The 1,074,490-nt window shown below is 42.7% G+C and overlaps 12 protein-coding genes, 1 long non-coding RNA gene, 1 other non-coding gene and 2 pseudogenes across 33 annotated transcripts; 8 read left to right on the top strand and 8 right to left on the bottom strand.

Moving 5' to 3' along the window:
- The first annotated feature begins 5,018 nt into the window (after positions 1–5,018).
- LOC132376674 (cytochrome c oxidase subunit 5B, mitochondrial) lies at positions 5,019–6,841 on the top strand. The gene is made up of 4 exons (XM_059942464.1): positions 5,019–5,163; positions 5,730–5,803; positions 5,972–6,071; positions 6,644–6,841. The coding sequence occupies exons 1-4, from the start codon at positions 5,061–5,063 to the stop codon at positions 6,754–6,756; spliced, it is 390 nt and encodes a 129-aa protein (XP_059798447.1). The 5' UTR covers positions 5,019–5,060; the 3' UTR covers positions 6,757–6,841.
- Positions 6,842–15,181: 8,340 nt separating this feature from the next.
- ACTR1B (actin related protein 1B) lies at positions 15,182–23,807 on the bottom strand. 3 transcript variants are annotated; one of them, XM_059942533.1, is made up of 11 exons: positions 23,653–23,807; positions 21,715–21,779; positions 20,429–20,504; positions 19,259–19,384; positions 18,801–18,925; positions 18,342–18,558; positions 18,129–18,221; positions 17,861–18,035; positions 16,713–16,774; positions 16,431–16,471; positions 15,182–16,236 (listed from the first exon to the last, which is right to left on the bottom strand). In XM_059942533.1, the coding sequence occupies exons 1-11, from the start codon at positions 23,698–23,700 to the stop codon at positions 16,134–16,136; spliced, it is 1,131 nt and encodes a 376-aa protein (XP_059798516.1). In that variant the 5' UTR covers positions 23,701–23,807; the 3' UTR covers positions 15,182–16,133. The 3 variants fall into 3 exon arrangements, 2 of the variants coding, with proteins under 2 accessions (XP_059798516.1, XP_059798517.1); XM_059942534.1 differs by lacking the exon at positions 19,259–19,384; XR_009506408.1 differs by lacking the exons at positions 15,182–16,236; positions 16,431–16,471 and adding an exon at positions 17,458–17,531.
- Positions 23,808–31,299: 7,492 nt separating this feature from the next.
- On the top strand, positions 31,300–57,574 carry C13H2orf92 (chromosome 13 C2orf92 homolog). Its single transcript, XM_059943478.1, is given in 9 exon segments — positions 31,300–31,309; positions 31,905–31,988; positions 33,804–33,962; positions 36,521–36,535; positions 38,286–38,354; positions 53,540–53,619; positions 53,622–53,655; positions 55,606–55,756; positions 57,442–57,574. Coding segments are annotated over 9 exon segments (735 nt in total).
- Positions 57,575–77,283: 19,709 nt separating this feature from the next.
- LOC132376695 (tyrosine-protein kinase ZAP-70) lies at positions 77,284–98,140 on the top strand. Of its 2 annotated transcripts, none has more exons than XM_059942495.1 (12): positions 77,284–77,691; positions 78,497–78,657; positions 91,088–91,226; positions 91,326–91,407; positions 91,486–91,532; positions 91,780–91,831; positions 92,923–93,106; positions 93,626–93,832; positions 95,712–95,904; positions 95,996–96,136; positions 96,238–96,350; positions 97,648–98,140. In XM_059942495.1, the coding sequence occupies exons 1-12, from the start codon at positions 77,290–77,292 to the stop codon at positions 97,769–97,771; spliced, it is 1,845 nt and encodes a 614-aa protein (XP_059798478.1). In that variant the 5' UTR covers positions 77,284–77,289; the 3' UTR covers positions 97,772–98,140. The 2 variants fall into 2 exon arrangements, with proteins under 2 accessions (XP_059798478.1, XP_059798479.1); XM_059942496.1 differs by having other exon boundaries at positions 77,290–77,691; positions 91,780–91,835; positions 92,891–93,106.
- Positions 98,141–135,278: 37,138 nt separating this feature from the next.
- Positions 135,279–135,689, bottom strand: LOC132376857 (ATP synthase F(0) complex subunit C1, mitochondrial-like). The gene has a single exon (XM_059942747.1). It carries the CDS (start codon positions 135,687–135,689, stop codon positions 135,279–135,281), a length of 411 nt encoding a protein of 136 aa, XP_059798730.1.
- Positions 135,690–146,506: 10,817 nt separating this feature from the next.
- On the bottom strand, positions 146,507–423,479 carry TMEM131 (transmembrane protein 131). Of its 7 annotated transcripts, none has more exons than XM_059943536.1 (46): positions 423,358–423,479; positions 392,206–392,337; positions 377,399–377,586; positions 375,855–376,008; positions 375,546–375,754; positions 284,028–284,089; positions 272,716–272,756; positions 262,548–262,616; positions 243,328–243,451; positions 224,334–224,450; positions 221,770–221,892; positions 219,193–219,273; positions 215,365–215,515; positions 215,210–215,266; positions 214,216–214,277; positions 205,772–205,880; positions 202,646–202,754; positions 201,815–201,968; positions 201,553–201,723; positions 200,384–200,494; positions 200,159–200,293; positions 197,553–197,657; positions 196,163–196,249; positions 192,489–192,641; positions 192,311–192,386; positions 192,036–192,153; positions 190,043–190,181; positions 189,227–189,336; positions 188,707–188,773; positions 181,837–181,988; positions 181,291–181,433; positions 179,838–180,024; positions 178,602–178,787; positions 177,638–177,796; positions 176,673–177,250; positions 165,593–165,730; positions 162,831–163,006; positions 160,293–160,420; positions 154,969–155,093; positions 154,614–154,763; positions 151,937–152,102; positions 150,963–151,084; positions 150,764–150,860; positions 149,808–149,905; positions 148,935–149,095; positions 146,507–147,580 (listed from the first exon to the last, which is right to left on the bottom strand). In XM_059943536.1, the coding sequence occupies exons 5-46, from the start codon at positions 375,628–375,630 to the stop codon at positions 147,296–147,298; spliced, it is 5,667 nt and encodes a 1,888-aa protein (XP_059799519.1). In that variant the 5' UTR covers positions 375,631–375,754; positions 375,855–376,008; positions 377,399–377,586; positions 392,206–392,337; positions 423,358–423,479; the 3' UTR covers positions 146,507–147,295. The 7 variants fall into 7 exon arrangements, with proteins under 7 accessions (XP_059799519.1, XP_059799517.1, XP_059799520.1 ...); XM_059943534.1 differs by having other exon boundaries at positions 392,206–392,329; XM_059943537.1 differs by lacking the exon at positions 423,358–423,479 and adding an exon at positions 395,311–395,391 and having other exon boundaries at positions 392,206–392,329.
- A 7,749-nt stretch (positions 423,480–431,228) lies between these two features.
- Positions 431,229–641,933, top strand: VWA3B (von Willebrand factor A domain containing 3B). The gene is made up of 27 exons (XM_059942767.1): positions 431,229–431,388; positions 435,967–436,194; positions 446,891–446,985; positions 455,501–455,751; positions 457,490–457,649; positions 465,062–465,231; positions 477,005–477,120; positions 511,226–511,351; positions 526,932–527,122; positions 534,261–534,415; positions 539,393–539,531; positions 540,603–540,734; positions 545,880–545,978; positions 552,755–552,937; positions 561,998–562,125; positions 565,020–565,162; positions 571,248–571,364; positions 572,782–572,869; positions 572,949–573,105; positions 590,455–590,573; positions 595,677–595,727; positions 605,893–606,097; positions 621,538–621,649; positions 628,701–628,825; positions 630,016–630,153; positions 632,408–632,508; positions 640,823–641,933. The coding sequence occupies exons 2-27, from the start codon at positions 435,999–436,001 to the stop codon at positions 641,172–641,174; spliced, it is 3,849 nt and encodes a 1,282-aa protein (XP_059798750.1). The 5' UTR covers positions 431,229–431,388; positions 435,967–435,998; the 3' UTR covers positions 641,175–641,933.
- On the bottom strand, positions 449,849–451,994 carry LOC132376654 (polyadenylate-binding protein 4-like; annotated as a pseudogene).
- LOC132376876 (protein mago nashi homolog 2-like) lies at positions 486,952–487,399 on the bottom strand (annotated as a pseudogene).
- On the bottom strand, positions 488,368–488,497 carry LOC132347176 (small nucleolar RNA SNORA71). The gene has a single exon (XR_009497129.1). It is a non-coding gene; the product is annotated as a small nucleolar RNA SNORA71 (small nucleolar RNA).
- Positions 641,934–690,432: 48,499 nt separating the features above from the next.
- Positions 690,433–717,384, top strand: CNGA3 (cyclic nucleotide gated channel subunit alpha 3). Its single transcript, XM_059942688.1, is given in 9 exon segments — positions 690,433–690,536; positions 697,766–697,879; positions 700,136–700,315; positions 703,870–703,922; positions 710,397–710,460; positions 711,766–711,873; positions 712,667–712,773; positions 715,995–717,347; positions 717,350–717,384. Coding segments are annotated over 9 exon segments (2,118 nt in total).
- A 36,907-nt stretch (positions 717,385–754,291) lies between these two features.
- Positions 754,292–880,021, top strand: INPP4A (inositol polyphosphate-4-phosphatase type I A). 6 transcript variants are annotated; one of them, XM_059943397.1, is made up of 27 exons: positions 810,530–810,546; positions 816,342–816,394; positions 817,629–817,663; positions 823,705–823,775; positions 824,700–824,908; positions 825,498–825,542; positions 832,330–832,448; positions 834,473–834,589; positions 834,864–834,943; positions 837,107–837,218; positions 837,969–838,059; positions 838,513–838,660; positions 841,525–841,655; positions 843,503–843,607; positions 844,110–844,218; positions 848,471–848,654; positions 849,888–850,106; positions 850,905–851,148; positions 854,668–854,700; positions 858,958–859,130; positions 859,959–860,082; positions 860,813–860,939; positions 861,232–861,372; positions 863,579–863,676; positions 865,999–866,111; positions 868,152–868,306; positions 877,059–880,021. In XM_059943397.1, exons 5-27 carry the CDS (start codon positions 824,803–824,805, stop codon positions 877,189–877,191), a joined length of 2,907 nt encoding a protein of 968 aa, XP_059799380.1. In that variant the 5' UTR covers positions 810,530–810,546; positions 816,342–816,394; positions 817,629–817,663; positions 823,705–823,775; positions 824,700–824,802; the 3' UTR covers positions 877,192–880,021. The 6 variants fall into 6 exon arrangements, with proteins under 6 accessions (XP_059799379.1, XP_059799383.1, XP_059799384.1 ...); XM_059943396.1 differs by lacking the exons at positions 810,530–810,546; positions 816,342–816,394; positions 817,629–817,663 and adding an exon at positions 754,292–754,530; XM_059943400.1 differs by lacking the exons at positions 810,530–810,546; positions 816,342–816,394; positions 817,629–817,663 and adding an exon at positions 754,292–754,530 and having other exon boundaries at positions 850,905–851,043; positions 877,059–880,020.
- LOC132377236 (cytochrome c oxidase assembly factor 5) lies at positions 873,058–907,637 on the bottom strand. 3 transcript variants are annotated; one of them, XR_009506586.1, is made up of 5 exons: positions 907,438–907,637; positions 901,186–901,269; positions 898,493–898,680; positions 876,403–876,575; positions 873,058–874,912 (listed from the first exon to the last, which is right to left on the bottom strand). XR_009506586.1 is itself a non-coding variant. In XM_059943403.1 (3 exons), exons 1-3 carry the CDS (start codon positions 907,534–907,536, stop codon positions 898,639–898,641), a joined length of 225 nt encoding a protein of 74 aa, XP_059799386.1. In that variant the 5' UTR covers positions 907,537–907,637; the 3' UTR covers positions 898,155–898,638. The 3 variants fall into 3 exon arrangements, 1 of the variants encoding a protein (XP_059799386.1); XR_009506587.1 differs by lacking the exons at positions 873,058–874,912; positions 876,403–876,575 and adding an exon at positions 897,309–897,555; XM_059943403.1 differs by lacking the exons at positions 873,058–874,912; positions 876,403–876,575 and having other exon boundaries at positions 898,155–898,680.
- Positions 880,086–897,611, top strand: LOC132377237 (uncharacterized). Its single transcript, XR_009506588.1, has 4 exons — positions 880,086–880,670; positions 881,473–881,746; positions 883,662–883,821; positions 897,372–897,611. It is a non-coding gene; the product is annotated as an uncharacterized LOC132377237 (long non-coding RNA).
- Positions 907,638–907,692: 55 nt separating the features above from the next.
- UNC50 (unc-50 inner nuclear membrane RNA binding protein) lies at positions 907,693–916,490 on the top strand. The gene is made up of 6 exons (XM_059943402.1): positions 907,693–907,859; positions 908,930–909,213; positions 909,975–910,095; positions 913,921–914,060; positions 914,149–914,250; positions 916,146–916,490. Exons 2-6 carry the CDS (start codon positions 908,934–908,936, stop codon positions 916,280–916,282), a joined length of 780 nt encoding a protein of 259 aa, XP_059799385.1. The 5' UTR covers positions 907,693–907,859; positions 908,930–908,933; the 3' UTR covers positions 916,283–916,490.
- Positions 916,491–922,748: 6,258 nt separating this feature from the next.
- MGAT4A (alpha-1,3-mannosyl-glycoprotein 4-beta-N-acetylglucosaminyltransferase A) lies at positions 922,749–1,057,865 on the bottom strand. Of its 4 annotated transcripts, none has more exons than XM_059942681.1 (16): positions 1,057,723–1,057,865; positions 1,030,446–1,030,774; positions 984,811–984,978; positions 982,544–982,684; positions 967,610–967,743; positions 948,658–948,704; positions 947,761–947,874; positions 945,938–946,013; positions 938,582–938,696; positions 937,328–937,458; positions 933,832–933,939; positions 933,527–933,720; positions 931,616–931,694; positions 930,875–930,941; positions 923,252–923,364; positions 922,749–923,122 (listed from the first exon to the last, which is right to left on the bottom strand). In XM_059942681.1, the coding sequence occupies exons 2-16, from the start codon at positions 1,030,537–1,030,539 to the stop codon at positions 923,096–923,098; spliced, it is 1,608 nt and encodes a 535-aa protein (XP_059798664.1). In that variant the 5' UTR covers positions 1,030,540–1,030,774; positions 1,057,723–1,057,865; the 3' UTR covers positions 922,749–923,095. The 4 variants fall into 4 exon arrangements, with proteins under 4 accessions (XP_059798664.1, XP_059798663.1, XP_059798662.1 ...); XM_059942680.1 differs by lacking the exon at positions 1,057,723–1,057,865 and adding an exon at positions 1,034,967–1,035,042; XM_059942679.1 differs by lacking the exon at positions 1,057,723–1,057,865 and adding an exon at positions 1,034,913–1,035,013.
- Between the last annotated feature and the right edge of the window lie 16,625 nt (positions 1,057,866–1,074,490).

The raw sequence follows: 1,074,490 nt of genomic DNA, 5'->3' as shown, positions 1-1,074,490 counted from the left end.
GTGTCACATGATCCTCAGCCCCCGCTAGGGGGCGCCGGGGCTCCGAGCTGTCCCTGAATGCTGCCGGGTGGGGCCAGGCCTCACGCGGCAACTGTCTCCCTCACCCCTTGTTATAATTAAAAACTGGTCCTACATCTGCTTTTGTAAGAGGTGGGGCCTCTGTGATCCAGTCAGAGCTGCTCTTTCTGGCAACAGAAATGCAGATTAAGTCCTTTTTTTGACCCCATTCCTTCCAGCTGGTGTGAACTTGGCCCAAGTGAAGAACAACCTCCCCCCTTCCAATTTCTAGTGATAGATTCAAGGCAGCAGCCACATTTGATTCACTCTTGAATAGTGACCAGCCTTGGCCCATGGAAAGGAATTGATGTAACTTCCCTAACATTGAGTCTCTGCAAATCAATTAAACAATCTCCCAAAATAATATGAATAGCCAATTTTAAAAATGTTTATTTCATTTCTGAATAGATAATACATTCACACAGTTAAAACAAGACCCCCAAATGGTATAAGAGGCCTGCAGGGAACAGTCTCGCTCCACCCCATCCTCAGGGGCCCAGTTCCCTCCCCCACCCAACATGGACACAGAGGTAACTACTTGTACTGGTTTCCTGTGTATCCTTCCAGAGTTCCTTTAGGTAAATATGAGCAACTATGAATGTACTGAATAGACAGTTTTTAAAAAAATACTCATTAATGATTTAAATTTTTTTTATTGAAGTATAGTTGCTGTACAATATTTTATAAGTTACAGGTGTACAATATAGTGATTCACAATTTTTAAAGGTTATACTCCATTTATAGTTATTATAAAATATTGGCTGTAGTCCCCATGTTGTACAATAGATCCTTACATGTTATTATATAAAAACATAATAGTTTGTACCTCTTAATTCCCTCCCCCTATCTTGCCCCTCCCTCCTTCCCCCACCCCACTGGTAAGCACTAGTTTGTTCTCTATATCTGTGAGTTTGCTTCTTTTTTGTTATATTCACTAGTTTGTTGTATTTTTTTAGATTCCACATGTAAGTGATATCATACAGTCTGTCTGACTTGTTTCACTTAGCATAATGCCCTCCAAGTCCATCCATGTTGCTGCAAGTGGCAAAATTTCCTTCTTTTTTATGGCTGAGTCATATTCTGTTGTATGTATGTGTGTGTGTACCTATCTATCTATCTATCTATATATATATATCACATCTTCTCTATCCATTCATCTGTTGATGGACACTTAGGCTGCTTCCATATTTTGGCAATTATAAATAATGCTGCTATGAACATTGCGGTGCATGTATCTTTTCAAATTAGTGTTTTTGTTTTTTTCTGATATATACCCAGGAGTGGAATTGCTGGGTCATATGGTAGTTTTGAATAGATAGTTTTTAAGTCAGCATTAACTGAGCGCTTACAATGTGTTAGGCATGGTTCTGAGCACTTTGTGTTAACTCGTTTAGTTCTCAAAACAGCTCCAGAGGTAGGTGGTATGCCCATTTTAAAGAAATGAAACTGAGGCCAGCAGTTCACAGCCGAGGAAATGCAAATAATCAATAAACTTATAAAATGAAGTTCAGCTGCCTTAGAGTTCAGGGAACTTAAATACAAACTCCAACAGCATCTCATTTTCCATCCATCAGTGGGCAGACTTGGCAAAAGGTGGGTAACACTCACATGTGGGGGTGGGAACCGGCACTCACGTGCCCTGCTGGTGGGAGAATGAACTGCTTCAAACTTTTGGGAAAACAGTCTGGCAGAATTTTTTTTTTTTTTTAATGACAATGTAGATTTTTAAATTATTAATATTTTGCCGTATTTTCTTCAGAGCTTCCTTTAAAAAAAAAAAAAGCTTTACAGACACTATCAAAACTCTCTTGACTCTTGGGGACTTCCCTGGCAGTCCAGTGGTTAAGACTCCACCCTTCCATTGCAGGGGGCGCACCACATACCACACGGTGTGGCCACGAAGAAAAAAACAGCTCTCTTGACCCGGTTGGAAGGCTCATAGATTTGTTCTTATCCTATACAGAAATTTTTGCACTAATTTTTATATTATATATTGCAATAAGATTTTTTTTTGTTTTTTTGGGCAGAATTTATTGTTATATTTGATGTACGCATCCTTTGACCCTATTCCTCATAAATGAAGACTCCAGAATATAAGGCTATATGTACTGCAGATGTGCATTGCAGCATTGAGAGGCAAAAAACTAGAAACCATCTGAATATTCATCAAGAGGAAAATGGTTGGGTAAATTCATAGGTAGTACTTTCATAGTAGGGAATATTATGCAGCAATTACATAAAACGAGTCAGATCTCTATGTATCGATTTGTGATGCCCACAACATATTTTTTAAGTGAAAAAAGAAATTTACTCATGATTTGTATGATAGTGATATATTTTTCTATTTTCTATTCATTTACATTTCTGTATATTTTTAAGAAACATCACAATATGTGTATTTGTTTGAATATGACTGTAGGAGAATGGAGTAGTGATCCTCAATCAGGGGCAATTTTGCCCTCCAGGGGACATACGGTAATGGCTGAAGACATTTTTGGTTGTCACCACTGGGGAGTGCTAATGGCACAGATGCTGAACATCCTGCAATGCACACAGGAAAGCACCTCCCCCGCCAACACCCTGCAAGTAATCTTCCAGTCCAAAATGTCAATAGCACTAAACTTGAGAAACCCCGGCATAGAAAAAAGGAAAAAAAAGGATAAACATGAAACTGTCAACAATCAACTTTTTCCTTAAACATACATGTTGTTTGACTTATTACAATGAGTGTTTATTTTGACCACTATAGGAATTATCCTATAAAAGTAAAAAATAATACTCAGTAAAAGTTTATTGTTTTGGCAAAGACGATGGAGTAGGAAGGAGTGGGAGGCCGTTCCCCAAGCCAATCTGTTTCTCAAGGAGACATCTGAGGGCAGGGGTGTAAGCGGAGGGTGGTGAGAGCTCGAGGAAGCCAGGGACGGGACCTGTGGGGCTGCCCTGGAGGCTGGCCCCGACACTGGAGCTCACCAGCTTGGACTGAATAATCCTAGGGCTTTTGTGAGCTGAACAAAGACCTGCAAAAAACATCCTATGATTAGGCAAGCCTACTGTGAGAGGGAGAAACAAGCCTCAACTCTATTTCCATTTTATAGCCTGGAATAAACCATCTTATGGTCAGGCAGGAGGGAACCATAACACATCAGAATTTCTCCCTGGTCCGCTGAGAGTTGGGTTAGCAGGTGTTTCTTGGCAAACAGTGCTCAATTATGATGGGAAAATTAAACAGCATTCTCTGATGCAGTCCTCATCAGTCTTTAACATGCTAGTGTCTTCATCTCCAAAAGGGTGGTTATCAAATGCAGATCTTGACCAAGTCCTTTTTACTGAGAGCATATCCGGAGACCAGGAGTCCATGCGATATACTTTGGGAAATACTAATCTAGTCTAATCATAGTTTTACTGATGAGGAAATGGTGGCCAAAACAAAAAGTGACTTGCTAAGTTGGCTGGTGGGGTTCCAGCCCAGAACACCTATTTTCCAGACCAATGCTTTTTTTCCCCCCAGCATTAAACATCTAACCATAGGTACAAATCAACTATAGATTCTTGGGGAACATTCCTAGGACTTAAGGGAACCTTCTTCCAATTTAATTTGGAAGGGGTGTAGTGGAGGTAAGGAAGAAGGGAGTAACAGCGGAAGCCATTCAAAGCAAAACACACCTTTAAAGAGGATCAAGACATCTTTGGCCTTAGAGATGATTTTTTTTTTTCTTGATGGAGGGGCACCCACGAAGACCAGCTGTGCTCATGTGAAAAAATGCTCCACCAGGTCCTTTTGAAAATATAACCCCCACGGGACAGGTGGGAACACCTGGGACTTCAACCCTCCCCAATTTACCTCAAATTGACCTCATTGGGCCAGGAGAAGCCCTACAAAACTGATTCTGTATATTCTCTCCAAAAAATAAATTTACTAAAATTTACTTGATCCTATTATATGCCGGGCCTCTGCAAGGTACTGAGAATTCAAAGGTGAATAGAGCATAATTCCTGCACTGAAGGGGTTTTCTATCCGGTAGGGAAACCGATACTGCATGCAGCCAGACTGTGACAGGGCTATACTGACAATGGGAACTAGGGCCTAGGAGCCCATGGCAGGCAGTGTTTACAAAGCCCACCCTAAGAAATTTGCACATCTTAGCTTGTGGGCAATGGGGGAGCTACGGAAGATGTTTTCAGTTTTAAACGCAGAACTCCGGTCCCAGTACGTTCTGGGACTCCATTTTCCATTATCAACTCCGCTTCCTGCTTCCCCGCCCTTAACCTCTTCTGAGTTAACAGCCTCCCAGTAGCCACCCCTTTACCCCACATCACCAAGGTCTTTGGTCCTGGGAGGGGCCCACAATCTGGCCCTACCTTCCTCCCCCTGCCCAGCCTCGCCTCAGGCCTGGACCTCATCACCTCATGTGACAGGAAACTGATGCTAGGACTGCGGGCCCAAGTTCTCGTAAGCTGGGCCACAAGTTTGCAGTGGCTCACACACTGCAAGGAGAACAGCATGCATCACAATTAACACAGTGGCCTTTGGGAGTCCACTCGTAAATCTGGACAGTTTGGTGTGCAGCAAGTATCCTGACAGGCACTGGCTTCACGTCTTCCATCAGCTGCCTCCACGCTGCCTGAGCACAACTATCATGCAAGAAGCACAGGCACTCCAGTGTGGTTGACCCATTCCACGAACGAGGACCCTGAGGCCCACAGACGCAAAACGAGTTGCACCGAATCCCAGCGTCAGTAAACGGCAGGGCCGCCAGAAGCCTACAGTTGAGACCCTGACCGCCTCCACGCCCGCCCGGCTGCACGGCGGACGCAGTGAAGCAGAACTACGCATGCGCAGCCTTTCCCGCGGCCCCGCCCCCCGGCAGCGTCAGGTGAGTGGGGCGGGCTCCAGGCCGGAAGGAAGTGGAAGGTGGACACGGAGGGGAAAGAAGCCCTCCCCCGGAAGTCCCTTCTGCCTCCGGAGCCTGCTCCCGGAAGTGCTGGTGTTTGTAGTTGGCGTGATGGCTTCAAGGTTACTCCGCGGAGCTGGAGCCCTGGCCGCGCAGGCCCTGAGGGCCCGCGGTCCCAGTGGATTCTCCGTGGTGCGCTCTATGGCGTCTGGAGGTACTTGGCCTGCCGGGAGCGCCGGGAACCCGCGCCGTTGCCCTCCCGGGGTGGTGTTAAGGCAGCAAGGAGCGGGGGGTTGAGGCCGTTCAGCTCCTCCGGGCCCCAGTGACTGCCCCAACGGACCCGAGAACCTCAGACTCCGCGGGCGTCTCCCCGTTGTTCTCGGCCGCCGCTGCTACTGACCACCATACTGACCCCTTTGCGAAAAAATCCTAAACGGAGACGCCGGGTGACCTTGGTGGGCAGGGGTTGCATCCGGGACGTGGAGGGGCTAAGCCGCCCTTGAGGCCCGCGCCCGCCTCAAGGCCGATGCACTCCACTAGGACTCTGGTTGATCTGGTTTTAGAAAAAATGTGCCGAAGAATGGGCTTCCATGGTCGAAGAAAGAAAGGATCACCCCGTGTACCACTTTTGGGTATCGTGACTCTGGTCCTTAGGGGACAGTGGGTATGGGTAGCCTCTAGGAGCCTGTGGACCCACTAAAAGTATGCAGAGATGCCCGTATGTGCATTTTCCTTCTTGATCATTTCAGGCGACATCGTAATTCACGTATTTTCCTTTAGGCGGTGTTCCTACTGATGATGAGCAGGCCACTGGGCTGGAGAGGGAGGTCATGCTGGCTGCACGCAAGGGACTGGTGAGGAGAACCTTGTGTCTTCTCGGGAGCTCATGGCCTTGGGTGGAGTCAGAGCGGCCTCCTCTCTGGGAGCTTTCCAACCAGGAAACCTGGCTTGTGGGAACAGTACTGCTAGCCCCTAGAGGGTAGGGGTCATTTGGCATAATGGACCCTTCATTTGTTTTTCAGGACCCGTACAATATGCTCGCCCCAAAGGCAGCCTCAGGTACCAAGGAAGACCCTAATTTAGTCCCCTCCATCACCAATAAGCGGATAGTGGGCTGCATCTGTAAGTACCTCACCACTAGTTTCTTATCCATTTGTTTAATATTTGTTTAATATACAGGATGTCTATCAGCTGCTTCACATCTGTTGTTGTGTGTGAGTGTAGGTGTATAAAGAAGATGTGTGTGTAAATAAGTTGTTCTAAGGGTCTTGGCCATCAGGCCTCTCTGCCCGAGTAGGTCATCCTTAACCGTAAAGAGGCCTGGAACATCAGTAATACTGGCTCATTGGAGAGGCAGCATGAAGGAGTATTCATCTAGAAAATATTTATTGTACTTTCTCTTTGCCACACACCATGTTAGGCACTAGGGGTACATACCAGGATGGACCCAGCTTTGGGGTTCTACGTAGGCAGGGAACTGTGAGAACCTATGGTGACTCTGATAAGAGATCAGCTTACTCACAGGTAAACTTGGCCTCAGTTTCTTCATCTGAAAAAATGGGGAGAGAGCTTGAACTGATCTCTTAAGATGGCAGCCATAACTCTGTGTCTCAGAGGTGTCTGAGGAAAAGAGGTTAACGTTGAAAGTCCCCTCTTCTAGGCTGGATGGCCTTCAGCCACCTTTTTTATTTCAGGTGAAGAAGACAACAGTGCTATCATCTGGTTCTGGCTGCACAAAGGCGAGGCCCAGCGATGCCCTAGCTGTGGAACCCATTACAAGCTGGTGCCCCACCAGCTGGCCCACTGATCCCCTGCACTAACTCACTCAAAATGTGATGTAAAGTTTCTTCTTTCAATAAAGACTAGCCATTACATTGGCTCCTCCTCCCATAGTTGGCTGGTCTGATTTCTTTCCTGTTGTTTTTTCGGAAGGAATGGATGATTATGTCGGGAATAGCTATCTGTTAATACTAGCTTGCCATCCACTTGCTTTTGTACACCGAGATTGCCAGTTCCCTAATGCAGTGATAGCTACCACCTGGCATGGGGAAAATGGGCTGTGGAGTCAGATTGACTGGACTTGTAATACTGGCTCCATCATCTAGCTTTGTCACTGGGGGCCTGCTCTCTGAGGGTGGGTTACATCTTAAATATAAATAAATAAATAAATAAATACCTTGTGAGGTGTTAGGAATAATATATATAAAAAGAGCCTGGCAGATAGTAAGTCCTCACATTATTGTAAAGACAGAGTGGCCTTGTGGGGAGAGTTTTGGCTTTGAAGTCTTAAGGGAACCAGGTTCAAAGCATAGTTCATGGGGATGCCATCAGCAAAATCTAGAATATGGGACAGTTCAGAAACCAGCAGCCAGTTTCTTCAAATAAATTGCAAGGAGAAAAAAAACAGGTATGAGTACTTATCAAGTGAAACATGAGGAAGATACCAACCAAGAGCAGTGCGTGGACCTTGTTTGGATCTTGATTTGAAAAAATCAACTGTAAAGAAAAAAATCAAATAGGGATATTTGGTATTTAGGGACTTAACTAAATTTTAGACATGTTAAAGGAATTAGTTTTTTTTTTTTTATGCTTTAGCGATATATACTGAGGTACTTAGGGGTGAAATATGTCTGAGATTAGCTTTAAAACAGTGAGAAGAAGGAAGAGAGTAATTTGGGGTATGACTGATCCATTGTAGCCAGGTACAAGAGGGGTTGTCGTTTTTCTACTTTTGTGTATGTTTGAACTTTATCATAATAATAAACCAAAAAAAAAAAGTTGAGAGAAACAGAAGCTTGATTCAGTCCCTTTATACCTGTGACACCTTGGACAATTAATTTCTCAAAAGCTATTTTATCTGTAAAATGGAAATAGTACATATTTTGTTTTGGGATTTGCCATAGAGGTGGCTTTGGTTACTATTGCCACAAATTGATCCAAACTAGATCTGTAAGTTGAATTGATGATGGGAGAGAAAAGCTCTTTCCTTCATCTTTTTTTTTTTAATTTAAAATTATTTATTTATTTACTTTTGGCTGCATTGGGTCTTCATTAACGGCTCATGGGCTTTCTCTAGTTGTGGCGAGCGGGGCCTACTCTTCGTTGCGGTGCGCGGGCTTCTCACTACAGTGACATCTCTTGTGGAACATGGGCTCTAGGCGCGCAGGCTCAGTAGTTGTGGCTCGCGGTCTCTAGAGCGCAGGCTCAGCAGTGGCGCACGGGCTTAGTTGCCCCGCGGCACGTGGGATCTTCCTGGACCAGGGCTCGAACCTGTGTCCGCTGCATTGGCAGGCGGATTTTCAACCACTGTGCCACCAGGGAAGCCTCTTTCCTTCATCTTGCCTTACCTCCTCTTAAAGGTACAAAGCTACTGCTTCCTTTCCTGGCTGTCACTCATCTCACTTCCAGGAAATGTTCAACCATTTATCTGCCATTCAGGGCCATTCTTTGGGAAGGGGACACCTAAATAGCCACCTACCACTCCCACCTTAAATGCTGTTATAAAGAAGAGTTTCCCAGTCAGGAAGACTGCTTTAGTGCTACCCTCAAGCCCTCTTGTCTGGCCCACCTCCTGCATCCTCTTTCCTTTTTCACCATCTCCCTTTCCAGTCAAAACTCTACTTAGAGTGGACTTTCGACTCCTCACATCATTATTTATTCTGTCTGCTTCCTCCCTCATCTCCAAGCCCACCTTGCATCTTTATTATTTTTTAACTTTTAAAATTGAAATATATTACAATATTATGTTTCAGTTGTACTACATTATGAAATGATCACCATGATAAGTCTAGTAACCATCTGTCCCCATACAAAGTTATTAAACTATTATTGACCATATTCTTTATGCTGTATATTACATCCGCATGGCTTATTTATTTTACAACTGGAGGTTTGTACCTCTTAATTCCCTTCACCTATTTTGCTTCTACCCCCCTCCCCTGTTCTCTGTATCTATGAGTCTATTTTCATTTTGTTTTTTAGATTCCACATGTAAGTGAGATCATACAGTTTTTGTCTTTCTCTGTTTGACTTATTTCACTGAGCATAATACCCTCTGGGTCCACCCATGTTGTCACAAATGGCAATATTTCATTCTTTTTTATGGTGGAGTAATATTCCATTGCATATATGTATATATTCATTCATCTATTGCTGGACACTTAGGTTGCTTCTATATCTTAGCTATTATAAATGATGCTGAAATGAACATTGGTATGCATATATCTTTTTGAATTAGTTTTTTTCTTTGGGTAAATACCCAGAAGTGAAATTGCTGGATCATATAGCAGTTCTATTTTTAATTTTATGAGAAAATTCCATACTGTTTTCCATAGTGGCTGCACCAATATGCATTCTCACCAATAGTGCACAAGGGTTTCCTTTTCTCCACATCCTTGCCAAATTAGTTATTTGTTGCCTTTTTGCTGATAGGTGTGAGATGTTATCTCATTGTGGTTTTGATTTGCACTTCCCTGATGATTAGTGATGTTGAGCATCTTTTCATGAGTCTGTTGGCCATCTATACGTGTTTGGGAAAATATTCAGGTCCTCTGCCCATTTTTTAATTAAGTTGTTTGTTTTTTTGATGTTGAGTTGTATGAGTTCTTCATATATTTTGGATATTAACCCTTATTGGATATATTATTTGTAAATATCTTCTCCCATTCAGTAGGCAGACTTTTTGTTTTTTTGATACAAATCTGTTTCATTGACCTATGTGTCTGTTTTTGTGCCAGTACCATACTGTATTGATTGCTGTAGCTTTGAAGTATAGATTAAAATCAGGGAGCATGATACCTCCATCTTTGTTCTTCTTTCTCAAGATTGCTTTGGCTATCAGGGTCTTTTGTGGTTCCATACAAACTCTGGAATTATTTCTTCTAGTTCTGTGAAAAATGCCACTGGTATTTTGATAGGGATTGCATTGAATCTGTAGATTGCCTTAGATACCCCCTTGCTTCTTTTCTCTTTTAAAAATTTTAACCAGTTTTCCCCTAAGAAAGAAAAATCCCCATATATTTCCAGACTGTGGTGGCAGAATAATGGTCCTCCAGAGATGTCCCATGTCCTAATCCCAGAACCTGTGAATATGTTAGGTCAAACAGTAAAAGGTTATTAAGATTGCAGACAGAATTAAGGTTGCTAATCAGCTGACCTTAAAATAGGGAGAGTAGCCTGGATTATCCAGGTAGGCCCAATAATCACAAGGGCGGCAGAAGAATGAGAGTCAGGGGGATGTGACTGTGGAAGAATGGTCAGAGAGATGCAGTGTTACTGGTTTAAAGATGGAAAAAGGGGATCACAGGCCAAGGAATGCAATTAACCTCTAGAAGCTGGGAAAAGGAAATGATTCTCCCCCAGTCTCCAGAAAGAAACACAGCCCTGCTGCCACATTGATTTCAGATTTCAGTGCGGTGAGACCCATGTCAGACTTCTATAGAACTGTAATGCTTTAATGGCATCAATAGATCAGTAAATTCAAGTCCTGTCTCCTGGGTTAGTGGGTCTCAAATTTCGCTGCACATTAGAATCACCTGGGTATATTTTTGTTCCCCATACCCGGCTCACACCCAGACCACTGAAGCAGAGTCTCTGGGGGTGAGACCCAGGCATTATTACTTTAAAGTTCCCCAGGTGCTTTCAACATGCCGCCAAGGCAGAGAACCTCTATGTCAGGCTAACCACAAAAGCACAAAAGCATGAAGAGCGTCTGTTGGTAACTGGGAGCCCTAGGGGCAAAGAGGAAATGTAACACCCTTCACTAGGAGCACCAAACCTTTGCTTGTGGGTAGAAATGGGCTCCATCTAGCCATTTAGCAGCTTAGAAATTGGATCCTGTCTCTCCTCACTAGGCAAGAATACAGGTATCTCTCTAATGGTATTTATTAAACAAGCTGAAAGTACAAAGATCTTTTTTTCTGGAACCACTTGAGTAAGTTGCTATCTGATGCCCCATCACAGGTTAGTGTGCACTTCTTACAAAGACATTCTCTCCTATACCTGCAATATGACTATCAAAATCAGGAAATTACAACTTGTACATTTCTACCATTTACTCCTCAGACCCTATTCAAGTTTTGCTAAATGTTCCAATAACGTCCTTTATAGCAAAGAATCCAGTTCCTGTTACCTTTAGTTGTTATGTCCGTTTAGCCTTCTCCATTCTGGAACAGTTCTTCAGCCTTTCCTTGATTCCTGTGACATTGACACCTTTGAAAATTACAACAAGAACTTAGGTTTGTCTGATGTTTCCTTATGATTGGATTCAGGTTACGCATCTTGGGCAGGAGTAACACAGAGGTGATGCTGGACGCTTCTCAGTGGGCACATGACGTCTATTTGTCCCATTGCTGATGAGGTGTTCACTTTGGTCACTTGATTAAAGTAACGTCTGCCAGGTTTCTTCACTGTATAGTTGCCCCTTAATTATTATTATTTTAAATTTTAGTTTTTTGGCTGTGCCATGCGACTTGCAGGATCTTAGTTCCCTGACCAGGGATTGAACCCTCGCCCTCAGCAGTGAAAGCGCAGAGTCCTAACTACTGGACCACCAGGGAATTCCCACCTCTTAATTTTTAAAATAATTTATTTATTTATTTTTGTCTGCGTTGGGTCTTCGTTGCTGTGCGCGGGCTTCTCTTGGGAGCACGGGCTCTAGGCGTGAGGGCTCAGTAGCTATGGCACATGGGCTTAGTTGCTTTGCGGCGTGTGGGATCTTCCTGGACCAGGGCTCGAGCCCGTGTCTCCTGCATTGGCAGGCGGATTCTTAACCACTGCACCACCAGGGAAGTCCCCACCACCCCTTAATTATTAATAAGTATCTTACAGGGCAATACTTTGAGATGTCAATGCCCTGTTCCTCATCGAACTTTCAACTTATTAATTTATATCAGTATAGACTTATGCTTTCACGTTGTATTCAGTGAATTATAATTCATAACTGTCATTATTTTTTGATGTTTTATTTGTTCCAAATTTGACCAGTGGAAGCTTCTTCAAGCAGGCTCCTGTGGCCTTTTGACATGTCCCTATCATTCTTGTATCACTTCTTTTATTCTCTGGCACAAAATGTTGCAGGCTGTTAAACCCGTGAGGTAGGTGCTATTATTATCATCCCCATATTAGAGATGCGGAAACCTAGGAACAGCTCCAGATTACACAGCTAGTTAGTTGTGGTGGCAGGATTGTGAATCCAGACCATTTAGCTCAAGCCTGAGCTTTCCCCCTCTTTTTATTTTGAAATAATTTTAGACCTACAGAAAAGTTGCAAAAATAGTACAGAGTTCCTGTTTACCTTTCACCAGTTTCTGCTAACATTAACCTATGACATTAACACATAGTACAGTGACTGAAACCAGGAAATTCACATTGATACAGTACTATTAACTGATTTTGCTGGCTTTTTCAGTAAGGTCCTTTTCTGATCAGAATCTCATGTTGCATTTCATTGTCATACCTCCTTGGTCTCCTCAAACCTGTGACAGTTCCTCAGTCTTTGTCTTTATAATCTGTCACTTTTGAACAAGATAGCTGGTCCACTGATTTATAGAATGCCCTCAGTTTGGGTTTGCCTGCTGTTTGCTCCTGGTTAGGTGGAGGTTATCCAAGAATACACAGGTAACATTGCGGTCTCTTAATGCATCACGTCAAGATAGTGACTTATTACCGGGGATGTAAACTTCGATCATTTGGTTAAGGTGATATCTACTAGGCTTCTCCACTGTAAGGTTACTATTTTTCCTTTTTTAATTAGTAAGTACCTCATGGGGAGATACTTTGAGACAGCGCAAATGTCCTTATTTTTTGCTTACAAGTCTTTGCATCCATTTTTGCCTGCAGCAATGATAACTGTGATGTTTGCCTAACAGTGATTTTCTTTTTCTGTTATTCCTTCTACATTCATTAATTGGAATTCTACAAGTAAGAACTGTCCCTTCTCCCCCATGATTGATCTCAGACTGAACTCATGACTATTTTATTCTATGACTTATAATCCAGTACAAATCTGACCACTGGGTGCTCCTGCAGGTTGTTTCCCGAGTCCTTTAGCCAGGCCCTCTTCTTTTTTGAGCACTTTCTTCCTATACAGTACCACAAGATATTCTAGGCTCATTTTATACTTTCTCTGCCCCAGGTCTGCAATTTCTCCAAGGACCTCTGGTTCCTTTTATTTTTTTTAATTTTTTTATTTTTTTATTTCTTTTGGTTCCTTTTATTGAAGAATGGTATTTAGAAACCAAGATCTGAATACTATATGTGCTGATTGCCACTGGGGTGTCATTGTCTCTAGGCCCTCTGAGCAGACAGGGCTAAGAAATATACACACATATATTCTAACCCATTTACTTCAGTATCTTTCTGTATGTATAATAAAAGCCATGAGTTCATACTACCTCCAATCCCCATCCAACACCACAGGGTTCATTCCAGCCTTACCACCTTCTCATCTGTAGCTTTTCTCCAACAGTGAGAAACCCAGCAGGGCCAGAGCTCTGTAACCACACCATCCCTGTAGGACAGGGAGTAGGGAGAGTGTTGCTCAGCCTTAAAGGATGGGATTTTGACAGACATTAGGGAAAGTCATTCCCAGCAGAGAGAAGACCATGACTAGAGGCTGGCAGGCAAATCAGGGCATGATGCCGCCTAAGTCTAAAACAGGGAAGGAACAAGACTCCAAAGGGCCAGAATTAAACGCAACAATGCATAGCTCATGAGGGTGATTTCACCAGCAATTTTGCATCTATTCAGTTTTATTTCACCAAGCAGTGGAGAACCGCCTGACATTTTGGATTAGGAAGTGGCAGAACCAAGGCTATCTGGGCTTTAGATCCAAGGGCAAATGGATTGGGTGGGGAGGATGGAGCCGTGGTCATGAGCTAGGGTGGTGGTGGTGGCTACCGTGGAAAAGAAACCAGGTGGGAAAGTCGCTACAGAACCAACAGAACCTGGCAACTGACAGAATGTGGGGAAGGTAAGAGGGAGAAGGCAAAGTGACAAGGCTCTAAGCCTGTGTGGTTGGGAGAAAGTGGTACCATAAACAGAACCCCAAACAAAGGTTTCTCTGTAAATTCTGTTTCCCCCTTGGGGACAGGCACGCTGTGACCACAAAGCCTCACAAAATGTTCTCTGAAGACAGGCCTGACTCAGTGACCTCTCCCCTCCTGCCTGATCTCTTGAGTTCTGGGCCCTCCCTCAGCCCCACCAAGTCCATTGCCTTCGACACACAGCTTTGATAACCATGCGCCCCTGACTGACTGCCCATCACTCAAGACACAGCTAAAAACTCTCAAGGGCCCCTACACGCTGGCCCAAACTTACCCCTCTGGTTTACCTCACATTATAGCCAGAGACCACTCACGCTGCCCTGCGCCTTGGCCTCACTTGGGTCCATGTCCTTTTTTTCTAGCCCCACCGGTCCCAGGCGTCTCCTTGAACTCTTACCTCTCCCAGGAACACCCCCTCTTTACCTGGCTAACCCCTCCTGCACCCGTGCAAGTCCTCCTGCCCCACCTGCTGGCTTAGATGGCCCTCCTCTTGGCCCCCCAGCTCTGTACTGAAATGCCCTGTTTATCTTTCTCCCCTGATCTGTATGTTTTTAGGGGCAAAGATATATCTTGTTTACCACTGGCTCCAAACACAAGGCACCTCCTGGACATACTGTAGGTGTTCTTGATGTAAGTACCTGATGAAGGAAGGAGAGGGTAGACACTGAACTCACTTCTCACTGCTCCCTCTCCCTCCACTGCCCTTCCTCTCCTTGCTGCTCAGCTTATTCTCTCAGAGCCCAGCTCATCGATACAGCCTTCTACATCTCTCCCATCACCCCCCTTCCTGACTTGTCTGAACTTGGATCCTGTATCAGTGTTGGTCTATTGGCCTCAGCTACATCTGAGCCGGGCAGCAGAGGTGCTCAAACAGAACAGGTGAGGGCGTGGATACACCAAGCCCCAGCCCTGCCTGCCACAAGGCCCCATCCAAGAATAAAGGGGAGGAAGGCAGCCTGCTCTCTGCTTCTCCTGGCAGACTGCAGCAAGCGTGTAAAGAGGCTGGGGAATTCCGCCACCAGGTTGAGAGCCCAGCCTCCTGGGGCCTCCCGTGCCACGTTGCCCCGCCAACCACTGAAATCTCAGGCTTCTGAGCTAGAGCAAGTGCCCTGCTGCTTTGGTCCTCAGGGATGGAGGAGCAAACAACAGCGCAAAGAACCACAAGAAAACAGAGCCACACACTGGGCCTTGTCCATAAGTACTACTATAATGATTTACAAAAAATTTTTTTTCAGGCAACTGTGTTAAATTATTGTACACTTGTGGGAGAGGGAGATGGGGGTCCTGGCCACAAGGTAAATGAAGACCTCTTTTGTGGGAGGGGTGGGAGGAGGAAGTGTGCCCTCCTCACCCCCACTAGGTCTGAATTGTGATTAAGTGGCTTCCCTTCAACAAATGAAGACCATTAACCCTTCCTGTCCCAGGTACTGGCGTAAAGGACAGGGAGCAGCAAGTCAATGAAGTGCTTTGAAGGGGAGAACGCAACACACTGCGGCCGCCCAAACCCAGTGCATCCTCTGCTCTGGCTCCAAAGGCTCGGACCCTGGTCCAGACCCCTTATGGGGGACGGAAGACTGACAAGAAGTCAGTCTGCACCAAGGCACCCATCCGGAAAGATGGGAGAACAGAGTGTGAAAGGGTCAGGGATGCCTAGGTGTGGCCCTCTGGGCTACTCTGTCGGGTCAGGAGGAGGAGGTGGCATGAGAAGCAGTGACACATCGGCGGGGAGCTGCTGGCTGCCCCCTCCTCCACCCCACTCCCCAAGGCTAGTTACACAGGCATCCAGGCACTCTGGCCCTGTCGGAGAAAATGGGGGTATTTGGGTGTCTGGCCTTGGAGCTCGGGGCAGCAGAGAGCCATGGGCCTAATTGGTTCTGCCAAGGGGGACACCCAGAACCGCCCAAAGCTGGGCCCCTCAATTCCTATCTTCCAGCTCAAGCCTCCCGTCCATGCAGCTAACGTTACTGTGTGTGCGTGTGTGTGAGGAGGGCTGCAGGGAGGCATTGTTGCATCGCTGGCCCGGGGTTCAGGGCATGCAGGGGGCCCTGAGGCCTAGTACGTGAACCGGACCAGAAAGGGTTAAGGGCTCTGGCTCCTCTTTCCTCCCATCTTCCCAACGCTACACCTTCCTCCTTGGGCACTAGAAGGTTTTACGATGAATAGCCCGGGAGCCATCCTCTTCATATTCCTTTTTGGATACCCACATCTTCTTAAAAGTGTCCAGCGAGGCCAGGATGGAGCCACTGTGAGGAGGGAGGGAGAGCAGTCTTGTGGACCTGAGGGCTGAGCCAACCGCCCTCCCTGGGCGCCCAGAGCTCCACTTCCCTTACCTGGGAGGGAAATCCACCCACCTCCACCTGGCCTGGGCCAACCCGGGGAGAAGTGTCCAGGGCACAATGGTCTCCTCCCAGAGCACCCCCCGTGAGCCCCGCCTCACCCGATCCACGTGGAGTACAGCCGTTCCTGAGGGGCCGAGATCTAGAGGGAGCAAGCGGCAACGTGACTGTCCCACCCCCCCGCAGAAGCCCCTGTCCCAGCCTCGGTGGGGGGGGGCCCTTTCTCCCAGTGCCCGAGGCCAGGCAGCAAGTGCCTCAGCTGGGAGCAGGGCTGGGCTGGGCCTGGAAGGCAGAGGGCACCTGAAGGTGGTTCTTGCTCTTTCCTCCCCGGGTCAAGGTTGCCCAGCACCCCCATGCCCCATGGGGACTCCCCATAACCTCACCTTGATTTTGACGTCTTTGGGGGCAAGCTTCTTTACTTCACTTAGTAATCGGTCGCCAAAGCCTGTGAACAGAAGGCTGGCTGAACTGGGGGTCCACATCCGACCCTTTACCACTAGCTCCCCCGCATCCAACCTCTGGTGCCCCAGCCCCAGCTGCTGCCACGCTTGTTTTAGTCATTCTTGCCAGGATTAAGGGTAAGGGCAAGCCACCCCAAAGGCATAAAAGATCCAGCAGCATGCCTACAGGTGGGCCCAGCTTCCTTCCTCAGGAAGGCAGCATGAGAAAGAGCCCCAAGTCACTCAGCTCTGCCTGACCCCTACGCTCTCCCTCCCCCGATGCTCTGGAGCCAAAACCACCAGAAGCGAAGTCGAAGGCGAACGACGCGTCAGGAGAACACGCCTGCCACTTCTACCCAGCAGATGGGCAAACGTCACACACAGTGTCGGGACGGCGCCGGGGGACTCTCGTCCATAACTGATGGGGGCGAAAGTGGCACAGCCTCTCAGGAGGGAAACTCTGGTGATATCTACCAGGTAACAAATGCACATACGCACCCTCTTACTCAGCAATTCTAGTCCTAGGATTTTTCTTTTAGGTATATTCTCATCACGTGAAGTAATAGCGTATGAGATCACCCATTGGAGCATCTTCGTGATCAGAAAGAATTTCATCATCCCCAAGGCCATCTGCAGGTTAATGGTTAAATGGCACATCCATCCCATACGGTCAGATAAGAGAACTTACATTCTAGGAAAGATCTTCTGGATGTGGTGCAAAGTCAAAAATACATGGCGTGGAGCTTCAGAGTACGCTAAGGTCTGTGTAAAAAGGGAGTGCTTATTCACGCACAGGTGTTACCTGAGAAACTAACAACTCCTGTGGGGAGGGAACTGGGTGACCAGGACAATAGGAGAAGGCAGACTGCATCTAATACATTTTAGACCTCGTTAAACTTATCACCTATTTACAAAGTAAACAAAATTTAATTTTAAATCTTTCTCTTAAAAAAACAAAAAAAAAAAACCTGAGCACCCAAAAAACCAACAGAAAATGGGCCATCTCCCAGGCTTCTAGGAAGTGGGATGCAGTCTGAGGGTCCAGCTGCCCTTGGCCTCCAAGTCATACTACCACCTCCCAACTGTGGTACCTTTGAAAAGTGTGGAGCCACCGGAGAGCACGATGTTGGCGAACAGCGTCCGGCGAAGGTCCATGTCAGACTTGTGGATGGCGAAGGCCAGCACCTCGTGGAGCCCCTCACTCTCATCCCCTATCAGGTCTGGCTGGAACAGCAGCTCGGGGGCCCGGAACCGCGCTGGCCCCACCTTGGGAACACAAGATTGAGGCAGACAGGCCTCCTCCTCCTCCAGGTCCCGGCATCACTCCTGCCCCCGCCCGGGGCCGGCCTGGCAACTTACGTCCAGGGTGCTGCCGTCTGGCAAGGTGTACTGCACCTTCTCTGTCTCCAGAGCCTCATCCTTCTGCGGGCTGATGGACAGGTAGCAGGCCCGCTGCAGTGGGCGGGGACACAGCCCTCAGGAGGCGGCAACCGGGACACCCGCACCCAGAGCTCAGCCTTACGCCGGGTCCGACCACCCCCGCCCCGTTCCCCACCTCCTGCCCTGCGTCACCTCTTTGATGGTCCGGACAACCTCAAACTCAGCCGAGGTGTGAAAGTCAACCCCCTCCTTGCGCAGCTGCAGCCGGAGGTAGCGGGAGACGTCGCGGCCGGCAATGTCCACCCGCATGATGGAGTGTGGCATGGCAAAGCCCTCGTAGATGGGGACGGCGTGAGTGACCCCATCCCCTGAGTCCAGAACGACTCCCGTCGTGCGTCCTGTTGCATACCTGTCACCAGGTCAGCATCCCTTCACCTCAGCCACTGAGGCATTGGGACCTCCTCACCCCTGGAAGGGACCCCGGGACATGTGCATCATCTGGTCTGAAAAAGGGACCCGCGGGACTCCCTAAAGGGACGGTCATCAGGGGGCTGTTTCTACAGGGAAGTCGGACGCCTGGTCATCCCGAGCAGGAGGCTGCCCCCAGGGAGGACGGAGATGGAGGGGACGCAGGGCTTAGGGAGCACTCACAGGCTAAGCACGGCCTGCATGGAGATGAACAGGGCTGGCACGTTGAAGGTCTCGAAGAACACCTCTGCCGCCTTCTCCCGGTTCTTACACGGGTTGAGCGGAGCTTCCGTGAGAAGAACAGGATGCTGCAAGAGACGGCAGAGTTGCCGGCAGGTGCAAAGACCGCGTGCCGGCGCTGCCATGATCCTTCCAGAGAGCCACCCGCCCCTGTGAGCACATGAAGCTGCGGCCTGCCATCCCTCCCGACGGCACAAGCCCATCATCTGCCAGTAGTTTTACTCTTCCAAAGATCCAGCGCTCCCTGGAAAATTCTGCTCAGCAGCCACCGACTGGGCGGACCCAGGCCCACGCAACACAGAGGCGGCAGGCCCTGACAAAGCCGGAGGAAAGGTGGGAGCCTGGCTGGGACGCTGCGGGCAGGGAGAACCGGGCCCCGGCGGGAGGGGCCGCTGCCCCACCTCCTCGGAGAAGGTCTGCAGCTGGTCCTTGGAGTAGACGTACTGCCAGACGCGCTCCATGCCGTTCCAGTCCCGCACCACGCCGTGCTCCATGGGGTAGCGGATGGCCAGCAGCCCCCGGTGCTCCTGCGGAGGGGCGAGGCGGGCCGTGGCACCAGACGTTCACCCGGCCACTGCTCCCCGCCCGCCCGGGAGCTGCCCCTTCATCTGCTCGCTGGGTGTCCCCATGCCCCGTGACGGGTCCTGAACCCAGCGCACGTTCATCTGTCCAACTGCTTCTTGGGCTCTCAGAGCCCAGCCAGTCTCCAAGGCCAGGACCAGAGAGGGTGGCAGCGTGCTCCCTGCCACCCTCAGTCCCCACCCTCCCTCCACAGCCCTTCGTCCTCTACACTCACTGCCAGCACAGCCTGACCTCCATCCCCACCACTTCAGTGCCAGGAGCCTCCACGTAGGCCGGCCGATCCTACTTGGTCCCCTCCTGCGGTCACGTGCTGCCACCGCTCCTCCCGGGCACAGCTGGATGCCGTGAGCTACCTCTCCTCCCAGCTCTTCAGCCAGTGCTCGCGCCTCTCGCACGGACCTGCCCTTCAACTTCCCCCCAAACGTGCCCCTTCCTGCCCGGCGCCCCTCGGCCTCTCGCCCACAGCCGCGGCTCCTCCTGACCCCATCTCCTGAGAGCCCCATTATCCGCACCCGACACCGCAGACACCCCAGGTGCCTAACTGCGCTTGCCTGTTATCCCTGCCACCCTCACCCCCATTCACTCCTCCTCCCAAGGGCCTCATCTGGCCGTGCAGCCTCTAGGTGTCTCCCCGGCTGGAGCACAAGAGCGGGCCCTCTCACTCAGGTCATCAAGTCCAAGTGATTCAGACTTTTAAGTCACTTTTTGACCAGTTCTTTCCTTTGTAGTTTCTAAAAGACAGGGCATGAAGTGGTCTAACTGTGCTGCCCTATACGGGAACCATGGCCCCATCGCACAGAGCAAAGGGACCATGGTGCAGTACTGCTGGGCTGGAGCCTGGATCCTGGAGCCAGGAGGGCACCCAGCAGATGGCCTCAGAGAACAGACTCCCAGGGCCCTCTCTGGCGGTACAGCTCTGACCACCAGTCAAGGCTCCTGGGACAATGAGGACCCCAAACCCAGAAAAAGGCAGGCTCCACAGGTATTACCTCTGCTTTTGGTCCGATGAAGAGGTCCCCTTCCAGGGCTCCAGCCATCACCCGCACGTGTTTGGGGCGCCCGACACTGCGAAGACAGGAGAGGTCAGGGAGGTGGGCAGGGGGCACAGCTGAGCCCCGTCCAGGAAGACCAAAGTCCAACTCCAGTGGTCAAGAGGGTAACTGTACTCAAAGCATCAGGAGGTGGCCACGGGGTAAAGGTCAGAACCCAGGCCTACGGGTCACGGGACTACAGAGCAGGCCTTGGCAGGACAGAAGACTCAGGGTCAGAAGACGAGGTGTTACTTCCATTTCCCACCAGCCCTCCCAGAGATGGCTGAGAGCTCTGTAATGTCAGCCCTGGCAGAGGGTCAGCTTCTGTAGCTACGATGACTCAGCCCACGCTCTTGATTTCAGGAGGGCAGACCAAGGCGGGGTGGCCCCAGGAAACTGGGCTGTGGCTCCCTCGTACACCCCTCTCTCACTCAGTCAGTCCTGCCCCTGCCCACTGCCAGGGCTTCCAGAACAGAGATGCAATTCTTGGCAGAGTGGATGGGCTACCATTACAAAATCTGACCCAAGTTCCCTGCACATCAAGAGGAACCTTTAATTATGTTCAACGTGAGTTCAGAAAGGAAAGCTGAGGCCCCACTGGATGCTCTAGGCTGGCTCTGTCTTGATATAGCCAGCCACCTCAGGGGCCTTAGGACTCCCCCACCCCGGCGTAGGCCACTAAACCCTAAAACCTCCAGGATTTGAGACGAGACACGGCCGAGGGAAAACTTCCCGATGGGCTACAGTGGCCGGAGGAGCACTGCAGGCTTTCTCCAGGTTTCACCACCCTCTTACCTCTGCCACCACTGGCACCATTCAGGCAAAGACCCTCCTTGACTGAACAAAATATTTTCTAGAGTCTGAAAATAGATGGGCCCTGAAGAAAACATTTCCCAGGAGGAAGGGGTGGCAGTAACTCCCCACTTTTCCCTCTGAGCCTAGGTCTCTCTCCTGGAGATTCTTTTATTCTTGCTGCTGCTACCACACCCTGTCCCGAGGGGAATGCTGGTGGTTTCTCCTCCTTCCTGGCTAAAGGAGGGACCAAAATCAGCCTCCAAAGAGGAGGGGGAAGCCCAGAGCACATGTCTTCTCCTTCCAGCGCCCTTAAGAGCAACAGCTTCACAAATCTGGAGTTTTCCCTACAGGTGGGGACAAGAGTTGGCCTCCAAGAGAGCTGTGACACAGGACCCACGTTCTCCGAGGAAGCAAACCGAAAGGTTAGGGATACTGCCTGAGCAACTTACTAGTTTGGGAAACAGTATTTGGGAATCTGGTCTCCTGCAAAGCCAGCCTTGATCACCCCCGAACCCTGCAAAGAAAAACAATGTTTAGCTCCCAACCTTCACCTCCAGATGAAGGCAGTGCCCTGCCATGGAGAGGGCTGCTGCCCCCACCATGGCAGCCCGGGGTGGCAGCCTGAGATCCTGCCAAGAGGGCAAGGCCATTTACAAGTACACCAGTGGTTCAAAACCGGGAGCGATTTTGCATCCCCTCCCCCAAATTTGACAATGTCTGGAGACTGGGGAGCGGGGGCTGCCACTGGCTTCTAGGTAGAGGCCAGGGATGCTGTTATACATCTTAAAAGGCACAGGACAGCCCCACATAACCAAGAATTATCCAGGCCAAAATGTCACTAGTGTGGAGATGGAGGAACCATGAAGTACATCCTCGTCTGCACACTCCAAGGTCAGCTCCAGGCAGAAGGACTCAATAGCAGCACAAGCTACTCCCAAAACCCAGCTAGAAGCAACCCGTAAGCTTTTTTCAACACTCCCTGGCCCCCTCCCCTCAGCAACCATGGGCCACACACAGGACCCGCTGGGGAAGATCACTGGGTTCACTGGGACAACTGGCACCTCTCCTCAAGTGGCTTCTCCAGAGACTACAGGAGGACAGCTTGGTCTTGCCACTGCTCCAGAATGGAAGCTGGACTTAGAATATCTTAAAGGGAACCTGGCATCTAGAAACCTCCCACTTACTGCAGGAATGAGCATCTCAACCCCTCTTCCCATAGATCTCCATCACAACCCTTGGGGTCTGCAGAGCAGAAATAAACATCCCCAAGTTACAGAGGAGGGGCTGGAAGCCCAGAGGGACCAAACAGGTTGCCCTCTAAACTCATTAACTTGTTGATTAGCCCGCCAAGTAAGGAACTGGCCTGATCTTTCCTGTAGCCTGATGGAGAGCATCCTCCAAGCCCAGCTCTAGCCTTATTAAACATCCCCTGCTGTGACTCAGGGCACTTACATGGGTACTCCAAAAAACACAGCCGTTCAGGGATTACAGGGAGACAGATCCCAGAAAGAGAAGTGAGTCATTATCAAAAACTCCAAGGCCCACACACCACAGGCAGATACCCAGCTAGGGGCAGATCCACAGATCCCTGCCCTTCATTTTCTTCCCGTGGACCAGAAAACATGCTGAGCCCCAGTGCTGAAGGACAAACCACAATGAAGCCAGGCAACTTTCCTCTGAGGTTTGCAAACAATGTTCCCAAACTGCTATGGGTCCTGGGAAGACTAGTCCTGAATTCTCTCCACTGCCCTGCCGGCTGTGGAACTTCTGCTTGGCTCGGGGAGCACTTCAGGAGAGGGTCAAAGTAGCCAAGTGGCCAGCCAGGTGGTGGCGGCTATGTGGTTGGCAGAGCTTAACTTGCATTTTCCCCAGTCCCAGGAAAAGAGCGCAGTAGGGCCTGCCCACTCTGGTAGTGCTGCCTGGGGGTGCAGTACTTGGGAAGAGCTGTTGTAGAGGTCCCCAGGCCAACCCTCTCCAAAAGATGGGGCCAGCAGTGTGCAAGAGGGCAGCCAGAGCCACAGCCTGAGAAGAGGTAAAGGGGTTGGGGTCGAAACCTCCCCAGTAACCCCACTCTCAACTGAGAAAAGTCCGGGGTGCATCGGCCGGGCCGCCCGACTGTCACCCCACCTCTCCGGATGCTGACCAAGGGCCGCCAGAACGATGGGACCCCCTTCTTCTCCGGACCTCCCCGCCCGGCTCAGGGAGGGCTCGGGCTGGGGTTCCGCCGCGCCAGCGGGGGGCTGGCCCCGTGGCCCCAACTATAGGGTCAGGTGGGGACGGCCGGCAGGGGTGGCGGGCGGGCAGTGAGCTAGAGGGACCAGCCGAGTCTGTCGGGGGTCCCCGCGTGCACTGCCGCGTGCTCCCTCCCCCCGGCTGCCGAGCCTCACGTTGTCGATGACCACGGGCTGGTTGGCGATGATGTCGTAGGACTCCATGGCCGGGCAGGGACGGCCCTGCCCAGCAGGCGGGCTGCAGGAGTGACCAACAGCGACCTGGCACGCTGACCGGGACGGCGGCTACTCCTGACGCGGTGCCGCGCCCCTCCCACCCCAAGCGCGCAGCCTACGCGAGCCCGGCGGAGTTTTCTGGGGGCGGGCCCCGCGGCCAATCACCGCTCCCACCTGGGCAGATTGACGGCGGGCTCCCGGGTCCCGCGGCGGGCAAAGGGGCGGGGCCGCCGGATCTTGGCCAGCCAATGGAGACGGCCGGGAGGAACCGCTGGGGAGCTTCCAAGGTAGGCTGCACCGCGTGGGGGATGACGTCATTGCTCCGCTCTTAAGGAGGACGCGGTCGGAGAGCGGTGGGCTGCGAGTTCGCCTGTCCAGGGAGATTGCTTTCCCGAGCTTCAGCACTTCCGACCACGCTTCTTCGTGAGCTCGCCGTCCCCGAGGAGACCGGCGGTGGATATTTCACCCAAAGCATTTCTTTACTGAGCCCTGAGGAGGATCCTTTTCCTTGTAAAAATTACAGTTTCATGGTAACGGTAGCTGGAGTGAATGGAACACCTGCTATGTGCTTGCGGAACACTCCTACCCACTTTACATAGATTACTATATTACACCCTTGCAATAACTGTATCAGGTATTATTATTCCCATTTTACAGATTTGGGAACCGAGGAGGCTCACGCGTGTGTAACTTGCCCAAGGTTTTCCAGCTGGCAGCAGCCTGGGATTAGCTTGCGGTCAGCCTCCAGCCGCGTTGGGGTCAACTGCTGCAACAGGGCAAGAAGATACCGAGTCCTGAATTCATTGACCAAACTGAGCCATAGTTATTTGCCGCTCTGTATAACTTTCCCACTAGACTGTGAGATTAAATTCGGTAAAATTGAAGCACGACATCATACAGAAGAGTGTAGAAATCATAAGTGTACATTTCAATGAATTATTAACATGTGGACACCCTCGTATAACCATCACTGAGTTTAAGAATCAGAGCATGACCAGCTCCCTGGAAGCCTCCCACCCCTCTCGTTCCCTGCCCTATTCCTCCTCCGAGGTGACCACTATCCTGCATTCTACTGGTCACCACAGGTTAGTTTTGACTATTTTGGAATTTTATGCAAATAGAATCATAGGTATGTGTTCATTTGTATTTGGTGTCTATGCATTCATAAAATGGGTCAACGTGCAATTGTTTAAGATAATGAAGGAGTTCTATATAATCTGATATGAAATACATCAGGACATATGGCTAAGTCAAAGCAAAGAAAGCCAGTCACAGTGTCCAGAATGTTCTATGTGTGAATGGCTCTGAAGAGTGTATGAGGCACCTTCAAGACTCTTTAATATGGGAAAGGGGCCACCGTAAATGCGGGGAAATGAAGGGCAAATTCTTTTTACAATGTAAACTTTTAAATTTTGTTGTTTTTAACTTGTTCTGTGTCTCTATTTCTGCTTTGCAAATAAGATAATCTATACCATTTTTCTAGATTCCACATATATGTGTTAATATACGATATTTGTTTTTCTTTCTGACTTACTTCACTCTGTATGACACTCTCTAGGTCCATCCACATCTCTACAAATGACCCAATTTTGTTCCTTTTAATGGCTGAATAATATTCCATTCTATATATGTACCACATCTTCTTTATCCATTCCTCTGTTGATGGACACTTAACGTTGCTTCCATGTCCTGGCTATTGTAAATAGTGCTGCTATGAGCATTGGGGTGCATGTGTCTTTTTGAATTATGCTTTTCTCTGGGTATATGCCCAGTAGTGGGATTGCTGGGTCATATGTATATCCACTCTTTTTTAGATTCTTTTTCTTAACCCATTTTTAAGTGTACAGTTCAGTGGTATTAAATACATTCATAATGTTGTGTAACCATTACCACCATCCATCTCCAGAAGTTTTTTCACCTTATAAAACTGAAACTCTATACTCATTAAACAGTAACTCCCCATTCCCCATGTGACAGAATTTCCTTCCTTTTTACAGCTGAATTATATCCCATTGTATGTATATACCACCTTTTGCTTATCTATTCATCTATTGATGAATTCTTGGGTTGCTTCCACATTTTAGCTATTGTAAATAACACTGCTGTGAACATTGATGTATAAAAACCTCTTTGAGACTCTGCTTTCAATTCTCTGGGATATATAACCAGATATGGGATTGCTGGATCATATTATAATTCTATTTTTGATTGTTTGAAGAACATCCATACTGTTTTCCATAGTGGATGCATCATTTTTCATTCCCAACAAGAGTGCACAAGGGTTCCAGTTTCTCCACAGCCTCACCACACTGGTTAGTTTCTGTTTTTGTTTCTGTTTTGGATTGTAGCCATCCTAATTGGTATGAGGTGGTAGCTCATCATAGGTTTGATTTGCATTTCTCTAATGATTCATGATGTTGCGTATCTTTTCATTTGCTTATTGGCTATTTGTATATCTTCTTTGGGTAAATGTCTATTCAAGTCCTTTACCCATTTTTAAATTTTTTTAATTTTTGGCTGTGTTGGGTCTTCGTTGCTGTGCGCGGGCTTTCTCTAGTTGCGGCGAGCAGAGGCTGCTCTTTATTGCAGTGCGTGGGCTTCTCATTGCTGTGGTTTCTCTTGTTGAGGAGCACGGGCTCTAGGTGCACGGGCTTCAGTAGTTGTGGCACGTGGGCTTCAGTAGTTGTGGCTCGTGGGCTCTAGAGCGCAGGCTCAGTAGTTGTGGCGCACGGGCTTAGTTGCTCCGTGGCATGTGGGATCTTCCTGGACCAGGGCTCGAACCTGTGTCCCCTGCGTTGGCAGGCGGATTCTCAACCACTGCGCCACCAGGGAAGTCCCCTTTACCCATTTTTTTTTTTTTTTTTTTACCCATTTTTGAATTGGGTTTTTGGGTGAGTTTTAGGAGTTCTCTATATTTTGGATATTAATCCCTTATCAAATATGTGGTTTGGAAATATTTTCTATGGGTTGCCTTTTTTACTCTGTTAATAATGTCTTTTGATACACAAAAGTTAAAAATTTTCATGAAATCTAATTTCCCTATTTTTTTCTTTTGTTGCCTGTGCCTTTGGTGTCATATCTGAGATATCATCACCAAATTCAATGTCCTGAAGCTTTGCCCTATGTTTTATTCTAAGAGTTTTGTAGTTTTAGCTCTTATATTTAAGTCTTTGACCCATTTGAGTTAATTTTTGTATATGAGGTTAGGTAAGAGTCCAATTTCATTCTTTTGCATGTGGATGTCCAGTTTTCCCAGCACCATTTGTTGAAAGGATTTACCTTTCCCTGCTGAAAGGTTTCCACATCCTTGCCAAAAATCACTTGACCATATATGTGGGGGCTTATTTCCGGGCTGTCTATTCTATTCCATTGGTCTATATGTCTGCCTTTATGATATATTCCTTTTTTTTTTTTTTGGCTGCACTGGGCAGCTTGTGGGATCTTTGTTCCTCAACCAGGGATGGAACCTGTGCCCCCTGCGGTGGAAGTGCTGAGTCCTAACCATTGGACCGCCAGGGATTTCCCGATATATTACTTTAAAAAAAAAAAAAGTATTTATTTATTTATTTTTGGCTGTGTTGGGTCTTCATTGCTGTGTGCGGGCTTTCTCTAGTTGCAGTGAGCAGGGATTATTCTTCGTTGCGGTGCGCGGGCTTCTCATTCTCATGGCTTCTCTTGTTGCGGAGCATGGGCTCTAGGCGCGCGGGCTTCAGTAGTTGTGGCATGTGGGCTCAGTAGTTGTGGCTTGTGGGCTCTAGAGCTCAGGCTCAGTAGTTGTGGCGCACGGGCTTAGTTGCTCCATGGCATGTGAGATCTTCCTGGGCCAGGGCTCGAACCTGTGTCCCTTGCATTGGCAGGCAGATTCTTAACCACTGCACCAGCAGGGAAGCCCCTGATAAAGCGTATAAATACTCTTTATCAAATTGAGAATATTCCCTTTGTTTTCTAGTTAATGGGAGTTTTATCCTGAATGGATGTTTGATTTTGTCAAATGCTTTTTCTGATCATCTGTTGTGATGAGCATATGATTTTTGTATTAACATGATGAATTACACTGATTTATTTTTGAATGTTCAATCAGTTTTACATTCCTGGAATAAATCATTTAGTTATGATATCTTATCCTTTAAAAAAATATTGTTGGATTCAATTTGTTAAAAGTTTAAGAATTCTTACATCTATGTTTATGAAAGATACTGGCCTATACTTTTCTTTTCCTGTAATATCTTTGTCTGGCTTGTTATCAGGATAATGCTGGTCTCATGGAATGAATTGGGAAGTACTCTCTCAATATCAGTTTTTCAGAAGAGTTTGTGTAGAATTGATGATGTTTCTTCCTTATTGATAGAGTTAACAAGTGAAGTCATCTGAGCTTTGAGTTTTCGTTGTGGGAAGGTTTTTAATCCAAAAATTCAATTCCTTTAATATGGAGCTTATTTCTTTTTAAAAGAAAAGCAATTTATTTTTTATAGAGCTATTCAGGTTATTTATTTCTTCTTTAGTAAGCTCTGTTAGTTTGTGTCAAGGAATCTGTCCATTTTATCTAATTTGTTGAACCTATTGGAAAAAAGTTGTTAATAATATACACTTATTTTCCTTTTAATCTGTGCTATTCTAGTAATGTCTGTGTTCTCATTCCTGATATTGTTAATATGTGTCCTCTGTCCTTTTTTCCTGACCAGTCTGGCTAGAGGTTTATATATTTTATTGATTTTCTCAAAGAACTAACTTTTGATTTCATTGATTTTTTTCAGTGGTTTTTACATTTTTAAAAGGTTGTAAAAACAACAACAAACAAAGAAAAATATGTGACAGAGACATACATAGCCTGCAAAGCCTAAAATATTTTCTATCTGACTCTTTACAAAAAAAGTTTATTGATTCCCCCTCCATACTTGGATGACTGTGTAAATATAGATATTGTTGACCTAAAACAAGTAGACTGTCAGTTATTTCTCCAGGAAAAAAAAAAAAAAGGTTTATTTGGGGTCTGCAGAGAATTGCAATTTGGGATCTGCAACCATTGTGTGCTACGTGCAAGTCCCCACATAGCAAGAGAGGGAGAACTCTTTTATAGAGGGGAAAAGGAAGTTGGGGGAGGCTATAGTAAACAAAGACTCCATGGCTTTTCATTGGCTGAGCCCTTGCCAGGAATGAAGAGGAGTGTTTCTTCTTCCTGTTGGGCTCTAGGAGTAGGAGCTCCCCCTTCTGGTCTCTCAACGTTATTTAATTGAGATTTCTGTTCATTAACTTTTTACAATGTTTTCCTGTCATACCTCAACAAATCTGCCTGGAAATAAGAGAATCACGGTAGAGAAAGTCTGGTGATCACTTAAAGGCACTTGGTAGGTTACATAAGAGCCCTATGGTATACTCAGGTTGCAAAGCATCCCATATTCTCTTCCTCTGGTGATGTGAGCAGATAGAAGGGAAAGGAGGGGTAAGTGGGAGAGGAGGTGGTGAAGATTTTGGTAAGGGGACTCATTGCGATTCAACAGTGGCCTCTTATTTCAGCAGCAGTGAAATGAGGATGGTGCTGGTTGGTTTCTGTTGGGGTGGTAGAGGTGGGCAAGCTGGCCAGGTTTTGGGATGTGTGTGAAAATTGACCTGAGAGGATTTGCTTGTGGACTGGATGTGTGGTGAGAGAGAAAGACAGGAGTCTGTTATGTAGTCTGGATTTTGGCCTGAACAAGTAGAAGGGTTTATTTGTTGCTGAGATGGGGGGAAAGTAGAGGAGTGGGCAGTGGGGATCAAAAGACGGGTGCTTGTACATCTTGAGTTTGAAGTTAGCTTAACTGCCATTGCTTTGGTTTTATTATCCCTCAGCATTGTGTGAAATCTCCTTGGTAACAGGCCCCCAAAGAACTCCTGTGTTCACAGGAACTCCTGCTTTACCTCCCCGGATTACTCTAGGGATTCCTTGCTCAGGAGAAGGGAAGAACTTTAACATTTTCCCCAACTTTACACCTTTCTGAAAATCCAGAGCTCCACGGTCAGGTAGCACACACGCACATTTTAACTTTTCATAATAAAAATTTTCAAACATATACAAAAGGAGAGAGATTAGTATAATGAACCTCTGTGTGTTAATCAGGCCAATCATGTTTAATCTACCCTCTCATATATACACACACTATATTTTAAATAACAGTTTGATATATTAGTCACATAACATAAAATACACCCTTTAAAAGTGTATATTCACAGCGTTGTGAACCACCACTATCTAATTTTAGAACATTTTCATCACCCCCAAAAGTAATGTCACACTCACTTCCTGTCACTCCCCATCCACCTTTTCCCACAGCCCCTGGCAACCACTAACCTACTGTCTGTTCTATGGATTTGTCTATTCTGGACGTTTCATCTATGGTATCACACACTCTATGGTCTTTTGTGACAGGTTTCTTTCATTTAACACGTTTTCAGGGTTCATCCACGTTGTAGCATGCCTCAGGAATTCATTCCTTTTTATGGCTGAATGATATTCCATTGTGTGGATTTACCACATTTTGTTAATTCATTTATCAGTTGATGGACATTTAGGTTGTTTCCACCTTTTGGCTATCTGAATAATGCTGTTATGAACATCTTATGAACATAGCTTTTCCAAGTGAACATTAGATTTCCATGCTCTACTTTTAGCATCTTACTGCATTTGGAGGCACTTTCGCTATTTACTAAACTAATTGGTTGACCACATTCTGGGACATTCTCTCAATGTAAAGAAATTGGGTCTGTGGAGAAAAGCTACAGTACTATTTTCCAAAAATTAAGCAGACCAATATCACAAAACAGTGTCATGTGTCATGAAGGACAGTAGGTACATTATGCAGTCAGTCAGGGGTGACATCAAGAAAAGGGGAGACAGTAACTCCTCTTGTCAGGGCACTTTAAAACCAAAGGGTTTTTGTGAACAAGTATTTTACTGCATGGGCTTACATACACTTCCACTGTATTGATTCTTAATGATTCACTAACATCTCAGCAAGAGAGAACTTGTTTCTTTCATTTACCAAAAAAGCCATCATATCCATGCACCATTAACCACCTAATTAGCAATTTCCTGTAGAATTGAAACCTGCCATGTGCACAGATTACTCAATGTCTATGCAGACTGAGGAAACTAGTGTTGTCCTGGTTTTGAGTTAAAAGTTCAGATCCTTGGAGACACTTAATGAATACTCTGTGGAACTCAGAATAGGTGGGTGCTGTGGCCTGAAACACCTTCTTTAAGGGACAAGTTTCTCCTCCCTGATGGGTTTGCCCACTCCCCAGGGGCCAGAGAAAAGGCCTGGCCTTGACCTTGAATTAGGAAAATGTGTCACAGACATCATGACCTCCAAAAAGAAAAGCCTGATAATATAGCTCAAAATCTCCACAGGTCGCTACAATCTTTTAGCACAATTGATTCATATCCTTGATGTAGCCGCATGAAGGTCAGCAGAAGTCTTAACATCCATCCATGCCATCCTAGGGGAGATTGCTAATCCGGTTCGTCTGTGTTTGCACCTTCATTTTTTTTCATTTCATTCCTCAATGACAACATCAGGAATTCCTTGTGCTTATCAAACCAGTCATGTCGGGATGACCTCAGGTCCCCGAGCCCCTCCCAAATATAGACCCACAGTGGGGATTAGTGCAGAGTATGCAGGAGTATTTTTCCCTCCCCTCCCAAATGAGAAAGCATCCCATTTCCAGAATGGTCAGTCACTGCTCGTTGGCCTCATTGCCTGTGGAGAGGAGAGTTTTTGTTGAAAAGCCCCTGAGCTGTGTGTCCATCTGTCTCTGTTCCTTCCCCAGCTGAGCGCTGAGCATGACCTTGCTTGGAACCAGCGCTGTTTACTGTCATTCATCATAGATAATAGCACTGAGATAGGATGAGGGGAGAGCACTTTCAGTCTCCGTGTCACATCAGCGAATTCTGTCCCCCCCTCCTCACAGACCTCCTGTGGTCGGCATCTTTCCCTTCAGTTTCAGATGAGAAAACCAAATCCCACAGAACTTCACTGCCCAAGATCACGCAGTGTTCAAATGTTGTACCGGAACCCAAGTCCAGTGCTCTTTCCCCTAGAGCTGGCCAACTGCAGGATGCTCCTCTCAAATACCATGCATGAGTGTATCGATTTAAAAAGAATTACATGCAGATCCAGTGAAAGATTGGCTCACAGCTAAGGTTTACTTTCCCATAGGTTATCCTCAACAAAAGAGCTTGAGAGATGCCGACTTTGCATTGAGTTCAAATAAGCGAGAAGAACATTTGGTTAAACTATTTGGTAAGTAATCTCCTCACGTGAAACTGTCAGGCTGTATGAAGAGTCTTGTGCGTGTCCGTGGTGGTCTCCCAGATAACCTGTTCCTGCTGCTCTGATGGGAAGGAAAGTGCTTTGCTTTGAGGCTAGAACGGGTTCTCTAAGTGTCAGAGTCTCAAGAAATTAAGAAAAACATAGAAGATAAACAGTTGGAAAGGATTCTGCTCCTTAAGCAGGGGTCCATGTAGCAGCAGCAGGGCCACCGTCTGGGATCTATTGGAAAAGCAGTGTCAGATCCCAGCTCAGACCAGCTGCACCACATCTGCCTAGATGAGGTCCCCAGTCGATTTCTGCATGTGGTAGAGATGGTGAGGCCCTGAGGCTGAGATAGACCTTCTCCCAGGTCCTCAGCCCTAACTGAGCAAGAGAATCCCCTGGGAGATTGTTAAAAAGAGACACGTGGTCAGATTTCCTGGCATGGGAAATCTACCTTTGCATCAGTAGTTTTTAAAGCTCTCCAGGTGATTCTAGGCTGGGACTCATTGATCTATTCCAAGCCTCCCAGGTAAATTTGAGAAAAACCAAGGCCTAGATGGAAGATGGTTGGGTAGGAAGCTCCAGGAATACGTCTCTTCACCGAAGCTATAACTGAGCTGGCAAGATCTATCTTAAGCAACTATTTTGGAACAAGAGATGAACATGTGCATAGTCCAGGAAGGAACTTGATGAAGAGATTGGTAAATTTTAGTGAATTTCAGTGTTCCACGTAGATCCTACCATTCTCCATCCCCCAGCCCCATGGCAGGTAGCCAAGTGTTTCGCAGCCCACATTCTCAGTGTGGCTTTCTGGTGCCACAATCTGGGTGTGGGTTGATCACTGCCTTTGATCACTGAGGGCTGGCACTGAGGCTGGCCATTGTTTCACTATCATGACCTAAAGAGCTTCCAAGAAATTCTGTCAAGGAGATTAAAAAGACAGTATTTTTTGTTTTTCTCCTTTTGAAATATAGACACTTACGGAAACCTTTGTCAGGTCACCGAGTAACTGCAGACATAACAAACTGGAAATTCAGCACCCATACACAGTAAGGAATATACACTTTGCCAAAATAGTTTGGAGAAGTCACAAGTGCATGGTTCCAGCCCTCAACAAGCCAAAACTGGCCATCCCTGAGGAGCGGGAGAATTAGATTTCCAAAGTTACCCAAATAGAATGTGTAGCTCTCAACAAAAAAAATTATGAAACATACAAAGAAACAGGACAGTATGGCCCATTCACAGGAAAAAAAAAAAAGAAATAGAACCCATCCCTGAGGAAGCCTAGGAACTGGAATTATTCATCAAAGATATTAAATCAACTGTCTTTAATATATTTAATCAGTAAAGGAAATGATGGACAAAGAAGGAAATAAGGAAAACAATGTTTGAACAAAGTAGAAATATCAATAAAGAAATAGAAGTTAGAAAAATGAGCCAAAGAGAAATTCTGAAGTTGAAAAGTACAGTAAGTGAAATGAAAAACTCACTGGAGGGATGTGACAGCAGATTTTTTTTTTTTTTTTTTTTAAGAAACTGACATTGCATTCTTTTTTTTTTTTTTTTAATTTTTTTTGGCTGTGTTGGGTCTTCGTTTCTGTGTGAGGGCCCTCTCCAGTTGCAGCAAGCGGGGGCCACTCTTCATCGCGGTGCGTGGGCCTCTCACTATCACGGCCTCTCTTGTTGCGGAGCACAGGCTCCAGACGCGCAGGCTCAGTAGTTGTGGCTCATGGGCCTAGTTGCTCCGCGGCATGTGGGATCTTCCCAGACCAGGGCTCGAACCCATGTCCTCTGCATTGGCAGGCAGATTCTCCACCACTGCGCCACCAGGGAAGCCCCGTGACAGCAGATTTGAACAGGCAGAATTAAGGATCCCTAACTTTGACCTGGGACACTTGAAATTATCCAGCCTGAGGAGCAGAAAGAAAAAAAATGAAATGAATAAACAGAGCATGAGGGCCTGTGAGACACCATCAAGAGTACCAACGTATACATTTTAGAAGTCCCAGAAGGAGAAGCGAGCAAATGACAGAGAACATATTTGAGGAAATAATGCTCCAAAACTTCCCAAATCTGACGATTATACACATCCAAGAAGCTCTACAAACTCCAGGCAAGGTAAATGGAAGAGACCGACACTAAAGCATATTATAGTCAAATTGTTGAAATCAAAAGACAAAGAGACTCTTGTCAGCATGAAAGAGAGAAACGACATTATGTACAAGGGATCCTCAATAAGATTAATGGCCAATTTCAACACAAAAATCATGGAAGCCAGAAGCAGTGATATGACATATTTAAAGTCCTGAAAGAAAAGTACTGTCAACCAAGAATTCTACATCTGACAGAACTATTCTTTGATCATGGAGGAGAAATTAAGACATTTCCAGATAAACATAAGTTAAGAGATATGCCCCGTTAGAAATACTAAAGGGAACACTTCAGACTGAAATGAAACAATACTAGACAGTAACTCAAAGCCATAAGGAAAAAAATAAAGAGTAGCTATATTATTTTCCAGCAAAATAGATTTCAAATAAAAAAGTTTACAAAAGACAAGGACATTATATATTGATAAGGGTTCAACACAGAAAGAAGACATAACAACTATAAACACATATCACACAGCAACAGAACCCCCAAATATATGAACCAATAATGGACAGAATTGAATGGAGAAATAATTCTACAGTAATAGTTGGAGACTTCAGTAACCCTCTCTCAATAACACATAGGGCTAGAAAGATAATAAGGAAATAGAAGACTTGAACAACAGTATAAACCAATTAGACCTAACAAACATATACAGAACACGCCACCCAACAACAGCAGAAAATACATTCTTATCAAGTGCACATAGAACGTTCTCCATATGTTGGCCACAAAACAACTCTGAATAAATTGAAAAAGATATAAATCATATAAAGTATCTTTCCTGATCACAATGGAATGAAACCAGAAGTTTACAACAGAGGGAAAACTAGAAAATACACAAATATATGGAAATAAGGCAACAGACTCTTAAATAACCAATAAGAAATTAGAAATTACCTTGAGAGGAATGAAAATCAAATACGACATACCAAAACTTATGCAGCAAAACAATGCTAAGAGGGAAATTTATAACTATAAATGCATACATTAAAAATAAGAAAGATCTCAAATAAATAACCTATCTGTATACTTTGAGAAATAAGAAAAACAATAGCAAACTAAATTCAAAGCTAGCAGAATGAAGAAGATAATAAAGAATAGAATGGAAATACATGAAGCAGAGAATAGAAAAAAAATAGAGAAAATCAATGAAACCAAAGATTGGTTCCTTAAAAAGATAACAAAATTAACAAATCTTTAGCTAGATTGAATGAGAAAAAAAGAGAGAAGACTCAATTATTAGTTAAGAATTGTGAGGACATTACTACAATCACAGAAATAAAAAAGATTATAAGAGAATACTATGAACAGTCGTATGCCAAAAAATTGGATAACTTAGAAGAAATGAGCACATTCCTAGAAACACACAAACTACCAAAACTGATTCAGAAGAAATAGAAAATTGGAATAGACTTGTAATAAACAAAGAGACTGAATCAGTAATCAAAACCTCCTAACAAGGAAGAGCCCAGATTCAAGTTGCTTCACTGGTGAATGCTACCAGGCATTTAAATGAGCTAACACTAATGCTTCTCTAACTCTTCCAAAAAATTGAAGAGGAGAAAACACTTCCTAACGAGTTCGAAGAGGCCAGTATACCCTGATACCAAAGCCAGACAAAGACGCTTTAAGAAAACTACAGAGCAATATCACTTGTACATATAAATGCAAAATTCCCCAACAAAATGCTAGAAAACCGAATCCAACATCGTATTAAAAGGATTATACACCAGACCAAGTGGGATTTATTCCTGGAATGCAAGCATCGTTCAACATAGGAAAATCAATCAATGCAAAAGACTACATTAACAGAATGAAATACAAAACCACATGATCATCTCAACTGATGCAGAAAAAGCATTTCAGGAATTCTGGGTTTGCCCTTCTTCCATGTATGCTGTTAAAGAGGCTTCAATAAATCGGTACTAACTGTCTGGCTGATTGATTGGTGGTCAGTGACCATGACTGAATGAATGAATGGATGCAGATAGCTCTTGCAGTCCGACTATCCACGCTTTCAGGAATTCCCATCTAGGAATGAGAACACTTTTCTCTTCTTGGCAGGTGCCCTGTGTCTCTGAATCCAGCCCCACATGTGTGGAAGGGGAGTGGGTGCATCTGAAGATGGGTGGCTGGTGCAGGGTTTAGAAGGATCCCATCGCCCCCATAGGCCTACTGACCCACCCCGTGCCAGGCCAGTGGGCCAATGCCAGGCATTGGTGGGCCACTGATAAACTTGCCAAGTTCTCCCTGAGCAACAGTTCAGGAACTTGTAGGTCGATGCATCCATCAAGGAAGGGGATGTGAGAACTCATCATCTTGAATGAGTGAAGTAATGGTTAAACCTTTTGTGTCCTTATTGTCAGCATTTATTCCATCAGGTGAGTAGACCACCCACCAATATACCAACAACCTTTGAAAAAAGACTCAGAATATACATAAAATGAATGGAATTTGTGATGATTATTTTCTGTTGCTTTTCAAAGTAAACCTAGAAGGACAAATGAAACTGCTGTCCCCAGGGAATAGTAGAAGACTGAAAACTTTAAAAGGGAAGGAGAAATTAATATAGTTCCAAAAGCGTAATCATGAAAAATTAGGAACAGTTTATAAACAAAGAGCTTTCTGACTAAAACTCTGTTTTGCTTTATTTTTACCCTCTGGCCTTCACCTATATTTATGGGCCATCCTGGGGAAAGTCTCAGAGATGGGTCAGAATGACAGCACGAATAAGAAGGAAAATTATGACACTACATATCATGAGATTTGGGACAAAGTTTCTAGCTATATATCTTTAGTGGGCAATGTTTACTGCCCCGGACATCTAGTGGAATCAAAATTTTTCAGAAATGATTTATGTTATTAGAATTTCCCTTCCCAAGAGAAGGAATTTTAGAGTGTAATTTCACATATTCGTTGAGTTTGTATTATTTATTCACTGTATTTATAGACTGCTTTACAGGGAAAAATATCAGATCTCCACTGCTGGTGTTAATATGCCTTTATTTACTTCACTTGAGATGAAATTCTAGGAGAAACAAGAAGCACAGCAGGCAAATCAGTTACAAAGAGAGACACAAAAGAAAGCAAGTATATGTCTTTAAAACTCTTTAAGTGCACATTTTTCTATAGACCTATGTACTGTATTATAGGTACTAAGCTATCATTTTACCGTTCTTTAAAACAGCTACTTGTGCAGCAAAGACAAATAGAGATATAAAGGAAAGAATTGTCTGAAACCCTCTCTATAACCTCCAAGATGAAAGTGTAACTATCCTTCTATTTTGGGGAAATCCCTCAACTTCATGTGTCCGGCAGGTTCTTACTCTCTGGAGGCTGTTCAGAGAACAGGGACTGGATTGCAAATGATGTTTCCCGTTCCTTACACCGGGAGCCCTGAGTGGTGTCATAACTCTCCGCCAAACACGCTTTATAGTTCCACGTGCATGACCTGGTTTGAGGCTAATCTCAGCCCTGGGTGAGAGCTGGTGCAGTCTTTAGTACCTCATTCCACGGATAAGACCAAGGACAAAAAAAATCACTTGCCCTAGGCCCAGCCGTAGAAATAACAAAAGTGATGAACACACTGTTCCCTTTAAAGCAGCTTCATATCATTATTATGTTTTAAGTAACACTTTTGAGAATTAAGGCAGGTATTCGATCGCAGGTCCTAAGGATAGAATTGGGAATCAGAAATTGCCAGCAGTGCACATTAGTGCCTGGGTAGCAGAGGAGTGAGAACTTGTTGGAATATTGCATACAGATGTGAATTCCAATTCCTGAGGTTCCTTTCCCACAGCCTGGGCTCCAGCCTCTGCAACCAGCTGGTGCTTCTCTCTACAATGACATATAAACTTTCAAACACACATTTCCAAGTACAAGTTGAATTCTATGTTAGCATTCATTTCAACACTGGATTGGGAGTTTGGGATTAGCAGATGCAAACTAGTGTATATAGGATGGATAAACAACAAGGTTCTACTGTATAGCACAGGGAACTATATTCAATATCCTGTGATAAACCATAACGGAAAAGAATATGAAAAAGAATTTAAACACACTGAAGATATGGGCCCAAGGGTGTACTGATAAAAATTTTTCAATTTTTTTTCATGTGTTTTATCATCACAGGAGCCAATGTTGATGGGAATTCTGAATCAGAATTTTTCCTTGGCAGCATGGACAGAATTTCCAATAATGGTAAATGCAAATGGATAAAATTGGAGTTAGGGGTCGATAAGTGATACCTCTTCTTCCTCTTGCCTGAGTTCAGAACCAAATGTGAGACTAAGCTGAGGGTCCAGCAGATGGAGCCCAGACCATTCTCTCCAGAAATACTTGGCTGGTTAATGTGGGTGCTTCACCTGGAGCTAGGAAGAGCGCTCCAGTCACTGGTAAGGTTTAGGATACCCTTGCCTTCTCCAAACCCCCTCCGTGAGAGAGTTTGCTTTTGTGAAATTCACAGCATAGAGAAGCAGATCAAAACGTTTGCTCTCTGCAGAGAGATAGAGACAGAGAGACAGAGGCAAGGAGAAAGGAGCCTGTAACAGGCACCTGAATCCCTCTCCCAAACTGAACAGTGAAGTCTCTCCCCAACCCCTGGGGGACGGGGCTAGTGAGGGGCTGAGCACTTTCTGGAAGTGGTACCCCAGAGGCGCTCTCTCCATCAAAGCAAAGGCTCATCTCAGATCCGATTATGATGGAAGCAGATGGGCTCTGAAGAGGAACTAGTTCCTCAGGATGAGGAACTAGAATCCCATGCAGCCTTTCTTCCCTAGACAGATTTAAAAATTTAAAAAGAAAAATAGGGAACTCCCTGGCCGTCCCGTGGTTAGGACTCAGTGCTTTCACTGCAGGGGGCACGAGTTTGATCCCTGGTCGGGAAACTAAGATCCTGAAAGCCATGCGGTGTGGCCAAAAAACAAACAAAAACAAAAAAGGCCAAATATGTCACTGTCTGAGTTGGTGAATATGTGGTCTTTGCTGGGTGCAGGAATAGGAACTAGGTCAGTGGTTCCCAAGCCCAACTGTGCATCAGCCACGGGGAAGAGGATGTGGAATGGAAAGAGCTTATTAAAAATCCTTATTCTCAGAACCCACCAAGAATCTCTAGAAACGGAGTCCAGGTTCTGCACATCTTTGCATATTCTCTGAGTGACTTGGATACAGTCGGCCAGATACCAGCCCCTGGTGTTTGGAACCACTGGCTTAGATGGTTTTCGGAGATCAGTTTACCACAGAAGTCTCTTTAAAATGAATACTTCTAATGTCCCTGAATTTACACTACACGTTTCCTTCTGTAAATTGCATGATAATCATAAATTAAATGCAGTTGGGCATCTCTTTGGTGCCTGGGTCTCCGCTGGGAGAAGTGAGAGGGTGCTTTTGTGCTGAGGACCGCACATGGGCTAGAATGGCTTCACCAGCACAGTTCACAGCGTCCCATTTTTCTGTGACATGGCTACCCAGCTGTCCCAACACCAGGTATTAAAAAGCCCATCTTTGCTCCAGTGACCCAAGAAGCCCCCTTTATCATATACTAAATTCCCATAAGTACTGGGTCTATTCCTGGGCTTTCTAGCCTAAACACTGGTCTGTTGGTCTCTGAACACGACAGTACTACACTGTTTTATTTATTTGTATCTTTTTTTAGACAATTTTTTAAAATTAATTAATTTATTTATTGTTTATGGCTGTGTTGGGTCTTCGTTTCTGTGCGAGGGCTTTCTCTAGTGGCAAGCGGGGGCCACTCTTCATCGCGGTGCGCGGGCCTCTCACTGTTGCGGCCTCTCTTGTTGCGGAGCACAGGCTCCAGACGCGCAGGCTCAGTAGTTGTGGCTCACGGGCCCAGTTGCTCCGCGGCATGTGGGATCTTCCCAGACCAGGGCACGAACCCGTGTCCCCTGCATTGGCAGGCGGACTCTCAACCACTGCGCCACCAGGGAAGCCCTACACTGTTTTAATTACAGAGGCTGAGACAGTATGCTTTCATGTCTTGCGGGACTAGTCCCCTTTTGGCAGTTTTTGTTTTTTCAGTGTTTTCCTGGTTATTTTTGCATGTTTGTTTTCCCCATGAACTTTAGTATTAACTTGTCTAACTTGATTAGAAGCCTGTTTGTGTTTTTATTGGCACTGCTTTCAATTTATAATGCAATTTCACTTTGGGGAAATGGATAGTAAGTCAAACCTACCTAGAAAAGGGGAGGTCTTTCCAATTTCTTTAAGTTTACTTTGAGCTCTTTCAGTGTGTGTTAAAGTTTTTCTCATGTAGATTTTGCACATATCTTAAGTTTATTCCTAAGTAATTTAATCTTCTGTGTCATTGTAAAGGGGGGTTTCCCTACCATTATATCCTCTACCTAATTAGTGTTTTGGTATAGAAAGGCAATTGACTTCTGTATATTAATTTTATATTCGACCACCTCATGCAATTCTAGGTTATGCCATTATATCATCAGAAAATAGAAAGAGTTTTACTTCACCAGTTATTGTGCTGCTGATTTCTTTATCATGTCTAATCGTCTATGCTAATACCTCTAGGACAATCTTGAGTACTAGTGGAGACGCAGTGGGCATCCTGCCTTGTTCCTGCTCTTAGAGGAAATGCCTTTAGTGTTTCCTGATTTAGATGCTGGTTATAGAACTAAGATGACTAAGGTACATACATATACACACACATAAATGCATACATACATACATATATATATATGTGTACATATATTCACATTGAGAATGTATCTGTCAATTTCTCTTTGCTTGCATTTAAAAAAAATTTATTTAATTAATTTATTTATTTTTGGCTGCATTGGGTGTTCGTTGCTGCGCGTGGCCTTTCTCTAGTTGCAGAGAGCGGGGGCTACTCTTTGTTGTGGTGCACGGGCTTCTCATCGCGGTAGTTTCTCTTGTTGCGGAGCACGGGCTCTAGGTGCGCAGGCATTAGTAGTTGTGGCACGTGGGCTCAGTAGTTGTGGCTCACGGGCTCTAGAGCGCAGGCTCAGTAGTTGTGGTGCATGGGCTTAGCTGCTCCGTGGCATGTGGGATCTTCTCGGACCAGGGCTCAAACCCGTGTCCCCTGCACTGGCAGGCGGATTCTTAACCACCGTGCCACCAGGGAAACCCTGATTGTGTGTTTTTAAAAACAGGTATGGGTGTTGAATTTTGTCAGGATCTTTGTAACTATTCATATGATTTAATTTTTCCCTTAGGGCTACTAGTATTGTATATGATATTAATGGGTTTCCTAATATTGAACAAACCTTGCATTCCTAGAATAAATCCCACTTGATCATAGGGAGATTTGGTGTGTCCCGTCACTACTCAGGAATCTTGGGCCTGGTTCCACCTTCTGTCCTGCTTCAGTGTATCCTGGGAAGTGGGGTTCCTTTAGCCACCAAGGAAGCAGTGGGCTGCAAGTCCTTGTGTGGAAATGCAGACCAAGTCACAATTTAGAACTTTTAAATATTGATACATATGATGGGTGTGTCTCCATCTGTACTCTTGCGCTAGTCCCTGCAAATGCGAGGTGTGGCCTGTCCAGGAGTGCACATTATAGTGCTAGGACACCCTGAATAATAAACACAATTGTTCGTTGTTTAAACGTAATTAAATGATCTACTTGGGGGACACACAGCTTACTCTCTAGCTTGGTCTTTTGATTTGTAAAACAATTCCTTCTGTTAATTGCTTTCAAATAAGGAACTGCCATTTTCCTTCATAGGAACCAGGACAAAATGTTTGTTCTTTTAACATCAGAATTAATTTATAACCTCCATCTTTTCTTTGCATACATTATTTTCTACTTAATGCCTTATTGTATTTAGGACTGTCTATATCCCCCTTTAAATTTACTGGTAATCATCCTTCTAGTACATATGCTGAAATGACCATAAGACAAATCATAACAATAACTGTTGCATTCACTAGACTGTCTTTCCCCAGGGCTGAGGAGTTAGGGTCTGATTTAAGGTAGGAGCTTAATAAGATTTGCTAAATGAATAAATGTGTGAATGAATGAGTGAATGGTACATTCTGAAAAAATAATAATCACTGTTATTATGATAAAATTAATGTACACTGAGCACTTGCTATGTACCAAAGGAGTTTTTCAACTACATTATTTAATGCCCACAGCAGTCCTATGTGTGTAGCATCATTATTAGTATGCCCCCATTTTCCATATGTAGATACTGAAGTTAAGTAACTTGCCGGAAGTCAAGCAGCTAGTAGGAGACAGTGCCGCTGTTTGAATGCAGGATGCCTGTAAGACACACCAGTTACACTTGCATAATTTGTATCCCTTTTAAGGACACCTGGAAGAACTTGTAGGCAGAAAGAGTTTCACAGACACCACATTGAACAATAATTTGCAGCTGCTTATGACTAGTCCTTAGATTTTCTCACTAGACCAGATGCCCAGTGTACCCAGGGCAAGACCTCCTTCTGTCTTCTGCTGAGTGGGTTCCACCTGTGCTGCTGATGTGCTCGAAACGTTGCCAGTGGAGAACAGGGAGGGTAGCATTTTCCTTTCAAGTAGTTGCCGTATGAAAGAACTGTCAAATACAGATGCTGCCAGTGAGCACTTCCTGTCCCCCTCCCCACCCCGGTTATGACACTGGAGGGGGCCTGGAGTCCCTGGTACCCCACTGAGCTTGGTCCCCTGGAAAAAGTGTACCATTCCCTCTCAGACTCTGTGGCATGCCCGAACTGGCCATGTTGGTAGATTTCTCTAGGACTTTTGCATGTTCCCCAAAATGACATCACCTTCTCGAAAAGTGTCCTTCGGTCATCAGCCTTATTGCTTTTTCTCCCTTCTCGGAGCTTGACTCGATGCTTGACCACTTTCTGAGCACAAAATGGATTTATTTTCCTCTGTCTTCCCAGATCCCCAAGGTATGCAGTGATCGATCTAAATTTGGCTTGAAGCCAATTCCATATTTTCTTTGTTAAAGGATCACATTACAAATTGATCATCACACTTATCTTGATAATCCATGATGTTGGGTTTCTAGGAGCCTCAAAATTAGAAGAAATATGTAGACTAGAAATCCTCCCTTGGGACTATACTGTGAGGTTGACTCATTTGATCTTACTGTTTTTGTAGGTCAAAAATGATCAAAGATCTCCAATTTCATGTGGCTAAACTTAATATCTTGGAAGTCCTTCAGGGATCTCTGCTTAATGGTACAGGTTGCATACCCAGGTCCAGGCTTCCTGCAGAGTGTAGATGCCTCTGTAAGGGTATCACTTCTCTCCATCCACAATTCTTGCACCAGAGCAGAGGTAGCTGATTAAAATCCTCATGTTCACATGGACACAAGTGAACGTTTCCTTTTTGTTCAACTGTCTTCCTTGGAATTTCATTCCTACTGTGGTTTTAAAATATCTCCACAAATTCTTTGATGCCCCTCCCTTTGAAAGATGGAGCTTCACCCCTGTCCCCTTGACTGTGGGCTGGACTTGGTGATTTGCTTCTAATGAATAGAATATGGCAGAAGTGATGATGTGCCACTTCATAGATTAGGTCGTAAAAGACCTTATGGTTTCCGGCTGGCTGTCTCTTCGATTAATTGCTCATTCAGAGGAAAGTCAGCTGCCATGTGAGGACACTCCAGCAGTCCTAAGGGGTGGCCCCTGTGATGGGGAACTGAGCCCTCCTGCCTAAGCCAATGAGGAGGTGAGGCCTTCTGCCAACAGCTTGTTAGTCATCTAGGATGCAGACCCTCCAGTGCCTTTCAGCCTTCAAACTACTGCAATCTTGGCCAAACAGACAGGCCTAGCTGGTGGTTCTGGCTCAGAGTCTCTCATGAGGTCGCAGTCAAGATTCTTTAAGATTCCTTCTCTTACTCAAGACCAGCTGTTGCTCTCCTTCCCTGTGGTAGGCACTGTGCCAGGAACTGGAGAGCTAAATGGGGCATTCTTGTCTTCCAAGAGCTCACAGCTAGTAAGAGAGTCAGTCTCATTAATAATCATTGGACATAAACATGCTAAAATTGAAAGTATGTTAAAAGTGCTTTAGGTTATACTTGCATGGAGCTTTGGGAGATTAAAAGAGAGGCAGGTCTGCTTGATAAGGTGTTTTGAGTAGGTGAACAAAGAAGAGGCATGAGGAGGCCCTGCATACAGTGGTGAAGGTGACACCCCACAAGAAAAGGAGGCCGACCAGGCCCCTCTTCAGAGGCCAGGAGCTGCTCTGAGGCTACTCTGTGGGGACCAGGAAATCCCAGACCACCCTGTCTGCACCTCTTCCTTAGCAGTAGTGACCTTTCAAAAAACCAGAATTAATGGTAAGGAGGAAGAGGGCCGGCTAGGAAGAGGGGTGAGGAAATTATCCTTTTTAGAAGTGAAGTGTCTTGGAAAAAGTGTGCCCAGGTCTGCGGAGAGTTCAAGGTCATAATGATCATAGCTCCACTGAAGGCAATCTAGTCCTCAGTTAACAGCGTAGCAATAAAGTGCTGTTAACATATAACCAAAGGTGCATTTCAATGCTAGAGTCTCCTGAGAGCAAAACAAACAAACAACACCCAAAGAAATTATGAAGATGTAAAACTTCAACTTCTCCTTGAGCACAAAGCGAAAATTTCTTGGTTCTGGGCTCATTTAAGATGATTTTACCAGGCCCAAGGTGTTACTGATTGACAGCTTGGATTGAGTCCACATCATGGAAATGCATGGGGGATTTGCTCCTTGTAATTGCTCTTGTAATGGACTGCTACTTTCTCATAGTTAGTGGCTTTCTAAAGTTGAAATAAAGTTTGGAAATTGACTGTATTTGGCAAAACTTGGTAATTGTGCTTATTTTTTTCCCACAGAAAATAATCCAACAAATGACCAAAATCACAACCCACCACATGTGAAAAACATCTTCCAAACTCTCCAAAGATCTTTAGGTAAATGAGAACTTATGACCATATTGATGATAAGTATGTATAGTGACTCCTGATTCTAGTTTTTGTTTTTGTGCTACAGAGACAAGGAATGTAAAAATTTGGGTTCAAGTGGCAAGTCTATCTTTTTTAAAACACTCTATGAAAGAGCAAGGCAAACACAACCCCTTAGTAGATTAACTCTATGTTATCCAGAGTTTTCTGTCTGTGTTTGTTAATCCCTTGACCCTGATTTGACAAGCTGGCACTTCCAAAGTCAAGTAATTATGAGTCATTTTAAGCTGAGAGTTTTCTCTCTTTTTCTAAGCCAAATTGAATAAAAAATAAATTTATTTCTTTCTCCAGAAATGTGAGGCTGTTATCACATACTTCCCAGACAGATTCACCAAACTCACCCCAAAGCTGCAGAATTAGCTGCAGTTTTTCAACCCTGTCTGTTTCTACTAAGCCATTCTGTGGTCCCTCTACCAATAAATGAATATTTCAGGGTATTTAATCTTCTGTATTGCCCTTGCAATTCAAGAAACATTCTTTTTAAAATTGAAGTATAATTGACTTAAAATATTATATTAGTTTCAGGTGTACAACATAGTGGTTCAATATTTTTATACATTACAAAATGATCACCATAGTAAGTTTAGTTACTATCTGTCGCCATACAAAGTTATTACAATATTATTGACTATATTCCCTATGCAGTACATTACATACCCGTGACATATTTATTTTATAACTGGAAGTTTGTTCCTCTTAATCTCCCTCATCTATTTCACTCATCTTCCCACGCCTCCTCCCCTCAGGCAACCACCAATTTGTTCTCTGTATTTATGAGTCTGTTTCTGTTTAGTTATGTTTCTTCATTTGCTTCATTTTTTAGATTCCACATGTAAGTAAAATCATACAATATTTGTCTTTCTCTGTGTGACTTATTTCACTTAGCATAATACTCTCTAGGTCCATCCATGTTACCACAAATGGCAAGATTTCATTCTTTTTTATGGCTAAGACTCCATTGTGTGTGTGTGTGTGTGTGTGTGTGTATAAAATATATATGTGACATCTTCTTTATCCATTCCTCTATTTTGTTCTTGTTTTTGATTTTGGCCGCACCTCACAGCATGTGGGATCTTAGTTCTCCGACCAGGGACCAAACCTGCACCTCCTGCACTGGAAGCGCAGAGTCTTAATCACTGGACCACCAGGGAAGTCCCATTCCTCTATTGATGGACACTTCTGTTGCTTCCATATCTTGGCTATTGTAAATAATGCTGCAGTGAACATAGGGGTGCATATATCTTTTCAAATTAGTGTTGCTGTTTTCTTTGGAAAACTATCCAGAAGTGGAATTGCTGTATCATATGATAGTTCCATTTTAAATTTTTTGAGGAACCTCCATACTGTTTCCATAGTGGCTGCACCAATTTACATTTCCACCAACAGTGTTCAAGGGTTCCCTTTTCTCCATATCCCTGCCAACAGTTGTTATCTCTTGTCTTTTTGGTAATAGCCATTCTGACAGATGTGAGGTGATATCTCATCATGGTTTTGATTTTCATTTCCCTGATATTTAGTGCTGTTGAGGATCCTTTCTTGTGTCTGTTGGCCATTTGCCTGTCCTCTTTGGAAAAAATGCTTATCCAGGTCTTCTGCTTATTTTAAAATCAGGTTGTTTGTTTGATATTGAGGTGTATATGTTCTTTGTATATTTTGGATATTAACCCCTTATCAGATATGTTGTTTGCAAATGTCTTCTCCCATTCAGTAAGTGGCTTTTTCATTTTGTGGATAGTTTCCTTTGCTGTGCAAAAGCTTTTCAGTTTGATTAGGTCTCATTTGTTTGCTTTTGCTTTTGTTTCCCTTGCCTGAGGAGGCATATAGCTGAGACTGGTGTCAAAGAGCTAACTGCCTATTTTTTCTTCTAGGAGTTTTATGGTTTTAGGTCTTATAGTTAAGTCTTTAATCTGTTTTGAGTTTATTTTTGTTCATGGAGTGAGAAAGTAGTCCAGTTTGATTCTTTTGCATGTGTCACTGTCCAGTTTTTCCAACACAATTTATTAAAGAGGCTGTCTTGGGCTTCCCTGGTGGCGCAGTGGTTAAGAATCCTCCTGCCAATGCAGGGGACATGGGTTTGAGCCCTGGTCTGGGAAGATCCCACATGCCGTGGAGCAACTAAGCCCATGCACGACAACTACTGAGCCTGCACTCTAGAGCCCGCGAACCACAACTACTGAGCCTGCGTGCCACAACTACTGAAGCCCGCGCTCCTAGAGCCCATGCTCCGCAACAAGAGAAGCCAGCGCAAGGAGAAGCCCCTGCACTGCAATGAAGAGTAGCCCCCGCTCACCACAACTAGAGAAAGCCTGTGCACAGCAATGAAGACCCAAAGCAGCCAAAAATAAATAAAATAAATAAATTTATTTTTAAAAAAAGAGGCTGTCTTTTCTCCATTGCATATTTTTGTCTCCTTTGTCATAGATTGACCATAAGTGCATGGGTTTATTTAGGGGTTCTCTGTTCTGTTCCATTTGTCTTTGTGTCTGTTTTTATGCCAGTACTGTAGCTTTGTAGTATAGTTTGAAATGAGGGAGCATGATACTCCAGCTTTGTTCTTCTTTCTCAAGATTGTTTTCGCTGTTCAGGGTCTTTTGTGTTTTCATACAAATTTTATTTTATTTTTTCCTCATTTCATTGATTGATTGAAGTATTGTTGATTTACAATATTGTATTAGATTCAGGTGTACAGCAAAGTGATTCAGTTATATATATATATACTTTTTTTTTTCCTGGTTCTTTTACATTATAGGTTATTACAAGGTATTGAATATAGTTCCCTGTACTATACAGTAAATCCTTGTTGTTTATCTATTTTATATATAGTGGTGTGTATCTATTAATCCCATACTCCTAATTTATCCCTCCTCCACGTTTTTCCCCTTTGGTAACCATAAGTTTGTTTTCTATGTCCATGAGTCTGTTTCTGCTTTGTAAATAAGCTCATTTGTATTGTTTTTTCGATTCCGCATCTAAGTGATATAATGTAATATTTGTCTTTCTCTGTCTGGCTTCATTCATTATGATCATCTCTAGGTCCATCTGTTTGCTGCAAATGGCAATACTTCATTCTTTTTTTCCATACAAATTTTAGAATTATTTGTTCTAGTTCTGTGAAAAATGCCATTGGTATTTTGATAGGGATTGCAGTGAATCTGTAGACTGCATGGTATATCTTTCCATTTGTTTATGTTGTCTTCAATTTCTTTCATCAAAGTCTTGTAGTTGTCCAAGTATAGCCTTTTACCTCCTTGGTAAGATTTGTTTCTAGGTATTTTATTCTTTTTAAAGCATTTGTAAATGGGATTGTTTTCTTAATTCACTTTCTGATAGTTCTTTGTTACTGTACAAAATGCAACGGATTTCTCTATATTAATTTTGTATTGTGCAACTTTATTGAATTCATTTATTAGTTTTAATAGTTTTGGGTGTGTGTGTGTAGGATTTTCTTTATATAGTATCATGTCATCTGCAAACAGTGATAGTTTTACTTCTTCCTTTCCAATTTGAATTCCTCTTATTTCTTTTTCTTGTCTGATTTCTCTGGCTAGGACTTCCAATACTGTGTTGAATAAAAATGGACAGAGTAGGCATCCTTGTCTTGTTCCTGATCTTAGAGGAAATTCTTTCAGCTTTTCACCATTGAGTATGATGTTAACTGTGGGCTTGTCATGTATGGCCTTTATTATGTTGAGGTATGTTCCCTCTACACCCACTTTGTTGAGATGTTGAATTTTGTCAAAAGGTATTTCTGGGCTTCCCTGGTGGCGCAGTGGTTGAGAGTCTGCCTGCCAATGCAGAGCACACGGGTTCAAGCCCCGGTCCGGGAAGATCCCACATGCCGCGGAGCAACTGGGCCCGTGAGCCACAATTGCTGAGCCTGCGCGTCTGGAGCCTGTGCTCCGCAACAAGAGAGGCTGCCATAGTGAGAGGCCTGCGCGCTGTGATGAAGAGTGGCCCCCACTTGCCGCAACTGGAGAAGGCCCTCGCGCAGAAACGAAGACCCAACACAGCCATAAATAAATTAAATAAAAAAATAAAAATAAAAAAAAAAAGGTATTTCTGCATCTATTGAGATGATCATATGGTATTTATTCTTCAATTTGTTAATGTGCTGTATCACATTGATTGATTTATGCAGATATTGAACCATTGTTGTATCTCTGGAACAAATCCCACTTGATCATGGTGTATGATCCATTTAATATATTGTTGTATTCAGTTTGCTAATTTTGTTGAGCATTTTCGCATCTATGTTCATCACTGATATTGGCCTATAAATTTCCTTTTCTGTGGTGTCTCTATCTGGTTTTCATATCAGGGTGATGCTGGCATCATAGATGGGTTCAGAAGCATTCCTTCCTCTGCAATTTTTTGGAAAAATTTGAGAAGGGTAGGATTAGCTCTTCTTGAAATATTTGGTCAGATTCACCTGTGAAGCCATCTGGTCCTGAACTTTTGCTTGTTGGGAGGTTTTTTTTTTTTTTTAAATTACTGATTCAATTTTATTACTGGTAACTGGTCTGTTCAGATTTTCTTTTTCTTCCTGATTCAGTCTTGGGAGATTATATGTTTCTAGGAATTTATCAATTTCTTCTGGTTGTCCATTTTATTGGCATATAATTATTCATAGTAATCTCTCATAATCCTTTGTGTTTCTGTGGTGTCAAGTGTAACTTCTAATTCGTTTCTGATTTTATTTATTTGGACCCTCTCTTTTTCTCTTGATGAGTCTGGCTAACGGTTTATCGATTTTGTTTTCAAAGAACGAGCTCAATTTCATTAATCTTTTTTTATTGCTTTTTAAGTCTCTATTTCATTTACTTCTGTTCTGATCTTTATTATTTCTTTTATTCTACTAACTTTGGGTACTTTTTGTTGTTTTTCTAATTCCTTTAGGTGTAAGGTTAGATTGTTTATTTGAGATTTTTCTTGTTTCCTGAGGTAGGCTAATGTTGCTATAAACTTCCCTCTTAGAACTGCTTTTGCTGCGTCCCATTGATTTTGGATCAGTGTGTTTCCATTTTCATTTGTCTCTGGGTATTTTTTGATTTCCTCTTTAATTTCTTCAGTGACTTATTTGTTGTTTACATGCATGTTGGGTGTATTTTTGGCAATTTTTATGTTTATGTTTTTGGCAGTTTTTTTCTTGTAGTTGATTTTTCCTATCATTATGGTCAGAAAAGATGTTTGATATGATTTCAATCTTCTTAAATTTATTGTAACATATATTATGTAATATATATATATGATTTTTTTTGGCCATGCTGTGTGGCTTGTGGGATCTTAGTTCCCCGACCAGGGATCAAACCCGTGCCCCCTGCAGTGGAAACGCTGAGTCCTAACCACTGGACCACCAGGGAATTCCCTATATATGATTATTTTAAGTTGATGGTCTCTTAAGTTCAAATGCATTCTAATAATCCTGCATTTCCACTCCTGCACCCCCACCATATTTAATGTTGTTGACATCATATTTTATATCTTTTTGTTTTGTGTATCCCTCAACTACTTATTGTGGAGGTAGATGATTTTACTACTTTTGTCTTTAGGTCCACTACCTTACTGTATATTTGCTTTTACCAATGAGCTTTTTCCTTTTGTAATTTTCATATTTCCAGTTGTGGTCTTTTTTTTTTCCACTTAGAGATGTCCTTTTAAATTTTCCTGTAAAGCTGGTTCAGTGGTAACTCTTTTAGCTTTTGCATGTCTGTAAAACTCTTTATCTCTCCCTCAAATCTGAATGATAGCTTTGCGGGGTAGAGTATTCATGGTTGTAGGTTTTTTGCTTTCACCACTTTGAATATATCATGCCCACTCCCTTCTGGTCTGCAAAGTTTCTGCTGAAATGTCAGCTGATAGCCTTATGGGAGTTTCCTTGTACATAGCAAGTTGCTTTTCCCTTGCTGCTTTTAGGATCCTCTCTTGATCTTTATTATTTTTTTCTTTTTCTTTTTCTTTAAATTTTTATTGGAGTATAGTCTTTTTAAAAAATATTTATTTATTTATTTAATTTTATTTTTGGCTGCATTGGATCTTAGTTGCAGCATGCGGGATCTTCCATTGTGGCATGTGGGCTCCTCGCTGCACCAGGTGGGCTTCTCTCTAGTCGCAGTGTGCAGGCTCCAGAGCGTGCAGGCTCCAGAGTGCACGGGCTCAGTAGTTGCGGCGCACGGGCTCTCTAGTTGTGGCCCATGTGCTCAGTAGTTATGGCGCACGGGCTTAGCTGCCCCGTGGCATGTGGGATCTTAGTTCCCCGACCAGGGATCGAACCCGCGTCCCCTGCATTGGGAGGCAGATTCTTAACCACTGGACCACCAGGGAAGTCCCTGGAGTATAGTCTTTATCTTTAATTTTTGTCATTTTAATTATGTCTCGGTGTAGACCTTTTTTGGGTTCATCTTGTTTGGGACTCTGTGCTTTCTGTACCTGGATGTCTGTTTCCTTTCCCAGGTTAGCGAAGTTTCAGCTATTATTTCTTCAAATAAGTTCTCTGCCCCTTTATTTCACTCTTCTCTTTCTGGGACCTCTGCAATGTGAATGTTAGTATGCCTGATGTTGTCCCAGAGGTCTCTTAAACTATCCTCATTTTTAAAAATTCTTTTTCCTTTTTTATGTTCAGCTTGGGTGATTTCCACTCCTCTGTCTTCCAGTTTGTGGATCCATTCCTGTGTATCACCTAATTTACTGTTGATTCCTTCTAGTGTATTTTTTATTTCAGTTATTGCATTCTTCAGCTCTGTTTGGTTCTTCTTTATATTTTTAAGCTCTTTGTTAAACTTCTCATTGTATTCCTCCATTTTTCTCCTGAGTTTGTTGAGCATCTTTAGGATCATTACCTTGAACTCTTTATGAGGTAGATTGCTTATCTATACTTCAGTTAGTTCTTCTTTGGGGGTTTTGTCTTATTCCTTCATTTGAAACATACTTATTTGTCTCCACGTTTTACCTAATTCTCTGTGTTTATTTCTAAGTATTAAGTAGGTCAGTTATGTTTCCCCATCTTAGAGACTTTGTGGCCTTGTGTATGAGACTTCCCGTGGGGCCCAGCAGCACACTCCCCTCTGGTCACTTGAGCTATGTGCTCAGGGGGGCTCTTTTGTTGTGGCAGGGCTGGCTACTGTGGATGTGCTGGTAGGTGAAGTTGGCCCCTGACTTGGTTGGCTGCCAGGCCCTGCCTTGTGCCTGCTGGTGTTGGGGGGCTGGGGCCTGGTGTGGCTGGCTGCACAGCCCCGGGGGGGGGCGGTCCTGGGACTGCTGCCAGCCCGTTGGTGGGCAGGCAGGCCCCCGGCGCTAACAGACTAGAGGGAGGGCTCCAAAATGGTGCTTGCCAGCCCCAGAGTCCTTGTGGTAGAACAAGATCCCCCAAATGGCTGCTGCCAGCATCTATGTTCCCAGTTGCCTCCTTCCTCTCTGGGAGCCTCCCCAAGATCAGCAAGTGGGTCTGACCAGTGTCCTTTCAAATTATTGCCTCTGTGCTGGGGCTCGGAGTGTGTGAGATTTTGCATGTGTCCTTTAAGCACAGAGTCTGTTTCCTACAGCCCTTTAGCTCTTCCGTCGGCAAAGCCTGCTGGCCTTCAAAGCCAGGCATCCTGGTGGCTCGTCCTCCCAGTGCAGGAGCCCGGGGCTGGGGATCCCGATGTGGGGTTTGGACCCCTTGCTCCCTGGGGAGAACCTCTACAGTTATGATTATCCTCCTGTTTGTGGCTCACCTCACCTCGCCTGGGGCGTGGTACTGACTATACCCTGTCTCACTGTGGTTCCTTCTTTATAGCTTTAGTTGTGGGAAGTCTTTTCTACTAGTCTTCAGGTCGTTCTCATAGACAGTTGTTCTGGACACAGTTGTGACTTTGATGTGCCCCTGGGAGGAGATGAGCTCAGGGTCTTCCCACTCTGCCATCTTGGCCACATACCTCCAGAAACATTTTTTTTATAGTATTTTGTGGTTTCTGAATTGTTTTCACGAACATTATGCTATCAGTGAGGTAGGTCTTATTACTTCTATTTTATACTAGTTGAGACTGGGGTCGGAGAGGCTCAGCAACTATGTGAGAGGTTCTGGCTGGGCCCTGCAAGGGTGCTCCCCGCTCAGCAGCACCAGGCACCACCCAGGGAAAGTGACAAATGCACGTTCTCAGCCCCCACACCCTAGACTTCCTGAATCAGAAACTCTGGTGTGGAGCCCAGCGATCTGTGTTTTAACAAGGCCTCCTGGTGATTCTGAAGCACACTCCAAGGTGAGAACCACGGCCTCAGTCTACCCAGGAATTTGTTAGGTTAAAAAAATAAACGAAAACAAAACACTGATGTCCGTTTGGACCTTTCTCCAAAATCCTAACTCCTCACTTTGACTCTAGAGGCAGTTACTTTCATCATGAAAACAGAACTAATCACAGCTGCTGGGTGTTTTTAGATGAACCCATTTGGTCTTTTGTCTTTTGTCTTTTGTAGGTCACATTGCAGAGGAGAAGAGGGATAAAGAATCCTCTCTCTTCGACAGGGATGTAAGTGATGAGCAGTTAACAACCGTAAAAATAAAGGAACACTTCAAGAAGCAATCAGTCCAGGTAATAATCTATAGAGTGTGAGCTAAATAAGGTACCTACCTATGGATGACTTCAGAATGCAACTGTTTGCCTTTCATGGTGTTTTAATGGACTAGATGTCAGCACACCTTTAATTTACCCACGAAAGCATATGATCTACAGTTAAAATTATGCATTAAACTAACTCTAGGAATTTGCCATCCACCCTTTCAAAAAGATGCTGCTTTGATGTTGTTTCTACAAGCCAGGGTCATCCATAACGTGGGCACCATCATCACAGTCCTTGACGTTACTGAGCACTGATGCTTTCTAACAAACAGGAGGGATTAAATGCCAAAGGGTAACCTAGTCCTTGATCTTCATCCTTAGATTACTTGAGGCTGGGCCCATTCAGAGTGAGTAGAAACTTGCCATCATGGCAACGTGCTGGTACCAAGCCCAGGACACTCCCTCCATGTAGCTACCCACTATCAGAATTATACCTGGTTGTCACTTCCTAACTCTAAGAAATTAAATGCTGAATTATTGCAACAGAGCCCTTAAAGTTGCTTGATGCCGCTGCCTCTTGACATAGCATCGATGAAGGTGGGAAGTTGGACGTGCCTCAGTTTTCTCCCCATAACCCAAGAAGGCCGTTGGCCAGCATGTCGCGCCTGCATCACTAGGCTCCCCTCAGCAGCTCTCCACATCTGATTCCTATCATTGTACCTCTGTGCCCCATTTCCCTGATTCCTTTGTCTTTTTTGGGTCACATTACAAATGGGGTAACCGAAGCTCTGAGTCCCCAGTGTCAGCTGAGGACTCTTTCCTGAGATCTAGCTAAGATTGCCTTGTACAGTATTCCCAAGCCCACGTGTAGTGACATTCCAAATCTACCCTCAAGGTTTCTACAAGTCCCTAAAGGGCTGAAAAAGCTTGGGATCATCTTGGCATCATGTTTGCCTTATGTCTTGAAATTCCCCCAAACCTACACACCCGAGGCAGATAATGTATGTGGCAGAATTACCTGGAGCTGGGGGTGGAGGAGGAGGGATGAGGGGCAGCAGAGAAGAGGTTGTATCACTGCCCTGTGAAAGCTTCAGACTGAATACTTGACTCCATTTTTTTTTTTTTTATTGAAGTATAGTTGATTTACAATATTGTGTTAGTTTCTGGTATACAGTAAAGTGATTCAGAATATATACACACACACACACACACACACATATATATATACGTATGTATTCTTTTTCAGATTCTTTTTCATTATGGTTTATTACAGGATATTGAATATAGTTCCCTGTGCTATACAGTAGGACCTTGTTGTTTATCTGTTTTATATACGGTAGTTTGTATCTGCTAATCCCAAACTCCTGATTTTTCCCTTCCCCCCCTTCCCCTTTGGTAATCATAAATGTGTTTTCTATGTGAGTCTGTTTCTGTTTTGTAAACAAGTTCATTTGCATCGTTTTTTTAGATTCCACATATGAGCGATATCATATGATATTTGTCTTTGTCTGACTTACTTCACTTAGTATGACAATCTCTAGGTCCATCTGTGTTGCTGCAGATGGCATTATTTCACTCTTTTTTATGGCTGTTGACTCCATTTTTCTTTTTTTAAATTTATTTATGGCTGTGTTGGGTGATTCCATTTTTCTTAAAAGCCGTTGCAGCGGGACTTTTCACCTCCTGTAGTGGCCCTGTCTCCTCCCTCCATCTTCACTCTCCTCTATTCCTCTCCTCACCTCCTCCAAACTGGTTGCTTTGCTGTTTGCCAGCTCATACCCTCAGCATCTCACCTCCACCATCAAAGGTTGTGAATGTCTTTTCCTAAACACAGCCAGTTTATTCCCCAAGAGGACTTGTGGAACCAGCAGCTGAGATGCTAAGGTTTTCATTCGGGCTCCAAGCAGAACCAACCAGTTGTCCCTACAGAGGCGTACGGGGTCGTCGCTCTCTGTTTACTCGGCCGTGCGTCTTCTCATTTAGATGTTCCAAGCAGGAGTATGCCACGCGCGCAGCTTCTGCACTTTCTGCAGAGGGACATCAGCATCGCCGCTGTCTCGGTGGCAGGAATCTTCACGGCCACGGTGTTGCTGCTGCTGGCGTTGGTCACGGACATCAGGAAGAAACAGCCTTTGTGAGTGGCTCTTAGCGCCCGCCTGCCTTCCAAGAACTCACAGGTTTTTGTACCAACGTTGCCCCAGAATTTCCTCTGACCCTGGGTTTAGGAGGACAGCGGGGACCTCTGAGCCTGGTTGTGCGTCAGCGTCAGCTGACGTGCTTCCTAGACGTGCAGATCACCCAGGCCATTGGGTTCTCAGACACTGCCTTGTGGTTCTGATGCGCAGCTGGGTTTGGGGTTTCCTGGTTTGGGCCATCCTTGCCTCTGAAGGCCTCCGCAGGTGAGGCCACACCTCTTCCCATACTGAGGGCCACTGAAAGAGGAGATGGTACAGTCTCTGGCTGAAAGATTGGAAAACAGGAATATGGATGTAGAAAAGAAAGGCAAAGCATAGCTCCAAGTGTGTGGGGAGGGAAGAGGCTGTGGAGGGGAGGAGAGGCTGACGTTCAGCCCGTTCACACCGCTGCAGCTGCGCTGATGGTTAGAATATTGAAAGGTGCCTCTGTTGGTTGGTAAACAGCCCCTTCCCAGGACCTCCCCAGACTTCCCAGTCTTCCCTGTGACCCAGCAAGTGAAGGGTTAATGGCTGGTGCGGAGGGGCGGAGGGGTGCGGTGAGAGGGCCTCCAGGGCTCTGCTCCAACAGTGGCCACTTTGAACAGTCAATGTATGTCTGTACCAGTTGTAAGTCCTTCAACTCTCCCCCTGGTGAGAGGGCTCAAACACAGTGGCTCTAACCAGGAGCCGGCACTGGAAAGCAAAGGGTTTACAAGATTACGCATTTGCAGTAATTGCACCTCGAAATTATGTGCCTTGGTCTGCATCCCTTGGGACCCACATTCCTGATGACGGGGAAAAGCAGCTCTCCAAGGCCCCTCACGTCCTGCCCAGCGCTGTGTTGGGTCCTCGGCCTGTCCACAGAGAAAGGAGGAGGCCGTGGTGTGTGACGAGGGGTGAAGTGTCCACCCCCCATCCCGTTCCCGCCGAACTCTGCAGTATTTAAATTTCCCCACGAGAGTTGCATTGCTTTCCCTAAAAGTGTCCTTGAAAATGCCAGGCTCCCAGGACGGGTAACCCATTCCGGCCAGCCACCATCGCCTCCCACCCAGCTGCCTCCTCTGAGAGAGCAGTGGGTCTCCTGAAGCAAAAGGGGAACCCTGAATATGGCAGAAGTTAGAGAAGATTTAAAGACCTCTTGGAAATAAGTTTGACCCGCTTCACAGTTCTGACTGGGGCTTATCCATTGGATTCACCATTTCCCTTCCGTGTCTCTCAGAGGTATCAAAAGAAGTGGTGAAGGGGAGTTCCCTGGCCGTCCAGTGGTTAGGACTCCGCGCTCTCACTGCGGAGGGCCCGGGTTCGATCCCTGGTCAGGGAACTAAGATCCTGCAAGCTGCGTGGTGCAGCGGGGCGGGGTGAGGGGGCGGAAGAAGTGGTGAAGATTGGCTCCATCCCACAGAGACGAATCAAAGCTGTGGAGAGCCTGCGTTAGTTATGAGAACGTGGCGGGAAAGGATTTTCCCAGAGACTCTGTGTTGCCCCAAGGCAAAATGAATTTCACACACGACAAGCCTTCGTGACGGGAAGTACATAGAGTCCTCACCCCTCAGAAACATCAGCCTCTATTTCCTCCCAAGGAGTAGCCGGTAGGAATTGCTACGCATTTAGTTGTGCAGTACAGTGCCTGTGTGTTTTGTTTTAGATCTCCTCCAGCAAACATGGCGTACAATATTTTTATAATGAATGGAAAGACTTGGTGGCAAAAGTCTCAAGAAAAGAAGACCAGAAAACATGCAGGAAAACAGGAACAGGTGAAGTTACATGCCAGTGTCTAAGCCAGGTGATGGGGCCAGCCAACCAGCACCCAAAGCCGTGATGCGAGGCGATTCTCCATCCAGACTCGGTGGAGAGGCAGTTGGATTTCTGGCTGTGAGGTGCACCCTGCAAAATGTTTACCTCTTCCTCTCAACTTTGAATGGACCAAGAAAATTTTGGCCACAGAATGCTCATAATGGTAATGGCTTTAATGACTAGTACAGGAGACTTAGCACATTTCCCCAAAGACTGACCCGACACACAATGGATTCGTTTATTAAAGCAGTGCTTCGTTTTCTCAGCCATTCATTGAACAGATATGAATTGAACACCCAATATACAGACAATATCAAAATACATGAGGCAACCAAAGGTACTCGCATCAGCAGGCATGGCCCTCGCAGGTTTCTGAGGACATGGCAGACAGCTGGCTGAGGCCCTTTGGTAGTCGGTTTATGCCTCTCTGTCCCCATGGCTAAAGGCGCCAAGGGTCTGAGGGCTGGGGTCCAGAGGAGAAAGGGGAGAAGGGGGTGACTCATGTTGGTGTTGCAGGCCCAAGAGAGCAGCCACTGCAGCTCAGGCAGCTCTCGCCCCTACATTGGAAGGCAGGGTCCAGAGAGAAGGACGCTGCCCCGCCCCCCGCCCCCCGGGAGGGAGGGTCCTGAGGCTGGGGGAGGATGTGTACCGCCACACGTGCGGCCACCGCGGCCCCTCAGGTCCACGTGCTCCAGCTCTGATTCATGCCTTCTCGCCTCGACCTGAAGAGGATGCGCACTCCCTTGTGGTGCCAGTCAGGGGATGCAGAAGGGGCAGTGGGGGAGCCCAGCCACGAGCACGCTGGCGGGGGGGTCTCAGCTGCACTAGGAAGGGCGAGGACGGGAGCGAGATCTGAGGTCAGAGATTCAAAGAAGGGGTGTGGCCTAAGCAAAGGGTCCGAATCAAGGGGTGGGGGGACCTGGCCCAAGACACCCGTGAGGGGCATGGCCTGAGGGCCCAAGCGAGGGCTTGACTTGAAGGGGTTCGGGGTGAAGCGTGTTAGCCGGGGAGGGAATGGGGCTCTAGGGAGGAGGTGGCCTCGCGAGGGCCGAGGGCACACCGTGCTGGACCTGCCAACAAAGGGTAGACTGGAGCGCACATGGAGAACCCAGGAGGGGTGCGTCAGGGAGGGCATGGTCCCGGGACCAGAGGCGTAGCCGGGACGTTAGGGCCTGGCTGGTGTTCACCCCTCCCTGAGGGAGAACGTCCTCTAGCGCGGGGATATCGTTGGCTGCTCTTGCTCTTGTTGTAGGAAACATCTACAGTTTCCCCAGGGGTAGACCTTGTGCAGGCCAAGAGGCCCGCCCAGGCTCGTACTCCCCCTGGCTGGAGAGGACCCAGGCCTCCTGCTAGCTGCCAGCCTCCACACTCCTTTCCTGGGTCTCAACAAGTCTCTTGGGTCACCTTCCCAGCTTCAGCCTGGGACCCATCCTCCACCTTAATAAGCTGCACTTACTGAGACCCTGTTATGTGTGTAAACTCTCGATCCATATTTTTTTATTGAAGTATAGTTAATTTACAATGTTGTGTTAATTTCTGCTGTATAGCAAAGTGATTCAGTTATACATATATATATTCTTTTTTAATATTCTTTTCCATTATGGTTTATCATAGGATATTGAATATAGTTCTCTGTGCTCTACAGTAGAACCTTGTTGTTTAGCTTACATCTGCTAACCCCAGCCTCCCATTGCATCCCTCCCCCAACCCCCTCCCCTTTGGCAACCACCAGACTGTTCTCTATGTCCGTAATTCTGTTTCTGTTTCATGGATATGTTCATTTGTGTCATATTTTAGATTCCACATATAAGTGATATCATATGGTATTTGTCTTTCTCTTTCTGACTTACTTCACTTAGTATGATAATCTCTAGGTCCATCCATGTTGCTGCAAATGGCATTATTTTGTTCTTTTTTATGGCTCAGTAGTATTCCATTGTATATATGTACCACATCTTCTTTATCCATTCATCTGTCGATGGACATTTAGGTTGTTTCCATGTCTTGGCTATTGTGAATAGTGCTGCTATGAACATAGGGGTGCATGTATCATTTTGAATTATAGTTTTGTCTGGTTATATGCCCAGGAGTGGGATTACTAGATCATATGGTAATTCTATTTTTAGTTTTCTGAGGAACCTCCATACTGTTTTCCACAGTGGCTGCACCAACTTACATTCCCACCAACAGTGTAGGGGGGTTCCCTTTACTCCACATCCATTCCAGCATTTGTTATTTGTAGACTTTTTCATGATGGCCATTCTGACTGGTATGAGGTGGTACCTCATTGTAGTTTTGATTTTCATTTCTCTAATAATCAGCAATGTTGAGCATCTTTTCATGTGCCTATTGGCCACCTGTATTTCTTCTTTGGAGAAATGTCTATTTAGGTCTTCTGCCTTTTTTTTGATTGGGTTGTTTGTTTTTTTTGTTGTTGAGTTGTATGAGCTGCTTATATATTTTGGAAATTAAGACCTTGTCGGTCACATTGTTTGCAAATATTTTCTCCCATTCTGTAGGTTGTCTTTTCATTGTGTTTATGGTTTCCTTTGCTGTGCAAAAACTTGTAAATTTGATTAGGTCCTATTTGTTTATTTTGTTTTTATTTCTATTGCTTTTGGAGACTGACCTAAGAAAACATTGGTAAGATTTACGTCAGAGAATGTTTTGCCTGTGATCTCTTCTAGGAGTTTTATGGTGTCATGTCTTATATTTAAGTCTTTAGGCCATTCTGAGTTTATTTCTGTGTATGGTGAGAGGGTGTGTTCTAACTTCATTGATTTACATGAGGCTTTCCGACTTTCCCAGCACCACTTCCTGAAGAGACTCTCTTTTTCCCATTGTATATTCTTACCTCCTTTGTCAAGATTAATTGACTGTAGATGTGTGGGTTTATTTCTGGGTTCTCTATTCTGTTTCATTGATCCATATGTCTGTTTTTGTGACAATATCATGCTGTTTTGATTATGGTAGCTTTGTAGTATTGTCTGAAGTCTGGGAGTGTTATGTCTTCTGCTTTGTGCTTTTTCTTCATGATTGCTTTGGCAATTCTGGGTCTTTTATGGTTCCATATGAATTTTAGGATTATTTGTTCTAGTTCTGTGAAAAATGTCATGGGTAATTTGGTAGGTATCACATTAAATCTGTAGATTGCTTTGGGTAGTATGACCATTTTAATGATATTAATTATTCCAATCCAAGAGCATGGGATATCTTTCCATTTCTTTGAGTCACCTTTAGTTTCCTTTATTAATGTTTTATAGTTCTCAGCATGTGAGTCTTTCACCTTCTTGGTCAGGTTTATTCCTAATTATTTTATTTTCGGGATTGTGATTTGAAAAGTTATTTTTTTTTACATTCCCTTTCTGATATTTCATTGTTGATGTAAAGAAATGCAACTGATTTCTGTATGTTAATCTTGTATCCTGCTACCTTGCTCAATTTGTTTATCAGTTCTAATAGTTTTTGTGTGGAGTCTTTAGGGTTTTCTATATATAGTATCATATCATCTGCATATAATGACAATTTTACCTCTTCCTTTCCAATTTGGATACCTTTTATTTCTTTTTCTTGTCTGATTGCTGCGGCTAGGACTTCCAATACTATGTTGAATAGAAGAGGTGAGAGTGGGCATCCTTGTCTTGATCCAGATTTTAGCAGGAAGGCTTTCAGCTTTTCACCATTTAGTATTATATTGGCTGTGGGTTTGTCATAAATAGCTTTTATCATATTGAGATATGTTCCTTCTATACCCACTTGGTAAGTGTTTTTATCATGAATGGATGTTGAATTTTGTCAGATGCTTTTTCTGCATCTTTTGAGATGATCATTTGGTTTTTGTCTTTTCTTTTGTTGATGTGGTGTATCACATTGATTGATTTGCGTATGTTGAACCATCCTTGTGAACCAGGGATGAATCCCACTTGGTCGTGGTATATGCTCTTTTTTATGTGTTTTTGGATTCAGTTTGCTAATATTTTACTGAGAATTTTTGTATCTATAGTCATCAAATATATTGGCCTGTAATTTTCTTTTTCGGTGGTGTCTTGGTCTGGTTTTGGTATCAGGGTGATGGTGGCCTCATAGAATGTCTTTGGGAGTGGTCCCTCCTCTTCAATTTTTAGGAAGAGTTTGAGAAGGATCAGTATAAGTTCTTTGTATGTTTGGTAGAATTCGCCTGTGAAGCCATCTGGTCCTGGACTTTTGTTTGTAGGGAGTTATTTATTTATTTATTTATTTTTTAAATTTATTTTTGGCTGTGTTGGGTCTTCTTTTCTGTGCAAGGGCTTTCTCCAGTTGCGGCGAGCGGGGGCCACTCTTCATCGCGGTGCGTGGGCCTCTAACTGTCGCGGCCTCTCCCATTGCGGAGCACAGGCTCCAGACGCGCAGGCTCAATAGTTGTGGCTCACGGGCCTAGCCGCTCCGCGGCATGTGGGATCTTCCCGGATCGGGGCACGAACCCGTGTCCCCTGCATTGGCAGGCGGATTCCTAACCACTGCACCACCAGGGAAGCCCCTGTAGGGAGTTTTAAAATTACAGATTCTATTTCACTTCTAGTGATCGGCCTGTTCAAATTATCTATTTCTTCTTGATTCAGTTTTGGTGGGCTGTATGTTTCTAGAAACTTGTCCATTTCTTCTAGGTTGTGAAATTTGCTGGCATATTGTTGTTCATAGTATTCTCTTACGGTTTTTTTGTATTTCTGCGGTATCAGTTGTTATGTCTCCTTTTTCATTTCTTATTTTGTTTATTTGAGGTTTCTCTCTTTTCTTCTTGGTGAGCCTGGCCAGAGGTTTGTCAATCTTGTTTATCTTTTAAGCATGATAATCCTCATCTTATTTAGAGAAAAGGAAGGCCCAGACAGATAAGGTCACTAGCTAGAGATCACATAGCTAAGGGGACAGCTTGGCCTCTAGTCCAGATCCAGGGTCTGTGCTGTAACCATTGTAGCCCAGCCCCTGTCATCTCCTGAGTCTCCAGAAGGACCCTTGGGACCTGCTGAGGAGGAATGAATAGGAAGGATCTGGTCTCCTTTTTTGGGAGGGAGAGTGGGTGAAGCAGCCCCAGGGGGACAGAGGTGGTTCTGGAAAAGCAGGCCTGGTGGCTGGCTCAGATCAAGAGCACCATCTCTAGTTTTCCCAGCTCTGTGGTTTTCCTTGTTTGCCCTACAAAACTGGGGAAGCCCCCAAAGCTTTTAGCCACGGGGAATTGGGGGAGGGGTCAAGACCAGGTTGAGTCTGAGTGGGACACTCTCGGCACCTCTCTCTCCCCATTATAAAATCAGCCCACTTTCTTCTTGTCTGAATCCTATTGGGGCTGGCCCAGGTCCTGGCCTGGAGGACGGACCAGCCCCAGGGAGTCGTTGTGACCCTTTAGGTCCAGGTTAATACCTCTGGATAAACTCCACTGGCTTCGGCTATGGGAGAACTCCTTAGACCCTCTAAGCTACATCCCAGTCTAATTCCAAAGGACTTCCCTTTGGGAACTGAGATCCTCTGTCCTCTTAAAAAAAAAAAAAAAGATTAAAAAAGAAAAAGCCACCCCACATGTAATCCTCCCTTTGAATCTAATCCTTCCAAGCTTTGAGAACTTGGAGTTTGATCAATGGCTGTAAGAGGGGACCCTTCCATAGACAGCCCCTGAGAGAAACCTGCTTATGGTTGTACGCCTGTCCTCATTCGATCCTCATCCCATCCTCATCCAGACCTCTCAGGACCCCAGACCTGAGAGGCAGCCCACCCTCCCACTGGCCTCCTACCCCTACCTCAGCTTCCATTTGAGAAACAAGTTGGGGTCATGTGCCTCTAGCCTCCACCAGCGGCCTCCCCAGCCCCGCGGGCCCACTGGGAGCCTGCCCTGAGCGGTCTCTCCCTCTTTCTCTATCAAAGAGGTGTCTTCCTTTGTGTTCCCAGTTTGCTCAGGGCTTCCACCTCCAGCTCAGTGGTTGGTCCAGCCAGCCTGGCCCTGGCGTGGTGAAGGGTGGCCACCACACAGCACAGGAGATTTCAGGGCTGAGCCTTGTGGGGGCTCTGGGCTCCCTTTGAGCCAGCAGACCTCAGGCTCTGCCATTTACTAGCTGTGAAATCTCAAGCTTCAGTTTCCTCTTGGCCTCAGTTTCTGTATCTGTAAAACGGGGCTAACCTGCTTCATGCAGCTGTTGTGAGCATTAAATGCACCTTAGCTGGGGTCAACACACAGGAGTGCTCAATATAAATGAATAAATAAATCTTAGCTGTTATGATTGTTCTGTAAAACTGTGGCTTTTTACCTGTCCAGCATCCTTCCAGCCGTAGCCTCCAACTTCCCTTTGGGTTCTTCTCCCCGGTCTCAGTGTGGTGTGGATGGGCTTTGTGACTGGGTCCTAAGCCACTCTCACATCAATCCACTGATTTCAGGGACTTGGTAAGGGATGGACATGTGATCCACTCAGCCAATGAGCTGTGATGGGGCTTTTGCTGGGAATACTGAGAAATAGATGTTTCCTCCTGAGTGGGATTTGAAGCTGAGTTGTTATCTTGGACCCCGGGGAGAAAAGTTATCTGAGCATAAAGTCAACAGATAGAGGAGGTAACACCCCTGAGGCCATCATTTGAGCCTTGAGTAAGTTGTTCCTGAAGCCCATACCTGAGCTTTTCATCCATTATGCTATATTTGTTAAACTCCATTATGTGCCAACTGCCACTCTAGTTGCTGGGCGTGCAGCCAGGAACAAGACAGTCCCCACCTCACAGAGGTCCAGTCTTGCCTCAGGGCCTTTGCACCTGCTGGTCCCTCTGCTTGAAATGCTGTTCCCCCAATATCTCCATGGCTCCCTCCTGCACCTCCTTCAAGTCTCGACTCACAGGTTATCCCCTCAGTGAGGCCTGCCCTGACCCCTCTGTTCAAATTCACACACCTATGAACCTCTTCTACCCTTTCCTGATTTATTTTACTCTTTAGCACTTGGAGCCACCTGATATACTCTATAGAATACTTGACTATTTTGTTACTTCTCTGTCTCCCCCACTAGAATGTCAGCTCCACAAGAGAAGGGATTTTCATCTGTGTTGTTGACAGCAGCTGCATAGCGCCTAGAACAGAGTGTGGCGTAGGGTAGGTACTCAGTGTTGAATGAATAGGGAGCCCCCGAAGGCCTATCTGAAGAGATGACATTGTCATTGCGGTTTGGATGTTTAAGAAGAGCGGTCCATTTGATGACCCTCAGAGGAGGGCACAGCATATGGCTGCTATAGCAAATTGATTCTCTTCTGACTTAAGCCAGGTTGGATTAATTTTCTTTTTTTGTGTGTGGGGGGGTGTCACTTTCAACCCTTAGAATCCTAAATTGCTCTTGGAAGGATGCTGTACTCAAGAGCTACCCCTGGAGGGCGCAAGGAAATCCTGTTCCTGCCCTTGGACATGCAGTCAGTAGCACACTATCGAAACTGGGGAAATGGAGAGATGATGGTGGTGATGATGATGATGATGATGATGGCGATAATGGAGCATCTGCTTTAATGCTCATGAGGTGGGTACCAGTATCATCCTCATTTCCTGAATGAGGAAACTAAGGCACAGAGAGGTCAAGTAACTTGCTCAAGGTCCCTCAGCTCTAAGTGGAAGAACCAGACAAGAACAGCAAGGAGATAAATGTCACGTTGTCTGACCACCCAGAGGAAAGGCAGGTGCTGCACGGTTGAAGATACCCAGGTGGGAGGGAGTTCAGTAGGGGCCCTGGGGGCATCACTGTGCTGTGATGTGAGTCTTCTCTGGCAGCCTGAAACCTCCACCCCAGGGCCCACCTGCCGGGTGTTACCCCTGCAGTGGCCTGGCGTCTTTTTAGCTGCGGAACCAAATCTGGCCGGCTCAAGGGCAGGTGAAACCAGCACAGAGTCCCGCCCCACCCAGTCTGAGGAGGGGGAAGGCTTCCTGGAGGAAGCTGCATTTACTCAGAGACCTGGAGGAGGAGGAAGAGTCAAATGGAGGAGAAGAGGTGGGGAAAGAGAGTTCAGGCGGGGACCAGCTGGGCAAGGGCCCGGGGGTGTGAGTGTGAGTGATAGAATTCTTCCGAGGCTCTTTGCGTGTCTAGAGTGAATATTTATCCAGACCCACGCTGGGCAAACGCACCACAGCTTTCCCAGCCCACAGTTCCATCCGCTGTCTTTCATCTGCACATTCAAAAGACACATCCACCACCCTCCACTTTGGCAAAACACATGGCGTTATCTGCAGGCCAATCTCAGAACTGTCTGAGCACCCAGCTGGCCTGGGCCCCTCAGGACGTGGTCTCTGGGATGGAAGTGGGTTAGAGGGTTGCTGAGCCAGTGCCTTGCAGAGTCTGGGAGCCCCTTTCTCAGGCCTGAAGACCCCAGAGACAGCAAGCCCCAAATGCTGCTGCCCCTCGGGCACCCCACAGGCAGCCTGCTCAGCTTTCAGCTCTCTGGGAGGCCGGCCCCACAGGGAGCTATTTTGCAATCAAGCTTTCCTCCTCCCATGTCCACCATGGCCTGGGCTATGGGGCCAGACTGCCCTGCTCCCATCATGCCTGGCCACTTGGAGTCGGTTGTTTAGCCTCTCTGGGCTTCACTTACCTTATCTGGAAAATGGATTCATTGGGTTAAATTGTAAACCACTTACAACATTGTGTGGCCCATAGTAAGTGCTCAGTAAGTGCTGCTATTATAATTGGAGATTATGTGGTTCTGATGCTGTGATTTCTCTCCTCTTCAGTTTGCTGGGGCGTTCTTCTCTCCTTACCCCAGGAAAGGAGCATCCAGTATGGAAACAAAGATTTGTTTCTGCATCCTGAATTTCACGATGTCTGTGGGGAAAGGGAAGTCTTCTAACAAAAACAGTTTTGGGAGAAATCTATGTAGGGGGAAAGTACCCAGCCTGGAGCTTAGAAAGAAGATTTCCTGAGTAGGAGGGGAGATTTAGGGAACTGGGGGGTAGTAGAGGCTGGGGGAGAGGGTCCCAGGAAAGGAGCCCTGGGGTAAAGCATGAAGGAAACGCCAGGCCAGTTGGGGAGCTGAACCCACTTCCCCCAGGGCGCAGGTGTAAGAGAAGAAAGATTTTTGGGGTCTCAACAGTGGGCCTAGGACAGCACATGTAGGTCCCCAAGGCCCCACGGGTGACGAGCCACTGAAGAGGTACCCACGTGTCCAAGAGGGCAAGGAAATATGGGTGAGAGAGCCCCCAAAGCCTCGGGGCGCCGGGGATAGATGGGGCAGAGTGGATGCCAGGACAGGCCCGGCCTTGCAGCCCGGCAGCTCCGTGGGCCGCCGAGGGAGCAGATGTGAGATGTGGTCAAGTGGTCAGAGGGTGGGTGAGTGTGAGGAGGAGAAGAGGCTGAAGAAGAGGCTGTGAGCAGCGCAGGAGGTGGTCAGGTGCAGTGCAGTGTGTACTGCAGCCAGGTGCAGTGCATGGGGCCGGGCTGGGACCGGGTGCCCGCTGGGGGACACACCATCTCCGTGTCTTGACGACACAACCGATCCTTCTTAGAAGCTGTCCCTGACGCCCTCAGGCTGCGTCGGGCTCCTCTGTGTATACACAGTGTCCAGGCTTCTGCCTTCCCAGCCCTGGTCTCCCTGGTGACCCGGCTGCCCCTCGTCTAGACTGTGAGCCATCTGAGGGCAGGGACAGGGCTGTCGTTGTTGACCTGATGTCTGGCACACAGGAGGTGCTCTGACCTTTGCGGTGTGGACCTACTTAGGAGGTTTCTCGTCTCTCCGGCTTTAACCTGTCTGTGGAATAAATAAATCACTCATATGAGCGATTCAGCCAGGGACAGGCCCCGGGTCCATGCCCCCTTGGGAAGGGAAAGTGGGGGCATTCCAGTTTCCAATGAGTCCTGGGGATCCCCCTCCCACTGCCACTACCCCACCCCCATTCTGGCACACAGCTCCCCTCCCTCACCCTCTCCAGGTTTGGGGGATGCTGTTGGGATCATCATTCTAGCGTAACCCCTGCCTGCAGCTCGCCTCATTCCCCCACTGCTGGGCAGGCTCTGCTTGGCCCCGGAAGTGCCCTCTGCCCCCCTGGAGCACGTGGCCTGCGATTTTCCTTGAACACAGCACTTTGTGACTTTGACGTAAACTTCAAACACAGCCCCCTTTCCTGTCTTCTCATCAAGGAAATAGGCTGAGTTTCAGAGAAAGGCGCTTCCAAGAGCACATCAGGCCTTCCGGGCCAGTCCCTGCCCGGCTTGGCCGCTGTGCTCCGCTGGCGTGTCCAGGTGAGTGGCTGGCCTCCGGCCTTCTGCCTCTTTCTTGCCAGCACGGCCACCGCAGGGGCTTCCGGGGCAGCCGGCAGAGGGTGACTCAGATTCCCCACCCCCTCCCCCCACAGTGAGAAACCGTGGTGGGGTATGACCTCCTTACCCCTTGCCAGGGTGTATGAGTGGGTGGTTAGCCGGTGGTGGCTTCAGGCTGGGGGCTCGGGCTGCAGAGAAGCCCAAGTTAGTTTCTCAGACCCCAGTTCTTCATCTAGAATCAGCTGTCTGTCGGCTTTGGGACCAGAGACCTTGCAGGCGGCCTGTGCCTCCACATCCATCAGCACATCCCCAGGTAAGTCATCCCGGATGGAGCAGCACCCAGCCGCCATCTCCAGGGGTGGCCTGGGTCTGGTGAAGGAGGACAGAGTCAGGAGGACACTGGGGTACCAGAAGGGCTGTAGGACCATGGTGGGTGCCGTCCAGCTGGGAAAGGAAGCAGACACGACCTGTGGCCACCCTGAGGGAAGGAGGTCTCCCTCCAGAGGGCCAGCCGAGTGGTAGTGGACGCCTATATCCAGGGGCCACAGAGGTGCTTGCTCAGTCCCTAGCCTCCTGCAGGGCCCCATCAGTGCAGCAACCTTGACTTCAGGAAGCAGAGAAAACTCCAGAGAAAGCAAACGTGTGCTCTGTCCCCCAGGCCCGTGAATATGAGGGTGGTTCAACAGGGCTGTGAACTTGAACATCAAAATGCTGGATGATTCCCATGAGGGGACGCAGGACAGGCTCCAGCCATTTGTAGGGGAGCTCAGGTTAAAGGGGAAACAGAGATGTGAAGAAGGAAACAGCTCGAATCCTGCTCAACCGCTGTGTGTCCTTGGCAAGTTGCTTGGCCTCTCTGAACTTCACTTTGCCCATCTGTTAAATGCAGATGCAAATATTGGCAACTAGTGGGTGCTTGGCTCCTGACTGTTGGGTGAGAGGTTGGGAAAGGTGTCCCAGGCAGGAAAGGGTCTTGGCAGGAAGGAACAGGGGTTCATGTGGTGAACGGCTCAAGATGAGCTTTGTTACTCTTGTCTTAGCCAGGGCAGCAAGCACACAGTAGGTGCTTAATAAAGCTTTGCTGAGAGATTAGCGTCGGGGACTCCTGTGATGGAAGGTCCTTGGGTGTCACCTGTGAGGGCTCTTCCCCTGCCAGTGCAGAGCTGCTTTTTCCTGTTGTCGCCTGTCCTCCAGCCTCGCCACACAGCCCTGGCAGGGACGCTGGGCAGGCAGGCGGCCCAGCTGGATGGTGTTTCGTGTACACTCTGGAGCCAGGAGGCCGGTTTGAGGCCTGGCTCTGCCACCTACTGTGTGTGCCGTGTGACCTTGGGCAATTTCCTCCTTCTCTGTGTCTTCAGGTGCTGAATCCACAAATCCTCTACACACAGCATTCTCTCGAGGATTAGGCGAGTGGATTTCTCTAGAGTGCCTGGCACACAGTAGTTGCTGTGTAAGCATATTGCTGAAGTCCTAATTACGATCACCAGCTCTGGGCGGCCTCGTAGCTCCTGGAGACTCTCCTGGGGGCTGCAGCAACCAGACCTCTCCATGCTGGCTGCTCCCCGCCCCACCCCAAGGCATAGCGTTAGGGAAGTGCTTCTTAACTGGAGCCAGTTTTGCCTCCCCCATGCCTGCTGGGGACATTCAGTGCCATCTGGGGACATTTTTGGTTGTGACTCAGGGGGTGTTACTGGCCTCTAGTGAGACAGGGGCCAGGGATGCTGCTGAACACCCTGCAATGCACGGACAGCACCGCGCGGTCCCCACTGTCAGGCTCTGTCCTCCTGACGCGTCCCACCTTTTCTGTCCCCTAAGTCTTTCCCCATCTCCTTTGACACAGAGCCTGGCACCCAGAGAGGGACAGCTCCTTGCAGAGGTTACACAACCCTTAGAACGCCAGCAGCAGAGGTTGGAGTCGCTGGGGAGTGGTGGCAGTGGGGACTGATCTCGTGGCATTATTCAGTCATTTGGTCAACAGACAGAGTCTGTTTGAGGCCTGAGGATCTGCTTCCAACCCCCGACAGGCCAGCACTCTTTGCCCTGACAGTTGAAGGCAGCTCAAAGTGCTGCGACACCTGGGCCAGGCAGGCGTGGGAGCCCCTGGGGACCCAGGTCAGAGCCGTGGATTCCATTCTCCTAATGGCCACGCACTAGAGTGGCTAGTGCTGGCTGCTGGTCAGAGAGACCTGAGTTCAAATCCTGACTGCCACTCACAGGCTACGTGATTCTGAACATGACATTAGCCTCTCTGAGCCTCAGTGTCTTTAGCTGAGGAATGGGGATGACAGTTCCCACTTGATGGAGTTGCGGTGAGGATTAGATTAAATGCATAATGCTCAGAAGAGGTGTCGTAAAGTCTTCGGTACAGAGGCTATCGTTATTGTTGCCCGCTTGACAAATATTTGTCGGGAGGAAGCGGGGGCTATCATGAAAACAAGACAGGCGTAGGCTCTGCCTTGGGGAGCTCATGCTGGTCAGAGACGGTGGAGCAAACAGACAGTGATCGTACGTGGCCACCAGGGCTGTGATGCGGGAGGACGGGGCCCTGGGAGAACAGAGGAGGTGCCTGACTCAGCTGGGAAGGGAGGGGGGAAATCATGGAACACTTCTGGGTGGAAGGGACAGCTGATGGGGGCCTGACGCATGTGGCCTGGAGAAGGCTGTGGGCGCTGTTCCAGGCAGAGGGAACAGCCTGTGCGAAATCTCCTCCAATTGGTCCGACTGGTCCTCTCCTCTCCCACCATTGGTTAGTGGAGGAAGCTGCTAGGTCCTCCATTCACTCTTCTCTCCTAGGGAGGCCCCCACAGCCCCTCATCCCTCATCAGGCTGCCAAATTCCAAGGACCCGCAGAGGGGTCTCCACCCACCACAGCGGGCTGCATACCTTTCCAGGTACCCAGTATCAGTAGCCTCTGCCCACCACGAACATTTATGGGGCACTTACGATGTGCCTGGCTGGTATAGGCAGGGGAACGAGACCATATCCACTCTCACCATGCTTACATTCTAGCAGGGGACAAAGATCCTGTGGCAGCAAGTTGATAGTACATCACATTTTCAGTGGTGAAGAGCAGTAACGCTGGGTCAGGGATAGAGAGAGAAGGGGAGGCTATTTTAGAGAGGGAGGTCAGGGAAGGCCTCTTGGAGGAGGAGGTGACATCTACACAGAGACCCGAATGAAGTGAGGGATGTTGGGGGAAGAGTGTTCAGGCAAAAGAAACAGCCAGTGCAAAGGCCCTGAGGTTGGACAAGGCCTGATTTGTTCCAGTGCTCTGAACAAGTAACATAAGGAGGCCCGTGTGGCTGGTGGGGAGTAAGTGAAGGCAAGGAGGTGATGGGGCAGATTGGGCAAGGCCGCTGTAAGAACCTGGGCTTTAAAAACCCTGAGTGATGTGGGAGTCCTGGAAGGCTGTGAGCAGAGAAGGACGGGCTAGGACAAGGGCGGGCCAGACCCCATGCTCAGTGCTTGGTGAGCCTTATCTTACGGAATCCCCACAGCCCTGCAGCGCTGGGCACCTTCACAGCTGGGCGCCGTGTTCCAGGTGGGTCTGGCGAGCATGACTCCCTGCCCAGGACCACACTGCTACTACCCAGTAGATCCGTGATTCCATGATCAGATCTGATGCCCTGGTGTCAGGAAAAAGATAAGGAGCCTGTTGCCATCCATGGCACAGTGCTAACTGCTGTCTTTGTGACTTGGAACGTAACCAAGATGGCATTTTGTTAGCTGACAAATGTCTGTGCTGCCTCTGTTGGTGGCCTGCGGACTGGGGAGCAGGAAGGGTGGCTTTAGGGGGGACTTGGGGTCTTGAGAGGAGACATGGGCAGTGAGGGGCTGCACCCCATTCCTTGGGTGGGGACACTTGATGTCTGGCTGTGGGTGGCACATGGGGCCTCCAGACCTGCCAAGTCCAGTTGGATCGTCTCATTCTGTCGGCAGCCTGACTGCGTCAGTCTTCCCTCTGGTGTCTCATGGTAGACATTTAACCGGGGCTTTGGATGCTCAGAGTCTGTTCTGTGGAACAGCAGCGCTTCCAGGCCCTGCTACTTAGGTGTGGGGACTAAACAAAGCTAAAAAGGGTCCTTTCCTGGCAGGTCTTCTCAGAGCCTTTAATATGCAAATATGCTTTCCACAGCTTTTGTAAACGTAGTTGATCTCTTGACCCGTTTTTCCTTCAAAGTATGTTTGGGGCATCCTGTGTGTCTGGAACAGGTATAATTTAACCCTGCCTGTCCCCAGAAAGGATGCTTGAAAGGTGGAATTTCAGGCAGATCCCTCTAGCCAAGGATCAAACTTTCCTCCCCTTTCCCCGGGGCCTGGGCTGTGAGAACGAGGCTGGGGTCCCGTGGTCTCTCTGTGGAGCTGCAAACCATGGGAAGGCCAAATGAGCATCTCTGAACTCACGAGGACCTCGCAAGCTCAAGGGGAGGATGGAGAGGGTCAGCCCAGGCAGGAGTGGGGTGGGTAAGTCTCATGGTGGGCACGTCTCTGGGGAAAGCCGTGCAGTCTGCAGGGACGTGTCTCAGGACAGAAACAGCTGATCCTCCAGGAGGCTGCAGACCGGCCAGGCTCCTCTGAAAGCTGTTGTTATTACTGTTGTCGTTGTTATTGGCAAAGGGACAGGGAAGTGGGGATAAAGCTGAGAATGCACGGGGAAGGCTTCTGCCTCTGGGACACCTTGGACTCAGGTCCGAGATGGCCAGTCATGGCTTCTGGCCCTGGACTGGGTCTCAAGGGCCAGCCTCTCCCCACTCCCGCTTCTGCACTAACCTGCCTCCGGCTACCCAGGCTGCACCTGTGGCCACCACAGGGCGGAGCTTCTCAAACTGTGTTGTCGACAGTTTCCTGCCACAGCTTCCTGCCCTGGAGACCAGCTTCACTACCCCCACCCCTCCCCGTGGTCCCTGGACAAACCCTCACTTCGCTGCCTTGTCTTAGGTCCTGATACCCTGTGGGGAGCAGGGCCCTGAGTCTGCCAGGCAGGGCTGGCGGCACTGGGGGAGCGGAGAGAAGTGGGGAGGGTATACCCAGTGGAGCACACTGCATGGATTAAAGCGTGGACGTGAATTTGAAGGAAGGCAGATAGTGCAGCCTGGCTGGAGCAGAGGGAGGGCTGAGGAATTTTGTTCGATTCAGTGATGTAGGCAGGAGGGAGCCACAGTAGGTTCTTGAGCAAGGGAGACCTTGGGGAAGAATCGCCTAAAAGCAACTTGCAGATCCTGGAGCTTCAGCTCATGTGGGAAACAGACTGTGGGGTTCATCTGACCACAGTCACCGTGTGAGTTAGATCTGGATCTCAGGTTTTATTAATAGACACAGCAGGTGGAGATCAAAGGAGGTGATGGCAGCACAAACCGACCTCAGGGGAGAGATCTGGATGAGACAAGTGGGAGTGGCACCATGGGTAGCCACAGACAGGATGGCCCAAGTAGGGGACAGGGGTTGGAGAAGGAGAGACAGCAGGAACCGTCAGAGAGGAAGGCGGCAAGCCAGGGGGTTGGCGAAGGACCCAAGAGTTGGGGGGGGGTCACAGTGTCCGTCATGCAGGGGACCCAGCCTGGAAGAGGGCACGAAGTGCTTGCCTGGTGCCCATCAAGTGGTGATATCGTGCTCCCTGCAGCTGGAGAGCAGCCTGGTGGAGGTGAGGGGAGCAGACTGTGAGGCTGGCTGAGACAGAGGGAATCAAGGAAGTGAGGCAGGAGTGTAGACAGCTCTCTCTTTCCTATTTCAGTTAATATTTGTAGTGCCTGGTGTGTCTATACCTTCCAGCTCCCTTTCTCCCCTTTTAATTAAAAAAAAAATTAAGGTATCATTTACATACAGTAAAATTCACCCCTTTTAGTGAAAAATTCTGTGAGATTTGACACATGCATACAGCTGAGAAACTGCGATCTCAGTCAAGGTAGAGGCTATTGCCCTGAATTCCCTCATACCCCTTTGCAGTCCATCCATATCCCGTCACCCCTGCTCCCCACTGGGCCTGCCGCCTCCGGCAGCCACTGCATGGCCTGCAGTTTTTTGTTTTGTTTTATTTTGTTTTTATTCCTTTTATTTTATTTATTTATTTATGTATACAGCAGGTTCTTATTAGTTATCAATTTTATACACATCAGTGTATACATGTCAATCCCAATCGCCCAATTCAGCACACCACCATCCCCACCCCCCTGCAGCTTTCCCCCCTTGATGTCCATGCGTTCGTTCTCTACATCTGTGTCTCTATTTCTGCCCTGCAAACCGGTTCATCTGTACCATTTTTCTAGATTCCACATATATGTGTTAATATACGATATTTGTTTTTCTCTTTCTGACTTAATTCACTCTGTATGACAGTCTCTAGGTCCATCCACGTCTCTACAAATGACCCAATTTCGTTCCTTTTTATGGCTGAGTAATATTCCATTGCATATATGTACCACATCTTTATGCATTCGTCTGTCGATGGGCATTTAGGTTGCTTCCATGACCTGGCTATTGTAAATAGTGCTGCAATGAACATTGGGGTGCATGTGTCTTTTTGAATTATGGTTTTCTCTGGGTATATGCCCAGTAGTGGGATTGCTGGGTCATATGGTAGTTCTGTTTTTCGTTTTTTTAAGGAACCTCCATACTGTTCTCCATAGTGGCTGTATCAATTTACATTCCCACCAACGGTGCAAGAGGGTTCCCTTTTCTCCACGCCCTGTTCTACAGTTTTGAATGGAATCATATGGTTTGTAGCCTTCTGAGTCTGGCCCCTTTCACTTAACCTGATGCCTTTGAGATTCATTCATGTGTGTATCAGCATTTCCTTCCATTTCAGGCTGAGTAGTGTCCCACTGCAGGGATATACCACACTTTATCTGTTCATCTGTTGGGAAACATTTGAGTTGTTCCTACATTTTGGCAGTCGTGAATAGAGCTGCTATAAACATTCCTGTGCAGGTGTTTGTGTGAACGTAAGTTTCCACTTCTCTAGGATGAGTACCTAGGAGCCCTTCTGACTCTTTTAAAACACTCTTCTGGGATGGTGACCTGCATCTCCAGGTCCCCGATTAATTACCTGCCTGTAACTATCGGGACATCCAAGACCCCCACAGCCCTGGCTCTCCCAACCCCAGCGTCAGACGCTATCTGGTTAGAACGCAGATTCCGGCCCCTCCTCCAGCTGCACTGATTCAGACCTCACCTGATTCCCGCTCTAGTATCTTCCTCTTGGCCCCAGTGTCCATCCTTGCATGTTCCTGAACGCCCAGGGAAAGGCAGCCTTTCTCAATCCACAAAAGCTTGCTTTGCACCCCCTGCTTACAATTGCTTAAGTAAGAAGGGTACCCAAGGACCCTTCCTTGAATGCAAAACTATGCCTGGGTGGCCTTAAGTGGGCCCATCCCAGTAGAGAAACGACCAGAAACTGTTAAGGGGAAATAATTTTTTTCAACAGTATCTAAAAACGTACAAATATACAGAAAATGGAACAATTAGTTGTACAAATTATCCACCCCCTAGATCCTACAATGGACATTTTGCTATATTTGCTTTTTCACATACAGTTAATCCTCATTGTTATTGGTTTCCATATCTGCCAGTTCGCCTACTTGCTAAAATTTATGTGTAACCCCCAAAACCAATGCTCGCTGCGCTTTCACGGTCATTGGAGGGCGTGTGCAGAGTGGTATGAAATTTGAGTCAGCCGACATGCTGGTTCTGCGAGGTTGAGCAAGGCGATGCTTTTCCTTCTCGGTTCAGCTCATACTGTAAATAAGTCTCTTTCTCACAGTCTATTTAGTGCCACATTTTTGTGCTTTTCGTCGGTGATTTCACTGTTTAAATGGCCCCCAAGGACAGTGCTGAGGTGCTGTCTAGTGTTCCTAAGTGCAAGAAGGCTGGGCCGTGCCTCACAGAAAAAGTATGTGTTGGGTAAGCTTATAGTTATAGGGCTGCTGGCCAAGAGCTCAATGTTAATGAATCAACAATATAATTATGTAAGTTGTCTTTAAACAGAAGTACATAAAACAAGGTTATGTACTGATCGGTTGATGAAAATATCGTGACCAGAGGCTTCAAGGAACCTAACACTGGATTTCTTCTAGAAACAATGGCTCAGTACTTCCTAATTCAATACTTTATAGAAATACTGCGAATAGCAAGACTCAACTATATCAATCTGCTTATCCATCCATCCATCAACGTTATTTTTTGGATGCCTTTCAAAGTAAATTACAGTCATCACTACCCATCACACCTAGATATTTCTGCACGCAGATCATTGACCAGGGTTCCATATTTTATGGTTCTTTTTTTACTGAGGGGCCCAAATACAATAAAATGAACAATTCAAGTTGGTACTTTCTCTGAATTTATTTTTTCATTTTCACATTAATTTAATTTTACATTCTCTGAATTTTGAGCAATTCAGACACCTGTGTAACACAACACTTTTCCAGATATTGGATATTACCATCACCCTAGAAAGTTGAAGGTGGATAATTTCAGGTTAGATATCTGCCTCACCAGATGTCTATTTATCTAAATGTCCTTAATTCCTCCTCCCCATATAGGTTCATACTTTCCAATCACACACCTCATTTTGTTTAATGACTCTATCGCAGTTCACATTGGAGTTAAATCCTAATGCATTTAACCAATCCCCTATTAATGGATATTCAGATTAGTTTATGCTTTCTAGACACTCGTTCATGAAGGCAGAGGGGGCAGGGCTAAGGGGAATATCTAAGGTTGCTGGGAAAGCGTCAGAGGAAAGAGTCGGGAAGGCTAATGGAGTCAAGGTCCTTTGATGAGCAAAGTTGTTCCAGCTTCCGGGCCCTGGCACTTGCTGTTCCTTCTGCCAGATGTGCTCTCCTCCATGCTTTTGGAGAAGTGGGCTCCTCCTTATCCTTCGGATCTCAGCTCAAATGCTACCTCCCCAAAGAATGTGACCATCCCAGCTACAGTGGCTTCTTCCCTCTTGATCTCACTCTATTTATTTCCTTTAGAACACTGACTTCAATCTGTAATTATTTTTGTCTCTCCTTGTTTATTGCATCCCCTCTCCCTCAGACTGCTATCTTCAGGAGGGGCAGGGACCATGTCTCTTATTCACCCATATCTCTAGCCTGAAACACAGTAAGAATTCAACACGTGTTTGGGAGGTGGATGAATGGTTCCAGGTGCTGTTGTGTGGTGGCGAGTGGGGCGCTCCGTACTAGGTTTGAAAAGTCAAAGGCTGGTTTGAGACTCCCCAGTCTGAGTCCCGCAGGCTTGGCCTCCTTTCCAAGTTGACTCCGGCACAAATCAGGCTCTGCACGATCGGCACATTCAGCTGTGCCGCACGGATGCCCTTTAATGCGGGCTCTCTCCTACTATCTCTGGGTACGATGGACGGGTTCAGGAAGGGAAACCGAGGCTCTGACGTGCCCCCAATCCCGCTCTGAACCCACAGAGTCTGAAGAGGCGCAGGGGCCCGCACCCTGCTCAGGGCAGCGGCGGCGATGCCGGACCCCGCGGCGCACCTGCCCTTCTTCTACGGCAGCATCTCGCGCGCCGAGGCCGAGGAGCACCTGAAGCTGGCGGGCATGGCCGACGGGCTCTTCCTGCTGCGCCAGTGCCTGCGCTCTCTGGGCGGCTATGTGCTCTCGCTCGTGCACGACGTGCGCTTCCACCACTTCCCCATCGAGCGCCAGCTCAACGGCACCTACGCTATTGCGGGCGGAAAAGCGCACTGCGGCCCCGCTGAGCTCTGCGAGTTCTATTCGCGCGACCCAGACGGGCTGCCCTGCAACCTGCGCAAGCCGTGCAACCGGCCGTCGGGGTTCGAGCCGCAGCCCGGGGTCTTCGACAGCCTACGCGATGCCATGGTGCGCGACTACGTGCGCCAGACTTGGAAACTAGAGGTGAGAGCGCGGGGCCGAAGGGGCGGGCCCTGGGAGGGCGGGGCCGGAGGGGACCAGGTTTTGGGAGGGGGCGGGTCTTGGGTGGGCGGGTCTGGAGGGAGGGCCTTGGGGACTGGGCCGGAGGGGCGGGCCTTGGGAAGGCGGGGCCTGGAAGGGCGGGCCCTTGGGGCCGAGGGAGCAATGGAACTGGGGGAGAGGTGGTCTTCGCGGTCTTCGCTAGCCTGTATTATGCTGTGCTGCGCCCGTTTTAGATGCTGGAGGGTTGGGGCCTGACTGGGGGCGGGCCTAGGAGGAGGCCTCGGAAACAGGGGCCTGAGCGATGCTATAGTGCTTGTCCGAGGCAGATGGCAAAGTGGAGGTCGGGGTAGGTGGAGGTCACGCTGAGTCCAGAGGAGGCGAGGCTTGGGCTGGGAGAGGGGCCTGAGAGGATGGTGGGGGCGGTGCTCTGGGGTAGGTTGGCTGGCAGGGGCGGTGGGTTGTGGTCTTCGACAGCATGCAGTGCACCACGGGGCGCGATTACCAGTGTCAGATCTTCAAGCTGGAGATGAGCTTGGGGCCGGCTAGAAGGCGGGGCCTGGGCCGTGGCCCTGGATGGGCGGGGCCTGGATGGCTTGGGGCGGGACCATGGAGATGAGGGGGCGTGGCTGTCCTTAACAGCCTAAATGACTCACCCCCTAGGTGCGCCTGGGTGGGTGGGGTGTCTCATGTGGAAGAGGCAATTGGGAGGGTCCAGGAGATGGAAGAGGTGTCCTGTGGCCGCCTACTTGGAGACACAAGTCTTCTCCACCCTCCCTTTCTTCCCTAGGGCGAGGCCCTGGAGCAGGCCATCATCAGCCAGGCCCCTCAGGTGGAGAAGCTCATTGCCACGACGGCTCACGAGCGGATGCCCTGGTACCACAGCAGCCTGACGCGCGAGGAGGCGGAGCGCAAACTCTACTCAGGCTCACAGACGGACGGCAAGTTCCTGTATGTGGGGCTTGGAGCCTGGGGCTTTGGGGCGGTGAGGCTGGGGCAGACCTCAGTGTGCAGGTGGGCGGTGAGGGGTGTGCCTGCGCTCGCAAGTGCGAGTGGGTAGTGCTTTTCTGAGTGTGAGCAGGGACGTGATATGCGAAAGGGGCAGCAGTGGTGAGGACTTCAGAGTTGGGCGGTTTGGGTTGGAATCCAGCGTCTGCTACTTACCAGCTGGGAACGCTGGGCAGGTATCGGAGCTGCCTACTTGGATTTCCTCTCCTGCATTCACCAAATATTTGTTGAACAGCTACCACATGCACTGTTCCGGGCATTGAGGACGTGGCAGTGCACAGGACAGACACAAATCCCCGTCCTTGTGGAGCAGGTAGACAAAGAAGGATGAATCGCTAAAACATAGAGTATGTCAGACGGTGGCAAGTGCTGTATGTGGAGCTGGGGAGGGGGGCTCCAAGTTGAGCTTAGGTGGCCAGAAAAGGCCTCTCCGATCGGGTGGCTTCTGCGTAAAGAACCGAAGGCGGTGAGAAGTGGGCTGTGAGCTCTCTGGGAGAAGGTGTTCCTGGCAAGAACACAGACCAGGAGGAGGTTCTTGGCATGTTCCAGAAGCAGCAAGGAGGCCAGTGTGCTTGGAGCTTAGTTAGTGAGGACTGGAGTGGGAGGGGGAGAAGGCAGGGAGGTGACTTTGGCTTTGACCCTGAGTGAGGTAGGAGCCCTGGGAGAGCATTGAAGCAACTCCCTCTAACTGCACTGTGGATGAAGGTAGTACCTACCCAAGGGTCTCTTATGAGATCGCAGGAATTAATAAGTGTAAAGCAATAGTATAGTATCTGGCATATACTAAACATGCACTAAGTGTTATCTTAAGTGGGTGAATGTGCGTATCTCTGCCTGAGCATGAGCCACAGCTGAACCATGTGGCTGTTTGTGAGTTTGTTATTATGAAAGAGTCTATCTAAAGCCCCCTGCTGGGGCTGCTGCTTTCTGGTCTGGACATGGGTTCATTGTATAGCAGATGTTATCCAGATGTCAGCTGAGGCCACTCAGGCCTTGAGATTTGGAAAAACTTGGTGCCTGTCTCTTTCCTGTGACTTCAGGAAGTCTAGCATCCTCCCCTTGAGATGTTAATTCTCAAGGGTCTCCCTTCTCATGGTTGCTTCTTGGCCTGAGATCCTGCCTGGCTGAATCCTTGCTCTCACCCACCTCCCCGCCGGGCTGTTCCCTCTCCTGGGGCCATCCCACTTGGAGGAACTGACCCCTTTCCCTTGATTTCCCCCACCCATGTGAGGTTTGAGCATGTGTACCAGATTACCTGCAGGTCTCCCACAAGATGCAGGTCCCTCTACAAGACTCTACTGTCAGCTGATAAAATAATTTTTTTTTCACCCTGCCTAACAGATTTAGGCTGTAAATTTAGGCTGTAATTTCATGTTACAGATAATACTCAGCTGCAAGGACGGCTTGTGAACAACTTAAGATAGGTCTGTTTTCTCTAAGAGGGAAACTCAACTTTGCATTTGTATCAGTTAGCTTTTGCTGTGTAACAAGCTGTCCCACGACTTACTGACTCAAAACAGTAGTTTATTACTTCTCATGATTCTGTGAGTCAGCTGAGTAGTCCTGGTTTAGGTCAGCTGGGCCGGGACTGAATACGTTGGGATGACCGTGGCTCTGGCTATTGGCTCAGTGTCACCTGGGCGATAGGGATGAGTAGGCTGCAGTGCTGTCATCATCGAGCAGGTTAGCCTGGACTTGTTCACATGGTGGTGGTTGCAGGGTTCCCAAGAACAGTCAGAGAAGGCAAGTTACAATACACAAGCACTTTTCAAGCCTCTGCTTCTGTAATGTTACTGATGTCCTCTTGGCCAAAGCAAGCCACTTGGCCCAGACCAGAGTCACTGTGGGGAAGGGACTACCCAAGGGAGAGGAATTGAGGCAGGCAGTTTTGCAAACAGTCTATCAGAGGAGTAGAACAAGGAGGCCATAATGAGGGTGATGGACATCTCAAACGTGGGCATTTGGGGCATCTTTCCTTTTGGACTATGATCTTGAAGGCAGAGCCTGCATCTGGTCCTTCTAGAGGGCTCCACCTTCTAGTACCTAGTGATGGCTGGTACTTGTCCAGATGTTTGTTACCTGCTTCATCAGAATGCTGCATGCTCCCCCTCTCAAGCGTGATGCTTACTAAAACCTTCTCGACCATTGGTCACACATCTCCCCACGTTCACATCTCACTTGCTCTTGCACACGTAACCTCAGGTACCTGAGTGTCCAGGGGCTCTCTCTAAGCCAGACACAACGAAGGGGGGTTCTCCAACTTTCCTGTTGGTGCAGCCAATTCTTTCTCCTTGTAGCTGCTTTCTCCTTTGTAACATGTAATTTCATTTTTCTTTCTTTTTACAATCTAGGTTCCGTTCTCTGGTTTCATCTCATGTCCCCAGTTCAGCCTTTCATCACCTCACAGTCTTTGCCTCTCTTTTGTCTTGGTTTTTCTTTCTTTTTCTTTCCTCCCCACCCCTCCCTTCCCCCATCTCTCCTTCCTACCTCACACAAACACACGTACTCATAGAGATAATGATTCCACCATTCCAATGGTTTAAAACTTTCTCCCAGATTCCCTAAGGCCCCCGACAGTATCAAAAGATTCTCGGGGGAGGGGGTGGAAGAAGTGAGTAGAGGGTGGAGCAGGGGGGGATTCTGAGCCCCATCCCAGCTCAGCTTTTTTTTAAAAAAAAATTAATTAATTAATTAATTAATTTTTGACTGTGTTGGGTCTTCATTGCTGCGTGCGGGCTTTCTCTAGTTGTGGCGAGCAGGGGCTACTCTTCCTTGTGGTGCGCGGGCTTCTCATTGTGGTGGCTTCTCTGGTTGTGGAGCACGGGCTCTAGGTGCGTGGGCTTCGGTAGTTGTGGCACGCGGGCTCTATAGCGCAGGCTCAGTAGTTGTGGAGCATGGGCTTAGTTGCTCTGCGGCATGTGGGATCTTTCTGGACCAGGGCTCGAACCCATGTCCCCTGCATTGGCAGGAGGATTCTTTTTTTTTTAAATTTATTTATTTATTTATTTATGGCTGTGTTGGGTCTTTGTTTCTGTGCGTGGGCTTTCTCCAGTTTGGGCGAGCGGGGGCCACTCTTCATCGCGGTGCGCGGGCCTCTCACTGTCGTGGCCTCTCTTGTTGCGGAGCACAGGCTCCAGACGCGCAGGCTCAGTAGTCGAGGCTCACGGGCCTAGTTGCTCCGCGGCATGTGGGATCGTCCCAGACCAGGGCTCGAACCCGTGTCCCCTGCATTGGCAGGCAGATTCTCAACCACTGCGCCACCAGGGAAGCCCCGGCAGGAGGATTCTTAATCACTGCGCCGCCAGGGAAGTCCCCCAGCTCAGCTTTGACGTGTTTCATATCTTAAGTGTCTATGGAAGATGTTGCTTGACAAAGAATTCCACTGCCCAAAGGAAAAGTTTGCAAACTTTCTCCGGTAACACAGCAGAGTTTATAAAAGGCTTGGAGTTAACCAGTCTGTTGGGATAAGAGGAATCTCTGGAGAGCCAGGGCCAGCGGCTATAGGTGCTTTGGATATCGAGGTGGCTTGAAGTCTCAGAGGTGGGTAGGACCAGCATTGGCCACAGGAGGCTGAGGCTGAGGGAGCTAGGATCTGGGTACAGTATAGAGACTGGGGCTGATGCTGGGGTTCAGAAGCAGTTGGAGCAGTGACATTATGAGGGACAGTGGCTCATGCAGGGAAATTTCAAGAGACCAGAAGCCACCACCATGAACCAGACTCCTGGGAAATTAGGCAGGGCATGCTTCTGACAGAAGCACAGTAGATTTTTCTGGTGGTTCCTGTTGTCAGTAACTGCTTTCTCAGTATGTGGGTAGTTAGGGGCTGAAGGTCAAAGCTGTAGGCGCAGAACCTCTCATGGGGCAGGGGTGAAGGAACATCCCTGATGCATCATGATGCCTGGGACAAGCCCAGGACTGGTCTGGTGCTGTGGTAAGGGTGCGGGTGTGATAGAAAGACACACCACTGTGGCCTGGAATGCTTACCAGTGACCACTGTTCAGAGCTGCTGATGAATGGATGGAATTATACCTAATGATGTTTGCTGTCAAAGCTCGCTTCCTTTCTGCATAACTGCAGCATCTGTGGGACTGGTTGATTCAACTCGGAAAGACACTTGAACCCTGGAGAGGGCCTTCAAGAACATATTGTTAATTGTTTCTTAATGGATCACTGACCCCTTTGGGAATTTTAGTGAAGCTGAACCCTTCTCACAATCCCCAAAACATATTTACCCCAAAGATTATGCCTACAGTTATATGAGATCATGGTTGATCCTGAACCTCATCTTTGGAGCCCTGAAGTCTGGGTTAGTTCTGTTTTTTCATTTTACATGTGAGGAAACTGGGGCACACGGAGAAGAAACAACTTGCTGTGGCTGGGCTGGGTGTCAGTCCCATGTAGCAATTAATTGGAGAGTCAGAAATGGATTTGCATCCTGGCTCTACCCCTAATCAACTGTGCAGTTTAGGCAAAAGATGTAGTGTTCTTGAGCCTCAGCTTCCTCCTCTGCAAAATGTGGATAATAATAGGACAAGGTAGGTATCTTGTGGAGAATGCTGTGAAGATTAAATGACAAATATGTGAAGAATTTAGAACCAGTATCTTAATAAATGGTAGCTCTTATTTTTTTCACTGTTATCAGGTTCTATATATTATTTTTAAATTGGACGGAATTCCCTGGCAGTCCAGTGGTTAGGACTCCATGCTTCCATTGCAGGGGGCACAGGTTTGGTCCCCGGTTGGGGAATTAAGATCCCGCAAGTCTCATGGCATAGCCAAAAAAAAAAAAAAAAAGTGGAGATACAAGTTGATTTCTTAGCCTGTACCTCTAGTTTAAGTTCAGGCTTGAACTGCAAGGATGAAGAACTGCCACCACCTGGTGGTTTTTTTGGTAAATAAAGTAGAATTTGTGACATTGAAATATATATGGTGACCACACCAGTATAGTAGTCTTTGCCTACGTGGGATTGGTGGCTGCTCTTTTGTGAACTCACATGTCTCTTTCCAAAGACAGTGTATCAGTTAGCCTTTGCTGTGTAACAAACCACACTAAACTGTTGTAGCTTAAAATAACATTCATTTATTCACCCTTGATTCAATGGGGTGGCTATTTGGGCTTAGTTCAGCTGGGTGGTTATTCAGCTGGTTTCTTTTGAGCTCACTTGTGTGGCCACAGTCAGCTGAAGGATTGACTGGGCCTTGATGGTCTGGGATGGCCTCACTCACATGTCTGGCAGAGGGCAGCCTGGGATGCTTTGGTTCTCCTTCATATGGCTTCTCCAACAGGCTAGTGTGGACTCATTTCCATGGTCATTGCAGGGCTGCCAGGAGAAGCAAGAAAGGGCAGGCAAGCCCCAGTGTCAACCACTTTTCCAGCCTCTCCTTGTGTCCTGTTTGCTAATGTCTTATTGACCAAAGCAAGTCACATGGTCAATCCCTGATTCAGGAGATACAGAACTAGATTCCACTTATTGATAGGAAGAAAGGTCTAATATTGTGCTGTTTTTTTTCAATATTCCATACACGTTTGCTGGTGAGTGGCTGAGCATTGAGTTTTTTTATTTTTTGTTTTTTTTAATTTTTGAATTTTATTTTATTTATTTTTTATACAGCAGGTTCTTATTAGTTATCTATTTTATACATATTAGTGTATACATGTCAATCCCAATCTCCCAGTTCATCCCACCCCCGCCCCCCACCACCACTTTCCCCCCTTGGTGTCCATACGTTTGTTCTCTACATCTGTGTCTCTATTTCTGCCCTGCAAACCGGTTCATCTGTACCATTTTTCTAGGTTCCACGTATATGTGTTAATATACGATATTTATTTTTTTCTTTCTGACTTACTTCACTCTGTATGACAGTCTCTAGGTCCATCCACGTCTCTATAAATGACCCAAGTTCGTTCTTTTTTATGGCTGAGTAATATTCCACTGTATATATGTACCACATCTTCTTCATGCATTCGTCTGTCGATGGGCATTTAGGTTGCTTCCATGACCTGGCTATTGTAAATAGTGCTGCAATGAACGTTGGGGTGCATGTGTCTTTTTGAATTATGGTTTTCTCTGGGTATATGCCCAGTAGTGGGATTGCTGGGTCATATGGTAATTCTATTTTTAGTTTTTTAAGGAACCTCCATACTGTTTACCATAGTGGCTGTATCAGTTTATATTCCCACCAACAGTGCAAGAGGGTTCCCTTTTCTCCACACCCTCTCCAGCATTTGTCGTTTGTAGCTTTTCTGATGATGCCCATTCTAACTGGTGTAAGGTGTTACCTCATTGTAGTTTTGATTTGCATTTCTCTAATGATTAATGATGTTGAGCAGCTTTTCATGTGCTTCTTTGCCATCTGTATGTCTTCTTTGGAGAAATGGCTATTTGGGTCTTCTGCCCATTTTTGGATTGGGTTGTTTGTTTTTTAAATATTGAGTTGCATGAGTTGTTTATATACATTGGAGATTAATCCTTTGTCCATTGATTCGTTTGCAAATATTTTCTCCCATTCTGAGGGTTGCCTTTTCATCTTGTTTGTAGTTTCCTTTGCTTTGCAAAAGCTTTTAAGTTTCATTAGGTCCCATTTGTTTATTTTTGTTTTTATTTCTATTACTCGAGGAGGTGGATCAAAAAAAATCTTGCTGTGATTTATGTCAAAGAGTGTTCTTCCTATGTTTTCCTCTAAGAGTTTTATAGTGTCCGGTCTTACATTTAGGTCTCTAATCCATTTTGAGTTTATTTTTGTGTATGGTGTTAGGGAGTGTTCTAATTTCATTCTTTCACATGTAGCTGTCCAGTTTTCCCAGCACCACTTATTGAAGAGACTGTCTTTTTGCCATTGTATATCCTTGCCTCCTTTGTCATAGATTAGTTGACCATAGGTGCATGGGTTTATCTTTGGGCTTTCTATCCTGTTCCATTGATCTGTATTTCTGGTTTTGTGCCAGTACCATATTGTCTTGATTACTGTAGCTTTGTAGTATAGTTGGAAGTCAGGGAGTCTGATTCCTCCAGCTCCATTTTTTCCCCTCAAGGCTGCTTTGGCTATTCGGGGTCTTTTGTGTCTCCATACAAATTTTAAGATTTTTTGTTCTAGTTCTGTAAAAAATGCCACTGGTAATTTGATAGGGATTGCATTGAATCTGTAGATTGTTTTAGGTAGTATAGTCAATTTCAGAATATTGATTCTTCCAATCCAAGAACATGGTATATCTCTCCATCTGTTTGTGTCATCTTTGATTTCTTTCATCAGTGTCTTATAGTTTTCTGAGTACAGGTCTTTTACCTCCTTAGGTAGGTTTATTCCTAGGTATTTTATTCTTTTTGTTGCAATGGTGAATGGGATTGTTTCCTTAATTTCTCTTTCTGATCTTTCATTGTTAGTGTATAGGAATGCAAGAGATTCCTGTGCATTAATTTTGCATCCTGCAACCTTACCAAATTCATTGTTTAGCTCTAGTAGTTTCCTGGTGGCATCTTTAGGATTATCTATGTATAGTACCATGTCATCTGCAAACAGTGACAGTTTTACTTCTTCTTTTCCAATTTGTATTCCTTTTATTTCTTTTTCTTCTCTGATTACTGTGGCTAGGAATTCCAAAACTATGTTGAATAATAGTGATGAGAGTGGACATCCTTGCCTTGTTCCTGATCTTAGAGGAAATGCTTTCAGTTTTTCACCACTGAGAATGATGTTTGCTGTGGGTTTGTCGTATATGGCCTTTATTATTTTGAGGTAGGTTCCCTCTGTGCCCACTTTCTGGAGAGTTTTTGTCATAAATGGGTGTTGAATTTTGTCAAAAGCTTTTTCTGCATCTATTGAGATGATCATATGGTTTTTATTCTTCAATTTGTTAATATGGTGTATCACATTTGATTGATTTGCGTGTATTGAAGAATCCTTATATTCCTGGGATAAATCCCACTTGATCATGGTATATGATTCTTTTAATGTGTTGTTGCATTCTGTTTGCTAGTATTTTGTTCAGGATTTTTGCATCTGTATTCATCAGTGATATTGGTCTTTAATTTTCTTTTTTTGTAGTATCCTTGTCTGGTTTTGGTATCAGGGTGATGGTGGCCTCATAGAATGAGTCTGGGAGTGTTCCTTCCTCTGCAATTTTTTGGAAGAGTTTGAGAAGGATAGGGGTTAGCTCTTCTCTAAATGTTTGATAGAATTCACCTGTGAAGCCATCTGGTCTTTGATTTTTGTTTGTTGGAAGATTTTTAATCACAGTTTGAATTTCATTACTTGATTGGTCTGTTCATATTTTCTATTTCTTCCTGCTTCAGTCTTGGAAGGCTATACCTTTCTAAGAATTTGTCCATTTCTCCCAGGTTGTCCATTTTATTGGCATAGAGTTGCTTGTAGTAGTCTCTTAGGATGCTTTGTATTTCTGCGGTGTCTGTTGTAACTTCTCCTTTTTTGTTTCTAATTTTATTGATGTGAGTCCTCTCCCTCTTTTTCTTGATGAGTCTGGCTAAAGGTTTATCAATTTTGTTTATCTTCTCAAAGAACCATCTTTTAGTTTTATTGATCTTTGCTATTGTTTTCTTTGTTTCTATTTCATTTATTTCTGCTCTGGTCTTTATGATTTCTTTCCTTCTGCTAACTTTGGGTTTTGTTTGTTCTTCTTTCTCTAGTTCCTTTAGGTGTAAGGTTAGATTGTTTATTTGAGATTGTTCTTGTTTCTTGAGGTAGGCTTCTATTGCTATAAACTTCCCTCTTAGAATTGCTTTTGCTGCATCCCATAGGTTTTGGATCATCGTGTTTTCATTGTAATTTGTGTCTAGGTATTTTTTGATTTCCTCTTTGATTTCTTCAGTGATCTCTTGGTTATTTAGTAACGTATTGTTTAGCCTCCATGTGTTTGTGTTTTTTATGTTTTTTTCCCTGTAATTGATTTCTAATCTCATAGCATTGTGGTCAGAAAAGATGCTTGATGTGATTTCAATTTTCTTAAATTTACCGAGGCTTGATTTGTGAACCAAGATGTGATCTATCCTGGAGAATGTTCCGTGTGCACTTGAGAAGAAAGTGTAATCTGCTGTTTTTGGATGGAATGTCCTATAAATATCAATTAAATCTATCTGGTCTATTGTGTCATTTTAGCTTGTGTTTCCTTATTTATTTTCATTTTGGATCATCTGTCCATTGGTGTAAGTGAGGTGTTAAAGTACCCCACTATTATTGTGTTACTGTCGATTTCCTCTTTTATAGCTGTTAGCAGTTGCCTTATGTATTGAGGTGCTCCTATGTTGGGTGCATATGTATTTATAATTGTTATGTCTTCTTCCTGGATTGATCCCTTGATCATTATGTAGTGTCCTTCCTTGTCTCTTGTAACATTCTTTATTTTAAAGTCTATTTTATTTCATATGAGTATAGCTACTCCAGCTTTCTTTTGATTTCCATTTGCATGGAATATCTTTTTCCATCCCCTCACTTTCAGTCTGTATGTGTTCCTGGGTCTGAAGTGGGTCACTTGTAGACAGCATATATATGGGTCTTGTTTTTTGTATCCATTCAGCGAGCCTGTGTGTTTTGGTTGGAGCATTTAATCCATTCACGTTTCAGGTAATTATTGATATGTATGTTCCTGTTACCATTTTCTTAATTGTTATGGGTTTGTTTTTGTAGGTCCTTTTCTTCTCTTGTGTTTCCCACTTAGAGAAGTTCCTTTAGCATTTGTTGTGGAGCTGGTTTAGTGGTGCTGAATTCTCTTAGCTTTTGCTTGTCTGTAAAGCTTTTGATTTCTCCGTCGAATCTGAACGAGATCCTTGCCGGGTAGAGTAATCTTGGTTGTAGGTTCTTGCCTTTCATCACTTTAAATATATTGTGCCACTCCCTTCTGGCTTGTAGAGTTTCTGCTGAGAAATCAGCTGTTAACCTTATGGGAGTTCCCTTGTATGTTATTTGTCATTTTTCCCTTGTTGCTTTCAATAATTTTTCTTTGTCTTTAATTTTTGTCAGTTTGATTGCTATGTGTCTCGGCATGTTTCTCCTTGGGTTTATCCTGCCTGGGACTCTCTGTGCTTCCTGGACTTGGGTGGCTATTTCCTTTCCCATGTTAGGGAAGTTTTCAACTATAATCTCTTCAACTATTTTCTTGGGTCCTTTCTCTCTCTCTTCTCCTTGTGGGATCCCTATAATGCAAATGTTGTTGCATTTAATGTTGTCCCAGAGGTCTCTTAGGCTATCTTTATTTCTTTTCATTCTTTTTTCTTTATTCTGTTTCTTGGTAGTGAATTCCACCATTCTGTCTTCCAGGTCACTTATCCGTTCTTCTGCCTCAGTTATTCTGCTATTGATTCCTTCTAGTGTATTTTTCATTTCAGTTATTGTATTGTTCATCTCTGTTTGTTTGTTCTTTAATTCTTCTAGGTCTTTGTTAAACATTTCTTGCATCTTCTCCATCTTTGCCTCCATTCTTTTTCTGAGGTTCTGGATCATCTTCACTATCATTATTCTGAATTTTTTTTCTGGAAGGTTGCCTATCTCCACTTCATTTAGTTGTTTTTTGGGGTTTTATCTTGTTCCTTCATCTGGTACAAAGTCCTCTGCCTTTTCATTTTCCTTATCTTTCTGTGAATGTGGTTTTCTTTCCACAGGCTGCAGAATTGTAGTTCTTCTTGCTTCTGCTGTCTGCGCTCTGGGCATTGAGTTTTTGTTGTCAGTTCAAAACTTAAGGTTTTGACCTTACAAAGTATTTTCACTTCTCAAAAGAAGAGAACTAGTAGTTAGAGACAATCACCTCCAGGCCAGCCCACCAGTCTAGTTATGGAAGCTCCTTCCTTTCTGTGGGACATTTGCATTTCTTAGTTTGTTGTGGGATTCTCTTCCTTGCCTTTGGTGCTCCCCCATTGCTCCCCACCCTGTTTCCTATCTCCACGTTTCCAGGTAGGCTGCCCTGGTCACTATGTCAGCCTTCACTGCATTGTTCTTTGGGGAACTTGCTGTCCGGGAAAGGATGGGATATTCACAGCCACCCCTCCATCCCTCACTCATGTTTTGCCATGGAGATTTAAGGGACATTTCTCCGTCTCTTTGGCCTAAGGAAGGGTTGCAAGGTGGGCTCATGTCTGTCTTGTTCACCACTGTACTCCTGCCCTTAGAATAGTGCCTGGCATGTAGTCAACACTTAGTAAACATTTGTCCAGTGAATTAATATCCATGGGCAGGGCCTAAGCCCTGAGAGTTTACACTCTGATGGTGCCCAACTGTGGGTCATCCCATGGCTATTTCCTGCTGTGCGCTCCCAGCCAGCTCTTGTGTAACTTAGTTCAATCCCCTAGATTATTGGTCTGTTGTCTACAGTGTCCACAGAGCCTGAGACCACCTCCAGAAACAGCTGCCCCTTCCTCCTGCATTAGAAATCTACACTTAACCCTGGAATAGAAACTTGTGCCAGGAACTCAAGACAAAACTATTTTGTGGGAGATGCTGACTAGTTTTACAATGGGATGGGAGGGTGCAGGTGGCCCTAAATTGGTCCCTGTGTGTGTTTGTGTGTGTGTGTGTTTGTGTGTGCATGTGTGTATGTGGTTGGACAGGTTCTTACTGCATGAAGGCACCATCTTTTAGGGGCTTAATTCTGATTGATAGACATGGAAGATTTATTTGTTTTGGCAAATTTCCAGAAGAGGACAATCAAGGGTTTCATTCTTTTAAAGGTCATCTGTTATGATAACTGGTGGGTCTCTTGTGATGGCAAGGTGACTTGTTCTGATGTGTACAAAGGTGCCCTGTGATCTAGCCATGGACTTGGCACTTACCTTTATTGCTCTATGTATAGAAACAGCTTTGTCTCCCCAAGAGAATGGTCTTAAGTCTGTGTGTCCCCCGTGAGTGGCTCTGTGTCCACCATAGATGAAAAAATATCCCTCCATGAATCACCAAGTGTCTCCCCGCCCCACACCTGTGGCCAAGTTCCAGCCATGGGTGGCCTGGTATTCAGCCATGGAGGACCAGGTGTCCCCCAGTGTATGGCCAAGTGTCCCCCCCGAATGGCCAAGTGTGCAGCTGTGCGTGGCTGAGTATCAGGCCATGCAAGGCTGAATGTCCACCGTGGGTGGCCCAGTATTCCCCTGTGGATGGCCACATGCCTGCCCTTGGACGACTGTGAACATGGCCATTCTCCTCTCTGCTCACCCCGGCGCCCCCTCCACCAGCCCCACGCACGGCATGTTACCAGTAGGTCTGGAGGTTGAGTGGGGCCTGACCTCAGCTCCCGCAGCCCCTGCCACTTCTCCATGAGTCTGTGGGGTGCGAGCCCATAGGGTGTGTGTGTGGGAACTGGGGCCTAGTAGGAGGGCACCACGGGGGAGGGGGCCCAGGTGGTTGTAGGGGTGACACCCCCTCCTTCCCCTGCCAGGCTGAGACCCCGGAAGGAGCAGGGCACCTATGCGCTGTCTCTGATCTATGGGAAGACTGTGTACCACTACCTCATCAGCCAGGACAAGGCGGGCAAATACTGCATTCCCGAGGGGACCAAGTTTGACACGCTCTGGCAGGTAGGCCGCCCACACACCCTGCTGTGGGCAGAGGCTGCGGCGGGGTGCTCAGGCTCCTGGGGGGGAGGGGAGCCCCGGCCCTGACGCTCCTCCCTGCAGCTGGTGGAGTACCTGAAGCTGAAGGCCGACGGGCTCATCTACTGCCTGAAGGAGGCCTGTCCCAACAGCAGCGCCAGCTCAGGTGAGCGGGGCAGCGGGGGGCAGGGGTGAGCGGGAGACCCCGGCCCCCACCCCCTCACTGTCCCTTCTGCTCCCCCAGAGGCCGCTGCTCCCACACTCCCCGCCCACCCATCCACATTCACCCAGGTGAGTCAGCAGCACCGTAGACTTGGGGCCTTGGGGATGGAGCTGGGTGGGCAATGGGTCCTGTTCCCAGGGTGGGGCTCCGGGCGGGAGATGGGGGGAGAGTGGGGCTGCCGTGAAACAGAAGAGGGTACCCCCAGCACCATCTCTGGGAGTCCACAGAGGATGTGGGTCTCATGAGAGGGGCTGGGTGCCCCCAGCTCTGGCCCTGCTGACCCTTGCTGACCCTTGCTGACCCCATGACCTTTAGCCTCAGAGACGGATCGACACGCTCAACTCAGATGGATACACCCCCGAACCAGGTGAGTCAGCAGAGATGGAGGTGTGTAGGGGTTCGTGTCAGACCAAGAGCAGGGTCCTGGCTGGGCCCTGGGGTGTGTCAGGGGAGGGACGTGTGCCAGGCCTGACCTGCGGCGGTGGGCCTGGTTGCCCTGTGCATGCGCTGTGCCTGCAGGTGTCCACGTGGGCACATGCATCATGCCCGCCTGTGAGCACGTGCCCGGGGGCATGCTGACGTGCCGGGGAGTAGACCTGGCCGAGCCTGGGCCACCCCGGGTACAGACACATCTGTTAAGCACCTACTACCTGCCAGTCGTGCTCCAAGCTCACTGAGTGTATGAGCTTTGCTGAATCCTCCCGACAAGCCACATGAGGCAGTCATGGTAATCATTCTCATTTTACAGAAGAGAAAGGAGGGCCAGGAACTGTCACGTCCCGCAGCTAGGCAGTGGTGGAGCTGGGGTTTGAACCCAAGGAGACAGGCTCCAGAGCCCAGGTCCCTAAAACGCCCTGCCGCAGATGCTCGTGTGTTTCATGTGTGGATGTAAGCCTGTGCATGTGTGTGCAGAGAACATACACAGTTGCCTGTGCACAGAGAGGCTCATCTGGAGCCCTTGTACACATGGCTGCGTGGTGCATACGTAGACATGGGCAGGCGTGACATGGTGCATACGTGTCAGTGCACGCACACGCATAGGTGTGCACACTCCAGCTGGCACTACATTGGTTACTTGTGCAGACACGCCTTTGGACCCCCATCACACACCGAGACATGGGTGAGAGTGTACATGGGTGTTATGCGTGAACACGCAGGGGCACACGTGTGTGCACACTCTAGCCATTGCACACATGGTTACATGTGCACATTAGAGTCCTCTTGGACGTGGCTTCCCAGCTCACCCACAGATGGGACCAGGAGCACACACAAATGCACACACGCGCATGAACACACACGTGTGCCCGTGTGCCCGTGCATGCTCTGGATGGTGCACCCTGTGCCTTGCAGCGCACGTGCCTGGTGGGCACCGAGGCTGCCCTGCCCTGCTCAGCCCCCCTCCCTCTCCCCGCTCCTGACTTGGGAGCACGCGCCTGTGTGTGTGTCCCGCATGCCTAGTGTCCTCAGAGAAGCCGCGATCGATGCCCATGGACACCAGCGTGTACGAGAGCCCCTACAGCGACCCCGAGGAGCTCAAAAACAAGAAGCTCTTCCTGAAGCGCGAGAACCTCCTCATGGCTGACATAGAACTTGGCTGCGGCAACTTCGGCTCCGTTCGCCAGGGCGTCTACCGCATGCGCAAGTAGGCTGCCCAGCCTTGGTTGGGGAACCACTGTGGGAGGGGCAGAGGGGACGTTGCCTCCTAAGGCCTTGGGGGTTGGAACCAGGATGTGACTTCAGGTTGCCTGGGAAACAGACTCCGGGACAGGAAATTGCCTGCTAGGCGGGGTTACCTGGGGGAGCCCAGGGCAGCACCCGAGAGGGAGTGAGAGGAGCAGGTCTGGGGCCGAGAGAAGTTGGGCTGAGCTGCAGATGCAGCAGAGTCCCCCTTGTCCGCTCCATCGGCTGGTCATTGGATACAGGCTGGTCACTTGGTACAGGCTGCCCCTGGGGAGGGTGACACTTTGAGCCGGTTCTTTTCAGCGAGGGCCAGTTCCTGGGCGGGGCTTGGCTGTGAGCTGTGAGCTGCAGGGAGGACCGGACGGCAAACCACAGCATCTACTACACAAGTCCAGGGAGAGGAGAGGCAGGTCGGGTGGGGATGAGGGGGCCGGGTCAGGCCCGTGCCAGCTCACGCGTGTCCCTCCGTGCGTCACGGCAGGAAGCAGATCGACGTGGCCATCAAGGTGTTGAAACAGAACACGGAGAAGGCGGACAAGGACGAGATGATGCGGGAGGCGCAGATCATGCACCAGCTGGACAACCCTTACATCGTGCGGCTCATCGGCGTCTGCCAGGCCGAGGACCTCATGCTGGTGATGGAGATGGCGGGCAGCGGGCCGCTGCACAAGTTCCTGCTTGGGAAGAAGTGAGCCTCTGGGCCGGCCAGGTGTTTGGGGCTGGGGGCAGGGGGGAATGATCCTGTCCACCCACGGGTGTGTTCCACACTCATTTCCTGCGTTTATAGACACACAGCTGCTGCCCACACTCACGCCCATGACAGATCTGACCCCAGGTTTGACTTTCAGCTCTGCCACTAACTGGTGTGACCCCAGCTGGGTTTCTTAATTCACCTGTGCCTCAAGTTTCCTCATTTGTACCATGGTGATGCACAGTATTTACATCCAGGGGCTCTTGTGAGGGCCAAATAAGTTGCTGTCTATCAATAGAAAGTGCTCAGAACGGTGCCTGGCGTTGCTTATAGGAGCTTTGTAAGTATTAGCTCTGTCACAACTGCCACCTCTGTTCTCTCGGCCAATTTGTGACGCACGGGAAGTTGCCGATGGTTGATGGTCTTTGACCTAAAGCAGGGTTGGAAAACTGCAGCCAGGCTTGTTTTGTACAGCCTGGTTTCACATTTTTAAAGGTCTATGAAAAAAACAAAGAGGACTATGTGGCAGAGACCATATGTGTCCTGCAAAGGCTGAAATAGTTACTCTCAGGCCCTATAGAGAAAAAATTGGCCCATCTCTAATCCAAAGAAATTGCAGTTTCATTTGTGTTCCCTCGTGCCTCAAACTCTTACCCTCACGACACGATATTTTACACTTGCAGAGGCACATGACCTTGAACCCGAGCTCTTGCTGGAGTGCGTGCCTTCACCGGTCCCAGCTCATGTACTCAGTTATCCCACGGGTGTTTATTGGGCAATTTCTCTGTGACAGGGACCATTACCAGCACTTGGGATTATCAGCGAACAAAGAGACAAAGTTCTCTGCCCTGTATTTTGGTTGGGAAAGAGAGGCTTTAAATAATCATTATAATACCGTAAAGTATAGAGTATGTTGGAAGGTAAGTACTATGGAAAGGGGGTTGGGAATGTCAGGGTAGGAGGTGAGAAGTGAGAAGGTGAGGCAGCCACGTGCAGCTCTGGGGGAAGAGTGGTCCAGACAGGGCACAGCCGGTGCAAAGGTCCTGAGGTGCCTGGTGTGGTAGAGGAACTGTGAGTAGGGCCCCGAGGCTGAAGCAGAGTGAGTGCAGGGGAGGGGGGAGCTGACGTGGGCAGGGAGGTGATGGGGCAGATGGTGCAGGGCCTTGTGGGCCGTGGGGAGGACTTGGACATTTACCTTGAGTGAGGTGGGAGCCCTGGATGCTGTGAGCCAAGGAGGGGCAGGACCTGACTCCAGTGTGGGAAGGACAGACGGTGCCGGGTGAGGGCAGAGATGGCTGTTCTGGTCCAGGCTGGCAATGATGACGGCTGGGTCAGGGTGGCAGAAGCAGACGTGGAGAGAAGTAGGGGGATTCTGGAGGGATTTTGAAGTCAGGGCTGCCAGGGTTTGCTGACGGATTGGATATTGGGTGTGAGAAAGAGGAGCTGAGGGCAAGGCCAGTGCTTCTGAGTAAATGAAAAGATGGAGAAAGAGGAGTGTGTGTGTGTGTGTGTGTGTGTGTGTGTGCGCGCGCGCGCACGCGTGCGTGTGTTTGTACAATCAGGAACTTGGCTTTGTCTTTATTATCTTTGAGATGCCCGTGAGACTCCCTGAGGGCACACAGAGGATGCAGGTAAATGTGTTAAGTCTGGGAATCCCAGTATATGGATGAAATTTAAGGCCTCGAACCTGGATGAGGGCAGAGGTTTGTGCCTGTTTTGCTCACGCCATGTCCCCCCGCCCCATGCCTGGCACACAGCAGGTGCCCAATAAGCATCTGTTGAACAGAGGCTCAGCTGGGTCAGAGAAGTGGGCTTTGCCCCCTTGGGGACTGGGGCTGTCCCCTCCCAGCTGCCCCTGCCTTCCCCTGCACCCCAGGGAGGAGATCCCCGTCAGCAACGTGGCGGAACTGATGCACCAGGTGTCCATGGGGATGAAGTACCTGGAGGAGAAGAACTTTGTGCACCGTGACCTGGCGGCCCGCAATGTCCTTCTGGTCAACCGGCACTACGCCAAGATCAGCGACTTTGGTCTCTCCAAGGCACTGGGTGCTGACGACAGCTACTACACTGTGAGCCCCTGGCCCTGGGGTGCCCAGGTGGAGGAGGCGGTGGTGTGGAGGGTCCCCGAGCCCTGTCCCGGCAGCATCTCCCACCCACCAGGCTCGCTCGGCGGGGAAGTGGCCGCTCAAGTGGTACGCGCCTGAGTGCATCAACTTCCGCAAGTTCTCCAGCCGCAGTGACGTCTGGGGCTACGGGGTCACCATGTGGGAAGCCTTCTCCTATGGCCAGAAGCCCTACAAGGCAAGTGTGGGCAGAGGCGGGCGGACAGCTGGGTGGGAAGAGGGGCCAGGGGGGAAGGGGCCCTGGTTACTCACATGTGTACTTGGCTCTGGCTTGAGCAGAAGATGAAGGGCCCCGAGGTCATGGCCTTCATCAAGCAGGGCAAGCGGATGGAGTGCCCACCAGATTGTCCACCTGAAATGTACAAACTCATGAGCGACTGCTGGACCTACAAGTGAGTGCCAGCGGGCAGGAGGGTACCTGGCTGAACTGACACCCAGGCCTGGGGCAGGAATTCGTGGTGCCCAGTAGTCCAACTAACTCATCCCACCCAAAGACTCACCCAATTCATGGCCTTTCCAACCCTCGGTACCTTTATTCCCCCTGCATCTACGCTCAACTCTCCAACAGACTGACCTTACAGTGCTCCAGTGGTCCAGCACCCCAGCACCCTACCTGCGGACACCCACTGTTCCAGCATCTAAAACCTCAGTCTCCCACCAGCCAATACTCAAATGATCCTGCAACACTCAGACAAGTCAGTACTGTGACCCAAACTATGATACCAATACTCAGGGCATGGGATAATACTCCATTATATAATTCCTGTTTCCGATCAGCCAACATTCAACACCTAATTACCCATTCAGGCCAACACCAAAGCACCCAGATACTCAATGCCCTCCCATCTCTGTCTGCTTGAAGCCTGGTGCTTGAACACGCCAACTCCTAACACCATCAATACCTCCCCTTCCCATCACACAACAGGCAACATGCACCCAAACAAGCTATTACCCTACACTAATCCTGCAATGCACGGGCATTCCAATATTTGAAACCTTTCCTGCCCTAGCATCCATTATTCCACTGGCCAACACCTTTCACACTGACACCCAAACACCCAAGCACTCCAATAAATACACACCCTACTTATGATAAATGAATAAGAAATGATCAGCCCATCCCTTCTCCACCATGTATTAACTCAACCTCTATCAAGAAACAATACACCAACACCCCAACACCCAAAGAGGCTAGCACCTAACACCCCAACGCAATACATGGATATTCCACACACATACCAGTAATACCCTGACTCTCCACTAGCTGAACCCATCCTCCATACGCCAATGTTCCTCTCCTTCGCGGGCAGCGTACTTGCATCCGTGTGAGCCCGCGCCCAGCACCCAAATAGCCTGGCCAAATACACACGCTCAGTACATCAGCATTCAACATCCCAGCTCCCCGTGGTCAACAGTTGTCACCCCTACACTCAGGGAGCTCCCTTCCCTAAGTCTTCGCCAGTCAACACTCAGTATATGGTTCCCCTCCATCCTGGATGTCAGCTCAACTAGGCGATACGGCAACCCCGGAATTGCAGTCCTCTCACACCCAGGAGACCCCTCCATTACCCGATACCCGTCCCCCACCCCAGGCCCACTGCTTTCTGAGCCCCATGCATGTCCACCCACCAGCTGAAGTTGGGTTCTGGGGGTGTGGTCAGCAGTCTGGATCTCCCCGACCCCTCACAGGTGGGAGGACCGCCCAGACTTCCTGACCGTGGAGCAGCGCATGCGCACCTACTACTACAGCTTGGCAAGCAAGGCCGAGGACCCTGCCGCGTGCGGAAAGGGGGCCGAGGCTGCGTGTGTCTGAGCTCCAGCCTGCCAGCCCCTATGCCCCAGCTTGTCCTCCTGTGTCCTCAGCTCCCTCCCAGGACCTCCAGTCTGGCTGAGCCCAGCTCAGTTTCTCTCCCCACCACCAGCTGGGCTGTGATAAGGCGGACAGCTCAGGCCTCCGGCCCACACTGGTCTAGTATTCCCTGCCCGGTCACCTGGCCCCTCTGGCTGGGGTAGGAGGCCGAGACCCAGGCAAGGTGGTCCTGGGCTGGAATCTACTGGGAGGCCTTGAGCTGAGGGGGCGTTGCTTACAGCAAGGACCCTCCTTCCTCTGGGCCCAGAAGGGCGGACTTCCGGAGTCCTCAGGTGGCAAGACCCCAATCATTGGAATAAACTCAGCTTCTCTCTCGTCTGAGATCCCTCATCTTTCTGGGGTGAGGGCGGGGGGACCAGGAAAGGGGCTGGGTCATCGGAAGGGGTCCATGAGAAGTGCCTGATGGTGCAACGCACGGGCATTCCAATACTTGATACAGCTTTTCTCGTGTGGTCCTGGGGGGGGCTGGCTTTCCCGCCCTTGTGCCCTGGGGACATCTTTACCAGCGTGAGGGGCTGCAGCAGGTGAGCGTGGGGACTTAGGGGCCGCGTGCCTGCTGGCCACTCAGCTCCCCGAGCCTCACGGACGGCGTGAGACAGGTGCTGCCCGTGTCCGCGGCGTGTTAGCATCAGCTGGAGAGAGTTTAACACACGCTGATCCCGCCCCAGCCCGTGCATTTTAAGGTCTCTTCAGGTGATTCTATCATTCTGCCCCTTCTCAGCTGCCTCCCCTTCCTCCCTGGGCCCAGACAGTCACAGCTGGGAATCCTTATCACGTGAAGCCCCGAGGGCCGGCTCAGTCCCGCTCAGGAGAAGACCCGGCTCCAAGCGCGCGCTGCCTCAGTGTCCCCACATGAAGAGCTGGGGTGTTGGAGCACAGAACCCGACAGGTCGGGTGAAGTGGAGCCAGGCCCCTGCATTTCTTTTCCGGACTTGCTCCCCCTTGCTCGGCTGCAGTTGGCCCCTGTGCCCTGCAACGCCTCCTCCTCCTCTTGGCCTGGCCCCGAAGGGCCACGGGCTCCAGGGCGGCCATGCTCCCCACTCGGCGCCAGGCAGAGGCAAGGAGATTTTCTGCGGCTTCTGAGAAGGTAGATTTTCTTTCTTTTTGTTTGTGGAGCTCTAGAAAGCCTGGGGCTGTTTTGTGGCACTGTGGGGTGGGGTGTGGGGACTGGGGCTTGAGGCCCAGGCTGGTGACGCCCGAGAGGAGACCCCAGAACCTTGGTGATGTGAGTGCGTTGTCGAAACCAGGAAATTGACATTGGGGTTATTAACTTAGGTACAGACCTTGCTCTGATTTTACCGCTTACGGAGGTTTAATATTTCATGTGTAAGCTTCATGTTAGCGTATTCTTTAATGAACTTTGTATTCTACCTGGAAAGTAGTTCGGAGAGCCCCCAGTTACAGAGTCAACTCCAGACGCCCGAAGACTCTCAGCTATGTGTTTGTTTGGAGACTAAATCTGTAATGGTTTGGAATTGTTTGAGGGTCTCCAAGCCCTGCCAGACGATATCTTCCTGCATTTAGATTCGAAACAGACGAGCAGAGCACAGCGATTGTAAAGATTAAGATACAAACTCAGTTCCTTCCATTTTGTCATTCTCTGCGGCCACTTGAAGATTTTGTGTTTAAAATGTAAAACAGTGAAGTTTGCAAGCCATGCGATATATTTTTAGTTGGTAAATGCACATATTAGTTCATAAGCTAACTGTGTTACTGACTTTGAATAGCACCATTAAAATGCAAAAATTGTTTTTTAACTAATTGTTTTAAAACTAATGAAGAAATCAAGAAAAATTACATCAATGGTACAATTTCGTGGCTTCTGAAGTTGTACTGTTTGCAGATATTTCAGTTTTATTAAATCCACGTGTTAGTTACTGGATAATTATTTACGTTGTTACATAAAGTATTATGTCAGAAGGGAAATACATTTTCGCTGTCTGCATTTCTTTTGTGGTCATCATTATTATTTGTTTCATGTTATGATTATTGCTGAAGATGACATTTTATGGGGAGGAGGTGTTAAAAGTGATCCGTTCTGGTGGTCAAATACATTGAGAACGCTCGGTGCTCGCAATAAATGACTGTTGAATAAACCAATGAAAGAGGGTGCAGTTACACATAGTTACCACCAGGTGGCGGTGTTCCCCAAGCCAAGATCGCTCAGCTGCTCAAACCCGGCTCTCGCCTCCTGCCCCACTTTGGCCATCTTCCGCCTGGAACAGGACCCCAGGCTCTTCCCTGGTCTCACAGGCCCCTAGTCCCGTCCCCTGCAATCTGTTCACTCCAGAACCGCTTGAAGGGTCTTTTCTACTAGCAGCTCTGACCAATTCCCTCCATCCTCTTCCAGGGTTCCCTAAACATATTCATGCTGACTCTCACCTCTGGGCTTTTGCATCTACTGTTCCCTCTGCCTGGAATTATTTTCATCCCCATTTTACTCATGTCCACAAGGAAAACTTATCTTTAAAGTGTGAGTAAGTTACTGGGGGAAGTTTCTTAATCTCTCTGTGCCTCAGTTTCTTTGGGTGGTTTGGCCAGAAAGAGAAGGTAAATCCAGGTCAAGGAGTTAGAAAACCTGCAGGGAAGTGTCTTGGGATGTAAAGAGAGAAAGGCCTCCCCTACCTCCTGCCCTCCAGGGGTAGGGGGCTCTGGCTTTGGCCAACCCAAGCCTCCTTGATGGGTCCCTAGTGGCTGGACCAGAGGGTCTTCTGCTCTCCACGCCCTCCCTGGTGGGGCTGTTTGCACTCTGCTGACCCCCTGAGCCAGCCTCTGGTCCCTGGGAAGACACCAGGTGTGTGTGTCGGGGGGTCAGTTCCGGCTGGGAAGCTACGAGCTGCAGGTGGGTCCTGGTGTCACCTTTATGGAAGTGCTGGTGACTCCCTCCCACACTGAGGAGCTTGGAGGCCGCATGAGGCTCACGGGACTCATTGCGACACAGCCGGGAGGGAAGCACTGTGTGCAGGTAGGGACCTGGCTGAGCCCACTGGCCTTCAGGGGGCTGCGGGGGTCCTTGGGGTGGCGTCCAGCACTACTTCCCCCCGCCCATTTCAGCCTCTCTTCCCGGCTCTGTCCTCCCCACTCTGTCTCCCTCTCCGCCCCATCTCTATTTCTCTGTGATAGTCTTAAGTCCCTTAAGAAGAAAGAGCCTTCTCCCCTCTGCCTCTTTTTTTTTTTTTTTTTTTTTTTTTTTTTAAAGAATTTTTTTTTAAGGCATTGTTTACTTTGTTTATTTATTTATTTTTGGCTGTGTTGGGTCTTCGTTTCTCTGCGAGGGCTTTCTCTAGTTGTGGCAAGCGGGGGCCACTCTTCATCGCGGTGCGCGGGCCTCTCACCATCGCGGCCCCTCCCGTTGCGGGGCACAGGCTCCAGACGCGCAGGCTCAGTAATTGTGGCTCACGGGCCTAGTTGCTCCGTGGCATGTGGGATCTTCCCAGACCAGGGCTCGAACCCGTGTGCCCTGCATTGGCAAGCAGATTCTCAACCACTGCGCCACCAGGGAAGCCCCTCCTCTGCCTCTTTTTGTGTGTCTCTCTGTCTCCTTGTCTCTGCCCCTATCTCTCTATCCACTGTTGTCTCTGTTGCCCCTTTTGACCCCATCCTTGGGCTTCTCAACCCTGAGGGTCCCTCCCCTCTCCTCCTCCCTGGGTTCTGCTGCTTCTGACACCAGTGCCCCGAGAGGGAGAAGGAGGCTGCTGCCCAGGGAAGGGGCAGGGGACAGGCCAGGGCCCGGTGCCCAGCACAGCTGCCCCGTGGAGCATCAGCCCCCAGTGCTGAGCTCCATTTTGGAAGGGTCTTTCTCACAACCGTCTGGTCCTCATGGCCACCTACTCCCCGCGGGCCACCTCTTCCCTTCTTGCCCTTTCTCATCACCGGGCTCTGACCTCCTTCCTGTTTCCTTGTTTCTTCTGTGGGTGTCACCGCCCTCCCCCCCCCCCCACCCCTCGCCAGTCCTCTGGCCCATGGTCCGGCTGCCTACATGCTGCAGCTGCTGGTGTTGGCTATTGTTCACCAGCCACGGCCTTCTTGATGCTAATGGAGTGCCAATCCTAGGCCACGTGCACCTCCGCAAAGGCTCTGTTATCTTTGGTCCTTATATGACCATTGGCTGGGCAGGGGGTGCGCGCGGGGACTCGGAAGACAGCGCTTCGGGGGCCAGGGAGTGTCCAGCCACTGTGCGGCTCTAGGGGTAGGTGTTCTTGGGCTTGGCGGTAGCGGTGGGCAAGGCTTGTTACCGGGGAGTCCGGCTTTGCCGTGGGGGTCTGACTGTCGTGGGTAAGCAGTTGTTGTAAAGATCCGGGGTAGCTGCGCTGGTACAAGGCTCTGGCTGCTGGGCCTGTGTGGGGTGTTCCATGCCCTGGTGCCATGTGTTGTTCCTGAGCTGGGCTGTTGGGAGGTCAGTGGTTGTCCTTGGCTTGGGGAGTCTGGCTGCTGGGGTGCCTTGTTCCCCGCAGTTGACAGCTGAGGTCTGGGACGGCTGCTGGGGAGTTCCAGCTGCTGACTTAGTGGTGAGTATGTGTTGCAGGTGGTCAGTGCTGACAGACCTCGGGCAGTTGTCTGCTGGCGTCTGGGTGTCGTGTGGGGCGTGTCTTGGGGGTGTAGTTAGTGGAGATCGGCTCCCCTCATCTTTCCTTCTTCCTGTGTTTTTTGTTCTCTGTCCACATCTCTCTGTTTCCATCTTGCTCTCTCCATCTGCACTTCTCACTTCCACTCACATGTGTTGAGCACTTACTGTATGTGTGTATCAGTTGTAGCAGGTTTCTGGGGGCTCTGGGCCCTGCTCACAGGGGAAGAGGTGGGACCCCCTCCCCTGAAGACTGGCCCTGGGGCTGGAATCGTTGGTTCAAGTGGGGCAAAAGGGCTGGATGCTGTGTCAGAGGCCCCTTGATCAGGCTCCTTCCCTTGAGCTGTAAGGCCGAGTCTGAGGGGGCTCGGACAGGCCTCGGATATGTGAGGTCAGGGGTGTCTCAGCCACAGACTTTGGGCAGGCGCAGGGACTTTCCCCTAGGGACAGAAGAGTTGTGGGCATCAGGAGAGAAAACAGCCATGCTGAAACCTGGTGGGGAGAGTGTTCCAGGCGGCGGGAGGAGCTCGTGCAAAGGCCCTGAGGCACAACGAGGAGGCCAGTGCAGCTGGGCAGGGTGAGCAAGGGTCAGGCGGGAGGGGTGGGGGCAGAGTGTGCAGGGTTTTGGCTTCAGTCCAAGTGAGGTGTGAACCTCTGGGGCTGGGCACACACAAGGCTCTGAGCACAGACTAGCCCAGGCTCCCCCTGCGTGATGCCTACTGTCATGGTGGATGTAGTGTTGGTTGAGCCCAGGTGGGACTCATTCTAAGGCTTTCATGTACCAGGAGCCTTCTCAGAGTGAGAGTCACGGCCCCCGAGGGCTTCTGAGGAATGGACTGGGCTACCCAAAGCTGTGGGAACAGCCCCTGTGGCCCCCCCCCCCACCCCAATCTCCCCTGGGCAGCCTTCCGAGCAAGAGGAGGGAATACAAGGCACAAAGGAGTATCTTGGGGCAGAGGGCACTGGACAAAGGCCTGGAAGGAGGACTGGCCTTGGCCTAGGCTCCCTGGGTGTGAGGGACAGGGGCTGAGGGAAGCAGTTTCTGACATCTCCTTGCATAACTTCCTGTGATGAGCAGCTCATTACCTACCAAGGCAGCCCAGGCTGGTTCGTGAACTAGAATTCTTAGAATGTTCTTTCAAATGCTGACCACAACCTGGACCTCCACCCCTCTTTCCATGGTCCTGAGGCCACCCAGAACTCACCTCTGTCTCCACATATTTCACTCCTCCAATATTTATCATGTGCCTATTCTGGAGATGTGTGTCATGGGTACACAGACCCCGAGTAATTGCTGCGGTGATGGTGGAAGGCTATGGGGCCCTGGTGGTCCAGAAGTGGCTCCTGACCTAGCTGAGAGGGGGTCAATCTGGTGGTCTTCCTGTCGGAAGTAACGTCTAAGCTGAGTCCCCTGTAGGATGAGTGAGATTTGGCCATGGAAGAGGTGAGGAAAGAGTGTTCCAGGCACAAGCAGCAGCATATGGAGGGGAGAGAACATCCTTTTGGAAACCAAAAGAGGTTTTGAGTGGCTGGAACACTGTGTTTGTGGGGTGCTGCTGAGGCCAGCAAAGGGATAACAGGAACCCTGGAGCAGTGACCCTGTGGGAGACAAGTGGCCTTTTCTTTTGTATTTCCTGGTTGCTCTACAAGGAAGCAACTTATTCCCCCACCCTCCCATGGCTACAGCCTTCCTAGCATGGCTTTTATAACTTTTTCCTCTTCTTTAAAATTGAAGTGTAGTTGATGCACAATATTATATAAGTTACAGGTGTACAATATAGTGATTCACAATTTTTAAAGGTTATACTACATTTATAAAATATTGGCTATATTCCCTGTGTTGTACAATATATCCTTGTAGCTTTTTTTTTTGAATTTTTGAATTTTATTTATTTTTTTATACAGCAGGTTCTTATTAGTCGTCAATTTTATACACATCAATGTATACATGTCAATCCCAATCTCCCAATTCATCACATTCCCCCACCCCCCTGCCAATTTCCCCCCTTGGTGTCCATACGTTTGTTCTCTACATATGTGTCTCTATTTCTGCCCTGCAAACTGGTTCATCTGTACCATTTTTCTAGGTTCCACATATATGCGTTAATATACGATATATTTGTTTTTCTCTTTCTGACTTACTTCACTCTGTATGACAGCCTCTAGATCCATCCACGTCTCAACAAATGACCCAATTTCTTTCCTTTTTATGACTGAGTAATATTCCATTGTATATATGTACCACATCTTCTTTATCCATTCATCTGTCAATGGGCATTTAGGTTGCTTCCATGACCTGGCTATTGTAAATAGTGCTGCAATGAACATTGGAGTGCATGTGTCTTTTTTGAATTATGGTTTTCTCTGGGTATATGCCCAGCAGTGGGATTGCTGGGTCATATGGTAATTCTATTTTTAATTTTTTAAGGAACCTCCATACTGTTCTCCATAGTGGCTCTATCAATTTACATTCCCACCAACAGTGCAAGAGGGTTCCCTTTTCTCCACACCCTCTCTAGCATTTGTTGTTTGTAGATTTTCTGATGATGCCCATTCTAACTGGTGTGAGGTGATACCTCATTGTAGTTTTCATTTGCATTTCTCTAATAATTAGTGATGTTGAGCAGCTTTTCATGTGCTTCTTGGCCATCCGTGTATCTTCTTTGGAGAAATGTCTATTTAGGTCTTCTGCCCATTTTTGGATTGGGTTGTTTGTTTTTTTAATATTGAGCTGCATGAGCTGTTTGTATATTTTGGAGATTAATCCTTTGTCCGTTGATTCGTTAGCAAATATTTTCTCCCATTTTGAAGGTTATCTTTTCGTCTTGTTTATGGTTTCCTTTGCTGTGCAAAAGCTTTGAAGTTTCATTAGGTCCCATTTGTTTATTTTTGTTTTAATTTCCGTTACTCTAGCAGGTGGATCAAAAAAATCTTGCTGTGATTTATGTCAAAGAGTGTTCTTCCTATGTTTTCCTCTAAGAGTTTTATAGTGTCCGATTTTACATTTAGGTCTCTAATCCATATTGAGTTTATTTTTGTGTATGGTGTTAGGGAGTGTTCTAATTTCATTCTTTTACATGTAGCTGTCCAGTTTTCCCAGCACCACTTATTGAAGAGGTTGTCTTTTCGCCATTGTATATCCTTGCCTCCTTTGTCATAGATTAGTTGACCATAGGTGCGTGGGTTTATCTCTGGGCTTTCTATCCTGTTCCATTGATCTATATTTCTGTTTTTGTGCCAGTACCATATTGTTTTGATTACTGTAGCTTTGTAGTATAGTCTTAAGTCAGGGAGTCTAATTCTTCCAGCTCTGTTTTTTTCCCTCAAGACTGCTTTGGCTATTCGGGGTCTTTTGTGTCTCCATACAAATATTAAGATTTTTTGTTCTAGTTCCATAAAAAATGCCATTGGTAATTTGATAAGGATTGCATTGAATCTGTAGATTGCTTTGGGTAGTATAGTCATTTTCACAGTATTGAGACTTCCAATCCAAGAATATGGTATATCTCTCCATCTGTTGGTATCATCATTAATTTCTTTCATCAGTGTCTTATAGTTTTCTGCATACAGGTCTTTTGTCTCCCTAGGTAGATTTATTCCTAGGTATTTTATTCTTTTTGTTGCCATGGTAAATGAGAGTGTTTCCTTCATTTCTCTTTCAGAGTTTTCATCATTAGTGTGTAGGAATGCAAGAGTTTTCTGTGCATTAATTTTGTGTCCTGCAACTTTACCAAATTCATTGATTAGCTCTAGTAGTTTTCTGGTGGCATCTTTAGGATTTTCTACATATAGTATCCTGTCATCTGCAAACAGTGACAGTTTTACTTCTTCTTTTCCAATTTGTATTCCTTTTATTTCTTTTTCTTTTCTGATTGCCATGGCTAGGCCTTCCAAAACTATGTTGAATGAGAGTGGCGAGAGTGGACATCCTTGTCTTGTTCCTGATCTTAGTGGAAATGCTTTCAGTTTTTCACCATTGAGAATGATGTTTGCTGTGGGTTTGTTGTATAAGGCCTTTATTATGTTGAGGTAGGTTCCCTCTATGCCCACTTTCTGGAGAGTTTTTATCATAAATGGTGTTGAATTTTGTCAAAAGCTTTTTCTGCATCTATTGAGATGATCATATGGTTTTTATTCTTCAATTTGTTAATATGGTGTATCACATTGATTGATTTGCATATATTGAAGAATCCTTGCATCTCTGGGATAAATCCCACTTGATCATGGTGTATGATCCTTTTAATGTGTTGTTGGATTCTGTTTGCTAGTATTTTGTTGAGGATTTTTGCATCTATATTCATCAGGGATATTGGACTGTAATTTTCTTTTCTTGTAGTATCTTTGTCTGATTTTGGTATCAGGGTGATGGTGGCCTCATAGAATGAGTCTGGGAGTGTTCCTTCCTCTGCAATTTTTTGGAAGAGTTTGAGAAGGATAGGGGTTAGCTCTTCTCTAAACGTTTTGATAGAATTCACCTGTGAAGCCATCTAGTCCTGGACTTTTGTTTGTTGGAAGATTTTTAATCACAGTTTCAATTTCATTACTTGTGATTGGTCTCTTCATATTTTCTATTTCTTCCTGGTTCAGTCTTGGAAGGTTACACCTTTCTAAGAATTTGTCCATTTCTTCCAGGTTGTCCATTTTATTGGCATAGAGTTGCTTGTAGTAGTCTCTTAGGATGCTTTGTATTTCTGTGGTGTCCGTTGTAACTTCTCCTTTTTCATTTCTAATTTTATTGATTTGAGTCCTCTCCCTCTTTTTCTTGATGAATCTGACTAATGGTTTAGCAATTTTGTTTATCTTCTCAAAGAACCAGCTTTTAGCTTTATTGATCTTTGCTATTGTTTTCTTTGTTTCTATTTCATTTATTTCTGCTCTGGTCTTTATGATTTCTTTCCTTCTGCTAACTTTGGGTTTTGTTTGTTCTTCTTGCTCTAGTTCCTTTAGGTGTAAGGTTAGATTGTTTATTTGAGATTTTTCTTGTTTCTTGAGGTAGGCTTGTATTGCTATAAGCTTCCCTCTTAGAATTGCTTTTGCTGCATCCCATAGGTTTTGGATCATCGTGTTTTCATTGTAATTTGTGTCTAGGTATTTTTTGATTTCCTCTTTGATTTCTTCAGTGATCTCTTGGTTATTTAGTAACGTATTGTTTAGCCTCCATGTGTTTGTGTTTTTTATGTTTTTTTCCCTGTAATTGATTTCTAATCTCATAGCATTGTGGTCAGAAAAGATGCTTGATATGATTTCAATTTTCTTAAATTTACTGAGGCTTGAATTGTGACCCAAGATGTGATTTATCCTGGAGAATGTTCCATGTGCACTTGAGAAGAAAGTGTAATCTGCTGTTTTTGGATGGAATGTCCTATAAATATCAATTAAATCTATCTGGTCTGTTGTGTCATTTAAAGCTTGTGTTTCCTTATTTATTTTCATTTTGGATCATCTGTCCATTGGTGTAAGTGAGGTGTTAAAGTCCCCCACTATTATTGTGTTACTGTCGATTTCCTCTTTTATAGCTGTTAGCAGTTGCCTTATATATTGAAGTGCTCCTATGTTGGGTGCATATATATTTATAATTGTTATATCTTCTTCTTGGATTGATCCCTTGATCATTATGTAGTGTCTTTCCTTGTCTCTTGTAACGTTCTTTATTTTAAAGTCTATTTTATCTGATATGAGTACTGCTACTCCAGCTTTCTTTTGATTTCCATCTGCATGGAATATCTTTTTCCATCCCCTCACTTTCAGTCTGTATGTGTCCCTAGGTCTGAAGTGGGTCTCTTGTAGACAGCATATATATGGGTCTTGTTTCTGTATCCATTCAGCAAGCCTGTGTCTTTTGGTTGGAGCATTTAATCCATTCACATTTAAGGTAATTATCGATATGTATGTTCCTATGACCATTTTCTTAATTGTGTTGGGTTTGTTTTTGTAGGTCCTTTTTTTCTCTTGTGTTTTCCACTTAGAGAAGTTCCTTTAGCCTTTGTTGTAGAGCTGGTTTGGTGGTGCTGAATTCTCTTAGCTTTTGCTTGTCTGTAAAGCTTTTGATTTCTCCGTAGAATCTGAATGAGATCCTTGCTGGGTAGGGTAATCTTGGTTGTAGGTTCTTCCCTTTCATCACTTTCAGTATATCATGCCCCTCCCTTCTGGCTTGTAGAGTTTCTGCTGAGAAATCAGCTGTTAACCTTATGGGAGTTCCCTTGTATGTTATTTGTCATTTTTCCCTTGTTGCTTTCAATAATTTTTCTTTGTCTTTAATTTTTGCCAATTTGAGTACTATGTGTCTCACCCTGTTTCTCCTTAGATTTATCCTGCATGGGACTCTCTGTGCTTCCTGGACTTGGGTGGCTATTTCCTTTCCCATGTTAGGGAAGTTTTCAACTATAATCTCTTCAAATATTTTCTCGTGTCCTTTCTCTCTCTCTTCTCCTTCTGGGACCCCTATAATGCGAATGTTGTTGCATTTAATGTTGTGCCAGAGGTCTCTTAGGCTGTCTTCATTTCTTTTCATTCTTTTTTCTTTATTCTGTTTCTTGGCAGTGAATTCCACCATTCTGTCTTCCAGGTCACTTATCCGTTCTTCTGCCTCAGATATTCTGCTATTGATTCCTTCTAGTGTAGTTTTCTTTTCAGTTATTGTATTGTTCATCTCTATTTGTTCTTTAATTCTTCTAGGTCTTTGTTAAACATTTCTTGCATCTTCTCAATCTCTGCCTCCATTCTTTTTCTGAAGTCCTGGATCATCTTCACTATCATTATTCTGAATTCTTTTTCTGGAAAGTTGCCTATCTCCACTTCATTTAGTTGTTTTTCTAGGGTTTTATCTTGTTCCTTCATCTGGTACATAGCCCTCTGCCTTTTCAGCTTGTCTATCTTTCTGTGAAGGTGGTTTTTGTTTCACTGGCTGCAGAATTGTAGTTCTTCTTGCTTTTGCTGTCTGCTCTCTGGTGGATGAGGCTATCTAAGAGGCTTGTGCAAGTTTCCTGATGGGAGGGACTGGTGGTGGGTAGAGCTGGCTGTTGCTCTGGTGGGCAGAGCTCAGTAAAACTTTAATCCGCTTGACTGCTGATCAGTGGGGCTGGGTTCCCTCCCTGTTGGTTGTTTGGCCTGAGGAATCCCAACACTGGAGCCTACCCGGGCTGTTTGGTGGGGCTAATGGCGGGCTCTGGGAGGGCTCACGCCAAGGAGTACTTCCCAGAACTTCTGCTGCCGGTGTCCTTGTCCTCACAGTGAGCCACAGCCACCCCCCGCCTCTTCAGGAGACCCTCCAACACTAGCAGGTAGGTCTGGTTCAGTCTCCTATTGGGTCACTGCTCCTTCCCCTGGTTCCCAATGTGCACACTACTTTGTGTGTGCCCTCCAAGAGTGGAGTCTCTGTTTCCCACAGTCCTGTCAGAGTCCTGCAATCAAATCCCGCTAGCCTTCAAAGTCTGTTTCTCTAGGAATTCCTCCTCCCATTGCCAGACCCCCAGGTTGGGAAGCCTGACGTGGGGCTCAGAACCTTCACTCCAGTGGGTGGACTTCTGTGGTATAAGTGTTCTCCAGTTTGTGAGTCACCCACCCAGCAGTTATGGGATTTGATTTTATTGCGATTGCACCCCTCCTACCATCTCATTGTGGCTTCTCCTTTGTCTTTGGATGTGGGGTATCTTTTTTGGTGAGTTCCAGTGTCTTCCTGCCAGTGATTGTTCAGCAGTTAGTTGTGATGCCAGTGCTCTCGCAAGAGGGAGTCTGTAGCTTATTTTATACATAGTATTTGTACCTCTTACTCCCCTCCCCCATCCTGCCCCTCCCCCCTCCCCTCTCCCCACTGGTAACCACTAGCTTGTTCTCTATATCTGTGAGTCAGCTTCTTTTTTGTTATATTTGCTAGTTTGTTGTATTTTTTAGATTCCACATATAAGTGATATTGTACAGTATTTGTCTTTCTCTGTCTGACAGTTCACTTAGCATAATGCCTGCCAAGTCCATCCATGTTGCTACAAATGGCAAGATTTCATTCTATTTTTCTATGACTTAATGGTATTCCATTGTGTGGGTATATATATATATATCGTCTTCTTTATCCATTCATCTGTTGAGGGATACTTAGGTTGATTCCATTCCATATCTTGGTAATTATAAATAATGCTGCTATGAACATTGGGGTACATTATCTTTTTGAAATGGTGTTTTTGTTTTTGTTTTTCAGATATATACCCAGGAGTGGAATTGCTGGGTCATATGGTAGTTCTATTTTTAGTTTTCTGAGAAACCTCCGTACTGTTCTCCATAGTGATTGCACCAATTTACATTTCATCAACCGTGTACGTGTACGAGAGTTTCCTTTCTCCACATCTTCGCCAATGTTTGTTATTTGTGTTCTTTTGATGACAGCCATTCTGACATGTGCGAGGTGATATCTCATTGTGGTTTCGATTTGCATTTCCCTGATGATTAGCGATGTTGAGCATCTTTTCATGTGCCCGTTGGCCATCTGCATTTCCTCTTTAGAAAAATATCTATTCAGCTCTTCTGCCCATTTTAAAATCAGGTTTTTTTTGATGTTGAGTTGTTTGAGCTATTTATATATGTTGGATATTAATCCCTTATTGGTCATAGGGTTTGCAAATATTGTCTTCCATTCAGTAGTTTGTCTTTTCTTTTTGTCAGTGCTTTCCTTTGCTGTGCAAAAGCTTTTAAGCAAAGCGATAGTGAGAACCTTAGAGCAGTGACCCTCGTGGGACACAAGTGGCCTTCTGTATTTCTAATTGCTCTTCCAGGAAGCAACTTATCCCCTTCCCCCCCACCCCCTGCCCCCCGCCCACTTCCCCACCCCTTGTTCTTCCCATGGCTGCATCCTTCCCAGCATGGGTTTTATAATTTAAAAAAATCTTTTCCAACTTCAGGTGGGGAAGATTATGTCTTATTCTGTAAATGAAGACAAATTAACATTTCTCTTGTAAGTGGCATGGTCAGACAATGTTTTCAGATATACCTGTGAGTATCATGAGGCCTCATACCCACCAGAAAATGCGCATCATCTCAGGAGCGAAAGAAAAGCTCTGTGCTCTGGCCATGTGGGTGGGGAAGTGATGTGGCAGTCTCCCTGCTCTCTTTTGATTCATATTTTTTTCTTCTCCTTTTATGTCCCTTTGCAGTTTTAAATTTCTCTCTTCTATGTTGGAGGCTGGGGTCTCTGTTGGTGCCTGTAGCTTTGTCCTTAGTATCTGGGTTGTCTTTGAGCTCAAAGGACAGGGCTGTGAAGCCCCAGGAGGTGTTCCATGTGAGAAAACTCTGATGTGCTGAATGTCTTATACATCCCCATTTAATTTTCAAAACATCTGTCTATGGTGGGGACCTTTATACCCACTTAACAGATGAGGAAACTGAAGCTCAGGGAGGTTAAGACACAAACCCAGCATCCAATGACAAATATGGAAGAGGCAATTCTTTTATTTTTTAATTTTTTTATTATAGTATAGTTGATTTACAATGTTGTATTAATTTCTGCTGTACAGCAAATTGACTCAGATACATACATATATACATATTCATTTTTATATTCTTTTCCATTATAGTTTATCATAGGATATTGAATACAGTTCCCCATGCTATACAGTAGGACCTTGTTGTCCATCCATTCTATATGTAATAGTTTGCATTTACCAACCCCAAACTCTCAGTCCATCCCCCTGCACCCCGCCTCCCCTTTGGCAACCACAAGTGTATTCTCTATGTCTGTGAGTCTGTTTCTTCTTCGTAGATGGGTTCATTTGTGTCATATTTTAGATTCCACATATAAATGATATCATGTGGTATTTGTCTTTTGAAGAGGCAATTCTATTGGTTGCTTTCCTAGGCTTTACTTAACCAACTCCTCTTCAGAGATTAAGATTCTGTTTAATTTAATTCAAGTTCCAGAGGAGAGGGCTGCTAACTCTCCACCTCAAAGAGAAACCTATTGTCTCACCCCGCCCAGTCAAGGAATAGAAGCCCTGTCTCTCAACTAGAAAGGGGCTATGGAGTTCAGTCCTTACATCAGCCTTCCACTTCAGGGAGAGGTAAGAGAAACAAGAAAGAGAGAGGAAAACAGAACATCCATTCTCCTCAGATAACCTAACTCCTGAGTCCAGCCTTGGTTCTAGTTCCGTATCTACCACCAAAATCTGATGTGACCTCGTTAAATTCCTTCCCAGCTCTGGGTCCGTTTCCCCATCTATTGAGTTTTTACTCTATCAATTATACTCTTTATATCTAACTCCAAGCTCTTTTATATCTGCCTGTTTCTGTTTCACAGTCTCCTGTTCTTGTTTTATGTCAGTTTTTCCTTCCATTATCTCTTTGAGTGATTTAAATGTATTTGATGTTAAGCCCTTTTTAGATTGTTCTTTTTCTCTGTTTCCTCAGATGTAAATTCTTCTAGTTGGGGAGTTTTGGGGAACTCCATGAAGTGGTTGTGAATCCATCATCACTTCTGGGTATTTCTCCCATGTGCACCTGGGCAGGGCTATATAAGAGCATGTGTTCTTGACCTCATATATTAGGTGCTCCTGCGCTGGTCCCAGCCTCCCATGGGTGGGTGGGGGCCTCAACCCTTGACATTGGGCACCTCTGCTATGGTTTCTTGTTCACGTTAGTGTTTTCCTGTCATTTCTAAGTGTTTGGAGTGGAATGGGTAGTTTTCGGTGTGTACCTGGTTGGCTATTTTGAATGAAAGTCCAATTGTATCATCTGTAAACATTTCACAGATGAGGAAATGGAAGCTCAGAGAGGTAGCCTGACTTGCTCAAGTACACACAGCTAGAAAGGAGAATTATAATCTGGTTAAACCCTCTCCACTCCTCTGCGTCTGGCAGCCTGGGTACTAATCTCAGCTCTGATTCATTGCTGGCTGTGTGTTCTTTAGACACTTTTTTTCCTCTGTGGGCTGAAGAGACTGACCTCTACCCTTCAGCATGCAGAACAAACTCAAAACTGTGTCCTTGGCAGAAGTGAAAAAAACTGACAAGGTTTAACCTGGTATATTAGAAAAGGTGTGAGTTCTGGAGTCTGGTTTTATGACCTCAGGTAGGTCACTTAGCCTCTTGGAGTGTCAGTTTTCTCATCTATAAAATGGGGATAATAATCACACTTACCTCTCTGGGTGGTGATGAGTGTGAAGTGAGAAAATGCATGAGTTTGGCACATAGTAGGTGCTTAATAAATATTCCTTCCTTCCTTCCATGGAGGAAAGCAGACTGGGGTAGGGGAGTGGAGGACTGGGACAGCTAATCCATCAAATCCCTCAGGGTTTTGGGAGCCAGAGGGCAGAGAGGTTCTCCAAAGACAGAACAGAAAATATCAGGGAAGGTCCAGGGAAGGCAGATTTTAGCTCCATTTTAGGAAAATGATGAGAGCTTACCCAATCTGGAAGGAGTTGATTTTAGAGGAAATGAGTTTCCCATCACTCAAGGTGGCCAGAGAGTCCAGAAATAAACCCATACATCTATGGCCAATTGATTTTTTTAAATTGAAGTATGGTTGATTTACAATTTTGTGTTAGTTTCAGATGTATAGCAAAGTGATTTGTTTATATATGTGTGTGTGTGTGTGTATATATATTTCTCTTCTTTTTATTCTTTCCCATTATAGGTTATTACAAGATATTGAATAGAGTTCCTTGTGCTATATAGTAAATCCTTGTTTTTTGTCTATTTTATATATGGTAGTATCTGTTAATTCCATACTCCTAATTTTCCCTCCCTCCTTCCACTTTGGTAACCATAAGTTTGTTTTCTATGTCTGTGAGTCTGTTTCTGTTTTGTAAATAAGTTCATTTGTACTATTTTTTAGATTCCACATAGAAGTGATATCATATAATATTTGTCTTTGTATGATTTACTTCACTTAGTATGATAATCTCTAGGTCCATCCATGTTGCTGCAAATGGCATTATTTCACTCTTTTTCATGGCCGAGTAGTACTCGTGTGTGTGTGTGTGTGTGTGTGTGTGTGTGTGTGTGTGTGTATACACACCACATCTTCTTTTTTTTTTTTATATATACTTTTAAAATTTATTTATTTATTTTATTTATGGCTGTGTTGGGTCTTCGCCTCTGCGCGAGGGGTTTCTCCAGTTGCGGCAAGTGGGGGTCACTCCTCATCGCGGTGCGCAGGCCCCCCATCACCATGGCCTCTCTTGTTGCGGAGCACAGGCTCCAGACGTGCAGGCTCAGCAACTGTGGCTCACGGGCCCAGCCGCTCCGCGGCATGTGGGATCCTCCCAGACCAGGGCTCGAACCCCCGTCCCCTGCATTGGCAGGCAGACTCCCAACCACCGCGCCACCTGGGAAGCCCCCGCACCACATCTTCTTTATCCATTCATCTGTTGATGGACAATTAGGTTGCTTCCACGTCTTGGCTATTGTAAATCATGCTGCTAGGAACGTTGGGGTGCATGTATCTTTTCGAATTCAAGTTTTTGTCTTTTCTGGATATATGCCCAGGAGTGGGATTGCTGGATCATATGGTAACTCCAGTTTTAGTTCTCTAAGGAACTCCATACTGTTTTCCATAGTGGCTGCACCAATTTACATTCCCACCAACAGTGTAGGGGGGTTCTCTTTTCTTCACACCCCCTCCAGCATTTATTATTTGTAGGTTTTTTGATGATGGCCATCCTGATTGGTGTGAGGTGATACCTCATTGTAGTTTTGATTTGCATTTCTCTAATAATTAGTGATGTTGAGCATCTTTTCATGTGCCTGTTGGCCATCTGTATGTCTTATTTGGAGAAATGTCTGTCTTCTGCCCATTTTTTGACTGGGTTGTTTGTGTTTTTGATATTGAGTTGTATGGTATGTTTGTGTATTTTGGAAATTAAGCCCTTGTCGATTGCCTCATTGGCAAATATTTTCTTCCAGTCTCTAGGTTGTCTTTTCATTTTGTTTATGGTTTTCTTTGCTGTGCAAAAGCTTATGAGTTTGATTCAGGTGTCATTTATTTTTGCCTTTATTTCTTTTGCCTTGGTAGACTAACCTAAGAAAATATTGCTATGATCTATGTTAGAGAATATTTTGCCTATAATCTCTTCTAGGAGTTTTATGGTGTCCCACCTTATATTTAAGTCTTTAAGCCATTTTGAGTTTATTTTTGTGTATGGTGTGAGGGAGTGTTCTAATTTCATTGATTTTTATGTCCAACTTTCCCAATACCACTTGCTGAAGAGACTGTCTTTTCTATATTGTATATTCTTGCCTCCTTTGTTGAAGATTAATTGACTATAGGTGTGTGGGTTTATTTCTAGGCTCTCTATTCTGTCCCATTGATCTATATGTCTGGTTTTTGTGCCAATACCACAGTGCTTTGATTACTGTAGCTTTGTGGTATCGTCTGTATGGACAATTGATTTTTGAAAAGTGTGCTAAGTGCATTTATTGGGAGAAAGAATAGTCTCTTCAACAAATGGTGCTGGGACAACTGGATAAACACATGCAAAAGAGTGAAGTCAGATCTCTACTTCACACCATATACAAAAATTAACTGAAAATGGGCCAAATACCTAAATATAAGAGTTAAATCATAAAATTCTTAAGAGAAAACATAGGGATAAATCTCCATGACCTTGGATTTGGTAGTGGAATCTTAGATATGATGCTAAAATTATAAGAACAAAAGAAAAATAGATAAACTGGTCTTCATCAAAATCAAGAACTTTTGTGCATCAAAGGACATTATCGTGAAAGTGAAAAAACAACCCACAGAATGGAAAAAAATATTTACAAATCATGTATCTGATAAGGATTTAAAATCCAGAATATACAAAGAACATCTACAATTTGACAACAAAAAGACAATTAACCCACTTAAAAACTGGACAAAGGACTTGAATAGACTTTTCTCCAAAGAAGATATAAAACTAGCCACTCCAAAGAAGACATAAAAGTAGCCAGTAAATACATGAAAAGATGCTCAACATCATTAGTCATTAGGGAGATGTAAATCAGAACCACAATGAGATACCATTTTATATCTACTAAAATGGCTAGAATAAAAACATTTAAAAGTGAAAAACCAGAAAATAACAAGTGTTGGTGAGAATGTAGAAAAATTGGAACCCTCATATATTACTGGCGGGAATGTAAAATGGTGCAGGACTATGAAAAATTATTTGGTGGTTCCTCACAAAGCTAAACATAGAATTACCAAATGATCCATAAATTCCACTTCTGGGTATATACCGTAAAGAATTGAAAGCAGGGACTCAAGCAGATACTTGTACAGTAATGTTCATAGCAGTATTATTCACAATAGCCGAAAGGTAGAAACAACCCAAATGTCTATCAACAGATGAATGGATAAACAATATGTAGTGTATACATATCATGGACTACTTCTTAGCCATAAAAAAGAATGAAGTCTTGATATATACTACTACATGGATAAAGCATTATGCTAAGTGAAATAAGCCAGACACAAGAGAACAAATATTGTTTGATTCCACTTATGTGAAATATCTAGAATGGGCAAATTGAGAGAGATAGAAAGTAGATTAGATATCACCAGGGGTTGAGGGGAGTGGGGAACAGAAACTCTATGTAAGTCCAATGAGGATCAAGATAAAGCAGAATGTTTCCTGCTTGGAGTACTTCTAATGACGTCTATCCTTGCCACAGTTGTGTTTATGAGACCTGTGTTGTTAGGTTTCAGTTTGAGCAAAGAAGTGAACAGAACATTCAGAGGAGGTTAAGGGCATGAGGGTATTGTTGATGATGGACCAAAATGGAAGTGCCCTGGTAGCTGGAGCGAGGCAAAGTATGGGGTCAGATTAAGTCAGTGGCTTCCACATTTATTTTTACAATGACTTACACTATGAAATACAGTTTTCAGCATGACCCAGTAAACACATATTTTATAAAAAGGTCAGTAGTAAATTAGGGGGACTGAAAAGGGTATTGAAGAATCAGAAGTTAGTGGCTTCTAGGAGATTCCTAAAAATCCTCAGTTTAAGATTTCCATAAGGAATGGATATCCAATAGCCAGGAAAAAGTGATGTATATTATTGATCTGGGAAATATGAATCTAAGGATCAATACTTTCAAATCGAAGTGTTGTGGTAGTTGTTAACAGTACCAGAGATCATGTGGAGGTGGGTGATTTTTAAATGTAGTTTATATCTGTTGAGATAAAGCTGGGGGTAGTATCTGAGTTCCTTGTAGTAACTAATCATATCTGTTTATAATAAGGCAGGATCTAAGATTGTGGGTGAAATTTCCAAACCCTATTACTAATTAATAAGGAAAAGGGGAGAAAGCAATACTAAGGAAATAATACTTTATTATGTTGATGATGGAACTTAAACTCAATACTGTCATGTCACAGAGGTAATTTGCTGTGTTGGTAACAGTATTTGTAATTAACAACTAAAAACTCAGCCCACTTGGAAAGTTTAAAGCAGGTTTTATGTGATCAAAAAGAGGCTCATTTTGTTGTTGCTGTTTTTTAATATGTCATAGCTATTTCTTCTTCCTTTCCCTAACTTATTTACATTTGCTTTTCTTATTGTTTGGAATTCCCTGTGGTAAGGAGGTAAGTGGGATGCACTCAGAATACAAGGTGTGAATAATCTGATCTTTCTTCACCCCGGCCAAGGGCTGGTCTGCTGAACGGCAGGTGTATTATTGTCTATGAAGCAGAAATATCAGGATCTTTTAAAATTAATGATTATACTGGATTGACCCCTTTGTGTCCATAGCACTCTGGGTTGTATGTATCACACAGAAGGTGTTCTGGGGTCTTATGGGTCTTAGTTTTGATTTCTCCCCAAAATAATAAGTGGACTTCATTAAAATTAGAAAACTTCTGCTCTGTGAAAGCCAATGTCAAGAGAATGAGAAGACAAGCCACAGGCTGGGAGAGATTATGTGTAAAAGACACATCTGATAAAGGCCTGTTATCTTAATTATACAAAGAGTTTTTAAAACTCAACAATAAGGAAACAAACAACTGGATTAAAAAATGAGGCAAAGACCTTAACATACTTTATCAAAGAAGATACACAAATGGTATATATAGCATATGAAAATATGCTCCACATCATATATCATCGGGAAAAAATGCAAATTAAAACAACAATGAGGGGCTTCCTTGGTGGTCCAGTGGTCCGTGCTTCCACTGCAGGGGGTGTGGGTTTGATCCCTGGTTGTGGAACCGAGATCCTGCATGCCACACAGCATGGTCAAAAAGTAAATAAAAGTTTGAAAAAACAAAAAATTAAAATAAATTAAAAACAACAATGTGATACCACTACACACCTATCAGAATGACCAAAATCTGGAACACTGACAACACTAAATGCTGGTGAAGATGTGGAGCAATAGGAACGCTCATTCATTGCTGGTGGGAATGCAAAATGGTACAATCACTTGGGAAGACAGTTTGGTGGTTTTGTACAAGACTAAACATACTCTTACCATACCATCCAGCAGTCACACTCCTTGGTATTTACCCATAAGAGTTGAAAACTTATGTCCATACAAAAACCTGCACATGGATGTTGATAGCAGCTTTATTCATAATTGCCAAAACTTGGAAGCAACCAATATGTCCTTCAGTAGGTGAATGGATAAACTGTGGTACATCCAGACATTGGAATATTATTCAGTGCTAAAAAGGGAACTATCAAGACATGAAAAGACATGGAGGAGCCTTGGGAATTCCCTGGCAGTCCAGTGGTTAGGACTCAGTGCTTTCACTGCTGAGGGTTCGGGTTCAATCCCTGATCTGGCAACTAAGATCCTGCAAGCTGTGCGGCATGGCCAAAAAAAAAAAAAAAAAAAAAAGCCATAGAGGAGGCTTAAATGCATATTATTAAGTGAAAGAAACCAACCTAAAATGGCTACATACTGTATGATTCCAACATCTGGAAAAGGCAATACTATGGAGAGAGTTAAGAATTTTACCCAGGGGGTAGGGGATGGGGAGGGATGAATAGGTGGAGCACAGAAGATTTTTAGGGCAGTGAAAATATTCTTTGGTATTATAATGATGAATACATGTCATTATACATTTGTCCAAACTCATAGAATGTACAACACCAAGAGTAAACCCTAATGTAAACTATGGACTTTGAGAGATTATGACGTCTCGATGCAAGTTTTAATTAATTAATTAATTAAGGTTATTTATTTATTTATTTAGGCTGTATTAGGTCTTTGCTCCTGCGCGCGGGCTTTCTCTAGTTGTGGCGGGCAGGGGCTACTCTTTGTTGTGATGCACGGGCTTCTCATTGTCGTGGCTTCTCTTGTTGCAGAGCACGGGCTCTAGGCGCACAGGCTTCAGTAGTTGTGGCACGTGGGCTCAGTAGTTGTGGCCCACGGGCTTAGTTGCTCCACTGCATGTGGGATCTTCCTGGACCAGGGCTTGAACCCCTGTCACCTGCATTGGCAGGCGGAATCTTAACCACTGCACCACCAGGGAAGCCCTCAATGCAAGTTTATAAATTGTAACAAATGTACTACTCTGGTGGGGGATGTTGATAATGGGGGAGACTATGCATGTGTGGGCAGGGGTTATACAGATAATCTCTATACCTTCCCCTTAATTTTTTTGTAAATCTAAAATTGCCCTAAAAATAAAATCTTAATAAACAAACAAACAAACCATAGAGGCAACATCAAACTTAATGGTGAGAAACTGGATGCTTTCCCCCTAAGATGGGGAACAAGGCAAGGAAGTCCTCTCACATCTTTCATATTCCTCTTATACTGGAAGTCCTAGTTAGTGTAACAAGACAAAGAAAGGAAATTTTAAAATATACAGATTTTGTTTCTTCACAGACGACATGATTCCCTATGCAGAAAATCCCAAAGAATCAACCAAAAAAACCACCCCCCATCCCCAACTCCTGGAACTAATAAGAAGGTATAGCAAAGTTGCAGGATACAAGATTAATATACAAAAGTAAATTGATTTCCTATATACCAGCAATAAACACTTGGAATTTGAAATTAAGAAACAATATCACTTATAATAGCACACAAAATTTAAAATGTAATAAAATATGTATAATATCTATATGAGGAAAACTACAAAACTCTGATAGAATAAATCAAAGAAGATCTAAATAAATAGATATTCCTTGTTCATTGGAAGATGCAATATTGTTAAGATGCCATATGTCTGTCAATTTATCTATATATTCAACACAATCCCAATCAAAACCCCAATAAGCTATTTTGTAGCTATGATTCTAAAGTCTATGTGGAGGGCTTCCCTGGCGGTGCAGCGGTTATGAATCCACCTGCCAATGCAGGGGACACAGGTTCAAGCCCTGGTCTGGGAAGGTCCCACATGCCACCGAGCAACTAAGCCATGAGCCACAACTAGTGAGCCCACGCGCTGCATATACTGAAGCCCGCGTGCTTTAGAGCCCATGCTCTGCAACAAGAGAAGCTACCACAATGAGAAGCCCACACACTGCAACGAGGACCCAACACAGCCAAAAATAATAAATAAATAAAAATAAATAAATTAAAAAGAATAAAATAAAGTCTATATGGAAAGGCAAAAGACCTAGAGTAATCAAAATAATACTGAATAAAAATAACAAAGTTGGAGGACTCACAATACCCAGTTTTTTTTTGGTTTTTGTGTTTTTTTATACATTTATTTATTTATATTTATTTTTGGCTGTGTTGGGTCTCTGTTTCTGTGCGAGGGCTTTCTCCAGTTGCGGTGAGCGGGGGCCACTCTTCATCGTGGTGCGCGGGCCTCTCACCGTCGTGGCCTCTCCCGTTGCGGAGCACAGGCTCCAGACGCGCAGGCTCAATAGTTGTGGCTCACGGGCTTAGTCGCTCCGCGGCATGTGGGATCTTCCCAGACCAGAGCTCAAGCCCGTGTCGCCTGCATTGGCAGGCAGATTCCCAACCACTGCGCCACCAGGGAAGCCCACAATACCCAGTTTTAAGACTAACTAGAAAGCTATAATAATTAAGACGGCATGGTGTTAAAAGAACAGGTGCATAAATTAATGGAACAGAATTGAGAGCTGAGAAGTAGATACACACAAATACAGGCAAATGATCTTTCACAAAGAAGCAAAGACTGACAATTCCATGGTGGGTAATGATGGTCTTTTTTTTTTCCTTCCAGTATTATTGAGAAATATTTGACATATAGCACTATATAAGTTTAAGAGGTACACCATAATGAATTGACTTACATACATCATGATATGATTATCACAATTAATTTGTTGAACATCCATCATCTCATAGATATAAAATTAAAGAAATAGAAAAAAAATTTTTTTCCTGTGACGAGAACTCTTAGGATTTACTCTTTTAATAACTTTCATAGATAACATACAGCAGTGTTAATTATATTTATTATGTTTTACATTACATCTGTAGTACTTATTATCTTGTAACCGGAAGTTTGTACCTTTTGACTGCTTTCATCCAATTTCCCTCCCCACCCCAACCTCTGGTAACTGTAAATCTGATCTCTTTTGCTATGAGTTTGTTTTTGAAGTATAATTAACCTATGTTATTACAATATAGTGTTTCAATATTTCTGTGCATTTCAAAATGATCACCATGATAAGTCTAGTTACCATTTGATACCATACTAAGATATTACATAGTTATTGCCTATTTCTTCTTTTGTTCTCTTCACCTGTGATTTGATGAGTCTTTAGTGTTATGTTTGGATTCCTTTCTCTTTTCTGTGTGTGTATCTATTATAGATTTTTGGTTTGAGGTTTATATATAGCAATCTACATATATATGGGGTTATTTTAAGTTGATGATCTCTAAGTTCAAAAGCATTTTAACAACACTGCATTTTTACTCCCCCCCTCCTGTTTACTAATTTTGACATCACATTTTACATCTTATTGTTTTGTTTATCCCTTAACTACTTGTTGTGGATATAGATGATTTTACCACTTTTGTCTTTTAACCTTCCTACTAGCATTCTGTGTGGTTGATTTACTACCTTTATTGTATATTTGTCTTTGCCAATGAGATTTTTTTCTTTCATAATTTTCATATTTCTTGTTGTGGCCTTTCCTTTTTCATTTAGAGAAGTTCCTTAACATTTCTTTTAAAGCTGGCTTGGTGGTGCTGAACTCTTTTAGCTTTAGCTTGTCTGTAAAACTTTTGATCTCTCCATCATATCAGAATGAAAACCTTGCCAGGCAGAGTATTCTTGGTTGTAGGTTTTTCTCTTTCATCACTTTAAACCCTGCCACTCTCTTCTGGCCTGCAGGGTTTCTGCTGAAAAGTCAGCTGGTAGCCTTATGGGAGTTCCCTTGTATGGAGCTTGTTGCCTTTCCCTTGCTGATGTTAATATTCACCCTTTATTTTAAATTTTTACCATTTCAATTACTCTGTTTCTTGGTCCTCTTTGGGTTCATCCTGTTTGGGACTCTCTGTGCTTCCTGGACCTGGATGTCTGTTTACTTTCCCAGGTTAGGGATGTTTGCAGCTATGATATCTTCAAATATATTCCCTGCCTTTCTCTCTTTCTTCTCCTTCTGGGACCCCTGTAATGCAAATGTTAGCATGCTTGATGTTGTCACGGAGGTCTCTTACACTGTCCTCATTTCTTTTTTTTTTAAATTAAATTTAATTTTTTTTATACAGCAGGTTCTTATTATCTATTTTATACACTTTGGCATATATATCTCAATCCCAATCTCCCAATTCATTTCTTTTTATTCTTATTTCTTTTTTCGGTTCAGCAGCAATGATTGCCACTACTCTTATCTTCCAGCTCACTGATCTGTTCCTTTGTATCATCTCATCCACTGTTGATTCCTTCTAGAGAATCTTTCATTTCCGTTACTTATTCTTTTTTTAAAAAAATTAATTAATTTATTTATTTATGGCTGTGTTGGGTCTCTGTTTCTGTGCGAGGGCTTTCTCCAGTTGTGGTGAGCGGGGGCCACTCTTCATCGCGGTGCACGGGCCTCTCACTATCGTGGCCTCTCCCGTTGCGCAGCACAGGCTCCAGACGCGCACGCTCAGTAGTTGTGGCTCACGGGCTTAGTCGCTCCGCGGCATGTGGGATCTTCCCATACCAGGGCTCAAACCCATGTCCCCTGCATTGGCAGGCAGATTCTCAACCACTGCACCACCAGGGAAGCCCCCCATTATTTATTCTTTATCTCTGTTTGGCTCTTCTTTATATTTTCTAACTCTTTATTAAAAACTTCTGACTTCTCACTCTGTTCATCCAAACTTCTCTCAAGTTCTTGAACATTTTTATGATTATTACCTTGAACTCTGTATTGGATAGATTGCCTATTTCCACTTCACTTAGTTCTTCTGGGGTTTTATCTTGTTCCTTTATTTGGAACATGTTTCTCTGTCACCTCATTTTGCCTAGGTTGCTGTTTTTATTTTTATGTATCTGGTAGGTTGGTTACATTTTCCAGCCTTGGAGAAGTGGGCTTTTATGGGAGACATCCTATACCTCCCAGTGGTGCTTGCACCTCTCTTCAGTAGAGCTATATGCTCTAGGGGTGTGCCCTATGGGGGCTGCATGTGTCCTTCTCTTGTGGCCGGCCGACAACTGTGGGTGGTCTGGTAGGCATGGGCAGCCCCCAGTCTGATTGGTTGCCAGGCCCTGCCTTGTGTGGAGGCCTCTGGTGGGCAGGGCTGGGTCACACGGTGGCTGGTTGTGAAGCTTGAGGTGTCCAGGGGCTAGTGCCGGCCCAGTGGTGGGCAGAGCCAGGTTCTGGGGTGGGTGGTTGCAGGGCCAGGTGTCCCGGATCTAGTGTCCACCTGCTGGTGAGTGGGCCAGTTCCTGACATGGCTGGCTGTGGCGTCAGATGTGTCCCAAAGCTGGTGTTGGCCCACTGGTGAGTGGGACTGAATCCTGGGGTGGCTAGTTGAGGGGGTCCATGGTGTCTCAGAGCTGGTGTCAGCTTGCTGGTAGACAGTACTTGGTCCTGGGGTCTCTGGCTGTAGAGACCCAATTTCGTTCCTTTTTATGGCTGAGTAATATTCCATTGTATATATGTACCACATCTTCTTTATCCATTCATCTATTATTGGACATTTAGGTTGTTTCCATGTCCTGGCTATTGTAAGTAGCACTGCAGTGAACATTGGGGTACATGTGTCCTTCTGAATTATGGTTTTCTCTGGGTGTATGCCCAGTAGTGGGATTGCTGGGTCATATGGTAGTTCTATTTTTAGTTTTTTGAGGAACCTCCATACTGTGCTCTGTAGTGGCTGCACCAATTTACATTCCCACCAACAGTTCAAGAGGGTTCCCTTTTCTCCACACCCTCTCCAGCATTTATTGTTTGTACATTTTTTGATGCTGGCCATTCTGACTGGTGTGAGGTGATACCTCATTGTAGTTTTGATTTGCATTTCTCTAATGATTAGTGATGTTGAGTATCTTTTCATGTGCCTCTTGCCCATCTGTATGTCTTCTTTGGTGAAATGTTTATTTAGGTCTTCTGCCCATTTTTTAATTGGGTTGTTTGTTTTTTTTGATATTGAGCTCCATGAGCTGTTGGTATATTTTGGAGATTAATCCTTTGTCAGTTGCTTCATTTGCAAATATTTTCTCCCATTCCAAGTGTTGTCTTTTCATCTTGTTTATGGTTTCCTTTGCTGTGCAAAAGCTTTTAAGTTTCATTAGGTCCCATTTGTTTATTTTTGTTTTTATTTTCATTACTCTAGGAGGTGGGTCCAAAAAGATCTTGCTGTGATTTATGTCAAAGAGTATTTTTCGGGGCTTCCCTGGTGGCGCAGTGGTTGAGAGTCTGCCTGCCAATGCAGGGGACACGGGTTCGAGCCCTGGTCTGGGAAGATCCCACATGGCACGGAGCAACTGGGCCCGTGAGCCACAATTACTGAGCCTGCGCGTCTGGAGCCTGTGCTCCGCAACAAGAGAGGCCGCGATGGTGAGAGGCCCGCGCACCGCGATGAAGAGTGGTCCCCACTTGCCGCAACTAGAGAAAGCCCTCGCACAGAAACGAAGACCCAACACAGCCATAAATAAATAAATAAATAAATAAAAGAACGTGAATTTCTAAAAAAAAAAAAAAAAAAGAGTATTTTTCCTATGTTTTCCTCTAAGAGTTTTATAGTGTCCGGTCTTACATTTAGGTCTTTGATCCATTTTGAGTTTATTTTTGTGTATGGTGTTAGGTAGTGTTCTAATTTCATTCTTTTACATGTAGCTGTTCAGTTTTCCCAGCACCACTTATTGAAGAGGCTGTCTTTTCTCCATTGTATGTTCTTGCCTCATTTGTCATAAATTAGGTGCCCATATGTGCGTGGGTTTATCTCTGGGCATTCTATCCTGTACCATTGATCTATATTTCTGTTTTTGTGCTAGTGCCATACTGTCTTGATTACTGTAGCTTTGTAGTATAGTTTCAAGTCAGGGAGCCTGATTCCTCCAGCTCCGTTTTTCTTTCTCAAGGTTGGTTTGGCTATTCGGGGTCTTTAGTGTTTCCATACAAATTGTGAAATTTTTTGTTCTAGTCCTGTGAAAAATGCCATTGGTAGTTTGATAGGGATTGCATTGACTCTGTAGATTGCTTTGGGTAGTATAGTCATTTTCACAATGTTGATTCTTCCAATCCAAGAACATGGTATATTTCTCCATCTGTTTATGTCATCTTTGATTTCTTTCATCAGTGTTTTGTAGTTTTCTGGGTACAGGTCTTTTGCCTCCTTAGGTAGGTTTATTCCTAGGTATTTTATTCCTTTTGCAATGGCAAATGGGATTGTTTCCTTAATTTCTCTTTCTGATTTTTTGTTGTTAGTGTATAGGAATGCCAGAGATTTCTGTGCATTAATTTCATATCGTGCAACTTTACCAAATTCATTGGTTCTAGTAGTTTTCTAGTGGCAGCTTTAGTATTTTCTATCTATAGTATTATGTCATCTGCAAACAGTGACAGTTTTACTTCTTCTTTTCCAATTTGTATTCCTTTTATTTCTTTTTCTTTTCTGATTGCTGTAGCTAGGACTTCCAAAACTATGTTGAATCATAGTGGCACGAATGAACGTCCTTGTCTTGTTCCTGATCTTAGTGGAAATGCTTTCAGTTTTTCACCATTGAGAATGATGTCTGCTATGGGTTTGTCATATATGGCCTTTATTATGTTGAGGTAGGTTCCCTCTATACCCACTTTCTGGAGAGTTTTTATGATAAATGGGTGTTCAATTTTGTCAAAAGCTTTTTCTGCATCTATTGAGATGATCATATGGTTTTTATTCTTCAATTTGTTAATATGGTGTATCACATTGATTGATTTGTGTATATTGAAGAATCCTTGCATTCCTGGGATAAATCCCACTTGATCATGGTGTATGATCCTTTTAATGTGCTGTTGCATTCTGTTTGCTAGTATTTTATTCAGGATTTTTGCATCTATGTTCATCAGTGATATTGGTCTATAAATTTCTTTTTTTGTGAAAAAGATGTCTGGTTTTGGTATCAGGGTGATCATGGCTTCATAGAATTAATTTGGGAGTGTTTCTCCCTCCACAATTTTTTGGAAGAGTTTGAGAAGGATCAGTGTTAGCTCTTCTCTAAGTGTTTGATAGAATTCGCCTGTGAAGCCATCTGGTCCTGGACTTTTGTTTGTTGGAAGATTTTTAATTACAGTTTCAATTTCATTACTTGTGGTGGGTCTGTTTATACTTTCTAATTCTTCCTGGTTCAGTCTTGGAAAATTGTACCTCATTTCTTTTTAGAATTCTTTTATTTTTGTTTTATTTTACATTTTGGCAGTTTCAATGTGCATTTTATAAAACATTGGCTATTTTATAAAACATTCCACATGTTGTGTAATATATCCTTGTAGCTTATTTTATACATTATAGTTTGTACCTCTTAATCCCCTACGCCTATATTGCCCATCCTCCCTTCCCTTTCCCCAGTGGTAACCACTAGGTTCTTCTCTGTATCTGTGAATCTGCTTCTTTTTTTGTTATATTCACTGGTTTGTTGTATTTTTTAGATTCCACATATAAGTGATCATACATTATTTGTCTTTCTTTTTCTGACATATTTCACTTAGCGTAATACCCTCCATGGCTATCTCTGTTGCTGCAAATGGCAAAATTTCATTCTATTTATGGCTTAGTGGTATTCCATTATATATATATATATCTCACATCTTTAAAAAAGAACCTAGACACATCTTACACCTTTCACAAAAATTAAGTCAAAATAGATCATAGACTTAAATGTAAGACACAAAACTATAAAACTTCTAGAGGGAAACATAGGAGAAAATCTAGATAACTTTGCATTTGATAAGGAGTTAAATTTTTTTATCATGGTAAAATGTAAATAACATAAGAATTATCATTTAAGCCATTTTTAAGTGTTCAGTTCTGTGCCATTCAGCACATTCATATTGTTCTGTAACTATCACTACCACCCATCTCCAGAACTTTTTCATCTTCCCAAACTGAAACTCTGTACCCAAATAAACACTAACTCTCCATTACTCCCTACCCCCAGCCCCTGTCATCATTATTCTACTTTGTCTCTATGAATTTGTCTGTTATGGATATTTCATATAATTGGAATAATATAATATCTTTTCTTCTGGCTTATTTCACTTAGCATTCTATCTTCAGGCTTTATCCATGTTGTAGCATATGTCAGAAGTTCCTTCCTTTTTAAGGCTGAATAATATTCCTTTGCATGTACAAACCACATTTTGCTTATCCATTCATCTGTTGATGGGCACTTAGATTGCTTCTACCTTCTGGTTGTTGTGATTAATGCTGCAGTGAACATGGGTGCAAAGGTATCTGTCTGAGTCTCTGCTTTCAGTTCTTTTGGCTGTATACCCAGAGTGGAGTGGTTGGATCATATGCTGATTTTATGTTTAGTTTTTGAGGAACCACCAAATTGTTTTCCACAGCAGCCATACCACTTTACATCCCACTAGCAACGCACAAGGTCCCAATTTCTCCACATCCTTACTAACACTTGCTATTTACCTTTTCTTTTCTTTTCCTTTATTTTTGTTTATCACAGCCATCCTAGTGGATGCGAAGTTGTATCTCCTTGTGGTTTTGATTTGCATTTCCCTAATGACTAAGATGTTAAGTATCTTCTTATGTGCTTATTGGTCATTTGCATATCTTCTTCAGAGAAATGTTTATTGAAATATCTTGCCCATTTTAAAATCAGTTTTTTTTGTGTGTTTGTCTGTGTTGTTGTTCCTGAGTTGTGGTAGTTTTTTGTATAATCTAGATATTAATCCCTTGTCAGATATATGATTTGGAAATATATTCTTCTCCTCCATGGATTGCCTTTCATTCTGTTATTAGTGTCCTTTGATGTACAAAGGGTTTTAATTTTTTTAAAAAGATTTATTATTTATTTATTTAATTTATTTTTGGCTGTGTTGGGTCTTAGTTGCGGCATGCGGGCTCTTCGTTGTGGTGCACGGGCTTCTCTCTAGTTGTGGTGTGTGGGTTTTCTCTTCTCTAGTTGTGGCATGCAGGCTCCAGGGTGCATGGGCTCTGTAGTTTGTGGCACGCAGGCTCTCTAGTTGAGGCGCATGAGCTCAGTAGTTGTGGCCCGTGGGCTTGGTTGCTCTGCGGCATGTGGGATCTTAGTTCCCTGACCAGGGATTTAACCAGTGTCCCCTGCATTGTAAGGTGCATTCTTTACCACTGGACCACTAGGGAAGTCCCCAAAGGGTTTTAATTTTGATGAAGTCCATTTATCTTTTCTTTTATTGCCTTTACTTTTAGTATCATATTCCAAATATTATTACAAAATCCAGTGTCCTGAAGCTTTTCCTCTTGGTTTTCTTCTAAGAGTTTTATAGTTTAATCTCTTATTTTAGGTTTTTGATCCATTTTGAATAATTTTTGTATAGGTGTAAGATAAGGGCCCAACTTTATCTTTTTTTTCTTTTACTTTTTTTAAAAAATAGATCTTTATTGGAGTATAATTGCTTCACAATACTGTGTTAGTTTCTGTTGCACAACAAAGCAAATCAGCCATATGCATGCACATGTCACCATATCCCCTCTTGAGCCTCCCTCCCATCCTCCCTATCCCCCCTATCCCACCCCTGTAGGTCATCGCAAAGCACCGAGCCGATCTCCCTGTGCTACACTGCTGCTTCCCACCATTCAACTATTTTACATTCAGTAGTGTATATATGTCGATGCTACTCTCACTTCACCGCAGCTTCGCCCTCCCACCCCACGTTCTCAAGTCCATTCTCTATGTCTACCTCTGTATTCCTGCCCTGCAACTAGGTACATCAGTACCTTTTTTTTTTTTTTTAGATTCCATATATATGTGTTAGCATATGGTATTTGTTTTTCTCTTTCTGTATGACAGACTCTAGGTCCATCCATCTCGCTACAAATAACTCAATTTCGTTTCTTTTTATGGCTGAGTAATATTCCATTGTATATATGTGCCAATCTTCTTTATCCATTCATCTGTCGATGGACGTTTACGTTGGTTCCATGTCCTGGCTACTGTAAATAGTGCTGCAATGAACACTGGGGTACATGTCTCTTTTTGAATGAAGGTTTTCTCAGGGTATATGCCCAGTAGTGGGATTGCTGGGTCATATGGTAGTTCTATTTTTAGTTTTTTAAGGAACCTCCATACTGTTCTCCATAGTGGCTGTATCAATTTACATTCCCACCAGCAGTGCAAGAGGGTTCCCTTTTCACCACACCCTTTCCAGCATTTATTGTTTCTAGATTTTTTGATAATGGCCATTCTGACTGGTGTGAGGTGATACCTCATTGTAGTTTTGATTTGCATTTCTCTAACAATTAGTGATGTTGAGCATCTTTCCATGTGCCTCTTGGCCATCTGTATGTCTTCCTTGGTAAAATGTCTATTTAGGTCTTCTGCCCATTTTTTAACTGGATTTTCTTTTTTGATATTGAGCTCCATGAGCAGTTTGTATATTTTGGAGATTAATCCTTTGTCTGTTGTTTCATTTGCAAATATTTTCTCCCATTCTGAGGGTTGTCTTGTTTATGGTTTCCTTTGCTGTGCAAAAGCTTTTAAGTTTAATTATGTCCCGTTTGTCTATTTCTGTTTTTATTTCTGTTACTCTAGGAGGTGGCTCAAAAAAGATCTTGCTGTGGTTTGTGTCAAAGTTAGGTGTTAAGTCTTCTCTAAATGTTTGATAGAATTTGCCTGTGAAGTCTTCTGGTCCTGGACTTTTGTTTGTTGGAAGATTTTTAATCACAGTTTCAATTTCAGTGCTTGTGACTGGTCTCTTTATATTTTCTATTTCTTCCTGGTTTAGTCTCAGAAGGTTGTGCTTTTCTAAGAATTTGTCCGTTTCTTCCAGGTTGTCCATTTTATTGGCATAGAGTTGCTTGTAATAATCTCTCATGATCCTTTGTATTTCTGCAGTGTCAATTGTTACTTCTTTTTCATTTCTAATTCTGTTGATTTGAGTCTTCTTTTTTTCTTGATAAGTCTGGCCAATGGTTTATCAATTTTGTTTATCTTCTCAAAGAACCAGCTTTTAGTTTTATTGATCTTTGCTATTATTTTCTTCATTTCTATTTCATTTATTTCTGCTCCAAACTTTATGATTTCTTTCCTTCTACTGACTTTGGGTTTTGTTTGTTCTCCTTTGTCAAGTTGTTTTAAGTGTAGAGTTCGATTCTTTATTTGAGATTTTTCTTTTTTCTTGAGGTGAGATTGAATTGCTAAAAAATTCCCTCTTAGAACTGCTTTTGCTGCATCCCATAGGTTCTGGAACATTGTGTTTTTGTTGTCATTTGTCTCTAGGTATTTTTTAATTTCTTCTTTGATTTCTACAGTATTCTCTTGGTTATTTAGTAGTGCACTGTTTAGCCTCCATATATTTGTGTTTTTTACAGTTTTTTTCCTGTAATTGATTTCTAATCTCATAGCATTGTGAACAGAAAAGATGCTTGATACGACTTTAATCTTCTTTAATTTTTTGAGGCTTGATTTGTGACCCAAGATGTGATCTATCCTGGAGCATGTTTCATACGCACTCAAGAAGAAAGTGTATTCTGCCACTTTTGGGTGGAATATTCTATAAATATCAATTACATCTATCTGGTCTATTGTGTCATTTAAATCTTGTGTTTCCTTATTTATTTTCTGTTTGGATGATCTGTCCACTGGTGTATGTGGGGTGTTAAAATCCCCTACTATTAATGTGTTACTGTTGATTTCTCTTTTCATGGTTGTTAGCATTTGCCTCATGTATTGAGGTGCTCCTATGTTGGGTGCAAAAACATTTATAATTGTTATATCTTCTTCTTGGATTGATCCCTTGATCATTATGTAGTGTCCCTCCTTATCTTTTGTAACAGTCTTTATTTTAAAGTCTATTTTATCTGATATGAGTATTGCTACTCCAGCTTTCTTTTGATTTCCATTTGCACAGAATATCTTTTTCTGTCCATTCACTTTCAGTCTGTATGTGTCCCTAGGTCTGAAGTGGGTCTCTTGTAGGCAGCATATATATGGGTCTTGTTTTTGTATCCATTCAGCCAATCTGTGTCTTTTGGTTGGGGCATTTAATCCATTTACATTCAAGGTTATTATCAATATGTATGTTCCTATTACGATTTTCTTAATTGTTTTGGGTCTGTTTTTGTGGGTCTTTTTCTTCTCTTGTGTTTCCTGCTTAGAGAAGTTTCTGTAGCATTTGTTGTAAAGCTGGTTTGGTGGTGCTGAATTCTCTTAGCTTTTCCTTGTCTGAAAAGCTTTTGACTTCCATCGAATCTGAATGAGATCCTTGCTGGGTAGAGTAATCTTGGTTGTAGGTTTTTCTCTTTCATCACTTTAAATATATCCTTCCACTCCCTTCTGGCCTGCCGAGTTTCCACTGAAAAATCAGCTGATAACCTTATGGGGATTCCTTTGTGTGTTATTTTTTGTTTTTCCCTTGCTGCCTTAATATTTTTTCTTGGAATTTAATTTTTGTTAGTTTGAGGAATATGTGTCTTGGTGTGTTTTTCCTAGGGTTTATCCTGTATGGGACTCTCTGTGCTTCCTGGACTTGGGTGCCTATTTCCTTTCGCATGTTAGGGAAGTTTTCCACTATAATCTTTTCAAATATTTCTCAGACCCTTTCTTTTTCTCTTCTTCTTCTGGGACCCCTATAATTCAAATGTTCGTGCATTTAATGTTGTCCCAGAGGTCTCTGAGACTGTCCTCAATTCATTCTTTTTTCTGTATTCTGTTCCTCAGCAGTTATTTCCACCCTTTTAGCTTCCAGCTCACTTATTCATTCTTCTGCCTCAGTTATTCTGTTATTTATTCCTTCTAGTGTATTTTTCATTTCAGTTATTGTGTTGTTCATCTCTGTTTGTTCTTTAGTTCTTCTAGATCTTTGTTAAACATTTCTTGTATTTTCTCAATTCGTGCCTCCATTCTATTTCTGAGATTCTGGATCATCTTCACTATCATTACTCTGAATTCTTTTTCAGGTAGATTGCATATTTCCTCTTCATTTATTTCGTCTTGTAGGTGTTTGCCTTGCTCCTTCATCTGTGACATACTGTTTTGCTGTCTCTCTCTCTCTTTTTTTTTATGAGTGGGATTGTGTTCCTGTCTTACTGGTTGTTTGGCCTGAGGCTTCCAACACTGCAGTTTGTAGGCTATTGATTAGAGCTGGGTCTTGGTACTGAGATGCGGAACTCCGTGTGACCTCACTCTGATGAATATTCACTGGGGTCTGAGGTTCTCTGTTAGTCCAGTGGTTTGGACTTGGAGCTCCCACTGCAGGAGCTTTGGCCCGACCCTGGGCTCAAGAGCCAAGATCCCACAAGCTGTGTGTGGGGGGGGCAGAAATAAAAAACAAAAAACAATAAAGTAAAAAATAAAATTAGACTAGAAAAATAACAGATATGTTAGAAAGAATATAAAAATAAAAATATAGATGAATCAACAACTGGAAACTACATCAGTACCACAATAATAAAAGAAGACGAGGAGGGAAGAGAAAAAATAAAAAGGGAGAAAAGACCTTGGCTGTGGAGGGTGGAGCCTAAGCAGGGCGAGGTTTGGGCAGTGGGCGGGGCCAATACTCAGGACCCCCAGCACTGTAAAAGGTGGGTGGGGCTTAGGCTCAAGGAACAGAAGGGCCCCAGGCGTGCCCCCCACCCCTGGTCTCAGAGGGCAGGGGACCTCACCTGGGAGCCCAGCAGGCTTCCTTGGCTTGAGTGGGTGGGGCTAACGCCCTCCTCTCCTCTCCTGCTCCTCCTGGAGGGCCCCTCCCACCTGCCTCTCCTTATATCCTGGGCCTCCCTCCTATGTCCCCAAGAACCCACGCAGCCTGGAGGGGGGTTTGGAGGGCAGGGGATTGGCCTGGGAGCTCAGCAGGCTCCCCAGGTCCAAGTGGGCAGGGCAAATGCCCTCCGCTCCTGTCCTGCTCCTCCTGGAGGGCCCCTTCCACCTGCCTCTCCTGATCTCCCCGGCCTCAGGGGCACCGATCCTGTCTGGCCTCCACTTCTCCTTCCCCCTCAGTCCCCCTATGTCCTACCGGTTCACTTTGGGGTTCCTCCCATCTCCTTGGGCGTCAGAGTCCCCCACCAGTGGCCAGTAGGTGCCCTAGTTGTGGGGAGACGCTAACTCTGTGTCTTCCCACACCGTCATCTTCCCAACTTTATTCTTTTATATGTGGACATCCAGTTTTCCCAACACCACTTCTTGAAAAGACTGTCATTTCCCCATTGAATGGTCTTGGCACCTCTGTCAAAAATTATTTAACAATATGCATGAGGGTGTATTTCTGGGCTCTCTATTCCTTTCCATTTGTCTATATGTCTGTCTTTATGCCAGTACCACAGTGTTTTGATTATGGTAACTTTGTAATATGTTTGGAAATCAGGCCTCCAACTTTGTTATTTTTTTCAAGATTATTTTGGCTATTCAAGGTCCTGTGAGATTCCATATGAATTTTAGGATGGCATTTCTAATTCTGTAAAAAATGTCCTTGGGATTTAGACAGTGATTGTATTGAATCTGTAGGTTGCTTTGGGTGCTGCTGACATCTTAACAATATTGTCTTCCAACCCATGAACATGGGATGTGTTTTATTTATATACATCTTTAATTCCTTTCAGTAATGTTTTATCATTTTCATTGTACAAGTCTTCACCTCTTTGGTTAATTCCTAAGTATTTTATTCTTTTTGATGCTATTGTAAATGGAATTGTGTTTGTTATTTCCTCTTTGGATCATTCATTGTTAGTGTTTAGAAATGCAACTGATTTTTGTGTATTGACTTTGTATCCTGCTACTTTGCTGAATTCATTATTCAGTTCTAACAGGTTTTTGGTAGAATCTTTAGGATTTTATGCATATAAGATCATATTATTTGCAAACAGAGATAATTTTCTTTCTTTCTTTCCAGTTTAGATGCCTTTTATTTTTTTCTTTGCCTAATTTCTCTGGCTAGAGCTTCTTGTACTTGGTTGAATAGAAGTGGTGAAAGTGGGCATACTTGTCTTGCTCCTCATCTTAAAGGAAATGCTTTCAGTTTTCACCATTGAGTATGACATTTGCTGTGGGTTTTCCAGATATGGCTTGTACTATGTTAAGGTAGTTTCCTTTGAAAGTCTTTGTCTAGTAACTGATGCATGTGTTTCTTCAGAAATGGCTTCTGGAGATTTATTTTCTTTCTTTAAATGAGTATTTCCTCGTTTCTTTGTATGCCTTGTGATCATTGAAAATTTGGCATTTGAAAAAATAGTTGCATCTCCAATATTTGTACACCAATATGGAAGACCTTTGCTAATTTATGGGCCCTTGAGTTTTTTTTTTGTTTTTTGTTTTTTGAGTTTAGAGAAACATTGTTTTTAATGGTAAAGCTTAGCACACTCCAGCACCAGGCATGGCCTGGAGTCCAAGCAGCAGGAGTGGGTAGGTGACCTCCATGGAGCCTCACATGGCAAAATTGATGAGGAAGGCGACCATCAGATAGAAGAGCCACGTAGCCTCAGATAGGGCAAAGCCCAGAATGGCATAGGAGAAGAGCTGCTGCTTCAGAGAGGGGTTCTTGGCATAGCCAATTATCAAGCTGCCAAACACTGTTCCAATACCGGCCCCTGAACCAAGCACACCAACTGTGGTGGCCCCAGCACCAATAAACTTGGCTGCTGTGTCAGTGTCCTGGGAGACCACACTGGTCTGGAACTCCCGCCTGGCCACCTGAAGTGGGACACTGCTGTAGGAAAGCTGTTCAGATGGGATCTCTGGCCTCCTCAGGAAGGAGGCAGACCCAGGCCTGATCAGGCCCCTGGTACAAGAGTGGATCAGACCAGGAGGAATGAGTAGTGCCCTGGTGGTCTGCATTTTTTCAGTCTCCCGGCTTTAGCTCTAGGACTCTGGGCCCTTGAGTTTTGTGGTCATCCCTGGGTAGAGGCTGAAGATATTATCAGATGTTTTCTATGCATGTATTCTGCCTGGGCTTGTGTGTGTGCTTTTTAAAAATTTCTTCTATATACACAGCTGATTTCAAATGTCTTAATTTCCCAAAGAGCCTCACTCCAACTTATTCTCAGAGCCTTAGATGCTCTATTTATTTCTCTATTATCATTGAGAAATATTATTACTTGTAATGTCTTTCCCCCAAGGATCTGTATGTATGCAGTTCCTCTGCAGTTTTCACATATCATGGCACCCACTACTGTCTTCTGTGGCCTCTGCCAGTCTGAAATCCAAATTATGCCACCATTCCCTTTTTGAGCTCCAAGTCAGGTGAGATAGAAGCCAGTCTCTGTGTCAGTCTACAGATCAAAATGTTGCAAACAGGTTATCCTCTGCGCCTTCTGTCCTGAGGAATGGAACTGGGGATCAGTCCACTTCATTCTGATGACACTGTGCTATACTGGGTGGGATAAGGGTGAGTAAAAATGCTGTGAAATTTCCTACCATTCTGAATGTGATTTTTTTCTTGATGGGGCATTTGCTTGGTTGCTGTAGATCTTTGACCGGTTTCCAGAGCTCCTGTAAAGTTATTTGAGTCCGTCTGTAGTGTTTTGTTTAATGTTCCCCCTCAGGAAAAATGGCCGGAGTTTCACAGTCCACCATCACTCCTGGTGAAGAGTTTTTAGATACAACCCGAAAAGCAGTCCATGGAAGAAAAAATTGATAAGTCAGACCTTCTTAAAATTAAAAGCTTCTCCTCTGAGAAAGACACTGTTAAGAAAATTGAGAGACAAGCACAGCTCAGGAGAAGATACTTATAAAACACATATCTGATAAAGGACAGGTATCCAAATTATACAAAGGATTCTTAACAATAAGAAAACAAACAACCCAGTTTAAAAGTGGGCAAAATATCTGCTCCGACACCTCACCAAAGAATATGTCAAATAATCACAAGAAAAGATGTTCAGTATCATTTCTCATTAAGGAATTGCAAATTAAAACAGCATTGAGATACTGCTAACAACTATTAGAATAGATAAAAGCCATAAAACTGACAATATCAATTGCTGGCAAGGGTGCAGAATAGAAGGAACTCTTGTTCACTGCTGTGGGAATACAAAATGGTACAGACAATTTGGAAGGCAATTTGGCCATTTCTCACCATGCAACCCAGCAAGTTGTGCTCCTAGGTATTTACCCAAGTGACTTGAAAATCTATGTCCACAAAAATCTGTATATGAAGGTTTATAGCAGCTTTATTCATAATCAACCCAAACTGGAAGCAATCAAGGTGTCCTTCAATAGGTGAAAGTATAAACAAACTTTGGTCTATCCATACAATGGAATATCACTCAGAAATAAAAAGAAATGAGCTATCAGGCCATGAAAAGACATAGTTTAATCCTAAGTGCATGTTCCTAACCAAAAGAAACCAGTGTGAAAAGGCTACATACTGTATTATTTGCATCATAGGACATCCTGGAAAAGACAAAACTATAGTTAAAAGATCAGTGGTTTGCAGGTGTTTGGGGGGAAGGTGGGAGGGTTGAATAAATGAAGCACAGAAGGTTTTTTTAGGGTGGTGAAATATTCTCTATGATACTGTAATTGTGGATATGTGACACTATGCATTTGTCAGAACCTATAGAACTTTCCAGCACAAAGAATGAAGCTTACTGAAATAGATAGCTAGTGGGAAGCAGCTGCATAGCACAGGGAGATCAGCTTGGTGCTTTGTGACCACCTAGAGGGGTGGATAGGGAGGGTGGGAGGGAGACGCAAGAGGGATACGTATAGCTGATTCACTTTGTTATACAGCAGCAACTAACACAACAGTGTAAAGCAATTATACTTCAATAAAGATGTTAAAAAAAAATTAGGAGAAAAAAAAAAAAGAACCTTACTGTACAAAAATTAAAAAAAAATCATTTAGGAAGATCCCAGGATGGAATGAAGAATATGACAAAACAATCTAGCTTTATTACAAATGTATGAAACAACCTCATTGAAGGGGATAGGGGAAAAGTTGCTGACCTAAATAACTTTGGAAATGAGTGTAGTCTGTAAGACCAAAAGCAAAAGAAACTGCACATCAGCACTCTACTCTAGTTGATAAAGTTGTTTCCCATATGAGTTCAGGTTAACAATTCTGATACTGTATACTGGAATTGAATAATTTAGTAAATGGATAGCAGATGGTGGGGTCCAGTTTTCTCATTGTTGGAGTGGGAGTTTACACATACACAAAGGGAGGAAGCTAGGATGTTCCATATCATAATTAGAGACATTAGTATGATTCATGTTTAGCTTAACATAGATAGATAGTTAAATATAGAAATAATTATAGATATGTATGTATACATAAGTTAGTATGCACATGTATATTTCCTTGCCTTGTCAGCTGAGAGGGCCTAGAAGCAATGATCCTCTGGTAGCAACAAGCATACCTCGCACTCAGATCTTGGTTTCCAATACCATTCTCCAATAAAAGGAACTGGGGTCCTTGGAGAAATCACTGATTAGGGCAGAAAATATATAAGATCAGACTGGAGACTATCGTAGTGCCAGAAAATAAGGAAGTGCTCAGATGACCCCTGCCAAAAAAACCCACGCTGATGGTAGTGTGCAACAGGGCACAGAACCAATGGAAAGAGTTCCCAGTGGCCAAAGCTGAAACATTTTTGCACAATAAAATAAAGTAATACTGGATTATAACCCAAAGCATAAAATAAAGTTCCATGAGTATATACTGATACAAATAAATAATTGACTAAATAAATAAGTAAATGAATGAATAAATAAATAAATGGAAGAGAAGAGACAGAACTCCCAGGCAGAAGAATTCCAAATAATTTATGTAGATATTCCATCATCAAGGAGGTAGGGCACAACTCCCACTTCTTAAGTCTGAGCTGTAGATAGTGACTTCATTCCAAAGACTACAGCATGAAAACGAGGAATAAAAGAGTACAGATGGTTCCTGACATACAACAGCTTGACTTAACGATTTGTCTACTTTATGATGGTGCAAAAATGATACATATTCAGTAGAAACTGTACTTTGAATTTTGATTTTTTTCCTGGCTGGCAATATTTGGTACAATACTCCTTCATGATGCTGGGCAGTGGCAGCGAGCATCAGCTCCCAGTCAGCTGTGTGATCACAAAGGTAAACAACAGACACACTTAGAATCATTCTGTATCCAGACAACTACCCTGGTTTTCATTTTCAGTACAGTATTCAATAAATTACATATCTCATTCAACACTTTATTGTAAAATAGGCTTCGTGTTAGGTGATTTTGCCCAACTGTATGCTAATGTAAGTGTTCTGAGTGTGTTTAACATAGGTTAGGCTAAGCTATGATGTTTGGTAGGTGAGGTGTATCAAATGTATTTTCGACATGATATTTTCAACTTATGATCTGTTTATCAGGATGTTAGCCCATCATAAGTCGAGGAAGATCTGTAACTTTTATAGTGGAGAACCTGACAGACACTGCCTCAACCAGGATGAGGGTCAAGATCAACAGTGATAAGTGATGTTAATAGTATATACTCTTCATATAATGTAATGAAAATGGCAGTATACCTCTGTAGTGTTCCTCCCAAGAACACATAACCCCAGTCTAATCATGAGAAAAACATCAGAAGAATCCAAATTGAGGGCCATTCTATAAAATGCCTGACCAGTATTCACAAAATCGTCAAGGTCATAAAAAACAAGGAAAGTCAGGGAACGTGTCACAGCCAAGAGAAACCTAAGGACACATGACGACTACATGTAGTATGGAATCCTGGATGGCATCCTGGAACAGAAAAAGGACACTGGGTAAAATCTAAGGAAATAAGAATGAAATATGGACTTTAGTTAATAATAATAATGTCTCAATATTGGTTCCTTAATTATAATTACCATACTAATGTAAGATATAAATGATGTAAGATATAAATACTGGGGTGTATGGCAACTCTTAGTACTATCTTTGCGGTATCTGGAACAGGCACCATTTACTTATAATTTTTTTGGCCTCACCTCATTTGTTTTTCCCCAGCCTCCTCTGAGATAGGATGGTTCTGTATTCATGTTGGGAAACCAAGGTGAAGAGAGTAGTGAGTGTGCCAAAGGTTCACTGCAGAGCTGGGATTGAAATCCAGTCCAGACCAACTCCACAGTCCCTGTACCCATTGTTTATTCCACTTCTCAATGCCCTTCAGCCAAAGACCACCAGGAGCATACTTGTAGTTGTACAATTTGAGCATATGCTTTGTTGATGAGGTAGAATACACACCATTGTGAACCTTGTTGTATTCCAGCAGTAGTGTGTGAAAAAGAACCTATTACAGGATTTGACCTCTGATTAGGTCATTGGAGGGTATGTCTATGATTTGGAGGTTTGCTGCAGATTCAGTGCTGCTAGAATGTTGTCAAATTAGGAATGAAAGTGGGGACCTTACTACCAACCTTACAGAAATAAGAAGGAATGTAAGAATACTATGAATATCTGTATGTCAACAAATTAGATAACCTAGATGAAATGGATAAATTCATAGAAACACATAAACTACCAAATTGACTCAAGAAGACATAGACATTCTGAATAGACTTCTAAGAAGTAAAGAGATTGAGTCAGTAATAAGACTTCCAACAAAGAAAAGCCCTGGTCCAACTAGCTTCACTGATGATTCTACTAAATATTCAAAGAAAAACTAACACATTCTTTTTTAAAAATTAATTTATTTTTATTGGAGTATAGTTGCTTTACAATGCTGTGTTAGTTTCTACTGTACAGCAAAGTGAATCAGCTATACGTATACATATATCCCTTCTTTTTTGGATTTCCTTCCTATTTAGGTCACCACAGAGCATTGAATAGAGTTCCCTGTGCTATACAGTAGGTTCTCATTAGTAATCTATTTTATACATAGTATCAGTAGTGTATATATGTCAATCCCCATCTCCCAATTCATCCCGCCCCCCATTTGTTCTCTATGTCTGTGTCTCTATTTCAGCTTTGCAAATAGGATCATCTATAACATATTTTTAGATTCCACATATATGCGTTAGTATATGATATTTGTTTTTCTCTTTCTGACTTACTTCACTCTGTATGACAGTCTCTAGGTCCACCCACATCTCTACAAATGACCCAATTTTGTTCCTTTTAATGGCTGAGTAATATTCCATTGTATATATGTACCACATCTCCTTTATCCATTCCTCTGTTGATGGACATTTAGGTTGCTTCAATGTCCTGGCTATTGTAAATAGTGCTACAGTGAACATTGGGGTGCATGTGTCTGTTTTTTTTTAATTTAAAAAAGTTTTAATTTTTTAATTTAAAAAAAGTATTTATTTATTTTTGGCTGTGTTGGGTCTTCGTTGCTGTGTGCGGGCTTTCTCTAGTTGAGGCAAGTGGGGGCTACTCTTCGTTGTGGTGCATGGGCTTCTCATTGCGGTGGCTTCTCTTGTTGCGGAGCACAGGATGTAGGTGCGTGGGCTTCAGTAGTTGTGGCACGCGGGCTCCGTAGTTGTGGCTCACGGGCTCTAGTGTGCAGGCTCAGTAGTTGTGGAGCACGGGCTTAGTTGCTCCATGGCATGTGGGATTTTCCCAGACCAGGGCTCGAACCCATGTCCCCTGCATTGGCAGGTGGATTCTTAACCACTGTGCCACCAGGGAATTCCCGTGCATGTGTCTTTTTTTTTTTTTTTAAATTTTTATTTATTTATTTTTGGCTGTGTTGGGTCTTCGTTTCTGTGCGAGGGCTTTCTCTAGTTGCGGCAAGCGGGGGCCACTCTTCATTGCGGTGCGCGGGCCTCTCACTATTGCGGCCTCTCTTGTTGCGGAGCACAGGCTCCAGACGCGCAGGCTCAATAGTTGTGGCTCATGGACCTAGTTGCTCCGCGGCATGTGGGATCTTCCCAGACCAGGGCTCAAACCCGTGTCCCCTGCATTGGCAGGCAGATTCTCAACCACTGCGCCACCAGGGAAGCCCCATGTGTCTTTTTGAATGAAGGTTTTCTCAGGGTATATGCCCAGCAGTGGGATTGCTGGGTCATATGGTAGTTCTATTTTTAATTTTTAAAGGAACCTCCATACTGTTCTCCATAGTGGCTGTATCAATTTACATTCCCACCAACAGTGCAAGAGGGTTCCCTTTTCTCCACACCCTCTGCAGCATTTATTGTTTGTAGATTTTTTTGATGATGGCCATTCTGACTGGTGTCAGGTGATACCTCACTGTAGTTTTGATTTACATTTCTCTAATAATTAGTGATGTTGAGCATCTTTTCGTGCCTCTTGGCCATCTGTATGTCTTCTTTGGAGAAATGTCTCTTTAGGTCTTCTGGCCATTTTATGATTGGGGTGTTTTTTTGATATTGAGCTGCATGAACTGTTCGTCTATTTTGGAGATTAATCCTGTCAGTTGCTTCGTTTGCAAATATTTTCTCCCATTCTGAGGGTTGTCTTTTTGTCTTGTTTATGGTTTCCTTTGCTGTGCAAAAGCTTTTAGGTTTAATTAGCTCTCATTTGTTAAAAACTAACACATTCTTTTAAAACTCTTTCAAAAAAGAGGAAAGAATACTTCTTAACTCATTCTTTGAGACCACTATTACCCTGAAACCAAAGCCAAAGACATCACAAGAAAAGAAAACTGTAGACCAATATCCCTTATTAATATAGGTGCAAAAATCCTCAAAAACAAAAAAATAGCAAACCAATCCAGCAGTATATTAAAAGGATTATACATCATGACCAAGTGAGACATATTCCAGGGATTCAAGGTTGATTCAACATACAAAATCTATCAGTGTGATACACCACATCAACAGAATAAAGAAAGAAATCCACATGATCATCTTAATAGATGAAAAGCATTTGACAAAAATCTAGCACCTTTCATGATAGAAACATTCAACAAACTATGAGTAGGAAGGAACTTCCTCTGTCTGACAAAGAGCATCTATGAAAAATCCACAGTTCACATCATACCTAATGGTTTAAGACTGAAATCTGGGACTTCCCTGGTGGTCCAGTGGGTAAGACTCCACACTCCCAATACAGGGGGCCCGGGTTTGATCCCGCCCCCTGCATGCCACAATGAAGATCCCACGTGCAGCAACTAAGACCCGGCGCGGCCTAAATAAATAAATAAATACTGAAAACTTTCCTCCTAATATCAGTATCAAGTCAATGATGTATACTCTTGTTACTTTCATTCTACATTGGACAGGACTTACTAGCCAGATAAATTAGGCAGGAAAAAGAAATGAAAGTTTCCGAATTGGAAACACACACACACACACACACACACACACACACACATACACACACCTTTGAGAGATAATAAACCAGTTCAGCAAACTTGCAGGATACAGATTAACACAAAAAACTTTGTTGTATTTCTACACAATGACAATGAACAAGCCAAAAAGGAAATTAAGAAAATATTGGGTTGGTCAAAAGGTTTGTTTGGTTTTTTCCGTAAGATGCCTCTAGTAGCACTTAGTTGTCTTTAACTTCATTTGAAACAATTTTGTTAGATTGTATGTGACAGCTGTCATATCAATGTGCATTTAAAACAAGACTTATCAAAGTTGGTGAATTTTTGTGTAGCTATTTTAATATTGAAGATGGAAGAAAAACAACATTTTCAGCATATTATGCGTTATTATTTCAAGAAAGGTAAAAATGCAACTGAAACACAAAAAAAGATTTGTGCAGTGTATGGAGAAGGTGCTGTGACTGATTGAATGTGTCAAGAGTGGTTTGTGAAGTTTTGTGCTGGAGATTTCTCGCTGGATGATGCTCCACAGTCGGGTAGACCAGTTGAAGTTGATAGCGATCACATCGAGACATTAATTGAGAACAATCAACATTATACCACGCGGGAGGTAGCCAGCATACTCAAAATATCCAAATCAAGCAGTGAAAATCATTTGCACCAGCTTGGTTATGTTAATCGCTTTGATGTTTGGGTTGACATAAGTTAAGTGAAAAAAACCTTCTTGACCGTATTTCTACATGTGATTCTCTACTTAAATGTAATGAAAATATTCTGTTTTTGAAACAAATTGTGACGGGTGATGAAAAGTGGATGCTGTACAATAATGTGGAATGGAAGAGATCATGGGGCAAGTGAAATGAACCACCACCAACCACACCAAAGGCCGGTCTTCAACCAAAGAAAGTGATGTTGTGTATATGGTGAGGTTGGAAGGGAGTCCTCTATTATGAACTCCTTCTGGAAAACCACCACTCCCATTAGACCAACTGAAAGCAGCACTCGATGAAAAGTGTCCAGAATTAGTCAACAGAAAATGCATAATCTTCCATCAGGAAAACGCAAGACCACATGTTTCTTTGATGACCAGGCAAAAACTGTTGCAGCTTGTCTGGGAAGTTCTGATTCTTCCACCATATTCACCAGACATTGCACCTTTGTATTTCCATCTATTTCGGTCTTTACAGAATTCTCTTAATGGAAAAAATTTCAGTTCCCTGGAAGACTGTAAAAGGCACCTGGAACAGTTCTTTGCTCAAAAAGATAAAAAGTTTTGGGAAGATGGAATTATGAAGTTGCCTGAAAAATGGCAGAAGGTAGTAGAACAAAAGGGTGAATATGTCGTTCAATAAAGTTCTTGGTGAAATGAAAAATGTGTCTTTTATTTTTACTTAAAAACTGAAGGCACTTTTTGGCCCACCCAAAATTATCCTGTGCGTATAACCCAAATGTGTCTGCAATTACTGTACCCAGTATAACTATCTGTGTTAATTATGACTTACAACAGTAATCAACTTGTCCTTTTTTCTTTAGACATGAGACTTCTAGACAGAAGTATAAAAACTGTCAAATATCTTATGAGTACTTATATTACTTTAAAATTTTGAGATGGCAAAAATATATTATCATCCAAAATCATTTGCATATTTTGTTACTCAACTGCCATTTTAAGAAATAAGGGTAAATTAAAATTCTTTTTGTATCAGTTTTTTCTTTTCAAAAACTGTAACAAATATTTAAAGATTAATTTAGGTCTAAGGTTTTAAAGTTAACAATCTGGACATTAAAATTTTGTTAACATATTGTCTTCATGAATTGTAGTAATGTAATATAAATACTATTTATAAAGGTATAAAAATTTATAATATATTTATATTTTTATATACGTTGTATTTAAATAAAATAATGGATATCTTTTAAAGCTATATATATAGCTTTAAAATTCAACCTTGGCCTAGTACAAAGCAAACGATTGTGCTAACCAGTTTTTCACTGAAAATTGTTAGGCTGAATCCCGTCAAAGCTTCAGGTTTGGTTGGTGAGTATGGTGCCTCTCAAATACCTGCCCTAAGAGTTATCTGGAAAACCCAGGTAACAGCAGAAACCTGTTTGTATGTTTTCCCTTTTCCAGGTGTTTGGTGTTTCTCAAGCCTGCAGATGAGGGTCCCGTGATGAGGGATGAAAGTAGGAAGGCGTTTGGGAGTTTCAGGTGATTCTTCCAAAGGGGCAAGTTTAGGATCCCTGAGATACTCCGACTGAGGTAAAGTCTGCCAACAAAATCTTTTCTTTTGTAAATGAGGGTTTATATGAAGCTCAGCTGTTCAGTGGCTTTGTAACACCTTATGAACTACTTTGGTGTACAAAGAGAATCCCAAGCCTTAAGTATGTCTCGATTTTGCAACTGCGCACAGGAGCCCCTGCTAGTGAGACTGTACAAGGCCCAGGTCTGCCATGAGGCCGACGTGCCGGAGCTCTGAGCGGACAGGAAGCTGGTGTCCCGAGTCCCAGGCAGAGCATAGGCTGGGAAAGCGATGGGGCTGGTTCTGCTGAGCTTCGCTGCAAAGCAGAGAAAAGGTCAGACTTAAAATCTCTCTGTACGATGCTTCAACTAAACCACTCTGAGCTGGACGGGTGGATTTCTTCATCGTCTAATTGACCTCAAACAGAACATTTATGTTTGGCGTCTCTGGTTACCCAGCAAAGACTGGCTTTATAGATTGGAAAAAGGAGGATGAGTAAAGGCAGCTGGAGCAGGCAACACTTTCTGAGAGATTAGACCAAACTGCCCATGGAACTTGCCTGTATCTGTATGGTCTCTACAGGCACCACTTGGAGGAGCTGTGGGGGTTTTGAAATTGGAGAAGGGTCAACATGCTTAAGATGTGTTAACTTTTTTCTATCAAGGGCCTTTTTTTTTTTTTTTTATAAATTTATTTATTTATTTTTGGCTGCGTTGGGTCTTTGTTGCTGTGCATGGGCTTTCTCTAGTGGCGAGCAGGGGCTACTCTTTGTTGCGGGGCGTGGGGTTCTCATTGCGGTGGCTTCTCTTGTTGTGGAGCACAGGCTCTAGGCACGCAGGCTTCAGCAGTTGTGGCTCACGGGCTCTAGAGCGCAGGCTCAGTAGTTGTGGCACGCGGGCTCAGTAGTTGTGGCACACGGGCTTAGTTGCTCCGCGGCATGTGGGATCTTCCCAGACCAGGGCTCGAACCCGTGTCCCCTGCATTGGCAGGTGGATTCTGAACCACTGTGCCACCAGGTAAGTCCCTATCAAGGGCCTTTAGGGAATACTACGGAAATAATCAGAATTTAATTAGACCACAGTGCTTCTAGCCATGGTAAGTCCAACTCCACAGGATAAGGCAATGACAGAATGGCTTACTTTGGTGTGAGAGAATCTAAATACATGCATCTTGTGTGTCAAAAAAAAAAAAAAAAAAGACACAACAATTCAAGGCTTTTGAAAAAAGCATCATTTATTTCAAAGTACAACACAAAGTTGTATTTTTAAGAAATACACATTCAATCTTGTATCTCAAGACTTGGCTATGTGCATTTCAGTTTATCTTTAAAATAAATTCAGGTATACAAATGTTACATACCTCAAGTACAAACAGCACAGAAAATGCATATGGTCTCAACCGAATGTTTTTACATTCATTCACTGTTCTTAAAGTTGACTTACATTTCTGTAATCTGCTTTTAAACCGAGACAGCCTTATTTTAAAAAAATACTCTATTTTTCAGCACAAAGTCCTCATACATTTTTAAAATTAGACCTTGGCGCATAATATTTTGAAATTATTAAAAACCAAAGTTGGTAATTTAATAAAATTGTCACATGCCAGGACTTCTGAATCAACTCAAGTTATTTCCTTAGCTGTAATGTCAAATTTGTGTTCATACAGATAAATAAAGAATGGAAGAAGACAAGTGGTGGAAACTTGATAACAGTTAAGGTTTTCAGATGTACAGGTCTTGTTAGAGTTTGTGGCTGAGTCCAGACTTTTCTCTAAAAGCACAACAGCAAATCTCATATTATCATAATTGCAAGAAAGATCTGAAAGAAGCGAGTGGTACAAGCCTGCCCTGCTTGAGTCTGTTTTGCAAAGATGAGGAGGGTGGGGAGTGGGAAGCTCCTGCGGTAAGAAAGAGCCTTAAAAAGATGTCTCGAAAATGGGCGTATCATGATCTAGACGAGGGGCCCCCACTTTTTTCTTTTTCTTTTCTTTTTTTGCCTAATTTCAATTCTCATGAGGGAAGTGCGAATTAGACCAGGGGTCGGAGCTCCTCCTTCCGATGGTGGGGCTCCATATCCGCCACGGGTTGTAGGTCTGGCCCAGGTCGTCGGCGGGGCTGGCGGCGGAGGGTGTGTGAGGAGCGGAGGGGCTTTCGGGGCCCACGAGGCCGATGCTTGGCAGCGCGTTGGCAGGGCTGGTGAAGGGGAGGGTGCTGTGCAGGCTGCTGGACCAGATGGAGCTGCTGAACGGAGTGGAGGACCACAGGCTGCTGGTGCTGCCAAGGATCGGCTGACGAAACAAAACACACAACGGGGAGCGTCAGGCTCGAGGGAGGCAGGCAGGGGGTAAAGCGGCGACGGTTACGCTAAAAATGGGCTAGACCGCACGGTTCTTTCATTTTAGTTATTTTAAAACAAATGTTTTATACACACAGCCACCTCAGAGTCTAAGCAGACGGTCCTGATGTTTTAAAGAAGGGGCAGCAAACCGCAGCCGGGGGGCCGCGTCCAGCCGCCTGCTTCTGTGGCTGAAGTTGGGGGGGACGCGGCCTCAGCGGCGTGTTTACGAGCTGCCCCTGACACCTTTGCACCCAGGGCGGAGCTGGACAGGCTCCACCAGAAATAATGGCCTGCAAAGTCTCGAACAGTTACCGACCCTGTTTCTTTTTTTTTTTTTTTTAACATCTTTATTGGAGTAGAATTGCTTTACAATGGTGTGTTAGTTGCTGCTGTATAACAAAGTGAATCAGCTATATGTATACATGTATTCCCCTATCCCCATATCTCTTCCCTCTTGCGTCTCCCTCCCACCCTCCCTATCCCACCCCTCTAGGGGGGGTCACAAAGCACCGAGCTGATCTCCCTGTGCTATGCGGCTGCTTCCCACTAGCCATCCATTTTACAGTTGGTAGTGTACATATGTCAACGTTACTCTCTCACTTCGTCCCAGCTTCCCCCTACCCCTCCCCGTGACTGACCCTGTTTTAAAGAATGGTTAAGATGACTGTAAAACTGAGGACAGAATGATTACAAGTGAAGACAAACTTTGGAATCTATGAAGCTAAAATATCTACCATTAAACCGTGCACATCTAATTTAGTTTTCCTGAGGATGAAGAAGTAATCACAGTGGGGTCATATTTGTCTGTCACGATTTTGTAAAAGCCGAAACCAGTAATCATTTTCCTTGGTAAGAACACTTTTTTGGAGCATGATATTTGCAGAACAATTTAGCTGAGAAGCAAACAGATGCACTCTAGAAAAGCTCAAGCCGAGACACGGGTGCTTCTCGGGATCAGGCATATGCCGAGCTCTGGCACCGTCTGACTCTGGAGGTGGTGGGACCTGAGACGGGCCACCAGCCACCCCGCGGTCTAATTCAGTCGGGAGAGGCTGAAGTGAGAGGATTCAGACGTCACCCCCCAGCTGCTCAGCTGTTCCTCCCGTAACTAACTTCTTGACCATCACGGCTCTGAAGAGTGATGGTCACTTTGGCAGAAATGGAGACACAGCAGCAGAGATGGTGAAAGCGCTAAGCCATGCCTTCCGAGCTGCTGTCTGTCATTTGTATCTGTCAGCACCACCCACGGGACAGCGACAGCAGTGATGACGTGTGAGCGGGCGGGGCGCAAGCCCAGGACTCACTGTGGCCGCGTGGGTCGGGGAACCGGAACTGGCTGGCCAGGAAGGGCTGGGCTCGGTCGCTGGAGAGTCCCAGAGGTACGAGGGGCCACTGCTCAGCTCGCTCCAGCTCCTCTGTGAGGCCTGATTGCACGATCGTGATAACCCAAGCTTGCTGAAAACTTCTGGAAGTGAGGAAGCAAAGGCAAGTCCGTGCTGGATCTGGCCGTGCTCCCCCGGGCAGGTGGGGTGTCCCCTCAGGGGTCCGCATCCCCCCGCTGCTCACCTGGAGCCATCCCACCCCTTCCATCAGCTCCCACCACATTCGGGGAAAACGGGGTGCGGGGGGGTGTTCTCCAGACCCCAGCACGCGGTCTGAATACCTCACCCACACCTATCACTGGACGGTCAAGTGCAAACATGACGATCACAGCTTATGTGAAATTCACACAGTTGCCCCTAATTCTGGACAGCAAGAAAAATAAAGAGCCCTAGCATGGCCAGGAGTCACATCTCAGACGCAGAATCCTTTCTTGCAGCTCTTAAGTCAGTTCTGCGGAACACGAGCCAGCTGGGACCTGCAGAGCATCGAGCAGACCACCGCACCTTCGGGCTGGGGTGCCAAGCGGACAGGGGACCCTTCTGAGGGCCTCTCGCTGGGCCTCCTCGCACCTGGGCGGCTGTGCCAGACCCCATCCAGGAGAGCACGGACAGACCCACTTCCCTGAAGTCGGCCCATCTGCTGCCGCCTGACTGCACTGATACAGGGAAAGGCATCCTTTAAAAATGTCCACTAAATGACCATCGTACTTTCCTCCACACGTGAAAGTGGACCTTATCCTCCCTCCGTCCTTGTCCACAGGCTCATTAGTCATGGGTCTAGTGTTAAACACTCACCACCAGTTAGGTTAAAAGAGTTTCCAAAGGCCGAGAACGAATTGAGGGGTGTGAAGTCAGGGCTGCTGGGGTTGCTGACGGGACTCCACAAACCCGAGCTGAACGTTATAAGAGGAAAATGCAACACACAAAAATGTGATGGTTAGTGGAGACAGATCCATCACGCACGGCTTCACACACAGCAGGCGCTGCTTCAGCTGGGGGCTCACGCATTACAGGCAGAAGTGGGGACTGGAGACACCTTCCATAACACAGAGGAGGAAGGCACGGAGGACTTCAGAGCCCAGGCTACCCTGTCGCGAGCTGACGGCCTGGCTCAGAGCAAGTGTCATGCAGAGAAAAGAGGCCTTTCTTCCTTGTTTCCCTTTCGGTAATGGAAGATTTATTAAAAAATGATTTCAAATCTAGGATTTCCTTTTAGTGTCAAGCAGGTAAAACTGGGACTCTACTTACTGACAGTTCTAATCTTATTGTCATTGTTATTTATCTGGGAAAATGAACCGAGGCAGTCGCTGCATGCCACCAGGCCACTGTGGTTGCTCTGGGTCAAAGAAGTGGCCTGTCCAATAATTTACAATAAACTGCCTAGAATTTGTTCTGTGTCCTTCCTCTCGAGTGCATTTTTGTTCTTCTATTTATTTCTAATGATCGGATCACATCCTTTTCACAACAACCATGATAACGGAGAAGAATCAGAAGAGACTCAGAAGGTGGAATGCACGTCTGCCTCCCTCCGCTGGGGCGGGACACGTCGCGGCCCCTCCTCCCGTCAGGGAGCCAGGTGGGAGCACGCACTCGGGGCTCTGCCCCACCCAACAGAGAGGCTCCTGACCGCCTCCGACAAACACCTGCTTGTCACCTAGGGGCAAACGCCTCGAAGCACACATACGATAGAAGATGCTAAACTGGCCTGGGAAACCCTCCTGCCTTCCCCTGGTAAGAAGGGCCAAACGTACCTGTCTGAGCCATCGCTGTCAACGGGAGTGTGTGGCACGCCAAGGCTGCTGGAAAAGTCTGCTTTGCTTGAAGAAACCTTAGCAAAGCCGTTCCCACCTGTAACAATGGGCTCCGAATCAATCAAAGCAGCCAGGCCGCAGGTGCCTCCACCAGGCCCGAGGCCCAGCGGCGCCCGGTCTCCCAGTGCCAAGCACTCACCTGGGCTCTTGTCGTACCCGGCCGTGACTGCAGCAAAAGTGGGGTTGCCATTCTTGCCCGGGAGCGAGGCTGCTTTCGTCAGTTTGTGTTTGCTTCCATTTGACTGCTTTGTTTTAGAGTCGCTTGAGGGAAGAAGCAAGGAGAGAAAAGCTCAGTCCTCGTGGGCACTGTCCCCCGCGGAGGCCCCCGGGCACGTGTCCCAGGGCCTGCGAGGCGGCCGGACCCGGGGTTGGTGACGGGAGCCGGGGACAGCCCCGGGCAGCCCACAGGGCCTGGCCAGGCCTCAGGAAATGCTCTGCGGCCTGAGGCTGTGTAGCCTGGGGGGGCCGGGGAGAAGGAATGTGGGGAAAGGTAAAATTCCAGGTGCAGGAGAGAGGCAGGGGCCAGGAAAGGAGGCAGCCCCGTCCCGGAGGGAATGCCGGGCAGCGGGACGGAGCGGAGCGTGCGGGCGGGTGAGCAGCCCCCGTGCGAGGGCCCCGGCGGCCAGTGCCCACCAGGCCCGGGGCCTCCCGCCTCTTCCCACACGGGCAGGGTGGCCGTGGGTCAGGCTGGGCGCCGCTGCGTGTGCGGGAACAGGCGGCCCCTGCCCGGGTGTCATCACCATCGGGGTCACTGTCGCTGCCGGGCAGGAGCCCTCCCTGCTCGGCTCCTACCTCCTCCAGGTCCCGCCCTTTCGCTGCTACGCTCACCCGCCTCAGGTCAGAGGGAACGACCCGCAGACCCACTGCCTTGCCCACAGCGCAGCTGCTGTGGGTCTTCGGTCCACGCTGAGTATGCTCCTGGCTCCTGGCCCAGAGCGTGACCCTGGTGCCCCTCGGGCACGGGTGACGGGTGGGAAGGTGGCGCCGCGGGGAGGGCGCTGAGCCGGCCGAGGGAAGAGGCGAGAAGGGACGGCCGTCTGCGGCCACCGAGGATTCCCACCCACGGGGAGCAGCACCGGGTCAGCGCGGCACAGGCGGGGGCCGCGGGCCTACCTGCCGGGGCTGCCGTTGACGATGCTGCTGTAGCTGCCCCGGGGCGTGAACGGGCAGGGCGCGGCGGGCGGCGACGGGGAGCTGGGCGGCGGGGAGGTCTGGCGTTGTTTTAGGAAGACGTCTGCGTTGAGGGTTTGCAGAGAGAGTTTATAAAGACTGTCGGTAGCTGGAAGTTAAAAACAAAGGGTCTCAGTGTGATACTTGGATTTTTACCCTTCAGTTTCGGTTACTTCTGGCGTTCTAGCTGGTTCTATGCAGGACTCAAGTGCTTCTAACAAGAAAAACCTACAGCTGTCATACGTGTTCTGATTAAAGAAAAAAAAGGCAAGTCGTGTCTCTCTCTGCATTCTGGGCCTTTCCCGGAATCACCGGTGTGACCCACCTCCCGGCTGGCTGCGTTCTGCAGGCCCTGCGGAGGGCGCGGTCCTCTCCCTCCCACACCTCAGGCTGGGAGGAGGCCTCTCTATGCCCCTCAGGGACGGGCAGGTGGAGTCTCTGCCGGGACCTGAAAGCGTCTGCGCTTCCACACACGTCCGAACTGCGCAGGTGCGGGGCCCAGGAGAACACCCCCAGCTCCTCCAGGATGACCCCCGCACTCCGTGGGCCCGCCTGGTGCGGGGCCGCTCCCGGTCCCTGTTTCACAAGGATAGGAACTCCTACTATATTCCTGCTGCCCTTTAAGGTACAGCTGTTTTAAAAATTTAAAACAGAAAAGCTCTCAGTGTCACAAAATAATACTGATTCTGCCCTCACCGAACGGAAACATACAACTTGTATCAGAAAAAGGTACCACCTCGCGCATCTATGGTGCACACCTGGGTGCTGCTCCAGCTACTGTGATGCGAAGTGTGAGGAAGGGGCCCGGCCTCTGGGGCCCCCGGTCTGCACGGCTGCCCACTCGCCCGTTACCCTGGCCAACACCCGGCCCGTCGTCGCCCTCGTTTCTCCTCCCTGCCCAGCAGGCTTTGCCCGGCTTGGGGCCTATTCCCCGGCCCCCTCCTGGCGGGCCTTTCGAGCCTTTACAGTGAGGATGGTCTGCTCTGCTCCTCCTCCGTGGGAGGGCCTGTCCCCCTCACTTCCAGAACCCAAGCTGGCTCTGCATGGTGGTTCCCCTGCCCCGACCATTCCCTCCAGCACCGGGTGCTTCTCCCAACAGCCTGGGGGCTGGGGCCTGAGTGAGGCTACGAGTTCCCACGCTGTGTCAAGGCCCCGGCCCGGCACCACCAAACAAAGCACCCTTCTCTTCGAAGGCGGAGTTGTCCCATCTCCGGTGCCACCGTGCACCCGCCCCGGTGACTCTCCCTGCCCCTCCCCCATGGTCCTGGCACCTATCCACCGACCCGTCTCCACCCGCCCTGCTCTCACCCTTGCTTACATGGAGAACCCCTTCTTCACCTGCTCTGGGGTTTGCTGACCTGATGCCCACACCTTCTTCCCTGCAGGATACCCCTCGGGCTTGTGTTGGTGATGATGCCGGCAGGGCTTGCGTTTACTTCACTGGGCCCCAGGCAACCCCATGAAACCGGCTCCCTGGGCACATGGTATTTATTCCCTACACTGGAACGCAGCTTTCTCTGTGCAGGAACCACCCCAATCCCAGGGTATAAGCTGAGGACCAATGTCCAGCTGAAACCTCAGAGGGGACCTAAGGACTCGAAAGCATCAGCCTGGACACCGGGACGACCCAGAGACTCGTTCAACACTTCTTGAATGACCAGGGATTTTGGATTATATCTCTCATCTCAGGCAAAAATACAGTACTATAAGGCACCAGAAAGTTTCACAGCAATTATGGGGCTGCAGGTTTTAACCCAGGGAGCATCTCTTTCCAGTATGTATTTACAAAGGTGCGTGCTTACCGCACACCTCACTCGCGTTTCCGAGTTCCTCGCCCTCATTCAACTCACCACCCCCTCTTCTCTAAGCCTCCTTCACCTCAAACCTGGTGCTCAACCCTCATTTTCCCTTTGGCACAAATGGGTCAAACGGAGGCCGTTCTGACACCTCAGTGAGTGTAGACAAATCAGCCCTAAGGGACTGACCCCCCAAGCCCTGCCACCAGGCCCTCACTGTGCTGGTCTCTGTCGTCTTCTGTTCCAGGTCCTAAATTTCTAGAGGGCGAGGACCTCCACCCTCTTCTAGGAGATGGTGCTACTTTCACAATTTCCTGCAGGCCTGACCGGAGGAACGAGGTCAAGAGGCTAGTGAGAGAACTAACATAGGTTTATGGAAAAGATGTGGGTAAACTGGGAATAAACTGCATTTTTACAAAAAACAGTTAACACTGTAAATGTATGAGAAACTAGTCAGGTAAAGGGCTGCTGAGTTAACGCTTTCAGGAGGTAGTACTTCTTTGGATGATTCACCGCTCTACGCAGATCTTTCCATTCCCTACACTCGGCACTGGGGTGCTGGCTTACTAGCCCTCTGAATCGTCTGCTGATTTCTCTGGTATAAATACTCCCACCACGGCCGATTAAGCTACAACAGTTTAACGACCAGCAGACTATTTAACAGCAGCTTTTGCTGGCTGCTACGAGCCGGCTCCGGCAGACTAGACACTGGGTCTCCTTCTAAAGCAATACGTGCCCCGGCCATCCCCCGCACAGTTCTCCGGCCCAGAGTTGGGTGGGCTGTGGGTGCGGAGAGCCTGTGGTCTCCAGGTCACCATACTTACAGCTGCCGGGCTTGTGAACGGGCACGGAATCCCACTCTGGCGGTGGAGAGTCTTTTTCACCTTCTGAGCTACTGGTGTTGCCTAGTTCTTGACTATTTGGGAGGAATTTTGCTAGGGCAGGTGGCCTGTTATCCACTAACTTGTTTGTACCTGTACAGAATTCAGAAAAGAAGGCTGTTATGGAGGATAATTCCTTTCTTTCGGGCCAATTTCAAAGAACCCATTCTCTTCTAATGAGAATGAGAACCCAACCGTAGCCGTCCTATGACTGGTAACTACTGACTGATCACTGCCAACTCACAACTACTAACACAACGAATCGTTAGGGCATCTGTATGATGAAAAATGAAAATACCTTTTGTTTTCTGGGAATTTCGCGGTTTGGATCCACCTGTCAATGTAGTTGGAAGAGGAATCTTGGTTGGGAGATTTCGACGTTGTTTACTTTCCAAAGGGGCGGTATATGGTAGCTCTAAAGAACTGAAAGACAATCACAGGTGGAACATTCAAACGCAGCCCTTTGTTTCAGAGTAGAGAGGAGAAGTCACTGACCCCTCTACAATTTCAACACCTTCTTTTACTCATTTGGCCTCCTGAGGCATTATCAACCCACAGTCCTGAGGGCTGGCCGCGTTCCAAGCACCTCCAGTACTGTTCAGGAGACGCGCACTTGCAGATTTATCCTCTGCTGTTCTGAGTGCGGACAAGGAACTGAGGCCCGTTGTTTAATAGTATGTAATGGGTGGGAACCCCTGCATCAGATGAGGTGTGGGAAGCCGCTGGCACAGACTAGCCGTTTAGCAGCTACTAAGTGCAGTCATCCTGCTCGTGAGTGAGTCTCACCCGGCAGCTAGACTGCCTGTGGGACTCCGGAATATGGAGATTCTGAAGGGTCTCAGACTTAGAAATGCCAAAGGTTCTGCTACTCAAAACCTTGAACGCATTTTTCTCACGGGCACTGTGTACTGACCAGGGCTAAGTTCCTGGGGGACCTACCCCAAGAGCCCATGGCAGAATAGCAGGACCGCTTTATTTGCCTAAGGTGGAGGTGGAGTGGGGGAGATGAATATTCTTCTTTATTCTTGAACTCAGGGTTCATCTTAGGCGAAAACTTAAATATTATTTTTATTAATCTATTTAGAGTATATTTCTTCTAAAATATTTAGAGGTAAGCTTAACATAATAAACATATATAAACAGGACAATGAATTGGCTCTGACCTTCCTGTCAGCAAGGCAAAATGGGCGGCACCTCGGCTATTTTGAGTTTCCACAGCCTGATGAAGAAAACATTAAAATTTGCCGAGAGAAGCAGTCTCTAGGAGAAATGAACTGGGGAGATGGCCCACATAAAGTAGCCTGGTGAACAATGGAAACACATGGACCCTAAACACCTTTTTTACAAAGCTGCTTCTGTGCTGCCCACCAAGATCAAGTCGCAGGCTTGGGAGGCCTCTGACAGGAGCTGGGCTGACACAGACCAGGAAAAGGACGTCTTCCCGGGGAACGGTGGGACACAGCGGACAGAACCCAGCGGCCCCTGACGAGAATTCTTCCAAAAATCATCACGCATCTCCACTGGGCTCCTGGTGATGGCTGCAAAGCTGTCAGTTTAAGGCTGAGCCAATAGCTTGCTTTTCATCGAAAATCTTACAAAGTTTACCGGTCGACACAGATGTTCTAAATGGGTACGTGTCTGGCATTCTCCACTGTAGCGCACGTCCTGCCCCAGCCCTCGGGCGTGTGATTCCCACACGCCGCTCTGCCCCCAGCCCCACCCTTCAGGTTCCTCCTCCTTCCGCTGCCCCTCCGAGTTCGCACTCCCTGGGGGGCGGCCAATTCCTGCTGGGCTCGGGGCCAGGCACAGACCACGCTGGTCCACACCAGAGTGCAAAGGTCAGAACGGGTCAGGCTTTCCAGATCCAATGGCACCACCAGCACCGCCCCCGCCACCCCCCCGCCCCAGCAAAAAAGGTAAGCAGATGACAGAACAGTACGTGAAGCATGACTTCATAAACAGATAAATTTTAACAGAGGCTCTTTACAAACATTTTATAAGGTAGGCGGTCAAAGGTCATTTTCATTCTTTTGTTTCTTTATATTTCACAATTTTTCTATAATAAAGTGTTAGTATATTTGGAATTAGTGTAAGAGCTAGCCAAAAATTCGAAGGGTTCGGTTAACCCACATAAGTAGAATTTTAGGTGGGATAACAAACTGACATGAAAAAATCTGTTTACGGGCGAGACTATTAATGCTACAGTTTTATACATCGTCTGCCCTTCTACTTCTGACTGACAGGGTTATTTAAAAATGCCACCTTTTAAAAAACAAAGGCTCCCCTGACAGAGACACCCAGTGGTGGTGGTGGAGCTGGGTGGGTGTGAACTGTTTGTAAGCAAGTCGTCTATAAGTGTGGGGCTGGCGACTGTCTACACAAAGCTTCACTCTGCAACACCGTGGAGTTAGTTGGTTTTTAAGAAAAAAGGTGCCAGACAACTACTTTACTTCTGCTGACTCATACTTTCCTAAGTTAAACCAAATGATCTCTACCAAGAAGTCTTTTTTAAGGCTTCTGAATAAAATGGTTAAGGGCCAAATTAATTTAGGTGATTCCTTGGAAAAGAGAAGAACAGAAAGCTCGCTGGGACGCTAACACACGCTCATGAGTTTCCTGCTGATCGCGTCATACTCGGTCCACGCCCCCACCTGGGGAAGAGGGGAGGCAGAGAGGGCAAGGTGAGGGCCTTCCCAGTGCTGAGGGCCTGGAGGCCGGAGCGTGCACTGGGGCACCCACGGCCCCGAGCCGAGTGCGCTGTTCAAGCAGACTCTGACAGAGGGTACAATCATTCTATAACACACTTTGCTTATTTTAGATTATTACATTTAAGTTACGTAAACATACGTTGATAAACAGAAAACAAAAGAATCAATGGAGAGCTGGTATCCTAAACCAGGGAGCCCTGCGCCTTTCCTGGTCTCCTGAAGTCCTTTTAGTGTCCGACATCTCTCATTCCCTGGCATCTCTGACCTAAAATACAGTCTTCTGGAGGTCTACAGACCCACTTCTACAGCGTATAAGCTGGAAAGAAAGGGGAGACCAGATCTCTGCCCTTGTAACGCTCTGCTCCACACTCCTAGTGGTTTTTCTGAAGTCAACTCTTGGGAGTTAGGTAGGATGGGGCTACAGAGGCAAAGACTACGTCAGAGCCATTCCTCTTATTACCACTTACTTACTTATAGGAAAATGAATTCTCCAGCATTTAAAGATTTGGGTCTTCTGGCCTGGAGGTGATATAATATAATGTTCCAACAATACTGATAATATTTAAAGACTAATTTTTGATAAAGCAAATGTGAGCTAAACCCACAGATTTTACTATTAGAACATCAGCTTTTTGGCCAACTGATATATAAATGCTTTTTCCCCACCAGATAAATCTTCCAAAAGAAAGTCATAATATATGCCTTATTAATATCTCTTTTTTAAAAATGTGCATCTATTTCCTTCAGATACGTGGAATCACATATAACACGCTGAGAGCACTTCTTAGGTGACAGGAACGTCAGGTGTCACTGGGGCAGGACCAGCACAGGACAGCACAGGGGATTTACTGTCACAACCGAGTGGAGACAGCAAACGGCTCTATTCAGAGGCCATCTTTCTGGTTATTAAAAAAAGGTCTTGAACTCTGAATTTGACTGATGTACTAAAAGATTCTGACTCAATACTTTTATCCCTGAATCCAGAAAAACACAAAACAAGATCAGTGAGTTTAAAGAGGTTAGATACAGGAGATGAGAAGACCAGGGTTGATATAGATTTCTCCAGTTACAAAAGACAATTTAGAGCACGTTGCTTAAACTGTCTTCTGGTAATGATTTCTCTGTTAACTACACATCAAAAGGACATGAGTTAACTACTCTAACTGCCTCCTGACGGGGGCTGGAGAGCGGGCAGCTCTGGCTTTGGGTTTACCAGTAAACTCAACATCCCTGCGAAGTCAGGGGCATCAAGTGGAGTCGTTTACAAACTTTCAAAGTCAAATCTGCTAATGGCCAACTTATTTCATAAAAAAATCAATATGACAGAAATCAGTGGAAGAGGGATGAGAGTTAGGATTAACATGTACGTACGATCTGTCTTAGAAATACTGACCTCAGGCATCAAGGAGAATAAACAGTGCAGATTTGGTGACAGCCACCTATGAAATGGTTTCACTAAGATAATTCTTAGAAGCTGGGTTTTAAAATTTACGATCATAAGAATGATAGCATGACTGTCCATTCTCACAAAATCTCAGCATATGTAGAAACTAGGGTTTTTCCTAATTTGGATTTTTTAGCCTCATTTACTTTAAAACATCTGATCAGTCAACTAAGCCTGAAAAAGGTCTAGAAGAATAATCCCTAGCCACTAGACGAGGGTTAATTCCTGTCCTGGGGTGCCAGAACATTAGCACCAAAGTACCTCAGGCTGATTCCTCTCAGGGGAGACTCAAGTGTATCAGCCATTACTCCACTTGACATTGCTTCTAACTGGGTCAGATCGTTCTCAACGAATCGTGGGGTTAGGTCACTTAAACTGACATTTTGCACAAAAGGGTAACTTTTAGGCATAAATACTCTGTTACTAATCACTGCCACATCCTGTGTTATTTCGTAAGTTCAGGGACAAGGTTAAATTTTACTGCAGTAATCACTAATTTCTTATTAGCTTCTGGTTCTACAGAACAGACGGCCCCTGTCGGGTTGAACTGTATAATCTAGGGACAGAGTCTAGCTTATTGATGTTTTTGCAGAGCTCAAGTTTTATTCCTAGAATCAGAGTAAGAACAGACCCGCACAGCTAAGGGCAATTCTAATGATAAATGTCTTCCTTTATCAATTTATACCTAATTCCCTCAACTTCCTGGGTCGATGCCCACTTACCACACAAGAAGGCAAATACTGGCTTCCACGCAGATGGCCACTTTACATGGTGAGCTAGAAAGGGCATTATTAACCACACTGAAACTAGGATTAGTTTACTAGACAGACCCAAAGTTTAGTGAAAGTACGACGTAAACTTGGTAACGAATAACCCAATAGTTCAACTCAGTCACTGACCTGGGGCAACATTCTGCAGGTCGCCCTCCCTGTGAGGCCCAACAGGACCTGCCCCACGGGAACTGGACGGGAGCTACGTCATGGCAGAATTGTCTGGTAGTCACATCTGCCCTGAGCACTGTTTTTTTTTAAGGTTAAGAATAAGTTCTCCCAAGTTTTACAGCCCAGAATTCTAGATCCCAATGGCAGCTCTGGGTTAGTGAGCAGACTCAGAGCTCTAGCTGAGAGAAGTTAGGCTCGTACCTGCGGCTAAACCACCAAGGCCATCTTTGTGCAGAAGTGAAACGGCTCTCTGCCTGGAAACAGATCACCAACCTACATTTTCCTCCTCCATTTTCACAAGTAGCTTTAACTCTGCCTTTTACACTTCTGACGTCGGAAGCATGTGGCTGTCCCTCACCAGAGACAGTGAACACTGGGCATTAGAAAAATCCCCAGAGGAACGTCATGAGGTATGCAGCTTCTGTTGCAAAAACCCCCCTAAAAACCAACCAAGCAAACGAAAACATTACCTGGTTCTCACCAGTAACTTCTTTTACGTACCTCATTTCTCTGAACTCATTTTTCTTACCTGGGTTTCACATCTGTTGGGATTTCTTTCTTAACATTTAAGAGTTTTTTGCTTTTCTGTTTCACTTGAGACATTTCATTCTCATGTTTTTCAGGCATGGCTTGTTTTCCCTTTTGCTTTTCTGTATCCTGTAAAAAAAAAAAATTGACGCAACTGCTGAGAAGGATTAACAAAAATGCCTGATATAGTCCTGTCTGAAGGCAGAGACACAAAACCAAACACGTAGTAGATACACACATCACATGTATAAAAATGATAAGCTCCTTTCTTCAAATCTCCCTTTATTGTGGGTCTGTCAATTTTTCAGTCTTTGATTTACTATAAATTATGTTTTGGTGAGTGTGAGTTAGAACGAATGTCACTTTAACTTATACTCATATCCTGACTGGGGTGGGTGCTGACAGTGGTAGCAACAGACGGGTAGCTTCTTGTTTTTAAGCACTGGGGAGCAAAACCTTGCCTTTTGGTACAAGAAAAGTTAAGTCAGGACTACAGTACAGAGTTACACACGACTGGCGACGCGGCCTGAGAAGGGCACAGCCCAGCTGCATCTCAGAGCAGTGCTGCCCCTGGGTCCTCGACCAGGTGAGCACGGAGACCGTACCGTGCGTTTCAGAGTAAGGTGATGCTGCCGCAACACCCAGGCATGAGCCCAGGGGGCTGGTCTCTAAACAGGACAGGTATCGTTCAGGCACCGGTGACCCCGCCCGGGAGCCGCCTGTGGAGCGGGCGTGCACAGCTCACGCGCAGAAGGACCACACACAGCACAGATGGGAAATGAAGAAAACAGAAACCTGGTTCTGTGTTCAGGGTGCACAGGGCCAATCGGGGGAAGACATACCCGGCCGAAGGGCAGAGCTGTGGGTATGGGGGGAGCTCCCAACACAGGGCAGATGAGCGTCCACCCGACAGCATCCGGCTGCACGGTTCCGGCAGCCTGGATTTTAACAGGTCACACAGACCGATCTATCTAACTGCAGAGAAAGAGTAAAACAGCCTCCCGCCCATACACCTCTTGAGACTATTCTGAGTCATGCAGTATTTCCGGAACACCCGACGGGTCAAGAACTCTGTAGACCGTGAGCCCCTGCAGGACAAGAACCTGGTTCTTTTGTCCATGGCTGCTTCTCAAGCACCCAGCACTCAGGTACTCAACATGTACCTGCTGAACGCATGGGTAGAATAGGGTTGGAGAAGGCATTCATCCAAGAGAAAATGACCTCCCAAGATTGAAATCCAGTTGGGAAGAAAATGCACAAAACTGGCAAACAGATCAGTCACAAAGAGACAAGAGCACACGAGCTCTACGCAAGAGTGCTGAGGGGGAGGCCTACAGACTGCTCAGCCGGGAGAAGGGTAACAGGCACGGAGGCCGCCAGTCCTGAGCTGTGTCTGTAAGGAAGCAAATGACAGGGCAGGAGATGGGACAACCAGGAGAAAACCAACAGCAGAGAAGGGAGAATGATGCCAGTGGGTGCACAGAGGGGGTCCGCTGAGGAGTGGTTAGGAAAATGCCAGAAAGGCAGAAAGGAAGTGGGGCAAAGTTGTGGAGCAAGTCTGTGCTGAGAACGCTTTCCAAACGCTTATTCATATCAGAGACGGCTGGGACCCCACTCGGGGATCAGTAGCTGGCATTCTGCTCTTCTGCAGTCATCTGTCACAGAGGAGATACGGGACACAACGCCAGCCCCAACCCTGACATTTGGCCCAGAGCACCCGCCACACGTCAGGGATGCACAGGGGAGGGCAGCTGGCCAGAAAGTGTCACGTGGACATTTTATTTGAAAAATTAATATATGTGGATGACACTGCTGGATATCTTTAAGAAATGATTTCTTAAGCCACTAGATTACGACTGAAAAAGAATTCTGCTCTACAATATTAAAGGCTCTATTTGGATCATCTTAAATTTGAAATACAGTTATCTAAAAATAGAAATGCCGAAACAGAAGTACGCCCTCACTTTTCTGCATGCATACCACTTATAACTCACGCTCCCTGACACAGTCACAAGAGTAACATTACCCTCCATTTATCTCATGGCCACGGTGTCTGGACATTTTGCAGTGTTAGCCCTGATGCTCGTGACCCCCCACCCCCGGGAGCGGAGGATGAGGAGGCGGCCTCCCGGCGTGCCGAGGTCACAGCCCCTGCGCCACCTGCTACCGGGGCCCACTGCAGCAGCGGTGATACGGCAGGACACGGCCACTATAATCCATCCAGGTGACAGAATTCCTCCTCATCCTCTCTGGATACTTAAAATCTGAAACAATTGGCATGAGCCAGAGTCGTTCCTATTCCAGATGGTCCCTAACTTTCCAGCTGTGTTTCCAATCTCTAACTATTTCACCTTATTAGCAGGCTTCCTAATTTGTTCCCCGGGGAAGTGAAGACATTCAGGCCCAGCGCAGTGGCGCTTCTGCAGGGGTGACTACCTGGGCGCGCCTGTGCACTCCCGAGCACTGGCCCTCGGGCGTGTGCGCGTGTTGAGCGCAGCGCGTTCACGGTGTGTGACCCCTGCCCTGCGGGCTGTCCTACCTCCCTGGGGAGCGGGTCTGTGTCTGGGCTGGAGGTCTCTGTGGTGGTGGAGGAGCTGTCGTCTTCGGCCAAGGAGTCCTTCAGCTCGTCCTCCTGGGGCTTCCCCTTTCCCTTCTTCTCCTTTTCCTCGTGCTTTTTAGGTGGTTTTACCTTGCGCTGAAGAGGCTTTCCTTTCCCTGGGGATGACAATCAATGTAAAACGACACTTGACTTTTAAACAGCTTGGAAAACAAAGCTATTAAAACTTTTTGAAGAGACTGAACTCTGATTAATAACTGTTTCTTTCTCTACTCCAGTTCTTCTCTAAAGCTTTCGAAATCACGTTTGACTTTTCGATTAGAATATTTAAAAAAATCAACTTTTTTGAGGCGTGAGTTATATACAATAAGATACACCCATTTTAAGTGTACAGTTCCATGAGCTTTGGCAAACCCACTAGTTGTGACAAATCTGTACGCCTCTCAGAAGACAGCTGACCCTTGAACTACAGGGGGTTAATCGGTGTATAACTTAGAGTTGGCTCCTCTGTACCCGCAGGTTCAACCAACCATGGACTGTGTAGTACTGCAGTCTCTACTGCTGAAAAAAAAAAAATCCATGTATAAGTGGACCCATGCAGGTCAAACCCTTGTTGTTCAAGGGTCACCTGTACTTTTTTATATCCCGGAGGTGATGTAGCTTTGAAAAGTCACAGATGTGAAAACCAGAGATCCTTTCAAATCTCTCTGGAGATGGGAGCCTGACGGTGACACGGGTTGAGCTGCATGTATGTCACCTGCACGGTGCTGAGAACCCCAGTAACTGGGTCCAAATCCCTAACTAGCGGCGTGACCTTGGCCTCTCATCTGCAGACTGGGGGAGACGACCTCACAGTGTTGTGATGAGGAATTACATGAAGCCCTTAGGACAGTGCCAGGTATATAAGTACCAGCTAATGTTACAGATGGACAGAGGGTAAAACAGAGCTACGAAAAGCCTATTATTTTATTTTAATTTTTTCAACCGTAGCATTTTATATTTTTTATTATTATTATTTTTTTTGGCCACGTGGCATGTGGGACCTTAGCTCCCCTACCAGGGATCGAACCTGCGTCCCCTGCATTGGAAGCACAGAGTCTTAACCACTAGACCGCCAGGGAAGTCCTATTATTTTAAAAGATGTGGATGTTCCCAAGACAGATGAGAAAACAACCCTTGACGCATCTGAGCGCCTGCCGTTTCCCAGGCACTGCTGTGTGTCCTGGGAACACAGCCGTGAACACCAGTAACATAACGCCGAGAGCCCTCTCGGCTGTGGCAGAAGGGAAGGAGCCTGTCCTGCTCTGGCCCTGCGAGCCCTCGGATTTCTCAGAGTCTGAGTGTCTAGCGGTTCATGCTGAAAGCACTTCAAATTTTCCCGCATGGCCGACATTAAACCCCCATGCAATGCATTTCTCACCTGAAATTATACCTTTTTATCATGCTCAGGTTCACTGGATGAGAGGCATTATCTGTATAAATAATCTGTATTCACAATAACCTGAAACCTCCTTAATAAATAGAAAAGATCTGGAAGTTATTTTTTAAAAAAAACTGGACTCAAATTTTGAAGCCATAGATGTACAAATAAAGGAGAAAAGGAAACAGCAAACCAGTAGTTAGTTAAAAAATCTTATTTCATGAAAGAGTAGTTTACACTTTTACCTCCAAATCCCCATCTTTTACTGACTTCTTAATATGCTGCCCGTGGCCGTCTGTCCCCAGCACCTTATAGAATGTGATTTTGACAACAGCCCAACTGTCAGTGTGGGTGACCTCTAGCACCTCTCATTCTACAAGACCTCTCGGTTCCACTGGACTCTTTGGATTATCCCCCTCCCTGTCCCTGCTGGACCCCAACATCATCACCCTCTTCTGGTACTGTGATTCTTCTGACACCTGGCTTCATCTTTGCTGGTGTTCCCTGGAAATCTGCCCTTGGAACTTCTTCCCTTTCCTTTCATATTTTCCTTTGGGGCTGAACTTTAATTAATTTGACATAAGCAATTCAAACCTAAAATGTCCCAAACTGAGTTAAACATCCTAGAAACATCTTTTGGGTTCTCAGTCTAAAATAATGGTTCTTGCACTTTAGAACAACCTAGGAAGCTCTTAACGAACACTGCTCAGGGCTCCACCCCGCGAGATTCGGATTAAGCGGTTCTCGGTGGGACCTGGACGCGGGTATACTTTTAACAAGCGACTCTGGTGGACCCACTGTGCAGCCAGCCTGAGGATCCCTGCTCTACAGTATCTGCATCAGTCCAACCAGCCAGGCTAGTGGCTACCTCACTGTCATGTATGATGTCTTCTGCTGCTTCTATTCCCAAGTTCAAAAGTTGGTGGGAGAGGAGACAGTGCTCCTTCCCCAGAGAAAGGACTAATGATCTGAGTGGATCAGACGGAGGACAGGCCCACGTGTACCCGTAAGCAGTCCCTGCTCCCTGCGAGGCTGCACGCTCGGGGGTGGCGTCTGTCTCCCTCTTGCCACTGGCAAGCTTGTTCCCACGGGTCTCTTCCTCAGGGCCCCCAGTTCTTAAAGTGTTTTCCCAGACCAGCAGAATCAGCATCACCTGGGAACCTGCTGGAAATGCAAATTCTCAGGCCCCTCTCTAGGTGTACGGAACCAAACCCTGGGGGTGGACCCGGCAATCGGCGTCAACAAGCCCTCTTGGGGACTGGAATGTTGGGCTGATCTGAGAATCCTTGGCTTGGGCTGTAAATTCCACACAGATTTATGAGACCTGAGCTGGGCACTGCAGGCACAGGATCGGCTGCCTTGTTTCCGGTTTCTCGTGACCTCTGCGTGTGTATATCCCGTGGGAGTCTCAGGAGGAAAGGTACCCGAAGTACAGAGTTGAATTTGGGCAATTCCGAGCCACCTGGATGAAATGATCCAAACAGCCCAATTTCACCATCAAGTAGTCACTCAAATGGATTCTACCTCTAAAACCTCTAATTCCTTTCTTACCTAACTCCCACTGCCACTTCCTCAGCTCAGGACTTGACCTGGGCCTGGCCTACTGTAACGGCCCCATCTTCCTGTTGTGTCTCCTTATACCTTCCACCCTGCCAACAGCATTACTTTCCTTTTGAAACACTTCTTAAATACAAAAACTTGATTCTGTCTGTTTTCTATAGGATAAGGTTCAAACTCCTTTACAGTCTGGACCCATCTATCTCTCCAGGTCTGCTCTAGCCTTGTCCCGAGCCCTTCCTTAGCCCCTGGCCCATCGTGGAACATTCAGTTTCCAGAGGCCAAGCTACCAGTTCACACCCCCGTGCTGTTGCTGGGCACAGAAGAAAGAGTAGGAACCTGGGAAGTAGGAATAGGAATTCGGAGGGAGACTGCCCTCTCAAAGATAAATTAACTCAATACATAGTGGAGGAGACTGGAGGTCTCCTAGCCTTATGGGAACCATGACTTAACTGATGCATGATCAGTAATAGTAAATTAACCCATCCAAGTAAAGACGGTGCAAGCTGAAGGGAGAAGCAGCTTAGTAAACTCAGAGTATGTTTTCAGCAGTGACCAAAGGAGAAATATACCCAACATGAACGACAGGTTCCTCAGGCTTCACACCACTGCCTGGATAAACTGTCCCCGAGGCCACTCACCCTACGTCTACCCCCTCCCACCATCGCCGAGCAGACTCCTGGCTGAGGATGCTCGCTGACCTACTGCAGTCAACACTCACCCCTAGGCTCTGTTCGTTGTGCAGTCTTAGCACCTGAAGGGCAGAGATTAGGCCGCACTGGGCTCTCCATCCTCAGTGCCTTACAAGGCTCAGCACGCAGCAAGTGCTCAGCCAGTGTCTGCTGAGCCGCAGAAGTGAGTTTTGTGCCTTTCTGAACAGTGAAATACACCAACAGCGTGACCTGCTCTGAGACTTGCTGCCCCAAGTCCAGAAGCTTCTCCATCTCAATCCTTCATGACAACTTACCCAGGTTTCAATCCAGAATCACGCTTCACTCCATTTACATAACATTCTTGAAGTGACAAAATTATAAGACGGGAGAAATGATTAAACCTCCTCCAGGGTGTAGGCTGGGGGGAAGGGGGGAGTGGGAGGGAAGCGGGTGTGGCTAGAAAAGGGCCCATAAGGCATCCCTGTGTCTTGACTGCATCAACATCAGTATCCTGGTTGTGATGCTGTACTGCAGTTTTGCAACACGTTATTGGGGGAAATTGGGTAAAAGGTACAAGGGATCTCTCTGCATTATTATTTGCAACTGCGTGTGAATCTATAATTACCTCAAAAGTAAAAAAAAAAAAAAAGTGTATGTCTCACTGAAATTTAGAAGCAAAAAGTCCCCAAGAGGTCACATGTGACCAAGTCACGGCATGTTCATGGCGTGGGTACTAATCCTTGCCAAGTACATTAATCCTTCAGAACGCATCAAATGTTGTTCTAAAAAGCTAAACACATTTTTTTCTTTTGCAAATAATAGGTCCATTTGGCTTGCAAGCCACCCTTCCAAACTCTATTCCAACTTTTTTCTCAACATGCCAAGGACTGGATCTCTCATTCTAACCTCTTGTCCGTCTGTGAAAAATGGGAGATTTACAAATGTCTACCTCACAACTGACCACTGGTCTGCCCTATTCCACTCACTAAAACAAACAAAAGGAGCAGAGTTCACGGAAGTGGATAATGGTCTTCCGTCCAGTTCTTATAACACAAGACACTCTAGGCATTATTACCTTCAATGACAGGCTGCATAAATTACAAACCCCCTGTTCTTAGACACTTAGTTTCCAATTTTCACTATTATAAAACATGAGGTATGTAAGATCATCTCCTGATGTTAAATTTCCAGATATGAGCTTACTGGTTTTCAAAGGACGCGCGTGCATTATTTTATTTTTATGGCTTTTGACATACTTTAGAAAACTGGCTGCCTTCTGCAATCCATGAATACACAAACTTCTTTTTAACATAGCTACCACTGAAAAATTTTTTTCTGTATATAATCTATGGCTCCTAGGCTACTGATACTTCTAGAGATACGTAATTTGAATGCCCAAATTAAAGAAAGTGAGGAAAGTCATTTGACAGATTAAATTCTAATCATCAACAATGAACTAGAAATTAGAAGATAAGCCTGCTAAGGACATGACAATGACCATGAGAGGCTGGCCAGTGCTCTTATGTGACAAGCTCTCTTGCCCTGGTCTTCACGTCCTGACTCCAGGGGGTAAGAAGAGGCCTGGTGTCCCTGTGCATCCTTCCCCCCAAGAAGGGTTGGCCATGGCTGGCTGGCAAAGTAAACCCAGGGTGCCTTCCGAAGCCCTAACCATCTATCTCAAGCTGCCATCCCCAAACACACAAGCTCTGTTAAGAAGTTTCAGACCTGGAAGGGAAGCAGGAAGTCTCACTTGGACTCTCTGCATAAGCTTCTTCTCCACCTAAGTTCCATCGTGGGCAGGAAGGTGGTGGAGAGGTTATGGATGCCTAACTGGTGACTGTGAGAAGTGGTACTTTTTTGCTCCTTGTGTGTGTGCTTCTGGGGGAGGAGGCCTGAGAGAAAACAAGAGGTGCAAGTTAGAAAGTGGGCCCCCAAACCCACCTCACACTGCTGACAGGTGACAGGCATTCACCCAGACTCAATGGGCGAGTATGAAACCCTCCCACCCAACTCGGACAGGGGCTACTTTCTGCAGCTACTGTATCTCGGCGAGATGACAGGGTCAGCTCTCCTCAAAATGAGGTATCCGGTTGGTGGATGCTCTTAAAAATGGTCAGAATGAAATAGTTTCTTCATTACTTTAAGGCCTAATTAAGTATATATTTCCTAACAGTTGAGTGCATTCAAAACTCTTTATTGACACAAACCATTTGTCCCCACCTGCAGGACCCCTGGGGGCTAACCTCAGTGGGTACAAGAACATGAGGCAGGCTGCTAAGTATTTGCGACCGAGCACCACCTGCTGCTGATGGGTCCGGCATCTTCACCTAACAGTGATGCTCTGACCCTTACGAGATAATCCAACCACAAGTGACTGCATATACACCCACGGGCCCCACAGATGCTGTGCGTGTGGGCGAGGCTGAGCGTAGATCTAGGAGGCACGATGCGGTGGGGAGTTAAGATTCAACGTTACACGGCCAATATAAAGCATCTGTGTGAAGAACATTCCCGTTCTCTCTGCAACAAAGACACAACGCCCAGTCTATCACCCAGTGTCCTCAGATTCCTCAGCAGGACTTCAATGCCAGCAAAGTCTGTTTCTTCAGATGAACTCTCCTGCCTCCTTTTCCTGCAGGAGAACTATATAACGATGCTTTCCTTTGGCCTTAGCCGCCAGGAAATTTGCAGCTCAATTTAACACTGAATGGTAACAACGAACTTTATTCTAGGTTTTTGTTGAGATAGCACCATAATTAAAAACAAACAGATAAAACATAGAAAACTACTTTCCGTCTTTGATTCACTGTTTTATATGTGCTTTAATCCTTTAAACCACCACTAATCATTTTAAAAGTAGGCAAAATATGAATTATCAATTTAAAAAATATGTCCTTGGACTTCCCTGGTGGCGCAGTGGTTAAGAATCCGCCTGCCAACGCAGGGGACACGGGTTCGAGCCCTGGTCTGGGAAGATCCCACAGGCCGTGGAGCAACTAAGCCCACGTGCCACAACTACTGAGCCTGCGAGCCACAACTACTGAAGCCTGCGCACCTAGAGCCTGTGCTCCGCAACAAGAGAAGCCACCGCAATGAGAAGCCCGCGCACTGCAACGAAGAGTAGCCCCCGCTCACCGCAACTAGAGAAAGCCCGCGCGCAGCAATGAAGACCCAATGCAGCCAAAAATAAGTAATAAATAAAATAAATAAATTAAAATAAATAAATAAATAAATAAAAAATATGTCCTACTCATTTACTTTTTTGTCTTCACTAAGAAGCGAATAAAGGAATTTGTAATCACTAGTTTGGGGCAAGTTGCTTTGGTTGTCTCTCTCCAACTTTAAATTGTTTCACTTAATGCCCACCCAAAAGAATTACTTCAGGACAATTTCAATTACTAGCAAATGGTTTCTCTGAACGTGTGCAGTGCCCGGCAGCTGTGGACCTAAGCCAGGCAATGACAGTTACACCTGACTGAAGGTTCAGAAGAATCTCTAGAGGATCATCCATTCTGACAGGAATCTGTCTTTCTCTTCATCTTTTGCCTGTTTAAAAGGTCTAAGTGAGGCCAATAAACAGTACAGACCAACATATGATTTATTTGGGTCGGTACTGGTCATGTAAGTTTATTTCTCCCTACTTGTTCTGAAATGATACCTCAATATGAGTATGATAACCTAAAACATACCAAAAGGTGCACATGAAGGAAACTCTTCAGGAGTTCTTTAAGCTAAAGTAAATATTGTTTTCAAAAATCAGTAGCAATTACCATCTTATTTTGTCATATTAAGCTCTGTGCTTAGATAGTGAAGATACTGGTTTTTAGCCCACTAGAAGGTAGAAAAGAATTTTTATTAAGTGAAAAAATTTTACATCTATCCCAGGAAAGGAATTACCTATGAATTTGCGGGCAGACCCATATTCTCCTTTGTTCTAGTTTTCCTTGTATCCTTAGAAGGCTGTACATACTTTCTGAAGCACTAAGCAGAACCAACAAGGTACACGGGACTGAGACAAAAAGGCTGCACAAGCAAAACCTTATGCGGCACAGAGTTCAATTATTTAGGGTTTTCATAAAAGTATTATGTTCGATTAGATTTTGGATTTCTTTATTCTAGAAATAAAATATCATGGATATTCTAGAGCAAACTTAATACAACTCAATGCTGGGAAAGGATAGCTTCTGTCTTCCCATTTAGGCATTTCTCTCCACTATCTTTAAGGGCAACTCCCAGCTGCCCAAAAACCCACTAGATGGACATTACGTGAAATTCCTAAAAATCTTATATGTTCTGGTATAATGTTGTAAGTCATAATTCTAGTTATTACTTTAAAATGTGTATCTTAGAAATAACTAAATTTCCTTGTCAATTGCATTATTATGAACTTTCATCAAATCTTTAACCGTGGTCATTTTTAAGTCTTTTGTCATTTACAGACAGTTCTGGGTGTACTCTGATGCTTTTGCAAATATGTTCCTATAAAAGGGTTTCATCTTCAAGGAATTCATGGAAAAGACTCTGACAAGTACAGGTTTCTGGTAACTGACTATACTGCTGAACTGAATGAATAAGCATTTTCAGAACTCTAATGGAAAACTGATGAATTCATAAAAGTGTTAACAAAAGATCAAGATGAAAAAAAAATTAATTACATGGGACTGAGTGAACTGATGAGGATGATTATAATTTTTGTGACTTTCTGTTTGAATAAAACAAAAAACCGACTAGATGGGCCCAGCCCCAAACCACCCCCCAGAGACATTCACTGGTTACATTCCCCTAGTGAATGGGGCTGTAATGGCTCAACACAGGTTATCCCAATCTCCTGCGGATGCTGTTCAATAGGGAATCTGATTCGGCAGTCTGGGTTGGGGCCCAAGATTCGACATTTCTAAAAGCTCTCAAGTTATGTCACTATTGCTGACCCCTGGACGTCAACTCTGGGCAGCAAGGCCTCAAAACACTTACCCAATACCCTGTCTTCCAGGGCGGGGCGGGGAGGGCTCCTCTATGTGGGGGCGGCCTCCGCACTTCCTGTCCCGGTGGCAAGCTGACCCCACAGGGCCTGCTTCCCTAGAGCCGACGCTAGCCCTTCTCTCTGCTCACTCTCATCCAGCGTCTCTGCCTCTGTTGGGCCAATCAGGTTACCTTCACGCCAAGTGCTAACTACCTTGGCCTGTGGGGCTGTACACAGTAATAGAGGAGGGAGCAGAAAGCTTGTCAGCCAAGCCCCGGGCTCCACCAGTACTTAGCAGATGCCCTGCTTTGCAGTGAGGAGTGTTCACAGTGGATTTTAGTTTCAGCTCTAAATCCAGTCTGCCTGTTCCCTCGGCGGGCGGCCCGGAGGCAGGGGGGGTGACCCATCAGATCTGCACCCCTAGGACCCTGTATACACACTCTGCCCAGCCTCGACAGTGGGGCCTGCACACCCCCCAGTGTTCACTGAGGAGCCCGGCAGTGACTCACGGACATCCTGGACTCTCAAGCTCCCGTCATCCAGGCCCAGGCCTGGTATAGGTCGGGATGACAATCTCTTATCAGTCACTCTGAAATCCCAAAAGCTTCCAAAGCGTTTTCTCCCCAACTCATTCAGAAACAAAACCTCTTTTGGTGGCACAACTGAACTGAACTGACGTGAAGCTACTTTTACGGTCTCATGAATCACGTGGCACATCATCGTATACCTTTCTGAAAACCTGAATTCCAACAAAGGTGGCTCTCGAGTGTTGTATAAAGGATGGTGGACCTCTAGGTCTGTGGCCTCGCTGGTGCTAACGGGCCTTACTTCTGTTACACCCCCATACCTCACTTCCAGGCTGCACCTGAGGGCCTGTTACTGCCCAGAACTGCTTTTTCTCCCAAACCCTAAACCCTCACGCCTCCTTTTCACACCTTGGTCTCCTCTCATTCCCTTGCTTCCATCATCCCTGTAACTTGACCTGTTGGAGCCTCGGCCCTTGACTTGTCCATTCTCCCTGTCGGTGAGGCTCCCTCTGTGTTAAGGTCCTGCCAATTCCGCACAGCGTGGCACGCCCATTGTTCTCCTGCCAACGCCCCACGACGTTCTCAGCCCTGGGTCTCTCTGCTGTCCCTGCCCTGCAGGGCGCCAACCACCCCGTGTTCACCCTTCACCCGTGGGCTGCACAGTCAGTGGAGAAGAACGGCACAAGCGTGAGGGAGGCCACAGTGACCTTCAGCTGGGTCCCCGATGTTGCCCGAGGGATTGCTCTGCAAATCCAATTCCCATGTCCTATGGACTCCCAAAATCTCAGCTATTTGAGGTCTGATTATTCCAGACTTCCTCTACGTTCTGTTTCTACCCTACCGCTTCCCCTTCGGCCTCAGAAGCTACCAATCCCTCTGCATCCACACGCCTGTGGAACACGTGCCCTTGTATACTCTGCGGAGCTGGGTCCCACCGGGTCCCACCCACCCACCTCCTTGGGCATTGGGTAGCACCAATTATCTACTCAAATGCTGCTCCTCCTCGTGGAGGAGGTGGTGTCGTGCAGCTGCGAGCTGAGGGTTAGGGTCGGGCCTGGGCTTGGCTCCTGGGTCTGCCTGACGTAACCCTTCTTAGACTGGGCTTCCCCCCTGCAAACAGGGTCGGCACAACGCCAATCACCCAGGTGCCCGAGGCACTTGCGGTCGTGTCTGGAACGTCAGGAAGCACTGACAACACCGCTGCTCTCAGCTCTACCCCCCTTTCTGTCCTTGGCCCACAGATATTTTCAAGCAACATGTTCCCCTATTTTCTTTCTTCATTAAAAATACTACTGCAAGATATACACATCCTTTTTTTTTTTTTTTTTTGGTTAAAAATCAAAGAACATGGAAACTACAGATTAAAGAGTAACCTCCACCCCTCACTCACTGGCCCCTCACACGCACACCAAGAAGCAGCCACTGGTAACGGTCTGGCGTGCCAGGTGCTCTCCAAGCCACAGTTACCTGGCTTCTAGGCTCACTTCACAGAGACTATTCCTGCCAAGGTCCTCCAGGCTCTGTGGAGCTCGGTTCTACCTCTGCTCTGGCCTTGCTGGGACATGCCAACCGCATCTGCTACCTGCTTCCTGTCACACTGTCTGCTGGCCTTGTCCTCGGGACTCTGTCCTGCTTATCTCAGAGAGCTTAAGCTCTCTGCTTATCCCATTCCTCACCCTCAAGACCGAGTTCCAAGCAGACATTCCCGTTGGGATGTGCCACAGCCAACTGCAACCCAGCAGCCTAGTGATGGCAGCGCCATTTCCTGCCCTAAAAATCACAGCAGTGCCTACCCCCTACCATGTAAGTAGAAGCTATTCTCTCCACTTCAAAGGTAACAAACGGAGGCTCAGAGAAGTAATTTCCTCCAAATCACACAGTAAGTGGCAGAGCCAGGATTTGATCTGGGTCTGCCTGAAGGTAGAGCCTGGCCTTGTGAGCCCACACCACTCGGCTTCTCCCCACCTGAGATAAAGCTGCCCCTCAGACCGCCAACGGCAGAATCCACTGTTTTCTGCAGTGAATGCAGACACTGAAAATGGCTGCACCAGGCTCAGTGCGTTCTCAGGTTTTAACCCTCAAGCCAGTCCCCAGGACTCGCGTGTCACAGGAGGAGAAGCCACAGAAGTACAGCCGTAGGGGCCCTGCTCAGGCAGCCATGAACAGAGGGCATTTCTGGGCCCCGTCTCCCGGGAGGAAAAGTGACCGCTGGGACGGCTAGAGAAGTGACTGGAGGGCCTGCAAGCCATGTACCCAGAGAGCGCAAGAGCAGGGAGACCCCGTTCACATGAAGAAGGGTCCTTCTGAACAGTCTCCAAAGCCCAGACGTCACTGAAACTCATTACAAGGAAGATTTCTTTGAGTTACTGGGGAGGGCAGGGGAGAGAACAGGGTGCTTCTGAAAAGAAAAGGTTCATATTTAATGTAAACACGAGACTATTTTAGCAGGGGCGCTGGGGTAAGCTTTAGAGAGATGATAAAGGCTCCACCCGCCTAAGAGCCTATGGTTTTATGATCTATCACTATTTTGCAGCCCCAAGATCAACGCCCAACTTTTAAAGTTGTTTTAAAAGACTGAGTTTCTACATGTATATTATACTTCAATAAAACCACTTATTGAAGAAGAAGAAAAAAAAAACTAAGATCTGGCTCTTTCCTTCTTTCCACACAGCAGCAGTGGGAAGGCTACCAAGTGGGGTGGCCGCTCAAGTGAAGCTGGTAATCACTGCTTCCTTGTGAGCTCAAGAATCACTAATAATGTGGTACCCACGCTCCATCATTACACAGCTTTTTAGTAGGTCGACTCTCGGACCACTGTGAACAATAAAAAACATTTTTAAATTTTAAACTTTATGTTCTAGATGAATGGCCCTGAAAAGAAAAACGGGCCTATGGTGGTGTTAGAGGACTATCTTAGACACAAGCGACAAGGCGCTCACCTTGACTGCCAGAGCCTTTCTTTGTGGTAAGAAAGGATAATATATGTTTATTTTATTCATGCTCTCGATCGGAGAAAAACACATTATGTAGCTTGATCTAATTTAAAAAAGGAACTTTAAGCATTCATTTAATATTACTATAAAAATTACCCTAAAATATGTAAGCTCTATTAATGAGATAACAACAAATAAAGATTTCTATGGAAGAAGTTAAATATTATTCAAGACTTTCTACTGTTTTACAAATCCAAATGCAAGTAATTCTAAGAAGACCATATAGAACTAGTCTTCATATCACTGGAACTAAGAAATTCTCTAAAAGAAAACTCCTGGATTCTGGGGCGTCAGGTTTCTTCTGGCCTCTCAGGGCTGCCAGGTTCCCTATTCCCTGTGCAAACCAAAGGCAAAAACTCCTTGGTACCTCAGTGAGGGAGGGACTTAAATAGGCTTAGAGTAATGTATTAGCATGGCTGCCACAGGAGAGAGAAGAAGATGCAAAAAAGTTCAGGCTGTAAAGGGAATCAACTGAAATATCGCCAGAGGCCATTCACTATTTTTCACATTTTGATTCTGGAAGTTACAAATTAGCCTGCCTATGTATGTGTGGTGCGTAGACTTCTAAGAAGGGAGCCCCACGTTATGCTCTCGTGGAACTCTCTCTCCCGGAGTGTGGCTGGACCACACTTCTAATGAGAACACTGCAGAAGTGATGGGGGGTCACTTCCAAGAGTAGGTCACAGAAGACCATGACTTCTGTCCTGCCAGCTTGTTCTCTCTCTTGCCTTCCTACTTGCTTGCTCTGGTAAAGCCAACAACGGCTTTGAGCTGCTCTATGCAGAGGTGGCTGGCCACAGTCAGGAAGGAACCCAGACCCTCAGTCCACCAGGCCGTGAAGAAATGAATCCTGCCATCAACCACCTGAGTGAACTTGGAAGCAGGTCCACGTTCAGCTGAACCTTACGAAGGTTTCAGCCCTGGCCAACACCCTGACTGCCGTCTTGTGAGATCCAGAGAAGCCGGCTAAGCTGCACCCAGATGCCTGACCCCCAGAAACTGTGAGATAGTAAATGGTGGGGTTTTAAGCCACTAGGTTGTGGGGTAACTGTTACCGAGAAACGGATAACTAATACAGCATGAAGAACTCTAAAGCAGGGGTCAGCAAACTTTTTCTGGAAAGGGCTAGACAGTAAATATTTTCTGGTTTGTGGACCTTACAGCCTCTGTTGCAGCTGCTCAGCTCTGCTACTGCTGCAGCACAAAAGCAGCCATGGACCGTGCGTAAACGAATGAGCACGGCTGGGTCCCGATAAAACTTTATTTACAAAAACAGGTGATGACTTGGCCCACGGGTTGTAGTTTGCCAATCCCTGCTCTAAAGCACAGGTTGTGCAGAAGTCCTATTTTTGAGTTAAAAGGCAGATGATCTCCGTTCTGTTAAAATTATTTTAACAATTAAAAAAAAAACGCTCAACCTACCACAGTAACGCAGTAATCACACGCAGTTGAAAAGGAAAACAGTAGATGTCCAATAAATTTCTGAATTTGGCAAGTAATCTAAGAAATACAAATATCTTTTATGACAAATGGATACCTCTATTTGCATCTTGATATGGAAAAGCTGAAGTCCAAGAGCAGAGATGAACTTGAGCCAGAAGAACACCTACTGAATTAGTTATTCATCACAACTACGATCACAGTAGCCCCTTAAACACGCGCTGGCTCTCCCCTCACATGTCACGCTTTCCTGGCCGTGAGAACCCATGATTACCTTTGCTTTTCGACAGTGGTGAAGGCGGCTGCTCTGCAAACACTTCCAGGGGTGGGGAGTCGTGGTGGTCGAAGTCTTTGTCCATGGCTTCGATGAGACTGGTGATGTCTGAGTCCTCCGAGCTGTGCCGTGTGCTGCTGGGGTGCTCTGGGTGGGAGGGGTGCGCGAGGGGTGTGGGGGACAGCCTCTCGGGCTGCGGCTCCTGGTGCTGAGGCACTGGCGGTGGCGGTGGCGAGTGCTGCTCCAGCGGGCTGTGGGCATGGTGCTGGCTGCCGTGCTGGCTCTGTTTTGCCCCCTTGGACTTCCTGCCTGCTGTGTGACCCTGGGCCACGGCATGTGGATCTAAGACCAGGGCACCGGCTTTGCTCGCCGACTGGGCGTTAGTCCTGCTCGAGGTACTTGCGCTGCTTTTGGCTCTGACGTTTTCCACGTCAGCTGAGTTTCTACTGCTGTGACTGCTGTGTGCGTGCACGGGTGGGCCACACTGCTTATGACTCCCGGCACTGGGCCGGGACGCCGAGCTGCCTGTTCCACAGAACCCCCTACTGTGACTGGGGTCGCAGCTGAGTGTGTTCAAGCTGAAAAAGGACCAACTGCAGATCAGTAATAGCAACCTACAAGATCTAAGATTAAAAAAATTACTTCAACAGCATAGCCATCATAAATATGAACTACCCGAAGGAAAAAACAGCAAGAAATAGGGTACTTTCCACAACTGGACTGGGTCTGTTCTAACTGACAATTTAGGAATTGAGGTATTGATACAACTGAGAATATTTTTACCCTTATCAATATAATAAAAACATGGCATTCGCTATGAGTTCTTAGTAACAGAGCACTATATGCAGGGTATTAAAGATTTTTCCCCCTGAGCAAAGATGAAAAGAAGAAACTTATTTTTTCTTTCAATTACATCGGCCAAATCTATATATATTGGAGAATTTATTTCCGGCAGGTGAACATACTTTCCTTCAGATGAAATACCAACGATTCTCCTGAGATCAAATGGTCTTCCGACATCAAAGGGCGGGTTCGAGGCCTCAAAGGATAGTCGCCTTCGAAATGGCTCCCAAATTCCTTGAGCTTCTAAATAGGCTGTTCCAATTACCAAAAGAAACAGTGCACTGCAGGGGTACAGAAGTTGGAGAATCGGGGTTCATTTGTGAGTGCAAGAGTAACAAAATGTGACATTAAAGGCAAGTTTCTTGGTAAAGTACAGTATGATATAAAAAACAAAATGCCTGTGACATGACAAAAAAGCATTATGGATGAAAGTTTGCATACTGACTTTTCTAGAATGCCAACGTACACAGAGGCTCGTATGGAGGAAATTATTTGTATCAGAACAGACACTGCAGGGTAGCTTTTCTTTTACCAAGAAGCAGCAGCTCTTATCTTTTCTTTTAGTTCTAACTCTCTAGGCCAACTCTTTTCCCTTAAAGGATGTGCAGGGTAACTATGTAAGTTAATTCAGAGGCGAGTATATCTCATTCTTAAAGAAACATAAAGAAATATGCTGAAAAAAAGATGAGGATGTTGAGGGTTTAAAAAATACTTCTCATCAGTTTTATGTTGCTTAGGTATGACTCCAGAAGAATAAACTATTATGTTGAGTACAGTACAAATGCCCAAATCGAGTAACTACCTGGTAAACTATGCGTGTTTTTTTCCTTTAAGAAATTAACCTGTACTTAATTTGTATAACGAATTTCAAAGGTAGAAAAGACTCTGGTTTATCATATACGCCACCCAAGAAGGGTTCAGTTCTGACTGCTCCCACTGGTGTATGTAGGCTTGACGAGAGAGGTCTGCCTGCTTTGTTCGTTGGTGAATCCCCGGCACTCAGAACAGTGACTGGCACGTAGTGGGCCCATGATAAACAGTGTCAAGTGATGCCTAAATACTAATCTCGAAAGAAGACACAAGTACCTCATTATTCCTGAGATGATGATGTACAGAGCCAGCTCCCAGTTGGGCCTGGGCAGGGCTTCTGCACAGGTTGCTAACATATGGTAAGGAAGGGATGCATTCAATACAAATACGAATTCAGAGCCACTGGTTGTTATAAACTTCAGTTCACGAATAACTCTAGAAGCTGTGAAATCAGGAGTAAACCTAAAACGGAATGATGGCAGTGAGACTAAAGTTTTTAAAAATATACCGCAAACAGTTTAAATATAATGCCTTTGAAACAGAACACAGAATTTTAGAGTTTGATACTTTTATTCAACTTTCTCATTTTAAGATGGACAAAGTATTGTCCTATGAGGTGAATAACCAAAACAACTATATTCTGTGGATAATTGGAGAAGTTACATAAAAAGAGAACAATAATCAGCTTCCCATGATTATTAATTAGGAAAGTAGTCTCTGAGCTTCTTTCCCTTCCCTCCTCCTTCCTCCTTTATTTAATCCACACTCTTCTCCTACGATGCATTCCCAATGCCTTTTTTTTGTGTGTGTAGAGAACCACCCTAGCCCTACTGATGTTCATCTCCTGCAGCACTGCTTTCTGCCCTAATTATATTATTTTTATTTTGTTAACTGTATGCTCCGCAAGCACACGATCTGCACGTTGAGGAAAGGTGTCTTATTCCTCACTGTACCTTCAGGTGCCAAGTGTCATGCCTTACATGGAGTAATGTAGTTACTTATAAAGTAAGTGTCCATTGAAGGTCATGAAATTATCGTTCCATTAAGGGGACAGAAGTTACATTTTATTATATCAACTTTATAACATTACAAGTTATCAATTGTTAAAATATGCGGCAACTATTGCCGATGTAGGCATTAAAACTGTCTTCTGACCAAAATATCACACATTTGTATACACTGCACAACACGGAAAAACTGCATGTGTGTAACACAGGTGTCTGCTCTGCTGCTGAGACTGAATTTATAGTCAGTTTCCTACACAATCTTGAAAATAATTTTGAAACTGGTTTCTAAGACTATCTGATCCACTTTGGAGTTTCACAATTTTGAAAACAAAGATATGAAGAAATAACCAAAGATTAAGTGAAAAAAAAAATCAAATGAATATATTTGTGGATAAAGACCTTTTTTTGTGAGTATGAAAACAATTTTAGCATAACGTTTGAACAACTCCAGTATAAAAAGTTAATGAGAAGTTAGTGATTCATTATCTTATGAGAAAATACTTACAAAATGATTATGTCTTTAGAGGCATTGGCACTTAGTACAAATTCTTGACAATTGACAACTTTAAAGCCATATCCCTCGCATGAGTACCCACTGACTTCAATGGTTTCTATGTGAATTTGAAGTTGTCCTGTATTCTCTACTTTAAATGTTCTTTTCAATGTGAAATTTGGTTCTCTTAGTTTCAAACCTAAAGGAAAAAAATGAGGAGTGAGTATAAATCTTGCTATCCTGTGCTCCAGGTCCAAGCAATGATAATACATTCTTCATGAATGTATCCCAGAGATTATGAATGAGCTCCTCAGGGCAAAGAGATCAGCCGTTACCCAGATTTCGTCAGGAAGTACTCTACCTTGTTAAGTCATTTTAGATGGCAGAAGTTTAATTTTGCAGTAATACCCCTACATACAAACGAGTTTAGTTCCAAGAGTGCGTTCCTAAGTCCAATTTGTTCGTAAGTCCAACGAAGTTAACCTAGGTACCTAACCAACACAATTGGCTATATAGTACCGTACTGTAATAGGTTTATAATACGTTTCACACAAATAATACATAAAAAACAAACAAATACAAGAAATAAAACATTTTTAATCTTACAGTACAGTTCCTTGGAAAGTACAGTAGTACAGTAAACAGCTGGCATACAGGGGCTGCCTGCAGTACTCGCTACATCACCGCTGCTTTTACGGTTGCTTCTGGACATCCTGGGCTTAAAATAAAGGTACTGTACTACTGTACTCTATACAGTACTGTAAAGTACACAAAAGTACAATCACTTGTAGAGGATGCACACACGTGACAATGTGCGTCAGACACGTGAACTAACTTACGTGATGGGACATGCAAACCCATGTTTGCATCTTTGAAAGTCTGCAACTTGAAGGTTCATATGTAGGGGACTTACTGTGCTTTATTTTTCACATTCAGAGTAAATCATCTAAGGCATGCAATGAATACTGACACTTCAAATTTTTTAAGATCCAAACCAAACAACTCTGAAAGCAAGTCAGGGTGTTTTCTTAAAATCTTAAGCATCGGGCTTCCCTGGTGGCGCAGTGGTTGAGAGTCTGCCTGCCAATGCAGGGGACACGGGTTCGAGCCCTGGTCTGGGAAGATCCCACATGCCGTGGAGCAACTGGGCCCGTGAGCCACAATTACTGAGCCTGCGCGTCTGGAGCCTGTGCTCCGCAACGAGAGAGGCCGCGATAGTGAGAGGCCCGCGCACCGTGATGAAGAGTGGCCCCCGCTTGCCGCAACTAGAGAAAGCCCTCGCGCAGAAACGAAGACCCAACACAGCCATAAATAAATAAATAAATAAATAAATAAAAAAATCTTAAGTATCCATCACTAATATACACATGTGCACATGTAGAAATACTGTTCTTGTTTTTGGAATTATTTACTGTTGACAACAAACGCTGAAATTTGTGCCCTTGGATATGATAGGAATACTCACTGTCTGTACAGTCTTTTAATAATGCTTCTGTGATTTTAAAGCGCAAGGAGCTCCCTGGACCTGGAAGCTTGCCTGCCACCCTCAAGTTCTCAGTTGTTCCTTGTCCTTGGACCATCACAGCATCCATCACAGTCAGGTTATTTCTATGTAAGAACAAGAACCACAGATTTTCCTCCCATTAAATTTGCACAATCTTTTGATCTATAACTTTTACTGTTACTTTATAAACCATGTAAAAATTAATACACTAAATTTAATGGTGAAACATTTGCACTTGAAAAATTTTTAAACGTTTACATGAAAAGGAGCAAGAGCTTTTCACTTTGAAGAGTCACACGTGGTACAGGAAGACAGTATTCAGGTCTTTTAGCTAAAAATATAATCACAAAGGTATCTTTCATGAGGCGTGGTATGTGTGTGTATTCTGGGCAAAATGAATACCCTATTTCATAAATAAATTAATGCAAATATTAATACTGAAACGAATCAAGAAAGGACTCTATGTAAGTACTAAAAGTCAACCCACACTTAAATCACAGAACGTACCTGATTATGATTAGGGAAGAAACAGTTCTATTGTGAACTGGAGTAAACTTTACTTTGACAGATTTCTTTTCTCCAGGTTTTAAAATTAGGTTTAAAATTAAATGTCGGGAGAGGCCTTCTGTAAATCCTGTTGAACTCTGCAGTGGATGAGCCTTGAATCATTGGGTAAACAAACAGGAGTCATTAGTATATTCTCTGGAAAAATTTTTTTCCCTTTACCCCATCCACAGCCCAGTATTAGTTCCTCAAATTGATCAACTATATAAACAGTTCTATCCCTGATGACTTAGAGGCTGGATGGTTGGCAAGCAGAGCTGGGCAACCAATGGCGACACGTTATGTTCCGCATTAAGTCCCAGAAAGGGCTTTGTTCCCCAGGTCACCAAAGTCTTCATGTTTGTACTAAGCACTTGTTTTTGTGTACACATCTTTTTATTTTTAACTTTAAAAGTTTTGAAACATGACACAAAAACAGAAAAGGACACAAACCTAAGAGATGAGTAGCTCAGTGTTTTGGCACAAAGCAAACAGCTGTGTACTGAACACGCAGCACCCGGAAGTCCTACCGGTGCTGTCCCCCCCTTTCAGTCACTGTTTTTCTGCCCCTCCCCTCAGACAGACTACCAGCTGGAGGATCTTAAGGTTGCACCATTTTATTTGTAAAAATATTTCCAATTCATATCAATCTATCTTTGAATTTTATTTTGAAAGCTAAGCCCATAATTACTGTTTCATAAACACTTGATGATTTAAAGTTCAATAGCTTAGTTTAATAATCAAAATATGACTTCCCGACAGTTATAGATAAAATTAAAAAACATTTTTTTTTTATTTTTTAAAAAATCATAGTTCACATATAAGGTTACACTGTTCTGATTTCAAGTAACATTAACCTTAAACTTTTTGGGGGGAAGGGTTGGTAATACTTGGGTATAAATGTCCATAGCTCTACATGGCTCTGCTAACTTGTGAAAGGAGAGTGCATTTTGCATGATTTTTCTACTATATACAGATCCATCTACTTCAACAGCATGATTCTACAAACATAACTTCATAGTCAATAGACTTTGTGAAGCACACTACTTTTTAATTCTCACTTCTGAGGCAAATATTTTTTCCTACATCGAAAATTCTTCTCTGTCCATGTCTACTAGGACAACAATGTTTCGATTGCTCCAAAATGGTTGGTAAATAGGTTCCCTTTTAAATGAACTATTCTGAGTAATTGATGAACACGTTATACATTATACATATATTTGCCAAAACAACTAATTTAAACTCTGATGACTTGGAAAATACTTTAGGATGTTGTAATGCCTCTGGGATATCACTAAGGCCCTCAATAATTCTCAATAATTGTTGTAGTGGTGGTTCTTAAAGAGGGATTCATGGACCCCTGGGGATCTCAGAGGTCTTTTCAGGTGTCAAAACTATTTTCAGAACACCGACAGACGTTCTTTGCCTTTTTCACCGTGTTGACCTTTGCACTGATGGTCAGCAAAAGCAATGGTGGGTAAAACTGCTGACCCTTTATCTAGAAGCAAGGCAGTGGCATCAAACTTCCCTAGTAGCCACTGTCTTCCTCACTGCCATGCACTTGCAGTTAAAAAAAAAAAACCAAAAAAACTGTTACTGATTAAACAGTAATAAATATTAATCTTATTAAATCTCAACCCTTGAGCACGTGCCTTCTTTTGTTTTTGGACCGCTGTGTTTTCACTGTCATTTGTCTCTAGGTATTTTTTGATTTCCTCTTTGATTTCTTCAGTGATCTCTTGGTTATTTAGTAACATGTTGTTTAGCCTCCATGTGTTTGTGTTTTTTACATTTTTTTCCCTGTAATTTATTTCTAATCTCATAGCGTTGTGGTCAGAAAAGATGCTTGATATGATTTCAATTTTCTTAAATTTACCGAGACTTGATTTGTGACCCAAGATGTGATCTATCCTGGAGAATGTCCCGTGCACACTTAGGAAGAAAGTGTAATCTGCTGTTTTCAGATGGAATGTCCTATAAATATCAATTAAATCTATCTGGTCTATTGTGTCATTTAAAGCTTGTGTTTCCTTATTCATTTTCTGTCTGGATGATTCGTCCATTGGTGTAAGTGAGGTGTTAAAGTCCCCTACTATTATTGTGTTACTGTCGATTTCCTCTTTTATAGCTGTTAGCAGTTGCCTTATGTATTGAGGTGCTCCTATGTTGGGTGCATATATGTTCATAATTGTTATATCTTCTTCTTGGATTGATCCCTTGATCATTATGTAGTGCCCTTCCTTGTCTCTTGTAACATTCTTTATTTTAAAGTCTATTTTATCTGATATGAGTATTGGTACTCCAGCTTTCTTATGATTTCCATTTGCATGGAATATCTTTTTCCATCCCCTCACTTTCAGTCTGTATGTGTCCCTAGGTCTGAAGTGGGTCTCTTGTAGACAGCATATATATGGGTCTTGTTTTTGTATTCATTCAGTGAGCCTGTGTCTTTTGGGTGGAGCATTTAATCCATTCACATTTAAGGTGATTATCAATATGTATGTTCCTATTACCATTTTCTTAATTGTGTTGGGTTTGTTTTTGTAGGTCCTTTTCTTCTCTTGTGTTTCCCACTTAGAGAAGTTCCTTTAGCCTTTGTTGTAGAGCTGGTTTGGTGGTGCTGAATTCTCTTAGCTTTTGCTTGTCTGTAAAGCTTTTGATTTCTCTGTCAAATCTGAATGAGATCCTTGACGGATATAGAGTAATCTTGGTTGTAGGTTCTTCCCTTTCATCACTTTAAATATATTGTGCCACTCCCTTCTGGCTTGTAGAGTTTCTGCTGAGAAATCAGCTGTTAACCTTATGGGAGTCCCTTGTATGTTATTTGTTGTTTTTCCCTTGTTGCTTTTAATAATTTTTCTTTGACTTTAATTTTTGTCAGTTTGATTACTATGTGTCTCGACGTGTTTCTCCTTGGGTTTATCCTGTATGGGACTCTCTGCGCTTCCTGGACTTGGGTGGCTATTTCCTTTCCCATGTTAGGGAAGTTTTCGACTATCATCTCTTCAAATATTTTCTCTGGTCCTTTCTGTCTCTCTTCTCCTCTGGGACGCCTATAATATGAATGTTGGTGTGTTTAATATTGTCCCAGAGGTCTCTCAGGCTGTCTTCATTTCTTTTCATTCTTTTTTCTTTATTCTGTTCTGTGGCAGTGAAATCCACCATTCTATCTTCCAGGTCACTTATCCGTTCTTCTGCCTCAGTTATTCTGCTACTGATTCCTTCAGTGTATTTTTCATTTCAATTATTGTATTGTTCATCTCTGTTTGTTTGTTCTTTAATTCTTCTAGGTGTGTGTTCTTTAATTCTTCTAGGTCTTTGTTAAACATTTCTTGCATCTTCTCGATCTTTGCCTCCATTCTTTTTCCAAGGTCCTGGATCATCTTCACTACCATTATTCTGAATTCTTTTTCTGGAAGGTTGCCTATCTCCACTTCATTTAGTTGTTTTTCTGGGGTTTTATCTTGTTCCTTCATCTGGTACATAGTCTTCTGCCTTTTCATTTTGCCTATCTTTCTGTGAATGTGGTCTTCATTCCACAGGCTGCAGGACTGTAGTTCTTCTTGTTTCTGCTGTCTGCTCTCCGGCAGGTGAGGCTGTTTACTGAGCACATGCCTTTTCAATACCATGTGATAAACTGGAGTACGCACGCAACACCCCTTGCAGCATGCTGGACCATGCTGTCTGGGAGAGCTATCGTTTCAGATGCCAACTGAACTAGTTCCTGCCTCCGCAACACCATTTATATTTGAAAGAACGATTGACAGTCCATATATGGTTATTCAGACTGGAGTAGTTAGTAGACATTTTTACGAAAATGAAGTGCATCTGTTCCTTTAAGGGAAACAACTGAAGCATTTGTTGCCAATGGTAAAATTTGAGTGTTTGAGCGAAATTTAGAATTTTGGCCCTGTGAGCTTTAGAGCCAATAGTTAAAGAACTCCCTGATGAGATTAGTGGTTGTAAGAATGAATATGATTTTCTGGATACTGCAGAGTGAATTGTGTCAACATTTGGAAGCTCTTCATATCTTAGTGAAGCAATATTTTCCAAATGACTGATGCATGGTGTTATGATAACTAAAAAGGCAATTAAGACACTCCTTTTTGCAACTACATGAATGTGTCAGGTCAGGTCAGATATTTATCATATACTTCATCGAAAACAATGTATCATAAGAGACCAAATGCAGAAGCAGACAGGAGAATCTATCTGTATATTAAGTCAGAGAGCCATTGAAGAGCTCTGTAAAAATGTAAAACAATCTACTCTTCTTACAAAATGGTTCTTAAAAAAATATATATCTATTTTTTCATTTTTATATTATCTATGTCAAATAGAATGGGCTTATTATTTTAAATGAATTAAATCAATATTTTAATGATCTCTCAGTTTTAATTTCTACTATGGTAAATATTGATAGATGCAAACCACATAAACAAACAATCTCTTTGGAGTCCTTAATAATTTTTAAAAATTGAGATAAAGTAGAAATTCTTAATTATTTTTCAGACTGTAAAGGAATCCTGAGACCAAATATTCTGAGATCCACAGTTTTATAGCACTGTAGAGAACTGTGATAGAATTTATCCTAAGCTCACCCTAAGACCTCCTTCCAGCATTTCTTATTTAGAATAAATTCCTGAGGTCTAGAGTATTCTTATTCATCTTCCTATCTCTCACAGTACCTACATCTTGTAGGTACCACTAAAGATTTGGTAAGATAAAAAAAGGTAAATACTAGGTCATTTACTTCTTATGAGTATTTCCTCTCTTATAAAAGCAGAGTAAAAGGAATTTCTGGTTACTGAGCTTTCTAGATATTTGGAGTCTAGATAACCTTGAACTTATTATGTTGGCACTTTATGGATGGAAAAAGCAAAGTAAAAAAGATTCCAAGAGAAGGGCATGGACTAGAATATAAGACTGTCTAAATTTCAGTCTAGTATTCTACCTATTACTCAGCAGAAAAGAAAAATACAACATTGAAAATTACTTTCTCTTTTTTTAAAAATTACTTTCTTATTTAAGATTTACTTAAAAATAGACAATAGACAATACAAATTCCATAAAGGTTTGGCTAATTTATGCCTTATACATTAAAACACAAAGCTATGGGAAAGGACACAAATCCTTCAAGAACTACAAAACATCAAGTTGGACAGGTTAATTAGTGATTCCTAACCAGTAATGACCATGTGTCACGAAAGTATGGGCAAGGGTTCTGGACTCTGAGAGAACTAGATTTGAATTTGGCCCTGCCAGTTATGACAGGTAGGAACTTGGGCAAGTTACTTCCTCTCTCTGAGCTTTGTTTTTCCACCACCAACAGAACAAGGGAAATACTTATTCTTAGGGTGGTTAGTAATAGCTCAGCCTGGCTATTGTAATGATTACATGAAATTATAAATGTGAATGCAACTGGCATAATGCTGACACATAGTAGGTGCTCATGAAATACTGAAAACCTTCGTATTGCCTTTCCTTCCCACCTGGTGAGCCACAGATTGACTCATCCAGTCAACATTCATTGAGGGCTTCCTATGTCCCAAGCAACCCATCTAAGGGCTTCCATGTTGGTCTGTTTAACCTTTTCAAAAACTTTTTTATATACAAATTATTAACTTCACTTACAAGTGAAGAAGTTGAAGTTTGGAAAGGTTTATTTACTTGGTCGAGGTGACCAAGCTAGTAGGTACAAAGCCATGGTTATTCTAGGAGCCAACCTTCCTCATTCCAAATGGGAAGCAGCAAAGCCACAGCATGGCAGGAAGGCATCCCGTGGCTACTTGACAGACTGGGACCGTGCTCAGGAAAAGAGCTCACAGCAAGGAGAGGAAGGAGCTGGCTGTTTACTGTTTTCATTCAAAGTAATTCAGATGATGGAGGATTAACTAGATTCCTACTCTCATTCACTCAACACCATTCGTATTATAAATGTGGGAAGGAAACCATATAAATAGAAGACAAGCTCTCAAGGAGTTTATACCCAGAACTGGGAAACAAGGTACCTACCATACGTCAAAAAGAAAACAAAAAACACAGTTAACGTGCTTGCAGACGAAGATTCAGGGAGAGCCAGAGAGCCGAATCAGTGCAGGCTCCACAGCCAGCAGGGCTGGTGTGAACAGGCTGTTTAAGGCTGGAGGAGAGTGGCTGGGCAGGAGGAAGGGCGTTGAGGCCAAGAGACTTGGGCCAGTTTGCAGGTGGCTTTAGTTCCAAGTGCTAATTTCCTGACTGACACAGATCCTACACATTAAGTTCTTATATAATCATGAGTGGTTAGTGGCTGCTCAGCCCAGCCCGTATGATAGAGAATATTTGGTCCTAGAACAAACCAGTTTACGTATACATTTATTAGTTTAAAAATACTTGTTGAGTTAAAACTATGCTCTCTACTGCGCTAAGTATGAATACAGCTAGCCGTGGGTCTGGCCTTCATGGAGCTTACAATTTTATTAGAAAGTATCCAAAATAAAAATTTAAATGACCAAGCTCAATATTTTGAGGCTTAATAAAAAAAAAATTATCTATCAGTATATACCTTATCTACATATTCTTAGAGGTTCTGGCAGCCATTATTATGAACCTTCATGAGCTTAATGTTTAATGCCCACAAACAGGACCTTCTATTAAGGGTGTCTCTCATGGCAATCTAAATCCCACCCATTCTTCTGGGGCTTTTTGCCTCTAAAATAATTACTAGACCGTTCTGACTTCTTCAGTAACTTGCCCTTCAGCCAATTTAAGGATGGTCAATATTTTTCTTTCACAATTGCATTGATCATATTGTAGAATTACTTCTTTGGAATAGTATGAAGTTTGAATACTTACACTGTTTCTGAAGACTTGGAATTCTAGTGTTCTTAAATCTATCTTTGCCACCTTACTTAAGTTAAACCTGAAATAAAAAAACCATACACATATTTCTTTGTAAACAGCATCATAATTAAAGGGGTTATAAATACTAAGGTTGTGCTTATCTTTTGGCAGATTTTGAGATCAATGTTATCAGATTAACAGCCTTCAAAAAATAGCTACAATTTACAGTTAATATTTTGTTCACTTTTTAAAACTAAAATATTTGAAAGGCTCCACCACTTGCTTCCTCTTTATAAGATTTTAGGAAGGCGTTCTATATTATTTTTTTCTTGTCTTAAACTGGAAGCTTTTCTAGATGCTTAATATAATATCCCTCTCTCTCCCCAGAACCTTCTCTCAACTTAAATTACAGATGCAGAATTTCTCTAAGCCCAATCTATTACTGTATGAGCTGAAATAAAGTTTTAAATGTGTAAAATAATAATTCACTGCTAATATGAAAACATTTTGATAATCTACCAGCAATGCCTACCTTGATATTAACTTATCTACAAAGACGGAAGGGTTGGAATATAAGGCCAGAGGAATAAACTGAATGTAGATAGGAGCATCTGCAGGATTTTCTAACGTAATCTCTTCTTCCTTAAACAAAGTAAAGACACAGTAAGTGAAAGATTGCCACCGTTAAAAGAGCCAGGACATGCAGCCAACCTAAGTGTCCATCGACAGATAAATGGATAAAGAAGATGTGGCACGTATATACAATGGAATATTACTCAGCCATAAAAAGAAACGAAATTGAGTTATTTGTAGTGAGGTGGATGGACCTAGAGTCCGTCATACAGAGTGAAGTAAGTCAGAAAGAGAAAAACAAATACCGTATGCTAACACATATATATGGAATCTAAAAAAAAAGAAATGGTTCTGATGAACCTAAGGGCAGGACAGGAATAAAGACGCAGATGTAGAGAATGGACTTGAGGACACAGGGAGGGTGGGGGGGTGGAGGGTAAGCTGGGACGAAGTGAGAGAGTGGCATGGACATATATACACTACCAAATGTAAAATAGATAGCTAGTGGGAAGCAGCCGCATAGCACAGGGAGATCAGGTCAGTGCTTTGTGACCACCTAGAGGGGTGGGATAGGGAGGGTGGGAGGGAGACGCAAGAGGGAGGGGATATGGGGATACATGTATACGTATAGCTGATTCTCTTTGTTATAAAGCAGAAACTAACACAACATTGGAAAGTAATTATACTACAATAAAGATGTTAAAAAAAAAAAAGAGCAGATACTTCATAACCCTATTACAGATTTCCCAGAACTGATGTCACACTGAATACTTACTGAAGAGCAGTTTGTATTAGTAAGGGGAAACCTCATGTGACGGGGTGAGCTGAGGACGGATGGCCAGGAGAGCTCGGCAGTGATTTTTGACAGTATGTTTTTTTGAAGGTCTGTATTTACTTCAAATATAGCGCTCAATCTAGAAAAACAATTTGTAAGTCACTGTAACAAAATGAAATATTTGAGTTTTCTGAATACAGGAAATTCTATTAGGCTTGTGTACTTGAGAAATTTTACTTGCTCTAATATTTAATTATGCTTTTCATAGAGACATGTATGAAGATGTCTCTATTTTGGCACAAAGAGCTGCCAAAGTATCACTGATCACCTGTACAGTATTGTTTACGTACTGAATACGAAAGGGAAAAGGCAGGGATATTCAGATAACATGATGTTATGGGGATCCTAAAGGATCTTGCATGTTTAGTGGAAAGATCCAGACACCAACAGCAGGCAAATATTTTCAGTAGAACTAATAAGAAGGCAGTGCACTGCTTGGCATATGGCTTTTTCCCCACTTGAGATAAAAAACAAAACAAAATCCTGATATACAATGAAGACATCAGTTGAAGAGGTAACACATATGAGGATTCTGTCCAGATATATATAGTTAAGAGCAATTTTCAGGGCCTCATTTGACTATTTCCCTACTTATGAGTATTTATAAGCCAGCTGTTAAGAACTCAGAGCACATTCCCTAAGGAAACAATATTATAAATGGGGCTAAGGTGCCTGGGCACAAACACTGAAGCCTGTTTTATCCTATAAGACTACTGAATTATGACACCCTAATATTGGTGAGAGTACCGGTTTTGTACGACGAGTAACAAATTCTCTGTAACATGCACGCTGAGAAAGTAAGACAAAGGCAGGGGCAGGGAAAATGCCACATTCACTGTGCAACTGGAACACAGTGGCACAGGGCAGGCAGGGAGCCTGGGTCTTTAGGAGTGAAACACTAGGCTCACAGAGAGGAAAGCAGGGGTTTCAGGGGGTGGGGCGTGAAGAGGTTCCTTGGCAGATGAACCTAGGGCAGCACTGCAAGTTATTTATTCATAATTGGATGCTAAACTGTGGAGGCGACCTATACCTTACAATGTCTGCTATGGAACTGTAGAGAACCAAGGAGTGTTTGAATTAGTGTTCTCTTAGTGAGTTCATTAGAAGTAGTCTCTGTACTAATTTTAACCATTTTAAAGTTAAAATTTAACTCTCTTTTGCCTTAAGAGAACTTTTCACAGCAGATAGTTCAGATAAATAGAAACCTGCAGATTTAATCATTCATGGCTTGAAAATCTTAACAGTACTACAAATTGGAAGATCCTGATGATACTGACAAATACATTTCAAATCAGCCAATGGAGAACAGTTTTCATCAGTTTGCTAGTCAAATTCTCTTCTGAAGTACACAGAAAGATCAAATTTCTATACTGCCACAGAAGTGTGTCTTTGCTTTTGAATCCAGATGCGGTACTGATTTGCCGCTGGGACATTTTCTACCTGCCACAGACATAAGGTTGAGCCCATGTAAACGGGCCAGGCACCCCTAACAACTCAGCTCTGGAAAGGGAGAAAGCAGTTCTTTTCAGGAGGAGCAGAGACACTCCTCCTCCTGTGAGGTTAAACCCAGAAAGTGTTTTCCTAGCCTTTAACAGAGGTCAGTGGTAGGTAGAAACTTTCTTTCTTATGCAAATGGATGTGTCTAAGGTAAACAATGAAGTTATCCTACACAAGGACAACTTCATCGAGTTTCTTTGACTTTAAGGAAGCATCTAGAGCACTGGAAAAAAGACAAAAATGGTAGTGTGCATACTTCTGAGAAATATACAATTACAATGGCAATTCAAGATGCCTCATTATAATTTCCTGAAGATTAGGCATATTTTCTTACCTACAGAGAAATAAAATAACCTAATATAAGAATAACTTTAGAAAGTCATGTTTCATACTGGTAAAGAGAGCTCAAATACTTAAATGAAGCAAACCCACTTACTTATGACCGGAATTTTCCTTTATTCCCATCCATCCTTTGAACAGGCTTTGATGCAAATCCCAGTCAGCGTCCCAAGCATCTTCCTGCATGGCTATACCAGGCTGTACTTTGGGTTCAGCTAAACCAAGGAGACAAATGGTATGACGTAGTCAGCCCTTTAACTGATTTCTATAGCATCAAGAGATAGGGATGGGCTTTAAAAGTGGCCGCCTTTTATTAAAGAGTATTCTGGGGAGGGAGTGAAGGGCATGAAAGAGAATGGCAAGATAACTTACATTTGGACAGAAAAGGCAAGCCAACATAGCAATGATCCCCACACTGCAGTCCAGGATCAAAATAAATGTTTGCAATCTATAAAGAGGCACAGGAGAACCATGAATCCCAAATCCACAGAAGGTCACAATAACAAAGGACTAATGGATGGGGATTTTTGCAAATATAACATTTTCAAACCTTTGATTTTTTCCCTGGCTCCAAATCTTCCTTATTGCCCCGTAATCGTTTGTAGTAAAATCGTACATCTTCTGACAAAGATCGTATTTGTTGGATCTTTACCTTCTGTGAGAAGGAATTCATAATATTTAAACTCTGATGAACTATTTTCCCCTGAAGGAAGAAAACAGACAAACTCATCTGTAAATGGTAGATTTTCTTCAGAACACACACTTTAGAGCTGACAGACATATTTCTAGGAAACCAAAGTTCAAAGGACATTTAGAATTTTCAAAAGTTGATAAACTTTAAATTTGTAACCAGAGCCCCTCCTCCAAATATATGTATTTTGTTGTTTTTATGGCCTATTACAGATAAATTAGCAGGAAAAATCTCTGCAATTTCGTAAAAATGAATTAAAGTAAAAATGTTCACATACTAACAAAGGTACAGAGCTAGCTTTGAATAAAGGAAGCAGTCACTGTCAGTTTGTTAAGAAAGGTTTGATTATACCAAGGCCAGGTTGCCTTAAAAGTATCCAAATTCAGGATGAAATAACTGAACTCTAAAATCCAAAGCTATTTTCTTTATAAAAGAAAAATACTATTTGTGCCAAAGAGAAATTAGATGTTTTTAAAAAACACACGTTATCAAGCATCATATTAAAACAGCACACAGATTAAATCATTAAATTACCAATGATTGCTCTTATCAGCTGCATGCTTCTCCCTATGACAGGGTACCCGATTTTAAATAAAAAATTACATGATTCAAATAATCATCAATAAGAATCATATTATAATATTTTACTTTCTTTTGTCTGAATACAGAACCAGAATCCTATAACCTGATTCCTAGTCATTTGAAGAAGTCTCTAAAATGACCAGACCTGCTGGTCTAATATTTGGTATTGAAAGACAAAGAAGTCGGGACTTCCCTGGTGGTCCAGCAGTTAGGACTCCCGCTCCCGGTGCAGGGAGCCTGGGTTTGATCCCTGATCAGGGAACTAGATCCCACATTCCACAACTAAAAGATCCTGCGTGCTGCAACTAAGACCTGGCACAGCTGAATAAATAAATAAAGGTTAAAAAAAAAAAAAAAGACAAAGAAGTTAAGAAAATGAACAGTAAAAGGAGTTGAATGACGGTGCAGTTAAGACTAATACTCATCATTTACAGTCTAACCAGAGTAGAAAGATGTTAGAGGGTGGGGACGCTGCTGTGAGGATAAGAACATAAGAGAAGAAAGCAGAAGCCTATGCTGAGTCCTAGCTTGGCCTCCAACCAGCTGTGTCTTCCCGGCAGTTACCTGGTCTTCATGCACCTGTAATAACTACTACTCTTGTGCCCACGTCTTGTCTCTCAGGGGTATGGTGGGGATCAAAAGAGGGAACAGATACAGAAGTTCATTTTACAATGGTATTCAAATACGAAGTATTAAACTGTGAGTTATTTGAAATGTTCATTCTTAAGTACCAAGTTTTCATCACTTGGCTCTAGTAGTCTCCATCTGATAAGAGATTTTACAGAATTTCATGACTGTTATGGGCTGAATGTCTGTGTGCTCCCCCACACTCACATGTTGAAATCCTAACCCCCAGTGTGATGGTATCAGGAGGCAGGGCCTTCGGGAGGTGATCAGGTCATGAGGGTGGAGCCCTCATGAACGGGATTAGTGCCCTTAAAAGAGACACAAGAGCTTGCCCTCCCTGTCTGCTCTTTTGGTTGTGCGAGGATACAATGAGAAGATGCCCATCGGCAAACCGAGGAAGTAGGCCCTCACCAGACACCAGATCTGCTGGTGCCTTGATCTTGGACTTCCCAGCCTCCAGAACCATGAGAAATAAACGTCTGTTGTTTAAGCCACCCAATCTATGGTAATTTGTTACAGCAGCCCAATTAAGACCAATTATCAAGTTAATTTGTAATTCCAAGCAAATATCTGATCCTATAAGCCATCTGAAGATACCTGAAGGCTTAATCTGAAGTACTGCAAAACCAACACCTTGTTTTTATAGATGCCTTCTCATTTACTCTGTCCATGAGCCTTTCACTTAGTCATCTACTGAATTATTCCCTTCCAGGATTTACGCAGGGATCAAGGAGATCATGGATTGAAAAGGCAATTGAAGGTTCTTTTGGATAAATAATGAAGTCAAGAGTTCTGTATAGTCAGTACAAAGTGGAATGATAAGAAGACAAAGATTTAATTAAGACCCAAACTTAGGTGTGCTGAACCTATTAATTCAAATTTATATTTGAAGCTAATTTATATTTAAGAGGCTAAATTTTGAATTTAGGTATTATCGTATATAGCGTTAAGATTTTGCAATGTACTGTTTCTCTTAACCTGTCAGGTCTCCTACCACAGCTGAGAGACACTTCCATCTGCTCCAAGGCGTCCTGAATCGACTACACTATCTTCCTGCAAAAGGTGGCCTCCTGGTTTCCCCGTTTCTTTCCTCCCTGTTCTCCAGGCTCAAACTCTATGTCACATTCTTGAGTCCTCTATCTACCTACCTACCCATACCTGTTTCCATTAGTATGACCTCCTCAAGATATTCAAGTACAGTTCAAACGGTTTATCTGAAATGTCTCTTGCCTATGTTCTCTTTTTCATCATTTTGCTCCTTCATCCACCCATTACCTACTAGATACCTGCTACTTGGGTATAAGATCCCTCATCTCTTTCCCACCGGATCTCAGAGTCTTGTTGGGGAGACCAACACATAAGGCAACATTTACAGCACAATGTGAGGCTTGCTGCAAGAGAAGTAATCTCAAATTGTTTCAGAAGAACACATGAAATAACTAGTACTGTCTAGTGAAGAAATCTTCAGAGAGGAGAGGACAATGGAATTGGATCTTGAAAGACATGTAGGAGTTCTTGAAGGTAGGAGAGGAGGAAGGGCAGCCAAGGCAGATGAGCAGCAAAGGCGTGGAGGTATGAAAGAGATTTACTGCCTCTGCCAACGCCTTAAGCTCAAACCTCCCTTTGACGTTTTCCTTGTGGACCGTGGCCAGAGTCTCTGGGTTGGCTTCCAGGCACACTATTGCTACTCCCAGACGTGTCCTACATTTACTTCTGCCAGAGAGCCAGTCTTGAAAGCTTAACTCTGACGACGTCCAGCCTCTGCTCAAAAACTTTAGATTTTCATGGACTTAAGTGCATTGCATTTTTTTCATGCTATCACTCCAAGGTACCATTCCATCTCTCTCTTGAAACTTCCCTGCATTCTTGTAAAACTGGACAACTCACCACTGCCTAAAGCCATCTCAGACTTTGCTGCCTGTGTCTCTATTCAGGTTGTTCCCTGGGCCCTGAATGTTATTCTTGCTACCCCTTGTCTATCCCTGCCAGAAGAAATTCCAAGCCAATTCACACGGCACCTTCATCAATTAGATATGTATTTTCTTCATAGCATGTTATTTTTCACCTCTTAGGGCAATTTCTACATCCTGCTCTACGTCTATGAATCATGGACCCATTTCTCATTCTAGATTGAAAACTTTTTGAGAGAAGGGACTATTTCTTATTCTTCTTTATGTCTCCTAAAGAAGCTGGTACAATGTCTTACCTTAAAATAAGTGATTAATAAAGAGTAACTGACTTTATTGTTGAATTCTAGGAACATAGAGGTAAAGGCAAAGAGAAAAAAAATTAGCAAGAAGAAGGCTACAAATTAACTGTCTTACTGGAAAAGAAGGTGGAAGAACCATATGCTTTGGGAAGCAAGTCAGAGAACCCACTGCGATCACAGCTTTCACGGGAATTGTTAGGATCTGTGGAGGGAAGAAGCAAACCACAGAGAAATGAGTGTTTAAGTCTGCGATTGACACTGACAGTTGTTGCAGGGGGACAGTTATTTTGGGGGATTAAAAGAACCAATCTTGGGATGTATATTAGCATTAACCAACTGATAAGCAAAATTAAAATCACCCATGGATACTGTTTAATCTATCCATGTACTTCATAAAATGCACTGAAATACAATACATTTCCATGTACTTCTCAGGGATTCGATGAAAACATGGTAAACAAGACCAAACAATGGGGAAGGAATGAAGAACAGATTTTTCATAATATAGGTTATTTTGTAGATTATTAATTTAAAAAGTAAAGTTCAATTATTCTCCTAAAACAATGAATGAAAAATCCAGCATTTTCTAAAGTTACATAGCTCTCTACTTTTTGTACTCAGCAATAAATTAACATCAACCTAATTTGAAAAAATGAGTTGAACGTTCCAGATTTTGAATCTCAACTCGTACTCTTATTTGCAATTCACAAAGATACTGATACTTTGTTAAGATATGAAATGTACTTATTCCCATCAAAAGTGATAAATGTGGATTCCTTATTTTTGGAGGCAATTAATTTGACATACTCCCAACATATCATTTATTATTAAATGACCAATTCTGTTTATTCTGAATTAGTTTTCTTTCATGCGGGGGTTGTATGTACTGAACAGATAGGAGAACAAGGGTAGCAAGTTGCTGACTTCAGCAAAGAGCTCTGAAATAATAAATCAAAATATTTAGGTGTGGCAGAAATATGTCTCTTCAAAGTCTCATTGAATGCAACATGTCAAACCCCACAAAAAGCCTTTAAAAAGTTCACTGATTTTCACTTGGTTCCTTGACTTAGAATGACATGTAAATATGATTGTGAGAACTCAAATTAAGATGTGATTTCCTGATTGTATCTTCCTTTTTGGAAATGTTACACAGGAGGATATTTATGACCTCAGAAAAGAGAGAGACCTATCTCAGGAATTTCAGTCAGGGTCTGTGCAATGCTACAACTATTTGTAAGCAGGCTTCTAACAGCAATTCTAAATGTGCCAAATGCATTTTTCTGAAGTTGTTTTTAGTCAAAAGATTTGGGTTTTATCAGAAAACTATGAGCTAATGAACACCAATATTCTGTAAATTATTCTCAAAAGCTCAGTTTTTAAGGCATGAAAGTGGTAAACTGTAACTTTCTGAGTAAACTTAGTTCTCTGTTTCTATAAAAACAATAAAAGACTGAATTATTCAGAAAGACCCCATTGACATGAATCCCTGTAAATAAAGTCCTTACCTCATAGTCTGTTGTAATCTGTATGGCCCCATCATGAATCCCTTCCAGTTTTTTTGCAGTAAGTTTGACTCTGAACACTGCAAAATATCCTGAAGCTAATATTACCTGTATGTAGGAGAAATGATATAATTCATCAGCCTTGCTGGCTGAAGTTTTCTGTTAAAATGGAAAAGAAAGCTACAGTGATAAACTGACTTCAAAATCCTAACCTGTACCAGTGTAACACTGAATTACCATATCATCACATACAAATATCTCAAAATAATGCCCATCTCTGGATGTTTACCTACTATACTTATTCCATGGGCCACTGAGAAAACTAGTTCCCTGAGGAACAGCTGACTTCTCAGCTGCAAAGCTGGGGAGGGGTGTGGTCCTCACACCCCAACCGTGTACGTGCAGGGTCAAAGTGGGTGAGGGCTGCAGCAGAGGGACACAGCCTTCCACTAACCCTTTGGCCGCATTAGGGCACAAGTATTAATACAAAGTTGGTTATGCTTCAAGTTCTGAATTTAACTCTGTCATGTTTTAATAACCATGTCTTCAGATCCACTGAGATTGGATCATATGGAAACATCAAGAATCATGGAAAGAAGGAAAAGTTAAGCAATAAAAATGTGAAAGAAAGGAGAATGTGGATCTTGTTTTCTCAAGCTATTTGCTGATGTTTCTGGCACTTAACCTTTTCAATCATGATACTTCCAAAAAACATGAAATTCAATTTGTGAAGTTGTACTTTAGTTTGTAGTAGTTACATTTTACCTAGAGTTCACATTTACCTCAAAATAACAAATGTTGATATGCCAAACATACTCACTTTCCCCCTTTTATAAGCATTTCTGTGTTGGTTTTGTGCAATTTTAACGTTTTCATCATGATTCTAACCAGCCAAATAAGAGCATGTGTCTGAAGAGCACAGAGAGCTGTTAGCAATGTGTGTTTCATAAGGAACAGGATGCTTATTTAGTTCACAGGTTTGGCTTTTTGGAAAACAGGTGGAAAGCAGTTGAAAGTTTAGGCATTACAAACTTAAAAAAACACATATTGTGGAGTTGCTATTTTGAAGCTGGCAACTCACTACAACTTCCTGTTTTAAGTAAGCGTTCATAACAGTGATCTCATCTTTCTGTCCCTTGTTTTTGTGTTTATACAGTTTTATATAAAACCTAATTCTAAAACCCTAAAGTTTCAAGCAGGCTTCATGTTACTGAGTGGACCTCTCAAATTTAAGTAGTAAGTGTTAACACATGTTATTTAGTACGAGGAAATGATCCAGAGTCCTAAAATTATTAATTTATAATGTCTTATAAAAAACAGTATAATTCAACCATCTCAGATTAGATATACGTACAATTTTACTGTAACTTCATTGTTGAAATGAACACATTAATGGCTGGTCTCATTATTATCCTTTTTCAGCATTCTATTTGTATTAAAAATAAAACCTCGGCTGAGGTGACAAATATTACTTCTCATGGGCATATTCTTTTTTGTTTTAAAAGGAGGCTTTATTTATGAATCAAATTTAAAACATTATAAATTATTAAAATGCAAACACCCATATATTGACCACAATATCTGATTATGTAGCTTGAATGCCACACAACTGCAATTAGAATACACATTATTTAGTACTATTTCCCACGTTTTCAGAAATCCTTTTCCAAATTTCTACATACAATTGTATTGGCAGCTTTTTATTTGCTTTAATATTCAATCATAAAATCATGACTTTATGCATTTGGCTGTTTCCAGTTATTTGGAATTATTAATAATGCTATCACAAACATCTGCATTCTCACAGTTTTTGGCTCTTTAAATTACTTCCATGGGAAAAATTCCCAGGAGTGGTATATATTGCCAGATTGTCCTCCAAAAAACCTATTTTGGGAGATGTTTAAATGTTTAAGCCAATTCTTATGACCTACGGCATTCCATGGAAGCATATTTGTCAGTAACCTCTGTGCATAAGGACATTTGCTTTTCCTTTTGTAAAACTGCCACAAGAAGTTCTATGCTAACCTACAGATGACGTATGTTCTGCTCCTTTGAAGTCGTACAAGGTGATCCTACTAATTCTGTTCTGAGTAGGTATAAACTCCAAGTTCTCTTTTCAGTAGTGATCAGGGCTTAGACTGCTATATTCATTTACTCTTGTTTCATGCTCTTTTATGACCAACTGTACATAAGATAGAGTAAAAGTATATAGGGAGATTCACACAGAGATCCACCAAACGATGTTTGCCTCACTGATACTCTCTTCTAATCAGTACAGAGAATTGACCAGAAATATTACTGTATAATTAAAAACACCTTCTATCAATGTGCAGGGCTATCTCTTCTGCCTAGTGAATTCAGTGAACACAGGGTTAGTTTACTACCCATGGGAATTTCTCCTGTAAGGACACTTGTGTTACAACTTAACTCCTTTGAGTCTCAAGTGCTCTCTCACCATGAAAGGAGGGGGTTTAAGTAGACTACCTATAAGGTCCTTTCAACATCAAATAGCCAGTGTTATTGCAACTCTCATAAAACTATTATGATGACTAGTCTTCTATTTGAGGTTTACATCTAAGTTTAAGGAAACAATAAAAAAGTTAACTTACTGATGACTGGTCTGATAAAGAGGATTTTTCTAACTCTGGAAGGCTTGAGATTATTGTAGTTCTATTGCCTCTTTCAGTAGCTACGAGTTCTATTGATAAGCCATCTCCAATGATATGCCAACTTTTTATAGCCAACTTAAAAAAGAGAAAGATATGAAAGTGATTATTGCGGCACTAGCATAAAATCTTTAAATGTGAGTTAGAATAAAAACAATTTTTTTTTACCTCAATTGGGTTGCTGTTTATAATTGCAAATAAAATATTACTTGCTTCTGTAGCACTCAGTATACCAAAATCTATGAAACGTTCTTCTATTTTGGGGGGTAATACAAAGTACTGGAAAGATATAAAAGAACTAGATTAAATGTAAAGTCACACTTAAGAGAATGTTATCAAGAAAAATAACTATATTAAGATATACTAAGGTTCCTATATTTTATGTAAATATACGCATACATAATATATAATTAAGAACTTTGCACAATGGAAATATTTTGATTACTCGGAAATGAAAACAATCATGGCCTCTACTGAATTGCTAGTTCTTCTCTGAAGGCACATAAAAGCAGCAGGAAACTAAAGTGCTAGGTGAGGTTAAGTGGAGCCCTGGAGAATTAGGCAAAAACTCCTCAGTCTCAGCAAACATCACACATTCATGAAAGCAGCTACACACCAGTAATCATTTAAGCAAAAGAAATGCAGAAGGAGTGGTATAATAGTGACGGTCCCTTCAGCTCTAAAATTCTTATTGATGCTAGCTTTTTGGAGAACTACATTTCTGTTTTCACTTTCTTTTTTTCTTTTATATCTTTCCTATCAGTTTTCTTTCTTATCTAAACTTCTTTCATTGATAATTGTAAGCACAGCTTTGTTTGGATTTTTTTCCCTGGCTTATTTTCTGTACTAGAAAGACCTTTATTTCCTTTCCTGCCATATTTAGGTGACTATTCCAGCTGTGTCTTTCCCACCTATTCCCTCTTTCTTATCTGGTTCTCTTCTTCATTCTTGCACTTCCTGGTTTTGGTCATCTCTTCCCTACATAGTTTCCTTTTCACCCGCCCTATAGTATTTCTTCCCTGCTTATTATCTTTCTTCCACTTAGCTTGTTTTTAGCTTCCCCATGACTATGACAGTTTAAAAGCAAAACCAAGAGAAAGTGGAATGTGGAAAAGATCTAAATAGAGGCGTAACTAGAGGAGTCAACTGCATCATGAGGAGACATGGCTGCTAGGAGGGTGACAATCTTGTAAGTACTGACGAGGGAGGAATTAGGACAACTTGTAAAGCACAGAAACAGCAAAATTTAAGTGTGTGCAACACGACTGCCTGACAGTAGCTGAAAACACAAAAGACGTATAGGGAGTTTAAATTTTAAAGGTAGATAGCATACTTACATCTAAAAAACCTGTGTATACCCGCACAGGTAAATGAAACTTAGAGGCATTGGTAATAAGTAAAATATTGTTATCTATGTGCATGGATGATGTGGATGGCATAAAAAACAGAGTAAAGATGTATCCTGATCCATGTGGAAGAATTAAGACTGGTTTGCTGAAGTTGTGAACCTAGGAAATGATGGGAGAGAAAAAACAATGTGTCAGCATCATTTGCTTGGCAGATCAGTAAAATTAAAAGTATGAGGGTTCCCAGACATACTTTAAACATTGTTTTGGCTTCTTCTGGTAGCAGCACATCATGAATGAGGATCGCAAAACTGAAAGTGTTAGTAAGGTAAACTGGCCTTTCCACAGGGTCAGCAGGAGTGTCCCGGATGTGAAACAGTGTTGCAGAGTGATCAAATCCCAAATAACTATTTGAAAAAAACAAAAACAAAATAAATTATTTCTATTTCCACGTGTTAATTTAAAATCCAAGTTCTTTCACTGTGAGTAATAATTTACGTTCAGCATTAGGACTGTTATTAGAGAATTAAGACTATAAACATTTTAGTGGTTGACCACATGGAGTCCCTGCCATGCTGGACATTAAACTATTATTGGTTAAAGTATAATTAGAAAATGAACTACATATATTATTGCCCATTTATAAAAAGCTGTAATTCTAGAACAGTGTTTTAACGAGTCTATAAAGGAATATAAATGATTTTGTTTCAAGTGACAATATACTTTAATAACAAGCCATAGCCACTTGCATGTTACAAAAAGAATTACAGAAAGGAAATGGTTCAAATGATTTCAAAATCACAGATTCATTTTTCTATTGTATTATGGACTCATTAAGCCTTCATTTAAGCCCAAATCATATCAGCCCATTTACCTCTTTCTTCTAAAAAAGTAAAAAAAAATAAACAAAACACAGGAGATTTTTCTCCTTTATAGTTGAAGTTGTTCTTCTCAACACAAATTCCATGGAGTTTATGTGAATTTGGCTACTACTTTTGTTAAGATCAATGAATTTACTGATTAATAAAAAGTTAATTTACTGATTAATAAAAAGTTATAAAGTTTATTTTAAAGAAAAACTCACCCATCTAAAACCTCTGCTTGATATGGTATTTCAAGTTTAGAATAACTCTTTTCCTTTGCTTTAACAGTTATTTTCCCAGAAAACTGAGATGGTTTTTTTGCCTTTGATGCTGAAAGGAAGCATAAAACATAATCTGTCACCTTTTGCTACCAAAGAGTTTACACAGAGGAGGACGAGAGTGACTTTGCATGTGGACTGACAAAATCTTAAGAAGCTGAGCTTTCAGACTGGCACAAAGAATACTTTTACAGCATTTTAATTGAAATATCACATTTTTCATACAAAAATGGAAAGATATTTTAATTTTCCTGTAATGGGATAAACAGGTAAGGAATTAGCAAGTGAACACAATTCAGGAGGAAAAGTGCTATATCTGAGCTACCTCTCTACAGCCATAAGCTTTGGCTTTACCTTTAGCAGGGTTTCTCAGCCTTGGCACTACGAACATTTCAGGCCAGGTACACTCGCTGTTGGGTGGCACGGTGGCTGTCCCTGTGCACTGCGGGATGTTGGGTGGCGCACAGGACGGCCTCGTGCTAGACATCAGCTGTGACAACCAGAAGTGTCTGTAGACATGGCCAAACATCCCCTGGGAGGCAAAACTGCCCAGCCCCCCAAACTGAGAACTGCTAGTTTACAGCTGGATTAAGAAATAACATTCCTTGTGTGGCCAGAGTCTTGCTATAAATACCAATAAAGTAGCCTGGTGCAAAAAATGTCAAGAGTTATGAGCTCTGACTTTTTATATTAGCCAACCCTAGCCTATAGTGTAAGAGGAGGCATATACCCTCCCTGCCATCATATTGTCCTCACAGATGAAGTAAAACCTTTAAGTTTTGTAGCACTTCTGAATAATTCCATCTGGAATTACGGAAAAGAGTCAGTTGGATCCAATCTGTGTACCCATTAGATATTGTTTTCAAAGCAAATAATGTATCTTTATCCCCTTTAAGTACTTCAGGAACACTTCCACTTATGACAAGAATTTATATGTAAGTTCTGCAAATGTTTGTTATCCAACTTTAGCACAAAAAAAGCACAACAAACAAAATGGTATGACATCTAGTATGTGGCTATGTACAGACGGTGCAAATTCAGATTTTTGAAACTCCCATTAAACCTCATTTCTTTCTGCTTACTGTAGAGCCGTTTCTGGATGCTTTAAATTTTTTTTTTTTTTTTTGCTATTTATTCTGACATAAGGCTGATAACAAGGGCCATAATTTAGGCATTTCATAGTATCTTATCAAGTTATATTTTAGCAATGAAGTGGTCAAAACCTCAAGAAAATTCAGTTAAAAATCATAAAGAATCACGACTTGATGAGACATGCTTGCTTGGTAAGTGAACACTGTGGAGTTAATATTCATGGCACATTCTGAAATTTTTAATTTTCATTTTTAAATTAATTAATTAATTATTTTTTTTGGCCATGCCTCTCGGCTTGCAGGATCTTAGTTCCCCTAACAGGGATTGAACCCAGGCCAGTGGACTGCCTGGGAATTCCCCTGAAAATCTTAAAAGTTAAGTAAAACAAGCATTTCTTGATTGATTTTCACAGCAATCTCAAGGGTAATACCATTTGTATTGGAATCCGGGGTAGTGATGGGAGAGGTGGGAGGTGAAAGGTGGAGGGATTTTCCCATGATAATAAAAACCACTTTTAAGAAATGTAGCACCTGCTTTAAAAGATGCTTTCCCTTGTCTTTGTGTTAAATTTTACATCATTTCTTTAAGAAACACTTATTTTGGAGTCTGTGATCTCAGAACCACCATTCCTGACTTTCATTTATCTCAGCGGAAACAGTCACTGTATTGTCAATACAGGAGCTGGAAAAGAAGAATGGGGGAAGTACACAGCACAGCTGCCCCAGTGTATACCCCCCACTCCTTGGATTTATCAGAAGGGTAGGTCCTACATGTTGTTCTTGGGGTCAGAAATTATTACTGGTCGCTCTCTTTCTCCGTAAGGGAAGACAATGTACCTGCTGATACTGACACTGATACTGGTGGTCATGGCTGGTATCTTAGCAACATAGAAGACAATTTATCACACATTTGGAAACATCTGTGCTATCAAGCCTTCTACAATACCGATTATTTCCTGACAGCTGGACTGTGGAAGTATGCCATGTATTTAATCTTAGCTTCTTCGGGAGTTTTCTCTGAGCTCATAGGATGAACACTGTGCTGGCAGCCAACTGTGCAGTTGCTCCAGACTCTCCCCAGACTCTCCACGTGCATGGAGTGAGCACAGATGCTCTCACAAACACTGCGCCACACTCAGCAGGTCACTCAGTGACCGAATATTCTCTTCTGATGAGGAGCTTAGCTGTAAAATGTGGACCATGAGCAAAGATGGCTTTATCATGAGGCCAAAGCTTAAGCTTCAGGGCTCCTCACTTGCCCGTGTAACCCTAACCCTTATGAGAAAAGTCCCACTTGGAGTTCCAGCTTTCATTAAATTTAAATTACATATACAGCTAGACAGCCATTACATCACTACTCAAAAAATTTTATGACAGCAAATTCAGTAAATGTTCTAGTAAAGTGGGCAAAACTGAATAAAAATATGCTATTAAAATATGTTAAAGTCTGGGTTAATATTTCAAATGTCAAAATACACAGTATACATGTTTGAAATAATTGTTATCTAATTTGACAATTGTATCATGAAGGCAGTTATTTTAGTTTAGGTAGGACAGTCTGCCTTGTTAATAAAAGCCAATATATGGAAATGTTACAGAAAATACTTTATTTCTGCTCTTAAATTCAAACATGCTTCTGAAATTCAAATATATATTCACTTAATTACAAAAATTAATGACTTCACAATTAAGGCAAAGCATAATAGGTATATATGTGAAAGAGCCCAGATAACAAAAATTTAATTCCAATCCTAATGTATTTGCTAATATTAATTTAGGTTTATGAAGTTACAATATTTTCTTTCGTGAAACAATCAAATAAGAGTTGGTGATGATTTACAAGAAAAACGAACCTAACCAGTACTATAAAATCTGACTGTAAAATGGTCTGGGTTTCTATATTAAGATGTCAACATAGATGCCTTCTAATTTATCAAAATAAGAGCACTCTATCAGAGAGAAAAAGTTGAATACTTACCATCAAAGCTGATGCTTGCAACCTTGGTATATTTACTTTCTGAAGCTTTTAATGTAATTGGTTTAAAGTGTACCGTTATAGCGTCATTTTGTGGTGTAGGTCGAATGCTCTGCAAAGAGAAAAATTTACATAGCATTATTTTCGTCTAGTGGTTCAGTTTATAGTGAAAAGTAAAGCAGAATCAAAACTTGAAAAGTTTAACTTTATGCGGTCCCTTTAAATAGAGTAGGCTAAGCTGATAAAACCTCAAATTAACTTCATTAGACTATTTTTATGAAATAAAATGATGACCAGAAGAAAAATGTATGATAAAGTGACTGTAAAAAGTACAATGGGTATGAATACACAAAATAGAAGAAAAGGTATTTATTTTCTAAATGAATGCCTAATTTATATATAAGAGAAGGGGACATGAGGACTTGTGATAGGGGCTGCACTCCCAGCTGTGGGGTGAGCGGTGAGGCAGCTGGCAGGGATGCGCAACCTGGAAGAGGTCAGAACGCTTTCAACTTAACAAACTGAGAGCTTTCTATTCCAACAACTAAACCTAAAACAACAACAACAAAACAGTAAAAGCTTGCACTTCTTGAGCAAGCTTAAAAAATAAATACTATTTAAGTGCAGTTACTTTTTTAATATGATAATCTGCACTGACACAAAGCATTTTTCATGGGAAGGGCCCTTAAAGATATCAACTTCCTTCCCTGTTTTGCAGATGAAGGACACCTTGCAATATTGAGTGATGTTTCAATAGCTTGGCATCCAGAGACAGAACTGGAAACCAGCTGTCCTGACTTGGTCCAGGGCCCTTCACCTGGCATCCTACTGCCCAAACATATACTAATGAAAATTGGGGTACTGAACACAAGTCTTGATCAAAAATCTTCTTTTAGAATGCAATTTGAATATTCCTTTGATTTCAGAACACTTCTGGGATTTCTGTTGAATTTTCAGGGGCTTTATAAACTTGTCAAAGCCAGATGTTTCCAGTAGAAAGGAACACTCATCAGGCAATCCCGCTAACATGGGCACAGTCAAATCCCCGTGAGCCACTAGGTTCTTCGCCCAGCTCCCCACCCACCTTTTCTGCTCATTTATAAAGGTGGAATCTGCCTATAGAGAATGAAGGACAGTCCTTTGAAGGCACAAGAAGCACCTCAGAAGAGTGTGAGGAAAAGCAGTCTCTTGCACTGTGTTTCAATCATAGGAAACAAAGTTGGTTACATACAGAGTGATGACAGACACTGCTATTTAGTCCCAGTCAGCAGGGCACCTCCCTTCCCACTGCCGTTAGTCCTCAGCTGTTAGGGTGTCTTTACTGGACCTGGGAGGATGGCCCTGCAGTTTCCTGTGCTGGAGATCTTAATTGCCTTAGCTCTTGGCCTCAGGCTCTCCCAGCATTTTAACTCTTTTTCTTTCTTTTTCTTCTTTGAGAACTCCTCATTTGCTTTTGAATCTCTAATGGAGCTGGGAGTTGACTGGCTCATATCAATATATTTACTATCAATAAGCTTGCTGTTATTAGCAATCATTTAAAGTATGAATCTCTTCATTCCTTGAAGGGTATGTATGTATGTATATATACGTGTGTGTGTGCGCGTATTTTTAACAGTAAAACAAAGCAGTTTGACTGTAAGATAAACTACAAACTGGACAAAAGGTTCATTTGGTTTCATCACACTACACTAAAAACTTCTTCCGAAGGAAAGGAAAGCAGTAGAGAAGTACATGTGAGACCCAGAGTGATGAGTTTACAACAGAAGGATACTAACTATTTAACCAGCAGTGTGAGTCTGAGTAAGCTGCCCATTTACTCTGGGCCTTATTTCTGCTGCCCATTTACTCTGGGCCTTATTTCTCCCACCCGTAAAATCCTAGGGGTTGGATTAGATTTTTTTCTAAGTTTCCACCGATCTGAAAAATTTTGTGATTCTATTAATTTTGCTGTTTTTTTGGTGGGGGGCTGCACCACACAGCACGTGGGATCTTAGTTCCTTAACCAGGAACCCAGATTGAACCTGGGCCCCCTGCAGTGGAAGTGCAGCATCTTAACCACTGGGCCACCAGGGAAGTCCCTAATTATGCTGTGTTTTTTTTTTTGAATTAGCCACATTTATCCTGAGGTCAGGATTTGTTAGAGAGATGACCTTATAAAGCCTTACAGTTTACAGAGGACACATACGGTTCCTAATTCTTTCACTTGCTCTACTGATTATGATACAGCAGCAATGGAACCTTGACCATTTTCAAACACACTTAAAGAATGTAAGTGGTGGTTCATCAGTAACAAGCACAACCCCATGCCAGAAACAGCTAAGCAATGGTATCTATTACCATATAGTCACAGTAAGTAGTAAGAACTAAGAATAAATATTTGATGAAAAAAATGTTTTTCTCACATAAAACACACTTTAAGATTTTTCTTACCAGAGGAAAACTTTACAGTCAGTATTATTACCTTAAAACATGTCACATTAACAGTAAAATAATAGTCAACTGACTCATGTTTTATACAAATGGTCTAAATTAAATTGTTCACTGGTTACCATTAAAAGAAAAAAAAATCCCCCAATCAGTTAAAACCTGTTTTCCAAGGAAACAAAAACGAAGCGAGACAAAACAAGCAAAACACTTAAATAGTTGGCTCATTCTGATGGTTTTAAATGAAAAATAATAAATAATCATTAACTTGTAATAAGCATATTTATACTAACAATATATTTTAGTACCAGTCACTAACTGTTGCTTACTTAAAGATAATCAAGAAGTGGAAAAAACAGGGCAAGATTCCCAGGAAAGGCAGTTTGCATAGGCTCGAAGTATACTGGGTTGGCCAAAAAGTTTGTTCCGTAACAGCGGAAAAGCCCGAACGAACTTTTTGGCCAACCTAATAGTTCCAGCCTTTCTCACGACATTCACACCCAGCTAATGCTCAGTAACTCTCAAGTGAAACTCAAGGCTCAGGACATTCTGAAACTACTCAACTACTTTGAGCAAGCAAGAAAAATAACCTTTCAGTATATAGCAATTGTATTTTTAACAGTAGGTGCACAAATGAGCTAAGGTTCATGTCAAGTTGACATTGGTAAAATTAAGTACAGCTGTGATTCTTATTCATTAATTAGCAAGGAAACTTCACACAAAGGTGCCTTAAGACATCTCAAGCAAACTTATTCCATCATTTATATAGCATTAATGTTTTGTAAATATTGAGGAAAACCATATTCTCAAAGTTGCATTATAGACAATGTCAGGAAGGCTTGGACCTGGGCATCTTGTCCATTGACAGGCGAGGAACTTATAATTGGAGCTGCTTGCTTTAGTGGTCTTATATCCTCTTTTTTTTTTTTTTAGCACCTTTAATTAATTATTTATTTATTTATTTATTTTGGCTGTGTTGGGTCTTCGTTTCTGTGCGAGGGCTTCCTCTAGTTGCGGCAAGTGGGGGCCACTCTTCATCGCGGTGCGCGGGCCTCTCACTGTCGCGGCCTCTCTTGTTGCGGAGCACAGGCTCCAGACACGCAGGCTCAGTAATTGTGGCTCACGGGCCCAGCCGCTCCGTGGCACGTGGGATCTTCCCAGATGAGGGCTCGAACCCGCGTCCCCTGCATTAGCAGGCAGACTCTTAACCACTGCGCCACCTGGGAAGCCCAGTGGTCTTATATCTTGAAAGATGAAGAGACTCTGAATTCCCTGAAGGGGAATTTTAAAAAACCCTCTGGCTTTTAGCATTGTTGAGCTCATCCTAAAATTCTATATATTTGTGAAATGGAGGGAGGGAGGGACCCTTAAAAAATGCACCAGTCTCTAGGTCTGGCATATTATAGAGAAAAATACAGGAAAAACCTTGGAAAGCTCTCTTAAAACTCAGTTTCCATGGTAGATGGGCTCATCCCCTGGCTGATAAGGCGAGGAGTCCAAGCTACCATCATTTCTCAAGTGGACCATGCAACAGATTTTTAACCTTCTTCAGTTCATTCTCCACAAGCAGCTACACTGACTTTTTACAACGCATAAATCAAATGACATCACTCTCTTGCTTACAATTCTGTAATTTCCCATTGCACTTATAATAAAATCTAAACCCCTCCCAGGGCCTCAGGGAGGCCTGCTTGACTCTCCAGGCTTCATCTTTTCCATTCAAACCACCCCCAACCCTGTTTCCCTTGACATCAAAGCCATTCCTTTGCACTTGCTGATCCCTTTGATGGGAACACTTGGCCACCAGCTTTTCTTATGGGTGCCTACCTCTCACTCTTGAGTTATTACTACAAACGTCAGCTCTTCAGAGACAACTCTATCTAAACCAACTCCCTCCCCGACTTACATGCCATTCTGTTTATTTCTCAATTTACAATTATGCTACATACCTGTTTGTCTGTCTCCCAGCTAAAAAATGAGCTCAGTAAGGACAAAGACCTTGGTTGTCTGATTCCCTTCTGTATTCTCAGTACTTAGCACAGAAGCCAGCATATAGTTGATGCTTATTAAATATTTACTGAATGAGTGAATGAAGGAATGAGTGAGGAAATTAGATAAAACTACCAAAACACTGGCAGAGTATAGGCTTCGGATGTTAGAAAAAAATACATACATAGGTAGATACAAATGTAGATCTAAACACATATACGTAAATCAGTAGGTTAATAGGAATATTGAATATAAAATGATATATTCATAAAGACTTGATTAATAAGTATCATTATCTTCCTAATATACTTTCATGTAACTTGCACATTTTACAGTCGAATTAAGTCACTTAAAAATAAAAAGGTCTGGGCTTCCCTGGTGGCGCAGTGGTTGAGAATCTGCCTGCCAATGCAGGGGACACGGGTTTGGGCCCTGGTCTGGGAGGATCCCACATGCCGCGGAGCAACTAGGCCCGTGAGCCACAACTACTGAACCTGCGTGTCTGGAGCCTGTGCTCCTAACAAGAGAGGACGCGATAGTGACAGGCCCGCGCACCGCAATGAAGAGTGGCCCCCGCTCGCCGCAACTAGAGAAAGCCCTCGCACAGAAACGAAGACCCAACACAGCCAAAAATAAATTAATTAATAAAAACAAACAAACAAACAAACAAATAAATAAAAAGATCTGACTCATTTTCCCTATTTGGAAAACAAGGACCTGTGTACAAGAGAGCTGTATCAAACAAGGTAATCCGTGTAAAGAACCTAGATATGTCTAACCCATGGTAAGAACAAAAATGTTCACTTACAATGTATCCTAAAACTCCTTAATAAAAGAGAAGAGGAGGAACATGGGCCTATTTATATTTAATTACCTATCATAAATGAATTACATTTTTTCATTCACATTCTTAGAATTGCTAATTTCATTTTTCTAGAAAATGTTTATTGAAAAAGACATTTGTTTGAGTCCATTTATTGTATGTAAAAAGTTAGACCAGAATGCCTGGGCTAAGTAAAGGCACTTTCCCATCAAGTCTCTAAGCCCTCACATGTGGAGAAGTGACTTCAAGGCCTGAAGTCTGCCCAACAAGCATGAGAGTTCCTCCTCTGTACAAGGCATCCCACAGACTGAAGAAACCAGTAAGAGACAAACAGCATGCAGAACACGTAAAAAGTAAAAATTATCCGACATCTCAAACTGAGGCAATGGCAAGTGATCCACCAATAGGCAGAGTCTGCCCTACAGGCAAATGTGCTACTGAATCCCAGGACGTGCGGCCAGACGGTGTGCTTCAGGAGTTCTCCTTCGTGGAGGTTAGTGCCCTGAGCATGTGGGCAGGAAAGGGCTAGGAAGGGAGTTGTATGCACATCATCACGTATGCGGTAACTGTGCTTCATGCTGCCAACTGGGCTCAAGAAGAAATCCAGGACCAAGAAGTTCAAAGAACATAAGTAGGTTGTAGCCAAAGCAACCTGGACAAATCTAGCAGAAGGAATCACGCTCCATTACAGAGGAAAGTCTGATATACTAAACTAGAAAATTTGAACAAAATGAATCACAATTCTGAGTACAAAGTGAGGTTTTAAAATGTTGTAAAAGAGCAGTGATTCTTAGGCCTTTGCGTTTCACTGGTAAAATCTAAAATGTGTGTGTGTGTGTGTGTGTGTGTGTGTGTGAGGAAGTCTAACAGAGGTTTTCTAACTTTTTATTTTGCAAATGTGAGGATGTTGGTGGCAGGGAAGGAGAAATTCCTACTATCTACTACCTTTATTCATAAAACAAAGGGTATTTTAGTATCAAACCAAAAAAAAAAAAAAAAAAGAGGAAATTAACAAAACCAAAAGTTGGTCCTTTGAAAGGGTCAACTGAATTGACAAGCCTTTAGCTAGACTGACCAAAAATTTGTTTTTAATATAGAGAAGACTCTAATTGCTAAAATCAACAATTAAAGTATTATAAGGGAACACTGTGAACAATGGTACGCCAACAAATTAGATAATTTGGATGAAATGAAAAAATTCCTAGGAAGACATAAGTTACTGAAACTGGTTCAAGAAGAAAAAGAAAATCTGAACAGGCCTGTAGCAAGTAAAGAGATTGAATTAATAATTTTAAAACTTCCCACAAAGAAAAATCCAGGCCCAGATGACTTTATTGGTGAATTCTACCAAACATTTAAAGAAGAATTAACACCAATCTTTCAAAAACTCTCCCCAAAAACAGAAGAGGAAAGAACACTTCCCCACTTATTCTATTAAAAAAACAAAAACAAAAACAACCCTCCCCCAACTATCTACTACCTTTAATAATAAAACAACAAACATTTTAATGTCAAAGAAACAACGACATTATCTCAGAACAGTCCTTATCCAGAAAGGGTGTTTACAACTTTATGTTAATTATGTTAACACACTCATATTTTTATAAATATTTATATTGCTCTTATTTTGCTCATTTTTCTATGGACTTGTGAAAATTTCAATACAGATTAAAGAGCCAAAAACAATCACTAACCCCTCAATATAGCAGTAACAGTCAGCATTATGTGTTTTTTTTTTTTTTTTTTAAGAAAAATATAGTATCAGGGTGGCTAGGTCAAAGGAGCTGTTCCTTGTCATCTGTGGAAGGGTCCCAGGCCCTTGAAGACTTCACTGAGGAGCAGGGGCATGAACCCCAGCAGACTCAGGCACCTTCAGGGCAGGTCCCTCTCAGTTGGCCTAACACTGGAGTGCTAGGAACCTCAGGTTGGGGTAGTTTCAGCTCCACTGCAGATTGGGGGAAGTTCTTTACCATAGGGGTCCCCAACCCCTGGGCCGGTAGCAGTCTGCGGCCTGTTAGGAACCCGGCCGCACAGCAGGAGGTGAGCGGTGGGCAAGCGAAGCTTCATCTGCCACTCCCCATTGCTCCCCATCGCCCGCATTACTGCCTGAACCATCCTGCACCATCCCCCCACACCCACCCTGGTCCGTGGAAAAACTGTCTTCCACGAAACCGGTCCCTGGTGCCAAAAAGTTTGGGGACCGCTGCTTTACCAGACTCCATTCCCCTAACCCACCCCCAATTCTCCTACCTAGCAGGAAGAAATACTAGGTCATATGGCAGGACACTGCTTAGACTATGACTCTACTAGTGAGCAAGGTCTACCCAGATTTTGCTTTAGCTCACAACCTCACCTCCTGGTGAGGTTCCCAACTTACAAAGAGAATAAGGGAAGAGGAAAGCAGTATATTTTTATTATAACCTGTGCTGATGTCAGAAAACCTAAATTCAGAGAACTCTGATAAAATGAAATAGATCAGATGGGCTTTGAGACTTAACAGACCGTTGCCCATCCCTGCCCAAACCCAGAGTTTACCACCAACTGGTGGAATAGAGACGAAAGAGAAGACAGTATACAAACCCCAAGTGATGGGAGAGATGGTCATCCCAGGTAACCACATTTTAATGCACAGTGACCTTGCTCACCATCTCATGACACTCCAATTCCACTACGAGGCATCAAAGTCACCTGTTCTGCGAGTATGTGTGACGGGGAGAGAGGACCCTAGTTTACAGTGTGCTGTCAAGGTAACTACGGCCGCTGCGGGTTAGAAGGGGTACCAGAGACAAATGTTAACAGCACTCAACCACTACCTACCATATTTCTTTACTTCCTTATTTCTCTTTCCAACTCATCTGAATCTTTTCTTCTCTCTTTTTACTTAATCGTACCTTAAGTCTAACAACCCGTTTTTCTTTGCACATGGCACGTAGATCCTAGGATTTATCAGACTCTACAGGCCTAAACAGGAACCTCATGAACTCTGGTTCACACTTAGCTTGGAGAAGATTGTCCACATGCCCTTCTCATCCTGAAAATCTGGTGATTAGAGAGGCAGAACAGGTTTCTTGTATGACACTTTGAACCAAAGTGTCACCAGGTCACCACAAAACAGAATTCCTTTAGAGCAAGAGTTTAATCATTTTAAACTTTGTCATAAGTTTAAAAACAAAGAATATATAAATTAGGAAAAAAAAAAGTAAAAACTTACTGTTATTGGTACATCTTTTGTTCCTGAATTTAATAAATGAAGATTTAAAACTTTTGGTAGATCTGTTAAAATTGAGGAAAAGAAAATATTTCTTAAAATGGTATGCTTTATAGCAAGTTAGAATCTTTCTCTTCTCAGATATCAGACGGAATATATTTTAGAATGTGAACTAGAATAACAATCACACTTATAAAAAGAATGTGACAATCACATTCCTAGACAGGAATTGCCTTACTCTTAAGGACAGTGAGTACTATAGGAAGTGACCCCTCCTAAACAATCAGACCAAACAACAAAACAAAACTTTTCAGTGAAATTGACGTTATCACTAATCTTTTAGTTTTCCTGCAAAGCATAATGAAGCAATTCAGTAAAGTACAATATAAAATTATTATATTAAAACCAAATCTAATTTTCAAAAATGGGTCTTCAATCCTAAACAACTAAAGTTTAAATTACATATGGCCCACAGGAATCCCATATTACAGGTACTCTTACTTTTCTCTTAATAAATCCTTTTTTGGTTATTTTCAATTTTAGAATTTGAATTCTTTCTCTGACCACTGGGGACCAATTTCTAACATTATGTTATTATAATGCAATTGAATAATCCATATCTAAACAAAAATCCAGAAGTAAATCTTTTTACTTCCTTTATTTTACTATTAAAAGAAAAGATTCAGCATAACTAAATAGGTGAGAAACTGGATTAAGAAACTAAGAAACTACTTGATGCCTCAATCTTCCATTTAGAAGACTTAAGTTATCCATGACATTGCTTTCCCATCTTGTAAGCAGTGGTATTCCTCAGAGGAATGGGGTATAAATCACTAAGGGCTCTGAGTTCCCAAAAGTAGATTTCTACAAGATCATGTAACCCACTGAGAAATAACTTTCAAAGCTGAATTAATTACAAAGGAGTTAAAGTAGAGCCATCAGCAATGAATACAGGGATTTTTTAAAAGACCTATAAAGACACTGTCTCTTTTTTTACCTTGTGTTCGCAGTGTACCAAAATCTAACATTTCAGTTGAGGAATAAATTCCAGGAGCTTGGAAAAAAGAAAAGAAAACAATTATATTTCACTTCGCCAGAGTAGGATGTACTGAAACTAAAACAAACTTGCAGCTCCTTTAGTCATCCACTCACCTGTGGTAACTTCCACCTCAACTGGAAGAATGATAAACTCCGTGCTGTCTGAAGCATTAGTCTTTATTCTTATGAAAGCTGTGTGATTATCTGCTTCTCTAGACGAAAAACTGGCTCTCATCACTCCCTTGGTTTCATAAGGAGGAATTTCCTGACAAGTTAACAGACCATAATGTAGCAAAACCACCATAGTTTACTGAATAAGATGACATCACCTGAAAGATGCATTATTATTTTATATACTTACTAAGAAAAAAACATATTGCCAATTAAACAAATATATTCATTCCACTGATTATAACACACAGTCCAATTTTGGAGAATGTTAAATGATAAAAACACACATATCTTAAAACTAATGAAGTATGGTATGTAAAACTGAGCAAAATGAAAGAAATAAAGTCATATGAAAACAAATTGTCAGCAGCAAAATCATCATTAAGAGGTAGAGTTAATCTATAAAAATCAATTATTCTTTGATGTATTGCTGGTGCTTGGGTATATAATTCAGTCCTGAAATTCTCTAAACAACAGAAACATCACCATCAAATGGAAACTGCTTTTCCAGAAGTTTACAGGATTCTCTTTTTTTTTTTTTAACAGATCTTTACTGAGTGGAGTGTAACTGCTTCACAATACTGTGTTAGTTTCTGTTGTACAACAAAGTGAATCAGCCATATGCATACATATATCCCCATATCTCCTCCCTCTTGAGCCTCCCTCCCACCCTCCCTATCCTACCTCTCTAGGTCACTGCAAAAAGGATTCTCCCTTTTCTTTTAAATTTATTTTTTATTTTTTTAAACCAAATTCTTTTAATTGATGGACTTCCTGATACATCTCTGTAATACTTTTTTCCCTACACTTTTTAGCAGCATACTCATTAACTGTCTCTTCATATGACAATAGTTTCAGAATATACTTTTTTTTTACCTAAATGTTTTATTTATTTATTTATTTTAACATCTTTATTGGAGTATAATTGCTTTACAATGGGGTGTTAGTTTCTGCTTTATAACAAAGTGAATCAGCTATACATGTACATATATCCCCATATCTCCTCCCTCTTGCATCTCCCTCCCACCCTCCCTATCCCACCCCTCTAGGTGGTCACAAAGCACCGAGCTGATCTCCCTGTGCTATGCGGCTGCTTCCCACTAGCTATCTATTTTACATTTGGTAGTGTATATATGTCCATGCCACTCTCTCACTTCGTCCCAGCTTACCCTTTCCCCTCCCCGTATCCTCAAGTCCATTCTCTATGTCTGCGTCTTTATTCCTGTCCTGCCCCTAGGTTCTTCAGAACCTTTTTTTTTTTTAGATTCCATATATATGTGTTAGCATATGGTATTTGTTTTTCTCCTTCTGACTTACTTCACTCTGTCTGACAGACTCTAGGTCCACCCACCTCACTACAAATAACTCAATTTCGTTTCTTTTTATGGCTGAGTAATATTCCATTGTATATATGTGCCACATCCTCTTTATCCATTCATGTGTTGATGGACACTTAGGCTGCTTCCATGTCCTGGCTATTGTAAATAGAGCTGCAATGAACATTGTGGTACATGACTCTTTTTGAATTATGGTTTTCTCAGGGTATATGCCCAGGAGTGGGATTGCTGGGTCCGTATGGTAGTTCTAGTTTTAGTTTTTTAAGGAACCTCCATGCTGTTCTCCATAGTGGCTGTATCAATTTACATTCCCACCAACAGTGCAAGAGGGTTCCCTTTTCTCCACACCCTCTCCAGCATTTATTGTTTGTAGATTTTTTGATGATGGCCATTCTGACTGGTGTGAGGTGATACCTCATTGTAGTTTTGATTTGCATTGCTCTAATGATAAGTGATGTTGAGCATCCTTTCATGTGTTTGTTGGCAATCTGTATATCTTCTTTGGAGAAATGTCTATTTAGGTCTTCTGCCCATTTAGGATTCTCTTTAAATGATAACCAAGAGAGCGTAGACTCTGCTCTCCTTTCAGTTAAAACCTAACAAAACAAAGCTTCCCAAGCAAATCCACAGTTCACCAACCGCGTTCAGTAAGGCTCTGAGCATGTAAGATAGCATAACTTTTTAGGCTCGTAAAAAGAGAACACTTACATATACACTAGAAGGAAGACTCATTGGAAAAAAAAATTTTTTTTGAGGTATAATTCTTTTCCTGGTTTTTGAATAATCTGGCTCCCTTGGGACCACCAGAGTTTTTCTGCACACACCTTTTGCCCTATTTTAGGAAATCCTCGTGGTTTAGAATTTACTGGTCTTCACTTGCCTCTACTCTCTTAACTTTTTAGTCTCAAAGTAGGAAAGAGGTGACTGGAACCCTCCTGGGGCCACTAGAGATAGACCATCCACTTCCCCATCTTTAGGAGCTGGGGTTTTCTCATGTACACTGAAATGGGCTGGGGGTGAGGTCAAGGCCAATTGACTTTTTCTCACTCTAGATTTGTAGGAATAAGTCACTATATCTTTTCTCGTAGCTGCTAGGAGTATTGAAACAATCTGCCGTGTCTGCTACCATTCATTACAGTTCTTAACTAATTAGAAATCTGAATTTTTTTATGTTTATTTATTAGAATCCAGTTATATTTCATAGTAAATTCTCAGTTCTTCTATCTAGAATTATAAAACAAATTTAATTGCTTATAGTTAATTCTATGAAGCACTGTTTTATACACTATTTCTCCCAAAAGCTTTTCAAACAATATCATAATTTCAAGGTATATCATTTTTGTGAAAGGATATAAAAAGACCATCCACTACATATTTCTACCTGCTAGAGTGTTCTACATCTTAGAAGTTAACCTAGTCACTGACAAATTGGCTTCTAAATGTTCAAGTCAATATCTTAAAAATGTCCCCTCCACGTCCCTTCCCTGGCTGAGACTGGTCAGATGACAGAATCTAGAGGCTGTGTGTGTTTAACAGAGCAATTAACAAAGAAACTTTGATGTTCAGAACCTATTCATAGTGGTCAGGTCCATGTGTCTTCAATTACGAATGAGCAGCGATTTTAGTGACCTCGGTACAAGAACTGCATTTTCTATGACTTTCCCTTCTTTGATTAAAGCTGGGTAGGCAACATTAAAAAAAATAAAAACAACCCTCCTATGGCAGGAACCTTTGTAAATAAGGTAGTTACTATGTATTCATTAATCTGTTAATATTTGCTAGTATTCTCCAAGAAAAAGTGGTTCTCTAACCATGGACACAGTATACTGTCAAATGTTAAATAGCATTAAATGTGGCTATAGACCGCCTAAAAATTTAAAGTTTCTAAGTTATCACGAGGGCCTGACTATGTTCCCTCTGCAAATGGCATCTCCTCCATCAATAGTAAGTCTGCATGTTCAATGCTTTACCTTAAAAAATGTAGCAGGTCCTTCCCATGGCTTCTTCTTTTTTTTTTTTTCTTCAATATTAGTGTAAAGCATATTATAAATGATTAGATTCAGAGACAACTTTACCAATATTATTCTGAGAAAGAATAGTTAAAACCTCTTTCTTTCCACACAGTGGCTTAAAGCTTACACCAATTTTTGTTCACTGCTCTTTCCAAAAATTACTATTCTATTTCTGTCTCTCCAGTTTTCAAGTATATTTGATATAAATTTATTTTATTTATTTTTTAAAATTAATTTTTACTGGAGTACAGTTGCTTTACAATGTTGTGTTAGTTTGATATAACTTTAATATTAAGACAATAATTACGGAAAAGTCACCCGTATTTCTTCGGGTGATGAGGAGTTAAGTATTTTCTGGTGTATTTAAGAGAGTAACTGGTCTCATGTGAGCTCACAAGAGAGAAGAACACGTCAGCACTCACCCACAGTTTCCTGGTGCCTCCCTGCTGACCTGTCGGAAGCTCGAGGTGAAGATCTCCTCCGCTAGAGTACATTTCTACAACCTGTGACAAAGGAGCACATGATGGTTAAGTCAAAATCATGTTTTCGATGGAAGTGATTTGCTGTTATACAGAAACGTTTGACACCCTAATTGTTCATCAGAAAAAATTTAAAGACGTTTACAGATATAAATGTGGGATAAGTGTGGTGTCACATCACCAGAGGCAGTGCTCATATGGGTAAGCAATGGTGGTATATTTAATTAAAACAAGGTAACTTTGAAATACTGAACTCGGAAATGGTGTAGCTGTTTCAGAGACTGGATTTTAGGAAATCCAACTGTAGGATATTTATTTCTATTTTTTCCTAAGGAAACAGTTTATGGAAAGTATCATATTTTAGAAATACAAAATTTGCAGTTCTTATAGTAACACAAATGCTTCTTTATTCACACATTTATAACAAGATCTAGCAGCAGATCTAATAACTACTGTAATTGTGACATAGTGAAGAGCATATCATTCTTCAGCATATGCAACAATATCAGTGCAGTATGAAAATATCTGAAGTCTTCTGTAGCAAAATCACAGCTACTATTAATATATCTCTGTGGCTTGTACCTACACCCATGATTTATTCTTTTAAATATTATTTATTTATTTGGCCATGCCAGGTCTTAGTTGCGGCAGGCGGGGTCTTCATCGCTGCGTGCGGGATCTTTGTTGCGGCATGCGGGGATCTAGTTCCCTGATGAGGAATCGAACCCGGGCCCCCTGCATTGGGAGTGCGGAGTCTTAACCACTGGACCACCAGAGAAGTCCCAACCCATTCATGTACAATAAACTATACATTTTTTTAAAAATTATTTATTTATTTATCTATCTATCTATCTATCTATCTTTGGCTGCATTGGGTCTTCGTTGCTGTGCACAGGCTTTCTCTAGTTGCAGCGAGTGGGGGCTACTCTTCGTTGCGGTGCGTGGGCTTCTCATTGCGGTGGCTTCTCTTGTTGCAGAGTACGGGCTCTAGGTGCGCGGGTTTCAGTAGTTGCAGCACGTGGGCTCCGCAGTTGTGGCTCACGGGCTCTAGAGCACAGGCTCAGTAGTTGTGGCGCACGGGCTTAGTTGCTCCGCAGCATGTGGGATCTTCCCGGACCAGGGCTCAAACCCGTGTCCCCTGCATTGGCAGGCAGGTTCTTAACCACTGCGCCACTAGGGAAGCCCTAAACTACACATTTTTAAAGTGTACAACTTGATGAATTCTGACATGTATACAGGCATGAAGCTACCACTACAATTACGATATTAAATAAATCCTTTACCTCCCAGAGTTTCCTCATGACCTTTGCAATCCACCTGTCGCCCTCTGCCCTCTCCCATCCCCAGGCAGCCACTGAGCTGCTCTTGGCCACTCTAGATTAGTCTGTAGTGTCTAGAGTTTTATATAAATGGAATCATACAGTATGTACTCTTGTGTCTGGCTGCTTTTATTCAGTGTAATTATCTTGAGATCTACCATGTTGTTTTATGTACTAATAGTTCATTTCTTTTTGATTTTATGGATATGCCACAATTTTTGATCCATTTACTTGTTGATGGACATTTGGGGTGTTTCCAGTTTTTGGTCACTACAGATGTTTGGGCACAACGCTGTTATGAACACCATGTTGTATAAGTCTTTGGGTTTTCATGTGCTTTCCTTTCTCTTGGGTAAATACCAAGGAATAGAAGGGTTACATGGCAGGAGACTTTTCTTTAAAGGCAGGTAACCCTATCTCTTAAAAATAAAGAATATATTTAATTAAATGCAAATTTGGGGTGAAGTATGAGAATGGGTAGAAAACCTTTACTTGTTTTATCACAAAAGTCCTCCAGGAGTACACAACGCAGACAACAAAACTAGAAGCTACAGTGGCAGCAACTGTCACACGGCTGGAAGTCACTGGGGGCATGGGGTGGGGATTTTAATTTTAGGAAATATTTGAAGGAGCGACGCCAGTCACGCCCAGTGTCTTAGAGACAAGGCACAAGTGAGGAGGGATTTCAAATGTGAAAATAATTACTACTAAAACACTGGGTAAGATATGGAGTTGGATTTTTTAAAATAAAAAAATAAGTTGGCTTTTAATCAATGGTTCTATATTACCCTTTCCTTGGATTTTAATTTCCAGGCTGCCATCACCAAAAACTTATTATTATTAGAAATAAATACGAATAGTGGTTTTAAAAATTTATACTGGGCCAGAAGGACCTGAAGGCAAGAAAAGCAGTGGCCTTGTATAGATGAAAACTCTTCTTAAATTACATGTAGAGGTGCTTAAAACTAACACCAGAGGAACCACAGTCATTTTAAAAATGGTTCCAAAAATTCGATAATTGTACTGATATAACCCCAAATTCAGACTACAAGCTGCAATAAAAGAATCTCTCTCTTTAGTACTATTATTCAGTACCACATTATTTTAAATAGTCTTGAAAACTATAACAAACTGAGATTTCACATTAAGCATTAATTTCCACTAAAGTTAAACACATTCAAAATCACCACCATAAACTCACCTGTAACGGCTCACTGTGAGGATTGTGTATGTTTATTATAGGTGAGAAACTGCTATTCACAGGGACTCTGGCCCCAAGGAATGGCCTCAGTCGGTATGGATTTGGAACTCCAATACCAAATACCTGATTCCAAGGAGGAAAAAAGATGCAATTTTAGTTGCTTTTATAGTTTTATAACATTTTTATAGTTATAACTGATTGCTCTAGGGAAAACTGGTGAGGTCAACTTATGGAAAAAATCTTAACTCCCTTTAAAAGGAACACACGTAGTTTCTATACTTGTTTGGCTACCTATTTGATATACATCAAATTCTTGATATACATCAAGAATATATATATATTCTTTTATATATATATATATAAATGCACATATATATACATTTGGAATGATTTCTATATTAGAAATGAAAATGATAGTAGTCCTTCACGAAGTCATGGGATAGACAAAAGGAGGAAACAGGGAATTAAAAGATTTCCCTGTTCCAACCATCAGAAGATGGATGTAGGGCCCAGACAATCTCTTAAATACCAAGCACAGTCCCAGGTCATTCCTCCATAGGAATGTGGGTTGACCAAACAGGGTGAGCCAGTCATTCAAATGACAAATATTTATTAAGTGCCTATGATGTGCTAGGTACAACCACAGGCACTGCTGAACAATTCAACAGTGAACGAGACAGATAATGTGCCTGCTCTTATGAAACTCACATCCTAGTATTAGGGACAGCCTAGATAACAATAAAAAGGTTTAGAAAAATGGGTAATGTGATACAGAGTAACTGGTTGGAGTGAGGGTGGGAATATTCTTTAAGAGAGGGTGGACGGGGAGATGACGTGAACTGACGTCACCTGATAGATGAGAACAAGCCAACAGTGAAGTGTATTCCGCAAGGGCAAGTACACAGGCAAAGGGCAGGAGGCAGGAAAGGGTGTGGCTTGTTTGAAGACAAAGAATAAGATGAGAACCATGGTCAAATGGGATGAGGTGGGAGAGCTACACGGGAGTCAGATCCTTAGAGCCTTGTTGGCCTTGGTCAGAAGCTTTCACTTTGCTCTGAGAGCAATGGGAAAACATAAGGATTTACGTGAGGAGCTGACTGGATCTGATTTATGCTCAGAGAAGATCACTCTGGCTACAGAGGGAACAATGCACTGTAGGAGGGGCTGTGGAGGAGAGGAAGGGCAGTCAGGAGGCTCCTGTGTCGTCATCCAGGGAGAGGTGGGGACGGCCTGGGAGACAGCAGTGGGGGTGAAGAGGAGAGAGGTAGACAGACTCGAGACTCGAGGTACATTTAGGAGAAAGACGTGGTGAAAGACTAGAGGCGAAGAGGTGAAGACACCTGGCACTGAGGCTCACCTTGAGAACAACCTGATCATGACCCTCAGGTCACCCGTGGGCCACAAACACCTAGGTCAGTTGGGGGCACCACTGTAGGGCACAGGTCTTCATATTCTCATGGTGGTCTTTTCATCTACTCAACAAGTATATGCCAAGTGCTCTGTACAGCATGTCACAGTTACTCATCTATACTGGCTTCAAAAGTATATACTGCCTATCAAACGACCAATAAGGACTTGTTCACCATAAATAAGCATCGATTCTTGACTAAAATGGAATGTTTACTCTGACACTAATTTCCAAAATACATGAAGTGTCCTGAGTAGTGGAGAAGAAATGTTCAAAAACAAAAGCATATAAACTGTAAAGTTAAGACACTAGCCAAGTAAGAATTTAAACAATTGAGTTCCATGGGCAGTATAGCTCAGTGGTTAAGAGGATGGTCTTTGTAGTTATAAAGACATGGGTTTGAATCCCTGCTCAATAACTTGAGCATAATTATTTAACCTTTCTAAACTTCACCTTCCTCATCTAAAAAAGTGAGAATAACAGTATCTGTAATGCAGGCAGAAGTGCATGTAAAGTGTGTAGCACAGTGTCAAATAAGTAATTATTCTTAGTAATCTTGATATATAAAAACCTTGATTCACAAAACATTCACTTTCTTTAATAACCCAAACAATGATTGCACATAGAAAAGAGTTTATCAAAAATTTTAAACAATATAATTACCAAAGATTTGATCCTGAAACTATTATCACTTTGTAAGCGTGCAAAAAGTAAAAAAAAAAAAAAAAAAAATCTAGTCACTGTGAAAATATTTTTAACTGTTCTTTTGCCAACCAATCTTACAGTAACACTTTAGCTGTAGCTTTAAGAGCATTTGTTCACAGTGTGATTTGAACAGGGATATTCACAAACACAGTTGTAAGTATAAAAATGCTCAGTATTATATAACAACCTAAATGGGAAAAGAATTTGAAAGAGAATAGATACACGTATATGTATAACTGCGCCACTTTGCTGTGCACCTGAAACTATTACAACACTGTTAATCAACTATACTTTAATATAAAATTAAAAGTTAAAAAAAAATTCTCTGAATCTAAACTCCTACATTTTCCCTTATCCCCTGAATTTTTGAAGAGTTCCCAAAAGGTTGTCACATGACAGGTTGAAGATGATAACTGTATTTTATAAATAAAGTTTTCATTCTGATTCTTACCTGGTAAGTGAATACCCCATGATTAGATGTATTAATAAATAAAGTATTTTCTACATTTCCTACTACTCTTGCAAGAAAAACTACATCAAATGATGTATTTCCTCCTGGAAGAATTTTCTGAAAAAGAAAAGCAATAAATAAAGTTAAATTATAACCAAAAAATCAGATCATGGTGACCACAATTAGATAGCTAAAGTTCTCGGGACTTCCCTGGTGGTCCAGTGGTTAAGAATCCTCCTGCCAATGCAGGGGACGCGGGTTCAATCCCTGGTCGGGGAACTAAGATCCCACATGCTGCGGGGCAACTAAGCCCGTGCACCGCAACTACTGGGCCTGTGTGCTCTAGAGCCTGCGTGCCACAACTAGAGAGAAGCCCACGTGCTGCAACAAAGAGCCTGTGTGCCTCAACGAAAGATCCCGCGTGCTGCAACTAAGACCCGACACAGCCAAAAAAAAAAAAAAAAAAAAAAAAAGATAGCTAAAGTCCTCTAAAACATCTTAGAATCATTTGCATAAACTAGCCTTTTCCTCCTAAAGGTTTAAGTTTTAAATTAGCCAAACTATTTTGCAATGGGAAAAAAAAGATGACTTCATATTGGATGTCACATATCTTTGTCAATCATGATTCTAAAACCCTGTACAACAGATGGTTCCCTTGGATTCTGTTCATTCAACAATAACTAGGCTGGAATGAAGTACCTAATTACAGGCTCTTCCAACATCAGATGATCAAGGAGGAGCTGAGCTGAAGCCGAGCTTCTTATACAGATGTTCTACTCTACTACTGAGCAGCCACTTGTACTATTCGAATAAACAAATAAGCCCAGCCTCAATCCCTTGACCTCTGTCGTACATTCACACAAGGAACAAAATGTGCCAGCAACTTACATTAAAAAAGAAGGGAGCGGTGATAATACATGCAGGAACTCCTTCCTGTTACCTTGTGCAGAGACTGAGAATGTCACGGTGGTTAGCAAATTAAAATTTTATTACAACAAAACAATAGGGTTGCTTCATGAAGTTTGAGAGACTGCAAATGCAGTTCTGCCTGCAATGAAGCCTTAAAGTGCATTTTAATATGTAAAGTCATTAACTTCTCTCATTCTGCCTCTGCGGCTAGAACTCTAAAATGCTCCCCAAATTATAGCTTAAAATATATGGCACTGAGATGTCTGTCTTCACCTTTGGATGTAGAAAACTAGGAATTTCTCCTGCATTATCAAAAACAGAAAGAATAATCTGCAAAATCGTAACTTTTCTTGAACGCATCACAGTTTGTGTATCAACTAGCCCCAAATTTAAGGAAAGACAAGCACCTTCGAGAAGAGGTGGAATGTGAGTACCAGCTCACCCACGACAGAGAATGGGAAGAAGATGAGGCTAACGTACAAGACGGTAAAATGAATTCGGCTAAAATTTTTACACACTGCTAAATGCCCGGTGTGGGCTACAGAACTCTGGTGCATAGAATCCCGAGAAGCTATAAATGCTAGATGGGGGTCACACGTGAGCCAAAAAATCAGTAACAGGGTACTGGTAAACAACACACTTCTAAATAACCCACTGGTCAAATAAGTAGTCACAAAGGAAATTATAAAATATTCTGAATCAATTGGAAATGAAAACACAACATATCAAAATTTAAAGCAATACTCTTTTTTTAATAGATCTTTATTGGAGTATAATTGCTTCACAATACTGTGTTAGTTTCTGTTGTACAACAAAGTGAATCAGCCATATGCATACATATATCCCCATATCTCCTCCGTCTTGAGCCTCCCCCCACCCTCCCTATCCCACCTCTCTAGGTCATCGCAAAGCATGGAGCTGATCTCCCTGTGCTATGCTGCTGTAAAGCAATACTTGGAAGGAAAATTACAGTATTACACGCTTATCTTGAAAAGAAATGTCTCAAATCAATAATCTATGTTTCCACCTTGAGAAACTAGAAAAAGAGTAAATTAAACCCAAAATAAGGAAAAGGAAGAATATTAGACAAGAGCTTAAAATAATGAAATAGAAAATGGAAAAACAGTGAAAAATCAGTAAAACCAAAACGGTCCATAAAACTGATAAAACCCTACACAGAATGACCAAGATTAAAAAGGAGGAAGATGAAAATATAAGAAACTGAAATGTGGACATCATAATACAACCTTTACACATACAAAGGATGATAAAGGAATATTACAAACAACTCTATGCCCATAAATTTAATAACTAGAAGAAATAGACACACTCTTTGAAAAACAATCTGCTAAAGCTCATTTGAAACAAAATTGCCAGAACAGTCTTAACAACCATTAAAAAAAATTTAATTGGTAGTTAAAAAACCTTCCCACAAGGAAAAGCCCAAGCCCAGATGGTTTCACTGGTAGAGTTCTATACCAACCATTAAATAACACCTATCTATATAAACTTCCAGCATACAGAAGAGAACACTTCCCACTTCATTTTATGAGTCTAGTATTACCTTTATACCAAGACCAGACAACGACTTGACAAGAAAACTACAAGCCAACATCCCTCATGAATGTAGACATGCAATCATTTACAAAGTATTGGCAAACTGAATCCAGACAACATATAAAAAAGATAACACATCATGATCAAGTGGTTTTTATCATGACAATGAAATTCTAGCTCAACATTCAAAAATCAAACCAATGTAATTGATATTATCAACATACTAAAGAAGAAAAATCCTTTCAGTAGGTGCATAAAATAATTTGACAAAATTCAGCATCCATTCATAATTAAAAATCTCAGTAAACTAGGTCAATAGAAGAGAACTTCCTCAACCATATAAAGAGCATCTACAAAAGACCCAGAGATACCAGATTTAATGATGAATGACTGAATGCTACCCTTCCCCTACCCCCAATGTGGAACAAGGCAAGGATGTCCTCTCTCATGATGGCTAGTCAACATTGTATTGGAAGTACTTGCCAGTATGAGACAAGAAAAATAAATAGAAAGCACATACATTAGAAAGGAAGAAAGGTCTATTTTTATTCACAGACAACATGGCTGCCTATATAAAAAAATCCCAAAAATAACCTTCAAAAATGCCCATAAGAGATAATGAGTTTAATGAAGTTGCAGGAATCAAGGTCAATATATAATAATCAATTGTATTTCCCTATCTTAGCAATAAACACTGGAATTCTAATTTTTAAAAAAGTATCATTTACAATAACACACACACACAAAAATATAAATCTAATAATGTGCAAGTTCTGTGACCGGAAAATGACAAAGCATTGCTTAAAGTAATAAAAGAAGACTTAAAAAAATGGAGAGATGTACTGTGTTCATGGATCAGAAGATAATATTGTTCAGATGTTAATTCTCCCCCAATTGATTTATGTATCCTGCGTAACTGCAATAAAAGTTCCAGCCTAAGGAGAACCTAAATGCAACTAAATACAATGTGAAATAAGATCCTAGAACAGAAAAAGTACATTGATAGAGAACTGTTAAAATTCATGTAAGTTTTTAGTTAACAGTACTTTACCAATGTTAATTTCCTGGTTTTGATAATTATACTATGATTATACAATATAAGAAGTTAGCATTAGGGGAAACTGGGTGAGGAATACAAGATTATCTGTACTTATTTATATGTTTAAGATTAATTCAAAAAAATGTTAAAAAAAATCTTAGCAAGGGGTTTTAAAAAAGAAATTGACAAGCTGATTCTAAAATTCAGATGGCAAGAAAAGGGAATAAGAAGAGCAAAACCATTTTAAAAAAGGAAAACGAAGCTGAAGGGTTCACACTGCAATTCCAGGAACTACTAAACAGCTACTGTAATCAAGGCAGTGTGGTATTGGTGAAAGGGTTGACATATTAGATATCTATTAGATACATATTAGAACGTAATGGGAAGTCCAAAAAAACAGACCCACATATTCAATGTCAATTGACTTTGACAAAATGCAGCGGTATTTCAATGAGAAAGGATAGTCTTTTTAACCAACAGTACAGTAACGACTGTATATCCATATGCAAAACAAAACAAAATAACTCTTGATCTATATCTCACGCCATAAACAAACATTAACTCAAAAAGGATCGCAGACCTAAATGTAAAATCTGAAATTATTAAACTTCTGGAATAGAAATTGGAGAAAATCTTTGTGACTTCAGTTTAGGCAAATAGTTCTTAGCTACAAGTCTAAAAGCATAACCCATAAAAGAAAAATTTGATAAGCTGTACTTCGTGGAAATTAAAAACTTCTGTTCTTTGAAAGATTTTATAAAGAAGATGAAAAGACGTGCTACAGACTAGAAGAAAAGATCTGCAAATCACATATGTGATAAGGAACCTTGTTGTACTCCTTGGAATTATTTAGTGAAGTTTTAAAGGAAATAAGTTGATTTGCAGCATTACATTTAGTAGTTATGTGCTTCTTTGAGAATGCCAGATGTGGCTGTCTTCAGTCTATTACATGGACAAACATACATTAGTACAAAGATTTCTTTGAAAACAGATTTCAGTATTTGTTGAAAGCTGTGAAAAGCATTATATCCTGGGAGAAAAAAGAGCCTGGATATGAGAGTACAGGTTCTCTTTGATAGTTCCCAATATCCAATCAACTCTTTATAACTTAAAGACTGGAATACTTTAAGAAGATGCTGAGACACAGAGAACAAATCTTTTCTTTTCTTTTCTTTAATAACAGGGAAAATCTACTTCCAAATGACAATTAACAATGTAACAAAAGAGTGATGAAACAGAACAATAAACTCAGGCTCAGGAATGTAATCTTCCCATAAGAATTCATCAGATTTGCTACAATTCATCATTTTGTTCCCTCTGGTACAACAAACTTCCTAAATAAAATAAATTTAGTTTGATTAAAAAAAAAAAGAAAACAGTAGGAAAAAGTAACGAAGATGACGACACAAGGCGTGCTAACTTTAGTTTTAAATTATCTGCAGCAAAGTCTCACGTATTTGTACCATAGATCAGAGTCCCTGGCCTTTTGCTCCCCTGGTGATCTCATCCGGGTCCATGGATTCACATCTTTACTTCTATTTTGAGTCTAGTCCTTTCCCTCATACACCAGACTTCAATTGCCTACTTGGCACCCCCAGCTGGACGTCTAGGAGACATGCCAAATCTAACACGTCCAAAACTGAACTACTGACCACACTCCCGAAACCTACTCCACCCTCAGCCTTTTCCATCTCAGCTGATGGCAACTCCGTCCTCCTAGCTGCTCAGGACAAAAACTCTGGAGTCCATCTTGACTATTCCTTCTCTTAATCCCACCTCAGAAAATCCTATTCCTATCTTGAAAATATATCCCAAATGCAGCTTTCTTCACTTCTTCACTCTGCTCAGAGTAATGCTGCCCTGAAGTCCTGCAACAGCCAAGGTAACTAGTGTCCCCGATTCTCCCCTTACCCTTCTTCAGTCTATTTCTGATAAACAGTGATCCTTATAAAACATAAGCTATCATTCATTCCTCTGCTCAAAATCTGTGATGGCCTCCCATTTCAATCAGGATAAGAGCCCAAATCCTTATCACAGCTTCTAAGACCCTTCACAGTCTGTCCCTTCCCACCCCCTTTACTTCTCCTCTCACCCTTGCTCACTCTGGTCTAGCTACACTGTCCCCTTTGCACACCAGTCATGTTTCCACACTGGAGACCTTACTGCTTGAACCCTCTGTCTGGAATGTTCTTCTTCCATATATTCCATTTCCCTCCCTATAGTCTTCTCCCTTACCTCCGTCAAGTCTGTTCAAATGTCACCCTCTGAATGAAGCCTACTCTGACCATCCTATTTAAAACTGGAGGAGTGACGTCAGCATCATGGTGGTGTAAGACATTCCTCCTTTTTGTCCTCCTTTTAAAACAACGGGTTAGATATCCATCTACAAACAGAAGTGCCTCTGTGGGACTTGTGGAATCCAGCTCCATATGCCTGAGGATCTGGGAGCTGTCTTGCCCACCTGTGCATCTGGAAACAGGCGGACAGACTTCTGTACAGGCCGCAGGACAAATGAACCTGCCCCAACCCCTCTCACTGCAGCTGGGAAAAAACCTGGAGAGTGCTGACCTGGGCAGACAGTGATGGACAAAGATAATTTGCATAAGTCTACCTTTCCCAAGGAGATATTCCAGCATGCCATTGGAAGGGAAAAAAAAAAAGAGTTTGGTTGCAGTGGAGATAGTAAGAGGAATTTTCCCAGGGCCAACTCCCCCACCCATGCTAAGGCAACACTGCATGGGATGGTGACCTCTCCTGGGCGGGGATGAGGGGGTGGGGGGAGGAGAGCAGTGAGTGAGTGCCCAACTCCTCCGGCTGTGCAGGACGTGGCTGGGAATCCTGTTTCTCTCCACTAGCACCCAGAGTACTGAGGTGGGACTTCCATAACTGGGGGAGGTAGGAGATCAGGAAAGAGGCAGATAAAAATATCAAAGGGCATTAAAGGTAGGCAGTTCCTGCTGACTGTGCTCAGGACTTCAGCAGGAAGTTCATCCAGGAGTCTCTGGAGTATCTCACTGGAGGATCTCCCCACTAGGTCTGCAGGCCCTCCCCCACTGCCCCAAGAGATAAATCCACACCTCCCCCAACTCTGCAGACGGCTCCTTGTGTGCACTCCCAAGTGAACAAGAGCAAGTCTGGTACATGGACTGCTATCAGAAAAACATACCAGGACGCATGGGCAAGGGAGAAAGCACAAACTTGAGCTATAGCACCACCACCTTCTGAAAAACCGTAGACATATAACAGCACCAATGAACAGTACACCCCATTTGAAGGCAACTAGTAAAGATTTAAGGAGGTGACTGCTACTTCAAATGTAAAAGCAGCGACACAAAATTGTAAGAAATGTGAAAAATCAAAGAAACATGTCATCACTAAAAGAACAGTAATTCAACAAGTGAGCTCAAAGTTACAGAATTTTGTGGTCTAGGTGATAAAAGATTCAAAATAGCTGTTTTGAAGAAACTCAACAAGCTACAAGAAAACTCAGAAAGATAATCCAACAAAATCTCAAAAACATACATGATCAGGCTTCCATGGTGGCGCAGTGGTTAAGAATCCGCCTGCCAATGCAGGGGACATGGGTTCGAGCCCTGGTCTGGGAAGATCCCACATGCCGTGGAGCAACTAAGCCTGTGCACCACAACTACTGAGCCTGTGCTCTAGAGCCCATGAGCCACAACTACTGAGCCCACGTGCCACAACTACTGAAGCCTGCGTGTCTAGAGCCCATGCTCCGCAACGAGAGAAGCCACCGCAATGAGAAGCCGCGCACGGCAATGAAGAGTAGCCCCTGCTCGCCGCAACTAGAGAAAGCCCACAAGCAGCAACGAAGACCCAATGCAGCCAAAAACAAATAAATAAAATAAGTAAATTTAAAAAAATACATGATCAAAATGAGATATTTACCAAAGAAAAAGAAATCACAAAAAAGAACCAAACAGAAATTCTGGAGCTAAAGATTTTAATGAATGAAATGAAAAATGCAATGGAGAGCATTTGCAGTAGGTTAGATAAAATGGAAAATAGAATAAGTGAGCTAGAGGGCAGGAATTTTGAAATAACATAGCACAGAACAAAGAAAAAAAGAATGAAAGAGAGTGAAGAAAGCCTATGTGATCTATGGAGTTCCATCAAAAAATATTAGAATAATCAGAGCTCCAGAAGGAGAAGAGAGGGGAAAGGGGGCAGAAAATTTATTTAAAGAAATAATAGCTGAGCACTTCCCAAACCTGGGGAGAGACTTAGACATCCAAGTTCACGAAGCTAACAGATTACCCTATTATCTAAATGCAGAAAGCCTTTCTCCAAGACGTATTATAATGAACGTGTCAAAAATCAAAGATAAAGAGAGAATCCTAAAAGCAGTCAGGGAAAAAAAGATTGTAACCTACAAAGAAAACACATGAGGCAATCAGCAATTTCTCAGCAGAGACCCTACTGGCAAGAAGACAGTGGAATGACAAATCAAAGTGTTGAAAAAAACCTGCCAGCCAAAAATACTCTATTCAGCAAAGTTATACTTCAGATATGAAGGAGAAATACTTTTCCAGACAAACAAAAACTGAGGGATTTCATCACCCCTACACCTGCCTTGCAAGAAATGCTGAAAAGAGTTCTTCAAGCTGAAATCAAAAGATGCTAATCAGCAACATGAAAACATACAAAAGTATACAACACTCTAGTAAAGGTAAATGTACAATCAGACACAGAAAACTTAATTCTGTAATAGGATGGTGTGTTAACCACTTAACTACAGTATAAGGTTTAAGGAGAAGATTATTAAAAATAATTACAGTGACTATAATTTGTTAATGAATACACAATATAAAAAGAGGTAAATAATGACACCAAAACACATTAAAGGGAGGGAGTAAAAGGGTAAAACTTTTGCATGACATCAAAATTAAGTTGCTATCAATGTAAAATGGACCGTTTTATCTAAAGATATTTTATGTAAGCCTCATGGTACCAAAAAGCAAAAACCTAGAGTAGATTCACAGAAGGTAAAGAAAGGGGAAACAGAATATAACACCGTGGAAAATCACCAATTTACAAAGGCAGGCAGAAACAGAGGGGAAAGGAAACAATGGAAATATAAAACAAACAGAAAGCCATTAATGAGATGGCACTGGGAAGTCCTTACATATCAATAATTACTCTAATGTAAATGGATTGAATTCACCAATCAAAGGCATAGAGAGGCTGGATGGATAAGAAAAACAAGACCCAACTATATGTTGCCTCCAAGACTCACTTCAGATTTAAGGAAACACATAGGCTCAAAGTGAAGGGATAGAAAAAGAAATTCAGGACTTCCCTGCTGGCACAGTGGTTAAGAATCCGCCTGCCAATGCAGGGGACACGGGTTTGAGCCCTGGTCCAGGAAGATCCCACATGCCGCGGAGCAACTAAGCCCGTGTGCCACAACTACTGAGCCTGCACTCTAGAGCTCGCGAGCCACAACTACTGAGCCCGCGTGCCACAACTATTGAAGCCCACATGCCTAGAGCCCATGCTCTGCAACAAGAGAAGCCACCGCAATGAGGAGCCCGTGCATGGCAACAAAGAGCAGCCCCTGCTCGCCAAAACTAGAGAAAGCCCGTGCACAGCAATGAAGACCCAACACAGCCAAATAAATAATTAAGAAAAAAAAGAAATTCAATGCAAGTGGAAACCAAAGGAAAATGGGGTTAGCTATACTTATATTAGACAAAATAGACTTTAAGTAAAAAATGGTAACAAGAGACAAAAAGGTCATTATATAATAATAAAGGGGTCAATTCATCAAGAAGATGTAATAATTATAAATATATATGCACTAACATTGGAGAACCTAAATATATTAACAAATATCAACAGGTTTGAAGGGAGAAATAGACAAGAATACAATAATAGTAGGGGACTTTGATATCCCACTTTCAGCAATGGATAGATCATCCAGACAGAACATCAACAAGGAAACACTGGACTTGAACCATACATTAGACCAAATGGACCTAACAGACATTTATAGGTCATTCCATCCTACAGCAGCAAATACATATTCTTCTCAAGTGCACATAGAGAAGAATAAGTTTGAAATCATATCAAGTATTTTTCTCAGACCACAGTGGTATTAAACTAGAAATCAACAAGAAGAAAGCTGGAAAATCTACAATTATGTGGCAATTAAACAACATTCTCTTGAACAACCAATGGGTCAAAGAAGAAATCAAAAGAGAAATAAAAAATAACATTGAACAAATGAAAATGGAAACAAAACATACCAAAATCTACGGAATGATGCAAAAGCAATTCTGAAAAGGATAAACTTAGTTTATAGTAATAAATGCATATTTTAAGAAAACAGAAGGATCTCAAATAAACATTCTAACTTCACACCTCAAAGAACTAGAAAAAGAACAAATTAAGCCCAAAGTTTGCAGGACAGAAATAATGAAGATCAAAATGGAAATAAAATGTAACAGAGGCCAGAAAAACAATAGAAAAAAAAAATCAACAAAACTAAGAACCGGTTTTTCAAAAAGATAAACAAAATTGACAGATCAAGAGCCATACTAACCAAGAAAAAAGAAGACTCAAATAAATAAAATCAGAAATGAAAGAGAAGACATACTACAGAAATACACAGGATCATAAGATACCAGTATGAGCAATTCTATGCCAACAAGCTGGATAACCTAGAAGAAATGGATTAATTCCTAGAAACACACAACATACCAAGACTGAATCAGGAAGAAATAGAAAATCTCAATAGATCAATAATGAGTAAGGAGATTGACTCAGTAATCAAAAACCTCCCAAAACAGAAAACTCCAGGACCAGATGGCTTCACTTATGAATTCTATCAAATACTTAAGGAAGAATTAATGTCAATCTTTCTCAAACTCTTCCAAAAAGTAAGAGAAGGGAACACTTCCAAACTCATTTTATGAGGTCAGCATTACCTTGATACCAAAGCCAGACAAGGACACTACAAGAAAACTATAAACAATATCCCTGATGAATACAGATGCAAAAGTTCTCAAAAACTATTAGCAAAGTGAATTCAGCAACACAATAAAAAAGGATTTGACAAAATACAGCATCTTTTCATGATAAAAACCCTCAACTGATTGGGTATAGATGGAGCACACCTCAACATAATAAAGACCATATACAAACACACAAAGCTAACATCACACTCAATGATAAAAATTTGAAAGCTTTCCTTTAAAATCAGAAACAAGACAAGGGTGCCCACTCTCACCACTCTTATTCAACATAGTACTGGAAGGTCTAAGTTAAAGCAAATAAGGCAAGACAAAGAAATAAAAGGCATCAGAAGTGGAAAGGAAAAGTTGTCATTATTTGCAGGTGATATGACCTTATATATAGAAAATCCTGAAGACTTAACCAAAAAACTGTTGGAACTAATCAAAAAATTCTGTAAAGTTATAGGATATAAAATCAACACACAGAAACCAGTTGTGTTGCTATACACTAACAATGAAACACCTGAAAAATTAAAAAAAAACGATTCTACTCACAATAGCATCAAAAACAATAAAATACTTAGTAATAAATTTATCCAAAGAGGTGAAAGATCCTGTATAATTAAAACTGTTAAGACCCTGATAAAAGAAATTGAAAAAGACAAATGGAAAGATATCCTTTATTCATGGCTCAGAAGAATTATATTTTTAAAATATCCATACTAAGCAAACCCATCTACAGATTCAATGCAATCAATGCAAAATCCCAATGGCATTTTTAACAGAGATAAAAACAAACCTAAAATGTGTATAGAAACACAAAACAATCATAAGAACAACAAAACTGGAGGCAGCAAACGTCCTGCTTTCGAACCATACTATAAAGCTACAGAAATTAAAACGGTATGGTCCTGGCACAAAAATAAAACATGTAGACCAGTGGAACAAATAGACAGTCTAGAAATAAACCTCTGCATATATGGTTATCTAATATTTGACATGGGAGCCAAGAACACTCAATAAGGAAAGGCTGTCCTGCTATATCACTGCTACTGCTATATCACATTTGTTCAATTCCCATTAACATGTATGGATATCAGAAATAGAACAAAAAATGTCCAGGTCTCTACATATAATTAAAAAATAATCATTAATATTCATTAATGACTTTCAACCTATGAGAAGAGATTGTTTACTATATTAAGCATACTAAAATAAATGGGTAAAAACATTTTCATTTTAGCCACAGGTTGAAACAAAGTTTATCCTAATTAATCTTCAGTTTACCTGAAAAGGTAATCAAACAAAAGTCTCTACAGAATCAAGGAAAAAATACTTTTTGTTTGCTCACCAATGTCTATAAGGCACCCATTTCCACAATTCTATGGTAATTAAAATTGGACTATTACAGAGTATTAAAAAAAATCTGTATTTTTTGTCACAAGCCATACATTACATATTTTATGGCCAATATGCAGTATAGCCATGAAGATGAATAGGCCTAAACTGCAGTCTTAATATTATGTAATTTTAATTATAATTAGACAATTATAGTCAACAGATAATTATAAACCACAATTATTAGGAGTTATATATAGAAAAACAAATTGTCACACAACCACATTCCTTTTATTACCCTTGTTCTTGATTTCCAGGTGATCTTAAAATCACAACCTTAGTAAGGGGTATTATTTGTATGTGCGTATGTGTTAAAATACAGTTATGTAACACTTGGCCTTTTAAATAATAACTATTCTATTTTGTATTTCCTACTGGTTAGTTAACGTAGAGATGATACTGGTTAATAATCAAAAACTTAAGTGACTTACAGAAAATGTTTTACTCTCAAAGAAATATGATCTGACCAGGAATTCTAAAGATGACAAGGCAATTAGAGTTAGGATAAACATACAGAAAGGTTTTGCTCTCTTGGACATGAGAAACTCTTTTCATTTTTCCCCAAAGGCTCTTATGATAGGCATAAAATTAAGTGGAGGGGAAATAAGGTTATTTCTTCTCCCAAGAGTTAATTCCATCTCTCCTCTCCACTTCTTGAGCTTCTGGAGTCAGTATCTTACTGTAGGGAATAAAAATGAAAAGCAAGAAGAAGAATAAGAAAAAAAAAAAAAACTTAAGGTAGCATAAATTTTGGCTATCTCTTTTAAAGCTAAATCTAGAGTACCTAAATGTAGATTTTGATAAGTATAGATTATTTTACTGTTTAATTCTATCTCCTGATAGTGGGAAACACAGACTGGCTTTTAAGTTGTTCTTCGACTATATACACATTGAGATTATCTTTTAAAAAAATTTTTAACACCTTTATTGGAGTATAATTGCTTTACAATGGGGTGTTAGTTTCTGCTTTATAACAAACTGCATCAGCTATACATGTACATATACCCCATATCTCCTCCCTCTTGCGTCTCCCTCCCACCCTCCCTATCCCACTCCTCTAAGTGGTCACAAAGCACCGAGCTGATCTCCCTGTGCTATGTGGCTGCTTCCCACTAGCTATCTATTTTACATTTGGTAGTATATATACGTCCATGCCACTCTCTCACTTCGTCCCAGCTTACCCTTCCCCCTTCCCGTGTCCTCAAGTCCATTCTCTACGTCTGCGTCTTTATTCCTGTCCTGCCCCTAGGTTCTTCAGAACCATTTTTTTTTTTAGATTCCATATATATGTGTTAGCATATGGTATTTGTTTTTCTCTTTCTGACTTACTTCACTCTGTCTGACAGACTCTAGGTTCACCCACCTCACTACAAATAACTCAATTTCGTTTCTTTTTATGGCTGAGTAATATTCCATTGTATATACGTGCCACATCTTCTTTATCCATTCATGTGTCGATGGACACTTAGGCTGCTTCCATGTCCTGGCTATTGTAAATAGAGCTGCAATGAACATTGTGGTACATGATTCTTTTTGAATTATGGTTTTCTCAGGGTATAGGCCCAGTAGTGGGATTGCTGGGTCCGTATGGTAGTTCGATTTTTAGTTTTCTGAAAAACCTCCATACTGTTCTCCATAGTGGCTGTATCAATTTACATTCCCACCAACAGTGCAAGAGGGTTCCCTTTTCTCCACACCCTCTTCAGCATTTATTGTTTGTAGATTTTTTGATGATGGCCATTCTGACTGGTGTGAGGTGATACCTCATTGTAGTTTTGATTTGCATTTCTCTAATGATTAGTGATGTTGAGCATCCTTTCATGTGTTCATTGGCAATCTATATATCTTCTTTGGAGAAATGTCTATTTAGGTCTTCTGCCCATTTTTGGATTGGGCTGTTTGATTTTTCGATACTGAGCTGCATGAGCTGCTTATATATTCTGGAGATTAATCCTTTGTCAGTTGCTTCGTTTGCAAATATTTTCTCCCATTCTGAGGGTTGTCTTTTCATCTTGCTTATGGTTTCCTTTGCTGTGCAAAAGCTTTTAAGCTTCATTAGGTCCCATTTGTTTATTTTTGGTTTTATTTCCATTTCTCTAGGAGGGGGTCAAAAAGGATCTTGCTGTGATTATGTCATGGAGTGTTCTGCCTATGTTTTCCTCTAAGAGTTTTATGGTGTCTGGCCTTACATCTTTAATCCATTTTGAGTTTATTTTAGTGTATGGTGTTAGGGAGTGTTCTAATTTTACATGTAGCTGTCCAGTTTTCCCAGCACCACTTATTGAAGAGACTGTCTTTCCTCCATTGTATACCCTTGCCTCCTTTATCAAAAATAAGGTGACCATACGTGTGTGGGTTTATCTCTGGGCTTTCTATCCTGTTCCATTGATCTATATTTCTGCTTTTGTGCCAGTACCATACTGTCTTCATTACTGTAGCTTTGTAGTACAGTCTGAAGTCAGGGAGCCTGATTCCTCCAGCTCTGTTTTTCTTTCTCAAGATTGCTTTGGCTATTCGGGGTCTTTTGTATTTCCATAAAAATTGTGAATTTTTTTGTTCTAGTTCTGTGAAAAATGCCATTGGTAGTTTGATACAGATTGCACTGAATCTGTAGATTGCTTTGGGTAGTAGAGTCATTTTCATAATGTTGATTCTTCCAATCCAAGAACATGGTATATCTCTCCATCTGTTTGTATCACCTTTGATTTCTTTCATCAGTGTCTTATAGTTTTCTGCATACAGGTCTTTTGTCTCCTTAGGTAGGTTTATTCCTAGTTATTTTATTCTTTTTGTGGCCATGGTAAATGGGAGTGTTTCCTTCATTTCTATTTCAGATTTTTCATCATTAGTGTATAGGAATGCCAGAGATTTCTGTGCATTAATTTTGTATCCTTCTACTTTATCAAATTCATTGATTAGCTCTAGTAGTTTTCTGGTAGCATCTTTAGGATTCTCTATGTATACTATCATGTCATCTGCAAACAGTGGCAGTTTTACTTCTTTCCCAATTTGGATTCCTTTTATTTCTTTTTCTTCTCTGATTGCTGTGGCTAAAACTTCCAACACTATGTTGAATAATAGTGGTGAGAGTGGGCAACCTTGTCTTGTTCCTGATCTTAGTGGAAATGGTTTCAGTTTTTCACCACTGAGAACGACGTTGGCTGTGGGTTTGTCATATATGGCCTTTATGTTGAGGAAAGTTCCCTCTATGCCTACTTTCTGGAGGGTTTTCATCATAAACGGGTGTTGAATTTTGTCGAAAGCTTTTTCTGCATCTATTGAGATGATCATATGGTTTTTCTCTTTCAATTTGTTAATATGGTTTATCACATTGATTGATTTGCATATACTGAAGAATCCCTGCATTCCTGGGGTAAACCCCACTTGATCACGGTGTATAATCCTTTTAACGTGTTGTTGGATTCTGTTTACCTGTATTTTGTTGTGGATTTTTTCATCTATGTTCATCAGTGATACTGGACTGTAGTTTTCTTTTTTCTGTGACATCTTTGCCTGGTTTTGGTATCAGGGTGATGGTGGCCTCACAGAATGAGTCTGGGAGTGTTCCTCCTTCTGCTATATTTTGGAAGAGCTTGAGAAGAATAGGTGTTAGCTCTTCTCTAAATGTTTGATAGAATTCGCCTGTGAAGCCATCTGGTCCTTGGCTTTTGTTTGTTGGACGATTTTTAATCACAGTTTCAATTTCAGTGCTTGTGATTGGTCTGTCTGTATCTTCTATTTCTTCCTGGTTCAGTCTCGGAAGGTTGTGCATTTCTAAGAATTTGTCCATTTCTTCCAGGTTGTCCATTTTATTCGCATACAGTTGCTTGTAGTAATCTCTCACGATCCTTTGTATTTCTGCAGTGTCAGTTGTTACTTCTCCTTTTTCATTTTAATTCTATTGATTTGAGTCTTCTCCCTTTTTTTCTTGATGAGTCTTGCTAATGGTTTATCAATTTTGTTTATCTTCTCAAAGAACCATCTGTTAGTTTTATTGATCTTTGCTATTGTTTCTTCATTTCTTTTTATTTCTTATCTGATCTTTATGATTTCTTTCCTTCTGCTAACTTTGGGGTGTTTTTGTTCTTCTTTCTCTAATTGCTTTAGGTGTAGGGTTAGGTTGTTTATTTGAGATGTTCCTTGTTTCTTGAGGTAGGATTGTATTGCTCTAAACTTCCCTCTTAGAACTGTTTTTGCTGCATCCCATAGGTTTTGGGCCTTTGTGTTTTCATTGTCATTTGTTTCTAGGTATTTTTTGATTTCCTCTTTGATTTCTTCAGCGATCTCTTGGTTATTTAGTAATGTATTGTTTAGCCTCCATGTGTTTGTATTTTTTACAGATTTTTTCCTGTAATTGATATCTAGTCTCACAGCGTTGTGGTCAGAAAAGATACTTTATACGATTTCAATTTTCTTAAATTTACTGAGGCTTGATTTGTGACCTAAGATATGATCTATACTGGAGAATGTTCCATGAGCACTTGAGAAGAAAGTGTATTCTGTTGTTTTGGGATGGAATGTCCTATAAATATCAATTAAGTCCATCTTGTTTAATGTATCATTTAAAGCTTGTGTTTCCTTATTTTCATTTTGGATGATCTGTCCATTGGTGAAAGTACAGTGTTAAAGTCCCCTACTATGATTGTGTTACTGTCGATTTCCCCTTTTATGGCTCTTAACATTTGCCTTATGTATCGAGGTGCTCCTATGTTGGATGCATAAGTATTTACAACTGTTATATCTTCTTCTTAGATTGATCCCTTGATCGAGATTATCTTTTGAATTATTTTTCAGAAAGACTTCCCTTTGCATAAGATTAATTTGTAGAAATAAGTCCCTGGGAAAGCCTAGGTCAGAAATGTCAAATTGGTGGCCTTTAACTAGCTTTCTTTGGTCCACACTATCTGTCTTTCTAAAGTCAAATTTCATTTTTAATTTGTAAAATCAGTAGATATTATCTTATAAAAATTCCTATTTCTGACTCTTCTTGGAAAATCAGAAGAACTGTGCATGAGCTTACATTCCCACGTGGCCACCACTGGCTGGAGCCGAGTGGGGGCTAGTGCCTTTGGATGGGACATGTGCTCTTCCAGGTCACCTCTCATTCCACTTGGTCTGCATCGTCTACCTGGCTAGCCCCTGTAAGAATCTATTTGTAACTCTGCTATTTATTTGGTCTGCTTTGTATTGTGATAGGAACATGAAAAAAGTGAAAACCCTGGCCTCTATCAAGGGTGAAGCTTGATGTTTAGAAACAACAAAACACTGCTTGAATTAGCAAAGTAAGTTAACAAGGTAAAAATAAAATCTGTAGTGTAGTTGTGAACTACTTTTAAACTGTTTCCATTGCACTTCACTATTTTGCCTTTTAACCCAACATGTCTCTACACTTTGGCAATGCCTGAAAGCTGGATGACTCCACTTACACCTAAGTGTGTCTCCATACACAGACTGTAACGTATATGACCCACCCTGTAGCTTAATAAGATACAAATCCCTGGGGAGGCCAACAGCACACCTAGACCCTCACCTTGGCTCTTGTCCCTAACTGCATGACCACAGGCAAAGCCCTCTGGGGTTCAGCTCTTCATTCATATAATGAGGGTACTGGACTAGGTCTCTCTTAGCACTGGGATTTGATTGTTTGAGACCATCAGCACATTTATAAAAATTGTGGAAATATCTTTTAGGTAAAACAAATAATAACTCAAGGGAAACTTGTTTTAGAAAATATTTTAGAAAAGGGATGCTTTCCAAGAGTACAACAAGAAAATTAAAACTTTATCATCAAAATATGCTGACTTATCCATTCCTTGTTTACAAAATAGTTTTAAAATTTTAAAAAGCCAAAATTATATGCCATTATTTACCCTAGAAGTTGCTACTTAATGACAACGTACGATGAAGCCAGGACTTTAGAAAGGAGAAATGTAAAAATCGAAATAATTGATATAAATTTATATGCTAAAAATTAGTTATTTAGTCATATCTCTTTAAAGGAGTCAGTGAAAACCCTCGGAAGAGGAAATCAGGCTCCATTCACTTACTTCCCTCTGACATTTGCTATTTAGCTAATTATTTTGGAAGCCTATATATTAAAGCTTAATGCATTCTCTCAAATCCAAAATTTATTAAGATCTTTTTTTTTGCCAGATAAAAGTTTTTTCTATAGTAACAAGTTTGCATACTATCTACAAAAATGATTATAAGTAAAATTTTAGAGGACACCTGTGTAGGAAGAACCCTAAACAGGCCCTCAAATTTCCTGCCCTAATTTCTGTGACTGTGAATATGAAGGATACCACACCTGTGATCTGCACTACTTGATAAAAGGGATTTTGCAGATGTAATGAGATTATTAGTCAGCTGACTCTGAGTTAATCAAAAAGGAGACTACCCAGGTGATGCTGACCCAATGACATGATTAAAGCAGAGTTTTCTCCACTGGTGGTAGGAGAGGAGGTCAGATTTCTGAAGCATGAGGGAGATGTGACGCACCAGTGCTGGCTTGAAGATGGTGACAAGGATTGTGGGTACCTCAGGGAACTGAGAGAGGTCTCTGGCCGACAGCCAGCAATGAAACGGGGACCTCAGTTCTACAACCACAAGGAACTGAATTCTGCCGACAACTTGAATGAGTCTGGGAGTGGATTTCCCCTGAGTCTCCAGTCAAGGACTCAACCCAGCTGACATCTTAGTTACAGCCTTAAGATACTCAGAGCAAAGGACCCATTGGACTTGTGACTTACAGAACCATGTGTTAATAAGTGGGTGTTTGTGGTGATTTATTACACAGCAATAGAAAACTAACACAACGCTGAGGAATTACCTATTATTAGGAAGGACAAGAAAACCAACTGAATATATGAATGCTACACTTTTCAAAGTGCTTAAGTTTCAAAGTTGATTTGTTAGGCTGTTTCATGTTGAGAAAAACAATGTGTGTTGAAGAGTAGAAGTGATAATTCTCAGGAAATGGGGCAAACTAAAGTCCAGAATAAATGTAAAACATTCAAACCAGATTTTAATTATAGCAAAGTAAAATTATACACTAAAAAACCTAGACATTTCAATTTCAAACTCAAGAGAAATCAAATACAGCAGAGATGCTTACCCTATTTTGAAAAAATGATGCATGAAAATGTGATGTTGTAGCAGATATTGATACTAAAGTAATAGTTTCTTCAGAACTAGGATTATGTAAGTAAACTTTTTCCATTTTTGGCATTCCAACTGGTCTGTAAAAACAAAAAGAAAACTGTTACAAATATTCAAAGACAATTTCTAGTTTTAGAGGTAACCTCTAGTTGTTAAAAAATTAAACATCAAAATTATATAGACAAATACATACCCAAACGTATGAAATTATATATTAAATTAGTTTATATCTAAAATTACACATAAAATGCATGCATTAGCTATTCAGCAAATAAAACTATTGAGTGCCAACTGTATGTCACACACTGAGCCAGGTACTGGGATGTAAGGAGGCAAGTCTCCAACCAGATAAAGCTTACATCTAGTGAGGAAGCAGGCAGGGAACAAAACGGTCAGATCCCTTTATTACTTTCTGTAATACCACCTACCGCCTGCTTCTCTACTAATTCTGAATCTTATCCTCCTCTCCCCAAATTCCACTGATAGATGCTCTTCAATTTAGAAGAAGTTTAGTGGCAACGTTCTGTGAGCAGATCTGCCTTATGAGTTAGGGGCTGTTGTTATACGCATTTTATAGATAAGGACACCGAGGCACAAAAAGCTTAATTAACTTGCCTAAAGTCATACTTGGAACCTCACTCTGAATCCAGGCCATCTGGCTCTAGTTCCTGCTCTAACCCTCTCAAAGGAACAGTATAAAGCACACACTCGAGGTCTGATATCCACAGATTCATTTTAATGTTCCCCATGGCATCCACATTGTAGTTTGTCTTAAAAGTGAAACCTCCTCAGTACGTAGTCCATTAAGTATACGTTGCTAATCATATTTGCACAGGCTTCCTAGCTTGACAGCTTAAGAGAATTCTGCATATAAATTACGTTTTTTCAGAGTTCTCTCTAGTTATTTAATTGGCGCCTTATTTCCTCAACGAGATTATCAGTACCTTAAGGACGAAGTTTACGTTGTATGCGCACTGTGTATTCCTCGTATTGTCTAGCACAGAACCAGGCACCTGGTGACAGCGTGCACAGGGCAGCTTGCCCGCCCCTGCCCCCCGCCCATGACCTCAGTGGTTACAATCTAGTGAGGAAGCAGGCAGGGAACAAAACGGTCAGATCCCTTTCTTTCTTTCTGTAATACCACCTGCTGTTACGAAGTGGTTATCAGCCCCCCTAATCTGGAATCAATCAGCCTACACACGTGATTCCCTATGTTTCCACCTGAGTCAGGCTGGTTCCATGTGCATGACCCCCACGCCTTTACCAATGTCTTTGCTCTGTGTTTTCTTCCCTATCCTCTATGTGAATCCAAACCCTCATGTTCTAATTCAATTACAACTTCTGTCACAAGGTCCTCTTCTTGTACAATCATTTTGGCCTATGTTTTCTGAAATTTTATTTCATCTGTATAAACCTCAAATTCTAAGTAGTTGAAGATGCAGCGCCAGAATTACATTTTATATGTGGTTCAACTGTCCACCATGCTTTTGTCCTTCAGGAATTTTTGCCCCTGCCTTTTCCTCAGTTCAGTTTATCACTTGTAACTTATGATGTTGGAAAACTGATAAAACAGTGAACAGCTGATAATTTTCACTAGTTTAAAAAAAACAAAACAAAACAGGGGCTTTGGGTTCCTTTTAAAATGGTGAATTGGTTAGTGTATGTTACTGGTTCTCCCTGACACCCCCGAACAGCTGCATATACAAACAACAATGCTGGAAAACTTTAGAAGTTAATCCCTGATTCCAAGGATTAACCAAAAACAGGAAGAAACCCTTGGGGGAACAGAAGGCTGCCTGAACTGGCAGGTGGGGAAAAATGAGGGACACAGAGCAGCCCAGGCCGACAACGAGAAGCCAGGAGTAACTCTCCTCTTCTCCAGTCCCTTCCCTGCTTGCCTTGGTACAATCAAAGCCTCCCCCTTCAACCCAGATGGCAGAAAGGCTCACTGGGGTAAGAAGCTGATGATCAGCTACACTTGAGCACACCCGCCTCTACACTCCTCTCTCTGGTCCTCCAAAGCCCTAGAGTTGCTAGATTACAATTTAGGAAGATACCTCTTCCAGACACTTCTGCCTAAGCACTGTCAGATAGAGTGGTGGGAACATAGGACAACCAATAGTTTTTATGTGAATGTGTGTATGTAACTGGACCTCTCCACCTTGGGGATCATCTCCCTTCTTAAATTCACAAGAGACAAAGAGCAAGGCTTGGTCTTCTGCTCTTCCTCAATATGCATTATAAGACAGCAACTCAGAAGTTTACACATCAAAATAACATGATCTGTGAGGAGTAGTACAATCAAGTTGAAAACATATACAGTGTTGTGATAGACCACAATGTTGTTCCCAATTTGCTGACCGAACTGGTGAGAGGCTTATATCTCTCCACTTCATTAACATTAGGCCAATGAAATGTGAGTAAAAGTGACATATATCATTAAGTTTTAAGAGTCTTCTTGTACTCTGTTTCTTCTGCCAAGTAAATGGCATTTCACAGATAGGAGCGCTCTTCCAGTCTAGATCCCACTGGGTCGTTTGTGATCACAGCATAACCTAGTAAAGGCTGAATAATGCATACCTAAAGCTGCAAAAGTTAAACCAAGAATTAAAAATAAGCATAATGGAATATGCTTAAGGAGAAATGGCAAGATACTAGTAAAATGAAGAAAGCCTATAGAAAACAAGAGAAAATATCAGCAGAAAACATAATGTATAACGATAACGGATGGGATAGGTAGATAAAAATCTATTTGTGAGTTGGAAGATCAGATTGACAATTTAGTTCCAAATTCAGTAAGAAAGAATATATATTTAGAATATTTTAAAAGATAGAGCTATAAAAATCAAAAGAAAAACAGATATGTAGAACATAACTAGAAGTGGTAATATTTGGAAAATGGAGTGTAGGAATACTTGAAGAATATGGACAAAAACAATGGGCAAAACCCAAAATTTTAAAAAAAGATGAAATAATTCTTGATTGAAAGGGTTTGTGAAATGTCAACAAGGAGAGATAAGGAAACCCTGTCTTAATAAGCACACAGCAAAATTTAAGGAGTTGCAAGAGTTTTTTATACATTATGGATATAAGCCTCTTAGGAGATATTTGCAAATATTTTCTCCCATTCTGTGGCTATCTTTTCACTTTTTTGATGGTATCATTTGCAGCACAAAAGTTTTTAATTTTTATGTAATCCAATGTGTATATTTTATCTTTTGTCACTTGTGCTTCTGGAGCCATATCTAAGAAAATATTGTACAAACCACTGCATAATGGAGATACATTACAATGTTTTCCTCTAAGGTTTTATAGTTTAGCTTTGTTACATTTACATTTAGCTCTATGATACACTTTGAATTAATTTTTGTGTATGGTGTCAGGTAGGGGATCCAACTTAATTCTTTTGCCAGTTGTCTTAGCACCATTTGTTGCAAACATTATTCTTTCTTCATTTAATTGTCCTGGCACCCTTGTCAAAATCAATTTACAATAAATATAAAGTTCTATTTCTGGAATCTAAATTCTTTCCCATTTATCTATATGGCAGTAATTACAGGGTCTTGACTACTAAAGCTCTTTAGAAGGTTTCTGACATTGGGAGCTGTTAGTCTTCCAACATTGGTCTCCTTTTAAAAAATTTGTTTGGCTATTCTGGATCCTTCTTATTTCCATGTGAATTTTAATACCAGCTTGCCAATTTCTGTAAAAAAGTCAGCTGTGGTTTTGATGGGGATTGTGTTGAATCCACAGATCAATTTAGGGAGTATTGCCATTCTCATTTGTGTCTTCTGATTTATGAATATGGGATGGTTTCTATTTACTTAGCTCTTTAATTTCTTTTGACAATGGTTTGGCATTTTTAGTATACAGCACTACTTTTTAAAAATTTGCATATAAGTATTTTATTATTTTTGATGCCACTGTAAATGGAATTGTCTTCTTAATTTTCATTGTCTATTGCTAGTGTATAGAACAAATATTTTTGTATATTGATCTAATATCTTGTAACCTTGCTGAACTCACTTATTAGTTCTATTTTTTTAAAAAAGTGGATTGCTTACGATGTCCTATGTACAAGAGTATAACATCTGAAAATAGAGATGGTTTAATTCTTCCTTTCCAAACGCCATTATCAAAAGTGGGGTACTGGGGAGGGTGGGAGGGAGGGAGATGCAAGAGGGAAGAGATATGGGAACATATTGTATGTGTATAACTGATTCACTTTGTTATAAAGCAGAAGCTAACACAACATTGTAAGGCAATTATACTTCAATAAAGATGTTTAAAAAAAAAAAAAAAGTGGGGTACTTAAATCTCCAACTATTACTATTGAACTGTCTGTTTTTTCCCTTTAGTTCTGTTAGTGTTGCTTCCTATATTTTGGGTTTCTGTGGTTAGTTGTGTCTTGCTCTTTTAATGTGACAATCTTGGTCTCTTAATTGGTGTGTTTAGACTATTTATATTAAATGTAATTATTTTTATGGTTAAAGTCTACAATCTTGCTAGTTATTTTCTATTTGTTCTATCTCTTCTTTGTTCAGAACCCTTTTATATGCAGAATTTTCTAGTCCTGGCCCAATTAAACTAGAAATCAATAACAAACAGATAAACAGATTCTCTATAAATATGTAAACAAACCAACATGTGTAAACAACTCATGGATCAAAGATGAAATCTGAATAAAAATTAAGAACTATCTGGAGCTGAATCAAAATGAAGAGATTAACTCATTAAAAACTTGTGGAATACAGTTCCAGTTGTGCTTAAACGAAAATTCATAAATCTAAATGTACATATTTGAAAAGAAGACAGCCTGAAAATTAATGAGCTAAGCATCCATGTCATTAGAAAAAGAATAGCAAATTAAAATAAGAAAGTACAAGGAAAGAAATAATACAAATAAGAGTGGAAATCAATGAAGTAAAACATAAAATAGAGATGATTTATGAAGTCAAAAATTCCCATTTTGGCAGGGGGGACTAATAAATTGTTAACTACTTGGCAAGATGAATAAAGAAAAAAGAGGAGGCATAAAATATCAATACCAGCAGTGATGAAGAAGACGTCACTACAGATGCTACAAACAGTAAAACAATCATAAAATTATATTAACTTTATGATAGTAAATTTGAAAATCCTGAAGTTGCCGTACTCCTAGAAAAACAGAGCTTGCCAAAACGACAAATTTAAGAAAAAAATATGTAAGCATTACAGAAAATAAAACTACTGAAGAAATTAAATCTGCAATTTAAAACTTCCCCACAAAGAAAACTCCAGTCCATAAGGACTTGACTGGCAAAGTCTACCAAATATTTAAAGGGACTATTCTACCAAACACTTTGGGGAAAAGAGAGATGCTGATACAAAATGGGGAAAGATGAGAAAGAACTCTGTGAGGCTGGATTTGAATTGGGAAAATATGAATTGGACTTATCAGTATGGGCCATGATTTATGCATGTATACATATCCATATATACATACATAATGCATATGTATATATACATGTATATATTCCTCCAGAGATCGGTCCACATGAGCACAGAAGCAATGACATATAGGGGCAATGAGCGCATTCAGTGCCCAGATCTGGGTTTCTAAATGTCATTTCCCACTGAAGAAACCAGGACTTCTTTAGTTTTGGCTAATTCCAGATCTTGGACAAAGAAAACATAAGGAAGCCTAGAACGTTTGTTGTATCAGAAAGCAAAGAAGTGTTCAAAGATAATAGGGCATATCAAAAAAAGAAAAAGGAATCAGCTTAAAGAGGCTCCCACTGGCAAAATCTGTAAAATTTGGAGCAAAAAGAACAGTGAAAGTAAAGGGTTATAACACACTGATTAAAAAACAAAACCCATGAGTCTATAGCAGAGATCAACAACCTTTTTCTGTAATGGGCCAGACGGTAAATATTTCAGGCTTTACAGAACATGCAATCTCTGTCACAACTACCCAGTCTGCCACTGTTGTGCAAAAAGCAGCCATAGACAAACATAAATGAATGGGTATGGTTATGTTCCAGTAAAACTTTATATATAAAAACAGGTGTCAAGGGCCATAATTTGCTAACCCTTGGTCTATAGTGATGATCAAAGAAAAGAGGGGAATACTTCTTTACAGAAGAATCTTGATTCCTAAATGAAAAAAAACAATGATAGAATTTGAAGGGGAAAAAAGGAATCACCATTTTGCAACTATCGATGTAATGGCTGATTCAGGTAAGAGTCTATGGGTACTGATGAGGTAAACTATTAGATGAAAGATTGATGGAGAACAGGATAGCAACCCTACAGATTATTTATTAATTACAAAGAGGAAAAGCCATCTTTACAATTTACAGGATCTGGCAGATAGTACACCGATGAGTGCTCAAACTCAGCATCAACAATAATTAGAAATATGGACATTACATTACCCTGATATAAGGTAATACAACATTATCTATGTAATGTTCTTGACAAAAATGTTTAGCCTGAAATCTAATCATTAGGATATAATCAGGCAAATCCAGTTTGTGGGCTATTCTATAAGTCAACTGACCTGGACTACAAAAATTTCAATCTTATGAATAAAAAAAAAGAAAAAAGGTAGGAAACTGTTCTAGATTAAAGACACCTACCAACCAAATGCAATGTGTCATCCTTAATTTAAACCTGGTTAGAGGATGGGAGACTATATTGCTTTTGGCAATTAGGGAAATTTGAATGTAAACTATATATTAGATAATGTTACTGTATCAATATTAGATTCTTTGGGTGTGATAATGGAATTGTGCTTACGTAGGAGCAGTCCCTTAGGATTCACACACGGAAGAACTTAGGGGTGAAATATGATGTATACATTTACTTCCAGGAAAAAAAGTGGAGTTTGTGGGTGTGTAGAAAGAAAAACAGACAGAAAGAAAAGGTTAACTCTTGGTGAATCTGGATAAAGGTTATGTAGGTGTTCACCATATTATTCTTCCAACTTCTCTGTACTTTTAAATTTTTCAGAAGTTGGGGAAAACATTAAGACTTTCTGTTCAACAAAACACCGGATGGGAAAATTTAACGGACACATGACAAACTGGGAAAAGATATTTGCAATGTCTAAATATCTTTTTAGACTTTAAGGTTATTTTTAGACTATAAGAGGAATTTCTAATTACTAAGAACCCCAAAAGAAAAATGGTCAAAGGATATGAACAGGCAATTTATAGGAAGAGGAAACTCAAAAGGCCAATAAGCATATAGAGATGGATATATGAACTTACTAGTGATCAGAGAAATGCAAAATTAACAAGGCATCATGTTATCCCTATTTAACTAGCAAAATTAGAAAGTTGGCTAACGTTAAGTGCGAATACAGGGGACATGGCAATACAGGAATGCTAGTGGACTGCTCGGAGGAGTACAGAGAGGAAAGGCCATTCACAAGAGCAATCAGGCCATACCTAGATACGTGAAGTGTACTCACACTCTGTAACCTATGCATTCCACTCTGGGCTTATATTCCAAAGAAATTCTCATGACGGTCCGTAAGTCACCCTGTAAGAGGATTTCACTGCAGGGCTGTCTGTGGTGGTAAGGCAGGAGAGGCAATATGTGTAGCCATCAAAGGCGGAGTTAACTGTATAGCAAGTACTCACTATTTTACTCCTGTGGTTAGAAATAAGAGAGCAGAGAAATAATCTAACAAAAACAGAGCTTTAAAAAGGTAAGAAATATGGGGCTTCCCTGGTGGCGCAGTGGTTGGGAATCTGCCTGCCAGTGCAGGGGACACGGGTTCGAGCCCTGGTCTGGGAAGATCCCACATGCCGCGGAGCAACTAGGCCCGTGAGCCACAATTACTGAGCCTGCACGTCTGGAGCCTGTGCTCCGCAACAAGAGAGGCCGCGATAATGAGAGGCCTGCGCACCGCGATGAAGAGTGGCCCCCACTTGCCGCAACTAGAGGAAGCCCTCGCACAGAAACGAAGACCCAACACAGCCATAAATAAATAAATAAACCCAAAGTTTAAAAAAAAAAAAAAAAAAAGTAAGAAATAGAATGAGCTATGCAGCCACTATGGAAAATAGTATGGAAGTTCCTCAAAAAATTAAAAACAGAACTACCTTATGATCCAGCAACCCCCTCTTTTTCCCATATCTGAAGGAAATGAAAACAGGGTATCGAAGAGATACATGGCACTCTCAGGTTTACCGCAGCATTGTTCACAATGGTCAAGATATGGAAACAACTTAAGTGTCCATCGATGGATGAATGCATAAGGAAGCTGTGGTGTATATATACACGATGGAACATTATTCAGCCATGAGAAAAAAGGAAACCCTGCCATTTGTAACAACACGGATGGACTTCAGGGCATTATGCTAAGTGAAGTAAGTCAGAGAAAGACAAATCTGTATGATATCACTTATATGTGGAATCTAAAAAAGCCGAACTCATAGAAACAAAGACTAGAATGGTATTTACCAGGGACTAGGGGTTGGGGGTAAAGGAGAGATGCTGGTCCAAGAGTACATATTTCCAGTTAGAAGATGAATAAGTTCTGGGGATCTAATGTACAGCGTAGTGATTATAGTTAATAATGCTGTACTATACGCTTGAAAGTTGCTAAGATCTTAAATGTTCTCACCACAAAAAAGAAATGGTAATTATGTGATGTGATGCAGGTGTTAGCTAATGCCATGGTGGTAATCATTCTGCAGTGTAAGTCAAATCAATGTGCTATATACCTTAAACTTACAATGTTATATATCAGTTATATCTCAAAGTTGGAAAAAAAACCAGAATGAGCTATATCACAATATTATTTATATGTTAAAATATAATTACATACGTTAAAATTACGTAAGAATAATTTCTAACTGGGTGGCAGATACAAAACTATACATATGTCTTATTCATTTCTGTCTGTATATTATATTTCATAAAAAAGAAAAAAGGTGAAAATAATGTGGTAAAGTAATGAAAATACTCTGGAAAGTAACACTGCCCTATAATTGTTAAGCATCATCATATAAAAGTGAAATAAAGCATTCAGAGTCTTTTATTTTTCCTTTTGCTTTAGAGTGACCACATCAGTCAAGATGGCTTTGCTATGTGAGTTGTTTACTTGAGGTCAATGAATCAAAAGGTATTTGCCGAGGACCTACATTTGAGCCACCACTGTAACAATGCTACCTTATCTTTACAGGTGATTCTTATATAACCATCAATGCTGAATCCTGTTTAGTCAGACAGTAAGCCCCATATGTTGTGATATGATCCCTCAATAATTCAATTTGAAAAGTACTTTAACAAATTTTATCTAAATAGAATATTAGAGAATTTAGGGTGGAAGTGTTATAATTAAACATTATGATAAATAAACTCAAAGCTCATTTTATTGTCCAAGCAGAAGTTTTAGTCTGTTTCCTTAGAGGTTTGTCTAACTTCCTTATTAGGACTTCTTCTTTTGGGGGTAAAACCCTCAAAGTCTAAAGTTGGGCAGAATTACATGCACTCAACCTGACTTTTAACACAGTCACATTATTTCATTTGATTCTCATATTCTGTATCACCTAAATCAACATCAAATGTAACTCAGCACCACTTTATTCATTTCTTCTGCAGCTTCATCTACAGTTGAATCTTGAGTTGTTTTAAACATTCTGTCTTTTCTAGAATGGGATAACAATACCTTCTTTCCATACTACCCAAAAAAGTCACGTTCATATGCATAAGGTCCACAAACTATATAAATAAGAACTCTTCACTGTCTTTTGTAAACATTTAACACATTTTTAAGGTTTTGAAAATGGGTTGTGCTGCTTTTTATCTTACACACCATCTGAGAATTTCTTTATAATGCTGACATGAAGTTTTGTTGTTGCTGAGGTTCAATGTCTTCTGGTACCTCTAAGGCTTAAACCAAGACATATTCCCCTTCTGAGAGCTCATCACTGCAGATGCCACCAGCTCTTACCAGAAGCGGGAAGGCTGTAGAGAAGATGAACTCCCTTAAAGTCTCTCAGCTGAGAGCAGGTGATTCTGTGGCATTAGCGGTCACTAAGAGGCTGTACCCACAGACTGCCCTTGAGAGGCAGGATCCCACAGACGAGTCTCCTGCTTTGCAGGGAAGCAAAAACCTGGTCCAAAACTGCTCCGTGGCTTACAGCCTGTCCATCACGAGGTTCAAAATCTTTCTGTGGCTTACAGTTCAGCCATGAGGAAAAAACCCAAAGGTGAGCCAAGGCTTGGGCCCTGAGGAAGGGACAGAGGGGCATCCAGAGGCAGGTCTGCAGCAACGCATTTAGGGTTAGGAGGCAGGAGGCTGCGTGCCCTCAGGAGCCCCCAGTGCGTGGACTTCCTCTTGCTCAGGTAGAGACTTTCTCAGGAGCTAGACCTCTTAACCAACAGGCTCATTCATCTCAGGCAGGGTCACGGGATCATAAAGTAATTAGGGAAGTAGGTACAGATCCAGCTGGCACTTCAAACTGCGGCCATGATGCTGCAGGAAGAAGCTTTACAGAGACAATATGGAAGGTAAAACTCTTCTTCCTCAAGCTTTATACACATATAAGTAGAATAACAGTACACAGAAATAAAAATGTCCTCCTTCCACCCGGTAAGTTCACCAATTATGTGCTTTTTTCAACAAACATGCTCTTTTACAATTCAAATGTCCCACAGGCTACCGGGCAACCAGTGTTTCTTCTCCCTATGAATTTGTTCTTAATGTTTTTCCTCCAGTGACCCCAGTGCAATCAATCTCCATTTAGATAAAGAAGACAGGGTATAAGACAGACAGGTACTCTGGGGGATCCTTGAAGAAGACAAGACTGAAGATGGCCTGCTACAGGAGAGGGCTCTGGGGTAAGGAAACAAGCCTGGAGGTTCTAGGAGCCTGGAAGCAGGGGCGGATCAGAAAGCTTGGTTTGCAATGCTGGTGAGGCTGGCCTTACCCTTTCTTCTAGGGATCAAAGAGGAAAGGCGCTAAGCCACACCCTCCAGAAATGAACCCTTGGAGAAGGGTCATCTACTTACGTTGCTGAGAGAAGTCTGGAGTAACAAGAACTGAGGGAAGGCGTCAGCAGGCTATTCCAGTCACTCATGCACACACAGAGCAGGCTTCCTGCAGTTCCAAGTGGTCCACACCATGGAAGCAGAGGGAGGTCTCCTTGGATGGACCAGCTCACAGACCTCATACAAACAGCTCCCCCTGCCTCTCCCTCTCCTCAGTTCCCTTGACAAAGTGGAAGTCTGAGGAGAGAAGTCACACTGAACCATGGAAAACTATGCTCAGGTACTAATACAAATTTACTTGTAAATAAATAAGCAGTGCATCAGTTTTCTATGCTGCCTAACAAAGTACCACAAACCGAGAGGGTTAAAGCAATGCCCATGTATCATCTCTCAGTTCTGTACGGTAGAAGTCCAGGCACAGCATGACTGGTGTATCTGCTCAGGGTCTCACACATCACGACTCAAAGTCCCCTTCTAAGCTCATGCAGGTTGCTGGCAACGTTTAGGTTGCTCTCGGTCTCTTGCCATATGGCCCCTGCCCTTTCCAAAACCAACACAAAGAAACTCCCTTGCATCAAATACCTCTCATGCTTCAAATCTCCAACATTTCTGTCTCTGATTGCCACAGCCAGATGTAGAGGGCTCGTGTGATTAGGTCAGGTGCCCAGATTACCTCCCTATCTTAAAGGTCAACTGATTTGGGACCTTAATTACATTTTCAAAATTCTTTGAAAATTCTACAGCAACATCTAGATTAGTGTTTGATTGAATACAATTGGGAGAAGGTGTATGTGCACCTTAGGGGCCAGGAATCTGGGGGCCATTTTAGAATCCTGCCTGTCATAAGCACCATGTGTGACTGCTTGGCTAGACAGGTAAGCTTTAAAAATAAGACAAAGATTTTCAAATGCCTGCTAGTGCTGGTCCAGTTTGTTTCCATTATCAGCTGCTCCAAAGACAGAAGGAGGGCCAAGGGGGTTAGTGTGAATTATTTATAGATAGACCAAGCTGAGATATACAGCTGTTCTCTGTGCTGTCAAGAGCAGAGCTTCTGACTAACTGTCCATATTTTACAAGAGTCTGAGGCTCAAAAGAATTAGGAAGAAGCACTCATGAATTAGAGACTAGCTTGGAAAGAAGGTGCAATTTTGTGGTCAATGGCAATTTTTCTAGCCACAGAAAGATGACAATGCAGTGCCATGAAACAGCTGAAGAAATGGCTGAGTAGCTGCCCTCAGGCAAACTTTGTGAATGACAGTGACACAGCAGTCTATTAAACACAACCTCTGGCAGGAATTTGGGCCAAATCAATATGCAGTACTTTGACCACTCGATTACCACAAAATCTGACCATCGTCTCAAACACATTTTAGACTGAAGGCTGAGCTGGAGTGTTGGTTGAACAGTTAGAAATTGGAAAGCTAAAAAGCACCAAACATCCCTTTAGAAAAGAGGGCCTACTTGATTTTCTTGGAATACCAAAAAGTGATTAGGGAGAAATGCCTCTCAAGAACTGAACTTGACAATAAACACCTCCATTTTTAGCAAGTTTATTCAATTTCCACTTTTTAAGAGCCATTAAATCTCTGTTTTAAACTTTTAGATTTGAAATCAAGATTTTCTGCACTTAATAATTATATAAACCAAAGAACTCAGTAAAACAAGTTCCCACCCAAAGAATCTTTTAAATCAGCAATAAATGTTTGAAAAAAGGAGTTGTTATGGAAACAGAAAAATATTTAACAGCACTGGCATAAATAACTGCAGGGGGTGAGTAAAGCAGGGGGTGGGGGGAAGGTGGTGGTCAGGCCCAAGATTGCTCCAGGCTGACTGCTACAGAGAGAGAGGGGGGAAGTGGGGAAAGAAAAGAAGGGCGGAGGGAGAGGGAGGGAGAGGGAAGGGGCAAAAGAGTAGAATCAAAGAATAAATTTAAACAAAATGGATGTAAACAAAGAAAGCCTATTTTTCAAGAAAGTTAATTTGATCAAACGTCAAAGACATTCTACAGGGCAGTAGGGACGGCCAGGGTAGTGAGAGGAGTCAGGCCACGGCGGTTTAGAAAGCAGCCACGGAGCTAGAGCTGCATCCTTGCTAAAGGACAGGAAACCGTCTTGGAGACCCTGGTTGGCAACTGAATGCAACCTGGAGTGATAAATTTCATCCGACTCAAAAGTTCTTACATTTACTGGTGTTTTAAAATTAAGAATGGCTTCTGGTTTAGCAAAAATGACCACAAGCAGTAGAAGTAGTTCACAGAAAACATAAGGCAAAACTTCAGTGCATAAGTCAAGGTACAGTGAGCAATGATTTCTGATTACTTACAATTTCTGGAAAAAAATATTACGAAGTGTTCTGTTAAGGCTACTTCTCAAGTCGTAAAATTACTGCTAGACATATGAAGCTAATGAAACGTTTACAGCATGGGCATTAATTAAATCAGTCCATTGCTGGATCAAGAAGAAAAGGTATAGCAAATGTTTAATGAAGTGCTGCAAAAACACGTGAAAATGCAAAACGAATTTTACTGTAGCAGAAGAAATCAGCAGGTAATCTTGCTGGACTTAAAGACAATGTACGGCACGTGTTAAGTGTGAAATAAGTGCCAGATATGTAAAGATAAATAGTGTGTATTTATCTTGATAGTCGGGTCTAGTAGGGAAGCAGACGTCAAAAGAAACAATTAGAGCAATAACCAGCACTGACAGAAGTTAGTAGAGGATGTCATGTGTGATGAAGAACCCAATTCCAGTTTTGATGTCTCATTGCTGACAGATTTCAAGCCCCACAATGTCCCTTCACCTTATGCCCCACATCTGGGCAAGCCCACAGGAAAGCCTGCACACTCTCTCTCCGATCTACTAAGAAGTTCAGACCATGCAAGCCTACCCAGCCTCACCCCCTAAGCGTAAGAGCCAAGCCACAGTTTCCTTTCTCTGCTCTCTCAAGCCATTTTTCAGACCTTGGGAGCCCTCCCTGCTCTCCCCAGAAAGGTTCATTATGTGAGGATATTAAATCTTTTCAGCCCTTCTTGGTGTGTGAATCAGCCTTGACATCTAAATCAAATTTTGGGTGTGGATCCATCCCAGCTCTGTGGAGTGAACACCACACCATGGAAGCAGAGAGGAAGGCAGTTTCTACCTCTGTCAGGCAGGCTGGGGAAGGCGTGCTTTACAGAGGACTGAAGGTCATCGGGGGTTCAACGGGCCAGGGAGGTTGTAACGGGCTTCAACTGGAGTTACTGCCCACTGCATGACTTTTCTTTCTCTGGGTGAAACCCTGATAATTACGGAGACACCCCCTGGGAGACACGTCCACCACCAAACACCATCCTTATCCGAGTGGTGAGGTAGCCGCCTCACCTAAGCCAGGGTGATGACTGTACTACTCTGAGATTTTTCCAACTAAAGTAAAAGAAGCTATTATTCCCCGAGGGAGGGAGGCTAGAGAACGTGGGTCTGAAGAACAGTCAGTAGATTTGCTCTCATCATGGTAGGGAAAAGATACGGGCAGTGGGAGAGAAGAAGCCAACAGCAAGTGGGGCAGAGATAAGAGATGGGGGGGAAGAAAGGCCTAGTGGTGCTGGATAACGTGCATCCTGTCGTTCCCAGGTCCCACTGCAACTCTGAACTTTCTGCAAATATATTACAGTCCTTGGAATTCCTCCTAGTAGATCCTTATTTTTGCTCAACTCCTTTCAGTTAGATTTCTATCACTTAGAACCAAACAACGACAGCACTGACCAAAACAGAGGGATTACGGCACTCCGTAATTACTGTTAATTTTCTTACAATACCAATAATGGTACTGTACTTATGCAGAATGTAGGAATGAAATGTCATCATGTCTGCTACAAATGATTAAAAAAATCAACAAAAATGTGAATATGGCAAAATTTTTAATGATTGAATTTAGTTTAAGAATATATTCACTATCTGTTCCATTTTTCTGTATGACTGCATGAAACCTTCCATGAAAAATTCTTTTTGGAGAGGAGCCTCTTAAAGTATGTATAACATGCCTGGAGCTTTCAAAGAGAGTTTGGCCATCATCTGAGCTAAGAGACTCCCAACAACAGCTGGATCTGAGATTGCCCTGCTTCCTTGGGATCCTCCCCAAGTACCTGCCCGTGGACATCAATATTCAGGTCCTGCCCTTGAGGCTCCAGCCTTTCAGCACTGATTATAAGAACAAAAAGTTTAAAACAATAAATGAATTTTTAAAATATATCCATACAATTTGCTGTTCTTTGATACCATAAAATAATGTAACAGAAAATTCTATGGAATAAAAAAAATGCACAGTATATATGTTTAGAAAGCAGGTTAGGGACTTCCCTGGTGGTGAGTGGTTAAGAATCCACCTGCCAGGAATAAAGACGCAAACGCAGAGAATGGACTTGAGGACATGGGGAGGGGGAAGGGTAAGTTGGGACGAAGTGAGAGAGTGGCATGGACATATATACACTACCAAAGGTAAAACAGATAGCTAGTGGGAAGCAGCCGCATAGCACAGGGAGATCAGCTCGGTGCTTTGTGACCACCTAGAGGGGTGGGATGGGGAGGGTGGGAGGGAGAGGCAAAAGGGGGGGATATGGGGATATATGTATATGTATAGCTGATTCACTTTGTTATACAGCAGAAACTAACACAACACTGTAAAGCAATTATACTCCAATAAAGATGTTAAAAAAAAAGAATCTACCTGCCAATGCAGGGGACATGGGTTCAATCCCTGGTCCGGGAAGATCCCACATGTCTCGGAGCAACTAAGCCCATGCACCACAGCTACTGAGCCTGTTCTCTAGAGCCCGCCAGCTACAACTACTGAGCCTGCATACAACAACTACTGAGTCCATGTGCCACAACTACAGAAGCCTGCGTGCCTAGAGCCTGTGCTCCGTAACAAGAGAAGCCACTGCAATGAGAAGCCCGCGCACCACAACAAAGAGTAGGCCCCGCTCGCCACAACTAGAGAAAGCCCGTGTGCAGCAACGAAGACCCAATGCAGCCAATAATAAATAAATAAATAAATTTTTTAAAAAAGAAAGGTTATAAAACAGTTTATGTTCAGAAAATACTGTTATATTTTTGTAACTCAATAAATAAATACAGATACACGGAAAAAGGACTTGAAGGATAGAAGTTCAATGTTTATGTTTCTGGGTGGTTGGATTACTCGTAAATTTTTACTTCTTTCTCTTGATACGCATTTTCTAAGTTTACTACAGTGAACATGTACTGCTAGCATATTGGGCAAAACCCCAGTAAATTTTGTAGTGGTGATTTAATAATCTGTGGCCTAGAACAGGAATCTTCACTAGCGCTTAAGGATCCAGATATGGACTTTGATGGGGATGGCTATAAAACCCTTGAACCTATATGCAAAATGTTATTTGTATGTGCAACTGTGTGTGTGTGTGTGTGTGTGTGTGTGTGTGTGTGTGTGCATTTGGGGAAAGGAAGGAAGAGGTTCTGATAGCTTTCATCTGTTTTTAAAGAAAACCATGATCCAAAAAAGGTTAAAACTACCAGTCCAGAATTTTGCTTGCCCTTATCTCAATTTCTCCTATTTGGGGGGTGGGGCATTATGTAAAGCGTTGAGGGACAGATAATTTGGAACAGGAATTACCAATTTCGATTCAGATATTTTGCACACCTGAAAATTTCTTTATCACAAGGGATGCATGAAATTTTCAAAACTCCCTTAAAAAAAAATGAGGTGAAAAACGTTGGATATAACTTTTGAAACAATCTCTCTAAAATGGTTACTGCTAAGCTTTTCAAAGTAAGAATACTCACTACGTTAGACTTAAAGTTTTGCTACTGTACCCTGATCTCCTCTGTCCCCAGGCTCATGGTGTCATCATAAACATGGCCCATGCCATAGTCCTAGACTGGAGTTCATCAGAGAGACAGAACTCATCATTATTTTAAAAATAATGAACTTTCTTGCTGAAGATCAAAATGCATGCCATGTTTCTTTAAATATCTTGCATATGACCGAAGGAGACTATGGGTGATATATTACTGTGACTGGATTAAGAACTCTATGTTATTGCCATCTCAACATCGTATGTAAACCTTTTTATAGGACAGAAACAATAGTGATGTATTTCCTATCTAAACATTATGGTCTTTAAACCTAACACCCACAAGTCAATTTTACTATTTATATAACGACTACTTGCAAATACTGATTCCATCTATAGGTACAAAAGGAAGCACACAAACTTCTCTCTGCAGCCCCACCCCAAAAATCCATGATCTCTGTAAACACCTGAAAAGATGGAGTTGTTATCAGATAGCTCTTCTTATGCTGACTACTCTACCATGGTTTTGTACAAGTATAACTGATATATTTGATTATTCTAGGTTTGAGATTGTAAAGAAATTATTACAGAATTAATTAAAGAATGTTAAAGAATGCAAGGCTGCCTACTGTGGTACACGTAAGAACTAAATGAAAACTTGACATTAACATCTTAGTGTAGAAGAACAGTTTCAGGTACCTGGTTTCAAATCAAAAGATTAATACACTTCCAAATTTAAAAATACCCTGAAATATTTAAACAGAAATTATTTAAACTTAATGCCTTCACTAGTAGAAAACGGTTAACTACAACTTTGACAACATTAAAAAAATTACAGTTTTCATTTATTGAATCAGAATAGACCTGCATACAGCTCCCCCTACCAACTTCCCTTTTAAATTCTTTTCTTCTAGTAAATGCTGGAGAGGGTGTGGAGAAAAGGAAACCCTCCTACACTGTTGGTGGGAATGTAAATTGGTACAGCCACTATGGAGGTTCCTTAAAAAACTAAAAATAGAGCTAACATATGATCCAGCAATCCCACTCCTGGGCATATATCCAGAGAAAACCATAATTCGAAAAGATACATGCACCCCAATGTTCACTGCAGCACTATTTACAATAGCCAGGACATGGAAGCAACCTAAATATCCATCGACAGAGGTATGGATAAAGAAGATGTGGTACATATATATGATGGAATATTACTCAGCCATAAAAAAGAATGAAATAATGCCATTTGCAGCAACATGGATGGATCTAGAGATTGTCATACTGAGTGAAGTCAGACAAAGACAAATATCATATGATATTGCTTATATGTGGGATCTAAAAAAATGGTACAAATGAACTTATTCATAAAACAGAAACAGAGTCACAGATGTAGAAAACAAACTTATGATCACCGGGGGGGGGGGGGGGGCGTGTAAAGGAGTGGGAGGGATACATTGGAAGATTGGGATTGACATATATACACTACTATATATAAAATAGATAACTAATAAGGACCTACTGTATAGCACAGGGAACTCTACTCAATATTTTGTAAAGACCTATATGGGAAAAGAGTCTAAAAAAGAGTGGATATATGTATATGCATAACTGATTCACTTTGCTATACACCTGAAACTAACACAACATTGTAAATCAACTTTACTCCAATAAAAATTATATAAAAAAAAAGGACAAACAAAAAAAAAATTTAAAAAAACTTCTTTTCTTCTGCTAACTTACCAGAGTGGCATTACTCTAGCAGTTATATCATTTAAGATGTTCTCTTTACCTACCTGCTAAATTGGGTTGGAACCAAATACGGGTGAAGACTTGTCTTCCCCTCAGTGTATCTGAGATGTGCAAAACCTGAGACCCAGAGGCAGAAGGTAAGCAGAACTATGGTTTGAGGAAGTACTCTGTGGTTGGACCTTGTCTTCCTGTAGGATCTGCTTTTGTTTGGCCTCCTGGGTTGGTGATAATATTATTTATTTGATGATGTATAAAAGTTTGTACTTTAAAAGCATATACGTCAAACAAATTAATAAATTCTTCTACATCCACAAGGAAAAATGTTAAATAATAAAAATGGAAATGAAGTGCTAATCAGAAAGGTAACCCTAAGTTTAATGCTGCTTCTGAAGATAAGATCCTCTGAACCAGAGACTCCAAAATGTGGATATTTTTCAAACTTCAAAATTTAATATTATATGTTAGATTCATAATAGATACTTAGTTCCCATTTTCAAATTGTATTCAACATCATTTACTTTCCTGATGACTAAAACATGTAACTTTCTCATACAAGATAACACAGGCAAAAGGCAAGACAAATGCATGCATAAAATATATATAATATTGCTATGGTCTGAAAATTTTAAACTTACTGTTCATGGAAATCCAGCATTGGTGGCTCAAATCGTATAGGTCTGCAATTACCCCGGTACAGAGATATACTGTAAGTAAAAAGAAAACAGCCTAAGAAGCAATTCTTCAACATATGTGTTTCCCCAAACCAAAGTCAGACACTTGAGTTTTGTCATGATAAAGTTTCTTTAAGAAAAGTGGAGTCTTATATTAGAGATATGCGTTACTTTTTTATTAGAGGAAATCAATAAACGTTTGTTTTAAAAAATGGGGGAAAAAAGGAGTGTTTTTCCTATTCAAAGGTATGCAAAAACAGAAACTGCTCAAATAGACTGTTGAAATTTATTTGGTTGATATAATTGATAACAATATACCTTAATATGTTCATTTGGATTTTTTTTTTTTGCCACACCACGCGGCTTAAGGGATCTCATTTCCTCAACCAGGGATTTAACCTGGGGCACTGCAGTGAAAGCACCAAGCCCTAACCACTGGACTGCCAGGGAACTGTCTCATTTGGATTTTTAATACATGTACAGTGAACAATAAATAATTACTTGTTCTTGGAAGGCAATCTATAGAGACAAAAACTCATGATCCCATTGTAACTAGAGTGTCAAAGAACTAAACAAAAGTCAATTTGGGGATAGAAATTTCTAAGAACTGAAATATCTTTTTAATCTGAGAGTTTGGAACATACTGATCTATGATGTCTTGGCCTAAATATTTGAGTATCATTTCTAACTATTCCCCTTGATACTAGAACCTCTCACTAAAACAGATTCCTGAATAAGCAAACCTCCTAGACATCACCACGACCTAACATTGATGCAAAGTATAAATAACCTTGGAGAGGAGGTCCACATACCTAAAGTCATCTGTTTACATACTGAGAGAGGGAGAAAGTCATTCAGACACTAAAGTTTCTAAACAGTAGATTATCTTTCTGTTGTATTTTAAGAAATGATGTAAGAGCAAAACCCATTTTGTGAGACTACTTTATTTCCATCACCTCTGCAATTCAAAAGAGCACAAGCTTCACATGATATAGTAATTTCATTCAGGAAATACAGGAAATACAACAGAAATAGACAAGGACATACAGAAAATGTAGAAGATCTAGATTTAAGCCAATTCAATAAAGATTAAATAGTCTGAGCAGTGGAATAATTGAGCTTAAAAAAATAAGGTTTAAAAGTGTTTTTAGCCTTACCAATTAAGAGTATTACTCTGTGCTGCTTGACAATCCTTCTACATATGTTGAACATTAAAGATGACAAACACGAGAAGGAAAAGACCAAATGTAAGATTATACTTTACTAAAGCACAAAACTAAAGACACTGGGACAATGAAGGCACAATTCCTCACAAGACAGTTGCCACATGTAGCCAGAGGTACAGAATCTACTCCCTCTTGATTTCTGCCCTTCTTAGACATACTATAACGAGGATACTCTTCAGTTCCTTTAAAACAATAGATACTGATCAGTTCATCAATTTTAACAGTGTGAAACTCAAACTTACATAAAATCTCCATCCAATCAAGAAAAAAGAAAGTGTAATGCATAAAGTAAATGTGTCTAAGTCAGTAATTCACATATATATAAACAATGACTGTGTTAGATGCTAGAGATACAAAGGAGATTAAGATACAGTTTTTTTTCTCTCACAGAACTGAGAGTCTAACCCCCAAATTTCAAGTGGAAATGTTTAAAGTGGCCAAGCAAGGGAAAAAGTGCAGTGCACACCCCATTCACTCAACGCAAATACACTGAACGTCAGGGGCTGTCTAGTGGCTGGGGCCACGAGAACAAAGAGCCTGTTCTCACGGCACTAACGTGCCAATGGGGAAAACAAAAGTAGAACACATCACGTGATGACGTCCAACATATAAAGACAAATCAAACACAGCAGGAACAGAGAAGGTCTCTCTGAGGAGGGACACTGGGGCTGAGACCTGACTGGTAGTGATCTGGAGGAAGAAAGCAGGAATGTCCTTGGCATGATGAGGAACCAGGAGGCTGAAGTGGCCAGAGTGCAGGAAGGAGGGGGAGGAGACCGGAGCTGAGATCAGAGCGGTACAGAGGCCAGGTCTCCTTGCATAAGTCTGGATTTTATTCTAAGGGTAACAATAAGCCTCTACAGTGTTTTGAGCAACGAAGTAACATGATCTAACACATTTAAAAGGTCAAATCTGGCTGCTGTATGAAGAAGAGACTGCATGAGCCCAAGAGTGAATCAGGAAAGCCCTGCAGTTGTCCAGAGAGGAGGGGACAGCCACTGTGGCCCAGGATGACTGCAAGGGACGGTGGTGAGAAGTGGCTCTTTTCTGAATATTTTTGGAAGCTAGAGACATCATGCTGATGGAGTGTAAGAGAAAGAAGAGAGGCATCAAGATGACTTAACTCTAAGACTTTGGCCTGAGAAACTAGATACGTAGTCATGACATGGAAGAGTGGGTTGGAAGTGGGGAAGGGTAGTTGGGTAGGGATTCAAGAGTATTGTTTTAGACATTTAAACTTGAGATGTCTTATCTAGATGGAGATGTCAAGTAGGCAGATAGATATACATGGTGATTGCTTTATATTAAAAAGTTACTGATTTGGGGGTACTGATCTTAAACCCAGGCATTTTGGTGAGTTAATTCTAACAGTCTGTCTATAGATTCGCTTAGATCTTCCCCTGCCATTATATGTGCTGCTAAAATGATCACTATCTTGGACTGTCTCTGTAGACAGATCACTTGCAAGTAACAACAATTCTGTTTCTTCCTTTTAAATCCTTAGACCTCATTTTCCTTTTTCATGCCTTATGTGGGCTAAGACCTCCCGTAAAATGTTCCAAAGAAGTGGTGTCCAGCAATTGTTATCGTGACATTTACAGGATGCTCACAGAATATGAGATAGAGGGGACAATACATAACAGATAATTCCCTCATAAATAAATGCATATTTTCAAAACAACAGCAGATCTATATCTAAGGACCAATTTAATATTTGAGTGGGTATAACACAAATTGTCACAGGTATAATCTTATTTTAACAAAACCAAAAATTCAATAACATAGCTATCACATACCTACAGCTGACTGAAATGGCTGCTACTGTTTATTTAGAATGGCCATGACACTGTTTAGTGCTTTATTAACAGAAAGCAAATGTCTACAAATCCATAATGTTGAAAAATAAACTGGGGAAGAAGCAATATGAAAAATGGTGCCCTTTGTCAATTTCAAAGAAACAGAATCTTAGACATTATAAAAGTAATACATGATTTTATGCTTTCAGCAGTGATTGTATTTTTTCTGAAACTTTCAATACAATATTTTATTTTCACTAAAACATTAACTGTTTATTTGGGGAGAAGGAGATGAATAAGGACTATTCTGACTTCAAGCGAGGGAACAACTGGAGAGATACATGAAATCTGTGTTGCTTGGTGAACTGTTAGGTCGAAATTAAGCACACAAGACCTTCCCAAATGAAGCATACAAGACATTCTTGGAGCTTTGGGAATTTGTTTAAACTGTGAAATTTAAAATATTTTCCTAGGGGCAATTACTACCTAAACAAAAGGTTCTCTTGGGGCTTCCCTGGTGGCGCAGTGGTTGAGAATCTGCCTGCTAATGCAGGGGACACGGGTTCGAGCCCTGGTCTGGGAAGATTCCACATGCCACGGAGCAGCTGGGCCCGTGGGCCACAACTGCTGAGCCTGCGCGTCTGGAGCCTGTGCCCCACAACGGGAGGGGCCGCGATAGTGAAAGGCCCGCGCACCGCGATGAAGAGCGGTCCCCGCACCGTGATGAAGAGTGGCCCCCACTTGCCGCAACTAGAGAAAGCCCTCGCACGAACCGAGGACCCAGCACAGCCAAAAATAAATAAATAAATAAAAATAAAAGTAGCTATAAAATTAAAAAAAAAAAAAAAAAAAGGTTCTCTTTGGGCCAATATTTCATAACGAATGATTTGTGGTCTACCTACATCTTAATCACCTAGGATGCTTGTAGAAATGCAGATTCCAGGGCCCCGCGCCTCTCGAATCTGATTCCTTGCATCTACTATGGAGCCCAGAAACTGGCACTTTTATGTACACTCTCACATTTGGGAACTACTCTTTTGTAGTTTGATCCACAGTAAGCGTTGCAAGCAGAAATAAGAGGGGAATAAAAGCACTTTAACAAGTAAAACTTTTTAAAAAGTCACCAACAGTTTAAAATGGTCCCCAATATGACTTTTATTAGAGACAGCTATATAGTGACTTAAGAGAAAAGATACAGATTACTCCTATATCAATATTTTTCAACAAATACATTTTAGCTTACATTTTCATTTCCCTAAGGACTAATGATGTTGAACAACTTTTCATTTGTTTATTGTTCAATCAGATATCTTCTTTTGCAAAGTGTCTGTTCAAAGTATTTTAACTGGCATGTCTGTCTTAATTTTGAGTTGTAAGAGTTCTTTATATATTCTAGATACATGTCCTTTGTCAAATGTATCTGTACTGTGAACATTTTCTCCCTGTCCCTCCTTTTCCTATTATCAATGATGTCTTTTGGGGAGTGACATCATCAAGATGGTGACATAGGTCATTCTTGACTTCAGTCCCCCTCACAAGAAGACCAACCAACAACTACCCATAGATGAGATATCATTGTGAAAATCCAAAAACACAGGGGTGAGGCTCAAGAACATCCTTGGACCACAGAGAGCAGGAAAAAAGAAGAAAAAAAAAACCAAACTGTATTAGAAAGGTAAGAGAAATGGCTATACTCTGGTCATATCGCCTCTCCACCAGGCTGGTGCAGCGCTGCACTGAGAGGGCCCCCTAGCGCCTACAGTTTCTCAGATGGGAAAGAGAGCCCACGGTGGACATCTAGCTCCCCCAGTGTTGTGGGGAGATAAGTGGACATCTAGAGTTATGAGCCCCAAAGAACCCCACACAGGTTGAACTTGAAAAGGCCTACAATGAGACACATTATGATTAAACTGTCAAAAGTCAAAGACAAAGAGAGAATTCTGAAAGCAGCAAAAGTGACACATCACATACAAGGAACACCCCACTCCCCACTCCATAAGACTACATTAGTTCCCCCTCATCTGTGGTTTCACTTTCTGTAGTTTCAGTTACATGCGGTCAACCATGGTCTGAAAATATTAAATGAAAAATTCCTGAAATAAAAAATAGATAAGTTTTAAACTGCACACCCTTCTGAGTAGCATGATGAAACTTCATGCTGTCCTGCTCTGCCCTGCCCGAGACATGAATCATCCCTTTGTCCACTGTACCCTTGCTGTATATGTGACCCACTGTCAGTACAGGAAAAAACAGAGTATATATAGTGTTTGGTACTATCTGCAGTAATAGTGTAGTGTTTGGAATGTATGCCCCGCAGATAAAGAGGAGGTACTGTACAGGTGGATTGCTCAACAGAAATTTTGTAGGCAAAGAGAGAGTGGGATGACATTCAAACTATTGAAAGAAAATAACTGTCAAACAACAATACTATACCCAGCAAAGCTGTCATTCAGAAATCAAGGAGAGATAAAGACTTCACTGAACAAACAAAAGGTGAGAGGGTTCATCATAGCCACTTCCGACTTACAAGAAATACTAAAGGGTGTTCTTTAAGCAGAAATAAAAGGATGCTAATTGACATCAAAAAAACATATGAATGTATGTGTAAAACTCACCGGTAATAGTAAATATACAGTCAAACTCAGATTCTCTAATACTGTGATGATGGTACATAATTCACTTACCACTCTAGTTTAAAAGTTAAAAAACAAACATATTAAAAATAAATTACAATAATTTGCTATTGAATGGACAATAAAAAAAATATGTGTAAATTTTAACACAATGAATTAAAATGTGAGGGGAAGGACTTCCCTGGCAGTTCAGTGGTTAAGACTCTGTGCTCCCAATGCAGGAAGCATGGGTTTGATCCCTGGTCGGGGAACTAAGATCCCGCATGCTCCATGGTGCAGCCAAAAAATAATGTAAAATTTAAAAAATAATAAACAAAATACATAAAATGTGAGGGTGAGAAGTAAAATCTTGGACCAAGAATTTCTTTACTTGTTAAAGTGAAAGTCATTAATGGACCAATTGACAAAATTAAAATAAGGTCTGTAGATTAAGTAGTATATGTAGGTATTAATTTCCTGATTTTACTGTGGCTTGTAAAATAATGTCTATATTTATAAGAATTATACACTTAAGTTTTTAGGGGTAAAATAAAAGAGCATCATGTCTACAACTGATTCTCAAAAAATTCAGAAAAATAATTACATATACATATATACCTATATATAGAAAGATAGGGAAGAGAGAGAAGAACGAAAGAAGAGGTGGAGAGGGAGATTATGAATGATCAAGCAGATGTGGTAAAATGTTAAATGGGGAATCAATCTAGGTTAAGATATACATGGGATATATATGGGAATTCTTTGTACTCTTTTTGCATCTATCCTCTAAAGTTATTTCAAAACAAATGATAAAAAAATTAAATATAAATTGAAAAATATAGTACATTTCTTGTAGACAATATATGCTTAGATATTTCCTTAATATAGTCTGACAACTGGTGTTGAAACCATTCACAGTTATTATAATATTTGATATGGTTGGGTTTAAGTCTACCATCAAAATTACTAGTCTTCAAGATTTATGCAAAGTAGTACTGTTTTTTGCATATATGTCACTTCATGTGTGGCTAAAAGCTCCAGAGCTAGAAAATAAATCTAAGTATAAACCCAAAAGGAATCTTAAAAAACAACTTAAGAACATTCCCTTTAACTTTTTCACAAAATTTATAACAGATATTAGACAAACTGCAATTGTGAGCAGACTTTATCTGCCATTAAGGTATTAGCAAGTTCTGGCTCTAACTATAATCTTCTAGATGCTTATGGTTAACTGTAGGCAACCAAAATGGTTGTACTTAATAAAAAGCAAACTATACAGTCAATTAAAGAACCTCAACCACCTTAATTTGAAAAGTACTCCGTAGCCCAGTACTTTTGGCTTATATCCTAGAGATACCAGGAAACTTAAAGATCAGAAGACTCTGGTTCTTCTTGTGGACACTGTGTATACATATACACACACAGATACACACATGTATCCTTCTTACCTAACTGTATCCACCAACATTTCCAGCTCTTATAACAACATAATATAATAACAACAACACTGCTCCCAATATCAAACCTTTGCACTAGCTGTTCCTCTGTCTGAAATGCTCTGCCCTAAGACTTTCACCAGGTAAGCTGAATCATCATTTCAGAGAGGCCTTTGTTATGGTCAAATCTAAAGAAGCAATGGAGTCTAGTCTATCTCAGACCTTTCTCTAGCTGATATTTTGTTCATTTATTTGGTGGCTTATTGTCTGTTTTCCCCATTAGCACACAGGTTTTACCAGGGCAGGAGTCTTGACTATCTGGCCCAGCCAGCACCGTGGTAGTTTTAAAATATGTTTACAAATTCTCTGATCTGCCTCTCTTCAAGAGGTGGGGGCTTAATTCTGCTCTCCTTGGGGGTAACTTCCTATGAATAAAATATGATGGAAGTGACTGTGTGACTCAATTACAAAAGACACTGTGGCTTCCTCCTTGTGCTCTCTCTTGGATCTCCCGCTCTAGGGTCTCCAGCTGCTGTGACACGGGAACATTCAAGCAGCCCTATGGAGAGTTCCACATGGCAAAGAACTAAGGTCTCCTGCCAACAGCCAGTAAGGAACTGAGGCCTTCTGCTAATGGTATGCGAGTGAGCCATCTTGGAGAGGACCCACCGGGCCCAGGCCTTCAGATGACTGCAGCTTCGGCTGATGCCTTGGCTGAAATCTCACGAGAGACCCTGAGCCACAACTACTTAGCAGAGTTGTTCCCAAATTTCTCACTCACAGAAACAGAAAAATAATAAATGTCTGCTGTTTTAAGCTTCTAGGTTTGGAGGTAATTTATTACACAGCAATAGATAACAAACACAATGACTGAATCACTAATTCTTAGAACAATGCCTGGTGTATGTAAAGATTCCAGTAAATATTTGCTGAATGACTGAACAAATAAATTAACAAACACCCACAACTTATACAACATTTAAATGTTTGCAAACTACTGTTACCCAAATAAGTCTCTCATTTGGTCCTTACAGCAACCTTATATAATGCATAACCTTATATCACATATAAGATACATCAGGCCGAGAAATGATCTTCCCCAGCATGCAAATGAAAGTCATGCTCAGAGCAGTTAAATAGTTTTTCTCCAGGCTACACATCTGGTGAACACAGAACTCAGGTCTCTTTAATTCCTAATCTCCCACCATAGGGCTCCACAACCCTAGGAAAAGACATTTATAAAAGGTGGCCTCAGGTCCCAAAATATTAAATCATTACTGGTACTCATTATAACATTTTGGTGTTCAACTAAAATAAACACTAATGGAACACTATGTGCACATTATCCACCATTATATTATGTAGCTGGCATCTTTTTAAACAAAATATTATCATGTAATTGATAACTGTATTAAAACAAATTAGAAAGGGTGAACCAGAAGGTAGGAGAGAAATATAAAAAAGAGTATCTTGGAAAATTCTTTCATAGTTTTACTTCCCATGATCCTGAGCTCGTGAAAGCAGCAACTCTTCTCTTTGCAGAATGTCTGGAAGCCCTTGGGGCTGAAGCAGATAGTAACAGTTGTGGTGGAGAGGGACTGAATGGTCGCCAGAGACTAGCTTCACCACCATTAGCTACAGAATCATTTTGTAACTAAGCTTTTCATGATATAAATTTCCCTGGAGCAGGTTACGTTTCACTTACAGAATGAGAGTTTTCACTCAGGAGATCATGTCTAGGCAACACAAGAAAGGATGGGGCTGAATGTCTCGGCTTACTAGAAAGGTCACAGGGCAGCAAATGGACTATACACAACTGGGGAGCACAAGAAATCAGAAATCGGTGCAGAAATGACCACAGGAGCTCAAAAGCCACAAAGTGTCCATCTCAGCAATCTCTAATGCTCAGCAGAAACGGGGGTCCCCCCGAGGAGAGGCTGGCAGAGGCAGCCAGTAGTGGAGACCAGGAGCTGCAGTCAGAGGCTAACTTCACCTCAGCTGTGCCTTAGGCCTTGTGGACTGTTTTGATGATGAAAGTGAGACACCATGTGAGGCACACCCATGTGTCTCAGGTACCTGATCCCCTACAGCTAAGCCCTGAGGCTTCTATCATTGGATTATAATATACTCTTTCAGAGAGCAGATTGCCTTTGTCATTTCATCAACACATATGCTTTATAACCTCATCAGAAGCTGTGTCTCTACTGTCCTTCAAGACGTCTCAAGGCAGGGAGGGAGTGTATCCATAGCCCCAGCACAGAGCAGACTGTGCAGACTCTCACCTCTCTTCCCCACCATGGAAGCTCCATCACCACTACTTTCCTTCATGCGCCTCCACTGGCTCCCCTATGCCTCTTTCACAGCATTTCCCCTCATTCTTAACTAACTCTATATTGCTCTTCTGGCTAAGGAGAGAAAATACAGCGAACACTGAAGGATTCCATATTTGATATAAGAATATCAAAGGGAATGCAACACGGGGCTGGTGATCAGAAGGTAATGAATTCTACCTGAAACCCAGCCAGTCTAACCTTGTTAGCACATCCCTTGGTTCTAAGAATCTGAGTCCTCATGTGTCAAACAAGGGGGGTCAACAAGACAACCAGTTAGGGTCTCCTGTAATTAGAATCATCTCTCCTTATACGGTAACTTCCTCTGCCAGGGGCCTGCAGGTAGACCCTTGATGACAACTGAGGGCAGCACTGCTCAGCCCATAAAAAGCGGGGAGGACCATGGGAGAGGTCACTGGGAGCTATAAAGCCGAAACTCTTCCAAAGCAAGGGGAGTTTCAGCTACAAGTAAACCCCACTGCATGTGATGCGGAAGGAATGCTACACAGTGCACGACATGCAAATTCAGATTTAAACTTGGTCTTCCATACACAATACTTGAAATACATGATATAATGTGATTTACTATTTGTTTTCCCTCCTCACCAAAAAAAGTATGGGGAAAATGGAGAGCAGGAATCCCCGAGAAAGACCTGAAAGTATGTCAGTATCTTACTAAATACATAAAATTTTATATATTAAAAAATATATATATACCTATTACTGCCTTACCTTTTCTGTTGGTATGAACTGAGTCCAAGTGTTGTCTCAGTCTGTGAAGGAAGAAAACAATGGTGAAAACACGGAAACCAAATCTTTATACTACAGACATACAGAATATCCAACATATTTTATTACAGTTTCAACTTTGACCTTATACTTACTTTCAGGTTAAACCTGATCCCTAAATCATATGAAATGACTTGTCATACCATATAATTCAAATGAGAGAATAATTTGGATTAAATTTTAAACACACATGGAAGTAATGCAAAGTAATAGAACTGATTTTTAGAAGCTTGCCAAACCAATACATCCTACGAGAAGAGTCCTCTTTCCCATTACTTTGTGAGGCTACACGTGTCTCTCACTGTTCACTCCTTCCCAACTGTGTGCAGGTGCTGGTCTACTGTGGTTCCTGCCACCACGGAGCTTGAGGTATGGGGCGGGGTAGGGGGAGGGGGAGTCAGTTATTTTAAAACTAAATAAATATGTTTATACATTGAATAAAGGACTTTGGAAAAATTGGAAAGATGCTATGAAAGAGAATAAATAGGTGACATGCTTAAATATGTCATGAGGGAAGCCCTGTCTGAAGAGATAACATGTATACTGAAACCTAAAGGATAAAGAAGAGCTGTGTTTGGAGGTGGGATTGTGTGGTGGTGGAGAAAACAGCACGTGCAAAGGTCCTAGCACAGGAAAGAGCCTGGATGCTCAAGAAACAGACGGCAGGTCTATTTGGCTGGAGTTTAGAGAGAAGCGGGAGAGAAGCAGAAGTGAGGCTGGAGGTGAGGCAGCGCCCTGTTACGTTGTGCCCTGGTAAGAAGCCATGCTAAGAAGTCTGGATTGTGCTGTACTCTAAATGCAGTACAAGGGGACTGAAGTTGCAGGAGAGAAACAGACACAGACATGGTCTAGACGATTTAAGTGTTAAAGACATTACTTTGGCTGTAGTGCAGGATATGGATTAGAAGATCCAGCAATCACACTTCTAGGTTTATACCCCAAAGAACTGAATGCAGAGAGCAGGGACTCAACAGTTATTTAGATATCCATGTTCACAGCAGCATTATTCACAATCGCAAAGCATGGAAGCTACGCAAGCACCTAATGATGAATAAATGAAGAAACAAAATGTGGTGTATACATACAAAAGAATATAATTCAGCCTTGAAAAGGAAGGAAATTCTGACATATGCTACAACACGGATGAACCTTGAAAACTAAGTCTACACTTAGACTAAATGAAACAAGCCAGTCACAAAAGGACAAAAACTATATGATTCCATTTACATGAGGTACTTAGAGTTGACAAATTCATAGAGACAGACAGTAGAATGCTGGTTGCCAGGGGCTGCAGTAGGGGGAATGGGGAATTGTTTAATGGGCACACAGTTTCAGTTTGGGATGAAAATAAAAGGTCTGGAGCCAGATGGTGGTGATGCAGAAACAAATGCGAATGTACTTAATGCCACTGAAATGTACACTTAAAAATGGTTAAAATTGTAATTTTATGTTATGCATATTTTACTACAATATAAAAAAAAGCTATAGCAATCAAGACAGTGTGGCACCAGTATAAAGACAGACAAAACAGATCAATAGAACTGGAGAAAACTCAGAAATGAACTCACACGTTTATAGTCAACTTGATTTTCAACAAAGGCATCAATGTAATTCAGTAGAGAAACATGTATCTTTTCAACAAATGGTGCTGGAACAACTGGACAAAGCTTGGGGGAAAATGAACCCTTACCCTTATATCACACCATGCACTCAAATTAATTTTAGATAAATCATAGTTCTAAGCATAAAAACTAAAATTATAAAGCTTCAACAAAAAAAACAGACTATATTTGCAACATTCAAACGACAAAGATTTCATGAACGGGACAAAAAAAACACTAGTCATAAAAGAAAAAACTGATGGATTGGACTTCATCAAATTTTTAAAAATACGCTCACCAAAAGATATTGCTATGAAAATGAAAAGGCAAACCACATACTGAGAGAAAATATTTGCAAATCACCTATTTGATGAAGGACTTGTATCTTGAACATGTGAAGAACTTATTAATCTGAATAATAAGGAAACCACCCAATTTTTAAAAATGAGCAATTCTACAAATGTCAGTTAAGCACATGAGAAGATGCTCAGCACCAGTTATCAAGGGAAAGCAAATTTAAACTTCAACGATACACTACAACCTACAATCACGTCCAAAATGGAAAAGACTGACCATACTAAGGGTTGGCAAAGATGTGTAGTAACTGGAAATGGAAAAGACTGACCATACTAAGGGTTGGCAAGGATGTGTAGTAACTGGAACTTTCATACACTGCTGGTGGGAGTGTAAAACAGAATCACCATTTTAGAAGAACTTTGGCAATTTCTTACAAGTTAAACTTAAAACACCCACCATATGACCACTCTGAGATATTTGCCCAAGGGAAACAAAAGCATAAGTCCATACAAAGACTTATACATGAATGTTTATGGCAGCTTTATTTGTAATAGGTCAGTACTGGAACAACCCAAATTTCCATCAACAGATGAAGTGACACATGAATTGTGGTATGGGATAGAACAGTAGAATACTACTCAGCAATAAAAAAAGAGTAAACTCAAAGACTAGGAACCTTTTTCTCTATTAAATATTTCTTTATTATTTCAGAAAAAATATTTTTAAAAGAACAGAAAATAACATTTGAATGGGGAAAAAGGAATAAACTACTGATAGATGCAACAACATTGATAACTCTTAAAATAATCATGCTGAGTCAAATTCCCAAAAAGTACATTCTATATGATTCCATTTATATAAAATGATTTAAAGTATAAACTGATGGTGTCAGAAAGCAAATCAGTGGTTGCCTAGAGATGGAGAGTGAGGGTAGAGGGATTACCAAGGGTCACAAGTAAACTTCTGGGGGCCATGGATACATATATTTATTATCTTGATTGCAGTAATGCTTTCACAGGTGTATAATATGTCGAACTTTTCAAATCGTACACTTTAAACATGCACAGTTTACTGTGTGTCACTTTTACTTCAATAAAAAGTACAACCTAAGAATTCTAGGACATGCCAAACTGTGGTCCCCATCTGGAGCTGACAGAAAGGAGACTCAGGAAGTGTAGCACCCATGTATACTTTCTGGAGGGGAAAAAAATATCTTCATGAAGACAATCTGGCCAAGATGATTACTCACGAAGAATTGCAAATGAGGAAGCTGTCTTGTGAAAGATAAGCAGATACAGTAAAGGAACTGTGGAAATAAGGTTAGAAAAGCAGAAAGTAAATGTTGTTTTTGAAGTATAAGCCACAAAATAGAAAAGTCATTTAACTATAATAAGAATAAAAATCTCAGCACAACCCTAAATATTGAGAGAAAAGGAAAGATCACAATAGACACTATTTTGTTTCTGAAGTAATTTGAGAAATGAAGGTTTAAACATATCTTAAATATGTATCTGAAACTTAAGCCCCGAAATTGAGGGACAACAAAAAGGAAAGCATAAAAATTAGATGGAATAGATTAAACACATACATAGCATGATTAAATGAGATAAACTCGTCTATTAAGAAAGACAAAAGGATCATGTCGAAAAAACAAAGCCCAACTATAGACTGTAAATACCTAACACAAAATGATGCAAAAATGTTGAAAGCCAAAGAATGAGCAAAAATAAACAAGGTAAACGCCTCCTCCCACCCCACCCCCCAGAAAAGAAGAGAAAAATCAAGCAAAAAAAAGGGTTACATTAGTAACAATGAAAAGATTTGCTATTTATGTAAGTATTTTTATAACTGAACAGCAAAAAGAAAAAAATAAAGAAACTGGGGAAAAGAATACTGTGATTGAAATATAAGCAAAGAACAGGAGGCAAATCACTTAAAGAAAAATAAATGGCCAGTAATCATATGAAAAAAGATGGTCAGCTCACCAAGCTATGAAGCAATCCCTAGAAGAGACTGAGATTTCCTATTTCACCATCTGATTAGTGGAAACCTTTGAACTTTATGCTCAGAGATAAGGGTCTGTCAGGAGTACTCAGGGCCCTAGAAAATGCCTGTGCCATGTATTTCTGTATCTTCTATCAAATATAAGACATACCTACAATATTTCAAAGTAAACTACACTGAATCACAGATACTTAAAGTTGGTAACGCTTGACATATTGCAAATGATCTTTTCACTATGCATCTACAAAGATAAGCACAATTCCCACCCACAATTCAGACTCCATTCTTCTGTTGCATTTAAGGGCTCCAGTCTCAGCCTAGCTCACCGCGAGGCTCCACATTCCAGACCAGTCTGAGCACAGTCTCTCTCAGAGAGCACCCCAAAGGGATATAAAGGAGGAAAATGAACTATTCTTCCACTCAAATGGAAAAGACTCTGCAAAAATAAGTCTGTGGTATATTCTCAAACAGTATTAAATTCTCTTATCACAAAAATAATATATAAGTTTATCCCTATAACCTAGTGGTTCCAATTGGGGGCAATTTTGTCCTCCAGGGCATTTGGCAATGTCTAGAGACATTTTTGATGGTTGCAACTGAAAGGGCTACTGGCATCTAGAGGGTAGAGGCCAGGGATGCTGCTGAACACCCTACAACACATAAAACGGTCTTCTTTCCTCATCTCCCAGCAAGGAATTACCTGGTCCAAAATATAAATATTGCCAAGACTGAAAACCCTACTGTAACCTGAAGTTTATAAAGACATATCAATAATTTAATTTTCATTTGTAATAACATCTCCTTACATTATAATTCAAAGTGCATAACTGCCACACCTGTCTCTATCTCTAGTGGTCCTTGCAGTTCTTAATACACTGGAGACACTCAAATTATATTTACCAGTCCAGGATCAAACAGTATGAGTCAGAATTCAAATCTTGTGCTCTTATCTGTAATTATTACACACTTATTACGACATATCCCTTTTTTTTTTTTTTTTTTTTTGGCTTTGTGGCTTGCGGGATCTTAGTTCCCCAACCAGGGATTGAACCCATGCCCTCAGGAGTGAAAGTGTGGAGCCCTAACCACTGAACCACCAGGGAATTCCCGACATACCCTTGATAAGACTGTATATGCCTAAAACTGACTTCTTTTAGCTTACACAAGCTGAAGTTGGCCACTCATTTCCTTTTATGTATATTTTACATTATTTTCTTAGTGGTTACCCTGGAGATTATAATTTATATCTTAAATCTACAGCAAACTTGTTTGAATTCCTACCAGCTCAGCTTCAACAGTATACTTAATTCTGTCATTTTGCTATTTGTTTTCTATATGCCTTATACTGTTTTCATCCCTCATTTCCTGTAGTCCTGTCATCTTTTGGTTTAGTTGATTTTTTGGTAGTGAAATGTTTAAATTCATTTTGTGTATTTCCTATATTATTTTCTTTGTGGTTACCATGGGGATTAATCTAACATCCTAAAGTTATAACACTCTAATTTGAATTTTTATCAGATTTAACTCAATCACACTCAATGTGTACTTCTTTACAGCTCCATCCCTACTTCTTTTGGTTGTTAATGTCACAGAACTTCTTTTTGTATCCAAAAACAAAATAATAGTTCTTTTAAGTACATTAGTCTTTAAATTATATAGAAAACAAAATGTGGAGTTACAAACCAAAGTGACAATAATCCTTGCTTTTAGACTTTTTTTTTTTTAATGTATTAGTCTCAAATCTTGTAGAAAACAAAAAGTGGAGTTTCCAACCATTGTTACAATAATACCAACTTTTAAACTGCCCATGTACTTACTTTTACTGTGATCTTTATTTCTTCATATGGCTTTACATTGTTGTCTAGTGTTCTCTCATTTTTACCTGCAGGACTCCCTTCAGCATTTCTTGCAAGGCAGGTCTAATGGTAATGAGCTTCCTCAGCTTTTGTTTATGTGGGAATGTCTTAATTTCTCCCTCACTTTTGAAGAACAGTTTCGCCAGTTATAGGATTCTTGGTTGATAGTTTTTTCCTTCTAATACTTCGAATATATGGGTCCACTGCTTTCTGGTCTCCAAAGTTTGTGATGAGAAATCTCTTAATAACTTATCAAGGATCCTTTTTATGTGACGAGTCCCGTTGCTCTTGTTGCTTTCAAGATTTTCTGTGCCTTTTTAAGGTCTGATTTAACATGTCCCAGTATGAGTCTCTGAGTTCATCTTACTTGGAGTTCACTGAGCTTCTTGGATGCTTATATTCATGTCTTTCATTAATTTGTGACATTTTCAGCCATTATTTCTTCAAGTATTCTCTCTGTCTCTTTCTCTTTTTACCTTTCAGGACTCCCACAATGCATATGTTGGTTCACTTGATGGTCTTAGGCTCTACTGACTTTTCTTTAATCTTTCTGTTCCTCAGCATCGAGAATTTTTCACTTCAGTTATTGTACTTTCAGCTCAATTTTCTTTTTAATTTCTTTTTTCCCCAGCTTCACTGAGGTATAGTTGGAAAATAAAAATTGTTTATATTTAAGGTGTACAATGTGATGTTTTGATATACATATACATTGTGAAATGATCACCTCATATACTCTTTTTTTTTGGTGAGAGCAATTAACTACTATCTTAGCAAATTTCAAGTATACAATACAGTATTATAACTACAGTCATGTTGTACACTAAATCTCTAGAAGTTATTCATCTTGCAAAACTGAAATATTGTACAAAAACTGAAATGAAAAATTCACTAGAACGATTCAAAGGCAGATTTGAGCAGGCAAAAGAAAGAATCATCAAACTTGAAGATAAGACAGTGGAAATTCTCGATTCTGAGGAAAAGATGAAAGATTAAAGAAAAGTCAGTACTCTTCTTATCAGCAAAATCTGACTGCTCTCAGTTTGTGCCTTTCTAGGGGTACTTCTGCTTCTTTGATGGATTCTGAATTTCTCTTCAAAGTATTTTGGTACCAATATTTACTTTTATGTCAGTGTTTCTGTATAAGAATGAGAGCTAGGGCTGCCTACTCGGCCATCTTGATGATGTCACCCTCTTGGTTTTCTTTTTAGGTTTTCTATCTTTTTATTGATATTTCCATTTTATTCATACGTTGTTTTCTTGATGTTCTTCACATCTTCCTTTAGTTCTCTGAGCATCCTTAAGATGACTGTTTTAAAGTAGATCTACTTCAAATTTGTATAGTAGATCTGCCATCAGGTCTTTTTCAGATAGTTTCTGTTGATTAATTTTTTCATTTGAATGAGCCATACTTTGTTTCTTTTTGTACACTGTGATTTTTTGTTTAAAACTGGATATTTGAATTTAATAATGTAGTAACTCTGGGTGTCAGATTCTCCTCCTTTTCCAGAGTTTGCTATCTGTTTGCTTCTGTTTATTGTTTTTGGTTTTATGATGTAGGCTATGTCTGTGCCAAAGATAAGCCTGAGGTGTAAACTTAAGGCCTTCTCAGGTGTTTTATGAACCTGGGCCTTTCCCTGAACATTCAAAGTGATTTTCTAATTTCCCCCATATATGCAGTGGCTTTTGAAGGTTGTCAGCCCTTTAAATCTTCTGGTTCACTTCAGGGTGAGGAACTTTTAACAATGGGGGAGTTGCAACAACAATGGCCCCCTGCCTCTCTGTCTAAAACTCTGCGATCAAAAGCAGCAATCAGGGCATGGATCCCCAATATTTGGAGGACAGAATCCTTTTTTGCCCACAGGCTTCTGCAAGCTGTGTGCAAGCTGTTTGATGAACATGCACAGCTGCTTGCCACAGGGCCAGGGGTTGAGGGTGGGTAACTGCTTCTAGGCTAAGAGCTGAAATGGACCATATTTTACTTTAATTTACCTCAAGACTTCCACTTGAAGCTATAAGCCTTCAAAAGACTCCAGAGTCCCAAAATTGTTATACTATTTTTGTTATTGGTGTGAGGTCAAAGTTTTATTTCTCCCATATAGATATTCACTTGTCCTAGCACCCTTTATTGACTGTTCCCCAATATTTTCTTTCCCCAATATTCTTCAGCGACACTTTATTCATAAATCAAGTATCCATACATGTGTGAGTCTGGCTAGACTCTGTTGCCTTTTCTGATCTATAGAAGTGGTATAATTCATACGGCTCAACATAAACGAAGAAATGCAGTTGTTTTTTATGTATCAACTGTTATCCTGCAAACTTGCTAAATTGCTTATTGAATATAGTAACTTATCTGTAGATGCTTTGGATGACCGCCATAAACTATCATAATCTGAGGTGCATAATATTTTTTTCTTCCTTTCCAATCCTTTTAGTTTTTAATTCTTTTTCTTGTCTTTATTTATTTTTAAATTTTATTTATTTATTTATTTATGGCTGCGTTGGGTCTTTGTTGCTGTATGCGGGCTCCCTCCAGCTGCGGTGAGCCGGGGCCATTCTTTGTTGCGATGCACGGGCTTATCATCGTGGTGGCTTCTCTTGTTGCAGAGCACAGGCTCTAGGTGCGCGAGTTTCAGTAGTTGTTCTTGTCTTACTTTATTCGCTACAACTAGCATGATGTTGAATATAAGTGGTATTTAGTGGGCATCTTTGTTTGATCCATTCTTCATCTCAGAGATAAAACTTTCAGCATTTCACTGTTAAGTATGTTGTTTACCATAGTTTTTTCCACACCCCTCTTCCTTAATAGATATCCTTTATTATATGTGTCAGCTGGGGTTCTCGGCAAGATCCTGAGGCAGAATCCTCAGTGTCTGCTCACCTTAAGAACTGACTCAGCTTCCTACATTCTATATACCAAATCTTAGTAGCCTTGCCAAGCAGGAATTACAATGGTCAAAACACCAACTAAAGAAAACATGGGCTAAGAGGATTGCTACAATTTCTAATCATATCCTAACATTACTAGTGATAATGCATGGAATGCACTGGAAAGAAATGCACATGCATCATACTGTGGAAAGAGCTCTGGAACCAAGAAGCTGGGTACTTACTGGATGCTGGATTCTCGCTCTAGTAACTGAATATTCTATGAGCCTCATTTTCCTTTTCTTTAAAAATAAAATAGGAAATCAAGTCCAAACTTTCTAGCAAATTTTTAATGTTTTTACAGTTTTTACTGACTTATCATCAATTAATTTTTAGGACTTAAAAAATCACCATGAGCCAAGCCACATGAATGTAACATAAATTCCACAATCTGGGAACGAATGCTCTCAAGCAAAATTCTAATTTTAAATAATGTAAAATAAGGCTGTTGCTTTGACTCTCTCCCTGCTTTAGCTTTAATTTAATTTGGAGAAACCCGATATATATTCTGCCACAGAAATGCTACATGAACATACTTCTAGTCACAAGAAACTAGGAGCTGTTTAAGAAATAGCTGAACTTATTGGCAAATTATCGCCAGAAAGAATGACATTATGTCAAAATCAAAACAGTTGTTCCTATGAAACGTTCTTCAACATTAAAATGAATGATTTTTATAAATTTCTATTCAGAGGGGTCTTATGTTCTGTTACTTGCAGATATATAATCCACTATATATAGCATCTCAACATTAGGCATTCTGCAGGAGGCTTAGTGAGGTCTCACTGTGGCTGAGGTAACCAGTGATAATACCTGCCCTTAACACTCCAGTCTAAAATTACCTTAGCTATAGAACTCTGAGGCTTCCCCCAAGCTCTGGTCCAAGCATTTCAGCAGATCCAAAGAGGATGAGCAAATGACACCCCAGCTGACGAGCTCTTCCACACCCAAGTCCTTTTAGACGTGAATTGACAGCCTCCCCCAGCAAAAACGCATGTCAAGCTTCAGAATTTTCAAAATGGATTATCAACTTGCAACTTGTTTCTGAAGGACATAATAAATCCTTTTTCAAACAGTAAAGGACAACTACACTCAGAGAACTGTTTAGAAATTCAGTCCTGAGTTGCCTGCTCTCTAGATCCTGCAAATCACCAAATGGGAGATGTTTAAAACAGTCATTTCTATAGGTTCTCCAAGTTCTCATCTTGCAACAGATTAAAGAACTAGAACAAGAGACTAAGATCATTTTCTAGCAAGGTGGCTTTACAAAACTAGAGATCATTATGTATCTTCAGCTGTTATTCACTTTTAAAATATAAAAAGCCGTACAAAGACTTTCTGCAAGTACCATGCAGCCACTGCCTGCTGCGTTTCTCAACATCTCTTATGTAAAAGTAGAATAATAAGTTTATTTAAAAATTTAGAAACAGGGAAAAAGTTTTCATCCGAAACATTTATTTGCTTCATTGTCAGAGAAAAAGAACCTTACAACCCATCACTTTTTTCCTTGCTTACTTTGTTTGGCTTAGTGTCTGAAATCTAAATTTATGCTAAAACACAAAGAGAAATCTTATTCCAAGTCCCTAGCAGAATTATTTCTCTATTGCCTTGATCTAACTTTAATTTTCACTTTCCTGCCTTTATTATAAGCTACAGGAGAACTATTTAAGTCATGTATTTAGTTATAAGTAAGTAAACAAATACATCATAGGCAGCATCATGTAACAAAGAGACTAACAATCACACCTGGAGTGAGAAGACCAGAATTCTAATACCCGTGCCATTACTGCAAAGTCATGGGATCTTGGGCAACTTTCTTAATCTAAACCTTGGTTTCCCCTGAATATAACATGAATAAAAAAATTATCAGCCATGCTATCAAATAACATGGTATTTAAAAACACATGTTATTATTACAAAGGTGGTGAGTACTGTAAGACAAGCATAGAATATGAAAAAAGTTTGGAAGGAGAAAATCAGCCACAAAAATCAGGGTTGGTTAAGATGGCTTTTACTGTCTCTTTCAGCTCTGAAATTCTAGAACTGATTTTTAGCTGGGAAGACTAAAATAGGCTTCACGGTGATAAGTGAGCTACGTCTGAAAGGCAGAATTGGATTTCTATCAGATTACACTTTCTAATTTTATGTATAACATATATAAAGGCATGGCTTAGAATGGCTAGTGGAAGGATGATATAGATGTAAATCTGGAGAACTTATATCCTCTGGAGAAGTTCTCTTCCAGATAAATATTTTGAGGTCCAACATCCAAATTCAGTTGTTTCACTCACTGGCTCCACACTAATAGAGCTTACCACCAATTCCACTGCTCCTGATCTGATTCTCCCCACCTAACCTCCCAACATCCACAAGAAATATTTTATTTAAACGGTAATCCATACAGCTAAGGAGGTTTTTATTATTACCAATGACTCTACTGCCTTGTCTGCATATGAAGCTCATAAAATATATTTCATATGAACCAGTTACGTTTTAAAAGAAAAATAATAATCAGATGTTATTCAAGGCTTGACACTGAGATAATTCTTCAAGTTTAAAATAAAATTACCTGTAGAAGCCCTCCATCATCAAAACGCAGTACTTCTATTATGCTCTCTGACTGAATAAATGCTGTGAAGGAAACAAAACATATTATCACTTAACGGGAACATAAATTTCATTTAAATAAAATCTTTTAAAGTTAATTACTACAACTTAATATTTTGAAAATATACTGCTTGATGGTGATGGTTGAAGAGAAAAATCTGACTAATACTTCAGGATTTTAGTAACTATGAAACCAAAACAATACAACCCAATTAGAAAGTATTTTTAACAACCAACAGGCTATGTAAAGCCACTCACAAAATATTTACTCCTGCTATACTGCCAGAAAGCACAAAACAGTAAAATTCAACTAGATGCAGCTGATTATTTTCACTGATAGATTAACTGAAAATAACATAAGCACATAGGAAACATCACTAGAGGATTTTATTTCCCCCCAAAATGGTAAGCTGAAGTTCTATATCATTTGCTCATTTGTAGTGATGACAGGACCTGGGATCAATGGTCAAAACTGACTTGGCAGGGGAGTGGGCAAGGAGAATGGCAAAAGGAGATTATTCCATTCCAAGAAACTGAGTACAATGCAAAGACAGGGTATTTAAAAAGCTAACGTACGATTACCATACAATCCAGCAATTGTGCTCCTAAATATTTACCCAACTGATTTGGAAATTTATGTCCACACAAAAATCTGCAAGCAATTCCTTACAGCAGCTTTTTTTTCATAATCATCAAAAACTGGACACAATCAAGATGTCCTTCAATAGCTGAATAAAGAGACAAATGTAGATTAACCATACAATGGAATATTAGTGATAAAAAGTAAAAGAAAGGGCTACATGCTCTATGATTTCAAGTATATGCCATTCTGGAAAAGGCAATACTATAGTATAGAGATGGTAAAAAGATCAGTGGTTGCTAGGGGTTTGGAGAGAGAAAGGAAGGGTGGAATAAGTAAAGCATAGGGAATTTTTCAAAGCAGTGAAACTCTTCTGTATGATACTGTAATAGTAGATGCAATTAACACTATGCATTTGTCAAAAACAGAACTTCACAGCACAAAGTGTGAACCTACTGTATGCAATTAAAAAAACATCATTTAGGAGATCAGGAATCCCAGGATAGACTATAGAATATGACAAAACAATTTAACTACATAGCAAAGGTATGAAACCATCTCCCTGAAGTAGGGTGGAGTGGGGAAAGGTGCTGACCTAAGTAATCTGGAAATGAGTGGAATCTGTAAGACTAAAGGCAACAGAAACTGTACATAAGCACCATCTCTAGTTAATAAAGTTATTTTCCACAGGGGTTTGGGTTAACTATCCTGACGCTGCTATACATGTACACTGGAATTGAACAATATATGGATGGTGGATGGTGAGAGATTTCTCACTGTCGGAATAAGAGTTTACACAAAAGCAAGGGAAGGAGGCTAGAACAATCTATGTGGTAATGGATTAGAGTTGGCAACATCAGTACAAACTCATGTTGAGCTTAATACAGATACAGATGGTTGCATATAGAAATATTTACAGATGTGCATATACACAGGTTAGTATACACACATGTATTACAACCCAGTAGCAAAAAGCACATCTAGCACCTAGATCTTGGGTTCTACTACCATTCTCCAATAAAAGGAACTGGGGCTTCTTGGAGAAATGGCTGAATCTAGGACTGGGGCAGGAAATACACAAGATGAAATGGGAGCAACTTGTGCCAGAAAGTGCTTAAAAAAAAAAAAAAAAGCCTTACATTGATGGGAATATGTCAAACAGATGTAAGAGTTAACAGTAAGTGTTCCCAAATGGCCAAAGCTGGAACAACTTGAGCAATAAAATAAGTAAAGCAGCACTGGATTAAAACCCAAAGTATAAAATAAATATCTATGAGTCCATACTGGTATAAATAAATGAATGAATGAATAAATAAACAATGGGGGAGAAGAGACAAAACTTTCAGGCAGAAGAATTCTAAACAATATATAGAAACTCTTCTACTTAGAAGGTGGAACATAACTCCCCATTCCTTAAGCATGGGATGCATACAGTGACTCCTAAAGAAAACAGTATGGAAAAGAGGAAAAAAGGAGTAACTTTACAATGGAGAAACCTGACAAACGTTACCTCAGTCAGATGATCAAGGTCAATATCCACAGGGAAAAGTCACATGGACAGTTCCCTTGATATGTCATAACAAAAATGGCACTTTATCTCTGTGGTCTTCCTCCCCAAATCACATAACTCCAGGCTCATCATGAGAAAAACATCAGACAAATCCCAACTGAGGGACATTCTACAAGACACCTGACCAGTACACTCCTGAAAACTGTCAAGGTCATCAAGAACCAGAAAAGTTTGAGAAACTGTCACAGACCAGAGGAGCCTAAGGAGACATGACTACTAAATGTAATATGCTATTTTGGATGGGATTCTTAAAAAGAAAAAGGAAATCAGGTAAAAACTAAGGAAACCTGAATAAAATATGAACTCTACTTAATAATAATGTACTAATACTGGTTCATTAATTGCAAAAAAAAGTACCATATTAATGTGAGATGTTAATAATCAGGCAAACTGGGAGGGGGGTATATGGGAACTCTGTACTATATTTAGAATTTTTATATAAATCTGAAACTGTTCTAAAATGAAAAGCTTATTTTTTAAAACCCATGAAACAATGGTGCTTCACTTGGCTTAACATGACCCTCACTGGCTCCTCTTTGTTGGTCTTTGGGTAGTCCATGAAGAAGCCTACTGTCTAATCCCATGTACCTGGCTTTTTCAGTATGACCAAAGCTGAAAGTCACGCAGATGAGATGCCAGCTAATCAGATCACTTCACCTACTAGGATGGTGTCTTTCCTGCCTGCTGAGCATCGATTTCCTCTTATTCTCTTAATCACACCCTGATTTTATTTTGGGAAAGCCCTGTCCTCCATTTCTTGGGTTTCTCTTCAACCACAGCTCCAACTTGCTCTACCCTGCTCATTCCCCACCAGTTCTTCGTATATAGAGAACATTCAGTAACACTGAGTGCGTGAATGAAATCCCACCTTTCTGCTCAGGTATAAGTACTGGTATTTGCACACATTGATACAAACGAACTCTTTCTGGTTACCTCTAGTCTTAGCTTGTAGCTGCATTTCAAAAGTGAGATCAGAGCTAATGGCTCCAACGGAATTACTGACATAGAGTACATGTGGAGTGCACAAAAATGTCTCCAAATAAAGTGATAAACCATTAAGAAAAAAGGACTGTGAATGTAAAAGGCTCCGCCCAGCTCACCCATCCCATTTCTCATCCCCTCCCCCACCCTTTTAACATAAAGTGAAATTTTAGATGATCCAGAAAACCTTTTTGTTATACTCCTGTTGAATACAGATTTACTGATGTAAGAACACAATGAACAAGAATTAACTGAATAGTCAGATGCTCACAATGTACAGACAAAAAGTCTAGCTCCCAGATAGACGCTTTCCATCTAGTTAGCAGAGAAAACAGACCAAAAAAAGTAATAGAAATGTGCTATATTTGGTGCCTGCTATTAGAGTTATGATATAATGACCAACACGTAAGTTCCCATCATCAAGCTAGATCAGACCTTTATCTAACTGATGAGAACTTTACTAAAGAAAGAAAAGCAGTAATATAATTTGGGTGTATTGTATTTTTAATTAGGAGCTTTAAAAAAAACAAAAACATGAATTACCTTAGTTGAAAAAAATTAAGAGCGGCAGCTATTTTATAAAGTCCTGAAAGGGAAATATTGTGTTATACGTCAACAGCTTTCCTTAAAACATGTAGAAATGAATAGGATTCAACTCTGGCATAAAACAAATTAGAGTATTTTGCTTTAAATGATCAATCATAGTAACTTCAAATTATATGCCTAGAAAAACAGAATATGTACTTATTCATTTAATGTGTTAACAGTTATTAAGCTATACATTACAAAAAGTAACCAAAGCAAGTCAAGTTCACACATCTCCATATCTCTAGATTTGAAACCACAACTGACAGCTACTTCCTCTCCCAAGAATTTTTGTCCCTTATTTTACACTCTAAAGGAATCCCAAACTGTCTCAATGTTCCCCAGTTAAAGCAGCAATCTGATGTATGACAAATAAGAATACCATCTAATAATTATCAATCACTGTGTTATTAAACTTCAAACTAATCCTATGACATAGACTTTATGGATTCCATTTGAAGATAAGCAGGCACAGCGAGGTTAGGCTCGAAGTCACTCAGCAAGAAAGTGGCTAGAGAGGGGCCATAAATTTCAGCAATGGGACCCCAGAACCTGTGCTTCTAAACCCATCACTATTTACTTTCAAAGTAAAGTGACACCAATGTTCACAACCAACAGTACCTTCAAGCAACCTAATTTTAAAAATCAGCCATGTATTTCCAATAACAAGGGAGGAAAGGAGGACATATAAACACAAGAGGTTTTAGTTCTGGCTTTTATGATTCTATTGGCATTTACTCTGTGAAGCTGGGCTCGGTAAGACCTACTTTAAGCTCCTCATATTCACCCACATCACTATGATGTCTGAGAGGAGCAAAGACATTTATTTTCAGCGGAAAAATCTCAGTGTGTCAGTTATTTATCACTTACTTTCAAAACAGAAGATCAGAAATTGAGTTTACTTCCCTATCTCATTTAGTAAAGAATGACATTTATAAGACAAAAATATCTTCACTTTAAGGGCAAATCTTTCTCTACTATAATTAGGGTTTTATATATATTTTTTCTTTTAGGTAGAGATTCTTTTTTCTGAACACTGCAAATGATGACTAGATACAATGCTTGTTTTCAGACATCTTTTATAATAATTCATGAAAACAATGAATGTTGTAAATAGCTAGTAGGAATACAAGTCATTTGGGTGTGTGTATGGGGGCGTGGGGGTGTGCACCGGGCATCAGGATCCTAGGCTGTGACCATCAGGTCTTTACTTTCTGGCCTTCACAGTCTCCTCACATGAGGGGAGGAGGCTGGACTAGTGAAATCCATGATTTTTTTAAAAACCAAGAGGAGAAGAAAGGGGCACACAGGCAGGACTTGAAAGGACTCCCAAATCCTGCGTCAAAGAGCCACCCTGCCTGGAACGCTCTTCTCATGCTTGGTGTCTCCCCCTTCAGGTCTCAGCCTCAACAGTACCCTCAGAGGGGCCCCCCAGTGACTGCTCCAAGCCACGCCCTGTCCCCTCTATCCATGCCCTATTTTAACTCTTATCACAACCTGTAAATCGTTTCTGGTTTGCTTGTCATCTAGCACAGAGTCTGGAAAATGGAAGAAAAGAAATATTGGTTAAAATAATGGCATTACTATCTCAGAATTAATTATTGTTAATGATATTAATGCCTCTTTTATAGTTACACTTGTTCAGGATTTTATTTCAACAAAAGGCTCAGTAACAAATATTTTTAAACATTCTGGACTAGGTTTGTATGGGTCCCTTCTATCCATAAAGATACTTTATGACTGGAACCTTGTTTCTTTCCTCATTAATTTTCTTATCTGAAGGAAGTAATGTACACCTACTTTGTTATCTTCTTCCCACATTAAAAGTGCAAAGGAGGGGCTTCCCTGGTGGCGCAGTGGTTGAGAATCTGCCTGCCAACGCAGGGGACACAGGTTCGAGCCCTGGTCTGGGAAGATCCCACATGCCGCGGAGCAACTAAGCCCATGCGCCACAACTACTGAGCCTGCGCATCTGGAGCCTGTGCTCTGCAACGAGAGGCCTCGACAGTGAGAGGCCCGCGCACGGCAATGAAGAGTGGCCCCCGCTCGCCACAACTGGAGAAAGCCCTCACACAGAAACAAAGAACCAACACAGCCAAAAATAAATAAATTAATAAATAAATTAATTTTAAAAAAAAAAGTGCAAAGGAATTCATAAGTCAAATTCCAATTTTATCAAGACCACTCAGTATTACCAACTTCCTAAAGAAAGGCTGTGTCCATGTTGTTTACTAAAACTCAAAATATAGTTTTACGCAACTCAGATGTGTTGGACATACACCACACATCTAAAATGGTGAGTCACAAATGTTTTTCAAAATTAATGTTATAGCTTATGATAAAATACCATAATTTTTATTTTATCCTAAAGTGCTTAATTTATATAAAAAGATCAGCAAACTTGTTACAAAATGAATGGCTGAGAACCACCAATTACTCTAAACAAGCAACAGAAAATCACTAATACACTGAAGCTCACCCTACTGTGCTCCCTCATCCCTAGCACAAGCAAAGGTCAGTGGGAGCACCAGAGGCACCACACAAAACAAGCAGACCAAGGACTTCCCTGAAGGTCCAGTGGTCAAGTCTCTGCACTTACACTGCAGGGGGTGTGGGTTCAATCCCTGGTCGGGGAACTAAGATCCCGCATGCCACGCAATGTGGCCAAAACAAACAAACAAACAAAACAAGCAGACCAAAATACCACCACCAGGGCTCTGAAAATTAAGCTGGTTATTGGAACCACAGCCCACAACAGGATCTGTATGATAAACTGTCTATCAACAGATGAATGGAGCAATAAAATGTGGTGTATAAATACAGCAGAATATTATTCAGCCATAAAAAGGAATGAAGTTCTGACACATGCTGCAACACGCATGGACCTTGAAAACATTATGTTGAGTGAAATAAGTCAGACAATAAAGGAATAATATTGTGATTCCACTTACATGAAATGTCTAGAATAGGCAAATTCAGTGAGTCAGAAAGTAGGTTAGAGGTTACAAGGCACTAGAGCAAGGGGGAGTGGGACTTACTGCTTAATGATTACTGAGACTCTGGGGTGATGAAAAAGTTTTGGAAATAGATGATGATGGTGGCACATCATTGTGAATGTAATTAATGCTACTCAATTGTACATTTTAAAACAGTTATAATGGTAAATTTTATGTTACATATATATGCTACTAAACTTTCTTTCCAAAAGAAAAATCACACAGACTATTTAAAAAACTACAGAATATATCTCATTAACTTGGACCCCAAAAAAATGTGCAAAAAAATTTTAATATATTGAATCCAGCAATGTATAAAAAATTACACACCATGACCAAATGGGATTTATTCAAGTTGTGCAAGACTGGTTCAAAATTTAAATATCAATCAATATAATTCACCACTATCAACAGGCTGAAGAAGAGAAATTACTTGGTCATATAAACTGAATCAGAAAAAGTATTTAAGAAAAGCCAACACCTAGTCATGATAAAAACTCTCACAAAATAGGAGAAAAGAAGAGGAAACTAAACCCAAAGCAAGTAGAAAAACGGAAATAATATGTTAGAGTGGACACCAATAAAATTGAGAATAACAAAAAAACAGAGAAATCAGTGAAACAAAAACTTGGTTCTTTGAAAAGATTAACAAAAATGACAAATCTTTAGTCAGGCTGACCAAGAAAACACCCATAAATGAAACAGGGAACATTACTATTGACTTAGAAATAAAAAGGACCTACCAAACTTACAGAAATAAAGGAATTATAAGAGAATAACTAGGAACAATTGTACACCAACAAATTAGATGAATGGATAAATACCTAGAAAAATACAAATAACTGAAATTAACTCAAGAATAAATCTGAATGGACCTATAACAAGAGACTGAAACAGTAATCAAAAATCTTCCTACAAAGAAAAGCCTAGGGACAGATGGTTTCACTGGTGAATTCTACCAAATGTTTAAAGAAGAATTAACACCAATGCTTCACAAACTTTTCCAAAATAAAACAGAGGAGAAAACACTTCCCAACTTATTCTGTGAGGCTTATTCTATGATACCAGAATCAGATAAAGTTATCACAAGAAAGGAACCTGCAGCTCAATATCCCTTATGCATATGGATATCAAATCCTCAACAAAATAAGAAATACACATCCAGCAACATATAAAGAGGCTTATACACCATGACCAAGTGTAAGACTAATATACTTTTTATACTACAAAGTTTCAATGAAACAAATGAAAGAAGATCTAAAGAAATGGAAAGACATAGGTTGGAATACTTAACAATGTAAAGATCGTAATACTCCCCAAATTGATCTTAGATTCAACGCAATCATTATCAAAATCCCACCTTGTTTTTTTCCAAATTGATGTTAAAACACTTAAGAAAATGCGAGAAACCAATAATAGCCAAAACAATCTTGACAAAGAAGAACACAGTAGGGGACTCACACTTCCTGATTTCAAAATTTATTACAAAGCTACACTAATCAAGACAGCGTGGTACTAGGAATAAAGATAAATGTGTAGATCAATAGGACAGAATTGAGAATCCAGAAAGAAACCCTCACATTTATGATCAATTCTTTTATGGAAGAAAGAAGAAAGGATAGTCTTTTCAACAAGTAGTGTTGGGCAACTGGATATCTGCATGCAAAAGAATGAAGCTGGACCCTAACTCACACTGTATGTAAAAATTAACTCAAAAATGGAGCAAAGACCTTGGTGTAAAAGCTAAAGCTATAAAACTCTTAGAAGATAACATGGGTAAATCTTTATAACCTTGGATTAGGTAATGTTTCTAAGCTAGGAGAGCTAAGCAAGCAAAGAAAAACACAGAAATTGGACTTCATCAGAATTAAAATTCCTGTGCTTCAAAGGGCACTATCAAGAAAGTGAAAAGATGACCCAGAGAATAGAAGATTTTTGCAAATTATTTATCTGTTAAGAGTTAGGTACAGAAAATATATAGAACTCATCCCCCCAAAAGACAAATATTCCAATTTAAAAAATGGACAAGGGATCTGAATAAACATTTCTCTAAAAGAAGAGAATACAAATAACCAATAAACACATGAAATGATGCTCAAAATCAGTCCTCAGGGAAATACAAATTGAAACCAAAACAAGATACCACTTCACACATACTAGGATGGCAATAATCAAAATGACAGATAATAATGAGTATTGGTGAGGATGTGGAGAAACTGGAAAGCCATAAGTTGCTGGTGGGAGTAAAAAATGGAGTAGTCACTTTGGAAAACAGTTTGGCAGTTATTCAAAAAGGTTACCATAGACATAGCAATTCTACTCACATATATAAACAAGAGAACTGAAAACCTGAGTACAAAAACTTCTACATAAATGTCATAGCAGCTCTATTCATAACAGCCAAAAAGTAGAAACAACCCAAGTGTCCACTGACTGATGAATGATAAACAAAATGTGATGAATCCATATGATGGAATATTTCTCAGCCACAAAAAAAGAATGAATTACTGATACATGCTACAACACGGATGAACCTTGAAAACATAATGCTAAGTGAACTAAGCCAGATACTAAAGACTCATATTTTAAGATTCTATTTATATGAAATGTCCAGATTGGAAAATCACAGAAATAAAAGTAGATTAACAGTTGCTAGGGGCTGGGAGGAAATGGGATGTGACTCTAATGTGTATGAGGTTTCTTTTGGGGGTGTTGAAAATATTTTGAAATTAGATTGTGAACATACTAAAATGTGAACATACTAAAAGAACCACTCAACTGCACACTTTAAAAGGGTGAATTTGTGATATGGGAATTATATCTCAGTATTTTAAAATTCAACAACAAAAAGATTTTGCATGATTTTGTGTTCTATTCCCTAAATTTTTTCTTAAAAGGTTGCCTGTATGGCATGTTAAATACTGTGGAGCCATGGGACAAAATGTGATACCTACTCCAGAAGAGCTTTAAGCTTCACAGTTCTTTCACGTATAGAAATTCATTCTTTAGTGTGCACATGTGTGTGGGAGGAGAGAATACAGAGCAATTGCTAAAGCAAATGGGGTAAACTGTCATCAACAGGTGAAGCTGGGTGAAAGTATGTGTATGTGTTTTTTTGTTTTGTTTTGTTTTTTTAAAAATTTATTTATTTATTTTTGGCTGTGTTGGGTCTTAGTTTCTGTGCAAGGGCTTCCTCTAGTTGCGGTAAGCGGGGGCCACTCTTCATCGCAGTACGCAGGCCTCTCACTATCGCAGCCTCTCTTGTTGCGGAGCACAGGCTCCAGACGCACAGGCTCAGCAGTTGTGGCTCACGGGCCTAGTTGCTCCACGGCATGTGGGATCTTCCCAGACCAGGGCTCGAACCCATGTCCCCTGCATTAGCAGGCAGATTCTCAACCACTGCACCACCAGGGAAGCCCTGTGTTTTTTATTTTGTTTTGATTCTTAGAAATTTCCTGAAAGTTTGAAAATATTCCAAATAAAAAGTTCACAAAAAATAAAATCATTTACACAAGACTTACAAAAATTTGAATGTTTAAACACACTCAACCTTTAAAAAGACCACATACTGAGCTATAGTAAATCTCCTTACCTAATTATGCCAAGTTGGAAATACTGGTTGTAGAGGTGTTTAGTATCCCAACAGCTGTCACAGATTAACTGTGACAAAAATGATAAACCGCAGAAGTGTCTATGACTACAGTGGTATTATAGCCATCTTAAAACTGTCAGTTAAAATGATATGCCAATTCAATTATTGTGCAGGGCTTTTACCTTGTACGTCCAATATGCAATCATATATTATGAGATGTATAGTCTACATATGTAATATCTGCACTGCATATATGTATATAATACATAACATCATATTCTAAATATTAGGTGAGAATCATCCATATCTTATTAATGTAGTTTTTATCCCACATGCTCAAAGAAGTGGCCAATATAAGCAATTAGAAAATGAACAGCAAATTAAACCTAAAATAAAAGAAATGTAAATTGACAACATAGCAGAAAGTAGGGAAAAATCAAAGAAGTCAAAAGCTTTTTGTTTGAGAAGACGAATAAAGTTGATAAATCTCTAGCCAGACCTGTCAGTAAAGTGAAGTCACATATTAGAAATAAGAAATGAGAGACTGGACATGACTACACTTCCTATAGACATAAGTCCGGTAAAGGAATATCATTAAAAAGTCTGTCAATATAGTCAACAATTCAGATTATGATATGGATAAATTCCTTCAAAGGCTCAAAATGCCAAATATCAGTTTAAAAAACAAAGTTAACTTGAATAGCCCTATATATATTAAAGAAGTGATTTTATAGTTAAAAGTCTTACAAAGAAAACTGTAGGCCCACCCCCCATAGATTGATGAATTTTCCCAAATATTTAAGGAAGAAAAAAATACCAATTCAACACAAACTCTCTCAGAACAGAGAAGAGGAAAAACTTCCCAACTCATTTTATGAAGCCAGCATTACTCTGATACCAAAAACAAAGGCATTAAAAGAAAAAAAAAACTACAGACCAACATTCTTCATTATAATAGATGCAGAAATTCTCATTAAAATTTCAGCTAATATAACCCATTAATGTATAAAAAGGATAAATACATCATCATCATATAGGGTTTATCCAAAAAATGCAATATTTGTTTAACATTCAAAAAAAAAGGAACCCAACCTATAAAACTAAAAACACAAACAAAAAAATCCCCACCAAACATTAAAAACAACAACAACAAATAATAATAATCTCAAAAGATGCAGGAAAAGCATTTGACAAAACTCATCATCCCCCCATGACAAAAAGATCTTGGCAAAGTAAGAACGAAAGGAACTTCCTTAAGTTTTCAAAAGCCATTTACAAAAGACACAGCTTAACATCATACTAAATGGTGAAGGACAAAATACTTTCCCTCTAAGATCGGAACAAAGTAAGGGATATTCCCTCTTAAAACTATTCAACATCATATCTGAAGTCTTAGCCGATGCAAGAAGGCAAGAAAAAGAGGTAAAAGCATACAGATTGGAAAAGAGAAAATAAAACTGTCTTTACACACAGATATCATCAACTTCAATTTAGAAAATCCTAAGGAATCTACAAAAATTCTAGCAGAATAAGCAAGATTAGCAAAGTGGCAGCATGCAAGGGCAATATAAAAAATCAAATGTATTTCTAATATTGGCAAGGAACAAATGGAAACAAAAATTAAAAACCATTTACAATAGCATCAAAACATATGATATCCTAAGGGATATATCTGACAAAACACGACTGGGAGAAATTAAAGAACACCTAAATAAACAGGAAGATATACCGTGTTTGTGAATCAAAAGACTCAGTATTGTTAAGAGAGCAATTCTCCTCAAACCGATCTAGACATTCAATGCAATTCTAATCAAAATCTCAGTAGGCTTTTTTGTAGGAATTTACAAGATGATTCTAAAACGTATATGAAAAGCAAAGGACCCAAAATAGTAAAAATAATTTTAAAAAACATAAACACTGGAAAACCTAACACTGCCTGATTTTAAGACTTAAAGCCGCAGTAATCAAGTCAGCATAATACTGACACAAAAACAATATATAATGGAATAGAATAGATACTCCAGATATAGACTCCCACATATATGGCCAATAGATTATGATGAAGGTACCAAGGCAATTCAATCAGGGGAAAAATGATCTTTTCAATATGTAATGCTGGTACAACTGGTCAGTCATATGGGAAAGGAGAGAAAAAAACAAAAAAGAACCTAGATGCCTCAGCACTTACAAAAATCAACTTGAAATTACTGACATAACTTAATGTAAGAGCTAAAACTCCTAGACATCAACATAGGAGAAGATTAGTGACCCTGGGTTTGGCAAAGATTTCTTACATAGGATACAAAAAAGAAAAAAAGAAAAAATGAACTATTAAAAAAAAAAGGTAAATTGAGTTTGATTAAAATTTTTGAAAACTTTTACTCTTTAAAAGATGCTGGTACAGAAGTAAAAACACAGGGAAGCCCCCCCCCCAAAAAAAAAGTGATAAAGAGGACTTGGAATTTCATAAAGGAAACAAGAATAAAGAAAATGATAAAAAATAGGGGTAAACATAATAGACTATTCTTCTTCCTCATGAGTTTCTTAAATCATAATTGATGGTTGAAACAAAATTATAATGACATCAGTTGAGCACAATGTATGGAGAAGAAATACTTCAGGAAATTATATTTTTAAAAGTGGTAAGGGCCATGGAATCTCAATGAAATCAAGGTTTTAACACTGTAGTCAAAGCTGTAAAACACTGATATCAGGAGGCTATGTTAAGTTACATATATACTGTAATGTATAAAGCAACCACTTAAGAAATACACAAAGCAATATAAACTAAACAATATGGATCCTAAAAAATGTTGAAGTAACTCACAGAAAGATAAGAAAAATGAGATACAGAAACAAGAAAAAGAAGAAACAAACAGAAAACAAATAATATAATGGAAGAATTAAGCTCTAACATAACAATAATCACTTTCAATGTAAATGGTTTAAACACATCAATTAAAAGGCAGAAACTGCCAGAATGATTAAAATGATTATCCAACCATATACTTCAAACACAACATAAATAGATTTTGTATTATTAAAGGGTTAGAAAAAGATTTATCATGCTAACTTTTTTTTTTTAAGGTAGAGCTATGTATTAGATATAGTAGACTTCAGAGCAGGGACAGAGTATCATTTTATCATTAGATAAAAGAATCAGCTTACCAAAAAGAAATACTGTTCCCAAATGTGTATGTACCAAACAACATAGTTGCAAAATAATGAAACAAAAACTGGTAAAGCTAAAAGGAAAAGTAAACAAATCCCATATTTGGGGACTTCAACACTCCACTGTCAGCAACTGGTAAAACTAAAAGAAACATAAGATATAAAAGAATACACATCTAAGCAAAATAGTGGGTTACCCAAGAAGTTCATTTGGGTTTTTCCATAACATGTTATAAAAAACACAAACGAACTTTTCGTTCAACCCAATATCTGAAAACCTGAACACCATCAACCAATAGGATCTAACTGACATTTACAGAACACTCCACCTACATCAACACAATACATATTCCTTTTAAGCTACCTTGGACAATTCCTCAAGATAGACTACATCCTGGGTCATAAAAGAAACCTCAACAACAACTTTAAAAACACGGAAATCAGACTACATTCTCTAATCACAATGGAATCAGATTAGGAATCAGTAACAGAAACACAAAATAAAAACATCTAAACACTTCTTTATTAAACAATACACCTCTAAACAAATCATGGGCCAAGAAAGAATGGAATTTTTAAAACACATAGAAATGAATAAAAATAAAAATGTATACGTCAAAAACAGTTCTAAGAGGAAATTTTTATGGCACTGAAATGCTCACATTAGAAAAGAGGAAAAGGTCTCAAATTAATAATCTGTGTTCCCACCTCAAGAAACTAGAAAAAGTAGAACAAATAAACCCAAAACAAATAAAAGGAAGGAAATAATAAAAATAAGAGCAGAAATCAATGAAATTGAAAATAGGTAAATAACAGAAAAATGAATTAAACAAAAGTCAAGCGAAAAGCAACAAAACTGACAAGCCTCTAGGCAAGACGGAAACAAAGAGAAGACACAAGTCATCAACACCAGGAATGAAGAAGCAGGGGATGGCACTGTAATTGCTGCAGCCACTAAAAGATTAGTAAGAGGATACTATGAACTTTATGCTCATAAATTCAACAACTTAGAAAAAAATGGACCAACTTCTCAAAACCCACATGCTACCAAAACTCAACCAAGATGAACTAGAAGGCCCGCATTCACCTACAGCCACTAAAGACACTGAATTTGGCAACAGATTCCCCAGAAAAAGAAATCCTCAGGCACAGATGGCTTTACTGGAGAATTTTATCAAACACTGAAAGAAGAGTGAGCATCAGTTTTACATGATTCATTCCAAAAAGACAGAAGCGGGAATACTTCCCAACTCATTTTATAAGGCTAGTATTACCCTGATATCAAAGCCAGACAAAAATACGGACAATTTTTTTTTTTTAACCACAGGCCAGTATCCCTCATTAATTTAGACAGAAAAACTCTCAAATACTAGCAATCTGAGTCTAGCAATACGTAAAAATAACTATATACCATGACTGAATGGGATTTATTTCACCTATGCAAGACATTTGAAAATCAAGCAATGGAATCCACCATACCAAGAGATAAATAAGAAAATCACATGATCAAAACAATTGATGCAGGAAAAGCATGTGACAAAATCCAACACCCATTCATGATACAAATTCTCAGCAAACTAGGAACAGAATGGGACTTCCTCCACTTGATAAAGAGCATCCGCAAAAATCTATGACTAACTTCAGTACTTAATGGTGAAAGAATGAATGGTTTCCCCCTAAGACTGGGGAAAAGGTGAGGATATTGCTTTCACAAATCTTTTTCAGCACAGTACTAGAAATCATAGCTACTGCAATAAGAAGAATCAGTAAAACACATACAGATTAGGAAGGAAGAATAAAATTGTCCCTATTTGCAGATGACACGATGGTTTATGTACAAAACCCAAAAGAATCTACAAAAAAAAAAAAGAAAAAGAAAAACCACCAAATTCCCAGAATAAATGAGTTCAGCCTGGTAGCAGGATATAAGATCAACACACAAAAATCAATTACATTTGAAGAACCTCTTCCCTTCTCTAGGGCAATTTATAGCTTGGCAATACCTAGAGATACCAAACTAGGGGGAAGGGACCACGAGCCAGGTGAGGGCAAGAGCGGAACCCGGCTCTGCCATAGGAGCAAGTCCATTCTCTGGCTCCACAGGTGAAAGGCTTTCAAAATGCAAAGAAGTACTTCCCTTTCTCACTCACTGACCTTGTTTAACGGGCTCTGAAATGAAAACTCCTAGCAGTTTGTGTAAACTTCATCAATATCTGCAAATCAGAACACTCCTAATTGGGCTCTTTATTTTACTAAGACGACTATCATGGCATCTCAGGTAAGAAAATAAATAGCTATCTCAATTCCCCAAACCCACTTTGAACTAGAGTTTCATTAACATTGGTTTGCAAAGGTAACTGCAGCAAGAATTCCATTAACAGTAACACATTTTTTCAAGTTTTAATTAAATCTCTCCTATTTATGTAATGTTTAAAATTAATCCTCACTCTAAGTATAGGGGAAAAGACGATAACCTTAATATAAACTAGTCCTTTTAATGACAAATACTTGTGTATTCTCCAAAATTGTAAGTTTATATAAATACATAACTTCCATTTTCTAAAATCTTCCTTAAATCTTATTTTAGAATAGTTTCATAGTTGGAGAACGGAGATAATAGGTGTTAATTTAAAATCAATTTTAAGTATTTGATGAAGAAAAAAAGGAAGGAGGAGGGGAGGAGACGAAAAAGAAGAATCGATTACCTCGCAAATATTGTTTTCCAATAAATATTTGTCATAAGACGATTATTTTAATACCCACCTAATAGAGATGTTTATTCCAAAAATACTCCTAGCACACTCTCTAGATTCCAGTGACTTAAAACTGCATGTTTTTAATAGTTGTATCCAATAGCTGCATGTAGAAACAAATACACATATTTTAGAAGAAATTAGTAAGTAGAAGAGGAATCCGGATTAGCTGTCCCTGCTGCACACTCTGATACTATCAATATTTTAGCCAATTTCTCTTCCTGTCTATCGCACATCCTATCCAGCAATCACTCTCTCTCAGTGGTCAGAATCCCAGACAATATGGTGTTAGATGTCTGTATCCCAAAGTTCCCTGAGGGAGACTGCTGGCTAACGTAAGACTAGGGTTTTACATGCATGTTGTGATTAACTTTAGAATTAACAGTATTTCTATTTGCCAATATTAAGATGACTCTACTTACACACCAGGTGCAGATATACTCTAGTTTTTGCAGGACTAAGATCTTTATTCTCTCTCCTATTCTTATGTTCTCCCCAAACTCTGGGAGTGGGGCTGAAGACCACTGCCTGGTCCTACTGGGTTGACATATCATACCCTTCTGTTGCAGAGAGTGGATATCATCTCTTTGCCCTGAATGAACAGGTCAACTGTCCTTTCCCTCTCTCTATCCCATTTCTCAGATACTTTTAAATCTAGAATCTTTATGTCTTATGCTACTGAGATTTAACTCATCCCCTGGTTGTATGGTATTTTTAAAAAAGTATTTGCTGTATGCAGAACTGCTTTCATCTATTTTGTTTAGTGTTTTGCTTCCTTATTCTTTGCTTTAAAAAAGCCCCACTTTTGTTAAATTTTTCTTCACATTTTTGCTCTGAGATCTCATTGCCATCATTTTCTTTTTTCCTTTTTCAATGGATTCATCTATTTACTGCTTTTATGTTCTTTTTGCCATCTATTTCAGGCTACAGGATCAGAGCAGAAACTCAATTGGATTGGGGCACTGAGGAGAAAAGTGTATTTTATGGCAAGAGTGGGAATTAGAGATTTTAGAAACTAGAAGTTTATTAAGTTCACACTTGGCCAAGGTTTTCTATAGACCACAGAAAGAATTCGTGAAAGAGATACCAAGAAAATCCTCCATGTTGGTGGAAAGCTGGATTTTTAAACTGGACACCCACAGTGTTAAAAAGAATCTAGAGCTGAGAGAAGGAAAAAAGAAAATGAATACACATGGAGTCAAGTCTCTGGGGCAAAGAGTAAGAGCCCCATAATTTAACTACAATACTTACAATTTCCAAAGAAAAGGAAATAAAGAGCTAGCAGTATTCAGTGTGGCTTTACAAAAGCTTTTCTTAAACTTATGGCTAAGAAAATACTGGAAATGAAAAGGAGGACAGTGACTCAAAAAGTAATACTGAGTCAGGCTGTTGAAGTTGGCAAAGAAAATATTACTTAGGTGAATCTATCTCAAGGGTAAAATAAAAAGTAGTTTGAGCTAATGTTAGCCATAGGTCTTAGAAAACAAATTATATATTTTTTCAAAGACAGTACTCTATCACACAAGGAATATACCATGGTAAAACAAATTTGCTAATAAAGCAAGAGAAACATTAAATTTTATATTAATTCCCTTTAAGATCAGAGGGAGGATTTCTATTTAACTGAACATATAGAGAATTATAATTCAACTACTTCAAGTTACGTGAAAAAAGTGTATCCAGAGAGATTAATTCACTTACCAAAAGCCACAGAGATAGTTAAGGTGGGGTGAGGTGGGGGAGGGGAAATATTCTGTGTTTTCAACAAGCTAAAGTGTTTTAATAACATTTTATGGGAGAGAAGCATGGAAGACATTCAAGACCTCTACTTCAAAATTTGATTCTGGAATGGTCCTTAATATTCTGATAGAGGGCAGGAAAGACACAGATAGGTCTGATTCATTCTATGACACTCCTGGGAAGGCTTTTTGCAGAATGGATTATATGGGTTTGCTTCAAAAATACATATGCATCCCGGTCCACTTGTTCCTAATTCACCTAATACTAAATTAAGCGTCAGAAATTGGTAGGCTCTTGAAGGAAAGAAGTTCATTTATTAGGTACTGAACCAAAAGGAAAGATAAGAAGGACACGAGGTTCTCTATCTCTAGCCCCAGCCTAAATGGTGTCATGAACCTGGGTGTGCTTCCCTTTTGGGTACTTAAGACTTCTGTCAGGGGTGACAGTGGCCTGAGTGACTGATCTCTTGGTCTGTGAGCATGTTTCCACTCCAGGTAGTTGCAGCCTACTGTGGATGCAATGATAACGACATCTCCTGGACCATGGTTGTCCTTTATGTGTCCCTATGTTTTCTATCTTAAGCAAGGAAAGAGGAACAAGTTTGGATATCAGGAAGTCAACGGGACATAAATAATAAACATTTTTGAGAAAACTGGGACACAGAAATGTTAAGTAACTTCTCCGACATCAAACAGCTTCACTTTTCACATCTCAACCCCTCAAGACTTGACAACCTTAACAGAAATTTAAGATATATTCAAAATAACTGTGACTATTTCAAGGACTCCAATCTACTCCTACTCTAGTAGGCTCAAGGAATTAACTTGAAGGATTTATGTAAGAATAGCTTAAATAACATTTATTAATATAATTGTCTCATCATCACCAAGGGAAATGCATGAAATGAGAACAGGGCTATTCTGCCAGCCACTCCCCTTAATGAGGTTACTGAGTTTTAGCTGTAGGTTTTTAGAACTCTTAGAAATTCTCATTATGAAACAATATGAATGGTTTAAAGATAATAAAGCCACGAGTATACCCACCATCCAGCTTCAGAAATTAAATATTAAAAATTCACTTTTGCCATCACTCATTTGCTCGCCCCCATCTGATATTCCTTCCTACCCGCACCACCAAGGTAACCACTATCCTCTATTTTGTGTTTACCATTACCTTGCTATTCTTTATAGTTTTAACACATATATATGTATCTCTAAAAAATATCATTTTAAGTTTTTCCTGTTTTTGAAGCTTTTATAAATAGCATCATGCCGTAATATTTATTTCTCCAACTCACAGTCTTTATTTTAAGGGTACGTTTTGAGATTTATCCATGCAGCTGAAGTTTATTCACTATAATATACATTATATTCAAATATATGAATTTATCACTGTTTTTACCCACTCTTCTGCCGGGAAACATATGCATTGTTTTTGATTATGTGCTGTTACATACAGTACTGCTATGATCATTCTCATACACGTCTTTTGTTCTGCGTGTGCATGAGTTTCTCTTGGGTATACACCGAGGTAAAAAATGGATCCGGATTTTGTAGGTCTGAAGTTTTTACAATATAGGGACCTTATTTTAAAGAAAAGTCCCAAATTAGGAATGGAAGTGTATATTTACTTGGAATGAGAAAAGAAATCACAAATTTTAATGATAAAATTTTAATAATTGTTCTTAATTTGGTGGGTATCAATGATGTATCTTTGAGTTTTTAATGTGGATCTTTCTGATTACGAAGAAATCTGTGAATAATATATGTTTATTGGCTGTTCATGTTTCCTTTCCTGTGAAATGCTTTGTCACAAATCTTCTGTTCATATTTTATTTATTTTTGGTCTTGTGATTCATTGAAGTTAGCGATACCTACCGCAGATACTTTCTCTCAGCTTGTGGCTTGTGTTTTCATTCTTTCCTGTTTTCTTTTCATGAAGAGAAATGCTTAATCTTAGTGTAGTCCGATCCTGTCGTTCTTTTATTTTATATTCTCTATATTTATAAAATTAATAAAATTTAACCTTTAATTTTTGACTCCTTAATCTACCTAAAATTAATTTTTGTGTATGCTTTGAGACAGAACTTACTTCCATTTTTTTCCTACACTGGTGCCCAGGCATCCCAGCACAGTGACTGAGAGAGCCTGTTCCTTCCCCCACAATCTGCAGTGCTACCTCCGTCTACATCACTTTCTCATATATCCACGTGTCTGTTTCTGAAAATCTCCATTCTGGTCTACAGGCAAACCATCCGGGATGCGCCTGAATGGAGATTTCTTATCTGAAATCTCCATTCTGTTCCTCTGGCCTGTTTGTATCCCTGCATCCACAGTATACCGTCTTAATTATGTTAACTTTGTAATAGATCTTGATATCTGAAAGAGCGTTCCCCACTCCTCCTCCTCCACTGCTTCTTCCCTCTTCTACGCCCCCAAATTCTTGACTCTTCATCTTTAGCATGCTCAGATATAATTTAGAATCCCCTTATAAATTTCCAGCAAAAAAGTCTGTCAGTATTATTGATGACATTTATTGCATTTTTTACTTATATGGGGGAAAACGGGCATCATTATGACTTTGATTCTGTCAAAGGCACTGCACATTTTTTCCCCAGATTTAAGTACCAGTTTTTAATTTAACTTGCTGAGGTAAATTCTACCATTTGAAAACTTACATTTCCGCATAAAAACGAAATTTACTTTTGTAGTAATCCTGCTAAACTACCAAATTAATAACGATAATTTACATATTATTTAGGTCTTCTCTGGAGACAAACATAGTCAATGAATAATGACTTTTAGTTTTCCCAACATCTATCATTTCCAGTTTTTTCCACGTAAATACCCTTATTATTTTCACTTTAAGAAAAATGCTTTTAAATATATTACCAGTAAGAAAACTGTTTACTGTAGAGTTTTTGACAAAGTCCTTTATTAGGGGAAGGAAGTTCTTGTCTATTTCTGGTTTACTTTTTAATTTATTTATTATTTATTTTTGGCTGTGTTGGGTCTTCGTTTCTGTGCGAGGGCTTCCTCTAGTTGCGGCAAGCGGGGGTCACTCTTCATTGCGGTGCGCGGGCCTCTTCACTATCGCGGCCTCTCTCGTTGCGGAGCACAGGCTCCAGACGCGCAGGCTCAGTAGTTGTGGCTTATGGGCCCAGTTGCTCCGCGGCATGTGGGATCTTCCCAGACCAGGGCACGAACCCGCGTCTCCTGCATTGGCAGGCGGATTTTCAACCACTGCGCCACCAGGGAAGCCCTCTGGTTTACTTTTTAAATCATGGATGGATGCTGAATTTTGTCTAGATTTTTGTTTGTTTGTTTGCATCTACTGAGAGGGCAATTTTCTCTTAATTTGTTAATGTGGTGATATATTAATATGTTCTTTAATACTGAATTTAGCCTTGTACTTTTGATATAAATTAACTCTAATATAAGATACTTTTTAAAAATAAATTGCTGGATTTGATTTGATATTCTATTAATATTTTGCATCCCTACTATTGACTAAGATTGGACTATAATTTTCCTTTTGAGCTATACTTGCTGGCTTTGGCATCAAGGTTACTGCAGTATCAAATAAAATGTATTGAGTCTGTGTTCTTTTTTTGTTTAACAAAACTTTTCACATCATTCCCTTATGAAGAGCTTGTCTTATGTCCTGTATATGAAATCTCTGCTTACTCCAAAGTTATTAAGACAGTTTCCTATGTTTTCATCTAAAAGCTTTTCTTGTTACTTTTAACATTTAAATAGGTAATCCATCTGGAACTGATTTTTATGCATGGTGTTAGGTTGGGGGTCAAGATTCATTTTTTTTCCATGTGGATATTGATTTAATGCACTATTTTTACTATTATTTTAGTGATTACTTTATAGAATAGCCATCCTTTACTTACTACAATCTAATACACATTATTACATTTACCACTTTCTCAATAATACTCAAAGTTAGGAACTCTTAAAGCCATTTAATCCCATGCGACCATTAGCATAATTCTGGCAATTCCTTTTAATTATTCAAATGTTTTAAATCTACATTATTATCATTAGTTTTGTATAATATCCATTTATTTTTACCCACAAACTTTTGCTGTTCTTCATTGTTTCTTGCATTTCTGTTTTTATCTGGCTTCGTTTTCCTCCAGCCTGGAAAAACGTCTTAAAACATTTGTTGTGTACGAGTTGGCTATTCACAAATTATCTGAGCTTTAGCTTGTGTGAAAATGTCTTTAATTTCATCTTAATTTTTGAAGGATATTTTCACTGAACACAGAACTGTAGGCTGATAATATGTGTTTTTCCCCAGGACTTGAGAAACTTCATTCCATTATCTTCTAATTTGCATTGGTTTTCATGACAAATGAGTGACAGTTCTTTTCTTTGTTAGCCTAAATAAAATGTGCTTATTTTCTCTGACTGCTTTTAGGATTTCTATTTATCATTTGTTTTCACCAATTTCAATATGATTTGTTGCGATGCAATTTTCCTTGTGTTTATCTTGCTTAGGGTCATTAAACTACTTTAATCTGCGGATTTATAATTTTGATCAAATTAGGAAATATTCTGACCATTAATTTTTAAAATATTTCTTCTCATTCTAACCACCTTTTCTTTTTTCTAGGGTTCCACTTTTACATATGCTAGACTGCGTAACATTGTTCCACAGGCATCCAAAACTCAGAGTTTCCCCTGCTTTTACTGTTTGCTTCTGTATTGATCGTTTTATTGCTATGTCCTTACATACACTGTTCTTTCTCGGTATCTCATCTGTTATTTAGCCTATCAATTTTTATTTCAAAGACTGTGCTTTCAGCTTCACAATGTTCATTTGTCTTTTATCTTCTGTTTCTCCCTCTATGTTTATATTTACCTTTAAACAGTTGAATTTATAATAGCATTTTTGAAATCTTTATTAATTTTATCAACTATTATTTCTGGGGATTTTTTTTTCCTATTGATTGCTCTTTACCTGATTACGTGTCAAAATTTCCTGCTTCTATCTAGTTTTCTTTTTAAATTGGATACAGGACACTGTGAATATCACATTGTCAAATGTCTGAATATTGTTGTCTTCCTTTAAAGTGTGTTGAACTTGATTTTGGCATACAGATTAATTTCCCTCAATCAATTTATTCATTTTGAAGGTTATCTTTATCTATAACCAAAGGCCTGACTGTCTATTTTAAAATTTTACTGGAACCCCCAAAACAAGCAAACAAAAAACATTTCTACATACTAACAATGATCACGTGGAAACTAAAATTAAAAACACCATTTACAATCAATCCAAAAGAATACAATACATAGGTATATACTTAAGAAGATATGTATATGATCTGTATACTAAAAATTACAAAATGCTAATTAAAAAAAACCTAAATAAATGAACTTATATACTGTATTTGTGGGTCAGAGTACTCAACATTGTAAAAATATCAATTCTCCCAAAATTAATATACAGATTTAATGCAATTTCTATCAATATCTCAGCAAGAGATATTTTATAGACATAGATAAGCTTATTATATAATTTACATAGAAGGCACACTCCCTAAAATAGTTAAAAGAATCCTGAGAAATAATAAAGTGTAAGAAATTACTCTACCCAATATTAAGTCTTCCTATATAGCTAGAACCCTCAAAGCAACGTGATACTGGTAGAGGAATATATACATAGAGATAAAAGGGACAGAACGGAACCAGACCCAAACAAATATGCCCAACTGATTCTGACAAAGGTGCAGAAAGCAATTCATGGGAAGAAGGAGAGCCTTTTCAACAAAGAGCAACTGGACACTCATAAGCAAAAAAAATGCCAAATATTCTAGTATCTTAGAACCACTTCATTCTTGCTTGTGCTGAGTAGAAATGTGAAACAGTTACAATGTCCCATCAGATAATTTGGTGATTATATAGATGACACTGTTTAAATTCCATTCTTTGTTTTAACTCATGTGGTACTGATCTCCTATACCTTGATCAAACAATTTACAGGTTCAATTTAAAATTGCAAGTTTCGTTCAAGGAACTCTTACAAGTAACAGTTAAGCTGTATTCCATAAGTGGTAAACAAAAAAAACGCTTAAAAGCTGGAAAATTTTCTCGGGTATAGAAGTAATTGGGGGTGAAAACAGATAAGTGATGTCAAATTGAGAATTATAATTAGAAGTAAAGAGTTAGAGAATATTTCTCTCCTTTCTTCAGTAAGTAGTAAAAACTAGATTTCTTTTTTACTATTAAACATGACTTTTGTAAATGTATGGTTCAATAATTTTATTCACTATTAGTCTTTAATAGCTTATTTCCCAACTCTGATTTAAATTTTAAGTTTAAAAAATTAGCCAACAGCATTCATTTTAAAATGAAATTGGATATGTAAATAAATGTGAAACTTTTTACAAGGAGTAAAAATTAAAAGACACCAATTTGGCAGGTTCCAAACCAAAAAAAAAAAAAAAAAAAAAAAAATCCTATTGTACCCAAGTATTAAATGTTTTACTTAAATATAAATTTTAGCATTACTATGAATTTTTATTTCTTATTTTTATATTTGTTCATATATGTTTTACTTTTGATTACATGAATATAAATATGTCATTATACATATCTTTTCCTCTCTAGAAACCAAGCACAAATCTTAATTTACTTCTACTCTGCCCTGGTTTGCTTCAAAGCTCTAGGGATACCATTTTTGGTGTTAACTACTGGCTATAAACAGAAGACTAACTCATAGGATGGGGAGGGGCAAGGTTACTTTATGATCTCATTGTGGGGTGAGTCAATTACAGACCTGAACTTAAAAAAAAAGAAACAAGTTAACCTTCAAAATTAGGGGAAAAATGTGTTGAAGTTGTTAAAACTTGTATTCCAGAAGAACATACATTTTCTGTTTTGAAAATGTACTGGAAAGTTTCCTCCCTGTTCGCAAGGCCACCAAGTATGTTGACAAACAAATGAGGAAGGAAATTTCAAAACTGGGCCTCCAAAATACAATTAGCTAATGCCACAGTAGGTACTCTGACAATTTATTAAAAAAAGAGAGAGAGAACTTTTAAATGGAAGCTACTACACACAGGCACCATGCTGGGGATAGGGCTAGATACTGCCCTGTCCTCAAGGAGCTCATAGACTAAGAGGGGACACAAGTAAACCAAGAACTAGGGGCACCAAATTCAGCCACAAGGGTTTGCAGATGTCTCCAAATAGTGGTTTCATGTGAAGAACAAGTGAGAGTCAGACAGGTGATCAAGGAGGTTAAGGTAGGGCCTTCCTACCGGAGAGCACCACAGGGCAAAGGCACTGGAGGTGTAAGAAATTATGGTACTCTCAGAAAATAACAGTCATTTTCATAGGCCTGGAATTTAGGGAGCATCAGAAGGAACCAGAGAAGAGCCTGGAAAGGGAAGCCCTAGAAGTTGTGTGCTGTTCTTCCCATTTGTCTAGTAATTGCCTAAGGTCACACAGCAAGTAAATGGCAAGGTCAAGATGAGAGCTCAGTTCTTCCTGTGTGCAAAGTTCAAGTCCAGGCTGCCTCTCAACAATCTTCCATACTTAGAAGGAGTCTCTCAATAAGACCGGCTTCTTCCACAGTGAACTAGTACAATAACTAACCTTTAAACTAATGACTGAAACAGAAATTCTCAACGTGGCATCCTTGGATCTCTGCACCAAGTTATCTCAATACTCAGTAAAATGGAGATTCTGGGCCTACTTCTAAAGAAGCACATTCTCTGGGATTTTGCATTTTATAGTAATACACAGATGCTTTACAGGATGGTGACTGAAATGTCTGTTCAAATGAGCCAGGTGATGACCAGCTTTGAGCAGAGTATGAAGAAAGGAAAAGGCTCAGTTCCAACTTCAGACATAAAGGATTTGAGATAACAATGAAATATGCACATGAAAATGCTGTTGCAAGCAGTCCGAAAACAGTATTTGAACTTGCGGAAAGAGGTCACAACCAGAGACACCCACAATGATATGAAAACTGAGGCTGTAAGATGTAAAAAGCCACCAAGGAAGAAATGAACCGAAGCCTACAGTTTAATACACAGCAGAACGTCCCTCAGGCAGCAGAGGCATTATTGACAGTAACAGTGTCTGAGAAGAGGAACAGAAGAGCACAGCACGTATCGTGGAAGCCCCGAGAGAAGAGGGTTCAACAGTGTCAAAGGCTGTCACGTAGAGAGCATGGGGGAAAGAGGAGGCAAAGACTTTAAGCCACCAGATTTGGCCAACTGGAAGCCACTGCTAAGTCCTGAGACAGGTTTCTCAGTGGCAAAGCAGAAGCCAGGCCGTAAAGTGGCTGCCTCAGAGGGTCAAGAGAAGAGTGGAAGGGCTAGCCTTGAAGAAACATGTAGGTAAAGAGACACAAAGGGAGGTTAGGAGAAGGGAGAGGTTAACAGGAGGAGCTGATGCTGGAGGGTCTGTCTTCAATGAGCTAAGACTCAAGGTCAACGTGCAGGTGGGCTGCAGAGCCAACTGCTCTAGGCTCCTGGTGAAGGCTGAGGCCTTCCTTCTCAAACAGGAAAACATGTTTTGCCATATTTTTTTTTTACTTAGAAAATTTTAACCTCCAGAAAAACTGAAAGAATAATATTTTGTAAGATTTGTTTTAGCACATTCTCCCTCCTCCTCTCCATCTCTGTATACATTGATTTTCCCCCAAAACCATTTAAAAGTAGGCTACAGATATCACAACATTTCCCAGTAAATATTTCAACATGTATCCTCTAAGAATAAGGACATTCTTCAACGTAAGCACAATTCTATTATCACACACAAATAGTTTGATATTGATACATAATATTTTAAAATATGTAGTCTGCATTTATGTTTCCTCAATTATCCACCCAAAAGTGTCTTTTTTTTTGCAGTCCAGAATCCAGTCAAGGATCATGCATTACAATTGGCTGTAATGTTTCTTTAGTCTCCTTTAAATTAGAAGTCTCCTCAAATTTTTTTGTCTTTCATGACATATTTCTGAAGAATAAAGAATAGTCCTACAGAATGTCTCACAATCTTGATTTGCTTTACTGTTTCCTTATAATTAGATTCATATAAAACGTTTTTGGCAAGAATAATGCATAGATGACATCGTATATCCCATCATCAGGCAGATATGCCAGTCTGTCTGACATTACTGGTGATGCTAAATTGGATCACTTAGTGAATGTAGACTCCACCAGCTCTTCCCATAATAAAGATGTCTTTCTCCCTTGGTAATTAATAAGTAATCCATAGGGAGAACACTGAGATAGTGTGCATCTACCCAACAACCTTTCACCAGTGATTTTAGCATCCACTGATGATTCTTGCCTGAATCAATTATTACACTGGTGGTTGTAAAATGATGCTTTGCTAATTCAACCATTCCTTATAACTTTACTACATGTCATTCTTTGGTAATGCCATTTTCAATTCCTTCCACACTTTTCATTTTTGAATATCACTACGGGTTCATGGATTTTTCCCCCAATAATTGATTACTGTTATTATTCCTTTTTTGATGCTCAAAATGTTCCAAATTTGGCCAATTAGTGTCCCTTCAAGCCAGCTCTTGTGTCCTTCTGATATGTTCCCATTAGTCCTTGAGTAGTTCTTTGCTCTGTGTCAAAGTAAAATGTTTCAGCAGGATCACCTTGTAGTTTTCCTGTCTGAGCTCTGGATGGTTTCCCAAAACAGCATGAAAGATTTAAGACCAATTCTATACAAATATTTCAACATATAGGAGAAAATACCTCCCAATTTATTTTATGAGGCCAACATTATCCTGGCACCAGAAACAGACAAAAAATACTGTAAGAAAACTAAAATCCATATCCCCTAACAATGTTTTACTAAATTGAGTCCAGCAATATATAAAAAAATGAATAACATATAATGACCAAACGAGGTTAATACCAAGAATGCAAGGTTGGTTTAACCTTTTTTAAAAAATGTATTACACTGTACTAACATAATAAGAAAAAAAAAAAAAGAAAGAAAAGGAAAAACTATATAACCATCTCAACAGATAAGGAAAAAGCATTTGGCAAAGTTCACCAATTCATGATGAAAACTGTGAGTAAACTAAGAATAGAAAGGAACTTCTTCAACCTGACTATGAACATCTGTGAAAAACCTACAACTAATATCATACTTAATGGTGAAAGGCTAAATGCTTTCCCCCTAAAACAGAGAACAAGGCAAGGATGTCCATTCTTGCCACTTTTATTCTCTCTCTATACACACACACACACACCGAATATTAAAGAACTTGCAAAAGTTAATAAGACAAACAACTCAAAAAGATTTGACTAGAAACATTAACAAAAGAGATATATAAATAGCCTAGAACCACAGGAAAAGGTGTCCCATATCATTAGCCATTAGTCAAAAGAAAATTAAAACCATAATGAAATACCACCACACATCCACTAAAATGACTGAGGACACCAAGTAGGCAAGGACGTACAGCAAGAACAACCGGAACTCACATTTGGCTGGTGATGGTGTGGCAGTTTCTTATAAAGGTAAACGTAATCGTACAATATACTCATCAATCCCACTCCTAGGTTTTTATTTACAAGAAACGAAAATATTTGTTCATAAAAAAGACTTTTACTTGAATGTTCACAAAAGCTTTAATTACAATAAACCAAAACTTGAAATGTCCAACAGGTGAATAAACTGTACTATATCCATGTAATGGATCACTACTCAGCAATAAAGAGAGACAAACTGCCATAGAGGCCACGTGAATGAATCTCAAAAGCATTATGCAAACGGAAACAAGTCAAGCACAAAAGACTGCACACAGTATGAGTCCATTTATTTTAAAGTCTAGAAAAGGCAAAACTATAGTGACAGAAAGCAGATCAGTGGTTGCCTGGAGCCAGGATATGAAGATGGCACTGACTGCAAAGAGGCACAAGGGAACTTTTTGAGATGATGAAAATGTCCTATATTATGACTGTGTATGTCTGTGAAACTAATTAAGTGTACACTTTTATAACTGGTGAATTTTATTGTATGCAAATTATACTTCAATACAGCTGTTAAACATAAAAAAAGGAAAGCTGGCACAAGTTCAATAAAGTTCACTCACCTTACAGGGCTGTTTTAGGTACATATTACTACAGCTATATATGCTCTAAATAAATACCCCTAGGGCATGCAGCTTCACCTAGTATCTGTCTTTTCTTAATCTCCTCTGTGTTAAGGGGAGAGAAAAGGAGTTGTGAGGCTTCTCAATGGCGTTTTTTTTTTTTTAAGGTCCTAGGAAGTAGTCAGCTTTAAAAAGTTTTAAGATTGCTAGAACAATATGATTTTCACTTCGATAACTGTTTGTACTACATCATGTATTACAAAGCTTTTCTTCTAAGCAAATGTACTGTGGTAAATTTCTATTAAAAGTGCAAGATATTAAAGCAAAGAAAACTACAAACAAGATGAAAAGACAACCCGCAGAATGGGAGAAAATATTTGCAAACGAATCAATGGACAAAGGATTAATCTCCAAAATATATAAACAGCTCATGCAGCTCAATATTAAAAAAAACAAACAACCCAATCAAAAAATGGGCAGAAGACCTAAATGGACATTTATCCAAAGAAGAGATACAGATGGCCAAGAAGCACATGAAAAGCTGCTCAACATCACTAATTATTAGAGAATTGCAAATCAAAACTACAGTGAGCTATCACCTCACACCAGTCAGAATGGGCATCATCAGAAAATCTATAAACAACAAATGCTGGAGAGGGTGTGGAGAAAAGGCAACGCTCTTGCACTGTTGGTGGGAACATAAATTGATACAGCCACTATGGAGAACAGTATGGAGGTTCCTTAAAAAACTAAAAATACGGCTTCCCTGGTGGCACAGTGGTTGAGAATCTGCCTGCCAATGCAGGGGACACGGGTTCGAACCCTGGTCTGGGAAGATCCCACATGCCACGGAGCACCTAGGCCCGTGAGCCACAACTACTGAGCCTGCGCGTCTGGAGCCTGTGCTCCGCAACAAGACAGGCCGCGATAGTGAGGGCCTGCGCACTGCGATGAAGAGTGGCCCCCGCTTGCCACAACTAGAGGAAGCCCTTGCACAGAAACTAAGACCCAACACAGCCAAAAATAAATAAACAACAACAACAACAAAAAACTAAAAACTAAAAATAGAATTATTGTATGACCCAGCAATCCCACTACTGGGCGTATACCCAGAGTAAACCATAATTCAAAAAGACTCATGCCCCCCAATGTTTCACTGCAGCACTATTAACAATAGCCAGGTCATGGAAGCAACCTAAATGCCAATCGACAGACAAGTGGATAAAGAAGATATGGTACATATATACAATGGAATATTATTACTCAGCCATAAAAAGGAATGAACTTGGGTCATTTGTAGAGACGTGGATGGATCTAGAGACTGTCATACAGAGTGAAGTAAGTCAGAAAGAGAAAAACAAATATCGTATATTAACTCATATATGTGGAACCTAGAAAAATGGTACAGATGAACCTGTTTGCAGGGCAGAAATAGAGACACAGATGTAGAGAACAAACGTATGGACACCAAGGGGGGAAAGAGGTGGCGGGAGGTGGGGGGGGATGGTGGTGGGATTAATTGGGAGACTGGGATTGACATATATACACTAATATGTATAAAATGGATAACTAATAAGAACCTGCTGTATAAAAAAAATTAAATAAAAAAAAAAAGAATCTTACATCCAGGAATAAAAAAATTAAGGTGAAAAAAAGACCAAAAAAAAGTGCAAGATATTTGGATACGGAATTAATATTTGAAAGAATAAGTTATCTTTTCAAATATAAACACTTTCGTCAATCCAGTTTTCTGACCCACAGACTTACACAGAAGTGACACAGGGTAGTAATGTTCTACAATAGTCCAACTACTTCCAAGAAAACTGACAGGGCTTCCCTGGTGGCGCAGTGATTGAGAATCTGCCTGCTAATGCAGGGGACACGGGTTCGAGCCCCAGTCTGGGAAGATTCCACATGCCGCGGAGCAACTAGGCCCGTGAGCCACAACTACTGAGCCTACGCGTCTGGAGCCTGTGCTCCGCAACGGGAGAGGCCGCGATAGTGAGAGGCCTGCGCACCGCGATGAAGAGTGGCCCCCACTTGCTGCAACTAGAGAAAGCCCTCGCACAGAAACAAAGACCCAACACAGCCAAAAATAAAATAAATAAATAAATAAATAAAATTTAAAAACAACAAAAAAACTGACCAAGCGCTCACATTCCTGACCGTTCTGCCAATAGGATATTAGCAATCCCTACGCACCCATTACCACATATAGCTGCAGTCAAAGGTCTCCTTTTCTTTCTCAATCAGAACTCCTCTGTCCTCAGACAAAAGAAAATAAAGGAGACCACCACCTACAAGTTCAAAAGTACTGCTGTTAAATTTAGGAAATTGGGAGAATTGTTACAGCACTGTTTTTACACTGGGTTTTTTCACGACTGATCTTTGACTCTCTGTTTCCTTGCAATTTTGCTCATGTCACTTCCTATTACTGAAATTGGTATGCAAGTCACATACCTCCCCCTTTAGAATAAATTCAGTTCCACTGCATATAAAGCACAGGGGAATACAGTTAAGGAAGAAGTCAATATTTACCAACAATTTCTTAAAACAGTCAAATGTTGCCGAGGAAAGCAAAAATCACATGTAACTAAGAATGGAGCTTGTTAAATACATACTTAAGAAATAATGTCCTTGACTAAATCAATCCTTTTGCAATCAGATTGTTTTTCCTTATACACCTTCACTTCCAGAGAGAAAAACACTGCAAGATAAAAATAACCAGAGCAAAATGTCTAACAACATCCACTGAATGCCTTGTACATACTGAGCACTGAGCTAGACAATCTGCATGCATTATTCTTATTTAATCCCAGCAAATCCTGGTAAGGAAGATATTAATCTCTAAAATAGGGAGGCATTATCAAAGGATAAAATTAAATGTATACAATTAACTACTATCAGGAAAGTTTGGGAAAACACTGACTCACGGTCTTGAAACCCCAGTTTCCTCATCTATAAAATATGCATTTACATTTTCTGTTTAAACAGGCACTACTGTGTACAGTATCTGGCACATAATAGCCACCACTTACTAAGCACCAACTATCAGGGCCATTTGTAGGGCCATTCAGCTAAGCACCTAGTGGAAACCAGGAAGAATGACTCTGGATGGTGTGACAAGCCCTATGACCGGGCACCAGCTCATCTTATCACACGAACAGCACAGACTGTTTACATAGTCCCTAGTGCAATGAAAATTACTGCTTCCGGAAATCTGAAGAAACTCTCCAATGAATTTAGATTGTAACTTGGCTACCTTTGAAAGCTCGCTTCTATCCTTCTTTAGTCTGCTCATGGAGAAATGATTTAAATATAATTCTGAAATTCACATAAAGGTAGAAAAGGTGGCATTAGCCAAGTTTCCTGGTGTGGCTCTTTTAACTAGATCTAAAAATCTAATTGGGCAGAGAAATAATAGTCATGTAAGGAAAATTCTGTAAAGGGCGAGACAGCAGAACCTAAAGAAAACAATTTTTTAAAGTGAAACTAGAAACTAAAGAAAAACTTTACAAGCAAGATTATCAACTTTAACTTTTAATTTAACCTGTCATCATTAAGTTGACAGGGGTATATTTTTCTTCCCTTGTCATAAAAGAAAATTCTATCATGGATATATAGTAGGTCAAACTATCTGATTACTAGAGCTGATGCATATACTGAATATGTAAACCTCAGAGGAAGCCGACTGGTTCTCTGCTCAATGCAACATTAATTCAGCAGATGTTAAACCCGCATAGTGTCTGGCATCCAACTCAGATGAAGTCCTTCTGGGGTGGTTAATAAGGTCTGGAAGGGACAATTTTACTTAAACTACTTGATATTTTCCTTTGAAAGAGAGAACACTTTTCTAATTTTCTCATTTGTTCCACTTTTAAAATCTGATTCTTTGAGAATGTCCTGATCTTAAAAGTACTTTGGCAAAGAGTACGCTACAAATGCAAAGTATAAACTACCTGAGGGTAGGAATTACCTCTTATGCATCTCCGAGGCCTCAATGACCAAGCCAGCGTCCGACACACTTCTTGGCCCTCAATAAATGTTTGCTGAGCTGAATACGTGGAATATCTTCAGACCAAGGAGTCAGTCTGGTCCAGCTGAACATAACTGCAATCTGGCTCTCTTGGGATTACACAAGTCATACAGATTGGTCCATAATATGAATGTGCGACATCAACAAGAGCCAGCACTCATCTAGCACTTACTGCCTGCCAAGATGACCCGACGCCGTCCTCGCACCAACCCTAGAAGGGAGATACTCCAACCATCTCCATTAAAGCGGATCAGGAAGCCGAAGCGTGAGGGCTGGAAAACCCTCTCAAGGTCACAGTAGTCACGGCGGTACTCCCAAGTCAACTGTATGTCTAGTCTCTACACGAGACAGGCAGCCAGGCTCCTCAGGCAAGATGACAAGACTGATCACATACCAGGAAGACGGGAGCTTGCTGTGACCAGACTTCTCCCAGGAGTGTTCACAGGTTTGAATTCAGCCACACCTGCCCGCCACTTGAAACAACAACTAAGGGGCACACTTGTTAGACAGGTGGCAAGATGAGTTGAATGGAACTACAGAGCGGTGTTCTGACTCGCTGTAAGCCTGGGTTACGTCCACCAGACCAAACAGCCTTACTGGTAATGTTCTCTCCACTATATACGGCTGAACAACACAGGCTTTTTTATACAGTCCACCCAAGTCCCTCCGCTTGCACACACAACCTTGATACACTATAATTATTTGTTTATGCCTGTCTCTCTAACAAGAAATTCTTGGAAGTGAATGATTACGTCTTACTCCTAAACATATTCTCAGAGCCCAGCGGCAGGCTCGCTGATCACTGGTTGCGTGAAAGATGCACACTGACAGGGAATGGGAAGTGTAGCTGAAAATGGGACAGTGTGGAAATGTGTTCACATGTGTGACAACAGGAAGGAAGCCTTGAAAAGGTTCCACCTATTTACTTTTCCTTGGTACAAACCAACTGGCAGAAAGGAAAAGGGAATAAAAAATCAAAGTATAAAGACCACACGGAAATAAGGAATTTTAATAGGTAATGAACAAATTACCTATCATTAAAGATTGTATACTCGCTAATCCAAAGCTTACAATGGGGAATTTCTCAAGAGGGTTGATACTGGAGGAGGGAAGGTGATGGTAGACAGATTTATCAAGCACCCTCAAACCAAAAGTTTAATCTCCTCAACCTCTCCATAAAGTGCCTTTATTCCCATTTAATCTAAGAGGAAATAGGGTAAGTAACCTGACCAAAGTCAGAGGGCTAGTTAAGTACTAGAGCTTCACTGCTTTTCTTTTTATCAAACCATGCTGTCTTCCCACATGAAACATCCTGTTGGGATGTCTTATATCATTTTTTAGGGTTTTTCTTTTTTTAGGTTGGGAGGAAGGGAGGAGGAAAAAGAAATATAAAACTCCCTCTTTGAGACACATCGTAACAAAGCTACAGTGTCAAGCCTAAGACCCCAATATGAGTTACTTATTCTAAGCACAAGGTCAGTTCAAAATGTGTTTATTTATGGACCCCAAAAGCTTTATTCAAAGCCCAGCATTTTGCTTATAAGGAAGAAATGGTCCCAGTAAGAGACGTGTAAACTGGATCACAGTGAACGTCTTTTCTCACAGTTCCCAGCTGAGGTCCTCTGTCCCCCCACCTCACGCGTACACTTGGAGAGCCCTGCCCGCAGTAACTGGCCTATCCTGATAAGCACTTGTGACCTGTGACATGAGCATCTGTCTGCAGTCCTGCTCACCTCACCAAGCTGGAGGGTCCTGCAGGGCCAGAACTGCATCTTTATCTTTCTAGACCCAGCCTAGGACATGGCACCCACTGCATCAAAATTAATGAATTAATTTGCCAGTGTTCAGCCTAGTCTGGTGGCCAAATAAGAACCTGAGATATGACTTCTAGGTAAGGGCAATGTTTAAAAAAAAAAAAGAAAAGAAAACCAATGTGGTGTTTTAACGTTTTAAGTATTAACATTTTAAGAAATCAACATGAAGTTCTGAGGTGAACACAGAGATGGTCATGAACCAGCCTTCAGTGTGTGATTCAATTTCCAACTGAGTCAAGATGTACTGAGCACGTGCTGTGTTCATGCACAATGCAGATAACAGTGGGCACTCCTATCTCCCTGCAACCAGGCCTCTGAGAACGAGTTCCATCCCAGAAAGGAGACGTTCAGACCAAAACATAAATCAGAAAGTTCGCCAAGCAGTGCTGGCGTGTGCTTGTGGGGGAAGCCTGCACAAAGCAAGAGTGACTCCCAACGGCTTCCACTCGCCTTTGTGTGGTGAAGACAGAGAGCTGTCATCAGGGGGAGGGGACCCTTCCCGAGCTCACCTCCCAAGCCAGTTTCTAAGGCACAGCCTTCCCACCAGAACAAAAAGGAAATGACAACACTTATGTTGGTGAATTAGCTGACTTAACTCAATCAAGTGTAATCTGTTGATGTGTTATGACCACTGAGTATGTATAAATTAAGACTTTTATTTGCAAGTGTACAAAGGTTCTGAAGAGAAATCACCCTGTACCTCTTAAGACCATCCCCCTGGAGGTGGCGTGGTGGGGAGGTTAGACAGACAATGTTGCTTTATTACTAGTTTCTTCCAGGCCCCAGGCCAAGCTCACCTTGTTTAGGTCTTTCTGCCACCCATCCACCTCTTTCCACAGACCTCCTTCCCCTAACTCTGTCTGCAGACACCCAAATGCCTAGCTTACGTTTTTGAAAACATCTCCTTTTCAAAACCTAATGAATGACACTTTCAGGCCTTCTCTGATATTTCTGAATGTATCTTTCTGCACAGATATTCCAAAGTCTTGGAGTACTCATTCTACAATGATTCAGAAACATATCTACATACCCATCTGGCGAAAATTACTCATATATCACTGTATACAACCTGCTCAAATTTAAAAAAAAAAAAGGAAAAAAAGAAACTGATGTAGTAAGAATCTACAGGAATAGACCCATGAAACTGAAAGCCAAACCCCTTCTCCCACAAGTAGCTGGTGGCCACCACGTGCCTTCACTTCCAAAGCAGTCTGTCGTGCAACAGTGGACTGCCTGGTCTTACCGTAAGGGATGGAGAATCATCCACTTCTCTAAATTTTACTCAGTGCCTTTCATAACTTGTCCAATGCTAAGTTGTGCAGGAACGCGAGAGGGTCCAGGTTAGTCTACCGCTGCAAACCAAGACCCTGGCAACATTCCATTCCTTTCTCTTTGTTGACTGAGAACTACTTTAATAGCGCTGCTGTAGCCAGTTAAAAAGTACTTCCAGGAATGGACAGCTGTGAACAAGAAGTAGGAAACATGAAATATCTTCCAGGAATATTCACTTAGGAAAAATTGTTTTCAGCATGGAATGGAATGCAAAATTTGCATATATCATTCAAATAAAACACGACACCTTAAAGAAATGGCTACCTCTCTGGGGTGTGTCCTTGGGCTTCCCTTGTCCTTGGGCTTTCCTTGCTCAGTAAGGGGCAAGAGGGAATTAAGAACTGATCCAAGAAACAAAAGCTCCAGGCACAGTTTCTTTACCTGGGGGGGAGTGGTGGGAAGATGAAAATAGAGACACAGGCCAGAGGAAACAGCCTAGAAAAAGAAGAAAGAAAAAATTTAAGAAGGTAGGAAGTCTTCTCTGTAAAGATATCAAAAACTAACATCTGAGTACCTATGTAAAGTGCCTAACAACTCTATTAAGCACATGTGTTCCAATTTTATAGATGAGAAAAGTCCACAATTAAATAATTTGTCCCCAGGACACAAACAGCTAGTAAATGATAAACTAATATGTGAAGAAAAGTCATCCATCTGCAAAGCCTTCACCTTGTCTATTTACCAGGCACGAGACCCTAGGCAGAACCCAGCCAGGTGGAGGAACAGATGTTCAGCCAGTTGAGGCTGTTATACATGATAAAAAGCAACAACACAAGAAGTTAACTGTGATAAGAGTGTGTGGGGGTAGGAGGTGGGGACAGAGATACTATTATACGATTTTAAGAGAAAAAAATATTGAAATATAAGGTAGGTTGACACCTGCCTAAAATTATATTTGTGGCAATACTTCACACACTTGAGAAGTTTTTACAGATTGCCAGATACGACGGGCTGAAAAGTTCTCAATTCACAAGTTGAGCAAGTAAACCACAAAAATTAATATATGAATTGTATCTGAAATTAAAATAAACTACCTCTAAATATTATGTATGGTAGACAAGCTATATACAACACATTTTTTAAAATGTAGGTTTACAGAGTTTCACTGTTTCTAATAATTTTTTTTAATGTGTGTAGGTTAGGAAGAAAATCCTTAGTATATCATTTTTCTTCACCATAAAGAGAAAGAAAAACGTGTGCAGCAGATGAGAAGGATGCTGAAAGCCATCTATCTCTGGCAGGCAGAATGACGTTCCCCCACCCACTAGATGTCAATGTCCTAATCTCAGGAACCTGTGAGTATGTTAGGTCACAAAGCAAAAGGGAATTAAGGTTGCAGATGGAATTAAGGTTGCAATCAGCTGACTTTAAGATAATAAGGTGGGCTTCCCTGGTGGCACGGTGGTTGAGAGTCTGCCTGCCAATGCAGGGGACACAGGTTCGAGCCCTGGTCTGGGAGGATCCCACATGCCGCGGAGCAACTGGGTCCGTGAGCCACAACTACTGAGCCTGCGCGTCTGGAGCCTGTGCTCCGCAACAAGAGAGGCCGCGATAGTGAGGGGCCCGCGCACCGCGATGAAGAGTGGCCCCCGCTTGCCGCAACTAGAGAAAGCCCTCGCACAGAAACGAAGACCCAACACAGCCAAAAATAAATAAATAAATAAATTTAAAAAAGATAATAAGGTTATTCTGGATTATCTGGGTGGGCCCAATATCCGTAAAAGTGTAAGAGGGAAGCAGAAAAGGGAGGACCAGAGAGATGGCAGCATAAGAAGGACTTGGCTGAAGCCAAGGCATGTGGCAGCCTCTCAAGAAGCTTGAAAAGTCAAGCAAACAGTTTCTCCCCTTGAGCCTCCATAAAGGACACGGCCCTACCAACACCCTAATTTTAGCCTGTGGTATCCATTTCAGACTTCTGATCTCCAGAACTGTAGGATAATTAATTAGTGTTCTTTTAAGCCACCAAGCTTGTGGTTATTTCTTATGGCAGCAATAGGATACTAACACACTATCTGATCTGAAATCACCAAAACTTTTTCTGTAGCAACAGGTTTGGGAATAACACCTGAAAATAACAACGTTGGCTATACTGGAGAATAATAACTGATATAGATGTCTAGACTTCTACCTCTGGGCATGAAGGAGTAACAGGGACCATACCCTCCCACCTGAAACAACCAAACACTCAGACAAAATACATGAAATGATAGTTTTCAGATCCTAAATATCAGTCAACGAAGAAAACAATCTCTAAGAGATGGGAAACAAACAAGGCGAGCCCTACAATTGGCTCACTGCCTTGAGTTACTAGGCCACAGGGAGGGGAAACTGTGATAGAGTCTGGTGGACTCTCTGAGTTGATGAGACAGAGCTGAGAGTCCAAGGAAACCAAGGCAGTGAGAGTTCATAGGACAGAATATCATAAAGGAGAGAGCCGCACAGAGAACTACAGTGGGTCACCGTACTCAGCAAAGTACTGATCAGTACCTAAAGTGGGAAAGAACCACCCAAAAGGATTAGAAGGAACAGTGCTGGGCACTCACAGAACCAGTTACAGTGCCTGTTCCCACCAGTCAGGCTGGAAAAACCCACACATCATGGGCTTTTGGATAGAGGACTCAGGAAGGTCTTGCCTCAGCTGTGGAAAATAACTGATCCGAGCCTGAGCCCTGTTCCTGACCCACCTAACAAATCTTAAAAGCAAGACCCAAAAAAGATCAAACTGTTTCCAATTAACTAAACTGCATCTGAGAACAAAGCTCAAGAGTATTTTTCGGAAGCCAAAACAACAAACCCAACAAAGTAAAATCTGAAATGTCTGGCATCCAATTAAAGATCATCAAGCACACAAAGAGGTAAGAAAACATGAACTACTATGAGAATAATCAATTGAAACCTACCTAGAACTGGCACAGATGTTAGAATCAGCTGACAAAACAATTTAAAAAGTATTATAAATGTGTTCCATGTGTTAAGTTAATAAGTAGAGAAATAAAAGATATAAAAAAGACTGAAATCACACTTTTAGAGATGAAAACTATTGATACAATGTATGAGATGAAAAATACACTGGATGGGATTAATGGCAGATGAGACACTGCAAAAGAAAAGACTGATGAACTTGAAGGCACAGCAATAACAACCAAAACAAAACACAATGAAAAATGCAAAAACTAAGTAGTACAGTGAGCTGTGGGAACAATTTCAAGCTGCCTAATACATGAATACCCAGAGTACCCAAATTGGGTTTGAGGAGAGGAGGATAGGAGAAACAGTCAAAGAAATAATAGCTGAAAATTTCCCAAACTTAATGAAAACTATAAATCCATAGATCAAGAAATTCAACAAACATGAAACATGAAAAAAAACTATACCAAGTGACATCAAATCAAATTGCTCAAAACAAGTGACAAAAAAGAAATCTTAAATTCATCAGAGATATATTACATACAGAGGAACAAAGATAAAGATGACATCAAATTTCTCGTGGGAAACAATGAAAGGAAGAAGAAAGTGAAGGTAGACACTTCACATATGAAATAAACATATCAACCTATAATTCTATACACAGCAAAAATATCTTTTGAAAATAAAAGCAAAATAAAGACATTTTCAGACATATAAAAGATGAAATAAATCATTATTAGCAGATACACACTTCAAGAAATGTTAAAGGAAATCTTTCAAGAAGAAAGTGATACCAGGTGGAAATATACAAAAGAATGAAAATCACTAGAAATGGTAACTATAAGTAATGATATAAACTAAATGTAAATATATATAAACATATACAAATAAATAAATGTATATACATGTATATTCACACACATATGTATGCAAATCTCTTGGAAATCTTTTTAAAAAATCATTGACAGTTTAAACAAAAGGACAGTTTAAACAAAAATCATAACAATGTATTGTTAGAACTCAATAACAAAAAGATCCCTGGTAAATCCCCAAAGGCCTCAAAATCAAAGATCTCAGTTTTCACCTTAAAAAACTAGAAGTAATGAAGTAAGCAGAAGAAAGGAGATAATAAAAAATCTTAGCAGAAATAGAGAGACAGAGAGAGATTAATAGGGAGAAAAAAAAACCTGAAATCTGTTTGCCAGAAGAATATTAAAATTGATAAACCTTTAGCCAGATCAAGAAAAATTAGAAAAGACACAAGTTATAAATATCAGGAATGAGAGAAGCGTCACTACTACAGATTCTACAAATATTCAAGAAATAGGAGAACACTATGTACAACTTTTTCAATAAATCTAATGACTTAAATGAAGTAGACAAATTCTTTGAAAGATTTTAATTACCAAAGCCCACTCAGAAAAAGACAGATAACCTAAACAGCCCAGTATCTTAAAAGCTGAGATTATAACTAAAAAAAAAAAAAAAAACCCACAAAGAAATTCCAGGCCCAGATGGTTTCAATTGTAATTCTTTGATTGGTAACCACATATTATGGAGAAAATAACACCAATTCCATGCTGACTCTTTCAAAAAACTAAAAAGGAAAAAATACCTCTCAACTATTTCTATGAGGCCAGTATTTCTCTAATACCAAAAGCAAAGACATTACAAGAAAACAGAATACTATCTCTCATGACTACAGTTATAAAAATTCTATTATAAAGAAAACAGTGACAGATTTGGCCAATACATTTTTAAATAATAATAATAAATAGAAAAGTAGAACATAAAAGTGCAAATGGAAACTTGGAAAAATATGAAATCTTTAATTAAGTGTTCATTTAAGTCAAAAAGAAAAATTCAAACACCAACAGAAAGATTGACAAAGATGTGATCAAACAACACAAAAGAAATACAAATAGCCAGCAAATGTGTAAAACAGTTCAGTCTTAGCAGCAATTCTTTTTTTTTTTTAATGTGCCAGGCACTGTGCTAAGGGCTTGACACCCACGACCTTGGTAAATCTCTGCAATAACTCCATGACAGAGGTGCTATTATTACCCCTACTCTATGGATAGTGAACCTGAGACAGACAGTTGGTTAATGCTACTTACCTACAGACACATCGCCAGAAAGCAGGAGATGGCCAGAGCCCAAACCCACACTCTGAATCACTATTTCTACTTCTCAACTTCCTACCTCTTGTGGACGTCTCTCTCATTAACTTAGATAACTCACGGGGTGAGTTTGGTATGTTCTTCCTACCCCATCTCCTTGCCATGCACAGTGGAATGGTGGTTCCCAGAATTCCTTCCTTGTTGATGCACAATTTGATTTAGGTCCATAAATAGAACACTGCCTTGCGTCACCCAGAATTTCTCGAGGTTATGTGATCTTAGTACCCCAGCTGGAGCTCTAACCCTCCTCTCTCTGAACTTGAGATACATCTTACACCTAACTGCATCACTCAACCTGGTATGAAACCATGCCTAAGAAACACTAGCAATTTTTTAAAATCAATTAAACAAAGGGATGTCTTTTATTGCCAAGTGGGCAAGGACTTAAAAGAAGGATAACAGCCAATGTGGGAAAGCAGGCACCCTCACACAGTATTGTTGAAATACATGAATTGATAGTTTTCTTCAAAGGCAATTTTGGCGGGGAGAAAAATGGGGGAGAAGGAAGAGAGATGATGACTGATGTTGGTTCTTTCTACCTGATAGATTACAGAAATTTTTCTCAATTTACTCATCCATATTTTATAATGTTTCATTTTTACAACCAACATGAATTTTTTGTGTGAAATTAAGTTTTCTCAAACTGACCTCTAAGTTGTATGCACAAGAAGAATTATTATATACTATACTGTCTCATTTTATTGGAGATTAAAATCCTTTATTATACTCTCACAAACAAGCAACTCCCAGCAGTACTGACAGCCACAGAGGAATTGTAGCCAAGAACAAAGAGATTTAGGAGAAGAAGGAAGAAGGACTGTGGCCCCGCACAACATTAATGTGAGGATTAAAAGAGGTAAGGCATGCAAAGCAATCAGCACAGTGCTTGACACAAAGAAAGAACTTGATAAACATTAGCAATCATCATCAAGTAATTCTAGGCATTACCAATTATAGGCAATAACTGCTTACATAATATATTCCTGAAATGGTACAATATCAAACTTGTATAAATATTATCATTTCATAAATACTTTTTCTTCATTCTGGTTCATCTTTATGACCATCTTTATGGTTTACTGCTTCTCCTACCAAGACAGAATTCAATGTGTTGAACTCCGTAATATGCTAGGTCCAGGAAGAATAAGACCCAGTCCTTAACCTTCAGAAGCTCAAGATCCTATACAACTATAAATAAACCCAGATGCAGCTGGGAAGAAACTGACAATATTCAGAAATTATTTTCGATTTACAAGAATCTCTAGGATTCCAATAAAATTAGATCTAATTGCCAGCCTGCTCCCTTCTTACTTTCCTCTCCTGTCAACACTATTCTCAGTAACCTATTTTTGAGTCCAGCCATAACCCAAGAGAAGCCCCCAGTACAGCGAGGTAAACTTCTAAATATGAAATAACTCCCTTACCTGTGAAACATAACTACTGCTGAACTAGCCCCGAAAAGAGACATTACCTCTTGATAGTGCTAACCACTACTCTATTATCCATTTGCAAATCAAGAAGCAATACTTCACATGAGCCCATATCACAAATTCATGGAAGCACTTTTTAAAAGTGATCCAGTTAGAAAAGCACACCGCCCTCTCTTAGACACTGCTTAGACACCAAGTAAAACTTGAGAATGACAAATCTGAACCTTATTTCAAAGCTCTTTATAAGTACAGTTAAGTCTTAGAAAGCAACTTTGTACCAGAAACAATTCCCTAGGAAAATCTTCTGCTTCCAATTTACTCATTCCCCTCCAAATAAAATCTAAGTAGGGCCTGTGCCATACCATGAATGCAAACGCTAATTAATTTGTACCAGTAGAGTTGGCTTAGGCTATTTCTCAAATTTACTGCTGAGATAGGTTTTTATTAGCATATGTTTTGATTCAAATGTATACTATAACTACATAGGAAAAAAAATAGTTCTTAAGAACCAAAGTTAGACTGTCACATTTTATAATCAAAACTGATTAAGAAAATAGTCACAAACTGTTAGAACTTAAGAGGCTTAAAATACATTTCATTTTATAGGCAAGTAATCTAAGGAACTACCTTAAGCTTGCAGAATTTGTTGTTTCAAAAGCAGACCATGTTTCTTTTACCAAAAACTAGTTCACAACCCTTAGTCATACAATGCAGGTGTGATTTACAATAGCATCAAAAAAGAACAAAACATCTAGGAATAAATCTAATAACCAAGGAGGTGAAAGACTTGTACACTGAAAGCTACAAAACACTGCTGAAATAAAATGAATAGGACACACATAAGTGGAAAGACATCCCATGTTCATGGATTGCAAGATGTAATATTGTTAAGATATCAATATGACCCAAGACAATCTACAGGTTCAATGCAAAACCTATCAAAACCACGATAGCATTTTTTGCATAAATAGAAAAATCCATCCTAAAATCCATATGGACCCTGAGAAAACCATAATTCAAAAAGAGTCATGTACCACTATGTTTCACTGCAGCTCTATTTACAATAGCCAGGACATGGAAGCAACCTAAGTGTCCATCAACAGATGAATGGATAAAGAAGATGTGGCACATATACACAATGGAATATTACTCAGCCATAAAAAGAAACAAAATGGAGTTATTTGTAGTGAGATGGATGGACCTAGAGTCTGTCATACAGAGTGAAGTAAGTCAGAAAGAGAAAAACAAATACCGTATGCTAACACATATATATGGAATCTAAAAAAAAAAAAAAGGTTCTGAAGAACCTAGGGGCAGGACAGGAATAAAGACGCAGACGTAGAGAATGGACTTGAGGACACGGGGAGGGGGAGGGGTAAGCTGGGACGAAGTGAGAGAGTGGCATGGACATATATACACTACCAAATGTAAAACAGACAGCTAGTGGGAAGCAGCCACATAGCACAGGGAGATCAGCTCAGTGCTCTGTGACCACCTATAGGGGTGGGATAGGGAGGGTGGGAGGGAGATGCAAGAGGGAGGAGATATGGCGATATAGGTATATGTATAGCTGATTCACTTTGTTATAAAGCAGAAACTAACACACCATTGTAAAGCAATTATACTCCAATAAAGAGGTTAAAAAAAAATCCATATGGAATATCAAGGGAACCCAATAGCCAATCCTGAAAGAAAAGAACAAAGGTTGAGGTCTCACACTTCCTGATTTCAAAACAAATAACATAGCTAGAGTAATCAAAACAGTGTGGTACTAGTATAAAGAGAGATTAATAGACCAATGGAATAGAATAGAGAGCCCAGAAATAAACTCCCATGTACATCGTCACATGATCTTTATACAAGGGTTCCAAGACAACTGAATGGGGAAAGGACAGTCTCTTCAACATATGGTGCTGGGAAAACTGGACATCCACGTGCAAAAGAATTAATTTGGACCCTTATCTTACATCATATACAAAAAGTAACTCACAATGAATATCAAAATGTAAGACCCCAAACTATAAAACTCCTAGAAGAAAATACTACAGGGAAAGGCTTCATGACGTTGGATTTGGCAATGTTTTCTTGGATATGACATTAAGAGCACAGGCAACAAAAGCAAAAATAGACAGATAGACTACATGAGACTTAAAAACTTCTGTGAATCAAAGAATACAATCCTAAAAGGCAACCTACAAAATGGGAGAAAACACTTGCAAATCATTTATCTGATAAGGGGTTAATATCCAGAATATATAAAGAACTACTACAACTCAACAACAAAAATAACCCAATTAAAAAATGGGCAAAGGACTTGAATAAATATTTCTCCAAAAAAGATATACAAATGGCCAACAAGCATAAGAGAAGATGCTCGGGACTTCCCTGGTGGCGCAGTGGTTGGGAGTCTGCCTGCCAATGCAGGGGACATGGGTTCAAGCCCTGGTCCAGGAGGATCCCACATGCTGTGGAGCAACTAAACCCATGCGCTGCAACTACTGAGCCTGTGCTCTAGGGCCCATGAGCCACAACTACTGAGCCTGTGTGCCACAACTACTGAAGCCCACACGCCTAGAACCCATGCTCTGCAACAAGAGAAGCCACTGCAATGAGAAGCCCATGCACTGCAAGGAAGAGTAGCCCCTGCTTGCCGCAACTAGAGAAAGCCCTCGCGCAGCAATGAAGACCCAACACAGCCAAAAATAATTAAATAAAATAAATAAGTCTAAAAAAGAAAAAAGAAAAGATGCTCAATATCACTAATTATTACTGAAATGCAAATCAAAACCACAATGAGATATCACCTCACATATATTAGGATGGCCACTATTAAAAAAAAAAAAAAGAAAGCAATAACAAGTGTTGGCGAGGATGTGAAGAAACTAAATCTTTGTGCACTGTTGGTGGAACTGTAAAATGGTGCAGCTGCAATGGAAAACAGTATGGCAGTTGCTCAACAAATTAAAAATAGAACTACTATATGATCTAGCAATCCCACTTCTGGGTATATACCTAAAAGAATTAAGAGCAAGATCTCAAAGAGACATTTGCCCACCCATGTTCACAGCAGTATTATCCTCAATAGCCAAGAAGTGGAAGCAACCCAAATGTCCATTGGTGGATAAATGGATAAACAAAATGGGAAAATGATATATATGTGTATATATGTATCATTATATAAATATATATATCATTTTATAAATATATATCATTATATAAATATATATTATATATATTTTATAAATATATATATCATATATATAATTATATATATATGATATATATATACACAACAGATTATTCAGCCTTAAAAAGGAAAGATGTTCCATCACATGCTACGACATGATGAACTTTGAGGACAATATGCTAAGTGAACTAAGCCAGTCACAAAAAGTTAAATCCTGCATGATTCCACTGATATAACGTATCTAAAGGAATCAAATTCACAAAAAACAGAAAGTAGAATAGTGGCTTCCAGAGGCTGGGCGGAAGAGAAAAATGGGGAGTTGCTGTTTAATGGGTAGAGAGTATCAGTTTTGCAAGATGAAGAAGTTCTTGAGACCCATTGCCCAACAATGTGAATATACTTGACATTACTGAACTATACACTTAAAAATGGTTAAGATGCAGGGACTTCCTGGCTGTCCAGTGGTTAAGACTCCACGCTCCCAATGCAGGGGGCATGGGTTCAATCCCTGGTTGGGGAACTAGGATCCCACATGCCACACAGCCAAAAAAAAAGGTTAAGATGGTAAATGTTATGTGTTTTGTTTTTTACCGCAATTATATATAGAAATAAATAAATAAATAAAATGGGTCTGATGCTCTATCATGACAGACCATGTCAAGGATCTTCTTAGACCTTAGACATTTTTCAGACCTTTGCCCTAAGTGCTATATTCAACAAAATGAATCAAGAGTTATAGTTTTCTAAAAATCTTTCTAAAGCAATCACAAAGGAATGAAAGAAAAACTGATCTACTACGGATGATAATGACCACCTAATCCAAAAACACCTTCATAAGAATGAACAAAACACCAGAAATGAACATCTGGAGCTCCTAGACTTCTCACAGAAGTCTGAAAGAGATTTCACCACTGTCAAAAGCTGATGCCACTAAAAGCCTTTGGATATCTCCATTTCCTCTGAATACAGGGCCAGTTTCTGAGACTATTCCAAATGTCTAGACTAACTTGTCACACCAATCTAGAACTAAGAAGTACATGAATTCACAGAATGCAGTGTAATTTTAACCTAAGCAATATACCAGGTACCTAAATCATCAAGAACTAAGAGTCGAGTTAGTGGCTTCTAATACCAAATACCTGGATCCAAATACCAAATACCAAATAGCAAATTCCATGGATCATCCATTCATGAGTTTCCTTGGTTTCCTTTTAAGAACGTACACGATCCAGATGTGGCCTGTGATCATTTTAATGGTTAAGAAGTTAATAGAAAGTGATATAGATGCTTACGGTTGTTTAAAACAAAAAAAAATTCACCTCACTTGAACACTTAACACATTGGTTTTGCATGAACTGGCAGGACTGTTCTTTATCCAGCTGGTACACAACAGAATCTACTACCTTAAGTACTCATTCAGGATTAAACAGCTTGACTCTAGGGAGAGACGGCTTGCAAGGGAATCCTAGCTCAACTACCTACCAGCTCTGTTACCTTGGGAATATAACTTAATTTCTCTGTGCTTGCTTCATGATCTATAAATTGGGGTTTTATGAGGACTTGAAATATTAAAATCTAAAAGTAACAAAAGTGATGGTTTAGATAAGTATATGTTACTCATTTTAGTTACAAGAGAAAGCAACATGTAGGGAAGAAAAAAGTAGTGTCACCCTATGTCTTACTGTAGCAGAATTGCTAATACCTGCATCCAAGTTCAGAGTTTTACCTGTACTCTGGACTCTCAATCCAGGTTTCAGATATGAGAAGGGGAGGATAAGGTCATTCTAGGCAATGCTCTGTTTAAAACTGAATGCCTGAGGGAAGAGATATGGGAACATATGTATATGTATAACTGATTCACTTTGTTATACAGCAGAAACTAACACACCATTGTAAAGCAATTATACTCCAATAAAGATGTTAAAAAAAAACTGAATGCCTGTTATGTATCAATACATATTGCAGATGTTGATAGATGTTCTGCCCCATAGAAATTCCAGTCTGGGTGAAGAATGACACCCATAAAACAATTTAAGGAGCTAAACAAGGCAGTATATGATTAAGTGTCAAAATGAATGACAGCTGAGTAACAAAGACAGTGCAAATTCAGAGAGGGGACTGCAGGACTTTAGAGAAGTGGAGAGAGTTGGGAAGTGAGGGCCTAGGGCAGTGCCCCGGGCAGGAGGCCGGAGGCGGTGGGAGAGCTGCCCAAGAAAGTTAACAGACACTGATGCCACTCGGTAAACGGTCAAAATCGAGACCAACGTGGCAGAGAGAATAATCATGGCATTAATAAAAACTGGGAAACCAGAGGTAGCGCCAGAGAATTCTGCTCTGGACATGTGCAGCGTGTGGTGGTGGCCAGATGTGCATGAGAAGGAAGACAGCCAACGGGGACAACAGGGCAGGATGATAACCAAGAAGTACGAAGTCACAGCAACGAAGGAAGAAAAGTTCCAAGAAGCAGCTATCAACAGTGCCTGATGCTGCTTACAGCAGATAAGGAAAAATTCAGCCAGAGAAAAAAGGCCTCTCAGTCTGACAAGGCCAATCAGAAAGCTCAAGCTACATGCAGATGAAGGAGAATTTCTGAAAGAGCAAGCACCAACAATGATTTCATTTTCCCCCAAGAGTAGTTTTGCTTATTACTACCCTGGATGATAACAAATTAGATGATTTCACACCTACTCCCAAAAGCTGATTTTTTTGGCAGGTGTCTATGGGGATGGCTGCAGGGATTACAAAGAGGAGCAAAACTGTCCTTAGCAAGAGGAAGAGAGAACACACTTTTTCCAACTAGAGGATTCCAATGATCCAGGCAGGAGCAAACAGCTTTTCGTAAAAGCAAGCAACGAAAGTTCTTTAGTGAAGCACTATGAATGAATATTCTACTTACTAGGCCCTAAATTAAAAAGTAATCACTCTACCCCCATGCAAGGATTAAAACATTTCACTCTTAAGAAAATCACTCTTAAAAAACATTTTTACATTAGGAAGTAATAATTTGATTAGAAGAAAGTAAATACCACTCCTGATCAATTCTACCATCCTAAGACAAAAAAACCTAATCAAATTAGGTTTTTATCTCTTTTCTTCTGGCCTTTATTCCTAAGCACTCTGTTCATATGCTTTGGAGAGAGAACACTTTCGTACCCTCCTTCTGCACTTCTGTCACAAATACAGCTTTAATTTGTGCACGAAACTAAAGTATCTGGTAGACAAATTTAAAAGTCCTAAGAAAGACTGTCAAACTTCGCCCTGCCATAAATCGCAAATTAATGATAAAACACGTGACACAAACATAAATTGTCACAGACTAAAACAATCACATTCCTGAGAATTTATCCAACTTTATATTTACTAGATACATAAAATGTAGCTCTTCATTTATAATAAATTAAAAGACAACCATGCCCTCCAAAAACACATTTCACAATGAAACTATATTATACATGATATATGATGCTTTTTTTTAAAAGCTCTTATTTGCTTGTAATAATGAATGGGCTGATTTACAAATAAAAATACCACTAAAAGTTATACGTTTAAGATGTACACACATATTTTCACTATATATATTTTAATATTTTTTCACTACACACACACACACACCCCTGTTTTAACTCTTCTTAATATCTAGATCTTCGCTTCAAGAAAAATCTTGACACCAATCCAGAATAAGTAAGTTAATTGTAGTAATTACAGTAACTTCTATCTCTGGCAACTCTTTCAGAGGTCCTTACAAACTGTAGAGCAGAGTCAAAACATCTTCAAAGGTCCCTTTTCTCTGGGCTCACACCCCCATAGATCAGTGAAGACAGATGTTAAGATATAGGAGTGTTAAGACATACAGGATGTTAAGACAAAGAATGGCTCACGCTTCTGACTTAAAATTAACAACATCTAGTCCAAACATGAAAAACTGCATTAGCTATTTCTGCTGCTTTCCTTCCAAAGACAATGAGTTTTATTTTGTTTTGAAGATTTTCTAGTGAGATTCTGCTGCAATAGAAATATACTAAAACACAAAGTGCCCAGAGAAACATCATTAAAATTGCAGGTAAGTCTTAACTTTGAAAAATTATGATGGTTTATACTGCCAAAATAAACACAAAAAGTCCTCAGGATGTAAATGGACAAAGTGAACTCAGCTACCTTCAGAAATCTGCCCAGATTTTCTGGAAAAAAACCCAACAGCATCCTTTGGGGGGTGAATGGTGCCAAATTTGCGGTATCACATTCATGTAAGAAAATCAGTCTCACTTCTACTCAAACAAAAACTACTAGAATCTGATCAGCAAGGAGGCTGAAAGCACTGGCCATTTTTGGAGCTACCTTCATGGAATATTTGATTAGAGCCAGATCCATTTATGATGGGCAGAGTCCTGTGTTCTATATTAGTATAATTACCATCAATACCTTGAATAGCTAATTTCTCCATCCAAATTGTTCATCCAGACAAAACATGGGCCACAAAAGGTGTCTGATTCTGCCAGGACCTCTGGCTGATTCGACCACATCTTTTCATCCTTGTACACCCTGGCAGGTATTCTCCTCCCCTAACGCTTACATTTATGGGTATTAGAAGAGGTGTACTAAAACTTATAAACTATACAAAAGAGAAATTAGCAAATATAACCTAGGCTGACATTTCTCAAACAAGGGATCTGTTTACTTAACTATACACCGAGAATTAGCACATAAAATGGCTGTTGGAAAAATAAGCAGCAGAATGACAATACAAACTTAATGTTTTACTAGACTCAATCATTTTATTTCCCTGTGCTAATGACCCATGAATATAATCACTCACTCAAACAAATGTTAAATGCCTACTGTGTGCCTGGCACTGTGCAAGGTAAGCAAAGGCAGAGAAAAAGCAGGACACAATACCTGCCAAGTACTACTTTAAACTCAAGGAGATGTTAACTTATTGTACTATTTCAGACTTATTGGACACCAACTACATGCCAGGCTGTGCTGGGCACCATGGCCACACAAGAACCAACTGCAGATCTGTAACCAAAGATTAACTATGACAACCCCAGGTCTGACTAGTCCTAAAGCAGCAATATTTTATTCAGGAAATAATCTTGCCTCTGTCAATTAATCCTTTCTACAGATGGCAATTCTCTGAATAACTTCCACCTATGTTAACCCAGACTAAGGTTGTTTAGAGTTAAGTGAGAGAATGTACTGTTTTGAGCCAAAAAATAAACAGTAAACTGAAACACATTGCACTTTAACATTAATTTGGTTTGCTTTGCTGTTGCCCTCAGTAACAATAAAAAGCAAGTGACTTTAGTCGTAAAGTAGAAAGAACATCAACCCTAAAGTCATTGTGGCAAGAAATTATTTTCTTTCAGTGGCAGTTTAGTGTGAAACAGAAGCTAAACTAACAAGTTTTGCTTAGGTTTTTAGAAACCATTCACTTTTAGTGATTTCTTCATGAAGGCTCTGTGGTCACTCATTTCCCCAGGCTCAAAAACACGTAGTAATGACAAAATTACAGATCTGGTCTTCTCGGTTACAAAATGATTTTTAACCCTGTAAAAGTACCGGTGTTACAGTCATACAATACTAACGAGAGTTTTAAAAATAGGGGTCAGCCCTTAACTGTAAATTATAGATAAAGGTTTGCAAACTAGAAACTTGACATTGGTTTTTAAAGTCTTTCACATTAAAGACAATGACACCCAATTAGGTATCTTAAAACAGGTAAAAAATATAAACAGACTTTCAATAGCTTAATAGAGAGCTAAGCAGAATTGTGCTACAGAAAGACAGAATTGTTAGCTAAACAATCATCAATACTGCAAAGCGATACTGAAAAGGGAAGCTGAAAAAACAAGATTCCTCCCCACAAAATGTTTGAACAAATGCAAAGTAAAATTCGGTAAGCTATCTTGAAGCCTCTCCACCAGTCTCGCTATTTTTACATTTTAAAGTGAGCTCTGTTCGCACGCCGCTATTAAAACCGCAACCAAAAAAAAAGTGTCCTCAAATTTGCCTATTAACAGCAATCAAGTCTAAAAATATGCCCCTCCTACCTAGTGAGCCAAGTGGCAATAATATATGAGAACTCAGGAAGTTTTGAAATGGCAGTGACAGGAGACAAGAGGGAAGACGAGGGGAAGGAATCACGGAGAACAAGAGCAACTCCGTGCGGCCAACGCCGCGAGTTGGCATCCGAACCGCAAGTTCCCGGCTCGGGACGGGACTCGACCGAGCAACTTCGCGCCGGACCGAGCCCCGCGCTCGGCCGCCCTCCGAGCCCAGAGCCGCAGCCCTTCCTCCCCGGTCGCAGCCCGGCAGCGGCCTCCGCGAGGGCGCGGTGACAGCCGCGGGGCCGGGCCCGGGAGATGCCGGCCGGCTGACACCCACCTTCCTTCTCGGCCCGCGCCGCGGCCACGACGAGGGTCATCACCAGGTGCAGCGCTCCCAGGAAGCCGGCGGCCGCGCTCCGCGGGCCCCCGCCGCGGCTGGCCGCGGGCTCCAGACCGGCCCCGGGGGACGTGGAGGAGGCGGCGGCGGCTCCTGCTGCTCCTCCTCCGGCCCGCTTCCCCATCCCTGCCGGCCGCGGGCCGCCGCGCTCGAGATCCGGCGCGGTCCTTCTCGGCTAGTCGGCGGCGGCGGCGCGGGAGCCGTGGTCCGGGCTCTGGCCGCGGCGCCGGGGGCGAGAGCGGTTCCGGGCCCAGGGCTCGGGCTCCGGGCGTGGGTCTGGGTCCGTGCGTGCGTGTGAGCGAGAGTGTCACTCACGGCCTCGGCCTCGGCATCGCTTACGGAGAGTCGAAGCGGAGAGGCCGCGGGTCAAGCACAGCAGGCGGCCATACTGGAAACGGGCACGGGCCGCGGGCTCTGGGCGCTGGCCTGCGAGGGGCGGGGCGCAGCCCTGGGCACCGCCCCCGTCGTGTCGTCACCTGGGCGGCCCGCCCGTCTGTCTGCCCGCCCCGGGGTCCGTGGGTCGGAACTCCTCGTCCCGCCCTCGGAGGCCCTCGGCTTCAGTGGCCAGGCGGGACGAGGGCAGCACCCCCCCAACCCGTCACCGCTGGCCCGCCGGGGAGGAGGAGGAGGGAGGCAGGCCAGGGCCCAGCCGCCAGGACTTATGATGGCGGCTCAGGCTTCGCGGAGGCAGTGACGGCGATCACGTGAGGACCGGGAGGCCTGGACGCGCAGCCGCCCTGGTACGGGGGCGGGGCCGGGGAGGGGCTGCGGGGCGCTGGGGCAGGCTGGGACGCTGCTGTGAGCAGGGGACGAAGCCCTGCATCCCTGGTACTGCAATGCGAGAGCCTTCTAGAGGACTGAGTGCGCGTCCAGACCTCGAGGCCCAGCGCGGAAAATCCATTCCAGTGACTCCTCCTGGCCGCACCTCCGCCTCGCAGCCGCTTCGAGAATACCCACGGCCTGATTGAGTTCCTGGTGGCGCTGCCTTGGGGACGCGGACCTGCTCTATTCATCTTTGTAGCCTTCAAGACATAAAACCCAGGAACGCTTAATGGAATCCTCCTGCCCTTGGATTGTGCCCACTTTGCTGCGGGAAAGCCCTTTGGGGTGTGTGTGTGTGTGTGTGTGTAAAGCAGCAGTGTCCCTGGAGGCAGAGGGCAGACTGTTCTTCAGAACAGCGTCCAATGTTCATGCTGGCTTTCTCCGTCTTGGAATAATTCTTAAGACATTTTATTCACATATTTCCTTCAAGGCTCAACACAAATGCGGTCTCTCTTCCTTCAGGAAGCCACCTCATGCCTCTTAGATGCCCTTTTCATCTTAGGTCAAGGTTCTTCGTGGGCGTGGCTGTTCGCTACAAACTCTCTCTTTAATCAATTAGTAACTTCCCCTAATTCCTAATTTAGTAACTATCTTAGTAACTTCCCCTAACTACAGAGCCGTTTGCTTATGCTTAGGAGGATTTGTTGAGTGAATCCTCGTATGAAGGCCAAGTCCACCCCTAATAGGTCTTGGAACAAACTACATGGGAAAATAAAATTTCAGGAAGACTTACAAAAGAAACTCAAAGTGCTAGCCTATGCAGTAGTCTTCTTTGTCAAGCAAGCACTTTATATTTTAATAGCCTTACCCTGATTTTTGAAAAGCACTTTTACTTTTCTGAATATTAGAGTCAGAATTTAATCGAATTTTGTTCTCGATATAATTAAATAGGAATAATTAGTATTATCTCTAAGTTGGCTTTTCCATGTTTGTATCTGGAAGGCTTTTAACTCACCTAAGAAATCAAGCCCAAGGATGAGTAACTGAGTGCCTTAGCTGGGTCAAAACTTACCTTCAATGTGCGGCACAAGGACTCAGCAGCCCTTCACCGACTACCAGGTTCAGGGCAGACAAGCCTCTTCAACCATGAAATGCTCAGGTTCTCTTACACAGGAATCGACCACATCCTCTGATTAGCCTGAGGCTCAAGAGCCCCATGGGAACTAAGCATATGGCTATAATTGGAGCTTAGACATATACAGACCTGTTTGATCAGAGGCTGATTTCTCATGAAGCTAATGAAGCTTAAGCTTTAGGGCCCCTCTCTTGCACAAGTTTCTTCCAAGGCCCTGCATCTAATTGTGTGTTTATAAGTTTGTATTCTTGTTCTTTAAGCCCCCCACCCCCAATAGCTGTGTAAGCATTTAGGGCCCACCATACCTGTACCCCCCCTGTGCCTGATGGATGTTGGGAGTCACAAGGGTGATGATGGAAGTTTGTTCCCAGGAAAGGGCAAAGAGACTGCTGAGAGAATAATAATAAAAGAAGAACTTACTGGACAGCTTGGTAAACTGTGTTGGAGAGCACCTGGAGTTGAACCGCCATCACCCCATCATCCCCTCTCCCCCAACAGCCATGTGCCTTGGGAAGGAGAGAACTACGTTAAAACTGAAGGAACTGGGAATTCCCTGGCAGTCCAGTGGTTAAGACTCCGAGCTTCCACTGCCGGGGCCCGGGTTCGATCCCTGGTCAGGGAATTAAGATTTCGCGAGCTGCACAGTGCGGCCAAAAAAAAGAAAAAAAAAAAAGCGAAGGAATTATCACCAAGGACCCTTCTGAAGTTCCAATTAGCAGCAGACACCCCTCTAATCCCCTTTGGGGAATTAGAGAGACCTGGGCATTTGGCAGGCTATTTCACTGGCAGAATCAGCGAAAAGCGGCTAAACCTGTGCTTCTCACAGTGTCGTCCCCAGACCAGCAGCGCCAGCATCACCTGGGAACTTATCAGACATGCACATTAGCAGACCACATCCCGGCCATGTGGAATCAGAAACTCTGGGTTGAGGTCCTGCAGTCTGTCTTTTAACAAGCCATTGGGTGATTCTGATACATGCTCAAGTTTAAAGACTATTGCACTAAGTTGGAACATGCCAGAACTACAAACAGTTGGGACTCCTCACCTTCTAGTCAACTTTGTTCTCTACCCAGATTAGTAAACTATCGGAAGCAGAGTTAAAAGGGACTCAGGTGAACTTGGGCTTAAATCCCAGCCCAGCCTTTATTAGCTACATGATGCTAGGCAAACTACTCAACTATTCTGGCCTCAGTTTCCTTATCTGTATAATGATATCTAATAAATTGGGGGAAATTAAAACACCATATGAGGCACAGTGAAAGTTGCAATGATCATTGATTTATACTCCCACTTCATTCCACAAAATATCTAAGGAGGCTTACAAGAATACTTTCATTGCAATAAAAATATATATGAATTAAAATTTGGGACCTGGAGGGGAAAATACTGTTGGAGTCCCCAGGGCTCCATCTCACTGGCTCAGTGGTTGACTGCACATGGGCTCCTGGTATTTGACACCATCTATACTCTTTTTCAAGTCTCAACTTTATGTCACCAGCCAGACCTCACTGTCCCTGTTGCTGCATCTATTTGACATCTTAAACTCACATGAACTCCTAATCTGCTCCCCAAACCGTTTCCACCCACAGCTTTTCCTGTCTCCAGGGCAACTCCAACCATCAGTTGCTGTTTCTCATCACCTCCATGGTATACTCTGGGATGAGCCCCATCATCTTCTGCCTGGATTTCTGCAAGAACTTCCTAACAGGTTTCTCTGTGCCCAACTGTAAAAGGAAAATTTTCCACTTATAGCCCTTGCCTAGGAGATATCAAAATGGGATGCTATGTTATTACCGCAACTGGTTCAAACCAACTGAAGCTGATAAAGGACTGTGAACTTTGAGTGACCCCTAGGCCAGACCCTTATTAGACCTAACTGAAGACTTGTTTCTGCCCAGTGAACAAAGTTCCCTGTTTGATCCAGCACTGTTCTTTCCTATGAGAGTGCTGGTTTTCAATCTTAGATTAGCATCACCCCCATGAACCCCCCTTTCCTCTTTCTAGCACTTAAAAAACCCTGACTTTTCCCAATTCATGAATTAGTAAACTTTTTCACTGATGTGTTTCCTTGCCTGACAAGTATATAAACTCAGCTTTGATTTTATTTTTTTAAGTTCTGGTGGTATTTGCTTTCTTTTTTGACATAAATTTGCATGTTTATAGTCTATTGTCCACACAGCAGCAGAATGACCATTTAAAACATAAGATACCTCGCGTCCCTCCTGCAGTGGCTCCCATCTCAGGGTAAAAACCAAAGGTCTTCTGCTGGCCCACGTGGCTCTACACAATCTGGCCCCCCATGAACTTTGACTTCCATTTCTACTGCACTCCCCTGGGGTCAGTTAATTTCAGCTGAACTCACCTCCATTGTGTTCCTCAAACATACCAGGGATGCTTCTTCTCCAGGGCCTATGTCCCAGCTCTTCCCTCTGTCTGAAGTGCTTTCTCCTCCCCCAGTTCCCTGCTTGGCTCACTTTCTCACCTCCTTTCAGTCTTAGCTCTGTCATCACCTTCTTAGCGAAGCATACTCTGATCACCATTGTTAATACTGCAGTTTAATAATATATCCAACCCCAAGTCCCAATCCTCCTCACCCTGTGCTCATTTTTTCTTTTTCCATAAAATTTATCACTCTCTATAATACTATTTAATTTACTTATTCATTATGTGTTGTCTTGATCTGTCTTTCACCTCCATCTGTTTTGTTCACTGATGTATCCCAAGCTTCTGGAATATATTAGGCTCTCAGTAACACTTATGGAATGACTGATGTATGGATGAATGAATGAATAATTCCAAAAGATAAAGATGGGTAAGACATAGTCCTTTCCCTCAAGGGAACTTAAAGTCTTAGTGGATAAGATAGATAGGTACAAAATGTAATAGGAGGGAGTGAACCAAAGGAGAGATGAGGAGGAGAATTAAATGAAGGCAACTCTGGGTTCCACCAATATCTTTATTTATCCAGCCTTTGCAACTTCTACTGTTTTCCCTTTGTTTTCAGTTATCTTTCATCTAGTTCAGAGTATGAATAAAGCCCACAGCAATAAGGGAATAAGAAGAAATGTAGCATACTGACAATCTTCTTTAATACACAGAGTAATCTGCTCATTTTGTCTGCTGCATGCCTTATTCCTTGGTAGGTTTTCCATGGCATTATTCTTAAAAAGAAAAAAAATCAATTCATGAAGCCCCAGGTTTAAGTCTGTTCAATTATTAGGTAAATTGCTGTAGCCTAGGGTAAGGCAGATAAACCCCAGAAAGGTTCATGCTGCAGGATGAGGATAGTAGCTTTGGGAGATGGTGGGTTGAGCCCACTATTTATGTGGATTTCATCCGTGTGGCCTAATACCTAAAGGTATTAGAAGCTTTTTACTCAGATATTCCAAGAAAACTAGATGCCTTTGCAGTTTCCAAATTTACTTGAACTAAGGCCTCATCGATGACTGTAACTGCTACCACATTTACACCTCTACGAATACGCATTTTGCATTAAATGCTAGAATTAACTATGGTTTTGTTCAACATTTTCCTTCCAAGCTAACTGACACATTTTACAAGCCTATGTTAGTCTTTCTAGCATTCTCAAAAAACATTTCCATGGCAAACAGCCTAGTTGGAAATAAACCAAAATTTCAGCCTGCCGTTTCAAAGTCTCAACAGACTCCAGTACCTAACTGTTAATCCTATAACTTTTTGAGCTGTTTCATGTGGTTTGGTGGTCTTTCCATTCAAAGGAGGAAAATAATATTCTTGAGGACAGAGGGTACCTCCAGTATTTTCCCTGTTCCTCTCACCTCCTGTACCATTGTCCTCTCTCATACTCAATAAGAACTTTGATATGGAATTTTAGGCTGCCCTGACTTTCTGAACTTTCCTGAACACCATTATTAAAGAAACCTACTTCAGTAATCATTCACCTGTACTTAAGATATCATGGTCGGGTGTTAATTAGCAGCCTTGGAAAGCCACTGGGAGGCGGGGTAATGACATTGAACAATGTATTGACAGACTTTGGTGTTCCTACCTCTCCCTATTATTTAACCTAACTGTAAAGATTTCAGGAATATTCAGTTAAGATGAGGACCAATATATTTAAGATGCTCAGATGGAGACCAGAAATGATGAAAAACAAAATTAAAACATTAATGTATGACAGTAAAATAATAACATTAGCTGAGATGAAGATGCAGAAGGAGAGACACAATTCTCTCTGCCAAGTCTAGTGTGAGTTCCCTAAATGGGGAATCAAGAATTGGCCATTATGTATGGAGCTGGTAGTGGCGGTCTGAGAGCAGATATCATAGCTGTAACACACACACACACAGACACACACACAGACACACACACACACAGACACACATGCCTAAGCAGTGTTTTCCATAAAGTGAATTCTACCTTCTCTAAACATCATTACTTTAATTTCCAATATTTTAACCACAAGTTAAATTTGGTGTTGTAAGTCTGGTATTGTAAAACCATACAACGTGTCTGGCAAAATGTCTTTATGACCATGAGTTAACAAGTCTTTGAATTATTCTGAAAAGAAAGGTGTCAGCAAAGAAATAGTCTGTGTCAGAGAAAGACAAATATCATATGATATCACTTATATGTGGAATCTAAAAAAAATGATACAAAAGAACTTATATACAAAACAGAAATAGACTTACAGACATAGAAAACAAACTTATGGTTACCAAAGGAGAAGGGGGGGAGGAAAAAATTAGGAGTTTGGAATTAACATATACACACTACTATATATAAAATAAATAACCAACAAGGACCTACTGAATAGCACAGGGAACTATACTCAATATTTTGTAATAACCTATAAGGGAAAAGAATCTGAAAAAGTAGATATATATATATGTATAACTGAATCACTTTGCTGTACACCTGAAACTAACACATTGTAAACAACTATACTTCAATAAAAAAAGAAAAGAATTTACAAAAAAAAGAAAGAAAGGAAGGGAGGAAGAAAGAAAGAAAGGAAAGAAGGAAAGAAAGAAATAAAAAAAAGGAAAGAAAGTCTGCGCAAGCTCTCAGGGGGAATATTTGTGTTTCAGAGTTAGTCTACATTATGGTTAGCATCTGAATTCTATCATAAAGGTTTGATGCTTTGAATCCCTTTGATAGTGCACAGGCCAGGGAATATTAATAGCAGAGTCCTTGATCTTCATAAAGTATGTGCTCTGTCACACGATGGAAAATATGATTGCAAATAAAAGAACGATTCTTTTTGTTGGAGAAAACATTATTCTCTTTTTGACAATGTGGTTTTACTAGTTGTGAATAGCCTTACACCAAAAAATACACAGTATTTTAGAACAAGAAATGGACCTTAAACCTTTAGTTGAGGATGGCTTTGGAAGTACCCCCTCCATGTGCAGCTATTGTTGGGCAATTATGCAGCCTCTCTAAATATGTTTCCAGTTTTGTGTTTTTAAAAATGGTACAAAAAATTAACTACTGAAAGCTAGTTGTAAGGATTAAATTAAGTTCCACGGAACTATCTAGCCTGTGTAAGATGCCCAGTAGTGTCACTTTTGTAATAATGATTATCATTACAGAACAGGAAACCGAGGCCCAGAAATGAAGGGAGCTGTCCAAGGTAACGGAAGGGCAGAGGCATGACGCTCCAGGCCAGGGTTTCATCTTTTGTTTCAACTTCAGGTCCATTTAATATTTTATACATCTAAGGTGTTTTATTTGTCAGGGTGCTCTTTTAATTATTGTATTGCGCTTATAATAATGTCAAAGCCCGAAGAATTAAGATTCCACTGCTCTACCTAAACGACAGCACAGATCAATTCAGTAAAATCATAAGAGGTGAATCCAATGGTCCCTCAAGAGGGTTCTCGCTAAAAGGTTATTAGCCATTGCTTGACCTTCCCTGAAATCACCTGCTCAAGCCTAAACACTTTGCATGAGTCAAGGTAGGCCAGGTTATGCCTTGATAACATACAACCTCAAACTCTCAGTGACTTCAAACAACAAATTTGTTTCTCTCATCTGCTACCTGTTCCTCCAGGACCCCAGGTGATGGAGTAACCTGAGTCACTCACTATAGCACGGTGAAAAGAATGCTTCAGAGGGGCTTGTAATGGAAATTAAATTATCTGATGAGAACTGACATTTCATCACTTCCACTCACAACTTTTGGTAAGAACAAGTCATGTGGCCACACCTCACTTTAAGGGACTGAGGAACTGTAATCTCTCCTGTGGCTGGAAGGAGAGAGGGTGGGATGATCTAATAGCCCTAATGACAACTTCAGGCTTTAACCTTTTTTTCTTTCCTTCTTGGAAAATAAGAAGCAGCAGCCTGAAAAAAGATGATGGAAACTGGTTTCAGTTTCTCATGATTTATCACATTGTAAAGAACAACTTAAACTTTTTATCATTTATGCTTTTTTTTGTTTTGTTTCATGGTTTAATATATTTTATTGTGAATATTATCACCAATGAATGCTTTTAAAAGCAGTTGGGGGGATTCCAATTTTAATTTTTAGAGTTTGTACATTAAAAAGGCAATAAAAGGGACTATTGGAATACTGGCTGGATTTTTGATGAAGAATTTTTAATTATCTTAGATGTGATAATGGTTATTGATTTTTTAAAATGAGAATTTATCTTTTAGACATACATCCTGAAATATTTATGAATGAAATTATATGATGGAATTTGCTTCAAAATAATCTACAGGGTAAATGGAGGCAGTGCGTAGGGTTATAGAGGAAAGATTAGTCATGAATTGATCAGTTGCAGCTGGGTGATTGGTGCAGGGGTTCATTATGCCAGTCTCTCTACTTTTAGGTATGCTTGGAATTTTCTCTTTAAAAAAAAAAGCAATAATAGGCTTTCAGCTGCTTCAGCCCCAGATCTAGCTTCTCTATATATGGCTAAGAAGGAATCCTAGACCATCACTTGTGCCAGTGGGGCCTGACCAGAGACACCAAGTCATCAAGCCCTGGGTCATATTTCATCCAAAGAATTTTTATACTTGCCAAATATTTGAAACAACCAAACTTAGCCCAGGGTGGCAGGAGATAATGCCCATGCCTTGAAACATCTGGTGGGACCACAGAACCACTTCCTCTTGCCTGCTGAGGAGGCCGAGTGCTCAGAGCCTCCTGAGGCCACAGTTGCTGGCACAGTCCAACACCTAAGACTTGAGTCCAACCCTGAGCCAAACTCCTCTTCTTAGGTTACTCTGTGACCCTGGCAGGACACCAAAGTTCCTTTGGTCATTAACAGGGTGCACAGAGACCTTTGATCTCTTTGAGGCGTACAGAAAGGTGTGGGGCCTGAGCCTGGGCCACACAAAGACCATGGGTAGGACACAAGGGCTACTATGAATGTTCCTCTGCCCCCTAAGACCCCTGGTCTTCAGGTAGATCTTCTCCCCTGAGCCAGTCCACTCTCGGCTTCAGCCACTGCCAACGTATTCTGACGGAAGCACTACCTGTGAGCATCACCAGGGTGATACCTGGCATATAACCCATACTCCCTCTATGAGCACTGCTCCCTTGCCCACAGGGGTGGACCTCTGGTCATGGGTTTTATCCTCCATGATCTTGTTTCCCTGCCATAGTTGATTGGCTATGAACTCCTATCCCAGGCTGGTCCAATCAGATTCTCTTGAAATTTATGACTAAGAAATATGAACATGGAGGATGAATTCTGAGTTATGTAAATGACGAGAGCTTACATAGGACCATCGACAAACTCCTGCTGCAGAGTCCCCATAGCTGCCTTGAGCCTCACTCTCCTGAGGACTGGTTGCTTAGCATTTCCAGATGCCATGAGACAATCCAGTATCACCAAATATGTATATATTTACACATGTATGTATATGTATGTACATATATTTTTTTACATATGTCTCCATAGGTATACATATTGAGATCTCTTTCTGTTTTGAGTGCCTTGAAGAGTGTGTGGGATGCTCCAGGATGATCTCCAATGATCTCCACATTCTGTTGTTCACAGCTTTCTGTACCCCCCACCCCTGAGTATGGGCTGAGTCTAACATCACAGAATAAATAATAATAATAATAAACAGAATGTGGCAAAAGTGATATGACTTTACTTAAAGATTAGGTTACAAAAGTCTCCCTCTGTCCCCTCAGGGGGACAAAAGCTGCCGTGTTATGAATAGCTCTGTGGATAGGCCCCCTAGTCAAGGCTCTAGCCCAGAGCCAGCAAAGACCTGAGGCAGCCAACAGCCACATGAGTGAGCTTGGAAGATAACTGGGAGCCTTGAGATGACTGTGAATACAGGCCAGGCTGACCCTTCGATGACAGACTTGTGAGAAACCTGAGCCAGAAGCACCCAGATGAGCCATACCCAGATTCCTGATAATAAACGCATGTTGTTTTGAGCAGCTAAGTTGGGGCTAATTTGTTACACAGCAATAGATACCTGATACAAGGGGTTGTGAATATTAAAAAGAAAAAGAAAACCTTAAAAACTGATGAAAATGAAAGGAGAACTAGACTAATCCAAAGTTACCAAACTGATTTTCATATTCCTCTATCAGTATTTAATAGAAAAAGTAGACAGAAATCATGAGAACAGAGATTTACACAACACTTTCCACCAACTTGACCTAATCAATGTTTCTGGAACACTCCACCTAAGAAGAACAGAACACACAGTCTTTCCAAGTGCTTATGAGTTTATCAAGATACACCATCTCCTGGGCCATAAAACAGTCCTCGATAAGTTCATCAGGACTGAAATCATACAGAGTATGTTCTTTCACCACCATGGAATTAAAATAAAAATCAATAGAAAGATATCAGGAATATGAAAACCCCAACATGTTTGGAAATTAAACACTTTAATTAATGCATGCGTCAAACTGGAAATCTTAGAATATATTTCTAACTAAAGGATAATGAAAACCCAACATATCAAAATCTGTGGGATGAAGTTTATGTATCACTTAGAAGGAGGATAACTTTAAATGCTTACACTAGAAAAGAAGAAAGTTTCAAATCAATGATGTAGGCTTCTGCCTTAAGAAGCTATAAAAACAGAAAATCAAGCTCATAAAAATAGAAAGAAGTAAATAATAAAGATAGGAATGAAAATTAATGAAATAGAAAACAGGCAAACAATAGAGAAAAATCAATTAATCTCAAAATTGGTTGTTTGAAAAGATCATTCTTTAGATTCCACATATCAGTGATATACGATATTTGTCCTTCTCTGTCTGACTTACTTCACTCAGTATGACAATCTCTAGGTCCATCCAGTATAGCACAGGGAACTCTACTCAATACTCTGTAATGACCTATATGGGAAAAGAATCTAAAAAAGAGTGGCTATATGTATAACTGATTCACTTTGCTGTACAACAGAAAGTAACACAACATTGTAAATCAACTATACTCCAATAAAATTTTTTAAAAAAGAAGAAAAGATCATTCTCCTGGTTTCCTACTTTCCTTGCTTTCATCTTGGATTCTCATCTTGACTCTCAGACGTGATTTTCAGCTCTGACTGCATGATGAAGACTCCAGCTTCTATTCCCTGCATCCACTCTAGTCAGTTTATTAAGAGGTATTAGAAAGATCACAGTGTCCTTAGAAGAGCTAAAGGGACATATTGGGCTGAGCTTTTACAGACATTGTCCACAATCTGTTCACAGAACCAACCTGGTCAGGAAGGTCCATCCCCAGAACTGCCTCTGCCTCTGCCCAGCACACAGGCAATGTGGGTGCCCTAGGTCCTGCCCATTTCCTCTTGGAGTTGGCTTCCAAGCGGTGTCTCACAAGTCAAATATCTGTACTCCAGTGGAAAGGGAGGCTGGAAAAGTTAAGATCTGGCTTCTACAGTTGAAGGTAAATTCACAATCTGGGAAATCATCAAAATATGGAGAGGATGTTTACAGGATTTTGGATAGACTCCCGCTTGCCAGTTCTCCTCTGAGTATGTTCTCTTGTATAACTAGCTCCACCATTCCTCCGTCATTCCCACAAAGCAGGGGAATGCTACTTTCCGGACATTTCCTCCCACGCATGGCATGCTTGCCCAGGGTATCCTTTATGCATTAATTCAATATATGTTCATCGAGTCCCTACTACATGCTAGGCACTGTGACAGCAAATCAGCAGTCTGTGACCTTGCAGACCCTACCAGGGTTCATTAGGACACTTCCACTGAAGGTAAAATAAACTGACTCAGGCCAGATTAGCCAGAAAGGCAGACATTATTATAAGAAAAACGGAGTGTCTCATAGACCCCCGAGTTGGAGCTATGGCTGGGTTTCAGAAAGGGAGTTGGAGGAGGAATGTCTCGGAGGACATTTTCCCTCTATGTGCCTCTCGTGTGCTTCACTCCTACCCTTGAAGATGTGTGTTCTGTTATGCCCCATGGCATAAAACATGTTGGGCTGCAGTGTCTGTTCAAAACACAGAACAGACAGAACCAGAATTTCAGACTGTCAATTCTCAGGAAGGAGTAGCAGGACCCATTAGATGTGTTTGCGTGGGTGCAGGGGTGGATGGGAAGGGTGGGGGAGTATTTCGGGATAGTCAAGGCTACCAGGGGCTCTTCCACTCCTGGTAAGAGGGGCAGTAAAAGGATCACTGTGAGCTGAGTTGATACCTTAAATATTATACTAATTTCCTAGGTTGCACAAGTAGGTATCTGATAGTGTTTGGACTTATTGCTGGAGGCTACAAAGTAAGTGACATTCACCCGGATTTGGGTTCTGCATAACTTAACAGAAAAATCTAGAATCAAATATGAACGCTAAAAAGCAGCAAGTTAACTTAGCTGCACCTCACATCTTTGCACAATTTGTCCTTTCCTGTGCTCTGAGACACCACTGCACCCGTCAAAGCTATTCTCATTGTCACCTGGCACCTGACTCCTGGGAGATGGGCCATGCAGCGGCCAAGGGCCCAAGGGCATGAGAGAATGCTTGAGGAAAATGTTTCTCATTGATTAAAAAAATAATAATAATGATATACCTTGGGCTGGGAAATCCGTAATTTTTTAAAGTTACAATTAAAATATTCTTTATATTTTTTCTCAGCTAGTCCATTCCTACCATAGAAAGAGGGAAGGGTCAGGCAGAGGAGGTGAAGGAGAAACAGGCTTTCCAGAGCCTCACTGTCTGGGGTCTTGCACGGGTGGGATGGTCCCTGGGTCACCGCACTTTGCGGCAGAGAGAGGATTCTTGCCCCCGCTCAGCTCTTGACCTGAGTTTTGAGGTCAGGTTCGCCCTTTTCCTACTCTCCAGGTCCCCAGGGCTCTGAGCTCTGATGTGTCCTGGGGAATTTCCTCTCCAGCTTCTCAGGCCCGGGTTTGCGGTTTCCAGACAGTCTTGCAGACCACACCCCGCCCCCCGCCCGTGGTCCCTGCAGAGCCGGCCCACCACCATCCAGACAGCAGCCAGGCCATCATCCTGGGATAAACCAATCTGTTCTTCAAAGGCAAGTTTTCAAAAATCCATTTCTCCACAATTAAGCATAACATTTTGTGTAGATTATTAAAAACAAATAAATGTGAAAAAATTAAATGTGATGCAGTATCCTCCAGTGCCTATTTTGTAAATTTCAGATAAATCAAAACAACAAAGGTAAACAAAAGGGAATTCTTCCTATGGGTTTGGAGCGAAGCTCTTGGGACGCAGAGCAAAGATACTTCTTTCTTCCTAAAGCTTCCAAGTGCACAGCGCGTGCAAGTAGTATGCGGGGGAGTTCAAGCTGTGTTGCTGGACATTGAGAAGCATTTTAAAGCTTTTTTGCCTCTTGATCACTTTTCTATCTACAGAAGTTTGTATTTTAATGGGAAATTGTGGAAGGAATACAATATTTTAGAATCTGGTTTTTTTTTTCCCCTACATTGAATTGGGATGTTTTATGTGGATTATGTCATGAGGAGGTAAGGACTTAATTAAAATAATAAATGTATTGTAAAACTATTTTAAATTAGATTTATTCTTCTTGTCCATTAAGGAGATAAACAGAACATCTCAGAATAACAGAAATTTAAAAAGATTTTATTGTTTAATTAAAGAATCCCTTGACACATAAAACATTTGCAACCACTGGCCCTACATCATCGTTAAGGCTTAGGCTCAGGGCTCAGAATGCCTCAATTGTTTGTTTGCTTGTTTTTAACTTACTTTTTGATATAATCGTATTCACATGTGGTTGCAAGAAATAAAACCAGGAGAAATTCTGTGTACCCTTCACCCAGTTTCTCCCAATGGTAACATCTTGCAGAAATATATACTGTCAAAAGTAAGAAATTAACATTGGAACAATCCATAGCGCCTATTCAGATTTCACCAGTTTTAATGCATTCATTTATTTATTTGTGTGTGTGTTTAGTTCTATCCCGCTTTATCACATGTAGATCCATGTAACCACCATCTCAATCAAGATACAGGGCTGTTCCATCACCACGAGGATCTCTAGTTACTCTTAGCTAGTCACCTCCCTCATTTGCAGTTGAGAGCCTATACTATCCGTTTCCCTATGGAAGCTTGGAAAATGTGGGACCATGAACTTCTCAACCTTCTCTTAACATTTCCAAATCAATACTGCATAAGGGAAAACACTATTCAGAAATGCCAATTGGATAGTTTTAGGTATTTAGGTTTTGTCACAATCTTATTCTTTTGCTGAGTAATTTTACATATGTTTTAGGGAACATTGTTCCCTAAATGGAAGCCCATTTCTGCTGCTACAGTTTTTATTTTTGGTCAGTTTCTCTTTCATCAGTGAAGCTATGCATCCAGGTGGCGTTTACCGGTCTTTTAGAAGTCATTTGATTTAGCCTTAGATTGTGACAGGGCTCTGGGCATACTGTCAAGGGAACAGTCCCCCTACTGTGCCAGCTGGCTGGTTATCTGTGGCTATCATGTGTATAAAGCATTTTTATAAGTTCCCAGAACTCTCTGCTTAAATGTCAGCTCAACAGAGAGGCCTCCCTGACCACCTCTAAAATAGCATCTGTCTCCTGTCTCTCTTCATTCCTTTACCCTACTATATTTATCTTCAGAGCACTTGTCACCACCTGACACATTATATATTTATTTGTTTACTCTCTTTCCCTCACCTTCAGAATGCAATCTTCAGGAGAGAAGGAGCTTGTCTATTCCCTGCTATATTTCTGTTACCTAAAGTGGTCTCTAACACATGGCAGTTTTAGAATGACTGAATGAAATGAAGGAGAGAATAAATGAATTCTCCTGCAATTAGTGAAGGGAGGAAAGGGGGGCAGGCAATGATACCTGGCATTTCTCCCAGAGAAATGGGAGGAGAGATGGTGACTTGAACAGGAAGGACTCAGGGTATGTTAGTTATCTACACTCCAGCCACAGAGCAGAGGAGAAAGGTTCCCAACATGAAGGCAGAGATAACAGTAACGAAGGTAATGACACTAGCAAGTCTGTGGCAGGGATGGATTGCAGTTCACAAACCTGGGTGTGCAAGAAAAACAACTTTACTTTCTATAACTCAGGCCAGTTCTGATTTTGAGGCTTGATTTTGGCATGATGGAGGCACTTAGCAGCAGTAGAATTACTGTCCTGCTGCACCTTTGCCAGGAGTGGGAGGTATATATTCCCTGCGGTGGGGTGGAGGGTTGACTTCATCCACAGATGGCTGCTCCTGCCTTTCTGCACGGACTGGAGAGACTGGGGCCCATCACTGTTCTGAGCCTGTCCCATCAGGATTTCTCATTCATCTGCTTTCTGACTCACCCACTGGGTTCTGTTACAAGAAGGTGATTTCCCTACAACTATGTTCTGCTTTTTAACCATGCCTGTAATTTCTGTTCTCAATTCCATGGTAAGTTTCAGTTCTTTATTCTCATCCTCCGTATGAGAACTTTCCTCTGATTCTCAGGCCTAAAGGTTTGGTAATAAAATGAGGTAGTTTTGCTTGGAGACTCTTACACTGCCTTCGTTCCTCATGAATGTTATAGAAAATTTCCTAATTAAGATATCTCATTTATTGCGGTAGGATTCTTCCTAAATCAAGTACTTAGTTTCATTTAAATCATGGGAATGTACTATAGCCATATAGATTAATAAGACATTAGTACTTGGGTTTCTTTTATTATAAGTGAATTATTCATCTGAATAAAGTATCTCTTGAGAAAAAAAGAAAATACCAATTTATATGCAATGGTAGCCAAAATTTTGTGAGGGAAATTTTAGCGCTATTCTTAGACAGGTTTTACTTTAAGCAAATGGGGGGTATTAATATAAAATGTTAGAAATTAAAAGAATCTAAGCCAGTAACCAGCAGTGTATGTCAGAATCATCTGTAGAGGCTTCCTAAAATACATAGGCCTGGTCCTACCCTCAAATACCCTGATTTGGAGGGTGGATCATGTGGTCTGAACATGTATGTATCCTTGACTGCAAGCTGAGTCTAATCCAGCCCCTCATTCATTTTACTGATGAAGAAACTGAAGCTTCAGAAAAACAAAGCGATTTGTCCAACCTCACACATGCGAAAGAGGCAGTTCATCAAGTATATTCCAACAGGCTATGATTGTATGGCCAGAGGTAAAGCTTTTCCGGGTGATGATATTTAAAACTCATTACAAAACTCAACTTTCATTATCACCGTGTAATTCTGTAAGTAAAAATGAAGAAATTCTTAGTTTCTATTGGAACCAACCCTCCAATATTCAGGTTAGCAGTTCTCAAAGGTCATACTTAACGTTTTGCCAGAGTTGTCTAGAAAGAAAACGTCTTGCAGTCCCACCCGAAGTGGGGCTGAGTTGACAACAGGGGTAAGAGATGAGCAGTGGACACAACCATGGTTAGAAGAGGGTTGAGAGTAGGGGACCAGCAACTCTGTCATAGACGTTTGAACCTAAAAGGACACGACTCAGAAAGGCACTTGTCACATCCTGATGGCACACTGGCTGAGTTCCTTGAGGACATGGATAGAGAAGGAGGCCTGCCAACACCAGACTCATCTATGCCATTGATGTCACTCTTTGGATGGTTTAAAACAGGAAACTTCCTTTGACCCTGCTGCCCCTTTCCAAGCAGTTACTTTCTCACATCCCCTTTACTGTCAATTTTCTCAAAAGAATAGTGCAAATTCAATATCTTAATCTCCTCAACACCTATTAGTCATCCCATTGGGTCTCATCCCACTATCTCTTTCTGCAAAATAACACTGTTCATTCATTCATCTGATTAATATTTATGAAGTGCTGAATTCGTGCCAGACTGTGACCTAGGCTCAAGGTGAGTATAAAAGACAGTCTTTAGAATGGATAAAGAAGATGTGGTATATATATACAATGGAATACTACTCAGCCATAAAAAAGAATGAAATACTGCCATTTGCAGCAACATGGATGGACCTAGAGGTTATCATACTAAGTGAAGAAAGTCAGAAAGAAAAAGACAAATACCATATGATATCACTTATATGTGGAATCTAAAATATGACACAAATGAACTTATCAACAAAACAGAAACAGACTCACATACATAGAGAACAGACTTGTGGTTGCCAAGGGGGAGGGGGGTGGAGAGGGATGGATTGGGAGTTTGGGGTTAGCAGATGCAAATCATTATATACAGAAGGGGTAAACCACAAGGTCCTACTGTATAGCACAGGGAACTATATTGAATATCCTGTGATAAACTATAATGGAAAAGAATATGAAAAAGAATGTATATGTATAACTGAACCACCTTGCTGTACAGGAGAAATTAACACAACATTGTAGTTCAGCTATACTTCAATAAAAAATAAATTTAAAAAAAAGACAGTCCTTATCTCATAGAGTTTACTTTCTGGTGGGGAACACAAATAATCACACAGCTACTTACTCGGTGCAATCAAGGAAAAGTAGAGAGCATCAGGAGAGAGCATAATAGGGACCTAATTTAGATTGGACTGGGAGGTGATGAGCAAGGAAGGCCTCTTTAAGCAAGTGGAAGTTAATCTGACACCTCAAGCAGTAGTAGGAAGTGGCTTGCAAAGCATGAGGAAAAGGTGTTCCAGGCAGAGGAAGTAGAGTCAAGGACCCAAGGTGGGAAAGAGCATGGGCAGCAATTCATAGAAGGAAAAGAAGGTGGGCCAGTGTGGCTAGAGCTGATGAGCTACTAGGTAAGCAGTGCCAAGTGGGTCTAGGGAGACAGGCAGGGGTGAGGTCATGGAGACCTTCATAGACCAGGCTGAGATCTTTGATCTCAATTCCAAATGCAAAGGGAAGTCATTGAAGGAGTTTAAGCAGAGAAGAGATATGATCAAATTTATATTTTAAGAGTATTGCTTTCTCTTGGCCGGAGACTGGATTAGAATGAAACAGGAAGACTGTTAGAAGTCCATTGCAGTGCTCTCGGTGAAAGATAATGGTAACTTGGAGTAAGATGAAGGCCTTGGGGATGGAGGGAAGTAGAAAGACTCAGGATGTATTTTGCAGGTTGACAGACCCTGATCCATTGGACATCTGGGAGATGTCAAGTATGACATCTAGGTTTCTGGCTTATGCAGTTGTGTGGATTGGTGGTACCATTTATTGAGGTTTAAAAACTTGGAAGAATAAAAGGTTTGGAGAAAAGGCAAGAGTTTTTGTTTTAGATGTCTGTGAAACATCACAGGGCAGATATCAAGAAGGAAGTTGGATCTGTGGGTGTCAAGCTCAGACGAGAAGTCTGGGCTGAACATACATTTGGCAGTCTTTGGCATATGGTTGATATTGAAAGCCATAGAATGTGGAAGATTGTCTAACAAGAGAGAAAATGACAAGACAGACCTCTAAGAGCCTTCACAATATAGAGATCAGACAAAGAAGGAATATCCAGAAATGAAGACAAACAGAGCAGAGGAGGCAGAGGAAAATGAGGGGGCGTGATGTCATGGTAGCTAACGAAAGAGACAACTTCAGAAGGAGCGTGTGGGCCACGCTGTGTAGTGCCACTGAGGGCTCAGGTAAGCTGAGGACTGCAAAGGGTCTGCTGGACAAGGAGGTCATTGCTGATCTTCACCAAGAACAGTTTTGATGAAGTTCTGAGGCAGAAGTCAGACTGAAGTGACAGGTAAGTCACAATGAGCATTAAAGAAAGAAAAGAAATAGAAAAGGATGGAAAAGACCAGAAAATCAGAAAATTAAGCATAAGAAATGTTTTCTGAAACTTGTTTCAGGTATGTGAGAATGTCCAGCTGTGGATCATAGTCAAAGGAATCTGAGAAACAATGGGAGATTGATTTGGAGACCGTTTTCATTGTCACAAATGTGGGTGGGGTTCCCACTGACATCTATTAGGTAGAGGCCACAGATGCTGGTAAACATCCTGCAATACAAAATACATCCCCATGTGGGATCTTCCCAGACCAGGGCTCAAATCTGTGTCCCCTGCATTGGCAGGTGGATTCTTAACCACTGCGCCACCAGGGAAGTCCCAGTGTGCTTTTTCAATCTGAGCATTCATCGTCCTCCAATTCTGGTAAATTCTCTGCCATTACCTCTTCAATGTGTTGCCTCTCTTTCATTCTCTCTGTTCTCTCCTCTGGATCTCCTATTAGATTCATATTGGATTTCGTCATTCTATTCTTCACATTATATTGATTTCACTTTCACAATCTCTGTTCTTCTCTCTGTGCTTCAGTGTGACTTCCTCAGACCCATCTTCCAAACCACTAGTTCTCTCTCTAGTCGTCCAGACTGGTTAACTTGTCTATTGAGTTCTTAACTTTTCTGACTATATATTTCATGTCTAAAATTTCTATTTGCGTCCTTATTTTCCCCAATGTTCTCTTCCTGCCTTGTGGGTTCCATTCGTCCCTTTTGAACATTTAAAATCTCTCAGACTGTTTTACGATCATTAGTTGTTGGAGTGTTTGCTGAGTCGCTTCCTTACGATCTCAGGTAGATGTGTGTAGTAACCTAACATGTCTGCAATAACGTAATGCCAGTATTGCGGGATAATATTCACTGTCTTCCTACACTTAACATTCACTACACTTCCTACACTCAGTTGAGAGTATTGTTTTACTGATGTCTAGAACTCCATTTTGTATGAGATAGTTCATGTTGTTTTAAAGCTCTGATTTGGGGTTTCCCTGGTGGCGCAGTGGTTGAGGGTCTGCCTGCCGATGCAGGGGACACGGGTTCGAGCCCTGGTCTGGGAGGATCCCACATGCCGCGGAGCAGCTGGGCCCGTGAGCCACGACTGCTGAGCCTGCGCGTCTGGAGCCTGTGCTCCGCAACAAGAGAGGCCGCGATGGTGAGAGGCCCGCGCACCGCGATGAAGAGTGGCCCCTGCTTGCCGCAACTGGAGAAAGCCCTTGCACAGAAACGAAGACCCAACACAGCCTAAATAAATAAATAAATAAATAAATAAATAAATAAATAAATAAATCAGCTATAAAGCTCTGATTTGGGGAGAATACCGTGGGCTGTTTTTTCTATAATTAAGGTTGGAATGGGGGACCAGAGGCAAAAGACCTTTCTACATCACTCAGTTAACAGTGATTTGATAAAAGTAATTTGATAAAGAGCCTCTTGCTAAGTTGTTATAGCCATGTCACTACCAAGGCTAGATTTCAAGGGTTAGAAAAAACTCTAACAATCTTTATCAAAGGACACCACATTAAGCCGTATGTTTTCTTAACTGAATATCTTCAACTCTTCCAGCTGTTCATCCTCTGATGCCATTTCTAGATTACTAAACATCCTTGCTTCCCTCCTTTGCATCCACTTGGAAATGTCACTAGAATCTATCAGTGTATAAGGATAAAACACAATATGTCACACCAGCTGAGAGGACACAAAATTCTTGCCCTTGTCCTAGACCCTATCCTCTATTCACGTAGTCTAACACCATCAAACCTTTTTAGATTACATATGACCCTACTGACTTATAATGTTTAGTTATCTAAACCTTGAGAGTCTCACACACAAACCTGCTGCCTGGACTCTGTAGGCAGCTGAGAGGGTGTAACCTCTGCTGTACAACCATTGAGACCCCAAAAGGCATGTAGAGAGATGGTCTGATGCCCTATTGCACTCCAAGTATCCTGCAATGGCCGTTTCCTGGGTCTTGCATCTAGGAGGTCATTACAGAAGGAAATAGAATGATCTGAGGTCCCCGCTCAGAAGGACCATAGTCTTTCTTGAGGTAAGAGCACTTGCATATATGAAATAATGGAAGTACGCAGTCAAATGTCAAATCACATGGACCAGACAAATACTGCAGAAGGGAAGGGAAAAATTAAGAGTTGGTAAAGCTTCATGGGCAGACTCAGATCTAATCTGGCCTTGAGGGGTAAGTGGGGCCTATGCATAAAGCATTCTAGGTGAATGTAGTGATAAATGCATGCTGGAACATGCTGACAACTCCTGCTACCCTTTTGGTATAAGTGGGAAGATAGGCTTTGGTAAGGGGCCGTAGTAACAGGCAGGGGCGTGGGTAGGTAAAGAAGCTGGAGGGGAGAATACTGATACTAGACTGATGCTTAGAGGGGAGGTTGTGCCAGGCAGGTGACAAGCAGGAAAAGTCAACGATATAAATAGCCACTGCTCACTGAATCCTTTCTATGTGTAGGGCTTTGTGCTAGCTATGTTACATGAATTTCTCATTTAATCCTCACATATCCTGTGCGGTAGAGTGTGCTAGTATCCCCGCTTTTCAGATGAGGAATCTCAGGCTACAGGAACGTAATTAAGTTGCCCTAGGTTACACAGGTAGCAAGTGATAAAGTATAGATTAAAGCCCTGGCAGTCTGGTCCCAGAGTTTGTGGTCCTCATCACCAGGAAGTACTGTGCCTCACAGGATTCTAGTGACTTGCCTGATTCTAGTGACTTTGCTACTAAAAATTGGAGCATGTATCATCTTGATCATTGCTTTCCATTGGTTGTCACCTTCTGAAGTAAGACACTGCTCATTCAACAAATACTCATGAGGCTGCCAATCTCTAGCCTTGTATTGTATGCTGGGGACATCAAGATGAGTCAGACTGATCGCTGGCCTCAAACAGGTGACAGTTCCCATAAGGAGGTCAGAAGAAAGAGAGTCGTGCAAACACATAATTATAATGCAATATGGCAATTGATGATTCAGTGGATGTTTGTACAGAATGCTAGGGAATCTCAGAAGATGGAGTGGCTAATTCTGTGAGAGGGAGTTTGGGAAGACTTCAGAAAGAAGGGGATATTTAAAATAAGTTTTAAAGGGACTTCCCTGGCGGTCCAGTGGTTAAGAATCCACGCTTCCAAGGCAGAGGGCGCAGGTTTGATCCCTGGTTGGAGAACTAATATCCCACAAGCCGTGCAGCATGGCCAAAAAAAAAAAAAAAGGAGAATCTTAAAATAAGTTTTAAAGGGTGAATAGTTAATCAGATGTATGTGGGTGTATGAAAAGTTTTGAAGCAGAGGAAATATTGTTCAAGGGCATGAAGGTCTGAGAGTGCATGGCAGGGCAGGGAATGAGCACAGGTAGAAGAGATAATCTTTAAATATGTTCTGCAGACCACTGTTCCTGGGTGATGTGAGTTCTGAAGTCAAGGACGTGTGGAAACCATTGTACCCTAGAATCTCTTTTGCATAGTCATAATGCATGGAAGCATATTAAAGACTTTAAGAAGTACTGCAGGAAGCCAACCTGTTACACTCTTTTGAAACAAGTTTCCCATTTTTAACTGTCCAGAATCCCTTTTCTTTTAAACCACAAAATAACATTTTTACTTTTCACTTCAATAATTTCCATGTTTTAGAATACTACTCAGCCATAAAAAAGAATGAAATAATGCCATTTGCAGCAACATGGATGGACCTAGAGATTATCATACTAAGTAAGTCAGAAAGAAAAAGACAAATACCATATGATATCACTTATATGTGGAATTTAAAATATGACACAAATGAACTTATCTACAAAACAGAAACAGACTCACAGACATAGAGAACAGACTTGTGGTTGTCAAGGGAGAGAAGGGGTGGGGGAAGGATGGATTGGGAGTTTGGGATTAGCAGATGCAAACTATTATATATAGAATGGATAAACAACAAGGCCCTAGTGTAGAGCACAGGGAACTAGATTCAGTATCCTGTGATTAAACCATAATGGAAAAGAATATGAAAAAAGAATGTACATATATGTGTAACTGAATCACTTTGCTGTACAGCAGAAATTAACACAACACTGTAAATCAACTATACTTTAATAAAATTTTTAAATAAGGATTTCCATTTTTCATAGTTTTCATTTTTCAAATCTCATTTTCATTGTTGAGATTCCTTATCTGTTCACTCTCCAAGATCATATTTTCCTCTAACCCTTTAAGAGAAGTTTAACAGCTACTTTAAAGTCTTTTTTGCAAATTCTAAAATCGAGGCCCATATTAGATTTGGTTTAAATTAACTGCCTTCTTTAAAAGAAAATTACTATGGATTATTATCCTGTTTGTTTGTATGTCTAACAAGTTTTGATTCTCAGCCATTGTGATAGTACATTTTAGAGACTCTAGTTTTTGTTTTCTTTCTCTGCAGAGTGTTGATTCTTGTTTTAGCAGGCTCATTAATTAATGAACGATCACTGTGAACTTATACAGGCTTACATTTATATTTGGTTAGTGCTGTTATGTGGAAAGTTCAAGATTTCTCCCAAGCCATTTTAACTTGGCAGTATGTATAAGTCCATGCCACTCTCTCACTTCATCCCAGCTTACCCTTCCCCCTCCCTGTGTCCTCAAGTCCATTCTCTACATCTGCATCTTTATTCCTGTCCTGCCCCTAGGTTCTTCAGAACCATTTTTTTTTTTTAGATTCCATATATATGTGTTAGCATATGGTATTTGTTTTTCTCTTTCAGACTTACTTCACTCTGTATGACAGACTCTAGGTCCATCTACCTCACTACAAATAACTCAATTTTGTTTCTTTTTATGGCTGAGTAATATTCCATTGTATATATGGCAGGACTCAGGCTCCAAACTCTCTTTATCCCATGTGAACTTTGTTGGGACTTGGCTTTAGACTCTGTTAGGGTGAATTTAGAGCAGATGTTACTCTAGGGCTTGGTCCTTACTCCTAAGGTACAGGCTTTCCAGTGTCTCAGCTGGATGCCAGGGATGCTAATGAGGTGTAAACACTATCTCTTCATTCCAGCAGGGCTGGACTCCAATGTCCTCAAGTGCTGTTCAGTCTCTACTCCCTGTTCTGCTCTCAAAATCATAGCAGTTACTGTCTAGTAAGTCTCAAGAAGTGTTTCTCTGCACATGGACAGCTCACCCCTCAGCAACGGATTCATGGGGGCTCCCCATATGGACTTCTAGGGTGCCCTCTTTTCTTAGGTCCTTCCTTTGCTGTATCCCGCCCCACAGATTCTGCCTTCCTCAGCTGCCCCAGAACATTATTTCTACGTCCTCAGCTAGGCTAGATCACAGTGTTCTGCTTAGGCTCCAGTGCTTTGCTAGCTGTTGGAAAACGTTCTCAAGGCAGAGGTTCGGGCAATCAAGAAGCTCACTTTGTAAGTTTCCTTTTCTCTAAGGGATTACAGTCTTGGGCTGCCTGTTGTCCACTGCCTCAAAACAGTTGCCTATCGATTTTGTCCAGTTTTATAGTTGTTTATGGAGGGAGAATTATTCTGGTATCACTTACGCTATCATGATCAGAAACGGAAGTCCAATATAATATTGTTAAACAGTACATGGAAAACTAGCAACATGTAAAATATACTTTGAGAAATACTGAATACGTTTATGTTTAATTTTAGCCCCATTTTTAGTAATAAGGACTCTTAGATTCCAGCAGCTTGCTTTACCACTCCCGTTGGATCTCCAATTGGCCTCTTAATCTCAATACATCTAAAACAAGTCTAAATTTCCAAAAACTTTTTTCCCAGATCTGCTCTTTCCCTAGCATTCCTCCCATTTCAGCAAATGGAAACTTCACTCATTTTGTTTCTCAGACCAAAACACTTGGTGCTGTTGTTATCCTTGACTATTTTCTTCCTCTCATACTCCACGTTCAATACATTAGCAAACCCTGTTGTACTATCTTCAAAATACACATAGAATCTGATCATCTTTCACTACCTCTACATATCACCTTAGATCGAATGACCATCATCTCTCACCTGCACTATTGCAATAGCTCATAGACTGGTCTCTCTATTTCTTTTTTGGCCTCTTTAGTCCATTTTTCATGTAGCAACCAAAGGGACCCTCTTAAAATGTAAGTCACTCATGTCATGCCCCTGCTCAAATCCCTCTACTGGCTTCTCATCACATTTAGAATAAAATTCAGAGTCTTTCCCATGGCCTAAAAAGCTTTAAGTGTTTTGAGCCCTGGATAGCTCTACTTGCTCACCTGCTCCTACTCTCTCCCTCACGGTCCTTCAGCCATACTACCTTCTTGATGACGTCTATTGATTCTGCCAGGCATGTTCCCATCAAAGGGCCTTTGTATCTATTGGTTCCTCTTTCCGGAATGTTCTTCCTCCTAACGTCCACGTGGCTCACTCCCTCGCTCCTTATGTTACATCCTCAGAGAAGCTTTCCCTGACCACCCTTTTTAAGATCCTACCCCTTGTCACTCTCTATTGCCTCTCACTGCTTCATTTTCTTCATAGCGTTTATCACTGTCTGACATGCATTGTATCTCTTCATTTATTTATCTTTCCTACTGAAAGTAAGCTCCATGAGAAGAGGGACCTTTTTCTGATTTCTTCACTGGCGTACCCCAGGCTCCTAGAACAGTGCCTGACATTTAGCAAGCTCTCAATAAAGGAAGTCAAATGAATAATATGAATTATAATAAATGTATTTAAATGTAATTTTTGTGAGACAGTTCAGAGTGATAAGGAAAGACTGAAAAAAGGCATCCCAAATGGCAAATATGTTGGGAAAATCTGCATATTTTATTGATTCTTATGAACAAAGGCCATCACTGCAAAAGTACTTGTAGGTTGTTGTACATCACACTGAGGAAATTATCCTGTTTATCTAGGTGAAGTGTCCTGGGCTCAATCATCTTCTCCAAGCAGGTCAATTTCAATAAAGTCCAAACAGAGGAACATATAGGGGGAAGCGGGGGAGGGATAAATTGCGAGATTGGGATTGACATATACACACTACTATATATAAAATAGATAACTAATAAGAACCTACTGTATAGCACAGGGAACTCTACTCAATGTTCTGTAAAGACCTATATGGGAAAAGAATCTAAAGAAGAGTAGATATATGTATATATATATAACTGATTCATTTTGCTGTAGAGCAGAAACAAATACAACATTGTAAATCAACTATACTCCAATAAAAATTAATAAAAAAGAAGAAGAACATATAAAAATAAGCAAAAGAAGTGAAGCACCCTGGGACAATGTTATTACACCATCAGTATCTTCCAGAAGAACCTATTTTTCCTCCTTCTTAAACAGAAACAATGGCATTCAGAGCCAAAAATAGCCTCATTACACTAAAGATCTGTTATGCATAGGTTTGCTCTGAAGTATGAAAGAATGTGTCTGGAGAAGAAAGCCTCTTGTGTTTGTGTTCACATAGAATGAGCAAACAACTGTAGACCCTCACCGGAAGAGATTCTCTGATGGAACTTTGCCAAGGAACTTGAGTCCCCCTATGTACTGGAGCTCTCATAAACCCAGAGGGCATCTCTTGAAGCAGAGGTAAAGCCAAAGAAGCAAATGCGAGTTAGTTATACCTTCTTTGATATGAATTCTCACCCAAGACTATTGCATTTGCTCACTATTCCAGGAGGACATATAGTGATAATGGTGGCCATAGTATTCCAAGACATGGTGATCAGCAACTCCAGGAATATTTGTTCCAATTCCCACAGCTTCTTAAAGATCAAGAAAGGCCCTCAGGTACTTCCAGTTTTTGAGGTTCCTGATATATTAAAAAAGGGTAAACCTCCAAAACAGGGTTATAAAAATTGTGATAAATTTTAAATGTTTCCATTTAATAAATTAATACTTTTAAAACAAGAACATACAACATGGTTTATTATGCCATTTGGGGTATCTGTGACTGTATAGAGAATTTTTTTTTTTTAAATAAATTTATTTATTTATTTATCTATCCTTAGCTGTGCTGGGTCTTCGCCTCTGTGCGAGGGCCCTCTCCAGCCGTGGCGAGCGGGGGCCACTCTCCATCGTGGCCTCTCTTGTTGTGGAGCACAGGCTCCAGACGCGCAGGCTCAGCAACCGTGGCTCACGGGCCCAGTTGCTCCGCGGCATGTGGGATCCTCCCAGACCAGGGCCTGAACCCACGTCCCCCGCACCGGCAGGCAGACTCCCAACCACTGCGCCACCAGGGAAGCCCCTGTATAGAGAATCTTATTTGGGGATAATATCAAAGGTCTAAGCTTGAGCTCCTTCAGGAAGGTAAGTCCATTCTAACTCTCCTGTGGTGGATCCTGACCACCCCCTGGACGCTGTTAAGGTCTTTCACTGGTCAGCCAATAGTTCTGAGCTTTAAGATCTGTCTCTTCATAACAAATGGCCAAGAGGCACATGAAAAGATGCTCAGCATCGCTAAGTGTTAGGGAAATAAATGCAAATCAAAACTACAATGAGATATCACCTCACACCAGTCAAAATGACCATCATCAAAAAGTCTACAAACAATAAATGCTGGAAAGGGTAACTCTCTTACACTACTGGTGGGAATGTAAATTGGTACAGCCACTATGGAGAACAGTATGGAGGTTCCTTAAGAAACTAAAAATAGGGCTTCCCTGGTGGCGCAGTGGTTGAGAATCTGCCTGCCAATGCAGGGGACACGGGTTCGAGCCCTGGTCCGGGAGGATCCCGCATGCCGCGGAGCAAATGGGCCCGTGAGCCACAATTACTGAGCCTGTGCATCTGGAGCCTGTGCTCCGCAACAAGAGAGGCCGCGACAGTGAGAGGCCCGCCCACCGCGATGAAGAGTGGCCCCCGCTTGCCACAACTAGAGAAAGCCCTCGCACAGAAACGAAGATCCAACACAGCCATAAATAAATAAATAAAATTTTAAAAAAAAGTCTACAAACAATAAATGCTGGAAAGGGTAACTCTCTTACACTATTGGTGGGAATGTAAATTGGTACAGCCACTATGGAGAACAGTATAGAGGTTCCTTAAGAAACTAAAAATAGGGCTTCCCTGGTGGTGCAGTGGTTAAGAATCTGCCTGCCAATGCAGGGGACCCGGGTTTGTGTCCTGGTCTGGGAAGATCCCACATGCCGCGGAGCAACTAAGCCCGTGAGCCACAACTACTGAGCCTGCGCGTCTGGAGCCTGTGCTCTGCAACGGGAGAGGCCGTGACAGTGAGATGCCCGTGCACCGCGATGAAGAGTGGCCCCCACTCGCCGCAACTGGAGAAAGCCCTCGCACAGCAACGAAGACTCAACACAGCCAAAAATAAAATAAATAAATAAATAAAATTTAAAAAAATAAAAGAAAGAAATTAAAAATAGAGCTACCATATGATCCAGCAATCCCACTCCGGGGCATATATCCAGAGAAAAACATAGTTCAAAATGATACATGCATTGCAGTGCTGTTTACAATAGCCAAGACATGGAAGCAACCTAAATGTCCATCGACTGATGAATGGTTAAAGAAGATGTGGTACATATATACAACGGAATATTATTTAGCCATTAAAAAGAATGAACTAATGCCATTTGCAGCAACACAGATGAACCTGGAGATTATCATACTAAGTGAAGTAAGTCAGACAGAGAAAGACAAATATCATATGATATCACTTATATGCGGAATATAAAAAAATGATACAAATGAAGTTACTTACAAAACAGAAACACTCACAGACTTAGAGAATGAACTTATGGTTACCAGTGGAAAGGGTGTGGGGGAGGGATAGACTGGGAGTTTGGGATTGACATGTGCACACTGCTATATTTAAAATATATAACCAATAAGGAACTACTGTAAAAATAAAAAAAAGGAAAAGAAAAGAAAAAATAATAAAAGCTGTCTCTTTAATTCTCATTCGCTTCATATCTACTTGATGGATAAATAGATGCCTCATTGTAATGAGGATTGCCTTTTTTCCTAGCCAGGAAAAATTATTTGACCAAATTAGTCAGTCTCAGGAAAATGACCAACCAATTTATTTAAAAATCTATTCCTAAAATTTCACTACCTACTATATGTATTATAAAAGTGGACAAAAGATTAAAATCAGGACTCACAAATCTAACATTTCCAAGGGTGTTCAGGATTTGTAAGGTAAACTTCAGTGAGACCATAGCTGTATACATACAGAGGCTTGTAGAAAATGTTAAGGCTTGGAGTAAGAAAGTGATCAAATTTGGGGGCTCAGGTGGTACAGGATTGACTGAGGATATTAATGAATTAATTCATCCATCTGCCCAACAAATGCTAATTCCATTCATCCACTCATGGTCAAGGTTATGTAATAGATGTAAATTATATCTTTCTTTTTTACTTAACAGGAAACATTTCCCACATCATTACAGATCTTCACAAAAAGTAATTTCAGAGTTCTGGTTCCACCCAAGATGGAATAGTTACATTCCTCCCAGGATTTCCCTCTTACAACTAAAAAATCCCTGCACACAACACAACAAACAAGCATAAAAAGACTCTGAAAGATAGAAGGCAGACTTCCTAAGAACAACAGGACTTGAGAAAACAATAGGTTTTTTTTCTGCCTCCCATATGTTCTGAATGGAGCACTGGTGAAGCCTGCAAAATGGAAGCACCAACAAGAGCAATGAAAGAAAAAAAAAAAGGCTCCAAGAAAAGCCTATTCCTCCTGAACAAAGGACCAAGAAAAGAGATGCATAAGAGAACAGAAAACCTTTTTGATAATACCTCCCCTACTCCAGCCAAACGACAGTGGATAAATATCCCCACCCAAGTTTTCTGCCAGGCCCAAAAGGGAGCTAGTCTTCCATTTCCCTGACAGCCTCAAGGAAACAGGAGTGAAGTTCTGATTTATCCAGCTGGTGGTGTTGGCAGGGCCAAACAGGGAGCTAACCTTCTATCTGCACCCAGCAGAAGCAGGCAGTGCTCTGATTTTCCTGCTGTGGAACCGTCAGTGGGGCCCAGTGGGGAGCTGCACATCTTCTTCCACCTGGCATCAGTGAAATGGAAGGAGGCAGTTTGTGGGTGGGCTAGACGGTCCTTCACATCCCCCACCCCGGTGTCAGCTCAGCAGGGAGCTGAGCTACACCCCACTTGGAGACAATGAGGTAGTGTGAGTCATTGCTAACAGGGTTGTTGAACTTCCACCCCACTCCTTTGTACTCACAGGCTGTATGAGTCACTGCTCAGCCTTTGTCAGGATGCTGTCAACAGGGTCCAGCAGGGAGCTGAAAACCCACCCACACCTTGACCTGTATGCTAAAATGGGTGACTGTCTGCCAAAAAAGTTAAATAGGATTCAGTGTCTCACAATATAATAATCAAAATGTCCAGAATACAACTGAAAATTACTCATCATACCAACAACCAAGAAAATCACAATTTGAGTTAGAGAGACAATCAACAGATGTCAACACTGAGATGACTCACATGTTGGAATTGTCTGACAAGAACGTTAAGGCAGCCATCATTTTAAAAATGCTTCAACAAGCAATTACATACATGTTTGAAACACAGGAAAAAATAGAAAATCTCAGAAAAGGAGTAGAAGGTTTTAAAAAAGAACCAAAGGGAAATTAAATTATAGAGCTAAAGATACAATAACCCAATTTAAAAAAAAAAGCTTCACTGAATGGACTCAATGCCAGAAAAAAATATTTCAGAGGAATGAATCATTGAGATTGAGGATATAACAATAGAAATTACTCAATCTGAACAGCACAGGGAAAATACACTGAAAAGAAAAAGAACAGAGTCTCAGGGACCTGTGGGACTATAATGAAAAAAATCTAATACTCATATTATTGGAGTCCTAGAAGGAGAAGAGAAAGAAAGTGGAGATGAAAAAATATTTGAAGCTATAATGACTGAAAATTTCCCAGTTTAGGCAAAGAACATAAAACAACACATTCCAAAATCTGAGTGAACCCCAAACAGGATAAACCCAAAGAAATTCACACCAAGACACATCATAGTCAAACCTAAGAACAAATAAAAAATAAAATAAAAAATCTGAAGCATCCAGAAAGAAACACTTTACCTACATAAGAAAAACAATTTGAATGACAGCATCAATTTTATACACAGCAGTGTATACGTGTCAATCCCAATCGCCCAATTCATCACACCACCACTACCACCCCGCTGCCACTTTCCCCCTTGGTGTCCATACTTTTGTTCTCTACATCTGTGTCTCAATTTCTGCCCTGCAAACCGGCTCATCTGTACCATTTTTCTAGGTTCCACATATATGCGTTAATATACGATATTTGTTTTTCTCTTTCTGACTTACTTTCTGTATGACAATCTCTAGGTCCATCCACGTCTCTACAAATGACCCAGTTTCGTTCCTTTCTATGGCTGAGTAATATTCCATTGTATATGTGTACCACTTCTTCTTTATCCATTCGTCTGTTGATGGGCATTTAGTTTGCTTCCATGACCTGGCTATTGTAAATAGTACTGCAATGAACATTGGAGTGCATGTGTCTTTTTGAATTGTGGTTTTCTGTGGGTATATGCCCAGTAGTGGGATTGCTGGGTCATATGGTAGTTCTATTTTTAGTTTTTTAAGGAACCTCCATACTGTCCTCTATAGTGGCTGTATCGGTTTACATCCCCACCAACAGTGTAAGAGGGTTCCCTTTTCTCCACACCCTCTCTAGCATTTGTTGTTTGTAGATTTTCTGATGATGCCCATCCTAACTGGTGTGAGGTGATACCTCATTGTAGCTTTGATTTGCATTTCTCTAATAATTAGTGACGTTGAGCAGCTTTTCATGTGCTTCTTGGCCATCTGTATGTCTTCTTTGGAGAAATGTCTATTCAGGTCTTCTGCCCAGTTTTTGATTGCGCTATTTGTTTTTTTAATATTGAGCTGCAGGAGTTGTTTATATATTTTGGAGATTAATCTTTTGTCCGTTGATTCATTTGCAAATATTTTCTCCCATTCTGAGGGTTGTCTTTTTGTCTTGTTTATAGTTTCATTTGCTGTGCAAAAGCTTTTAAGTTTCATTAGGTCCCATTTGTTTATTTTTGTTTTTATTTCCATTACTCTAGGAGGTGGGTCAAAAAAGATCTTGCTGTGATTTATGTCAAAGAGTGTCTTCCTATATTTTCCTCTAAGAGTTTTATAGTGTCCAGTCTTACATTTAGGTCTTTAATCCATTTTGAGTTTATTTTGTGTATGGTGTTAAGGAGTGTTCTGATTTCATTCTTTTCCATCTAGCTGTCCAGTTTTCCCAGCACTACTTATTGAAGAGACTGTCTTTCCTCCATTGTATATTCTTGCCTCCTTTATCAAAGATAAGGTGACCATAGGTGCATGGGTTTATCTCTGGGCTTTCTATCCTGTTCCATTGATCTATATTTCTGTTTTTGTGCCAGTACCATATTGTCTTGATTACTGTAACTTTGTAGTATAGTCTGAAGTCAGGTAGTCTCATTCTTTCAGCTCCATTTTTTCCCCTCAGGATTGCTTTGGTTATTCGGGGTCTTTTGTGTCTCCATACAAATTTTAACATTTTTTGTTCTAGTTCTGTAAAAAAATGCCACTGGTAATTTGATAGGGATTGCATTGAATCTGTAGATTGCTTTGGGTAGTATAGTCATTTGCACAGTATTGATTCTTCCGGGCTTCCCTGGTGGCGCAGTGGTTGAGAATCTGCCTGCCAATGCAGGGGACACGGGTTCGAGCCCTGGTGTGGGAAGATCCCACATGCCACAGAGCAACTAGGCCCGTGAGCCACAACTACTGAGCCTGCGTGTCTGGAGCCTGTGCTCTGCAACAAGAGAGGCCGCGATAGTGAGAGGCCCGCACATCGCGATGAAGAGTGGCCCCTGCTTGCCGCAACTAGAGAAAGCCCTCGCACAGAAACGAAGACCCAACACAGCCAAAAATAAATAGTAAATAAATTAAAATATATATATATTGATTCTTCCAATCCAAGAACATGGTATATCTCTCCATCTGTTTGTGTCATCTTTGATTTCTTTCATCAGTGTCTTATAGTTTCCTGAGTACAGGTCTTTTACCTCCTTAGGTAGGTTTATTCCTAGGTATTTTATTCATTTTGTTGCAATGGTGAATGGGAGTGTTTTGTTAATTTCTCTTTCTCATCTTCCGTTGTTTGTCTTTAGGAATGCAAAAGATTTCTGTGCATTAATTTTGTATCCTGCAACTTCACCAAATTCATTGATTAGCTCTAGTAGTTTTCTGGTGGCATCTTTAGGATTCTCTGTGTATAGTATCATGTAATCTGCAAACAGTGACAGTTTTACTTCTTCTCTTCCAATTTGTATTCCTTTTATTTCTTTTTCTTCTCTGATTGCCATGGCTAGGATTCCAAAACTATGTTGAATAATAGTGGTGATAGTGGACATCCTTGTCTTGTTCCTGATCTTAGGGGAAATGGTTTCAGTTTTTCACCATTGAGAATGATGTTTGCTGTGGGTTTGTCATATATGGCCTTTATTATGTTGAGGTAGGTAACCTCTACGCCCACTTTCTGGAGAGTTTTTATCATAAATGGGTATTGCATTTTTTCAAAAGTTTTTCTGCATCTATTGAGATGATCATATGGTTTTTATTCTTCAGTTTGTTAATATGGTGTATCACATTGATTGATTTGCATATAGTGAAGAATCCTTGCATCCCTGGGTTAAATCCCACTTGATCATGGTATATGATCCTTTTAATGTGTTGTTGGATTCTGTTTGCTAGGATTTTGTTGAGGATTTTTGCATCTATATTCATCAGTGATATTGGTCTTTAATTTTCCTTTTTTTGTAGTATCTTTGTCTGGTTTTGGTATCAGGGTGATGGTGGCCTCATAGAATGAGTTTGGGAGTGTTCCTTCCTCTGCAATTTTTTGGAAGAGTTTGAGAAGGGTGGGTGTTAGCTCTTCCCTAAATGTTTGATAGAATTCACCTGTGAAGCCATCTGGTCCTGGACTTTTGTTTGTTGGAAGATTTTTAATCACAGTTTCAATCTCAGTGCTTGTGATTGGTCTGTTCATATTTTCTATTTCTTCCTGGTTCAGTCCTGGATGTTATACCTTTCTAAGAATTTGTCCATTTCTTCCAGGTTGTCCATTTTATTGGCATAGAGTTGCTTGTAGTAGTCTTTTATGATGTTTTGTATTTCTGCGGTGTCCATTTTAACTTCTTTTTTATTTCTATTTTTATTGATCTGAGTCCTCTCCCTCTTTTTCTTGATGAGTCTGGGCAAAGGTGTATCAATTTTGTTTATCTTCTCAAAGAAGCAGCGTTTAGTTTTACTGATCTTTGCTATTGTTTTCTTTGTTTCTATTTCATTTATTTCTGCTCTGATCTTTATGATTTCTTTCCTTCTACTAATTTTGGGTTTTGTTTGTTCTTCTTTCTCTAGTTCCTTTAGGTGTAAGGTTAGATTGTTTATTTGAGATTTTTCTTGTCTCTTGAGGTAGGATTGTATTGCTATAAACTTCCCTCTTAGAACGGTTTTTGCTGCATCCCACAGGTTTTGGATCATTGTGTTTTCATTGTCATTTGTCTCTAGGTATTTTTTGATTTCCTCTTTGATTTCTTCAGTGATCTCTTGGTTATTTAGTAACATATTGTTTAGCCTCCATGTGTTTGTGTTTTTTACGTTTTTTCCCCGAAATTGATTTCTAATCTCATAGTGTTGTGGTTGCAAAAGATGCTTGATATGTTTTCAATTTTCTTAAATTTTCCAAGGCTTGATTTGTGACCCAAGATGTGATCTATCCTGGAGAATGTTCTGTGTGCACTTGAGAAGAAAGTATAATCTGCTGTTTTCGGGTGGAATGTCCTATAAATATCAGTTAAATCTGGTCTATTGTGTCATTTAAAGCTTGTGTTTCCTTATTAATTTTCTGTCTGGATGATCTGTCCGTCGGTGTAAGTGAGGTGTTAAAGTCCCCCACTATTATTGTGTTACTGTCAATTTCCTCTTTTATGGCTGTTAGCATTAGTGTTATGTATTGAGGTGCTCCTATGTTGGGTGCATATATATTTGTAACTGTTATATCTTCTTCTTGGATTGATCCCTTGATCATTATGTAGTATCCTTCCTTGTCTCTTGTAAAAGTCTTTATTTTAAAGTCTATTTTATCTGATATGTGTATTGCTACTCCAGCTTTCTTTTGATTTCCATTTGCATGGACTATCTTTTTCCATCCCCAAACCTCAACACATTTAAAAGATTTTAAATTATACAAAGTAAGTTCTTTGAAGATAATGGAATCAAGGTAGGAATCAATAACAGAAAGTCAATTGGAGAATCTATAAACACTTGGATATAAAACAACAGAGTTCTAAATTATCCATGGGTTAAAGAGGAAGTCTCAATGGAAAAAGGTCCATGTAACCAAATGAAAATAAAATACAAGTTATCAATATTTGCAGGATGCATCTAAAGCAGTGCTGAGGAAAAAAAATAATGAAAGACCAGAAATCAATGAAATTAAGTAATATCAGCAAAAATGGCAAAGTAAGGATAGGCAAAACTCTATAAGAGCAAAAAATGGCAAACTTTTCAGAATCAATGTTTTTCAGAACTTTGGAAATTAACCAAAGACTTTTAGCAATCCAGAAGTAGTGTTTATTTATTTATTTTTTTAAAAGGCTGAATTAGAGTAGGAACAATGGTTTTTCTGGGATTTTAACTTGCCCTATTTCCATTTCCCCTCCTCCCCGCCCAGCTCTGTGGCAGCCTTGAAAATCAAGTGCCCAGAATCATGGTGATAATGGTTTTAAATTAGCTATTTTAAACATGTTCATAGAACTAAAGGAAACCTGTTAAAGAACTAAAGGAAAGTATGACAATGATGTCTCACCAAATACAGAATATTAATAGATAGAAATTATGAAAAAATATAGAAATGTGTAGTAATTGAAATGAAAATTCACTAGAAGGGCTCAACAAATTTGAGCAGGTAGAAGGAAGAATCAGTGAACTTGGAAATGGGCCAAGGGCTTCCCTGGTGGCACAGTGGTTAAGAATCTGCCTGCCAATGCAGGGGACACGGGTTTGAGCCCTGGTCTGGGAAGATCCCACATGCCGCGGAGCGACTAAGCCCGTGAGCCACAACTACTGAGCCCAGCGCATCTGGAGCCTGTGCTCCACAACGGGAGAGGCCACGACGGTGAGAGGCCCACGCACCGTGATGAAGAGTGGCCCCCGCTCACCGCAACTGGAGAAAGCCCTCGCACAGAAACGAAGACCCAACACAGCCAAAAATAAAAATATAAATAAATAGATTAATTTAAAAAAAAAAAAAAGAAAATGGGCCAAATTAAATTATCTATTCTGAAGAAGAGAAAGAAAAAAAAGTGAACAAAAATGAACAGAGACTCCCTGAATCTTCTGGAGTCCCAGAAGAAGAGGAGAAAGAGAAAGGAGCAGAAAAAATATATTAAGAAACCATGGCTCAAAACTTTCCAAATTTGATGAAAAATAATCTACACATCCAAGAAACTCAATGCACTTCAAGCAGGATAAACTTAAAAACATCCACACCTAGAAATATCAAATATCAAACCAAACTATTGATAGCTAAAGACAAAAAGTGAATCTTGAAAACAGGAAGAAGCAATTCATCATAAACATGAAATCCTCAGTAAGATCAATTGATTTCTCGTCAGAAACCACAGGGCCAGAAGGCCGTAGGATGAAATAGTCAAAGGTTCTGAAAGAAAAAGACTGTTGACCAAGAGTTCTGTATCCAGCAAACTGTCTTTCTAAAGAGTTTTGAAAAAAGAAGGTGAAATTAAGACATAACTAGATAAACAAAAACAGAAAATTCATCACTAGCAAACCTGCCTACAGGAAGTCCTTCAGACAGAAATAAAAGACACTAAACAGTTACTTGGTCCATCTGAAGAAATAAAGAGCTTCAGTAAAGTTTAGTAAACTGTAGTCAGAATGAGCTAAGGAGAAGCCTGAAAGATGCTAATCTATCTTTAACACTCTTTTGCTATCACAGTCTCTGTCTTTTTAACCTTCTAGAAAAGACTTTCTCCCAGATGAAGGAAGGGCTGGGGGGAGCAGCTGGGGAGAGGAAAAAACCCAGTGTTGCCTCACTTGCTGGTATCCCAAAGTTGACTATAAACTCCTTGAGGGCAGGACCTGGGCCCGAAATACCTTTCAGACTTAACACCCTGGAGCGCTAAGTATGTGCCTGGTATGTTTCCAAGTTAACTGTGAAGCCTCAGCAACCTCAGAGATAGCGTTATTATCATCCCTACTTTACAGATAAGGAAAATAAGGCCCAGAAAAGCATTCAAAAAATCAAAGCCAACTTACATTGGAATGCTGTTATCAAAGCAAATTTAGAAATGAAAAAATTGCACAATGAATGTTGAAGCTTTGTTATACACTAAGACAAACTGACTAGTTGGCCTTATTCCCACTTTAAACATTTTTTTATTATTCCTTTGTATCATTTTCAGTGAATTTATTTAGTCACCTAAGGGCACGTCTAAACTTTCTGTCAGGTGTGACAAGTGATGCTGTAATCCTGACGTGGATTGAAAGGTGCACATTAGTTATAATTGGCGGTTTGTATTTTAAAATAAAATGTTACAGAGTATGTAGAAAAATGGTTAATCAAAGACATTAGGAACTAAAAAACAACGAAACAAAACCCAAAACAGAAATAAGTAGCGCACCAATCAGGAAATGGGAAGTCTTTCTAAGATTGCATATGGACTGAAGTGTGTGTGTGTGTGTGTGTGTGTGTGTGTGTGTGCGCGCGCGTGGTCTGCCCCTGTTCCATGTGGTGCAGTGATAATTAAATGAATGGTGAGCGTTCCTAGAGTTCCTTGTTGCTGAAGCACTCACCTCTCACCCAGGGCCTCTCGCATACACAGTCCCCCTGAGAACCCTACCCGGAACCTCACACATTCCCAAGCTAGTTCTGACTCTAACTGCCTTTCAAGCAGCATGTTCAGAGTCAAGGTCTGTGTTAGTTTCTCAAGGCTGCCGTAACAGCGCACCACAAAACCAGGTGGCTTAGAACAACAGAAATTTATTGTCTCATAGTTCTTGAGGCTAGAAGTCCAAAAGCAAGGTGTTGGCAGGGCCATGCTCCCTCTGTAACCTGTAGGGGAAGGACCCTTCCTAAACCTCTTGCCAGCTTCTGGTGGTTTGCTGACAATCTTTGGCACTCATTAAAATTATGAGTGCATGACTCCAATCCTCTGTCTTCACGTGACCCTCTTTCCTCTGTGTGTGTTTGCCCCTGAGTCCAAATTTCTCCTTTTCGTAAGGACATCAGTCATATTGGAATAGGGCCCACCCTCATGATCTCATTTTAACTTGATTACATCTGCAAAGACCCTATTTTCCAGTAAGGTCACTTTCTGAGCTGCTGGGGGTTAGGACTTGAATTGTGTTTTGGGGGAACACAATCCAATCCATAGCAGGGTGTTAGGTCACAGATCTGAGTTATATGTTCTTGCTTCTTGCACTTATGGAACTGGGAGGGCTCCGTGGTGCTGCCTTCTTCAAAATCACCTCCATCTTCGGACAAATGTTTGGTCAGGCACTTCCTGGGGAAGCCTGCCCAGGACCCAGCTACTGTGATATCAAGTGCCTTAGATGCCAGATGTCAGCGCGGGCAGGGACTCCTCCATGTGAGTAAAGCAGCTGACAGCTCATCAAGGATGGAAACAACCCAGAAGCCCTCTGGGTTCATCTTACTAGTTGCCCTTACTTTCCCTTCACTCTAAGGGCTTTCTATTTTTATCCTGCTGTGCTCTATGTTTGTTCTTACAATCCTCCTTAACTCTTTTGGGGATGAAATAAAGTATAAAAATAAATAAATGGCAATTCCCTGCCACGGTTTGATGGCTTAATTAAATAGCAGCCCAAGGGCACGCTGTGATTTCCAGGGCCTCAGTGTCGCCATGACAACCCCAGGGCACCACCGCTTCCACTTGGCCCTTCCCCAGCCTCTCATACTAACTCCAGCTCGTTCTCACCCTCAGCCCAGCCGCCACCCTTCTGAGACGCCATCTCTGAGCAACAGACAGGACCACGAGGCTCTCCATGTGTTCTCACAGAATCCTGGGCTCCCTGTCTTGCTGCACTCACCTCTTGGCTTTCTGGTCGCATGTTTAGTTCTGTCTCTCTCAAGGACAGGGACCATATCTCCTTCAGCATTTATTCCCACCAGCATCGAATTCAGAATCTTGCCTTCAGGCAGTCGTCATAGCCGTAGCTGGAAGACCATAGCGGTTCTGATCCCCGATGGCCTGCCTCTGGAGCTGCCATCACAGGTCACCAGATGTACCTATTTCGATCTAAAATTAAAATTGAATTTAAATTAACTGAAATTAAAAATTCAGTTCTTACATTCCATTAGCCACATTTCAAGTGTTTCATGGGCCACCTATGACTAACCTGGGACAGCACAGCTCTAGAACATTTCCATCATCACCGAAAGTTCTACTGGACAATGCTGGCCTAAGAGGATTGTGAAACCAGTGCCAGGATACTCTTGGTGTTTGTCCATTGCACTCCTAGCCCGTCAGAGCTATGCCAACTCGTTTTAGCCCTGGGAACAAAAGAGAAAATGTAAGCAGTGTAGCCCTCCGTTAGTATCAGGAGCTAATGCCCCTCAATAAAGAGAGGAACATAAGTGACATGACACATCCCCTCGTCAATGCCTAAACAAGCCTGGGCATTTCTGCCTCTGTGCTTTTGCACTTGTTATTTCTCTGCCTGGAATGCCCGCCCTAACAAGAACTCCTGACGTCTTCAGGTGTAAGCACACATGCCTTCACACGCATAAATCCTTCCTCTCCCACCCCTCCCCCTCAGTTGTGTGTATGCGTGTGTGTGTGTGTGTGTGTGTGTAAAATCTTTCTTCTCACAGTCTATCCCATGTATTATTATGCAGTGGCATCAGAATCTATGAGCAGATTATGTTCTGTAATTGGCACAGAAGGCAAAATCAAGTACAACAAAAACTGCCCTTGAAATTCTCTTAAATCTGCCATAGAGCACCCACGCTGGGTTTCATTTCTGTAACCCCATCCAGAAACCCTCAGGGACACCCAAGTGTAAGTGCTACTGGGTTAGACGAGGAAGGAAGAAGCAGAAGGAAGTGCATAAGCAGACATGTAGACATCTAAAGCACCCGCCCTTTGAGAGCACCCCCGGCGGGGAAGAAGGGCATTCAGGATGGTCGCTGAGAGACTGCAGCGTTTCCTCCAGTGGTTCTCAGAGTATGCTCCCTGGGGCCAGCAGTATCAGCATCACCTGGGAACTTGTTAGAAATGCAAATTCTCAGGCTCCATCCCCCGCCAGGACCAACTTGATCAGAAACTCTGACATCAACCTGAGTTCTAACAAACTCTCCAGGTGATTCCGTTGCGTGTTTAATTTGAGAACCCCTGGTTTACTCCCTCTGGCTTTAACATTTAGCCTCTATAGCTTAGTATAGATTTGTGTATTTGTTTGCTGTGAGATCACGATGCTATTGTGAGGTTGAAACAAGATAATAACTGTGAGACATGGAGAACAGACTTGTGGTTGCCAAGGGAGAGGAGGGGTGGGGGAAGGATGGATTGGGAGTTTGGGATTAGCAGATGCAAACTATTATATATAGAATGGATAAACAACAAGGACCTACTGTATAGCACAGGGAATTATATTCAATACCCTGTAATAAATCCTAATGGAAAAGAATATGAAAAAGAAAATATATATATATACGTATAATTCAATCACTGTGCTGTACAGCAGAAACTAACACGACATTGTAAATGAACTATACTTCAGTAAAATAAATTTTTTTTAAAAAGATAGTAACTGTGAAAGCATCCAGCTCAGGGCCTAGCTTGTAGTAGGCCCTCAACACATTTTTGTTGGATTGTAACCTGCCCAATCTGTTGCATTCTTTGAATAGAACCATTTGAGGAGCTGGAGAAGAGTTTGGCCACCTGCCTGTGTCTTTCCCAGATGGGTGTTTCCACTGAATGGTGTCATTCCCGCTCCTGTGGACGCTGGTCTCATCTCAGAGGAATTAGGGGAGAGAGTTAGGTTTGAAAGTCTTCTCAGAACTTAAGGGCATTAAAGTTGTACCACACATTCTCCAGGGCTTTCTCACTCCTCCTCACGATGGAAGGTTCTGTGTGAAGAAAGATGAGGTCATTACTGTGGAGGAGGAGGGGCAGGAGCACCGATAGGGTTAGGGTTAGGGTTACGGTTACGTTCAGGTTTAGATAGAACACCTGACTTGTTAGCACTGTTTGTTCTAAGGGCTTTCCCTGTACCCAGCAGTCCTCACAATAACCTATGAGGAGGGCACAGACATTGTTCCCACCTCATACAGGAAGAAACGGGAGCACAGAGGGGTTCTATAACTCAGGCACTCTTAGCCAGCTGGTATGAGGTAGAGTCGTGATTTGAACTCAGTCTGGCTCCAGATTCTGAGCTCTAACTACCACCCTCTGCTACCTCTCATACAGGGTCAGGTGAACCTTTTTTTTTTCTTCTCTTGGCCACACCATGCAGCATGCGGGATCTTAGTTCCCTGACCAGGCATGGAACCAGTGCCCCCTGCATTGGGAGTGCGGAGTCTTAACAACTGGACCACCAGGGAAGTCCTAAGGTCAGGTGAACTTTAAAGAGATGTTAGATGGGACAATAAGGAGCATATTAATGTCCAGCCATGAGGAAAAGGTTAACTAAATTCTGTGGGATTCATAAAATGGCATGCACATGGCCATTAAGTATGCAGCTATGGGGTTTACTTGATCACATAGAAAGATGCTTTATATCTAAAAAAGTGTATACACACCTTAATTTTACACACACATGCACATACATTCAAGAAAAGTATGTATGTATAGAAAAAAGACCAGAGGATCACTATAACGGTTTCCTAGATTTGCTAAAACAAGTTACCTCCAACTTGGTGGTTTATAACATCGGAAACGTATTCTTTCACAGTTTTGGAGGCTAGAAGCCTGAAAGCAAGGTATCAGCAGGGCAATGCTCTCTCTGAAGGCTCTAGGGAGGATCCTTCCTTGTCTCCCCCAGTTTCTGGTGGTCGTTAGCAATCCTTGGTGATCCTTGGTTTGTAGATGCATCAAACCAATCTCTATCTCCATCTTGATGTGGCCTTCTCTGCTGTGTGTATGTCTGTTTTTTCCTCATGTAAGGACACTAGTCACTGGCTTAGGGCCCACTCTGATCCAGTATGACTTCATCTTAATTTAATTACATCTGCAAAGACTATTTCCAAATAAGGTCACACTCTAAGGTTCCAGATGAATGTGAATTTTGGAGGGACACTGTTCAACCTAGTATAGTCTGCCCTCTGGCATCTAAAAAATTCAAGTCTGTTCCATATGCAAAATACACTCATCCCATCCTAAGATTCCCAAGGTCTTGAACTGTTCCCATATCAACTTTAAGTCTCAAATCTCATCAAAAAGTCCCAAATCTCATCTTCTAAAACCTCTAAATCTATGAGTAAGACCTGGGGCAAAATTCCTCTATCTGTAGACCTGTGAAGACGAGAAAACAAGTTATCTTCTTCCTAAATACAGTGAGGGAACAAGCATAGGATAGGCAAAGAGCATGCCCACTGCACCACTGCCCCAAACTCCACAGCTGCTGCCATCTGACACTTGCTATGCAAAATGCCAGGGACAAGACAGGAACACCTCCACCAGCTGTCCCAGAAGAACCAAATGCTTCCACTGCTGCTTTCCAGTTGATGCCAATCCCTGTGCGTGGTTGATCATCTCCCACTGCTCACTTGTGTTCCAATTCTCCTGTCGATACGTCTGATGAAAGGAACTTAAGTCCCACGCTTTCTGGCTGTTTTTGTGCTAGAGGTTGACTGAGGTTGTGCTGAGTGAGTCAATTGGAAACACTGACTACATGATATTATTTGAGGCACAGAAGTTCATGACAGTTTGTGAATTGCACAATTTTGCTATAATGAAGTGCTTTCCCTTAGCTTGTAAATGCTTTTTGTCCTGAATTTTCAACGTATCTATAATAAAGATTACGACCCTGCCTTTTTTTTTTTTTCTTTCTTTCTTTCTTTCTTTACCTTTGCCTGCCTGGCCTTTGCACATTTAAAAAAATTTAACCTTCCTGAGCAATTTGTTCTGGGTATATTTCTTACATAGAGTTGTATGTATTTCCATATATTAGAACTGTGGGCTTTTTTGGTGATCTGATACTGTTTTCCTTTTTTATAGGTGAGCCTGTTTATATTTATTAATTTAACTAACACCCTTGGTCTCAATTCTGTCATATTTTATGTTACGCTTTTGTTTTGATTGCTTCTTTTGAAATCTTTCACCATATTGTCTGACTTCGTGTGTTTGTGTGTGTGTATGTGTTTTCTGGTAATTAGAAAATTTATATTTTGTTCTAGCGGTAAACTTTTTTATTGAAGTGTCAGGTTGTGATCAAGTTTATGCTGGCCTCAACTTTTTGTCTTTTCTCTGGACAAGTTAGTGTAATATTGATCCTATTGTTATTTGCAGAAATTTCCCATTGAAGTCATCAGAGCTTGGAATTTTCTTTGTGAAAGGAGTTTTAATTATATGTTCAATTTTATTTAACAAATAAAGGACTATTTATATTTTCCATTCTTTTTTTTAAACGTCTTTATTGGAGTATAATTGCTTTACAATGGTGTATTCGTTTCTGCTGTATAACAAAGTGAATCAGCTATACATATACATACATCCCCATATCTCCTCCCTCTTGCGTCTCCCTCCCACCCACCCTATCCCACCCCTCTAGGTGGACACAAAGCACCGAGCTGATGTCCTTGTGCGATGAGGTTTCTTCCCACTAGCTATCTATTTTACATTTGGTAGTGTATATGTGTCCATGCCACTCTCTCACTTCATCCCAGCTTACCCTTCCCCCTCCCCATATCCTCAAGTCCATTCTCTATGTCTCTGCATCTTTATTCCTGTCCTGCTCCTAGGTTCTTCAGAACCTTTTTTTTTTTTAGATTCCATATATATGTGTTAGCATACGGTATTTGTTTTTCTCTTTCTGACTTACTTCACTCTGTATGAGTCTCTAGGTCCATCCACCTCACCACAAATAACTCAGTTTCATTTCTTTTTTATGGCTGAGTAATATTCCATTATATATATGTGCCACATCTTCTTTATCCATTCATCTGTCAATGGACACTTAGGTTGCTTCCATGTCCTGGCTATTGTATATACAGCTGCAGTGAACATTGTGGTACATGACTCTTTTTGAATTATGGTTTTCTCAGGGTATAGGCCCAGTAGTGGGATTGCTGGGTCATATGGTAGTTCTATTTTTAGTTTTTTGAGGAACTTCCATAATGTTCTCCATAGTAGCTGTATCAATTTACATTCCCACCAACAGTGCAAGAGCATTCCCCTTTCTCCACACCCTCTCCAGCATTTATTGTTTGTAGATTTTTTGATGATGGCCATTCTGACTGGTGTGAGGTGATACCTCATTGTAGTTTTGATTTGCATTTCTCTAATGATTAGTGATGTTGAGCATCCTTTCATGTGTTTGTTGTGCTAAGCAATCTGTATATCTTCTTTGGAGAAATGTCTGTTTAGGTTTTCTGCCCATTTTTGAATTGGGTTGTTTGTATTTCTGATATTGAGCTGCATGAGCTGCTTATATATTTTGGAGATTAATCCTTTGTCAGTTGCTTCATTTGCAAATAGTTTTGCCCATTCTGAGGGTTGTCTTTTCATCTTATTTATGGTTTCTTTTGCTGTGCAAAAGCTTTTAAGTTTCATTAGGTCCCATTTATTTATTTTTGTTTTTATTTCCATTACTCTAGGAGGTGGGTCAAAAAAGATCTTGCTGTGATTTATGTCAAAGAGTGTTCTTCCTATACTTTCCTCTAAGAGTTTTATAGTGTCTGGTCTTACATTTAGGTCTTTAATCCATTTTGAGTTTATTTTTGTGTATGGTGTTAAGGAGTGTTCTGATTTCATTCTTTTCCATCTAGCTGTCCAGTTTTCCCAGCACTACTTATTGAAGAGACTGTCTTTCCTCCATTGTATATTCTTGCCTCCTTTATCAAAGACATGGTGACCATAGGTGCATGGGTTTATCTCTGGACTTTCTATCCTGTTCCATTGACCTATATTTCTGTTTTTGTGCCAGTACCATACTGTCTTGATTACTGTAGCTTTGTAGTATAGTCTGAAGTCAGAGAGCCTGATTCCTCCAGCTCCGTTTTTCTTTTTCAAGATTGCTTTGGCTACTCGGGGTCTTTTGTGTTTCCATTCAAATTGTGAAATTTTTTGTACCAGTTCTGTGAAAAATGCCATTGGTAGTTTGACAGGGATTGCATTGAATCTGTAGATTGCTTTGGGTAATATAGTCATTTTCACAATGTTGATGCTTCCAATCTGAGAACATGGTATATCTCTCCATCTGTTTCTATCACCTTTGATTTCTTTCATCAGTGTCTTATAGTTTTCTGCATACAGGTCTTTTGTCTCCTTAGGTAGGTTTATTCCTAGGTGTTTTTTTTTTTCTTGCAGTGGTAAATGGGAGTGTTTCCTTAATTTCTACTTCAGATTTTTCATCATTAGTGTATAGGAATACAAGAAGTTTCTGTGCATTAATTTTGTATCCTGTTATTTTACCTGTATCCTGTTATTTTTAGATTCATTGATCAGTTCTAGTAGTTTTCTGGTAGCATATTAGGATACTCTACGTATAGTATCATGTCATCTGCAAACAGTGACAGTTTTACTTCTTCTTTTCCGATTTGGATTCCTTTTATTTCTTTTTTGTCTCTGAATGCTGTGGCCAAAACTTCCAAAACTATGTTGAATAATACTGGTGAAAGTGGGCAACCTTGTCTTGTTCCTGATCTTAGTGGAAATGGTTTCAGTTTTTCACCATTGAGAACTATGTTGGCTGTGGGTTTGTCATATATGGCCTTTATTATGTTGAGGTAAGTTCCCTCTATGCCTACTTTCTGGAGGGTTTTTATCATAAATGGGGTTGAATTTTTTTGAAAGCTTTTTCTCAAGGTGATCATATGGTTTTTCTCCTTCAATTTGTTAATATGGTTTATCACGTTGATTGATTTGCATATATTGAAAAATCCTTGCATTCCTGGGATAAACCCCACTTGATCAGGGTGTATGAACCTTTTAATGTGTTTGCTAGTATTTTGTTGAGGATTTTTGTATCTATGTTCATCAATGATATTGGCCTGTAGTTTTCTTTTTTTGTGACATCTTTGTCTGGTTTTGGTGTCGGGGTGATGGTGGCCTCATAGGTTGAATTTCAGCGTGTTCCTCTCTCTGCTGTATTTTGGAAGAGTTTGAGAAGGATAGGTGTTAGCTCTTCTATAAATGTTTGATAGAATTCGCCTGTGAAGCCATCTGGTTCTTGGCTTTCGTTTGTTGGAAGATTTTTAATTACAGTCTCAATTTCAGTGCTTGTGATTGGTCTGTTTATATTTTCTATTTCTTCCTGGTTCAGTCTCGAAAGGTTGTGCGTGTCTACAAATTTGTCCATTTCTTCCAGGTTGTCCATTTTATTGGCATATAGTTGTTTGTAGTAATCTCTCATGATCCTTTGTATTTCTGCAGTGTCAGTTGTTACTTCTCTTTTTTCATTTCTAATTCTATTGATTTGAGTCTTCTCCCTTTTTTTCTTGATGAGTCTGGTGAATGGTTTACCAATTTTGTCTATCCTCTCAAAGAACCACCTTTTAGTTTTATTGATCTTTGCTATTGTTTCCTTCATTTCTTTTTCATTTATTTCTGATCTGATCTTAATGTTTTCTTTCCTTCTGCTAACTTTGAGGTTTCTTGGTTCTTCTTTCTCTAATTGCTCTAGGTGTAAGGTTAGGCTGTTTATTTGAGATGTCTCTTGTTTCTTGAGGTAGCATTGTATTGCTATAAACTTCCCTCTTAGAACTGCTTTTGTTGCATCCCATAGGTTTTTTGTCGTCGTGTTTTCATTGTTATTTGTTTCTAGGTATTTTTTGATTTACTCTTTGATTTCTTCAGTGATCTCTTGGTTACTTAGTAGTGTATTGTTTAGCCTCCATGTGTTTGTATTTTTTACAGATCTTTTCCTGTAATTGATATCTAGTCTCATAGTGTTGTTGTCAGAAAAGATACTTGATACGATTTCAATTTTCTTAAATTTACCAAGGTTCGATTTGTGACCCAAGATATGATCTAGCCTGGAGAATGTTCCATGAGCACTTGAGAAGAAAGTGTATTCTGTTGTTTTTGGATGGAATGTCCTATAAATAGCAATTAATTCCATCATGTTTAATGTGTCATTTAAAGCTTGTGTTCCCTTATTTATTTTCATTTTGGATGATCTGTCCATTGGTGAAAGTGGGGTGTTAAAGTCCCCTACTATGATTGTGTTACTGTCAATTTCCCCTTTTACGGCTGTTAGCATTTGCCTTATATATTGAGGTGCTCCTATGTTGGGTGCATAAATATTTACAATTGCTATATCTTCTTCTTGAATTGATCCCTTGATCATTATGTAGTGTCCTTCTTTGTCTCTTGTAATAGTCTTTATTTTAAAGTCTATTTTGTCTGATATGAGGATTGCTACTCCAGCTTTCTTTTGATTTCCATTTGCATGGAATATCTTTTTCCATCCCCTCACTTTCAGTCTCTATGTGTCCCTAGGTCTGAAGTGTGTCTCTTGTAGACAGCATATGTATGGGTCTTGCTTTTGTATCCATTCAGCCAGTCTATGTCTTTTGGTTGGAGCATTTAGTCCATTTACATTTAAGGTAGTTATCGATTGTATGTTCCTATTACCATTTCCTTAACTGTTTTGGGTTTGTTATTGTAAGTCTTTTCCTTCTCTTGTGTTTCCTGCCTAGAGAACTTCCTTTAGCATTTGTTGTAAAGCTGGTTTGGTGGTGCTGAATTCTCTTAGCTTTTGCTTGTCTGTAAAGGTTTTAATTTTTCCATTGAATCTGAATGAGATCCTTGCTGGGTAGAGTAATCTTGGTAGTAGGTTTTTCCCTTTCATCACTTTAAATATGTCCTGCCACTCCCTTCTGGCTTGCAGTTTCTGCTGAAAGATTAGGTGTTAACCTTATGGGGATTCCCTTGTATGTTATTTGCTGTTTCTCCCTTGTTGCTTTTAATATTTTTTCTTTGTATTTAATTTTTTATAGTTTAATTAATGTGTGTCTTGGCATGTTTCTCCTTGGACTTATCCTGTATGGGACTCTCTGTGCTTCCTGGATTTGACTATTTCCTTACCCATATTAGGTAAGTTTTGAACTATAATCTCTTCAAATATTTTCTCAGTCCCTTTTTTTTTTCCTCTTCTTCTGGGACCCCTATAATTCGAATGTTGGTGCGTTTAATGTTGCCCCTGAGGTCTCTGAGATTGTCCTCAATTCTTTTCATTCTTTTTTTTTTATTCTGCTCTGCAGTAGTTATCTCCACTATTTTATCTTCCAGGTCACTTATCCGTCTTTCTGCCTCAGTTATTCTGCTACTGATTCCTTCTAGAGAATTTTTAATTTCATTTATTGTGTCATTCATCATTGTTTGTTTGCTCTTTAGCTCTTCTAGGTCCTTGTTAAACGTTTGTTTTATTTTCTCCATTCTATTTCCAAGATTTTGGATCATCTTTACTATCATTACTCTGAATTCTTTTTCAGGTAGACTGCCTATTTCCTCTTCATTTGTTTGGTCTGGTGGGTTTTTACCTTGCTCCTTCATCTGCTGTGTATTTCTCTGTCTTCTCATTTTGCTTAACTTATTGTGTTTGGGATCTCTGTTTCGCAGGCTGTAGGTTCGTAGTTCCTGTTGTTTTTGGTGTCTGCTCCCAGTGGGTAAGGTTGATCCAGTGGGTTGTGTAGGGTTCTTGGTGGAGGGGACTGGTGCCTGTGTTCTGGTGGATGAGGCTGGATCTTGTCTTTCTGGTGAGCAGGACTGCATCCGGTGGTGTGTTTTGGGGTGTCTGTGAACTTATTATGATTTTAGGCAGCCTCTCTGCTAATGGGTGGGTTTGTGTTCCTGTCTTGCTAGTTGTTTGGCATAGGGTGTCCACCACTGTAGCTTGCTGGTCGTTGAGTGTAGCTGGGTCTTAGCGTTGAGATGGAGATCTCTGGGAGAGCTTTCGTCATTTGATATTATGTGGGGCTGGGAGGTGTCTGGTGGACCAATGTCCTGAACTCGGCTCTCCTACCTCAGAGGCTCAGGCCTCACACCCAGCCACAGCACCAAGACCCTGTCAGTCACAAAGCTCAGAAGACAAGGGAGTAAAAAGAGAAAGAAAGAAAGAAAATAAATAAGTAAATAAAATAAAGTTTTTAAAATAGAAAAAAATTATTGAAAATAAAAAAGTAATAAAGAAAAAAGAGAGAAAGAAAGAAGAGAGCAACCAAACCAAAAAACAAATCCACGAATGATAACAAGCGTTAAAAACTATACTAAAAAACAAAACAAAACAAAAAACAGACAGTCAGAACCCTAAGACAAATGGCAAAAGCAAAGCTATACATACAAAATCACACAAAGCATACACATACACACTCACAAAAGGAGAAAAAAGAGAAAAAAATATATATATATAAATTAAAAAAGGAAGAGAGCAACCAAATCAATAAACAAATCTACCAATGATAATAAGCCCTAAATACTAAACTAGGATAAACATAAAACCAGAAACAACTTTGATGCAGAAAGGAAACCCCAAGTCTACAGTTGCTCCCAAAGTCCACCGCCTCAATTTTGGGATGATTCATTGTCTATTCATGCGTTCCACAGATGCAGGGTGCATCAAGTTATTATGGAAACTTAATCCACTGCTCCTGAGGCTGTTGGGAGAAATTTTCCTTTCTCTTCTTTGTTCGCACAGTTCCTGGGGTTCAGCTTTGGATTTGGCCCTGCCTCTGCATGTAGGTCACCTGAGGGTGTCTGTTCCCCGCCCAGACAAGACGGGGTTAAAGGAGCAGCTTATTAGGGGGCTCTGGCTCACTCAGGCCGGGGGGAGGGAGGGTTACGGAATGTGGGGCGAGCCTGTGGCGGCAGAGGCCAGCGTGATGTTGCAACAGCCTGAGGCATGCCGTGTGTTCTCCTGGGGAAGTTGTCTCTGGATCACGGGACCCTGGCAGTGGTGGGCTGCCCAGGCTCCTGGGCGGGGAGGTGTGGAGAGTGACCTGTGCTTGCACACAGGCTTCTTGGTGGCTGCAGCAGCAGCCTTAGCGTCTCATGCCCATCTCTGGGGTCTGCGCAGATAGCCGTGGCTCGTGCCTGTCTCTGGAGCTTGTTTAGGAGGTGCTCTGAATCCCCTCTCAATGGTCTCTTGCCTCTCTGTCAGTTCCAGACTTTTTCCCGGTCTCCCTCCCAGCTAGCTGTGGTGCACTAGCCCCCTTCAGGCTATGTTCACACATCCAACCCCAGTCCTCTCCCTGGGGTCTGACCTACGAGGCCGAAGCCTCAGCTCCCAGCCCCCAGCCACCCCGGCAGATGAGCAGACAAGCCTCTCGGGCTGGTGAGTGCTGGTCGGCACCGATCCTCTGTGTGGGAATCTCTCCGCTTTGCCCTCTGCACCCCTGTTGCTGTGCTCTCCTCCGTGGCTCTGAAGCTTCCCCCCCCACCGTCATGCCCCGCCTCCACCAGTGAAGAGCCTTCCTAGTGTGTGGAAACTTTTCCTCCTTCACAGCTCCCTCCCAGAGGTACAGGTCCCATCCCTATTCTTTTGTCTCTGTTTCTCCTTTTTTCCTTTGCCCTACCCAGGTACATGGGGAGTTTCTTGCCTTTTGGAAAGTCTGAGGTCTTCTGCCAGCGTTCAGTAGGTGTTCTGTAGGAGTTGTTCCACATGTAGATGTAGTTTTGATGTATTTGTGGGGAAGAAGGTGATCTGCACATCTTATTCCTCCACCGACTTGAAGGCGCCCCCTATATTTTCCATTCTTTCTGAGGCAATCTTGGAAAGTCTGTTTTTCAAGGAATTGTCCCTTTTCATCTAAATGTCTAAGTTTATTGGCATAAAGTTATTTTTAATATCTTTTCATTATCTCCTTAATGTCTACAGGATCTATATTTTGGTGTTTTTATGCTTTCTTTCTATTTTTTTTTTTTATCTTTGGCCTTCAGCCTTTTTTTTTTTTTTTTTTCGGTTTTTGGTTTTTCTTTTTTAAGGTAAGAAGTGGATTTATTTAGAGATATACACATTCCATAGACAGAATGTGGGGCCTTTAGCCTTTTAATGATGTGCCTAGGTGTGGTTTTCTTTGTACTTATCCTACTTGCATTCTTGTATCTATGACTTGATACCTTTCATCACTTTTGGAAAATTAATAACCAGATTCTCTGCAGCCACATCCTCTCTCTTCTCTCTTTCTGGGACTTGAATTCCATGTATGTCAGACTTCTTTTTTTTTTTTTTTTACTATGTCCTGTATGTGTCTTACACTTATTTCTCCTATTCTTTGTTTTTCCTTTCAGAATTTCAACTGACTTATTTTTCAATTTCCTAATTCCCTCTTCTGTGTGTAATCTGCTGTTGTTCTTGTGGGGAAGGGTGATCTGATACAAACTACTCCATCATACTGGCAATATCTCTGAATCACTTAAAATTATTTGGTTATTTTAATTTCACTAGCTCGCTTTTCTCAATTCTCTCTTCCTTTTACCTTATTATATTTTCCAGCTAAGCCCTCTTCTCTTGTGTGCCGCATCTGTTTGAGTCTTCATTTCTGTAGTGGTTTTGCTTTTTATTCCTCTGCTTGCCTATGCTCTGCTGACTCATATTCCGTCTTCCTCTGTGCCTTACCTTGTCTTTCCTGGACTCTTCAATATTGCTTTGTGCTCTTCCTTTTTTCTTTTTTCTTTTGGTTGCGTTGGGTCTTCGTTGCTGCGCATGGGCTTTCTCTAGTTGCGTCAAGCGGGGGCTACTCTTTGTTGTGGTGTGTGGGCTTCTCATTGTGATGGCTTCTGTTGTGGAGCATGGGCTCTAGGCATGCGGGCTTCAGTAGTTGTGGCACGTGGGCTCAGTAGTTGTGGTTCATGGGCTCTAGAGCACAGGCTCAGTAGTTGCGGCACACGGGCTTAGTTGCTCCGCGGCATGTGGGGTCTTCCCGGACCAGGGCTCAAACCCATGTCCCCTGCATTGGCAGGTGGATTCTTAACCACTGCGCCACCAGGGAAGCCCATGTGCTCTTCTTTTTTCATAAGCAAATACTTCACTCATTTTTTTCTAAAATTCCTGGAACAATGTTTAGTCAACTTTTCATCTGTTCTGTGGCAACAGCCTTTTTGGTAATTGTTTTTCACTGGCCACTTCCCCACTGTTACTTTCATCTTTATCTTCATGTGCTATCTTTGTTTATATTCTGTGGCTTAAAAAAAATTAATACTCTTTTATAAAGAGATGGAGTCTGCCTGGAGGTTTAAATTGCAGAAGAGCTGGTGCCATTTCCCAGGGTAAACGCGGTAGAGTGTGAGAGTTCTTATTTCCTTTATCTCTCCTCAGTCAGATAAGACTGCTCACACCCTTCTGTGTCACTATCAGAATGCAAACGTGGCCCGTCTGTGTCCTTCCTCATCCAGTTGCACATTTCTTATTTGTCAAGACTTTAGATTTAACCACTCTACAGAATCTCCAGCCACAAACCTGTACTGTTCCCATTATTCCAAAAAGAGGCCATTGGTTTTGTCCCTTAGGGTGTGTCACTTACTTTGAGGAACCAGGCTTTCCTGCGTTTGAGTGACATTTCCAACAGTGGCTATCCTCTCTCATTATCTTCCCACGTGCCTACTTGACCTTCACTGCACTTCATCTATTTTGGTTCAGGGTTACAGATGTCTCTTTATTTCTTTCAAGCTAGAGTTTTGTTCCTGTTTCTTATTCTCCTTCTTGCTTTTGGGTGATTTCTCAGAGAAGAGGGAAACTGCCCTCTTTATGCCACATTTTAAAACCAGAAGTCTCACCCTCAGGGAGTCTTTTGCATGCTACACTATTTTTAGTTTCAGTTCTGCATCACATATGATCTTTCAGAGTTGTATTAAACGGTGCTTAGGGAACTGAATTCAAGTTTAAATTCAATCTTGCCTGGTGTTACCAATGCAAATAACTCAATCAAAGAGACAATCAAATCATCAGAAACAGTCACACGTGGCTAAACTTGCATAGGTGCAGGCAGTGACAATCCCATCAGAGTATAATCCTCTGCCTGGAAGCTAGTAAAAAATTTGGAAAAAATGGTGTATAACATTTAAACTGGGCCTGAAGAATGGTTAGAATCCAACTGGCTGGTAAGGAAGGTGAGTCCCTTCTGTGGAGCAGCATCAGTTTTTGCAAAGGCTGAAATTTTCGCGTGGGTTTAGGAATCAAACAGCACACAGTCCAACTGGGAAGGAAAATAGAGTTCTAGAGCACATGGCACTTTTTTCTATTGAACAGGAAACCAATTCTTTAACTCAGAATGAAGCCTACCCCCAGCTGTCGAACACACCTTGTCTTCTCACTGTCCACAGAACAATGGCTGCATTCCACAGACTGTCATTCACAGCCCTTTACCCCATGACGACAAAACGAAACTGAAGGAATTGGGTTAAATGACCAGTCAAATCTCTTTCATTCTGTGGACAAAGAATGTCCCCTGCCATATCAGTAAGCAAAGGATGCTGCATCCGTCAAGCCATCAGCCACTGCAGCCGCCCCCCACTGTGCACCCTGAGGATGGAGAAAAGCCAGGATACTAGCCCTAGATAGCTAAGATGCATATAAAAGGAACGATTTCAATGAGCCCAGACTCTTGCATCTACCCATACATAGAAAAGTGCTACATTCATTAACTTGAGATGTCTGGTTTTCTTTTTTTTTAATTAATTAATTTAATTTATTTATTTTTGGCTGCATTGGGTCTTCATTGCTGCGCATGGGCTTTCTCTAGTTGCGGCGAGCGGGGCTACTCTTCATTGCGGTGCACATGTTTCTCATTGTGGTGGCTCCTCTTGTTGCGGAGCACGGGCTCTAGGCACGTGGGCTTCAATAGTTGTTGCATGTGGGCTCAGTAGTTGTGGCTCGTGGGCTCTAGAGCACAGGCTCAGTAGTTGTGGTGCTCGGGCTTAGTTGCTCCGTAGTGTGTGGGATCTTCCCAGACCAGGGCTCGAACCCATGTTTCCTGCATTGGCAGGTGGATTCTTAACCACTGTGCCACCAGGGAAGTCCCTGGTTTTCTTTAATTAACAGTAATCTTTGGATGTTCTGACTACCTAGTTTTTGCTGCAAAACTCCTATATATCTTGGCTCCTCCCTTACCTCTTTGGAGCTGCCCCTCAGAGCTATCTGAGAGGCTGTCTTCCAGGCTTAAGTTCTCAGTTTTGTCCTCCTAATAAAACATAATTCTCAACTTTTAGATTGTGCATTTTCTTTTCCGTCGACATTGCTATGATTTGATAGCATTCTCCCCCCTCTTCCCCCTCCGTATATGACTGTGTGTTGCTCAGCAAGCATGCCTCACCCTTTCCCATATCTGTCCATTGCTCATGCTAATTTCTCCACTTGGAATTCTTTTCTTACTATCAACTCTGCTGATAAAAAAATCCTCTTATCCTTCAAAGCCCCACAGGCCTCTCCTGATTCCCCAACCAGATATGAACTTGCTTTCTACCTCTTGGACTGAATTTTTCACAATCTTTTCAGACCAGGTACCACTCCCCAGGGAGGAAAGGACTCCTGTGACACCTCAAGTCATCCCTCTGTCCTTGGGAAAGTGTCTCCAAAACCAGCCTTCAAACTCTTGCTCTCATGTTTCCCTCTTTTATGACCTAGCCTTGGAAGTGAAACACCATCATTTCTGCCATATTGTCTTGGTCCCACAGACTAATCCTGATTTAATACGGGAACCATGCAAGGGCATGAATACCAGGAAACTGGGCTCAGTGGAGGCCACCCTGGAGGCTACCACACCTACTTACCTGGGGTTTGTCTTTGTGCAAGTCACTCATCTGTCTAGACCTTGTTCTCTCATTTATAAATAATAACACCTCCCAGGAATTTGTGGCGATTAAATGCTTATAAAGTGGTTTGAGCTGCTTCCCCCTCCCCGACCCCAGACAAACATTACCCAGGACTCTTCTAGGGAAGCCAGTTGCAGCCTCTCTCCCTGAAACGCTCCAACCCTCTGCTCTCCTCTCCTCCCCACTTCATCCTCCTCCCTCCACACCAGGGGGAATATTTTCAAACCATTCCTCAAACCTCACTCCTCCCAAACATGATGTCTATGCTTCAGTCCTCCACATTCCCCTAAGGACCCAGGCTTTAGAATCTAAAAGTCAGGAAGAACCTTGCTAGTATTTTTTCCCCTATTCTATCATACATTTGACCATATCAGGGCTGATCATTTACTTGGAAGGAATTACCAGGAAAGTGAAAAAAGAAAAAAAAAAAATCTATATTTAAAAAAAATATATATATGTGTGTATATATATATATTATATATTTTATATATATATATATATTATATATAAAATATAATATATAATATATATATATAATTTAAGAAACCTTATTTTACCAGGGGGTTAAACAGAGGATAAAATACAATTTCAGAGGAGTGGCTCCTATCCCTGACTGGCTTCCTGGAGGAGGTGTGTTACCGAGTCCAAGCTCATACTGCTCACCTCACCACAGGCCAATAAATTGAGAAATGAGTTGTTGGGGCAAGGAATAGTGACTTTATTTGGAAAGCCAACAGACAGAGAAGATGGTGGACTCGTGTCCCAAAGAACCATCTTACCTGAGTTAGAGTTCAGGCTTCTTTTATACTAAAACGGGAGAGGGTGTGGTTGGTTATTGCAAACTTCTTGGCATCAGAATCCTTCCTTCTTGCAGCTGTCCACATAGGTCAGGTCACGATGTTCCTGTAAACCTCCAACAAGACAAATGTTACTCTCTGTTCTTCAACTTTTTATCTCTGTAAGGATGGAAAAGTGTTATACCTTTAAAGTTTATAGCCTTGAGGATGGGTTCTCCTGTATATTTCAGGCCATAGGCAACATTCTTAACTTGTAGCAAAAGCAATAGAATACAAAGATTAAAGTAAAAGAAACAGATCCAATTGGAGTCAGATTTGTTTTTTCCCTATTACAGTGAAGGTCAGGTGCAAATGAGAGTTACTCATTGTATTAGTTTCTTAGGGCTTCCCTAACAAAGTACCACAAACTGGGATGCTTAAAAAAACAGAAATTTATTGTCTCATGGTTCTAGAAGCTAGAAGTCCAAAATCAAGGCGTGGGCAGGGCCATGCACCCCTGAAGCATACAGGGGAGTCATTCTTCCTTGACTCTTCCTAGCTTCTCGTGGGTTGCTGGCAATCTTTGATGTCCCCTGGCTTGCAGCTGCATAGCTCCAATCTCTGCCTTCATCGTAACGTGGCATTCTCTCTGTGTGTCTGTGTCTTCACACGCTGTCTTCTTACAAGAATACCAGTCACATTGGTTTAGAAGCCGACTCCAGCATGACCTCATCTTAACTGCTAACATCTACAATGATCCTCATTCCTAATAAAGTCACATCCTGAAGTACTGGGGGTTAAGACTTCAGCAAATCTTCTTTAGGTAGGACACAATTCAATCCACAATATCCGGGGAAGAACAGGAGCAGGTCCTGGATTGGGTAAAGGCTCTTTGGGTAGAAAGTGCCTGTGTAAACTCATGTAGGTGGAAAACATTTCTGCCCTTGCTGCCAGCAGGGATTGGGCCTGGAGATGATATGGGATGAGCCAGGGAGGTGGGTGGGTCCAAGTGGTCATGGGAAAAGGGATAAGGAGGCTGTGGGATCTGGGTGACCCAAAGTGAATCAAAGACAATGGTTAGATTGTCCAAGGAAGATGATCCCTAATGGAAGCTGGGAACAGCAGGGAACAAAGAAAGCAAATAAATGAGCGAGTTTAGATTCCCAGGTGCTCTTCTAAGTTGAAACACTTGAAAAAAATGATAAAATTAGTTAGAATGGCAGGGAGAGGGAAGCCCAAGCAGAGGCTTCAGATGCCAGTATATGGGCTAGTTATAGAAACAGATTTCCAGGAGCACATTCTTGGAAACTTCTGGAGATGGGGTGTGTTGTTAGGGTACAGCGCAGAGAAACACCTAACCTCTTTGGAAAGTATCAATGGAACAATTTTTTTCTCTGGTGGGAGGCAGAGATGGGGGTCTGTGTGCTCTGCCTGAACCCCATTTCTGCTCCTTCTCATGGTCTCATCTCCTTCCCCAAGTGGCTTAAACCATTTGAGGTCAACCCTTTGGCTTCAATAACAGCTCGAGGCCTCACTTTCGACACAGCATACTCCTTCTACGTCAGCCAACACCCACATTTTGTTCCATTTGGTTTGGCTATTTTTAAAAGTCACTCTGCAACTTCAAAGTGACCGCTTGCTATCTTGTGAGCAAAACTTGCCCACGATGAAAGGCAGATTTCACACGGACTGCTTCGTTCAGCAATTTAGGCAAGTTTGGAGAGACATTGTCTGTTCCTGTGAGTACTATAAATTTTTTCAAATTCATTCAATCTTTCAACAATGACTTGAGTTTCTACTACATGCCATAACATGAAACATTCTGCCTTTCCTGAGGAATTACTCACCTAGCTTGAAAGCTTTAAATGTGTGACATCTTTAGGGAGGTGTTTTAGTTTAAAATACTTTTGTCTTAGTGTGTTTCTTTCCCTCCAACCTGACCCTTTTTCTCTTTCACTTTTTCAAAAATTGAACAGAGATAATATAAAAATTCATTCTAAATTAGAAGTGAAATTTCTTCTTCCAAACTAAGTACTAAGAAAAATATTATCAGCTAGGACCCTTAGGCTAATGAAGGAAAGTTGTTTCTTAGTTCAAAAAACTTGTTCTTATCAAAGAGACATCAAAGAGATGCTGTCTCACTTTAAAGAAACCACCAACACAAGTTTATTTTGTTTGGTTTTTAAAGAGGAGCAAAGGATGATTCTCAAAAACATTATGGTGAGCAAAAGAAGCCAGGCACGAAAGAGTATATGTATATGAAATTCTAGAAGAGTCGAAACTAATCTACAGTGACAAAAAACAGATCAGTGTTGGCCTGGGGCTGGGGCTGAATTGACTTCAGTGAGTCAGTTAGCGGGAACTTTTTGGGAGAACAGAAATGTGCTATATCATGATTGTGACAGCGATTACACAGATATATACACTTGTCAAAACTCATCAAGCTATACATTTATTTACATGCAAATTATACCTCCATAAAACTGATTTAAAAACAAAAACATAAATGCAATCTGGAGCTGGGATCTGAATGGACAGGAATTCTCAAGGGAATGAGAAAGTATGTTTCTCTTTTTTTCTTTAAAGAGCTTTATCGAGGTATAATTTATGTATCATAAAAGTCACCTATTTAAGTGTACAATTCAATGCCTTTTAGCAAAGGTACAGATTTGTGCAACCATTATCACAATTCAGTTTTAGAAGATTTCCATCACCCCAGTAAAATCCCTCATACCCACGTGCATCAGTCCCATTGGAGCATTTGTTTTATTGTGACTTTTGAGGAAGTGGGTTAAGCAAGTATCTTAAGTTGTCGGAGCTCATTTGCTAGGGACCTGGAGGACTGTAGCCATAGTGAGCTTGGCTGTGGGTGCAGCCTCCGGTCACTTCGGGGTCCCCACAGAGGCAGGCTCTTCATCTGTGCTTTAATTTTTTCTGCGAACACAGTCACAAGCATATTCTCTATGCCCCTCCACGGACTGCAAATGGACGGGCATAAGGAAGCCTATGGCTGTCCTTTGGGTGCATTCTGCTGCTCTCTGTGCCCCGAGGTCTGCCGGTCACGGGGCAGCAGAACCCCCTTACCCCAGCTGCCCCTGCCCGGCTCACCTGCTCCCCTTCTGTGCCCAGGCTCGAGTGCATCGCCTCTGTTCCTGCCAGCTGTCCGGGAACAGGCCCAGGAGGAGCTTGTCCTACCGGTCAGCTGTTGCTGGAAGCAGCACCAAGAGCAGCGCTGAATATCCCCAGAGCAACACAAGTCAGTGGAGAGACCACAGGAGAGATCATGGTAGACTTGGAGCAAAACAAAGCCCCACTTTGGACAGCAAGAGTGTTTAATCTGAAAAGGCTTGCACATCCTCAGGCATATGGGGGTGACGCTGCAGCCTTGATCTGTGGAAGTCAAGGGTCAAAAGTCAGCAGAAGGTAACAACTTGGGCATCTCCTCCACGTTTCCATAGAAGGCCAGGGTTAAGAGATGCGCTCAGGACTACTTGTTATGTTCCTCCCAGTGGGTCTACTGAAGGAGTTTAGCAGTGAACAAAATTAACATAATTTATTCGTATATAGAATATCACAAATCTAAGAGTATGCGTTACAGCTCCTTCACAGGAAAGGCTGAGCTGAGGCTCTATGTAAGAGAGTCCGTAGCTGGTTTGCATAGTTCTGAGCTGCAGAGCGGGTCAAAGACTGGAGGGTGCTGAGAGTGGTGTGGACAGACTGGGTGTCCCTGGGACGCTGCTTTTAGTATTACAGATACGTCTGAGTGTGCTGGAGCTTGTGTTAAGTGTGCCAGCAAGTTACCCAGGGGCTCCTTGCCTGAGCAAGTGGCCTATATACACAATTATGTTGGGACATTGATGTCAAGACTGGCTACATCATGTGCGGGGCCCAGTGCAAGATGAAAATGTGGACCCCTTTGTTTACTAGGAGGAAAGGGCTTTTTCTTTTCTTTTGTGGTCTCTATATTCTCTCGACCTGATAAGGTGTTTTTTAATTCTCTTTTTAACGTACTTCACGCGTGGGAATTTTCATGGGGCAAGTGCAGACCCTCCCAGATGCCCAGCACCCCAACCTACAATTCAGTGCACGGACAAGTGTGCTTGACCTCGACCTTCTGAGTCCAAGCCCAGCCCCCAGCAGGGGTGGAAGGCAGTAGTGGCTGCTGGGCGGGGATGGGGGATGGGCAACTGAGCTCCGGGTAGCTGGCAGGCAGCAGGAGGTGGGACTATGTGTGAGCAGAGCCTCCAAGCCCCTGGCATGTGTTCCATTGTTCCACTGGACTTCAGTCACAAAACACAAATTCAAAGATCAAATCATTAAGAGTTTCAAGATGGCAACCACAGAACACTAAGCCCCAAGCGCGGGGCCCCCTTCTGAGCATGTGGCACTGTGGGGTCACACACTGGTCACAGGTCCATGCAGCCGACCTAGATTGCCATTTACCCTTTATCACTTCTGTCCAATCTCCCACTGGCAGGATTTATCTCCATGTGCCAGGAGCCCCTGCATAAGGTTTTGGAAAGGAGCTGGGTTGATGTTGGCGTTCCTCCTTGCTCCTTGGAAAACTCAATCTTCATGAATTGAATTCTCCTCATCTACACCGTGTAAATAGCTTCCTTTCAGAGATGCTGTGAGGGTGAAATGACGTAAGAAGAAAACATGTATGTTTACATTTATGGTTGTATTATTTTTGAGGCTCTGGCGTCAAGCAAAATGCTTAAAATTGGGAGAAAAATTCTTTGTGGCCATGATCCCTGAGTCATTTCTGAGGGCAGTGCCAGCCACGTGCAATATTTTGATTCAAGGCTGTTTATCTTCCAGGTCTCCTTTTTATTTATCTGTGTAACCTTCCCTCCAACTCGTAGCACACTCCTTCCCCTGCTGCCTGCCATCTTGTTCAGTGTCACTCAGCCTGGACTGCACTCCCTGGCAGTGGCCTATGGTTCACGCTCTCCTGATTCTCATTAAAATGTTCCTGCTTAGCGTCCTACATGCTTAAGGCTCTGCAAGGTCTTCAGAGAGATTATGTGGTAATGTATTGATAATTCGAATTAATTTTCCATTGCTTTAGTAGACTGAGACATTAACGATATTTGCAATAAAGCAAATAACTTTAATATCTTAACCCAAGAAGTAAGTCAGCTAGGAATTTCAGAACCCTTAGAGCCATTGGGGGAGATATTTATGAATAGCTGAGAACACTGAACAACAGAGTTGTGAATAAAGCTGGCTTGCCTTTGGGATAGAAGAATCTTCACTCCAGAGAACAGCTGTAACACGAAGATCAGCGTGAGTCTGCTGAGTTCCTGGAGATTTTCTGGGCCAGAAGTGCAATTTCCAGGCACAGAAGCTGAATTTGGCCCTCTGACAGGTCTTGTTTGGTTGGGATTGCTTGGTTTTGTAAAATTTGAATGCAAATGCAATTAAGTGGGGTCAGCCTCTCTGGTTCACTGGAGGCCCCACCCCCCTATTGTCTGAATGGCTCCTCCTTGGCTGGGTCATTAGGCCACATGCTCATTGTAGAGACAAGAGGTTGGTTTGGTTAAATGAAAGGCCAAGGCCAGAGGGCCTGGCCCCAGCAAGGCTCTGCCCTGCCCCTCAGATCCTTTGTCAGTGTTTTGCAGGATGGTCCAGGTGTGCCTTCACTCCCAATGGCCAGGACCTGGAGTTTACCTTGCTTGGTGTACTAGTTTCTAAGGGCTGTCATAAATTGTATGGCTTAAGACAACAGAAATTTATTCTCTCCCAGTTAAGGAGTTTGAAAATCCAAAATCAAAGTGTTAGTAGGGTTCGTTCCTTTTGGAGGCTCTGCAGGAGAAACTGTTCCACGTGTGTCCTAGCTTCTGGTGGGCTGCTGGTAACCCTTGGTGTTCACTCCTACTTCTGCTTCTGTCTTCACATGACATTCTCCCCTGTGTGTGTGCGTGTGTGCGTGTGTGTGTGCATCTGTTTTCACATCTTATAAGGATACCAGTCATTGGATTAAGGCCCACCCTTATCCAGTATGATCTCATTTTAACTGATTATATCTGCAAAGATCCTATCTTCAAATAAAACGGTGAGGTTCTGGTAGACGTGCATTTTGGGGAGATACTGTGCAACCCAGCACCGCTGAGCTAAAGAAGAACCCAGAATGTCTAGGAATTTACGTCCCTGCAATGGAAGTAGGTATAAATATTCCACCACCTGACTGTATAATTTGTAGGACCCAGTGCAAAATGAAAATGTAGGGCCCCTTGTTAAAAAATTATTAAGAATTTCAAAATGATGGGAGCAGAGCATTAAACTAAGTATGGGGCCCTTCCGAGTGTGGAGCCCTGTATGACCATGGACTCCCGTGAAGCTGCCCCTGCCCTTGCCTCTGATGAGGAAAACTCAGAGGGGACTCCTGCACCGTCTCCACTGCTCCCTGAGAGCTCAAGCCAACGTTACTCTGTGGATAATGCACCCTTGTTGGCTTCCTTCATTTCCCAGTCCCACTTCCTCACTCCCCTACTGGTTATTTACTTCCTAATACATCCCTTTCACCTAAATCCCCACCTCAGGTTTACTTTTGGGAACTGACTGTCAGACAGGCAGGGACAGCTCTGCTCTAATTGGATGACCATTGAAAAGACCTTTGCAAGGCAACAAGGGCTTAAAGAAAGCGAGAGTCTCTATTCCTTTTATCCATATAAGAAAAACTTCCAAAATAAATCTTAAAGATACACCAGTGGACTTCCGGGAAGATAGAGTAGGTGCAATTTACCTATTCCTCCCACTAAGTATAACTGAAAGCCATTGACATTATACACAAAATAAACATAAGGAGACTCTGACGCGTGGAGAGGAGAAGGCAGACTAGCTTGGGCTTCAGGATCCAAGAAATGACATGGTGGTGAGTTCCCCAGGTTTTCTTTTTTCTTTCGACCTTTTACATTCCAGACTTAGAGTACAAGATCATGGAAGCCTGGAAATGCCAATGGTGCAAACAAAAAAAAAAAGCCTCAACAGAGCCTGCTCTTTTAGCCAAAGGATCAGGAAAGGGACCACTTACAAGACAGGAAACTGTTAGACAATAACTGCTCTCCTCCAGCTAAATACTACAGAAAAGCCTGTGGCCCCACTCCCACCTATTCCAGCAAAGGCCGAGTGGGAAGCCTAGACCTCCACCCTTACCAGGTGTAAAGAAATGCCCCAATCACCCAAGTAGTGTTTCAGAAGCCTAGTGGAGAATCAGGATATTTGCTATTGCCCAGCAATAACTAGGCCACTCCCAGATGGTGTCAGTGGGGAGCAGTAAATGACAAACTCCTACTTCTCCCAGCCAGGGAGGTACAGCCTAGTGAGGAGCCAGAATTTTCACCCCCACGCAGTAGTAATGAAGAGCCCCATCACCCTTGAGTGTCAAAGGAGGCCAAATGGTGAACCTGGGCTCTACCCCCCCCCTGCAGTAAGAAGGTGGCAACCTCACTTCTGCTGGAGTGTCAAAAGAAGCCAAATAAAACAGAAGGTTTGAATAAGATCCAGAGTCTCATAACAATACTAAAAATGTCCAGGAGTCAATAAAAAAATCACTCATCATTGTATCAAGAACCAGAAAGATCTCAAACTGAGTAAAAAAAAGACAATAGATGCTAACACCAAGATGGCAGAGATGTTAGAGTTATCTGATAAAGATTTTAAAGCAGCTGTGATAAAATACCTCAGGGAGCAGTTATGAAAATGCCTGAAGCAAATGAAAAAGTAGAAATTCTCAGCAAAGAAACAGAAGATATAAAGAAAAGCAAAATGGAAGTTTTACAAGTGAAAAGTACAAAAACCAAACACGTAATAGATAGGCTCAACATCAAAATGGATGAAATGGAGGAAAGAATATGTGAACGTGAAGATAGAACAACAGAAATTACTCAGTCTGAGCAACAAAGATGAAATAGGCTGAAAATGATCAACACAGCCTCTGGAGTCTGTGGGATTATAACCTAAAATTTAATGCTATTTCACTGGATTCCCAGAATGAGAGGAGAAAGAGAGCAAGGCTAAAATATTCCTGGAAGAAATAACGGCTGAAAACTCTCAAATTTGTTGAGAGATGTAAAACTACAGATTAAGGAAGCTGAGCAAACCCTAAATAGAATTAACATAAAGAAATCCATCCAGGACACAGTACTGTCAAAGTCTGAAAATCAAAGAGAAAGAATAAAAATCTTGAAAGCATCCAGAAAGAAATATCTTATCTATAGGGGGAAACCAATCTGAATGACAATATGGTGGCCAGAAGGAAGTGGCACAATATTTTTCAAGTACTGAAAGAAAAGAATTGTTAACCCAAAATCCTATATCCAGTGAGAATTTTCTTTAAAAATGAAGAGGAAATCAAGACACTTTCAGATGAAGAAAAACTGAAGAAATTTGTTGCCAGTAGAGCTAACCTAAAATAATGAATAAAGTAAGTTCTCTAAACAGAAAGGAATAATGAAAAAAAGAACCTTGGAAAAGCAGGAAGAAAGAGCACAGAAAAAATATAATATATTCTCCTTCTCTTCTCGATTTTCCTAAATTATGTTTGATGGCAGAAACAAAAATTGGAGCACTATCTGATGTGGTTCTAAAAGTACGTAGAGGAAATATTGGAGAACATTGTATTGTTAGTGGGAGAGAGCAAAGGGCCATAAAGGGAAATAAATTTCTATGCTTCACTCAACTGGTAAAATGAGAATAGGACACTGTGACAATTTATGTATGTATAATATAACACCTAAATCAGCTACTAAAAAAAGCTATAAAAAGAGATACACTCAAAAGCATTATAGATAAGTCAAAACAGAATTTTGAAAAATGTACAACTAAATCAAAGGAAGTCAAGGAAGAAAAAGAAAACAGAGGAATGAAAAACAGAAAAAACAGAAAACAAAAAATAAATGGCAGACTTAAGTCCTAAGACTTGTCCTAATACCATGCTAATCAAAGGAAACCTGGATGAATTAGTTTGCTAGAGCTGCTGTAACAAAATACCATAGGTAGGTGGCCTGAACAACAGGAATTTATTGTCTTCCAGTTCTGGAAGCCTGAAGTCTAAGATTAAAGTGTCAGCAGGACCATGCTTCCTCTGAAGGTTCTAGGAAAGGATCTGTTCCAGGACTCTCTCTTAGCTTCTGATAGGTCCTTGGCTTGTGGCAGCATAATTCTAATCTTCACTTGATGTTCCCCCTGTGTACATATCTGTCTCCAAATTTCCTCTTTCTATGAAGACATCAGTTCTATTGGGTTAGACTCTCACCCTTCTCTGGTATGACCTCATCTTAAATAATTACATCTGCAGTGACACTATCTCCACATAAGGTCACATTCTGAGGTACTGGGGGTTAGGACTTCAACATTATTTTCGAGGACACAATTCAATTTATAACACTGGAGAAGCCATATTAATTTCAGATAAAGATTTCAAAGCAAATTAAATTATCACAGATAATGATAAAAGGATCAATTCTTCAAAAAGACATAAAAGTCTTTAACATGAATATATGAGACCAAAACTGATAGAACTGCAAAGTGGAATAGACAAATCCACTATTATAGTTTGGGATTCAATACCTCTCTGTCAGTAATTGACAGATCCAACAGTCAGAAAATAATCAAGGATAGAGTTAAACTGAACACCCATCAATCAACTGGATCGAACTGACATTTATAAAATACCTCATCCAACAACAACAGAATACACATTCTTCTTAAGCTTATTTGGAACTTTCACTAGAATGAAGATAGACCATTCTAGGCCATAAAACATGCCTTGAAAAATATAAAAGAATAGAAATCATACAAAGTATTGTTTCAGACAACAATGGAATTACATGAGAAATCAATAACAGAGAGATGCCTGGAAAAACCCCCAAATATTTGACGATTAAACAATACACTCCTAAATAACACACATGGGTTAAAGAAGTCTCAAGAGAAATTAAAAAATATCTTGAACTAAATGAAAATGAAATACAACTCATCAAAATTTGTGAGATGTAGCAAAAGCAGTGTTTAGAGGGAAATTTATAGCATTGAGTGCCATATTAGAAAGGAAGAAAGATCTAAAATCAATAATCCAAGGGACTTGGGAGGAAAAAATTATTACTAGAAACAGAAAGGGTCATTATATAATAAAAGGTCACTCCACTAAGAAGACATAGTAATCCTAAATATGTATGTACCAAATAACAGAGCTGCAAAAGATGTGAAGGAAAACTGATACAACTGAAAGGAGAAATAGACAAGTACATAATTACAGTTGGAAAATTCAATACCTTTTTGTCAACAATTGATAGAATAGACAGAAAATCAGCAAAAGTTTGGAAGTACTCAACACCATCAACCAAGAAGATCTAATTGATATTTATAGAAAACTGCACACAACAACAGCTGAATACACATTCTTTTCAAGTGCCCTCAATACATATACCAAGATAGATCACATTGTTGGCTATAAAACACACCTCCACAGCTTAAAGGAATTGAAGTGATAGAGTGTGTTCTTCAACAACAGTGGAATCAAGCTAGAAATTGACAATAGAAAGATAACAGGAAAATTTCCAAACTCTTGAACACTAAACAACACACTTCTAAATAATCTACAGATAAAAGAGGAACTCCCAAGGGAAATTAAAAAATACATTAGATTGAAAGAAAATACAACTCAAAATTGTGGGACCCAACTAAAACAGTACTGAGAGGGAAATTTATAGCACTAAATGGAAACATTAGAAAAGATGAAATGCCTCCAATCAACAATCTAAGTTCCCACCTCAAGAACTTAGAAAAATAAGAGAAGATAAACCTGAAGCAAAGAGAAGGAAGGAAGTAATAAAGATCAGAGCAGAAATCAATGAAAATAAATTAGAAAGAAATAGAGAAAATCAAGGAAATAGAGCTGTTTCTTTGAAAAGATCGATAAAATGTAAAACCTCTGGCAAGACTGACAAGAGGAAAAAAAGAGCTAAGACATAAACTACCATTATCAGAAAGGAAACAGTGGATATCATTACAGACCCTCTACCTATTAAAATAATAATAAGAGAATACTACAAACAACTCTACCCACAAAAATTTGATAAAATGTGACAAGCCCTCAAAATACACGAACTACCACAACTCACATTTATGAAATAGCTCAACTGAATAGCCCTATAAATATTATGAAATCGAATTAATAATTTAAAATTTTCCCTCCAAAGAAAAAACTAGTCCCCCCAAATTCTACCAAAAGGTTAGAGATTTTACACCAGTTCTACACAATTTATGCTGGGAAGTGGAAGAAGAGGGAACATATCCCAATTTGTTTTATGAAGCTTTTATTACCCTGACACTAAACCAGACAAAGACATTTGAAAAGAGAAGTTTATACCAATATCCTTCATGAATACATATGCAAAAATCCTTAACACAAGATTAACAAATAGAATTCGGCAATATATAAAAAGAAGTATACAATACAACCAAGTGAGGTTTATTCTAGGGATGCAAGACTGTTTAATTATCCAAAAATCAATTAAAGCAGTCCACTAAAATACCAGGAGAAAGAATAAAAATCACATGATCATACCAATGAAAGAAGAAAAAAAATGTTTAAAATCCACTTCATGATTAAAACTCTCAGAAAACTGAATATAGGGAAACTTCCTCAACTGGGTAAAGAACACCTAGAAAACCTTATAGCTTAGATTGTACTTAACGGTGAAAGACTGAATGCTTTCCCCTTGAGATCAGTAATAAGGCAAGGATGTCCACTCTCACCACTGTTATTCAGCATAGTGCTGGAAGGCTAGCCAGTATAATTAGGCAAGAAAAGGAAATAAAAGGCATACAGATCAGAAAGAAAGAGCTAAAACTGTCCCTATTTGCAGAGGACACTTTTGTCTACAAAGGAAACCCCAAGGAACCTACCAAAACCAAAAAACCAAAAAATTGTAATTAATAAGTGAGTTTAGCAAAATTGCAGGATGCAGATCAACATGCAAGGACATATATACACTACCAAATGTAAAATAGATAGCTAGTGGGAAGCAGCCGCATAGCACAGGGAGATCAGCTCGGTGCTTTGTGACTACCTAGAAGGGTGGGATAGGGAGGGTGGGAGGGAGACGCAAGAGGGAGGCGATATGGGGATATATGTATATGTATAGCTGATTCACTTTGTTATAAAGCAGTAACTAACACACCATTGTAAAGCAATTATACTCCAATAAAGATGTTAAAAAAAATGTAAAACTTTTGCTATTCAAAAAAACCCCATTAAATGTATATCAAATCAAAAGAAAATCAATTGTATATTTGGATACTAGCAATAAACACATGGAAACTAAAAATTTAAATGCATTATCATTTACAATCATTAAAAAAAGAGAAATAGGTGTAAATCTAATACAACCTGTTCAGGACTTGTATACTGAAAATCACAAAACGCTCCTGGTTTATTCTTCTTTTTCAAATAGTTTTTAAATACCCAGTTCCTTTTCCTTTCCTTATATATTTTAGAATAAACACTTATACCTTGCTGGTAGGGATGTAAAATGGTACAGCAGAAAGACAGTGTGGCAGTTTCTTAAAAGACTAAACCTACAACCGCCAAGCAACCCAGAAATTGTCCTCACAGGTATTTTCCCTAGGGGAATGAAAATTTACAATCACACAAAAATATACAGGCATGTTTACAGCACCGTTATTTATAATAGAATACTTCATTTGGAACTTCATTCCAAAAATTGGAAACAACCCACATATCTTTCAACAGAGGAATAGTTAAGTAAACTGTGGTACATCCATACCATGGAATTCTACTCAGCAATAAAAAGGAACAAACTATGGGTACACGCAACAACTTGGATAAATCCCCAGGGAGTTATGCTGTGTGAAGGAAGCCAATCCCAAAAGATTACATACTGCATGGTTCTATTTATGTAATATTCTTGAAATGACAAAATTATAGAAATAGAGAACAGAGTAGTGGTTGGCCAGGGTTTAAAGAGTGAGTGGGTGTGGGAGGGAAGTAGATGTGGCTACAAAAGTGCAATGTGAAGGATAATGGAGATGCTCTGTATGTCGATAGTATCCATGTCAATATCCTGGTTTTTATGCTGTAATATAGTTTTGCAAGATGTTACCTTTGCGGGAAAGGGTGTAATGGGTACCTGGGATCTCATTGTTTTATTTCTTACAACTGCATGTGAATCTACGATTATCTCAAAATTTAAAAAGTTTAATTAAAAAAAGAAAGGATGTACAAGGGGTTTTCAATAATGTTCCATTTCAGGCTTTAACTACCTTTGATTTTTCTTTTTTCTTTTTTTCCCCCACCTTTGCAGCAATTACTACAATTGTTCTGTGCCTTCCTAGACTAGGATTTCCACAGGAAAGAGGTAAGAAGTAGACCTTAAAGAAAGAACTCTATCTTTGATAAACAAACAAACAAACAAAAATCTCACCCCAATATTTGTAAAAATGCAGGCTTCCCGGGTATGCAACTCCTCCATAAAATCTGAGAGTGTCAGGACCTTGTCAGTGTCCCTGTTTCTGCTGGTGTTGGCAGCTGCTTTGCCGCTGAATGGCCTGGCCCTCTTGAGTTTTCCTCTACCAGTTCAGGGAGAGGAATATTCTGTGCTTCTTTGTGACAGTGGGCAAACTCCCACAGAGGCTGACAGTTTCATTCCGGATCCACTATACTCCGCCAGGCCACCAGTGGACTCTTAACTTCCTGGGTGGTGGTTGGCTTCTGTGTCATAACCAATTTTGATGCCAAGTTCACCTTCCTGTGCCTCATCATGAGAGAGCTACCTTCACCTTGTTCTTGCGCTGAGGTGTGAGTCTCGGGGCTATACTGTGAAGGTCAGCCATGCCTCGAGGGTGCTGATGGCTTTCTTGTGTATGGTAGGCTGTTTCTGGAGATTGCAGACCTTGAACTCTGTTACGAAGGCTGTCCACTCTCCAACAAGCACACTTCAGAATGGTCACCATGAGCTTCTCTTTGTGTCTGAGTCTCATGAGTTTTTTCTATGGCAGCAGCCTGCTTAAAATCAAATAGACTGCATATCTGGAGGCCAAGAGGTGAATTTCAGGCCATGCTTTTTTTTTTTCACTGTAGTAATACTCCTTTTGTTCTTTGGAACTTACTGATCTATTTTCTTTCTTAAAGATCTTTTGGAAAGCAGGGAATGGGAATTAGATTTCTGTAAGAGAGAGCATGGGTTTTTCTTTCCTGGGCATCACCTTGTGTGTGATGACGTTTGGAAACATATTGGATCATGTGTTCTACGTCCTGATTTCCAGAAACACGTTAGACGAACTGAGGGCCTAATGTATGTGTTATGTCCTAAGAGGTATCATGCAGGCACTAGAGGAAGATTCTGCCAGGGCCACTGTAAAGTCATAATGCAACATTTCTCAAACTGAGATCCCAGGGAATGGTGAATTTATAAGAAATTTAAAATGCTCGTGTTTTTATTTCAATGATAACCTCATAATACCCAATAAAAATACTGATGTAAACACGTTTGGGATCATCTGCATGACTCCTTATGAAGATATCACCATTGGTTGCAGCGTCATTTGGAGCCATATTGTTTTACTTTAATAACTGCAGGCTCAGGAGAAAAGAGCAAAGGAGAACATAATACATAAACAGTGCATTCTTCCAAAGTAAAGGCCAAATGATGCCACGGCTTTAAAGAAAGTTTCACAAGAGTTCAAAGGGAGAGAATGGGAGAACAGAGTCATCAAACAGAACACAGTGGTAGAGGCAGTGCTCTGGAAAATTATATTCCAATTGTTAGCAGCAGTTTATGTCCAGCAAAGCAGTATTAGCCATTGCATTGACTTAATACTGTCCATTATTAATGAATAAAAGTAATTGAAATTTAATAATAATATTTATTGGTTAAAATTTTATTGGATTTGTTGTTTTGCTTATTTCAAAATCTCTAAAATGACGTGCATCAGGAGTTTATATCTAGTTCTAAGTTTACATATTTAAGTACTATTTTGATTAATATAAAAACAATAGTGGAAGTTCACAAGAATGCTTTTCCTTTAAGCATTATGCTGTCATATAGAATAATTTTTGAACTGGAAAGTTCTTCAGAGATTTAGTAGAGAGGAAACTTAAACCCCAAGAGATTAAAGGATTTTTCCAAGGTCAGATAGCTAATCCCCAGCAAGGCTGTTATAGCACCAGCTCTCCTGGTGTCCAGCCTGGGCCCCCTTCCAAGGCACGGCTATTCAGAAAAGTGATCCAGGACAGTGGATTATTCAGCCCCAGATGGTTGGATGGAGATGTCTTCTCTAAAACAGAGGCTGGTTGCTTTACTTGTTCTTTCGCAGGCCCCTGACTCACAGAATACACCAACAGTGGTCCAAACACAATTGAAAAACAAGAAGTTTAGAGACTAGATTGGACATCAGGCCCCACCCACCAAGGCCAGCATTCCCATCGACTCCACCTCTATTACATTTGAATAAGTGCAGAAGATGACAAATGAAGTGCTGAAGTGCTATTTTTAACATTTCTAAATGGGTGCCACAGATTGTATGCAATAGAAAATGGCTTACTCTATGGTTCTTTGCTGGTAGGTTCTCTTCTGCTTAAAAAAAAAAAAAAAAGACCTATTTCTCTGAGGGCATCATTACTGAAGCAGGCTGATAAATTCTGAAATTTAAGTTTTTTAACCTTGAGTAGATGGTCAAATGACAGACTTTCAAGCTTTGAACTTGTGCTGTTTGTAGATGAAACCCATCTGAAATATTCTAACATAATGTACAGTTCATTGGTTTTAGCTACCCGCCAAATGATATAGGAATGTCCCCAGGTAATTTCTAGGGGTGCCCAGGGGTACTTTCCAAGTACTTATATATACATCTAGTTAATTACCAAATGGTGTTGGCCATTTCTACAGTTTAATTTCCCCTGTGCCGGCCCTGTCTATTGGTTAGCCCCATCACCTCCATTTCCCAACTGTTTCTTAGGCCCACTCCTGCCCTGTTTCCTGCTGACTGTTTCTCTGAGAGCCCCACTCCTCCCATCTTGGTCAGGACCCCTGCATCTCTTCCATTGTATCTGCCTGGCCCGGGCTCCCAGAATTCGGCAGTTAAAGGATTTATAGCCTACTTTAAGATGATTCAGTGCAGACGGTGTAGTGACATTCACTTTTTCTTCCCCCAGGGCTGTTAGTTACTGTTGGAAGCTCCCTAATCAGGAATATACTCTCTGTATCCACTGGGGTCAGGGCTTCTTCACCTGGAGTCTGTTGACCTCCCAGAAGGCCAAGGATAGCATTCAGCAAGTCTGTCCGTTTGGATGGGGAAAAAAATTACATCTTCACTTTCACTATCCTCAAGCTGAAAAAATGCATTTCCCTTCATTGTGAAAGTAGGTAGCAAACCGCGGTAGAAGGAAAGTACCAAATCTTCTGCCACAGCAGATGCCTCAGGTATTTGCCTGGATGTTACAATTGTTATAGACATCACCAAATATTGTTTATACTCATCATTACTTTAAAATTACAATAATTATTAGACCTTCCACTAGATCTTGTTAAAGTGTTACTGACACAAAAATTTTGAGAACTGCATTTTAATAGATTTGATTGCATTTACAATCTATGTATTTTATTTTATTCATTTGAAAGCTTTTTTTTTCCCTGAGAAGGGGTCCATGGTTTTCCCAGACTGCCAAAGGGGTCCGTGGTACAAAATACTTAAGAAACCCTGCCCTAGAGGGTTAATTAACACAACAGATATTAGAAATTATTTTTTCCCCAGATAATCAGAGCTGTTCAAATTATGAGTCTGGTCTTTTCATAACTGGGGCACAAGAATCAGAAGACCTCGCTGTCTAACCACTTGCCAGTTAGACCAAGATCTTGGACCGCACTTGGTCTACCTTTTACAAAGGACATTCTCTCCTGGCTTACCCAGAAGCCTGGCTGGTCCTGTAGTGAGGACACTGCTGTGTTGGCTTTGGAGTGACCCTTTCTGGAAAGGTGTTTGTCATGATTGAATTGTGTCCTCCAAACTATGTTGAAGTCCTCACCCCTGGTACTTGTGAACATGACCTCCTTGGAAGTAGGGTCTTTGCAGATGAAATCAAGTTAACATGAAGTCATACTGAAGTCTAATCCAATATGACTGGTGTCTTTTTTTTTAAATTAATTAATTAATTTATTTTTGGGTCTTCGTTGCTGCGCACAGGCTTTCTCCAGTTGTGGCGAGCGGGGGCTACTCTTCATTGCGGTGCGCGGGCTTCTCATTGCGGTGGCTCCTCTTTGTTGCGGAGCACGGGCTCTAGGCATGTGGGTTTCAGTAGTTGTGGCACGCAGGCTCAGTAGTTGTGACACGGGCTCTAGAGCGCAGGCTCAGTAGTTGTGGCACACAGGCTTAGTCGCTCCGCGGCACGTGGGGTCCTCCCGGACCAGGGCTCGAACCCGTGTCCCCTGCATTGGCAGGTGGATTCTTAACCACTGTGTCACCAGGGAAGTCCCATGACTGGTGTCTTTATAAGAAGAGGAGAAGAGACACATAGGAAGAAGACCATGTGATGACGGAGGCAGAGATGGGAGTGATGCAATTGCAAGCCAGGGAGCATCAAAATTGCCAGCCACCACTGGAAGCCAGAGAGAGGCAAGGAAGGATCCCACCCAGCGTCTCAGAGGGAACAGACCCTGCCAACACCCTGGTTTCAGTCTTCTAGCCTCCAGAACTATGAGAGAATACATTTCTGTTGTTTTAAACCACCAAGACTGTGGTACTTTGTTAGTGCAGCCCTAAGAAGCAAACTCGGTGTTTGTCAGAGTATCTAAGAAAGAGAGTGGAAACTTCACTGAAGTCACAAAACCAGTTGTGTGACTTTTGGAGCCTAGTTGCTAATAAGGTTTGTACATGTGGCAGAATCTAATCTGAGCCTAACGCTGATTGTTAGGTACCATCTGATTGTGAGGTTGTGGGGAAGGAAATATATAGCAGCCACCCATTTTCAACTGGCAGAGCCTAGAGCTACCCAAAATAGCAGTAAAATTGTTGGTCCTCTGGGTGAGCTTAGCTCCGTTGAAAACAGAATACCTCTCCCTTTTTGCGTTACACTCAGCTAAAGCTGCCCCCATCTCACAAACATTTCAAGTGAAACCATCTCCTTACATTTTTACTCATTGCCCCTTCTTTCCCTGGGGCTCAAACTCAACTCCAGGGAAGGTAGGGTGGGGACCAAACTCATGGGCAAAATCTATGCTGGTTCCATGTCACTGTGTCTCCCTTTTCCTTAGGGTGAGTTCTCTCCCCAGGAGAGCTCAGTCCCTTCCACAGGGACGTATACAGGTCTACCCAGTGGGTTGCTAGCCCTCCACCTGGTACACTTCCCGGGAGTGGGCAGGGTCCTGTCAGGACCCTCTTCTTTATCAACATAATAGCCTATTTACCGGAGAAGTCAAACTAGATTAGGGTACCAGTTCAGACACGCATTTTAGAAGATGCTTTGAGCTCTTAAGCAGAAGTGTTCTGGGGCCTTGACCTTCTTAATTCCCTAATTTGGGCACTCAAGGAAGGGGTGGTGGAGGATGGAGAATCTGTAGGGGCAGGGACATCTCGTTGCTTGGAGCTCCATGCCTCTGAAGTCCCCATTTCCTTCATGTTTGGCTCTGAATCTACGTCCTAGACAATTCTTCCTTCCACTAAGACGTCTGCGTTCTGCTCTTGCCTAGAAATGTGTACTGAAGTCTACTTCTGCGCCCAATATATTCATATCCTTTAAAACATATATCCATATATATATATAAAACCTTTAAAATACACTAGAGCATTCCTAAGAGCCACTCAATCTTTCAATAAATAGTTTCTCCCAGACCAAATACAAAGTCAAATATTAACCTGCATAAATCTATATACATGTAATCCAATCTTCAAACATTAGAAAAATCGCCCTCAACCTTGAAGGAAGAAGAAGAAACTTCTTCCATTCCAGAAGAAGAAACTCTGCAAGTTCTTTGGTCCCACACAAAAGCTTCTTTAAAATACCTAGACTTGCCCCCAAATCAAGTTTTCAGTGGAAGAAAAAGCTGTGGCTCAAAACGTCTGTGAACCAGCCCTTCATGTTACTAAACTACCCGCCTCCTCCCTCTGCTATTTTTGGCCAGTGAACCAGCTCCCATTTATTGATTGATTGAGATATAATTCACATACCATAAAATCCATCTGTGTTTAATATATTCACAGAATTGTGTAACCATCAGCACTATCAAATTCCACAACATATTCATCTCCGCAAAAAGAAACCCTCAGCCCGTTAGCAGTCACTTCCCATTCTCCCCTCCCCCCAGGCCTTGCAGCCACTAATTTAATTTCTGTCCCTTTGGATTTGCCTGTTCCTTTATCTTTTTTCAACCCTTTTCCAATCCCAGTTCTACTGAATTAACACTTCTTTAGTGAAGGCCTAGTGAGCGGGGAAGCTCTGTGCTCTGACTTTGAAAGGCCAATCGTATTCAGTTCTCTTTGCTCATCGTGTAAAGAAAGAGGAGCGGGTGCCTGTACAGATGGCCAGGAGGGCTGGGAGTCAGGTGTTAGGGAGGCGTGGTGGAGCTGCACAGGCCCAGTGGCAGAACACCCAGCACCCTGACTTTGTCAGCTGAAGTCACACATGCTTCATTAGCAAGAAGGCTTTGATAACCATGGAGAATGTTTGCCAAGCTCAGGAACCTTTGTTTCTAATTCCTGGAGAGTTGCTGTGGGTGGTTGCTAACTTTCAGTGCAAACAGAAACAAACTTAAATGTCCATAGAATGCCTGGAAACTTGATTCTCTTGGGCACAGTCCACTTGGGCCCCATTCGTCCTCATGGCAACCATTTGTTGGATCTGGCATTGCCCGGTTGACATCACTGACGTTCTCCTTCGTGGCAGGGCTATTATTACATCACCAGCTAACTAAAGCCCTACAAGATGAAAATAGTTTTAAAGATACCTTTGGAGAATACCATTTAGCCTTAAAATATATAAAAAGAGGTAAATTCATTTTGCTAGGTTTTTTTCTAAATGAATATATAGTTATTCTAGGTATACTTTCAATTTTGAAAGTATGATATATATTTTCAAATAATAATAGAAAAAGGCATTTGTTTGTTGCTTTTAAATAAAGTTCTGAGCAATTTTCAGCAGTGTTTCTTTCTTTTAATGGTACCTACTACTAGTATGTAAAATGGTAAATATTTTTACCTTGGAATATCTTTTCAATTAATTTCACTTTCTTTATACACTTCCATATCATGGCCTCATTTATAATCTCATATACTTATAACAATTTATGCATTTTACACTTACTGATAGTATATTACAAGTTAAAACTAAAAACTTTTAGAAATATTCAATTCATTTAAAAATAACAGTAAACATTATGTTACATAAACAATATATTTTTAATAAAAATAAGGATATTTTCTAAAACAAAAATTTTAGTGAGAAGAGTGGCACTGTTTTACATTTTTGCCAGTCTCTTGAATGACTGTCTCAATAGAAAGTATCTAGATTTTCATATGTACTTTTAAAAATAGCAGCTTTAGAGATTTCCCTGGTGATCCAGTGGTTAAGACTCTGCGCTCCCAAGGCAGGGGGCCAGGGTTCGATCCCTGGTCAGGGAGCTAGATCTCGCATGCTGCAACTAAGTTCCTGCATGCCGCAACTAAGATCCTGCATGCTGCAATGAAGATCTAAGACCCAGCTCAGCCAAATAAATAAATAAATAAATTTTTTTTAAAAAAACAGCTTTATTGAGATATAATTTACATAGCATACCATTCATCCATTTAAAGTGTATAATTCAATAGTTTTCAGTATATTCAAAGAGTTGGGCAACCATCACTGCAATTAATCTTAGAATATTTTCATTACCCTGAGAAGAAACCTTGTACCCATTAGCATTCACTCCTAATTTCTCTTACCCTCCACTCCCATGGCCCTGCATTAGGCAATCACCAATCTACATTCTGTCTCTGTGAATTTGCCTATTCCAACATTTCATATAAATGGAACACATTACGTGGTCCTTTGTGACTGGCTTCTTTCACCTAGCATAATACTTTCAAGGTTTATATATTTTGTAGCATGTTTCAGTGACTCCTTCCTTTTTATTGTGAAATAATATCCCATTTTATGCATATACCACATTTTCTTTATCCTTTCATTTATGGGCATTTGGCCATATTTCCACTTTTGGACTATTTTGAGTAATGCTGCTATGAACATTTTTGTACAAGTTTTTGTATAGATATATATTTTCACTTCTCTTAGGTATCTGCCTAGGGGTGAAATTGCTGGGTCATATAGTAACTGTATGTTTACCATTTTGAAGAACTGCCAGATTGCTTTCCACAGTCTATTTCCTATTCCATCAGCAATGTATATGGGATCCAATTTCTCCACAACCTCTCCGACACTTGTAATTATCTGCCTTTTTTATTTTTGCCATCCTAGTGAGTGTAGAGGATTATCTCATTATGGTTTTGATTTCCCCAATGCCTAATGACAAGCATCTTTACACGTGCTTGTTGGCCATTTGTATATCTGCTTTGGAGAAATGTCTACTCAGATCCTTTGTCCATTTTTAATTTGGGTTACTTGTTTGCTGTTGCTGAATAACAAGTCTGAATTACGAGGTCTTAAATACAAGACCTTCCTCAGATATATGATTTGCAACTATTTTCCCTCATTCTGTGGATTGTCATTTCACTTTCTCTGACCAGGAATCGAACCCGTGCCCCCTGCATTAGGAGCGCAGAGTCTTAACCACTGGACCGCTAGGAAAGTCCCTCATTTCACTTTCTTGATTCTATTCTTTTAGGCACAAAAGTCTTTAATTTTGATGATGAATTATTTATGTATTTTTTCTTTTATTGCTTGTGCATTTGGTGTCATATCTAAGAAACCATTGCCTAATACAGGGTCATGGAGTTTAAACCTATGTTTTCTTCTGAGAGTTTTATATTTTTAGCACTTACATTTAGGTCTTTGATCCATTTTGAGCTAATTTTTGTATATAGGAACTTCATTCTTTTGCCTGATGAGATTCGGTTGTCACAACACCATTTCTTTTCCCATTGAGTGGTCTTGGCATCCTTTTTGAAAATCAATAGACAATAAATGTGAAGATTTATTCCTGGACACTCAATTCTATTTTATCAGTCTATGTGTCTATCCTTATGCCAGTATCATACTGTGTTGATTATTGTAGCTTTATAGTAAATTTTGAAATCAAGAAGTATTGAGTCTTCCAACTTTGTTCTTCTTTTTCAAGATTGTTTTGGCTTTTCTGGGTTCCCTGCATTTACATATGAATTTTAAGTTCAGCTTGTTAATTTCTGCAAAGGTCAGCCGGGATTTTGATAGAGATCGCATTGAATCTGTAGGTCAGTCTGAGGAGTACTGCCATCTTAACAATATTTAGTCTCCCAATACTTGTACATGGGATGTCTTTCCACTTAATTAGGTGTTCTTTAATTTCTTTCAACAATGTTATGCAGTTTTCAGAGTATAAGTTTTGCACCATTTTTCTTAATTCTACTCCTAAATATTTTATTCTTTTTGATGCTATTGTAAACAGAAGTTTTTTCTTAATTTCACTTCTAGTCAGTTTGTTCATTGTTAGTCTATAGAAGTACCATTGATTTTTGTATGTTGGTCTTGTATCCCCTAACTTTGCTGAGCTTGTTTATTAGTGCTAATAGTTTTTTTGTTTTTTTTTTTAGTGACTTCCTTAGGATTTTCTATATATGATCATGTCATCTGAAAATTGGGTTTTACTTCTTCCTTTCCAATCTGAATGCCTTTTATTTCATTTTCTTGCTAATTGACTTGGCTGGAACCGCCAGTATAATGTTGATTATACGTGCCAAAGCAGATATCCATGTCTTATTCCTGAAATTAGGCGGAAAGCAGCCAGTTTTCACTATTAAGTCTGACGTTAGCTGTGGGTTTTTCATCGATGCTTTTTATCAGGTTGAGAAAATCCCCTTCCATTCCTAGTTTGCTGTGTTTTTATCACAAAAGGATGTTGGATTTTGTCAAATGTGTCTCTGCGTACCTTTCAGATAATCATGTGGGTTTTGTCTTTTATTCTATTAATAAGGTATATTACATTGACCCAATCTTGCATTCCTAGGATAAATCCCCCTTGATTTTATAATATGAAACAAAATAGCAATGTTGATCTCTGTTATATTGAACTCATTGGTCTGTCTTTGAATGGTCTCTTTTGATCACACATAATTTTGTAATACCATGTGTTGGTCATTTGGAAAATATTGGTTCACTGAGTATACAGATCTTTCAAATAGTGACACAATTTAGCATATAATATTTAAAACAGTTGTTAATGTTATAATCGATCTCATCAGAAAAATATTTAGGTGTTGAGAAGCTGTTAAGTTTGTGGTGGTGGACACTAATCTTCCAAAATTCTGATTTTCATTTGAGATCATAAATTTCATCAGGAGTAACAAATACTTTCAGTAGTTTTCTTAAAGTGATAGGCTCATTTTACTCATTTTTAGGAAAACATCTGCCAAGTACCCAATCCTGAATAATCATAGTTTGTCGATCAGTTGTTCTTTCAAGTAAAAATGATGTTCTGTGAAAAAAGTGGCTACGTTCTATGAAAACAGTTCAGCTCACAACACAAATAATCTCTCAATTAGTTTTTCTTTAGGGGGACAGGCACTGTATTTTGTATACAGCAATGTACTATTTTGTCACAATACATGTTTTCAAAGGTTTGATATTTAATAAAATAAATAATTTTAATTTGAAAAAAACTCAAAGGTTGAAATTTAATAAAGTGAATAGATTTACTGCTTCATGAAGGACATTCTTAGGTGAAATAGTCTTTTCTTTCCCCCTTGTATGCAGTGGAGAAGAATATAATGACTTCCAGTACAGTGTGGAGCCGCTGCGTGGCTCCCTGCTAACATGCTAGCAGTTTTACCCACCATAGCTTTTGTGACATCAATAACAATGTCAATACAGTGATGAAGAAAAATAATATCTTAATATTACTATAAAAAGTTTTAAATTGTAGATCCCCTAAAAAGTTCTCAGGGACCCCTAGGGGTCCACCGATCACACTTTGAGAACTGCTGTTTTACAGAAATTATGCATAAATGTCACAAGTGACCTCTATAGGATTAAACAGTTTCTTTCTCCTAAACTTGTTCAGCTGTCACTGCTCCACCTTAATAATCCATACTACCCGGAAGCACAAGTTTAATTGGGAGAAGTGATCATTTCTAAAGGTTGTCCTGGTCCCGTAAATCTAATTTTAGTGCATTTTCACACAATTGTGATGACCATACATGGCTTCAAGCTAGCTTTAATTTTCACTGCTTTGCTTAAATGATGACAGTTGTATCTTTCTTGAGTATAACAGCTTTGGGGATGGAGAGACATAAGCACAGAGAAGTGGGCCAGATAGCCTAAATAGGGAAAGTTTGGGAGCTTACTTATCTTTACTAAGATTTTAGTGATGAGAGAAAATGTAAGTAAGTTTTTTTGGCCACGAAGAGTATTCATTTCAGTTCCCCTTTCCTTGGGTTTACACCAAATGGTACTGGATCTAAGTTTCAGGAGTCTGAAACTGCCAACTCCTTCTTGTCTTGAGAAAAAGAGTAAAGGGTTATGTTTCTCTGTTCTGACTTGGGCTTAGAACATGTGAGCACGTGGTTCACACCCATGTAAAGGTGATGATAATATCATCAAGAATGAAGATGACAAGATTAATAAGGAGCCGAAAATTGCTAAGTACAAAAGAATGCCATCTTGACCATACCTACTTTAAGCAGTAGAACATCTAAGAAGACGTATTCCGAACTATCATACATGAGCAAATTCATCAAATTCTTATCAAAAATCGAGAACATTCTTTCTTTAGCTGCTAAAGTGAGGCATATAATTAACCTATTAAAGGAACTTGAACTAGTAGTTAGACCTGTTTTTGGAGTTTCTTGAGCTATTCCTCCTCCTTCACTAAACCATTATTTGATTTTCTTTGGTTTTGTCTGTTGGGTCCACCAGGCTTGGTACCACATGCTGGTAGGCAGCAGGCAGTGGATGTCTTGAAGCCCTTAGTGAAATAATCTATGTGCTGAGAATAGCGGATGAGGGGACCCATCTGCCTACACATATACTGGTAAAAAGTATGCACCATAAAAGTTTTTCTTAGAGAGTATTTATTGGAATAATTATCACCAAGAGCCAAGACACCAGTTAAGATTTTCCCAACCAATACAAGAAATTTTACAAAGGATAATGATGCTCTGGAATAGTTTTGACGAGGTTGGACTTGAAGATAGGTTCACTGAAAAACATCAACGTGAAACTTGCCATTGTGTCCAAATGCTGGAAAAGGGCAATACTAACATAGCACTTATTGCCTGTCATCATAATCATTATAGACATTTGCTAAGTACTATAGTAGGTGGTATAGGAAGCAAGCAAATCAAATAAAGTCACTAACTTTTAGAGCCTTAGTGCATACAGTAGATAAGTCCAAAGACAGACACTTTTTTTAAAAAAAAAATTGAAGTATAGTTGATTTACAATGTTGTGTTAGTTTCAGGTACAGCAAAGTGATTCAGTTATATATATATATATATATATACACATATGTATATGTAAAAATATATTTATAAACATTTATATTATATATAATATATTATATTTATATCTATTCTTTTTCAGATTCTTTTCCATTATAGGTTATTAAAAGATATTGAATATAGTTCCCTGTGCTATACAGTAGGTCCTTGTTGTTTATCTATTTTATATGTATTAGTATGCATCTGTTAATCTCAAACTCCTAATTTATCTTTCATCCCCCTCCCCCCACCACCGCTTTCCCCTTTGGTAAACATAAGTGTGTTTTCTGTCAAAGACAGACTCTTAAAAGCCAGAGTTTTTTGAGGAATATGTGGACTCACTTGAAGGAAAAGAAAACAGCCACTATTGCCTTACAGTATGATATTTCTTAAATATGCAACAACGTAAGCTAGTAGTAAACTCCTTGGGCTTATAGCACACATACAATTGTAAAACCCAAAGAAATTTATAAAATAAACACGAAAAAGTGACCAAACCGAGTATAATTCAAGTTGACATCTCCTGGGATATGGTGCTGTTGTGCGTGAGAATACCGCTGCCTGTCCCCGGCGCAGTCTCCACTGCTGGATGTGACATGATGACTTTTTCCCCACCACTGGTCTCTATCAAACTACAGTGAAAGCTTCTCACATAGAGGTAGCTTTGACAGTCATTTGGCCTTTACTGGGCAGAATGCATCATCTCATATTCATGGTATCCTTCCAGTTCTTGTCTAATTATTTGAGGCATTTAATTTCTGACACCAACACATCAATAAACACATGTAAATATGGTCACTCAAATCCCACCAGCTAGCAGGACGTCATTCAAATATTCATGAATTCATCAATAATATAGCTATATACAACCAAGCCCGTGCGCCACGGCTGCTGAGCCTGCGCTCTAGAGCCCGCGAGCCACAACTACTGAAGCCCGCGCGCCTGGAGCCCGTGCTCCGCAACAGGAGAGGCCACCGCAGTGAGAAGCCCGCGTGCAGCAACGAAGACCCAACGCAGCCAAAAATAAATAAATAAAATTTAAAAATTTTTAAAAAATGCGTAAGTTTAAAAAAATATATATAGCTATATATATATATATTTTTTTTTTTAAGAAGGTGAATAATGGAAATGAAAACAAAATTAATAAATTTCCATAGAACATTCATAGATATTCCAAAACAAATTTAAGGAATATAGGGCTGGGAGTCCAGTTTGAGAAACATTGTTATTGGCTATTCTTTGATGCATTTAAAAATATATTGGTTTCTTTTATGTTTAGACATGGCTAAGTGCTACATTCAAAGGGAAAGGTGAGTGGGCCTGGGGGAGAGGACCCCAGCAGTCAGTTCAATGTGAGAATGCAGTGCTAGAGTCACGGTGCCACAGGAGTGCCAAGTAGCCTGAATGGCCCAAGAGCAGAGCAGTGAGAATAAGCTTCACGGGAGGAGCAGCTGAATGGAGCCTTAGGCAGACAGTACAGAACAGTGACACGCATCCCAAAGGGTGGTCCATGAAAGGGGGGCTCAGGGCATCCCAGGACTCATAGAGAAACACCACACACAGAAAGATCTGGTATGGCCATCAGAGTAATGATGCTAAGGCTATGCTCAATTTTGATCATTGAGGTCAACATATTTTACCCAGTCAATTCAATCAATGACTTTCCTTCACCCCTTCTTCTCTCTACCCAGTGAATCAACAACTGTGTAGCAAGCAGAATTAACTGACAGGTTGCTTTGCCAACTGTAGCCCTTATACCACATTAGACCATATTAGATTCAATATTCTACCCCCAGCAATCAGGTTCCTGGGAAGGGTAGCCATAACCGTGCTTTAGGAATGTGTGGTCCTCTTATGTGTTACTTTGTAGTGAGTGAGTTGGGAAAAGCCCTTACCGGGTGTATTGGTTGTGGTCCCAGGCATTGAAGGTTTGCCAATGACATCAACACAGGGACTTGATTAAGGTTTCTAAAGCTTAGTTTCAGCTAATACTGATTAAATTCTTAATTTTCAAGCTTTAATTTTTTGAATAGGCTACACATTTATATGGTATAACATTCAGAAGATATAAAACAATATTTAGTGAAAAATCTTCTTTCCACTGGTGTCCCTAACCACTCATTTCCCCTCCCTGGAGGCAACCAATATTGCAGTCTTGGTCTCCTTCCGGAGATAATTTATGCACAGACAAGCAATCACATATATATTCTTAAAGAAAATAATTGACTAGCATCAGATTTTCTTATTGTAAATGACATTAGGAATGTATTTTCTTTCATTTAAGGGGGAAATGGTTATTAGTTTTTCAAATTCTAAAATAGCACATATTTATTATAGAAAATCTAGAAACTACAAAAAGGAAAAGGAAGAAAATGAAAATTCCCCATTATCATACCCTTTGGAGATAACTTCTGCTGACCTACAATGATTTATACTTCCTTCTAGTACTTTTACTTGGTACACACAATGTATTACGCTGAGGTCTTTTTGTTTTCACTTATGATAGTGTTTCAACCTTTCCGAGTCATTAAATGTGACTTCTACACACCGTTTTTAATGGCTTGTTTGTGTAGACCATAATTTATTTACCAAGGCCTCTTGTTTGCAACTCAAGTTGATTACAATTTTACACCATTATAAACCTTCACTTGTTATATGTTTAGTCTTTATTGATGACGTGGTAATTTAGGTGCAAGTTTCCTAAGGGAGAAGCTGTGCTTATCTTGATTAGTTATCTGCCTACAGCACAGTGCCTGGCTGTGTGAATTTAACTATTAAAAGACCAAATTTGCAATAAAAATGCAATTTTAAGGGAAATTAAACCTCAAAAAGTATTTATCTAAGTGAAATTAAACATCAGAAAAGATTAGTTTTCTGATTTCTCATGTAAATTGCTTTTTGGACGACTGGACAGCATTCTTTCACCTATGGCTACAAATCCTGTTGAAGACACACCAAGGGTTTGCTTATTCTCTTGCATAAAAAGAATTGTGACCAGGGCTCTTAAATACAATAACAAGGTCACAAAAAGGGTCTTCATTTTTGGTAAGCAGCACTCTCTGTGATTCTAACTGTAGTAGGACAGAAGGGTACACTTTACACCACTGGAATAAACAGGCTCTAGGGCACCCATATCAGCTGAAAACATCACAGAAAACACTCTCTACATATGACTGTAAGACAATGCCATTCAACGCATTACAAAAAGCTACTTTCTCAAAACAATCCCCTGTTCCTCAGGGAAGGTCTGTTTTAAAAGATGATGGTCACTAGACAATGGTGGTCTTGCTTACTTTTCTTCTAAGCCAGGCAACTGACCCCTTTTAGCTTGTTCAGTCTGCAAAGAAATCTTTTCCATCCTTAACTGTGAGTCTCCGCGGTGGGAACAAAGAAGGATGCTTCCAGGGCAAAAGGCAGACAAGGGAAAGAGGAGGGCAGATAGAGCAGGACGTCATGGAAGTTCCACTTGTGACTCAGCCAAAGGTTAACACCCGAAGTTAAAAAGAATGTCCAGAGACTGCCCGACCCTGTGTTGACAAAGCCTTTGCCCGGCCATAAAGACATCCACAAAGACCAGGGACACTGAGTGCTTGGTGGTAACAACAGTGTCAGGGACCATGGCATTGGGGCTCCTCCTCTCAAGGGAAACATGCACAGTCAGGCCCAGGTCTAGGTTTACCCTTGAGCATGTGAAAAGAAGTCCCCTGCAAATCTTTGACTTTGAAAACATTCACAGAGAGAGAAGGGAAACAATCGCAGGCTATTTTCTTCTCTGGCAACTAGACGTTTGACTATGCGTAGAAGGAAGCTCTTTCCTGCGTCTGTCTTTCCCTGAAGGTTACGAAAAGCACCTCCACTTCTCGTTAATTTTTTTATGATGATCCTTAAGATGCTGATAGAGAAATTTCCAGTAATCCCGGAATGATACTTTTAACCTTAACTTGGCCCATGTGTACCCCAAATGCATCTGACTTCACAATGGATCCAACACACCAGAGAAATTACAGTTCTGCCTCTGTCAGCAAAAGTTCATAAAGTCAGCTCTGTAAACTTTGAAACATATGCCACCATTCTTTTTTTTTTAACTTTTATTTTAAAATAATTATAGACTCACAGAAAGTTTTAAAAATAGTAGAGAGAGTTCCCTGTAGTTTTCCCCCAGCTTCCAATATTAACATCTTATATAGCTATATCAAAGCCAGGAAATTGACATTGACATTGGTGCTATTGCCAATATTCATTTTGACTTCTGACAGCATAAGAACTGAAAGTCCTAAAACCTAAGAAAACGAATAAATTCCATCTCCTGATAAGATCTACTGCTACCAGGTTCAAGCTCTCCACACTTCACCCTGCTCAGACTACTTTGGTTTTGTAATACCCAAGCCTTCTTTAGGCAGAGAAATGCGGTTCTTATAATCCCTCATCTTGAATACACAGAGCAGACCTCCCTTGTTCCTCACTCCCTGTGCCCAAGAGAGCTTTCCATCGTTCTACCAGGAAGGGAAGGTGCAATCTTTAGGGAGGTCTCTCCTGGTGCTGTACTTTAATGGTCTTTTGCTTTTTAACATTTTTGGGGAAATAATTATAGATTCACAGAGAGTGGCAAAAATAGTACAGAGGAGTCCTTGGTATCCTTCACCCAGTTTCTCCCGGCGCTTACTTTAATGTTCATTTGTTAGGTTACAACGTTTGGAAAAGATAATCAATTTGTTTGTTTGTTTTTAACTAGGAAATATAGAAACTTTTCTTTAAGTCCTTTCATCCAGTGAAAGAAAATCTATCATACACAAGACTCTCTTATTCAAGAGACTGGGCCTAATTATTAACCAATTAATTGAAAATGTTGGAACCATAAAACGATACACAGATCTTAGATACCTCATTTTAATTTGGCTCATGTCAAGATGTAAAATCAATCTTTTGGTATAGGGCTGTAGAAAAACTATTTGTACCTCAATGGAAAATGATGTGTTGCCTATAGTGTACTTTTCTGCCTTATCAGATTGATTCTGTAAATCTATAGTGTGGGTAACTGCTAGACATGCAAATTCTGTCCCATCTGGTAGAGATGGGCTTCCCCCTCTCCTGTGGAAGAGCCAGTCTGTGTCTGTTTGTATATTCAATTCAAAATTACTCCATGTAATTTTCAAAAATTTTTTCTTTGAAGCACTTATAACATCCACCTGGTTCTTTCATTCGATGAGTTTAATAGACTCTTAACGTGTGTTCATTTTTATATCTGAATGAGAGTCATGATTTTATCTTTTTTTTAGGGTCAAGGCTATTTCCTTTGAATATTTGTCCACTGTTGAGAGTTACTTCTCTTTTTTTCAAAAACCACACTCATAACATGTCACAGACAACAACGATTTCCAGTTTCACTCTCTGTAAAGTGGAAATAGAGCTTAAAGATTGGCAAGCTGAGTACTTCTAGATTTGTAGAACTGCTTGTCCCTTCCCCCAGTCATTTTCCCCCAGGGTGGGTTTTACCCATTCCTAACTCCATAGCAATGTTACTTAGTGACTCACCTCCATCTAGGACTTCCAAAGCATTCATCCTAAGTTTCACAGAAATAAGAACTTTTTTCTTTTGAGACAGGCTGTGATCTGGGACCTGGGACCCTTTGCTGCAGTGCTTGCACCTGGACAAATGTCTCCTCCAGCAACAGAATACAAAGAAACTATCAGGGACTAAAAATAACTGCACGCATGCGCAGTTGGGGGCGAATTATGAACAACAAGATACAAAAGGTCACCAATCAACTGCCGCTTCTGAGGAGCTTGGAGCAACAGCAGGGTCCTGCGCATGATCCCTGCGCACGGCACCACCAAGGGGGTGGGCAGACCACCTAAGCCACCCCTCTGGCCCCCGCAGATCCACTCCTACCCTCGCCCCATTTAATGAACCAGCTCACCCCTCCCCCCGCCCCCAGGGAGCAAGCAAGGGCACCTGTTACTTGTTTTCGCTCCCTCGTGCTGCCGGGAGTCCTAATAAAGGCTTGACTGAATTCCTCATCTAGCCTCTTATAATTTCTATTGATTAAAGAGTCCAGTATAGATACGGCGTGAGGGGGGGGGAAGGGGGTGGGATGAATTGGGAGATTGAGATTGACATATACACACTACTATGTATAAAATAGACAACTAATGAGAACCGACTGTATAGCACAGGGAACTCTCTTCAGTGCTCTGTGGTGACCTAAATGGGAAGGAAATCCAAAAAAGAGGGACATATGTGTACGTATAAGAGATTCACTTTGCTGTACAGCAGAAACTAATACAATGTTGTAAAGCAACTATACTCCAATAAAAATTAATAAAAAAAAATAAAGAGTCCAAGGACCCGTTCGGTAACACTTTTAACACTTATATTTCATTAATTTATAACTTATATTTCACTATCTGGGGAAAGAATATTTCAGGAGGACGAACAGTAAATATAAAGGCCTGTTCACTCAGGGTAAAATTCTACTTCCATTACCCAGTTTAAAAAAATCAGATCTGGGTTGGGATGGGAGGAGGATTTTGTCAGTCACTGGGCCCCGAGCATGGCTACTGGTGCTGTTTGCTTCCTCTGTTGCCCTCTGGACCAGCATCTTGGGTAGGTTCAAGGGCACAAGGAGACCTGGCCACGGCGAGAGTGGATTCTGAGCTGCTGCGAGTGTGCCGTCCAGGGCAGCCCTGGCAGAGTTGGCTTCCCTGGGCCCCCACTGCTGGTGTCCATCGATTGGACTGTCTTCACCCTTCTTGCCAGGCTGTGGGACCTCCTTTAGTCTGTTTGCATTCCATCCTCTGGTTCACAGCCAGGCTCCTTCCAAGTCTGTTCCATGTCTGTCCTAGCAGCTTGGCGGACACCTATAGGAAACCCAGACTGACCAGCCCCTTCCCTGAACTTCTTTATTATCTCTATTATCTCTCTGCACCTTTTCCTCCAGGTGCTGATTTCCTTCCAGGTGTATTTCCCTGTGCTTTTCCCTTTGGGGCCGTACATTCAGGGTTCTCTGAATCTACAAGCTTATACATTATTCACAATTTGCTTTCTCCTCTGCAGCCATGCTCATCGCTCTGGGCCCAGAAAGAAGTCTCCTGACTCCGTCTCCAACTGAGCCCTCCTTTCTTGAAAGGCAATGAGCTGCAGTTAAAGGCCCACCTCATATGCACACATGAAAGTTCATCCAATTCCTGTCCTAGAGAGGTGAGTTCAGATACATGATGTTATTTTGATATATAGAATTTAAGAAGGGTAGTTTGTTTTCTTTCACATTTGTACCTTACATCACCCTGGGAGGTATGAAGGCATGTATGTTTTATGATCCCTGTCAAATGAGACATGACACATGAGAAAAATGATCAGAGACTGTAATTAACCTGACCAAGGTCACACAGCTAGTAGGTGTCTTTATTCAGTGCATGGGCCCCTTGGCCCATCATCTCTGATTCCTATACCCTACAACCTTCCTTTTGGTACACTTTGGATAGGATAGGTGTGGCCCAGGGGCATAAATTATTTTATTTTATTTTTTTTTAGAAATTATTTTATATTTATCAGTTTTCTGATGTTTGGTTTATAAGCCCCCTAATTGGAAGTTCTATTTAAAATGAAGGGCCGTTGATTACAATAATCAATTATGTAGTCACTGAGATACCCATGTGTATCAAAATAGATGAGGGAATAAAGAGCAGTATGTCCCAAATACTGGGCACCTAATTTTATACAATTAACAGATACCTTTCAGTAAAGGGAGACACAATCACCTTTTTGCTTCTCTTATGTAAATAAATTTATTCTTTCACAGAATGGTTCTGTGGAATTTCTTTTTCACATTAGTCATCATTTACTCCTTGTCCTGTTCTTTCAGGAAATGTAGTTGGGATCTTAAAGACTTAGGCTTGCAGTTTTGCATTAGCACTTGGCCTTCATCAAGAAGTTGGAAAAGTTTTCAACAGAAGGAAGAAGGCTACTAATTATGTATTCTTTTGAAGCCATCCTTTCAGTTAAAGAGTTCTTCAAAAGACAAAAAATATGGCATTCAGGTAATGACTTTCTGGAGTTTTGCTTAAAATTTCACTGCAGTTAAAAATCAATACTTCTCTGTCCATTATCTGCGAATGATTCAAGAACCAGGTTAATTTATTGGTCAGGAGGAAGGACATGTGTGAAACTGAGTGGGGTGAGGGGGAGAGCAGGCTCTGGGGCCTGGAAGGTGGGGGAAAATTCCTGCCAACTTGAGCAAAGAGGTGGGATCACCTGTAATTAACCTGACCAAGGTCACACAGCTAGTAGGTGTAATTCGTTTAATGTTATCCTCTTCCTCTCTTTCCTCTCTTCCCTTCACTCCTCAAGAAGTGTGAGTATTGATCTAATTGGATCAGATTTCAGGATGCTGCTGGTGCCAAGGTTAGAGTGTGAAGCTGTCCACCAGGTATGTGGCTCCCTCTTGTGGGGGGCTCTGGGTGAGTGAGGCCTGGGGGGCTCAGCTTGCCCCATGGAAGCCTCCGTCACAGAGGGATTCTCCACCTCCAGCAGGGTGGGGAGCTGGGGGAAGGAGCCTCAAGTAAAGAAAAAGGCAGATGCCTTTCTCCCCGGGACTTCTGAGCTCTGAAATCTGAGTGCCCATTGGCCCATTCCCAGAGGCGGAGCAGTCATCGTGCCCCACCTCATCTTGCAATTCCTGCTCAGCCCCTCCCAGCAACCATGCAGGCTTTGGAGGGCATTGTACAAAGATGCCTCCATTTTTCTGTCTAAGATTTTATTTATGCTCTTCTCACTTCTTGAAAGGCACCGAGCTACAGTTAAAGGTCCTTCCCATACACACTTTCAAAAATGTTGAGACCAGAGTAGAATTATAACAGTTGAGAGATGAAAGATGGGAGGGAGGCCAATAACCTCAGAAAGATACTTTAGGTGAGCCTGAGGCCTAGCCAGAAAAACCTCACAGACAAACAAAAAACAACCCGACAAGAGGCACACTTTTCCATAGCACTAAATTCCTAGAGAAGTTTGTAGGGCATTTGAATTGGGGCTTATGGCAACATAATGGTGTCTTTAATAGATACTTTTAGAACATATAATCTTCAAATGATCATTATTATATTAGCATTTTACAAAAGCCCTTGGCATATAATATTATAAACCCTATCTCTGTGACAGCATTTCTATTTGAGTAAGAAACTCTTAGTATATAATTTTAGATGAAGCTGGACCGTGTGTGTGTGTGTGTGTGTGTGTGTGTGTGTGTGTGTTTTCTGAGTTTCCGTATACTCCATGTGCCCTTGCTGCCACATTCCACCAGGCAGCCTCTTCTCTACTTTATTTCCACGTAGCACAGTGGAAAGTAGAGTGTGTTCGCCTGCAACTCTTTCTGACTGCTGTTCTCCAAAAGCCCAAGCCTTGGTTTATATGGCAGAGAGAAATTCCCACTGCCCAGTGATTATCCTGTGCTTCCCAAAGTTCCCCATCTCCTAGTAATGAGGTGGGATCATGTGACTTGCTCTGGCCAATGAGCTGTTAGTGGAAGCAAACATATGACTGCATCAATATAATTGTGTGCGTGTGTGTGTGTGTGTGTGTGTGTGTGTGTATACGTACGTATTAACATAAAATGTTTGCATTTGTTCTGTAACTTGATTAAAAAATAACTCAATAACATACCTTGGAGATCTTTCTACATTATTACAAATAAACTTATTTTTTTAAACTACTATATTACAATGAGAATAGACCATAATTTCAACTACTTCCTTATTGATAGACATTTAGATGATTTCCATTATTTTGCTATTATAAAAACACTTTTACATATTCTCAAGGAAACCAAGTGAAATCGCTTGTTATAAAAGTATGTACTTTTACAATTTTTAAAAAACTGATTTAAAAAATATTCTATTATATTCAAATTACTGGTATTTTACCTGGGATTTTCACAATTAGATTCATCAGTGAGAATGTTGTAATTTGTTTAATGTTATCCTCTTCCTCTCTTTCCTCTCTTCCCTTCATTCCTCAATAAGTGTGAGTATTGATCTAATTGAATCAGATTTCAGGATGCTGCTGGTGCCAAGGTTAGAGTGTGAAGCTGTCCACCAGGTATGTTTCTCCCTCTGGCACTTAGCTCTTTCGCAAAGGGGAGAAGAGGGCAGCAAAACCAGAGCTTACCTCTTCTGGTGGGCAGACCCTCTTCTCTCCTCCTCCCACCACACATTTGCCCCTCCAGGCTTGGCAAGACGCTGGTAGAGAGATCTGAGCTTAGAAGGAGAGAGAGGCCCTAGCCTTGTGCCCAAGTCTTGTGCACACAAAGTGTTGCCAGGTCACCCTGCCATAGGGTTAGAGGACCCTAAAATGAGGAAATGTCTTATCTCCCATTGCCATTTCCTGTTTGTCTACGCCTCTGCTTAGGAACCACAAGACGAGGATGACTCAGCCAAGGCAAGATTCATGCCCATTCCTGAATATCTCTTCCATATGATCAAAATCTCATACCAGGAGTGTTGGTTTTGCCAGCTTTTGGTGTAAATATCTATTTTGAGCAGTGATTTAAAATTTTCAAGTGTTTGGGACTTCCTGCTTAGATAAAATATTGTTGTTCAAGTCTTAATTCAGCTATTGGGATATGACTATAGACTCAAAGGCATCCAGTTCATTGAAAAGCCACACTGAGTTGCAAAGGGGTTGATTAACAGGAAGTGCGGAAGGCAGAGGCAATTAGAAAATGGACCTGCTTTATGCCATTTAAAATTGAAATGTGTTCTGTTAAAAGCCCATTCAAGTCCAGTGAGGTTTTCATTGTGGCATTAATATCCAGTTCTAAATGAATACTGTACAGCTGAGACAGCAGAACATTTCTTTTGGAGAAAACTAAAGCCAACAATTGATCATCACAGCACGTAATTACGAGGGTGGGGTGTTGAGGCAGGCTGCCTGGGTTCAAATTCTCCAGCCCCCCTTTACTTGCTGAGTAGCCTTGGAGAAGTTGCTTGATCTTATGTCTCAGTTTCCTTGTCTGTCAAATGGGGATAATCATGGTATTTCCCTCCTGGAGTTTTTGTGAGGATTGAATGAAGTGATATATTTAAAGTGCTTAGAGCATTGTCTGGCATTCAAGAAATTTTAGCTATTATTTTTAAATGTCGAGTAACAGTGAACATAGTCATTGTCAAGGGCAGAAGAGTTATCCTTAAAAGCTCTGTTCCTCATGAAAGGTGTTAGGTTGAGAGCCGCAAGCCTAAATTCACTCCTCAAACAAAGAACAATGAACTGAAGAACGTCACAATATATACAAATGTCTGTTTGGACTTCGCCCACCCCAACTATCTCAGGCAGCCCCTGGGCAGCCAAACTCCCTGGACCAACAGTGCCAACCAGGGTTCAAGAGCAACTGCTGCCTGATCCAGGTGCTTCACTCCCCACTTCCTCCTTTCTATTTGGGAATGCTACTGTGTTAATTCTCTCTCAGACTCTTTCTCATACATACATACAATTCTCTTGAATTAACATTCTAATTTTTCTCTGGTTCCAGTTTTTGTGGTGGGCTCAGGGAAATTGCTTTTCCTCCTTTTTTTCATTTATCATCATCCCTGCCCCTCGCCCACCGAGATTCTAATCATGATCATAAGCCCAGCAGTGCCAGTGATAGGCTTGTTTAAGGAAAAGGAAAAACCATTCAACCTGAAAAGTAACCAGCACAAAGGTCAAATAACAATGTAAGGGCTGTCACAAGGCAGGACGCAGTGCCAGGAGTGTGGCACTGACAATTGATGCTCTGAGTCTGGACAGGTGGAAAGAAATGATTGGGGCTGGTGTGTCCCCAAGGGCCAAGTGAAGACAGAGGAGCTTGTGCTTGCCGTGTAGGCCCTGGGCAGGTCTGTGGCTCCCAAGTTGTGGTAATTCAGGTGAAGGGGATGTTGGAGTAAAGGCACGTGTGGTCAAAGGCAGGGACCAGGTTAGTCTCCCTGCTGGATGGAGGGTTTGAGCTGTGGACAAAGAGGCTGAAAGTACAATATGGGCCCTGAATGATAAACTCAGGTTAGACATTACTTTAAGGATGGGAGTGAAATAATAAATGTCAATTACTGAGTTTGATGGTAGGATACAAAATATCTGTAAAATGTAAATTCAAAACAAACGTGTGACAGTTCAGTCCAATGGCATATCACAACCGTGCTAAAGGTATTCTTATGCCAGACCAGCAAACAAAAATGAGGTGAACCATCCTGTGGCTGGCTGAACTGAAGTCCATATCAGCTTTGCAATACTTCAAAATGGCCTAAACTTCTGCTCACTTATCTGTCTACAATTTAAATAATTAATATTTAACATTTCCTAAGAATTTATGCTTATAGGCACATAAACATAAGTGACAGAAGCATAGAGTCATCTGCAGTGACTTGCATATAACTGGCAAGTGTCCCAGGGAAGGGAGAAGGCATGGGGTGAAGGTGGAGACAGGAGCGCCTGGCATGACAGCATGAGGCAGTGGGTTTGGCTCAGCGCATGCTGTGTGCTCCATCTCACCCACCTGACCCAGGAATATGAGTCTGGCAGGGTGTGGACAGCAGGGATTAAGGTGGCATTGGCAAACGTGGGTGTGGGCGTGGCCGCTGTGCTACTTGCCTTCTGAACAGAATCTTCAGTACTGCTGAGTTTTTGTTTGTTTTTTGGGGGTGTGGTTGGCAGATGTCATTTGCAGGGCCAGTGGTACACAATCTACTACCTTTGCGTAATGATTTATGATCTGAGATCAAACCTTTCCGTACTTTTAAAGTTATAAAGGCATTAAAAGAATGTAGGAAAAGTAAACCCCTGTAGATGAAGTAGACTTTTCTGTCGAGGACAGAATTATTCAGTTCTAATATTAACTATGTTTTATTAGATCTTTGAGCCTACAAATAATCTGGTTACTTTTTGAGTTTTAAAATCTAAGACACAGTTTAATATCCCAATACATATAGTAAAACAATTCTTGCCTGTGGGATCTCCTCTTAAGGATTTAAAGACGCTTTTCACAAGCACAATTTTATTTCCGAGTGACTGAAAAATCACAGGCGCATATTTCGAGCTCTTTGCTTACTCGTTAAGGTACAAATAAAGTAAGAGAAAATAATGCCTATAGGAATACTTATATCCAAAGATATGAGGAATTTTGGTAACTGAAGCGCCCTCCCCCACAATTGCAAGTTTGCAAAACTGCAGCTCACTGTCCTTCCAATCCGGCTGTCTCAGCTGGACCCGGTACCCAGCCCCGCGCCGCTCCCCGTGGGAACCGCCTGGGAGCCCCGCCCCCTCTGCTCTGGCTCCGCCTCCACGAGGGTCGGCTTGGGAAGCCGCGCCTTGATTGGCGGTGTCCGAGCAACCGCGGCGACGCAGTGGTGAACAGGTCGCGCTCGGGTCACGGAGATATGGAAAGGCTGGAATCCTAACGCGCCAAGCGCGGACTCTGGGCCAGCTTTATCAACCAACGGGATGCGTGGCTCGCCAGTCCTCTCGGGCCAGACGGCGTCCCGAGCATGGGAGGGTGGCTGCTGAACAGGAATCGCCTTGTCTTTCATCTGACAGGTTGCCTAGTAAGTGTGGGACGCTATCCCCTCACGTCAGAACCTCTGAGGTGCCGAGGTTTCCAGCAAGCTGCATAGGGAAACCTTGGGATCATACAGTTTCCGAGCTGGACTAGCCCCCGCTTACAGATGCGGAAAGAGGCCCAGAAAAGCGCAGCGACTTGCTCTGACTCACTTAACTAATTCCTACGAGGGTCAGACCCAAAAACAAGGAACCGACCCCTCCTATTTCAGAGCTCTTTGCATCATACCTCACTCCCAGGGAAAGCTCGGTCGCTGTGGTAGAGAACCAGCTTAGAAAAGTTTTGTCTGTACTATAGGCCAGCAGTAATAAGGTGAAGCAGGTAGAGTTTTCCAAATATTTAAGCTGAATTAATGCATAATTAAGTCATGCACGGTCCCTCAACCTCTGACCATATAGGACCTGCTCTCTTAAGGCGTCAGGACTTCCACAGGGGCTCACCGCAGGACAGCCCTGGGGCAGCTCTTGGCCGCCTAGAACCGGCAGACCCTAGCAGCCCCAGGCTGGCTGTACCTGGAGCCCCTAGTTACCTTGGTTGGGACCTTTTGGACTGTGCCAGCTTAATCAACTTTATATTTTTTCCCCAAATTCTGCCTGCCCGACCCTGCCTTCAGCTCAGACTTTCACTTTTTTTTTTTTCCTTTTTCCATTTATACTTCCTCTTTCTATTTAGGAAACCCCTTTCTATTTCCCCAAACTTTGGCTCTTGGGATAGCTTTTAAAACTTAGGGAAGTGCTCAACTGGAATTTGTTGTTTCTAACTTCTGGGTTCCTCTATATTGTAATAACCTCAGAAGAAGAAACTGAATTATAATAGTAATAATAATAGCATAGTAATATCTGGGAAATGTCTGTTTAAAGAGACAGCTGTTTCCTGCCCTGAGAATCTTTGCCTTGTTTGAAGATCAGAATTCTCAGTAATTCTGAGTGATCAATTTAATTCAGCTCAACACCTGTACAAAGTACCTGCTGTATATAAGGCACCTTGCTGAGGACATTCATGTAGTTTGTCCCTGTAGTCATTGAACCTTCTTTCAATCTAGGGAGGACAAACCTGAAGTGGCCAAGGCCATATGGGTGAAGTATCAAAGCAAAAACTAGGGCTTTCCCAGGGGGAGGATGCAGAAGGTTGGTGAGAGGATCTGTAGAGTCTTAATGAAGGAGCAGGGTTGGAAATGAGCCTTCAAGGCTAAGATTCCATGCAGGAGAACGACCTGAGAGCAGCTTAGGTGTAGGAAAGCAGGAAGGCTGTGTGGAAGGGTTGCTTTGTCAGTTTACTTGACAACTTTGCTCTTGAAGGCTTCCTTGCTCTGACAGAGTAGCTCTTATCCCATCTGAGTAAATGATCCCTTCTGTTGGAGGTGCCCTTTCTCTCCTTCCTTCTTTGTTTTCTCTGGATAAGTTCGACTTTCCAAGCTTTCATTTCCAACAAAATGGGTATGCTCAAGCTAAAAAGCCTGAAGAATCAAGATCAGAATTAGAATGACTCATGTAGGTTCTCTGATCCAGTAGAGCCAACCAGACTTAAAAAAAACCTTCTTTTTAAAAAAAATCATTCTAATGCAAAAGGGACTGGGGCATACACCTTAGCTGGAGGATTCAGTTGCCTTTTGTTTGGAATTGAGAAAACGTCCCTTTGGCTTATAAACAAAAGCTATGACCCTTCTGAAATCTTCTTTAAGGTTCCAAATCCAGTTTAGTAGTCTTAGTAGGACAGTTTATGTAGCGGTGCTCCCTTTTTAACCTAGGGCGTGTAGCTTCCTCTAGTAAGAAGACTACAGGAGTTGGATGAATGTGTTTGAGAAGGAGAAAGATTAACTGGAAATGGTGAAATAGTGAAAAATATTCTGGAACTTCCTTTTTCTTGTTTCTATAGGAACCACTGGCCAAATTTAAAAGTTCTTCAGCTGGCAGTCTTTGTTGGACAGATCACAAAAAGAGAGTAGAAGCATATTAGTCTGCCTTCCTTGCTCTTTTCATGTTCTGTGATTCTAAAGGAGGAGGAGGAGGAGCCCAAACTTCATAGCTCTGGGGACATGGTGGGTAAAAAGAGGCTTGGAGAAAAAGTGGGTATATGAAACAAAGTACTAAAGGGTAATGACTTTTTTTTTTTTTTTAGCTTAAAAACATCCATGTATTAGCTCACAAACATGCAAGAGTATAAAGGGTAATGACTTTTAAGGAATTTATTTGTACATAGTTCTTGCCAATACATCAGGTGCTCACCCACACATAACTAATGTATTGCCACATTTGTTCCTTGCAGTGGACCTGGGAGTTAGGGTGTATTACCAATGTAGAGAGGAGGGATTGCTTGCCTAAAATGGCAGAATGGACCTACACAGAGTTTTCATTCTAAATCTTCCCACTCCCACACGATGCTTTCCAGATACTCTTGTAACATTCCCATCAAATTGAGCCCTTGTAGAAAGATCTTCACCAATAGCATGAGTTTGTGTACCTTTGGAATTCAACATATATGGACAATACATATTCACATAAACCTTCAAATAGAAATCATTATCTTTAAAAACTTGAAAATGATAAGCCAAGAAGCTTATTGAGCCTGAGCTCTGATAATAAAGGTTAGTGCTCTGTCTTCAGTGAGGACCTAGGAGCCCTGATGGACAGCAGTCTTACTGGAAGCAATCCGTAAGCTTGTACTGTAGGACCAGGCTGGAGGTCACTTATCACCATGGCAGAGTGGTTAAGAAATGGCTTTGACTTCTGCTTCTGCTTTACTGGCTATGGGTCCTGAACAAGTTCTTTAAATTCTTGAAGCTTCCAATTCCTCAAAGGTAAGTGGGGTGATAGCAGTGGGTAACAGATACCATGATGAAGAATTTGTGGATAGTGTCTTTAAAAAGCTCAGTTCCTGGCCAACAAATGGAAGTTGCTGCAGTTGGTTTTATTACTGTAAAGTTCACAGAACATAGACTCTGGAGTGGGTTAGAATCTCAGCTACACCCCCCACCAGCTGTGAGAACTGGGCAAGTTAGTTAAGCACTCTGTCTTGGTTTCCTCATCTGTAAGATGGGAATAATAGTACTACCTACTTCATAAGGTTATTGTAAGGAAAAGTATATACTACACAGAACATATATAAAGTTAAATAAATGTTTGCTAATAATAATACTTCTAACTTCTTTTCACAAAACCTCCCCAGCGTGGGTCCGATTGATTTCTGTTTGACTGAATTTGCATGTCATAACACTGATACTTTCAGAAAATAGGGTTAGAGTTTTAGAAATGGGAAAAGCGAGTTTTTCCATTGTTGAAAAAATGTTACATTCCAGGGAAACACATTTATATGCATTGCACATTCTAGATACAGAGGGAAGCAGAGGTTTCTACTCTTTCTCCAAGTCATCAGGCACTGCCTGAAGTTGCAGTGAGTGGGTTAAGATTACATTACAGTCAAGCTCCTCCTTCCCTGTGTGTACACCAGCTATGTTTAGGCAGGTCTAGATCAGTTCAGTGTATTGTATATTGCATTGAGTCTGGTTGGTCTCAGAACAGCTGGCTACATGAGCCAGAACGTTTAAGTACAACTTTCGAGTGAAGTCCCAGAGAATGAAACATGGGAAGGTGAGTCCCTGTATTCTATCAGGGCTGAGCCTCTGTCTGGTTCCCCCCATGTCCCTAGCTCCCAGTTAGCCACTCCACCTGAGAAAAGGTTTGTTTCCTTTCAGCGTTTTATCCTCTTTATCCTCTTTGGAAGAGAAAGGTCAGGTGTGATTATAACTGGAATACTGATGTATCATGAAGGTTCAGGAACGAATGTTTATTTTCCAAAATGGAAGAGTTTTGTATTTTTCTGATTATAAAAGTAAATCTTGTTTTAGAAATGTTTAAGTAGTGTAAAAGTTTAAACAGTATAGAAAAGGCGAAGACTACACATGCTTCCACCACACAGAGAAAACTACTGTAAAAATTGGCATATATCTTTCTAGATGTTTTTCTGAGTGTCTGTGGGTATACGCATGTAGATGTTGAGTTTTTTTTTTTTTTTAAGTTTTATTTTCACTTCTTTTTGTCATTAGGCTATATCCCACTGGGGATATACAGCTAAATTACTGCATTTTATTTATTTATTTATGGCTGTGTTGGGTCTTCGTTTCTGTGCGAGGGCTTTCTCTAGTTGTAGCAAGTGGGAGCCACTCTTCATCGCGGTGCGCGGGCCTCTCACTATCACGGCCTCTCCCTTTGCGGAGCACAGGCTCCAGACGCGCAGGCTCAGTAATTGTGGCTCACGGGCCCAGTTGCTCCGCGGCATGTGGGATCCTCCCAGACCAGGGCTCGAACCCGTGTCCCCTGCATTGGCAGGCAGATTCTCAACCACTGCGCCACCAGGGAAGCCCATAGATGTTGAGTTTTATGGATACCTTTTAGCCATACATGTAGATTATCTTCTTTGCCAACAAATATATAGTTTGTATTATAATTTTTACCTGATAGAATTCCACTGAATGGTTGCACTGTAATTTACACTAAACCAATCCTTGGTTGATGTTAGATTGTTTCCAAGTTTTCGGGAAGTCTGATGTTGACAATTGCCCTTACAGGAGGTCCCTATGACTTAGATCCTAGCTCAGAGATGGAGGTCCCAGGCTCACCTTCCGCCATCTCTGAGCAGCAGCTGCGGCGGCAAGAGGGACTGAGCAACACCAGAACAGACTCGGCCAAGCAGAGTCTCATCTCTTCTGAGGAATGGCTTCAACTGCATGGGCTTAAGAGCAACAAATTGACCTTGAAACAGATTTTGTCACAGATTGGATTTCCACATTGTGAAGGTATAATACTCAGAAAGCAACACTGGCTGGAAAACCCAACCAGCACGTCTCCCTTTAGCCTTTGAGGAGGTCGCATCAGTTCTGAAGGTCCCTCAAAAGCACAGGTCTCTGAGTTTATTTTGATCTCACATCCTTACAGGTAAAAAAGGTTTGCGCACAGACCCCCAATATATGTATCAGTATGTTATTTAGATGTACAATCATCAGTCCACATATTAAATATTTATAATGCTTAATTTCATTCTTTCTTCTTTGAAAGATGAAATAAAAAATAAATAGGAGTTATACCCCTTGTACCCCGCAGATGTCTTGCTCACCCCCTGGCATATGCAAACCCTTTTGGAGGCTATTGATTAGAACAATAGCTGTGTGTGGTTTCAGGGAGAACGTGCTATTTTCCTGTTGTGACCTGCCTGTTAATGGTCCAGTATTTTCTTAAATGTCTTGGTTAGAATGTTAGTTTTCAACTCCCAGGAGTACCGCCCTCCAACAGGGAGTATGGAAATGTGTGAGGGTTTTTTTTTTTTTAAATGACATGTTGACTTGAGTCGCTACTGAAATGTAGGGCCTGGGGACCAGGGGTACTGAGTGTCTTACAGTGTGTGATTGCCCACCCATTGGGACTGTGCTGGCCCACATTTCAGTAACACCCCACCTGAGGGAAACACTCCTTCAATCAGGGCAATTTTCATTACTAGGATTTTATTCTGAATTTGTCAATTAATTAATCAATTAAACATATTTTTTGAGCAGCCATTAACACTGTGTTTTTCACATTTTTCACCAGTTCCCTTGACAGCTTTGTTCCATGCTGGTAATAAGGAAGATCTAGGGGATGTGGGTGTTACAGACTGATCTGGGGGCCCATCCTAACGGCAAGGCCTTGCTCTTCAGGGCTCAAGCTGTGCTTTCTTATTTATCTTTCCACAAAGGCTAGTACAGCAGACTCTGTGCCATCTAAATACCTTTTAGATGTGGGGGAGTCTGCCAGAGTCAGGGTCTGTGGGATTCCTGTATAAAGAAACAAACTGAAAGCAGTTCTATCTCATGTTTCAAATAATTATAATTCAGTCATTAATATTAGCAAAATAGCAATTCTTTATATTTTGTCAAGGATTTTTCCATTTAAGATCTTGAAGGATATTGCTCCGTAATTTTCTTTTCATGTCCTTGTTAGGTTTTGGCATCAGGATTATGTGACCTCATAAAATGATTTGGAAGTATTCCCTTCTCCTCTATGTTCTGGTGGTGTTTGTATATGATTAGTACTATTTCAACTTTAAATGTTTGATAGAACTCACCAGCGAAACTTATCTGAGCCTGGAGTTTGTAAGAAAAGTTTCATAAGAAATTCAATTTCTGTAATTGACGTAGAACTATTCAGGTTTTCTGTTTCATCATGTCAGTTTTGGAAAGTTGTGTTTTTCAAGAAATTTGTCCCTTTCATGAATGTTTTCTAATATATTGGCAAAACATTGTTCAAAATATTCCCTTAACATTTTTTAAATACCTGTAGAATCAGTAGTGATGTTCCCTCTTTCGTTCTTGATATTGATAATTTGTGTTTTCTCTCACTTTTCTTGATAAGTCTTGTTAGGGGTATATCATACCTGTTTTAAAAGAATCAAATTTTGGGTTTGTTGACTTTTTTTTCTATCCCTTGTTTTCTATTTCATTGATATCTGCTTTGATCTTTATTATTTATTTCCTTCTACTTACTTTGAGTTTAACTTGCATTTCTTTTTCTATTTTAAGGTGGAAACGTAGATAATTGATTTTAAATCTTTCTTCTCTTCTCAAAATATGTTAGGACTTTTAAAGATATCTTTTTTGTAGTTGGATTTCTAATTCACTTCTATTGAGGTCAGAGAACATCTATTAGTCTTTGAAATTGACTGACATTTAACTTATGGCCCAGCGTGTATCTTGCTGCACATTTCATACATGCTTGAAAAGAATGTGTATTCTGCAGTTGTTAGGTGGTATCTATAAAGGTTAATTAGGTCAAGATGCTTGATAGTATTGTAGAGATGTTCTATGTCTTCAGTGTTTTTTTTTTTCTAGTGCATTTGTCCATTTCTCTCTTTAGTTCTGTCAGTTTTGTGCGTGTAGTTTGAAGCTCTAAATGCATACACATTTAAGATTTTCATATCTCTCTGATGAATTGGAAAATTTTAATAATTTTGAAATGTCCATCTTTATATCACATGGTAGTCCTTGTTTTGACATTTACTTTGTCTAATATTAATATAGCCACTACAGCTTCCTTGTGCTTCATTTTTACATGGCATATATGTTTAGACTCTTCACTTTCAAATTATCTGTACTCTCTGTCTTTAAAGAGTGCCCCTTTAACCCAGTCTCATAATCTGTCTTTTAATTGTAGTTTGGGTGTCTACATTTAATGTAGTAATTGACTTAGTTAGATTTAGGTTTACCATTTCTCTGTTTGTTTTCCATTTGTCCCATCACTTTCTTTCCCCTCTGTTTCTCCTTTCCTGCCCTCTTTTGGGTACATTGAATATTTTTGTATTTCATTTAATTCCATTTTTATTTTCCATTTGAATTCCAATAGGATTTTAAGGTACACCATTTTTTTAAAAATAAAGTTTTTTTTTTTTAAATTTTTTTATTTTTGGCTGTGTTGGGTCTTCGTTGTGGTGTGCGGGCTTCTCATTGCGGTGGCTTCTCTTGTGGAGCATTGGCTCTAGGCACACAGGCTTCAGTAGTTGTGGCACACAGGCTCAGTAGTTGTGGCTCGTGGGCTCTAGAACGCAGCGCAGGCTCAGTAGTTGTGGCGCGCAGGCTTAGTTGCTCCGCGGCCTATGGGATCTTCCCAGACTGGGCTTGAACCCGTGTCCCCTGCATTGGCAGGAGGATTCTTAACCACTGCACCACCAGGGAAGCCCAAGGTATACCTTTTTGCACTGCATTTTCAGTGGTTGCTCTAGTGATTATATCCTTAACTTGTCATGGTCTGGTAAAAGTTAGCTTTGCACTACTTCATGTAAAATGTAAGAATCTTATAATAGTATAGCTCCACTTATCCCCCACACCTGTCCTTGGTGTTATTGTTTTAATATATTTTATTTTTACATATATCATAAACCTCACAATCCAGTGTTATAATTATTGCTTTAAAAAGTCATTTGTCTTTTAAAGAAATTGAGTGGGAAAAAATAGCATCTTAAAATCCACATATTTACTGTTTATAATATTCATCCTTCCTGTAAGATTTGAAATTCCATCTGGTGTTTTTTCCTAAAGAATTTCTTTTTAAGTATTTCTTGTAGTGCTGGTCTGCTGGTGACAGATTTTTCTCAGTTTTTGTTCATCTGATATTGTCTTTATTTTTTTTCTCTTTTTTTGGATGATTGAGTGATTGATTGACATTTTTTAAATTCTGAAGTGATATATTCACAGGAAGTTGCAAAGATAATATAGACAGATCCCACATACCCTTCATCCAATTCTCCCACTGGTTATGTCTTATAAAATCATAGTATAATACCAAATCCAGGAATTTGACATTGATACACTGTGTGTGACTAATTCTATGTAATTTTATTTCCTGTTTAGATTTGTGTAACCACCACCACAATCAAGATACAGAACTGTTTATCACCACAAAGATCTCCCTTGTGGTACCCCTTTATAGGCATACAGATACTCTATCTCCCAAAATCCTTAACTCCTGGCAACCACCAGTCTGTTTTCTACATCTATAATTGTCTCATTTAGAGACTGTTTGTATATATGGAATCATACAGTGCATGACCTTTTGGGATTGGCAGTTTTTTCACTTGGTATTATTTCTTTGAGGTTCACGCAAGTTGTTGCATGTATCAATAGTTTGTTTCTTTTTATTACAGAGTAGTATTCCATGGTATGGATGTACCACTGTTTGTTTAACCATTCACCCATTAAAAGACATCTAGGTTGTTTCCAGTTTGGGGATATTACAAGTAAAGCTGCTATGAGTAATTGTTTACAGGTTTTATGTGAACATAAATGTTCACTTCTCTGGGATAAATGCCCAGGAATGCAATTGCTAGGTGGTATGTTAAGTGTATGTTTTGTTTTTATTTTGTTTTGTTAAGAAACTTGCCAAACTGTTTTCCAGAGTTGTTGTACTATTCACATCAGTAATATATGAGGGATCCAGTTTTTCCACATCATATCAGCATTTGGTATTGTCACCATTTAAAAATTTTAGCTGTTTTAACAGTTGTGTAGTGATATTTCATCATGGTTTCAATCTGTATTTCCCTAATGTCTAGTTTTGTTGAATACCTTTTCATGTGCTTATTTGCTATATATCATCTTTGGCAAAATAAATGTTTCTTCATGTCTTTTGATTATTTTCTAATTAGATTGGTGTCTTAAATGTTCATTATGTATTCTAGACAGAAGTCCTTTGTCACATACGTGTTTCACAGATATATTCTCCTAGTCTGTAACTTCTTTTTTCATGCTTTTAACAGAGTTTCTCAGTGCACAGGTGATGAGATCCAATTTATTTTTTTTCTTGTATAGACCTTGCTAAGTCTCAGAGTTTTTCTCCCCCCTTTTCTTCCTGAAACTTTTATGATTTTACACCCTACATTTAGCCTGTGATTAATTTATTTTTTGTATAAGGTTGATTTTTTTCGACTATGCCTATCCAATTTCTCCAGCACCTTTTATTGAAGAGACTATCCTTTCTCTTTTGAATTGCTTTTCTATCTTTGTTAAAAATTACCTGGTTGTACTTATATGGGGCTATTTCTGGGTCCTCTCTTTTGTTCTATTTATCTGTGTGTCTGTCTCTCCACCAAACCCCATACTCTTGATTACTATAATTATATAATGTCTTGACATTGGGTAGACTGATTCCTCCCTCTTTATTCTTTTTTCACAATTGTCTTAACTACTACTCTATTTTCTTTGCCTTTCCGTATAAATTTTAGAATAACCATGTCTGTCTACAAAAATATTACTGGGATTTTGATAGGAATTGCGTTAAACCAGTATATCAATTTAAGGAGAATTGGCATCTTTACTATGTTGAGTCTTTCAGTCCATGAATATGGAGTATCTCTTCATTTATTTACATCTTTGATTTCCTTCATCACCTGTCTTGTAATTTTCAGTGTACACGTATTGGACATGTTTTGTTAGATTTACTGTGTATTTCATTTTTCTGAGCAATTATAAATGAAACTGTATTTTTAATTTTGGTTTCCGCATGTTCATTGCTAGTATGTAGAAATATGGTTGATTTTTTAATGTTGATCTTCTATCCAGTGACCTTATTGAACTCGCATATTAGTTCTACGAGGTTTTCTTTGGTTGTTGTTGATTCCTTGGGATTTCTAGGTAGACCATCATGTCACCTCCAAATAGGGAAGGTTTTTATTCTTCCTTTCTGATCTATATGCCTTTTATTTCCTTGTCTTGTCATGATGGCTAGAACTTGCAGTATTATGTTGAATAGAAGTGGTAAGAGTAGACATCCTTACCTCATTTCAGATCTTAGGAGAAAGCTTTCAGTCTTTAACCATTAAGTATGATGTTAGGTTTATCAGTAGATTAAAAAAAAAATCAAGTTAAGGAAGGTCCCTTATATTTCTAATTTTCTGAGAGTTTTTATCATGAATGGGTGTTAGATTTTGTCAAATGCTTTTTCTGTGTCAGTTGAAAGGTTCATGTGATTTTTCTTCCCTAGCCTGTTAATTTGGTTGATTATATTGATTTTTGAATATTGAACCAGCCTTGTATCCTGGAATAAACATGACTCCATCATGTTGTATAATTCTTTTTATACTATATATTGCTGAATTCTACTTGCTAATTTTGTGTTAAGGAGTTTTGCATCTGTATTCATGAAGGATATTGGTCTGTAGTTTCTCTTCCTTTATACTGCCTTTGTCAGGTTTTGGTATCAGGGTAATGCTGGCTTCATAAAATAAGTTGGGAAATGTTCCCTTATCTTCTATTTTCTGGAAAATATTGTATAGAATTTAATTCTTTCTGTGTTCAGTAGAATTATCCAGAGAACCTATCCAAGCCTGGGGATTTCTTTTTCTAGAAGTTTTTAAATTACAAATTTCTTTCCTTAATAAGGTATAGGACTATTCAAATGATCTATTTTGTATTGAGTGAGTTGTGGTAGTTTTCATTTTTTGAGGAATTGATTCATTTCATCTAAGTTGTTTAATTTATGTATGCAGAGTTGTTTGTAGTATTCCATTATTCTTTTGATGTCTGTAGGGTTTTAAGTGATAGTCCCTGTTTCATTCCTGGTATCAGTAATTCATGTCTTCTATCTTTTTATCTTTGTCAGTCTTGCTAGGGGTTTGTCAATTTTATTGATCTTATTAAAATACCAGTTTTTAATTTAATTGATTTTCTCTATTTTTCTTTGTTTAATTGCGTTGATTTCTGCCTTGATCTTTATTATTTCCTTCTGCATGCTTTGGATTTTATTTTGCTCTTCTTTTTCTAGTTTCTTCAGGTGGGAGCTTTAGATTATTGATCTGGGGCTTTTCAGCTCTTCTTATGTCAGGATTTAGTGCTATAAATTTCTCTCTTTGAGACTGCTCACATTTTCATATGTTGTATTATCATTTCATTTCATTATCAATTCATTTCATTGTATATCATTTCAGTTAAGAAAGTATTTTTTATTTCTGTTGAGACTTCTTTGATTCAAGGATTTTTTTTTTTTTTTTTAGAAGCATGTTATTTAGTTTCCAAGAGCTTGGAGATTTTTTCTCTTATCTTTTTGTTATTGATTTCTAGTTTGTTTCCACTGTGGACAGAGAACATACTCAGTTTCAATTCTTTTAAATTTTTCGAGGTTTGTTTTCTAGCCCTGGATATGGTTTACCTTGGTATATATTCTGTGGTACTTGAATGTGTATTCTTCTGTTGTATGGAGTATTTTTTAAAATAAATGCCAATTAGATCCTGTTTATGATGGTGTTGTTGAGTATTCTTGCTGATTTTCTGTTTAGTTATTCCATCAATTGTTGACAGGAGTGATATTGAAATCTTCAACTATAATTGTGGATTTGTCTGTTTCTACTTTCAGTTCTATCAGTTTTTACTTTACATATTTGCAGCTCTATTGTTTGGTGCATGTACATTTAGAATTGCAAAGTCTTCCTGGTGGATTGACACTTTTATAATTATATAATGTTCTCCTCTATCCTTAGTAATATTCTTTGCTCTGTAGTTTACTTTTTTTACATTAATATGGTCAATCCTGCTTTCTTTTTTTTAATATTTACATGACTTATCTTTTTTGTCCTTTTACTTTTAACTTATATATCATTATATCTGAAGCAAGTTTTTATAGACACTTTATTATTGGGTCAGTTTTTAAATCCTCTTTGCCAATCTCTTTTAATTGTTGTATCTAGACCAATTATATTTAATGTAATTATTTATATGTTAGAGTTTGTCTGACATTTTATTTTTTGTTTTCTGTTTTTTTCCTCTGTTTTCCATTTATTTCTTTTTCTTGCCTATCTTTGGGTTACTTAAACATTTTTCAGAATCTTAAAAAATTTATCTATAGTATTTTTTGAGTGTATCTCTTCACACAGCTCTTTTAGTGGTTGTGCTAGGTATTACATTATAAATATGTAACTTATCAAAGTCTACTGGTGTCAGCATTTTATCAGTTTGAATGAAGAATGGTAACTATTTCCCTTTATGTGCCTTTAATCTCCTCATTTATAATATGCTTTATTATTTTTCTTCATACATTGAGAATCACATTAGGCTGTACTATACTTTTTGATTCAACCATCAAGCAATTTAGAAAATTCAAGAAGAGAAAGTCTGTTTTATTTACCCATATTTATGCTTACTGTGTTCTTCCTTCCTGATGTTTCAGGGTTCTTTCTTTTATCATCTCCTTCCTGTTTATAGAACTTCCTTTATTTATTCTGTAAGAATAGCTCTGCTGGCAACATTTTTTTTTCTTTGTCTGACAATATCTTTATTTCTCCTTCATTCCTGAAGAATAATTCCACCAGATACAAGATTTGGGGTTGACAGTTCTTTTCTTTTAGCACTTAAAAGACATTGTGCCACTTCCTTCTGGCCTCTGTGATTTCTGATGAGAAATCCACTGTCATTAGAATTGATTACCTATATTAGTATGTAAATGTTTTTACCCTAATGTTTCTTTATTCAGTTCATTACATCTCCTTTATACACTTTCATATCATGTCCTCATTTTTAATCTCTTACAAGAATTTATGCATTTTACATCTGTTGATATTTATCATATTGGAAGTTAAAACTAAAACCCTTAAAAATATTTATTAATTCATTTAAAAGTAACAAACCCATTATATGTTAACATAACATTTTTAAGAAAAATATGTTTTTTAAAATAAAAATGGTAGTGAGAAGAGTGGCACTGTTTCATATTTTTGCAAATCCCTTTAATATTTGTCCCAATAGAAAACAGCTAGATTCTCATATCTGCTTTTTAAAAAATAACAGCTTTATTGAGATGTAATTCACATACTATACGATTCACCCATTCAAAGTGTGCAATTCAATATTTACAGATATGTGCAACCATCATCACAGTCAACTTTAGAACATTTTCATCACCGCAGAAAGAAACCGTGTACTTCTTAGCTATGCACCCTGCCCATCAGGCCCCAGCCCAAAGCAGTCTACTTTCTGTTGCTATAGATTTTCTTGTTCTGGACATTTTATATAAATGGAGTCATATAATATGTGGTGTTTTGTGACTGACATCTTTCACTTTTTAAAAAATAATTAATTAATTAATTAATTTTTGGCTGAGTTGGGTCTTCGTTGCTGCGCGTGGGCTTTCTCTAGTTGTGGCGAGTGGGGGCTACTCTTCGTTGCGGTGTGTGGTCTCATTACGGTGGCTTCTCTTGTTGCGGAGCATGAGCTCTAGGTGCGTGGGCTTCAGTAGTTGTGGCACATGGGCTCAGTAATTGTGGCTTGCAGGCTCAGTCGTTGTGGTGCACGGGCTTAGTTGCTCCGTGGCATGGGGGATCTTCCCGGACCAGGGCTCGAACCCGTGTCCCCTGCATTGGCAGGCGGATTCTTAACCACTGTGCCACCAGGGAAGTCCCTGACATCTTTTACTTAATGTGATGTTTTTAAGATTCATCCATGTTGTAGCATGTACCAGAACTTTATTCATTTTATGGCCAAATAAAATCAGGAGATGAATTGTATGGATATTCCACAGTTTGTTTATCCACTTACCAGTTGATGAGTGGAGAGCTGATTCGTATTCTAGCAAGCAGTTAACTTGGTTGGACTCAGACTCCAAACTCTGCCTCCCTTATTAAATAAATGCAAATCTCACCAGTTTCCTTTTTTCAAGGATTAATGCTACTTTCTGCCTGTTCTTGATTGCTCTCTGGTGCCTTCAAGTAGCTATTTTAATATTTTGCCCAGGGCTTATAATTTTTTTCTGTGTGAGAGTTAGCCAATAAAATCTACTTCACCATTATTGGATGGGGAATTCACAATGCTTTAATTTTAATTGGCAATACAGCTATGGAGCCTTATGTAGATTCATCTTCTTCAGTTCTCAGAAAATAGCCCTCTCTCCTGACTCCAGAAAAATGTCTTAGGTAAAGAGAGAATGCTACTGGTGATTTGAAGCTGCTCTGTAAATGTCAGTCAAGATGTTGAAATCTTAGAAATGAAGATTTTAAAGATTGAGAGATTTATTGAGTGAGGTTATTGCTGATGGGATTCAAGTATCCATTCTTTGCTCTTTACTATTATGGACATTGAACTTAAAGACTTGTGAATTTTATCATTCCTGGTGATTTGGGACCAAACCTGGTCTCTAAAATTCAGCCTTGCCCCTTCTGCCTTTCCCAAGTAGGCTGTGATCCTGCCTCCCTAGAAAGGCAAAGGAAAGGAAGTGTTGGATCAAAGAGTACCACCACTTTCTCTACCACCTTTGGGACTTAATAATACTAACAATAACAACAACAATAAAATAATTATCACAATAAAACAGCTCCATGAAGCCTTACCTCATCTCTGTCCTGCCAAGTCATAATTAGTCCTTGAAACCTTCTGTTAGTTCTGCGAAGGAGTAAACATATGTTTCAGGAAGCACTGTACTCCCATTCTGTAAGCACTGTGTCTAGCACATAGCGGGTGCTCAATGAGTGTTTATGGGATGGATGTTGAACAGCTGAGCATATGCTCTGAGAAGAAAGTGGTCTTGACATCCTGTATGAGTGTTCTGACTCTATTCCCTACTTGCTTCAACTCACTCATTTATTCACGAATCCCCACTCGAGAGAACAGTAGATAATATCTAAGTTTAATTTTTAAAATTCTGAAAACTAAGCCCAAGTCCTGAATAAAAGATTTCCAGAATTAAACACAGTTTCTATGTCATCTTTTTGACCTCTGCCTTAATCATTCTGGACAAAAGAACCAGGAGACCAAGAAACAAACCCTGTTCTTCCTCCCCTTTCATTCATGCATTACAGGATTTCACATGTCATAAACAGTCACATTTATCATAGCACCTAGAAATACTTCATTATCTAGAACAGAATACTAAGCATCACGGATTTTTGGTGTCCCTGGGGATATAATCTGATGTCAGAGAAAAACATTTTGAAATAAAATAAGTGTTGATTATGTACCATTTTGACTGCTTTTCTTTATAAACATGCAGATTATGTGACGTCTCTGGGGAGACTTGTGGCTTCCCGGTATGCAGACGGCCTGTTTCCACGGATCTACACAACGGAAGATGGCAGAGTGTACAATGTAAGTCGGAGTTCCCTCGATGGCCGGGTCCTGGGACACGCTGCTGAGGTCTACATGGAGAGGCAGGCAGGCCAAGGCCTTATCAGGGCTGGAGGATTTCTTCTGACTGTGTGTAGACAGTGGTGAATGTCACGGCCCAGGAACTGGGGAGAGAAGCACTTGACCCATTAGAGATGAGAGCAGAAAGGTCTTGACCAGAGGTGAAAACCTTTGCATATCAACACTTTGTTTTGCCTGGAAAATAAAGAAACAAAGCAGTATGACAGAAGTTAGCTGAAAGGCAAGCGCAAGCTGCTGTTATCTGGTAGATGCTCTAGGAATAGAGGACCCCTGATGCAGGTAGTAGTGGACAGAGATTGAGCGGCACCTCTTACTGGAGTCCTTCATTCCCAGCAATTCAACACGTGATTCCTGCGTGCCCTCAACACGTCAGGCGCTGTGCACACCCCGGCCACCACAGGGAGCTCCAGAGACACACGTCCCATCATGTTGCTTCATGGATACTTTTTCATGTCACTGTACATTCATGTACCACCTGGATGGTTATTTCTTAACATTTAAAAACTGTACATTACTTTTATTTTATTTTATTTTGGTGGCACTGCGCAGCTTTTTTATCTGAACCACCTTAAAATCAATGTGGCAATATTGAAAACGTCTGTCTTTGCCATCTAATTCCACCCGCACGGCCCCTATGACATGGTCCCACCCTGGTTTCTGTGTTATGGTAGAGGTGTGTAGTAAGTTCCGTGAATTCTGGTGAGGGAGTTAGGAATTCTGCATTAGGGAGCTGTGGAAAGCAGCAGAAGACAATGCTGGTGCTTCAGGAATAAGCTTGAGAGACACGGGGGCGCGGGGAGGGGGCTGGGATGAGAACGAAAGGAGTTGAAGGCAGAGGGGCCAGCATGAAAAATGTAGAATTACATGGTGTGTTCCGAAGACACATTTTCCTTAACCATTTAGGTGTTTGGGGGTGTTGTGAAGATTATTAAAGTTGTTTTTTTGTTTTCTTTGTAAGTACCAGATCTTTTAACGTCTGATTCTTCACAGCATAGGGCACCCTTTTTTCTTATTCCTTTTGTCTGTCTCCTGCCTCCCTACACCCTGAAAGGCCTTGCACGATTTTGCCTGACCTGTGTGAACGATGCTTTATTTGTAAGTCACCTTTCAGGGGCAGCCCCTAGAGTGTGGGTGGCAGCTCTGGGTGATCAAGTAATCCAGGTACAGGGGAGCTTGGCCTGAGAGACAAGAGGACATAGGACAAAGGCTGTGAGCGGGAGGATGGGTAGTGGGGTGGCATCCCTTAGAGGAAGCCAGGCAGATGTGCTGGCATGTTTAGAAGCATTTTCAGAAATATTTTTGGCATATTATGCTTAGGCAGATGTTTCAGTGAGACTTTCTTTTTCATCTGCCTTTGCTGATCTCTCTTTTCTTCTACCTAATTTCTCCCCCAGCCCAACCCAGTTTTCTCTGGAGTCTCTGAATTTTATCTAGATTTGTTGAATACAAATTTTTTAAATTTAATTTTTATTTTTTATTAGAGTACATTGTTGATTGACAATGTTGTGTTAGTTTCAGGTGTACAGCAAAGTGATTTAGTTATACATATACACATATCCATTCTTTTTCAGATTCTTTTCCCATATGTTTTTACAGATTATTGAGTAGAGTTCCCTGTGTTATACAGTAGGTCCTTGTTGATTTTATATATAGTAGTGTGTATATGTTAATCCCAAACTCCTGATTTATCCTTCCCCCGCCACCTTTCCCCTTTGGTAACCATAAGTTTGTTCTCAAAGTCTGTTGAGTCTGTTTCCATTCTGTAAATAAGTCCATTTGTATCATTTTTTTAAAATTCCACATATAAGTGATATCATATGATATTTTTCTTGTCTGACTTCACTTAGTATGATAATCTCTAGGTTGAATACAAATTTGATGTCATTTATGAAATGATACAATTCAACGCCAGATGCCAAGTATGATACAGATGCATTTTTTGTTATATTCATTCGTTTTATTTTTCAGATTCCACATGTGATTACATACAATATTTGTCTTTCTCTGTCTGACTTATTTCACTGAGCATAATACCCTCCAGATCCATCCATGTTGTTGCAAATGGCAAGCTTTCATTATTTTTTATTGCTGAGTAATATTCTATTTATGGCTGAGTAAAATTCTACCTGTGTAATATTCTATTCTATTGTGTGATATATGTATATATTATATATCACATCTCCTTTATCCATTCATATGTTGATGGATACTTAGGTTGCTTCCATACCTTCCATTATCTGGCTGCTGTAAATAATGCTGCTATGAACATTGGGCTGCATGTATACCTACAAATTAGTGTTTTCATTTTCTTTGGATATATACCCAGGAGAATTGCTGGATTATATGCCAGTTCTATTTTTAGTTTTTTGAAGAACTTCCATACTGTTTTTCATAGTGGCTGCACCAATTACATTCCCACCAACAGTGCAGGAGGGTTCCGTTATCTCCATTTCCTGAGCATTTGTTATTTGTGGTCTTTTTGATGATAGCCATTCTGACAGGTGTGAGCTGATATCTCATTGTGGTTTTGATTTGCATTTCTCTGATGATTAGTGACGTTGAGCATCTTTTCATGTGCCCGTTGACCATCTGTATGTCTTCTTTGGGAAAATGTCTATTTAGATCTTCTGCCCATTTTTTCAATTGAGCTTTTTTTTTTTTTATGGAGTTTTTTTCTTTATTGAGAAACTTAAGACTTGGATACATCAAATAAAACCAATTTCTGGGGGGAAAAAAAATCAAAACTCAAAATAGAAAAAAAAAAGTTAACACTGTCTGCGCCATATCAGAACCCAGAGAATATAATCTTTCAATTGAAAAATTCTAGGCACTTCAGAATTGACCTTTTGATACAAAATGACCTATTAAATTTGCAATTTGTGGTTCTTGGTGTTGCGGTCCATAGGACAAGCTAGGGCGTCTTCAAACCTTGAGCTGAATTCCATGAGGGTTTATTTGGCTTGTGAATCGTTTTGTCCTTGTCTAAGAGGTAGCAGCAGCGACAGCGCCCACCTTCTGGGCACCTTTCTTGGCATGATGAGCCTGTAGGACCGCCACAGCTTCATCCACGTTGGAGCAGAGAGACTCGGGGACTCCAGCATGTGCAGCAGCTCCGAGCTGTCAATCTCCAGCAGCATCCCCGTAATCTTCCCGGCCAGGTTTGAGTGCATCGTCTGGATGAGCAGGAACAAACGTTCACCCAGCATCTGCTTCTGTTCCTGGGGGGGTGCTGCGGCCAGCATGGAGGTGGTCAGCGGCTCCTGCCCCTGCACATGGACCGCAGGCTGGGGTGCCTGCAGGGGCCGGATGGCAGGGTGAGGGCTGCAGACACCGGAGGTGTATTTGTAAGGTGCAACAGCCCGAGGAGCAGTGACAGCAACAGCAGCACGAGGCGCTAGGTTCTGCACAGCTGCGGGAACACCTCCAGACTGGCAGCTGTCAGTCAGCCCTTGCTGGGTGGCACCAGCCCCACCAAAGTCTATAGCCAAGCAGTCTGGGCACTCAGACCTGACTCTGAGTGGTAGTAGGGAGGCTGCGAGAGGCCGGAGCATTACCAGCTGGAGCCAGATGGCGAAGAGCTGGACGACGCCCAGACTGGTGTATAGCACTTGTTATTCCTTGGAAGCCTCGAGGTCTCCCACCTTGCTGCAGCGTGGATTAGGCCTCATCTGTGCTAACTGGTTAGGTAATACGGAGGTCTTCCCTGAGCCTGTCGAACTGCTGGCACAAAGTAGCCCCCAGCTGCAGGCTGGAACTGATTTAAGATGGCATTGGCAGGGAGCGCTCTAATCCCGACCACCCGATGCATATACTGGTTGGTCAGGTGAGCCTTTCTCTCTTCCTTTCTCTGGGCCAGGGCGACATACAGTGGCTTGGAGCCCACGATGCGTCTGTTCATCTCTGTGACTGCTTTGGTTGCCTCTTCAGGGGATGAGAAGCAGACAAAGCCAAACCCTTTGCTTCTCCCATCCTCCAGCATTACCTTAGCACTGGTGATTGATCCAAAAGGAGAAAACTCTTTCCTTAACTTCTCGTCATCAATGGTGTCATCCAAGTTCTTAATGTAGAGATTCACCCCCTGATAGCGACTAATTCTCTCCTTTTTCAGCTGTTCAAATTTTCGCTTTAACTCGGCCTGCTGTTCCACTTTCTTCTGTGGAAATGGGAATGACTTTCCCACTGATTTCTTTTCCATTCATCTCTTCCACGGCCTTGTTGGAATCCTTGTGCTTTTCATAACTCACAAAGCCAAAGCTTTTGGACTTCCCACTGGGATCTCTCGTTACCTTGACACTTAGAGTCTTACCAAACTGGCTGAATAGCTCTTTCAGACTCTCATCATCTACCTCTTCCCCAGAGTTTTTGACACAAACATTGGTGAATTCCTTGGCTTTGGCTCCAAGCTCAGCTTCCCGCTCTTTTCGAGACTTGAATCTGCCCACAAACACTTTATGGTCATTGAGGAGCATGCAGTTCATCTTCTCGATGGCCTTGTCGGCAGCCTCCTGGGTCTCGAAGTGGACAAAGACGTAACCCTTAGAGCCGTTCTCATCACACACCACCTTGCAGGACAGAATGTTTCCAAAAGCAGAAAAAGTATCATAAAGTGCCTTGCTATCTATAGATTTGTCCAGGTTCTTGATGAAGACGTTTCCCACGCCAGATTTTCTCAGAGAGGGATCCCTCTGAGACCACATGATACGGATTGGCTTTCTGTTGATCACATCAAAGTTCATGGTATCCAAAGCCCGCTCAGCATCAGCCGGCTGCCGGAAGTTGACGTAGGCATAACCCAGGGAGCGGCGGGTGATCATATCGCGGCAGACCCAGATGGATAGCACAGGCCCCACAGGACTGAACTTTTCGTTCAGCATGGCCTCGGTGATGTCCGAGTGCAGGTCACCCACGTACAGGGAGGCCATGGGGTAGCTGCTGGCCGCAGCGTTCATCTCCCCACCACTCCGAGCCCCGCCAGGAGGACTTCTTAGAGGGACCACACAGGACAAAGGGGGCTCCGCTCCGAGCCGTGGCCCATGCCGCGGCTCACAGGTGGCAGTGAAGCTCAGAGAAGCTGGAGTCGGCTCTGTGGGCCGGAGAGGAGTCTGGGGGCTGCTCAGAGGAGACTGCCAAACCGCAGACAAAAGGCTCTCAAAAACAATATGGCCCTCCCTGGGAGTTTGCAATTTTCAGCTGTCCTGGTCTGGAAGCTCCTAATTTCAAAAAATGAAAAAAAGTAAAACGGGGACTGTCCTCCAAATTACAAAAATTCTTCCAGAGGCAACCCCGTGGTGCCCACGGCGGCCTCCGGAACGTGCGTTTGTCTATAAATATAGGCCTCGGGCTCCCAGCGGTTTAAGATTACGGCAGCCCGGGGAAGAGGGAAACCAAATAGTTGTCGGTGCCGAGTCGGCAAGCCCCCAGGCTGCCGGAAGGCGCAGGCGCCACCCACCCGGGGAGGCGAAGGGCAGCGCGGACACGTGCAGCGCGGAGGCCGGCGCGCTGGGGGCGGGGGCGGCTGGCGCGGGGCTGCCACGTGACGCTGCCGGGCGGCGGGCGGAGGCGCTTGGACGCGGGCGCGCGAGCGGCTCACCACCGGGCCGACGGGCGGGGACTGACGGACGCCCAGGGGCGGCGGCGGCGGCGGCGGCGTGGGGCAGGCCGGAAGCGTGCCGAAGTGACTTCCCCGCGGGTTCTCTTGAGGAGGATTTGCTCTTTTTCTTTCTTTCTTTTTTTTTTTTTTTAAAGCTTTAAAAGCGTTTCCGGTTTTTTTTTCTTTTCTTTTTTTTTCTTCAGGCTGCTAGGCCTGAAAGCGGCGGAGGCTGCGGCGACCCAGGGCAGAGAGCGAGTTGTTTGTTTTTTTGATATTGATTTGTATGACTATATATTTTGGATATTAATCCCTTATCAGTCATATCATTTGCAAATATTTTCTCCCATTCAGAAGGTTATCTTTTCATTTTGCCAGTGGTTTCATATGCTGTGCAAAAGCTTTTCAGTTTAATTAGGTCCCATTTATTCACTTTTGCTTTTGTTTCCTTTGCCTTAGGAGACAGATTCAAAAAGATATTGCTGCGATTTATGTCAAAGAGTCTTCTGCCTGTGTTTTCCCCTAGGAGTTTTATGGTTTCCAGTATTACATTTAGGTCTTTAATTCATTTTGAGGTTATTTTTGTATGCAGTGTGAGAAAATATTCTAATTTTATTCTTTTACAAGTAGCTGTCTTGTTTTCCCAGCACCACTTATTGAAGGGAGTGTCTTTTCCCAATTGTATATTCTTGCCTCTTTTGTCATAAATTAATTGACCATAAATGCATGGGTTTATTTCTGGGCTGTCTGTTCTGCGTCATTGATCTATGTGTCTGTTTTTGTGCCAGTACCATACTGTTTTGATTGCTGGCTTTGTAGTATAGTCTGAAGTCAGGGAACATGATACCTCCAGCTCTGTTCTTCTTTCTAGATTTCTTCGGCTATTCACGGTCTTTTGTGTTTTCATACAAATTTTAAAATTATTTGTTCTAGTTCTGTGAAAAATGCCATTGGTATTTTGATAACGCTGGCATTAAATATATAGGTTGCCTTGGGTAGTATGGTCATTTTAACAATATTAATTCTTCCAATCCATGAACACAGTGTATCTTTCTATCTGTTTGTGTCATCTTTAATTTCTTTCATTAGTGTCTTAATAGTTTTCTGAGTACAGGTGTTTTTACTTTTACCTCCTTAGATTTATTCCTAGGTATTTTATTCTTTTTGATGTGATAGTAAATGGGATTGTTTTCTTAATTTCTCTTTCTGGTAGTTCATTGTTAGTGTATAGAACTACAACAAATTTCTGTATACTAATTTTGTATCCTGAATTCATTGATGAACTCTGGTAGTTTTTTGGTGGTGTCTTTAGGATTTTCTATGTGTAATATCATGTCATTTGCAAATAGTGACAGTTTTACTTCTTCCCCAATTTGAATTCCTTTTATTTCTTTTTTGTCTGATTGCTCTGGCTAAGACTTACAATACTATGTTGAATTAAAGCAAGAGCAGGCATCCTGGTCTTGTTCCTGATCTTAGAGGAAATGCTTTCAGCTTTTCACCATCAAGTATGCTGTTAGCTATAGGTTTATCGTATATGGCCTTTATTTTGTCGAGGTATGTTCCCTCTATATCCACTTTGTGGAGAGTTTTTTTTTTTTAATCATAAATGGATGTTAAGTTTTGTCAAAAGCTTTTTCTGCATCCATTGAGATGATAATATGATTTTTATTCTTCAGTTTGTTAAAGTGGTGTATCACACTTATTGATTTGCAGGTACTGAACCATCCTTGCATCTCCGGGATAAATCCCACTTGATCATGATATATGATCCATTTAATGTATTTTTGGATTTGGTTTGCTAATATTTTGTTGAAGATTTTTGCATCTATGTTAATCAGTGATAAGCCTGTAATTTTCTCTTTTTGTGATAATCTAGTTTTGGTATCAGGGTGATGCTGGCCTGGTAGAATGAGTTTGGAAGTGTTCTTTCCTTTGCAATTTTTTTGGAATAGTTTGAGAAGGATAGGTGTTAACTCTCCTCTAAATGTTTGGTAGAATTCACCTGTGAAGCCATCTGGTTCTAGACTTTTGTTTTGGGGGAGTTGTTGGGATTTTTTTTATTACTGATTCAATTTCATTACTGATAATTGGCCTGTTCATATTTTCTATTTCTTCCTGGTTCCATCTGGGAGATTTGTGCATTTCTTCATTTTATTGGTGTATAGTTGTTCATAACAATCTTTTATGATCCTTTATATTTCTGTGTTGTTGGTTGTAAGTTTTTCTTTTTCATTCCTGGTTTTATTGATTTGGGCACTCTCTTTTTTTCTCTATGAGTCTGGCTAAAGGTTTATCAGTTTTGTTTATCTTTTCAAAGAACCAACTCTTAGTTTCGTTGTTATTTTCTCTTGCTTCTTTAGTCTCTATTTCATTTATTTCTGCTCTGATCTTTATGATTTCCTTCTTTCTACTAACTCCATGTTTTGTTTGTTCATCTTTTTCTAGTTCCTTTAGGAACTTTTTTCCCCTCTGCCTTTGCTGATCTCTCTTTTCTTCTACCTAATTTCTTAAAGTACCCCTGAGCATTTTCAGATAAAAATAATTCTGTAACTAGAAAGATTAAACACAATCTGGAAACACATTTTTATAAAAAGAGTGCTATATTTTTGAATGGATTTCATCACCATGTTTCCTTCTATGGTGAATTATCCAAGGGCTTTTCAGTTGAAAGATTGGAAGACTTCCTCCTGGATTATGTGGAGTTTGAAGGATCATCTATGAAACTGTTATTAATGTACAGTTCTTGATGGCATAGCCCATGACTCAGTGGGCCCTATTGTTCCTGGCTGCAGTGTGGTTCAAATGACTTGATTTGGTGTGCTTTTATTAATTTTATTTTATTTTGTCACTTTTATTTTCATTAAGTTGACAGCCAAATCAGAACTGATCTATCAGTATGTGGAACACTTAACACAAGCTGTGGAGAACTACAAGCAGCGGATGGACTGGCTCACCAGCAACAGCCGGCAGATATTTGGTGTCATCTTGGAACAGTGCATCACCATAGTGCTGGATTTTGGCGGCATGCTGGAGGAGGAGCTTAATCTGTGCCAAGATGCTCTAATCATGGTCCTGCAGGAGCAGGTGGCTCACATAGCCAAGTTCAATATCATATGGTGAGTTCCCATAGGAAAGGAGTATTTCCCTGAAACTTCATGAGTAATTTTCATGTATTTGGAGTTAAGGAGCATAACTAACACAGTTAGATCTGTGGGGAAGGAGGAGCTATAATCTTGTAATTTCCTAGAATATATCATTCCAGCAGAAAACCCACAATGAGTAAGTCTTAAAAACTTTTATCTGCTTTGTATATGGCATCTTAGTTTTCAAATTAGAAGAGACTTTAAAACATTCTTTTCTTCAGTGTATGGTATGGCAAGGTCAAAATATAAGAATATAAATTCTTAAAATTAAAATTCCTTCACACATTTTACACTTTAGGTTCAATAATGAATTCCAATGTTACAAATTTCACTGCTTTTCAGATTGAGTTTGCAGCTGAAATTGATTTCCCCTGTAAGTTGACCCCCTTTAATCAGAACAACAGGTGGCTGGCTTTATAGACTTTCCCATATTTCAGAGTTTTCACAATCAATTTTTTACAGATTCTTGGATTCAAGAGAATTTGGACTTTAGCACTGACTTCTCATGTGGAACAGTGGCTGTACTTCTCTGACAGAAAACATCTGGATGAGAGGGACATCTATCTAATTGAGTTTTTCTTTTTTAAGTAAAATATTTTCAGCTAAACAGATGACACCTTTGAGGATGCTGCCTAATTGTGTTCTATCCCAGGTTTCTATTTCTGTCGCAGTTATATTATTGAAAGAATTAAGTCATTAAGTCTACAGTGCTTTAGCTTCCTTGGAAATGTGTGCTATAGCATAGATGCCACTCAGCCAGATTCTCTACCCAGTGGGCCACACAGAGGTAAGGCAGCCTCTGTATCTGGAGGTGGGCTAGGAGGGGCAAATCAGGCTGATTCATTTAGTCCAGGATTCACAGAATTCTTATAATTACAAATTCATAAGTGATTCATAAAATTTGTTTAATTATAAACACAGAGATAAACTCAAGTGGCCCTTGTTTTTTGGGGGTATTCCATCACATTTCTAAGCTCAAATTAAATGACTGAATCAAAATGTCCCAGGATTTAAAAACTTATGCTCTGCTGAACTCAAAATAATACTATTTTTGATCCAAAAAAGGTAACTGATGGGAATCTTTCAGAACAATGAAAACAATGTAATAAAAGAATTAGAAGTAAAATTGTGGAGTAACAAAATTGTTGCCGATGTTGCAAATCTTAATGCTGTGAATCCTTATAAACTTACTATTCACAGAAGACTGTTGCATCTAAACCTTCCTATTTATGAAAATAACTTTCCTCAATAATATTGACATTAAAAAATTTTTATTGAAATATAGTTGATTTACAATGTGGTGTTAGTTTCAGGTATACAGCAAAGTGATTCAGTTTTATATATGTGTATATACATATTCCTTTTTAGATTCTTTTCCATTATAGATTATTACAAGATATTGAATGTAGTTCCCTGTGCACGTTCCTCAGTAATTTTAATGCAATTGTTAATGTTCAATTTTTGAGATTTTTAAATTATCCTGTAAACGTTGTTTTTCCCAGTCAGTACAGCTTATGGAAGGTCATAGTGCTTTGGAAACCTGCCTTAAACAGCTCGCCTGTTTTCTCGGTAACTTTGAGAGGGCTGGGAGCTGTGTTTTCTTTCTCTCAGCTCTGGTGACATTGGGTGTCTTGCTGCTCGTAGCTGTGAGACTGAGGGCTGACAGCTACATTGACCACTGCCAGTGACAGCCCCATGCGGTCCCTTTCAGGGTTTCTCAAGAGCCTGTGAAGTGGCAGGAAGGTGCTGTTCCTGTGACGGCACAATCCATAGCCGCTGCCATCAGCTGGGTTGAGAAATCGCCTTTTGAGCTGGCTCTGAGCCAGACTAGCCACTTAGACGCTCTGCTGGAGGCGGGGAAAGACGAATCGGTAAGTGTGTGTCCGTGTCTGCTCCCACGTCACGAAGGTGGCTTCGCGCTTATTCCTTCACACTCAGTATCCGCATACTGCCTTCCAGCCGAGCTTGGGCCCTTCCAGTTGCATCCCACAGAGACTGCATCCTTGGCATTCAAGAGCCTCAGCAGTCTTAATCCTGTTCACCTCTGAATTTGGAACCAATTGATAAATAGGTGACAGGCCCCAGATGGGGATCAAAAGAGCATCTCTGGTGATGGCAGAGCTGCACCAACCAAAATGAGACTCTAAGACCTGAGCCTGGCTGGGCTTCCCCTGGGGGGCGTCACTGGGGCCGCAGGGCAGACCCTCATTTAGCCGCTGCCAGGAGAGCCACGTGCTGCTCCCAGCCCCCGAGCATCGAGAAAGGAAGGGAGTGAGGCCGTCAGTGTGCATCTCTAATGCTTCAGTTCCACTCTTGCTCTCCTGACAATTAGATAAACCCATCTCTTATGGGAGGAGAGGTTGGAAGACTCCTCACTGAACCTTGAGGATGAGGAAATAGGGTTTCCCCAGCATCCATGCTCTGAATCTTTCCCAGTTCCTCTTCTTCACAGATGGGTCCATCATGTGCTTTCCAAGGTGAAGTGTATCCCAGCCAGTGTGTCATCCGTTCTTGAATGCTGATGCATTCACATAAGCTTTTTGATAGGGACCTTTTGGATATAAAGCTTTACCTGGAAGAAGTGATTAACTGGTGGTGTTTTATATCTCTTTTAGCCACAAGACTGTGTGTGTGTGTGTTTTTTTTAAACATCTTTATTGGAGTATAATTGCTTTACAGTGGTGTGTTAGTTTCTGCTTTATAACAAAGTGAGTCAGTTTTACATATACATATGTTCCCATATCTCTTCCCTCTTGCATCTCCCTCCCTCCCACCCTCCCTATCCCACCCCTCTAGGTGGTCACAAAGCACCGAGCTGATCTCCCTGTGCTATGTGGCTGCTTCCCACTAGGTATCTATTTTACATTTGGTAGTGTATATATGTCCATGCCACTCTCTCACCCTGTCACATCTCACCCCTCCCCCTCCCCCTGTCCTCAAGTCCATTCTCTAGTAGGTCTGTGTCTTTATTCCCGTCTTGCCACTAGGTTCTTCATGACCTTTTTTTTTTTTTTTCCTTAGATTCTATATATATGTGCTAGCATACTGTATTTGTTTTTCTCTTTCTGACTTACTTCACTCTATATGACAGACTCTAACTCCATCCAATGGAGGTATTTGTAGTGAGGTGGATGGAGTTAGAGTCTGTCATAAAGAGTGTGTGTTTTTGTGAGCAGCTCTAATGGTGGGACTGTTAAGGGTAGTGACAGGCTAGAGAGGAAGTACTCTGGGCACATGAGGTCCTTAGGCCAGCCTTACTCCCCAGGTAGGGATAGGTCTGCTTTCTTTTGGGATACAGATGCTTAACTAATCCTTATTAATTGATTAATATTAATTAATACTTACTTGCTTCTTCCACTCTGGAATCCCGGGGATTCTGCAGTTTTCAAGCTTTACTCTGCTGCATTAAGAAGTCCTTTCTTGGGCAAGGTGGCCATGTGTTGGCACCTTGAAAGGAGAGCTCCCAGTGGTCACCAGACCGTGTTTATTGATACTGAGGGTGATGGTTTGAAATTGGAAACATACTGTTTATCCTCAGAAAGCCAGAGGAACAAATGTTTCCCATTAAAGAAGAACGAAATGCAAGCAACTTTGTTCTTTGGCCTTTTAAGTTTGTTTTAACATCTGTAAAATTTCAAATGTCTGGACACCTTAATAAGCATTCAAGAAATGGAATATTTCACAGGCTCTTGGATGTGTGTGTGTGTGTGTGTGTGTGCGTGCGTACGTGGGTGTTCTCCTTCTTTGTTCACCTGGCTCCCCGGTCATAGGTGGCTCTGGCAACCTGACCTGACTGCAAGATTTCCTGGTGACCTTGACTTTCTATTTTACTTCCCTCTGGTTTGTATGTCTCCTTTCTCTGGGGGGTTTTTCCCTAGCCTAGGAAATGTGTAACAATTTAGTGAGTTCCAGGGAAGTTCTGTAGAAGAGGAATAACCAAGAAGGTAGCTTCCAGGCAATGGTCATCAAATGCCACGTGAAAACTCTTGAGAAGAGACCACGGGGTATGAAAGATGCTAAACATATTCAGACCATGGTATTCTCCACCCAGAGCTTATATCTGGCTGTGGTCCTGAGGAAAAGTTTAGTAAATGCAACTGCCTCACATATAAAAATGCCGTGCTCTGTGTCTTATGAGGAGTAAAGAAAAGCATGCATGGGGACTTCCCTGGCAGTCCAGTGATTAAGACTCCGTGCTTCCACCGCAGGGGGCACGGGTTCGATCCCTGACTGGGGAAGATCCCACATGCTGTGCGGTGTGGCCAAAAAAAAAAAAAAAACATAAATGAGACTTTAAAAACAAAAACAAAACTATTAAAAACTGGAACTTCCCTGACAGTCCAGTGGTTAAGACTCTGCGTTTCCACTTCAGGGGGCATGGGTCTGATCCTTGGTTGGGGAACTAAGATCCTGCATATCTTGCAGAGCGGCCAAAAATAACCCCAGAAACGCAGGCATGTGTTAGGGGTGGGGAGAGAAACGGTTCCCATAAAGACCTGCTGCTCTGCCCTGAGCCCCTCATGTCCACCCCAGTGAGTTTCCAGTTGATCCATTTGGCTGCAGTTTGCTATGAACAGAAAGGATTTAAGGCTTAAGAAATGTTTTGAACAGTAAATCTAAAACCCGCAGTCTTTTCCTGCTCATGATAACCTGCTTTGAGTTTTCATCTCCCTCCGTGAGTGGATCCTGAGAGGAACCAAGAAAGTGGGTATTGTCTTGTGTTCAAAGATTAACAGGGAAGTTGGGGTTTTGTACCCGTTCCACGTGAAGAGGGAGGGCTGACTGCTGTGCTTGGTTACGATGGAGGAGAATGCCCAGAGGCCACTGGCCTCCAGGACTGGTCTTTGTAACCATGGGCGGGCCAGGAAGGTTTACCAGAGACAGATGACAGAGCGTGAGCCTTCGGGTCCAGGAAGAGCCCGGGCAGAGTGTGGGGTCTGTTTAAGTCGTGTATCTCATAGCGGCACATGAGGAGCACCATTGATGGATGAATTACTGGTGTACCCTGTAAAACAGAACCTGGTTCATGGGAAGGGCAGCCCGTGGAGTACTGAGGAGATGTTTAGAGGGGCTGGTGTTGCCTTCAGAGCCCAGGCATGTGTCTGGCACAGGGTTTCTACTCTGCAGCGTCCTCTGGTCTCTGGATGCGTCTTTTGGAAGTTGGTAGCTTCCCTGGCCTTTTTGAGGAGGGGTGCTGTGTCAGGAGGCCCCGGATGGCCTGCTGACCCAGGATGAGAAGGGTCCTTAGGAAAGAGATGGCTGTTTATCCAAAGCCCCAATTCCCAGCTACCTAAGGGAGGGACCTTCCTTCTGCTTTCAAAGCCACCTGTATTTCTCTTTGTGTTCTCTCATCCTCTCTTCCATCTACCTGATAGGCACAAATTTGTTCACTTTTTAAAAACAAAATCATATTGACTGAGAGACTAAGTGGGTGAATTAGAGGCAGACCCACATGATTCCATAAGGACCCTTCACCACTGGGCAGTGAGAAGGACTGGCCGCGTCAGTCATGGCCCTGGCATTTCATTTTCTTCCTTGCTGCGGCTCAGACAGGCATCACATCTTTTCATCTTTGCCTTAGCATTGCCTAGCAATGGCAGTGCCTAGCATGGGCTCGATAAATGTTTGTTGAACAGTGAAGGAATAGAAAGGAAATAATGTCGATATTCTTGAGATTGGGGGTTAGAGGTGGGTCCAAGAGATTCCCATCCCCAAGCTATGGTACAGATTTGAGGTTTTTTGAATTGAAGGGAGGTGGCCTGCATGGGACCAGGTGGGTGAATTTGCTGAGCCTTGTATGCCTGTGATGGGAAGTTGGGTTGGAATAGGGATCCTGAAGCCCAAGAGGCTGGAACAGTGGTGGTGGTCAATGGTGTTAGGAGGAATCTGAGAAGGGAGCTGGGTCAATAGCAAGGGGCAGTCACCACCTTTGGGTGGGGGGTGCGGTCAGAAAATCCAAATGGGCTGAACTAGGGAGGGCGGCCACAGGCACAGGGAAGATCTGGAAGTTAGATCCAAGCTCTGGAGTTGGTCAACACTGATGTTATGGTCAAAGTTATATGAAGGATAAGACAGAACTTGCTGGACCTCTCGCTGCTGTTCTGGCTGACTTTCATTTTTGTTTCCTTGCAAAGTGGGAGTTTTTACACCCAGAGGCCTTGGGAGCTTCTAACAGGCTGGAGCAGACGGCGGGCAGAGTGGAAGCAGCTGCTCCCAGTTTGGTTCTTCTTTTCCCCAAAACCCATGGCTGGGAAGATGGCAAGGCCTCCTTGGTCAGGTGGATTGCAGGTTACCTTGGGAAGCTGCAGAACATGTGGCCCGACAGAATAAGACATTTCAAGTGAAAACATAAAGGCTCCAACCTATTTTACGTAGTATAAAGTGGCAAGAGTTTTTGAGTCATGGTTAAATAGCTGCATGGAACCCAAATATTTTCTATGTCTGGTGTTACCAAATTCGGTACAAATCAGCATTTAAGGCGATGCTGGTCAGTGAAGAAGCTGCTTCTGGTCCCCTTGCCCTCAAGGAGCACAGAGGTACTGGTTAAGGAGTGAGGATTCCCATGAGGGTAATTCCCTTGAGCCAGACAACCTCCTGGACCCAACTTTTGGTCAGTGGTAGTGAGATTGGGGGTAGGAGCCTTGGATGGTGTGGGGACCAAGGAGATGAAAACAGCGCCCACCCCTGGCCACCTTCTTGTCGCATGATCTCGCCTCTCCAGTTCCGGGATTCACCGCCATCTCTAACACATGAGGACCAGTCTTGCCATGATGAGCAGACAGAGTGCAGTGGCTGAAAAAAGCAAGGACAGAAGTTCGTGAGGTCAGGCAGGCTGGGTTCACTGGCTGCTCACCCGGGTCAAATAATCTGTCTAGGCCTCAGTTTCTTCATCTGTAAACTGGGCATGATAACAAGAATTCAAATTTATGTTAGCTTATCATCCCCAATAGCAGACGACCTCAAAGCCATTTCACTTTCAAAGGCATTTTGCCAAATTTGGGGGGATAGTAGTAGGTAGCACACTTATCGTCCTCTCTGTTTTTCTAAGTGTCATTATGTGAGCAGAAAGGAGAGGCAGAAAGGCAGTGTGCAGATGGCGGTAAGGTAGCTGGTCTCTGCGAAAGCATATCCCTGGAAATCTGGAGCACGGATAACTGAGAGTTGACCGAAAACACAGGCAACTAAGAAGCTGAGTAAGGACCTTAGTGAATAGTGAATAACCCCATAGCCTTAATTAATGAAGGAAAGGAAATCCTGACTCACTGCTGGCTATAGCAATTTCTAGTTTGCTGAAGTCTCGAGGGAAAAAGCATCTCTGCGTGAGGATTTCAGGCTCTTGGGTTATTGCCAGAGCAAAGAAGCTGTGTTTACACAGCATGCGCTGGAGACAGAGGGAGTCAGAAGCTGCCGACAGACCAGCCAGAGTTGTTTGTCCTCACTCACTTCCCTGTTGATGTACCAAACCCTAGAATATGCTCCCTGGGTCTGTTCCCCTGTCTTGAGCCATGTGTGTTCTTAGACCCTCTGAGAGGATGAAGCTGTCCTCATGCTAAACTTGGGCACCAACACAGCTGGAAAACTAGTAACTGCAGCTCAGTGGAGCCTATTCAAGACGTCTTACAGAAGGTAATGTCTAACACCGGGAAGAGAACAACATAGAATGCATTTTCTGGAAGAATAGTATTAGTTGTATAATCAGGAATCTGGAGAACACTTTCTTCCTCCTGTCAGTGTTTTTTCTGCTTCTCAGGTGACTGACTGGGAGAAATGTACAACCTTCCTCAGTCTTTACCTCCCATGAGGTACTTCTGAAAATCAGGGACTTTGTGATGAAGAGCCTGAGAGAGAGAGTCATGGGGGCAGGAAGACTCTTTGTGCCCAGCCTGGGGAGGAATGTTGCTGAAGTAGGCTGGGCTCAGCTCCCACCCCGGCTGTCTCCTGACTCCCAGCCTGCCCCCTGCTGCCACAGACCGGGTGTCCTAAGCAGCTGGGAGCTGACCCTCAGCCCACCTCTCTCTGGGCCAGGTAGCTTTAAGTCCCAGCTTTGAAGTCGAGGTGAGGTAATTGACTATTTATCTTCAGCTAACTGGGGATGTGTGATTAGAAGCTCATGAATCCTAAAGGGCTGGTGACATCTGTTTATCCCTTAAAACACAATACAGAGACTCCCCTGGTGGTCCAGTGGCTAAGACTCCCCTCTCCCAATGCAGGGGCCCACGTTTGATCCCTGGTCAGGGAACTAGATCCCACATGCATGCTGCAACTAACAGTTTGCATGCCACAACTAAGAGCCAGCACAGCCAAATATATAAATATTTTAAAAAACACAATATATTTGCTGGGGGTTTCTGCCCCAGTTATCTGTGGAGACAATCACTTAGGGTGCTTTTAGGGGCGGGTTTAGATGATACGTGTTCCTGGCTTTACCTGTGGTTTTACTTTCTGTGATTTATATACATACGTAAGTGTACGCCATCTTGTTTAAGCTCAGTCATGAAGTCAACTGCATAATCTCCCTTTTCACAAGTGAAGAAACTGAACCTAAACCACTTGCCCGAGGTTACAGAACTCCTCAGTGGCAGGGGAGACCCTTAGAGCAGTGTGGTTAAGGGTGGGGCCCAGTGGATGGCATCAACATCTTTAAATTAAGCAGGGACCACTTTGGCATCGTCTCCTACCTGGGTGAGGTATTCATCTCCCAGGTTCCTGGTTTAAAGCTGGTGTGTGTGTGTGTGTGTGTGTGTGTTTCCTGATTCCTGGCCTGGTGTGGGTCCTGACTGGCCGTGTGAAGTCAGGACAGCCTCACCTCCCCAGGTGAGTGTATGTCCCGGAGGTGAGACCAGCTGGGAATATGCCCTCCTTCCCACACGCGGCCTCAGACTGAGGATGCCTGAGCCGGCACTGCAGAATTCTGGCACCGCCATAGGGAATTGCTAATAAGCTTCCTGCCCCCAGTGGCCGGCCGACACTTCCTTCATTCGTGGACTTGAGAATAGCCACTCCTGACCTGCGTAATTTATTCGTGGGCTCAGAGGAAGCTCTTCTCCAAATCCACCAACCATATCCTTCCCATGCGAAGCCTGACACTTCTTAGCACCGGGCCTTGAATATCTTACTGACTTTGGCCCCAGCACATCGTCATGAAACATTGAGCAGTGCTGCTCTTCTTTCTGCCCACTTATTTTTTTAAAGAGGCAGGTTTATAGAGAGTATATTGCCGATGAGTCTGGTTCACGGTGAGGGTGCATCAGGGAAATAAACTGTTGGTGTCACTGTTCTGCAGGTTGAATCCATTTATTACTTTGTGGTGGGGGATGTTCCAGAGGAATCCAAGGAGCTTCTCCTTCAGAGGGCTTTGGAGGTCCCATATCCTGTCTGCACGGTGTCCTTCAATGCCAGACGAGAGGGCACGACAGCTTTCTTAAAGGATCTGAGTGCCAAGACCCAAAGCAGGTAGGCAGAAAACGTGCTCTGGGAAGACCGCGAGCGAGCTGCGTGCTTGCACGTAGTCGACAGTGGGTCTTGATTCCTAGTGGTCTTCCTGACCAGTCGGTTGCTGTGTTCTCCTCTTTCCAGTAGTCTTTAGTCTCCATTCACCTTTGCTCCTCTACCTGGCATTAATCCTGCCTTTTTTCTGATGCTTTGACATTTTGGGGTCTTGCTGACCCTGGACAGACCGTGCCTCCCAGGTTAGCTGATTCCTAAAGACAGTAAAAGACTCACCTGGGACGGAATGCACCTTTTATGTGCAAACTAACCAATCCAGCCCACACTCTCAATCCAGGCTCTCATACCCTAAGCACTGTCCCCTGCCCCAGTCACCCCAGGGCCAAGTACCAGACAGCTCAGGACAGCCCCTACACTCCAGCACCTGCTGAAATCATTCAAACTAGCCAATCCTAAGCCTGCTTACTCTGCCTCACCCATTTCTTTCTGCAGAATCCACAAGAAAGACTTTCCCATGTTTTCCCCTTGTTCTCTCTGCTTCCTGACCAAACCTGGGGCTTCCCTGTGTGACCCTGTGTGGTGTGGCATGCCCCCATCTCTTTGGAAAAATATTAGTCAGTTCTGGCTGCCACAATAAAACACCACAGACTGGGTGGCTTAAATGACATATTTATTTCTCACAATTCTGAAGGCTGGGAAGTCCAAGATCAAGGTGCTAGCAGATTCTGTTTCTGGTGAGAACTCTCTTTCTCTCTTGTAGGCAGCTGCCCTCTTGCTGTGTCCTTCCATCCTTCCATGGAGGACAGAGAGAGACAGAGAGACAGAGACAGAGAGAGAGAGAGGGAGACACAGACAGAGACAGAGAGAGAGGGCATGTAAACTCTTTGGTGTCTCTTCTTAAAAGGATACCAATCCTATTGGATCAGGGCCCCACCCTTATGACCTCATTTAACCTTAATTACCTTCTTATAAGTCCTATCTCCAAATACAATCCCATTGCAGATTAAGGTTTCAACACAGATATTTGGGGAGGTGACGGGCGGAGGCACAATTCAGTCCATAGCAGAAACTGTGTGTGGCAAGCTATCTTTTCTTTAACATCTTTATTGGAGTATAATTGCTTTACAATTGTGCGTTAGTTTCTGCTTTATAACAAAGTGAATCAGCTATACATATACATATATCCCCATATCTCCTCCCACCCTGCCTATCCCACCCCTCTAGGTGGGCACAAAGCACCAGGCTGACCTCCCTGTGCTATGTGGCTGCTTCCCACTAGCTATCTGTTTTACATTTGGTAGTAATAAGTCCATGCTACTCTCTCACTTCGTCCCAGCTTACCCTTCCCCCTCCCCGTATCCTCAAGTCCATTTTCTACGTCTGCGTCTTTATTCCTGTCCTGCCCCTAGGTTCTTAAGAACCATTTTTTTTTTAGATTCCATATATGTGTCAGCATATGGTTTTTGTTTTCCTTTTTCTGACTTACTTCACTCTGTATGACAAACTCTAGGTCCATCCACCTCACCACAAATAACTCAATTTCATTTCTTTTTTATGGCTGAGTAATATTCCATTGTATATATGTACCACATCTTCTTTATCCATTCATCTGTTGATGGACACATAGGTTGCTTCCATGTCCTGGCTATTGTAAATAGAGCTGCAGTGAACATTGTGGTACATGACTCTTTTTGAATTATGGTTTTCTCAGGGTATATGCCCAGTAGTAGGATTGCTGGGTTGTATGGTAGTTCTATTTTTAGTTTCTTAAGGAACCTCCATACTGTTCTCCATAGTGGCTGTATCAATTTACATTCCCACCAACGGTGCAAGAGGGCTCCCTTTTCTCCACACCCTCTCCAGCATTTATTGTTTGTAGATTTTTTTGATGATGGCCATTCTGACCGATGTGAGATGATACCTCATTGTAGTTTTGATTTGCATTTCTCTAATGATTACTGATGTCGAGCATTGTTTCATGTGTTTGTTGGTGATCTGTATATCTTATTTGGAGGAATGTCTATTTAGGTCTTCTGCCCATTTTTGGATTGGGTTGTTTGTTTTTTTGATATTGAGTTGCATGAGCTGCTTGTAAATTTTGGAGATTAATCCTTTGTCAGTTGCTTCATTTGCAAATATTTTCTCCCATTCTGAGGGTTGTCTTTTTGTCTTGTTTATGTTTTCCTTTGCTGTGCAAAAGCTTTTAAGTTACATTAGGTCCCATTTGTTTATTTTTGTTTGTATTTCCATTTCTCTAGGAGGTGGGTCAAAAAGGATCTTGCTGTGATTTATGTCCTAGAATGTTCTGCCTATGTTTTCCTCTAAGAGTTTTATAGTGTCTGGCCTTACATTTAGGTCTTTAATCCATTTGGAGTTTATTTTTGTGTATGGTGTTAGGGAGTGTTCTGATTTCACTCTTTTACACGTAGCTGTCCAGTTTTCCCAGCACCACTTATTGAAGAGGCTGTCTTTTCTCCATTGTATAGTCTTGCCTCCTTTATCAAAAATAAGGTGACCATATCTGTGTGGGTTTATCTCTGGGCTTTCTATCCTCTTCCATTGATCTATATTTCTGTTTTTGTGCCAGTACCATACTGTCTTGATTACTGTAGCTTTGTAGTATAGTCTGAAGTCAGAGAGCCTGATTCCTCCAGCTCCGTTTTTCTTTCTCAAAATTGCCTTGGCTACTCGGGGTCTTTTGTGTTTCCATACAAATTGTGAAATTTTTTGTTCTAGTTCTGTGAAAAATGCCATTGGTAGTTTGATAGGGATTGCATTGAATCTGGAGATTGCTTTGGGTAGTATAGTCATTTTCACAATATTGAATCTTCCAATCCAAGAACATGGTATATCTCTCCATCTGTTTGTATCATCTTTAATTTCTTTCATCAGTGGCTTATAGTTTTCTGTATACAGGTCTTTTGTCTCCAGAGGTAGGTTTATTCCTAGGTATCTTATTCTTTTTGTTGCCATGGTAAATGGGAGTGTTTCCTTCATTTCTGTTTCAGATTTTTCATCATTAGTGTATAGGAATGCCAGAGATTTGTGTACATTAATTTTGTATCCTGCTACTTTACCAAACTCATTAATTAGCTCTAGTAATTTTCTGGTAGCATCTTTAGGATTCTCTGTGTATAGTATCATGTCATCTGCAAACAGTGACAGCTTTACTTCTTCTTTCCCGATTTGGATTCCTTTTATTTCTTTTTCTTCTCTGACTGCTGTGGCTATAACTTCCAACACTATGTTGAATAATAGTGGTGAGAGTGGGCAACCTTGTCTTGTTCCTGATCTTAGTGGAAATGGTTTCAGTTTTTCACCATGAGAAGGATATTGGCTGTGGGTTTGTCATATATGGCCTTTATTATGTTGAGGTAAGTTCCCTCTATGCCTACTTTCTGGAGGGTTTCTATCATAATTGGGTGTTGAATTTTGTCAAAAGCTTTTTCTGCATCTATTGAGATGATCATATGGTTTTTCTCCTTCAATTTGTTAATATGGTTTATCACATTGATTGATTTGCATATATTGAAGAATCCTTGCATTCTTGGGATAAACCCCACTTGATCATGGTGTGTGATCCTTTTAATGTGCTGTTGGATTCTGTTAGCTAGTATTTTGTTGAGGATTTTTGCATCTGTTTTTATCAGTGATACTGCCTGTGGTTTTCTTTCTTTGGGACATCTTTCTCTGGTTTTGGTATCAGGCTGATGGTGGCCTTGTAGAATGAGTTTGGGAGTGTTCCTCCCTCTGCTATGTTTTGGAAGAGCTTGAGAAGGAGAGGTGTTAGCTCCTCTCTAAATGTTTGATAGAATTCACCTGTGAAGCCATCTGGTCCTGGGTTTTTTTTTTGTTGAATGATTTTTAATCATAGTCTCAATTTCAGTGCTTGTGATTGGTCTGTTTATATTTTCTATTTCTTCCTGGTTCAGACTCAGAAGGTTGTGCTTTTCTAAGAATTTGTCCAGTTCTTCCAGGTTGTCCATTTTATTGGCATATAGTTGCTTGTCATAATCTCTCATGATCCTTTGTATTTCTGCAGTGTCAGTTGTTAGTTTCCTCTTTCATTTCTAGTTCTACTGATGTGTCTTCTTTTTTTTCTTGATGAGTCTGGCTAATGGTTTATCAATTTTGTTTATCTTCTCAAAGAACCAGCTTTTAGTTTTATTGATCTTTGCTATTGTTTCCTTCATTTCTTTTTCATTTATTTCTACTCTGGTCTTTATGATTTCTTTCCTTCTGCTAACTTTGGGATTTTTTTGTTCTTCTTTCTCTGGTTGCTTTAGGTGTAAGGTTAGGTTGTTTATTTGAGATGTTTCTTGTTTCTTGAGGTAGGATTGTATTGCTATAAACTTCCCTCTCAGAGCTGCTTTTGCTCCATCCCATAGGTTTTGGGTCGTCGTGTTTTCATTGTCATTTTTCTCTAGGTATTTTTTGATATCCTCTTTGATTTCTTCAGTGATGTCTTGGTTATTAAGTAGTGTATTGTTTAGCCTCCATGTGTTTGTATTTTTTACAGATTTTTCCCTGTAATTGATATCTAATCTCATAGCATTGTGGTCAGAAAAGATACTTGATATGATTTCAATTTTCTTAAATTTACCAAGGCTTGATTTGTGACCCAAGAAATGATCTATCCTGGAGAATGTTCCATGAGCACTTGAGAAGATAGTGTATTCTGTTGTCTTTGGATGGAATGTCCTATAAATATCAATTAAGTCCATCATGTTTAATGTGTCATTTAAAGCTTGTGTTTCCTTATTTATTTTCATTTTGGATGATCTGTCCATTGGTGAAAGTGGGGTGTTAAAGTCTCCTACTATGATTGTGTTACTGTCGATTTCCCCTTTTATGGCTGTTAACATTTGCCTTATATATTGAGGTGCTCCTATGTTGGGTGCATAAATATTTACAATTGTTATATCTTCTTCTTGGATTGATCCCTTGATCATCATGTAGTGTCCTTCTTTGTCTCTTGTAATAGTGTTTATTTTAAAGTCTATTTTGTCTGATATGAGAATTGCTACTCCAGCTTTCTTTTGATTTCCATTTGCATGGGATATCTTTATTCATCCCCTCACTTTCAGTCTGTATGTGTCCCTAGGTCTGAAGTGGGTCTCTTGTAGACAGCATATATACGGGTCTTGATTTTGTATGCATTCAGCCAATCTGTGTGTTTTGGTTGGAGCATTTAATCCATTTACATTTAAGGTAATTATTGATATGTATGTTCTTATTACCATTTTCTTAACTGTTGTGGATTTGTTATTGTAGGTCTTTTCCTTCTCTTGTGTTTCCTGCCTAGAGAAGTTTCTTTAGCATTTGTTGTAAAGCTGGGTTGGTGGTGCTGAATTCTCTTAGTGTTTGCTTATCTGTAAAGGTTTTAATTTCTCCATCGAATCTGAGTGAGATCCTTGCTGGGTAGAGTAATCTTGGTTGTAGGTTCTTCCCTTTCATCACTTAAAATATGTCCTGCCACTCCCTTCTGGCTTGCAGAGTTTCTGCTTAAAGATTAGCTCTTAACCTTATGGGGATTCCCTTGTATGTTATTTGTTGTTTTTCCCTTGCTGCTTTTAATATTTTTTCTTTGTATTTAATTTTTTATAGTTTAATTAATGTGTGTCTTGGCATGTTTTTCCTTGGATTTATCCTGTATGGGACTCTGCACTTCCTGGACTTGATTGACTATTTCCTTTCCCATATTAGGGAAATTTTCAAGTATAATCTCTTCAAATATTTTCTCAGTCCCTTTCTTTTTCTCTTCTTCTTCTGGGACCCCTATAATTCAAATGTTGGTGTGCTAATGTTGTCCCAGTGGTCTCTGAGATTGTCCTCAATTCTTTTCATTATTTTTCTTTATTCTGCTCTGTGGTAGTTATTTCCACTATTTTATTTTCCAGGGCACTTATCCGTTCTTCTGCCTCAGTTATTCTGCTGTTGATTCCTTCTAGAGAATTTTTAATTTCATTTATTGTGTCATTCATCATTGTTTGTTAGCTCTTTCATTCTTCTAGGTCCTTGTTAAACATTTCTTCTGTTTTCTCCATTCTATTTCCAAGATGTTGGATCATCTTTACTATTATTAGTCTGTATTCTTTTTCAGGTAGACTTCCTGTTTCCTCTTCATTTGTTTGGTCTGATGGGTTTTTACCTTGCTCCTTCATCTGGTGTGTGTTTCTCTGTCTTCTCATTTTACTCAACTTACTGTGTTTGGGGTCTTCTTTTCACAGGCTGCAGGTTTGTAGTTCCCGTTGTTTTTGGTGTCTGCCCCCAGTGGCTAAGGTTGGTTTAGTGGGTTGTGTAGGGTTCTTGGTGGAGGGGACTAGTGCCTGTGTTCTGGTGGATGAGGCTGGATCTTGTCTTACTAGTGGGCAGGACCACATTCAGTGGTGTGTTTTGGGGTGTCTGTGACCTTATTACGATTTTATGTAGCCTCTCTGCTAATCAGTGGGGTTGTGTTCCTGTCTTGCTAGTAGTTTGGCATAGGGTGTCCAGCACTGTAGCTTGCTGGTCATTGAGTGGAGCTGGGTCTTAGCATTGAGATGGAGATCTCTGGGAGAGCTTTCGCCATTTGATATTCCATGGAGCCGGGAGGTCTCTGGTGGTCCAATGTCCTGAACTTGGTTCTCCCACCTCAGAGGCACAGGCCTGACACCTGGCTGGAGCACCAAGACCCTGTCAGCCACATGGCTCAGAAGAAAAGGGAGAAAAATAGAAAGAAAGAAAGAAAAAAATAAAATAAAATAAAATAAAAAATTTAGAAAAATTATTAAAAATAAAAAATTAAAATGTAATTAAAAGAAAGAAAGAAAGAAAGAAGAGAACAACCAAACCAAAAAACAAATCCACCAATGATAACAAGTGCTAAAAACTATACTAAAAAAAAAAAGGACAGACAAAACCCTAGGACAAATCGTAAAAGCAAAGCTATACAGACAAAATCACACAAGGAAGCATACACATACACACTCACAAAAAGAGAAAAAGGAAAAAAATACATATATATATATATATATATATATATATATATATTTTAAAAAAAGGAAAAGAGCAACCAAATCAATAAACAAATCTACCAGTGATAATAAACTCTAAATACTAAACTAAGATAAACATAAAACCAGGAACAAATTAGATGCAGAAAGCAAACCCCAAGTCTACACTTGCTCCCAAAGTCCACCGCCTCAATTTTGGGATGATTTGTTGTCTATTCAGGTGTTCCACAGATGCAGGGTACATCAAATTGATTGTGGAGATTTAATCTGCTGCTCCTGAGGCTTCTGGGAGAGATTTGCCTTTCTCTTCTTTCTTCGCACAGCTCCTGGGGTTCAGCTTTGGATTTGGCCCTGCCTCTGCATGTAGGTCGCCTGAGGGCATCTGTTGTTGGCTCAGACAGGACAGAGTTAAAGTAGCAGCTGATTCGGGGGCTCTGGCTCACTCAGGTCGGGGGGAGGGAGGGGTACGGTAGTTATAATTGGAATACGGGGCGAGCCTGCGGCGGCAGAGGCCAGCGTGACATTGCACCAGCCTGAGGCGCACCATGTGTTCTCCCAGGGAAGTTGTCCCCGGATCACGGGACCCTGGCAGTGGCAGGCTGCACAGGCTCCTGGGAGGGGAGGTGTGGATGGTGACCTGTGCTCGCACACAGGCTTCTTGGTGGTGGCAGCAGCAGCCTTAGCGTCTCATGCCCGTCTCTGGGGCCACGCTGATAGCTCATAGCCGTCTCTGGAGCTCATTTAGGCGGTGCTCTGAATCCCCTCTCCTCGCGCACCCTGAAACAATGGTCTCTTGCCTCTTAGGCAGGTCCAGACTTTTCCCTGGACTCCCTCCCGGCTAGCTGTGGCGCACTAGCCCCCTTCAGGCTGTGTTCACGCAGCCAACCCCAGTCCTCTCCCTGGGATCTGACCTCCGAGGCCCGAGCCTCAGCTCCCAGCCCCCGTCCGCCCCGGTGGGTGAGCAGACAAGCCTCTCGGGCTGGTGAGTGCTGGCCTGTGCAGGAATCTCTCCGCTTTGCCCTCTGCACCCCTGTGGCTGCGCTCTCCTCCGTGGCTCTGAAGCTTCCCCCCCGCAACCCCCTGTCTCTGCCAGTGAAGGGCCTTCCTAGTGTGTGGAAACCTTTCCTCCTTCACAGCTCCCACCCAGAGGTGCAGGTCCCATCCCTATTCCTTTGTCTCAGTTTTTTCTTTTTTCTTTTGCCCTACCCAGGTACGTGGGGAGTTTCTTGCCTTTTGGGAGGTCTGAGGTCTTCTGCCAGCGTTCAGTAGGTGTTCTGTAGGAGTTGTTCCACAAGTAGATGTATTTCTGATGTATTTGTGGGGAGGAAGGTGATCTCCACGTCTTACTCCTCCGCCATCTTGAAGGTCTCCTTGTAAACTATCTTTTCAATGGTAGCTGTCTCCTGATCTGTTGGCCTCACTATACCTGAATAATACTAATAATATCTACATTTCAAAACAACCCCGTCTGTGCATGTGAGATAGTTTGTGTCTCTTGTAGAGAGAGACCAGCTACTTGTGTGGTTACAAGGAGAATGACTGAGTTCTTTCCTAAGTCAATCTGTCTAAAATGGGTAAAATGCCCACTCTTGAGCATTTGTTCTCAAATTTAGGTGCTCATCATATTGGCCTGGGGAGACGTGGGCTTCACCTTGCAGGCTGATTTTGCACAGTAGAGGGGACTCTGGGAATATGCAGTTAGGTTTTCACTTTGCAAAGCCTTTCACTACCTAGGAATCTTGATTAAAATGCAGATATCTTTTTTTTTTTTTTTTTTTTTTTTTTTTTTATAAAATGCAGATATCTTGACCACAGTCCCAGAGATTCTAATTTTCAGGGTCTAGGGAGGAACAGGGATATGCATTTTTAACAGGATCCCTGGTGATTCTGAAGACCCCTGCTCTGGCTGCTCATAAAGCGCTTTGAGATCTTTTAACAGCAGGTGCTTGGCTTCAATTCTGGGCTCTTGAAACCCCCAAATACAGAAGGGGCTCACTGCCCCCACTTTCGCTAGTGGAGAGAGAAAAACCCAGCTGGCAGGGCCACCTTTCTTGCTGGTCCTCTGCTCAGCTCATGTGGAGACTCTCTGGGAAGGTGAGAGGCCAGGGAGTAATTTAACATGGGAGAAGCTGCAGTTCAGCCCCTGACTTTCAGGCCATGTTCCGTGGAGTGCGGGTTCTGCAGAAGAGGACGGGGTACACCTGGGACCTTCTGTCCCTCCTCTGGTCCCGGAAAGTGAGGCCAACCCACGACCAGCAGTGCCCCTGCCTGCTCTGCTACCTGCCAGCCCACCTCCTCCCGGGGGTCCTGGATGGTCTCAGTGCATCTTTTGCTGTTGAGCCCCAGCTGAAGAGCAGTTATTATCAAACTGTAAAGGGCGTGTCCTGAGCATTTCAGCTTGCAGGGAGGCTGGACTCTGTGTCTGGACAGAGCCACCAGCTCTCAGGCACAGCGCTACACTCCTCAACTCTCCAAAGAGCCTGTCTTAATGGTGATATGCTTTCTGCACAAGCGAGGCTGTATTAACCAGAGGAAATGTCTGCCCTGTTCTCTTTCCTAATCTGGAGAACAGATCAGAGTAGAAAATTCTGGGCAAAGGCTTTGGCACTCAGAGTGTGAGGCCTGTCAGGACAAACCTCGATCATCCCCCCGTTTGTCCTGCAAGGAGGTCGTGGTGAGACAGGTTGGGACCTGGGCCTCTTTACTGCAGTGCCTGCAGCTGGACAAACGTCTCCTCCAGCAACAGAATACAAAGGAACTATAAGGGACTAAAAATAACTGCATGCATAGGTAGTCGGGGCAAATTATGAACAGTACAATACAAAAAGGCCAAAACCCAGCTGCCACTTCTGAGGGCCTGGGAGCAAAAGCAGGGTCCTGAGCATGATCCCTGAGCACAGCACCACCAAGGGGGTGGGCAGACCACCTAAGCCCCACCCACCTCCACAAGCCCCACCCACTGATCTGCCTCCACCCTCACTGCTTAGCAAGGGAAACTGCTACTTGTTTTCATGCCCTTGTGCTACAGCAAGAGTCCCAGTAAAGCCTTGCCTGAATTTCTCGTCTGGCCTCTTTTATCAATTTCTATTGATTAAAGAGTCTGAGAACCCAGGTTGGTAACAATGGGACGAAGGAAACTGGGCATTTCTGTTTTGGAGGAAGCCCCTGCTTTCATTGCCCCAGTGTCACCTGAAACCCTTTAGAAATAGACAAGACTGAGGCCTTCTATGGCCCAGGGAAGGCCCACAGACCTCTCCCGCCATCTGCCCATCCTTCTGTCCATCCCAGCTCGTGTTTCAGGATTCTTTTTGCGTCATGAGTGGCGATAGGCAGGGATGGTACTCTTGAGAGGCTGGAGGAGCATTACTCAGAGATCTCCTCTGCCATCTGAAAGAAATTTCCTGCCATTACTGATTTTTTGGTTTCTAGACAACTGGCTTTGCGATTTAGCCCATCATCACCTGGAACACTATACCAGTGCTTAAAAAAATTTTTTTTAATTGAAATATAGTTGATTTCCAATGGTGTGTTAGTTTCAGGTATACGGCAAAGTGATTCAGTTTTATACACATATATGTGTATGTATGTATACATGTGTATATATATATATTCTTTTTTAGATTCTTTTCCATTATAGATTATTACAAGATATTGAGTATAGTTCCCTGTGCTATACAGTAGGTCCTTGTTGGTTATCTATTTTATATACAATAGTGTACATATTTTAATCCCAAACTCCTAATTTATGCCTCCCCCCCTTACCCCTTTGGTCACTATAAGTTTGTCTTCTATGTCTATGAGTCTGTTTCTGTTATGTAAATAAGTTCATTTGTATCTTTTTTTTAGATTCCACGTATAAGTGATATCGTATGATATTTGTCTTTGTCTGGTTTACCTCGTATGATAATCTCTAGGTCCATCCATGTTGCTGCAAATGGCATTATTTCATTCTTTTTTATGGCTGAGGAATATTCCATTGTATGTATGTGCCACATCTTCTTTATCCATTCATCTGTCAGTGGACATTTAGGTTGCTTCCATGTCTTGACTGTTGTGAATAGTGCTGCTATGAACATTGGTACGTGAGCGCTTTTTAAGCTTCAAGCTGCTCATGAATGCCCTGGGGATCTTGTTAAAGTGCGTATTCTGCCTCGGCAGATCCAGGTGGGGCTGCGGGGAACGTGCATCCCTAGCCAGCTCCCAGGTACTGCTGCTGCTGCTAGGACCACACTTGGAGGGGTCGCCTTAGAAACGTGCCCACACTGAGTTCTTTTCATTAGTGCTGATGCTCAGGTCCTGGGGAAGTGTGCATTTGCCAAGTGGAAGTTGACTGAAGCCCATCAGCAGTGGGCAGATGAGCCAATGCTGCCTCTTGTCACCAGCTTTCAGCAGTGAACCCGCAGGGCTCTGGGCACTGTTGGGCCCCTCATTAGCCTCTGGGCTTGTCAAAACTGTGTTCACATGATTGAACCCTGGGAACAAAAGAATAAGTCTAAGCACAGGGTATCATTTTTCCAGGGCCGATAAATACCATTTGGTTGAGCTAAGTATCCTCTAATGAACAGAAGAGTCATCAGTTAAAATCCCAATGGCTCCTCAGTTCTCTGGTGTCCTCCACCTTCCTGTCTTTTGTTTGTGGGAATTGACAAGGCACAGGGAAAAGCAGTGAACACCTGGAAGATGCTTAGCACCACAGAAGAGCAAGTTCACAGTCTTGGGAGAATGAATAGTAATGCGCAGATACCACTTACTAGCCTAATGTGGCATATCTCTTCCTGTTTCAGATTCCATGCATTCGCAGAGAGAACAGAGTGCGTGGAACTTCCTGCCTTCCCCATTAAGGATGGCGACAGTGTAATTACTTGGAATTCAAGGAAACTGAAAGGAAAACTCCCTCCAGGTACCTGGGATGGAAAAGAAACACAGTGTTCTTTATGTCTTAATAACTTCAGATGATCCCTAGCCTTAGCACTAGGGCGGGACTCACTGTATCTTTTGTATTATTCATGTGGTGCAAGGGCAGAGTTCATGGATGTTAATGGGGAATTTGGCAGCCTGGCAACCAGGCATAAGTGTATGACCTAGGGAAGTGGCCTCAGTGAGATGTGTTTCCTAACTTGGGAAACTTCTGGAGACGTGGCCCCGGGCGTGTCAGCGCACTCTTAGTGCTTGGCAAGGCAGAGCTGCTCTGTTGCCCAGGTTGGCTGGAAGCTGTAGCGAGGATGCCCTCACTTCTTGTGGGTTTTCTGCTGCCTCCCCATCAGTGATGGCGGTGTTTCTAGATGCACGTGAGGGATGGACCTGCCTCCTGTGAGGGCCAAGGCCACACAGGAACCTCTATGGAGGCTGAATGAACTTCCCCTTTCATTCAAAGGATGTGATCAGAGAGTTTAACAGGCGTAGAGAATAAGGTCAGGAAATCAGTGAGAAGTAGTACTGTGATTCGGGAAACCAGGACTAGAAGGTTCCTCAGAAAGCAGGAGATGGGAGTTTCTTTGGGGAGCTGATGAAATTGCCAAGTGCCAAATACACTGAGTATAACTCCGTGGAGAAGAGCAGGGGAGGCAGCTCCTGTGGGACTGTGGCATGCTGCAGCGCAGGGGTAGTTAGAAGTCTGAGAAAGCCCATCCCCACCTCCACCTTGCTGCTCATTTGTACTAATCAACAGAAGGCTTTCTAGCTTCAAACAAGGCAGGAATTACTCTTTGGGGGTTGTTTGGGGCTGGGGGAGAAGCTGCAGGGTACACGTGCTTGTAAGTTTCCTCTGTTTACATAACAGTGTTGCAAAGGCTCCTGGGAGAAGGGCCCTGGGACTGGGTAGGAGGCACTTGCAATCCCGGTCTAGGGGGTCAGGTGGAGACCCAGGCAGGGGGTTGAATCACAGAGTGTGTCCTAGACACTCACTTTGTGGATTCAGATTCTTAGTGCCCCAAAGCAGAGCTGGGGAGAGGTTCCCGTCGAGCTCGTCAGGGCCGCTGCCTTAGGTAACTTACAGCTTTGCTCTGATGGTGAGGTGGACATCTCCAGGGAATTTGAGAAAATGTCAATTGATAAGCAAGATTGATGGTAATCTAAGAAAAAAAATAATTTAGGATGTATGCCATGCCTTTGGAAGTAATTTACAAGATTAAGCCTAGTGGGCAATGAATCAATGAAGGTAAAGAATGTGAGATGTCACCAGCTCCCCAAGGTGTGCCAGTGACCATAAATGGGGTTGAATTTGGGCCTATGTGTTCCTTGGCAACTTAGTTATAGAGGGAAGCATGTCTGGCTGCATAGCTTACATTTTCAACAACTACCATCTTTCCAACCCTTGTGAAGCATACAAATCAAATTACAGATAAAAACATTTTTCTTAGAGTGAAATGCTCAGAGCGTGGCCTGCCGTTCTAATGCCATTTCAGTGATCACATGTTCTGAATTTAGGAAGAGTGTCCCAGATCCTAAATATGTGATCTTGTCTCCTCAATCCATCAGAATGTCCCAGAAATGCCAACATTTCAGAGCCTACCTCTCCCACTCAAAAACTGGCCAGAAATCCTTGAGACAATTTTTGTTTGGGAAATGTGTGGTTTTCAACCTCAGTCGGGCTCAGAGGCAGTTCTCCAATCTTTCCCTGATCAGTTTCCCCTCCCTGCTTCTCCATCATTTGTCTCAAGCATTTATCAGTATGAGTTTCCTCAGGCCCTCTCTAGCTTGGGAAGGGAGGGTGTCTCCTCGGGAGATAATTTTGCCTTCTGTGGTGTAGAAAAGACAGACTATCAAGTGAGGGGCTAGAGAAGCATTGCTCAGAGAAGTGAACTGGCAACTGAAAGAAATGTCCTGCTGTTGCTGACGTTGAGGTTTCTAGGTAATTGGCTTTTTAGCCTGTGAGTTACCATCACCCCATGTACCACATCAATGCAAAAAACCTCTGTAGTCAAAATAGTAGTTTTAAAAATTGTTGTGAAATGTACATAACATAAAATTTACCATTGTAACCATTTCTAAGTGTTAAGTATATTCCCTAAATTCAGTAGTGAGGTGTCAGGTACATTCACCTTGTTGTGCAACCCGGTCTCCAGAACTCTCTCCATTTCAGAAAATTGAAACTCTGTACCCATTAAACAACGTCCCATTTGTCCCTCCCCACAGCCCTCAGCACTTAACATTCTACTTTCTGTCTCTGAATCTGACTGCTCTAGATACCCCATATAAGTGGAGTCATACAATATTTGTCATTTTGTGACTGGCTTATTTTATTTAGCATAATGCTCTCAAGGTTCATCCATGTCATAGCATGAGTCAGAATTTCCTTCCTTTTAAGGGCTGAATAATGTTCTGGGGTGTGTGTGTGTGTGTGTGTATGTGTGTGTATGTGTGTGTAGGGTGCAATATCTCATACTACCTCATGACATGATCCCAGCCATCCACATCTCCTGAAGCGAATCTCTGTTTCTAGAAAGGAATGGCTTCTCACCTGCACGAGGGCGGGGCTGGATCACTGGCTTGCATGGGGATCCCAGGACGTTGGCAGCACTTGGCTGGGTGGGTCATAATCTCAGGCTCCCAGGAGTTGAGTTCATGAACCTGGGCACTGAGTAGACTTCTCCCCTTTCCCTTCCAGGGATGACTTTCTGCCTTAGAAATTCTGCTTTCTTCCGGCGCAGGCTCCATCCCGTGTAGGAATGCTCCATCAGCCTCGGATGGATTCCCCTCACTGCGGGGAGCAGGATCTGTGATTTAGATGTAAGAAGCGTGGGGGATTTAATAGGGCAGGTGACGCTGACCTGAAGCTGTAGCTCTACACTTTTCCTCCTCATAGCCATCCTTCCCCTTGGCTTTCCGCCCACAGTTGGCTGGGTCCCTGCTCATGTTTATATTCACGGGGCGTACAGCAGGGGGGTGGCTACTCTGTTGTGTAGCCAGCACCTTCCATGTAGGTGTCCTTGCCTCTTTCTCTGTTTAACTACTCTCTTTGCCTATTGACCGGGGAGGGGAAAGGGTACCAACAGAGCCTAGATTGCTGTGGGACCAGAGTGATGATGCTACCTTCTGGAGCTCCGCTGTGCCACCCAGTCCCCTGAAGTCTGGCTTTCCTTCCCTGTTAATGAGTGTGGGTTCTCTTCGCAGTCTCTGTGTACTGTGAAATATTCGTCTCACTTATAAGCGAAACAAAACAGAGGCATGTTGACTTTCCCCGAACTCCAGGCAGTTTTCCTTGGAAAAGATTTCTCTCCAGGACTGAGCAACGCTTTGCCCATTCTTGCCCTGGGTCTGGGCTCTCCCTCCCCCACAGTCTCCTAGCAGTCTCTGACCGCAGGTTAAGGGGTAGGCCTGATGGGCAGGTAGTGGGGGTCTCCTTGTCTTGGCACCTGGCTTGTAGGGATCTGTGCACAGTGCTCCTGCCTATCTTCCTGAAGTCTTTAAACATGGTGTTACTGAATGCAAGTTCATGTGCCTGATCCATAGTGAGGCCAAACAGTACAGAAATGTCAGAGTTTGGAGCAGAGAAAGGTTTACTGCAGGGACGCACAAGGAGATGGGTGGCTTGTGCCCAAAAAAACCCCAAACTCCTTGAAGGGTTTCAGCAAAGCACTTTTAAAGGCCAGGTGAGGGAGGGGTGTGGTTAGTTGTTGCAGACTTCTTGGTGTTGGATTCCTTTGCTCTTGCAGCTGTCCACATAGGTCAGGTCACGATGTTCCTGTAAACCTCCAAAAAGACAAATGTTATTCTCTGTTCTGCAGCTTTTTATCTCTGTACGAATGGACTCTTAAAGGTCAGAGCCCTGAGAGTAGGCTATCCTGTATACTTCAGGCTATAGGCAACATTCTTTTACAAAAGGTGCAGAGCCAGCATGATTAAGCACAAACAACAAAGCACAAAGGGTTAAAATAAAAGGAACAGATCTAACATGGAGTCAGATTTGTTCTTCCCTATTACAGTGGCAGCCAGGGCTTGGCTGCAGTGATGGTCTTCATCTGTCCTGTCTAGTAGAGCTTTGGCTGCTGCTGCCGCTGCTGCTGAAATAGTGCTTCTTTCCTCAGAGTCTGAAATAGTGGCCTGAAAATCATCTTCTACACCCCTCTATTTCTGGGTCTTCTCAGGGAGTCAGGGAAACTAATCATTTAAGCAAACTCCAACAAGTGGCCTTTTTGCTGATTGCTTTGTGTCTGATCAGGACTTCAAAGTATTCTGTGATATTCTTTGAAACTCGGTTTCATCCCAGGCCACCGGTGTTCCCCAAGTCAGCAGTGACTTCTGACAGGCCACACCCCTCAGCACTCCAGTTCCTCCTGGGTTACAGCCATCCACTGGAGATGAACTGGCTCCGGTGTAATGGTTTGTGGGGGGACACTGCCCACTGCTCCTGGCAGGCTCAAGTGAGGCCCCCTAAGTGGCAGATAGGAATGTCTGGTCACAAAAACAAGTCCAGCCAGACACTTTCTTTGATTTCTAGAATTCAGTTTAATTTTTGATTCCAGTGCCCTTCTATCCCAGTGGATTGGGGGGAAATTAACCCCAGTCATTCCCAGGGACTCCTCCTGAGATTTTCCCACAGCTTGGAGATCCTAGGCAGTGCTAAGGCATCAGGAGGGGTCTCTAGTAATTAGACATCTCTTCCTTCAAACCGCCCTATAAATACCCATTGTCCCTGTTTCACGGCCACTCCAGGTTGAGCAGTTCTCTGCTGCTCCCATGCTGGCTTTGGATGTGGGAGTCGTTTGCAGACTCTGCCCCACCCCGTTCACCCTGCGCCTTCCTCCCAAGGTGCTGCAAAGACACGGAGCCAGTTCCCACCCTCTCCTGGGATGCTCTCCTCCTCTCCCCCAAGCCAGGGGTAACTCCTTCTAATCTGGGATGACTCCTCTCTACCTCCTGCTTCTTAAAGCTGCCTGCTCTGTAAACCCCAGCGCCTCTCTTCAGGGGTTAGGCTTAAAAAGAAAAAGCCATAATGTCTTGCAGCCTATTTCATCTTTCTGCTCTGCCTTCTTTGGGGCAAGGAGAATGGCTGCTTGAATGTGGAGGGAGTGGGTGGGGAAGAGAAAGTATAGGGAGAACAGATTACCATCAAAAATATGATCCAATGACACGCATAAATACGACCTTTTTATAAGAGTGAAACCCTAACCCCAGGATGGGTTTTCTGTGGAGGTAGATAATATAACTAGTTACTTTGTTTTTTGATTTTATAAAATAACACTTCAGGAATCAATGTTGGAGAATGGAAAATGGAGAGTTCGTGTGCTATTAAGTTGGTGCCACATGTAGCTTTGGAGCTGCTCTGTTAAATATGGGAGTCACTGACCACATGTGGCTACTGAGCCCTGAAATGTGAGTCCAATTTGAGAGGTGCTGTAAGTATAAAATACGCCCTGGATTTCAAAGACTGAGTGAGGAAAAAATGTAAATTATGACATGAATAGTTTTTAATATAGATTATATGTCAAAATGATAATATGAACATATGGGTTACATCAAATATATTAATAAAATTAAGTTTTTTCTAAGATTTGGCTACTAGAAAATTGGAAATTATACATGTGGTTCACCTACTGTTGAATTAGTATTGGATAGCGCTGCTCTAGGGCCATGCTAGCTGCCCCGTCGATTAAGTAGCTATGTAACTTTGGGAAAGTCATTTAACCTTTCTGCTTCCTTTCCTCATCTATAAAATGGGAATAATAGATTGTTATTATTATATTATATTATATTATGCTATATTATATTATATTAGTTGTGTTAAATGATGAGGAGACAGAGAGGAATAAGGCACTGTCCTATGTTCAATGAACTCAAATGCAGTAAAATCAAGAGCCTGGGCTTTGGAGTCAGGCCTGGGTTTGGATTTGTCACTTAGCTGTGTGATCGTGGTTAAGGTACTTAACTAATCTGAGCTTTAGCTTTCTTATTTATGAATGGGGATGATGATGTTTACCTTATTGGTTGTTAGGAATAGATATAGATATATATATATATATATGTGTGTGTGTGTATATATGTGTATATGTGTGTATACACTGTATGAAACGCTGTGTATACACACACACACACACACACACACACACACACACACAGTGTTTTATGTAGTACCTGGCACATAGTTAGCCAGTCAATAATTATAACTGCTGTTATTGCCATGACCAGTGGGTTACCCTATTGTTATTACCACTAGGTAAGCAACTTAAAGACTAAGTTTTTTAATCACCTTTACTTTTCTTCTGTCATCCCAATTCTCATGTTTGTTTTAGTTTTAGTTCTGCTATTAAGTACATTCTGTTCTCACTTGTAGTCCATCTCCTTTGGTTTCCCCAGCCATCTCTTGGTTGGCTAAAATTTATCTTCTAATAGTTTCCTCAAGGAGGGAATCAGAGGAACAATAGTCCCAGGGTTTCCAAATGTTCTTTTCTACGTCTTTATACTTAAAGGACAACTTGGCTGGATAGAAAGCCCTTGGCTCACTTTTTGTTTGTCTTGTGTGTGTTATGGGTTGTGCTGCGGTGTCTTCTCATAGTGTGTGCTGCCGAGAAGAAATCCAAGGCCAACTTGATTTTTTTCTTTTGTAAGTGACTTTATCTTTTTGCCTGGTTGCTCAGAGGTTTCTTTTATTCCACCAGCTTTATTGAGATAAAATTGACATATAGTATTGTGAAAATTTAAGGTGTACAATGTGATGAGGTAGTACACATATATATATTGTGAAATGATTATCACAATAAGCTTAGTTAACGCATCCATCACCTCACATAATTACATTTTTGTGTGTGTGGTGAGAACATTCAATTAGCAACCTTCAAGTGTATAATACTGTATTGTTAAATATAGTCACCACGCTGTATACATTAGATCCCCAGGACTTATTCATCTAATAACTGAAAGTTTGCACCCCTTGACCAATTTCTCCCCATTTCTCTCAGCCCCAGCCCCTGGCAACCACCATTCTACTCTCTCTTTCTATAAGTTTGGCTTTTTTTGTTTCCACATGTAAGTGAGATCATACAGTATTTGTCTTTCTCTATCTGACTTATTTCACTTTGCATAATGCCCTCAAGGTCCATCCATGTTGTTGCAAATGACAGGATTTCCTTCTTTCTCATGGATGAGTAATATTGCATTGATTTACTTCAAATTTTTATACCCATAAAAAATATATAAAATCACATTTTTTTTATCCATTCATCTGTCAGTGGATGCTTCAGTTACTTCCATGTCTTGAATATTGTAGATAATTCTGGAATGGACATGGGAGTGTAGATATCTCTTCAAAATAGTGATTTCATTTCCTTTCTCTATATACCCAGAAGTGGGATTGCTGGATCATATGGTAGTTCTATTTTCAATTTTTTTGAGGAACCTCCATCCTGTTTTCCACAGTGGCTTCACCAATTTACATTTCACACCAACAGTGCACAAACATTCCCTTTTCTCTACCTCCACACCAACACTGTTGTCTCTTGTCTTTTTGATAATAGCCATTCTAACAGGTGTGTGGGGATATCTTTTGCATTTCCCTGGTAATTAGTGATGTTGAGCACCTTTCCATGTATCTGTTGGCCATTTGTATGTCTTTTCTTGAAAAATATCTATTCAAATCCTTTGTCCATTTTAATTGGATTGTTTGTATTTTGCTATTAAGTTGTATGAGTTCCTTATATATTTTGCATATTAACTTCCTCTAAGATAGATGGCTTGTAAATATTTACTTCCATTCTGTAAGTTGCCTTTTATTTTGCTGATGGTTCCTTTTGCTGTGCAGAAGATTTTTAGTTTGATGTAGCCCCACTTGTTTATTTTTGCTTTTGTTGCTTGCTCTATTGGTGTCATATCCAAAAAATTGTTGCCAAAACCAGTATCAAGGAGCTTTCCCCCTATGTTTTCTTCTAGTATTTTACAGTTTCAAGTCTTATGTTTAAGTCTTTAATCTGTTTCAAGTTAATTTGGTAAGTGATATAATATAGGCGTCCAATTTCATTCTTCTGCATGTGCATATTCAGTTTTTCCAACACCATTTGTTGAAGAGACTATAATTTTTCTATTGAGGATTCTTGGCTCCCTTGTCAGGTATTAGTTGACTGTATATGCATGGGTTTATTTCTGGGTTCTTTATTCAGTTCCATTGGTCTGTGTGTCACTTTTATGCCAGTACCATATTGTTTTGATTACTATTCTCTTGTAATAGAGCTTAAAATCAGGAATTATGATGCCTCCAGCTTTGTTCTTACTTCCTAAGATTGCTTTGGATATTCAGGGTCTTATGTGGTTCCATATGAATTTTAGGATTGTTTTTTTCTATTTCTGTGAAAAATGCCTTTGGAATTTTTTAAAATTAATTAATTAGTTAATTCATTTAATTTTTGGCTGCGTTGGGTCTTCGTTGCTACTCACGGGCTTTCTCTAGTTGCAGCGAGCGGGGGCTACTCTTCATTGCAGTGCATGGGCTTCTCATTGTGGTGGCTTCTCTTTTTGGGAGCACAGGCTCTAGGCGTGCGGGCTTCAGTAGTTGTGGCACACGGGCTCAGTAGTTGTGGCTCGTGGGCTCTAGAGCGCAGGCTCAGTAGTTGTGGCGCATGGGCTTAGTTGCTCCGTGGCATGTGGGATCTTCCCGGACCAGGGCTAGAACCCGTGTCCCCTACATTGGCAGGCAGATTCTTAACCACTGTGCCACCAGGGAAGCCCCCTTTAGAATTTTAATAGGAATTGCCTTGAATCTATAGATGGCTTTGGGTAATATAGACGTTTTAACAATATTAATTATTCTGATTCACAAACAAGAGATATTTTTCCATTTATTTGTGTCTTCATCAATTTATTTTATCAATGTCTTATAATTTGTCAGTGTACAGATCTTTCAACATCTTGGTTAAATTTGTTTCTAAGTATTTTATTATTTTTGATGCTATTATAAGTGGTATTGTTTTCTTTATATCTTTTTCAAATAATTTGTTGTTAGTATATAGAAACACAACTGATTTTTGCCTGTGTTGATTTTGTATCCTGCAACTTTACTGAATTTGTTTATTAGTTCTAACAGGTTTTTTGGTGGAGTTTTTAGGGTTTTCTATATATAAGATCATATCATCTGCAAACAGACTATTTTACTTCTGCCTGTCTGATTTGGATGTTTTTTTTTTTTTTTCTTGACTGGTTGCTCTTGCTAGGACTTCCAGTACTGTGCTGAATGGGAGTAGTGAGAGTGGAAACTCTTTTCTTGTTCCTGATCTTAGTGGGAAAGCTTTCAACCTTTCACCACTGAGTATGTTAGCTGTGAGTTTGTCATGTATGGTTTTTATTATGTTGAAGTATGTTCCTTCTGTACCCAGTTTCTTGAGAGTTCACTTCGTGTTCATTTATCACGAAAGAATGTTGAATTTTGTGAAATGCTTTTTCTACATCTATTGAGAGAATCATGATTTGGTGTATCACATTTATTAATTTGTGTATGTTGAACAATCTTTGCATCCCAGGGATAAATCCTACTTGATCATGGTGTATGAACCTTTTAATGTGCTGTTGAATTTGGTTTGCTAGTACTCTGTTGAGAATTTTTGCATACATATTCATTAGTGATATTAGTCTATAGTAAACTTTTCTTGTAGTGTCATTATTTGGCTTTGGTATAAGGGTAGTGCTGGCCTCATAAAATGAGCTTGGAAGTGCTCCCTCTTTTTCAGTTTTTTGGAAGAGCTTGAGGAGGATTGGTATTAATTCTTAATCTGTTCAGATTTTCTTTCTTTCTTTTTTTTTTTACAATTTAGATTGGTTTAATCTTGAAATGTAATCCAATAAGACTAAAAAACTAAACATTTCAGGTCCTGTACCAAATAGTAAAATACTCGAAGGCCTTCAGGATCCTTCGACTGATTAAACATCAATAAGAGAACCTATTTTTGATGTGGTAAAAGAAATGTGTTCATCTCCAATTACAATTTCAACCTCCTGCCTGCCAGCCCTGTCAGAGGGAGGCCACAAAGCATCATCTTCTTTTGTAATTTACTGTCATCAATAATTCTCTTCAGTTCTTCCATTACACTCTTGTGTACATAAGCCTCCCTTCTGATCATGACGTCATTTTTATAATTGCTGTTGTTGGCGTATCTAAGTTTTCCATCCGGCCAAAACTCAAACTCCAGAAACTCGTATCCAAACTTGCCCTTGTGCCCTACATAGTAGCGTAGGTAGAAATCGCTGGCCATAGCCATCCTTGTCCCCGAAAAGCCCACTGAAGGCCCAGCCGACATGCCTCCAGGCACCTGGCCCAGATTTTCTTTTTCTTCATGATTCAGTGTTGGTAGTTTCTATATTTCTAGGAATTTATCCATTCTTTTAGGTTATCCAATTTGTTGGCATGTGATTATTTATAATAGTCTCTTATGATCCTTTGTATTTCTATTGTGTCATATTTAGATTTCATTTCTAATTTTATTTGAGTCTTTGCTCTTTTTTTGGGGGTGGGGGGTGGGTCCATATGGTTTATTGAATGGATGGATGGAGAGAAAATGATGATGATGAGCAGCTGCCAACTCAAGAAAAGAACTCTTGGTTATTGAAGTCATCCAGGCACAGCAGAGGGACCAGGGCCAGCCTTCCCTGTCCATGGCTCTCCAAGGGCACTGCTGTCAGGACTCAGAGCCAGCCAAAGGGGACGCCAAGCCCCCAGTCACAGCGCTTTGCCCCTGATCTCTCATGCTGAGTGAACAGTTCTCCTGTGATGCTCTGAGCAGGCAGCAGGGAGCTCTTCACGTGGAGACCTCACTGTCCATTCTCTGCCCCACTGGTGTCCACGAACTATAGGAATCTTGGGGAGAAATACCAGCAATCCCAGATCCCAAGTCACCCCAAGGTCACTGACTCATGGGACTTCCTCAACAATCTCCAGATCTAAGGCTGACCTGGGAGCCAGACATGCCTCTTGGGGGCACCATGTTGCATCTGTGGATTCTACTAAGCAAAGGCACTGTCACAGGGTTTCTACCTCCCACCGAACCGATCTGAACTCGTTCCAGTGTGAGATCCAAATATAGATGTATTGACTGGTTTCTGCCAAGAGACTCCTTAACTTCAAAGACAAAGTGAACCCCTGCAATCTGGGCGCTAGCCTGGTCACCATATCACAGGGGGGCCAGCAAAGGCCTGAGCTCTGAAGGGAATGGCAGGAGAAAAAAGATAGTGTGTGAAAGATCCAGGGTTTGGAAGGGACAACTGGGCCCTTCAAACATGGAAAAACGTCTTTCAGTAACTCCTCTCCCAGCACTATTGATGACCAGGGCACAGGCAACCCATGATCACTGAGTCTTTGCTCTTTTTTTCTTAGTCTAGCTAAAGGTTTGTCAATTTTATCTTTTCAAAATACCATCTTAGTTTTGTTGATCTTTTCTATTGTTTTCCCTGTCTATATTTCATTTATTTCTGCTCTGATCTTTGTTACTTCTGCCATCTTTGGACTCATTTAGTTCTTTAGTTCCTTGAGGTGTAAAGTTAGGTCATTTTTCTGTGATCTTTCTTTTTATCTTTTAAATGTAGGTGCTGTTGCTATACACTTCCCTCTTAGAATGGCTTTTGCTGCACTCCATAAGTTTTGATATTTTTTTTTCTGTGTTTCCATTTCTATTTGTTTCAAGATATTTTTTGATTTCTCTTTTGATGTCTTCTTTGACTCAGTTTTTGTTCAGGAGTGTGTTGTTTAATTTCCACACATTTGTGAATTTTCCATTTTCCTCCTTTGATTAATTTCTAGTTTCATACTGTTATGGTTGGAAAAGATACTTGGTATGATTTCAGTTTCCTTACATTTGCTAAGGCTTATTTTGTGACTTAATATATGATCTATCCTGGAGAATATTTCAGATGCAATTGAGAAGTATGTATATTCTGGTGCTGTTGGTGGTTTGTTCTGTATGCGCCTCAGGTCCATTTGGTCTGAGGAATAGTTCAAGTACAGTGTTTCCTTATTTACTTTCTGTCTGGATGATGTAACCATTGTTGAATGTGGGGTATTGAAGTCCCCTACTATTATTGCATTGTTATCTATTCTCCCTTCAGTTCTATTAATATTTGCTTTAAATATTTAGGTGCTTCAATGTTGGGTGCATATATATCTACAATTGTTATATCCTCTTAATGACTTGGTCCCTTTATCACTTGGTCCCTTTTTATATAGCGACCTTCTTTGTCTCTTGTGACCAGTTTTAATTGAAAGGCTATTTTATCTGATATAAGTATAGCCACTTCTGCTCTCCTTTGGTTACCATTTGCATGGAACATCTTTTTTCATCCCTTCACTTTCAACCTATGTGTGTCCTTAAAGCTAAAGTGAGTCTCCTATAGGCAGCATGTTGTTGTATGTTTTTTTTATCCATTCAGCCACTTTGTGTCTTTTGATTGGAGAACTTAGTCCATTTACATTTAATGTAATTATTGATAGATAAGGACTTACTGTTACCATTATGTTATTTTATGACTTTTTTAGTTATTTTGTTCCTTTCTTCCTCTCTTACTGTCTTCCTTTGTGATTTATTTTTTGTAATGGTATGCTTTAATTCCTTTATCTTTATTTTTTGTGTAACTACTAAAGGTTTTTGTTGTATTTTTTGTATATGTGTGGCTACCACAAGGCTTACATAAAACATCTTGTAGATATAACAGTCTATTTTAAGCTGATAACAACTTACTTTCAATTGCATACAAAACCACTACTCTTTTACTCTCTCCTCCCCACATTTTATGCTATTGATCTTTTTAATCTTGTGCATCCATTAACAAATTATTGTAGCTTATATACTGTATATAATTATAGCTTATACATATTGTAGCTTATTTATTATTGTAGCTTATTATAGTTGTTTTTAATATTATTGTTTAACTTCTGTGCTAGAGATAAAAGTGATTTACACACCACCATTACAGTGTTTGGGTATTCTGAATTGAACTATATAATTACCTTTACCAGTGAGTTTTATACTTTTATGTATTTTTAAGTTGTTACTTAGCATCCTTTCATTTCAACTCCCTTTAGCATTTCTGTAAGGTAGATGTAGTGATGATGAACTTCCTTAGCTTTTGTTTGTCTGTGAAATTCTTTATCTCTCCTTCATTTCTGAAGGACAGTTTTGCTGGGTATAGTTTTCTTGGTTGGCAGTTTTTTGCTTTGAGCACTTTGAATATTTCATATCATCCCATTCCCTCATGGCCTGCAGACTTTCTGCAGAGAAATCTGCTTATAGCCTTATGGGGTTCCCTTGTTCATGATAAGTCATTTTTCTCTTGCTGCTTTCAAAATTTTCTCTTTGTCTTTGACTTTTTACATTTTGATGATAGTGTGTCTCAGAGTGATCTTCTTTGGGTTGGTCTTGCTTGGGGTCCTTTGAGATTCTTCTACTTAGATGTCCATATCCCTTTCTAGATTTGGGAAGTTTTCAGCTATTATTTCTTTAAATAATCTTTCTGCCCCTTTCTGTCTTTTCCTTCTGGGACTCCTATGTTGTGAATATTCATTTGCTTGAAGGTGTCCCATAATTCATACAGGTTTTCTTCACTCTTTTTCATTCTTTTTCCTTTTTGTTCTTCTAATCGGCTAATTTCAAATGATCTGTCTTCAAGTTTTCTGATTCTGCTTCACCATCAAGTCTGTTGTTGAGGCTCTCTATTGAATTTTTCAGTTCTGACATTGTATTCTTCAGGTTCAGGATTTCTGTTTTGGTTCTTTTTTATGGTTTCTATTTCTTTATTAAACTCATTTTGTTCATGCATTGTTTTCCTGATTTTTGTTTAGTTATCTGTGTTCTTGCATTTCACTGAGTTTCTTTAAGATGATTATTTTGAATTCTTTTTCAAGTAATCTGTAGATCTCCATTTCTTTGGGGTCAGTTACTGGAACTTTATTAATTCCTTTGATGGTGTCATCTTTGCCTGATTCTTAATGATTCATGTAGCCTTGCACTGGTATCTGTACATTTGAAGAAGCATACACTTCTTCCAGTCTTTACAGACTGGTTTCCATAGGTAAAAATCTTCTCCTGTCTGTTCCCTGGGCTGATGGACTACCTCTGGAATCTCAGTTGTGCTGGGTTAGACCCAGTTATATGGCTATTGCTGGGTCTCTAGTGGGATCTTCAGTTGGCAGGCTTGTTATCAGGGGCTGGGACAGGTATGCATCCTGTCTGGTCTCTCGGTGAATGGGACTGCCTCCAGTACCTTGTTCAGTAGGGTGTTCTGGGATAAGGATCCTCTTCAGGTTCCACAGTTGGGTCCTTAGACAGCAGGTCTATTACTAGGTGTGCAGGGGGCATGGCTCCCACTAGATCCCTGGGAGGACTGATGCCTGGTCACTGGATGAGCCCCTAGGTGGGCAGGACTGGCCCTGGACCATGTCTGGGAGGGGCTGGAATGGGGCCCCAGGGTTGTTTGAGATTCTATAGCCATGTTTGAGGTCTGCAGACCTGGCCCTGGAGGCACAGATGCATATGTCTCCCACCAGGTCCCTGGGCAGGTTGGGCTCAGTGGTGTGGACTGAGGCTGGGAGGGCCTGGAACTGAGTATAGGTCCTTTTCAGAGTCTCTTGGAGCACAGACAGTAGTGTGTACTACTGGGTCCCTTGCTGGCAGGTCTGCTGGTGGACTGAAGCTGTGTTGAGGTTGGAGCCCAGTACAGGGCCCTTCTGGGGGTTCAGACTGGAGTGTCTCCCACTGGGGCCCTGGACCCTAAGGACTGCTGGCAGACGGAGGCTGTGAGGGGGTTAGAGGCAAGTATGGGGCCCTTTCTGGATCTCTGGGGGTATAGACAGGTATGTCTCCTGCAGGATCCCTGTGCCAGCAAGACTGTGGACAATGGCTGGGATGGGCTGGAGCCCAATTACAGGGCCTATTCAGAATCTACAGTCTGACTGAGTTTGGGGGCTTACCTCCAGGGGCTCCCAGACTGTGGCCAAGAGGGGCTGGAACTGGTTCACGGGCCAGTTCAGGGTCCACAGCTGGGACCGAGGGCTGTATGTCTATTACCTGATGCTCGGGTGAACATGGCTCCTCCTGGGTCCTTTGGCATATGGTGCTGGAGACAGGACCAAGCCAAACAGGGCTGTAGTCAAGTCCTCAGGGGCGCAAAGCTGTTTCTGTTTCTGTAGCGGGGAGCATAGTTGGTAAGTCAGCAGCATGGGGCAGACCTGCCTTCTCAAAACACCTCTCCTTGGTCTTGGACTTCACAATCTCCTACCTGGATCCCAAAGCTCCTATGAAGGCACTTTTGTCCGTGGGTGGATGCCAAATTATTGTTGTTGAGGCAGGGATATGATCAAGGGATATCTTTTTTTTATTTTATTTTATTTATTTATTTATTTATTTATTTTTTGGCTGTGTTGGGTCTTCGTTTCTGTGCGAGGGCTTTCTCCAGTTGCGGCAAGTGGGGACCACTCTTCATCGCGGTGCGCGGGACTCTCACTGTTACGGCCTCTCTTGTTGCGGAGCACAGGCTCCAGACGCACAGGCTCAGTAGTTGTGGCTCACGGGCTTAGTTGCTCCGCGCCATGTGGGATCTTCCCAGACCAGGGCTCGCACCCGTGTCCCCTGCATTGGCAGGCAGATTCTCAACCACTGCGCCACCAGGGAAGCCCCCAAGGGATATCTTATTCAGCCATTTTGCTCCAAAGGATTCTTTTTTTTAATCTTTAAATCCATTAAGTCCTAGGATATGTCTCAACGTTGACTGCTGTGGTTGATATTCCCTGGTATGTAGTGTGCCCTTTAATATGAACATCTAAGACTTCTATTTCAGGCAAGTTTCCTTGAATTATACTTTAAAATACTTCTTCTGCTCCGTTGTTTTATTTATTACTATTTTTAAATTTAACAAACACTTGGACATTGCTTGGAATATGCCAGGCACTGTTCCAGCCGCTTTTCAAATTTTAACCCACTTAAACTTCCTAACAGCCCTATGGAGTAGGTACTAACATTATCCTCATTTTAGTGATGGGGAAACCAAGAAAGAAAGTGGTTAAGAAACTTGTCCAAATTCACATTCACTTCATTGACATGAAGTCAAACACTTCATTTTCTTAACCGTTGTGCCAGGCTGGTTTTCTTCTTTGGTGACTCACTTTATGTATAAAGTATGATAGCTCTCCGTTGACTGTCTCCTATTATTTTCTCTCTAATGTTTTAGAATACTTTATTTCTGCTTGTGTTTGCCTTGTCTAGTTTCTTATAGTGAGTTCCAGCATATATTTTCTTTGTTGATTTCCCACCGTTTTCATCTTAATTTCTGTGATTTTTTTTCTTCTTTCCTGACTTTTTCATATTTCATCTCTTCCTGTTGTCTTGCCATCACATTCTTGAGTTTTTGCATGTCTGCTTTGTTTTCTTCCTTCAAGGAGATGATAGCTTCATATATATTTTTAAATTCATTGTGAAATATTGGATCATAATTTTCATGTATTCCCTGATAACGTTTTTAGTGAGTGTTATTCATCTCTTGATAATTTTGCTGCTCTTTCCCTCATTTTTTTCTCATGTTCTTCTTTGGATGCTATGTGCTGGCTTCCTCTTTATTATTCACCACTGAAAGGACACAAGATAGGTATCTGCTGGTGGTTCATATGGGAGATGGGGTGGGGAAGGGGCTATGCTTCATGGCTAAAGGCACTCTTCTTTGCTGTTACTGAGAGTGGTTCCTGCAAATAAGTTTTCTCTGGGTGATAGTTTGTGATGCTCTCCCTCTTGCCTTTCTGAACCAAGTTGGCAGACCCCAACTGATAAATGGGCGAAAGAAGTTAAATACAAAAATGTTCAATTTCACTACTGTTCGCTACTAATTGACATTAATTTCTTTATCAAAGCAAATTCAGCTGGAAACAGTGAGATATTATTGTTTTGCTAATTCAGGTTCAGTGAAATGGGTATTCCATATACACTGCTGATGTGACTTATATTGTCTTAAAACTTTTTTTGGAAAGCATCTCAGTGTGAGAGATTACCCCAAAATGTTTAATCATGTTGATCCGGTATTTTTACTACTAGAAATCTATCTCCCCCAGAAGTCTAAAGTACAGAAGGAAATACAACACCAAAAAAGATATTCACACCATTCACTTATGAACCTTTCTTTCTCCGGTGATGTATGTGGATTCCTTTGCAATATATCAATATTACATTCCTGTATGTGATGAGCTTGCCCTGGGCCATCTACTCTGCTTCATTGCCCTGTCGCACTTTACTCTTGATTGGTAATGACCTTTTGACATCCAAGTTGTTTCTGTATCTGCCCTGTGTATTTACTGTAGATGTGAAAAATGGGTTTGATGTTATCCGAATAAACCTTCATTTTGTGTATTGCTGGACTGAATATTCTAAGTGGTGAGCACGTATATTCTCGGTTTCTGTGCTGTCTTATTCAACACACACTTTTTCAACACACACACATGTGAGCACATGTATTCTTGGTTTCTGTGTTGTCTTATTCAACACACGCTTTTTCTCATAATATACACTGGCTTTTAAAGCTTTTTATTTTTTGCCCCCAATACATTTTCCTTTCTCTTTTTTCTTTTCTCCACTCCTCCCCTACCCTGTTTCTTAGTATAGAGTTGGGTAGGTGAGTGATATAATTTGAAAGCAAATAAAAGACTGAGTTGTGAGGAGACCTTCAAGATGGCAGAGGAGTGAGACCTGGAGATCGCCTTCTTCCCCACAAATACATCAGAAATACATCTACATGTGGAACAACTCCTACAGAACACCTACTGAACGCTGGCAGAAGACCTCAGACTTCCCAAAAGGCAAGAAACTCCCCACGTACCTGGGTAGGGCAAAAGAGAAAAGAAAAAACAGACAATAGAATAGGGACAGGACCTGCACCAGTGGGAGGGAGCTGTGAAGGCGGAAAGGTTTCCACACACTAGGAAGCCCCTTCACTGGCAGAGACAGGAGTGGCGGGGGAGGGGGAAGCTTCGGAGCCACGAAGGAGAGCGCAGCAAAGGGGTGCGGAGGGCAAAGCGGAGAGATTCCCGCACAGAGGATCGGTGCCGACCAGCACTTACCAGCCCGAGAGGCTTGTCTGCTCACCCACCGGGGCGGGCGGGGGCTGGGAGCTGAGGCTCCGGCTTCGGAGGTCGGATCCCAGGGAGAGGACTGGTGTTGGCTGTGTGAACACAGCCTGAAGGGGGCTAGTGCGCAACGGCTAGATGGGAGGGAGTCCGGGAAAAAGTCTGGAGCTGCCGAAGAGGCAAGAGACCATAGTTTCGGGGTGTGCGAGGAGAGGGGATTCAGAGCACTGCCTAGATGAGCTCCAGAGATGGGCGCGAGCCGCGGCTATCAGCGCGGACCCCAGAGATGGGCATGGGACGCTAAGGCTGCTGCTGCAGCCACCAAGAAGCCTGTGTGCAAGCACAGGTCACTCTCCACACCTCCCCTCCCAGGAGCCTCTGCAGCCCGCCACTGCCAGGGTCCTGAGATCCAGGGACAACTTCCCCAGGAGAACTCACAGCACGCCTCAGGCTGGTGCAACGTCATGCCGGCCTCTGCCGCCCCAGGCTGGCCCCGCATTCCATACCCCTCCCTCCTCCAGGCCTGAATGAGCCAGAGCCCCCTAATCAGCTGCTCCTTTAACCCCGTCCTGTCTGAGCAGAGAACAGACGCCCTCAGGTGACCTACATGCAGAGGCGGCGCCAAATCCAAAGCTGAACCCCAGGAGTTGTGCGAACGAAGAAGAGAAAGGGAAATCTCTCCCAGCAGCCTCAGGAGCAGCAGATAAAATCTCCACAATCAACCTGATGTACCCTGCATCTGTGGAATACCTGAATAGACAACGAATCATCCTAAATTGAGGCAGTGGACTTTGGGAGCAAGATATGACAAAGAAAGAAAACTACAGGCCAATATCACTGATGAACATAGGTGCAAAAATCCTCAACAAAATACTAGCAAACAGAATCCAACAACACATTAAAAGGATCATACACCATGATCAAGTGGGGTTTATCCCAGGAATGCAAGGATTCTTCAATATATGCAAATCAATCAATGTGATACACCATATTAACAAATTGAAGGAGGAAAACCGTATGATCATCTCAAAAGATGCAGAAAAAGCTTTTCACAAAATTCAACACCCATTTATGATAGAAACCCTCCAGAAAGTAAGCATAGAGGGAACTTACCTCAACATAATAAAGGCCATATATGACAAACCCACAGCCAACATCGTTCTCAGTGGTCAAAAACTGAAACCATTTCCACTAAGATCAGGAGCAAGACAAGGTTGCCCACTCTCACCACTATTATTCAACATAGTTTTGGAAGTTATAGCCACAGCAGTCAGAGAAGAAAAAGAAATAAAAGGAATCCAAATAGGAAAAGAAGAAGTAAAGCTGTCACTGTTTGCAGATGGCATGATACTATACATAGAGAATCCTAAAGATGCTACCAGAAAACTACTAGAGCTAATCAATGAATTTCGTAAAGTAGCAAGATACAAAATTAATGCACAGAAATCTCTTGCATTTCTGTACACCAATGATGAAAAATCTGAAAGAGAAATTAAGGAAACCCTCCCATTTACCATTGCAACAAAAAGAATAAGATACCTAGGAATAAACCTACCTCTGGAGACAAAAGACCTGTATACAGAAAACTATAAGCCACTGATGAAAGAAATTAAAGATGATACAAACAGATGGAGAGATATACCATGTTCTTGGATTGGAAGATTCAATATTGTGAAAATGACTATACTACCCAAAGCAATCTCCAGATTCAATGCAATCCCTATCAAACTACCAATGGCATTTTTCACAGAACTAGAACAAAAAATTTCACAATTTGTATGGAAACACAAAAGACCCCGAGTAGCCAAGGCAATTTTGAGAAAGAAAAACGGAGCTGGAGGAATCAGGCTCTCTGACTTCAGACTATACTACAAAGCTACAGTAATCAAGACAGTATGGTACTGGCACAAAAACAGAAATATAGATCAATGGAAGAGGATAGAAAGCCCAGAGATAAACCCACACACCTATGGTCACCTTATCTTTGATAAAGGAGGCAAGACTATACAATGGAGAAAAGACAGCCTCTTCAATAAGTGGTGCTGGGAAAACTGGACAGCTACATGTAAAAGAATGAAATCAGAACACTCCCTAACACCATACACAAAAATAAACTCCAAATGGATTAAAGACCTAAATGTAAGGCCAGACACTATAAAACTCTTAGAGGAAAACCTAGGCAGAACATTCTAGGACATAAATCACAGCAAGATCCTTTTTGACCCACCTCCTAGAGAAATGGAAATACAAACAAAAATAAACAAATGGGACCTAATGAAACTTAAAGGCTTTTGCACATCAAAGGAAACCATAAACAAGGCGAAAAGACAGCCCTCAGAATGGGAGAAAATATTTGCAAATGAAGCAACTGACAAAGGACTAATCTCCAAAATTTATAAGTAGCTCATGCAGCTCAATATCAAAAAAACAAACAACCCAATCCAAAAATTGACAGAAGACCTAAATAGACATTTCTCCAAAGAAGATATACAAACAGCCAACAACCACATGAAAGAATGCTCAGCATCACTAATCATTAGAGAAATGCAAATCAAAACTACAATGAGGTATCAACTCACACCAGTCAGAATGGCCATCATCAAAAAATCTACAAACAATAAATGCTGGAGAGGGTGTGGAGAAAAAGGAACCCTCTTGCACTGTTAGTGGGAATGTAAATTGATACAGCCCCTATGGAGAACATTATGGAGTTCCTTAAGAAACTAAAAATAGAACTACCATACAACCCAGCAATCCTACTACTGGGCATATACCCTGAGAAAACCATAATTCAAAAAGAGTCATGTACCGTAATGTTCATTGCAGCTCTATATACAATATCCAGGACATGGAAGCAACCTAAGTATCCATCGACAGATGAATGGATAAAGAAGATGTGGCACGTATATACAATGGAATATTACTCAGCCATAAAAAGAAATGAAATTGAGTTATTTGTAGTGAGGTTGATGGACCTAGAGTCTGTCATACAGAGTGAAGTAAGTCAGAAAGAGGAAAACAAATACCATATGCTAACACATATATATGGAATCTAAAAAAGAAAAAAATGGTTATGAAGTACCTAGGGGCAGGACAGGAATAATGATGCAGACGTAGAGAATGGAGAATGGACTTGAGGATACGGGAAGGGGGAAGGGTAAGCTGGGACGAAGTGAGAGAGTAGCACTGACATATATACACTACCAAATGTAAAATAGATAGCTAGTGGGAAGCAGCCGCATAGCACAGGGAGATCAGCTCGGTACTTTGTGACTACCTAGAGGGGTGGGATAGGGAGTGTGGGAGGGAGATGCAAGAGGGAGGAGATATGGGGATATATGTATATGTATAGCTGATTCACTTTGTTATACAGCAGAAACTAACACACCATTGTAAAGCAATTATACTCCAATAAAGATGTTAAAAAAAAAAAGATTGCGTTGTATCAGCAGTTTGCTTACTACAGCTTTCCTTGCCAATGTATTAAAAAGCCTTTAAAAATTTGGACCAATTATATTGCCTTTGTGCCCATTATCAATTCAAGATTTTAAAGGCTATAATTATTCTCTAAAGTTTCCGAAGTCCTTTGGACTACTCCAACTCAGATTAGTGGAGACTGGATAACTTAGATAAATGCATAGCTACAAGTTCTTATTTCATTTAATTTTGATGTGTGATACTTGTTGATAAATAGATATTTGTAGGAATCTGCATTTCTTGTAATGGGTTTGATAAATGAATTGTAATAGTAACTAAAAATAAGTTAATTATGTGTGAATTTTAATGAACTTTTAGGCCTCATATTTTGGGGCAAATCCTTACATCATCCTCTTCCCATCAGATAGCAAAAAGTAGTTGTAGGCTGAGAACAATTTTGTCTTGTTTCTTGCTTCCTTGCAAAGACAGCAATAGATATATCGTGTACAATCATTTCTTTATTCTGTGCTTGCTTTGGATTCTTATATGTACTTGGAAGAATTTCCCCCCCAGATTGAATTTTTTCCTGTTTGCTCGTTTTTCTCAGGACTGCTCTTTTTGGGTGATAGAAAGCTTTTCCAGGGTTTTGACATAGGCAATGTGTGCTACTTAGGGTGGTACATTAAATAGTGCATTACGTTAAAATTTTTTTCTACCTTACTTCCTAAGAGTTCATGGGCAGTTTTCTCTAGCTGTCAGGAATGTTTAGAGAGAGGACAGGAAGAGGACTAAGGTTCATGGCACCTACTGCGTCAGCCCCGCTGAGCACTTGTGCAGATGGTGGCGCCTGCCCACCTCAGGAGTCAAGAGTAAATTGCCTCTCACCTCTGATTCTGTGGCCAGGTGCTGTCCGAAGACCTTCCCCTGGATTTCTGAGAACTCTTAGGGGAGGGGGAATACCCTTCTATTCTCCTTGCCCTCTGGGATCCTTTGTTTGCCTGGCGCTGTGTCTGGTTTTTCCGTGCTAGTCTGGATGAAAATTCAGCTCCTCTCTTTATTCCCTCCCACCATCCTCCTCGCATACTCTTCATTAGGTGTGATTTTTTTAAAAAATATTTATTTGGCTGCACCGGGTCTTAGTTGTGGCATGCAGAATCTTTAGTTGTGGCAGGCAGGATCTTTTTAGTCGTGGCATGCAGGATCTTTTTAGTCGTGGCATGTGGGAATCTTTCAGTTGTGGCATGCACGCAGGATCTAGTTCCATGACCAGGGATCAAACCCTGGCCCCTGCATTGGGAGTGTGGAGTCTTAACTGCTGGACCACCAGGGAAGTCCCCATTAGGTGATATTTTAATAGCTGCTGCTGAGCCACTGGAAGAGGAAAGAGTGACATACATCCTCCCTGGCTCCTCCCTTCTGTTTCTCCCTTTTGCCTCCTGAAGCTTCTCACCATTTCTTTTCAAGAGCAAAGCCTGCCACTGAGTCTCCCCTCCAATCCTGACGGCTGTGTCTTGTACTTGGGGTTCATTGAGCTTCTTGGACCTGCTGGTTTATAGTTTTCATCAAATTAGTAATACTTCCGCCATTATTTCTTGATCACAGGTCTACAGGTCAACTGCAGATTGATTAATTGAGGAGGGACGTGTCCTCCTTTAACTAGTGCTCTCCGGGATATATTTCTGTTGTGGCAGTCAGCATGAGCCGTGTGCACAAGCGCCAAGCCGAGGCATGCAGCCCTACTTAAGGCCTCTGCTCATGTCACACCCACTAATATTCTGTTGGCCAAAGCAAATGACATGACCAAGTCCACATCAAGCAGATGAGGACATCTACTTCACTCACACTGAGATGGGGAGGGAAATGAATATTTGCTAAACAATAATGCAAGCTCTCACAATGTTTTGTTCTTGCATGATTCTTTTTTTGGCTCTGGCAAACAGTGTTTGCTGGAAAGTGAATCAACTTTGGAGTCAAACCTGGATTCAAACCCTAGTTAGTTTTGCCACTAACTACTTGTGTGACTTTAGGTAAGTTACCTCACCTTTCTGAGCTATGTTCTCTTAGCTGTAAAAATGGGAAAAATAACATTTACCTCATATGATTGTTGGGGGAATTAAGGCATATAACACCCATGGTAATGTTTAGTACAAAATTGACATTCAATTAATATTAGTTTCCTTTTAGGATTCCAAGTGGGCTTTTATTGTAGACATTGGCTCTAGAAAGTAAAATAATCCAACAGGATAGTGAGCATTTTCAGACTAGTTATGATACTAACCAGTTTATTCGCATGCATAGGGATGGATGGGAATCGGAATTTGGAAGTAGAAAGTGAATACTGTACTGATTAGCTGCGTCCCGATTGGAGGTGGATCCATTTCCAAGGTTTATATTAAGGGTAGGTGATCAGGACCTTTCTAGAGGAAATCAGGAGCACCTGTTCATCTACTAGCAGTGGTACATAGGATTATACTGCGGGGCCCTTTCTGAGCATGACTTTCCCCCACTTCCCTACTGTCAGATTGGGCGCAGTGAGAGGTGTGAATGGTGCAGGAATATTTGTCAGTTGGACATGGTAATTTTCAGTTCTCAGAAGCTTTCTTGACTGGATGGGATGGATTGTTCTGCATGGGAGCTGGGTTATTGCTGACTTGGGAAGGAACTTTAACTGCTGGTCCTTTCCAGGGACTGTATCTTTAAGGGGTACAGTCCTAATTCCATGGGAAGCTGCTCCTTAAGTTAGGAAAGCCTTGTGGGCCCAGAGTGAGGGGTCTACGTAGTGGTCTGGGGGCTCCCTCTCAGGAAAGAAAAAGGCTTCTGATCTCTAGGGTTCGGAGCAGACCTCATCTTTTACTTTGGTTTTTCTCTTCCTGTTTTGTCCTCAAAAATTTAATCAAACTGAAATAGTAAGTATGGACTGAGAAAATCACATTAGAGTAAAATTTTTCACTGAGGGCCTGTCATCAGCCTAAACAAAAGTCAATAATTTTGGCATTGATGTGGCTAGCTCGAAATCCGGACTCATCGGTGAAGCTGACAGTGGGCTCATTTTCCATGCCAGGCTCTTCAGAATTGAGAATGCAACACATCCAGCGATAGGATGAGCACCCAGGCTGATGGCCGTGGTTGGAGCTCTGAGCTCCCACTTCAAGCCAGAGCTGGTATCTTATACCAGAGGAGGAGGAAGGGGAGGGGAGGAGGAGGGAGGGGAAGGAAGAAGAAGAGGCAGATGCAGACACTTGAGGGACAGTCTTAACTTTAGCGTGTTTCCTATATACAACCACAACCCACACCTCAGGACCCCCTCATGGTTCCAGATCAGGGTTGGGCAGCTCAACACCTTTCACTTCTAGCCCCGTCTCCCGCCATCAGCCATCATTAGTAGATCTGTGATCGCCTCTTCCTTCTGAGCCTGGGCTCCCCTCGGCCAGCTCAGCCCAGCATGCTGGCCAGCCTCTGCTCCTTGAGCAGAAGCGGCAAATAGGGTGCAGTGTGCTCATCACCATATTTTGCTCATGGGATAAGAGAAAGACTGCAATGAATAAGTAAAAAGGAGTGAGTTTTGGAAAAGATGAAAACTCTAATTTGAAAAGATACATCTACTCCAATGTTCATAGCACAACTATTTACAATAGGCAAGACAGGGAAGCAACCTAAATGTCCATTGACAGACGAATGGCTAAAGAAGATGTGGTACATATATATGATGGAATATTACTCAGACATAAAAAGAATGAAATAATGCCATTTGCAGCAACATGGATGGACCTAGAGATTATCATACTAAGTGAAGTAAGTCAGAGAAAGACAAATATGATATCACTTATATGTGGAATCTAAAAAACGGATACAAATGAACTTATTTGCAGAACAGAAATAGACTCAAAAACATTGAAAACACACTTATGGTTACCAAGGGGGAAAGGGTCGGGGAGGGATCAATTAGGAATTTGGGATTAACAGATACACATGACTATATACAAAATAGATAAACAACAAGGACTTACTGTACAGCACAGGGAACTATATTCAATACCTTGTAATAACCTATAATGGAAAAGTATCTGAAAAAGCATATACACACACATATATGTATAGTATAACTGAATCACTTTGCTGTACGCCTGGCATTGTAAATCAACTATACTTCAATTTTTTTTAAATGGGGAAAAAAGGAGTGAATTTCAGGTAATAGGAAAAGACAGTGTTTTTCTGAGAGTGTTTTTGTTTGTGTCCAGTACTCCTGGCAAAATGGTGTTAGAAAATCTGTTCTGCTCAACGGTATTATTCTGAAGTCCAAAAATGGTGTAGCTGTAAAATTTTGGCTGCTTCTACCTTTGGAAACTGCAATTTTTTTGTATGTTGGTGGAGAAAAATGCATGAACGAAACTCAATATTACAAAACCAAAATCTGTTTGTTTTAAGGTATGTTCAGGCTGACAGGCTTAAGGAGAAAAAACAACCAAGTCCTCATTCTTGGAAGACACTTGTGATCTTTAATTAGATATTTAAAGTTTGCTGGCCCATCACTCAGGCTTGGCTTGGCTTCTTTGTTTCTAAGCTCTAATTTAATATAGAAGCACCGACTGGTGCCTGTTTATGGGTTACTGAGAGCAGTTCTCTCAGAGGTCTCCTTCCTGCTCCCTAGAACTCAATTTAATTCAATGGATGGAGCTGGAGCAGCTGCACTTCCAAAATTGTTGCTGCATTACAGTTTACAAGGCTGAGACTTTATCTCCGAAGTCCTGCTCCTTCTAATAATGGCTTGCCTTGGATTTCTTATTACTGCTGTGAGACAGTCCTCTTGTTAGCAAAGCATTTATGAAACGCCTTCTGTGTGCTTTACTGTCTCACTAGGGGTGAGGAGGAGATTCAGAAGGAATAAAAGAGAAGTTTCCTATTCAGGGAACCCTAAACTCTTAGGATATCAATTATGCTTCTGCTTGATGATTTCAAAAGTTGCTCCTTCACAAAAAGGAGGGGATATATGTATATGTGTAGCTGATTCACTTTGCTGTACAGCAGAAACTAACACAACATTGTAAAGCAACTGTACTCCAATAAAAATTAATTTTAAAAAATAATAAAAGCGGGAAAAACAAGTTGCTCCTTCCCATCACAACTGCAGGATCTCAGTTTAGGATTTAAGAATTGCCCACCTACACTCAACCCTCTTGTTCCCTTAGTTCAAACCTTCACCTAATGGTTAGGAATGTCTAGTTTTCCCCACCAGAGAGTAAGTCTCTTTAAGGGCAGGGACCCCCTGTATTTTTTTCCCCCATAGTGGTTTTAAATCCTGGGCTCCTTGTTTATTCTTAGCCTGTCACCAGGACCCCTGCACTGCTCGCTGGAACCCTCTCTTGGCACCGGGCAGTGGTGGGCTCAGCCCAGTTCTTTAGTCACCAACATAATCAGTCTCCTAGAATCACACTGAAATAATCAAGTGGGTTCAGACATCCTGCGTCACCTAACAAAACATGGAAGCATAGAGAAATCTCTGAAAAATCTTTTAAAAATTAAATTGAATTACTAGGAAAAAAGAGCTAGTGTAGATTTCTGATTACATTTGAATACGCTTGTTCTGATTTCAAGGTGAGGGATCTACTCCACATATATTATTTGGAAGTGGAGCACTGTGCTGAGCTCTGGGGTTGCAATGATGAAAAAAGGGGCTCCCTCTCTTCAAGAAGCTGATGTTCTGGAGCAGCCTACAAGGTGTCAGGGATACACCACGGAGAGCAGTTACAAAAAGGGATAAACGTAGTTCTGTCCTCAAAGTAATAACAGTTTGATAAGGGATGCAGTATGCCAGTAGTAGAAGCTCAACACTGGAGAGCTCTCAGAGTTAGTAAAACCCATCGGGCCTGCCTGTGGGTGACTGCCGATCCCAGCGCAGGTAGATTACAGCTAAGCCAGCCCGTGTGTGCTACAACTCAGTAGAGTGCAGCATTAGGTCCTGACCTTGGTGTTACAGCTCACCAACCATCATCGTCTACAGATCAGAATTACAAACTGGGTGGTTTCCATACCAGGAAGAGATGCGCCTATAAGCCCCTTGAAGGAAACTAAAAACAACCAGTACATAACAGATGAGGTTTGCTTACACAAATCCTGCATTGTGGTAATTTTTGAGGATATACAAGGACAGTGCTCCACATGGAAAGAGTATGGGGAGGGGGAGTTGGAGACAGACAGAGCCGAGGCTGAAGCCTGACTTCATCACTTGTTAGTTGTGTGGCCTTGGGCAAGTTCCTTAATTTTTCTGAACCACAGTTTGCTCATCTGTTAAGTGGGAGTGATGAGCCCTACTTGGGTGATGGTTGTGAGAGCAAATGAAGTAGTATGTTTAAGTGCCCAACACAGTGGCTGGCACATAGTAGGTACAAAGTCAATTTTACTTTCCCCCTCTTCCTCCTTCTTTACGTATCAGCAGGAAGCAGCCATTATGAAATACATCTAAAATAAATGACACTCTTAGAAATAGTAGAATATCATGAACCATACATATCAATGAGAGTGGCCTGGAACGGGTATCTGGAAGATGGTATGTCAAGGACTCTCTGACACCTTGAAGGTCAGACACAAAAAGACCTCTGACTCTTTAGGAGCATTTCTTTAGGGCAGAAATAGGGACATCAGGGTATTAGAATATTGTTCCCAGAAATCACCCAACTTTGTTTTGTTTTTTCTCCAAGCATATGCTGGATAGAAATAATTTGCGTACATGCCTGACTTGCCTAAGAGACTAAAGCTTCGCAAACTTTTGTTACAAGAGAATCACGGGGATGCTTGTAAGAGTACAATTTCCTGGATTCCCACCCTCAGAGTGAGTCTGGGGTGTGGCCTAGGAATCTGCATTTTGATAAGCTGATTGGGGGTTCTGACACAAGTTCTGAGGACCACACTTTGGGAAGACCACCCTGGAGGGGGAGCCTCTTCAAAGCTCACACTGTTTCCTATTCACTCTGTATTTCCAGTGCTCAGATATCATGAGCGTTGGTTGAGTTTTGTTGAAGAAACGAATGAATGATGATTCTCCGAGAAGATGTCCTGTTGTGAAAAGGATATTTTTAAATGATTGGCTTCCTGGTTTCTAGGTTAGTCTCTTGTGAGTTTGAAGAAATAATGAGTCTCCTAAAACTTACTCATTCCTGAATGACCTAGCAGAGCTGGGAAGAGACCCCTCTATGTCCCTCTATGTGAGTGAGACCCAGTCCCCAGTAGACCATGTGACCTACCATCCCAAAAACGGGTTTCCACTGAGGGCAGGAGGCAGAGCAGATGCTAGCATGGGACCGCCCCCGCAAAACAACAGTCCTAGCCTTACTGTCTCTCTTGATTCAGAGTTGGTTGATAGAAATCAGTGAGCAGCCCTGTGAGCATCTTATAATTCTTTTTGGGCACTGTAAGTCCCTTAGAACCAAAAGAAGTGCAGGCCTTTTATGTGATTGGAAAAGCTGGAAAAAAAAAACTTTCATAAATTTGCTCTAAAGGAAACTCATAAAGTTCCTTCGAATTTACCATTTCATTGAAACACTTACCTTTGAGTTGGTGTCTTCTGAATGGCATTAGCGATTCTAAATAGGATAGATTTATCCAACTAAACTTTATTCATGGGCATTTTGGGCATTTTCTCTTTAGATATTGCTTCTCTATTCTTGTGCCTGTGTCTTTATCACCTGTTTGCTAGTAGCCCCCAGAGTCTGGGGTCATGCTTCTTACTGAGTTTTGTGGAACACTTGCTCTCTACCGTGGGGAGAAGAGTTATGGTTTATATACAGGTTTTCTATGTGAATATTGGACAATTAGACTGCATTCCATTTGCATGTTACAGTGTTACACTTAGAAGAAAGAGGCCCCAGGAGATGGTACCATAGCCTCCTATTAAGAATTGTCCATACTTGATATTTGAAACTGCTTTTAAGGCATCATGATGTTTGTGAAACACATATATTCATTGTCCCAAGAAAACGTTAGACATTTATCAAGATCGTGAAATGACTCTATTTGCTTTAAATTAATTAATGGTTAATTTCCATAGGGTGAGACTGAGCAAAATATCTTAATATGTCATTTAACACAAGGAACTGGGAATGCTTCCATTACAACAAAAACTACTGATTTCACCACTTTCAATCCCTTTATGGATGTAATATACACCCTTTTACCAGATGCATATTATAATTTTAGGTCTCTGGGTATTTTAATTACCTCATTGTTCATTATTATTTTTAAATGTTGTATCACTTTCTGAAAATAGAAGTGCTGTGTTTTCCTGAAAATACTGCCTTTTGTAGTCATGTTCAACTCTTTCAGATCCTCAAGACTGAGTAGGCATTTAGGGCTCAGGCAGTGAGCAGTCTCCACCCAGGGGGGCCAGTTCTTCCCCCAGGAGTCCTGGGCGATGGGGAAAGGGCCACAGCAGGACCCAGGGGAGGGTCTGGGATTCACGGTTGCTGAGGGTGGTTTTAATTTAATTTAATAGCCCTTCCCTTCCTGCCCCTGGTATTGCTAATATTTCAGATATGGGAGTGGGGGGTAGGGACCTTGCCTTGCTGTGGCACGAGGACCTAAAAAGAAATGACTTACTGCTCTAGGGCACGTCACTGTTAATGTCTGGAACACCTAGGGCATAGCCATATGCTCAAATGATATAAGTCTGTTACATACCATTCAGAAGAGTTTCTTGCATTATTGGGGGTTGTTGGTTATGAGACAGAGCAATCCCTTGAGGAAAGAACACATTAGGTGCTCCGTCATTGTTTCTTTGTAATAAAGAAAAATGAAAAGAAGGAAGGATAGGGATCCTTACTGGAAACCCTGGATCCTGTGCTGAGTGCCGTGGAGGATACAAAGAGAGAAGAGACATTCTGCCCTTGGCAAACACAAACCGTAATCCGACACAGCAGGCTGATACTGCAGGAAAGCTGTAGATCACAGCCCTCGGCCCCAGGATGGCCCTGGACCCACCGCTGAGTGGTGAGCTGTGTTGTGAGCAGCTGCTTACCAAAAATAAAGCCTCGTGTTTGTGAAGGATTGGCTTCAATTAGCCTGGCTTCAAGGTCTGGATACGCTAACTCACCATCCCCGGCTGATGCTTCTTTACACTCTTTGGAATTGGAGGTTGGCCTGCCAGGCAGCCAGGAATTGCATATGGCGCCAGCCTCTTTAATTGCGTGCGGCCTGAGAGTGTGTCCTGGCAGCAAAAGCACCGAGAGCAGTGGTTGTGGCTGCTTCATTTCATGGGAATTGAAATGGAGGAGGAGACAGATCGCTGTTTCCTGGGGGGCGGGGCAGAGTTTGATGGTGGAGTCAGGCTGCTGCCTTGAATGAAGGGTGGGGCTGGGTGAGTGCAGTGGAGGGCTCCGAGCCCCCTGATAGGGAGCACGGGGGAGTGCAGGGGCCCTGGAGGGCTGGGAGGACGGTGCTCTTACTGGGTTCATGGTGGCAGACTATTAGAGGGGGTGTCATGGCGGGGGCCTTGAACCCTGGATTTGAATGCCAGCTCAGGGTTCACTGGCAGTGCCCACCCACCACATATACTAAGTGCTCAACAAATATTTGCCACGTGAATAGATGAATGACTTGGACTCTGACAACTGGACTTCATCCTACAAGTGAGACAAGGAAGATTTAACAGGGAGGTGGTGTTTGGTGGCAGGTGGGCTCTTCCCCTGACACATCCAAACGTATCTGACCTGGGTCTCATTCGTATGTTAAACAAGCCAGTCAGTACCGGGTGTTAACAACAAACAGCAGCTTGATGTGACATCACCTCCAGCTAGTGTCAGCATTCTATGAGCCTTCAAGTGGTTACCACAAGGCCTGTGGGGGATGTCAGGGGTTGGGGTTGGAGGATCTTTTAGGTCACCTGGGTGTCTGTATGAGGAACCATATCCTGTCTCTGAGCGCGGCAGGATCCGCTGTGGTTTCATCTCCTTTCTGGTTTGGCCTGGAGAACTTCAAACTCACAAAGCTCTCTGAATACTGAAATCTCCTGTGCCTTGTCCTCCGCGCTCTTCTGTTTCCAGTGGGGCTGTCCCCCTTGGCTGCAGCTGTCTGATTTCCCAGCTAAGCTCCTTAGAAGTGACCCAGATAAAAATGGCAGCCCTTCCTGACTGCCTGTCGAATAACTTGAAATAAAACCTCTGCCTTCTAAGTTAGGCTTTTTATTGCCTGTGGTTTTTCTTGTCTGCTAGCTGGTTTTGTTTCATTATGTTCTGTTTTTAAAGCAAACCAAGTTAAATGGGTAGTTTTGAGTTGGTTTGTTTTCCGATCACCAGCGGTAGGAATCTGTAGCTGCCTGATTATAACGACTAAACCAGTGGAGTGAGAGTCTGATGACTACTTGCTCAGGAGAGCACATCCCAGGTCACTGCTGCGCCTTAAATGCATTTTCCTGTCCTTGCATTAGAGAGCGGCAACTGTATTTCCTTGGAAGTTTTTCCTTTGAGGCTGAAGGAGTAGTCTACTCCTTCTTAAGATGTTATTGACAAGCTTGAGGGAAATGGAAAGCCTTGACTCATTTGAAACTTTTAAAGAGAGAATTCTGCTACTTAACACCTCCAGGCTGAAGCAAGCAGCTGGAAGCCCGTTTTGCTTTCACAGGGTCAGAAAATCCTGTGGGCTCCAGGTTTGCAATGGGCAGCAGCCTGCGATATTTTTGGAGTTCCAGCGTGGAGCTGGGAACTCATCACGTTTCAGTCCTCGGGCTATTGATGGCTGTGGAGCCCTGGTGGCCATCCATCTCTGTCAGGGCTTGTCACTTGCTTCTTAATAAATATAGCTATTAATATTCTCTCACTTGATCTCGCCTACTTCAGGAGGGCCAGAGCTCTGGTTTCCCTTAATTCCGCCCCGCCCTTCTGGACTACATTTTAAAAGTCAGAAACATCAACTCTGGTCTGCCCTGGTAGCTTAAAGTCAGTCTTTTGGCCCAGGGTGGACGAATCTCCTGGGGCGGCCCCTACACCTGATGGCTATTCTCTTTCTCTGTGGTTGTGGGATCTCAGGCATCTGTGGACTGTTAAGTGGGATGCCATCAGCAGCTTGGGTAGGGACCTCTATAAACCAGCCGTCCCTTTTCTAGGACACCTAGTCAGGGTGGCTGAGTTGGTACAGTTACACCAACTTGGGTTTGACACCCTGCTCTGCCACTCTTGAGGGTATGACCTTGGACAACTAACTAGCTCCCCCTCAGTTTACACAGCTGTGAAATGGGGACAGGAATAGAATTTGCCTGGAGAAGTGTCGTGAAGAGAGATGAGAAAATGTCTCGAAAGGCCTAAGCACAATGCCAGGCACATAGCAGGTGCCCCAAAAAGGTATTTCTCATTAGGGAATCGGGACTCAGCTTACTTAAGTAATAGCAGCATCAGTGTTCTCTGAGCCGACTGTACACAGTCTGTGAAGTAGATTTCTTGTGCATGTTTGTTTTTAAATAAACTTTTATTGGAATGGAGTCTTTAAAACTAGAGAATACGTCTGCTAAAATTCTTGTCTGAACAACCTTTTAGAAGCACCCCAGAGCAAGGACTCCCCTATAGCCCCCACAATGCCATGAGTGGTGCCAGGCTGGTGGCTGGGCCCGCGGCTGTCACTGAAAATGGGTGAGTGGCATCTCCTAAGCATGGTTGCCTGTTGGGGTCACTGCTGGCCTCGTGTGCACAGCAGGCTCTGGCGGAGAGAACTGTAGGTTCACGTACAGTTGTAAGAAATAACAGAAATGCCCACGTGCTGTTTACTGGGTTTCCCCCATGGTAGCATCTTGCAAAACTATTGGACGGTATCACAACAAGGATGTTGATATTGATGCTCTCAGGATACCACCCCAGGTTCCCGTGTGTTGCATTTTATAGTCACACCCATCCCCCTCCTGCTCCTACACCCTCCTTAACCTCTGGAAATTACTAATCTATTAGAGCCAGGATCTTGGTGGAGGCAGAGCCTCTGTCCCAACCTTGGACTTCTTACCCATGGGATGAACGTCTATTGACTGATTGCTAAAATGATATAAATATCTATATTAATTAAGCCATATCATTTAAAAAATGTCATACAGCCAAACCAAACCCTTAACTGAGACAGGAGAGGTCCAGAAAAGGAGGCCAAAGAATTGTTATTACATTAGGGAAAAACAGAGTTGTGAAGGTGGTTTCAAAGAAGCAGGAAATCTCGGCTTAATCAAGAAAGGTGAGGGGTTGTTACTTTCATATACCATTGACTTTCCCTTGCCCACAGTGATCACCCTGGCTTTTATTGGGTGCTTTTGAATATTTTTATTCTTTATCTTATTTGAGTATTATCAATAAATTCATCTTAAAATATCCTGGCTGCCACAAATATTTACTTTACAAGGATTTATTACCTCCTAAAGTCTGCATTTATGATTTCTTGAGATGACAGCATTTTCTTAGGGATTTCACTTCTGAATCTCAGAAAGACATTAGTGGGGAAAATGGAAGTTGATGTTCAGAAATATTCTAGAAACTTGGCCAGGGTGTGCCAGGCTTGCTAGGACCACCAGAGCGTTCTGGGGCCTTCCACAGCTGCCTGCTCACACGTGTTTCCCTTCCAGGAGCTGGGGTCAGAGAGGACGTGTTTCTCATCTGGAGGGAGATGCAGGAAGCCAGCAGCACGTTGGCCCAGATCCAGAGTCTGGTGGCTGAGCCTCCCAATACCGACGTGGCCACAACAGACCACGGTGAGTGCTGTTTACGGGCACGAGTGTAAAAGAGTCATAACTGCTACTGGTTGGGGATGGGGGCTGTTTCCATGTTCCTTACCAAGGAGAGCTCCTTAGCCCAGCTCCTGAGGGGACTCTCCAGAGCTCTGCTGTGCTGTGTGTGTGTGTGTGTGTGTGTGCACGTGTGTGTGTCTGTAGGTTGTCATAGCAAAATCAGAGTTCTATTCAGGGACTATTGCAAGAGGGGAAAAGAGACCTCAGTATGGAAGTGGGCTCAGTTATGAATAAACATGGACCAGTGGGGATTTACAGCCAAGGAGCAGGGTGGAGGGTTGGTGGGTGGAAAATTAGTGAGAAGAAACATCAGGGTTAAAAGGGGATTTCTGGCTAAACCTATCTGACAGGATTCTTGCTGAAGGCAGGCCGGGGTGATCAGACATCACTTGGGGGACAGTGGGGTATGAGGAATTTGCTCAGGTATGGGGGATCCTGGTGAACTGTCTTCGCAGGATTTTTGCTAAAATTAGGCTATGCAGAGACAAACACGGAAGTCCATAGGTCAAGATCCAGTTGAAAAGAGGATTCAGAGGAGCCTGAGTTTGGAGTGAGAAATCTGGTTGTAAATCCCAACTGCATCACAAGATTAACCTGACTCTATCTCTTTGAGCCTTAATTTATTCCCCTGTTAAATAATGATAACATCAGTCTTAAGAGACTGTTGTAAAAATTAAGTAAAATAATGCATGCTTTGCACCAAGCAGGTACTTGGTAAATGTTAGCTCGATCTTTTCTCTTTCACAGTTAGGGCAGTGAGAATACCGATTCTTCTTCCTGAGTTCTTGAGTTAGAAAAGGATTTTCCTCTGTAGGGGACTGGTTTCATTTAGGGCACGGCTGGTAATAACAGTAGTTAACAAAGCACATACCTTACATGTCAGGCACTGTTCTAGGCACTTCACAAGTATTAGCTCATTTCATCGTTACCACAATCTTATAAGATACCTGCTACTTTTATCTCCATTTAAGGTTAAGTAACTTGCCCAAGGCCACGCTAGAAGTAATGAAGCCGGGATTCAAAACCTAGTTCCTCAGTAAGAATACTGATGTCTGGCTCCCAACCCAGACATTCTGATTTAATCCATAAAGGATGCAATCTGGACATTGGGAGTTTTGAGAGCTCCCCAGGCAATCCTAATGTGCAGCAAAGTTTGGAAGCCCCTGCCGTGCTGTATTGCCTCCTGGTACCCTGCCTGTGTTACAGAGGCATCAGTGGGGGAGGAGAGCAAGAAGGCCAGGCTGGATGGGGTCAGGGATGCAGTTGAAGAGGAGAAGCGGGGAAGGGGACATGAGTAGAGGGAGGAAGAAGTAGAAGGCATGGGTGAGCTTGCCCTGTGCGACTTAATAAATTCCTGGCAACAGTGACTTTTTCCTGTGAGTGGGTGTCCTGACTTGGGTCTCGGGCAGCAGCAACTGCAGTTGCTTCGCCAGGACCAGCTGTCGGGGGTTTCCAAGGAGGGGCCCAATCAGGCTTGTCTGGAGGGGCTGCTCACTTGTAGTGACACCCGTCCCCCCCTCAGCGTGAGCTTAAAGTCAAGAACTCAGAGAGTCCTCTGTCATCCTGAGAGAATGAAAATGAAGCAGGGGACCTGGGATAAGGCAAACATTCATGCCAGACAAATGCTGCTAAGGTGTTTATTTGTGGGAGTGCTATGGACTGAACTCTGTCCCCCCAAATTCAGATGTTGAAGCCCTAACCCCAGTGTGTCTATATTTGGAGACAGGGCCTTTAAGGAGGTAAAGTTACATGAGATCGTAAGAGTGGGGCCCTAATCTAATAGAACTGGTGTCCTAATAAGAAGAGAAAGAGACACTGGAGACCTCTCTCTCTTCACACATCACATGAGGACACAGCCAGAAGGTTGCCATCTGCAAGCCAGGAAGAGATGCTTCACCAGAAACCAAACCTGTAGGCACCTTGATCTTGGACTTCCACCCTCCAGAACTGTGAGAAAATAAACTTCTGTTGTTTAAGCCACCCAGTCTTCAGTATTTTGTTATGGCATATTGAGCAGACTAATAGAGGGAATATTGAGGCTTGGGGTAATCTTGAGGGTTAACAGAAGGTTTTTAGATGTTGTTTCTAAAGGAAACAGAAGAGTTATTGGCCTCTGTAATCTTTAGAAGGATAGATTGTCATCCCTTTGTTTCAATCTAATACACACACACACAGAACTAAAAAGCAAAATAACTCCAAACATAAACTTTCAAAACATGCTTTTTTTTTTTTTTTTTTTTGGCCGCATTGGGTCTTAGTTGTGGCACGCAGGCTCTCTCGTTGAGGCGCACAAGCTCAGTAGTTGTGGCACGCGGGCTTAGCTGCCCCGCAGCATGTGGGAACCTAGTTCCCTGACCAGGGATTGAACCTGCGTCCCTTGCATTGGAAGGCGGATTCTTTACCACTGGACCACCAGGGAAGTCCCAAAAGATGCTTTAAATGTACCATTTCTATTCTTTTAAAATTTATTTTATTTAATTTATTTTTATTTTTGACTGCATTGGGTCTTTGTTGCTGCACACTGGCTTTCTCTAGTTGCAGCAAGCGGAGGCTACTCTTTGTTGAAGTGCACAGGCTTTTCATTGTGGTGGCTTCTCTCGTTGCAGAGCATGGGCTCTAGGTGCGCGGGCTTCAGTAGTTGTGGCACGTAGGCTCAGTACCTGTAGCTCGTGGGCTCTAGAGCGCAGGCTCAGTAGTTGTGGTGCATGGGCTTAGTTGCTCCGCGGCATGTGGGATCTTCCTGGACCAGGGCTCGAACCCGTGTCCCCTGCATTGGCAGGCGGATTCTTAACCACTGCGCCACTAGGGAAGTCCCTACTATTTCTATTTAAAAAGGAAAATTTGGTCAGGACCTTTCCACTGTTGGATACCAAAAGAAGCTTTTGTAACCTTGCTTTGGCCCCAAAGGCCACATGTAACATCTGACTTGCTCCCGTTGCTGCCCACAGCCCAGTGTTATTGAAGCAAAGGCTGTGTCAGCCCAAGACCCTGCATCTGCTTTGTGTGAAGGCAACAAACATTTTCCATGTTTGGCTGCCCAAGGCCTGCAGGCCAGAGGAGATATGGTAACCATCTGGAGAGGGGAAGGGTAGGATGGAGGAGATCAGGTGAGCTGTCATTACACGTGGAACCTTCATGTGAGTTAGACAAAGTCTTCCTTCCTGGACAAAGCGGCCCCCACCTGCCCCCTTGGCTGGGTGCACTGGTTCAGGGACCAACTGGCACCTATAGGACCAGGACCGGGAGGGCAGTTTCTGGCAGGGATGACTCATCAGCCTGGTACCTGGAATAAGAAGATGGGGAGGCCACACAATCTGGCTGTTAGTAATTTTGACCTCTTTTAATTACCAAGAGCAGTGCATGAGAATTCCCTGAGGGAAAAAAAAAACTGACAAAAATATATGAAACATTGGTTTTTAAAGGCACTTGACACCAAGCAACAAAGGCCAGTGGTCTCTGAGATACAGGAGAATCCAAGGTAAACTCTGATTGTCCCAGCTTAATGCTTAGTGCTTTGAGAGAGTTTCCAGGCCATGGTATAGGGAGAAGGATCCCAGGTAGAGCACAGCAAACTTCCAGGTTTGAGAGATAGAGTTAGGAGTCCAGGGAGATCAAGATATCAAGATTTCACAGGACAAAGTACCAGAGAGGAGAGAGGTGCACAGAGAGAGAACTCTGGAAATCTACAAAGAGCCCCTCTTGTGATTTCTGCTCAACATTGATCATTCTATGAGGAAATTAACTGAGGCTGGGGAAGATCCATTGGAAAGAATTAGAAAGAAAGGGTTTAGAGCTCACACAGGACCAGGAACAGTGCCTGTTCTTACCAGTCTGATTGGAAAAATGTATAAGTCACAGAGCACTGGGTAGACTACTTGGGAAGGTCTTGCCTCAGTAATGGGGACTGACTAGCCTTAAACTGAGCTCTGGGCCCTTCTAAGAAATCATCAAAGCAAGACATGAAAGTAGAGAGTTCTTTATGGGTAACTTAACTGCATCTCAGAACAAAGCTCAAGAAGATTTATAAGAATATAAAAACATCCAGTACCCAACAAGGTAAAATTCACAACAATTGGTATCCAATCAAAGTTTACTAGGCATGAAAAGAAGAAAACTGACACAGATGTTAGAATTGGCAGAAAAAGACATTTAAACAGTTACAACTGTATTCCATATGTTCAAAGAGTTAAGTGGAGACAGGGAAGTATTTTAAAAAAATACATGTTGAACTTGTAGAGATGAAAATTTTTAGGGAAGAAAATATCTTACTTGAAAACATGCTGAATGGGATCAATGGCAGATTAGACATTGCAGGGAAAAAGATTAGTGATCTTGAAGACATAGCAATAGAAACTATCCAAAATGAGACATATGGAGAAAGAGAAAACAATAATAAATAACAAACAAATAAAAACAAATAACAAAAGAGCATCAGTGAACTGTAGGGCAACTTCAAGTAAACAAATATACATGTAGATGGAATTCCCGAGGAGAGGGGAGGAGGGAGAACACAAATATATTTGGAGAAATAAAGATTGAAAATTTTCCAAATTTGATGAAAATTACAACTTAGAGATCCAAGAAATTCGATGAATGCCAAGTACAAGAAGATGAGGGAAAAAAAAAAAAAAAAAGATGAGGGTAACTGTACCAAAGGACATCATAATCAATTTGCTTGAAACCACTAATGAAGAGAAAATGTTAAAAGCAAGCAGAGCAAAAAAGACATTTTCTGTAAAAGTAACAGAGATAAGCATGACAGCAGATTTCTTGTTGCAAGTGAAAAGACAGTGGAGTAACATCTTATTTTTCTTCATTCAGTACCTTAAACTCTCAATCTAGAATTCTATATTTTGTGAAAATATCTTTCAAAAACAAAGGCAAAATAAAGGCATTTTCACATGTACAACAGCTGAAAGAATTTATTATCAGCTCATCTGCACTGCAGGAAAAGTTAGAGGAAATCCTTCAGGCAGAAGGAGCATGTGATACTTTTATATGGAAAGAAATGAATGGCGATATGGTTCTACACAAAGGAATTAAGGACGCTGGAAATGACTGCATTGGTAAATAGGTGATATTTTTCTATTCAGATACCTTTAAAAGACAGTTGACTGTTTAAGCAAAAATAATAACAGTGTACTGTGGGGTTTATACCATGTATATAAAAGTTAATTGTATGACAATAGTAGCATAAAAGGCAGGAGGGGAATAGCAGCATTATTCATAAGTTCCAAAGATGAACAACCCAAAAGTCCACCAACAGATGACTGGATAAACAAAGGGTGGTATATACAGACAATGGAATATTATTCAGCTTTAAGAAGGAAACTCTGACACGTGCTACAACATGGATAAACCTTGAAAACACTATGCTAAGTGAAAAGCCAGACACGAAAAGTGGTTACCAGGGGCTGGCAGGATTGGGGAACGGAGGGAGTCATTTAATGGGTACAGAGTTTCTGTTTGGGATGCTGTAAAAGTTCTGGAGTTGGATGGTGGTGATGGTGATTCAACAGTGTGAAGGTACTTAATGCCACCTAAAACTGGTTACAATGATAAATTTTGTGTTATGTGTATTTTACCACCATTGTAAAAACAGCAAACCACTGCATTGCAAAAAAAAAAAATCCAGGAGGGGAGAAATGGAAATATGCTATTGTAAGGTTCTTATACTCTGTGTGGGGTGATATAATATCAATTGAAATAAGACCATGACACATTGAAAATGTGTACTATAAACTAAAATAACCACTAAATAACAAAACAAGCCAACAAACAAGATAAATTGGATTTGAAAATACTCACTCCAAAAGCTGTCAGGAAAAAAAGAGAGAGAATTAAGGACAGATGGGGCCAATAGACAACAAATAGCAAAATTATTGACATAAACCTAACCATGCATATGGCAAAACTTACCAGTTTGTACATTTTAAATGTATATGGTTTATTGTTATCAATTATACCTTAACACAGCTCTTACTAAAGTAACACAGGAGGCTGTGCATCTCTCCTGAAGTGCTGAGCTGTTCAGAGACATTGGTGTTGGCATATCCGAGCATTCTATGTGTGTGTGTATGTGTCTGTGTGGGTGCCAGGTATGGCTCTCAAACAATAATATGGCCTTTCTCACAAAACGTTCAAGAATTTGTCCAAAGTTAGAGAGACTTTACTCTTCTTTGGATGATGCTTCAGCTCAAAGCACTTCAGGAACTCTGCATTTGCAGTAACCTTCACAGACATTTTATGACTCACTAGAGATAATTAGTCTAATCATCTTGTGTAGCGATGCCGAAATTGGACTCTGCATACTTGGTTGGTTCAGAATATCAAACTGAATGTCAAAAGACAAGGAAAAGGCAAAAGGTCCATTCAGGCTCTGTAGGAAGTTCCGTCAAGGAGCTCTACGGGAGTTTTGAGCATTTTTTTTAACAAGTGGAGAAAGAGAAAATGCTCATTTTTATTGGCATTGTGTTAAATAACTGGCCGGATTTCCCTGTAGTCATTGGTGATGGTGAAGTACACAGGTTTGGAGTTACAAAGACATTAATCTTGTCTCTGCCCAGTCCTGTGTGACCCTGGGCAAGACATTTATTATCTGTGCCTCAGTTTCCTTATTTGCAAAATTGGGATAATGATAATACCTACCCAATGCGCTGTTGTGAGAATTAAATGAGAAAATATATGTAAAACACTTAAAACTGTGCTGACACATAGAATGTAATGATAGCATAAAAAAGTTTGATCCATTTATTTATTCTTTTGTTTATTGAATACTCACTATACGTAGCTCTGTGCTAGACAGTGAGTATAATGACGAAAAACAGACATGGAATGGCCCCTAATAAAGCAGGATCTTGTACCATTTCTTGTTCAGGAAGGGTAGAAAATCAGGAGCACGTGGAAGTGTAATTCCCACCTGAGGTAGTGTGACTAAGGAAAGGTGTGAGCTCCTGAGGTTTCTGGGGTAAAGGAAAGCCTCGCTGAGGAAATGACATTGGACCTGATATCTGAGGGTTGAGGGGGTGAGTTAACGAGATGAAGGGTGGGAGTAAGGGAAGAATTTATGCTAGGCAACAGAATAGCGCATGCAAACGTCCTGAGGCAGGAAGGAGCATGGCACTTTAGTAGAGCTGGAAAAGATGAGTGTGGCCAGAGCTCAGAATTCAAGTTAGCAGTTGGCCTGTGATGAGTCTGGAAAAGTACGTAAGGACCAGACCATGCTGGGTCTGGAGTCCATGGCATGAGAAGTCAGTTCATAATTTCAGACCAATGGGAACCCAGTGGAAGCTTTTAAGCAAGGGAATGATAAGATCAGATTTGCTTTTAGAAAAAAACCACTTTGACTATTGTGTGGGAAAAGATTGGAGGGGTGGGACCAAGTGAGGATGAGGGAAGAGAGTTAGGATGTTAGTATAGACAAGAAATGAAAGAATATCGGACTAGGGTGATAGTATGTGAAGATAATGCTAAGTGGGCAGATCTGAGGGAGAATTCAAATATTGAACCTGGCAGGACTTAGGGTTAAAGAAGATATAGGTGTCAAAGCTAAGCTCCTAGATGAATATTGACGAAGCTGATTAATAAGCAGCAAGTGAGAGTGCTAGAAAGGGCCAGTATTTTGTTTAACTCAAGCATACGTTTTCTCATGGGTAGTGAGCTATGTATTTTCCAGACAAAAAACACAAACATAAAAACATCTGCATAAGAGTAGCATGTAATGCTTCCACAAATCAGTGTTAAGGCTCTCACTGAAAAAATCCCCCCAAAATGTGGGAGAAGAATTATTTCATTAGGATTCTGTAGATGTGGTGCATTTAATTCAGGAAGATTATTGGAATGTAATACAAGATATGATGAAATGTCAAAGCTAGAATCATGTTGTTAGAAAGTGACTGTGTTAAATGAAAATAAAAATTCAACTTATCAAGATTTGTGGGATGCAGCAAAAGCAGTGCTTAGAGGGAAATTTATAGCATTGAATGCAATTAAATTAAAAGAGAAGACAGATCCGAAGTAAATAAGCTTCCACCTTAGGAAACTAGAAAAAGAGGAGCAAATTAAATGCAAAGTACACAGAAGAAAAAAATGATAAAAATTGGAGCAGATATTAATGAAGTTGAAAACAAAATCTGTAAAGAAAATCAACAAAATCAAAAGCTGGTTCTGATTCTTTGAAAAGATCCATAAAATCAATAAGCTTCTAGTCAAGCTAGCTAAGAATGAAAGAGAAAACACACAAATTACAAATATCAGAGATGAAAGAGAAAACATCACCAGGGATCCCATATTAAGAGGATAATAAAGGAATATTATGAACAACTCTGTGCCTACAAAATTAATAACCTGGATAAAATGGACCAATTCCTTGAAAGGCACAATCTGTCAAATCTCCCACAAGAAGAAACAAACAATCTTAATAGGCCTATATCTGTTAAAGAAATTGAATCAATAACAAACAACTGTCCACAACAGAAAGCACCAGGCCCTAAAAGTGACTCCTGAAAGCATCAAGAGACAAGTGAGTCATCACATGCAAGTGATCCTCAGTACAATTAACAACTGATTTCTCATCAGACACCATAGAGGCCAGAGGCAGTGGGATGAAATATTCAAAGTGGTGAAAGAAAAAGTCTGTCAATCAAGAATACTATATCTGGGAAAATTATCCATCAAAAGGAGGAGAAATTAACACATTCAAGATAAACAAAAACTGAGAGATTTCATTGCTAGAAAACTTGCCCTATAAAAAATAATAAAGAAAGTCTTTAAGGATGAAATGAAAGGGTATTAGAGAGTAACTTGAATCCACATTATAAAGATAACTACATGGGTAGATATAAAAGACAGTATAAATGTAGCTTTTGTTTGAACTTATTCTCCTATTTGATTTAAAAGATAACTGCACATAGCAATAATTATAAATATGTGTTGATGGGCACATAATGTATAAAGATATAATTTATATGAGAATAACAGCACAAGGAGTGGAGAGAGAAAGGAGCTATATAGGTGCAAAGCTTTTGTGTACCTATTGAGATTAATTTGGCATTTATCCGAACTAGATTGTGGTAAGTTAAGATGTTAAGTGTAGTCCTGAAGGCAGCCACTAAAAATATAACTCAAAAAAATGTAGTAAAAGAAATGCCAAGGGAATTAAAATGGTATACTAGAAAATATCTTTTTTGACACAAAAGGCAGTAATAGAAGAATAGAGGAACAAAAAAGATTTAAGACATATAGAAAACAAATAGCAAAATGGCAGATGTGAATCCTACCATATCATTTACTATATTACATAAAAATGAATTATAGACTTCAGTTAAACAGCAGAGATAAGCAGGATGGATTTTTTAAAAAAACATGTTCCAACCGTATGCTGTCTACAAAATACACACTTTAGATTGAAAGACACAGATAGGATGAAAGTCAAGGATGGAAAAAGACATACAAATAGTAACAATCAAAGAGCTGGAGCGGCTATGCTAATTTTGGACAAAATAGATTATAAAACAAAAAATTTTTACAAAGAGACATCTGATAATAATAAAAGGGTCAACTTACCAAGAAAGTATTATAATTGTAAACATATATGCACCTAACAGCAGATCTTTAAGCAAAAACTGGCAAATTGAAAGGAGAAATAGTTCAACAATAATAGTTGAAGGCTTCAATATCCTACTTTCAATAATGAATGGAGGGACTTCCCCGGTCATCCAGTGGTTAAGGCTCCGTGCTTCTATTGCAGGGGGCACGGGTTTGATCCCTGGTCAGGGAACTAAGATCCCACATGCCACAAGGTGGCAAAAAAAAAAAAAAAAAAAATGAATGGAATAATCAGTCAGAAGATCAATAGAAAACCTTAACAACACAATAAATCAACTAGACTTAATAGATATCTATAGATATCTGTTCCACGCAACAGCAGTATAATACACATTCTTCTCAAATGCACCCAGATTATTCTCCAGAAGAGACCATATGTTGGACCATAAAATAAGTCTCAATAAATTTAAAAGGATTAAAATAATACAAAACATGTTCTCTGTTGATGCAAGATCAAAAAAGTGGCAAATATTTTAATTTCCCAAGGGAAGCAGATTCAGATCTCTTGTCTTGGTTTAATTCTAGTATTCCCACTCTAAGAGTTGCCATTCTCACTACCGCAAGAATTTCAGGTTCTTAACCTTAAATTCCCAAACTCCATTAATCTTTTCTCATTTCTTAATCTTGATTTTTCCACTTTATACCAAACATCTTGAATTGGTCTGTGTTTCTCTTGCCGTGTCATGCTGTCTTTTAAAGAAATAGTTGCCTTTGGTATAATTTGTAGCCTATGTCACTGATCCTCAACTATTTTCAATTTATTTTCAATGTCATTTTAGACATAGACACATGAAATGTGTGGCTTTTGAAATTCTTCTCTTGGAGTCTGTGCTCTACTGGTGGGTTCTTCTTAGCCTTCATGCAGGTTTGTCATGAGCTATTGCTCCTTATCTCTCAGTGTCTAGTTGCAGGTATCATCAGAAAGTAAACATTCTTCCTGCAGCTGCCTCATCCACAGCCTACTTGTAATTTTTTTTAAGCTTCCTTCTTTCAGAATCATGAGGCAGAAGAAAAAAAATTAGAAAACAGAACGATATCTTTGAGAGGCATTAGCTCCTCTCCCACATCCTATCCATTATCCGTGCTTTATGTTCTTTATTTTTACATCTGCTTCTTTTTTGCCTCTTTGTTCATTTAACTTCCTTCCCCTCCTGCTTACACCCCCTGAAGATTATAGGAGTTAGAGAACTCAGGGTTGGGATCGTTTTTCTACTGGTTTATAGACAAGTTGCATAAACCGTGGAACCCTTCTTTTCAACAGAGATTCTACTTTGATTTTTACAGGCGTTACAAGTAGGAAGTAAAAATCATTTTCAGGGGAGAAAGGGCCTAGAATTCATCAAGATTCTTTCCCAATCTCCCATGAACGTAATGGTTGCACACGCTAATTGTCATTCCCAAGATTATTCAACATTCCACTCGGGGCAGACTCTATAGCTGCCAGTTTGGACTCAGGCACATATTAGGGATGTGACTTCAGGCACGTCACTGCATCTCCTTGTACCCCTGCCCTCGTGTGTGCAACCCCAGGGGCACTCCAGAGAACCTTTACCCCAATCTGCCAAGTGAATCAGTTGTGCAGAATATCAGTGGGTACCTTTCTCTGCCCCTCCATCTCCTCCTCCCCCTGGCTTGGCTCCCCTCCCAGTGCCAGGCAAACATGCTCAACCCTCGGTGCTTTAACAAGTGTAGATGAACAGAAAATATCAGTCCGTCAGCAAGTGCAGTGAACCAAGTGCGTAACTGCCCGGAGACAGTCTACTCTCCTGAGCCACGCTGTCCACACCTGTCTCTTGGGCGCCCGACCCAGGTGGGCCTCATCATCCCACCTTCAGAGAACCCTCAGTCCTACCGGCTGCTGCCTGCTGAGCCTGTTGAAATCTCACCCATCTCACCAGCAGGAGTGTCCGGATTTCTTTCCCTGACAGTTGCCCCCTTTCTCCTTCCTCTCTCTCCCTTCCCAGCTGTCCTCAATTCTTCCTCCCTCCCTCTCTCTCTTTCCTTCTCTTCTCTTCTGTTTCCCTCCTTCCTTCCTTCCCTCCTTCCCTCCCTCCCGCCCTTCCTTCCTTCCTTCCTCTCTCTTTCTCTTTCCTTCTCTCTTGCTTGCTTGCTGTTGGTTTACTGTCTCATGACACTTGTGATAACAGGGATGTTGGACAGTGTGTACCAAGCTGTGATCTGTCAAATAAAAGCCCTACAAAATGTTCTGTGGAGAAAGGGCCTAGACTAAATGCCTTTAGGAAATACTATTCATGCCTCTGCTCATGGTGAGACCCACTGCTGAGTCCTACAACAAAGGCTTAGACAAGTCCTTCACTGAAAAGCCTGTTGAAACTGTTTATTTTCAAGCTCTGCAAACTTTTTGCTAAGGAACCCTCTTTCTGAGTAATAGCCACTGACATGCTGTAGAAGTAGAGTCTGTGGAACACACTGTGGGAAACATTGAACTTGATGCTCTGTGAGGTTGGTTCCAGATCTAGAGCTGTAGTTTAGTCATTAGCTGACTGTTCCCTTGAAAGGCACATGGACCATGGCAGGAATGAGGTGCCGGACAAGTAACTTTCAGTGGAGGAGGATGGGCCTCTTAGTCACGGTTCTTCAGAGACACAAAACCAATAAGATATGTGTATATATAAGTGTGTGTGTGTGTGCACATGTATGTATATATGTGTGTATATAGAGAGATTTAAGGAATTAGCTCACATGACTGTGGAAGCCAGCATGTCCAAAATCTGCAGGGCAGGCCAGGAGGCTGGAGACCCAGGCAAGAGCTGGTATTGCAGTTTGGGTCTAAAAGCAGAATTCCCTCTTCCTCAGGGGACGTCAGTCCGTCTTCTACTAAGGCTTCAATTGAATGGAGATGCCCACTCACAATATGGAGGATTATCTGCTTTACTCAAAGTTTGCTAATTTAAATATTAATCTCACTTTTAAAATACCTTCATAGAAACATCTAGAATAATGTTTGTCAGATATCTGGGTAGTGTGGCCCGGCCAAGTTGACATGTAAGATTAACCATCGCCAAGGGGAGGGTAATTACGGTGGCTTTAAGTCCTTGATGGCTGTGAGCCTCCAGGGGAGGAGTGGGCACTGGTGAAATGTGTCCAGTTTGTCTTTTTGCTGTGGCCCTGGCTGTAGCTGTGATGTTTCGAAAGCACTGGCCGGTAGGTCTTACTTGTTGAAAGATGTTCTGAGATTGATAAGTAGGACAGGGGCCGGGTGGCAGGTAAGTTATCCTGTGACATGGATGTGATCTGCCCATGGATTAGAGAGAATCTAGGATGCATTGTGAGACCACATCTCTATCATAAATGAAGTTATTATCCTTGGCTCCATAGGTGAGAATTTATGTAGCACTTTTAATTAAGATAACTGCAGGGGAATGGGAAGGACCCCTTAGTGAGTGACTCTAATGAATGGATGACTCCCTCGCCACTCCTCTCCTCTCCCTGGGAAAATGAGGCTCAGATGGGGGTGGTGTAATTAGCACTGAAAGTGAAAAGATTTCACCCTTTCTCTCCTTTCTTCAGTTTTGGGGCACCTAGGCTCTTTGGTTTTGTATGCTTGGCTGCCCCTTCTTTCTTTTATGAAGTTCAAGTTGCTTTGGGGTCTTCCTCCAACCCCTTTTCAGAGGGTAATTGGGAGCCTCAATCATACCCTCAGGGTGACTGCACTGCCTGGTCCTGGGTGAAGCTACAGTCAAAAATTGGTCTCTGGCTCTTTAAAAATCCCTTCTTAGAATTTGTTTGATGTGTTTTTAGGAAATTCTTTTATGATTGGCTTGAATTTATAATTGATAAAAGGCTCTTGTCTTTTTAAAAGAAAGCAACCCAAAACAGAGCAGAGCATGTGATAGGTGTGTGTATTGCTATGGAAATAATTGAATGAAAAGTTTATTTCCTACTACACCTATTGATCATAAAGGAGGGAGGAGAATAAAGTAGGAGTAAAGAGGAGACAAAGGCTTAGAATGTAATCAACAATAATTGAGGAAAAATAGTCACCCAAAGGGTTTCTCCAAGGAGGCTGACCCCACTGACAAAAATGCCTCCAATTTCCTTTTGCTGTTTCCCTGCGATGCAGGAGAACTTGCAGGAGAACCTTGGGATCAGAAGCTCTGGGAAACCTCTGATTTCAGTCCCCTGTGCAGATTGAAAAGACACTTTGTGAATCATGTAGAAACCAACTGCTGACATCGGGGATGGTGCCCAAAGGGGCTTTTGATGCCAGATTGGTTTAAAGTTCAAAAGCCAAAATCAAGCTTCTTTGAGAAGTTCCAGCTCCAGTAGGTTTCAGAGTGCGATATTTAAAAGCTGTTCTATTAAAATTTGAGGACATATGTAACATTAATGGACAGATCCTTTATGTATTATTGAGAAATAATTGGCTCTCAAGTGTTTTATTTCTTCAAATATTATTCTAATTATATATCCCCTTAAATATAGTAATGGATAACTATGGGTAATATTTTTGTTTCCCCAACAGTGAGTGCTACTTTTTAATTAAAAGTATAATTTAACTTGAATCTGTCTGATAGAAGCATAAATGGGGAGGGATCACCAAATCATAATTTAGAAAGCTCTTTTCATCTTACCCTAGTGCTTGGCAACTTTGAAAAATCTCAGTGTCCAGATCAGTTAAAACAGAATCTAAGGCATGGGGCCCAGGCATCAGTATATTTTAAAACTTCTCAGAGGATTCCAGTGTGCAGGGTTGAGAACCACTGATACAACTGAAAATAAACTCTGTAGGGCCGGTGGACCTAATACGTGGTAGTACCCATTTTAAAAACCACCTCTCTGCACAGCACCTTCTCCCGGTTCTCCTAAGGCTCTACTGGTCCCACTGGGGCTAAGAGCTCAGGGTCCTTTCTGCCTTCCTTCCAGGGGCATGCAGACAAATGTTATCAACCACTCTCTGGAATAAGAAAGCCCTCATTTGTAGCATCTGCTGATTTTCAGATTTTGTAAATGCTTCCAGCAGGCATGGTCAATTTCACCACGCACTACCACTGAGCCTGGAGTCGGGAGGGAAAGGGGCACAGTCAGCTCTCACGGGCCAGCTCCAGACACCATGCCTCCTCTGTGCCCACCCTCAGATACCCCGCTCTCCCTTAGGTGGCCATAGGGGTTTTGAGCCACACGGATAGATACTTTGCTGTTTGTATGATAAGCTGGCTTCTCCGGTGTTCTGCTTAGGTAACATAACACCTCCTCCCACTTAGAGAGTACAGATAAGATTTGGAAAACACCAAGGGAATGTGCCTAAGGCTAGGGATATTTGGGCAATTGGCCTTCTTGCTGTAATTGGTCATGTGAGCCTAAAGTGAGTCATAGATACAGCTCCAGGCGCCTGAGCTGACATGAGGTTCTTGAGCCTGCAGAGTTGAGAGCCAGGCTCTGAATCAGGATAAATTCACCAAGTTGACAGGGGAGCTCCTGTCCCTGATTCCCCTCCCCCCTCGTTACAACGCACTTTGACAACTTTTCATATTGAATCACTTCGACACCCTTAGGAAGGCCAAGCAGATGCTATCTGCAGGTGAAGAATTCCACTGAAGCTCAGAGAGGTTAAATGGGGTGACTCGCCCAAGTTTGAGCAACTTGCCCAAGCTAGTAAGTAACAGGGTCAGGACCTGAACCCAGAGCTTCTGACCCTACGGTTAATGCTCTCCTGCCTTGCCTATCAGCCACCTCCCCCTCTGCGTGGGTCCAGTCAACTTAGGTAGCAGAGGAAGTGAAATGAAAAGTAGCAGATTCCTGCCTTCCAGTCTTGTGAACCGATTCTCTGCCAGTCCTGCTTTGGAAAGCATGCTTCCTGAAAAGAATGTGAGCTAACAGAGAACATGTTTCTTTAAAATATTAAGTTGAGGATGACATATGAAAGTCTTGTGTCATGTGAACGGCTGATGAATTGTGATTCCAAAACTACAATTAGGAGCAACCTCTGCCGAAAATGAGTCGAATCCAGAGGACGCCTGGGACTCTGAGAAGTGGCTACACAAATATGGTTTGAAATCCCAGAAGCTGTCATTTTATGATGTCATTGCTGACTGCTCCTTCCGCCATGCTGATGGAGTTGTTGATATAAAAGCCAAACCAGAGAACGAGTCGGTGCAGACCAGTGCGGTAAGTGAAGTGAACCCCTAGACGGGGATGCCCTGGGAGGGGGCATCTAGGACCAGGGCTGGACCCAGGGCAGGACCAAGGTTGAAAGGCAGCATGAATGCTGCCTTTGAAGAAGGATGCCCCTCTGTTCCCTGCCTTACACTTTTCTGAATGCTACTTGTGGGAGTGGAGCTCAAGTCTGAGAATGGCTTCTAGATATAAGTGAATTAGACAATAATTATACATAAGCCAGGAGCTGTGCTTATAGACATTCAGGCATTGTGTCAAAAAAGAAGCCCTTTGTTTCCCCGCATTGAATGGAAGAGAGAAACTGCTGGTGAATATGCCCCAAAGGAGGCATTTCTATGGTCCTCTTGTACCGTCACTGTATTGGAGCTACATTATTCAAGTGGCTACCAGCCAGCATTTACTGGATTTCCAGTAAACATAAAATTATATTCTCTGAGGGGTTATAGCGTGGTGAGGGTCTATACTGTAAACTTTTGAAAGGTGTAGTTCCATTGTGACAATGGGTCTGAAAGGAATACAGCTTCTCAAGATGCCTGACTCTGGCTCGTAGTGGAAGGATAATGATCTGTAGTAGTGGCTCCTAACCTTTAGTGTGCATGAGTCACTGGGTTTGAGGCCGGGCCCAGGAAAGTGCATTTATAACAAACCCCAGATAATGCTGAAGCTGCTGATCTGGGAGCCACACTTTGAGAAACGCTGGTGTGTAGAACAGGACCCAGAAGACTGTCCAAAGTTTAGAATTATAGAAAGACTAAAAAGTGTCTCCATATGAAACAGAAAATCAGGATAAAATGAATATTGTACATTTGTAAAACTGAGGGAAATCTCTTTGAGAAGGTAGTAAAAACCCAGGTACACACTGAAGTGAGAGCTAAAATGCAAGCCACAGAGCAGACGTGTCAGTCACGGCAGCCCAGCCCAGACTACTGGGAGAGGAAGTCAAGGTCTTTCCCAAATGCAGTGTCCCTTTATGTATTCTCTAAGGCTCTGATTCAGTGTCAAGATCATCACTGCAAAGTCTCTCAGTCCTACAGAGGTGAAAACCCCAGTCTCTTTGACACTCCCTCTTAGGCTGCATGGCCGCTGGCTTCCACACGTCCACCCGAGGAAGCGCTGTTTTCCTTTGGGGCCACATTAGCCACATGATGTTGTGTTTTTGCCCTCTGATTGCCATTTACAATGAACTACAAGGAGGAGAAGATCAAAATTGAATGAGAAAAAATGCAGAATTGACGCAAGACTTGTTTCCTGGCTTACATATTGGGATCCAGAGTAATTGCTACATTGCAGGGAAATCTCATTTGTGGGTTTCCTCCCCCAGTACCGTTTTCTGATTTTGTAGACCTTATTCAGTAATGTTATTAGTTCAGGAAATCATACCTAATTAAATTTTCATTTTTAAAATACGTTAGGTCCTGGATATTTTAAAATATGAATTTGTGTCAATTTGAACATAGTTTACTGCAGGCTCCCAGCAGTGTGGTATGCACAGGTCTTCTCTAATACTGATTTTTTCCTTTGCTTTCTTGACAAATTTAAATGAAATTTTACAGGGATGGTTTGAAAAATTTGGCTTTATAAATGGGGAATTTTACCTCAAACTTCTGACACTAACAAATTATAATATAGTAAAAGTTGAGAAGTGTACAGTATAGCTATCCTCGTTCACCAATATTGATGAAAAAGGGACAATTTTATTTTTAGCATTTGGGGCTACATATCTGAAACTGGATTTATACCTAAAACTGTGATGTGTGTATAAGGTAGAAAGAAACTGAAGCTGTGAAATAGGTTGATTCTTTAGGGTTCCCCCAGACTCCCACTGGGAAGGACCCCCTAGACTTTTAACTATAAAAACTGCTTTGTAGGTATGGATCCAGGAAACTGAGACACAGAGAAATAAACGACGAAAAATGCCTTGCTTTGTAGCATTTCTAAGATGGATGAGCAGGGGAGGGGAGGAGACAAAAATGCATTTCTAATTAGGGAATTGCAGGCAAAGTCTAGTAACTTGATGTCTTGGGGCACCCCTTGAAGTCACGTTGCATTCATGGCCACTTATGTTGCTTGAGCACAAAGCCAGCCCTGATGTTCAGAAACCCACTCTAGTCTCATCACTTATTCCTCCAACAAATATTTATTGAGCCTTCACTATGTACCAGGCAGTGTGGTATGGTGGAAAGTACACCGGATTTGAATGAGAAGACTTGGGTGTAAATACTGCTTCTACCAGTTACTAAATATGAGATGTTGAGTAAATAATTTAACCTGTTTGAGTCTCACTCTCCACATCTGTAAAATGGGTGGTATAAAGTCTAAATTTGAAAATTGTACATATAAGCACCATGCCTGGCACTTAGGAGATGCCCACTAGATGTTGCCTTCCTTGTTTTCTTTATTACAAACATGGTGAGTCAGAAAGGAGCATTTATGGAATGCCTACCCACTTCATATGCAAGGTGAATATTTGTGCTCTTGTATCCCACATGAGAAAATGAAGTCCCAGGGCCTCCAAGGGGTTAGACGACTCAGCTGACATCTCGTGGCAGGTAGAGGCAGGGTTTGAATTCAGATCTGTTGGGCTCTCAACACTGTGCTTTTCCCATTTGGACACTCTGGTGCCGGACACCTGTGTTCTCGTAACTTCTGGTCTGGTGTGTTTCCATTTGGAAATGCACAAGGCACAGTTGGGAAATGTCATGTGATGGGATTCAGAGTAGGGAGCACATGGTGAGACTGAGAGAGAGGATGTGTTTCTCCTTCCATCTTTGCACTGCGGTGGAGACATCGTTCGCCTTCCTGCCTGCCTTGAGAATAGCAGGACTGATCCCATTATGTGCTTCAACCCTGCCTACATCAGTCACCCCTGGACCTCTGGATTCTCATCCCTGTGTGGCTCTGGCATCCCTTCTGTGAGCCTCTTCCAACCGCCCCTGACTCCTAAAACCCCTCCACTGTGCCCTCTGGAACTGGAAGTCATCAGCAAACCCTCCATAGCCTCACATACTCTGAAAGGATCCCTTCACCTGCTTGTCTGGGTTCTTGCTCAAGGACCCTAGTTTCTCTCCCATTCTCCCTGGATCTGTGGTCACAGAGGTGGGTGGTGACCTCCTTGTTCCTCTTTGCTGTTTCTTGATCATTCTCCCTCCCTCTTCCCAGGTCATCAGAATGTACCACCCAATGTACCTTCTGTATCTGACACCCACTGAGCCTCAGGTCACACCCATCCATCCTTGAAGATTATAGCTTCTGGCTTGCTGTCATTGGCTCCAACTGTTTCAATCCTTAGTGATGTCAGTTCCTTGTGGATAACCCTTCCCATACCCAGACCTTTCATTTCTCTGACCTGTTCAGTGACTTTCTCCTCCATTCCTTCTCTTCCATCCTGCCATGGCATACCCTTGACCTCGTCATTGCAAATAACTGTGTAATCATAACCCACATAATCAATTCCAAAGGTCCCACTCTTTTTAGGTCATTTCCTCCACTACCCTAATTCCAGTCTTTCAGCCCCATGGGGATATACAGCTTGTTGTTTCTATGACCTTTTCTCTGTCCTCTGTCCCTCTCATAATCCTCAGCTCCTCCCCCTGCCTTACATTCTTGGACTCATCTGGCAAAACCACAACCTTTGTTAAGCCCAGCTTTCTGCCTTATACCCGTGCAATTGACTCTGATGAAGGAAACTGGAGAAAAACACACAGCCACCTGGTTTCACTTTAAATTCCTGACGTCTGATTTCAGGCGGATCTTTTGTGCTACTGCCCAGCGTCCTGCTGGGGTTTACAATCCACTCTGACTCCTATCCTCTAAGATGCCTGCCTTCTCTCTCCTCACACCTCCAACACCTCCTCCTCCCCACCAGCTCTTAGCAGAAGACCTTGCTTCGCAGGTCACTGAACACTGAAGTGAACATTTGCCTCCATGTTACAAATCCCCAAGGCATCTGCACCTGTACGCTCTACCCCTGTTTCTTCTAGGACGGCTGAATTGTCCTCACCAACCAACCCTTCCATGTGTGCACTGACCCCTATCCCCTCTTTCATCCATTCTCCCCCTTTCTAGTCTGTGTCATTCATATTGTCCTCATTTCTAGATCTTTCCTGTCAGCATAAAAACATGGCGGTACGTCTCCCATCTTAAAAATACAATTCTTTGACCCCCATCTTTGTCTCTGGCTCTGCCTCTTTTGCCATATTCCTCTGTTCATTTTTGGAACCCAATGCCTCAATAGTTTTGTCAATTCTTTTTCTCTCATTCCATAGTTCTCCCATGCTCTCTTGAATATACTCCAATCAGGCAAAGGTCTCACTCTTTCCGAGGATCCCTGAATTGCTAAATTCAGAGGTTAATTCTCAGTCTCTTTCTTACTTGACCTCTTATCACCAGTTGCTATTGTTGGTTACTTCCATGAAATTCTTTTGCTTGCAGAAAATACACTGTCTTGTTTTTCTGCCTAGCTCACTGGCTAATCTTTTTTTTTTTTTTTTTTTTTAAATCAGAGAATTTTATGAAACATTTTATTTTTAAAAAAAATTTTTATTGGAGTATAGTTGCTTTACAATGTTGTGTTAGTTTCTACTGTACAGCAAAGTGAATCAGCTATATGTATACATATATCCCCTCTTTTTTGGATTTCCTTCTCGTTTAGGTCACCCCGGAGCACTGAGTAGAGTTTCCTGTGCTATACAGCTGTTCTCATTAGCTACCTATTTTATACATAGTATCAATTGTGTATAAATGTCAATCCCCATCTCCCAATTCATCCTGGCTAATCTTTCTCAGTCTTCCTTGTTATTTCTTTCTCATTTTCCCAATCTCTATCTGCCGAAGGGCCTCAAGGCGCAGTCCCTGGACCTCTACTCTGTCTGCTCTCATTCTCTGGATGACCTCATCCAGCCCCGTGGCTTTTAATACTGTGTGTGTGCTGGTGACTTCCAACTTTAAATCTCCAGCCCTGAGTCCTTCCCTGACCTTTGCCGGACTACTTGCCATGTTACTGGGATGTCTAATAGGCATCTGGAACCTAACACATCAGACACTGAATCCCCATCTTTCCCTTCAAGGCTGCTCTCCCATAATCTTCCTCCCATCAATTTATTGCCACTCCACTTTTTTAGTTCTTTGGGCCAAAAACCTGGGAGTCATTCCTGACTCCCCTCTTTTATCTCATACCCACATCTGACCTCTCATTAAATCCTGTCAGTTCTACCTTCATAATATATCTGTAACTCAGAATCTGGCCACTTCTCACTATTCCTACCCCTGGTCCAAGCCGCCTCACTGACCTCCTGACTCTGCCCTTGACTATCTAGTCTATTCTCATCAGAGTATCCACAGTTATCCTTTAAAATGAAAAAAGGGGGCTTCCCTGGTGGCGCAGTGGTTAAGAATCCACCTGCTAATACAGGGGACACAGGTTCAAGCCCTGGTCTGGGAGGATCCCACATGCCGCGGAGGAACTAAGCCAGTGCGCCACAACTACCGACCCTGTGTTCTAGAGCCCGCGAGCCACAACTACTGAGGCCGCGTGCCACAAATACTGAAGCCCGCGCCCCTAGAGCCCGGGCTCCGCGACAAGCCACTGCAACAAGAAGCCCACGCACCATTCACTGAAACTAAAGCCTGCGCACAGCAACAAAGACCCAACGCAGCCATAAATAAAAAAAAAAAAAAAAAATTTTTTTTAAAAACCTGAAAACTATTTAGAAAAGAAACTTTTAAATTGTGAGTAAGATAAGTATAAATTGTGTCATTTTTCTAAGAGAATAGATCTGGAAAGTTCTCATCACAAGAAAAAAATTGTAACTGTGGGGTGATGAATGTTAACTAAACTTATCGTGGTGATCATTTCCCCGTATATCCATGTATCAAATCATTATGTTGTACACCTAAAACTAATAAAATGTTAAATGTCAATTGTATCTCAATTTAAAAACATTGTGTCGCTTCTTATGTTAAGGCCCTTGGATGGTTCCTTTTTTCATTCAGAGGACAAGCCAGAATCATTTCCATCAGTGAGCAAGCTTTACAGCATCTGCTTCCTGGTCCTCCTTCTCCTATTTCTCTGGCTTCATCTTGCTCTTTCCCTCACTCACTATGTTTTGGCTACACTGCCCTTCCTAAAAGTCTACAGACATGCTAGGCAAACACTTACCTAAGGGCTTTTGTCCTTGCTGTGTCCTCAGACTCCCCCCAGACCTACAAAGGGCCACACTCTTTGTTCCCTCAGGTTTCACTCATATTTCGTCTTCTCTTTGAGGCTTTCCCTTCTAGGTTTTAACTTGCCCCTTCCCCTCCCCTGTCGCTCAGCATTTGCTCTTCTCCTTCCTTGCCTTATTTGTCTCCACAGCGTTTGTCATCCTCTGACCTGCTAGATGAGTATTGGTTTATCATCTGGCTCTTTTCCTGTCATGTGAGCTCCATGAAGGCAGGGATTTTGGTCTTCTTTTATGGATTGTATTCCTGGTGCCTAGAACAGGGCCTGGCAGAGTGGTGCTTGATGCATTTATAAACTGGTTGGATGAGTGATAGAGACAGTCCTTGGGAAAGCTCTCTTTGTGGGAAGACTTGTCCTTGGGCCAGTTCCGTATGTCCAGGAAGGACACTAGATGTGGCATGGGGTTCTTTACTACTTTTCTTCGTTTGGGACTGGGAGTAACAGTGGAAAGATGCTTGGGGTGTCTTAAGTCCCACCTCCTCTAGATCTCCCTGACCCTCTAGACCATTGTGAACTCCTTCTTCTTTGCCAGAACTTGCCCAATCATTACTGTCTCAACCCAGGACCAGGTACTGGGTGCTAGTGTTCTACATTGCTACTTTCTGTGTGTTTGTATATGTAGGTGTGTGCCTGTGTGTGTGTTTAGAATCTCCCTGCTGGAAACATTAGCTTCTCTGGGCACAAATGGGATTTCCCGTGTCTTTCTGACCGTCATTCACGACATCCAGCGCAGGGCTCCATATGGAGTAGGCCCCGGTAATATGTTTGGTTGAACCAACTGTTGAATGATTTTATGGTGGGAGTGAGTGCTAGGAGCTGTATAAATAAGGCAGAGGTGGAGGTGCCATCTGGGGACTTTTCTTCTTTGAATGGTTTCTGAGTGGCTTCTGTCCTATGTCTTTTCCTTAGGAAACCAACAAGAAGACAGTGCATGCGAAATACTGCAGCAGATTTGTCCATGCTCCCTGGAAGGATGGGAGCTTGGTCCACGTCTGCATTACCAAGGAGAAGTACACATGGTACAGTGAGAGAATTCATGCAGTCCTGGCCCGGATCCAGAGGAGGTTGGTGTATTGCATGAGGATACATTGCATGATCCAGTCTCTCTTGAAATTCAAGTCTGCTTGAGCTCTTGGTAAAGCTCAACCAAGAGAAATGGCCAATAAGCATTGTTATGTCAAGGTTGCCATCCGATGGTTTGCTGTTGGCCTCATTGTTCATAACCAAAGGGGATGTTTGGATGCAGATTCTGAGCTGCCTTGATGCCAGTGCAGACTCTGAAAAACAGCAAACAAAGATGTAGTTATCACGTTGATTGTGCGTCACTGTAGGAGGCAAAGGAGCACTTCTGCTTATGTCTTGCATTTTTTGTGGGCCTCAGGTGTACAGCAGACTGTATGACACCTGTCCTCTGTACTCTTTTTTTTTTTTTAAATTAATTAATCTATTTATTTATTTATTTATTTATGGCTGTGTTGGGTCTTCGTTTCTGTGCGAGGACTTTCTCTAGTTGCAGCAAGCGGGGGCCACTCTTCATCGCGGTGCACAGGCCTCTCACTGTCGCGGCCTCTCTTGTTGCGGAGCACAGGCTCCAGACGCGCAGGCTCAGTAATTGTGGCTCACGGGCCTAGTTGCTCCGTGGCATGTGGGATCTTCCCAGACCAGGGCTCGAACCCGTGTCCCCTGCATTGGCAGGCGGATTCTCAACCACTGCGCCACCAGGGAAGCCCCTGTACTCTTGAATATTACCTTTCAAGGCAACTGTTACAATGTTGTGAAACATTTATATGCAATGGAATAATATGTATATATACATATTAGAAATCTGCTAAAAATAACTTCATGTGGTCCCTCTCAACCCTGCTGGTTCTTAAAATATGGTAATGCTCATAAGAGTCTAGTGTGCTAGGCTGTGACCTCAACATCAGCTCCGTGGGGTGACCTAGCTCAATGCTTTCATCTCGCTGATGCCAAGGGAGGTGCTCTAGATGATGCTCTAGAACATGAAGACCACGTGCATTTAGGTGCATGGGCCCTAAGGTCAGATAGAGCTGGATTCTAATCCCAGTCTGCTATTTTCTGTGACCCTGGGCAGGTTAGTCAGTGTCTTTGTGCATCAGCTTTCTCATTTATAAAGCAGGAATGATAATGCCATTTACAAATGTGTTCTGTGGATTAGATTAGATACTAAGTCTAATGAGTTTAGGCTAGTACCCAGCCTGTAGTAGTCACTTGCAATCAGAGCTTTTTCCCTCCTTCCATGTTTTCTGTTATAAACGACAAGCTGCAGACACCTGTCTCCCCCCATATATACTCTGCAGAGCCCCAGTTTCTCAAAACCCAGCTGGTGATGGGTTACTCAGAAAAAGTAATCCTTGCTTCTGGAGTCTTCTGTGCTTATGGTTTTGGGATTGACTCCATAAGGAGAGTAGTTTGGATTTCAAATCTGGGGAAAAGGAAGCTGCTTAGAAGACACCCCACCTGGCAGCTTCTGGGTCTGTTTGTCCCTCTCCTCCCACCAGGTATCAAGGGTTGCTGGGAAGGTTTCTCTCCTCTTGTATTTTCTGGAAGACTTCATGGAGAATTAGTATCATCTCCCCTTTAAATGTTCATGGAATTCACCATTGAAGCCATCTGGGCCTAGAGTTTTTCTTTGTGGGAAGGTTTTTGTTTTTTGTTTTTAACTCTGCATTCAATTTCTTTATACATAGAGCTGATATTGGTCATTTATGTCATCTTTATTTTCTAAGTCTGACTGGAGGTTATCCATCCTATCAATCTTTTCAAAGAACTGGCTTTTGGTTTCACTGTTGTTGTTGTTGTTTTGTTTTGTTTTGTTTCTCTGTAGGGTTTTCTCCTTTCTATGCCATTGATTTCTACTCTTATCTTTATTATTTCCTTCTTTCTCTTTACTTTGGGTTTAAGTTTTTTAAGATAGATACTTAGATCACTGATCTTGACCTACCTTTCTAATATAAACATTTAATTTTATAAATTTCCCTCTGAGTGGTGCTTTAGCTGTCTCTCACAAATTTTGATATGTTATATTTCATTTCATTCATCTCAAAACATTTTCTAATTTCCCCTTTGATTTCTTCTTTGACCAAAGGGTTACTTCCCAAGTATTTGTGAATTTTTCCTGATAGCTTTTAATTTCAATGTGGACAGAGAAATACTGTATGATTTCAGTTCTTATAAATCTGTTGAGATCTGTTTTGTGGCCCAGAATATGAAGAAAAACCACTTTTGTTGGGTGGAGTATACTTTGAATATCTCAGCTCAAGTTGGTTGATAGTATTATTCAAATCTTCCATATTATTACTGATTTTCTGCTTAATTGTTCTATAAATTATTGAGAGAAGAGTGTTAGAATCTCCAACTATAGTTGTGTATTTGTCCAATTTTTCTTTCAGTTCTAAAATTTTTTCTTCATGTAATTTGAAGCTCGATTAGCCAATACATGTACATTTAGTGTTGTTAGGTCCTCTTGATGAATCAACTCCCTTATTGTTATGAAATGTCCCTTTTTATCTTTGGTAATATTCTTTGTTATGGAATCTGCTTTGTCTAATATCAATATAGCTACTCTGGCTTTCTTTTGTTATTTTCTGCAGGATTTTTCTTTTTTCTGTCCTTTTACCTTTACCTATATGTATCTTATATTGAAATAGGCTTCTTGTCAACAGAATATGTAAGGATATTATTTTTAATCCAATCGGACAATCTCTGCTTTTCATTGGAGTGTTTAAGATCATTTATATTTAATGTGATTATTGATTTAGTTGGATTTAAACCTAAGATCTTGCTATTTGTTTTCTATTTGTTCCACCTGTTCTTTGTTCCCTTTTTACTCTTATTCTGCCTACTTTTGTTTGAATATTTTTTATGATTCCATTTATCCCCACTATTGGCTTGTTAACTCTACCTCTTTGTTTTGTTTTGTTGTGGTGTGACTACTTTAGCATTTACAATATACATCTTTAACTTATCACAGTCTTGCTTCACGTACATCATGAAAGTGTTCAGCTTCCATTCCCTTTCTGACTTGTCTATTGCTGTCCTACACTTTACTTCCACATATGCTATAAACCCAAAATACATTATAAACAATCAATTGTCTTGTAAACAGATTTAAAATGAGAATAAGTGTTATTTTGTATTTATTCACATATTTTTGATTTCTGTTGCTCTTTACTCTTTTTGTATAGATCCTAGCACAGGTCTGTTGGTGATGCATTCTCTCAGCTGTTTTAGTCTGAAAAACTCTTGAATTTACTTTTATTTTTGGAAGGTATTTTTGCTAAGTATTGAATTCTAGGTTTACAGTTTTATCTTTTAATACTTTAAAAATCGTTCCCCATTCTTTTTGGCTTGCATGATGAGAAGTCACCTATTATTCCTATGTTGTCTCTGGTTCCTTTTAAGATTTTTTTCTTTATCACTAAATTTCAGCCATTATATTATGATGTGTCGTGGTGTTGTTGTTGTTGTTGTTTTCTTTCTATTTGGGTTCTTTGAGCTTCTTGGATCTGTGGGTGTATTGTTTTCATCAAAACTGGAAACATTTGATTGTATTTCTTCAAATATTTTGCTGTCCCCTTTTCCCCCTCCTTAGTGTCTAATTACACATGTGTTAGACTCCTAGATATTGTTCCATGGGTTGCTTATTCTGTTATATTTTTTTAACCTTTTTCTCTCAGTGTTTTATTTTGAATTGTTTACTATTACTATGTCTTTCTTAAAATTCCCTGGTCTTTTCTTCTGCTAGTGTCTACTTCACTGTTAATAGCATGCAGTGTATTTTTCATTTCAATCATTGTATATCTCTAGATGTTTTCTCAGAGGATTTTTTTTTAGATCTTCCATTCCTCTCCTCATTCTGTTCCTACTTTACCTTCTTGAACATATGGATTATGTTTACAATAGCTGCGTAACATCCTTTTTTGCAAATTCTATCATCTGTGTCATTTTGAGGTATGTTTCTTTTGATCTGTCTTTCTTCTGGTTATGGGTCATATTTTCCTGCTTCTCTGTGTGCCTGGTAATTTTCTACTGGATGCCAGATATTTTGAATTCTACATTGTTGGGTACTGGATTTTGATGCATTTTTTATGTGTGTTCTGTGATGCAGTTGTTACTTGGAATGCAGTAAGTTACTCTGGGGCTTGCTTTTAAGTTATGTCAGCATAGGTGCAGGGGAGCCTTTCGTTCAGGACTAATTTGGTCCTATTATTAAGGCAATACCCTTGTGAGGACTCTACTTGAGGCCACATGCATTATGGAGGCTTTTGCACTCTGGCTGATTGGAAGATGAACTATTTCCAGACTTGTGTGAGCTCTGAGGGGTTGGTCCATCTATTACTTTTTTGGTGATTTATTCCCTGGCTTCAGTAGTTTCTTCACACACATGCCCTGATCATGACTTAGCCAAAATCTCCAGGGCACCCTTCTGCAGATATCTGGAGCACATTGTCTCTCCCTTTCAATCTCTCTTTCCATCCCTCTCTGACGCTCTTTCTCTCCTATGCAGTGATCTCCTCTTCAGTGTTTTGCCCTGTAAAGTCTAGTTGACTGGGCCTTGCTGAACTCTGAACTCAGTTTCAAATATTTTTTTTATCTGCCCCACCCTCTCCCCCAGGGTTTGCCTGCAACCATGAATTTAATCTACATCCTGTGATGGGATCCTGAGCCTGGACCACAGAAGCAGTCCTGCTTACATGACCACCTAGTGCTTGGTTATTACTGGGATCTGGGGTTGCTTGATTCTCTCCATAAGCTTCATTGAAGCTTCAGGAATGTGCTGGCATTACTAGCTTGACTGCAGTCAGCAGGGTTAGAAGAATAAATGGTGTGAAGTCATAGCTAAAGGCCTCAAAAATATCAGATGACTGGAAGTAATTTACTTTTGGCTTTGGAGCCCAGTATTGGATTTATTTTTCTGTCCTATTGATTTTCCTCTGTAGAGGTATCGTTAAGTTCTTAGGAAGATGCTCTGAGTGCCACAGGCTCTAACCATTCCCTTTCAACTATTTCCTGCCTAGGATTAAACGGCTACAGGATGGGAGTCAAGTCCTTTTTGGAAAAGTGCCTAGTGATTGTGTCTACATTCTCATTGACACGTCTCACTCAATGAAGGGGAAACTGGACCTGGTGAAGAACAAGATCATCCAGCTCATACAGGTGAGATGGAGCTGTCGGGATCAAGCACCTGGGGGCCTGAGTATCATGAGTGCATCTCCGCCAGTCAACACCTGTAGTGGTTATGAGAGATGCACAGGCCAGGCTTGCACTCAGAAATCACAGAAAAGCCACTTCAGAAAAAGGCTCCCTTTTGCCAGTGAGAGCATCATCAGTTCTTTGCAAGCAGACCCTTCCTTCTGTGGGTCCTTCCTACAACATATACGGGTTGCTAAGGAAATTGCTACGTCCATTGCCCCAGGTTTTCTCTATCCTGGAATCTGTGGTGCGCACACGCCTCCATTGTTTTCCAGATACTCTTCAGCTTGGCATGCTTATTTTAATTACCAGTGCGTGTTAGGGATGCTGCATGCACTGGCCCCAGAACTAATGTGCGGGAAGAGCGTGGGCTGATGGTCAGGAGCTTCTGGTCCTCATTCCACCTGTGCTGCCTCTGAGTTGTACTACCCAAAGCAGGCTGCTAACACTCCCTAACTCCTAGTTTCCACACATATAAATGGCTATCAGAGGACTGTCATGACTTGGTAGTCTTGACGTGAGTATGAACCATAGAAAACAATGGCAGGGAGTGTTTGACAAATACAAAATAGAATTTTTAATTTGATGAACTTCTACTGGAGAAACATGAGCTGATGGATGGAAGCCAAGTGAATAAATCTGTAACCAAATAATAGCTTTACCAAAAAGATGTTGACCAAAGCGATAACACTGTTTTGGATTCTTTTAAGCGTTTAGTGTGCATATTCGGTATACCATTAATGTCAGTATTAAACACAAGATTTAATATCACATTATACATATAAACTTATACATATATGTGATATATATATATATGTTTATACATACATTTGTAAATGTTTAATAGCCAACCTGTGTGTAAATTTTATTTAAATGCCTTTTGAACTAGGAAAGATTTTCTCTATTGAATATAATTTTTAGCTTCTAGAACTGAAAAGAGATATCAAACGATTAAAATGTATCAAACCATGATCTGTCCTAATCTTTTCTCACACATAAGTGGTTTCATGGCTAAATAATAATTGTCTCTTACAGGAGCAGCTGAAGTATAAAAGGAAATTCAATTTTGTGCAGTTTGATGCTCAAGCCGTTGCTTGGCGGGAAAAACTTGTTGAAATTGATGAGGATAATTTGAAAGGGGCCCAGGCCTGGGTTAGAGACATTAAGGTAAGAAGGAGGCTGGGTCTGGGAGAAGAAGGATAGAGATCAGGATAGAAATGCTTGAGAAAGTGCTTTGAACGCCAAGGATAGCCATGGCTTCACACAGACGTTCATTTTGCTTACAGACGTCATGTTAATTCAATCTTTTCTGTCAATATCTAACATTTAGATAAACTTCTATTGACAGCACTGCTCTTGGCTCAAGTCTCAGCACTTTTATGAAAACGAATTTCAAAATATAATTTTTTTTTACTTAAACATTCATATTTGTTTCTTCTGACGCTTCATTCTTGCTTCAAATGATATATTACAGCTGTTTTTAACAGTGGACTTTGTTCAAAAGTAATGAACCTGTGGAAACATACAGTACAGTGTGAATGGTAAGGGCTGAAAGCAAGGAGAGAGACAGGGCAGCAGGATATCGTAAGAAGGTGAAATACTTTCTTCAGGCCTGCATTTTACTTGGAGAACTTTAAAGCTGCTGCTCTTGGCATTTACACAGACTACTGGGGAGAATTTGCCTTTCCTCAAATTTTCTCTTGTCTTGAACTTAATTTTAAAAGTTCTTTTTCTAGAACCACATAGCATTCCAGATATTTAAGATATACTAAAACTGAGATCAAGAGTTATTCTGAGAAGTCCAATATGGATCGCAAGTATCTTTAAAATAGTTCAGTGCCTGAGTTTAGAGTCCTGGATTTGGCAGGAAGCCGCACATGGGTGTTAGTGAAGCTCCCTGAATATTAACCAAGCAGAACTTGCACTGTCATTGGGATGTTCTGGAGTTCCCCTGGGATTTGTTTTTTAAAAATGGAAGGGGGGGGGTGGGAATTCCCTGGCAGTCCAGTGGTTAGGAGTCGCGCTTTCACTGCCAAAGGCCCAGGTTCGATCCCTGGTTAGGGAACTAAGATCCCACAAGCTGCGCAGCATGGCCAAATAAATAAATAAAATAAAAATGGGAGGAGGAAATCTATAAGAAATATTAATGCCTGTAAAATTTTGTCCTAACTGGCTACCTTATGCTGGGAAAGAATATTAAATTCATAATCAATTTGTTAAATGTCCAGGATTATCCATTGAAGTTCCTTGGGACATATGTTGTCTTCTTTTACAGTAGGAAATATCTTAATTCAGAGCCCACTAACTTAGAGTTTGTGATAGCAAGATATTATATATGTAATCTCATTGGGTAAAAACATAAGTGGGTTCTGCTTTGTGTAAAAATCACTGATGAATAGTATCAGCCATCTAAGTGGCTAAAAATATGTCAGATCATTTTTTTGTAAAGTGTGATTCTGCTCTCTTCAAAAGTCTTCATTGAAGAACCCTTGCTTGCTTGCTGAATGTGCAAAATTCATTTTCAAGAAGACCAGATTCCTCTATTATTCTTTGGACTAGTTTGGTCCAGGAATCAACCCAGTAAGTTCAGGACAACACTCAGACGTTCTGAGCCTGCCGTGTGCTGGTGTCACAGAGCAGTGGTCAGCTGGCATAGCCAGTCCTTGGGTCAGAGAATTTAAAAAATTTTAGTTATTGTTATTTTTAAGTTCTAAAAGTTCCATTTGGTTCTCCTTCTTGTCTTTTTTTTTCTCTGATGAGACCTTCTTTTTCTTTGCTGATGCATTTCGGTTTTCATTTGTTTCAAGATTGTTGGTAATTGCTAGCTCAAGTATTTTTTTCATGGCTAATCTAAAATTTTTGTCGAATAATTCTAACATATTTGTCTTCTTGCTGTTGGTGTCTATTATCTTTTTTATTTCAGGTTGAGAGCTTCCTGGTTCTTGGTACGATGGACTGATTATCAATTGAATCCTAGACATTTTTGTTTTATGTTATGAGACTCTGGATATTCTTCTAGCCTTCTATTTAGTTGGCTCTGTCTCACACTGCTCTGTCAGAGGGATGGGTGGGCCCTGCCTCATACTTCCAGGTGCAGGCTGAAGTTCAGGTTCCCCACTCGAACTCTGTTGACACCTGATGGGGAGGAGCACCTTGTTACTGCTGGGTGGAAGTGGACATCATTGAGCAGGGAGGACATGGTACAGTTGGTGGGGATGAAAGTCCCAGCTCACTACTTGGCTTTCTTGTATACCACTCTGGCAGAAGTGTTAGGTGATTTATTTTATTTATCCTGCTTGGTGTTATCTGACCTTCTTGGGTCCGTGGGGTTATGTCTGTCATTGTTTTTGGAAAATTCTCAGCCATTATTTTTTTTTCAAATATTTCTTCTGTCCTGTTTTCCCTCTTCTCCTATGTTTCCAATTAAGCATATATCAGACCATTTGATACTGTTCCACAGCTCTCTGATGCTCTTTTCTGTTTTGATTTGCTCTTTTTTCTCTTTGTATTTTTTTTAAAATTTATTTATTTTATTTATTTATGGCTGTGTTGGGTCTTCGTTTCTGCGCGAGGGCTTTCTCTAGTTGTGGCAAGCGGGGGCCACTCCTCATTGCTGTGCGCGGGCCTCTCACTGTCGTGGCCTCTCTTGTTGCGGAGCACAGGCTCCAGACACGCAGACTCAGTACTCATGGCTCACGGGCCCAGTTGCTCCGCGGCATGTGGGATCTTCCCAGACCAGGGCTCTAACCCGTGTCCCCTGCATTGGCAGGCAGATTCTCAACCACTGCGCCACCAGGGAAGCCCTCTCTTTGTATTTTAATTTGGGTAATTCCTATTCCTCTATCTTCACGTTCACTAGTTCTTTCCTTGGCTGTTTTGAACCTACAGTCATTCCTCTGTATCTATAGGGTCCTCATTCATGGATTCAACCAACCCCAGATGGAAATTTTTTGTTTAATTCCAGAAAGTTCCAAAAACCAAAACTTGAATTTGCTGCACGCTGACAACTATTTACATAGCATTTGAACTGTATTAGGTATTATACATAACCTAGAGAAGATTTAAAGTATATGGGAGGATGGGACTTCCCTGGTGGCGCAGTGGTTAAGAATCCGCCTGCCAATGCAAGGGACATGGGTTCGAGCCCTGGTCCGGAAAGATCCCACATTCCGTGAAGCAACTAAGCCCGTGCGCCACAAGTACTGAGCCTGCGCGCCTAGAGCCTGTGCTCCGCAACAAGAGAAGCCACCGCAATGAGAAGCCCGCGCACCAAAACGAAGAGTAGCCCCCGCTCGCCGCAACTAGAGAAAGCTCGCGTGCAGCAACGAAGGCCCAATGCAGCCAAAAATAAATAAATAAATAAATTTATTTAAAAAATAAATAAAGTATATGCGAGGATGTGTATAGGTTATATGCAAATACTATGCCATTTTATATAAGGGACTTGAGCATCTGCAGATTTTGGTATCTGTCAAGGGGAGAGGGTCCTGGACCAACCCCTGTGGATACCAAGGAACAACTGTACTCTGAACTCTTTGAAAGACTTCTTCACCATCCTACTGAGTTTTTTATTTTTATTCTATTATTTCTTAAGGTTCCATCTCTGCTGAAATTACCCACCTGGCCTCGAATGTTCACCTTTGCCATTAGAGGTTTTAAATGTATGAATCACAGTTATTTTAAATTTTCTGTCAGATGGTTTCAGCATCTGTGTCATATCTGTGTTTGTTTCTGATGAGTACTTTTGTCTCTCGGTAGTATGTTGTTTACTCTTCTATTTATATGCTTATTTTTTGTTAAAAGCTGGACATCATGTGCAGTATATAGAGACTGAGATAAATATTTTTAATGCCTGGAAATGTGCATGCCTTTCTTTGTGGGGTGGGTTAAAATTACTCTAATTAGGAGTTGGGCTGGGTTTGAGGTTTGTTTGTTTGTACCATATCCCTCAAATTCTTGTAGCGATACTTTGTGTTAGGGTAGGGGATGACGTGCCAGCGGGTTGTCTGCTTCATCCTCGGCTTTTGATTTTTCCCTTCACCCTGGGCCTCAAAGAGAGCATTTCTCTTGAAAGTTATTTGTTAGCTGATGTTTCTAGGGGAGTGATGGGGGTGGGTGTTCTCTGAATAAGCCTCAGTCTTAATCAGGCATGGTGTCCAGGAGTCTCAGGGGTGTGGCCTGCTCGGTATCCCTGAGCCCAGCACGTGGCCCTGCTCCTTCTGCAGGTGTAGGGAGTTTGTTGTTTCCTCTTTCCTTCCCCCAGCCTTCCTGGGTTTTGACCAGCGCCCTAGTGTGAGCGTGTTCATTGTTGCCCCCCACTCCCCCCCACCAACCCCATATACACACACAGATTAAGGCTTTTGTTCTGCCAGGGAGAGTGAGGAGAGGGTCTCTATGCAGATTCCTGTGTCTCTCTCCCCCAGTTCTGCACCGTGAAGGAGACTTTCTCTAGACTCTCCCAATCTATTCTGTGAGCCCCCTGTGGGGTTTGTGGCGAAACAGCCTTCTAGAGAGCGCCAATGCCCCCATATCTGTGGCCTCTCGCCAACATACACCTGGCAGCCTCCGCTGATTCACCAGTCACCCCAGCCCAACTCTTCTTCTAGTGTCTGGCTGCATCCTGTCCCAGAATGCCAGGGCTGGCCTCTTGCCTGACTCTCCAGGGGCCCATCCCTCCCCAGATTTGGGGCCAGTTGGTTGCCCTGTGACCTGAGCCCTCTCATGGGCATAACAAAAGTCATGTACTTGCTGTTGGTCTGGCTTTTTTTCATTCTGAGTTTTGGAGTGACACCTTTGTCAGTTCTGTACCTCCCTGGGCAGAAACTGCAGGAGTTTTACAACTTTACAGTTTCCTGTACCTCCGGATTGCTCATGACACCACACTCATGTTTGCTGAATATTGGGTGTCATGAATCAATCCTGGTTGGAAACTAACATGGTCTCCGCCCGGGTGTATTCAGGCTGCATGTTTAAGCCGTTTCGACAGCTGAATGAACAGTAACTGAGTTAGTGCCTGCCACAGAAACACAAAGATAAAATTGAATTAAGAACTCTGTCGTCAGGACAGGAAATCCATCATCCTGGCTTCTAGCTATCCTGGGACTGTCTGCATAGATGCTTTTATGACATATCCAGGGATTTGTCTTCTTGGAATTCCTGGGCTTAAATTATTATCTCAATCTAATTTAAATGTATCTTTTATTTCATAAGTACTTTTCTTTTTGGAAGCAGAGAATAAATAACACTTGTTTGTGAGATCTTTTCTGAGATTGAAGTATGTACTTGGTATGTCTCTCTCTCTCTTTTCTGTAGATTGGAAGTTCCACAAACACCTTGAGTGCCCTGCAAATTGCTTTTGCTGATAAAGAAACACAAGTAATCTACCTTTTGACAGATGGGAGACCTGACCAGGTACTTATCAAAGTTGGGAACAAAGAGGGACTCACTAATCCCCTGAAAGTGAATGCTGAGAGTGGGTTTGGGGGACCTTTACCACTGCCACTAAAAAGCTGTTGAGAGATACTTGCCTGGCTTAGGGACGCAGAACTGAGGTAAAAAACACATACACTGAGAAATTCCTTTGTCTACTACAACAGTGAGGAGAATTTAAGGGACAGTGAGTGTTGTTTGGTTAATTTGATGCACACCCGTAGACCTGGAGACCAACCCCATGAAAGGAGATGTCTGCCTTCCACGGAAGACTGGTTTATATTTTATTATAAACTAAGAGTTAGGAGATTCTTTTTGATTTTTTTCCTTTGGGGACGCTGAATCGAAAACATGTCACTGCACAGTGTCCTTGGTTTTATCCCTAATTTTAACTTAGTAATCATTTTAAACAAAAGCATGCCTTTCTGGTGAAATGTTCTTTGTTTTGTTTAGCCTGACTGGAAAATATTTGAAAAGTTTTAGCGGCGTCTGTTCATCTTCTTTTGAGCTTTGTGAATGAAAGACTAATGCTCTGGGCATTAAATAAATATACGGATGTGCAGGCCAGTACAATGTAAATTAACCGCTAAAGTGAATTAGTATCAACTTGTTTCCTTCATTGTGAAGTGTCTGCATGTGAAGACTGCTAGGCAAATATCCAGGGCTTAAATACTAAAGCAACTGGATTTTACTACAGTGTTAGATTTATGGCCGAGAAGTTGTATAAAGTGAAATTTTATTTGGAATGATTTTCCTATCAACTTCACTACCCTTTCTATTCAGAGGCAATTTATTATGCCCTGTGTATGCTCCTTGTGTGGCGGCTACACGTTTGAGGCTACGGAGATGAATAATATCCCGCCCTAGGGGAGCTTACACGTTGGAGGATGTGCTAGCATATACAGTTAATTCTGATAAGATATAGGGAGTGGAGTTGCCTGTGCTACGGGCTGTACGGGAGCACAGTGATGAATTCTGCTGTACATGATGGAGAGAAGGCCAGGCAAGGTTCCACCGAGGAGGGCGCATTTCAGCTGTGTCTGGAAGGAGGAGAAGAAATTTCCTCAACAGCGGAGATTACTGGTATCCTGGGCAGAAGGAACAGAGGTGTGAAAATATGTGGGCTGCTTGGGGGAACAACCCGAGAGCAATGAATGGAAAAGTGTCAGGGCCGAGTCTCGGAGGTTTGGTTGGGGGAGACTGTGAAGGTCCTTGAATGTCACACAGAAAGGATGGGCTTTACCTCAGTAGGGACTCTCAGAGGAGCAGATGGTCCCATCCACCTGTGCGTTAGAGATATGCCTCTAATGCACAGGTGGATGGGAGAGCCAGAGAAAGACTAGATCTTGGGCTGGTGAGGTCCCACCTCAGGGAGGAGTAGCAGAAATGCGGAGGAGGGGACCCTTCAGAGATGAGATCATGGAAGTAGCATCAAAGGACTTGGTGGCCAGTTTGGGGGCAGGGGGTGGGGGGCTGGGTGAGGAACAAGGGAGAAAGGGGTCAAGATGACTGATTTCTGGTTTCTAGTAATTGTTATTAACTGATTGAAATCTAAAGAAGGAAAAGATCTGGGGGTTTCTGGTGGAGGAAGCTGAGTTTGAGCTCCTGGAGTTCACGGCTGTCCAAAAGCCCCTAGAAGGATGGGGCTGGCATTTGGGGGAAGAAGTAGGCTGCAGGTTCTGACTTGCAAGTCATCTGGACAGGGGATCTTTTTCTTGTTAATAAACCCTAACTGATTTTATTGTAATTTAGAAAATATAAGTAAGCATATAATCATAAGGAAGAATAAGATGTAAATTGTTCATAATTCAATTTTCTGTTCTTTCTCATCTAATATATGCAGTTTTTCCAAGTCATGAGAAATTCTTCAGAAACATCATTCTCAATGAGTGCATCATATTAAATGACATAGATTTAATAAAACTACCTTAAAAATTGACTTGATTTAATTTTTGAATAGTAGTACATTCACATGGTACAAATGACAAGGGTACGAAAGGATAGAATGTAGAGAAAATCCTCCCTCCCACCTCCTTTCACCAGCTAGGAGGCAGGTGATATGTATATTACCAGTTTCTTGCATCTTCTTTGAGAGATAGTTTGCTATGCAGACAGATATTTGTTTATGTATATTTCCTTTTAAAATACATAAATGATAGCATATTACACACACAATTCTGCAACTGTATTAATAAAACAATATACCTCGGAGATTGCTTAATATCATTTCATAAAGAGCTTCCTCATTTTTTCTATAGCTGCCTACTATTCCATCACACAGCTACTTAGTCATGTCCCCCGGTGATGAATGTTTAGGTTATTTCAATCTTCCTGTTATATACAAGGTTGCAGAAGTAACTGTGCACATATATCATTTTGCACATGTATACCTGTAGCATAAATTCTGAGAAGTGAACTCAGTTAAAAGGTATATGTTTTGATAGATACTGCCAAGTAGCCCTTGAAGAAGATTTACCAAGTACCAGCAGTGTGTTGAGAAGGATTCTTGGTCTACAGTCCATCATAGACTTACGAGGGTCTGGAATCTCCCAAAATTATATAAAAAATGCACTCATACATTTCTCTGGGGAGAAGATCAGTAGCTTGCCCCCAAATTCCCAGAGGGTCTGTGGTCCACTTAACGATGAGGCAGTAGGGAAATGAACGACTTGGAATCAGAAATATGCAAGTTACTGAAAAAGTGATTTATAAACTCTTATTCAGGCATTTCATATTTGTATCTGCCTTTTCCCCACAAGCAATCTACTTATTTTGCATTATTCCTCAGACTCTCAAAAAAGCAAATGGATATTTGATATTCATGTTCTATGTAGAGGACATTAAGATGTACCACTCAATCTCGATTTTTTTTTGAATTTTCACTGACTTTGTAGGACCTGAATATGTAAGACCAATGTCACTATTCCCGGTACTCCGCAGAATTTTCTACTTGGAAGAACACACAGAGATGGTGTTTAGGATTCAATTCCATGAACATCAGCGTGCTGCTTGTTTATTAAGTGTCCAGGGCAGAATTATATAGAAGACAAGTCTTTTAATTAATCAAGTTCAAAGGGTTCTTCATGAACCTGGGATTGCTAGGTGTCCTTTGGTGGGCATCTGTAGGTGCAGATGGACACTGCAGGGCCTCTGTCAGGAGCAGCCCAGCACATCTTTGGCTGTGGTTATTTTGGGACTTCTTTGAAGTTAGGGACTCACCCTCGCAAGAATGGACGTGAGGAAGGTATCTGCACCGTTCTAAACAAAAACGGATGGATAATAAAGCCCCACGTAGGGTATGTGAGGGATAGGGGCAGGGGAAGGCACAGGGTGACCCCCTCTGCACAAACAAACCTCCTTCAGGCTGTTGGGAGAACCGTCCCTGCCTTTCTTGGCACCCCAAGTTGACCTTTGTGGTGAAAGGAACATCTGGCTGCACACCTGTTTAGACTCAAGGATGAGGGCACTGGGGGAGGGTGTCTCAGGTGTGCTGCTTGGCCCCATCTTAGGGACCGACGCGACCTCTGAGGGGAACAGACTAAGGAGTCCTGGTCTGAGAAAGGCTTCCTCGGTGTCCTACAGACGTGGCCCCCGCATTCCACAGCCCCGCAAGCTGAGCTACTATAGTAAGTGGTTGGGAAGAGTCAGGGTGACTCAGGCTGTGGTGGTGAAAGGCTTACTTCAACATACTGAGTCTTCTTTTAAGCTGTGAGGACACCCACCAGCGAAAATGATCCTTGGGTGCTGCAGGGTTGGGGCAGGAGGACAGGCGTGGCTCTCTTCCGTTGCAGGGATGGAGCTCCTTCTGCAATCAAGGTGCAGCCCCGCCTTCTGCCCAACTCTCCACCACCACGCTGGGCACTAGAACCTCGTGCCAGTTTAGCAAACACTACCTGGGGCTGTGTGCTGGTGGGGGGCTCACAGCGGCACACGTAAGAGACTTTCTCATGCTCATGCTCTCTTGAGCTGTCAGGACTGATGGAAATAAACAGCTTTAGAGCCAGAGACCTGGGTTAGAGCTCATCCCCAGCACTGCCCATCTGAATGACCTTGGGCAAGTGCCCCCGATGTGAATTTCCTCATCCATGACTTAGAGATAATGCTCCCTCCTCACAGGGTTGCTATGAGTGAATGAGGTGATATTCTCATGAATGCATTACATGGAGATTATACATACATACATACATACGTACATACATTTATTTATTTATTTATTTATTTTGCCACCCAGCATGTGGAATCTTAGTTCCCCTACCAGGGATCGAACCTGTGCCCCCTGCAGTGGAAGCACGGAGGCTTAACCACTGGATGACCAGGGAAGTCCCTAAACACTGGGGGTTTTTTTGGCGGGGGGGTTGTTTTTGTTTTTGTTTTGGCATTCCATAGATATTTACTGAGCACCTTTTATGTGCCAGGTACTGCTATCAGTCTGGGATACAGTGGGGAGCAAGATAGACAACATACCTGCCTTCAGTGAAGCTTCTGTTTTATGGAGAGATAGGCAATGAACAAATGACTGTATGAAATAATGTCAGGTACCGTATGAAAGATGAAAATGCTACCCACAGTCCCTGGCACCCACACTATTGGCACTAAATCAACGTTAGTTTCTTTCCCTTCCCAAATATCTCAGCTGTAAGTCAATATAGGAGTAATTTCTAGCTAAAACCCTATCTATCAAATTAACAGAATTTAGGTCTAGCATCTCCAGTCTGGTATATAGGGCTGAGGGGCAGTGGCCAGGAGTCCTGTAAGAAATGACGATAATGATAGTACCTTCCCTGGTGGGTTGTAGGGGGGATGCAGGGAGAGAGCACAAGCAGAGCCCTTAGTGCCCAGCACATGGTAAGTCCTCAAAACGGAAGCTAGGTTGAAGGAAGAGCAGGCAGCAGAGAGGGCTTTGCTCTGTCCTTGAAGTTGACAAGAGGGATGGGATCAGCCCTCAGCTAGGTTAGGTTGCTGTTTGGTTAGGAACCAGCTGATGGGCAGAGGGGAGGGGAGAGAAGAGAGGAGGAGAGGTGTGGGTGGGCTTATGGGCAGCGACAGGCTCAAGGCTGGTCAGATACAGAGACTGAAGCCATGTGTAAGTGGTGACTGGAATGAGACCAGTCTCTGGGGGACCACTCAACTGGCCATCTCCCAGTGGTGAGTCCAGAGGCCTCCCTCATCCCCCTGCCTCCCCAGGGCTCATAGCAAACGTATAGGAAGGGTTAACAGTCAAAGGATAGGAACTGGGGATGGAGAGTGGGAACTGGCTGAAGGAGCCAGCAAGTTGGGTCCATCAAAGAGGGACTGAGAAACGCAGAGGCAGTGGAAGCAAGACAAACAGAGGCACTTCTGAGGGTGCTCAGCTGGGTGTGGCGGTGCTGGTAGAGAGGTGGCAGGGCAGTTCATCAGTCATCTTTCCTGAGAGTCAGGTGATGTTTACGGAGAGCCAGTCCTTACCAAGAGACGGTCTTTATTGCAAATGGCGTGGAAACAAATAGTCTGGCATTGCTTCTAGTAGTAGAAACTCTTTGAATCTAGTCTTACCACTTAAGAGGTTGATGACCCTAGGAAACTTAATCCTTCTGAGCCTCAATTTCTCCATCTTTAAGTGGAGTCCATATCCATACCTACTGTGCCAATTAGGGTTTCATGTGACTGGGAAAAAAAGCCAAAGAGCAGACCAATGATGGCTGAAACAATGGAGAGATTTATATCCCTATGACTACGAAGCCCAGTGGAAGGTAGTCTAGGTTATACAGCTGTTCAAGGATGTCTCCAAGAAATAGGCTTCCTTTAATCTTTATGCTTCACTGTCTTTGTGTGTGACGTCCACCCTCATGGTCACAAAAGAGCTGCTCCACTTCTAGGCAGAGTGTCCACTTTCCAGGGGGCAGGGCTGAAAAGGGAGAGGATATTAGCTTTTTTTGTTAAGTCTTTGTCTTTTTATTGGCAAAAAAAATCTCTCCCTTGAGACTGCTGCTTATATCTCAATGGACAGACCTGGCCACACCTAGCTGCAAAAACAGTGTCAGAAGATGAGTTTGTATGTGTGTATGTGTTGTGTTTGTTTGTTTGTTTGTTTTTAACTAAGTATGTTGCTACCATGAAAAGAAAACCAGGGCTCTGACAGTAAAAAAAGGAGAGGTAGGCAACTAGCAGTCTTTCCAAAACTCTCTCACAAGATGGTTGTGAGGATTAACTGGGATATTATGTCCCCAACAGAGTGCCCAGCACATGGAAGGACCCTAAATCAATGTCTCTTTTTTCACTCTGTGGGAGACACATTGACAGTGGTCTAGAAATTACTCTTTGGGAGTAGATGCTTTGGAAGCCACATGGAGATCTGGTGGCCTCACTCTGTAGAATCCCAATAGCCAAGGTGTATTACCCATGACCCTAATACTTTAAGCGCTCAGAAGTATAGCCCAGCACTTTAAAAGCATGGACTCTAGGCTTAGGTGCACTGAAATTGAGTAGTTTGGTTAGTCAAATATTTCTCCCAGATTTTTTGCCACCAAACTGTGAGCCCTCAGAGGGCAAGAGCTGAGTCATTGGTCTTCATACTCTCACTATCTGGCAGTGTTTGCTTTGTTTATTGAATTGAATTTACATCTTTCCAGGAAGTCACTCTCCACTGTATACAGGATTACTATTTGAGAATTTCACTATCTAGAGCAAATACTAGGGATTTTCACGTCTTTTTTTTTTTTTTCCTGTCTCTTCCTCTCTCTTTCTATCTCCCCTTTTCCCCTCAAAATGTATCATTTCAGCCACCTGAAATGGTTATAGAGCAGGCCAAAGGTTTTCAGAAAGTTCCTATTTACACCATCTCCTTCTGTTACAATGATGAGATTGCAAATGGATTTTTGAAAGAGCTTGCTTCTTTGACTGGAGGAGAGTTCCATTCTTACAGTTTTGGTTACAAGGATCCCTGTCCTCCAGAGGCTGTTCAGGTAAGAGCTTAATGGGCTGAGAAGAGAGTGTTCACTTATTTCAGCACTAATGGCTGGAGGCCCATGGATGATACTTTAATTGGGAAAACAGCAACCACAAGGACAACTAAGTTGAGAAAATGAATCACTTAACAGTGAGTGTACTACAAAATGTGGTCTAAGGACCACCTGAGCTAAGGCACTTGTGACAATGCAGATTCCTGGGTCCAACTTCAGAGCTACTAAATCAGGCTCTAGGCATAGAGGCTTAGGAATCTTAATATATTTTGTTTTTTTCTATGCTTTTTATTATGGAAAGTTTCAAACAAACACAAAAGTAGAAGAGTATATGGACCATGTACCTATCAGTCAAATTTAACAATTATCAACATTTTGCCAAACTTCAGGAATCTGTATTTTTAACAAGCATCCTGGGGGTCCATACATAAAGTTTGGTAACCACTGCCTGTTTACAGACATTTGTGGGAAACTTTCAAAAAATTCAGATGTTAGGTAGTTGTCTTCTGACTTCTCAGGCTGTATAACCACGTGACACCTGATAAAGCAATCCATTCTAATGCACTAATGGGAGAAAGTAAATAAATTCTATGCTCCAGTCTTCCAGTCTTGGCCTGATGATATGCATTTCAAGAATACCCTTCTATGGGCTTCCCTGGTGGCACAGTGGTTAAGAATCCGCCTGCCAATGAAGGGGACATGGGTTCGAGCCCTGGTTCAGGAAGATCCCACATGCCGCGAAGCAACTAAGCCCGTGCACCACAACTACTGAGCCTGCATTCTAAAGGCCGTGAGCCACAACTACTGAGCCCACACGCCTACAGCCCATGCTCCACAACAAGAGAAGCCACCGTAATGAGAAGTCCGCGCACCGCAACAAAGAGTAGCCCCCACTCGCCACAACTAGAGAAAGCCCGTGCGCATCAACAAAGACCCAACACAACCAAATAAATAAATAAATATAAAATCCTTTAAAAAAAAAAGAAAAAGAATGCCCTTCTAGAGAATGTGGTTTTTGTCTTACTATCTGCTCTGAAGAGTGACAAACCACAGTACTGATCAATGCTTACATGTGAGGAAACTACCAGAGTCTGGGGAATGAATCATCCAAAGGAATTGGAGGGAACAGTACTCTGAGCTCACACAAGGCAGAGAATACTGACTACTTCCATCAGTTATACTGGAAAACCTCATGATCTTATGGGCATTGGGTAGAATTTAAAGAACGATCTTCCCTTAGCAGTGGGAACAACCAAACACTGCTCCAGTTCTGTCTAGAAAATCTTAAATGCAAGACCTGAAAGGATCAGTCCATTTCCAAGGAACTTAACTGTATCCCTGAACAAACCCCAAGAATAATTATAGGAAAGCAAAAATATCCACCACTCAGCAAAGTAAAATCGACAATTTCTGACATCCAATCAAATAGTACCAGGTATGCAAAGAAGCAGGGAAATACAGGTCCATAATGAGGAGAAAAAACAAACAGAAAAATTGAAACATGTAAAACTGACTCAGATGTTAGTATTAGAGCATGAGAACAGTTATTGTAACTGTATTTGATATGTTCAAAAAGTTAGAGAGAGACATGGAAGATACAAGTAAGACACAAATCAAACTTCTGGAGATAAAAAAGTACCATGTATGAGATAAAAAAAATACATATAGTAGGATGAACAGCAGATCAGACATTGCAGAAAAAAAGATTAGTAAACTGCAAGATAGCAATAGAAATATCCAAAATGTAACATAGAAAAGAAAGAGAATTAAAACCAAAAAAACAAACCAGAAAAATAGAAAACAAGGCATCAGTGAGCTGTGGAAAAATTCAAGTAGCTTAAACATATATGAAGCAATAGTGACCAGAAATTTTACAAGTTGGATTAAAACTGTAAATCCACAGATCCAAGAAACTCAGTGAATCCCAAGCACAATAAACATGAAGAAAACTACACCAAGTTACATCAGAATCAAACTTCTCAAAAACAGTGACAAAGAGAAAATTTTAAAAGAAGGTAAATTATGTACAGAGGAACAAAGATAAGAATGACAGCAGATTTCTCATTAGAAACAATGCAAGTGAAAAGAGAGTGACGTGACATTTTTAAAGTACTGAAAGAAAAACAACTCTCAGTGTAGAATCTATACACAGAATATATTTCAAAAAGCAAAGTTAATAAAGGTATACAAAAACTGAAATAAGTCATCACTGATAAACCTGCAGTACAAGAAATGTTAAAGAGAGTACTATAGTAGAAGGAAAATCATACCAGATAGAAATACAGATCTACACTAAGGAATGAAGAGCAAAGGAAATGGTAACTGCATGGGTAAATATGTGGGTTTTTTTCCTTGTTATTTAAATCTAATTATAAATAACTGGAGGGATTTCCAGTTCCAGCAATAATGGAGTAGCCCCATTCCTCCTAGGTCCTCTGTCTTACAGCTTAAAAGCCCTGGACATAACAAACAAGCAAAGGAAGACTCTGAAAAGTAGAAAGAAGGAGGTGGAATGCCTGGGGACCTCAGAACTTAAGGAATGACATGGCATGAGTTCTGTGGGTTTTGTTAATTGTCTTCCATATACCCCAGATGGGGCACTGCCAAAGCCTCCAACCTGGAATCGCTAACAGGCACAGACCCAAAAAATGACCCAAGAACAACCTATATCCCCTAGCTTAGCCAAAGACCTTTTTGGCAATACCTGCCCTACTCCAGCCATACACCAATGGGAGGACTACATCCCCTTCCCCAGGATTTCAGTGGAGCTGAACAGGGAGATGATCTTCCATACCATCCACCTGCTCCGTGGAAGGAAGTGATGGTGCTCTGATATCCCTGTCAGGTGGTATCAGTATATCTGCCCAGAGAGCTAATATTCCAGCCCCGACATGGTGGAAGCCAGTGGCAATGCTTCTCTGCTGGGGTAGTGTGAGTGGGGCTGAATGGAAAGATGATTCTCCAAACCCCACCAGGCAGAAGCAGGTGTGCTGCAAATCCTGTGCTAGGGTAGTATCAGAGGATTGAGAGGGAAGCTCTCAATCATCCATCCCGCCCGACTCCAGCAGAAGTAAGCAGTGCCCTCATTCCCCAAGCAGGGTATTGTCCAAGGCGTCCAGTGGCAAGCTGAACCACTGTCCCCCCAGGCAGCACTGAGACTTAACAAGGCACTATGAGGTCAGGGGTGTCACTTCTATTCTTCACCACAACCTTCATGGCAGTGGGATCAGCAAGGAGCTAAGCTTCCGCAAACACCCAGCATCAATGAAAATGAAAAAGTAAGTGTGGGCTGGGGATAGGTGACACTCCACTTTCCCCCATCCCTTGTGTCAGTGAGGCTTGGTGGAAAGCTGCCTCCACAACACCCACCAGCATAAGATAGATGAGGTAGTGTGAAATAGAACTAACCCCACAGCGGTCCTCCCCCAGTGGAGAGCTGAGCCTCTACCTCTACCCAGCATCAACAAGGCCGAAGGAGGTGTGCTATGTGGGGCTACTCAGTGCTCTGTTAGCCCCTACCCTTAGGAGCTCTGACTGTGAACTAAGTGGAGATAACTGTCCCACGAAAAGAGAGCTGAACTCCTGACTCTGGCCACTGTGACAGTTTGCCTTGATGAAAACAGCTGAAAAAAAAAAAGGAATCACCAGATACACAGGTATGCCCAAAATGAAAATGAACTTTAGCTGTAAAAGTTCCCAAATATATAAAACATGTACCAGAAAAACAGGTTTACTGGAGTAAGTGAGAGGACTAGCCAAAGGGACACAGCCACAAGTGGCCCCCTCTGGGAAGCCTCTTTATCCCCATGGTCCTGAGACTCCACCTCTGTTCAGAGACGCCAGAGTGGGAAGGAAAAATAGGAGGGACCCAGCCCAAGCAAATGGTCCACTCCAGGAAAACCCTTTATCAATGGGTCAAAGAGAAGTTCTCAATTTGCTTAGAACTGAATGAAAACAAAAATGCACATCAAACTATGTGGAACGCAGCTAAAACAGTGTTGGGAATGAAATTTATAGCACTAAATGCTTATGTTGGAAACAAGAAAATGTAGTGAATCAACAATCTGCGTTCTCACCCCAAGAAACTAGAACAAGAAGAGCAAAATAAACCCAAAGCAATCAGAAGGAAGGAAACAATGAAGATAAGAGCATAAAAATCAGTGAAATTGAAAATAGTAAAACAGTAGAGAAAATCAATGAGACAAAAAGCTGTTCCTTTGAAAAAAAATTCTCTCAAGAATTTGATAAAACCTCTCAGAAGGCTGACAAAGACAAAGAGAGCAGACACAAAGCACTAATATCAGGAATGAAATAGGGGACATCACAGTAGGTGTCACAGTCATTAAAAGATAATAAAAGGAATACAACAAACAACATTGCATTCATAAATTTGACAACTTAGAAAAAAAATGGACCGCTTCCACAAAATCCACCAACTACCAAAATTCAACCAAGATAAAATGGACAATGTGAATAGCACTAAAATTATAAAATAAACTGAATTTATGATTTTAAAACTTCTGAAAAAGAAATACCAAGGCTCAGATGGCTCCATGGAGAATTTTACCAAACAGTTAAAAAATAATTAAACCAATTTATTTCAAGAAATAGGAGAGATCACTTCCTAATTCTCTTTACGAGGCCAGTATTGCCTTGACACCAAAACCAGAAGACAGTATTAAAAAAAAAAAAATCCACAGACCAATATACCAATGAACAACGATGCAAAAATCGTCAGTAATATATTAGTAACCTGAATCCAGCAGTGTATAAAAGAATTATACATTATGACCAAGGGGGATTTTATTCAGATATACAAGGCTGGTTTGACATTAGAAAATCGATCAATGTAATCCGGCATATTAACTGGCTAAAGAAGAGAAATCGTATGGTCATATTATTGTGCACAAATATCCTTGACCAAATGCAACACCCTTTAATGATAAAAAACTCTCAGCAAAATAGAAATAGAGGGGAACTTCCTCAACTTACATCAACTTAATACCTATGAGTAAAATCATACTTAATAGTGAAAGATTGAATAACTTCCTCCTAAGATCAAGAAAGTGGCAAAGGCATCCACTCTCACCACTCATATTTAACATACTACTGGAAGCTCTACCCATGACAACAAGGCAAGAGAATAAACAAAAGGCATACAGATCGGAAAGGGAGAAATAGACCTGTCCCTATTTGCTCGTAACATATTGTCTACACATAAAACCCCAAGGAGCTAAAAAACAAAACAAAACTCCTAGAACTATTAAGTGAGTTCAGCAAGGCCACTGGTTACAAGATCAGCACACAAGATTCAGTCATATTTTGAGAAGTCAAAATTAAATATTCAATATTATTTACAATTGCTCCAAAGAATATGAAATATTTAGATATATATTTTAAAAATATGTACAGGATTTTTATGCTGAAAATTACAAAAGGCTGAAGAAAGAAATCAAAGAACACCTAAATAAATGGACAGGCATATACCTTGTTCATGGATTGGATGACTGAACATATTAGAGATCTATTTGATTTATAGATTTAATTCAATTCCTGTCAAAATCCCAGAAAGATTTTTTTACAGACATGGTCAAGCTTATTCTAAAATCTATATGGCAAGTCACAGGCCCTAGAAAACCCTACAAATCTTGAAAAAGAAGAATAAAGTGGGAGAAATAATTGCAGTATTAAGGCTTACAGTGTAGCTGCATTAATTAAGGCAGTATGGCTTTTGTGGAGAAACAAACACCTAGACCAATGAATAGAGTATAGAACCCAGAAGTATACCCACACAGTATGCCAAACTGATTTTTGACAAAGGTACAAAAGCAATTCAATGGGGGAAGGAGAGCCTTTTCAAAAAATGGTTGGAGCAATTGGACATTCAGAGACAAAATAGTGAACCTCAACCTAAACCTCACCCTTCATGCAAATATTAACTCAAAATGGATTATGGACTTAAATGTAAAACATGAAACTATAAAACTTCTGGAAAGAAATATGGAAGAAAATCTCAAGGACCTTGGGCTAGGCAAAGAATTTTTAGTCTCAAGACCGAAAGCATGATCCATAAAAGAAAAGATTGATAAATTGGACCTCATCAAAAATAAAACCTTTTGCTTTGCAAAAGGCCCTGTTAACAGGATGAAAAGACACTGGGATTGTCTGCCATTCCCTTGGGAGAAACTGGATGAAGAGTACATGGGATCTCTCTGTATTATTTATTACAGCTGCATGAAATCTACAGTTATTTAATTTTAAAAAGACAATTTACTGGTAAAGCAAAAAATAATAATAAATTCAACATCTAGTGATAAACTGCTCAATAGACACAAATTACCAAAACTCTCTCAAGAAGAAATAGATAACCTGAACAGCCTTACATCTATTTAAGAAACTGAATTTGTAGTTAAAAAACCTTTATGCATAGAAGCCTCCAGGCCCAGATTGCTTCACTGCTGATTTACATCAAACATTTAAAGGAGAAAATAATATCAGTTCTACACAAAATCTTCTAGGAAAATGAAAGGAGGGAATACTTTCATAAGAGGCAAGCATTAACCTGATACCAAACCCTCACAAATACAATCAGACAAGAAACTTATCAGCTAATATTCCTTATGCATACAGAAGTCGAATGCATAATGACCAAGTTGGGTTTATCCCAGAAATGCAAGTTTTGTTTAACATTTGAAAATTGATATACAATTCACCAAATTAACATACTTTATTAAAAACTTTACAGTCATCTCAATTTATGCAGAAAAAGTTTTGACAAAATCCAACACACTTTTCTAATGAAAGCTCTCAGCAAAATATGAACAGAACAGACTTCCTCATTCTGATAAATGGCACTTAGGAAAAACCTACAGCTAACACCATACTCTAATAGTAAAAGATTGTACGGTTTCCCCCTCATATCAGTAAAATGACAAGGTTGTCTGCTTTCACCACTCCTATTCAACAGTGTAATGGAAATTCTAGTTAGCCCAATAAACCAGAGGACAGGAAAACCATCCAGAATGGAAAGAATGAAGTAAAACAGTCTTTATTTTCATTCAGCATGGTTATGTATGTAGAAGATCCAATGGAATATACAAAAATGCTACTGGAACTAATCATTGAATTTAGCAAGATTGTAGGATACAAGGTCAACATACAAAAATGAATTTTGTTTCTACATATTAGCAAAGAACAATAAAAATTGAAATAAAAATTATCATTTACAATAGCATCAAAAATACGAAACATGTAGGGACAAATTTGTCAAAATATGTGAAAGGGCCTGTATACTGAAAACTACAAAACATTGCTGAGGGATGTATCTTGTTTACGGGTCAGAAGACATCACAATGTTAATAAGTGCGTTCTCTCTCAATTGATCTTTAGATTCATCACAATCCCAATCAAAATCTCAGCAGGCTTTTTAAATTAAAAATTGACAAACTAATTCCATGGAAACTTTGAAAAAGAAAATCAAAGTTGGAGGACTAATACTACCTGATCTCAAGACATATAAAGCTATAGTTATCAAGACAGGGTGGTATTAGTGTAAAGATAGATATATAGATCAGCAGAACAGAATAGCAAAACCAGAAATAGACTGACACATATGTAGACAACTGATTTTCAACAAAGATGCAAAGGCAATTCAGTGGAAAAAGGATATAGTTTTTTTTCCCCCTCAAAAATGGTGTTGGAACAATTGGACAAAATAAACACAATTTCCTCCATACATCATGCCATATTCAAAAATTAATATGATACTTGGATCCAAATGATACATGGATCCAAATGTAAAATCTAGGTCTTTTTCCAACTAGAGGAGAACATATGAAAAACCCTTTGAGACACTGTGTTAGCCCCCAAAAAAATTTTAATAGGATATCAAAAGCATAGTCTATGTAAGAACAAACTGATAAATTTGATTTGATCAAAATTAAAAGCTTCTCTTTAAAAAACAATGCTAAGATAATGAAAAGACAAGTTGTAGACTGGGAGAAAATGTTTTCAAATTGTATATCTAATAAAGGACTAGTATCCAGAACATATAAAGATCTCTCAAAACTCAAAGAAACAAAAAATGAGCAAAAGATTTGGGCAGACACTTCATCAAAGAAGATATATGCATGGCAAACAAGATCATGAAAAGATGGTTAACATCATTTGTCATTAGGTAAATACACATTAACCATGATGAGATACCACTACACAGCTATTAGAATGGCAAAAATTAAGACAACTGACCTCATCAAGTGTTTGCAATTATATGGAGGAACTAGAACTCTCATTCATTACTGGAGGGAATGTAAACTAGTACAACCATTCTGGAAAAGTTTGATAGTTTCTTTAAAAGTTCAACATCACCAACCATATGATCCAACCATTCCATTCCTATTTATTTACCCAAGAGAAATGGAAGCAGATGTCCATACAAAGACTTGTGCACAAATGTTCACAGCTTTAGTATTTATAATAGCCCAAACTTGGAAACTCAAATGTCCATCCACAGGTGACTAAATTTTGAATTCGGTATGTAATAGAATACTACTCAGCCATAAAAATGAATGTACTAGTGATTCATGCTACATCATGGGTGAATCTCAAAATAATTATAAAAGTAAAGCAAGCTAGACCAAAAAAGGGGTATATGCTATATGAGTCCATTTAAATAAAATTCCAGAAAATTGAAACTAATATTATATAGTGACAGAAAGGAGATGAGTAGTTGGTTGGGGGAAAAGAGGTTTTGAGGCAAAGGAAAGGCGGATTTACAATGGGAAACTAGGAGACTTTCGGGGGTAATGGATATGTTTATTATCTTCATTGCAGTGATGACTTCACAGGTGTGAATGTCAAAACTATTCAAGTGGCACACTTCACGTACATTCAGTTTATTATAATATAAATGAATTATACCTCAATTGGGCTGTCTAAAAAAGGAATAATATAAGAACTACATGAAATTCTTTAGATTCTTCTTTTCCTGATACAGTTCGTTTTCTGTTAGAAATGTTTGAAATCTAAACTCTAATCTCGTAATGCATTAACTTATTTTGGCAGAATGAAGATCTGACTCTTTTAATTAAAGAAATGGAGCAGGGACGCAGTGACCTGGAGAGGGTACAAGACCTTTACTCAGAGTCCTTGGTCATGGACTGGTGGTACAACGGAGAAAAGGATGGAGACAAGTGAGTACAGCAGAGCTCCCACTTCCCCATCGCAGGGGGTCCTCTAGGATGCTCTGCTGGATCTCTTTGCCACTTCTTTCTGCAATGCTTTGTGAGATTTCTTTTAAAGAATCACATAGTATGATTATGTTAGGATTTTTGTTTAAGCAAAGGGAACTCATAATCTAGTAAATTAATAATGATTGGCGGACTTTCCTGGTGGCGCAGTGGTTAAGAATCCGCCTGCCAATGCAGGAGACACGGGTTTGAGTCCTGGTCTGAGAAGATCCCACATGCCACGGAGTAACTAAGCCCGTGCGCCACAACTACTGAGCCTGCGCTCTAGAGCCCGTGAGCCACAACTACTGAGCCCGCATGCCACAACTACTGAAGCCCATGCACCTAGAGCCCGTGCTCCACAACAAGAGAAGCCAGCGCGTTGAGAAGCCCGCTCACCGCAACGAAGAGTAGCCCCCGCTCACACAACTAGAGAAAGCCCGGGCACAGCAACGAAGACCCAACACAGCCAAAAAAATAAATAAATAAATAAATAAATAATTTTTAAAATATATTAAAAAAAATAATAATGATTGGCTTAGAGAGGCCACATAGTCATCCTTATATGTAGATTCTGAAACCCTTGCATGGGCCCTAAGGATGTCTCATTTCCACCCAGTGTGTACAATACCCCCCACCAACCAAAGCAGTGACGGAGCAGAGCAGGAGTGCCGTGTCATGAAGGAGATCTGACTCAGGGTCAGGAGGCCAAGGTCCAGACTTCACTCTGTGTGACCTTGGTGGATCTCCTTATTGTCCATTGCTATGGGTCTCAGTTTCCTCATCTTTAAAATGATGGCTGTGGTGGTAGGATTTGGGATAGATGATTCCTCGGGTCTTTTCCCATCCTATATTCTAATATGTTTATTTTGGGGAGTTTTTTGTTTGTTTGGTTGGTTGGTTGGTTGGTTTTGTGGGTTTTTTGGCCGTGCCACATGGCTTGTGGGATCTTAGTTCCCCAACCAGGGATTGAACCTGGGCCCTCGGCAGTGAGGGCGCAGAGTCCTAACCACTGGACCGCCAGGGAATTCCCTCTAATATGTTTCTAACTAGTAGTTCTTAAATAAAGATCAAAACCACCCTAACAAACACTCAGAAAATGTGTCAAATCTTATTTAAATGATTTCACATTGTACACACATTCAAGTGTCACAGCTTCATATAAATACCCCATCAGAAGGATGTCTTTTTATTTAAAAGAGTGATAGCAAAATGGAAAGAAGTTGAAAATACATATTAATCAGGATTTCTCCTTCTTCGAAATTTATTGTCTTCCTCTTAGCAAACATTTAATATGGGCTGGGGGCAGGGCATGAGCATGGAATCAGTAAAAAGATAAATGTTATACCAGGCATCTCTTATATAATGAAATTTTGCAGCATTATTTTTTTTTAATTTGTTTGGGAAAGCTTAGTTACATCTCCTAAATCTGGAGAATTTAAGCAAATAAACTAAGAAATAAATGAGCAGCACATCAGTGTCAATTATCTTCTCTATACTTTCAGCTAGTACCTTACCTGTCTTCTTCCCCTTGCTTAATCAAACTAAAAAATCTCAGGACAACATGACCAGCTATTGCTTGGAAGTTGGTTTGGTCAGTTGACTGTATCTGCTATTGATTGACTAGTAGATGTATTCTTCATTTTTTATATGTATATATATTTTAGGGGCTATACAGAGCACGTTCTAGAGTCATGCAGAGGAATGTTTTAATCCAGACTTCCCACCATTACATGTTAGTAACTTTGGGCAAGCTACTTAACCTCACTGAGCCTCAATTTCCTCATCTATAAGAGGGGAATAATGGTCATCATAGGGTTGTTGGGTGGATTAAATGAGGGCATGCCTGGCACATAATAAGAGCTCTGAATTAATATAAAGAAAAGAGTAAAATGCAGTGCCTCATTCTATAGATATTATGCTTCTGTAGTTCCTTATAACATATCATTAGGAAAAGTTAATTCGCCTACCTAGCTGTGGTCGAAAACAGATTTGAGTTTTTTACCAGGTGAAATAAATGTTACAGCCTCCAAATCTCATCTCCCTTCTTTCTTTTTTCAAACATTTACTGAGTACAAATCATACGCCAGGCGAACTGGGGTGCACAGATGAATGTAAGCCTGGGCCCTTGTCACAGGATGCAGTGTGGTGGGGCATCATGGGACACTGGGCGGGTGCTCCGTGGAGATGGGCTTGGAGGGGGAGGTGAAGGAAGGAGGGCGTGCTTTACAGTGTTGGAGCAGGAGGTTGTTCTGGAAACTCCCTTCTGTGGCTGCTGTGTTCAGAGTGTCAGAGAAGGTGTGTCTGGGAAAATATTTAGGAATTTTTTGGGGATCCCTCCTGGCCCCAGATCTTCAACAGAATGGTTTGCCATGATCTGGTGCTGGCAGAGGGTTCAAGGCAAGGGTTTCCCTTCTCTGGCTTTTATAAGAGCTAGCTGTTCAACCCTTTAGTTAGAGAAAAGGGTTTCTATAATGCTTTCTGCTTTACAACAGACTCTTTCTCGAGTTAATCCTCTCATCAGCTCCATGCTGTTAGGGCCCAGCTGATGTTTCCTGCAGTTCGTGGGTGAGGGAAGTGATGAAATTTAGCGGATTGAGCGACTGCACTTAGTCACATAGCTGGGAAGGAACAGAGCTGTGATGTGAGCCAGGGCTGGGCTCCTGTCCACTCTTCCGCGGGGGCAGAGATAAATGACTATTCTTATTTTAACCAAATGCAAGGGGAGAGGCTCACTTCTTAAGCTTGCAGCATTCAACACGATTGTATTGATCTAACTCTGCCTTCTTGAGGGAAATTTTGTTTCCCCCTCCTTTTTTTTTCTTTCATCTTCTTTGTCTACTTTTTATCTAAAACAGGCATCAAAAAGAAATCTGCTCCATTGTTTCAACCCCAGAAAAATGTGCAAAATCTCACGCTGATGTCGAATCAACACGAATGTTGAAAGTACCAGAGGACCTGTCAAGTCAAAAGATTCAGAAAAAGAAAGTCCTCCACGCAGGTATCAGTGAACAAAATGGTTTGACTCTCATTACCAGTTTTCCTTCAATGCAAGAAGGTAGAATAAAGCTGAAGCCCCGTAATATTTTAAAAGAAGCCTAAACCTGTGTTTTTTAAATTGAAATTTTTATCGAAGTGATTATACATTCACAAGCAGTTATGAGAAATAATACAGAGAGCTCCCGTATATCTGCTCTTCACCCAGCTTCCCCCATTGGTAACATCTTGAAAAAATAGTACAATTTTGCAACCAGGAGATCGACATTGATACAATCCACGATCTTACTCAGATTGCCCCAGTTTTACATTTGTTCATTTATGTGTGTGTGTGTGTAGTTCTATATGATTTTATCATACGTGGTTTCATATTTCCACCATCACAGTCAAGATACAGAACATCTCCATCACCACAAGAATCCCTGGCATTGCTCTTTTATAACCACAGCCATCTCCCTCTGACACCCTTTCCCAACTCTTGGGAACCACTAAGTTCTCCATTTCTAAAATGTTGTCATTTCAAAAATGTTATATAAAATGGAATTATACAGCACATAACCTCTGGGTTTTGGCTTTTTTCACTCAACATATTTTCCTTGGGATTCATCCAGATTTTTGGCAGGTATCAACAGTTAAATCCTTTTCATTACAGAGTAGTATCCTGTGATATGGATGTACCAGAGTTGGTTTAACCATTCATCTGTTGAAGGACATCTGGGTTGTTTCCAGTTTGGGGCTATCACAAATACAGCAGTTATAAACATTTTTGTATAGGTTTTATGTGAACATAATTTTTTATTTCTTTAAGATAAAGCCCAAGGGTGCCATTGCTGAGTCATATAGTATTGAATGTTTAGTTTTATAAGAAACTGCCAGACTATTTGCTGGAGTGGCTGTGCCATTTTATATTATCACAGCAAAGAATGAGTGATTCAGTTTCTCCACATTCTCGCCAGAACTTGGTATTGATTGTCACTATTTTCTATTTGAACTGTTCTGATAGGTGTGTAACGTCTCATGGTGGTTTTTACTTGCATTTCCCTAATGATATTGAACATCTTTTTCTGTGTTCATTTACAATATATCCTCTTCAGTGAAATAGATATCCTCTTCCATATATCCTTTTCAGTGAAATGTCTGTGCCCATGTGCTTTGCCCATTTTCTACGTGGATCGTTTGTTTTTTATTGGTGAATTTTGATAGTTCTTCATGTATTCTAGATACTAGGTCTTTATCAGATATGTCGTTTGCAAATGTTTTCTCCCAGTCTGTAGCTTGTCTTTTCATCCTCTAATTAGGATCTTTTGCCAAGCAAAAGCTTTTAATTTTGATAAGATCCAATTTATCAGTCTTTCCTTTATGGATCATGATTTTGGTGTCAAATCTAAGAACTCTTTCCCTAACTCTAATTCCTGAAGATTAGCTTTTATGTTTTTTCCTACAAATTTTGTAGGTTTATATTTTACATTTAAGTCCATGATTCACTTGAGTTAATTTTTGTATAAGGTGTGTGTTTTAGATCAAGGTTTTTTATGTTTGTTTGTTGTTTGGCCTATAGATGTTGCTTCGGCAGCATTTGTTGAAAAGGCTATACTTACTCCATTGAATTAATTTTGCACCTTTGCCAAAGATCATCTGGGCATATCTGCGTGGGTTAAATCTAGATTGTATGTTCTGTTTCAGTGATCTATGTGTATATCTCTCCACATAGATCACTGATCAATGTCTTCATTAATGTAGCTACATGGTAAGCTTTAATATCAGATACAGTGATTCTTCCAACTTTGTTTTTCTTTTGCAAAATTATTTTAGCTATTCTAGGGCCTGAAATTTCTGCTTAAATTTTAGAATATGTTTGTCTGTGTTTACTAAAAAACCTCTCAGATTTTTATAGGAATTGCATTAAATCTATGTAGATCAATTTGGGAACAGCTGACATCTCTACAATGTTGATTCATCCAGCCTCTGAATGTGGCATGACCCATGAACATGACCCCTGACCATGACCATGTATTTAAATCTTCTTTGACGTCTTACAAGCAGCATTTTGTAATTTTCAGCTTACACATCCTGTACATATTTTGTTAAGTATATACCTAATTATTTCATTTTAGTATTTGGAACAATTACAAATGGTACTGGTTTTTTAATATAGGTAGCCATATGTTCATTGTTAGTGTATCAACATGTGATTGATTTTGTGTGTTGATCCCATAACGAACAACCTTACAGAACTCACTTAATGGTGCTAGGAGTTTTTTGGGTTTTGTGGGTGGTTTTTTTTAAATTTTGGTGTGTGTGTGAATTCCTTACTGTTTTCACATATACAATATGTTATCTGCAAATTTGGACAGTTTTATCTTCTTTTCCAGTCTTTCTGGCTTTATCTCTTTTTCTTGCCTTGTTGGCAGAAGCTAGAACTTCCAGCACTATGTTTAATAAGGGTGATGAGTGTGGGCATCCTTGCCTTTATCCTGGTCTTAAGGGGGAAAGATATTCAATCTTTCACCAGTAAATATGATTTTAGCTGTAGGTTTATTGTAGATATTCTTTATCAAGTTGAGGAAGTTCCCCTCATTCCCAGTTTTCTGAGAGTTTTTATCATGAACTGGTACTGGATTTTGTCAAATGCTCTTTCTGTGTCAAATGATATATCATATGGTTTTCCTTCTTTAGTCTATTGATATGATGGTGGATTACACTGATTGCTTCAAATGTTGAAGCAGCCTTGTATGGCTGGAATATCTTCCACTTGGCCTTAGTGTTTATTTGCAGTGCTTTGAATGTAACTCTTTGTATGGTTTTTGTAATGGCTTCTCTGGGTATTATAACAGCATATAAATATGACTTATAACACTTCTGGTATCAACATTTTACCACTTTTTGTGAGTGTGGACATCTTACTTCAATTTAGGTTTCTTTGCCTTCCCCAGTTTTAAATATCATTGTCTTGAGTATCAGGTGATGCTACAGTTTTTATTTAAATCATCAAATATGATTTATAAATCTCAAGAGGAAAGGATAATCTATTGTATTTACCATATTTTTGCTCTCTTTTGTTCTTTCTTCCTTCCTGATTCTCCAAAATTCCTTCTTTTATCATTTCCTGTCTGTCTGAGGAACTTCCTGTGTTCAGTCTTTAAAGGTAGGTCTGCTAGCCACAATTATTTTTTATTTTTTCTTTGTCTAGGAATGTTTTTATTTTCTCTTCTTTCCTGAAGGACATTTTTGCCATATTCAGAATTTGCAGTTGATTGTTCTTTCCTGTCTGTAGTTGAAAAACATAGTGCCTTTTCCTCAGGCCTCCTACTTTTTAAATGTGAAATTTGCCGTTGTTCAAACTGGTGCTTCCCTCTAGGTACTGGGTCCTTTCTCTCTGGCTTGCTTTAAAAAATTTTTCTTTGTCTCGAATTTTCAATGTTTAACTATAACGCATCTTGGCATGGATTTCCTTGGGTTTACTCTGTTTGGGGTTTGCACAGCTTCTTGATTTGTATGTTGTATCTTTCACCAAATTGGGGAAGTTTTTGTCTATTACTTCTTCAAATGGTCTCTCAGTCCCACTTCTTTTCTCCCTGTCTTGGGACTCTGATAATATGAATGTTGGGTATTTTGCTATTATCCTACAGGTCCCTGAGGCTCTGTTTATCTTTTCTTATTGTATTTTCTCTCTGTTGTTAAAATTGGCTGAATTCTATTTTTCTGTCCCCAGAGTTCTCTGATACTGCCCTCTGCCATTTTCACTCTACTATTGAGCTCATCCAACAAGTTTTTTTTATTTCTCTTATTTTATTTTTAGTTCTACAATTTCCACTTGGAAACTTTTATAGCTTCAATTTCTTAGCTGAGATTTTCTATTTGTTTATTTGTTTCAAGAGAAATTGTAATTAATTGCTGAAGCATCTTTCTGACAGCTTCTTTGGGATCCTTGTCAGATAATTCCAGCTTCTGATTCATCATGGTATTGGCGTCATTTGATTGTTTTTTCTCCATCAAGGTGTGATTTTCTTGATTCCTGATATGATGGATGATATTTTTACAGTATCCTGAATGTTTTGTCTATTCTGTTAGGGACCCTGGATGCTGTGTAAATCTTTTATTTTAGGAAGCAGTTGTCCTGTTTAAAGTTAGCTCATAGGTCATGGCCTGCTCTTGTGGGTTGTGGTTCCAATGGTAATTTCATTTTTCACAGCCTTTGTGGTGTTATCTTGGTGCTTGGTTTCCTGGTGTCACTGGGGCTCCTACTGGTGCTGCCTGAGGGAGCAGAGGAGTATCCCAGGCCAGGATGCTAGTCGCCTCTCAGTGGAGGAAGGTTGTGGTGGCTTCCCCTGCCACACACACACTGTCTTTTGCGTGTCCCCATGTCTCTGGGCAGGAGAAGAGAGCCTCAACCCCATAGGGACCAAGAGGCATTCGCTGAAGCTTGGTCCCTCTTGCATGATCTGTCCATTTGCCCTGGTGTCTCTGCCTTAAGCCCATGGGGACAAAGAGGATTCCCATACTGGGCCACTTGTGCAGTAGCATCCCTTTTGCCAGTCCTGCCTGCCCATTCCAGTAAACGTGACTTTTGCTAGAAATGCTACTTGCCACTCATCCTGAACATTTTAATGGCCTTTTGTCATTTGTACCATTTCACTTAGATTTGGGATTGTTGCTATTGGTAGGCATCCCTGTGCTGAGTTTTTATTCTGTTTCAATTTTTAATTTAGAAGAGTGATGAAATGTGGTGACTGACTGTACAGAGCTGGGGGAGTAGTTAAATCCTTGAATCCGCTGCCAGATCAATATACTTTTACTCATTATTTGCAAAGTTTGGGAATAGTACAGTTGTTATGTTTGGGGACTTTGGGAGCTAAATTTCATTTTCATTTGGACACACACCTGTTGTTTTTGCCCAGCGATTTTGATCAAGGTGGCCTGCCGGTGTAGTCAGGGGCAGGAGTTCAACTCTCCTATGTGGATCATTCATCTCTTTTGCTCACAGACGTAGCTCCTGAGAAAATTTATCCTTCTTAATTCCTTGTTACAGAGGCAACAAAACAGGAATCACCCTGTTTGTTGCCTAGAAAAACAAATGACACATAGCACACTCCTAACTCCATGCATGGAGACCACTGGTGTTATCTTTCTGTGCAAAAGATAGACAATGCAGATTATTAGCTAATTTTCACTCTAATTGTCTAATTTCCTGTAAGAGAAGGTGAGTCCCTTCTTGTCGAAAATAAGGCGCATTTCATTTATGAATACTACATAAAGCCTTGGTACTACAGAAGGCATCCAGGTCGTGAAGTACAGAACACATTTACAATTAGTGTGGTTTCTGTGACCATATGGGAAAAGTAATCAGCATGTCTTGGTACAAACTTATTATCCTCTAAAGCACACAGATTCAGTATCAGAATTTGATAAGTGTCTACTTCCTAGTTGAAAGGACCCAACAGAGGGTAGAAAATAATATACATAAAGGCTTAGACAGCAACTGTGGTCAGCAGAGTTTCTAAAATGAACTACAGAGATGTCCCGCTCTAAACGCTGCAAGCTGTGAATGTGATGGGGCATCACTCCCATGATTCTGGGAGTGATAAGAGTGTTATGTGACCTCGGCCAGGTTCTCTAGGAGAGCCCAGTGTACTCGTGTGAGCCCCTGAAAGCAGGGTCTTTTACCAGCTGGTGGCAGAAGAGGAAGTCAGAGAGATTTGGGGCATGAGGGACATCGGTGTGCCATTGTTGGCTTGAAGATAGAGGGGGCCCATGAGTAGGAATGGGGGTGCTTAAGGAGCTGAGACAGGCCCCCAGCTGACAGCCAGCAAGGAAATGGGACCTCAGTCCTGCAACTGCAAGGAAATGAATTCTGCCAACAACCTGAATGAGCTCGGAAGCAGATTTCTCTCCAAGAGGGGCAGAGTTTGAACTCAGATCAGTGGAACAAGCCATTACCGCAGCATTTACTTGGTGGCAGTACTGTCCCCCTGAGGGTTGGGAGACTGAACTTTCTTTCTTTTTAAAGGATCCAAGAATGTAGTTGCATCTCATGAAATACCTCCTTCCAGCCCACATTCCTTTAACCCTTCTCCCTGTGGTACCCACAGAACCAACCAAAACCAGCCTGCTCAGGAGCCAGCTCTCCACCCTCAGGAGCTCAGCTTGCAGTGAGAGGAAGGACGGCCTTTCCAATTCCAGCAGCTGGAACACTCCAAGCGACAGAGGCAAGCCAGCAAGGGTCTCTATGTCAGGAAGCCCAGGGTGGTCTCCCCTCCCCAGTGTGTCTGCTCCTGAAAGAGCTGGGTAGAGGTACTTTGGGGGGGAAACAAATCATTTTTCAGTGAGTCCAGATAGCTTCCTCTTCAAAGGACTCCCTTGTAAATCAGGTCGGCTTGCTTTAGTGAACTGGATTTTCTTAGGGTCAGACTTGCGTATATGGTGCCTGGGTGTTTAATACACCCGTGGCTCGTGTAACCGCGGCACTAGTGGTGATGCTTGCTCTCACTCCGTGGTTTGAATTTGAAAACCTAATACTTCATAGTTGGTTTATTTTCTTCCCCTCATTCACAGGTGGCGCCATCCGACAAGCCCCTCTCTGACCCATATTGTCAGCCTTTTGGGGGCTAAATGTGAGGAAAACGAGACTTTTCCATTCAATTATTATGACTATTGATAATATCATTATTCTTAAAATAGTAAATTTTAAGAGTAAATTTCCTAAAAGTTTAATTCCTGTAGCACTTTTCCCTATCTTTCAAAGAGGTGATAAGTAATAAACCCCCAGCTAAACACACACATCCACACAAGCTCCTAAGTAGTAGGAAGCACCTGAGGGACAAATTTACACCTGTTGTTACTGAGCCATAGCTTAATCAAACCCTGTGTTCTTCAGTGCTGATCCGTGTGATGCCTTTTCCTCTGTTTCAGTTAACCTGCCCTATTTCCGGAATCTGCTACATGCACAGTCCTTTAAGGGGCCTATCCCATGATGATTGGGATATGATTTCTTAGGCATTTAACTAGCTCACTCCCAAACATCCCTTCCTTCTACATGCTGCTGATTCAACTAGCTCATATACCTTTTGATTTATGAATCCAAGCTTCTATAAGGATATACATTAAAAACTCCAAATAACATTTTCAATAATTTGAAAATGTGAACTTATAACTAAACAGGACCTAGTAGGGATGTTGGTTTTCTGCACAGAGCTGAGGAATTACAGAATAAACTCTCAAAACCTGAAATGTTGAACAAGGCTCTCCTGTGTAATTTGGGGGGAGTCTAATGAGGGCCACATTGAACAACTATTGGTTCATGGTATTCTTACTTGACATTTTAAAAACATGTTTTCTGGAGAATGAGTTTGTCTCATCCTTTTATGGAGAGAGATCTCAATGGCTATGGGGTGAGATAGATTAGCAAAGCAGTGAGAGTACCCTGTTCACTCTTGCATTGGTCTTTAGTGTCCATTGCAAATGAATCTTGCCTAGAACCCCCTCTGACAGATCAGTTCTGGGAAATACAGTCCATTAATTAGCCCTCACTCACAACTGAACTCAGAGATAAGTGTGATCCTTTTGCATTTTGATATAAACCCCATATATGAGGAAATTATACAGCTGCCATTTCCCTTTCCACAGAAATGGGCATCCTGCTGACAAACGAGTTTCCAGATGACAAGTCATTAGAAAGATTGACTCGAGAAGGAAACCAAGTTTATGACCAAGAGTGAGTAATTTTACTGGGACAGTTTTGTTGTGTTTTTGTTTGATATAAGTTTTAAAACGTCACAGTCTCGTGTTCTTAGTTCTGCAGGAATGTCTTCAGCAAACTGGCTCAAGATCCATGGCTTGGCGGCCAAGAAGCTCACCATCATGGATGCTTTGTCCATGGCCGCCGTCCCTCACAGCCCCACCTATGTCCCCATTCTGGACAAGCATGTCGTTTCCAAGGTCTTTGATGAGGTAAAACTGATTTTCTATATGTCCCTGCTTGATGTAGTTTTCATTTCCTGCCTAAATAAAGAGTAGTCCACTTGATGTCTTGTACAGTTGTAACAGAAATGTATTTCAGCCATTGGGAAAAAATTATTTGCAAAGGCAGTAAAAAGGAGAGAGAGAAGCTCTTAAGCATTTTTGCTTCTAAGCTGAGAAGAACAATTTCTTCTTTGTTGGGTTGGCAGTTCATGGCTCGTTGCTGATGGGTGACATTGTGGAGCTGCAGAAATGTCTGAAAAGCCTCTAGGTCAGAGTCATGAGTCACAAGTGAATATCAGTCTGTATCAAAGGACAGGGAGAGCTTGTGAGAGATTATGTCCATCCTTTGCTTACCTTCTCTTCCTAAATACAGTGGCATCTTTTCCATCATAAAAGTCTCCAAAGGAAAAAGTCAGAAAGAGGGAGGGAGAGAGACACAGAGACAGAGATGCAGAAAAAGAGAGAGATTGAGAGAGAGGATCGGGAGTGAGCCAGAGCACAAGAGCCATGAGAAAGTGAGAGTCATGTCCTGGAAGGAGAAAAAGAGCTTCCGGTAGGAGGGCGCAAGTTGGGGTTAACTGTGGAGGAAAGCCAAGCACTGTAAAGTTTGCCTTGAATTGGGCAACTGGAAAGTCCTTGCCCTATGAAGAACGGATCCAGTGGAGCAGCCAGATTGCACAGAGATGAGGAACACAAGAGAAACAAGAATAGGAAGATTGAACCCTGGTGCTTCCCGGCAAATATAGCAGCAACTAGTGATTTAAATAGGAATGTATCAAGCTTTACAGTCACTAAATTGAAATAATATCCTTAAAAGACCTTATCTCATGCTGAAATTTTACAGAGGGTATGTAGGAAATTTGGGATTTGCTTCCAAATAATCTGGATGGTGGGAGTAGTTGGGGGAAGGGAGGAGTAGATAAAGCAAGATTAGCCATGAGCTGATAATTGTTAAATTTGGATAATAAGAATATTGAGTGGGGGGAGGGTAATTCTACCGTTCTCTCTGCTTTTTTACGTATTTGGAAGTTTCCATAGTAAAAAGTTGAGAAAAAGCAAAGGCAGGAAAATTTTTTTTAAAAAAAGGCTTTATCTAACTGGTCTTGCAATAGCTGAAATTTGATGTATTTGGAAGAAGCAGATGAATTGGTGGACTTTTTCTGTTAGTCACATTTAAGTGATTATACCCATGGAGTTTGATATGCATCCTGGTTTGACATGACCAACAGTTCTTGCTCTGGAGGTTGGGTATATGACCCGTTAGGCTGGGTTCCTGATGACTTTGCCTCAAGGTGAGCGGTCCTATCCCTGGCTGTGACCTTGTGACTGGAAGATTCTATTTCCACCTTCAGTGAACTCTAACCTGATTAGTCAGATACCAACTTATCTTTTGAATTTGACTTCTTCCAAAAGCAAGAGAGAGAAACTGAATGCTGATTTATTCCTTCTAGGAAGTTTGGTGATAGCTTCTCATATTCTGTGCACTTATTTTATTAATATTCTTGAGTATTGTTTGAAAGAAAATATATTTGGTGAACTATCCCTGGAAATAGAATTTTCTGGTACTTATCATGTCTCCTTCTAAGCCTCCCAACAACCTGAGATACATTGAAAAGTAAATTCTCAAAAAACAAATATGAGAAGGTAGGAAAGCAGCACATAAAATCAAAGGAAAGATTTATAGATTGAATGCATAAAAATGTTATTTTGCGTTAAAAACATATAAATAAAATGAAGGCAAATCTCAAAAATATTTTTAACATATACAACAAAGAGTTACAGGAGTAATATCTTAAATATGTGTTTGCATGTGTGTATCCATGTAAGTTAGCACGTGCATGTGGTGTGTGTGTGTGTATAAATTAGGGTTCAGTATACACACAAACATGCACATGCACCCATACCATAAAGGAATAAGAAAATGATAAATATCCCAGTGGAAAATCTAGGGGGAATAGTTTAAAAATAAAATAAAAAGTCAAAAACCACATACAAAAATATTTCTTGCTGGTAACCAAATATATTCATTTTTGAAAAAATGCAAATTAAAAAAAAATTAGACAACTCCCCCCCATCATCAAATTTGTAAGGTTAAAAAATACTAATAAACAGTGATGGTGAAAACAGGATGAAATTAGAACTTTTACATCCTGCTGGGGGGAGTATAAGTTGGTATAACCTTGGCAGTATGTTCAGAGGTGTTAAGGGCTTAACAACTTTTCCTACAGCAAATCCATATGTAGATATTCCATAAGCTACAGAAGGAAATAATCAGAAATACTGAAGAATATATTCAGAGAATAATTATTGCTGTCTTGTATCTAACAATGAGAAAACTGAAAACGACCTAAATGTCCAATAAGTACACCCATATGATTGAATGTCATACATTCATTAAATATCATGTTTCTGAAGAATAAGTAATGACATGGGGAAAAGCTCTCAATACAATGCTAAATGAAAAAATCAGGGTACAAAACTGCATAGATAGTACATTAATTTAGTTACATATGTGTATGATGTAGGCATAGCACTCTTTCTCTCTCCCTTTTCTCTTTTACCAAAATGTTACTAGTGTTTATCTGAGGGGTGAGATTATTGGAGATTTGGGGGTTTGTTTATATAATTTTTAGTTTTTGTTGTAGTTCTTTCAACTCTGAACATACATTAATGATATGCTGAGAAAAAAAAAGTTAAGAAAAACAGACCTAAAACAAGAGATAAAATAGTTTAAATGCAAAGGACACTTGATTTTTAATTAATTTATTGGTTTATTTTTATTTGATGAGTAATATATGAGTACATTCTTGTATAGAATGACCATTTAGAAGTCTTTAGAGGAAAATGTAAAAGCTTCTCTCTCCACCAACCTCATTTATGAAGGAAACACTGAATAATTTGGTGAATATCCTGCTGATCCTTTTCAAGACACACACACACACACACACACACACATATATGAATACATTATATATATTTTTACACATACACATAACAATTTTAATATACAAAACAATTTTAATAAGGTAATACCATATGGATTTGCTATTTTATCTTTCAAAAAAATATATCTTAGAGACTTTTCTATGTGTGTAGATATGGGTATATCTCATTTTTGTTAGTTGCAAATTTCTTCCCCATTGTTAATGGACATTTACATTGTGTCCTTCCTCCCCCTATTACAAACAATCCTGTAATGGATTTCCTTGTGCAGAGACTTCTGGGCATCTCTATAAGTCTATCTTTGTGATAGATGGATTGCTGGACCCAAAGGATGTGTACATTTAAATATTTGACAGATTAAACCAAATCACCCTCCAAATAGATTCTATATTTCCACTAGTTTATATTCAGAAAGACAGCCATTTTCCTAAGAGGAACTGTATATCATACTTGTTGATAAGCATTAGTTCTACAAGTATAGAGATACTTTGAAAACCCTAAAAATAGTGTGCAGGCCTGATACCTTATTCAACTTGTCCTCTCCTCATATTTAGAAGAAATAAACATAGTAACTCAGTGCAGCACTTTGAAATTTGCTCTCCAGGCTGTATGCAATGTATCTGGACTCTGGGGATGATAATATACCTACTCTGAGACTGTTATACTATGTATAATATAGTGAATATATATAGTATAGGTATATATATATATATATATATATATGCTATAAAAAGAAGTAATGCATATAATGGGCTGCAAGCACTGAATAAATGTTGGCTTTTATTATAAAAATATTCAATAAATATTACATTGCCTACTGTATGCAGACTCTGAGCTGGGCTAGACTACAGCCTACCCAATCACAACTTACAATCTCATGGAGGAACTACCAATTAAAATAAGAAGTTCTAGTTAAATGTGATGAGTGGGAAGAGCAGAGTGAAGATGCCAGAGAGGCCCCTAACCACCTTGAGTTGGCAGAGGGCTTTGGACCTGGCCTGGGAAGTTCAGACCTGGGGGATCTGATCGGTCCAGGTTTGGACCTAGGGGAGGAAGAGTTACGAGGGTGATGAGGTGGAGGGGAGTGAGGAGTGACCTAGGGGGAAGTCTAAGGGTCAGAGGAAGTTTGTCATTCCAAAGAAAGTTTAGTGCAACTGGAGGAAGATGTGAAAGCTGGTGAAGGTCGAGTTAAGGATTTTTGAAGGTCATCCTGAGGGAAACCAAAGGGTTTTTAGCAGAGGACAGAGAAGATCAGGTTTGGTCTTTGGCTACTATGTGGAAAAGGGTTGTAGAGGTTCAAAGCTGGGACGATGGGGGGCAGTCAGGAGGCAAGGTCTAGGTGGCTGTGACCCAGGTGACAACCCTGAGGATGGACCCAAGCCTTTATATAAAGTCAAGTCGACAGGACTAAACCACATGGGGCTGAGAGAGAGAAAAATGTTGAGTGACTTCCAAGAAGGAAAAAATGGAAGAGTAGTGAGGGTCCTGTTTTTCCGGAGAACCTGTCTTCTGACCCCAGAAAGCAAAGCCAAGGGAAGAGGATGTATATTTTTTCACGTGCATTCCACCATGGGCACCTGTGCTCGTGCCTTCTGTGGCTTTGTAAATTCTCATCACAAGCCTGTGGGTACGTAGCACACGACATGCTCTCCCCCATCCATTATTGCTCGTAAGAGCAAGAATCATGATGATGAAGGAAATATACTGCAATAAATTCCAATTTCACCCTCAAAGCACACTTACATCTTTTATTTAATATTTTCTCTGATGGAAAGAATGGGAAAACAATGATCGAAAAATATAATCCCACTGCGTGAGATACATAGCTTTTTGAGATTTGGACCTAACAGTTTTTTGAAAAAGTAGACAAAAGTAGAATGGAGCTGAAAAGGAAACATGAATCTTAACCCACTTCACTGAGAATTGTAATTGACTTTTACTCCTGTGTTCTTTGTACAGTCACATCTGTCTGGGTAGAATTGTAAAGCAGCATTTGGCTTTATCCCCAGCTACTTGTTTCATTCATGACTTATGTATGGGCTGTTTCTTCTTCTGGAGCACAATGTTATTTTGGTTTTCATGTTTCTTGGACCAGCATCAAATCTGTCACCTTGGAAATGAAGTGTTGAGCAGAGAGGTTGCCCTAGCAACTCTTCATTACAAGGTGCTAACTGGCACTTTCAGTTTTCAGTGGACCAGATAAGTTTAACCTTAGCTCTTTCAAAAAGATTAATTCATCACCAAGTCATATACAGAGTAAAACTGCTTTAGTTATTTGATGAATCTGGACTTTAAAGCTCTTTATTGCCAATGGCTTTGAAAAAGAAGAAACAATTTGGGAACATTAGTTTGCATCGTTGAAAAGTCCACTACATCACCACCACCACCATCATCATCATCATGTCTTACCAGCACTGCATCAAGGCTTCCTGCTTTGCCCTAATCTGGGTTCAGCACATAGCTTTGTGATCAGGTAGCCTGGGCCTGCACCCCAGCTCTGTCACTGACTCCCGATGGGTCATGGCAAGGTCCCTAATCTGGTACGTGGTGAGCCCTCAGACTAGGTTTTGAGAAAAACATTTGATCTCATCAAAGTATCTGATGGAAAATTTAGACCAGCGTAGTAAGGTGGCTTTTTTTTTTTAATTAATCATTTATTTATTTATTTATGGCTGTGTTGGGTCTTCGTTTCTGTGCGAGGGCTTTCTCTAGTTGTGGCAAGTGGGGGCCACTCTTCATCGCGGTGCGCGGGCCTCTCACTATCGCGGCCTCTCCCGTTGCAGAGCATAGGCTTCAGACGCGCAGGCTCAGTAATTGTGGCGCACGGGCTTAGTTGCTCCGCGGCATGTGGGATCTTCCCAGACCAGGGCTGGAACCCGTGTCCCCTGCATTGGCAGGCAGATTCTCAACCACTGCGCCACCAGGGAAGCCCCAGTAAGGTGGCTTTTTATCTCATCATTTAGCTGACGAGCAATGTTAGGGATGCTGCTAAGGGCATGGCATTTTGTTGCTTTCAAATATAGCAGCAATGAAAACGATACTGATAGAAAAGTTTAATTAAAAAATTTGAAAGGACAGTTAATACAAAAGCTATACGTAATCATTGTGTAGAAAAATTAGAAAATACAGATAAGTAGAAAAGAAACAATAGAATATAATTCCTCACAGATGAATTGTTTGGTGGTTATCTGGCCCAAGTTTTTTCACTACATATATATCCTTTGTTCTTTGTTTTTGTTTTACCAAAATGAAGTTGAACTAAAGATACTCTGTGCCTTGATTTTTACTCAACAGTCTATTTCAAACATTATTGCATGCCAGCAAATACTCATTTACTATACCAATTAAAATGCTAGTGACCTCACTAGCATTTTAATTGAAATTTACATTTAAAAATTTTACTTTTATTTTCTAAAAATTTAGATTGAAATTTGTGAGATATAACCTACACTGTAGTAAGCAACATATTTTCACGGGTTTATGAATGATCTGATTGACACTCCTCTTTCCCAGTTCACTTTGTAGCCCCACCTTCAATTTGTTCTGTGGAGCCTGGAGATGTTTCTGTTTAAGCAGAGGTTTAAGCTTCAGCACTCAGCAGTTTGCACAACTATAAAGTCACTGCACCTTGTTCAGGGTCAGCCATGTGGGATTTGTACAGCCTTTGCATTTTCATTACTCACATCCAGTCAGACCTCTCCTTGGCCAGTCTGACAGCAGGCTCTGGGATATTTATTGGAAGAAATTATTTAGTTGAAAAACAGTGAAGTTGGTGAATTCAGTTAGTGTTGAGTGATGAATATATAAACACCAGTTTACACTATTTTCTCATTTTCAAAATGTTGTGGGATTGCTTACAAACACAGCCAGAATGTTGTCAGGTAGAATCCTTCCTGTACTACTTTAACAGCTAATAACTGTGTTTACAGTTCTGCATCCCCCTTTCTTCATTTAGCGTATCTTATGAACGTATTTCCCTGTAATGACCAATTTTGGATGAATTTTAATGGTTGTGCTAATATTCAATAACATGAATTACTACAATTTAACTATTCCCCCCATTATTGGGCAGTTTACTTGGAATTTTAAGAGTGCCTATTTTCCTACATCTTAGCTGTTACTTAGAGCAGTAACATTAAAAAAAAAAAAAACAAAAGAACCTGCCAATTGCTAAGTGAAAATGTTATTCAATTTTAATATTTTTTCTTTTATTGTTTGAGAATAGTTTTCTTGTGTAAGCTAAATATATCTCTTAAAATCTTGGTTACATCATTCACCTTCTTGGCAAACACCTCTTTTAAAATAGCAAAGGTACGCTTATCTCGTGCCTCAATCACCAAGAACTCAAATTTGGTAGACTCCAAACACAATATTTTACGATAGAGATAAACTTTTAAAAATGTTGGAGCCTCAGCTATTATTTGAATTTATATAATTTTAGTCTTTTACGTATTCAGTAAATGGTTACTTTGTACATGCATTGTGCTAGAAACTAGTATTTTTTAAAGGAATAAAAAACTAGAGTTCAGTGGAGAGGAAAACCAAATAACAAAACTGCATTTCAATGTATATATCTACAGAGGGATTGAATGAGAAAATATATGGATTGCCTAGTACTTGGCAAAGAGTAAGAGATAAACACTATTATAATTTTTTAAAGTTTTTATTTTATTGTTATTTTTTATACAGCAGGTTCTTATTACGTATCAATTTTATACATATTAGTGTTTACATGTCAATCCCAATCTCCCAATTCATTCCACCGCCACCACCCCCCCCAACCCTGCTTTCCCCCCTTGGTGTCCATACATTTGTTCTCTACATCTGTGTCTCTATTTCTGCCTTGCAAACCAGTTCATCTGTACCATTTTTCTAGATTCCACATATATGCGTTAATATATGATATTTGTTTTTCTCTTTCTGACTTACTTCATTCTGTATGACAGTCTCTAGGTCCATCCACGTCTCTACAAATGACCCAATTTCATTCCTTTGTATGGCTGAATAATATTCCATTGTATATATGTACCACATCTTCCTTATCCATTCGCCTGTCAATAGGCATTTAGGTTGCTTCTGTGACCTGCCTATTGTAAATAGTGCTGCAATGAACATTGGGGTGCATGTGTCTTTTTGAATTATGGTTTTCTGTGAGTATATGCCCAGTAGTGGGGTTGCTGGGTCATATGGTAATTCTATTTTTAGTTTTTTAAGGAATCTCCATACTGTTCTCCATAGTGCCTGTATCAATTTACATTCCCACCAACACTGCAAGAGGATTCCCTTTTCTCCACACCCTCTCCAGCATTTGTTGTTTGTAGCTTTTCTGATGACGCCCATTCTAACTGGTGTGAGGTGATACCTCATTGTAGTTTTGATTTGCATTTCTCTAATAATTAGTGATGTTGAGCAGCTTTTCATGTGCCTCTTGGCCATCTGTATGTCTTCTTTGGAGAAATGTCTATTTAGGTCTTCTGCCCATTTTTGGATTGGGTTGTTTGTTTTTTTAATATTGAGCTGCATGAGCTGTTTATATATTTTGGAGATTAATCCTTTGTCCATTGATTCATTTGCAAATATTTTTTCCCATTCTGAGGGTTGTCTTTTCGTCTTGTTTGTAGTTTCCTTTGCTATGCAAAAGCTTTTAAGTTTCATTAGGTCCCATTTGCTTATTTTTGTTTTATTTCCATTACTCTAGGAGATGGGTCAAAAAAGATCTTGCTGTGATTTATGTCAAAGAGTGTTCTTCCTATTTTTCCTCTTAAGAGTTTTATAGTGTCTGGTCTTACGTTTAGGTCTTTAATCCATTTTGAGTTTATTTTTGTGTATGGTGTTAGGGAGTGTTCAAATTTCATTCTTTTACATGTAGCTGTCCAGTGTTCCCAGCAGCACTTATTGAAGAGACTGTCTTTTCTCCATTGTGTATCCTTGCCTCCTTTGTCATAGATTAGTTGACCATAGGTGTGTGGGTTTATCTCTGGGCTTTCTATCCTGTTCCATTGATCTATATTTCTGTTTTTGTGCCAGTACCATATTGTTTTGATTGCTGTAGCTTTGTAGTATAGTCTGAAGTCAGGGCATCTGATTCCTCCAGCTCCGTTTTCTTCTCTCAAGATTGCTTTGGCTATTCGGAGTCTTTTGTGTCTCCATGCAAATTTTAAGATTTTTTTGTTCTAGTTCTGTAAAAAATGCCATTGGTAATTTGATAGGGATTGCATTGAATCTGTAGATTGCTTTGGGTAGTATAGTCATTTTCAGAATATTGATTCTTCCAATCCAAGAACATGGTATATCTCTCCATCTGTTTGTGTCATCTTTGATTTCTTTCATCAGTGTCTTATAGTTTTCTGAGTATAGGTCTTTTACCTCCCTAGGTAGGTTTATTCCTAGGTATTTTATTCTTTTTGTTGCAATGGTGAATGGGATTGTCTCCTTAATTTCTCTTTCTGGTCTTTCGTTGTTAGTGGATAGGAATGCAAGAGATTTCTGTGCTTTAATTTTGTATCCTGCAACTTCACCAAATTCATTGATTAGCTCTAGTAGTTTTCTCGTGGCATCTTTAGGATTATCTATGTACAGTATCATGTCATCTGCCAACAGTGACAGTTTTACTTCTTATTTTCCAATTTGTATTCCTTTTATTTCTTTTTCTTCTCTGATTGCCATGGCTGGGACTTCCAAAACTATGTTGAATAATAGTGGTGAGAGTGGACATCCTTGTCTTTTTCCTGATCTTAGAGGAAATGCTTTCAGTTTTTCACCATTGAGAATGATGTTTGCTGTGGGTTTGTCGTATGTGGCCTTTATTATGTTGAGGTAGGTTCCCTCTATGCCCACTTTCTGGAGAGTTTTTTTTATCATAAATGGGTATTGAATTTTGTCAAAAGCTTTTTCTGCTTTTGAGATGATCATATGGTTTTTATTCTTCAATTTGTAAATATGGTGTATCACATTGATTGATTTGTGTACATTGAAGAATCCTTGTATCCCTGGGATAAATCCTACCTGATCATGGTGTGTGATCTTTTTAATGTGTTGTTGGATTCTGTTTGTTACTATTTTGTTGAGGATTTTTGCATCTATATTCATCAGTGATATTGGTCTGTAATTATCTTTTTTTGTAGTATCTTTGTCTGGTTTTGGTATCAGGGTGATGGTGGCCTCATAGAATGAATCTGGGAGTGTTCCTTCCTCTGCAGTTTTTTGGAAGACTTTGAGAAGGATAGGTGTTCTTCTCTAAATGTTTGATAGAATTCACCTGTGAAGCCATCTGGTCCTGGACTTTTGTTTCTTGGAAGATTTTTAATCACAGTTTCAATTTCATTACTTGTGATTGGTCTGTTCGTATTTTCTACTTCCTGGTTCAGTGTTGGACGTTATACCTTACTAAGAATTTGTCCATTTCTTGCAGGTTGTCCATTTTATTGGCATAGAACGGCTTGTACTAGTCTCTTATGATGCTTTGTATTTCTGTGGCGTCCATTGTAACTTCTCCTTTTTCATTTATATTTTTATTGATTTGAGTCCTCTCCCTCTTTTTCTTGATGAGTCTGGCTAAAGGTTTATCAATTTTGTTTATCTTGTCAAAGAACCAGCTTTTAGTTTTATTGATCTTTGCTATTGTTTTCTTTGTTTCTATTTCATTTATTTCTGCTCTGATCTTTATGATTTCTTTCCTTCTACTAACTTTGGGTTTTGTTTGTTCTTCTTTCCCTAGTTCCTTTAGGTGTAAGGTTAGATTGTTTATTTGAGATTTTTCTTGTTTCTTATTGTATTGCTATAAACTTCCCTCTTAGAACTGCTTTTGCTGCATCCCGTAGGTTTTGGATCATCCTGTTTTCGTTGTCATTTGTCTCTAGGTATTTTTTGATTTCCTCTTTGATTTCTTCAGTGATTTCTTGGTTATTTGGTAACGTATTGTTTAGCCTCCATGTGTTTGTGTTTTTTACATTTTTTTCCCTGTAATTTCTTTCTAATCTCATATCGCTGTGGTCAGAAAAGATGCTTGATATGATTTCAGTTTTCTTAAATTTACTGAAGCTTGATTTGTGACCCAAGAGGTGATCTATCCTAGAGAATGTTCCGTGCACACTTGAGAAGAAAGTTTAATCTGCTGTTTTTGGGTGAAATGTCCTATAAATATCAATTAAATATATCTGTTCTATTGTGTCATTTAAAGCTTGTGTTTCCTTATTAATTTTCTGTCTGGATGATCTGTTCATCTGTGTAGGTGAGGTGTTAAAGGCCCCCACTATTATTGTGTTACTGTCGCTTTCCTCTTTTATAGCTGTTAGCATTTGCCTTATGTATGGAGGTTCTCCTATGTTGGGTGCATTTATATTTATAATTGTTATATCTTCTTCTTGGATTGATCCCTTGATCGTTATGTGGTGTCCTTCCTTGTCTCTAGTAACATTCTTTATTTTAAAGTCTATTTTATCTGATATGTGTATTGGTACTCCAGTTTTCTTTTGATTTCCATTTGCATGGAAAATCTTTTTCCATCCCCTCACTTTCAGTCTCTATGTGTCCCTAGGTCTGAAGTGGGTCTCTTGTAGATTACATATATATGGGTCTTGCTTTTGTATCCATTCAGCGAGCCTGTGTCTTTTGGTTGGAGCATTTAATCCATTCACATTTAAGGTGATTGGCAATATGTATGTTCCTATTACCATTTTCTTAATTGTTTTGGGTTTGTTTTTGTAGGTCCTTTTCGCTCATATGTTTCCCACTTAGAGAAGTTCCTTTAGCCTTTGTTGTAGAGCTGGTTTGGTGGTGCTGAATTCTCTTAGCTTTTGCTTGTCTATAAAGATTTTGATTTGTTTGTCAAATCTGAATGAGATCCTTGCCAGGTAGAGTAATCTTGGTTGTACGTTCTTCCCTTTCATCACTTTAAATATATCATGCCACTCCCTTTTGGCTTGTAGAGTTTCTGCTGAGAAATCAGCTGTTAACCTTACGGGAGTTCCCTTGTATGTTATTTGTCGTTTTTCCCTTGTTGCTTTTAATAATTTTTCTTTGTCTTTAATTTTTGTCAATTTGATTACTCAGCATCTTTCTCCTTGGGTTTATCCTGCCTGGGACTCTCTGCACTTCCTGGACTTGGGTGGCTATTTCCTTTCCCATGTTAGGGAAGTTTTTGACTATAAGCTCTTCAAATATTTCCTTGGTTCCTTTCTCTCTCTCTTCTTCTTCGGGACCCCTATAATGTGAATGTTGGTGCATTTAATGTTGTCCCAGAGATCTCTTATGCTGTCTTAATTGCTTTTCATTCTTTTTTCTGTATTCTCTTCCATGGCCATGTTTTCCACCATTCTGTCTTTCAGGTCACTTATCCGTTCTTCTGCTTCAGTTATTCTGCTATTGATTCCTTCTAGTGTAGTTTTCATTTCAGTTATTATATTGTTCATCTCTGTTTGTTCTTTAATTCTTCTAGGTCTTTGTTAAACATTTCTTGCATCTTCTTGATCTTTGCCTCCATTCTTTTTCCGAGGTCCTGTATCATCTTCACTATCATTATTCTGAATACTTTTTCTGGAAGGTTGCCTATCTCCACTTCATTTAGTTGTTTTTCTGGGGTTTTATCTTGTTCCTTCATTTGGTACATAGTCCTCTGCCTTTTCATTTTGTCTCTCTTTCTGTGAATGTGGTTTTCATTCCACAGGCTGCCGGACTGTAGTTCTTCTTGCTTCTGCTGTCTGCCCTGTGGTGGATGAGGCTATCTAAGAGGTTTGTGCAAGCTTCCCGATGGGAGGGACTGGTGGTGGGCAGAGCTGAGTTTTGCTCTCGTAGGCAGAGCTTAGTAAAATTTAATCCGCTTGTCTGTTGATGGATGGGGCTGAGTTCCCTCCCTGTTGGTTGTTTGGCCTGAGGCGACCCAGCACTGGAGACTGCAGGCTCTTTGGAGGGGCTAATGGCAGACTCTGGGAGGGCTCACGCCAAGGAGTACTTCCCAGAACTTCTGCTGCCAGTGTCCTTGTCCCCACGGTAAGCCACAGCTGTCCCCCGCCTCTGCAGGAGACCCTCCAACACTAGCAGGTAGGTCTGGTTCAGTCTCCCCCAGGGTCACTGATCCTTCCCTCTGGGTCCTGATGTGCACACTACTTTGTGTGTGCCCTGCAAGAGTGGAGTCTCTGTTTCCCCCAGTCCTGTCGAAGTCCTGCAATCAAATCCTGCTAGCCTTCAAAGTCTGATTCTCTGGGAAATCTTCCTCCTGTTGCCCAACCCCCAGGTTGGGAAGCCTGACATGGGGCTCAGAACCTTCACTCCAGTGGGAGGACTTCTGTGGTATGAGTGTTCTCCAGTTTGTGAGTCACCCACCCAGTGGTTATGGGATTTGATTTTATTGTGATTGTGCCCCTCCTACCATCTCATTGCAGCTTCTCCTTTGTCTTTGGATATGGGGTATCCTTTTTGGTGAGTTCCAGTGTCTTCCTGTCGATGATTGTTCAGCAGTTACTTGTGATTCTGGTGCTCTAGCAAGAGGAAGTGAGCACATGTCCTTCTACTCCACCATCTTGAAGCTACAATCCCATTATTGATAAAACTATTCTTAATAGAATTGATAAAACTGTTCTCAACTATTGACCAAATTAGTGGTTAAAGTGTATCTCTGGTCTAACACTGGGAAAAATTCTAACAGAATCAGCCCAAACTAGGGCTGTCCATGTATTCCAGCAATTATGGTCAGTATCTCTCTCTCACTCTCCGCCTCCCCCCTGCCCCCCCTTCCTCCCTCTGCCCTCCATCCCTCACAGTTAAAATCTTCTCACACAGGGTGTGATTAGCATCAATTTAGTAAGGCTTCTAGGTTAACCTCAAGAGAAATGAAGTAGGTAATACCTTGAGGCGCCCTTTTATTATCAAACAGTGTCCAGAGGGGTCTCACATTAGTTGGTAATGCTTGATTTGCATTATAAGAGGTAGCAAGTATCTTTGACCAATAGAATGAAATGGAAGCAAGGGTATACCAGTTCCAAGCCCAGGCATTAAGGCTCCTTGGTTATTTCTACTTACTCATTTGTGCCTGGGAACATGCCTGGTCAAGCCTGCTAGAGACACGTGGAGCAGAGCCAAGTCCCCCCAGTCATTCCAAGAAGTCATTCCTAGATCAGCCAACAGCTAGTTGGTTGTTCCATTATTTTGTTTTGAAAACATAAACAATTATATATATGTATTCATATCTCTGTGTTACTTTCCTAGGTTTGCTGTGACAAAGTGTACCGCAAGCTGGGTGGCTTAGAAATTTGTTTATTCTTTCACAATTCTGGAGGCTGGAAGTCTGAAATCTAAGTGTTGGCAGGGCCATGCTTCCTCTGACTGCTCTAAGGAAGAGCCCTTCCTTGACTGTTCCTAGCTTCTGGTGGTGGAATCCTTGGCATCCCTTGGCTTGGAGCTGCATTACTCCAGTCTCTGCCTCTGTCATCACATGGCCTGGCCTTCTCTGTCTCTGTGTCTACATTTCCCTCTTCCTATAAAAAAAAAAAAAAAGAGTTAACAAGTAAAACATGTTCAGGAGGTGTGACCAGGTGCTTTCATTCCCCCTCAAATAGTGTCAGTTTCCTCATTAACCACACTCTCCTCCCCACCTGCTTCCCTACAGAAGCTGGGAAGCCATGATTCTGATCCCCCAAGTCCCTGTGAGAATGCCCCTTATGACCTCATAGTCACACTAAACTTGACATCATCAAGAGAATAGCCCATGGGACCTCCACACGACCACCATGTTGTAAAAACTAAGACCACAGACTGAAGGTGTGGAGTATGACTTTGTCTTTCCCTAAATCTGCATGCAGAACGGAATGAGAGTGGGTGCACACGAGCCAAATTTGAACTCCTACCACACTGAAGTCCATGATGGCCATGCAAGGCATGAGATCCAAATCCACCAAAGAGGGAGGTAGAACATTAAACAGTGGGTTTTCTTTACGCATCATCAGTCAGGCATCCAGCGGATCCTGGTGAAATGGTATAATGCTGCTAAATATTTCGTGGTGTTGATTTGCAGTTGAGCCATAAGCTGGCAATTTGTAGAGCTATTTATAGACTTCTAGAAGGGTCTTTTTCCCAGGGGAGATAAATATGTAAGGGTCTTTCATTTTGTTGAGACTGATTATTTTTCCTCTGAAAGTTTATGTGAAATTTTAAGAGATGGTGTTTTTTGTTTGTTTGGTTGGGGTTTTTCTTCCCACTTCTGCAAATTTCATTAAGTTTTCAAAGTCCAGTCAACTCACCTTTTAACCCACTGTTTTGGCTTCTTCTCTTTCACAAAGATTGCTTAGAAGCCACATGATGAATTCTTGTGTCTGACAAGTGGCAAGGTTTGACTATTCAGCCAGACTAAATTTCTTGCTTTTCAGCCTTCTGAATCTTTGGCTATTTTGTTTGTTTCTTTCGGTCTTGATGTTTTAATTGCAAAATTATGTAGTTTTCAATTTCAATATCTATTTTTTTACATGATTTTATTTTATTGTTTAAAATACTATTCTTTTTCTCATCCATTTGTTCTTAACGGCACTGTTCTTACACTTTTATATGACTGTTACATCTTTGAACAACCTAATCATACTTAATTTTAATCATAATTCATATAATGTTATTGTTAGGTGGCTCGTAAAATTAACTTCTACTCACGTGAATTGATGTTCTGATTGTTGATTTGCTCAGCTACTGTTTTTAGCATTTTTGTGTGTGTATTTAGGAATTTTAGTACGTTGGCACATTTTGACAAGATTTTTAAAAATCTGTTTTTTTCTCTGTCTTCTGTTTTGCAGTTACCTAAATCCATCCCCTTGTACCCCAGTCATTGGTATTTAGAGCCCTTGTCCCATGATGATACTGGGATAGTGTAGGTTTAGGGTGGCTTGGTTCAGTTCTTGATTGTTAGACTGCACTAGTGTCCTCTCTCACCAGGCAGGGCCTTCTTGCAGGGGTGAGAGAACCTCACACTAGTGCTGGCTTCAGGCACTGAGCCTGACTCAGAGTCCCACTTGCTTCCTGGGAGTTGAGCCCCCACCGCCCCTGCCATCTTTGCCCACGAGAGTCAACACACAACTTCAGCCCTGCTGACTTATTCAACTTTTTGTCTCTAGAAATACATCAACCGTGCATCTTTCTTTTTCCTTCTCTCCTTCTTCCTTTCCCTCCTCTCCTTCTTCCTTTCCTTCCTTTCTTTTTATGCATTTTTTTCCTTAAATAACAACAATACAATTTTTGTATGATTTTGAAGGCAAAGGGGAACATAAAACATGAGCTCTGTATCATCTGGATTGGAAGTAAAAATTTACTTCTTAAAAGTGATTCCCACATTTTTTTAAATTAACATATCAATTTATTGAAATTACTGATAGAAAATATTCTGAAAGTAAATATCACAGGTCCCTGTTGTCAAGGCCAAAGCTTTCTTTCATCTTATTATGATTAATTGGTTTTTTTAAATTAATTTTTATTGGTGTATAGTTGCTTTGATTCCCCACATTTCTAAAATGCCTACATGCTCCTCGTGGTTGGAATCATACACAGTATCGAAACACTGTTAGACCTTGTATTCTCCCGTTATACTTCTTCTTTTTATGTAAATATTAAGATATGGAATAAGCCTTTTTGCAAACATACATTTATTCATTTATCAACAGATATTTGTTGAGGGCCAGGCACTGTTCTAGGTGATAGGAATACAGCAGTGAATGAAACAAAGTAATATGCAAACAGGTAAATGTAAAATATTACAGGTACTGTTAAGATAGCATGGAATCAGAGGCATCCCCAAACCCAGAAGCAAGCATCAGACACAGACAGAAAGAACTCAAAAAGATTCCCTCTCATTCTGGTACTCTGCTGTTCTTACAGAAAGTGGTTTCATTGATCACTAAGCCTTTTTATTTGACATGTATAAGGATCTCTTATAAATTGATAAAGAAAATGGTCAAAAGATATTAACTATATTAACTATTAACTATATTAACTATTAACTATAATCAGATATTCTTAAGAGAAAATCAAATTTAAAATAAATATGTGAAAAAGATGTTTAACCCAACTAGTAATTTACAAAGTAGCAACAATGAGATTCTATTTCTTATCGCCTATGCCCTTCAATTTGACAGAGGCTTATTAAGATAACACTTGATTCTGATTTGGGTTTCCTGAAACAGGTTTTCTTTTGGGAGGGTGGGTTGGTATTTTTAAAATATATAGTTTTAAAAATTGGAAGGAAAAGGTTAGCAGTGATATCTCTGATTCTTATTTCTTTTATTTTCTGTATTTTCTAATTTCTCTACAAATATAATGTATTGATTTGATAGTCAGAAAAACATACTGTACAGCCATTAGATCCATTTTTGAAGGCCCATGTTAACCTATCAAGTGACCCTTTCCTTTGGCATTGGCATATAGGTGTTTCCTCTGGCACATGTGTGCAATGACACAAATAAGATGACTTTAATTAACCCCCAAGGAGTGAAGCTCAATATCTACAAGCAAAAAGTGGAACAGGCAATTAAGTCCTATGAAAAGTGAGTATTACACCTGGCTACTCTTTAATGGATGTGGAATTTGTTTTGGCTTGTTTTCTCTTCTTTTAGCTTAAATTTTTCATCTGGCGCAGCTATTTAACAATGGTCCATAAGGAATATTAACAGCAGCAGCAGCTAACATAAGGGGCTTCCTCTGTGCCAGCACTGTGTTAAGTACTGGGTGGGCCAAAAAGTTCGTTCGGGTTTTTCCCTAAGATGTTACAGAAAAACCTGGGCAAACTTTTTGGCCAACCCAATACTTTACCTGAGTATGTTCAACAGGGTTTTCCAGAAACCATCTTCCCTTTCCAAACTGTAGAAATCTCATGTTTCCATGAACTCTTTAGAGCTTTCCTTTTAGCAGAGTGAATTGGACCATTTTAGCATCGAACATTCTGTAAAGTGACACCACACCACAACAAAGAGATAAAATGCCACAATAATGAGATAATTTATTTAAACAATTTTTATATCAAAATCAAGAAGATGACCAAGTTGACTACAGTGAAAACTGTACTCCTAAATAGCCACTGTGTTAGTACTGAGTTAGGGGGCCTTTTTTCCCAAGGGCAAATAATCCAGGGTTTGCCAGGCAACTGCCAGGCTGGAGAAGGAGACCCAGGTGGGAAGGAGACCCAGGGTCTTTGAATCCCAGCCCCTTCCTGGGGCCTGGCTCCTTCCGGCCTGACCCGGGAGCCCGCCTCAGAGTGTTGGTGGAGAACACAGCTCTGGGGCTAGAATCTCACCCTCTCCCAGCTCTCTAATCACCTCTGCACCCTGCCCCTCAGCACTTAATTAGTCCTTGGTGCACACGCTTAATTAAACTTTGAGCTACCCAGCTCCTCCAGGCAAGCCTATTCTTGGTTCTGGAAGCTGTGCAATTGGGTTTTCATTTACCACCATGTGGTTGAGAAAAAGGTAATAAAGTACGCCAAAGTGAACGACGGGGCCCAGGCCAGCATTTACTGATCTGCTGTCATTTTGCAGTGTGTCTAGTGTGAGTTCAAAAAAAGTATAAAGCCTGACTTCTGTTGCCTAGAGTGCACGACCCAGCGCAGAGGCTGGCCTTTCTGCCCCACGCCCATCACAGTCTTCTCCGAATCTCCTTACACTTGAGCCTCCTCCACTGCCCTTGGCTGAGAGCTGAGGCTGTGTCGCATGGGCTCCTGCAGCTGCCTCCACGGGCTTCTCAGGACTTCTCTGAGTCTTTGTGGGCCCTTCGTTTCTCTCAAAGGCAGGCTGAACTCTGCCAAGGCTCGCCCTCCCCTGTGGGCCTGAGACTTTGCTCTGTAGGTACCCTCTTACTGGTTCTGGCCCTCTTCTCCGCCTCCCCACCCCCGCACCAGGCAGTCCTTCCCTTGCCTTGAAGCTCCACTGCCCCTCTTCCTGCCCCCTCCCACCAGCTGTCCTCTTTCTTCCCTTCTTGCCTCAGCGCCAATGGCCCTCCCCAGAGAGGCCTTTCCCCAACGACTCTGCACCACCCACCTTGCGTGTGGCCTTCGGAGCGCTCACAGCTTCTGTACAGGCCTGTCCCTTCCCTGCGAGGATGTCGGCCCCCAAAGGCAGGGGCTGGGCTGCTTGCTTTCCCCCTGGTCTCCTCTTCCTAGCAGGTGTCACTATACATATATATATATATATATATATATATATATATATATATATATATGTATTTGACTGTTGGAATTTAATTTGAATTTGATCTAATTCAAGTTTACTTATTAAAATTGATCCAATTCAGTTATTCAAAATGAAATATAATAATATCATTCATATTGTAATTTAATTTGCTTGACTCATTCAAATATTTGAGTGCTGTAATTACCTGGTCTGTGAAAGCCTGATGCAAGGCCATGAGCTGGGGCTTTGAGGTCAGATAGCTCGGGGGTTTCATTCTTGGCTCTGACAGCTACTTGACAGGTCATATGACACTTGTGAGCTTCATTTGCAAGATCTGGCTCACGGGGCAGTTGTGAGGGTTATGTAAATTATATATAAAGAGCAACTAATGTTAATTATTTCCCTCTTTCATTCCCTATATCTTCTAATGCTAAAATAACCATAAATACATGGAATGGAAGGGTCACACAGCTCTTCCCACTGAGCTGACCCTTTCCCAAGAGTTTCCAGAAGGACAGGGACCCTTCCTTCCCAGGCAGAAGAGAGTCCTTCATTAATGGCAATACCAAAATACAGACATAGTAGTGATTTGTTCCAGTTCTTACTTCCAGTGAGTGAATCGGAAAAGCCTTTTAGTACCCTTAGAGGAATATTATACTATATTGTTTATTAAAATGATATTAATTTAAATATGGTCATTAACATTTATTTTAATATGATTAATATTTGATATTATTGATTGCATTAGTATTAATAACTTGATGTTTATTTTAAATGAATTATTTAATATTGTTATTTAATCATATTAACATTAATATTATACAGAACAAAGCTTCCTGATCTTTTGTATTCAATAGTATTTAAGAATTTTGCTGGCATAAATGTCAGTTCCCTTTTCCATCTTGCTTCATCTTTGTGAAGATAGGCAGAATATGAAAAGATGAAAAGTAATTAATGAAACTTAGTTTATCCCCATCTCATCCCCAATAAAACGTTTCTAAGGAGTTTCCCACCACAAGTAAGCCAGATAGAACCCTAAGTCCGTATGGTTAGGGGTGACCAAATGAGTGGGAAGCTTATAGTCCTCTGGTCAAAATAGTGACATAAACTAGCAATTTTGGTCACACTTAGTGCCCATGTGTAGGAGTCCTTCTGGTTCAATATTTTAAGAATTGCAGAAGCAGTTTTGGCTTTGTGTGTCTGAGCATAAGCTCTGAGTGAGGATTACCAGGGTTGGCTGGATTCTGGGGTGATTTTTCCACAGCTTGTGTTGTGAATCTAAGGTCAAGGTCTCAGCCCTCAGATCCACAGGAGAAGCATCAGTTCTGGCTCAGGGACCAGGCATAGTAACCTCTGCTTATCACCGATTTGCTTGGGCTGCTGACTAGACTTCTGAAGTGTCATTAGTTACAAGTTGCTTTGCAAATGAGCCACTCGGTACAAGTAGATTTGCAAACTAGAGGTAGAGAAAGCTAGTAAACGCTACGCTCAACCAAATTTCAGTCTCCTAAAACAAAGAGGAAAACTGTGGTTTGTCAAATCCCAGCATCCCACAAGGACTGCCCTCGTCCCGCACGCTTAGAGGCTTTCCCACGGTTGCCTTCCGGGACAGTGGAGCCGGGATTCACACCCTCTCTGCTGCCCTCAGCTCACACCCACTCGCTTTTTCTGCCCTGTGTGCTTTGAAATAGTTCAGTGAAGGCGGAAAACAGAGGAATAATAGAGGTTATGAAAATACCCTCTTGGAAAAATATTTTCTAAAGAACCGAATTAAAATTAAAGACATGTCCTAGCTAATTGGACCCACATTCACCAACTGTTTCTGAGTGTCTAAGCCTCACCCTCCTTCAGAAGCTGGAGGGAATGAGCCTTAGTTATTCCTGGTCACTTTATACATACAGCTCACTTAATCCTCGCAACTCCAAGGGTAGGTGGTGGTATCTTTGTTTTATCAATAAGAAAACAGTGTTTCAAAAAGTTATGTAACATGTTCACACAGCGGCAAAGTGGAGATGCTGAGATTTGAACCCAGACCCACGTAGCTCCCAAGCCCTCGTCACACTCCCAGCCTCCCTACTCTACTGCCTGCACTTTCACGGTTTAGACTTAAAAGGATTTACAGTTTTGTTTTGTTTTTTCCCCAGAAATGCACACAAGCCTTAGAAACCCTGATCATTGTTTCATCAACCACATCATTAAAGAAAACCATTTCCAAATAGGCCCCAAAGAACCAAAAACATCAAGAGACACAGGAGCAGAGCTGGCTTGTTTCCCACTTCCTGACTCTTTCTGTCACTTACAGAGCATTTACCTGTGTCAGACACAGTTCTGTGTGCGGTGCACGTAACTTGCTCATTGAGTCTGCACTGCAGCACAGGGAGGGAGGTACAGTGATTACCCCCTTTCTACAGAAAAGTTGGCTACTGGCCCAAAGTCTCCCAGCTAATAAGAGGAGGAGCTAGCTGAGCTTTGGACCCAGGCAGTCTGGCTCCAGGGTCTGTGCTTTTCACCACCGTGCCAGACCCCCTTTCCATGATCTCACCAGGCCTGTGATGGGAGATCAGGGCAGGATAACACCACCCAAAGTGTGCTCCCAGAGCCCTGTGCCACGGACGCTGGGTCCCAGGATTAGAAGCATGCCTCCTGGGGAGAGGCAGTATTCTCCCACCCCATTTTATTGAAGCTTTTTTGCTTCATGGAACACCAGCTCACAACCTGTGGAGCCAGTGTTTTGCGCCCTGTGCCCTAGTAAGCCTGATTTGGGTGATGATGTAGCACTACAGAACTGGGCTGGAAGCTCTGGAAAAAGCACCACTGATTGGTAACAAGAAAAGGAGCTGTAACTACCTGATAGAAAGCACTGGCTCCAACTTCCTCCTTTCTTCCTGGGTTGCCAGCATCTCTCTGCGAACGCGTTCGGTGAGCTTTAGTCTCAGCCCCACCAACTCTCGGTGCTGGATAAGTAAGGCGCTTCATCTGTCTGCCCCTCTCAGCGGCTGCGTTTGGAAAACAAGGAGATCAGGCTGGTTGATCTCTAAAGTGTGTCCCAATCCTCTTATTTATGACCCTATTAACCTTTTTTTTTTTGCTCTGAGAATCCAGACAGAAGAATGTCTACAGAAGGCAGGCTAAGGGCACACATATTTTTCCTTATGAAGAAAAGCAGTGGGTGTTTAGAAATATCTTCATGCAGGGATAATGAGGACCAGTTTGTTTGCTGCCTTTTCTCAGCCCGGGTTTTACCTGATCCAGCTGAGAGCTGTGCCCTCCTTTAATATTTAGCATGATTGCCACAAAGCCATGAGGCTTCCGCAGTGATGCTGAGGGTGGGAGACACTCACATCCAATCTCTTTGAGTGAGTGGCAATGACGTGGTACTGCGGTGGTGGTGCTGCGTGGCTTGGGATCTCCCTGCGCGGGGTCAGCTTTTTGTCATGAAATGAACTATTGCTACTAAATAACTATTGTTGATTTTTTTTTAAACAGGCGCCTGAATAAAATTGTTTGGCAAGCATTATCTCAAGAGGAAAAAAAAAAGTAAGCCAGTTTCTTCTCACTTTTTAAAAATTTTTAAAATTTTGGTGAAATTCACATAACCTACAATTAACAGTTTTTAAATGTACAATTCAGTGGTACTTAAGTTATTCAAACTGTTGTGCAAACCACCACCTCCCTCTAGTTTCAAAACTTTTTTATCATCTCAGAAAACACCTTGCACCCATTAAGTAATCCTTCCCCATTCCTCTCTCCCCCTCTGGTAACCACCAATCTGCTTTCTGTCTCTGTGAATCTGCATATTCTGCATGTATCATATGAAAGGAATCATGTATCATGTGACCTTTTGTGGCTGGCTTCTTTTATTTAGTTAATGTAAAAATTTAATGTTTTCAAGGTGCCTCCAAGTTGTATGCATATGTAGTATTTCCTTCCTTGTTATGCCTGAGTAATGATCCATTGTCTGTATATACCACAGTTTGTTTATCCATTCTCCCATTGATGGATATTTGGGTTGTGTCTACTTTGGGGCTTTTATGAACAATGCTGCAAAATACGTAGAAGTTTCTGTGTGGACATGTGTTCTCATTCCTTTTGAGTACATACCTAGCCGTGGATATTCTGGGTCACAGAGTAATTCTGTGTTTAACTTTTTGAGGAACTGCCAAACTTCTCATTTACTTTCCGCAACTGCATCTTTTTACATTCCGACCTCGTACATACAGCAATGTATGAGGGTTCTTGTTTCTCCACATTGTTGCCGACACTTGTTATTTTTCTTGTTTTAAAAACTGAAGTCGGGCTTCCCTGGTGGCGCAGTGGTTAAGAAACCGCCTGCCAATGCAGGGAACACGGGTTCGAGCCCTGGTCTGGGAAGATCCCCTTAGCAGAGCAGCTAAGCCTGTGCGCTACAACTACTGAGCCTGTGCTCTACAGCCCGTGAGCCACAACTACTGAGCCCATATGCCACAACTACTGAAGCCCGTGCACCTAGAGCCCATGCTCCACAATAAGAGAAGCCACCGCAATGAGAAGCCCACGCACCGCAACCAAGAGTAGCCCCCACTTACCACAACTAAAGAAAGCCTGCATGCAGCAACAAAGACCCAATGCAGCCAATAAATAAATAAATAAATAAATTTATATAAATAAATAAATAAATAAAAATTAAAAACTGAAGTCATCCTAGTGGGTGTGAAGTAATATCTCATTGTGGTTTTCATTTGCATTTCCTTAATGATCAATATTGTTGAACATTCTTTTGTGTGCTTGTTGGTCATGTGTACATCTTCTTCGGAGAAATATCTATTCAGGTCTTTTGCCCATTTGTAAATTGAGTAGTTTGTATTTTGTTGTTGAGTTGTAAGAGTTCTAGATATCAAACCTTATCAGATATATGATTTGCCAATATTTTCTCCCATTCTATAGATTGTCTTTTCACATTCTTGATAATGTCCTTTTTTTGCCAAAAAGTTTTTAATTTCTAGGAAGTCAATTTATCTATTTTTCCTTTCATTGCTCATGATTTTGGTGTCAAATCTAAGAATCTATTGCCAAATATGAAGTCAAGAAGATTTACCACTGTGTTTTCTTCTAAGACTTTTATGGTTTTAGCTGTTACATTTAGGTCATTGATCCATCTTGAGTGAATTTTTGTATATGGAGTGAGGTAGGGGTTCAACTTCTTTTTTTTGCATGAAGATACCCATTTTTTTCTAGTAACATTTGTATAAGAGACTATTTTCTAGTACCATTTGTTTAAGAGACTATATTGAACAGTCTTGGCATACTTGTCGAAAACCAATAACCATATATATTTGCATTTATTTCTGAACTCTCTTTCTATTCCATTGGTCTATATGCTTATTCTTATACCAGTACCACACTCTTCTGACAACTGTAGTTTTGTAGTGAGTTTTGAAATTGGGAAGTGAAAGTCTCCCAACTTTGTTCTTCTATTTCAAAGTTGTTTTGTTATTCGTGGCCCACTGAAGTTCCATATGAATTTGAGGATTAGCTTTTTCATTTCCACAAAAAAACCATTGGTATTTTGATAGGGATTACACTAAATCTGTAGGTCACTTTGGAGAGTATTCCCAAGTTAACAATAAGTCTTCCAACTCATGAACATGGGATATATCTCCATTTATTTAAGTCTTCACTTTTCTTCAGCAATATTTTGTAGTTTTCAGTGTACAAGTCTTTTACCTTTATATTATTTTATTCTTTTGGATACTATTGTAAATGGAATTGTTTTCTTCATTTTATTTCCAGCATATAGAAATACAACTAGTATTGCTAGTATGTAGAAATACAACTTATTTTTGTGTGTTGATCTTGTACCTTACAACTTTGCTGACTTTATTAGTTCTGGTAGTTTTGCAGTGGGGGGAATCTATGGAATATTCTATGTATAGAAATATGTCATCTACAAACAGAGATAGTTTTACTTCTTTCCAACTTGTATGTCTTTTATTTCTTTCTCTTGCTTGATTGATTTGAGAATTCCAGTATAATATTGAATAGCAGTGGTGAAAGAAGGCATTCTTGTCTTGTTCCTGATCACAGGGAGAAAACTTTCAGTCTTTTATCATTGAGCAGGATGTTAGTTGTGGGTTTTTCATAAATGCCCTTTATCATGATAAGGAAGTTCTCTTGTTTTCCAAGTTGATTGTTTTTATCATGAAAGTGTGTTTGTGGAATTTTGTCAAATGCTTTTTCTGCATCTATTGAGATGATCATGTGGGTATTTTTTTCCTCTGTTCTATTGATGTAGTGTATTAAATCAATTGATTTTCTTAGGTTGAACCACCCTTGCATTCTTGGGATAAATTCCACTTAGTCATGGTGTATAATCCTTTTAATGGTCTATTGGATTTGTTTTGCTAGTAATATGGTGAGGCTATTTAGTTCTATATTCATAAGCAGAAATGGTCATGTAGTTTTCTTTTCTTTAGCATCTTTGTCTGACATTGGTATCAGATGAATCTTGTCCTCATATAATGTATTCGGAAGTGACCCCTCTCTTCTGTTTTTTTGGGATTGAATAGGATTGATGTTAATTGATCTTTTTATGTTTGGTAGAATTCAGCAGTGGGGCCTTTTGGTCCTGGACTTTTCTTTGTTGGGGGATTTTTGATTACTGATTCAATGTTTTTATTATAAGCTGTTGAGATTGTCTATTTTGTGTGAAGTCAGTTTTGGTAATTTGTGTGTTTCTAGGAATTTGTCCATTTGTATAGATTATCTAATTTGAAAACATACAGTTGTTCATATTATTCTTTATAATCCTTTTAATTTTTGTAAGATCAATAGTCATGTCCTTGCTTTTGTTTCTGACTTTAATAGTTCTGTCTTTTCTCCTTTTAGTCAGCCTAGCTAAAGCTTTGCCAATTTTGTTGATATTGTCAAAAACCAACTTTTCATTTTGTTGATTCTGTTATTTTTCTATTCTCTCTTTTGTTTATCTCTGCTCTAATCTTTCATATTTCCTTCCTTCTGCTGGCTTTGGGTTTAGTTTTCTCTTCTTTTTCTTGTTCCTTAAGGTGTACACCTAGGTTGTTGATTTGAGATCTTTCTTCCTTTTTACTAGACATTTACAGCCAGAAATTTCCCTCTGACCATTGGCTTTGCTGCATCCCATGTGTTTTTATATATTGTGTTTTCATTTTTATTTATCTCAACGTATTTTCTAATTTCCAATTTCTCATAGTGATTTCTTCTTTGACCCATTGGTTGTTTAAGAGTGTGGTGCTTAAATTTATATGTATATACTTCCAGTTTTCCAGTTTTGTCTCTGTTATTATTTCTAGCTTCATTCCACTGTTCTGGAAAAGGTACTGTATATGATTTGATCTTTAAAATATTTTGAGAATTGCCTTATGACCTAACATATGGTCTATCCTGGAGAATGTTGCATGTGCATTTAAGAATACTTATTCTACTGTTGTTGGGTGAGGTGTTCTATATATAAATATAGTTGTTTTATAGTGTTTTCTAGTTCTCTGTTTCCTTTGTGATCTTCTGTCTGGTTGTTCTGTTATTGAAAGTGGGATATTGAAGTCTCCTTTTTGTACAACTGTCTATATCTTCCTTCGATTTTGTCAATGTTTGCTTCATATACTTTTGGGCTCTGTTGATAGATGCATATGTATTTACAGTTGTTATGTCTTCTTGATGATTTGACATTTTTATTAATATAAATAATGTCCTTCTTTTTCTTTTGTAAAAGTGTATGACTTAAAATCTATTTTATCTGATATTAGTATAATCATTCCAGCTCTCTTTTGGTTATTAGTTTCATGGAATATCTTTTTTCATTCAACCTATTTGTGTCAACCTATTTGTGTCAACCTATTTGTGTCTTTAAGTCTAAAGGGGGTCTCTTTATAGTAGCATATAGTTGGATCATGGTTTTTTTAATCCATTCTGCCTATCTCTGTCTTTTAACTGGTGAGTTTAATCCATTTACGTTTACAGTAACTACTGATAATGAAAGACTTACTTCTGTCATTGTGCTATTTGTTTTGTATATGTCTTGTCTATTTTGTTTCTCAATTCCTCCAATATCGCCTTCTTTTGTATTTGATTTTTTTTCTAATGTATCATTATGATCCCTCTTCATTTCCTTTTTTGCATAGTTTTTCATTATTTTCTTAATGATTACATGGAGATTACAGTTAACATCCTAAATTTATAACAAAGTAGTTTGAATTGATATCAACTTATTTTCAATAGTGTACATTATCTCTGTTTCTATCCAGCTCCATCCCCTCTTTATATTGTTATTGTCACAAATTACATCTTTTACATTATGTGTCCGTTTATAATCATTGTTTTCTGCATTTGTCTTTTAAATAATATAGGAAACAAAAGAGGAGTTACATGCCAAAAATACAAGAATATTAGCTTTTATATTTACTTATGTAGTCATCTTTGCGAGTCATCTTTATTTCTTCATATGGCCAGTGTAACTTGTTCCAGTGTCCTTTTATTTCATCCTGAAGAGCTCTCTTTAGCATTTCCTGTATGGGGAAGCCCTACTAGCAACAAACACCCTTGGCTTTTGTTATGTGTTAACAAATGTGTTAATTTCTCCTTCATTTGTGAAGGATAGTTTTGCCAGATATAGAATCCTTGCTTGATAGTGTTATCCTCTCAGCATTCTAAATATACCATATCAATGGGACTTCTCTGGTGGTCCAGTGGTTAAGACTCTGCACTTCCAATGCAGGGGGCATGGGTTCGATCCCTGTTCAGGGAACTAAGATCCCACATGCCATGCGGCATGGCCTAAATAAATAAATAAATAAACAAACAAACACTATCACTGCCTTCTGGACTTAATGGTTTCTGATAAGAAATCAGCTGTTGATCTTATTGAGGATTTATTGTTCATGAGCCACTTTTGTTCCTTTTAAGATTCTCTGTTTGTCTTTGTCTTTCAACAGTTTGATTATAGTATAGTGTCTTGGTATAGCTCTCTTGAGTGTATTCTGCTTTTCGTTCACTGTGCCTCTTGGATTGTGTAGATGTATGTCTTCCATCAAATTTGGAGAGTTTTTGGCCATTATTTCATTTTTGCCAAATATTTTCACCCTTTTCTCTCTCATTTCCTTTTGGCACTCTCATAATGCATATGTTGTTAAGCTTGATAGAATCCCATATGTCCTTTAGACTCTTCTTCATTCTTGTATTCTTTCTGCTCCAGAGACTATGTAATCTCATTTGATCTATCTGCAAGTTTGCTGATTCTTTCTCCTGCCTGCTCAAATCTACTGTTAAAACCCTCTAATGAATTTTTCATTTCACCTATAGTACTTTTCAGCTCTAGAATTTCTATTTGGTTCATTTTCATAATTTCTCTATATTGATATTGTCTAGTTGCTCATATATCATTCTCAGGATTTCATTTAGTTCTTTGTCCATGGTTCCCTTCACCTCTTTGAGCATATTTAAGACAGTTATTTTAAAGTCTTTCTCTACCAAATCCAGTGTCTGGACTTCATCTGTCAGTTTCCTTCTTTCCATGTGAATGGGTTATATACTTCCATGTTTCTTTGTATTCTTTGTAATTTTTTATTGAGAACTGAACATTTTGGACATTGTAACATAGTAACTCTGGCAATTAGATTCTCTACCCTCCCCAGAAATTTCTGTTGTTGCCTGATGAAGGCTGCAGTTGTCTGTTTAGTGTCTTTCCACACTATTTTTGCAAAGACTATATTCCTTGTCATGTGTGTTCACTGAAGTATTGTTTCATCTCTGTGGTCAGCCAGTGACCTGACAGAGATTTCCCTAAATGCAAGCCTCTCTCTTCATCAAGCATTCGCCTGGATACTGTAAGTATTCAACTAGATTCCAGAGTTCCAAAATAGCTAATTCTATCAATAGTTGTTTTGGTGAAAAGACAAATTCCTTGATTTCTCTACTCCACCATCTTTCATGACATCACTTCCCTCCTTACTATCTAAAGCAAGGTTTGAGTAAGTTATGAGGCCTTTATTATATTGAGATAGTTTCCTTCTATTCCTAGTTTGTTGAGTGTTTGACTTTTTAATCACGAAAGAGTGTTGAATTTCATCATGATTTTGCTGTATCAGTTGGGATGATCAAGTGGTTTTTTTCCTTCATTCTGTTACTGTGATGTATTATATTGATTCATTTTTGTATGTTGCATTCCAGGAATAAAATCTCACTCTTCATGGTGTATAATCCTTTCATAATATGCTGTTGAATTTGGCTTGCTAGTATTGTGTTGAGGATTTTTGAATCAATGTTCACAAGGAATATTGGGCTGTAGCTTTCTTGTAGTATCTTTGGCTTTGGTATCAGGGTAATGCTGGCATCATAGAATGAGTTTCAAAATGTTCCCTCCTCTTAAATATTTGGAAGTATTTGAGGAGGATTGGTGTTAATTCTTCTTTGAATGTGTGGTAGCACTCTCCATGGAAGCTACATAGTGCTGAGCTCATACTTGTTGGAAATTGTTTGCTTACTGATTCAGTCTCCTTACTAGTTATAGGTCTGTTCAGATTTTTTATTTCTTCCTGATTCAGTCTTAGTTGGTTATAATTTTATAGGAATTTATCCATTTCGTGTAATGGATCATAGTAGTCTTTTATGATCCTTTTTATTTCTGTGACAACAGTTGTAATGTTTGCTCTTTCCTTTCTGATTCTAGTTATTTGAATCTTCTCTTTTTTCCTCTTAATCTAGCTAATAAGCATTTGTCAGTTATGTTGTTCTTTCCAGAATCTAACTCTTAGTTTCATAGATTTTTTTCTATTGTTTTTCTATACTCTAGTTCACTTATTTCTGCTCTAATCTTTATTTCCTTCTTTTTGCTAACTTGGGTTTAGTTTATTCTCCATTTTCCCAGTTCCTTTAGGTGTAAAGTTAGGTTGTTGATTTGAGATTTTTCCTCTTTTTTAATGTAAATATTTAGCACTATAAATTTCCCTCTTATGACTGCTTTTGCTATATCTTAGACGTTTTGATATGTTGTATTTTTATTTTAAAATATCTCAAGATATTTTATAATCTCCCTTATGATTTCTTCTTTGACCCATTGGTTGTTTAAGAGTGGGTTGTTTAATTTCCACATATTTGTGTATTTTCCAGTTTTCCTTCTGCTACTGATTTCTAGTTTTATTCCATTGTTATTGGAGATTATACTTTATATGATTTAATCTTAAAAACTTTTAATACTTGAGTTCTTACGTGTGGTTTATCCTGGAGAGAATGTTCCATGTGCACTTAAGAAGAATATGTATTCTGCTGTTGGCTGGTGATGTGTTCTGTATATGTCTGTTAGGTCTAATTAATCTATAGTGTTTTTCAAGTCCTCTGTTTCTTTATTGGTCTTCTGTTTGGTGGTTCTATCCATTATTGAAAATGGAAATTGAAATCTCCTCCTTTTATAGTGTTTCCTTCTATTTCTCCCTTCATTTCTGTTAATGTTTGCTTCTATATTTGGGAGCTCTGAAATTAGGTGCATATATATCTATGATTGTCATATCTTCCTGGTGGATAGACGCTTTTACCATTATATAATGTCCTTCTTTGTCCTTGTAACAATTTATGACTTAAAATAGTCATAATTTGCTAATTTATTTCTTCTGATTGACGAAGTGTGCTTTTGAAGCTCTCTAGTGAATTTTTCAGTTATTGTATTCTTTTTGCATATATATCTTTATTGGAGTATAATTGCTTTACAATGTTGTGTTAGTTTCTGTTGTACAACAAAGTGAATCAGCTACATGTATACATATATCCCCGTATCCCCTCTTGAGCCTCCCTCCCACTCTCCCTATCCAACCCCATTAGGTTGTCACAAAGTACCAAGCAGATCTCCCTGTGCAATGCAGCAGCTTCCCACTAGCCATCCATTTTGCTCAGTTATTGTATTCTTCAGATCCAGAATTTCTGTTTGGTTCTTTTTATAGTCTCTATATATGTTGATATTCTCATTTTGTTCATGCATCATTTTCCTGATTTCATTTAGTTGTCTGTATTCTCCTTTAGCTCATTGAGCATTTTTAAGACAGTTATTTTCAATTGTTTGTCAGGTAATTCATAGATCTCCTTTCTTTAGGGTAGATTTCTGGAGATTATTTTGTTCCTTTGATTGGGCCATCTTTCTCTGTTTCTTTGTATGCCTTAGTATCTTTAGGCAATATTTGGGCATTTAATAAAACAAACACTTCTCGCAGTCTTTACAGATGGCTTCTTACAGGGGAAGACCTTCACCAATCATTCTGGCTAGAGATTCTGGGACCCTCTCACACCTTTTCTGGGGATATGTCTTCTCTAGGCTTGTGCATGTCATTTCCCAGTTGAGGAGGTTTTGCCTGTTTTTTTCTCAGGAACCTGTAATCTCTTGCTCTCCCTGGTGTCTGTCTTTGGTACTGCAGTATCTCTGGTGCTGTAACCACCCATGAAATTTGCCTTTGTTCTCAGCTGCCCCAACCTGGCATCCAAAGTATACTGCCATTTTAATCAACATTCTGAGTCAAGTGAGACAGAAGCCAGTCTCTCGGGCAGCCCCACAAAAGACCAAAATGTTGGATACATGTTGAATAGGAGTTTTCTCCCAGTTGCTCTGCAGTGTGGCAGGGAAGGGGAGGGGCTTGGCCAGACAAAATGCAACACATTTTCCTACTCGCTTCAATGCCTACTCTTCTTGGCTTTGTGCTGCTGGAGGGCTGGTACATTTTAACTGGTTTCTAGAATTCTCACAAAGGCAGTTTGGTCTTTATATGGTTAAGTCAGCGTCTTTGTTGGGGAATGAGGGCCTGGGGTTTCTCATTTCACCATTTTGCTGACATCACACCAATTTAGATTTTTTAATAAGAATTTTTGCTGTCTTCTGTTGACAAGTTTGTTTGTGGATTGAGTCCTGTGACTGTACTGGTTTAACAGTGTGCTCTTCCAACACCCAACATCTAAAAAATGCCATGACATTTTCAGCAAGAAGAGAATGACAATTATGAAATGTTTTTCCTCCCCCATGTCCCTAAATCAATCAATCCCTGTACCCTCTTCCATGAGTATCTGACTCAGAAGTACTGGGACTGGAAACAGAATCCAGGACTTGGGACCTCCACACCCCACTGGGTTCCCCTGGAATCACACAGCTTGTTCATCAGCTGATAGAAAGTTTGGCTTCTGTTCTTTGTGTACCAAAACAGTGAACGCAGAAAGTTTAGGCCTATTTAGGCTTATAAGAGAAGATAAAAATAGATAAAATGAGCTAATAGGAGAATTACTGCACTGAGACAAATATTTGGGTTTAGTGTTTCCTTTGTTTTCCAGAGTCACTGCTAGGCATAGTTGTGTGAAATTTCTTTGAAACTCACTGTTGGTTCTGCCAAATGTTAGACCTAGGGAGAAAGGAATGGGTTCCAAATACGCTGAAAAAATTGTTGAAAAAATAACTTATGTGTATCAAACTTCTATAAAATCAGATCATCAAATTAGGTAATGGGGAAAAGTGCCTACCATGACTTAGAGATGATTGTTTCTAACTTGCATAAACTACCAAAGCCCTAACAGGCCAGAAGGCATGGCTGTGATTCTGTCAACTGACACCTGACATCTGCTTTGACAGATGTTTCTCAGGGGAGGGTTTACAGAAAAACCATCTTTCCATATGTTTTCTATTATGATCACTTTATGTTTCTCTTTCTTCTTCTTCTTTTTTTAGGTTAGGTGCAAAGAAACCAATGAATTACTTAGAAAACAAGGCAGCTTTAAACAAGGCATTAGAACGGTTGAATTGGCCCATTTCATTGAAGGAGCTGTCAGTGCTGGAGAATGAAATCCTAGCTGGGAAAATGTACGTGCAGCAGGCCATGGAGCTCCAGGAGGGTGCCAAGAAGGAGAATCATGTGAGCAGGGCGCTTGAAGAGGTGTGTACCGTGGAGGTGTTTGTATTCCCTCCCTCCCTCCTATCCCAAACCCTTGCCATCCCTGTGCTGGCCTCCCCTCTCTCCCACCTCCCACTGCACTGATCTCTAAGAGTTACAGCCAACCCACTTAAGGTCTCAGGACTTCTTTCAACAGAAAGGAAATGCCATTTGATTTTACTCTGGCCTTATTTTTTAAACAATACATGCTTTAATTGAAAAATAAAGCTAAACAGAAGTATCGTGTAGTGATTAAAAGCCTGGACTTTGATATGAGCCAGACCAAAGTCCGGCCTCAGATCTGCCACCTAATCCCTGTGTGATCTTGGCCAGTGACTCTGTCTCTCTAAACCTTAGGGGTTTTTTTTTAATCTGTAAAATAAGAGTGTTAATAGTATCTGCCTCATAGGCTTGTTATGGAAGTAAAATGAGCATTTAAAGTACTTAGTATTGAAAGCTCCCCTCATAAGTGTTTGCAATTATTATTACTAGTAAAACAGACCTTCTACAAGGAAAATTTATCTGGCAGCCATATTATTTATTACCACTTTGTATCATTTACTTTTAATTGTTTTTCTTCCTTGAATAAATTTTACACATAATTGCAGTTAGAGTGTCCATAATCATTTTATGGTCTGCCTTTCACTTTAGCATTGTCTCATATATTTTCTGTGTTTTTGCTGAATCATCAGACTGATATTTTTTGTGGTTACATAATATTTCATGGTGTGTAAATACCCTGATTTGTTTAACTCTTCACTGGATGTTGGACATTTGAGGGTTTTTTCCAATTTTCTTCTCTTTCACATCATGTTTTAATGCTTCTATAGTGCATAGGTGAACTATTTTGCTAGGATAAATTCTTAGGTGTGGGATTCTTGGACCAAAGAACATGAACATTTGGGGGCTGTAAATACTTGCTGCCTGTGTAATATCCTCTTCCTGACTATAGTAGTGTGTGTGTAAACCTGGAACAGTTCATCCAGAATCTTACTGAGTTCTATATAATTTTCATATATTCACCATATGGTAGTCTAAAAGATATATCCAAGGAACTGACCTTTGAGATTCATCATTTTTGATTTCAGTCTTTGCTAAGTGATACCAGCTTTGCCTGGTTTTAAATTCTGTATTTGCTGTTCTAGATTCTTGTGTTTTATTTGCTTATTTTTATTTAATTTTATTTTTCCCCTGCAAATGGCTTTTTTTCCTTCAGTGTAGAAAGCTATTTCTTTTGTGAAGAATGCAAAAGTTTTATCATATCTTTATTTTTTTTATATTTTTGTTTTTATTTATTTTATTTATTTATATATACTGGGAGGGGGGGTGGTTGTTTTTATTCAAAGTGACCTCCTCAAAGAGTTGTTCAGTCTTTCCTTGGAAGGCACCATCTGATGACCCCAAACATGTGGCTGTCTATTGGCCTTCCTCACGTAGATGCCCTGTAAACACCAAGAATCAAGAAGACTGAAAGTGAATTAACTCCCTCTCCCTGGAAATCTGCTCTTCATATCCTCATGCTTCTTCCTCTCTGTTCTTTCATTTATTCATTGAAATATGTATGAGTTCCTATGAGGTACCAAGCCCTATTCTAGGCACTAGAGGTACCTAAACACATGGACCAAGTCCCACTCTTATTCTGGTTGAGGTGAACAGATAGGTTCTAAATGATGGACTTTCGCATGTTGAGCTCTGGTGACATTACTGCCTAACAGCAGAATTTGCAAGCATTATTCTTTTATCTATACTTTATATTAAATGTTAAAATGGGAAGTGTTGCTAATGGAGTGAAAAGAAGCCTCTTGTGTTTCAGAACGTAGTGTAGTCTCCTGAATTTGTGGGAATCAAAAGCTCATTGTTCATGGGATATGAATTAATTGCTCTATTTCTTTATTCCCTTGTCCACAGAGTGGGAATTAAAATAATTTCCACAATCTCTTCATCCAAAAACATTTGTTCACTCCCTACCATGGATCAGATTCTGTCCTTGGCACAGGTGGTCTCAGCCTGCCACATTCTTCTCTCTTTCCTTGGGGCCTCCCAAGGTGATACTATACATTGGACACAAAATAGGGGTTTGTTAACAGCAATGGGGACATGGACCCAGCCTAGTGGAGGAGACATACTGGCATAGAACATAACCTCTGTGAGAGCTGAGATCTTGTCTGGCCTTACTTGTAGCTGTATCCATAGCTACATCCACTGAGAATGATGCCTGGCACACAGTGGACACACAAAAATATGTACTGAAGGAATGAAACCCAGATCCTTATAGCAGAGTATTATAAATATGACAACAGAGGCATAGCCATAGAACAACTGGAAGATGGGAAAAAGTGAATGATTCTGGCTGAGGGGTTGAGGAAGTCTTCATGGAGGGGATGATTGAATTTGGTCTGGAGGGATGTGTAGGAATTTGAGGGGGGGAGTGTGAGAAATGTTCTGAGTGAAAGAAACTGTTTGTGCAAAGGCAGGAAGGTGGAAAGAACATGGCATGTTCACCAGGGGCGTGGCAGGAGACAAGATGGGAAAGGGAAGATGGCCCCAGAACACAAGGAACTTGGAAATCTCTCCTAGGATCAGGAACCAAGCCTGTAGGAAATGGATACCAGCGAGGGATTTTCAGCAAGTGGAGGACATGAACAGATTTGTGTCTTGGAAAGATTATTTTGGCAGTAAGATGGGGCTCAATGTAGGGGGGAAAGACCAAAACCAGGTGCAGACTCCACTGAGAGGTGTTGAGTCCTTGAGTCAAGCCGGTACAGTGGGGAGGGAATGGGTGAAAGAGATACCAGTTGGTGGAAAGTGAATGTGTGGGGTGAGCCAGAGGGCAACGTTGAGGATACCCACCAACTTCCCGTCTTGGACAACTGGGAGACAGAGGCACGGTTAACCACCACATCCGTGTCACCTCTGCTCCGCAGAGAGACAGCCCCTCTAAACACCCTGTCATTCTCTAACCCCTTCCCACATTTTTGTTTTCTTCACAGCACGTTTCACCACCTGACATTATGTACGTATTTGTTCATCATCTGTCTCCTCCACTGGAATGAGGGTGGGACTTGGTCCGTTGTGTTCTGGGTATTCCTATTGTTGCTGGAGTATTGCTTGGCACCTTGTAGGCACTCCCAGGTATTCGAATGAATACATGAATGAAAGAACAAGAGGAAGAGGTACCATGAGAGGCAGAGTGGATTTTCAGGGAAAGGTAACTCACTTTAGGTCCTCTTGATTCTTAGATGTCCACAGGGCATCCTGGCAAGAAAGGCCGATAGGCAGCCATGTGTTTGGAGCTTAGGAGAGAAGTCCATGTTAAAGAGATAGATTTGGAGGTCATTTGAGGTGCTGAGAAAGGAAGAGGAGACTGTGGAAAGGGCCAAGACGGGAAAGCTAGAGGAGCAGAAAGCCCAGGGTAGGGAGCTATGATGTCAGAGCCTGAGGAGGAGACATGGCAAGAGCCCTGGGTCTGGAGTCAGAGAGACCTGAATGCAAGTCTCAGCACTTCCAGATGTGGACCTTCCTTAGGCACTCTAAGCCTAGATCCCTCATGCTTAAATTAGAAAAATCATAGTAGCCACCTGCAAGATGGTTGTGAGACAATGCGCATAACATGCTCAGTACAGTGTGCCGCGCTAAATGCTCAACAGGAAATGCCCTCAACACACCTTGCCCGTCATTGCTATTTCCATTGTTAAAATATTACTGAGGAAAGTCATACAGGATAATGTCTGAAAACCATTTGATTTTCAAGAGGGAGATCGTTAGTGATCTTAGCCAGAACAATTTCGGTGGCATTTTGGGAGTGGAAGCCAGTGTGCAGTGGATGGAGAAGTAGAGAGCAGTGGAGAAAGTAAATACAGGAAGTGCAGACTTTTTTTTCAAGATCTTCCTAGAAAGCAAAGGAGAAAAAATGGAGGGAACTTGATCTGGGAGCCAGAGTGAGGAAGACATTGAGTTTGTGTAACGGTATTGATGAGTCCACTGCTGCCCCCTTTCTTGGTCAGGGGCTAAGGCTGTCCTTTCACTGCCCTGTCCCTACATAGGGTGACCAAAGCCCCCACTGTCAGTTCAGGAAAGCACCCATGTGCCCAGGACAATAGTCCATAGGTAATGAATGGGCGGGGAGGGGTTCATAGGTGGCAGCTCATCTACAGAGTTCTTTCCACTCTCAGCATGGCCCTCTGCAATGGAAGATTTTCTGTATTATTTTCTTAAAACGGTACTTCTCCTTACCATGTGTGATGTATTGTGTGGTATTTTAATTCCATTTTTATCATGCTCTGTTGAGTTGATTTCACGACCTGCTAACAAGTCTCGTCCTTCAGCGTGAAAAATGGTTCGGACCAAAGCTCAAGATTGCAAGGCCTTTTGAGATCCTGTAGTGAAAATCCATCACAGATGCAAGTCATTTTTATTGATTCATATAAAAAAAGTCTCACTTTAAATTTTTTTGGCAGAGGCCAAAGATTTTGATCAATGACTGTAATTTGGAGAGGAAGGAACCTTCTGTTTTTCATTAAGACCCCCCTAAAGTTTATTGATAACAAGTAACAAAAGGTGATCAAAGTTGGTCGGAATGGGATGCCCAATCAGAAATGCCCACGTGTGTTCAGAAGGGAGTGGTCACTATTTGATCCACTCCAGAATATGTTATGGAGTCTGGAGGTCTGTGGCTCTCTGATACTTTCCCCTGCAGTACACTGGCACCCAAAGTAGCTGCCGCATTGGTTCCTGAGTTTGGGACAGCTTCATGATTTTTCTGTTGGTGAGGATCAGAGGTGGGGAGAAGTGGCTATACATGCCAGTGTCTGGCTAGAATGTGCCCTGCTTTTTCCACTCAGGCTTTCACTGGCAGTCCCTTGCTGGCCCCAGGATCAGACGTAGGGCAAGAATCATTATCCCACCTGCTCTGCCCAGCACCTTATACTGGGCACATTACATGATTAGTTGTCCCTCCCTATTTCTGTAATCCACTAGTTTTGTGGCATCCCTGGAGACAGGTGCTTGGCTTACTGACTACATAATGAAAGATCTTAATTCTGAAATTGTAAATTCCACTTGAAAGCTCCCTTCACCAGCACCCCTCTTGTTGCCATGATTGCAGAGTCCAACGTCATTGGCCAGTCCTGAGCCCTCAGAGCTGCAGTATGGTGGAAATCACCAAGGGCATCTGAGTTGTAATTAACCTTCCCTAGTTTTCGCTGGGAGCCTGGTCTAGGGCAGCTCCAGCTATGTTGTCCTGCAGCATTTCCTTAGTAAATAAGGATTGTTCTCCAGAGCAAATCCCACAGAATCCAGGCCCAGAAAGATCCAACAGGCTTTCTGCACCCAACCTTGGCTGCCTTGAAAAACTCGGAGGCAGAAAATCTTGTTAAATTCTAAGCAGCTCTAAACAACCCTAATAGAGGCCTTGGAAATGTACTTACACAGCTGGCTGCACGTGGTTACTTTTCCAAGTTGAGACTGGCAAGGAATGTGGAGTCTCTAGCTTTGAAGAATGGCTAATGGAGTGCTCCACTCCATGGAAAACTGTCCAGGAGAAAGAGAGTGTTAGGAAAATGCACAGCAGGAGGGAGGATATGGGTGAGGCTGGGTGAGATGGGAATGGGAGAATGAAGGGACGAAAAGAGACCACTTGGATTTGAAAACATTATATTGGGTTGTGACTTTGACAGTACACAGGATAACATTAGTTGGGGAGACTTAGAGAGAAATTTCTTTGAGTTGTATATAAAATGAAGTCAGAATAAGTAGCGTCATTTGTTATATTTGCTCCCAAATAATAATTGGACCAGTTTTCATTCTTGCATTGTAACCCATCCTTTTGCAGCTCTCATTATTCCCTCTTTAAGGGGAGAATGGAGGCATCACACCTTAACCCTTTATGACTACAGCCTTTCTCATTCCACAAGTAAAACCTTTAGTCTCTTCTGCTGATACTTGGGTCTGGTAGGAGGACTGACTCCTTAGTGACAGTGACACAGAAGATCCCCTAGTGCAAGGGTGGGGAATTAGCAGGTGTGGGTTGTGCATCAGTGATGCCATCACACAAAGAATGACACGTGCACATTCAGGCCAGTGCCTTGGTGATACATTAACATATGGAAACCACACCCCCGATGGGTTCCTGAGAGATAATGGTAGGACATGTGGCCAGGGTGGGACTGAAATCCCAGAGAGAGTGAGGTGCCTGGATGGGATGGGCGAGGATGCCAAAGAGAAGATGCTGCCACGTCGTGATCGTGCCACAGTTAGCTGGGGATTTAAGGAGAGGGTCCTGCTCAGGAAGACCAGCTACTGAAGGAAATTCACAGAAGGGAAGAAAAACTCCCACCAACTCTAAATAGTATCCAGAAAGGTTTCTGTCTAGTATCCTGATGTTTAGGAGTGGGAAGGAGGATATCAGCTCCAGGGACAAAAATCACTGCCAGATTGTCTTTTCATTCTAAAGCTGAAGACAACCATCTTGGCTGGAGATTTCAGCTGGGTGGACCTTAACACTCTTGCCACAAGGCTCATCTTTTTTCATTGGCATAAATTCTACCCTAAACAGATTTGGGGATGGTCATTGACCTCCCAGTCTGAAGGAGGAGAACCGAATGTGGAGGGCTTATCAGGAGGGTCCAGGCAGGAAACAGAATCCCATTCAGTCACTCCAAGTGAAGAAACATTAATGAAGGGACTATTTGCAGAGGCAGAGGCAGGTCTAAGGCAGCCGAAAGGGGATTTCACCCCAGCACTGGCAATAGCAGGAAGTTGTCACCACCCCCAGACTTGAAGGGTGGAGGGAAATACTGCTACTGGAGCCTGTAAGAGCGAAGGCCGCTAGCCAGAGTAGGAGGTATTCCTAGAGAGACAAAGGGCAGGGAGGGAGCGCAGAGCCAATACCCCAGTCTTCCTCCCCCTGCTGCCCTCTGACCTCTCGCCTCCCATTGGCTCAGCCTATTGGAAAGTCAGCCAACAAGAGAAATTGGGTCATGTTGTCCTTGGGGGTCAGCCTCCTGGGGCATGGAGCAGGGCAGGGCAGAGAATGGACCTGGGGGCAGGTGGATGGCCCAGAGTAACCAGCACAGAGATCTCTTGAAAAGTTTTCTTAAAGGCTCAGCATTTCTTTTTATGCCATCACCTCGTGTGAGGTATCTGTATACAACCACAGCAGACGGCTGGCAGTGGTCCACGCTCCAGGCAATGACACAGAAGTGGCTCCAGTGTATGGCCGTGGTGCATCTCTGGAGTAGCTGCCTGTAGATAACTATGTCAGTAACATCCGAATTGCAGGCCACAGCGCTGCAGTAATTTTCAGGTTTAGATACTTAAAACATTTCAAGTTTTTCTCTCTTTGATTCTTCCCTAAAAGAGCAACAAGGGAGTATTCCCTGAGAAGATGTTACAAGTGTGCTCTTCAAGCTAGGGAAATCGTTCGATTCAGCATCTAATGCATATTTATTAGGTTCCTTTGCTACTACCAAAAAAAAAAAAAAAACGCCCAAAATAAGTTCACCCTCCCACAGAAGCCCTTTGAGTTGCTATTGACTGAGATTTGACTGGAGATTTGACTGTCAGAGTGGTTAAGTCTTCTCCCTTGCCCAGTGCTGGGGACCTGTCTGGGGGCCGTCTGGTAGTTCAGGGCCTCATCCTGTAATTGTTTCCTGTGCTTCCTAAGCAGCCCCTCACACAGCACAAGGAACCACACTGGGAAGAGGGGAAGGCCAACCAGCTCACCAGTCCCTGATCTGCTCAAGAAGCAGCCCCAGGAGAGGGGAAGTGGAAACCCGCACAGAAGTTTTGGGGACACGTGTTGCTCACGCTGTGTTTCCTAAAGTTGTGATGTTCCCTGAGGAGGAGGGGGAAACAGCTCGGAAAAAGCACGCCCCTATGCTGCTTTGGATTTTAAAGCACGGCTGAGCGCCTGAGGCTTCTGAAAGGGGACGATAATTCTCTCTGCACGTCCTCCTGGCCGCAGCTTCCGCCTTAAGCCTTGGGCTCACATGCACAGTGTCCTCAGTGTCCCCGGGAGCCCAGCGCCGACCTGCTGTGCTTGTGAGAGATCTTGCAAGGAGTCTTAGCTTCGTCTTCAGACCGGAGGGGCTGAGGCAGGAAATTCCACCTGGAGCTTCACTTCTTTGGCCTTATGGTTCGACTCCTGTTAAAATGCAAATAGCCTAGGAAGGAAAGCGCTCCAAGTCCTTTCAATTCTTTACCACAGGTCGGTCACTCTGCTGCCTAGAGAGGCTGGGCAGGAGTTTGCCACCCCTGATTTACGTTTTCCTGTAAGGTCTTTTTCTCATATTCTCTCCAGAACCCATTTCTAAAAGGGATGCAGACCCTGGATACTCTCGTGGTGGAGAAACCCCTCTAAATCTAAATGAAGGGAGAGATAGTGAAGGTCAGAAAATGCTCCAGGCTGGCTCTGTCCTCCTCACCAAGGTTTTAAAAAGAGTTGAATTATTCAGAGACAGTTTGCAAATATTCTGGTCTTATAATTAGGTATCCTAGCGAGGAGAAAGGTCAGAACATGCCTGACACTACGTGTATTACCTTGATTAACACAGTCACAGACTTTACTTGGCTTTAAGGACAAAACATGTACAGACAAGCCATTGGAACTGCCACTAGTACAGTTTGGGGATTGGGTCCAGCAGAGTTCAGTGATTTGGGGCAGGAAAAAATATAGTGGTTTTATGACAAGATTTTGAGCCGAAGACTAGTTCTAGTTACATCATGGAAGTGCATTCTGTACCTGATGTGAAAACATGTTGTTTGTTAAATGGAAAATTCTAAAGCATCAAACATTTAGTAACTTTACTCCACCAATGCAAACCTGAGAGCATGACCTTGAAACTAAGTAATGAAATGAAAGGAGGGTAGACTATGTTGGATCCTGATCTACATCACTTGATAATTGAATCTGGCAAAGAAGTGAATTGGATTCTCTGAATTTTGGAGACAAGGCAAAATCAAATTATCCAGTGGACAGCATCCCTAACTGCCAGCATCATTGCCTATCTGACTTCCTCACTGAAACTGGCATGCAGCTACTCCCAGGCACCTGAACCTAGAGATGGGTCAGCTTATTTATTTAGTGCTAGCATTTCTTGTTCTCTCATTCTCCATCCCCTCCGACTCTTGTCCTCCATAGATTTCTTTCTTTTTTTTGTAAAGAATGTTATTTTATTTTATTTATTTTATTTTTTTAATTCTTTTTTGGCCGCACCATGCAGCATGTGGGGTCTTAGTTCCCGGACCAGGGATCGAACCCGCACCCCCGGCATTGGAAGTGCAGAGTCTTAACCACTGGACTGCCAGGGAAGTCCCCATAGATTTCATTTTAAAGCCCAGTAGCATGCTTGTATTGTGCACGTGCATAGGTGACTGATGGCAGGAAAGGAACAGGGCAGCTAATGTCCTCTAGTATGGGCTGTACGGGGTCTCTAAAGTCTTTGGCAAGACTCAAAAACAGCAGGATATCATCTTTCTGGAAAGGTGCTGTCAACTTTGTGGCTGAAGGGATGGTGTGCCTAGCTGCCCTGATCAATGTCCTTCCATCCTGGGAGACCAATGCTCTATTTCTGTGAATGAACCATTGTATTAACGCTGGCCCTGTAGGTTTGTTTCGCCACGGCTTCTCTGCTCTATCTGTGGTGTAGCTGAGTTGCCTCTGCAGGGATATGGAAGAATCACTGAGCGTACAGTGAACAGTTCCTTCCATAAAGCTACGTGCTGTGGAAACAGCCAGAAATGAATTCTTGCCAATAGTAGTAACTGTTGGAAACAAGAGCAGAGTGAATGTGAGTATGCAAAGCCCTTTAGTAGCTGTAATGATTCTTTCAGGTAAACTCACAGATGTGTGAATGACTCGAATGGGGGGTGATACTTTTCAGCAATTTAAAAAGACAGTTTCTTAGGTGGCATTTTCAGTGTGTTAAAAATGAACACCGGCAGCCCTCTGTATCGCTTCTGTTCATTGCTGCTGCCCTTGCAGGGAAGGTCCTCACAGAGTGAGTGGTTTTCCTATATCAGATGAATTGGGAAGTGAGTGACAACTATGGGGAAAAAAAAAAAAAAAGAGCTCCCTGATGATTTCTGGCAACTGACTTCACAGATTTGTACATGTGAAACTCTAGAAAGCAATCACATTGGTTAGCTTCTGGCTAGGATATTGAGAGAATCAGCATTTGGAATCTAGAGATAAAAGGGAGCTATTTAAATTATGTGATTATACTCATTTAGAATTTTGAAAAGAAGTTTTAAATATATCTAGGCATAGGTTCTAATAAATGTCTGGTCTGTTGATGAAATCTAAAGGGGAAAAATGGCTTTCTGGAATCGATGTGGACATCTTCTGTAATAACAGGTTGTTACCGGTCTGGAGGTGATAAGACTGTCTGATGCCTCAGGGACCAACAGCACCTCCCTGGCTGATTGGTCTTTGATGTGAACACTGATGGTGTGAAGTAAGGTGGCTTTGGAAGTTCACTTTATGTACAGGTGAGGTATTTATGCAACAGCTGATTTAATTTGGCTTATTCCAAATTCTCAAGATTCTAAATTCTATCAATAATGAGAATATACTGTACATGGAATCTTCCATTGAGGAACTGACTGTAGGAAACTGTGGTGTGGGCATCTCTTTGGAGTATTATGATGGAAAACACTGCTATTCATGTCACAGTTCTGGCCATTACATTTCCCTTGTATTGTAAAAACTACATGCGAGGGTATCATGCTTGTGTTCCTGTCCGTGTACACACATAGCCTGATGGTTTCTCTAGCACTGCAGAAAGGCTAGTAAGGCCTAAACTCTCCTGGACAGATATGAGAGGATGTTAGAGATCATTTATTTTATCCCCTTATTTTGCACATGTAGAAACTGAAGCCCCGAAATGTTAATAGACTGCCCAAAGTCACACAGCCACCTGGACAGCACTCAGTCCCATTTCTCCTGTCCCCTGGTCCAGTCTCCTCCCTTTGAGGCCATTTCAGATGGGCAGGAGGTCATTCTGATTGCCCACGGGAAGGAGTGCTTAGGTTTCTCCTCTGGGTGAAGCCCAGGAACAGGCAGATGACATTCACCATCTACCAATGATGTTGGGCCATCCTCTTTGACGTATTGAGTACATCAGTAAAAATAGAAATTCCATGAGAATAGAGGGTCCCCAGCAAAATTCAACTAGATGGGAACATCATAAACAAAAGGGTGGTGTTCATCTTACATTTTTGTCTGTGGCCACGTAGGCTACAAGCAACACAGGTCTGAAGACTTGATCATATCCCACCATCCTGCAAGAGACTTTAAGCCCTTAGTTCATCATTTCTTCCCTGAGGACCTAGCTCTAACTTTTCAGCTCCCAGGAAATAGCATACTCCCACTTCTTTTAGTGAACCTGAAAAGTATCACCAAACAGATACAAATGATAGATGGCTGCAAAATGTTCAGTTATATCAGGGCACCAGGGAAATGAGCTGCGGGTTTCCGGAGCCCAAACCATACTGAACATGAATCATGACCCAAGAGTAAGTGGTGTTCACACCACCTGAAGTTATTTAAATTTTTATTGTCAATTGCCTCATAAATTAGAGACTTGCTTAAGTGAAGGCCAGCAGATGAGCTCATAAAATATGCATCGAATACTTTACTGATGATATAGCTATAGCAGTGCAAAAAGATGGCATCAAAATGCATGTGAAAACAGTTTATATTGGCTTTGTATCATGGAGAAGAGGGGCACTTGATGGTCTGCAAAGATGAGAAGCTGGTGAATGATGTCACTGGGTGCTTTGATTGGGTTGGAGGGCTAATTTCTTTGAGAAATCCAAAAATTAGTAAGTTAAGGGTCAAGAAAGGAAAAAAATGAAAAAAATCTGGGTGGGAAAACCCCTATTTTCTACAATATAGCAATTTGAAGAAAAAGGCCTATTTTGTTTATTTTTTGATTTAAGAGTAGATTCAGAAGCTTCTATGTTCATTCACTTCTTCAGCCCACTATCTGCAAAATACCATGAGCAGTTACACAGAGGAAGCAAGAAATAGATGGCTGCCTATTTTAACCTTTTTTAAAAAGGCAGATGTGTACAAATATAATTTTCACACCGTAAAATTCACCTGTTTCAATTCAGTGATTTTTAGCAAAACTGACAGAGCTTCAACCACCACTACAATCTAGTTTCAGAACATTTCCATCACCCAGAAAAGATCCCTCATACCTATTTGGAGTCAGTCTCCATTTACACCTCAAGCCCCAGGTAACCACTAATCAATTGCTGTCTCTATAACTTTGTGTTTTCTGTAAGTTTCGTATATAAATGGCTGAGTAATATTGCATTGCATTGATATACCACATTTTGTTTACCCATTTCCCCAGTCCACTGACGCTTGGATTATTTCCACCTTTCCATTACTGTGAATAATGCTGATATGAACATTCACATAAAAGTGTTTGTGTGATAAAAATTTCTATTTCTCTTGGCTAGATGTCTAATAGTGGTATTTCCAGGGCATACAGTAAGTTTATGTTTAATTTTTAAAGAAACTGCCAAAAGCTTTTCCAAAGTGTCAAAAATCAATTGACCATAAATGTAAGGATTTATTTCTGGACTCTGAATACTGTTCCACTGATCATATGACTATCCTTAATTCAGGACCACACTTTCTTAATTACTGAAGCTTTAGAGTAAGTTTTGAAATTAAGAAGAGTAAGTCCGCCAAATTTGTTCTTTTTCAAAATTATTTTGGCTCTTCTGGGTCATTTACATTTATGTGTAAATTTTAAGATCACCATCTCAATTTTGGCAAAAAAAAAATTACTGGGATTTTGTTTGATTTATGTGGAATCTATAGATCAGTTTGGTAAAAATGACTCTTTTAACATTATCAAGTTTTCTCGTCCATGAACATGATATTCAACTTCTTAGATCTTTCATTTCTCTCAGCAGTGTTTTGTAGTTTTCAGTGTATGAACTTTTCATTTATTTTTGATAAATTTATTCCCTAGTCTGTTCTTTTTGATGCTATAAATGGAATTCTTTTCTTAATTTTATTTTCAGACTGTTCATTATTAGTACATAGAAATACAATTTTTTCTTTTCTGTATATTTAACTTGCATCATGACATCTTGCAAAACTTGTTAACTCTAGTAGTGTTTGTGTGCTTTCCCCAGGGTTTTCCACATATAGGATTATATCATTTATGAAGAAAGACAACTTTACCTATTCCTTTCCAATCTGGATGCCTTTATTTTTTTCTTGCCTGATTGCACTGGCTAGAACATCAAGTACAATGTTAAGTAGAAGTTGCAAGAGTGCCTGGCCTTGTTTCTGATCTTAAGGGGAAACCATCCCATATTTCACCATTAAGTGTCATGCTTGCTGTAGGCTTTTCACAGCAGCTTTTCATCAAGTTGAGGAAGTCTCCTTCTATTCCTGGTTTGTTGAGAGTCTTTATCATGAAAGGCTGTTGGATTTTGTCAGGTACTACTTCTTCATGCATTAAGATAATAATATGGTTTTATTCTTTACTATATTAATTTGGAGTATTACATTAATTGTGGATCCATAATTATAGATGTTAAATTAGCTTTGCATTCCTTGGATAACTCCTACTTGGTCATTGTGTATAATTCTTCTCATATGTTGCTGAATTTTTTGCTGATATATTCTTAAGAGATTTTTGCATCTATATTCATGAGGAATATAGGACTGTAGTGTTCTTTTTCTTGTGATGTCTTTGCCTGTTTTGGTATTGGGGTAATACTTGGCCTTCCCTTTTCTAATATAAGTGACCTTCCTAGTAATTTCTCGTTTCCTAGGGTTCCTCTTTTCAGTCCTTCAGCCAGAAATCCAGGGTTTTATGTCCCTAACTCAGTTGCGTGCTTCCACATATTGTGCTTGCCTTTGGGACCAAACAGAGGTTAGATACATAGAGAGAACAGTGGGGTTCACCCACCCTGTTGGAGCAAGAAGATTCCACTCCTGCAGAGTTTTGGCTCCTCCAGGCTCGGATTGCCAACACTGCTGCCACTGTACAGAATTGCTTAGGGACTGAGGTCTGAGTATGGAGGGAGAAAGGGGAGAAGGATTTCTGTATTCTCTCCAAGGGTTAGGAGTTCCTTTTCCCATTCCTCAAGCCAGAACTAGAGGGCTTCTTTTAGAGCTCTGTCTATACCCTGGCATCCACTTCTGTGTTTTGGGCTGTCTTGAGGTCAGACCAGGGAATACCAGAGGAAAAAAATGGTAAACACCCTACCAATTTGGTGGTACTTTGAATTCTTGTCTTCTTTTCCAACCCATTTGCTACCAATTGCTTTTCAGAATTCTTAAATAGATTTTACCTAGAAACCCAAACACTATATGTCTGTTTTTTATTTTGTTTTCTAGTAATTCATTTTCAATTTATTTTAAAAGATCGTTGGTCCTCAAATTGATTGGAAATCAAAAATAATGACTTTTCTGGATGATGGAATGATCAGTCATCAAGCATAGAAAATAGGACTTTAGATAGAATTGGACTTTACAGATCAAAAATGAAGCTACCAGTTTCTTCCTGTAGTGGACACAACAATCACATTCACTCAAAGCCTTGATTCATGTGGTAGCATTTGGAAATAACAGAGCAGTACTTTCCTTTGTTTTTTCTGAAATTGCCTGGGGGTAAAATCTTCCCAGAGAGATTATAACTGAGCTGGGCTTTGAAGGGGTTATCTGGAACAGGAAGGCCCTTGGTCAGTTTTAAATATCTTTTTTTCTCTGTTCTTCAGATTGGATGATTTCTGTTCATTTGTCTTCAGGTCTCTTTCCTCCATCGTATCAGTTCTGCTATTTAGCCCTTCCAGATATTGTTGGGTTTTTTTTTTACTTCTAAAATTTCCATTTGGTTATTTTTTATAGTTCCTTTTTCTCTGCTGAAAACAACTACCTTACTGTTCATTTCAAGAGTATTTACCTTTACCTCATATACTATGATTATAACTGCTGATTTGCATCTTAATCTGATTATTCCAACACCTGAGCCATCTAAATACTGTGATCTGTTGATTTCCTTTTACCTTGAGAATTGGTCATGTTTGCTTGTTTTTTTTTTGTATGTTGCATTTTGGATCGTGTATGCATATATTGAATATTATAGTTTAAAACTCTGGATCCTGTTTAAATTCTCTGGAAAAGGCTGCCTTTTTTTGTTCTGTTTTAACAAATCTTGATTAGATTTAGACTGTAAATTCTGCCTCATTTTCTATGTGCAGTGTTTCCCATATCAGTTCAGTTTTAAAAGCCTGTTCCCAACAGCATAGAACAGAAAGTACTCCAGAGTGAGTATACAGTATATGCATGTCCTGGAATTCCTCAACAGTGTGGTTCTAAGTAAAGAATCACACGCTATCCTGTATCTGTGACTTTCACTGTCTGCACTTACTTTTTCTATCAACTATTAATGTTTTTTTTTTTTTAGCAACAGAAAATTCAAGGAACTCCAACAAAGAAAAACAAATCCAAAAAATTGGATCCACTCAAAGGCCAGAAGGTTATTGCAAGATGTGATGAAAATGGCTTTTATTTTCCAGGTAGGTATTTTATTTTGTAAGATTCCTTTCTTACATAATATGATATTGGGAACCAGAAGTTCTCAAACTATGCTTTCCCTAGCACACTGACACTTCATGAGCTATGCTGAGGTATTCCACTTCTAAAATGAAATGATGAAGTTTCTCCCCATATTTGTGGGGAAGTAACAGTAACAGCCAGAAAAACTTACTTTAATCTTTCATTTGTTTAGTAAAGTTTTCCTACGTATCTACTATGTTCCATGTATGTAATATCCCTAAGGTGCTGGTCTACCGTAGTGAGCAGACCCCAGAAGAAAATCCTTGTTTTCATGAAGCTTATATGCAAGTAGAGGAGACAGACAAGCAACCAAATAAGTAAAATACGCAGTGCATCAGATACAGGGCTATGAAGGGAAATGAAGCCACGAAGAGGGTTGAGCTTGTCAAAGGTGAAGCTCGCGATTCTAGATATGGTGGTCAAGGAAGAGCTTCCAGGGAAGGCAACATATTAATAAGGACTTTAAAAAGGAGCCCTGAGATTATCTCAGGGAGAGTTCTAAACACAGGGAACAGCAGTACCAAGTCCTGAGGATGGAGTGCCCATGACACCCTCTTCCTTGACGGAAGAGGCCAGTGTGACTGGACCTGAGAGGTTTGCCCAAGACTTTCTGGGGCATGTGATCCTGAAGGAATCAACCAGATGAAGTTAAGCAAGAGCTTCATGAATAATGAAAATGATATGTGTGAAGATCTAGAGGTGAAGAAAAACATTTTATGCCTGGAGAAATAAAATAGATTATGGCTGGAACCTAGAATGCAAAGGAAGGGTAGAAAGTAAGAAAGCTCTTCGGAGAGGTAAGTGTGCGGCTGTTCATAAAAGGTTATGTTAAGAAGTTTGAACTTTATTGGGGAGTCACATTTAAAGCAGGAAGAAACACAATCACACTTGAAGTTTTAAAAAGATCCCTCCCAGCGCTGTGTGAAGAGTATATATGGAGTGGATTAAGATGTCACTCGGGTCCCTGGCTTGGGTCATAAGGTAAAGGATGGTACCTATAGGAGATGGTGATATGGACAGGAAGATAACGAGGTGTGTCTGGGACGTGACGAATTGTAGGTGCACCACAAGACGCTAAAGTTGTCAGAGAAGCAATTGGAGATAATGGGTCCAGAGTCTGGAGGAGGAAATCTGTTGGGAGATAGAGATTTTTGACACATCAGCACAAAAGTAGTCATTGAAATCGTGGTAAAGGCCTATTGGGAAAGAGAGCTTAGAGAAAGAACCCTGAGGAAGAGCTCTCAAGCAGAAAGACTGTACCTCAAAATATAGCTGATCTTAATGTAGGCATTATCTGTCAATCACCAGTTAAGTAATTCTTTATTAAACTTAATTTAATCTGCTTTTTAAGTGAGAAAAATACTTCATCAGGAGTTTGGGTTTCCAGAAGGCATATGTGTAGAACTGATAACTAGGATATTTTATTTGAAATTTGGTAAATGTGCTTTGAAGTTGACTGGATGAAAGAAAAATGGATCCAGGCATTTGAGATGAGCTCCTAGGCTGAGGCATGAAACTCTTCTTTGCAAGAGCAGGGCCTGAGAACCTCCTATTTCTCTGGGGCTTAGATTTGCTGAGAGGTGATCATAGGAGGCCACCCCTGCTTGGTTTTCTGAATCTGAGCCACGGAGCAGGATCCAAGGCTAATTTAGCAGTTGAATGAAAATGCTGAAAATGACAGGATTCCAAATGGCTGGACTAGGGCTTGAGATCAGTTTGCCGGCCAGGGTCCCAGAAAAAAATAATATTGCTCAAACTTTTCCCCCAACCATCCCTGTGTGATAAGGAAATGCAGAAGACCTACCGCTGCTGATCTGGGGGAGTAGAGAGAACAGGTAACACATAGCCACATGCAGTACCTAAGGCCATGCCAGCAATGATTATTGTCCTGGTTGTTTTTAAATATGCAGCTAGAAGCAGAGAGCACACAGTCCTAATACCTCAATGGGATTTGGCCATTTGGGAATTTTTAATCTGTGGCTCAGATAAGTCATTTGAAAGGTAATAAATATTTGATGGGAATCCCCTGGCAGTCAGGTGGTAAGTCAGTCGGCACGTTCACTGCCAGGGCCCGGGTTCAGTCAATCCCTGGTCAGGGAACTAAGATCCTGCAAGCCGCGTAGTGCGGCCAGAAAAAACAAAAAAGGTAATAACATAATAAACACTTGAATTTAGTCATATAATCAGTTATTTTGATTAGTGGCTAGTTAGTAAATATTGACTCAGCTGAATTAAATGATGATGCATCGGTTACGGAGGGACTTAGTTTCTGTTTCCCTCCCCACAGCCCCCTTTACACTCCCCTCCCCCCGGACAAAGTCAATGTATCTTTTCTTTAACTGGGAACTTCAACTCTATTTTACCCTCATAGAGTTATTTTTTCATAAAAAAAAAATTTTTAACTTCCAGAAAATTTGCAAGAATAATAGAGAACTCCTGTATACTTTTACCGAGATTTACCAATTTTTAACATTTTGTCATATTTATTTTACCAATCTATTATTTTATTTTTCCATTCTCTCTCTGTCTCTTTCCCTCTACCATAAGACACACATTATTTTTTCCTGAACTATTTGAGATTAGGTAACATCATGCCCCTTTGCCCCTTAATACATGTATTTCTCAAGAACAAGGGTATTCTCTTAATTTTACCACAGTCAAGTCATAAAATTCAGTAAAGTTAATATTATATAGTTTTATCTATATATTTCAATTTGGTTAATTGTCCCAAGAATAGCCCTTACAGCATTTTTTTCCCTCTAGTATAGGTCCCAATTCAGAATTGTTATTGCATTTCGTTATTTCTCTTTAGTCTTCTTTAATCTAGAATCATTCTCTAGCCTTTTCCATCATCTTTCATGATACTGACATTATTTAACAGTAAGGCCAATTATGTTATGGAATGTTCCTCAATTTGGGTTAGATTAGATTCAGGTTATGTGTTTCCAGCCAAAATGTTATGTGATATCATTGATGCCACATCCCTCTCAGGGCAACCCATCCAAAGGCACATGATGTCTACGTGCCCTCATTAGTGATGTTCATTTAGATCACCTGGTCACTGCAGGTTACTATTTTTACCCCTTACAAAAAAAAAGGCCAAATAGAGTTTTGTGGAGCACAGGCATGATATTCACTGATGACTCCTTTTCTGATAACTTTTGTTCAAAACCTCCTAAATGTTTTTAATGAAAAATAGCTTTAAAATGTACCTGAGCAGAAGCGGCTTTGGAGCAATGGGATCAGAACATCCATTGCTCAAGGCCGGGTCTGCACTGGAGCAGAGCTGGCCCAGTTGTTGCTGCCGTCCTTGGGAATCAGGGCAGGGATTTCCTTATGGCTAACTCTATTCAGGGGTCAGTGTGGATTCACTAGTTGAGGAAGGATTGCGTTGTGCAGAACAGAAGGGACAAGCTGATAGCCTGGCTTATTAGGATGCTGAAAGGCAAGGAGGCAGACACACTTCAGAACCTTATTTTAAATCGTTATTTGTAGGAATTGGGTCATCCTTCCCATTGTTCAGCAAGAAGCAGCATTTTATCTCAGGAAATTCACAGTGATGAAAAGTCTGGGTTGCAAGATTTCTGCATTATGTCGTTGGAACAAGTTATAATGGAAGAAAAAGGCTGGGGCAGGGGAGGACTGAATACTTTCTCAGGGGTCATGATTTAGGGTCAGACAATCCTAAGTTTTTATTTATTCGAAGTCTGCTTCTTGCCTCTACCAGCCATGTGACTGGAATCACTGAAGTTCTCTGAGCCTGTTTCCTTATCTTTCCAAATGAGATTTAAAACTATTAAACCCCCCATAAGATCATGGTGTAGGTTAAATATGATAATGTACAGCATCTTGAAATTGGAAAGTGTTCATTACCTGTAGAGTTTTTCTATTATCTCCTCTTGGGAGATATAAACAACTCACCTGGGGTCCTCACCTGGGGGTAGAGGGAGGTGCTTGCAGTTTAAAAACTTTAACAACAGCTTTAAAACTTTAAGAGCAATTTGAAAAGGCAAAAACCAGCACAGTGGGCTATAAAGGAAACCTCTGAGACTAAAGAAGAAGAGAATGTGATGACTAGATATGTAGGCTGACATTCAGTGGAGGGGGGCAGGTGGAGGGGACGCTTCTGGTAGAGCAGAACTGACGCCATTTTCAGGAAATGGGATTCGAGCCGGGCTATGAATATCAGAAGGTTCTTATAACCAGAGGTTAAAAAAAATCCACTCTCCAGCCTGAGAAATTCCTGTTTGGAGTGAAGATTGAAAACCATTCCTGCTTCTTTCACCAAATGAACTCACCCATGCTGTCTGCCTAGACTGTTTCTTCAGTCCTCTGACCTCTGGGCATAGGCAGTGTTTTTGCTGAGGGTCTCAACTAAGGTGTGCCCCCTTTTCCCCCGTACCTGGGTACAGGAGAGCCCCCTGGCTGAGGTGGGGAGGCCGACTCATACCCAGGAAGATGACGGAGTAGAGATGCTTCTTTCTGCCTGCTGGTCCAACCTCCAGAGCCCAGTCCCCTAACGTGGTCCCAGGAGACGTTTCAGAGCAGTAAACAACGTCTCAACTCTCTGAGGCTGAGGGCAAAGAGAAACTGCAGTGTAAGGGCAGCCAAAAATTGGAAGCTGATCTTGAATCAGGGCCTAGAAATGGTAGCAACTCCTTAATGAGGTGGAGAAAGGGTAAGTGCAGAGGCTGAGCCATGACCGAACAGGCCAGCAGCTCTGGGTCCTCCCGCCTTGGAGGACAGCCAGGTGTCAACACCATGAGGCTGGTTCTAGAGTTAAATTGGAAGAAACTACAGTAATTTCTGGAGGCGAACAAAGGTCCACATCTGCAGAGATTGGAACATAAAAGAGCCGGTAGTCTAAATGCCCATCGACAGACGAATGGATAAAGAAAATGTGGTACATGTATACAATGGAATATTACTCAGCCATAAAAAGGAACGAAATTGGGTCATTTGTAGAGACATGGATGGATCTAGAGACTGTCATACAGAGTGAAGTAAGTCAGAAAGAGAAAAACAAATATCGTATATTAATGCATATATGTGGAAACTAGAAAAATGGTGCAGATGAACGGGTTTGCAGGGCAGAAATAGAGACACAGATGTAGAGAACAAACGTATGGACACCAAGGGGGAAGTGGGCAGGGGGGGTGGTTGTGGTGGGATGAATTGGGAGATTGGGATTAACATGTATACACTGATGTGTATAAAATGGATGACTAATAAGAACCTGCTGTATAAAAAAATAAATAAAATAAAACTCAAAAAAAAAAGAATACAAGGCACTAAGTGAGCTATTTTGCTTGTTATCAGAATAAAAGATGAGGAAAGAGTTTAAAAAAAAAAAAAAAAAGAGCTGGTAGTAACATACCAAAAGTCTAGGTCTAACGATCTCGAGCAGGGGTCAGCAGCCTTTTTCTGTAAAAGGCAACCGATACATGGCCTAGACGCCGCGGGCCATACAGTCGCACAGCTACTCAACTGAGGCAGTTACCTGAAAAACTGCATCCCAGGTTTAAGACTGGATTCTGCAAAGTCCCAAAGGCTAAGAATTTGTGGAGGGTCCCACTGGCCAACAAGGTCATCTTGGCAGCCCAGACCTTTACCCCTGCCTGGGGCAGGGCCGGGGTCGGGGTAGGTTGGGATGGGCTTGTGTCCTGGGGATGCTAGGATTCTCCTCAACTCAGAGGGGTTCTTCTTTGTTTTCATAGTAGGAATTCCTTCTAAAAAGTAGTGTTAGTTTTCCTAATTAAAAGGGTAGAGTCAGTTTATGGTAGAAAATGTGTGAACCATGTGTAAAGAATATTTCAGAAACCAAACCGAACATTTAGTCCAACAAGAAAACAGACAGTGTAAAGCTGGTTTTCGTGTATGTGTGGTGTTTTTTTAAAAAAATAAGTTTTCCCTTTCTTTGGCCGTTTAAAACAAGACACCTGGACGTGAGATGAAAATCAGCAGCCGTTTCTTTGCCACCTGAAAGCACATAGGACTTTGCCAACGCCGGTGTGTGAGCTGGGGCGAGGGTGCCGGGCACGCACGCTGTGGGGGCCCAGTGGGGACGAGCACATTCCTGTCTCAAACTGGGGGGTCCAAGTGCAGCTGTTGCTGCCGGGGAGGTCAAAACGTGCCCCCAGTATTTATAATCCCTTTTAAATGGGAAAATATAATAAATTTCAACTAGGATAAATGACAAAATATGTGAACCTTAACACCAATATTTTCTTTTCCTGTTATAATAATCGCTGCACGTAACTAAAAGACAAGAAAACTTCTTGCTTCTTTTTTTCTTCCTTTTCTGATTGTACGTTTTAGGGACACTGTGGGGTGTGTAATATTAGATGAAAAGCTGAGGATGAAAATATGAAATTCATATTTCCTTTCACTTTCACAATTTAGCAATGATTTTCCTTTTTTAAATTTTCATTGGAGTATAGTTGATTTACAATGTTGTGTTAGTTTCAGGTGTACAGCAAAGTGAATCAGTTATACATACACCTACATCCACTCTTTTTTAGATTCTATTCCCATATAGGTCATTACAGAGTATTGAGTAGAGTTCCCTGTGCTGGACAGTAGGTCCTTATTAGTTATTTGTTTTATATATAGTAGTGTGTATACTAACAACGATTTTCTGTCTCCAAGTATTACAGAAGGAAATATGACTAAGATAAATAAGGGAATCAGACGGTAGGAAGTGTCCAGGGAAAGGATATTTCTAGGAACAGTGTTCCCAGCAGGATGGCTGCTGGTAATGCTGGTTGAACAAGTTTCCACGCGTTCTCTTAGCTTCCCGGCTCAGCTCTAGAGCAGAGCACGGCATTGCACTCTGAGTTGGTCAACCCCAGCAGGCATCATAGAGAATCCAGTGTTATATGGTGGAGAAACCAAGGGGCACACTGATGTAAGCAGGCAAAGTGCTGTAACGTAGCTTGACCAACGGGATGGGGCAAGCCTAAGGGAATAGGCATTGCCTTTCTGTTTTATTTTAAATGTGATTCCTTACAGGGGTTGTGAAGAAGTGTGTGAGCCCCACCCACGCGCTCGTGGGCTTCAGGTATGGAGACACCAAGGTCGTGCCCATCTCGTTCATCACACCTGTGGGGGGCGCCATGCCCTGCCCACTGCTCCAGGTACCTGCTCCAGCCATCTGTTCCTGGGCCCCTTTTCACCGTTCCTAGAGCTCTGGATAACAGTGACCCCTCTTCCTATGACCCCTTGCCTAGCAATTTCTTTGCTCCTGACCCTGATCTGCTAACGCCCTGTTAAGTAGCTCAGGACTGCACAGACCTGCTCGCATTGCCCCTGAGGCTCTTGTTGCTTTACAGACAATAGATGGTCGTGGGGCGGGAGTTGCTGTAACTGCTGGTGCTCTTGAAGCTTTCACTGCAGAAGATTATACTAAAACAGATTTAATAACAAAGGCAGTGGTAGCCCTTTCCTTGACATTGTAGTCAGTTGATGCCAGACCTTGATGCCATAATGCAGTTACCCCTGAACATGCATTCCAGGGGTGAGCCGGGCTGATGTGTTCTCATCTGCTTATAAATTCATCAGAGCTGTGCCGTGTCTGGCACATCCTCCTGTGCTATCCTCATCCCCGCACCAAGGCGGGAGTGTAGAGAGAAAACCCCCCCAAAGCTGCACTGCTGCTGTTTCTTGGATAGTGTGAGCCAGGAGGAAGAGTGCTGAGGAGTGCTCATAGGATTCACATTGGTTGTCCGTTCCCACCTCCCCTGGGCAGACTCAGAGGGCACGTCAGTGCACTTTCCCCCTGACCGTGAATCCTCTCCATCTGACAGGTGCCCTGCAGCCTTGTATGCCCCTTCACAAGACTTTCTTTCTGCTGGAAGTTATCTCTTGTGACTTTTTCCCATGGATTCCAGGTGTGAGCTTTGGAACCACATTAAACAAATCTGCTCCTTTCCTCTGTCCCTGATAACCCTTCAGACACAGGAGGGCACCGTCCATTCTCTCCCTGGTCCTCATGTGAAACATTACAGCTTCCTTCACCCAGTCTTTGTAAGATATGGTTTCCAGACCCCTCACCATCTTGCTGACTGTCCCTGAGACCCTTGTCAGCGGAAGCCCTGCTAAAATGCGGCTTCCCCAAACTGGTCACAAAATTCCAGCTATGGCCCAATGAGCCCAGAGAATTTCGGAACTAGCGACTCTTTCCAACTGAGAAAAAAAAAATATGTATTTGAATTCTAGCATCAGTACTTGCTAGTCATCTTGGGGTGTTTTAAAACAAGCTTATATGAATATTGTCACTAAGATGGATAAGCAAAATATTTGCCATGAAAGATGTTCTCATCTACAGGTTGGAGATTATGTGTTTGCCAAAATTGTGATACCCCGAGGATTTGACTTCTATGTCCCCGCCATTGTCATAGCAGTTCCAAATCAAGATGTGGCTGAAGATAAAGTCTACACAGTTTTAAAATGTAACAACCGGAGAGTAAGTAGACTTTCACTTAGAAAAGAACATTCTCGCTAGGCAGAAAGTGGCTTCCTTTTACCCCTGCCTTTCTTGCAGGCAATGCCTGGCTCTCTCCTGGCACCGCCAGACGTCTCGGAAGAGCCATCTCCCTGGCTGTTTCTATTCCCCCTGCACATCCACCCCCTGTGCTTAGAGTTCTGTCCGCTGTGCAACACAAAATCCGCCTTTGCTAAGGTCGCCGTGGCCTCCTAACTCCTCTGTCAGATGGTCTTTGGGGCTCTGGTTCCACGTTTGGAGTCTGGGGAGGCTCGCTCCAATTCTGGCTTCGTCAGCGGCCTCCCCAGGCTCTTACAGCCCCACTCTCTCTCTCCCTCTGTATTTTTCCTAAAAGTTTTAGAAAAAAATCATTATCAGTTTACAAATCTGATGATGTCACTTGCCTACCTGATGTGCCCCCTGTCCCCTCACCCCCCTACACGCACGCACACACACACACTTCTCAGCAACCTCAAGGAAAAGCCCAGCCCGACCCCTGCCCAGCCCCCCCCCCGCCCTGTGAGCTTGGCTACCAGCCCTATGGAAGGCTCACTGCTTCCCGAACACAGTGGGCTTTCCCAAGCCGCTGGGTTTTAACCCTTCCTGGACCGCCCTCCCCATCTTCTTACCATAAAATCTCCTGTCACCCGAAGATGCCGCCTGATTTCTGCTGAGGCCCTCAGGTTCCCCTGCACACTGTCCTGCCTTCCTCCCGCCCCGTCTCCCTCACCAATCTCCCAACTCCTTAAAGGCAGGGACCGGGTCCTATCCATCTTTGCATCCCTGGTACTGCTGCTGATGAAGAGCAAGTTCTCACAATTGCTTTATAAGGTACTTGAATGAATGATGTTTTCTAATGGAAATAACATTGTTTTGATGGCCCACTTAATACGCCTGGAAAATGGATTGGCTTGCGAAAAGCAGCCAACGAAAGAGTCGTGCTAACTTATTCAGCACTTACGATGTGGCACAGGTACTAACCCAGGTGCTTCACACATAGTGAACAGCTGGCTGCTCAGAACACTGTGAGGTAGGTACTCTTATCTGCATTTTCAGATAAGGAACCTGAAGCAGAGAGGTGAAGTCACACCCAGGGTGAGCGGGTGTTACAGGCATTTGAACCCAGGCAGTCTGGTTACGTGGCCTGCACTCTAAATGTCTATGCCCAACTGCCTAGTAAACAGGACAAAAATATCTAATCAATTTTTTTTTAACATCTTTATTGAAGTATAATTGCTTTGCATTGTTGTGTTAGTTTCTGCTGTATAGCAAAGTGAATCTCTAATCGATTCTTGACTGTAGCATGGGGTATGTCCATCAGGGAAGGGGTCATGGTGAACGAATTTTAGGATGAAGGGATGAAATGTAGGATGGATGAGTGAAGGCCCTCAGAGCCAGTGGCCCCAGGAACACTGTATCCCATCCGACAGAACAAGAGGGAGAAAGGGCATCTTCTCATCAACCCAGGAAAAACCCCGTGAGAGATAATGGACTTTCCTGGAGCTGTTTGGATGACATTGAAGGAGCCTGGAAGGGCAGCGGGTGGGAAGCATCTCTGCCGGGTGGCCCTGCTCTGGGGACATCTACCAGGCAAGAGAGGAGAGGGCAAATCAAGGGACGTTTGAAGAGATGCCCGTGGGTGGGTCCCAGATGTGGGGAGAGATGAAGCTGGTGACCCAGGATCCCTGGGGAAGAGCCTCAGAGCCCAGGAAGGACTCTGGAGGTTACCCCCCTTGGCAGTGGGGCCCTGGACTAGACAGCATGGTCTTGGGGATGGATGCTGAGGACAGTTCTGATAGAAATTCTGGGAGACCCAGGGGCTGACAGTGGGACATACAGCATGGGGTGGTGCTGATAGTTTATAAGTCCAGGAAAGAGATGGCCAAGGCTGGAATTAAGCTAGAAAGGAAGGTGGTTATATGAAGGTGTGTGTCTGTGTGTGTTTGTGTGCGTGCATGTACATCAGTGGATGCACGTGCACACACACACACCTTGACAAATGGTGGACTTGACAAATGATCCAGGATGTGGAGAAATGACAGGTAGGACTCAGTGATGACTTTTATTCAGCGTAAAATTATCCAGCTAGACTCTGCATTTACACTGCCCTCTTAAGTATCACCAGAACAGGATAATGGCTGGTAGCTATTACAGTGGGTTGAGCTAGATTAAAATTACATCTGAATTGTGGACATTTCTGATTTAAATTGAATGAACTCTTTTGGTATTATTACAGGAATTTTGCCCTCGGAGTGCACTTATTAAGATCAGCCAAAACAAATATGCTCTCTCTTGCGCTCATATTAAGTCACCCCCAATTCGGGAGGATTCAAAAGTGTAAGTGGACCCAACTTTCTACTTTCTGAATTTTATTTATATCTTTGCACTTTTAATCTGTTTCTGAGTTGAGATTCACGATCTCTAAATACTTGGGGAGAAAAGCAAAGGTGGAGGACTTCCTACCAAAGTGCAAGTCTATGATGATTGTTCCTTCACCGTCACAGCTTTTACCTGCTGGTTATTTGTCTATCTTGTTCTAATCTCAGATTCAACATTATGTATTTTACTGACCCTTCAGCAAAGCTTTCAATCCTGTCATGACTCTGAAGGAATTATTTTCCTCTTATTTGTAAGGATTCAAGGTCTTCTAATGAAGCCTCACTATAAAGCACAGGTTAGATTAAGTTGCAGTTGGGACTAATCACCCATCACCTCTCCCTGTTGGGGGTGAGAGTGAGGTGCTGGCCCTGGCTTGCCTGTGCCCAGGTGAGTGTGGGTGGGTGGGTGGTGGTTTCCAGGGGCGACAGTGGGGTAAACACATTTACATCTGAGGCAGCAGGATGGCTAACAGCTGGAAAGGTGGATTAAAGCAAAATCAGTAAGAAAAAGCTGAGGCCTGAAGAGCAGGCAAGACCAAGTCCATGGGGCCAACGAGGGGCATCAAAGTTGGAGTCAGAGCCCTGACCCTGGAGGTGAAGGTGGATTTTGAGCACGGGTTGAGCCATCTTTGGGTGCCAACCTTCAGTCTCCCAGTGGCCTCACCTTGTGCTTCGTAAACAGAAACCACCAGACATTCTCTCCCTGCGCCGCTTTCCTCACCTCTGGGCTTGTGGAAGCCTGGATCTCTCCCCCTGATGTCAGAGTCCCTCCTCATCCAATGCTGATCTGTCCAGCAGGCCTGTCCCCCCCGGCCCGGGTCCTTGCTCTGTGATTTACCCCTGGACTCTCCTCCCCTCTCTCCTTAGCTCCTCTCCACCGATTCCTTCACCTCTGCAAAACCCCAAAATTGCCTCTTCTATTTGCACACACACACGCACGTGTGCACACATGATCCTAAATAACTAGACCTCCTTGCCTGCTGCACTGTGACCCAGCACCCTCCTCTCCCATCACCACTCAGATCTGAAACCGCACAACTCAGATTGGGACTTGAACCCACGGTCTGGGACTCGAATCCAGCCAAATTCCAGATTGGGAGTTGAGCCCACTGTATTTTAACTGAGATCACACACCTGGTCTCACACACCTGGAAGCTCAGGTTCTTGATGTCACATCACAGAAAGAATTCAGTGAAGAGACAAAGTGATAGGTAAGAAGTGGATTTATTTAGAGACATACACATTCCATAAACAGCTTGCAAATATTTCTCAGCTCGGCTGCACAAGTGCTCCCATTTCCTGAGGCCTCCTCCTCCCACCTCCTCCTGCCCTGAGGTCCCGCCATCTCCCCTAAGTGCTGAGCAGAGGAATCTTCCTCACATGTAAATCTGCTCTTGCCCCTCCCCCATGAACCCCCCCCCCCCCATCCCTCTTATCCTAGCTTAGCCTTTTGTTGGCCTGAACCAGGCCTGCCTAGCTGGCCTTACTTCTCCCCTAGCCACTCCCCAACAAACCTCCCAAAAGCCCCTCTGCACACTAACCATACTAAATTTGTAAACTAACCATTAAAAAAACTTGCAGTTTTTTTCCCATGCTGTGCTTTTTCAAGGCTCTGTGCCTTTGCATAGACTAAGTATCTCCTCCCTGGAATGCTATTCTTGCCCTTGGCCACCTGGGGAACTCCAACACTGAACGCAAGCCCTGTGTTCCAGGACTCCAGCCCTGTGTGGTGAGGTGATCCCACTGCATCCTGCAGACGTTTTCATTATAGGAATTTTACCTTGTGTTGGGCCGTGTACTTTCAGGACCATCACCCCTACTAGGCATCAGTCCTTGAAAGCGGGGGCCAGGTTCTATCTGCTTCTAAATCCTGGTTGCCAGGGTCCAGCCCACAGGAGGTACCCAAGGACTATTTGAAGAATGAACCGATGAACACACAAATACTAGGGGATGCCCAGCAAGGCTCCTTGAGGGGTATGTAGTTCCACAGAGAAGCTTCTATTAGGTATGATTGTTGAAAATATATTCTACAGTCCTTCAATCTTTTTCTAGATGAATATATCATTTTAAATAAGAGCACTTTTGTTGGTCTCAAAATCCTACTCAAACAATATGATATCCAAATTACAGTACATTATAAAGGAATATGGATACATGTGTCTAGGTACCATCTTCACTAAACTCAGTATTATCAATCACTATTTTAGAATTAAAATTCAATTCTTTCTATGTTGAGAAAAACCTTTCATTCTTTTCTACCTTAGTACTACCCCAGGCCTTACTTAAAACTCTGCTGCTAGTTACTTACCCCAGCTCCTGGGGCTTTACACAGCGGAAGCGTTCATTGACCCCCTTGTCTCCCATTGTAATTTCCACTGTTTCGTTGCTCTAGCTGCCTCTCTGCTAGAAAGAGACTGCATTTAATTCTCCTAAGCAGAGGTCACATCCAGCCGGCTACGTTCAGAGCTTAATCTGTTTCTGTTTCCATAATCAGGGCTGGTAGACGTGAGCACACAGAATAACGGCGTAGGTCTTATTTTGTATCTACACTGGGATTTCCTTCTGGTAGGTCCTTTCTCATCAGAAACTCTTTCTCAGTTCCTTTCTAAATGTGCCACCTCCCTTTGGTTGTTCTTTAGTAAATCTTCACACTATTACCCCAGATGAGACCATTTAAAAAAAAAAAAATCGTGGTGCTTTCTTCATGGGCTAATTAAAGAAATGTACTGCAGGTTACAACTTCAGCGGGACATCATATGGCTAAATTTAATTTTAAAATATTGAGTCCACTATAACCATCCATTTGGGGTTGGTAAGACCAGGGGTATGTGGCCCCAAACAGCTGTGGACCAGGATGCCAGAGATCCAGCTTTCCACTCTCTGCCCCTCCTCTTTTTCTTCCTTCTTGGGGTCTTCAGTTTGGGGTGACTGAGAGTATTTTCTACAAGCCCCTCCTCTGGTTCCTAACAAGGGTGGTACACAGTGAAAGGCAGGAAGAAAAGTATTTGGAAGGTAAAGGGTTCAAAATTGATTGAATATGGCCACAGCTGATACAAATTTTCATTTTCAATTCAAAATTTGACACAAATGATTCTTGAAGACTTATAGCAAGGTTGTCTTGCAAAATATGTTACCCATTTTGCTAAATTCCAAATAACTAGTCCTTAAAGGAGAGAGTTTTAGTATTACCATGTTTGTGATGTGAGGTCAGGTGAGGCTCTTCCAATTTTCTCTTTCCTTTGAAACCTGATGATTGCATTCTCTGACAGCACCACTGAGAGAGGTGTGTCTGGTGGAGGGAAATGATTGCTCTTGCCTTGCCTTACCTTCAGTAAAGTCCCTGAGCTTCTTCTGCATTTCGTGCCATCAGAGATGTCTGTTCTGAATGAAAATATTCCCTAACCTGTCAGTAACTTTCTCCATTTAGAGAACACACATGTAATTTCTCCTAACTCCAAAAAGCAAGGGGACCAGAAGGAATTTTCCTTCATTTTGGCATCCTCCCTCCTTGCCAGGCAGGAGATTCACAGCACGAGGTCTTCCTTGACTACCTCCCCTGGGGTCCTGTTCACATCAGAATGCTGCGGCCTCCGGCTCCTTCAGGGAAGGCGCGCTTGGTGGGCTTAATGCTCTGACTTCCGGTTTTCTCCATTGAAGGGAAGCGCCTCTAGCAGGTGTTACTCAGCTACCCACAGGTGGGGACCACGTGCTCCTCTGGGCAGGGCGCCTCTGGTGCCATGTAACTGGCAGGAAACCCCTCCCAGCAGAGCTGGAATCCATCCTCCCTTCCTTGTTGACAGAACAAGGCTTGGGCAAATTACCTTCAAGTCTCCTCTTTAAGAAGATTCGCCATAGAGGGAGTTTGATTTCTTGAAAAAATTAGCAACATTCTAAATGGGATCACAGGACAACCAGATTGGACTAATCATCTTCTCTGTGCTCCGGAAAAATCACTGGGCATCTGAAGGAGGTTGTTGGGCAGTGAGACCCTGAAGACAAGAGTGTTCTTCCCTTGGTGCACGATTATAACCGTGTGGTCTTGGGGACGTGGCTGGGTGGGAGAATCCTGGAGGGGAGAGCCCCCTCCCAGGGTTCTGTTGTGGTTTGTCTGTGTCTGCAGCCAGCTCTTAATTCCTATTGCACAAAATATTAGCCTCTCGTTACCTTTCTTTGAGCAGTTTAGCGATTTTCCATCAAGCTATTCGGATTTAGGACTGTGCCCCCAAAGGAAATGATAATTCCCATATTGTTGAACCCTCCTCCCCTTATCCATGTAGCATGGCCTCACATTGCCTTCCTGACAGCAGGGATAGTAAGTCATCGATTAAAACTTCAAGATTCAGTGCTGCCTCTGAGATGAATCACTTCCCATCATCTCACCCGGTCACTACTGACTATTTTTCCCTTAGAAGGAGCTGTGCCTCTGGAAATCATTAAACCTGTATATGTCATTAGCTCCCTTGGTCCCTTCTGGTCAGATCAGGAGCCCCATTTCCTAAGGCCTGGAAAACAAGCAGTTCCGCCATAACCCTGTCTGTGAGCGTCCTACCTTATCCAGAGGGTCAGGTGCCATTACCTGTCCTCAGAAGGCGTGCTGCTACTTGGGACAAGAACACAGAGAGTCATGGCGATTCGTTACCCCTGAGGGCCAGTGAGAGCAATCTGGATAGCAAAAACTGCCTTTTCTTATCAGTCTCTCCTCTTTCTGCCCCTTCCGTTGTTAAAACTCAGGGGCCTCCTGGTCCTCATCAAATGTCTATCCGGTGCCTACCCCAGACGTCCTCCTGTTCTTCATGTTCTAAGATGGCCTTGCCAACAGAGACACACTTAGGGCAGAATAGACATGAGGCCTCAGGGAACCAGCAAGGATATGGGCAAGCTGAGAGTGCCCGGTCAGGTGAATGCGGTGGATTTTGACCCAAGGAGAGCACGGACAGGATGCTCAGAACTGTTCCCCGCAGTGGAACGAGCTGCTCTGAAGGGCCAGTGAGGGCGCAGTGCCTGGCTCCTCCACGATCCGCGGCAGTGTTGACCAACTCTGTAGCCTAAAATAATTAATAGGGCACTAAATCTAACTCGGTTTTGGCATGAAATAGGGCAAAAGAAAGCCACTTAGCAGGGCCCTTCCAGGTGTGCTGGTGGAGAATGTCCACTGGCTGAAGTCGGGAGCGTGGCCGCCCTTCCCCTTCCCACAGAGAAGAGTGAGGGTGCGTCGGGGGCCGGGGCCGTGGATAGGAGCTTTCACATCAGATTCACACCTACCCTGCTCCCCCATCCCATAAGGGGACATTTCCTTGTGGAATATCTTGAACTTGGTCGACATCAGTCATTCTGGAGAATATAATAGGGTGGCCTAGCAGCATCTGCTTGGTTGATGTAAAGGCTTTTCCTTGATCAAAATCCCGGCCCATTTTTATTCGAATCATGATAACTTATACTGTTTTATTCTTATTCAAAAAGTAATGCATAGTTAATATAATTTAGGAATTAAAAGCACAAAACAAAAGGGATATAAAAACCATCCGTAGTTCCACATTTCAAGAGTAATCACCATTTGCATTTTGATGTATATCCTTCTAGAGTGTTTTCTCTGCCATTTTGCTTCTTTTTCCTCAAAATAGAAACCTTTGTTTCTCTTAATCATTTATGACAGTTGAAAAAAAGATTTCTTAATGTGGAGAAAGTGACAATTCTCCTGGAATCCATTTCTCTGAGGCAACTATTAAGAGATGGATGTGAAGGTTTCCAATCATCCCCCATTTTCACAATCTTAATAACAGAAATGAACATGTAACCTACATTCTGTTTTGCACCATTTTTTCTACTTAATATGTTACTTGCATCTTTACATGACAAGGGCACTTCTTGTTCCATTATTGCCTGCCTCGAATTTAATTGTCCAGGTGGTCCACCACTTATGTGACCAACCCCCTACTGAGGGAGGGCTGGACACACGTTGCTTCTCGGTCTTTCATGCTCTTCTTCCTGGGTTCCTTCCAAGATCATCTCCTAGTGTCCTTCAGGTGGGCAGGTAGGCCTCTCCTCTCCCTTACCCTTTGGGTGCCTTTAGTACACCCGGAAAACTCTCTTCTTAGCATTCCTTCCTTGCTGCTCTTCTGTCGGAGAGCTGACAGGTTATAGACTGCGACCAACTCTAATACATGGGAAACAGAGAAAACCCCTGAAAAGGAAATAGTATGTGTCGACTTAGTCTCCTCTGGAGCAGGGTAACGATTTGCGGGAGAATTGATGGTAGTGTGGTGGATAAGAGTTTAGATTTCAAAGAACAAGGTTGGTGATTCCAGTCTTGTAGCGTGATTTCAAGTTGAGTCTCTGAGAACCTGGCCTCACAGAACTTACCCACCCACACAGGCGCTGGCCTCATATTTAAAGATCATCTTGTTGGTGGCCTCCTGGGAAGCCTTTTTCCAACGCTACTGCTATTGCTCAGGCCACCTTTTTTATTGTAGTAAAATATACATAACATAAAATTGACAACCATTTTTAAGCATGCAGTTCAGTGGCATTAAGTACATTCACATTGTTGTGCAACCATCACCACCATTCATCTCCAGAGCTTTTTTTCAGTTTCTCAGATTGAAACTCTGCACCCACGAACACGGACTCCCCACTCCCTCTTCCCCTCTGCCTTTGGCAACCACCGTTTTATGTTCTGTCTCTGTGATGTTGACGACTCTGGGTACCTCATCTACGTGGAATCATAGTGTTTGCCATTTTGTGACCGGCTTATTTCACTCAGCTTAATGTTCGTCCATGTTACAGCAAATGCCAGAATTTCCTCCCTTTTTAAGGCTAAACAGTATTCCATTGCATGTATATATCATATTTTGTTTGTTCATTTATCTGTCCATGAACACTTGGGCTTCTTTTACCTTTCGGCTATTGTGAATAATGCTGCTATGAACATCAGTGTACAGATATCTGTTTGGGTCCCTGCTTTTATTCTTGTGAGTATATACCCATAAGTGGAATTTCTGGCTTATATAATTCTATTTTTAGTATTTTGAGGAACTGCCACACTGTTTCCCACAGCAGCTGTACCACTTCACATTCCCATCAGTGCACAAGGATTCCAGTTTCTCTACATCCTTGCCAACACTTGTTACTTCTTGATTTTTTTTTTTTTCTTCTTTTTTTGGCAATAGCTATCCTAATGCATGTGAACTGGTCAGGCCAATTCTTTAATGTCTCTTGGAAATTACCTCCTGAGTCTTTGAGCCAATCTTTGAAAAGTATCACATGTGGTGAATCTTGATCCTTTGAAGAGGAATTTGATTGATGAAATTTTCTATTTAAAAGTAACTAAAAATCTTCTTCCACTCTACTAATTTTTTTCTTGACAATTTCCAAAAGGACCTGAAGCAGCCATGGTCAGAGTTACTCAGAGTGAAAGCTGGGTGATCAAGGTAGCAGGTACTGATTATGGGAACAAAATAAGGTTGAACAGCTGGTGTCCTTACTTTACCCTAAAGGCCCTGAAAGAGGCAAGTTCCCGAAATGGTATGCCATGATGGCCTGGCTGAGGTGGGGTTGTGGTGTTCCCAAGATGCCTTCTTTGAAGGATGACACTTCTAGATAAATAAACTGCCCGATATATTTTCTTTTATTTTTTTATACCCTTTGACCAACGTCTCCCCATTTCTCCCACCTCCCCAGCCCCTGGCAACCATCATGCTATTCTCTGTTTCTGTGAGTTTGGCTCTTTTTAGATTCACATATGAGTGAGATCATCCAGTATTTGTCTTTCTCTGTCTGACATACTTCAGTTAGCATAATGCCCTCAAGGTCCATCTATGTTATCACAAATGGCAAATTTCCTTCTTTCTTATGGCTAAGTAATATTCCATGTATATCACATTTTCTTTACCCATTCATCCACCAATGGACACTTAGGTTGTTACCATGTCTTGACTATTGTCAATAATGCTGCAATGAACATGAGAGTGCAGATATCTCTTCAAGATACTGATTTCATTTCCTTTGGATATATACCCAGAAGTGGAATTGCTGGATCACATGGTAGTTCTACTTTTAATTTTTTGAGGAACCTCCATACTGTTTTCCATAGTGGCGGTACCAGTTTACATTCCCACCAGCAATGCATGAGGGTTCCTTTTTCTCCACATCCTCACCACACTTGTTATCTCTTGGCTTGAACATTTCTGTAGACACAGCAGCCATCAAGACCAGGATAACCCTGATCTCTCTCTCTCTCTCTCTCTCTCTCTCTCTCTCTCTCTCTGTCTGTCTAGGGAAGACATGGAGATAAAGAACTCTCTCCTAATATGGCCAATCAAAGAAGTTAACACTGGGGATTTACAAGCACTAAGACAGGAGAACCCTAGAAGGAAGAAAAAGAAAGCCACCAAGAGGCTACCTCTCCAGGAGATGGTCTCCTCGGACTCAGATGACTCTTCCCATGGAAACAGGTCCCAAGAGTCCTACCGCAAAACACACCCCAAGCCCAGGCTGGGAGAGGGACAACATCATTTCTCTCAGGAACACCCTGAAATGTCTCTCAAGGATAGTGCACTTGAGATCACTCCCCAGTTTCCGGGCCAGTTTAGGCCCCAGGACAGCAAAAACTCTAACACCCTTAAGTAATGCTGACATCCACTTCCCCAGAGAAGGTCCTCAGCCTGGGGTCTAAGAGTCAACCAGCCACGCCATCGCTGCCACACCTCCACCTCGAGAAGCCCCACCCTGCCCTTATAAAGCCACCCACAGCAGCAAAGGGCTGGGGAGCATCGCTGAGAAACCTGAAAGCAGTCTTGTGGCAACCATGTGTAAGAGAACCAGTGTTCCTCCTGGGCTGCCCTCAGCCATCCGACATTGTGGAACTAGCCCCTCTGCTGAGGTAAGGCCATGCTTCATCCTACCCCTGCCTTCCCCTGTTGTAACAAAGGTAGACTTCCCTGCCATCCTCCACCTGGATCTGTTTGAGCTTATTGGTTCTGGCTTTTCTGGACCATTCTTTATTATTTTCCCCGCCCCCACAAAACTGATTGAATACCGTCTTCTGGTAGACTCCCCACACCCAGAAATTTAATATGATAGATTACCATCATAGGATTTTCAAATTTTTTGAAATCTGTAGTTCTAATCTTGAAATTATGTAGTTCTAATCCAAGCCTGCAGTCTTGTTTTAAACCGATCATCTCATCAGAATTAGAGATTTTATCATTAAATGTTAGGACTGAAATTAAGACCTAGTAACTTGTCTGAGAGCTGCAAGACTGAACATTGCCTATTTTACTGTTTTCTGAAAATTTTTATTGAGCCCTCCCTAATTAGTTTTGTCTGTAGTCTGTTGTAGGTACCTCTGAGCGTGGAACCAGAATAAAAACTCTTACATTGGAAACATTTCAGAACTATTGGGCTGTTACTGTTTTCTCTGAACACATTTTAGCAATGAGGTACCAAAGTATTCACTTCAAAAAAATTTTAGTAAAATTAGTGTCATTAATTTTAAAAATGAAATAGTCTCCCAAATTGTTTTCTTCTAGTCAATAATAGCCCTAGGGCTAGATAATAATAGAGTACAGATTATTAATAAGAAAAATATTGGATGCTTTTTGCAAATAGAAATGATAGGGCAGCGTTGTGATACTCTAAAATCCACAACCTAATTAAAAGTGATACTTACATTCTCAAAAGCTAGGGGGTCACCAGGGTTATGGTGAAGAATTTAACCACTTCCAAAAATATGTAAGAAGAAGGGACATCAGCTCAGCATCAGGCTAAAAGTAGTAAGGCAGGGAGGAAGAAATTGAGGAGTGAGGAAATGATCTGGAACAAGGCTGGGGACAGTGTCCTGTCACTGGGCATCCTGTCACCCAGAACCCAGGCAGGAAAGCTCTGGAGCAGTCGTCTGGGTTTGGTCTGCACAGTGGAGAATTGGGTGGGGCGGGGGGGCGCGGGTAGGAAAGAATCCATTCACCCAGTCAAAGTGATTCATTCATGCATGAGTGCATTCATGTAAGCCTGCTTGTATTCATTCAATTATTCAACAAGCAATTGAGTGCTCACAGTGGGCCAGGCTGCAGAGCGACCATTAGACTATTCTACCCCTCTTCATCTCCACGGGGATGCAAGGATGAACCACAGGACAAATATATGAAATAGTGTATTGATATTACATTACAAGGCATGATATACTCAATGACATTAAGTGATATGTTCAATGTGTTGTCCTTCAATGATAATGCCCAGTTCTATGTGTTGGGGAAAACTGCAGTAATGACTGCATATTTCCACTTCCAGCCAGTATGGAATAACAGGAACTGGATTTCCACCCCAACCCCCATCCCCCTCCTGAAACAACTAAAACACCTGATAAAATGTATGTAACAACAGTTTCCAAAACATTGGACAGAAGCATTGATCTCTGAGAAGCAAATGAAGTGAGCCCTGTGAGTGCCTGACTTACTGTCTAGAGACAGTTTCCAGGCTGCAGCAAATGGAGGGGATGCATTACCATCCATCCTTCATGTGCATCTGTATGCATTGCCTCAGGTAATTTGTGTATTTGATTTTCACTGAATAAATCTGCACTTTTAGCGTACGACAGAAGAAGTAATAAAAGGGGTTCAATCTGTTAAAAGTAATAGCTATGTATCCAGATTTTATAGCCTACCCTAGATAATTGGCCTGGATCATAAGCCAGGGGCAGAGGCATCAGGATGGAGTGACTGGTAGCCACACAGAACTATGTGGAATGCCTACAGGGTGATAAGCTCTTACCAGAAGAAAGGGAACAGATGGTTCAAGAAGAGACCGGATGACCACTTGAATGATGTAAAAAAGATTCATGCATCAAGTGGCAGAATCACCAACATTACCTCTAAGTTCCTTTCAACTTCAGGAATCTATGGATCAATAACCTAGTCCAACTCAGAGCAGTTCAACACAGATGAAAAACCATCCTTATAAAAGGGGGGAGGAGTTGTAGCAAACACAATTAGATAAGAAAAATTAATTAGGGGAATAGAATTGAAAAAGAAGTAAAATTATATTTGCACATGATAAGAGAATATGCCTGAAAAACCTGAGAGAACAAGTAATAATACTAATTGAAACAAAAAAATAATTCAGTGAGGTGGCAGGATAGAAATTTAATATACAGAAGTCAATAGTCTTCATGTATACAAATAACGATCAATTAGAAGATATATTGGTAATGAAAACATCATTTACAATAGAAACATAGAAAATTAAATATAGCCATTTCTCATAAATCTCATTTTAAAAATTGCAGTTCTGTTCTATAAAGTCATCTCTAAAACTAAATTTAGCAAATACTGAATTATGGCCCTTAGGGGTTAGGTTCCTGTGAGCCTCTGGTCACATCATTTCCACCAACTGATCAATATCTAACCTTCTTTTATGTGTGTTTCTGTCTAAAGACACCTTATTTAATATGTATTATTGAATTATTAACATAGAATTCATGGCCAACAGCACTATAACTCATGCCTGAAGGAAACTAACACATATTTTCTTTGTAAGGCACATCACAGCCTTCTTGCACTTAAGAGCCCTAGACAGCACTTCAACACTACTTCATTTTAAACAGTGAAATCACCAATAGTAAACACAAAAATGTGAAAAATATGGCACTAAATATGCCATGAAAAGGACACTATTTTACAGTAAGAGAGCTGAAACAAGAGACAGAAAGGGGACTCAAATTTTCACCACTCTGAGCATATGCATATCTACAAAATACTTTGAGTACTGATTTTGGAGTTAGGAATAAGTTTTAGTGACTAGGTGAATCACAAATATGGAATCCATGAATAATGAGGATCAACTGTAGCTTGAATAAACAAAAACAATATGGGAAAAACTTTAAAACACTCCTGAAAGACACAAAATTCGACTTAATAAATATCCCTTGTTTTTAGATAGAAGGACTCAACATCATGAAGATATTAGTTCTCCCTGAGCTCATTTATTTATTTATTATAAATTTATTTTATTTATTTATTTTTGGCTGTGTTGGGTCTTTGTTCCTGCGCGCGGGCTTTCTCTAGTTGCGGCGAGCGGGGACTACTCTTTGTTGCAGTGCGTGAGCCTCTCATTGCGGTGGTTTCTCTTGTTGCGGAGCACGGGCTCTAGGTGTGCAGGCTTCAGCAGTTGTGGCTCACAGGCTCTAGAGCGCAAGCTCAGTAGTTGTGGCGCATGGGCTTAGTTGCTCCGCAGCATGTGCGATCTTCCCGGACCAGGGCTCAAACCCGTGTCCCCTGCATTGGCAGGCAGGTTCTTAACCACTGAGCCACCAGGGAAGCCACTGAGCTCATTTATTAAGGTAACACAATCCCAATAAAAATAACGGCAAATATTTTATAAGGCTTGAAAAGTTGATAATAAAGTTCATATGGAAAAATAAATATGTGAGAGTAACTATAAAATACTGAAAAAGAAAAGCCATGAGGAGGGACTTGTAAGAACACATAAAACACTATAACATCTTCATGCTTAAAATTATATGGTGCTAGCACAAGAAAAGACAAATAGACCAATGGGATAGAATAGAGTCTAGAAACAGACCCAAATAAAAATGGAAATTTAGTATATCATAAAGAGTTTAGTATTTCATAAACTCTTAAAAATTGAGGGGGAAAAATGACAAAAAACATGGCAGAAAAACAGGCAAAGGACATCAACTATTTGCAAATATATAAACCTAAAAGTTTGAAAAGATATTTAACTTCACTCATGTTAAGAGAAATATAAATTAAAACTACATTTAGAGAACTTCCAGAAATGTGGCAATGTGAAGTGGTAATCCAAATCCCTTAACTAATCCCTTAATTAATCTTAATTGTAAGACCTGGATAAGATGTTTTTAAAAGTCAGCAAGTATTTAAATTCACAAGAAAATGTTCAAAAGCATACAGAATGTGGAGAGTTTATTCTCCAAAACCTGCAACTGGAAGAGGTAAGAATTGTGAGGTGATGACACTCTGGCCTAAGGGCACTCCACAGTTTTCATGGCCAAGGCCACAGAAAACTACAGCCTGACTTGCTCAAGGTGCCAGAGATAAGAGTTCAAGGGTAGCGGCTTCCCTGGTGGCACAGTGGTTGAGAATCTGCCTGCCAATGCAGGGAACACGGGTTTGAGCCCTGGTCTGGGAGGATCCCACATGCCGCAGAGCAAATAGACCCGTGAGCCACAACTACTGAGCCTGCGCATCTGGAGCCTGTGCTCCACAACAAAAGAGGCCGCGACAGTGAGAGGCCCGCGCACCGCGATGAAGAGTGACCCCCGCTCGCCGCAACTAGAGAGAGCCCTCGCACAGAAACGGAGACCCAACACAGCCAAAAAATAATAAATAAATAAATAAATAAAATAAAATAAAGAGTTCAAGGGTAGAAAAGAAGTGAAAATTTAAAGACGACATCTTGGCAGCAAGAAACTACAGTAAGAGTGAGTCATGAAATCTAAATATAACTGTTTTTATTCCTGGCTGATCACTAAACTATTTAAGCATGTACAGGGGAGAACCGAGGGAGCCCTATTCAAAACCAAAATAGGCAGAAAACAGAGGAATTTCGTGAGATAGAACTGCATGGAGCAAAGTCTGTGTGTTTGCTCCTTGTTAACTGAAATGTATTTCCAAATCATGTACAGCTTGGGCAGCAGTAATCTAGTCCTGTGGGATTATAGTGTCAGGGGACAGACTCCAAGGCTGGCAATGCAGTTGAAAATTTAAGGAGGGAAATCACTGAAAGAGTGAGCTCCAAAATCTGCCACCAAATTATGTAGCCATAGAGGAAACACCCAAGGTGCCAGGATTGAAAAGCAGCAATGACAAACCATAAGAACAGAATTAAAATGTGAGCTGCTTCATATGACAGGAGAGAAAAGTTTGCAGTTTGAATACAGGCAAGTTAACTTCCTACTAGAATAGGAAAAAAAAAAAAATCAAGCAGACAACAGACCAAAAATAAATAAAGAAAAACCTTGAAGAACACAATAGACTACAACATTGCTAGAATATACTGCCTACAGTGTCGGATTTTTGAATCAAAAAACTTAGACATGAAAAGGAAAGGGAAAATGTGTTCCATTCTAACGGCTAAAAGACAGTCAATAGAAACTTTGAATCCAGATGTTGTATTTAACAAACTTCAAAGCAACAATCATAAATATGTACAGAGAATTAAAGGAAAATCAATGAAGAAATGGATAGGGAATCTCAATAGATAAATGAAGGTATTAAAAATGCAAAAGGAAAATTCTAGAGCTGAGAACTACAACAAAACATATATTAAATGGACTGAACAGCAGGAGGAGAGATTGGAAGAATCATTGAACTTGAAGATAGATTAATAAAAATTACCCAATTCAACAAAAAGAACAGAAAGGGGATTGGAGAAAAATAAACAGAACCTCAGAGACCTGTGGGATGATTTCAAAATATGTGAAATTGAAGACCTAGAAGAAAAGGAGACAGGAAAAGAGAAAGAAAAAACATATTTGGAGACAATGACTGAAAACTTCCAAAACGTGATGGAAAACATTAGTTGATCCTAGAAGCCTAAATAATCCCAAGCATGATAAATACAAAGAAAACCACTCCAGGTACGTCACAGTCAAACTGCTGAAAAATGATAGCAAGAAAATCTTGAAAGTGGCCAGAGAAGAACAGTGTGTTACATTCCAGGAAACGATGGCACAATATCAATGACTTCTCAACAAAAACTATGGCAACCAGAAGATATTGGGACAGGAAAGTGCAGAAAGAGGAAAATAACAAAAATATGTAACAAGGAATTGTATATTCAGTGGAACTAACCTTCAACAATAAAGGCAAGAGAAATTCCACTTCCAGTACGTTTGAAAATGTAAACTCTTAACACAGAACCCTCTGACAAACAGCATACAAATAACAACTACCCAGAGATCCTGAAAAGTGACCAAACACAGGCAGATTCTGATGTAGTGAGTTTCCTGTTATTATATTTTTTTTTAGCTTGAGGGAACCTGAGGCAGGACCTGGTCAGTACCATATGGGCAGGTTTAATCTCTGAATGAACACATATAGTCTTTCTGGCTTGAAAAACCAGAAAACAGAGTTTGGAGAAACTATAGCTTCTGAAAAGTGCAGAGAGAATCCCAGCAAGGAGAGAGCCAGAGACGGGGAACCAAAAATATTGTGTACACAAACTCTTCCCATATTTCTGACTGACATCTTATCCACACATGCACAATCAGGTTACAGGATCACCAACCAAGGTTAAAAAATTACATGGAAATTTGAGCTGCCACCAAAGAGGCAGAAATTTCCATTTAAGTTCAACAAAGTTAACGTCTGTTAAAAATATCTAGGCTTCTGAGGAATGTTACAGAATCCAGCATCTCTACAAGCTAATATGCACAAAGTCTGAGATACAATTTTAAGTTATTCAATATATAAACATGTGATCCAGTTTCAAGAGAAAAGGCAATAAACTAACCCTGATACGACCCAGATGTTGGATTATCAGACAAGAACTTTAAAGCAGCTATTATAACTATGTCCATTAAGGTAAAGAAAAACATGCTTATAATTAATGAAAAGACAGGAAATCCCAGCAGAGAAAAAGACTGTTAAAAATGGAAATTCTAGAACAAAAAATTATAATATCTTAAATTAAAAAAAAAAAAAAAAAACCACTGACTGGACTTATGAGCAGAATAGGCCAAGGAAAGAGTTAATGGAACTGAGATTGATCAAAGAAATTGTTCGGTCTGAAAAAGAGATAAAAGACTTTTCTCATGGACTTTGGGGACTTTGGAGAATATCAAAAAATCTAATACCCTTTGTAACTGGAGTTTTAAAATGAGAGAGAGGAAGGAAAGAATATTTGGAGACACACTGGCTGAAAAATATCACAAATTTCTTGAAAGACACAAATTTATAGATTCAAGAAGTTCAGTGAACCCCTAAGAGAATAAATAAGAAGAAAATTACTCCATCATGGTTAAAATGTTGAGAACCAAACATAAAGAGAAAATTTTGAAAGCTTCCAGATGAAAAACGACACATCACATGAAGGAACAATAACTAGAAATCACTGACTTCTCATCAGAAACTATAGAAGCTAGAAGGCAGTGAAACAACATCATTAAATTGTTGAAAGAAAATAAAACCTCTCAACCCAATATTCTGTATCATCTGAAAATATCCTTCAAAAATGAAATAAAAATAAAGTCATTTTCAGATAAAAGTAAACCAAGAGAAGTTATTATGAGAATACTTGTACTGTAAGAAATGCTAAAGGAAATTCTTCAGTCTGAAGAGAAATGATGCAATATAGAAAATCAGATCTTAAAGATGGAATGAACAGCTTCTGAAATGGTAAGTATCTAGGAAATATTTGTTAACTATTCTTCCTCTCAGTTTCCATGGTATACATATAGATATAATACATATGACAACTATGGCTTGAAAGGCAACTGGTAGAGTGGTAAATGGATTTATATGACTGCAAGGTTTCTACATTTTACATAGGTGTGGATACTAACTTTTTTCTTTTGGCACTTAAGTAGACTAAAATAAAATTTAAAAAATAAAAATAAAATAAAATATAAAATAAAATAAACAAGATTATCTTAACCACCTTGACTTAAATTCCAAATCCTGGAAAACTTTCTTTTCCAGCATGCATGGTAGATTTACCAAGATAGCCCATATGCTTGGCCATAAAATAAGTCTCAATAAATTTAAAGGAATTACAATCATACAGAGCACGTTTTTGGACCACAGTGAAATTAAATGAGAAACCAATGGCAATAACATATGCATTAAAATCTCAAAATATTTGGAAATTAAACACATTTCTGAATAATCGATAGAACAAAGAAGAAACTACAAGGTAAAATGGCAAATTCTAAAGTTAGTTCTTTGAAAAAAAAATCAGCAAAAGAGATAAACCTCTAATTAGTAAGACAGAAGAGAAACAACACAAATTAACACAAAGAGGAGTTATCACTAGAGACCCTACAGGCATTAAAAGCATAATGAGAGATTGGTTCAAGATGGTGGAGTAGAAGGATGTGCGCTCACTCCCTCTTGCGAGAGCACCAGAATTACAACTAAGTGCTGAACAATCATCGACAGGAAGACACTGGAACTGTTTTGGTGACAAAAAAGATACCCCACATCCAAAGACAAAGGAGAAACCACAGTGAGATGATAAGAGGGACACAATCACAATAAAATCACATCCCATAACTGCTGGGTGGATGACTCACAATCTGGAAAACACTTATACCACAGAAGTCCTCCCACTGGAGTGAGGGTTCCGAGCCCCACGTCAGGCTTCCCAACCTGGGGGTCCGGCAACGGGAGGAGGAATTCCCAGAGAAACAGACTTTGAAGGCCAGCGGGATTTGATTGCAGGACTTCAACGGGACTGGGAGAAACAGAGACTCCACTCTTGGAGGGCACGCACAAAATAGTGTGCACATCAGGACCCAGGGGGAAGGAGCAGTGACCCCACAGGAGACAGAACCAGACCTACCTGCTTGTGTTGGAGGGTCTCCTGCAGAGGCGGAGGGTGGCTCTGTTTCACTGTGAGGACAAGGACACTGGCAGCAGAAATTCTGGGAAGTACTCCTTGGCATGAGCCCTCCTGGATTCTGCCATTAGCCCCTCCAAAGAGCCTGCAGGCTCCAGTGCTGGGTCACCTCAGGCCAAACAACCAACAGAGATGGAACTCAGCCCCACCCATCAGCAGACAAGTGAATTAAAGTTTTACTAAGCTCTGCTCACCAGAGCAGCACTCAGCTCTGCCCACCACCAGTCCCTCCCATCAGGAAGCTTGCACAACCCTCTTAGATAGCCTCATCCACCACAGGGCGACAGCAGAAGCAAGAAGAACTACAGTCCAGCAGCCTGTAGAACAAAAACCACATTCACAGAAAGGTAGACAAAATGAGAAGGCCAAGGACTATGTACCAATGAAGGAACAAGATAAAACCCCAGAAAAACAACCAAATGAAGTGAAGATAGGCAACCTTCCAGAAAAAGAATTCAGAATAATGATAGTGAAGATGATACAGGACCTCAGAAAAAGAATGGAGGCAAAAATCAAGAAGATGCAAGAAATGTTTAACAAACAGCTAGAAGAATTAAAGAACAAACAGAGATGAACAATACAATAACTGAAATGAAAACTACACTAGAAGGAATCAATAGCAGAATAACTGAGGCAGAAGAACGGATAAGTGACCTGGAAGACAGAATGGTGGAAATCACTGCCACAGAACAGAATAAAGAAAAAGAATGAAAAGAAATAAAGAAAGCCTAAGAGACCTCTGGAACAACATTAAACACACCAACATTCACATTATAGGGGTCCCAGAAGGAGAAGAGAGAAAGGACCCAAGAAAATATTTGAAGAGCTTAGAGTTGAAAACTTCCCTAACATGGGAAAGGAAATTGCCACCCAAGTCCAGGAAGCTCAGAGAGTCCCAGGCAGGATAAGCCCAAGGAGAAACATGCTGAGACACATAGTAATCAAATTGACAAAGATTAAAGACAAAGAAAAGTTATTAAAAGCAACAAGGGAAAACCGACAAATAACATACAAGGGAACTCCCATGAGGTTAACAGCTGATTTCTTAGCAGAAACTCTACAAGCCAGAAGAGAGTGGCATTATATACTTAAAGTGATGAAAGGGAAGAACGTACAACCAGCATTACTCTACCCGGCTAGGATATAATTCAGATTCGATGGAGAAATCAAAAGCTTTATAGACAAGCAAAAGCTAAGAGAATTCAGCACCACCAAACCAGCTCTACAACAAATGCTAAGGAACTTCTCTAAGTGGGAAACACAAGAGAAGAAAAGGACCTACAAAAGCAAACCCACAACAATTAAGAAAATGGTAGTAGGATATACATATTGATAATTACCTTAAATGTGAAAGTATTAAATGCTCCAAACAAACACAGGCTCGCTGAATGGATACAAAAACAAGACCCGTATACATGCTGTCTACAAGAGAGCCACTTCAGACCTAGGGACACATACAGACTGAAAGTGAGGGGATGGAAAAAGATATTCCATGCAAATGGAAATCATAAGAAAGCTGGAGTACCAATACTCATATCACATAAAATAGACTTTAAAATAAAGAATGTTATAAGAGACAAGGAAGGACACTACATAATGATCAAGGGATCAATCCAAGAAGAAGATATAACAATTATAAATATGTGTGCATCCAACATAGGAGCACATCCATACATAAGACAAATGCTAACAGCTATAAAAAAGGAAATTGACAGTAACACAATAATAGTGGGGGACTTTAATACCCCACTTACACTGATGGACAGATCATCCTGGCAGAAAATTAATAAGGAAACACAAGCTTTAAATGACGCAATAGAGCAGATAGATTTAATTGATATTTACAGGACATTCCACCCGAAAACAGATTACACTTTCTTCTCAAGTGCACACAGAACATTCTCCAGGATAGATCTCATCTTGGGTGACAAATCAAGTCTCGATAAATTTAAGAAAATTGAAATCACATCAAACATCTTTTCCGACCACAATGCTGTGAGATTAGAAATAAATTACAGGGGAAAAAAGGTAAAAACACAAACACATGGAGTCTAAACATTACGTTACTAAATAACCAAGAGATCACTGAAGAAATGAAAGAGGAAATCAAAAAATACCTAGAGAAAAATGACAATGAAAACACGACAATCCAAAACCTATGGGATGCAGCAAAAGCCATTCTAAGAGGGAATTTTATAGCAATACAATCCTACCTCAAGAAACAAGAAAAATCTCAAATAAACAATCTAACTTATCTAACTTTACACCTAAAGGAACTAGAGAAAGAAGAAAACCCAAACTTAGTAGAAAGAAAAAAATCATAAAGAGCAGAGCAGATATAAATGAAATAGAAACAAAGAAAACAATAAAAGTAAAAGCTGGTTCTTTGAGAAGATGAACAAAATTGATAAAATTTTAGCCAGACTCATCAAGAAAAAGAGGGAGAGAACTCAAATCAATAAAATTAGAAATGAAAAAGGAGAAGTTACAATGGACCCCACAGAAATACAAAGCATCATAAGAGACTACTACAAGCAATTCTATGCCAATAAAATGGACAACCTGCAAGAAATGGACAAATTCTTAGAAAGGTATAACCTTCCAAGACTGAACCAGGAAGAAATAGAAAATATGAACAGTTCAATCACAAGTAATGAAATTGCAACTGTGATTAAAAATCTTTCAACAAACAAAAGTCTTGGACCAGGTGGCTTCACAGGTGAATTCTATCAAACATTTAGAGAACAGCTAACACCCATCCTTCTCAAACTCTTCCAAAAAACTGCAGAGGAAGGAACACTCCCAAATTCATTCTATGAGGCCACCATCACCCTGATACCAAAACCAGACAAAGATACTACAAAAAAAGAATATTACAGACCAATATCACTGATGAATATAGATGCAAAAATCCTCAACAAAATAGTAACAAACAAAATCCAACAACACATTAAAAAGATCATTCACCATGATCAGGTAGGATTTATCTGAGGGATGCAAGAATTCTTCAATATACACAAATCAATCAATGTGATACACCATATTAACAAATTGAAGAATAAAAACCATATGATCATCTCAATAGATGCAGAAAAAGCTTTTGACAAAATTCAATACCCATTTATGGTAAGAAAAACTCTCCAGAAAGTGGGCACAGAGGGAACCTACCTCAACATAATAAAGGCCATATATGACAAACCCACAGCAAACATCATACTCAATGCTGAAAAACTGAAAGCATTTCCTCTAAGATCAGGAGCAAGGCAAGGATGTGCACTCTCGCCACTATTATTCAACATAGTTTTGGAAGTCCTAGCCACAGAAATCAGAGAAGAAAAAGAAAAAATAGAATACAAATTGGAAAAGAAGTAAAACTGTCACTGTTGGCAGATGACATGATACTGTACATAGATTATCCTGAAGATGCCACCAGAAAACTGCTAGAGCTAATGAATGAATTTGGTAATGTTGCAGGATACAAAATTAAAGCACAGAAATCTCTTGCATTCCTATCCACTAACAATGAAAAATCAGAAAGAGAAATTAAGGAAACAATCCCATTCACCATTGCAACAAAAAGAACAAAATACCTAGGAATAAACCTACCTAAGGAGACAAACGACCTGTACTCAGAAAACTATAAGACACTGATGAAATAAATCAAAGATGACACAAAGAGATGGAGAGATGTACCATGGTCTTGGATTACAAGGATCAATATTGTGAAAATGACTATACTGCCCAAAGCAATCCACAGATTCAGTGCATGCCTATCAAATTACCAATGGCATTTTTTACAGAAGTAGAACAAAAAATCTTAAAGTTTGTATGGAGACACAAAAGACCCCTAATAGCCAAAGCAATCTTGAGGGAAAAAAAATAGAGCTGGAAGAATCAGACTCCCTGACTTCAGACTATACTACAAAGCTACAGTAATCAAGACAATATGGTACTGGCACAAAAACAGAAATATAGATCAATGGAACAGGATAGAAAGCCCAGAGATAAACCCACACAGATTAGTTGGTCAACTAATCTGTGACAAAGGAGGCAAGGATATACAATGGAGAAAAGACAGTCTCTTCAATAAGTGGTGCTGGGAAAACTGGACAGCTACATGTAAAAGAATGAAATTTGAACACTCCCTAACACCATACACAAAAATAAACTCAAAATGGATTAAAGACCTAAATATAAGACCAGACACTATAAAACTCTTAGAGGAAAAATAGGAAGAACACTCTTTGACATATCACATATCACAGCAAGATCTTTTCTGACCCACCTCCTAGAATAATGGAAATAAAAACAAAAATAAACAAATGGGACCTAATGAAACATAAAAGCTTTTGCACAGCAAAGGAAACTATAAACAAGACAAAAAGACAACCCTCAGAATGGGAGAAAATATTTGCTAACGAATCAATGGACAAAGGATTAATCTCCAAAATATATAAACAGCTCATGCAGCTCAATATTAAAAAAACAAACAACCCAATCAAAAAATGGGCAGAATACCTAAATAGACATTTCTCCAAAGAAGACATACAGATGGCCAGGAGGCACGTGAAAAGCTGCTCAACATCACTAATTATTAGAGACCTACAAATCAAAACTACAATGAGATATCACCTCTCACCGGTTAGAATGGGCATCATCAGAAAACCTACAAACAAGAGATGCTGGAGAGGGTGTGGAGAAAAGGGAACCCTCTTGCTCTGTTGGTGGGAATGTAAATTGATACAGCCACTATGGAGAACAGTATGGAGGTTCCTTAAAAACCTAAAAATAGAATTACCATATGACCCAGCAATCCCACTACTGGGCATATACCCAGAGAAAACCGTAATTCAGAAGACACATGCACCCCAATGTTCATTGCAGCACTATTTACAATAGCTAGGTCATGGAAGCAACCTAAATGCACATTGACAGACAAATGGATAAAGAAGACATGGTACATATATACAATGGAATATTACTCAGCCATAAAAAGGAACGAAATTGGGTCATTTGTAGAGATGTGGATGGACCTAGAGACTGTCATACAGAGTGAAGTAAGTCAGAAAGAGAAAAACAAATATTGTATATTAACGCATATATGTGGAATCTAGAAAAATGGTACAGATCAACAGGTTTGCAAGGCAGAAATAGAGACGCAGATGTAGAGAACAAACATATGGGCACCAAAGGGGGAGAGCAAGGGGGAGGTGGTGGTGGGATGAATTGGGAGATTGGGATTGACATACATACACTAATATGTATAAAATAGATAACTAATAAGAACCTGCCATATATGGCTTCCCTGGTGGCGCAGCGGTTGAGAATCTGCCTGCCAATGCAGGGGACACGGGTTCGAGCCCTAGTCTGGGAAGATCCCACATGCCGCGGAGCAACTGGGCCCGTGAGCCACAACTACTGAGCCTGCGCATCTGGAGCCTGTGCTCCGCAACAAGAGAGGCCGCGATATTGAGAGGCCCGCGCACCGCGATGAAGAGTGGCCCCCGCTCGCCGCAACTGGAGAAAGCCCTCGCATAGAAACGAAGACCCAACACAGCCAAAAAAATAAATAAATAAATAAAGAACCTGCCATATAAAAATAAATAAATAAAATAAAATTCAAGAATAAAAAAAAAGCATAATGAATATTATGAGCAAATTTTTTCCTGAAAAATTCAGAAACTAAGAAGAAATGGACCTTGAAAAATACAACAAATCAAAACTGCCATAAAATGAAGCACAAAATCCGAATCATTTTATCTATTAAAGACACTTAATTTGTTATCGAAACCCTTTCTACAAAAGTAGCTCTGGGCTCAGATGGTTTCACTGATGAATTTTGTCAAAGATTGGAAAAATAGCACCAATCTTAAAACAAACCGTTTCAGAAAATAGAGGAAGAGGTTAACACTTTTCAACTTTTATGAGCCTAGCATAACTCTAACATCAAAACGAAAGTTAAAGCAGAGGCAAATTACTAAGCTAATCAAATCCAACAATACATAAAACAGATGCTACCACATGACTGTGTCAGGTTCATCCCAGGAACGAAAGATTGTTTTAACAATCAAAACTCTGTGAGTAGAATTCAATTCATTCCAACATAAAGGATCATCTCTCTAGATGGAGAAAAATGTATTTGACATAATTCAGGATCCATTCATGATACAAAGTTTCAAGAAAATAGGAGATGATCCTTTATGTTGGAATAAATTATTTCTGTCTAGGAGAAACCCATTAGCTCAAGAGCCTGCTGGCACCAAACTCAAAATTTTGCACATCTAATTACTTTTAAAATAGTCCGAACAAGCAGATTCCTAGCTATTTAGACCTTGCCTGCTTTGCATACCCCATGAAACCTCACTCAACAGCTGTTCCCTACCTGTTGATAAGATAGGGCCTTGCAATTATTAGGTCCCAAACAGCTGCTGCCCTTTGGTGGTCTCCCACCCGGAGACTCCCTCCCTGCCTTGTTGCTGAGTGACTCCACCTAGACACATAAGCCCTCTCTCCGACCTTCCTCTCCCCAGCCGGTCCCTTGCCTGCTTTCTGGACGTGGTCCTCACTGTAAGCCTTTGAAAGCCCTCATGGTGTGAGGGACTTTCTCTCATTCAACCCTATCCAAGTGTCACCCACTTGGATAGCTTGTTGTGGTGTGTTACTGCCTCCCCTGATGATTTCTTTTTTCTTGATCAGTCCCCAGATTCCTCAAACCCTGTACAGACATCTACCAAAAAAACAAAAAAAAACAAAAAACAAAAAACTGCAGCTACCATCACACTTAATGGTGAAAGAATGAACGCTTTCCCCTATAACTGGGAACAAGGGAAGGATCCTCATTCCACCACTTCCATTAAACATTGTGCTGAAGTTCCTAGTCAGTGCAATAGGCAAGAAAAAGAAATAAAAGTCATGAAGATCAGTAAATAAGTTAAAAAAACTATTCTTAAAATTCTATTTAAAATAGTGTCCAAAACCACAAAGTACTTAATATAATAAATTTAACCCAAAAAATAACAACCTCTATGTTGTAAACTATAAAACATGCCTTAGAGAAATTAAAGAAGACCAAAATAAGTAGATATACCATGTTTATAAATTGGAAAAATCAAGATTATTATGATGTGAATTGTCCTCAAATTTACCTATAGATTCAATGTAATTGCACACATAATTCCAGCTGGTTTTTTGATAGAAACTGAGAATCTGATTCTAAAAATGGATGTGGAAATGTAAAGGAACTAGAATTTCCAAAGCATTCTTGACAAGGGACAATGTTGAGTGATTTAAACTACCTGATTTCGAGGCTTAGTCTAAAGCTACAGTAAACAATAGTGTGGTGTTGGTGAAAGAATAGCCATATGGCCAACTGATTTTCAACAAAAGTGGCAAGGCAATTGAATGAGAAAAGAAATTATTTTCAACAAATGATACTGGAAATACTGGATAAGCATATGGAAAAAAAGTGAACAGCAACCTTTCCATCATACCATAAATAAAAATTAACTTGAAAGGGATCATAGACCTAAATGTAAATTCTAAGACTAAAACACAGCTAGAACATAAGATAAAATCTTTGTGACCATGAGAGGAGGCCAATATTTCTTGGCCAGGTCAAGGTCACAAAAGCAATAAACATAATAGAAAAAATTAATAGATTAATTTTCATCAAAATTTAAAACTTCTGCTCAATACCAAGAAGGAAATGAATAAATATGCCACAGATTAGAAGAAACTATTTACAAAACATATTATGATAAAGAACTGGTATTTAGGATATCAAAATAACTCTTACAACTCAATAATAAAAAAGCAGACCACCCAATTTTTTTTAAGGTTAAGATTTTATTGTGTAAAATATCACATATATCACAAAAGGAGATATATGATTGGCCATAAGTGCATGAAAAACTGCTCAACATCATTAGTCATCAGGGAAACTCTGATGGTCTTTTTCCTTGTGTCACCTTGGCTAAGATACAGTCCCCAATTATTCAATCAAACACTAATCTAGGTGTTGCAGTGAAGATTTGGGTTTGGTTTTTTTTTAATATTTTGAAAATATTGGGATGTGAGATCTTAGTTCCCTGACCAGTTCCCTAATTTCTTTTCTCATTCAATTGCCTTAACCAGGGGGCTGGGATCGAACCCGAGCCCCCTGCAGTGGAAACCTGCAGTGGAAGCATGGAGTCTTAACCACCAGACTGCCAGGGAAGTCCCTGAAGGTATTTTGTAGATATGATTAAAGTCCATAACCAGTTTTCCATAAGAGAGATTATCCCAGATAATCTGGGTGTGTCCGATTCAATCAGTTGAAGGCCTTGAGAGCAGAACTGAATCTTCCTCAATGAAGAAGAAATTCTTCCTGTGGACAGCAGCTTCAGCCAGTGCCCAAGGATTCCAGCTTGCCCTTCCTGACAGCCTGCCCTTTGTGTGTCACTTTGGCTGGACCAGAGAGATCAGAGGTGAGGACTGGGCAGGGTGTTGTCTGGCAACACTTCAGCAAACCCTGGAGGAAACAACTGACTCCATCTGAAGGATTCTGTACTGTGATCTTTAGATCTATAAGAACTAAGGCAGAAATAACACATATCCTGCTACATTGTGGGGCTGCTTCTCCCTTGTGGGTTTCCTGGGACAGTGGGCTCACCATCTTCCAAAAGACGGACCACACTGGGATATTCAGGGTTCCAGGAATATTCTGGGGCTAAATAGCCAACCTCAGACTCTTGCTTATGTCCTATTTCCAACCCCCAGCATCCAAAAGACGGTGGTGTCTTAACTGGGAGGTCTTTTTCTTTCTTTCTTTCTTTCTTTCTTTCGTGTCTTAGTTGAGGCACACGGGATCTTTCACTGCAGGCTGCAGGCTTCTCTCTAGTTGCAGTGTGTGGGCTCTCTAGTTGCAGCTCACGGGCTTAGTTGCCCCATGGCACGTGGGATCTTAGTTCCCCAACCAGGAATCGAACCCGCGTCCCCTGCATTGGAAGGCAGATTCTTAACCACTGGACCACCAGGGAAGTCCTGGGAGGTCTTTTTCCTTCACTTTCCCAAGGGCTAGGATTTGGAGGTTGGTGGTCTGGGGACTTTTAGTTCTGGGATTGCTCTGGGAGGTTAATTGAATAATGCTCTCTCCTCCTCCCTTTTCACATCTCCTCTCTTTGTTAATATATTTAACCTACACCTTGCATCCAGCAGAGGAACACAGCTGTTTTGCTGTGGCTGAGATCCTGACAAACACATCAAGTTCTACCAACAGCCCGGTTCCCAAGGCACATCTCACATCTCTGCTCCCTGGGCAATGATCTATTTACTTTCTCTATGAATTATCTGTATGCATGTTTGAATTATTCTAGACACCTCTGGGGAGGCCTCTGGGGTTTCTGCTCACTTCCCATGACATCCCCTTGAGTGTCCAGGCAAGGTGGCATTTAACCAGGAGTCTGCATCAGGCCGGCCTTCTCTGAACCCTGCAAGAGTGTGTCACTGCAAAAGTTTTGCTTGTGATGTAAAGGCTGGGATGACTCAATCTCCTTGAGATGGCCCTTTTCACTTATAAGCAACTCTGCCATCATTTGGATTTACCCTCTGATTGCTGGAGAGTATCATGAGGTTTCAAACCTCTCTCTCCGGGATTTTTTGGAGGCACAACCTAACAACCCTACCTATGTTACCAGGAACCTTTATTCGTGTTCCTCTGCTTCCAGAATAAATTTGAATATAAACGATCCACCTCCTGCCAGGAATACAAAATTATATTCCTTATATGTGAGTCTTCCCAGTACTCCACCCTCTCCTGTAGAACAAAGTAGAAACTGTTCAAGGTAGGAATTACACCCTACAGTGGAGACTTGCAACTTTAATATGCTTATAAATTGCCCTGTTGAAAATGCAGAATCCTTGGCTCCACTCCCAGATGTTCGAATGCAGAGGGCCTGGCATTGTGTATTTTGAACAAGCTCCTGGGCAGGATCTCAGCAAATCACACACAGGGAACAAGTACCTGAGCAGGTGATTGGAGAGGAGATGCTCCAGCCCATTATACTTCTTCCTCCCAGGTCTGGAGGGAGGAAGAACTATACCCTCCATCCAGGGCCAAGAAGAGCTTGATGGCTTCCAAGACCCAGAGCCAGTTCACTTCTTGACTGTTAGGCTTGTGGTCCCTAGAGAAGGTCCTCTGGGCACCTAGAGGGAACACCATGCCTGCCTCACAGGCTCTCGTGGGGATGAAATGGATAGACAACTTAGAACAGGGTGTGGCACACAGTGAGAACACAGTAAATCTTAACTGTTCTATAATCATTACCATTGCTACTAGCATCAATAACACTCCCGCTGAGAGATGGCAGGGGGCTTCCTAAATCTCTCCACCCCCATACCTTGTGAGGAAGAGATCACCACTCAGAGCAGCCAAGATCCATGCAGGACAAATTATAACCATGAGTGCAGTATCAGCACCAAACTCCTTTCACCTAATCTCCCTCGCACTGGGAGACTTCTCTGGGGATTTCACCCTCTGCAGCCCACCCGGCAGAGAGCTGTCCTCCACTGAGAAGTTACCATCCCATCATCCTTCTCCATGAGTTTCCTTCCTTTGTGCCACTGTAATCCCCAAGTACATCTCTGTCATTCCAGACATGCACGGTGGTCCCACTCTCTTCTAGCTCCCTCCTTCCAGGCATCGAGTGGCTGGTGGGGGAACCTCACCAAGCACCCCTTTGAGACAAAGTGCTATGAATCTCCCCCAAGACACCAATGACCATATTGAGCTTTAGCACCCTTCCTGGTGTTCCCAAAACAGTCCTTCAGAAGCAAGTCAACCTTTGTTCCAGGGAGAGAAGGGCTGTGTCTTACATGACCTTGAGGCTTTGCCCCTTTTGTGAAAAAGGGTAGGAAGTCTTTTTCAATGTGGCAAGGTGAGCCAAGCACATAGTAAGTACTCAATACATATTTGTGAAGTGGATGGACCTTTAGGCAACCTTGCTCCTGGGCTCCAAAATTCCCTCACAGGGGTATGTGTACATAGAGAAATAACTCACTCTGGGCCTCAGCAGTGGCCAGCATGGACTGGCGGGTGCCTCCCCAACACCCCCTGGGGTACGGGGATTGGACGGGATCTCTGCATTACCCAGAGTCTGCAGGAAGGCTCTGATTTGGCCTCCCATAAAGAGGCACATGGAGTATGGCCTGGCCATACCTGTCCCCTTACACCAGCTGTTTGGTCCGTATGTGATGGTATTTTGCATTGTATGTCCAATATCCTCTGGCTAATGTAACAGGTGAGCCAGATGCTACAGTCAGGAATGAAATGGGTCTGGCCCAGAAATACCTTCTGCCAGTTTGCCCACTATTAGGTATGATTATCTAAACCAAAAAGGAAGATACCCTCATCTCACAGCTGATTGCTGTTTGCGGGCAACCGATGAGATAACACGGGGGCTGTCAAACTCATCAGTGATGGGGAGATGAGCATTTACTGAGTCCTCAGTAGCTAACCCATCTGAAAGCTGGCCATTCAAGATAAGGTCACAGTGACCTCAGCTTGCTTCTCCTGAGACAGGCTGGGACCTGGGACCCTTTGCTGCAGTGCTTGCACCTGGACAAATGTCTCCTTCAGCAACAGAATACAAAGAAACAATAAGGGAATAAAAATAACTGCACCCATGCACAGTTGGGGCAAAATATGAACAATAAGATACAAAAAGGCCAAAATGCAACTGCCGCTTCTGAGGATCTGTGAGCAAAAGCAGGGAACTGCGCATGATCCCTGCACACGGCACCACCAAGGGGGTGGGCAGACCACCTAAGCCACCCCTCTGGCCCCCACAGATCCCTCGCCCCATTTAAGGAACCAGCTCACCCCTCCCCCTGCCCCCAGGGAGCAAGCAAGGGCACCTGTTACTTGTTTTCTCTCCCTGGTGCTAAAGCACGAGTCCCAGCAAAGCCTTGCCTGAATTCCTCGTCTGGCCTCTTATCAATTTCTATTGATTAAAGAGTCCAAGCACCCAGGTAGGTAACCCTCCCGCCCTGTTAACCTTCACAGTGACTCTGCAGGGGGGTTGGATGGACTGAGAATGTCACAGACACATCAACAACGATTGTGGCCTGAGGGTTCACACCCCTCTGCCTGGGTGTCTGTTGGGAGAATTCTGAGTCCCAGAAGGACCTGGGGGCCCAGTTTCCTGGTGTGACAGAGACCCCAGGAACCCAGCTTAAATGTGAGCTAAAGAACCCACCACTGTGCCAGCCTAGCTCTATGGTAGTGGACACCTCTCCTGTGCCTCAGTTTCCCCCTTTGTTGTTATGAAAAGTAAATGAATTGATTTACAAGTGCTTTGCAGTGTGTGGCTCAGAGTATGTGCGGTGAAGGTGTTAACTATTATTACCAGCAGGGCACATGTTTTCTCAGCATCTTTCTCTAAATAACAAGCAGGTTTATAACGTATCTTCTACGAAAAGGGCAAGCTTTAGCTCTCCCAAAGCACAAAGCCGTCAGTTTGTTTGATCTGCAAAATTCTGTGCTTTCTTCTTAATAGGCTGAAGGCATGACAGGGGACATGAGGGGCAGGAGATCTGGCTGGAAAGAGAGCCAGAACCTGATAACAGAAGTTGGTCATTGGTGAGTTGCAAAACAAACTCTCCATTTAAACTTGAGCTAGGGAATTCCCTGGCGGTCCAGTGGTTAGGGCTCCATGCTTCCACTGCAGGGGGCATGGGTTCGATTGTTGGTTTGAGAACTAAGATTCCGCCTGCTGCACAGCCTGGCAAAAAAAACAAAACAAAAAACCAACTTGAGCCAGTTACTCCCCACTCTGGGCCTAGTTTTCTTATCTGCATAATGGGCAGTTTTGAGGAATGGGGTCAGGTAGGTGGGAGGAGATCTCCAGCATCCAATGATCCCTAAAGAACCTCCCATATTTGCCTCCTACAATCTCCTTCCCCACTCTCCTTCCACAACCAAAACAAGCATTTGTAGTAACCGTGGGACCCATGCAACACACAGAGGATGTGAGCGCACACGGAGCAGGAGAAAATGGTGGAGATACCGTCATCCTCAAACGGTAGGTGGAAGCCAGGGTGGGGAGGGGTTGGAACAGAGAAGAGAAGTGAAAAGGAGGGAGAGAAAGGAGAAAGATTGAAAGAAAAATGAAGGAAGGAGGGGGAGAGGGGCAGAAGAAAAAAGATAAATTCCTTTATCTAGCCACTTGGTAAGAAATCAGAATTTTATAGAGAAGACAAATTCAAAAGCCGCACTTCACAAAGAGTCAAATGGAAATGTAAAATACCCTTGTCTCCTCTAAAAGATATTATTCACTGCTCTGTGCCACCGCCAATGTGTACTGTGTCCACTGACAGATAAGCAGGATACACTTGCATAATTTAAATGTCGCCCTGATCTTGTGAATAATAAACTGTGTGAGGTCATTCCAGAGGGTCTGAATCACTTCCCCTGGAAACGTTTACTTCATCAGTTCAGCCTCCACTTGAGGGTTTGAAATTCTAGGTGCTTGTGACTTCTTGTTGAGCTGTTCATTACTCTAATAGGGTCAAAACAAACCATGTTCCCTTCATCAGTGGCTTTCAAACACCTCCAATACATGGGGGCCACTTCATCATATCAAATAAGTTAGACCTCATCCCTGTTCCCCCAGGAATTTTAACATCCAGCATTGAAACAGGCAAGATAATAAACATCTGCAGGATGAGAAATAAATCAGGTGGTTATTGACATGTAGGGGAAATGAGGACCTTCTTCCAGAGAAGCATTCACTGGAATTTGAGCATTCTGACATATATCATCCCCATTATCTATGTGGTAGGGAAAAACTCCTCCCCCTAGTTGCATTTCTGGAGCTTGGTACCCAAAGCTAGGATTCACACACTTAGCACGTATTTATTGAGTTGCTACTATGTGCCAGACTTTATTCTTGGCACTGGGATATGTAGTGATAAACAAAGGAGATAAAAATCCCTGTCCTCATGGTGCTTACAGATAATGAGGGTGATAGAAAATAAACAATATATGTAGTATGTCAGAGAAAAGTGTGATGGAGAAAAATAAAGCAGGAAAGGGAGATCGGGAGTGTGTGTGGGAAGGAATAGGGGTCTTGATGTTTTGAACAGGGTATTCAGGAAATGCCTTCTTGAGAAATTATATATGAGCAAAGACATGAAGGAAGTGAGAGGGGGAGCCACATGGATGACTGTGCCAGACAGAGGGAGGAGCAGGTGCAAAGGCCCCGAGGCAGAAACATGCCTGGCTGACAAAGCTGATGAGGGGCAAGGGTGGAAGCAGTGGGACCTGTTAGGAGGCAGCTGTGGTGATCCAGGCCAGACATGACACAAAGGATAACATTGGAGGTGATGAGAAGTCCTCAAGTCTAGATTTTTTTTGAAGGTAGAACAGGTGAAATTTGCTCCTGGAGTGGATGTGGGTTATAAAACAAACAGAGGAATCAGAGATGTCTCTAAGGTTTTAGTCCTGAGCTCCGAAGGTTGACATGGCCATAACAAGAACATTGTCAGTAACACAATTCACATCAGAGCATCATAACACTCCCAGGAAGTGAGTCGTGGAAGAGGGAAAAGCTGGGACCAGACTCTGAAGGATGAATTCCTACCCTTCTTCACCCATAGGCACCAAACATATCCCATTCTCATCCCACTCTACTCCCGTTTTAGTGGTTACTGATTTTTTTAAAATATTTAATACAATTTTTAAATGAAGTATAATTTATATATAATAAAATGCATAGACTTTTTAAATTTTTATTTTATTTTTGGTTGGGTCTTCATTGCTGCGTGCAGGCTTCCTCTAGTTGCGGTGAGCGGGGGCTACTCTTCATTCTGGTGCGTGGGCTTCTCATTGCAGTGGCTTCTCCTGTTGTGGAGCATGGCCTCTAGGCACGTGGGCTTCAGTAGTTGTGGCTCGTGGGATCTAGAGCACAGGCTCAGTAGTTGTGGCGCACGGGGTTATTTGCTCTGCAGCATGTGGGATCTTCCCGGACCAGGGCTCGAACCTGTGTCCCCTGCATTGGCAGGTGGATTCTTAACCACTGCGCCACCAGAGAAGCCCAAATGCATAGATCTTAAGTGCTCAGTTCAATGAGTTTTGACAACTGTAAACACCCGTGACAACAACACCCCAAACCAGGTATAGAATATTTCCATCACCCCAGAAAGGTCCTTCACACTCAGCTGCAGTCACCTCAACCCTGACCCCCAGGGAACTAATGTTCTGATTTCTCTGTCCCATGGATCAGTCCAGCCCATTCTAGGACTTCATGTAAATAGAATCGTACTGTGTGTTCTCTTGTGTCTGAATTCTTTTCCTCAACATAAAGCCTTTGAGAATCATCCCCACTGTTGCCTGACTCAGTGGTCTTTCCTTCTCCTTGCTGAGTAGTGTTTCATGTTTGAATAAATCACAATCTGTTTATCCCTTCACCTATTGATGGACATTCGGGTTATTTCCAATTTGGGGCTATTATAAACAAAGCTGCTATGAACCTTTTTGTACAAACCATTTTGAAGATGTATATTTTAATTTCTCTTGATAAAATATCTGAGTGGAAATGCAGTGTTGTGAAGTAAGTGTACATTTAACTTCCTAAGAAAGTGCCAAATAGTTTTCCAAAGTGGTTGCATCATTTTACTTTCCCACGAACTATGTGTGTGTTGCTCCATATTCTCTCCAAATCTGCTGTCATTCTTTTTTTTTTTTTTAAAGCATTTTCTTTCTGTTCATGATCCACACTAATCTTTTTTTTTTTTTAATTTATTTATTTATGGCTGTGTTGGATCTTCGTTTCTGTGCGAGGGCTTTCTCTAGTTGCAGCAAGCGGGGGCCACTCTTCATCGCGGTGCGCGGGCCTCTCACTATCGCGGCTTCTCTTGTGGTGGAGCACAGGCTCCAGACGCGCAGGCTCAGTAATTGTGGCTCACGGGCCTACTTGCTCCGTGGCATGTGGGATCTTCCCAGACCAGGGCTCGAACCCGTGTCCCCTGCATTGGCAGGCAGATTCTCAACCACTGCGCCACCAGGGAAGCCCCTGTCATTCTTTTTAACATTAGTCATTGTAGTGGCTGTGTAGTAGTATTTCATTGTGGTTTTTATTTACATTTCTAATTTGTAATTTGATTACTAATGACATTGAGTACTTTTCATTTGTATATTTGTTTTCCATATATATTCTTTGGTGAAATGTCTGTTCAAATATTTTTCCCATTTTTTAATTGGGTTGTCTTTTTATTATTGATTTATAGAAATGGTTGTATACTTTGGAAATGAGTCCTTTGTCAGATACATGTATTGTGAATATTTTATGTCTATATACTTCCTTTTTAAATATTTATTTTGAAATAATTTAAGACTTACAGAAAAGCTGCAAAAATAGTCCCAAAAATTTCCATATATCCTTCACCCAGGACCCATAAATGTTAACATTTTACCAATCACCATGTCGACTTTATCAGTCTCCCCACCCCACGTGTGTGCACACACACACACACACACACACACACAATAATTTTTTTCTGAACCATTTGACACTAAGTGACAGAGATGGTGCTTCTTTACCTCATCCTTCAATGAGTGTTATCTAAAAACAAGGACACCCTCTTACTTAACCACAGTACAGTTATCAAAATCAGTAAATTAACAGTGACACACAACTATTATCTAATCTATAGATCTTGTTCAAAATTCATCAGTTGTCTCATGATGTCCTTGATAGGAAAAGAAAACAATTGCTAGAGTCAAGGATCCAAACCAAAATCATGTTGCCCTTAGTTGTCATTTATCTTTAGTCTTCTTTAATCTGGAACAGTCCCTCTGACAGGCAGACAGACTGCTTGTCTGTCCATCTGTCTGCCTGTCAGTCTATATGTTATTGAGTTATTGTCTTTCATGACCTGGACAGTTTTGAAGAGTACGTACCATTTATTTTGTAGACTATCGTCTTCATTTTCCTAATGGTATCTTTTGATGAGAAGAAACTTTTGTTTTGATGAAGTACAATTTATTGGGGTTTTTTTTATGGTTAGTGACTTTTGGTCCTGTCTAAGAAAATTTTGCCTACCCCCAAATCATGAAAATATTCTGGTTTTTTGTTTCTATGCATTTTGTTTGCAGCTTTTATATTTAGGCCTATCTATGATCCATCTCAAATTAAATTTCCTGTGTGGAGTGAGATAGATAGGAGTTGAGATTTGGTTTTATTCATACATATCCTAGTTGTTTCACCACCATTTCTTAAAAATGAATTTCCTTTCCCCACTGAATTGCCTTGGCACCTTTATCAAAATTCAATTGACCATATATACCTGGGGTTTTACTGGAGTTTCTATTTTGTTCCACTAGCCTGTTCTCAGGCCAGTACCACACTGTTTTAACTACTGTAGCTTTACAGTCTTGAGATCAAGTGGTATAAATCCTACAACTTTGTTCTTTTATTTCAAGATGATTTTATCTAATCTAGATCCTTTGCATTTCCATAAAATTTTAGAATCCAGTTTCTTTAAATAAAAAAAAAGTCTGTTGGGGTTTTGATTGGTACTGCATGAAATATATAGATTAATTTGGGGGGAAATCTTTAAATGATTGAGATTTCATAAACATATACCATGAGATGATATATATCTACTTTTATTTAGGTCTTCTTTAATTTTTCTTAGCAACGTTTTACAAGTCTTGCACATAGCCTTAGATTTATTTTTAAGTAATTCTGTCTATGATGCTACTGAAAATGGTAGTTTTAAAATTGCATTTTCTGTTGTTTGTTGCTAGAATATATAGAAGTACAATTGAGTTTGTATATTAACTTTGTATTCTGCAATCTTATTAAATTCACTTATTAGTTCTAATATTTTTATAGATTAAATAGGTTTTTCTACATACACAATCATGCTTTCTTTGAGTAATGACAGTTATGTTCTCATCTTCATGCCACTTGTTTGTTTTCTTTTTTTCTGTATTGCACGGGCTAGGACTTTCAGTACAGAGGTGAATAGAATGGCTGAAATTGAACATTCTTGCCTTGTTCCTGATCTCTGTCTTCAAATTAAGCATGATGTTAACTGTAAGCTGTTCTAAGATGACTTTTATCAACTTGAGGAAGTTCCTTTCTATTCCTAATTTGCTGAGAGTTAAGAGTTTTTTCTGGTTTTTCGTTTTTTGTGTTTTTTTTTTTTTAACATGAATGAGTGTTGAGTTTTGTGACAGAGAACCACCTGGCCCGAAAGCCTAGAATATTTACTATCCAGCCCCTTAAGAAAAAGTTTCTGACCCCTTCTCTAGATAAAAATATAAAAGACACCCTTGTTCATAGCACATTTATCAATTTGGATCTAATCAAGAGACAGAAACCGCACAATAATTTAAACAGGATAACGTTAATATAAAGACCATTAAACTATGATAAAAGGGTAACCGTAAGATGTAAGAGAATCTGCATGACACCCAGGGCTGAAAGGGAGTAACCAAGGAAGGACAAACTTGGAATGGGACACCCCCCCACCCACCCAAGGCTAGCATTTAGACTTTTTTGGATCTGGCATAATTGCAGCCCAGTAGATGGCAGAGAAGTTCCCTGGTTTGCACAGGCCTGAGCTGATCTGCAGTTGCTGGGCCAGCAAGAAGCAACTCACAGAATGCAGGTGGGGTAAGCCACAACCAGTGGCTGGCCACACCGGTGTGCAAAGAAAGTGGGGGCACCAGTGTAAGATGGAGATCTGGAGCTGTAGTGCTTGTGTCAGAAGGGTTATGGCGCCAAAAGTCCCAGGAGACAAACCTGGGGGGTGGGGCATAGGGAAGCAGGTGGAGTTGGAGCACCAGTGCAGGCAGGATGGGCTGCAGCATTCGGTGTCCACGCTGAGAGAGCCGCAGGAAGGCGACCACCAGCTTGGGCTAAGGCTGAGACATCATCAAAGAACTGTGTGTTCTAGGCATATGGGGGGCGGGGGGAAAGCACCACTGGTCATTCTCACATCCTCATTGCTGACCAATGGTGCAGCCGCCAGAAGCAGCAGAAGAGTCCCTTCCTGCTTCTTCTACTGAGAAAGCTTAACATCTTGCACTCTGTACAAAACAAATGCTAAAGTAATACTGGGGAGCAGGTAATACTGGGGAGCTAAAAGGTAATGAATTGATAACTGACATAGTATGGTTGAAGAACGGGGTATGCTGGGCAATCAAGTATTTGACCCACCCAATATTCTATTAGAGCATCTTGGAATAAAAGTGAAAACTAGGTGCTTTTTTTTTTTTTTAACAGATGAAGAATCCAAGTCCCACATTAAATTAATTGCTCAAATTTACAGAGATTTTAAGTAAAATTCTAGACTTTTATGTCAAAGTAAATCCAATTGTATTACAGAGTTAATATTAAGAATAAAAACATGTAAAACCATCAAAAAAAAAGAGTAGACATCATATGTGTAGTGGAATTCTGCTTCTAGGCCTTCAACGAATTGAATGAATCTCAGTGGGAAATGTTTGCAAGTCTGTAGAATAAATATTATCATAGCTCAAATAAAAAGGCAAACCAACTGGGGAAAATATTTTCATCAAATAAACCAGAGAGAATCTCTCTCAGTATTGCACAAAACCTCATGAAAACTGAAAGGAAAAACATCAACTTTAATGTGAAGTTGGACATGAACAGATGATTCACCAAGAGGAAACACAAGTAACAAACAGACATGAGAAAATGTTCAACTTTACTACCTCTTATTGAGATGCAACTTAAAACTATAGTGGGGTACAGTTTAGCATGAAATGTGAAAAATAAAATAGAATGCTGGTGGAAAAAAATGGTGGAACTGGCAAATGTTTGATGGCAATAGAAATTGCTAAAACTTCGCTTGAATTCAGATGTTTATATCTCTGGAATAATCCTACTTCTGGGAACCTAAGGAAATAATAATTCTACCTTATAACCTAAAATAATTGCAAAAAATAGGAAAAGGCTCTGTGCATGTGTTTTTGGCAGTCGTTTAAAGGATTGAAAAATAGGAAATAATTTAAATGTACATAAAAAGGTCAATAATTGTGTAAATCATTCTATTGATTATATAATTCATTTGACCATGATCATGGCCAGTGATAAAAGATTTGGCCACAACTAAAAAGCATTGGAAACTAATGCAGCAAGATAGGCTATTTCTCAAGATAATTAAAAGCAGAATAACAAAATTGTATTTACATGTTATTATGACTGTGAAAGAGAATATGTGTATGTGAAGAAAATCTAGAACATAACATAAAATGTTATGTTCTCACCTCTTTTCTACATGATCTATTTCTATTAAGTCAGCTTTATTTCTCCTTAACTTTTTGCCAATTTTGTGGAGACACATCATCCTGAGGCTTAGCGTCACATTGAATGAGGTCTGCTAAGCCACGTCTCCTCTTCCTGTACTGGGGTGGCTGATATTTCAGGACCCTAATGCAGAACCTTATACTTGTTCCCGTTACATTTTTTTCTTGGTCTGTATTTTCAGCCCATTGCTGAAAGCACTCAAGATTATTTTGGATCCTGATTTACACCCCTTATTTGCCATATTTCCTGGGTGCATGTTAGCCATACATTCTATCTATATTAAAATGTACAGGAAGACTCCATATGTTTACCCCAGGCCCTGATGAGAATGTGGTCCTGAGTAGCACTGAGCTCCAGGGTACGTCACATCTATTAATGAGCACCTGGGATGACATTCATGCCACCATCCACTAGAACAGCCTTGCATCCAGTACACATTTGCCAGCTTTAACAATTAGCAGAGGTAATTGTCCCCTTTTGTGGGTGGAAAATGAAGGCTTTAGGCTTAGAGGAAAGCTCGTGTGATGTTCCCAGGCCAGGGCCAGGCTCGGTTGTAATGGGGGCCAAGTTTGCCCTCAGTGTCCAGTGTCTGTCATCTGGGCCCTTGACCCCTCTGATACCACCCACCCCCCTGCCATGGCACCCACACCATCCCACCCTCGCTGGTCTCTAGCATCATCAGATGCTCTCCTCAGTCTTATCGGAACTTTTTATTTGATTCTTTATCCACACTCTATCACCTGGAGCTATCTGCATTTTAACAGGGATCAAAGTTTGAAAATAGAGGGATGAAATTCTGAGGGTGGAATTGCAGGCACTGGTGGTCAGAGAGAGGAGATGGGGGCCTTTTTGGCAGCCCCTACCTGTCCACTGCCTGCAAGGCTGGCCTGAAGGGGGTGTCTCCTGGGACAAGGTAGATTAGACCCCACAGCACCACGGTCCTCCTCAGGCTTTTAATGATATTTGGATAGAATTCATAACTCTTCACATTTCATTCATTTAATTTAATTTTCCTTCTATTCTTCCAACTGCCAGGTAGGTGAGGGAAACATGTCATCATCATTGTCTGAGAAGGAAACAGGCAAAGTGAGCCTTAAAATCTAAAAACAACTGCTTCTTCCCACCTCGGAGACTTTTCTCCCCAGATGACTTTGCACTGATGGGAGAATTTTTGCTGGGGAAATTGGTTCATCATTGCTTCTCATGTGAACCTTGCCTGCCTCTGCATAAATATTTTATTTCCTAAAAGCCATTCCTACAAATTGCCTCATCATTTACCAAGGATCTAGACCATCTGCCAGGGTAGGCCCACAACCCTCCCCCTTACTGATAACTGTGCTTATCTGTTTGCATTTCTACTTCTCATCTGCTAGTCTGGCTTATCTGCTTATCAGATTGTGTGTTCTTTAACACAATGGACACCATATGGCCCCCAGCAGAAGTAGCTGCCTTGTTGCCCACCTATGGGCACAAATTATGTGCCTTCCAACCCTAGCCTATAATTATCAGGTCACCAGGACATCTGAAATTTGTTTGTACTGGGCAGATTTTACATAATTAGAATAGCAAAAATTTAGTTCCTCTCCCCAGTTTATAAAATCAAAGTGTATCATGTGCACCCAGAATAAATAACAAATTGTATATTTACAGAGTAAAACTGAAAGACCTAAAGCTACAAGAAACATCACTGAATCTTAATATTGATTGAAAAAAAAATCCCAGAAGACTATATAGACCATAATTACACCATTTCTAAATTTTAAAACAAAACTACATATCATTGGGAAGTCCCCTAAGCCACACCTATACAGGCTCATACTCGGACTCAATCCTTCTGGGCATGGCTAGTATTTATCCTTTCATTTCTCTGGCATTGAAATCACAGGTGAATAGAACTGGTCTCACCAGGTTCCCTGGGGCCAGCCTTCCTCAGCTCCTGATGGCTGGGTGCCACCCTTTTCCCCACAGACCCCGTCTCATTTCTTTAGTGAGTCCTGGCTGAGGCTGAAACAACCTAGGATTCACCTAGCCCTCCCCCTCTCCCAGTCTCACCTGCCCCATCAGAATGAGGAAGTGATGCCTTCTCCATAGCACCCTTCAAACTGGGGACTCCCTCTTCTGGCACAAGGCTTTGGGTTTCTGAAGATCCCTCTGCTGGGTGTCTGGATACCATGGACCTGTTAGGACATCCCACTAACTTGTCTGGGATTGCCTGGTGCTGAGAGTGTCCTGCATCTTGATAAAGGATTGCTGTCCCTTCCACACTGTGCCATACACACCCGCTTGTGCCTCAGATGAAGCTTATTAAGCAATAGGACAGGTCCCCAGAGGCCACCGCACTCAGTGTGCCTTTGGCCCTATCTGGACCTTCCATCCTGGCAGCCCAGGATCTTGCTGCTGGATGCCTTTCCAGGCAAATTCACAGATGTATCTTCTCCGGGCTCTCTCTGCTCATTTCCAGTCTCAGTTCATCTGTTTCCACACTTCAGGTGCCAAAAGTTCTTCAGTGATAACTCTAGCCACCCACATAATTTCCTACAGGGCAATTACGTGCTCCGTCCTGCAGTGCATGTTCTACTTCATCAGATTCAGTGCACTTCTCCATTTTATAGTCAATTTTGTAAGGTCTTGCTTTCCCCCTCATATCTTAGAAATGGTCTGCATTTCAAAAACAAAGTCCAAATGGATTTTTCATTTTTAGTCTTATGCCTTAAAATTGTCCCAGGATAACTACTACTTTCTCCAAAATCAGCATTTAAGATTCTTTAGAAGCTCTGAAATGTTTCTGGGCAACAGAGGACAACCACCTGCTTCCTGTCTTCCCTGAGGACAAGCCAACAGGAAACAGCTTTAACTTGTATGGTAAATTACAGGGATTAGAGGAAATACAGCATTTCCCAATAATGAGGGCTGAAAAAAAAATTGCACAGGGTAACTGATGTATGTTGGAGACTCTGGATTAAGGAGACTAAAGGTCTTAATGAGGTCATAGTCTCATGAATTATGTTTTCTCGTGTGTTAAATTCACTTCATATTTCTTCCAGGAGCCCAAATGATAAAACAAGAACTCTCCTCCAACTTCTGTGGCTTCAACTTTGTTTTGTTGATTCACCACTTCCATTCATTTGCTTTCATATAACCAGAATCCTTTGAATCTGAACGATTAAGCCTGACTTTTCAAGGAAATTTTTGCTAGGCTTTACTTCCCTTCTCTAAGATGAATGTGTGTACGTGTGCACGTGCCATTCTAATTCTTTATTTCTCCAGTGAATAGTATACACTTCATCTCTCCCTTGAAATGTTGCATGAACTTGAAAACTTGTCTTCTAAAGACAATTTTCTCCATGAATAGACAGTCTGATATGTATGTTCAGGAAGTGCTACATACTTGAAGCCCTCAGAGAAACCTCTGGTTTTCAGGCTGCTGGGGGAACTGCTCCTTCAGAGTTTCTTCCTATAAGAGTGTCACTCATGGGAACCTAGAACCCAGAGGCTTCTTGTCCCAGACAAGAAGGCTCCTGGGACCTGTTCCTTCCATCTAGGACCTAAGTGAAAGGGAGGTGAGATTAGGTCTTCATCCTTGATGTGTCCTTAGATAAATGACTTCTGTGGAGAAAGTGAGTTTGGAGAAATGCGGAGGCTTTGTTAAAGTTATTTTCTTCGAAAAGAGTTTAAGAAACTCATAAACTCTTCCATAGAGGGTAATGAATACCAGCTGGATTGGTGGGTTTTAATTTTTGATTCGGGGAATCTGTGTTGTCCAGTGTGATAGAAGGAAACCAACATTCTGCAAGGAGAATACACAATATCCCTAAGAGACATTTGTTTCTAAAACCCTCCGCCTAAGATTGTAAATGAGTTTAAGGGGATATGCATTACCACCTTTAAACTTCAAACTCCCAGATCTCCGCTGTGTCCTCAGGCCGCATGGATTACATTACTGGTAAAACATCCCAGGAAGGAGTCCAAGGAGGCCGTTCGCGGTTAGGGAAGAGTCCAGATTTGACAGACGGACTTTTCTGCTTTCTTGCTCCTGGCTCGCCCCTCTTCCCTTGGAGGGCACGGTGATGCGAACGAGTGGCTTCTGCCTCTTCCGGGACCGCCTTTGAGGCTCCAGAGCCTCACCCGACTTTCGCAGAGAGACGCGGGCAACCGGCTCCTTCCGCCACCTGAAGAGGAGGGTCCTGGGGCCCGAGTGTGTGGGAGGGAGTGAGGCCGTAGCTGCGGCCCAGAGCGAGGAGAAGACGCTCTGCCAGACACAGGCGCGCCGCGGAGAGCTCAAACTTTGAAGTAGGGTAAGGAATTTAGGGTCCCTTGAGCTGGTTGTTCTTGGGGCGCTGGGAGGTGCGCGGGGGACGCAGACTCCAGTCACCGTGTGGATTAAAGAAGTACGCACAGGGCAGTGGGGTGGCGGAGCCCTAGGGCGGGCGCGGCGCTGTCCGCACCCCGCGGTGCTGAAACGGGCCACAGCTCGGCAGGAAAGGAAGGAGTAGAAGCAAGAGCCAGCTCTGGCATCTGCTCACACCCCCGGCACGCACACACACATCCCCCCAGCAGGGATCAAAGGACTAGAAGGCGTCCCCTGCGCCTCCTGAGTCTATCGCACCCCTTTCTACTCACGTCCCGCAGACGCGCTGGGCCGAGTCGGACTGAGCCGTCAGGGCAGGAGGCAGAAGAAGCTGGGCTCCTTCAGCAAAAGGATGTCCAGCCTGACGCCACCCCAGAGACACCTCCCCAAGAGACCCTGTACCCGGAGGCCGCGCCGTCTCATTCCCCGGGGTCCAGATCCGGGTCCCGCGCAGAGTCTCCCGGAGTACGCGCGGAGCGTGGGGAAGTTGTGTCCATGGCTTGGAGGGAGCAGGAGCCAAGGGGAACCCCGCCGGGGGTCGGGGGACTGCCTCCGCTGGACCCTACTCAGCCGTGAGGGTGCAAAGAGACAGGTGGGCTGCGGAGGAGACAAAGAATGAAAATACTTTGGGGGAGTGAGCAGTCACTTTTTTTTTTTTTTTTTTTAATGACAAAATCATAATCCGCGATCTTGGCTGCTCTGGCCTTAGGGACTTAGTGCTCAGGAGCGAGGAGAAGGGGCGGGGCGGGGGGGGCCTCAGATCCTTTGCAAACCCCTAAGCCGATAATCACACGGGCCCCTCTGTCCTCGTCCTCCGGCTTTTCTCCCCAGCTCAGCCCTCACCCCCGCTCCAGACGCCCCGAGGGGGCGCGGCCAGCAGCCCCTCGCGCTCCGGCAACCCTGGGCAAGGACTGGATGACTGGAGGAAGGGCCGATTCATTTTTCTCTCCGTGTGATTCCCCAGTTCACAGCTGCCCTACTTTATGCTGTTGTTGAGACTAAAATTTGTCATTCTGAAGTGGGTATCTCTAGTTAGACACGGCATGGGGCCGAGGATGAGTGGGGCAAGAGCAGAGGGGACCTGGAGCCCGCGGCTGGGACTCCGTGGCGGTGGACGCGGTGCCGGGGACACGCAATTCGCTGGCTCAGGGCTCTGCCTGCGAGCGGTTCCGCCGGCACAACCCCTCTCCTGGAAACCCGACGGCCCGACGGTGGACGCTCCTCACCAAATGTTCCGGAGGGGCGAAGCTGGGGCCGGCGCCTTCCCTGGTACCTCACACCCTGGGGCAATGACTGGCTACCGGGGTTCGGGCTCTACCCCGGAGTGTTCAGTCCAGACCCCGGTCTCTATGGACCCGTGCACCAGCCCCTCCCCCGCACACACACGCACACACACACTTTCATTCATAAAAACGAGCAACGACATCGTTGTCTAGGCATGGGGTGACATACTCCCTGAATGACAAATCACTGGAGGGGGCGATGGAAAGCCGGGCCAGGAGGAGGGAGGTGACCCCTGTCACAGCCACTCCCTGAGCTAAGTCCTTGAACGCCAAAGTCCCGGATTCTTGACAATTCTGCTAGGTCAGGGAAACGAGTTAGCATTTCACTGAGCTAGCGGGACTCCCTTGGCGGGGAGCGGGTGCGGCAGGAAAGACGCGAACCTCCCTTGCTTCGCAAGAACGCCCGAGCGCACGCACTTTTCCTTCTCAGCCTCTGTTCTGTCATAAACTGGGCCCTCGTCGGGCGTGGGATGCCAGGAGAGAGTGACTGACTGGTCCCCACAAGATCTCAGTCACTTTATCTGGGACTTTGGCCGGGACTGCGTGTGCCTCTTGCCTTTGATGCGCCTGTGTTTATGCCTTTTCTGCCGTCATTCACTATCTGCCGGCGATTGCTGCGGCTGGTTAATAATGGGGTTGCCATGGCGACCAATCTCCCGTCGCCATGGTACCCAGGAGGTAAACAGTTGGAAGCCACAGAGGCTCTTCAGTAGCTCCCTCCCAGATCTTGCACAGGCTGCGGGTTTCCTGTGGTTGTGAGGCAGGGATGGCAATGATCAGGTGCTATGGTCCCCTCTACCCTCCCAACCCGCACTGTCTAGCCGCCTGTTCACCTGAAACCCTCTCTAATTCCTGCCAATCACTGCGGCCTCCAGGTTGGGATGGGTCAAGCTTTTACCTCCATCCCCCAACTGCTACAATGAGGCCGGGGTAAACGGTTTTCCCTCTGACCTAATTCATGTCAGCTGCACACTGTCTACTCCTAAGTACAAATGACAAGGCTAAGCCCTGTGGGAGACAAAATTAATTAAACAAACACGGTCCCTGGCCTCTGGACATAATGGTGTAGAGATGGCCTCTGCTCTGGGCTGCAATAGGGGTGATAACAGTGTCCCAGAGTAGAGAGAAGTGGGAGTGACAGACCCCCTCCCCAAGGGAGGCCATAATGGAGTTGAAACTAAGGAATTTCAACTGCTGAGCAAGAGGGAAAACGTCTCTCTAGGCAGAGGGACTAGCAGGAGCAAAGATGCGCGTTTGCTCAGGAGAGGCTAGGCCCTGCTGTGCTAACACATAGACTTGTAATAGGGGCAGAGCCGCGCGCAGCCCTGAGCGCAGGACAGTTATCGCGAGACCCTGAGCACGCGAGACCTGAGTGCATGAGAGCGGGAGCGCTCCGGGCGATTGGAGGTCTGGCTCTCGCGAGGAGTGCGGCTGTGGTGTTCCTTGTGGCAGAAAGTGCGACAAGGCGGACTTTGGCCTTCTCCTCTGGGCCCTCCAGACCCTCCGGTCTCCGAGCCTGAGGGTGAGCTGGGGGGGGGCCCGGGGACAGGCTGAGGGCCGTGTCCCCCAGAGCTCCAGGGCCCTCACCCCAGCCGCCCACTGGCCGGGCCCAGGCCTTGAGGCAGCAGCGAACCCCTCCCCCATCCCCGCCTCCGCGACTTCATGGCGGCGGCCGTCTCCGCGGGTCGCAGTCCCTGGAGGCCTCGGCAACGGGAGTGTATGGACACAGCCATGAAGGTAACAGCTTCAACCAGCTTCAGTCTCTCCGTTCAAGTTTCAAACCTTGGTCCAGCTTAGATCAGTTGTCCACCGCTAGGAGGTGGCCAGAGGTCAGGGTTAAATCGCAAGGACCTTGCACGTCGTGACCGCAGGTCCACCTCTGTGGTGGGGCTGTTCTCAAAGCAGGGCAGTTGTGGTGAGCTGGGCATTCACCTGATTGGTATTTGCTACAACATGTGCTCCTGTTGATGCTCTACAAATGATCCTCTCCAGTTTAAATGAAAAGCCTGAGGGCCGACTGGGTGCGCGTGCCTGGCTCCCTCAGTGATGACGGCTGGGCGGGGTCTGGGGCCCTGGCCCCGAGGGCGCCGCCAGCTGAGATCCGCCTCCTCGGCGGAGCCTGGGCCGTGGCGGGAGGACCCAGACGGGACGCTGGATGGACACTCCCGGGCAGGGTAAGCGGCCTGCACGGGCTCCTCTTAGCAGGACCTGGACCTCGGAGGGCGGAAGTTGAGCCTTGGGACCTTGCCCTTTCTGGTCAGAATAGAGAAAGACATTTGTTTTTGGTGGAGATTTAGGGGAACATCCTGACCTGACCGAGACCCGACCTCAAGAACAAAGGATCGGACACCAAGAAGTTAGCAACAACTAACCACGCCCCTCCCTCACCTTTCCTACAAAAGGGCTTTGCTGAAAGGTCTCAGGGAGTTCAGGGTTTTTAAGGCATGAGCCACCCGTCTCCTTGCATGGCCCTGCAATAAACCTTTCTCTGCTGCAAACTCCGACATTTTGGTATTATTTGGCCTCACTGTGCGTCGGGCACACGGACTTGCGTTTGGTAACAGACCCAGAACGTCTCAGTGGCTTAGCCCATGGCCTATGCGATGTCTGAGGTTCCGAGGCACTGGGGGGCCCTGCATCATGGGGGGGACTCTGCTGGCCAGATCCTGCCACCCAGCCCTCAGCTGGCCTGGAAGGGGGACTGAGAAATACAGCCAGTACTAGGGTGGGCTTTGGTGAGCAGTCTCTGCCACCAGGTGGAATGAGAAAATTCATGCCACTCTTAAGGGAAGGATGAGTAATTTCATTTAAATGGAGCATCCTTTTTAGGCTAATATGATCCAGGTTACAAAAAAATCTTGAATGTCAGGCTAAGACTGCATGCTGGAGAAAATAGGCAACCTCTGAAAGTTTCTGAGTGACATGATTAGAACTATCGTGTAGAAAGACCCCGACGTTAGTGTAGAAGATTCATTCATTCTTTCATTCCACACTCATTGAGCACCTCCTGAGTGCCAGGCCTTGGATGAGTTGCAGAGGTGAAACTAAAGATGGGAGATGCGCAAAAGGAATTGTTTCAACAATCCTGGGGAGGGGGAACAGGGCCTGGACAGAGGTGGGAGCAGAACTCAAGGAGGCCAAGAGCTGTCTCTGGCTTGTTCGAGCCCTGGCACGTGGTTAGGACTCAATGCATTTCTGACTTAGTGAATGGATGCGTGGAAGGCAACAGAGGAGACAGATAGTTGGTGGTGTAACTGAAGGACTTGGTGATGGTGGATCTGGGGAAGTGAGGGAGAGGGAGGAGTGGAAGCTTATGCGAGTCTTAGCTGGGTGATTAGTTGGCTCCAGGTGTCATTCATGGGGCATTAACCAGAATAAGACTCAGGGGAGGAAGGGCATATTTGGGAGCAGTTGGGATGGTGCCATTCAGGACATTTAGTTTGGTACCAACAAAAACTTCCTGGATATACTGTATCCTCCCTCACATGGCCCACACCTTGGACCTCATCTGATCCCCTTTTTGAGGAACTTCACACATTCCATCTTGTACTATAATAATGCAGTGTAGGCATTTAAAAAAAACAAAAAAGCAAACAGGCTTTTGTTCCCCAGTTCTGCCACTGGTTGACTTTGAATAAGTTGTTAACCATTCCAAGTCTCAGTTTCTTCGTGTGTGAGTTGGTAGTGGTAGTTATAACATCTGCCTCATTGAGTTGTTGGGAGAAGAAATGAAGCAATTGGTGTGAATTTCTTAGTACAGTGCCTGGCATGGCAAGTGCTCAAAGTTGGATATGACCATCTTATAATTTCCTATAATGACAGTGTATTACTTTTATAATCATATCCCAAAAGTTAATTAAGGGAAAAAACACACTTTATCTCCTGTGTCTGCAGCTAGCCTTGGGGAAACAGTACTTGGGGAAGGAAGGGAGGTCCTTTGTCTGGCCTTGATGACTGTGTGTGTGTGTGTGTGTGTGTGTGTGTGTTGGGAGGTGGGAGGAGAAGATGGAATTCTGAGCAGAGCATCTATAGGGCTGGCTACAGAGATCTGGTTTCTCCAGCCCTAGATACCTCTAGAAAGCACTTTCATCCTCTTGGAATCTCAACCTGAGCAGCTGAATCCTATTGCAAAATAGTCATTTAGAAACTGAGTGCAGCTCAGGAAACCAGAGTCCCATTAGTTCTGAGTCATCTCTACAGAAGACCAAGACACTTTCTAGGCATGAGGCAAGCCTCTGTCTGGTGGTTGAGTAACATAATTGATAACCTTGTTAAAATTTCCCTGCGCTCTCTTTTACCCAGAATCTCTTCCTGTCTGGGGGAACAAAGTTAGCTTTTCTTCTCAGGAAGGAATTGAAAATCTACAGCTGGTGTGTGCAAGCTTCCCTTTGCTTGTGTTATAAATGTGCATAGAGTTGAGAAGAGGGAGGACTCCACCTCCCAGCCATTCAGAGGTTTCCTTGAAAAACAAAATTGAACTCTCCTAACTCAGACTCATTCTTCCTATCTTGGTGCAGTGACATTCCTGGGTTTGCCTAGCCTCTACTCTGCAGAAAAGGGAGAACAGAGATTCTGACTTCCATTTCCCTTCATCAACCGGGAAGCTCAGCTCTGAGCACAATTGGACACATCCTCATGGTCTAAGACCTGAGCTACCCTTTTGGACATTCCTTGGGCAGATGGAGGAAATTTTGATACTTACTGGTCCCAGAAATTGGCCTCGTTTCTTGAGAGGCAGTGGATTAAGCTTGCAGGCTTTACTGTTAGATTGCCTGCTACAGTCCTGGCTGTGTGAACTGTGTACCTTGGTTTGCTCATCTATAAAATAGGGATAATAGTTGTACTTACTTCATAGGGTTATTGTGAGAATTAAATAAGTTGATACATGGGGAGAAGTACCTAGCATCATGTAAACTCTCAAAAATGTGATCATTATCAGTATTTTTATTACTATGATATTTCGACATTTCTCCCCTTTAGTATATTTATGTTTCGTGAGTTTCTTGTAGCAGACATTGTGAGTTTTGCATTTGAAAAGTGTTTTGATTTTAGATTTAACACTACTTCTTTTTTAGGTATAACTCACATGTGATGAAAGTCTTCTAAAGTATATATTTCAGTTATTTTTTTAGTATATTCACAGCTGTGCAACCATTAATTCGATATAATGTTTAAACTTTTTGTAGGGCCAGGTCACTCAAGATGGCTGTTCTCTTGCCCTCTGTTCATCCCCTGCCCAACCAATGCCTGATTCACTTGTATCTTACACACCTGACTGACCTTCCTACCTACTTGCCCCAGCCCCCAGCTAGTGATTATTCTTATGGAAGGGGTGGTGAAGGGCGTGCCCCTCTGCTGGTTTCCCTGGTAACTAATGAGCCCACCTGCTGTCAATTCTCCTATAAATGGTAATTACCCCCTTTCCTTTGGGGGCGAAGACTGCCACCACGTCCTGTCTGCCCTGAGCCACACACAGTGGGGTGTTGCTCCAGGACCTTGCTTCAGACGTGTAAGGTCCCCCCATCCATTAAACCATTGATGTCTCTGTTGCTGACTCCAGGCTCTGTGTTCGGTCTTAAAGCTGGGCAAGCGCAGGCCTTGTAGGCCTGCGGGTTGCAGCCTAACACTTTTCAACACTCCAAAAAGAAACCCTGCACCCATTATCAGACATTTTCTTTTCTGACTCCCCTCCCCATCCTTGCCCCTTGCAGCCACTAATCTATTTTCTTTCTCTATGGCTTTGCCTATTCTGGATATTTCATATAAATAGAATTATACAGTATGTGGCCTTTTGTGTCTGGCTTGTTTACTTAGCATAATGTTTTCCAGGTTCATCCATGTTGTAGCAGGTATCAGTATTTTATCCTTTTTAATTGCCAAATAAAATTCCACCTGAATAACATTTCATTATATAGATATACCACATTTTGTTTATCCAGTTATCAGCTGATGGACATTTAGGTTGTTTCCATTTGGGGGCTATTATGAATGATGCTGCTGTGAACATTGAAATACAAGTTGTGTGGACATATGTTTTCATTAGGTATATGCCTATGAGTGGAACTCCTGGGTCATATTGTAACTATTTTTAGCATTTTGAAGAACTGCCCTGTTGTCTTCCAAAGTGGCTGCACCATTTACATTCCCACGAGCAGTGTATGAAGATTCCAACTTCTTCACATCCTTACCAACACTTGTTATTGTCTGTTTTTTTAATTATAGCCATCGTAGGCAGTGTGGAGTGGTTATCTCATCGTGATTTTGACTGACATTTCTCCATGACTAAATATGTTAAGCATTTCTTCATGTGCTTGTTGAACATTTGTAATTTCCTTCAGAGAAATGTCTGTTCAAATCCTTTGCCCATTATTTAATTGGGTTATTTGCCTTTTTATTATTGAGTTGTAGTAGTTCTTTATATATTCTGGGTACAAGTCTCTTACCAGTATATGATTTTAAATTATTTTTTCCATTCTGTGGGTTGCCTTTTTACTTTCTTGGTGGTATCATTTGAAGCACAAAGGTTTTGTGTGTGTGTGTGTGTGTGTGTGTTTTAATGAAGCACAATCTAATTTTTATTTTAGTCACTTATACTTTTGGTGTAATATATAAGAAACCATTGCTTAATCCAAGGTCATGAAGATTTACACCTATGTTTTCTTCTAGGAATTTTATAGTTTTAACCCTTACATTTAAGTCTATGATCTATTTTGAGTTAATTTTCATGTATGGTATATATTCTTTTACATGTGAATATCCAGTTTTCCCAGCAACATTTGTTGAAAAGACTATTTATTCTTTCCCCCATTGAGTTATCTTGGCACCCTTGTTGAAAATCAGTTGACCATAGGTGTATGAGGTTTTTTTTTGGACTCTCAATTCTATTCCATTGACCTATATATCTATCCTTACACCAGTACCGCTCTGTCTTGATTACTGTAGCTTTGTAATAGGTTTTGAAATCAGAAAGTGTGAGTGAGTCCTCCAACTTTGTTCTTCCTTATCAGGATTTCAAGTTTGTTTTGGCTACTCTGGGTCCCTTGAATTTCTGTGTAAATTTTAGAATCAGCCTGACAATTCCTGCAAAAATTCCAGAAGGGATTTGATAAGGATTGTATTGAATCTGTAGATCAATTGGGGAAGTATTGCCATCTTAACTATTAATTTTTCTAATTTGTGAGCAGGAGATATCTTTCCACTTATTTACATGTTTTTAATTTCTTTCAACAATTTTTATAGTTTTCAGTGTACAAACCTTTCATTTCCTTGATTGAATTTATTCCTAAGTATTTTATTCTTTTTACTGCTACTAAAAATGGGACTGTTTTCTTAATTTCATCTTCTTTTTATTTATTGCTAGTGTATAGAAATACAACTGATTTTTCTATGCTGATCGTGTATCCTGCAATACTACTAAACTCAATTAATTCTAATAGTTTTTTAGTGGACTCCTTGTGATTTTCTATATACCAGATCATGTCATCTGCAAATAGAGATAGTTTTACTTCTTCTTTTCCAATCTGATGCCTTTATTTATTTTTCTTGCCTAATGGCCCTGGCGAGCCATACCATGTTGCATAGAGGTGATGAGAATGGATGTCTTTGTCTTATTCCTGATCTTAGGGGGAAAGCATTCAGTCTTTCACCATTATGTTGTTAGCTATGGCTTTGTCGTAGATGCCCTTAATCAGGTTGAGGACGTTTCCTTCTAGTCCTAGTTTATTGATAGTTTTTAACTTGAAAATATGTTGGATTTTGTTAAATGCTTTTCTTGTGTCTGTTGAGATGATCATATAGTTTTTACCCTTTATTCTACTAATATGTTGTATTATGCTGATTGATTTTGAATAATAAATCAACTTTGCATTCCTAGGATAAATATTACTTAGTCATGGTGTAAAATCCTTCCTATATGTTGCTAGATTTGGTTCAGTAGTATTTTGTTGAGGATCTTTGCATATTAATATAATTTTCAAAATGCCCTCTCACATTAAGTTCTGATATTCAAGTTGTTTATACTTATATTGTGCCATGTCCAGAGAATATTAACATTATATAGTTTTTTCCCTTTTCTGTTTTTGAAGCTCTGGAATATTTTTATTTTCTCCACATAGGATCACACTCACAGAAAATATGAGAGGACCCTCAGGTACAGTATTTGCACTGTAGAGTTTTGTCCCATCATGGAACTTCTGAAACAGAAGGACCTTTAATAATCAGCTTGGCCTTGGTTTTCAACTCTGTTCCACAGAGTTCCCTAAGGTATTCTGTATGCATTTTAAGGTTTTTTTTTTTAATGTGTATTTAAGTATTTTAAAACCCCAAATAAATAAAGATAGCATTGATTGACATGTATTCCATACCAAACTTTACTATATTGGATATCATGGTGAAAATTAACTTATGTCCCACTGATTGTCTTTATAAAATTACAAAATACATTTGAATAAAATACTACAAGTGAATGTTTTATGCATTGGGTTCCTATGAAAGATTTCATCTGCAATAAGTCTATGTCCATCATTAGATAAAGAAACTAAAGTGCTGGGTCACTCACCCAAATTGGAGGCTGAGCTGAGAAGAGACTCCAGCTCTCCTTTCTCTCAGTTGAGTGCCCTTGACTGCGTATATTGTCTTTCCAAAGTCATTTGTCTCAAACAAAAGATATTTTACTCAAGGGACTGCTTGAAACACTCGTCATTGGGTTAGTGTAGTGACATCTGTTCTGGTCCTTGTGTTTGTTCTCTGGCTGGTTCGCAGGTCTCAGAGTGATTCAGTGCCTCAGCATTGGACATTTTCCCTTCGACCCTGAAGTTCTCAGATGGAATAGGAAAGAAGGGAAAGGCAATTAGAAGTGTGCTTTAGACAAAAGTTCCAAGGCATGCAGACCTTGTGGGAGTTATTGATTTATCTTTGGAGTTTAATTTGACAGAGTGAGCCTGTCCAGCCTCATACTTACTGAGAATTGGCTGAGTGCTTTTGCCTAGAGCAATGCTGAGAAAGTTGAGTTGTGGAGGATTGAAATGGATGAAGCCCAGAGAGAGGTTACTTCTGAGAAGAGCAAAGACCCCAAGTGGTAAAAGTGGTCCATCTCCACTGGAGAAGACAGAGACCTGGGCCAAGAGTGCACATCCAGCAAGACTGGATGGATATGCAAGTGCCTTACACTCAGGGGGCCCTGGCTGGATGGCAGTTTCCATTTTCAACAGAGCCTCAGGATCATCTATTGTACTTTCATCATCTCATTTGTGAGCTCTCCTAGAGTTTATGGGGCCGGGAGATGTGAAAACACTCTGGCGGTTGGGGAATCACTTAGGATGTCATGGCTTACAAGCTAGTAAATAAAGGGAAAGAATTAAGTGTTTATTCTGCCTTTCCTGTATGAACCATACCACTGAGCAGCCAAATAATAAGTCAAATTTTCTTTTTTAAGAATATTTCAGCTAACTGATGAAGATGGAATGATAGAATATCACCAATTTGCAACTCCTAATAAATCAATAGATCCAGTCAGTGATCACCAATGGCTGCTAAAATCACCCAAGAAAATATGGAACCCAAATTTGAACAAGCCCTGAGTACAACTTCCAATTTACAGGAAACATTGTAGAGTTGGAATTGGCAAAAATCCATATTGTGGGAAATTCTGTAGTACAAACAATTATGTTTCTTCCGTAAAGAGAAAGAAGAGAAATGCATAGAAACTTCAGATTTAAAAATACCAATGAGATACATCAGCCAATCAGAATATATAGACTTTGTGTGTGTCCTGATTCTTTTAAGTAATTTTTTTAAGCCAACCCTTATGACATTTATGAAACAATTAGGGGAAAAAAGATCTTAATGATTTATCTTAAACTAACATTTTCCTTTAATGATGTACATTTTGCCCTGTCCTACCCAACCTCATTCTCCTGGATAAAGAACACGGAATTAAAAAGGAAATTAGGTTACTTCTAACCCTTGAGGGACCTGGGTCAGGAGTGCACAGGGCCCACTTACCATGTCTAAATAACTAAAAACCATTCTCTTAGCTGAGGTAATCCCCTCCTCCCACCATTAAAAAAAAAAGAATTTTTTGGGTAAGAGCATGCTGGCAGGCAACTTTTTTTGGGAGTGGTTCCAAGGAAGAGAAGTAGGGATCTTGGAAGAGAAAACAAGGGAAGCAGGGGAAACCACCCCGAGTGTACATTATCAAACTAATCACCACTCTCGGCAACTGGTTTGATCCTTCTAGGGCTTCTCCAAAGAGCCATGTAGAATATATGTCTGAATTATCTTCCTGAGGGGACAGAAAAGGGAAATATTTACCCATGGTTCCAGGCTCTATTAGTCAAGGGTTGCCCAAGGGGAGTTAACTCTCTAGCACTTTGGGTTTGCACGTGTGTCAGAATGGCCTTGGAACATGGGGCATGGGGACATTTGATCTCTGGTCCCCCATCCATGGCCTGCCCCCTTCTATTCCCAGGCTTGGGTCCACCCCCCAAGCCACAGGGGGCCTTTCACACACATGCGTGGACACTCTGCCCACACCTCCAAGCTCCATTCACCTCACCCTCACAAATAGCTCCTCCTGGGCCACCTGTAGGTCTAGGGGCATGCACATTGACACCGTTCTCAGGAAAACAGACCTGGGAAGAGGCCCAGGCAGGCTCTAGAGCCAGTCCACAGAGAATTTGGGGGTCCCGGGCACCCAGAGCATAGTCTAGGGCAGGGCGCGGGGTTCTGGGTGAGCATGTTCCCTTGGCCTCATGGGCTATGGCTGGAGCGGAGTCAGAGTGGGGCCCTTTAAAGGTACTGGTCCGAGGCCTGTTAGGAACCGGGCGGCACAGTGGCAGGCGGGCGGGCGAGCGAAGCTTCATCTGCCACTCCCTATCGCTCCCCATCGCTCGCATTACAGTGACCCATCCCCCCCACCCGACTCCTTGTCCATGGAAAAATTGGCTTCCACGAAACCGGTCCCTGGTGTCAAAAAGGTTGGGGACCACTGCTTTAAAGAATGGGGCCCCAGGCAGGACCCCTACTGCTCAGGCCAAAAAGTAATGCCAGTTCTTTTCCACCGACTGACTTTATCAGGCTCTGGAGTCAGACAGATCTTTGTTAATCTTGGCTCAGGCTGCAAGCAACAACATTAGGGAAACTGCTCACCTGTTGAATTTCTTCATTGGAAAAGGGAGGGAAGAAGAAGGCTGCTGTGAGGATTGAAGGAGACAGTATTACACAAGCAGCCACTCTGAGCCTGGCATATGGGAGCTCTCCACAGGGGGCAGGTCTGCAAGGGTCCAGAGGTGGCATCTGGGGTCAGGGTTTGTGGCCAGGGTGGAGCGGACAGCTGAGGGGGGCTGAGGGAAAGGGCACAGACTGGCTGCAATGAGCTTTTTCTCTGTTTGGTACAATTCTCATGAAGATACACAAAGAAGAGTAATTTAATAGATTTTCCACAGAGTCCCAAACTTCTTTAAGACTTGTTCTAGGGACTTCCCCGGTGGTGCAGTGGTTGAGACTCCACGCTCCCAATGCAGGGGGCCCCAGTTCAATCCCTGGTCAGGGAACTAAGATCCTGTATGCTGCATGGTGCAGCCAAAAAAAAAAAAAAAAAGACTTGCTCTAGATCCCACTGGACCATAAGCTCCTTGAGGACAGAGCTGCATATCATTTTCTGATAAAACCCTAGCTCTTAGCATACTGCCTGGCACATAGTAAGTGCTCCGTAAAAAAGCACTGGATGGATGATTTCAAATTTGGTGTATTTCTTTTAGTGGGAGACTCTTAGTTCCTATGTTGGCTTCAAAGTTTCCCCAGACATCTCAACCTGGAATCATTCTCTGCCTCAACCCTGCCCCTCCCCCAGTCCCCTCCCCAGTGGGCAGCACCACCGACCCCCATGCCAGAGGTCACGGCAGCGTGACCCCTCATCCTTGATCAATTACTATGTCCCAGTGCTTCTATCCATCTGGTAGTTGTGGGTTTTTTTAAATTATTTATTTTTATTTTTGGCTGCGTTAGGTCTTCATTGCTGTGCGCGGGCTTTCTCTAGTTGCAGTGAATGGGGGCTACTCTTCGTTGCGGTGCGCGGGCTTCTCATTGCAGTGGCTTCTCTTGTTGCAGAGCACGGGTTCTAGACGCGCAGGCTCAGTAGTTGTGGCTCACAGGCTTAGTTGCTCTGTGGCATGTGGAATCTTCCCGGACCAGGACTCGAACCCGTGTCCCCTGCATTGGCAGGCAGATTCTTAACCACTGCGCCACCAGGGAAGCCCATCTGGTGGTTTTTTAATTTATTTGATTCACCACCACAAACCTAGTTCAGGCAACTATTCTCTCTCCCCCGAGATACTGCAGCATTTAGCTGCTCATACCCACTCATGTTCCCTGAATATATCCTCCCCAGTGTAGCCAGAGTGGCCTTTACACATCTGACCACATCCCTGATGGGCTCAGAGGTAAAGCCCAAGCTTCGTGACTCAACCTTCAGGACCCTCTGGTATACGTCATCTGCCCCACTAGACTTGTAAGATCCTTGAGAACAGTCATTGTCTTATATTCCTTTGTATCTCCTGTGGTCAGCCAGAAACTAAGTTACATAAATGAATACAGTTTTTAAAAATCAAAACTATTTTTTATCTATTGAGAAAATTATAAAATTTAAAATTGTGGGCTTAAACTCTCCAACATCAGAGATGAACCAGGACTATCTGAGCCAACGGCTGCCCCTCCCTGAGTAACTCGTGGTGAGCAAGGACCACATCCATGTTCGGTACTTCAGTGCAGTGCTCTGGGCTCCTGGCACTGACCTTCCTTTGGATATGAAATTAATTTAGTCCTGGAATTAGTCACTGGGCTATTTCTGGAAATCACCATCTTTCTCTGGAGTGGTCTGTACTGACTTCTGACACACTTAAGCCACGTGTCTGCTCAAGAGAGCCTGTGCCCATCTGTTTCAGAGAAACTGTCCTCAGGAATTCATTTTCCTTCTGGAAGATTGTGATCAGAAATCACACAATTGGCCTGTCTTGGTATCCATCACGCCAGCTGTGCACTCACATCAGTTTTCTTTTCTCATCTATCAGAGGGGCACCTTCCAATGTTTGCTGAAGGGAAAGTATTCATGGTCAGATTTCTAGCATCAGGATCATGCCATTGATAGGTTTTATCTATTTCTTTGCTTGTATAAGCTGTTTGACACCACTGAGTCTCAATTCAGTCATCTTTATTTTTTAAATTTTTTTTAAATTTATTTATTTATTTATATATTTTTGGCTGCATTGGGTCTCTTTTGCTGCACGCGGGCTTTCTCTAGTTGCGGTGAGCGGGGGCTACTCCTCATTGCAGTGTGCGGGCTTCTCATTGTGGCAGCTTCTCTTGTTGTGGAGCACTGGCTCTAGGCACGTGGGCTTCAGTAGTTGTGGCACGTGGGCTCAGTAATTGTGGCTCACAGGCTCTAGAGCACAGGCTCAGTAGTTGTGGCGCACGGGCTTAGTTGCTCCGCGGCATGTGGGATCTTCCCGGACCAGGGCTCGAACCAATGTCCCCTGCATTGGCAGGTGGATTCCTAACCACTGCGCCACTGGAGAAGTCCCTCAATTTAGTCATCTTTAAATGGAGACAAAAATTGTAAATATCTGATGAGGTTATTGTGAAGATTAAATGAGATAAAGTGTGTACTGGGTTGAACATCACATTGTAAAGGTTTTATAAATGTCAAGTACTTAGGTTTTTTATGCTTTGTTTTAAAACAAGATTTTGGGGAGTTACTAAAACATGTGCAAAATTATAAGATTAACATAGGGTAAATGAGAAAGCCAGAGTTAGGAGGGACATTGCATCATTAAAGAGAATCATGAGGGTTTTAGCTTTCTTACATCGGATACCGACTTGGCCATTCATTCATTCATTTGCTGAATCAGCACTTAACTTTGAGCAGCCCTTGGGAATTCCCTGGTGGTCCAGTGGTTAGGACTTCGCGCTTCCACTGCTGGGGGCCCAGGTTCAATCCCTGGTCGGGGAACTAAGATCCTGCAAGCCTTGAGGTACGGCAAAAAGCAAAACAAAACAAACAAAAAAAACCTTTGAGCAGCTCTCAGCATGCAGCATATACAAAGGAGTAAAAGACCTTGTTTGTGCTCTGGCTCGGAAGACTAGCCCAGAGAGATCCAACTGAAACACAGTGTGGCAGGAACTGTGAGAGAAATGGAGGAGGGCACGTGTGCCAGGGCTTGCCTGGGGGAGTAGCCCTCCCATACCAGCTGGGTTTGCAGTTACTTCCTGGGGGTTCCTGATGACATATCTGCTTTGTGTTCATGTTTCAGCAACCACCGTGGGGCTGAATGTGACAAAGCAAGAAGATGGCCAAGATTAGCACCCAATACTCCCACCCTGCCAGGGCTCACCACCTCGCAGTAAGGACCACGGACAGAGATCTCGATCGCATTGAGAACGGCCTCAGCAGGTAGGATGGGCTTTTAACTTCATGCCTGGAACAGGTTATTTCCATAGCTGAGCTAGACCTGGGGGAAAGACTGCCTTTGCCTGTGGGCAAGCACAGGTTGGAGGGCGGGGTCTGTTCACAGCACTCCTTCTAACTTCATTTTCCATGTCCCTTACTCCTCACAACCCACACTGAAGTAGTTTTTATTCTCATTTTAGAGATGTGGGAGAATGAGCCTCCAAAAGTTACATAACTTTTGTAACGTTTTTTCTAGAAGGCAAGAAAATAAAGATTCATATGCAGCAGATTAAATTCTACTGTAAAAATGTCCCCAAACTGCCACACTTTCCCTTGTATACATCAAACATTTATCGGGCTCTGTCTGTGCACCAGCCACTGCCCTGGGCACTGGGGTGGAGTACAGATCAGGTGCACTGTCCCTCACTTCCAGGAGAAGGCCAGGACTCAGCCGTGCTCATGTACCTGGGGGGAGTGGGCCGTGCCTTGCCAGCAAAGCCATCGTCCCCATCAGTGACATCCCGACACAGGCAGCCACATGGAGACCTGGGACCTTGAGTTCTACTTCTAGCCCTGTTCCTCACTTACTAGTAGACCTGGGAAAACTCACTAACCCCTCCATGCCTCCGTTTCTTCAACTGCAAAATGGAGCAGCATTGGGAAATGGGAAATGGGAGAGTATCTATTTGGTGCAAATGGACTTACATTTTTATGTTTCTTAAATTCTCAGTGAGTTGATTGAGTTGAACAAGAAGAAGTTTTATTTCCAATATTTATGTTATTTTTGTCTCACATATATAACACTTAAAACCTTCCTCCCATGAAAACTGCATATTATCTGACAGCCAAAAGTGCAATGACAGTCCCTCAATCCTAGCATCCCTGGCACTAGGCCCTCCTCCATCGTTTCTCCTCACTAACTTATATATGTCACTTCCTCTCTCAGATGCACATTTCGTTTTTTCTACGTTTAGGTGCTTTGTCGCAGCTCCTTAGCAACTCTGCTAATAAGTGATAGACAGCAATTTCCCTATCTTTGCAAACTTACGTAGTCTTTGGACCTCCACCTTCTGGGATTCAGGCAAAGGGAGGAAATCTCAAAGCATGGCAACAGATATTCCTTCCAACTCTTTTAAGTTGGTGCTCGGACCCAGGAAATTTGATAGACTCAGGGGCATCAGAATTTCTCACCCTACTCAAATTTCTCCCTCCTAACTGGCCGACTGTCAATACTTGTGTTCCACAACTGAGGACTCCTTCCTTTAGGTTAAGGCATTGCCCTTATTTAAAAGGAAGAGGAACACTGTTAGAACAGTTATCTGCTATTAAGACTTTGGCGTGCGTTAATAGTTTCTTTCCCACATCTGAGCTAATAAAACCCCCTGAAGAGGGGCTTCGAAGAGGATTGCGGTAGAGGGGAGAAGAGTCCCAAGCATGGGGCACAGCAGGAAGTCAGGCCCCCTGGGCAGCATCAGGCTCCTGGGATCTTGGGCCCAATGGGAGAAGGAAGAAGCTGTTAGGATCTAGAAGAATTTGAAGCAAATGGAACTTTCCCCCATTGCTCCCTTTTGCCTCGAGTGGGACAAAACCAGAGCATCTCGTGGAGCTTCCAGACTCCCTAGAGGCTCAGTCTGGCTCCTCCCAGTGAGACAGTCAGGAGAAGGCAGGCCTGGCGAGTGGGCTGGGGCTCCTGCCCAGAATGCCTGCTTGACCCAACACCACCATGAGCCAGCTCTGCCCGACTTGTCCTGGCTCTGCCTCAGCCGGTGGCCGACAAGCTCCGTCTGGCTTGCGGGCTGTTCAAGAGCCTCTGGCTTCCGAGAGCCTTGCTGTGGGCTCACACTGGGTCCATGCACACTCCGGGGATAGGTTGTCCACACAGCCAGCGCTCTGAAGTGATGCTCTTGGACAGTGCTCTGCCATCTCACGGGTGAGCAAATGCCCTCCTCTCCCCAACCCCCATCCCCAGGCCAGCGTGGTGACCAACAGCACAGGCTCGGGGTCAGACTGCCAGGTTTGAAAAGTGGCTCTGAAAAGCCGCTCAACAGCTCCAAACCTGTTTCCTCATCTGCAAAATGGACTAGTACTGACCTCAGGGCAGAAATGAGGGTAAAACAGGGTAAAGCTTGGGGCACAGCCCCTGCCACGCAGTGAGCGCTTAATTGGTGCTCACTGCTGGTCTTGGAGATGCTGTCCCTCCTATGGGCCTTCTCTGGCGTCCCAGCTGAAGCCTTCTTCACCTCCTCTGACCTCAGATGGCCCCAGCTGTCCCGACATCTGGAACGGGCCATTTCCTGCCTGTGCCCACATCAGGCTGTCTCAGCCTGACCACTAGCCGAGTCTCAGTGAGCTCCACTTGGGGCTGTGCCCAGCTACATACGTGGTAAAAGCTTGTTGACAGATTAGTACAGAATCCCGTGGAAACACTTGAGAGGTTTCAAAAGGAGAGAGAGGAAAAATGCTTCCTTCATGAGAAGCATTATCTCATGGAGGCAGGAGTGGGTTAACAGACAGAAGTTTCCAGAATGGCTCCTTAGCATCACCAAAGATTGAGAATAGGAGTTCAGGCTGGGGGGAGCAGCCTTGGGCCGGAAGGCTGGGTCCAGAGACCTCCCCTGCTTCCCAGAGCAGCCCAACATCTGTCGATTCACTGACTAGTTTTCCCTGTAAGATTGATTTGAGCAAAGGACTCTGGCACATTCACATAAAATTTTTAAAGTTGCAAATCACTATTTGCAGGGAGGAAATGGTGTTTGAACAAATCGTAGATCTTTGCCTTGAAATTCCAATCCTTTCAGAAAACTTTTGGGAGAAATAATTATGAATTTTGTCCTTAAATATTAATCACTCTTTATCCTCAGTGATATCACACAGCTGTGCTGGGAACATATGCATTGGTGCGGTCCTTTGCTGAGTGCCCCACAAAGCGGGGAGTATCTTTTCCCTGACCCCTGAGACATCCCGTCTCCCAGGTCTTTCACCAAATTAGGAGACCCAGGTTTCTGTTTCTCTTTTTAAATCATTGGGCCCATTTTCCTAGTGAAGAGTCATAAGGAAGGATGAAAATATTTCCTTTGAATAAAAAAATTAAGTTTACACCTTGAAAAGACCAGAAATAAAAATGTCTTGAATTTTGCTTTTTCTGTTTAGATCTGTTTGGTTGACTCAGTTATTTGAGAGCTGTCTGGCATATTTTTGCAGATAATGCAATAGAGAAAGACTTCAGAGTCTGCCACAGAGAATTGCAGCTAGGACCGAGGGCACCCCAAACCCCAAATTAATCTCCTAGTGTAGCTATTTTAGGTGAGCTTTTGGGCATAAGGGGTTATGTCCTACAGAGAAGGAGACTTCTTCATGCTTTACCCTGAACAGAGCCCAAAGCAATTACCACAAAAGAAAACCATTTTCAACCTGCTTCCCCAGGATCCAAGACAAAAATGCAGTGACTTCAGTTCCCTGGTCACATGTGGCCAGGGCAGTACCTGCCCATCCCTCTAGTTCCTCAGGGCTTGAGAGCAGGAAAAGTAAAATAAGGTATCATTTTCTCCACCCTTGTTCCAAAAGGCCACTTCTGTTTCCTCTTATGTCCCCAAAGTCACTGGAAGAAGACACCAGATCCACAGAGCACAAAGTTAATCACCAGTTCCTGTTCTGATGAGAACCTCTGCTCCCTCCCAGTGACGAAAAAGCTTCACCTTGTGGACATTAATTCCTCTGTATAAATAAACTCAGAAGATGAGCTTTACAGGTTGAAAATGACCTTGTCTTTCAAAACAATCACTTCATTTTGTTTCACCAGTTGCCCTTGATCTTGCTAGTTACTAACTTCACAGGGCTTCTTCCTGCAAAGGCACCATCACCACAGAGAACCGGAGTCTGCGGGTAGAAGGCAACTTCAGGTTGTCCTGGCCTGATCTGCTTGTTTTACAGAGACCGAAGCCTGTTGAGTCCTGAGCCAGCTCCCGGCGGGACAGTACCTGGCCCGCACTCTCTCCTGCCTCTGTATTACCCTGGGAGGTTCTGGATCCCTGATCTTGCACTGATTGCCAGAAGTTTCTCCCTTTTGGCAGTACCTGTGTGTCCTTGGGGACACAAAATATCACCTCAGACATTTGGTTCCTCTCCTCCTAGCCAATCTCCCCTTCCATCTACCTCGTAAAATCAGTTTCTCTGAGGAATAACTGATTGGGTTTGCTATTTAAATACCCCCAGGCATTTAATGAGGGTAGAGACTATGGAGCTAGAAGAAAGACAGCAGGGTAGAACTCTGGGCATCAAGAAGCAAGTGGGGAGATGCATCAAGAAGAAAAGGCCCCTTGGGTCCCTTGAACTTACATCGTATAAGACCCTTCCTATTCTTCACAGCTAAATGTGCCTTTCTGGACTTGGGTGTTTGACCAATACTTAAATCAGTATGGAATCAATTTTTCCTTTGTTTTCGAAGACCAGGAAAATTAAACTCAGGGAGGGTAAGTGACCAGCCCACAGTGCACTTAGTTAATAGGTGCTGGGGTAGGGATTCGAACCCAGGCCTCCGGGCTCCCCACTACGCCACCTCCCCTTCACGTAGGTGTCAAAGGTCCAGGCCACTCGCAGTAGCTCTCACTGCTGCCAGCTGCAGGCCTGCTTTGAAATCTGGGGTGAGTTCTGCCCTACTCACCCACCCACAAGCCCTGATGTCATGGGCATTGAGTCCTTTGCTGCTGATGCAAATAAATCTGGTCTCAGGATGTGCCCCCCCACCCCCCCGCAATGAACAGAATCCAGACTAGGCAGAAATGCTGGGCCGCCTGCTCGGTGTCTAGAGCTCCCTGAGGAGGGAGCTGCTGGTGGGGACAGAACACCTCGTCCTGGGGTTGCCTCTAGATCTTCCGGGCACACATTCTGTGGCAGAGCTAGAGCCCAGCTGTTAGTTGCTGCCCGCACCCCAGCTCCCCACCCCCAAGCATGCCAGCTACTAGGATCCAGGCACTGGAGAGATGGACTCACTTGTCCCCCTGCCGCCTCCTCCTCCTGTAACTGACCTGGTGCCTTGCAACATGCATTCCCACCTTTGTAGTACGCAGAATATTAGAAGCGCAAGGGTATTGTCGCTTCCTAACTGCAGCAGGGCCTCTGGTAGGGTCTCTCATATGTATAAGGATGAGGTGTGAGTGGTCTCTTATGAGTATAGAGAATTCAATTAGGCGGTTTGGAAATAAAAAAGCCATGCCCACAGTAGTGCAGCCAGGGGAATCAGAGCCATGTCTCTAGTGGCATGCCACAGGGCTCAGCTCTCAGCCATGTCCTATTCAACTTTTGCTTTAATCAGTGCCATATATGAAAATACAGAAGGCAGATTCATGGAGTAGGTGAGAGCAGGCTTTGAAATGAGATGGAATGGCATACAAATCTCAGCTTTGCCGCTTGGCTGTGTGACCTTGGGGAAGTTACTTAACCTCTCTGAACCTCACTTTCCTCTCATACAGTTTTTATGTGGATTAAGTGATAAAATGTATGTGGCTGACATACAGCAAGCAGTCAATAAATGGCATATACTTTGGGTATCACATCTGTGAATGAGACGGGGTTGGGAGGACCCTGCATACCAAGGGTGCCAAAACATCAAGTGACTCAGATAAATGGGACAGTCCAATACTTATTTCCAACAAATCAATTGTATATGCATAAGACAGGGCCTTCTGGCTTAGCAGCAGCACATGTTATAAGACATTGGGTTTTGCATGATAGTAGCTGGTGATGGGGAACCAAAAGCACGTCTTGGGCTCCAGTAACAGCAGGGTGGTTCTCAGTCTCTGTGCCCAGTCAGGCAAGAATACAGGAACCTGCTCACTGGAGAATGACCATGACAGGGAAGAGACTTGAACCTGATGAGGAAAGGCTGGGTGAGCTGATGCGTCTAGCCTGGGAAAACGAGGCAGCACAGGTGTGAGAGCTGTCCCTTCATGGAAGGCGGTCTTTTAGAAGATGAAGTTGCCTGACTCCATGTGGTTCCAGCAAAAAAAAAAAAAAAAAGTGTATCCTCGATATGGGGAAGCTGAGGGAGAGAAGAACCTGCTGGCAATCAGGGCTGTGCAGAGAAGACCTGGGGGAGCCATGGAATGGTAGTGAGCTCCCCATGCTGGAGACGGCAGGGAGGTTGCAGAAAGGAAGAGACAGCAGCTCGGCGGCTGAGATACGGGATTCTGACTTCGAATCGCTCACTGGGGAGAGATAAAGCCTTTACCCAGACATTAATTCTTGCTTGCCTCTTCAACCGTGTTGCCACCTTGTTAAGAAGGCCGATTGGGCTGGAATAGGTCACGTGATCGAATTAATTTGTCTTGCCTGGGCTCTTCAAGACTCTTAGAATGAAGTGCAAATCCCTGGAGGCCAATGCCTGGATGGCTTTTAATCAGGTTGATCAAACTTCAGCCCTAGGAAGTTTTAAAAGAAAGGGAAAGAAAGGAAAATTACGCCCCAGCAGAGAGGTCTTATTCCAGGAAATTCAACAAACACGAGGCTCTGCTGATGCTCAGACTGAGCTGTGGACACCTGTCCTGTGGGTGCTGTTGCTTTTCGCCCTGAACTGCACAGGTGGGGTCCCCGCCCCCCTTCCCTCTGCATTACAGGGGACACGGGTTAGGGCTTGGCAAAAGGGCACAGCAGAAACGGATTTCCATTTGAAAGCACTACACAAATGCACGTGGAGGGCTAGGCCAATTCCTTACAATATTGCCGGACCTTCCTCTTAACCAGTGGGCTCCTGCAGTACCTACACACTATGACAGAGGGCAAGGGAAGACCTCTTGAAGGAGGTGGCACTTGATCTGACTTTAGGAGATAGGATTTCAGTATGCAGAGATGTGTGTGAACCAAAATCCTTGTTCTGGAATCCTTGCATGGAAACAGTTGCTCTGGCTCCAGATGTAGGCCCGGGACCTCCCCCACCACCGCCCCCAGTGCTCTAATAAGGACCATTTGCTGCTGGCTTGCCCTTTTCACCTGGGCTATGGGCAGTAGCCTCCTTGTCATAAAGGAAAGGCCACTTTCTCCTGAAAGCCAGGACCTGCTGGCTCCTGCTGGAGTAGGAACTGAAGTGGGGAGCTCTGGGCTGATGATCTGTGACAGCAGCTTTCCTCTTTAAGCAGGGCATCTGACCATCTCAGTCCTCAACGTGTCCAGGAGGTTGGAAATCAATGTCAAGGATGAGCTTGAAATCAATTTTGCTTGCTGCATATTTGATTTCCTAGGACCCACTTGCCATGTGAGGAGACACCGTCAGAACTGCAAGAAGGCATCGCCATGGAGACCAGAGGACTGGCTGAATCCAAGCGAAGCTCCTTCACCAGCCAGGGGCCTGCCAGGTAACCGACCGTTCTCAGCCCTCACCTTGGGAAAGGGCAGACGGAGGCAGAAAGAAGGTAGATAAGTCTCAGGAAGAAATGGTGGTTGAGGGTAGGGTTGCAGATTTGGAGAAGAAAGGGGCAGGAGAAGCGGAGTCAGAAATCTATCAGGGAGTCATTTCCTCTTGGGTCAGGTGTTCCGAGCTCAGAAAAGTCTAAGATAAACTGCCTTTATCTGAAATTGCTCTCATAAAAAGTGATGTTGAGGTACTTGCTCAATTCTGGAAGAATTCAGGAAAAAAAAGCCAACCAGAGAAGTTTCAGAAAAGAATTCAGAAGAAAGATCAGCCAGCTGTGGGAGACCGTTGGATGGATCACAGTGGCACACAGAGGGCAATCGTGGCTCTGTCGGAAATAGCCCCTGGCAGGTCCTCACTCGTATGGGTCTAGACTTCATAGCTTACGTCCTCACAAAAGTATTTGAAAGATTAACTAGGCTCCGAGCTCTGTCTCCCTTCTGATGACATCTGTCCTCCGGCTTCAGTAGCAGTACCACCTGGAGGAAGTCATTTCACCTTTCACATCTCATCTAAAGATGCATCTAGTAACATGAGGGCTGCGGCAGAGCCCAGTGCTGCCTCACAACGGGCGCTCAACAAATGTTGGGCTCATTATTTCCTTCCACTGATTTTTTTTTTTTTTTTTTTTTTACCAAAGCCAGAGTTTCATACAGTCATGTGTTCTACAGGTTTTGCTTAAGAGTATTGCAAAAAAATTAATTTATCTAGTTATTCTTCATGTTTTTCATTGTGGAGGATTATTTATTTCACTAGCCACTTATAGCTGGGCATTTAAGTGATTGCCAGTGTTTTTTGTCTTAACTAATAAAATGTCTCATTAATAAAAGGCCTGTTGATCGTAAGTTAGAGAACACCTTCAACTAGCTCAAATGAAAAGGGTAGGGCTGGGGCAGGGGCTGGTATAAGCTAAGATCCAGGCCACCTTGTGGAAACGGAGCCAGTGGGGCTCATAAGGGGCCATGGGGAAGCAGCTGCCTTCCCTCTCTCGTTTCTCTAGCAGCATTTCATGATCTGTGTGCTTTTTTCCTGCATCCCTCCTACGTTTCTGGCTTTCTCTGCTCACACCTCAGCAGTCACAGGCCGAAAACAGCCTTCACCATACGATCCCGAGTTGAAACACCCAACCCCATCTTGGAGTGGTTTTTAGTTCAGAGGCTTGAGTGACTCTCTGTGGGTCAGTCGTCCATTCCCGAGCCTGTTGGCTGAGGCTGGAGCTCTGGGGAGTATGACCTTGCTTCTCCCCCTCAGCAGAGGGAAGACGTGGGTGTGGGGAGTGTCAGAGCAGAGAGGTTAGGCTGGGCAGGCACCTTGCCATTCATCTGCAGCAGCCGCTGTAAGCATCTCTGTTCGTGGGATGTTCCCTTACTTCAACTTATTCCCTTAGGCTATGGTCACAAGTGTGTGATGGGGATCAAGGTACGTGACAATTCATGACTCCATGCCAGGTTGCTCAGAACTGATTTCTTGGGGACAGTGGCATGCACAGTGGGTGCCAAGTCAGGAAAGCTGAACACCAAGAAACAGTTGAGTCTGTCTTTCCGTTCCCCCCTGGCCAAGACGGGGAAGCAAGAGGCAGGGCTGAGGGAAGCTTTTTACAGAAAACTGAAGCTAAGATGAGCTCTGGGCGTGTGGACTGCCTGGTCTCAGGTGCTTGAGGCCCGGGTGGCGTCCGCTCCAGTAGAGAGGTCAGGGCATGTTGCAAAGGAACTTCTGCACAGGGCTGGGGAGAAAATAAGAGTTTGTATGAAAAGCAACTCATAGGACAAGGGTTGGGGAAAGAACCTAGGTTGTATCTGGGTACCTTGACTCTGAATTTTATCACTATTTGGAAATTGTATTTTTTACTGTTCCTATGCTTACCAGTCATAACAAAGAGCTCTACATGGGGCAGGAGGAAAGATGAGCAGAAAAGCTTGCTAATGGCCCATTGGCAGGATCATGCCTTTGATAGAGTCCAGGTGTTATAGGGATAAAGCCATAATGAAGAAACGTCCCTTATGGCGGAAGCTCCGTCCCAGGTGGCAGAGGCGGAGGGAAGAAAAGGCTCTGGCGAGTGAGGGGCAGGGGGTGGCGTGCAAACCTGAGCCCGGCCCTGGGACCCACATCCTGCCGGCATCCCTACCCCTGCCCCAGCCCTCTGGGAGGGGGCTTCCGTCTCCTTCCGCTCCGCCCTCGCTGCGGGTCTGTGCCGTTCCAGGTTATCACGCCTCATCATCTCGCTGCGCGTATGGGCCACCAGGCACTTACGCCACGAGGACCAGAGGCCTGACTCTTTCCTGGAGCGTTTCCGCGGAGCCGAGCTCAAGGAGGTGTCCAGCCGCGAAGGCCGTGCCCAGTCCAACGCGGGCAGCCAGGGGCCGCCAGGCAGAGGGAGAAGGTGAGGGAGGCGGGGCTGCCTGCCCCAGACGGGGAGGGAAGCACCTGCTGCTCCTTCCGTGCAGCGTGGATCCCCGCCCCCCCTCAACGGGTGGCCGGGAGCACCAGTCCCTCAGCTGTTCCCTGAAGAAGGGGTCTGTCCTGGGGGAACACTGCATGCTCTAGGGGTCTCCACACGAGCCCAAGAAGCCCTGCGGGAGCGGAAACCCTTTAACCAGAGGCCCCAGCCTCGTGGGCGGCTGACCCTGTCCTCCGCGGAGCTCCCGCTAGCGCCCCCTGGAGTTGGTGCTCTCAGAATCGCACCCGGGACGTTAGCCTCACCAATCTCTCCGCCAAAGGACCCTCAGCCTACTCACCTTGCACTGTGACCCACCTTGCTAAAAAACTGGGGCTCTTGTACCACGAACCTCAGGGAGTACCTAGACGGTACCCACAATTTTATGGATGGGTATACGTACATTCTTCTGGGGAAAAGGTCCAAAGGTTGGTTAGAACTTTCAAGGGGAACCGTCCTCGCCCCGGGTTGGTTTAAGAGCCATGGGGAGCACAGTGGGTGGGAGTAGGGTGGGGAATGGGGAGAGTGTTTGTTTTTTGGTAGAAGGTTCTGCAGAACAAGGGCTCTGAGCACCGTGCACGGCCCCCTGCCGCCGGGGAGCTTGTGGGTGGCGCTGTCTGGTGCCTGCAAGTAGAGAAATCTGCAGGGGCTGGACTGACACCCCCGAATCCCCCTGCCCCCCCGCACAGAGCTGCTGCCTCCCCTCCCCCTCTTCTCGTGTTTTTGAGAAGTCACCCCAGCCTCTGGGCGGGGAGATCACTGGGCGACCGTGGCTTGAATCCACTGTCGTTGAACAGCAGAGGGTCTCTTTAGGACCCTTGGGGCAGTTGGGGGAGAAGAGGTAACACGTTCCGGGGAAGCAGACCTCCTCTCAGCCTCACAAACAGGAGGACACTTGCTCAGAACCTGCTTTAAGGAAAAAAGGGGCTTGAAAAAGATCTTTTAGCTGAACTCTCTAGGTTATGCCAGGGTTTAGAAGACGTAAAGTGTGAAAAAAGAAGCATGATTGTTGCAAAACAGACAGTCCCTATATAATTTGCTAGAGGAAATGCTGTTTTGTTTTGTTTTCTTTTTAAATTTATTTATTTATTTATTTATTTTGGCTGTGTTGGGTCTTCGTTTCTATGCGAGGGCTTTCTCCAGTTGCGGCGAGCGGGGGCCACTCTTCATCGCGATGCGCGGGCCTCTCACTGTCGCGGCCCCTCTTGTTGCGGAGCACAGGCTCCAGATGCGCAGGCTCAGTAGTTGTGGCTCACGGGCCTAGTTGCTCCGCGGCATGTGGGATCTTCCCAGACCAGGGCTCGAACCCGTGTCCCCTGCATTGGCAGGCAGACTCTCAACCACTGTGCCACCAGGGAAGCCCAATGCTGTCTGTTTTTGAGTCAAGGGAACAGAAGGGCTTGGTTGCGGGCCCCTCGAAAAGGCAAAGAGAGCCCCTGGGGAGTAAAGGCCATGAAGCCTCAGGGGAAACAGATGAATCTTTCTGGAGCTTCGATTTTATTTCCAGATTTGGGGTGGGGGTTATGTTTATTATAGGTTATGCAGTGCATTGCAAAATGTACAAGATGTACAAGCGTATTTAAGATAAAATATGAGAGTTCAAAGAAATGTCTTGCCAGAGACATTAGGAGACCTACATTAGTCTTCTCTGCTGGGGAAAGGTGTGAGAATCTCTGCTGAGAGGCGGAGGCCCAGTGGAGCAGCGTTCTCAGGCTTCCATTTCCCATGAGCTTGGACTATAAACCCTCGGGCTCCCTGGGCTGTGGGAAGGGGACCGTGGATGGCCTGGGTGCTGGCTGGATGTGTGCAGGGCCATCCCAGGTTCCCAGGGCCGGGCATCCCAGGCTGTGAGGGAGCACCAGGACCACGAGGCCCACATGCTGTTCGCTGCTGAGCCAGAAAGACAGGAGGGATGGCAGCTAAGGAAGAAGGGAGGGTGGAGAAGGAGGAGGAGGAGGAAAGAGTGGGGGAGGAAAGGAGGTTTGCTAGCAAGCCAGCCAGGCTGGTTCAGTTCCTTTTAGGCAAGCAAAGACTTCCTTGGCTTAATTGATCAAACTTTTTCTCCACAACTTTAGACTCATGGAGATGAACATTGGACTCTGCCCATTTCCCTATGTGACCAGATTAATGGAGGGTTCACCCCATCAGAACCAGGCCCCAGCTATGCCACCAATGCCTGGTCACTTGCTGGAAGGTTCAGAGTGGGCAGGTGAATGCAAAGGTGCAGAATGGGAGCAGATCAATCAGGGAGGCTTCCTGGGGGAAGAAGACTTTGAATTTTGAATTTTCAAGGCCAAGTCCCATCAGCAAAGCAAAGTTTATGCAGAGATGGGTCTTAGTTCTCCTGTAGGTTTGGCCCGATGAGATTATGGCAGATTATGGTGCAGCTCACGGGCAGCTGCACCCCAGAGAGCTAAACTTTCCTCCATAATCTCACAGTTTTGATTCCCCAGGGGATTTTTAGATGATCCGAACCAATCCTGAAACAAGCAGTTAGAGCCACATCCTGGATGGGGAGAGGGAGGCTTGGGAGGGATGAGCAGAAGTACCAAAAAGGCATTTGGCTGGATGTTCAACATCATAGAACAGGTGCCCGGAGAGTCAGGCTGGAGTGTCACCAGCGCCTGGCTCTGGGCCCCGGGGTCCCCTGTCCTGTGAATGGTCTGCAGTCACCACAGACAGGCAAGCTGCCCTCTAGCCCTGTGAGGCCAGGCTGGCTTTCTAAAACCAGCTGTCAAAGACGCGAACTGGCAGGTGAGCTCAGGGAGATCACGCCTTTTCCTAAAGAACACCACCAAGTACTGCCCAATCCAGCTTTCAATAAACGTGCTGGGTTGTGAAACCAGCACCCACCTTCTACCAGATTCCCACATAGATCTGGGGTGGCGGGCCCTGAAGTTCCAAGATGAACGTGGGGCAGGGGAAGGGGGAGGATGGGCTGGAACCTGGGGCAGCTCTGCCCAGAGTCCATTTTTTGCCCTGAGAACTGGAAGCGGCCCCTGTGATGGGGTTTCCGAGGGAAGGGCCCCGTGACAGCCACGTCTCTGCAGAGGGGGCAGCAAGTTGCTGCTGCTGCTAACTGTGTCCATTCTGGTCCAAGGAGCTTGGCCTGTTCACCCAGGAGCACCCGAGGGCAGGCGCCACGCCGGGTGGTCTCTGTGCCCCCCCATAGCGCCTGGCCCACTGCCTGGCACATGCTAAAACTGGAGGACATTGAGAGGAATTGAGACTAGGATGTTGGATGGGATTCAAAGAGTTAATCCTCACTTATTCAGAAGCCTCAGTTTACCCAAGTGTTCATCCTCTCCCCTTCACCAACACTAACTAGTCACAAAAAAATGTCTGTCCCTGACAATAACAATTCCCTCTGTTCAAGCTGTGTGGAAAGGCCCGTGAGACAGGGGATGGGAGTCCCAGAATAACTGCCTGGGGGCAAGGGGTCCCTAGCAATTGGACTTGAGTTCAGATTCCCATGCTGTGCTCTCTTTACCTCCCCGCAGTGACTGGCCCCTGGCCAGAAGCAACACCAATGCCTGCAACAACTCAGAGAAAGAGTGAGTACCTCTGCTCCCTCCTGCTCCCTGCGGCCAACCGCCTCCCTGTAGACACCCCAGCTTTGTACTGCTACTTCCCCCAAACCCCACCAGACCATTCTAGAATCCTGCTCCTTCCATTGGAAACCCATCCCCGTGGACAAATGGGGAGAGGGACCTGGTCTGTGTGACTTCTTTGGGCAGGTCATTTTATCTCTGTGTCTCTCATTGTTCTTATCTAGAAAGCGAAGGGGTTGGATTGGTAAACATTTTCAGTGCTAACACCTCTGTTGCTATGTATCTGAAGATGCAAAGCTGGAGTCCCTTTACAGAGCAGTGGATAATCTCCTTCATGATGGGAATGCACTTTCCATTCTACATCCTCAAGCTCCTGTGTGCCAGTGAAGTGCCCTTGTCTTAAGGCCAATTCAGGCCAATGTGGAGGGCATGATCAGGACAGTGGAAAGAGGAAATTTAAATAGTTCCGGAGATTAGCCTCTTGAAACCGTGACCCACTGTAATTCCTTCCTACCACCCGATGCTGAGCTGGCAGAGCAGTTTGATGTGTGATTCTGGCAACATCACCCAAGAGCCCAAGCAGACAGTGTGCGTATGTGTGTGACCATATTTGTGTGTGAACACGTGTGCATGTGTGCCCCGTTCTCCAGCCTTCCTTTTTGGAACACCGTGGGGGTAGGTAGCGGAGGGGGGTCTCAGTTGGAGCTTAGGGGAAAACCATCAATATCAGCCAAGAAATTCCAATTGACTGAGAACTGTGCCGAGGCTTTTTCTTGTTATTTCCCTTTGTTCTTCTGATAGAACTTCTTTCCATTTCCCTCCGTGAACCTTAGTTGCATTTTGGGGCTTTTTTGTTTATTTTTTAAATGTATTTTTTTAATTGAAGTGAGTTTACAATGTTGTGTTAATTTCTGGAATACAGCAAAGTGATTCAATTACACATACATATATTCTTTTTCAGATTCTTTTCCATTATGGTTTATCACAGGATATTGAATATAGTTCCCTGTGCTATACAGTAGGACCTTGTTGTTTATCCATCCTATATATAATAGTTTGCATCTGCTAATCCCAAACTCCCAGTTGATCCCTCCCCCATCTTCTCCCCCTTAGTTGCATTTTGTTTACATAAATTGGGACATCAAATCCAGAGACCCAAATGCCAACAGTCAAGAAAAATGAAATGATTTAATCTGCAAAATGACAGCTACTGTGATATGTGTTTGTTGCCCTTGGAAACCTGGTGTTGAGTCCCACAGTCAGACAAAGGCTCAGGGCACCAGAAACCATGGGTAGAGGTCTTGTGGGTGGGTCTCCAGGCTTCTCCATCCTGGGGCTGGGATGTGGGCAAGGATGGTGTGGATACCGTCAGCTACATCAGGCTCTTATAAATCTTTTCAGATGGGCTCATATCGTGGGTCCACACTGCAGCCAAGGACCGAGGGACAAAATTGGGGGCTGCCCCCAAATGGAGCCACCTGGGTACAAAGATACAGAAGTAATTCTTATGGACACCTTCCCCCATTCTTCCACCACATTTCTAGCATTTTCACTTAGTCCCATGGGTTCTGAAAATTTCTTTCTCCCGCTCAATCTGTTCTCAGCCAAAACCAGCCTCGTTTTGTAGCTCTGTGTAGGTCCCCTGGGGCAGTGCTGGGTGGATTCCGGGACACAGCTGGATGGCACGGGGTCTTCCCTAGGCCCTCAGCAGGTTGGTAGCCAGAGGAAAGTCCAAGGCTTGTAACTTGGGGCCACAAATCCTGAACAAGGGTGGCAGAGCCTGGTGTAATTAAACTCCCAGCAGGGCTAAGTGTGCCCGATAAGCTTGTGGGCAGCGCCCTCTGCTGGTGTCTTGACATTAAGACTTCAGCTGCAGAAAGACCAGTAGATTCAAGAGAACAGAGGATGGGTGAGTGTCCTTGCTCCTCTCATTTAAAGATTCTAACAACTTTTGTTCTTAGTTTATTAATATGCTCATTGTCAAAAACTTATAAAACACAGAAAAGCACCCACGAGCATACACCCATAAAAAAGTACACTTTATGTTAGCAGTTGAACTCCATTATCAGAGACAGCCCCTCTTCACATGTTGGCAAATATCCCTCCAAGTTTTCTCTAGGCATATATATTGAATAGATAGATACATACATACATAGATACACAGATACATAGACAGATGCAATATGTTTAATATATGTACTGGTTAAGAGCATTTGCATCCCAACTCAACCACCTAAGAGCTTTGTGACCTTGAGCAAGTTACCTGACCTCTCTGTGCATCACATTCCCGACTTGTGAAATAGGGATTGTAATTGGCGTCTTACAGAGTTGTGTTAAGACTAACTGTTCTAATACGTGTGAAGTGCTTACAACAGTGCCTGGTACGTAGTAAATGATCAATCAATATTGACTACTGTGGGAAGCAGAGTAATTTCACTACCACAACCTCACCAAAAATGTTTCCATCCTAATCCCTGGAACCTGTGAGTAGATGATTTTACATGACAAAGAAGACTTTGCAAATGTGATTGAATTTAAGGACCTGCAGATGGAGAGATTATCCTGGATTATCCAGGTGGGCCCAATGTAATCACATGAGTTCTTAAAAGCAGAAGCGGGAGGTAGGAGAGTGAGTCAGAGATATGAGGCGGAAGGAGGAGAGATTCGCAGTGTGAGTGGGACCGTCCTGTCATTGCTGGCTTTGAAGATGGAGGAAGCAGGGAGGGAGGCATGAGCCACGTATGCAGCAGGCTCCAAAAGCCAGGGATAGCCCTCCATCTACAGCCAGCAGGAAAACAGGGACCTTGGTCCTGAGCTTCAAGGAACTGAATTCGGCCTGCAATCCCAGTGAGCAGGAAGCAGATTCTCCCCAGAGCCTCCAAAAAGGAACACAGCCTGAGGGCACCTTGATTTTCATCCAGTCAGATTATACGACTTCCAATCTCCAGAACTGTAAGAGAATAAATTTGGGTTGTTCTAAGATACTACACTTGTGGTAATTTGTTATGGCAACAGTAGAAAACCAATAACACAGCTTTCGATCCCAGAGGTGGAGTGCTGCTGTAACAAATACCTAAAATGTGGAAGTGGCTTCGGAATTGACCCTAGGCAGGATCTAGAAGAATTTTAAGGAGCATTTTTTTTTAAAAAAGCCTAGATTGCTTTGAACAGGTTGTTAAAAGAAATATGAATGTTAAAGACTCTACCAGTAGCACAGGGAGATCAGCTCGATGCTTTGTGATGACCTAGAGGGGTGGAATAGGGAGGGTGGGAGGGAGGCTCAAGAGGGAGGGGATATGGGGTTATATGTATATATATATAGTTGATTCACTTTGTTGTACAGCAGAAACTAACACAACATTGTAAAGCAATTATACTCCAATAAAGATATAAAAGAATGGGGAACAAACATCAGAAAAAAAACCTCTACCAGTGAGGGTTCAGAAGGAAAAATGGGGAGCATTACAGAGAAAAACCTAAGTTGCCTACATACTTAATACCTAAATGATTGAAACAGACTATTAGTAGAAATCTGGACTTCAGGGGTGCTGCTGGTGAGGGCTCATAAGGAAGTGAGGGGCAGGCTATTAGAACCTGAAGGAAAGGGGATTCTTGTTGTTCAGGGGCGAAAAGCTTAGCGGGATTATGTCCCACAGGTATGGGGGAAGCAGAATTCGTATGCAACGAGCTTGAATATTTAGCTGAGGACATTTCTAAGCAAAGGTATTGAGGGTGCAGCCTGGTTTATTCTTGCTGTTTATGGTAAAACTTAAAGAAATTGAGGGAAGAACTGATAAATGAAAAGGAAACAAGACTTGATGATTTGGGAAGTTCTCAGCCTGCTCAAATGGCAAAAGATGATAAGTTTTAAAAACTCACTGTCAGGAAAGCATGCCTTCAGGAAAAAGCTGAGGATGCAGCTGAACTTTTGCTGATAACTCAGAGATCAAAAGTTCTGAGTATTCAGTCACATAAAAAACCCTCTGAAGAGACCAAGGGTGTGAACCATGGCTCATCTCAACAGAAGCCAAAAATAGAGAAGAGATTTCTCAGAAAGCTTTGTGGATGAGCCTCAGTCTAGTGGAGTGGATCCCTCTGGTATACATGACCCATTAAGTTCTAGAAGATTTTATGGCAGCAGAAACGCTGCCAGCTTGGACCTGAAGGATAGAAACAGTACAAAATGAAGGAAAACTGTTAGACCTCTAAATTCTAGATGCAGAAAGCTGGCTGATAAAAAACTACTCAGCTACAAACAGGTGCTACCTTTCATGAAAAAGGAAGGATGACTGAGGGCGGAGCCATGAGCTATAGAGGTTTATTCTCAGGCCTTGAAACATACTGGCCGATGGCCCTGCTGGATTTCGAAATCACTTGGAACCACTGACTCCTTTTGTCCTCCCATCTTCTCCCTTGTTGAACTAGAATATCTACATCTGGTGTCCTATGCCTGCTCCTGCATTGTGTTTATGGAGATGATTCGTTTCTTTAGTTCCACAGGTAGGGAGGACTCGTGTCTCAAATGATTCACACCCAGAGTCCACACACACCTGATTCAGATGATGAGATTTGGGACTTCTGAACTGATGAGACTTAGATGATAATTTTGGACTCTGAGTTGATGCTCTAATGGGATGAGGCTGGGGGATCTTGGAATGGGGGTGAAGTCATTTTGCACATGGGATGCAAGGAAATCTTTGAGGGGCAGTGAAGACTGTAGTAGGTAGCCTGGAGGTGCCCATATGCTAATCCCCACATCCTGTGACTATGTTACCCTACACGGCAAAAGGGACTTTGCAGGTGTGATGAAGTTTAAGGACCTTGAGATGGGGAAATCATCCTGGCTTATCAAGGTGGACCCAGTCGAATCACATGCATCCTTAAAAGTGGAGAACCTTTTCCAGCTGCAGAGAGATGGCATCTTGAGAAGGACTCAACCCGCTGTTGCTGGCTTTGAAGATGGAGGAAGGGCGCCATGAACCAAGGATGCAGCAGCCCCTAAAAGCTGGGAATGTCCTCCGCTTTCAGCCAGCAAGAAATGAAGATATTGGTCCTATAATTGCAAAGAACTGAATTCTGCAAACAATCCAAGTGAGCAGGAAACAGATTCTTCCCTAGCGTCTTCAGAAAGTATTACAGCCCTGCCGACACCTTGACTTCGAAGAGATCCCAGACCTCTGACCTACAGATCTGCAAGATCATACATTTGGGCTGTTTTAAGCCACTAAGTCTGTGGTAATTTGTTCTGGCAGCAATAGAAAACTAGTACAGCTATTATTAGAAAATCTTTTGTAGTCTACTTTTTAACTTAGCAAAATCTGCGGAACATTTTCCCCTGTCACTGAATATTCTTCCACAACTTCGTTGTAAGTGGCCTCGTAGAATTCTGTGGTTGATGAAGGATTTCCTCCGTTGTGTGATTAGATTGTTTATGCTGTGGCTATTAGAAATGATGGTGGTGACGATTCTTCTGTATGCATGTTTGCACACATCTTTGATTATTTCCTGGGGAAGTGCTGTGTAAAGTGCATTGGTCCTTTTCAACGAGTGTTTAATTAGCAGACACTTATTTCTCAGCCCTTCCTTCCTCCAGGGGAAGGAACAGGGGAATCAGAAGGGCCTGCGGGTGATTCCGGGGGTGCCCTGAGGCAGGCAGGGTCTTTTACCCTCCACTTTTGTTTCCTCGGCTGTTCAGTGGGCAAAATGCATGCCTTGCAGAACTACTCTAACCGTTAATAGGTAACCCTTGTAACTGTGTCCAGCCCATAAAAGACATGCACTAACGAAGGGGAAGCAGAGTAAAGCTGTGTGTTGAGGAAACATCTGCCCTTACAGGCCCTTCCTGCTGATGCAGACAGGAGGGCGAGGCCCCACCTGCAACGCCACATCCAGCAAAGTCTGGAAGCGTCTGAGCGTGGCTGCATTTGCCTCAGACGACTTGAAGACTTGCTGCTGCACAGCGCACCTGTGCCTGCCTAAGGGTCTCGCTTCCTTTCTGTCCCCTGGCTTTCCCATCGAGGGCCAGGTTTTCATGTGACCCCAGAACAACGGAAAGGCTGCCTCCTTTCCTCAGAACAAAGAGCGTTCCATGTGATCCCCAAAACTCTGAGTGACTGTTCCACCCTAAAGGTGTGGATTTGGGTTTATTTCCCATTACCTCAAGTTTCCAGTCTCAAGCTGCTTGTGATTTTCTAGGGACTCACGGAAATAGGTCAGAAATTGTAGAATATTAGACTGAACCATTGTGTACATTTCAATGTATACAATGGGTACTTCAGTGGAGGTGGTACCCTCACCCTTCAGGAATAATAATAATGATATTATTCATGAAATCAACAACCTCATTTCATCCCAGTGTGCTGGAAAGATTGGTTTCCTGCACCACGCCCTCTCCCCCGTGTCACTGTGGCCTACCCTCTCCCCGTGGTAATGACCTTGGTTTATGAAAATTGCTAAATGTCACCCAGTGTCATCCAATGACAAGGCAAAAAAGGAGAAAGAAAAAAAGGAAGAGAAAAAGGAAAACCCAAAAAAGGAGGAGTAAGTACTGAGAGAAACTGCCCCCAAAGAGGGGGTTCCATGGTCACAGCAGGCCTGGTTCCACACCACCCGGCCCTGGCCCTGGGGAGGAGAGAGATGCCGTCAGGCCTTAGGGTCAGCCCTGGAGAGAGGGCTGCTTAGGGCTACAGAAAAGGAGTTGGTCTCAGGCAGGGATCAGGCCTACTGAGATCACGTGAGGGTCTCGTTCTGCAGGGAAAGTCGGGGAACCCAAAGGGGGGCTTGTAGGTAGGCAGGTTTGTCTGCAGCCTCAGGTGAGCAGTTCAGGGGTTCCCTGGGAGCTTGCTCTGGTGCCCTCCCCTTGGGCATTCTGTTTGCCCACAAGGTGGCCGTCCACACAGTGGAGTATGTGGAGCCCTTTTCCTGGACACTAGAAAACACTATATTCACAAACTTTAATCCAAACCCAGTGGCAATGAGTGTTGGGAACGTCCAAAGCCCTGTCAATCAGCAGCTGATCTTGGACTTGCTGAGTTGAGGTGAAAGCAGAAAGGCAACTCAGGGTCTCCTCCGGGGTGCGGGAGCAGCTCTGCAGGCCTAGGCGGGCATGGGGGGCAGATGGGGTGGGGGAGGAGACGCATGGGCCCAAAGAAAGATCTCTAGTACCGCCTATAAATTCCAATCCTCCGAAAATCCTGAAAATAAGCACCGAAAGCACCCTAAGCTATTTCTTCCATTCAATGTTGGCTGATATAACCTCGATGATTCCCAAGTTGGTGGTTTTTGGTGGAGAGGCAGGAAATGTCTTTAGAACATCTGCACAATTGCAGTTAGTGAGGTGGAGAGAGCACATTCCCAAGGGAGAGCTCCGGGCTCCCAAGCTCCCAAGTTCAGTCCAGAGAGGCGCTGTCTCAGAACCACCCAGGGCAGTGATTAAATGCACATTTCCAGGCCCCAGTCCTAGAGGGGTCTGGCTGGGCGTGGGAGTCGGCATTTTCACAGAGCTCCCCGAGATGGTTCCAACAGCACCGTGCTCCCTTTTCCTCCTCAGCATCCTGAAGGGTATGGATGATACCCCAGGACATGGGAATGTCATCACTGTGGTTTTGTAGTCACCAGTGGCTTCCCGAGGTGCTGAGCTGGGAGAGAAGGCCTTTGGAGTCTGCCCTGCTCCCAGCCTGGGTGGGGGCACCCATACAGGGACACCCATGTGACCCCCTGGGACTGACAGCACCCTATCTGGGAAGCCATCTCTAGCTGCTGCCCACAGTTGCCCTGGGGTCTCTAAGCCTTTCCAAAGCTGTGGTCTTCTAACGCACCGTACTGCTTGTATGTCGGTGTTTCCAGAAAGAAGAAGGACACCATCGTGGTGGACCCCTCCAACAACATGTACTATCACTGGCTGACCGTCATCGCTGTGCCCATCTTCTACAACTGGTGTCTGCTCGTTTGCAGGTAGGGGCGTGGGCCGGGGCCTCAACACAGAGCTCTGAGTCCCTGGCAGCCACCATCCAGCTGCATGTGCCTCAGTTCCTCCTGGGTTCCCTGAAGCACTGGTGGAGGCCTGGCTTTGAGATCAAAACCATGGTCCTGGCACCTTGGAGCCTCCTTAGTGGGGTCGCAGGAGGAAGATGCAAGGGCGAGCTATTGCTCTTCTGAGGGGAAGTGGGAGGGGCTGGGTCACTCCTGAGCTGACCTGCAGGACAGGGATGCAGGCACCCGGCGGCATTCTCAGGCTGTCGGCTGTGGGCTTTGGGTTTTCTGAGCCGGTTGGGGTGCAGGGTGAGCTGCTGCTCTTGTGAGGGCAGCCGGGGCCTCGGGGTGCTCGCAAACTGCTAATTTGTGGGGGTAGATGTGGCTTGTTCTGTTGTTGATCTCCCAGAAGTTGTTATATCTTTGTTGGCATTTAAAGGCCCCAGAAAGGGCAAGTTCTCAGCCCCTTCATCTGAGGCCTGGATAAACTGCCCCCCAGCCGGGGGAGGGGAGCAGTCTTGTCGCTACTGCTGCGAGGCAACAGGGCCCACTCTTTGGGGTCAATCCCAGCTCTTCTTAGGAGCTCGGTGACCTTGAGACAGAAAAGCTTCTGAGAGGCTGGGTCCCCTCATCGGGGCTGGGATGCTGATGCCAGGGTGCAACCCTGTGGGCTGGGCTGTTAGCGGGATGAGCTGACCCCGGGTTTGTAGCACAGAGCTGCTGCCCGCCTTGGTCCCTCCCCCCTACACACCTGCCCCTTCTCACACTTGTTTAGGGCCTGTTTTGATGAGCTTCAGTCTGGGTACCTGATGCTTTGGCTGGTCCTGGACTACTCAGCCGACTTCCTCTATGGCTTCGATGTGCTGGTCCGAGCCCGGACAGGTGAGTGGGCCCAGGGCCACAGACCCCACAGCGTGATTCGGGGGCCACCTGGGGGCCACAGGGCAGGTTCAGGGAGATCCAGAGTGGTAGTAGCCCTTGGAGTTCCTCTTCTTAGACAGTCAGAGGAGCCAGGGCATGTTACCCCATGGCTTTTAGAGGAGGTGTAATATACTAAAAGTATATTCGTTTCAGAACTAAAATCTAAAACAGGGCCTAGGGGGAATATGACTTCCTTCAGATTAAGACAGGCTGGGACCTGGGACCCTCTACCAGAGTGCTTGCACTTGCCGCTAGACAAACGTCTCCTCTAGCAACAGGACACAAAGAATCTGTAAAGGACTAAAAATAACTACATGCATGTGCAGACCACCTAAGCCACACCTCCAGCCCAACCCACCAATCCACCCCCATATCCTTTAAGGGACAAGCTCGCCCCCGCCCTCAGGGAGCGAGCAAGGCCACCTGTTACTGTTTTCGCTCCCTTGTGCTGCAGCATGAGTCCCAATAAAGGCCTGAATTCCTCATCTGGACTCTTATCAATTTCTACTGATTAAAGAGTCCAAGGACCCCAGTCGGTAACAAGATCACCTCTAGTTGTGAGTGGGGGCTAAAGCCCCACCCATGCCTCAGTCTCCAAGCTGTGCCTCCTTGGGTCTCCTTTTTCTGATTTGCACAAAGGCATCACATAAGCTGGTGGAGGCCCTGCTTGTCATTTCCAAGATTTTTAAACTAAAAACTGTGCCATGGTTGTGGATATAAAAACCAGTAGATCACAGCAAAACCTCAGGGTGGCTTCATGGTGTACAAAGCATTCCAAGCACGTCTTGTTTTCTCATGAGAACTGCTGCAGAAGACAAGAAGTGTGGGCATGATTATCTCCATCTTACTGCTTTAGAAACTGGGGCCCAGAGATGCTGAGTGGCCAGCCCAAAGGCCACAGTCACCACCCAGCAGGCCAGATGGGTGCCCCCCCACCCCGCTCCAGAATTAGTGCCCTGCATCATAACTTAGAAGATCTCAAGAACACAGCTTGAGGCTTGCCTGGGTGACTTGGCCAGTCCTGGTGGCCTGCCACTCCATGGTTACATGAGCCTGTGGAGATGCAAGAGCCCCATGGGTGGCCGACTCGTTGCGGGGACTCCCTGCTTCAATCAGGCTTCAGTGGGACATGCAGCTCTCACCCAGACATCGACCCCACCCCTTTTTGTGTTGGTACTGTCCTTGGCAATCTAAGATTCAGCAGAAGGCTGGGAGAGAGAGGAGAACAGGTGGGCACAGACACCAAGAGGCCATGGATCATACTCCAGGAGAAAAAATCGTCAGAATTGAGACAAGATTATTAAGGAGGTGTTGAGGAGTCCCAAGGCACACGAGTGCAATGTAATGATCTAGGCACTCAATAAACACAAGTGTAACCAAACAAATAGGGGACGGGGAGCTGGGAAGCCAGGTGTCCCTAACATGTGACAACAAACTTGTTGTTTACTTTTCACAGAGGGGGCAATCCTACCTCTGTCTAGCCCTCGAAGTGTGGCCCTGGACCAGCAGCGTCACCTGAAAGTTGTTAGAGGTGCCCCAGACCTATGGGACCAAACTCTGGGGACAGGTCCAGCTCTGCGACTTACAGAGCCCTTGGTGTGGTGCTGTAGCTCACTCAAATCTAAAAAGCACTTGTTACATTAGTCTCTCTACTCTTGTGCATGTTTGAAAATGAAAGAAAGAAAGGAAGAAAGAGGGAGGGAGGGAAAGGAAGGGAGAGAGGGATGAAGGGAGACGGCAGGTCATGGCCTATTTGGTGGATTTCACCAGTAATAACACCTCACGACTCCCAAGGTCCAGCCCATCTCCAGACTAGGGTGGGTCCCAGGCTTCATGTGTTTTCAGAGCCCCCTGGGTGACAGTAATGTACAACCAGGAAGGAGAACCACTGTGCTCCTGGGCAAGGTTTTAAAAAGATAGGTTGCGAGACTTCCCTGGTGGCACAGTGGTTAAGAATCCGCCTGCCAATGCAGGGGACACGGGTTCGAGCCCTGGTCCGGGAAGATCCCACATGCCACAGAGCAACTAAGCCCATGCACCGCAACAACTGACCTGTGCTCCAGAGCCTGTGAGCCAAAACTACTGAGCCTGTATGCTGCAACTACTGAAGTCTGCGCGCCTAGAGCCCGTGCTCCACAAGAAGAGAAGCCACCGCAATGAGAAGCCCGCGCACCGCAACAAAGACCCAATGCAGCCATAAATAAATAAATAAATAGAGTTTAAAAAAATAATAATAAATATAAATAAAAAATAAAAAGACGGGTCATGCCCCATCAGTGACTGGTAAAGTCAGTTTGCTAGGCCATGACCAGTGTTTTCAATTATTTTTTCATAAATTTATTTATTTTATTTATTTATTTTTGGCTGCGTTCAGTCTTCATTGCTACGCGCAGGCTTTGTCTAGTTGCATCGAGCGGGGGCTACTCTTCGTTGCGGTGCGTGGGCTTCTCATTGCGGTGGCTTCTCACGTTGCGGAGCATGGGCTCTAGGCGTGCAGGCTTCAGTAGTTGTGGCACCCGGGCTCAGTAGTTGTGGCTCACAGGCTCTAGGGCGCACGGGCTTAGTTGCTCCGCAGCATGTGGGATCTTTCCGGACCAGGGCTCGAACTCGTGTCCCTTGCATTGACAGGCAGATTCTTAACAACTGCACCACCAGGGAAACCCTCAAATTTTTTATTGTTAATATTTTCAAACATATACAAAACTGAGACAGTAGTATTATGAATCCCCACGTACCCTTACCCAGCTCCAAATGTTATCAACATTTTGCTCATCTTTTTTCATTTATCCTCCCACTCCCTGTTCTTGGATGGAGTTTTTTAAGGCAAATCTCAGACAGTAACCATGTTAGCATGTAACCTTAACTAGGGGCCCATTTTTTAAGTATAACTTCCATTTATCTCTGAAAATTTAATAAGCATTCCTCACTACCATCAAATACCCAATCCACATTCAAATCTACCTAACTGATCTATGTTTTTAATTGAATAAAATAGATTAGATCGTTGAATAGAAAATACCAGAGTACATTTCCTGTAGTAATGGTATGTGTGGTTTGTGGAAATTGTTCCTTTTATATATGTATAACCACGTTTTGTGTGGTCTTGAGGTGAGATACCTTTCTGTGGGCCATGGTCATAAAAAGGCCTCTTTGTTGCCCACATGATCTATCTTCTCCATCAGGCTTCCTGGAGCAAGGCTTGATGGTCACGGATGCCAACCGGCTGTGGAAGCACTACACAAAGACCTTGCACTTCAAGCTGGACATGTTATCCCTGGTCCCCACGGACCTGGCTTATTTTAAGCTGGGCATGAACTACCCAGAACTGAGGTTCAACCGCCTACTGAAGTTGACCCGGCTCTTCGAATTCTTTGACCGCACAGAGACGAGGACCAACTACCCCAACATGTTCAGGATTGGGAACTTGGTCTTGTACATCCTCATCATCATCCACTGGAATGCCTGCATCTACTTTGCCATTTCCAAGTTCATTGGTTTCGGGACCGACTCCTGGGTCTACCCAAACATCTCAAACCCAGAGTATGGGCGCCTCTCCAGGAAGTACATTTACAGTCTCTACTGGTCTACCTTGACCCTGACCACCATTGGCGAGACCCCACCCCCCGTGAAAGATGAGGAGTATCTTTTGGTGGTCCTCGACTTCCTGGTGGGTGTCCTGATTTTTGCCACCATTGTGGGCAATGTGGGCTCCATGATCTCGCACATGAACTCTTCGCGGACTGAGTTCCAGGCCAAGAGCGACTCCATCAAGCAGTACATGCAATTCCGCAAAGTGACCAAGGACTTGGAGACACAGGTGATCCGGTGGTTTGACTACCTGTGGGCCAACAAGAAGACGGTGGATGAGAAGGAGGTGCTCAAGAGCCTCCCCGACAAGCTGAGGACCGAGATCGCCATCAGTGTGCACCTGGACACTCTGAAGAAGGTCCACATCTTCCAGGACTGCGAGGTGGGGCTGCTGGTGGAGCTGGTGCTAAAGCTGCGGCCTGCGGTGTTCAGCCCCGGGGATTATATCTGCAAGAAGGGGGACATAGGGAGGGAGATGTACATCATCAAGGAGGGCAAGCTGGCTCTGGTGGCTGAGGATGGGATCACCCAGTTCGTGGTCCTCAGCGATGGGAGTTACTTTGGGGAGATCAGCATCTTGAACATCAAGGGGAGCAAGTCGGGGAACCGCAGGACGGCCAACATCAGAAGCATCGGTTACTCGGACCTGTTCTGCCTCTCCAAGGACGATCTGATGGAGGCTCTCACTGAATACCCTGAGGCCAAGAAGGCGCTGGAGGAGAAGGGGCGGCAGATCCTGTTGAAGGACAACCTGATCGACGAGGAACTGGCCAAGGCCGGGGCGGACCCCCAGGACATCGAGGAGAAAGTGGAGCACCTGGAGTCCTCCCTGGACACCCTGCAGACCAGGTTTGCATGGTTCCTGGCTGAGTACAGTGCCACCCAGATGACAGTGAAACAGCGGCTCAGCCAACTGGAAAGCCAGGTAAAGATCGGCCTCCCGCCTGACGGGATGCTCCACAAACAGAGGCCAAACAACAGTGAAGATGCAGATGTCTGTCTCCCGCTTCCCAGAGCCAGCTGTCAGTGTGATGCTACACGGCGCGGGACTTGGCCAGGGTTGAATTCCAGCTTTCCTTACCCTTTGCGAGCTGCATGGCCTCAGTTTCCTCATCTAGAAAATGGGACTCTTTACATCTGCCCCAGTTAAGTGGCAGGTTGCTGTGAGCTCCATAAGAAACACTGCATGCAGCAGGGCTTTGTAAAGTGTGAGGTGTCCCCTGATCAAGAGTATGAAAGTGTGAGCACAAAACTCTTAATTTTTATCCACGGGGAATTTTTAGACTTTTGAACTTCATTTTTATTTTTTTATAAGTGGAAGATTGTTTAGTCACCCACCCGCTCCTGCCCCTCACTTCACCCCCTTCTGCTGAGGGAGATGTAACAGAATCTGAAGTACATGTGGTAACTCAAATTCGATACACGAGACAGTTTGGGGCTTGTTTCTGACTCTGCTATATCCTCGTGTTCTCTTTGGGACCCTAGAAACCCTGACCATTGGTGCTGCAACAAGCACAAGGGATAAAGCCAGGTCGCACCAGTTGAGGTCACTTCGAGTCTGAGAAACAAATCCAGGCTCCCTGCCATCCAGCTGCTGTGAAACTGGAATCTGTTTCATAGAAAAGAGCATCTCCGTTAGGGAAAGAGGCATCTCCTAACTCGCCAGTGGGGTTCAAAGACAACCTCTCTCCTGGTACCTGAGTCAGGGTTCTGGGGCAGCCTGTTCTGACTTGGTGGGGAGAGTTATGTGGAGGGGAAAGGCTCCCAGGTTGGAGGCTGGAATGGGGTCCTAAGCCAAACAAGCTGACCACTAGGACTTTTAGGAGATGAGACCCTTAGGCCATGTCTTTGCAAACTGCTCCTTGACCCCTGAAGAGGAAGCCTTGCTCTCCCTTGGAATTACATCCTGAGGCAAAGCTCTTAGCTGAAAACGTGCAGAGTGTGGAACCTAGGTCTTTTTGTCGAATCCAGTAAATAGTATTGCATTAACATTTTATATAAGATATCTATAGATTTGGGTTCTATGTTTGTGAATTATTACTTTAATGGTCCATCCTTTGCTTAATACACATTGTAAATTACCCAAAGACGAGTCACTCTCCTGATGCAGAGAAGCCGTATATGTAGGTTTTCCTGATCCTCTTTTCCATCAATCTCTCCGTCTCTGTCTCCCCTTCTTCTTCCTTCTTTCTCTTCTCTTCCTTCTCCTCCTCTTTCTTCCTGGTCTCTCTTGTTCTCAGACAAGATGCCCCATTTGCTTTGAAGTCTCTGTGGTCCACTGTTATATAATCCGTATTCTATATAACTCGGCCCTAATGTAGTTCATCCAAAAGGTGCTGCCTTTTCAAGTATGTATTTTGGATTTACATGGGTCTCTTCTGGTTTTTACTATGGATCATTTGACCATTTTAACTTTCTAAAAGGAATTTCGAAGGCCTATTAAAGGAAAGTGTGATCCCAGCTCATATCAACAGCAAAATATAACTAGCAACGTGTTATCAAAATGCATATATTTTAAAAAGCCTTTTGACTGTTAATTTTGCCTACATTCATATTTGCACAGGAAAAATAGAGACCTGGATTTTAAAAATATTGAATGACTCCTGCTTCATCTTTTGTTATAAGGGAAGATTCAGTCCTGGGGTATGTTTCTAGGGCAATGAGCCCGGCTTCCCCAAAAGAACTGGCGCTGGTGAACAGGGACAGCACATGCTCGATGTGAAGGGGATAAGTACAAAAGCAGGTAAGAAAATGCAACCGAAGCGGCAGCATTTATCAGAGTGAGTGATTCAAAGCATTCAGGTATATAAGAAGTGTATCCCAAGCAGGATGCTAAGATTCCTGGCATCATTTGTCCCGGGTCACCACGGGAGGTTGGTCAGGCAGTTCGGGAAGGCATGGATGGACAGGTAAGCGTTTCCCCAGCTTTGTCCAGTGCTTATGCCCAAGGAGTTTGGGTGCCAAGTTAGAATATGGGCTTCGGGGAATCAGGACTGCTGTCGTTCAGGTCACAACCCTGCCTCTTGGGCAGGTTATTTTGCCTCACCAGACCTCGCTTTCCCCACCTGAAAAATGGGAACCATATTGCCTACTTCACAGAGTTGTTGTGAATAAAGTTTAAAATAACACAGTATAATGCGGATGGCCCTTTCAACTTCTTGGGTGCAGAAAAAGTCACGTTATTGTCCTAGAGAAATAAATGAATACAATTTCATCTGGTTAGCCTCCGGCTGCCAAGATTGTTGGGAAGTTGAGTCTCGGGTTGTTTTCAGGACTGCTGTTCACTGTCTTGGAACCTGAGACAGGGTTTGTGGTCTCCCAGCCATTGTGCTGCCCCTGAAGGCCGTTCTTCCCTCTGCACTGGGTTCAGCCATGGGGATCCATGCTGGGAGACAGCTTCTGTTTGTGCCTTTTGTGGGAATCTAAGCTCATTGAGGTCCGTGTGTGTGTGTCTGTCTGTGTGTCTGTCTGTCTGTCTCAAGAGAGAGAGTCTCTGAAACAAAAAAGAAAGAAAATGTTGGTGGGCGCCCCTCGAGGTATGGACTGATGCAGGATCCCTGGCAGAACCCTGGGGAGGTGAGAGGTGGCAGGACCTCAGGTGAGCGGGCTGGAGCTTTGGCGCTGGGGAAACCAGCCTGGTAAAGAGTCCCATGCCTCAAGCTTGGAAAGTCCCAAAGCTTCCAGGCCTCAAGGAACCACACAGAGCTGGGCAAAGGATTTCTTGGCAGTAACCAGTATAAGCAGCATCTGAAAAAATTTGTAACTCAACTGATTCAATAAGAGAGAAGACTGCTCCATCCCCCCTGAAACACCGGCCCTCAGACATCTGATGCTACCGACTCCCCAAATTAAGCAGGACCAGAGACCTGCTATAACTTTATCAAGCACACTCTGGTCCCTCTCAGACCCTTCTGCCAGGGTTCTATCAAATAGAAGGAAGCCAAGGCAGATTCCTTCTCTGGATCTGGGGCCATTAGTAATACCCTGAGGAAGGAGAGGTGAAATGCAAACCATGAATGAATAAAATGGAGAAGAAAAATGCTTCTCTGAAGTGCAGGGAGTGATTTTGTTTAGTAAAGTTGAAGACTTATTCCTGTAACATAGCAACCACACTTCTGGCTCCCATACACAGGAAAGCTTTCACACGTGTACCCAGAGACATGTACAAATGTTTATTGCAGCATTATTTTAATACAAAAAAGAAAATAACCTAAATACTAGAATCTAAGAACACCCTTGCAGCCCACAGTTATTATAAGGGTTGGGGGGGCACCCCTCTCCTTTCAATTTAAAGCCAGAAACATCTGTGATCTCGGTCCTAAATGGGCTCCTCTTCTCCCTCCCACTTTGCACCCTCGGTCCAGCCTCTCTTCTGACATCACACACGAGCAACCCCTGTCCCTCACTGGATACTGGCCTTGCACTCAGCTGCACACAAATGCAGTCAAGGTTGGGGGAGCCTCCGAGAACCACTTCCGAACCCCTACAATGCTCCCGGAGCCCTCCAGAAATTTTTTTTAAATGCCAAGCAATTGCCAGGCCCCCATGGTGGGCGCTCCATTGCACCGCTGGGGCACAGCTGGTTCTCAGAGTGCACTGGTACAAGCCTGGGAGCCTGAAAGAGCAGAAGAGGCACCCCCGGGCTTCCCAACTATGCAGCCTCCTCTCTGCAAAGAAGAAAAGCAAGTGGCTTTTGGCGCCTGGATTGTGGTTTTCTTCTGTCTGGTGTCTGGCCCCTGGTGGGTGAGGCTGGTCTAGAAGCTGGTGCAGGCTTCCACCGCTGGGTGGAGCTGGGTCTTGGCCCTCTGGTGGACAGGGTCGTATCTAGAGGTGGCTGTGAGCTCAGGAACTCTTCAGGCAGCCCGTCTGCTAATGGGTGGGGCTGTGTCCCTGCCTAGTTAGTTGTTTGGCCTGAGGCTTCCCAGCACTGGTGCCTGTAGGCTGTTGGGCGGGGCCAGGTCTTGGGGCTAATGAGCCAAGGTGGAAGCCCCAAGGAGCATTGTTCCCACACTAGAATGTTCCCCAATATTGCTGCCACCAGTTTCTATGTCCGCCAGGTGAGCTGCGGCCACCCCCTCCCTCCACCTCTCTGGGACACTCTCCAAGATCAGCAGGTAGGTCTGGCCCAGGCTCCTGTCAAATTACTGCTTTTGCTCTGGGTTCCCGTGAGCGTGAGATTTTGTGTGCACCCTTTATGAGTGAAGTCTCTATTTCCCCCAGTCTTCCCAAAGACTGCTGAAATTAAGCCCTGATGGTCTTCAAAGCCAAATCTTCTGGGGGCTTATCTTCCTGGTACAGGACCCCCAGGCTGGGGAGCCCGAAGTGGGGCTCAGAACTCTCACTCCTGTGGGAGAATCTCTACAATATAATTATTCTCTAGTTTGTGGGTTGCCCACCCAGGGGTATGGGACTTGATTATATCAGAACTCTGCCCCTCCTACCTGTGTTGTCATGGTTCCTTCTTTATGTCTTTAGTTGTAGAAGACCTTTTCTGATAGGTTCTGGTCTTTTTTATTGATGGTTGTTCTGCAAATAGTTGTGATTTTGTTGTGCTCGTGAGAGGAGGTGAGCTCAGGGTCTTTCTACTCTGCCTTTTTGGTCATTCTCCCCTCATCCTCTCAAATCTGACCTGCACTTTGTCCCTCAACCTTGAATGTGAGCCTGGATATAACTTGAACCTCAAAAATAGTCATGGGCCTTGAACCAAATCCTGGACGAGGACATTGGAAGTAGACCTTTGACCTTGCACCTGAACTTTGAACCTGGAACTCAGACCTAGCCCTAGACCTTGGACCTGATCTTTGGACTATACCTCAGATCTCAACCTGGTCAAAGGCCTTGGCTACTGACCTTGTCTTTGGTCTTGGACTTGGACCTGAAAACCAGACACCAGACCTCAGCCATGTACTTGGATTAGTCCTGAACCTTGAATCTGGCCTTAAATCTGATCTTTAGTTATAGATCTGAACCTTGATACATGGTCCTCAAACCTGGACCCTAGACCTCAGTCCTGGACCTAGACATGACCTTCATCCTGGAACTTCATACTGAAACTTGATCTGCCCTTGAACATTGAACCTGGAACTTGGACATGAATTTGAAATGAAACATGTGCTTGACATTATTATACTTTGGACCTAGAACCTAGAATTTGGAACTGGACTTCTAAACTTGAATGTGGGGACTTCCCTGGTGGCGCAGTGGTTAAGAATCCGCATGCCAGTGCAGGGGACACGGGTTTGATCCCTGGTCCGGGAAGATCCCACATGCCATGGAGCAACTAAGCCCATGTGTGCCACAACTACTGAGCTCACATGCTGCAACTACTGAAACCCACGCGCCTAGAGCCCGTGCTCTGCAACAAGAGAAGCCACCGCAATGAGAAGCCCACGCACTGCAACAAAAAGTAGCCCCCGCTCACCGCAACTAGAGAAAGCCCGCGTGTAGCAACAAAGACCCAACGCAGCCATAAATAAATATATAAATAAATAAATAAACAAACAAATAAACTTGAATGTGGACCTTTGGTTTAACCTCAGATTTGGACCTAGACCTGACCTTGTTCATAGACATGGGCCTGAACCTTAGATCTGGACATGGATACTGAACTTGGACTTTGGACCTGCGTGAAGTCATCAGGGCTCGTGGCTGAACTGTTCTCCTATACTTGGGTAATGAACCTAGACCTGGACCTTGAACCTGCACTTGGACACTGGTCCTTCATCTTTGATCTGGATTTGTCCAGGATCTTACGGTTCACTAGACCAGCCAGTGGTGAAGACAGAAAAAAGCTAACTGATTATTCATTGCTATAATCATGCTTTCTTTATCTAACCCAATGAGAATTGTGGATTCAGTGTTGAAAATAATCAGGTATTTTAAATGTCAGTCCATTTCAAGGTCCTGGGCTCTGGGCATTGATTCCTCCCCACCTCCCCCAACATTGTATTTTGAAAATTTTCAAACATGCAGCAAAACAGAAATAATTGTGCAGTTAAACAACCATATACCCACCACCTAGATTCTACCATTTACATTTTACTGTATTTATTTTATCACTATCCATCTATCCATTCTTCTATCCATCCATTAATGCACCTAATTTTAAAATATATTTCAAAGTAAATTGCAGCTATCAGTATTCCTCCCAAATACTTCAACATGCATATCATTAGAGTTCTGTGTTAACAGATTTTTTTTCTATTGAGGCAAAATGCATGTGTGAACTATGAAGTACACAAATATTAAGCATATGTCCTCTGAGTTTTGGTAAGTGTATACCCTGCAACATACCCCTATCCAGATGTAGAACATTACCAACACTCCAGAAAGTTCCTCACACTCCTTCCCAGGCAATCTCCATTCCACTCTCAGAGGCGACCACCTTTCTGAGTTGTTTCCATCAGAGATTGCTGGTTTTTAAAAAATATCTAACAGAGGTTTTATACTAACCTTTCCTGATATATGGGGCCCATGTGTCAGTGGTCATGGCTTTGAGTGGCTTTTTGTGAATGGTGATGGGAAGTGAGACACCAGGCTAGGTCAGGCCCTGATGGTTCATCAGGAGGATCTTGCATTTGCTGATGGATGACCTAGAGTCCAGGACTGGGGGCTGGCTTATGACCAGAAAGTACTAATTTGCCTTGCACCGGCATAGAACTGGGATTTCCCAGACCCAGGCTCTAATCGGTTAGGCTAATAGGAAGAGAGTTGGAGACACATGCCGTAATACTCCCTGACACGTGGAAGGCACTTGCTTGGTGTCTGGTACAATATCAGGTGCTCTGCATTTCTTTTATATTCAACCCTTGAAGGCAAGGAGTAGAATCCTCATTCTACAGCCATGGAAACTAAAACTCAGAAAAGTTAAATGTCCCACCCAGTGTCAAATCAATTGAGATAGAGAAAAAAGCACCAAATGTTGGCATTGAATTCACCCATATACATTATCTGTGATCAGAGCATAAACATTTATTAGTATATATTTTGTGGCCAATTTTGGATTCACGATTTTTTTTCTAGCAGAATAGCATGCCTGCTAAACAAAAATGAAGTTAAATGCAGCCCAACAAAAACCTGGACTAATGAGAATTTCACATTCTCTTAATGATTTACTAGGATAATCATAGCATAGAAGATAGAAATTTATCTGAATTTTAAAATTTTTCTTTGAGCCAGTCATCAGATGAGTTTGCAGCTCAGTTGTCCTCACCCTCATCCCCACTAAGACTTCAGTAAGTATTTTATAAGAAAAAGAACAAGAACATTCTTTTACCACAGTGCAGTTTTCAAAAGCAGAAAGTTTAACTACTTCCTGATTTAATACTTTTATCTGATCTGTGATCCATATTCACATTTCAGTGAGTCCCAAGAAGCTCTCCTTTTTCCATGTCCAGGATCTAATCCAGGTCCAAATTGCATTTATTGTCACATCTCCTTAACCTCCTTTCATCTGGAACAGTTGGCTCCTCAGTCTTTTTTGGTCTTTTGCTCCTATGACAGTTTTTTGTGTTTTTTTAAAAATAAATTTATTTATTTATTTATTTATTTTTGGCTACATCGAGTCTTCGTTGCTGCGCACGGGCTTTCTCTAGTTGTGGCGAGCGGGGGCTACTCATCGTTGCAGTGTGTGGGATTCTCATTGCGGTGGCTTCTCGTTGTGGAGCACGAGCTCTAGGTGCTCGGGCTTCAGTAGTTGTGGCACGTGGGCTCTAGAGCGCAGGCTCAGTAGTTGTGGTGAGTGGGCTTAGTTGCTCCACGGCATGTGGGATCTTCCTGGACCAGGGATCGATCCTGTGTCCCCTGCACTGGCAGGTGGATTCTTAACCACTGTGCCACCAGAGAAGTTCCTGTGCAATTTTGGGCCCTAAGATTTAAATGGTTAAAGGTTGAACATCAAATTGGGCTCCAAGGATCCAAACAATGAAAGTAAAAAGGCAAACACTGTAAGTCACATGACTTGTTATCAGAAACCAAGAAACCATGCCATTCTTATTCAAGAGGCTTACACATTTAGCATTTTTTTTTTTTTTTTTTTTTTTTATGGCTGTGTCGGGTCCTCGTCTCTGTGTGAGGGCTTTCTCCAGCTGCGGCAAGTGGGGGCCACTCCTCATCGCGGTGCGCGGGCCCCTCACCATCGCGGCCTCTCTCGTTGTGGAGCACAGGCTCCAGACGCGCAGGCTCAGCAATTGTGGCTCACGGGCCCAGTCGCTCCGCGGCATGTGGGATCCTCCCAGACCAGGGCCCGAACCCATGTCCCCCGCACTGGCAGGCAGACTCCCAACCACTGCGCCACCAGGGAAGCCCTACATTTAGCATTTTTATACATCCTGCCTGAGTCCCCCGCCCCCCAACAGCTCTATCAGTGTACACGCCCACCCCCTGTCTGAAAGAGCAAATTCTCCCAGTCTTGCTGATGGTGAGTGCGGTCAGTCTTTAATCACACATCTCCACTATTCATTTCTTATTTTGTGAATGATTTTTTATTCTCTTTGTTCATTTTTCTATTGAGGTTTCATCTGATTGCCTCCTACGCTAAATTCCATTCTGACAAAGATCAGGTCTTTTTTTTTTTTCTTATCACAGTGTACCCAGCAAAGGGCCAAGCGCAATAATAGGTGTTCTATAAATATGTGCTGAAAAGTTGAAGGGATGAAGCTCCTTAGGGTAAATTCCTGGAAGTGGAATTAGTGAGTCAAAGTGTAGAAATTCTCCAGAAAGGCTTTTGATGCACATTAAGTTGCTCCCCCAAAAGTTTACATCCTTTTACAGTTTATAAGAGTAACTGTGTATTATCATTTTTTTATTCTTTATCAAACTGATAGTTGGGAAATTATCTTATTTTAATGTGATTTATTTCACTATAAATATAAATGGATCTTTTATATAATAATTGGTTATTTATAATTCTATTTAAACCCCTGTTTATAACTCTTCCTATATTTCTGGTTTTCTCCTCTTTCTTATTCATCTGTGAGACGGTATTAGGAAAATGAATTGGTATTCGTTTGTCAACATGTGATACAATTTCCCCTCTGCTTAGTTTTTGTCCACAAAAGTTTCTACATTTTTATGTAGTTGAAGTTATCCATCTTTTATTCGTTTTGGCCTTTATGTCATAGTTAAGCCTTTTCATTCGGGACATAGAAATATCCACCCATGTACACCTCTAGGATTTTTATGGCTTCATTTCATATATCTGAATTCTTTATCTATTTGGAAAGAATTCATTTTGGTAAAAGGAGTTAAATGAGGTTGAGACCACAAAGTTCCAGAGCAAAGGTTTTGATGTAGATAAGATACAGTGAAGTGGGGAAATCGTAAATGTAGAGCTTGATACATAGTTACATGTGGACATGAACTCACAGGCATAGAACAGTTCCAGCATCAGGAAAGACCCCCTAGTGTCCCTTCCCAGTCTAGAACCCCCTGAAAGATAACCATTTTGACTTCTATCACTAGAGATTAGTTCTGTCTGTTCTCAAACTTCATATTGTGGAATCATATCGTATTTGCTTTCTGTGGCTGACTTCTTTTGTTAAATATAAAGTTTTCAAGATTCATCCGTGATGTTATATATAGCTGTAGTCCATATTCTCATTGCTGTCCACTGTTTCATTGGGTGAATAGAGCATGGTTTATTTATCCATGCTGGTAGTGACGGGCTTTGGGTCTGTTTCTGTTCTTGGTCATAATGAGTAACGTTGCTATGAACGTTCTTGTGGTGGATGTATGCGTTCATTTCTGTTGGGCAAATATACCTGTGGATCATATGTTTCTTATCTCATGTTTTCTCACAAAGTAATGGGATGGCTCATGAAGTGAGAAGCTCCTTTCAAAAGTGCAGCTACAGGCTTCCCTGGTGGCGCAGTGATTGAGAATCTGCCTGCCAATGCAGGGGACACGGGTTCGAGCCCTGGTCTGGGAGGATCCCACATGCCGCGGAGCAACTGGGCCCATGAGCCACAACTACTGAGCCTGCGCGTCTGGAGCCTGTGCTCCGCAACAAGAGAGGCCGCGATAGTGAGAGGCTCGCGCACCGCGATGAAGAGTGGCCCCCACTTGCTGCAACTAGAGAAAGCCCTTGCACAGAAACGAAGACCCAACACAACCAAAAAAAAAAAAAAAAAGTTCAGCTACGTTATCACTGGTAGACTTTGACCACCACACTGTGGAGTTTCAGGATCACTCAGTACCAGGAACTCTGTTTTGGGAAGAATAAAGAATCTGTTGCTGGGAGCTGCATGGCTCTACTTCAAGGCCCCTGAAAGAAGGCAGCAAACAAACAGATGCCTTTATTAAGGATTCTAATAGTTATTTCTTTACCTATTCCGTCTACTTGCCCAAATGTAAAGATTTGACCATGTAGAGAAAGATAAATCATGTTCCCTCTCTCTAAAGTATAAAAAAGTATAAAGCACATTCAATTCACTTAAAATATGAGCAACAGAAAAGGATCACAGCCAAATTCCAGGCAAAGTCATTATTAAAAGAGAGAGAGAGAGAGAGGGAATAAGATAGAGTATGATGTCTCTATAAATAATGAAATCCACCAAAAAGACATGCTCACAAAGCAGATGTAAACTGTGGCCTGACATTTCAAAATCAGCCCAAAGAGATTAAGAAAATGATGGACGCTCTAAAGAACAACGTAAAGCAAAATCAGGATCGAAGTGATTGAGGAAAAGGGAGATTCAAAAAGAGAGGTCACAGACCTCAGAAAAGTATTGGAAATAAAAGAAAAAAATCACTTCAAAATAAAGACTGAAGTAGAAGAAACACTGAAGCAAATAAACACAATAGATAATGAGAGAAATATCAAAGATGGAAAGGAGGAATACTTTAAAACTCAAAAATAAATGAAAAAATTGAAAAGATTTGAAAGAGATAGATACAGAGGACAAGCAACAAAGATCTAACATGTTGACAAAAATTTCCAAAGAAGTAAACCAAAACTCTGGAAAAGAGCAAACACTATAACTTATAATTTAAGAAAACTTTCCTAAAATAAGTCAGCTTGAACTGTATATTGAAAAAGCATCCTGCGTCCTGACAAACTGACCCAAGAAGCTGGCATTGAGACATATTCTTGCAAATCTTATGGATCTTTCTTTAAAGGAAAAGAAAAAAATATTTTAGGCACTCAAGCAAAAAGACAAAATCACTTGTAAGGGGGACTTCTATAAAATAGCACTTGATGCTAGAAGACAATGCAGTAACACATTTAATATATTTAAAGAGAGAAAATATGAGCCACAGATTTTATATCCAACCAAACTGACCTTGAAGTATAAAGGCCACAGATAAACAGTTACAAACATGCAACAACTCAGAGAATGCTGTTTCAATGAGCCCTTCCTGAGTAATCTACCAAAGTACAAGAAGCTTCTGAAGATCAAAAGACTGGGAAGATATTGGCATAAGGAGTGTCCATTGAAAAAGCTCAGAAACATTGACAATTCAGTAGTATGAGTATCCATAGAACCCAGATTGCAGTCTTTAAATACATTTTCACATTTAAGAAACCACAATGAACCTGGACATTTTGTTTTGCCAGAAAGCAAGGGAGCTATCAAAGACTACTTACTGGGGTTACATCCATAGGACACGGGAGCCGGCCTGAATGAACTTCCACTGGCCAAAGATGGGAGATTTGAGCATTGAAAAGCAAAGCAACTGCAGTGGTTCTAACTAAATCCAATATATATACATATATATGTATATATATGTCTTTAATCTGTGAGTTGATAAGTATACTAAAAAGTAATCTATTGGTCACCATTGCAACTCGACATTCTGAAAACCGTTGAGGGGAAAGAATCAAGCACTTATCCTGATCTTCCTGTACAAACTGTATTTCAGAGCAGCCTAAACAGTTGAGGAAGGAAAGTTCTTCTCTATAGAAGAATTCCAACTAAAAAAATCACCTTATGAAATATTGGATCTAGCAATAATATTAAATGGATGTCAAAACTGCTAGTTGAAAAGTTGATGGGGAAATTTATTGTGGATCAGACTGACAAATCTGAACTTAGTGATCCCCTTTAACATCACTACAGGTGGATCAATCAAGCATTATGGGACCCCTCACTTATGTAATAAAAAGGACACACCACCAGTTATGAAATGTTTTCACCAAAAGTGAAAGGAAGGAAGCAAAGGAAGGAGGAAGGGAAGTAAGGAGGGAGAAGGAAGAAAGGAAGGAAAGCACTTCCTCCCTATTACCTCAGCCCCTGATTTATGATAGTCTTTACGGAAAAGATGGCCTTGGAGATGTTCCAGACCCTCAAGCTCTACACCTGGATCAGGTGAGTGTGAACAGCAATGTTACAGCGATGAGGAGAATCAGAGAGAGGCCTGGTAGGTACAGGAGGGCTTTCTGCCATGTACTTACCACCACCAGGCTGTTCTCCTGAAGGAGTGAGCAGAAAGCAGCCTTCCAGAAAGCGTGTTCAGGGATTCTCAAAACCATTTTCTCATGGAGTGTGTGTGTGAGCTATGCTAGTACTTTGCTCTGAAATTTAGAAAGGGCAGTCTTTTGCCAATCAACAGAAAACAGTAATGGCCTTATTTTTTCATTTTCCTCCTTATGGTTTGCTGAAACTTTTGCTCCCCGGTACTATTTGTGCTATTAGCAGACAAAATGTACTAACTATTAGCAAATCGTATTAAGATAACGGTAGCTGCTGTGATAAATGAACTCCCAAAAGTTCGTAGCTTGATGCAATACAAGTTTCTTACTCTGCAACAGGGCAGTGTGGGTGCTCCTGGCTGGCAGGGATCCAGCCACTGTCTATTTTGGGGGTCTGCCCTCCCCTTGCGTCTCAAAGCTCTGAAGCCTGCAGATGGGGGGCAAGGGAGATGGAGAAGGCACCCCTGCTTTCATAATCACCTCAGCCTAGAAGAGATGTACATCACTTCTCTCGGCAAAAATTTGTCATGTCTAGACACACAGGAATACAGGGAGGGGAGTGAAAATTATGGTCCTTGACTAGGCAGCCCCTTCCTGGTGACAACTCTACACTCTGGAAGGGAGCACAGTCTTTTAATAGACCTATAGTTGTCCATGCAAACTAAAATTAGCTGAAAAATCCTTCAGAATTCATGTAGCTCACCAGCTTCCTTCTATGTCCTCATACTTGCTCTTGAATTTGATGTATTTCATATACATATAATAGAGTCAGTCCTATTCTCTGATGACTAAACATGCCAGGGAAACAGGATCACCCTTTATATAAAGGCTGGGTAAGGAAAAAATCAAGTGTAGCCAAAATTACCCTAGGAAATGTTTCGAATTGCCCTCTGTGTACAGTCTAGGATTTTGTTAGGTCCAGCATGCCTGTATTCCCTTCAGTGGAGCAGATTGCTCACTCTTTGGCTGGGAGCCAGAGGAAGGCATTGGCTTGCTTTTAGTGACTATGGTCAGGACTGCCACATATGGTTGCTCTAGTTGTGCACTGCTCAAAAGTGTCCCTTCTAAAGAGGCATCCTGCCTTGTTAGCATCACAGATTTTTGTATTCATTATGACATATTTCCAGCAGATGGCAGTAGAGGGTCCTTTTTTTTTTTTTTTTTTTTAATAGGAGTATAGTTGATTTACAATGTTGTGTTAGTTTCAGGTGTACAGCAAAGTGAATCAGTTATACATATACATATAGCCACTCTCTTTTAGATTCTTTTCCCATATAGGTCTTTACAGAGTGTTGAGTAGAGTTCCCTGTGCCATACAGTAGGTCCTTCTTAGTTATCTATTTTATATATAGAGAGGGTCTTTTTCTAATATGATAAGTATAGTATGACAGTTCTCTAACAGGGTAGGTAAAGAGTCTTGTCTGGACAGGGCAGCTGTATATCTTTCCCTTCCGTATAACAGAGAGACGTGAGTTCTTAATCGAGTCATTTTTTGACTCCCACAAGGGTGTTGGAGCATACTTGCAGCAATGATTTACTGGATTCATTTCTGAGTTCTTTTGTATATATTTATATACAAAATCAGTTAGGCAATATCAGTTGTCAGTAGAAAATGTAGCTTCTTAAGGTTTACAATGCCACAAGAAAAACTGGCAAATGCAGTGATCATTTCTATAGAAAAGAGATAATGGACACACCACCATTAAAACTCGCAAAGCATTTCATTTCCATGAAAGCAATAGGTATATCTGTTTCATAACAAATTAATTTTTCTTAGTGATTTTGAGTTTCCAACTCATTAACAATTCAAACTTTCTATTTTATGTTTGATAATTAGTTTCACATAATTTTTATTAAAAAATTTTTTATTGAAGTATAGTTAGTTACAATGTTGTGTTAGTTTCTAGTGTACAGCAAAGTGATTCAAATATATATATATTCATATACATATTAATACAAATATTATTTTTCAGATTCTTTTCCATTTAGGTTGTTATAAGATATTGAATAAAGTTCCCTGTTTTATACAGTAGGACCTTATTATTTATCTATTTTATACATTGTAGTTTGTATCTGCTAATCCCAAACTCCTAATTTATCCCTCCCCTACCACTTTTCCCCTTTGGTAACTGTGAGTTTGTTTACTATGTCTGTGAATCTGTTTATGTTTTGTAAGTAAGTTCATTTGTATCAGTTTTTAGATTCCACACATAAGTGATATCATATGATATTTGTCTTTCTCTGTCTGACTTACTTCACTTAGGATGATAATCTCTGGGTCCATCCATGTTGCTGCAAATGGCATTATTTCATTCTTTTTTATGGCTGAGTAGTATTCCATTGTGTGTGTTTACCACATCTTTATCCATTCATCTGTCAATGGACACTTAGGTTGCTTCCATGTCTTGGCTATTGTAAATAGTGCTGCTATGAACATTGGGGTGCATGTATCTTTCCAATTATGGTTTTCTCCGGATATATGCCCAGAAGTAGGATTGCTGGATCATATGGTAACTCTAGTTTTAGTTTTTTAAGGAACCTCCACACTGTTCTACATAGTGGCTGCACCATTTTATATTCCCACCAACAGTGTAGGAGGGTTCCCTTTTCTCTACACCATCTCCTGCATTTATTATTTGTAGTCTTTTTGATGATGCCATTCTGCCAGTGAGAGGTGATACCTCATTGTAGTTTTGATTTGCATTTCTCTAATAATTAATGATGTTGAGCATCTTTTCATGTGCTTGTTGGCCATCTGTATGTCTTCTTTGTAGAAACGTCTGTTTAAGTATTCTGCCCACTTTTTGATTGGGTTGTTTTGTTGTTGTTGGGGGTTTTCTGCTTGTTGTTTGTTTGTTTTTGATATTGAGCTGTATGAGCTGCTTGTATATTTTGGAAATTAAGCCCTTGTTGGTTGCATCATGTGCCAATATTTTCTCCCATTCCATAGGTTGTCTTTTTGTTTTGTTTATGGTTTCCTTTGCTCTGCAAAAGTGTATAAGTTTGATTAGGTCCCATTTGTTTATTTTTGCTTGTATTTCTTTTGCCTTAGGAGCCTGACCTAAGAAAACATTGCTACAATTTATGTCGGAGCATGTTTTGCCTATGTTCTTTTCTAGGAGTTTTATGGTGTCATGTCTCATATTTAAACCTTTAAGCCATTTTAAGATTATTTTTGTGCATGATGTGAGGGAGTCTTGTAACTTCATTGATGTACATGCTGCTGTCCAGCTTTCCCAGTACCACTTGCTGAAGAAACTGTCTTTTCTCCTTTGTATATTCTTGCCTCCATTGTTGAAGAATAATTGACCATAGGTGTGTGGATTTACTTCTGGGCTCTCTATTCTGTTCCATTAATCCATATGTCTGTTTTTGTGCCAATACCATGCTGCTTTGATTACTGTAGCTTTGTAGTATTGTCTGAAGTCTGAGAGGGTTATGCTTCCAGCATTGTTGTTTTTCCTCAGGATTGCTTTGGCAATTCTGGGTCTTCTTTGGTTCCATATAATTTTATGATTATTTGTTCTAGTTCTGTGAAAAATGTCATGGGTGATTTGATAGGGATTGCACTAAATTTGTAGATTGCTTTGGGTAGTTTGGCCATTTTAAAGATATTAATTCTTCCAATCCATAACATGGGATATCTTTCCATTTCTTTGAGTTATCTTCAATTTCCTTTATCAGTGTTTTATAGTTCTCAGCATACGTCTTTCACCTATTTGGTCAGGCATATGATTTTTTAATGATGGCCTTATGTTTGTTATAATTGTTAAGACTGGTAAACAAAAAATCTATTAACTGAAAAAATGTTTGCCTTGTTCTGGCACGTTAGGATGTCTGTGTGGTAAACTGCTCACACTCTGAGATGCTCTTGGGAATCCCTGCTCACTTCAGCAGCAGAAGGACAGGCAGAGTCTCCCACACTGTTCAGAGTGCTTCCCTCCTTCCCTCCCTCCTGCTCAGCCCCAAACTCAGACAGTTGGATTTGCAGAAGTTAAGTGAGCAAATGCTACAGCTCCACCATGTTTCCAGATGTTTTGTTGAGAAAGGCTACTGTGTCCAGGGTTCTGGGGCCGCTCTGGTCGGTTAATGCTATTGCCAACAGGGTGATGTCACAGCTATTGCATCTCTCTGCACATGGGGCAGGGCTGGGGGCGTGGGGTCAGCCAGTTTCCAAGGCCCCTCCAGCTCTGCCCTTCTCTGATCCTACCAGTAGGAGAAAGGGGGACTGTGCCCCTTGTGTTTTATAGGTGGCCCTTATCCTTTGATACTGGAGGGTTCTGAGCTGCCTCCTAAATAAACCACTGTGTGTGGGAGTTGGATTTGGAGACCTAGGGAGACCAGTTGGGAAGCCTTAGTGCTGGCCCAGGTAGGGAGGATGGCAGGCTGAACAGTCAAGAAACATTTAAGGGCTTCCCTGGTGGTGCAGTGGTTGAGAATCTGCCTGCTAATGCAGGGGACACGAGTTCAAGCCCTGGTCTGGGAAGATCCCACATGCCGCGGAGCAACTAGGCCCGTGAGCCACAACTACGGAGCCTGCACGTCTGGAGCCTGTGCTCGACAACAAGAGAGGCCACAACAGTGAGAGGCCCGTGCATCGCGATGAAGAGTGGCCCCCGCTTGCCACAACTAGAGGAAGCCCTCGCACGGAAACAAAGACCCAACACGGCCAAAAATAAATAAATAAATAAATTAAAAAAAAAAAAGAAACATTTAAGAGGCCTGGTAAGTTAGTAGTATTTTAAAGCCTGGGGAGCATCACCATTTTTAAAGGGTAGGAGAAAGAAGACACACCCATGAAACCTACAGAGAACTGAGGCAAGCAAGTAAGTGGTCAGGATGTGGTCAAAATCAGAGATGGAAATTCAAGGAGGAGGGTGCGATCGATGATGTCACGTTCTGGGAAGAGCTGCAAAGTGTGCATTGAATTCGGTAACAAAGAGGACATCGGTGACCTTGGCAAGTTCTCTTGTGCTATTTCATTCAGTCTTTCCTTCTAGAAGAGGTAGGTATGATAGCGAAAGGTAGAAAGATACATGCACTAAATCATTAACCGTTGTCTCCTGGTAGAATTGTGAATGATCTTTTTGTCCTTCTTTGCTTAACTGTACCTTCCAATTTTTTTAAACCACAAGCATGTATTACTTTTGTTATTATTTATGAAAAAAAAATGAGACATGAAGGAGGAAGAACTCTGGGCCAGGGGCCCTCAGAACCTTTGGTAAGCAACTCTCATCTTCTAATTCCTGTCTCGGCCAGAGAGGATCCTGCACGTCTAATATTCTTTATTCTCCAAGTCTTCTGTTTTTTGTTTTTTTTTTTTTAAATGGTAGCTACCATGCACGGCCAATCAACACCTCTTTTTTATCATTTAACAATATATCTTGGAGATATCCTATGTCAATACGTGTAGTGCTGCCTTATTCTTTTTTTTTTTTAATTTTTATTTATTTATTTATTTATGGCTGTGTTGGGTCTTCGTTTCTGTGAGAGGGCTTTCTCTAGTTGCGGCAAGTGGTGGCCACTCTTCATCACAGTGCGCGGGCCTCTCATCATCGCGGCCTCTCTTGCTGCGGAGCACAGGCTCCAGACGTGCAGGCTCAGTAATTGTGGCTCACAGACCTAGTTGCTCCATGGCATGTGGGATCTTCCCAGACCGGGGCTCGAACCCATGTCCCCTGCATTGGCAGGCAGATTCTCAACCACTGCGCCACCAGGGAAGCCCCAAGTCTTCTGTTTTAACACTTTGCTTTAACGTTGTATTTGCTAAACCACATCATGAGTACAGAGAATAGATAAGTAGATAAACATGAATGAAACCATTAAAATTAAAATGATAGACCATTATTTTTTTTCTGTATGCAAGAATTTCACGATGAATGGATTTCCCAGAACCATAACAAAGCAAGATTTTTGAGAAAAAATAAAACAACTCATGCCCATGGGTGACATTGTACTTCAGAAGTTGCCTGTCCCCAAGACAAGGCAATTATATCAGAAACCAGGCTTTGTATCTAGTAATTGCTACAATGTGGCAACTGTAGTCCAGAAGAATCTGATGTCAATGACCTTGAATATAACCATGTAACTGGCTCCCCAACTTGAGCAATGATGCTTTAGATGCCAAGGATCAACTTCTTTTTTTAAAAAAAAAGAGGGGCTTCCCTGGTGGCACAGTGGTTAAGAATCTGCCTGCCAATGCAGGGGACACGGGTTCAATCCCTGGTCTGGGAAGATCCCACATGCTGCGGAGCAGCTAAGCTCGTGCGCCACAACGACTGAGCCTGTGCTCTAGAGCCCACGAGCCACAACTACTGAGCCCATGGGCCACAAATACAGAAGCCTGCGCGTTTAGAGCCCATGCTCCGCAACAAGAGAAGCCACCGCAATGCGAAGCCCGCGCACTGCAACAGAGTAGCGCCCGCTCACCGCCTCTAGAGAAAGCCTGCATGGGTTATGAAAACTTCAAAACTCTTTTGATAGCTCCTTCAAAATAATCTGAGTTCTGTTTTACTAAGACAAGCATTTTAAGATGAGAATCTCAAGATGGTCTTTGGAAATTTTTTAAACTTCAGATATACTTTCAAATATTAAAATTAAATTTTGGTCAATACATTAATAGACACCTTATATTACCAGTGAAATTGCCTAAGATTAGACAGTTACGAATGACACATTATGAATCATTTGGGTGATATTTTCCCCTGGGGCCTGGTGAACTACTGAAGCAAGCCGGTCATGGCTGCTGGCAGTAGTGGTTAACCCTAGACCCAGATGAGGAGTCGGCTTTGACAGAATGATTTCATTCTTCCATATATTTCAGGTGGGTATGCAAGATGCATGCTGTTAATAGAAATCAGTGTTCACAGATTTGGCAATGTTGGACTCTCCCATTGTTTAAGTGCAGCCCATATCTTTCCTAAGTGCATTGGAGGAGAAATCGTGTGTGTGTGATTGTTGTATACAAAGTTTAGGTTAATAATCGGGGGGGGGAGGGATCCAGAGGGCACATCTGCCAGTACTTGGAGTGGTTTTCCAGGGAAAGGTTAGGCTGAACTGTGCACATACACCCACCCAGGGGATCCACCCAGCAGGGAACATGCCTCAGAGCCAGAACAAGTAGGAGTGGGAGGGAACAGCTCTTTTCTGTGCAAACAGCAGCCTTCAGGGTTGGCAGCAAGGTATGGTTTGTCCTTTTTAGCACCCTGCAATAATTAAGTCAAAATGCCAATTCAAGAATGTGGTTGACACCATTTGTAGAATTTAAGATCCAATGACTGATAATAAATAAACTCCTAGGTGCTTGTCCCTCTCGTGGGTGGGTGGCTTTTGATGATGGTGGTGATGGTCACAAGCGTCCTCCTTCCTCGTCTCTGTGGTGAGGCCACGGTGAGGGCTCACTGACAGACACCGAGGCCCCCCTCTGCCTCCCTTGCAGTTCGGCTGATGAGGGGACCAACAGTGGGCAGAGACGTGTGAGCAGAAGTAGCGTGTCTGCATGTGCCCACCCCACGCTTTCTTCCTCCTCCGCCTCGGTGACCTGCAGGCCTCATGATGCAGAGTCTGCATCTCCAAGCCATCGCTGCAGCCCCCAAGACTGTGAAATGAGTGAGAAATAGGCCTTCACTGTGTAAAGCCAATGACATTTGGTGTTTATTTGTAACGTTTTATAATATCTGCCTTTGAATAAGGAAGGAAGCATTTTACTTCCTGTGCCAGCAAGTCGGTGTTATATTTCTGTTATATTTCTATAGTCATTCCCAACCCTACCTCCTGATCCATGATGCTCCTAAGGGTGCTTTCCCCGTCCCTGGGTCCCTGCAGTGCCATTCTGCCCATGGATGCACAGAAAGCCTTGGGCCCAGATACACACCAGTTATTTTGCCACCTGTGGGACAGCTAAGGGTGAGCGCAGTTTCTAGGAGAGATCTAGGAAGGAGGAAGTAGCGGTCATCATTCCCATTTTCAAATGGGGAACCAAGGCTGAGCAAGATGAAATCACTTGTTCAGAGCATACAGCTTTGAAGCCAGGCAGGGATTCCGGAAGCCCGCATTTTTAACCACTATGCTAAACTGTGCCTCAGGAGTTGGGTCAGCTTGACAAGTTCAAACAGAATATGTCCAGTGCTTTCCTTGCAAAATTACTATGATTCTGTGAAAAGCATTTTTTTTCCAAATTGTGGATTGCAATCCATTATTGGGTCATGAAATCAATCTAATGACAGATTTTAAGAGAATATAATAGAAAATAACAGACTGCATTGGCACCATTCACAGGGGTATGGCTCCATGAAGATTGTGTTTGTTAGACTCACATATCACGTGTTTGATTGGGACGTAAAATTCAATCTTCTGCTACAGATTGTAGTCAACAGTCTGACAACACCACAAAAATTAGGCCTCAATTGTCTGTGAGTTTAATGGGAAAAGAAAATGTTACATTTGGGGGTAACCTGTGACTCCTAATGGGCCAGCCCTCAGAAATGCCCCACTATGCCTTTTATGTTTTAGACAACATTGTGTTAGTTTCACGTGTACAGAAAGGGATTCAGTTATACGTATAAACATACATCTACTCTTTTTCAGATTCTTTTTCATTATAGGTTATTATGAGATATTAAATATAGTTCCCTCTGCTATACAGTAGGTCCTTGTCACTTATCTATTTTATGTACAATAGTGTGTATCCACTAATCCCAAACTCCCAATTTATCCCTCCCCCCCTTTCCCCTTTGGTAACCATATGTTTGTTTTCTATGTCTGTGAGCCCCGCTATACTTTGATCCCCAAAGTACAAGGTGAACAAGGCTGCTTTATTTATCCTACCAATGAAGGCACCAATGTCAGCATGCTCCCTGGCAACCAGATCTGCTCCAGCCCCCCAGAACACCCAGATCGTTCTCAATGAATTGGCCGTGTCAGACAGTAGTCATCCCTTCCAAACAGACCATCCCCAAGGCCTCCGATACACTGATCTTCAGTGTGCCAAGAAATGCTTCCATCTATCTCTCCAAGTGCCAACTTCACCTTCCCTCTTCCCTCACACAGGGAATCCACCATCCACTAGCTCATCTCTCCCCTGCTTAGTCTCAACCTGCTTTGGATGAGATGCTCTGTTTTAGCTGGAGAATAGAATATGATACTCCTTTAAAGAAAAGCAAAGCAGAGTGAATAGGAAGTGAAATACAATTCACAGTGAGCAAGAATTTTGACATTTGTGTGATATCGACAGCACTTTTTCTCAGACCTCAGTGTGCATGCAAACCACCCTGAGGACCTTGTTAAATGCAGATCCTGAGTCAGTAGGTCTGGGATGGAGCCTGAGATTCTGCATTTGTAACAAGTTCCCTGATGATTCTAGTGCTGCTGGTCCACAAAACACACTTTGCGTAGCAAGGGTCGGTCTCCACAATGGCTGGCACAGAATGGGTGCTCAAAAATATTTGCTGAATTGAATTAAATTTCAGGAGAAGCTGGTTTTATGGCAGGACTCACCAGCAAGAGCAAGTGTGATAAGGTGAAGCAATCAGTTAAACCAGTGGTTTGCAACCCTAGCTGCACATTAAAATCACCTAGGAGGCAGCAATGTGGATGCAACTAGAGATTATCATACTAAGTGAAGTATGTCAGAAAGAGACAAATACCATATGATATCACTTATATGTGGAGTCTAAAATACGGCACAAATGAACCTATCTACAAAACAGAAACAGACTCACAGACGTAGAGAACAGACTTGTGGTTGCCAAGGGGGAGGGGGGTGGGGGAGGAAAGGACTGGGATTTTGGATTAGCAGATGTAAACAATTATATATAGGATGGATAAACAACAAGGTCCTACTGCATAGCACAGGGAACTATATTCAATATCCTGTGATAAACCATATTGGAAAAGAATATAAAAACAAGAACGTCTATATGTGTATAACCGACTCACTTTGCTGTACAGCAGAGATTGCCACAACATTGTAAATCGACTATATTTCAATTAAAAAAAAATCACCCAGGAAGGCTTTTAAAAATCCCAATGCTTGGGCCCCATCCTCAGTGATTCTGATTTAATTGGTCTTGGGGTAGAGCCTGGACAGCTACAATTTTTTAAATCTCTCCAGATGATCCTAATATGCAGCCAAGTTAAAGAATTTCTAGAAAGAAAATTGTTGAATGCATGCTATGTACCAGGCGTTGTGAGCTGAGTGAGGCCCTAACATAGAGTTGAGTGAGACCAGGTCCCTGCCCTCAGTGAACTTGCTGACTAATAGGGGAAATAGATCTGTGTGTGACTATAATGCCAAAAGTTGCTATAGTACATTTATGTATGCTTGTTTTGGAAATACAGATGAGAGAGGAACTAATTCAGTCTTGAGGAAGTTGGAAGAAAAAGACGACTGCTCAAGAAATGATGATATTTAGACCTTAAAGGATGAGTAGGGGATTGTCAGGCAGACAAGGGAAGGAGCTGCCCCAAAGCTTTGTTCTTTCTCATTATTAGCCGTAGGGAGATGATATTTGGCCAGGACTCAGGATCCCAAATTCTGGACCAGCTGCCCACTGCTGCTTATGAGATTTATGAGGAAGATCTCTGTGCAGTGAAGAAGGTCAATCAGTGCCTGTTCTTTCTTTTTAGCAGCTAGGGGTATTTGGAAGACCATATGTAAGCTGTCAGTAGGGTGCAGTCAGGAAAGCAGCCCACAACAGATACTCAATAGAGAGAATTTGATAGAGGAACTAGTTACATGATAGAGTTGCTAAAAATCCAAACATAAGGCAACCCAGAGATTAGCAGAGAGCCCAAAAGCTGAAGGGGCGTTAGGAGGTGGTGGAATTACCAGAACCCAGGGGCCAGAGTTGTCTAATGGGAGCTGGAAACACAGTAAGGACTGCACAAGGGGAGCTGGGCTGAGCAAGGAGATGCAGCCAATGATGCAAACATGACAAACTCTGGTCAAGGGAGATAGGGGGTGCCTAGATTCTCCCTTCCTCCTGCTCCTCTGTCTCCTGACAGTGCATGCCATTGGGGAAACCCAGCCAGAAGTCAGTTGGCAAAGGAACCTAGGAGGTGTAGTTTTCAGGGGTCAGTCCCTGAAGGCTGGGAAATGAATCTAGATGCTTACAGGCTGAATTGATACATTCTGGACTTCTGGCCCAAGGCTGACACCAAAATCAGACTGAGAAGCCCCTCTGTCCCTTTTTACATCTAACACTTTATCTTGGCCTAGAGCAGAGATGCTCAACTGATATGTTGGAGACACTTCCCTGACGGGGTCTGGGAAGCCAGAAACCCTAAGATGTTTAAGCTGCAAGAGGCTTTCTTTCATTACCCCAGGATCCTGGAAAATATGTTTTATGTGTGCCACGGAGTAAAAATATTTGGGAAGCAATGCTATAGGAAGAGGCAAAGAATGGAAGGTGCTGGAGGAAGCCCACACTTAGGAAGAGAAGGTGCTTCTAAAGCAGGGGCCCACCTTGAGGGTCTGCAAGGTGAGACAGTCCCAGACTCATCCAATTGTACTAGCCAGGAGAAAAGCAATCAAAGGAGGGAGCCAATATCAAAAAGGAGAAATATGATCAAAATCCACTCTCTTCACAGAATCCTGAAGATGGAAGACTAAATGAAACCAAAAGTTCTCCCAGCCTCAGGTTTTGAAAGAAGTAACAAGACACTAGCATGTCCTACATCTAGGTAGCTGTTAAGTAGCTGCTCCTCTCAGTTCCTATATGCAAAGAAACAGGAAAGTGGGACCCATACACAGGAAAACAAAAACAAAAACAAAAAAACAGGCAATAGAAACTGCCTAGGAGAGAGCCTAGATTGTACTTAACAGACAAAGACTTCAAAGCTATCATTATAAACATATTCAAAGAATGGAAACCATGCTTTAAACAAGTGAAAAAAGGGAATTCACTGGTGGTCCAGTGGTTAGGACTCCATGCTTCCACTGCTAGGGGCCCAGGTTCGATCCCTGGTCAGGGAACTAAGATCCACAAGCTGCATGGCATGGCCAAAAATAATAATAATAATTATAATATAGTGTTGGCCCTTTGGAAAGTAAAGGAGATCTTCAGGGTCCCCAAACAAACACCAAAATTAAAATCCTAGACTTGAGCAAAAAACAAACATGAAAACCAGATTGCTCTGAGGCAAATTACCAAGTCAGTCCAGAGATTCAGGAATTAGGTGGTCAGGAATAAACTTTGGGGCTGAAATTAAAAAAAAAAAAAAAAGTGAAAAAAGATTATGACAATGTTTCATGAAATAAAGAATATCAAGGACTTCCCTGGTGGTCCAGTGGGTAAGATTCCGTGCTCCCAGTGCAGGGGGCCTGGGTTCGATCCCTGGTCGGGGAACTAGATCTTGCATGCATGCTGCAAATTAGAGTCCACATGCCTCAACTAAAGATCCCGAGTGCCAAAACTAAGACCCAGCACAGCCAAAATAAAGACAAATATTAAAAAAAAAAGGAATATCAATAAAAAGGCAGAAATTATAAAAAAAGTCAAATGAAAATTCTGGGGTTGAAAAGTATAGTAATTGGCATGAAAGATTCACTAGAGGGGCTTGACTGTAAATGTGAACTGGCAGAAGAAAGAATCAGCAAACTTGAAGATACAGCAATAGAGATTACGCAAGCCAAAGAACAGAGGAAATAAAGAATGAGGAAAAATAAACAGCACCATGAGAAATATGGGACTCCATTAAACACTCTAATATACACTTAATGTCAATAACAGAAGGACCAGAGTGGGAGAGAGGAGCAAAAAGGGATCTACATATTCAAGGATATTAACCAACTCCTAGTAGAATAAATCCAAAGAGATCCAAACACAAACACATCAGAGTAAAAATACTAAAAAGACAAAGGGAAAATCTTGAAAGCGGCAGGAGAATGTGACTTGTCACATGCAAGGAAATCCCAATAAGATTAACAGCTGGCTCCTCATAATACGTAATGGAGACAGTTGAGTAACATATTCAAGTGCTCCATTTCTATTCAACATTGTAATGGAGGTTCTAGCAAGCACAATTAGGCAATAAACAAGCAAACAAAATAAATAAATAAATGGCATTTAGGTTGGAAAGAAAGGAAGAAGTCTCTGTAGACAGATGACATAATCTTGTATATAGAAAACTAAGGGATCTAATAAAAATCTATAAGAATTAACAAATGGGTTCAGCAGTGTTGCAGAATACAAGATGAATATACAAAAATCTACTATTTCCATACAGTAGGAATGAACAAACCAGAAATGAAATTAAGAAAACTATTATGATATTATAAAAAGAGTAAAATAGGAATAAATGTAACCAAAGAGTGCAAACCTCATACTCTGAAAACTAGAAAACATTATTGAAAGAAATTTTAAAAGACCTAAGTAAATGGAAAGATATCCCATGTTCATGGATCAAAAGACTTAACATTTTAAGAGGGTAATATTCCTTGAATTTACCTATAGTTTCAACATATTCCCTAATGAAATTCCAGCTGGATCCTTTGAAGAAATTAATAAGTGGATCCTAAAGTTCATTTGGAAGTTCAGGGGACCCAGAAGAGCCAATGAAATCTTGAAAAAGAAGAACAAAATTGCAAGACTCACACTTCCTGATTTCAAGATTTATTACAAATCAAGGCATTGTGGCACTAGAATAAGGATAGACATATAGATCAATGGAATAGACCTGAGAATCCAGAAGTAAGCCATCACATTTACAGTCAATTGATTTTTGGCTAGGATGCCAAGGCAATTCAATGGGAGAAAGAATCGTCTGTTAAACAAATAGTACCAAGACAAATGGCTATTTAAAAGAAAAAGAATGAAATCGTACCCCTACCTCATACTAGATAAAAAATTGAACTCAAAATGGATCAAATACTTCAATGTAAGAATGAAAACTGTAAAACTCTTAGAAAAAAACAAAGGCAAACATTTTTGTGACCTTTTAGTAGGCAATGGTCTTTCAGATGTGAAACCAAAAGCATCACCAGCAAAAGGAAAAATAGATAATTTGTGTTTTGAGAATTGTTCTAAAAGCAAAGATTGGAAATACTGTTATTTTCAAGCTTGACTTTTGACCAAATGACACAATTTGTACACCCTTTGAGAATATTATGATGGCTGTCGGGGGGACAGATGTAACTGACAACACAGAGCTTGGTGAGAAAATTTCTATCTGGAAAGTGTAGGTTAAAACACTCATTTTGTTCAATTTTTTTCTATCTGATTTTAAAATAAATTGTGTTTGATTCCTTGGAGAAGAAATGCTTCATTTGCACTAATTCACTGAAGTAACAACCTCAAAACATTAATATCACTCATCAGGCATAGCTGGATCCAAAGCCTGGGATTATGCTGCCAGGGCTCCTTCCCTTGCCTCCATCCCTTGACTGTTTTTCTCTGCTTCCTGACCTCGTTTTCAGTCTGGCCCTCTCTACATAATGGGAAAGAGGCCAGTGTCTGCCAAAAGCACACATCCTTAAGGTCTGTGATCCAAAAAGAAGAGAGATAACCTTTTCTAGGGTGCACTAATCAGGTCCCACAGAAGGTCTCTTGTCTTCTCTGGAACACCTGCCCTCGAATTAGAACAGTTCCTGTGGAAAAAGGAATGACATCCCATGATCAACCAGGCCTGGGCCATATGCCTGTCCTCATTGCACTGTAATTGATAGCACCCATCAGAGTCTCACTGGATGAGAGATGGACCTCTCCTCAAAAAGAAAAAGGGACTCAGAGCAAGCAGAAACAATAGGTTTTTACTACAGAAAGCACGAGTGAAAAATATGAAATGCTTGAAAAAGTTTGACATGATAGTAATTACTTTTATTCTGATTACTAATTACAGTAGAAGAACAAACAACTTCTTTTCAGTACTGAAGAATAATGAAGTACCTTAGCTTTTATATCCCTTCACAGTTCGTTGAAGTTAAAGAAATCATGCTATTCTGTATCTCACTTACTTTAAAGGTTCACTTAAGGTTGTGAGGATTCCATACCAGCACTGGTCATCATTACAGAATATTGTTGAGGTGCACTGTGTGTACTTTTCTCTGGGAAATTTTATACCAACAGTTTGATTTAAACTGTATGCTTGCTTTCCATCTAGGGGTCTAGACTTCAGTGACTGAGGCTAGTCATGCAGGTGCTGTATGCCTGCATGACTGACCTCCAATATAAACCCTTGACATTCAGGCTCATGTGAGCTTTCCAAGTTGGCAACACTTCACACATGTCGTTGCTGGAGGAATTAAGTGCAACTTGCGCCACGCCATTGAGAGAGTCCATGTGTGCTTGATTTCCTCAGGACTTTGTCCCATGTGCCTTTTCCCTTTGCTGGTTTTGTTCTGTATCCTTTCACTGCAATAAACTGTAACCTTGAGTATAACAACCTCTGGGTCCTGTGGGTCCTTCTAGCAAATTATTGAATTTCAGGACAGTCTTTTGAAGATCCCCAACATAATAATACCCTACTTGCTTTTTTAAATAACAGTTTTTTTGAGATATAAATTCACATACCATAAAAATTACCCTTTTGGAGTGTACGATGCAATGGGTTTCTATATATGCACAGAACTGTGCAGCCATCACCACTATCTAAATCCAGAATATTTTAATCATCCCCAGAAGACCCCTTTACCTATTAACAAACACTCCCCATCCTCCCCTCCTCCCAGTTTCTGGAAACTACATATTTACCTTTGTCTCTGTGGACTTGCCTATTCTGGAAATATTATATAAATGGAATCATACAATGTGTGGCCCTTTGTGACTGGCTTCTTTCATTTAGCATATTATTAAGGTTTATCCATCATAGCATGTATCAATACTTCATTCCTTTTTATTGTAAACAATATTCCACATTTTATTTATCCATTCATTCAATTGATGAACTTTGGGTTGTTTCTACTTTTTGGCTGTTATGAATAGTGCTGCTATGAACAATCCTGTAAAAGTTTTTTCATGGATATGTTTTCAGTTCTCTTCATTACATACCTAGGAGTGGAATTGATGGGTCATATGGTAACTTTATGTTTAACAGTCTTGGGAATTCCCTTGCCGTTCAGTGGTTAGTGCTTTCACTGCTGTGGGCCCAGGTTTGATCTGGGAACTAAGATCCCACAAGCCATGCGGTGCGACCAAAAAAAAAAAAAAAAAAAAAAAAAACCTCAAAAATTGTTAAAGTGGGTGCTCCATTTTACAATACTACCAGCAATGTACGAGTGTTCCAATTTACCACATATTTGCCAACACTTGTTATTATCTGACTTTTTAAGTCTTGGTCATCTTAGAGGCTGTGAAGTGGTACCTCATTGTGGTTTTGATTTGCATTTCCCTGATGACTAATGAGGTTGAGCATCTTTTCATGTACTTATTGGCCATTCATATATCTTCTCAGGAGAAATGTCTGTTTGGATCCTTTGCCCATTTTCAGTTGGGTTATTTGTCTTTTAATTGCTGAGTTGTAAATGTCCTTTATGTATTGTGGATAAAAGTTCCTTAAATATATCTGATTTTGAAATGTTTTCTCCCATTCTGTGGGTTGTCTTCACTTTCTTGATGTTACCCTTTGAAGCACAAAAGGTTTTGATTTTGGTAAAGTCCAAATTATCTATTTTTGGTTGTTGTTGCTTGTACTTGTGGTGTCACATCTAAGGAATCACTCCCTAGTCCAAGTCCAAAGAGACTTATTCTTATGTTTTCTTCTGATAATTTTACAGTATTAGCTTTTACTTTTAAGTCTGTGATCCACTTTGAGTTAATTTTTGAATACAGTGTGAAGTGAGAATCCAATGTCATTTTTTGCCTGTACATACCCAGTTGTCCCAGGACCCTTTGTTTAACAGGTTATTCTTTCCCCAGCTAAATTGTTTTGGCATCAATAAAATCAATAAATCACAAATATAAGGGTTTATTTCTGGACTCCCAAGTCATGTCTATCCTTATGCCAGTACCATGGTATCTTGACTATGTAGCTTTTTAGTAAGTTTTGAAATTAGTCAGGATAAGTCCTCCAACTTTGTTTTCCTTTTTCAAGATTGTTTTGACTATCTGAGTTTTTTCCATTTCCATATACAGTTTTAGATCAGCTTGTCAATTTCTGCAAATAAGCTAGCTGGGATTTTGATAGGGATTATGTTGAATTGAAAATCATTTGAGTGGAATATTGCCATCTTATAAATATTAAGTCTTCTGATCCATGAACGTGGGGTATATTTCTATTTATTTAGGTTTTCTTTAATTTCTTTGAACAATGTTTTGGATTTTCAGTACACAAGTCTTGAACTTTGTTGAATATATTCCTAAGTATTTTATTATTTTGGTGCTATTATAAATGGAGTTTATAATAAGTGGAGTTTTATTAATTTCATGTTTGGATTGTTCATTGCTAGTTTATAAAAATATTGATCTTATATCCTGCATCCTTGCTGAACTGGTTTATTCTAATTTTTTTTTTTAAAAATTGATTCCTTAGGCTTTTTTATATACAGGATGATACTATCTGCAAATAGAGAGAGTTTTACCTCTTCCTCTTCAGTCTGGATGTCTTTTTTTTTTTCTCCTTTTCTACTTGCCCTAAGTAGAACCTCCAATACAATGTTGCATGTAAGTGGAAAGAGGGGACACCTCTGTCTTATTCCTGATCTTAGAAGTAAAACATCCTATCTTTCATCAAATATAATGTTAGCTCTGGGTTTTCAAAAATATTCTTTGTCAGTTTGAGGAAGTTCTCTTTTATTCCTAGTTCGTTGAGTTTTGGGTGTTGAATTTTGTCAAATCATGTGTTTTTTGTCACTTATTAATATGATGTATTCCCTTAATTGGTTTTCAGATGTTAAACTAAATTTATACTCCTGGGATAAATCTCTCTTGGTCATGGTGTATAACATTTTCCATATGTTACTAGATTCAGTATGCTAGTATTTTGGGGGGAGGATTTTTGTGTATATTCATAAGGAATATAGATTTGGAGTTTTCCTTTATTCTAATGTCTGTGTCTGTTTATGGTATTTGAGTAATACAGGCCTCATAGAAAGAGTTTGGAAGTGTTTCCTCCTCTTCTAATTTCTGTAAGAGTTTGTAAAGAATTTTTAAAATATTTGTTAAAATTCATTAGTGAAGACATCTGGGCCTGAGGATTTTTTTAATGGAATGCTTTAAAGTTATTAATTAAAAATTTTTTTCTTATTATAGGTCTATACAGATTTTCTACTTCTTTTGAGTTTGTCTCATTTGCTTCTTTCTAAGAATTTCTCAATTTCATCTAGGTTTTGTAGCTTGTTAAGATAAAATTGTTCAGAGTTTTCCTTTATAATCCTTGTTATTGATGCATGGTCAGTAGTGATGTCTCCTCTCTCACTCCTAATTCTAGTAATTTGAATCTTCTCTCTCCTTTTTTTCTTGGCCAATCTAGTTAAAGGTTTGTCAAAATTGTTCGTATTTTCAAAGAACTGACTTTTGGTTTTATTGATCTTTCTATTTTTTCTATTCTGTATTTCATTTGTTTCAATTCTAATCATTATTATTTTCTTTCTTCTACTTTTTATGCGGGGGAGGATTGTTATTTTTCTAGTTTCTTAAGGAGAAAGGTTAGGTTACTAATTTTAGGTCTTTTTTTTTTTTTTAATATAGGTGTTTCCAGCCATAAATTTTCCTCTTAGCACTGCTTTAGCTGCATGCCGAAAGTTTTGGTATGTTGAGTTTTCACTGTAATTTTTCTGAAAATGTTTTCTCACTTCCCTTTTGAGTTCTTTTTGACCCCCTGGTTATTGAGGGCTGTGTTGTTTAATTTCTACCTACTTGTGATTTCCTTTTGTTGTTGATTTCTATTTTAATAACACTGGGGTCAGAGAACATACTTTATATGATTTCAATCCTATTTAATTTACTGAGACTTTTTAATGGCCTACCAGTCTATCCTGGAAAACGTTTCATAAATAACTGAGCAGTATGTATGTATGTTCTGATATTGTTGGGTGGAGTATTCTATAGGTATCTGTTAAGTCTAGTTGGTTTACAGTGTTGTTCAAGTCTTCTATTTCCTTGATCTTCTGCCTCATTGTTTTATGCATTATTTAAAGTAGAGTATTGACATCTTTAACTATTACTATTACATTGTTCACCTCTTACTTAAATTCTGTCCGTGTTGTCTCCTGTAATTTGGGTCTCTTTTTTGGATGCATTGTCTTTATTATATCTTCCTGATGAACTGACCCTCTTAGAAAATGTCCCTCTTTGTCTGTAGTAATAGTTTTTTTGTTTCAAAGTTTGTTTTGTCTGATATTAGTATAACCACAGTAGCCCTCTGTTGTTTACTGTTTCTATGGTATACTTTTGTCCATCATTTTACCATTGACCTATTTGTACCTTTAAATTTTAAGTTTGTTTCTGTAGACAGCACATAGTTTGGTCATGTTCTTCTTTTTTAAAAAAAAATCCATCTGCCAATCTCTGCCTTTTAATTGGAGCATTTAATTTATTTATATTTAATATAACTTGTGATAAGGTAGGACTTATATCTGCCATTTTGCTCTTTGTTTTCCACATATTTTATATCCTTTTTGTTCCTCTCTTCCTCTATTACTGCTTCTTTTCTGGTAAATATGTATGTTTTAGTATACTACTGATATTTTAATTCCCTTCTTTCTTTTAATGTTTATATTTATATCTATATCTGTGTATATCTGCGGTTAGTGTTTGTCCTGGGAATTAAATTATCATCTTAATTAACTTAAATCAATCTAGTTTGTATTAATACCAACTTAATTTCAGTGGTATATACAAACTTCACCCCAATTAAGCTGTTTTCTCCCACTCCTTTGTGCTATTATTATTATACACATTGTATCCTTTTTATATTATGAGCCCATCAACACAGATTTATATTGATTGTTTTATGCAGATGTCTTTTAAATCAGAGAGAAGAAAAGCATTTCAAACTGATTTTTACCTTTGTATTTACCTTTAGTTTTTATTTATTTGTGTGAATTTGAGTTATTCTTTAGTGTCCTTTCATTTGAGCCTGAAGGATTGCCTTTATTATTTCTTATAGGATGGGTCTGCTAGCAGTGAATTCTCTCAGTTTTTGTTTATTTGAGAATATCTTATTTCTCCTTCATTTTTGAAAGAGAGTTTTGCTGAATATAGAACTCTAGGTTTACAGCCTTTTCCTTTCAGCACTTTTATTATGTTATTTTACTTCCTTCTGACCTCCATGATTTCTTTTTTTTTAATAAATTTATCTATTTATTTATTTTTGGCTGTGTTGGGTCTTCATTGCTGTGTTCAGGCTTTCTCTAGTTGCGGTGAGTGGGGGCTGCTCTTCGTTGTGGGGCACAGGCTTCTCATTGCAGTGCGCAGGCTTCTCATTGCAGTGGCTTCTCTTGTTGCAGAGCACAGGCTGTAGGCACACAGGCTTCAGTAGTTGTAGCTTGCAGGCTCCAGAGCTTGGGCTCAGTAGTTGTGGTACATGGGCTTAGTTGCTCTGCAGCATGTGGGATCTTCCTGGACCTGGGCTCGAACCTGTGTCCCGTGCATTGGCAGGCAGATTCTTAACCACAGTGCAACCAGGGAAGTCCCTTTCCATGACTTCTGATGAGAAAACAGCTGTTAATTTTGTTGAGGATCCCTTGTACTTGACGAGTTGCTTCTCTCTTGGTGCTTTCAAGATTCCTTCCATCTTTGGCCTTTGTTTTTTGTTTTTGTTTTTTTTTATCTTTGGCTTTTGATAGTTTGATGATGCTGTGTCTAGGGTGAATCTACTTGAGTTTATGCTAGTTGGAGTTTATTGAACTTCTTGGATGTGTAAATTAGTGTTTTTCATCATACTGGGGAATTTTTAGCCATTATTTCTTCAAATATTCTTTCTGTACCTTTCTCTCTCCTCTCCATCTGGGACTTCCATCATGTGTATGTTGATATAGTAGATGGTGTCCCACAGATCTCTGAGGCTCTGTTCATGTTTCTTTATTCTTTTTTCTTTATGTTCCTCAGACTAGGCTATATCAATTGACCTATTTTCAAATGTAATTCTTTCTTCTGCCAGCCCAATCCTGCTGTTATACCCCTCTAACAGATTTTTCATTTCAGTTATTATACCTTTTAAATATAGGATTTATGTTTGGTTCTTTTTTTATAATTCCTATCTCTTTTTGATATTCCCTTTTTGTTGCTATCATACTTTCCTTTAGCTTTTGATACGTGGTTTCCTTTGGTCCTTTGAACATGTTTATGATAACTGATTTAAAGTCTTTGTCTAGTAAGTCTAACATTTGTGTTTTCTCACAGACATTCTATTGACTACCTTTTTAGCCTCTGTCCTTTACTGTTTCTTTATGTTGAAACTTTTTATTTGAAAGTGGACATTTTAAATTACATAATGTGGCAATTCTGGAAATCAAATTTCCCTCTACCCCAGGGAAAGGGAAGAGGGCCTTTTGTTTGTTTAGTGGCTCTCTTGGGATAATTCTATAAAGCCTGTATTCTGTGTCATTTGTAGCCACTGAAGTCCTTGCTTGGTTAGCGTAATTCCTATCTTTTTATTGATATTCTTTGTGTAAATTGGCTAATTATTATACAAAGATAGTCTCAAATGCTGGGACCAATATGTCTTCTTTTTTTAAAAAAATATTTATTTATTTATTTTTGGCTGTGTTGGGTCTTTGTTGCTGTGCATGGGCTTTCTCTAGTTGCGGTGAGCAGGGGCTACTCTTCGTTGCAGTGCGTGGACTTCTCATTGCAGTGGCTTCTCTTGTTGTGGAGCACCGGCTCTAGGCACACGGGCTCAGTAGTTGTGGCACACGGGCTTAGTTGCTCTGTGGCATGTGGGATCTTCCCAGACCAGGGCTTGAACCCGTGTCCCCTGCATTAGCAGGCAGATTCTTAACCACTGTGCCACCAGGGAAGCCCTCAATATGTCTTTATGAAGGGGCTCTGTGTGTATGTTGAGGCATGTCTTCAGTGTTCGGGCAGGCAATTTACAACTCCGCCTGAGCCTTCATTTCTTGCTTGCTCAAAGCCTCAAGGCCAGCCAGAAGTGAGAAATTATGGCCTTCTTAAGTCTTTCCTGGACATGTGCATAGTTGTACACATGTGTGTCCTTTTGGATTCCAAGAAATATGTCAGGTCTTTCCAGAGTTCCCCCATTCTTTCCTTTTAAGTTAATTGGTGAGTCTCTTGCTAGCTCCACCTGGTATCAGCACCTTAGGCAGTTGCCCTGTTAAATAATTGCTGCTGATTGCTTTCACCAAATGCTCTGTGGATAGGGCCAACTGCACCAAATAAGCACTGAGTCAGGTCAGTTAAAGACAAGCCCTGAGAATGGAGCTTCTCCATTAAGCTGCCAGGCCAGTCACATAGTGAAAACTCCCTGGCAATAGGGCGTTAGGAGGCACTCCAAATGCTTTTTTGCGCCTCCTTTTTTGCGAGGCCACTGGTTTTCACAGCTACTATGGCAGCAGGGCTGTTAGTTTTCCAGGCTACATATATTCTCCAGTGAAAACCCATGTAAATATATTATGTTTAATGGCCCCCAAAGAAATTCTCATGTAGGTTCGTTCTAGTCCACAAAACAGCACTGCTTAGCTCTGAATTATCATATATAGATGATCTAAGTCAGCTTACTTATTGTACATAAACAATCTAGGTCTACATGGTTATCAGAATCCCTGGAGGGCTTGTTAAAACACAGCTTGCTTGGCCCCGCTTTCAGAGTTTCTGATTCAGCAGGTCTGGCATGGAGCCTGGGAACTTGCATTTCTAGCAAGTTCTGAGAGGATATTAATGCTGTTGTTTGGGTACCACATGCTGAGAGTTTCTGAAGGATGGGGATATTTTCCCACAAGCACACTTCTAGGATACTTTCTTCTATCATGTTGTGATGCTTAGGGAATGCATAGTACCATATTTACCAACAAACTTGGCTCCTTTTTCTCTTGATAATGTCCATTCTACAGTGAAATTGGGGCCCCGTTCCTTGCTGCACTGAAATTGTAATTGATCTTTATAAGATTAACCTGAGTTACACAACAGTCAAGTGACAAATGTTATTGGAAGCCTGATTCTCATTCAGTGTTTGTTACTATGCTAAATGAATGAATTGTTGAACTTTGATGTCTATTTTTAAATGTTTGTGAATTTAAATTTGTTACTTTTTTTTAAAGCCAGTGATTTAAAAACTCTCTTGGCTTGATTAAAGTTATCATGGCCATAAAATGTATTGTCTGAACACTTTTGAGAATGAAAGGGGACCTGTTAATAATTTTGCTGGGTAAAAGATGTAAACTGGGGTTGTCCCAGCTAAACCAGGTATATTGGTCACCCTAATTTTAGAAAATAAGGTATAAAATTATTTTTGCATTTCCACAAGTTTGTTTGATATTTTGGATTTAATTTTACACTAGGGTTAAAGTTCTGTCAATATTTCTTTCTATTTATCTGAAGAAATAATAGAAAGCTTTTTGTTAGTAAATTACTTTTCAAAAGAGAAATAAAAAAAGTCAGAAAATAAGTTAAACTTTAAAAAGTTTCGTATTTACTTATTTTTATTCCAGACTGTTGTCTGCGTTTGGTTTTTGGTGACATGCGGAAGCTCAGCTCTAATTCTAAATATTAGAGAATTTTTGTTTAATTTTCATTTCTTACAGGTTAATCTTTTCTTTTTAAAGTAATTTATAAATGTTTGTTTTTATACCTGAGGGATGTGAGCTCCAACTGAGAAGTGTTCTGGTTTATCGAATTAAATTAGTTTTCATTCAAGAATTTTTTTTCTGACAAAATTTAAAGATGAAGATTAATGTTTATATTCAGTCCAGTATTACCCTTGCTCAAGCAGAAATATTAAGGTTTAAAGTCATATTAAAGTGGAATTTTTCTTCCAAAACTTCTGACTCTTCTATTTCACATCCCCCCGCCCCCGCCCCCCCCATGGAAAAATAGAACTTTGGGAGGTGTAAGGAGCTGATATTTGGTGAGAGTCTATAAATGTATATTTATACAATATGCCAGAACAATCTGGAAGGATGTTAGCAGTCCCTGTCTTCTTGCTCATCTGTTTCTTCAAAGTATGATTTTAATTTTGCTTGTTTCTGGGCTGAATGTTCAGTTTCCTAAACTTCGCCAATGTACTGCGTAGTCCGCACCCGGGGAGCGCGCTCACCGGAGGGCAAACAGCCGGAGCGGTTCCCGGGTCGCGACTCTTCAGGAGTCTTCTTCCTCAGGGATGCGTCAGGGCCTCCAAGCCTCAGTATTTGTGAGGGCGAAAATGCCATCGTCCAATTAAAGTGCAGAAGTTCAAGAACTCCTTGCAGGCGATTCGATCACAGCTGAGAGCGGGTTTTGCAGGAAGCCGAGAGAAATCAACGTCAGCAGCCGCGGAGGAGGACCGGCCGGGTGGGGGCGGCCCAGACCGAGGCTCGTGGAGCGCGCGTGCGCGGCGAGGGGGCGGGGCCCGGGCGGGGCCGGCGTGGCCTCCTGAGCAGCGGCGGCGGCGGCAGCAGCAGCAGCGGCAGCCTCGGCGGCGGGTTTCGCGCTGCAGTGCTGGCGGCAGGTTCGCGGCTGGGGTGGGCGCCGCGGACCCGGACAAGAGGACAAGCACCTGGAACCCGGCCGCAGCCCACGACTTTGCGACCCAGCGGCGGCGTTGCTGCTGCGGGACTCGGGCGCGCGGCCCGGCGGGACCGAGGACGGCGGGGCGGCAGGGCGCGGGCGCCGCGGGCCGGGCCGCGCCAGGTAGGTGGGCCGGGCCGGGCCGGGGGCGACGCGGCGGCCGCGAGCCGCCGGGGACCGGGATGCTCCCCGGGCGGAGCGGGGAGCTGCGGGGCGCGGCGCGCATCCCGACACCCGGCGCGCCGGACGCGGAAGGCGCCGGCGGTTGTCATGGAAATCGTACAGCCTAGCGGTTCCCTGGCGGTGGCGTCTTTGGAGAATGATCAGACCCCGACGACCACTAGCAGGATGACGCCTCGGGCCGCCTCGGGCTGAGGGCAGCGGGCGGCGGGGAGCCGGGATGCGGGACGTGGCGCCCCCGAGGTCAGGTCGCGGCGCCTGCTTGGTGCGTCTCCAGGGCTGGATCTAGTGACTCCAGACGCTGAGGCCTCGGGGTGTTTCGGGTGTAAACAGAACCGGGTAAAAATAAACATACATCTCGGTGTAGGTCCCCATTCTCCCAAACTCTTCCTTTTTCTGCCGGCCCACCGTCCCCGACAACAGTTCTGGCATCTTTGCTTTTGATATTTTCTTTCTTTATGGCTTTGCTAATCAATGAATTGAGGCCTGGGAAATCTGCAGGGGTTTGTGACCGTCTCCTGAAAAGCCAGTCATGAATGTGTAGGCCACAGGAGATTGAAACACTCAAAACGTCAACGGTTAATTTACGTCTTTGTGGGCGAAGGGAGCGGTGATGGGCTCGGCTCTCCCTCCCCTTGTTGCCTGCCCTCTGACATTACATAATCATGTATTCCTCCTGCCCCGACTTCATCCCTAATGACAGATCATGAAAAAATATTCCTCTGGATAAGGAAAAAGTATAGGCGGTTGTAAAGCCCATCTTCTTGTCTTTTTGCTTTGCCACTGAATGGGTTTTGTGTTGAGAGGCTGCTGAAGAGTCGAATTTGATTTGCCACCTGCCCCTTAAAGGGGCATCTAAACCGAGGGAGTAGGAGGTGCGGTGGCAGTTTGAATGTTGCAGTGAAATTCTGCCTGATTCATCTCTGTTCACAGTGGATGGGGTGGACTGTGGGCCGTGGGGTTGGAGACGGAACAGGCTGACTTGGATGCGAATCTCGAATCTGCCAGTTGCTAACTCTGGTTCTCAATTTTCTCATTTCTGGAAGGTGAGAACAGAACCTACTTTGTTGAGTTTGTTTTGGAATCTAGATGCTGTTGGCATTGGTAAGTGCACATAGACTAGCTATCGATTGTCCTAGAATTAAGCCTAATTTTTCTTTGATTGAAAACAGGCTTTCTTTAACAGGAATTTTTGTCTTTGGATTTAGGCTAGGGCCTTTGTTTGGGGGGGTTCTTTGCTGAAATGTTTACTTCTGGAAGAATCAGTTCACTGGTTTCTTTGAAGAAAGTTGAGATGATGGTGCCTGTGTGGGAAGGTCAGTGTGGTTGTTGTGTTGGAGGGCTGGTGTCAGGAGACCGCGATGCTGTCCGGGGGCGGGGTGGGGGGGCGGCGTTGCGTGCAAACGGAGCCCACAAGGCCTGGTTCCCTGTGGTGTCTTGCAAACAAGCCTCTGTAACAACAAGCCAGAGTTACATTTACAGGGAGGGTTTGCCCTGAAGACAGGGTTTAAAGGAATAAATGCTGGAAGAATACAAAGAGAAAGGAGGGCTGTATTTCTACTGAGCTCAGTGGTAGAATTAGTTGTACTAGTTCCACTAGCTACTTTACTTATCCAACTATTTTTCATTAGGCTTATGCTGTCTCAGAGTGTTTATCTGCTCAGGTGCAAGTCCTGCCTCCCAGCTAGACGCAAAGTCAAGGGTAGACATTATAACTCATTGTTTTTGGAAACTGGATATTTTGTTGTATTGCTGTTAGACTTAATGCCATTAGTAAGTAAAAAAAAAATTAAGGGAAGGATGAAATCAAATAATATACATAAGAGGTTGTAAGCTGTAAAGCTCTAGAGAGACAGGTTGTGTATGATAGAACTATTGACCGTTCAAGCCCCGTTAGCCAGCTGCCTGCCTGGGAGCAATCTCCCCAGCCAGCAAATCTGCAAGTGCACCAAAGGAATGGAACCGAAAGGATGTGGGACAAACTGATCCCAACCCCCATCCCATGGCTTAACATTTCAAGAATCCAGTAAGACACAGTAGAGGGGGAGACTTTGGACCAAGACTGTTTTATCCTGGTTTCTTAATGAAAAACTTCTTTAGAGATTATGTATTCCAAGAAGGGCCCTGTAGCATCATCAGCTACGCACAGTGTCAGGATGCTGTGGCTTTCACTGAGGGAAAAATAGCACAGATTTGCAGTGAAGAAGCCTTGATTATGTTGTTGCTGCTTCTGTGGAACTTGGTTAATGAGCTAGTCTTGAGAGATCCTTCAAAACAGCTTTTTCCAGCGTCCTGGAACAGAAGCTCTGTGAGGACAGCATATTCTAGGGAGACCAGTATTAACACCAGGGTAGGCCTGCTTCATTTTGTCTCTCTGTACTTTTAAGGAAAATACCATTGTGAACTTAATCCCCAGGAATTTACCTGTATTTTTCTATGCATATGCATACCTTGCTCTCTTAAAAAATTTTTTTTAAATATATTATTTCAGATTCACTGAAAAGTTGAAAGAATAATCTAAAGAGTTCCAAGATATCCTTTACCCAGATTCTCCAAATGTTGACATTTGGTTTATCCTCTCTCATATTTGTGTGTGTGTGTGTGTGTGTGTGTGTGTGTGTGTGTGTGTGATTACTTTTCTCTGAAATGTTTAATGTTAAGTTGCAGACTTGATACGCTTTTACTGCTAAATACTTTATTGTGTATTTCATAAAAACAAGGACATTCTCTTACAAAACAACAGCATGATTATTAAAAATCAGGAAATTAAATGTTGATGCAACACTATTATTTAATCTACAGGTCTTTTTCAGATCTTGCCAGTAGGCCACTTTAGAGCAAAAGGAAATCCAAGATTCTGTGGTGCCTTAAACCATCCTGTCTCTTTAGTCTCCTTTAATCCGGAACAGTTCCTGAATCTGTCTTTGTATTTCATGGCTTTGACATTGACATTTTTGAAGACAACTGCCTGTGTTTTGGATAATGTCCCTCCACTTGGGTTTGCCCGTGGTTTCCTCCTGCTTAGATTCATATTATGCACTTTTGGCAGGTGTGGCACGGGGCGGTGCTGCAGCCGTCTTAGCGTGTCTCACAGTGGGCGGCATATGCTGTTGATTAGTCCCATTCACTGGTCCTGTCATCACTTCATTAAGATCCTGTCTGTCAGATTCCCTCACAGAAAGTTACCATTTTTCCCTTTGTCATTAATATGTATCTCATAGGAAGATCACTTGAGACTGTGTAAATATACTGTTACTCCTCATACTTTCACCCACTAGTTTAAGAATCCATTGATGATTCTTACCCAGATCAGTTATGATAGTTGACAGATGGTGATTTTCTAATTCCATGTTTCTTTCTACGCTTATCAGTTGGAATTGTACTAAAAGGAGGAACTTTACTTTCTCCCTCATTTACTCTTTGGTTTATGTCTCTACACTCATGAATGAATTCCTGCTTTATGCAACAGCTTATAGTTTGTTATGCTCATTATCCATTTTTCTGCTTAAATTGTCCCAGACTTGGCCTGCAGGAGCCTCTTCCAGCTGGCCCTCCTGTCCTTTTGATGTGTTCTCATCATTCTCTGAGGACTTCTTTACTTTCTGGCACAAAACCTCTAAGACTCAGCTTGTACTTTCCAGCCCTGGAATCAGCCATTTCTCCAGAGAGTCCAAGTTCATTGTAGTGGAGAATGATCTGGGTGCTAGGTGTGCTCCTTGCTGCTTCTAGGCCTTTTCAGTGGACAAGCGTTCTCATTGTAAACATAAATGGAGACACATCATACAAAATTTTCTCTGATTTACTTTTTAACTTTAATGCTATGTCCTGGGGATCTATATGCACTGACATGAAAAGTTTGGTCTGTATTCCAGAGTGTGGGTGTACTGTTATTTACTTAACTGTCCTTTATTAATGGACTTTTAGGTTGTTTCCAATATTCTACTCTAAAAATAGTGGGGAATCTGGGAACCACATCACTGTCAACACAAATATTTCAGTCTCCTAGATCCCTAGAAGTAGAATTTCTGGGTTAAAGAGTAATAGGAAATGGATAGCTTTGCCACATTGCCCCACCCCCCGCCACTTCCAAGAAGCTTTATCACTCTTTGCTTTCATCAGTGTGTGAAATTGCCTTTTTCCCTTTAATTTGGCCAACACTGAACTGAAGAGCATAAATCTTGTTAATTTTTGCCAATCTAATGGATAAAGAAGACATTACTTTTTAAATTACATTTCCCAAATTACCAAAAATATTGAAAACCTTTTTTTGCTAGTTTATATTTTAGCTTCTGTGAATAGCCTGTTCATATCCTTTGACCATTTTTTCTTATTAGGTTATCTTGCTGGGCTGTGGAAGGTACTATAACTTCGGACTTTATTCTCGGCAGTGTTTGATGTCTCCTTTAAGGGTGATGCGTTTTTCATCCTAAAGGAGAAGGAAACTAACATATTCTGAGCACCCCTATGTTCCAGGCCCTGGGCCAAGCGTCCATATGCATTCTCAGCAAGTTCCCGGGAGAAGGCCAGTGGTGTTGAGGGGGAGGCTGAGGCGAGGCATCATTAAGGCACCACCTGGGAGTGATTGTAAGTGGTTGAACCGGGATTCAGACCCGGGTCTGTCTGGATCTAGTGCCGTCTCCACGAAATTACATAGCTTCCTTCACAGGATTTTGAAATGAATGCTTTACTTTATGTGTCAGTGTGGGCGTGAAAATCAGTTACCTGGAGTCCCCAGTATCAACAATTTCTGTATCAGTAAAGGACTTTTTTACTCAGTCCTGCTTGGTGAGCAGACACATCTCTCAAAACCATCTATTTTATTCCTGGAGCTATTGAGGACTCTGCAGCCAAACTTCCTACGAGCCTCCAACTGGCTGTGTGACTTCGGGCGAGTGGCTTCATCTTTCTGTGCCCAGTTTTCTCACCCGCAAAACTGGGCTGATGGCAGCAGCAAACCCAGAGGCTTCGCTGGGGGCTTGAATGAGTTAATACACATCAGGTGCGTGCAATGGTGCCTGATGCCTGCTGAGCACCCAGGGAACGTACCTTAGGATGAGTTTATATGGAAAGCACGTGTGGGAGACCGCGTGGAACTAGTGCAGCCTCTTCTCGTTGGGTTTAATCTCTTAACCATCCCTTTTGTCATAACCCAGCTGGGAAATGGGAACCCAGGGCCCCTGGGTGCTGTGTGCTTGTATCCTCTCTCTACATACCTTGCTTGTGCCCTGTCACGGGCCTGCCAGCTAGCCCAGTTGGCCCTTCCTGTCTGCCCGCAGCCGCTGACCTGGGACAGCTGAGACGCTGCAGGCCTTTCTGTGTGCGGTCTGCTCAGTGGGGGTCACCTGGAGGGTCTCAGAAGCAGGCAGTATCTGGTGGGGGAGGGGCATGCTCTGGGGATAAAGAGGAGGTGTCCATTTTCTGGAATGGGGTCAGGAGAACAGACGGGTGTCCTCTGGCCTCCAGGAGGAGGGGAGGGGACCACTGGAGGGGCCAAGCGACCAGCTCGCCTCAGCTCCCTTCCTCAGAGCCTGTCCCTCAGACACCTAGTCATTCTCCTGACCTCGAGCCCCTGCAGCACCCCTTCTCGTACACTTGCAGGCAGGACTCTGAGGTCTCCTGAAACCCCCGGCCTCCCTCCCTGCTCCCTGCCCCACGCCTCCATCAGTGCCCTTGAATGGCTGGCATCAGCGGCTGTTACAGTAGCTGTCTGATAAAACTCACTCACTCCAGGATGTGGAACTCCTTTCCTTCCCTGTCCTGTGTTGCTTGCATTTCAAGTGGTGCATTCTCTAACCCATGAATTAGAGCTTTGAAGACGGATGACCTTGGTGTGCACATTCTGGGAGAGTGAAAGAAACGCATTTAGGCAGGTGGGTGTTTCTGGGAGAACAGGTCCTGTTAGGAAATGAGGATGCCCAGTTCAGGAGTCTCCCTGGGGTTATGGATCATGGGGCGGGTCAGTTGGGGTGCTTTTGGCTGCCAAGTGAGCAATGAGGACGTTTACTGTCTCCCAGAACTGGAGTCCTACTCTAGCAGCAGTTTTGAAGTTTCATCGAGGACCTAGATGCTTCATCCCAGGGTCAGCCTCCCCACGGTTATGAGATGGTCCTTAGCGTTAGCGGGACCGCGTGAAGGGGACACGCCAGCCAGTCCCCAGCCACAGCCTCTGCCTGTCCTCCCTCCGGTCTGGGCAGCAGTGAGGATCACGTGGCCTCCCCGGACCCAGAACAGGAGGCTGTGAGAGGGCTGTGGGCCGGCTGACTTAGAAGTGCTCCTCCGAGTGTGGTCCCCAGACCAGCCGCATCAGCATCGCCTGAGACTTGTCCAAAATGCAGTCTCAGGCCCCAACCAACCGACTGAATCAGAAACTCTGGGATGGGGCCCAGCGATCTGTTTTGAAACAAGCCTTCCAGGTGATTCTGATGCAAGGTCCAGTTTGAGAATTGCTCTCTTAGTCTAATCAAGACCACCCCCCACTCCTCAGCTGCATATGGAGCTGGTGTTTCCTGAATCCAGAGAGGACAGTTCCCAGAATAGGCGGACGGGAGGGAGGAGTTGGGAGGTCAGCCCACAGCGTCAGCCGAGGGGCGTGTAGAGTGTTTAAGGAGCCTGTGGGCGGCTTTACCCTCCTTGGCCCCCTGCCCCGGTGTATCGGCCCAGCTGAGTGTCCCAGCTCCCGTGCCCGCAGTCTCTCCAGCGCCTCTGAGCGGGGCCCACGCCCTCCCTGCAGGACTCGTCACTGAAGGGGGCCGCGTTGGGAGCACCGGCCCCAGCTTCTCACTCTGGCCCAGCGGGGATGGAGTGCGCGGGCCCTGCCGACTCACTTTCCTAAGCCGGTCCCTAAGCGTGCTCAGGTGTGTGGGGTTTGCACGCGCTGCTACTTCGCACTCAATTAGGAAGAAATAGCGAGCAGTGCCGTTAGTAGGGGCTTGGGGAATGCTGAAGGGACCGGCCTGGAGGGACGGCAGCCTCAGGGATTATTTATAATGGCAGCGGGGTGTGACCTGCTTTATCGTCCCCTTTCGGAGGCACAGCCTCACCTTCACGTTTGGGTGAAGTAAAACAGCCACCTTCACGGTGTGATTCGTGAGATCAGAGTAGCCCACTGTTCCAGACTTTTCCTGGAACTAGAGAGCTGAGGTGTTTCTAGATTTTCTTGACTTTGCACGGCTTTCAAGGTTCATCCTGATACATAAAAATGATGTATGGGGACCGCCTCACGCTGAGCGCCTCTGCATCGGTGCCAATGGCCCAGGAAGGAAGAGCAGCCGGGGGGAGAGGGCCTGGGGAGGGTCCAGAATAGTGTTTTCAGACGGCAGTGGTTTGTGACATCAATTTGAGATTGTAACCAGCATTAAAAATGTTTTTGAAATAAAATAGAAACTATCCAAGTATATTTCCTACAGGGAGGGTAAGCATTTTTTGATCCCACAGGTAGTTATTTGCACATGGCGTGTGTGTGGGTATTGTCACGGTGTGATTGTTTCTTCCTGTGGGTTTTTTTCAAAAAGTATTAAATCCGAGGGTCGAGCACAGGGAGGAGGGGGCTCCGCTGGACGTGTACGGACACGGGGTCTTTTGCCGGGGAGGGGGCCTCGGGGGGCAGTGGTGCATGGCTTACTCCAGGTGGAGAGCCACTGATGGGAAACGAGAAGGGCCTTGTAGTGGTGTGGGCCGGGGGAGTGGAGCTGGAGCCAGGAGGACAGCAGGGAGGGGCCTGAACTTCCTGACCTCACTCTGGTGTATTGTTTGTGGTGTTTGACCACCTGGGCCAGATCCCCCTGGTGATGTTGGGGGTGCTCAGCCTGGCCACTCTGAGACTGGGGAGGCTGTGGCAGGGAGTGTGTCGACTTCTCAGAGGTTTAAAATTTGACTCTGGACGCCTGACCCATCCTTCTGACAGGGCGGATCAGCATATGGTGACCTACAGAGGGAGGGCGGGGAAAGGGGATAGAGGTGGAGACAGATGCAGACAGGTGTCTGCGTCTGGCTTGTTTGGAGGCTGGCCCCGCTGTTGCCTGTGAGCAGTGACAGGACAACTCCTACGTCGCCTTGGCTGCCGTTGGGACGGTGTGATATGCATTGTTTCACGCTGGGGTTAGTCTGGTTTGTGTCACAAGGCATACGCAGTAATGGCTTCGGGGTGTCAGTGTCTGTTTTTTGAGGGGGGCAAGTTGGATTGTGGGAAGAGAAAGTGCTGGACAAGAACCTGAGTCAGCTTTCTCATGTGTAAAATGCGGAAGGTGCCTGGCTCACGGGGATGGGGGCGGGTGCTGTGTGGATTAAATGGTATTGATACAAGCAGGAGAGGTCTGGGCACTGCAGCTCTGGACCAGTGCCGGTCCAGGGAAGGTACTGTCTCGCAGGAGGTCCGGCGTCTCCCCTCTCGACGTTGCAGTCTCGATTACCCTTTTTCCTACTGTGCCCCTGTTCTAAAAAGTGTATTCAAAAGGCTAGAGTGCATCCCATCTCTTGAGTCCTGCCCAGGGCACCTCTGAAGGGAAATGCTGCAGAAGAAGGAGGTTTTGAGAGGCAGGGGACTGCCGGCAAAGGTCAGAGGAGAAGGATGTGGGCAGAAGTGGGAAGAGGGAAGTGGGAGGGGCCTGGGCTCATAAATGTTTAGTCAGGTGGCCACTGACCCAGCTGTCTTCTACTGGCACTTTTTTTTTTTCTAAAGCACATAGAAACTTGTGATTGTGTGCAGTGGAATGGTAAGTATTTTCACGTTTCTTAGTTATTGCTTCGACTGTGTTCTGCGTAAACACACGTTAAACAGCAAGATCACATTGCCTAATTGGGTGCTAATCAGATGGCCGGTAAAATGGAATCATTGATGGAGCGTGTGCCAAGCAGCATCAAGGTGCCCCAGAATCTTCCACGCGTTGTTACTGCTCTGGTTTGGAAGAGGAGAGGTGGGTGAGTGGGTTGGCCTCGCGGAAACACCCTGCTGGTCGACAGTGCCCACCTGGGGTGGAGGAGGAAGGCGCGTTTGGGTTTTACCCCCGGCTTGCAGGTGATTTGGGGAAGTCGGGCCTGAATTTTACCTTCTCCTTCCTTGTTCATCTAGTGAAGGTCAATCCCTGCATGGGCGAAGTGCATGGGCGAAGTCTTGTGTGTGCTTGGTTTGGTGGGCCTCAGGCTCAGACACAGACATACATAAACTCTATTTAGGGAAGTGCTTCTTGAGTCTGTGGCCTTGGAAGTCCACCTCCTGCCTTGTGCTCTTCCACTTTCCCTCCGCTCTGTAGTGATTCAGCAGCAGCTTTCCAGAATGGAGAAGCTTCTTGTCAGAGATGCTGGAGGACCCCGGACGTGTCCGTGGAGATGGAAGCTCCCTGTGTACCATGCAGACCAAACTCTTCCTGGTCCAAGTAGAGCATCCGGTGCCATCCCTGGCTCCTCCACCTGTGCCCCATCCCCACACCCCTACTCTGAGGCTCTTTGCAGAAAGTCCCCCAGTACAACTGCACTTTATGTTGAAGCCCAAATCCTTGTCATTCTCCGTGGACTGATGGAGACCACGCTACTCTCTGATATTTTGCCTTGATAATTTATGCACAGTTACTGTCTGGTTCAGCTCTGGATTCTCTCTGGCAGCTTGACATCCTTCCCTGACTTCTCCACTTACCTCTCTCTGACCTCCTTTTTACTCTGTTTTTGACCTATTTTATTTCTGATTAGCCATTCGTGACCTTTTACACAAAGGGTGCATGGACTTAAAGTTATCGGTCAAAGCATAAACTGATTGAAAAGAAAAAAAGAAAGAGCTTCAGATGGATACAACTATATGAGTACTGTCCTTCAAGAGGAGTCCTAGTTCAGGAATCCTGCCACTGGTGAAAGTTGTCACATTCTTCATTTGTGTGTCTTCTTGAAACGCCGTAGAGCCCATGAGAACAGGAACCTGTCTTAACTTGATAGCAAAAATAATCTTGGAAATAGTTGGTGTTCTACGTGTGATTTCTCAAGACACGTGTTTTGTAATTGTCATCATAGGTGCCTTCGAACTGTTATGGTATTTTGAATAACTTCAGCAGAGGGAGGGAGATCTTTGCATTTTGAGTCAACTTAATTACTTAATCATTCTTTAATTAGTCAGATATCTTTACCAAGCTAGGTATTCACCTTGTTGGTCAAAGACAGAAGAAAAGCCAGCAGATGGATTGGGAAGCAGTGAGGGGCCTTGTGCAGGGCTGTTTCACGGGCTCAAAGAGAAAGAATGCTTCCGTGACAGTAGTACCGCCATCTTGGTTAAGAAGATCCAGGTTTTAAAATTAATCTCCATCAGTTCCTAACCTGGGACAACATAAGCCTTTTGCACTGGGGACTTGCCGATCGGGCTGTGACCCTGTGTGCTCCCAGGGCATCAGGTCACACTGTCTAGTGTGCAGGTTCGTTCCTCCTCGCAGCAGCCAGCGAAGCCTCAGCCCCTTCTATGGCCAAGAGTGTTCTAAGCTGTGGTGGGTGTGACTCATTTCAAACAGGATTAGATGAGACATGATCAAATTCCAGGGCCATAAATCACTGTATCATTCCTTGGAACTGGGCATGACAGGATCTGACCAGTGTTAGAGACCCATAGGTTGGCTGTTCCATAAACTGTTAAGGGTTGTACCAGTGTTTGTCATGGCAACCAGCAGCCCATGGCTTAGACTGTGAACCTAGTTTAGTGGACTAACTGTAATGAATAAAAAGGGGCTATTTTTACCTCATAACCTAGATTTGTCTGGACTGAATATGCAAGCCAAGCTATTAAATGTTTGGGGCAGTAAACAGGAATTCAGTATATTAAGTCTTTTTGAGCTTGCTACTGGGGCAGGCCTGGAAATAGGGTTGGTTAGCTATTTTAGGGTTATAAGTGTTGACTGCGTTAGGAAGGAACTGTTTCATGAAATAACTCTATAACGAAGTGAATCTTCTTACGCTTATAAGGTCTTGTGAGAATGTACTCACCCTAGCCTGGAGCCCAGGGTAAATTTGAGAATGCTTTGTTTAGAGGTCTCTTTCGGGGAAAATGGGACTGTTAATGAACTTAGATCTAAAATAGTATCCTTCCTTATCCCCAGCTCTCAGCATTCCAGGATGGTGACATTCTCCACCATTGGTTAAGTGAGAAATGGTAAAATTGTTAGGATTAACATCTGGTTGTGTGTAACAGAACAAATCTGAAGGAAAAGAGGCTTAGTTAAGGTAGGCATTTATTTCTCTTTATCTACTGAGGTCTGTAGGTGGGCAGTCAGAGCTTGTGCCCTACCATCCCTAAGCCCAGGCCTCACGTCCAGGACGGCGGCTAGAGGTACACCGAGCTCGTGGGCATTCCAGACACCAGGCCGCAGGAAAGCAAGCTTCCTGAGAACTCCTCATCGAGCTCTGTCCTTGTGTCTTGTTGGCAAGAGCTGAACCCCTGGCCACACCTAGACGCCAGGGAGGCACTCAACCCCATGCCAACCGAGTCAGGGTCCTGGGCCTGTTCCTAAGGAGGGAAGGGAACAATGGACATTGGAGGCAACTAGCTGTGTCTTGCTTGGAAGTTGTTATCTGTTTTGAAAGATGAGTTTTTGTGCTTGTTGGGAAAGTGTTTGCAAAATTTCTGTGGGGAAACTAGGCATGGGCATCTAACTAAAAACTCAAGGGCTTAAGACCTTTCTCACTTCCACATGGGCCTTCATACTCGAGCCTGAAAGAGGTCACTGATCCTTTTGTGCCTTCATTTCCTCATTTAAAGAACAGAAATGGTAGAAGTCTAATCTGAGTTCTCAGGGCCAGTGCTGAGCTTCGCAGACTGGAGTTGCTTTTCCCCAGTAGCCCCCTTGGGGTTTCTGGACCCAGGGGTGTGTTCAGAAGGCAAGGGCTGCCTCGGCGTGGGGATTTCAGGCAGAGTGTGAGATCCAGGCGAGGGCCAGTGGACGAGATGCCCTGAGTGGGAAGAGGCCTGGAGTGGGAGGGCCTGGGAGAGGCGGAGAGCTTCTCTCTCCAGAGCCATCCTCGCCCTGAGCCTGCCACGGACATGCCCCCTCCCCAGAGTGTTGGGGGAGGGCCGGCCTCATCAGCTGAGTTGAGAGACACCTGGGTCTGCTTGTATCTCTCCTGCCTCTTTCCCTCCTCATCCTGCTTTGCCTTTCAGAAGGGTGATCCCAGGTGCCTCGCTCTCTGTCCGATGAAAGGGATCCCATAACCAGTTTAGGTGTCAGCGAAATTGACTGTGTTCTGCTCTTTGAGGCATTTGCATTGTAAGAAGGATATATGTGCTAGCAGTGCCTACACTCAAAGCCTCTCGGATGGTCGGACAGCAGACCCAGGAATAGGAGGAGCCTGGGGCCCTCCCTGTGCCACCAGCCGCTGGGCATAGCGTTTGTCTGCTGCACATCTGGGTGAAGCTGGCCAGGCCAGCTGCTCCTGTCACCTTCCCCCCACCCCAGCCCAACGCCTGTGTGCAGCACACGCCTCACACCTCTCGTGTGCTCACACACCAGTCAGGCGTGCATATGCCGTTCACGCCTGCACTTACGCCTGCCGCTTGCACACGTGTACATACGCTCACTGTGCGTGCGTGTGCATGCCCACGCACCCCTCCCCCTCCCCACCCCCCTGCAAGTAGGCAGTAGCCCCCGGAAGTTGAGCTGCTGGAAGGGCCGTGCATTGCTTTCTGGTTGAGTGGAATCCCTGGGGGCTAGGGGTCTGGATGTGCACGTATTCAAGAATCTTTACCAGAAACACTCCCTGAATTCCTGCTCCTAAAATCAGGAACTTCCTTTTGTGTTTCCAAAACTAATGATGAAAATCGGCTCATGTGTAATAACAGCTTTTCCTGGCCTCTAAAGACCTTTTAACTTCACATTTTAAAAAGGCAAGGACTGCCCCATGGCCCTTTCTTGTCTTCTCTCCCCGGGGGCAGCTCCGCAGGCAGTGGATGAACTGGGCATCTTTGCTCTCACCCCAGCATCGTCGCTGCCTGAGCTGGTGCTGATCTTCCAGATTGTTTTGCTGTCCGGTTCTTTCTCAGTAAAAACATAATTTGTTTTTTCATGTTTGTGGGTGAAATTTTTTGCTTGCGGGAGGTGACCATCGAACTTCATCGAACTACCTTTCCTTCCCGTCACGGGTGTGCCCGTCCCTGTGTTATTTGCGACTTGCCTTCCCGTTGCACAGGTGCCCCGGTGACCAGATGCTGCATGTGTTTTTCAGAGGAAACAAAGACTGCTGAGACACCCTAAGTATGCAATGTGAATGCAGAAAGTGAGGCCCCGGCTGGAGGCAGGTGGTTCTGATTTCCATGTTTCGTCTCCCACTCTTGAAGGGGCAGGCGCTGTCACGGGGTGGGCTGGGGGAGAGGAGGGTAGAGGAGGCGGGAGTCCTGGAAAGCACTGCTGCCTGTGGGCGGTGGCTGTCAGCACAGGTCGTGTGGCCCCCGGCCTGGTAACCCTTGCCAGGGACATAGTGGCACTCGGGGAACATCTGAGTTCCAGACAGCAGCACCACAGGCCCAGAGACACTGAAGTGTGAGGGGAGCATCCATGGGGGCGCAGGATATGGTCCTTGGTCAGGGACTGACCCTTAATGCTGGGGAACTAGACACCCTGATTGCCTGGTGTGGGTCTCTCTGCCACCCCTCCCCCACCACGTTGAGTGGCCTGGGAGAGGGTGGGTGGCATGGTCACTTTAACGGCGTGTAGGCACCTGTGGTTCGGATGAGGCGGGTGAGTGCTGGGCAGCTAAGAGGAAAAACAGCATCAACGTAAGATAATCTACTCTGGGCACCTTGAAGAGCTGGTGTGGGGAGTGCTGAGTGGCTGGATCCCCTGAGCCCCATTGTCGGGAGGTCCCCTTACTCTCTCCTTCCTGGTGTGTAGTTCCTTAACAGTAACTCCTTAAGGGTCTGGAGGAATTGCTTAAGAGGTGCACTTCTGCTTTACTGCGTTTTATGAGGATGTTATGTCCCATATGGTGTTCACCAGTGTAAAGATTGTTCTCGAGGGACATGCCCAGTGAACACAGCAGATCTGGGGTGTCCTAAGACATCAGCGTCCTTCAGGGCAGGGACAATAGCTCAGTTTTCTTTCTGTTCCCAAGAGCATCCTACAGTGCCTGGCACAGAATCGGTGTGTAATCAATGTTTGTGGAGTGAACGAAAGAAAAAAGCTACTACATCATTGTCAGAAGTGAAAGAAAAGCCTCAGGCTCTCCTGGGAACATAGCCCGTTACCTGGAGGTCAAGTTGGGGTTCAGTCTAACTTAAGAAAGGGAGGTGAGACCAGAGCCCGTGGTCGCCCCAGTAAGTTCTCAAGGTGAAACCAAGCCCGTCAGCTTGTCCCCCTGCACCTGATGTGTCCTCAGCGCACGCCCCCTCACCCCGCTGGCTGGAACCTAAGACTCTTCTGCCCCTCTGGGAGGACGGAACCACACCTCAGGGCTTGGTCAGCCTGGATGTTTGCTTCCTACATTTAATGAACCTGAAAGAGGAATTCTGTTTGCACATGCACAGGGTTGTGAGTGGAATCCTAGGGACTTTAGAGAAGCCGGGAGGATGGGGCGCACAGGAAGTGGGGGGGGCCTCCTCCTCTCCTGGGACTCGCGAGGCATCACAGGGCTTCACGGAGAGATGAGTTTTGTGTCAAGGCTGCGGGTGGTGGCTCGAGCTGGGGGGCTCAGGAGAGAAGTGTGGGCAGGACGGGGTAACATGTCAGGAAGGAGGCTCAGGAGGGGTGGAGCCGGCTCAAGATTTGGGACATCATTCATCCCACACCGGAGTTTCTTCAGAGTTTTTTTTTTTTTTTTAATATTTATTTATTTTGGCTGCGCCGGCTCTTCATTGTAGCACGTGGGATCTTTAGTTGCGGCACGCAGGATCTTTTAGTTGCAGCACGCGGACTTCTTAGTTGCGGCATGCATGTGGGATCTAGTTCCCTGACCAGGAATCGAACCCTGGCCCCCTGCATTGGGAGCATGGAGTCTTACCCACTGGACCACCAGGGAAGTCCTTTATCAGACTTTTAAATTCTGTTTTGCTTGTATCTTATTGGTTGGTTGGTTGATTGATTGAATCATTATTATCATTTTAAATGACAAAAGCAACTCTGTAGTCTTCTAAATGGTCTGAGGAGGCCCTTTCTTAGATTGCAGTAGTTCTTTTGACCATCCCTGTGTACTAATCAGGTTTGTGGGCCAAAATTGGCTTCCTGGTCTCCGCTCAGGGCTGGACCAGCAGGCGTGGGCACCACAGCTCCCTGAGCCCTGCCCGGCCCCGGACCTGATGCTGGGTGGCCGAAGTGCCCAGCCACAGGCAGGATGTCCCCAGATCGTGCAGTGGTGGCAGTGAAGCCGTGTCTCTGAAATGACAGAAATGAAACCAGCCCCAGGGAAGTATATTCTAAACCGCCTGTGAAAACTGGGCTGTGAGGGAGAGGAGGCACTGGGATATGCAGAGCCCCAGAGACATGTGTTCCTAGAAGTGGATACCGTGTCTCAGGGTCCTCTCCCTGCGATGAAAACAGCCAAGCGGCAGCTTTGGTGGCCCCCCGTCCTCCACCATCACGCTCTCCCTGGGACCTTGTGGGGTCTCTGTGCAGTGGGCGTGAGCTGCCATGAAACATGGTTGAGCCCGTTGGCCAGAGGCTGGGGAGGGGGCTTTGGTAGTGAGCGATTACAGGAACAGGGCTTGGCTTGCGTCCGCTAAGGCACGCTCGGTCTCTAAGATTCTGGGGCTCTGGGACTCGGAGCATACATGTCCCTGTGCCATATACTGTAGTGACATAGTCGGCGGAAGACACGGCCGAAGGCGCCCAGTTGGGGAGGAGGGAAGTGAAGGCAGAGAGCAAGGGGTGCTGGTGCTAGAGGGATGATGGGGGTTACTGCCAGAAACCAGCACGGCCCCCTCCTCCATTCCCCAGAGTAGGGCCCCCTCAAGTCCCCCATCCTTGCAGTAATGTCACTTGGTGCGAGTCCTCGAAACGTGCCTGCTCTTAGCTTGATTTAACAAATGGGATGACATCCTGTGTTATGTTTTACAACAGGCATTCACTTCCATGGTTCAGAAATTATAAGGTTCAGCAGGATATGTGATAAAGTCTGCCTCCTGCCCCATCCCCCAGCCACCCAGATCCCTTCCCTGGAGCCACCAATGCCACGTGCTTCTCATGTATTCTTCCCCAGGTATTCTGTGTACAAGCCAGCAAGTGTGTGTATGTTTTATGTGTAAATATGTTCATGTTTACCTTTTTATTGCACTGGTGCCGTCGCGCTCCATGCTCGCTGGGCCCTCCCCTTATCCCCTGACTGTATCCTGGTACTCCCTGCACGTGGGAACATAGTTTCTCTTTGTTTGGCCCAGCTGTACCGGGTCACCCTGCCAGGCTGTACTGTAGATTCTGTAAGCAGAGCTCTCTTGATGCGTGGTGGGCACTTTCCAGCCCGTGCTTGGCACGAGTGTGGTTGCTGCCCCACCCTCTTCTGAGGGGTGGATGGAGTATCACCCTGGCTGGAAGGAGAGCGTGGGCTTAGATGACGTTTGAACATTCCTCCGCATTTCCTCCAATTCTCACCTGGCCTGTAACTATTTCTTGGTTAGATATTATTTGTAAGATATGCTTTTTAGAATTATCGCCTTCTAGTCACACACAGACTTTTCAAACGAGTCTGTAGCATCCTGAATGAGGCTTGTCAAGGCCACCTGGACCTCAGCTTCAAGAACAGTGGCTCTCCGGGCTTCCCTGGTGGCACAGTGGTTAAGAATCCACCTGCCAATGCAGGGGAGAGGGTTCGAGCCCTGGTCGGGGAAGATCCCACATGCCGCAGAGCAGCTAAGCCCTTGCGCCACAACTACTGAGCCTGCACTCTAGAGCCTGCGAGCCACAATTACTGAAGCCCGTTTGCCTAGAGCCCGTGCTCCACAACAAGAGAAGCCACCGCAATGAGAAGCCCACGTACCACAACAAAGAGTAGCCCCCTCTCGCCGCGACTAGAGAAAGCCCTTGCGCAGTAACAAAGACACAACTCAGCCAAAAATAAATAAAAGAAAATAAATAAATTAAAAAAAACAAAACAGAACAGTGGCTCTGAGGGGCACTCCTCTGCCTGGCCCACTGCAGGGCTGAGCAACAGGTGCTACAGAAGGTTCTGGAGGGACGTCTCTGACAGCCGGGCCTAGGACTGCACAGCGCCTGGGGAATCGAGCCGATTTCCAGCTGTGATGGTGTCTGGCTGACGCTGGTCCTGGCTGTGCCCTCCCAGGGTATCAGCCGCTCCCACCATCACGCTGTGTGTCTGGAAGGGAAGGGAACGATCTGGACACGGGCACTGTACATACGGACGTCTCGGAGTCATGTGGAATGGTCGTCACCGGCTTCTAAGTCTGCCAGGCAGCCCTGGTAGTTTGTCACTGGAGTGGGTGCGTGTGGGCAGGGGTGTCTGCGAGGCCCCCCTTCAGGCCCGGGAGGTGGGCTGGCGGAGGCTGCTGACACCTACCTACCTGCTCACGTTCCCTCCTGTACGAGGTTTCAGGCACAAGGGGAGGCACTGTGGCCGCACGGCCCGGGGGTGCTCCAGGGAGCGGGACGCGGCGATAACCCCCTCAGAGCCGTCACAGGAGTGCGTCTGGGAGGCTGCGCACAAGACCCAGGTGGGATCGCGCAGGACGGGGCCAAGCTGCGAGGCCTCCGAGGGGAGTGAGGGGCGCGCGGACATTAGACCTGAGCCCCTGGGGTCTGCCAGGCCGAGGAGCACTGAGGTGGCGCCTCCTGCTGCCGTGGCTCGGTCCCAACATGCCGCTGTCCCCTTTCTGCCCTGGTGGTGTCTTGTCAGGAGCCCAGGGCACATGTCTCCCGTGAGCGAGCCCAGCCCTTGCACCCGTGCAGAAGGTCAGATAAGAACGGGTGCAAAGAAGACAGCTCAGAGGGCTGCTCTCAGGAAGCCAGTGGGCTTCCTCTTTCTGTTCATTTTTTCTTTGAAACACTGTTGAGGTTTCGAGGTGCCGCCTTGAGCCCTTTGTGGTGGGCTGCTTGTGGCCTGTGAGAGGGATGGTCTTCAAATCTCGCGCAGGCTGGAGACAGGGTGGCGGGGCCCCTGAACGGGGGCAGGGGGAGGGCAGAGGCTCCTCCAGGATCTGGGCCTCGTCCGTGCAGAGCCCGGAGGGCAGCTGCCAGCGCCAGGGGAAGTGGGATTATTGCACATCATGCGTTTCAACACTGGGACCCACCCCTCAAGAAGGAAAACCGAGAGCGGGGCCGCGGAGCCAGGGCTGAAGAGATGGAGAGAAGGGGACAGAGGGCCAGATGTTAACCACCCGTCCTTTGCTGGCCCAGCTGGCCCTTCTCCTGGGTTCGAAGGCAGGGCTCTCGGGCCCCACCCACATTGGGGGCCCACCTCCAGCCCCTCCTTTGGCAGCTGCAGGGCCTGTGGCTGAGAGGAGCGCTTCTGCTGCGTTTATTCAAGGTAAGGAGGCCCTGATCACAGCTTACTGGTGCCTGAGGTCCTCTGTGAGAGGTCAGCAAAGGTCACCCGTGGAATAGCTGAGTTATTGTACTGGGTGTTTAAGACAAATGCCTGTGGGAAAATTGTATTTTTATGTAGGATGAGCTAAGAGTTTGGGCAGCCTTGGAAACTCCCTCTTGAGACAGAATCAAGAGAGTATATGTGAAGGAGGTTTTTAAATGTCAGCAGGGTCATTGCAGCATAAGGCTGTAGCTCTTTGCATAGCTTGAAGGACTGGCTCGTGGTCCAGGGAGGTGGCAGGAACCGTCCTTCACTGATTGAGGTTCTTGAATTCCTGCTGTGGGCCGGGCACTGTTCTGGTGGCTTCACTCATACTTCCCACTTCGTCCCCTGTATCAGTTTCCTAGGACTGCTGTCACAAATTCTTACGGACTTGGCGGCTTAACACAAAAGAACTTTCTTTCTCTTACAGTTCCAGAGGCTAGAAGTCCAAATTAGCATCACAGGGCCAGAATCAGGGTATCAGCAGGGCCATGGTAGCTGCAGAGGAGAATCCATTTCTTGCCTTGTTCAGAATGGTAGCCGACTTTCCTTGGCTCAGGGCCCCCTCCTCCGTCCAGTGCCAGCTGTGTAGCTTCTTCTCTGTGACTGTGCCTCCCTCTGCTTCTGTCACATGGTTCTTCTCTTCCGTCTGAAATCTTCCTTAGCATCCTTTTTCTCAGGACATTTATGAGGATTCAGGGCCCACCATGTATTCCAGGATAGCTTCTTACCTCAATATCCTCAACTTAATCACGTCTGCAAAGTCCGTGCCATATAAATAACACTCACAGGTTGCAGGGCTTAGAACGTGGACATCTTTGTGGGGGGCATTATTTGACCTCCCACATGGCGCAGCAGCCTGGTTAGGACGGCACTGCCTGACACAGCAGACAGAATGGGGAAGCCCAGGCTTGGCACGGCTGAGGCTCTTGGGCGGCCATGGTTCGTCCTTCTCCTGGACCTGCAGGAGGGCCATTTGCTGGACGTGCACTCAGTGAACAGATAAGTCCTGTCGTCTTCCTGTGTTACACTGGTTTGGAAAAGTAAGAGCTTCGGATCAGGGCCTATGCTGCACCTTGCTAGGGGCACGTTTGTTGATGAGTGAATTCGCTTCACTGTGGCCAGGTGGCCCTGGCCAGTCTTGTTGTCCTCATCTGTGAATTGAGGACAGAACAGCCCGTGGGTCAGGTGGTATCACCTGGGTGAAATGGCCCAGCAAGGGCGGCCCAGCAAGGGTCTGTGTGAGGGGTCCTTATTCAGTGTGAGTTCCTGGTCCCAGCAAGGAGAAGTCACATGAGCAAGGCCAGGTGACATGAAGGATGGATTGTGTTAATACCCGAAAGAAATAGTGCACTGGGATTTGTGCAAATAATTGACTCATTGATGTGACAAACATTTATTGAATGCCTGCCTGTGCCAGGACGTCAAGGGGGTGAAAGGGAAAGAATAGCAGACAACACATACCACTCCTGCCCTGGGGGGAGGGGAGCCAGAGGACAGACATCTAAAAGGTCGTTTCCCGATTGTGGACTGAGAGGAGTCACCTTTGATATGAAGATGAATAGATATGCCTCTATTACATATTTATTTATACTTACATACTCTAAATAACATGAAAATTCATGGTGGTCCAGGGGGAGGGGGGTGGTAGTGGGATGAATTGAAAGATTGGGATTGACATATATATACTAATATGTATAAAAAGATAACTAATAAGAGCCTGCTGTATAAAAAATAAATAATTAATTAAAAAATAATAATAAATTCATGGTGGTCCCTGTTCCCGAATCTGTTCTGTATCTTCAGCTCACCTTCCTTTTCTCCCCCGCCTTGGTGGCTGGCCGTGGGTCCCCAAGACCCCTCAGTTGCTTGTCGTAGGTCCTTGAAGTCCCCTCAGGGGCTGGTCGTGGGTCCCCGAAGTCCCGCACTTGATGGCTTTCCGGTCCCTGGTAACTGACTAGGCCCGGTTACCTCCTTCCCCAGGGGGTGGGCCTGCTTCCTACCCCTCTCTACACTGAGCCCGGGCTGGGCCTGGGGTTTCTCCTCCTGGTGCAGGCCTGGCCTCTGCCCAGCCCTCAGGTGGACAGCTGCTTGGCCTCCGGGCTCTGGTCTCCCTCTGACTCCCTGGCTCCAGGCCCAGGCCGGCCCCTGCCCACCTCGCCGAGTCTTCCCTCCTCTGCCAGCTGCGCAGGAAGGGACCTTGTGTTGTTAGGTTTCTTACGCTGACCTTACTGAGCACTCACTGTGCGCCAGGGCCCGTCGGCTCAAGAGGGGTGACGCACGTCCCCTGTCACTGATTTCATGAGCCACCCGCCCTCCTGGAGCCTTGCCGGGCGCTGGCTGCTGTGCACGGCTTCCTCTCACACGTCCTGAATCCTACGCGTCTGTCCTCCCATTTTGCAGGTGAGAGAACTGGGGCGCAGAGAAGTGAGGTCGCCCAGTGGTCAGTGGCAGAGCAGGACTCACAGGTCTTTCTGTCCACAAAGCCCCTCGCTTACAAAGTTACGCCAGGTAGGCCTAGCCCGGGGATAGACCAGCCACCAAACTCACGGGGCGACTGGGGTGGCAGCAGGTGACAGTGTCCTCCTGCATTCTTTCTGATGGGGACCCACAGTCTTATTCCCATCTCCCTCTCTCTAATCCTTGTCTCTCAACCCTGTGTGTACTCACCGTGGACGCCTCGTACACCCCTCCTACCCCCTGGTCTGTTTACCGTTCCCCACTCTGTGAACTTGGCCTCTCCGTCTGTGTAGCTCCGTTCTCCTTGCGCTTCCCTGTGGTAGCAGTTAAGCCTGAGACCTGCCAGCAGTGCTGGTAGCAGCCCCACGTGGGGCGGTGGCTCGGAGGGGAGACCCAGAATCATCAGCGTCCTCCGCCTCGGCAGGGAGCAGAAAGGCTCTTCTCAGCCCCGTGGACTCACGTCTGTGTACTTGATGTAAAGCTTCTCTTCCTTGAGTAACAGCATTTTTGCTTATATCCCCACACATACAGTCACGTTTGATTTTCTTGTATGTAGATGCACATAAACCCACACTTGATTTTCTTCTATTATTATAACATTTTTCTTATTTTAAATTGGCAAAAGAACAAACCTGTTCAATAGGCATTTGCCTCTTAGCTTGGAATCTTAAATCCCGTCTTAATGGTGATTTTATATGAAGAGAAATATTCTCTAGGTTCCAAGTAACTTATAAATGGGCTTTTGGAAAGCAACCTGTTGGTTGAACTGCCCATAAGTTTACCTTCACCTCTGTGGAATTCTAGAACTGAAATTTAAGATTATTCATCAGGGGTAGTGCTTTGTTTACTTTCTAATGCAGTGAGACCATGAACTAATTTAACACGTGGTAACTCTTAAGTAAGTGAGATAATAGTAAAATTTTGAGGCTGGACGGTAAGGAGGTGAGAGCCTTAGATACCCCAATTTTGATGTCTCAGTAAAGGAAACAGAAAATTTAAAGGTGCTGCGAGGGAGGGGAAAGGAAGGAAGGAAGGGGAATGAAACCCAAACCGGAGTCAGTTCTGTGTAGTGAGAGGCTGGCGGCTCACATCTCTGCTCTTAAGACCTGTGGCATTTCTCTCTTGATGGTCTTGGTCCTGAACCCAGTGGGACTTCATTTTGTAAAGGTGAAATGCCACAGTCTGGATGGTGCAGGATTGAAGTCTCCTGGGTTCACAAGGGGACATAGTTCAGCTGAGACCAGACACAGAGCTCATGGCTGGACGTCGAAGGCCGGGGAGACCTCATCACCGCAGACCCCGGTCACTGGGGACTTGCCGCCTGGGAGGCTGGGCGGATGCCTCCTGAGGCCTCTCTGGGCTGCAGAGAAGGAGCCTGCGTGACAGGACAGACGTGGGAATTCTGGGGAAAAGGAACTGTCGGGGTGGGTGTGGAGTTAGGCGGGGAAGCAGAGCAGTGATGGGCGGTCCCCCACCCTGGCCGCACATTACACTCACCAGGGGCTTTCGAGGAGCAGGGAGGCCTGCTTTCCACCCCCTTACCTCCGCCCGAGGCCAGTAAAGGAGTGTGGGGTGGAGCCAGCCAGCATTGACATCTGTCACCTTTTCCACGGTGATTCTAAGTTGCAGCCGGGGTGGAGCGTGCTGGGCCCCAGAGGTTCAGAACTTGGGCGTTTGAACCGGACCAGCCTGTTTTGAATCCCCGCATGGCTGAAGCCTCTTCAGTGCTGAGCCCCGGTCCTCCCCACCTCTCGGAGGCTGCGAAAGTAGCTGAGGATGTGCCGAGCACAGCGTGCTCTGCTGGGCGCCAGGGGCGCGTGGCAGGAGTGGCTGATTGTCTGATACGGAAGGGCCGGTGGCAGAGGGCCTCCTTGTCACTTGGTAGAACCACAGTCCTGGTTATGGCTGCTTCTCAACATGGTGGCATGTGGCTGGAGAGCCCACGACCACGTTGGCAGGTTTCTGAATTCACAGCCGCAGTGTGGCTGGGACCATTTGGCACCCAGCACCTGGTTCCCCACCATCCTAGACCAGGGGTCAGCCAGCTTTTCCTGAGAAGGGCCAGAGAGTTAACATTTGGGGCTTTATGGGCCATGCTGGCCCTGTCACAGCATCACTGAACTCTGCTGTTGTGGCGCAAAAGTGGTCAAGGGCAGTCGGCAAACAAACGGATGTGGCTGTGTTCCAATAAAACTTTATTTTACAAAAGCAAACAGTGGGCAGGACTGGGCCCCTGGGCCGCAGCTTGTGGATCCCTGTCCTGGGCTATGCTTTCACACTTTCTCCTCAACCTCACCGCGCCCCGCTCGCGGCTGCTGGCCTTGCTGCCAAGTTACCGCAGAAACGAGCACTCCTGTAGACTCGCCAGCCAGCGTCTGCACCATTCGCCCGGCCTCTCGGCCTCCCACCCCCTCTCAGTGGTCAGTCCCCGGGCTTCGCCCTCAGCCGCCTGTCAGCATCAGCTCGTCACCCCCACGTCCTAGAAGCCTCTCCCCTCAGCTCCCAGCACCCCTCCCTCGGGATCGCCCTCCTGTCTCCCTCCTTGGCTGATTTCTCCTCCTGGCGTTGCTGGGGCCTAGTCCCGGGACCTCTTCTCTTCTCTGCTCGCTTTGCTGGTTTTGTCGTCCATTCTGGTGCTTTACTCACCATTTATAGGCTGGCGACTCCGAAACATACTTACCCAGTCCAGACTTCTCGCCTGGATTCTGGGCCCCTCTAGCCCCTGCCTTCCTGACAGGAAGCATCTCCGACTGCACGTGTCCAAAACCGGACTCAGGCGCGGGCCTCCTTCCCCACCTCCGTGAAATGAAGGACCACGCGCGCCTCCTGCTTCTGTCAGTGAGACCTCGTGTGGTCCTTGGCACTTCGCTGCCCGTATCGGCTCTGTAGGAAGCCCTGCTGCATCTTCAGAGCACAGTCACTCCTCCTTTCTGTGTGTCCCACCTTTGCCTTCATCACGGCACAGTCTGCAGGGTGTCCGCTCTCCCCACGGCCGCCCTTGCCCCATCACTGTTTCTAGCAGAGCCGCCGGAGGGGGCTTTATGGAGCAAAGTCAGACCAGCTCACTCCCCTGCTCAGAACCTGCCAGAGGCTTCTCACTTGTGTACAGCGGAGGTCATGAGGCCGCACGTCGCATCCCCCATCTCCTCCTCTTGTCCCTGCTCCAGCCTCAGGCTGATGGCCCTGGCCTGCCCTTCTGCCTGGCACCTCTTCCCTCAGACACCTCCATGGCGTACTTTCTCTCGTAGCATCTTTGGGCCTTTGCTCAAATGTCCCCTTCTTAGTAAGGCCCATCCCGACGGCTGTATGAAAAATTGGGTCTCCACCCCTCCCCCACTTTGCCCAGCAGGCTCTGCCCTGGTGGCCTGGGCAGTCTCCCTGGGTGCCTTAGGACCGTGATGTTGGCGCAGGAGGGGCCCTGCACGAGGCCCTACGCCCAGGCAGGTGTTTCCAGGGCGTGGCCACATTGGCAGCAGGCGTCCTGTGAGTGGGTGCACCCCCCCACCAAGTGCCTGGCGTGGTGATGGAGGGGGTGGGGGACAGCTACGGGGAAGCCCTGCTGTCTTCTTGAGAGCAAGGGCTACTTTATATTTCATGAAGGGCTCAGGATTTATAGCCACAAAGCCTTCTTAATGACGTTGTTGATTACAGTCCGGTTCATCTTAGGCGTGTGTGTAAAGGGGTAGCATGTAGGCTGAGGCTGCGAGGTGCTGACCCATCTGGCAGGGTCAGTATCAGACTAACTGCTGCATGTAGGATTTGTGGCTTCCACAGAGATTTCCTCAACTTTTTTTCCTTTCTCTTTTCTCTTTCCTTTTCACTTGAGATTTCAGAGGACTGCTTTTCCCTTTGTCGCGTCCCTGGATTTTAAGGAGCCCGGCTCTGGGCCGGGTGGTACAGGCAGGGAGAGCTGGCCTGTGCGGGCTGGCCAGGCACAGGTGCGCCCCATCCCGGGTGCCTACCGACCTCCTCACCAGCCCCCCCAGGCCACTCCCACGGCGAGGAGGGGAGCAGTGAGGCTCACTAGCCGCTGGTTCTGAGCGGTGAGGGGGCGGAGCGCACGCCTGGTGGGTCTGTGTCCCTGAGTGGATGGCCTTTCCCTTCCCTCCATCTGGAGGCACGGCTGGAACCGGAGCCCAGAGCCTCACCCCTGCACCCGTGGTGTTGCCTCTGGTCGGGCGTGGATCAGGGCCAGGCTGCGGGAGGAGCCAGGAGACGTTTCCAGAGGAACCTTCACGGGCCGCCTTTGAATAGGTTTCAGTGTGGGTTTCATTTTTGTGACAATCCGCTCCATCTGTGGTCTCAGAGACCAGGATGATTTGGGCAAACTTTTGATTCGAGGTCACATCAGAACAGTTTTGGCTGTGGGTGTTGCACGTGTGCTCACAAGTGTTCACGAGTGTGCTCACCCGTGTGTCTGTGTCTGTAGCTTCTCCTGGACGGCCAGCAGGAACGATGCCTGACCCCAGTCCTGTGAAAACACTGCTTCGTTATTCTACAGTCACTACGTGTAGGAGAAAAGAACGGATGACCCTGTGGGGATAAAAAAATTGAGTCCGAAAAGCGTTTTTTTCCTTTAAACTTGGCAATCTCGCTAAGCTATCAGGGGAAAATGTGGAATTATATAATAGGTGGGAGTGTGTTTCTTTTAACTTACATTTGAGATGTCAGTGGTATCTTGTCACGTGTGGAATCTTTCTGTTAGGCCATCTGAGAAGTTAAAATTGGAGGAAGGTGAGGTTCTTTTGCACGTAAGCCCTTCTGTGCTGTGGCTTCTCCCAGGCTAACAGCCTCAGGCTGAGCTTTCAGGGACCAGGGACAGAGCTAGGTGTTTGTTTGCTAAGTGGACTGTGTAGCCTTGAAATGCTTTAGCCCAGTGGCCCGCAAACTTTTTGAAAAAGTATCCCATAAATGTGGAAGCTCCCCAGATGCTGCCCCTGTTCATGGATCTGCCCCCGGCCTCCAGAAGGGCCCGGGCACGCGCAGTGTGACTGCCATGGAGAGCAGGTTATAGGTCTGGGGTTCACCCCACGCGGGCAGGCTGTGACAGAGGGCCCAGCCCGGGGTTGGGTGACTGAGGCAGGAGCCATCTCTGAGAGCCCTGGGGTGGGAGATGGGGGGCTCCCGCTGACTGTGGCCTTGGTGCTGAGCTGGTATCTGAGGACCAGCTGGGCTTGTCCCTCTTTCCCTGCCCTACGAGGAGTGTGTGGGAACCGAGAGTGTCGACTGGGCTGTGGGCAGCTCCAGCAAGGCCCCTGTCTCCATCTCCTGTGTGAGTCCATTTTCTCTTTCTCTCCTCCAGCCAGGCTTATTTCTGCCCCTCCTGGGCCGGCAGCATTGTCTCCACAGGCGGAGAGCTGGGGGGCCTTGGTGGTGGTGAGCACGAGCCACGGGTGGGGTCCCTGGTGAGGGAGGAGGGTGCGAGATACCGACTGGGCTTGAACCCAGCACCTCCCGACAGTTCCCTCGAAGCGTGTCCAGAGTAGAAAGGTCAGGGATGCGAGCCTCACACAGGTGGCGGCACCCAGAGCCTTGATTCTTGAGATTGTTACATACTTTACACAGTTACACGCTGTGAGGGCATTACTTACCTGTGGCCTCATTCAAACGTCCCAGGAGTATGGAGAGAAAATCATGGCTCCTCTCTGGTCTTTCCGCTCCCCTCCCTGGAGGCCTGGCATTTCTGTGCATGGTCCCGGGGGCACTGTCTGTCCCATCTAGATGTAGGTTTCTGAGGTGTGCATTTGTTTACCAAGGCTTGTTTGGAAAGCCATGTACACAGGGTTATGAAATCACTTGTGGTTTTCATTTCAGCCTCCTATTATGTCCCTCTTCATATTAGTAGTACCTGGTATCACCTGGCTGGACTCAAGATCAGCCTGTTGCTGGGTGTCCACGGAGCAGCGGGGAGGGCTGCCTGCCGGCCTTCTGGGTGCTGCCTGAGGTCTGTGGCAGGTTTTGTACTTTTAAGCAGGTCGCCCACACAAAAGGGTGTCCTCCAAAGTAGCTGGAGTTGGAGGTGTGCAGCGCTGTGTTCTTATCACATAGGAATACCGCACAGATCGAAGTGCCTCTGAAGAGCCCTGGGTGCAGTGAGCTGTGACCGGTACTGCCTGGCCCCGCACTCCACAGGCATCATGTTGAGGGCCAGGGTGGATCTGTGGCCAACCCAGGCTCTCCTGGCTGGTGAGCGACAGCCAAGACTAAACCAGGCCCCTGACCCCAGGCCTGGCCCTTTGTATACTGCAGGGCCCCGAGAGGCTGCAGTCACCCCGACAGTTTGCAGCCCCTCTTCACACTGTGCCATCAGTATCAGCCTAAGTGAAATGCAGGAAAATCAGTTTCATTACTTTATAGTCATTTTTCTAAGCAATCTGTTTCACTGATAAAAAACATTTCCAAATAATTTTTCTTATGTACTGAATTTATCTTGGGGCACTGGGGATGCAGAATGTGAGTTTTTCTGTCATATAATCATTTAAGAAAAGCTTGTTTGGGGCTCCTTCAACGGGTCAGCTTTGTGCTCTCGTTAAAGGTGAAAATGACTCAGTCCTTTTCCTTAAGGAGCTCAGGGGAGACAGGGATCTACAGTGTATTAAAGATTTTTTCTTTGTGGTTTCAAGAGGACTGTGTCATAAAGAGCAGAGGGTATTTATTTCTGGCCAGGAGAAGCTTCACAGAGGAATTGCTATTTAAACTGGTCCTGAAGCATGAGTATGAGTTGCCTGCAGGACAAGAATCAGGGCATCAGGGGAGGGGACAGCCCGAGCAAAGGTGTGGTGGAGGGTGCATATTTGAGAGCCTTAAAGAAACAGCCTGCGGGTGTGGTCCTCAGCACGCTTGGGGAAGGTAGGTGGGCTAGCAGGCCCCCCACCCCGGGGTAAAGGACCTTGGACTGTATCCTGTTTGTGCTGAGAAAGCCAAGGAAGGGATTTAAGCCAGGGAGTTAGCCCATCAGATTTCCAGGTTACAGAGAGCCCACTAAAACCCCATGGTTCAAGTACCAAAGTCATCTCTCTCTCCCAACTATTTAAACTCAACTCTTGTTCATCCAGGATGACAGATGAGATGGGAGAGCGAGGCTAAGCCTTGGACAAAGCAAAATCACCAATACCACAGAAGGAGTCAAAACTTAGTACAAAATGAGTTTAATCTGCTTAAAATTACGTGTAACATTTAGCAGCATGTTGAACTTTTACAGATATATTGTTTTTATACTTTCTGCCTCAGTATTATACGGCACGACTGAAAATGGCCACGATAGCCTGTCCTCGGCTGTTGCGGACCAGGCTGCGTGGGGCAGGAGCTCCGCAGTCCACTCTCTCCTCCCCACTTTCCCTACCCAAGGTAGGGGGCGGGGGCGCGGGCGCAGCACTCCCTGTGGTGGGGAAGGACGGGCCTCTGTAGGGGGCCCTGTGTGTCCTCGTTGGTTATCAGTAAGTTGGTTGCCAGTAATTGCAGATAACAGTACGGAGTGCAGTTAAAACGGTTTTTATTTTGTTCCGCAAGTGCACTATCTTCTCATTGTTTACCAAGGCTAATCCACAAATGTTTAATCCACCCACAGGTAGTCAGGATTTGAAGGCAGAATCTTACTAAAATCAACTCCAAATAGCTTTGTGGTAACCAGCCTTCTTTGCAACGAGACTTTGCCCATGTTTCTCTCTTTAATATAATGAGTCAGAGTTGCCACTGGAAATATTTTTAATCACAAAACTTTTCAGAGAAGTGAATTAGAATGGGCGCACAGGATAATGAGGATTCATGGCATAGAAACTTTTTCAAGATTTGCGTTTCGATAGTTCCTGGAGCTTGAGTTGGGCTTGTTCAGAGCTAGGTTAGATAGATAGCACCTGGGTTTCAGGTCGGGTCTTGCTGGGACGCACATGCTGGTGCTGACTCACTGAGCTCAAAACTCTGTGTGACCTGATCCTGGCTGGACTCGCCGTCGGTCTGCACGGCTGCACACCGGGTGGAGATGGCCCTGCTTGCCTGCACCCCGGAGCTCCCCAGAGCAGGGACCCTCTCCAGCTGGGCTGGATCCTGTGCTCTGGGGATGAGCCTCCTCTTCTCTTTCCTCCCCTCCCCTCCCCCCAGGTGTCCACTTCCCAGCCCCGGAGTCAGGGTGGCCCTCACCGTGGCGCCGTTGCCCTGCTCTGAGTAGGTGCGTGGGGAGGAAAGGCTGCAGCGGGAGCCCTGTGGAGGGTGGGGTTCCTCGAGGCCTCCGGCCCTTCAGAGGGCAGCGGGGCCCACCCCGGAGTTCCCGGTTACCGAGGTCATTTCCCTGGTGCACCGTCACCCGGGCATGGTCACTATCGCCTTCCTTCCCTTCCTGCTGTCCACAAATTCTCACAGGGCTTCTCTGGCCCATTCTTTTCCTGGCCAGGTTTTTTTTTTTTTTTACTTAATTAATTTATTTTTGGCTGCGTTGGGTCTTTGTTGCTTGCTGCACGTGAGCTTTCTCTAGTTGCGGCGAGCGGGGGCTACTCTTTGTTGCGGTGCGCGGGCTTCTCATTGCGGTGGCTTCTCTTGTTGCGGAGCACGGGCTCTAGGCACGCGGGCAGCACTCGGGCTCGGTAGTTGTGGCGCACTGGCTTAGTTGCCTCGCGGCACGTGGGCAGGGCTTGAACCCTTGTTGCCTGCCTTGGCAGGCAGATTCTTAACCACTGCGCCACCAGGGAAGTCCCTGGCCAGGTTTTTAATGGGAACTTTGAATAGATTTATTGACCTTCATCAAGGCCTCATTTCCTGCTGTAAGCTTCCCGTGTTCTCTGCTACTTAGAGCCCCTTCCCTGCTGTCCTGGATCCAGTGGCTTGGCCTGAGTGCTTCCAGGGCCTTGTTTCTGAAGGGATAGAGGAGATCCCGGGCCTTTGGGGCGTCAGCTGGGCTTGGTAGCCGGGCTTGGTAACGTTTGCTGGGGACAGTTCATGGGGCTGGCATCATGTAGCCCTATGCAACAGCCCGAGGAGGAGGATGCTGGTTACGCCCACGTCAGGGAAAACTGAGGAGCAGGTTAAATGAGTCACCCCTGGCTGTGCGTAGTCCTCTGAGAGGCAGAGCTGGGACTCGAGCACAGGTGGCCTGGCCCCGGGCTGTGCCCCTGACCACGAGGCAGGACCCCTTCCCGGGACAGGACGCCGGCCGTGCTATTGCACCTGACACCCGCACCCACGCCACCTTGACCTCTGTCCCGAGCAGGTGCGGTGGCACGTCCTGGTCATCCTGCCGGGACTGGGGAAGCTGGGGCCCCGCAGCGTCCCAGTTCTCAGCGAGTGACTGCTCCAGGCCCCGTTTCCAAATTCTAGGGGCATTTTTGCTGTGGCCTTTCTCTGTCTGCGGTGCTGGAACCCGGCATTCCCAGAGCACAGCCCCATGAGCGAGGATTCACCACGTCCTCCGTTCAACGAGCTCTGCCTGGCCGGGACCTCCAGGATATTGCTGGGGTCTTGTGGGAACTGCCCTCCCTCTGTGAGAGCGTAAGGCCGTGGCAGCACCAGTCCCTCCTTAGGGACCGTCTTTTCAGCCCAAAGCTTCGGAGTCTGCCGGGTGGGGGCTTTCTCCCCCATGCCCACCTCACCCCGCCCACTGCCCGTTTCATCCAGTGCCCGTCCTGCCGAGACCACAGTTGGAGGCCCCCTGACTTGGAGGCCGGGCCTCACAGTGGCTGGGAGCTGCGTAGGAGGGTCGGAAGTAGAGGGTAGGGCCTGGGTCGGGAAGACTCAGGGGGCCGTTTCAGCTCTTGGGCCTCAGTCTCTTGGTCCTCGAAACGGGGCTGCGGTAGGAGGTGGTTAGGCAACATCTCCACGCCCTGCAGCTCCTAACCCTCTGTTAGTCCTGATCTGCCAGACTGTGGGTCTATTTTGTGACCCATTTAGGAGCTGCCTTTGATCTTCCTAAAATAGGATGTGCTGTTTTGGACATTGCTATCTGTGAGAAGGATGTGTGTTTAAAGCTAAAATAGGCTGTACTTTAACTTGCGGGTGTTTCCTTTTTCTGTGTCACGCACACCGTGTTTAAGTCATAGTGTCATAGTGTCCTCCCTCCCACCCGAGAGGACAGCCCCAGGCGGGCCTGAACCCACAGATCCAGCTGGTGAAGGCCTCCCGCCTGCTTGGGACCCGGGACTCCTCCACGTCAGGAGGGCTTTGACAATGTCTGTTCTTTGTCCGCTGACCCGAGGACGAGGTCATTTGCCCAAGAGCCTGAGGGGGTCTGGGGTCTAGACAACTGAGGGCCTCCCTTGCAGGCCAGCTGCTGAGTGGTTTCCCTGGGCTGGGCTGGGCTGTAGTGAGAGTGCACACGGGGACGGGCGGACCCCAGCCCCATTCTGGGTCAACTGTGGGCAGCTGTCAAGTGTTGCGTGTACACACACACACACACACGAACACACACACACACCCTGCATGCACACACACACACACATCACACACACACACCCCCCACACACACACCCACACGCACACCCTTGCACCAGGTGCGGTAACCTCTCTTTTGGCCTTTTTGATGGTCACCAATGTGGCTGTGAAGAGGGTGCGGGGTCCCGTAGGGGAGGGTGAGCTGGGTGGGAGTGGGAGGCTGGGCAGGGACTGCTGAGGCGGACGCGGCTGACTGTTCCACTCTGCCTGACTCACTCTGCGTTCAGTCCTGCTGTCACTGAACGTGGACACAGCCCACATCCTGTCTTTTTGCTGTGGAGCTGATTTGCAGTTTATTGAAGAGGGAGGCCTCTTCAATAAAGAGGGAGGGGGGTCTGATTTTTCGTAGAGCATTAGGACTTAATTGGAAACAGTTGTGCAAAGCTTAGGGCCTCTTTCTAAGACAGCAGACTAGAGGCAGCTTCTGCAACTTCAGTGCCTACGAATCACCTGGAAGGCTTGTTGCAGGCTCCGCCCTCCGGGAGCTTTAATAGGTGGGGCGCTTCCCACCAGCTTCCAGATGTCGCTGATGCTGCCTGTCTGTGGACCATACTTCACGCTGTCCTGGAGCCCTTGGTCCTCTTCCACCCCCACTCAAGGTATTAGCTTATTTTTATCACCTTCCCTAAACTGGGCTACTTCTTGTGGTGCTAATTGATAGCAGCTCCAGTTCCAGGAGTGTGGGGAGGGCTTCTGTGCCCGCTCTAATTGGCAGCGGTTCTGACGGGGGTGGGGAGACAGAATCTGCTGTGCTCTTGCCAGGAGCTCCTGCGTGTGCCTCGTGTGACGCCCCAAGACTACTCCACCACAGTGAGTTGAGCAAGGTGTCAAAATCCAGGAGCCCTGCTGTTTTGCCGTAAGAATTACACGCCAGATCTAGTTTATGGAGCCTAGAGATCGATGAATGGTCTGACTGGTGGCGTCTCTGCTGGTTCGTCCCTGGTCTGAACCAGCTCGTCCCAACCACTGGGACCAGAGCCGTGACCCTGCTGTTTATGAATTAGGATCTTCTCAGGTGTTCCAGGAGGCCTGTCACCCACTGTGTCTGGGATCAGGCAGTGTGGCTGATTGGCAGGACGCCACATAGACAGAGCGTGTGAGGATGAGGAGGTCCCAGGTGGTTTACCTTGTCTGATACATAAAACATCATCAAGCACCAGCTTCTCTGAAATGAATAACCGTTGCAAATGGAATTTGGACAAAGGATAGCAGACTTGTTCTCCTGTCCACCCAGCCCAGTCTCCTTGGTTTCTGGTCGGCCGCTCGGCTTGAGCTTTTCCCATGAGATGGTCTTTGGAGCCCTTCAGCCTGACCCTGGGCTGGGCCCCTTCCTCGGGCTGGATCTGGATCTGAAACTGCCCCCAGGCCCCAGTGTGCGGGCCTTAGGAATTGCCCCCAGACTGCCCAGTGGGGCTGGGGTGCTGCCCCCAGGGGGTCTTGCTGAAGAGCTGCCCTCCTAGCCCCTGCCCGCCCTGCTGCCCTCTGGCCAAGGGGCAGCCCCTCGCCGGGCCACTCAGGCTCTGCCCCAGCAGAAAACCCTTCTTCCCGTCTCTGCAGGGCACCAGGTGGAGCCCCTCGGAGGGGTCCTGGCTCTCTCGCTGTCTCACCCCCAGAGGTGGGCTCATGTGCTGGGCATTGGGCCAGGTGTCTCCAAGGAGCAGTTGATGACTCCCCAGCCACCTGATGAGGCTCCACTGTAAACCCACTGCAGCTGAGGAAACCGAGGCCCAGAGAGAGAGGAAAGGAGAGCCTGGGAATTGACGTAGGGCTGGCTGGGTCCCACTGGCGTGCTGCTAGGTAATCTGCTCGTCACCTTTCAACTTCAGAACTCTTTGGAGGGGGGGCTCCTCACAGAACAGAATTTAGCCAGTGGAATTTTCCTGCATCTGGTGCTTCCATTGCGAGGTTGTGGGTGTCGCTCAGTGTGAGCCCTCGCCCCACGGAGAGGTCAGGGGTCGTGAACAGCAGGGGTTGGAGGGGCCTCTGGGGACCTGGTGGCACCCTCTGAGTTGGGGGGAAGACGTCTTCCCCTGACATGTTCAGGAGGGAGGGAAACTGCGTGCCTTTCCCCAAAGCCTTGAAGCGTTTTGTGTGCCAGAGCCAGCTTGGTCACTTGTCAGCTGGAACCTGTTTGTTTGCAGTCATCTCTTCTGATCGCCAGTGGCTACTGGATAACCCAGTGGCCTGGCGAGGGTGCTGGTTTCTTTATGGAGCTGCATTTGGCTTAGTGTTGGCCTGTGTTTTACCTGACTGACATGGGTTTGGGTATAAAGATTCAATGACACCATTCCCATGTGATTTAGTGCCACAGTTCTCTGTGTGAAATGATCTTACTACACTGAGCCTCAAGAACAGACTTATGGGGAGGCTTTGTTGTACCTCCAGGTGATACAGTGTCAGCAAGCAGGCTTGTGTATGGGAATGATTCTAAGCATTTGACTATTCCCCCAGCAAACCGTGCCTTGTAGAGTCCCAGGAAGGTGAGGGAAGTGGCCTCAGCTCGCAAGTGTGCTGCTTGGCTGGACTTGAGCGTCTGGTGTCTGGTCTCAAGGGTGCACCCTGCCCCACCTCCGCCTCCTCTGGGCTGGGCGCTTTGTTTTTTGGTGGGAGGTCTCATCATCAGTACTTCTTGCTTTTCCTTTTCCCTTTATTAGGAGTCTGCCACATGGAGTTAGGTTGTGATGTCCTTCCCTGGCTTAATAGCTCAACGTGGTGTTTAAATGTTCTAAAACTTTAAAAACTTGAAAAGTTTAAACAAGCCGAAGCAGTGTTAAAGGAAGTGGCATAGCAGGTAATGTGAGGGAACCTGTGTTTTGGTCCCTTTCCTCTCTGCCTTTACACCTGCAACTACTGCGTTAGCACATTTTGGGGCTAAGCCTTTGGAGGTCTGGGTAAAATCCCCCCAGGGGCCGCAGGTTAAATTGTTCCATTGACCATCTTGGACAGCTGTGGTTTACCTCATTAGCGTTAAGTCACGGGAGGGACTTGATGGATGTCAAGAGTCAGTCACACCTGGTCCAGGGGGTGAGGGCCCTACAAGGAGGGCGGGCTGGTGGGGGGCAAACATGAGAGGTGGGCCCCTCTAGATAGGTGTAACCGACTCTCCTGGAAGGGAGCAAGGGGCAGGATGTGGGCAGCTGTGAGGTCCTGCCCCCCCCTCCCCCCGCTCGTCATCCTGCCTGAATGGGGATGTCTCCTCAGTGGGCTTCTCATGGGGGCTGGGTGCCAGCAAGCAGCTAGTCAGAGCTGATAGTGGGCAGGTGTGGGTGACGTCCAGGGATGAGATCAAAAATGACAGGTGCACACCCTCCCATTTAAAAGAAACATGTGGCCTCTGATCTAAGCTGTAAAGAAGATTTTTATTTTGCTTACGTTGCTTTTTTGAAAAGAAAAATAAAAAGATAAGTCAAACTATAATGCAGATAGTGGTTTTTGATATTCTTCAGTATGTTTTATTATGATAAAACGACTTAGTAGGTGATACTTTATATGAAAAAGCATAGGAAGACTGATACGGTGGATTCCCAGTCGGCTTAAGACATTTTCATTTCCAATATAGTTGAAACTACATACCTTCACCCTGAGGTTACCGTCAGCTTCAGTTTGCATTTTATTATTTCCATCCGCTCAACTCTTTGTATTTTGTGACCCAGTCTTTACATATTTTTGTGCTGGGAGATGGGAAGCAAGTTATTTCTCAGTTTGTCTTGTGATGCTTACGGTTAGAAACAGCTGTGGCTTGAAATTAGGCTTGTTGCTACCTGCCGCCGCCGCAGGTGGTACGGGAATGGTCAAGGTCAGGGTGGGGCCTGGGTGGGGCCGGGCCTGTGGATTATGCTCCCTTCCCTCTCTCTTCCTTTTGCCTGCCCCGCGGCCGTGTGCCGGGGTGGGCAGCACCCAGCCGGGTTCCCAGCGCAGAGCACAGACTGGTCTGTGTCTACCTCTGCTGCAGAGTTGGCTTCATCGGGGCAGGCTGTCTCTACCCCAGAGCATCGCTATGGTCTCCGCGCCGAACACCGTGTCAGTAACATTGCTCACGAGCCCTGCCCTAGAGATAGCAGCCTGGACCTGCTCTCTGTGCCCCCCTTTTCCGGGCTTTTCTCACCTTCCTGTAGGCCGCTCTGCTCCTAGGGATGGTGTGCCGCCGTACAAGGCCTGGTGAACACGTGTGTCCGACAGATGGACAGTCCGTGAAGTCTTTTCTTCCTTTCCAGTCTCTACCTGGAGCCTTTCCTTTTGTAAAGAAGCCCTTGCTTAGGGACTTCCCTGGTGGTCCAGCAGGTAAGACTCCGCGCTCCCAATGCAGGAGGCCTGGGTTTGATCCCTGGTCAGGGAACTAGATCCCGCACGCGTGCCGCAACTGAAAGATCCCACATGTCGCAACTAAGACCCGGTGCAGCCAAATAAGTAAATCAGTATTAAAAAAAAAGAAAAGAAGCACTTTCTCTCCCACCTCCGCTCCTTTGCAGATGCCCCTTTGTCTCCCCACGGTAACTGCAACGTGGCTGGTTCCCCCATGAGAGCCAGAGGCCTCGCAATGGATGGATTCCTTCCTCTGCACAGCCTACATTTCTTAACCGAGGTGGGCTCGGGGGTCCCTTCCTCCTTGACCCACGACATGCCATCCTCTCTACCTCCTGTCACTGCCCTCTACCATCACTGCAGGTTACCCCGGTCTCCAGAGATGGCTGGGCACCAGCCTTTGACGTCCTGTCACTCTGTGTCTGCAGGGCATGTGGCGTCACCAAGCCCTTGGCCTTCAGCCTCCTCTCCCGTGGTCGTTCCTGAAACTGCACCCTCCAGGAGATCCCAGCCTTCCGAACGCCCACCTCCCTCCTGTGTGTGCCCGTCCTTGGCTCCCACTTAGTCCCCGCCTGTCAGGCCCACGGAGCTCCTTGTCCACTGGGCCTGCGGTACAGGGACAGCCAGGTCCCAGCCACTGCTCCCAGATCTGGCAGTGTGAGGTGTGACAGTTTTCCTGTGCCTTGGTGATGGGGGAGATGTGCATCTCCCCCTGTGAGAGATGGGGGAGGCTGTGAGACATTTGAGGCAGAGCCCTTCTGGCTGAATCTGGAGGGATGGAGGGAAGGGAATCCGCCCCAGCAGCCAGGTGGGAGGGGAGGCCCTAAACCGCCTCACATGGTCTTGTTTTTTCCAGTAATTAAAATTTTACATACTTACTGTAAAGGATTTAGAGAAACATGGTCCAGGTGATAAAAAAATCACGGTACACCATCTGCCAATGTTAACGTCTTAATACGTTTTCTTCTAATCTCTTCCATTTAGTGTGTGTGCGCTTCTGTGTATTTATATTGGTAGATCTTAGAGTTTTAGGTTTTCATTTGTCAAGTTGTTATAAACTCAGTAATTTCCATTTCAAATGTCTGCATGGTACCTCACCATATGAGATGGTATCTCACCAAATGACTGAACCGTAATTTACTGTTTCCCTGACAGACATTTAGGCTGCTATTAAATCTTGCGGTTTATGGTGTAAGGTACATTAGGGCACAGGTAACAAGCTGCAGTGAGCGTCCTCTTAGCACACATCCGACCTACTCCCCCCTCCCCCCACCCCAGTGGCCGAGTAAACTCCAGCTGCTGCACATCTGTCTGTGGATGGATGGCCAGGCCTAAACGGGTGTGACCTCATTCCACTCAGAGGTCTTGCCTTCCTGCTGACAGAGACCGTCCGGCCACTGCTAACCACAGGCTCCTAGTTGCTTTGCCCGTCAGTCTGTGCCTACTTAGGAGCTGAAGAAAATAGCCACATGTTTTCTTGTTTGTAGGACATATTTTAGGTTAAATGTTTAAAAAATGTGTGTGAAGAGTTGATGCAGTCTTGAAAATATGATAGTCATGCAGCCCGGCAACAGCAGGAACTATGTTTGCAATTTAACATTCAAGAGAAAAAGTAGGATGCTATACTTTGGTACCCGCTGATCTCATCTATGTAAAATATGCAAATAAAGAAACTCTGACTTTAGATAGGGTGTGATTATGGGTGGGGTTTCCCCTTTACTTTCCAAACTTGCAGCAAGGGAACCATGGTGATAATTTTTCAAGTGCCTGTGCTGTCTGTCCTTGGCTGACTACAGGGTCAGATTCCTTGAAAACCCCCAGGGCGGTTCCTAAGGTGACTTGGCTGCCAGGCAGGTGGTGTGTGTCTGGTTGTCCCCCTGCGCTTGGGGACCAGCCATCGCTTGGGGACCAGCCATCGCTTGGGGACCAGCCATCGCTTCGGGGCCGGCCATCGCTTCGGGGCCGGCCATCGCTTGGGGACCGGCCATCGCTTGGGGACCGGCCATCGCTTGGGGACCAGCCATCACTTCGGGACCAGCCATCACTTCGGGACCAGCCATCACTTCGGGACCACGGCTGTAGCTCTTCTGGGGATGGGAACCCAACTGAGGGGTTCTTTGTTTTGTTGATTTCAGGGTATCAGCATCTTATTAATTTGAAAGTATTTTGCTTTTTAAGTGAGAAATTTGGAAGCTGTTTCATTCATCTTCCTTTGAAAGTTAATCCAGGGTTTTGTTGTTATAGTAGAATACTCTTTTCCTGAGGTAAATCTGTAACTGAGAAAATAGAAATCTGTTGGAAACACCTTGTCTAAAGTACTACCACACGCTGATTGCTAACCACCTACATGAAATATTTCTCTTCATAAAATTTTAAGTTCTGTCAAAAGGGTTACTGCTTATTAAAACAAGGGGAAGGAGGCCTCTTGATGAGAAAGTTAAATTAGAAACAGTACTGTTGAGAGGTTTTGAATCTCAGCCTTCAGGGGAGGTTTGCTATAGTCCCACTCCGCGGACCACGGCAGCTTTCCAGAGTCCCTGGCAGGCAGTTCCTCTTCCCTCTTTGCTCCCTACAATGGACGGCTCAATTTCTAGCCCTTTCTCTTTCCTTTCTGGGTATCTTCATGGGGTACCGTAATTGCATTGATGGGTTTATGTTGTTTCCTGAAGTCTCAGTAGTAAATTAGGCTGAGTTTAATGGAAATGCACACACATTGCGGGCGCTCTTACAAGATGGTCTAAGAATCAGTTGTGTCCCTGTGATGTTTGTGAAGCAGCAGAGGTGCTGTGAACCCTCCTGGGGTCCTGAAAGTCTGGGAGGGGTGGCACATCTTCCTCGGTGTCCAGGCCGGTCTCTGTTCTCTTGTCTTCTCTCCTCCTTTCCTTGCCCTTGGCCATCTTCTGAAAGAGGAGACTCTTCCACTTCTCCCGCCTTTCTCATGAGCCTGTGCACCCCTGCCCCCCAGCGCAGTGGTGCCCCCAAGGCCTACAACAGCGTGGAGACCATTGGAGCCGCCAGCGAGCCAGAGGAGGGGAGACCGGCTGAGGGCAGGCAGGGCTCCCGGAGTTGCCCAGAGGCCCTGCAGTGTGGGCGGGCGAAGCAGGCCCAGATCCCAGAGCTCTCGGATCACTGGGTTCCTGAGGATGAGTTACGTCAGAGGAATCTAGGAATAGAAGTCAGTTCTTAGAAGGCTGGGTTGTGTGAAGGCCAGGGCAGCTGCTTCTTGGGTGTCTGTTTGCTCTACCTCTGATGGCCTCTGCCTGAAGGGCCTCCTCCTGTAAGGAGTCTGCACCAGTGATCTCAGCCAATGGCAGGAGGTGGGCAGGGGGAGCCTGGAAGCTGAGTCCTCTGGGGAGAGAAAATATATAAAGTATAGCTTTCCATCTTTGCACTTAAAAAAAAGAAAAATAAAAAAGGAAAGGCTAATTGATTCAGAGCCAAGTAATTTAAAAGAAATAAGCTTTAAAATTTTAGAATAGTTTGAGATTTACAAAAAGTTGCAAAGAGAGTAGAGAGTTCTTCTACACTCCCCCCTCACCCCCCCACCCAGTTTCCTATGTTGTTAACATCTTACCTTATCGTGGTACATTGTGATACATCAGTCACAACTAATGAGCCAATACTGATACATTATTATTAACTAAAGTCCATACTTTATTTAGATTTCCCTAGTTTTTGTTTTTATTATTATTATTTTTTAACCAGATGTCCTTTTTCTGTCCTAGAATCCTATCGGGACACCCTATTATATTTAATTGTCTTATTTCCTTAGGGTCCTCTTGGTTGGGAGACTTCCTCAGACTTTCTTTGTTTTTGATGACCTTGACAGTTTTAAGTAGTGATGTTCCGGTATTTGTAGAATGGCCTTCATTTTGGGTTTGTCTGATGTTTTTCTCATGATTGTACTGGGGTTATCGGTTTTGGGAGGAAGACCACGGAGATGAAGTGCATTCTGGTCACATCCTGGCAGGGTCCATACTGTCAACGTGACTCGATCATCTGGCTGAGGTGTTGTCTGTAAAGTTACACTCCCCACCTGCCCTAGAATGTTCTCTTTGGAAGGCAGTCACTATGTGCAACCCACAGGTGTGGGGTGGGAGGTAGGCTCCACCCCTTTGAGGTGACAAGGTTATTCACATAAATTGTTTGGAATTCTTCTATGTGGGAGGTTTGTCTCTTCTCCATTTATTTATTTATTCAGTCATTTATTTATAACAGAATGGACTTTGGATATTTATTTTCTACTGGGGGTTATAATTTAGTACTAGGTTACTTATTTATTTTGTTGCTCAAATTGGTCCAGCTTTGGCCATGGGAGCTCTTTTGGTTGGCTACTGTGTGCCTTTGACATACCCCCATTATTATGGGTTTTTTAACTGGGTTTTTTTTTTTTTTTTTTGGCACTACGAGATGCCCCAGGCTCATCTTGTACATTTCCTGCCCCGGCTCTAGAATCTGCCATTTCTCCAACTACCCCTCACCCCTTTTATTGGAGAATTGCATTAAAAACCAAGACCCCGGCACCGAGTAGTTAAAGTTATTGTAATTTCAGTGTCTGTGTACTCAACTGAGCAATAAAAGCAAAGCACATAAATAGCGGTACCAGCAAGAAATAACTGAAAATCTCCATTACCAGCTCTGCCCCTTCTCAGGCTCCTCAGACACAGTTTTACGGTTGTAAACCTGATGTGCACCTCGTTCCGAGTCCTGTTTCTGGAATCGTCTCTGTAGTGGTGATGCCTTTATGCACACACTCTTACCTGTTCATAGTGGAGATGCAGTAAGTAGGTCTTGGAATAAATAATTCCTGCGCCCTGAGTCCTGTAGTGGCTCTTGGTCAAAAGCAATAAATTGAAAAAAGAACCCGATGGAAGAGAAGTTTTAGACACACGATGAGCTGTGTAGACAGAAAGCACCGCTGAGCCCCTTAGAGAGAGAGGGGCTGCTTGAGGCTGGGGTCCGGGGAGACAACTAAGAGATGGGGTTGCAGCTGGTCCGGTAGGTGGGGTGGGTGGGATGGGCTGGGGTGTTGTGGGAGTTGTATTGTGGAGGCTACAAGTGCAGGGGGGGCCGAGTGGAAGCCTTGCACCCCACCCTAAAGACTCCGGAGCCTCACCTTTAGGAGAGTGTGTGCATGTGCACGCGTGTGTGTGTGTGTGTAAGTGATGTCATCTCTGGCTCTCAGCCACACTGGGAGGCCGGATCAGAGCTTGTTGCCTTAGCCCCTTGTGGGGTGCCAGTGGGAACAGAGAGAAGAGGGTGATGAAAGCAGAAGTCTCAAAGGAAGAGGGGGCACAACCCAGTGACTGCCCAGCGGGGTTGATGGTTGGGAAGCCATGTCGGGAATGTCTGAGCTCCTGAGAACGGGGGACCCCAAAGGGAGAGGATGCAGGAGAAGCCAGTTCTGAAGGGGGACATGGGCCCAAGTTTCAGCAGGTGCCAGGAGTCCGGGGCTGGCGACTCATTGACTTAATAATGCTGGATTCGGCCTCAAGAGAGGCCTTACGGCCGAGGGGAGGGATCCGGGCATCATCTCCTGGATGGCTCGGTGGCTGAAAAAGTCAGGGTGCAGGAGGGTGAAGGCACACACAGGACGAGGCCCGGCCTGCAGCCTGTCCCTGTCCCTGCCGTTGTCCTGGCTGTTGGCAGAGGGAGCTGCCCCTCGTGCCGGATGACCGATGAGCATGGGGTTGCTGAAGCACCAAGTGGGAGCTGCCGTTACACACCGTCTCCTGACACCATCAGTACTGGGTGGTTTAGGGTCTTTTTTTTTTTTTTTTTTTTTTTTAATATTTACTTATTTGGCTGCGTCGTGTCTTAGTTGCAGCACATGGGATCTTCACTGTAGCATGTGTGGTCTTTCGTTGCAGCACGCGGGCTATTTGTTGCGGCGCGTGGGCTTCTCTCTAGTTGCGGCGCACGGGCTTAGTTGCCCTGCGACATGTGGGATCTTAGTTCCCCGACCAGGGATTGAATCTGCGTCCCCTGCATTGGAAGTGCAGATTCTTAACCACTGGGCCACCAGGGAAGTCCCAGTTTAGGATCTTTTATCTTGGGGCTTCTGTTTTGCTGTGCTGGAACTCCTCTGACAGTCTCATTCTGAGGGAATTTAACCCTAATGCTCTCTTCTTGGCAGAGTGAACCCTGCTCCTCTCCTTCCTGAGTCTGAGAGGATGCTTGAGAATGTGCGCCCCGCCCCTGCCCCCTGCCACGAACTACGGGTGTGACTTGTTTCTGGGAGGGAGATGGTGTGGGGGACTCTTTAACTATTTGGTCTGAGTTTTTGTCCTTGGAAGACGTGGTATATTGAGTAGGGTTTTTCCATCATCCCTGCGTGCAGCCACCAAATTCTGACCGCCATTTTCGCTCCTTCTGTGTGGAATTAACATCTTTGTGAGATCCACGTGCCTGTGGAGTGATGTGGACAGTGTAGAGAGGCCCGGGGCGATGGAGCTTACCCAGAATTCCTGTGCCCCTGCGGGGGCTGTGGTGATGGGGAGAAGTGCTCCGGTTCTGGGTGTATCACCGGGACTTGTCGGGGGGCTGGGTGTCGGGGAGGGAGGGACTGAGAGAGGAAACGAGGAGGACGCCATGCTTTGGGCATGAACCACTTGGAGGATGTGGATGCTGAGATGGGGAAGGCTGGAGGTGGAGCAGGAGGGAAGCCGGGGCGGCACGGACAGTCCCAGGGAGGTGAGGACGTCCTCTGAAAGGGCTGGGATAGTCGGCTGGTTTCCTTTTTCTGACTGTGCTGCTTATCACACGGGAATCTCTAAAAAGAAGATGGTTTCAGAAATAGTACTTGGCTCTGGAGGATGGAGCCTATGTGGGATGAGGATGCCCACATGGGAGGGTCTGGGTCCATCCCGCAGTGGTCTTCTCAGTTGGGCCGCACAGAGGTACCCCAGGTCCCTGGCCTGCAGTGTCACAGTTAAATACGGAGGAAGAACTTGAGTTTCGGGCCAGGGAGTTTGGCACTTCACTGGTTTAACATGAGGTGCTTCCGGAGGTATTTGTGGTCTGGTTCAGTCCCGACCCCTTTATTGCCCTCGTGGGAATGCCTTCCTTCCTCTCATTCTGTTTGAAACTGGGATTCCACAGCTCCTTGCCCTAGAATCACCTGTGACACCAGTGCCTCCTAGTAGATGAGGTGGGAATCTAGGGCGCCCCACCTCCTGCCCCTGTCGGGGGCGACAACAAGGTCGGGGGTGGAGAGATGGTGCCTGCAGCAACCAAAGAGCAAACACATCGAGGGGAAATATTTGGTCCTTTGGGTGTCAGAACGTGCCATGAAGGGTTCGTTTTCCAAAATTATTATTTTGTAGTACGTGGACTCCTTCTACTTAGAACAAAATAAAACACTTCCCAAAGAAGAGAAGCATTTTAATGCCAACTTCTTAATCTAAAAAAAATTACAGTGGGGAAAAATAAAATGAAGTTGCATTTCTTTATGGTGATGGAGAAAAAAATCAAAGCCCAAACTGGGTCAGATAGACAATAGCAGTAACGATGAGTTCTGTCGGTATCTGATTGCAGCTGAGAAAACAAAACATCAAAAACAAATTGTATTTCCACAAGGGAGTGGGAGGTGAGCTTTGTGCATTCCACAGGATTTTCACACAGTGGGTAGTAACGTGTCAGAGCCTAGGTGTTTTTACACTTGGGGTAAGACCTCTGCTTTCTCAACTGATTCAGGAGGGTCTCGTGAGCCCCCAGCTGCAGACCCAGTGCCAGGCGGGGCCTGGGCAACAGAAGGTAAACCAAAGTGCCTTGGAGCCCTAAGGCCTCACCCAAGGAATGCTCTCTTTTGAGTGTTCACACACACTCACGCATGATCTCATCTGGACGGTTTGGTTTGCAAGCACCTTGGCCAGGGAGAAGCAGCAAATTTCAGTCAACAAGAACACTGAAAGCTGCTTAACCTGATTGCAGGTGAAGAGAGAGAAGCCGGCATCACGAGCAGATGTAGCTGGAAAAGGAGCAGCAAGCCGGGTGCATCTCACATGCAAATAAGCCGCCCTGTACCCCCGATGGGAGGCACCTTTGTGCCCAGTCACAGACGTGCTGAGTGCTGTTCATACTGTTCCCCGCACTGCAGACTGGACGGCAGCACCAGGGCTCCCCGGTCAGGGACAGGACTGGAGCTGGGGGATGGGTCTCTTGTTCAGAAGAGTCCTTAAAATCAAGGAAGAGTGTAATACGTTTTACAACAGTTTTCTTCTAGTGTGGGTAGCTTTTAAAAAATTGCCCCCCACGTGATCTCTCACTGGCCAGAAGCAGCTGCCAAGGGTCCCCTCCTGGGACATCTCTCTCCTTGTGGGAAGGGGCAGGCCCTGTTGATAGGCTGTCCTGGGGGCCGGTACATTGTGTCCTTCCTCACTGTCTCCCATCATGCTCCTAGAACCTGTCCTGTCTTCAGCTGGCTGGGAGGAGATCTCAGAGTGGTGTGCGGGCAGGGAGCCGGATCCCTGTGATGCCAGGGGGCCTTCAGGGATGACTCGTCTGGTGTGTTCATGAGGGTGAGCACCGTCAGGTTCCAGGGGAGGTTGAGGCAGGGGCTTCTCCGGAAAGGGTGCCTGTGGGGCCTGTATAGGAAGCATAACCCTTGGACCTTTGGCATCTGTTTAATGTCTGGAGGGACCTGTAGGGGAACCTAGCCCAGGAGGGCCCTGTCCAGAATAACATCAGTTTGCTAAGTAGTGACTTTGGGTACGTTTCGTACGTTATAGACGGGGAGTCTGGGGCTGGAGGGGGTCTAAGGTCCAGCCCAGTTCTCAGCTCCTGCCTGACAGAGCCAGCACTGGAGTCGTCCTCCCTGCTTCCCCACCCCCATCACTGCTGTCAGGTGGAGATGCTTGGCTGGCGTCTTCACACTTCCCAGCTGCCTCCTTGATTTGGATTCTGAGAATGCCGTCTGCTTCCCTTAGAGAGTGGGCAACACTTGGTGACTTTCAAGAATGTGCTGGTAGATCTTCTCTCTGCCACGCCTGGTTACCCCAGGCCAGTTGTTTTTTGGGGAGGGGTGAGCACCGCATTTCTTTTGCATGTGGATTGGAACCCTTTTGGCCTTCTCAGCTGAGTGGCCCAGAATGAAATGGTCTCCTTTTGTGTAGAGGGGGCTACTTGAGAGGGATTTATTTATGAGGGATGCGTGTGGCTTGTGCACTTACTCTGACCTGATGATCTGATCTGTGATCACACACCTCTCATGCATGGTAATGTTTCCTCACATTTTCAGCTGACTTGCTAATCAGGATATACATCTGGGTGACTTATTTTTAACAAAAATAATATATTTTTACAGACATGGCTTCGTTCCTGCTGGGGGGACGTTTCCTTATAGTGTGTAGAACTCATATTTTGCTGGTTAATGCCAGCTTCCCTAACATGAAGTATTAGACAAAAAGGAACTTATGCATAATATTTTGCCAATTGTTAGAAATTAAGTATAAATTTTATTGGGATCCACTTCTGGAATGGTAGTATTAGGAGCTCCACAGACCTATTCCTCAGCAAAACAACAATAATTGGTGAAAGCTGTTTTTAAGAAAACAATCAATTAAAATATCCAGAAATGGTCCTAAGGGTATGCAGCAAATGAAGAAACATTTATTCAAGAAAATCTACTGTACATCGGTAGCCACGTCAAGAGTCTGTGGCACTTGAGCTGTGGCCCACTCCTTCCTGCCCAGCTTAGTATGACAGAAGTTTTCCCTCTGGCTGGGTGTGGCCAAGAACATGTGGCTCCCCCCAGCTTCCATCAAGGGCTACAGTATCTCCCTCGGAGGGGCAAGCTGCCAGCACTTCTCACTCCTCTCAAGCTCCCGTGTCGCAGAGGCGAAATTCCAGGAAAGTGTACCCAGCCTCTACTCATTGCGTGGAGACTCTGCACCGAGCTGAGGATATTGGGGCCCCAGTTACCCTCTGTCATGCCAGTTTGCTCGTAGGGTGGAGGTCTAATTCCAGAAGAGTTAAGAAGGTCAAAGGCGGACCTCCCTGGCAGTCCAGTGGTTAAGACTCCCGCACTTCCACTGCAGGGGGCACAGGTTCGATCCCTGGTCGGAAGATCCTGCACGCCGTGTAGTGTGGCCAAAAAAAAGATCAAAGGCTACCCCCTCCACCCAGCACTCTGTTCATAATGTGGGGTGTCACTCTGGGAGAAATGAGCTACTGTCCTTGACCCCAACTCCAGAGCAGTGACTTAGAGACTTTGCCAAGGAGGAGAGGTTGGCCACGAGAACAGAAAACTCTGAGGTTCTCCCCAAAAGTACTGAATTTATTTATAACAGAGTATGGGGCAGTTCAGACCTAAGCATGCTGTCAAAAACAAGACACGGAGATCTTGGCGGTAAGAAGCTAAAAAGAGGCTGGTAGCTCCATGAGAGCAACAGTTGAAACTTTAGGCTAGCGAAAACCAGAGAAAGAGACAGCTAAGAAGAGCCCTCCTGGGGTCAGAACAAACCTCAAACCCTGTTATCAAAAATTGTTCCCTCAAAAAGGCCAGCATTTAATTGATCATGCTGCACAGCAGTTGATGCCCGAGGATATTGTCAAAAACAATAGAGCAATCAGCCAGCAATTCCTGGAGCCTAACAGCTGGATGTGATAACATCAGAGGCAGGCAGCTTTACAGAGAGATCAGGGAAGAGAAGAAGAGAGCCCGGCTAAAACCATTGTCACCCCAGCGAGACTGTGCACACCCAAGGCAGTGTCCTCTGAGGAACAACATCAGAGGCTGCACACTGTGGGGAAAGTGGGGAGTCCTGAGGGGATAGACTTCACTAAACTAGTCCAGCTGATTCACTGAAAAAGTAAGCAAACAGAAACAAGCCCTTGTAGGGAGAGGATCAGTATTTGAACTGCTACAATATATTACCTAAAAGGTCCAATGTTTAAGACAAAAGGATAACATGCAAAGAAACAGGTAAGTGTGATGGGATTCTTTTTTTTTTTTTTTTAAAGCATCAGAAACTGCCTGAAAGAGGGCCCAGATGTTGGATTTAACAGACAAAGACATTAAAGTAGCCATTGTAAATATATTCAAAGAACTAAAGGAAATCATGCTTAAAGAAGTAAAGAAAGGTCTAATGACAATGTTTGATCAATTAGAGAATACCAATTAAAAAAAAAAGTATGAAATGAACTGAATGGAAATTCTGGAGTTGAAATGTAAAATAACTGGCATGAAGAATTCACTGGAAGACCAAAACAGTAGATGTTAACTAGAAGATAGAATAAGTAAACTTGAAGATAGAGTGATAGAGATTATGCAGTTCAAATGATGGGGGAAAAAAATGAAGAAAATGAACAGAACCTCAGGGAAATGTGGGACACCATTAAGCACACCAATGTACACATAATACAAGTACCACAGGAGAGGAGAGAGAGAAACAGAAAAAAACATTAGAAGAAATAATGTTGAAAACTTCCCAATGTGATGAAAAACAATCTCCACATCCAAGAAACATAATAAACTCTTAAGTAGCATGAACACAAAGAAGTACACACTGAGGCACATCATAGGAAAAAATGTTGAAAGACAAAGAGAAAATCTCGAAAGCAGTGAGAGGAAAATGACTCCGATTGTACCAAGAATCTCAGTAAGATTAACACTTCTCATTTGAAACAACGGAGACCAGAAGACAGGGGGATGGATGGCATGTTCAAAGTCCTGAAAGAAAAAAAAATAAAGTCAACCAAGGATCTTATATCCAGGAAAACTGTCTCTCAAAAATGAAGGTAAAAATAAAGATATTCTCAAATTGAAAAATAAGCTGTAAAACCCCCCAGAGAATTTGTGGTCAGTAGACCTGCCTTACAGAAAATATAAAGGAAGTTCTTTGGGCTGAAAGCAAGTGACCACAGGTGATTATTCAAATCCATATGAGAAGCCAAAGAATGCCAGTAAGAAGACAAAGAATGCCAGTAAAGCTTATTATATAATTACATGAGACAGTATAAATGCATATTTCTCCCCAGTTTTATAAAATAATATGTATATAATTATGTTTTTGGGCCTAGGACATTTAGAAAAGTAATGTATTTGACAATAACAGCATAAAGGAGGCAAACGGGAGCAAAACTGTATCGGAATAAGGAAATTACACTGCATTAATGAGGTAGCCCAAATCCACAGGACAATAGGAAGAGAACCAGAAATGGTGAATAATAAGGTAGATGAAACAAACCCTGGAAATATATACTTGCTTTCCTTCTCTCACTTCTTAAAAAACACAAAAATTATATAAAGAAATAATTACTATATTTTGGGGGTTGTAACATATATAGATATAATAATTATAATAATAATTGAACAAAAGGAGGAAAAAGGAATAGAACTATATAGGAGCAATGTTTCCATATCTCACTGTAATTGTGTGGGTAAAGGAATTAAAGGTTACACTAGAAAATATTTACTTAATGCAAAGGAAAGCAGTAGATGAGGAAGAGAGGAACAAAAAAGGCGGAGACTTCTATGCCCTTGCCACCTTCAAATTGTTTTTATTATAAGGGTATAAACTAAATATTAGAGTTTGACTGTGTTTCTTTAATTCTACTACATGAAAAAAATTTTTATTAGGTTTTTTTTTCTGGATAGAGCCCTCATCTGTCTCCCATTTATTCTGGGGCTTTTTGTCAAAGGTGTATTTTAAATGTATTCAGAGCATGTACACACCTGACCAGGAGGTTGTAAAGATAAAACAAGTGGCTGTGGCGTGAGGGAGGTGCTTGGACCTGGAGTTTACAACCTGGGGTTGGTGTGTCCTGGCTCTGCTACTGCTTTTGACCTTGAACTGGTCACTTGTCCATCTCTGACCCTGGCTTCGAATGTTAAAAGGTCACCTCGAGCACTCAGATGATGAGTGGGAAGTATTTGACCACAGCTTCCCCCATCCCCCTTCCCAGAAGATGAGATGTGGGGAGGGGCGAGAGGGGATTCAGGTTCTCTGCCTCAGTGTGAGAGCCACACCCTTTGTAAGCAGAAAGGGGAAGGGGGGCTGCTTCACCACCTCTGCTCCTGGACCCCTTCCTGGCAGCTCAGTCCAGCTCAGCTGCTGGACTTGTGCGGTGTATTAGGTCAGAGGATGCCAGGTGCTGTCTGTTGTGCGAGGCATGTTGTTGTGGACTGAATTGTGTCTCTCCCAGTCCCAGCCCGTACCAGATTCATATGTTGAAGTCGTAACCCTCAATGTGACTGTATTTGGAGATAGCGTCTCTAAAGAGTTAATTAAAGTTAAATAGGTCATGAGTGTGGGCCCTAATTGAGTAGAACTGGTGTCCTTATAAGAAGAGTAAAAGACACCAAGGAGGGGTGTCCACGTGAGGGCACAGGGAGAAGGTGGCCGTGTGCACGCCAGGGAGAGAGGCCTCAGGAGAACCCCAACCTGCTGGCACCTTGGTCTTGGGCTTCCAGTCTCCAGAACTGTGAGAAAAGAGATCTCTGTTGGGTGAGCCCCCCAGCCTGTGGTGTTGTGTTATGGCAGCCCGAGCAGACGAATACCCAGCTGCTGTGGAATCTCAGTGTTCTTTGTTGATACCCACCAGCACTGCCCCACTGAGGAGCTGGGAAAGCCATCCCACTCAAAATTATAGACGTGCAAGATAATCAGAAATAAAAAGGCTGGTTTGCAGATTGTCTTCTCTCTGTTCTCCTTCAGATCTGCTTAATGACCAGCCTGGTGGCAGAAGCCGTCTGAGTGCCGGTGTCAGCCTGCCTGAGGGCTGTGGGTCTGGGGTGCACACTGGTGCACCAGAACAGGGTCGCCTGACAGCAGTTATCCCAGAAATGCCAGGTTTGCCTTGCATTTTGATCTCCTCCCTATTTTGCCCCCTAAAACCGTGGTGGTGGATAATCACACGGTATTTTTAGATCTGCTTTGCAGTTTCTCTGTGCAAACCTTTCCTCGGGTACATGGTTTAATCCTCTCATCCAGCCTTGTTTAAGGTCTACAGAGTGCTATATTTATTTGACTTTATTTGAACTTTCAGGGCTTTTCAGAATATTGTTCCAAGAAATCTAATGTTTACAGAACTCTAGAATTTAATGCCTTAAAAGGCTTAGCTACTGATATGAGTGTAGGTTTTCTTATGACTTATTTCCCTCCTTTTTTTCTAGGCCATCTAGGGCAGGCTAGCTAAAAACTCCCGTGGAATTAGTGTCAGAAGGTCTTTTTTTTTTTTTTTTTAATTAATTGCATTTTTTAGAGCAGTTTTAGATTCACAGCAAAATGTAGCAGAAAGTATAGAGAGTTCCCATATATGCCCTGTTCCCACACAGAAAGTTGTTTGCTTGCGCCGTACTTGTAACTTTTCAAGGACAGAAGGGACAGATTCTCCTTTTTAGAGAAGTGTAGTATATTTTCTTGGCTAGATTGACGACCTTTAGTGATCAGGTGGAGGGTGAGTGTCAGACCACCCATCTCTGTCTGCAGCTTGAATGAACTTGGGCCTGGCACCCTGCGGAGTCTCACCACGTCTACCATGAGCCCAAGGGAGCCACAGGAGGTGTCATTGGCAGGCCCAGGTCTAATTCCTGGGGAAGCCTCCCCACTGCTCATAACCCAGGCTGTGTCATCCTCCAGAAAGAATGTGTCATTTAAAGATTTAAATCCTAACTCCTACATTTTCAGAGCATTTTTGCCTTTGTATCTCATTTGACTCTTAGCAAGACCTAGTGTCACTTAAATTTAACTGAGTAACTTGGGGATCTACAAAGCCTTCACACACATTTTCTTAACTGAGATTTGCAGCAAGTCTCTAAGGTTGGGGATGTCTCCCCAACTTGATGACAGAGGACATGGGCTCCGAGCAGAGCCTTCCCACAGTCAAACAGCTGGTCGGGGGTTGGGGATGGAGATGGGATGCCGTGCCCCGGGCCCCCTGTCTCCTGAAGGGGACCTGTGTGCTGCTGGATGCAAGCCTTATATCTGAAGAGTTAAATTCATTTCTACATATACTTGAGTATTTAACTAGATCAAGATATTACGTGTAGCAAATTTAAGTTAAAACATTTATTTAAAGAAGAATCTCTGTGCATCAGTACAGTGCAGTCATGGTAGAAGTCATGCCCCCCCGAGGGCCAGCTGTTCAGGAGGTGCCGTGAACCGTGCTAGCTCTGCGAGGGGACCAGAATGGAGGCCGGAGTCCTGTTGTGCGGCCCAGCCTCGCTGGTCGTCCTCAGGATGGTGGGGAAGACGCCCCTCTTCTCTGCACTGTGATGTCCTCGCTGAGGCAGGGAGTAATGATTTCCCTGGGGCTGGGGCAGGCTTTGTGGTGAGGAGCAAATGACAGAGCAGAATATACGCAGTTAATGCCATTTTGGGCAGCCCACCAGTGTAGGGTAATAGATCGGGGAGGAAGGGCTGGGGAGGACAGAGCCACACCCAGCAGGGGACACCCAGGTGCCCAGAGTTTGTGCTTTGCCTGAAATCTGATAGCTGAATGAAACACCTGAAGCAGACCAAGAGCACGACTCTGTGTCAGCTGTGTTTCCCTGAATTTCTCTGCTCTTGTTTGTGGTTGGTGGGCGTCTGATGCACTGCGCACTGCTCAGCGGAGTGGTGCAGGCCGAGCGGAGGGATCCAAGACTTTAGTTGGATACACTGGTGCCTGCTCCCTTCTGGTTGAGTATTGGACACATGTGTGTTCACACCTCCCCGATGGGTGTACATCTGGCCCCTTCCCCAGCTGGTCCTCACTGAAACCTGGTGATGGGGCTGCGTGATGGTCCTGGGGGTGTCGGGTGATGTCTGTGTGGGGCCGGCCCAGTCACCCAGAGGAGGAGGACATTCCACCGGGTGGAGACCTGCCTCCCTGGCTCTCCGTCAGTGACCTGCCTGCTCCCAAGGGGGCGGGACCTGAGGTGGCTTGGAGGGTGTACCTGCTCCCTGCCAGCTTCTGGTTTTTTTGTTTTTCTACAGATTTCTTCTAGTGGGAGGTGGGAGCAAATCTAAAAATCGAATTTTGAAGGCACATTTTCCCTGGTCTCTTTATTACCCAACTGCCAAGAACGTTTAAAAAAAAAAAAACGTGAAAGCACAAGTAGAGATTTTAACTAGTTTTCACTGTCGCTGCTCTTGGTGATGGTAACGTCACATAAGATACCTGACAGGGAGACACTTTATGGGGGCCTTTGTTCTCAGTGTGTTCTCTACACTGTAGAACTCAACTGTGAATTTCAGAGAAAAACAAATAACCCTAAAAGGTTTATCTTGACACTTATAATTATACAGATGTCCTGACTCGTTAGCATTCTTTTTCTAAACAAAAAGCACAACGAGCCTGGAATCTTTCTGGAACAAGGAGACTGCGAAAGAAAGGGAAGATGCTTCTGGCAACTTCCTTGAGTGGTCTCATCCCACGTGGTTTACGGTGAGCTCATCGGGGGAGGGCCTCTCAAAGGCAACAATGGCTCTTGTGTAAGGTGCTTGCTAATAGACCTGAAATTGCTCTGCCTCTTCAGTTACTAAGTGGTTTTTAGTTCCTTTCCTGGTTGTTGCCTTGTTGGGTTTCACTTCTGATTTGTAGAATTGAATAGTGCTTCCTTCAGCGCTAGTGAGCATGTGCCGGCGTCAGTCTTCTTGTTGACAAAACGGCCTTTGAACCCCCTGGAGACCTGCCAGGACAAGAGAGCTGTCCTTTACATGTTGGGCATAGATGTTGCCCGTCTGTTCCGGGGCAGGTGCCCCCTTGGCCCAGCCTTATGAGGCCTGAGCTGGTTTGTACCAGTGAGCAAGAGGTTTGTTTTCAAAAGCCCAAGACGAGGGTTCCAGAGAGCACAGGAGTTGCCTGCTAGCTGGAGCCCAGCACTGTGGTCTGGGGTCAGTGGCTCCCCAGAACTGACCCTGTCCTGGCCCTCCAGCCCGTCCCCTGTGTCGCCTGCAGCACCAGGCTTCCCCGTTCCGTGAACTCACTGTCCCTTAGCGAGCCTGGACCTTTGAAGTCAGCTCCGTCCACGCTGCATCTGGACAATCACTGACTAGATTTAAGGGTTCTTCCTCACCTTCCCCACAGCCCAGGGCGTGCGTTTCCCTTTTGTCTGGGTGTTGTCTTGCCTGAACGTCTTACTTCATCGGTAACACTGGTGGGTCCTTGCAGGCAGGGACCCTCCTGACTCGCCGTGTGTCCCCTCGGAGTGCCCGGCCCGGCACCTGTTGAATGAACGAGCGAGCAGCTCTGGTTCCCGGTTGCAGGCTCCTGTGAATTGCTCAGGGGGTCGCAGGCCCCCGGGCCAGGCTTGCCAGTGGAGGGCAGAAACACCCGCAGAGCTGCTGTCTGCCCCCTGCCCCTGGCCCGTCCCTGTTGGCCTGACGGTCGCTGGAGGTTGGCAGTGGTGCATGGCTGGTCTGCCGTTGAGTGTGAACTGGGCGCCGGCTGGCACCTCTCCCACCGCAGCTCGGGTGGGCGGCTCTGAGTGCTGCCCCGAGAAACGACTGGGCCTCCAGTCATTGCCTGCAGCTCTCTTTCTGAGTTGCTTTTCTTGGGCTCCCATCATCCCTGCCACCATCGGCTTTGCACTCAGAGCTGTGGCCAGGCTGCCGTGGGAGAGGCTCCCAGAAGGCCTCCCGCAAGGGTCCTCTTTGCTCTGGTCAGGAAGTCACTCCATCCAGGCCACCCTTTGAGGGGCGGCCTGTGAAGGGCAAACACAACTGGTGGGGGAGCCGCGGAACCCTTCCCCCTGCGCCGTCCTCCCGCTCAGCTCTGGGAGGGAAGGATTGGGAGAGGCTGCCTGGGAGGGCAGCCCGGGGTCGGTGGCGGGGGGGATGCTGGCTTCTCTGTTGGCCGTGCCCCCTCCTCCTCGCGCAGGGGCGTGGGTGAAAAGTGGGCCAGAAGGGGCTCCCTCCCGTGGGCCAGACCCACCTCCGGCCGCTTCCCCGTCTCGCTTCCATCACATCACAACCGCACAGCCGAAGCCAGAGCCCCCTCTTTCCAGAGAGGTCACATGTGACACAGGACCGCCTGCCTTTTATTTTCCTACGAGAATACGGGGCACTGAGGTCCTCTCAGAGTCTCCTCTGTGTCTCCCACCCAACAGTGTTCCATTTTGGCAGCTAGAGTGGCAGCGAATACACCACTTCACCAGAGACTGACGTGTCGTGAAGTTGGCAGAACGAGTGCCCCGCTTTATGTTCCACAGCACATAGAAGATCGAGACATCTCTCCCTGATCTGGGTTTGGTGGTGCAGAAGCTGAACTCGGCCTGGTTGGGTGCTCCCCGCTGCGAGGCCTGGGGCAGGCCATCCCAGTGTCCTGGCTCACTGCCTTGTTCCAGAAATAACTTTGTCTTCCTGGCATTTCATTGATCTGCGGTTGTTGCTTCGCGTTAATAGCCCTTTAAGGAATTTTATTCCTGCTCAGAAAGTTTTATATTCTCTCATGAATAGAAAGCCAACTTTGACACTTCTGGCTTAGAAAACAAGCTTTCCTAGTGATTATAAAAATAAACTGAACCCACCCTCCTCCTGTCATCTGAAACACGTGGAACTTTCCAGTTACCGTCAGGGCCGCTCTGGCGATGGCCGCGGTCTAGAAGGAAACATGGGTGACAGTGGCGTGGACTGGCCAGTGCCTCGTCGGGCCCACGCGCCATCCCGCACAAGGTGCTGGAGCGAGGGGTCCAACAGGATCCGGACGGTGGCACCGGGCTGCCCGCGGGTTCCGCTGATTGGAAGCACCGGGCGGTGTGGTGCTAGCGCACAGACGCCAGAACTTGAGGGTGAGCCTGAGGCCTTCTTGTGGGATAAGCCCTGGCAGCTGGATCCTCCTTTGTTTTCCCCAAGCTCCGTTAGCATGGGGTTTGGAAAGTTAAAGTCCTGCGCTAATAACCTGTTTTCTAGTAAACGGAACCAAAGCCCGGCATCATGGCTGCTCGCTGACCAGCGCGTGGAGCTGCATCGGGCCAGGTCTGACTCACCCCTCTGGGGGCTGGTGTGGACGCCCAGCTTCCCTGCCAGGAGTGCACTTTGCCATCAGGTTTGTGAAAAAATACCGGCAGGTCTTTGGGACTGTAGTGTCTCCTGGGCGGGCTAACCCTGGCCAAGGCCTGTGTGTCCCCGCGTCGGGCCCACTCCTTTTCCGTGTCCAGCCGCTGCCCGAGTGGGGAGCTGGTTCACTCTCCCTGCAGCGCGGCCCTGGACAGGCCTGGAGGAGGACGTGGGCCTTTTGGAAGGAGGGGGAGCACGCGTGTGTTATCCTTGCATCGTGGCGTGTGCGCCACCAGCGTGAGCTGGGGACGGCGTGCCGGCTGTCTCCCCAGGCTCCTTGACACGTTCTTCACATACTAAGCCAGGATATTCCACAGTGAATGAATCAAAGCTGTTGTGAACCGTACAGAGAAGGACATGATGAGAGAGCCACGGTAGTCATGCAAAGAGCAGAGGAACCCCTGCTAGTTGTGTTAACGTGTCGGCACCAGAAGGAGGTCTTGAGTGACGACTTGCTGGTTTGGGGGTCAGTGTATTTCCCATCCTACTTTCCCATTGAAATATAACGTGTCTGTACAATATTCTATAAGCCACATCTCCACCATCAGAAATGCAGAACATTATATATATGTTTTCTTACTTCAGTATCAGTTGGTATTGTTGGCTAGGTTTTGTCTGTTTATCCTGTTCACAAATTTTTGTGTTTTTTAAAAACTTATTTTGAAATATTTTGACAAAAATAGGTTATTTTTGTCAAGGAGCTTAATCTCAGCTTAGGAAAAAGGAAGCAAACATGAAATGATGCAAAAAAGAAGCTGTTCTCATCCTAAGGTTCTCTTTTGCCTTCTCTAGGAAGATCTGTTTCCTCTCTCGTGTCTGTGGTGCTGACTGTGAAAGCCGGACACGGGCTCAGGACTGAGGAACCAGAGCGGGCACTTGTAAAGCTTGTGGCTGGTGATGGAGAGGGAAATATTATTTAGTGTGTCTTGAATCTGAAATATGTTCTTCCAGGAGGTCCTGAAAAGGGACAGAGGGAAGAAAGTAATATTCCAATAAACATTATAAGATTAAAATGGTATTTGTGAAAGTGCTTAAAAATCAAGGACCTCTACGAGTGGACAAGATTGTGCCTTTTATTGATATCAGCATTTGTTTGTAGCTTGAATTACTGTGCCCAGCGCTCTGTGTTGCGTTTGGGAAAGAGACTGGACTAGTGAGACCCTTCTTCCGGTCCTGACTTCCCTCCGCGGCTCACGACCTTAGAGAAGCCTCTTTAGCCCCGTGAGCCTGGGTCCTGTCTGTCAGACGCCACCAAGCAGCGAGCGAGGTCACCTGGACGGGCGTTTTCTACCTGAGAAGGTTTTCTTTCCATGGGGACCAGGTGAGGCAGGTGAGCGGCCGGGGTGTGGGTGGAGGCGCCCCGGACTGGTGGTTCGTGGTCTCCTCCTCTCTTGACCTTTTCATGCGTGTTGGAAACGTTACAAGAAACTTGATCCTTTACGTGAATCGGCAGCAGATACAAAGTCCAGGTGGGAAAGACATACGGCTGCCTCTTGATTTCATGTAAAAGAGCAAAACAACATGTTGCCGCGGCTTGGGGTGGCCCTGCCGTCCGGGATCCCTAGGTCCCCACTCAGTCCCAGGAGTGTCGCTGCGTCCCCACCCCTCTGCCCTGTTCGACAGCCCCCTTTCTGGGGAGCGGTGGCCGCTGGCTGCTGTTATTTTGACCAGCTAGCTGCGGGGTAGAGCTCAGTGGCCATTGCAGGCATTCCTGGCCTCAGGCCAGGCAAGGGGGGGAGTGGAAGGTGTGGCCCGAGAGAGCTTCGAGTCACTCAAGGTCATGTCTGTGCAATAGTTTCTGTACTGCAGCCCCGTCTGTCACGTTAAATTAAGGTAAACTTGAGTGCATTTGTGTCGGGCTTCTGTTTGTTGTTATTTTGTACGTCTCTTTTAGTTTTAGTAGTTTAAGAGCTCCAAGAAAAGAGTTTATACGTAATTTATGTTTACGTTATCCATTTTAAATAATATAGAAAACAACAAACGCTGGGAGCTCTTTGACTTTCCAAAGTTTAAGAAGGACTTGCGATAGGGTCTCTCCATTCAGCTGCTAAAACCTGTGACTTGAGATGATTCTGTCCAGCCTCTCCCTCCCCCCTGTTTGTGGGAACTCTCCCCACCAAACTTAGGTGTCAGGGTGGCACCCATGCTACAGTGTGCCCCCTCCGGCCGGGGCGGGGGGGGGACCTGGCCCAAGCGAGGCCCTTGGGTCACCTTCCCCGGAAGAGAGCTGGGCTGGAGACTCGGGGAGGATGCCTGCGTTCAGCCTCTTCAGTGGCTCTGGCTGGAGAGTTTGAAGTGGGGCTCTCGGCCCTACTATGTGCACAGGGTCCTCGGCAGAGTGGGGGGATGACGTGGGCGAGCAGAGGGAGCCGAGAAGAGTCAGGCGCGGGGTGCACAAGTCAGCTCAGCCATTTTCCTGCCCAGGTTTTGTAAGTCAGCTCAGAACCTTTATGAAGACGGGCTTTTCTGTTTAAACTCACCTGAATCGGACTCTCCAACCTGCAGCACCAGGTCCTGTCTGTCAAGTATGGTTTTTTGGCCATGATAGGAGTGCCCAGAACCCGCCCCCACCGTGACAGCCCCGTCGCTGAACCCCCGAGGACTGGGGGGGCAGGGGCAGCAGGGTCAGCAGAGTAGAGGGCGTTGCTGCAGCTGGGGTGTGGGCCCCCGCCCTGGGAGGGCGCCCCCTTTCGGCACTGTGACCCTAAGGAGCCTTGAGCAGCTGTGGCCACGCCCGCATTGGCCTTTCCCTTCGCTGAAAGGACAGACCTCTCCCAAAAGGGAGGAGGGCAGAAACAGAGTCTGGGGCGGCTTCCGCCCTGGTGGCTGGAGGAGCTCAGGGCCCAGCCTCCAGGTGGCCAGCTCCGGGTAGGGGGAGGTAGAAACAGGCACCAGGCCAGGCCCTACAGCCTTGGATTTGCGTGGAAATAGAGACGAGAGAGAGTCTTAGGCAGTGAACGGGGCACACGCAGCCCAGCGCTGGGGCTTAGAGCGCCCCCCAGCCCTGGGCATCCAGAGTTCTCTTCCAGCTTTGAGTGAGTGCCTGGGGGTGGGGCCTCTGCGTCTGTGATGACACCTTCCTTCATTGGCTGGTGGGGACTTCATGGAGCCCCACCCGGACGTAAGCTGACCCACAGGTCACGGGGAAGCCCTTGTCCTGTCCCCTTCGGCTCTCGGTCCCCTGGGAACTGCATGTCTTCATTGACAGTGGGAATCGGTAAATACTGGATGGTTTCCTCCGTCCTTTGCACACCTGTGTGGAAGTTTCTGTGGAATTGCTGAGAGGCCAACACGCAGACGAACTTTCAGTTAATTATGTGAGGGCTTCGAGTGGCCAAGTTGACAGAGGAGCACGACGTGAGGCTTGTCACAGCCGTGGACCTTCTGGGATAGAGAAGAGTGCATTGTCCCCAGCACTGACGGGCGGCTCTCGCAACGGACTGTGGCGCTCAGGGTCTGCGTCATCTTTGTTCATGGTGTCCTGGGGAGCTTATGCGATGATCAGATGACAGATGAAGCCCGGTGCGTGGGAGTGAGAGGAGTGACATAAAAGACACTGAGTCGATTCATCCCAAGAAAGAGCCTTCAGAATCCCTGGTTCTGGCACCCGGGGCGCCCTTGCTGGAATAGGGGGGAACAGCACAGGGGAAGGTCTCAGAAGAGGTTTCACTAGCACCAGAATGGCCCTCAGAGGGCCCACCATTCATGTTTCCGCTACGTTTCTTGTGATGCATTTCCTGAGCAAGTCTTGTTCATCTCTGTGTCCCTGAGACCTGGTCCACGAGAGACCTGAGATGGTCAGTTGATAGAGAAGAAAGCGCAGGAGGTGTAGAAGCCAGAGAGGGGAGGCACCTGTGGAAAGCAGCTGGAGGGTGGGTGCGGGGGGAGGGAGGCTTGTCGTGGCAGAGGGACCACAGATGCTGCTGGTGCCGCGTGCTTACCAGTAACACGTGTCTCCTCTCCCAGGAGTGAGCACCCAGACCCGCAGTGCTCACACAAGCACTTTGAAGCAGTTTATTCAGGGCACCTTAGTTTCAGACTAGTTCCTGCTGAAATTCCCCTGAAGGTTCGTGGTTTGCAGGCGAGTCACAGGGGCTGAGCTGCAGTTCTAGACCGGGCTGTCCCCAAGACCCCCTGGAGGAGCTGGTTTTCAGGAAGGACACACGGGAAGCGAGAGAGCTGCCCTGGCGTCCAAAGAAGGGCAGCCTCACAGGGCAGCCGGCCGGGGAGGTCTCAAGAGCGAGGAGGCCGGGGCGGGAAGCGTCACAGGCTCGCCAGTGCTGCGTGGGGACAGACAGGGGACTGCAGGGGGACGGTCAGAAGCCGGGTTGAAGTCCGGATCTCTGGGGAGGATACCACTGGCACGAGTCGCTGATGGATTGGGTGTGGGTGTGAGAGGAAGAGGAGTCCAGGCGCTTGCACTGATCTTGTTTCTTGGCTGGAGCCAGTGCAAGGATGGAGCCACCATCGACCGAGGTGGGAGAACTGAGGGGCCGGGGGGATCGGGGCTGCGGCTCGAACGGTCTGGGCTTGTCCTGCTTAGGGCACCGCCCTGCCTGTTGTCCTGCCCCCCCCCCCCCACTGTCCTTTAGAGCAGCGGTCCCCAACCTTCTTGGCACCAGGGACCGGTTTCATGGAAGACAGTTTTTCCACGGACCCAGGTTTGGGGGGTGGGGAGCAGGGAGCCGGTGGTCTAGGCGGTAACGCAAGCGATGGGGAGCGGCCGATGAAGCTTCGCTCGTGCCCGCCGCTCACCTCCTGCTGTGCGTCCGGTTCCTAACAGGCTGCGGACCAGTACGGGTTGGGGGGTGGGGGACCCCTGCTTTAGAGGAATATCCACGGCCCACCCAGTGCCTGACTCTTCCCACTGGAGTCCAGAGATGTGCATTGAATCTGGGATAAGGCACTAAATTCTGTCAGCTGCCGTATTCATTAAACTAATGAGGCAGGTTAGTTAATTAAATCGTGTGAACTCATTGCCACGCTACCTGTTCAGTGTCACTGTCAGCGAGCGGGACTTGGGGGAATGGGAGGACACACGAGGTGACAGGTTGATTGTCCCTTGCTGAGCGCAGGCCCAGTGCAGCCCTGGATCGGCTTGTCTGTGTCTGCAGGTGAGACTGTACACCAACTGCAGCACATTTCCTATTCTCCTGTGCTTGCCTTTCTAAGACACATCATTTTCTGGCAGTTAAATGCCAGCAACACTGAACTGATGTTTTGCAGCTCACTCACATGTTAGGCCTCGTTCTTGGAGTCCCAGCCAAGGCCCCAGGCCCTCCCTGCACGGGGGCTAGAGCAGGAAGTAGGAGAGCTGGGTCCTAGGGGAAGGAGGAAGTGGCCTCCCCACAGGCTTTCTCCAGTGCAGCGGAGCCCGGGGGCCACCCTCTGGAGAAGAGAATTCCAAGGATGTCCAGCCCGAGGCACAGCCCTGGGGTGGGGGCAGGGTCTCCTTCCACGCTCCCCTCTGACTGGGGCACCGTGGATTCCTCCCACCAGCGGTCGTGTCCTCATCTTACAGGTGAGGAAACCTCAGCACAGGGAAGGCGCCCTGTGGAGGTGACATGGCTCCCAGTGGCTGACGCCAGTGCCCGGGCTCCCTCACCAAGCCCCACCGCCTCCGGGAAGGGTCCTCCGTTCACCCATTCCTTCCCAACAGCAGCCTGTAAGCCTAAACTTTAGGGATATTATTAGAAAATGTGATGACTATAAACTGAATCACAGCAAAGTGCCATGGACCTGGGGGAGGAGTTGTGGTTGGAGAACCCAGGGAGGCTGCGGAGTTGTACATGTGAAGAGGCTGAGCTGGAGGGAAGGCCTTCCCGGCTCGCAGATGCCCCAGGAAGAATGTAGTGTGGACCCGACACGTGGGAGGTCAGGAAAGCCCAGGAGAGGAACTCCGCGTGTCGCACGGAGGCCTTTGGTGCCGGGCCCTGTGTGGGCTGCCGTGTGTTTCTCTGTGTACGTGTTTGCTCCTCAGGGCATCCCTTGGTGGTAGTGCTGTTATTCCTGTTTTACAGATTGTGAAACTGAGGCTGGGAGAAGCTCAGTAGCTCTGTCACTCGTGCAGGAGGAGGGGTCTGAAGTGACATTAACTGAGCAGGTGCTTGGACTCATGGACCAGCTCTGGGCCTCTGCTGGTTGACCCAAGCATCCAGGTCCCAGAAGGGCAGGTGTCGAGAGCGCTGTGGACCAGAGTGTCTGGGGCCTGGTGGGCTTGGGGCCAGAGCACGGGGCGGGGGCCAGAGCACGGGCCTGGGGCCAAGCTCAAGGCCTGCCTGTGTGCCCCCTCAGAGCCCTCCCAGGTGCCCTCCGCCCTGGTCTCTGTTCCTGGGGCCTCTGGCCTTTGCCGCAGCCAGCATTCCTGGCTTTTTGTGGTGAGGAGGCATATTTGACTTTGTTTAAAAAATTAAGATCTTTCCTAGGTAGTTGGCTTTTTTAAACAGAAAAAAAGGAAGACCTGCTTGCTTCCACTATTCTTTTTTTTTTTTTTTAAAGCAAGCATCTGCCTTTTTAAAAAAAAAAAAATTAATTAATTAATTAATTAATTTTTGGCTGTGTTGGGTCTTCGTTTCTGTGCGAGGGCTTTCTCTAGTTGTGGCGAGCGGGGGCCACTCTTCATCGCGGTGCACGGGCCTCTCACTGTCGCAGCCTCTCATGTTGCGGAGCACAGGCTCCAGACGCGCAGGCTCAGCAGTTGTGGCTCACGGGCCCAGTTGCTCCGTGGCATGTGGGATCTTCCCAGACCAGGGCTCGAACCCGTGTCCCCTGCATTGGCAGGCAGATTCTCAACCACTGCGCCACCAGGGAAGCCCGCTTCCACTATTCTTATGCATTTTTTTTGACATATTTATTGGAGTATAATTGCTTTACAGTGTTGTGTTAGTTTCTGCTGTATAACAAAGTGAATCAGCTATATGTATACATATATCCCCATATCCCCTCCCTCTTGTGTCTCCCTCCCACCCTCCCTATCCCACCCCTCTAGGTGGTCACCAAGCCCCGAACTGATCTCCCTGTGCTATGCAGCTGCTTCCCACTAGCTATCTGTTTTACACTTGGTAGTGTATATATGTCCATGCCACTCTCTCACTTCGTCCCAGCTTCCCCTCTTATGCATTTTAGGGTGGGGAGAGGCACCGGAGGTGGAGCATCCAGTGGGCGGAGAAGTCCCCAAGGTGAGCAAATTAGAATAAAGGAGCCCTGACCCCCAGGGCCCCTCCTCCTGCCCCCCCCTCCTGGAACCCACCCTGTGCTCTGCTTTTGGTGGCTCTTCCCCACCCCACAGCCCGACTCTGCTTTACATCAGGTGGCGGAGGTTTCCGTAGTGTAACGTCTCTTCTGTAACCCTCCTCGGCAGCCTGCTCATGATTTCTGTTTCAGGAAAGGTGTGTGTTCCCCTCACCCCGGCAGCAGGCTTCTCCGACCACAGCCATTCTGTCGCTTTCCTTGCATCGGAACTTGATTGACAGCATTTACATTTCTGAGTCTTCCCGTTGCACACATTCATCGGTTCCAAATATAAGCCAGAGGAATTTTCTGCTGCCATTGGCTGTTGTTCTGGAACATTCACAGTCCGGGCCTTCCTGGTCCTTGCCCGTATGCCGGCTCTTCCTTTGCTGGTGACTGACCTGGGCGGATGCCCGCGAGCTGTTGGACGTTGGGCACTCTGAGCCTGCACTGTGGCCAGCACTGCCTTCTCCCTGGAGCGCAGCCTCCGGTTTGCTGCTCACCCTTGCCCTTGGCCATTGCAGAGACACTGCTCCTGTTCCTCTGTGTTGGCCTTGCCCATCCCTCGTACCCCAGCTGCCATGGCTCTGCCCATTCAATTTTTGTCATTGGCAGCTGCTCCCCAGCCACTGTGTGCCCGCCCCCAGGTTTGTACCCACGCCATGGAGTTTGCACCCACGCTGTTGTCATTCTCTTATTTGCTGGGCTTTAAGGAATTGGTGGCCCTGAAGTCCCCAGCCTATCAAGTTTCCTCTTGGGTGTAGACCAGGGAGCCCTGGGTGGCCTCAATTCCCAGCGGACTCCAGGGAACCCGTGGGACCAGAGGTTGATTTTGGTGGCAGTGGTAGTGATGGGTCCCTTTTTCTCTCTTGGTTGGATTAACAGCTCTGAGGCCACCTCAAAGAACTTGCTTTCTCAACTAATATTAAGGCCAGCCTCCACCATAGGGTGTGTGTGGAGTGGTGAGGTCCAGGCCTCGCCAGGGGATATCGGGGTGGGAGAGGGGCAGGAGAGAAATCAGGGTGTCCCGAGCCTGACCTGGAGCTAGAGAGGGAATGACAGATTTGTCTGGTTGACAACCTGCTAAAGTGGATTTTTTACTTCTCTGTGCTCCTCTTATTTCCTGGAACTCTTCCTGCCACCTGTGGGTGTTTTTCTCATGAACTGGGCTACCTCATCCAGAGCACAAAACATCATTCTTTCCCAAGCATCGTGCGGTAAGTTTGTTTTTTTTTTTAATAAATTTATTTATTTATTTTTTGGTTGTGTTGGGTCTTCGTTTCTGCGCGAGGGCTTTCTCTAGTTGTGGCTACTCTTTTTTTTTTTTTTTTTTTTAAAGGTTTGCATTTTTTTTTTTTTAATTTATTTTATTTTATGATTGTGTTGGGTCTTCGTTTCTGTGCGAGGGCTTTCTCTAGTTGTGGCAAGTGGGGGCCACTCTTCATCGCGGTGCGCGGGCCTCTCACCATCGCGGCCCCTCTTGTTGCGGAGCACAGGCTCCAGACGCGCAGGCTCAGCAGTTGTGACTCACGGGCCCAGTTGCTCCGCGGCATGTGGGATCTTCCCAGACCAGCGCTCGAACCCATGTTCCCTGCCTTGGCAGGCAGACTCTCAACCACTGCACCACCAGGGAAGCCCATCGTGCAGTAAGTTTTAACTTGTGGTTGTAATTTTTATTTTATTTATTTATTATTTAAAAAAATATTTATTTATTTATTTATTTATTTATGACTGCATTGGGTCTTCGCTGCTGCGCGCGGGCTGTCTCTAGTTGCAGCGAGCGGAGGCCACTCTTCGTTGCAGTGTGCGGGCTTCTCATTGCGGTGGCTTCTCTTGTTGAGGAGCACGGGCTCTAGGCGCAGGCTTCAGTAGTTGTGGCGCGTGGACTCAGTAGTTGTGGCTCGCGGGCTCTAGAGTGCAGGCTCAGTAGTTGTCGTGCACGGGGTTAGTTGCTCCGCGGCATGTGGGATCTTCCCAGACCAGGGCTTGAACCCGTGTCCCCTGCACTCGCAGGCAGATTCTTAACCACTGCGCCACCAGGGAAGCCCCTGTAATTTTTATTTTCATCGTAACCGTTTATTGAGTGCCTGGAAAGCGCCAGACTTTAGTCAAGGTAACTAACATTAGCTGCTATAACAACCACCTACCCCCCCCCCCCAGTCTCCCACAGCACAGGTTTATTTCTTAGTCAGGTTAAGCTCAGCCTAGGTTGTGTGTGGGGAAGTGGTGGGGCAGAGGGTCTGCCTGCCCCACAGTCTGGGGACCTAGTTTCCATCCGCTGAGTGACCCCACCTTACCCTGGGGCCGTGGAATTGCCCACCAGGCCCCTGCACATAGCAGGGAGTCCAGGGAAGAGGGGATCCCACAACCACTTCACTGTCTGCATCTAAGCTGGTGTACATCCTTCTGCAGCGGTCACACGCCGCTGGAGGGACCAGTCCGTCAGTGAGCCTGGTGGCAGGTGTGGTCTGCCTCAGACCTTGACGGTTTCTTACCCAGTAGGTGCTTGTTAGATCCCTCTTCTATGTTTAGGCTTGAGCTCGGTGCCCAGGAGGATATGGAGGAAGCAAGGACTTTAGGTCTGGCGTCCACGAGACACAGGTGCGTGGCTGGCTCTCCTGCTGCCACACAGGAAGTGCATCGTCCTGAGGTGTAGACCGCCTGGTGGGTTAGCGAGCCTCTGCGAGGAAATGTTAGCAAACTCGGGTTTGGCTGCTTGATGCCCAAAAGCCAATACTCGAGAGCCAAGTGCTGGCAGGAACGGAAAGGCTGCTTTGTTCAGGAGGCTGGCAACCTGGGGAGATGGGGGACTTGTGTCCAGAAACCAACTCCAAAGATTCTGCTCGACCATGAAAGTTTTTAAAGAAGAATCATTTGGGGAGGGGCTCAGAGTCGTCTTTATCTTCCACCTTGTGCAGACTTTCTTCTGATTGGCTGGTGGTGAGGTGACAGGGCAGTGCTCCAGGAATCTGGTGCTCAGCCAGAAGTTACCATCCTCCACCTGGGTGGGGTCTTAGTTCCTGCAGAAGAACTCAGAGATGTTTTGTTATGTATATTCCTTGAGGGGGAGCCAGGACCCTGCCCCAAGGCTGCACTGTTGTTTCTTGACTACTCCTCCCTTGTCTCTGCACCCCCTCCCTTCCCTGATTAGCAGCTGTTTGAATCTGCCCTTTGGAGTTCCGGGAAGGTCAAGGAGGCTGAATGAAGCCTATTTCCTACAAACAAGAAACAGGGGACACAGAGAGGACTTGTACCCAGCAGGGCCCCACCGGGTCCTGCTCCATTGCAGAAGGGCTGTTGGCTGCAGGGGAGGCTTCCTGCAGGAAGGGGCAGCTGTCTCTCTTGGGTTATAACCAGTGATTTTCGGTGCCGGTGATCAGTGTGACACCTCATCCATCAGTGACCGTGGCCATCCTGGATTGGGGGGTTTGAGAGAAAGCGCTTCCTCTTTCTGACTCGTGAACTAGCCTCCTCCTCAAGGGCTGCTCTGACTCATCTTTCGTCTGACCTTCCCTCTTGGAGAGCAGAGCACTGGGAAGGGTTGCCCTTGGCCCGTTTGCTGCCCACAGCAGTGACAGCGATAGGGTGGGGAGGGCTGGGATGGCAGGGAGAGAGCCAGTGGTACGGGGGCTTCTGGCTTTGGGTTGATGCCAGTAGTTCATCCTTTACCTCCACTTGACCTTGAGGAAGTCACCCTGCCTGGATTTCCGTGCTCATCATGCAACTCCTTTTAAGATGATTTTGAGAAGACCCCAGTGTTCTGACAGATACCAGTGGAGCTGGCCTCCCCGCTGGACTCCTGCTCAGCAGAGGTTACTGAACCAGAGGGGCCTCCAGACCCCTGCCAGGCCTGAGGCACCTTGTTCTGTGGAGGAGGAGGGCAGGCCTTCCCAAGACCGGTTCCTCTAGAAACTTCCGACAGTCATTGGTGACCCTCAGGAACCCCACGAAGCCATGTGAGTCACAGCGTCCTCTCCGTGGACTTGCTGATGCTCCCTCGGCCACATCTCCCTGCCCCCACTGGGCGGAAGGGACATCATCGGCTTTGCTGCTGATTTGATGGAAGAGGGGTCACACGTCTCTCACAGAGTCAGGAGCCGAGGCAGTTAGTTTCATGAGTTACTGCTTCTCTCCTGCCCCGAAGAAAAAATTCCAGTCTCCTAAACAACTCCCACACCCTCTCTGTCCTCTTTAAGTCATTTTTCTTGCTAATGAGCTCTGGTCTTCAAATGGGGCTAGGAGGAAAACCAGGGACCTTGGGAATATCAGAATCCTTGGTGAATTACCTTCAATTAATGAGACTAATAAAGGGAAGTCTAGTTCAGCTGTGCAAATCAGCTTCGTGTTCTGGGTCCTGATGACTTAAATCTCAGATCCTAATTAGATGCCCCCAAATAACCACGAGGTGGCTTCTAAGGTCCTTGTGAACTAAAAGCTTCTCTGATCTGTGAATTCTGTTACGTGTAAAATTAGCCTGTAGATGTTCCCCTTCAAGCATTTCTGTCCCCAGAGTCTCACGGTACCAACCACCCTCCAGGGGAAGGGACGGGCCGGTGGGGACGCTGCAAGGGCAGGGGGGTGGGGAGCCTCCCTTGGGCTGGCGGGATGCCGGGGTACAGATGTTGTCCTCTGTTAGGTGGCATGTCTCCACTGTCCCGAGGGAAGGGGGGTGACGGCAGCTCACTAACAAGCTGAGCAGGGCGGCCAGGCGGGGCGAGGGGATGCCGGGGACACACAGGGAAAGGTCGTGCTCCGGGTGCCGCCTCTACCTCTGGCCAGCGTGGCGGCAGCTTTCAGTGACGCGGGAGGATGGCAGTAAGCTGAGAAAGACAACGTTTCCCCGTGGGCACGCCCCCAAACGTGGCCATCATCTTGGTGTGGTCTCCTGCTGGCTCTGTCCCGTCTTTTTAAACGGCTTTAACCAGAGAACAGGTAGAACATTTCATTAAAAACACACAAGATGCAGAACTGACATAAACACTTTTTCATGCTGTGCTGTCTTTATTATAGTCATTAAAGGAATCAGCCTTTTTACTGGGTGTAAAGATCATTCATACACAACGCAGTGAATTTCCCACAGTAAAGTCACTCGTGGAACCAGCACCCACATGAGGAGACAGCACACACCAGAGCCCACAAGCCTCCTCACACCCTCCCCAGTCAGTCCTGCCCCTCAGAGACACCACTGTCCTGACTTCTGACACCACAGACTCGTTTGGCCAGTGCCCGAACTTCACAGAGATGGAATTGCCTAGAACATGCTCTCGTGGGTCTGGGTTTCCCCCTTGACATTGTTCCTAAGAGTCATCTGTGTTGTTTTGTCCATGCTACTGTTGATGGACACTTGGATTGTTTCTAGTTTTTGAATATTATAAATGTTACTGCTTTAAGTGTTGGGTTTTTTTGTTTTTTTTTTAGATTTATTTTTTTATTTGGTCGCACCGTGCGGCTTGCAGGATCTTAGTTCCCCAACCAGAGATTGAACCCGGGCCCTGGCAGTGAAAGTACCAAGTCCTAACCACTGGAATTCTGCCAGGGAATTCCCAGCTTTAAGTGTTCCTTGCAGCTTTTTTTTTTGGTGACCCTAAGTGTGTGTTTCTGTTAGCAGTTGCACTCTGAGTTACATACCGGGTCACGTTCAGTGCGGGGAGGTACTGCCAGTTTTCCAGCATGGCTACACCATCTTACACTCCACTAGCAGTGTATCAGGGCCCCATTTATTCTGTCCACATCTTTGCTAGCACTTGGTACTGCCTGTCTTTTTCATTTTAGCTATTCTAGTAGGTACGCAGAGGTATCTCATGGTTACAATTAGCATTGTCCTGATGACTAATGAGGTTGAAGGACTTCTTATGTGTGTTGCCTTTATTATGATCATTTTAACAGCCATATGGTAGTGTTTCTTATAGATGTTCCAGAATGCACTTATCTGTAGCTGGGCATTTCGATTGGTTCCAGTGTTTGTCATTACAAGGAGTGCTACAATTAGCATCTCTGGACCACTGGCCAGAATTTTGTTATTGTTTACGGATTTTGATAAATAATGTCAAATTGGTTTCTGAAATACTCGAACCTCTCTAAAATGTTATCAACAGTGTAGGAGAGCCCTATAGAGTTTCCCCTAGGTCTGCCAGCAAAGCACATTCTCATTAGAAGAACAAACAAACCTCTTTCAGACGCCTACTTTAGGTAACTAAAGGTGTATTTAACATTGCTTTCCTCATTATGATTGAGTTTGGTCACTTTTCCAAAGTATTTTCTACATGTATCCCTCTTTTATGAATTCATACCTTTTGCCGCTTGCATTTAGTGAGTTGTTTTTTTTGTCGAGTTGTGTAAACATTATTGTAAGACACAGATATTAGTACTGCAAGTACTTTCCCAGTCTGTTCCACTGTCATTGCATATTTTTGACTCGTATGCCTTTTGGTGTCAGCAAACTGGTGAGTCATCCCCTTGGTGACTTCTTCGGGGCCCCCCCAGCCAGGCTACTGCCCTCTCTGCTGAGGTGCCCAGGCCCAAGGTCCCTGCGGCCCCAGTGGGAGGGGGAGGAGCACAGCCTGCAGGGATGTCGGGTTTGTCCGAGGGCTGCGCGCACTGATCCTCCTGTCGTCTCCACCACGGACTCTGGAGGTTTCAGATGCTCTCGCTCTGGGCCCTGCGGTCTGCCCTGCAGCCCCCAGCAGTGCTGGGCCGAGTCGGAGCCTGGGTGTTCCGATCCGCGGGAAGGCGCGCGGGGCCAGGCAGCGGCGGTGGGCTGGGAGCTAGGTGGGGTTTGCAGAGCCCGCTCCCGTTCTTGCACATTTGCTTCTCACTGCAGCTCCATGAGGTGGGTGCAACCACCTTCATCTTAGACACCAAAAAGCAGAGCCTCAGAGGCACCCAGGTTCTCCCAGGGCCTGACATTTGTGAGCAGGAAGCCTGGGCCTCAGGCTCCTTATCTTCTCCTTTCCCTGAACCACATCCCAGCTGCCCAGCAGGCCCTTTAGGGCTGTCCCCCCTTCTCCTGGATCACCCCAGGATGGGGGATAGGAATGGGCACTTTCCGTTTCTCATTCTTTGGGGCTTTGTGCAAAACCTTTGTTTTTGAGCCAAAAGGTTAGATTGGGGCGTGAAGCTCAAAGGAATATGTAGTAGCTCTTGGCTTCCCCACATTTCTAGGCATTAAAATTATAACATATATCAGTACATTATAATAAGCATTCTCGAGAACTCCATGTTTGACTAGCTTGTTAAGTTTATAATTTTCTGTTTTTAGATGATGGATTTGGATGTGCTTCTATGAAGAAATGCCACGTGTCTCTACTGGTCCAAGAACGAACATGTCCAGTAAGTTAGTTGCTGGGTGAATTAACCCAAGAGTGGGAACACAGGCCCTTCGGGTGCAAAGGCATTGATGCACTTTGAGAAGACAGGGGCGTTTGGATATATGGGGACCTTTGAGAGGAGTTATTAGTCCAATTATCTTAACTCCTAAAGGTTGGTTCCTTCCAGAGACAGCAGGGATTGTAGCACATAGGGTTAGAAGAATATGTGAAACTCACTCCTTGCTGGGTAACCCACTTCTCAGAGCAGAAAGTGAGTTCTGTGCTGGGCCGGAGCCTCAGCCTGCAGTGGCCCTTTGCCCAGAGACCTCCGTATCCACAGCACGGCACTATCCACTGGGGCGTAGATTGTCACGTTTTGTGGGAAAGAAAGCCTGAGTCTGACACATGTGAAGTTCCTGTACCCCTGGGAGGGAGAGAGCAAGGTTGGAGACATGCCTTTGGTCTCCACTGTTCTGCTGTGCTGTCCTGGTCAGTGGGCGCCAGACCTCTTCTTGCGTCTCTTATCTTTCTAACGGAGATGGTAGTGAGCTGATTTATGATTGTAAAGAGGCTCTGAGACTTGCCAGTGGGAAAACATAATAAAGCAAACAAGAAAATATCAAAGGCCATAGTCGATGATTAGATCTAAGCCATCATTTAATGTGGCATGTCTCTGTTGGAGAGAACATGATTTCTTTACGGGACCCCACGGACGGACCGTGCTGGCGTGTGTGTGAGTACAGAGGAGGTGACTAGACGGGGCCTAGCTCATCGGACTCTCCGTCCTGGCTTCTCATTGCCAGGGGACCCTGGCTTTGCTGCATCTTGTCCATGTAGGTCAGCGTGCTCTCTCCATGAGGGCACAGTGTCTCTTCGTCACCATCCCTGTTTTTTGTTGTTGTTGTTGTTTGTTTTTTAAAAAAAAGTGTTTGTTTTTATTTCTCAGGACTACTGCCACCTTAGGGGACTAGGGCTTGGTGACAGCGCTTCCCGGGGAATCAGGCGTGGTCTGACCCAGGAACAGGAAGCACATCGTCACCAATGACATCATGACAGCAAGAGAGCACAGCCCTCGCCATGGCACCAGAGCCCGTGCAATGCAGCGGGCTTCCACCATCGATGTGGCAGCCGACATGCTTGGCCTCTCTCTGGCAGGTGAGCCTCACCGGGCCTGCCCGCGGGTCCCATACTGTGGCAGCGCTGGGAGGGCCAGGCCTGGCATCCCTCTGCTTGAACTGGAATGGGGGGAAGTCAGCCCTCTTCCTGGGAATTGCTTCCACTGGAACCTGCCCGCCATCAGTTTTCCAGTTTGTGTGGGCACCTCCAGGGCTCATTTGCCAATAGATAACGTGGGAATGTCCACAGTGCCTGTCTGGCAAGTGCCCAGACCATAATAAAAGCCCTTTGTGTTGTGAGTGTGCAGACCCGAGTGGGAAGGGATTTGGTCTCGGGGTCAGAGACTTCTTAGGAATCTCAAAATAAAATGTTTAGCAAACAAAGAAATCATCTCCTATAACAGTTTGTGAGGGAAAAGAAAGCAGAGCGTTGGGTTTTTCTTCCCAGTTTTATTGAGAAGTAATTGGCATATATCACTATAAGTTTAAGATATACAGCTTGATGGTTTAATTTATACATATTGTGAAATGATTGCCACCAGTGTGTTGAGTTTTTTGCATCAAATCTGAAAGCAGGGAAAAGTTTATTAAGGGTGATTTTTTTTTTCTGTCATTTCTTTTTTATCCAGGAAGTATACAAGATCCAGATGAGCCCATTCTAGAATTCAGCTTAGGTAGGTGTCTTTTAAATTTTCTTGTCTTAAAATACACGTTGCTTAAAAACAAAAACAAACACTCCACGACTGGCAGGAGTGTGTCTCAGAGGTCTTGCTGCTGCCACCACTGCTGCCCAAGTGCTTCCGGGGAGATGAAGCTCCGAGGCTGGTGTGAACCTCCTGTGGGTGGGAGGGAACCTTGGGGGGCCGCCTGCCTGCCTGTGGGGCTCGTGTCCCCCCAGCACGTGCTCCCTGCCGGCTGGCAGTGGGGAGGGGCGGGAGGTAAGCCCACCCGGAGCCGCAAAGACAGCCTCCCCTCCCCTCTCCTACCCCCTGGGAGGGGCAGGGAGGGGTGAGGAAACGGGGCTTAGGGCCAGCGCTGTCCGCCGCGGCCACAAGGCCCTGTGGGGTTGCATTTAGCTTTCTAGCCCTCGGATCCCTGCTCCACGCGCGGAGAAGCTGACACCTGATGCTCTCCCTCTCGCGAGCATCAGATGAGAGAGTGTACCAACCACTGCCGTGGGCTGCACTGGCTCCGGGCTCGGGCAGTGTGGCTCGTCGCAGAAGGTTCTGCTCCGAGGCCCGGCACTCTTTAGTGTTCCTCTCCCCTTGTCCGTGGAAGTCTGCTGAGTGGCACGCACCCACCTCGCCCTCCCTACCCTTCTTCCTCTCGTCCTCCTTCTGTTGGGCTTATTCCTCCAGGCTGGAGGCTCTCTCTGGAGAAAGTAAACCACCCCACTCCCCACTCCCACTCCCCCCCCCGCCAAAAGAGACACAGAGATGCTGGCCTTTGGAACCCAGCCAAAAGAGGCCGGCCGGCCACCCATTCACTGTCGCGGAGCCCACCGTACACCTCAGCCTCCTGATACCACATTCTTAGAAACAAATGGACTTTTATTTGTGCTCGCAGAGGTTGGTGCATGCATGTTGATTGCAGCTTTATTTGTAATATCCAGCACTGGAAACAACATCCATCAGCAGTAAGATTAACTATGTTACATGCATACAACAGACAGCCGCTCAGCAGGGAAAAGGACCAGTCACTGATACACACACACCATGGGTGCATCTCAGAAGCACCGTGCAAAGTGAAAGAAGCCGTAATAAGAGACCGTGTGTTGTGTAATTCCATTTATGTGAAACTCAGAAGGATGAATCTGTAGTGAGAGAAAACAGGTTAATGGTTATCTGGGAGTGAGCCTGAGGACTGACTGGAAAGGGGCACAGGGAGCCCTTTGGGGTGATGGAGATGCTCTGTGTCTGGACAGTGGTGGAGGGTCTATGGGCGTGTATGCTGATCAAAACTCACCGAGTGCTGCGCTTAAAATGGGTGCGTTTTACATACAAATTATACCTCAGCGGTGATTCAAAACAAAATGAAAGCATAGATCACTAGACCTTTGTGGAAGGCCCACAACATGAAAGATAGAAAAAAATAGAACTTGGAAGAAACAGAGACATTGAAGAAAGAAGAAAACGTCAAAGAAATTATAATGTGTATCCTCAAGAGAAGATGGTGTATCCATAAAAAAACCCAGGAGACTATGAAGAAAAACAACAACTGAAGAACATGTACAGTCTGAGAAACTTAAAATATAACAGAGTATTTTAAAATGCAATAAAGGTTGGAAGATATTTGAGGAATTATCCCAGAAAGTAAAATTTTAAGAGCAAACTAGAAAATGGGAGAGAAATGGAAAATTAGCAAATTCAGGAGGCTCAACATTTAGAAAATAGGAAAGAATGTAAGGGACAAAATTAACAAGAAATTATACAAGCATCTCTCAGAACCGCAGAGCCCATAACAAGGCACGTCACGGTGAAATTTCAGAGCACTGGGAATAAAATGAAGATCCTAAAAACTTCCAGAGAGGAAAAAACCAAATGGTCCTCCCCAGGGGATGGAACTGGCCTGGAGATTCTTGGGGACATTGGAAGCTTGAAGACAGTGGGGCCACATCTTTAATATGAGTGGAGAAATATCTCCAACCTGCAGTTCTCTGCTCAACCAGATTATCGATCAGTGTGAAGGTAGGAAGACATTTGTTTCATCATACAGAGTCTCAAATAAATTTACTTTCCCCACATCCTTTCTCTGGAAGTTAGTGGAGGATGTGCACCACCGAAAAGAGGGAATAAACTGAGAAGAAAGAAGATCCAGGAAACAGAGTCCAGCGCAGGAGAGAAGTGAAAGAAATCCCGTAATGAATAGTATTCACTTAGCTTTAATAATGCAGAACATGGATGTAACAAAAAAGTTGAGCTAAACTGAGTTTAGAGAGAGAATGAGAGTTGATATAATTAAGTTAAAAATCTTCACCGCTATAATAGAAATCTAGAAATCAGGACATTTCTGAATCTGGCAAGTCAAGGGCGGTAATGTAGTCATATTAATTAGACAGGTGGAGGAAGAAACAGCTTAAAAAAGTGAGGGTGAATTTTATGTTAAATGAATTTTGCCACAATTAAAAAAAAAAAGATGAGGAGTAGGAGTCAGATAATTGAATGGTCAAATATTTTATCTTAAAAATAGAAGTTTAAAATTAAAAAGTACTCATTTAAAAACCTTTAACAGAGAAAATGTAAACCCTAACAGAGAGAGAGAATCACAGTTGGCATTTTGGTGTATATTCTTCCAGATATTTTTTAACACCCACACAGGGTTATACAGAAATTTTTGATGATTTTTAGTTGTGGAGGTGATGGAATTATTTACAAAAATGTCATCCTAGTGTTCTTAACATGGTTTTTTTTTTCATGTAGGGAAATATCACTGGCATCTTTTCATTTTAATAAACGTGGATCTGCCACCTCATCGTTTTAGATGCCTACATGGAATCTATTGTATGGCTGTGCCATATTTATTTTAACCAATCTCCTATTGCTGGACATTTAGGTCTTTCTAGTTTGCCATTATAAACACACCAGCACAGTTAACGTACTTGTACATGGATCTTTCATATATTTTGCTGATTATTTCCCTAGGATAAACTCTTGGATATAGAATTGCTGAGTCAAATGATATGCACTCGAAATATGTTTTACCGGTTTACATCAATAGCATTTATTCAGCTGGGACTACAGATGCTCTGGTTGGAGAGACAAGACCCGCATATCAGAGATTAATGGTTTCTATGGAAATATGCCAGAGGAGTGATGTGTAAGTGATAAACAGAAGGAGACGTGACTGTGGGCTGAAGAGAGAAAGCTTCGTGGAAGCCATGGAACTGAGCTAGGAATTAAACCTTGCGTGAGATTTAGACAGGCTGGGTGGGGACGAGGCCAGGAGAGAATGTCACCCGTGGGGAGGTGTGTTCTGAGAGTGGCAGTTGGCCCATCAGCCCTTAAGCTGATAATCAGTCTTTCCAGCCTTGGGCCACCTGCTGTGTCTCAACCTACCTGCCATCACTTGCGCTTGAGAGACTCGGATGTTCTAACCTCGCATGATGAGAGGGCAGGCCAAGAGAGACCAGACCAGGGTCACCGATGGGGGTAGCTTAAAGGAGGGAGAGCAAATGGAACAGTCAAATCCCTGATTTCTGTTGAGGCAGACATAGTAGAAGAAATAGAATAGAATTTTTAGAAAATAATAAAACCTTAAAGCTTCTGGAAGAAAATAAATAACTCACAACCACAACTTGAGGGTTGGCAGAGCTTTCTTGGCAGAAAGTACTAACTCTGTGTTTTAGTTTGCTATTGCTGCCATAACAAATGACCATAACATAGCACCTTAAAACAATGCAAATTTATTATCTTACAGTTCCGTTAGGTCAGAAACCCAGAGGGCTCAGCTGGATCTCTGCTTAGAATCTTATAACACCTAAATGAAAGCTTCAGCATGGATGCGGTCCTTTCTGGGGGCTCTAGGGGAGAATGTGTTTCCTTGTTCATTCAAGTTGTTGGCAGAATGAGTTACTTGTGGTTTTAGGACTGAGGTCCCCATTTCTTTGCTAGCTACTGGGTTGAGGCCTGTTCTCAACTTATAAGGGCCACTCACATTCTGTGGCTGTGGCCCCTTCCTCCATCTTCGAAGCCAGCAATGGCAGGTTGAGTGCCTTTCATGCTTAGAATCTCTCCTGTCTCTCTTTTTTTTTATTGTCACATCTTTCTAACTCACCCTTCCACCTTCCACTTGTACTTTTAAGAGCTCATGTGATTAGATTAAGCACACCCAGATAATCCAGAATAATCTTTTCATGTCAAGATTCCACGACCTTAATCACATCTTTGAAGTCTTTTTTTGCCTATTATTATAATATATTCACAGGTTCCCGGGATTAGAACGTGGATACTTTTTAGGGGGAGGGACATTTTTCTGCCTGCCGTTCTCTAAAATTAAAAATCTAAAATCAAAAAATGAAAAACTGTAGAACTCTTTAAGCAAATGAATAAATAAACCGCAGACTGGGAAAAAAAATATTCACAACCCATATACCTGACAAAGGACAGATCCAGAATAAAAATGCTTACAAATCAACAGTTAAAAAAAAATCAACTCGATTTAAAAATGAGCAAAAGACTTGAGCAGACTCTTGACAAAAGAAGTTATAACAATGAACAATAAACGCATGGTGAAAAGATGCTTAACATTATGAGCAACTGGAACTCATGTAGATTGCTGGTGGGATTGTAAAATGATACAGCCACTTTAGAAGACTGTCAGCTTCTTACAAAGCTAAGTGTAGCCTATACTATAAGCTAGAAATCCCACTCCCAGGTACTTAGGCAAAAGAAAGAAAACATGTTCACAAAAAGATGTAAGAATGTTTATAGCACCTTTATTTATAATAGTTCCAAACTGGAAACAACCCGAATGTCTATTAACAGCGGGACTGATAAGTAAATGTTGGTACATTCATACAATGGAATATAATTCAATTTTTAAAAAGAAGAATGAAATATTGGTATATAAACAATACAGAGGAATCTTAAAAATGTTCCGTTTATGTGAAATTCAAGAATGGACAAAAGTGATAAAAATCAGAAAGTGGTTGCAGAGGTAGGGGAATTGACTGGGAAGTATGGGGGGAACTTTCTCGTCTGATGGGAAAAGCTATCTTGTTTTGATGAGGGTTACATGGGTGTATATGATTGTCAAAACTCATTGAACTGAAAACCTAAGGTCTTTGTATTTTATTATATTCCAATAAGTAATGAAAATCCATGAAGATGTATGAGAAGATAATACAAAGAGATTAATCTTCAGAAGTAAATTAATTTGCAGAAGTAAAAATCAGTTTCTGAATTTTAAATCACCAGTGAGCATTTTAAAAATCAATGAGAATGATGAGAGCAGGAATAAAGACCTCTAAAAATCCTCTCCTTCATAAAGGCAATGAAAAAATGGTCAAAATCAATTGTTTCAATTGTCAAGATATTGAAACAACCTAAGTGCCCATCAACAGATGAATGGATAAAGAAGATGTGGTATATACAGATACAATGGAATATTACCCAGCCATAAAAAAGGATGAAATTTTGTCCTTTGCAGCAACATGGATGGACTTGGAGGGCATTATGCTAAGTGAAATAAGTCAGACAGAGAAAAACAAATACTGTATGATATCACTTATATGTGGGATCTAAAAAATACAACAAACTAGTGAATATAACAAAAAAGAAGTAGACTTACAGATATAGAGAACAAACTGGTGGTTACCAGTAGGGAGAGCTGGAAGGGGCAATACAGGGGTGGGGGGAGTAGGAGGTACAAACCACTGGGTGTAAGATAGGCTCAAGGGTGTATAGTACAACATGGGAAATATAGCCAATATTTTGTAATAAGTGTAAATGGAAAGTAACCTTTAGAAATTGTATAAAAATGAAAAACTATAAAATTTTTTTAAAAAATCAATTGTTTCTGAACTCTGGGAATTAACCAAAGGCTTACAGCACTGTGGGACATGTTCAGTGCCCCTCCAGAAAAGCCACTTCTTTTTATGAGTGTTGAATGATTTACCATATGTTTCATCAGTTACAAGGTGGATATTTTTTCATCTTTTAGTATCTCTTTAATCAGAAAGTGTCTTACAATCAGTGGCATATCATAGACTCATGGCAGTGGGCCTTTTTTTTCCTCTCATAATACATTTTACAATAGATCGCATGTTAGATTCAAAGATGTATGATCATTTTTCCTGTGGGTCCCTTCTATGATAGAGTTATCTTGAGTCTTTCAAAATGCTTAGTACGTTTTCTAACTGAAACAGTTCTACAGGGCACCTTTTGTTCTGAAAAGTCACATGTTTAGTAATCTTACATTTGATATAAGTCTTATAAGGAGAATAAATGAGCAATGACTTCCTTAAAAAAAAAAAGCTTTGTTTATTTTGCCATAGAATTTTAATTTGCTTCCTACATACATCACACACAGATCTGGGGACACCATAAGCTAAGGCAGCGGAAGTCCTGGATGCGGGTGTGTGTAGCTGGGTCTTGATTTCATCAACTCTGTGGCTGCTTAGCTCCAATTAGTCATTAAGGTCAGACTTTATGGGTCAGACCCTTCCTATGTCATCCCTTCCGTGGACGTAGAGAGCCTTCCATTGGCAGTGCCTGCATTGCTGTCCTGGGGGCTGGGGAAGGCGGGGAGGAATGAGAAGGGATTGCTTCTAATCTGAAAAATCACCTCCCTGTGACAACTGACAATGTGATCATCTCATCCCTTTGAGTGTCATTTACTTCTCTTGCTTTCTTTGGGTGCATTTGGAACAGAGAACTAACTAGAGCCTGATTTTAAAGATTCATTTCTATTTTATTTTTATTTAATTTTATTTATTTTATTTCTATTGTTTTAATTCTGTAGCTTGCAGTGAGCTGCATACGCCATCGCTAGATCGAAAACCAAATAGCTTTGTAGCAGTGAGTGTGACCACCCCACCCCAGGCGTTCTGGACGAAGCACGCGCAGACGGAGATCATTGAGGTGGGTGCTGCTGGCCCCTGGCCTGCCTCCGGCGGCTCCGTGACAGTGTTTCTGATCCCGACGGGAGGGCTGTTCAGTGGCCTGAGCACCTGTAGCTGCAGCTGCATTCCTGTGGATCGTCCCTGTTCTTCCATGGCTTTTCAGTACATTGGTATCTTTCATCACACTTACTTGTCTGGGTGGCATTTATATTTGCCATATCCTTTGCAGTTATTATTGATTGTCTATTGGCAGGCTGTTTTTGAACAGTGGTCCCCTAAGGCTGATTGCCTTTTAAGAAGTAAGACCCGATTCTTCCTTGTCACCTCCAGGTGGCTGCTACTTTTGGACAGGTGTGCTCATTAATCAGAGTTTGGAGAGTGTTCACTCTTAACCAACCCTCTTACTAGGCATACCTTTATTTTTATTGGTTTTTATTTTTATATTCTTTTGAGATGTGTGTGCTATGTGTTTACTTTTTACATTGAATGAAATGATATGCGTTCGCCTGGGGAATTTTACAAAATTTCTTTAGATGAGCACATCATGTAAGTTATGAAACTAAGTGTAGGAGTTGGCTGGTGTGAGCTCCTGTTGGATTGTGTTGGTGACGTGAGCCTCTAGGTGAAGTATCTCCTCCCTGGCAGTCTCCACCAAACAAATTGCATTTCCCCTTCTTTCCCAGTTTCACATTTTGGAAGACAGACACTTTTTCATTCTCTTAGAAATGCATTTCCAAGTTCAAGCCAACAATTCTGTTTTCTCAGCATTTGTCGAGCACTGCCTACGTATGAAGCCTAGTTCTGGGTGCTGCGGATGATACAAAACCCTTGAGGCCCCGTCCCTGCTCTCAAGGAGTCTGCCATCCTGTGGGTGAGGAGGCGGGAATGAGCGTGGCTCGTGCAGACAGAGCAGAGTGTGGTCTCTGTTAGAGCAGAGAGACGAGGACGGTACCCGGAGGACGAGGTCCCATCCAGCTCATTGTGTGGGTTTGGAGAGTAACTTGATCCTGTTCAGTGTGTGCAGAGAACACAGCAGGAGCGCAGGGAAGCGGGGGTCTTGCCCGGCCGGGGCAGGCTTGTCCGCAGCTGTGTTTCAGGGAGGCCCTGAGTCAGAGGTCGCTGGGGGAGTGACAGTGCTGTGAGGCCTGACTGGCAGCAGGGAGGAGTGGAAAGAAGGGGGCATGAGAGGGAGGCTCTGGAGGTGGAACTGGCGGGGGTGCATCGATGCTGGGTGGTTGAGAACAAAGCAGAAGAAGGCACCAAAGCAGGTGCCTGGGTCTGCAGCCTCCTTGGACAGAGAGTCAGAGAGGGTCCGAACCAGCGGATGGAGGGAGAGGTTGGGTGGGGCTGCGGCCCCAGCTGGCCACCTGGGGCGGGCACTGTCCAGCAGGCGCTGAGACATTGGAGCTGGAGCTGCAGGTACAGACAGGAACCGCTAACTGTTTGGCTGAGATCGCTAACCACCGCCTGAGGAAGAGAGTCTGATGTAATGGCGCTTTGGGGGGCAAGGCCGGCCTGCCAGGAAGTAGCTACCTACGACTGAGACACTAGCAGCTAGTCCTCAGAAAGGGAAGGGGTAGCCCTAAGAAAGCCGGGCCGTAATCATTCCAAGCCCAGGAGTCTAGGAATAACCAACTCTGCCCATTCATGTCCTCTTCCGTCTGCCTTTGTACATCTTAAAGGAATAACCCACAGTAGTAGATCCAAATACATAACTCATCTGAAGTTGTAAGACTAAGAATACATGTGGACATTCAACTCAGTTTTAGAAAATCCTTCCTGCTGAGGGAGGAACCCTTAGAATGAGCCCTTGGGCCCAGCTTGTGTGGTGGTCTGTTTGTTGTATCTGGGCCCAGAAAACTTTGTCCTTTTTGGAAAACAGTGTTTTGGTTATACGCATCCATGTAAGCCCCATTCGCATTTGTGTTGATCCAAGTTGGTAAGAATGTTAGTTTCTCCTTCTGAGAATGTTGATGTATTTCAGAAGCAACCAGTTCAAAAAATCCAACTCTGTATTCTGATTCTTTTTTTTTTCTATTCTAGGGAACCAACGATCCTATATTTCTAAGCAGTATTGCCTTCTTTCAAGACTCTCTTATCAATCAGATGACACAGATCAAGCTCTCCGTGTATGATGTCAAGGATAGATCTCAGGGAACAGTTAAGTACCATGTTGTGGTTCATGGGCTATTCTTCCCTTTTTTTAAAGTTATGTAATCGTTTGAGAGGTGAACACAAGATTGACTTCACTTCTGGCTCACAAATTAATGTCCAAATGTATTTGTCTTTGGGAACGTCTTTATGAGCCTCCCCATTGGGCTCCTGAGATGAGGTCAGATGTGTGGAGAGAACCAGCCAGCTGGACTCCCCAGGGCCTGGCAGTTGGAGCAGAGGCAAAGCAGGTGCACTAATGCTGTCTCCTCCTCTTCCTCAGATGTACTTGCTGGGCTCTGGAACATTTGTCGTCAAAGATCTGCTCCAGGACAGGCATCATAGGTTGTATTTAACACTAAGGTTGGTATTTAATTTTGTCCCTTTGCAAGGATCTGGAATTATGAGGTCCAGGGACAGATGGGGAAAGGCCCTACTTCCTGTACTGAGAGAGCACCGTGTCCCCAGAGGCCAGTCTCTGGGGGGGGACTTGGTTGTCATTGAGGAGAGAGAAGAAAAGCCTGTCAGAGGGCCTCTCACAGAATGGAAATGTGCAGTGTTCATAGGAGGTATGCAGACCCAAAGGAAAACCTAGGTATACATCTAATAATGCCAAATATATTTTCCTGTTATCTGTCCCCTCCCTAATAGGATGTGATCTCCCAGAGGGCAGGGATGTTCCATGGTTTTGCTTGTATCCCAAGACCTAGAACAGTGCCTGCTGCTCAGTAAAAATGTGTGGAAGGAAGGAATGTGGGGAGGGGGGCGGGGGGGACCCCACTATGTTGGGGTCAAGGTGTCAGTCCTTCCCAGATTCATTTTAGGGGCAATTCCCACCCTGACATAGTGTTCTTTTTTTTTTTTCAAAATAATGTAAAAATTGGGGAAATAGTCCCAAATAGCAAAGAAGATTTTGACACAGAAGATGAATTCCCTGCTAGTAGTGCGACACTTTGAAGATACGGAGATGACGGAGTTGAAGGCGTTGGGCAGGGCTCACCCTGCTGTGTGTGAGGAGAGCTTGACTCAGGATGAGGAAGGGGTCTTAGGGAGAAAAAGCAGGGTCGCCTGGGGGAGGGGCCGTTAGAGAAAAACACCCAGGTGCATCATACGCCAGAGCTGATTCTAGTTGGATTAGGGTTCAATGTCAGATGTGGGCATCATCCTTTTTATTTATTTATTTATTTATTTATTATTATTTAAAATTTTTATACATGTACATTTTATAGTCATTTATTAAGCTCTTACTGTGTGCTCTCCTGTAGGACCTCACCTAATACTACAACCCTAGGAGGAGATACTAGGTAATGTTAGGGATGAGGAACCTGAGGTCCAGAGAGGTTAATTAACTTGTTCCGTGTTATCCAGCTAAGAACTATCAGAGCCCACATACAAATCCAGGCAGTCTGATTCCAGAGCCTGCACTTTTTATTTTTTATTTTTTGGCTGCATTGGGTCTTTGTCGCTGCGCGTGGGCTTTCCTTTGGTTGCGGCGAGCGGGCTTCTCATTGCGGTGGCTTCTCTTGTTGAGGAGCACGGGCTCTAGGCACATGGGCTCAGTAGTTGTGGCTTACAGGCTCTAGAGTGCAGGCTCAGTAGTTGTAGCGCACAGGCTTAGTTGCTCCACGGCATGTGGGATCTTCCCGGACCAGGGCTTGAACCCGTGTCCCCTGCATTGGCAGGCGGATTCTTAACCACTGCGCCACCAGGGAAGCCCCATCATCCTTTTTAAAAGGAGCTAGAGATGACCGTCAAACAGAGAGCCTGGGGAGGGACTTTTCCAGGCACAAGAACCGTGAGAGTGAGTCACAGAGGAAATGGTCAGTGGATGCATGTGACCACATAAAAATTTAGAACCTGGCTAAGCCCCACAGCTTAGATAACAAAGCCAGAGGCTTCAGGGTATCTCTGAATGAATCAGGGATTCACTGGGGCTTCCCTGGATGAATCAGGTGGGCCCAGGCAGCCAGCAGCTACCCTGAGGGGTCTTAGCAGTAAAGCAGACCAGGGCTAGAGTGGTGCCAGCTTTACCATGAAGGATTCAGAGGCTTTGGGAAATCCTGGGTGACCTCAGCTTACCTGGGGTCCCGGCCTAGGCCTTGAGGCTAATCAGAGCTTGAGGGTGGGGTGGGAATGAGCAGAAAAGGGGTCTAGTGCCAGAAGAAGATGCTCTCCAGTCCCGATTCCAAGGTGTGTCCGCATCACTCTCCGGGGCGGGGTCAGCCCAGGGCTGATGGGCACCAGCCTCCCGAGCGGGCATTGGCTACCCCGACCCCCGCTTCACCAGGCACGCCACCCATCTCTGGGGCCTCGTCGCCTCTCAGACACAGCCCTCTTCTGTGCCCCCGTCTCCTCACCTGCCTCCCCCGGAGCCTGTGCACACGGTAACTGCTGCCTGACCGACCAGCTGGCCCCATCCTGGCACCCCCAGGACCCCTTGACCATCCAGGAGGCTGAGCTTTGTGTTGAAGCAGAAAACGAAGCGCAGTCACGGCGCCGTTTACCGAAGCGCGTTGCTGGTTGCAGGTCTGCGGAGAGCGACCGAGTGGGCAACATCACCGTGATGGGCTGGCAGATGGAGGAGAAGTCAGACCAGCGGCCCCCCGTGACCCGGTCTCTGGACACCGTCAACGGGCGGGTGAGCACACCGCTTTGCTCCTCTCCGTGAGGAGTTGAGGACTGTCCCGACACACTTTGCCCGTGAGCTGTGGGGAGGGGGAGGCTGGGCTCCGCCACAGGCGCTTCTCCAAGTAGAGAGAAGCGGGCGCCTGCCCCTGCCCCGGGCCACGCCGGCCCCTCTCCAGAGTGCAAGCTGCAGTCAGTCAGGAGGGGCGAGGCGGCTCGTGGGTGTGGAGTGAGACCCAGGTCATCCCTGAGGGCTGGTTACGGTCTTCCTCTCCCAGACGCTCCTATGCCTCGCAGCCGCCTGGGCCCCGTCTCACATCTGTGCCCCCCCCACCCCGCCCCCCGTGTCACCCTCTGTGATGCACAGCCGCTCACCCAGACACTCTCAAACAACAGTTCTAATTTCAGAGCCCAAACGCTGGTAAGTAGTCATTGTAAAATACAGAGATCTCTCATTTTACCCCAAATAAACCTGAAACATCAGCTGTGGAAATACTCCTGGGCCTCATCTACCACTGCCCTTTCATCCTACACATCAAAACACTCAAAGACAAGGGGAAGTGACTTGGTGGAAAGTTGTGCGTTTCTAGAAGATTGTGTGGGCGAAGTATGTTCAGTGTCCTGGGCGGGGCTTCACTTGTCTGTGGCCGTGCGTTTCTCATAGAGTTGATGGTGGATGTTAGTTTCAAGGGTTCTTTTATGACATGATGTGCTCTGGAGTCTGAGTCACAGTTTTCTCATGCTTTTCTGTACGTGTTTTTAGATGGTTCTGCCTGTTGACGAGAGCTTGACCGAGGCCTTGGGAATCCGATCCAAATACGCTTCGTTGCGAAAAGACACTTTACTGAAATCGGGTAAACAGCTTCCTCTGTTGGTACTCTTGCCACTCGTGAGTGTCCACGTGGGTTCGTGGTCTGCTTCCCCACCCGCTCTGATTGTCACGGCTGTGCACGCCGATTGTCACCTGTCTGCACAGCAGCGTGCCGTCCTTTGTGGCAGCATGTCGGGACCTCGTGACCCTCTGGGGAGGGGGCTCCTCCTTCCTTTCGCTCTGTCTCGATGGCGTCGGGCTCAGTGACCGGCAGCCTCCCCGCCCCAGTCCTAGCACCTTAGAGCCGGTGACACGGTCTGGGATGATGAGACCGCATGTCACGGGGCAGGGGCGTTCGGGCTCGGTCACTCCGTGGGTGTGGGTGTAAGTGTTTTAACTCCCTGGAGATGAACAGGAAGAAGACCCGGGGGCCAGGGGGGAGGGCCCCGCGGCCGCCTGCGCCTGCTCACCGCAGCCTGTCCCCCTCCCGCCTCAGTGTTCGGCGGTGCCATCTGCCGCATGTACCGGTTCCCGACCACCGAGGGCAACCACCTGCGGATCCTGGAGCAGATGGCGGAGAGCGTGCTGTCCCTGCACGTGCCCCGGCAGTTCGTGAAGCTCCTGCTGGAGGAGGACGCGGCCAGGTGAGGCCCTCTGTCACGCGCCCCGTCCCATCTGGAAGGCTCGTGGGCGGGGTGGGTGGGGCACTGGCATCAGATGGGCCTGGCCGCACGCCCAGCGTCCACCGCCTGCCTGCTCCGCGGCCTGGGCTCAGTTTGCTCACCTGTGTCCCGGGGTTTCTGTGCGAGGACGTCACGAGACAGCGTGCCCGACACGCCAGCTGTGCCCCTGCTGAGCACGGGCTTCCCTCCCCGCCCCTCCCCTCCGGCCTTGAGAAAGTTAGACTAGCTGGTCCCTCTCTGGTTGTGGCTGCCTGGGTCACGGTTTTCTACGGTCCGGGCTCCAGAGGGCTAAGGATGACCCATCAGGACACTGATCCTCTGTGTCTCTCAGCCCAGGGCCTGCTTCACTGGTCCTGAGGCGGGGAGCAGCCTGAGAGGAGGTCCGGGCACTGCAGAGTATGTCTCCTGTCTGCCTAAGAGTCATCTCTGCTCCTTGCCTTCGAGCACTGTTAATCATAGATGCAACACAGCAGCTGCATGAAGGAAAACAGTGCAGCCAGATCCTACTGTTTTAATACAGCTCTTTTGTTTTAATTTTTTTATCTTGAAAAAAAATTTGAACTTAGAGAAAAATGGCAAGAATAATGCAATGAGCTGCTTTATCCCCCATATGTGTATATTTTATTTATTTTTTATATAAATTTATTTTATTTATTTATTTTTGGCCTTGTTGGGTCTTCGTTGCTGCGCGTGGGCTTTCTCTAGTTGTGGCGAGCAGGGGGCTTCTCTTCGTTGTGGCGCACGGGCTTCTCATTGCAGTGGCTTCTCTTGTTGCGGAGCACGGGCTCTAGGCATGCGGGCTTCAGTAGTTGTGGCACGTGGGCTCCGTAGTTGTGGCTCGTGGGCTCTAGAGCGCAGGCTCAGTAGTTGTGGCTCACGGGCTCAGTAGTTGTGGCGCACGGGCCTAGTTGCTCCGTGGCATGCGGGATCTTCCCGGACCAGGTCTCGAACCCGTGTCCCCTGCGTTGGCAGGCGGATTCTTAACCACTGTGCCACCAGGGAAGCCCTGTGTATATTTTATAGAGTTAATTTTTTGAAACTTCCTTTCAGCTTTTCCGTATTTGTAATATATTTACATAGCTACCATCTACTTTTCTATATATCTTCAGTTTCACTAAATTTTTAGTTATGCCTAATTTCCCACTGTTTGGTGCACTATAACTTGGAAGAATTCATTCATTCATTGTGTTGGTTTGGAGGGTTTTGTTGTTTCTCACACCGGCCACGGGGCCAGTGCTCTACTCACTGTGGTGGGGAGGCGGGGGTCTTGATGAGCGAGATGGACCGTGGGAGACAGTCAGTAACAGAACTTGGGCCACACGGGGCCCAGACGGGTCACTGGTGTGCGGAACCTAAAAGGGGCCGCAAGAAGGAGGAGGGTGGTCGGGGCAGGCCTCTGAGAGACGGTGACACTAAGCTGACACCCGAAGCACAAGGAGGAGCCACGTGACACACGGGCAGAGACACGGAGAGAGAAGGGCCCGCAGCGGCTGAGGCAGACAGGCTCGGGTGCAGACCCAAGGCCGGCGGGGCCACTCAGCCAGCAACCCACGGGGACATCGGTCCCACCCAGCCTTGCCTGCACCGAGGGTTCTTTTACATTAATCTTGTTGATTTAATAATAATAAAATGGCACAGCTTTCTAATTTTTTTTAACTTTAGAAAATTTAGTAGATTCCTAAAACACTTCTATAAAATTAGCTTTTTTCCCCCCTCAGAGGAAAACGTGCATAGTATAAAAAGCCAAAGAGCGCAAAAAGGCTTTTAACAAAAAACATAAGTCTTGGGATGCTCAACTTTCTGATCTCCTTCCCAAGAAACAACCACTTTTAGCCGTTTTAGTGTTTTCTGCTATATTTCTAAATTTATGTATAGAGTACTCAATTAATCAACTTCAGAGATTAACTGCTGATTTCCTATGAAGAGGATTTTAGGTCTTTTATACTTTCCCCCCCAGTTTCCTAAATTTCCTAAAGTGGTTATCCTTTTTTTTTTTTTTGAATCCATTTTGTGTGTTCATTATTCTGATTAGGTAGCTATTATTTCCTGCTGAGCTAAGAAGTTTATACTTCAGTTCTTAAACAGCTTTCATTTTTGTGGATATAACAAATTCTTTTTTTTCTTGTCTTCTTCTCTATGCACTTTTAGATCTAGACAGTTCATTACTTACACAGATAGTAAAGGGAACGATAGCTAAAGTTGCCAGCTTCCCAGCGTCCTTGTCCCGGACCCGAATAGGATGACAGTGTGACTTAAGGGGCCAGGTGGCCACAGCAGGAGCCACGGGCCCCCGTTGCTGAGCAGCCCGGCTCGCCGGACAGCTTTGTACTCTGCAGCTCTGCTCTGGTGAGGGCAGAAAGCCCCATGCCTCCCAGAGTCCAGGAGGCAGTGACAGCCCCGGGTGGGGGGGATGGGGGGGTGGGGAGGGCCTGTAGCAGTTGCCCTCAGGCTCCAATCCTCCTGTGCTCCGGGAGGGTCAGACTCAGGCTGCAGTTCAAGCCTTCACGCCCCTGTGGCCTCTGGACACATGCAAGGTCGCCAGGGTGCCATGGTGGAGGCACTCCCCTCTTCACTCCTTCACTTAGTTTTCCCTGAACATTTGACTAAGTTCCTATGAAAAGCCTGTCTGTGCAGTTTCCACGTGGTCAGTGGTCTGCCTTTTTCACAGCCGCTCTTGGAGCTGTCTGCTGCCCTGCCCTGCTGCTGGCCCTCTTCCCTGGGCATGACGCGTCCACATCCATCTGTCCTCCTGGTTGGTCAGGGCTCCTGAGCCTCTGCTGGGAGGGAGCCGGCACCACGGCCTGATGCGTGTGTCTTGCTTGCAGAGTGTGTGAACTGGAAGAGCTGGGGGAACTGTCCCCTTGCTGGGAGAGCCTCCGGCGCCAGATCGTCACTCAGTACCAGACCATCATCCTCACGTACCAGGAGAACCTGACCGACCTCCATCAGTACAAAGGTGGGTGCCCGCTCTCATTTTCCCAGCTGGAAATCTGGAACCCAGGGTCACTCCCATATTCCCACTGACAGACACTCTAATGGATTTTTAAAAATAGATTCTCATGTAGGTGTGAGTTCTCTCAAATATGGAGTTTTCAGATCTTAATTGAGAAGACAAATGTGTGAATTGCATCGAAAGTTCCTTCCATGGTATCATCTGCCAAAACAACTGCTGTAGGATGAAATTCAGGAGAGACAAAGTCACAGGCTGTTGGTTCATTTTATTTCTTCATCTTGGTCCAGCATCAGTGAAATGGCCAAAAGGATGCAGGCCGTTTGCCTGGAGACAAAGCAAGACAGGGTTTTCTAGATTTCCCAGTTTAACTGTTTAGTGGTCCTTATATTTACATATGAATTGTCTGAGTGGAGCTCTCCATTTTGACTCAAAAGTGAACGTGAAATATAGACACATCTTTTCTTCTTGAAAGATGCCACTTGATTTTCAAAACATTTTCAGGGTAGGTTTAGAAGACTATGCTTAACTCATTCCCTTTTGGTTCCAAATGGAGTGACTTTTTTGGTTTTCTATTACTTTATTCTCTATCTTCAGATTCTTCCCTCCTTCCCCTCTTTATAATAGAATTTCAGCTTTTAAGGAAAATCATAAGCCCTTAATGTGGGGACAGAACATAGGAACCTGTCCCTAAACTTGGCTAAGAAGCAGCCAAGTTTACAGGAGAGATGACAAGATGATGGTGCCCTGGGTTTGGTTTGAATCTGAAGAACAGATCCAAGTGTACTTCTAAGACACATGGCAACGTTTGCCTGAAGGGACTCAGGGACCTGCCTGTGCTGGATGCTTGTTACCTGGGAAAGTCTGAACCCCCCACCATGCTTCTTCTAGAGCAGAGCTTCTGAGATGTCAGCGTGCTGCTGAGTCTCCAGAGAGTCTCGTGGACAGCAGGTCTGGGGTTCTGCGTTTGTAACAGGCTCCCAGGATGCCAGTGCAGCCGGGCCACGGGCTACCCCGTCAGTAGCTAGAGAACCATCTCCCCTGGCAAAGTACAAAGCAGACGGTGGCTGGTCTGCGTTTTGCATACTGGCAAAATAAATTTGTCTTTTTTCACTAGATGGAACGTTTATTTCTCCTGATTGTTAGTGTAATTTATAGTCTCTTTCTCTAGGCAAGTAGTTCTTTACTTAATTAGTTAAGTATTCTAATTATAGAAATAAGATTGTGAATACTTGTTAGAAAACACGGTCCGAACTCCTGAGCCCCCACAGGATGTACAAGGGGACACGTTAGCGTGCTTTCCGGAGGCCAGAACTGACGCTGTGTAGCGTTGGCCCATCTCGATAGACCTGGGGTGATGAGCAGACCTTCTCATCACTTTTCAGGATTGAGAAGTGTTGCTCCCGTCACACCAGCTTCTTAGATCTTGGATGCCGGCCGGCAGGCTCTGCAGTTGGAACAGGCACTTCCTGGCACGGGCCCACTTGCTTTTTATAGTGGTGCTGACATCATGCTGCACAAAATCCTGTCCCTGTGTCAGACCTGTTGGTTGACAGCTGATGATAGGAAGGCCTGGTGTCGCTCCTGAGCCTCCGAGGGTGGATCCACCAGGCCCCTTTCACCACCTAGGACCCCGAACCAGTCTCCTGGCCGGGAGCTGCTCTCCCTCAACGTTTCACCCCCATCGTCTGGGAAGGAAGTGTGCTCGTGGGCAGCTCAGAGTTTCCGAGGCCACTGCTGACACACACCTGCATACCCACAGCAGCACCCTCAAACTGTCCCTTCTCCACCCACCGTTCATGAATGGCGGATACAGGCTGACCATCTTTATTTTCTCACATTCCGTTCCTTAGGTCCCTCGTTCAAAGCAAGCAGTTTGAAAGCAGATAAAAAGTTAGAATTTGTTCCCACGAACTTACACATACAGAGGATGAGAGTTCAGGACGATGGAGGATCAGGTAACCGTCTCGCTGGATCACATCTCACTTCCTTTCTCCCTGAGCTGCCCCACATCTGCCCCACATCTGCCCCAGCCTGCCCTGTGTGTGCTGCTGCTGGGCGCTCGGCAAAGAGGCACAGCCCAAGGGCCTCCGGAAGGCCTTTGTGGAGAGCTCAGACCCCTTCCTCTTGTCTGTCCTCCCTCCAGCTTCCCTTTGTGTTGCTGTGGCAGAAAATTGCCCACAGGTCATCCTTCTGAAGGAGGGATGCAAGCTGAGTGTCGCTGGGTAGTTGCCCTCTGGCCTGTGTGACTCTCCCCTGAGACAGACAGGCCCCTCGTAGCCGAGATCATGGTGCTTGGCTCCAGAGACCCTCGGGCAGCCCGGGCTGTGCGACTGAGGGAACCACAGGCTGCTTGGAAGTGGGCTGGCGGGGGATCCCAGAGTTGTGTACGTATCCCTGTAGCTGGCTCGTCCACAGGCCTGAGCCCAGAGTAATGGAGGAGAGCTTTCTGTCATTCAGATCAGAACTACGACATCGTCACCATCGGAGCGCCAGCAGCACACTGCCAAGGCTTTAAGTCAGGAGGTCTCCGTAAAAAGCTGCACAAATTTGAAGAGACCAAGAAACAGTAAGTGCTTGGAAGGGGTCTGTCGTCCTTGTACTGCCGTCTGACGCTTCCTAGGTTAAAAAACCCAAAAAACAAAAAAGTCAAAACGGGACCACAGAAACCTCCAGTATCCGATCTGCTTTTGCGGGGCGGGAGGAGCTGCCTTACGGGCCCTGTGCTGCTCTGTGTGTGTGACTGAGCTGGGTGGGTGACGAGGCACCCGAGCCGTGGTCCTGTCCCTGGAAAATGGCAGCGGATGGAAATGCACCTGGAGAGTGGTGCCCCAGGCGGCGGCCCTCGTGGACGCTGGGGCTCGGCTGCCCTTTACAGGCCCTCGTCGGTTGGTTGAAGGTCACAAAGCATGAAGCCAGGGAGAGGTCGTTTCCCCTCCTGGAGGATGCTGGCGGTCAACATTCCCAGTGTCAGAAAGGCTCACGGGGCTGTACAGAGTTAACCACGCTGAGCAGGAAATTGGGAGGTGGGCGGGGCGGGCCTTGCGGAGCACGCGGTGAGGGGCGGGGCCTTGGGGGCGGGAGCCGAGGGGCCGGCCCGGGCGCAGGCGTGCTGGTGACGCAGAGCTGACGGGTCTGGGCCTGGCCCTGGGGCAGAGTCAGCACCAGCGCTTGGAGCCTGCTGGAAACCAGCGAGCGGAGGGTGCAGGGTGTGCTGTGGATCAGAGGGGACGGGCGAGAGCGCTAAACCGAGCTGTTGTGCTGGACGCTGCGAGGCGTGGGTTATCTTCCCGAGCGTCACTCGCCAGACTTACCTTGACCAGGGGGCGCGGGTGTAGGGAGCGGATGCCATGCGTGTGGCCAATGCCCTGGGCTCCTCGGACCGTGAGGTGGAGGAGCAACGCGAAGGCCTCAGGCTCGCAGAAGGTGACGGAGATGAGCCTGTGCTCAGGCTGATAGGAGAGAGGAAGGCAAGTGAGGGGAGACGGCAGAGGACACCGATGGAGCGAGGTTCTGGAGGAGACGGGGAGGCGAGGCCGGGAGAAGAAGGTGGGGCTGCAGAGAAGGAACAAGCTGGGGCCGTGATGGGGCAGTCTGCGCGGAAAGTGGGCTCGAGGGGCCAGAGCCGAGCGCTTTGAGGATGGTGATGCCAAGGCCCGCCAGCCTCAGGAGGACCCGCGGGGCAGTCGGAGGAGGCTTAGTGCCGGCCAGAGCCTCAGGCCCCAGGGCAGGAGTCAGGTCAGGGCTTGAGCAAGGTGACCTCGGACTGCACGGGTTGGGAAGAAAGGTCAGGTGCAGCGGTCGTGGGCCGAGGGGCGAGCAGACTGGCGGAGAGCAGCTGGGGAGTTGGGTCAGGGCTGTGCGCAGGGCTGGGCGGCATCTCTGGGAGGCCCCTGGCAGCCTCCTCGACCTTGATTCGTCCCCACCAAGGGCTCCTCCCAGGGCAGACAAGCCAGGCCACCAGATCCCCCCGAGGATTCACCAACCCGGTGCTCCTCTGGGAATTAGGACAAAGGCGAGCTTTCTGTGCCACCACGCTCTGCACAGCCAGCCGCGTGTCTGTCGCAGCATTGCATGTGGCCGCGTGGAGGTGCGAGTGTGTGACCTGAGGCTGGCGTGGAGGCCCCGGAGGAGAAAGCCGCTCAAGAGGGCTGTCCCTGTCCCAGGAAGGTTGGGGTGTTGATACCTAAGTATTTGGCATGTTAACTTCAGTACCTCTTACTCCCTAAATGCTTCTACAGCATTTTTCTAATATACTATATACATTTTTACTTAATGTCCTACTGATGTCATAAAACCACCTGCAGGAATGGTTTGCACCAGGGGAACTCTCCTTTCGGCACAGGTGTTACTCGCCCGCATGGGACGTCTCCCTGGGGCTCGAGCACATGCGCAGACGTTGCTCTCACCAGTGAGCATGCTGGGCTCCTGAGTTTAATCGTCCCTGTAGTCGGGGCCTCGACAAATGATCTCCAGAATTTTGACAAAAGAGAACTTGTTTTTTTAATTTTTGTTTTGCATTTGCCGTTTGCTAACAAGCTGCTAATATTTTGTTTTGGTTCTTTTCTTTAGCAGTTTTGAGGAGTGTTGGTGAGTTTTCTGTCTGTGGAGAGTGTGTGTTTGGGTCTTGCTCTCATGCAGAGAAAGACTGTCCCCTCCTCTGAGGTGCTTCCCCCTCCGTGCCCCCGTGGGCTCCTAGTTGTAGCCTCATAGACAGAATTCTCCTTCCAACTGCAATGTTCTGTGATAATGAATAGCCCTTCCCAGTCTGCTGTGTCAAACCCTCCCAGTCTGGTGGCAGTTCATTGCTGTGCTCACTCGAAGCGAAGACCCAGTTTTGTTCCTCCAGGATATGAGGAGCCCAGGCCGGGCAGGTCCCCAGGTGCTGGGGTTTCAAGTCAACCCACTGGTGCGTTTGGGAGTCCCTTCCTGGCTTCTTTTACAAGAACCTATGGCTTTTCAGTTTTCAGTTCCCCTTCACGTCTTGTAGGAATGAAGCCAGCTTACATTTTTATGGTATTTAATAGTTAATGGAGATTTGTCAAACAGTATTACTAGGGCCAGTTTTATCCCTGGAGGGCAAACCAAGAATTAATACAACCAAGTGACTTTTTCCACCAACAATGAGATGGCAGCCAGAAACCACCATGCCTGCTGCCTGGGGTCCCCACTGCCGTTCCAGGCCTCCCCAGACTCGCCCAGGGTGCTTGCCCCGGCCCAGAACAGGGGCTCCACACTGGGGCTTGTGAGGCACCTGTAGCCCTCAGAACTGCTGCCATCGTGGAGCTGGAGCAGCTCAGGGGCCGTGGCTGGGCAGACGCTGCTGGAGATGCCGGGGCGCTGCACGCCGAGGACACCCTCCCCCGTGGCTGAGGCTCTGCAGCTGCCCCCAGCTTAGGCCTGTGGTTGGGCTCCCACGCTCGTGTGTTCACGGTCATCCATGAACAGCAGCTCTTTGAAGTGTATCCTTTCTCACTCCCGCCACGTTCTTCCCGTGTTACTAACAGGATCTGTGGGCACACACAGTGAGTGGGGTGATGCTTTCTGTCCCGCTTGTCGGAGGCTTTGTATTTGCTGAAGTGAACACACCCATCTCCATACACACGTGTACGTGTACGTGCAGCACACGTTACGTGTGTTCTCTAAATATTGGCTCCTGGGAAGAATAAATTTTAAAAATCCTGTTTCGAGATTGTATTCCTGAGACTCAGTTGTCTGAAATGGCAGCTATTCATTTGGCAGTGATTGCAGATTGGAAAGCAGCGTGTGCACCTCGTGCTGCGCAGGCTTCGCCGCAGCCTGCTGCATGGGCTTCTGGCAACTCCATCGTTTTTCACTGTGGTGTCTGGGCTTGGGGTGTTGTTTTTTCTGGGGTGCTTCGGTTTTTGTTTTTGCATGTTTACCCCATAGTCCATCAGGGGAATGGGCAGGGCGGTTTCTTGGTGACCCAGCTTCGGGTTACCCTGGAAAGAGCCCAGCAGGGAAAGGGCTCAGTCCTACCATGTGACCCTCACCTCCAGGGGCAGCAGTGGAGGGTGTGGTCCTCCCTCTTCCCCTAAACTCAAAGGGTAGCTCTTCGAGGGGACCAGTCAGGGCCCCTCCTTACATGAAGGATGGGTGCCTTATACTTCTCCCTGTTTCCCTCAGCTTCCTCAGGTGGTCTGAAAAATAAACTTATAATATTGGGTTGATTGGCCTCCAGTTCGGCATGTTCTCCATGCCCCGCTTCATCTGATGGAACATTAATTTTTAAGCAGGGGAGTCCCGGAGCAGGGGAGAGAGGATGGAAGCCCAGTTTTCTGGGGACTTGCTGGGGTAGACACACGAGGGAGGGTGTGGGTCTGTGCACAGAAAGTTTGAAGTCCTGATTGGCCAAATGATAAGACAGGTTTCTTTTGGCAAAGTCCAGCCCCCTACTGCAGTCTCCCTTCACTGTGGTGTGAACCACTCTGGTGTCAGCAGGTCTCCACTCAGGTACTGCTTAAAAACTGACAGAGGAGGTTCTTAGGTGAAAGATTATGAGCATCCAGGTAACTACTGGGTTCAGCATCTGTACACACAGGTAGAAACACAGTAAAAATACAGATACATGCAAATATGGATAAAAGACTTAATTGTATTTTAACATTTCAAGCCTCTGCTGTACAGACAGAACGGATCTCCTGAGATTTCCTCTTGGCCATCAGCAACTAGCCTAGTCTGGGAAACACCCCTGAGTAACAGGAGGCTTCACCTCGTGCTGGTTGTGGGCAGGGGCGGGGAGGTGCTGCTATCCTCATCAATGGGGAGAACCCCTCAGAAGCTGTTCTCATCCTTTTTAGTACGTCATCCAGCTGTCAGTCCATCATCTACATACCACAGGACATCGTCAGAGCCAAGGAGATCATCGCCCAGATCAACACCCTGAAAACCCAAGTGAGTTACTATGCAGAGCGGCTCTCGAGGGCGGCCAAGGACAGATCTGCCACTGGCCTCGAAAGAACACTCGCCATCTTAGCAGACAAGGTAGGAGAGGCTACCCTGCTGCAGGGGGGTGGGGGTCCCTTGGGTTTCTGAAAACCCCTGGACACCTCATGTGTGCCTAGAGCTGTCCGCACAAATGGTGACATTGGGATGACCTTGAAGGTCTGACTTCAGACCCTGTTCCCACCAAGGCCTGGGGCGGGGGTTGGTGACTGGCCCATGGTCACAGAGCTGGATGGGGGCAGACCAGCGACAGAGCCCGGAGCTCAGGAGCCTCAGCTGTGGCTTCATGCACTTGGCTTTCCAGGGAGCGCACGGGGGTCCTGTGGAAGCTGGGACAGTTCCTCTGCTTCCTTAGTGACTGCCTACTCAGCACATTGTGGGCCACATTTCTGTTGTACTCACAGTTCAAAAAAAGAAACTGAATTATACATAAGATAAGAACAGTATAATTTCATTGGCTTATATATAGTCCACAAACCAGCTTCTAATTAACTGTCATCTGATCCTGATTAAAAATTGACGGATGATGCTTTTTCACATGACTCAGTGTCTCTCTCCACATACGTGCCTCCGCCAAACACACACGTGCCCATAAGCACACACACGTGCAGGCACAGATTCTGGTCACACTTCCCCACTCACACCTGCTTAACTGGGATGAGCTGCTTTTCCCCGTCCGAATGTCTTGTATCCTTCCCGTGTGTTTGCCCAGTAAAAAGACTGAGAGCCGGGGGTTAAATTCACTAATAAAATAAAGGTGACGTTGTCAGATGTCAAATTCTGAGCCACAGACCCGCTGTTGCGTGCAAAATTCCCCAGAACCGCAAGTGCTATGCCAGGAATCCTGCTGCCCGGGGCTTTAGGTATTAGATGTGAAACATAAGAGCTCAGCAGTTAAACTGAAGTGAGGCCTGTGCCCTGGGATGGAGGGACAGCCCGGGAAGCCAGTGAAGGCTGGCACTGGGCTCACCCCGGGCCCCTCCTCCAGCGATGTCAGGCTCAGAGGCCGGCCGGGGTCCAAGAATGTCAGAGGCTTCTTGGCCTCTCTGTCGTCCTCCTTGCGTTCTCCAGGCTTCTGTGGGAAATTCTTGCTGAGATTCAGCCGGGCCTGTCGTGCGGCAGCCTTTAACCTCGGACGTCCCGAGGGCTGCAGCTCTTGGGGTGTTGGCACCGTGCAGGAGGGCAGAGGGGGGCGGGCTGGGCGCTCTGAGAGGCCGGGCCCCGCAGCCCCACCTGGGTGCTCAGCGGCCAGGTGCGCGTGTGTGCCTGCAGACCCGGCAGCTGGTCACCGTGTGCGACTGCAAGCTGCTGGCCACCTCCATCCACGGGCTGAAGGCGGCCCGGCCCGACTACATCGCCTCCAAGGCCTCGCCCACCTCCACGGAGGAGGAGCAGGTGATGCTGAGGAACGACCAGGACACCCTCACGGCCCGGTGGTCGGGCAGGAACAGCCGGTCTTCCCTGCAGGTCGACTGGCACGAGGAGGAGTGGGTGAGTCTGCCGCCCCCGCCCGTCGCCCGGCTGCCGAGCCGGCCCGGGAAATGCGAGGCCTCGCTCCCTCGCGGGGGTCGGGCCCAGCCTGGGCCCGGCCTCCTCGGCTTCCGCTGGCCGTCAGCCCTTCCGGGGCCACGTCCTTCTGGAGATGTGGGAGCTGAGGTGCTGGGCAGCTGGGTGAGGATTTGGGAGACGCCGCCCTGACATCCCGTCACGATGCTGCTTCCGCAGGGTGGGCTCTGAGCGCAGGGTCTGCCCCTGGAGGGAGTGACACGTCAGGGACTCGTGTTTGTCATTTGCTGGGACTGTTCTTCGGCGGTGTCGTCCTGGGGGCACCGGATTACCGGCGGCAGCAGCGCGCTCCCCCAGGCCTGCCCTGGCGTCCTGAGTGCTCCCTGGGTTTCTGCAGGGACCCCCCCCTCCCCCATGCGGAGCGATCCACCGCCTCCGCCTCCGTCCAGAAGACCTCAGTCTCCTGCGGCGTTTGTACGAGGGCTGCTGGGAGGGAGGAGGGGACGAGGGTGCTCCCGTGGCCCTCCTGCCCGCAGTGGCCTCCAGGACAGCGGCTAGCAGACGTCCCACAAACTTCAAAACTGATGCCCACGGGGCACTGACTTGCCTTTGGAAAAGCAGATGCAGCTTTAACGGGGAATTCGAATTGTCTCGCCCTCTGCGTCTTGCGGGGTCTCAGTGGGCACGGCGCCCGGGGGGGGGGTCGGTGCGGGGGGCGGGCTCTGCTTCCTGCCCCGTGTCTCCCGCTGGGAGAGCTGACCCCGCGCCCCTTGGGTCTGCCAGGAGAAGGTTTGGCTGAACGTGGACAAGAGCCTGGAGTGCATCATCCAGCGGGCAGACAAGCTGCTGCAGCGGGAGCGCCTGCGGGGCGAGGGCTGCGACCACGGCCTCCCCGGCGCCGGCAGCTGCGCGGGCAGGAAAGGTAACCGGGGCAGCCAGGCCTACTGGATCCGACCGGAGGACCCCCTCTGCGACACGCCCCCCTCACCACGCCCCCCCGACGCATGCCGCCCTCACCCGACCACACGTGCGTACGCACCCCGCTTCCCACCGCCGCCTCGAGCGCTGTCCGTGTGTCCGTGTGTGTCTCTAACTCCACGCCCGCCACGCAGACTGCAGGGAGGCCGCTCAGCAGAGGGGGTGTCGCGGCCCCCAGGGCAGCGGGGGCGGGGCTCCCCGAGCCTTCACGGCTGCGGGGCCCGCGTGTGAGCCTGCAGGCGCGGCGAAGGCCGGACCTCAGGGCCCTGCCGGCTCACGCTGCCGCGTCTGGGAGGGTCGGGCTCCTGGGCTTTTCTGGTTTGTCAGCCAATCCGGGAACCCGAAGGAGGCCGAACGGTAGATGCCTTTCTTGTGAGATTGCTTACCGTGTCAGTCATCGAGGAAAAGGTAGGCGTGCAGCTCTCTCTGGATGAGAGCTGGTGGCAGGCCCAGCGGACTGGTCTGGAAAGGCTGGTTGTCACTGGCTGGGCGCGCTTTTATCCGGCAGAGGCCTGATGCCCTGGGCCTTGCTCGTAACCCAGTCAGAGGGTGGGCCGCGCTCCCACGTCAGGGGGCGCCAGTCAGGTTCCTCTGTTCGGCGCCACCTCCAAGGTGGGGCTCTCGGTAGACGGCAGGACGCTGGCGTGAAGCGGCACGCTTCAGAAGCAGCCTGCTGCCTGCGGAGACACGGGGCATGACCAGACGCTCTGCCCCGCTGTCGCCTTACAGCTGGGGGCCACGTGCCTTCTGAACCCGCGGGTCCCTGGTCCCTGCAGCTCTGGCCTTTCCCCGTAAGAGCTGGTGGGGTTGTGCGCCGGGCAGCTGAGATCCAGCTGCTGCCGCTGCCTCCTTGCCCCTCTTTGGGCGGGTTAAGGCCCAGCTGGGCCAGGGATGGGCCGCTGGCAGCGGGACTTGTCATTTCTGAACCGGGCAGCTTTCATTCAAGGCAGGGTCTCGCTCCCTGTAGGAGCCTCTTGGTAAATCCTCCTTTGGTTTGTCAGACGCCCTCCGCCTCCAGTCTGCCTGCAGTCTGTCCCCAGGGTGCGCTCTCACTTGAGCCTGTGTTTCCCCGGTGTCTGCGTCCTCCACTCTGCCATCTGTGAGGGGTTCCACTTTCAGTTCCCCAAACCTGTGTTTGGTTCATGGAACTGTTTTGTCTTTGTTCGTGCTCTCATTTTTTTACTGTAAATTGTGTTTCTTTAAAACAATTTCTGAAAGTTCATTGCTCATTTTTCTTTAATATTGTCTTGCTTGCAATTTAAACATTTTTCTGCAGATTTAAAAAAAGTTGCTGATTGGATTTTTTTAAATGCAGGAGATAGTTTATTTAACTGGATATACTGTTGCATTCATAACTTAAATGTCCTCTTTTTCTAGGCATGTCCCGTATTGTTCAAATATATAGACAAATTTAAGTGCAGTTTTAAAGTTATTTAAAGGAGCATTTATTTATGATATTTAGGGCTTGACTTGTACCTGTGTGTGCCGTACGGATGAGCTCTGTTGTGCTCATGGGAGTAGGAAGCGTTTGAGAGAGTCTGCCTCTGCCGATCAGCGCTCAAAAGAAACTTATGAAACCATATGCCTCTAAATTACCTGCACGTGATCCTTAATTTAAAAATCTGAGCACAGCCGGGAAGCCGTTCAGACCTCGGCATGATCGGGAAACACCAGGCAGTGAGCCGTTTGTTTTACTCAATCTCTTGTCCTCAGGGGCCAGAGCTGGGCTCTCTCGTGACTCCCGATGCCCTTCCCAGTTCCTGGGGCACTTGTTTTGGCCTAATGGGCGGGTTGTGTTCACGCCAGCATATTTATTGCCTGTGAACAACTCCATGCCTCTTTGAAAGGCGTTCTCTCTTTTCATTCCAATTCCCTACCCTGTCCTGGGTCCTTGGTTTTCATCTTTCATCAAGGAGTCGCCCCACCTCAGCCCCGCCTGGGGTCAGGGCTCCGCAGGACCCACTGACCAGTCCCCCGCAGCGGGGACCGCAGAGGCTCCGTGAGCCTCCCTCTCCTCCTGGTTTTCCACCCACGTGACCCGCCTGCAAACTGTCAGGATTTGGTGACTTCCATTAGCTCCCCCACACACTCTCTCCTGCTCTCCTCATCCCCGAAGAGTCCCTCAAACCCTGGACCAGGTTCCTCTTAACCTGAGATCTATGGGTTGCACCCCAGGTCTGCATACCCCTGAGACTGTGTGCTAAAATCTGCATGTGTGTGGAGCAGTCCACAGTGGTCATCAAATCTCAAGGGCCTCTGTGATCTAAGAGGAGATCCCTCTCTCCCGTTTGATTGAAAGATGAGTCTACCCAGTGGGTTGAACCCCTGATCCCTTCTCAGGCATGGTCCCAGCCCAGCAGTTTGGGATCCCTGCAGATCATGAAAACAGGCTTCTAGACCCTTCTCCTCATAGAGACTCAGGATCTTGGAGGAAGGGTTATGGAGAGGCAGAAATCTGTATTTTTCCAAGGCCTGGGGTAATTCTGATTTCAGCCAGACAGATGTTGAACAGTCACCGCTGTGCATCACACACCCCACAGTGGCTTCCCTCTTTGTGAAGTAGGCAGTCTCAGGATATTTGAGCTCTAGTGAAGACGCTGAAGTCTTCAACACACAGAGGCCTTTAATTTTGCTCTATTTTCTGTTCCGTTGGCCAGTTTAAGAAGTCATTGCCAAAGATGATTAGAGAGAAGATCCCTGCCACCGCCCTTCTGGACAATCCAGGTTGTCAAAGTCTCCGTTCAGCGGGTTCTGGTTATTCTTGAGGATCTGAAATTACCTGTTTCAGGATCCTAAAATGTTCTGTGAACTGAAAAGTTTAGACATAAAATAAAATAAGCTTTTAGCCCAAACGATCCCTTTTCAAACTTGTTTGTTTCAGGTGGCACACCCAGTTAACCAGGAATTTTAGAGTTTTTAAGGGAGAAGAGAAATTGAAATGAGTACTTCCCGATGTGACTCAGTGTAGGTGAAATTGAGTTAAACTTGGCATTCTTTGAGGGACCTGGAGGGATGTTCCGATTCTAGACTTCCCTCAATCATAAAGGTTTTGTATTTGGCTTAATCGTAAAGATTGGCATGCATGTGTTTGGTATATGGGTTTCATGACTGGATCCTAACCTTTTGGATCTCAGCAGCCGACCTTTAGCCCGGGCTCCAGAGTCAGTCAGGGCCGCGGGCTCTGAGCTGCACGCTCGATTTACTGGTCAGTCTCTCTCACTGCAAGTTTGCTTCCAGATGTCGTGAGCCAGCGTGGGCTCCAGCACATGCAATGGGATGGACGTGGGGGCCTTACCTCATTGTGACACGTTAACCTGCTCTCCCCGAAGAGCGTGTCATGTTGAAGTACCAGCAACGTGAATGCTGGCGCCTGTGGATTGGGCGGTGAGCTCCAGGCAGCCCGACCACCTTCACGTGACTCCCGGGGAGGAGGCAGGCAGGCCCCCGGCCTCTGCTCCGAGGCTCAGTTTAGCCAGCTGCTGCTGCAGTTGCTCTAAGCGTTGAGTTGCTCATGTTTGAACCGTGTGCCGCTCCTTAATCATCCGTGTCGCCCTCCATTTCTGTGCAGATGGCAGTCCCCCTCCTGAAGAGTCCAGCCCAGGTACGTGGTTTCCGCTCAAGGCTTCTGCAGATGTCTTCTTAGTATTCAGGGCGTGTTTGTAGCTAAGCTGTCAAAGATCGCCTTGTACTCCCAGAGTTAGGAGAACATTTTAGGAGTTTCCTCATTGTGAGGGATGTAGCGACTTTCCTTAGGTTCGGTGAGGGGCCCGTCGGGCTGGTATTGTGGCCAGAAGCAGGCTGCCACGTGCGTTTCTGTCACTTTCCCGTCCTAAACCCTTTTCAGACAGTGTCCACGAGCACGTTAGGCTTCCTGCAGTGGGTGGCCTGGGTAAGAGAGGGACATCATGGTACATGACGCTTCCTGTGATTTCACCTGAACTTGCGAGCATCCCATGGAGGGGGAGGCAGATAAGAGGCAGCCGTCCAGATGCTGTGGCATTGTAATCACACAGCATCCTCTCTTCTGAGTCTGGCTGCAGCCTTAGACTTCCTGTCAGGCACTGCTGTGGGCTTCAGGTGGAGTTAGTGCTAGAAATGGAATCTTTCTGACTGCATTTGCATGTAGAAATCAGTGTTTGTAACTCTAGTTCAGGGGTCGGCAAAACCACGGCTCCGAGTGAATCCCATCCACCGCCTGCTCTTGTAAATACCATTTTCCTGGAAATAAGTCACGCCCATTCGTTCGCGTACTGTCCATGGCTGCTTTGGGGCAGTGCCAGTGTTCAGTAGTTGCGACAGAGACCCTGTGGCCTTCAAAGCCTAAAACGTTTACTGTCCAGCCCTTTACAGAAAAAATGTGCCGACCCCTGCTCTAGTTCATATCGAATTTCCTGGATGTGGCTTGTGGTTTTCCCAGAGGGAGTGTGAGACCCCCAAATACGATGTTGTGGGTTTTTTTCCCCTTACACTCCAGAAAACAGCTACCCAGTCAGCCTGAGGATTACATCCCGCCCTCTGACTGCATGTAAATACGCCACAGCGGGCCACCTGCCGTATGTCTCGGGTGCAGCCAGCTGTGATTGTGGGATTTGCCGCCCTGTTCCCGTCAGCTCTCAGAGCACCCCTCACTCACACGGCACCGGGTGGTTCAGCGCCGCTCACGGCCGTGACTCCAGAACCCCGTTTGCTCTTCAATGGGTAATCTGATTGGGCACCTCATAACCCCCCCAGTTTGCTTTCAGCCCCTCAGTTTCTCTCTCCAGAAACGTTAGTTTGGTCACGAGCAGGTCTCCAGCTCCAGTTCCCTGGGCCCTCCCCAGCACCTCCCCTGGCCTGGGCCTGCTGCCCCTTCCCACCTGCCTCTGGACTCCCAGTCCCCCCAGCTTGCCTGCAGGACAGGTCGGTGCCTTCTCGCTGCGCCGTCTCCCCCGAGCCCCGTGGCGGTGACTGTCCCCAGCAGTTAAGGCCAGGAAAGGGGGTGGCAGCCTCATGACCCTGGCCCGAGGCAGCTCGGGGCTTCCCTCGGCTCTGCGTGCCCTGCAGTTTGTAGAGCTGAGGGGAGGTCTAGTGGGTTCCCAGGTAGCACTCAGGCAGCCTGGCTTGTACAGCTCTCCTCGTCTTCTGTGAGCTCTGTCACTTCCAGAAGCTTTGGTGGCTTGTCCACAGTTGATGTCAGATGGACTAAAAGGTCCCCTGCCAAGGGTTCCTTTAGCTTTTCCCACAGAGCTGTATTTAGTCTGAGTTAGAACACGTGCATTTTCTCACTCTCTCTCTCCCTACTTTCTCCTTTCCCTCCCCTATTAATGAGAAAAAAAAAAAAAAATACACAAAAGCAAGGCTACCTAAAGTAGCACAGTCCTGGACTGGCCACCATCAGTGAATGTTACAGGTGAGCAGTGAGGTCAGGAGCTTGTCCCACAAGGGGAATCAGCTCCACACCAAGGATGCTGCTTAGTCACTGGTGTCTTGTTCACAGCCAGACTTTCTCGATGTAGGAGGCAGAGTGAACCCCTTCACCAACCCTAACGCCCCAGACACCCGTACTTAACTAGGTTCTGGTAGAAGTCTCGTCACTGTCCCTGAAATTTATTTTGTTTGGAAGTTTTGAAGTTTGGTTTCCCCTCGTGTTGACCCAAAATGTATTATCCCCAACGACTATTCGCTGCGTAGGCAGATGTGTGTACAAGTGGCCATTCCTTTTGTGTGTCTGGGAAGACACTTAGCCTTTCTGAGGCTGTTTCCGTACCCGTATTACTAGTCCTGTCTCTGTGGATTAAGTGAGAGAACAGAGAGTGAGGCACTCACAGGTATTGACTTAAGGGCTGGTTGATGCTCCCATTGAACTCCGGAGCCATCCAGACACGGCTGAGCCCTCCTCTGGGCGGACATCAGGCTCAACTCCCGCCCAGGGCCACATCTTTTCTCCGGAACAAACTCTGAGTGCTTTTTTTAACCATTCTTCCAATTCTACAGTTTTTTTCAGTGTCTTTTTTTTTTTTGGTTTGGTTTGTTGTTTTTTTTTTTTTTTCTCTAATGCAGCAAAACTAAGTCATTCTTATGTGGATTTTGTTTAAACAGAAGTAGGCAGAGTAAAAAATTGTATGCAGAGGGCTTGCTCAGTCAAATAAGACCACTTGTATATTCTGATCATTTTCAGGTTAAAATGATCATGATTTGCATATTAATTACATATATATATTCATGTTAAGTGGAAAAGAAAGTAAAATTGGCAACACTTGCTCTAAGAGTATTTACTTCTGAGGTGAAGAATAGTCTTAATGACTGCCTACCTTTCCCCAAACTACTTGGCTATTAAAACTTAATGCCCATTGGCCTTTTTTGACAGTTGTTGAATATAATTGACATGGATTCAACAGAGTTCTTCAAAGAAACAAAAACATGGTCTCTGAGAATTTTAGAGGCAGAAAGACGTGGATATTATCCACTACAGTCATCCCATTTTACTGCGAAGGGCCCCCGTGGCTGAGGGGTCAGGGGACCTGCCCGCGGCTCACCCACCACTGCTCAGTGGCAGCCGGGGCCTGGGACTCACATTTTCCACTCCTCCGTGCAGGGTTCTTTGTCACTGTGATTTCTTTGCTACGACCTTTCTGCTGTAGACTTTCTAAATTTAAGCCTGCTTTTTTCCATTACCGATAGAAACCCCTGTCCACGTACAGCGTGTCTGCATATACACTTAGATCATTTCCAAAGTTTGAATGGCTGTGTAGACTTGAAAATCTGCGTTGATCAAACACTGAGTACAGGGAAGTCCTTCTGTAGGTTTTAGGCGTTTCTCTGAATTTGTTTCTCAACAAAGCGTGAAGCACACAGCTTGAGAGAGCAGAGCCACAGCTCCCTTCTCTCTTTTTAAGATTCTGTTTATCTGAGACGGAGCTGACCATCCTAGCAGCTGCACTGCTCACGAGGCCAGGGCCTGTCCTGAGTGGGGCGACGGCCATGGGCATTCTGTGACCCGCACCCCATCCTGGGAGGGTGCCCTGCCCAGGCTGCACACCACTGCCTTTGCCGCGCTCCGGGTGGGCTCACCCAGTGGTGATGATCTAGTGCCTATTTCTGGGCTTGGTGGCCTGTTAAAAAAATATAACTGATGGGGGCATGTCTTTTCTCTTCTAAATGTCTTTAAATAGGAAGGACCAAAAAGAGCCAAAGCTAAAAATACCTTTCACTCTGTTTTTCTCCCCTGAGGTTCTATTTTTTAAAAGTTGTTTTGGTTCAGGGTCAAAGTTTCCTTATATTCCAAAAATAGGAAAACCCCACTAAGCCAGGAATAGAGGGAGTCCGGCAGGAAGGTGGCGGCGGGGAAGAAAGCGCAGGAGGCAGGGACACTGAGGGCTGTGGCTACAGACACAGCGCCGGGGAGGGTCCTTCCACAGTCGTGGGCGGGGCCTGTGCCCGCTGCACAAAGGCTCGGCCAGGCTGGGTTGGCTTTGCTCTGGAAGCCCGGGGCTCTGCCTCGCCACCTGGATCAGGGAAGCCAGACAGCAGGTACCCCGCGAGGGACGGCGGTGCCGGGGAGGCACTGGCCTCTGCAGACACGGTGTGCTCTTGCTGAGTCGTGACTCCCAGAGCTCGCTGTCATCTTCCTTGAAAGGAACAGGCGGGGCCGTGAGTGTGTAGAGTCCCCAGAGGGGGTGTCAGTGGTCCCCGAGGAGGGCTGATGGTGCGTTTGCTGGAGAAGCTGCAGGCTAGGAGGGCAGAGACCGGGGCTGAACTTGGCACCACATCTGGGCCGTGCGGAGGCAGGAGGGGCAGGCCGGGTGGCAAGGCCGGTGCGGGACTGGGGGCCAGGGGCCTTCGAAGTGCCGCCTTCTCAGCCGACCGCCCCTCGTGCCAGGTGAGTGGAGCGAGGCCCTGTACCCCCTGCTGACCACCCTCACGGACTGCGTGGCCATGATGAGCGACAAGGCCAAGAAGGCGATGGTCTTCCTGCTCATGCAGGACAGCGCGCCCACCATCGCCACCTTCCTGGGCCTGCAGTACCGCCGCGACGTGGTCTTCTGCCAGACGGTAGGTGCACCTGTCCCTCTCGTGCCGGTTGAGGAAACCAGCGTGGCGCTGTGCCCTCCCGCCTGTGGCTTCGCCCGTGTGGCCTGAGGCCTGGGTGTCGGCCTTGGAGGGAGGGGGAGGGGAGCTGCTGGATCGCAGGTGCTCAGGAGGGTCCGGCTTCACGCCTGCTCCCCGGGAACCTGCCCCGAGGAGCCTGGGCTCACACCGGCCCTGGTGCCACCTTTGTTTTTCCCTGCAGAGGAGTTCATTGAGGGAAGACGCGCAATCTGTTTTCTGGTTTATAAAGCAGCAGGTATTAGGCCTGCTCAGGCACAACTCTGTTCTGGTGATTTCGATTTCCCTTCAGAGGAGGGAAGAGCTTAAAGGAGCATCACCAGTTTTCAGATGCCAGTAATCTGATTAGCAGAGTGAACGGTGGCAGAGGCTCGGTGGGTTCTGTGCGGCTTCCTGTGCCCGCGAGGCGGGGGGTGTGCACGGGACACCTCTGCCCAGGAGACTCGCGGAGGGACCTGTTCTCCACTCCTGCCCCTCGTCGTGAGCACCCCGCTTTCCAGCCTGTGCTGATCTGGATCTGTGGGCATAGAGGCCCTTCCTTTCACCATGGGGAAATAATTCTGGGCTTCCAGAAGGTTCTGGCCCAGGAGTGACCCCAAGGTCGGGTCGGAAGCTGAACCAAAACCAGACCAACCTTTGGAAGCGAGCCCTCCCGTGGCCTCTGCACTCCTGGTCCCAGGTCCTGAGGGCGAGGGGCCGCCGCAGGCAGAGCAGCGTGGGTGCAGGAACCAGGGTGGGCCAGGCGTGAGGTGAGGCGGTGTCTGTCCCCTGCAGCTGACCGCGCTCATCTGTGGCTTCATCATCAAGCTGAGGAACTGCCTGCACGACGACGGCTTCTTGCGGCAGCTCTACACCATCGGGCTGCTCGCCCAGTTTGAGAGCTTGCTGAGCACCTACGGTGAGCCGCCTGGGCTGGGGTTGTGAGAGCCTCCGTGTGTGACCCCCTCTCGTCTCCCTGAGTGGTTTTCTGACACACAGGTAACACATACTGATTAAAATGTATCCAAACATACCCCGATAGGTGACAGAGAACTAAAAAAAGTCCTACATAGTTAAACACACACACACACCCGCTTGTGGCCCATTTCTGCACCCACTAAATTATTAGAAGGCAAGTTGCTGGGTCAAACAGTAGGAGTATTTAAAAAATTTGTTGATATTTCCAAATTGTCTTATAAATGCTCTCTTCTCCTCACCTTCGTTTTCTGTTTATTTCTTCTTAGAAGGTAAAAACGATTAATTTTTTTAAAGTATCTGTTCATCTTTGGAGTTCTAAGACATTGAAGAAATATCAAAAGATCTAAAGAATAGGGAAAGATCACAGCACCTAAAGAGCCGGCTTTGCCTTCTGAGGTTCCCACGTGTAGGTCCCCCACCCCTCCCTTCGCCAGGAAAGGGCCGGGAACTACGAGGTGTGGTTGCACCAGCTGCGCTTTTTAGCACGGCCATAGGACTTCAGTAGTGGGCTTTACGCACGGAGAAGTGAGGCACTTGGCCAGCCTCCCCCCAGCTCTCACCGCCTCGTCCCTCCACCTTGAGCTCATCACTGTCCTTCCGTGGCCACACCGAGTCCAGGGGAGAGCGCAGGTCCCCTCTGCCTGACAGCCCTTTCCCTCTCTTGCCTCCAGGGGAGGAGCTGGCTATGCTGGAGGACATGAGCCTTGGGATCATGGACTTGAGGAACGTGACCTTCAAAGTCACTCAGGCCACTTCTAATGCGTCAACCGACATGCTGCCCGTCATCACAGGAAATCGGTAGAAATGTTTTTCTGATTCTCAGAACTAGCGCAGTGTTTTAATCTGTGTTCATCACATGTGATGCACGTTTCATTTTTGCTTTATTCCGTTTCATTCAGCTGGAAACGCGCATCCCAGCCGGCTACATTCATTTCACAGCCCTGTACAGGTCAGCGACCAGCAGCTGGGAGATCTCCGAGCCGGGCCGGGCTGCTGTCCCGTCCTGAGGCCAGCGGGGCCTTCCCCTCCTTGCTCGCCATCTCCCATCTCGCTGTCGCAGGCCTGACCCTCCTCTTGCTCTGCGTTTCAGGGATGGCTTTAACGTGCGGATCCCCCTGCCGGGCCCCCTGTTTGACGCTCTGCCCCGGGAGATCCAGAGCGGGATGCTGCTGCGGGTGCAGCCCGTGCTCTTCAACGTGGGCATCAACGAGCAGCAGACGCTGGCCGAGAGGTGCGTGCCGGGCCACCTCTGTGGGCCAGGGGCTGCGTCCGTCGGTCGCTGAGCTGCTGGAGAGGGTGTGCTTAGTCCTCTTCGGGCTCCGAGGGCCACGTGGACTTTGTTATCCCTCCTTCAAGTTCAGCCACACACCGGCTCGTCTTTGGTGCTGGAACACAAAGATGAACCAGACGAGGTCCGTGCCCTCGAGAGACTTGGGCTGGCAGCAGGGAGATGTGGCTGCGAGGATTACGATGAGTGCAGGGAGTTGGGGCCCTAGTGAGGTCTCAGAGGGTCTGGGAGGGCTTCCTGGAAGTGGGTTTTAAAGAGTAAGTGGGAGTTGGTCATAGGAGGAGGTGGAGGAGAGACCTGGCGTCCCAGGCCAAGGAGCCTGAACAAAGGCAGGTGGGGAGAAGCCATGTGGGGCTGGAGGCTCAGGTAGCAGGCTGCAGCGGGCAGGGGTGAGGACGGAGAGGCCTGGATGCCAGGCGTCGAGCCACGCCTTGGTCCTAAAGGCCTGCGCCTCGTAAACTCCTCCAGGGTCACCTGCCAGGCAGCAGGGAAGAGTCACGTGTGCCCACGTGTGCAAGAGTGTGTGCAGGTGTTGGAGAGGAGGGGGGGATTGGGTGTGTGTAGCTTCTAATGACCTTCTGCTGGTACGTGAAAACCTTTCCTGTCACGTCATTACATGCATGTGATCTATGTGTTTTAGAACTAAAAGGTGTCTTAAAGTACTTGCTGTTAAGGACGTTTGGTCTCCAGGACGATATGCCATATTCCTGTTGAGCCTTTTGAGCCCAGTGGTCAGCGTCCATGGATCCCCAGGTGTAGGGTCCTCCCCACACGGTCGGAGACCTTTCAGTGGGACAGGACACCATCAGAGTCACATCTGAAGAAGATCATCTGCCGGCCATGTGCTGGAAAGATGTGAGGGGTCTGATGTGATGAGGGGGTTGTCGGGAAGAGTCCGGGCCAGAGGCGGTGACCTGGATCAGTCAGGGGCAGTGCAGATGGGAAGGGACAGACTGGAGAGCCGAGATGTGGTCTTCAGCAGGGCAGGTGTGAGAGGCGACGAGGAGAGGAACAGAGCAGGCCTCTAGGTGGGTGGTGAGTAGCTGGTCCTAACCGGGAGAGGGGTCACGCTGGGGGCAGTTGGGGAGCTGGCCTTAGGCTGAGGGCACCAGCCCAGGAAGCAGAGATCTGGAAGGTGTGGCCAGAGGTGAGGTGCCCACTTCAGGGAGAGTGGGCAGCGTCGGGGCCCCCAGCAAGGAGGTGTCCTCAGGAGGAGGTAACATTCCCTGCGTCTGGCAGCTGCTATTCCTGACTGCAAGAGTGGTTTCTGAAAAAGGTGTTTCTGGAAAGGTTTCTGCAAAGGGTTGAGGCCAGGCCAGATTGGAGTGAGTAGAGGGCCAGGTGGCGGAGGACATGGCAGTGGACGGGGGACATGGGGAGCAGGGTCTGTGCTCTACTTGCTTGTCTGCTCCTAAACAAGGCCAGCTCACCTGTGTCCCAGGGCGACCTCAAGGGAGCAGGTGCCTGGAGAAAAAGCCATTTTGGGCATCAGGGGTGGTCGGGTTGCGGTGGACCCACAGGAGGGCATCCTGCCCCCCAAGGGATGACTTTGGGACTGTGAAGAGGCTGCCATGCACGGAGGTCGCCGGGCAGGAAGTGGGGGGGGGGGGGGGGTGTGCGTCCAGGGCTGCGTGTTTGAGGAGCACCTGCGCCTTCCTCACGGGTGGCTTTCCTCCCGGCTCCCCGCGGGCCTGGCTCCCTGTGTGGTGAGGGGAGGGCTGGGGCCCTGCGCTCCGTCCAGCAGGAGCAGCTGGTCGAGTCTGGTCATCCAGCAACAGGGCGACTTCCGATTTGAAGATGGGACTGTCCTGATTCCCCAGCCAGAGCCCCACTGCCGGCCCCGCTCCTGGGCGCCTCCGGGGTGGGAGGACGGAGACCCGGGGCCGCGCGGCGGGGCTGCCCAAGGGCCTGGGTGTCTCGCAGGCATGCCTGTCACAGTCACGCAGGGTTCCTGCTCATGAAACGTATTCAGACTTGTCACCAACACGGGAGAGATGACCTTAAGCTTGGCGGGAGGAACGTGGCTTAGAATCTAGACGTGCGCCATAAGGATCGAGAGAATCGACATTGTTACCTTTAACGCAGTCACCGTGGCGCTAGAAGAAAGCGACATTAGCCAACTAACGGTGTCCCCCTGTGACCTCCGAAGGTTTGGCGACACATCTTTACAAGAAGTTATCAACGTGGAGAGCTTGGTGCGGTTAAATTCCTACTTCGAGCAGTTTAAGGAAGTTTTGCCAGAGGACTGTAAGTACTTCTTCACTACGGCCGGTCTCCATCCGCTGTCTTTTGTCCCTTGTGGGGTCTGGGGTTTGCTTAGCGACCTTCCCGGTGCTGCTGCTGACCCTCCCCTGCTTCCCGCCCTGTCACCAGTGTGGTCGGCTGCTCTCGTGCCCAAGGTCACCTTGCAAGACACGAAGGGGCTGAGGACAGACCCTGGGGAGGGCTCGCGTGGAGGCGGGGCCAGGTGGGCGCAGCGCCAAGGGGCCCCGCTGGTGTCTGAGGGGCATCTCACAGTCGCCGTGCGGCGGGGCGGGTGGGTGACCACGCTGCACTTCCTCGAGTGGCCGGAGGCCGGCAGGGACTGAGGGCTGGCACGTGGGGAGGCGGGAAACACGCCTGGAGCGCGGGGGATGGAAGGGTCTTAAAGGCCCGAGCGAAGGCGCTAGAAAAACAGGCCTGCGAGATGCCAGAGGATGGCAGGACCGGAGATCCTGCAGGGCCAGGTCGGGGCCCGCGAGCGAGTCGGGGAACGTGGTGTGGGCACAGGAGCTCGGGCGGGGGGCCTCAGTCTCCCCATGAACTGAGGGCGTGAGCCCAGCACTGGACTTGGAGGCTGTGAAGGAGGCTTGGGACGGGTGCTGTTGGAGCCATCGAGGCTCTGGCCCTGACCACACATCGGAATTCACTGGGGAACCTGGGAAAATCCTCTTGCCAGGGGCCCGGCTCAGAGTGTAGGGGGTGGGGCCTCGGCCTCGGGAGGTTTAGAAACTCCCTGGGTGATCCCCGTGTGCTGCAACCAAGCTCGAAAGCGATGATGTTTAAGAGGTCAGTAAAATGCTTTTCTGAGGACTCAGCTGAAGGTCATGGCACCTGGGCTCTCGGGATCCCAGATACCGAGTCATCCTCATGTTCTTCCACAGTGATCATAGTGACCAGTGACAGATTTTTCAAGTCCTTGCACGTGCCAGGCCTTCTACACACTTCCCATGAATTTTCTAACTGATCCCACAGCACCCTTGGGAGGTGGGCTTGGTTTCATACCCATTTGACATATAGTGACACTGAGGCATGGAGGGCAGGTCCCCCAAGGAACCTGGGTCAGGCCAAGTGGCCTGTGGCCAACGCCCACCTTCCGACTGCTCTGGAGGCAGGGACAGTGCCGGCTGCCCGGGCTTGGACTGATGGGACGGGAGCGTGTGCTGGGCCAGCCCCCGGCTAGGGTGCCCTGAGACGGCAGGGCTACGCTGGGGGATCAGGAGCCTTGTGGTCAGGAAGGGGGAGACTTGTGCTCAACATTTTGGAGGGCGGCAGTTTCCAGTGAGGCAAAGCCCCGGGAGACGTGAAGTGGCCCCGGGGGTACAGGCCCGGGAAGGGCGAGGCCTGCGGGATCAAAAGCCATTAGCACTGCCCACGGCCCAGGACGCTGGGGGTGCCTCAGCCCGCCTGGCCCTCAGCCCAGCAGTTACGCCCGTCCGTGAGGCTGAGGAGATGGGGCCCACCAGCGAGTGCCCCCAAGTCTGCTGGGGCGCCAGTGTCGCTAATTGGGCCAGAGGTCAGGTCGTGCGTCTCCCCCGGGAGGCTCTGGTTCGCGGCCTCTGGGTTCCCACAGCCCCCGTCACACGCCGAGCCCTCTGGCCCGGTCCCCGGAGCAGCGTGGTGCTGGGCACGGAGCAGCAGCGTGAAGTGGTTGGCGTGGGATCCTGCGTGCACCGGGGAGGTTGTGCGGTGGAAACGGACGCATAGTTCCATCCCACAGTTGGTGGTGATTTGCGGATTCAGGCCCCCTGGCTGTTTTCCGTAGATGTGACCTCGAGGCTCTTCTCTTCTCCTCTGGTGGTCCTGGTGTTTGAAAATCCCAGGCTTCTGAGGTGAGGTGGTCCGACTGATCTTCCAGCTGGAGAGGTCCTGGAGTGGCCTGGACACTGTCGCGGTGGAGGAGGCTGCCCTTCCCACCTCCCCCAAGGGTGGCGGCCCCCCTCAGTGTCGCCACCCCCAGCCCTAAGCGTCCTCCAGCCCTGGTGGCGGTTCTGAAGACCTGATGGATCTCCCTCACTCCCTCCCGTTCTCGATGATTCGAGCTCCCCCTCCAGCCCCTCGAAAGAGCTGAAAGGAGGCCAGGCGGTTGCCCTTTGCAGGCGGCACTGAAGTGGCAGTGAAAGTAATGGAGTGCTCCCCGTGCTGGCCACCAGGCCCAGTCCCTGAGCACAGGCCTCCCTTCTTGCTTCAATCACACTGAACCTCCGGCTCCGGCCGGGACTCATCCTTCGGCCGTGTCCGGCGGCGCTGGCTGCCGTGGGCTAAGTCCCCGCGGGCGGCCCCAGCTCCACGACCCCGTCTCTCTTCCAGGCCTACCTCGATCTCGGAGCCAGACGTGCCTGCCCGAGCTGCTGCGGTTCCTGGGTCAGAACGTGCACGCCAGGAAGAACAAGAACGTTGACATTCTCTGGCAAGCTGCTGAGGTGAGGGAAAAAATGTTAATAGCAACAAATTAAAACCTCAGCCAGGAGTGAAGAGAACAGATTTCTCCGTAAGGACACGATGAGAGTTGCCCGTGAGTTGCTTACTTTAGGGCTGCCTGGATTCTGATAAGCTTGACACAGAAGCTACCCCCTCGGACGTGGAATAACCAGGCTGATGACAGTTGTCCCCTTCCCAAGCCCGCACGGTCGATAACCAGCTAGAGCTCACGGCCTGCTGCATCTTTCAATAGGTTCAAAGGAGATCTCTGGGACCTTTGCCATCTCTTTAAACAATATTTCTAGTACACTGCTGCTCAGATCTCCTCATTTCCCCTGAAATGAAGTCCTTATAAGACCTCAGATACTTTCTCACCAATTTGGTTGTGGAGTTCCTGCTCTGAGCCCGGGTATCAGAGCAGTTTCACAGCTCGTCATTCACTCACCCCTGATGAGGGGACCTGTCCACACTGGGACTCACACACAGAGTTGGAATATTATTAGTTGGGCCTAATTCACACCTGGGGAGAGCCGCCAGCACCCCAAAGTGGCTGATAGTCCCCCCGCAAAGACTGGAGCCTGGCGCTGCAGACTGCCCTCTTGTGCAGGGACGCGCCTGTGGCCACCCTGCTGCACCTTCCAGAACCTCTTGGAGCTCTGGATCCACCACCTGTGAATGTAACTTTCTTTGACCCTATTTGTAGTTCTGGTTTATGCCACGTGTCTGGGTCATGAACTCTCCAGCCTGTGGAATTCAGCGAGCACGTCCACGTTCACTTCATCAGTTATGATTTTATTAATTCACTCTTCACCTAGCTCAGGGGCTGCTTAGAATCTTTTTAAAAATTTTTTGTGTATTCTCACAAGATGCCCATCTTCCTCCTGATGGTCTTGGCTGAACTTGTTTGGGTCCTTTCTGTCTTGTCCTTCTCCAGACACAGTGCTGAGGACCACACTGTGCCCTCTGTAGAGTGGCATCCCTGGCAGTGGCTGCGTGGTCTCGGCTGAGGCCTCTTGGCCCGAGAAGCAGCACGGGCCGTCTGTAGGGCAGCCTGCAGCGCCTCTGGTGTTTTTCTGAGAGCAGCAGGTCACGGAGCCCGCTGGCGTTAGGTCACGTGGTTCTTCGTGAGGTACCCATGTTGTTCTCACAGTGCAGCATCTCCTGCGGGTCCACAGGCCCTTGTCTGAAGCTCTCGTGGGCAGGTGTTTTAGAATTCACAGGGCTCCATGTTTCAGAAAGGTGATACGGTGTACCTAGGCGTGTGATAGGGTGCACATCACCTGTGTGTAACGTGGTGCATGTGGATGATTTCACATCCCCGGGGGCATCTGGGGCAGCACTCTGGAATCAAACTCTTGAATACTGTCTTACTGAAAAGTATTAGTACGTATACAAAATGGGATAAATAAAAATTGTAGATAGTTTGACATCCACTCAAGAGCTGGTCATGTTGCCAAACGAGGCTGCCACAAACTTATACCAAAAAAAAAAAAGTCTTTTGTTCTAGGGCTTTCTCGATTTGGGGACTGTGTGCCTAGGATTGCTCCTAGTGGTGCAGAGCAAATGCTCCCAGGTGTCCTTCCATGGGGAGAGGAGGTGCCCTGAGGCGGCCTTTTCTCAGCAGGGGGGTTGCCCTTCAGGCGAGCCCCTCACTTGGGAGGGGAGGTGTGCTGGGTCCTGTACCAGGGCCCTGGGTCAAGCTGGAGGGGAGCCTGGTGGGCAGGTGGTGGCCACAGGGAAGTGGGTCTGCCGAGCTGTTCCCACCCGTGCCGACGAGGAAGGGTGTAGAGACCAGTGGGTCTGTGCTGTAACTTCCAGAAAGGCCTAGAGACTTGGCGGGGGCGGGGCATCCTGGGAGCTCTCTGACCTACCCCAGGGGGTGGGCAGCAAAGGGCTGGTCTGGGCAGAGCTGGGAAGGTGGGTGAGCAGACAGTGGGGCCCCCGGGAGGCAGCAGCGTCCTGTGGGAGAGGCCCCGGGAGGTGGCCCGGGGCAGCGACCTGTCCCGTCTCCCTCTAAGCAAAGCCTGCCTTCCCGTTGGCAGATCTGCCGCCGCCTCAATGGGGTGCGGTTCACCAGCTGCAAGAGCGCCAAGGACCGCACGGCCATGTCGGTGACGCTGGAGCAGTGCCTGATCCTGCAGCACGAGCACGGCATGGCCCCGCAGGTCTTCACGCAGGCCCTGGAGTGCATGCGCAGGTGAGTCCCCCGGGCCCGGCGGCCATGCTCTAGTTTGGCTTTGGAGAATTCCTCCACGTCTGCCAAGTCAAACTGCAGGCACGTCACATCCAGTGTCCTCTTCTGAGTCAGGGGGAGAAAAGAGCCGGCGCTGTGTCTGAGCGGGACCACATTGAAGCGGGCGAGCCAAGGCAGCGGGGAGGGAGGTGGCGAGCTCAGAGGTGGTGAGCTCGGAGGCGGCCGTGTGGCCGTCCTTTGGCACCCGGTGTCCCCCGGCCACTCACCTTGCTGTGGGTGCGACTCAGGGCCCGGGCGTCCCAGCAGGCCCCGGCTGTTCCCATCCCGCGTTGCCTCTTTTCAAGCCGAGGGGAGACCGAGCGTCCGCAGGCTGCGCCGGTTGGCTCCGCTTCTCCCAGCGGTGGGCTGGGTTTGCTTTCATGAGCCCAGTGTCCAGTGAGTGTTTCCTGGCAGCAGCCCCTCCCCTGTCCCTGTGCCGTGGCCACCTTGCCCTAATGATGTTCTGATTCCGAGGCAGCAGGCGTGTTTGCAGGATGAAACCTGGGACTAAAACTCTGTCCGCTGTCGGGCGATGCCTTGTTTCCGGCACGGCTGGGGAGCGCCTCCCCTCACGTACCAAAAGAAAGGATAAGAAGCCTGCTCCTCCTGTCTTCTTCCATGTAGCCGCCAATGCTGTTCTAGTCTCGTCTCCAAGTCACTTCTACTGAACGTTCTGTACCATTTGTCCTCTCACCAAATTCTTCAAAGCATTCAATTCTCTTATCCTTTCTGTATGTCTCTGCCGTTTCACCTTCTCACAGTCGTACACGAAAGCGATGCCTGAGCGCCTGCCTTTTGACAGTAGCGTTTTGTAGAACTGGAACCGTTTTGTCCTGTTTGGTCTTTCCAAATTCACCCAAACCTCGTGACCTCAGGGCTGCCTGTTGATGCACTTTTAGAAAGTTCACACTCTCCCTGCCTCGGCCTCAGGGAGGCGGTGGGGTCTCGGCATCCCTGGTGCGGTCAGCTGCGAGGTGGAGGGGAGGACCGCGCTGGTGAGACGCAGGCCGCCGGCCGCAGAGAGACGAGAAAAATGGAGGGACACAGCTCTAGTTGTGGGGCGGATATTAGGATGGGGTCCATGCCGTAGGCGCACGTCAGGTGTACAGTTGGTACCCCTCGGTCGAGGCCTCTATCCAGTCTTGGCTCCGTGAACACATTCGATGAAAACAATAGTTGGTTCTGACTGCGTCTGAGCACGAAGGTCTCGGGAGACCAGGGAGCCGGTGGCTCCTTAGACGCACGGGCGGCCCCATCTGCTGGCCTGCAGCCCGCCAAGGGGCTGGGCGGCCACCCACACGCGCACAGGTGAACTGGGAGGCTGGCAACACACGAGGCGCTCTCACAGCTTCTGTCACGTGGGTGATTGCTATTCCTTGTAGGAAAATCAGAAAATCCACGTAAGCCCCTACTCCAGTGATTCCCACACCTACCCACACCCCACAGGACAATTCTCCGTATTCCTGCTACTACAAGGAACACGGCTAACATCCCGATGCGTGTTCACAGATGCATACGTATGAGTGTGAATGTGCTTAACCCACGCATTGGTCAACTTACCCAGTCCCTGAATAGTACACAAAACATATGCACAAACAGATGCAGTTAGATGTGTAACTCTGCCCACTGTTTTAGCCTACTGTTCTCAGTTAACTGTCTTGTGAGCATTTTTTCAGGTTAATGAATGTGGGCCTTATCATGTTTAGCACACCATAATTTATCCAATTTGCTGTCCTTGAATCTTTAAGCTGTATACGGTGTGTCAGCACTTTAAATAAGGGCGCAGTGAATACCCTTGTGTTTTCTCCTACCCACGTCTGCCCTGTTGATTCCTTAGGTTAAAAAGTGTACACCCTTGTAAGGCCTTTAATACAAATTGACAGGTTGCTCCCATACCAGTCACACCCAGTGTCCCGAGGGCCTGCCCACCCGCCCTCTGGGCAGTCATCCTGCCACTGCTCTGAGCGCTTCTGAGCCTGGGAAGTCGGCCTTGCTTTCCTACATTACGGGCAGGGACGCCGGGGTCCTGAGTAGGGAAGGACCCTCCTCCCATGGGACGGGCATCATTCCCTTGGCCTCCCTCTGCTTCTCTGAAACCCCCATCCACCTCCAATCATGGATGTCTTTTTAAAGTTTATTTAGGTTTTTCTGAATTTTCTAAAATCTCTGCAGTGAACATATGTTACCTTAATAATCGTTGAAGAAGTTATTAAACACCAAAGCAAAGCTCCATGCTATCTCGCCTCTGCCGCCCCCGGGATCCTCAGAGCACCAGCCCCGGGTGCCGTGCTCGCCACCGCCTTGTCCACCTGGCCTCATGCATTTGTTTCCATGTGACACTGTTACCCCTGACCTCTCTGTTTTTGGATTATCCCGTGTGGGGAAGACGTCTGTTCATAGGCTGCAGGCCCCAGGTGGCTTGGTCGGTAGCCGGTGTTTCCGGCTGCGGGGTGGCCAGGAGCCGCGGGGCAGCCCGGAGCCCTAAGGAGGCAGCAGGAGATCTGGCCGTGCCCTGCGGGGTTCTCTTGCTTTCTGGCTTGCATTGGCTTACCCGACGGAGGAGCAGAGCATGCCGGCAGCGGGCTGGGGCGGCTGGGGCAGGTGGGCCGGGCGAGGGGCAGGGCTGCCGCTCAGGCTGTCTTGTGTCTGGAGGCCCAGGGTGAGCACTGGCCAGCGCTGTGCTAGCAAGTGCTTGACAGCCAGCTCTCTCCAAAAACAAAAACAAAAACAAAACCTGATCTGTCTTGTTTGCCGATTTCTGTGGCATAAACACTCCCACCAGGGCCTGTTTCAGGCTGCCGAGCGACACCACAGACCAGGGAGCTGGGAAGAGATGCGCACGCTTGGCTCTTGCCGTCAGAGCCCGTTCCAGCTCCCTGCTGGTGGTGCCCCTCCGTCCCCAGTGCAGGGGCCGAAACACAAGTGTGGGCCTTCCTAAGTAGCCCCTGTGGCCCCCGAGACTGCCGTGGCCGGGGTTGTGACCGTCAGTGCTCGTGGCATGAGAAGCGTCCCCCGTGAGAATGGCACATCCAGGGCGTCCAGGGTCCTCCAGGAGCCTCACCTCAGCACATTTCTTCGGTAGCACCAAAGGGGGACAGACCCCCCCCCCCCCCCCCCAGTTTCCAGTGAGCTGGGTTGGACTCCATTCTTGGTAGACCCCATCTCACAGAACGATGACTCGGAACGGTAGCTCACACCCTGCCGTTGCGCAGCCTAAAAGCCGAGGCGAGTCTGGTGAGGGCTCTGCCTGCAGTTGATACTGAAGGGAAACGGTTATCACCTGAGTGTTTAATCAGGAGGCAGCTTTGGCGAAGTAAGTTGCACCACCTGCCGCTCAGGCACCTGTGAGAAGGTCAGACGCCCCCGATGGTTCTTCATGTTCCGCCTGCTGTTCGGAGTCCACGTCTGGCCGCGTGTGCGAGCACGGCAGGGCAGCATGGCGTGTGCTTGGCAGGCGAGGGGGTGAGCATGGAAAACCATTTAGTCGGCCCACACGTGTTTGTTTTCAGTAGATTACAGTATTTTTTTCTTATTTTCCCTTCTCTTTCTCTCCTTTCTTTCTTGTAACTGTGCTCGTTTTGTTTTGGTATCCCTTTTACACCCTTTTCTGCATATCATCTTTTTCTTTGTGTTGTGGCTTCATTCCATGTTTTTTTAAATCTTATCTTTTGGTTCTCCTCTTCTTTTCCCATACTTTTGAAAAAATCCATTGCATGTATCTCTCCTTTTCCTTTATTTTCTTTCCCTTTTTCTTTTCCTTTCTCCCAACCTTCTTCCTTTTCACAGCATTGGAACACGGGAGGTAGTCACCCAGAAGAACTTGAGCGGCCTGGTGCCCATCCGAGACTTAAGACTAGACCCCAGCCTCCTCTGTTCCATCCCTTTACTAGCTCTGAGCCCCAATTTACTGATTGCGTGGCTCTTCCTGAGCATAGCATACCTGGTGGCCAAATTGCGTTGCAAATGAATATCATTATGAGAAATTAACAAATCACCAGAAAAACAAAAGTGCCAGAACATGTCCAGCCACCGTGTACCTAACTGGACAGAAGGAATGTGTCAGAGCATGGTCCGCCAAGATATATTTCATGCCTTACAGTTTGACATTTTGTTGTTCTGAATTGTAAACACCTGCCAAATTATTTCACCAAGAGGACGTGTTCGTTTAAATTCTGTAGAGTTTTCAGTGCTTGTAACGTGTTCTTAACAGAGCTCTGTTACTGCTTTGTTTAGCTGGCCTGGAATTACTTGTACCAAATCTCTTACCTTCTGATGTAAAACTATTTATTACCTGTATATCTCTTGTGCCCTGTTTCCTAGAGAGAGGAATTCTGTGAGGAAAGAATTTGTATATTTGATACTATTCTTTAAATGTACTGCTAACCTTTCCTTTCCTTTTGAAGAGAAATGAAAAGTTTAGATGCTTTCTAACTGGCTCATCTAGATAAACCTATTTAATAGGACATGTACTTTCTGCTTTCATTTCAAAGCGTAGTCCCTGAAATTATAGTAGCAAACAGTTTGCAGAATTATAACATTTCCTTGCTTACGTTATTATTTCCAAGTTGGGATGACACAAAGCTGTGAAGACGGTAGCTCATTGTATCAAATCAGGCACATAAAAATAACATATTGCATGTGACTTTAGAATTACTCTTTTAAATATTTGTCATTAAACTGATCCAGGAACCAATGCACAGAGTAACAAAAGGCTGTTAAAGTTAGATACATTTATTTTTCTTGAAATAGCATTTTTCATCAAAAAAAAAACCCCTGCATCTTTAATTCCAGATTCAAGTCCAGATACCTTTTCTCTCTTACAAATCAAATATGGTTAATTATGAAAAAAAAAATCAAAATTTACCAAAAAATAAGGCCTGACTTTTGGGCAGTTGTGCCAGATGGAGGTGTGAGAGAGAAAAGGTCACTTTGGTTTCTGTTCTTATCACTCTTAATTTGAACATGGCAATGTCTGTAAAATGGGAGGATTTGTATAGCCTTAACATTCCTGTGTGGAAAAGGGTGGCTAGACACCTCTGAAGGCAGCAGAGTAGATGACAGGGAAACCCACAGATCCTGCCTAAGAAACGGGCGGCGGCTTCTCTGTTTTCCAGCTCAGATTATGTTGTGCTTCTGTTTTGGCCTCCAGCTGGCTTTCCCATACATTGCATTTTATGGAAGTGGATTTCTTTTCACCACTCTAGAAACACTGGAGTGAATGTAGAGAAGCTGGCTTTTCCAGAAACTTTACACCCAGGCACGCACACAAACCCAGTCCACCACAAAATCTGGCCTCTCCATTCCCTCCCCCAGACTTCCAGAACTTACTCTGGGGTTTCTCTGGTTTGGCCTCAGATCTGAGTCTGGGTTCCGGGAACTGTAGAGGCAGTTACGACTGCAGAAGCAGTGGGTGACAGATGGCAGATGCAGACTTTAAACTCTGAGACGAAAGGGCATCCTCCTCACCGCTGTGTCCTAGACCCGAGCACTGCGGGAGCGTAGGGCAGCTGAGTCCACTCTCCTCACAAGTGCAGTGTGGTCGCTCTGTCTTTTCTAGGATAAGTGAGGTGGCTGCTCTGGGGCACAGCTCCTGACATCTGTCAGGAGGGAGTCTCTCTCCAAATGCCAAGTGACTGGTGGTGTTAAGTTGTAGCAACATGACACTAGTCACAGGTGAGGTGCTGCCAGCCTGTGGCTCTTGTGGAGAGGTGTGTCCACCACTTGTCCTCCTCCACATCAAGGTGTACAAGTCGACTTTCTGAGACCATCTCGTTCCTTTATTGGAAAGAGGGCAGGCAGGCCCCACGGTTCACGTTCCATAGCTCCTAGCCTGTTCTGGGTAAAGCACTCCTGCTGCCCCGGGGTGACACGTGCTGTGCCCACCTCCGGGCTGGCAGAGGCCGTGGGCAGATGAGGGAGGCCCTTCTGACCACACAGAGCGTCCCCTCCTCTTCCCGGGTGCCACCGCCCAGCAAACGGGGGCCGCGGCCAGCTAGACAAGCACCCCCCCCCCGCCCCCCAAGGGGCCTCACGGACACCATGGCCTGTGCCCGGCTGTCTGCCCCCGGCTGTCATGGTGCCCACCAGGCCTTCCTGTAGGCTTGGCTGCCAAGATAAGAGAGAAATGGATGGAAGGAGAGGAGCTAAGATTCTTGGTTTTTCTCTTCAGGGGTGGGTCGGAAGGCAGCACATTCTAACTCTGCAGTCACGAGGTGAGATGGAGACAGCGCACCGCGAGATCAGACGAGGCTTGGGGTGGTGGTGGTGCTTTAGCACATCTGAGGAAGGAAGCTCAGCATGCCTTTGAGCTGAGTTTTCATGTCGCCAAGGCCTTATGAAGTCAGGCTAAATATATATTTGAAATCTTTTCTGCTTTAGTAAGAAACAGGCAGGATAAAACAAAGATGGGGAGATGATTCAAGAAAGGGGAGTCACTGGTACCTGGTGAAGGTGTTCAGGTTGCTTCCGAGCTAACGCTAGCGCTGAGGCGGTGTCAGCGCAGGCGACGCTGGCTGTTCAGGGTCGCCACGGCACTCGTGTGTCCAGACGAGTTCCACAGGGGAATCTCCCCTCCGGAAAGGAAAAACAGAGCTGTCACTAAAATCAGTTGCCACTTGGGGTTTCAGTTCTAATTTTTTGTTTTAAAAAATAGATGTCCTTGAGATAATTTATCGATATAATAAAAAAAAATCATGTAGCTTTGAAATAATTAAATCCCTCTTTCTAAAAATCTATCCAAGGCCACCTCAATGTGTATTATGGACTCCTAAAAATAATGCAGCCATTGTGAGGGATCAAAGTATTCTGCCTTAGGATGGACGTTGGCCCCTGCAGCAGCAAACGCCAGTTACCACAGCACGGCCTTGCCTCTCTCCACACCTCAGGCCCCAGCCCCAGGCTGGAGCTTGTCTAAACACTGGGTGATAGAGTCAGCGTGCGATCAGCCTCATTAGTCAGATTTTTGTAAACTCAATCCAAATTCAAACATTTGAGGGAAAATAAGCACAATTTGATTTAAAAATAAAGTGTAATCTTGACTGTAATTTCATGTGTAGTGTATTCAGCCAGCTAAACCAGTAATCAGCTTCTTTAACATGTAAATAAAAGGTAATATCACAGTTCACAAATTCTTCTTCGTTCCTCAAAGCAGTTTGACATTTACTACTGATAGGTAGTTTTTGAAAAGTGTGTACATTTCTTTGTAAATGGAGAAGCCATATCTGAAATAGTCCAATAATGTAAGAGCTTCCAAAGATTAAAGAAGCACCTATATAGCTTCTGCTTTAAACAGAGTATTTTTATCTGATTATTGGATGTTAGACCAACATGGTCTTTACTTACTCTAGGGCTCTCTGCTCATATGGCCTAGGCGCTCAGTGCAGATGACACACATGTAGCTGAGGGCTTTGAGGTTCTCGTGACAAGAAAGCATATCTGAGTTACTGAATTACTTAATAACAAGCAGGTGGATACTTTTCTAAAATACCCGAGTTTATCTTCTGAATAAAATCACTGTCTTAGCAAAAATATTTTTCATGTTCTTAATAATGAGATTGTCATTTTCACTTTAAAAGGCTTGAGCAATTGCCACTGATATTTTTTTAAAATGCATGACATAATAGTCTTCATACAACTTGAAATATTTTTTTTAAATCACTGTTTCTTGGTAACTGCAAATATTACATCTCATAAAGGGGATTTTGTACTAAATTTAGTATAGTTTATTTAACTGCTAGTCTTAGAATAATATAAAACTATAAACTTATACTGTGCTATAGGAAGTCATTCCTATTTAGAATCACTTTTGCCTGTGAATTTGATGTCTATCACAACATTTCCCAGAGAGCTCCCCTGAGGCTCCCATTTGGGAATGTGAGGCCTGCCTGACAGCTCATCCTCCTGTTGAGCATTTGCTTTGCCCACTGGGTTGCCATGACAACCCTTGATCAGTGCAGCAGCAGAAGAGGCTGGTGGCAGGTTCTCTAGGGAAGGGCCCCCTGTGGGCTCTCACTGGCTCAGTGGCACTCTTGAGAGAGGTGACCACAACGAGGGCAGCTCACCTGGAGAAGGTGACCTCAGTGGGGTCACTTCTTCATGACGCCCCAGCGCTGAGAGCCGTGTAGCCATCGCACAGCCCGCGGCATTGCTGTGTGCCCGGGACAGCTGTCTCCCAGGTTGAGACAGCATGTGACAGCCGCCTTCTGAGCCAGATGGTTTTGCTACATGTTGAATTCTGCAAGGAAAATCAGCATTTTGAATTTGAGACAGTTAACAGCTGTTGCTAATATAGAAAAATGCAGCTTTTTAAAGGCTTTCAGTAAGAGTAGCATTTTTTCCATTGAAATTGCCATGTGACAGAACCTCTGAACCACTAGTTAGGATAGACCCCTCAGATAACCAGACACGAAATACATGTGAAACCATTACCTTAAAAAAAAAAAAAAAAAGTTGTCCTCCACTTCGATACAGTGCTGCTTTTGGAAATGCAAACCTCGCAGTCCCATACAGCCTGTGTCCATCTCTGTGCTTCTTAATTGCCTTGTTCAGAAACCCACCATCTTACATGTGTATTGTCATAAATGAGTCTGGCATCCATTTAAATTAATCAGCCTTTTTTTTAATGCTATGAAAATAATCAGTTCATTTCATCTGAGTTTAAGTCTTTTCTTTTTTCCTTTTTTACTGCTGTCATTTCTTGTGCTTGTTTTTTCCCCAGTGAGGGTTGTCGAAGAGAAAATACAATGAAGAATGTTGGAAGTCGCAAATATGCGTTTAATTCCCTGCAGCTGAAGGCTTTCCCCAAGCATTACAGGCCTCCTGAAGGGACTTACGGAAAAGTTGAAACATGAACACACGGTTTCCTCTAATTAGCTGTTATGTAATAAATGTGGGTACCCTCTAGTGTCATATATGAATTCTTCAAGAAGACCTGAAGGATTGGTTTTTACTTTTACGTTTTTAAAACTATTTCACTGAAGAGTCTATGGAGCATGTTTTTTGCGTTGGAACCCATAGCAGGTAATGTTGGGCTCACTAGTGTGGAGAGTCAACAGCTGCCCGTTTAAACAGCCTTCAGCCATAACCACACAGATATCAACAGTTACCTGTATGAATCAAGCCAGTTGCGTCTGAAATGCGAAGACTTTTTAAAACGCCCACTTAGGCAGCTGCTCACCTAACTTATTTTTCTACTGAGTAACTCAAAATTGAGCATTGATTTACAATCTACTTTTTAAAAATCTCCATGTAAAACGGTAAATAATAGTTTAAATGATTGGGTCCCGGGCAGACCACTAAACGTTAAACGTTAAGGGAAGTTTTGGGGAGAGACGCTCGCTCTGTCTCATGCGGTCAGGGTGAGTGCTTCTGGTGCATCAGCCTGCCTGTAACAGCACAGGTGGAACCAGGAGTTGAAGTAAAGGCTGATAAATCAGCCTGAGATAAGACTTATTAGAAGACAACACCTGCAAAGCTGTCCACACAGTAGGGGCCACCCCTGTCCCTTAAAGAACAGGGTGTCTGCTCGAGGACATGAGGCCAGCCGTCTCCTGTTGCCGTATGCCCCGTGTGTAGTCCACGGCCCCAGGGCATGTCTCCCCTTCTTCCCCAGGTCAGGACCTCGCACGTGGTATCGTCTGATGCCTCTCAGTCAACAATGGGGGATTTTGCGTAGAGATAGTGGAAGCCTAAATATTTTCAAAATCGGTGTCCTCTGTTGGGTTTCCCAATTTTTTGTCTTCTAGAAGACAATACAATCATGTTTGAATGTCTGATCAAAGTGTCTTTTAGGTTTGCAATAATTGTTACTACTCATTCTGTTATGTAAGATGGCTGTTGAGAAAGTTGAAATATCTCCTAAAATGAGATTTTGAAAGGGATTAATGGACCATAAAACTTAGGAATTTCATAGAAAATTATGTCTGGTCATCTATTATAAGATGATGATGAGTCATCTGCACATAGCAGAGTTTTATGTTTTTATCAATTCTGTTTTTATCATTATTATGTTTACATGTTATTTAAAAGGCTGTAAAAGAAATGTATGTGGCACATATCCATGATACTGATCCTAATGACTTGTGAACCCTTAGGAAGTTCCTTTATCTAAAATTCTAAATGTTATTCTTTGGGCTCCTCTAGAAATGCCACTTGGAAACATGTAACAAGCTTGGGCCTGGGGAGCTGAAGCACAGGCAAGACCACCCCTTGGCAGGGACAGAGGGTGGGCATCAGGTAAGGGTGGAACCAGGTGACCTTTCAGATGCTTTCCTCCTCAGAAGTCAGTGCACACCTGGAGCCTGCTGTCTCCTGACGCCCACTGGTGAGTGTGAACTGGTGTGGAGGGTGAGTCAGTGAGGCACCCTTGGCGCTCACCAGCCCCCGCACAGCTGGGTTCACTGTGGAGGGCGGAGGTGGAGAAACTTGTCCCGCAAGCCCACTGCACAGGTGGCAGCAGGTGGTATCAGATTCTCCTGCTGTTATCGATCCATGTGCAAAGACAGCTTCCAGTATGGCTGACTTAGTCTTTCACCTCCACCATTTCATTTGTCATTTTCTAGTATCTGTATATTTCCATCTTTACTCATTTTAACATCATTTTTAAAAACTCCCTTGTATTTTTAATGTTACTCATACAACTTTCAGATTTTTTTTTTTTTTTTTGGTCTGAAGAGCATTACCTGCATTTACCAAAAGGGAATATAGCAAATGTTGTCATCTGTTTGTGGTTTTGCATGTGGCACCTTTATATGAATATTTTCCTAATTTTGGCTTCATGTTGGATCACCATAAAAGTCGAAGACTTGGCTAATCACGTAGAAAATATTCAGGTTTCAGTATTCCACCTGAGCGTTACTCCCCCGCTCCTGTGCGGTAGTCAGTCTCACAGCGGCACTGCGCGATTACAAAGCTCGTTGAGTGGGGGCCACATTGCCCATCGTGGTGGCTGCAGGTACCCAGGTCACACGGGAGCTTTGAGTTTTCAGTTGGAGAAGGAAGGCAGTTTTACAGGTTCCCGTAAAATGGAGGTTCCATCAAGTGCTCCTTATATAAGGCACCCATTTAAAAAGAAACGTTGAGACGTACTGAAAGCTCAGATGTGACGTGGATTCTGTGAAAGCGTCTGCAGCACAGTTGCCTTTGGTTTCCTTTAAAAACGTACAAATACTGTATAATAACAGTTTTGTCCTTACACAATTGTATTTGCCAAGCTTAGTGCATTAAGGTACTTTTATTTATTTGTTTTGGACAGTATTAATATATATAAACATATAGTTACCGTTTTATATATTCTTAGCTCATTCAAAGCCATGTATGCTGTAAATGTGCTAGTCTTTAGAATGACAATAAACAACTAACGAGATCACTAAACCTGGTCTGACTGATTCATTCTGATACATTAGGAGGACTGGTTCTGTGGCCGGCATCTGGCTGGACTGATGGGCATTGCATTGAGCGCTCAGTGTTTGTAAACATGAGACATTTCTGTTTTATAATCCTGTTTTCACTTAGTTGGAAGTAGAGGGCAGTGAGGCGTGGGATTCAGCTTCAGACAGACTCAGATCCCTATCCTGTTGTACCTTTCACTGGCTGGTGACTTTGAGCAGCTTGCTTGCCCTCTCTGAGCCTCCCTTCATGTGCTAAGTATGAAGTTGCTGCTTTTGCCCTTGGTCCCAGTGCACATCAGATTTTGCGTGCACCCTGTAAGAGTGACGTTCCTGTCTCCCCCAGTCCTGTGGAGATGCTGCAGTTAAGCCTTCAAAGCCAAATGCTCTGGGAGCTCCTCTTCCCAAAGACAGACCCCCAGGCTGGGGAGCCTGACATGGGGCTCAGAACTCTCACTCCTGTGGGAGAACCTCTGCAATATAATTACTCTCCAGTTTGGGGGTCACCCACCCCCTCCCAGGGGTATGGGATTTGACTGTACTGTGAGTGTGCCCCTCTTACTGTCTCGTTGTGGTTTCTTCTTTATGTCTTTGGTTATAGAATATCTTTTTTGGTAGGTTCTTATCTTTTTTTTTTATCGATGGCTGTTCAGCAGTTAGTTGTGATTTTGGTGTGCTCACGAGAGGAGGTGAACTCAAGGTCCTTCTACTCCGCCATCTTGTCCCAGGAACCGAGGAAATTTTAATCCAGGGTCATTGTGCTCTCCAGGAGATCGACCATGTCCCCACAGTGAGTATCAGAGAAAAATCCCCTTATGCCTCCAGCAGGAGAGAAAAGGAACCACTCCTGAGATCTGCGTGCTAAATGTGGACACAGTGGGCAGAGAGATGATTGGCATCAAACGTTCCTGAGTGTTAGCTGCTGCTCGTACCCTCCCACGTCCGTAAGTGTGGGTGGTGTCAACTCTGTGGGTTGCCTGGCGATCCGTTGTGTGACTTGCTGAAATGTCACTCCATGAATGGTCTGATTCTTCATTACGTTGCATCTTGTGCTCAGCACATGTGCGCAGGGATCGCCCTTGGATAAATTCCTAGCAGTAGAAATGTACAACTAAAGGATAATTTAAATGTTCTGAAATTTTTGAACTTTTAATATTACCAGAGTACTCCCAGAAAGTTAACCTACCACCTGGAACACCACCTGCCTTTCCCTTTCTCATCGGAGCTGGAGACGGCACCTCGTTTCACTTCCATTCCTTTGATTACTCTGAAACTGAACATCTTTTATACTTATATTCATGCTTCTACTTTTGTGACTTTGAGTGTACATCTTCTTCATATGACTAAGTGTTTTTAATACACAGTATATTCACTCCTCTGTCACATTTTGTGGTCTTTTTAAACCTACTTGTCAGTTGTCTTTTGGTTTTGTTGATGGTAGGTAGGGGGTCTACAGAAGTGAAAAAATCTTATGTGGTGATATACACCTGTCTTTTTCTTTTTGCTGTTTGTTGTGAAATTGAGTCCTGGCTTCCCCACTGGAGGTGACACAGCTGGCCCCCCATCCCTGTCTGTGAGAGGGTGTCATGCTGTGCCCTCGCTGAAGGACAGCACTGCACTTGGCACCTTGCACATGCATGGTTCAATTCCATTTATGGTTCCTGCCTTTGCTCTGGTACTGAGGTTACTTAAAAAATATTCACCTGTTTTTATTTCTAGTACTTACATGGTTTGTTTTACATTTAGAACAATTCATCGTGAATTATTTTTGGCGTAAGGCACATGTAGAGTTTGCTACAGTCAGCACGGCCTCCCTCCGCTAAGCCAGCCTGAATGTTGCTTCTTTAAAGATAAGCAAGGGGAGACGTTTCAGGACACCGGCCACCGTCACCGTGCACTTCCTCCTGCCCCTCCTCGACGCCATCCTGGGTTTCTGTTCCAGCCTGTTAGTGGGTGACTTGGTTCAACATGGCTGTTTGGTTCTAGGGGCGGTGACCGTGGAGGTTCTGATTGGAAGAAGGTAAGGGGGGCTGGCGGTTGGAGTTTCCCCATTTGTAATTTTGCTGAGGACAAAAATGATCAGCTGTTCAAGGGGCCGTTACCTTTGTAACTTCCTTACAGGCTGTTCTAACGGGTCTCCCCTGTTTTTTAAAAATTTTTTATTGATGTATGGTTGATTCACAATGTTGTGTTAGTTTCTGGTATACAGCAAAGTGATTCAGTCATATATGTGTATACATATTTTCCATTATAGATTTTTACAAGTTACTGAATATAGTTCACTGTGGTATACAGTAGGACCTTGTTGTTTATTTTATATATAGTAATGTGTATATGTTAATACCAAACTCCTAATTTATCCCTCTCCCCCCTTCCCCTATGATAACCATGAGTTTTCTATGTCTGTGAGTCTGTTTCTGTTTTGTAAATACGTTCCTTTGTATCATATTGTAGATTGCACACGTAAGTGATATCGTATGATATTTGTCTTTCTCTGACTTACTTCACTCAGTATGACAACCTCTGGGTCCCTCCATGTTGCTGCAGACGGCATTAGTTCTTTTTTATGGCCGAGTAGTGTTCCTTTGTGTGTATATATGTGCCACATCTTCTCTATCCGTTCCTCTGTCTATGGACACTCGGGTTGCCTCCATGTCCTGGCTACTGTGAATAGTGCTGCTGTGAACATTGGGGTGCGTGTGTCCTTTTGAATTAGCATTTTCTCCAGATACACGCCCAGGAGTGGGACTACTGGATGATGTGGTAACTCCATTTTTAGTTGAGGGACCCCCCACACCGTGTCCACAGTGCCAGGTTCCATTCCCCTGAGCCCCTTCCTGAAACAGCAAACAGCAAGTTGGAACCGTTTTTGAAGTTTTCTTGCAAGATCCTCCTCAGCCTGATGTGTTCCTGTGCTGCTGTCACAAGGTGGACCTTTGAGCACAGGGTGACCCCTTAGTCACACGGCAGAGCTTCCGGCGTTGCCGTCTTTTCTGGCCTGGGGAGTGCCAGGAGCCTGGGCCAGTAGAAGGGCCTGGCCTCAGGTCTGGACATCCTGTTGTGCTCTGGGCGTGGGCCCTTCCAGGACCAGCACCTTCGAGCAAGCCCTTGTGGAACTCTCCACTTGCAGATGGACAAACTCTTCCCCCGCCTCCCCCCTGCCCCAGTGTCTTCCCTTACAAGCCTCTATGAAGAGTTGATTTTTCAGGAAGTTGTAGTGCAGGTGCTGCTCTGCAGTGTATGAGACCCTAGTCCAGAAGCAAAAGGTTCCCTGGAAGGGGACAGCTCAGGGCGCCTGACCTGCCCCGCATGCTCATGAGCGTTGCCCAGAGGGAGGGCAGAGCTGCCTCACAGGTATGATGATTACCTTTACACTTTCAAATGTACCTTCCTCTCAGAGGCCCTTTCCAAAAGTAGAAAGTAATTAGTGGATAAAATCCAGTATTTGAGAACAGGAAGGAAAATAGAAATGAAAGTGAAATCTCTGAGCAGCGTATGTCAACCCAAAAGCTCTTTCATTCCCACGAGCACGAAGCAGCACAGGCACCAGCAGGAGCAGAAGTGACTGGAGAGATGGAAACTTCTATTTAGCACACTCCATGCTCCCACAGGATTCTGGAAGCAGAACAGCACTGGCCAGAACTGACGGTCTGGTGCCCTGCTTACACTGACCGTGGGCAGTGACACCAGCACAGCAGATGTCAGCCTACAACATGTCTGGAAGCCAAATGTTGACTTTTAGGCGGAGAGTGCAGGTGGGGTCTGTGCCGTGCTCTGAACTGCAGCAGGGCCCTGTGAGTGGGCCTACACAGGCGCCCCCTGCCCCCAGCCTCAAGTTACAACTCTATCCTGTGCTGCCCAGGGGAGAATGTCCCTCCCCAGTCTATGATGAGATTTGGCAAACAGGTAATAACTTTGTCTTCTTTTTATTACAGCTATCACTACCCAAGCTCCGACACAGATTCCTGAGAGGGTGGGAACAGAATATCTGCACTCCAAATCCCTCCTCAGACCCCTTTTGTGCCTCAGCACTACTTTGCAATGACTCCTTCCTGCACCAGGCTTCCAGTGGGCCTTTTCAGGCAGTCCAGGCAGGTCTGCATTCAATTATAAATCTTTATGGTGCTGTCATTCTCTGTTGTACCATTTAACAGACAAAAAAAAGCCAGGTTGGAGAGGACAGGGAAGCGTGCTTGTTTTCAGAGCGAGGAAGAACATAGCTGCATTTGAGAGATGGATGTAGAGGGATATGGCAGTTCATCACTTCCTCCCTGCTGCTCGCCCTGCCCTTGGCTTCTGTGGTTTTCCCTTCCTGGTCTCTCACTCTACCTCTTCACTCTGATTGGCTTGTTGTCCTCCACCCACCACTAACACTGTGGTGGTCCCTAGGTTTCTGTCCATAACTTCCTCATATAGAATAAATTATCACTCAATTGCTAATGACTCCCAAATTTCCAGATCCATCTAAACACCCAACCATATCCCAGTCATTCTACTTGAGTGTCTCGGTGTCTCAAACATAGCATGTCAACACTGAACTCACGCATTCCCCCCCTCTAAGCTGGCTGAGCTCTCCTCTGATAACTGATTTCACCTTCTACCCTGGGGTCACCTTCCCTCCCCTCTACATCCCATCAGCCACTAAGATCGTATCTCTTCAACCCATTCCGTAATTTCTATCCACACACTCACAGCCCTGGTCCACATCCACATTCCCTCTCATCTGGACCACCTCCCCATAGCTTTCTTATTCCTCCTTCAAGGCCCATCTCAGGCATGCCCTTTTCTATGGCGATTTCTCTCCACAAAATGAGCTGGCACTTAAAAAAAAAATTCCCTCAATCAGCCTTGAATATATGCATATTATGTTATGCATATCTCATTCATCATGTTACTTACCTTTTACTTTGTCCAGCATGTTACTTTGAGTTACAACAGCAAGTGCAATGCCTGTCACACAGGAGCTATTCAAAAAAGTTCCCCGAATGAAAAGATTGTTTTTTGATGTTCAGTTGAAATCTTATTTCAGCACTAGACTATTGCTTTTCTCTCTATATAATCAGTTATTCTAAACACATTATAAGGAGCCAAATTCAACAGGCTCAAGGGAAAAGGCAAACTTAATAGTGTAGTGTGGCAAACACCAGGACCGTGGTTTTCTCTTGGGGGTGAGCAGGCAGGTCTCTGAGGAATGTTAGGCATTACAGAGGGTTCAGACAATATTTCTGTTGATCTGGATGATAGTTACATGGTGATCTACTTTATAGTTAACTGGCAACATTATAAAAACACTGTATTGGGACCAACCTCACACACCAGTGGGCAGGCACAAAAATTCTGCAGGCCAAAACACAGTGGCACAATATATTTAAAGTGATAAAAGGGAAAAACCTACAACCAATAATCATCTACCCAGCAAAGCTTTCATTCTGATTGATGGAGAGATCAAAAGTTTTACAGACAAGCAAGAGCTAAAAGAAGTTAGCTCCAAAAAACCAGCTTTACAAGAAATATTAAAGGAACTTCCCTAAGCAGAAAAGAAAAGGCCATTACTAGAAACATGAGAATCAGGAAAGGAAAAAGCTCATTGCTAAAGAAAGATAAATATACAGTAAAGGTAGTAAATTAACCATGTACAAAGCTAGTAGAAGGTTAAAAGAAAAAGTAGTAAAATGATCGACATCCTCTTTAAGTAGTTAATAGATACACAAAGCTGTAAAATATGACATAAAAACCAGTAAGTGTTGAGGCAGGGGAGCAAAAATGAAGGGTTGTTAAAATGCATTTGATGTTAAGAGATTAGCAACTTAAAATAATCATTATATATACATATGTGTATGTATCTATAGAGAGAGCTATACATAAACCTCATGGTAACTACAAGCCAAAAGTCAATAATGGATGCACATGCAAAAAAGAGAACGGAATCCAAATGTAACTCTGAAGATAGTCATCAAATCAGAAGGGAAGAGAACAAAAGAAGGAACAAAAAAGTACAAAAACAACCCCCAATTAACAAAACAGCAATAAGTACACATCTATCAATAATTACTTTAAATGTAAATGAGCTAAATGCTCCAATGAAAAGACACAGGGTAGCTGAATGGATAGAAAAACAAGACCCATATATATGATGCCTACCAGACTCACTTCTGATCTAAAGACACACAGACAGAAAGGGGATGGAAAAACGTACTCCCTGCAAATGGAAATCACAACAAAGTTGGGGTAGCAATATTATATTAGACCAAAAACAAAAAAACAAAAAACAAAAAAACCCACCTTTAAAACAAAGACTATATAACAAGAGACAAAGAAGGACATTATATAATGACCAAGCAATCAAGAAGATATAACAATTATAAATACATATGCACCCCACATAGGAGTACCTAAAGACATAAAGCATATAGTAACAGATAAAAAGGTACAAATTGTCAGTAACACAGTAATAGTAGAGGACTTTTAACACCCCACCTACATCAATGGACAGGTCATCCAGAAAGAAAATCAATAAGAAAACACTGTGGCCTTAAATGACAAATTAGACCAGATGGACTTAATATATATAGAACATTCCATCCAAGAGAAAGGAGAATGCATTCTTTCCAAGTGCACATCGAACATTTTTCAGGATAGATCACACGCTAGGCAATAAAGCCTCAGCGTGTTTAAGAAAATTGAAATCATCAAACATCTTTTTCGACCACAATGCTACCAAACTAGAAATCAACTACAAGAAAAAAACTGGAAGAAACACAAACATGTGGAAGCTAAACAATATGCTACTAAACCAATGGATCACTGAAGAAATCAAAGAGGAAATCAAAACATACCTGAAGACAAAAGAAAAACACAATGATCCAAAATCTAGGGGACCCAGCAAAAGGAGTTCTAAGAAGTTTACAGCAATAGCTTAAAAAAAAAATCCCAACAAACAAAAGCCCAGGAGCAGATGGCTTCACAGGTAAATTCTACCAAACATTTAGAGAAGAGCCAACACTTATCCTTCTCAAACTATTCCAAAATATTGTAAAGGAAGGAATGCTTCCAAACTCATTTTAGGAGGCCAGCATCACCCTGATGCCATAAGCAGACAAAGATATCACAAAAAAGAAAATTATAGGCCAATATCACTGATTAACAGAGATATAAAAATCCTCAACAAAATATTAGCAAATTGAATTCAACAATACATTAAAAAGATCATACAACATGATCAACTGGGTTTAATCTCCAGGAGGCAAGGATGGTTCATTATCTGCAAATCAACCAATGTGATATACCACATTAACAAACTGAAGAATAAAAATCATATAATCAAAAAACAAAACAACAAAAACAAAAAAAAATCACATGATCATCTCAATACATGCAGAAAAAGCTTTTAACAAAATTCAACAACGATTTATAACTCTCCAGAAAGTGGCTATAGAGGGAACATACCTCAACATAATAAAGGCCATATTTGATAAGCCCACAGCTAACATCACACTCAACAGTGAAAAGCTAAAAACATTTCCTCTAAGATCAGAAACAAGAATGCCCACTCGCCACTTTTATTCAAAATAGTGTTGGAAGTCTTAGCCACAGAAATCAGACAAGAAACAGAAATAAAAGAAGATTAAATTGGAAAGGAAGAAATAAAACTGTCCCTATTTGCAGATGACATGATACTATACATAGAAAATCCTAAAGACACCACCAAAAAACTACTAGAGTTCATCAATGAATTCAGTAAAGTTGCAGGGTACAAAATTAATGTACAGGAATATGTTGCATTTCTATACACTAACAATGAACTTTCAGAATGAGAAATTGGGAAAACAACCCCATTTACCACTGCATCAAAAAGAATAAAATACCTAACAATAAATCTAACTAAGGAGATCAAAGACCTTTACTCGGAAAACTGTGAGACAGTGATGAAAAAATTGAAGATGACAGATGGAATGATACATTGTACCATGTTCACGGACTGGAAGAATCAGTGTTGTTAAAATGACATTACCCTAGGCAATCTACAGATTCAGTGGAATCCTTATCAAGATACCAATGGCATTTTTCAAAGAAACACAACAAATAATTCTAAACTTTGTATGGAAACACAAAGACCCCAAATAGCCAAAACAATCTTCAGAAAGAAGAACAGAGCTGGAGCTATCATACTCCGTGACTTCAGACTACATCATCAAACCAGTATGGTACTGGCACAAAAATAGACACTTAGCACAGTGGAATAGAATAGACAGCCCAGAAATAAACCCACACACTTATGGTCAATTAACCTATGACAGAGGAGGCAAGAATATACAAATGGGGAAAAGACAGTCTCTTCAATAAGTGGTGCTAGGAAAACTGGACAGCAACATGTAAAAGAATGAAATTAGAACATTTTCTCTCACCATATACAAAAATAAACTCAAAATAGATTAGAGACCTAAGTGTAAGACTGGAAACCATAAAAAAAATCCTAGAAGGAAACATAGAACACTTTGATAAATTGTAGCAATTTTTTAGATCTGTCTCATAAGGCAAAGGAAACAAAAGCAAAAATAAACAAATGGGATCTAATTAAACTTAAAAGCTTTTGTAGAGCAAAGGAAACCACTGACAGAATGAAAAGACAACCTACTGAATGAGAGAAAATATTTGAAAATGATAAGACCAATAAGGGGTTGATATCTAAAATATATAAAGAGCTCATACAACTCAATATCAAAAAAAAAAACTGATTTAAAAATGGGCAGAAAACCTGAAAAGATATTTTTCCAAAGACAACATACAGATGGCCAACAGGCATATGTTATATTAGTAATATGACATTAGTAATGTCATATTAGTAATATGACATTAGTAATGTCATATTAGTAATATGACATTACTAATATCACTAATCATCAGAGAAATGCAAATCAAAACCACAATATCACCTCACACCTGTCAAAATGGCTATCATCAAAAAGAACACCAATAACAAATGTTGGTGAGGAGGTGGAAAAAAGGGAGCCCATGTACTCTGTTGGTGGGAATGTAAATTGGTGCAGTCACTATGGAAACAGTATGGAGATTCCTCAAAAAACTAAAACTAGAACTACTGTATGAGCCAGTAATTCTGCTCCTGGGTATATAGCCAAAGAAAATGAAAACACTAATTTGAAAAGATTAATGTGCCCCAATGTTCACAGCAGCATTATTTACAATAGCCAATGTATGGAAGCAACCTAAGTGTCCGTCAACAGATATGTGGATAAAGAAGACGTGGTGTGTATATATATATGTACACACACACACACACACACACACACACACACACACACTAGACTACTACTCAGCCATAAAAAAGAATGAAACTTTGCCATTTGCAACAATGTAGACAGACCTGGAGGGCATTATGCTTACTGAAATAAGACAAAGACAAAAACTATTTATCACTTATATCTGTACTCTAAAAAATAAAACAAGTGAATATAACAAAACAACCAGACTCACAGATATAATAGAGAACAAATTAGTGGTTACTAGAGGGAAGGGGGGAGGGGCAAGACAGGGGTACAGGATTAAGAAGTACAAACTACTATGTATAAACTACAAGAATATATTGGGGGCTTCCCTGGTGACGCAGTGGTTAAGAATCTGCCTGCCAATGCAGGGGACACGGGTTCGAGCCCTGGTCTGGGAAGATCCCACATGCCGCGGAGCCACTAAGCCCGTGCGCCACAACTACTGAGCCTGCGCTCTAGAGCCCATGTGCCGCAACTACTGAGCCCACGTGCCACAACTACTGAAGCCCACCCGCCTAGAACCCGTGCTCCGCCACAAGAGAAGCCATCACAATGAGAAGCCCGGGCACCGCAAGGAAGAGTAACCCCCGCTCACTGCAACTAGAGAAAGCCCGCGCGCAGCAGCAAAGACCCAACGCAGCCATAAATAAATAAATAAATATTTTTTAAAAAAAAAAGAATATATTGTACAGCACAGAAAATATAGCCAATATTTTATAACAACTTTAAATGGATTATAATCTATAAAAATTTTGAATCACTGTGTTGTACACTTGAAACTAATAAAACATTGTAAATCAACTATGCCTCAATGAAAAAAACAACACCCTATGTACTTTTCTGTTATATTTAACAATAAAAATTACATGTTAATCCATCATTCAATGAAAAATCTGAAAAGAAAATTTAAAAAACAATTCCACTTACAACAGAGTCAAAAGGAGTAAGATAATTAGGAATAAACCTAACCACAGACACAAAAGTCTTACATACTGAAAACTACAAAAAGTTGCTGAAAAAAATTGAAGACACCAATAAATGGAAAGAAATCCCATATGAATGGATTGGAAGAATTTATATTGTTAAGATGCCAGTACTATCCAAAGTGTACAGATTCAACATACTCCCTGTCAAAATCCCATTGGTGTTTTTTGCAGAAATAGAAAAATCCATTCTAAAATTCACATGGAATCTCAAGGGACTCTGAATAGCCAAAACAATCTTGAAAAAGAACAAAGTTGGACGTCTAGTACATCCTGATTTCAAAACTTAATAGAAAACGACAGGGCTTCCCTGGTGGCGCAGTGGTTGAGAATCTGCCTGCTAATGCAGGGGACACGGGTTCGAGCCCTGGTCTGGGAAGATCCCACATGCCGCGGAGCAGCTGGGCCCGTGAGCCACAACTACTGAGCCTGCGCATCTGGAGCCTGTGCCCCGCAACGGGAGGGGCCGCGATAGTGAAAGGCCCGTGCACCGCGATGAAGAGCGGTCCCCGCACCGCGATGAAGAGTGGCCCCCACTTGCCGCAACTAGAGAAAGCCCTCGCACGAACCGAAGACCCAGCACAGCCAAAAATAAATAAATAAATAAATAAATAAATAAATAAATAAAAGTAGCTATTAAAAAAAAATTAAAAAAAAAAAAAAAAAAGAAAACGACAGTAATCAAAACAGTGTGGCACTGGCTTAAAGACAGACACATAGTGCAGTGGAATAAAAAGGCCAGAAATAAACCCTGGTATAGATGGGCAAAATAATTTTCAACAACGTAGAAGACCATTCAATGAGGAAAGGATGATCTTCTCAGTAGTGTTGGGAAAACTGGATATCCACATGCAAAAGACTGAAACTGGACCCTTACCTTCTACATAGCAACTCAAATTGGAACAAAGACCTAAACATAAGAAGTAAAACGATACAGCTCCTAGGAGAAAACTTAGGGGAAGAGCTTTCTTGGACAGGGCAATGATTTCTTGGCTACAACACCAAAAGCACAGGCAACAAAAGTAAAAACAGATAAACTGGACTATATCAAAATTGCAAACTATGCATCAAAAGAACACAATCAACAGAGTGAAAAGAAATGGGAGAAAACATATCCAAATCATATATGTGGTAAGGAGTTAATATCATAATATACAAAGAACATCTAGAACTTAACAACAAAAGAGCAAACAACACTTTTTAAAAATGGGCAAAGAACTTGAATAGATATTTCTCCAAAGAAGATCTACAAATAGTTAACAAAGACCTGAAATGATAAAATGGTGCTCAACATCAGCAGAATTGGTGGTTACCTGGGGGTGGGAGGGAGGACAGGGTAATGGGGAGTTGTCTAATTGGTACAGAGTTTCAGTTTTGCAAGATGAGAAGAGTTCTGGTGACTGGTTGCATAACAAGCTGAATTACATAACACTATTGAACTATATACTTAAAAATGGTTAAGATGATAAATTTTTCATTATGTATATTTTATCACAACTAAAAATTAAAAATATAGGCACTAATAAAGGTATCAGAAATTATGTTGTAAATGGATTATAGACTTACATGTCAGCTAAAACTATAAAACTCTCAGATGAAAACAGGAATAAATTTCCATAAGCTTGGAAGAGGCAGTGGTTTCCTTTAGATACACCAAAAGGAAAAATTGGAATTCATCAAAATTAACAACTGTGCTCCAAAAGACAGCATCAAGAAAGTGAAGATAAACTACAAACTGGGAGAAAACATGTCAAAGGCCAATCATTTGTCTTTAAAAGGAACTTGTATACCTAATATACAAAAAAAACCCCACAAAAAATGACAATAAAAAGACAACTCAAATGAAAAATGGACAAAGGATCTGAATAGACATTTTTACAAACATATACAAATGGCCAATAAGCACATGAAAACATGCTCAATATCATTAGCCATTAGGGAAATGCCAATCAAAATCCCAATTTGATAACACTTCATACCAAATAGAAAGACTGCAGTCAAAAAGATGAAAAATATATTGAGGTGCTCCTATGTTGGGTGCATATTTATTTACAATTCTTATATCTTTTTCTTGGACTGATCCGTTGATCATTATGTAGTGTCCTTCCTTGTTTCTTGTAACAGTCTTTATTTTAAAGTCTACTTTGTTTGATATGAGTATTGCTACTTCAGCTTTCTTTTGATTTCCATTTGCATGGAATGATTTTTCCATATCCTCACTTTCAGTCTGTATGTGTCCCTAGGTCTGAAGCAGGTCTCTTGTAGACAGCATACCTATGAGTCTTGTTTTGCACCCAACATAGGAGCACATGAATATATAAGGCAAATGCTAACAAACATAAAAGGGGAAATTGACAGTAACACAGAAACAGTGGGGGACTTTAACACCCCACTTACACCAATGGACAGATCATCCAGACAGAAAATTAATAAGGAAACACAAGCCTTAAATGACACATTAGACCAGACAGACTTAATTGATATTTATAGGACATTCCATCCAAAAGCAGCAGAATACACTTTCTTCTCAAGCGCACAGGGAACATTCTCCTGGATAGATCACATCTTGAGTCACAAATCAAGCCTTGGTAAATTAAAAAAAATTGAAATCATATCAAGCATCTTTTCCAACCACATTGCTATGAGATTAGAAATCAGCTACAGGAAAAAAAACTGTAAAAAAACACAAACGTATGGAGGCTAAACAATATGTTACTATGTAACCAATGGAACACTGAAGAAATCAAAGAGGAAATCAAAAAATACCTACAAACAACAATGTAAACATGACGATCCAAAACCTATGGGATGCAGCTAAAGCAGTTCTAAGAAGGAAGTTTACAGCAATACAATCTTACTTCAAGAAACAAGAAAAATCTCAAATAACCTAACCTTATACCTAAAGCAACTACAGAAAGAAGAATAAACAAAACCCAAAGTTAGCAGAAGAAAAGAAATAAAGATCAGAGCAGAAATAAATGAAATAGAGACAAAGAAAACAATAGCAAAGATCAATGAAACTAAAAGCTAGTTCTTTGAGAAGATAAACAAAATTGATAAAACTTTAGGCAGACTCATCAAGAAAAAAAGGGAGAAACTGAAATTGAAACTGTGATTAAAAATCTTCCAACAAACAAAAGTCCAGGACTAGATGGCTTCACAGGTGAATTCTCGTAAACATTTAGAGAAGTGTTAACACCTACCCTTCTGAAACTCTTCCAAAAAATTGCAGAGGAAGAAACACTCCCAAGCTCATTCTGCAAGGCCAACATCACCCTGATACCAAAACCAGACAAAGCTATCACAAAAAAAGAAAATTACAGGCCAATACCACTGATGAACAGATGCAAAAATCCTCAACAAAATACTAGCAAACCAAATCCAACAACACATTAGAAGGATGATACAACATGATCAAGAGGGATTCATCCAGGGATGCAAGGATTTTTCAATATCTGCAAATCAGTGTGATAAACCACATCAACAAATTGAAGAATAAAAACCATATGATCACCTCAATAGATGCAGAAAAGGCTTTTGACAAAATTCAATACACACTTATGATAAAAACTCCCGAAAGTGGGCATAGAGGGAACCTACCTCAACATAATAAAGGCCATATATGACAAACCCAGAGCGAATGTCATTCTCAATGGTGAAAAACTGAAAGCACTTCCTCTAAGATCAGGAATAAGACAAGGATGTACACTCTTGCCACTTTTATTCAACATAGTTTTGGAAGTCCTAGCCACGGCTATCAGAGAAGAAAAAGGAATCCAAATTGGAAAAGAAGAAGTAAAACTGTCACTATTTGCAGATGATATGATACTGTATGCAGAAAATCCTAAAGATGCTACCAGAAAACTACTAAAGCTCATCAATGAATTTGGTAAAGTTGCAGGATACAAAATTAATACACAGAAATCTCTTGCATTCCTATATATTAACAACAAAATATCAGAAAGAGAAATCAAGGAAACAATCCCATTTACCATCTCATCAAAAAGAATAAAATAACCTAGGGCTAAACCTACCTAAGGAGGCAAAAGACCTGTACTCAGAAAACTATAAGATACTGATGAAAGAAATCAAAGATGACACAAACAGATGGAGAGATATACCATGTTCTTGGATTGGAAGGCTCAATATTGTGAAAATGACTATACTACCCAAAGCAATCCACAGATTCAATGCAATCCCTATCAAATTACCAAAGGCATTTTTCACCAAATTAGAACAAGAAATTTTACAATTTGTATGGAAACACAAAAGACCCCAAGTAGCCAAAGCAATCTTGAGAAAGAAAAGCTGAGCTGGAGCAATCAGGCTCCCTGACTTCAGACTATACTACAAAAGCTACAGTCATCAAAACAGTATGGTACTGGCACAAAAACAGAAATACTGATCAATGGAACAGGACAGAAAGCCCAGAGATAAACCCACATACCTGTGGTCACCTAATCTATGACAAAGGAGGCAAGAATACACAATGGAGAAAAAACAGTCTCTTCAGTAAGTGGTGCTGGGAAAACTGGACAGCTACATGTAAATGAATGAAATTAAAACACTCCCTAACACCATACACAAAAATAAACTCAAAATGGATTAAAGACCTTGTAAAACTCTTAGAGGAAAACATAGGCAAAACACTCTTTGACATAAATCACAGCAAGATCTTTCTTGATCCACCTCCTCGAGTAATGAAAATAAAAAACAAACAAATGGGACCTAATGAAACTTAAAAGCTTTTGCACAGCGAAGGAAACCATAAACAAAACAAAAAGACAGTCTTCAAAATGGGAGAAAATATTTGCAAACGAAGCAACCGACAAGGGATTAATCTCCAAAATATACAAACAGCTTATGCAGCTCAATAAGAAAAAAACAAACAACTCAATCAAAAAATTGGCAGAAGATCTAAATAGACATTTCTCCAAAGAAGACATACAGATGGCTAAAAAGCACATGAAAAGATGCTCAACATCACTAATTATTAGAGAAATGCAAATCAAAACTACAATGAGGTATCACCTGACACCAGTCAGAATGGCCATCATCAAAAAAATCTACAAACGATAAATGCCGGAGAGGCTATGGAGAAAAGGGAACCCCCCTACACTGTTGGTGGGAAGGTAAATTGGTACAGCCACTATGGAGAATAGTATAGAGGTTCCTTAAAAAATTAAAAATAGAGCTACTATATGATCCAGCAATCCCACTCCTGGGCATGTATCTGGAGAAAACCATAATTCAGAAAGATACATGGGGACTTCCCAACGGTTAAGAATCCACCTGCCACTGCAGGGGACACAGGTTTGAGCCATGGTCTGGGAAGATCCCACATGATGCAGAACAACTAAGCCCATGCACCACAACTACTGAGTCTGCGCTCTAGAGCCACAACTACCGAAGCCCGCATGCCTAGAGCCCTGCTCCGCAACAAGAGAAGCCACTGCAGTGAGAAGCCCGTGCACCACAACGAAGAGTAGCCCCTGCTCACCACAACTAGAGAAAGCCCGTGCACGGCAACGAAGACGCAACACAGCCATAAATAAATAAACAAAAAGATACAAGCACCCCAATATTCGTTACAGCACTATTTACAATAGCCAGGACATGGAAGCAACCTAAATGTCCATCAACAGAGGAATGGATAAAGAAGGTGTGGTACATATATACAATGGAATATTACTCAGCCATAAAAAAGAACGAAATAATGCCATCTGCAGCAAGATGGATGATCCTAGAGACTGTCATACCGAGTGAAGTAGGTCAGACAGAGAAAGACAAATATCGTATGATATGGCTTATACGTGGAATCTAAGAAAAGGGTACAAATGAACTTACCTACAAAACAGAAATAAAGTTACAGATGTAGAAAACAAGCTTATGGTTACCAGGGGGTAAGGGGGGGAGCGGGGATAAATTGGGAGATAGGGATAGACATATACACACTACTATATATAAAATACATAACTAAGAAGGACCTACTGTATAGCACAGGAAACTCTACTCAATACTCTGTAATGGCATATATGGGAAAAGAATCTAAAAAAGAGTGAGTATATGTATATGTATAACTGATTCACTTTGCTGTACACCTGAAACTAACACAACATTGTAAATCAACTATACTCCAATAAAAATTTTTTAAAATAAAATAAAATAATAAAAATTTTAAGAAGTTATAATAAAAAAACCCAAAAGGTGAAAAATAACAACTATTGGTGATATGGAGAAATTAAAATCCTCATACATTACTGGTGGGAATGTAAAATGATGTAGCCACTGTGGAAAAGTTTGGCAGTTTATCAGTTAAAGTTGGAGTTATCATACGACACAGTAATACCACTCTTAGGTATATAACCCGAAGAAATGAAACATGTCCAGATAAAACTCATTAATAAATGTTCATATCATTAGTCATAATAGCCCCAAAGTGCAAATAACCCAAAATTTCCTCAACTGATGAATGGATAAAAAAAATGTGGTATATCTATACTATGGTATATTATTCAGCAATAAAAAGCAATGAAGTATTGGACTTCCCTGGTGGCGCAGTGGTTAAGAATCCGCCTGCCATTGCAGGGGACACCTGGTTCGATTCCTGGTCCAGGAAGACCCCACATGCCGTGGAGCAACTAAGCCTGTGCGCCACAACTACTGAGCCTGCGCTCTAGAGCCCACAAGCCACAACTACTGAGCCCACGTGCCACAACTATTGAAGCCTGCGCGCTTAGAGCCCGTGCTCCGCAACAAGAGAAGCCGCCGCAGTGAGAAGCCCGCGCACCACAATGAGGAGTAGCTCCCGCTCGCCACAACTAGAGAAAGCCCGCGCGCAGCAACAAAGACCCAACGCAGCCAAAAATAAATAACATTAAAAAAGAAAAAAAAAAAAGCAATGAAGTACAGATAGATGCTACATATAGATGAAACATGAAAACATGGTGAAAGAAGCCAGTCACAAAAGGCCACATATTACATATTTCTATGTTTATGAAATGTCCAGAATAAGCAAATCTATAGACACAGAAAATGTATGAGTTGTTGCCAAGAGCTGGGGGCCGGGGGAGCGGGGCTTCTCTTTGGGGTGATGTAAATGCCCTGGAATTAGACAGTGGTGATGGCTTCATGACTAGGCTTCATGACTGTGACTATTAAAAAAAAACAAAAACACTGAATTGTATACTTTAAGGGTGAATTTTATGGTATTTGAATTTCTCCCAATGAAGCTCTCAATAAAGCTGTGACTAAGAAAAAGATAGGGTTCTATAAAATAATTTGATTTTCTTATCAAACTTAACTTTTAATAAAAGTTGTAGCACTTAAACAGGTATACAAGAGGTATTGAAAAAATCCATCATTTTCCCTTTCCCAGTTAATAATATATGCAACAGACCTCAGTGAATTTCTGCAACAAGGATCAGTGCTGATGTGGAATTCTCACAACTTTAGGTGAACCTTTAAGAAAGCAAATGAGCTACAGAATACCTTGATTGCTTTAACTCCAGTGAACTGCAGGTCTATGAAGAAGTTATGGCTCCTTCCATTATTCTTCAATACTGAAAAAAAAAAGCTGGAAACTTGGATCCATATCTGGCTCTACTATATTATATGATTGGAATAAAATTACATGATTCTAAACTTTTACAAGCATTTTATGGTTTTCAGTCTTGCCTTCTATAGTCAATACCTACTGGCTCTGAATCCTTCTTTCCTTTTAGGATAAAGCCCATCATTCATTCAGTGTGATTCTGATATGAGTTACCAAATACAGTGCATAAGACCCAGGCCTGGCCAAGATCATGGGGTCCCATCCCTTTTTCCACAGGGACTACAGGTCTAATTCAGGGGCAGGTGTTCCACAGAAGACAAGAGTCCTTTTGTAGGGTCTGATTAGTGGACCCTAGAAAAGGAGGTTATCTCTCTTCTTTTTGGGTCACAGACCTTAAGGATGTGTGTTTTTGATGGACACTGGCCTCTTTCCCATTATGTAGAGAGGGCCAGCCTAAAAACGAGGTCCGGAAACAGAGAAAAACAGTCACGAGATGGAGGCAAGGAGCCCTGGCAGCATAATCCCAGGCTCTGGATCCAGCTATGCCTGATGAGTGATATTAATGTTCTGAGGTTGTTACTTCAGTGATTCAGTGCAAGGGAAGCATTTCTTCTCCAAGGAATCAAACACAATTTATTTTAGAACTAAATAGTACAGACTGAATAAAAGAAAGTTTTATCCTAAACTTTCCAGATAGACATTTTCTCATCAGGCACCATGTTGATTTTAACAGTCCCATTAGTGGCCTTCACAATATTCAAGAAGGATGTACAAACTGTGTCATTTGGTTGAGGAGTCAAGTTTGAAAATAACAAGCTTTCCATTCTCTGTGCTTCAGAACAATTCTTAAAACACATCTACTATGTTCTTAGCTCATAACTATTCAATTAAATTTTTCTTCTAAAAATAACTTAGAGCAAGAGAAGCATTTACTTTATACATACTCATCCATTTTCTTCAGTGTTCCATGGGGAAGAAACTGCTCCAACCGAACAGATGTAACAAAAAGTATGTTTCTTATTTTGGCTTCTCTGTTTTAATGACAGAGAAAATCCTTTGTTGTTTTCATCTTGGTTTCAACATAGTAGTGTCAATATCCTTTTCTTCCCCTGAATCTTGATCTGGCATCCAACTGAAAATAAATATACAATTAAATAATACTCTGGACACCATAATTAAACACAGATTTGGTAATGGGTTGTCACTATATGAGAGAAGTAAACCAGTTTCCAGCGCACTCAAAAAGGCAATGGTCACAGCTCCCAAGGTGGGGGGGTGGGGGTGGGAAAGATGGCGTTAAAAACGAAAGTTCCTGGGCTTCCCTGGTGGCGCAGTGGTTGAGAATCTGCCTGCCAATGCAGGGGACATGGGTTCCAGCCCTGGTCTGGGAAGATCCCACATGCCGCGGAGCAACTAGGCCCGTGAGCCACAATTACTGAGCCTGCACATCTGGAGCCTGTGCTCCGCAACAAGAGAGGCCACGATAGTGAGAGGCCCTTGCACCGCAACGAAGAGCGGCACCCACTTGCTGCAACTAGAGAAAGCCCTCACACAGAAACGAAGACCCAACACAGCCAAAAATAAATAAATAAATAATTAATTAAAATAACTTAAAGAAAAACGAAAGTTCCATTTAAGGTCACAATAAGGATTTTCTTCTTGAGTCCAAATTTCATTTATCTTTTTCTCTGAAGTACACTCAGTGTATGTTGTTCTTCAAACAAACCTGACTTTCTAATTAGGTTTTGTTTGGGTTACTATTCAAGTGTTTTTTAAATCTTTAAATAGTAACTGAAAAAAGAGGAAAGAGCCTTGAACAATGTTATGTAACACAGCCACTTTGGGATTAAAAATCCTTAAATTACTACTCATACGTCAACTCTATGTTCTCTGACTTAAGCCTCACAGCGCAGCCACTTCTTAAGGGTGGTGTGGTAGTGTGGAGGGTCCTAGTCAGTAGAGAAGGCAAAACTGCATAGACAGTCAATACCACTCCCTAGAAATTCCACAGGAAGGAATTATTTTAGAGCTAAACCCTATTAATGAGGACAACACAGCCAGTGCGGGACAGACTGCTATTTCTTCATCTGAGCACTAGATAAAGTAGCTAAGAGCCACATTTTCAAAAAATAAATAAATAATCTTCAAGCATGGGAATCATGATCAGGATGATGAGAGGCTTATATTAAGAGGGAACAGCCGATTCAAACTCACCATCTCACCTTCACTCTGGGTCATACACTCACTGTTTGAAATATTAAGCAAAATTACCAGCATAATTTAAATTGTTTTGTTTCAGGTTTTTGCCAAGAGTGCATAAGTTGCATTAGTTAAGTGTGAGGCAACTCCACTATGCTGGAGGACTAACAGTGAGTCACAGTCTTAAAGAAAGGCTGCAAGAATCTCTAAGTCTGCTAAAAAGTTCCCTATACTGCTCTTTCTGGAGTCCAAAAGTATGAGTGAAGCTCTGCCTTGTACTGATATTTGAAATGGTCAGAAGCACGTTTAGTTTTTATTCAAGATGGTTACAAATTTCTGCAGAAGGTAGATAAATTGTGGAAAATTTTTACATGTTCTGATTTCTTAAAGTTCTTTGGAGATCAAAGACTGACGTTCAGGCCAGGAATTACAGGGAGTTTATTACAAATTCAATCATTACGATTAAAAAGGACAACTCATCACCTCCTACAGTAACTGTTCTTTATAACTTCTCAATTATTTAAACATGATCTGACATTCTTGAAAGATCTAAAGGCTTGCATCTTACACGGGTAACAAAACTATGTGAGAGAAGGCAAGAAAATCCTCTTTTCTTACATTAAATGACAGGAAAATATGGCAAAGAACTGTGTCACTTGAGAAAAGAAAGAGAGCATGGCTAAATTTAATCTAACTTTACACCTCCCTGGATCCGGTTAGTTAGCAAACATGCTCAAGTTCTTGTCTGGCCTCCCAGATCATAATATACTGTACTCTCTGCTTCTCCTATCAACAAAAGGGAAGGGATTTGAGTGCTGTCCCTCAACAAACAAAAGCGGGTTCAAGTCCAAGTTACTGCTGTCTTTAGAGGGATGTCCATTTTTCTGATTTCGTATTTTCTTTTCACAAAGAGAAGTCTCCTGGTTTCTATTCCAAAGATCTTTGTAGATCTTTGGAATCAAAGAACACCAGAGTAGAAACCATGAGATTTGTAATGTCCTCTTAGGCTGTCTTTCCACAATCCCTCACTCTACAAATTCAAACACAGACACCAACATCTCCTAATCACACCAACATGTAAGGCACAGTGCACGCACCGTAGACCCCACATTATGGGTCTGTGTGTAGCTGCCAAATGACCCAAATACACAGTGACCAACATCAACTGTGCCCCATCTACACTTGCCAAGACTGCACTCTCACTCTTTCAAAAATTCATGAAGTTTAGCTGCTGTGGTTAGCATAACAGCAATAACAGAACAATCAGCTGTGGGTTTGCATGAATGCTACCTCACATTAATTCACTGGGTAAGAAAAAATACATCCTTTTTTCCAAGTGATATCACTGCAACCTATTTATAATTACTAAGTCACTCACATATTTAACTCCACAGAGCTAATTTTTAGCATAAGCTTTTAAAAATCTTTAGCTACTTACCACTGATCTTTTACACTCAAAAAATGAGTATTTCAAAGCTTTGCAGTTTCCTTCCTTCAGACACTGCCGAGGGGATTTTCCTTCCTACGACACATAAAACAATATAAATACCTGAGAAATTTTCTCACAAAGTACAAAATAACTGTCCTTCTGGAAATAGTTCTTTTTTAAAAAGTTAAGGAAAAGCAGAAAACAGTAACTTATATAAGAAATAATTAATAATTCATTTTGACTGTTGGTACTTAAGAAGAAAAGGATAGAATGAAAAAATGTGTAAAATAATTTTGGGGCACTTTAAGGGTGCCCTTGAATTTTTGAAAACACTGGTTTCCATGGGATACTTTAAAATGTTTATATAAAAATCTAGAAACTGCTATCTTCAGCTCCTTATGTGTAAGAAAGGGAAAGAGTAAAGGTGAAAAGTAATAATGGGGTTTCTTCAGGGTTTTAAAAACGTTTACACTCAAGAAGTCCTAAAGACAGAGAAGAAAGTAGTGTGTGTGACAGAGAGAGAGAGGGAGGAAGTGGGGGGGGGGGAGGGAGGGGGAGAGAGAGAGGGAGAGGGAGGGGGAGAGAGAGGAAGGGAGGAAGGGGGGAGAGGGAGGGAGAGATGGAAAGAGGAAGGGGGGAGAGAGAGGAGTAGGGAGAGAGGAGAGAGAGAAAGTGGGGAGAGGGAGGGGGAGGGAGAGAGGGAGAAAGGGGGGAGAGGGAGAGAGAGGGAGAAAGGGGGGAGAGAGGGAGGAAGGGGGGAGAGGGAGGAGGGGGGAGAGAGGGAGGGAGAGAGAGAGGAAGGGGAGAAGGAGGGGGAGAGAGAGGGAGGGAGGGAGGAAGGGGGGAGAGGGAGGGAGAGATGGAAAGAGGAAGGGAGGGAGAGAGAGGGGGAGGAAAGGGGGAGAGAGAGAGAGAGGGAGAGAGAGAGGGAGAGAGAGAAAGTGGGGAGAGGGAGGGAGGGAGAGAGAGAGAGGGAGGAAGGAGGGAGAGAGAAAGGGAGGAAGGGGGAGGGAGGGAGGGAGAGAGAAAGGGAGGAAGGGGGAGGGAGGGAGGGAGAGAGAGAAAGGGAGAGAGAGGAAGGGGGAGAGGGAGAGAGGGGGAGAGAGAGGGAGGAAGGGGGAGAGAGAGAGAGGGAGAGAGAGGAAGGGGGAGAGGGAGGGAGAGAGAGAGGAAGGGGGGAGAGAAAGAGAGAGAGGGAGGGAGGAAGGGGGGAGAGAGGGGGGGAGGAAGTGGGGGAGAGAGGGAGGGAGGGAGAAGGAGAGAGAGAGGGGGAAGGAGAGAGAGGGGGAGGAACGGGAGAGAGAGGGAGGAAGGGGGGAGAGGGAGAGAGGGAAGGAAGGAGAGAGGGAGGAAGGGGGGATAGGGAGGGAGAGAGAGAAAAAGGGACAAAGGGGGAGAGAGAGGGAGGGAGGAAGGGGGGAGAGAGAGGGGGAGGAAGCGGGGGAGAGAGGGAGGGAGGGAGAAGGAGAGAGAGGGGGAGGAACGGGAGAGAGAGGGAGGAAGGGGGGAGAGGGAGAGAGGGAGGGAGAGGGAGGGAGAGAGGGTGTTCACGTGAGAGATCAGGAATGCTGTAGTGGTGAATGGGAGGGATTGTTCTGGAAGGTATTATCAAGTGGCTTTAAAGTCTCCAATTACAATATCATTTTAATGCAAGCAAGTTTACCTCCAACACATCTCTGCGTTTTCCCACCCCCTACTGCCATAGTCAAGCTCTCTATTCTGAGAAGCTCACTGAGTAAGAACTGGAAGAGGAGAGTGAGATTTTAACAGAATTTATATATACTTGGGAGGGAAGATCTGCCTGGGCCCAGTGTGAAATTAACTGGTCTTTAAGCAGTGAAAGCTCGTAAGAGCTTAAGAAAAATGGATTAAACCATTCCCTTTCTGCCATCAAGACAGGACAGTGCTACAAGAACACATTCACAGGGGAAGTGCTTATTTCTGACTCTTAACAAATAAGACTTTAAAAATCACACTTGACAAACTAACTGCAAAACTAGATTAAGAGCTAAAATTTAGTAGTATTTTAGTAGGTAAACATGGGATAGAAATGACTTCATTATCATATCTTCATTATCTTAAAATATTTTGAACAAATTTACTGCCATAAATTGAACTTAACACAAAGGCACTTAAATATATTGGACACAAAGAAGCATCTACAGAAAGTGTATTTCACAACTCAAAGAAGCAAGATTGAAATTTAACTACTGCAAAATTTCTTTTTGAACCCCCTACCCTACTAATTTGTCTAGTAACTAAACACTCATAAGGACTAATTTATTAAAAAAAAAAATTCGGAACTGTCCTAGATCAGTTTAGCAGGAGGTTAAAAAGTAAATACAAGATATTCCTGTGTACACAGGGCTTCAAACAGCAGGTAGGAGAAGGTATACACATGCTAATGTTCACTGGCAGTGTGAGCAAGTCACAAATTGGGGGAGGTAACTGGGAGGGGGCGAGGAGGCAGGGAAAGGCGCTGAGGGGGTTCCCGTTTCCCAGAACTGTAAATGCATAAAACAACATCTGGAAAAAGGAGACTGAACTTGAATTTTCTGAATCACCTGAGGTTTAATGACATTAAACTAACTTGCAATTCATGAGGGAAAAAAATCAAAACCTTACATTTTATTACTGTTAAAGAAATAATAAATGAAGAAAACATATACTGCTCATAAACTTTAGCTTTATGCAGTGCTTCACGATATAAAGGAAGATTGTGAAATCTTCCTACTCGAAGTGAATTCCAATGCAAAATGAATCAAGCAATTTTGTCTGAGAGTAAAAATGACCCTGTTCCACGTTAACTTTAAAAGCTCAAACAGCCCCAGTTAGGTGCCCTAAAATCTCAACAGCTTTAGTGCTGGTTCTCAACATTTCAGAAAGATGTTAATGAGGTCGGCTAGAGTACTAAAGTAGAAAGCTCTGGTGTAACTTAAATTTCACCTTCTCTTCATCTTCAAGGATTTCCCCTCAAGCAGATTTTGCCACCCCGACTCCACCACTGTGATCACTCTCCAAAACCTTTACTTTGCAAGTGCCAGTCACACTCCTAGTTTTTACTGTGAAAAAAGCTACAGGGTACCACATCTATGGCATTCCTGATCCCCAGGAACCTTGGCCACATTCCAGTCTTTATGTCTGCTTGGGCCCTAGATTTGAATTGTCATCTACATCAGTGAATCTCAAAAGTGAACCAGAACAGAGTAGCAAGCTTCTCTGCACTATTATGTTCCTCCCTCAAACTCTGTAATGAGGTTGCCCACGTGAAAAACGTGGAGATAAAAGACTATAACTATACAAAAGACTGTAATTTATAAACTAATGCTTCCCCAAACCGTATCTGAGATGCCACCTTTTTCACAAGCTTTCAACCCATACTGCCAACTGCCTACCAGGAAGATCCACCTAGATACTACACTTAAGAGAGAAATATTACTTCATCTTCCTCCACCTCCACCCCTAATGGCAGATTGCTAACTGTCCCCTTAATATTCACTCTTCCTTCTGAGTGGGGCATATGGCTGAGCTAGATTTCCCAGCCACCTTGCAGCTGGGTATGGTCATGTGACTAAGTTCTAGCCAATGGAATATGCAGGGAACTGAAATGTAAAACTTCTGGGTTGGTCTGTAATGGAAAGTGGCTTGCCCCACTTTCCTCCCCCATGTTACTAGGCCTGATGATGTGGAAGCAAGGCAGTCTTGGACCATGAGTGAGAGAGTAATATCCTAACTCCCATCACAGCACCTGACACCACCGATCAACAGTGTTTAGGTCCATGGAAGACAGAGAGGATCAAACTAGACCCTACTTATAGGCAAAAGAGAGAATTCTCTATCTTGTTTAAGCCACTGTTATTCCGGGTCTCTGTCATATTTGTCTGAACCTATAACCCAACTAATACACTCCCAAGCTTATTTGCCTTCTGAGGTCAAGACTGGTGATTCCCAAACATGGCTGTGTCCAAGAATCAACCTGAGACGCTTTTAATTTATAAGGGAGATGGGGAGAGCAGTGGAATCTGTACTTTTAAGCTCTCCCCCTCCATCTCCAGGTGATTCTGATGAAAAGTCAGCAGGTCTGGAAGCTGTTAACAGGGACACAAGGGAGATAACTTGTAATTGAGTTCCTTGGGCACAGTTTCAACTCCCAGGAGTCAGAATCCTAAGAAGTTTATCCAAGAGATGCCTGTTGAATCTGCTTTTTCCTTCTCTTCTCCAGCCCCACTGGAGTTTACATCCTTATCACCATTACCCTGAGTTTCTCTGAGCCCCTACAGTTCCTTGGCTATCTCTCAGTGCAGCCCCAGAACTAAGTATTTTATGTTTAATTCCTCCCTAGAGTAAGGTCTAGCAGCTTTGCAGGTGGGTTAAAGATTGGCAAGGAGAGACTATAGCATCATCTGCCAAAAGATCAGATTAATTTCTTCATTCAAGGAGCTGAGGAATCAAAAACCTTATCGTAAACGAGGTGGCCATACACAGCAGGCATATACCTCAGCAGAACTCCCCTTGGTCTTGAGTTCCTAGTGGGGAGGGCGGGGCTGGAGCTGCCAGTGACACCATACGAGAAGGTAGGATATCCGCCTGGATTTGCATAACTCAATGTTTTGCCTCAGTATTGCCATTTTATAGTCCAGTTGAAGTGACCATTCAGGATGAATTTAACACAAACTGTCAATGCACTTCCATTTAAGAGACTCTTTATATGAAAACACCACGTTTTCCTAGTTGACCAAATTCAGCAACCAAAAGGCCAAATACTCAGTGGGGGGAAGCAACATCCGTGCAATGTGTCCGGGTCATTACCTCTGCCTACACCTTCCGAGCTTCCCGGAGATCCACTTTCTACAATGTGTCCCATTCATCTGTATGTCCCCTCAATCAGACTTGGCACTCAAATGTTTGCTAAATCAATCAATCACTGCAAAAAACCAACTTGGTGTTCTCCCTGCCACCAGTATCCTCTTCCACTTCCAGAGTTTCTTTCCTCAGTCCTACTCTGTGCCGGAGCTGCTCACTGTGACACACAAGGGCTGTCACCCATGGCAACCGTCCTCTCAAGCCTCCTGGCACATTCCCCTTCCTCCAGCCCAGCAGGGTACCAGCTTCTCGTGGGCCTGCCACATCTCCCTGATTCTGCACGTGCTGTTCTTTCAGATTCTCCCCACAAACACCACAGCCTCCACTCCTTTACTTGATGAACTACTACTCAACCTTTAAGACTCAGAACAAATGTTACCTCCTCCTGTGAGAAGTTTCCAAATTCTCAAGCAAAATAAGTTGCTCTCCACTGGGTGCCCGAGGCATTTTGCTCCTCTACTCATAAAACAAGTATTTACTGAATGCTTACACAGCCCTTGCCAAAAACAGTGAACCAAATGTAAAACATGAATCAGCAGAAACACCAATACAGCCTCATGATTGATATCCATTTTCGGGCAGTTGTCTTTTCTTTGAAATAAGGGCAACTTTCTGAAATTACATCTCCAAATGCAAAAATAATTGCACCCAACGGATTGCCCTCTCATCAGGCCTTGGTGATCGGAAAAGGTACTCGTGCTTTGGTTGGGTTTAAGGCCAGAACCCAGGTTCCCCAGTCGACTTTGAACCTCTCTGCATTCACAATGGCTCCTGAGAAGACCTGGGGCTGTAGTGAGGGAAAAACAAGAGAGCAATAGCTCCCATTACAGCACGTAAAACCACAAGATCCACGGTAGGGGGAGCAAAATACAAAGTGGTGAAAATAAAGAGCTGCCTCATTTACACCTTACGCAGGAATGCACAGAACTCAACTCAGCAACACGTTCAAACCAACACAGGGTAGGCAGAGAATCTATTCAGCCACCACTGAACACAGAAAGGAGAATTTACTAGGCACTACAGTGTGCCAGGTTCATGTAATTACCTGCTAATTTACTGATTCTCATTTTCTAGGGCTCAAGAAACCTTTCTTATTCTCCTTTATGCCTCCAGAACCTAGCAGAGTGGCAGCATTCCGTGTTTCTCGACCCAAAATGATTTATAACCTTTACAAAAACCCAACGGGGCGGCACCGTTCTCTCCAATTTCACACCACTGGGAAGTGAGGCTCTGACAGTGGATTCGCCCAAATTCACTAAGTTGGAGCTGCGTTCGACACCCAGGACGGCGAAATCCGAGGCACTTCTCTTGACCATCACCGCGGCCGGCCGAGAGCCCTCCGCCGGCCCCGCCTCCCCGCTTCGGGTGTCGGTCAGCCGAGCGCCCGGCCGCGCTAACCTGGAGCACGCAGTCCGACTGCAGCAGGCACGCGCCGAGGTCCTCCTTCAAGCCCGCGCACGCGCCGCCCTCCGGCTTGTCCTCGTAATAGCGGGGCATGACTGCGCCTTCCCCCCGCTGCTATCCAGACCCGCTCCAGTCCGCGACGGCCCCAACTTGACAGGACGCCAGCGACGCCGCGGCGGGCGGAACCGGAAGCCGGCAGCCACCACTTCCGGCGGGCGCGCGGCGGACCAAGGGGGCCCGGGAGGCCGCGCGCGCGGCGGAAGTGGGTCACGTGACGCACCGCGCCGCGCCGCGCCGCGCCCCCAGCGCCAGCGACGTTGCTGGGAGGGAAGTTGGCCCCGCGGCAGCTGGGTTTGGCTGCTGTGCGGCGGTGGCGGGTCAGTTTGGAGCCGGTGGAGGCCGCCGCGGGGCTCCAGGTGAGGCCTGCCGACCGCCCTATCTGCGCGCGACTCGGGCTCGCCCGGGGGCCGTTTCCTCCGGCAACTCGCGGCCCCACGTCACCCGGCCCTGGAGTGACCGCGCCCGGGTTCGGCTGCTCGGCCTGCGGCGGGGCTGCCAGACACATTCAGGGGGGGCTGGTTACAGTTGAATTTCAGATACCAGCGAAGAATGTTTTCGTATGCGTATATCCCACGCAGTGTTTCGAACCTGCTATTAAAAATTACTCTTGTATCTGAGATTCAGTTGTAACTGGACGTCCTGTGTTTTTATGCTAAATCTGGCCGCCCTACCTGAGGCCCCGGGCCGGCGGGGAGCCATAGGGCCCGGGAAGCGCCGCCAGCGTCCCGGAGGAGGCCTGGGGAGTGGAGCCAGACACTGGGCTGCCGGGGCGGGGCGTGGGGGCCGGACGGTGACCGTCGCTCCCCTGGCTTCAGACTGGTTGGACCGGAACTCCCACGCTGTCGTTCCCCTGCTGAACTAGTTAGGAAGTAAAACACTATGCATTTGAGTTCTGCTTTGTTTTTACATCACATAGTCATGAACGAGTTGCTTGCTGGTCATGCGCTGATGGACCTGTGAGATAGGCCATTTATTTTACCTCGTCGGGAACGTCGTTTCTGTTTGGCTTCAGCAAAGGCTTTCTCTTAAAGTCTTGATGGTCGAGAGCCCACATGACAGGTGGAATTTTGAGCCAGACTGCCTGCGTGCAAATTTTGGCTCCATCAGTATCACTGCCCCTGCCGGGGAGTGGGGGGGAAGGGGGAAGCTGAGGATTGAGGGAAGTGAAGTGTGGGGAAAATGTGGACCCTATGAAAGTGTTATTATGAAGGTTCAGAAGGGCGTGGGGTAGCCCTTGCCTGAAGTGCAGTGATCATTTCTGCAGCCTCAGAACCAACTCCACTCGCTTTTGAGCCCTGCCTCTACGCAGGGATTGGAGCCGAAATGTAAGGTGACTTCTCTCGTAACTCACAAGAGGGGTGGGTGCTAGTAGCTGACAGTTTCTTCAGTTGACTTGTAATAGAATTTTTTTTTTTCTTCCATCTAGGAAGATGTTACCGAGTACTTCAGTGAATTCCCCAGTGCAGGGGAACGGGGTATTGAGTTCCAGGGATGCGGCCAGACACACAGCTGGAGCAAAACGTTACAAATACCTGAGGAGGCTTTTTCGTTTCCGGCAGATGGACTTTGAGTTTGCTGCCTGGCAGATGCTCTACCTGTTCACTTCCCCACAGAGAGTTTATAGAAACTTTCATTACCGGAAGCAGACAAAGGATCAGTGGGCCAGAGATGACCCTGCTTTCTTGGTCCTGTTAAGTCTCTGGCTCTGTGGTAAGTGTCTGTCTGCAGGAGAGTTGAAGAATAAATGAGCATTTCAGGTTGGGCTTGTCATTTGGAGAATCTTTTGTTATCAGCATGTTGTGGGTCACAATTTGGGGATCTCTGAAGCTGTTTTCTTCCTCTCTGAAGCCTCAGAAATCTCCTCACAGGAAAGAAGGTGGTATTCTTCCTGATTTTAAAAGTCCCAAGCAGGTGCCAGAGTCAACTGTTTCCTCAGAACTTTCAAAAGCAGAGGACAGAGTCACTCCATGTCTTTTAACTACCATGATAAATAAATTGATACCCAGATGCAAACTTACTGTGAAAAAGGACTACCGAGGTTGGAAATTGCATTTCACCATCAGGCCAATCCAGAATGAGAGTTCTGAAAGTACCAATGTGAACTTGAGAAACTGCTTTTAGTTCTCCAGTAGTGCAGTGAAAGGGTCTGAGCCGTCTTTAGGGTGTTGGATTATTTTTCTCCTTTAACTAGACTTAAAAATATGTGAGGGTGCTGCTTGTGTTCTGAATGCTGGGGCTACCCTGGTGAACCACAGACAGATGGGGGCCTCCTCAGTAAGCTTCAGATATCTCACTGGTAGTTCTGTGTTCCAAGGTGATCTGCATTTCTTAATCAGTTACATCTGACATACCTTTGGGGTTTACATACCTGTCTCCCACTCTAGAGTGGGCATCTGAAAGGCAGAGACCATGCCCTCTACCCCTAGAATCTAGCAGAGTGCCTGAATACATCTTGTAAATCTTTCTTTCAGTGTCCACTATAGGATTTGGCTTTGTGCTGGACATGGGATTTTTTGAGACGATAAAGCTGCTCCTTTGGGTTGTATTCATAGACTGTGTAGGCGTCGGTCTTCTCATATCAACCTTAATGTGGTAAGTACTGTTAACTTTGGTTCTTTAGATGCTGCTGTAGAGCCTCCATTTGCTTGCTTCAGAGAGTAGCTGATGGAAATTGAAACAAGATAGACGAACTGAAAGCATCAATTTTGGCTGCCAGGATTATTATACCTTGTTCTCCTGTGTCGGTACCTACATCAGAAAATACTCTTAAGGGGATGGTCTGCTTTGTCAAAGCGCAGCAAATAAGTGAATTGAAGTAATGATTGTGTCGTATTAACAAAAATTTTGATTTTGCAAAAATATTATGCAGTTAGCCAATTCTGCTTAAGCTGTCTGGATGATGGCACAATCAATATTCTGCTGCCTTTGCCAGTGGGTCACTTCTAGAGGTATAAGATGTAGACGATTATATTATGGAATCTTACTTTGCATCTTTGACATCAAATGAAGTACACCTGAAAAAGGATTGTTTTGGTTAAAATTTTGGTGTCTGTCTTCTGAGCCACACACGTGGGTTTTATTGACTGGGTTCTCAGTCTGACTTTGTCTGGGTTTGCTGTACCAACAGTAGTGTACTGAGTATAAATCTGGTGTTTGGTTTTTCAGCCTTCTCCCTGATCAGTGCTCCTGTGGGGTTGGCAGAAGGGGTGGATGTGTGGGTGAGCTCAGCAGGGGGCCGGAGGTGGTGGTCATTGTATGTCAGAGAAAACACTGGAACCTGAGTCACAGAGAGACCTGGGTTCAAATGCCAGCTCAGTCATTTACTGTGTACTTCTTAGCTCCAGTCTTCTCTTTTGGAAGATGGAGTTGATTATTTATGAGGTATTTGAAAAGATTGTGGTATGAAAAGCACTTGGCATATAGTCTGTGCTCAATAAATGGTAGCTGTTAACATTTTAAGCAAGATTCTGAGACGCTAACCTCTGATGATACCAACCTGTTATTTTGTTTTGTAATTTCTGACTAGTCCAGTACAGGTCTTGTATGTGCTAGGTAGTCGGAAAATGGAATGCATCATTAACCTAAGATTCTAAAATCTGGCCTAAAAAGAATACCGCTAACCAATGTAAGTCACGTGTTCATTATCAAGGTATCCAAGGGAAACATGCTAGGCGAAAAAATTTCAATAAATAAGGCTTTCAAACAAATAGTTTGTAGCCAGCATTCTGCCTTGAATGCATTGCGATTCTGCGATCTGGAGGGTCGCAGAAGCCGGGAGTTTAGTACCTTTAGTGTGAGTCTGTATCATAGTTTGAGTTCATTGGAGAAGGACTCAGTATATTTTTGAGAACCTACATTGCGCTGTGAATTGTGTGAGGAACTAGAAATAGAAATGCGTGATTCCAGTCACGCCAGGGGCGCCACAGAAGCCAGCATGAGGAGGTATTTGGGCAGATGGGATAGCTGATTCCTGGCACCAAGTGTGAAGGCAGAGAGGTGTGGAACAGCGTGGCAGGTATGGGAGCACAGGGGGCACTGGGTGGCTGGGGAGGAGATGGGAATAGAGAAATTGGCCCTAAATGCAATTTAGAGAAAAGAACTGGACTTTAGCTCATAGGCTGCATGTGGGAGTAGGAGGGAGGGGGAGCGGTGGGAAGCTTGGAGGCTTTGAAGTAAGAAATACGATCAAATTCACACTTCAGGAAAAATCCTGTCTATGGCAGTGGAGACGGAGGAGCTGGAGAGAGTGGCTAGGCTGGATACAGTCGTGGGGTCTGCACTGGAGCAGAGGAGGCCCGGACTAGTGCGGTGTCACAGAAATAGATGAGGGTAGGGAAGAGGAGGACCCGGGGCCTCTGGGATGGCCTGGGAGTTTTGGGCTTAGGAGTCAGTGGCCGGTGCAAGTGAAGCATTCCATGTTGGACATGGTGAGTTCAGGAGGCTTGTTGATAATGAAGTGAAGGTTCATTGGCCACTGGGGTAGGTAACTAGGAAGCTGCAACAGTCTGGCCAAGATGAAGACATGACTGGCATTATTAATACGGAGGTGGGAGGGGAGCACCGCAGCTGTCTTTGAGCGCTCTCAGAAGGCGTGTCCATGTTCTAGAGGTGAGACTCGGAAGGAGGCCAGAAGCCTGGAAAGCAGCCATTCAGGGGCTAAGCAGAGGGGTAGGGGCAGCAGCAGGACCCCAGAGTGGGAACTTGGGTAGTGGGCTAGATGCTTATTCCATTCGTTTTAATGGCACAGGTTCTCGGCTCAAGTGGAAGGTGTTCTGGTGAGCTCGTTTGCTCGATCAGAGCACGATTGTCTTGCCACTTTCAGATAACTGAGTACAGGACTGCTTTATTAGTACTGTAACACCTTCTCCCTCTTGTTTCTTTCTTTTTTCTATTTTTATTTCCACTAGGCATAGCATTTTCTTAACGGTATCCTCAAAATGAAATCACATGTGGAAGAGTCCATTGAATTTCCACAGCTGTGTTTATAATACAATGATCTTTTTTGTTCTTTTCCTTTGACAATCTTTCTGTTACCTGGATGTCTGTCTGCTCGTTCGTTTATTAGTACTGTAACACCTTCTCCCTCTTGTTTCTTTCTTTTTTCTATTTTTATTTCCACTAGGCATAGCGTTTTCTTAATGGTATCCTCAAAATGAAATCACATGTGGAAGAGTCCATTGAATTTCCACAGCTATGTTTATAATGATATTTTTTGTTCTTTTCCTTTGACAATCTGTTACCTGGATGTCTGTCTTCTCATTCGTTCGTCATTTAACGGAACGATTAGGCCACGCTGTGCAACAGAGACACCAGCTGAGTGATTGTTCCTGTGGCTGGAGACACCATTGGCCCCTCTCTCTTTACTGGTTCCTCCTGAGTCCCTGACCTTTCCACGGGGGACCCAGGTCCTAGGCCTTGGACCTGTTTTCTGCGTTCACTCTTTGGGTGATCGCATTTGGGTTCGTGGCTTTCAATATCATCTACACACTGATGAGTTTATATCTGCAGTTTGGACCTCTCCTCTAAACTCTAGACCTTCTATACTTCTTACTCCAGACTGACAGGCATCCCCACCTCACACCTCAGTCTTCCATTTGTTTAAGGCCAGAATCTCTCGGTCGTTCTTGACTGATCTTTTTTTTTTGTACCCTAGCACTCAAGTCTAGCACTAGTCTAGTACCTCTAGTCCTGTTGGCTCTGCCTTCCAGCGGTAATATATCCCCATGTCAGCACCTCTGCTGCTGCCACCCTGTTCATCTCCTGCTCGCAGCAGCCTCCCATCTGCCTCTCTGCTTCCACTCTTGTCCCCAGAGTCTGTTCTCAGGCCGGCAGGAACCCTGTCAGTACAGTAAGTCAGACGTTCTGGGAACTCCACAGTGACTTCTTATTCCACCAAGAGTAAAAGCCCAAAGATCTGACAGTGGCCACAGGCTCTATAAGATCCAGCTCCCGTTTGTTTTCGGATTCCATTTCCTGCGTATCTTCTCACTTGTCCCAGGCACTCTGCGCCCCTCCCCCATTCCTCAAGCCTGCGGGGCCCTCTGCCACCTCCCTGTACCCACCCCCACCTCTGTGCTTGGACTCCCCTCTGCCTGGAATGCTCTGCCCTGGGGGATTCTTCCCATCACTGCCCTTGGGACTTTACCCAGATGTCGCTCTCTTATGACCATCATCATATGTAACATTTCAACTTTGTATTCTGTCTTTCTGTACTGCTCTGTTTTTCTCTATAGGACCATCTGACAGCTATTTGTATTGTTGTCAGACTACTCCCACGAGATTGAAGGCAGAAATTTGTTTTGTTTACCGCTGTATCTCCAAATGTCTGGAATAAAGCTTGGGACATAGAAAGTAGTCGGTAAATACTCATAATTAATTTTATTGTACTATGAAATAAATGTTAACTTTTCTCTTCAGGTTTATCTCTAACAAGTATTTAGTGAAACGGCAGAGCAGAGACCATGATGTGGAGTGGGGCTATGCGTTTGATGTGCATCTGAACGCTTTTTACCCTCTCCTTGTCATTCTGCATTTTATCCAGCTTTTTTTCATCAACCGTAAGTAGCAGTTACTTCTCAATATATTATCAAAAAGTCTTCATTGTACCCACTGAAAAGAGATTCATTGTATGCGTCTCTTCCGCAGATGTCATCCTAACAGACACATTTATTGGATATTTAGTTGGAAATACCTTATGGTTGGTTGCAGTTGGCTACTACATCTACGTAACTTTCCTAGGATACAGTGGTAAGTAATTGCTTTTTTTGGTTGGTTGACAACACAGCAGGGAGGGGAGAAGTTGTAACAATAATACAATTAGCTTACTTTCATGGCGCTCTTACAGGCACTGTCCCAGGTGTTTTATAGGAATTCTCCCGTTTAATCTTTACAGATACATGGTACACCTTTACTTATCCCCATTTTTCAAATGAGGAAACAGGCGCAGAGAGATTAAGTAACTTACCCACGGTCACGCAGCTAGCAGGTGGCACAGCTGGTATATAACAAATTTTATAATTTCAAGGAACCATGTTAAACCATATTGATGCTGTCCAAATTACTGGCAGGAAACCCACGATCGGTTTCCTCTTCCTTTTCTCCCAGGCTTGTGGGTTCTAGGTTACCGGCAGTCAGAGTGAGGAAAGGGCTGGGTCCGATGTGTGGGCATGTTTAAAACCTTTGCCTCATTTTCTGTTTTATGATTGTGGACTGGGGGGTTTGAAATACTCTTTATTTTGTAAACATCTGTGTTTAAAATAGATGAACCCTGCTCACAATTCATATACTGGACCCGAGACACAGTACACAAAGTTCACCCGTCACAGGGAGACTGTGGGGCTCAGGAGCAGCGGAGGGCCCAGGGGTGCAGAGGTGGTTACGTGTCAACAGCAGGAGTGCCTGCTCAACAGTCTGGGCCTAAGGCCAGGTGCCAGGCCACCTGCTGGACTGGAGAAGCTTAGGGATGAGAGGTTCTGCAGATGATCACAGAAGATCGGGCCCAGCTCCTGCTGAGCTCAGGGTGTTTGTGAATTCACTGCTAAGTCCTGCTATCGATTCATTTCTCATAGTATGAATGAGAACCATATTTACATTCTTCTTCATGTATGTTAAGAAACGATCGCTATTCAATAGAGTTAGATTAAATCTAGAGACCTTACTATGATTTGTTAGCATTATATTCTTAGCCCTTCCTTTCTTGTCACTCTAGATGATTAGGCTCTTAACTGTAAATACAAGCCACTTGTACTCACATGTGACTGGCTCCTTTGCCAGGAACCACTGCAACCCCCCTACCACCCAAATTGTAATACCTTGTTTGGGGCATTGAGAGTCTTTTCTCTAGCTCAGGGGAGATGTTTGTGACATGTTATATTTAGGCTTCTAATGAATTTTCACATTTTGAGAAAGTTTTAAAATGTCATTAGCACACTGCCACATTATGGTTGCTTGAAGTGGATTCTGAATCACTCTCCTGGTAACTCCCTACGATTTAGAAGATTCTTTGAGCACAGCTCAGTTTCAGTTTGAGGACTACTTGTATGAGAAATATTTAGGTTAGAATGCATGGGGTAGGGACCCACTAACCAAGCCATGAGCAAGAAACAAACATGGATATCTGAGGATGGATTTAATATGTGAGAGTTTCAGTTCTTTCCTAAAGTCTGGGATACTAGTTGAGATCTCACCTTCTCAAAGTGGACGTGTAATGCTTTCCCCCGTTGGGAAATCGCAAATAGCTGAAAGTTGGTTTTTTTCCTATAACATCATCCATCTCTGTTGGTACGTTAGAATGGGAGGCTTCTGAAGCATTACAGGTTTAAATTCACCACTGCGTCCATTAATATTGGTGATGTTTGACCCTCACTCTTAACCTCAGTCCTGGATTTGCTTCTCATTCATCCTCTGTGCTGAGAAACCTCTGCTCGGTTTCTTCACAGCCATGAATGAGAAGGAAATAACACAGAGGAGTAGTAATATTGCTCTGGCTGCAGTATAGCATTGTCAGTAAGATGCTTCAGTAAGATTCACAGTATGTGTGCCTGCTCGGCCCCTCGTGCTGTGGGGGGAGCCGTCTTCCAGAACGCTCGTTTACTAGTCCTTTACTTTACCCACCAATGCATGTGGGTTTGCTCCTTTTCCAGCGCTGCCGTTTCTGAAAAACACAGTGATTCTTCTTTACCCGTTTGCACCTCTCATCCTGCTCTATGGACTGTCGCTAGCGCTGGGCTGGAACTTCACCCGCACGCTGTGCTCCTTCTACAAGTACAGAGTGAAGTGAAACCGGGAGCCTCTTACATCTTAGGTGCGTCAGCAGTATTGGTGAGGTGGTGATTTCTTGTGAAATTTGTAAATAAACTATCACTGTAGATATCTCAAAGGTGTAAAGTTTGCAAATTTGAAGAAATATATATGCTAACACTGTTATCTAGTACCTTCCTTAAAACTAATTAAATGTACATTTCTATAATAAATATTTTTTAAACTAAGGCATGTATTTTATTCTGCACAGAGAATATATGCAAAGTACTAAGGGCATGCGGAAGAGAGAAAGGTAAAACTTTTTAATATGAATTATTTTTGAAAGTATCCATTTGGAGAACATGGTAATAATGTTTCCCCTTCTCCCCTCCCCCACTGTTACTGACAAGGTACAAAGTCCAGCCCCATTTCTAATGGGCTGCATTTTAAACTTTTATATAAGCCACAGGATCCCAATGTAACCTTCAAAAGCCTCTACTTGTAATTCAAATAGGAATCACTGTACTACAGGCTCTAAATATCATTAACAGCCATTGTTCATGCAAAAAAAAAAAACTACCCAACAAACAAACAAAATACAGTAGATCGAAGAGGTCCCTGGAGGCTACTCTTACTCCGGGGACTGTACAGTAGCATATGCAAGGTCTGAGTGAACACCTGCATGACACTGATAATCACAGTCTTGACACCAGGCTGCTTTTCTTTCTTAGAAGACTTTCCAAAACCCACATATCAAATCCACGTTTTCTAACTGAAAACAGTACCAGTAAACTATTATTATATCAGTGTTAAGCAAAACTAATAATAAAAAAAGCTTAGTACTCATAAAGTTTTACCTGTTTTACTTTTATTAGAAGGAGTCTTGAATTCAACATGGCTTTTTAAACTTCTTTATCTCAAATACAGATGAACGGTTGTGGCACAGAGAAACAGTGATGAAAGGCACAGTCAACAGGACTAGTTATCAGGCTTTCAGTTATAGCAGCAAATTTGAAAATAAATAATCTGCCTTTAAAAATCCAACAGGTACCTAAAATATTACTACAGAGATTACCCATTCAACCAATGGAGACATTGTAAGGAAAATATGTACAATACATCTACGGAGAAAAAAACATCTGGTACAACCTGGAAAAGCAGTTCCTCAGGCAGCTTCTCCCAGGGGTGCTTCCAGAAACACCCCAATTACAAAGACAACCTTTCCAAACAAAGTTTGTTCTCAAGGAGAAACGCTTCAGTTTTTCATTCCATAAATGAAACAACTGTTACAGTTTAATCAGCTGATTTCTAAATCCGTCTTAGAAAGCGTGACTGTCTGCACTGAAATGAGAAGTATCAGCTCTGCTGGCAGTGCATCTGACAGTACTGTCGATATCCACCATTTTTAAGGCTCAGAGACTATGTCTTCAAAAGGTATTTTCACCCAATTTTAGCCAACACTGAGCATTTCAAATAAGTAATGGAATGCTAATCAAACTAAAGTACCAAACCTTTGATTCCAGGGCAATTTGCTAATTAATTACTAATACCATGAAGCCACTAGGAGCAAGTGACATATTAAACAGCTTCCCTAGTGTCCAAGAGTATTGAATGTTCCCCACAACAGACAATCCTTAGTTTAGAACAATTTTAGCACCACTGTTCCTAACGTTTTTCCGCACAAAGTGTTTCCCATTCAACGTTCAGTTCACGTTTTTGAACGACATCTAAATTCTCAACACACATAACTGGAGTGCCAGCTCTTTCTTGTTTGTTCCTCTGGAAATGCTCTAGCTAGTGCCCAAACAGGTGAAGCACGTGTTTCAGGTAAAAAGAGAAGAGTTTCTATATAAGCATTGATGATATGGGTATATATATGTATATATATAAACAAATCCTTTGTTGTTTTTTTTTTTTTTTTTAGTAATACTGTAGTAGTGGGCTCTTCAGCACTGTAGGTTCACATGCATTGAAGAAATAAAGTAAGCATGTTAGTTATCATGGCATATATCTGTAAAGATTAATAATTAATAATTTACAACTATCAAACTAAATTTCATACACTATAAACACTGCTACATAGCTTTGAAAAGTTTCCTTTTCTTTAAAGAGATCAGATGTCAAAGTTCCCTTAGGACCTCAGATATGATTATGACTCAAATTTCTGACCTTTCGATAATGTTAGCCTCTCATTTTCTTTCTTTTAGCTCAACTTTTCTTATATCAAGGCTATAGCAGTATAGTAAAAGAAGCACAAAAAGTAATGGACAAACCAAAATTAAACTTCATTAGCAACTAATGGCTTGGAAGCAGAGAAGTATTTTGAAAAGTATTCCCTAAGTACAAAAATTTGGTCAGCACGTATAGGATTTGATCTGTGCTTAGACTATAAATTTTGGTTAAAAAAAAAGTCCTTCAATACAGAGTAGATTATTTGGTCTCTACATAAAGGCATCAATTTTTTTTTCTCTTAATATCTTACTTAAAATACCACTGTTCCTCATTCTTAAATAACTGACAGGCTCAGAGCAGCCTAAATCAACATAAAGTGACACCTATTCCAGGAAAAAGATTCCTTACTCACTGGATCCCGCTCCTGCAATCTCATGCTAGCGGTTCCTTCATGAAACGCTACAAAGGTGCTGCAAGTTTTTGCCAACAACCTTCCAAAGAGGATTAACTGAGGTCTCTGGGAGAGAATCCCAGATGAGGCCTGTGTATATGATCTGCTAGTGCAAGACTTTATTCATAAGTTTATCAAGAAATACCCAACATACCAGAGGGAATCAAGCAGGAAGCCTTCTCCGCTTCACCTCTTTTAAATATCGTATTCATTTTCTATTGCTGCGTAAAATCACGGCAAATTTAAAAGCGTAAAACAACACCCATTTATTATCTCACAGCTCTGTAGGCCAGAAGTCCAGGCAGGCGGGCCTGAGCTCTCTGCTTAGAGATTCACATGGCTGGAATCCCGTGTTGGTGGGGCTGAGCTCTTAGCTGCTGGAGGAGAGCCCACCTGCACACTCCTTCCGGTTGGTGGCTGAGTTCAGTTCCTGTGGCTGCAGGACTGCAGTTTCCATTCTCTTGGCTGTCAGCTGGGGCCTCTCAGCTCCTTAAGACCATCTGCATTCCTTCTCATGTGACCGCCTCCATCTTAAACCAGCCATGGTGCCGAAAGTCCTGCTTTGAATCTGACTTCTGCTGACAGCCTGAGAAAACTCTGCTTTTAAAGGGCTCACCTGATTAGCTGTCCCCAGATAATCTCCTTTTTGCTGTACAACATAATTATGGATCATACTCACAGGTTCCACACATACTCAAAGGGTTAGGATATACAAAGTCATTGGGGGGCGGGGGGAGGTCATCCATGGAATTCTGGCTGCTACAAACATTCACTGCTATTAATTAGAGCAATCTCTCCAAACATGCTGTTTCCATATAACCACACTTGTCTTTGAGGGCAGCATTGCTGGAAGACAACTTTTTTCATTATTATGACATATTTAAAAGAAGCCTCCATAGCGTTGCTGAAGTTTTTAAAATAACACCTTCTAATTATTTACTAATGCAATTGACTTAAAAAGCTTGTTCAAAGACATCTCCAACAGCTGGATTAACCTTCACATACATGTCTAGAGGCTGTGTGCTAAATCCATGTGCATTCACATTTTCCAAAGCTTGTCAATCACACATGCTTTGGAACCTCATCCTCAAGTTGTCACTCTCTTGGGACTACATAGTAGGGACAGTGAATGCTGTAAAGGATGCATGAGACTTAAAGAACTTAGGAACTGGATCTTAGAATCCTGGAAGTAGGTCCTCAACCTTCTCTTCTCACCCGAAATACTCATCATCATTTGCACTACGATATATTCTGCATGTCTGCTTTTAGCCTCATGATGGGAATTCATTATTCTGGATTCTACAATGTTCATATTAGCACTCTTGACACAGTGCTGTGCTGCAGAATTTTCTGTGATGATGGAGATGTTCTATATCTGTGCTGTTTAACCCAGTGGCCACTAGCCATAGGGAGCTAGTGTGACTGAGGAGCTGAATGTTTTATTTATTTAAACTTAAATAGCCACCCTGTGTCCAGTAGCTACTGTAGAGGACAGTGCAGCTCCAGAGGCATCATGCCGTATACATACATAAAAATAAAATTAGTCGCGCCATTTGTACTTTTCCCCACCACTCTGGGTAAAAGTGGTTCAGTGTCCACTCAAGGTCAAGTATGTACTTTCTCTCATTCCAGGTCCCCTCATCTTCTGTCCCAGTACTTTAGTCCCTAACATGACTCTTAAGGGCAACTACTATAATCGCTTGCTTGAGGCAAGCCTGGCTGCTTCTAATTGTCTAGTGGAAACTGGGGAAAAGGAGAGCACAGCTGACACGAGGGTCCGTGAGCACCTGTGCAGCAGAGGAACCTAGGAAGCATGACTTACAGGCTTGCCTGCAGGAGCCTGACATCTGGCCAGAGTGATTACGTGTATGTGCACACACACTCGCCACAAACAAACTAGACAGCTGAGTGTGTGTGTGTGTGTGGCAAGGACAGTAGGTAAAGAGAGTTAAGAAAAAGAAAGAGGAGTGTGGGCTGGAACAGTTGGTCCCCTTCCCCAGACGCTGCCTGGGCACCTGCCACGTGTCAGGCACTGTTCTGGACTCAACGAGGCACTGGTAACAAATCTATGGGGAGGAAGGAGTGCACAGGAGAGTCCTTGAAAGATGGATAAGATTTGGCTGAAAGTCTCAGGAACAGGAGGGATGAGCCAAGCCTGGGAGTGGAGACTGAGCACAAAAACAGGACAAAGCTGGCTGGGTAAGGCTCAGTCTCAAGACTGAGACACCCCAACAAATGGCCAGGAGCTGCAATTACTGTTACCTCCCTAGACTCTCAGAGCTTGGCCTTTCTTCCTCAAATCAGAGTTAGCTACTTGGGAAGCAGGGAAACAAGGGGATTCCTCCAGATTTTTACCTCCTGATACTTATCTGTTACAGCAGTAATTTAGTATGTGAAGCTGGTGCCACAATTTTGTAATGAAAGGTTTATGCTTTTGCAGTGACATTTCCCTGTTAGGCGCTGGGCCAAGGAGATTTGAGAAGGAAATAAAACGTAAATTAAAGAAAATAAAAAGTAAAATCTAAAAACCTCAAGAAAAATTTTTAACTGGACTCGGACATAAAGAAATCATTGTTGGCAACGTGTAACTTTTTAATCAAGAAAAGTAACTAAGAATTATTCAAATATGGAGTAATGGAAATAATTGTACCCTATCAGTGTTTCCCAACCTTTTTCACTGCATGACCCTGCACAGCAAACGAGGCTGTCTGGAAGCTGCTTGTCCAGCCTGCTGGGTAACCAGGTGACGCTCCTCCAGGCTAAAGGCAACCAGCTAGAACCTCCAGCTGCCAGAGGCCTCAGCCACTGGCTACTCTGAAAGCTCAGGAGATTCAAGCTCTGCACACCTGTAACCGCCTGCAACCCACCTGAGGACACCAGGTTGGTTGGGAACTGATGTTGATAATTCACAATTTTGTAAAAGTAAAAGACTTTTGTAAAGATCACCGATTGCTAAGGCTGATAATAGTTTTGTTTATAGTAGTGATATCATTTGGAATTGCATGTTTAAGAGCCATAAAGACTCTTCAGATGTGAATTTACTTACAAGTTCATAATGCAGTAGAATAAATTATTTTGGAAAAACATACCACTGTTACAATACCTTTCACCAAAAAACCAACATTACAATTTTGTTTTTCTTTAAAATTCAACCAATTGTGACTCATACAATAGCATTACCTAGAAAACATTTTGTCAGAACTCACGGAGTGAGTGCAGATATAAAAGCATCAAGGAAAGAGAAAATGCCTCTAATTCATGGATTAAAGACAAAGATTAAAAGAGAAGAGTGTGTCATTTTACATATCAAAGGAAATGTAATGACTTCAGTCTATGATAATTTGGGTTGAAATGCATCACCCCTGCACATTAAAATTTATCAGACTGATTTTTTGTGGCTATACACCATACATAGTATAGTAAAATAACCCTCAAGAAGGACATTGGTCTTTAAAATCTTGGCTTTAAGGAATGAGAAATGCCTTTGAAAATATTTTGTTCAGAATCACTGTGATTATAAAAGTACTTCAGTTAGGAAATCAATCTAGAATCATTCTTAAATGGCAGTGCATTTGAAAAATGGCATTAACTTGTAATGTTTGCATTTCCAAAGAAAAATATAGAAAGAACTTAAAACAAGGTCACTGGTTTTCAAAAAAAGTATTGATTCAAAAATTTACTGCACAAAAATATGTACTTCTTAAGTGTTTCTAATAAATTAACTCCGTAGCATTTTATGTATATTTGTGTGTGTGTGTGTATATATATATATATATATATATATATATATATATATATATATATATATATATATATATATATAATCCCTGATAATCTATAAAAGAGGGTCTATAATAGTAAAATAAATGAACTTCAAAAGTACCCCCCTTCATAAAATGTATTTAACATTAATTTTTCTCAAATTTTAAGGAATGTAACAATATGTACAACTCTTATGTATTAGTATAATACCAAAATAGTACAAGTCATATTAACAGGCTGTCATAACTGTAAAATGTCTGAGTCAAGTTAAAACTGGAGGACAGCTTAGGTTTGAATGAATACAATTATCCATGGAAGATTCATTTTCCAAGTGGAAATGACAATCATCTTATCTACAGTAGATTTCACAAGAGGTAGAATTCAAGTTACCAAAAAAAGGTACGTGCTCAGCCATCTTTAATCAACAAATTCACAGGGAAAAAAATGTGTTGGTTTCTTAGGAGATAGTCAGTTTGTGACTTTTTTAATATGAATCTGAAATACAAGATAGTGAACAGCATGAAATGGCAATTTTCAATTCCAAAAAGGTCTTAATTATGAAATCCAAATGCTGTAAAAAATGTAGAATCTAAGCAGTTTCACTGATTTAATATATTGTCTTACCTCATTAAGAATGGCCCAAACAGCAGAATTCTGAATAACTGAAAGTCGGAATGCTGAGATGGGGTTTAGGTTGGGATCCACCATTCCTTCTGCAACACCATTCTCAAATTTCCCTTCAAAGTAAAAATCAACACTCATTGGGTAGACTGAAACAAGCACACATAAATTATCACTGACTTAAAGCAGGGAAGGAAAACACCAAAATATTTCTAGTGGATGTTTTTACACAAAGAGCATGGGTGAATTTTTTTCCTTCTTTCTACCTTTATTCAACTTTTAAACGTTTCATGAAGTAGTATATGCTTAAAAACATTAGAAGCAACCTTTTTAAAGAGGCAGAGCTATACATTTTCTTATTGCAAATTTTAAAAAAACCAAATATATTTGTTCTTACATCAACTAACACACAAGTTTTTAGCAAAATGTGACTTACAAACCTTACAAAATATACTCTGTACCATCTTTCAGTCTGACCACTTTGAGGATTAAGTCAATAGTAACAAATTTCAGTGCTTTAACACACGGTTGGGGCTTCCCTGGTGGCGCAGTGGTTGAGAGTCTGCCTGCCAATGCAGGGGACACGGGTTCGAGCCCTGGTCTGGGAAGATCCCACATGCCACGGAGCAACTGGGCCCGTGAGCCACAACTGCTGAGCCTGCGCGTCTGGAGCCTGTGCTCCGCAACAAGAGAGGCCGCGATAGTGAGAGGCCCGCGCACCACGATGAAGAGTGGCCCCCGCTTGCTGCAACTAGAGAAAGCCCTCGCACAGAAACAAAGACCCAACACAAGCCATAAATAAATAAACAAATAAGTAAAAAAATTTAAAAAAAAAACAAAAACAAAAAAAAACACACACGGTTGGCCTTGAGCAGTTTCCAAGGTCACATCTAGACGGAATTAAAATGTGATACCTCCTCAAGGCAGTTCCAACATAAAACTCCATTATAAATGATAAGCTCAAAAAGCTCTCCTGTAAGGATAAGGACCAAGAAGTTCTATAGAAGATAACATGCTCAGTACTCAATTTTTCTTGCTGTGAGGAAACAGCAAGAAAAACAAAAATGCTACTGAAAAGGTGACAGGAAAATGGTTTGTTCTGAGCCGCACTGCTCTAAGCCAGGGATAGGCAAACTTCCTAAAAAGGAGAGAGAGTAAATATTTGGGGATTTGTGGGTCAAGAAGGCATCTGAGAATATCATCCAGGTACTTGTACAGAAAAAGAGAAAACTAATTTTTATTGATGAAATTCAAAATATAATAACTAAGTTGTTTTTTTTCTGCTAATACTAAGGAGCATGTAATTCCTTATGGGGGGATAATACTTAAATTAACTGGTATTCAAAGTTAGTGTTCCTTATCATCGAAATCGATTGCAAATGTTCATCTGTTAATGTGGATCTAAAATGAGATTTGATATATTTTATCTTGAATGCTTCCTTTCACACAGCCTAGATACTGCAAATATTGTTATTAATCCACAAGCACATGATTTTAATGGAGCACGTCCATGACTTGGAAGGTATCTGCGTAAAATTCTATTAGATTCTTCTCTTTGATATCTGCCTCATCATTACATTGCAGATGAATCACTTTCAATCAAAGGTTGGGGGAAGCTCCTCAATTAGCCTGATATTATTACTTGCAGTTCAAATAACGTTAATAGTCATCAAAGTGACCTGAATGCAATATAAGTTTTGCACATAAGCACTGCTTTGTCTTGTACTTTTAGGTTGAATTCATTAAGAAACATTATCAAGTCTGAAGCAAAAACTAATTCTCAAAGAGATAATAGCGGTTGAGGGCAGTTCTCACTTGGAAAATTTTCAATCTTATTTCAGAGCTAAAACAAAACAAAACCAAAAAAAAAAACCACAATAAAATTTTATCACTGCTAAGCCCCAGAACTGCTGTGTGGCAGGGCAAGTCAGGATATTCAGTTCTTATTTCTGACAAAAATTCACAGAACTGATGTTGATGAAGTCAATGAGAGTAAGTAAAGTTCACTGGCGACACTACTGGTTCAATAAATTAATGATATACGACAGACTCAAATACTCTCTGTAAAGCACCCGCTGATGAATAATAACATAACCATAGGCTTTAAACACCTTACATTGTTGCAAGCTTTGTAAATCTGTCCATCTAAGCCTTCTTCTCCACACGTATTTTCACCACCATTCACTGTAAAACATCCTAGCAGATTCCACTTCAGTTTGTACGAACTTTGTGTTTTCTCAACTGGTTTGAAAACATTCTTGCCTGTACTTGTTCTCTACAGACTATTCAGACACCAATTCTTCAGTCACTTCAAACCTGGCATTGACTCCAAATAACAACTAGGCAGTATCAGTAATATCTGTCAACTCACCAAGAGCCAAGGAAAACTGCTCAAATAATTTGCATTGCTTTTTGACTACTGATATTGTTCCCAAAGTCCCCAACTCCTCAAGCAATAGTTATTGCTGAAAGCCTAATGGTCCGAAATAAGTTTATTTTCTGGGCACACATATCTCTGTAGTTAAACATGATTTAATTAACTCATCATTGGTAAATGGTTTTCTTGCTTGGCTAACACATGAGCCAGTTTGAAACTCACTTTGGTTACAGTGTCATTTGAATCTTTTATTTTTGTGAAGAAATTCTCAGTGATGAGATATCATATTTTAAATCTTCTAATTTTTCTGACCATTGCTTTCCTGTGAGTTGGGGATATTGTTGTGAGTGCTTAGTAGCGGTAACGTACTCTCTAGCACAGCTCTTGTGTCACTGCATAATAACCACATAACCTGCCATCTAATTTTGTAAAACAACCCATATTCCACTGTGTTAAAAAGCACAACATTCAAAGTCCACTTTTCCTGTTTTGACATGAAGGGTAATCACTGGTAATTTTTTTAAAAATGTCACAGTAGAGTTATGTGTGTGGCACTTTAAACACTGTCGAATTATAATGCATCAAAGCTATCTGTAGTGCACTGAGCAGCAATTCAAAGCACTGAGAGCACCACCGCCATCTCTTTTGCAACTGCTCACTTATCTCTGCTGTTGTAGCATAAAAGCACACAGACAACACATAAACAAATGAGCACAGCTGTGTTAAAAGAAACTCTATTCATGGACACTGAAATTTGAATATTCTAGTTTTTACATGTCGCAATATATCACTATTCTTATTTTTTCAACCATTTAACAATGAAAATAAACAATGAAAAAAATTTCTACGTTCTTCACTCACAGGCTATTAGAAAACAAGCAGTGGGCCACATTTGGCCCATGGGCTGTCGTTAGCTAACCGTTAAATTATGTGCCAATTCTAGAGTCTTAAAATATATTGACTAGGCTCATAGTAAGATAAGATACCATTCAAATTGAAAAACCATACTGGAGAAAGTTCATTTTCATTTGTACAGGAAATATTCAACTTTTGAACTGCCAGAGTAATGTTTTTATTAAAAAAAAATTAATACTTATTTCATAAAAGTATGTCATTATTTGGCGCTGGACTGGGGTAGGGAATGTATGCTACAAAAGTATTATTTAATATTGAGTTAGGAAGGGAATTCAGGGCTGAAAAATGCTGTGGAGCTTGAAACATTTTAACTTATAATGTATCTGAATCTGTCACCTGATGAGCTCATTTAATTAGAAAAATAATTAGCAAATTATATAACTGGCCTCATTAAAACACTCTCACCCAGCAATTTTATGCTGCAGATATACTCTCACATGTGCAAAAAGCATATATAGACTGCAGCAAAAATTGTGAACAATCTAAGTGCCCATGATTAGGAGACTGGCTAATTTAATTACAATATGCTAATACAAGGGAATATTAGGCAGCCCATTAAAAGATTGAAGAAAGAACAGAAAGAACGAAGTAAAGTTGTAGATAATGCAGTTGTGACTTACTTCCATTCCTAAGAATACATTGTAGAGAAACTCTCATACATGTGCCTAAGTGTTCAGGCCAGCAAAAAGATGGAACAAACTTTATGACCAAACAGAACAGACAGCAATATATTCATCCATGGAGATCTATACAGCAATGAAAATGAATGAGCCATAGATACACACATCCACATGGTTGAATATCACAATGGTGAGAGAAAAAAGCAAACTGTAGACTACAGAATGTCATCATTCATATCAAATTTCAAAACAAGCAAAATAAGACTGCTTTATTCAGGGATATATCACACATATGTAGTAAAAGCATACATGGAAATGGTAACCACAAAATTTAGGATAGTAGTTACCCTTGGGTGGGTGGGGAAAGAAGATAATTAGGAAAGAGCAACTGAACGGGCAAATCTTAAGCTGCATACACTGATATTCATTACATTATTAGTTGTATCTTTTTGTGCATCTGAAATATTTACAATTTTTAAAAAATGTTCATCTTCCATATGCACATATGTATTTTGTTCAGTGAAAAAACAAGATGTAGAACAAGGTTGTAGAGTATATTACCATTTATGTGTGATTGTGTGTTTTTGAAGAATATACTCAAATATTTTTATTTATGAATAGATACTTCTAGAAGAATACAAATCATTATAGCAATTGCCTCTGGGAAGCACCAGGTAGGAGGGGAAAGGAGAGGGAAGGAGACAAGTTTACCCTCTTAAATTTGTATTTGGTACCATGTACATGTATTAACTTTACAAACAACAAATTTAACTTTTGTCCTTAACCCAATGGTCTGGTAGGTAAGCATTAAAAGATAAAAAAGAAGGGGAAAATGAAAGAGGAAATGACTAAAGAGTGACTGGAATCCCCAAACCCTGGCATTAGGAGGGACTTCCAAGGTCATGCCCTCCGTGGACGCCCTTCTGCTACCCAGACGGTGGTCCATTCCTTCTTCCAGTGTTTCTCTGTGAAAGGCTCTTCTTCTGCTGTCTCATAATTTTAACCTACTAATAAATCTGGTATTTCTTTCACAGGACTGTCCTTAGTTACCATGCCACACCCATCAAGCCAACCCCACCTTCACCCATCAGGTCTCTACTAATTGCCAGCTCGTTGTCTACTGTTTCCGACAATGCCTTTGGGCATAAGTTGCTGCAAAGTCTGATCCTATTGAATCCAGGCCCCTTTGTAGCGCCAGTCTTTGTGGCTTGTCCCACCCAAGAGTGCTCTTCTTAGCTACCTCTTTCTCTGGTTCTCTCTGTCAAATTTCTGGATGGGCTACGGTTTAGCTTGAATGTAGCTACCAGTCTCCTCCTAACTGTTTACCACCAAAATCTCCATCATATTCCACAGCGCCCTTGGGCTTGAACTTCCCCAAGTTCTGTTTCAAGTAAGGCAGTCCCCTTAGGGTGCGCTACAGAGCTCTCTGATGGCCTGCCTCTCCCCTGGAGAAAATCTCTGCACCACTGCTCAGGACCCCTGGCAGGGACAGCAGCCCACCTCCCTGCTAAAGTGACACCCCTGCTTTACAAGCAGAGCACGGGGTTGTAGCAGTAGCCCTTCGTGTCCTGGCTGACCTCTCCCAGTGTGCGGGGACCAGTGGGCTGGGGGAGGTGATCAGGGCCAAGGATTCTCACCCTGCCGTGCCTGCAGCAAAGGTTCGCCCGATGAATGGAAGTTAGGTGGAGGAAAGGAGCCTCAGATTTCTAAGCTGCTCATGTCTGGAACAGAGCTTCTGTAACAGGGAGCTGGGGAGGTGACAGATGCTGGTGGTCTGCCCTTCTTGGTGAGATACCGCAGCCCTGGAGTGGGGGCTGGTGGGAGAGGGAGTCTGTGTTTTTGGCTGGACATGCAGAGTAGAGCTTCCGAGTCACTGAGCTTGGCCAGCGTGTGTAATGAGCAGGTCAGGGCTCCAATGCCACAGACTCTTAATGCTGTTACTGAGATTCAGACTTTAAGAGTTAATGTTTCTCTATTTGCTGTACTTTTCTAATAAAATACCTTTCACCAGTTATGGCTGTCTCACTAGAGAAAGGTCTGCAGAGCCCCTCACACGCCATTCAGCTAAAGCATACTTCCTAAGGGAGCAGAATTTTTTATATGAACTTGAAAAAAAATCAGCTGCTTTTGTTTCTGATGCACACTTTTGTTACACAAGGTCCTAGGTCTGATCACCCATCAGTTCTCTTCCAGTTCTAAATATGTATGAGTTGATGTTTTAGATGGTCATTATCTTCAAATTACTGCAGAGACAATCATATAAATGTCTCTATTTCCTATGCTAGTTTCATAACCTAGAACACAACATTCTCAGAAATTTAATAACTCATAGGTAATAGGGTTAATAAATGTCTCGTGTACGCAGCTAATCTTATAAACATTTCTAGGGTAGGCTAAAGTATGACCCAAATATGAAAATAATTAAACTCATCTATCCACTAAGCTATACAGAAATTAGTCAGGGTGACTGTACAAGCCTTGTAGCAAACACTGAATGACATTCACCAAACGTAAAACTGCTTGAGAGAGTTATAAGAATGCCTCTGTCCTGTATACCTACAATATTAATTGCCCAATCATCTCTTCTGCCTACCAATAGGCAAAGCATTAATTTAAGTAAAAGAAAATATATAATCATCCACTGAGTTGATGTCCATCAAAGGACAGGTCCTACGTTAATCACAGGAGATGCTTGAGCAACAAAGCCCCCTCCCCCTTCCACGGTGAGCGCACAGAACTGAGCTACGAAACGTGATTACACAGAACAGGTGCATGCACTGTGGTAAGAAGAGCCAAGGAGAAGGCAGCTAAACTTGTTAATAAAGGATGAGAAAGCGTTCATCAGGAGGAGAAATATCAATCCATCATTTCAGGCGGGGAAAGTGGACAGAGACACGGCTGGGAGCACGGGGCATTAGAGGAACACATCTTAGAACTGGAGAGATGAAGCATAAGAGGAAAGTAACAAGATACGAAAGTGGGTGGGAGCTAAGGAATCTGATCACGGAAGGTCATTAAGGTTTTCAGCCAGGTTAATACAGCATTTAGGTTTGGCAAGGGAGCTACCAGCGGCTCGGTGGACTGGCTCGGAAACAGTGGCAGAGTATCGCTGCAGTAGGGTGAATGCACATTCAGACACAAATAGACATTTTATGCTAATGGACAGTGAAGGTGGGTGCGGGGTTTCAGAGTGTCTCCCAAGGTTAGACTCAGGCAGCTAGATGAATCGTGACAGCACAAACCACGGTGACCAATGATGAAATGTCCATATTACAGACGCTCCGGGTAGATGGCTACGTGGCCTCCACGTAGTTTGTCAGCTGGCATCTCAGTACAGATCTAAAGCTCAGGAGGGAGGCAGGGCTAAAGGCTCAGACTCTGGCATACGGATATTGCTGGGATCATGAGAGTAGCCAGCTAAGATCATCCAGTACGAGACTGCAGAAGGCAGCTGAAGGCGGATTATCTACCAGTGACAACAGTGAAGCAGCAGATGAAGAGAGAAAGAGGAACCAGGAGATGAACCTTTGATCTGAAACCCTAGTTGGGTCAAGATAATAATAAAAGTATGTACTAGAACACAGAGAACAGGTAAAAGAGTACACTGGTATTTATAATCCTGAAGCTGCTTAATATCTGAAAAGAACTTAAAATTACTTCAGGACTAAGTCCAAAAAAGTAAAGGATATTTTACTAGTTTAAAGTAGGTATTACCTATTCTGAAATAACCATCTTCTAATCGTTTGTCTTTGGTTTCTTTGCTGATTTCCAAACCTTCACTCTAAAATAGAACAAAAACATCTTATAAATAATTACTTCTATTTAAAACAAATCTAGGCTATTAATATATCTTAATAAATATAAAAGTGGCATCTGTGGCACAGCTATCTCTGAAAAGAGAAAATGCCATGTCAGTCTTGAACCTTAAAAGGCTTATCAATCAGTATAAGTGCTCCATCTGAATCTGTATATAATATACTGTTGGCTAGAAATTTTTAATTTTAATTAATTTCCAGTTTAAATCAATTTAATAGAATGCTGTTTTCTATTAAAAATATACAGAAGTAAAGAACTGTGTGTTAACTTGAAAGAAATTAAGCATTCCTTAGAGACCAATAAATTAATTTTCTACATTATTCAACAGGCATTAAAACTGCATGGTATTTCGGGACTCAAAATACAAACAGCAAGTAAACATTAAAGTAAAATAATGATTCATTTATTTTCCCAGTACAAATGTCCAAGTTACTTTCCAACAGGAAACAAAATAAAGGCTCTTTCTATGAAGGCAAACGGGACAATATACCAGGTGTTCCATATTGCCAAAAGAAGTTGGTATTACTCACCACTAAGGTCCTGCCATCATGAGAATTTCTTTCATAAACAGGAATAGCCTCAAATCAGGTCTATTAATATTAGTTCCCAAGGAAAATTTAGGGGAAAAAATAGTCATACCTTTAAAGGCAAAACTTCTACAGTTGTGTTGAGCAGAATATCCCCTGGGTGTTCCTGGTTGCCACTATGGAACAAATAACTGAAAAGACAAGCATAAAAATAAAAATATAGTCAGACTATCCTTGACAAAGGTTCAGAAGGGGGCCTTACCTCAGAATAAGGTCGACGACGCTGAAGTTTGTAGTGGCTGCACATCATATGTTCTGAACAGTTGCAGGGAAATTAAAACCTAAGGGGGATGCAATAACTCCTCTATCAGAGGGGCATGTTTGCTGCATAACAATAATGTACTTGACAAAAAAAAAAAAAGATGGCAGTGTTTTGTTGCTGTTGATGCAGCCATTAAAATGCTTGTGAATCACTTATGACAGAGTATATTGGATAATATATGATATAAAATTACATGTAGACCACAATCTCAAAGTAGAAAGTGCACACAGTTACCAAGAAAAAAAAAGTGTCAATATGGTCATAATGGTATCCTTGGGGTTATGATTTTTTTTCCTCATTCTTCACACCTTAAAATTTTTGTATAATGAATACATACATATGTTACACAGAGAATATTTTTCCTAACACTTCACTTCTGTATTAATAAATACAACTTCTGCTTTTTCCCCTCTCAGCAAGTAAGTTATGGTGAAAATCAAATGATCCCTTTTCTCTGTCCTAGGAAGGGTGGGTCTATGCATGGACTCCAGGAAAATTCATATATACTGTCATTTTAGAAGAATTGTGTTTCGCTAGAAAAGTGCCCTCAGTAGGGGCATAACAAATATCATTTTACAGAGGTTTATTGTAAGTGTATTTGTTGTTACTAAGTTTCATCTCTAATATATGAGCTCTTTAGCAGATTCTTTGATGGAATTATTTTTATTTTCTGAAAATAAACCCATAAATGTGGTTTGAGGCTATTCTTGTTGAGGTGAAAGAAGAGTGCTATTTCTAATTCTATGAGGACTCAAGTGTGGTGAACAATACCTCACAGGGCAGAGCTCCACTACACAGTATAAAAATGAGCATTAAGTAACAACAAAACCAATATTATATACTCATATAGGTGCAAAATATTACTCAAAAGTATTCTAATATGTCTTGCCAGTGATCTTCCCATTGCTTATAACATTTTTACACTTAAATTCCTCTTTAGAATCAGTTTAGAGTAACAAAAGAAAATTAATAGCATTTCATGTAGCTATGCATTGTTTTTGACCACCTTAAACAGAATTATTCCAAATTATTTTTGGCAGATTCTAAAAACCAAATGGCCTTCAAAGAAGAACACATAACATCACATTCTGGGGATTACAGGGAAGTATGCCACAGACAGTGTGGGGAACATACCCAAAACTGAGGAAAGATTGAAGGAATTGTGACTGTTAAGTAAAAAATGGGGAGAAAAAGTCCCAAATTTTGTAAAGTGAACAGAAATGCTGAAACACATAAAAGGGTTTTAAATTCCTCCATGGTGTACTAAAAGCACTTGCACTTCCAGCACTTACAAAAGCACTGAATAGGAATAGTCATAGTCTGTCAAATTTATCATTTGAACCAAATTGCTGGGCCATCCACTAGCTCACAGTCAAATCTTAAGGGATATTCTAGGATAAGGACGTGAAAACTAATTTGGGATTCTGAGGGAGAGTTCTACATAAAAGTATTAAAAATCTATACTAAATATACATTCAGAAATACCAATAGAATTTATCAAACATACTAAATGCTGATATTATATCTGTAAGCAACATACCCATACTGTTACTGAGTTACACAAAATGTACTTTATAATCCAACATTTAGGACTCATTGACTGCTCACATATGTTATATACACCAAAAATTCCATCATAAATCACATTATGAATAAGAGGTCTGAATTGTAAGACCAAATTATATTTCAATAATGACCTACCTTTCCACATTGACTGGCTTGTCAAATTTAAACAGGATGTAGTCTCCAGCTACTGGAGTTATAGCCCAGAAGAAATCCTCCCCCATATAAGTTTTCTCCAGTGTATGTCCTTGGTAGACCTTCAGAGAAGTAGATACCTCTGCAGGGGGGTTTACATGGATTTTAAGAAGTAATGGTTTCATGTAATCTTTATCCTAGGAGGAAAGACATATTAACAACATACGGCTCATTTATACTTAAGAAGAACAAGGATTATACAGTAGATAACAAATTGTCTGTGCATGAGAAAAAATTAAATCACCAACCGTGAGTTTCTGAATTTTTCCTGTTAGTGAAGAATGCAGACCCACATGTTGGAAAAGGGAAGGTCTGAAGCGGATCCGCAGATTTGCTTTCTGTCGATCACAATGTTTCTAAATATTAAACGGGAACGTTAGTGTTACATTATAAAGTGAAATCTTGTCCTCCTCTGAAAGATGAGAAGCCCTTTAGAAGGGTAAATATTGAAAAGAAAATCCAACTTCATCTCATAATTCCAAATCATGTTTTTTTAGGGTCCTCTTTGAGGCATTAATAGATTTGCTACCTACTTGATAAACAGACCCGATGCGGAAATTAAAAATAAGCACTTCCAAGGGAAGAGTTAAGGAGTTAATTTCAACCACCTTTCAAAATAGGTCAATATAGATTTGACTTTTAATGTTAAAATGCACAAACTCTAGAGGTTTGGTTCAAATACACAAAATACCTTTAAGTGGATAATATAATGAAGAATTTGCAGATAAGAAAAAGCACATTTTGTTGCATGAAAGCAATCTGAAAATGTGAGGCAGTAAGTGGACCACAAGCAAGGAAACAACATCAAAACAGACAAATCCAGCTCAGCACAGTTGGGGGACACCTATGTTTCAGCTCTAAGTGCCCCATGGCCCAGATTTTCGATTATAACCAGCTCTCGTGTGATCATGGCGTGTGGGACCTACGGCCCCGGCAGGGCTCTCGCGCATTCATTAGCTCAGTGCTTCAGGACAGCCACGGCTACCTTGTCATGCTTTTATAAACCCTTTCCATTTTCAATGACTTTTATAAGCTTTGGGCCAAGAACATACTGAAGAAGACAAATGTATAAGACATTTCCACTTTGAAAGACCTCCAGTTATTTCCTGGGTGTGAAAATGCCAAATTTTTCTCAAGAGGTTTAACTTCATTAGCGTTATTGCTAACAGGAGAGTAGAGATGAAATTGTATACTTTATTTACACAAATAAAACACTCAAGTGGAAGGAGAGGGAAGGTAAGGGAGGGAGAGGACAGGGGAGGAGGGAGGAGAGGGGAGGTGGGAGGAGGGAGGAGAGGGGAGGTGGGATGGTGGAGGGGAGAGAGGAGGAGAAGCTGCAGTGCCTGAGACCGAGCCCGCCACTCAACACACAGGCAAGGAATGACACATTCGGGCCCGAAGAGTCAAAGCAGGTCCATACACCTTTGGAAGAATGTGTGAATGCTTTTTTTTTTTTTTAAAGTAACATTGGTTTATAACATTATATAAGTTCCAAATACACAACATTATACTTCTACTTCTGTATACACTACAGTGTTCTCACCACCAAGTCAGTTTCCATTCTTCACCATACAGTTGACCCCCTTTACCCATTTCACCCCCGCACTCAGCCCCTGCCCCATCCCCTCTGGTAACCACTACTCTGTTCTTGTAACTACGTGTTTGTTTTTGCTTGGTACTATTGGTGGGAATGTAAACTGGTACAGCCACTGTGGAAAACAGTATGGAGATTCCTCAAAAAACTAGGAAGTACCATATATGACCCAGCAATCCCACTTCTGGGTATTTATCCAAAGAACACGAAAACACTAATCAGAAAAGATACATGTACCCCTATGTTCATCACAACATTATTTACAATAGCCACGATATGGAAACAACCTAAGTACCCATCAACAGATGAATCGATAAAGATGTGCTGTGTACACACACACACACACACACAGACACACACACACAGACACACAGGAATACTACTCAAACATATAGAAGATGAAATCTTTCCATTTGCAACAACATGGATGAACCTTGAGGGTATTATGCTCAGTGAAATAAGTGTGAATGGAAGGGTCTCCCAGACCACTGTCAAAGGGATGTGATTCTGGAGCCAGCAAGTATGTGGTGACAGCTTCCATGACATCCTAGTGGAAGCAGCTGAAAAATTACGGGCCATAGAAAGAAGGGTGAAAGAATGTGTCTTCATGGTTTTAATTTTTACTTTCAGAGATTTTCACCTCACAAGCTCACTTAAGAACCTAACCACCGGGCTTCCCTGGTGGCGCAGTGGTTGAGAGTCTGCCTGCCAATGCAGGGGACACGGGTTCGAGCCCTGGTCTGGGAAGATCCCACGTGCCACGGAGCAACCTAGGCCCGTGAGCCACAACTACTGAGCCTGCGCGTCTGGAGCCTGTGCTCCGCAACAAGAGAGGCCGCGACAGTGAGAGGCCCGCGCACCGCGATGAAGAGTGGCCCCCGCTCGCCACAACTAGAGAAAGCCCTTGCACAGAAACGAAGACCCAACACAGCCATAAATAAATAAATAAATAAATAAAGTTTAAAAAAAAAAAGAACCTAACCACCATATTAGATAAAACTGCACAGGACCAATTAAAGGCAAGTGTGTTGTACAAATGTAAAGATGACGTGAATTGTTCTGTGTCCTACAATAAAAATACCTGTAAATCACAAAGAAAATACACGTAAGGGCTTACATCATAAAAATGAGTTGATCGAATCGATTTATATGTTCAGTCATTGTTGGAAAGCTGGTACTCTGCTATTTCGCTACACACCGTGATTTGCTCTAAGAAAGTGGTTATTTTTAAAAGAGAGAGAGAGAAAGCAATAGCTTATGGACACCTGAAGAGGGTGCCCTAAAAACTAACTGGCAGATAGGATGATCAAACTGTTCTAGGGAATATAAGGTCATGAAATCAAATTAAATGTTTATTTGTGCAAATAGGTCAACACTATAATGACATACGCGTATAATAAAGATTTCCTTGTTATTACATGTCAAAGTGACTCATTCACTTTTAAGAATGTGTACATTCATATTTTATGCTTACAGCCAATAATTTAAAAAAATTTTCCAGAGATACAATTCAAATTAGACAAGAAGAACATATTAATTTACCTTTTACAATAAGATTTCAATGGAGATAACTTAATATTTGAATAGTCCAAGCAAAAATCATTGTTTACTTACTTACCTGTCACCAACATCCCAAAGGCCAGCATATCAGCATGAACATTGGCTTCTTACAAGTAACACAATACAAAAAAGGCACACTTTTGACTTGTCATTGTTTTGGTATAAAATATGACTTCCATTCTATTCCTTATATCCAGGTGTGCTGGGGTCCGATATTGTCCCCAAAGTATTTGAAAAAAGAAAGCTGACAGAGGATGTGAAGAAAACCAAAACAACCCCACCCCCACCCTCCCCCACCGCCACAGGACAGATATGGCCAACAGCAAGGAAACACCACAGCCTCAAGACACAATAAACATTCATCAGCAATTTAAAGAAAGGTGCGCTTCACTGACTTAAAAGTCCCTCCAGAACAGGAACTTCTTGTAGTTCTAGAAAGAAGGCAAGCACTTACACTGGTAAGTGGAAACACTGTTTTCTTTCAGCTACCTATTTAACTGTTCGTTTACAACATCTGGTTCCCTAAGAGTCATCACTTTCACTAAAAACATAAAAGAAGCCTCTTCCACTCACATAAGAAATTAACTTACTGCATCTTTTTCAGGGTTGCAGACTTTCACCCACAGAATATGGTCCAAGAGCCAATCAATGGGTTTCTCCTTATAGAACATAAATATGAATTCCACAATTAGAGTGAGGTCTGGCGCTTGAAACATTTTACCTGAAAAGATATTCCCAATCAGTAACTGTAATAAAGAAGCCAAGCATCAAAATGGCTTAAATGAGTGAAATCCGTACAACAAATACACTAAAGCTTGTGCTTTCACCTATAAATCATTATCAATAATTTCCCCACCTCTTATCAAAAACAAACTTGCTTTAGCTAAGTTTAGTTGTCACCTGAGTATAAACAGAAGTAGGTACTGAACTCCTAACTTTCTCCATTACAAAATCTATCATACAACTACTAGTTCAAAGGATTCAAGAAGCAAGCTGGAGATTTTTCCTTCATGTCTTATTAAAATTCATTCTTCCCATAAAAAAGGAACTTAAGAGGTTTAAGTAAAAAAAAAAATTAACTAAATCAATAAAAGCAAAAAACAAGGACTCCTGATTTTGTCTTCACTGAAACCTTCACAAATAAAGATGTTTTTTGAGTCTTAAATTAAGTTTTGAGATAAATGATCAACAAGATCAAAGCCCCAGCCTCTAATACTTACAGATTTAAAGCATTAGAGGAAGTGAAATGTTACACTCTGGGGTGTTTTTTAAGACCTATAAATTTCCTTCAACCTTCAACTTTAAACATATTCTCTCTAGTTGGATACTTTAGGAATTTTAATGAAAAAAAACGTTAAAAATAAGTACCCTTACTAGTCCATGAAAGCAACACATGAATACAAATTAATGACTGAACAAGAACTTCATGTACTATGTCAAATACCAGGAATTCCTATTAGAAAACCACTAGTGCAGGACTCTTCTTAAAAGAATCCCAATCTTGCAAAAGCTCTGGGCTTTAAAACAGGAACTTGAAGTGTCTGAGAAGAAGGAACGAGACATGCTCCCCAGGACAGTGGTTGGCTCTCTGTGGACATGAAAAGCCAGTAGGGCTGCCTTGCACAGCTCCAGAGTAAATATTACCATCTTAGAACGCTCCAAATACCGTTTTGGGTTGACTTTCAACATTTTATACACAGAAGTTTACCGAAATTAAATTTTCTCAAAAGCAATCCATTTCCAGAGGAAAAAAGACAACTTTAAGGTAAAAAAAAAAAAAAATAGTCTAAGATTCTAAGTCACAGTTATTTCTGAAAAGTAAATAAATCTAAAACTTTTCTTACCAATGAAGCCCAGCTGGGAGAACTCAAGTATCATCCATTCCTCAGAAGAAAGTTGAACTGCAAAATTTTTTATGGTGTTAAAGTAATTCTGTTTGACAATAATATCATCTTCAAGCTAAAGAAAGTTGAACAATCATATTAATAAATCAGAAAGAGAAGGAAGATCTAAAGAGGACATTCTTTACTATGGAAAAACTCAAGCACACTTTTATAATGACAATCAAGGAAACAATGGTCAAAAATGATGAAAATATAAAAATAAATTTCAGGACTTTCCTGGAAGTCCAGTGGTTAAGACTCCATGCTCCCAATGCAGGGGGCACGGGTTCCATCCCTGGTCGGGGAACTAAGATCCCACATGCCACATGGTGCTGCCAAAAAATATATAATAATAATAATAATGATAAAACAAAAAGGAAAAATTATAAAAAATAACTAAAATAAAAATACATTTTATTAAAAGAAAGCAAGGAAAATAAAATGGCAGATGCACATAGCAAGTCAACAAAACCACTCCCTTACCATGGGAAATAACAAAACCACTCCATGAATTACTCCTTTTGGTCCTTTTATGGCTCCCAACATGATTTCACACTATCCTGTTTTCTTTTCAAAGGAAAAGAATTTTATAGGCCTTTTAATTTTTTTTTTTTTTTTTTGCTTTTTACATAATACATGTAACAAGTCAAAAAAAGAAAATAGCTAGCAGCTCTCCTTCTCTGCCCTCCACCGTGCTAGTAGAAGTGACCAATGTTCAAGGTTGGGTGTGCACCCACTGGACACCTTCAATATGGGCATACAGCACAGGTAGACCCATACCTACCTCAAGGTTCCCACCACCTTTACATTTTTATTAAAAAGGGATCACATTATGAAACTGGCTTTTTTCTCTTAATATATCATGAATATCTTTCCAGGTTAAAAAGTATATATTTAAAGCATTCTCTCTAGCAGATTCATACTATTCCCTGGGATCGATGGACAAATCATTCACCTGCTCACAGGCAGACACCCTGGTTGTTTCTCATTCTTTGTCAATGCAAACAATGCTTACACTTCATATCAGTGCTATTCATTTCTGTGGGATGGGTTCCTAAAAGCTGTCTTTTTATATTTTAAAAGACATCTTCAAAATACTTAAGAAGCTGTAGCAACTCAAGAGTGCCAGTTAACCCCATGTGCTCTGCCATCACCACATGTGTTACTGGAATGTTTACCAGTTCAACAGGGAGTTGACAGAGACCAGGGATCATGAGTATCTGCAGACTTCCTCCCCAAATCTCCTTTCATAAAATTTTAAAGTGATAAGATGATTTTTTTTTACATATATACATTATTTTTTAATATTCTTTTCCACTGATGATTTTAATATCCTAAGAAAATGCTTCCTTTTCTTAATGACACATTATCATTTCTAGTTATCTGCAAGTCAAGTAATTTTCACTTATTTTAGTATTTAGATTTTTTTCATGTGTTTAAGTCCTATAAGCTTTCTTCCTATCTGTGAAGAAACAGTAGCAATATTTGGAAAGGTACGATTTTGACTCACCCAATATTTACTGAGCTTTGATTATGTTCCAGACACAGTACTAAACCCTGGGAACCCACCAGTGAACAGAAAAGACAAGTTTTACACCCTCAGAGCTTGTAGGGAAGCCAGAGGGAAAACCAGACAAAGCACAAAGCCCCGCTGGCACCTAACCTTGCTTTCCCAAAGAAGAGATGCCCACACTCACACGCAAACATTGGCTGTGGACGCCCAAAGGAAAGATGACCCCCGGTACAAGGTACTTCCAAGTTTTTCCAATAAGTAGATTAAAAAACAAGCTTGGAATAGAGACGCAGACGTAGGGAACACACGTGTGGACACGGGGTGGGGGGGGAGCGGGGATGGGATGAATTGGGAGATTGGGATTGACATATATACCATGTGTAAAACAGATAGCTAGTGGGAACCTGCTATATAGCACAGGGAGCTCAGTTTGGTGCTCTGTGGTGACCTAGATGGGTGGGATGGGGGAGTGTGGGAGGGAAGTCCAAGAGGGAGGGAATATATGTACACATATAGTTGATTCACTTCGTTGTATAGCAGAAGCTAACACAACATTGTAAAGCAACTATACCCCAATTTAAAAAAAAAAACCAAAAACAAGCTTGGGACTGATTTAAATATACAGAAGTGTAGGTGAAATAATTAAATGCCTACTTAAAATTTAGTACACTAAATTTGGTTACCACAGAAAATTTACATTTTTTATATTCAATTAGAAAAATTGCTTTGTTCCACTCTCACACCTCATCAAACAACTTCACTTTTTATAAAACTTTTAAAGATAACTGTAGATTCATATGCAGCTATAAAAAATAATACAGAGACCCAACATACCCGCAATATATATCCTCCAATATAATTACAGCACAATATCACTACCAGGAAATTGACTCTGATACAATTCAACCACGTTATTCTAATTTCACCAGTTTTACATGCACTCAGCTGTGTGTAGTTGTGTGTCTGTGTGTTTAGCTCCATGCAATCTTAACACGTGTACATGTGCAGGAGCACCAGTAGAGCTAGGACACAGATCAGTTCCGTCACAGGGACTCTCATGCTACCCTTGACATCCTCAGCCACCTTCCTCCTCTCCCCCCTTCCTAGCCGCTGGTAACCAAGAGTGTTCTCCATCTCCATAATTTTGTCATTTCAAGAATGCTATATAGGGACCTCCCTGGTGGCACAGTGGTTAGGAATCTGCCTGCCAATGCAGGGGACACAGGTTCCAGCCCTGGTCCGGGAACATCCCACATGCCGCGGAGCAACTAAGCTCGTGAGCCACAACTACTGAGCCCACGCGCTCTAGAGCCCACGAGCCACAACTACTGAAGCCCGCGCGCCTAGAGCCCGTGCTCCGCAACGAGAGAAGCCACCGCAATGAGAAGCCCGCACATCACAACGAAGAGTAGCCCCTGCTCACCGCAACTAGAGAAAGCCCACGCACAGCAATGAAGACCCAACGCAACCAAAAATTTAATTAATTAATTAATTAAATTAAAAAAAAAAAAGAATGCTATATAAAGACTGGCTTTTTAAACTGAGCATAATTCCCCTGAGATCCAAGATGTCGTGTATCATAGTTCATGTCTTTTCATTATTTGGTACTCCACGGTACGAATGCACCACAGTTTGTTTAACCAGTCACCTGCTGAAGAATATATGGGTTGTTTCCAGGGTTTGCTATTATGAATGAAGCTGCTATGAACCTGCACGTACAGGTCTTTTAGTGAATATATGTTCTTCTCTGACATCAATGTTTTATCATGGCAAGAGCCACTTTTTGAAAAATCTAACATATATCCCATTAGTAGTCGCTAGTTTATAGAGAGAAGTTAAAATACAAGATGTAAAATATTGCTTTTACAGTATGCAACTGTAGTATTTGAAAGAGGTGGAATATTATATTTACATTTTTGCTCCAATATTTTAAATGTACAAGGAGAAACCAAAAACTAATGGTGGTTACCCATGGGAGAGGGAGAAAACACGGGAAGGGGACAGGGATAAAAAGGAGACTTCTGTAAATATATCTTGTTTTATATAACTTTTGATTTGGGAATGTTATGTTTTTTTACAACTAAAAAGGAAAAAAAATCCTAAAAACTGAATACAAATGGAAACAAATGAACCTAGTTTCATATCAGGTTGTCAGTGTGGTCACACAGTATGAAGAATTTTGTCGAGTGACTTTCAAACACAGAATTTTGACTATATATCTGTATCAGGATATACTCTTAGGGAGGAAAAAAGGACGAAAAAATTTTAATTGCATTTAGTAGTCTAACTGTTAGTAGTGATATTGGTATTGTTATTTTGAAACCATTCTAGGTATACTATAGAATAAAAGAATTATGTTATTTAGATAATTTTTACTAAAACCAAGACTTTCAATGTAAGAGAAAAGAAATATATGTAGGGCTTCCCTGGTGGCGCAGTGGTTAAGAATCTGCCTGCCAATGCAGGAAACACGGGTTTGAGCCCTGGTCTGGGAAGATCCCACATGCCGCGGAGCGATTAAGCCCGTGAGCCACAACTACTGAGCCTGCGCGTCTGGAGCCTGTGCTCCGCAAAGAGAGAGGCCGTGACTGTGAGAGGCCCGCGCACCGCGATGAAGAGTGGCCCCCACTTGCCACAACTGGAGAAAGCCCTCGCACAGAAACGAAGACCCAACACAGCCAAAAATAAATATAAATAAATAAATAAATTTATAAAAAAAAAAAAAAAAAAAGAATACAAGAGCCAATTTGAAGAGATTCCCACTGGCTTATGATGGGCCAATACAAGCATCAATATGAATAATGCTTGCAAAGATTGAGGCAAACCATATCTCTTTTTAAAAATCCATGAGTTCATAACAATACTCTAAAAATGGTCACCACTGGAGATTGCTATGGTATCAACTATAAAAATTAACAAAGAGAAAGAATCAAGCATTTATTCTTCCCTTCCTTTGTGAACTATTTTTCAAGATAACCAAATGGTTAAGAAGGGAGAGTCCTTTATAGAAGAACTCTACTTATAAGAACATTACAATTCTTAGAATTAGAGAATTACCAGTTGGCAACCTCTAATGACATAAGCGATCTGGGGGAAAATAATCAATGAAAACTGAAACCACAGGACGAATGGCTGCTGGGGAGCTGTTTAATAAAGGAGAGATGAGATCGACAACCCTACACCCACTGATTAAATCTCAGCGTCACTAAAAGTGGGACAACCTGACAACAAAGTACATCACTATGTTATAAAGGAAGAACTATGCAGTACCACCTATGAAGTGTTTGCATCATCAAACAGTCTTCTAGAAGACTGTCTTCAAGTCCAAGTCATTTGTGATATAGCACTTTATGGAGCCGGGTGTGCTGCTGTAATGGGAAACTTCATTACAAGCCACAAGCAAAACACTAGGGCAGCTGACATTTTCTTTTCCCTTTAGATGTACATCTGTGATGACCACAGAGTAACCGCTGTTTCTACTGGCTTTTTTTTTTTTTTTTGGCCGCGCTGCTTGGCTTGAGGGATCTTAGTTCCCCAACCAGGGATTGAACCTGCACCCTCGGCAGTGAAAGCATGAAGTCCTAATCACTGGACCGCTAGGGAATTCCCTCTATTGCCTTTTTAAAAGTACTCTTTAAAAGTCTTGGGTAGGGGATTTCCCTGGTGGCGCAGTGGTTAAGAATCCGCCTGCCAATGCAGGGGACACGGGTTCGAGCTCTGGTCCGGGAAGATTCCACATGCCATGGAGCAACTAAGCCCACACGCCACAACTACTGAATCTGTGCTCTAGAGCCCGTGAGCCACAACTACTGAAGCCTGCACACCTAGAGCCCGTGCTCCGCAACAAGAGAAGCCACTGCAGTGAGAAGCCCGTGCACCGCAACGAAGAGCAGCCCCCGCTTGCTGCAACTAGAGAAAGCCTGCGCGCAGCAACAAAGACCCAACACAGCCACAATAAATAAATAAATAAATAAATAAAATTTTTTAAAAAAAGTCTTGGGTTGGATACACCCCCAACATATGCAATCTTGAAGTCATATCCCTGGGATAATTATGAAGTCTGGATTACAATACTTTGTACATCATATTGAACTCACTGAGGGAATTCTATACATTATGTAAAGACCTGAAGGTAAAGCAACTCCCTCTTTTCTGAGGCATAATTTTTGGGCAAATAGGGTAATTTTTTAAGTATGTCCAGTGGATCCATATGTGAAAGAGCTGAAAAGCTGGTAGCAATCTTAATGACCAGCAATAAGATCATCGTGATAGCTGAATAATGGTACTTCAAGAAGCAATTAAAAATTATAGCAATCTATAATTACTGGCATATAAAGGTGTCTACAGTATGTTAAATGACAGCAAAACAGGCTTTAAGACAGTATGTACAGTACACTCCTGTTATAAAAAGGGTTCTATTAAATGAGTTAATATGTGAAAAACATAAATTTTAAAGAACAATGCCTGACACGTGGTAAGTATGCAATAAATGTTAGTTCATAGCAGCTGTTATTGTTATAATATATCATATATTGACCCTGCTTAGGGGAAGTTTTCCTTACCATCCTCTTTCTTAACCCCCATCCTTTCCTCAATTTTTAAATATTAACTTTTCCTACACTCCCCCCAAAAGCTTTAAGGTTCCATTAATTCTTCCCTTGGAAGAAAATTGGAAACAAATTTTAAAAGTGATATAGCTACACTTTTAAATTCTCTCTATAAAGTTCTTGATCATAATGTAAATATTTATATATTGGCCCTAGAACAAAGGGCAAGGTTCAACTACCATAATATTTGGTATACATTAAAATAAAATTCTGTGAAATTATTATCTTAAAACTAAAATCAGACTTCTCTAATGTACTTAGAGGAAACGTACTACCTGTATCTAGGATATTGTGGTTTTTTATATGCACACCTGTTGGATCCTGTTATAGACAATGTCGCACTCTATCATCTTTTCCATTTTCCATCCTGTGAACCAAGGAAGGGTTCACGCACACTTGAATGCAGCTGGCCCGAGGTACAATGTCAAAGGAGACAAAGTCTGCCCTCAAGACTGCCCACCTTCCCATGTGATGCCAGCCTCTTTTCTTCTTTCTTTCCCTCCCCAGCCCCTGCCAACAGCTGCTTAATCATGTCCTTCCTGTTCAGGGACCAGGGCTGCTTCTTGCCACTCTCATCCAAACATCCACCCAGGAGAGGATCTAATAAACTTTTTATACTGGAAAAAAAAATAATTGACAGGCTTCGCGTGCCATATACCTCTCAGGGGTATTTGCATTTTGAACAAGGGATAAAGACGTTTGGTTAAAGAAGTGAAATTCCAGTGGTGAAATTTAAGCTTAAGTATTTTTTTTTTTTTTTTTTTTAAGCTTAAGTATTAAATGGAGAATGAGGTTTGAAAGAAACAAGAGCTTCCTAGAATTACTTAAGGTGTTGCCTACCTGGCTAACTTAAAACCCGTATCATGATGGACTTACTGTTTTAGCCATGCTGCTAAAAGTTGCACCATTAGAACTAAATGTCAGCTTTATTATCTTCAGTACAAATGAAAATGTACTGAAGCGCACAAAACAACTATTTACCATAAGACCACCAAAATAATTATGAGCTAAACCAGCGAGTGGAGCTGCAGAGCCCATGTTCTCAGTGACATGATCAACCCTTCTGCTCTGGCATACTGTTATGATCTTATATATTTTAGAGGGTTTATGCTTTCAAAATTTCGTTTTAATGAAAATATACCCTTCATATTACTTTTTCTTTAAAAGTGTGGAAAAAAAAACCAAACACACACTTACCTGGATGTAATATGTGCCCTTTTCCTGAGCATACATCATTAGAAAACAATAATCGAGGTTTTGCTTTGTTCTCCATCTGAAATAAAAATTTTCAAAAAAAGTTAGGGACTTCCCTGGTGGCACGGTGGTTAAGAATCCACCTGCCAATGCAGGGGACACGGGTTTTATCCCTGGCCCGGGAAGATCCCATATGCCGCTGAGCAACTAAGCCCATGTGCCACAACTACTGAGCCCGCACTCTAGAGCCCGAGAGCCACAACTACTGAGCCTGCGTGCCATAACTACTGAGGCCCACACGCCTAGAGCCCGTGCTCCGCAACAAGAGAAGCCAGTGCAATGAGAAGATCGCCCACCGCAACGAAGAGTAGCCCCCGCTCGCCACAACTAGAGAAAGTCTGTGCGCAGCGACGAAGACCCAACGCAGCCAAAAAATAAATAAAAATAAGTTAGGAATCAGACTCAAAGTTAGCAAAATAAGGTTAGATGTATAATATTTTATAATATATAAAATATTGTATAATATATACATATATGCAATATATACATCACATATTGTATATACGATATTATATACACAATGTATAGTTATGTATCAGATAGATAGGTAGATAAATAGATGGATGGATATCACACATACAGGATTTATCCACTTAGGAGAGAGTGAATGAGAATTCACTCTTCTCTAATGAAGGCTTTATCGAAATATATGCTCAAAAACACTAATCCTCAAGGCGTCCTGAGGAAAAAAGGAGTCTAATGTCAAGTAAGTTTGGGAAGGACACATATTCCTCTTCTAGAGACGTATTAGTATATTAGAGGCATTGAAACATTCAGCAGTAAATACATTTCTTGAAAAAAAGTTTTTAATCCAATATTTTCCAAATTTTCTTGACCACAGCCCCCTTTTCCAGTAATATCTTAATGTCTCTAGGAACCAGTGCTTCACATACAGGTAAAAATGCTTTAAAAACCCAAAACATCATATTGAAATTTACAATATTAGGTCCTTTTGGTGAATTCTTGGCAGTCTACAGAAACACACTGACCAATGTGAATAAGAGAAGTGGCTTTTCTAAAAGCCAGTTTAAAAAAAAAAGCACACAATAAAATAAAAGCTTTGAACCACTAAGTAAACTTCTCCAGAAAATACCTTACAAGCTGATATGAATTTAATGAGTCTATCCAGAGTTTTTTTCCAAACAAATTCAATCTTAAATTTTTAAAATAACATTATATTTATTGAGAGATAATTAACCAATTATAGGGACATATCTGTTTTTGTGACAAATTAACAACTCAAGAAATACAATAAATCTCTTCCCAACACAGTGTTTTTGTCCTTTTTTCTGGTTATAGGCAATCCCAAAATAATGCCAATATCTCTTAGCTTACTTTGTCTTTAATAACAACACAAGGAAAGTTTCTAACTCTTTCAATTTTAGAGATTCAGAGATAAATAAATTCAATTGACTAATGATTTTATTGCAATTCAATTCTGCACAAGAGTATTATTGTTTTTATCACTTTTATTGGATCTGTTCTCATTTATGTTACATACAGACATGAGATTTCTATCTGGACTAACTTTTGAGTTATACTGAATATACTCTTAAGAAAAGTTATAACAACACAGAGCAGCATGGTTATAAAATTCATTAGGTTTACCAAATTCAACCTCTCATCAGAAACTCCACAGAATTTCCAATAAAATAATCAAAAAGTCATTAGCTCTCAACTAATTAGCTCAACCCTAAAATGAGTTAAGCTTCGATAAACAAGGATGACATTTATTGCCTATTATACTCAAGGGTGCACAGGCTTACCTTATTCTTTCTTTAGAATCTCCAAATGTCTCCTTTAAGTTTGTCAAGTCAGGATAATAGCTTTCAGGAGGTGATATTATTTCCACCAAGCCAGAACTGATTTCTTTAGAAAATCTATCATGAGAAAGGTTGGCTGAGTTATTTAAGTTCTGTGGGATTTTATATCTTAACGATCAACTTATATGTATAACATAAAAATACATTTAAAAAAATCTCTGGTTTTAGCATACTGATAGACAAAGGTAGAGCCACAGTATCTTAAACAAGGACCTTTGCTTCTCTTTTGTCTTTCTTTTTAAAGTAAAAGATATGTCTTTTGGGGGCAACAAGAGATACATTTCAATGAAGAAACCCATATCAGGACTAATTTCATGATACTGCTCTTAAAACTACAAAGGCAATATTATAAAAACTAATGGTATCTGCAACTTACTAAGCTGTCCATCTGTTACCTGCTATGTGCCCTACTCACAATAAACTGTTAATAAACCTTTGCAGATTTTTAGACATAGTTTAGCACTGAGGTTTGAAACTGCTAACTGACTAGCTGCCCTGACAGCAGAAATTTTTTTTCTTGCTAAACAGAGTGTGAAAGATTTAAGTGATCTCATATGACTCTCTATTCACTGTCTTCAAGATTAAAGATTGTTGTTTGATAGTGTTACATATATATGACATTCAAGTCTTTTCCAAAATGAAATACACCAATGTATCCTATCAGACAACTTGATATATACACACATACTTTATAATATAAAAGACCAATGATAGGTGGTCCAGTGAACACTGAACTCCACAGAAAAAATGAACTGTAAAAGAAGGTGTTTTCTTTTAGCAAAAAGCCAAGAGATAATAGTAACTAGAATATTTTCATTTCCATAATTAAGAAGAACTTACTCTTTCTCCAGGTTGGCTACAACACCATTTACATAATCAATATCTGTCTGGGAGAGAAAAAAACAATTATACCAACATTCATGTTTTTATATTTTTATCTTTATATTTTATTTAACTTTTAATTCTGAACTGAAAATTAAATAAATGATTAAAACATTCATTGAAAACATGAAATTTTCAGACAACTTATGGGATTTGCACTTCCATATTCTACTGTATTGCACTGCTATATATCACTGAGTACTAACCAATACAATAAGCAGATTCTTAAGTTTTTATTGTTTTCAATTGTCTATGTTCAATTCAGTAGAAAAAACTGAGCACAGAAACTATTTCTACTTCTTCTGCAACATCCAAACTGTAAGTAGTGAATAAATAACAGATGCAGAATGCTATAGGGAAAGATTTTTCCACTTGGAATCATAAAACCCAGGTTCCAGATTTGCCTCTCTAGCTACTGGCCTGTATAATCTAAAGAAAGTCACTCTCTGAGCCTGTTTCCTATTCTATTTAAAGAAAAACGGGGGGGGGGGGGTTGGGAGGAAATAATACCTCAGACACTATGACATTACATGATAAAGCTATGTAATAAAAAGCAGTGTTATTCTGTATTATTGTTATTATTTTATTATTAAGCTGATAATGAGAACCCAAGTCAAGAGTACTTTAATCAGTCAGAAAAAAACGTTTATCAAACCTGTGAACTTCTAAATTATATATACAAGTGGAGAGCCAATACTCCTGACCAATTTTTAACTACAGTGACAACTTAAAATGCTCAACTGTTAGAAGGAATCAACGATATATCTCGTACAATCTATGTTATAAAAGACTGCCAAAACACTTAATACTTGAGGAAGATAAGCTTTATCTTTTTTGGTTTAACACTGGAAATTACAAAACTACTGAATTATAAAAAGTTGTTTTAGAGGAGGCTTTTTGGAAAAGTATTTTAACTTTAATTTCTGTTAATTGAAAGTAATTCCTATTTTTATCGTTAAAGATGTAGGAGTGAGACAACTTATTAAGACCATGTCCTTCAAACTCTTAAAGAACTATGGAAACACAACTAGCACACAGCTCAAAACCCTCCGTCCTTCCCCTACATAAACCCAAACACATCCTACCATTCATCAGGCTATGATTTTAGAGAACATAATCAAGTCTGGTTTATATAACCTTTAATGAGTTTAGTAAGATCTGAAATTCAATTTGATAAGCATTTATTGAGAGCCAGTGATTTGCCTATCCAAGGAAACAGGAATACAGATGAACAAGACCAGCTCCCTGTCCAGTAAGCTGTCCAAGAGGGCGGCCAAGAAGAATAAGTTTATGTGAACATAGATCTATTATGTAATGTATAATAAAATTTATGAAATGCAAGTGATCCATATCTAAAAATACACATAATCCTTATGTTGCATGTTAACTAACGCAACTAGCAAAAGACTCACTTAAGCGACGGTAATTGGTGTCACCATTATATACCAGAAGCGATCCTACCTGGTATCAGCCAAGGGAGTGATCGTGGGGCTCCTCTGAAGAAAGTAAACATGTAACTGGCCTAGAAACACACAGCCAAGCCAGTCTTTGTCCCCATTTGGGCCTCTACTTGCCTCTCCCCAACTCTTATATGTTGGCCATAAGACAGGCAGTCTCTGAGATATTGGGGGCTTCATTGCTTTAAATTAAAACAACGCTTTTTCCTGCAATCTTTTTTTTTTTTTCTTTATTGAAGTATAATTGCTTCACAATGGTGTGTTAGTTTCTGCTTTATAACAAAGTGAATCAGCTATACATATACATATATCCCCATATCTCCTCCCTCCCGCATCTCCCTCCCTCCCAACCTCCCCATCCCACCCCCCCAGGCGGTCACAATCCTGCAATCTTTTTTAAAGGTCTGTGGAGACTTTTTAAAAGGTACTATTTTTGTTTTTATTTCCATTTCTCTAGGAGGTGGGTCAAAAAGGATCTTGCTGTGATTTATGTCCTAGAATGTTCTGCCTATGTTTTCCTCTAAGAGTTTGATAGTGTCTGGCCTTACATTTAGGTCTTTAATCCATTCAATTTATCTTTGTGTATGGTGTTAGGAAGTGTTCTAATTTCATTCTTTTATGTGTAGCTGTCCAGTTTTCCCAGCACCACAAAAATAAACAAATGGGACCTAATGAAACTTAAAAGCTTTTGTACAGTGAAGGAAAGCATAAACAAGACGAAAAGACAACCCTCAGAATGGGAGAAAATATTTGCAAATGAAGCAACTGACAAAGGATTAATCTCTAAAATATACAAGCAGCTCATGCAGCTCAATATCATAAAAAACAAACAACCCAATCCCAAAATGGGCAGAAGACCGAAATAGACATTTCTCCAAAGAAGATATACAGATTGCCAACGAACACATGAAAGGATGCTCAACATCATTAATCATTACAGAAACGCAAATCAAAACTACAATGAGATATCATCCCACACTGGTCAGAATGGCCATCATCAAAAAATCTACAAACAATCAATGCTGGAGAGGGTGTGGAGAAAAGGGAACGCTCTTGCGTTGGTGGGAATGTAAATTGATACAGCCACTATGGAGAACAGTATGGAGGTTCCTTAAAAAACTAAAAATAGAACTACCATACGACCCAGCAATCCCACTACTCGGCATATACCCTGAGAAAACGATAATTCAAAAAGAGTCATGTACCACAATGTTCATTGCAGCTCTATTTACAATAGCCAGGACATGGAAGCAACCTAAGTGTACATCAACAGATGAATGGACAAAGAAGACGCAGCACATACATACAACGGAATATTACTCAGCCATAAAAAGAAACGAAATTGAGTTATTTGTAGTGAGGTGGATGGACCTAGAGTCATACAGAGTGAAGTAAGTCAGAAAGAGAAAAACAAATACCGTATGCTAACACATATATATGGAATCTAAAAAAAAAAAAAAGTTCTGAAGAACCTAGTGGCAGAACAGGAATAAAGATGCAGACGTAGAGAATGGACTTGAGGACATAGGGAGGGGGAAGTGTAAGCTGGGACGAAGTGAGAGAGTGGCATGGACTTATATATACTACCAAATGTAAAATAGCTAGTGGGAAGCAGCCGCATAGCACAGAGAGATCAGCTCAGTGCTTTGTGACCACCTAGAGGGTTGGGATAGGGAGGGAGACGCAAGAGGGAAGAGATATGGGGATGTATGTATATGTATAACTGATTCACTTCGTTATAAAGCAGAAACTAACACACCATTGTAAAGCAGTTATACTCCAATAAAGATATTTTAAAAAAAAAAGGTAATATTGTCCTCCAATTCTGAGAATATATCCGTGAATCTATAAATGAGATATGTATATTCTTAGGGTATGTGAGTGATAATGATTGGGACAGGTGGGAAAAAGAGTAGACATACATAGTGAAAGAAGAAAGAGCATTCCCCCCACCCCCGAAGAAATCAAGTCTTCTTCACGGTTAAGTAAAATTAAATTTTTAAATTAAAACTAAAAGATTTATTAATACATACTACAACATGAATGAACCTTGAAAACACTATGCTAAGTGAAAGAAGCCAGTCACAAAGGACCACACATTTTATAATTGCACTTATATAAAATGTCCAGTATTTTTTAAAAATCTATAGAGACAGGAAGTAGATTAGTGGTTGTCTAGGGCTGGGGAGAGAGCAGTATTAATGGGTAATGGCTAAGGGGTGCAGAAATTTCTCTTTGAGGTGATGAAAATCTTCCAGAAATTGATTGAGATGGTGGCTACAGAACTCTGACTTTAAATAGGTGAGTTGTATGTTATATGAATTCCAAAAAAAAAATAAATAAATAATCAAAAACACAAAAACTAAGAGATAGAAAAAAGTTAAATGTAAAAAAAAAGTATTTCAGATTGTGCATACAGAACTATGGGTCAAGCGGCTTCTCTTAGGGATGTATAAGGAAAAGTTTAAGAAGCATAAAAGCAGGTTCAAGTAAGTCACTAATACTGACACCAATTCATCAGCATAGAGTCATACACACGTAACAATTCATCAACATATACACTTGGCTTAAGAATCAATTTTTCCAGTGGTGTATAAATTAGATGAAATGACAGTAATAAATTCCAATCTTTACTTTAAATCAATAATTTATAAAGTCCAAATGGAAAAGAAATAATTCTTTGCCAAATGTCACGGCAGTCAGGAAACTGTAACAAAGTCATACAATTTCAGGGAAACTTTCAATTAAAATCAATATATAAAATAACACATCACTTTTGAATATGCGATAGCTGTCGTGTTCAGTAATACTGCAAAGAACAAATATGTGAAATAGAAATCTGAGTGAACAGATACTTCTAGAAATAAATTATAGAAATTTATTTCTAATGGCCCAAAGAATAAAACAGAAAGTTAGAGGCAACCTCCTGTGAAAGATAAACAAACGTTACAAATGTCAGAAACTTTTAACAGTTACCAGTTGTAAAACAGTTACCCAGATGAAAAAGAAGGAAGAAATTTTAAGCACTAGATCAGAAAAGAACATAAAATTAAAAGGACTGAATTTTAAATAACTTGAAGGTAAAAACTGATTTTTAAAAATGTCCTTTATATGTAAATTTACTATCTTCTTTCCAATCATTTCATTCCACAAATATTTACTTGGTGTCTACACCATAAGCGGGGATATTTATATCCGTATCGTATCCGTATCATCAAGCTCTGAGTTTAGATTAGCAAATAAAATAGATAAGATCTCTGCCTTGTGAAATTTAAAATTTGTGGAAGATGCAGTCCATAAAGAAAACCAAAATTATATATATATATATATTTATAACTGAATATTTATTAAGTGCTATATAACTAGTATGCAATAATAGAGAAAAGCAAGCAACCTATTTACACAGGATAGTCAAAGAAAGTCTGAAGATTTGACATCTGAGCCCAAATCTGATACATATTTCTATTCAAATCGACAAAAATAAACAGAAAATACTAAAAGGAATAATGTAAATTAATTGATATGTTAATTAGGGCTTTGCCTCTGCCCTTAGACAGGGTATGTGCAAGATAATCCACTGGAATAGATCATAGCGTAAAATTTTCTATTTTGTATATATTTTAGAGGGTATAATATGCTATTATTATACACATGTACAGACTGGGGGCTGCTGCCCAATGCGATACTGAGCAGGAAAGCTGGGCTTGCACTGCTGTACTGGAAAAGACCAGTCCTGGTGAGACAGGAAGGCTGAATTAGCCAAACAGGCCACCAAGCGGTCACTGGAAATAGGCCATAAAAATAAGGATGATATCCACCACCTTTGCTGGTTATCTTCTAAATAACCTCTGATGGCTTTATATCACTCGGTTGATAGCTCTGTTCCAAGTCTTCCCCATCCTTGTTCCTAGTGGCTAAATTTTCTTCTAGTTATGGGTCGCTTTTTGGGGGGCTCCTTGGCATACTGGCTAACAACAACAATTTTTTATTTGATACTGGACATTACAAATGGACAGTGCTGAGTGTCTTGATTTTGTTGTCTTCTTTCAGAAAGCGCTGAGCTTTATTCCAGCAGGAGTTATCTGTGGATCGGTTGATCCTTAAAGGCCTCTAAGCTTTGCTGGGGTGGGCTGAGAATAACCACTTCAAGGATGACCACTTCCTTGGGCGTCTCCACTGAACGTCCTGGGTTATCACCAGGTGCTCACCGTTCCGGCTGGTCAACCTCATCCTACGTGAGCAACGGGATATGGTCAGGTTACAGCTCCCTGATCATCCTTTTTCCAAACCTGTGGAGCTTCACCCTGTGTATGTGGGTCCCTATCCAACAAAGACTCAAAGGCACCATCATCTTCTGTGCAGCGTCTCTGTTCTGCAATTTCCAGCTGCTCTCTTCGGGATTCCCCTTCCTGCAACGTGATCTGGAAATATCTCCAGGCAGAAAGTTGGGACAATAGTGGTGCTCATTTCTCTCTCTCAGGGAATCACATCCTGCTGTCCACTGTCTGAGAACAACTGGATTGTATATTTTGTCTAGCTTTTTAGTTGCTTATAGCACGAAGGTAAGTCCAGTCCTTATGAACTCCATCATGGCTGGTAGCAGACGTCAGTTTTATATAATAAAGAACCAATGAGAATTCCAGAAAGATAATGGGTACAAGTGACAAATCAAAAGGACTAAAATGACAGGCCTGTGCCAGAATGCGGCTGGCAGCTCATAATAAATTTTGTTTCCCTAGGGGTCCAAGGAAAAGGTATTCCTGTACACCTAGTGCTTGGTTTTTAAGGTTCTTTAAATTCAGTGCAGATGTACCAACAAAGGCCAACAAATACCACAGTTAGCTTGTAGTTTCTAAAATAGTCAAGCTGTTCAAAGATAAGAGTGAGAAAGCGGAAGTTAAAAGGACACACAAGAGAAAAAAAGAAACCTACTTCTTCATTTTCAATATATCTCTCATAGTCTTTCTTCCTTTCCTTCTCCTAACAGTCAGCTGATGCTACAGCAACAGTTCTCAAACTTTTGTGATCAGAACCCATTCAGTTCAAAATATGTTCCTAGTTTGATGACTTCTCACCACCGCCAAGCCTAGCCTGGATTATTACAAGTTTTCTAAGTAGCCTCCTCGCTTCTGCCCTTTCCAAAGCAGCCACTGTGATCCTTTTAAAAGGTGAGCTATACCAAAAATGCATAACTGCAATCTAATCATGAGAAAACATGAGACAGACCCAAATTGAGACATTCCACAAAATAACTGACTAGTACTCATGAAAAGTCTCCGAGTTCATGAAACACAAGAAAAGACTGAGGAACTGTCAAAGATAGGAGGAAATTGGACTTCCCGGGTGGCACAATGGTTAAGAATCTGCCTGCCAATGCAGGGGACACGGGTTTGAGCCCTGGTCTGGGAAGATCCCACATGCCGCGGAGCAACTAAGCCCATGCACCACAACTACTGAGCCTGCGCTCTAGAGCCCGCGAGCCACAACTACTGAGCCCACGTGCCACAACTACTGAAGCCCGCACGCCTAGAGCCTGTGCTCCACAACAAGAAGCCACCACAATGAGAAGCCCGCGCAACGCAACAAAGAGTAGCCCCCGCTCACCGCAACTTGAGAAAGCCCGTGTGCAGCAACGAAGACCCAACACAGCCAAAAATAAATAAATAAATTTAAAAAAAAAGATAGGAGGAAATTAAGGAATCAGAACAACTAAATGTGGTGTGATATTTTGGATTGTACACTGGAACAGACAAATGACCCTAGGTGGAAAAATGTGGAATGTGAATAATGTCTACAGTTTGGCTAATAGTATTATATCAATGTTCATTCCCTGGTCTTGATTATTTGGCTACATAAGTTGTTAACATCAGAGCAGTGAAGGGAATACTCTGCATTACTTCTGCAACTTTTCTGTAAATCTAAGTTATTTCAAAATAAAGTTTTTTAAAGTGCCTTCAAAGAAAAAAAAACGTAAGTAAAGTGTCTTCTCTACTTGAAACCCTCAAATGGCTTTCCAGATTAGCAGTTCACAAGACAGACCCACTCCCTGTTTTCATAAAGTAAAATTTTATTGGAACACAACCCCATCCTTTCATTTACATATTGTTTCTGGTGTTTTCGGGGCTACAACAGCAGAGTTGAACAGCTGCAACAGAGACTGTATGGCCTGCAAAGCCTAAAATATTTGTCATGTGGCCCTTTACAAAAAAACTTTGCCACAGTTCCCTGACTGAGGGTAAAAGCAAAGTTCTCACGATGACCTGTAATGTCCTCAGTGATCTGGCCCAACCTACTCCTCCTCTGCCGACCTCCTACTGCTAAGCCCCTCACCTTTTCTGCTCCAGCCACACAGGCCTCTCCTTGCTGTTTCACAAAATGTGCCCAGCAATGCTCTCACCTGAGGGCCTTGGCACATGCTGTTAGTCTGCTTGGACTGTGCAACTCTTGCACCCTTCAGGTCTCTGCCCGAATGTCCTGACCACTCTAATAAACCATCCCTTGGCAACCCTGAACTCCCTTTCTTGTTTACTCTGATTTATTCTCCACAGCATTCTCTACCATCTAACACATCATATATTTGTTTTTTATCTGTCCTTCTCTACAATGTAAGTTTCATGGGGCAGAGGCTTTGTTTTATTCGATGATATGCCTAACACTTACTGCTGCTTCAGTAAATATCTGTTGAATTACAAGCAAGTTTTACAGGATATTATATATATACATATACATATATATGTGTGTATATGTTTTTATATATATATATTTTTTTCTTCTTGACTGGCATTTCTGTGATTTATAACCAATGCATAAGTAAACATCTTAAAATATACCTTCTAAAACAATTACAGGCCAAAAATACTACTGAAGCACCAAGACAGTAATCTGTGATTTAAAATCAAGAATAGAAACAACTAATAACTAGACAGATAATCAGCAAGTCTGCAGAAGGCTTGAACAACACTATCAACCAACTTGACCTAACAGGCATCTATAAAACACTCCTCTCGACAACAGCAGAATCCATTCTTTTTAAACCACACGGAACCTTATCAGGGTAGACCATACACAAGTCCATAAACAAGTATTTATAAATTTAAAAGGTCTGAAATCATGCAAAGTTTGTTCTCTGACTACAATGGAGCTGAATTAGAAATCAAACAAGAGAAGGAAGTTTGGGAAATACACAAACAGATAAAAATTAAACAACACATTTCTAAATAAACCATGAGTAAAAGAATTACAAGGGGATTTAGAAAGTATTTTGATCTGAATGAAAATTAAAACTTGACATACCAAAATTTATGGGAAGCAGCTAAACTGGTACTCAGAAGGGAGATTTAGAGCTTTAAACTGCCTATATTAGGAAAAGAAACTCTCCAACCAATAATCTAAGCGTTCACCTTAAAAACCTAGAAAAAGAAAAGTAAACCAAACTAAGAGTAAGCAGAAGGAAGCAAACAGTAAAGAGTGGAAATTAATGAAATAGAAAAATAGAGAAATGATAAACAACAAGGTCCTACCATATAGCACAGGAAACTATATTCAATATCCTCTGATAAACCATAATGGAAAAAAATATGAAAAAATGTATATATATGTATAACTGAGTCACTTTGCTGTACAGCAGTAATTAACACATTGTAATTCAACTACAGTTCAATAAAAAAATTTAAATAAATAATGAAAAATAGAGAAATGATGAAGTTAATAAAACTAAAAGTTTGTTCTTTGACAAGATCCAAAAAAAATGATAATCAACTGAATAGTATCACCAGAAGTTTTTCTACTTTACCTGATGGCCAGCCAGCTGGAGCTGAAAGACCTTAAAGATCTCACTGGGGGAGCAAGTGGGGAAGAGAAAGAAAGGAAAATGGGGGTAGGGGTAGGAAGAATGAAGACAGGAGACTGCTGTTTAGCAAATTAACCTTGAGGAACTATTGGACTCTTAGTCATGTGCATATATAGCTAATAAATATTTTTTTCAAAAGGAAAAACAAAGACAAGGGTACAGAAAAAAATATTCCTGTGTAATGCCAGACTACAAGTTAAGGGCACGATCCACTGTCTAATGGATTTTTTTAAAGATTTTTAATATCCTTCAGTACCTTCCTCACTTTAGTTCAACGAGTAAAAGAATACTTAGAATGAAATCTGTTCTTTTGCCTCTATTAAAAAAGATGACAAAAAGGTAAGTATGAGAGTTTGAGAAAACATAAGTACAGAGAGGGCGACTGTTTCTGAGGCTACTGTACTTCTCAGGTGCTTTGGGGTAGAAAAAAGTTCCAAAGCATTCAGGTAACTAAGCCCTGGCTGAAAGCACCACTAAAGGGTCTAACCAGAAAAGACTAAACCACTCATACAGAGTTCACCCAGGAACACAGCACTGACATTACACACAGTCACCAATGAGACACAGTTACGAAACCACAAACTCCATTTTCAGTAAGACCAAAATTAATAACCAAAATTCTCAAACTCAAAAGGAACCCAGTTTGGTTCCAATAACCCGAGGTAATGAGCAGAATCGTGCAGAGTAGTTATAGTTGCAGGAAGCAGCCCGACTCTGTGGCAGCTACAAAGACATGGTCTGATCAAGGAAAAAAAAAACAACAAAAAACACATACACACACACACAGACAGTTAGTCTGGTACACTACTCTGTCCCTCCTTCAATGATGATTCATAGAAAAGGAACCAACACAGCAACTACAGAAAAACATAAGAAAAAAAGGAGAGATTCAACAAAACCTATGAACAAAAACAACAAAAGCTACACTTAATACCAACAAAACAGGTGAGAAATTGTGACCAAATATTTCCTCAGTAATTGAAAAGAAAAAACACCCCGTTGAAGCAGTTGCTGTTGTGAAGCAATTCCAGATAGCAGAAATGATTGCAATAATTTTAAAATATACATGGAAATGCAAAAGATCTAAAATATCTAAAGCAATCTTGAAAAGAACAAAGTTGGAGGACTTAATCCTGTCTTCAGTACTTCAAAGCTATAGTAATCAAGATAGTGAGGAATTTGCATAAGGATCAACACACAGATTAATGGAACATAACAGAAAAAAGACCCACACTTATAGGGTCACTGGATTTTCAACAAAAGCACCAAAGCAATCCAATGGGGAAAGGAAAGTGTTTCAATAACTGATTATGGGAGAAAATGACATCTATATAAAAAACAGTGAACTTTAACATGACCAAAAATTAACTTGAGACAGATCACAGACCTAATGCACAAGTTAAAACATGAAGCTTTCAGAGAAGAAAATCTTTATGATTTGGGGGTAAGCAAGGGTTTCTCAGGTCATGGAGAGCAAGTGTCATAAAAGGCAATACTGACAAATTAGACTTCATCAAAATTAAGAACTTCTGCTCGCCAAGACAAGGCAAAAACATGAATAGACTTCCACAGATTGGGAGAAAATATTCACCAAAATATATATTTGACAAAAGAATGGTATCCAGTATACACAAAGAACTCTGAAAAACTCAATACCACCACCACACAATTTTTTTAAACGGGCAGAGTTTTGAAGACATTTTACAATAGAAAATAAAATGGATTAATGATGGATAGAGATGCGATAAATGAAAATACTAAAACATTGGTAGAATCTAGGTAGGATGTAAACAGGTTTTACTGTAAAATTCTTTAAATTTTGTTGTATGTCTTAAAATTTTCATAATAAAAAATACCATTCAAAAGTCCTTTCTTGAAATTAAAGAAGACTCGACTCTATACCTAAAGAACATATCCTGTGCCAGGGAAAAATGATCTACAATGGTTAAAATCAAGACACAGTATACCAAAGTCACTAGGCTTTAAAGATAAAAAAAGAATCTTTTGGGCAACCAGGCAAAATATGGATTTCTTACAGCAAAAAATAAGAAAGATGGAAGGTCACCTGGCTAGCTTCAGCAATAGCACTATACCATGCCCCCATCCTCTGGAAAAAAAAAAAAAAAGGGAAAAGAAAACAAGAAAAGGAAATGTAACTGAAGGTTTCTATACCCAAGCAAATATAAAGGCAGAAGATAACATTTTTGATCACATAGGACCTCAGGGAAAATTGCTCACATGGATCTTTATTGAGGAAAATTAGAAAATGAACTTTAATCAATAGGTTTAAGTAGGTTATCAATTGAGAATGTACTTTATGTTTATTTAGGATTAAGCAAGTAAGTAAATATACTGTGAATAATGAGGACCTAGTTTCTCACCATTGGAGAAAAGAGTTAAAATTAAGGAATGGGGGAGGCTAGAATGAACCCTGTGGTATTGGGTTGGACCTACAAATCGATGCACACCGGACTTACATAGATGTATATATGTGTGCATGCATGTGTATGTATGAATACATGTATTTCCTAGCTCTGCCCACTGAAAAGGTCAGAAGCAGTGATCCCTCGGGAACAAGGAGCACATCTTGAACCCAGGCCTTGGTTTCTATTACCATTCTCCAATAAAAGGAACCAGGTTCCTTGGGGATATAGTTGATTCTAGGACAGGGGCAGGGAAAATACAAGATAAACCTAGAACATCTTATATTGCTAGCAAATAAGAAAAAATGATGGGGCATATTGAAAGGAGAGAGTAGCCAACTCAAAGAGCTCCCAATGGCCAAATTTGGGATAATTTGAGCAACAAAGTAAAAAATTTACAGTAATATCCACAACTCCACACTGACATAAATAACTGAGAAAATAAATGAAATCGGGGAAAAGGATAGATCTTCCTTATAGCTGAATTCCAATTAATAAATCATACAATTGTAATTATAGTAATGATAGTACAATAAATGTGCAATAGTAATTACTGCAGGCAAGAATCATCAAGGATGCTAAATCAGCTGGCAAAAACTTATGATGAGAAACAGGATATTTGCATGATCTCCAAGTATCACCCCACAAGACAGCTACAAGGTACATACAGAAAAGGAGAATATTTACAGTAGAGAAATCTGGCAGATGCCATCTCAATCAAGTGATGAAAGTTAACATTGCTGGTAATGAGATATATCAACATCATCTAAACACGAGGCTCTGAAAAAGAATACATCACTTCTATGGTGTTCTTACTAAAAATGCACAACCTGAATTTAATCATAAAGAAATATCAAACAATCCCAAACTGAATGACATGCCACAAAATAACCAGTGTTCTTCAAAAGTGTCAAGGTCATAAAAGGACATTAGTGGGATATCTGGAGAAATCTAAATAAGGTGTGTTGATTAGTTAATAATATAGTTTCAATGTTAATTTCCTGCTGTTGATAATTACATTATGGTCATGTAACATGCTAGCATTTGGGGAGATTGGCTGAAGGGTACTTGGGAACTCTGTACAACTTTTGCAATTTTCTTGTAAGTCAAAAATGATTTCAAAATAGTTTTAAAAAATGAATGTGAAACTTTCTCAAAAAATAAATAACCAATCCAGAAAACAAAAAGCCCCTACCAATAAGAAAGTTTAAAAACTCTCTTGACCATCTCCTTGGTCAAAGAGGAAACACAAACCAAAATCATGGACAGGACAAGGTAGGGGTAGGGGATTAAGAGGTACAAACTATCAATACTATGTATAAAATAAATAAGCTACAAGGATATAATGAACAGCACAAGGAATGTAACCAATATTTTATAATAACTTTAAATGGAGTATAATCTATAAAAATATTGAATCACTATGTTGTACACCTGAAACTATAATACTGTAAATAAACTATACTTCAATTTAAAAAAAATCATGGACTAATAAGAATTTAAACATTTCACGTCAGAACCTATGGGATATAGCTAACACAGTACTCAGAAGAAAATTTATATTAGTTCTTATATTAGCAAAAGGAAATAAATAAATAGCAAATAATAAATAAATCAATTTAGCATTTGGGTCAAGATGTTTGAAAAGTATAAAATGGAACCAACAAAACCAGAAAAAATTAATAATGTTAAAAGCAGACATTAATAAATTAGAAAACAAAAAAAGGGAAATAATAAAAAAACCCAAAAGATGGTTTGGGGGATAATAAATAAAAACAGATCCACTAGCTAACCTATCAAAAAGGGGGAGGGCGCACAAATACAAACACATAAACAAAGAAATCAGAAATAACCACAAAAAGAACAAAAGTTTACTTTGCTCCACTCTATATAAAGCAAATTTTAAAACTTTGATAAAATGAACCACTTTCTGGGAAGATATTTTATCAAAATTGACAAGAAATCTAAGTAGCTCTTAATGTTCCAATATGAAAAGTTAGTATTATACCATCTAGGTAGAAATGAGGAGAAAAAAAATATATCCACACATATACCCATTAAATATCACTGAATGGGTACAACCACCATTAACAGGCGAGGGGACAGCCTTGGAGGAGAGACTTTTCAAGGTATACAACACACACATTTATAATTTTTAAACCATGTGATCCCATTACCTATCCAAAAAATTAAATAAGTGGGAAATAATTTTCCCTTGTAAATAAAATACATAACAATAAATAAAAATAAAAAATAAAAACTCCACAGCAATTTGATCAATTCTCTCTGGTTATTCAATTTCTGTATTCACTTACAAATGTACCTGCTCTGCAAATCCTGCCCATAGGCCTGCTAACCAACTAGTACTGTTAACCCAATTTAAACCAAAGAATTTAAAGACGGCATAGTAAAGGCCTCTGCCACTCTGACTGTAAAACACAAACTAGAATATGTATGACAGTAATACCTAAAAGTGAATAAAAAGGAAAGCTGTTCTCATGCCAAATACTAAACACTCCAAGAAGCCAGAAATTCTCTAAACTCAGTTTTTCAGAGACTACTTCTAGGTGTTTTTCCAACGTGATAAATTTGTTATTTCATTATAGAATCTCCACTTGAATTCTATCATTTAGGAACTTAAAAATTAAATATGGCCTTTGGATTGTTTCTAGGCAAACTGCAGAAATAATGTGAATACATAGAATGATATGAAAGATAGGCTATCTCAAGTTCTTCTTCCAAATTCCCAGCAATCTTTGTGGTTATCATTAACATAACCTGGGTGTTACGGTTTAGGCAAAATTCTGGCTGAAACCCACTTCAAAAACTCATTTCGTCTCTTCCTTTCACTTCGAATAGTATTTAGTCATCTACCCCTGTGCCTCCATGTTGATTGCCTGTGGCGGTTATATAGCAATTCAGGTATTTTTGAAGATACAACCTGTATTGGTCAGGATCTCAGTTGCAACCAACAGAAACTGACTCACGCAGAATAGTCAGAAAAGCAATTTACTGAAAAATGATTGGTTAGAACTTATAGAACCTCCAGTTAGGCTGAGGAAGCAGGCTAGGAAGGTGACAGAAATAACCCTGGACCACAGCCAAAAATCAGAGAATGCTCCTAATGCCACAGCCTGCAAAAAAGCCCTCACCATCAGTCCTCGATGCTCTGGACACTGCCCCTGTGGCCCCTGGAGACGACACCACCACCACTATCACCAGAATGGACTGTCCGCAATCCCTGCTTCCTTAGAAAATATATTTCTGCTGGGGTACAGAAATATAAACTGATCCTGTATCCAGCCACCTTGATAAACTTCCCTATTATTTCTGACAATCTGTCTGTTTTAGAGGGGGTTTTCTGTGTCATCTGAAAACAGTGAAGCTCCATTCAAAGTCCAGGAAAGGAATACCCCACATGGCTGAGCCCAGGTCACATGCCTGAAAACTGGTTAAGCAAATATCCGGCATTTTTAGTTTCCATAGTGAGAGGAAGACACCTCTTCCCACCAAGCTTCATAAAATGGGGAATTCTCCAGATATGAGAATGGGACAGAAAAAACAATTTTTGGTAAAATTCAGAGTACATTGTAGGAAAACATTCTATCAGAAATGATCATGACAGAAATAATAGAAATAATTTTATAAAATAATAAGAAATATTATAAATTAATAATCAAATATATAACATAAAAAAATAAGGAGGCATACAGATACCCAAGGATCATTAGGATACAAAAATAATCATTATATTCTAAGTAAAAGTAAACACAAGAATGATACAATCTTAAAATGTGAACACCACACTTGGATTATCTCATGGATCCTTCAGAGCAGGTGGAATTCATTCCTCTCCATTCCTCCTGTAATTCCAGAATACAGTCAGTGAACTTTAAATAACGTATCAACAGCCAAGTGTTCAAAACCTTGAATGTTCTGTAAATGTCTCATCATATAAGACCAATGGACCCCTAAAGGAAAAATTATCAGAGAGGAGCAAAGAACTAGAAACACAGCAAATAATTACTTTTCTGTCTCTCTCCTCTCCTCCCTGAGGGGCATCTTATGGTTCTCCCTTCAAAGAAAAAAAAAAAAATACAAAGAACAGAAACTCAAACAAGAGTGAAGAGACTATGATCTCCTTTACTGTCTATGTGTATTCTTGTCCAGTTTTTTCATTCTTGATTTTCTCCTCACATGTTAAAGTGGACCTGAGGTAATTCATACTTTTACAAAAGCTGAAAATATTTGCAAAAGATAAATTACTTTGGCCTATTTACTCTAGATTAATTTCAAGTGGGAGAGTGGGGAGAGTTTCATAAAAGGGATGAGCGGGGGCCCGAAGGAGGAATAAGAAAGAGAAAGGAAGAGGCAATGTTTCGGGCTGAGGAATAACACAAACAGAACTGAGAACATCCAAGGTCTATTCAATGAGCTGAGAGCAGAATGACTACAGCCCAGACCTACTAACACTATGATGTAAAGAGCCTTTAATAAACAGACGGGAAACCTGGAAGAGAAGCAGTTTGGGGAAACCAGACTAATTTAGTTATGGACAGATTAAGAGTTGCCCATGAAATACTTCAAATAATGTTATCAAGTAGGCAGTTGGAAATAGAGACTCGGGAAGAGGCTAGAGATCTAGATTAGGAACCATCCCACACGTAGATCACCGTCAAAGCCGCAGAACAGGCACTTGGCACTAGTGTTAAATGAGCCCCAGGCTACCAGACACTTCGGTGAAAACTCCTAATCAAACGTAGAATCAAATGTGGTGATTAATAATTTTAGATTGCCTAAAGGCAATGCAATGAATTCTGTAAACTAATTCTTCTGTTCAGAATAGATTTTCTTTCAAATACTGAAATTCTATATAGACACATATACAAACACTGCAGTTCAGGAGAGAAGTCCTCCGAGATCAGAACACTGCTGACCCCTGGGCCGCATTTTCAGTTTACAGCGTCTCTCCATGCACGATCTCACTGCATCTCCCTGCAGCAGGGCTGAGCTCACAAGGCTCAACGGCACTATTCTCCTTTTAGACATGAACAAACTGAGGCTGAAAGAGAAAACAACCTGCTCAAGTGGCAGAATCCAGACCCTGAACACAGGTCATGTGACTCCAAACCCAGTGTTATTACATCTGAGTGATCAGAGAAACAGCTACAGCAAGAGGGTCTTGAATCTTCATGCAGCTAATCTCTGTCTATAGGCTGAATACTATTTTTCCAGTGCATAAGGAGGATTTTTCAATTTGTAGTTTTTAAATTTTAAGGCTTTTTTTCTTATAAAAATCAATACACGCTCATTGCAAAAAAGTTGTAATTTTACAAAACTGTATGGTATCTCCCCAAAATCTCAACTCTCAAGGTATCTGCTACAAATAGTTTCGAGTCTATTCCACAAGACCATTTTCTCTATTTATTTTATCAATGCACATTAGGAGCTGTATAAATGTGTCACGTGCTGGAATATATTTACATACTTGCAAATGTTTCCACTGGATCGATTTTTAGAAGCAGAATGTTGGGTCACAGAGGAAACTTGACATTTTAACAGCTATTGCCAAACTGCTTTCCAAAGAGGCAGTACCAATTTCTACTGACGTACAATATGTGACTGACAAATCTGATTACTTAAAATGTAAAATTTCTACAACAAACAAAAAACATCATAAACGAAGTTCATGCAAAAAACAAACTGAACAAGAGTTAAAGAGTTAATGTCAAAGAGTTAATTCCTCTCATATATGAAAATTTCTTACAAATAAAAAATTACAAATTAAAAAAATGAGCAAAGGCTATAAAAATAAGTATAAATACAAATGGTCAAAATATATATAAACCAACATTTAATCCCATTCAGTAAACAAATCCAAATTAAACAAAAGCAATGTATTATTTTTACCCATCAAATTGGCCAAAATAAATTTAAAGACTAATATATCTCGCAGAGCATGGGGACAGGGAACCAAGCTCTCTCGCAGACTGCTGGAAAAAGGATATTAATGGCTCAACTTCTGCAGAGCGTCTTGCCCAGGAGTGAACATTTAATGTATGTGGACTCTACCCAGCAATTCCACTTTTAGGAATTGATCCCACATCAGTAACCAGACAAGTGCACAACCATTTATTTACAGTAATGTTCAATACAATGCTGAAAAGAATAGCAAAAGTGTGGAAACAGTCTCAATCGGTCTGTCAATCAGAAATTAAATAAAGTATGATAAAACCATACGGTGGAATGTAATATAGTCATAACAATGATGGTGTGATAGCTATTCACTTTATCATGGGAAAATGTCCATGATATTAAGAAATATACAGAACAATTCCATTTATATATATGTATACAGCCATAGGAAAAATTTCTTAAGATATATGTATTTCAGAATAGCAATAGTAGTTATATCTACATGGAGGAATTACAGGTAATTTTTCAATATACATTTCTGTAATTGTTTTGAACAATATACATGTGTTTACTTTTTATATTAAAGAAGACACAAGAAAATTTTCATTAAAAAAAAAAAAAAAAAGACAGGAAACACTGAAAAGTTGGGAATCAGTGGGCCAGAACCAGATGAGGTTATAAATCTTCTCACATTCTGAAATTCTATATAATAACTAAGGAAATATTTACTCTAGGGTGCTTTTTCATCATTTAAAAAAAACTCCTCAAGATTTATTCTTTCCCCGTATCTTTTGAGGAGACTAAAATATAAGCAATATAATAATTATCATTAACATGATATTTGACTTTTTAAATAATAATGTGGCTGCATCTTGGGAGTACAGAGAAGGGGTAGAGAGAATAAAGAGATGATAAAACCCCAGCCTACACTAAACCTTTCTCAGGTTTCAAAACTCCCAAAGAACATCAATGCAAATCTCCAAATTCAGGTCCTAGAGCCAGAAATGGGGACTCACTGTTCATGAAGATCTATGAATATAATATTATCCTATTAACAAGATATTACCATTCCTGGATTGTAACTGCACAAGAGAAGTTAAGGCAAACATAAGTTAAACTTACATTTAACTATCAGATGGAATATACTACCTAAACTTTACTCATCACATTTTATAAAAAAGGTTTATAAAAGCATTATTCAAAATATGGTTTCAACTCTTAAAGATTATATGTGGTAAAAAAAAGAGCAACAATTAAATAATTACCTCTCCTATGAAGACTACTATAACACAGTCCAACTTCTCTTCAGGATACAGATTATCAATAAGGGAATGAAGAGTTTCTATGAGGTAAGATTTAACTTCTCTCTTCACTGTGGGAACTCCCATTACTATTGAAACTGAAACAAAATAATGATAGTAATTATATTAAGAGATTTTGCAAAGACAATGCAGAAAAACACCACTGTTTTACAAGTATTATACCCTCTCAAATTGATAGAAATAATTGGGGGATCAAAATATACTACGTTGAAAGAAAAATAATCAAAGAATATGGGGCACACCTATTATACAGTAATTCTTTTCCACATGGCTTCTCCATAAGAAAAGAAATAATGTCAAAGAACTGATAAAGATGAAAGACATTAAACCACACATTAAAAATGAACAATGGTAAAGTATAAACAACAGATTTTATTATACAACTAAAACTTAGAAACATTAAACACATCTTAAAAATTAAAGTCTCACATGTCATGTATAAGATGTCCTAAGGAGGACACAACATCACTTCTGTGGTTTATCTTCCCAAATTCATAACCTCAATCTAACTATGAAGAAATGTCAGACAAATCCAAATTAGGGGGACACTCCCCAAAGATCAGGAAAGACAGAGAACGGATGAGGAACTGTCCCTGACTGGAGAAGACTAAGGGAACATGACAATTACATGAAATATGGGATCCTGAGTTAGATCCTGCAACAGAATTAAATAATAATAATAAAATGACAAACTCTAAGATCTAAGGTTAACAGCATAGCATCAATGTTAATTTCCTGGTTTTGATCATTGTACAATAGCTATATAAGGTGTGAACATTTACGGAAATTGGGTGAGGTATATGGAAACTGTGTACTATTCATGCAACTTTTTTTACATCTAAAATTACAGTCAGTTCTACTATAATGCTTGTTTTGAAATGCAAATTGTTCCTACATGATTAATACATTAGAGAACAATTTGAGCATGAAGTCAATTTCACATTTGCTTTTATGCAATTTCTCCCCTGGGACAAACACTCACTAGGTGAACATAGAAAACGGTACCCATTTGAACTGAATTCAGAATACTGAACCAAGCCATGTAAATACCCAAAATGCACAGCTGCCTCAGTTCACTGCATGCTGTGAACCACAGCTATCTACACCTGGTGTTACAACTTTCTGCCAGATTTCAGTCAATCCGCTTTGTACCACTTCACAAAAAGCTTCCAAGCTGCAGTCCTTCTGAAGCTCACTTTAACAATCAAACCTCAAGTCTTTTTCAAGGTACAACACCATATTTATTGTAGTATTTATGCATTTCTCCATCATTTAATACGTGCAAAATTGTGCCACTGCTTTTACTAGCTTATCTTTTCTTTATGTGTAACTGACAAAGCTTTTGAGTGTTGTGATCCTAACCCCATTTTTCTTTTATTGCACAATTTTGCATAGCACAGTAATATTTAGGAACACACATGTTATATTACAGTACTTCACAGTTAGTTTTTAAATGTAATATCTTTAAAAGTCTTAGGGACTTCCCTGATGGTACAGTGGTTGAGACTCCGTGCTTCCACTGCACGAGGCACGGGTTCAACCCCTGGTGAGGGAACTAAGATCCCACATACTGCGCAGCGTGGCCAAAAATTTTTAAAAATGAAAACATAAAATAAAAAAGTCTTAGTATCCTAAGTGTTACAGATCAGTAGAAAAGTATTTTGCAAAAGTTAAAATTAAGTCTTAATTATGTAACAATTTATTGGAGATACTACAAAACACTTAGAGGTCACAGAATTCTAAAGCTAGAAGGAAGTGTAAAGATCATGGATCCATGATTCTACCACCATGATTCTGCAGTTCTAAGGTCCAAATAGCTTAAGGGAGTCCCCCAAGTTTCCATACCACATTCCTCTCTTCCATTTTGGGATGAAGAGTTTTCAAGGGCTCAAAAAAAAAAGATTTGCTATATTTGTTCTGAACATATGCATTGAACACTTATTAAATGCAAGGCATTATTTGAGGTGTTAGGAATGTAACAGCATAGGTAAGGTCCCTGCCATCATGGGACCTTTCTTACATTCTACAAGAGGGAAAAAGATAAATAATTTTAGAGGGTGACATGTAGTGTATGAATTAAAACATGGCAATATTAGAAAGAGTGGGTGGGGAGGGGGAAGAGGAAGTACCTCTACAGATAGTGCAGTCATGGAAAGACTCTCTGCTATCAACTGAGCTGGTACTTAATGATGAGAAAGAGAAGAGAAAGAAGATGAGGAAACAGCTAGGCGCTGAAGAGAGGATGATCTGAACAGTCAAGCAATAGCAAGAATAGAATGTCTCTAAAGCAGAATCAGCCTAGATTCAGAGGAATTAGTTAGGGATCTGATGACATATACCCTTAAATTTAGTTTTAATTCTGAGGGCAAGAGAAAGCCATTGTAAGGTTGTTAAGCAGGGGAGTGACAACATCCAATTTGTAATTTTAAAAGATGACCAAATTTTATGGAGAACAGACAAAAAAGTGTTAACGAGTATAAAAGTACTTTGGAGAGATCAGTTAGGAAGTTACTGCAGTAATTTAAGGAAAAGATGGTGGTTTGAATTAGGATGTTTGAAGTTGGAGATGGGTGAGCAGATCTGGAATCCACTGTGGAGACCCTCACCAATGGGGCTTATGGCTGGCAGAGATATGGGAAGGGGAGGGTCAAGGATGACCTGAGTAAGTGGACATGGGATCTTTTACTGAGAATAACACACCTGAGGGGGAAAGGGCTCCCAATCAAGATTTCTGTTTTGACCATGTTACCCTGAGATGCCTAGAGACAGGATGAGTAACCCCGGAAGCAGATTTCCATATACTTTAATCTACTTCAGAATTTTAAAATATTTAGAATATACATTAAAAGAGTATAAACTATGCTATGAAGCATTTCTATGAAATGTTAACGCATATAACGTTCAAAAACTTTGTTCACAGAAAAAGCAAAATCCATGCTGACGCTAGCATATGCAAAGAAAAATGGCATAAAGTAATAATGCAAATTCTCTATTCCCTACCAGCCTTAGGTTGTTCTGTTTCTGTTTTAAGTTTAGATGGCATGTTTAGAGAAGAAGCCACTTCTCCCAAATAGACTGTTTGGGAGCTGAAATTTAAATTCTTTAGTTCAAACCAAGGCACTCAAGGACTCCAAAAGCACTAAAAAGGAAAGTACTAATTTCGGCTAAATCTACAGATTAGAGTATCCATGCTAGGGGTAATTCACAAAATACCACAAAAAAAGACAGCTTTTCCTGCCTTCTGGGCATGTTGTAAGGTCCCCTTAGGTTGGGGAGCTGGGGGGAGGGGATGTGACTAGTAACAGACAATGAGTCACCCCCATGTATAACTCACTGCTGAACACATGTAACTGCAGTGTGAAATCCTTCCTGCTCAGTAGAGCCACCGGGAACATTCAATACGGCAAATGCTCCATCAGCCTGGATCTCTTGAGTGGTCAGTGATGTACAAGGCTCCCTGCTAACCCTGATGAATGTGTACTTTAGCAGAAATAAATAAATAAATAAACCTTAAATTACTTAAATTCCTGAGATTTGGTGGTTGTTAGTTACCACCTCATAACCCAGCCTGTCCTGTTTGATACGATTGTTCTTCTATGGTTTATAATGTAGAAAATGAATGTATTCTAAGGGGTCAGAGTTCAGAAGAAAAAATGTCAGCAACATAAACAGTGGGGCCACGTCATCCTTTAAGAAGGAGCAAGGTGGATTGAGGATCCAAACAGAAACAGAGCCCAAGGGCTGGACAGAGTACTTTGTTTCACTGATTCACTGTCCAATACTTCCTATTCAGGTATTAACTGTGCATCTGTAATACATCTGTTATGTACTAGACAATCTAAAACACAGTCATCAGAAAGGTAAGGCCACTGCCTCATGGAGTTTATAATTTGACAGAGCTATCATCTGTTGTATCAGTTTTTTTCAACTTTCCCAGGAAGTTTTCAAATTCTAGTACTTATTTCCTTTAAAATCAAGAAAAATTTAGGAACAATCTTAATCTGGCATTCTTGATCTTCAATTCCTCAGTCTACCTTCAGTTAAAACTAAATTACTTTCCTTTTTAAATATTTATTGCTAGTCAAATATTTTAGCCTATCATGCTTCCTTATGGTTTTAATCAATTATTCCTCATTTCTTCCTTACGTCCTATGGCAATTTTTTTTTTCTCCTGCTGCTTAGTTGCACCTTCTCTGTCTCCGTCTTCACCTTTCTCTTTCCTGAAATGAACGGCTAGAGAACCTTGAAGGCTAAGTCCTGGGCCCTAGGTGACTTCATCCATCTCTGTTATCCTCAACAACCAGACACTTGCAAACGATCACTCATAAAATTAAATCTAATTCAGATGTCTTTTTTGAGTTCCAGATCTACATCCCACTGCCTATCTTCCACTACAATAACTCAAGATCACCTCCTAACTTAACATATCCAAATTTAATTCATGATCCTCTCTTGCAAACCAATTCTGCAAATCATTTTCTGTTGTCCCCATCTCAATGAAAAGCACTCACCATCCGTCCAGTTACACGATTCAGAAGCGTAGGACTTATCCTTGACCACTCCCTCTACCTCAGTCCACAAAGCCAGTCCCTCACTATGTCCTCCCACGCATGTCCCCATGTATTGCAAATGACTCTAAATCCAATTCTTCTTTTCATCTCTACCATCAGTACACCCTAGTCCAAGCTTATCCTCTCTCAAGTGGATCACTGCAACAGCCTCTCATCGGGTCCTTTCCATCTGTTCTTCTTCGCACATCCTCATTCTTCCCATTGCAGCAAATGTGATCCCTGCACAATTTAAATCATATACAGTCATCCTTCCTAAGTCCTGCTTAAAACCCTTCACTGGCTTCTTTCTGCTCTTAGGAGAAAAGCCCAAATCCTATAAATGGCCTGCAAAGCCCTACCTTGTCTTGCCCTGACACATCTCTAGCCTCATCTTGTTTCATGCTTCCCCTCACTCTACACATCAATGACAGTGGCCTTCTTTCATTTTCTAGAATATTCCATGATCCCTTCCATCACAAGGCTTTTGTGCTGCTCTTCTCCTTTTCTCCCATGTGGGAGACAGCATAATTAGGGTTTTGACACCTCAAAGATGCCAAAACCCTAATTCCTGGAACTTGTGACTATATTACCTTATATGCCAAAATGACTCTGCAGATGTGATTAAGGCTCTTGAGATGGAAGACTATCCTGGCTTATCCAAGCAAGCCCAATGTACTCACAAGGGTCCTTAGGAGAGGAAGGCAGGAGAGTCAGAGTGAGAGAAGGTGTGACAATGAAGCAAGAGGGTCAGAGACAGAGGGAGATTTGAAGATGCTATGCTCTGAAGATGAAAGAAGGGGCCACAAACTAAAGAATGTAGGTGGCCCCTAGGAGCTGGAAAAGGCAAGGAAATGGACTCTCCCCTAGAGCTTCCAGAAGGAACACACCCCTGTTGACACACTGATTTTAGGACTTCTGACCTCCAAAACTGTAAGATAATAAGTTTGCATTGTCTCGAGTCACTGGGTTTGTGGTAAGGAGCTACACAGCAGCAACAGGAAACTAATACACCCATATTTACCAGTAAACTACTTATTCCTCTGATCTCAGGTCAAATGTATTTTTCAAGACTTCCCTAAGCTCCTTAATAGCCCTTGTATTCACTCTCAAATCATCCTTTATATCACTAATGTTGTAACTGTACAATTATTTATATAACTGACTAATTGACTAATGCATTCTCCTTTAGTAGAATGAAGCTCACAAGACTAGGAATCATGTCCAATTTTGTGTAACAAAGCACACAAAAGTGCCCATGGATTTTTTTTTTTTAACTTCAGTAAATACTTTAAGAACTACCTGCTGTCCTCTACTAATCAGTAATGCCATTTTTGTAGGTAACCCGTGGAGGGTCTTTTCTCAGCCATCCTGCTCAGAATGGACCCTTCATCTGAAGGCATGTGTGTTTCTTCAACTCAAAGAAGTTTTCTTCTATTATTCGTTTGATTATTTCTCCCCTTCACTCTGTTCTCTCCTTCTGAAATTCCTATTAGGCAGATGTTAGAATGTTTGTCTATCCCAATTCTTTGTGCCCTTTATGTTGCATTCTGGAAGAACTACGCAGCTCAATCTTTCTGATCACTAATTCGATCTTCAGCTGCTTATCAGACCTATTTATATGGAAAATTAAACACACAAAAACACAAAGATTTCTAACTGATCCTTTTATAATAGTCACTTATGAGTTGTCCTTTCTCATCCCTCTGAAAATATTTTATGTTTTATTTTTATATTACATTCTGTGTGCTCTACAAGTCATTGAGTCATTCATGATGTTGGTCTTCTTAAGTGTTTGGGAACCCTAGTTGTATAAGATGGCCCTTTACCCATCTGTAGTTGCTGTGTCTGTTTACTGCAGCCTGCCTCTGTAAATCTGTGGGAGCATCTGGACATGGTGTGGATGGGAGTTTTTTGTTCTGGACGTGAGAATTCCAACCCCTCTCCTGAGTGGGTCAGTAGCCGCCTCCAGCACAATTCTCCCTCCTTACCCTTAGGAAGGCTTAGCTGGTCTGAGCGCTGATCCTTAATCAGCCTGACTGCTGAAGAACACAATTCTTAGCAAAAAACCTTTTCTCTGATCTAAAAAACTGAAGTTCTTAATATAAAGTGCCTAGATAGGTTTTAGGGCTCCACAAAACCCCAGAAATTACATACAAAATTACTTTTTCTATGTGTATTTTTCTAAGTAGAAGGTTGATAACTTTCCTAAGATAGCCAAAGGGTTCTATTACTCTAAAAATGTTAAGAACCATTGCTGAAAGATTTTTAATGTAACGCTGTGGGTTGTCTGGTTTTTTCCTCCAAGTTGTCTGCTTTTTCTACCTTTAAACAACAGTTTCAGCTTAATAAGAATGTTAACCACTGAAAAGCTGGTTGACTAAGATTGTATTATATTTATGATGGATAAAGTCATAATCAAATGAGCTAGAATAAGCATCTTCAAAAAAGAAAGAGAATGTCACATTCATAAAATAAGAAGAGCTGACTATAAAAGAACTTACTAGAGACCATGGAAGTTTTAAATGACTTTAAAAATACTTTTACTTTCTTTTCATTTGCTTCTTACTCATGAGGAAATAGTCTAAACCAAAAAATGCATGGAATGGCTAAGGCAACTTACCCAAATAGTGATGATTAAAGGAAGAGACACACTATCAACTTCAGAAATAATTAATGATCAATGTTTTAAAGAACATAATTTTGAACATACTACATATCTTATTAGTCTTTGTAATCCAGTAATACTGGATACAGTAATACTGTAATACAGTATGTACTGTAAAAATAAATATTTCTTGAATCAATAAACACATGGAAGAATGAGTTAGTCTGAACATAATTTAAGAGTTATCACCTCCATAGGAAAAGGGTATACTTTTAAATGATTCATAAAGTAGAAAGATGGCAGAACCAAAAAATGATGAATGTGAAAACTTAAACTTAGAAAATGTTATCAAAAACCAGTAAAATACCTAAGAATCCTATTGAATCAAATGCAGATTGAATCAGCTTTTCAAAAACATTATCATAAAGATGCATTTCAATACCTAAGAAGTAATGATTTTGTCATTTGTTGAAGACTTAGGAGCAAAATAATATTTTTGTCTCTACATCCTAAAATCTACAAAGAAAAGATTAACAAAGTCAAAGTGGAGAAATAAAAAGTATAAGAGAATCATATATAAGTCCCACAAGGAAAACTCAAGAAGCTCTGGTGACTTTAACAAGAGGAGAAAAGAATGCCATAGATTATCTTTTAGGTATTTTGGGAAAAAGATGCAAACCAAATTATTTCTATTATTGCATGAAAGGTTAAATATAAGTGACTATATACTTATAGTTCTGTAAGAAAAGTAGGGGCAGACATACGAAAAACTTTCTTGACATGACTATAAGAGCTATTAATGTTGAAATAAAATACAAGAAAAAAAAAGTTATTTCTTTACCTCTCAAATTTTTAAAATAGAAAAGTTTCAAAAGTTTAAACACTGTTTTGCCTGGAGATAGGGCTTGAACTAGATGTCTCATAATCCTTTTGAGCTCTATTACTCTGGTCTTTGGAGAAAAATATCCAACTCCCTTCAACATGGAGTTTAGAATGACTCCTAAGTTACTATGCACAGATCAAGAACTTTTATTCTTTGACCTTCTGTTTTTTTTTTTTTAACATCTTTATTGGACTATAATTGCTTTGCAATGTTGTGTTAGTTTCTGCTGTATAACAAAGTGAATCAGCTATATGCGTACATATATCCCCATATCCCCTCCCTCTTGCCTCCCTCCCACCCTCCCTATCGCACTCCTCTAGGTGGTCACAAAGCACCGAACTGATCTCCCTGCGCTATGCAGCTGCTTCCCACTAGCTAGCTATTTTACATTTGGTCGTGTATATATGTCAATGCTACTCTCTCACTTCATCCCAGCTTACCCTTTCCCCTCCCCGAGTCCTCAAGTCCATTCTCTACATCTGCGTATTTCTTTCTGTCCTGCCCCTAGGTTCACCAGAACTGTTCTTTTGGTTTTTTTGTTTTTAGATTCCATATATATGTGTTAGCATATGGTATTTGTTTTACTCTTTATGACTTACTTCACTCTGTATGGCAGACTCTAGGTCCATCCACCTCACTACAAATAACTCAATTTCGTTTCTTTTTATGTCTCAGTAATATTCCATTATATATATGTGCCATATCTTCTTTATCCATTCATCTGTTGATGGACACCTAGGTTGCTTCCATGTGCAGGCTACTGTAAATAGTGCTGCAATGAACATTGTGGTACATGACTCTTTTGGAATTATGGTTTTCTCAGGGTATATGCCCAATAGTGGGATTGCTGGGTCGTATGGTAGTTCCATTTTTAGTTTTTTAAGGAACCTCCATACTGTTCTCCGTAGTGGCTGTATCAATTTACATTCCCACCAACAGTGCAAGAGGGTTCCCTTTTCTCCACACCCTCTTCAGCATTTATTGTTTGTAGAATTATTGATGATGGCCATTCTGACCGGTGTGAGGTGATACCTCATTGTGGTTTTGATATGGTTTTCTCTAATGATTAGTGATGTTGAGCATCTTTTCATGTGTTTGTTGGCAATCTGTATATCTTCTTTGGAGAAATGTCTGTTTAGGTTTTCTGCCCATTTCTGGATTGGATTGTTTGTTTTTTTTGAGATTGAGCTGCATGAGCTGCTTGTATATTTTGGAGATTAATCCTTTGTCAGTTAGTTCGTTTGCAGATATTTTCTCCCATTCTGAGGGTTGTCTTTCTGTCTTGTTCATGGTTTCCCTTGCTGTGCAAAAGCTTTTAAGTTTCACTAGGTCCCATTTGTTTATTTTTGTTTTTATTTCCATTTCTCTAGGAGGTGCGTCAAAACGGATCTTGCTGTGATTTATGTCACAAAGTGTTCTGCCTATGTTTTCGTCTAAGAGTTTTAGAGTGTCTGGCCTTACATTTAGGTCTTTAATCCATTTTGAGTTTATTTTTGTGTATGGTGTTAGGAAGTGTTCTAATTTCATTCTTTTACATGCAACTGTCCAGTTTTCCCAGCACCACTTACTGAAGAGGTTGTCTTTTTGCCATTGTATGCTCTTGCCTCCTTTATCAAAGATAAGGTGACCATATGAGCGTGGGTTTATCTCTGGGCTTTCTATCCTGTTCCATTGATCTATATTTCTGTTTTTGTGCCAGTACCAACTGTCTTGATTACTGTAGCTTTGTAGTATAGTCTGAAGTCCGGGAGCCTGATTCCTCCAGCTCCGTTTTTCTTTCTCAAGATTCCTTTGGCTATTCGGGGTCTTTTGTGTTTCCATACGAATTGTGAAATTTTTTGTTCTAGTTCTGTGAAAAATGCCATCGGTAGTTTGATAAGGATTGCATTGAATCTGTAGATTGCTTTGGGTAATATAGTCATTTTCACAATATTGATTCTTCCAATCCAAGAATATGGTATATCTCTCCATCTGTTTGTATCTTTAATTTCTTTCATCAGTGTCTTATAGTTTTCTGCATACAGGTCTTTTGTCTCTTTAGGTAGGTTTATTCCTAGGTATTTTATTCTTTTTGTTGCAATGGTAAATGGGAGTGTTTCCTTAATTTCTCTTTCAGATTTTTCATCATTAATGTATAGCAATGCAAGAGATTTCTGTGCATTAATTTTGTATCCTGCTACTCTACCAAATTCACTGATTAGCTCTCGTAGTTTTCTGGTAGCGTCTTTAGGATTCTCTACCTATAATATCATGTCATTTGCAAACAGTGACAGCTTTACTTCTTCTTTTCTGATTTGAATGCCTTTAATTTCTTTTTCTTCCCTGATTGCTGTGGCTAAAACTTCCACAACTATGTTGAAAAATAGTGGTGAGAACGTGCAACCTTGTCTTGTTCCTGATCTTAAAGGAAATGCTTTCAGTTTTTCACCATTGAGAACGATGTTGGCCGTGGGTATGTCATATATGGCCTTTATTATGTTGAGGAAAGATCCCTCTATGCCTACTTTCTGGAGGGTTTTTATCATAAATGGGTGTTGAATTTTGTCAAAAGCTTTTTCTGCATCTATTGAGATGATGATATGGTTTTCCTCCTTCAATTTGTTAATATGGTGTATCACATTGATTGATTTGCATATATTGAAGAATCCTTGCATTCCTGGGATAAACCCCACTTGATCATGGTGTATGATTCTTTTTATGTGCTGTTGGATTCTGTTTGATAGTATTCTGTTGAGGATTTTTGCATCTATGTGCATTGGCCTGTAGTTTTCTTTTTTGGTGACATCTCTGTATGGTTTTGGTATCAGAGTGATGATGGCCTCATAGAATGAGTTTGGGAGTGTTCCTCCCTCTGCCGTATTTTGGAAGAGTTTGAGAAGGATAGGTGTTAGCTCTTCTCTAAATGTTTGATAGAATAAGCCTGTGAAGCCATCTGGTCCTGGGCTTTTGTTTGTTGGAAGATTTTTAATCACAGTTTCAGTTTCAGTGCTTGTGACTGGTCTCTTTATATTTTCTATTTCTTCCTGGTTCAGTCTTGGAAGGCTGTGCTTTTCTAAGAATTTTTCCATTTCTTCCAGGTTGTCTATTTTATTGGCATAGAGATGTTTGTAGTACTCTCACATGATCCTTTGTATTCCTGCAGTGTCAGTTTCTCCTTTTTCATTTCTTATTCAGTTGATTTGAGTCTTCTCCTTTTTTTTCTTGATGAGTCTGGCTAATGGTTTATCAAATTTGTTTATCTTCTCAAAGAACCAGCTTTTAGTTTTATTGTTCTTTACTATTGTTTCCTTCATTTCTTTTTCATTTATTTCTGATCTGATCTTTATGATTTCTTTCCTTCTGCTAACTATGGGGTTTTTTTGTTCTTCTTTTCTAATTGCTTTGGTATAAGGTTAGGTTGTTTGAGATTTTTCTTGTTTCTTGAGGTAGGATTGTATTGCTATAAACTTCCCTCTTAGAACTGCTTTTGTCACATCCCACAGGTTTTCAGTCGTCATGTTTTCATTGTCATTTTTTTCTAGGTATTTTTTTGTTTCCTCTTCGATTTCTTCAGTGATTTCTTGGTTATTTAGTAGTGTATTGTTTAGCCTCCATGTGTTTGTATTTTTTACAGTTTTTTTCCTGTAATTGATATCTAGTTTCATAGCACTGTGGTCGGAAAAGATACTTGATAATGATTTCAATTTGGTTAAATTTATCAAGGTTTGATTTGTGACCCAAGATATGGGTCTATCCTGGAGAATGTTCCATGAGCACTTGAGAAGAAAGTGTATTCTCCTGTTTTTGGATGTAATGCCCTATAAATACCAATTAAGTCCATCTTGTTTAATGTGTCATTTAAAGCTTGTGTTTCCTTATTTTCATTTTGGATGAACTGTCCATTGGTGAAAGTGGGGTGTTAAAGTCCCCTACTATGCTTCTGTTACTGTCAATTTCCCCTTTTATGGCTGTTAGCATTTGCCTTTTGTATTGAGGTGCTCCTATGTTGGGTGCATAAATATTTAAAATGGTTATATATTTTTCTTGGATTGATCCCTTGATTATTATTTAGTGTCCTTCTTTGTCTCTTGTAACAGTCTTTATTTTAAGTTTATTTTGTCTGATATGAGACTTGCTATCCAGCTTTCTTTTGATTTCCACCATTTGCATGGAATATCTCTTTCCATCCCCTCACTTTCAGTCTGTATGTGTCCCTAGGTCTGAAGTGGGTCTCTTGTAGACAGCACATATATGGGTCTTGTTTTTGTATCCATTCAGCCAGTCTATGTCTTTTGGTTGGAACATTTAATCCATTTACATCTAAGGTAATTATCGATATGTATGTTCCTAGTACCATTTTCTTCATTGTTTTGGGTTTTTGTAGGTCCTTTTCTTCTCTTGTGTTTCCTGCTTAGAGAAGTTCCTTTAGCATTTGTTGTAGAGCTGGTTTGGTGGTGCTGAATTCTCTTAGCTTTTGCTTGTCTGTAAAGGTTTTAATTTCTCTGTCAAAGCTGAATGAGATCCTTGCTGGGCAGAGTAATGTGGGTTGTAGGTTTTTCCCTTTCATCACTTTAAATATGTCCTGCCACTCCCTTCTGGCTTGCAGAGTTTCTGCTGAAAGATCAGCTGTTAACCTTATGGGGATTCCCTTGTATGTTATTTGTTGTTTTTCCCTTGCTACTTTTAATATTTTTCTTTGTATTTAATTATTGATAGTTTGAATAATGTGTGTCTCGGCATGTTTCTCTTTGGGTTTACCCTGTATGGGACTCTGTGCTTCCTGGACTTGACTGACTATTTCCGTTCCCATGTTAGGGAAGTTTTCAACTATCATCTCCTCAAATATTTTCTCAGACCTTTTCTTTTTCTCTTCTTCTTCTGGGGCCCCTGTAATTCGAATGTTGGTGCATTTAATGTTATCTCAGAGGTCTCTGAGATTGTCGTCAATTCTTTTCATTCTTTTTTCTTTATTCTGCTCCCTGGCAGTTATTTCCACCATTTTATCTTCCAGGTCACTTATCCATTCTTCTTCCTCAGTTATTCTGCTATTGATTCCTTCTAGAATATTTTTAATTTCAGTTATTATGTTCATCACTGTTTCTTTGCTCTTTAGTTCTTCTAGATCCTTGTTAAATGTTTCTTGTATTTTCTCCATTCTGTTTCCAGGACTTTGGATCATCTTTACTGTCATTACTCTGAATTCTTTTTCAGGTAGGTTGCCTATTTCATCTTCATTTATTTGGTCTTGTAGGTTTTTACCTTGCTCCTTCGTCTGTAACATGTATTTTGTCGTTTCTTTTTTTTTTTTTTTTAGATGGTGAGGCTATATTCCTATCTTACTGGTTGTTTTGCCTGAGGTGTCCAGCACTGGAGTCTGCAGGCAGTTGGATAGAGCCGGGTCTTGGTGCTGAGATGAGAACCTCCAGGAGGCCTCACTCTGATTAATATTCCCTGGGGTCTGAGGTTCTCTGTTAGTCCAGCGGTTAGGAATTGGAGCTCCCACCACAGGAACTCTGGACCAACCTCTGGCCTGGGAACCAAGATCCTGCAAGTTGCATGGCACGGCAAAAAAAAAACGAAAAGAAAGAAAAAAGAAAGAAAGAAAAAAGGAGCAGTACAATATCAAAGAAAAACAAAATAAAATTAGAAAAATAAAACATTTATTAGGAAAAATAAGAATATAAATTAATCAACAAGGTAAAACAGAACCCCAATCTAAAAGAGGAAAAAAGGGGAAAAAAAAAAAGCCTTCGCTATGGGGGCAGAGTTTAGGCAGGGGTGGAACTTAGGCAGGGGTGGGGTTTAGGGTGTGGTGGAACTGGGGGGGGGGGGTGACGTTTGAGCATGGGGCGGGTCCTAGGCTCAAGACCCACACAGTCAGAAAAGGCCTTGGGTCGGGGCCTAGGCAGGGTGATGTTCAAGCGTGGGGCAGGGCCTCTGCTTAGGAACTGCACGGAAGGGGAGATGCAGCACGTCCAAAGGAGGGCCTCTGGAGTGCGGAGTTCCGGAGTTTGGAGGTAAGGCCCTGAGTGAGGGTGTGTGGGTGGGGTTTAGGCCCAGCATGTTGCAGGGGGTCTCTGAGTGTAGAGGTGGTGGTGCAGGGGCGGGGCTTGGGCTCTACATGGCAAGAGGGAGGCTCCAAGGGTAGAGGATTAGGCCCAGAAGCCCAACAGGTTCCCCGGTGCCTAAGTGGACAGGGAAAGCGCTGGCTGCGTTCCCTTCTGTTCCTCCATGCCCCTCCCCCACCGTCTCCCCCAGGGTCTCCCCCGTCACCGCTGGACCCCTAACCGTGGGTGGGTCCCACTGGGTGTAGGAACTCCTCCCCTCTCCCAGCCACCCCTCGGAGTGCTGGACCCAGAGGTCCGGCCTTTATTTTTGTTCCCCTTCCCTCCCACTCCCTCAGGACCCACGTGGCTGGAGGGGGCCTCAGTGGGCAGAGGATCAGGCCCAGGATCTCAGCAGGCTCCCAGGGGCCCAAGTGGACAGGGGAAACCTGGCCACGTTCCCTTTTGATCCTCTGCCCTCCCAGTGGTTCCCCAATTTCCCGCTTTGGCGTGGGATCCCCTCCCCTCCCCCAGCCACCCCTCAGGGACGCCAGCCCCATCCCGCCTCCACTTCTCATCCCCCTTCACTCCCCCCACGCCCTACCCCATCACTGGGGGTTCCTCCTGCCCCTTAGGTGTCCGTAGTCCCCCACCAGTGCCTGGTAGGTGCCCTAGTTGTGCAGAGACGCAGATTCCGCGTCCTCCTAGTCCGCCATCTTGACTCCCGACCCGCCTGACTTCTCATCGTCAACATAATACTCCAAGACATAATTAAGACCAGCAGTGTAAATACAATAGGAAACAAAACAAACATACCTCCTGTTCTCCCATTACCAATCTGCACAACAGGTTGAAGGCTTCCTTCATTTTGTAATAAATGAGGCAAATGATAATAAATACTTGGCACTTGAAGAGACTTTTTGCTTGTTAACTCCCTCAAGAGCTTTAGGGTACCATCTGAAATACAGAAGTATAATCAATCCACGGTAATACCTTACTTATAGAAGTTGCTGATGTTACAAAGATAGTGGTAAAAATTTATGAGAACTAAAAGAATTTTCTATCCTAATTTCATACTTTGGTCAATGAGATTTCTATGGACACTTAGGCAACCAGAGTCTCACAGAGTCATGATGATGAGAACAGTCTGAATGAAGCTAAAAAGGGCAGCCAGAGTACCACGAGAAGGTAGAATGTGAACCATTCACCTTTATAATGTGTCAGAACTCAAGCCCTGGGGGACAGACTCTAAACACGCTATCCATTCATGAAAATGTAATAAGTACAACGACCACCAGTAACTTTCACTTTTTTATGCTATTACATTTGACCAAAATTTCACATGGAAGATTTTTTTTTTTAGTTGAAGTACACTAATTTAAACAGCACAAGTTGAGAATGTTTGGTACAGTTCATAACTTTCAAATCGTTTTTCAGTTTTTATGAGAGGAACCAATGAACCATTTAATATAAAAGAAAATAAAACCTTGATAGGATAATCAATATTGTTTTAAAATTCCACTGAACTAGAACTTAACCTTTTAAATAAGGAAGTTAGCAGTAAGGACATGCAGTCTCAATAACAATTTTATACAGAGCAATATGAAAATTCCCTTAAAATATTCTGAATATTCAGAACCGAAAGTTCACAAAAGAAATGAAACTGACTATCACACATGAAATTAAAGTTTAACCTCATGTAAAAGCAACAACTACAAATTACAAGACAACAATATCTACCCATCAAATTAAGTTAGCAGATTAAACAGTAGTATTAAATTGTGGTGATAATGTGATAAATGTTTCAGCTATTAAGAACAGCATCAAAATCCTTAAAACATTCCTGCCTTATTATTCAGTAATTTCCCTTTTAGGAATTTAACTTCTATGCAATCAATAAATATTTAGTGAATTATCAGTTTTGTTCCAGCCACCGTGGCATGTGTTTGGAAATCAACAGTCATCAAAACACAGATTCTGTTTTTAAGAAAGTCATAATCTAATGAAAATAACTTAAGGCCTACTATAAAAGTAATTGATTTATATATAGAGATGTTCGTCACAGAGTTATAAATTGGGGGACAAAAACAACCCAGAAAAATCCTATTTGCCTAATTGTAGAAAAATATTTAATATATTATAGTATATGATAAGCTGACATATATGTCATCAAAAATGGTATTTTAAAAGAATATTCAATGCCATAGTAAAATGCTAATAGCATAATTTCAAGAGCAAAAATAAGGCCATAAAACACACAATTACAATTTTGAAGAAAAATATGCATGGAAAAAAGACTAGAAGAAAACAGAGAATGTTAACCATTCTATAATTTTAAATGTTACTGTGCCATAATATGAATTTTATAATCAGGAGGGGAAGAAAGGGGCATGAATCTCTAAAAATAAGGTAAGGTAGTGAATCTCAAGATGAGAGGAATTAATGGTGAAAGATTATAACAGATAATGCTAAATGAAAAAGTATATTATTCTTGGAAGATTATGCAGATTTGGAGTCAACTGATTATATACATATATCAATTTAGTCATTAGAATAAGAATAGGAAAGAAACAGAAGATGGTTGATATTCATTTCACTCAGCCCAGAATTTCTCAGGGAGGCAACAGGTCAGGTACTCCCAAAAGTACCCATTATAAAACTATGTCTTTTTATTTCTTATAAGTCATATCTGAGAGCACTAATTGCTTCAAATAGCTCAAAGGTTCCCCAGAGTCCATTTGAAGTCCACACAAGTCACAACAGAGACATGCATAAATACCAAGTTAAATTTTAGTCTTATTCTAAATGTTTTTTTTTTAAAGATGCTGGTTCTTCACTATTGGCAATGAAATTTATACAACTGAAACTTAACTTAATATTACTCTCTTTAAATCAAATTTAGCAATTAATAAACTTGTTTTATAAGTAACCACAATAGAAAAAGTTTTGTATGGTGATTTTTCTCTCTGTAGAGGGTAACAAATGTTGGCTGATAAGCGACTCTAGACAACTTTCAAAGAGAGTATTTCACATAACCCTTTGAAAATGTAATCTTTTCATAAAACCAAAAATATCATCTGTACCTGAAAATTTATTCACCGTATCCTTACTTCTGTTTGTTTCTGCTCCTACACGCTTGAACTGCTGTACAATGGCATTGAGTTCGGAAGACCGCTGAGAGATTCTGTGTTCAGCTATTCGGAGACGTTCTTTTAAAGCAAGAAATTCTCGTTGATAAGCAATCAGTTTTTCTAGAAGCAAAACCAAAAGTTATTAGTATCTTTCTTTAAAAAAAAAAACCCACTATAATCGAAACAGAATTGTAACATTAGGAATTTTAAAGTTGCATTTTTCAGAAACAGATATTCATTTATGAATTCATTGAGACAGAATTGAAAATAAAAAAGAGCCCCAACTAACAAAGTGGTGGCAAAGCCACCACTAACTTAGCGCTATTAATATCTGTAAGAAAAAGGGCGCTTTCTAATTAGCACTTCAGAAAGTTAAAGATAGGGACAAAAAGAAAAAGTTTTTGGAATTAACACTTCAAGCATAATACCAAGATCATTTCTCAAAAGGTACAAACAACTATAAAGACCCTATTTGTATGAAGATAGAGATGAAGCATTGAAACTAATGATAATATATCTAATAATACAATGAATATAACATTTTATAGCGTAACAGCCTCATTTTCATAGGCTGTTTCCTCTGTACTTCCTATTCTACAAAAATTTCCCTAGGCCAGACTTTGGTCAAATTCCTGATCCCTAACAACTCAATCAGGTAGATGTTAAGATGACCCTAAAAGTCAATTATTTGAATTTAAGAGAATCACAGGTCAGGAAAGCCTGGTCTGGGAAATAAAAGTGGATTTTATGAGGATAAACGTAGGCATTGAAGCAATAGTATGAGACAGCTCAGATACAAAGTACATAGTGAGAAGAGGCCCCAAGACAGAACTGGATAACAAAATCTAAGAGAGGCAGAAAAGAAACCATGCATTTATCTTGATTGGCAGCACCGGAAGGGAGCTGAGGCTGGTAAATGGTCCGAGCAATTTTCACAACCTCATTAAACTAAGAAAAATCAGAACAACCGTTTCAGCTTCTCTATCAAGCTAGATAATCTAAGGCTACTATTTTGACATCTAAACAAAACAAACCTTGGAAAGACTCTTTTTAATTTATATTGAAATCTCTGCTTTACTCAGTCAAGGATGGAATCGTTCTGTACAAAACAGAATTAAGAAATATAAATCTGCCTGTCTCATAAAGCTAGCCTTAAAAATAGTCAATTATATTATTCTTTAGCCCTTACATAAAGGACCACAGAGAAAATACCTCTGAAGAATTCTGTGGCAGGGAAGAAAGTCTCCCCTGCTTAACTGTCATGTTTCCCTGTATTGAACAATGTATTAATAAGCAGCTCTAGTTTCTGTAAACTGGCTTTAGGAGGAAAGGAAGAGAGGGGGGTCTGTGATTAGGAAAGGGCATACAGGGGAGTCTCAGGGTGCCAGCAAGGTTCTACTTATTGACCTAGTTACTGGTTAAATAAAATTGATTACTATACATCCATGGTTTAGACACTTTTCCATATGTGTTAATTCACAATAGAAGAAATGTTAAAAAGATACTATTCACAAACACAAAACTATAAACAATTACACTATAACAATTATAACAAGAGGCACACAAGATTTATGTGATAAAAACTATAAGCCTTTTCCTAGAGCCTGTAATGGAAGAAAAAAAATGAAGTCATTTATTAATCCCAATCTTGCAAAAAACATAGATAAATCCCACCCTAAACTAAATAATAAATGCAACACTTCTTAAAACATCAACGAAATTTTTTTGGAACTTGAATTTTGACATGTGATTCTAAAATTCATGTAAAAGACAAAATGTTTCTAAAAGGTCAAAAAAATCTAGAAATAATAATAGATAACTTGCTCTGAGATCAGAACATACTATAAGGCTATAGAAATGAAGACCGTGTTAAATGCCAAGTCTAAATAGCAGGGACAAGGGCTGATCACACCAAGCAGATTGTGTCCAAAATGAGCATGAGTGAACTGTCCTGTGATTTCTTCCCCCTTTACCTCTTACCACTTACATGGTGCCAAGATAGTGGATTCTAGACATCTGCCACTAAAAAAGAATTATAACCCTTTGGAGAAATAACTTTAAGATGAACCTGGAGCATTCTTGTGTCAACTAAGAAAATGTTATTTTATTTTATTTTATTTTAACATCTTTATTGGAGTATAATTGCTTTACAATGGTGTGTTGGTTTCTGCTGGATAACGAAGTGAATCAGCTATATGCATACATATATCCCCATATCCCCTCCCTCTTGCGTCTCCCTCCCACCTTCCATTGCCCACCCCCTAGGTGGTCACAAAGCACCGAGCTGATCTCCCTGTGCTATGCAGCTGCTTCCCACTAGCTATCTTACATTTGGTAGTGTATATATCTCAATGCTACTCTCTCACTTCATCCCAGCTTACCCTTCCCCCTGCCTGTGTCCTCAAGTCCATTCTATACATCTCTGTCTTTATTTCTGTCCTGCCCGTAGGTTAATCAGAACCGTTTTTTTTTTCTTAGATTCCATATATATGTGTAGCATACAATGTTTGTTTTTCTCTTTCTGCCTTACTTCACTCTGTATGGCAGACTCTAGGTCCATCCACCTCACTACAAATAACTCAATTTCATTTCTTTTTATGGCTAGTATTCCACTGTATATATGATCTTCTTTATCCACTCATCTGTCGATGAACACTTAGGTTGCTTCCATGTCCTGGCTATTGTAAATAGAGCTGCAATGAACATTGTGGTACATGACTCTTTGAATTATGGTTTTCTCAGGATACATGCCCAGTAGTGGGATTACTGGGTCATATAGTAGTTCTAATTTTAGTTCTTTAAGGAACCTCCATACTGTTCTCCATAGTGGCTGTATCAATTTACATTCCCACCAACAGTGCAAGAGGGTTCCCTTTTCTCTACACCCTCTCCATAATTTACTGTTTGTAGATTTTTTGATAATGGCCATTCTGACCACTGTGAGGTGATACCTCATTGTAGTTTTTATTTATTTACTTATTTATTTTTGGCTGTATTGGGTCTTCGTTTCTGTGCGACGGCTTTCTCTAGTTGCGGCAAGCGGGGGCCACTCTTCATCGCGGTGCGCGGGCCTCTCACTGTCGTGGCCTCTCTTGTGGCGGAGCACAGGCTCCAGACGCGCAGGCTCAGTAGTCGTGGCTCACGGGCCTAGCCGCTCTGTGGCATGTGGGATCTTCCCAGACCAGGGCTCAAACGCATGTCCCCTGCATTGGCAGGCAGATTCTTAACCACTGCGCCACCAGGGAAGCCCCCCTCATTGTAGTTTTGATTTGTATTTCTCTAATGATTAGTGATGTTGAGAATCTTTTCATGTGTTTGATGGCAATCTATATATCTTCTTTGGAGAAATGTCTATTTCAGTCTTCTGCCCATTTTTGGATTGGGTTGTTTGCTTTTTTGAGATTGAGCTGCATGAGCTGTTTGTATATATTGGAGATTAATCGTTTGTCACTTGCTTCATTCGAAAATATTTTCTCGCGTTCTGAGGGTAGTCTTTTCATTCTGTTTATGGTTTCCTTTGCTGTGCAAAAGCTTTTACGTTTCATTAGTTCCCATTTGTTTTTGTTTTTACTTCCATTTCTCTAGGAGGTGGGTCAAAAAGGATCTTGCTGTGATTTATGTCACCAAGTGTTCTGCCTATGTTTTGCTCTAAGAGTTTTATAGTGTCTGGCCTTACATTTGGTCTTTAATCCATTTTGAGTTTATTTTTGTGTATGGTGTTAGGAAGTGTTCTAATTTCATTCTTTTACATGTAGCTATCCAGCTTTCCCAGCACCACTTATTGAAGAGGCTGCCTTTTCTCCACTGTATACTCTTGCCTCCTTTATCAAACATAAGGTGACCATATGTGCATAGGTTTCTCTCTGGGCTTTCTATCCTATTCCACTGATCTATATTTCTGTTTTTGTTCCAGTACCATACTGTATTGATTACTGTAGCTTTGTAGTATAGTCTGAAGTCTGGGAGCCTGATTCTTCCAGCTCCGTTTTTCTTTTTTAGATTGCTTTGGCTATTGGGGTCTTTTTTGTTTCCATACAAATTGTGACTTTTTTTGTTCTAGTTCTGTGAAAAATGCCATTGGTAGTTTGATGGGGATTGCATTGAATCTGTAGATTGCTTTCGGTAGTATAATCATTTTCACAATGTTGATTCTTCCAATCCAAGAACATGGTATATCTCTACATCTGTTTGTATCATCTTTAATTTCTTTCATCAGTGTCTTATAGTTTTCTGCATACAGGACTTTTGTCTCCTTAGGTAGCTTTACTCCTAGGTGTTTTATCCTTTTTTTTGCAATGGTAAATGGGAGTGTTTCTTTAATTTCTTTTTCAGATTTTTCACCATTCGTGTATAGGAATGCAAGTGATTTCTGTGCATTAATTTTGTATCCTGCTACTCTACCAAATTCACTGATTAGCTCTAGTAGTTTTCTGGTAGCATCTTTAGGCTTCTCTATGTATACTATCATGTTATCTGCAAACAGTGACAGTTTTACTTCTTCTCTTCTGATTTGGATGCCTTTAATTTCTATTTCTTCCCTGATTGCTGTGGCTAAAACTTCCAAAACTATGTTGAATAACAGTGGTGAGAGTGGGCAACCTTGTCTTGTTCCTGATCTTAGAGGAAATGCTTTCAGTTTTTCACCATCGAGAACGATGTTGGCTGTGGGTTTGTCATACATGGCTTTTATTATGTTGAGGTAGGTTCCCTCTATGCCTACTTTCTGGAGAGTTTTTATCATAAATGGGTGTTGAATTCTGTCAAAAGCTTTTTCTGCATCTATTGAGTTTATCATATAGTTTTTATCCTTCAATTTGTTAATATGGTGTATCAAGTTGACTGATTTGCATATATTGAAGAATCCTTGCATTCCTGGGATAAACCCCACTTGATCATGGTGTATGATCCTTTTAATGTGCTGTTGGATTCTATTTGCTAGTATTTTGCTGAGAATTTTTGCATCTCTGTGCATCAGTGATGTTAGCCTGTAGTTTTCTTTTTTTTGTGACATCACTGTATGGTTTTGGTATCAGGGTGATGATGGCCTCATAGAATGAGTTTGGGAGTGTTCCTCCCTCTGCTGTATTTTGGAAGAGTTTGAGAAGGATAGGTGTTAGCTCTTCTCTAAATGTTTGATAGAATTCGCCTGTGAAGCCATCTGGTCCTGGCCTTTTGTTTGTTGGAAGATTTTTAATCACAGTTTCAATTTCAGTGCTTGTGACTGCTCTCTTTATATTTTCTATTTCTTCCTGGTTCAGTCTTGGAAGGCTGTGCTTTTCTAAGAATTTGTTCATTTCTTCCAGGTTGTCCATTTTATTGGCATAGAATTGCTTGTAGTAATCTCTCACGATCCTTTGTATTTCTGCAATGTCAGTTGTTACTTCTCCTTTTTCATTTGTAATTCTGTTGATCTGAGTCTTCTCCCTTTTTTTTCTTGATGAGTCTGGCTAATGGTTTATCAATTTTGTTTACCTTCTCAAAGAACCAGCTTTTAGTTTCATTAATCTTTGTTACTGTTTTCTTCATTTCTTTTTCATTTATTTCTGATCTGATCTTTATGATTTCTTTCCTTCTGCTAACTTTGGGGGTTTTTTTTGTTGTTGTTCTTCTTCTTTCTCTAATTGCTTTAGGTGCAAAGTTAGGCTGTTTATTTTAGATTTTTCTTATTTCTTGAGGTAGGACTGTATTGCTATAAACTTCCCTCATAGAACTGTTTTTGCTGCATCCCATAGGTTTTGGGTCATCGTGTTTTCATTGTCATTTGTTTCTAGGTATTTTTTGATTTCCTCTTTGATTTCTTCAGTGATCTCTTGGTTACTTAGTAGTGCATTGTTTAGCCTCCATGTGTTTGTATTTTTTAGATTTTTTTTTTCCTGTAACTGCTATCTAGTCTCATAGCATTGTGGTTGGAAAAGATACTTGATACTATTTCAATTTGCTTAAATTTACCAAGGCTTGATTTGTGACCCAAGATATGGTCTATCCTGTAGAACGTTACATGAGCACTTGAGAAGAAAGTGTATTCTATTGTTTTTGGATGGAATGTCCTATAAATATCAATTAAGTCCAACTTGTTTAATGTATCATTTGAAGCTTGTGTTTCCTTATTTGTTTTCATTTTGGATGATCTGTCCATTGGTGAAAGTGGGGTGTTAAACTCCCATACTATGATTGTGTTACTGTCAATTTCTCCTTTTATGGCTGTTAGCATTTGCCTTATGTATTGATGTGCTCCTATGTTGCGTGCGTAAATATTTATAATTGTTATATCTTCTTCTTAGATTGATCCCTTGATCATTATGTAGTGTCCTGCTTTGTCTCTTGTAACAGTCTTTATTTTAAAGTGTAAGAAAATGTTATTTTTAAAAAAGGACATAGACTGCAATTAAAAAAAATTAAATTAAAAAAAAAATTAAAGGGAGAGGTTCAAGATGGAAGAAGAGTAAGACGTGGAGATCACCTTCCTCCCCACAAATACATCAGAAATTGCTGATCTACATGTGGAACAACTCCTACAGAACACCTCCTGAATGCTGGCAGAAGACCTCAGACCTCCCTAAAGGCAAGGAACTCCCCACGTACCTGGGTAGGGCAAAAGAAAAAAGAAAAAACACAGACAAAAGAATAGGGACAGGATCTGCACCACTGGGAGGGAGCTTGAAGGAGAAAAAGTTTCCCCACCCTAGGAAGCCCCTTCACTGGTGGAGACAGTGGGTGGCGGGGGGAAGCTTTGGAGCCACTGAGGAGAGCACAGCAACAGGGATGCAGACGGCAAAGCAGAGATTCCCACACAGAGAATCGGTGCCAACCAGCACTCACCAGTCTGAGAGGCTTGCTTGCTCACCCACCTGGGCAGGTGGGGGCTGGGAGCTGAGGCTCGGGCTTCGGTCCGATCCCAGGGAGAGGACTGGGGTTGGCTGCGTGAACACAGCCTTAAGCAGGCTAGTGCACCACAGCTATCAGGGAGGGAGTCTGGGAAAAAGTCTGGAACTGCCTAAGAGGCAAGAGACCATTGTTTCGGGGTGTGTGAGTAGAGGGGATTCAGAGCACCGCCTAAAGGAGCTCCAGAGACGGGTGTGAGCCGCACCTATCAGTGCAGACACCAGAAACGGGCATGAAATGCTAAGGCTGCTGCTGCAGCCACCAAGAAGCATGCGTGCAAGCACAGGTCCCTGTCCACACCTCCCCTCCTGGGAGCCTGTGCAGCCCACCAATGCCAGGGTCCCGTGATCCAGGGACAACTTCCCAAGAGAACAAGCGGTGCGCCTCAGGTTGTTGCAACGTTATGCTGGCCTCTGCTGCCGCAGGCTGGCCCCACATTCCATACCCCTCCCTCTCCCCAGCCTGAGTGAGCCAGAGCCCCCTAATCAGCTGCTACTTTAACCCCGTCCTGTTTGGATGGGAACAGACGCCTTCAGGCGACCTACATGCAGAGGCGGGGCCAAATCCACAGCTGAACCCCAGGAGCTGTGCGAACAAAGAAGAGAAAGGGAAATCTCTCCCAGCAGCCTCAGGAGCAGCGGATTAAATCTCCACAATCAACGATGTACCCTGCATCTGTGGAATACCTGAGTAGACAACCAATCATCCCAAATTGAGGAGGTGGACTTTGGGAGATATGATATATATTTTTTACTCCTTTTTCTCTTTTTGTGAATGTGTATTTGTATGCTTCTTTGTGTGATTTTGTCTGTATAGCTTTGCTTTTACCATTTGTCCTAGGATTCTGTCTGGCCGGTTTTTTGGGGTGTTTTGGGTTTTTTTTGGGTTTTTTTTTAGTATACTTTTTAGTGCTTGTTATCATTGGTGGATTTGTTTTTTGGTTTGGTTGCTCTCTTCTTTCTTTTTCCCTTTTTATTACTTTTCAATTTCTTTTATTTTTAATAATTATTTTTTATGTTAATAACTTTACTTTTTTTTTCTTTCTTTCTTTCTTTTTTTCTCCCTTTTCTTCTGAGCCGTGTGGCTGACAGGGTCTTGGTGCTCCAGCCAGGTGTCAGGCCTGTGCCTCTGAGATGGGAGAGCCAAGTTCAGGACATTGGTCCACCAGAGAGCTCCCAGCTACACATAATATCAAACAGCGAAAGCTCTCCCAGAGATCTCCATCTCAACACTAAGACCCAGCTCCACTCAACGACCAGCAAGCTACAGTGCTGGACGCCCTATGACAAACAACTAGCAAGACAGGAACACAACTGCACGCATTAGCAGAGAGGCTGCCTAAAATCATAATACGGTCACGGACACCCCAGGCACACCACTGGACACAGACATGACCACCAGAAAGACAAGATCCAGCCTCATCGACCAGAACACAGACACTAGTCCTCTACACCAGGAAGCCTACACAACCCACTGAACCAGCCTTAGACACTGGGGTCAGACACCAAAAACAACAGGAACTACAAACCTGCAGGCTGTGAAAAAAAGACCCCAAACATGTAAGTTAAGCAAAATGAGAAGACAGAGAAACACACAGCAGATGAAGGAGCAAGGTAAAAACCCATCAGACCAAACAAATGAAAAAGAAATAGGCAGTCAACCTGAAAAAGAATTCAGAGTAATGACAGTAAAGATGATCCAAAATCTTGGAAATAGAATGGAGAAAATACAAGAAACGTTTAACCAGGACATAGAAGAACTAAAGAGCAAACAATGATGAACAACACAATATATGAAATTGAATATTCTCCAGAAGGAATCAATAGCAGAATAACTGAGGCAGAAAAACGGATAAGTGACCTGGAAGATAAAATAGTGGAAATAACTACTGCAGAGCAGAATAAAGACTGAAAAGAATTGAGGACAGTCTCAGAGACCTCTGGGACAATATTAGATGTAACAACATTCGAATTATAGGGGTCCCAGAAGAAGAAGAGTAGAAGAAAGGGATGAGAAAATATTTGAAGAGATTATAGTTGAAAACTTCCCTAATATGGGAAAGGAAATAGTTAATCAAGTCCAGGAAGCACAGAGAGTCCCATACAGGATAAATCCAAGGAGAAACACGCCAAGACACATATTAATCAAACTATCAAAAATTAAATAAAGAGAAAATATTAAAAGCAGCAAGAGAAAAACAACAAATAACATACAAGGGAATCCCCACAAGGTTAACAGCTGATCTTTCAGCAGAAACTCTGCAAGCCAGAAGGGAGTGGCAGGACATATTTAAAGTGATGAAAGGGAAAAACCTACAACCAAGATTACTCTACCCAGCAAGGATCTCATTCAGCTTTGACAGAGAAATTAAAACCTTTACAGACAAGCAAAAGCTAAGAGAATTCAGCACCACCAATCCAGCTCTACAACAAATGCTAAAGGAACTTCTCTAAGCGGGAAACACAAGAGAAGAAAAGGACCTACAAAAACAAACCCAAGGGGCTTCCCTGGTGGCGCAGTGGTTGAGAATCCGCCTGCCAATGCAGGGGACACGGGTTCGTGCCCCGGTCTGGGAAGATCCCACATGCCGCAGAGCAGCTGGGCCCATGAACCACAACTACTGATCCTGTGAGTCTGGAGCCTGTGCTCCGCACCAAGAGATGCCGCGACAGTGAGAGGCCCGCGCACGGTGATGAAGAGTGGCCCCTGCTCGCCGCAACTAGAGAAAGCCCTTGCACAGAAACGAAGACCCAACAAAGCCAAAAATAAATAAATAAATTAAAAAAAAAAAAAACCAAAACAACGAAGAAAATGATAGTAGGAACATACATATCGATAATTACCTTAAATGTAAATGGATTAAATGCTCCAACCAAAAGACATAGACTGGCTGAATGGATACCAAAACAAGATCCATACACGTGCTGTATACAAGAGACCCACTTCAGACCCAGGGACACATACAGACTGAAAGTGAGGGGATGGAAAAAGATATTCCATGCAAATAGAAATGAAAAGAAAGCTGGAGTAGCAATTCTCATATCAGACAAAATAGATTTTAAAATAAAGACTATTATAAGAGACAAAGAAGGACACTAAATAATAATCAAGGGATCAATCCAAGAAAAATATATAATCATTTAAAATATTTATGCACCCAACAAAGGAGCACCTCAATACAAAAGGCAAATGCTAACAGCCATAAAAGGGGAAATTGACAGTAACACAATCATAGTAGGGGACTTTAACACCCCACTTTCACCAATGGAAAGACCATCCAAAATGAAAATAAATAAGGAAACACAAGCTTTAAATGATACATTAAACAAGATGGACTTAACTGATATTTATAGGACATTCCATCCAATAACAACAGAATACACTTTCTTCTCAAGTGCTCATGGAACATTCTCCAGAATAGATCATATCTTGGGTCACAAATCAAGCCTTGGTAAATTTAAGAAAATTGGAATCGCATCAAGTGTCTTCTCCAACCACAACACTATGAGAATACATATCAATTACAGGAAAAAATCTGTAAAAAATAAAAACACATGGAGGCTAAACAATACACTACTAAATAACCAAGAAATCACTGAAGAAATCAAAGAAGAAATCAAAAAATACCTAGAAACAAATGACAATGAAAACACGACGACCCAAAACCTATGGGATGCAGCAAAAGCAGTTCTAAGAGGGAAGTTGATAGCAATACAATCCTACCTCAAGAAACAAGAAAAACCTCAAATAAACAACCTAACCTTATACCTAAAGCAATTAGACAAAGAAGAACAAAAAAACCCCAAAGTTAGCAGAAGGTAAGAAATCATAAAGATCAGATCAGAAATAAATGAAAAAGAAATGAAGGAAACAGTAGCAAAGATCAATAAAACTAAAAGCTGGTTCTTTGAGAAGATAAACAAACTTGATAAACCACTGGCCAGACTCATCAGGAAAAAAAGGAGAAGACTCAAATCAACAGAATTAGAAATGATATAGAAGTAACAACTGACACTGCAGAAATACAAAGGATCATGAGAGATTACTACAAGCAACTCTATGCCAATAAAATGGACAACCTGGAAGAAATGAACAAATTCTTAGAAAAGCACAACCTTCCAAGACTGAACCAGGAGAAGTAGAAAATATAAACAGACCAATCACAAACACTGAAATTGAGACTGTGATTAAAAATCTTCCAACAAACAAAAGCCCAGGACCAGATGGCTTCACAGGCAAATTCTACCAAACATTTAGAGAACAGCTAACACCTGTCCTTCTCAAACTCTTCCAAAATATAGCAGAGGGAGGAACACTCCCAAACTCATTCTATGGGGCCATCACCACCCTGATACCAAAACCTGACAAAGATGTCACAAAGAAAGAAAACTACAGGCCGATATCACTGATGCATATAGATGCAAAAAAGCTCAAAAAAAATACTAGCAAACAGAATCCAACAGCACATAAAAAACGATCATACACCATAAGCAAGTGGGGTTTATCCCAGGAATGAAAGGATTCTTCAATATATGCAAATCAATCAATGTGATACACCATATTAACAAACTGAAGGATAAAAACCATATCATCTCAATAGATGCAGAAAAAGCTTTTGACAAAATTCAACACCCATTTATGATAAAAACCCTCCAGAAAGTAGGCATAGAGGGATCTTTCCTCAACATAATAAAGGCCATATATGACAAACCCACAGCCAACATTGTTCTCAATGGTGAAAAACTTAAACCATTTCCACTAAGATCAGGAACAAGACAAGGTTGCCCACTCTCACCACTATTATTCAACATAGTTTTGGAAGTTTTAGCCATAGCAATCAGAAAAGAAAAAGAAATAAAAGGAATCCAAACCAGAAAAGAAGAAGTAAAGCTGTCACTGTTTGCAGATGACATGATATTATAGGTAGAGAATCCTAAAGACGCTACCAGAAAACTACGAGAGCTAATCAGTGAATTTGGTAGAGTAGCAGGATACAAAATTAATGCACAGAAATCTCTTGCATTGCTATACATTAATGATGAAAAATCTGAAAGAGAAATTAAGGAAACACTCCCATTTACCATTGCAACAAAAAGAATAAAATACCTAGGAATAAACCTACCTAAAGAGACAAAAGACCTGTATGCAGAAAACTATAAGACACTGATGAAAGAAATTAAAGATACAAACAGATGGAGAGATATACCATATTCTTGGATTGGAAGAATCAATATTGTGAAAATGACTATATTACCCAAAGCAATCTACAGATTCAATGCAATCCTTATCAAACTACCAATGGCATTTTTCACAGGACTAGAACAAAAAATTTCACGATTTATAAGGAAACACAGTAGACTCCGAATAGCCAAAGCAATCTTGAGAAAGAAAAACGGAGCTGGAGGAATCAGGCTCCCTGACCTCAGACTATACTACAGAGCTACAGTAATCAAGACAGTATGGCACTGGCACAAAAACAGAAATACAGATCAATGGAACAGGATACAAAGCCCAGAGATAAACCCATGTACATATGGTCACCTTGTTTTTGATAAAGGAGGCAAGCATATACAGTGGAGAAAAGACAGCCTCTTCAATAAGTGTTGCTGGGAAAATTGGACAGCTACATGTAAAAGAATGAAATCAGAATACTCCCTAACACCATACACAAAAATAAACTCAAAATGGATTAAAGACCTAAATGTAAGGCCAGACACTCTAAAACTCTTAGAGGAAAACCTAGGCAGAACACTCTATGACATAAATCACAGCAAGATCCTTTTTGACCCACCTTCTAGAGAAATGGAAATAAAAACAAAAATAAACATATGGGACCTAATGAAACTTAAAAGCTTTTGCACAGCAAAGGAAACCACAAACAAGACAAAAAGACAACCCTCAAAATGGGAGAAAATATTTGCAAATGAAGCAACTGACAAAGGATTAATCTCCAAAATATACAAGCAGCTCATGCAGCTCAATATGAAAAAAAACAAACAACCCAATCCAAAAATGGGCAGAAGTCCGAAATAGACATTTCTCCAAAGAAGATATACAGATTGCCAACAAACACATGAAACGATGCTCAACATCACTAATCGTTAGAGAAATGCAAATCTAAACTACAATGAGGTATCACCTCACACCAGTCAGAATGGCCATCATCAAAAAATCTACAAACAATAAATGCTGGAGAGGGTGTGGAGAAAAGGGAACCCTCTTGCACTGTTGGTGGGAATGTAAACTGATACAGCCACTATGGAGAACAGTATGAAGGTTCCTTAAAGAACTAAAAATAGAACTACCATATGACCCAGCAATCCCACTACTGGGCATATACCCTGAGAAAACCATAATTCAAAAAGAGTCATGTACCACAATGTTCTTTGCAACTCTATTTACAATAGCCAGGACATGGAAGCAACCTAAGCGTCCATCAACAGATGACTGGATAAAGAAGATGTGGCACATATATACAATGGGATATTACTTAGCCATATAAAGAAACAAAATTGAGTTATTTGTAGTGAGGTGGATGGACCTAGAGTTGTCACAGAGTGAAGTAAGTCAGAAAGAGAAAAACAAATACCGTATGCTAACACATATATATGGAATCTAAAAAAAAAAAGTTCTGAAGAACCGAGCGGCAGGACAGGAATAAAGATGCAGACGCAGAGAATGGACTTGAGGACTTGGGGAGGGGGAAGTGCTAGCTGGGACGAAGTGAGAGCATGGCATGGACTTATATATACTACCAAATGTAAAATAGCTAGTGGGAAGCAGCCGCATAGCACAGAGAGATCAGCTCAGTGCTTTGTGACCACCTAGAGGGGTGGGATAGGGAGGGTGGGAGGGAGACGCAAGAGGGAGGAGATATGGGGATATAGGTATATGTATAGCTGATTCACTCTGTTGTAAAGCAGAAAGTAACAAACCGTTGTAAAGCAATTATACTCCAATAAAGATGTTAAAAATAAATAAATAAATAAAAATAAATTCCTTGAGGACAGAAGTCAAAAAAAAAAAAAAGAAAAAGATAGGACATGTCATAATGGCACAGAAAGCCACTCAAGGGGCTCCCCCTGGCTAAATTCACTGCAATTTAAGTACTAAAACAAATACTGATGGTAATGAATTGTAACTTATTAAATAAAGTAAGAATCTGTGAGTCCATATTAATAAATAACAATTAACAGATGAGAGAAAAGTGTTTCTTACAGTGGAATGCCAGCTTATAAATGATGAAAGAAGGATGAATGTTAGAAAATCACCCCTTTGCAACTGTCCAAGCAATAACTGAGTCGGGCAAAAATCAAAAATGGATGCTAGAGAAAGACAAATACTGTACGATATCACCTATATGTGGAATCTAAAAAATACAGCAAATTAGTGAATATAACAAAAAAGAAGCAGACTCACACATACAGTGAACAGACTAGTGATTACCAGTGGGGAAAGGGAAGAGGGGAGGGGCCAGACAGGGGACGGGGAGTGGGAGGTACAAACTACTGGGTATAAGATAGGTTCCAGGATGTATTGTACAACATGGAGAATATAGCCAATATTTTATAATAACTGTAAATGAGAAGTAACTTTTAAAAATTGTTTCAATTTTTTTTTAATTTTTAATCAAAAAAAAAAGGATGCCAAAACCAGTAGGTGAAAGTTTAATGAGGAACAGGATATGTATATCATCTCAAAGTATCTTCCCACAAAGTAGCCATTAATTTACAAAAGGAAAAACGCTACCTTTATCTTGGAGAAGCCTGGCAGATATCATCTTAATCACATGATCAAAGTTCACATCAGCAGTAACAGACCAGACACCACGTGTCCTCTGCCGTGATGCACAGAGGACACACCTCATTTATGTGGTATTCTTGCCAGAAATGCATCATTTGAACCTAATCTCAAGGAAACATCAGACACATCCAAAGTGAGTAACAATGCACAAAACAAAAAGCTTCTGCTATAAAAAATGTCAAGGTCATCGAAGACAGAGGCTTAGGAACTGCCCCAGACAAGAGACTGAAGGGGACAAGACAACTACATACAAACTACAATTCTGGATGGGATCTTGGACCAGAAAAAAAATAAATGCTATAAAGAACGTTATTAGAACAAAGTAACAGAAGATAGATGACAGAGTATGTAACATTGTGCCAAAGAGTATGTAACACTGTGCCAATGATACATTTCCTAAATTTGACACCTGAACTGTTGTAAGAGAATTCCCTGTTGTTAGGCAATAAAATTATTTAGGAGTAAAAAGGCACAATTTCTGTAATTTACTCTCAAATGGTCCTGAAAAGAAACAAATATCTATAGATACATAGAAAGATGACAGAGGCAAAATGTTCACAATACGTGAAATGCATAGAGAAGTTGTTTGTACCATCCTTATAACTCTTCATTTCATTTGAAACTTTTTTAAAAATTAAAAGTTTTTAAGAAGTAAGCAGGAGGATGGGATGGCATACAGGTTCAGTCTTTTCGCAGCTCTTGAGTGGTGGGAGGGACACGGATATGGGTGCAGTCTCTGCCCTACATGCATTTTCTTGGTACTTTTGGGAACCACCTTCCCAAAGACCAGCCTCACCAAGTAAGGAGAGTAGCCAGTAGCAGCGGACAAATACTCCCACTCCAAATTCCAAACTGCCCCCCTGCTTTGAGGTGAACTGGCCATGCTTTTGAAAAGATCCCTGGGGCCCATGGACCGCTGGATAAAGTCACACGTATTTTCTTTCAGGCCCAGATGTGACTACTGCTCTTACTCCAGAGCCCACAGCTGTGAAAGGGCTCAGCATGGGGTCACTTCCCATCTCGGTCGCATCCGTCCTTTGCTTCTAATGCCACCCTTCCGTATTAAAAGTGTTCTCTCTTGGGAGTTTGGGGTTAGCAGATGCAAACTATTAATATATAGAATGGATAAACAACAAGGTCCTACTGTATAGCACACGAACTCTATTCAGTATCCTGTAAGAAACTATAATGGAAAAGAATGTGAAAAAAGAATATTTATATGTGTAATATATATGTGTAAAACTGAATCACTTTGCTGGACACCTGAAACTAACACAACATTGTAAACCAACTATACTTCAATAAAATAAACTTTAAAACATAATAAAAAAATAAAAGTGTTCTCTCCGTGACATCAGAGCAAGTCCACACTCTACCTAGAAAGCCAAGACTATGCAGTAAAGCTCTCAGCTAGTCTTGCTAGGAATTCCACGGGACAGGGAGCTTCAAGATGATGGAAGAGTAAGACGCGGAGATCACGTTCCTCCCCACAGATACATCAGAAATACATCTACATGTGGAACTGCTCCTATAGAACACGTACTGAACGCTGGCAGAAGACCTCAGACCTCCCAAAAGGCAAGAAACTCCCCACGTACCTGGGTAGGGCAAAAGAAAAAAAAGGAATTCCACGGGACACTGTTGGCTCTTCTAAGCAGACAGCAGTTACACATGGTCTTTCTACAATCCTCCCTCATAGCATATCCTCCACAGTCCACGCAAACAAAGCGTTACTAGTGACCTCTAGAATTTTCTCCATTCATATTTCCCATAGTACTACCTTGCTCTCTTGGGGAGAGTGGCTTATCAGCTCTCAGAAAAAGTTCAAACTTTAACGTAATAGACAAAACCTCCTTCAAATTAGTGATATGTGTTTGACAATTTCCTGTTTTCAACATTAGTATCAAAATTCTTATTTTTGCGTTTCTCTGAATCATTTCAGTCAGTTTCTATGCAGGAACCTGGCAGGAACCCATGAGGAAACTTTCACACTATCATCTTACTGGAAGTCCCTGGTTTTGTTTACCATTTTGTTTTTACTGAAGATTGAATCTAACTTTTTTTAATTGTAGAAAAGCACATACCCAGATTAGACAAATCTAAGTACAAATCACATTCTGTGAACCTAAGAATCTGAAACATAGAAAATTTCTAAAGAAACCACTTTAATTCCTTCAAATCAAGCAATCAAGTCAGTTTTCCAGTGAAAAGGGTACCTTTAGGCTTTCAAAGAATTACTGGTTGAACCATATGAAATTGCTGATATTTGACCACTTCTGACAAAAAATAGCAATTTCATATAGTTCAGCAAATTAAATAACAGTCTTAGATTCAACAATTTAATTTAAAAATCTATAAATAGTATAGATGAAAAATTAACACACAGATGCACAAATAACTAACCTGATACATAAAAACAGAACAGAAAAGTTCATTTTTCAAATAGTACCTTGCTATTATCAAGACTCGGAGGATACTACTTAATTCTATGAGGTAACATTTAAAAACTGGCTTTTTATGTTGAAATTAAAATTACCAAAAATTAAACCCACTTTTAAATAATTTAATTTTAATATTTATTAAATAATAAAATTCTGGCACTGGAAAGAATGTTGTCAAGTCATCTGGTCCATCCCTCTGTTCTTTAGTACTACCCTGAACTATTTCATACAGATAAAATTTTTTGAAAAATATGAAAAACTCCCTGCGTAACAGATTCCAAAACTTACCAAGTTGTACACTTCAGGAAGTCACTGCCTTTGAAAATGTTTTATTTCACATTCACCATTCTTATACAACCATTTTTAAATAGAAAGGAGAAGGCTTAACATGAAATTACGGACAATTTCATACTTACAAATCTCTTACAGAAAAAATTAAAGAACTGGATTCAGAAGCCAGTTTAGGAGAGCTAAAGCCTAGAAAAACCAAAAGACAGGAGTCCAAATGAAATAGGTTAAAAGACCAGAATTTGAACAGACAATTCTAATGAGAATGGTTAGCTAAAAATTACAAACAAGACTGGGTTTCTCGTTGTTTCTTTAACTTTATTGTGCATAAGAACCACCAGGAAGAGCTTGTTAAAACACATAATTCTGGACCCCACCTCCAAAGATGCTGATTCCACAGGTCTGACATGGGGCCTGAGAATTTCTAACAAGATCCAAGGTGGTGCTGGGCCACTGAGTGAGTAGCTCTAAGGGAGACTATACTGTCTTCGATGTAGGTCTAGTCTCTAGCAGCCTGGAAACCTATGCTGTTCTGCTCTCCTACCTCTTTCTCTCCTTTGGACTAGATGTTAAGAGCTCCAGGGACAGGAGGGGTTCATCAAAAATGTCAGGTCCATAATCCTCAAGATAACACTTGGGGCAGAGAGGGTTTCAAAATATCCAGTGGACACCTATTTCCAAGGTGTCTTTTAAGAGTTATAGGAATTAACAAGATCAATCCCTATTTTTGGAGTATTTCAGTCAGGACCCACGGATTATGAAAAGACCTGTACCCTTCTAAACTCAAAAGGGAAAATGGGGCTCATAGATATATAGAATCATATATTTTATTTACATTAAAACAAAGAATATAATTCTATTTGTTTCCTTACATAATGTTTTCACTATGCTTACAGAACAGGACCCTAAGTAGTGAATATCAGATAGGCTATGGTTGAAAAGTTTTCTGGAACACAATCACTATTTCTAAGTTGTCCCATAAGTAATATAATCATTAATGTTGTCTTTCCAAACAAACTTCCAGGTAGAGGTTTAATAAGTTAAAATCCATCCACTGACCTTATAAAGCACAAAACCTTAAGATATAAAATGATGCTGCATATACCTATAACACACACTTTCTTAGAAATATTTTCTCAATCTAAATAGCTGCAATCATTTTCCTTGATTTCCCTTGAAGACAGGGTAATCTATTTTTAGTAATTTTATCATTAAGTCCCAAACTCTATGACCATTGTGAAATGAGAAGAAAAAACAATAATTTGGGGGCTTCCCTGGTGGCGCAGTGGTTGAGAATCTGCCTGCCAATGCAGGGGACACGGGTTCGAGCCCTGGTCTGGGAAGATCCCACATGCCGCGGAGCAACTGGGCCCGTGAGCCACAACTACTGAGCCTGTGCGTCTGGAGCCTGTGCTCCGCAACAAGAGAGGCCGTGATAGTGAGAGGCCCGCGCACCGTGATGAAGAGTGGCTCCCACTCGCCTCAACTAGAGAAAGCCCTCGCACAGAAATGAAGACCCAACACAGCCAAAAATAAATAAATAAATATTTTTTAAAACACAAAAAAACAATAATTTGCATAACCTAGGATAATGTTCATTAAAGTAAACTTAGCCATAACAACAGTTTTTTACTTCTAAAAAATATAAATAATGATTTTATGCAATCTGGGTTTTTGAAATTCAACAAGCCATAAGGAGCTTGGAGTAAAAATCACCAAATGGTTATAAACTAATTTTCCTTAAGTACTTAAACTTATTGGCAGACATTTTCTATAAAGGTGTTGCTTTGTTCCCAAAAGAAAAAAAAAACTATTTGTGTTCTAAAAGATATGATGGTATTTATGTTTCTATGAAGAATCCCTCAAGACAGAGCATTTTATTCTTCATTAGAATCATCTTTACTTAAAAAGAAGGATACTGGTAATTAATCAATTCTACACTGTGGACTAGCTCTACCAATGAAGGTGGTGTCCTGTTACTGTTATCTCCCTAGCTGGACATGGTTACTCCTTTTATGACCAATTTCGTGATTTCTTCTTCCCTCTCCTCACTTTCCTCTTTTCCTTATTTTCCACCTTTCTCCCTTCATATACTTCTGCAAAACCCTTTTCAAATTCTTCTTCTATGTTTCTTTCTGGACTTTTCATTTTCAACTGCAAGCTTCACATCTCTCACTTCTTTCCTTCTTTCATATTCAGTCTCCCCCATCCACCTCACAATATCCCCATCTTCTCTATTGCCTATGTTTCAAATTACCGAGGACTTTTTTTTTTCTTTTTTTTTTTATTTATGGCTGTGTTGGGTCTTTGTTGCTGCACGCAGGCTTTCTTTATTTGCATCGAGCAGGGGCTACTCTTCATGGCGGTGCACGGGCCTCTCACTGCAGTGGCTTCTCTTGTTGTAGAGCATGGGCTCTAGGCACACGGGCTTCAATAGTTGTGGCACGTGGGCTCTAGAGCACAGGCTCAGTAGTTGTGGCGCACAGGCTTACTTGCTCCACAGCATGTGGCATCTTCCCGGACCAGGGCTTGAACCTGTGTCCCCTGCATTGGCAGGCAGATTCTTAACAACTGCACCACCAAGGAAGCCCCTTCCGAGGACTTTATTCTCCAACTGGTGTAAACAGTCTACCTGCCTGGAGACCCTAACTTTGTAGTTTTTTGTAACCTTCAATTAAAACAATTGAAAATTTAGGATTTTTGCTTCTTGTACCCATAATGGCAAAGAGAAGGAAACTGCGAGAGGAAAATATTTCGTAATTATTAAGATGAATCAGGAAATGAATGTGGAGAGACAGTATCACTCTGAACTCTAATAATGTTGGTAAAATTGATCATAAAAGTGAAATCTCAGACTATTAGTCTTCAGATGACAATATCCTAAATGAGTTTTCTCAGGTTCAAGATCAGGACTTCCAATTACAGACCAAAACAGAGTAGACACATTTCTCCCTATTCTTTGTGCTAAGTACAATGAAAACCCTGGACATTACATATTAAACAAACATACAGAAAACTCTGAACAGTAGAGAGAAGAAGGCAGACAGAGAGATACCTCATCCAAGAAATGACACAACAGTGAGTTCCCTGAGTTTTCTTTTTGCTTCATATATTCCAGACTGGGTACTAGAGAAGCCAGCATCCTAAAAACACCAACAGGAACACACAAAAATGCCCCAAGAAAAGCCCTCTCTGTCTATCCAAAACACTAAGGATGGGTGACCTAGCAACACAGAAAAATTTTATACAATAATTGCTCTATTCTAGCCAAAGACCATGAAAAAAACCATGGTTCCACTTCCACCCCATTGGCAAAAGCCAAGCAAGGAGTCTAGACTTCCACTCCTGCCTAACTGTAACAAGGACACACACACACACTGGGGTGGTATCAGAAAGAGTGAGGGTCAGGACTTTTACTACTGCAGCAGTAATGAGCACCCCTTTTGAGGTGTCAGTGGAGGCTACATGGAAACCAATAACAGGGCACCTCCCCCACCGCCAGCCAGAGTGGTATCAGAAGAGGCCAAGTGAGGAGCCTGGACTTCTATCCTCCCCTGGTGGTAACGAGGTAACACCCCCTTTCCCCTCCCAGTATGGTATCAGAAAGGGTCAGCTAAGACAGACAAATTAAATAAGACCCAGATTCTCATAATACCCAAAATGTCCTGGATACAACTGAAGTCACTTATTATACTAAGAACCAGGAAAATCTCAAGTAGAATGAGAAAAGGCAGTCAATATATGCCAACATCAAGATGACACAGATGTTGGAATTATCTGATAAGGATCTTAGAGTAGCCATCATAAAAGTGCTTCAACGGGCAAACTAAACAAATGGAAAAAATAGAAACCCTAAGCAGTTAAATAGAAGATATAAATTATAAAAACAAATGAAAATTTTAGAACAGAAAATACAATAGTTGAAGCAAAAAACTTAATGGATGAGCTCAATAGCAGAATGGAGAGGACCTAAGAAAATATCAGTGAATCTTGAGAAAAATAATCAAAATAACCCAATCTGAACAACAAAGAGAAAACAGACTGGAAAAAAAAAATTAACAGAGCCTCATAAACCTTTGGAACTAAATCAAAAGATCTAAAATCTTACATTCCTGTCATCAGAGCCCCAGAAGAAAAGAGAGGGGGCAGGGTGGAAATTAGAAGAAATGATGGCAAATTTCAATTCCCAAATTTGGCAAAAGACATAAACCTCCATAAAGATTCAAGAAGCTGAGAAAATCCCAAACAGGATAAACCCGAAAAAACCCATGCCAAAAAAACACCACAAATAAAAGTCAAAAAACTAGAGACAAAGAAAAAGTCTTGAAAGCAGCCAGAGAGAAATGACACGTTACCCATTAGGAAAAAAAATAATTTGAAGAACTGCAGATTTCTCATCAAAAACCATGACAGTCAGAAGGAAGTGGCACTACATTTTTAAAGCACAGATCTTCCTCGACTTTTAATGGAATTATGTTCCAATAAATCCATTGTAAGTTGAAAATATCATAAGTAGAAAATGTATTCAATACACCTCACCTACTGAACATCATAGCTTAGTGTAGCCTACCTTAAGGATGCTCAGAACACTTACATTAGCCTACAGTTGGGCAAAGTCATCTAACACAAAGCCTATTTTATAATAAAGTGTTGAATATTTCATATAATTTGTTGAATACTGTACTGAAAGTGAAAAACAGAATGTTTGTATGGGTACAGCATGGTAGTAGGTGTATCGATTGTTTACGCTCGTGATGGCGCGGCTGACTGGGAGCTGCAGCTCACTGCTCTGCCACTGCCCAGCATCACAAGAAAGTATTATACCACGTAGTCCTAGCCCGGGAAAAGTTCAAAATTCAAAGCACGGCTTCTACTGAATGTGTATAGCTTTTGCACCATCGTAACGTCATTAGGTAGAACCATCATAAGTTGGGGACCATCTATACTGAAAAAAAAATATATCAACCCCAAATTCCATATCTGGCAAAATTATCCTTAAGGAATGAAGGGGAAATCAAGATATTCTCAGACACTAGTGGAATTTGTCATCAGCAAACCTACCCTAACGTGATGGCTAGAGGAAGTTCTTGAAACAGAAAGGAAATGATAAAAGAAGGAATCTTGGAACATCAAGAAGGAAGAAGGAACTAAAAGAGCAAAAATATGGGTAAACACAATAGACATTCCTTCTCTTTTTTGAGTTTTCTTAATCATGTTTGATGACTGAAGCAAAACATATAATACATCTGATTTGGTTCTCAATGTGGAAGAAACAGTTAAAACAATTATAAACTGGTGAGGGAAAAAGAGCTTTTAAAGGGGATAAGGTTTCCATATTTCACTCAAACTGATAAAATGCCAATGGCAGTAGACTATGATAAATTATGTGTGTGTATTATAATACCTAGAGCAACCACTAAAATATCTATACAAAAGGATACACTCAGAAACACTATAAATAAATAATAATGGAATTTTAAAAAATGTTCAAGTAACCCATAAGAAGTCAGGAAAAAGACGACAAAAACAAAAAATAGAGGGAACAAATAGTGAACAAAAATAAAATGACAGACTTTATTAAACCTAACATCACTAATCACATTAAATGTAAATAGTCTAAATGTACCAATTAAAAGAGATTGGTAAAGTGGATTAAAATACATGATCCCATTATATGCTGTCCACAAGACTGACATCCATAGCATGGAATCTTACTCAGCAATAAAAAGGAACAAACTATTGAAACAGCCAACAACTTGCATGGACCTCAATTACGCTGAGTGAAAAATGTCAATTTCAACTGGTCACATACTGTATGATTCCATTTATATAACATTTCCAAAATGACAAAGTTACAGTGATAGGTAACAGATTAGTGGTTGCCAAGAGACAGGGATGGTGGGGGATGGAGGAGCAGGTGTGACAATAAAGGGGTGGCACAAAGGGAGAGCTTTGTGGTGATAAAATTGTTGTTCATCTTGTTAGGGGTGGTGGTTACAACAATCTGCATGTGTGATAATACGGCATAGAATTATACACACCCATGGTATCAATTTCAACTTCCTGATTTTGACATCATACATTATATATACATAACTTACCACAAGAAGTAACCATTGGGGGAACAGGATAGAAAGCCCAGAGATAAACCCACGCACATAAGGTCACCTTATCTTTGATAAAGGAGGCAAGAATATACAGTGGAGAAAAGACAGCCTCTTCAATAAACGGTGCTGGGAAAACTGCACAGCTACATGTAAAAGAATAAAATTAGAACACTCCCTAACACCATACACAAAAATAAACTCAAAATGGATTAAAGACCTAAATGTAAGGCCAGACACTATAAAACTCTTAGAGGAAAACATAGGCAGAACACTCTATGACTAAATCACAGCAAGATCCTTTTTGACCCACCTCCTAGAGAAATGGAAATAAAAACAAAAATAAACAAATGGGACCTAATGAAACTTAAAAGCTTTTGCACAGCAAAGGAAACCATAAAAAAGACGAAATGACAACCTTCAGAATGCGAGAAAATATTTGCAAATGAAGTAACTGACAAAGGATTAATCTCCAAAATTTACAAGCAGCTCATGCAGCTCAATATCAAGAAAACAAACAACCCAATCCAGAAAGAAGACCTACATAGACATTTCTCCAAAGAAGATATACAGATTGCCAACAAACACATGAAAGAATGCTCAACATCATTAATCATTAGAGAAATGCAAATCAAAACTACAATGAGATATCATCTCACACCGGTCAGAATGGCCATCATCAAAAAATCTACAAACAATAAATGCTGGAGAGGGTGTGAGAAAAGGGAACCCTCTTGCACTGTTGTGGGAATGTAAATTGATACAGCCACTATGGAGAACAGTATGGAGGTTCCTTAAAAAACTAAAATAGAACTACCATATGACCCAACAATCCCACTACTGGGCATATACCCTGAGAAAACCATAATTCAAAAAGAGTCATGTACCACAATGTTCACTGCAGGTCTATTTACAATAGCCAGGACATGGAAGCAACCTAAGCGTCCATCAACAGATGAATGGATAAAGAAGATGTGGCACATATATACAATGGAATGTTACTCAGCCATAAAAAGAAACGAAATTGAGTTATTTGTAGTGAGGTGGATGGACCTAGAGTCTGTCATATAGAGTGAAGTAAGTCAGAAAGAGAAAAACAAATACCGTATGCTAACACATATATATGGAATCTAAAAAAAAAAAAAAAAAAAAAAAAGGTCATGAAGAACCTAGGGGCAAGACAGGAATAAAGTCGCAGACCTATTAGAGAATGGACTTGAGGATATGGGGAGGGGGAAGGGTAAGCTGGGACGAAGTGAGAGCATGGCATGGACATATATACACTACCAAATGTAAAATACATAGCTAGTGGGAAGCAGCCGCATAGCACATGGAGATCAGCTCCGTGCTTTGTGACCACCTAGAGGGGTGGGATAGGGAGGGTGGGAGGAAGGGAGACGCAAGAGGGAAGAGATATAGGGATATATGTATAATGTATAACTGATTCACTCTGTTATAAAGCAGAAGCTAACACACCATTGTAAAGCAGTTATACTCCAATAAAGATGTTAAAAAACAAAACAAACAAACAAAAAGAAGTAACCATTGGGGGAAAATGGGTGAAAGTTACACTGTATGTCTCTGTATTATCTCTGCAGCTTCCCATAATTCCATAATTCTTTTAAATAAATAGTTTTTAAAAAGCAAAACAGGGCTTCCCTGGTGGCGCAGTGGTTGGGAATCTGCCTGCCAATGCAGGGGACACGGGTTCGAGCCCTGGTCCGGGAGTATCCCACATGCCGCGGAGCAACTAAGCCCGTGCGCCACAACTACTGAGCCTGCGCGTCTGGAGCCTGTGCTCCGCAACAAGAGAGGCCATGATAGTGAGAGGCCTGCGCACGGCGATGAGAGTGGCCCCCGGTCGCCGCAACTGGAGAAAGCCCTCGCACAGAAACGAAGACCCAACACAGCCAAAAATAAATAAATAAATTTATAAAAAAAAAAAAAAAAAAAAAGCAAAACAAAAAACAATTGATGATTTTTTAAACAAGCAAAACAAGAATCAATGAATGAATAATCATTTCTAAAGACAAAAAGGAAACAGCATTTTCATCAAGTTAGTCATTTAACTGGAAGGACCTCATCACAATGAACCATAAGAACCCAGAACATCCTGTTTTGCTAAAAGGATGGGTAACAATATTCTTTTGTCTATGATGTATTGGTGCAACAGGATATACTGGATAGGTTCATAAGTAGACAAATGATAAAGGCTTGTGTGCATACAAAAGTGATTAGAAGGAGAGGATTCAGAAATGAAAAAACTTCATTGGATTGATCATTCTAAATTTAATAATGAAAATGTTTTGCAATCAAGGAGCAAAGAAGATGGCCATCCTCTCTTCAACAAAATTATGAACTACAAACGTTTTCAAAAGTTTTGTGTTTTGACGACAGAGGTGCAGAGGAACTGGAAGTAATGATGAACTAGACCCCATTAGACATGTATTTGAAATCTGGAATTAGAATTTACAAGAAGGATGTGTCCCAGGTTCACGCATGACAGTTAGTGAACAGTTAGTTGTATTCAAAGGATGTTGCCCATTTCAGTTTATATACCTACCAAACCAGAAGTACGAGGATAAAAATTTGGCTTTGCTATGTTTAATTTCTTGTTAAAATTTACAACAGAGCTGTTTTTCACTGTCCCTTTATTCTTATTTCTGTATTATTTATAAAATCACTTGCAATAAAAATAAATAAAAGGCGTCCACTGGACCCAGACAGTAAACACTGATGTCTATTTTTCCTGGTATAACGAGGGCTTTTAGACTGAGTTTAGGGTAACGACCACTTCCTTCCATCCACAATTCACCTCTTCCCACACTATCTAGAGAAAACCTCAGTGGGTAGGGGTTCTAGTCTTCAGAATCATGCTGCATAAGATAGAAAGGACCAGTGAGTTCACCAGACATCTCATGATTCAGTCCACTCTAATAGTTCCTACAAGGTCATCTACACGGTTAAGCCAATGCAACATCTCCTTTATCTGGTGAGGTAAGGGGGACGGAGAGGATGGCCCTCCTCATAGAGACAGCAGAGGCTGCAGTTACTACGAAAGATACACACATCCTTGGGCCCTACCCATGCACCCTTCTGAATGTTGAAGCTGTTCATACACCCTGAAAATTTCATCACAAGGTAATTGCTTACCTTGGTGCTCATCTATCCTCTCTTGTTCACACAGATGCCACTGTAAGCCCTCATTTTAATCCCTCACCTGGATCAGAACATAACTGTTCTCCATGCTATCTTGCATCCCCTCTATTCCCTGGACTATCACATAGCTTACTTTCTAAACTGGAAACGCTTAAATGGCTCCCTGCTTAACTCTCCAATGTTATCTCTTAATATTGCCCAGGATCATGTCTTGCTTCAACATTCCCATACTGCTTGGAGTTCTCCAAACACACTAAGAAGTTTTATCCCTCATAGCTCAGGCAGTCGGCTTATCAGAGCCACCCTTCTCTTTCTTCATTTGATAAAATTCCATTCATCCTTCAAAATACTCTTTGGTTGTCTTCCCTTTGAAGCTCTCTCTGACGTCTGTCCTACTTTTAGCTCCTCTTTATCTTATACTTTATCTTAATTACACTCCCATTTTGCATCTACTGCACTGCACTATAATGACATACGTGTCTCCTTTTCCCTTCTAAAGTGTGAGTTCCATGATAGCAGGTGTGCCAGAAATTCCCGAGACCACACCCAGGTTCAGTGATTCACTAGAAGGATACAGAGGACTCAGTATACAGTTATCAGCAAAAGGAAACGACACATGGGTGTAAGTCTGGAGGAAACCAGGTACAAACTTCCAACTCTTCTCCCAGTGGAGTGGTCCAGGACACACCTAATTCCTCCAGCGATGAGTTATGACAACACACGCAAAGTGCTGTCACCAGAGAAGCTCCTTAGAGACTCAGTGCCCACGGATGTCACTGGGAGCTGGTCATGCAGGCAGCCTCTGACTAGCACATACCAAAATTCCAGACCAAACGGCGTGTACAAATAGTTTAGGCACTGTGAGCCACTTCTGTCATGTGGGGAAAGTTTTATGTCAGTGTTTACCAGCCAAGTTCCCAGAAATCAGCCAAGGGCCAACCTTGCAAGCAGACCTTTCTAATGATAAGCAGTCTCACATCTGTTGTTAACTCTTTTCTTTACAGCAGGAATCCTACTTAGGTATTTTCCTCTAACTGCCAATGCCTTGTAGAATGCCAGGTAATTAGTAGTGATGACAGTGAACTAAGGCAAATCCTCTTAAATTAAAACGAAAAAAAACTCATAAGAAACTGATCAATGATGTGTACAAAATTTGTCATAGCATTATTTAAGATTAAGCTAAAGATGCTAATTATACAATGGAATATTATGGACCCACTAAAAATCAGGACATGGGAAACATCTGTGGTATATTAAGCAAAAATGTACATTATATAACATGCACAATATGTCAATTATGTTTTATTTATATTTAATACAGTAGTTCCCAAACTTCTTGGTCTCAGAACCCCTTCACAATTAAAGGACCCTAAAGACCTTTTGTTTATGGGAATTACAACCCATAAAATGTTAACATAAAAAACACATTTTATCAAAAATAACTTTATTTTCTAAAACAAAAAATTTAATAGAGTGAAATTTGCTGGCTTAATAAAATGTCTGGCTTAATAATACTGCTGAATTCTCAAATCTGGTTCTGTTATTTCTTACAAGAGTGAAAAAGGGAAATAACCGAGTAACATATCAGTATTATTATAAAAACAGTCTTAACTTTATGAACCTCCCGAAAGGGTCTCAGGAATCCTCACGGATCCTTGGACCAAACTTTGAGAACCACTAGTCCAGAAAAATGAAAGAAAATAACCAAAAATGTTAACATTGCTCTAACTGCTAGATGCCATTGATTAGCACTTTAAGATTTCCATGCATTTACATTTTATTAAGACTAATCTACTAATCATTTTTTTTATGCTATTCTTTTCCACTACTGGTTAAAGGGTCCAGTGCACCTTTATCCATGTACTTCATTAAACAATGGAGTCCAGGGCTGGACAATTACTCATATCCCTAAAATCTGACTGGCAGTATTTCTAAAGCAGCACAAAAAATTCAGTTAGCTAATGTTCTCAATTTCGTCTCCGCTAATATGTCAGCCATGAATAATATCCTTTCAGAGTTAAGAATACATCAAGCATAGATTCCAGACACTCTCTGAGCAGAGCACATGTACTGCTTAAGAAGCTTTCCAACCTGGAAAAATTAGATTAGGAAACTGTTTTAGGAAATGGATGCTGGCCAACTAAGCTGAACATAAAATAATACCATAGCAAGTCCAAGGGCCAAATCTACCAACTTTAATATATAAAACAAGAGAGGCTGCTGGACAACTTGGCAGAAAATAGGTTTATACTGTAGCCTCTCTTTAGGTACTATATTAAAATTTGGCCTTTATTTATAAAACCTCAGATATTAAAGACTTTTTTCTTTTAGAAATTCAATATGGTAAAAACTTTGCTATGCTATGATTTTATGTGTATGTATTTAGAGCTTGAAGAATCCTAGGTGTAGTGGTTCTCAGTGCTGGCTGAGTATCAGAATCACCTGAGGGAACATTTTAAAACTGCTCAGGGAACTTCTAACTACTGGCCTAAAAGTTTGAGGAGGCCCACAAATCCTTTCCCCAAAAAGCAACTATAAAGCTGGACAAAAGAGGGAAAAAAATCCCCCCACCATTTCAGGGCTCTGGAAATCAACCAAAGACATACAGCAAACTGAGAAGTGTTTATTCATGAAAACAGCTGCACTTCGGGTAAGAACAGGGTGGTCTGTGACTTTCTTGCCAGTAGCTGCCCTCTTGCCTCCCCAGCTCCACCACTTCAGACATTCAACAAGGCAGAGACAGGCCTTGACACCAGCAGGTTCTCGGAGGGGACTCATTTGATTTGGAGCGTTGCTGGGCAAAGTGCAACCCAGAGGCAAACGCACAGGGAGGGCCGGCAGCTATGCGAGCCTGAGGATGCAGTTCTGTTTGGGGTGAGCAATGGACTTGGGCATTGCAGACTAGCCAGAGACTTAACAGGGAGTTCCAAAGACTCAGACAGCTACAGGGGCTTAAAAGGCTCTTCACAGCTCCCAGGTTGACTCGGAGCTATGAGCATGCACAGCAGAGACCAGAGAGGGCCCAGGACACCCACAGATGCCTGGACGACAGAACCCAAGCCCTCACAAAGAGGAACCGAACGAGGCCAGAGGAGAGGAAAGCCTCAAGTACGACTGCTCCACTGTCCACATGCATCACCAGCAGGGAAGGGAGCCTTACTGCTCCAAGGGCTTAACTACAACCTCTGACCAACCTGTGGCTGAGCTCAATGCTGTGCAGACACAGGTGCAACCCCTCGAGGAAACCAGGCTTAAAAATAAAAACAAACCAAACAAAAGTGTAGGGCATCAGTAGACACACAGTGTGGGAGAGACAGACTCCAGAGATTGTCAAGTTCCTAAACAAATGAGCCAACAAAACCACCACCACCACCTTCAAGGGTAAAAAGTTAGAATCTAGAGTTGCATCACTATACTATCTAAAATATATAGTAGTCAACAAAAATTTACAAGACATGAGAAGAAAAAAGAAAGTGTGACCCGTACTCCAGGGGAAAAAAATTTACAAGCAGTCCATGGCAATGTCTCTGAGCGTTCCCAATTGTTGGATTTAGGAGATGAAGATTTCAAAACAGCTGCTATCAAAGAACTAAATAAAACCACGTTTGACGAATTAAAGGACACTGTGATGAAACTGATGCAACGAATATAAATTATAAATTTATAAATTATAAGTTTATAAATTATAAAACAAAATGGAAAGTCTGGAGCTGCACAGTAACTAAAATGAAAAATTCACGGTAGGCGCTCAACAGCAGATTTCTGGTGGCAAAAGAAAGAATCAGTGAACTTGAAGTTAGAGGAGTAGAAATTATCCAATCTCAAGAACACAAAGAAAAAAAGACTGAAGAAAACTGAACAGAGCCTTATAGTATAAGCTATCACCAACTACACCCAGAGGGAGAGGAGAGAGAAAATATGTGGAAAAAATCAGTGGCTTTCCACAGACTAGGAATAGAGGGGAACTTCCTCAACTTGAGCAAGAACGTCTACAAAAAATCTACAGCTAACACTGCACTTAACGGTGAGACACTAGATGCTTTCCCACTAAGATCAGGAAAAAGGCAAAGATGTCTGCTCTCACCACTCCTATCCAACATCATACTGAAATAAAACAGAAAAAGGAAATTAAAATTACATATACAGATCGAGAAGAAAGAAAGGAAACTGTCTTTGTTTGCAGATGACAACTGTCTATGTAGAAAATCCCAGAGGTCAATAAAAAAACTCTTGGAACTAATAAGTGGTTACAGAGAGGTTTCAAGATACAAGGTTAATATACAGAAACCAATGGCTTGCTTATATACCAGCAACAACTGGAATTTAAAATTGAGAACACAATACCATGTACATTAGCACTCCCCAAAATAAAATACTTAGGTATAAACCTAACAAAATATGTCCAAGATCTATATACAGAAAACTACAAAACTCTGCTGAAAGAAATCAAAGATCTAAACAGGTATTTCATGATGTCAGTTCTCCCCAACTTAAACCATAGGGGAAAAAAAAAAATCAATAAAGCCAAAAGTTTGTTCTTTTCAAAAATCCTCCCAAAGAAAAAAACCCAGGCTCAGATGGTAATGAATGCATGGTTGATTCAACATCATAAATCAATTAATATACCATATTAATAGAATAAAGGATTAAAAAATATGATTTTCAATAGATGCATTACAAAGCATTTGACAAAATCCAACTCGTTTATGATTTTAAAAGCTCTATAATTCACATCATATACTTAATGGGAACAAAGCAAGGATGTCCACTCATGTCATTTTTATTTGATGTTACACTGGAGTTTCTAGCCAGTACAATAAAGAAAAAGGAGGGGAGGGGGAGGGGGAGGAAGGGAGGGAGAGGAGGAGAGGGAGAAAGAGAGAGAGGAAGATAAAATACATTTTAAAGGTTTCTAAAGGGGTAGAGGGAACAGGTATTATACCAAGAATACAGAACTGAAATAGCCACACTGGCTGCGAGAAGACAGTGAAGGCACTTCTTAAAAATTCAGAGGAAACGTAATTTTCAACTTAAAATTCTTTACCCAGCCATCAGTGAAGTATGAAACTAGGATTTTTTTTTTGAAGATTTTTTTGATGTGGACCATTTTTGAAGTCTTTATTGAATTTGTTATAATATTGCTTCTGTTTTATGTTTTGGTTTTTTGGCCGCAAGGCATGTAGGATCTTAGCTCTCTGACCAGGGATCATACCTGCAGCTCCTGCATTGGAAGGCAAAGTCTTAACCACTGGACTGCCAGGGAAGTCCCAAAACTAGGATTTTAAAATATTCAAACATGTACCTATTCAGGAAGCTGCTGGAGAACATGCAAAGGAAAAAAGCCAAGAAAGAGAAAAACTTGGGATCTAGAAAACACTCCCAAGAGGGAGACAAAGGGAACTCCCGGGATAATGGCAACTGCAGACCCAGAAGACAGCTCTGCAGAGGCCTAGAGTGTGACCAGTCCAGATTGGAGAAGGACACAGAGCTTCAGGAAGGAAACAGCTGGGAAGAAAATAAAACTGATAAGTTATCTGGCGTATGAAAGCATTTGGAGAGAACTACTAATAGACATATGGCATAGAGAACGAACTGGAATAAAACAGGCATGCAGAAAATCATACCAGAATGAGAACTGTTAATACCAGGGAAACAAAAGGTTGTACAATAAAGGAAAGGTACAAGTACAATACTTGGCTCAAAAGTAAGATGTATTCACTCAATCACAATAATGTAAATATGGAGTCATGATTTAGCTAAATATTGTGATGTAACTATTATATTGGAAGAATGAGAAGGAAAGAGGGAATAAGAGCTAAATTTTCATCTACGAGAGGAAGCCCATAGATGATGTCTAGAAGTGAAAACAAAATCAAGGAAGAGTAGTATACATACACACATATAATTTATAAGTATGGAAATGCCAAAAAGAACAGCCAAAAGAACTGAATATAGCTCCTTTTGGGACAGGAGACTAGGAGAGTACAAAGAGATGAAGCTGGATGCTATTCTTTCAATATCACCTTTCAGTGTTATCAAAAAACTTTTTCCAACTATGAGCATATTTTACTTTAATAAAAATTTTTACTTAATTTAAAAGCACACAACACATAAACATACGGCAATAATACTGCTTTAACTGAAGGGCCTAGGAAACAGAACTCGAAGATCCACTCTGCTTCTTAAGGGGACCAGAAGAAACAAACATGAAAAAGTCATGATGGTGGAACTTAGGGGGAACTGAGCGCATTGGGAAGAGGAGAGTCAAGAGGTACCAAGATGCCACGCCCTGGGAGACACTGCTAGGAGGCTGAGGGCACTTCTGTACTGAGTTCTGAGATCAGGTCATGAGTTGACACACTGGCAGGGAGGTGCCATGAGGGTCAAAGGGACAGCTAGAGATTGTCGGACTGCTGAGTCATTTAAGCCAGAACCTATGGAACAGATAAGGCTGTGGCAAAGAGGATTAGGAGAGGAACATCCGCAAGAGGAAAGAAGGCCAACAATTTTCGGTTAATATTAAGTATTCGGATGGTGATAGCTTACAAGATGAAGATGAGCTAGATCCTGGAGACCCCTGAGATGTCAGGATGAGAAACTTAAAAACTGTACATAAAATCGGTCTGTCCTCACCTTACACAACCTCTCAGCGTCATTCCACACGACTGACAACCTTCCTCTGTCTGCAAACACTTCCCTCAAGTGATTCTTCGGCATCACAATTCCCTATATTCCTCCTGCTTCACGGCTTCTCCTTCTCCACTTGACCTCAATGACGGAGTGTGACAGGGCTCAACCCTCTAAGTTTTCTCTTCCATTCCCATGACTCTCAGTCTCCTCAATATGCCAACAACATGCACATTTCTACCTCTGGCCTGAGCACCTCGCATTTATCACAGAACTCACGACACCATCTCTACCGTACTCCCGACACCCCCTTCCTCTCACTATGCTTCACCCACAATGATTCTTCCTTATGCTCTTTCAACATGCCTTTTGAAAGAGCTCACCCTTGACTTTTGTACCTCCTGTTTCTACTTCTGGCCCTACTTCTCTGGCTTCTTTGCCCTACTTCTCTGGTTTCTTATCACTTAGGCCTCCATTCAACTGTCACCTCCTCCGAGACGCCTTCTCTGACTACCTGTATCTAAACAGCCCTCATTCCTCCTTCTGTCACTGGCCATCGCATTAGCGTGTTTTACTGTCAATATTCATTAAATCATCTAGGCTGTTCAGTTGCTCAGCTATTACTGTGTAACCCCCCTCCCTACTGAAGATCTGGATAAATAGGCTCTATGACAGCAAGGATGTCGCCTACCTTGTTGACCACTATACTGCCAGTGCCTCGTGGAACAGTTCCTTGTACATGCTCAATAAGCATAAGGTGAATGAATAAATTAACTGAGCTGAAGAAAGAAAAAGGAGCAATCTGAAGAAAGCTACTTACAAACCAAAGAGCACCATGGCAATAAAGCACCAATATCCTATCACTGGGGTTAGTACATTTCCTTCAAGATAGAATTCATCACCGAGCAGGGTAAGCAGTAAGACTCATGGGGGGGCGGGGGCGGGGGCGGGGGGGGGGGGGGAGGGCGGCCTTGTTCAATTACTTCCCTATAGTTTGCATATTAACTTCTGGCCAGTTTATCAAAAGAACACAAGAGGCATAGTCCACACGCAGGAAGGAACTTCCCTTAAGGAAGGCGACAGGGGGATGTCCGAAGTGTCCTATTTCTACCTTATCTCTTAGTTTTCTGATAAGGAAACCCAAGTTATCTTTACTCTTTCCATCCAATCAGGTCAGAAAGGGCAACACCTATTTCCCTTGAGAAGAGGGTTGATTAACCTTCTAGATCACAATCAACACACTAAAAGGTAACTTCCTTTCATTACTGCTTCAGCAGAAGCTTGCCACCACCTGGGGAACGATTTCCCGCTCCTCCCTGTTCACACTTCCTTCTTAAGGAATTAATTGCAACACTGGGCTGGTTCCACATGGTGTTTGATTAGTGCCCTGGATCACACACTCTCAGGTACACAGGCTCATAATGATTCTGATCGCTGAGAGCTTCACTTCCCATCACGAGTAAATCAGTTTCCCTGTTCTGTCCCTACATGGCCAGTCATTTTCTACCACTGTCCTTCCCTTCTTTAATAGGCTGACTACAAACTTACCTTTGCTTAGGGACAGTTCCAGTTTACAACTGTTATCCCAGCCTAACTGTTACTAGTAACAATAATTGTTCTCTAGTGCCCCAGTCTGGACAATAAATTATATGATCACCCTAACCATTGAGGAAATAAATGATGTCCATTAAAAATATTATCTATAGTCAAACAACTGATATGTGATCCTGGAACAGTCTGACCTTAATGAAAATCAACTAGCAATAAAATTTCTATGACTCAAAACCGAGAACTAAGTGTACTCAAACACTATAAATGAAGACTACAATGTGCACGTTGAAGGGACTGATAAAATTAATAATACAGAGGTTTTGATACTGTGTCCTAAACGTTATCTACCATGTATGCAGGGACAAAAGAGTAATGTTGATCATGCTGTGACCTAAACCCTAAAAGGCAAGCTGCTGAATGAACAACAATGAAAATGTTATATAGCCAGTTTAGAAGAACTTGACCAATCTTGCTAAGAACAGAATGGTGTAAAAAAGTGACCATAGAGTGACAACTCCGAAAATGATGGAGTAGGGACCTCCAGGATGTGGAGGGATCTCAGAAACACTGAAATGATGTGATTAAAAAAAAAAAAGACAAGGGACTTCCCTGGTGGCACAGTGGTTAAGAATCCGCCTGCCAATGCAGGGGACACGGGTTTGAGCCCTGGTCCGGGAAGATCCCACATGCCGTGGAGCAACTAAGCCCATGTGCCACAACTACTGAGCCCACACGCCACAACTACTGAGCCTGCGCTCTAGAGCCCATGAGCCACAACTACTGAAGCCCACGCGCCTAGAGCTCGTGCTCAGCAACAAAGAGAAGCCACCGCAATGAGAAGCCCGCGCACCACATCAAAAAGTGGCCCCCGCTCTCTGCAGCTAGAGGAAGCCCACGTGCAGTAACAAAGATCCAAAGCAGCCAAAAATAAATAAATAAATTTATAAGAAAAAAAAAGACAAGATGTTGTTATACATGTAGGATAATGCTTGCATAGTACTGTTGTAACAGAGCACAGTATGATTTATTTAAATGTTTTAAAACACAAAAAATGATATATACATGTACATACATACATACGTACAATTTGTGGATACTTACATACATAAATCAATGTATAAAAAGTGGACCAGAAGAGCACACAGACATGATATGGTTTGCCTCAGTCAAGGTAGGGGGCAGAGATGAAAAATGGGTGAAAGATTTTAGGGAAATCTGCCATGCTTCATTTATTAAAAATGAAAAGACTGGAAGTAAATATGAAAATCTAGGGGGAATACTTCTATATTATTCATTATATTTTTCTGTATACTTTGAAATTTTTAAAAATGGAGTCGGGCAGGGTGGGGACACGGTCTCTGTCCTTTAAGAGGCTCATTGTCTAGACTCAATCCTAGTTCATTTTTGCTGGCTGCCAGCAATCACTGCTTCTTTTTATAAATATTCAGGCTCTCAAAGTGCGCAACTAATGTCTGTCCCCAAACATCAAGCTCTGTAATTTGCAGATCCACCTTTTCGTCCTTAGGGGAAAAAAAAAAAACACAAAACAAAAAAACTGTTTGCCTACACTTTGCCTTCAAGCACTTCACCCAATCTTTAAAATTCCTCCATGATCATTAACAGTGAAATGAGAGGCAAAAAGAAAAACAAAAAACAAAAACCCAAACCCAAACTCAAAACAAACAAAGCCAGAAAGCTAAAGTGACTTTTCCAAAATCCAAGCACAAGCTCTAAAAGAACCAAGATCTCTAGGATCTTATTTTTCCCCAATGATAATACTGCCATTATTCCTCAGGAAAAGAAAACTATCAACAGCATCTTAAGAGTTTAATAACCTCTACATTCACCTTGCCTTTCACTTCTAAAAAGGAATCAAGTCCAACTCTGCCAGAGCAAGGCTGGTCATGTGTAATCTCTGGAGTTCTTTCTGGACCTTCTCTACGACTTAATCCAAATATTTAAACATCTGTCAGAAGTCAAAAATTTCACACGTTCCATGATACACCTGACCTTCATTATAACTCACTCACTGAAAATGGTTCCAAAGTAACTTAAGTTCCACACTGCAAACCTAACATTTTCTAACTACCTATAAATTTTTTTGCCAGCTGCCTTAGGTTTACCTTAATCAACTCTGTTACAGACCAAAATATGGAAGCCAAGACTATGACATCCTCCTCTGTGATTTACTCAATGTCAAGGTTCTTTCAGTTAGCACACGGACAATAAATAGCCTGCTTTTTAGGTCCATAATAAAAGGAAACATACTAAATTTGATATAGTCATTGATTATGTGCTTTATTTTAATCAAAAGCCTCTAGATTTATGTGTCCTCCTCTGCATCAGAGCAATAAACCTAAACTCTGAAAGTTTAAGATTCTGTGTAATTATATCTGGGAAAAAGAAAAGGTTATATCCACCTTAAACTATGGCAACATGTTCCTAGAAAGACACTTTAATGGTTGTTACTCTGTGACAAAACAAAATCCCACCATCATCACTCAAGTCAACACACATTTCTTCCAGAAATATCAGCAACCAATAACACAGACACTTCAATTTAAAGGGAATTTTGCAACAGATTATTTGCATGACCTAAGTATCCTTTAACTAATGGCAGGGTGAACTGACTTTTTAATCTGAAAACAATCAAACTGAACTGGATTTTTTTCTCTAAATTTCTTAAAAATGGAAACCTCATACTTAAAAAAAATTGCAAAATAAATGAATAGGGCTAGAACATGATTAAATACTATCAAAGAAAATACTGTTTTAGAAAAAGCATATGAAGAAGCCACATTCGGTGACCAACAAAATGGGACTTCCAGAAGCCCCTCTACGGAAACCCTGTTTTCTACTGCAGTGGGCAGTCTGCTTCAGATAGTCCAAGCCACGGCATCAGGCACACCTGGGCTTAGACCTTGCACTCCATCGTTCTCCAGTCAGGTAACAGAGTGGGATGAAGTAATTTACTAATTGCCTTAGTGTCTTCAAACAGGGATTTTAATACTGATGTGTTTCCCTAGAGCTGTTGTGAGGACTGAATGAGACCATCAAATCTTTACCATCCCCAAATACCAACCCTATGCTTATCTTCTTTGAAACTACAGGCGTATTTCTCCTGAAACAGCAGCAGTATGCAGTAATAACAGAGGTCTAATCAGTCTTATTATCTCTCTGCAAAATTGTTTGCAAACTAATAGAACCTTACCACTGACTGAAAGTGAAATGGGGAAAAACAGGAACAGATAAAAGATTCAGAGGAATGCTGCAGAGTTACAAAAAGAGACAACTTGAGCTAAATTAAAATTAGGAGAGGTAACAAAAAAAAAAAAACTTTACAACACAAATCTTGAAGGTCAGGATTTTAAACTTAACCTCCACTGACTTAATGAAAGATCAACATGGTACCAGGGAAAACTCTACCATGGCTGCAAGGCACCAGACATCCAGTTTAGGGATATTACATTTCCTGGAACATTTATCTCCTTTTTCCATAACTCATACACAGGATTTGTGAAGAAATTTAAAAAAAAATTTTTTTTTAGTACTTTGAAATAGCAATCAAGGTGCCAACAGACGTTTCTCTACACTGAAGCCTGCCAGTACTAACAAAGAGGTAAATTCAAGTAACATCTGGCCATTTGCCACCATGTGAAGAAAGAGAGAAACCTGTAGGCAAACTTTTCCTATCCCACTTCACATTCTCCTTTAAGTAACAAGTCCCAGGCTGCCCAGTTGCCCTACAAAACTGCAATCATATTGGAATGCCTCTTTAGAGAGCTGGAGCTCATCAACACAGGACAAAGTCTTAGTGATCAATAAAACCTCATAAAGAAAGGAAAGTAGGGTACAGCACCATGATGGGTTAAATTGGAAAAACCAACCAATGACCATTTCCTAAGAACAACAGCAACGCTTGTCCTTCATGGAGTCTCACAGGCACCAAAATTTTGGTCTCTAATATAATTCCTACTGAAAGGAACTAGGACTTTTAAGGCATAACTAATTCCACATCTTCTGATAGGGGGAAAAAAATCAGGACGTGTCTGCAAGCATGGAAATAGAATTAAGGAAGCAAGGATGCTTCCAAAGATGTCAAGGAGAGTTCTAAAGAGATAAAGACAACAGCCCTTTTAAAAGGACCTCCTGTAGACAAGTTGTGACAATGTGGACACTGGAAGAAAAAAAAATTATATTAAGTGGATATAAATGTATTTTGTAAATACTACTAAAAAGAGAAAAATATTCGGAAAAAGGTTGGAATGCAAAAAAAAGAGGTAAAGTATATGGGTACTTTTTTGTTAATTTAAATAAGTAGAAGACTGTCAATATAATTGAGGGTTTGTTTCCTCTAATAAGCATGTCTCCTTATAGAGTATAGATATCTGTGTATACCAAGAAACGGGGGGGTAGTTCTGTGCGAGCCCAAGAGTTTTCGAACAAAGTAAGAAGTATTACAAGAATGGGGGGAGGGGCGATGATCAGAACAATGGTCGTACAAAGAAACTGAGTAAGAAAAGAATGATCTGTCCTAAAATGATCACATTCCTAGACTAGACCCCTCATCTCAGAGGAAGAAAACTCTAGGTGGTCTTCTAATGAGACGATGCTAATAAAGCATGCTTAAGTTAATATCTCTACCAGGAGATTGCATGTATGTATACACCGAGATTGAGCAAATAATTACTATATTGGGATACTAACAGCCATGTTTTTTATGGAGACAGGGAAATGTCTAGACTAGACTAGAATGAACACTATAGCACTGGATTAAAATCAGAGGGACCAGTATGAACTCATGGTGGGTTTTTTTTAATATATACAGATGGATATAGAAATAGATAACAGATGTGTGTATAAACACACACACTTCCTTGCACTGTCCACTGAGAGGGACAAGAAGTGCTGATACCACACAGGAATTAGTCCATTAAGGCTCCATTCTTCAAGAAGCTAAAGGCTCCTGTTACCTGTGAAGCTATCTGGTCCTGGACATTTGTTCTTTGGGAGTTTTTTTTAATTACTGATTTAATTTTATTACTGGTAATCAGTCTGCTCAGACTTTCTATTTCTTCCTGATTCAGTCTTGGAAGATTGTATGTTTCTAGGAATTTATCCATTATTTCTAGGTTGTCCAATTTGTTGACGTACAAATTTTCATAGTAATCTCTTATATTTTGTATTTCTGTGGTATCAGTTGTAACTTCTCTTTCATTTTTCATTTCATTTATTTGGGCCCTCTCTTATTCTTGATGAGTCTGGCTAAAGGTTTATCAATTTTGTTTATCTTTTCAAAGGACCAGCTCTTAGTTTCATTGATCTTTTCCATTGCTTTTTTCATCTCTACTTCATTTATTTCCACTCTTATTATTTCCTTACTACTAACTTTGGGCTTTGTTCCCTTTTTTCTAGATCCTTTACGTGTAAGGTTAGATTCTTTGAGATTTTTATCATTTCCCAAGGTAAGCCTGTATTGCTATATACTTCCCTCTTAGAAGTGCCTTGGCTGTGTCCCATAAATCTTGGAATGCTGTGTTTCTGTCTTCATTTGTCTCAAAGTATACTTTTATTCCCTCTTTTATTTCTTCAATGACCCATTAAATATTTATAGCATGTTGTTTAGACTCCACATATTTGTTTTTTTCCAGTTTTTATTTCTTGTAGTTGATTTCTAGTCTCATATGCAGTGGTCAGAAAAGATGCTTGATATGATTTCAATCTTCCTAAATTTACTGAGACTTTTTTTTTGTGGCCTAGCATGTGATCTATCCTGCAGCATATTACAAGCACACTTGAACAGAATGTGTATTCTGCTCTTTTGGGGTTGAAAGTCCTATATATATTTATTTAGTCCATCTGGTCTAATGTGCCATTTAATGCCAGTGTTTCCTTATTGATTCTCTGACTGGATGATCTATCCATTGATGTAAGTGGAGTGTTAAAGTTCCCTACTATTATTGTATTACTGTCAATTTCTCCCTTTATGTCTGTTAATATTTGCTTTATGTATTTAGGTGCTCCTATGTCGGGTACATACATGTTTACAAGTGTTATATCTTCTTGTTGGATTGATCCCTTTATCATTATGTAATGTCCTTCTTTGCTGCGGTTACAGTCTTTGTTTTAAAGTTTATTTTGGCTGATATTTAAGTATGCTTAAATAAAAAGCTGTCCCAGCTTTCTTTCTATTTCCATTTACATGGAATACCTTTTTCCATCCCCTCAATTTCAGTCTATGTGTGTCTTTAGATCTCAAGTGAGTCTCTTAATAGGCAGTGTATATATGAGTCTTGCCTTTGTATCTACCCAGCCACCCTATGTCTTTTGATTGGAATGTTTAGTCCATTTACATTTAAAGAAATTACTGACAGGTATGTACTTACTGCCATTTTGTTAATTTTTTTTCCTGGTTATTTTTATTGGTCTTCTCTATTCCTCTCTTCTTCTCTTGCTCTCTTCCCTTCTGATTTGACTACTTTCTTCAATATTATGTTTGTATTCCTTCCTCTTTATTTTTAGTGTCTATTATCAGGTTTTGGTTTGTAGTTACCATGAGGTTCTTCTATAACAACATATGTATATAGCTATTTATTTTAAGTTGATGGTCATTTAAGTTTGAGCACATTCTAAAAGCACTACATTTTTATGCCACCCCCTCATTTTATGTTTTTGATGTCATCTTTAACATATTTTTATTTTGTGTATCCCTTAATTATTGTGTGTGTATACGTGTATTTATTTTTATTTATAGTTGTATGGTTTTACTAGTTTTGTCTTTTAACCTTCATACTAGGTATATAGGTGGTTGATCCACTACCCTTACTGTATTTTTGCCTTAGAATATATAAAGAACTCTTACAACTTAATAGTTAAAAAATTCTTTTTAAATAGGCAAAGAACCTGAATAGACATTTTTTTCCAAAGAAGATATACAAATGGCTAATAAGTACATAAAAAGATGCTTAACATTATTAGAAATACAAATAAAAGGCACAATGATATACTACTTCACTACTACTAGGATGAGTGCAACCAAAAAGCCAGATAACATGTGTCATCAAGAATGCAAAGAAGGGCTTCCCTGGTGGCGCAGTGGTTAAGAATCTGCCTGCCAATGCAGGGGACACAGGTTCGAGCCCTGGCCTGGGAAGATCCCACATGCCGCGGAGCAACTAAGCCCGTGAGCCACAACTACTGAGCCTGCGCGTCTGGAGCCTGTGCTCCGCAACGGGAGAGGCCGCGACAGTGAGAGACCCGCGCACCGCGATGAAGAGTGGCCCCCGCTTGCCGCAACGAGAGAAAGCCCTCACACAGAAACGAAGACCTAACACAGCCAAAAATAAATAAATAAATTAAAAAAAAAAAAAAAAAAAAAGGATGCAAAGAAATGGTAACCTTCACACCCTGTTGGAAGAAATGCATAATGGTCCAGCTACTTTGGAAAACAGTCTGGCAGCTCCTCAAATGATTAAATATAGAGTTACCACATGACCTGGCAATTCCACTCCTAGGTAAATAACCAAGAGGAAAGAAAACACATGGCCACATAGAAACATGTACATGAATGTTAGATGTCCCTAAGGACAGGCATCTAAGATTGCTTGGCTTGGTGTTGCCCAGTTTCTGGACTGTGCCTGACCAAAATAGGAAGTTCATTAGGAGAACCCTCCCCCCACTCCCCACACACATACAAGTAAGACATGTAATTACCCTTGTCCCACTCTCACACCTGCTTACAACTTTCCCAACCTGTGCTTTCCACACAGTTGGAATTCTGCCTAATTTTTATGTGAGAATCCTGTATACCCTGCAGAAACTCGTACCCTGGCCTGAACTCCAGCTTTCCTGGTTGGCTTCCTGACAGCCTCCTCAACTTACGCCAGTCCCATGGACAAGCTCATGTATTCTTCCAAGTAGTAAATGAAGACCTATAACAAATATGATAGGAACTGCACTGGGATTACCAGCTAAACCCTGGGACAGTCCTGGGATCCTACGTGCCAATCACAATGAGCATCTCATAATTCCAAAGCACGAATGCTCTACACCCTCGCAGAAGTTCACGGATGCAGAGCAGCTTCCTCCACCTGACATGCCTACTGTCCCCTATTCTGCCCGGTCTCTGCTCTTCTGGGCAGTAGACCAATAGCCATGAGCATAACCTCTGAACCAGCCTGACTGAGTTTAAACTTCACTCTTCCCCTTAATGTATGATCTTGACAAGTTTCTCTACCACTCTGCCTTGGTTTCCTCATCTATAGAAAGGGGGTAAAATAATACCTCCCGAGGTCATTATGAGGATTAAATGAGACAATATACAACATATTAATACGCTTATAACAGCACAACCACAGCACTCTGTTACTGCTTCTATCTTAGTCTATCTGATGGTATCACGTTTTTTTACTTGCATCTTCCCCTACTGGTCCTTGAGCTTCCCAAAGGCGTGAAGTGTCTTCTTCCTTTTCATATTCACAGCGTATAACACAGTGCTAGGCACAGGACAGGTACATGAAAGGGACCAATGAATGAATGAAAGATAAAAACTATTGAGTCCAGAAACATCAGTGATTACAGAAACCATGCTTTCAATATAGAAAGCAGAGCACGTGGTTTATGAGTATATAAGAATGAAACATCTGAAATGAGGCTAGCTCTGGAAAATCCAGGCTGACTGCCAGAATGATCTAGAAAGAATCCAAATGCTCAGCAGTTAGAGTGGTTACATAAACGATGGCATTAAAGCACAGGGGATTTTACATAAGCACGACAGGAGACCTCTGTTGATACCTGAAAGAGTCCGGACAAAACAATAAGCAGAAAAAACAGAGCAGAAAAGTATGCACAGAAGGATTACAGACTGTTCAAAGAGTGATAATCAAAGAGAAGAGGCTTTTTGTGTGTATCTCTAATACTACATGGTGAAAGGATCTTTATATTTTTGGAAATTAATTTTGATTCTAAAGACAACTTAACACACACAAAAAATAATGCTTATAATAGCTTTACATATGAAACAAGATAAAAGGAATGGAGATTCCAAAAGTTTTAATCCTTTAAATAAGACACAGTAAAAAGGGTCAAGTTTCTGTTACTATAACTCTCTGAATAGGTAAGTTTCCTGGTAAGAAAAAATCCATATACTCTTCTTAGGGCCAATTCTCTTATTTCCTAAGTAGATTTTAAGGCTAGTCATCTGTTCTGTCCATGTCAGGGACAAGCAATAGTTTGATTAACTACTCAAAGTTCTTCTTAAGTAAGTCTTCTCCTTTTGGTACGATTAAAAAATGAAATCTAGGGCTTCCCTGGTGGCGCAGTGGTTGAGAATCTGCCTGCCAATGCAGGGGACACGGGTTCGAGCCCTGGTCTGGGAAGATTCCCACATGCCGCGGAGCAACTGGGCCCGTGAGCCACAATTACTGAGCCTGCGCGTCTGGAGCCTGTGCTCCGCAACAAGAGAGGCCACGATGGTGAGAGGCCCGCGCACCGCGATGAAGAGTGCTCCCCACTTGCCGCAACTAGAGAAAGCCCTCGCACAGAAACGAAGACCCAACACAGTCATAAATAAATAAATAAATAAATAAATAAATAAAAGAACGTGAATTTCTAAAAAAAAATGAAATCTAAAATGTATATATTTGTCCGCAAAGAAGAAAGGTCTTCAGTAAGTATTTCATTCATTTTCCCCAAACAGTTCCTTCCAAAATTAGAGTCCAACTCAGAGAAAAAGAGAAAAACAATACTATACTTGCTCAAAGCACAGAACACGTTTTCCCACTTATATCAACTTATTTCATATATACACACATACTCACACAGATTTATACATATCAATACACACACCAGAGAAAAATTAGGTCGTGAACACACCTTTTCAGTTACTTTCATACAAGTCAATAAAATAATGCCAGCAACACCACCTTCCAATAACCAGGTGACAACTACTAGTCTACCTTGACTCTAACAAACCAAATACAATATTCACTTCCATTCTTCTTGCCATCAACATTCCCTAGATTAATATAAGGAAAGGAGACAGCAAAAAAGTAGGGGTAGGAATTTACTGTAAATATTTTCTCTTCAAAAAAAGCAAAGAAATGCATTAGCCTTAAATATACTTCCAACCACTAAACAGACAACCTCCCTTAGAAACACAGTTTGATAGTCTAAACAAAATTAATTTTTAAACTTTTAAAGTTTTCACATCAGAATTTCTCCTCACCTACTTCAAAAATACTTTTGCCTAAAGAGCAATCTGTCAACACATGCTGGTTAAATCATTAACTACACAGCACCAAATCATTCGTATAATCAGCATGTAAATTTCATGAAGGCGCCGACTGTCCTTTTAAGTGTTTTATACAACATCCAGTACAAGGAAGCTTATTAAACATTTATGATGTTTAATAATAAAAGATAAAATGCCAAAACAAAAGTCTTTATTACTCGACTTGGCTGCCATTTATAATATAAACCACTGACGAGCATGTGTCTCCAAGTGCAATTACAAGAAATCGAAAACAAAACAAACCCCATTCAAATGAGAAATTCTGTCTCCTCCGTCCAAGAATACTGCTTCATTTTTGTGTCAGAAAGAAACTGGCAGGCCGCCAGCAGATAGCGTGCAACAGGCAGATTGTAGGGGCATTTAACTCAAGCATCTACGCACCGTTGACAAAGCAAAAAACCTACTACATTCCATGCACATTTTTGGAGATGTTTTCCTTACCTTTCCCATTCTGCCATGTAGTATACCAAGATAAAGTAAGGAACGAAGTGATAAATGCTAAAACAGTGGCTACAGTTCCATTTCGGAGCCTCATCTCATTTCACCATCACACTGGTTCATATGCTTATGATGACAACCAAGACTGTTTTCTTTTTATCCTGCAGTCAGGTGAATCCAGTACTCCTGGCTCTGGGCCAATCAAAACAATCAATAGGAGAGGTTCATTTCAGATGCTCCGCAGAAGCAGCCTGGCAGCTACACCATCCACAATTACTATTCAGGACTGTCGGCACCGACTTCATAGGTGGATGCTGCAGGCTTCTTTCTTCCTATTCAGGCGGAAAAGAGAAAGAAAAACTTGCTCAGTGATGCAAAATATTAGTTTCTTCATTTATCAGTCACTGGTATAAACAGATTTTTGGCTGGGCTACACTGTATCTGTAAAGATTACCCCCGTATCCAAAGGACATTTAATACACTACAATGATATGGTTCTTCTCCAGGGAAAAAAGCTTCCAACTATACTCCCTCCTCATTGGTTTTGTTTTGCCTGTGGAAACAGAGTCGTGGTTACTTATTTAAAGGGGGAAGTGGTGGGGCTCATTAAATAATAAGCCACAGATTCCAAGCCGAGAACTCTAATGATCACACAATGGTTCCTGAGTAACGTAATCTTCACTCTCTGCCATCCTCCTGTTGCACAATAATAGTTAATGTTTTAAATTTTTTAAAGAAAACTGACAGACTACAACCTACGAGGGTCAGAAGCCCTAGGTCCTAGATCCAGCTCCATCACTGCTTGCGTGACTTCAGGCATGTCACTTATCTTGGCTTTGTGGTTCATCCATAAAATGAGAAAACTACCTGCCCTGGCTCCTCCTGTTCTCATAAATAATAAAAAGGTTACAGTTATGACTGCTGTTGATCATCATCGTAAAATAAATGTCGTTTTTCCAACGATTAACCTACTCCCTGGGTGTAAACTGGGATTATTTCAGCATTTAGAAAATGCGGCAATCCAACCAGGATACCATAGGACCCAGGACTAATCACTTAGCATTGCTTTAACTCAGGAAATCTGGAGATCACCTCCCATCTAGCAAAGCTGTTCAGAAAACAGAATGAAATCATGTCCTGAGAAGTACTTAAGCATAGGCACCTAGCACCTAACAGGTTCTCAATAAATGTTAACTGTATTAAAAAATAAAACCAAATCAAAAACCTGCAGCCAGTCACTGGTTCAGGCGGCTCTGTGTACAGCCGGTCTCATTCCCTCAGGGCGTATCAGGCACGACAAGATGTGCATTGATTCCTGGTGGCCACAGGGGGACCACGAGATGCACTTGGCAATCCACTAAGTGACACTCCAGTGGGGTGAGTTAATGCACCTCCAAAAAGGCCTGGGAAGCCCAAGGGACAATTCCCTATGGCAAAGAGGGCGGCTGATTAAAGCGGCCATTTGTAGGCAATTCAGAAACTACCATCTCAGCTGGTTTGTAAAAGTGATGTTGCTAGAAACCTCCACTAGTGAAAAAAGATATCACTAGGGCACAGGATTAACAGTAAGAATGATAGACACTACAACTCATTGAGGGTTTCCTATGTGTCCCTCACACGTTCTAAATCTTCACAAACTCCCGTGAGGCAGGCATTGCTGACCCTATTTTACGCACAAAAAAATGAACCCAGAGACAGAACCCTAATTTGCATGACTCCAAAGTCCAAGTCCTCATCTCCCACCATTTGCCTCTCAAACTAGGCCACCTGCACTGGGGCCCCTAGAAGCACCAGGGATATTCCAAGTCTCAGGTTACACTAGAGAATCATCCCGGGGTGTTACCTTTACCCAACAGATTAAGTGTGAATTAAAAAAAAAAATTATACTCTACAACCAGTATGGATTTATTATGGAATAAACTGCAAAATTCATAGGAAATTTCAAAGTTTCAACTTAAAACTTGAAACGAATTTCTCACTTCCTGTACCCTGGGCTAGGCCCTCCCCCTGCCCCACTCACACCCAGGCAGCCTGTTAATCCTCCTTGGCCAGCGGCTCTGTGGTATAATATTCTAGAAGTACTGAACTCCCCTCCCCTTACTCTCCGCAAACAAAGAACTCCAAAGATATTCTCATGTTCAAGTTATGATGATTTTCTAAAACCAAAGTTATTCACCTTCTAACATATCCATGTCAACAGTCTTCATGGTGAAATCCTAGAATTTCAACTCATTTCCATAAAGTGCCTAATATATTGTCTTATATCAATAAGCACTCGATAATGAATCCTGATTATAAAAAGAGAAGGGATAACTCAGTGAATTATGTAACTTGGAATTTTAATCCTGTCGTGGCATCATATAAAAATTCATCTAACTTTCTGTTGCTATATACTTAGCCCTACCTTACTTCAAGAAGGATTCTGTCCTGGTAAAAGAACTAAAAGTATACAGGTGATTAGAGTAGACATTCAGTCAATAATCATGGGGAAGTAGAGAAGTAGAGAATCAGAAAATAAAGGATATTTTGAAACACAGTTTTATTAAATACAAATCCCATAAAATTCAGTATAAATGGGTAGAGAGACAAGTAAAAGTGAATGAACGCTATAATCAAAGTAGACTATAGATACAGTATTGGTAACGGGAAAAACATAAGGAATATTAAATATTGGATCCAGGAAGTAATTAATCTCTGGTTTGAAGAAAATACTTATAATGAACTCTGCCAACAAATAAGACCTGAAATTCTGCAAGAGAAATACAAGAGCATTTTACTCGGGAAGAATGTCATCATACATTTTTAATTAGGGTTTCCACACTAATGAAGTTTAACTGCACAGAACAAGAGTAAAACCAATGATCCCCATGCTCTCAAAACAGGAGAGGTGAGGCTGGACAGCCAAGAGCCCTTTGGATTGACTGACTACCTAAAGCAAGAGAGGAAGTAACCCATATTTTTCATCAGTGTCCACATTTGTAAAAATTTCAATCTAACACCTTGACGCTCTCTGAGACTATCACTTAACACATCTGAATTCTTAACAACAAAAAAGGCAGTGGCTAAAGTTACTGGTCAATCTTCTCCATCCTGACAAAGCTGTATGGAACTTTCAACTCTAGATCTCACACTGAAAAATCTGTTTTGTTAACAGTCCTTTAAGGGCTGCAGTCCTTTACGTTATTATCAGATACATAACCTTTGTTGGATTTTAAAGTGTTCTCTGAAACAGTCAATATGTTCTACGGCTGAAAATACTTAACATATGGCTTAATTACCATCCCACAGACAGGACAGAGATGCCTAAAGGAAAGGCACCATCGTGAAATCCGTGATGTAAGCCCTACAACTTTATACACCGCAATTATGTTAAAATTCATTGGTTTTACGTTTATAAAAGGATTTCTATTTTTCGTCAATACAGCTTACATAATTTCATCATCCTGTGCGTTTTCAGATTTACACGTGTGGGCTAAAGAAACCTTTGTTAGGATAACCTGTTAATGGAACTTTTTTTTTTTAAAACATTCAGAAAAAGAAACATAAACCACTAAACGCATATTATTCACTTCTAAATTTAGGTTCTAAATTCGAACGACGTTGTCATTCTATTTTATCAGAAGTCGTCCGACAGCAAAAGCACAACAGCAAAATATACGGAAAGCACTGAAAACATGCACTGCGCCTGCTTATATTTCGCAATTCGGATTGTAAGCAATGAACGGGCTCCAGAGAAACACACGCTGCGAGAAATAAAAAGCGGGCGCGCGAGTGGTCTGACTGCCAGCTCATAAAACACGCCTTCGCGCTGTCACAGGGTACACTCAGTGGAATCACCTGGCCCCAACCCGAGGGTCCCACTTGCAGCTTCCTCGTTAAGGGGGAACTGAGGCCTGGGGATGGGGGTACGCTTGCACAGAGGACCGGCGGGTCTTGACTTTGTAGGAAAATTCGCCAGGACTGTGCACGCCTCGCCGACCCGGCAGCAGCCCCAGCCCCTGCGCCCGGGCCGCCTCGCCCCCGCCGCACCTGCCCCGCGGCCCCGGGACGCCGCCGACTCCGGGACAGGCGTGCGCCCTGGGGCAGCAGGTCCTGCGGGCAACTCTCTCTCCCCCTCTGCATCCCCAAACCCCCACTTTCCTTCACTTTGCCCCAAAGTCGACAAGCCCCGCCGCGCCTAGGAGAGCTGAGAACGCACCAGGCGCCCGGCCGGCCACCCCGAGAGCGCGCAGCACCCCGGGGCTGCGGCGGCGGCGGAGCGGGGCTGACGGCGAACCCAGGGCGGCCCGGCCCGCGCCCCGCCCCGAGGCCCGGCCCGCCCGCGCCCCGAGCCGGCCCCGCAGCAACCGGAGGCGCACGAGCTCCCGCCGGGCCGCGGCGCAGGCTGCTCCGTTACCAGCAGGTGGATCTCCCGCGACCCGGGGCCGCCCCTCAAACCCGCGCCCCCCGCGCAGCCGCCCTGCACACCACCTCGAAGCTGCCCGCGCGCCGCCGTCGCCGCCGCCGCCGCCACGAGCCCCTCACCCGCCGCCGGCGCTGCCAGTCCTGCCGCGGCCGCCGCGGAGGCTGCTGTGGCCGCCGCCGCTGCTGCCGGGCGCCCCGCCTCCCCGCGCGGCTCCGCCCCGCCGCTGGAGCGCTGCGGCCCCCGCGCTCGACCCCGCCCGCGATCCCGCCAGCCATTGGCCGCCGGTGCTGCGCGCCGTCCACCAGGCGCCCCCGCGCGGCCGAGCCGCCCGCCAGAGGCCCGCCCGGCTGTCATTTAGGGGCGCCGTCTCGCAGCCTGTATCATTCTCGTGAGATCTCCCCCGCTTCATTTACCGTCACCGCCGGGTCTGGAGCGGCGTCTGGGTCTCCGGTCCCGGCCTCTGAGCGCTCGGCGTCGCCCGGCCGCCACATCTGGCTTTAATCCTCCCGGGCGTGTGCGCGGAGGCAGCTCAGGCTGCCAACAAAAGGCCCCGGGGAGCCCCCAGCTTCCGCCTGGGGCGCGACCCGACCACCCGGGGTGCCCCGGCCCCAGCCCCTACCCCCAGCTGGGGTCCCGTCCCCGCCATCCTGCCAGGGAGGCATTCCCGGTGACAGGTCCCGGGGCGGCTCCCGACCTAATCCAGCAAGAGCTTCCAAGGCCCCGCGCGTCCAGGCACCTCACCGATGTCTGGCTCTCGCGACATCCCCAGCGATAGGCATCGTTATCCCCAGTTTACCCACGAGGAGACCAGGACTTAGGGAGAAGGACTAGCTTAAGCGACTGGGAAGAAGATAATATAAACTAGGAGTTAAATGCAGATCGTTTGGGTGCTAAAGCCTCTGATTTTTTCCACTACACCACGCTGTCCTGCCCCTTTCTCCTGAGCCACATGTCCTAATCTATCACCATTTCATAAAGTTGGAGGTTAACTTCGGAACCAAATAGATAATCATCTATAGAAAGCCCGAGTGGTCTGCCCCAGTTTTTCTTAGTATCTTGTACGTACTGTGACTTGGGTTAGTAACCGGCCTGAGGGCCAGATTTCCTGTAATCTATGACAAAGACATTTCCTAGTAGCAAACTGGCAACAATTTCATGACCAGATGTAAGTAATAAAGGCTGAACCCACTCTCGGATAAAACCTTTGATACATTGTTTGATACACCTCGCCTGAAATATCTCTTGGGAATGGAAAGCCCTAGGCCTTGTTCTACAATGCTCAGTGACAGGCAAGCAATTTCCTTGCAGATGAAGAAAGCACTACCATTTGACAAAGCCCGGTCCACAAGACTGGACAAAAAACCAAATAGCCCAGGTAGCTCCTATCTGCATTCTACAGAGGAAGAAACTGGAGGCCCTGAGAGGTTAATAGTACAAACAGTAATACCACACAAACTGATACAAATGGTAATGTAGGCACTAGTAAATGATGGAACCACAATTCAAACCCAGGTCAGTTTGACTCCAGAGCCCCTCCACCATTCCTGTACCTCTCTGCTTACACCTTCAGCAATTGACAAAACGTTGTTGGGTGGATGAATATTAAAAAGACACGTTTCTTTCCACTTTCTTCATTTTTTCTCTCTCAGTGAGGGAAGGAAATGAAAGCATTCACAAACATTCTATAAGCAGAGGCATATGTCAGAGAGAAAGGAAAGCTGCAAAGGACAAACTTCAAGTACAAACTCAATGGGCTTATTCAGGATAGATGGCAGAATTCCCCCTGGAAGAGCGTTAGTGGTGAACCCACAGCAGGAGACAAAAAGCAGGAAAAACAGAACTGCCTTCCTTAGGGGGCCTTCTTGATTGTTTGTTGCTACTCCATCTGGCAGCAGAAGGCCAGGTTTCGGAAGAAATCTGGTGATACAGTTAAACTTGTCACAAACCAATCACGTTTTAGCTCTGGAAAGCCTGGATTTCAGTTCGTTGTCCTAAGAAGTCAGAAGGGCATGCGATATATGCCAAGGTAGGGGTTAGAATGAATTGATCATTCACCCTCACTTTGCAGAGCACACGATCCTGGATTTGCTGACCATGTCTGTGGAACTTGTATAATAAACAATTAAAGGGGTTCCTAACCCCACTGAGTCCAGTCTAGTTCTTTTTCTCTTTTTTATCTTTTCCGCGATGATTCTCTAGCTCCGTTATTCTGCACCTTCTCTTTTTGCCTTATCCTGGCCTTTAAATTCACACAGTCAGTGGAAACTGGGGAGGGACTTAGGCTAGAAGTTCTGCCTGTAACTTCACCATTCTATGTTCCGTCTCCAACAAAACTGTGATGTGGTGGCTGTTCTTTCCACAGATGTTTCTGGAGTGCCTAAGATGTGCAGAGGCAGCTGGTGCCTACCCAGAGGTGCTCACCGACTAGTGGGAGAGGTGGGTAAGGAAGTAGACCACAGACAGCACCATAAACTCAAGCTACTAGGACAGAAGATAGGATGGGACCCTCAATCAGATTCTCAAGGCGGAGAAGGCTTCCTGGAGGTGACATCTGACCTAAAAACAGAGTACACACAGGAAGCTAATCTTCTCCTTTTATCACTTTGATGGGGAGTACTTGTTGGTGGGGACCGTGCCTGCAGCCATCAACTTCTAAGAAATCAAACACATGATCTTTAGTTCTTTTCTGCTCCCGTCCCCTCCATGCACGAACAATCAAACTTGCATCATTTATGAGTGTTGTTAAATGTCGTGACTCTGGTTTCTTGGCTACTGGCTCACATGGGATCTTTTTTTCAATTGCAAAGGCTTCACGAGGAATCATATCACATCACATTCCTGTTTGTTTTTTTTTAATGGCTCATGTAGAGGTGGTAGGAGCCCTCCCATTTTACTTGATAAATGGTGTGTTCTATCCCTTTAGTCTAGAAGTTAGAGGGGAACTAGGACCAGGGTGGGCAGTAAGAGCCTATTAACTCTTTGTTAACCACAGAGTGTTTCAGACACAGGTACACAGTATTTCTGTTGTGTAATCAGACAGAGCACATGAGGTCCAAGAAATTAATGGGAGAATTCAAATAGAACCAACCACCACATTTAATATTCAGCTCTAGGTGGACATTAAGGTTTATCCAGATGAAGGATAGCAGAGAGCTAAATTATTTTAATTTTTCATTTTTACACTTTCTCCCCACACCTTCACTCATCTCTTTGTGAAAGAACCCCTGAAAGATGCCTTTCTTATTCGTTCACGTTCACACTGTCGGGGTAGGTGTACCTATCAGGTTATTCAGACAAAAGCCAGGCTGTGTGGCTACATGATTATGCAATTATAAGCCCTTACCATACTGAAGTGTTGTGGCCAGTGGTGTTCATATATGTATATAAGACATTGCAAAAATTTTTCAAGAAAACCCCAAAACAAAAGAGAATCCAACCATCTTACTGGGAACAGGCGCCCTCGGCAATGCCACGTGGCAGGAAGTTTAGGAGGCTTGGAGGGATCACTCTTCCCTACTAAGTGACTTAGCCACACCATTAAAGCTGACTCACTGGTTTTATTCTATTTGATGTACACTCCGAAGGCATGATGGAAGAGAATTTTGTGCTGGAGAATTGCAGAGCCTTGGCCACTTTGTTCTTTTCTTTTTCTTCCTCTGTGAATTTGGTACTTGGAAAAGATGCTGGATCAACAGCCCTGCATCTGAAATCCATCCATGCATGAAACCAATCTGAGCAGCTCAACTATGCTACTCCATCAATACATTTCAAACAGGATAAAAACCTTTACTCAAATAATATACCCAGGACCATGATTGCCAAATATCAGGCCATTGGACTTCTGGGTATCAGGACAACATAATCTCTGTCATCTTTTTCATAGACCTAGTGTTTCTGTACCCTCTTTTATAGCAACTGAACACAACTCTACAAGTATGTGTCTGTATCAGCCATGGACCAGGAGGAAGGAAGGAAGGAAGGAAAAGAAAGAAAGAAAGAGAGAGAGAGAGGAAGGAAGGAAGGAAGGGAGGGAGGAAGAAAGGAAGAAAGGGAGAAAAAAGGGGGGAGAGAGGAAAGAAAAAGGGGAGGGAGGGAAGGGAAGGGAAGGAAGGAAACTATCCTAGGTATTTTGGATGGAGGGCATATTATACAGGAGATTGCTTGCAAAGGTGTTGGAAGGGCTGAATGAAGAAAGAAGGGGCATGAAGAACAAAGAGGATGCAGGATGGATACCCAAGCATCAGAGACTGCTAGTGCCCCTGGGTGGACACCTGGAGCTTACATCTGCTGATGCACTATTGGAGAACTGTTGCTATTGGTCTGGAACCCTGAAAAGATGCTGCCTTAGCCTGGGCAGCTGGAGACAGGAATCACCCCACCCCCACTGTTTTTGCAACTGTTGCCAACAACTTCCAGAAGCAGGAAGCTTCTCTCCTTCCTCTGCCTTCTAATCTCCAACCATTGCCTCCTATGGGCAGATATTAACAGAAAGCCAGTTCCAGGAAGCCCAGCAACTGCAGCCAGCTTACTCTCAGCTCCGGCATCACACAGCAGAGGATAGAAAGGCAACAGCATGGGAGGCTCAAGACAATGCATAAGTAACCAAATCAGTGTCAGAATAAAAAACCACTTTAGGCATTCTTTAAAGAGAAACCAGAGCTTGTCCTGGAAACAAGAGGGAATGGAGCCTGTCAGATCTCTCTGCTCCAGTGGGACTAACACAAACTATAGAAAACACCTTTCTCATTCACATCACTCTTAAGAGAGACTTGTTCACATGTCTCGTGGCAGCCATCACGATGCTGTCACTAGTAAAGAGAGAATTTTCTATCAAACACTGATGCTGTATGGAGCCCTTAGGTGATCAGCAGTTTAGAAGACACAGAATTGAAAATGTGGTCTTAACCCTCAAGGAGTTCACAGTCTGGTTGGAGGAACACCCAAGACCCTCCTCATCTCATGCCTGCTTGCCACTAGAGCCACATTCTAGCCTCTGCCCCTCAAGCCAAGCCATGCCATCCTGAACCGTTCCCTGCCAGCCACCAAGTGGCACATCCTGTTGCCTCTGGCAACTCACTCCCCAGCCCCACCCTACAGTCCTCTTTGGCTAGCTAACATTCTTCAAGATTCAGCTTGATGCCACCTCCCAGGAAGCCTTCCCTTTCCCCCAAGACTGGGAGAGGGACGTACTGTACTCTGTTCCTACTCCTACCAGTGGGTTTGTCACACTGTAGCATCGCCCTGAGTTTCCAAGCTGGTGTTAGTTAGAGGAAGGGCAAGCTTCAGTGCCTCTCAGTCTTTGGAGTGGTTGGGTCAGATCTGGGGCAGCTGGAATCTTCCAGCTACAAGCAGGCTGGGGGCCCATGATGAATGTTGTTTTCTCTGTGTTTTATTTAGTGAAAAGAAAAGCTGGGCAGCACCGATATAATCGTCTGCTGACTTATCTGCCTCATTCATTCAGCTGTTACACTGTTGGAGGTCAGGGACCATCTTATTCATCACTGTATGGCAGGCACATGGGAGCCACTGCCAGCATTCTTTGACAGAATGAAGGAGGACTTTGTGGAAGAGGACACACTTTCTCTGAGCCTTGAAGAACGGGTGTAGGATTTGGGCAGATGTAGGGGGGAAGGAAATAAGCATTACAAGAGAGGGAGGAGCACACACACAAAGAGCGCAGGGCACCAGCGTTCATGGCACCTGGGCAGGGGGAGTAAACAGAGGCATCATGGGAAACAAGGCAGGTTATGAAAATTGTGCACGGTCTCAGTCTTTGGTAAGAGGAAGACACTGAAGATTGCTGGATAAAAAAGCAACATTGGGGCTTCCCTGGTGGCGCAGTGGTTGAGAATCTGCCTGCCAATGCAGGGGACACGGGTTCGAGCCCTGGTCTGGGAAGATCCCACATGCCGCGGAGCAACTAGGCCCGTGAGCCACAACTACTGAGCCTGCGCGTCTGGAGCCTGTGCTCCACAACAAGAGAGGCCACAACAGTGAGAGGCCCGTGCATCGCGATGAAAAGTGGCCCCCACTCACTGCAACTAGAGAAAGCCCTCGCACAGAAACGAAGACCCAACACAGCCAAAAATGAATAAATAAATAAAATAAAAATTAAAAAAAAAAAAGCAACATTGTAACAAAAATCCTCAAGGCTAGAGGTGCCCTCATGTCATTGACTGCAGCTAGAAAGTTGCTGTGATATTTTTACCTGAGTGAAAAAACAATGTGTCTTATGATCATCCAACAAATATTTGCAGGGCTGCTACTGTATGCCCCGTCTACATACCTCCACTAGAGGCTTTTAGTAAATATTTGCTCATTGCTTTGGTTTTGCTTCCTACTTTACATTTCACATTGGCCTAGGATCGAAAGCACAAAGCTTAAGATAAGATGAAGGAGGGTAGAGGGCAGGCAGTTCTCTTCGGTCAATGGACGTTCTAATATTAGTGTCTCAGATACAACTGAAAATGCCCTATCGCTTCAGAAACGAACAGGAGTGAGAGCTAAGGTGTCTCTTCAGGGAAAAGAGTCTTCCAGAATTCTGAACGCTCCATTCAATAGCCTTGCTCAAGTCAGCTTCTATGGAAAGCGTTTGGGAAGGTAGAAATGGTACAAGAAATCAAGACCGTCCTCTGAACAGAAAATCTTGGTGCACGGAATTGTCAATAAAACCTTCCAAGACAATCTCCACAGAATGCTTTGTAAAATTAATTTTGTCAAAATTCTCTAAAACGTTTTTGGACAGCAATATGCTTTGTGAACTTAAAAGTGCTTATTGAGGGGACACATTGTAAGAGTGACCTGCCTCTGGTTCGGCATGGGAAGGCATGTCTTATCCCAGAGGTAAGGGAGAAGTCAGCAAGCCCTTCCCAGACTAGGAAGCAAGAGAACAATTTTAAAAGAGCTGAACACGGTTGAGTACAAACACAGAGGCCTCCTTCTAGAGGAACTCAGGTCTTGTGCCAGCTGGGTTCCTGTTCCTTTTGGGGGGGACCCCTAGGCCTGGTTCACAGCCTTGAGCCATCTTCCTTTCCCTAGATGTAGACTTCTTTCACCAGCTGAATAGTTGACCCCTCCTTTCATCACTGAGAACTTCCTGTTCTTGTTGGTTTTTCTCCTAAAGACTCCAGGTAATCTAAAAAGCTTCCACACACCAAACCAGCTAAATGTACTGAGTAATCATTTTCCTATTATTAATCGAGTGATACATAGGTAGACAGATAGATAGAAAATCAAAAGTTCTTATTCACAACAGTGAGATGTCCTAGCTGTTTTACAGACTATCCCAGGATATAGGGCCCTGACACTTGGACCTGCCCTGTGGGGGTGATTTAAACAGGACTGAGACCAAGGGAACTCATCAGATCTCATCTTTGAAACAAAGAGATACAGTCTCCTTCAGTGTCAGGACAGAAGCAGAAAGACAGGGGATGGAGTAGGCAGAAGCCCTGAGCAAAAAGGTAGAAGAAGCCAAAAGATAGAAAGTAAAGAGAAGTGAGTCCACAAAAGGGTAAGAGCAGCAGGTCGGGGAGGAGCAGAGACGGAGCAGTTGAGTGAGGCAGTGGCTGGAGCTGCCTTTGGGGCCCAGCTGCTGTGGGAGGACGGGAGTGCCTGCTACCGGCAGGACAGGGACAGAAGTACTTGAACTTGTCAGGAGGCTGTGGGTTTGTGTTCCTTTTCTTCTCAAAACTTCCCATCACATGACTCTGCACAAAGGGTAGAGGAGAGGGGTCAGGAATTTGGGGGAGGCAGCCAGATCTTCATAAATAGGACTTGATTGTTATTGTTGTTGTTTTTTAATTTTTTGAGCCACGCCCTGCGACACGTGGGATCTTAGTTCCCCAACCAGGGATGGAACCTGTGCCCCCTGCAGTGGAAGTGTAGAGTCTTAACCGCTGGACCACCAGGGAAGTCCCCAGGACTTGATTGTTTTCGTGAAGGACCCTGAGCTCTTACAAGATGACATATGCACGTTCAAATGCGAAACCTAAAACATTCTGAAATGTTTTAGGCTTTTTAGACCATCCACGGCATTTATTATGCACTCCATAATTCCACACTCCTGTCACTCATTAGTTGAAAAAAAGTCGGTAGTTATACTTATTTTCAGTTTAAAACTTGAATTTAATACAATTGAGCATGGATTGAAGGGGTAGAGAGACCAAGAAGCCAAACCTCATCAAGGTGGCTGGAGACCCAGAAAGGTAAACTTTCCATCAATGTGTGACTTACGGGTATACACATCCTAAAACCATCTTAGGACAAAAATGACCTATTTCTAATAATGATGATCATAATTTCTCCATTCCATTCATTTTCCCCAAACCCAGAACATGAGATCACACAGATAAATCCTCTTGCATTTCAGCATTTATTAGAACTCCCTGTGGGATATTTTTTTTTTTTTATCAGTTTTCTAATTTTCCAACCTGAATCCTATCTCACTGGCCACATTTATGTTGCCATTCAGCAACAACAGAGAGGCAAGGAGGGTGATATTCAGAAGTATTGGGGAGTGGGACCCTGACACTTCTAGCAGGATGTGGCACTGTGGGCTTATAATGAAAAAAATCTAAGAACTGCTCCCCGCTAATGGAAAAATAAATTGGAATTGTATTGGGAAAGTGCCCAAAAGAACTTGCCTCAAATGAGAATTGAGTCTTTATTAGAAAAATCTGATAAAGAGGGGGAAAAAAATCCTTCCAATCATCTAATGGTCCTTATAATTCATCGTTTCATTGCCTTCCTATAAAGGGACATTACATTTTAGTGTCTGTCAAATGTTATTGTAATTGTGAAAGTACCTTCTGCCCAGCCACCTGAAATAATTTCTCCTTTCAAGTGAAAGCTTCAACCTTGCAGTGAAAGTACGTCCCAATTTCTTCATCTTCCAAGCACTAGGGGAAAAGTCATCATCTTGGCCTCTGCAGAGGAGAACAAATATTTAGGAAGCTCCTTCCTCATGAATTTTAGCATTTGCCATAGTTCCTATTTGACAACGTATCGTATTTCTTTCCTGTTCGACAAATATTTGCTGAGGGCTTACGGTGTTCTGGCACCAAACACCATGTGGCACAGACAATTGAACTCGGCTCTTCAGTCCGTGTGGGGTGAGGGAGTATAGCAAGAAATGAGGTTGCACAGAAAGATTGGGGTTTGGGGTCAGTTTTTTTTTTTTTTTCTGTAGGGGCAGCGGGTGCCGGGGGATTTGGTGCTAGCATAAGGAGTTTGGACTTTATTCAGTAGATAATGCGAAGTCATCAGATGTTTTTGAGAATGGGCGTTCAGAGCTAAGGGTCAGGAGATCCTCCTGGTGGCAGCCAGTACAGTGGGTGGTAGGGAAGGGAGGGTGGGTCCTCCGAGTGAGAGCTAATCAGTCCCAATTTAGGGTTGCTGCAGGGACAGGTGAGAGAAGGAGGGCAAAAGAGGCATTGAGTTTTGTTTTTTTTTTTGTTTTGTTTGGCCACGCCGCGTGGCATGCAGGATCTTAGTTTCCTGACCGGGGATCGAACCCGTGCCCCCTGCCGTGGAAGCACAGAGTCCTAACCACTGGACCGCCAGGGAAGTCCCGAGGCATGGAGATTTTGAGGCCAGTGATGGGGCTGATGGCAGGTTTCCAAACCAAAGCAGAGATCACAGGGAAGGAGATGTTTAGGAGGAAAATGACTTCAACTTTGACCCTACTGATGAATCGGAGTTGTTAAGAGACACAGAGGTGGTGCTCTTTGGCAGGAACAAGACATGGACGTTAGAATTGAAGAGAAAGATCAGGTGACTCCAGCAAGATGGAGAGGGATGAGGGGTGAGTAGAAACCATTGGGTTTACCAGCTAGGTCACTGGCCGCCTTCACAAGGGACATTTCAGAAGGGCAGCATCAGCAAAGGCTCCATGGCCATTTGCCAAGGATGAGTGGGTGGCCAGGCAGTGAAGACAGCTTGGGCTGTGCTTTGCAGGGTGGCGTGAAGTCATCCTGGTTTTGTGTCTAACATCAGAAATATTTGAAAAGCCAGAAAAAGGAGATCTAAATGATAAATCAGGATCGCCCCCATCACTGGCCACCTCCTACTCAGCATCCCCTTTTGGGGATACCTACTAATACTAATACCAGCTTAGTGTTCTGAACCATCCCCTAGGCCTCTGCTATTTTTCTATAATTGCAAATAAGAAAGAAATTATCGTAAATATAGCTAGCATTCCCAGAACATTCACACTCTGCCAGGCATCCCACGAAGAGATTTACACATATTAATTAATTTAATCCTCACAATGACCCTAAAAGGTTGGGACTCTCATTTTACCTCTTTACACAGGAGGAAACTGAGGCAAGAAACATTAAACAAGTTGCCTAAATTCACAAAACGAGGAAGTAGCTGAGCTAGGAGTCAGCCCGGGCAACCTGCAGGTGTCTGTGCCCTTGATCATGTTGCTGCCCTCCCCCAACCATTGCAAAGGTATTAAAGGAGTCCTAGGAATTTTGCAGAAACTAAACACCATCGTAGAAAGCTTTCAAACATTCATTTTATTTGTGGACTGGCTCGTTTTAGAGAGTGACACAGCCTAAGTTCAACATCACTTGTTTCAGGGCAAACAGTTATGTAGGTGAGCTGAAAAATCTGCCAATATCATAAGCCCAGAATTGGGGACTCTTGGAGCTAGGAGGGACCCTATCCCCTCTGGTCAAGTGCTTACTTGTACATAAAAAGAAACCACCAGCCAGAGCAGCAAAACATCTTGGCCAAGGTCATATCACCAGCTAAGGGCCGACTAAGACTGGAACTCAATATTCTGAGCATTTCCACTGCATCCAAAGGAGCTGGAGTGAGGGAGACAGGGGAGAGTGGTACGGCGAGAGAGGAGGAAGCAGCAGGGCGAGTCTGCACCCCAGAACCCAGCTCAAGGTTAGGGTGAGTGGCACTGAGCTGTCCACAGGCTGCAGCCCACCTCAGGCCTCTTCCTGAGTTTGCATGATCCTTTCAGCCATTTGGCCTGACTCATTTTCTTTCTCTCTCCCTAACCCCCAATCCCAGTCCCACCCCGACCCCCTACCACTGGGTCCCACACTCTACACCCAGACGAAAGTGTAGATTAGGCCCCTGGCCCACGAGTGTTTAAAGAATGTCTTTAAATTAGTTAATTGACGATACATACATGCACCCCTGTGTTCATAGCAGAACAATTCACAGTAGCCAGTAGCCAAGACATGGAAGCAACCTAAGTGTCCATCGACTGATGAATGGATAAAGAAGATGGGATACATTTATATAGCGGAACACTACTCAGCCATAAAAAAGAATGAAATAATGCCATTTGCAGCAACATGGATGGACCTAGAGATTATCATACGAAGTGAAGTAAGCCAGACAAAGACAAATACCATATGATTATCACGTATATGTGGAATCTAAAATATGATACAAATGAACTTATTTACAAAACAGAAACAGACTCACATAGAAGAAAAACTGATGGTAACCAAAGGGTAAAGGGGTATATTGATAAATTAGGAGTTTGGGATTGACATATACACACTACTATATGTAAAATAGATAAATAACAAGGACCCACTGTATAGCACAGGGAACTATATTCAATATCTTGTAATAAACCATAATAGGAGGGAATATGAAAAACAGTATACATACTGTACACCAAAAACTAACACAACACTGTAAATCAACTATGCCTCAATAAAAAATTAGTAAATTGATCCATATAAGTGAACAATTAGAGGAGAATCATGCACAGGAAAAGTACTGATAGTCCGTGGATCTCCCCTTGATCCACTAGGGAAGCAAGAAAATAACCTCAGCAGAACCCTCTTGGATCCTACAGAAAAAAACCCATGGTTGTACCAAAACACATGACTTGAACTATGTAGTGTTGGTCCTGGTCCTTTTTAGGATTTGTCCACTTCTTTTCAACATTGAGGCTCCCAGCGTCTGAGCTGCAGATGGTAACTTTCACCTTCTAACGGCATTTCATCCTGCTGCCAACAGGGATGCAGTAATATGAAAACACTAAATGAGTGTCTTTTGCAAAAACAACTTTCCACCAAAAACCTTACTGTGCAAACACGGCTGTTCCCTAAATGGGCCTACACATAGGCCGAGAAAAAAAAGCACATTTTGCAAAATAACGGCCTCTCCCAAAACTGTTACAGCTTTTTGGATGGTGTTAAATCTCATAAGCAGGAGAGGGAGAAGTTATTACTATCCAAAGATCATCTTTTGCATTCAGCTTAGGGATGCGTTACATTTTGAGGCCACTCTACTTGTATGATTAAATTAAATGACTTAAGGAAAACACAAAACTACTTACTTTTCACATCAAATGTGACTAATTTCCAGCTTAAATTTGAGACTATGCAGAATAGGCCCTTATTTATATGGGTTTGATTTTATGGACACTGGGGTGACCCCAGATAAAAATACTTTTCTTGGTGATTCTCTGCTGCCCAAACATTAGTACTTTGTCATGACTTACCACTCAGTTTAAGAATTTTCCCTTTGTTGATTATATTGATCTTGGTAGTCATTCTATAACGTATATATATATCAAATCATCATGTTATACATTTTAAATATGTACAATTATATTTGTCAATTATTCCTCAATAAATTTTTTTTTTCAAGTGAATGATCCTGGCAAGGACACTGCATTACACCAAGACTGACACAGGCCTGTGGACCCAAAACAAGTGACAAGAGCCAGGGTGAGAACATTTCCAGCTCAGTCACAATTTTGAATGACAGCTGAGCTCGGTCCCTGATGCAGGGAGGCCAGAGGGAGCGGTGGGACCGGGGCGAACTGGAGAGCACACAGCTGTCTGAAGGGGAAGCCACTGCACAACTCCCTGCCAATTGTTGGCTCCTGGTGATGGAAGCCCAGACCCACCTTTTCCCAAGAAACTGAAATTCTGATTCTCATGTTAATTATCCTATTTTAAAATAGCAGGAGAACCAAACACAACACATTTTCTAGCCATATCTGGCTTGTGAACCTTGGCTTCCAACCTCTGTGAAACCCTCTTAGGAGCCATCATTGTCCTAATGTGAACCAATGGGTGTGGCTCTTAGACTTCGTTTGACTTCCAGGGTTTCCATTCAGTATATGCCTTTTTTTTTTTTTTTAAGGATTATTTTTATTTATTTTTAAATTTTATTTATTTATTTATTTATTTATTTATTGGCTGCGTTGGGTCTTCGTTGCTGTGCTTGGGGGCTACCCCTCGTTGAGGTGCACAGACTTCTCACTGCGGTGGCTTCTCTTTGCTGTGGAGCACGGGCTCTAGGCATGCAGGCTTCAGTAGTTGCAGCACGCAGGCTCAGTAGTTGTGGCGCACACGCTTAGTTGCTCCACGGCATGTGAGATCTTACTGGACCAGGGCTTGAACCCGTGTCCCCTGCATTGGCAGGCAGATTCTTAACCACTGCGCCACCAGGGAGGGCCCCAGTACATGTCTTATATATGAATTTGTGGTATATATTTTAATAATGTACATGTTGCATATTAGAATATACGTTACATATTATATTAATCTAGTAATTAGGCCATGCCTAGTTACCAGTTATACTTAATTCTTACAAGCCCAGTTTTCACATCTGTAAATTGAACAGGACATGGGCCACCCTGCAGGGATGTGTGTGGATTTATTGCACACATTCTTTTCCATTGTACTGAATACTCTGGGGGAAGGTACCTGACACTGGGGCTTCCTAGGTTTGATATTTTGTCAAAATACTTGTCCTTCCAGCCAGAGGAAGGCGGAGGAGAATGGGATCAGAGTACGGGTGGACATGGGGAAAGTCTGGAGCGGCCACAGGAGGGAACGCTGACAACTGGACACATTTTCTCATCCTCTGCTCTCCTCTTTTCATGACTGGCGGAGCCTTTGTGAATGCTGGTGTAATACAACATCCTCTCCAGGAGTGTTCAACTTCTAAGACTGGACAAAGGGTGAGGAGAAAGTGCTGTGGCAGGAAGGGGCTAGGGAAGCCACACCTCAGGCGGGCAGTGGCCCAGCCAGCGGGGGATGGTGGTTTCTCCCCCTGCTTTGCAGCCTCAGCAGGTGCAGCCCTCCAGTACCCCTGAACTTGGCCCTAGTCCAGACCCATCCAGACGCTGCGGTGATCACACTACATTCAGTGTAATAAGGGCAGGTTACAGTCAATGTGGAAAATACAATTCTAACTTTGTAAAAAGAAAGAGCATGTATATGTACGCAAGTCAGGAAACCATCCTGTGTGGAACACACCAAAATGTGGATGGGAGAGTTCTACTTTTATCTTTGTCCTTGCCAAGTGGACAATTTTTCCCAGGACCCACAAACTCCCAAATCTGACAGGTCTTCCCAGTCTGATTTCTAGACCCTCTCCGCAGCATTCAGCTCTGCCAGGCCCTTTCTGAAATTCCCTCTGCTCTGCTCTGCTCTGCACAGCATGTCACTATTCTGGGCCGCTCCCTGTTTTGAGCCTGCCACCCCTTCCTTGTTTCCTCTTGGACTTTATGCCTTCCTCCTGCCCTGTCATGTCAAGGGACCCAAGGTCCAGTCCTCAGCCCTCGGCCCCTCCATCCCCCTCCTCCTGTGCGTCCTCCCCCTTTCTACCAGCGCACCCCTCCATCTCCGCTTCTGCCCCCAGCAGACCTCTTAGTGAGCTGGCCCCCTGACTCGGGCTCGCTGGCTGCATCTTCACCGGACTGTCCCCCCACTGCAGACCAGCCAGCACAGAACGAACCCAGAGTGGGCTCTCGGAACATGTTACAAACTGCTTCCTGTCCTTTTCCCTTCTCAAACCAAGCTCATCATCTTTCTCCAAAATACATCTTCCCCTCCCACACCTCTATCTGGGCTCTTGCTCCCAGGAGCTGAGGCTGGACTCTCACACTCGGCCTTTGCTCCTCTCCCTGTCTCCCCTGCACTTGGACTCAGCTGCCCACTCCCGATCTGTCCGCCTTTCATAAACTGTACAGGCGTTTTTGTCTCATCTCTCCTGCCTCCTCATGAAGACCAGCCCTGGTGACCTCAGCCTCTGACAAAGTGTTACAGAAACCCCTGCAATCGAGTGTAAACATAAAAAGGGGATAACATCTGGGCTTTGTGAGAGATTGAAAGCAAGAACTAGAACCGAAAACCGGGGAGCATCCAGCAATAAGAAGTTAGTCTTTAGCAGAGAGAAGGACTGGGGAGCGCTGGGTGCATGGGGCACACCATCTGCTATAAAGGATAAGCTTCAAACTCCTCAGCCTGGCACTCAAACCTGCCCCGGATCTGCAGCTTCCTGTTTACCAACATGAACTCATGATACTTTCCCTCAAAAACACCACGAGCATTCCTGCCTCTCCTTCCTCATACTATTCAGAAAAATATGATTTTAAATCATAAGGTGTGTTAAAAAAGAGACAGCAGGCCCAAAATGGAGTCCCTTGTGCTAAACCCCACGTCAGCAAACTGAGACTTACTACCTAACCTAGCTGCAGTCTCACCACCTCCCCCCACCCATGGAATATAACCTTTAACCAGTCGACCTGGAATTACCTGGTCAGCACTAGTGAGGTAATCCCCCCTATAGGCCCTTTGGTTCCCTTAGGAGGGAGACCTTGCCTGAAACAATGCATTCTTCGATAATGATTTCCTTTTTCCACCCGCCCCCTTTCTACTTTTGAAAACCTCTCCCTTTCCAGAGTTTGACAGAGCTCCTTCCTATTGTCGAATGGGATGCTGCCTGATTTATGAATTATTTAATAAATCCAATTTGATCTTTAAATCTACTCAGTTGAACTATTGTTCTTTAACAGATATGGTGGCAGTGGCAGAACCAAAGATTTCCCACGGCTTTGGGGACAGCGAGAAACACAGGCGAGAAACACATCCCTTCTGGGTTTGCTGTCTCCTCCCGCTGTTTCTGAGGCCGTGGGTAAGCTCCCTCTCACTTCTGAGCTCTGCTCTCTTTGCATTGAGCTCCCCATCTAACTGGCTTTCCAGCACGGAGCTTAGCGGGTCAGAAGGAGTCGGCAGAGGGTCTCATCCGGGACCCGAGTCCCTAGCCTTGGTTCAGTCTGAAATTCCCCAGGTGTTTGGAATCCCTTTCCCCAGTTCTAGCCCACATACTGGAGTCTACTGGGTTAGTCCACGCTGGGAATTGCTGGTGATGTGCATGGCCTTCTCTTGGCCAGGCTGTAGTAACATCTCATGGTTACTGCTGGTGTGTTAAGGTGCACATGTTTGTCTTGTTTTGTGTAGATAAAAGCTATTATTAACAGTGATCCCAGAGGCCAAAAAGCTGCAAAAATTGGTGGGCACAGATCAAACACTTAAAAGCTGTTGGGGAGCTCAACACCAAACCCAAAGACACCTGTGTTAGGATAAATTGGTCAAGGAACAGCTTAGATTGACACCAGGTCACTTGCCAACCTCAAGAAAGTGTGTGTGCAAAACCAGGCACACTGTAAAACACCACACCATCCCCCATCCAGTGGCACATCCCTTTTAGGTATTAGTTTGGCTCCGAATAACCCAAAGACTTAGTAAATGGGATCCTCAAGCTTCCCACCTCTGGCACTCCTGCTGATTTTATGTCTAAAAACTATGGCCCCAGGAGCTGTAAATAGTTTGCAAAAATGGCTCCAAACTTACTAAAGACAACCTAAAATTTTGTGTCCTGAGAACTGGGCTTGGTAACTGTCAGGTTGGGGGCCCAAAAATATGGCCAGACAGAAATGTGGGTTGCACCCCATTTGTGGCTAAGGGTCCTACCAAGCTGCTATTAGCTCTCCGGGGAAGTACTACGGCCATCATGAGGAGCGTTCCAATTAGGTGAGATCATTTAAGAAGTGCATTTGAAAGTAAGGATTTCCAAATGAAATGAACAGAATGAGATACCTATTTTAACTGGTGTGCAAAAGCTTCCAAAAGACTTCAAGATTCCAAAATAGCTTCATCGAAAGATTTGTTGCAAAAGGCTAATGAAAAATTCAAGGTATAAGAGATACCCAAAATGAAAGACTCTAAGACTGAAGTAACTCCTATTGTTCCCTGCTATCCTTTAGTTTAGCACTCATTCTAGTAATCCTGGTCTAAACTGCCTTTCCACTGGAAAGAGACTGTTTAAACAGTTACCTTTAAAATAATACCACCTGAAGCTACATACCATCCTCTTCATCTTTTACTCCTTGGTCAAAGGCCAAATCAAGGGCCATAGTTAAAAAATTTCTTAAAGCCAGGCAGGACCCATAAAAGTTTTTGTAAATGGATTACCTCCTGAGATGAATGGATAGATAAGAAGAAAAATAAAATAAGATGGGAGGCAGGCCACTGGTTTGACTGAACTCAGAGCCTGATATGAATTTTTGTTTTTAGGACTTTTTCCCTAAGCTAAAATAAAACAGTGTACCCAGAGGGAAAGAAGCAAATTGGGGATAATGTAATTGGATTGGTAGATCATTTATGGTGTCATTTAAGTTACAGTTCAATTCCTTGAGGAATTAGAAGCAACCGTCTTGCAAATCTCTACAAAACCAGAAATGCAACTCCAGAAGCAATTCACAGCCCACTTATCTTTCCCAATCCCCAAAACCTCGTCTATTCTCCTCAAAATGCCTGTAGATATTATAAAAGATTAGGATATTAGAAACAAAATTGTCCTGTACTTAAGAAAAAGACGAAAAATGTTAACTATAATTATCCTAGATTTCTGACAATAGACATATATATCCCAAAACCCTGAGGAAAAAACTTGCATTCTTTCGCTGTTCCTTGAAGTTGTAAATCTTATCATGTCTTTGAAATGTAAACACAGTCCACTCTCTCCGGAGACTGAAGGAAAAATAAAAAGGGAAAGAGGCATTTTAAAAATACAAACTGCTTTAAAGGCTCCCTTACCACATCCTCCATAAGATTACTTATCCAGGGCAAATACAAATCTTAAAAGTCTCCTACACAAATAGTAAAAAGCATTAGCCATCTGAGTGGATAAAGTTAACTTATTCCAACTATTATTTATAAGCCAGTGAGTTTTTTATTGTTATACTTGATTCATGGCAAAAATTTTTGAATGAGAGTTATAAGATCTCTGTTTGTGTTTATATGTTTATGATGTATGTTTTAGATATGGTATTTCTCTACTTCTGAATGGTGTTACTAAAATTACTTTGTAAAAGAGCTCTATTTAATTGGCTTAAACAAACAAGCACCTATATAAATCTACTATTCATAAAAATTTTCAAAAACATAATAGAAACAAATCCAAATATTTTTCAAGTTCACACGATCTAGGATGATTTTCAGTAAATAAAAACTAGTTTAAATTTGTTAGTTTAATACAGACATGTCTTTGGAATTATCAGCATTAAGTATAATAATTTTATTCTACCTAGGTTTACTAAAAGTCAAATAAGCTCATGTTATCTCTGTTATAAAATTTGTCAGGAAAAAATATGCATAACTTGAAATGATGGCTAACTGCTTTAATGTCTCATGAAATTTTCATGAGTAAGTATGCTTGCTAGGAACAAATAAATAGGTATAGGTAAGATAAAAGTTTTTAGATGAGTTTTTAGAACTCTTTAGCAGTAATTATTTTATATGTCTACTTAAACAGTTTCCCAAATCTCTTGGGTAACTTACACCCTTAGAGTTTTCCTAAGTTAAATTAAATGATGGAAATTCATTGAATACCTAGATTATTTCCAAGTAAGATAAAGTAATGAAATATTAATTACTGAACACAGGTTTATCCATTTTTGGCTTCCTTTTATAGAAGAATTAAAGATGTATGGGTTTATTAGTAAGCATGTTCCATAAAAATTGTGCTTTGAAGAGACACATATTTGTAGAAATTATAAAAAGTATTTATAAATTTGCCAAGCCACAGAACGCTAAGGTAAAAGTTCACAATTGTTCACTTTTTTATTTTCACTAGAAATTAAGGTTTCTGAGGGTTTAAAAAATCTAAGGTATGTGATTAAAGTTACTAGAAATAATAAGGGAAACAATTCTGTATGCAAAGAAAGTAGAATATGTTTTTGGCCAAGAGAAGGTATAAAATACGGAGATGTGTTTTTGTTAAGGAAAATGAAAATAATTTTGTCCTAAAATAAAGCTGGTTATTTCAGAATGGGAAGGAAGAAAATGAAGGAAAAACTATGGACATAGAAAGTTGAGAAGAGAGAGAGGGTGGGGGGTGGAGAGGAAATCTTGCATGGTCAAGTTGTCTAAAAATTGAATTGTTATTACAAGGGTTTTAAAAATAAGCTTTAATGTCAGTAGTGTACTTATATAAAGCTAAAACTTAATTTTCTTTCATTTGCTAAAAGGATAAATGTTTCCTGGACCATTGATTGACTCTTGATAAGAGATTATGAAAGGTTTTCCTTCACCTTTTAGGTAGTCTACTTGGAAAACAAAGACTTTGTGTCTTACCAACTGTCTTCATCAGGTCTTTGATTAATTAAGAAAACTGAGTCTTCTCGATATTAAAAGAGCTAAGTTTTGCTCCCAACTATATAATTTTCTGCATTTGCCTTTGAAACCTTTTATTGTCTTTTTGGTTAAGTAGCTAATTAAGTGTTATTTCATAATGATCTGTGATCCTATTTAGTCAAATCTCCAAATCTTTTTTTATAATTTTGACAAAATTCCCCAAATTCAAATTCTAAATGAAGCCTTTTTTGAGCTGGAGGTAACCTTGGGGTTTTCCAGCTGGACCCTGGAACATCTCCAAAGATTTGTTCTCTCCTTTTATAAAAAGAAAGATATTAAACCAATTAGGTTTATTTTATTTGTTAAATTACATGGGAAGCACTGTCAAATAAGTGATGCTGAACATTCTTAGATTATATCTGTGTGAATATATGTTATTAATATAAGCATTCTGGAAATTATATGAAACTCCTAAAATTCTGATATGTCCTGGTATAATGCTATCAGTCATAATTCTAGATACTATCTTAAAATGTTGTGTGCCGCAGAAATAACAAAATTTCCTTATCAATTCCATTATAATGAACTTTCATCAATCTTTAACAATGGTCATTTTTAAAAAGTCTTTTGTCATTTTCAAAGAGCTATTGTTTTCCTCTGATGCAAAAGTGTTCCTGCAAAACTGCTTCATCTTCAAGAAGATTCATGGAAAGGACTTTTGACAACTACAGGTTTCTCATAAATTTAAGATCATAAAACTGAACTGGGTAAGAATTTCTGGAACTAATAGACAAACTGGATTCAAGCAGAACAAAAATTGACAACATGGAACTGAATGAATTGAGGAGGAGGATTATAATTTTTATGACCTTTTGTTTTAAAACATTGCTGGTTCCTTAATGTTTTGCTTTTCCAGGTTTAAGGAAACTTTTTCTCTCAAGCTGTCTATGACTTCCAACAATTTGATCAAATATACCTTTGTAAGCAAAGACGAAACAGTTTCCTTTCTCCCTCCCTGATCCCTTCAGAATTTGGAAGCTCTTAAGTATCCTTTTCATGGCAACACAGTTAGTTATTTGCATAAATCAATAAAAATTATTCTCCTTGTAACAGGACACAATTGGAAACGTTGGCTATATTACCAAGGCTTCTAATGCATTGTCATATTTGAGAAAAATACACATAAATATGACCAGATAGCTTTAAGGAACTAAGATGGACTTTATGGAGCCAACAGGACGCCTCGGAAAAATCGACCTGTACCTTGCTTACAAGGTGCCAGCAAAGCAGTCTTAAAGAGAATTTATATGGCCAATAAACTATTCCTGCCACACTTATGTAAATAATCAGGCCAAGTTTAATGCAAACAAACAAATTCGTTTTACCATGATTATCTTTGATAAAGAAATGGGAATAATTGTAGAGGGAAAAATTATGTTTGCACCTTTGTCTACGTTAGATTCTAGGCCTGTTAATTGTCTTTGAGGTTTTGTTATATATCTGTAGATTGGACTGGATCCTAAATTATACTTTCTTCAAATATCTAGCTAGGACTCTCCAAACTAACTTTTCTAACCTTCTCCCACTCTTCTGATTTGGAATCAGTAAGAACAAAGATGGCCCTTGACTTTCCTTGAAAGAGACTATACCAGGTCCTCCTCATCCCCAAATGGCAGCCAAACTTTAGGGGTTTGAACCTTAGATACACATCTTACAGCCGAAAAAGGCTCCACCTGACATCTGTCTTGTGCCGACCCTGGAGACCTCCAAATCAAATTGATGAGGAAGAGAAGCAGCTGGCAGTGATGTAGACTGCTTCTTCCCAAGGTGCCGGATCAAGACTTCACACTTTAACTAAACATGAAACCCTTTCTTCTTGTCTTTTTCCCCTTTACTCTGGCGTTGGCCTAGAAAGATAACACCATAACCCGTATTGCCGGTGATGGGGGGGTAACCTCTGGAATTTAGAACAACTTTTGATTTCAGACTCACAGAAAACCTAACTGACCTCCAGCTTGAATGGGCAAATGCAACAATCCCTGCAGATGAATCCATCATAGTGCCACCTTAGTGGAAGTGGTTTGTGCCCCAACAGGATTTATCTTTGTCTGTGGTGGTTATCACTCTCCTTGGACCTATGAATGCCCAGACGGCTGGTGCACAGCAGGGCAATGTCCCTTAGTTTCTCTAACTGTGCCCCCATCTTTCCACGGATGAATTAAAACACCTCCTTGGTTGAATCTCCTGGATTTACATTGTTGAGTTAGAATGAAATCACCAGGAGGCATTTATAACTCAGGATTAACTGCCTTTGGCAGAGCCTGGTTCTAACTTCCCTGGTTAGGAGTAAATGTAAAGGAGAATATGATCAGAATCCTCTCCTTAACTCTTGAAAATATTACAGAAGCCACTGCTAAAGCAATAACTGCCCAAGAAAAATCCTTAGACTCTCTGCTTTTGATAACAGGATAGCGCTTGACTATCATTTAGGTGTCTGTGTGTGGCCAACACCACCTGCTGTACCAGGATTAACATTTCTGGGGAGGTTGAAACGCAGTTACATAAGATCACTGAGCAAGACCCTTGGCTATAAAAGATGACTCTTAGGACTTCCCTGGTGGCCCAGTGGTTAAGAATCCGCCTGCCAATGCAGGGGACACAGGTTCGAGCCCTGGTCCGGGAAGATCCCACATGCCACGGAGCAACTAAGCCCATGCACCACAACTACTGAGCCTGCGCTCTAGAGCCCACCAGTCACAACTACTGAGCCCACGTGCTGCAACTACTGAAGCCCACATGCCTAGAGCCCATGCTCCGCAACAGGAGAAGCCACCGCAATGAGAAGCCCACGCACCGCAACAAAGACCCAACACAGCCAAAAAATAATAATAAATAAAATTTTTTAAATTTAAAAATTAAAAAAAACATTTTAAAGGTGACTCTTTTAGTGGGAGCTTTCTTTGACTTACTTGAGTTTGATCAGTTTGGGTCTTGGGGACCATGGCTCCAAAGTGCACTCCAGACATTGGAAATTATCCTGCTTATAATAATCATAGCAATCTCTGCGTACATCGTAGTCTCTCAAGAGCTTTAAATGCATGTTCCCAGCTGCTAAGCACTAAGCAATGACCCCCCTAAGACTGGAACATCAGAAAATGAATGAATACAATGACCACCTTAAAAACTGTAAACCTGGAGTCATGGCCTGTGAATATCACAGAGATTCAGAAAAAAAAAAAAAAGTCCTGATCTGTGAATACACACAGAGGATCAACAAAACCTGTGAGAAATACAGAGCAGCAGCTGAGAACGGCGCTGATGCCTTAAATTTTGATCCCATCTCTCAGCTAAGCTGAGCGTATGAACAAAAGAGGGGAACTGTCAAAAGGAAACAGCAGGCCCAAAATAGAGTCACTGTGCTAAATCCCAAGTCAGCAAGCTACGACTTGATACCTACCTAATTGCAGTCTCGACTCCCCGTCCCAGGAATAACATTTAACTATGTCCACCTGGAATTACCTGGTCAGCAATGGTGAGGTAATCCACCCTTCCGTTTCCCTTAGGAGGGAGACCTTGCCTGAAACAATGCATTCTTTGCGAATAATTTGCTTTTTCTGCCCACTTTCTGCCTTTAAAAACCTTTCCTTTTCTACAGCTCGGCAGAACTCTTTTCTATTGCTGGGTGCCCAATTCATGAATTATTTAATAAAGCCGATTTGATCTTTAAATTTACTCAGTTGAATTTTTATTATTTAACAGGAGTCATGCAATAAAAATGTCTGAGAAGAGAAATGTAAACAAGCAGGACCGTATGGGGTCTTCTTGGATCAGGGCCCTCCCCACCCCCCACCCAGTGTCCTCTGTCTGCCTCTTGTCTGTAGAAAAACTTTAGCTTCCTAGGCCTTCCCCGAGTTCCAAAGAATAAACTTAATCAGAGAAGTGAGAAAATGCAGAGAGAAAGGAAAACAGTCAAGCAAGACAAAATAATAATAGTTTAGCCATTAAACAAAATCAAGGACCTTTAGTTCCTCCTCAAGGGCTATACTTAATATTCTAAGCCATGTCCCTTGAGCTGTTTTGCAAATACTGAAACCTTCGCCAGGTGGAAGAAGTTAACTGTATGCTGCCCACAAGGCAGGTAGACCCCTGACTGGTTGGAACCAGAGGGTTGATGTTGTTGACTATCAGTTACCTCACCACCAACCAATCAGAAGAATGTCCATGAACTGATCATGCAACAAGCCTCCCTCATCCTGTCTCTAAAAACTTTTCCCTAAAAGCCATCGGGGAGTTCGTGTCTCTTAAGCACCAGCTGCCTGGACTTGGCACCCTGCAATAAACGCTGCACTTTCCTTCATCACAGCCCGCTGTCAGTAGACTGGCTTTATTGCGGGCAGGCAAATGGACCCAAGTTAGGTTTGATAACAAAAATATATCTCTTCAAGTTGAAGACCTCTTTTTCAATAAGACATATGCAAAAATGAGACTTAGGGGCTTCCCTGGTGGCGTAGTGGTTGGGAATCTGCCTGCCAAGGCAGGGGACATGGGTTCGAGCCCTGGTCTGGGAAGATCCCACATGCCGCGGAGCAACTAGGCCCGTGAGCCACAACTACTGAGCCTGCGTGTCTGGAGCCTGTGCTCCGCAACAAGAGAGGCCGCAACAGTGAGAGGCCTGCGCACCGCGATGAAGAGTGGCCCCCACTCGCCGCAGCTAGAGAAAGCCCACGCACAGAAACGAAGACCCAACACAGCCATAAGTAAATAAATAAATAAGTAAATAAAAATTAAAAAAAAAAAATTGAGACTTAATATGTCTCGATATTTTTAGAAATTTGTTTATGTTGATAATCAGATTGTATGGCATAGAGGTTTCTCCCACTATATACTGAAGGGATCCCAGGGATATGAAGAAACTCTCTCTAATGGGCATCTGTTGGTTTTTGTTTAACAAGCACCCTTGGGGCAGAAACAGACAGTTGCCTATCCTATATCCTCCATTCTTCTTTACTAACAGAACCCTAATTTCGTTGGGAATGGCAACATGCCCGAATAAATACATTTCCCAGTCTCCCTGACAGATGTGGGTGACAATATGATGAGTTTCCTGCCATCGATAGTTAAGCAGAAAGTGTCAGGTGAGACTTTTACCCTTGACTCTCCTCCTTCCTCTTGTGTGGAACATGAGCCTGATGGCTGGAGCTTTAGTAGCTATTTTATGACTATGAGAACAAAGACCTCACCCAGATGGATAGTAGAGCTGAGGGCAAGGTGGGGCCTGGATCCCCAGTACTTTGTCCCACACCTGCCTTGAATTGCCTAACTTCAGATTTCTTATCATTTAAAAGAAAAATAACCCCCTAATCAGTGGTTCCCAGCTTGGACTGCCCATTGGACTCATCAGAGGAGATTTAAAAATTATTGCTTCCTGGATCTCACCTCAAAAAATTCTGATGTTATTGATACGGGGTGTAGCCCCGGCATGCAGTTAAACAAAATTTTAAATAAAAGCTTCCAGATGATTCTAGTGTGCAGCAAATGTTGAGAACCACTGCCCTACTTTGTTTAAGCCATTACTTTTGCAGGTTTTTTGTTTTGTTTTGTTTTTGTTGTCTTTACAAATTCAATAGCCCACAGATACAAGCTTCTTTCACTGCGGAATTGCCTGCCCTTAGCCTCCCAGTGTGTTTCTAGTTAGAATGATAATCCGGAGCTGTTGATGTGGGGCGCACAAGACACTACCTAGAATTGGAACAAAGGGTAGGCGTAGGAGTTAAGCAGGGCCAATAAAACTTTTAGAAGCAAACACGGAATAACTATATGACCTTGGGGCAAAGATTTCTTAAACAAAATATAAAAAGCACTAACCATAAAAGGAATAATCAAAAGGTTTCTCTTTTCATTTTACTTTCATTAGAATTAAAAACTTCTGTTCACCAAAAGATATGAGGAGATTGAAAAGGAAAGCCACGTGTGGGAGAAGATATTTGCGCTACCGGTATCCAACAAAGGACTGATAACCAGAATATACAATGAACCTCAATCCATCAATAATTAAGAGACAGTCAACCCAATAGCAAAATGGGCAAAAAAAAAAAAAAAAAAAAAGGGCAAAAGACTTGAACAGGCACTTCATGAAATACAATATCCAAATGGCCATAAACATATGAAAAGGTGCTCCATCTCCTTAGTCATTAGGAAAATGCAAAGTAAAACTATAACATGATACCACTCTCTCTCCACTGTATAATTGTGTAAAATGACTAAAATAAGGAAGACTGACAGTATCATATGTTGCTGAAAATATGGAGTAACTGGAAACCTCCACACTGCTGGGGGGAGGGTAATTAATGCCATTACTTTGGAAAACTGTTTGACATTATCCAAAAAAGCTAAGTCTTAAATCTTCTGAAGGGAGGAATGTGAAAGAATTTTTGAACATCTTCTATAACCACTAGAAATCCCCCCTCTTCATCTCCAAATTCTAAATACTAAGAAGGAAGGAAGGAAGGAAGGAAGGAAGGGAGGGAGGGAGAAAGAGAGAAAGAAGGAAAGGAAGGAAGGAAGGAAGGAAGGGATGAAGGAAGAAAAGAGGGAGGGAGGGAAGGAGGAGGACAAATTCTGCAACCTTTGACACAAGTCAAAGTTGGAGGGCCAAATAAATTGCACATCCTGTTTATAGTAATGATACATCGCAGAGCTATCTTGGCTGGGAAATGGAAATATCACCCAGTATAAATTATAAAAGGTCTTTAGGACCACATCCCCGACATAAAATGCAATTGCTGTTGTACTTGCTTCTATGGGCAGCACGTGATCTAACTTCACGGTAATAATTGGGACAATTTCATTGCAAGTGGTACAACCTAATTAGAAGAAAATTTAGCAAACGGGGATTTGGGGGAAGATTGCTAGGTTACGAGCTGTGGGAGAGTAGGAAAGAAGATGAACCTCAGGAACAGCTGGACCTGAACATCCCCGGGGTGCCCTCTCCCCTTGGCTCTGCATCTATCTCCCCATGTGTGGCTCCCTCTTCCTGCTAATGGCACACCTGCCTCTGTCTACAGAGTCCTAGGTTACAATTTCATCCACTGGGAAAACACTCATTCTTTCTCATTTCCAGTTTTAAAATTCCAGAAAGGGAGGGGGATTGGCTCAACATGGGTCAAGACTCCCCCGCTGGCTCACTCAGTTGTGGCCTGGGGGTGGGGCCTGACAAACGCACTGTGAATGTCCTGCTCTGGCCAGATGCCCAGTGCTGTCCAGTTGTCTATGGCTGGGAGGCAGGTTTTCCTAAGACCTGCTCCTGAGTTTTCATGAGGATGGGGTGGGTGTAAGGGGAAGCAATGGCAAGAACATGGAGCCCCTGATGACTGGGGCATGGCGCACTCCCCTTAGGGAAATTTAGACTTTATTATTAAACGCAGGTTATAGGATTGTGTGTTCTGTAGGACCCTTTCTCCAGTGTAGCCTCTCAGGGGACTGGCATTGGAAGAAAATCAGCCACAGCCCCAAACCACTGTACCTTGGAGATGTACCCACAAAGAGCCTGGGATGCCTAAAACAGTAGACTGCCACACTCCATAAGCTATAAACTGAACCTTAGATCATGGGATTGGGGGACTTCCCTGGCGGTCGAGTGGTTAAGACTTCCCCTTCCAGTGCAGGGGGTGTGGGTTCGATCCCTGATCGGGGAGTTAAGATCCCACATGCCTCGTGGCCAAAAAAACAAAACATAAAACAGAAGCAATATTGTAACAAATTCAATAAAGACTTTAAAAACGGTCCACATCCACAAAATAAAAAATAAATAAATCTAAAAAAAAATAAATCATGGGATTGGGAAGCTGTGTGTGCCCAGAATACAAAATGTCAAGCATTAAGGCGTCAGAACACGTAGACCATGCAGCGTGCCCTGAAGGAGAACTGAGGAAGTGCTAGACGAAGCCCAGTTACAGAGGGTGGGGCAACAAAAGTATACCCCAATCTGCTAGAGCATGAGAGCACAGCATGCTCAAAGCATAGAGTCCGTTCTCTGAAGACAGTCAATTTGGGAGACCCCAAACACCAAATGTAAGTCATTGTGTTGGCCAAAACAAAACACGGAGGTGAAAGCGTATGCTTGCAAATATAAAGCACAGTCTCTGAACACGGTACCCTCAATCGTGGAGACCAGGCTGCTTCCCTGTTCCCTACAGAGAACTTTGAAATGTCTGTGTTGGTGTTATTAGCTACAGAAATCTAAGTCCCACGGGCTCCAAGACTGGGTGGACAAAACTATTAAAGAACAGCTTCTGTGCATGTACTGGATCTCTGTGAACAGCGGCAAAACTTTGCTCTTGGTATCACATTTCATCTACCAAGTTGGAGTATTTCACAGGTAGTTGTTCTTCCTGTATGTTCACCAGTAGCTGCATTGTGGCAGAACCCAGTCTCATCCCTGCCATCATCAGGGTTATATGTGCTCCCGGTGTGGCCCCTGAGAGCACAGACACAGTGGACTTCCTGCCCAATGTCTGGGTTTTCACATGGGTAGAAGCTAATGTTGCTTCACCCAGTGTTCCTCAATTCATTTCCTGAAAAGACAGCTGTCTTCTTTCAGTTCCTTAAAAAGTGCTTTAGTACCTTTTACAGTTGTCTTGTAGTTCTCAAAATTTTGACTTCATCAGTAAAGAAATGGTCTGGATCTGCTTCCTATGGACGGTAAGTCAATTTGTGACTTTTCAATACTACAGAAACAAACAAACAAAAAATAATCAAATAAATTGCCTGTTAGACTCAAAAGAGCCAGTGACGTCTCTGAATTCTATGTAAAGCTTTTGGTTACTTGTGCGGAAACAGCCTCAGTTTCTTCAGGCCCTCGGGGCATGTCATCAAACACAAAGTATTCGGTTAAATGGGGGAGAACAGGAGGAGGCATTGGGCCCTCATCACAGAACGAGCCCCAGTAAAGGGAAAATGTTCCCAAGGATGGTGGCACATGGAGCGCAGGACGGGCTGAAGGATGCATGGAGATGGATCCGGCATGCCTTTAACTGCTTAGCACTGCCTTACCTGAAAGGAGAGACCTTCTGGGCCCTACCCTGGCATTCCTTCCTTCTTCTCTCCTAAGCTCCTGCCATCTTGGCAATGCCCTGGCCATGCAAGAGATAAAACGTTGTCTTACAGATGAGGGCATGTGGTCAGAAAAGAGCCATTACTACTCCTGTTCATGCTTCCTTTCCTTTCTAGGTGTCTGAAGGCCTTTGAGAAACCAGGAGAAGACGCAAAAAGCAATAACAAAGGAGAAAAAGAAGAATCTGGAACGAATATAAAAGTGGTGAATTGGCATCTAATGTTGAAAGTCATAATTGATATGAATGCTACGCACTATGCAAAGAGTGGTGAGGGGTAAAGGGAACGAAAAAGAATGTGGGAGAAACGTAATGTCCCTTCCCACGAAAGCCTACCATTTATATAGGGAAACAAACAAGATCAGAGATTATAAACAGCCTAGTTGAACTAGACCACAAGACGTGTTCATTCAGCACCCAAATTTAAAAATCGGGAGATTTCCACATTAAAGTCTGGGAATCTGGCTTCTTGTGAAAACTCAGAGGATGCAATAACCCCAGATGTGCATTCTCACGAGGCAACAACCTGCTGGGTCTGCCAGGAGCCACCCCTACGGCTGGGGCAGGTGGTCTTCACTTGGGAACAGTCCCCACCACTCCCTATTGTCTTACTCTTCACCACCGTGACTACTGGGCCCTATAGCACGTGAATTTTTTATTTCCGACTGGGACATCTGAAACATTAGATGAACGATTAGAGGACGATTCTATCCAGGCAACAAAAGGCCACTTATGTTGTAAGTGGATTCCATGCATTCTCACGGAAAGAGGAGCAGCATCAATCAATTCCATAAATTATCTCAAGCTCTTCACTCAGGGGTACCGGGCTGGCTGCTGAATGAATTCATCCCTCTCTGGCATTTGGACAAAGAAGTCTGATCGTAGTGGCGGACCTTGCACCCTGGGCCCGCTTGGAGGAGAGCGGATTTTAGGATGGGGTGTCGACCCTGTACACAGCTGCTCAGCTCCGGGGGCAGAGAAGGGAGTAGGGGTCCTGTCCTGACATCAACCTTCAACATAAGGATGCCGTGGGGGAATCCATGAATAATTCACATCACAACCAGACCAATGCTCAGTGAGCTTCAGTGGCAATGAATTACCTTGTGTGCATTTCCTGTCTGCACGTCAGTCTCTTTTCCCCTGCGTCTGTGGTGAGCTTATGAATGGGTGCATTCTCTCTAATGCCCTTGCTTTCGGAGAGGCAGTCTCAGGATCCCAGCCTGAGTTTCCAGTGTATGACTTGCTATTTACAAACTGTACATCATAAGATTTCTAATAACACATGACTTTAAAAATGCCTCTACTAAAGAGGAATCTGGATGGACATAGAGAAACTGTGGTCCTTTTAGAGTCTCTGGACATTTGTGCATGTGGAAATTAGGAGACTTGGGTGTTCCGGTGAGCAAAAGTGGCGGGGGGTGTGGGGGGGGGGGAATGCAAACATTTCGAGAACATTCCCTGGCTTGGGCACTTTACATGTGTTCTTGCTGCTCATATCATAGATGAAGAAACAGGTTCTTCAAACCTGATCCCCTAGAAATAGAATGTGCACCACATTTGTAACTTAAGATTTTTCACAACAAGGACCTACTGTAGAGCACAGGGAACTCTACTCAATATCCTGTAATAACCTATATGGGAAAAGAATCTGAAAAAGAATAGATATATGTATATGTATAAATGAATCACTTTGCTGTACACCTGAAACTGACACAACATTGTAAATCAACTATACTCCAATATAAAATAAAAATTAAATTAAAATTTTTTTCCAGTAGCCATGTTTAAAAAAGGCAAAAATAAGAGTGAAATGAGTTTTGATGACATATTTTATTTCACTCAAAAATCCAAAATAATCATTTAAATATGTACTCAATATGAAAAATTATGAATGGAATATTTCACTTTATTTTTTCAGACTAACTCTTTGAAGTTCAAGATGGAGCTCACACTTACGGCACCTCTCAGTGTGGACCAGCCACAGAGCAAGTGCTCAAAAGCCACGTGCACAGCAGCACAATACTGTTTTATTCAACAGTACAGTCCTGAGAGGGGGATGCAGTAAAAGCTGTATGACCTCGGGCAAATTGTTTAATGTCTCTGGTCTTCTGTTTCCTTATCATAAAATGTGACGAATAGTAGTTGGACTTTGCTCATCTCGGGCATGTCTGCTCAGTTCCTCCTGGGTTTTATGATAACACATTAGCAGAACACAGGGGTCCCTGTGACACAGGGGCAGGGTAACTGCAGGTGCAGAGAAATGGCAAAATGACTTACGTGGAATAATTACAAGTCATACCTGAAATTCAGGTGACACGGTTTGTTAAAGGCAGTTTTCACAACCATGTGGACTTTGGGTGATGCCTGCTCAGGCCCCACGTGGGGTTTCCAGCAACCCGTCAGGCCTTCACCCAGACAGGAGGATTCTAATGCCACCAGCCACAAGCATTTTCTATGAGACACTGGGGAGATGACAACCTTCTTTAACCTTATCACTATACACTGGTAACTTCTCTAAGATTTGTGTGTTGCTATTTGTTGACAATGATTGCTGTGCCAAAACAAGGCACGTGCAAAAATGCTGTATGCAGCTTGTTTGAACAGTTTTTCAGTTTTATTCAGAGCAATTAAGCTGTCTTTTTAATATAAGTATTCAAAGAATTGACACTCTTTAGGCAAAATCTTAGCTAAAGAAAGTCAGCTGGAATGAGAATTTTATGGAAAGCAGAATATCTTTGTTAACCAAAGGGGAAGTTTATTCTGATAAAATCAGAAAGCTCAGGTACAGAATAAGATGCAACTTAAAATTATCACAAGAAGAGACAGCACAGAAGTGAGAACTTGCCCTTGGACCAAGCAACCTGCTCTCACGTCTTGATTTTTCCACCCTTTTCACTGTGACTTTGTTTCCTTACCTTTAAGATGGGAAAAATATGTACCTTCCAGAGATAAGGGATGGAATTAGATTCTTAAAATGATAAATGTCAGATCCCCTTTTTTTCTATATCATTGAGAATAGATGGGGTGAAAACAGTTAAGAAAAAAAACAACAGGCAAAGGCTTTTGGTGATTTTGAGTGTTTTTGCCTTTTTTGTAGCTTAATTTCTTTTAATAAAAAGCAATAATTGTTTCTCTGAATAGGAAAGTAATACATTGATTGATGAATATTTAGAAAATACAGAAACATGTATTTTTAAAATGACCAGTAATTCTACCACCCAGAGATAAATACTGTTAATATTTTTGGTTTTGTGCTAAGCATGGCTACATGCAAACATTTTTCTTTCTTTTTACACAATTGGGATCATATTATTACATTAAGTGTTATAGCCCAATTTTCACTTGTATGCTTTTATTTTTAAAAGATCCTTCAAAAATTTTGGAATATCTCTTATTTTAAAAATATTGTTCAGGGACTTCCCTGGTGGTCCAGTGGGTAAGACTCCATGTTCCCAATGCAAGTGGCCAGGGTTCGATCCCTGGTCGGGGAACTAGATCCCACATGCCACAACTAAGAAGTCTGCATGCCGCAACTAAGAAGTCCACACACCGCAACTAAAAGTTCCCGCATGCCGCAACTAAGACTCAGCACAACCAAAATAAATAAATAAATATTTCTAAAAAATTGTTTAAAAAATAACTTAATGGTTATTTAATATTTTAATATTTGATGTACCATATTTTATTTAGTCCTATTTTGGGTCAAGTAGACTGTTTCCAAGTTTTTCAATATAGAAATTCTACACAATATTCTTGCACACAAATTTTGGTGCACATTTGTTGATGTCTCTAAGATAAATTCCTAGGAGTGGAGTGAGTAATTCTAAGGGTTTTTAAGTGGCCCTGACACATTACTAAATCAACCTTCTGAAAGATTTTAACAACTAACGATGACTCTGCCATTGTGAATGATAATTTTTGTACCATCTGGCCTCAGAACCAAATGATCAACTACATTTGAAAGTAATAGATTGATAATGGATGGGTTGTAGGTACACATGGGAGTTCTATCTATTTTTCTATGAAGTTCTCTATATGAGTTTCCAATTTTTTGTAATTGGGATGCAGGGCTACAGAAAATTGGGAGTGGGCCAGATAGTTTCCAGAGAAGAGAACTTCTTTGAGGATGGGAAACACTTGTCAGCCCTGGGATCAAACACAATAAAGTACTAAGAATGAGGAAGGTCCATACAAATGGCAAGATGCTGGGTCAGTTCAAAGTCTGCAAGGGGAACCTACTCTAGACTTGACTTCTGCCCTTGGCAGATGAGACTTCTAGCTGCCTGCCAATTATAATCACCTAGAAACAGAGCAGCTTGGAAAAACAGAAAACCAGGGTGGGGGATGGAAGACAAGGGCATGGGGGCTGGAGGAGCCAGCAGAGGAGCAAGAGGTGGGAAAAGCTGTGAGAAGGAGGGGCTGGGTCTGAGATGCAGACACACCCACAGCCTGCTGGAGACTAATGATAAGCTTTCTACTTTTAATCAACATAGTTTTGGAAGTCCTAGCCACAGCAATCAGAGAAGAAAAACAAAAGGAATCCAAATTGGAAAAGAAGTAAAACTGTCACTGTCTGCAGATGACATGATACTATACATAGAAAATCCTAAAGACACTACCAGAAAACTACTAGAGCTCATCAATAAATCTGATAAAGTTGCAGGATACAAAATTAATGCACAGAAAGTTGCATTTCTATACACTAACAAGGAAATATCAGAAAGAAAAATTAAAGACACAATCCCATTTACCATTGCATCAAAAAGAATAAAATACCTAGGAATAAACCTAACTAAGTAGACAAAAGACCTGTACCTCAAAAACTGTAAGATGCTGATGAAAGAAATCGAAGACAACACAAGCAGATGGAAAGATATACCATGTTCTTGGAATGGAAGAATCAATATTGTGAAAATGACTGTACTATCCAAGGCAATCTACAGATTCAGTGCAATCCTTATGAAATTAGCAATGGCATTTTTCACAAAACAAAAAAATCTTAAAATTTGGGGCTTCCCTGGTGGCGCAGTGGTTGAGAATCTGCCTGCCAATGCAGGGGACACAGGTTCAGGCCCTGGTCTAGGAGGATCCCACATGCCGCAGAGCAACTAGGCCTGTGAGCCACAACTACTGAGCCTGCGCGTCTGGAGCCTGTGCTCCACAACAAGAGAGGCCGCGATAGTGAGAGGCCCACGCATCACAATGAAGAGTGGCCCCCGCTTGCTGCAACTAGAGAAAGCCCTCACACACAAACGAAGACCCAACACAGCCAAAAATAAATAATAAACAAATAATAAATAAAAATTAAAAAAAAATTTGTATGGAGACACAAAAGACCCCCCCCAATAAGAGAAAGAAAAACAGAGCTGGAGGAATCAGGCTCCTGGACTTCAGACTATACTACAAAGCTACAGTCATCAAAACAGTATGGTACTGGCACAAAAACAGAAATATAGATCGATGGAACAGGATAGAAAGCCCAGAAATAAACCCACACACCTATGGTCAATTAATCTATGACAAAGGAGGCAAGACTATACAATGGAGGAAAGACTGTCTCTTTAATAAATGATACTGGGAAAACTGGACAGCTACATATAAAAAAAATGAAATTAGAACATTCTTTAACACCATACACAAAAATAAACTCAAAATAAATGTAAGACCAGATCTTATAAAACTCTTAGAGGAAAACATAGGCAGAACACTCTTTGACATAAATCGCAGCAATATCTTTTCCGAGCTGTCTCCTAGAGTAATGGAAATAAAAACAAACAAATGGGACCTAATTAAACTCAAAAGCTTTTGCACAGCAAAGGAAACCATAAACAAAATGAAAAGACAACCCACAGAAGGGGAGAAAATATTTACAAATGATGCTACCTACAAGGGGTTAATCTCCAAAATTTACAAACGGCTCATGTAGCTCAATATCAAAAAACAAAACAAACAGCCCAATTAAGAAATGGGAAGAAGACCTAAACAGGCATTTCTCCAAAGAAGACATACAGATGGCCAAGAGGCACACGAAAAGATGCTCAACATCATAAAATTATTAGACAAATGCAAATCAAAACTACAATGAGATATCATCTCACACCAGTCAGAATGGCCATCATCAAAAAATCTACAAGCAATAAATGCTGGAGAGGGTGTAGAGAAAAGGGAACCCTCCTACGCTGTTGGTGGGAATGTAAATTGGTACAGCTACTATGGAGAAGAGTATGGAGGTTTCTTAAAAAACTAAAATAGAGCTACCATATGACCCGGCAATTCCACTCCTGGGCAAATACCCAGACAAAACTATAATTCAAAAAGATACATGCAGGCTTCCCTGGTGGTGCAGTGGTTGAGAATCTGCCTGCCAATGCAGGGGACACGGGTTCGAGCCCTGGTCTGGGAAGATCCCACATGCCGCGGAGAAACTGGGCCCGTGAGCCACAATTACTGAGCCTGCGCGTCTGGAGCCTGTGTTCCGCAACAAGAGAGGCCGCGATAGTGAGAGGCCCACGTACCGCAATGAAGAGTGGCCCCCGCTTGCCACAACTAGAGAAAGCCCTCGCACAGAAACGAAGACCCAACACAGCCATAAATAAATAAATTAATAAATTAAAAAAAAAAAAGATACATGCACCCCAATGTTCACTGGAGCACTGTTTACAATAACCAAGACATGAAGCAACTTAAATGTACAGTGACAGATGAATGAATAAAGAAGATATGGTACATACATACAATAGAATATTACTCAGCCATTAAAAAGAATGAAATAATGCCATTGCAGCAACATGGATGGACCTGGAGATTATCATACTAAATGAAGTAAATCAGACAGAGAAAGACAAATATCATGTGATATAGCTTATATGCAAAATCTAAAAAAAATGATATAAATGAACTTATTTACAAAATAGAAACAGACTCACAGACTTAGAGAACGAACTTATGGTTACCGGGGGCAAGGGTGGGGGGAGGGAATAGATTGGGAGTTTGGGATTGACATATACACACTGATATATTTAAAACAGATAACCAACAAGGACCTACTGTACAGCACAGGGAACACTGCTCAATATTCTGTAATAACGTAAATGGGAAAAGAATTTGAAAAAGAATAGATACATGTATAACTGAATCACTTTGCTGTACACCTGAAACTAACACAACATTGTTAATCAACTATGCTCCAATATAAAATAAAAATTAAAAAAAAAAAAGCTTTCCAGAAGGGCCAGGGTTCTCAGGTGGAACACGTGAGAGCAGTTCCTGTGGGTTCTTGGAACTGTCAGGAGGATGTCACGGATGTGGGGAGCACCCTGGGGGCAGCGCCACCTATGTTTGGCCTGGACCAGCAGCCTCTACCGCCAACAGCTGCTCTAGGTTATATGAAGATTAGAATTGGGAATACGGCAAAGATAATATGGAAGTAAAGAATTAATTTATATTTATTTAAACTAGAGATATGCACAAAGCACAGGTCCTGGAGATTGAGTACCTTAACAGCTGCTATTGATTTTAGTAACTTCAGGAGAATTAGTAAGGTAATGAACGATAAGAAACTGGTAAAAATCAGTTTAATCAATTCTTAGAATTGCCACAAAATACCTAAACCTAAAAATCACAGATCCCTCACTGCTTAACCCTCCTGAGGAATAAACATAAAATACTATTCAGTATGGTTTGGGGAATCACAAATCCTGTCAGATTAGTAAAGCTTTAACTACTAGTTCTAAGTTTGGTAAATCATGTGCTGTTGGTTACATGATATACTTAAATTTCAACAAGGGTTTAAACTTGTCCCACGTAACAAACCAGAAAAATATGGTCAAAATATCAGTATTAGAAACAAAGAGTGTTTTCAAAGGTTGGTCTTAGGCCAGTATATCTTAAATTTTCATCAGTAATGATAAAAGATGGTACATGAATAAATGAATTAAAGAGATGTCCCAGCCTGGGGTTAGAACCCACTAACATTGTAACTGAACATCTAAGACAGGAGAAAGAAGCTTAGAAATCAGTAGTCACAGATATATAGAGAATGAAGCTTGATATCATCGGTTTCCTTTAATGATAAAGAAGAAATTAAGCAAATACTGAGTGAACACACAGTAGAGTGAAACATCCCCAAGAACAAGTCATTCTAGAAAGCCAAGTTTCCAGCAGTTGAGACCCCTTTAAGCACTAATTTTATGTTGTTTTCTTTTTTCAATGGAAAATTTTCAAAAAGGTATCATTCATTCACATCTCTGCTTTCTTCAAGAAATACAATGAGTGTAGTTTTTTCTTAATGATTCTGGGTGATCATACATGACCAATTTCAATAAGTACTTATTGAGCATTTCTACTTTGTGCCAAGTACTGGACATTGACATTTAAACCTTTTTTATTTACTTTAAAACCAGATCTTGAAAACAGTATGCTGAGTGAAAGAAATCAGTCACAAAGGAGCACATATTGTATGATTCCATTTATAAGAAATGCCCAGAACTGGCAAATCTGTAAAGACAGAAAGTAGATTGGTGGCTGCCTAGGGCTGGGAGGGAGGGGGCGGGAGGGCCGATGGGCATGATGGTTAAGGGGTGTGGGTTTCTTTGGGGGGCAATGACAACGTTCTAATGAGTGTGGTGATGGATTCACCACTCTGGGAATATACTAAAAGCCATTGCTTTAAAGTGTACACTTTAAATGGGTAAATTGTGTGGTTATGTGAAGCACATCTCAATAAAGCTGTATTTTTAAAAACCAGGTTGGTGGGACTTCCCAGGTGGCGCAGTGGTTAAGAATCCGCCTGCCAGTGCAGGGGACACGGGTTCGATCCCTGGTCAGGGAAGATCCCACATGCCGCAGAGCAACTAAGCCTGTGTGCTACAACTACTGAGCCTGCGCGCCGCAACTACAGAAGCCCGCATGCTCTAGGGCCCGTGTGCCACAACTACTGAGGCTGCGTGCTGCAACTACTGAAGCCCACGTGCCTAGAGCCCACACTCCGCAACAAGAGAAGCCACCGCCATGAGAAGCCCGCGCACCACAACGAAGAGTGGCTCCCGCCCACCACAGCTAGAGAGAGCCAGCATGCAGCAACAAAGACCCAACGCAGCCAAAAATAAAAACATAAAAACCAGGTTGGCGGGCTTCCCCGGTGGCGCAGTGGTTAAGTATCCGCCTGCCAATGCAGGGGACGCGGGTTCGACCCCTGGTCCAGGAAGATCCCACATGCCGCGGAACAACTAGGCCCATGCGCCACAACTACTGAGCCTGCACTCTAGAGCCCATGAGCCACAACTACTGAGCCTACGTGCCACAAGTACTGAAGCCTACGCGCCTAGAGCTCGTGCTCCGCAACAAGAGAAGCCACTGCAATGAGAAGCCCGCACACCGCAACCAAGGATAGCCCCTGCTCGCCGCAACTAGAAAAAGCCTGAGCACAGTGATGAAGACCCAACGTAGCCAAAAAAAATAAATAATTAAATTTAAAAAAACAAGAAAACAACAACAAAAAAACAAACCAGGTTGGCAATGTTCTGCAGACATAAAGAGACAACATCTGAACTAGGATGAGGAGGGTGGGAGGGAGGATGGACAGGGAGTTGGGGGAGGAGCTGGCCATGCTCAGCTCCTACTCATCTCTGAAGGATCCTTTGCCCCTGAGATCCTGCCCGGCACTATCTCCTGTCTCCTCCCTCCTGTCCCTGTGCCTGCCTGTGATGGTTCCATGGTATCAGTTGCTTCCTATCGGCTCTGGTTCTGGAAACCGCAGAGTTGTTCAAAGCCAGGCTCAGGAGTCAGAAAGACCTGGGATTAATGATGGGTTGTGACACCATCACTGCGATCTTGGACAAATTCGGTACCCTCTCTAAGCCCCAGTTTCCCCATCAGGAAGACTGGGGTAATATCTACTTCATAGTGTTATTTTGAGGATTAATGAGAGGAAGCTCGGAAGGAATGTGGCTTGCTCAGTGTCTGACTCACAGTCAGTGTCTGGAAGACAATGTTGTGTCTGGGAAGAGGAGAGCAGCAAGTTCTAAGGAAAATGTCATCACAGAGAACAGTAGAAGGGGGAGAGCAATAAACATTAGTTGAGCATTTACTATGTGCCAAGTGCTTGACATTCAGTATCTCATTTGCTTCTTATAACAATAGCTCCATGTCACAGATGAGAAAACCAAGACCCACACAGATAATCATTATAACAAGACCACTAAACACTCTTACAATGTGCTCAAGTCATGTACTAACTTATCTAATCCTCACTACCTTAGGAGGAAGTGTGATACTGTGTTTATAAGAAGTATATATTTGGTCTTGTCTCTGGGAGCACAGAGCTTCCCACACCCCTTGGAATTAAGTGTTGAGAGTGAAGAAGGTGTCTTTTGTTATGTTAATGAGGCGACTTTCGACCTCACCTAAGGATGGGTTGGATGCAGGAGAACCAACCATATGATTAGATGGTTGGAACTTTTAGTCTCAGCCCCTGACTTTCTGGGAGGGGAGAGGGGCTGGAGGTTGAATCCGTTGCCAATGGCCAATGAGTTAATCAATCATGCCTATGTCATGAGTCTCAAAAAAATCCAAAGGGATGGGTTTGGAGAGCTTCTGGGTTGGTGAACATGTGGAGATGTGGGGAGAACGGCATGCCTGGAGGGGGCACGGGAGCTCTGTACCCCTTCCCCGTCCCTTGTCCTATAGCATCTCTTCCATCTGGCTGTTCCTGTTATATCCTTTTGTAACAAATTGCTAAACTAGTAAGTAAAATGTTTCTGAGTTCTGTGATCTGCTCTAGCAAACTGATCGAACCCAAGGAGGGGGTTGTGGGAACCTCCAATCTGTAGCCAATGGGTCAGAAACACAGGCAACAACCTGGCTTGCGACTGGTGTCAGAAGTTGGGGGAGGGGCAGTCTAGTAGGATTGAACCCTTAACCTGTGGAACCTATGCCATCTCCAGGTAGATAGTGTCAGAACTGAGTTGAATTACAGGACACCCAGCTGCTGTCAGAGCATCCTCTCCACCCCCTCCCACATTGAAATTGGTCACAGCACACTGAAAGAGGTAGTTATCATTATTATCCCATTTTACATATGAGAAACTGAGGCACAGAAAGAGTACCTAACTCACC

Source organism: Balaenoptera ricei, chromosome 13 (genome assembly GCF_028023285.1).
Source record: "Balaenoptera ricei isolate mBalRic1 chromosome 13, mBalRic1.hap2, whole genome shotgun sequence".
NCBI classification, from domain to species: domain Eukaryota; kingdom Metazoa; phylum Chordata; class Mammalia; order Artiodactyla; family Balaenopteridae; genus Balaenoptera; species Balaenoptera ricei.
The sequence above is the reverse complement of the archived record's forward strand: the minus strand, read 5'-3'. Positions and strand labels throughout refer to the sequence as shown.

What these genes read in the sequence shown, in the direction of transcription:
- TMEM131 (XM_059943531.1), bottom strand. Translation starts at nt 336,581, where the DNA reads ATGGGGAAGCGGGCCGGAGGAGGAGCAGCAGGAGCCGCCGCCGCCTCC. An exon ending in TGAGGTGGAAGTTACCACAG is followed by an intron (nt 215,267 to 215,364) that starts GTGAGTGGATGA and finishes CTTTTTTCCAAG; the next exon opens with CTCCTGGAATTTATTCCTCA. An exon ending in GTCAACGGCAGCCCCGGCAG is followed by an intron (nt 151,085 to 151,936) that starts GTAGGCCCGCGG and finishes TCTTCCCTCAAG; the next exon opens with CGACTCTAAAACAAAGCAGT.
- LOC132376857 (XM_059942747.1), bottom strand. Translation starts at nt 135,689, where the DNA reads ATGCAGACCACCAGGGCACTACTCATTCCTCCTGGTCTGATCCACTCT.
- LOC132376695 (XM_059942496.1), top strand. Translation starts at nt 77,290, where the DNA reads ATGCCGGACCCCGCGGCGCACCTGCCCTTCTTCTACGGCAGCATCTCG. An exon ending in AGTTTGACACGCTCTGGCAG is followed by an intron (nt 91,227 to 91,325) that starts GTAGGCCGCCCA and finishes TCCTCCCTGCAG; the next exon opens with CTGGTGGAGTACCTGAAGCT. An exon ending in ACCCATCCACATTCACCCAG is followed by an intron (nt 91,533 to 91,779) that starts GTGAGTCAGCAG and finishes CATGACCTTTAG; the next exon opens with CCTCAGAGACGGATCGACAC.
- INPP4A (XM_059943396.1), top strand. Translation starts at nt 824,803, where the DNA reads ATGACAGCAAGAGAGCACAGCCCTCGCCATGGCACCAGAGCCCGTGCA. An exon ending in CGCAGACGGAGATCATTGAG is followed by an intron (nt 832,449 to 834,472) that starts GTGGGTGCTGCT and finishes TTTCTATTCTAG; the next exon opens with GGAACCAACGATCCTATATT. An exon ending in TTCTCTGGCAAGCTGCTGAG is followed by an intron (nt 866,112 to 868,151) that starts GTGAGGGAAAAA and finishes TCCCGTTGGCAG; the next exon opens with ATCTGCCGCCGCCTCAATGG.
- MGAT4A (XM_059942681.1), bottom strand. Translation starts at nt 1,030,539, where the DNA reads ATGAGGCTCCGAAATGGAACTGTAGCCACTGTTTTAGCATTTATCACT. An exon ending in TACGGTGAATAAATTTTCAG is followed by an intron (nt 982,685 to 984,810) that starts GTACAGATGATA and finishes TCTGTATTTCAG; the next exon opens with ATGGTACCCTAAAGCTCTTG. An exon ending in TAGAAGTTTTGCCTTTAAAG is followed by an intron (nt 930,942 to 931,615) that starts GTATGACTATTT and finishes GTTCTATTTTAG; the next exon opens with AGTGAAGGTTTGGAAATCAG.
- LOC132376674 (XM_059942464.1), top strand. Translation starts at nt 5,061, where the DNA reads ATGGCTTCAAGGTTACTCCGCGGAGCTGGAGCCCTGGCCGCGCAGGCC. An exon ending in GCGCTCTATGGCGTCTGGAG is followed by an intron (nt 5,164 to 5,729) that starts GTACTTGGCCTG and finishes ATTTTCCTTTAG; the next exon opens with GCGGTGTTCCTACTGATGAT. An exon ending in TGGCTGCACGCAAGGGACTG is followed by an intron (nt 5,804 to 5,971) that starts GTGAGGAGAACC and finishes TTTGTTTTTCAG; the next exon opens with GACCCGTACAATATGCTCGC.
- LOC132377236 (XM_059943403.1), bottom strand. Translation starts at nt 907,536, where the DNA reads ATGCCCCGCTATTACGAGGACAAGCCGGAGGGCGGCGCGTGCGCGGGC. An exon ending in AGTCGGACTGCGTGCTCCAG is followed by an intron (nt 901,270 to 907,437) that starts GTTAGCGCGGCC and finishes TATGTGTCGTAG; the next exon opens with GAAGGAAAATCCCCTCGGCA. An exon ending in TTGAGTGTAAAAGATCAGTG is followed by an intron (nt 898,681 to 901,185) that starts GTAAGTAGCTAA and finishes ATTTATTTTCAG; the next exon opens with TTGGATGCCAGATCAAGATT.
- VWA3B (XM_059942767.1), top strand. Translation starts at nt 435,999, where the DNA reads ATGGAGGTCCCAGGCTCACCTTCCGCCATCTCTGAGCAGCAGCTGCGG. An exon ending in GGAGAAAAGGATGGAGACAA is followed by an intron (nt 562,126 to 565,019) that starts GTGAGTACAGCA and finishes TATCTAAAACAG; the next exon opens with GCATCAAAAAGAAATCTGCT. An exon ending in ATTCGGGAGGATTCAAAAGT is followed by an intron (nt 632,509 to 640,822) that starts GTAAGTGGACCC and finishes CTGTCTGTCTAG; the next exon opens with GGAAGACATGGAGATAAAGA.
- UNC50 (XM_059943402.1), top strand. Translation starts at nt 908,934, where the DNA reads ATGTTACCGAGTACTTCAGTGAATTCCCCAGTGCAGGGGAACGGGGTA. An exon ending in GTTAAGTCTCTGGCTCTGTG is followed by an intron (nt 909,214 to 909,974) that starts GTAAGTGTCTGT and finishes TCTTTCTTTCAG; the next exon opens with TGTCCACTATAGGATTTGGC. An exon ending in CTCATATCAACCTTAATGTG is followed by an intron (nt 910,096 to 913,920) that starts GTAAGTACTGTT and finishes TTTTCTCTTCAG; the next exon opens with GTTTATCTCTAACAAGTATT.
- ACTR1B (XM_059942533.1), bottom strand. Translation starts at nt 23,700, where the DNA reads ATGGAGTCCTACGACATCATCGCCAACCAGCCCGTGGTCATCGACAAC. An exon ending in AGCCCGTGGTCATCGACAAC is followed by an intron (nt 21,780 to 23,652) that starts GTGAGGCTCGGC and finishes TTTTCTTTGCAG; the next exon opens with GGTTCGGGGGTGATCAAGGC. An exon ending in CTGTACTCCACGTGGATCGG is followed by an intron (nt 16,237 to 16,430) that starts GTGAGGCGGGGC and finishes CCCTCCTCACAG; the next exon opens with TGGCTCCATCCTGGCCTCGC.